Source organism: Diorhabda carinulata, chromosome 3 (genome assembly GCF_026250575.1).
Source record: "Diorhabda carinulata isolate Delta chromosome 3, icDioCari1.1, whole genome shotgun sequence".
Lineage (NCBI taxonomy): Eukaryota > Metazoa > Arthropoda > Insecta > Coleoptera > Chrysomelidae > Diorhabda > Diorhabda carinulata.
In genome coordinates, this window is record NC_079462.1 from 30,725,358 (window position 1) to 31,878,790 (window position 1,153,433).

General features: G+C 31.9%; 24 protein-coding genes, 2 long non-coding RNA genes and 1 other non-coding gene across 58 annotated transcripts; 14 read left to right on the plus strand and 13 right to left on the minus strand.

Annotated features, from left to right (window-relative positions):
- Positions 1–33,187: 33,187 nt before the first annotated feature.
- Positions 33,188–49,104, minus strand: LOC130891022 (telomere-associated protein RIF1-like). The gene is made up of 16 exons (XM_057795493.1): positions 48,986–49,104; positions 48,803–48,936; positions 48,355–48,575; positions 47,959–48,154; positions 46,570–46,799; positions 46,172–46,403; positions 45,871–45,978; positions 45,132–45,274; positions 44,367–44,652; positions 43,204–43,384; positions 38,779–41,793; positions 37,448–37,792; positions 36,855–37,324; positions 36,450–36,799; positions 35,677–35,938; positions 33,188–35,620 (listed from the first exon to the last, which is right to left on the minus strand). Exons 1-16 carry the CDS (start codon positions 48,999–49,001, stop codon positions 34,877–34,879), a joined length of 6,933 nt encoding a protein of 2,310 aa, XP_057651476.1. The 5' UTR covers positions 49,002–49,104; the 3' UTR covers positions 33,188–34,876.
- Positions 49,105–50,375: 1,271 nt separating this feature from the next.
- LOC130891023 (tenascin-like) lies at positions 50,376–63,791 on the minus strand. Its single transcript, XM_057795494.1, has 11 exons — positions 63,677–63,791; positions 61,780–61,902; positions 59,379–59,663; positions 57,661–57,819; positions 56,141–56,263; positions 55,820–56,068; positions 55,561–55,719; positions 55,333–55,437; positions 52,825–52,941; positions 51,230–51,370; positions 50,376–50,662 (listed from the first exon to the last, which is right to left on the minus strand). The coding sequence occupies exons 1-11, from the start codon at positions 63,720–63,722 to the stop codon at positions 50,466–50,468; spliced, it is 1,704 nt and encodes a 567-aa protein (XP_057651477.1). The 5' UTR covers positions 63,723–63,791; the 3' UTR covers positions 50,376–50,465.
- A 3,853-nt stretch (positions 63,792–67,644) lies between these two features.
- Positions 67,645–95,479, plus strand: LOC130891783 (carboxypeptidase D-like). Its single transcript, XM_057796746.1, has 14 exons — positions 67,645–67,886; positions 74,424–74,563; positions 75,775–76,105; positions 78,569–78,736; positions 79,824–79,942; positions 81,125–81,304; positions 81,418–81,707; positions 85,278–85,492; positions 90,013–90,149; positions 91,573–91,894; positions 92,591–92,761; positions 93,217–93,335; positions 93,837–94,049; positions 95,151–95,479. The coding sequence occupies exons 1-14, from the start codon at positions 67,700–67,702 to the stop codon at positions 95,454–95,456; spliced, it is 2,898 nt and encodes a 965-aa protein (XP_057652729.1). The 5' UTR covers positions 67,645–67,699; the 3' UTR covers positions 95,457–95,479.
- Positions 95,480–151,017: 55,538 nt separating this feature from the next.
- On the plus strand, positions 151,018–268,770 carry LOC130891507 (BMP-binding endothelial regulator protein-like). Of its 2 annotated transcripts, XM_057796305.1 has the most exons (9): positions 151,018–151,355; positions 181,842–181,929; positions 227,853–227,941; positions 248,643–248,730; positions 251,336–251,512; positions 259,567–259,804; positions 260,184–260,391; positions 262,166–262,325; positions 263,369–268,770. In XM_057796305.1, the coding sequence occupies exons 2-9, from the start codon at positions 181,851–181,853 to the stop codon at positions 264,295–264,297; spliced, it is 1,968 nt and encodes a 655-aa protein (XP_057652288.1). In that variant the 5' UTR covers positions 151,018–151,355; positions 181,842–181,850; the 3' UTR covers positions 264,298–268,770. The 2 variants fall into 2 exon arrangements, with proteins under 2 accessions (XP_057652288.1, XP_057652289.1); XM_057796306.1 differs by lacking the exons at positions 151,018–151,355; positions 181,842–181,929 and adding an exon at positions 227,617–227,733.
- A 3,438-nt stretch (positions 268,771–272,208) lies between these two features.
- Positions 272,209–384,022, minus strand: LOC130891808 (heparan sulfate glucosamine 3-O-sulfotransferase 1). The gene is made up of 6 exons (XM_057796787.1): positions 383,807–384,022; positions 296,653–296,762; positions 292,928–293,180; positions 292,294–292,509; positions 289,474–289,898; positions 272,209–287,568 (listed from the first exon to the last, which is right to left on the minus strand). The coding sequence occupies exons 2-6, from the start codon at positions 296,721–296,723 to the stop codon at positions 287,430–287,432; spliced, it is 1,104 nt and encodes a 367-aa protein (XP_057652770.1). The 5' UTR covers positions 296,724–296,762; positions 383,807–384,022; the 3' UTR covers positions 272,209–287,429.
- Positions 384,023–397,907: 13,885 nt separating this feature from the next.
- Positions 397,908–517,320, plus strand: LOC130891810 (inositol-trisphosphate 3-kinase homolog). Of its 5 annotated transcripts, XM_057796803.1 has the most exons (7): positions 397,908–398,374; positions 399,249–399,350; positions 411,989–412,054; positions 508,401–508,613; positions 515,722–516,000; positions 516,128–516,703; positions 516,793–517,320. In XM_057796803.1, exons 1-7 carry the CDS (start codon positions 398,303–398,305, stop codon positions 516,877–516,879), a joined length of 1,395 nt encoding a protein of 464 aa, XP_057652786.1. In that variant the 5' UTR covers positions 397,908–398,302; the 3' UTR covers positions 516,880–517,320. The 5 variants fall into 5 exon arrangements, with proteins under 5 accessions (XP_057652786.1, XP_057652785.1, XP_057652787.1 ...); XM_057796804.1 differs by lacking the exon at positions 411,989–412,054 and having other exon boundaries at positions 398,195–398,374; XM_057796806.1 differs by lacking the exons at positions 397,908–398,374; positions 399,249–399,350; positions 411,989–412,054 and adding an exon at positions 497,981–498,323.
- Positions 505,948–506,982, minus strand: LOC130891812 (uncharacterized). Its single transcript, XR_009058953.1, has 3 exons — positions 506,682–506,982; positions 506,474–506,616; positions 505,948–506,240 (listed from the first exon to the last, which is right to left on the minus strand). It is a non-coding gene; the product is annotated as an uncharacterized LOC130891812 (long non-coding RNA).
- A 1,703-nt stretch (positions 517,321–519,023) lies between the features above and the next one.
- Positions 519,024–519,922, minus strand: LOC130891811 (iron-sulfur cluster assembly 2 homolog, mitochondrial). The gene has a single exon (XM_057796808.1). It carries the CDS (start codon positions 519,599–519,601, stop codon positions 519,149–519,151), a length of 453 nt encoding a protein of 150 aa, XP_057652791.1. The 5' UTR covers positions 519,602–519,922; the 3' UTR covers positions 519,024–519,148.
- A 673-nt stretch (positions 519,923–520,595) lies between these two features.
- On the plus strand, positions 520,596–520,668 carry Trnav-uac (transfer RNA valine (anticodon UAC)). Its single transcript has one exon. It is a non-coding gene; the product is annotated as a tRNA-Val (tRNA).
- Positions 520,669–521,363: 695 nt separating this feature from the next.
- LOC130891809 (micronuclear linker histone polyprotein) lies at positions 521,364–547,497 on the minus strand. 13 transcript variants are annotated; one of them, XM_057796791.1, is made up of 13 exons: positions 547,341–547,497; positions 546,736–546,977; positions 546,449–546,553; positions 536,621–536,950; positions 534,356–534,412; positions 532,796–532,937; positions 530,681–530,736; positions 529,651–530,597; positions 528,680–528,893; positions 528,067–528,490; positions 527,247–527,698; positions 526,979–527,176; positions 521,364–524,983 (listed from the first exon to the last, which is right to left on the minus strand). In XM_057796791.1, the coding sequence occupies exons 2-13, from the start codon at positions 546,972–546,974 to the stop codon at positions 524,803–524,805; spliced, it is 3,345 nt and encodes a 1,114-aa protein (XP_057652774.1). In that variant the 5' UTR covers positions 546,975–546,977; positions 547,341–547,497; the 3' UTR covers positions 521,364–524,802. The 13 variants fall into 13 exon arrangements, with proteins under 13 accessions (XP_057652774.1, XP_057652773.1, XP_057652776.1 ...); XM_057796790.1 differs by having other exon boundaries at positions 528,680–528,896; XM_057796798.1 differs by lacking the exon at positions 521,364–524,983 and adding an exon at positions 525,732–525,861.
- A 612-nt stretch (positions 547,498–548,109) lies between these two features.
- LOC130891254 (HIG1 domain family member 2A) lies at positions 548,110–548,688 on the plus strand. Its single transcript, XM_057795887.1, has 2 exons — positions 548,110–548,327; positions 548,391–548,688. Exons 1-2 carry the CDS (start codon positions 548,183–548,185, stop codon positions 548,564–548,566), a joined length of 321 nt encoding a protein of 106 aa, XP_057651870.1. The 5' UTR covers positions 548,110–548,182; the 3' UTR covers positions 548,567–548,688.
- Positions 548,689–550,050: 1,362 nt separating this feature from the next.
- On the plus strand, positions 550,051–764,391 carry LOC130892060 (death-associated protein kinase related-like). Of its 3 annotated transcripts, XM_057797277.1 has the most exons (6): positions 550,133–550,613; positions 758,614–758,881; positions 759,765–759,957; positions 760,189–760,435; positions 760,687–760,940; positions 764,233–764,391. In XM_057797277.1, exons 1-6 carry the CDS (start codon positions 550,492–550,494, stop codon positions 764,268–764,270), a joined length of 1,122 nt encoding a protein of 373 aa, XP_057653260.1. In that variant the 5' UTR covers positions 550,133–550,491; the 3' UTR covers positions 764,271–764,391. The 3 variants fall into 3 exon arrangements, with proteins under 3 accessions (XP_057653259.1, XP_057653260.1, XP_057653261.1); XM_057797276.1 differs by lacking the exon at positions 764,233–764,391 and having other exon boundaries at positions 550,051–550,613; positions 760,687–761,992; XM_057797278.1 differs by lacking the exons at positions 550,133–550,613; positions 764,233–764,391 and adding an exon at positions 758,070–758,193 and having other exon boundaries at positions 760,687–761,992.
- Positions 764,392–765,630: 1,239 nt separating this feature from the next.
- Positions 765,631–918,615, minus strand: LOC130892053 (E3 ubiquitin-protein ligase HECW2-like). 4 transcript variants are annotated; one of them, XM_057797264.1, is made up of 16 exons: positions 917,929–918,615; positions 836,221–836,316; positions 834,645–835,049; positions 832,733–832,945; positions 831,286–831,719; positions 829,973–830,211; positions 829,772–829,914; positions 828,311–828,582; positions 827,796–827,981; positions 827,586–827,681; positions 827,000–827,250; positions 775,130–775,360; positions 773,101–773,367; positions 772,743–773,040; positions 768,355–768,605; positions 765,631–768,297 (listed from the first exon to the last, which is right to left on the minus strand). In XM_057797264.1, exons 1-16 carry the CDS (start codon positions 918,266–918,268, stop codon positions 768,039–768,041), a joined length of 3,981 nt encoding a protein of 1,326 aa, XP_057653247.1. In that variant the 5' UTR covers positions 918,269–918,615; the 3' UTR covers positions 765,631–768,038. The 4 variants fall into 4 exon arrangements, with proteins under 4 accessions (XP_057653247.1, XP_057653249.1, XP_057653248.1 ...); XM_057797266.1 differs by lacking the exon at positions 917,929–918,615 and adding an exon at positions 841,449–841,773; XM_057797265.1 differs by lacking the exon at positions 827,586–827,681.
- On the plus strand, positions 769,370–772,725 carry LOC130892061 (dynein axonemal assembly factor 11-like). The gene is made up of 3 exons (XM_057797279.1): positions 769,370–769,605; positions 769,684–770,492; positions 772,057–772,725. The coding sequence occupies exons 2-3, from the start codon at positions 769,913–769,915 to the stop codon at positions 772,644–772,646; spliced, it is 1,170 nt and encodes a 389-aa protein (XP_057653262.1). The 5' UTR covers positions 769,370–769,605; positions 769,684–769,912; the 3' UTR covers positions 772,647–772,725.
- A 1,479-nt stretch (positions 918,616–920,094) lies between the features above and the next one.
- On the plus strand, positions 920,095–923,503 carry LOC130892065 (uncharacterized). Its single transcript, XM_057797282.1, has 5 exons — positions 920,095–920,964; positions 921,249–921,419; positions 921,550–921,726; positions 923,047–923,189; positions 923,289–923,503. Exons 1-5 carry the CDS (start codon positions 920,872–920,874, stop codon positions 923,416–923,418), a joined length of 714 nt encoding a protein of 237 aa, XP_057653265.1. The 5' UTR covers positions 920,095–920,871; the 3' UTR covers positions 923,419–923,503.
- Positions 923,504–926,989: 3,486 nt separating this feature from the next.
- Positions 926,990–931,402, minus strand: LOC130892058 (KIF-binding protein-like). The gene is made up of 2 exons (XM_057797273.1): positions 930,303–931,402; positions 926,990–927,834 (listed from the first exon to the last, which is right to left on the minus strand). Exons 1-2 carry the CDS (start codon positions 931,140–931,142, stop codon positions 927,058–927,060), a joined length of 1,617 nt encoding a protein of 538 aa, XP_057653256.1. The 5' UTR covers positions 931,143–931,402; the 3' UTR covers positions 926,990–927,057.
- An 8,218-nt stretch (positions 931,403–939,620) lies between these two features.
- On the minus strand, positions 939,621–982,901 carry LOC130892050 (titin-like). 2 transcript variants are annotated; one of them, XM_057797257.1, is made up of 6 exons: positions 982,756–982,901; positions 976,594–982,692; positions 973,134–973,279; positions 947,074–947,783; positions 946,407–947,000; positions 939,621–946,313 (listed from the first exon to the last, which is right to left on the minus strand). In XM_057797257.1, the coding sequence occupies exons 2-6, from the start codon at positions 982,417–982,419 to the stop codon at positions 939,820–939,822; spliced, it is 13,770 nt and encodes a 4,589-aa protein (XP_057653240.1). In that variant the 5' UTR covers positions 982,420–982,692; positions 982,756–982,901; the 3' UTR covers positions 939,621–939,819. The 2 variants fall into 2 exon arrangements, with proteins under 2 accessions (XP_057653240.1, XP_057653239.1); XM_057797256.1 differs by lacking the exon at positions 982,756–982,901 and having other exon boundaries at positions 976,594–982,744.
- Positions 982,902–991,312: 8,411 nt separating this feature from the next.
- LOC130892067 (uncharacterized) lies at positions 991,313–993,396 on the plus strand. Its single transcript, XR_009058983.1, has 3 exons — positions 991,313–991,615; positions 991,973–992,090; positions 992,249–993,396. It is a non-coding gene; the product is annotated as an uncharacterized LOC130892067 (long non-coding RNA).
- A 2,993-nt stretch (positions 993,397–996,389) lies between these two features.
- On the minus strand, positions 996,390–1,020,866 carry LOC130892052 (ATP-binding cassette sub-family A member 2-like). 5 transcript variants are annotated; one of them, XM_057797258.1, is made up of 24 exons: positions 1,020,519–1,020,866; positions 1,019,637–1,019,946; positions 1,016,434–1,016,640; positions 1,013,804–1,014,066; positions 1,013,503–1,013,743; positions 1,013,067–1,013,246; positions 1,012,788–1,012,984; positions 1,012,313–1,012,544; positions 1,011,404–1,011,558; positions 1,011,187–1,011,342; positions 1,010,918–1,011,128; positions 1,010,610–1,010,859; positions 1,009,930–1,009,997; positions 1,009,853–1,009,867; positions 1,007,551–1,007,574; positions 1,003,692–1,003,786; positions 1,003,184–1,003,415; positions 1,002,581–1,003,081; positions 1,001,971–1,002,321; positions 1,001,440–1,001,906; positions 1,000,705–1,000,843; positions 999,775–1,000,012; positions 999,239–999,494; positions 996,390–998,664 (listed from the first exon to the last, which is right to left on the minus strand). In XM_057797258.1, exons 2-24 carry the CDS (start codon positions 1,019,929–1,019,931, stop codon positions 998,422–998,424), a joined length of 5,016 nt encoding a protein of 1,671 aa, XP_057653241.1. In that variant the 5' UTR covers positions 1,019,932–1,019,946; positions 1,020,519–1,020,866; the 3' UTR covers positions 996,390–998,421. The 5 variants fall into 5 exon arrangements, with proteins under 5 accessions (XP_057653241.1, XP_057653242.1, XP_057653243.1 ...); XM_057797259.1 differs by lacking the exon at positions 1,020,519–1,020,866 and adding an exon at positions 1,020,318–1,020,404; XM_057797260.1 differs by lacking the exon at positions 1,007,551–1,007,574 and having other exon boundaries at positions 1,020,519–1,020,796.
- Positions 1,020,867–1,021,268: 402 nt separating this feature from the next.
- Positions 1,021,269–1,022,504, plus strand: LOC130892062 (m-AAA protease-interacting protein 1, mitochondrial). Its single transcript, XM_057797280.1, has 3 exons — positions 1,021,269–1,021,736; positions 1,021,831–1,021,995; positions 1,022,193–1,022,504. Exons 1-3 carry the CDS (start codon positions 1,021,374–1,021,376, stop codon positions 1,022,451–1,022,453), a joined length of 789 nt encoding a protein of 262 aa, XP_057653263.1. The 5' UTR covers positions 1,021,269–1,021,373; the 3' UTR covers positions 1,022,454–1,022,504.
- Positions 1,022,505–1,023,103: 599 nt separating this feature from the next.
- LOC130892063 (ubiquitin-conjugating enzyme E2 R2) lies at positions 1,023,104–1,031,140 on the minus strand. Of its 2 annotated transcripts, XR_009058982.1 has the most exons (5): positions 1,030,640–1,031,024; positions 1,030,057–1,030,143; positions 1,029,649–1,029,881; positions 1,027,843–1,028,683; positions 1,023,104–1,027,780 (listed from the first exon to the last, which is right to left on the minus strand). XR_009058982.1 is itself a non-coding variant. In XM_057797281.1 (4 exons), exons 1-4 carry the CDS (start codon positions 1,030,814–1,030,816, stop codon positions 1,028,455–1,028,457), a joined length of 726 nt encoding a protein of 241 aa, XP_057653264.1. In that variant the 5' UTR covers positions 1,030,817–1,031,140; the 3' UTR covers positions 1,023,104–1,028,454. The 2 variants fall into 2 exon arrangements, 1 of the variants encoding a protein (XP_057653264.1); XM_057797281.1 differs by having other exon boundaries at positions 1,023,104–1,028,683; positions 1,030,640–1,031,140.
- A 16-nt stretch (positions 1,031,141–1,031,156) lies between these two features.
- Positions 1,031,157–1,041,526, plus strand: LOC130892057 (transmembrane protein 214). The gene is made up of 10 exons (XM_057797272.1): positions 1,031,157–1,031,618; positions 1,031,683–1,031,852; positions 1,032,704–1,032,871; positions 1,034,123–1,034,426; positions 1,034,521–1,034,925; positions 1,035,087–1,035,229; positions 1,038,271–1,038,394; positions 1,039,174–1,039,427; positions 1,039,867–1,039,985; positions 1,040,516–1,041,526. Exons 1-10 carry the CDS (start codon positions 1,031,486–1,031,488, stop codon positions 1,040,634–1,040,636), a joined length of 1,941 nt encoding a protein of 646 aa, XP_057653255.1. The 5' UTR covers positions 1,031,157–1,031,485; the 3' UTR covers positions 1,040,637–1,041,526.
- An 805-nt stretch (positions 1,041,527–1,042,331) lies between these two features.
- Positions 1,042,332–1,044,032, minus strand: LOC130892059 (glycosaminoglycan xylosylkinase homolog). The gene is made up of 4 exons (XM_057797275.1): positions 1,043,492–1,044,032; positions 1,043,004–1,043,431; positions 1,042,712–1,042,912; positions 1,042,332–1,042,656 (listed from the first exon to the last, which is right to left on the minus strand). The coding sequence occupies exons 1-4, from the start codon at positions 1,043,903–1,043,905 to the stop codon at positions 1,042,476–1,042,478; spliced, it is 1,224 nt and encodes a 407-aa protein (XP_057653258.1). The 5' UTR covers positions 1,043,906–1,044,032; the 3' UTR covers positions 1,042,332–1,042,475.
- Positions 1,044,033–1,044,046: 14 nt separating this feature from the next.
- LOC130892054 (ATP-dependent RNA helicase DHX30-like) lies at positions 1,044,047–1,051,447 on the plus strand. Its single transcript, XM_057797268.1, has 13 exons — positions 1,044,047–1,044,256; positions 1,044,310–1,044,570; positions 1,044,624–1,044,849; positions 1,045,857–1,046,241; positions 1,046,330–1,046,546; positions 1,046,602–1,046,931; positions 1,046,990–1,047,219; positions 1,047,719–1,047,882; positions 1,048,377–1,049,021; positions 1,049,319–1,049,511; positions 1,049,593–1,049,782; positions 1,051,115–1,051,206; positions 1,051,284–1,051,447. Exons 1-13 carry the CDS (start codon positions 1,044,197–1,044,199, stop codon positions 1,051,444–1,051,446), a joined length of 3,156 nt encoding a protein of 1,051 aa, XP_057653251.1. The 5' UTR covers positions 1,044,047–1,044,196; the 3' UTR covers position 1,051,447.
- An 8-nt stretch (positions 1,051,448–1,051,455) lies between these two features.
- LOC130892055 (kinesin-like protein KIF9) lies at positions 1,051,456–1,061,884 on the minus strand. Of its 3 annotated transcripts, none has more exons than XM_057797270.1 (11): positions 1,061,690–1,061,884; positions 1,060,736–1,060,832; positions 1,060,400–1,060,628; positions 1,060,120–1,060,241; positions 1,059,141–1,059,361; positions 1,057,806–1,057,959; positions 1,056,497–1,056,835; positions 1,055,649–1,055,796; positions 1,055,131–1,055,468; positions 1,052,532–1,052,810; positions 1,051,456–1,051,706 (listed from the first exon to the last, which is right to left on the minus strand). In XM_057797270.1, exons 1-11 carry the CDS (start codon positions 1,061,770–1,061,772, stop codon positions 1,051,503–1,051,505), a joined length of 2,214 nt encoding a protein of 737 aa, XP_057653253.1. In that variant the 5' UTR covers positions 1,061,773–1,061,884; the 3' UTR covers positions 1,051,456–1,051,502. The 3 variants fall into 3 exon arrangements, with proteins under 3 accessions (XP_057653253.1, XP_057653252.1, XP_057653254.1); XM_057797269.1 differs by lacking the exon at positions 1,061,690–1,061,884 and adding an exon at positions 1,061,276–1,061,606; XM_057797271.1 differs by lacking the exons at positions 1,056,497–1,056,835; positions 1,061,690–1,061,884 and adding an exon at positions 1,061,276–1,061,606.
- A 778-nt stretch (positions 1,061,885–1,062,662) lies between these two features.
- Positions 1,062,663–1,066,869, plus strand: LOC130892066 (40S ribosomal protein S11). Of its 2 annotated transcripts, XM_057797284.1 has the most exons (5): positions 1,062,702–1,062,747; positions 1,062,980–1,063,105; positions 1,063,150–1,063,266; positions 1,065,519–1,065,724; positions 1,066,705–1,066,869. In XM_057797284.1, exons 1-5 carry the CDS (start codon positions 1,062,736–1,062,738, stop codon positions 1,066,826–1,066,828), a joined length of 585 nt encoding a protein of 194 aa, XP_057653267.1. In that variant the 5' UTR covers positions 1,062,702–1,062,735; the 3' UTR covers positions 1,066,829–1,066,869. The 2 variants fall into 2 exon arrangements, with proteins under 2 accessions (XP_057653266.1, XP_057653267.1); XM_057797283.1 differs by lacking the exon at positions 1,062,980–1,063,105 and having other exon boundaries at positions 1,062,663–1,062,747.
- Positions 1,066,870–1,074,491: 7,622 nt separating this feature from the next.
- LOC130891784 (uncharacterized) lies at positions 1,074,492–1,088,571 on the plus strand. The gene is made up of 3 exons (XM_057796747.1): positions 1,074,492–1,074,578; positions 1,081,483–1,081,675; positions 1,084,971–1,088,571. The coding sequence occupies exons 1-3, from the start codon at positions 1,074,492–1,074,494 to the stop codon at positions 1,085,729–1,085,731; spliced, it is 1,041 nt and encodes a 346-aa protein (XP_057652730.1). The 3' UTR covers positions 1,085,732–1,088,571.
- Positions 1,088,572–1,153,433: the final 64,862 nt, after the last annotated feature.

A 1,153,433-nucleotide genomic window follows, 5' to 3' on the forward strand; every position in this document is an offset into this window, starting at 1 on the left:
ATCCAGTTTCCACGTGTAGTTTTCTTATTTTTAAACGTACTCTGTGTCTTTCCTCCATGTAAATAGGGTAATTTCATATAATGTAGTACATAACACATAATTGTGAATTCCTCAATGTTATTTCTCCAGATTTACCAGGTTTAAATATATCCTATTCACAGAGTAATTGTTGCAAATCAGCTTTTCAAATGTAGTAAAATTACTTTTCTTTAGGCAACTACAGAAGACTACATGTCGAACTCAAACAAAAGTTCAAAAAGTCTTTCGGAAAATTAGCAGTTTATTTAGGTAAAAATATAACGAAAGTTTTTTCCAGAAATTTTCGATCGTTGTCCTTTGCTTGTTGGTGCTCCAGATGAATCATCTAGAGAAGCTCTCGATGGTTATGTTAATCCATACTTTTTCAACCGTCCAGAATTCTCCCACACATCGTCTAACTAATGAAATTTCCGATTTTGTTTGTGAAAATTTATTTTTTTATGAAAAAAGTTGTTGTGGTTGAGTTTCAACGAATCATGTCCAACTTTTTTCTTGCAGCAGACCCTGTATCTATTCATGGTTTTCGTTGTTTCATTGCTTTCCTCAATTTTTGAATATAGTCACAAATATAAGGTGATATATTTCCAATTATTCTTTCGAATTATATCTCCAAAGAACCACAAAGTCAGATCGTAAAAGAGTATTTACTGCGTTCGCATCATTTTGATTTGTTCATGAAATTTTAAGTATGCTATAAACTGATTCATTCCTCACGTTAACACTCAAAATTATTTCCAGATTTGTCTTCTGCTGTTTTCATAGGTTCGTCAATACGTTTTGTTGCAAATAAGTGGAGTGTATAACATTTTAAAACATTTAACTACCTTGTTGTGCAGACAAATAGGAATTTCTAGAGAATATCACAAAAATTATGAATGTATAAATTTACTCCTCTCAAATATCCCGCATCCGTACAAATTCCCTGTTTTTTGCTATGATTCTAGTTCATATATAGCGGAAAGTTGAAAAAGACAAGCAATTGTTGTAATCTATTGCTTTATCTGCAAAACAGGACTAAAGTTATAGTTTGAAATAATATCTAAAGCTTTTTGCCATCGAAGTACCTGAACCAACTTTTGATATCAGTTACAGAGCAACTGGAAAATAAGGTGAATAGAGGTGAAACTAATCGCTAGGGCATGCTACAGGACTTGAGAAAAGCAAAGATTTTCCTGGGAAACCATAACCAGAAAAGATCTACTGAATGTATCATCTCAAATAAGAGCAGCCTACGAGTTCCCTCGGGAAACTGTAGCCTCAATGGACTTGAAAACGTGCTGAGACTTGCCAGAGAATACAGCGTGCAGATTGTGGTATGCGAGACACTACTGAACTCCAAAGCACCACTCCTGGAAGCGTAACTAGACCCATTCCTCATTCTGAACTTACTAAGAAGAGTGGGATTAATCAGCTGTAATCCATGGATTCTCCAGTACCGCAGCAAGAAAAAGGGCGGTGTAGATGGTACCTTAATATACACATAAATGCATACAAGAGTTGCTTCTTTCGGCAAAATTCAGTGGAAACACATACAGATGATGTTTCAATATATATTACAGCTGATAATGAAACGATATCAAGAGACGCTGAAGAAAACTGAACCTAAGATGTCACATCGCTTGACGATCCAATCCAATAGAAAATCGCTATTATCATATTTTCATGGAAGGAAGTAGCTACATCAATATCTATATAAGTATATGGAGAAAGATAAGATGTCGGAAGAATGAGAAATAAGACAAATCGACACAAAAATGAGGAAATCAACAATAGCTCTAAATCTAATTTATAATATTGTCGACTATAATCCAGAGAAAGTAAAAAATATTAAAGAAAAATACCAAGGAGGATACACGCAAAGCATTAACAATTATTTTGATACCAGATTGATAAAAAGATGTGCTTATATTTCGAGCAAGTGTTTAATTTAATTAATGCGAGAAACGAATAATAAAGATTATGGAAACCAGAGGATTAGATTCAAACAGAAGAAGACTACTGGCAATGACGATGAATAAAACAAAATCATGTCTACCATGCAACAAAGGGTAAACTGCAGGAAAGTGAAAAAATTTAAGAAACAGTGGAGAGCAAATAATAGCAAATGCAAATGGCATCGACAATGAGACGACTGATGAAAAAGACAGCGTAGGAATTATTGATTAAAAGCGTAAAAACTTAAAGGGTAACATATAATTAAAGGAATGAAAATACTAAATATAAAATGGAAAAGGTATTTGAGGAGAGCAGGTGAAGAAATAGTAGCCTTGTCAATGCTACATAGGGATACAGACAATAGAAGAGAAAGGCTCATACCAAAGTCGTTAGAATAAATAGAAGACATGAGAAGAAAGAAAATGAAAGATCAAGGATAAAATCTCATGGAGAATAATTAGCAATAAAGTAGATTAAAAAGAATAAAGATTGATCAAAGCTGTAAAGAAGAGCCAGAAAGCATTAGGAGGCTCAATTCCACAAGGCCTTTACAATCATAGATATATTGATGTTCCTTATTCATTTTTGAGATCTCATGATCTGTTAGTTTTGCAGGTTCCTCCGTATCAGTTCCTGGGAGGTGGACTGCCAGCTGTCCATCCATCTCTTATCTTTTTTCTTGTCTTTTTATTATAAGTTCAAATTTAAATATCCTATGAGTTGATAAATTATTCTAGTTATTTCATAGAGTGGAGTCAACCGAACACTTTATAAATATTACTAGGATGGTATCCATAAGTTTCTCTGTGATTTTGTTGTTGCTAGAGGATTGTACCATGAAACGAAACGCAATAAAACTCGACAATTCCGTATGTTTTTTTCAGAAGTTTTTCCGAACAATTTATACACTCTAATCTAAGAGCGAAAAATCACTGATTCACATAAAAATAAAGCAATAACGTTTATTGTTATCGGACATCCTTAAAGATAACGCTTTCATAAGATTTTCGTTTGATCGGTCATACGACATAACGTGAACAGATCGAGACTCTTTTGTAGCCTGAAAAAACCATTCATGTCAATTCTGATATATTGATTTGAAATTCAAAAGTCTAGTCTTCAGGCAAGGATTATTGAGGAATAATTAGATTACGTTAATTCCTTCTTTCCTTTATTCTTATTAGTTCGGGATATACAGGATTATAAAAAAGTACAAAATATTTTGTTTATGTAGTTAACTACGAAAATGGATGTTACTACTTCTTTAAAGATTTCCATTTAGCTGATAATCTTTCTAAACAAGATGAAGAGTCTTTTTGCAAGGATATTTCAATTAAATTTTAACTAACCCTGTGTTAATTTATATTTAATACGGTGTAGTACATAACACGTTAATAGAGGTCAATTTGGTGATATGGTGGGGACAAAAAATTCAAAAATTCATACACGACTCAGCAAATAAAGTAGGCGTTGACTCAGTATTTAATAAATTGTTGCTCGTCAATTTGGCAAATGTCAAATGTTCCAAGTAAACATTACTCAATAAGTCGTGTGAGTGACACACAGATGGCGCTGCCATTATCAAATCTATATGACGTTTATGAACTTTCAAAAGACTATTTGATGAGTCAGAAAAAAGTGACAGCCATTCAAGTGAAGCTACTTTTGTTCTTTTCAAAACAATGGATTCAAAACAATTTGTTGTGTTACTTTATCATTGCTTTTTGATGAAAAAAAAAATACTGTACAAGTCCAACAATGGCTTCAAAAGTGTTATCAGGACTCTGCTCCATCGAAAAGAACCATTTGTTATTGGTGTGCTGAATTTAAAAGCTTTTTTGAAAGTGGATACTCCGTTTACTCATAGTCGATCATAAACAGCAACGTGTTGATATTTGATGATGATTCAAAGCTGTCTTTGGTCATGTTTACACGTAATTAATCAGAATTTTTGGCGTCGATATGTGACAATGGATCCATCACTTTACTCCGGAACCTAAACGATCATCATCTGAGTGGACTGCAGTCGGTGAACCACGACTGAAGTGTCCGAAGGCACAACAGTTAGCTGGGAAGGTTATGTCTTCATTATTTTGAGTTGCGCATGGAATGTTGTTCATCGACTATCAAAAGCGAATACTACATAGAGTTATTGGATCGTTTGAATACAAAAATGAAGGAAAATGCACCAATTCACAAGTAAATGGCAACGATGTTTAAACTGAACGAACTGCACTCCGAATTTCTTCCTCATCCACCGTACAGTTCAGATCTGCCTTCCAGTGACTACTGGCTATTCGATGATCTCGAAAAGTTCGAGAAGTTAGAGGAGCGTTAGCAACGAAAATGTGTTTTTCTTAGTGAGTCACACGACTTATACAGTGATATTCAAATATTACGTCTGTATTTGAAGTTTAGTTTCAAGTATGGAAGATCTTAAACAAAACATACGTCGTAAAATAATTCCCATCGAGATCTTAAAAAATCGTTCAAGAATGGGAATAGCTAGACAAACAATTCACAATATCGGTTGACGTATTGAGAGAGGTATTTCTATTGGAAGAAAATCAGGTTCAAGCCGAAAAGCGAAAAAAATGCCAATAAAAATTGGGTAGAAAATTCAAAATTTGATAAGAAATATGTAATGTATAAGTAACATTCTAAAGGAACATTAGTAATTCAGAAATCAAGAAAATCGTCATCCAAAAATTCTAAACAGCAACAAATGGAACAAAAATCGAAATCGAAAAGATTTGGAAATCCTAATCGACGACTCATATCAATCGTCATATTTCAAGCGGCCTTTATGAACCCGCCTAAACATTTGCTAGCAACCAAAATCCATTGGATTTTTTTATTTCAAGCTTTATTATAAAAATTAATTTAATCTCCTCTATTCACGATATTACTTGTTTTATGCTCTTATGTTGAAACAGTCCAATTTATTTTACGACCGCACTAAAAATAAAAATCTTTGTTTCCAAATTATCAAGCATGACAAGTATATAAATTTATAATAGAGTTGTCGAAACAAAAAAAATACGAATAAAAGACTTTTTAAACACGCACATAGACCCCCACTGCCTCAACAAATCTTTGAACTTACACTGTAAAAACGTAGCCAAATCCAATATGTTATTAATTGTGAATTAATAAAAAAGAACAGGAATATATAATTACGGATGACAAGAAGATAAAAAGAAACGTGGACAGTGAATTAATATTGATTATTAGGCTTTTTTACACACAATATAAAATATATTTGTATCAATATAATGGATAAGAAAAAAGATTTTAACCTGTTATCTTCTTCAGATTAGAATGGCCAATTTTCCATTGGAATTTTTTTTATTGTATGTAATTCTATTTATGCAACAAAAATAGATTAAGTGTTATAAGGACACGGGCGTGAGTAAAGTTTTCTTTATTGTTTTCGATTTAATCAAGTTAGCGATGTTTTTCTTTTTCATCGTTTAATTTCATTGCTTGAGAATAAGAAAATGTACAAAGCCGTCTTCGATCCTTCTGTCAATGCGGGATTCGAAGGAATTTAATTTGTTTCTCCATTTCCAAACGATTCCAGGATTCTGGAAAGTAGTTTACCATAAATTGGATTTTTTTTCTTTACTTTTAAGGGGGATTCAGAATAGGCAAGTAATTAAATACATTCCTAATTGCAGTTTGTAGTTTGAAGATACTGAATGTTTGAAGTTGTTTTTGACATAAATACGAGGCTTGTTCATAAAGTGAGGTTCTCAAAGAACTTCCACAATGAAAAACATTTGTTCCATTCCATCTACAATATCACTTTTTCTATTAAAATAGACTTTCTGAAATACTTTTTCCGGCGAAAATCTATTTCTTTTAAATGTTTCCGTAGTTTGCTTAGACTCATTTGAGGGTATTCATCATCTCAAACCGTAGCAAGAACTTTCTCTTCTGTCGGAAATTCTCTTCTTCAAATTTACGAAATAGTCCATCAAATAAAACTTAAACCTTTTGTAGCTTTTTGTAGCATTTTTAATTTTTTGAAAATATAAAATAATAAAGAAGTTATTTTGTGACATTCCTTTGAAGAATGTACATGGTTATATAAAAAATACCCACCCGGGTTTGATATCAGTTGCTATGACAACCCAGGCGTGTAATTGTTACTAAAACGTCAAAGTTGTTCAAAACGTCTTGGAAGTGACCGAATAAGTACAATTTTCTTCTAAATTAAACCACATTAAACCGAATCCGATACAATAATATTAATGGATTCATCCAACGAAATTCCCGAAGCCATTTTGAAGGCTGCAAATGAAGCTAATTCCGAGCTGTTACCTTCCAAATCCAGACTAAGGTATGAGAAGCAATAAGACCATTTTGTTACATGGTGTAAGGAGAAAGGGGCCAAAACTTATAAGGAAGAGGTATTTCTGGCGTATTTTTCAGACCTAAGTGTGGTTTTCAAATCTAATACATTATGGTCCCGCTATTCGATGGTAAAAAGTTTAGTAAAAATAAAACAAAATTTGGATATAGGAAACTTCCATAAGCTAACGTCGTTTCTTAAACAAAAAAATATTGGTTTTCGAGCACAGAAAGCGCAAGTTTTCACAAAAGAAGATATATCCAGGGTTATGCTAGCTCCCGATGACCTGATGATTAAAGTGAGTATCATTTTTGCACTGGCTGGCGCTCTCCGCAGATCCGAGTTCGTAAATATCACTGTCGACGACATTCATGATAAAAGCAATCTAATTGTTGTGAAAATTTCTGATTCCAAAAATCAATCGTCATGATCATTTGTTTTATCTGAAGAAATGAATGATGGAACCTATTTGACGATATACAGAAAGTACGCAGATTTACGACCACCCACCACTCCAAACCACCGATTTTTTATTCATTATAAGAATGTAAAATGCTCGGTTCAATGCGTTGGCGTAAACACTTTTGGTAAGATGTCAGCAGAGATTGCTGCAAATTTACACCTACCTAATCCGGAACGTTATACAGGACACAGTTTCAGACGTTCTTCGGCAACGTTCCTAGCTGGCGAAGAAATAACCAACCTAAAGCGCCTCGGTGGCTGGAAGTCTAATACTGTCGCTAAGGACTATTTGTAGGACTTCGAGAATCAGAAGAAAAAAATATCAAATAAAACAAATGACTTAAAACCGTTGCTGTCATCGTCATCTTTATGCGACCTGCAACCGATGCCATCCTCATCGACGTCATCTACTTTCCAGTGGAAACCAAATAACTCCACTGGACCGGCAATTCTTACTAGTCTACAGAATGCAGCAAATTGTGTTTTCAATATTAATATTTATAATAATTAGTAGTTTTTTGTTAAAGTTTTGTATATTATTATGTTTCTTGGAATAAAATAATTTTTGAAAAATGGTTAGGAAAATAACTACTTCGTATTTGAACAGAAAATTTCCCAACCAGAATGGTGTTGAAGTTGAAGTTCATATTTCAAATAAATTTCTTCGATTACATTTTTTCTTAGATCTTATAGAACAAATCATAGAATAACGCTGAATTTCATTAAATAGAATTTCGATGATGCGATTGAGATAAATTGAATAAATGAATTGTTTTAAAGTTTGTAATCAGTTCGGCGTTTACTTGATTAAATAACATTAAAGGTGTGCGTTTATAAGGAAAGTTTGTTACATCGTGATTCGATGGCATCAAGATAAGTAAATTTTGTACCATTTTCGTGTTTAGCTATTCACGGTCTCTTATATTTTTTGTCAAAATTAGATATTTTATTGCTGCAATTCACGACGATGATGGTAATTATTAAACAGATTAACTTATCGATTTCTAACATATTTTATAAATGAAACACAGGCCATTGTAACTAAATTACAAGGTTAGTATATTGAGTTTAATTTAATATATTTTTCTATCAATATAGACATCTTTCAAATCAATTTTGCGGGCGTAGAAAAAATTTCTTGTGCGACATAAATGGACAATCCCGGCTGATATGGATGATATTGCTCTTGTATTCTTATAAATATTTTTTTATTTGACTGATTAAATTAACAAACACCCAAAGATCGGGAATAGAATTATTTTTGAGAGCAACACTGTCCAAAAAAAAAAAATGAAGAGCGGACTGAAGTCAATAAAAGAATAACCAAAGGAAGTGAAGTCGTGGTATGATTAAGTTAATAAGATCGCAGAAGTTATCCAGAGCAATAAAATGAATTTTAACAAAGGCAAAAGTGACAAAACTAGATATATGGGAAAGAAAGTTGTTGAGGAAAATTGGAAACAAATGAAGGACTTTTGAGAAGACAAACTAACCAAAAACATGAGGATTTGTATGAATACATATTAATAACAAGATACGTAAGAGTATTGACAATACCGGAAAATAGATTTTCAAAAGGAAAATGAGGAAAATTTTTGAGGAAATAAAAACAAATGGAGGACATTGGAGAAGACAAACTAACCAAGAACTTGAGGATTTGTATGAATACATATTAATAACAATAAACGTAAGAGTATTGACAATACCGGAAAATAGATTTTCAAAAGGAAAATGAGGAAAATTTTTGAGGGAATAAAAACAAATGGAGGACTTTGGAGAAGACAAACTAACCAAGAACTTGAGGATTTGTATGAATACATATTAATATCAAGATACGTAAGAGTATTGACAATACCGGAAAATAGATTTTCAAAAGGAAAATGAGGAAAATTTTTGAGGGAATAAAAACAAATGGAGGACATTGGAGAAGACAAACTAACCAAAAACATGAGGATTTGTATGAATACATATTAATAATAAGATACGTAAAAGTATTGAAAATACCGGGAAATAGATTTGCAAAAGGAAAAGGAGGAACAAGAAAAAGAGACCAAAAAAGTAAGGAATTGTCACCTGTGTGAAATCTGTTGAAAACCTATGTCATGAGTCTTTAAGATCTGAAGTACTTTTTTTCCAAAATATACCACCAAAATAACAACATACTTTAACAAAGCATGAGGGATATACAAAGAAAATCTGAGAATAATAATTACATTATTGAAACCCATGTTGATTACTCAATAATTTATTTATAAACTGAGTAGAATAATTTTTTGTTTAGTGTGACAAAAATACAATTAATTGTAATATTGGTAAATAATAGTTAGGTATTTCTATGATGTTACATGATGATGGTACTTGGTTTTTACATAAAAAAAGAAAAATGTTTTTATAAGAATGTGATAATATAGAAAATAGAAATACATCAATTCGTGTGAATTGTATCATTTATTTAAACAGAAGATAAAAAATTAAAATAGAATAAATATAAATTGACAATGCTATGCTCAGTTAATTAACCATCTATTTAATAAAGAATTCATTTGGTAAAATCGTTACCTTTTAATCCCTCTCATAAAACATTAAATTGGAATAATCTGCAATTCAATATTCCTAACGTGTATATGTTGAATTGTATATTATTACCATGTCAAGATGGTCATTACCACATCAAGAGAAGGTATTTATTGGATTACAAATTATACCTCATTACTCAGAAATTGAAGGAAATGCTTGTCCATTCTTACATCATTTAAATAAAACATCAACTCCTTTGAATGCGTATTCAGAAAAAGCATTCAAAGACAGTGCTTCAAATTGACAACGGATATAATATTTTAAAAGTTTTTTTCTCTATTCAATTGTATTTTTAATTTTTTCGTAGTTATTTCACATTAGAAAACCAAAAAAATTGAAAATTTAAAAACTCTAATATTCCAAAACATACTGCTTGTAGTTCGATAATATGTGGATTCAAATAATCATACGATCTTGTATTTTTCTATTTTCAAGTTAATATACTGCATAGTATACATTAGAAAGTATTTTAATTTTATTTGGAGTTCATCACATCAAATGTAACAAAAAAAGTAGTGACTTTTGGAGACGCGGTAAGGACAAATACAATTTTTTTCCAGTTAAATGACTTATAAATAGGAGAATATTCCAGTAACGAAGAAGATTGAGGATTTAGGGTAGAAACACATCTCCTTAGACCTTCAATTACGAGCTATTAGAATACATTAAAAAATGCAGCTACCCCTTTTAAGGGTTAAGAAAATTGCTTGCGTAATTGAACCGGAATTAGCATAAAAATTACATTTTAAAATTAGATTAACTCAAATTTCTTCGCTCTACTTTAAAAAAAATTATTCAATACTGAAAACTGATTATATATCCTATTAAAATTTAAATATTATTTACTCTTAGTAAAAAAAAGCGTAATCGTAAAATCAAATCAAAATTTGATACTAGTTTGTTGTAATCGGAATACTCTGTATAACCAAACATCACATAACCTCCTCGTTAATGATTCAAAGAAACTTGATGAATAAACAAAAGGTCCAGAAGGAGCAAAGCCTCTGGGCTCTTTCTTGCGGCGACCAACCCCCTCCGATCTCCCTTAAAACCGATATGGGCCAACTCACGAGAACTTTCAAACTTCCAAGTCGTCTTTGGTCTTGTTTGAATTTTCGGCTCGATACACATGGCCCGATATGCGGGTTTTCTTGAAACGTCAGCCTATTGCATTTTGCTTACCGTTACTTTATTTGTTTACAAACTTGTCTAAATCAAAAAATCTCAGTTGTTTCTCATATTTCCAATTTCCAAATATATTTGGAGAATTTGATTGCAGGTGTGTCAGCAATGCGCTGGATAAATTCACAATACGAAAAGAAAATATTCCAATTGTATCATTATGATTCTAAAAATGTCTGAGCAAGTACAATGCGGCAGAATTGATGTTTCAAAATTAAAGCATAACGACTTGACATATCGTCTTAATGAAGATATAAAGTTACTTTTTTAAACATTGTGTCATCCACATGTCTTTAATAGAGTTGCACGCACTATTCGTAAACTGTTCCTTAAAAAATATTTGGGAATCAAGTAAGGTACGGTACCGTTTTTTAAGAAGATAGATTCCACCAGGAGAGCTGATGGAAATGTGGGACTCCTCTAGCGTACCAACTAAACCGCCATATTCTGTCATCTCTGTCCAACCAGGGACTATGTCATATTATTTCTGCTTGATGGGTCTGGACGTGTATGATGTTCCATTACTTACGTTTTTATTATGATATCGTCATACCTAGCAACCATCAACATTCTCTTACCTAAGAATTCTTTCTGTATAGGTAGCAGTTGCCAACATTGTGCAGCATCACCTAGATGATATTATCAGGATTGGGCGAGTTCTAAATAAAGAACCAACTATCACAATCGTGCTAAATACAGAAGAGCGAAACTACCCATGACCCACATTTGCTCAGCTTTCCAAAACAATTATCTATGGTTCAAATGTATTCTACGTGATACTCTTCCTACAACTACCTCAGAAGATTACACTGATAGTGTTGAACCTGTTGAGTATCATGCGTGCGAGCAAAGAAACAAGAAAAATGAATCCAAATCTTTTCGTTTTCATTTTTTAAATAAATACCGATGAAAGTATCGATATTCACATTCTATTGATCAGTACGCCCATGGCAAAACTTAATAGTATCCCTTGTAACATTCAAATATTATTGCTGTACAACATACTGTTTGATTATTAAATATAAATTAGAAATTGCAACACTGCTTCGGTTTCTCGAAACGTACGTCAAGTTTTCAAATTGTCAGCTGTTTTCAACGGCTTCTCCATGGCTAACTAATTAAACCAACTGACCCTCAGTTGAAGCCAAAGTTAAAATCAAACATCAATAAGCACATACACTATTAGAACAGGTTGTTATACATCAAATTTGATTTATTTTTAATTAGGCACGTCCAAAACATAAATGGCAACTATTGGAAAACTGTTATATAACTTTCTAGTAACTTTTCAATGTTTGCTCGTAGCTGATGTTGTTTGTTTTGCTTCGTCATCATAATTGAAAAGTTGTAATAGTGTTTAAACGGTAACTTGGCAAACGATACCACATAAACATAAAATGAGTCATTTTTCACTTATAGTTTTACGACATATTATACAAACATTTCACTATCTAATCTATCCAGAAACTTTCATCTTAGCATCTATATTTTTGCAAATTCAAACTACTAGTATTAATTCCTGAAAAAAAGTAAACGGATCCACAACCATTGTCAAGTGATCACTCTTTTTTTTTGCCACTCAGTTTTTAAATTATTTATCAGAAATAGTCAAAACTAAACATGTTTAAAACGCCTAAGCACAATTTGGTTTTTTTTTCTTTTTCATATGTTGGGTCTAGATCTAATATTTTCTTTAAGCTTTACCTAGGATGATGAAGACATGCCTTCATACCATCTTACAAGTTCATGCAGCTGAGGTGTGTTTGGTTGTTTGTTTTTATCGTAACCATTCCTTTGGTATATGATCTTTCATCTTTTTCTGGTTTTCTTAGTCAGTGTTTCCATTTAAAATTTTGTGATAAGTGAAATTTCTAAAGAAATATGTCAAGTGATGCTTTTTTACTACAGTAAAGGTTATAAAGTATCATAAACATGCAGTAAATGGTTTGAATCTTTCTGTGGTTGGAACCTTTTGATTAAAGATTTGACCCGCTGCCGCCTTCCGATGAAATTAAACTTATCCAGATAGATCGGCATGTAAACCTTCATTGATGCACTGATCACAGATCATCATCAACAAATCAGATAATGTTGAGCTAGTTAATTATACATTATGAAATTTTATAACCTGGTAAAACTGTCGATTTAATACTATACTGTCAAGAAGGAAATTCAAAAGAAGCGCCCGAAGTCTGTCAATGGGTTGTTGTGTTCTTCCACAACACAATAGAACTCACATGTCTTTGATGACGCATCAAAATGTCTTAAATTGGTTGGTAAGTTCCAATGCACCCACCCAATAACTTGGATATTGAACTGTTTGATTATAATTTGTTTTAATTTCCAAAAAAATGTCTTTGTGGCAACAAAATATACTAGCTACAAAGGTGCTTGTGTTTAATCATTAGAAACATCTTCTTATGTTTTCAACTTCTATAAATAGTTTATTGACTCGATTTTTTTCACACCTGTCTCAATTTCCGTATAAATTATTAGTTAATTGACTATATTTTGTAGATTTGCCTATCAATGACTTTTTCCTATTACATTATATCAAAATTTAACTTGAACAACAAAAATTTTCATCGTTGACATACACTTCACTTCACATCATTATATGGAAGGGTTGGGAATGAGCATCGTTGGAAAAATTGTTTTGACTCAAAAGGACAAGCAGTTTATTCAATCAACAAATGCTTTGGCTATATCTAATCTATCTTTTCTCATACTATATCTTACTAATTTCCAAATGCAGCTTACAACAATGTCAATTTGAAATAGCGTCTATTTCAAGTTGAAAATTTTTGAGAGTGTTGGGGTCCTATAAGGGCCATTCATTAATTATAAGAAAAGGGTTAGCAACGTAGCCCTTACGACCCGAGAGCGACAGGGAATTGTAAATTATATCTTGACGTTTATTATTTAAGTTAATTTGAATACGGATTTCTTTTAAAATTCATTCATTTCTGTTTTCTTCGTTACTCCCGAGACCCGTTGGCGTTTTCCGTGGGGAAACCCTTGTTACTGTTGCGTTAATTTTATTAATTCTACAAATGGAGTATGCCCACCTCTGTTTGAGAAAGGATTTTTTCATTTGGGTTAAAAGCGGAATACACGATTTCGAGTTAATTGTATATCGAGGACTTTGAACATGCCAATCGGCCTGTCACGTTTTTGTCAAATATTTTTTCTATTTCGTTGATTAGATATAAGATATCGGCTTCGATTTCAAAACGTTGTTTTCACCTATAACGCTTAACAAAGACAACAACAAAAGTAAATTTATGATGATATTATTCTCTATACTCGCTGGTGATTTTTTCAATATTTTTTTACTTTGCTTTCATATTTAGTGCTCAGAAAATTACTTTTACATATTTATAATCTTCCGTATTATTATTTCGTTTACACATTAACAGAACTAATATATTTAAAAAATATAAATTTAGTTTTGTAAAGCACAAAACTAAGGCAACAACAGCTATACAGTTGATGACTGTAATGATCCCAGCTTCCCTCACATAAGATCCAATTATTATATACAGGATGTCCCGCAAAAGAAGTGACACAGAACATATGGGAATATGGGAGCCCAAAATAACACAATTGGGGTAAATTTATCTTTATACCAAGTTGCTTGCCTGTGGAATTATAAGGCCTCAAAGTAGGGGACAAAATTTAGAAAAGATTCGATTCATTTACAGCCTTTTAACTTAAAAAGCGTTGAATTAAGGTTGATCGAACCATTCTGAGGGGTTAATTAGGTGTAAAGGGTTTTCATCTCATAGATAATTTTATTCTAAAAGTTTCTTAATCTTGCAATTTTAGTTATAATAAGATTAATATTCATAACATGGTGCTACATTCTAATTTGGAACCATACTATACATAGTGGATTACAGAAAAAAGGGGTTGCGAAAATGACTATTTGTATCATAAAAATTTGTCCCTTTTACATGTGAAAATAACAAATATTTTTTCATATCCGAAAGCTTAAAAAACGACGTTGAAATTAAGTCAATACATTTTCTATTTTCTAATTTTCATCTTTGACATCGCGAAGAGTAGGAGTGGTGGACTTTTTTTATTATTTATTATACTCCAGGAATAGATTTAATTAGAGTTCAAATCCAGGAGCCATAGAAATCGTAATCGTGCTGATTTTTTATTTAAATTATCCGTTTCTGAATCACCTTTCCAAAAAAAAAATACGAACAAAAATCGGCATCTTCACCATTCCTCAAAATCTAATAAATATGCCAAATAGGCTGTGACCCATTTTGCATTTTTTTATCAAATAAAATATATTCTTAGGATTTCTCAAATATAAAAATTATCGGATCTATTTAAAATAATATTTTCTGACATGAATTCTAGGGTGCAATCCCTTTTTATTCCTATCTGTGATTAGGTATCAAAATCTCAAAGTCTTCCCCTCTTGTTTATTTTTCTGTTCATACCACTTACAGTCGCTTGATGTCAGTTATTTTTTAATTCCTCGGCGGTCCTTTTTGATTTTTCTTCAGTTAAATTGTTTGACTTCAACCGTTTTCATTAGTAGTTAACCAAACGGAATAATTTCTCTATGATTCATATGTTGCTCATTTTAGAAATTGAATCAAAAGACAGATTGTTCATCCTAATGTATTAGATTCATAAGAAACATCAGTTTAACTAATTTATCTAGAATTTTCACGTAGTTCTAACATTACATTAATCGGTTTCTCAATAAAATTTAACGAACCAACTGACCATAAATTGATACAAAGCAAAATAGAAATTTGATCATGCTATTACTTCTTAATCCCAGCTTTCCTTATCAAAGTAATAGAAAAAATTAATTGAGAGCTGAATCTAGAAAATGCAGTCACCCAACAGCACCATAAAAAGAGCCATGGACAAATTTGGGAAAAAATAAAAGACAACAGTGAAGAGAACCAAAATTTTTTTCAACGTATTGAAATAACTAAAACGAAGAAAAAGGAATCACACTAAAATTATAGAGGTGATATGAAAACCTGCGAGAATTAACAAAATAAAAATAAGTAACACGGTGGGTAAAAGCAAAAAAGCACATGACGAAACTAAAAGAAATAATACAAGAATTGAAAAACACTATATCAATATTTTCTCATAATTATAGACAAAAGATCAAATTCAAAAATCACATATTTTCCATGAAAGACACATCAACTAATAAAAAATTAAAGAATGCCTTTGAACCGACGAAAAATTATCCACAAACTAATAATTCGGCTCACTTTTAGACTTTTTTATATATTTTTGTCAATAAAGCGTTTTGATATTAGGTATCTTTTGATTGAAAAAAGGTGCATCGTTTTTTATCACCGATAATAACGCCTGTTCCTCTTAAGGGTCTACATATATCTGTCAGTTATTTAAGTATTGTTGATAATTAGTTTCGACTCAACAAATAACTAAAAATATAGAAAAGGCAACCCCGCAATCCACAAAAAATACTAAAGCGTCAATATGGAGACAATTTATGGAGTTTTGTCAAGTACGAAATTACGTACTGTCGAAAATAATTTTGTTACAATAAGTAGCAGATATATTAAAGGATTAGGCCTATAATACGAAAAAGAGGAATAGAGAAAATTATAAAGAATATGCAGTTAAATCAACTGCAAAGATAATTCAATATTTCAATGAATACAATATTAAATTTGATCCTTTTTGCGACATAAATTTTAAAGAAGCTCGAGAAATAGTAAACGGAAAGTTATTCCAGAGAGAAGAAAAGTAAGTTCTGTAGCATTGAACGAGAAAGATGTAGTAAAAATGGCAAAATTGTGGAATATAGACAACCCAGAGGGATTATATAAAAAATTCTTTCATATAGCTTCTTATGAATAAGCTTGGAGGGGACGGAGAAGTTGCAAACTTTAAAATTTTAATGAAGAAAAAAATCAAGATGGAGCTCCAACAAGAAAATTATAATAAAATACAATATTTTCAAAGACGACACAAGCTGTGTCGAAAAAATTGGCATACAGCAAATGAACAACAAAAAATGAAAATGAGTTGTTAAAATTACTGTTACAAAAAAGAAATGAAAACATAACAACAGAACGACTTTTTTTAACTCCAAATCCCTTTTGGAAAAACAAATACTTTAAAGGTTTTCTACTTGGACCAAATATTCTGCAACTAAAATTGGACTAGACATTACAAATAATAAAATTACGAATCATTGGAACCGAGCTAGTACAGTTTCCCAGTTAGCCAAAGCAGGAGTAAGTGACCAATAACTTATAAAGATAACGATTATCTTCTATTAAACCCTACCTCCAAATTGATCCTGATCCGGAATATCACGAAAATCTCATTGGAACCTCGAGTGAGGAAAATCAAAATGAATATTGTACCTGTGTGAATACCAGAGAAGAAAATTTTGAAATCAGTACACCAAACCAAACAACTTATAACAATTGTGTATTCGGTCGTTAATTTGTCTTGCCAAAAAACACTCGAGCTTCTCTTCAAACTTTAAACTCAAAATTTGACTATCAATAATTTTGCTCGAAAAACTGACCTTTGGTCTCGCGATTTTGTCATGCCAGTTTTTCTTGTAAACAAACTATTTCATTACAAAAAGTTTTTAGGTTAGGTTAGGTTGTGATAAAACAGGAACAAACCATAACTCAGCCTCATCGACAGGTTATTTTTTTCAGCATTTACATTGCATCGGGAAAATCGTTTTCTTTGTCATCTCCTCATTCTTTCTTGACCTTTTGGTGGGCTCCAGTTAACGTGAATTATATGGAGAGGGTTACATATATATGAAATAATATTAATGTAATTGCTGACAGGACAATTCCCACATAAATCACCTTCAAATAATTGACCAAATTATTCAACATATTTATTTCTTTCTTATTTAATTCGCAATTCAAGAAAAACTAGTCTCTGTTCAATCTCCAACTATTATAGTCATCAAGTTTAGAATAAAATCTTTTTAAAAAATGTTTATTTTCACTATTGAAATTTAACTCGTGTTCCATTACAAAAGCAAATCGATGTCTTTGCATAAGTTCATTTTTTGTCGATAAACCTATCTAAATTCACGTTTTTCATCCTGTTCCGTAGATTCCAAGTTGATTTCTTAGCTCAAAACATTGCTATAAGTTCGCACAATACTTGCCAAGATAGTCAATGAAAATTATCCCATACACATCGCAAAAAAAACCAACGCCATGACCCTTGGAGCTGCCTCTCCCTTTTCATTTTTTGATTGTTTTTTGTTTCAGGTAAGAAATGATGAACCCACGTTTCATCCATGGTTATGAAACGGCGCAAACATTCTGCTTTATTACTGTGAAACATTGTCAAACACTCGATGGAGCACACACAACGCTGTTTTTCTTAGCAAACGCGCACTTCCAGTCGACGATCAGTACCGCTTTGTGGATTTTCTTCAACATTTCCATATCACTTCTCTTCGCAGGTCGTGCGGCCTCGTTTAAACTCTGCTACGCAATATTTTACTGTTGATATCGAAGGAGCAGTCTCACCCAGAGAAGAACCTGGTTCAGCGTGGCGAAACATATGCTAAATATGTGTGTAGCAATTATCACCATCTCTAGGTTAGGCCAGGTACTTCTGGAACCATCCTCATATTTAATTCCTGCCAAGATATTAGTGCAAGGGACGGCCCTCACGCTGATATATTACCACCTCAAATCGTCCGAAAGGTGAATTGCAACAATTGCTACGTGAAAAGGGAATTGGGTAGACTTATTTTCCAAATTAATGAATAACTTAAGTCAATTACGTTAGTTAATTTGTTGTTGTTTCAAGAAAGCCACGTTATCATTGACATCTTCACCTTAAACTTCGACAAAAATGTGGTGCATTATATTCCATTAGAAATTGAAACGTTTGCTATGTACTGCAGTAGATGAATTAACCCTATTAACATGGAAGAGTACGATAAATCACGTTCTAAGATAAAAAAACCGCAAGTATTATGAAAAATTCAAGCATTTGGTTTCAAATCTTTCTATGTAACGATGATGTAACTGACTAATTTTATTCACAGTCTGTTTATACTATAGTACACATATTTAACCACATACTACATATTTTTCATCTAACAACTAAATGAGAGTCGCATTGAAAAAAAAAAGATGAAGTATTATTGTCCCTATTATTCACGGCAATTTTCTGTTTTTGAAACGGACCACCAACTCCGAGGTGAGAACGTTATTAATGAACAGTCGGCAAACTTTCAGAGAACTCCCATCAAGTAGAAATTAATAAACGACTCCTATATTAGCTGTTATAAGCAAGAGACAGGGTCGATTCGTCATTATTTTCCGCTACATTACACGCATACTTCATGCCGCTTCATTTTCTGTTCAATCGAAACTTTTCTTACTACATTTCGCTCGACTGGCATCGAATCCCGCTTTCCTCTATCCTTCGAGTGTGTATTTGATATACCATAACCGAAGTTAAATTTGGATGATATCATAGTTTTATTCAGTTTAAAGCAGGAAAAAAGTTACTCCACATTCTAATAGTCAAGATAGTTTTTGACTTTCAAAGTATTTAACACGTTGACTGCCAACTAAGAGATACCTCGTCCGGTGTTTACCTGCCATTCTTGTGCAGCATTAAACTCGGAATATATAAGTGCTAATATCGATAGATGGCTTCTCGGAAAAGAACAAAAAATCAATGCTGGCTTACATTAACAGAAAATTTATTAAAAAACGAACAAAAAGTATAATTATAAAAATTAGTTCAAATTCACGAAATAAAATAATATTTTATTTTTTTCGAATCTGGTTGAATCTCTTCTCCAATCAACGCGACGACGAATTCTTCTCTGAACTTGATCAGTTTTATTTTAGAAGAAGTTACTTTTTGAGAAATTTTGACGTCTTGCCACTTTGATAACCTATTAGATTTTTTTAATTCATTGCGTTTTTCAATTCCTTGCATATAAATTACTTTGTTCCACAAGTAATGCAGGAAATTCATCCGAAAAAAATAAGTCCACCAGCGTTTGTACTGTAAAATTTGTCGTATCCAATTTCTGTCCACAAATTATGATTCGCATTTGATGTTGTTGCTTGGGAATCATCGACATTATCTTCAGATTCGGGATCAACTTCAGGTTTCATCTTGACTATCCCTTGAATTCTCAGAAGGTTCATAATCGCTACTGTCTTTACCATCCCCGCCAAAAATCCCGTCTAATTCGGAATCACTCAGATTTGCGTAGTACTCAATTTCATTTTGAGTCAGTGGTCTCGACAATATCTGAGATACTACTGACGATTATGGACTCGTATTATGATTTAGCTTTAGAAAATTAGAGCGTCACTTTTTTCTGGTTTCTCTTTTCCTTGAAACCGAAATTAATCAAGCTTTATTTTTGTTGTTCTATTGTAAAATTGTGTCACTATATTATTTTTCTGGAATCATTTAAGGCAGCTTAACATGACGCACGACAACGTGCAATGCAATATTTCTTGATCAAAAACATATGCAGAGGAATATCAGCTGAGTGGTTAATGTAAGGCTCGCACTTGCAACATTATCGGATTGGCGCCATTTTTATTGCATGCAAGTTGTAGTTCTAGGGAGAAATGAGTTTCTGATCTGCTGATATTACATCTCTCGTTAACCAGTTCTAGGTTATCTTCTGTTTTATTTTCCTTAGCAATTTTTCAAATGTTTCTTCATCGATTTTCAAATATAATTCTAGCTAAACTCATGTATCTAGCCGTAGCTTGGCCCGCCATCGCTTGGGTGCTCTTTTCTTACCAAAAGACTCCAAAAGCGAGGCAGCACCAGATATAATTATTGCCAGTGATCTACTGTTCACTTCTTTCCTGTTCACTTTAGCTAGCTTTGTTATTTTCATTTTTGAATATGCCCACAAAATATTAAACGAAATCTGAGGTTAGGGAATGTTTGCAGCCTTTAGAAATTATACATTAAATGACGTAATATAGGTTGATATACAAAAATATCCTGTACAACGGTCAATTTCCAGTGACTTTATTTTGAATTTTCCTAAATAGTTGCAAATACAACTGAAATATACATGAAAATATTGAATTATATCGACAAAAACAGGGAATGTGAAAAACCTTCCACAATTTGGTTCCCACGGGAAACGGCCTATTAGCCATCAACCGTTCGGATATAAGACACGTTTTCGATGTTTCCACGGTGTCGTTGGAAACATGGAAAACACGTAAGTGGACAAGGGACCGATATTTCATTTGCTCGAGGGCTACTACGAAACATCTATCGAATCAAGAGTGCCATGCGATGTCTTCCAAGAGACCGGCCACTATCCTCGAAGGACTTGAACGAACTGAAAGACATACAGAACCGGATCTTATAGAAAAGTATTTCAATAATAAGATTAATTGCATAATAATTGAAATTATATGATCAGAACTGTTTTTTTTTATCATAATTAGTATATTTATTCTATTAATTGATTAATAAGGCAGATAATTATTGTAGGAAAGATCTAAGATTTTTGTAACATTTACTTAAATTAGGAAGAAACGCAAATTTATTTCTGACCATCATCACATTCTTCTTCATTTGTGCTTCCATTTGATGTGTTTCTACGTAATGCTTTGTTAATCAGGAGAGCTACCAGGAGAGCTCTTCACAATTATTCATAAAAACCAGACACTATGGAGAAAGCAGCTGTTATTTCAAACTCATATATAACGAAATAGCCGTTTGAGGAGTACACATTTCACCTTTACAAATGCTGTATCCAAGACAACCATCAATCTGGCCATACTACCACCAAGTGTAGAAGCGGCTTGGTATGGATATCTGAGAGAATATGGATCTAAAGATACACCTTAACACATAATGGAAATGATCTTCTGTAACTCTCAAAGTTGAGAATCGAACAAATGTTGATAGGTCTCCAGATAACAAATTGTTCTGGTAAGGATACAACACAAAATGCACTCGGAAATTGAAGAGTTTCTTGAACATAGACCTTCCAATAGTTTGAGGAAAACATATTTCACTTATATACTTTCTATTTTGTAATTATTTCTTTTTCACTATGAATAATATAAATGAAGCTATGACTATATCAGTGAAATATTGAAATCAAGGTTGGATAGATCTGCACTCCTGAAGGTCAATAGGCAAAAAGCAGCCAAGATAAATCCAATGTGTTTACAAAACACTTAGAATGAGTTTTCAAACCCAACCCCATAGAGACCAACTTCAGCATTGAGGCCGAAGTCGAAGATTGAATCCCAAAAAATCTCCCGATTATGACCAAATTAGTGCCGGAAATCCTGAAAGAACTATCAATAAGGAGTTAAAGTTTCTAAAACAATTGTACAATGCAGTATTAGGAACGAGTTATTTTCAAATTTTGTGGAAGGTAGCCCCAATCATATTATTTTTTTTTGAGTGGAAATAAATTGCCATTGGGTAATTTTTCTATAGAATAACTTATATATTGCTTTGAACCATTCGCTCATTATAAATTTTACATTGCAAATAAAAAAGAGGTTGGTAAAAAAAAGGTTGTATATAGGATTTGATAAACTTTGAAACTATATAACGAAAACAAAGAAGTTTAGAATTTACTACCTCATTTTATGCAAGGTAAACTGTAAACTGTTTCAAATTATCTGTAAATTATTTTTATGAAGACGTATCTCCAATTTTTATCATCAAATAATTGAGTTTACCAAATCTATTCGCCATTTCCCTTGAATTCTGGACATTTGTACGTTCCGAATCTTTCAGAATCTCTATTCTACAATTTCAAAGCATTCCTCTATCCTTTACTACAAACGTAATTAATTCAATTTGAGAAATTTATTTTAGTTACATCTCCGTTTACCCTACAAACCACCTCTAAAAAGGAATCGGTCAGAAATTTTCTACGTTTTTAATGCTTTGTGATACTGTTGAAGCAGGACCCAATTTACCTCATTTCGTGGGGCCAAAAGGCTTTTAGCATTTTTAGAATCCCAAAACAAAGAAGATGAAATCAACATCAACAATTTAGTTTTCCCATTCGAAAACAATTCAATGACGTTCACGTAACCAGAATCTCAGGAGCTGGGATACAACGCCTGATGAATCAACTAAGCTTCAAGTCGTAGCATCCCAGATTATTCCAAGGTCTTCTTAAGGATCTAATAGACATAACAAGGTACTTTAGGAAATCGTTTAGACAGATTATTGAATTGTACATCTCAACATACGTTACTCTGGGTAGTAGACCAAAAAAACCCTCATGTCATTAAACCTACATAGAATTAATAGACAATGTGTTTTGTTATAGCTCCAGGTTTATCGAAATCGCCCGACCCTACTTATTTTGACTATTCTTTCAATAATAAGGGACCTGAATATTTAAATGTGGTAACAAGGTAGTACCGAGTGTCCACCACGTTTCTTGGAATTAAGTCCAATGGATTTCTTGTTTGAGGCTGGAGTTTAGCAGTGAAGGAGTAAATTTACACCTGATAACAAGTAAATTTACGAATTATAGAGAGCTAAATATCCCCCAACTAGTTCGGGTTAATAAATGCTGTTGGTACGAGGGAAGAATTTTTCTCAGGACAGGTCTTGGTACGAAGATGCAGAGACATAAATTGCGATGTTTGTGCATGTTTAATAAGGTATAGAAAGGTGTTTAATCGAGTGAAGCATAGAAAAATAATAAATATACTTAAAGAAGCAGGAATTAACTAATGACCTGAGGAAGTATACGATATGAGCAAAAAATTAGAGGCATTCGAAATGTGGCTTTTCAAACTACTGCTCAAGAATGAAAAAAGAAAGAGAAGTAATGATAACCATAAAAACTACAGTACTTCAGCCACATAACGTGAGACGAATCCAGATATGCATTGCTCCAAACCATCCTACAAAGCGAAATATCTATAAAAAAGATCCAGCAAGAAGTCGATCATCCTGGCATTAGAACCTGGTCCTATGAAGCCTTTCCTCAACTCTTTCGCATTGATGCTGATAGAATAAAGATGTCCACAATAATCACCAACATTCGTCACGATAAGCAAGAAGAAGAAAATAACATGTCTCGGTATAACAATGGAAGATTTTAATGGAGAAGTGCGTTTAAGAACATAACATCACTTTTTTATTAAAAATGTAATTGTATGAACAAGTAATGGAAGCTCAGTTCTTTATGTTATCCCTTATATAAAATTCCAAAAATTAAAAACAATTTCGACTTTTCTTCGTGTTTAAAATTATTGCGCCAATTACATTAGGAACATCCAACCCTTACAGAAACATTTGCATGCATTAATGTTCTTGATTAAGACACCTTAGAGATTGTCGTTAGCTCTCTACAAGGGATCGAGGATTTGGAGAAGGGCCATTTGGACTTTTAAAAACAGGGTCTCCATGCTTTTTCTTCTCATTAAAAATACTCTTTAACAATGAAAAAGAGCAGTTCTTTGTTTTTTTATATGTTGATAATACAGATAACTTTTTATTCGTTGTTTTAGTAGTTTACCATGTTGATGTATTTATTTCTGAAAGGGTTGAAAATGAAGATTTCACTCCAAGTAACTGTACGAGGTTTAGGCCGGGCGCAAGTTGAGACGCAATCACACAGAAACTGCGTCACACTCGCACAGTTGCCTACAGGTATTTAGGGAAAATGGAATCTCGTGAAGAAAAATTGATTCAACTTCATCGAACTCAGCTCGGCTAAGACGAAAATAATTAGTAAAATGTTCATTCGAGAATTCCCTCGTCAGCACAAATTCCATGTGAGTTTGTCTTTTTTTCATAAATTCACTTCTGGACCGTTTCGATCTTGACTTCTGGTACAGTAGAACTATTGTTAAGAACTCGTCATCAGAATTCGACTCAGAGCTCAAATTTAAGTGATCCATGTCAGGAAAATTTCTCAATGTGTCTCAATATATGGAGGCAACTGCGCCACACAGTGTTCTCGAGATACCTTCCCTTGCGCTGTGCTGCCCTGCACGTATTCACTGCGTCTCAACTTGCGCCCGGCCTTATACCAATCATTTGAATATATCTAAAATCCTAGCAAAAACATTTTGTGTTTGCTTTAAAAAGGAAAATAAATCGATTCTAAGAGAGTTGAAAAAATCAGAACTAAAATTTTCCTGACTGCGTCTCCTAGCCCTTTTCCACCTAAGAAGTCGCCCAAAATACTTTGAACTAGCTTGAAATGATCCAACTAGAGACAGCGAGTAATGAAGTTCTTTTTTGACCTCCTTAAAAATATATCTGATGTTAATTTGATATTAGATCTGAGTTTAATGGCTTACGTTTTTAAGAGCTTTCATACCTAAAAGAAAATATGTAACATCGCAATGCAGATTTGAGCTATTCAATCAGAAACTTACAACTTTGAGGAGTTCTCCACACAAAAATGGTTGAAATAAACAAATAAATATTTATTGAAATAGAACTGCTAGTTGAAAGTTTTAGAGCTATGATCACCAAAAACTGCCCACAATAATTTCAGGTTCAAGCTCAACGAAAGACAATTAGGGCTGTCGAGAATTTCTATACTTTCCTTTCAAAGCAATCACTCAACTAGGTTGCTATTTCATCGAGTGAATGAAAGAATTCTTTGATTTGAAGATGAGATCATCACTCAACATTACAGACGTCTCGGCTGTTTGGATCAAAAAATTATGCTTGCTTAGCTTGTTTCTGGGTACAATTCAAGATTAGCTATCGAGAAGATATCAAGAGGGAAGAAATATGAGGAAAATAAGTTGAAGTTTTGAACTATATTTTAGGAAAAATATTTTAAGCAATGCGTAATTCTTTATTATTCTATTGCTTTTTACATTGAGTAAAAAGTTTGAAATCAACATATTCGTAATAATTTATACAAGCAAATATTTTTGGTGGCCTTGGAATAATGCGAGATGGAGGGTAGTTGGTTACAGTTTCGGTACTTGATGAACATCTAGAAATCTATTTTCTACTTTTATTGCACTTGAGTACAGGAAAATATGTCTATGCTTATCAGTTTTGCTTCAAACACAGAAAAACATCAAAGTATATTTTGTATGCTAAAATTTATCATCCTGTATGTAATGGGAGCTAATTGCAATTCGTTGTAAACCATAAACTAAGTGTCTAAAATTTATTTCTGTCTGTACCATCATCAAGATTCGAAGCTCATATCGCCTGAGGCAGTGCTCAAGTGAAAATTTAAGTGAAAAGTTGGATAAGTCCAAAAAAGCTCAACTAAAAGGGTTCAGTTTGATTGGATTTTTTATATATACAAAACAGAAAGTAAACAGATAATTCAAAAGTTTCTTAAATATAGTATTGGAGAATTTCAAAAATTGTAGTCTAAATAAACTTGCAAGCGATGGTTCTCCGGCCTATATAATCCGATGATATAATTCAAAATGATTATTTAATAAACAATTTGAATTTGAGTAAACTTGTGAGTCAGAGATGGCGTACAAAAAATAATTACGCACAAATATCCAGAAACTATCTTTCTCCACCATGCTTGCTATACGTTGAATTCGATACCTATAGATTTTGAATAAGATAAACAACTGCGATAATTGAGATAATTATAATTTTTTTCTATTTCCTAATTTACTAGAGCACATTGATCAGCTGAATATAAATCTATAATCATATAAATTATGAACACCCTTGAGATATTGGTTTATCTCAACCAGATGTTAATGTCCAAATAAGATCGAAATCCAATCAAATTTTACGTGCTTATACGAGGATTGCTACCTAAGATTTGAGCGATTGGTTTCCTTGATTATTGTAACAATTCTAGGAAATTAATGCTGGTATACCATTCAGAATTGACAGTTCTACGTTGCTTTAATGGAACGTCGTCGACATTTCCGGTTATTCCGAAAAAACAAACGATCATTTGCCTCGAAGTGCTTGGTGCCTTTATTTGGTTCGTCTTGAAAAAACCATATAGTCGATTGTAGTTCAGTTTCGGGTTCATGTATATTGATCCTTGATTCATCGCCTATCACGATCTTACTGACGTCTTTGAAGTACCACTATTGAGTTTTTTCAGCATTTCTTTGAGGTAATCGACACGAGACTTTTTGAGTGATTGTCAAATTATGCGATATCCAACAGCTAAATGTTCATGCAACGAGTGGAACTGATGCCTCAATCTCACGGTATGTCGTTTGCCACATGAGAATTTGGAACGACCATCACGGAATTCATCCTGTATCAAAGTGCGACCACGATTGAATTCGAATAAGTAGCGAAACTCGTTGGCCCCAGATGATGCTTCAGCACCAAAAATCGAAGCTAGTTGATCGGCACATTTCAACCAAGTTATAGATAATCATCGTACGAAATTTTTTTTTTGATCAAGATAATTGTTTATCTGTAAACAACTCAAATAACACTCGTATGACAACACGTTCTAAGTATGTTCACCAAATTTTATGATGGCAATGACATACTCGTATCAGTGTTGCCGTATCTCAAAACTTAGCAACCCTCGTATAAGTTCCAAACTTTACTTTTATTATAGCAAAATATTTGATCGATATATAATTTATAACAATCTAAATATTTCGAATAGGTTACTAAAATAACCAAACACAGACTTGGATACCAGTTGCACAAGATGGATGGAACATTATTTAATAATTGAAAAATACTTTTTTTTTTTTTAAAATCCAAACCCTGCCACACCATAAGCCATAGCTTATGATTATTAAGTATACACAATAGACTCAAAATCCAAGCAAAAATACATTTTTTACTGAGAAAATGAGGAAACATTATTTTTCTGGAGACGGCCCTGCCCACGCTATATCCAAATTATACAACTGGCAAATAAGGTTCAAATATTTTGACCTTTAGTGAAATACCTTCATACTTTGCAGTATTACTGAAGCAATTCGGTTCAGGTGTTGAATTAATACGTTTCGACCATCAGTAATACAATTTTCCCAAATGGGTCATAAATAGTTTTTTCCGCGACTGCAATTTTTTGACATGTCTCAGGGGAACTATCATATCATAAGAAAAAATTTTATACGTTCTTTTTGTTAACAACAGAATCAAAAGCATTTTTTTTAAAACGCATACATTTTTTTTAAATTCTAAATTTCAATTTTCCATTTGAACCTATATCAAAATACATTGCTCAATCTTTTTGGGATTAAAAATAGATAACGGAGCAAATTTTTTCGAAGCAGCCTAAATATTTTAGCATGAATGTATAAACACCCTGTATTTACTATTTGTAGTTGGTATATTGAAATGTGTATATCTGGAACTAATATTCACATTATATATATTGGTATTAATAATACTACTAGTGACATCTATGAATCAAGGGAAAAACTCCTTTCCCAAAGGATAGGGAACAAAAAGAAACTAGCTTCCGAGGAGTTACGATCGACTTTTTTTCAAACAATATCAAAGTTTATTTTGTTGTATAAAGTTTCTGTAAACATTTAATTTTATAAAAAAAAATTTAATATTAATAGAAATGGCATCATACTAAACAACGGTTAATGGAATTTGAAAAACAAATACAAATTTTCAATTTCGTAATTTTTTTTTTGTTCCGGTAGTTTAAAAATTTTTTAGTTTTTGTTATTTTAACACTATTACCTATTTGATAATTATTTAAAATTTCCAGTAAAAGACACTAGTTACTCCAAGTAAGTCTAATAAATAGAATATTTTTTTTAATCTCTCGACGTAATTAATTTTTCATACTCAAATTAAAGTATCAATTAATAACATGAAATTGACGTTACAAACAAAATCACTTACCTTTGATATGTAGACTCTCCTAACTGCATTTTGATCCCGAGAACATCCTGGAGTGATTTCTAAAAGGTGCTCGATAGAGTGAGTTCTTTTATTTTTTTGTTTATTAGCCATCACTACCACTATGAAAAACAGCCGATTGCTCTCCAATTTGTTATTTCTGTATTTTTATTTATATTATATTGCAGTGAACTGACAAATAATAATTATTTTTTTTAATAAGTGAAATTATAGTCTTTAGTTGAAGACAGAGATATTTATAATATATTTCTCATTGACCCTTCCAATGCAACAAGAAAAAAATCTATAAACCTATAAGAAAGTTATTTTGAACAACTAATTAAATGATAATAAGATCCAGATAGAAGTAAACACAGTTTTTCCCACGGCTGTTCCTCATTTTGCTAACCTTACGTCAACAACAAGCAAAACATAACCTATAACTTATGATAACAATCCCTCAAAGTTTTCACCAAGTGTATTATACGCGTACAAAACGATAAAAGTTACTTGATCCATATCACCTTTACCACTTGTAACTTTACAAAGCACTACAACACTTGAAATTAAAGAAAAAGTAACACAACACGAGTTTTTAATAGTTTAGTAAGTTATGGAAAGTTCATTGAAAGGAACCGTATTTTCGCGTGACAAAAACTTTGGGATTGTAGCTATCAGAAACATTGTTGCCAAGTAAATATAGAGCGATTCCGATTTAGTCTGAAAATTTTATCAAAACCAACAGGTTATACAGGTTTTTTTATGTATTATTGCTTAACATCGACGTAAAATAAGATCATTGTTAGAAATACTAGTTTTTAATAGAAAAAAGATATACCTATTTAGTTACGCTCTAATATCAATAAGAAGTTTTAGACATCGACATACTAACTTTCAGAAATTCAATTATATTTAAATAATTGATTCCACTCCTGCTTCAGAGACAAGTTTTTATTTAATTAGATATTTATCTTTAGTTGTTACTTTTCCTATTCTATAATAAAATTTGCTTGTCTCAGTAGTTACTTGTACATTTATTCGTCTAGTTTATCTCGTATACTAATTTCAAAAGTACCTTTCACATGTACTCATTTTTAGTTCTTAGTCTTGTCACAAATAATAGGATTTTAATATTTCCTCATCCATATAAATTTTGAAACATAACAAAGAACAGCTTAGAATCGAGTTTTTTACATTACTTTACATTAGCCTTAAAAGAATAGTAAACTAATTTTTGATTCAGATTTGATATATTAATAATAAGAACTGATCGAAAAGTGAAGTAAAAAATAATATAGTACAATGAGCCACACATAGCTAGTAATTCAAATTAAACATATATGAACGGTAATTTATAGGAATTTATAGGAATAATCAAATATCTGACAACGCCGCATCGCAACAAGAAACTTGAAATGTGAATGAAAGCTCAACGCGCAGCTACTTTTGGAAATCAATAAAGAATATGTACTTACTTAAACACTAGTTATAACTCTTAATAGGAATTTTAATAACTTTTATACATTTTATTTCAACTAGTATAGCCTAATTTCTTCAATAAATTAACTTCTCAAAGATTAGAAAGTAATTAAATCATGAGAAAAGGTCACGTGGTGTATTTCACGCAAAGGAAAATAAATTATTTAATAAAAAAGACGAAATTTAGGTTTTTTTCGTAGCCCATTTGCATAGTTTATGGAATATCCATCAATGTTCACTGGGTATGGTCAAATCTAAGTTTCAGTTGTTTAATAAACCTGTAAAAGTTTTGAGACTGCGTATTAGATTAGAAAGAGATAGGAATATTTCATGTTTATTAAATTTTCATAGACACGTGATTATTCGTTTCGAATAAATGAGAAGTGACTAAATTTCGAACAAACATAAACATTTTGATAAATTTGGAAGTGATAAAAATATTATTTTGGATGCAATAAATGATTCAACTAATCATTACAGGGAAAACTGAAATTCCTAAAACAAATTCAAAGTTTCCAATTATTCTAATTACTGACAATTATAAAAATTTCAGATAAAGTTATTATCTTAGCTAATATGTAGTCTGAAGTTTTAAACCCGTCGTAATACAACCTATAAGTTTTTGTTGTGTACCATGGGTGTAGAAAGTTAAATCCATAGTTGTATACAATTATTCATAACCCTAGTTAATATACATTCCGGCAAAAAAGTATCGCAGCTTTAAAAAAAATGCCAACATGTCTTACAGAAACAACGTTAGTGGAATTTTATTATTGTTATGCTACTGTACAATCCGGTGTTATGGGTATGTAATCAAAATAGCTTTTAATAGGAGGGCCAAACTTTAGAACTGTACAATTTACCCAAAATGTGGTTTAAATCGGGTTTTAATTTTAACTTTGCTCTCAACTGACTAGGGAACTTGCAATTAGATTAAAGTCTATGGTAACGTACTTCTCAAGCAGATTTTTTTATATACTTTAACTCGAAGAGATGGTGAGAGGTATTTTCCTTGTAACATAAGACCTCCAACAAATATTAAAGAAATTTCTATCAAGTGAAATATATATACAATGGCTTACACAGAATTGGCACTGTCAGATAGAGGATCATAAGTACATTACAGAGATTTTAGAGCCACATATTTTTCATTAGGTTCCTTTTATAGACAATGACTTTGTGTTAATGCATGATAACGCATGTGTGTCGCTAGTATAGTACACCAGTACCATCAAGAGGTAAATATAGTTTTAAACTGGTCTGCACACAGCCCGGACTTAAATCATATTAAGCCTGTGTAGAATAATATTTACAGAAGGGTGAGCTACAGAGATTTGATACCAGCTAACATTCAAAAACTGCAAGAGGTGCTAAAAACTGAAAATTTAGACCAAAATTAATGGAAGACTTGATCAGGAGTATAACACGGTGATGTCGAATTATTTTGTACGGTATTTTTCGATGTCTGAGCTCTTTTAATTAACATGTATACATACAATACATATTACTTTCTGTCTGTTATTAATTTATATACAAAAAAAGACTGAAAACATTCATATAAATAATAATAGTTATTCTCATTGCCATGATTATACTTTTTAACCATTTCACACTATACAGGGTGGTTAAAAAAAGTATACACATTTCTTACGATTTTGCCGCAACTATTGGCAACGTTGTATTGAAATTTTATACGAATATGTTTTGGAAACTGATACATCCAATTACATAATTAGTTTTTATGTCTGACTTTCGTAGACAGCGCTAGTTACACGGTTGGTATCAAATAGTAATTGAACATAACTTTTTTAATTTTAAATTTATTAAGCAACATTTCAAGTGAACTTAAACATAATTTAATTTTACACCAAAATGATACTCTTGATAAAACTCAATAGTATGTACCATTTTTGGAATATTTTGATATGAAAATAATGAAGTAATAACCGATGCTGGTATGAAGTAATGATAAATATATTAATTAAACAAAAAATTACAATGAATACTGAGCAAACCCCAAATATTTTTCAATTTTCTATCTATCTTAGGGATGGTATCACCTTTTATTGAAACACCCTGTATATAGCAAAAACAAATTCTTCTTAGACTATTGAAAGGCGTTAGTGTATTTCTGATTATAGTTGAAGGTTCGGAATGCTGTTAAAGGTAGTGCTGATGTGGAATTCGAGGCAATTATCCCTTTCATGGCATCAGCCGTATTAGCATTGAGGAATGCAATTACTAAGTGTCTATTCTACTTTTTAAACTTCAACCCTTGCTTCTTGTTCTCCCTTACATCTGTGAAGATGGTGGGAACTATATATTTCCCGCTCCCTAGCTTCTTACGGAAACGTGTCAACAAAATGATTTATGAGGCATATTAAGCCCTATTTTAAATATTTTGGAGTAAAAAAATCATATAGAGATATTTTTCAGTTGTGGCACAGTAAACATCACTTGATGTGTCGTTAGGAATAAATGGAATACGAGAAAGAAAAATAAAAGAAAAGGTAGAAAATCACATTTCTTTCAGTTTTCCAATTTTCAATTCACACATTCCCAACTCCAATGAAAAACTTATATACCAGAGTTGATTTGGGATTCGAGTTGACGTTTATGTTTGACCTCGTAGATATTTCGTTAAAGATGTAAACATAATTTACTAGATAATTAACATTCGACAAAAAATTTTTTGAGTAATTCCATTAGCATTGTTTTGTATTCATTAGACTTTCCATTAAGTTTTATTTTCTAGAGTATTTATTTCAGAAAATTGTGAATTTTGATTAAATAAACATTTTACTCATTCTGCAGGGCAGCTAGTGCCTTTAATATCCTAATAACACAAAACTGCAAGTGAAATGGCTGCTAACGGTGTTCAATAAAGTCGACCAATTGAATAATATATTTCCTTCTTACGAACGTGCTCTGTGTGCTCTTTTTATGACTCATGTTTAACACAGTGACTTGATTCAAATGGAGACATCTGCTGAATTTACTCCAGTGCAACGCGTAATTCGGTGGTTAGGTGCCGAGTGTATATACGATTTTATGTAACATGGAAGTGGTTTTCAATTTAATAAGTACCAATATATTTTTTAAATATTCATACGAAGTAAAGTAGGTTATAATCAGGTAATAGCGCAAAATCGTCGGAGCTGTCACTCGCTACCGATCAATAGGGACCAATAATAACTTTATCTGTAGTATATCCTCTGAATTTTAGGTTAAGTTATCTTCTATGTTGGTTGCCCGGTATTTGTAGAACGCTATTCAACAAAATTATTCTAGGATTGTAGAACTGCCCCTTTGATTGTGGTAATAGGAATAAGGAAAATTTTTAATTAAAAATAATAAAATTTAATCGTTTATTGACACTTCTTATACGTCAATAAAAAATACATCTATTTACAAAAGCAGTCTTTCAAATTATATCATACATTCTACTTTATGTATACAAGGTATTTCAAAATTTCACATCCATGAATCATGTCGAGTTTGGTATGTACAAAATATTGAATGGTACACTGTTTTAAATAAAAAGATGAATAATGAATTATTGTGTATAACTAATTCATGAATATATGTAATGGTGATAAAGATAGGGGGTTCAGTTCTGCCCTTAAGAAGCGAGTGGTGTTCTTATTTTGGAAATCTTTAATAAAATTATCGAAAAGTATAACCATGTTACTTAAATAATTCCCATACTGTTTGAAATGTTCAAATTTAACACACACACACCAACACTCACAATTATACTGTAGTACGGGAATTTTTCATGTTAACTCTCAACGCTTGACATGATGCAAGACAACGTGCAATGCAATGCCAGACGCCATATTTCTTGATCAAAAGCGGGGCATAAATTCAGTTAAGCTAATATTTCATGCAAGATATGCAACATTATGGACGAGTTTCTAATCTGCTGATATTAAGTCTCTCATCAAGAATTTCTTAGTTTTATTTTCATTAGTAGTTTTTCAAATGTTTCTTCATACATTCTCTAATAATTTTTGTATGTTTTCTCATCTAATTCCAAGCCATGGCTTGGGTACTCTTTTCTGTCCATTACACTCCAAAAACAAGGCAGCAGCAGACACAATTATTGTTCCAGAAATTCCAACTTTACAAAGAAAATACATAATCATGACAAATACATAAAGATCATTTCAGAATGTTACAACTAATCACCGTATTGGTACAAGCATTGTCGTTTTTCACATAAACAAACAACTTCAATTAAAAACAAACTTCATATTCGGATTCAGCGATCTCGAAAACATGTGGATCAACCATTATTAACCATTAGTACAAATCTGGTCACTACTATGCATTTTTGGGGGTGGTTACTCGCCTACTATAGAATAAAAATATAGTTGTATGGAAAATATAGTGAAATATAATCGAAATTTGTGCAAAAGTTTCAAACATTTCTGATAGATTAATAGATTTCATTAGGATTTATATCAAATTGCAGCTTTAAGGTTTATTGTTCTGTGTTTGATATCTACATCTTGCCCCCTAGTTTCATAATTCTAAAAAATTCCATTATCTTTGCTGGTTTTAATTGATTGTTCTCTGACAAATCGCAAAAAATGATGACTCAATTTTTGATTCCCCCACCAAATTTAATTGAAAACAAATTTCATATTTGGATTCAGCGATTTCGAAAACATATAGATCAGACATTAGTATGAATCTGATCACTTTTTCAAGTTTCTAAGCGACTTTTTGAGGGGTTTACCCTCGTCTATAGGATGATAGTTCGTTAAAGTGAAACCTGTTTTACTCACTGTATTTTGAAAATCATAAATCATCGACGGATAATTATTTTTTTTTCATTTGAAAACAAATTACATATTTAGAAAATTGGTATCATCTTTTGATCTAGTTTAGTTTCTATTAATATTTTGTCTTTTGAATCTACCTTATATACACATATACATCATAAAGTTTATATCTAGAATTAATCTTAAGAAAATTCAATATATCCACATTGATAAAAATTGCAAACGCAAAAAATATTCTGTTTTCATTACCACTTTAAGACTCCCTGTTAGTTTTAGGTAATGCACTAGATATACGTCTAAGGAATCCAACATGGAGTTCCAATAATGTACTGGAGTCCAAATTGTCACTACAAAATTCAAACATCTGTACTAATACATCTCTACTTGATTCCTTAGACTGTGATTGTATTTTTTTCTGAAACAAATTTATAATTTCGTTTGTGCTGAAGCATTGTTTTAACCAGAGATTCTCATGTAACTTTTTAATGTCTTCTAAAGGTTTCTCTTTAATAATTCTTTCGAAAAATTCTTGAACATTTTGTCCTTTTAACCGATTGATAATGATTTCATCAAATTGTACAATGGATAGAGTATCTAAGTAAGGTAGTATGTCTTTGGGGCCCGTTAAAAGAGGAAAGAAACATCGAATAACGTCACACTTTTGGAACACCTTATTTTCAATATTTTCCTCAATTCCTACTACTAAATCTGATATATTTCGTCCTTTAATGAGTTTACCGAATCGAATATAATTTCTAACATATTCCACTACACCATCTTGAAATACGTCCCTATTGTCACAGAAATTTGCTTCTGCCATTTTCAATGTTTCTGAAATACCTTTAGATTGGACAATAATGTTCAATACTTTCTTGTAATCTTTTTCTTCCAACGTATCTATTGCTATATTAGGATAATTAGTCCTCACTATCTGTACAAGATTCTTGGAGTCTATATGTGGACAAATAGTTTTAGCGAAAACTTCCAAAGGGATTTTCTGTAATAACAAAAATATTATTATGGTATAAATGTATCTTTTAATGTATCAATTACCTCTTGTATTGCTCTCTGCATTACCATTTTTAATTCCAACTGGATATCCAACTTAGGTACTACCACACCTCCAAATTCTTTATTTTGTTCTTTAGAGCAACTTGCTGATGCATCATGAACATTTTCGCCATATCCTTTTTTCTTGTAATAATTTTCTAACGCTTTAATAACGTTTGCAACTACAGGTACTTTAAATGGAAATCTATTAACTTCAGACTCGCTCAATTTTGCTAGATCACCAATAGTTTTCACATTTTTTCCACTTAAAAAGTAATAAAAATACATAGCAACAAAATACACGGTTCTAAATGTTTACAAAATTATTTAAATTTATAAAAGCTGCTGCTGATTTATGTAATAATATAATATATATGTAAAAGATATAAATAAAAAACCAAGAAACTTAGTTATTTTAATTTTCCACATAAATTTTGAGGTTATGTAAAAAAAGTGTCGATACAAAAGTTGTCTTTTTATTACCTACAACTTTGCTATTCAACTGATTTCTATAAGATTTGTAGTTTTGTCGGAAATCGAGACAAACCATTTTTTACTCTTAAAAACTCACCCTTTTCCCCTTCTTGAACTTAGATCGCTCGTAAATTATTTTTCCTTTCATTTTTATTATATTTTTCTCCTTTCCCGAAAGATTTCATCCCACTATTATTTTTTATCTAATAATGATTATATTTTAGAAACATCCCACACGTTAGTATAAAAATTTTAATTAGAATTGAGAAAACATTCAACTATTGTTATATTTATTTACTTACTCCAATTTTTTCATCAGAGTGGCAACAAACATTGGACTCGTTATCCTCTTAACAATAACCAGAACATCATCCTTGCAATCAACCAATTTTGGAAAAATAGGTTTATGTTTTTGTAATATCATTGGATTAACCGTGGTTAGACTCGGTTCTGTTTCGGGCATATCTGAATCAGTTTCTGTACTGGCTGAATGATCCGAAAAATCAAAAATATCTTTAAGATAATCGTCCGACAATTTTTTCTCAGGTGTAATATCGAAAAGACGTTTCGCTTCTATACTGGGATGGTATTCATCTTTGATAAAGAGTTTTTTCGAAGTTAAACATGGATCACAGAAGTTGACACGTTTTCTCTGTAACAAATAGTTATTTAAGACACGACGAATTAAAATATTCATTTTCTCACACCTTTGGACAAGGTGAAACTCCTTCACCGTCACTAGTATCGGAAAATTTTCTTTTTAGAATACTACTTCTGGGTACTGCAAATGGACTTGGTATCTCCCTCGAAAATGTTAATAAATCATTCTCATTTAAATTTTCTACAGCTTCTTCTTGAAAGCGTTGTTGTTGTCCTATATTATTCATCAATTTCTTTATCCTTAATGCTGATGGTGACGACATATGACCACCTTTTCTTTTAATAAACACCTTGTGAGGTATGCCCTGTACTAAACTTTGAATTTTATTTTTGTCCTGCAAAGCATTTTCTTTTTTTCCATTTGATATATTTATTGTAGTCGATACTTGACCGTTCTGAATGGGCGGTTCTTCTTGGTCCAATTCCATATGATACTGTTGTTCATTCAATTCTGTTGAAGTCATTTCGGCTTCACTAGAAGCATCTACATTTTCGAAATCATCTAAAGAGTTTTCTTCTAAAAACAAATTTCAAATATTGAATTAGTAGATTTTAAATAAGGTATAGTAAACAGAAAAAGCCACGCAATATTAACTAACCAGTTTTAACTTTTAAAAATAAATTTAAATTTGTATGTTACCATCAAATGTATCATCCACATCATTGGCAATATCATTTTCTTCAATCCCTTCTTCTATTTGTTCTGTGTCGATCTTTTCACAATGATCAATGGCTTTGAATTCATTTGAATTTTCACAGATACTTGGCAATTGTTCTTCAGGTAAAAAATTAAGAATTTTTACAGCTGAAACATCTCCTGAAACCTCTTCTTGTGAATTTCTTCTAGAAGTTATAGGTGATATATCCATAGTGTTATCTAATAATTCATTAGTTCTACTTGGAGTCTCCGCTGTTACGGGAGATGAAAGAATATTTTGAGATTTTACTGGTGTACCCGGAGATGTTTCTAAATTTTGAGACGTTGCTAAAAATATTTAAATTACACAATTAACTAAATAATACATGGGAATACAATAGAGAACTACACATAATCTTTATAGATTTTAGAAGCACGTTTGACTCAATAAATAGACAAAAAATGAAAACACTAAAGGTACAATGAAAATATTAATAGAAGTTATATTACAAAAGATGTCTGGAAACCTTAACAGAAGAAATAAAAATAAATAAGGGAGTCAAACATATAATAAAAATATTATTACAAACCAAATACAAGCAGTAGCATACGCAGACGATGTAACAATATTGGCTAATACATGAAAAGAAATAATGAAGGTAATCAAAAAACTGGAAACAGAAGCAGGAAAAGTCGGTCTCGAAATAAAACAAGAAAAAACCAAATACATGAAGATGGCAAAACAAGTAGAAAGAGGAATGGACCATCTAAGAAAAAAGAAATACGTATTTGAAACTGTATCCTCGTTCAATTATCTAGGAATCACAATAGAAGACACGTCTAAAGAAGAAATAAGAGAGAATGCAAAAAGGATATCGAGCATTTGGGAAAAATTAAAAGTTACTCAAAAGCAAGAATATTATTAAGAAGAACAAAATCAAATACTAAATTGGGTAGTACACATCATGAGAAGGAAACCTACAGAAAAGGTTAGGAGGATAATACAATGGTTACCTCTATAGCTAAGAGGTAGATGCAGACCAAGAAATACCTGAAAAAACCAAATTGAAGAAGAAACGTGAAATAATTGATATTTCAAGATACGAATTTACACTAGTTCTGTTACTGTTCTCTACAATGGCTTCAATTAGTGAACAGGATTTAATTTTGCACTAGTATAGTGCATAACTTTCAGCGCCAGTCCATATGGTGAAATATTAATTATTTCATGTGAGTCTTCCGAAAAATGTAGTGTACAACTGTACTAGTTTCATTTAAACTTAAAATTAAAATATTCTAAGAAAAATTAAGTAACAAATTAATAATACACTTACCTAGAATATCTTCGACTGAATTAAAGGACATAGTTGTTTCTAATTTTTCTTCTGGATGTTTAGTGTCACATATAGAAGTTACATTATCTTTTGATCCACAAACAGACATTGTATCCATATGGCAAATTATTAAGTCTGTTTCGGTAAGTTTTGGTTTCTTGGGTGGTTCAGGAGACTTCATTGGTGATTCTGTTAAGCACACTTTCGGAGACTCCGTAAGGATATCATTATTTTTAATATTTGTATCTTCATCTTGAATGGAGTTTTGAGAGTTCTCTTGAGTTAGGGTCGTGTCTTGTGTTGTATTAACATCTTTTCTGTATTCTTCATTTGTGATTTCATCTTTTTCTGACAAATATGTAGCAAAATGTTGAATCGATGCCAATTCATCTACAATGTTGTCATCAAAATTCAGTTTTTGAGGAGATTTCATTAATTCCAAATCTTCAACTTTTTCTTCTGCTTTGTCTTTGAGGGTAATACAAGCTTTATCAATGCTCACTCTCATTAATTTTTTCTTCGATGAGTTCAATAGAGGAATAACCTCACGAAAAGATTCTTGTGAACTTTCAATAATGTCTTCATTTTCATCATCAGTTAATTTCCGTTTTTCTCCTTTAGTTTTTTTTCCATTCCCCTCCATTATGTCTAGAGCAATACTTGTGTCAGCTTGATATTCATTAGCTTCAATTTCTAGACTATCAACTTCTTTTGAAACTGTTTTGTTTGAAGAATTGGGAAAATCTTCTGAAACCTTAGCATCTTTTCCAAATTCTGGAATAATTTTCTGCCTTTTCGCATTGTTATCTTTGTGTTCATCCAAATTAGTTTGTACCTTCACATTTTTTTCATGTAGTTTTCTATGTCTTTCTTTCTTTGGCGTTTCTTTATTATTTGAGACGTTCCCATCTTTCAATTTAGAACGAGAATCTACATTTTGTAAAATTTTTGCTGTTCTAGATTTTTGTGATAAAGTTGAATCTTTTTTAGGTCTACCTCTCTTCCTGCGACTACTACCAACTGAATTCTCAGTACCACTACTATTACTACCACTACTATTTGGAGTGTGCACTTCGACGTCGATTTTTTTGTTAATTTTATCACAACTGTCCACTTTTTCTTTATCAACTCCATGAACATGTACACATGAAGTAACAAAATTATTTTCGGATTTGTTTATTTTATCCTTCTCTTTTATTGTTGTTATATTTTTTTCCTTTGATAAGTTTTCATGTTCACTTGAAGAATCTTCATTATTTTTCTCTGCTTTAGATCTTTTTCTTCGCCTATTCTTAATTGCTGATGGAATTTCAGTGTCTGCCTCTTTTGTTCCCTTTGCAATTTGAACTGGAGTTTTAGCTTTTGCCAGTTTATTAGAATCTTCTTTGTATTCAGAAGCAGTAGGAGTTTGCTTAACAATTACTTCAGGAGTCTCAACTTCTTTTACTTTTGTTGATTTCTGATTTGTATTTTTTTTATTTGCTTTCTCTGAAATCAGTTTAATCTTCTTTTCTCTGGTTCTACGAGGTGTATCTAAAAATTTTTCGACCCCAACTATATCCATTTTCAATCGTTTCAATTCGGATCTTCTCTTTTTCTCTATTGGATCTTGTTCCTCTAAATGAGATGTCAAAGATTTACTTGCTTCTGATTGCGTTTCATTGAATAAATTGTCACAAAAGATTTCATTATTATCAATTCCTGGTGGATTATCTAATGATTTTATTTCTTTGAATCCGAGAAATTGTAGGGTTTCCTCTACAGATTTGGGAGCATCATTACTAACAATAGATTCATTAGAGACAGTTTCATTTGTCTTGAATATATCACCTTTTGAATTACTATTTGTACTGAAGACCTTGCAGGAATCAATTATTTCAGTTTTCTCCCCTTCAACCTGAATCTTATCACCTTTAGAAACACTATCATCACTAAAGAGCTCTTTTGAAGCAATTGCTTCATCTTTATTTCCATTCATTTGAATAATATCACCTTTAGGGCCATCGTCATTACTAAAAAGATCACAGGAAATTGCTGCTTCAGGTTTTTTATCAAGGAGGTCATTAGAATTTAAACCTTTTGGATCATTGATGATATAGGTGGTTTTAATAACTTCTTTATGTGTTTCCGAAAATATGTTAGAATCTAAATTTGACCATGCTGGGATTTCTTTTGAAAGACTAACTATGTTTGAGTCTTTTGTACTAACTATAGGTTCTCTGGAATTAGATTTGGAACTAAACATGTCCTGGCTACAGCTTTGAGATAAATCTTGATATAGAGCCGGAATGTCCTCCCTCCTCTTTTTTAAAACTTCTTTTTGATGTTCATTCAATTTATTCATCTCAAGTTTCACTTCGGAATTCACAGGAACAAAATCTTGTGAGTTTTCTTCTAAAACAGATCGCATCTTCTTACTTTGAACTTCCACAACATTTGCAACTTTTTTTTTGGAAATGGGAGTTTTATTCAATTGACTTCCTTTTACTTTAAGTGGAGACATGGTGTCTGGATCTTTTCCAAAAAGTTGCAGAGTCTTTGATGGTTTATTTGGACTAGTAGGGGAATTCTTGCCCATACATGCAATTCTCGCAGATCTTCCAGTTGGTAAAATAAATGATTGTTTTTCTTCTTCTTTTTCGCGAGTACTTTCGGTGAATAAAGAAATGCATTTTGTAAGTTCTTTAGCATTATAACTATTAGCATCACTTTCTTCACTGTACAATCGTGACATAGTATCTTTAAGGATTGATGAAAACTTTTCTTGATTGGAAATTGAAGAGATTTTGAAAAATGTCACGAAATGATCTAGAAATTTGAACCCCGAATGTATGCAAAGGATATGTTCTATACAAGTACATATCAATTTAATTATATGAGCACTTTTTTCTGCATTATAACATTCTAATGTTGGTTCGAAATATTGTATGATTATGGATGATAGTTTCTGTTCGTCTTCTGAAGATAAATTTGGCAATTGGAGAATCACAGATACCACTTCCAATATCTTGGTAACTAAAAAATTAGAAAATAGACATTAAAGGTCGCTTCAGTAAACAACGACATGTTAGATGTTGGAATAACATATTATTGTAGCTAGAGACCTTTCCAACAGATGAGTATAATAGTGATGTAGACCGGGCAAATGTGAAATGAGCTGGACATTTATAAAATGGGCAAATACCCAGAAAAAAAAATTATTTTTAATGTTAACTCTCTTAACAGTAAATATACCTTCATTGATCACCCTTTGTTGGGAATAAATGTTAATTATCTTGTCATTTGTGCAACAGAATCTGGAAATTTTCAAGACTTTTCTTTCCATAATTCTATCACCCCCATTTCCTTTTTGTATACTAAGAAGTCGCAACCTTCCCAATTTCCCAAACAATTTTTAAGTGGTATTTTCCACATTCAAACATCTTGAAACAAATTCAGAAACTATTTACTAAATCAAAGTTGTTTAAACATAAAGGCAGTAATTGGACTTTCAATTAACTAACAGTTGCGATACACAGTTTAGTTCTTTCATTGAAGCAATTTAGTATCAAATAAGTATAGAAGGATACTTGCTCAATAACATCTGAGTAACTATAGGTAAATAAATGAAAAAAATATTTGGAGTTTTATTATAGAACCATTTGAGTGCTCCAGATTTAGATTGACAGATCTAGTGATAATTTATACATCAATTACATGTATCAAACAACTAATAATACAACAATGTGATTATGTATTTCTTACAAAATTTAAAACACAGGAAGATTAAATTTAATATATACATTATCAGCATTTATTTTATTATAAATAGAAATTGTTGTAAAAACCTTTCAATAAATTTAGTTCATTCAATGAATTTAGTTCATTCAATATTTTGTAAAATTGTAACTTATGTTTTTATTGTGAATAAAATTTTCAAAAATTAATTTTTGAAAGTTAAATATATAATTCCGGATAGTATTATCACACTAATATTCTAGAAGTTTCTAATTATCAGTCAAAGTAACTTGAAGATAAAATGTTATTATGTTTAAATGTGTCAATTATAAATCAAGTGGTTGAATATAATGAAAGTCCATCCAAAAAATTAGTGTTTTTTTCCTTTTTTTCTGTCACAAATTGTTTCTATTTTTTTTTAGTGAATGAGCTTTTTCAGCACATGATCTACTGATAGACTTCACTCCAAAGTAGGAGGCGAAGGCATACAAATTTCATGAAAAAAAAATATGTCCATGCAAATTAACAATGGAAAAATAAGTTTTTTATCCAATTCCATATGCATGTGACAGCTATAGTGAGTAGCACCAGTTACAATACAGTTGTGAATAAGTTCTTCATCCAGGAACTAAAATTACCTGCGGAATTACCTGATATGCGGAATTTTACATATCTTGACCTGACAAAAAGTGATAATACATTACTTACCAAATTCTGTAGAATTTTTAGTTTCAAATTGAGACATCACTGTGAGAAGTGAAATTATATTGGAAGTTATTAAAGGATTGTTTTTAAATTTTCTCTCTAATTCTTTCAATATATCAACTTTTTTTGTTTCTGAGTCTACAGAAAATGTTCTATACAACTTTAGCCAGTGGAGTACTGTTTGCTAAAAAAAAAAACAACTAAATATATAACATATGTAATAAAACAAATGAATTTGTAAAAAAAACTTTCTATCTATCTCGGTGCTCTAAAAAGCCTCAAATAAAATAATTACATTAAGTATTAAATAAATATAAAGAAGACAATGCAGATATCTAAAAAGACCAGGCAAATATTGTTATATTTATGTAAACATTTGTTAAGGGGGTATTCTGGTCTATAAATTTGACAAAATCAATTTTTTTGCATATTTTCAAAGCTTTAAACCCTTAAGAATATGAACTTTAAACGGATTTTTAAAATTTTACATTATTTCAAGAGATACAGTAGATTTTGTCACGTAGCGTCTAAGTCGAGTTATTCTAGTGGAATTGTTACTTGAACTTTAAACGCGTTTTTTTTTTCTAAACTACTTTTTTTGAAGTGATTGACATGATATCTCAAGTTCTATCGACTGATTCCTTTGAAATTTGGTGGAAATTTTTTTTATATTTATCTCTGTCGCGTCTTCTATGGATTTTGAAAAATTTAAATTTGGAGAATTTTTAAATAATTTGAAAAGGTCAAAAAATGGGTAAAAAGAATTTATATTTCACTCGAGACCATTTTCTGATTTTTTTTGGCCAACGTCAATGCGATAGCGACATCTTAACAGATTGAGAATTTTTTTTGTAGCCCTCACTTCACCTGTAATTTATTGAAATTCTGATTTGTTTACAGTTCTTTTTGTATTCTTAAAAGGTCAATGAATATCTTATAAAAAAATAACTTCTAACGACGTCTGTGAACTTTTTTATCATATAATGTGTAGCCCAAATCACCAGTTTGTATCTAGGGAGTCTTTAATTTCTGTTATCAGTAAGAGAAGGTAAGGAAGAATGAGATAGTTGAATCATATGAAAGTAGATAAGAGGTGAATGAATAATGCAGATTAGATAGAAATGTAAGCAAGTGAAAATTTATTTTTCTTAATTTATTTGACTTACTTTTTTATTCCCACTTTCCATATGATGCAAATTCTCTGATGGCCACATAAAAAATTCGTCACATTTTGAAAATTGTAGCAATTTTTCTCCTGGGAAATATGTAGCCAACTCGTTAGCAAGTAATAACCAAATTTTGGTGAAATCGTCTAACTTTGCATCCTCTATTTCAACTGTAGCAAAGCAATCCAATGCAATGTTTATCATTTTAACCTTGTTTTCTTCTAAGACAATTTTCGAAAAAGCGTGTGATATTACTTGTTTGATATAATCGTTGATATTTTCAAATCTACAATCAATATCATTTTAATATAGATCAGTGTATCACAGTCGATAAACAAATAAAATACAAGCTATATAAGAAGTTAGTACAAATATAATGTAAATGTAAGTCTAACATATACAAACAAATCAGTTTTCAATGTTATAATTCGTAAATGCATATTTTGCTAGCATAGATTGATATAAACATGTAAATCTGAATCAATAAAAACGATTCATATAAATACTTTAATCATTAGTAATACAAATGAAGTAATGATGAAAAATTAAACATGTGCAATTGAATTTAAAATTGTAATAAAGCAAAAATAGAAGATTTTTGATGCTTTCTTTTCATCGGCTTAGAGCACTACATTAAGAACTATCAAAATATATGAAAACGAATTAATGTAGCAAAATTTTATTCAATTTTTTATAACACCAAAATATCAATACCTAGTATCTATCAATTGCAAAATTAGAATTATCAATTATAAAATATCTCACCCATTATCCATTGTCAGGAAAATTGTAAGTAGTTGTTTCAAAATTAATGGTACACAATCGTGAATTAAATCTTGCTCAAATTCCATTAATGTCGTGAATATTAACATCAACAAGTTTTTATAATACAAAATTTCTTTACTTTCCTAAAAAATATTGGTAATAGATAATACACAGATAGATGACATATAATTAGGGATCACAATGTAAGTTTATTGTGCTCCCTTATTAGAGCTATTTCTGACATCTACAGCTTCCCTCTAGTTTCAGAGTTCTTATGCATTATACAACCAAGCTATCGTTTTCAGACAATGAGGGTAAACAGTTTACCTTCAGTCTCTTAAGACAATAACTTGTTTTTTGAAACGCGCGCTAGATAGTGTACTTGTGAGTGTTGGTGTAGTGGTAGTGTAAACAGTGTGTTCAGTATGAATATCACCAATGGTTCCAAAAATTCCAACTTAATCTTCAGGTTATCTAAATCTAAACAGGTTAGAAAGATGTTGACAAAAATAACACATAAAACAAATTTATGTCGAAAGATCCTCGTTCGTAAACAGTTTAAAAGAATAATGTTAATATGTGAAAAGCATATGTTTCAAAAGAAAAAATAATAACTAGATTTTGAATTCCACTCAAGTATTATTTTACTTTTGTTAGAGTGTTGAATGAATGTACAACAAATAAACCTCTTGAAAGTTTATTAGGTCTCTTTTAAATCGCTCGAAGTGAATCAACATACCTGTATATAATTTTCCCAAATTTTTCCAATTAAAACAAAGTAAGTAGACGTCTCTTCAGAAATTGGAAATATTAGTTTAAACAGTGATTTCCACATGCACTTAATAACCTAAAAAGAAAAAAAACTCACAGGCGATTTTTACAAAACAGTATAAAAAATTCATTACTGTTACCATAATATTAGCATTAACTACTAAGAAATATATTAATAAAATAAAAATGCTAATAAAATGTACTACACAAAGTCAACAACTGAACAATTTCATCTTTCACTCCATTAAAATAGGGCAAAGAATACAAACCTTTTCTCTTTTAGAACCAAGAGTGTCTCCCTTAAGAAGCCCGCAACATTCCCCAATAGAATATATAACAATTTTATAATAATTTCCAAAATTATCTTTATTCAAAAGAGGTTCAATAAAGTGATTATTTTTGGGAATGCAATCTGTGTGGTCATGTGAGTGTCCTAAAATTGAAAGCAAGATATTGGTACTTTTTGACCATATTTGTGGAACACTTTTTGCTTGACCAGACCTGAAAGAGAAATTATTTAAAAAATGGTGATATGACATTGTAAATGATATAAAATTATTAAATATACAGATTTAGAAGCCTCATTTGAATCATAATTTGAACACCACGGAAACATATTGTACTGAAGAAGTCAAAATTATTATGGATTAAATAAAAATAGTTTTACCTGGGTGCATCCCCAATATTAATTGGTCCAAAGCAGAACTCCAAAAAATCCGAAAGACATAATAAAGCATTTCGTTCCAATTTTTCAAGCAAATATACAAAAATATCAAATCTTTTACATATTACCATTTCTTGTTTGGAAAATTTTGCTTTTAGCGGGGTCACAAGAAGCTTTATTTGTTTTTTAGTACACATATGAGAAGGGTTCAAACTAGCATTATCAATTAATTCCTGAAAAATACAAAAACATAAATTTTATTCACTTGTCCAAGGACCTATATGAAATACTCAACATATTGTCCTTTGAAGTAGCACAGAATGTTGTGCTCTAGTGCAAAGGTAGTATTGATCATAGATGGGAAAGTGGTATGCGGTACTTGAGGGTTTAAAGACTGGCATATGTTCAACTAGGTTCATATGATCAGGCCCAATTGCTGCACTAGAGGTGACCCTAAATCTCCCACCTTTCCACATAGTATTGGAAAGCATTGTGGAAAAAATGTCACTCAGAATGTTAAGATAAGAAATTGACAAACAAAAACCATCTTTAAAAAATCATCAAATCTAGAATATATCGCAAAAGTTTACCTTTGGGTAAAAGTACTAAGCTGTAGAAGCAATTGGGATCAAAACATCATAATAGGAATGAAAAAAGCTATTAAATGGTATATAGCTGGCTCTAAAACAGCAAACAAATCTGGAATAGGAGAGTACAGGTATATAACCAAACACTTTGAAAGCCTGGGCCTCCCAAAAATGTGTCCAGTTCAACTTATAAAAGAATTGTCACAAATAGGAGATAATCAAGCAGCCATTAGAGCTCTAAGCTCCAATATCATAAAATCCAAACTGGTTTGGGAATGTCAAATAGACTCTCTAACATAGGGGTAGACAAACCCTTCATAGGACCTGAACACTTTTGTGATATTAGCTATAATAGAACAATAGAGAAAGCATTGGAAAAAATATAGATAGCAGTAGAACCAGTTATTGGGACAATCTAAAGGGATTGAGATAGGCAAAGACACTCATGGGAAGCTATAGCCACACAAGATCTGCTGAATGTATCAACCTAGGCCAGAGCAACCTAAAAGTAATAACAGGAAGCCTTTTGGGACACTTTAGCCTTAATAGACACTTGAAAAAGCTAGAGTTAGCAGAGAATGAAGCGAGCAGATTCTCTCAAAATGTGAGACACTATAAAACTCCAGAGTGTTTGAAATAGAAGACAGAGATCTCTAGCAGCTAGAGCCATTCTGAACTTTCTAAGGATTAATGGGATTGATACATCAGCTGTAAACACTGGGTTCTCCAATATCAAAGCAAAAAAGGGAGACACAGTAGATCTTTTGGGTCATGGTGTATATGGTACCCTATTATACATACATACCTTCCAACAATCATATCCTTTCAATCTCTGAGCTTGAGACGAGTTTCTGAAAGCATACTCTACAATCCTCAGAAGTCTATTAGTGAGATCCATGGATTCATGTATTTTTACAGCACAAAATCTTACTAAAAACATCCATAATTTGTGCCAGTTTTCATAATCAGCATCACGTAATTGACTTATGGCAGGAATATATCTAGAAAGAAGTAATTAGTGATTGTATTTGTTCAAATTCAAAAATTACTAAAATTATTTGAATAATTGAATAATAAATAATAATGTTAAAAATGTGGTTTTTACAGAATAAATATATTATTATAAAAGACATGATAGCTATTAAAAGTTGATGATAGCACCATTGTCAAATGAAGCCAAGTAGTTAAATTGAATACTTACTTTGAGTAAATGTTTTCTAGTAATTGTTCATATTCACAAGAAGCAAATTCTGAAACTGTTACTATTTTACATATCATGAAAGCGATGTCTATTAATATATCTCTTATTGGAGCCTCTGTCTCATAAACCATCATATTATGTACAATTTCTGACAAAAAAAAATTCTTCTTCACATCATCTGGTAAATCCTTTAGACATACGTCTTCCAAAATTTTTATAAACTAAAATATTGCAAAATTTAGAAAATATAATATAATCAAAATAGAAAAACTTTAATATAACTGGATGAATTTGTGAAGACTATTTAAATTTTTCTGAAATACATTCATGTAAATCAACAAAAGTGTTTACTTCAGAGGAATTGGTTATAAACCAAATACTACATAACTTAGCATTTTTCAAAAAAAGTATGAAATCATGAATAATTGTTATTATAAATTAATGTTACCTTTTCTGATTTCGGGTTTTTCCATTTTCTGAGAAGTTCAAGAAAGCTTTCATTGTTCAAAATATTGTTTTTTAAACATAGGGCAACTTCACTTGAATGATTGAAAAGTCTTTTAATTTCTTGTTCATCCATATCTGAAATAATATGCTTAAGGATGGTTCTAACATTAAATAATCACTTTACCAATAAACGTGCACATTTTAAATATATAAAAAACAAAATTATTTAATATATTTCTCAACCATTTCTCTCTTTGGTAATTATACGCGCCAAACTAAAAACGTATGACATATGACAATGACATTACAACAATATTGTTATGAAATTAGAAGCGTTTTTATTTTCTACAAATTGGAAATTCCAAAATGCAAGATTTTCTTTCTATCCCCTTGCAATTGGAGATTTCGTCCTAAGGTCAATATAAAAGAATTGAAGATATTGTAACACATCATTCCAGATCTGAAATTTGCTGGGTTGCCACATTAACCGTTTTTACCAAGTTTTCGAGTATTTTAAAACACGAATACAACTTTTTATGTTAATTAAACTACTATAATGGAAAATAGTTTTATAACAGACTCATACTTCTAGTAATCTATTTTAACTATGTTGACAAATATATTTCTTTTCTATCTTTCTGAAAATATATGTCACTATATTTTTTTCTTCGAGGTATCGCTGGTGGTTCCAAGTTGATCCCAGATTTTTCAAGTTCTCCCATGCATTTAAAAAATTCATAAAATTAATTATAAATTTAATTTGTGGATGCGAATTTTACTACTTTTTAATATATTTGTTATTTGCTGAATCCTTTTTTATTGTTTTCAGCGATAAATATTAATTTGCATAATCGTGTCCAGGGATAGTTTATTTAGCTTTATTGATTCATTTTATAAGCTGTTTACAGTTTTTATACCTTGACTTGATATTACTTCTGCAATCCTTTTTTCCTTAGGAAATATTACATCTAAGAGATAATAGCTCCGTTTTGCTTACTTTAACTTTGAATGAAAATTATATTAACAGATAAATAAATATAGAGTGTAATAGAACAATTTTATTCACGCCGCCACTGTTAAATAGTATTATCATAACGTGAATTGATGGTTGCATAGAAGTAGTTCTCTCAGATAGTCTAAATACCGATGTTTTATTGGTAACTAAGTTTTGAATGTTCGATCAATCGTTGTCAAGTGTCAGAAAAAACTAATAAAAACTTTTGTACGTTCTCTTTGGATAACATTGATTATTAAAAGCCCTTTCACGTATTAACTAACCTCACTAAATTAAATAGCAGAAATTCACTTGCTACAAGAGTGATTTAATTACAAAACCAAAGTGACAATATCATAATAAAAACGGTGGATCTGGCAATGTTGTAACTTACTTATCGGAAACTACCTCAAACTAAACTTATTTGTTATCGTTTCCTTGATAGATTTGGGTACATAAAAAATTTCTTGTGTATTGATTAACGCAGTTTGGACAATAATTTTTTTTGTCTACACTAATTTTTTGTTGATTTAATCTTATTTTCGCAAGTTTCTTCATGGTGATTGATTAAAACTAAAAAAACGAGTATCAAAAATTATATTTGGATTACAATAAAGATAAAATATACACTATAATCTATATATAATTATCCTAAATTCCATCAATTTTATTAGAAAAAGAAGGCGATCAGAAGTAGAACCATTAATAAATATGGATAAGTTACTAATGTAATAGACATGCTATTAAAACAAAATCCTTCATCCCAAACTTGTCCAATTGGACAAACGCATTTGTTATTTATGCATTCAAACTCTTCATCAAGAACTTCAGTACAGTCCAATCTTGTCATACAGGGAGATCCATAATCTGAAAATGAAAGAAAATATATAAAAACAACGATGTTTAAATTATCACGAATACTGAAAGAAATGTAATAATAAGTTAAAACTAATATACGTTTAACAAAAACCACTCTATCAAGACTTATTTCCTGTTATTCTAATCGGTGCATTATCTATCCAAACAATATGATAACGAGCATTGTAAATTACTAGCACGGACTTTGTAGGCGAGATATGAAGTCATTTCTCTAGTCACCATTGCAGGAATAACTACAACTAATCATTTAGAATTTTAAATTGTTCTTATATTTTTTCTTTTCCAAATTTATTCCTTCACAAGTTTGTAGGGTTGAAATATTTTTACTTAACAATTAGCTTAATACGACTTTGAGCTACTATATTTATTACATGAACAGAAGTTAAACATTGCGTCTCATACTGAAAGAATTTGACCTGCCATGCTTGGTTTTAGTTTTACTGTAAATTTGCTACGTTCTTATTTGTGTCATTAATTGTGATGTAGTGGTCGAGGACTTATTTCGCTCAAGCCTTGCTACGCCACTGGTTTTTAAGATTAAAAAATATATATTACCTTTGGATTCCCAACATTTTCCATCTACAAATTCGAAGCCTTTGATACATTCACATTTTTTTGTATTACTGGAACATTCAGTGAATTTTAATTTTTGACACTGTTCCGTAACTTCACAAGCATCATCAAAACTTTCAGCACCTAAAAATATAAGCAAGCTTTTCACTAAAATTAACATTTTTTATTTTAATGATGAGAGGTTAATGAATAACGGATTTGAAGTTGAATGAATGTTGATGATGATAATAGTGACGTTCCCTAGTTGAGTATTTAATTATAATTATTTGTAAAATGACGATAATACCTGAGATTTTTTTATTGAACTTAAGTGGTAACTGTGTGTACCAAAAAATACGTTAACATTCGATTTACGATAAGTACAAAATTGACACAAGATCTGGAAATAACAAAATCAAAACCACTGGGAAAGTTCAAAAATTACAACTTTAACACAAAACAATATTCATCAACTTCATTTTGTGTTGTATTATGTCCCTTTCTTATACGATATGTCTGAATAATTGTAGCAGTGCAGCTTCTTTAATTATATCTTCTTTAAGAAAATAAGAATGTAGGTTTGATCTATGAAATGAATAAATCTCTTTTTTTTCATTAAAGTAAAGGAAAAAAAACAGCAATACAACGCAGCAATCTCTTATCTAGTCTTCGTAACGTAAAAAAGGTTTATTGCAGTTTCTACATTTCTTAAGGCCGCTTGACATGATGCAATACAAAGTGCAATGCAATGCAAGACGCAATATTTCTTCATCAAAAGCATGCGCAGATGAAGCTCTGCTGATTGTTTCATGCAAGATCTTGACATTATCAGTTTTGTGCCATTTTTATTTCATGCAAGTTCAAATCTAGTTACTTTGGCTTAACATAGGCTAACTGTTCTGTTTTCCCACAACAGTACGCAGAACTACAGAAAGTGGTTGAATATGTATTTAGTATATCAGGTCATAACTCTAATATCGAGAGAGTTTTTTCCCTCATAAATTCGCAGTGGTAAATCGATTTTTTATAACACAATAATAAAGACATGAAGTGTGACTAATTTCATAATTATTTGCTTACTGAACCACAGATACTGAGAGAAATTAATGGGGTTGAAAAGTATAGTAAAAATTAATAAGTTCATAATATTAGAATGTATTAGATACTATAAGTTATAGTAACTAATATTTAATAGTTATAGTCTATAACTAACCAAAGTTTCAAAACTTTGTAACAAAACGAAGTGTTTGTTTTCTATTTTAACAACTAGTTTTCAACTCGTATGATTTTTATTAAAAAATTTGAATATTTTAATTACTTGAATTTTATTTCATCTGTTTTCACTTGATATTTATTTAACTACTGCAACTCTATTAATACGTCCTGTTTAAAACTGAAGTGTCCTGGTAATTCTAACTTCAAAACCTGCTGACTTAATTTAGTTAACTTAGTTAATTTAATTGTTAAACTAGGTACAAAATATTAGATAAAATTTGAGGTTAGGAATTTTTTTACTTTTACTGTTTACAGAGACTTGCATGTAATTTCTTGAATGTTGTATTACATTATGTCAAGCGGCTTTTAATATAGGTACTTACTTGAAAGACACTTGTTATTATAGTTTGTATAATTCAAATTACACGAACATATGCTATCAAAGCATGATGCGTTTTCTATATGAGAGCAATCATTAACATCACAAGGACCTCCCAAATCTATAAAGTAGATAATATATTCGTATATTAATTACTGAACTCATGTATAGCGTCCACTACACTACTCGCGTTAATTTAATCGAAAAAGATAGTGTAGAAAAACTTCGTTTCGTTTGGATCAACTTTCGATCATTATTGATTTTTATTCACGAGTCAAAGGACTCGAATGAGTCGAAGTTCGAATACAATGAGTTCCTCGCGAGATGTCACTAGTGTGAGGACATACGCTTCGAACTTTAGTTAACGTCGAAGCATTGGAGCGAGTAGTGTAGTGAACCTCGAAAATTTGAAATATGTCAGTTAAAGTATGATAAAGATAAAATAATTCACATGACTCTATTATGGTAAGATAGATACACTTCCCAGCAAAATTAGCGGTCCATTCTTGAACTTGACATTCTGGTGGTCGTCAATAGTCTGATATGTCGATCCAACAATTTCAGATCATATTATTTGTTTTCCTCTGAATATTTTATTGACAAAGATGAAAAACCATATGGGATGAAAACAAATTTGATATATCCCCCCATTTACTACGGGTGGTCTGGGGAAAAATATATAATCGGTTGAAGTAAAACGCAAACCTTAACAAAGAATTTTGTGGCAACTATATTTCTAAAAGTTATTGGAATTTGAAGGTTTTTAATAAAAAGCAAAACTATGAAGGCCGTCGACAACAGTAAAGTCGAGCGGAACGTCAAATTTTTGAATCAGTGTAAAGCTTTTAATGAAACAACTTCCTAAACTAATCATTTTGCCCAGGTATGCGAGTAAAGCTTTAAAACTTATACTAACGTCTACCCTAATTTCACTCTCGAAGAGTGTGCTGCAGCTATTAAGTTGATTGAGAAGGCTTCTTACGAGCATAAATTGGCATAAAGATTCCATGTGGCACACTAGTTGACTTCTAGAGCATTAAAAATGTTGTCGCGGGTGTGTATTTGATACAAACCAATCAATTTTTGCGGTAAGCAAAGATATTGTAGGAAGCTATCAAAAAGAAGCATTTATACGGAGAGTAGATGACTGGACCTCTCTTATCCAGTGAATATCGATCAGCACACCACATATGATCGAGTGTAATGTTCTCAAACGTCTACAGATTTCACTTATTTGGCGAACTCTTTCGCTGATTTGGGAATACAATCATCATCCTATAGTTCTAATGATAACTGTTATGCTGCCAAAAATTATTCGTTGATAATTCTGACATTCATACACACATTCCTTAAGAAACATTTTGCATGCATAAAACATACGAGATACATCCAGAAAGTAAATTTCCCGATGTTTTCCCTTTAAAGTAAATCATCGCATCTATTGCGCGTGCGAAAAAGATCTATGAGGTATCACATCTCAGCCACACAGTTTCCTGCCAGTAGCATGGCCGCAGTAGTTCCAAACATATGCACTCATTCCTTTTCTCGCCGGCTGCTACAAAACATTGCATGAAGTACTGCGGAAATAGCGATGTACCATTCAAAACAAGAGGCGTGGAATGCTTACTACAGGTGTTGTGTTTCTTCATGATATTGCTCGTTCACATACGTCTCGACGCTAAGCATTTGTTTTGTCGGAATTTGGCTGGGAGTTGTTAGATCTGCAGCACTGATCTTTCGTCTAGCGATTTTTACATTTTCTTGTTTTTCAAGAAATTCCAACTCAATTTATTCTATATAAGATTGAATAATCAATTGATACAAATGGGTCAGTGATTAAAATACACTATATGAAATTTCACCAAAGAAAAATAACACATAAATGACCAGTGAGATGGCCGGAATACCGCAATGCTCTGAAGTATGGCTTTAAATATATGTTTCTTGGTTAAAGAAGCCAGAAAGACGCCACATAAACACATGGTAACTGAAATTAAGAAACTGGAATTAACCACTTGCTACATTCTCTCAACTGTATATAAATATATTTCCGCCATTAAATGGATCTAAGTTTTGAAGTTTTGATTATGGTGAACAGTTTGGTGGTCGTAATTTCTGTTCTGAGATTCGATAAGAGTACCAGGAGCAATGTTGTTTCTTATAATCGTCATTAGTAAAGCAGCCAGTCTGTCCTCAACAGCACAAGAAAGATTTCTTTGTTTTTCTGTAAATGCAAACAACTTTTGTTGTTTTAGTAACAAAATTGTATCTATACTTGGTGAATACTTAAGACCAGAGCCACCTATTACAAAGGATTGGTTAATAACTTTGCTACATATGCTGATTTGTTAGGAACAAATTTAAAATTTGTGGGCACATCATTTGGGATTTTGACCTTACCTCATACAATCATCATAAACGTTCAATTGATGGCGCTATGAATTCAAAAGTTCAGTTATTTTTAGATGTAGCTTTCACTTAACTAGTTCAAAAAACGTATTTCTTCACTCACCTGGTAAACAATGACCTTTAACCTCCGAAAACTTCTCTTTACATACACACTGTTCATTCTGGCATCTTCTGTTGTAACCGCATGATGTATCTCTTACACATGTGTCTGAAAGTATTTTCAAATAACAATTGTTTCATTTGACGTTTTTAGAAGATTTTTTTGATGATACATATGTCAAATCAGTATCATTCGATTTCAATAATTAGTTTTATAAAGTGTTTAATTTACCATTGGGAATATTTCCTACTTTCTCACAATAGAATGTTTCTTCGTCTAATTGAGCAAAACTGCTGCATTGACATAAACCACTTGAATTGCAAAACGAATAGGGACCCATGGCATTGCACCAATAATCATTCACACACCTTTGGTTATCCTGCACGGTAGCTGAAGTAAACGTGTGTAATGAAACCATATATTATAGACTAATTTTGATATATTGAACGTATGAGTAGAAAAAATATTTTTTCAGCAACGTTTTACTCACATTTTATACATTTTCTGTTATATTCATCTGCAAACCAAAATTTTATGCAATAACAAGCTCCATCTTGCAAAGTGGAAGCTTTGATTTTACAATCTTCATCATTTGTTGTATTTATCGGTATTCCAATTTCTGGAATACACATATTTTCTGAGTAGAAATAGCCTTGAAGGCAAACGCATATTCCATGGAAACAATAACTATTTGGTAAAGCCGAGGAACAAGTGTCATTTGCCTTACATACGGCAAAACCTGCAAAGGAAAACGTATTAAGCTTAAGTATAATGAGGAGTAGATGTTATCACTCAGCATTCAGAATTTTACCTGGCAAACAGTTTCCTTCCTCTACAAAATAACTATTTTTACATCGGCAAGTATTGGTATTTGCATCACATACTGAGTTGGCCATATTTCTACAGTCGATATCACTGGTACAATTGATGTCACCTAAAAATTGGTCGTTTAAAAGATTAACCAAAGACATCCACTAATGGAGCTTTGAAGCTCAAAAAAAGCTGTGTCTGAAATCACTATCGACAACTAGCAATACATTTTAATAAGAATTAGAGTTTGAATCTATTCAAAAAGTCGATTAATAAATAAGAAGTTAATTAGAAAGTGTAATTGTAAATCGTAGAAGAAACGTCCGCTAGCTTCATTAAGTAGACGAGAATTATGGATTGCGATGGCAATTGATTAATTGAAATGAAAGAAAAGACATCAAACCAAGGTCAAAGTGAGACATTGTTGTCAATTTAAAACATCATGAGTTCCATAACAGATCGCTCGTTTTTGAATTTATGAATAAATCGATATGTCTATTTTAGTTGGATTACTTTGGGATCAACTAACTAGAGATGCGAAAAACCATCAAAAAGTCGCCAAGAAAATGAAAAACCGATCAACCTCATCCAAGTACCAGTTACTATTATGCTTTTGAACGTGTTGAATACGAATATATAAGTTATTTTTTCCTAAAATAGACAAATTCACTTTTAATGCGAAAACATGAAAAAATATTTCGTATTTTTCGGTGTCTGTACTTTTGATTTATTACTGAAGGAAACAAAAGTTGTCCAGAATACCCAAGAGACTTTTCACTTATGTATAAAATCTTTAACTATTGTTTCGACTGATAAATAAGGTTCTTTTGTAATAATTTTAAAGTCGATTACATGGGATAAACATCTCAACCTCTGGATAATAGATTACGAAGTCATCAACAAGAAAAAAAAAAATAAAACCGCATTAATAAATCATAAAATATAAAAAGTTTTGTAACCATGTTACTGTACTGTCAAGGAAGATGGGATACTCACATGATGGCAGATTACTGCTGGTCTTTAAAACGGGATTGTTCTAAAGTACATTCAAGAATGTCACGCAAAAGAAGTTTCCGAAATGTTTAGAGGGTAATTCGTTTAAATGATGAATTTTTCTGTTTTCTATTGTATACAAAAAATAATATCTGTAATATCTGAGTAATATAATAAAAATTCCTTGTTTAATTTGTTTCTTTAAACCATAGTGTAATGTATAATTCACAAAAATGTTGATATCTTAAAAATTCGAGCTGATAGGCAAAAACTAATGGCATATTTGAATTCAGGGCATCAAAATAATAAGAAATCACCTCCAAAATCTTCGGCACCAAAACCACTGTTGACCGAATCACAAAACGGCACAAGCCACATTTTATTATTTCACATGTTTCAACTATTTCTATGTGAATATAATTGTAGTTTATAGATAATAAATATGTTTCGGTACTATTTTAAGTTTTTTGAAAAAAGTCAAGCTCAATGTTATAAAACTAACTACGAGAAGAAAAAGAAAAAACCAACCTGAGGAGCCAGTTACATATTTTTTCTCATGTTGTGTGTTTACTAGTTCCTTTGGACTATGCAAACTTTTTTGAGGATCAGTTTTTTCAACGCATTTACTAAGAGCACAGATTTGTGATGAGTATGGTGATTGGTTACAATCATAATTTATAGCACAACCTGAAAAATGATAAGCAAAACGAGTAAGCAACTATTTAAATATAAAACAGTATATTATTATCAAGCAAAAGGTGTTTTTGAATATGAGTTCATTTTAGCATACATATATAAGTATAATTGAGAATCTAATTTTTTCGAAATATCTCATCAAGAAAGATGTAGAGAAAAAATGAAGGGGATTTAAATTTTTTATGTAGTTACTATTTTTTAATAATAGAAAGATTTACAGTCTAGGTCAGGAGTTCCTAAACTTTTAAAAAGACCAAATACCTTTTATTTCATGGAACTTGATATTTCACAATAAATAAATTTTATACTCATTTAAAATCAATGTAATTTTCAGTAATGTACTCTGACAATGATTTAGAGAGATTCACCAAATATTCAGTTATAATAGTTTCAATTTCATTTGGTAATTCCAACACCTCTATTTGTAGAAAGTGGAGAATATTCAGCGATGTAGTTTTCCATAAAGGTAATCCAGAAATTTAATTTTCTAATAGTTACGCAGTTAATTTATTTGTTAATATAAATATAGTCGATGATTTTCCCTGTAGAAATTTCGAAAAGATAATCTTATTTTGTGTTTAACACTAAATATAATCAGACTTCATTTGCCTTTTTTGCGAAGATCTTTAGCTCTTCACAAAGTTCATATAACCTGGCTAGAACTTCACCTGTTAAAAGCCATCGGATATATTTCTAAATTAATCTGTTTTAAATTTTTTCAACTAAAGTTTCAAATAAAAAATGTTGTTTCTTACTATTTATTCACAAGGCATCACCATTGGAGTACATATTTACCAGAGATTCTATTTTATATACAATTACATGAACTGCTATTTCTTCAATTCTCTACACAAAAAGTATGGTTGTAAAACATCTATTAGAACTAACATCAAACAGTTTTCGATTCTTTTTTTTTGGAAATGGGAATTTTATTATTCATAAATTTAATACTAGTTGATTTATTCCTATTTTTTCTGATTATTTTTCCTAGGTATCAACAATAACATGCTGTTAGATTTTTCTGGAGTTATCAAAAGCAGCCAAGGGAATAGTGTATAGTCGTGCAAGATTGTTTTGATGTTAGTCCTTTCAGATATTTGCCGGCCAAAGTAGCAGTCTTTGTAACTATATGACATGAAGAAGACACACAAAACTTTATTTACGTCGAAATAATCGTTTTTGATTGAAAAAAGTTTCAGGTGCTGTAATTCAAAACATTAAACTAGTATTACAGAAAAAATATCCCAGAAATCTAATAATATTTATACATTCCAGAGAGAATAGTGAATGATTTCTTAAAAGACACTGAAATTTATGATTTATAGCTCACTAGTGACTCATATGTTACTTTATATTCCTGTAATCAATATTGTTATGAGGTAAATGATTCACGGTACTAGAAAAAAATGATATATCTTCGAGATTACTTGTTAGGACTTGGTTATAGAAAGTGATGATGAATAACACCTATTTTCAATTGATTTTATTGATTAAATAACAATATATTGGTTCTAGTTAAATTGTTTCAATATGCCATACTGTTTACTCACTTCCATCGTCCACTTTTTTTCTGCAATCACTCCCTCTGTTGTAATACCCATCGCTGCATGTACAGGTGTTCTTATCATCACAGTGCATAACGCGATGATTTATTTGGTCATAACACATTATCGATTCGTCACAATAATCACCAATATTAGCATATTTTTTGCATTTTCCTTCAAACCACGTGAAATTTTCTTTGCAATCGCAAATATTTTTGCTGCATTCTGCATTATCACCTAACCATTCGCATTGATCATTTTCTACACAGTAGCCTTTATATTCAATAACATCTGAAATCATTAACGTTTATGGAAAAGTCAGTTTACTATGAAAAAATTCATTTGCAACATAATTCCCTTTTAACAACACTACAGACGGTGAGAATAAAATGTCTTCAAACTATTGAAAAAATAAGTTCTGCAAATACGAATTTGCCTCTGTCATTACCTCTTCATTCCGTTAACACATCCAGCGCATAGAAAAAGGGTATCAAAATCTTCCTAAACCGTTTGTAACCATATACATTTCAAGATAAACCTCAGGGTTTTACTTGCCACTCGTTTACAAAGTTATTGCTTTCAGTTACTCATGCTACTGATTTTCGTCATAAGAACTTGTAATATTTGAAAGCATCGAATCACTTAGCGACAGCAGTAATGTTAATTCATTGTCAGCGAAGACAATTCAGAAGAGTTTTCTTGTTGATGCATGAATCTTAAGTTTGAAGGGTGTACTACTACATATTTTTTTATATAATTCCATTGCACATGCAGTATACATGTCTCATAAAAGCATGAGTTCCTTTTGAAAAATTTGCGGAAATTTTGGAGCTATTTGCTTATGATTGGGTTATACCAAGTATCCATGATTTCTGTGTGAAAACTAAGATTTTACATAAGAAAACATTCCATCAATGGTCAAACAAATGCAAATTGTTATCTGACTCTAAGGATATACTTCATGCATCTTGGATGAAGAATTCTACTAAAACTATGTTTAGAAGAGACAAAAGATTCAAATACATTGTGGTGAAATAGCCCTGGATAAGTGATTCTAAAGTTAAAGAACGTTTATTGCTATTCCTCTAGTTCGAAATCTCTTGAAAGATAGAAATTTGTCTCAATATTTGTTGCATTGCGTTATCTGTACCCGAAGAAAAATTTTCATAGGTCGCTTGGAAGCTCTTATGGTTGATACATTACGGTCAGTGTACAAAGGTCGAAACTGTAAAATTTCCTAAAGATGCAGTTATTGGACTTTCGCTTCGATTTCTTAAGAATTGTTGAGGACCTCATTGATGAAAAGTGAAGGCAAGAAAATTTGATCTGGATGTAGTGGGCGACTACTTTTAACTTAAATCAAAAGCTGTTGCATTTTCAGGAACATCGTTCATGAGTTAAATGTGTTTATGCTACAGGTTAAGCTCGATATTCTAACAAAGTTAAAAAACGAATAGTTTCGGGCTTAGGTGGCTAATACGTAGTACGATAAATCGTTAGCATTCATATACAAGGTGTAAGATATGTTACTGCAAACAAGGTTGCATCACGAAGAGATGCAGAAAAATCGACAGGCTTTCTTTGTAATTCCAAATATTGCTCGGTTTATTTCTAAATCAACAAATGAAAAAATTGGTCTTGTGTCAACAAATAAAAGTATCCAATTTTATATTTTCTAAATTTACTATTTTTGACTAAAATATATAATTTGCAATAAACCAAATTTTATTCTTATGAAAACTGCAATTCTATTTAGGGAGATTTGTAGGAATGCTTTAATAGGTAAAGTCCAAAGTTTCATCATGTTTCAAATCAATTCGACTCAGAAACGTTTCGTAAATAAATAATTACATCAATAAACAGCAAACAACAAGAACATCATGAATTCAATAGAAGAACTATAATTATAATCATAATCTAAAAATATATACAAGAAGTTAAACTTTGCGTGAATATATATGTTTAACTGTCCCCAAAGAAGGACAGGAATTGCTCTAGTGACTTTTATATCGCTAATCTTAGACCAATTCATATACCTAAAATTCAATTATTTAATTACTGGGTAACTGGAATGAATAAATTTGCAGTAGCGTCATCTTACTGGAAATAAATAAGATCTTCTCTTAGAATCAGCAGTATCAATTTAATTTTACAAATTAGTCTTATAATATCTATAAATAAAGCAAATTTATTTACAAATGCACCAGCACAAACGTTTAGTTTCTTCTCAAAAAATAGTGATAATTTCGCAGAGTTTTAAAAGGAACTGATGGAATGTCCGTTGTTTGTCAGTATTCACTTAAATTATAGTTCATCAATTGCTACAGTATTTTTTTAAAACACTGCAATGATGTCCAAAGTAATAATATTCCCATAACTTGAATGAATCAATTAAGAAAAAACTTACACGGCATACATTTTTCTCTCTCCATACTCCAATATGATATTGTATCGCAATTACATTCCCCATTTTTGCAAATAGCATTTCCGCTACAATTCCAATTACTTTCGCAACTTTCACAAAGAATTCCTAAAATAAAAATGTCAAATTTCTCTATTATATGAAAGATATTATATATCAATAGGTCCAGAATACATAAATCAGAGAAATAAGGAGATAAATATATAAAAAAATCAGAATAAATTGATACCCTTGACTGAAAGAATCACCAACGACGAAGTACTCATTGGTCGCAAAAGAAAGCTGTTGACAATATAACTATAGAAAACTGCTTACTAAACAAATGATAAAAATTGGAGAGAACTATAAAATATCCAAAGAAAGGAGGAAACGTGTTGAAATGGTGATTGATACAACAAAAAACACTCTCTGGAAAGAGTTTGGGAGAAAAATTAGAAATAATAATCTATTTTGAAAGAGTAATGGAATCAAGAAATGGAAAGAAGGGATAGAAATGGAAAAGAGAAGATCTTAATCCATACTAGAAGATAAAATAATAGTAGAAAACTGAAAAACAGTACAGCACCCAGACATACAAGTTTTTTGCCACTCAAATTATGGGTTAAGCATTGGAAATTGAATCAATAACGATGAAAAGATCCATGAACAGTCGTAAAAATAAAATCCGGATGAAAAAATTTTTCGAAAAGGATAGAAAACGTGGAAAGCGTAAAGAACAAAGAACAAATAAAGAATTCTATCAATTGAAAAGTGAAAAGACGGTATTTTCGGATCATTCCGAAACGTTTTACGGAAACAAAGTAAAAATAGTAATGAAATTTTTATTATAATACAAAATAATTCTTAACAAAAACGGAAAAAATCATAGAAGATGAAAAGAAATACGTTAAAGTTTTAGTTTGTCCAGCAAAAAATTCGAATGGAAAGCTTTTGGGGGGGAAATGGGAGCTAAGGGTGAATATTTATTTTAACATATTACAGAAGAGTAACAAAATTTGAGAAATCAGAGGAAATCATGAAATAAGGAATAGAAGACGAAAAAAAATAAGTGGAGGAAGCTATATGGAAACTGAAAAACAGGAGATCCCCTAGACGTGCAAAGTTTTTTTTTAATTAAATGAGGCGCTAAGCATTGGAAATTGAATTAAAAAAATTGAGAGATACGGATAGAAATATTACTCACAAATGGTAGAAAATGTGGAAAGCGTAAATAAAAATTATGAAAAGTTGTACGAAGTATCGACTTTATTATCCAATGAATCATTCAATTTTTAGGATATCAGAATCCCTAATATGAAAATCGAAGAAATGGTATTTTCAGATAATTCTTAGACGTTTTACGAAAATGAAAAATGAAAATAGTAACAAAATTAATGTTACAATAAGGAAGGGCATGATAAGCTGTATTTCCTATACAAATAGTCTTTGTTCTTGCTCCTGCTATGATAATTGTCATGCTTAGGAGTCCCAGAAACACGGATGTCACTTGTTTCAATTATTAAGAAAAAAATTTTGGTATATTGTTTTCTTATGCTTTTATCCTATCTTCCCCGTCTCGTCATGATATTCAATTATTATTTCGATCTAATTGTTGTTGAAATTTGAAAAACAAAAGTCTAGAGTGAGGTACCAAGTATTTTATTATTTCAATCAATGTCAAGTAACAAGTACATTTATTTGTAAAATAGAAAGACATTCTTCCATCTCGATATAGTTAAAAGATTATTACAAGAATAAATTATTCTGTAAAAAATGTAATAATAAAATCAGTTTTTCGAATAGATTGAGACTTTTAAATAATAAAATATCATACATTCCTCGATTTCGAGTTATGAAATTCGTTATTTCTACATCGCTATTTTCAAAACTAGAAAATTTTTACCTGTGAAATATGTGGTTAAACTCAACACAAAACAAATAAGCAGCATCCTGCTACAACAATCTCTGAGCTTACTTATAAACTGAGGACACAAATCGAGACAGGTGTTTCATTATCAAACAAGATAATACCTCGTGTAGAAGTGATTCTGATAATCAAATTAGATATTTCACCTCATTCTAAAAAGATTTTAATTCAAGAGTATCTTATAATTAAATAAGAGAAGACTATTATTTGAAATTTATATTCAAATTTTTGTGCTAGTAAAACTAAATATCTCACCAATAACAATGAGTAGAGAAGACATTTTTAAAAATGAACATACATTTATTATTTTTCCTGTAGTGATATAGAAAGGATTTGCAATGAAAATAAAGGAAATGAACGGCCTAACAACTATTGAATCTAAGCTGAAATTCATACTGAACTGCCACTACAGCAACACTCACAATTTCACTGACTGCCGCGCGTTTACATTCAGTCTCTGAAGACGATAACTTGATTATCGAAACGCGCGCCAGGCAGTGTAATTGTGAGCGCTAGTGTAGTGGTAGTGTAAACAATGTTTTCAACTATTGAATCTGTATAATATGAAATACAAAGTATTGTATCTAAATGCTTTCACTTAAGAAACTATTTCATTCTAAGGTTTGCAAACTATAAAGTCAAGACTGTAACACAAGATTAGAATAAGGCTACTAAACATTATATTGGAATGGATGTATAAACTGAAGCTGCACATATAGGAAGATAGAAACAAGAACTAGATAATTACTAGCCCAAAAGGACGATATAATATAACTGCGAATATCGGAAAATGAACTAAAAAGAATTTATTCAGTCTTATAGAAACAGCAGAGAGAGAAAATCTTCTATCACAAGAAAATAAGAAGATAACACCAGAAAGAAAAGGAATTAATAGATTCGAGCTTAAAGGATAAAAAGTATAAAATTTTCGTAGCATGTGTATTTTGGTGTAGTTAGCAAGGACAACGGCTATCAGACAAAAAAAAATAGTAAAAACTATGAATAATAAAAAAATTACAGCAAACCAAAATCTCCAGAAATATGGTATGTACAGAACAATAATTAGTATGGAATCAGAGAAAGGAAATTGAATGATAATGGCGAAGTAAAGTATTCAGAGGAAATAAAAATTGAGGAGACGGAGAATGAATCATGAAGTAAGGAATTAATAAGAAAAAGCGAAGCATTACTATCCAAAGAGTAGTTGAGGATACAAGGAATAGAATAGAACAAGCTAGAACGAAAATAAAGGACAGATCAAATGAAACATGGATATACAGAACTATTAGAAGCCTTTAGAGTTAAAGAAATAGAGAGATTGGAAAATGAATGCAGAAAACAGGAATAAAAGGAAGGAAATCACCTCAACGATTAGAGCTCAAAAGGCTTACGTATAACATTCATATACTGTGTATCTGTGATAAAAAAACATCTGGATGATCACTGTTTGCTAGAATTCACATTTGTACACATACACACTATTTTGAAAATAGTGGGATTTACGAAATTAGCCGTTATAATTGTCATAATAATGCAATGAATATAAACACGTTTAATTTGATTTTGATTATAAGGACAATTCAAGTAGAGTGAAGGATCTATTCCTGAAAGTCCACTTCTTTAATTTCTCAATTCATGGACCTATTTTATGGGCCTTTGCTTATACGTGAACTTGATTCTAGATCTTGTAATTATTTATGGTTTGTTTAGATATTTTTTTCATTTTATTGTCTTTCAAATAATACCATAAAATAATGAATTTTTGAATACTATTTCTTTTCAATACGTCAGTTAAATAAATTAAACGAGGCGTCAAATTGTAAGAATATTTATTGATGATTTTCTATTATACAAAATTATTATACATAATTATAAAAGGTAATTTCTAGATTAGATTATATTAGATCAAGTACAGCGTGAATGCAATGAATTTACCTCGCTAACAATTTGACCTATTGAATTATTGTGTACCTGTCTTTAAAAAACTTGAATGTAAATATCGTAGCCTCTGTTTATGGACAACCTTGGACTCAAAGATGAGATGTTCGATTGGTTCTTTTTGTTCCTTGCAGAAACGACAAGGACTTGAGAAGCTTCTTCGATGTTCTTAATATTGTAGTTCTCGAAAAATGTCCAAAATGAGCGTACCAGTTGGAAGAATAAGGAAGATATGGTATCCGCGATCACATCTATGGTTACCTTACATTTCTTTAGAATGTTTAGAATGCTTAGATGTCCAGTAAGGTCGCCGAGCTCTGTTCCTTCTATGCTTTTTTTGTCCCCTTTATTGCTCCACTTTCCATAAATCTCGTAGATTATTAGATAAGAATTGAATGTGAAAATTTCTTGCTGAAGTAGGTTTCCTCGGTGAGGTTCTTTTTCGAGGAACAACATTCATTGGAGACAAAATTTATACTGTGTACTTAATAACATATAAAAATTTTGTTTTGAATGAATAGTATTGAATCAAAATAAAGATTTTCAGTCAGCTAATTATTAGCATGCTTTCTAGATACTTTCAAACAATGACCTGGTGTAACCCAGTAATCGAAAATATGTTTTTTATTTGTTTTTAAAGATAAATATCATTATTTGTTGTTTCTTATCAATTTAAAGTCTACATGGAACTATATATTTTCAATTTTATTAATATCATATGCAAATATCAAAGATTATGTGAGTAATACTTCATTGGTGCTTCACATAAGTAGTTAATTTGTTACAAAATTGTATTTTATGAATAATAAAATGTTTAACGCAGGTCCGGCTTTTATTGATTCAAATTATTTTCTATGTATTTTTTTCAAGACATAGAAAATACTCTGAATTTCTTTATTCGCACTTTGAATTTTTTATACCGATTTTAAGTACCGCCAGAGACAAAAATATATAATGGAATAGGGCGATCTTGTAGATCAATTAATTAGCTCTCTAGTCCAATTCATAGATTTCCATACCTAATGTTGAACTAAAACGAGAATCATCGTGTATAGAACAGAAATTTTACCGTGTAATCACGTAAACTTTTTTGGAAAATTTGAGGTAAACTGATCCTAACAGTGCACATTTATATAATGTGCCAGATTTTAAAAAATATTTGAACAAGTGACCTAGCAGAGTCGCAGCTTTTGAAAAGATGTATATTAGATTACATCTAGTATTTTAATAGTAGGTATTCTTGAATCTTGGAGAACAAGAAGGTTGGTTGCATTTAGAACAAGATAATGAGCTCGAAAGACCAAATCAAATATGTCTTCAAAGAGTACAAATTGGCTTTACGAAAACAAAATAAATGAGAATAAGGAAAATCTGGAAAGGCAGAAATACTAATCATAGAAGGTTTGACAATGGAGATAGAAATGGAAATAGGGGAGAAAAAGGGAGACGCTATTTAATATAGTTCTTGAATAACAATAAAATAAACTGCAATCAAAAGGAGCCTTGCATATACATCTGTACAGATATTAGCATATGCAGATGATTCTGACACTAACAATCACAATTACACTGTCTGAAGCTCGTTTCGATAATCAAGTTATCGTCTTCAGAGACTGGAAGTGAACTGTTTACTGTTTATTGATAACGAATATCAAGGTGAGCAGATGAAAGAAAAAATACAAATAAAAGATCTTGAACATGGAAAGATGAAAATTGTCATATCCGAGTAAAGACGTGAGAGGAATCAAGTTCATCAAATGCAAAGGAGAATAGAAACTGAGAAGCTGAGAAACACATTCAGACATAACCACAATCGTGGGTGGAATTTTTTATTTGGATATATGATCCATGATTAAAATAATTCTCATTTTCTCGTTATTATTCTCGTTTCAAACGGAATAAACGCTGTATCAAACACGCAGGTACGTATTGGGAGAGGGAGGACTTAATCTTTCAGGAACTTTTCTACATAACTACACTTATCAGCATTTAGTATAATTTTCGAACTCTAATTATTAGCGGAGTTTAATAATTATCAGAATTACTGCTATATCTTATAATATGAATTTGTGGTTAATATTTTTTATATTTATTTCATTTATACATATTTATGTGCAAACCTTGGATTTTGTGTATCACCAGAATGAAGAAATGGAGGGCATTTTGAAAAATTTCACACTTAGTGGAAGTTATAGATTAAGAAAACATTTATACAGTATTGGGAATTCATCGGGAAGGCCTAATAGTGGTGAGATTTTATTTTTATGCCAACAACTGATTACAGAATTTTTGAATTACTCAAAAAATGTATATAAGCTTTAATAACTAGATTAGTTTCATACAGTGTGAACAAACGAAATACTTTATTTTTATTACTGTACATAATTATAAGAGAGCCCTCAGCATCTGAAATTTAAATTATAAATTAAGCTTCAATGTGAACATGTTATATAACGTTTGCAAGGTTCTCTCAAAATAAACAACGTTTTCAATATTATTATGTAAAAAAAATCTTATTACCAACATAATTTTCAGCAGATTCGATAAAATGAGCAGTGCGACCACCTGATCTTAGTTTATAAGATTTATTTTTACGAGGGTTGCTGATTTTGAGATATGGCATCACTGATGCCAGTATGTTAAATCTGATATAAAGTTTGACATTTTTAATTGTAAACGTACTAAGAACCTGTTGTCATACGAGTGTTATTTGAGTTATTTAAAGATACTTGAAACATTCATCTTGGTGAAAAAATGAAATTAAATCGCGAACATATTCGAGCTGTCATTTTTTATGACATTCGTCGTGGATTAAACCAACAGCAGTGTGCTTCGAATTTTAGTGATGAAGCACCACCTGGAGCCAGTCAATCGTGGTCGCACTTCTCGCTACAGGATGAATTACCTGAAGGTCGTCCAAAATCGGTTGCCAGAAAACATCGATGCTGTCCGTAAACTGATATTGAAAGATCACCATGGGACATATCGCGAGATTGGAGCATACTTGGGCATTAGTTCCAATTGAATACATTCAATATTGCATGAACATTTGGCTTTCAAAAAGATTTGTTCGCGTAGAGTACCGGATAATTTGACAATCGCCCAAAAAGCTGTGCTTCAAAACATGTGTCAGGCATATGTGTACTATTTTATATGTAATTATACCTAAAAATGTTTTTGGGGTCTCAACAGAAACCCAAAAATCTTTTTTCCTCAAAAAACAGTTGAGTTGCTAGATAGATTTTTTTACCAAAAAATAATACATAACATTTAAAACAAGAGGTATAACTACAAATATATTTGATTCAAAAGTTACTTGGAATGAATTCTAATATGACATGTTAGGTTAAGTTTTAACTCTTCACACTTTTTTTGCCTCTTCTTCAAAGTGGCATAGCATTTTGTGTCTCTTATTTTCGGAATTACTGGACATATTGCCACCGTTCATTTTGAATGGTACACCAGCATTTGTTTGCCAGAAATTAGGGAAACCAATCGCAGAATACGAATCATTCTCCACCACAACAATGCGAGCTCTCAAAATCCGATTAAAAAAATAAAATCGTTTTTGAACAGTCCTTGTTTAGCATGCCATAATTTTTCCTTAGTTCCGCAGATCAAAAATAATTTACGAGGTCTTCAATCGGAAAAAATACTGCGCAAATTGTTTGAAACACATACAAAAGTGTATTGATCTTAACGAAGAATATTTTCAAAAACAAATTTTTTTTTTTAATTGTCTATATCAAAACTTGAGTAGCAACCCTCGTACAGAATATCTGAGGAGTATTGACTATAAAGCTAATTTTCTTGATTTAGTTGACTGACTTTAGATGATTAACTATAGATAGAAGTATATTGACTCTATGTTGATATTATTCAAAATAGTTAAGCGTTCATAGTTATTTTTGCTTATCTTCAAACCAATTAAACGAGAAAATGAAACTAGCCTGTGATTGTTGCTATACCTACTTTTTAGCTTTTCAGTTTCAACATTGATAATGTATCGGCATTTTAAATTGGACTGATTAGATCTCGTGTTCGAAAATGGCACCAACATTTGTTTGTCACATTTTGATAAAGTCTATGGAAATTTGTGTACCCTGTAATAGGTATGGTCTTAGAAAGGCTGTTGCGCTCAAATTTTTTCAAACTACACGATTTGAAGTCAATAACTTCCGCCATTCCCTTCAATTTTAAGCACAGATTTTATCATCAAATATTTGGAGTGCAAAGTTGAAGCCTTATTACTTTGAGCTAGTTCTTGGAAATAAACCAGCAATACATTTTCAGACGTCTTGAATATATTTTTATTATTGTATTTTTTATAAGCAATGCGGGTGTGATAAATCTGATTTTTTCGGAAAAACTTCCACTTCTTCGACCTGTGCTCTAATATCAGACCGAGTACAACCACTTAAATCGCTCATTTTCAACAATCTCGGCCGTCAGCAAAAGATTATATAGCGATTTTTGTGTTTTACATTTGATAGCAGTAGATGATTTGATTTTCAGAACATATCAAAATCCGTATTGTATTTTATGCCTATTAGTTTGAAAACTAATATTTGATACAATAAAATGTAAATCATGTGAGAAAATGCTGTGAAAGTTACAGTAGTAATGCTGAATCTATGGATACTAATAGGAGTCTCACTGGACCAATATCGCCTTGACAAACACGTAAAGATGCTAGACTTAGCAGTTAATGAGGCGTGCAAAGCTTCTAGACCTCTATCCACATTCTCTGAAGAGTGAAACACTATAGAACTCCAGAGCACTACACCTGGGAGGCTACCTAAAATAGAAAAAGAAGATCTCCGGCAATTATACCCATCCCACATTCTAGACTTTTTAAAAAGAAGTGGGATTGTTTGACATTATGCAAGGCTCTTGCTATTGCAAAATGGCTACCGCTAACCAAAACTTCTGTTTCCTTTCCACTTGTTTGTATTCAGTAAAAAATAAAATAGAAAACCTTAATAAATTTCAGTTACAGAAATTACGATTAGATTAACCAAAGAAGATTAGAATGTTAGTTTAACAATCAGTTAATATAATACGATTGGTCCATTGTTACAGCAGTTAGAATTGTACTTTGCAGGAAATAAAAATTTCAGTCATATGTAAATTACTTCAATAGAAGTCTTCCACTAAGTGATCCTGAATCACTTTCTGTATACAGAGAATACAGCTGAAATAAATTGGCACTTTGAATAGACTAAGTCGCCCCAAAACTTGCAGATAGTTGGCGATCATCATTTCAAACGAATTCTTAGTACCAATTATCAAGCTGTGTTTAATTACATATCCACAAAATACGAGGTCAGGCTATTAAATAACGAGACTGGTTATACAAAAGGGTTTTATTATAAAAATTATTCTATATTCGAATGTTCTCCCTTAATATGCTCCCCTCCCCTCGCCACACACCTCTCCATACGTTTTTTCCATTGATCGAAGCAGTGCTGGAAGTCTTCTTTGATGAGGGCCTTTAGGAGCTCTGCCGTTTTTTTGCTTTACAGCTTCCATCGACTCGAATCGGGTCTCTTTCAAATCAGATATTTTTCTTACCTTTCAAGGAAATCTGAGCAGACCCGTTGACGCAAGATCTTTTGGTCAGGAGTCAAATTTTTTGGCACTAACTCCGTACAGACTTTTGTCATGTGTAATTTCTTGTGTAAAATTTTTCTAACCGTTTTTTTATCTGCGTTTACAACCTCGGCAATCATCTGGATGTTCATTCAACGGTCTACACGCGAAAGTTGGATGATTTTAGTTACTGTTTCCGGAGTTGAAACAGTCACAACGTGACCTGGGCACTGGTCATCTTAAATGTTCTCTGGGCCCTCACTAAAGTGCTTACACCACTCAAAAACAAGCGTACGAAATAGAGAATTGTCCCCATAAGCCTTTTGCAATAATTTATGGCAGTTAACGAGAAATTTGAGATTTATATGTTGCTCCTGTTTTTGGTTACACAAGGTTTTCACCACGAGAAAAAAAACACGTTTGTTTCAAACCGCATAATACTATAATAGTGACGGAAACGTGTTTTGGGATGTACATAAAGATATCTAGATACCCAACGCACTACTCATTTTTCACTCCATCCGTCTAGGGCGACCTCCAGGCGCGCAGTCTCGTTATTTAATAGCCAGACCTCGTACAACGCGTAATCGACACTTGAATATAAAAAATTTTTGAGGGAAAAATGTTTCTGTATGTTCTTATAAATATTTATATGCAATACAGCAACACCAAAGATTTTGATAAATTTTCTCAGAGTTCATTTGAAATATTATTTTAGAAGTGGTAGACCTAGTTTTCTTTAAATTATCGTACGAAACGTTACGTAGGCTTCGGAAATTAACGTAAAGTTGATAAGACGACATTGAATCGAATTTTGGACCATTGTAAAATAAATAAACGAATCTAATAATATTATTTATATATTGGTTCACTATTTGTTTGAATGGAATGAAGTTGACCATTCCAATTTGTTTATTGTAAACAAGAATCGAAAAAAAAGTTTTTAATCCAATAATCAGTTTGTGAATCCTTATTTATTAGTCGCTATAGTTTTATCAAGGGATAATTGAATATTTACCTACAAGAATTTTCTGTTTAAGCAAATTACTATACGAGGGCTCTTTAACGGAAAAGTAACTTTTCAGAAATTTACTCTTTCGCTACGGTGATTAAATTTTCATTTTCTGCTGTCAAACTTTGTCTACAACTGATATATTAACCGTGATTTGATAATTATGGGAAAAAGAGACTTTCAAAGTGATATTTGAACGTTATTTCTTACGTAAAGAACAATCGAAGGAAACTTTACGTAAATATTAATAAAATCCGTGCTTATGTAGTGAGCATGATTGAGTATATAACACGTGGATGCACCATTAGATCCAAAAAATTAAAAAACATTAGAATCTTGGGAATTTATCTGAGGTACTTGATGCTTTTATAGCTTAAGTTCGTTTTTCCTCAATCAAATCCCTCTCAAATAAAATTGCTACCTCAAGGCAATGAAATTGCATCGTTTGTTGAATTGTATTGTTGCCTACTGTTAGTTTACAACTAATAGGATCTTTAGCTGTGACTGTTAACCGTTATTTTCATCCTATAATCATCTTCATACACTGTCAATTTTATTTATTTCCATCACGTTAAACTTTTAATGACCGATTTCCCATTCTGAATCCGTTAACCTTGTTGTCTGTCTGTTTCTGTCATTCTGTCCACGATAATATTGAAAGAAGAGAATGATTAAAATCAACACAAACTATCCGATATTAGGTTTATTCCAACCTGCTAATCGGGACCGTTCTTGGAACGGTTATTGGAAGCGTTTATAGATATTTTTTGCGCAATCTCCGGCTATGCACGGTTCTTGTAACAGTATTTGCTAATATCGAAGTATCGAAAAGACCGTCCTGGAAACGGTTCACAAACGATACCTAAATCGGTTGGAACGCAAAACAGAATTGTTCCTATAACGATAACCGCCCGGTTGGAAAACGTAATCTCTATTACGCAGAATCCTCACCGTACCAAGGATGGGTTGGAACGAGCCTTTTATGTTGATTTACTGACAAGCTGTGATGCCAAATTTAAGAAAAAACTATAACATCGTTTCATTACGACAATACGTCTGCCCCATTCTTCCGGAATAGCCTTATCCACGTTATTGTCCTGATCTGGGCCCTTCCCATTATTTCCTGCTTTATGTTTTTGGTGGTTTGAAAAAATGTGTAGAAACGAAAAGAGTCTAACAAACATAGAATTTACAATAATGCAAAAGTAAAATTTTCCTCGGTGAAGTTCATAATCATTATTTATAATACGCATAATCCACAAAATGAGATGAAATTTTGAGATGTTTTCTTTTTAGACAAACATTATTTATTTTGAAAATCGAATGTTATCAATTTTGTACAAATGTCAAGGTTTTTTCTTATTTAAAAAATTTCGAATTTCAGTTTGTTTTCCAATCTTAGGGCGCTGCCACAATAAGGTGGCCTGCCATGACGCCAACGACGTGGTTGGCTATTACTGCAAGTCTTTACTCTGAATCAAATAAAATATTGTTACACTACGGTAGTAGAAAATGAGCAACTTGGGTGAAAAAAGCAGCCACGGACACGGAGGCTTTTCTCAACTAGGTTCCTGTTAAACTATGGTGTACTGCGACGTGGGTAGTCACGCAACTCAGTGAACCTTGGAAGTATCTGCTTAATCAAAAACATCCATACGATTAATCAGAGTGCTATTTATCAATGAAAGTGGTTTGCTTCAACCTCTATAATGACTAGTGTAAAGTTGATTCACCTCTAAAACGGGCGACGTCAGTGGTAGTGGAAAGGATAAGGATGCATCTAAAGATAATGTTAAGATAGTGAATAAGGTCATCTAAGAAGGAAGGTCTTTCACTATTGTGTATGATGCAACCGTCTTCTTAGATAAATATTAAGAGATGTTGTTACAAATATTGTGTAAATATCTTCCATGCTTCCATTTATAAATTTAAAACGATTATCTTGATGTTGAAAATTTAGGATCACGATATGTTTTAGGGACATGAATATTTCATAAAAAATCAAAAATCTGATTTAGAGCTTTATCGAGATTTTGGTTATGTATGAAAATATTTCATGCAATATATTTAATCGTACCATCCGTAAAAACAACCACCGGTTGAATTCATCTTCTAACCTAACCTAACCTAACCTAATCCTTTGATATATAATTTTAGTTGAATTGATCTTTTATTTGACAGGTGTAAAGCCATCACCTATATGGGTACTATCGCTAACAGCTACTAAGGAAAATGAAATAGGAATACCAAATGTTAAATTGATTGGAACTGTACATGGAACTGAGCCTGTAGGACAAGAAGTGCTTCTACATTTTATAGAGGTATATGATTATATGTCTGAATAAAGCGTTTATTCCATAGAAAAGAAAATATTGTTATTATATCATGTCATATTTCAAACATTAAATTCTTATCGAAGCTTGTGAGTGGCACTTGATCACATGAGTAGAACGACGTTGCCAACTTGTGAATATTATCACTATTCTTCCTTTTTTTTATCTAACTTTAATCGATAATAAGGTACATAATTTTCAATATTTGAAAAAAAAACTATTATATTTGGTGTTCAAGTTTTCGAATTTTTTCATTAATGTCAGCTAGGGACCAATAATTTTATAACGGTAGCTGGATCAACGCTACCGAAACGTTGACATAAAAAAGATTGTGTGTTGATTTACCAAAAAAAAAAACAGAAAGAATGTACCATAATATACTATAAGAAACATACAAAATATATTGGTTGTTCAGTTATGCTGAATTATTAATTATTTATAATTTTTTTTAGTTTGTCTAGTTTTTAATGAACTTGAAAAAGTTTTACAATATTTGAAAATCTGAGTTCGCAATAATAAATTGAAAATGTATTGCCTATGACTACAACCACAGATTGCATTTGTTGCATACCACTCGGGAAGAATTTTTTCTATTTTTCCAGCAATTTTCTTCTTCAAATTTAATATTATTTTATTATCTGAAATTTTTGTCGAAGCTACTGAATACTATCATGGCGAAATTTTTCAATAATGTTGTTGGAGTTTTCAATGCACACTTATTATTTAAATAATAATTCTTATAGGATATAAGAAGCTCTTGTCCACTGTTTATGTCATCAGAAACTTCTAAACTGACTTTACAGTCTTTGCAATTGGAGTGATATAAACATTTTTTAATTAAATAACCCCCAAAATATACTACAGAACAATTTTCTAACGTCGTAATATCATTTGAATGTACCTCGGAAGAAATTGAATTGGTGGATGAATCCGTTTGTTCGGATGATGATTCTTCTTCAACATTTAAAGTATAACCAGAAGCGTTTACTTTTTCTTACCTGGCCTTGCACAAAGCAGGCAAATTTTGATGTTTATAGAACCAGCAATGTTTCCTTACAATTATTAAATGATCATTTAAATAAATCTTTAAACTTTTAAGTAATAGATTGATTTTATATTTATTGAAAGTTGACCCGTTATAACATTGGATGCATCTACAGCATATGCTTGTCTACTTTATCAATTTTTCCTATTTCCAGTACCTTATTGAGGAATATGAAAAAGATGGTCTTGTAACATGGCTCCTCAACAATACCAAAATTCACATTCTGCCTAATTTGAACCCCGATGGATACAAGGTAGCCAAAAAGTTTTTTTGTTATGGTTGTGCTGATTGTCCTGGTCTCGGTGTTACCGATGAAGATATTGTTATATCAAGTGATTTTCCAGATTATTTTCATAGGAATGAGGTTGTAAACCACACTGCAGAAACTCTGGCTGTGATGAAGTGGATGGATAATATTCCATTCACTTTATCTGGAAGTTTCTTCGGAACATTTTTGGTTGCTATTTATCCCTACTGTAATAGAAGTGAGTAAAATGATACGTTTTATCAAAGATTATCATGATTATTAACATCAACAACAATGTTATTAAAGTTTATTTGATCTATTACAAATATAAAAAATCGGGAAACAGTTTCATGTCACATTGGAACTGAAAACAAGTTGATAGTTGACTTTAAAAATAAAATCCATACATATTAGACTTTAAGTGAAATTCAGAGATGAAATGAAACGAAGGCCTTTTAATGATACATAAATTATCAAATTCACAAATGACAATTTACAAAAAATAAGCTGGACGTTAGTAATTCGTATCAAAAATAAAATAATAACCTTATTCAGTCTTGGTAAAAGCAACTTTTCATTTAAAACTGTACAAAGTTTAGTATACGCGTTATGATTAATAATAATATGATTAATGATAATGATATAATGGCTTAACAACAACCACCCGAAATCATCCACTATTAGAACAACATTACCCTGAAATTGCGTGGGAGAAGCTTGATCGACCTTCTCAATTTGCACTCTCTACATGTAATGAAACTACGTGAATTCTTTCATAGGAAATCAGAAACATCAACTCTACACCGGATTATATCCAAGGCGGATAAAGATGACTCACTTCTTAACCCCGCATCACCAGAATCTGACTTGAATATTGGAATATTGGACCTCGAAAAGCTGAAACATCATCCGACCTCAACCAGCCGAATGTTGACAAGGAAGATTCAAACAGATGGCTTACTAGCGGCAATCTCTTTCCAGAGACCGTAGGCTATCCAGGATCAAGTTATTAATACGAATAGCTACAAGAAAAATGTTATTAAGGATCCGAATACTAAATCTGGCGAATGCAAAAAGTGCCAACAAACATCAGAGACCGTTCAACACGAAACATCTGCATACTTGTAGTGTATTAACTGATATAACCAAGTGCGCAACATCATCCACCAGAAATTGGCCAAAGGTCTCCTCAATACGTATACACCGTATTACAAGTACCAACCGCAGAAAGTGCTCGAAAATTAAAATTTTAGACTCTACTACGATAGACAGATGACGAATAACAGACCTGACATCGCGGTGGTAGATAGAAGAGTCAATTCAGTCCTTCTTGTCGATGTAATTATATATAACGTTCTCAACAAACACCAGGAGAAACTGGCCAAATATACGAATCTCGCAATTGACATTAAATAGAAAGCGAGACGATCCCAATCATCGACATTTTTGTGTCTTTCAACATGTCCCATAGATGAGTATCTGGGGTTATAAGATTTAGAGAATGAGATATATAGTGAAATTAGAGTCGCTTAAAAAATTATCGATCAATGCTATTGATTATCAAGCAGTGTCGCCCCGTCCTCTTGACATAATTGGGTCTTTTCTGAGTAACAGTTATAGTTTTTCCATCATTATCTTCAATAAAATATGAAGCAATCGGGTGGTGGTACTGCACACCATATTATCACACGGTCATTTTGCAGCGGTTCATCAGAACCAAGGAAGCGAGTTGTCTGCTTATTAATGTAGCCCTCTAAGATAAAATCAAAGAAATCTGAATTCTTGTACAGCATATTTTCCACAATAAACAATTCTGGCATTTATATCTCGGTTGGTCAATCGGTGTTCAGATTGAATTCGGTACGGAAATCAATTTGTCTTTGAACCAATATCGAATCTACGTATTTCGGATAATTAAATGATATCTGATTTGATGAATCCAAAATCTGATTGACTAAATGTTCATGGTTTTCATTTTATCCTCGCAGTTTATCTTTCACTCCCGTATTTGAGATTTGTTTTCGTATTATATATATTTTCTTTTCTTTTAATTGATGAACAGTCCAGCCTATTGATTAGTGTATTGTATGTAGAAGAATTTTTCATTTTCTAGAAGAATGGCTGGTATGTATAATGAAATTCCTAATCGATTTTTGCAGCTAGATTTTGCCGATCTATGTAGTCTTTACCAACCAGCATTTTGTTTGTTAAACATATTCTCTTTAATGTTGAAATTTCTCTAATTTTTTAAAATTTAGTCTCGATTTCATGAGTCCTGCAGTTTCTGGAGATAGTGTTCCAGTGTCTAGCCATTTATATTGTTCATCTTGTTGTTGGTTGGGTGTTGTATGCAGTTATGCGTTTTTCATGAATTGCTTTCTGTTCCCATGTCTTCATTCTTCTGTAATGAGATCAAGTGAAATGTTGTTTTGTTGAAGAAGTACTCTTCCAGATTTTCTATTGAATTATTATTATTACTGTTGTTTTAATAAAATAACCTCACTCAATTTCTCATCACATCTCTTAGTTATTTGATTCTTTTTCCATACAATCAAACAAAAACTCTTCTTAAAAATTTCAGCTCCATAGACGGATAACTGTTTTTATGGATTAGATACTTCAACTTATAATCTATATGCTTGCTTAACAACATTTTGTAAGGTGGTTGTCTATTAAATCTTACAATCTTTTGTTGCTTCAGATGAAACGATGATACGCAATCCAACTCCAGATGACGATGTGTTTCAGTTTTTAGCCAAAACGTATTCTTTCAATCATGCAACAATGCATACTGGTCAAAACTGCCCCGCTTATAAAAAGCGGTTTGATGGTGGAATTATAAATGGAGCATCATGGCATAATCATGATGGTGAGTAATTGTTTTCGAATTATTGTATGTTTTTCTAAGTGTCAATTATAATACAATGTGTTAATGAAGGAAGGTAGCTTGCTCATATTTCAATTATAAAAACATGGGTTTTCTCTCTTTAAGTTATTCTTCATTATGACTTATGAAGGGTTGTTATTGCAATGGTGTTTTAATTATCGAACAGAGAAGAATAACGCGTCTCATGATGAAACGTCATAGATGATTAAACATCACCTTAAATCTGGCAAAGACCGTAAATAAAACTCATTTTTGACGCAAATCACTAACCATTTAATGAGTAAAAACCTTTGTATGGACAACTACAGACGGGGCAGCTGGTTACCAACCAGTCGACAATCGGTTTAAAGGATCTCGACCTATTGATTCGCTGGTAATTTGAATTACCCGCCTCTCAAAAGTTTCAATGAACAAAGGTTATTTTGTTCTCAATCGGAGATTATAAACAGACAAAAAAAGAACAGAGATATACTATGCATTCAATAAAACAATGTTGAAGATGAAGGAGATACCAAAGAAAGTAAAACTGAGCGTAGAAAATGGATAGTAAAGTCAACCCTATCGAGATGAAGAAGAAAATGAAAGATAAAATTAGATACATTTTCGATGCCCTAGAGAGGGGTCGAAAATAAAAATGAGTAGAGGAAGAAATCCCCTGATGGATATTATTTCCTGAAAAGGTGAATGTTTCTGTCAATAATATACATCATATCATATATCAATGTTTGTCTGTACTTTGACAGAATATCTCCATATCTTCAGATAGGATGACGAAAAGTGATAAAATGATTAATACAATCTTCTACCGTTTCTAAACTTTTCCCCACAGAAATATTGTTTGTAAATAAAATCATTCATTTTAACCGAAGTAATAAGAGCTAATATTATCTATCAAATTTTATAAAAAGACATTCTATGAAGCACTTGGATGTTTCCAAGAAGCGATTTTTCTTCAAAATATACTACTGGTTATTGTCACAAACTTTTCGAGAGGTATTTTTTCAATTAATAACGTTTTAGGTTTCGAAATAAAAATACTTTTTAAATTTAGCCGGTTTCTTCATTACAGCTGATATGACGGACTATAATTATATTTTCCATGGTTGTATGGAAGTCAGATTCGAGATTTCCTGTTGCAAATATCCTCCTATAAAGGATCTTGAATATATTTGGGCTGATAACAAAAATGTAAGTAAACAATAAGAAAATTGATAATTCAAGTAAAATGAAATTCAAAAATTTGTTTTCTTAGAGAGAAAGAGAGGGAGATTCGTTGGTTTGGGAGGAAGGTTTGTTGGAGTTGGCCCTGATACAGGATATGCTCCTCTGCAGAGCTGTTGTATTTCTCAAGAAAAACGCAATTATATCAATAAAATGACCTTTCCATTTTGAAAATCGATTATTTTTCTGCGTTGTGTGTCGGTTTCAAAAAATTTAATGAGACTTCAATTGTTTTAATCAATCCATTTTATATTGTGCATTGTCTTGGTGTAACAATAGTTTTTTCTTCGACATATGAGGCCGTTTTTCCTTGATTTTTACATTCAAACGATCCAACAACTCTATGTTAGTATTCGATATTGATAGTCGATGAACAATATTCCATGCTCTTCCCAAAATACTGAAGCCATAACCTTCCCAGCTTACTGTTGCTGCCTTTGGACGCCTCGGACGTAGTTTACCGGCTACAGTCCACTCAGATGATGATCGTTTTGATTCCGGAGTGAAGTGAGGGATCCATGTTTCATTGTCACATATTGATGCAAAAAATCTGATTTATTATGAGTAAACATGGACAAACACTGTTCTGAACCATCAACACGGTGTTGTTTTTGATCGACTGTGAGTAAACCCGCCTTCCGATATTTTTATGGCCGCAGCTATCTCATGCAATTTCAATATACGATTAGATATAACCAATTTGTGGACATTTATCATATTTTCTGATGTAACCACCTCAATTAGACTACCAGAACGTTCACCTCCATCGGTGTCTGTACGTCCACGTTTAAATTCAGCAAATCAATTACAAATGGTTCTTTTTGATGAAACAGAGCCATTGCCGAGCTTTTATAATATTTTTTTCATCAAAAGCAATGGTAAATTAACTCACCAAGTTGTTTTGAATCCATGGTTTTGAAAATAACAAAAGTAGCTCCATTTAAATGGCTGTCACTTTTTTGTAACTAATCGAAATGTCATGAAATTTCTCACATAGTATTTTGAAAGTTGGTATTTCATAAATGTCATATGTATTTGACAATGAGAGCGCAATCTGTGTATCAGTCACAAGACTTTTTGAGTGATGATACATGCTGCTCTCTATCTTTAATATCAACCTCATGTTTGGGATACTGTAATATTTTTTAGGCAATCCTCAATTATATCATGCAAGCAAATAGAGGAGTTACAGGGCAAGTTCTTGACGAGATTTCAGGCCGACCTATAGAAGCAACAATGAAAATAATTGGTAGAAACATTCAGTTTAAGAATTTCGGTCCAACGGGAGAATTTTGGAGAATATTACTGCCTGGTGAATATATCGTTGAGGTTAGTATAATTTCTATGAAAAAAATTACTTTTTACTGTGGTAAAGAATATTTTCTCATAAAACGAGGTAGTTATGATGAAATCAAATATTTAGTGGATACGATTTGTTTCAGGTCGAGGCTAAAGGTTACTATAAAAAAATTCAAAATTTCACTGTTAAGGAGTATGGAAAGAGCTATCCTCAGTTAACCAAACTAAATATATTTCTTCTAAATTCATCGATTCCAACTACAACTGAGACAACGGTAACATCATCAACAACATCGACCACTCAAAAAACTACGACTACAAGCAGTATTGGAGAACAACTTACAACTCACATGATAACCACTATAAGTTTAGCAAATCCAATAAGTCGATCACAATTATTAGATTTTGTGGTGTTTGTTATCATTACAAAGTTAATTTTATTCTGAAAATTTTGACTACTATTTAACACGGTATGAGAATGAAGTTCCTATTTCATACTTTCTGTTACTTCTACATTGAATAGCGATTTAGATAGTTTATACATGTAACGTAGAAAATTTCTATACCGAAAATATTTTCATAAGGACAGATTTCATCTTGGCTTACTTCTATGCAGGATGTTGTATTTAGGATGAAGACACACAAATTTGAACTTTATACCTACTACGAGTTGAAATTTTGCTTTTCGTTACAGATATTAGAGATATTTATTAGAAAAAAAATATGTTTGACTAATATTATTTTACTCCCAAGTAGCGATTTTCATGACGAAAAATCCATATTTGTAATATTTTTATACTTTCAATTATTTCAAGTTTTCCTTTTCAATTTGATATCTAATGTGTCTTGAATATTTTGAGAGAAGTATTGAATTAGAGTATTTTTTCAATATGATTTACTTATTCCCAGAATTAACATGCCGAAGACTTTGACATGACAATGTTAGCTTTGTTCGTTGGTCTGATTCCGAATCAATTTAGGGTCCGATCGCATGCGCTCTTGCGGATCTATGACTTCTTTCCACTCGCCGCGATCGGACCCTGAATTGTTTTGGAATCAGACCAACGAACAAAGCTAATATTTAGCGTTTGGAGTTTGGAGTATTGAGTTTGGATTTCTTGTAATCTTTTTAAAGAAATTGGTACTCGTAAGCATTTCAATGATGATGACACCACAAGCATTAGTAGTTTATTATAAGTATTATCATAATATTAGCAAAGTTCATCAAAAGATTGAATCTTGTAAATCAAAGTTCTAACAAATACATGCCAATTCTATTTGCAGTGAAAGATAATTCAAGAAGGTACATAATTAGTAAATAACCAGTAGAATACTTTGCTTATTACTATCTTATGTAAGTGTTTATTTCTTTTTTATGGATATACCATGTATATCATCAAAAGTAAGCTTTTATGAAAAGTGATTGTTACTTTATAAGACTTTTCGGAAACTATGGCCGGGTCAACCCAATCATGATCTCAATGTTCGGAAACTAATCCGGATCACGTTCATTGTTGTTCGAACTGATCGAATAATTCGGATCGTGGTCATTTGTTATGATTCTTTCTACTTTAGTAGACCCGTGGGTAAGTGCGATCCTCTAATGGGTTGTTACATTTGTCTATGGGTTCTTGAAATCTAAAAATTATTTATTCAACTTAAATGGCTGTCTACTATTAATTCTTTTGAGCACTTCAACATAAAAATAGCTTATTAGTATCAAACTTTAGTGTTAAATCCGTACGAAGGGGTAGAAGAAGAAGAATGGAAGAATTAACGCACAAAAAGTGATAAAAATAAAAAGTAGACCATGTGTGAAATTTGAAATCTCCACCGAAAATTAAGCGCTACGTTCAAAAAATGTCTCGTTCTGGGTTAGAATCCGCAATAAGCTCACATGTGATCTACCTTAACCTAGATTATAGTTTCTGAAAAATCCTTATATTTGTGATTTCGATTAAAAAATAATTATTATATTATTATAATATTGTATTATTTAAAAATAGGCAGCGAAATTAGCTTAGAATCAGAACTTATAGGTATAGATTACTTTTTAAATAATTATATTAACAAATGTAAATATTGTATGAATTACAATAAAGTATATTGGTGTTTAATGTTTATCTGTTTTGTTATTATTGCCCAATTTTTTAACCTTCATTCACATAAACATATAGCGAATAATTTGGTGGCCCAGAGCTGTTCTATCGACTAGATATAATCATTTAAAAACATAATTAAACAAATAGAAAACCTCAGATGAGCAATCCAATTAGAGTCTACGTTTTGTCTAGGTATTCGAAACTGTTCCTTCGACTCTTGAACTTCTGTAGATTGTAGTGTATGTTGCAGCTTTGATAAATTGATATTGTGGTCGTTTAGAGACGATCTCTGGCTTCATGAACTAGGTTCGTGACCTTTCTTCTATGCTCAAAGCTGTCCAAGGTTTCCGGTCAACTCGATATCACCTGTAAGTCGTATTGCTTGTTTATTTATCGTGTCCAGAATCCTTAGAGTATGCTTACGAGTCGAACTTCATATGTGCGAGCAATACTCCAAGAATACACAAATATGGGCCTTGTACAACATCATTTTTTTGCATTTTGGCCATATTACTATGCCAGGATATATTGTTCTCCATTTCAATCTCTATTTAATTCATGTATCTTTAGGTCTGAAAATTTATTACATTATAATCGATTGGCTATTATATTTTGAAACATAAGCATTTTTTTACTTCATGAAGTGAATCAATCGCCTCAATAAACTCAATACCGATCTTGAAAATATTCTGGAATGGATTGGAAGTAATCTGATTGAGTTTAATGCAGCGAAGACCCAGGCTGTTATTTTTACACAGAAGGCTGGCACTGCAAGTCTAGATTTGGTCCTATCTAGACTTGAAGCATCATAAAAGTTGAGGTTCGGAGTTCACGTGGTCGACGTAGCTAAGGCAGCTTCACAAAAACTTTTAGAATCAAAAAGCTATGTGTTCTGCAACAGCTTCAAATCCTCTACAAGGCGCAGGTTCGTCCAGCTTTAGAATTTTGCTCGCATATGAAGCTCAGCTCCCAAACATATCCTGGAGATGCTTGACTCAACACAGAAGAGAGCAGTTGCACTCATAGGCGATGCAGGTTTTATCAGAAATTTGGACACAGCTTAAAGCATGGATGAAGGATCGCCGAACTGACTGTTTTTTACCGTTACTATCACGAACAATGATCTTCCGAGCTGTCTAACATAATCCCTAGAGCAGTTTTCTACTCGATATGGCTTATGAATACCGATTTCGTTCGCATACGCCCATAAATTCAATTTATCAGGACTGATTCCTTTGGAGAAGTGCTAGCCTGTAGAATCAGCTAGCAAGGCACGCCTTTTCTGAGCAGACCACGTTATACCTTACATTGTTCTTTGTACTTTTGTAATGAATAGTATTTCTTGATAGAACTTTACTCCTTCACTGGAACTTGACAAACATCAGTATATTGGTACAAAAGATGGAAAGTAATGGTAGATTCAATTTGAACCTTTTCACAACGTTCCATATCGTTTTGGTTATAAACTTATAAACTATAAACTTCCTAGCTAATCTGAATGTTAAACGTTGTCTCAGGCTTCTCAACCAGAATGTTTCTCTTTTCTTTAAATATGTTAAATAAAATTAACTCGTAATAGAGAACCTTGAAACATAACAATTTGATTATTTGTTCACTTTGTGATCTTTCTATGATGGTAATTTGAGAAGAAAAACATTATTATTGGAGTTATTTTTGCTTTCTACCAGCTCAGAATATATTCGACACGTGGTTTGCTTATTAGTACGGCTCTGAATTTTCCCCGGAAACCTATAGATAACTTTTATTTTTAAAACACTATAATGTACGATCCACAAATTACAAAATGCTTGGTAACTTTATAAACAAGAAAATAATCTGATATCAGGTTAGTTTTCAAACCACAAGCGTTGATATAAGTTTACGTTGAATCTAATTTGAAGTTTCAGACATTCTATAAATATGGCCTGTAGCGGCTTGAGACGAGCAATGATATTTAGTGTTTTTATAATTGGTGTTTTCGGTGGTGTTTATGGCCTGTTGGAATTCAAATATCACACAAACGATGAATTGCAAGATGTTTTGAAAGAACTTGAAAATATCGGAAAGAAAAAATTGTCAGCGAAGATTTACAGCATTGGAAATTCCTCTAATCCCGGTAAAATATTAAACATAAGTATATTCTATTTTTTTCGAGTATGACTTTTTTCGTCTTCTATCTAGAACAGACTTTATTTCAAATTACTGATGTGGGTTTTGAACTCTCTCTCCCTCATTTTTATTTAGAAAAATGATAATAGACTGCGATGATTTCACTGTTTTGATATTTTATTATTTCATATTTTTTTTAATGATTCAATTATACAATGCGGTCTATATGTATGGGATAAATTCAATATTAGCGTTATCATGTACTTTATGAAAAAACCTGAAACTGATCGATTTTATTCTTAAATTGACAATTTACAAAATGAAAATATTATCCCCTCTGAATTATAAGCACTCCCTTGAAAAGAAAAGGGGTTTTGTAGGAAAGGGATTTTAGTCCTCTGTTCAGCAATACAAAGTTTTTTTTTCAACACGTTTCGCAGTCTACAGTAAGCAAAATTGAAAAAAAGTTTCGTGAAACTGGACACGTGAAAAATATTGAAAAACCAAACCAAAAAAAGTTAAATATACTTCTAGAGATTGAGGAAAATCCGCATAAAACAACTCGAGAAGTAAATCATCTATTTTGAGAGTTTTGCATAATGAAAAATACCACCATTACAAAGTTCAGTTGGTTCAAATCAAGATGATCCTGATAGACGGCAAGAATTCTGTGGATTGGTGATGGATAGAATGAAAGCAGATCTGCTCTTAAACAAAATAGTTTTATCTGATGAGGCGACGTTTCATTTAAACGAAACGGTTAACAGTAGAAAAAATTCTCAAGGGATTTGTGATATTCACACGCAATATCCTACAAAAAAGTGAAGGTTTGGGTTGGTATCAATTAATATAAAATTATCGGCACTTATTTTTTTGAGGGTGAGGTTTATCTAGATTTTTTTATTAACTTTTTAGTGCCTACATTACAAAGTCTTTTTCCTGATGCTAATCATACAAATGATGATTCTTGTGACAAGAAATTTATTTATTTTCAACCAAATTACTAAAACTGCACTGCGTAGGATTGTGAAATCATTGGATGTTTCCTGTATGTACATTTGGAAAACCATAAAGTAACGTATCTGAATATCTGAAGTTTTCCCGCTGATGAAAGTGTCTTTGCCTTTTTCCGAGCATATGTACCTGAAACAGGTCGACTTTTATCCCTAAATTGACAATTCATAGTGTAAAAATATTACCCCTTTGCAGCACCCCCTCTAAATTATAATATCCCCTTTTATTTATTTTAAATAAGCAAGGGGGTTCGTGTGAAACGTTGTTGAGAAGGGATTTCAGACCTTTGTTTTCTTAAATATGGTGCAATCATAACTGAGAAAATTAATTTTTAAGATGCAAAATTTTGATAATGTCTCTATCACAAATTACTAAAACTACACTGCGTAGAATTGTGATATCTTCGGATGTTTCCTGTATATACATTTGGAAAACCATAAAGTAACGTATCTGAATATAATTTTTCCAGCTGATAAAACTGTCTTCGCCTTTTTCCGAGCATATTTATCCTTTTCAATCCACTGTCTTCTTTTTTATTTTCAGAAGTGCAGTGATGTGTTTAGATTTTATCTACAGTTATGAATCGTCGCAAAAAATTCGAATCAGTCTACTTAAACCGCGTCCGCATGCATATTTTTTCAGTTAATATATGACATATGGATTATGTTGATAATCTTGTAGCTTCTATCTATCTAAACTCAATACGAAAGTCGTTCAGTACCATTCAGTGTTTTCCGATGATATTGCTGGTTGACGCAGGCGAAAGAAATATTCAATGACTGCTTCATACTCAATTTTTTCCATTTTCGGAAAAATCTTTATAACGACTAACCCATACAATTGTCAAACAGGAACTAATCTTCCAAAATTATTTATATTTTTGTGAGACTATTTCAAACTATATTGATAAATAGGTACTTATGTCGGAAACTTTTCAGACATCCCTTTTTCAATGGAAAGGAATTAGGTGTAATTGTTCTTCTTAATTGAAATTTCTGTTATTTATTTAATGACGATAAGTTATTATTGTGTGAGTTTGTGGTGAGAAAGTCTCACTAAAACCACATATTATCGCATTTATCAATTTGATTATGCGTTCTACTAAATTTAAATTTGACTCACGAGTTTACTAGAATTCTACAACCAGATAAGCTGCAAGTTTTGCTTTTAAATTGAATTCACTGGTGATAATAATTTGACCTATTTCGTTAGCATTATTTAAAATAGAGATGGCTATTTAATTTAATTAGTTTACCTGATCTCTCTTGATTTCATTTTAATAGTTATACAATATTACGATTTAAAACTGATAATAACTTTTTTTAATACTTAGAAAATCACAAATATTATTCTAAAGAAGATTCAGAAACGTATCTATGCTGATATTTCTTTAAAAAAAGAGTAACAAGGAACAGAAATACAGCAGTTTTGTATAAAAATATATGCGAAATAACCCAATCGTTAGGGAAGAGAACAAATGATCATAGATCATCAAAAATATCTCGAATTATAAATGAAATATGTAATCAGATATAAAAATAAATAATGAATCGAAAAAATATCCATACCCCTTGTCAGAAAATGGATTACAAAATGAAAATTAGCGGTAATTTATAAAATTCAATTTTTGTTTGTTGCCCCGAATTTTGTGGTCGATAATGTTCACTTATGACTTTTTTTTATCAAGTCTACCCCAAAATTGTTTGAAGAGCTCGAATTAATTTGTTTATTATCATTTAACCGTAGAGGCTTATCTAATTGTGTTAAGATAAGTATCTAAAGTTTTGGCGTCATAAGTGAGTTCAAAGAGACGTTTTTTGTAACAATCAAGATTTTTGTTATATACGTGAATAATTTGTGCTTAAAGCTTGTAGAAAAGTTGTACCAGAATTGGAGAAAAATACTTATTAAGATTATGGATAAGTGGCAAAAGGAGTACGTTTGAATTTTGAACAACGACTATTTGACGAGAATCACGAAATCATCAAGACTGTTTTTTTGTAGCGTAAGCAGTTTAAACACCAAAAATTATGCTAAATGGCAGTAACCAAGTACCTGACTTTTCACTACCTGACTTTTCACTATCTGATAATATATTTAACGCCTTGAAACAAGACATTGAAGAACCAACTTCTTCACAAAATGATGTTGATTTTAAAGTTATGCCAAATGAGAAAAAATGCTTTTCCAAAAATGATTTAGATGATCTTGTAAGGGATTCAAATTTTTCTAAGCAAGCCTCAAAACTCGAAAAAATTGTTGTCTTCAGATACTAAGATAAGTTTTTATTGTGAAAGACTGGCTTTTATTCATTGACAGCTCAAAATGTACCCTAAAATGTGTTACAAATAGAAATGAATACGATGAAGTTAAAAAAAGAGTTTCATAGTCTTGAACAAAATATGTTTGTGTTGATTTAGCATTGAACATTCTTCTTGGCAACGAAGTAGCACTAAATTTCCCGATTTTATATATCTTTGGGATAGTAGAGTTAAACATTGAACGTAAAATATTGAAGCAGGTATATTTGATGACCTCAATTAGACAACTTACGAAAGATTTAGAATTGAAAGACATCGGTATGAAACTCCACTTTCTCTTCGGACACTTGCATAGGTTTCCGAAAAATTTTAGAGGAGATATGAGCGAAGAGCAGGGGAAGCATATGCATCAAATCTCACGCATCATAGAAGAGGGCTACCAGGGTTTCTGAGATATAAATAACATTTTTTTGAAAGGTCTAGAGACGTTGCATAAATGTATCCAATTAAGAGGAAAATATGCTTAGTGATAAAATCTTTTGACTTTGAAATTTTGTTTGGTTCTATAGTAGGCTAAGAATTTTTCAATATATCCTCGTATAATGATAACTAACGCCCTGTTTCAATATAAGAAATTTGGCAATCCTTCTACATTATCATCGTCCTTTCACAAGTATACAATGCGATGTTTATAAATGGGTATAAAGAGTGTAGAAAGAGCAAGACCTATGTTTTGCTATGATTTAGTACAGTTAAAAGTATTTGTTGTTGACTTTTTTCCTTCTGGTATTGGATACAGAGAGTGGTATAAGTCAGGCAAGTATCTTTACGGGTCCGGAATTTTTGAAACTTCCCTCATTTCATGCAGGATGGAGCTTCGCCGCACTACGCGTTATGTGTGCGGGAATACCTCAATGTTTATTTTTGAGAATGGATAGACAAACGAAGATTTGTTGAGTGGCCCGCACCGCACACTACACCCTGTAATTTCTTCCTATTGGGCTTTCTCAAGGACTGCGTTTTTGCAAATGAACGATGCATCCAACCCGACGTCCGAGCTGCAATTGAAGAAGAATTTGAAATTCTTCTCGGACCACTTGACTTGCCCTTGATAGTAATTTCTTTCGAATCTTTTGTGTAATTTATTTTGATAAATTTATTTATTTTGACGCTGCGTTTGTTGCCTGACTTGTGCCGATCTCTGTATAAATGGAGATTAAGGTTTGAATTTGAATGAAATATTATTTTTCAGACAGACCGTTTCCTCTTTGGGTTTTTAGTTTAACTGCAGCAGATCCTTCTCAATATGGAATCCCGAATGTTAAGTTATTGGGAAATTTGCATGGTAATGAAGCGGGTGGTCGAGAAATTTTGTTACAATTCATTGAGGTAAATCTATGTTATTAATACCGAATGATCAGAGAATCAATCAAATTTTATACGATGCATATATTCTAACTATAAAATCTCGTACATTTATTTGTTGAGGAAAGCCCATTCCAGCTTTTCATTCTGCTAATGCGGCATTAAAAACATATCAGTTAATGAAGAGGCACGAACAAAAGAAAATGTAGATAATTAATTTGATTAATTGATCAAATCATAAAAACACAGAATGTCGTATACTTTAGTGAGAAGGTATTTCAACAGATTGATGAATAACAAGGAAATCGGACCCCATTGCCAAAGTTCATAAAAATTAGGCATATGGCTGTGAGATTCAAAAGGTACTCAACAATAGTTCACCTCGTTTCAAAAAGTTGAATCAAAACTATTGAGGTCTTGAGAAATCATACTGCGACCTCACAAAATTAGGACCTGTTTTGAGAGGATTCCGTTTTTTGATACCAATCTTGGCGAAAAACGACGTAAACTTTTCAACCATAGATTCGACGTTGGAATAAGATGGAAAAAATACGGTCATGGGGAAAAACAGTAGCATCCTATTGTTGAAATAATTAAAATATATTATGATGGATTAAATGGTTCTAATTGAACTTCCATGCAGATTAATAATAATAGAGTCTGTCTTTACACTATGAACTGCCACTGTCTACATTCGATACCCTACGAAATAATTTATCTAAGGCAAATAATGGGACACCTTTTTTGAATTAATTGATCTGAACGCATCAACACGTTAATTTCTCACCGGGCTTAGTAGGGATTCAAGAATTATTAAAATTAAATATTTTTGTGTGAGAATGTGTATTATAAACGGCTTTTTAAAAACATGTCCTGTATATCAATTTTGTGGTCAGAAGTCTTTGAAACTTTTTATAGTCCTTCAAGTAAGGAGATAAAATATACCTATTTACTTTCTTTATCGTATTTTTTAATCACACCTCGTAAAATATGTACTGACAGACTCATAAGTTTAATAAAAGACTATATTGGATATTGGTATACAACTTATAATGTTGTAAGAAATGGAAGACTGAGAAAATAATATGGAACCGTCAAGTTTACGATTAAAATACAGATGTAAACAAAATTTGATAGATGTTATAAAGATCCAGGAAAAATATATTCAATAAGATTGGAAAATACCTATTTTCACATCAATCGTCTATATTAAAAATATTTATACGAAAGCTTGAAAATTTTTAACGGAGCGTTTTATGGAGAAAATATTTTCTTTACTGAAATCTCCAATATGGGATTCTCCCTCTGTTTGTCTCCAAGTTTCTCCAAAATATTTACAATACCATTGACAATAATAAGATTATATGATCTTAATTTCATTGAAAAAATTCAACAAATTGAGTTCATGCCTAGTGCACATTTAATATTCCAAATTTTTTCTTTCTAGTACTTGATTGACCAATTTGACAAAGATAAAAATGTCACTTGGCTACTTAAGAATACTAAGATCCATATCGTTCCTACAATTAATCCAGATGGATTCGAAGTAGCTGGAGTAGCTTGTAAAGGAATTACTGGAAGAAATGTTCCTTTTAAGGATATAGATTTAAATCGTAATTTTCCGGATTTTTTTTGTCCAGATCCAGATTTAATTTTATCCAAAGAGTCGGAAGCCCTTATCAATTGGATGAAAAATACCAAATTTATTCTGTCCGCTGCCTTACACGAAGGAGCTCTTGTTGCAAATTATCCGTATGATTTAAATCCAAGTAAGTGAAATATAAAAAAAAATTTCATAGTCAAAATATTATTATTGTATATGGGTAAATTTGTCAGATTGATCTTAAATATTTCAAGCTACCACTACTTCCGTTTATTCCAATAAGCAGACCAATTTTTTACAGAAAGTGTCCTATCTTTCTGGAAGAAATCAATTGTAATGTCCGTTCTATAGGGTCTTTTAAAACGTTCGCATGCGAGTTATATCACTGCATTAAGCGAAACAAATCGACATTAAAAATCACCAAACAATCACATGTCTATAACGCATAGATTAATCGTAAATTAACAAGTTCCTCCCTATCGAGCGGTCGAGAGAGCCATAAAAGTATTTAGCTGTTGCCGCATATTTCAACTTACCTTTGTTTCTAAACCGTACTCGAAAGTTTTTGGGCGCATATTATTATCAGCAGCAGCTAAATACTTTTATGGCTCTCTCGACCGCTCGATAGGGAGGAACTTAAACGTTCCACAACCTTTGATTGTCTAAACCTTATTGTTAACTTGCGATTAATCTATGCGTTATAGACATGTGATTGTTTGGTGATTTTCAATAGATTTTTTTCGCTTAATGCAGTGATATAGCTCGCATGCGAACGTTTTGAAAAACCCTGTATATAAATTTACAATATGGTCCTCTTATAATACTAGGCTGCAGGACTAATGTATTTTGTTTTATTTTACAGATAATGCTGATGGTGAAGCTTTTGAAACTCCTGATAAGGACGTTTTTAAGTACTTGGCCAGAACGTATTCAAATAATCATCCACAAATGCATAAGGGTGAAAAATGTCCGGATAATAACGAAAAATTTGTAGGTGGAATTACTAATGGTGCAGCATGGTACGGCTTTAGAGGTATTTTCAGTTGTTTCCACTATAAATATTATGAATGATTACATCCCAATGATTTGATCGTTTAGTTTTTCTCCCTTGATAAGATGAACGAATGTAATTTTTCGTGATTTTTAAAAGTTAATAAGATATCGAAAAAGGGAAAACTATTTCTGTTCACATTCACATACATTTTGTGAATGAAAAGTTTTTTCATCACGACAATACACCTGCAGAACAATAAAAGTCCATTACGTTATGATTAATTGTCTCAATCTGTATATTATCGTCGTCATAGCTTGGTGGAAAGCCATTTTTGAGAAATGTAGAGGTGATCGTATTATGTCGAGCTTTCAAAAGATTATTTTTGATGTTTTGGAAAAACTGGAAACGTTGTATAAAGTTTAAAAATATATAGCTGTCAACTTTTCCAATATACTGCGAGAGATTCTCCAATTTTCAGTGCTTTTTTTTTTCAGGTGGAATGGGTGATTATAATTACAATTTTCATGGTTGCATGGAACTGACATTAGAATTATCATGCTGTAAACGTCCTTATGCCGAGTTATTATCAACATTATGGAATGAAAATAAATTGGTAATTTCTTTTTACTACTGATACTTTTCACTTTTACTTTGTTTATAATAATCAAAGCATATAACTCAGCTTTTGACAATATCCCTTTACCAACTCGGAAAGTTTAATCGTCTTAAGTCGTGTCGCTATTTCTGTCCTGTCATTGAGCTGGATAGTTATCTTAACATTGGTATGATGATGATGTAGTAGCTCATTACCCGTGGCAAATTTGGCTAAAGTTAGGTTATTATTATCTATATCCAGATTGTTCCATGTCCACCATTTTTTTTGTTGCTATAAAATATCGTATGGAAGTTTATAACAGATAAATAAGTTCCATATTCATATTATATTTTAAAAATTTTCTTCCTATATAATTTCTTACACATTTCTTCGAATTTGACCGAGAACCAAAACTGTTAAGATACTATATGAATTCAAGGGTGTACTTATATGTCAACGTAGACCAGAAACTATAGATAACCTAATTTTTTCCATTAAAATTATTCATAAATGTTTCAGTCATTATTATTGTATTGTATGCAAGCCAATAGAGGGGTAACTGGAAGAGTTTTGGATTCTGAAACAAGACAACCGATTGAAGCTAAGTTGAAAATAATTGGTAGAGAGAAAATAGTATTATGGAATCGTAGTGAATATGAAATATTTTTCCGAAGTTATAAAAAAACTGGAGAATTTTGGAGATTGTTGCTACCAGGAACTTATACTCTCAAAGTAAGTTGAAACATCTATTTTATGAGAGTTTTATCTCGACTAGCTCGTCTAGTTCTGGTAGAAATGAGTCAGATTAGTACCAGTAATAAATATGAACCATAATAACTACGTTAACAAGATCTCATGTACTCCATGTATATATAAATAAAATTGCATTTCTTCTAAAAAGAATTCGCCACGTTTTGGTAATTTTCTAATCAAAACTTTCTGCGATATTTAGGTATTTTTATTTCAACAACTGATATGCTAATTTTGATAATTGCTATCCGATTTTGGCGTCTCTATCAACCAAATGCCGTCCATACTCTCCTACTACTTATTATTTTGAAGCATCTTATGATTTATCTCCTAAAGACATTCAGGGACTACCGAAGGATGAGGGTCTACCGATTCATTGAATTGAGGAGACACTAGGGACTCCCAAAATCTAGCATCGTTGAATGGAGACGTGGTAAGAGAAAATCCGTACCACAATACGGCAAAGACCTGGAACCAATTTAATATATAGTGGAACGGCTTATTTGTATTCTATTTTTATTCTATCCGTAATGAAATTGGAGACAAATTTATATTGTTAGGTCCCATCGTGGGAGAAAAGTAAAGAATATACTGGAGATTCGTAATAATCAAAGATTACCGTGGTCAGCAAGCATTCCATTGAGCACATGAGAGTAGTACTTGGAAATGGAGAAACATCTCAAGACTTTTGGCGAAGTGTTTATTATGAGTCTAACTATACTCCGCTTGTTTCAATAATGCTGCCACTATTATTTGAATTTAGCTAATCTGGTATTTGAGTAAACTGTATGACTAATGATTTCTGTGTCGACTAGAGTTGCATTGCTTTGTATTTATATTGGCAATGATATAATTATCATCTTGTTGAAGTAGTGTTATTTCATAATTTATATAACCAAGTCTAAATAAAAAATACATTTCTTTATATTCTTATTTCTTGAACATGTATGTTTGTCTTGATTTTAGGTCTCCTTTAATTGAAACTTCGTTTTAAAACAGATAAGAATCTTGAATTTTCGACCTATTTCGATTTTTATTAAGACAATTTAGCAACACAAAAATACATTTCTACTTCTATTTCAGGTTGAAGCGAATGGTTACAAAACCGAATACAAAAAATTCACGGTGAAAGAACATAATCCGTTTCCTAAATTAACAAACTTAACATTATTTCTTACCAATTCATCTCTAGCTACGACTACTTCTAGTACTGAAAAAAATACAATTGTTTCAAATTTTTCATCAAGATTAAGCGAAGAAAGATGTGATTCAGTTGAAGAAATTACTGAATCTCCCAAAGTGGGAGAGCTAAAAGGATTCGCAACGTGTATTAATAATAATGTCAGTTTCTCTATTTTTACAATACATATATTATTTTTATTGAGATAAAATATATGTCATAGATATAAGAACTATTTTTGTACAAAAATGTCTGATTTTTCTGATGAATTTCATATCTGGTTTCAAACAATATCACTTATGACCAAGATGATATTGGGAAATAGATTATTTTTCATGTACACAAACTATACGTATCGTGATAAAACAAATTTGGGATACGTAGTTGGAAAATGACTAAGGAAGGAGTTCATGACTGCATTTTTTTCAAATTATCATCAATTTTTGGGTCTTCATTCCCTTCGTTTTTTATGAAACTTTTACTTCTATCGCTTCTCTTGTTTTTCCATATCAACTTGAACATTTTTTAATATTTTGTAATTGATTCTTGTTTGAGCTTCTCTATAATTACCTCATTTCTTATCCTATCCCTATTTTTTCTCTTTAGTTTTTTCATTTCTGATGTTACTCTGTAGTGTCTTTTTCTTTATTACCCAGGAATGTTCACCTATTTCTTTCTTTCCGAAAATTATCTTAACTAAATATTGACACACCCTGTATGATTTAAAATAGTGAATTCTCAGCGTGGTAATTATACACTTTCGCGGTCACCTGGTTTTTTGGCTCTTGAAAATCGAAAAATGGATGGATTTTAATGATCTTGGTCTCAAAATGTTCCATTTTACGGCGGATTTAAAAAAAAAATTATTGAAATAGCTGGAATGAAAATTTCTCATAGTTTTACTGTTTTAAATCGTAAAAAAACGGTTTTGCAAAATAATCCTTTACAAAAAATTATCTCATTATCAGATAAAGTTCTTATATATTTTTTTGTATTCTACATAAATTAATAAACAATTAAAAAAAAAATCCAAAAAGAATGATTTTTTCAGTTTTTATGGCTTAAAATGAAAAACAATCAATTTTCGTGAATAGTTTCGTACTATATTCTATATTCTATATAATCCGCCGTAAAATGGAACATTTTGAGACCAAGATCATTAAAATCCATCCATTTTTCGATTTTCTACAGCCAAAAAACCAGGTGACCGTGAAAGTGTATAATTACCCTCAGCGTTTTTATCCAATTGACCAATTTTCCTATAAAATATAACGAAATAAATTGAAACAATTCACGTAATAGCAGTTTTAAAAATAGAAAGTAATATACATACGAGGTCTGGCTATTAACTAATGATACTGCGCGCCTAGATGGCGCCCTAGACGGGTGGGGTAAAAAATTATTAGTGCTTTGGGTATCTAGATATCTTGTCTCAAAACACGTTTCCGTCATTATTATAGTATTTGTGCATTAGCGTTTTGAAATGAACGTGTTTTTTTCTCCTACCGAAAAACATATCAATATCAAATTTCACGTTAAATTGAAAAAAAAATCCGACTGAGTGCTTGTTACAAGATGCCTATGGGAACAATTCTGTACCTCGTACGTGTTTCTAAGTGGTGTAAGCGCTTAAGTGAAGGCCAAATGAGCACTGAAGATGACCAGCGCCCAGGTTGCTCTCTGAATATTTCAGCTCCGGAAACAGTAACCAAAATCAACCAAATTGTGCGTGCAGATCGTCGAATGAACATCTAGATGATTGCCTACGCTGTAAACGCCAATACAGAAATGTTTATAAAAATTTTACACGAGGAACTACACATGGCAAAAGTCTGTGCGAAGTTGGTGCCAAACAATCTGACTTCTGACCAAAAGCTCTTGCGTCAACGGGTCTGCTCAGATTTCCTTAAAAGGTTAGAAAAATATCTACTTTCAAAGAAACTCGATTTGAGTCGATAGAAGCGGTAAAGCAAAAACCGGCAGAGCTCCTAAAGGCACTCACCAAAGAAGACTTCCAGCACTGCTTTGATCAATGGAAAAAACGTATGGAAAGGAGTGTGGCGAGTGGAGGGGAGTATATTGAAGGGGAGAATTCGAATGTAACCAGTCTCGTTATTTAATAGCCTGACCTCGTATAAAGTCATAATGGATTAATTTGGAAAACACTTATGCAAAATTAAACGTGCGTTTAAGTTACAACTAAAAGCAATGCATGTAAATCAATAACCAGAAGTGTTGGTAACAAATGACATCTGGACAACCGTGTAATTTATTTATTTGCAACAACAATTAGACATTCATTTAAACAAATTAATTTATATGCATACTTATTGTAATCACAATCAGTCGCATGTAATTTAAAAAAGTTTTTACGATTAATGGTAGCAATTATTGTTTTGTCTCTTATTCCTTTTTATGAAACCACCTGCTATTTTTATTGCTTACAACGGTTGTGTAACAAAATATATGTTTTATCTTCAATCCATGTTGACGGATACAATGTTTAAATCTTTTCTAGAAGGTTTTTCATATAGTAGTGAATACAATAATTATTTCTTATTAAAATTTAATCCACATCGTTATTAAAATTAAAGAAAAACTAATATTTACTATACATCCATTAATTCTGGAGATAATTTCGATATAAGTGGAGGATTTTCTAGAGAAATCCAAATTATTTAACACGTTAACTGCCATGTGCAAAGCCGAATTAATAAAAGCGCCGTCATGTGGACAGAAAATTCCTTAGTCTTGTGTTTACAAAATCCGGAAATAATTTTATAATTATGGTACGAGAATATTCACTTTTTTGATGACACAAAATATTATTTATCGTTTCATGATATCTATTTGTATTAACAATAAATTAAAGTAATAATTTAACTAATGACAAATAGACATGGATAATACTTCCCCCTCTTTTACTTTTTTGTGAACATTCTATACAAATAAAAATATTTTCGTACCAAACTTGACACACAAAATATGGGGTAGTATGCGTCAAATCGGGCAGTTCTAATTTTTTGCAGACTTGTTTGTGATCTCTAGCACCGAACGCAACTTTATCAAAAATAGAAAAAAACACAAAAAAATCTAGCTTCAATCTAGCCAAGTTACCTCCTACGCTCTGCTCGTTTTTACTCCTGGTATATTTCCATTTCAAGATTGGAAATATCAATTATGGGATCATGAAAATCAATTCACAATGTTTAAGACGCTTATAAATTTTTTCGCATTTTAATAAAATTAATATCGTTAATTCAGACCCATAAAGAACATTCAAAATGATTTATTGGTGATCCATTTTTTAGGGTGTCATTGTCGGCTTGATGTTGGAAAGCTTCCAATAAATGTTCTCAAACAATGGCTGTATATTCGTCGTTTTTTATTTTTGATGTCTTATAGTCAGAGGCGACTCTGAAATATTTTATTACTAAGAGGGCTGTGTTTTTTTGCAACCTCTAATAGGCTATAAATAAAAGACCAGTTCATATAAAGTGTTGACAAACTATCCAATATCCAATACCAAGAAAGTTGCCGCCAATGAATTCAAGTAGACAAACCAATAATGGCGAATCTGCAGTTTTCTTTAACAATTCTGTCAACTCGTTGACCAGGTCATCGGAAACGACAGATTTGCGTCCTTGGCCTCTCTTATCATGCACATCATTACGGCCATCTTTAAACTTTCGTCACTATCACTCATGAAGTTTCGCCCATACACACGACTCATTCTCCGCTGGATTTCTGCAGCACTATTGCTTTCAGCCTGTAGAAAACGAATCACTCTTCGCAATTCACATTTGGCAGGAGCATCAATAAATGCGGACATGTTAAAGTAGCTATAGCACAACGCCGACTGACGCCTGAATGTCAGCAATGGCGGAGTGTGTTCTTCTGTCCGCGTAGTATCTGCATGGGGCGATCGGAGGTTGAAAAAAACGACCTCGTAAATAAAAAATAGCGCAATAAAGAGACACACAAAAGACAATATACATTATACACAGAATATAACCTTTATATATTTTGGAAGAATGAATACGATATCTGAAAATGAGTATGATTAATTTTGATCAACCAAAAGCAAGAAACGAACTCATTCTATGCTACGTCAAACGACAATGAGTCATTCGGCGCGGAGATTAGCATGTCTAAGACGGTTCAAAACTTTGAGAACACATCGAAATCAAGGAAATATATATGTACAGGCTCTTTAGTTAGTACTCGAAGTAGATCTTCATAGTCTGTACTCCAAATTTAGTTATTTTAACTCAATCCTAATACAACGGTGAATGAAATTTGAGTGACTTGGAATTGATATAACCAGTTATGGAGACGTTGAAGTTGAGGTAAGAGAACAAGTAGCTAGAACAAATACGACCACGTGATGTGTTCAAAACGTAAAAAGGCGATAAAACATATAAGACAAGGAACAAATACACGAATTTGAAAAACAACAATCAAACCTATAAAGACTTATACATCTGAAACAAGGCTAGAAACTCTGGAAGTACAGAAATAGAAATTCTCAGGAGGATCTCTGGAAAAACACTACTAGACCGAGGAAAAAGCGAAAAGATCAGACGTAATTAACATTAATGAATGTATCACAGCGTGAAAAACAATGGGAATGTGAAATGACAGCCTAGAGCCAGGATACGGAAAGACAACAAACAGGCGATAGACCTATTGTGGAAGAAAGAAGAATAAAAAGGAAAATTAAATGCAATATACAGATTTGTTAACTGTATGCTGTTATTTTCTTGTCTATCGAAGAAAAGAGAGATCAGAGTTTGATTTTATGTTTCTTTGATCAACATATCAAGGGCAGAGAAAGTATTTTAAACAATATGAGAAGCTATCGATTGACTCTATAAAACTTCTTTGGCATTCTTCTATTAACTGAAGATTTTACTCTTTTTCCATCTCGAAGCTAATAGACGGTGAGTACTTGATGGTCTGACAATTTAGTAGTATTTGAAGACAACTTTCTTGGATCAATCAGTCGTGATACAAAGTTAACAGCTAAATGAGTTTAGTTAAAAGCTGAGGTAATTTCCAAATATAATGAGAAGTAATCATTATGATTACTCCAAAGTCACTTAGAAAGAAGACTGACCTACGAGTACATGAAATCTATTTTGTTGTAATGCGATGGAAAGAACGTATTATGATAGTAACTGATAGATACAAGAAATCCTTGATAGAGATGGAAGTGAACTCATTGAAGAGGAACTTATTGGAAACACCCCAGATTTTCAATATTTCATCCGTTTGAAATGGGATACAGGATAAAAAAGATTATTCGGCTTCTTGTATTCTATCTAGACTTTGCTATTGTTAATCTAACGCAATGTTGATTTTTTTCCAGTTACTTCTCACCAGATTCCAGTGGAATCAAACCAAGATTCTCAGGAAAGGTTTAATATTACCTAATTTTCACAAGTTCGCTATTGCAAAAATAAATTGATGAGTTAATAATAATCGGAAATACAAATTAGTGTGTTCATCTTGAGCAGAAGCTTCCTTAACTTCCTTAACAACTTAGGGAGTATTGCTGCGAACCAGCAAATATTTACTGGTCTCTAATCTTTCGTATGGTTTAGAAAGGAAAATAAGATCTACGAGTATAGCATCTCATTCGAACCTTGCATACTATCCACGATTCGACTAATGTCAAGGTCGAAGCTAGTGCAGATAACGGAAACACTGCTAGGCAAACTGCAAGAAATCATGAGTAGGAGACTATTCAATTGGCATTAATAACAAAATATAACAGAATTCACGATAATGTTTATTTGGAATTTAGTGGGACAAGCAAATATCCTTCATCTATTTTGTATTTAGGATTGCATTTTAATGAAACTTCTTGAATATTTAATCATTTCACTTTTTTATAGAGCTTCATATTACTGGAAACATCGAATATTTTTAACATTAAGGATAAATGTTATAAAAGAAAGAAGTAAAAGATTTAGGAATCAAATATAAAATCTACTGTATAAAACTATCTACTGCGATTCATAAAACCAAAAAAAAATCCGTTTCAAAATGATCTTATATAAAGAGCAGCTGAAGAATAAGAGGAAAAATAAATTTCTCTCCTACTGATGTTAGTAGTATTTTTTTAAAACCGTCGGGATTGCGTTCAAGCAATTACCGAGACATTTTAAAACCAATTCTTAAGCAGAGACCTTTATAACGTATTAGTAATTACAGTCTTAGCTGAATCGTTATGTAGAAAAATGCCGTCAGCTTCCGATTCTAAAAAAGTCAAACGTTGAATGCCAGGCGTATACAATAAGATTTATCTTATTGGAATTGTTGTAGATGCGAATAAAATATTATCGGTACCATATCACACTCTGGATGCGAACCACTGAAGAATGTACAAAGAACCGGATTTCACAGGAAAGTATTGAGCGAAAATAGTTCCATATAGAGACAATCATGTTGAGTCTAACAAACGGAAATTTCACCCTTATATTGTTGATCTAATGAATATAAAAATAAAGAATTCATGTTAACTACAGAACGCAATTATTTCAACAAACATAAAAATTTCACTCATAGATTGTTGATATAGGCTTAAAATAACAGTGCCACGGTAGTGCCCATCTAGTAACCCACCATGCTTGAACGACAGAGCTTAGCTTGGGCCAACGCTGGGAAACCCGGCCTTGGCACATCAATAATGGCCCAAGCCTTGTTGAAGTCTGGGTAACTTATTCCCGGCCTTTAGATAGTCAGCCAAGCCTGGCTGAACTCTATGTAACCTTACCTGTACATACTTGGCCCGGACTAAGAATAAGAATAAATAATTAGGTGCCAAACAAGGACTGTACGGCGGCGGGTGGCCCATCAATTCGATGTTTTGACTGTTCAAAAGCGTTTTTGTTTGAGCTGATGTGTGAGAGCTCGGAATGTCGTGGTAGAAAAGGATTTTTGAACACTTTTGGCAAAAAATGCTTTTGTACCATTTAGAATTGACGTTACTCTAATGGAACGGTGACAACATGTCCATTTATTCCGAAAAAATAATTAATTACAAGTTCTTATTAAAAGCATGGTGAATAGTTGCAATAGAGGTAATCCGTTTCAAACTCAAATAGTATCACAATAACTTTTAGACGTGACTATTGAAATGGGAATTTTGACTAAAGAATGTAAATCTTCAAGAGAGCTGATATATGTAGGATAGAAAAGCAGTTTCTTTATCTGCCCATGTGGTCACTTTTTTGCAATTTCTCCCTCAAACCAATCCAGGAATGAAACGTAATAGCTTCTGTTATTGTTCTACCTTTTTGAAGATAGTCGATGAAGACAATCCCGAAAGAACATTTCCGACCACTGAAATTATATATACCTTTTTCGGAGAAGGTTCACCCTTTGCAATCCACTGTCTTGACTGTTTTTGTAGGGATCTAAGCTTCGTGAACAGTTATGAATCAACTAAAATTTATTTTGTTCAAGCCGCATAAATAAGGAAATGACCCTTCAAATGCGCTTTTGATTCAAAGTGAGCGAATATGGCACCCAACGTGCCCATAGGCTAACGCATGCATAATTCTTAAGTCACTGCATGGCAAATGGTTCATTTGATATGTCGATAGCCTCTTATATCTCTTTAACCTTAATCTAATAGTCGTCCAATATCATTTGGTGAACTTTTTCGATGATATCGCTGATTGTTTTTACCGGCTCTGAACGCTCGTCGTTAGGTGCAGAGTCTCCGTGCACAATGTCTAATTCCTCTTTCATTTGCAAAATTGTAAATAGATTTAATTAAAGCATAAAACTGCCAGTAATTGAAATATAAAAAGCTGTTTGTTATAAATTATAGTCCATGTTGTTAAAAAAAACTTCAGTTAGTTTAAAATACGATCGTCTCTGAAGGATACTTCTCCATTGCCGTCTTCAGCACTCATTACTCGCGTCCTCTGAATTACGCCTGGTATTTAGGAGATTCAGAGTGATTTATACACTATTAAAAAATCTATTTTGATATTTTTTGATATAAAATGTGTAAACAGCTGAAATGAACAATTTTGTGTAATGATTATAGTAGAAAACTATTCGAAAGAGTTCATACAACTTTTGAAAATTAATTCTCTTCATAACTATGTATGTTAACACTATTTATTAAGAACAAATTTAGTACGAAACATATTCTTTAGAATGAGAGTAACCTATTTATTCTCAATTGAAAATTTTTGTCTAAAATTGTATTCAAATTAGGAAGGATACACTAAAGATTAAGAGAATTGAATTCGATTGGTGGAACTTGACAAAAAATTGAATACGTACGATTAACATAAAGTAAAACTGAAGGTGTGAAACTATATTATTTGAACAATAAACACCTCACGTTGGTTTTCTTCATATTCATCACCATTATCATTGATGCTACTACCATATGAAAAAAAAAACAAGTGAACAATATTGTGGACAAATATTTTGACCTCATCTTTAGCTTGTATATTTGATAAGCCAATTTCATTTCCTCCCAATAAGCCCGACAACGCTTTTCTGTTGCGGTAAACGCTGAGTTGATTCTAGGAGTCATGTTGAGTGCTCTACTGACTAAGGGACTAAGCTGAAGAAATAGGAGAGGTCGGGATTAAGTGCTCGTTAGCGTCCCTATCCTGTCTTGTCTCAGCTTATATATCTGTCATTACGAGGCGTATATTGAAGTGTTAATTAATATGCCAAATACTTATTATATTATTGAGATACATTATATGTAACATGGTCTTGAAAAAAAAATTCTTAGGAGTCAAGCAGAAACTTAACGTCCAAAATGTATGAAATTTTATGGAGATTCTGTATGTAAATATATTTCTTTAATTTATTACTCGTATTTCTGAGACCTTTTGATACTGTTTATGTATCTAGATGTTCTTGATTTTAGGTTAATTCTGTTTCAAAATTAGTTTTTTTTTAGGAAGCTCATCAGACAATATGTAAATGTAATAATGTAATAAAAACTATTGTTGAAGAAGTGAAATCAACTAAAATACTTTTAATTAATGTTTCTATTGAGTAAAATTATTTGTAGAACACTAAAAATAAGTGGTAAAAAAAACTGTAATCATTATAATAAACTAGTGTGAAATCCAAAGATATTTATAAAAAAGATAGCTCGTAAAAACAAATATTTGATTAGAGAAAAAAAGGAATATTTGTAAACAATCCGTTCCTGTCCTCATTAAAGCTACTATCTAATTAACAATGAATTGAGATCAAATTACAAAGCTTGCGATACGCATACACAAGCGCAACTACGAGCATCAGAAGACAACAACTACTCAACGAAGAACGGTGGATCGAAATGCCGTACTTGGAAGCAACAAAACGAGCATTTAGATTTTTTTCTCTTTGTTATTACATAAATCTCAGCGAGTTTTTACACAAGTCTTGATCACCGTTTGTGTTTCATTAAAACTTCAAATTCCAGAAGAAGCAGTTTCACTAGAACGCCTTGTGTAAAATAGTACTTCATTTAAAATGTAAATAGTTAGTTTAAAATAACAATTTTTTTTTTCAAAACTGCCTACATCCTTTTCTTCACTTTCCTTTTTTATTAGTTTGCTGGTGAATGAATCGACAATATCGCACAATTTCGATATGAAATCTTTTCAAAGTTAAGGCACTCAGTTAAATTGGATAAATTTTTTATTCCTAATATTTTATTTTGCTCCAAATAAATTAAATTAACCACAAAGATTAATTGATATATGGATAACTAATCAATCAATATTCAACATCATTCACAACAATCTAGCTTTATTTAACCTGAACAAGAATTGAGCAATCGCGGAAAACTCTGAACAACATGAGGACATTTCTGGCAAACCGCAACCTCAGCCTGAAACTCCGGACCAGAATGCTTCGCTGTTACATCTTTCCGGTTCTTCTGTACGGATGCAAAAGTTGGATCATGGATGCGGCCACAGAGAAGAAAATTGATGCGTTCAAAATGTACGACTACAGACGAATGCTGCGGATATCTTGGACGGAATATAAAACAAACATAGAGGTCCTACAGCATAAAGAACATCTCACGACAACCAAGGAGAGAAAGTTGCAGTACCTAGGACGTATAATGAGATGCGAGCGATATGAGATTCTCCACCACATAAAAGAAAAGGTCGAAGGAAAACGGTCGGTCGGTCGTAGACAAAATTTATGGCTGAAGAGCTTACGCAGATGGCTCAAACAAAAATCTACAGAAATTTTCAGAGCTGCGGTTTCTCGTGCGACAATAACCAATTGGATCGCCAGCCTCCATAGAAAGATGGCGTCGTAAGAAGAAGAATCTAACCTACAAAAAGTCATTCATAATTTAACCGATGAAAGTTAACAACGATTCCTATACTGAATACACTGTTTACACCAACACTCACGATTACACTGTCTGACGTGCGTTTCGATAACCAAGTTATCGTCTTCAGATACTGAAGGTAAAATAGTTTTACCTGAAGTCTCTGAAGACGATAACTTGGTTCAGTATGAACATCGCCAACGTTTCCAGAAATTCCAACGATTTGTACAACAACCATAATCAGTAAGCTTAATATTTCCATTAAGCATCAATTTGAATATTGATTTTTGAAATCGATGAATTTGCTCGTCTTGATTTTAGGTCCTTTCTATTTTAAAATTATTTTTTTATAATTTTTCAAACACAGATAAAAATTTGACGTGTCGACTTCTTATATATTTATAAATATGTCAAAAATGCTGTCAGATTTTTTTGCTATTTCATATATTCTCGTGTAGGTATTATCTAATATGAATTTAGTTTCTAGTTAGTCGATTTTTGAAATTATTCATGATATTAATTATTTCCATTTATTTAACTGTCCTTATATTACAACTGGCCCTTCCAAAGCTTCAGTTAGCTTTTTTATTGTTCATTGCAAAGATATTTCATCTTCAAATGATTTTTTATCAAAGATTTCATCATCTGACGTTATTTTTACATAAGAATCAATTTTGTATATGCACTACTTATAATAAAAGCTTTTAGATAAGGCATTTTGTAACAACTTGGCTCTAATTTGAATACTACACTCGTATTTTGAATTGTACAATATAAGAACTTATCGATTTCGAGTTTATATATAAGTAAGATTGTGAGACAGCAAAAAATCTCCATAGAAGAAGTTAAGACATGAGTATAAAAGCCCGTAACAAATTAAGATGTATGCGTTATGTGACAGTTTAATGCGGTATTGTTGGAGTGTTATTACTTTGTGGAAGAATGTTCAGATGAAGGTACTAACTGGCGTTTGTTCTTCGACCTCTTTTATCGATTTATTATCTTTTTATTGCCTTGTGCCAAGAGATATTCTGGGAAATCGCTAAGATGTATCTACAATTATGTGTTCAGAACATACAATACGAAAACATAATTCCCAATTGAAGTTTGCTTTATCCATACTGATCCAATTTTGTTATGTTTATGTTATAGTTATGTTTATCCATACACTCATATAGAATCTTTTTTCTTTTTTACTTTCAACAAAGGTTTGTTGAGGCATTTTATGAGATATTTAAGTAAAAATAAAGGCAAGAGTAATACAATAATTCCAACGCTTCTCTAACTTCTCGATACCGATTGTAGAAGGATTTGAGTAAAAATAGGCTCCAGTTTCAGCAATTGCATCCTCATTTGAGCTACATTTCTTAACAGCGAGCATTTTTTTGAGATCAGTGAATAGCTAGTAGTCACTGTAGATCTGGACTCTACGGTGGATGAGGAAGCAATTCGAAATGTTATTTATTTAATTTAACCATTGTTGCGATCGACTTGTGAATCTGCGCATTGTCTTGGTGGAACAGTTGTTTTTCCTGCATTCAAACTATCTATTAACTCTATGTTAGTATTCGCTATTGATAGTCGATGAACAATATCCATGCTCTTCCCAAAATACTGAAGCCATAACCTTCCCAGCTGACTGTTGTGCCTTTGGAAGCTTTGGACGTGGTTCACCAGCTGCCGTCCACTCAGATGATGATCGGTTTGATTCCGGAGTGAAGTGATCGATTCATGTTCCATCCATTGTCACATATCGACGTAAAAAATCTGATTTATTACGTGTAAACATTGCCAATCACTGTTATGATTCATCAACGTTGTTGTTTTTGATCGACTGTGAGTAAACCCGGCACCTACTTTGAAAAAAGCTTTCATGCGTAATTGTCTTGGCTTCCGATATTTTTTTGGCCACAGCTATCTCAGGCAATTTCAATTTTCTTATATTTTATGGAGTAACCACCTCAATCAGACGACGACGTTCACCTTCATCGGTGTCTGTACGACCACGTCTAAATTCAGCAAACCAATCTGATTTATTACATATAATTAGAACTTCTTCAGTTCCAAAAAATGTATAAATATATAGAAAACTACCAATTCTACTAATTAAATTTATTTAAAACACAGTATTATGAATAATCGAATAAAGCTTTTGAAACTTTTAAAAGTAGTTTGATTTCATATTCCAAGGTATCTACTTCTGAATCATTAAAAAGTTGATATCAAGTTTTTAGGCTTCTCATGCTGCCATGGAAATTAACAAACGTAGTGGTGTACTTTAAATAAAGAAAATATGTTATAAGTTAGAAAAAAAAATTAATTTACATTTAAAAATTGATTTAAATGATGCTTATATTAATCTATTAACACCTACAATTATAATTAGTCGTTGCAAGACTTTTCGTATTATATGAATCAAAATAAGGAACTAACATCATGTTAGTTTAACTGATTTAATAGCGTTGAAATGCAATTCATCATAATGTATTAAATTAATGATATATAAAATTGCTGACAAACATTCACTTTTACCTTTAATGATATACACCTACAAATAATATCAATTGAACAGTATTACATGTTTCTGGTGCAATGTAAAATTATCTTTGTTGATTATTTCAAACTATAAAATGTCGATGATATGTCACAATTTATTATTTTCCTATGAATATACTGCATCTCATTGTATCTATACAGAAGATAGATTAGCTTCAATACTCACTAAAGAAAATTATTGTGTTCGTTCTGGTCAAATATGAGAAAAAAATAATTAATGAAACCAAGGAAAAGTTATGTGAATTTTGTTTGTTCGTTAACAATGAAATTTCATTACTGGCTTAAGACTATATGGATGTCGTGATAACTTAATACTAATAAAAAGCTCGCTCGCATTGAAAACTCAAACTATTGTTATATCTTCAATCTAAATTTTCCTCAATTTCTACGTTGAAATATCATACTTGATAAAACTTTTATAGACTTTTATAACCTATAAAAACAGTATAGACGAAACCATAACTTTACTCGAGATATGCTGGTGAGAACCGTTTTTTTGACCACAGTATTTCAGAAAGTCAAAGCTGTAATTTTTATTGATTATATACAAAGGGAAAAGGGAGAACCAGTACTATGCTGACCTTTCGATGCCGGCGTCTTCTACTTACCTTTCAAAAGGGTGTGTAAAGTTGAGAGAAGATAAATTTGAAAAATAAAAATTTCTATGCTACAACTTTAATTGGAGCTTTAAGGAACTGGAGGAAAAATAGCAGGTTATTGTAATGAGGTTGAGAATCATACATCGTTGGTTGAGGAGGTAAAAAATCTTTTTACAACAAGATAATACTACAGATGAAACAATATTTTGAAATTGTGCACGATTGATAGGAGAACATTCCTGATTTTAATTATAAAAAATCTCATCAATTTAAAGCAAATTTGATACGAAGTTTTGTGAAATATCAACTATATTTCTATAATTTATATCAGCTTTGAATGTATGAACAATCATTCCTCGAATGATTCTAGAAACATGCAAGGCTCTGATTAACATTCTATACAACTTTTTTTATATTGCGAAACGCAACTTTACTATTTTTTTACTTCATGCCTGTGCATTTGTTTTTAATTACCTTTAACTTATTTATCAGCATTATTGTCAACACTGTTGTCCTTATGAGCTTGCAAACAACAATTAACCTCATAATTGCTAGGGATAATAGTAATTCTAAACTAATGAATTGTCAAAATTACTCCGAATTTTATTGCGAAACGGCTTCTTAGTCAGTACTCAAGTGCGAAATTTCCTCTCGGAAACGTGACTGTCGTTTTTTTATTCGGACCATGCAGTGTTGTACTTAGTGTAGGTAAAGGTGATATCAGACGGTTCACTTTTTATTCATTTCTGTCTTTCATTCAGCATCTTTCATTAAGATTGAAACGTCTATGCTTTAAATAAATCAAAAGTGATAAATTAATTTATTAGTTAACAAATCCAGCGATGTTGGATTTCGGCATTCGGCATCAATCACTAGTATCCGAATGAACGAAAAATGAAACGTATGAACTCGAAGAGAACGTTCACTCGAGTCCGTTTGACGACATATTCGAGGAATTGAGCGAATAAAGTTCATTATTTTGTCATTTTGTATGTGTCTGGTGAGCGTGGAATGAAAAAAAAGAGAATATTCACTTGAGTGATCATTCATCCGAATGAACCGAAAAGTGAACCGTCCGATATCACCTTAAGCGGTAATTATAAAAGCTAATACATTGAAAACCCATGAAAATTAACAAGATTCTTACTAAAACTTAGGAAATACTCAGTTTTAGCTAAGTTTAACTGGAACATATCTACTTAGATTGCCTAGTTTTTAATGAAATGCTGACTTTATGTGACACGTTAAACTTTTCAAAAATAGTCGTATGCATTATTATCATGTTATATTTACGCGTTATATTTATTATTGTTTGTAATATAATCATTCATGACATCACAAGAACTTCGAAAATAATCGATAATTTCACGTGTAACGAGACGTGGCTCGAGTTATTTTTAACACGCTTGTATTAGTTTCACCTGTATGTTTGTAAATGAATTTTTGGCCTCAATTTCGTTTTACTTTGATCGATCAGATTTCAAATTGTGCACATTTATCGAATAGTGACGACAATGCAATCATTCAATCACAATATTTTTATTAGATTCGCCACAATTATATAAGATTATAGATATAACCATCAACATATCTATATATATTTAAGATGGGTTTGGAGATAGCAAATTGAAAGGGAAAGCAAAAAATCAAAACACGCTCTTAGCAATTAATTCTTGAAAATGATAAAATCAAATTGCGTATTACAAAATTAACATTTTTAAACTAATTTTGTGTTTCAGAATGAGACAAGTAAAACTTATAATGAGAGATCTGGATATCACCATTTTGAGTTAACTAAATGGGCTAATTGATAGATAGAAGGAAAGATCTACTGTAGAGAGTAATTTTCGGCAACGAAAAAATAATTAGGACGAGCCAAAATAGGAATCGAGCTCAAATCTATTGGTTAATCGCTAGAAGATTTCCCAGTTATGTTATTCTAGAGACACGTTCCGCATTTATATTTTCGTCACCTACATCAGAGACCCACCGAGAAAAACTACCGCCATCTTACCGTAACCAGACATTTCAAGCTTGAGGAAATTGAGGAAAGATATGATGGAAAGAGAAGTCCTACAATAATCGAAAGAATCATTCGGACAAACTCCTGGGAATCATATTTACTGGTTACAAAAATCGTTAAATTTTCTTCATCAATGATTTTTTCTGATATATTTTACTTTTTATTACGATTATCGATAAAAGTGTTTGTGAAGAATAATAATCGATTATTTGCGATAGCTCGAATGGTATCTCTTACGATCGTATAATAAAATTTCTCTCTTTACAGAATGCCGGAAAACGCATTTCTGCAGGGTAGGATCTTATTGAGAGGAAAGAACTTGTATTTATTAGAATAATTTGAATGTTATTCTATTGTATTCAAAATAATTCGATTGAGTATGAAAACAAGGAGGAACGGTATCTTCTTTTCAAGCGAAGCAAGCACTCCTAGATATTGGAAAGCATTCAATTCAATTTTCAAACTTCGATTTGATTCATTACAATTTCTAGACGTTTTCTCACTTTCACTTATAGAAAAAATTTGAATTTGGCTACTATCACAATATGTATTGTTGAACCAAGAAGAAATCGGCGTGATTAAAACACATCGCCAAGCGTAAATTTCCTCATTTATATGCCGTAAATATGATCGATTCGTCCCTAATTTTATCATGAATTATATTATGCAAATGGATTAATGAAAATTTATGAAGTAATACCTTTCAAGAAATTAACAATTTTTTGTTATATGTCAAATACTACAACAAAAAACTGACATTGACCTATAATTTAATGCACGAAATCAAAACAGTAGGTATTGCATACATCAATAACTGACATAATAACAAATGATCCTTCGTTCTAGATAATATAACAACATTTTTTCTCAATTTGTCATAGGCGATAAACAATGTCAAATATTATGTTAATGTCTTCATTGTCCAAATGTTATGATTTATGTTTGTTTTAATGCCACGATACAATATGTAGGTACTTAGTTTTATCAGTGAGCAAATGTGGATTCATAGTAGATAATCAACAAGTTAGAATTAGAGTTATTCGATTTCAATTGTTAAATATGTCTCTAAAAGAAACGTGGATGTAACAAAATTACGATTCTTGTAGCGAACAAACAGTTTCACAAAGACATTCTCATCAATGTCTGTTAAATTGAGAATGATAGGTTTTCTTAAACAATTCTTATAACAGGATCTCGTTTTTTGTTTCACAATAGTGTTGTTTGGGTCAATATTTATTATCGGACGTTCTGACAATAGAGAAAACAGCAGTTTTTCATTGAGATCGATGGTTTGTTTTATTTTCCATCGCATCTACTATCAATTCCATTCTCCAAATAAATAGAGAATTCGAATTTCCACAAAAAAGGATTAACATACACTTACAGTTAGAACCTATTGGAAACAATTACCAAATATATTTAAAATTACTTTTTAATGTCGCTTCTACTGAGAGGGGTTGAAGAATGATATTTTCAGTGCTTGGCTGTTTCCTTTGCAAAAAAGACAAGAGTTGTCGGGCGTTTCTTTGGCGATAGTTAACCTGGTAGTGTCAAGTAAGTATACCAGCTACTCCATACCCAATGAAAGACATTTTGGGTTAAGTTAGTAGAAAAACAAAGAAATGTCTTCTGATCTTAGAGTCCTACGATCTTAATCCATCTTTCCGATATCTTCATGTGCTTCACAATTTTTTGTAACTGAATAACTTTCCAGAAAAGCTACAAAAAGCTGTGGTCCTATGAAAGGAAACTTTCTAAAAAGCTAATATGTACTACAACGTTATTATGGTGAGTAATGTTTAATGAGATTCCAAAGACCTTAGAAGAAAGAAGATTCAAAACAATAGTGGATGCTAACGATGTAAGATGGAAAATAATCTGCTGAGTGTCATTTCTAATAAGAACAATCTAATTCTTTTCACAAACAAACACAAGTCTGCATCCTATAGAAATGTCAATGAAAGTTATAACATCAAAAAATAAAAGTATAAAGGATCTAGAAGTCTAGAAATTAAACTGATGAATAAAGCAACAACACCTCAAGATAGTCAAGCCCTTAAAATCAAAAGCGTAAGTGCTAATGAGCTGTCGCTAGGCACTCTCTTGGTTTCGTGATACTAAAGTGAACCTGCTGGATATCTGAACACTATAAAATGGCAGTAAGAAGCAAAAAGGCTTGCAAAAAGTTAAAAGATGGTATTAATATGAGACTCAGAGCAAAACATTGGGATATATGATCAACAGAAGTGATTTCAAGTTATCAAGAGTGATTTGGCAAAAGAAAACAAGAATTTTCAAGTGAAATTCAATCTAAAACACCACTAGACATTATATTGTCGGCACAAAACTCCAGAAATAGGATAACTATAGCAAAGAGTGTATCAGACAAAACTGGATCGAACATCTGCTCTGCCGGTGCACTGCCTTGACAAAAAACGAAGTCAAATGCTAATTGACGACACAGTAGATTGTAGAATTAGAAATAGTTGGAAGTACTTAAAAATTAGCTGTGAAATATAAAAAAGATTGGAGATTGGTTAGAGAGTTTCCAGTTTATGGAAAATGAAAGGGGTCCGAGCTCCATACGAACCTAACCTAGAATGGAAATAGAAATTGTTAAAATGTTAGTAAAAGAAAATGCTCAATAATTCACAGGCAAAATTTTTGGAGTAGAGGAAAATGAAAGTATGCCTCAACCAACTCGCAAAAAGCAAAAATTTTCAAGTGAAATTCAGTATCAGACAAAACTGGATCGCACATCTGCTCTGCCGGTGCACTGCCTTGACAAAAAACGAAGTCAAATGCTAATTGACGACACAGTAGATTGTAGAATTAGAAATAGTTGGAAGTACTTAAAAATTAGCTGTGAGATATAAAAAAGATAGGAGATTGGTTAGGTAGTTTCCAGTTTATGGAAAATGAAAGGGTTCCGAGTCCCATACGAACCTAGAATGGAAATGGAAATTGTTAAAATGTTAGTAAAAGAAAATGCTCAATAATTCACAGGCAAAATTTTTGGAGTAGAGGAAAATGAAAGTATGCCTCAACCAACCCGTCGACATAGGTAAAGAGACTTTATAATTGGAGGAAAAAGTAAAAGAGGTAGAATCTAAAGTGGATGGGTAGTGCAGGTGATAATAACAAAAATTGTAAAACTGAAATTGAAAAGAATCATGTAATTAATATCATTATGTAAATATAAATAAGTTATAACTCCACTCTAGATGTACTGTACCAAATGTGCTTCAAGAAGAAACTATTCCCCGTATATTTATGGTGGTATGGGTAGTTATGAATTGCATACGGCACATCTAGATGGCTCCTATGCAGGTGCGCACCTCAACTGTCATATAACTCAAGGTGTGGTACAGGTACGCTAACACTCACGCTGGATGGAGTATCGAAAGTAAGTCTATGCGTGGATGTCATTGTCCTAACTACATATTTATTACTTATACCATATTTGAAATATATACAACCGGATACGGTTCGTCTAGTTCGGATAAAATCATAAGTGCCGAGAATTTTTGATCGACAGAGAAAATAAAAGTATGTCTTATGTTGTTTTATCCTATTAATAAAATTAATGAAAACAAAACCATTTTTAAAAGCAAGCTTTTATTATTTGTTATTAAAATTAACTAAAAAGTTAAAAATAAATTAGTTTACGTTCATAAGTGTTATATTTCTTATTAGAGTTAGTTTATTGTTAACATTTTAGTTCATTTTATTAACAAATAATAAAAGCTTGCTTTTAAATAAGGCTTTTTTCCTTCAATTTTATTCTTGATTCTTTTTTTTTTTCTAATAATTGCCGCTTATGGACATCGCTTTCATTAGCAATATTCTCCTGTCGTTTCAATTTCGCCTCCTCGAAACGTCGTTTCCTCCGTGTAGTATTTTCTTTTGTGTTGTTGTTTCCACGGTCCATTCCCCTAGAGATCCATTGTAGACGGATAAGGGCTTCAGTACAACAGTTTTAGCCCTGGGTTAACCATGTATTTGATCAGACATAATCCACATTCATAGCAAACGGAACAAATTTTTTTTCTAAATTTGTTGGAGTTGCATATTCACGCCAACTAAGATACTCGTCAAGACGAATCAAACGAGCCCAAACTCGATGGGGTTGCGTCGTTTCTTTAAGTATGTAGTTCCTATGGTGATCTTTCCCATAATTAGACTCTGGTTACCATCTACTAACAAAGTACTCGTCAATACGAATCAAAAGAGCCCAAACGCTTCATAGATTTCTTCAGCAATTTCAATGAAACATTTCCGAAGATTGATCTTTTTCCGAAACTGAAGTAGTTGCTTGAAGTGCGGCGCTTCTAAACTGACGGAAAGTTCAAAGAAATGCCTTAAAGGTCGAGGTGATTATATAGACGAATAAGCTGTATTGTACCTTACTTTTGGTGATAAACTCCTGTATATTCACCCATCATTTCTTTAAGTCTTGGAGGCTGGAAAAAAAAAACAATCCATGTAGTATTACAACCTTACTTTGGAATATACTATTTCTACAATGTTCCTGTTGCGAAAATTTATAGCCAACTGCTAGAAGATAATTTTTCTGCGTTATTAAATGGAACAAGAAATATTCTTAGATCCCTATTGAGTCGGTTGAATATGGAAGCATTAGAAACCCTTCGAGCTTGATCTGCAAAGCTCTTATAATTTTCACTTCAATCTCAAGAAATTAGGTTATGTTTAGTCTATAATTAAGTACAATTCTCCACATGTGAATGTAAAATGTGGGAGTGAATTCAATGTTACATATAAAAACGAAATAATGATGTAGAGAAAAACTCTACGATTTTTTTTTATATAAAATTCAGAATAGACTAAAACATTAAACAGGCTTTTTTTATTGTACGAAACATTGATTAAAATTTATTTGAACTAATCTACAATACTATTAATAAGAAATGGAAAGTAAGTGATTTTTGGTTTATATAAAATGTTTTCGCTCATGCACAAACAGATATACATTTACCGGGCATTTATTTATTAACAAAGAATCCGGTTTGACGTTTATACGGCAATTAGCAATTAGACAAATCCAAATATACAGAGCGTTATTGCGTCCATTAAAGTTTAATCGTCTGTATTACTCATTAACCAATTAAAAAATGCAGATAATTAGCCCTGTCAAGTTATCCCGAATATTGCATAATTATAATTATTGTAAATTGTGTACGCAAAAATGTTGTGTAAGGTCACAGTTCGCTATAATTTTTGGAAGAATTTTGAAGTTCAATGATGAAATAACAAAATTTGAAGATCACAATATAAGTTACTGCGTGATTGAACTGAAAAGAAGCCAATGCAATAAGCTTATGAGTAGGGCTGGGCAATTATCAAAAAATATAATCGATTATATAAAATAAACGATTCTTATATATAGGAAATAAAATTTCAAAAGAACGATTGTGGTTTGATTCCTACATAAAACAAGATAAAGAGCAAGTATACCACTAGGAACATAGAGAAGATATTATGGTTTGATTCCCAATAAAAACGAACCAAATAATGAACCTACAGAAGATATTTGGAAGTAAGATTCTGATATTGAATTATGTTGAAATAATTATTCAGAAAATAAATTTTTTAATCGTTAAATTGATTATTATATTATTTGATTATTTTAACGATTGTACGAAAAATAGTGTGTACACCATAGCCGCGAAACTTTTTAACGACCTCAAGATTATCTTGCCTCGGCCGCAAGCGGTCTCGGCGATAACTGTTCTTTCGGTACGTTAAAAAAGTATTTCGCGGCCTTAGCATACAAATAACTATTTCAGTCTTTTACTTTATAATAAAGCCACTTGAAAACTCTCTTTTAAATTCAATTAAACTGTACCAAAACCATTATGCATTTTTGAGAATGAAAATAGGCAAGAAACATTGTATTTTATAAAACCAAATTCTCACAGGATGTTGTCCACAAGCTCCACCTTACACAACAAGTGATAATTTGTCACTAGCTCTTAATGGCCTTGTTTCAAAATAAACTCTTTAGCCTTAGATTTAGGCTTGCAACTAAAAGCAAAACAAAAAATTATTATCTTGAAAGATGTTTATTATAAATTTTTAGGAATGTTAACAAACGTCTTATTCATAATTAAAAAAACAAGCTGGTCAATATGATCTCCAGTTAGTGACGCTCTTAGGTCAGTTACTATTTGGCCTCCTTTGCTAAATACTCGCTCAGATGGAACACTGGAAGCTTGAATACAGAGAAACTTTTTTGCACATTGGGAAAGAAAAGGAAATACATGTGCATTATATTTCCACCATATCAGTGGATCTTCTTCAACATCAATGACTGGTATATTCATATATTGTTCGTTTTCATTTTTAATTTTTACATTCAAACTCAGAACTACCTAAAACAGTTTTCATAGATTTAAAAATTGATGAAACTGGAATTCTTTCTAATTTGCTACTATATTATCTGTTTTTCTGCAGAACTGAAAAAGGATCCTTTAAAACGTGGGTCCATGAAGGTGGCAGTCTGCAATAGTTTATGAGTTTTCTCGTTGCTTTCATATCTGTTTTTAAGTGTGTTTAAAATTAATGAAGCTATTTCCCTTTTTAATTCTACAATGTCTTCATCAATTTCAGTTTCATCGCATTCATCTACCAATGTTTTACCTAATTTCAAAGAAATAGGTAGAATGGTAGATCCAGTTACATCATTTTCTCCGGACAGAGTTTCTGAAATGTTTTGAATTGTAGTTAGTAATTCCAGGATTGCATTCAGGAGTTTCAAATCGTCAGCGTTTAGTATCAGCTTTTTGTAATGTCCATTATTATAGGTTTGTAAAAAAATTAAGAGATTTACTTGTTGAACAATTGATAATCAAATCTTGATTAAATTTAAAAGAGACCACCATCGTGTTTTAGAAAAGGAAGGAATTTTTGTTTCCTTAGTGTTGTATTTTTTTTGAATTATTTTTAAATCTCTAACAGCTTTCCAACTATGTGCAAAAATCGGTCACCCGATTAATCAATTATTTTGCCCACCCCTACTTATGAGTTCAAATGTAGCTTGGTTCTGCACCCAGCAGTATTGGATGGGAAATTAAATAATAATGGATCGGAATCAATCCACTTACAATAGAAATACGATTTTTTGCAACCGCAAACAAGAAAATTGAAGAAATGGACTATGAAATTGAAAGTTCAATGAATAAGACTACAATCTATTACAATTGAGAAGATTAGAAGTAGATTTTTATGAATGTTTATATTACCATCACTGATTTATACTACTTTCTCCTCAATAATGAGGTAATTTGTTATCTTATAGTGACTACAAAGTGAAGTAACAACAACAAATGCTTTGAGAACTACCACTTATGTTAATTATTACGGATTCCTACTATTAACATCTCCGAATAAATCATGTTAATATTAATGATCAATGCGACAGAAACAATAACGATTAATTGTGACATGTTTACTTTGGAAAATTATAAACCGCCACGTTATGTTCTATAAATTATCGTTATTTACAAATAAATTCAAGTTGGTTATTACTTTGTTTTGTATGATTGTTCCGAGTAAACTGTACATCAGTCAAATCGATAGGACTTGCGAGGAAACAATACATTGTTATACTATGAAAGCCATTTGTTTTTCTTTTATTTTTCGACTCGGATATTCCATTATAAATTGCGGTAGGTCGGGAATTTGTATCCATTCTCGTTAATATTTTTTGATGACAGCGGAAACTGTGTCAACAACAGTATAGAAATACAAAAGGGGTTAATACTCACGTAAAATCAATATAGAGTTTTCGGGTTAACGTCCAAATGGTTAAATCGAGATTTTAGCTTATATTTTTACTGTTTTTCAAATACTATTGATATACATACAATGTCTCATAGTTAAAATTTTATGGATCTTAAAATAATATAGAACTTGAATATGATAAATCTCTAAATTTAGAATATCCAGCGAAATCGAACGAAAATCAATTTCGAAAATAAAAAAATCCGCTCCAACTTAAGAAGATTGCAGAAAACAAATATGTTCAAATCTCTTATCCTCAACAGAATCGCTGTTACCAAAAACTCAAAAGCCATTTAGGCGAATTGATTGGATAAACACAAATGGAAACAACTGAAGTAGTAGAAGAAAAAAAAGAATACAGACTGACAAATAGGACTGTTTTTTGATGAAGATGAAGATTCAGAACATCAATAAGTTGTGTGACTGACACAGAGATGGCGCTGCCATCATCAAATATACGTTTTTGAAGTACCAACTTTCAAAAGAATATGTGTGAAATTTTTTGACATTTCGATTAGTCAGAAAAAAGTGACAGACATTTAAGTGGAGCTACTTTTGTTATTTTCAAAACAATGGATGCGAAACAATTTCGTGTGTGTGAACGTTCTGGTCGTCCAATTGAGGTGGTTACTGCAAAAAATATAAAAAAAGTCCACAAATTGGTTGTAACTACTCGTGAATTGGAATTGCGTGAGATAGCTGAAATCGTAAAGAAATCAGAAGGCGCTTTCCTCACAGCCGATTAAAAACAACAACGTGTTGATGATTCAGAGCCATTTTTTCACTTAATAAATCAAATTTTTTGCGTCGATAAGAGATAATGTATGGAACATGAATCCATCACTTCACTCCGAAATTAAAACGATTATCATCTAAGTGAACCGCAGATGGTGAACCACGTCGGAAGCGTCCAAAGTTAGCTGGGAAGGATATGGCTTCAGTATTTTGCCATACGCATGGAATATTGTTCATCGACTATCTCTAAAAAGAGAGAGACAATAAATAGCAAATATTACATAGAGTTGTTGTCGTTTGAATGCAGAAATCAAGGAAAAACGGCTTCATATGTCGAAGAAAAAACAACTGTTTCACCAAGACAATGCACCGATTCACAAGTCGATGGCAACGATGGTTAAATTGAACGAATTAAACTTCGAATTGCTTCCTAATCCACAGTATTGTCCAGATCTGGCCTCCAGTGACTACTAGCTATCTGCTGATCTCAAAAAAATTCTCGCCGGTAAGAAATTCAGCTCAAATGAAGAAACAATTGCTGAAATCAAATTGTATTTTTAAGCAAAAGACATATTTTTCTAGAAGTATGGCATCGAGAAGTTAGAGAAATGTTGGAATGATTGTATTGCTCTTGAGGGAAATTACATTGAAGAATAAAATCAATTTTTGGAAAAAAAAATGTTTTCTCAGTTAGCTACACGACTTATTGAGCGATTAAGCCAAGTTTCCGTAGAAAGGATCTGTAGTTATGGAAAAAATTATTACAAATCATTATTCTCATTTTTTCAAATTTTCCATTTAGCCCCAAACCAGATTACCCTGTGGTTTGAGTGGGGGTCATGTCATATGCTTTTGTAGCTTTCGTTTGCTTTTTATTACGTTTATCCCAGCAACTTCTTCCACCTTCTCAATCCATGTTTCTCTTAGTCTTCCCTTATAATTTTCACCTCCTATTTTGGATTCTAACGTTTTTTTTGTATTCTGTTTTCGGGCATCCAGCATTTGTGTCCAAACCATGTTTTTGATTATTTCCATTTATTTATTTATACGGTGTACTTGATTTTGATTCAATGTCCCCTTCACACAGCTGTAACATCTGTTTTCATCTTATTTGGTATTTCTCTTTTTCCAAAGGATGATGCTCCAATTGCATTGAACAATGTACCCAATTTTCCCATTTTTCATGTTACATGAAGAAGAAAATGTGCCATTTTTCCTCATTAAAAAGACAGACATGGTACGTATTACACTTAAAATGATTCTACCCGAGCATAGTCTAATATCAGTTTGTTCAGAAATTTTCGAAACTTTTTCAATTCTCCAGTCCAGTTGTTCAATATTAATGTGCACTAAATATTGAAAATAGGACTGTTTTCTTCGTTATATTTTCAATAAAACTTATATTCTTCATATTTCCATTTAAGTTTGTTGTATTTTTCTATTATTGAAATGAAACTACACAGCCACCATGACAGTATATCTGTTGACCTATTTATAATGGACATTTGTGAAAAAAAAGGATTGAATACTACTAATATAGTTTTTGAATTGAATTGAAATGAACTGGCACAGTTAGAATGAATATTATCTGGACCATGTTCAAAAATTGTTCCATCATATCTGTCTAGGCGTGATACAATCCAAATGAAAAAAGAATAAAGAAAAATAAAGATGTCAAATTTTACATTGTATACAACCAACGTACTACAAAATCATAGATATGTCCAGATATTTTGGTGAAAGGGATTTAAAAACGTAACAACATCAATAGATTTCTAAATAATTCTGGAAATATTCTGAAAATGAGTCAGATAAAGTTGTAGCTTTTTGTTGTTAAATTCATATTAATAATGCGTACTTAGAATTCATAAAAAGCCGGGTGATTCAATCAAGGACATAGTGAGATGCTATTGGTATTTTGTTAAAAGATTACGGCTCCTTAAGGTTGTGTTGGATCATGATTAAGCCCTAACTTTTCTGTTGTTTTCTGATTGGGGCGAGGGTAAACTAATATTTACTCATTTGCGTTGTCGCAAAACTTCAAGAGTAATAGATCAATTTAATAAGATATCATGTAAACTATTTCAAGGTTGAATTGAGGTTAACAAAGTGTAAGTACGTATGCGCGTTTGAGGAGAAAATGTACGAGCGAAAAATATATAAAAATTGATAGTTTTCAGGAAGTATAATTTACATCCAATATCAGATGCTATTTTCAATCATTTCATCAATGTCTTCTGTAATAGTCAACAGTAATTTTCCGAGTTTAATTGCTTCTTCCTAGGTATTTGGTTCGAAGATACTTTCTATGTAGTCAACGAAAGCATGTTGGGAGTTTCGTGCCATCTGACTTTTCCTGCCTAAAAAGAATATTAAGAATTGACTTGGGTACTGTTTTGATCAATAACTTCCGTTCGTTTATTCAAATATTTGTTATCAGAATCATGTCTGATCTCCTTTAAATTGCTATTTAATCCCAAATAATTGTTAATGAGCTGTTATTCAATTGATTATAGGTGTGGATTGAACTTTAATACTTGTTCACTTACGGATACAAAAAAGGACGGAGGTCGGCTGGTAATTTATCGACATCTATTTTCATTTGAGTTTACCTTTAGGTGGAGTGAGTATGGATCCCTAACAGATACCTGTGCATGAGAATCTGCACTCTATTCGTAAATCCCACTTCATTGGACTCAAAGTATCATATCTTCTTCAGTGGTTACAATAGGAAAGAAATATTTTGGTCATAAAACAGAGGAATGATTTTTTAGATCCTCCAGATATAGTACGTCTTTTCAGCTCTAACTTTTTACTCGAAATAGAATTTCTGATGAAGTAATTCATCCGGAGATATATGAACATCAGTTTACCATGTAATATTTTTTGCTGTTATTGAAATGTCAAAATATAAAATAATATTGTGCATTAACAGACCGAAGAAAAACTAGCAGACAATGAAATTATAGTTTCCAGTGTACCTCATATATTCTTAATAATGAAGAATTGAATTACATGACTCTTGAATGTGTCACCAATATTACAATAATCAAATAAATTACATAGAGTTATACATCTACGATAAAATCCATCCTACTTCTTCACCTTGTGTGACAACTCTTCATGGCAAAAGAACACAATCACATTCCGCCATTAAGTAAAGATTAGACAAATAATTTAGTATGTATGACTCATATCGAACCATGGGTGTAACCGTGAATATTTTTGAGAAAGGTTACATAATTCAATACAAAGACAAATCACGTGATGTGTAAATTTACTAGTATGGATTGAAAGCTGTATCGATCGGAATAATCAGATAAATTATCAAATACAGTAAGTAAACTATTTTCTCAAGCAATCAGATGAGCCGACGCCCAAAGCACTCAGAAGAATTGGGAATGCTATGTAATATCTAACAAGCATTTAGATAAGAGTACAAAATTCTTTCAATCTCACTTTTTATTCTTCATCCACTCAATTTTTCATATTTGTCCCTATTGGCATCAATAAATTTGTAAATTTGAGCTAATGGAAATATATTTAAAAAGCACTAGAATTTTTTGATTATGAAGAATATAATTGAATTAAAACAAAATAGTTTGTTTTCCATATTACACTAGGCATAAAATTAGAAGCTAGAATACATACTTGGTTATTAAAATCTCGTTATCTTGTACATCTAAATGTCATAAGCTTTCATAGGAAATTGATAGATGTGGAATTAACATGGTAAATTTTGAGTTAGGAGTTTCAGACTTCCCAATTCAACGTTCAATCTATAGCTTCAGGTCTGTTTTTATTTATTTTCATAAAGGAGAATACCTCTTAGTACAAATAGATACTACAAAACATACAGAAGCTATTGGGTATACTATCAAATCGTATATCCAGCAAAATGAATTGATACTTATGTAGTTTTACAAGTAAATGAATTGCTAAAAAATGGGAATTCCATCTTATTAATATTTCGAAAAAACTACTATGGAAATCTGTGAATTATTAGCTAGGTTCATATGAGGCAATTGATCGAGTGTCTTCATTTTGTTTTGAATACAGTTGAATGACAATCATCGTGTATTAATGTGATTAGTGTATTTGGTAGGCATTTTTAAGTCATCAATAATTGTCATAATCAATCGTCATTAAATGAAAACTTCATTAGGGCCAAGGAAAGGAACGTAGATATTTTTTCTTAAACTATCAACTCAACCGCACGATATGCGATGTACGATTTTCAACTATTTCAATACCATTGACTCAAAGTGACCTTCCACAATACTAGAATGTTAGCTTTCTATACAAATAGTATTTTCCACAGTTATTGTAAAACATAAATTCTAGTCGAGTTCTTATTATGTAATAGTGCCTGTCAATGGAAGGCAATTTAATGAATCGTTACATGTTTCAAAACTACATTGAATTTGGTACTATTTTTAAGAAATGAAGAGGTATTTAGTGCCTAAAATTAGTACTGGAAGAGCGTGGTTTTACCTTGCATAAATTATTTCCACTAGATAGACTAGATGGATGCATGCGGGTCATCCTTTTGACATGACTGCTGTAGTTAAGTAAAAGCCGAGCTCGGTGCTATTTTTTCGATATAATTTCTCGAAATAAATATTCATTTTCAGCTCTCTTACGTCCGTTTCTGGGCTATCTAGACATTTTCCTTATTTTGGAACATAACTTTGCAACTTTTTTTTATATAACCTTATCATCCTGAGAGACCGAATAAAAATACTTGTGTAACAATAGTAGTACATAGTGTGTTCACTAATATTAAAATGTATCCAACTAAATGCTAATAGAAAATTTATTTGATTGTGAAATTACTTTTTATATATATTTTCACAATAAATTGACGAATTACTTATCAATTTTACCAAGTAGAATATACGAGAGTTGCTATTTAAGTTTTGAAATCTGACATTGCCATCATAAAGTTTGACATTTTTAATGGTGAACGTACTTAGAACGTGTTTCCGTACGAGTGCTATTTGAATGTTTACAGATACTTGAAATATTAATCTTGGTTAAAAAATGGAATTAAATCGAGAACATTTTCGTGCGTTGATGTGGATTAAACCAACTCGCTTCAACTTTTAGTGATGAAGCTGGTTTCCCGAATTAAATCGTGGTCGTACTTCGCTACGGAATAAATTTCGTCCAAAATCGTTGGGTTCTTAAAAAATATCGATGCTATGCTTAAAATGATAATGCAAGATCGTAATATACATAGCGTGAGATTGATGCATATTTGGGCATTAGTTCCTCTGGTATACATTCGAAATTTCATGAACAATTAGCTGTCAAGAAGATTTATTCGCGTTGGGTTCGTGTCGATTGGTGCAAAGAAATGCAATACCTCAAAAGACGTCTATAAGATCCTGACGATTCATGGATCTATGCATATGAACGCGTAATTAAATAACAATCGACTGTTTGGTTCTATTAGAACGTATAACGGTCAATTCTGATTGGTACTCCACGAAAACGTTTTTGAACAGTCAAAACATCGAATTGATGGGTCATCCGCTGTACAGTCCTTCTTTGGAACCCAATGATTTCTTTTTATTTCCGCAAAATAAATTGCGACGTCAACGTTTCTGAACACCTGAAGAAGTGGTTGATACGTTCAAATTACTTGTTTTGCAGGTACCTGAATCGGAATGGAAAAAATGAATGTAAAATTGGTTCAAACTCTTGCAAAAGTGAGTATTGATCTTGATGGAGAATATTTTGGAAAACAAAAAAGTCATATTCAATTATAACTATTTGTTTTTATCGGTCTTTTTCAAAATTTAAGCAGCAGCTCGCGTATTCTATTCACATTGTTATGGTTTACATTGTGTTTTATGGAATATTTGTTAAATTTGACCTACCAACGCCCAGATAACGATCATTATATATTATAAATTTCATTTCTTTGCATCATCGTTGATACGTCCTCTTCCCCTATACCCGCCATTGTATAATTGATTATTCATGTGTTTTCTTTGAAATAGACCACAATCGTAGTTAATACTACACTGTTGGAAATAATCATAAATTGTCACATGAACTATTATTTATGGTTTTTTGCTTTTTTTTTCTCCTATACATTCGGATTACGAGCATTAGTCATTGATTGTGCATTGAATTGGTCGTAAAATGTACAAAGCAGGAAGTTAAAGCACAAATAATATGCTATACAAATTCATACGTATTCATGTAATAGTTAACATGACTATGCATGGTTTTTGCAATAAATTATTTGTTTTCCGACTGAATAATCCAATTTCTTCACCAACAAACTTAGAAACTGTCTATAATATAATTATAAACATTTCACAAGTATCGTATCTTCTTATAACCTTTAACAAAGAGGAATCTAGAAAGTTAAGTTTGAATGATTTGGATTCTAACACTAAGAATATGGAAGCCTTGTAGCCGACGGAGCCCTAGTTAACCGCAAAATTTCCGCCACTCAATTTGAACGAATTAAATCATTTGGAAAGGAGTTCTTGTTGATGATACCACTCTTTTCCAAAATTAACTCGAATAATAGCAGAAATTTGTTCTGACACTTTCTAATCTTGTTCATACAAAAAGATTGGAAATAATTTCTAATAGAATGGGTCTATAAATCTAGCAATACATTAAAACAATGGTTGGATAAATATAAACTAGCAAATTTTGAAAAGAGAGGTAGCTATGAGACTAGCTGTAAAGATTGTGACAAAAAGTATGTCGGGCAGACTAAGAGATCTGTTAATGTTTGGTTTAAAGAGCACTAACTTTAGAATATGGACGACCATATTCTAAGTCATAATCATGAAATAAATATAAGTTGCGAAGAATTGTATCTAATAATAAATTGTTGTATGCGTTTGGAAGCATTGAGTTTTTAAAAAATTTTAATACTGATAAAAATCCATTCCTTACAGTTTATTATAAATTTTCGCGGAAGAAAGTTCATTGGTGAGGAAATTGAGATTACGGGATAGGGAGTAAAGTTATTCAGTTTACTTTCAGCTCTTGTAGGACGACTTTTCTGGCACTTCAGTACTTCAAATTCAAAATTATATTTTTTCATGAATAAAATTGTTTCGATTGTAACTCTAACCTTTATTACTATATAGGATATGTTCCACACGTTTTCCAATCAAATCTTTTTGTGTCATATCGTATAATTAGAAATGATATAAAAAAAACGCCTCTTTAGTTGATCTGCATGCTAATTGTACATGTGCTTGTCGCGTGCCGTCATTATGTTACTTAATTGTTGTTCACTCGGTGTCTGTGTCATTTGTTTATAGTCCTATATATATATATATATATATTTTTTTTTTTTTTCAAGCCCAGATGTACAGCAGATTATTGAGAATCAGGAAGCGCCTGAACCGAGATTATTCCGTTATTCATTGATTCGATGAATCAGAAGTTTATCCCAGGAAAATAAAATGAAACAACTGATTAGTAACAAGCTGCACTTGCAGACATAATATATAAATAGCACAAGACGACTCATTTTGACGCTTATATTTGTCAGCAATATTGAAAATAATATAAAGACGTTAGAAAATGTCGTCAGTGTCGTATTAAATAAAATTTTAGTTGAAAATCTCAACGTGATTATGAATTAATGTTACTTGATAAAATTTTCATTTGAACAGTTTGCTTTAAATTCTTTGATTCCAAGAAGAATTCATATTCTTTAATCGATCAATTCCTTGCATTCTTTGTGATTCTGGTCTAACACTATTACGACTATTGCTATTTTTACTATTCATCTTGACGAGATTGATTATTTCTTCATTGTACAGACATTTTTGATGTATACATCAAATATCATAGTTAATAATCGTTGCACACAATAGGCATCTTGATAGACCCGTCGGTGTCACTTGAAAACCTAACCAAAGACTTATCCCTCTAGAAATTGAAATCAGATACTTTTGTTTGAACATTTTAACATCACTGGGCAAAGTATGAGACTTGTCTATGTGTTTGAACCTCACACGTACAAGTTCTAGGCCAGTTGTGTCAAAAATACTGCCCGTGGGCCGCTTCCGGCCGTATTAATAAGGCCCGCGATCGCAATGTGTCACAGAAAGTAGATTCATGTTTTTTAGAGCTTTTAGACTTCATTCGATGTTTTAAATACTCGTACGCTCAAGTCAATGAGTTTAACGCTATTACAATTTATACACAATATTTCAAGAGTTTGTATAATTACCCGGAATTAAAAAAGCATGCAGCACGCATTCTCTGCATATTTGGCAGCACCTATTTATGTGAGCAGATGTTTTTCGTCATGAAAATAAAAAAGAACAAGAATATGATACCTGACATCCATGAGCTTGTCAAAAACAAAAGAAGTCAGGTATCTGGATCCTCGAGCTCAACATAATTATCTACCATCTTTTATAACTTTGATATGATTTTTAACTGTTATAAGAATTTAGTTTATTTTTTTTATTTTCAATCTGGTCCACCACGAATTCAAAATTTAATATATGGCCCTCTGTAAAATTGAGTTTGACACCTCTGTTCTAGGCACTCATCGATGACGTAGTTTGAAGTTTCTTACTTCTTCATCCACTAGCGGTACTCCAGATCTTCCGTGATGAATATAATATAATTGTGAAGGGTAGGATGCATTTTACTACCACACTTTTAGTTGCATCAAGAAAGTGTTCAGAGTTCAATTGTAGTTTTTCTGATACCAATTTGGCAAGCAAATCAGCCTTGCTGTTGCCCGACTGATAGGGTATCCAAACAAGCTGGACCTTATAACTCTTGCTCATCAATTTCAATTTATGCACTCCAACACAAACCTGTTGTTTCTATGACAACATTCTTTCGGCTTGGAGAATGGTAGTCGGGGTCCTCCACAGACGCCTATTCTGGCTATCCATATGTGTACCAGATGGCACCATCATTTAGTATTGCGAACTTGAAGTCTACTATTCTCTGTCAGTAATTTGTAATACCTTCTTATCAGTTCTTATCTCTAACGATCACGGGTGGTTATTAAACACTATTCATCGAATTGTATTGCAGTTTCCGAAGATCGAAGGACCACGATAGAACCTGATATAAAGAGCAATTAACATGAATATTTCCAGGGAATTTCTGCTTGTCATAAATTTTCGTTGTGTGCAGGTACTTAATATATAGAAAACAGAATTATAAATAAAATTGAATAAAGTTACTAACCCCTTGTAGTAAAAACAATGGAAAAAGTAAGAAAAACTGATAGAATGAATATAAAGAAATTTCTTTTCGAGTGGTCTGTGTAGCATTAATACACCAGACAACTGATTCCCACAATGGGGTAACATTTTTAGTTACCTCCATTAGAAGTAAATATATGCTTGAAGTAGTTCCATGGGATGGGAACGACTCGGACAAGTATATTCAAACGAAACTGGCGTTGATATCAGAATAAAACTTTTTCTCAAAGTAGGTAGGTACCTTTCTAGTACTTATACGTCTAGTATACAGGGCCGTATTTAATGAAACATTGACGGTAGTTGGTAGCGGGGAAAATTATCCTGAGAAAATTTTCAGGTTATCAATTTACTTTGGTCAAAAAATACATTAAGCATAAGATAATTATAATAAAGAATCTAAGTAGAAATATCCTTATCTAGGACGTGAATTATCTCGAACAAAATCAAAAAATCTCAATTTTTCGTCATTTATAATGAACTCACATGACTATTGAGAATAAAATACTCTATAATATTTTTGATGTATTCAGAAACGTTTCGAAATCGACAAGTATCGAGTCATTTAACGTTTACTGTCTTTCAAATATCAGTCGCTGCAACAGGTCATTATGAAAAGCAGCTTATCCTAAGAGTTTTTGATTTTCTAGAAGAAATTTCAGAAAGTCTTGAAAAACATTCAGTAATAAGTTAGAGAAAAATAGATAAAGAACTAGGATTATATAAAGAGATCGTTCAGTCAGTACTTAGAAAACTATATCCATAAAATAGTTACAATCTCTTAAAATATGATCTTGAAAAGTTAAGAGAAGTAGAACTAAACAATTTCAAAAGGATTTTTGATTTATAATGTTGAAAGTGTAACTAATTTCCAAATATGCATTTCAAAACTCTCATGTCTTGTTGAAGTTGGATTATTTTGAATAATAATTTAACCTTAACGTGTTGATTGGAATAATTGTTAATACCATTGTTAGTCCCTTCAATTTTCTCACAATAACGGAAAAAATCTACTAGTAATTTCTACGAAATACATTTTTATATCTCCAATACCTTTAAACTTTCGGAGAGATGTGGTACTACAAATTTTAACTAGACTTTTAAATCTACCTAAATACGGTATATCAAAATTAATGACTAGGTAGAAGTATTAAGGCTACTGTAAATTGACCATCATCTTTTCCAGACTTGAGTTCAATTAATTTTTCGTGTGTGTCTCTAGTTTACTTGTGGTTAATGAAGCACAAGTATGGTAGGATATTCAGGGTGCAAAAAAATAAAATTCTATAAATAGTTTATTTCAAATTGATTAGTTGTATAGATTTTACGAATAATTAAAATAGAAATTAAGCCAAACTAATATTATAATTAATTATAACATCTCTCATGTTTCTAATAAAGAAATCGAAAGAACTATTTTTATGTTTATAATTATTTATACCTGTACCGATTATTCGTAATTTTCTCAAAATTTTCTGACAACATTTTTCGAATAATACTAATCAACTATACCAAATGTTACTAAAATCATGAACTCCTGGAATTTTCTACAGAAGTAGAGGGAGAGGTGGGTGAATACATTGAGGGATGGACCTGTAGGAATGTCAGGGAATGGTAGGATGTCCTGTTTCGCATTCCTTCAGTAACGGATACCTAACGGGACGGGCTGTTTGATGTTAACTTCCTTGTATTATTTTCCTTTTTGCAATATTCTTCTACTTATTAGAATGGTTATTGTCATACGAGGGCTGCTACATAAGATTGACAAATTGACAAAAAAACGCAATTTATTTTTGAGAAGATATCGTGACCCAATTCGATGTTTCGAATGTTCAAAAACTTTTTTTTGAACTGATGTGTGAGAGCTTGCGTTGTCGTGGTGGCAAACAAATGCTTGTGTACCAATCAGAATTAACTATTCTACGTTGCTCTAATGGACATGTCTAGTTATTCTGAAAAAATAGGGGTTCATTTGCTTCGAAGTTCTTCGTGCGCGAGCAACTTTTGTTGGATGTGGCTCGTCTTGAAAGACCCATACATTCGATTGTTGTTTAGCTCCGGCTTTGTAAGCATAGATCCATGATACGTCGCCTATCACGATCTTATAGACATTTGAAGCACAGCGATTGAATTTTCTCAGCATTAATCGACACGAGATGCACCGCGAATAAATATTTTTGACAGACAAATGTTTATGCAATATTGAATGTATGCGAGTGGAACTAATGCCCAAATATGCATCAATCTCACGGTATGTTACATGATAATTTTGCAATATTAGTTTACGTATTTGGAGGACCTTCACGAAATTATAAGATTTGACATAGTGTTGCATAGCACTCGAACGAAACTTATTTCAACTGAAGTAAATTTACTAAAATAGGATAACATTTTGGTCTATGGAAGCTTTAGGCGTATATATGTGACAAATCCTGGCATATCTTTTATAAATCAATGTCTAAGTAATTGATAGACATATACAACTGGAATAATTAATTGCTAAGATTAATTAAGATACATACGTCCCTCGGGTATTACATTATTACCTAGCGCATGCACCATAATCTAGCAGTTTCAAGAATTTTGGTGTCTTGTTGTTTATATTTGTAGTTAAGAACTATTTTATTGATATTCCATCAACATTGACATTAAAATGTTATGTTGTTTTAATCTTATACGATATTTATCACTAGCACATCCAAGGAAATAATCCAATTCACGTCCGTTGAATGAAATCTAATGCTTACTAAGAAAAATATAGCTAATTATATTAACTTATATTTTTTGAATCATTCTTTCCATCAGTGCTTCACCGATAACATATTTTTGATGATCTAATACAAGTGAATCCTAACTGAAGATAATTATCAATAATTCACGTTCGGAAAATATAACATCCAAGCTCGTTATACTAATATATTTATACTAATGAAACAAGAAGAGTTTTCTGAAAATATTAAATGAGACTTGGTTCTACTATTTGAGCTCTTGACTTAAAAATAATTTGATTTGAATCTCATACTAACAGAGGTTTTGTAAAAACGACATCAAACGCTGGCTATTCACTCAATTTCCCTCAATACTCCATCATGCAAGTTGAATGGCATTTTATCAAGGGAAACTAACAATAGGAAGAGGTTTATTCACGATATAGAAATGGCTTTTATAGAAGATCAAGCCACAGGTTGCAGCCTTTTTTAGTAAAACATTTGTGAAACCATTCATAAAGATGTCAAGATATATAAAAAGATGTTGGAAATAATGCAGGAGAAATCATTTAGAGATTAACTAAGATTGCAGAAGATGTCAATTAGCAATATGTTGAGAAAATTCTTTGATTTGATTGATTTGAACCAACTAGGATTTCAAGTAAATTAATTATGCTCCGTCATTTCCATTTTATTATTGTTTTTTGTCTCATTACTCCTTGGAATGCAATAAAAAATAAGTATTCAATTTTTTTTATTTTAGGATTAGTCTCTCTCATTTTAGCTCAAAAATATCGAAAATCCATCTTATTTTGGTTCTCTAATAGTCCAAAAATACATAAATAGGTACATAAATAATAGAAAAACTATACTATCCATAAAGAAATAAAATGAGTTCAGGAAATCCCACATAATGCAGGAGAAAACTTCAATTCACTTATTTCTCAAATTTCTTCCAATACATATATATATATATATATATATATATATATATATATATATATATATATATATATATATAAATATTTGTTACAGTTGTATTGTACCATTTGAAAATATTTTTTTTTTGGTATGAATTGTTATAGCTTAGAATTTTTAAGTAACACAAAACTCCAAGTCCTGCTCTTTCTCTTTCAATACCCACTTGATACGTTCTCAAATGAATTTATTCGTATAATTAATTGACAATTTTGCATCGGCTGCCAATAAAATTAACCTTGTCGGTGACTGCAAATCGAGCCGATTTATTTTTTTAAAATAGTTTGATCACGCATCTTGAATGATGGATGTTTTTCGCGGTACTAATAGCTTCCACACAATTATTTATTCCGTTTCCATGAGATCTATTGCTTTCTGTCCGATTCTATTTGTTTTTATATTGTGCACGGCCAATAAAATCTAAAATTACTGACCTAAGTAGATAGAATCGTATTATAAATAATTCATTCGGCTTGTTACGTTTTTCTTCAAATATTTTGAAAATTTATGTGGCTATTGGGCCACAATACGTGAACAAAGCAATATTCAAAAGGAGCAAAAACTATTATCTACTATATTATTAAGTTGATGAGCGGAATTGTTACAATAAATACAGGTGTGCATTGAATGTTTTCATATTTGTAACCAGTTTAGCGTAAAAATAACGTGGGGGAATGGTTTGGAGCAGCCCTAGCGCTTTTTCACATTTTTTGAGGATGGTGAATCCTCGCGAATCCACAAATGGTTTTATTAGCAGGTAAAATTATCATAAATCACATCGTATATTCCATCACTTGTAACTATTTTAGAAAGTATACGAAGTTCATCATTATTTTAACATTTCCAAAGTTTCCTAAGGGATTCTTTCTGTACTTGAAATCATTATTCGAAAGTGGAACCTCACGAATATTTTCACGTTAAGATGATCATGTAGAATTGAATTTACTGTTGTGGATCCAACACCAAGAGTAGTATTACGTTATACAATGGAGAGTTTCCCTAATTAATGAGTCGGTTCGTCAAATACTACCTGCAATAACTTAAATTCATTTAATATATCAGACCGTTCCATTATTTTCTTTGAAAAGTTTATGTGTAAAGGTGAAATATTTTTAAGTGCTGTTAAATGGTAAATAGAACAATAAAAATTTCGAAAATATGCCCTCTAATTACTTTATGAATAAATAATCGATATCCGATATTACTAAATGAAATGAGACAATACTGAGTCGATCCCAAAAGAAACAAACTTCAGAACAACTTCCGGAATGGCACTGCAGGTAATGACAGACATGTTACCCATTATCTAAAGAAGCCACATTTATGAAAACACCGAGGGTGGCCGAAACTCTAAGAAGGTGGTAAAAAGATGGAAAAACGAGACAACAAAAGGACAGTGGACAAAATATCCGCACAACTGATTACTTCCTAAGCTAATTTTGGTGAAGACATGGGGTGTTCCGTGTATATGCAAAAAGATTTGGAAAGAGCGACACAGAAAATTGCAACGTAACACTTGCAATGGGTTTTAAGCCCTCAATAATTATTGAAAGAAGGGGGAAGTAGGAAAACCATCGAGCTACTAAACAAGACAGCCTGATGCCAATGACGATATGCCAAGACGGCTTCACCAAAGCATTTAAATGAAAAGTTAGCAACCCTTCTTAAAAAAAATATTCGCATGATATAATTTCAGAATAAATTATTTATTTGTAGTATTATTAATAATCTAGTTGGTTCAAAATAGTAGAATTATATACCCAAGCTTCCTGAGTTGTATACTGTACTATTCAATCGTTATTTATGACATCTGTAATGACAGAGATATTGTCACCTATTATCATATATAGAGTACCATACAAGAATTAAGTTGTCGGAGGATGTGATTATTAGGACGTGGCGCCAACGACAGGTAGTTACTCAGCGGGACAAAATATTTTAAGTAATACCTCTCAGCACATTCTGTTAATAGTGAACGACCACCTACAACATAATAAACTATTGAATAGTTAAAAGTCATCAGAGATTTTTTCATTTAAAGAGGATACATTTTTCATTCACGGTAATGATAACATTTTATTTCTCTTACAGATTTGCGAAAGTGTATGGATTTTGATGGGGAGAGAATATACAGAACAAAATATTTCTTGCCTTGCAATTTCCGTTTTTATTCAAACAATATTCAATTCTGAATAACTGATAAATTGTAGTGGATCAATCAAGTTTTGACTGAAGTAGTTGAATTGATCAATTGCTTCAAGCTTTTGAGCTTCATAATCGGATTTTTGTGGTTTCTATGTACGTTTTTTGATTTCTAACAATTAGTGGCTTGAAGTGTATTATGAAATATATGTTGTGTATTATTTAGCTAGTTAAATAACTTAATTCACAATTTTGTAAAACTAATTATTAACATAAAATATGAATAAATAAAGTTGTCGATGGATGTTCAGATTATTAAGAACACTCTATGCGTGTTTATGATCTCTGAAATACTAATCTTAATGTATACGAAAGCTATAATTGATTATATTTATGGACGCTAGAGTCACATCAATACAAAAATAAGTAATTTGATAAGATAATGGAACTATAAGTGTCTAAGGGACATATGGAACCTCTTAAGTAAGACGTTGAGGATGGACAGTTTACAATAATGAGTAGAGGTTGAATAGGTAGATTTATGATAAGACATGGAGCATTAAAAAGGGACACATTGTATAATTTATATAATAATGCATTTAAATGTTCCTGATTTTAGGTCTCTTTTGTTCCAAAATTAGTTTTTTTAATAATTTTTGAAAGTTATCTAAACTTCTATTCGTGTTATATAATATTTTGATATAGACTTAAAGAAAAGTCGAAACGTCAAGTTTTATCTTCCAAAAATTATTAAAAAAACTAATTTTGAAACAAAAGAGACCTAAAATCAGGAACATTTAGATGTATTAATATATCAGAAGGTCTAAAAAATAAGAAATTAAAGAAATTTATGTAATATATGGTCAACAGATCTTAAATGTTCCCATCAGGAGTCGCGAGATAATTAGCTTATATGAAACATATCAGAAATACAACATAAAATTGGTGTATTTAGTAATATAGAATTGTGAACATAGTTTCGCTGCTGGTGACTGAGTTTACTTCACAAAAGAACAAAATTGAATCCTCAATTTTTGAAAAATTGTGAAACGAGTTAAGAAGAGTGTAATGAAAATAACATTTTCCGTGTATCGTGTATATCTCTCCACTTCTCAACTTAAACAAGGAAGAGTTGAAATTTTTCTCTCTCAAAAGATCTATTAAAGTATATTTTGCACGTTAAATTATATCGCTTAGTTCCGAAGTTAGGAGCAAAAACTATTATCTACTATATTAAGTTGATGAGCGAACGGCACAGCTTTGGTTTAATAATGGAGATGTGACACTTGAGATCGTTACAAGGTTACAAAAGAAGCATTAGAAAACTATTCTAGTACCAGCTCTCTGTGAATATCGGACTCCCTAGGTTCTCAAATATACCATAGATCGCTATTTGAAATTATCGAGTGAGATTTATAAAAATTGTCGAATAGTTCCACACGAATTAACCGAGAATCAAGCAAAAAGCCGAGTAAAGATGTGTCAACGACTCCTAGCCCTGCCAAAGCTGACGCATTGATGGAAAATAAATTTATTTAAACAACTTGTTGCAAAGGGAGGGCGATTCGAGGGGAAAGTTTTGTTGTTTGGTAGAATTATGAACATAAAGTGTTCTTAGAAATCATTCCAGATTATCTAGCTATCAACAACGAGGTATATAGTGGAGATCTGAAGCGAATTTATGAGCTTTTATCTGACACGTCCAACATTTATTCCGGACCTTGCACTGTCAAATTATAATTCATTCAAAGGCGAAATTGTCGCGTAAGTACAATTTGATTCCAAAGAAGATGTTGAGAATGCAATGCGAAATTTTTTTGCATCTGAGCCCATAGAATGTTTTTGTCAAGGTTTCAAAGAACTTCGATGCTCTCTTTTTGTATGAATATTATATAAACATACTGAAAATTGAAAACCGATATTATTTATTACACCCATATTACACCCAATTATTTCCTCAAATTGACAATAAATAACTAACTTCATTGTTTATTTTGTTAGTAGATTTTACTATGATAAATCATGTGTTGTTATTATTTTTCAGAAATATACAATTCTCCAACAGATTTTTTGAGAACAACGGTCATTTTCAAGTCATATTTCGTGATGGAATTCTCGTTTTCTAAATAAATAATAAAGATTCCGAATAAAAAAATACTTTTGCCATTACTTTATGCACAAAACAACAGTTTTTGCTTTCTTATGAGTACATTTCTCAAATGAAGTTCATTGTTTCGTCTGTATTTTGATTTCTGTGGTATAATCATGTACTATTGATATATCGAGAGAAAAAAATCACATGGATTACGTCTGAAGATATTCAAACATTGATTTGAAGTTTTAATTCAAGAGAACCATTGATCCGAAATAAAGCAATCGCTGAACCGACTTTGCAGATAGTTTTGCATTGCATACCTGTTGAAATCACCTAAATGCCGGTATTGAACGTTCAATATCATTCGTATTCAGATAGCCATTATTAAAATCAGATAATCCATTACTAATCATTCCAAAAACCGATGTATAATATTTACCTAATTTATCCTGGGCTTCTAAAATTTTCTCACAAGTTTACAATTTTTTTTAAACTGTCTATGATGATAATAAAGAAACTTCGCAGACAATTGGAGCAATTTAAAGTGGGAGTGATTCAGTTTTTGACAACAAACGGACGAGAAAACAAATGGAAATGCAAAAAACATGTTCGCTTGAACAAACGATTGTGGTACTATAGCATTATAGTCACCGTCAATGGAAAAATAGATTTTGTAACAGCTTTCCTTTCCATTATTTTCACACTTAGTTGTTTGAATTTTGTGTAACTACATATCCTCGAAACCCATTCAACATAAATCACTCATTTAGAATATTTTTTTTTTGTTCTAATATTTTATTTTGATTAAACGAGTTTACTCAAGCTACGATAATCAATTTAGCACAATAATTTTCACGAGAAAATGAACGTTTTTTCGCAAAACAAAACGAATTATGCTGATAAAATGCGCAACCAAGTTGTGAATACTTATTTCTCGATATTATAGTTTAGCCAGACCAATTCCTTGAACAGTACTAACTCAGAGTTATTCTATTCCACAATACAGAATAAAAAATAAATTTTTTTAACATGTAAAAAGTGAATTCTATTAATTTAACTAACGACTGATTTGGATTTGTATCCGGACATCGCTCTGTACAATAAATCGTTTCTGATTCACAAGTTTTTGGCCGCTAAGAGTTATTGTGTCTCTGCATCACCAGATTTAACATCATGAGACTCCTGAAAATAAAATACGCCCTAAAAAAGAACCTTGTAAATTGATATGAAAATATGACGAGGCTCTTTTTTTGGACATAAAATGTAATTGAAATTTTTCACAGATGAACTTCCGTGGCTTTCTTTACAATGTTATTAATTACTTACCAGACGTTTCAATTCAGTGTGTCACGAAGGTTGTTTAGTAAATCGAGTAGAGTTTTAATTACCTTGCCAGATTTTATAACCAGCATAATAAATTCTACAGGTGTACCATCTATTATGAAGCTACGTGTATGGATACTTGATGAAGTGAACACAAACGTATTTTGCTTAATTAAATACATTATTTCATGTGATGTTTTATTCATGTATCAATCAGTGCTATTCCATATTTCATAGTTTAATAACTTTTTTATGAGCGAATAGCCAAGGTGGGTACTAGATTCGTTGCCCATAGGCTTGAAGTTATGACTAATTGATGTGAAACTATGGAGAATTTTAATATTGTTCTTTCTTAACACACAGCATTTTCTCAGTTTATTATTTATTTTCTATTCCGTTCCGATTTAATAGATATCATTTTGTTTGAAAAATATTTAACATCTTTCTCTCGTATTTTATTCTAGATTTTTAACTAATTATGTGAATATTTAGATTGTTTCGGGAATTGCTACAAAAAATTGGGGAGAGACTAAATAACCTGAAAATAATGCTGTGACAAAAAATCAGAACTTATATTTAACTATAATAAATTATAAATAATTGTAAACTACTATCTGGAGGCCAGGGGAGGCTCATGCCCAATGGTTAACAATACGTAATTTTTACATGGACAACCTGTACAATCTAATCAGCAAAAATGAATTATTCAATCGATTTTCAAAACAAAACTGGACTCTTTGTTCTGATACCTCCTGTGAGTATTTCATACGTAATTATAACTTATGAACGAGGGGTCGTATGAGAAAATTTTATTTATGCTACACTCCCGGAACATCCTGTATATGATTCCCAACAGTATTCAAATAGGTGCTATATCTTAATCAGAAATAAATTCCAAAGAATTATTATTTAAAGAAAAACGCAATTTATCGTGAATCAAATTCGAAAGTGTTTGTTTACTATATAATTTAATACTGTGAAAGATCTGTAATTATTCATATTTCATTACCGGTTTTAAAAATAAGCGTTAATGAGTACTTGTTCAACTCATTTGGAAACATACCAGTGGTTAATGACTTGCTGAATATCATCGTTGAAGAATGTATTAGAAATTTGTTGCATGTATCACAGGACAAATCAATGTGTTTGGTTTCAATTCTTTCAAAGTATCTTCTACGTAATTATATTATCAGATTGATTTTTATTAATAAATATTGATAAATATCTGTTTTTGAATCAAAGCAGTTCATTTTTTGCTTAATTGGTACGATGTTTAAAGAAAATTTGTAATTGGAAATATTAAAACATTTTTAAAAGACATTTAAACTTCAATTTGTGTCATCCTATGTCAGAAAAAGGATCAGTGATAGTAAGTTTGGTTGATAGATCTATCCAATTCTCAGATCCTGAATTTAGATGCTTGGCTATTCAAAAAGCAAAAGCTGCATAATTATCCTGAAAAAATGATAAATAACATATTCACGAGAAGGATTAGAAGATACTACATCAATTGAAAGACAAAACAGAAACGAAGCATCAAAACATAAAACATTTTTCCTCACCTTTTATACAAGAACTTTCCCAACAATTATCGAATTATTTCAATAAATATGATATTAGTATAAGTCATGAAGAATATAATACATTATCCAAATATTTCACTTAATTAAAATCTAAAACTCCAAAAAACTTGTACTAATTGTGATGCTGTCTACATAGAACAGACATCTCAGTATTTAGAAAGTAGAATAAGAAGTCATCAATACGATAAAAAAATAGAACTGCAATAACGAACTATGAAATATCAAAGAAACATAAATTCTTGAAACGGAATTTAATACACGAAAAAGAGAATTTTTAGAAATGGTTCACATCCATAAGAACGAAAAACCTGTAAATTATAAAAAGGACCTAAATAATTTAAATAAAATCTATAGCTCGATTTTGTAAATTCTGATAAAACTACAAAAATTTAATATTTGATATGTAAAGACTAAGGAGAAAATAATTTTTCTTATTAGAACAAAGTTCTAGTTTGATTTTATTCTTATTTTGATATTCATGTGAAGGTGATTTATTGATTAATATAAATATGCAAATTGTCAGTGTCAATATTATATTTTGATGAAGACTAAAGAAAAGTCGAAACGTCAAATTTTATCTACATTATGATTTCACCTAAAAATTACGAAAAATAACTTCGATTATGTCTTCTGATAGGTTTTGAAAAGCATTGACTGGATGCCAAAAAAAACATCGGACTCATGATGAAATGCCACAATGCGGTTGGTAGCACAAGCGCCTTTAGAAACGTGGAAAGCCACAAACTAAACATGTTCTCATCCATGTTTATTGTTTTATCTTACATCTGACGTAAATAACTGGGTGGAATGCTCACAGAATTGAAGGTAGAAATCAAAATGACATTTCAACACATCTAAAAAACAATTACCAGAAAGATCAATGATTGTCATTCATAAAAACACGAACGTCATGCTAGGAAATTACTCTTGAGGGATTGAGAACCCACAACAACATCCGCTTGAGGGAGCTCAGGTAGGTACTACACCAGATCAGCTGGAACACAACAAACAGTGGAGAAATAGAACAATAAGCTAGAGTGAAGATTACTTTTTAAAGGGCCTCCTAGTATATGGAGATTGAAGCAGTTGTAGCAAGCGGATTTACTCTGTGAAGTCGATTATAGTCATAAATCAGCGAAGAAAGTGTTCCTTTTGGAAACTTCGAAAACACACACTCTCAACGTCGAAACAAAAAAAAGAAGTAACATAAAAAAAGAAGACTATTCCCATCAAATGAGATAAGTCAGGGTTGGTTGGTAGATGTTAAAAGAATCCATTATTATTTGAGGGATGCATACTGGAAGGTTCGTTTTTGCTGAATTTTATAAAATTGGTTATCAATTGTAATATGTGGATATAAAATCAACTGTTCCTATACTTTTCAGCACATATCAGCGTCGTCAGCACGAAAATGGAGTACTAGATGTTGTCTGCCTCTAATCATTCCTTCCAGTAGTTCCCCTTACTGGCACTACCCATGATTGATCTGAGAATCCTAGCATTTCCTTCATCGTAGTTAAACTTGACGTCGGCCTTTCTCTCTCCAGCTGGTTTGGCACAAAAAATCTTGTTCGAATTGTCTCTTCATCCATCCGCATGACTTGTAGTCATCAAAATTATAAAAGTCGATGTTGTAATATGTCACTCATTTGAAGTCCAACTTTCTTTAGTTTATTGTCTACTCATTAGTATATTTATAGATATAAGCTACGGTTATTATTTTCTAAGTTATATACGTAATTTTTAGATTATTGGGTTAAATGTATGTCAAAACATATTGACTCATTGATGAATGAATAGATTCCAAATGAATGATATGATTAATCAAGCAATGATCAACAACAATAATTAATAATCAACTACTTCATGAGCCATACGTATACAGTGCAAAATACGAGGGCAATCCGATAGAAACCTATCTCAATAGTGATTTACTATTAAGTAATAAGTTCTTGTTAATGCTGGTCAGACTTATTTGACCTCATGTAGAGACAAAAGATGAAAATAAAGTAATAGGTATCCATTGATGATTCCATACTCAATTTTTGTAAGTAAATCGAGCAGCCCAATCAAAGAACAATCAGATGATACGTTTAACGACGCTTCTCCTTCGTTGGCAACCGTCAAAGATTGGCTTAAGGATTTTGAACCTAGTCGCACGTCGGTTTTTGATGAGTCACGCCCATGTGCGCCGAAAACGTCATCTACGGTACTGGCAGACCACCTGAAATAGCTGAGACAGTATACATTGAGAACGATTACGTGGGTCATATCCTGAATAAAATATAGGAAATGAGAAAGCTGTCAGCGCCATAGGTGGTTACTCCGAACAATAAGTGCAAACATGAGACAACTTCAGAGCATTGTTTGTCGGTATGGATAGCTGAGACAGTAGACATTACAAAAAATCGCGTCCATCATATACTAAATGGAATGAGAAAGCTGTCGGCGCGATGAATACTTTAGAAATTTACGTTTTTTAAGCACAATCCGAATGAGTTTCTTTGTACTTCTGTCACATTCGACGAAACATGGATCCACTGCTATACACCAGGGACCAAAGAACAATCGAAATAGTGAACTTTACACAGCGAACGTGCTCCATAGAAGGTGAATAGTGTCCTAAAAGATGAAATGGTAACCGTTTTCTAGGACTTATATCGAATGACTGCAGAATGACCACAATGCTGTACTATGCCGATTCGACAGCAAATAGAAGATGAGTCCTAATGGGTGAAGGAAAAAAAATGATAACATACTAGCTCACAGCTGTGCCATCATCACCACGGCCAAGCTAGGCTACAAACTACTGCCTCATTCACCGTATTCTAAAAATTTGGCCCCATTCGATTTCTTGTTGTTTCCAAACTTGAACAAGCTACTCGCCGATATAAAATTTGAATAGAATATGGAAAAGTCTTAATCGCCACGAAGATCTATGTTTATGGAGGGCAAAGGAACGTAAAAGAGTTTATCGAAATATATTAAATAAAGGAGGCGCTACATTACATACATTAGTGTTAGGTTATTATCTTTACTTTATTATTTTGTACATCACAAGTAATTGGAATTTTCAATAATAAACTGATTGAGTCATAAATGCTATCAATCAATCTTCATACCTCAATTGATCTACACTTGCTACATCCATATCATACTCTTTGTCTATACTAGCGCCATTCTGGAAAGTTTTTGAACTGTAATTTATCATATACAGATGGACACTTTTCTTCCTCCGTCCATGTTCAAATTGCTTACATCAAGAAAAGGTATTTTTCAGGTTGTAAAAAAAGCTGGAGCTTCACTGATAAGGTGTGATGAAATAGAAGGAGACTACATTAAAAAATAATTCGTCACTTTTCTATGTTCGTTTTTTTTGCATAAGTTAAGTACTTGTTGGACCACCCTCTTATTCTTGTATCTGAATACCATCCTCCGACAGTTTCTAACGATTATTATCGTTAAATAATATCAGAAATAATTAAATTTATTTATTGATAATGCTTTTTAATTAACAGTAATAACATAAATGTCACGTAATTAATCTTCACCCCAAAGCTTTATTGCGTGGAGGTTGATGAGTGACCCCTCTAAACTTTTTAAATGATATCAATTATATATTGTTTATTAGTTTTCCACATATATTTTTTATCTATATAAAGAGGAAGTCGTACTTTACCAATTAATGTATTCTTATCAATATGTTAATTGAAAAATTCATTTACTATGAACTAAACAAAAGAAATATTATTAATGTGTTAAATATCTTATTTAGATGTACATTAAACTTTTTGATTAATTGACTGAAATCTGTGGAGGGTTGCGCAAATCGGGCATTACATTTTGGTGACCGGAATGGGCAAGGTAAAAAGATATGGTGAACATTATAGACGTGTCTTGCTAGTTAAGGAATTGTGGATAGGAACTTGCAGTTGTTTATATTATTTTTAAAGCTTGCTCTGTGTATAGTCATATTACTGACACATTCTGTGAAATACCGCTAATTTAACAATACGCTGATCAATTAGAATATGCTCTAAAGCTTAAATAGTTTTTCATTTTTTGTACAAATTTCATTATAACTATCTGTATCCTTTTATACCCAGAAGGTTAAAGTTCAGACTTATTGATATTGGTATACTTTTGGAACTTTGATTTACTCGTTTTCCATTAAGTTGGAATTTCTGAAAACGTTATTCATATTGAATACACTGTGTACACCATCACTACACTAACACTCACATTTCGATAGCCAAGTTATCGTCTTCAGAGACTGAAGGTAAACTGTTCCAGAAATTGGTAAGTGCTGAAATTGGTTTCTTGAATCATCCCGTAGGTTAAATGTTTTTCGAGGTTTTATTAAAGTTGACATGAGAAGAGTTCGTGAATTTGCAAGAAGAAATGACAGAATCTAGAAATCGAATATCTCTACAGTAAACGAAGATTTGGAATTTGAAAACTGGTGTGAGTTTCAAACAAATATGTTTAGGGTCATGGAGTTATTGAATAAGAGTTTGGGTTTTACTCTTCCTGGTGATGACGATAACGGCGAATTGATTAAATATATTGAAAATTCCATTTAGTATTTTCCTCAAGACATTAGAAACTTCGTCCAGAAGGCGTGCAGAAGTCAAATCTTGAAAATATATCTACTAAGAATAAAGAACCATTAGTCAGTTTATCTTCAGTATCTGATGACGATAACTTGGTTATCGAAACGCGCGTCAGACAGAGTAATTGTGAGTGTTGTTGTATTCAGAACTCGTTTTGCATTTTTTTCCACATAATTTCATACTAAAATAACGAAATATTACTGAATAGACGACTATTCTTGATAATATTTGTCCTCATGTTTTTCGTTCTATAGAATTTTATGTGATTTAATTATTAGTATACACGGAAAACTACAGCTTGATTATAGGGATATAAGAAACTTCTCATAAATTTCCTGAGCACCTATCTCAAGGAGAGGAAGTTTCAGGTGATGGTGGCAACCGATATTATATAATATACAAGAAGCTAACGATAGAGCGAGGTGCCTAAAAGTGGAAAAAAATTACGAAAACGGTGCAACAACATGAGGAATAGAAGTAAACAACGAGAAAATCCAATCCGTCCTCTAGAAAAACAAAACGAGTCATCGACACGAACAGAAGATAAAAGTCGACGATGAAGAAATCCAGTGAACAAGCAAGGTCAAATACCTTGGTCGACAAAGTGAGTCAAGTGAAAATTATTGAAGATGGAAACAAAACTCAGGTTTATTAGGAGCATAATAACACCGATTATAACGTAAGCATCGGTAACAAGAGGACACCCATACAAAACGAGCAGAAGGACGCTACACGTCCAACAAAACAGCGTTGTAAAAAACGTTGTCCACTGGACAACAATAAACGAGGAATGGGAACGCAAAAAGTATTGGACATTATAGACCACAGGGCAGAACAACTTCAAAGATAGGAAAAAAAAACAAAACAAAACCACACACCAAAAAAAAGAAAAACATCAAATAAAAAAAATTATACATCGTGGAAAGCTGTAAAGAAGGTGAAGGACCACTCTGATTGGATCTTTTCTTTCCGAAGACGGTTGGAAAGGGTTTACCCGAGACTTTGAAAACACACACATTAAGACGATTAAACAACCGTGATAACAAAGATGTATACCAACCGGGTTAACCCTTCAAAAGAAGTGTAGATCTTCCATAGAACTTAAAGAAGAGGAAGGTGTCTATGCACGAAACTGCTGGAAAGTTCTGCTTCGCATCCATCCGTGGATTGTTGTCTGTTTATTACATAAACAAAGTATTCTGATATACGTCTTTTTATACTGTTGACTATTTCTAAAGTTTTGTTATTACCAGAACACACTTTGTCATTTCAAACCATAATCACTTATTTGTTGTCACGAAAATGTCTGTCTAAGATTATATTGGAATGAAGTTTACTTCACAATCATATCATTTTCCATCTCTAGCATTCTCCTAGCACTATCATCAAAATTTGATCACAAAAATAAATCTAATTTCATACAATTAAATATATATTTAAAAATTGCTGTTTGAGCACCCAGAAATTTATTATTTATTTGAAATTTGTGTCAAATTGGATAGGTTACCGAGATATTTAATTGAACGACCTTTTCCTCAATCTAAAATGAAGCAATATAATATTTTCTGTTTGATTACATTCGATAAATCGGAATATATCCCCATAAAATCATAAATGTAGAAGCTAAGCTAAATCAACTACAATAAAAATTCCGTAGGCGTGCAATTAATTCATTCTCCTATGATTCTTATTAATGCGTTGGTCGTATTTTCCAAACGTAGGAGTAATAGAGGAATCTTTCCATAATTCCATAATACGTATTGGATAAAATCAGTGTTTATATTAACTATACAATAGTCGAACAAGTGTTTAGATACTATATTAGTAAAGCATATGAATACTTTATATTTTCAAGGATTATGTTATATTGTATTCGTTGTTTGTTAGCTTTTGATATTATTTGGTTCCATTCAACATAGATATAGCTTTTCTGTCCTGTCAAGTAGCGAGTAGATACTCAATTATAATCCCGAGAATCTAATTCAGAGACGCGCTCCTGGACTAGAGAGTTTTGGTTTATCTACCACGACCATACTTAATCTCTTGAACATACCTATCAAATTCCCTTCAGTGTTAGAAGACCACAAACCTGAATAGAGGCGAAGAGGAAGCTGGCGGATGTTTCAACGTAAGCCTTTAGAATCTATATAGGAGAAAGCAAAATCCCAAATAATACAACAATAATATAGCCAGTGGATTTCTCACTACCATATAAATATAATATTATATCTCCCGATGGGAAAAATAATGGATCAATTTTATTGATTTCCACTTGATGCTGCAGACTATCAATACATTTTTTGTTACTTACGATGAAAAATGGATTTAGCTAAATTATCCGTACATGGAAAATCATATGTACAATTACCAGACCCGTCGCAGAGAGAGATCGATTCCAGCGGAAAGTCTTGTTGAGTGTACTTCGAAATAATTCCAGATAGTCGAACTATCAATGCCGAGGAATATATTAGACACCTAATGCTAATGTATTAGGTTTTATTGAAGAAATATCCATCACATGTAGCATGTGGTCCAGACCTTATACCGTCAGATTACTATTTATTCAGACCGATTGCGAATTTCATGCGTGGGAAAAATTTTATCCCAAAAGAGACGCTGAAAATTTTTTACATTTAAACCCAAAGAGTGGTTTTGCCTAGGTCTCAGAGAACTTGATGAATCTGGGCCATAGTTCGGATACTGAGGCTTTCTAATAGTGAAAAAACATTGGAAGTCTAGATTATTTATGAGAGACCCTCTATATATTCTCCGAAAGAAGCGAGCAGCGTTTCCACTGCCGAAATACGGATTCTTTTACAAGGATTGAAACTAATTCCACTTATTTTATAAGCATCAAAAATCCCTTAAAAACAGAAAGTGATGTTTCCATTCCATTTTGCTGAAAATAAAGAGTAGGTAGTAGCAGTTCTTTAAATTAAGTGAAAACCTCATTTATTGTTTCTAAAAAATGTTTTTATTTGTCACACTAATAGATACGGTAAGTCCATTCTCTCTTTTCTTAACTCCCAAAGATCCATAAGAGTCCGTCTAATTCTTTGGTTTGTTCACAGTAAAGCCCAATTGACTAAGTTCTATAAAAGTCATATTAGGAGCCACTTATCTGTAGTTAAATTTGAAACCAATCGTTGAAATATTGTATCAAGTAGTTACATCAATCAGTTCTCTCCAATAAATAAGTTTTCGTGTTCATCAAATGAACTAATAAGGTTTACATATATTTTATTTTATTGGGATAATAGAAGATAACGCGTTAACGTATTATATGGGATTGAGCTTTAGTAAAATGATTCAGATGTTCTATTAAACATTCAAAATTGCATGACGTAAATGTTTTAATCTCTAATAAGGTTGTCAACGACCTACGCTATACACCTGAGTAATGTTATAAATTTATATATGACGTGATATGTGTAAACAGAATCGATGCGATGGGTGGAATGAACATGCAGAAAGGCATATTGATCAATTTTCGTCGTCCCTTTTATGATATCGATAAATTTATTATGAATTGTGGTCTTTGTATGAACTTTTCCTTTATTCGGAAGTAGTGAATCATGTTCAAATAAGTAAATATTTGATTATCATTTCCCAGTTTTAGGTGAGCGTCAAATTTATTTTCATCTCTAAAAATATTAGTATTACGTCATTGAATTTTGGTGATTTATAAACTGAAAAAAGACCATTTTGTTCAGACGAAAATAGACAGCGCCACTAAATACATAAACTGGAAATTCTTCTTAATCATTTAGTCTGTAGTATTAACAATCTTAAAGATCCGACCATTATTTTTAAAACATTTTTGCATCTTACTTCTCATACTATTTCCAATTATTCTCGTATTAGATATAGAATTTAGATTAAGTGATAATCTTCACACGCACATGTTCGATGAAAAAGAAATTTGGAACATTGTATCAGTGTGAATGAATATTACAAAATAGTGCGTACGCGTAAATGCTCTTTGCCCAAGATAATAATCACATAACCATATTTAACGTACTCTATCAATAGACAAATGATAATATAAATCTTATAACCAATGCTTCACTAGAAAAATCACTTCTTTTTTGTTTGGATTGCTTGAATCGTTTACCGCGAATTCAACAAACTCTAAAGTAATAAACAATTTCTGCCTAGATACTTATATCCAGTAACAGATAACTTCTTCCAGAAATATCTAGAACACAGTTCATGGATAACCAAAAGTCAGATGGCGTGCGGCTGTATACCCGTCAAATAATACAGTTTCATTCTGTTGAATTGTTGGTATTGCTTAGTATATATTTAGAAAATATGGAAGAAAAGGACGTTGGAATTCATTGTTCTAATTTCAAAATGTACGAAGTTGTAGCATCATTGAATTTATGATGTCTATGACTAGAAGCATTTATGGAAGGATTCGTTAGAAATGGCTTTCATCTACCTTATGATAGCTATACGTCTCTTATGTGAGTCGGATGTGAACAGAGAGACTTTTAGATTTTTTCTTGCCCCTTCAAACGAACAACATCGTCCAGTGTTTTCATTTCATTTCATAATACTTGTAGAATTTGAGAATATGACTCGAAGTATTTGTGGAAGGTTTCATTAAGAATGGCTTTCTTCTTTTCTGTCTTTTCAATCTCAGGAGCGACTTCAAAATGTTTATCTATTAGCACATTTAGGTACTGAAGGAGACAGAAATCGCCTGATTCTGATTATGGATAATGAGATGGACGTGAATAAATAGGGATAATATTTGTGTTCGAAAACTAGCGAATTAGAAGCGATTTGTAACATCTCGCGTTGTCATAACCAAGAACAAATCCATTGGCCCATTTTCAGGCTTCTTTTTCGTACATTATTTCGCAAATGATTTCTCATATTTTGATTTGTAGTCAAGAGAAATCTTAACTACTGCTCATCCTACTAAATTTTAACATTTCTCAAGTAGAAATAAAAATGTTAATACGTTATTCAGTATCCATGTAGCACGATAAATACTACAAACATCTCACTTAGGAGACTGTGGTAGACCGAAAGGGGCCGATGCTCAACAATGGTATAAGACATTGTTGAAATAGCATGAGTGATAATAATTTCACTATATTTTTTACTAACACTATGTATAAATATAAATCTAGAAGGATTAACCTTATACAGTAAACCCCCAATCTCAAATAACATTGATACTCAAAATTACTAACTCATAATTAATGACGCTAGTATTGTGTGAAATATATTAATCATTCAGTGGAAATTAGAGTATATAGTTGATAATTATTTATCGAGTGGTCGTTCCGTTACTAATTCGCACTTATCCCTTCTGGTTAATATTATAAATATTCTCTTGCCACCTTGTGGTTGACGCAAAACCTTATCAACTGGGGTCATATACCTAAGTTCCAGTTTCATAAAAAAACAAGGTTAATGTCAACAACAATCGCATATTGTGTGAGTCCTTGGTGGTATTCACGATAATTTTTAGCCTTTATCAGAGTGAAGTTAGATGTTAAAAATCGTACAGGAGCTGTACATTTTAATTGCTTAACGATTACTACTCCATTTTGACATATTTGTTTCATGTTGTGTATGTATTCTCCAAATTTTATTACTTTACGACAATAACACATTGGTTAGCAACAACAAACAATAGAGACAATCAAAATAACTTTTTCATTTGTTAAAATCTACTTTAAAGCATATCATCACTCGGTTTTGCGGAGGTTTTAAAATACAAAAAAGTTTGGTTTTTCCTCCCTCAACTATTTGCGACTATGTCTAAACCGAAATTAGTTGAGTTAGTTTAGGTTAGGTTAGATATTCTTGGTATTAAATCCGTTATGATGAACCAATCTACAGACAAGGTAGAAAATAGAGTCATGTACTTTAACTAGGGTCGTGAGTTATTTGATTCACGTTACATGAAAGAAATTGTCTCTGCAATAAGATAATTTGGATTTGTATTACGTTTGTTGGTAGGTTAGATTAAGTAATATTAGGTAAATTATCTCAATAATCTGCACGTATTCATGAGATTGCTCCCCCAGGGCAGAAACAGAAAACAGATTCGTGCTGCATGGATAATCGGTTTGGAGAATGCAGGTGGAAATCAAAAAATACAAGCTAATAACTGAAGGACTCCAGAGAAAAGCTTTGCTCCACTTTGCAAGCGATTACCAAACAACATCATCATGTCCCAATAGAGATCCTCCTTAATGACTTAATTATTGAAAAAATCACTCAAATCGAAAGTTCGACAACTGAACACAGTTTTTATCTTTTGTAAGACAGAAAAGACTAAAAACATTAGAAGCAAGATAGAATAGTAATGTATCTAAGGATCTTTGAACTGAAGATCTGATACCTAATATTGAATTATGAATAGAATGTTCGCACTTTGGACTTGACTACTTTCTCACTCAAATATAGACGGGACACGGATATTTCCTCATTTGTACCATAATACGTAAGAAGACCAATGACCTCTGCATATATTGTAGATACGCCGGACCATGATTAGAACAAATAGAGTTGGCATGATTTTATTAGAACGTCAAGCAGTTTGAAGTTACGCTCGATTTGATTATAATTTTAGATAAGCTAGCTCTTAGATGGTCCATTTGAAATTTACCTAACGAAAATATAATCATATCGCTCATCTCGTTAATGGAAAAATCGATTTCTGAATATTGATAATAAATGAAACCACTAAATTAAAGTATGTCTCTATTCATAGATATATTGAAACCGTTAAAACCAAATAACAAAAAGGCGAATTAAGAACTAGAAACTATTTTTGTATTATTTTAATCTCAGTTTAAAGTAGAAGAAATTGTGCTAAAATGATAATTCAAAAAAATTTAATTTCCAAGTAAAGACGTGTAATTCAGAAAATAAACGATTGAGTTGAATGGTCATATTTCGAGTCCAAAATTTACAATTCCGAAATTGTGTGAGATAACAATCATAATTGATAAGATGAACTTCGTGGCTTTAGGTGATTCCTCAAGAATAAATGTCCTGATTTTTTTCAATTTCGAGGGATGATTTAGCGTCATCAGTATGGAAGCAAGGATAACAGTGAAAACTGAATCCTTGACAGTCGTGGAAGGGGGTCCACTCCACGCAACTGGAGAGTGTGTAACAGAAACTCTGCGTTCGAATATCCAACACAGGACCACTATTGCAGTGCCGTCTAAACTATCGCTGAGCGCGGAGTTCGACTGGTGATTGCTAAGTTTATTACGTCGCATGTCGATGGTTTATATGGCGATCGCGATTATTGCGGGAAAACAAGAACGCGTGTGAATTCTACGATATCATTGTATAGTTTTATTTTTCGAAGTCAACTTTTTTTTAAAGCCGACACTGGTACCAATTACCGACTGGACTCGAAAATTATTTGGTGAGTGAAAACCAGTATTTATCAAAAAGTAATTTAGGTATATACGATTAGTAAAAAAATTATTTTATTAACTACTTCATAGTTTATGTCTATGTTCACACTAGCTAACAAAATTTTAATCAATTCCGGAGCATCTTGCCCATTTTATGTTAAAAGAACACTACGTTTTTTGCACTATTTTTTTAAATTATCGTATGGAAAATAAACGATTTTTATAGAAGAGGAAGCTTGAGATGATAACGTAGATGTGACGCATTCTGGTTATTATTTATTATCTACGAGGAAATTGATTGTGAAATACGTATTTTATTAATGGAAACAACAAAAAATATTATAGGTATTCACAGTTCACTAATATTGAAAGCAGTTTAAATGAAATGATTGGTTGTTATTTCTTCTCAATTTAATACCATCAATTATTATATAGTGGAATACTAAATATAATTCATTTGAATGAGAAAGAGGGAATATTAGAATAGAAACACGAGATTATTGTATATACGAAGTGGAATGTGAAAAAAAAAACGACGGATAAATATATTTAGCTATAATTATTAAAACAAGCAGTGACTAGTTTCAATTCACGATTGTAGTCTTCTTAGTACGAAAATTGCCAAAGAAGCTCACGTGACATCATAATATGTCTAGTGATATGAGCGATTTAAAAACAATGAATGTTCGCGACGTCCTTCTACCTCCAAAAACAGATAAAAATGTGACAAATTTGTTCAAACAAGCAATTGCAGTATAGGAACGTGTGCGTGAATAAAGACATGCTACTAGTGGAGTTTTTTGCGTCTTTCTGTCTGTCTACATCTGTTTTGCACACCATTCAACTTTTCACGATTTTCAGAATTAAAAAGTGTGCCAATAATCATCATTCTTGATGTTATGCTGATTCTAGTGGCAAAGAATGACATGAGGATTGGAAATATGAATAGCTCATAAAAAATTATTTGACAATGCACTCAATTGAAGAATAAATTCAATATTTACAAAACCGAATTCCATATTTTTTTTGAAAACATTTATTCATACTTCAAAATCAGAAACCTTTTGGAATTTGAACGATATGGTTGAAACCATATTTATGACGTTAACGTCGATAGAGAAATCGTTGTGTATTACATTCATTGGAATGAAAAAAAATGCATAATTTTTATACATGGTCTGATCCAATTTGACCCGCAACCGGTAGAGTTTTCATCTTTTAAATTCACACAATCTTTTTTTATGTTAAGTTTGAGTCCCATATATTTCGAAAGTTGCCTCATGCGAATAGCTCATCCTTTTCAGTTAACGACGATAACATCGAAAATGATCGTGTAGATATTCTAGATCAGAAATCTTAAATCTTTTGCGAAAACAACTTCTAGTAAAGTTCGCAGAAGAGATATTTGAACAACATAGTTGAGAACGCTAATCCATCATACGCATCTTTACTGGTAACGGGACTTGTTTCAATAAATATGAAGTCAAAACTGTCCAAAAATCTAGTGAATGACGTTCCAAAAATGAGCCGTTAAAGTCGCGCATCCAGGTTATTCGCCAGAATTGGCTCACTGTGACTTTTTCCTCTTTTAGAAACTTAAAAATCCACTTTAAAGAACGCGCTGAGTATTTGGAAACCATACATTTCGATTAAAGTAGTCAAGGTTTACAATAAGTATATAAAAAGTTGGAAAGAGCGTTTGTGTATTTGCATTGACATGTTATAAACAATCAAATGATTCTTAAGGAACAATGAGATAAAGTGACAAAAAGGAATTTCTTGATTTTGAAAAATTAATTGTGATAAAAGCTAGTTTAATTTTGGTCCTATCCACGCAACCATCGTCATCTCTTGTATCAATTGTGTCAACATTGTTACCAGACTACCTGGTCCAATCCGTGGTATCCAAGGTATCTAATTATAGAAATAGCTCGTATGACATACTGCATGCATATATAACCAATTATTCAAAACGTCCTCGATATGTTTAGTTTTTCAACAATTATGAAGGCTGACAACAAAGGAAAACTATCAAACTTTCATAGAATATTTTATTAAAGCATATATTATTGGTCAGGAGATAACTGAATGGCTAAGAGATTAGTTAATCATGTAGAATAGAAGCTTCTATGTTTACGTCTCGACACAGGTAACAACTTAAAAGTTTCAATCAATTTCGACCTACAGGAAATTGATGAGGAAACAAAAACAAACCAAAAAACTTCAGCTGATGTCATTAGACATACCAGTACCACAACTCTGCAGAAGGCGACCTAGTTCTTCGGAAGCATCGAAAAAAGAAAAGACTAACACCATATCCCGACATAACCTTTATAAGACAATTCAAATTTCTGTGTCAACACCAGGTGATTCAAGAAAATCTTCCAACGAAACGATTTTAAAGAGATAAGTAATAAATAACGATTTGCTACCAGAAACAAGTACAAAAGTTATGAGATAATACAGAAAGAGGAAATAATAATCAAAATTTGTTTGGAGACACAATAATTTCTGGTTTACCAAGAACTTCAGAAAACGGCTCCGATCGTTAGGAGGCTTTTTAGATTAGATGAATATAATTTTATAAGTTTATATGGAGATTCTATTAAGGCAAACGATATCAGTATACAGAATGAATTAAATTATCATTCCCCGTATCAAAGCTTTCACAAGTTTCAAAGTCAAGACCTCAGAGAGAAAACCAAACGTATATCTATGGTGCGTATAACTCTTCAACATAAAAGCATTAGCCTATTCAATATCAAGAATTAAATCCATGTGATTCATGACTCTTTAATAATAGTTTACAACACACTGATATCACTGGTTTGAAAAATCGCATTCAAAATGAGTGTAATACTATGAAAATAGGTTTCAAATATTTGAACATTATCGAAAATTCTATACTAGATTATAGAAATGGGAAGTAAAAAAAATATGTGACTAAACTTCTTTCTATTTTGATTTGATAAATAGATTTCATCCTCACTCCAAAAGGCTTTTAAATTTATTGAGGCCAAATACGTATTTAAAATATTCAAATCAAAGTCGATTGTTCACAGTTTTGATGACTATCGTTATCCCTTATTTATATTTCTTTAATTACTTTCTGGCGCTTGGAGGTAGCTACCTCCAAAAAACGATGGTAATTCAAAAAACCGCTACATGTTTATGCTGTTCTTCCTGTTCCCGTGTTGAGAGATAAAATTGAAATAGACAATGGAAGACATTTTTTGTTGTAGGAAAAATTTTTAAATATTGTGAGCAATCTTTTATCAACCGAAAGTGAGCTTTTTGACGATTAATGTTTACTTGAAGGAACAATTTGTTTATCGAAACGCTCTTTGTTGATCGGGTCATATCAGGGGAGTAATTTTCGATTGGATTGGAACAGAAACTCGTTTACTATAAAAACTTTGTGGTACAGTACGTTAGATTTGTTTTAAACTTTGTTTTTGGTGGCAGTCCCAATGTTTGCACAAATAAAATTCTATTTGCAATGCAAAATTTCAAACGAATTCTATATACGACATTGTCGATTGTGAAAATCGCGGTATAGATATAGGAAAAATTCATAATTCTAGATCTGCTATATTAAAGATTTTTAAATTTTAGCGAGTAGTAGGAAGCAAAATAAATATCGATAAAATAATAAACCATAGAATTTTTTATTTACTGAACAAACCACACGTAAAACACATTTGAAATGCACTAAAAATAAAATGAAAATTCAATACAATTTGTCTGAGAATGATTCAAATAATACATGCTGATGATGACAAAGTTCAAAATGTATACTGTGCTCGTGTGGATATTGATTACCCCGTACTTTATAGAAAACAGTCGCTGTGTGTCAGATTTGGAGAATACGGTGGGTGGTAGACCAATTCGATGATTTTAGACGTGGTAATCAATGTTAGTTGCGTTTTCCTTTCTCTACAAATGCGGTCACTTCTCTGCCAATTTTTCCTGTTGTTCATTTTGCAATGATGCGTGATATTCTTCTATTATTGTTCTGAAGTTTTGAATAAACCATCTTTGCCTTTTAGAAACAAGTTAGCGTTTTATAATCAATCCATTTTCTTGACTGTTTTTTCGTTTCAAAAGTGTATTGGTGAATCTACAATTATGAATCGACAATTAGTTATACTTAAGCCGTGTCTAAAAGTCCTAGAAAATATTGTTTCGAATGCGCTTTTGGTCCGAATTGAGCAAACGTGGCACCCAAAGCACACATAGCTCAGTCAATATATGACAAATGCTCTCTTTTAATAAACCGAGAGCTTCTTCTGTCTCCCTAACCTTAATACGAGAACCATCCTAAAAGCAAGCTTGTGATACAGCTTCGTTTAAATTCAGCTGCTCAACATTTTACGCAGGCGTAATGCTTCTAAAAAACAAATATTTAATGACAGCTCAATACTTAATGTTTTACATTTTTAGAGAAAAGTTTTCATATATATATATTCTAACTTATACTGATAAGTTCAGGCTAAGGTCGAAACTTTTCAGTTAACCCTTGTAAGAAGAAATATAAAGTTAAGCTCAAATTTGTGGAATAACACTCGTAAACTTGTAAACATACTTGTGTGTTGAATGGTATTTTATTTATATCAACTTATTGATCTATTTCACTACTAAATCTGCATATTAAACGTAATAGAAACGTCACTATGGAAATATTCACATTTAGATGAGATGCAAAACGTTTATAGAATGTCATAACTGAAAACTTATTGACGCGCCATTGAAGGATTTTATTGGATTGTTCGAACTTATGAACAACTTATAGCATAATTATAAAAAGTGGCAGTTTGACCTCGAATCTAGAGGATTTATCTGTCAAATTGACACAATTTGTAATTATGCAGAAAAATTGAGATTCATAACCGTAAAAATATATTAAGAATCATCATAATATTGCATGTCTTTCGCTTCACTGCCATTCCCTGCGTGATTCATGTGGGATGGAACTCCTAATAATAATTTCTATAAACGGTAAAGTATCTTGTTTTGACGGGAAATTTTTATTTCGCACGACATTTAGAAGTATGATTCATTCTACATGCAAATTCACGATAATACATATTTTACACGAATGTCAAGAATTTTTAGTATCATTAAATTACTACGAAAAGAATAATTCTGCTGGAGCACCACCTTTAAAACGGGAAAAAATCGTCATTTTTGGTATTACATGAAATTATAACAGCTTTACTAAAGTCAAGTTGTATTGATTCTTGAATAAAACATTTTTTCTAATAACTACATACAACTCGTAACTAAAAATAAAAGTTTTTTTTATTGCCTAAACTTCATATTAATATTGCTCTTGTAAGGGGTTTCCTCAGTGATTATATTGTTTTTTAATCTCTGAGGTTAACTTTAACTAAAACAAGAAAATTTTCCTATTATCGTTCCATACACTATGAGAATAGACAACGGATTAGCAATTTTAATCTAAATTGAGCAATCTATTGAATTGTATAAATCAGCTGATGCCCATGACCGCTGTGGAGTAAGCAAATGCATTTGTCGTAAGTTTTTGTGTGGTTTGTGAACTTGTCGGATTCAAAACCTTATTATTTCTTTCCGAAATGGGTGCGCAAGGAGCTGCTACTTAAAAAAGTGCGTAATTTCCTCACGGAAACGTGGTTTTGTTATCAAGTATATTGAGAACTTTTGACTAAAGCTCTTTTTATCTGAAGAAATGGGGTCAACTAAGTTTGTCCTTGTACCTTTCAGATGCTACTAGATTATTACTTCGCAACCCTAAAAAGTACTCACTCAAGTTTTGTAAACTTGAACAACCAATCGAAATTACTATCTAAGAGTTCTAAGTTTTGTGAATCGATTGAATTTTTGGATCCAAAAAGTATCAATGAAGTCTTCTTAATATAAAACGAAATATATAACACAAAACAACTACCAGAAATAATCAAACCGATTGTTTACCCCACGGCCGACATTTTGCCGTAGATCAGCTGTTTTCTCAAATTACCTTTATCATTGTATTGCTGAATTCTTTCTTGTATGTAATTTTTATTTACAGGTCTTGGTCTTTCCTCAAATTATTCTAGTAACATCTTAAAAATATTTTATAGCCTGATAAATTAGGATACACGATGTGATAAGATGCGTGGATCCGAACGTCCAAAAATTTATTCAGAACATTTTTGCTCGTCTCGAACTAGTATTGAATATGTTCAATTTGTTGCTGGAGCGTAAAAATTTTTGTTCTCCACTTGATCTTAATACTGTTGAAACGCAGTTTCATATCACGCATGATCAAGTTGTTACAGACACTATTCTAGAACAAACCTATTATACGAAGGATATTGATTCAAAAAAGATCTATCCAGGGAAAATGCAAAAATACAAGCAACAGGAGAGGAACATTTCTATGATTATGCTATTCGTGATTCTCATATGAGTAGATCAGAAAAGCGCACACAGTTGCTACATCATTAACTCATGTATGAGGTGTGTACTTATTAGCAATTTGTTTCTAATACAATAATTTTCTCCTACTAAAGAAATAATAGTAATAAAAAATAACAAATTACAAATGTAACATTCATCTATGTCCATAAAAGTGTCGCCACATTACCGCAATTGTTAGATATTTTCAAGGTAAACTAGGGCATCTACTCAGTAATTAATCATAACCGCTATTTGATTGGCTATATTTATGTCTATTCATCTACATAATCTATTTACGCGGTCTTTTTGTTTCCATCTCTATTAACTGATGGAAAATTATTAAAGCTAGTAATTAAATGAAGAGGACATAATTTCGAACTAATGATGTCGGTCAAAATAAATCGAACTTCTCACGTATCTTACTACTGAAATATTTGACTTAATTATAACTTAAAGATTTATTTGAATTATCTGACGCGACTCAAGAAACAAATTTTAATATTAAAAAGGTCAGTCGATATCGGAATTTTGGAATACGATACGTTTTGGAAACCATTTTATGAGCGTTCTTGTAAATGATTCCATCCTACTGAAACTCATGTTAACTTTGCGAGGAATGTCATTCACAGAAGCTGCATTTGACACCTTTTATTCTAAAAATTGCTTTTCATTATCGCTTACATGAAGAATGTTTTCAAGAAGCAGACTCTGGATAACCATGCCAATTGGATCACATTAAAAATCACGGCCAATTAGAGATTTAAAAAACATTCTCAATTGGTTCAATCACAAACGCCTAAGAGTGGACTATGAAAGAATAAAATCTATGTCATTCACATCATACAAAAATAGCTATTCTAAACAGAAGAAGATGGTGAAATGATCAACTGCTTATTTAGGGTTAAAACTTGATAGACACTTGATATGGGATTTAAATATTTGCTACTTACCCATAAACCTATGAAGAATGATATAGAAATTAAAATCCCAAGCATAAGCACCATAAAATCCAAAGCTCTTTGAATCAGGATTTAGATATTGAATACTTGGAATGAGAGATGTGTTCAAAAGTCAACTGAAAGAACTTTTCTGAAGAATTTATCATTAAAGATCATATATATTGGGGTGACTTGATCTGAGAAAACTGTTTATTTATAATATCCTTATCATGGTATGCCAAAACAGACGAATTAATTTTTCTTAAACAAAAATATTCAACTAGAAATAGAAATCTACCTGCAAAAACTTCTCGTTAAAATAAGGAAATATTACTTGAGAAGAGCGACTAAATTTATGTACCTCGACTTATGAGTTGGTATGAGAGCTGGTCTTCATTATACTTCGTGTCAAATCTCTAAATCTCTAAATATGTATCTCGCCACACACAAGCTATCTAGGGCAATAGCTTGGTAATAATTTCCTCCCGTTTTTTTCTATTTCTTGTCTTCGCCTTCTAGTCCCGTTTCTCTCTCCATTATATCTACTTGTACCTCCACATACCGTATCTTTTTGGGTCTTATTTTTTTTTCGTACTCCTGCCAAAGCTATTTAATATTTTTTGTTTAAAATTTTTAAATGATGTTTTTCGACTTTTATTTTCGTGAGCTTTATTTGTTTTATTGTTACTTTCATTTCTTTTAGTACTCATTTCACATTATCTATAAATAATAAAACAAAAAATATACACAACAAAAAAACATATTAGGACTCTAGACAACACAAAAAAAGAGGGATCCCGACACGGTAACTCATAAACAACTGCTGAGTTATAGATGGGAGACAGCTTAAGAGAAGCCTTTCTCACCGAATAAGATTGAAAATAGTCAAGTCGAGGCAGCAAAAACACTCACTACGACGACCAAAAAATCGCGACCACAAGGGTGTATAGCCACCTTATCTAATCCTTTAGAAGAAGACAAGACCTCCTGATATCTTCTACGTAGAGGGAGAAGCGAATACATCGAGGAAGGGCTTTCTGATGTGCACGTTAACTTCGTTGAATTTTTTTTGCTTTTTGCCATATTTTCCTAATTATAAGAATAGTTTTTGTCATACGAAGGCTGCTACTTAAGTTCTGAGACAAATATAAACAAATATTCATAATTGGATATGACTTTATTGTTTTTCAAAATATTCTCCATTAAGATCAATACCGCAATTGAATTGTTTCACCACATCTTTGCACCACCAATTGACTCGAGCTTTTTTGTGCAATTGTCAAATGTATGCAACTGGAACTAATGCCCAAGTATATTCAAATTTCATGGTATGCCACATGACAATCTTTCAATATTAGTTTACGCACAGCATCGATGTTTTCTGGCAGCTGACTTTAGACTACCTTCGCGGAATTAATCCTGTAGTGAATCGCCATCACCATTGAAATTAGGACAACCATGGTGGCTCGAGATGGTGTTTAATCAACGACGAAAGTCATAGAAAATCAACACACGAAATGTTCGCGATTCAATTTCATTTTTGGACCCAGTTGAATGTTTCAAGTATTTGTAAACAACTCAAATAAAGTACGTTCACCATTAAAAATGTCAAACTCTATGATGGCAATGTCAGATTTGACATATTGACATCAGTGTTGCCATATCATAAAATTTAAATAACAGCCCTCGTATTATAACCAGATCAATTGAATTAGTAACCCCGTGTACAAAATTTGTTTTATGATATTGTCCGAAAAAGATGCAAATGTAAAATAATGTATATCTTTCAAGTGTTCAATTAGACTTATAAATAAGTCGAAGAATGTACGTAATCAATGTTTGTGTTGGTTATCATGTTTATGAGCATATTAATTAATAATTTCTTGTTTTTATATCTTGCCATTAACAATTTAACAACACTTAATTTTTCAAAATCAATGTTTTATTATCACCAACATATTACACCTTGTGATGACTCAATTGTTCACTAGTTTATACAAATAGAGAAACAATTGAACAGTAATTACTTCAATTTAAAATTCGTGATTGAATTTATATCGCAGTTTATCAAAATGATTATGAGAAATTTGATGAGGCGATTACCAATTTGCGTATTTTTATGACTTTGCCGAATACAAAGTTGAAGTAAGCAGTTCCATGCAACAGTATTATCTAAATACTAGCAATTCTATTATGTAAGATGTGCAAATAAGTACGCAAATCAAGCGTTCGAATTTCAATTTTCTCGTGAATCTGTCAGTGGTAAACACCTTGTATCATTAGAATAACAGATGGAACTTGGTGTTTTCGATGTTTACCGAATGATAGTGACGCAACCAATCAACATTTCATCGAATGTTACTACAAAGAACATCAAAAAGCGAAGCAATAAATTAATAAGTGAGATTTTAGGAACCCAAACACCGAAATTCACACCTTTCAGCAAATCTCGTCGGCTGAAAGCTGTGTTATAGTGTTATGGCTACAGATTGCGCCACGTTTTCAAATTGTATGTAATATACACTCGGAATAGTGTATAATTTAGTCTAGTGGTTTTAATTATTATGTAAACATTGTTGCCGCACTCGAATTAATATCATTTGATTTCATATCGATGGATACTACTGAATATTTAGTGGAAATTTATGTTTCTGATAATTGAATTTTGAAACTTTTTTCGTAATTTGGAAATTTACGAGAATGTGTATTTATAGACATAAAATATCCATTAACCACTTTAACTTTTTTACCGAAAGAAAAATGAAGAACTGATAGAAATATCTAGAATATAAGATGTGGTAAGATGGGTGAGAAATAGGAGACGATAAGGGAGAGACCAATATACCAACAATTAGGAAAATACTGAATATACCTGGACCTATGATATGGCATGGAAGCTGATCTTCATCATACCATCTGTTCCTAAGTAACAATTTCCTAAGAATATGAAAGGTGTTTGCTTCCTTTTGCATCAATTTTATTAACTTTTGTTCATTGTTTTAATGTATGTACCGAATTTCTTGTCTTGTAATATTTTATTAATGTATATTCAGAAGTTTGGTGATGAGATACGCTGATCTTATTATTGCAGTCTTGGTCTAGCAGAAAAAACAAGACCAAGAGCAGCTGTAGGTCTGCTAGACCAAGACGAAAACTGTGGTGCACGGCCGGAGCAAGTCTCTTGCTTTTAATTTTCGAGAGAAAATGTTTGAATCGAAATATAAAGAAAAAATTCTTTCAAAAGTTTGTAACATTTAAAAAATAATTTAGGATTATTAAACTTGATATAAAGTTGTGTAATTTTGAATATATTGATTCAAAATTGTCTCTGTTAGTGTAATTATGACCTACCTTTTTCTATAAATGTAAATCAAAGAATGAAATACATACTTATATTTCGAATGTCAATAAAATGTGTTTCTGAGAATAGGAGTTTTCTATATCCAATAAATAAACCAAATACCCATCTTCCATTTATTTTCTTGGTTTTATGTATATCCCTCTGTATTTTCTGTACTTTTCATTTACTGAAAAATCAAATGACCAATATGCAGTTCTTTATAACGAAATAATAATTTTGGTTTCGTTCAAATCTCAGATGAAAGACCCCCTAAGAAATTTTATAGAACATACAATCTTTGATATTTGTTTTCGCTCATGATATTAGAAAAATATTTAAAAAAAATGACACAATGGAAAGATATAACTCATATCAAAATAATAGATAAATATCTAGATGTACTTATTTATAAAAACTGTATAAGAAAAGAAATACACCTTTATATTTAATGATAAATAAAAATAGTTCTGGAGATAAGGACACATTTAATACGGACCAACTTTAACAAGTGATTCCTTAATGTTTTTCCAGAATTTTTACTCGAAAAAATTACTTGTTTCACATTCTACAATCTGTCGATGGAGTACTTAATTTTCATGAACTTTTTTATATTGATAATGATTAATTTCAAAACAACTGTTTATTTCCTAATCTACCAAATATTTGCAAGAGTCTTGGTGCAACACCAAGACCAATTCTGGACTCTGTAAAATCAAAATCGTGTATGCAATACCAATATTCATTAATGTGTTTATTTTGAACGGTAATTTTGTTCATATTAAATCTATCAGTTCGCATTTTGAATAATTCTACGAAAAAGTTCAACTATTTATTTGATACATTGGAAATTTACTCAATACCTCAACAATCATCATAGTTCAGACTCATGATAAAAATATTGAGGCTTGCGAGATAATATTTGAATGAGGAATATCATGGTAAATGAATTAGATGATGAGGTCCAACTAAATGGCCTCAACTCATCACCCAAGTATCTTGAATCGAAGTTTTACACCGCTAAATAAGACAATATTGATGTTTCAAAGCAACTTATCGTTGAAGAGAGGTTGGATAAACACAAATATAATGCTGATAATACTGGTACTATTAAATCGGTTATTTAAATAGTTTATTAAAAATCATCATCATCATAATGATCTTACGACATCATCTGCAACGATTACGTCACCTATCGACACTACCAGGGTTGTTAAAAACTGCTTAAATTCAATTTCCAAACTTCCAAAATTTTTGAAAGAATGATTCGAATCTATCTATGTATCATAAATAACACTAGGAATTCTCTTACACAGTATATGCAGTAGTCTTCATTTGGAAATAATCCAAAACTAAGTGGATAACATAACGATGCTATTAATTTTTTCCTAACCAAATGCATATCGATTCAAGCTTCGGTTCTATATAGATATGGAAGTAGTTGAATGGAAAAAAATATTGGCGGGTTCATTCGAGTTCATCCTTAATATTGGAAACAATTCCAAAGTCTAGACGATTTCATTATAATCCATCTACTTTACACATCAAACCGAATAAATACAATACAAAGATATTAAAAATAATATTTCCTGTTTTTAAGTTGGAATTACAGGGATCGTTGATAATATTCAGACCGAATACATTATTTACTACTACCATTATACCAACACTTACAATTATACTGTAAACGTTACTGAAGATGATAATTTCGATATCGAAACGCGCATTGGATATTGTAATTGTGACTATTGGTGTACTGGTAGCAATAAACAGTTTGTTCAGTTTTTCCTGTATATTTGAATCAGTCAATCGATACATATGAAATACAAAATTAATGAAAACACTCTTCTTAGTGTATTTGATTTTTTTTCAAACACTTTAAAGGTTTTCTGAACATTATAATCTGTAATTTTATTCCATCGTAAATTACAATACCTATCTTAAGACCAACGGTTTTATTTATTAGAAGCTGCGTCAATTGAATTACAATTGAAACTAATATGTAAGATTTCGCGCTTTGCTCTACTTTTACCTTAAGCACTCAGAAGGCTTCGTCGTCTTCAGTCTTCTCCTTTAGATTGATGTTGTCGATGAGCAGGATTGCCTCGATGTTGACGTATTTTGACAGCTGTTGCTGTAAACGATATTTCGTAGCATTTTATTTTGAAATCTCTGGATTATTTGAATTTTTTTTTCACTGGCACATCCCCATAGTTGAATCCCGTATATCGTTATACATGCCAAGGAAACCGTTCGCCATAAAGAAACATTCCGAAGAAAATTATCATGAATTGTAATTATTTATTGAAAATACTTACAGGAGGTACTACAGCACAATCAAACAAACATTTATAATTAAACTGCATACTGTCGAACATCGTTTTACTCGCGTAAGGAAAAAATTGATATGTGAAAAAGTTCAGTTGTTCAAATATCAAATAAAAACAAAAAAAAACTATAATAAATGTTTGAAGTGGGCATGTTCCCTTCTACACACTTCCAGAGTCTACGGAGGATATTTCTTTGAACTTGAAATCTATTTCATCGATTATTTCGTTCCTTGTTTCCAGTGTTTATGGTTTCTAGATAAACAACGAATTGATAATACATTTCTTGAAAAGGTTTTGTTTACGAATAAAGCTGGTTTGGCACGAGACGGTCTTATTCCCATAATTGACATTTATGTGCAGATGAAAATCCTCTCGGTACCAAAAGAAAATCAACATCGACTTTGTATTAATGTGTGAGCGGTAATGTGCGTAATAATTTAGTAGGTCCATATTTGAATGCTCAGGTTTCTCCGTTATATTTTTTTTTATTTGATAAGTTGTAGGATAACCAATTTTTCTACATTTCAATTTAACACAATGTTCGACAGTATGCAGGACAATTAGAAACGTTTGATTGTGTTTTAAAATCGCTTGTAAATATTTTCAATAAATTTTTACAATTTATGATAATTTTCTTCAGAATGTCTCTTCATGGCGAACGGTTCCCTTGGTATACACATCGATCTGGTGCAGCATTATTTTCACGTCATCTACTCACTCCCAAATTTTTTTATTCGAGTCCCAGAACTTCCTATATACAAGTAATAAGTATAATTATTAATAAATATTGAGGACGATGTAGTATATGCTTATCATGATTATTATTCACTATTAAATAACCGGATTTTCGTGAAAATTAGTCTTTATTATAAGTTGTTCGGATAATATCATATTAAATTCATAACCTCTTTTCGCTCTTTTCACGAAAATGTGATAATATTTCTCAAGGTCATATTCATTTCTAAAAAAAAAAATAGTGAAGGGAATACCTAGTAACTGTACAATGAAAATATTTATCTTCTACAGCAGTTTCCTGCGAAATGATTACAACTTTTTTTTCAACGATATTATTATACTCTTTATAATTGTGTTCCGTTGAAATAATTTGCAAATATTTTGTTTGCATATAAAATTGACACCATCGACAATAGTACCTATTGTCAAAAAAATTATTAGGAATATTAAAATTAGCCTTCACTGAAGTGTCATGTTAATATTAAATCGTTAAGTTTTGTAAAAAGTAAATAAATATTATAGGGTAAATATCGAAATTAAACCATACAGTTTTTCACAAATATTCGTATAATGAAGATAAATATTAAAGAGGAAAACATAGTTGAAATCAGATTTATAAAATTTCACAAACATTGATACACTGGATGTTCCAGTAAATCCTGCAGATAATTATTAAAATTATATGACCACCGCTAGAGGTATGATTGAGTAAAAAGAAATAATAAATCACAAAGCGAGATTTTCCAAAACTAACTCAACTAAGAGGAAATGAGAAACTGTGTATATAATAAGTAATTTAGGTTTTGTAGTATAAAATAAAATATAGAATCGTTTTTAATCAATTATATTTTTTCCATTTTGCTCAATGACCTTTTGCCATCTTTCTTTCAGCTTCATGATACCGAGCTCACAAAATATCTGGTTCTTATCACCAAAAAACTGAACTAGGTGCGATTGAAGGTCGTCATTTGTGAAAGTTTGACCATTCAAAGAATTCTGCACACTTTGAAATAAATGGTAATCAGATGTTACCAAATCAACGCTGTATGGAGGAAGTGATATTACTTCCCAGCCAAGCTCCAATAGTTTCCCACGAGTTGCCAAAGATGTGTAAGGCTTTGTATTATCATGGTGGAACACTAAACCTTTCCGATTTGACAATTTTGGCCGTTTTTCTTTGATTGCCTCATCAAGTTTCATTAATTGTTGATAGTAAACATCAGAATTGTTTTTCAGCTTGCGAGGTGGTTTGTGGTGGTTTTTGGGGTTTGCTCCATGATAGTTTTCGAACTATGTTACTGTACATATCGCAAATGTTGATTCTTTGTTTTAAAGGAATTTCTCTCAATTCGTGAGGTACACAAATATCAAGCTTGTTAACTAGCCCAAGTCCAAGTGTTGTGCGCAATACATGTAGCCTCTTCGCAACCTCTCGAATAGTTATATGATGATCCTCTTCGATTATGACTTTGATTTGGTCATCATCAACCTCAGTAGGTCGACCAGAACGTTGCTCAAAGTTTGACTTACTAGCCGCAATCACTACGCTCGATTTGCATGTCCAATATGTTTGCTATAATTCGGCTTGTTGAAAACAATTTAAAACAAATCTACTGATATAACAAATAAGTTCCTGTCAATTAAACTAAAATGCTTATGCTATGCCTTATTGTGTCAATCGTTTGCAGGTTTTCTCCAAACATCTGTTAATATTGTAACATTTAACATATTCTTCATTTCTTAGTAATCCAGATGTATGTCATGATATTTTTGCAAACGGCAGAAAACCGTGGGACGATGGTACTTAGATCTCCACCATATTATTGCGAACTAAACACAATTAAAATGGTATAAGCCAGATAAAGAGAGAAGTTTCAACAAAATATGACTGATGTTAAACAGTTGTTGTAAATAATATGGTGGTTGGTTATCATGGTTTACTTCCTAAATCCTTCAATGTAATGTAGTTAACATCCGTCAACTCCTCCAATACCATATTGATATAATGACGATGGATTTGATGTTCAAAAAATCTGTACACAATAATAAAAGATGATAAAGATAATATTTCTGAGGATGTTTCCAAATATTTACTACGTAATTTTAAGCGAACAGAAATAATATAATCAATTTGATTATCATATTATTTTAGACATTTGAATTCTTTATCTGTCTTGAGTCGCATTCTTCCTCATTATTCACAAGTAACCGTTTGTCCGTTTTTTTTACGTTGCAATTTCAAATTTCATACATTTAAATTCTTCGCTTAATATTTTTCACTGGTATTATGTTCGATAATAAATCAAATATTTTTAATTGGCTGTTTAACATTCAGAATGGTCCCTGAAGACTTGTAGATCGCCTTTTTTAGATTGCGATTCAAGAATGTATTAATAAAATATTCATAATGCTAAGCTAAATTTGAAACAATAGCTAGAGTATTCAATCGCAGAATTCTCTCTCGTTCAAAGTGATCTGCAATGTAAAAAATATATAGTGTGTTCATAAAGCTTCTTATTGTATGATTTCAGTTGAATATTTTCAAAGATGGAATGAAAAAATGTATTTTAATATTTTTTGGATGGGTCTACTTTTAATTTTATTCATTTAATATGATATATATGTATCAAATTGGTGATAATATTCACTAATAAGCCTCTAAATGTATAAAATGTCTTAATACCTATAGGAAATATGTAGTAATCTTGATAAACAAGAAAATACAAATAGAGTTGCATGTAGTAACATAGACAATCTGGGAGTATGCATGCGAACTATCTCGGTGTTTAAGGCTGTGTCTGTCTATCGAGTAAACCCTGAAAATATTGCTCTAGGAGGGATTATCAGATCAGCGACCTCTTTTGTAAGCTTTAAACTGTGCCAACTTTGGATGAGTCGAGTTGCTTCAATCTGTATTGAGTCGAGCATCTTCAGAGTATGCTTCGAAGTCAGATGAACGATCCATACTCCAAGGACATTGAAGATAAATAGAAGCTGTTGCTGATACCTCCAAGTTGTACTGGAGCTATAAATTGGCAGTTTTGTAGAGTAGATGACAACTGCAGTAAAAAAATCGTCATCACGTGTTGTTTTCTACTAGGTGGCCAAAACTTTGTACTTAAGTAATGAAGAGTCATTGTATGCATCCATGGATAACCAAACTTATTCACTTAATTGGACAATGTAATGTTATTAGAACTGTTTGATGGGAGACTGTGTTTGCTCAGGCAATTTTTGATGAGTATTTTTGGTCAATTGTGTTTTTTCGTTTCTAAGTTTGAGCTTCTGGAACAGTCCATAATATTCATCCTAAACTCATTATTCAGTACTACTCAAAACACTAACACTAATAATTACTCTGTAAACGTCACTGAACTTTGCTATAGAAACACGCTTCGAACATTGCTATTCAAGTTTTGGCATTCAGATACCGAGCTTAACGTTGTTCTAGTACCTTCTAATCTCATTTCCATTTATTTTGAAAAGAGTGGTATAAACAAAAAGAGTTCTAAAGACTATATGTTGGGCAAACTAGGAGATTTCTTAATGTGCAGTTCAAGGAACATCTAGTTAATTTGAATATGGATGGGTAGAAAAGTTGGATAGATATTGCTGAGCGTCCTGTCAATATACAACAATGGATTTTTGATGGGATTTCGAAGTAATGAGATTGTTAAATTTAAAAATAGTTCAAACAGAGACTTGAAATATTTCTCACTGAATAAGGTTCATTGGAGAAAATTCAGTATATATATAGATTAATTTAGTTATAATAACTATATTCTTTGATAACCGATATTTCTTAAATCATGTGAGATAATAATACGAATTCATTTTTCTTTGTATACCGTAACAATTGAAATTTACTGATAAAGTTACTTAATATACGGCTCCGCAAACCGTATGTTTATGAAGAGGCCCTTGGGGCACTTGAAGTTGAACAGTCCTGTTTTCAATCAACCATTTCCAGTGTTTTTCACATCGTTTATCTAAATTCATAAATTAGGTCATCTCACGTTACCTGCATGTTCCATTAAGATTATTAGAAACATTGAACGTCTGTCATTAAATAGCGGATCGATAATCTCTCATTAAAATTGAAAACGTCTCAGAAAATGCAACATGCACCAGCTGTTCAAAGTGATTAATTACACTAGTAGAAAGTATTATTATATCAGTTCCCTTTTTGTATAATATAATCATGTTTATCCAACATTCCTCGACCTTAAATAATTAAAACTAAGTTGATAGATTAGATCGAAGACAAGTCACGACCTTATAACTATTTTATTGTCAACTTATCATTGATGTTTTGAAATATCACCTCATCGAAAGAGGTCGTCGGATATTTTATGAATTAATGGAAATTATTTGTTTTAAGGTTTTGTTGAACAGGAAGTTTTTCATTGTGAAATTATGATTCCAATTCTATTCAGTGGCGTTACTTGTTTTGTTCACAATCACTTATGTAATAAACAAATTAAATAAGTCTTAACCTTCAACTACTGACCCTTATTTTAGACCATATAACTGTCCCTCATCTAATTCACAATCATATATCATGTGTTGTTGTAGTTGATAATTGAATGAACGTATTTATTTATATTTATTTTAATATAACTGGGTAATATTCATTGCTGGCAAATATTTTACCACCGAGTTATTTTTTCAACAAAAAATAATCCAAGGGAACTAAATCTAACGAATAGAGTGCATGAGGTAGCAATTGAAACTTTAATTCATTAATTTTGGTCATTGCAGTAACAGATATGTGAGCTGGTGCATTGTCTTGATGAAACAACTCTTTCTCTTAGACAAATGCGACCGTTTTTGCTTTCTACAAGACTATTTTGAAAAATATCATATAAATATTTCTAAAACATCCACAAATTCATTAATGTCTCGAACCCAATGAATATAAATATAATTTGATAAAATATGATACAATTTCAACAAGTAGATATTAAAATTTAATTGCCTGATAAATACTTTCTGATCTTGGTCGGTTAAAATAAACAAAATCGATACTAGTTCTTCGTGCTTGCTAAAACTTCCACTCTTATCGACTTTTTTCCTTCTAACCTTGTTACAGAATATATTATTCCTATATTACCCACTCAGATGAAGTGATTATAGCCTTCAATTCTATAATATATTACCTTTAAAAGAAAAAAAAATGTATCGTTTTATATTAACGCCTCTGAGAAGCATCGTGGAATTTATCATTTTGATGTGGACATGGTGATAAAACACAAATTATAATTACACATAATTGAAACATTTATAAAGTACATTATAATTAATCTTCATAGAACTAGATATTGTGATATGTGCTTTAATTGCCACTTTTCAGTTTTCTGTCATATTAAATATGCATTAAGATTTATTATATACGTATATATACGTTTTTTAAAAAAAAATGAAACTTGGTATCCAACTTTATCGTCGCCAGTCTAAGTAATACACTGAACAATAAAAAAATTAATACTGTATAAAAGCTGGGAAATTCTGTATGGGGTATAAAATGAAAAAGGTAAAAGTGCAGTGATCTAATCATACATAATCGAGTTGAATGTGATGATAAAATTGAACTGACGATCTTTTATTTAAATATGTTAACTAATTATTTTGTAATCAATTTCATATCATCGTTTCGTAATGTTAGCAAACTCAATACATGCATCTAAAAATACGACTACATTTTCCTTACAATACTAAGAGTAGACATAGTTCACATGTTTTGGTATCTGCTAAATGTAATTCTTCTTATTATTCTTAATGTCTTCATTTCTGGTCATAGTCCAGCTGTTTTCATGACCATGTTTCTTTCCTGTTGTAATTCGTTTGGTCTCTGATCTCGATATTGACATAATTCATCAGCTTTTCGAAACTTTTTCTGAAGCTGCCGACCTTGATCTCTTTAATCACACTCCTGGTACCATAGGACATGTACTGCTTGCTCTCAAGCTGATGTTTGCTGGACTTGAGGCTTATTTCGCTCATTTTTGTGTATCTCCATTTTGTAGTTGCGTATAGCATGATGTGAATGAGTACAACTTTGATAAGGTGGAGCTTCGTCTTCAGTTATCGTCCATTGTTTAGCCTTCCCAATCATTATTTTGCCTTCAACGAGGTAGTCAACGTAGACTATATGTCCAATTTGTCTTTTCGTATTTTCCTTTTATTTTGAAGAACACTTCTTGGGTATTTTCTGCGATGAGCTGACTTTCCACTTGTACATCAGTCATTCATTAGGACATAGGGTTAATGCTACTAGGTGCTCTTGGTGACTATAGCAGCTCCATCTACATAGTAAGCTATCATGGTATCTTAATAGATGCTATAAGAGAGAACTGCTTCTTTGGGTTTATTTGGGTGGCGTACTCCACAAATTCAATCCTAGAAGTTTTATTTTTGGATAACACGCCCAACGATTTTACTGCTTGTATGCTAGAGTTGAAGAAGCTCATAACTTTGCTGATCCATTTGGCTGCTCTTTATCATTATAGTCTTAGCTTCTTTCCATCGGTCTGTTAGGAGTTTGCTGGTCTGTATACCATCGATGATGGTCGTCATGAATACTACACATCTTTTTGGAAAGAGTTTGAGGGCATTGATGGTCATAACATATTTACTTGGTGCCTTTTTTCATTGTTTGATCCGGATTGTGTAAGGTAATTCTTTGGGGCGTTGTAGCTTAGGATTTTAACATTTGCTCCTGTAATATTAGTTATATGTGATTATTCAAATTTGCTGTGAGCATAATTCACAATATACAGTATTTTTTTTCATATCAATTATTTGATAAAGACATTTTCCAGAGTATGTTGAATTTCTGTATATTTACACCGAATTTAAGAAAAAAAGAAAAATGGATAACAGCTGTAATATAGAAATTAGAGTTATGATGTGTTAGAAATATAATAATGAGAGTTATTAGTAATAAAATAATTAGTAATAAAGATTGGTGACTGAATACGAGCTGTCCTTAGATTTCTGAGAGTACCCGTATATAGGTAATTCATTATTTCCACATTTTATCTTAGCTTTGGACATTTTGGTATTGAGTTCGATCAAAACTTCATGGAAGCAATGAAGTCAAGACAGTTATCAACTTTTAAATAACCATGAATTAAATAGCTCAAAGTTTTTGTCGTCAATGAAATAGTTTAAAAACTTTTCACATCTATGTTATACTTGTTTCAACGATTCATTATTCGAAAAAGGAGTGATCCATTTTTTAGGATTCACACGTTTCACATTTTTAATAGAAACTCGACCTTCCACGAGATAACGCAATGACAAATTCCGAAAATACACAACAATGTAATGAAGCAAAAAATTCTTCGAAAGATTGAATGATATACTGATTTTGTATACGTTAACTAAAAATTTCTCTTTACTTGCTTTTCTCATGTAAAATCTTAATTCAGAGAGGAATCAGTAAAATCTCACGACTTGATTTATACTAAAAGCTTCTATCAGGGACGGAATCGCTATAGTTGAAATTTGACAATTATTTTCATCTGTTCAGGAGTTTCTGAAAACATTTTTTACAACTACAATTTGAATGAATCATCAGTATAAATACATTATTCTCAATAGAAAATTCCCTATGACTTTTATGATTACACACAGACTCTCACAATTACTTCTATACAACCAAAATATCCAACATTTTATTTCTTAAGTCTGATACACTTATTTCAATATAACAATTTTTCTCTTCCTCAAATTTACCATTTCCTCCCAAATTTTCGATTTGCCCCAATTGGAGTATATTGTATTATCTTTATTGGGGGCGAGTGTAGAGCATGGGCGGTAGGAGCTCACCACCCTTGGGCTGGCACACCCATGGAATTTTAGTCCCTTTGACATAAAGCGATATGCACCTAAGGTCGTCCTAGAATATGTAGGACTGAAGACAATATCGAAACTGTTATGATAAGATTTTTTTGGAACGAATTTTAAATTTTGATGTTAAACTGCGTTCAAGAAATACCAAAATTGAAAGAATATAACTCCAGAGAAGATCTCGCATTTGCTAATGAAATGCTTAATCGCTTATCCAATTTTGACAATATCATTTTCTCTGATGAGACCAATTTTCAATGTGTTCTGAAACCGTGAAAATTGTCGTTACTGGAACACTTGAAATCTCAAACACAAACACCAGAAATCACTGCATAGCCATAAAGTGATAGTATGGGTAGCAATCTCGGGTAGAGGAATAAGCTGTCCTTTTTTCTTTTATAATTCGAAGGAGCGAAACGTCGCTGTCCAATCCTAAACACTATATAACACAATATAGGAGAGTTTTTCGACTCTAGAACTTAAAATTTGAAGAAAAGCGAATTTGGTTTCGAAACGACAAATAACTCAATGGTGGTTGTGAAACATACGTTCCTAGGCAGACTTATTTCGACAAAAGGTGATATTCCCTGGCCCCCTCGTTGTCCAGATTTGATGTTTCTTGACTTTTTTGTTTGGATACCTCCTGGATACCTGGATAATACAAGGAACATCATTATTTAGATAGTGTCATTTCTAAAATATAAACAATGTTTTAGTTTCATTTTAATTATACTCAGCATGAGCGAATAAATTTAATGTAATGGTGACATTATTTTCACGTAAATTGATGTTTTTATTGTAGAAATCAATTTTTTACAACTTTGTGCGAATGAATCGAAGACGTCCCTGTAAACAATTTTATGTTCCGGGTGTGGCATCGCTCTCTGTATACCTATCAGGCGAAAATAATAAAATTCGACATAAACATTAATGTTTCGGCAATTTTTTATAGGGAATCCCGTATTGAAAAATTCAAACTATTCGATTAGTGACCTTGCTTTACCGACAAGGTAAAACTTCGGTTATGTTTACACAGTAACGTAATATGTGAAATAAGATTTTAGAATACAAACAAAAAAAAATAATAAATTCTTAGCTCATGCACGTGGACAAAACAGCTTACTGTAGCATACGTACATGGTGGTTTGATACTAGGTATATTTAGAGTATCAAAATGATTGCTAAATGCGAATTGTTATGGTATTATGATATATAATGATTGCAACAATTGTTGCAAAAGAAAAGAATATCATAAAAGTTCACAATCGTACTGAAACATTGACAAAACAGCGCGTTTGTTAATGTATACAAAGCGATTCATAAAGTATCAATATCATTTATTGAAATCACTAATTATAATGATATTTGGTCAAGTTCTATCCATTTTTATAACTTTTTCCATCGATGGTTCTTTTTTTTTATTTTCCATCGTTCACGCATGTCTTATATTTCCTAGATTCAGATTATTGTCTTATAAGCCTTTGCCGTATTTTTTATACCATTCTGCAAAAGTAGTCTCTATTATACATATTAATAAAAATTAGTTTTTCGCTAGTTGTAAGAAGTTGAGACTGATGATAGCGGCAGTTCGTGACTAGAAAAAACATGCAACAATCACTGCATATACGCAGTGATTTTCGCAGATTAATTCTCACTGGGTAGAACATATATGAAGAGCTGAATAGCTGGAATAATAATTGATAGTGGAGCGAATTCAGAATAAAAGAGAAAGAGGAAGACAGAGGTTGGATTAGGTGAAAATTTATTTGGAAAGAATGAGGTTCAAAAGCTGGAAAAACTGGCTATGAACAGGTAGAAATGGAAAAGGCTGGTAAACAATCTGAAGATAGTAAACAATCTGAAGATGTAGAAGATGGAGATTGAATCTCCCAGGAAAAGAAGTCCGCAATGCTCAAATAAACGGCAATGTTCCACATAGGAATGCAGTATATGTACACGTCTTGTTTACTGTGAACTTCTTTTGATATTAGAACTGATAATGGTTTCATTTTCAAGTTGCGATATGAAGCACAGCAGATCAATTGAAGATTTTCCTGTTGCTATTCCGTTTCTACATCTACGTAGCTCATTTCTGTTCTCTTTAATGTGTTTCTATGAAATGAGTTATTGTCATTATTCAAACATTAGTTATTTCTTTCAAATTTTTGAGAATAGAGGACATATTCCTACGAATAAATTCAATGAAAATTGCATGAAACATTTGCTCTACTCTGTCTCTCACAAGATATTTTATGTCTCACTTTCTTAATTATAATTCCATCGGATAACGCTTGAGCTAGACTTAAATAGAATTCTTGAACAATAAATTATAGTGGTCTCCGGTTTTCAGTAATAGTTGGATTAAATTTGGTTCGGACATTGTTATCTGAACTGAGACAAACTAAATCTCTTACCCAGCAGATTAATCTAATTATACATTAATCCAATACGTGACATCATGAGAATATACTTAATTTGGGGAGAGTATGATTTCCGTGGTGCCGCGATTTAACAGCGGATTTGCCAAAATAAATCGAAAATGATTTTTTGATATCTCGCTTCGTTTTCGAGATATCGATACTTGAAGTTATAATCAAACGTTATTTCAAAATTCGCTATTGAACAGATGGCGTTCAATACTTCATTTCAAATGAATATTTTATCACTTCAAATTCAATATAAATATTGTAACTCAATAAACAATCAAACAACAAATTTTTTTTCTTTAATTTTTATATTATTTACCCTTATACTACAAAATTATATTGAAAAAAACAGATTTTTATAGCATGAGCCATTTTTGATAACTTTCATCACTCTGTCATGAATATAACTCAACATATGATAAATACATGAATAATATGTTGTTTTTCATAAAGAATTGTTTGTTGTTTTTCATTATTTATAAAAGATAAAAAAATATTTAATGATAGTTTGATGATTTAATTAGTAATTTAATGTAAAAATATCCTCTTTCGAGCTCAAAGTACGTTCTGAATGCTTTCAAAAGTTATTTATTTTCATTTGTTTTATAATTAAAAAGCCAGACCACTGTAGTATTTCACAATTATCCTGAAAAAGTTCTCTAGCAATTATTTTTGCATCATTTATCCTATTTTTAACGACAAAATCAACCGAATAAGGAAATTTATCTGCCCCCAATATCCCCTCTCCAAACTCATCCATTACTCGCGGCCTGTGGCTTTTGGGAAGACCAGGGTTCGGGGTCCAGGGGTCGAGGGAGCGAAGCCCCCCATAAGAAAAAAATAATAAAAGTAAAATAATCCTCAAGCGAAGAAAAGTTTTTATTAGACAATTTTGACTCTAAAAAATTCACGATTTTTGAACTTTTTGCTCTCAAAGTGCACCACGAGAAGGTTAGGTTAGGTTATGTTAGGTTGATATAAACAAATATTAAATAAAAATAAGTTTTTCCAACTTCAAGTATCGATATCTCGAAAACGAAGCGAGATATCGAAAAATTTTATTCTTTATTTTCGACTTATTTTGGGTCGTGCCCTCAATTTCTTTCCGATACTTCTTGATATTCTGTTCACTCATGTTCTTATCTTTGATGAACTACATTTTTCCGATATAATATCAAAGAAAATAAACAATGTCCTGGTCAAATATCTCAAATATCGCTGTTATTTTGTAACATCTTTTTTATGTAACCTATTAAAATTTTCAAATAATTTCTGATAAAGTATAATGTTTTTATATCTAATCAATCATTAGTTGTCAATATTATTGAGACACTGAAAGAGAAATGTTCACAAGTATTACAAAATCAATTAACAGATCCAATCTTTCATTTAATATAAATCAATACAAATCTCGCAAATCTTAATGTTGTTAACAGTTTTACTTGTTTAATTCAATAGTGAATTTTTTGCAGCAAAAATTACGTAATTTTACTTTGCTGTTCGATTTAACATAAGATAATATCAAAAAAAACCGAAAACAAGTATGTCATATACGTTTGATGATGCCAGTGGCGGACGCATTCATATCATGGGAATTCAAATATCACACTAACCGTTCAATTGCTTTTTCTTGTGCCTGATTTTAAATTACCTAAATAGAATCGCTTCTTTCCTAAATTAAGCAGAAATGTGAGTTTCTTCTTAATTGCCTCTTTCCATTTTCGATTCTTCACTCCTTCTCGTTTTGAGGATCTAATATAAGAAAAAATGTCAATACCACATTTATATTTTGTATAATAAATTTTGCAAAACGAAAAATATGACTTTGTTGTATAAAAATAATTGGACAATAAGATACCAGTCTTTTCTCGATATATATATTTTGAGATCAAAAATATTCATGTACTCACTTACTCCTTGGTTATACAGTCCATGGAGAACTTGTCCTCTTTTATCACACAACTTCACTTCATCCAATCCCTGACATTTTTTTCCCAAATTTTAAGCTTTTTCTTTGTTCTACCTCATCTACCCACCGGTTATTCAATTCCTCTTTTCCATCTTTTTTCATTAATTTGCTCCAGATGTTGGAGCCACTATATTTATCAAGTTTTTATAACGTTCATCATTTATTTTTGACCTATATATGATTCGGCTACAAAAGTGACAATAGGTCTAATTATTGTCTTACATAATTTTAGTTAAACTTTCTTGATAGTAGAGAGGATTTAAGTAATCTCATCACAATATTTCTTCCAGTAATGATTGAGTCAAAAAATTTCCCATTTCAAAACAAAGTATCTATTGCATCTGTGGCCATATTGTTTCCTCTCAATCTGTTCTAAACAAAAAGTAAAAATAGTAGCATACATTTTATCACCTTGTCTTGATCCAATGATGATTCTTGAGTTGCTTGAGAGTTTTCTCTGTATTCGAGCCTCAGTTTTGTACGATGGTTAGCTTGGATCGTTGTCATGCTAGAAGATAAATTTTCAACCGACCAGACGCTGGCCATAAGGTATTACATATTTTTTAAAGCCTCCTTTCATCAAAATCGCTTCAATTTTTATTTTTATTTTTCCAAAACATTCCCAAACCATCACCGAGCCTCCTCTGTGTCTTACAATCAGAATATCATGGATATAACATCCCTTCTTCATCCGACCTGCGCACAAACACTCTTCTCTTAAACCCAAAAACCTCAAACATTGACTCATAACTTTATAAAACTCTCTTTCCCATACTTCATTCTCCAAATTCCCATCCAGATATTATCTGGAGAAGACGTTCAAAAAAAGAACTAATGATGTTATACGAGAAGCCTAAAATAACAAAATTAGTTCAACTTTAAAGACCAAGATGTTTAGTATACATTTTCAAATTGAATCGGCAGATAATTGTGAGATTAGTATTGGAGGTAAGAGAATAAGAGAAAAGAAAAAGACGCCCAAAGGAAAAATGTCTACAAGAAGTCAAGCGGTATATAGGTGAGGAAGGATTGAATTGATAGAAGTAGTAAACGACTGAAGGAAGAAGAGAAGAATAGTCAAGAAGTTTAGAGCCAAAACCTGTTGAGCTGAACTACGATTGACCAACCCTAGTAAAGATAAATCGATGGTGAAAAATCGAACTAAGGAAAGTGAAAAACGGTAGCCCAAAACAAAAGATATTTGATTGGTACTCTTGAATAGGCCAAAGCCCACAAGTGACTGCAGCACTGACGAAAAAGATTAAGAGAAACTGCGCTACACTCTACTTATACTGACAGGGTGTATTGTCTTGATGCAGCGCTGAAATGTTCGCGATGTTTAGCGTCTTGTCGGTGTATGTTAGTGCGCAACTCAACGGATCTCTTTTCTCACTCTCCGTCTTCCACGCTTTAATAGCCCTTCTTGGAATATTCTTGAATGAATGAATCAAACATGCACAGGTCATTGAATCATCAGCACATACTTTTAATACTCTATCATTGCAGTCACAGAGCTGCTTGATTTTTTTTCGCCACTGATTGTTTGAGATCAGTAGACTACTGTCTACTCGGTATCCAATCCAATACAAAATATTACATATAATCACAAAAGTATAAAACACTACATTTGAATGGAATACCATGTCAATATCACCTCTTAGAACTCCAAAACACAAGAAGACTGCAGAGGCCATCTGTCCTAAGAAATGGTCGAAAAGATTTTCCGCGCTAGATAGGAGGATAAAATTTATTTTGATGCGAAAAAATACACTTGAATATAAAAAATAAATAATATTTGCTGAAAAATATTCATCAAAGAATTATATTCGTTCCCCCATTCATCTAGCTTTAGTACCACTTCCAATGTACACAATTGTTGTCATTAACTTAACATTGCAACATAAATTTGACTTTATGACTATTTTAATTGTAAAAGGGGGGTTGACATTCACCTTTTCCATTATCTCATGAAATACCCTTCTATCTTTACTTTCTAAAGATGAGTCTAATTCTTCTAATAATGTTAACGTATTCTGTATAGATGTAAAGATTTTTAATAATACATTGCATAGCGTCCAAAGATAATTCATAATTAATTCCAATCATTTTTCGGCCAGTTTTAATATGATTTTCTTTTGAAGTTTCAATTTAGATAAGGTAATTAATAACAATAAGACTTATTTCATGATGTTCAAAAAGAGTTATCAACAAAAAACCAACTACCCTTTTGCCATAAACTGTTTTTTAAAAATTTTTAAGCACTGTAAATTTAGAATATTGCGATATTGAACGTTGTATTTCATGTGTATTTCGTTGTATTTTGAGACACATACTCGATGAATGGAAGTTTTCTACTGCTATCATAAAAATAATATAAATTAACTATAGTAAAAAATTGCTTACAAGTAATATCTACGAGGTCTGGCTATTAAATAACGAGACTGGTTACGAAAACGGGTTTTATTATAACAATTATTCTAAATTCGAAAACTCGCCTTCAATATACTTCGTTCCTTTCGCCACACTCCTTTCCATACGTTTTTTTCCATTGATCGAAGCAGTACTGGAAGTCTTCTTTAGTGAGGGCCTTTAGGAGCTCTGCCGTTTTTTGCTTTACCGCTTCTATCGACTCAGCAAAAAGCAGAATCTTTCAAGGAAATCTGAGCAGACCCGTTGACGTAAGAGCTTTTTGTCAGGAGTCAGATTTTTTTGCATCAACTTCCCACAGACTTTTGACATGTGTAATTTCTCGTGTAAAATATTTCTTTCGTCACTGTTTCCGGAGTTGAAAGAGTCCCAGGTCGACCTGGGCGCTGGTTATCTTCAGTGCTCTTTTTAGCCTCACTAAAGCGCTTACACCGCTCAAAAACACGCGCACGTGATAGAGAATTGTCCCCATAGGCCTCTTGCAACAATTTATAGCACTCAGTCGGATTTTTTTTCAATTTAACGAGAAATTTGAGATTTATACGCGCGTAGTCTCGTTATTTAATAGCCAGACCTCGTATGTTACTAACATTCTGAGAGGTTTATTAAAAAAACATAATAAATAAAAGGTAGCAAACGGAATTTGGAATAATTAAAACAAAAGAGCTGGAATCTGTAATAGAAAAAAACTATATCTCCGTAACCACGAAGTGGTACACAGAAAATACTTGGTTTTAGAAAGCAAGATGTTTTTTGGTTTTTTCAAATCGAGTATAATCCATATTCAGCTTATTTTTTATGTGACTCTAAAAAGAGAGAAACGAGTCTAAAATAAGTTTTTTGCCTCGTTTACTATTGTTATATTTATGCCGAAATTAGTAGTTACAAAAGGTAGTTGTTGTCTGCTATAACCAAGAAACAGTGCAAAGACATTGACTTATTTAGTTTTAAATGTTTAATTTAATTTTTATTATTTAATTGTTTCGAAAAGAATTTTATGTTATTCGGGTCGTCTGGAATGTTATAATAGAATTGATTGAGAAGATGATTTGCATTTTACTTTCATAGTAGCAAAATCACAATCATTGATCTTCCTACTTCACTGTAGTTATACATTTAACTATCAATTTTCTTCGTTTATTCATGATTGGTTATGTAATGAAAGTGAGAAAACTCTTCTAATACTGCTCACAAAACGGATACAATTTATTTCATTATCACACCACTTTATATAGAAAGTAATATAAAACATGACAGCTTTACTCTAACATATCACGTCGTAAGAATAGAAAGAGATGTAATCATTGCTGTATATATTGTAAATATCTGTGAATAAAAACTCATAAAGGTATGTTTTTATTGCCTTGTTACCCACTATCTATGTGAATAAATAATACCAAATACATTCTCATTAAATTTAATTATAGTTACCATCCGCAAAAAGTTCTTAAAATATAATTTATTAGCAAATAGACTGTAATTTATCGTGCAATACTTATACGGATAAATATCTTTCTAAACAATTGATGACGTAGTAAAGTAGATTTGTCTAAAGTAACAAAAATTAATTAGCAAAGCATAGCCTAGACCGGGTTCAACGTAATCTCGCTCTCGAAATATTGTGAAACTTATTTTCCCTGTTATTCATATTTTACTACATTTTCCAACACTACAAACATTTTATTCATATCTCTAGAAGTAGAATGACAAACTTTGACTTAATGGGAAAACTTCGCTACTTCCTTGTATGTTTATAGTAATATTTTGAGCTGTATTTGATATTAGGTTGTAGGGTGTTTATAATTTTGATAAGTTTCTATTAAATAACGAAACAGTACTAAGGACTGTATTTATTTTATCTTCCATTTATTGATACTACAATACCTTCGATTTTAGATCTACCCTGTCTAAGAGAGATCGCCTCGTAAATCTGAGGGTAGGAGATGCAACCCCCACTTTTTCTATATTGAAAGAATTTGGTACACATACTATAACTTGAATAACTATTGTATTATTATTGAGAAGAAATTGTAATCATTATATCTTTTATTACAGATTCCTATCATGGTTCTTCAAAGATTGTATGGATTCTTGTTCTTCACACTCTTGTTCTTGATGGCATCATCAACGAAATCACAATTAGGTAATTAACAATTAACTTATTTAATGTGAAAGATATTATCCTACCTCCTTTGACTAATTCATCTTCATAATTCGAATTTAGTGACACCAATATGAGATATAAGTTTTAAAGTAGCTCTAGAACAATTTTGACATAATATTTCAAGAGAGCATTGAAGAACGGCAATCTAATAACGTAGTACCTTGTAGTAACTAACCCATGTTTGGCAGACCACCGATTGAAAAGTTGTTAGATCGATAAAAGTTGCATTTTCTCACTCTGGACAAGCGCTACCATGAGACCACTATTCCAAAGGGCAGTACTTCGAAGGAGGCTCAAAGTTTCATTCAATTTTTGTTTTGTTTTTGATAAAATTATTCAACTCTTATTTCATGACATCACTTTGGTTATATGTTTCACAATATTGAAACTCAAGAGCGCATTTTCGAAAAACTACTTTCTTGTTTATATACACTACCAAATGCAAATTATCAATGACATTAAAATAAAACGCAAAGTAAAATTAAGTACATTAAAGCGCGTTCTAATGACATACCTCTTATAACAATGGAACAGAGAAGAGATCGAACGTATAATAAAACTGACAACGTCCAAATAAAAAGTTTTCTGGTATGCCCATTAGCTCGAATTTTCGAATGGCCCACCCAGGAGCGTTTGTACTTAAGATATGATTTTCAATATAACTTGCTGAATTTTAAGCTTAATGTTATAATTAGCTAACCAAATTAGTTTGAAATTATGCACTTCGTGATGGAAGTTTTGTTCGAAATTCATTATAGAAACATTGCATAAATATATGGAAATATACAATGAAGTTCATCGGTCGTAGCACTTTAATTATACCCCAGTATACTAAATAACTTTTCACATAATCGACCTTCAGTTACCCTCAAGATGGAATTTGTTGAAAAGCATTTGTTTCGTTACTATATTTACACACATTGCCAAAATCATTTGTCAAGAAGTATATTCGGCTAATCGACTTAAAATTTAACTAAAAGAGAAAAAAATAGAAACAAAAAAATACTGCTCCATAGAATAGAATTTGAAATGTGGAGGAAACAATTTATTTTTGATCTGCAGGAATGAGAAGAAATCATTTGGTGCCGAATAAGGACTATACGGCGGATCACCCATCCTTTCGATGTTATGACTGTTCAAAAACGTTTTTGTGGAATACCATTCAGAATTGACCGTTTCAAGCCACCATTTGCTTCAAAGTGATTAGTTCACGAATAGCTTTTGTTGGATTTGAATATGATATGAATAGATACGCCTGTCATGATCATATTGACTTCTTTTGAAGTACCGCCATTGAATTTTTTTAGCATTCCTTTGCAGCCATCGACACGAACCTTTTTGAGTGATTGTCAAATTGTACGATATCCAACGCGAACAAATCATGCAATATTGAACGTATGCAAGTGGAAATAACTATTTAAATGTTGTAGATGGAATGAGACATGGTTCCAAATAATCCCAATGTTTGTTCATTTCAAATGCAGACACGAAATTATTCTGAATTATTCATTCTTCATTTCATTGTCTTTGAGATAAATCAAAGAATTAATTCATAATGTCATCTTGATGTTGTTTATAAATGCAATGATAATAATGTTTGGGAATGTATGACATATAACTTGGTACCGTTGAGAAACAAAGAATATAACATAAATAAAACAAAACTCAAGTGGCTTTGGAATATAGAGATTATGAACCTTTGTTTGATGTAACTTTAGTCCACCCACGATGACCACCTGTGAGTCGATAATAATCGTTGACTGGTAAAAAAAAACAATCGTAGTTTGCCAATTAACATAAACCTAAGCAAGTTGTTTAGTCTCGTTCAAAAATGATATTAGTTCATTCTCTTTTATCTATTAACATACAAATATATTTTTTTATTAAATCAATTTTCAAAACCATTGTCCTATTATTTGTAGTAGTAGCATTGATACTACAGCGGTATTCAAAATTTTCAAATATTAACTTGAAATATGAAGAGAATAAGAATTTTCCCAAACTGCATTTGTTCAGTTAAAACAAAAATTATGACAAATATAGTTAAAGGTAATTGCTGTGTGGATAATTTTTAATTTATTTATTATCTATTTACATTTCCTCAATTACCACGATGGTCAAACACTGTATCTATATGATTTTCGTGATAATTTGTCTGTATTGTTGGTCTTTTTTCCATAAACATCAGTTTTTAGATAACACTATCTGAAGGTTGTTCGTTCTGTATTTATTCGCACACCGAAAGTTTCGTTTTGAATGTTCCATGTAGTGAAAGTGACAGATCCGTACTGGAAAATACTTTCTGGACGCTCTGTAGTGGACAACTTTAACTTCCATAAATGTAACTCTAGCCACTTCAATGTTGACAGTTGACAGTTTCACTTCGATGATTTTGCATGGTGGTTGGGCTTCTTCCACCGTAGCGGAAGCTTATATAGATGACTCAGTAACAAACAAGATTGAAATTGCTAACAGAATACTTTTTTCCCCCACAAATACGAATTAATCAACAAATTCTATAGAGATCACCAACACATCTACAGAGATTCCATCAACATCTAGTAGAGATATACATATTCCATCTGCATCCAATCCATCCAATAATTGTCCTGTAGGTACAATCAACATTACTTTTTGCAAATAATTAATAAATTAATATTGACATGGCAAATATCATTAAGTACCTTATATTGTTCAATAAATAAAATGATTATAATTCTCTATTATTTATTTTCTTTCTTTAGTGTAATTGACAAAGTTTTGGATCTCTTCGTCGTCTAAAAAATGTTGTGTGCGCCGCGGTTGAAATACTACTTTGTTGGACTCGTCTGTTGCTCGTCTCGCAATTTTCGGACTCGTCCAACAAAGTAGCACTTTCAGTCCTTTTCATACAAATAACTATTAAAGTAATGTAGAAATTGACGTTTCGAGCAACTTATACACTCACAGAGACACACTCGTCAAAACGTCAAATTTTTACATGTTATTTTAGAATGATTTTCATAGGAAAGAGATCTAAAATCAAAAAAAAATGATCACGAAAAACATTTAAAAAGGTCCAAGAAAGAAACACTACCTTTGAAGTTCCTCGTTAAGTCAGAAGATGTCTTAAAATTGCTTGGGGATAGCTTCAATTTTAGAAATAAGCGATTTGATCCTTAACGCTTTTGAATATGCAAAAATACGTTTGGAAGCATTAATTGAATATAATCAATTATAATTTTTCACCTGTAACTAGATGTAATTATCGATAGCTCTTATGATATTATGAAAGATACTTTTCTCACTTCAACGTATTGTAATAAAATTGTCTTATCAATATTGAATTTTTTCGGATTACAGAAAAAATCGTTTATTACTATTTTCGACGTATCATTGTTAAGAGAAATTTCGTTTTCAATTGTCCAGTCTTTTTTCCACCGTTTTTCGTAGTTATCGGTACATATCAGTTCTTTCAACCTTGAATGATTTCATAGAAATACTCTCGATAAACATCGTTATTCATTTCTGGTAATCGTGGTAATGTTTGGTAAACTTTGACAAATTGTAGCAAACTATCTGTATAAATGAGGTCCTTTAAACTCGTTATAAATCTTATGATGACGCTTACCTAGGATTATAAGGGGAATTTGTGTACTTTCCTCAAAATGCTACAAATTTTCTCCTCATTTTCCACCAGTGCTGAATCACCACACTGCTTTTCCCAGAGAAAATTGAATATATGAATGTTATTTAGCTTCATATCGCTGAAAAATTTACCTCAGCATTAAGTCCTTCAATTACAATATTTTTAACTACCTTTGGTTGCACTTTTTGATATTACTGGATTAAAGCTTATAGTTAATGTTATTTTCCTCACAAATTAAGAAATTGGGTTCACTATCTTTGCTGCTCTAGTTCTAGAAGTTTAGAGAACAATAGTTTACTAATAAATTGAATTATGCACCTTGCTGTTCATCCAAATATTCAACATACTACAACAAAATATAATATTAAAAAATAGATTTTCCAAACATCACCGGCTGTGCCAAATATATTGACTTTTATGACCAACACAGATCATGTAAAAACTGTTATGTTAAATTTAGTTTTATTGTGTTAAACAAACGCTTTCACTGAGTGTGGCCTGAGTGTGCATCTTAAAGGAATTCAAAACACAGGTGTTATTCGAGGTGTAAAAACAATTCAAAATAATCAATTCACACAAAGACACACAAATTTAGTTCTCGCTTGTAGAAGAATATATTCCATTTACTTGTTATAATTACTTGCAATTGTTCAATTTTTCTACCAAATATTTGACAATCGATGTTCTTGTGGAAAGATTAACACTAAATATAACAAAAATAACTATCAGGAGGAATATGCAAAAAGTTTGCTAATTTACTTACATGATAGAGAAAGTGGTAAATCAAACACAACAGTCTTCATAGACAGCCTTAAAAAGGCAAGGCACCACATTACGTGGAAGGAAATTTCAAGGCAGCTAGGCTTTAAAAAAGTGGGACGAGGGGAAACAATGCAAAGCGACAGTATGATGGGATTGTTAAAAGTTGCTATTGACACAGGAATCAAAGTCAAACATCAAGATATATGATTAAACAGAAATAAATTGGCCAAGGATCAATGGAGGAGAAAAATAAGATGCACACTCAATCCAGAAGACCTTTGGTTAGGTTTTCCTTATAAGGTTAATTTAGTATAGCGAACAACGGATTAAAATTAACTTGTTTTAAATCATTCTTTCTAAAGCACACTGATTCAAACAAAATACGGATCAAGTGACCCAGCTCTGCCCAGTATCTAAATCGGTTTTGCAATTTTCTATGTATTCCGATGCCTGACCTGATGTTTTTATCTATTCTGCTTAACCAGCTTCTCATTAAGTCTTCTTCATCCGTCTTCTTTTTCCTTCTGGTTTTCCCTCGATGTCTTCCTTCAGTTATGTCATATCCGCCGCTTGAGGCACATATTCAAACTACACCAGTTCCACTAAACTTCTAAAGTTCTAAAATTCTAAGATCTCTCGGATTCTCTCTTTTGGATCATTTCCGACGCAACCTCCAATAACTTTTTCTTTGTTCTTACTCTCACATCTACACTTGTGGATCATTATACCGATTCATATAGATTTTTCTTGATTATTGTTCCTACTAATGTCATTATCGAATATACTGTGAAGTAACGATATTGACTTTATTCCATGAGCAGTTAGGTCTTCCATTACTACATCCAACGATCCATTGTTCAATAATTACATTCCCGGATATTTGTAACTAAAAAATAAACTGTGTGCAGGCCCAACTTTAAGATGTCCTACTATTCCAAACTGCTTTTTAATTTTGGTAGAAAAAAAATATCAAAAATAACTAAATTAGTTGCTCAGAGTTAATTTTGAATTTCTTTCACTTAATGAGGTAATGTTTAAATACCTGAAACAGATCAAAGTTGAGGCACTTTGGTTAAATATAGTCAAAAATATTGTACCTTGAACGATCCTACTTTTAGTTTGGTTGGAATGCTACATTTGAATGGGGTTTTAAAACAAATTTCTAGCATTCCATTTCATGGCATCATTTTTTACCAATATTCTTTATTATAAAATTTATTACTGAACAAAGTTGGAAAAAAAAACGAAAAGCAGCCGAGGAATTCAAAGAGACCTGCAATTCGTTTTCTTCTTTTAATTATTTTAATGAGACTTATTTATATTCCTGTGAAACCTGATTTGTAGGTATCGAATTATACAAAATTTATTGAATAAATTTCTCAAAACTGGCTACCGAATTTAGCAAGACATCAAAATATAGTGACCACTTGCTAGATAATAAAATATACAAAGCTACTTAGAAAGGTGGTTCATTTCAAGAATATTTTTTGTGGTTGGTGATAGATTTTATTTATCTCATTTTCTGTTTCCCAAATTTGGAATGACTTTATTGTTAGCGGTATATTTTTCACTAAGATTATAATACGCAATGAATCAATGAACATATTCCAAATATTTCGGAAAACTTTCTTTATATCAAGATTTGCCTACCTGGAATCCTTCATATTGTAAATTGAAAAAGAAACTAATTTAAGAATTGAAGAGTACATAGAAAAATCAATAGTCTACCAACTTCTTGTAAATTAATTATACTTAGAATATGGATGTTAACATTATTTATTAGGAACTCAGCTTGAGAATTTTCAAAATCAAATATTGTGAAATAAAATTGAAACTTAGTAGGTCCAGTAACACATGATACCAAATTAGTTTTTGTGTAAAGTCACTTAGTTAACAATTTAAACTTATACTAGTAGAATTAGATAATTTTCAAGAAAGATAAATAAAAATCAAATTTGTACAATCAATTTAAAGTGAAATTCAAATACAGAAACATATTTGGCCGCATATATTGGCCGCATTCTTTGTAAGTATATCTGGTGAACCTTATCGTTTCCTCTCAACATTACCGTGAAGGTTTTTTTGCTGTGGTTTTTGCTGAGTTGTTGCTAGGAGCCACTTCCAATGCTCTACTGACGATAGAATGAGCTGGCTTGAAGGAATAGGAGATGTGGTCTATCAGATAAGAGGCGCATTTTGTGGTCTTAAACTTGTCAGTTAAAACCCTATCTCACTTTTGTTGTTAATTGCATATGTATGTCGTGTGTAAGGTCATTCGTATTTCGCCCTTATTTATTTGGTCTTAGGTTTCAGGTACTATCGACCAGAGAGTTAACATAGCAGATGTTTAAAATGTTCCACCCCTACTTGGTACGATGCTTAAACCTAATATCCTCAATTCCGTATGAGTTATTAACAAAAATAGGCAAGAAAAGGCAGTCAGGACATCAAATTTCAAAGATGTAGCATGCTTCGTACTGATAACGTAACACAGCATCAACATTTGTTGGAATTCATGTTTTTAAAAAAAACTGAAACATAGAATTTAGAATTTTTGGCTAGATAAATGTTTTAGTTCAATTTTTAATATTTCTGTACATTGGAAAATTTTAATTTCTTTATAGAAATTGCTTGTAAAACAGCGTATCTCGATATTCTTGAATTCCGAAGTCAAAATTCTCAAAATTCTCATGGTATTTGCAGTATGATCTTCCACTAATTTGAAGAACAGAGTAAATAAAATACAAACATCACTTTATCTTTGCCATTTGTCACTGGTTGCTGAAAACAAAAAAAGTCAAACCATATAAATATCTCTACAAGACTATTACAGAAGCATGGAATTTGATGTCAGAGAAACATGGTTTTCCATTGAATATTAAATAAATGGAATAGTTCAAATACATAATTCAGTTGAATCTTTTTGTTTAGTTCATAGTTCATATTAATTGGAATATATTCTAGTAGAACTTCAACAGGACATTAATGTCACATCTATTCCAAAAACTATTTCATATATTTCACGTTACGTTGATTTTGATGTGAAAATTTGCTACACCACTGTACAAATTATCTATATTTTTGAAAAAGTGGGGAGCTGTCGGCACTGTCTTTAAGTACCGGGTGGTCCCTCAGGTGGCTCCCCCTCAATCTGACATGTTAAAATTCTCCTTCCCGCCCATTTACCTCTATGATTTACTGACCACTTTGGGAGGTTACAATTTAATTTTCAGTTAATATACCTGACCCGGGCACACCTTGTGTTTGTTTTAGTGAGTTCCCATGGTTCGAACATCGAAGCCGTTTGGTTCAATACATAAAGAATTATAATTCATAATAATATCATTATTATTTATGAATTTGTATAGTATGTAGTATGTATAGTAATTTTCAATAAAGTAAATAGCCATAGCAAGGCTAAATAAAGCAGCAAAAAGTTACTAGTTCACAATGAGAATCCGAATTTGATAATAAATATCTGAGCGAGTTGACAGCTACATACATCTTTTCAAGGAGAGCTACGAAAAAATATCAATATGCCTCAACTGCATATTCTACCAAACAAAATCCTCTCCGTGGATGGGCAGAAAAATCCACGCTGTTTGCAAACCATCTTATGAATGTTTTCAAACCACATGAGATGAATCATCTAGATGCACATCTCAAATAATTAACGACGCTATTCAAGCTGCTTACCGAATAGATTCTCCACTCGAGATTGTTGAATTCTCTATATAATTGAAAACGTATAGAAGACATAATTTTTTCATGGTGCATAGAACAACTTATAAGAACTATTTGATTTAATAAAAATAATAAAACACGATATAAGGAGCATGTTTCGGCTGCGGCTGTTGGCCGTATAAAAGCGAGTGGACAGCCGAAGATGATTTTTGATGACTGTAATCAAGTTTTTAAACTACAAGGGGTAATACATATGTATAAGATATCTGGCTTCCTTATAAATGTAATAGATGTAATAAATACATTTTTACAACTAATGTAGCTTATTTTGATTAATGTTTTCTCATTTAATCGTTTTTCTGTTATTATATAGTTTTTACTCATACTCATAAATCAGATTCTTAATGATCCAACCTCGGCATTGAATTCTATAAAACAACTTGATCTCGTTTTAATCGTTCTCAAGGCAATAATTCAAGTAACAAAATATTCTAATTATAGGAAGTAGTGGAGTTTGTTCATATTTCTTCTCAGCTTCTTTCATACACTTATTTATAAAAATTTCACAAGTATTTAAATTGTCGACAGTGTTTATTTCTCTAATATGTTCATAGATACGAATTTGCTCTTGTCTCTCAAGAATTTCGGTTTCATCCAATGATTCGTCGTGTAATAGTTCTATACCTAGGTATTTGTAGATAGCAAATAGAAATGAGTGAACGTATGATCGAATTAACCACATTTATTGCTTGACGATAAAAAATTTAGGACTTTGAGAACCATTGCTAATCTAAGAAGCACCAATTTCTCAATCAGCCTTTTAGTTTTTGTAGCAAAAAGATCAGCATCAACGATATTAGATGTTTTTATTTCCTCAAAATTGATTTTTAATTTTGCTGACTTATTGAGGGAATGTTCAAACACTAAGTATACTTTGAAAAGATAACGAACCGTTTGCTATGCTCAAAGTATTGGACCTTGTAGTGATTTAAATCCTTCAACTAAATGAAGTTTTAAAACATTCCTTTTCTTAGAACTACTCTAATATCATAAGAAATTCTATATTGAAGCATCTTCTTCATATTTTCTGATTACCTTCAAGAACTGATTCACAAAAGTATTGATTCTTTGGTACTTTGAGATAGAGGATGAATTCATCTCGTGTAAATTCGATGTAACATTTGTTTATTCAAAGAATATCTATTATCATTGAAAATAAAATATTTCTCAATACATTTCAATAACTCATTTATTTTACTCTGGTCACCAAATCTTGGTGCCGGTTCTCCCTTTTCAGTCCATTGTTTTGATTTTTCTTTTGTTTCAAGTGTGAAGTTTCATCCATGGTTATGAAACGGCGCAAAAATTAGGCTTCATTGTTGTGAAACACTCAATGGAATCTTTTTCCCGATACTGATTTTGTTCCATTATGAGCAAACACGGCACCTATCTTGCGCATAGCTTTCTCATTTCCAAATTTTCAGTTAATATGCGATGCACTGCACTTTTTGAGATGCCTACTATGTCTTCTAGCTCGCGCACTGCTTTGTGGATTTTCTTCAACATTTCTGGAGTCATCACCTCATTTGGTCGACCACTGTGATGCTGGTCATCGCAGTTCGTACTGCCTCGTGTAAACTCTGCTACTCAATTTTGCTACGCCTAGCAAAACGATGACCACTCACCACACCATTCATTATTGATGGCTGCCAAACAAATATTAAACAACGTGGAGTATTCAAACTTATTTTTTAAGCAACTACCGCCATCTCTAGGTCAGTGCAGGTACTTCTGATACCATCTTCGTATGAGAAGCCAAAATGAATAAAATTTATAAGGGAACAAAGCAGGTGTGCAAAAGAAAAATAATTCAAACAATCTTAAAGGCCTTTAACAAAAATAGTTGAATAATACTTGAACAACTTACGATTTGTGAATGACATTGCTTTAAGAACCGATAAAATAAAAGAACTGCAATAAATGATGGTAGAATGGGATACTATAGCTGATATTATAGGTCTCAATATGAACTTTGCGAAAACTGAGATTATAACAAACACAGAAGAACACATTATTATAAGTATAAGTCAGCAACAAATAGAGTTGAATAAATATCTAGGACAAATTAGATAGATAGAATTATCTCACAGTCAGTTATGATGATCTTAACAAGTTTCATATTTTGGATATAACGTATAAAATTCCAAGGAAATCACTAAAAACTAATATAATGTATTATCAAAAAATATGGTTGACTTGTTATTGTTTAACCCTCGTAAATATATTCCAGCATACCTATGCGGATATATACATGTTTCTTAGGGTTTTTAGAGGAGATAATTAGTCTTGAAATAGTTTCAAATTAATGTCAAAGCAAATAAAATTATACTTAAGATAAGAGTCGATAAAAAATTTGATGGGAAATTATGTTTAAATCGTTGGTTTTCTGAGATATTTCTAAGGCGGACAAGAAAAATTCTTCATGGTCAATATTTTATGAAATATAATGTGTTATCATCAGAAAATGAAAAATAATGATAAACAATGTGGCCACTAAGTTGACAGCAAATATGTAAAACTTCTTCGAATTACGACCAAAGTTTCTCTACAAATTTATTCGACATGGTGTAAAAAGTACTTCACAATACTCATATATCAAAATTTTCCTGTTATATACAAGTTATGTTAAAATTCATGAAATATGCTCTGAAGTACCTTTTAATAGATAATCACTTCCAGAGGTCTCAATAGAAAAATTTATGTATTGAACATTATCATTTTCTGTTGGGCATCGATCGTTTACAAACATTGATTGATATTGCTGTCGTTTATCCGAGTTCTCTACTGTTTATTATTGGACAAGCTTATGTACTAGCACCGCAAGCTTTTAAAACAGTAAAATGAATTTCTCTTCAGTAATTTTATTCTTATATTGAGAATTATTTATCACTTTCTATCGGTTAACTATACACATGTGCTTTTTATATTGTAACGTGCAAGAGTATTTGGATAACTTCCATAGTATTTTGCATTTGGGACTACCTCCTGTATTTTGAAACCACAATATCATCGCTTATGCTATGGATAAGCTACAAGCCTTAATCATCTACCTCTGTAGATAATAGAAGAACTTTACAAGATTTTATTCAGACTTTAAAGGCAAATTAATCAAGGCTAATACAATAATCTTTTTTAAAGTATATAAATACTTTGATTGTAACTTATCTCGCAGGAGATCTTTATTGAACTATGAACTGCATATATGTACCTACATGATATAATTATATGGTACACAACTGCAAATCGTTGTTTTTCTTGTTTTAAACTACAAAAATATTGAGAAGTTTGATAATTTATTAACTTTCTCTGATTTTATAAACCAGCTCCGTTCAGAGTACAATAGATATTAGTTGTAAAATTGATTAATATACTTATTTTCTTGGTAACTCATTTCTTCAATGAAACTATAGCAATAGAAAAGTTTTGCACTCAGGAAATCCCGGAGAACTATCTTAAAAACTTGTTATCTACCCACTGTACATGCAGGTACAGTTATTATAACATTAGTCTTTGATTTATTCAAATATACTTGAGAAAAGATATAATTAAACTAAATGAGGAACTCGAAGTTATTTATCGAAAGAACTAGATCGATAACATCACTACCTGTACTAATAGATGCTATTAAATTATACTCTAATGATATTTCTGCTGAAAGGTTTTTCATTTTACATATAAAAAATAGTATAACCTCAAATTAAACATTTTTTATTGCCAAACAGTTTGTTCTTACTGATCATTAATATAATATTAAACAGAACTTTGCATTCAAAGCAAATTTCACATAAAATTAAATCCTACCTGAGAATTTTTTCTGAACATGGTGTTTGAAGTATTGCTGCCGGTTAATCGCAATGACGTTGAACTCCATGTCATCAATTTTTCAGCATAATCCACAGGCTTCAAGTGATTTCGCATCTAATAATTGAGAGGTGTCAATCATGACCATTTTCAAACCAAAATCTACATAAATCATTGTATTTTTTATCAGTCCTCGTAGCTTCCTATGATTCAATGACTAGTGAATGAAATAGTTTCTAGTTATATTTTTAGTCGACAGCTGTGCAAACCGCATTAATGACAATTTTTTTTTATTCTCAGACACTTATGTTTCGGATATATATCAAAAAGTCATTGGGGATTTTATACCTGTCATCGTGTATCAACTGCCAAGTGAAGACATCATCTAACAACGGGATTAATTTTAAAAATAAAACCAGACAGTTCCGATGTTTTATAATCACCATTGACTATTTTTGTTGTGTGTGAATTTTTAGAATTACCATGTCATATATTTGTAACAAATAGATTTTCTACAAAAGGCGAAACTAACAAAAATCGTAATTGTTTGTTTATAACAGTGGAAAATTTATTTTAATCAATAATATTTACATCTAGAACAAATCAATGCAATAACTTGGAGAATCTAAAGAACTTCAATAATTTTGGTATTAAAGTAAAGCTTTTTGAAGTGATGTTAACTGTTTATTTCAACCCAACCAAACGTGCCTAATTAAATGTCATACTGTGCAAGTTTTTTAACACTATACTCTATCAACAACACCTCAACTTTTAAAAAACGCCACCAAGTTATCAAAATTTGCTTGGAAAATCAGTCGTCAATTTGTACAACTTGATGAAGATTATTATAAAAATGTCGATAGGAGCAAGCTCTCTATCAATTTGGGTATAAAGTTTCAAGCAAATTTAACGATTCTCTATCCTATACAGGAATTGGAGCGGGAAAATTCAGTTTTGGCTCGAAGGGTTTGTCACATATGGATGTGAACCAATCCACGACAAACCAGAAAAATCGACCATTTGAAATAGTTCATACATTGGTAGCATCATAGAAGAAAATTTCTTAAAGAACGGTGAAACGATATCATTATTGCACCATCATCAATGATTTTAATTTGAAAATATAGATGAAATTTTAATGAGCGAGACGTTGTTTAAAAATTCTAAAAATAAACATGTCGGTTAATCTCCAAGACCGTGCAATTCGACATCTGTCAATTATTAGATTCGAAATTACGTGAACTAAGCCCTAAACCTGAAATCTTTGGATTTTTTTGGTCGATGGCCTATGTACGTACTAGTATTTTAGGAACGCATGCAACTTCATAGAAATTTCAGTGAGATCTGTTATGATTTTTTCATTAATCCAGAAATTTTGTGATAGTTGTAGATAAAAAAATTCACTCCAAAGAAAGTAACTTTTATAAAAATAACAACAAGGGGATACCGAAAAAAGCGCAATTCTAGTGGAAAAAATACTTTGAAGAATGACCTGAGCATAAAACAAAAATTAAAACCGACCCCTCAACAACCTTATGAGATGAAGACTCTGCCTAGTGTCTTCTTCGTTTACAGTGAACTGTTAGTTTCCGCCAGATGGTATTGATATATGATTGATAATTATAATTATAATTATAATCATACTATGAGCTTTTTAGGATCATATTTATAAACATGTTATGAACAGCGTTCAATTAACGGCATTTTTTGGAAATATTATAGAATAAAACCTAAAGCATGGAATTGAAAGCACCACAACTAAACAAAGCCTTTGTAGTTTTAGAAACATAATTGAGTGCTGTGTTGCCATTTTCCCGGAGTAAAGTACGGAATAGGATAAGTTCTAAATATGTAGAACATTTCATACAAAAACCATATTAATTGGGGTTTAAAAGATAACTAAAAATAAATTTGTTATTTAGATTAAATTAAGGAAGATCTCATTTTGGATGGATGTGAATACATGCTTGCACCAGTGCTTTTTCCTTGAGGAAAATCGTTCACTGTTTTAATGGTTATAATTTAGCATTAGAATCTGTCTCAAGAATAGAATAATTCTAAAGATATTGAAACTAAAGATGTTTCAGCTGGTTGTCATAACGTTTGTTTAACTTTTTCCAAAATAGATTGAGGTATTACGCGCCCTCATATTTTTAATCTAATAGTCAACAACAATTTTTTATGCTTCAAGACGTAATTTTATTACCGAACCGAATCGGTCCTGTTTCACTACAATGTTAATGACTTTATTGTTTGGGTTAATGATAGACTTTCGGATCGTCAGTGGGATTTCTTTTAGAATTAGATCATCGTAAAATAATAGTAATTTTTTATGTTGTTTGTTTTCAAAGAAACCCGAAACCTTTTTGGTAGGTCCATTAACAAGACACAGGTAAAGCTAACTCATTGATAGCGTAGCTAAATAAATTTTAAGGATGTTTAAATGGTTACTACATTGAAATCGTAAATTCAGACTCGAGATAAATCTTGTAAATGATTTTTATTTTCAGGTAAACCGAAAAAGCAGGTATCTTTGTATCGGATGAAATAATTTAGGATCAAGCTACAATGACATAGTAGTTGTTCAAATAAAAACAAAATTTCCATATAACCACCGACTTTTTTCACATTTTCCTATGAAATATTCGATCAGAACGAATATCAACAACGCGGTACATTGTTTTCATAAACATCAGTAATGTTTCATGAAGTCAGTTGTATACATTTGATGCTTCACAATATTTCTATACAATGGAGAAATAGTAATTATTTGTTTTGAAAAATGTTGTGCCAAAACAAATATACAAACGATTATTAAAAGCATATAAGGATTCTTCACCCTCAAATTCGATCAATAGAAAGATGAGCTACTGTATTTAAAATTAGTCGTACAATACGATCAACGTACAGGACATCCAAAAAGTGCATCATTTCTTGAAAACATAGCAAAAATATAGGATATACAAATTGTCCATCAACCGAGATACATTTAATAGAAGCAATGTGAGTAAGATTTTGTTCTTAATTTACAGAAAGATCTGTGCAAAATTGAGTAATTGGAAATTAAGTACTTCGACCACATTATCAACTACACCGTTATGGCTCGATACAAGTTTCGACGAGATGTAGTAATATAAGCAGCTAAGCCATCATACTAGGGTGTTTAGTTTGATGTGCTTTAAAAGCGCGTTTTTTTTTCCATGTTTTCACCCAAAATCTTCGCCAGATTCACTGAAATATCGTGAGAAATTCTTTCTTTTCGCTTCATATTGCTCAAACTCACTCAGTAAATGGAATTAACGATCTACATCACAGGCTTCGCATCTTGGTAACTCAGTTCGTGTGATAAGATTTTGACCTAGTAGTTAGCACGATATTATCACTTGGTATGGTCTGCTTTATCTTCCACGCACTGAACACTTCAAATTTAATTTCACATTTCATGGCAGAAATAGAAACTGTTTGGATGGAGTTTGGTTGTTTGTTGCTCATCGGTCTAACTCTTCATTTCCTTTTATACCAGAATGTGATACTACAAATATTAATTCGGCGGAGGCATCTTCTATTATAAAGTACACTATTTCCGTTTTGATTAGTAAGTCGATTGGATTTTTGGTATATACGAGCTGGATAGCTTAAAGTGAGCTAAGTGAATCTGTTAATATTAGAGATAGGGACTATTTTGATTATTCAATTTCTTTTTCTGTACCATTTTATAACTGTGAATGAAACCTCGTTCTACCAATATGAATCTGGATCACATTAGGCTAAGGTGAATCAGGTAATTAGAGAAAAACGTATTGTCCTATCAATTTTTGATATCTGAAACCAACAGACTGAAACCAACAGAGGGAATTTTTGCTATAAATATCTCTTACTTGAAATTTCCTAAGTTTCCTTCATACATTATAACGAACTATATATTTTTATCTAGATACCATGAAGAGTTGGCAGTTTTTTGATTTATAGTATTATTGAATTTTTTAATTTAGTTCTTGTGGTTACACAAGCTTCAAAATATGTTTCGATATTTGTATGATATAAGATACAAGGTGATCGCATGATTATCTCGGATACAATATGGACTTTTATTTTTTAGAAAATCTCCTTCAACTTCATTCTTTCAATTCATAATTCACTCGTTTAAAGTAAGTTTATCCACGAAATTATTACCCAAATTATTTACAATCTTTCGCAAATTCGCAGAAAATTCGACAAGGAGAGAGAGAAATGCTTTAGTGTCAAAAAATGGTTACAATTTGTAGACAAAAGTTTGTAAAAACTAACAAACAAACATAAAAAAAAAACCACAATGAGTAACAAAATTATAGTTTATAGGCACTTTCCAGTAAATATGCCCTCAAATTATTGCGGAATGCGGGAAAAGATGATCTCGATTTAATTTCAATAGGCAAGTGATTGTGTATTTTTTGCGTTGTAAAATATTGAGCCCTCAACTAATTCTGAACGTGGAGTAGATAGGTAAAGAAAGTGCGACGATCTTTCTGAAATTGGAGAATCGTGTTTACGAATTAGGCAAACGGATTCAAAGATGAACAAGGAAGAAAACGTCAGAATTTTTAATCTTTTAAACTTCCTGCAGTGAGTCTTACTGTTTAGTCCGAGTAAATATCTAACAATTAACATTTGTATTTCTATTTTTTCCCAATTCGAGAAAATAATCAAATTAAATCATAATGTTGCAGTTTGAAGAAAATTATCGATCGGTTGCTATATATATCACTAAAATCAAGCTACATTCGTATCACTCACTAAAATGAATATGAAATTTGTATTTGAGCACGCCAATAGTCATGACTGATGCCTAATGATCTTAATATCATAATCATCTCTCACATTTTGATTGTGTATCCTCCAAATTTACAATAACAATCCAGGAAATCGTAATGCTTAAATATTTTCCAACTTTCCTCGAGGATTTTACCATAGTTGAAACACAGACAGGCCCTTTGGTATGTAAAAAAACTAATTTCATTAACAAATTGTAGGTTCAATTTTTTACTAACGGGTGCCATTGCCATTTATTCACAAGTTTCCATGAGATATGTTGCCCTCGAGGGACAAGTCATTCCGTAAAGTACTTATCCACTCATCAGTAGTGAGCTTTTGAAGTTGGAATGAACTAGATATTAAAAGGTGGATAATATCTCCAACTTTTTCTGCAAAAAGTTCTTTTTTAACTGTTATTGAGTTCATTAAGACATTATTCCTTACGCGTACTTGTGACAATTCCATTTTTGGTTCGGTTTTATGTTCGCAGAATGCGTTTTTATTTATTAGTACAAGTTTTATACAGTGAATTGTTAAGTTCTTCGAATTTTTATGCGGCCGATAGTATATGTTTCCGTTTTCTTTAAAGAACAATAAACATTTACAGAGTGTACGCAAGTAAGACCGATAATTTGTTGAATTGGTAACACCTGCTGTTTCAACTAAGTTGTTAAGATAGTGTATTGTGATTGAATTTATTGGTTTTGATACTCATATCGAAATAACAAACACAACAAGGTGAATTGTGACATTATGGAGAGCCAAACAAAAACTAAAACCACATCTATTCATCTCTTTAAAGTCTCCATATTCTTAAGGCTAAATATTTTGAGGAACAAGGACGCTGTTTACGAAAATGAGTCCTTCCATTTTCAAAGTAATTACCATCTACATAAAATACAATTTTGTAACTAAAGCTTACACCACTTTTAGTTTGAATCCAGTCATTTTCTCATATGCTCTTAAAAAAATCTAAATTGCCTCATCTACGAGGGTTGCTACTTAAGTTTTGAGATAGACACATAAAAACAAATATTCAGATCAATACATTTTTGCATGCGTTTGAACCAATTGTCGAAGCATTTTTTCTATTCCGTTTGAGGTATCTCCAAAAATGTGATTTGAACGCAGCAACCGCTTCTTCAGGTGTAGAAAAACGTTAACCTCGCAATTCATTTTTGACCTACGGGAATAAGAAGAAATCATTGGGTGCCAAACAAACACTGGGTGGGGAATGATTCGTCCTCTTCGATTGATTTTCCTGATTTTTGTGAGAACTTTTGGCAAATAAATGTTGATGTACCATTCAGAATTTACTGTTCTAAGTTATTCCTAAGACCAAGAAACTATTTAATGCATAGCTTACCCGCTATTTAGATCTACAAGTATGATTCTTACAGCAATAAAGCTGAAAAAGGAAAACCTTGGGAAAAGATATATGAAATATTTATTTTTCCATGCACGAAAAACAAACAAGAGAAACGTATTTCCGTCTTAAAATAATTATATTTTGTTGTCGAGATAATTACAAAATGTCGGTGACAGCGATAATCATTTAGAAACGTTAGGTTAGAACTTTTGCTACCAATTTCGTCTGCAAAAGTCAACTTTCCTGAATGTGGTTATAGAATAAGAAACATAATAATTACTATAGTTCGACTTAACTTTGTTTACATATTGATTCATTAAAAATTTCCTTGACTATTTGTTCAATTTTTAACCATTGTTTCAGAGATCTCAAAACCAGTTTTTAATGAAAATAATATGTTGTTAATTGTTGTCTATTTGAATTTAAACAAGTCTGTTTTATTATTGTCTTGGAAAATATAGCGTAGGAGGAAATTTCGTATTCGGCGCCCAACTTCTGCACTTCAGAATTGGCGGAAAGATAACATTTTATGTTAAGGACTTTGAGGGAGATTTGTAACTGTACTTTCAATATAATAATAGTATTTCATAAAAACAAGGGCATTGAAAAATTATTTATGTTATGTTTTTAAATCAAATCCAAAGAATTCCACCAAAAGTGAAATATATGTGAACGGATATTAATTATATGTTCTTAATTTTGGGCTTTTGATCTATTGCTTTCAAAAGAGGCTATTCCAATACGAATTATGCTAAACTTCCATTTACTTACCTCTCCAGAAATCCTTGATAAAATTCCTTTAGTGATGGTCGAATACAAGTGCATTTATAATTCAAATTAAAAAACCATCGAGTGTTTGGTTATCCTTAATCGTAATCTAAGTGAATTTTTTCCTTCATATGCTAAAATAGATGATACTTAGGTACACCATGATATCCCAGAAGCAAAAATATAGTCAACAAAATGGAATTCATCCGAAGAACGTGCAAAACTATTTTGTGGGTTGATGAGGCATGGCTACTCCTTCATATCACTAGAATCTGGCGATTTAGTCTCATATAAAAACCGGTAAATAACTAATTTATTTTATCAATTTGTATCCGATCGATCCATCTCCATTACCCTGTTGTAAGTTTTATTTGGTGAGTGATTTTAAGAAAATTTATTGTATCATTGGTGGAACAGATTTGGATTTTATAATAGCAAAACATAGAACAAATAATGACTGAAAGCTTTTGAAACCGGAACAAAGTACTAAACGTTGAATAAATATAATTTAGGAAGGTTTTACTTTGTAAACTTGCTTCCATTTTTAGGTGATAAATAGATAAGTGCTTTCCCCATATTTCCTATTTTCTTTTTATGGTTCATTAAATATTTCACATAGTCATAATATGTATACATTCAGCAAGGATATTTTATACCATGTTTATAAAATTTTAGTTCTATTCGGAATCAATCCATTTAATTAATATTTTTAATTCCATAGTTTTAGGACAAAACAGTATAACCTTCTTTATTTTGAGGTTAGTATGCACCTAGTTGTGTTTTCCAAAATATACACAAACATACAAACATGTATTATTTATTTGGATTGACTACAAAATAGATTTTTTGGTGATTTTAACCTTTCCTTAATAAATCATATAAGACTGTTATATCAGGTCATTTTATGAAATATTTTGCAATCTATTTCTTCAGTCTAATGCTTCATCGTTAATTTGGTCAATTTGTATTTCATATAATGCCTTTATGTTTGTAATTTTTCCTAAATAAGCATAAACAGCTGCAAACAGACAAGAACTAGTTCAACATAATCCACCATATACGTTCCAATTCCATCCCCATAATCAAAATTGACATTTATTTCCATTAATTCAATGTCACCTTCCATTTTTATCTTGTTTAGGCTGTTGGTGTAGTAGGTTCTGTTTCTCAGACAGTGTCTTCGAAAGGAAATTGTCAACTCTGATTATATTAAGAGTTGGTAAAGTCATCGTTCCTCAACAAGACTGCAAAATTGTTCATTTGATCGTAAAAAAGGTCAAAGATTCAGTAACATGATATTTTGTTTAATTACAAATACAAAATTATTTTTTATTTTCTACGATTCTATTGATACCATTAGGTAAATATTAAGCACCAGCTCTACAATCGACGGTGTTACAGGTCTTTTGAAGTAACCTTGGTACCTGGTGATTGATAGCCACAACTGTTTTCACCTTATCCTTGTACCTGCTTTGTACCACCGAACAGTACTTTGGTTCTACAAGCCATTATTTTGTCAATTTGTACGTTTAAATCTCATAAATAACTAATGCCCGCCTAAAACAACTGTCCTGGTTCCAAAATATTATCTCGATATGTATCTTCTGCAGAAGAAAATTTGTCATATCTCAAAAAAATGATAGAAAAGCCGATGGCACTACGCATAATCTCTTCTTGATGTCGGATCATAGTACAAGACTATAGTTTCATTCGTTAGAATTGATCAGATTACAATTTTTTGATACACGCTAAAAATCGCTGATGACATTCTACATGACGCTGCTTTTGCGCTGCTTTTGCATTTATTTTTGTCATAATTGAATGCTCATGCAGGATCCTTAGAACACTTGTTTCGAAATGCCGGTCTGTGCTACAAGTTCTTTTGTTTCTGTCATTTAGAACAATTTCTTCCGTTAATTTAATGTTTTCTGAAGTAGTCACCATCACACAGGACCTCCGGCACGTAGGTTGCATGATTCTCATCCCCAGCGAAACCACTTGGAGCAATTTTTAATTGTTGAAAATGATGGAACAAGATACAGCCTTCATTCTGTTTTTGATTTTCGTCGATGTAAACCTTTCTTTAGCCAAACAGCGCGAAACTCAATTTGAGACATTTTTCCAAACAATTTTACTCAGATGTTTTTCGAACTTCACAGTAATAAAATGGATCAAAGAAACAAAATGAAACTTTGTGTGAAGCTAATTGAGAATATTGATTGTTGCAAACATACTCTATTTATTATATTTCGGTAAGAACTGTAAATGTAAATTGAGAAAAGAGAAATTTTTAAATAAGAACAATTCCAACTCATCCCCAATTGTTGATTATTAATCTCTGTAGTATAACTTTAGTTCTTCGTTGAAGATAAAAATGATATCATATGATCAACCATTAAAACGAGCAAACATTTCCGTATATTATATTTATTTTTATACAAACCATAGTTTTTTCCATAAACACACATCACACGTTTTCTGTTTTGTATCTCAGCATGTACAAGTTAATTAGAATGTTTAAAAGCCATGCATTTTGTATATAAACACAGTTTATAAGCGTTTAAAATTTCATACATAGTATTTCTTATTTTGAATATAGTAATCAATTTATTAACATAAACAATTGATGAAACGTGGTAGCTGATTATAATCGTAGCACTGCGATGTTATTCATTTATTAATTAATGTATGAAATTCCGCTTAGTTCATCAAGATTCTACCTTAAATGGTATAAAAATTATTACTTGTAATTATGAACATTTGTTATGATGATGTTTTGTATCTAAAAATTTTTCTGATTTAGTTCTAGCAGAACTACATTTTTCGTTCGGTCTCTGAAGAAGATAACTTGGTTATAGAAACACGAGACACCATGTAATTATGTTAGTGTAGTGATAATAAGCAGTATAAAACGTGAACTTTTTCTATTGTCTCTATGATTTTTGTTCACAATTAATAACACATACAGAGTGTTTCTTAATTCATGCGACAAAATTGAGGAGGTCAAAATACCCTTTACTCACCACTTTCTGAGATATCACTGTGACATGCTATTCGGCTTGTCACGTTTTTCTTCAAATATTTTGAATATTTCTTTCTTCACGTATTGGGGCGTAGTAGTCACATATTTATTCCAATATTCGAGTTTGTAGAAATTAATTTGTTTTCAATCTCCCACTCCATTCGAGAAATTCAATAAAACCTCGGAATGTAGTCAAAATCGTCCTCTACCTATCTACACTCAAGCGTTCCAATCAAAGTAAATTTGTGATGATATTATTCTTTATATTAAGTTTTTCAATTATCTGTTTAACTTTGTTTTATTATAGTGTTCACAAAAACTCCAGTTATCTTCATTAATTTCATTTTTTTTTAAGAAAATTCCTGTTTGGTTAAATCTTAAAAATATATATACTCAGTTTTTTCACATGTTAAAGCATAAGCTCCTTTTTATTCAAATCTGTTATACCTACTCGTTTTTTCTTCAGTAATTTCCATCTGTGCTCCCGTTTCCTTCCTCATTTTATTTTTTTCCGCAGTTGCCAGGTTGACAGTTCAACAAAGGATTCAACCAGTGCATCACAATCAAACCAAAAATACAACTTTAGTTTGTTTAATTCTTATTATTTATTTAACTTTTAGGTCTTTCACTCTTCCAACTTTTTTATTCACTTTAAACATCGTTTGTTCAAAAGCCGGTGACGTCCAATTTAATATTAATTGTTCACCCTATCTAAGTACCAGGTATTTATAAACTTGAACTGAGGTCGAATACCACTTTCTGAAGAAGAATCCTCATCCGGCGAAGAAAGGTTACATCGCCCTTAAAAGGTAGTGACTAAAATTGAGTTTTTATTTTTTTTCTAAGATTTCAGTAAAGGTAGAAACTTCAATTTTCGTGTACTTGCCAAGGACTGACTAATCACTGGTATGTTTTCTATATTCCTGTTTTCACAGGGGTGAAATTATCAACCCTCACTTTATTTCATATCAATACTTTTTTTCAAGAAGTTGCATTAAATGGAAATTGAAACTTAAAATCTTTGTTTTATTTAAAAATACTTTTTATTCTTAAATTTTCTTAAAACCAAGCTGCAGAGAAAAAATAACACCATAATTTATAATTTTTTTGATAAATTGAATCAAAAACAGTAAAAATGTAAAATTTAATACGATTCATAATAAATGCTGGAAATAACCACCTTTGGCTAAAACGTAGCCAAAGCGTCATGGATTGCCGTACACGTTTAGAAAAAATAAATAAAACCTCAATTCAATTCACCATCTTTTAAGGATATCTTAATTTTTGTCGCATGAATTTATATTCGGAAGGTTACATTGACACCAGAACGTTGTTAAAATTTCTTTCTTTTTTTCATGCTTTTCTAGCACGGAAAAGTACTTTCAAATTGTCCCGAGTTTCGCCTTGATTAATTCAGTGTAATCTTTATTTTTCTTGGTTTACTCAATTCCTTTATTTCCCTTGTAATTTTTTGTTACTCTCATTGTGTGTCCATAGAAATTCAACTGTTTCATTTTATTTATTATTATTTTTATCTAGTTAAATGATAAAAGTACTAATGGGAACCAACGTCGTAACTAAGTGATTCCAAGTGTCCCTTAGACACTTGAAGTTCCATTGTACCTTAACTAAATGTCATCTTATTTTGTTTGTTTGCCATTATATTGTCTCCAGACATAAATGCAATTATTTCTTCTAAAGTGTAAAATTATTGCTACGGATTCATTAGAAGATTTTTTTTAAAAAATGATTGTCATTTTTTCTAAAAGTATTCTTGTTTACTTTAAGGAAAACTGATACAATTGAAGTAATGAACAATATAGTAACAGAAATAAATAGGTTATCTTTGTTTCTTCTGTAATTTCGTTTTAATCCATGTGATTACAAATATAGTAATACAAAAGTTTCCGAAGAATATGGCTGAAAGAGATACGCCTATAAACAAACGATGCATTCGCGAAAAAACTTCCAAAAACCTCCTATATTTTCATTTATACATAATGTACTACATAATGAAATTCGCCGGTTATCATCTCCTTTTCTTTATCTCTTCATTCCTTTTTCTTACGTTCTGTCGTTCTATTGATTATGTTTTTAGCGGCTTCTAGAAGTGATGACTGATTGAGACTAAAAATGAACTTGAAGGGTTGATCTACTTGCTAAAACTGCTCCTAATAGCTAATTATACCCTTTAATGCCATGATTTTTGTTATACTTATAGTTTTATCGACCTCTGGTGCCTAATGTAATCCCTTGTTTTGATTTTTAGATGTGTCCTTTTCTCGATAGAATCATATTACTACTTAATACATTTTATATAATTTTATACAACATACCAATTGGGATAATGGAAGAATACTTAGGCAACATACTTCTTGATAATTATAATTAATATATTTATTATATAATTCCAATTTCTTTAATTTTAAAATCGCAGGTGTGAACTTACTTGATTTTCATTAAATTCCATTGGAGAAAAGAAACTGATTAGAATTCGTATATCATATGTAAATTTTTGTTCATTACTTTATGGCCTACAGATATATTTTAAAATTAAAATCACTGACTTCATTCGTGCGACTTTATTTTTCATTTAGGTAGGGCATTAACGATTTTAATCTCAACCAGCGGCGTAGTGGAAGTAAAGAGTCAGCTCTCTTTCTTTTTTTTCTTTTGCCTTTATTATCCCCGTAACGATTTCAATAACCTGGTCGTGGACTTTTTTACTGTTGATGGCAGCGATCATCAAGGTCTTGCAGTCGAGGGTGCCAACTTAACCTAACCTAACCTAAGCTAACCAAATTTACCCCAAGTTGACCTAATCTAACCTAACCGTTGGTGATATTCATACTGAATACACTGCTTACAACAACACTGTTTTACGCGCATTTTGATAATCAAGTTATCGTCTTCAAAGACTGAAGGTAAACTTGGTTATCGAAAATCGGGTCAGAAAAATGATCTCATCCGCACTATCAGGATGCCTACGAGATATAGTCTGGTCCAACCCGTACATGCGTAAAGATAGCAAAATTAGAATCTACAAGACTTGTATCAGACCCATCATGACGTACGGCACGGAAGTCCGCGAGGACACCAACAAGACGAAACAAATGATGAGGGTGGCCGAGATGAAAACACTGAGAACAATAGTGGGGAAAATAAGAAGAGACACAGTAAGAAATACAGATGTCAAAGAGCAATGCGGGATACAAGACATTGTGAGATGGGGAACGTAAGAGGCGGTGGTACAACAATGTAAGACGGATGGACGAGAACAGACTTCCGAGAATAGTCCTAGAAAACAACCCGCCCGGCTCAAGGCCTCCCCTAAAAGGTGGAAAGATAGTTGGCAATCCACCTCTCAGGAAAAGATGCAGAGGCAGCTTCAGAATTAACAGGTCGACAGATCTCCAAGAAGTAGAAGAAGAAGAAGAAAAATCATCTCGAGTTCTAGGGCATCCCATATTTTATAGTGGTTATTTATTGCTACACGTGATCACGTGCATTAAGCTTCCATCGTAGTTAGACATAGGTTTTTTTAATACTTGTCTTGAGGCTGCCGATCCAATTCATGTAGTTGTTTATGGGTGGTAAGTCAGAACGCGGTTCGTCTTTCTATTCTCGTCTTCGGTATAATAGTTAAATACGAAGTTAAAAAGAAACCGAAGATTCCAACAAATGTCAATCATTATGTTTTAGGTCTTTTTAAGAATCGTGATAAATAATAGCGCAAATTTCACGTGGATCGAGCTCTGAATTGATCGAAGCCTTATCTGGGAAATAAACAAATACCAAATAATCCACTGAGTTCTAAAAAGCGCTGTTGCCGCTTATCTAAAAACTTGTAATAAATTTGTATCTATACTAGATGGCTACAAAACGAAACACAATTTTCAGTAAATTAATGAAACGCTACTGATTTATTTACATTGGAATTTGATACATTATATGACGATTCGGTTAATAAATAATATGTACAATAAAATACCTGAATATTTAAAGATACAATGACATATTTAAATGTGGTACTAATAAATGGTTTATTTCAAGTTTGTTACAAATCTTTACATGTACGGAATCTTTTAACATAATATGTAATTTATTATGGTAATGGCATGTTTTAAAAATATATTGTATGTCATAAAAAACAATAGAATATCAATAGTGGACGTAATTGTTACGTAACGAATGATAAATAACCAAAAAATTTAGGGAAAACCTGATTTCTTCATATATTTTTTTCTAAGCAATGTTAGATGAAATAGTAGTAGGCGAATTAACTTTAGACATAGTCAATTGAATGAGCGTTTCAGTTGTCTCGAAAACAATTTAGTACGGAAACTAATATTTGTTGCAAGAATGAAAAATTTTAGAAAAGCGCTCTGACTATTGAGCAAAAAACCGCAATTCAAATTTGAAGTTATTTATTTCTATATTGTAACCTAAAAGGTGACATTTTGGGCTCCGACTAAGCTCATCATGTTAATGGGTGTTGTCAGGGTTCGTCGCAAGATTTTATTGTGTTTAAGATGTACAAAAGTTTTGTATGCTTTCAAATTCCCAAATGGGGCGCCACTCAAGTTTTTAACCTAAACTGAGAAAGGTATGGAAATAGGTTGAGGTATATTTAGGAATAAAGCTACTCGTTGAAAACAAAATACAATGATCTATATTTGAAATTTGAAATTAAATAAAAAAAACCCAGGTTAAAATATTTACCCGCAAAACTTATGAGTTTTATTATCTCTCCAATTGTCAAATTCTCAGTAGGAAATATCACGACTTCCGCAAATATAAAATTGGAGCCAAATTTAAAAATTTCTAATCAAATCCATAATGAAAAATTCCACATCAGTTGACAGTCAAAACGAAAATATGAATGAAGTTAGCAGCAGACTTCTTGAGCAAAGTCGGGTCACACGTCATGACGACAATCTAGCCAGGTGCAACAATAGCTCAATTTCAAAAACACTAGCTAACAAATCACTCATCAAAACGACCTTTCAACGGACTGAACAACCAAAAATCAATATCCGCAAAATTTACAAAAATACTGCACGAATAACTTAATTCGTAAACAGTTAACTAGATGTTGCTCGAACCTTCTAAGGGGAAGCAACTTTGGTCTTACAAGCAACATAATTCTGCAACCAGTTATACCACGTCTGGCAAAGTTCGAATAATGCTTGCGTCCTGTAGACCAAGACTTAAACTCAAAAGAAAATAAACCAAACATTCAATTTGTTTATATAAAAATACTATAACAAAATGACAAATTAAACTGTACTAAGTAACTTAAATTCCAGGAATCCAGTATGTCACAAACAAGTACATACAAAACTACAAAAGTGGTATGAAATATAACATGTAAATATTTCTACTCAAAGATAATATGACAAAATATCTTATAAAGAAAATTTTTATATAGAAGAAAGAAGATCTTATAAAAAAATATAAAGAAAATTACAAAAGTAACGCAAGCTGCGAGCGGTGAAAACGTTACAATATAAAAAATTTATAAAATTACTGCAATCCTAAAACAGTTGGAAATCAAATATTTTGATTTATAAATGTGTGACAATAATAAATTTTTGTTTTTTTCTCTAAAATTATCTGAAAATGATCATTTTCACCTTCACGTTTACTTGCAGACATATATTATTCGGAACAGCGTTGATAAATTTTATTCAAGAAGTAGTTTTTCAAGTTACTGCTATACATTTTTTGCTGTATTACCAATCCGGCGAAAAAAAATATCATTTGAAAGATAATATGGATAGTAATTGCAAACGTGGTTGCTACAATTTCCTATAATGATATATGTGAAGAAATAAGTGAATATTTTTCGCTTAGTTTGTTCGAAGAATTATGTTTGCTCTTCACATTATTATAATAATTCAAATAATTAACATACTTTATAATTAGTAGATTGTTTAGAAGTATTTTTAGCATATCTATACCTAGACCAAATTTTGTACAAGACTCCGCATCTATTTATTCTGTTTCCAAAATGGGTAAACTCTCCCCAACGGAAGCTCTTTTTCTTGTTCTTTTTTTTATGTTCCACTTCTCAGCATTACTCTTTTGAGATACATTAGCCTCTAATGTGATATGGACGAGGTATTCGCAAAGTAGATGCTTTGCTGTGTCTATGGCTTGCTCGCAGAATCTGCAGTTGTCGTCCTCTGTTACGCTTATCGTTTTAAGGTTATATTTGACGATGTAATGATCTATCAGAAGACCGATCGCTAGTTTAATGTTGTTACTCAACATCACCAGGAACTCTTCAACTTCAACTCTTCCAAAAACATTCTATCTAGTTCTTTAACCATCCGTTCAGTTTGTGATGGATGTGACATCTCATAAGATCAAATCAGGATTCTAGTCCAAAATATGGAGTCGTTGTTGATTTTTGGCTAGGTTTCTCCATCGCCTGTCATATCTTCGTGTCTTGGTAGCCATATTAGGGGTTATACTGTTAATTGCTACTTTTAGAGTTTGTTTTTGTTGCTACTCCAGCTTGGACGTGCATTCTCTAGCCTTCAAACTTCTCATAGTGACGGTAGCAGAATAGAATCAAATTTTCGATAATTTTGAAGGGTTTCTAGGACCAAAGTCTAGGATATAGGTTTGTAGCAATGTGCTGTACGAAGGTGATTAAGGTCAAACTATAAAATTTTATAATTATATGGAAATGAAATGCAGGAGGCACCACAAAAATTATTATTTTGAACTGAGCATCAAGTACTGAGGTTTCCCCCGTAATTATGACAAATAAGGGTGAAATTTGTATTATATCAAATACTGATATGATGATGATAAAATACACATTTATCAATATGGATTTCTTTTTCCATGGATAAAAAATAAAAATCAATAGATTCAATAGAAAATAAAGTAGATACAATATAGTATATCCAAATGACATATTTAAGATAACTAAATATTATCAATAACTTAAAGGAACACGAATATGGTTTTGATACTGTTCAATTCAAATTGTTTAATCCCAAAACGTGAAATTTCTCTTAATAGCTTTAAAATTGATTATATTCTCCGTTTTCATGAGTAATATTTATGTAGATCAGTTTTTGAAAAAGTATTTTCCTTATCCACTTTCGATTTCTAATTATAAACAAATTCCGTGCCTGTAACATATATCTTGATCTATCGAACATTTAATTTGATTCTTGTTAAAACATAAAAAATAACCAATTATCTTACACTGTTTATTTTGATATCTAGTTTTCGATGTGGAATAATAGTAGGTGTGTTTATTTTTCTTATACTTAACTGTTAATTTTAGATACACACTGAACTTGTTTCACACAATACTTTGGAATTATGCGTCGCCTTTTTAGATTACGTTTAAAAAAATGATCAGGCAAATCAAGCATTCCGAGGAAGTAAGCATATTCTTATATAAGTTTGTCATAAGTCGAGTCATAAAAACATAATTAAGAAATATTTATCAACAATAGATAAAAACTATACTTAAGCCGCCGTCACACTTCCATATGACAGACGACGGTCGACAGTTGACAGGCGATATCATCTGAATCTCTTCTAAATTGTTTTTAGCTGTAGTTGTTATAATTGACAGGTGACAACGCGGTCATCCGTAGTTGTGAAATGGAGCAGATTCGTATATTTTCATGGCTTGGTGTAACCGCGTTTCCTTCCCACAATGTCGAAACACGTGATTTCAAAAGATAAGACTGTTAATGAACAATTTATGCAAAAAGCTAAGACTCAAGAGAGGTACTGCGGAAAAAATATGAATTGCAATATGTTTTAGGGCACAACAATCAAAGGCATATTTCTGGTTTACTTAATAGGAATACATCAAACATGTACCGGTGTAATTAAACTTCTGAAAGAACCCACCAAGCGCCAACGGGTACATATCCAATGGTCGTATATTGCCATACTCTTTTCGTAATACTAAGTTGAAAATATAAAAACAGATTAAGACATTAAAATAATTATTATATTCATCAAATATAATAATGCGAACCGACATTTTTAACATGAACTACTAAAATTCTCTACTTTTGTCGTAGATACGGGTACTATAAGCGCTTTTGTGAAACTCGTCTCGATATATTAGAATTCTTCGGAAGTATCCCAACTGTAAATGATGGTGAATATCATTGGTGATGGTTCTAAAGCAAGTTCATTCTCACTATGAAATTGTATTTCTACTATAGTCAAATATATTCTATGTTCCACAATATCTGTTTTGAAATAACCTCTCCCTCTTAAGAAATTATACAGAACGGTACAGATCGGACAACAGCCATATTTTATACAATGGAAATTAGCTTACAATACCTATGAATTTGATCTTAATGTAGCAGGTGTGCAACTGCGTGTAAGGCGTTAAGAAAATATATAGGCCAGGATTTTATTGCTACTTTGCATATGCATTGATTCCTTTAATGAGTAATAAAAAATGGTTTTTATTGGCCACATGCCAAGTTGTATGCAATCGATGTGGTTTTTAAATCGAGCAGGTAGGTCGAAATTATGAAAAAAAAAATAGATTCTATGTGAATTATATTCTTACATAGGTTAGTTACTGATATTGTTGAGGTATTCAAATGGTATCTGAAAACAATTCTAGAAAAAAGTATTAAAAATTCAAAAATAGAAATTGGTTTTGATAATATTGAATAAATTCATATTCTGATGTTTTGAATCATATTATCTGAATAAGTCTATTCCATAGCTCATGATATGATTAATTTTTTCTTTGCTTTTCAAGATTTTTCATTTTTATGATAAAATATGAGATTTCTTTATATTTCAATATTTAGATTTAGATTAGGCGACATAGAGAACATTTCAATTGAAATTTTAAGAAAACGTACGTATTTTTATTCTAATAAAAACATATTACCAAAGTCTAATAACCTTTTTCAAAACATTAAAATCATAGAAGTGTTGCATGGAATACTATGAAAATAACGCGTGTTATTTTCATAGCACATAACACTCACGGATACCATACGGAATCACTGATCTTTGACCCGAGTGCGTTGCATTTTTTCATTGGCCGAAATATTAAGATATCAATAGTCATTTCAGAACTAAGTAAAAAAGTCCGTCCTCACACAAACACACAAAATGCCCTAACTCTCTGTCAAATAGAACGAAGAGAGTTTTTGTGATACCATTCAGTATCTTTAGGTTTTGATGGGTTACATCGCGTTATCTCTTACATCACAAGAATGGTCCCAGAAATATCTGGCTAGATCTAAGAGATGGCGGTAGTTGCTTGAAAAAACCACTGTATTAGAAAGTATGGAATCTATCCAATATATGTTTCAAATTTAAAGACGCCACGTTGTTTAGTAATTGTTTGGAAGCCATCAATAGTGAACGTTTTCAGTGAATTTGTAAACATGGAATAAATTGGTTATTATTATGTGATACACTACTTTTGGCATCAACCCAACCAATATACAAGCTGAACTAGATTCTACTCTGGGTGAAACTGATCCTGTTATCAACAGTAAAATATTGGGTAACATAGTTTAAACGAGGCCGTACGACCTGCGAAGACCAGCATCTCAGTGGTAGACCGAATGAGGTGGCGACTCCAGAAATGCTGAAGAAATTCCACAAAGCGGTACTGGATGATTGTCAACTGAAAATGCTCGAGGTAGCAGACATAGTAGACATTCCAAAAAGTGCGGTACATCGCAGATTAACTAAAAATTTGGACATGAGAAAGCTGTGCGCAAGATGGATGCCGCGTTTGCTCACAATGGAACAAACACCAGCATCGTGATGATGTTGCCATCAAGGGTTTAGCCATGTTTCGCAGAAATAAAGCCGATTTTTCGCACCATTTCATAACCATGGATGAAACGTGGGTCCATCACTTCAGACCTGAAATAAAGGAACAATCAAAGGCAAGGAAAAAGGCAAAGACCGCTCCATCTGCAGGTAAGGTCATAGTGTTGACTTTTTGGGATGCGCGTGAGATAATTTTCATTGACTATCTTGAAAAAATAAAAACTATCAACGGCAATCAACAATCAACAAAAAACGACCGCATTTGGCTAAGAAGAAAGTGTTATGAATGAATTAAAGTTTGAATTGCTGCCTTATCCACACTATTCGCCAAATTTAACCCCCTTGGATTATTTTCTGTTCCCAGTAATGGCTAGTTTGAGAAACTTGACGTCTATTATCATAAAACAACGGGTATTAAACATCGCTGCTAAAAGTGTATGGAGCTAAAAGGAGATTACGTTGAAAAATAAATATATTTTTCCCCAAATTCTGTTTTCTTTGTTGGTCCAAGTACTTCTGGAACCATCCTCGTATTAGCTGGTTTGTGTAGTTTCACTTTAGTCACTGGTCTAAATGCTTAAGATGCACATCTGGGAGTGTTTCGATGAGATGCCAGAATAACAACAACTGACAACTACATAGATAGGAAATACATGTGTACTGAGAATCAATCCTAATTAATAATGTTTGAAATATACTCCATCTTCGAATTATAATTTTACTCTATGTATGTTGTTTGATGTTTCACACTGATAACATGCTAATACTTCTTGAAGCTAGATTTCAAAGGTACATTTCTTTAGTTCAAACATTCGGTATTATAAATAACTACAAGTATGATGAGATGGAACTCATTCTTAAATGTCAACTTAATTGATCAATGTTGAAACAATGAATATGAAATGCAACGTGAGGTATATTCCTAACCCTACGATTCCTAATATACAGGGCCCAAAATGTAATATAGCTTTGAGGTTCGAAAGAATAAAATCTTTATTATTAATCAATAGTGTAATTACTCTCGTTATAAACAACATTTTATCATCTTATGTGCAACTTTTTCAATATGTTCTCCATCCAGCCATCGAAATAAATGGAATTCCGAAGATGCGATGAATATTTCTACTCATCAATTTTTTCCAAGATTCGTCTTGCGCAGAGTAAACTTGCATTGAATATCGCCGAATACTTTTCGACTAAAGAATAGTTCACTCGATTCAGTTGGTCAGAATAAACATCTGTATTAACATTTTGTCCAAGTTTCAGTACTCCGAAATGAACGATTTCGTGTATACTTCTATAAACACACCTTTTTGGGATGCTCACGCGGCTTCACAGTACTTCCTGGTGAATCATTTGAATAATGCGACCACCTAATCTCGTTGTCGTATATAATGCCGTTGAAGCAATAAGTTGCATATGAGATGGATCAACTAACTTGTTTAAATCTATTTGAAATCTTCTTGATTGTTTGACATAAATTTGCTTCAACTTCCGTCATTAGTTTATCGTTATTTATTGTTGTTAGTTCTGGTCTTCATGAACTATCGGAATCATAGAGATCAAACTACCGGATCTGAATTTAAATTTACGAACGTCTAATGTACTTAACATCTCAAATATTTTTAGCTGCAACGGCTGCGTTACTACCCTTAAAAAGTATAGGTACAATGTCGGATATGCTCTTTCAGTACTTTACTGACCATTTCACCACAAATCTAATATTTAGTTATCCACAAGAAGAAGAATCTTCTTCTTTTCTTATTTATTTTAGGGCTTGCCATGTATTCCCCAATTTCTTCAGTCTCGATCTTGGAATGTCGATGTTCATGATTCGACCCATCTCTTTAGACGTCTGGCTGTCGATCTTCTAATCGTTGGTTTCTCCTTGAATGCTTTTTTCGTCAGACGATCCTTCCCCATTCTCTCAGCGTGTGCCTTCCACTCTCGTTTCCTCTCCGTACTACATCTTTTATCTGGTCGCAGGCCTGTATAATTTCGGAACTGCGTTCTACGTCCTAGAGGGTTACTCCAGCTATTAATCTTAGGGTTGTTTGGAGAAGTTCTACCAGATGAATATGAATTATTGGCGCAAACTACAAGTGCCTTGTAGGCATGTATGCGTGGTTCCTATGTTTCCATTGCTTTTTAAAAGTATCAATCTAAAATTAAAAATCTTTGTAGCCATGAAAGGAGGGAGATTTTTTTTGAACATCATAAAATTTACCGTGTCCAACGTTTCACGTATAATCTACAAATTTCCATTGCAGAACAAAGCATATCTACTGTTACTGAATACGTGGTTGCAGTAATACATGTTCACAGTGAGTTATAAGCTGTTGGTAGAGACGTAATGAGCTTCATTACCAAATTACAATCAGGAGGTATCGAAATCCAGAAGTGTAATGTCAAGTATCAAATCATTCATAATTGGTAACCCATTTTATAAGAATTTCTGCGTAGTAAACACTTCTAAAGATGATGTAAATGAAAGTGGTTTGTAATAACCATTGTCCTGGGTATCAATTTATAATTGTTACGTATACTATAATCAATATATAGTTAAAATAGTGAGCGGGGCAGTTAATATTAAGAGAGTTTTTTCTGTCATTGTTTTGACCTAGAAATTTTAATAAATTCGTTGTGCAAATTTCACTTTACAGATGTATGTATGAGATACATATCTCATGACCTAGTCAACGAGAAGTGTATTAATAGCTCTGCGTACGAGGGATGCTCGATCAGTAAAACGACAAAAATATTTGTATCTCCTTCGTCCAAAGTTATACTAATTAACACATGAGAAAAATGGATTAAGTAAGAATCAAAAGTAGACTCTTTTGAACTGTATACGTTTAATTCTACATCTCTTCAAAAAGTACAGGAGAGAAATATTTTTTCCATTTCTTTCAGATTTAAAAACCAAGAATAGCCACTTGAGGGTAAATAGGAGAAGTAGGGCAAATGAAGGAACAAAGCGTAACTCAATTAATGTATCATTGTTATGGAATGTACATGAATTGTCCTGAAGTGAAATAACCCATTCCAATGTCAAATTCCATCTCAAATTATTACGTAGTTCACCTGATAAGTTGACATTATTATTATTATAATTAATGTATTGACTAATGAATCTACTAGGTTTTTTGTGGCGCCGACTAATCCCAAAAACCCTATTTTTTACATTAATGTTCAGTTTATGGTTTGTTGTAATCGATTTACGTTACAATTCATGTTGCTAAACAGTCAAATTGTGGTTGAAAAGCCGCAAAAACTCATGCGAAGTTGTTACTTCATTGTGTATGTAGTGAATTGTCAAAACACGCGACCTCTATTGTGAAGATTACTTTTTAATACTCAAGTGGTACAAAAATGAAGACATAAATGTTTATGGCGTCAACAATCTCTCATACTAAATAACTCAGCTTGTGCAAATGCTGCCAAATTAAACAGTAACCAAACTTGTAATTTTTTATTCGAAGTAGAAACTAAATATGCAAGCCGTTTAAAAATTTTTTTCTGTCCAATATGTTAACGGCAGAATATACAGCTTGTACAAGAAGATTAAAACTGTTTTTTGATTGCTATACAAAACAGATAAAAATCTTATTTCGTTTTCCATTGGATGAAAGTATCTAACTAACGTGACTAGAGTATTGGTTCACGTTTTACTTTTAAAATTGAGTCTCACATTAAAAATTTGTGATATTTGGTGTTTGCGGACGAATTTGTGTGTTGAAGTGTTATAAATTAAGTTTTGAGAATGAAGCAATAAAATTTTTTAGTAATGTGATGGAACAACGTAAATATTGGGTTTCAATCGCGTAAAAACATTCCAAAAATCGCGTTGTGCGATCCCATAAAGTCAACTCCAACACCATGAGAAGGTTGAGTCTGCTTTATATTATCTGCTTGACGAAGTAGTCACAAGATTTGTTTCACTTGGTCAAATCAAATTCAATTTATACATATTGATACAGGTATTTGAAAATGTATTATTTAAAGTCATATTCCAAGCTGTTATCACTGCTAGAAGAGTGGCTGAACCTACTGAAACACTTATTTTTTTGTTTTTCACTTGGACTAAAGTAACAAGAACAGCGGGTGTAATTTGGGCGCTAACCATCCTTCTTTACCTGTCTGACCAAGAAGGGTAGATAATCCGACATGTATTTTCGGCGCTAAGAAGTGCAGGTAGGTCGAGTCATAAAATAACCCAATAGAGGGAAAGTTGATAGATTTTTAAGTAGGTTAGGTTAGGTTAGGTTATGTAAATCTCTTATTTTATATGTAATATGTACTTGAGTACTAAATAAAAATATAAAGAAATATAAAATTTACTTTATTCTGTAGAGTGTTACAAAAATGTTGTGAGGAAACTTTAGTAAGGGCAGATTTTTCATTTAAAAAAAGTCCAAAGTAACCCCCTCTAAATTTTTTCAGACCTTAAGAGATAATAGGTCATTTCTCTTATAGGAAAATCTAAAAATACAAAAATATAACTTATTATAAATGTCGGTGATTTAATAAATAACTGTATTTCATAAATCATGTACTTCAGTCGGTTAGCGCCCAAAATACACATAGGATTAAAATGACCCTTCGGTCTTGGCGTCTAGTTTACATGTTGTAAAAAGTACATTAATCCTTTAGCGCCCAAATTACATCCGAATTATTATTTTCAAGAAAAACGACAATACTACAACCGCGTGCAACTAAAAACAACCGCATAACCTCCAATTGTGATATCAAACGAAGTTCAATTTATTAGAAAAAATTCAAAGAATTTAGTAACCGAAATTGTTATGAAAAGCTATACCCACTTCGTGGAGAATCGAATATCGTCGGAATACATAACAACGTAATAATAATAATTAGTTGTGATGCAGAGAATTTTGTGAAAAATTCTGTTTATTCATAGCTGTTTATTCATAAGTCATGTAAAATTTCAGCCAACAAACGCGTATCTACCTTTTCGGTTCCATTATTTGCTCAATTGCGAAAACAAATGGATAAATGAAATAAAAAATTCTATTAGAAAAAAGTAGGAGTACGTCCCTGTTTTTTCTCTTTAAAAAATTACCGATGATTAAGTATGATGTATTTGTACTTAGCCAGCAACCAGTTTTCTTTGATACATCTGTTGAAGTTTTAACCACTTACAAACGACTTATTATGTGTAATTTTTTTCCTATGGAAATTCCAACTGTCAATCTTGATAAAAGAGAATGCATCAATTTTAATTAATTTCCACTTTCTACACGTTTCGACCCGTGTTTTGCTTTACATCAACTGAAAAATAATTGATGATTTATTCGAAATCGAACATTTAGACACAACTGATTCATTTTCATACATTAGTATTAGAAAAAATGGGTTGCAATTCATTAAACAGGACCAACTGGTTCAGTATTCTTTCAACAGCCCAATAGACATTCTATACGCTATAGAAAGTTATATAAGATGAAATGGCATACAGTTATATTTTGCCTTCGTAAATTAAACTTAACGTCACTATCATTGTCACTGACAAATAATTTGTTAATTAATTTGAGTTTAGTGTACTTAATACCTCCTCAGTTAACTGAAATTCAGAAAGCTGTCAATATTGCCAAATTGGAAGGTCTTGATGCAAGTACCATAGCCAGAGTAAGTGAAGAAGCTAGGGTAACAAATATTGGTAAATATGGCAACAAATGTCAACTAAATTGACACAACTAACAAATTGAAAAAAGGTGTCGATAATTTTATTATTTCATCTTCAACAGTTTCCGATTTTTATCTGGAAAATATATTTGCACATGCGTTGAGAGATTTTCACTAAAATTTCATCCATTTAGAACGCTTAGTTCCTATTTGTTAATAGTATAAGTGAATTATTATAAATATTTTTTTAAAAAGGAAAAAAATGAATATCCAGCAGTTATTCAATAGACAAAAAACTTACCCAAATGGAAGGAGCTGGACACTCTGCCTATTTTTTTCGTTGATTCATTACTGTAGTTAAAACCAGAATCGACCACTGCATCACTGACACAAAAAAAAACAGTGGATGCAGGGAACGAACCGGCACCGACAAATGCGAAGACGGTTTTATGGGTTGGAATACTGATGTGACCGTTTTTGGATTATGTTAATTGACTAGCTACGAAAGATCAAATAATATCAGGTTATTACTTGATAAGGTAGAGGAAGGAATTGTATAAAAGTAGTTAATAACCCATAGTATTCGCTAGATCTGGCCTCTGTTTCCTAACTTTAAAGTTTAAGAGAATCGCAATACAAAAAATATTTTTGTTTGTTAGGTAGGGGGACTCACATAACCAACGTTAACAGTATGTGAAAAAACTTTATTAGTTCCCTTCAATAAAAAAGTAACCTCCTGACCATTAATTCTTGAAATGTTAACCTAAAAAATCGATAATTATTTTTGAAACGCCTTGAAGCATAGTAGGACAGTACCTACAGAAATGCTCTACTGAATAGTACGGTCTCTCCAATAAAAACAACTAAGTAAATTTTAGTGATTCTCATTACGAGCTCACTACTTTTATGCTTATAAACATATATGAGGTTTGCTACTTAATTTTTTAGATAGACAAACAAAAACAAAAATTATAATTGGATGTGGCTTCAAAATATTCTCCAAGATCAATTCACTTTTCATTCCGATTGAGCTACCTCCAAAACATGTGATTTGAATGCATCAATCGCTTCTTCAGGTTGAGAAAAACGTTGAACTCGAAATTTAGTTTTGATCTGCGGGAATAAGAAGAAATCATTGGATGCCAAACAAGGACTGTACGGCGGATCACCCATCAATTCGAGGTTTTTACTGTTTGAAAACGTTTTTATTTGAATGTGTGAGAGATCGCATACTCGTGGTGGAGAATGATTCGTATACTGCGAATGGTTTTCCTGATTTTTTTGATAGCCAAATGTTCATACAATATTGAATGTATGCGATTGGAACTAATGCCTAAGCATGCTTCAATCTCACGGTATATAACATGACTATGAGTTTACGCATTCAAATCAAATAGCGCTCAACACGTTCTGAGCACGTTCAATATTATAAACGTCAAACTTTATGATGACAATGTTAAATTCGACATATTCACTTCAGTGTTGCCATATCTTAAAATCGTCGTATTACATTCGGTTTTTTCGATTGCCACCCAAATATAAATTTCAAATTGCAATAAAAATTCCATCCTCCTTATAAATTATATCTGTCAAAAAAAAACAGCAGCAAAACAGTTTTACGTAATGTAACGTAAGCTTAAAGTTTTTGCTATTATAGAGATCACTATCTATAAAAATGAAAAATGTACACATTTATTACTCATTCGTGGAGAACGTATATTTTCTAGGAAAATATTATAACTTGAGTTAATTTGTCTGTGTAATATCTGGTATTTTACCTACAACAATTTTTCATTCTTACGCCGTTGGAATATTAATGAACACGATAACCATCTACGTTCATGGTGAACAGATTGATTGATTTGATCTGCTGTTATTACTGGCCATCCAAATCAAAATATTATGAAACTAGTAGTGGACAGATGAAATTATTGAGAGTATCTTATTATTAGGAAATTCATTTCGGGGTTTACATTTGTCTTTGACAAAAATAATGATGTAAATTTAATCTTGAATCTATTACTCTATTAGATATATTTGATAGATCATAACTAATAGCAAAACTACTTATTTTCGTCTAATAATTTTGTATATAGTCCAAAGACATAACTTGACCTCTTTTCACACGTTTATTATCAGAACTACCCCATTAGAGACGTTACTGTAGTTGGAGTTGTTCGAAATGTGTGGGATCATTGCTAAATAGATTACTGTGAGTTATTGTGAGGTTAAGGCAATTTTAGCTTAGTATTACATAACGTAATTTGGGAGGAGAGGGTCTAGTGAAATGTTACTTAAAAACAAGTAAAGTAAAATCTTCCAAGTTAGCAACCATTTTCGTTAAAATTTTACGCGGAATGCTTCGATTTTACTATCCATAACTTTTTTTTGTTCTTCCAAGTTGGCAACCCTTTTATTTTATGTTTTAAGTCAAATCCCTCGACTGTAGTGTACGTCATTTTTATTTTGTTTTCGTTGTCAGTATTCATAAGCGTTTTAATATAAGAGATTAACAATTCCGGCATCCTCTTCGTCTGCTCTTCGAATGCTAGTGATGATGGAAACCCTTGGACAAGGGAGCAGTAACATTAATTAAATCGTTTTTTCAAACTATTCTAACCAAATAAAAGCAATTATTTAAATAGAATAATTATAATAAAGACGTTTCATATTTGACTTAAGTTTAGGTTTCCAATTGCATTGCCAAAGTTTAATATTAATATGCTATTTTATTTCAAGATTTTATTACTGAAAAATAAGCTGAAATGGAGAATGCTTGAGAAGAATAATGGTGAATAAAGCCCAAAATGTTTGTAAGCAAATGTCCATTACATCATGGGTGATTGTTTATTATTAAATAACAATATGAATGACCCATTATGGAAATTTCTCTATTTATTAACCATAGTAGATTATGCTTAGTTTTCAAGGTCTCAGTATCAGTCAGGAACCGTCCTCGTGGCATTAAGCGACGTGCATATTTTACGAGGTCTGATTAAAAAATAATATTCTATTGAAAACAAAATAAAAAGAGAACTTGATTTTATCTTCTCAAAACTACTGCTCGTGACTAGTAATGACCTTAAATCAACTTTCATCTGTACTGCCGTGGTCTTATCAGTATCACGAATGGTGTCGAAACGTTTTCTTCTCACTACATTTTTATTCTCGGGAAAAGTCAATAGGCGAATAATGATAAATATGGATGGATGTGGATATACATAAATATTATTGAGTAAAAACTCTCGAATCAAAAACTATTTAAGGCAGTATGTGTTGTCATGATGATAATATTCATTTTTCGAGTCCCTTTTTACACAAATAGTTTCACAAACCTCCCATACATCCTTATAATTGTGATTAATCAAAATATGGAAGGTTTGCTGTTCTAGCAGAGGTCATACGCTTCCTCGACAAATTTGTTGGAGATTTCTTCCACTTAGGAGAGCTGGAGTACCGTCTTTGAAAATGTCTCGAAAGAAATGGAGACTATGCTGAAAAGTAGGTGTAGTGTAATTGAATTAATAACAATATATCTATTTGTAAAAACTAGGAGAACCTAACTTTTGGTGGTACCGTCATAGTCATCATTAACGAACTAGATACAGAGAAATTTTCAATTATTAATCGTGCGTTACCCTGTATCATACAAACAATAACGAACCTGTAGGTGTATTTGAAATAGAATATTCAAATTGATCAAAGTCCCGATCTTTCATTCCAATTTGAAATCAGTAACATTATACTCTACCGAAGGATCAGATTTCAATATAGATATTCAATGTATGATGCAATCTAAGAAATTAATGATAAATTATGTCAGAAACTTCAGTTGTGAATAAATGTCATTGATTTTGAAATATTCCAATATATTACAACTACCTTGAATGTAACTAAAATAATAGTGTCATGTGTTCAAATAAAGTTTCATTTAAATATTTTTTATTACGAGAAACATATTGTTAATATTCTATTAATAAGGATGATGAATATGTAAGTAGCAGCGAATACTTGCATTTGAATCAAAATATGCATCCAATGATAATGAATTGACGGCGGAAAAAAATTTGGTATTCATATTTCCTACTCACCACGAATTATCTAGATCTACATGATACAACAAAGAAAATGCTTCAATATGGAAAGACGATTTCGAAATAGTTCCAAAAGTCGATCTAAATTTATTACGGTCTATATAACTAAAACATATAATTTACAGTAAGAATTATTTCCTTCACAATAACTAGAACGCTGTAGTTCCATAGACAATATGATCTGAAAGATTCGGAGTGGTGCGTGCCGAAACTCCAGGAGCAGAGAAGCTCCGCAGCGATCTACGCGCTCGCGAACTGCTCGCTTCTCCTTGATTTAAATAACAGCGTCTAACAATGGGTTTGTGTGTTATCGCCCAGCATTATGACAATGTTCCTAATCACACTGCTGCAAGACCTATCGATAGTTTCGGGGGGAGTTTAAATAAACTTTTTTGTATTTTCGACTGTAAAGAACAAATTTCGTGACTGTCCATTAAGAGCAAATGTAACCAAATTTCAAAAGATTACTGAACAAAAGTTTTTTATACCTGTTTTGATCGAATGAGCCAGTGCACATAGGAAAATATGTTAATTAAATTATTTGAAATAATTTTGAATCAATTTTGTAACTAACCTTTCCTCATAATAATAATAATCATTTAATCCTTTTAAAGCAATAAATCGATCGTTATTAATGTGTTACTAAATTTATTTTTGGAATAAACTAGTTTAGCGAAATAATTCAATTTGTAAGAAAATAGTAATCTTAAGGTAAAAACTTGTTGATAGATCAGGACCGTATTAGGCGAAAGTTCTGTTAACAATTCTTCTTGACATTCCACAATAAAAGCTAAAAAATACGCTTTTAGCAATAATCAAATTTTGCGTTTTGTAACCAATAGATCTTAGTCTGATTTCCAGTCCGATGTCAACTTATTTTTTCGATTAATCGCTGAGTGAATATTTCTATCCATTATTTCTATCCTTTCCCGTTTCCTTAATAAGCTGGAAATAGCTGTCTACAATGAGATGAAAGGTAGTATGTAGGTCTCTTATGTTGGTTACCGAAAATTACTCGATATCATATCGATATCAATTTTTTCATAGTTCCTTTCAGAAAACACAATTAGTTCAAATCTCTTTAAAAAGGTTTCTATATGTATATTAAACTATATTTTATTTTATTTTTTTGTGGTCCAATTTCCTATTTTAAACCTGCTTTAAATAAGTACAGATTTGTTGATGGTTGCCTCTCGATTTTGTAATTTTGGGCTTGCACGCTTACGTAGTTCATCCACTAGCTCTATATTTCGTACTCTCATGTACAGGATACAAGAAAAGATTGATTAATCCTAACTAATCTAGTCAGGATAATCAGATATTTTAATCGATTATTGAATTGTCGTCGGGATTTGACAAGTTTTAAATCTTATCGCTAGTACAGCAAATCGAATCAGTTACAAACACACAAACATAAATCGTATTAATATGAAGAACTGAAGTATAACAAACTAAAAATGAAATTAATCACCTACATTAGTGGGACATAAAATATTCACTTTTAGCTGCAGTATCTCTTAGTGTGTGTCTTATAAGCTAAGATAAAAAATATCTAGCTTTCTATAAGTGTTTGGGGGTGTTTGACGGTCTATAAAATCTATATATTTAACAAAAATAGTTATCAATAGTTCTATTACTACTTATGACAATCAAAAAATAATTCATCATCAATCTGTAAATGGAATGGAGCGCAACATATTTTTGATCAGTCTGTTTGTATCTAATACAAACAAACTGGGTAGTTTACCTACATAAGAACACGCCATGTATAGTAGTAGTAGACGGTGGATCCTAAATTAAGCCACAAATAGACATCGTTGATAATTTATCGCACCTACACCAATTGATCAATAAAGTAGGAGAAATAAGTGAAACAATGGATTTGGGTGATTCCATTATAACTGTGATATTCAATGTCCTGTATTGTTTTTTTGTACTAGTCATTAATTAATAATCAATTAATAAAAATTTTGTGTTAATTGAATAATTCTTAAGATATTTAAACATTATTTTTATACAATATAACTTGCCACTTAAAGAAAACTTATACTACATCACTTGAATGTCAGTACCGTGTCATGTCCATTCCTAGAATTTACCGATAAATTATTAATTTTTTTTGTCGTAACAAATGATTTAAACTAATTACCTTATAAATTCTAATGTTTATGATCAAACTGAGGAAAATTGATGCACTTGTTGTTTAATATCTTAAGTTACCATGTCAGTACCGTGGATAAATGAGTCAGTACCGTGGAACTCAAAATCCGACATTTGTGTCTTGCTCGTGATACTTTGAAGTTGTAGTAAATTCCTCTTAGAGTTTTATTTTTACAGTAAAATAGATGAATAATATGCATAAAAAAGTTAGAAAAGTTAAATTTTAAAATCTTGAAATTTTGAATACAAAAAATCACAGTTAGAACGGAATCACCCATTTAAGTAAAAACCCAAGGAACTATGATCATATCTAGAAACTGCTATATATACAGCATAATATTTAACGCGAGGCCCATAGAAAGAGTAAGTATTTGCGCATATGGTGCGACAGGCATTTTTGAAACTTTGAAAAGTGTTTACCTGTTCCAACGTTGATTTTAATGTACGATAAAGATTAATCAAATGTTACGTGTTGTCGGTGCTTCACTACGGTATGGAAGGTTGGACATCGAAAAAGGATGTAATTAATAAGTTAGAAGATTTTAAAATATTGTATGTCGCAAAAACCTTAGAGTACCCTGGAGAGCTAGACAATTCAGACAATGGACTGGTCTACATATTATACAGTCGTTAATTATAGAAAATACTATAAACATGGAAAGCGTTTGAATTAAATTGGTACATATGTGGGAATCATAGAGATTATTGGAAACTTGTCATTCAAAATGCTGATTTCGATAATGTTTTGTATTAATTTTTTAATAACCAACAATGTGGTATTATATAGCTGTTGTGGTTTCGAAGCAAGATCCAATCTTCAATTGTAAATAGTGCGATGGCATGCCTGGCAAATCCAATGAATTAATAATCACAATTGGATAATTTACAACTTCGTTGGCATCGCAAAATGTACGAATATAAATATTTCTCAGAACGCAATAAAGATGGAACATCAAACCAGTACAATCAGAGACATTCAAATTATATGGAAAACTGTTATTTAATACAATTGAGAAACAACGACATGATTCACGTCGTGAAACCTTACAAAATAGTTGCACAAACCTTATCTTTCTTTCGAAAATCGGCATTGACAAAATGGCAGTAGATATAGTTGATAAACTGAAGGTTAATAGAACTACCACAATTAGATGTTGAACTTAAATTGGATTTTTGACGGAAAGTAACAAAATATTTGTATTTATTGAAACTGTCGACTTTTCTTAGGACCTGAACGCAGATCTAAATTCAAATTATTATTGTTTTGGCTATTGCTTCCTATCGTAGTCAGTCGTAAAACTTAAAATCAGTAATAACTACGTAAAAAAGGGACTGCGTACAATGATACTGCAATTGAAGCAGAATTAATGGTATGAAACTACATCCATCGATACATTCAATTCGTTATAGCATAGTGACAGTTCCGGATAACCAGAACCAGAATCATTTCAATAAAGTATTTTGAATTATTACATCACCTTAAAAATTTGGTGTTCGTCAAATATCAATATTCCAAATTAAATTAAAATAATATAAATAATTCACAAAATATCATAAATTATTCATATATATCCACGTGTGTAATATTGTTTTAATTCCTGTCCTAAATTAAAAAAATAAGCATTCTAATAATTATGTTCAGTTTCATTATAACGCTTATTCAAATAATTTTCATATAGTAATTATTGAAAATTACTTGTATATTTCGAATTTCTACGTAGAAGATTATAAGAAACTCTTATATCTTCTCAAACAACTGCTTTTTCTTTGCAGACATGATAATAAAGAAAATGTTGAGGCAATTAATATTGCGACACGGTCCTGAACAACAAAGAGATTTATTGTAAGAAATAAATAATTCAAGGATAGCTGGAAATTATCTTGAGTTATAATTTACAATTTTAAAAGCTTCCATCCATTTACCAGACCGTTTTAATGTTATAGTTGATGTTAACTTAGGTGAACTTAGTTATCAAATCTTGAAGAACATCTTTTTCCAAATTTATTACGAGTAAATGTCCACTGAATGATAAGGTTCTTGTATTTTATTTCAGTACTAGTATGAACGAGAATTTTTGAAAAACTTGTATGAATTTGACCCTTTCAAACTTAATTTGTTAGCATGCTATTGGAAATGGAATTCAATGTGATTTATGGATTTATTTTGCAACATGTGGCATCTATCAATGGGGTAATTAGCAAAAGGAATAATAATTGAGATATATTCTTGTCAAGTTGGTGACACTTTACGTTTACGTTTTCTTCAGTAAAACAATTGGTTTCTAGCTCTCATCTCATATTTTGTTTCAGTGGGTTCCCGTAAAACTTGTTCCAAAGAAGGAGCTAAAGTATCTGTAGACACAATCGAAAAAGGAGCGTGTTTTTCATGTGTTTGTAAGGTACGTATTTTATATTTCTATTTCTCATGTTGTAACTACAGAAATATGTATTTTATTTTTTGGAGATAAATAGAATAATTCAAAGAAAATTTTTTCGAAATCGGACAATTAGTTAATATTTGAATTGCGCGCCATGTTTGACATTCATAATGTCACATGATTGTGACGTGACAGATCGAAATTTGACAGTTGGGGACTAGTTAACATGGAGCACTGTAGAACAACGCGTCCTGATTGCCAAAAATTATTATCAAAATGGTAAAAGTTTAATTGCCACTTGAAATGTTCGGTCGAAAAGACTAGTGTTGACAATTTGATTTCTAGTACCTCAAATCCTCACAAAACCTGTTCCCTCAGAATAATATAAAATAATTTAAAATTTAGCATACTTTTTAAGGGTAACACTACAATAATTTTATTAAGTCGTACTATTACACTGGCTTACAAAGTTCTTATACCCAGTTAGAACCTATTATCGTTTATTTAGGTTATAGTTATTGAGAAAGTCTTTAAAAATACTTAGTTAGTTAGTTAGGGTTAGTTTCCCTTATAATAGACCCACAGTAAACCCCTAATATACTTTCATACTAAAATCCCTGATAACGTCTTGAAAAAATCTTAAATCCTTGAAATAAAAACGTTCGTAGTCATAATTTTCTTTTTTACTATTCCCAAAAACGTCTTGACAATCTTTTTGAATGACTTTTAAGCAGTTTCATCATTGACAATGATGAGATTGACATAACTTCACGCAACGTGAGCTAATGATTATTTCATCTTTTATTTTCCCATCTGTAAAATTTGGAAATATTTTAATGTGTAAAATAGAATTCTGTTCTTTAAATCCATCTACGACTTGTATTTCCTGGATTATAATCTGTTCAAATAGGTCATGTTTTAGATGCTCTTTAGTCCTACTGCCCCACAGAGGAAAGAAACAAGATCCACGTGGTCAATTCAATAACTAATCGATGACTTTGAGGTCCATGCATATTTTCTATTTCTATATAGCAACTTCATCATCATAAGCATTTATTTTCTACTCAAATTACATGGACATATTAAGTTGAAAATCACATGGATACTAAGAACTTTTGTGGTTGCAACTACAAAACCATTGAGAACCACTGATCTGAAACTTTTAATCGACTAATTTGTAACGAGAAGATATAACCTCGAAAACGAAATAAGTACAAACGGGTCGTAAAACCAGTTGCAGATTTCGTACACACATTCGCGTACAAAATTAATAAGTCTTGTAAAAGCGAACGGTGTAGAATTATATTGATGATATGTGAAGAATGTCAAGAATCCGAAGAAGAATTATGTCCTACATCTGGAAGATTATCCATATTGAAATATCAGATAGGCCGTGGCGGAGAGGACGCGAACAATTGAAAGTCAAATTAACCGTTAATGGCTGGAAGGCCAAGCGAAGTAGTTTATAAACAAATAATAAAAAAAAGTACGTCATTAATAAATTATAAAAATTTTTAATTTTAAAATATATTTAATTTTAATTTAATTTTATTGTAGGTAGGTGAATATTTATGAATATTTATTAATATTCATATTAATTCATAAAATTCTATGTTAATTCTAGAAAATAATGTAAAAACACATCTAATAGTTTATTTTTTTCGCATTTATTGACATAAGTCAATAGAATAAAACGTCAAATTTGTCGATATTATAACGTCATTTAAATTGTGTCCCCTTCTCTGCTCAAGAAGATTATAGATCTGATTCAGAGACTTTTCCACCATCTACGATATATACGACTCATTACATGTCTTAGTATTTCCATTAAGTCTTCCTGATTGGCTCGACTTTTTAGATGTGCCCACAGATAAAAATCAAGGTGGTAAGATCAGGTGACCTAATTGGCCACTACAATGATTACAATCCCTATTTCTTCAAACTGATTACCTAGAAACCTTTCAACATTAATACCTTGATGTCGATTATTTATTTCCGGAAGCACTGTCAAACAAAGTTCTTCAAGATGTTACTCAGTTGTTGCTGAATCGCGAAAGAAATGAGGACCAAAAAATTCTTACTTATTTAACCACAAATTCTTTTACCATTTGGTTCTATCATTTGCCTCCTGTTTAGCACGTCCTCTCTTGTCCAGATTGTTTGCTATTTCTATATTCCGTTTCTTTCCGGATCTGCCGTCTCTCTCGTTTGTTCCAGTTCCCCATATTACCCTAACTATTCCTTCCTCCATCATTCTCACTATATATCCAAACCATCTACTGTTGTTGTTCGATATCTTGCACTGCACTTACTACGTTTAGTTAGCGTCAAATTATGTCGTTCCTTATTTTATCTCATCTTTCCAACCCTGCTGTTTTTCTCTAAATTATCATTTGACACGCTGTTTGAATTTGTTGTTAAGCATCCAGGATTCGCAACCTTAGATCAGCATTTACTGTATTGACTACTTCTTCGTCAATTCTTCCATTTGGTTCTACTATTGTCCCAAGATACTAGCTTGTTAATGATCTGTTATCCAATTATTTTATTTGCACAGCTATTTGTTCTGGTTTTTATTTGTTATTTTCTTTAAATCTGTTTTGTATTTTTTCAATCCATTACTCCAATTATGCATTCTTTTTTGTTGCTCTTCTTTTGTGTAACGTCCGTATATATTAGTTCATTTATATAGATTTTTTTCCATCTATAGTATTCCATACGTGTCTTCTATCCTCCTTTGTTCACTTCCTTAGCTATTTTCCATGATGAGAAGGAACCTTAACAAGCTCAGAACGCCTCCTTGTTTCATTCCCCTGTCAATCAGAGAACTACTTGTCATCTTCCCGCTAACTCATACTACCCAAGTTCGGAGACGACTAAAACATCATCCCTTCAAAAGTTTTTGAAACTATTTGTATAATTAACAAAAAGCTGATCCATTATTGACATGTTATTATTCCAAACTCTAATATCAGAAGAATTAGATGTTGCTGATAACAAAACTCCAATAATGAATATCTGTTCTAATTTCCAGATTGCTTGTATTATAAAAAATTGTTGGCGCAGTTTTTACCAAAATGAATAAATCAAAGTGAGTTGTATAAAAATTTCCGTAGTAGAGGAAATGATAAATTTCAAGTGAAGAAAATTTATGAGAAAATAAGAACAAAAAGTTTTTGTTAGACTAACGTTTCAACAGGAACTACTGACCTCTGAACAAATACATAAAATTTAGATACAAATATTTTTATTTATGTTTGGCTTGAAAGAATTAACTGACAATCAACAGCTTTTTTTTAACTGACTCTTTTTGGATTTTGGATCTTTGATTTTATTTAAAATAATAATTAATTTTCAAAGGATAATCAAATGACTTTAATTTCGAAATAAATTTGTTCTCAAAATCTTCTCTCCTCCACTATTTCTATTACATTATTCTCAGGTTTATTGTGTTTCTTCATAGATCTTCTCTCAGATGTCCCGAACTAGTACTATCACACAGAAAAATATGGAAATTACTGAAATTTAACTTTCCATATTTTTTCTAGAACATAACGAAGAGAGACTTGGTTTTCTTAACTAACTTTGATTGAATCCTGAACCATTCTTGTCTTCAACTCATACATAGAGAAGATACAACATTACACTCATCAGTTCTTAGATGTATTGTCACAATGGTTTCTTCCAAAGCTGAAATATTGTAGAGAATTATGATCCACTGGGAAATTTGTGAGCTTCAAAGATCTCCGAACTTCTTATTAAAATACTCATATGATGCGTCCAATTGATCCAGGGGATTCAGGACTTCCGCTACGGCTGGTAAAATTACTTGTTCTAGCAAAGATATATTATCAACTTCTTGCATATATGTAACCACAAACATCGATCCCATCAGGTCCCTTAGTGGAATGTTGGGTTTTGTCCTCAGCTCTTTAAATCTGTTTCAAGCGGTTTTAACTATGATATCCACTATCTTCCTTTAGTGCAATTCTAATGGATCTACCAGGTTATAATGTATCAAGGGGCGATCCTGCTTGGCTGCTGATATTTTGCTTGGCTGAGAGTTTCTCCAGGTTACTTATGGCACTATATCCTCATGCAGTATGATTGAAATAACGATGGCCCTAATAAGATGGAGCTTTGTCAACAGTTCTATTTTGAATCGTCTTCCGAATAGTCCTTCTAGCTATCATCTTGCTTTCCTCAATTTTATTACTAGGTGGTAACCTTAGTTTAAAATGATTTGCCCTTGATGGTTCGGAAGATTAGTTTGAGGATTCTGTTTATCAGTCAAGCAGAGTTTCCAAACGCAAACCAAGTACAAGCTGTACAAATTCTATAGTAGAATATCAGGTCATGTTTGAACTTGATCACTCCTTTCGTATTAAATTACATCAAATACAGAACAAGTAGAAACGTGTCCTCAATAAGAACAGGTTTTCTTTAGTATGAATTGATTATTTTCCTAAAGTCACTTTTAGTTCATGTCGACGTCCTGGGAAACCAATTGCGATCTTAATGAGTTGATATCAACATACACATCAAATCGAAATATTAATTCAACCCTCGCAATCTTGCAGCTTATTTTTTCTCTATAATTTAGTCTGTTAAGACTAAATCGGATGGAATTGCTTATAATGTTTGGTAAGTTTACTGCTAAAAACAAACATAAGGTCTAAAGTACATTAAATTTGTCGCGATTGAACCCATTTCTTCGTTTTGATAAACTGTCTGGTTTATACATATTTTGTTTAGATCATAAATTAAATATTGACTCGAGAAAACAATAAACAGCCTCTAAAATGGCTAAAGCTAATTAAGCATGGCTTTGCACTCATAAAACTTTCATTCATTTCAATGACGCATAGGAATATTTAGAAGATCATTATTTCGTATAATAAAGAAATATTTAGCTGGAAAACGCAATAATATATTTATTTTAAGTGTTGATACTAAAAATATATGAGTGCACCAATTGTGTAACTTCAAAGAGAGGACCAGGGCGTAAACTACATTCCTGGCTACGGACTGTTGTCTCATTCAGGGTGTGGCAACGATTATTCGTCGTGCAGAAAAGAGGTGTCATCAGTAATAGATTAGAAGTTTTGGACAAGAGAACATCTACACGCCTCAATGTGTACGGCACTTGAAGAAGTAGCTTCAAGATTCGGCACTACTTACATACAATCTTCAATTTTGTTTCTACCAGTTTTTCATTCCATTCCGTAATACAGTGCCATTACCATTTTTAACCCCACTTCACTAACTCATTTTATTTTTGTTTTAGACTTTTTTTCCTAGTATTCTTTTCGTGTAATTGAACTTTACCTGTAGTCAAACTGTTAATTGGTATAACTTATTTTAAACAGTCAGAGGCCGAGAAACGAAATAGAGGAGGGCATAACAGCACTCAAAATAGAAGACTGGAGAGCAAAATGTCGGAACCGAAAAGAATGGAAAATAATAACAAAAGCAGCCAAAACAAACGACAAACTATGAAGAAAATAAAAATTAGAAAACTGGGAATAATCTACTTCAAAAAAAGGATTTAAAGCGCAAAAAGGGATAGCCATAATACACATGGAATTGAAAGGCTTGATGATGATGATGAAGTACATTCTACTTAGAATTTTGACATCTTTTTAAATTTATATGTCAACTTCTCTTGCCTCTATTCTTTTCTTAGGGTGCGCTGTTTTATAGCCTTTCTAAGGACCTAGAATATTCTTTTAAGTTTATATTTCAACCATATTTTCAATTAAAAAAAAATGTTCTATCAATGTTTCGATTTTTCCTCACTGTTCACATCCAAAACCTCATCTTACCAGAAACCGATTGAAGAATATTCAGTTTACAAGGATATTAAGCACAAGATAGTTCCTATGAGATCATTATATTAATCATTATCTATATATGTTTCGTATTTATCCACTCTTTCATAAATCTATAAATACTTTTCCACTTTCTTTCTTTTTTATTACCCTTCCAATTTCTTCTGCTGTTATTTCTCTTTCATTGCCTTTACAGCAAATTTGTAATTTCAATTTTTATTTGAAAATTTGTCAGTTTTTCTTCCTAATCAGAGTATCTAATCTAGAAGCTACTTGAATTTCCTCTTCTCTCTCGCTCAGATTCTTGAAAAAATTTCCAAGGCTCTCTAATTTTGTTTACATTTACCAAAATATTTTTCGTTTCTTATATATATTGACAAAATAATTGTTTTTTTTTATATAGTTTTTCCCTCTTATTTTGTTTTGTATATTTTTTGTTGCCCTCCAACATATTCTATGATCACTGTTAATATTATTTTAATGTACCTATCATCCTATCCAACTTTTATTCCTCAATTCACTTTCTTTAATTAGGTTTTTGTGATTTCGGATTTATTTGATAAATAATCATTCTTTCTTCTTCCTCTCACATCTCTTATCTTCCATATTTTTCCGTCATGTTATCATTTCTTTTGCTTAGCCATTTTCGAGCTTTATACTTTATACTACAATATTCATTCAGTTTCACATTTGCCAACGTGAACTGCTGTTTTTCGAATGAGAAACAACTAATACCGCGAGGAATATGGAATTACATATACTCAGTGTACCAACAGAAGTTCTATCACATATTATCAACGACATGACTCTAAATTATTAACTGCTAGGCAATGTTCAACTACATGAAACAAATAGGAGTTGGAATTGTTTTCAATTAGAATTGGAGCTTCCAAATGATTGTGTTTTAGATCGAAACATCTTTTCTTGCGAACTATTGGCGTCACGGATGAAATGTAATTCAAATCACCAGACCACGTTCTCAAATTATCAAATTTCAAAACAATAGAGATGAGAGTGATAATCTCTTCATATATTAGAGGTTGACCAATAATTACCAAAACAAATAAACTTTCTAATATTTATTTGTAAATAATGACATTAAAAAATACAAACAACTCATCGAGGCTCGTTCTTTTAACACGTGGATTTTATTTTTATTACAAATTAAGTTTTTTAATAAACGTAATTAAATTTAATTGTTAATTGGATCTCTATACTCGGCGTCTGATAATCATTTCTTCGAAGCAGCATTTTCCGTAAATGGGTTTGATAATTGCTATGAAATACCAATTGTGTTACATAACATCTTACAAAGGGATCTTTACGAATAATGTTTTTGGCGTGTCGTATTCTACCATAAAAATGTTTGGTTAGGAAGTAACAATAAATAAAAATACCATCTTATTCAATTATCACATTCTACTGATGTTTCATGTAAATTTCAATCAAACGGTAAAGTCAAATTAGTTACCACGTATAATTTTGATAAGACATAAATATATATATATATATATATATATATATATATATATATATATATATATATATATATATATGATTTCCAGCCAAAGAAAACTTTTCAAAAATTTTCACATGATTTGGAAATTCATTAAATGCAAAATATTGAGTTTCATAAAACATTGAAAACAATAAAATTAGACTTGAAATAGTGTAGTTATCAGTTAAAAAGTTATAAGGAAAATGTGACTAAAAATGGTCAAAAAACGTTCAATGGAATAATTTTATTTAGAAAAATGGAACAAACAAAAAGAGAGGAATGCTAAATGTTAGTATGTAGCAATGATAGAAGCATTAAAATGAGACTCTGTTTATATTAGCTTTTGTAAAACTGGACACTTGATTAACCATTTTCAAAATTATACTGGAAATTATGGTACTCCAATTGTGGTACAAGACAATCCTAAGTTAACCTTATAAGCAACTACAATGAGATGAGTCATTGTACAGGGAAACTTCTAGATAAACTATCGATCAACTTTTTCACTGTGGTGCCCCTCTATAGTCGGGACAGTGAAGTAAAATTTTTGTGACAAAATGTTTTATTGGCAACACTGCATATTATAAACAAGATAAAAAATTTATTTATAATCTGCCAGTTATTATTACTTTGAAAATTAAATTCAAATCGGTAGTTATATAAACATAAAAATGTATTACAATGTACAGGATCTCCAGGATTTAGAAACTCAAGATCGAGTACTTGCAATCAAAATAATGTAAGAAGTGTCATCTGCCAATGAATTTTGCTTGAGATATAGATTTCCAATGATTAAGAATAAAATAATTTATATACAAGTAAAATGAACTAAAATGTTCGTTATAAAATTATAAAACTAGGATGACTTTGAACAGCTACTTCTTATTCATTTCTCGTAAAAAACTATCTGTATCTTTGACAATGAATAAGATTTTGTGAAACTTTTATTGATATTAATCAACTTTCTGGACACCCTGTATGTACTTTCATGTATTGTGTATGAGAAGTGAAAATTCAATACTTATTTGTTATATTTGTTTGTTATATTTATTAATTAACAATTAATAATATATATATATACATATATATGGGAACTAAGGGAAATACATCTAACCACATGATCTATCGATTTTATCAATTTTAGTAAGTGGAACATTTGTCAAAATATGATCGGCTTCCTTTCTCATGATTCAGCAAATGTTTCATATTATTTGATTGAAAGAATTCACATGTTATGGTAGATTCACACGAAACGTAAGCCATGGTCTTGTTCTTAGAAACCTGAGATACGGTTTCTGTATATTTCGTATTTCATATTGTGGTACCAATACCAAACACGTGGGATGCTCCAGCTGTGAAAGAATTGTTATGTACACTAGATATTTATTTTAAAAAAGTCATTTTAAAAATGTTTCTGAAATCTTTCAGATTTTCATTTCACAGCTCGCACTGAATACTTGAATCTACCATTATTTTTACGTTGTTAAATTTCTTGCTTTGTACAATATCTCCGTTATTTTGATTGATTAGTGAGCCAGCACATGCCTCCACAACTAACCTCTCCAATTGTACTAAAATACATGATTCGCGGCTTGTTCATGGCTTCTGTGTTGTCCTTGGTTTTCGTGATTTGAGAATGTTTACAAATAAAAATTTGAATTAGATAATTCTTCGATTGCTTTTTAGATGTTATTCGTTTTGTTTTTTTATTTTCATTTCATTCACAGGAATAGTTTCATCGCTAAATTTTTCGCACATTTTTCATTATTTGTATTTTCGTTCCTATATCACTCATGTTTTTTGTGTATTGTTTAAATTAATTATATACACAATGTGATACAACTAATCTTCATATATAAATATAATTTTATGACGTCGGGCCTAATTTACTACGAGGATATGAATTACCATAAAACTTGATGTTATTTAGATTTTATCTTTATAATAAGGACATACTTTCTTATAATTGAATTTGAAAAAAAAAAAAATACCAAACCACCTTGTACAATACTTATTTTCCTATTCAAGGAAATGCTTGAATTATTAATAAATACAAAATTGCTCTATTGAATGCTCGCACCCAGTGATTAGAATCGTAATTAAAGTGTGGTGAAAAAGTGGTAGGTGTTAAAGTAATTATTGTAATCAATACATAATTTTTAATTCTAAAGTATTATTTATTATTCATTTTCACCCAATTAACCCAATGAATTTAATTATAATGCACTTATTATACTCTCCATATCTCTCCATGAGTCGATAATACTTATATTCCCTCAATATAAGTATTTCCTTGAATCTTATGTATGACTGATTGTCCTTGAATCCATATGACAATTTGCTACATTATATAAATTTAGATACTTAGATCTTATTTCGTAATTCGTGAGTACGCTTCTCCAAAAGAAAGATCTTTGAACAAGGAGGACCTACCTACTCCACGTTCAAAATTAGTTATGTGCTCAATACTTTACGATGCAAAAAAATGCGCAATCATTGCCAATAGTAATCTGTAACATCATTTCCACATTTCGCAATAATTTGAAAGCATATTTACTGGAATGTGTCTTCTATTCTCTAAACTACTTTCATTCTAATAATAATATTTAATTCGGTGCATGCTGCATACTGGGGTGATGTTGTTATTGATTTTCAAAATACAAATTATCACCATTAATTTTCATATGTACATTTTCAAAGGTAATTTTCATTTTCATTATAGTCTTTTTATTTTAGTCTTTATTTAATTATTTGTATGTTTGTTTCTTAGTTTTTTACAAGCTGTTATCTACAAATTGTGAGCAATTTTTTGACAAAAAAGCATTTCTCTTTGTCGATGAGCAGATGGGTTCTCTTTCGGAAATAACAAGACTGTCAAAAGTTTCTACGATGTTTGTCTGGTGGTAATTCATAAGTGAGAAAACTCTTTTTTCCAATTTTCATAAATATTAATTGATGACTTGTTGGGAAAGTTGTGGTGCTATAAAAGTAGTTTTTTCACCAGGTATAAAATACTTATTGAAACTTATTTAAAATATTTGGCTTTCATATTATTTTCACCAGTGGTCTGATTATTATTATTTTAAATAGTAATAATCTTTTTTATCTTCTATTTGTCACACCACAATACATAAACCATCAAGAAGATAAACATTTTATTCAATTTCTTCTCTACTCTGCAGTTATTATTATAATATATTTTATGTATTTATCTTCGCGTTGAAAATGTATTTTTGAAGGATACGTCAGAGTAGTTCAAATCAATTTAATTAGTATTTTTATTAAATGTTTCCTGTGGGAATCTTATTTCCATATAAATTTGTGCGATGATTATATTATAATAGAAATATTCTATACACCCTCCTTGTTGACCTAGTAGAATGATTAAATAACATAAAACAGCCCCTTTCAAGCACGACCGGATGAGTTTATTCATTTATTTACTCTCTTTTTCATTAAAGTTTTATGTTTGGCCCTAATCTCATATATCTATTAGTAACTTGCATTGCACAGTACTGTATATCATGAAATTATCGTATAATTATCCCAATCATAGAATTTGTTTTTTTTTAAATCAAAATCCAATTTTCTTGATTTATCTGATGATTAAGGCAGCTCCAGTTTCTCCAGGGGCTCTTGTTCAGCAATTCATAAAGTTCCTTCCGCCTCAAAATCGAACGAGGTGTCTGCTCTCTGTAGTCAAATATGTGTAGAGATAATTTATGACTTTTCTTTCAGTGTTAGACGGCACTACGTATATATTTTTTATAAATAGAATTATACTTCTTATTTTATGTTTAAACGTTTTTGAATGTGTAGAGCTATAATAATGAACTTTCAATGTTTCTCTAAAATAAATTGAAACTATGTAAATATTCTCCAAGCTTTTTGATATCGCTGTATTTCTCTATTTCAAATTAAAATTAAATATTCCGAAGCTCTCTTTATAAATAGTCATGGTGGGAGAACGCGTATGCTTAAAGTTCTATTACAAAATCACATTGTATATTCCAATTCGTGTAAATAATGTCAAATGAAACAGTTACAAATAAATTAAATATTTCAGTCCGATTTGATAAATATTGTTTCCCATTGACTTGCGTAAATTGCGTACCTGCCTCCATAATCGTCAATTTTTTGATACTTTTCAATCCATAAATATGTCAACGGGTCTATAATTGAACAACAATTTAATCTCTAGAATATTTATTTTCTTACTGCCAATTCAATATTAACAGTCACTTCTAGGTCATATACAATAGAAAGAAAGTTTTTGTGCCAAAATAAATTAAAACCAAATAAACAATAAGCCACCTGATCTTTCTAAGAAAATAAACAACCTTCCACATTTGTTTGACGTCTGATTTTCGATTCTAACACAAACTCTAATAGTGTAGAGTAAACTCTTTTATTTATAGCCCAGGACATTTACTACGAGTGAAAAAACGTAAATTTTTTCAAGTTTCTATATCCACATTATAACGAGTGTTGATTTCAATACGTACAATATTATATAAAAATATACAGTATGGTGCAAATGAAAGGAATAATGAATTCTTTATTTCGTAAACCGACGTGAAGTGTGTCGTAATACATAATTTGGAAGTTGTTTCTTATAACTATTCAGCCATATCAATATATCTAAGTAATTGATGTATGTATTTGTCTAAATAATTAATGAACATTTATCATTAGAATAAATTGTATTATCCATTAAATAAACCGAGACCTGAACTAAGTGCTCCAATTGTTCACCTTCAGCTACTAACTCTATAACTAACTTCAGCCATAAATCATTTCTGTTTGGAAACAAGAAGTTTTGAAGAAATTAGATATCGAGGACATGTTAAGGTTTCTTCGAAAAAGTATGGTCATATTTTCCATAGCCCAATACCAATAAGTTTGACCAAAATATCATTAAATTCAAAGAAAGGATACGTATTGCATGAATTCTTGCGGAATTTATAGAGACGTTCGAGAAAAGCTTGCAACACGTCCTTAACTCCTTTCATTTGCCCCTATATTGTATATTTTGAATAGAGGTGGGATCTTAGACCAACTCTTTTCAAAATAACTTTTCTTTAAAGATTTTTTCAAAAGTTGGAATGTTATAAGTATTGCTTTTATATAATCTTATCCGACGAAAACAATCCAATTTAGATTATCTGGTTGGTTAAATTACTATGGGCGCGATTTAAAGAAAAATTCAAAGTATTTTCCAAAAGAACACTTTGGAGTTTGCACTTTAATTGTTTGGGCTGTCTTTATAAAGACAAGGGTTATGTCGTCAACGCGATTGTATGATAATTAATAATAAAGAATAATTCCACATCATTGCAGAACATTTGTTTTCATTTCTGAGTAAAAATGATGATCGACAAGGTATTCCAACAGGTTAAAATACGGATTTTTATCTCAGTAGAGAATTATTACCTTGATTTGCAGCATGAATTATTCATCTATCAGCGATGAGTGAGATTGGTCTTGGTCTTGAGATCTTGGTGTTTGGGAAAACTTTTTCGTAAAAATCTCTTTACTTGTCACCATTAGCGCACTAATGACTCTACATCCGCATTGCGTGAGATTCGCAATCCGTCTCTTCCATGGACCAAATGAATAATAGTCGCATAGATACAAATCGAGACTATAAGTAGATTGTTCCATTGTTTCTAAACCAATTCTATCATCTATCTAGAGTATTCTTGTAACAGTATCGCCCTACGAATTGGAATATCGAGATGTTTTATTCTGTAGACAGGTTCTAGCGTGTTTTTAAGAGGATACTATAATACTGCACGTTCATAATTCGTTGTTATATGAGAAAATTACAAAACATGGTGTAAAATACCTTCCCCGCTGAAAGTATAACTTTCGCTTTAATTGACGCGCCTTCGTCTGCCTTCCTCCACTCCATAGACGTGCGCCTAGTCTCCGGAGTATAATGGTATACCCAAGTCTCGTCTGGTTAATATTAATTTTCTCTTCTCCACGCCGCTGCAGGAGACGCATGTTTACCACTACTTCTCAACCTTTCTAGAAAGCGGAACACCATTCGTTTACTTGAGTCTTGAAGAAGCACTCATCCTCAAATTTCTCGAGTAATTTTTGATGAATTTTACATTATTTTTGACCAGAAAAAGAAATAATGATGCGATGCGTTGCGTCTCGCTGCTGAGTTGTCCGGGCTGTTCTCTACGCTTCGTAGATGACCAGTCTAATATCTAGTGCATCCACTTTTACGACACTAATCCACTTATGCAAAGTAGGATTTTATAAATACAGGTTATCTAACCTTCTTAAAGGGTACCTATGAATTGGGAGTATAAACAGATTTCTTTTGATTTATTTATATTTAGAACAAAGACCGGAACAAATCTGATTCCAGCTTAATACACCGATCCACAATTTATCAGTCGTATCGTTCGAAGAGTAATTGTTTGAAATGCTCGCGAAAAATAGTTGAAACTTTACATTGTAATGTCATGGTACAAGTGTCATAAATTACGTATTTTTGCATGGCAAAGTCTTTAAGTTTTCTGAATCGATAAATCTAAGATACACTAGTTGTTTATTATTGGATAATTGCACGTTACTCTTACAAGATAAATATCTGAATTACCGAGGACAAGTAGTTATAAACCGAGGAACAATAAGGTGTATGTAGGTTGATAATATTAGGTGTTAAGTCTATCCAACTAACTTTGTATGGAATTCGCATTAATTTCAACTGACATGTATAAAATGAACGAATAATTTCAGGTATCGATTTAGAATTTTTACCTTTTCTTCATTTGAATTTTTTAGTCGCACTATTCTAAACTTGACGATTGATAAAAATTATAATAAAAAAATTCACTTTAGTATAACAATGCTAGGAGATGTGATTTTTTCACTTGCCCGTGCCTGATTTTTCTAAAATTATTAATTAGTTTCCTTTAGAACGTAACAATGAACAATAATTTGATTGCTGCTTCAACGTTAACAAAAAAACTTATTAAAAGTCCTCTGTCTTATAAATACAAATTACATTCTGTTATTTCAACTGAAGTTCATTCTTCCAATAGTTTGTTTTTGAACCCAAATGATTAGCTTCGAGCAAAATAATGGTTTGGAAAGTATTATGACAACTCGTAGAAATCAATCATCATAGGCACTAACTACACTCTTCACAATGGAGCAAAAAAACTAATTGATAGCTCATTTGGAGTTTGGAGTCATGCTTTCGAATTCCTCTCTCTCTCTCAGGTTTTCCAACACCTCTGCGTACCAAATTTTCCCTTTTTTCTTGCTCCCTCTTCATCTATGTCCATCATTTTTTTGTTACTCTAAATTCAGCCACTCTATTTTTTGGATCTATTTTTGTTGCCTAGTACTGTTTCTCGAACTAAATTCACATCCATAACTCTCCATCCTTCTACCTCCTAGTATCCTCCTCAGTATTTTCCTTTCTTATACATCTAACTCCTCTTCCTTTGCTTTCTTAAGAATCCACGTTTCGCCCCTGTAACTTCATGGTTCACTACTATTGGTCTTATTATTATTTTGCGCAAATGAAGCTTAGCCTTTCTGGAGATTTTTTTTCGAACTTATTAATACGAAACACTCACTCCTTCATCCCTTTGTGATGTTGTCATTATCATAAACTTCGCTCTACCTTCGTTGACTGTCCCTGCCGTTTTCATGAAGGCTCTGCAAGTTTCCTTAACCTCCTTTACCCATGCTGAAAGGATTGCTACATCTGCGTATACTAGTAGTTGTTTGTCCTTGTTTTTAGTGTCTCTGTTCTATTCAAACCAATTTCACGTACTATCCATTCTAAAACTATATTGTAGTAGATAAAGGATCCTCTTTTGGTCATTATATTTGGAGTTAACTAGGCAGAATATGGTTTAGAACATCAGTTAATTTAGTGGATAGATACAACCCAAAGTTAGCAATCACCAACCAATCCTTTGGCAAATTTATAACTTCTGTATTTTTTGACCAATTAAATAAGGAAATCTGGAGATGCATCTTGAGAGAAGTCGACAATCAAATTCAAAGAATAGAACTTTTAATTGATTCTTCAGCTTCTTAATTCTAGCGACTACTGTTTCAAGACCTAAAGGAGAAAATATCAATCAAGTCACCTTTGAAACAAAAGGAGTTTTTGAGATCAAAGAAAAAATTAGGTTTGAGTCCACTAGACTAGGGTCTTATCGATCAACTTCTTCATATCTGTCTCAGCAAAGAGGAGTACTTCAACTCATTCAAATCAATGGAATACTACTGACTCAACAATGGTTTTATCTGATCCAATAGATAAGCTCATAAAGTGAGATACAAATTGAAAAAGATTTTAGTCAATAATCTTATTGAGTACTACATTAAGGGCATTAAAATCGAAATTTCGAACAATAAGTACATTTAGAACTTCTGTCGCCAAAAATCTTAGGAAAAATTCAAATTTTGTGTATTAATCAGTACTATTATCACTTTGGGCACTGAACTTTCAAAGGAAAATTAAAATGTGCAAATATATTTGGACACGGCGCGTTATCATCACAAATAAGAAAGGCGGGCTATTTTTCTGGTCTCTTTCATCCTTCGCAAACGTTTCAGTGCCACTGGTAAATTTTTAGAACCCATAGTAAATCCTCTTGGAAAAAAATTATATCGCATTATGCCTTTACAATGTTCGATTCGGATTTACAAGCGTTTTTTGGGACGAGGTGGTCACTGATTTTCCATTGAGAACTTCGAATGCATGTCAGGGGATGATAAACATCCCAATTTTCATTTTCACCAATAAATTTGTCCACTTTTTGAACCATTTCAAATGTCTTTGACTTCGAAAAACGTCCTCTTATTGACTTATTCGGACTTTCGAATCGCGCATATCATTTGTAAAAAACAGTAAAAGCTACTAAATTGTAATTATGAACAGATTTTTGAGCCTTTTTAGCACTTTTTTCATCTTGATACCTTATTTCGTTTCCGAGTTTCACAAGAGAATAAGCAAATATCGAAGCAAACAGACTGACAATTTAAGCCGGGTTCAAACTGGTAATTGTTATTTTCAACACGTAAGAGTATGAGACTAGTGTAGATTTGTAAGTTCAGTCATTTTTAGACATTTAGTAGACATTGTTGACATAAAAAGTTTTTCGAGCTTATTTTATATTATATCTCGTATATTAAAACGAATTTAATAATAAAAATTCAATAAAATGATACTAAAACAGCTTGTGAAATTTTGATTTTTATGTATCGACTTTTCCAAATACGATAGGTACCATTTTAAAAAAGAATTTCATTATTTTCACATTAAATAAGTCTTGCATTATTGTGTCCCACTTAGAAAAACAATTGACAGTTAAGCATTCTCTAGAATCTAAAAAATATTACCAAATATCAGCATGAACTCTTTTCTGTGGCCCACTCCGTAATTTATGTTATATAGTTGTTTCCTCTACGTCTGCAAGAAAACGGATAATTTCTACCGAACGGTATACTAGGACACACACTTGTAATCCGAGATGCCTTTGGCAAGGACTCGCCATCGTCATCATCAACTCGAGTCTTGCCCCGGGTAAAATATTTGACCGTGTTGCGTCATAGTTTCTGGCTACTAGTAAATTCCGCTAATAATATTCATATAAATCCAATTAATAGAATTTAATGTTTAAATAAGTTATTGGTAAAGTGTGTTGTTTAATCAAATTTTATTATATTCCCGTGCATATTGTTGAAGTTTCAAAATTAAAAACAGAGGATTTGTATGCTTCATTATATTTATTACATTAAATTCACAATTATAAATGATACAAACAATGAAAGAGTAACTCAAACTATTTTATTTGTTGGCACTAGTAAGCATATACAGGTAATGTTTCCGCCGATATCCACTAGAATGCGCTAGTAGCAAAAATGACGACTGGAGACCACAGTTTCTAGAGACAAAACTTTCAGGTGATCATAAAATACAATGTTAGTATCATCAGTTTGACGATAGTCTCCACGAAAAAGTTACAACTATGTCTTCATACTATGTAATTAGTACAAACTCTAAAATTTATATACCATGATTTACGTGCCAACTTAGTGTACATGTAAGTATTCGTAATGTGCCGATTTTGGGCTCAGAAAATCCATTCGCAATGTTATAAGCACAACAATACTTCAATTGAATATTTTATTGTGCCATATCCCCAAGGAATATTTGTGAGCTTTCTTTGGTATTCTTCACCTTGATAGTCTACAGAATTGCGTTTTCTTCAGATGGCAGAAGATGAACCAGAGCTTCATTTTTCACCAAGTCGATGCCTATTTCACTTGATTGATAAAGTATACCATAGGGCTTGGTTTCTATAGTCACCGTGGTAACTAAATCTGACGATGTTTGGTGGTTCTTCAGAGATGTTTATGCCGACTAACTCGTAACAAGAAACAGTTGTTGCAACTCTCATGTCATATTGACGTGTGCTTTTATCTTAAACTGTTTCGACTACACTTTCGTTTGATGTATCATATATAATTTTAATACTAGACATTTAAAAAAAAACAAATAATACTGTATTGGAAAGAAAATAATTGTATTTTATATATATATATAAAATCATAAAACTCTAATAGTCGAGGAATGTTCAGAAAATACAAATTTTGTACATATTAGTATAACTTGTACGTTCAAATTCTTCCTACTTGACTAAGTCCAACTGATGATGTTCTCTCATAAATCTCAAAACGAGGTTATTTTTTAATTTAAAAGAGGCACACAATTTCACTAGTCCAAGAATCTTATAGTATGGAGTCAAGAATTTAATATCACAATATAAATTTGCTATGTTAGAGGAAACTTTAATCGAGCTGCCGGAAACGAAGTTTTTTTCAGGAAAAGACATACTTGAAAGAGTGGGTAGTTAAATGTCATGCCGTGACGTTTGTTTTCGTTAGAATCAACCATCTGCTCACTATATCGTCATATTGATAGGAAGGTGACAACAGAATCGATCACAGCGCTCGTTGTGGTCAAATTATCGTCAAATCATGCTCTTAATATCAATAATTACATGAAAATAGGATGTAAAGTAGTTCATAATAATTAATGTGTTTAATTTATTTATTAAAATATGTTTCACTTACTGTACTGTAGACTGAATGTGGAATCGAAATATTAAAAAATCTCCCATTTCTGTAAAAATTGACTCTTTTGAATAACTACATCCGTAGTAAAATAAAAATTATAAAAAAATAAAAATTGGGATTTGTACCGATTTCACCTACGATTGGTAATCCAATTATAACCAATTTTATTTCAGGTAATCATGTTAATAATCAGTCACCTCAAAAATTTTCATTACTGTAGTTGTCATGTATCAGATACCTCACAGTATTTTTAAAAAATTCTTTTGGATATTTAAACACATCGAATACAGTTGATCCATATGTAATTCCCAACATTTTCACAGATTTTTCTCTGGTACTCTGTTTTGCAGAGCTGAATGAATTTTATTTAGTTTTTGCATCTTTCAATTTTAAGTTGTTTGATTCTGATACCTTTTGATTCTCGGTAGCTTCGTCGGCAAATAAAACTGATCGACATTTGAAAGATGCCGGTAAATCGTTTATAAGAATTGTATAAAACAATAGTGGTCCCAACACTAAACCCTAAGGAACTTCATCGCTGCTCATTTTCCAAAAAACATTCAAACAGCTCCAACTCTCTACCTCGGAATCCATACTGTTCCATCTTAAGCAACAAAATGTCTTAACTCACACAGTCAATAGCATATCAAATGAAAAAATATTTTTTTATGGACATTAACAGGTTGTTTTGGACGTCACTCATGTTTTATTTGTATTGATAATACATAGCTTCAGATCATTATTTTTCTATTTTGCAGGGTTTTCTTGTACTTCTGGTTTTTTGTATTCATAGAGGCTTTCAAGCCTGTGTCGTGACTTGGTGATTATTTGGATATTAAATCTAAATTTGAGTTTTCAATATATCCAAGAGAAATTGGAAACCATGCATTAATATCTATAAAGGAGTCAATCCGATTGAAAGGGAAGTTATCGATAGCTACATCAAAAAAAAGCAGAATTGCGAAAAATAAAGGATTTAGAAAAACCTTTTTTCTATTTTTTATATGAAAAACTATATAATAACAGTATGTAAAGAATGCTATAAGAATATGCAATGTTATAACGTATATAAATTGGAACTACCTAATTCTCTCTTCTAAAAACGGGATTACAAATAGTTTCAAATTAATGCATTGACAACCGAACCGTTCATTTCTGAGTTTTTTAGGAATTAATAATCCATATATATATTACTCGAAAAGAAAAGAAATTATTTCTGATTCTTCTAAAATACACTAAACCAGAAAACCGAACCATTTTTAAGTTGAAAACTGAACGTTAACTATCTATGTACAAGATGTAATCTCTACGAACACTTTAAAATGTATATATTTTCAAATTTGATTCCATATTGAAGAAATACGTCGAATAATTTTTATAACTTTTCAACGGGCGTGCGCCAACTCGTGATCGTGGTTGTCATGAAGATTAGACAACTTGTGACGAAAATTATGCATTTTCAACTTTTCACAAATACCCAGATCTTTCCAAAGAATGAAGAACGGAGCAACGAATTTATTATTTTTATTTGACAAAGGATGGGAATAGAAGTTTAACCAATTTGAAGGATTTAGAAGTTACAAGTAATTCTCTTAATTAATCCGTCACGAGTTGTTTTATGTACTTGGACTACCTTTTCGTTTACCTGAAATATCCCGAGCTGTCGCATCCTTATCTTAACTGATTAAAAATCGTCACGAGTTGTAGCGCACTTCTTTTCAACTATTCTTAGAAACAATTACACCCGATTGAAATGAAATAAATAAAACAAAGTAATTATACTAAACTCTAAAGAACATCTACAAAGTTCCTTGAACTCATCAATAATAATTAAATAATTTTTCATCGTTGAACGGATCATGATTCACGAAAAGGTTTGCCAATATCTGTTATAACCAACATATACAAATGTTTACACAAGTTGCATTTAGTCCAGGTGTGTTTGCCATTAGAATGCTAATTTTATAAGCTTTTAAACACCTTAATTGAACCTCGAAGGCAGCAACGAGTTAATTTCAATTTGTAACTGTAAAATTTTATGATTAATAACGATTTTTATTGTTCGTAAAGTTATGAGCTAAATATTTCCATGACTGATATAAATATTTTAAAATGATATTTAAAAACATATTAGTACATACTCCTTTGCGAATATAGGGGCATATTATTTTTGCTTCTTGTATTTGTAAATTTCATTTTTATTAAAGCAATGAACATTGATCACAAGCACTGAAGATATATTTTTATCTAATTTTTTTTGTTGCAGAATGGTTATGTGACGTGTACAGATGGTTGTCCAAAAATTGATGGTTGTCATATGCTGGTGGAAGATCGATGTTGTAAACGATGTAAAGGTAATAGAAATATTTTAATATATATGTTACTGTGAATGTCCAAAATGAAGTATATGTTAAGATACTCTGGTAAAATCATAAATAGATGAAAATTTTTATTGTTGTTAGGTTAGGTTAGTTTAGGATTAGGTAATGTTAGGTTAGGTTAGGTTAAACAAACATAACCTCTTCGTTACATGTGTTAAAACAAGTGAAGCAGAGTATAGAGAGAACAGTATATATGATTTTCTCGCTTTTCGAACAAACACTGGCGTTTGTAACATTCACACAAATTGTAAATCGCCGAATCTAAGGTAAACACTATCTCCTCCGTGTATGTTAACATTCACCGGTGTAGGTACGATTTAAGTATAAATTAAGAACAGTTTTCGAGTTACACCATCGAAATTGGTGATTGTCGACATACACTGGTGCATCTTAACATTCACTAATATTGGACATTCACAATAACATATACACTCTAAACTCGTTAATACTTTGCTGATGACCTAATAGATAAATTCCAGATATTGAATAAAGAAAGAAACAATCATAAATTGAGGCGATGCCTTACGAGCTAAATTACAGATTCTGTTTAACATATAAACAAAAATTCTATTCTAATTGAAAACATCTTTATACCAAGCATAAAAGGAAGATTCACGAAATCATTGAATTATTAGCTGTATGAAAAAAAATTAAAGCAAAAGAATTAGAATTTCTAAATGATAATTCAGAACATTAATTGAGACAGATTTCATCTTCTTTCTTGATCCTAAACTACAGAAATGTATTACAGACTTAAATATTGAGAAGTATACGTATGTTGAATAGGACAATAAATTGAGGGAAAAATGACCTGCGACAATCGCAATCGGTTCAAAACATGGACGGAAATATCTGTTGAGTAACTAAGAAGTAAAAATAATATGTTAGAAGAACAAGGAACTTACAAAAGATTCTCTATCAGTTCTAACAAATGGTTTTAGATATACGGAGGGTGTAATGTCGATTTCCATATGTGAAAATTTCTACGCCTCACTTTCATCTCTACTTGTAAAGACTAGTTTCTAATTCTATCTTCTTTTTCCTTTACTTCCTTTTATAATAGGTCTAACGCCTATTCCTTCTTCGATATCTTTTCTCATCCTGGCTCTAGATTTTCATTTCACCTCTACTCCGTGTTCCTTACTATTTTTACCAGTCATTCATTTGTTGGTTCCATTCTTTTTTACGTTCCATTCGTTAAAGTTATCTACGTCACATAATCTATTTTCACTTCTTTCTCGATCTAATAGTGTCTTCCCCGAGATTCGCCTTAAAAATTTTAATTTCTGTGATCTCCTAAAGTTGTTTCTTTTTTTATGGAAATCTCCAATTCTATAAAGAGTACAAGTGCTTCAATTTCTCTTTTTGTTTACTTTTTTATTGACGAGGAAGTATGGAGTGCGATGATTTTGAAATTCGTCAATTGTCAAGACATTATCGGAAAAAAAAGCTTAAAGTAGCCGTGGCAGCAAGGAAAATATGTAAAATTGAAGGGGAAGCTACAGTCGATGAGCAAAAGGAACAGTGTTGGTTAAATCTTACTAATAATGGAAATTTTACGATGAATATAGTTTACGAGACTCCCTTGGATACGATACCGTACATTGCCATTTGAAATCATTAGACAAGATCTTTAAAATTTGTGGAATAGCTCCACACGAATAAACCAAGGCAAATATTATAATATTCAAAATACCAGAACCTGTTCAAAAAGGGAAAGTCTTGCTGCAAGTCTGGTGGAAAATGTGGAAAATTAGCGAAACATGATGTATCGAGATGATGCTTCATCACCAAAACTCGAAGAGACTTGGTCCGTACAATGCTATTTATTTAATGGAAATCGAAAGCACCAAAATTTTCTGGATTCAATCCCATTTTTTTACTATGTATCTGTAAACAACTCAAATAATACTTGTATGACAACACGTTGTAAGTTTTTTATTTTATATTATATATTTTTATGCATTGAGGCAAATTCATGTATACTTTCCAATACCTAAACCTTACCGTTATCCAAATATTAATTGTTTTCTGTAAATTTTTAGAGATGCAAGTATGGTCTGTTCTTAGCATATCATTCGTTATAACGTAACAAAGGTTTTCGGAAAAAATTTGTAGTGACAAACTCTCTGAATTCTCTTACTGTGGAATCAGCTACCAAGGCACGTCTTTATCGAACACTATAACCTACAGAAGTTCAAAATAATAATCCTCAAGCATCTCTCCACGTAAGGCACCATAAGTGCAATTTTGGAACAACGATATAATTCCTTTATTCAGCACTTTTTTCTTAACATATAGTTGACAAATGTCAAACTTTATGTTACTCCATCTCAAAACTTGAGACCTTGTAGTGTGTCACACAAATGCGATCTCTTAGATCTTATTTTTACATATTCAACTTTTCTGTGCTTTTCATCTAAACTGATATTCCACAATCCATCAATTTCCATATGTTTTGTTCTAGTAATGTATCTTTACTGGAAACGATCTGAAATAACTTGAACTGTACTCTGTTTGTACCTCTGAATACACGAAATAATTTCCATGTAATACGATAAGAATATATTTTTTTCAGGTTGTATGTACAACGGATTCCATCATCCAAGTGAAACAGAATGGAGAAGTCCCACCGAACCGTGTACTATATTTCGATGCGAAGCCGGTGTCATAACTATGTCACAACTCCGATGTCATACTCCGTGTTCTAATCCATTACCACCTCAACCTGGGGAATGTTGTCCGACGTGTCCTGGTAACGTATTTCTTAATCAATAACTATAAATAGATAATATTCATATCAAAACTGAATTCTTCTTCGATGGTTGAATCATTTATTAACATCAGTGGAACAATTAAATATATGTCCTGAAATTTCATTGATCTGTTATGAATTTAATCAGAATCAAAAATTTCTTCTAATTCTTTTTAGGTTATAAACTTTCAATTTTCGTGAAAAGTAACGTATTCCGTTCTTTAATGACACTATTTTTCAAATAAAACAAATTATTTCAATGTATTTCTACCAATTACATAATTTTTATATCCACAAGTGGTCCATTGCTTGTATGAGATAATTGAATTTTGTGACTTTGATAATAAACTTCATTAAATTTAATATATACCAAAGATTATAAGAGAAATGCTAATGAATGGTTTGTTGGAGAGATTGAGACGATTGCTTAGCTTTAGCTTTAAGCTGTGTTACTTCAGTGTCGGAGTAAGGACTATACTTTTCAAGTTTCAAATCAGCTGTTTCTCTAGTTTCAACAGAAATTTCACTGGGAGATCGTAACTTAAACAATTCACAAATGCAGAAGTATCACTATTCATAAAAGGCGTAACACTATTAGTGAGGAATGATAGATGGCTTTACTTTTTTATGAAAGAAGTATCACTATTTATAAAAAAAGTGTCTAGAATGAGTTCACAAAGTGCCTCAACTACTTTTATAAAAGAAGTAACACTATTTATAAACCACGTCCCTGAAATTCATTTATAAAATTTATTGTGGGCTCCATTTATGGAAAAATTGGCATTCACTAAAAAAAGTGTCCGAAATGAATTTATAAAGTGCCTCAACTTATTTTATATGAAAAGTATCACTATTCATAAAAGGCGTTACACTATTAGTGAGAATTGATAGATGGCTTTACTTTTTCATGAAAGAAGTATCACTATTTATAAAAAAAGTGTCTAGAATGTGTTCACAAAGTGCCTCAACTACTTTTAATAAAATAAGTAACACTATTTATAAACCACGTCCCTGAAATTCATTTATAAAATTTATTGTGGGCTCCATTTATGGAAAAATAGGCATTCATTAAAAAAAGTGTCCGAAATGAATTTATAAAGTGCCTCAACTTATTTTATATGAAAAGTATCACTATTCATAAAAGGCGTTACACTATTAGTGAGAATTGATAGATGGCTTTACTTTTTTATGAAAGAAGTATCACTATTTATAAAAAAAGTGTCTAGAATGTGTTCACAAAGTGCCTCAACTACTTTTAATAAGATAAGTAACACTATTTATAAACCACGTCCCTGAAATTCATTTATAAAATTTATTGTGGGCTCCATTTATGGAAAAATAGGCATTCATTAAAAAAAGTGTCCGAAATGAATTTATAAAGTGCCTCAACTTATTTTATATGAAAAGTATCACTATTCATAAAAGGCGTTACACTATTAGTGAGAATTGATAGATGGCTTTACTTTTTTATGAAAGAAGTATCACTATTTATAAAAAAAGTGTCTAGAATGAGTTCACAAAGTGCCTCAACTACTTTTATAAAAGAAGTAACACTATTTATAAACCACGTCCCTGAAATTCATTTATAAAATTTATTGTGGGCTCCATTTATGGAAAAATTGGCATTCATTAAAAAAAAGTGTCCGAAATGAATTTATAAAGTGCCTCAACTTATTTTATATGAAAAGTATCACTATTCATAAAAGGCGTTACACTATTAGTGAGAATTGATAGATGGCTTTACTTTTTCATGAAAGAAGTATCACTATTTATAAAAAAAGTGTCTAGAATGTGTTCACAAAGTGCCTCAACTACTTTTAATAAAATAAGTAACACTATTTATAAACCACGTCCCTGAAATTCATTTATAAAATTTATTGTGGGCTCCATTTATGGAAAAATAGGCATTCATTAAAAAAAGTGTCCGAAATGAATTTATAAAGTGGCTCAACTTATTTTATATGAGAAGTATGACTATTCATAAAAGAAGTATCACTATTCGGGGGGAAAGTGCCTTAAATTAATTTATAAAATTTATTGTGGCCTCTATTTATAAAAATAGGCAATAAAAATTTGAAAAAAAGTGTTTCAAATGGATTTATACTCTACACGAAACTACTAATTTAGAAAGTTCTGCAAGCATGTATAAAAGACTGACAAGCGTATATTATGGAGAATTTTGAGAACAATCAATAACAAAACTTCATGGAATAACTAGTTCCCAGTCCTTTAACTAATGATTGAAAACGTTACTTGGTATTTTCAATTCATTAAAAATGAAGAAAGAAATTTTAATGCGTCCAAAATTGATGACCACTTCTTTTTCTTTCATTCGAAAGGAAACATCTTTATTATTTTCGTAGCAGGTTTGCTCTTTATATAAAACGCATCAATACCATATTCTTTCCATCTGTCAATAGCTTGTTGTCAACACACAGTACGGCCAAAACTCACAGCTAACCAAAACTAAAAAAATCAAATTATCGGTCTCTCATTCAGGGAATTTTGGGGTCTCTGATTACTAGTTTGATGTCAAATTAACGAAAAATTAACCCCTTCATCCCCTAATAATCTTCATTTTGCATTTCAGCGCACACTTTATAAAGCACAGAAGTTAGATATCACTTCTAAGGTTTTCCAGGTTGCTGATTATGTATTTGAAGTCAAACTTGAACAAACTTATCGCTTCATCGTCTAATAAAATTACAGCGGCTCATGTTTTATTTTAGGTTGCCCCCAATATAACTTTTTATGGTGAGAGGAGCAATTTCGACAAATTTTGGGAACAAACTTTATTACATTAATATGAAACAATGAACACAATAACTCTAGAATTTTTTCTGGTAGTACAGATAAGTTACATACTCAACGGAGTAGTCTCCTTACTTTTAGTAAAGCCCTAACCACTTTTACTTGCAATACAAAAGTTTTAAAAACACAAGAAATGGTTAATTTTATTCACCAGTACAAACTCTATTGAAGAAGGTCGACTTCAAACTGGCTTAGACAAGGTTTTGTGGATAAATTGGCTATTTGGTAAATTCAATCAAATCAAAATTTTCCAAAAAAGTACACATTATTATTGACCAATCTTTGGTCGAAAATTGAATGATGTCTGAGTTCACTTAAAATTGTTATCGATAAATCTATCTCAAACTAATGCTCAGTACTACTTAATACGAACCGTCTCTATATGAGTCTGATATAAAAACAAATTCAGAAGATGTATCAGCATCCAAAACTTATTCGTATCAAATTACAAATGTTGCCAATAGTGTCGGCAATACCTTAAAAAATGTGTATAATTTTTTGCTTCAATTTTCTTTATCTTGAATACTTAGCGCGTTACGGATTTTTTTACTACACAAACCACAAACCTCAATTTTCTTCAGTTTTCCACCTATTCTAGAGATGTATTGAATGAAACATTTTTTTTTACTACCATGCGTACTTTAGAAACACCTTCTGTTGCGTAAAACTTTACGCACTAGTGCGTGCAGAAACATACTTTATGCAGTAGTGCGTGGAAAAACGTATTATTAAGGTCTCCGTAGTGTATTGGCTAGAGTACGAGGTTCACATGCAGGAGGTCCAAGGTTCAAATCATGCGATTTTTTATTTTTCTATTTATGTCGTAATAATTATTTTATATGGAATTAAAACATGACAAAGAGAAGAGTTGGCAAATTTCGTAACACAAATTCGTTTGTTGTTTTTTTAATTTTAGAAACGTCTTATTAAGGGCGTTGTAACAAAGTAGGCGTTTAATTTTTATTTAATTTGATGTTTGTCAGTTTGAAAACTGTGTTGTAAAAATGTGTCAAGAACAATAATTTCAATATATTATCTTTACACTTGAAGAAAAATTAGTTAATGTCACTCGGAGCAGAAGATCCATTATATGTTTCGCCCGGAATCTGGGTTTTCTACTCCTAGTAACATAATGTACTGGTTTGTAATCAAGTCATTTTCAATTGAATATCTTTCAAACTGATTTTATCAATTCTATCCTTTTATAATATATTACTATTAAGTTGATATTTATCTAGTATTATTTTACTATGTTATACAAAATCAACAAAATTGACGGCGTTTTATCTCAATGTTCATCTTCAAAATGATATTCCGATCGTCTTTCTTGTGGCTGCTGCTTTTATCACAGGAAATATCGTCGATCTCGGAAAGTACAGTAGCCGTTCAGACAACGGTATACAAGTAATAGATAGCTATCAAACCTGATACACTAGTCCAGTTACAGTAGTTTAAAACGTTGCTGATATTAAATTAAATACAACAGCCAGATATTCTTTGTAAACGGATTATTGTTGTTATCATGTAATGAAATATTAAACAATCGCGAACAACAAAATTTCGTGAGTTATACTAATTGAATACCCTCCCAGCTAGGTAAAAAAGAGTGCATATATGTATAAAGTATCTACTCAGAACTATAGGGAATAATTTGAATGATGAAGGTAAATATCATGAAAAAACAGGAAAACTTCCAATCATTACAAATTTGACGATAGCTACGATCCTAAAAATCATTGTGATACTTGGAAAGAATTTTTACAACTTTTCAGTTTTCATATCAAGAGTCAAACGTGAAATAAATTTTAATAAGTAAAATGAATTCATATGAGAATAATTTAATATACAGGGGAATGAAGGGGCAATACCTCAACATATAATTATATGACTTTAGCAGAAATAAAAACAAAGTTAATGGCTAAGATTACTCTTTATTGAAGGTTCTAAAAAAACTTAAACCCTGCTTCCTCATTAAAAAATAATTAATAATGACTAAATTAAAACAAACCTACCTTTAAATTTTTGAAAATAATCATAATTGAAAAAACATAACATAATATTTCAACCTCATTTTTTTTCTCAATCTTGGTAATATTTACAGTCTTTTGTGTTTTCATCCAGTCTTTTATTAACAGTCTTAACTCTATTTTTCCAAATTTTCACTGTTGGTCTTCTTCTATTAGTGTACAATAAAATATTTTTTTATTTACGTTGAAGAGTGGTTATTGGTTTAGTTGGCTGTGGTATAGATCTCAACATCAAAGGTCTGCAGTGAGAAGTTGAAGGTCAGAAGAACTTTGATAACTTGATTTAGATGTATTAACTACTTGAGTGGTCTTTGGTGTCACTATATCGCTTTTTTGAGGATTTGTAAGTTCATTTTGCACGAAAGTTGAGTATTTCAATTTATTTTTCTTTGTGTAAGTAAAAGTTCGCATCAGTCCAAAGAAAACACTATTCTTGTCCTTGAGATATGTTGTTAATTCTACCTCTTGGTCTTCAAAACTTGAAAACCATATTTAGTTATCAACTAATTTTTAAATGCTTCTATACATTGTTGACTTGTACAACATAACGTAAAAAAATAAATAAAAACCTGATCTTTCTAGTTTCGAAAGTGCAAGTTCTCATATGAACAGAATCATCATTTTTCGTCTTAAGTAAACTTGCAAATACGGTTCTTAAAAAACAAACTTATCTCTAACTGTGATTTACTAAACTTAGAATTTAATCTACTAGGTATTTAATCTGTTTTTATTTTTTATTTGATCGTTGCTTGGACCGTTTTCAAAACAGCTCATTTTTTCTGATAAACAGTAGGTATTGAGATCGTGAATTTTCACTCGTAACATTGTGCAGGTGTCCAACAAAACGGAGAGAATTTAAATGACCTTCAGGTTATAAAATGCGAAATTATATACCATAAATTAATTGGGTTAAACAACCTCATTAGCTTATAAAAACTTGGAACAATTCAGAACAGGACTTGCATGAAAAAGTATCATTAATATAAAAGCAATAACTGTAAAATTGAAAACATATGGACATTGAAATAGTTATTTAAAAAAGAGAAAAGATTATAGAATAAAAATTTAGACAAAAAGAAGGAATGTATTCGAATCTAATAAGACTTACAAGAACTTGGAATACGAGATTGGCAGAAGAAGTAGACGGAAAAACTTTATTGATCAATGTACTGTTTAGAGGCGATAACCTTGAATAATAAAAGTAATTAATTATTTCTGACGTTCTATCGTATAGCTAATACGTGGACAAGTTTCTACACTTAAACAACTTTTTTATATCGTAATTCGACACATTGCTTCTTTAAATTAACGTAAAATACTAATTATTCGTTTGAAAGAAGGTCCGTCATAGGAGCATTTCAAATTACAAACAGATTTTTCTTCACGTTTCATAGATCGGTACTTCACGGTAAAATTGTTTTTGTAAAATGTGAAGACTTGATTTGTGTATCAAACAATTTACTTTTCATTCCCACATCCTTAGAACGATTATATAACTTTGGTAAATTTGTAATTGTAAATTTTTCGTTTTCTTTTTCACTTTATATTGAATAATATACTAAAATAATTTCTCCAAGCGAGCTCTTAATTGGATACATTTCTTACAGCGAACCTGCAACGTCTCTAGACCTTTAAAAAAATTATTCAAACCCTAAATCACGAATTTTTTGTATGGCAACTTGAGATGTGTGTGCAGGGGCGTTGTCCTGCAAAAACAAAACACCTTTGGATAGCTTTCCGCGTCTGTTCTCTTTAACTTTTTCCCGTAGAGTGGTCAGTAATGTCGAATAGTAATCTCCAGTTAGAGTTCTACCTTCATCCAAAAAATCAATCATGATCACTCCATGGCAATCCCAATCCATAGTAACAATTCGGTTTAAGAAGTCTACATCGTTTTCAAATCGAGCACAGATCGAAAGCGAGGCTTCTACCTTTGTACGCTTTTGGTCAACATTCAAACATTTGGGGATCCATTTTGCAGCAATTTTTCTCATGTCCAAATTAACGTGAACTATATGATGAACGCGTTCGTATGAAATATTCAGTGCTTCAGATATCCGTTTTAGCCCAATTCGACGATCTGATAAAATCATGTCATGAACTGTATCGATATTTTCGGGAACTGACGCAGAAACCTGCCTTTCCGATCAGTCATCATCTTCAATGGTCACCTCCATTGAAGCTTGGAGTGCAATTTTTCACGGTCGCTTACGACTGATATTGATCACCAAGGGTATTAAGCATATCTTCTTAAATCTGCTTACCTCTGAACCCTTTTAAATACAGGTACCTACTTGATGATGGCTCGATACTCCAATTTTTCGATTTTCACAATTTTGGTGGACATCTTTTCTCTTTTAATTTATTGCGTAACCCTGGTTTACTTTTTTGACGTCAAACTTTACACTTACACTTCTAATAAGTTATTGTTCGTTGTTATGGTAACGCAATATTTTGTTTATGAATGGAACTGGTCTAGGCTAACTAGATATCAATACATTCTCGTATTTCGTATCCCTTCTCGTACTTTTTCAAATGTTATGCAGAAAAGCCGGACCATCTTCACTAATACTTTGTTCTTAAAACTCAATATCGATCAGTGAAGTAAATCTTCAAAATACCTCTACAGAGAAAAACCTTGTGTGAGCTCTAGTGATCGAAATGACCATTTTATTCAACCACCATTATCCATAATATTCCTCATCAAAATACAGCTTCTTAATTGTATGGAGAAACACCATCTTTTGGGAATGCTATTTCGACATTACTTAATTCGTCTAGATTATCTTCCAATAAATAAATAATATTCACCAGTTGAATTAGTATTCAAAAAAAAAACATATCTATCTACGCGGTTGGTTCTCCATAATACCTGCTCAAATATTCTCTTCTCGGAAAACTATGTTGCAGTATTTGATTATCAACATCACTCCATTCAGTGTGTTAACATTTCTATTTAGATAGAAAGTACTTTCGTTACTGAAATGAATCGTTTTGACATAGTTTAGCTGTTGATTGTTTTTTGTGTCTTATAGTCGTCCATAAGTTGATGAATCATTTTTAACTTGTATGAGTGAAATTTTTCCCCAGTTGCAAGATGATGAACTATCAATATAAAATTCTATGGTGCCGAATTCTTCGGCCACCTGTCCATACCAGAGCAGTTGCTGAATATCTCTGAAGTCGTGTATACTCATTTCGTATATTTGTTTTCAGAATGTAGGATGAATGATCAAATAGTAACTGACGACAGGGATGTTACCTCAGACGATCCTTGTTTACAATGCCGTTGCACCGGGAGGAGAATGGTTTGTTCAAAGAAAGCTTGTCCTGTTTTACAATGCTCGCCACACCGACAAGTTCATCCAGCAGGAGAGTGTTGTCCAAGATGCGTCGGTACAAGAGCTTTAGTTAGTCTTAAGGATACTTGCTTTATCAAGACTTCTTTGTTCAGGTAGGTATCAATATAATATGACGAAACATAATCAGTTGTTACATTTTTTAATTTGATTTTGTTCTAAAATGGGTTTTCCGTAATTAGTTTAGTCAAAATTTGGTCAATAGTTTTAAGGTTTAAGTTTATAAAATAAATCTGTTTTTTTGGAGTTGATTTTGATATATTTAATCACTCTCAAGCAACGATGTTTAAAAAATCAAGCAAAACGTACTATTATTGTATCCAAAGAAAAATCGTGGTTTAACCTTAGATTTCATAATATGAATGAAAGACTATAAGGGAGCAAATAAATTAAGATGTTATATCAATATTTTCATATTCTTCTTATATTCAATTTGATCACTATCAACTTTGATTTTTTGACTTTGGGTTTCAGACATGGTCATAACTTCAGCGTAGATAAATGTACCAATTGCACCTGTGAAAACGAAACGTCAATTTGTAAAAGATATACTTGTCCAATATTAGATTGCGCACCCGATTTGCAGAAATCTGTTCCTGGAAGCTGCTGTAAGAAATGCGAAATTCCACAACTGTCAGGCGAATTCAATTCTGTTTGTTTCTACAACAACAATCTCTATCAGGCAAGTCAGTTAGCTATATTATATCTTCATAAAGTAATAGATCTCAATATTCCAGTGTAATTTTTACTGTCAACCAAATAATTTTTATGGTTAGGTTAGGTCACGAATTTTCTGGCTGCAGGCACATAATCTATTCATAGAAACCTCCCTTATTAACCCAGCTTACATTACAGGTGATTGTATGATTTGAAATCATTATAAAGCCCCCGAGTACTTCTCTACGTTATCTTCTGATAAAACAATTCGGTATGAATAGTTATTTATGCAACAAGTGAGCAAAGTAATACTTTTGTTCTCGAGTAGGACGGTTTGGCGTCAATTCCTGCGAGTGAAAAAAGTCACTTTACTCACGAGTTTCATACAAAAAATTTTCTACGTATTATTATTTTGTAATAGTAACATTAAAAACACAAATGTGAACATCATTAATTTGAAATGAAGAAGAAGTTACATTACTGTTGGTACTTGATTTGGAAACATTTAACGAGTTCAAAGAAATAACATCGTCTTTAGTTGTATTTGTACTTATAGGATTGTTGGTCGAACTAGTTGTTCCCGTTAAAATTTTGTTTTTTATTGAGTCGTCTACGTAATCCTCGGCAACTATGCTTTTTCAGTTGAATTATATCACCACCGGAATCCACTCATAGAGGCGCCGAAGAGCGTCGAAATGTATGCCCAGTACACAACACAACTTGAGTTTTGAATTTTCCATTTCTATACTGCACAAAGAAATGATCGGTTTTGACGTTTGTGGGTCGTTGGTTTTAATATTTTTTATAAATGTTCACAAAATTTAATCAAGTCAGACATTTCATCAATAGCAGTAAATCGACGTTGAACATGAGTTTTTGTATCAGATACTGTGATAATTAAAACATTTCCGGTATTATTAATATCGTTACACTTCATTTTATATAATTCCTCCCTCCGCAGACCTCTTGCCATTCCAAATATTAAAGCAACCTGAAAGATGTAACAAATAATATCTAAGCTTACATCAAAATTGTTTGCTGTCATACCTTATGCATGAGATAATGATCGTCTGGAGGTTGCAACAGAAACTTATTAATTTCTTCACGGGCAAATGTTATTTTTGAGTCTATAGCCAAATGATTTATTTTTCAAATAAGCAGATATCGAGAATATACTGATGTCTACGTTGTTATTCACCATTAGGGTGCCGTTTTGTTTTGAATAAGTCGACCAAAGTGTTGAAGACTTCCACATTTTAGATTTAGTTTCAAAGTAAGCTACTAACACTATTTCTGTGAAACTATTTTTGCCTTTTTTGGTACGCCACTTCATAAAAGAATTAATATTTCTTTAAATACTGTTCCCTGGATTTCCCAGGGAGAAGATTCATAGTCGCTACGGACGTAGAAAAAATATTTTCCCCAATTTGAAATATTCGTTTTTCCTTACCGCTACCAGTAGTCTTCATAGATTTCAATTTTAATTTGAATTGTACAGGTGATAACTTGTTCATTGAGTACGGTTTTTAAGGTTATATATTTACACTTGTGATTTACTCGATATTGTAGAGTAGTAAGATATGTAGAACATTGAGACCCTACTGGTATTATTTATGTAGCACACGTTAGTAGTATTCAATTTATTAAAAAAATGTAATTGGCAATTTTTGCAGCAGGTCTAATTTTTTTCTCATTCTTCATTTTAAAGTTTTGTATAAATCTTTCTCAGTCTATAGATTTCACTTCTTCCTGTTTATTTAATAAACATATTGTATATAATTCTCTTTTTTGCTAGGCAGGATGGTGAACAATGGAAATTAGACGCTTGTAAATCTTGCATATGTACGAGAGGAATGCCCAGTTGCGCTATTACTCGTTGCAACACTACATCAACGGCTTGCACTTACGGTACTAAATTTCAAAAAGTACCAGGAGAATGTTGTCCGCGATGTGTTGAAGGTGAGAAAATATTATAAAAATTGAATTAGTTTATAGTACTGTTAAAGAGAAAAACTTACAACAAAGTTGCCCTCGATGACAATCAGGAAATTGTTTATATGTCTACATTTGGACGACGGTATTTTTCTTATAATTTTTCCTGTACGATGCATAATGGTAATACCATGCGATCAAAATTGATCCATACAAACAAATTTATCACGTATTAATACAAATTTGTATAATTGCATTCAAAATAGGTTCCTTCAAAGCATGCTAGGCCTCAATTCAATTTTCCATACACTTTTTGTAAGCCTCAATTGAGATGGCCTTCAGTACGGTAAGCGAATTACTTCTTTTGACTTCAAAGGACTCATGGCGCACTCGCCAAAGTTGATTTTTGAGTTTGAAAAGAGAGAAAAAAGTAAAAGGAAGCTAAATCCTGCGAAAACGGTGGCTGAGCTAAGACTCTTGGTTCGTGTGTCACCAAAAAAAAATCAATAAGAATATGATAGCGCATTTATGTTAAAAATCCATTAATTGTTTTGTCCAGAAGGAATTGAGTATTGAGTTGATTACCGACGCCCTTAACGGTTTTTTCGATTTCGGCACATTTTTCAAGCGACATTCGCTAGATTGTTGGCTAGACTGTGATCATGAACTCAGTCGAGCTGAAGCAGAAGATATGTCCTCTGCTATCCCTCCGATGTCGATACAATGATTTTCGAACACCATTTTATCAACTGTTTTGATGTTATCGTCGTTAACACTGACGGATGGACGACTCGAATGAGGCCAGTTTTCGATAATTTCAAGCCCTCACTGAATGCTTTGTGTCGCTTAAATACTATGGCGATAAAGTACATTTACCGCAAAATTTTTGCATCCTAAACAAATAGCTCAAAAACTCAAAATAATTGAGATTTGCATACAAAAACAATTGTACCAAGTCTAGGACAAATTTAATCTCACTATGTATAACGAATATTCTTTTAATAGTTAATGCGAATACTTTTTTTAATTCCTAATCATGTTTTTATTCAAATTATTTTTCTCATTTTCAGTGGAAGGTGCCTGTATGGTATTCGGAGATCCCCATTACAAGACATTCGACGGAAAAATATATACCTTCAAAGGAATCGGGAAATATCAGCTAACGGCTGATTGCACTAACAACACGTTTTCGATAGGAGTAGCGAACGTCCTTGTAGATGGTAATTCATCATCCACAAAGAGGGTATCTGTGAAATATTTGAATACGAGACTGAATCTTCAGCAAAAAGGTAGAATCAAATTCAATGGAACAATCATATCTGCTCCGTTCAAAGTAGATGGTAAATTCAGACTCGAAACCAAAGAAGAGAATTCCGTTGATATTATACTGAGCAACGGCGTGAGGGTATTTTGGAATTTCAAAAGTTTTGTAGAAGTTATTGTTCCTGCTAATATGAAAAATAACGTCTGCGGTCTTTGCGGTAATTTTAACTATGATATACAAGATGATCTAACTTCTAAACCCGGTAAAGTACTATCTAATGGAGAAATTTCGACATTTGGTGCTTCCTGGTGTTTAAGCAGGAAAACAGAATGCGCTAAAAAATTGAAAAACCAAAAAAATAAGTCGACAAAGCTATTGAAGAAAAAGTCGTGCAAGTTCTTTAACAGCGATATCTTCTCAACTTGCAGATCTAAACTAAGTGTTCAACAATACTCCAGAGCTTGTAAAATGGATATGGATCACTGTAAAGGGCATAAATGTTATTGCGACAGTTTAATGGCTTATGCCAGAGAATGTGAAAGGCTCGGGGTGGATCTAATTTCTTGGCAAAAACATACACTGTGCGATTCAAGTAACCTTAAAAGTCGAAGAAGGAGACCGAAAAAGCTACACGGACATAATAGACACATACAAAACCAAGAAGCTTTATTGCTAAAACAGATGCCAAAATTTTTCAATAAAACGCGTAGCTCCAAAGGCGTACCTTTAACTTAACTTTTGTCTTTATACTACCTAGTCATTTTCAGTATTCTAGACTAGACCATTGTTTCCGAAATAATATGATCCCAAGGCAGAAGTATTAGAAGAATGATCAATGCTATCAAAATACCTATTAGACATTATTTACCAAGGAATATCAGCTTTCTCGAATAAGGGTTTTCTTAATGACTATAGATTCCCATGGTATTTGTAATTAAACCCAAGGAATATCTTGTTGATCTATTTATAATATGAAATTAGTTCGTTGTAGCCTTTTCCTAAATCTAAATACTATTCTATGATCCACTTATTTCTTTTTTTCTTCTCAAGTTTCTCCTACTTCTATTTTCGTTCCATAGACATTCTTAATCTTTAAATCTGCCGTTACCTTCTTTTCTTAGTTTGATCTGTCCACAATTGTAATTTTTCCAGTGTTTTTTCACTTCCCTTTTTCTGTAATTCTGCCTATATAATATTTTTATGAGTTTTACTCTGTCTTTACGATGATTTTTTTCACAGTTTTTTTCTGTTTCAACTAGTCCTCATAACTTTTCTCTTCGACAAAATTTTTTCTCATTTTTTTTATTCCAGCTTCATGGTTCTCCAATAGTTGTATCGCTGCCTCATATATTATAATCTTAATAATTTTTTTCAGGTATGATTCATATCTGAAGAAAGTTCCATATTCTTGTAGTATCATCTGATCAATCCTTCGTTATTACTGTCAATAAGAATCCTGAATACTTGTTAGTACTTTGAATTCGTTCCCTCTGATTGTACTTTATATTTGGATACAAACATAACTTTTGTTTTTACTTTATTTACTTTCACCTTCTTATGTTCAGCGTTATCCATCAATATCATGATATTTTTGAGCTCCTGATGTTCTCTGCGTAAGTTAGAATTTGTATTTGTTCTGTTGTCATCAGTTTTCTAAATAACTTTATCTAATAAAATATTAGAAAGTGTTGAAGACATCTAATTTAGCTGTTAGAATCAAACTTCTTTGTTTATCTTTCTTTTGTCATTAGTGTCGATTCTTCCATTGTTATGTCTGGTCTCCTTATATTACTCAGTGGTTCAATATTTTTTAAATGTTTCTATGTTTTTCCAAAAAGTGAAAAGGACACATAACTCGATGTTGTGGATAATGAGACGTTCGGCAATCATTTTGAAAATCAAGTAAAACTTATGACCCTCTTATTGAAATTGTTTCTCCATAGCCAATATCTAAAAAAGTCTTATAAAATTGATCTGGATAGCCTAGTGCTCTTCAGATCCAGATTATCATTAAAGATAAATACCTAACTAACTAACTTCGTAAAATTTTATTTACTTTAAAAACTTGACTAGTAACAGTCAATTGACTATGAGCCTTACCTAGTTCTTTTACCAAATATAAAAAATGTTTTGATGGTATTCTTACTTCTTTCATGGTATATGTGTTGAATTTTCGCAACAAATTATGAATATATTAATAAATGGATAACAAAAACTGGAAATAGAATATTTTATTAGATTCTTTTGTGGTATCTACCGAATGTTAAACTTTTTCATCATAAGAATGTTCGTTATTACATAATTCTCATTTGTGTTATTTCTACGTTTGCTAAATATGGAAGGAAACAGTGGGTGAAATTATGGATGAGAAGGATGATTAATAAAGGTACGATATCAATTTAAAATGAGTTTTTAATTATTGCAAAAGGCTACAATATAAAACTTCTCCTTATGTGAGCATGGTATCAAAATAAAATACTATGAAATTCTTCAATTACTTCTCGTATGAATCAAATATTGTGTACTAGTGGTGTAAACTACTCATTAATGATTAAATAAATAAAATATGTGTATTCATTGAAATTAATCTAAGAGGTACGCTGATTCCGGACTTGCCCAATATTATATTGAAAGATTTTGGTTACTTGAATGCGCGCTTCGTGTTTTCGCAAGAATATGTGACTCTACAGTTACCAGTGTTCAGCGTTTGAAATAAAAGACATTGTTAGCGTAATGTAGCTGGGGTTTTAGTTGAAATTTGAGATTTATGAACGTTGCTAAAGTCGTCTTCCAAGCTTCCAGTAATTAAATTAACGCTACTCGTACTATTTCACTTATTTATTAACATCTCAAATGTATTTATTGATCTTTTTTGACTTATTGATGTTCGCCCTGCTACAAGGTTCATCAAATATGATTTGAAGTATTATAAAATATAATTGTATATTTTTATGGTAGATATGGTACGTGTCACTCGACAAAAGTTTTGTATAGAATAATATTTTTAAATTGATGGATATTTTAATATTCATCTTTAGTTGCGCTTATCAATCAATTTGATGATAATCAAATCCATTTGGTACTTATTTTTTTGCATAGGTATGATTTATTCTGATAAATACCACGTTTTTTATTAAAAAATTATGTACTTTTTGATTATCATTTAATATTTTTATACTTTTCACATTTTCTTTTATATTTTGATCTCAGATTTTATTGAGAAATTATCTGACAATTTGTTATTGTCACAAAATAGTGCTTAGTTTATGCTTATTCTCAATTTGGTTTATGTTATTCTTATTTCTTATTCTGTATTTGATAATTGTGAGTTCGTTAATGTGAAGTACGTAAAGAAAAGAAATGTGATAAATTCATCTTTGTAATTCGACAAAAAGTGATAACTAGAAAAATTACTTTTATTTTCAATTATATTATAATAATTTGTAAATATTATTTGTTCTATTTTTCTATATAGTTTAGCAAATAAATTTGTAAATATGCAAATAGGTTGTGTAAGTGAGAATAGTGGATATAACTGTGACACGTGCCACAGTTTTATGTAATTAATCACAGTTAAATACATTCTTGGTAGTTATTTTTACATTTTGTGAAATATTTATTTATTGTTTTTGATAACTCAATTTTCAGGTAGAGTGAACTATCCTACAGTGAACAACTAATCTTTCGTATTGACATATCTGCCACATTTTCGAAATAAAAAGTTCTAAAAACAGTTTGATGAAGTGTTCGCTTCATTGGAATCAACTCAACACCCAATTCACTTCCAAAAACTTGAAACATAGTCATGTGGTCACACTGAACTAGTTAGTATGTACACGACCTTCAAACAGTATAACTAATAAAAGAACGTAACCAAAAAGATACAAGACGTGGCAGCGTTGTCGAGGAATTCTCGTCGAGATTGAATATGCGAGTCCCGTAACTACAAGATGGATGCCGTTGCAAGACGTTATATGTATAAATTGTTAGAAATTGTCCTTGCCAAAATCTGGAATAGATATCCTAATATTAGTATTCCTGGCAATTTCGTAGGCTATCTTTCTGCAATCTATGCTTGTTACTTGTTAATCAATTAAGGAAGATGTAAAAATTTTATTTAATGCTTAATTGTTCATCTGACTGCATCACCTAGTTTTTGTTGAATGAGCAAGACTAGTTCTTTTTTCTTAAATCATGATGTGTTAGATAAAGCATCTCTATAATTTGTTCTTCGAAATTTTTTCGAGCCATGCTAAAACAATTGAAAAAATATGGTAATACAAAGTGGTATGGGGCTGACTGTTAAATTTCCACCACATCAAATATAAATACAAAAAAAAATTCAGACGTTTTTTGTTGCTTTGCCGTTTCCTTCGACTAAAGTAATCTGCCACAAAGAAACTCAGAAAACGAACGACGTGGTAGTAAAATTCCTGTCAAATGCGCTGAATAATTTACTTGGAATGCGCTCCCCACAACATCTTAGAACAAACTGAAAGGTAATAATCGAAATGATGTTAATCGAAACAGAACGAAGAAATTGAAAATGATGTACTGTGTATCTTGGTTCACTGTGGGTCAGTTTAACTTATATATTTGTAATTATATGCTTACTAAATAGGTTATTTTTCCTATAAATTTTTAGTTTCATTCGTCTTTTCAAAAAATACCTGTCTATAACTTTATTTTTAACATTTAACTCGTTCGTTTCCATGTAATTTTGGAATTTATGATTTTAATTTACTTGATATTTGAGCAATGATGAACTTCAAACATTCCCCTAATTACCTTTCGTAAGGTATCATTAACAAATTGGTTATTTCATCATAATAATTGTTGATATAGACTTCTCGCCATATCTTACTGACCAGTACTTCAAGATATTCCCTATTGTCAATTTATGTTACATCTCTTATTTTTACTTGCGACAATTTTCTTTTAATAATCCAATCAATGTCAGAAATAATACGAATCATCTAAAAATTTATCAGAATAATTAATTTTCCAACAACAACTAAACCTAGAGTATATCTATGTGTTTTATTGTATTATACCAAAGACATTTATATTTTCAATTTCAAATTATTTTTTTATTGAATTGTTTCTTATTAAAAACAATTTATTTGTATATACGTTTTAGTATTTCATTGTTTTGTGCATGAAGATCTCTGTGTATTGGTAAGAAAAATAAAGTTAGTCATATGTTCACTTTTTATTTATCGTTTATCCAAAGACACTAAAATTTCCTAGTGAGTGTTGGCAAAAGAAAATGATTTGGAATCAAGTCCATCAGCCACAGAACGTTTTAATGTAATAATAGATCTAAAGTATGACGATTACCTATATTTAAAAGGAGGATGAGGTTTAAAGGTAGGGAATATTGCTGCATCAAAAGAAAATGTGATTGAGATCAGTATTAGAATTATCATTACAGATAAAGATTGATGTTTGTATGATATGCAGCTTGGCAAGATGGGCAAGATATATCCCATGGCTAGTTTTCCTTCTAAATATACTTGTTGCCTAAAATTTCGGAGTTTAGAGGTAAAGATACATTTGAAAATAGGTGTTATTTGAAAATCGTGAAGCCTTATTCCAGTGCTTCCACAAGGATATGTACATTTCATCATTTTTTGAATTATTTGCATCCTGTATATATGTTACAAAAAAATCCATTCAGTCCCTCAACCTAAATAAATGTCATACTCAAATTAATAATATGGTTTTAATGTCACATAAAATAAGACATTCGAATGTTTCGAGTCTCGTTTAAAGTGCTGATATGAGTCAGATATAATCTAAACTCCCAACTTTTTTTTATTTGAGTTCAAGCAGGAATGACTCTGTAAAATAGCAACATTGAATATTGTGACCAATATGTAAATACCTTTAAAGTTTTCGACAACTCTTGTATTTCTTCATTCATAATTTTTTTGAAATTTCTAAAGTTACTTTTGCTGCTGTTTTCGATATCTCTGGCGGAGTATTATCAAAATCGTCACTACTGTCATATTATCTATTATAAATTGGTATAGTTATGTCCTACTAAAGTAATATTTCATGGGAATTGCGATTTTTATCAAACCTCGAATGAAAACTACCATTAGTTTTCGTCGATTTTTATTGATTCTCCATATAAATGTATGTAGTGTGGACAAAGTACCGTGAGTAATAATATTTCTCACAGTATGAGTTATATGTGGTTTTCAAATTAAGTTAGCTATGAGAAAAACGTCACTTTTCATAGCATTTGTAGAAAAATAAATAGATTGAATAGATATTTGTTTAGATATGAAGAAAGAATTATAATAAATAGAAAAAATTGAAATTTTGAAGTTTCTCTTACTTTTTCTTTCCTTTCTGGACGTAGTTAGGACTGAATGTCTGACTTATAGCTCCAGGATTTTTTTCAGAAATTCAATCTATGAAAAAACGATTTTATATACATTTTTCCCATCTCCTTTTTCAATCTTTTTTACAAGTGGTTTTTAAGAGGAAATATTTGATATTTGTGAAATAAATCAAATGCATTCGTCACATTTATTACCCACAAATACATGGATTTTAGGTATAGAAATAATTTTAGAAAATTTCTCCACGCACACATTCCATTGAAAAATATTTATTGCATATATTTGATCCTTAATTAAAATGTTAAAATTCCCAGAATGTGTACGTAGGTTTAATGGCATATAAAACTTTATTCATCGACTAAAATTGTATAAAAAAACATAATTTTAAATATACCCATTTCTTAGTGCTTTTATTTAACAGTGTTTATACTAAGACATTCAAAATTCTTTCCAAGAAACAGTAACTGTATCCAAATGCAATTTTATTCGAATAGAAAAATATATATTGAAGCGCAGTCTTTCCTCTAAAACTTTTAAAATCCTACCAAAGGCAAAACTATAAAAAAAAATTGATAATAATTACAAAACTACAGTGCCTCAAATTGACATTCATCCATACTCAAGAAAACAACGAAACAAATCAAAAAATGGTATGTGAGTATAAAATTAAACTGCTTCCATTGTTGGATATACGCTGTATAAAAGCCCAAAAGGATTTGAAAAAGGATGTATAAAGAAATAGAGGCTCTATATAAACCTTGTTTATTGAAAGGCGGAGAATTAGAAAGATCGGTTTCCAACTATTGTGCTACAAAGAGAACCAATGGGCAAAGATAGAAGAAATTATCATGATTGTAATTATTTTAATAAAAATCGATAATCAGACTCACCACTACATGTAGATATAAAACGTAGATATTAACGAAAGTAGATAAAGATGTAGGAAAAGAACTGATGAATAATTGGAAGGAACTTCATAAAGAATGTTTATTTAGAGGTAGAGAGTTGAATGATTCAGATGTATTGAGAGCCTTAGAGAATTTCAGATGACAAACATTATATTACAGAGTAAATAAAAAATACTTTGGAAGAAGGTGTAAATAAAAAACGAAAATCAAATATGCAAAAAATTAGAAAAAAAGACTTTTTTGTATCATCATTGCGAATCGTATGGTAGATAAGGTTAGAAGATATTTGTAAACAAACGCAGCTCAACAAATTATAACAAAATGTTTTTAATAAAAATAAAGGAATTGAAAGCAATGAAAACATGCAATGCAAAGAAAAATGGAACTTGTTTTAGACAAAAAAAAATATTAATACGCAGTTAAGTATGATGATACTATACCAAAAAATATAACCAGGAAGGAGAGGTAGTAAAGACGATGTAAGGAATTAGAAGACATGTATATAAGATCGAATAATATAGGAAATATTGAAACAAAGAAAGAAAACAATGTGGTAAATATGTGAAAGACATGGAAAACACAGAATTTTCGAAACAGTGAGGAAACAATCTAAAAGTATTCTTACACCAAAAAACGATTAGTACAGGATCATACTCCGAACATAGACAACATAGAAGGGCGAGAAAACACGAAACTAAAGTTAAAATAACATGACAACAATAATAAATAAAAGAATACAAAAATAGTTGAATGCATATAGGTATAAAATGAGATTGAAAAAAAAAGTATGCCTATATAAACGAAGGAAAAGGAGAAGAAGATCATGAAGGGATCAAATAAAGTTTAACCGTATCAATAGATCCAAATGTTACCTAACAAAACGTCCATCATTATCTGAAAGAGAAATATGACTACAGTAAGAATATATTTTTGATATAGTTCGTGATATCAAGGTAAATATCAATTTGATCGATTTTAATACTAAGTCAGCTTCTATCAGAATTCTTGCCTATTCACTATTTGTTTGAAATTTATGATCTTCATGTTTTAATTCTAAATTGGTCAGATTAAAGAGTTATTTTAAATTCATAAATTGCGTAAATAAAAATATTAGAGTTTCATACGTTTAACAAGTAGTTGGAAAAGAAAGAATCGTTGAACCTGAGGTTATTAAAGTTATTACTTAGAATGCTTTATGAAATATGATTATAAATATAAATCTGTAACGAAGTAGAATGTAATATTTTTCTTTTGTAATAAATTGCATTGGTTAATTGCGGATTAGGTACATATATTCCGTTGAGAGTTTTATTCAAAATGAATAAATATTCTATAGAAATAAATACACAATTTAAAAAATTGTTCATTAAATAATAAAATTATGATTTTCACACTATATTTTCAAATAAAACTCTCAATAACAATAAACTTTCAAACTTATACGAACATTATTAAAATAATTAATTACGGCAATAACTCAACTAGTTCAAAAAACATTTCGAAATCAACAATTCATACACTACACACCCTACAACATTTAAAACTTGATAGACTAGAATTAGTTATAGAATTAGATATAGCAGATTTGACAGACAATGATACCGTTAAGTACGAAAGATTAATTTATTCATTGTATATTTAACGAAGATATATGAAATTAATTGATAATTTGTGAGACATTAATGATAGATGCATGTTGATTTATTTAAGGCGCATTCTCACGGATCGTTCTATTTTCAAAGATTTGAGTCGATTCTTAAATCGAGAGCAAATTGAATACGAAACGTTCGGATTGAGTCGATTTCTCACAAATATTAAATTCGATACGAAATATCGTCACAAGCGGAATCCAGAAACCGAGTATTATATATATAAAATGTTAGCGCAAAAGTTATGAATCGCTTCTAAACATACACAAGTCCAGAATGGCGATCCCTTACATACTCAAATCTGGGCGAAGGCCATCAGTCATGACAAAAGATACAAACTAACATTTTGGGCAGCAGCAGAAGAAGCAGTTGGCAAAAGAAAAGTCAGTACGTCGTCTACAAAAAAACCAAAAGTCCCTCAGGTTTACCAATCTAAAACTGCTTGTACAGAATAAAAGGAATATTGAAACCTGAAAACAGAAGTAAACGTGAGAGCATTGAAAGAAATTCTCAATCGAAATGCAGCATATTCTTGATGGAGCTCAAAGAAGAATATGGAATCGGATAAGTTCAAGGAAGAGACCAACTACAGAATATATTGCGGGTCAAATGTCTCCGAGTCAGTGGACAAAATACTTTAAGAACTTAGATGAACAAGATTATAGCAGCACACTAGAAAAGGAGACTGATACTTTCAAAATCAGCGAGGAAGAAGTTGAAACGGCGATCCCAAGGTTGAGAAGTCTTAAGGACCGGACAATATCAGCAACGAAATTATTTAGTATGTTGGTAACTCACTAATAAAGGATCTGACAGCATTATTTAACTTAACGATGTCTTCGGAGACAGTACTTAATGTATTAAGCCAGCATTAACATCTCTATTCATAAGAAAAGAAAAAATAAAGTTCCATAATGAAACTTCTAACAAGAATATTAACACAGTACTTCTCGCAAAATATAGAAATAAATGAAGATCCACAATAGACGAAATATTTATAATGGGACAAATTTTAGAAACAACTAGAGAGTATAATAAGTCGGCATTCGTATATTTTGCAGGTGACCTAATCCAGGGTACTCAAAGACGTTATTAGTATTTTACAGAAAAACTATTTTTATAGTTTTATAGTCTAATTTTATGCTACGCATTTAGCAGAAGACGAAAACAATCGACGAATGCTTTTCCAACTCAACTAAATGGCAGAACGGTTCAATATGAAGATATCTATCCCCAAGACGGAGTCTATGACAATAAGTAAAGACCCAGTACACTGAAAATTAGCGATAGACGATGAAATAATAGAACAAGTTATGAACTTGAACTATCTAGGAACTATAACATCAGCCACGAGGCTGCTAAAATATCCGGAAATTTTCGCGACGTTATATGGCGCAACAAATTCTTGTCCACCTGAAGCAAGCAAGACATAATAACTTGTTCGAATAACAGAGATGAAAATCCTTAGATCAATAGCCGGAGCAATCCTCTGGGACAAAAAACGCAGATCCAACATTAGACACTAGATAATAGTAAACAGATGAGTACGAAGAAGTACACGCTGAAAGAATGGGGGAACATCGGCTGGCGAAAAAAGCGTTGAAGGAAACGCCAACCACCAGAAGATCAGCAGGCAAACCTCCAAAGAGACGGGCCGAATCATGGATATCGACATCTCAAGATCAAGACTGAAGAAATTGGAGAATACAGTGCAAGCCTTAAAAAATTCAAGGAAGAAGTGTTTAATTTGGTTGGAACAAATGAAGTAGACAAACTACATATATTTTAAGCTATGATCTAACGGCTCAAATCATTCAATTCTGATAGATCTGTGATAATGCAACTTCATATAGAAAATCTATCGAAATATTTGAATATACAGAGATTCCAAAAAACTTATTTTAATAAAAAAAGACTTTTTATATATATAAGAAATTGCCATATCATATTTGATTAGTAAATGTTCTTATTCTTTGGGGATATTACCTTTAGAAGATGGTAAGTGAATTTTTTTAATCAAATGAATATATTATAAAAATATATTAAATCTCTATATGCATTTTCTTGGCCCCTTTGTATAACAAATATATTTTTAAAATTCCTTTTCAATTTTTCACAATTCTTTTTATATTAAAATTATCAAAAGGAAATTCATATCAACTCCGATTTCAACTTTAATTATTTCAAAGTGTTATTGTTGACCCATTTCTATTCATGAAGTAGTCTCCTTGACTGGATTTGAAATATTTATTGAAATTCCTTTCAGTCGCCTTATTTAACTGCTTTTTTAATAGAGAGCTACGTAGTGTTTAATATCTGTTTATTATATTTGTTCATTATTCACTGCTAGACATAAGCTTCTCATAAATCTTCCAGTTTTTTTTTGATTCCGTGCTAATTTTATCCATTTTTCATGGAATCGTTTCATATTATACTATCTGACAATCGAGTGTTTCTACTTCTTACCTCTACATTTGAAATTCTATTTCTAGGTAACAAGCACTTATATTGTTCATTGTGTTCTTTTTAAAGCATTCCTTATTCATTTCAAACAGTAAAACAAAATGGAGACTTTTCTCTTATGAGGATTTCAAATTCTAAGATATAGTGCAATTTTCCGAAGACTGCTTAATTCTTTTGCAAATTTCAGGTTCCATTGTCCATTCTCGAACGAATCTCGTAAGTATTTGTAGGGGTAGGCAGTTTTGTCAAGTACTATCAGATTCAGCTCGTTTCGTATCTTTTTTATTTTCTTTGAACTCATTCATGATTAGTATCAGATCCTTGGCGAAGCGCAGATTTAACGAACGGTTTATAGAATCTACTTTTATTGTCTTCTGAACTATTAGATCTAAATTTTTTGTTCTTCACTAGTGTAAATATTGAATAAGTCGACGATGCCTGTACCCTGATTATAACATCTGTAGAATAGTCGTTGGCTCGTATTTTCCATCAGCCAATCTTCTTTGTAGGATAACATGAATAGAAATTAAAATATCTTGAGGGACAAGTTGATTTTGTATTCCATTTTATTTTATGTTATTGTTAATTTCATATAATTTGCCAACAAGAAACTTAATTTTATTATTTTGTCCGATATCGAAATTTTTGATTTCTGTTTTAGATTTCATTTTTTGATACAGCAGTAATGCAATCATTTATTTATCGGAAAAAATGGAATATTTATATCAAATTTGCTCAAGACGATCCCCTCAAGAGCCTCCATTACTAATTATGCTATAAAACTTGATATGGATGCTCCCATAGTACAACCATCAATTTGTTTAGTTTCCAAATATGTTTTAGTTCTATAGTTTTGATAAATTTGTTTTGAAGTATGTTTGAATTTTCTCTATTTTTGTCCAATTTCGTTATTAATTTATGTTCCACGACATCTAACGATATAAATATATATTCGTCGGGAATGTTCATTTTTTTGAAAACCCACGTATTTTTGATGTAATTTTTATTTTGTGAAAAAAATTTTTCTAAATATTTCTCAAATAATTCGATAATGGGGTGAAACTAGTTTGAATACTTGAAACAATTGGTCGAAGAGATATGTCAGGTTTTTTGAATGGAATTGGTGTTGCTTTAATAGCTTCAATTGAAAAAAAAAATGGAAAAGAAAGATGTACTTGAATGAAATTGATTTTTTCGAATAACAAAAAATAACCAAGTGCACATAAATTTGTTGAATGTATTTGTATATTAAAATTCGTTGTCAATATTGTCTTAATACCTAATCTAATTTTTTATCGAAAACTCTATCATTAATTATGTCTCACAAATCTTGATATGTGTTTTTTTTTTAATTTTCTAAGGTATATTGTTCAAAGCAAAAAATTATTCTACTCAATTAGATTAGTTTTTGTTCATCCTAAATATAATATTTACAAAAAATATATATATTCATCACATTTTGATATGTGTCGAAATCATTTGATATGTACTTTTTTGTCAAGCAAATTATATTGCATGACTTACGAATAAAATGAATATAATTCACATTTCCTGTAGCTGATATTTGATATTCTAAATTGGAAGAACAAAAAAATTCATCTACAGTTTGGTGAACAACGTGAAGAGTCCAACGAACTAAAAATACATTTTTCAGTTACATTTTAGGTACATGGAATTATTGGAAATTAAGCAGAGGAAAATACGTACGCATATCAAACTTTCTGGATCTGTGCTTTTAACTGGATGACACTCCAATGAACTATGGGCAATTATGGAACTGTCATACCGTGTCCATAAATCATTCCATCAACATCATGTTCAACATAATTGGTTCAATGTAATTTGATAGCTGCTTTAATTGCAGTATCATCGTATCCGTTGTTGTACTTCAGCTTTTCGACTATTTGGGAATACGTTCACTTCAGTAACTATGAAAGAACTCGAAACGGACCTAAACGACAGTTAAAGTGATCATAAAGCGGTGCAAAGAATGAGCGCAAATATGACGTACTCTTGACCTTCGTATATCAGATGATTGAGCGCTTTCCATCTTTGACCAACATCTTGTTTTCGAATCAAGCTAATTTTGACTTTATCGACACGTCAACAAGCAAATTTGACTCTATTGGAGAGCAACAAATCCATAATTCAAACATAAGGAATACATACATTCCCCTAAAGTTACCGTATCGACTGCGATGTCACCACTAAGAATAGGCATTTACTTTTTTTAAGATGAAATGAGACGAACGGTTCTTCTTCTTAGTCCTGTAGTTCCCAACTTTTCATCCTTGAGATGTTGATGTCCATGAATCCATACAACTTTTTGGAGGTCTTCCTAAAGGTCGTCGTGTCTCTGGTTTACCGCCTGTGGTTGGTTGCTGGATGGTTAGAGTAGCCTGCTGACTGCCACTGCCGCTCCCAAGCCCGGGTAAAGGAGGAGGGTTGTCAGGTGAAGCCAGCAACCTGCCGGAAGTGAAAAGAATTTATCTGCTCACAGATCCAACGATCAGCCTCGGAATAGACGCACAGTTACAGTAAATTAATTTTGTGCAGGTGTTAGATGACTCCTGAACTGTAAAACTTTAATGGTTATAACCAAAAACCATGGTTCCAGCAAGACGGAGCAGCTTCACACAAACCCAATAGATCTTTGCTACGAGTTCGTGAAATTCCTGGCAAATTGATTTGGTCTCCGCGTGGTCCCGACTTAACACCTATGGTCTTTCCCAGTTGGGGTTTGTCAAATCTTAGTTTACACTAACAAACCGATAATGTTATTCCCTAAAAATAAATTCCCAAGCAATGTATTTTAGTATGTAACGTTTTTTCAATAAAATCCCTACCGTTTTTTGATACATGATGTAATGGAGCTAGGGCTCAGCGGTTTGAGAAGCTAAATATTCAGAACGAAACAGGAGAATAAACAAATATTTCCGTAATTCACTTTCAATCTCTGGAGAGTATAACTTATCGAAAAACGTGACAATAAATAATAAATGTATGCTATGAAAACGATTATTTGAATTTGTACAGTAGATGAGGTATATTCATTTTCATTCGAAATCTATGTCATTTCTTCTTATATTAACCTAAATTATCCTAAATTTACTCTGAAATAACAACATTATGGCATCTGTTGATATGCATTGTTCCTTCACTCTACTAAAAAAGTGTGAATTCAATAAACTAATCGAAAGTGTTGCCTAAATCACTTAGGTACCTACTATTGCTCATTTTTCATAGGTAACTATCAATTATTTCAACTACAAACAATAATTATTCGAGTTAGTGTACTTAAAAAAACAATTCAACACAACAAAATATTCAGTTTTGATATTTTTTCATTCATTTAGTGTATTAAAATATGATATGATGAAATATCTATATTGGAAATCATCATGAAACATTCCAAAGCACTGTTATGTAATTTTAAACTTGTTCTTGTTGCTACACCTTCATCAAAGGCCCATAATTAATTTTTTACGCATAGAAAATCTAGAAAATTTGATTATTACAAATCTAGAAAACCCATATTCTAATTTACGTAATGTTTCATTTTCCAAATAGAATTAAAAGGGACAATTCTATATCTGCGGGTATTAACTTATTAGAATTATTACTCTGAAAAAAAATTCAATTGCTTAAAATCCTCAAAATTAAAAATTAAAATCTTGTAATAATTGAAAAAACATAAGCAAAAAGCAATTAGCTCACATTGTGCTACCCAAAATGTTAAATAATTTTTTGTCACATGTTAGTTATTTGAAAAAAGGATTAGGAAATGATATTCGTGAATTTCATAATGAGAATTCTCACTTTTTAAAGCAAGATTTCTTTTATCATTGTGCGAAATAATTCCATCAAAAAATAAACCAACTTCTCACAAGTCATCTATATAAAACACAACGTGTAGAGATTTTGGTGAATGCGAACTAAAATAGTCGTTAACCAATCGAATATTTGATTCGTCCCAGCATATTTTAAACGCGTTGAATCATAAAGTTCACAAATTAGTTCAAAACGCAATGGTATAGTCAAAGATCAGTATCACATGTAACAAAAACAGAAAAATTATAATAATTCCGATCATCTAATTTTTATTTTCATGTCAAAAGCAAGCACAACCCTATTGCACTCGAGTGTTGCTTGCCATGTGGAGGTGCCTATGGATATTGATCTTACTTCTGTAGGCTGTAGAAATCGAGATAGAGGTGCTTTGTTCCATGATTCCACAGGCCTGTACATCTCCAAAGAAAGAAGTTCCAATAAATTGACGTTCTGGTCATCTACAGGCGAACTCGGTGTCCATGAGCCACGTCTGCCTGTCAAGTAGATCTTGCAAATACTGCTCTAAGAGGGATCATATTGATTGAAGAGCATCTGCCGTAGTAATATCAGTAAAACAGAGTTAGATCAGTGAAAGAATATAAAATTAATAAGAACACGATCCACAATGAATTCTCTTTTCTGATAGAACTTTATTCTACATAAATGGTCCAGTGAAACATCAAAATTACAAGTATGGGAATCATAAGGATCATCTCTGAATAATTGAGGGACAAAGGAGAAACAAGTATCTTAAATCATCAGCCTTAAACCATCAGCACAAAGGCCTACTGACAGCTCTATCCTACTCAACTTGAAATTACCAGACGTGGGAAAAACCGATCAGGAACTTTGTCTTGAAAATAATCAGGCAAACCCTGAGGCTTGCTCAAGTATTAGAACCGTACCCTTTTGAATGCTGGGTAACTCCAGCTCATCCGTGTTACCTATAGAATAGATATGGCGTCTAAATTACTGTGCCTATTCAAAGGTCCTGTCACCAATCAAACTTCGCACCTATTGAAGTTTAAATTGGTTTGCAATAGACCTATCTAAGAGTCTGTTCCTTAGTTTGCCTCATGCTAGATATTTCTATACATTTCCGTAGAATTTGCTTCGCAATCAGACCGTTTAGAGCAGCAATTTTGACTACACCAAGAATTGGTTTTGGTTCATTTGCCAATCCCAAACTGGATGAAATCCCAAATGAACTGTATCTTGAACCAGTTTTTGTAAAAATTTGTTACACATTGAGATTACTGCGTTTCCATGGCGTCGATTGAGTATCGCGCGTCCACATTTCAATACAGCGGATACCTCGACTTGAAAGACGGTAGCATGTTCCCCTAACGATAGAAATTCGCTTATTTTGGGGTGTTCTCCATATGTGTTTGCTCCGGTCTAACCACTCATTATAGTGAAGCCATCTATGTACCAGGTGACTTCCTTATTGGTTCTTTGTTACCAAGGAAATTGAATAGAAGATGGCGTTATTTATCTTTTTTGGAATATAAACCAACACCTGTTTTCCAAATCTAGTTTCAATAACATTAGAGCTGTTCGCCAACCTTGAAATTACCACTTCTCTTCTATATTGATAACATTACTGGACTTTAGGAATTTAATCTGACAAGAAGTGAGTTTATTTTTGTTTACTTCCAAATGCACGTGGTTTTGTCAAAATTTAATAAAACTAAGCTTGTACAAAAAAAGTTTGATATTGGTGAAAAAGGTACTAAAATGGCAATCAATTACATTGAAAATTAAAATTATATTAGTGAATAATGTTGTGTATCTGCCTAATGTCTTTTAATAGTTATAGACCAAACAATAATTCTGTTGTTTAAATTAACACATCACAGTTTCATTAAAATGACTGAATTTAAGCTGTTCAAATGGAATTGGTTTGAAATTGTTTTGTTAATACTAGATGAATATGTCTAGAGTTTTTATCTATATTGTTTGACATTTGAGGTAAGTTAAATCTTCTAGAATAGTGATTCCCAATGTAGTCTGAGTGAACCGCCGGAAGTCAAAGAAAGATTCGTTATGGGTCTACCTAAATTTCCATCGTCAGCTCCGAAATTTCACATTTCAGTAGAAATGTAAAAGAGGTCCACCGATATCAATGAACTTTTGATAAAGGTCTACGAGGATAAAGTGTCAAATTCAACTACAGTTTAACAGTAAATAGAATGAAAAAATATCTTCTTATTCAGTTCCAATGTGGATTACAAACTTAAAAAACCAAATAAGGCACTGATCAATATGATCCAACTCAAAAACCCAAGTACACGTTTATTATCTGTTATCTTATACATATAATAGAATTAATCTAAATATAATTCGTAGGTTTCTTTTGTTTTTGCGTGTTTCATGATATGTATAAGTTGGAATTTCCTTTGAAAAATTTGATATGTATAGAAGTTTGTGTGAGAAAAAAATCATGTGCTTCAAAACTTATCGTTTTTTTATTACTTAGCGTTATAAGATACGTGGATGTTATCACAGTGTATTTTCATTTCTACTTTGTGCCGTTCCCTTACTACAATAATAGTGATACCAGTTCTGAAGCAAATGATAAACTGCAACGTGAAAAAAAATGGCAACGTTGGCGTTATCATCAAAATATTTGACAATAATGGATTTATCATATATTTTTGTAATGTTTAATTAATTTAAACTCATTTAAAATGTTTATAGTCACTCTGAATTCCCATAATAATTTATTTTCGCACGATTTCGACTGTTGTTTGAACAAAAAGTACTGCTTCCTCAATTTGAACTCAATTTAAAAAGTTTATACTTATTATTCATCTCCTTATTAATTTATTTAATCTATATAATTACCTAGTTAATTACTAATATATTCTATAGTGGCAACACTACTTCTAGTTCTTTGTGATTATATTAATTCCAAATTTCTTCACCCGCCGAGTAATTATATGAAGGAGTATTACTGGTATCTTTCACATTAGGGTGGCTTCAAGGATTACCTGAGTTCGTGATTTCTATTTTAGTAATTTTTGTTCAATCGCCATGTACTAAAATGTACAATGGAATTAAAAGTGATACAGTTAAATATTGTTAAGAAATCCCATACTTTAATAGGCTTTGATGCTGCTTGATGGAATATTTCGAATGTGAGCATTTTGGCTAATGTATCAGGTTTCTTCAGAAAAGAACCTTCGAAATGGGTTGTCTCCACATACACGACAGGTGGAGAATCGGAACAGTGGAAATATAGAATTTAAAACGGTGTAAAAAATGCTTAAGGCTATACCTACTTCGGAATTGTGTTTATTTTGCGATTTTAAGATCGTATAGTCCATATAACGAGGTCTAAGATGTCTAAAATTCAGGTTTTTCTCATGATATACACCATAAAATGAAGAAAATATCTTATATTTAGGTTAGGTTGGGTGGAATTCACTTTAGCTTGGATAAGATTAGGTTTACTCAAGCTTATGTTGAATTATCTTCATTGGCCAATAACTCAGAAAAAAGTTTTTTTTTACATCGAATTTCATGATATAATTAGCGGAACTGAAGTTGAAAAATCCGCTTCCGGCTTCTGGGACCTCTATATTTTGAACATAAATGGAAATGGAAAATATACCATTCACGCTCGTTTCAGGATAAATTTTGAGTATAAATTTCATTATGATGAGTGAATTCAAAATAATCTTAACATCAGAACACTTCTAATGACTCACAAACTGATGGAAAACTCCGAAATTAGCCTTCATGATTTAAGCCTCCCCAATATTCTTGAGTACATAGTACCAGAACACTTAGAAATACCTATTTGATAACAATAATTCGATATATATTCTGAAATTTGAAGAAGCTAGCAAAACAATTAGTAAGATTGACGAGAAATAATAAGAAGTTGGAAAACCCTGTGGAGAAAATGCCCATAGTCAATAATATGGTAGGGAAGCCAGTGTTCATCATGAACTCATTCAATTATGATATAGGATTAAGTCCATTATCTTATCGTTTTTTATGTTAAGGTGTCCAAAAACAGAAATCAATTATTCTATATTCGTTTCTATCTAATTGTTCATTTGAAATCATCATCTAGATTTTTATATTCAAGACCTTTTAAACAGCAAAAAATTTGAGTTAATGGATGTTATTTACTGAAAATATTGTTCTTAAATGTTACCTTTGCAAATGAAATATTTCATGTTGATTGATTGATTATAATAAATTTGTTATTGTCAAATATTTTGGAAAAGAATCATGACAACTGTATCTGAAGCTTGTTATCTAAATAATATTTCAAGAATAGTGATATTTTATGGCTCAATAGATTTATATAGCAGCTTCAAATATTTTCGTCAAATGGTGGTAAAAATAATGAATATCATCAATCACTGGTACTCCATAATTAGTTCTACTACCGTAATTGAGCAAATTAATTAAACAATTGATATAATGCTGGTCTTGGTACAAGGAATTATCACGATCTTAGGTCCGTATCATGACATAAGATTTTTATTTTCCTCAAATATATATATCAAACAAATTCAAGACGTCGTTCACATCGCGGATTTGACAATTTTTTATGAAAATGAAAAGTTTACAATATATGTTTAAATGAGTTTTATATTATTGAATGACTGTAATGTTTTACCGTCATCGCAAATTTTGATCAATCCTGAGTTAATTTGTACGCCTACCTTTATTTTGATGCCAAATTAAAAAATAACTTGTCACGCGGGCTTAGAAACTGATGGAAGTATTATGTAATTAAGACTTATACTATCACACATTGTACTTTGAAATATTTTGTCTGAAGTAAATGTATTTTTTTCATATTCTGCTTTTTTTCGTAGATTTTAAATTACATCTAAATTAGTATGGAAGAAGGGATTTTTATAAGGAAATTCTAATTAAAGTTGAGCATACAATAAATAAAGGTACATTCGGATTCTATATATAATTTATCAATAATCATCTAAATCATCATCAAAGCTATAATGTTTTCTGCTCCTGATTTTTCGCTGGCTTCGTTATTTTTTTTATTACTAAGAATTTAAACAGTGCAGATTGAGGCATTGGAATCAACCAATAAAAGGGGTGATTATTTGCGTGCAGTAGGCAGATTGATACTACGGAATCAGATCAATTCTTACCAATGAACGAAATACCACTTTATCCTCACCCCTATCTTGATAATGACTTCAAAGTGGGAGCCGAAACATCAAGAATTTTCAAAATTCCAACGCGGTTTATCCCATGAACCTAGTTCTTTTGTTCCTAACCCTGATTGTCGAAACCTTTCCTAACATTCGAATTTTTTATATACCCTAATACTCGTCAATTCTCACTCAAAGTTCAATATATCTTTATAAAATTCAATCAAAACGACAAGTAGGAAGTGATAATAAAGTTCTAATCGTTGAAGTTTAAAAAAAATTGTCTTTTCATTATATTGAAAGAATATTTCACTGAAATTGATTCCGAAGATATATCTCTTCACGAAAATATTCCACATTCAATTAATTAAGCTTAATAGAATAATCTTATCACAGATTTACGATTATCAAGATCTGAAGCTTAACTTTTTGGATGTCGATTCTAATAATGCAATTTGTTAACAGTACAGAAGTAAATTTAACTCAGAATTTTTCAAAATGCAACGGAATACTGTTATTTTACTTTATATCGGGACTTGCAATGAATTAAAACTATGATGGCGTTAATTCGTTGATTCTATGAAAAATAGGTAAAACAGTTTTATTGCATAATTTTCCAATAAGAGATGTTAGTTTGAACAGACCGCTATTTCGGTAAATGTCAATTTTGAAGCTGTCATTTTTTGACATTTGACAAGTAGAAACTACGCCATTAATGAAAATGGAACGATACACGCTTCAATAACGCGTTGTAATTATTAAAATTCACTATAAAAATGGCGAAAGTTTGGCAGAGACGGTTCGTAAAACTAAAACATTTTTGGGTCGACGTGAAGCACCTTCTCGGACCGCAATACAGAAATTGGTGGAAAAATTTGAGCTGTTGGGACAAGTTAGTGATGTGAAGAATAAAACCCGTACACATCGCTCAAGAACAACTGAGAATATTGCTGCTGTAGCCCAAAGTGTTGAAGAAATCCCAGGTTTGTCCATTCCTCGTCGTTCTTTGGAATTAGCCATTCCACAAACGTCATTACACCGTATTTTGCATAAAGACTAGGGTCTTAATGCCTATAAAGTTCAGTTAACACAAGAACTCAAGCCGGCCGATCATCAACAACGTCGTGTCTTTGCTGATTGGGTCCTTGAAATGCATGAAAATAATCCGGAATTACTCCAAGAGTTATTGTTGAAAATCCTCTCCATTCTCAACGCGTGACTGTTTGGTGCGGTTTATGGTCTGGCGGTGTCATTGGACCTTACTTTTTCGAAAATGAGGCTCGAGCAACAGTTACGGTGAATGAATTGCGCTATCGAGAGATGATTAATGATTTTTTATGGCCGGAATTGGATGGTATTGATTTGGACAACGTTTACTTTCAACCACACAAGCAACGAAACCATCGATCTTTTACGGGAAAATTTCCGGACCGTGTTATCACAATTGGCCACCGAGATCTTGTGATTTAACACCTTGCGACTTTTTCCTTTGGGGCCACGTGAGAGATAAGGTCTACGCCAACAGTCCAGCATCGATTCAAGACCTCAAAGATGGAATTCGTGAGGCTATCGAGGACATAGGGCAGCCGCTTAACAATTTGGTTACGGAAAATTTCATGAAAAGGATATGGTCCTGTAAGCGCAGTCGTGGCGGCCATTTGGCTGATGTTGTGTTCCATTATTAACGGCATACCTTCCTCTTTATAATGAAATAAACATCCGATCATTTATCTCAAAAAATGGCGTTTTTCTTTGAATATCAAAATAACACCTCTTATTGGAGAACCCCTTATAACATATGCCAAAAAGACGAGTAGTAAATTGTAGATAGCTAAGAATCAATGTGAACGTTAATAGAATTAATAAAGTACGAAAAACATCAATGGAAAGTGAACAAAGACCTCAAAGTTAACGGGGTGTAATTAGTTCACATGGTTGATTTACTGAATACTTTTGTATTTTTTGCTCTTCCACCAGGGCCAAAAAATGTCATTGTGTAAGTAAATAATGACTTTTACCAATATACTTCAGGCAAATGTAACTACAAATATAAATTTTTGGTAGATTCAAAAAGCATTATTCTAATTCTTTCATACATTAAATTGGGATTTCGATAATATTTGTCAAAGGGATAAACACGAATAGTGATGTATTTAGGTATTTGCAAACAATCTTTCCAAATATTACAGAAAGGAAAAGTAAAAGAATATTTATTCGTCCACAGATCCTCAATATTAGTTTTGAAAGTTCCTTATCTGTCAAAGAAAAAATGCTTGAAAGTCATTCAAGAAGACACAGATTTTAACAAATAAAAAGATTATGATACTATGAAGATGTGGTTTGACCTATAGAAAAACTTCCAATTTTCAACAGAAAATTCAAAATTCATTTTCTGCACTCACATGTGAATTTTTCCCCTCATAATTTAGTATAATTGATTAAGAGGAGGTATTTGAAGATTCTTGAACGTCATAAGTCATTTTGAAAACTATGAAAAGGGAGCCAAAATGTGTCATAATCAATTATTTTATTATTGTTTACACTATAATTACCAAGTTTTATAAATAATGAAGAATTTCTAGAAACGGACGTGACAGAATTTTTTTATTATGATGTCTGACTAACTATAACCTAAAAAACAATAATTGATAACTTTCGATTCGTTTCTATAGCATAAAAACCACAGAAACTAGTGTAATATAAATTTTAGTAGTTCATTAATTTGATACTTTATCAAAATAGTTGATATTTCTCGACTCCGCATCTATAAAAGTTTATAATCGATTTAACCTCTTGGTTAACTGTAATCTCTTAAACTTCAGTAACAAACTTCTTTATGCATGTTTAAGTGGGGATTATGTTCCTTTGGGAAATATGGAAATATGATCTGTTAAGTTATTCAAAAAGCGAGCATGAAATAGTTTATTATCATCGAGAGAGCTTTTAAAAATATGGAGCGAATAAACAACATTGCAAAAAAAATAAAAAGTTTTTGATAGAATTAGCTTCATCTTAGACGGAACAACATATTGATGTTATTTTTCTATACATTATTCATATTTTCACTTATTCCTTTTTTGTTTTTACACGATAAAAATAATTTCGATAGATTGACGTCCGTTATAATCCTTTGGATGATGTATATAGTCATAAATATTGAACCAAGACCAGGTTTTAAATGTTTTGGTTTCAATTTGTTTGTTAATCAAGGCAAAATTTAACAAACTGAAATAGTGATATAAAAATACTCTTATGTCTCAGATAGTACTCATTATTTGTTGATAGGCCACATTTTAGAAGGGAATTTATTGATAAATTACTCAAAATACTATTCCTAGTACTAAATTTTTTAGTAATAAAACATATATTAGATTTTAACTAATACCATTAATTTTCGTAATCTTGTGGAAACCAATATAAAAATGCAAATTTTAAATAAAAACACTGTGAAATTTCACCTTGATTAGTCTCAATATTTGATGGATCACAATTTTAATTAACCTAAAAACTAAATCAACATTATTCCTCTGGCCATCCGAGGTCTTCTCCGACAAGCTCATAAAATTTTTGGTTATGTTCCCCAAAATATTTTCTAAGTTTCGATATAACTTCAGGATCTACTCTTGGGTGTTTCCTTCCTTTTGTTTCTCGCAGGCATCTATAAAACATACGAAGTTTTATATTCGGAGTATTTTCAAAGTAATCTGAAAGATTGTTGCGGATGATTCGCTATTTAATGTCGAAAAGAAAACTTCTTAGGAATGTGTGATAAATATTTATGTTAATCAGTTGGAGTCGTGGAATTTTCTTGAGTAAACGAAGTAAGTCATATTTATTCCAATAAAAACAATAAAATTCTGATAAATATAGAAAAACAAATTGAAAGTATTTGTCAGATCAGCTATTCACAATATGCACCTCCGGTCGACCTCTACTAAATTGGGAAAGTCTGGATTTCTGCAAATTACTGTATAATGTAACCTGTGTTTGAGTTTGATCCAAAAAAATCCAGAACTTTGTGAATATGAGACTTCAGAGGATACGGTATGGAGATCATCGTCCAATTTAATAGCGTTACAAAATTTATTAAAAACTCCCGTACCATCACTACAAAATGGGGAGGAATGCCACCTTATATTGACCCTATGTGTCTTTTTATTACGTATGTTCACATGCCCCACCATGAACTGATAGGAACTGTCTCCCCTTATCTTATAGTAAAACACAGAAGCATTCATTACCGCTTCTTTCAGTCGTAGTTATCTTTCGGTTAACAGTATTTTCCAGATAACAGATAACGAAAACCATTCGATTTTATACCTAGAGTATATTTATCTGCCGAGATAGGTAAGTTAGGTCTAACTATTTCTTGAAGAATACGGCCATTAGAGACGATAAAGTTCAGGAATCTGAGCCCATTAGAATTGGTAATTCATAACCTCCAATAATGGTTCGATAAAGATATTCCGTAAGCTCGAAATGAATTTCTTTGGTATAGTTTAAGGTTAGGCTAGACTGGGCATTATTGTACCAAAATGGAACTTTTCTCAGAACTTCCACAATTGAAGGGAATAAATAAATGTAGTTAGGAGTGTTAAAATAGAAAACACCTTCTCTGCGATAGCCAAGTGGCCTTGAAAGCGCTGAGTGTAAGTCCAAGTTAGCATGGGAGTGTAAATTCTAAAGTACTATGAACAAACTAACCTTAACATGGCTACCAAACTTCTAGGATACACTAGGCAATAATGAAACAGACATCAATACGAAAAAATGCTAATTTTGGTCCCAGTATGGTCTCAAGAGATGTCACATTAATAACGAACTAGCTGAAGGATGAGATGAAGTCTTAATGAAGAAACGCTCCAGATCTTAAATAATACAAAAGATTCATTACCATAGTCTGAGGAACTTAAAAAGGTTCATAAATTTCGAAGGGATAGTGCTAGTAGTTGATCTTGGAAAATTGGATAAAAACCTCCAGAGCAATAGCCTCCTTTGAGAGGAGTTCACGTATTTTGGAGATTTATAGATGCAGATCAGATTAGGAACCAAAACCACTCCCAAACTACCTGATGTAGTCTAATAGTAAGAAACGATAAATTTCTATAAAATTAAAATATCTCTCACCGGTCAAATGTGCAGAAAGTAATATTGATTCTGAATAATGCTTTGAAATTCAATGAACGAAAAGATTTTTTTGAAATATTACACAGATTTCCTTCAGCCCATTTGCGATTATTATGAAAATTTACAGTGCACTGTTTTGAGAAGTTCCTAGCATTTACTAGTTAAGGAAGTCCTGTGGTACTAGTTCCTAGATATTCGCCAATTTTTTAAGCAAACTGACTCTGTAGTTATGAGTTGTCAGAATTCTGAATCGGTAAATATTATTAGTTGAATTCCCCAGAAGTTTCTGCTTCTTGTAAACGAAGGTGTAGCTTAGGGGATCATTAAAATAACCTTAAAAATACACGTCTTACTATACTTATTATTAAATTAAAAAAAATCGCGAATAAGAGTTTAATTTTTATATAAATGAATTACTATAGATTTTATTCCTCACCTATCAGAAGTTTCATTCCTGAGACAGAAGAACCCTTTGGTTTCATTAAAATAAAAATTATGGGTCCCTATTCTGGCTTCTATACCAAGGAACCGTTCAATCTTCTGAATTTGACTAACAGGATCCTCTATAAGTAGATCTCCATTGACAATGAGCAACTGATCCCTAGAAAAAGCTTCCAGCCATCTGTGCATGTAGTTATGGTATATAGATATAGCAAGAGGTCTGTATGATTCATTTATAGATCCGTTGGGAAAGAGCGCCAATTGCTCAAACGTTTTTGGATTCGGTGTAGGTAGAGCGGGCGAAGCTGTAGCTGCGTTAGCACGTAACTGAGTATAATCCGATATGGCACGAGTAACTGGTTCGCGGACAATAAGAAGTAGTTTGATGCTGGAGTTCATGGCTCGGATACGTTCAGGGACCTAAAATTGAATATATAATTCATATATATTGCATTTTTGTAGAAAATTATTATTCGCCCAGAGGGAGATCAGTCGAGCTCTTAACAAATATTCAACAAAAAAACTCAGTCATCCATTAGTTATTTAAACAAATTAACAGTTGATGGGTTGCTGCAGGGTGTCGGTTTTTGGCAAGAAGTTGTCGTCTCGTGTACAAAAATAGACGTATTTAACTTTGTCAAAATTTTTATATATAATACTTGATATGCCGTCTTTTATAACGTAATACTTTAAAAATGTTTGATAAATCAATCGTAGTGTAAATGGTAACATTTTTCTTTGTCGTCAGTATTTTTTGAAGCACTTGCTTGCTGTAAATGGTGCTCATGTTCATCTCCTTGGTCTTTTGCATTGTCATGGTTATTATGAGCGATCTTATAATGGGAGAAATACAAGACTTAATCAATTTTTGGTACTCCCCACACTCTTTTTAGAGACGCATAATAATTTCAAATATCTTATTTTCTACTTGATCAAAACTCACGATATAAAAGTATGATTTTTATGTCAAACTATTCTCACTAGCAGCTTAAAACTAACCTAGGGGACTGGTACACAGGGTGTTTTCAAAAAAAGATGATCCCGTTTTTAGGATAGATAGAAAACTACAAAATATTTGGGGTTTGCTCAGGTGAAAATTTTCGTAACACCATCTGTATTCAAAATAAAGGGCGAAATTTTATACTAGTATATTTTGGAAGCTGATACATCCAATGAATTTGTTTTTATGTCTGTCTCTCATAGAGGTCGCTAGTTACACTGTTCGTACCATATAGTATTGAATATAACTTTTTCAATATTAGATTTATTCAGCAAAATTTCAAATAAACTCAAACATCATTAAATTTTACACCAAAAAGGTTCTCTTGATAAAACTCGATATTGTGTACCGTTTTCGGAATATTTTGATTGGAAAATCAAGAAGTAATAGCCGATGCTAGAATAAAGTATTGATAAAGTTATTGATTATTATTATTATTAATTGGTAAGCGTAAACAAGACCCTATTGATAAAACGGATTGTTTTAAAAAAATTTGGACTGATGGCTTTAGTTTCTTGTAAGGACAAGTCCAAGAGCTTTTGCCCATTTTTTCTCTCCAACGTCCTTTATTTTGAGTTACGAAAATTTTTACTTGAGCAAACCCCAAATACTTTTCAGTTTTCTCTCTATCCTAGAGACGGGATCGCCTTTTTTGAACAATCTGTATATTTCGGACTACGAGCTATATATAATATCAGGATTCTACAATCTTTTAAGTTGAAATATAGCCATTGAACCAAAAATTGTAGGATTGCCGATTCTATTTGCTCTAACTATAGTTAAATTTTGTATTACCAATTTTTTTAACAATGTCATTGAGAAATGTACTGATTCATTACATTGTATATGACAGGTGCCTCTTTATTGACGTAGTGGACGTTGATCACCACAAATGTTTAATTGTAATTCTTTTTCGTTCCAATTGTTGTATTAATTTAAATAAATTAGAAAAAAACAGATGGGAAGGTTTTTATTGTTAAATTTCTATTGAAATTATTTTATGACGTTATTCATCGGCCCTTTTTTAGCTTGATCTATTGATTTTCGGTAGACATTTTATAAAATATTTTTTAATCGTCTTGATTTTAAGTATCTTCAGTAATAAAATTAGTTTTTCTTTTTAATAACTTTTGAAAGATAAAAATTTTGATGTTTCGACTACTTTTAGTTTTTTTCAAAATATGATATTGATATTGACATTTACTTTTTATATTAATAATAAATAACCTAAATGAATATGAAATACGAAAACCTAAGGAAAAATATATTTCTATTTTGATTTTATTTTCATTTTGATAATCATGATTAGGAACCAAAATCAAAATGATTTAAAAACATAAACATAATGCTAATATAGCTATCTATATTCCATCTTCTTATACAGCGAGCAAAAAACCAAGTTTTATTAAGTTGTTTATAACATGAAACTGGAATTGCAAACTACAATGTTGTGCAGTTTGGTTTTGATTGGATGAAAGTCAAAAGTTTCTGAAAAACAACCACCTCAAAGCAATTGTAGCTAGTGAATCTTAGGGACAACTATACGATTTCAAAATATTCGAGAATTTGTAAAAACATATCAAATTGGACGATTATCAATTAAACCCCAAAAAATGGCGACATTTAGTATAATATCACGGAGACTACACTCTACACTACCGCTCATGTTTCAAAAAATCCAGCATTCAATGAATTCTCTGGAATATTATTATCACAGACTCAAATTTTGTATATTTCTTCATTAATTGACAAAAATTTCAGGATTTTATCGCTTTACTTCCCAATAATTTTTTTTATATTAGTAAAAATACTTACTTCTGGCGTAACGAAATAGCTAGGACTTTTTTCGATCGTTATCTGTCCCGCGTAAGAATGTGGCATTTGCATCCTGTACCATTCTAAACCTTTGAAGTAGTTTTCGTCCCTATCGAAGAAATGTATTTCTCCAGCTGCTTTCTGAATCATTGGATGTAGATAGAGCATTTCAAGTAATGCCCTTGTACCACATTTTCTTACTCCCATGATTATAGCCTTTAAAAGAAAATTGAGAATCGCATTTCATAGTCTAATAATAAACGTATGCTAACTACGGTTCCGAATTCATATGTATGGATATTCACCGCTAAAGAAATATTTTACAAATATACGGAACAAGTAAAAAGAGATTGTAAACACGATCTAACTAAAGCTACCTTTACAGTTTACCATGAATTAGGTGTGAATTTACATGAAAGCAGCTTAGAAATGGGTCAATTCAGAGGTCTGGTCTGGTCTGGTCTTTCTAATTCTTAGACCCTTTTATATGTTTTTGTTGCTAAATTGTCTCAACAGATTTTTAAACAAGGAAAAAATTAACCTATTCCAGTCTTTATCAAAATATACTTTGACATTGAATGATATTATAGAAGAGACCCAATATTTTAAATTATATCTTGTTATCTATTTCTACCTGTGGTAGTCTTCTGGCAGCAGCAGGGTACAGTCTTTTGGAAAGAAGAAGAACTGGAGGCCTTGAATGTTCCACGTTTCTTGTTTGTAGACTGTTAAGGGCACTGTCGTAGATCAAATGAAATGTAAAGAAGAGCGAGATCAGCATAATTGTTAGTATTGCTAGGGCCATTTTTGGTCGGGAAACACCGACTACTAAGACACAATCTGAAGAATCGCCTTCCATCGATTTCATAGCTGCTTTTGGAAGCCATCTATAAATGAAAAGCAAAAGTTGTTATTTATTTTCATTAAAATCGAAGGATACATAATTAAGTTTAAGTTTTACAATAAAAATAGTTATCACAGGAGTCAACCTAACGTGAGCAGGTACTATATGGAATGTAGCCTCACATTTCTTCAATGTTTCCATTCTGACGATTTGCCCGATCATCGATCACATCATTTCATTTAGTACCTTCGAGCAAACAAGCAAGTATGGAGAGGAAATAATTTTCTTCACCAACGATAAAGATTTCATGCCCTACCAGTACATTACGACAACTATCTTCTGAATTTCTTTTGATTAATAGATTACATAGATTATGGATGGAACTTTTACGGAGATCGTTATCAGGCTAACTTGACAATTAACTGGTCTCATACAGCTAAAGCAACGCAGAAATTCTATCACCAATTCAGGTGGAGATTCTCCAGCACATATTATTTTTCAGACAGTGATTTGGAAACATCCACCAATATCTCTATTAAGACAGGTTTATTAAGTATTGTGATATCGTGATAAATGCGTAAATAAGCATGGTAATTATGTCCAGAAGTGTTAGACTAAACTTGTTTTGGATTTTCTGTCCATTGGTAATAAATGTAAATTCTAAAATAAATAAATATAAATGTAATGTAATTCATGCCAAAAATATTAGCAATTGGACATAAATTCGAAGCAGTAATGAAAGAATTGGCATTAAGCTTTGCTTTTATTTATTTATATTGTTTCATTTTCTCAGTTGCTTGAAATGTTTGTGAACAAATTACTACCTCATGTTTGCGGTCTTCAAAGTAGTTCTAAGGAAGCCTGTATGATATTAAAAATCAAAAAGTAAATTAGATAAACGAAACGACATTGCTATCTCCTCCATTTTAGAAAACCCTAAAAAATTGGTAATATCAAAACCTTATGTTTTGGGACTACAATTTGGAACAAATTTCTGGATTTTTTCTGTATCGTCCCCCTCAGGTATAACTAAGATTATAAAATAATGATTTTCAACTAGATTTTATTAAATAGTTCTAACAATCCTCTTGAATAGTCTCTAGATTGATCTATCTGTATCAAAATATCGACTAATCTATAACAAACAATCATGAATAGAATAGAATAAATAATTCATTGATTTTTCCATATATCACATTAGCTTATTGCGTTGATTTCGAAAGTGAATAACGCAAATTACCATTTCAAATTTCATGCTGTATACTCATCAGCTCATTCATCATTCATGTTTCAATATTAGTTTTTTTTGCAGTTTGTTATTTTCTATGAAGCTATCTGCACGTTACAAAAATGAAAGTTTTATGAAATATCATGTAAAATGTATTTTCCAGACATGTCACGACACGAGAGTAGAGTTCAACAAACCGTAATTTCACTCTCAATTAATTCTGTCGCTTTTTAAGATGATCCTCGTCAATTTTCATGTAAACTGTATGATAAAGTGGAAATGCGTGGCAAAAACAAGTGTTTTTGCAATAGAAAACTACTTATTATTATTAATTTTAATAAATAATTTATGCTTGAATATAATATTGTACATACACAGGTATGTATATACTTATTAGGTCAGACATAGCAGAAAACTGGATGTTGAAAGCTTGGTTAAGAGAATTCAGTAAATATTTTCAACTTTCACTTGTTCATTCAGCTTATGGGGTTTTCGTCAAATATAATTCCAATTTTATTAACTAATTATTGTAGCGCACTAATCACTCCCAATATTCAGAAGAAATCGATTTGTCGACATCTTCCTCAGTTCTAATAGTTTATGATACTAGTATCTCATTCTACAACTTTCCATCATCTAGCAGTGGCAGAAATAATTGTAATTTTTGGTGATGTTCATCTTTTTATTCATTGCAAGTTTTTCTGATACGTATTTATCTTCACTTTTTATATGTGTCGTCCTCAAAATATTATTTATATTTATTCTAACATTCCTAAATTATCTAAAGTAAACTTCGCAATTATTCTTATTTTTCGAATATTTGTTTATTTTGGAAATGAGATGTATAGAATCCATTTAGGTCTGATTATATTGTAAAAATATAAATTCAGTTTCTGTATTTGTTTTACCACAAGCTTCTTCATGCGCAGATCGATTCTCCCAAAGACAGAAAAAAAACATTTTCTCCTTCTTATTTTGCCTTATCAGGTCCTGACCCTGTAAACAATTTTGCTCAACCGGGAGATTTGTTTTCTTTCTACATCCCTCACATCCCTCAATTTTGCTTTTCATTATAAATTGTAGAATTTGGTAACTATTTGAATACTTGACGAGGTATAACAGTTTTCGACATTTAATTGTTGTCAAAAGTACAAAAACCATACATTGCCACCCGTAGTTTTCTTGATACTTTAATATTCGTGTATTATAGCGGCCTCAATGTCCAAACTTCATCATTCTTTGTCACATTTTTAAGTTTCGACAATCGTTGCAAAGAAATGATTTCTTCTTCTCAATGATTGATGTTTGAGATTGGAGACCCTCCCAACGTTTTGTCCATTTATCTGTACTGACTCGTTGAAGTACAGCTGATAGCTGAAACCATAAACTTCGTCTTGGCAACATTTATATTCAGTCCTATTCCTTGTCACACTTCATAGTGGTATCTTCCCCATAGTGAATGGTGTTAATTAGTTCTTCAAAAACTTTGTAGGAATGTGGGCTAAACAACAAGAGAGAACGCATCAATGTCGAACGTCTTGTTAGATTTTATGATAATCTGTACGTCTTCCAATGACTCAAACGACCGGTTCCTATCGCCACTACAGGTTTATAAGATTACATTCTAGTCATTAAATAGAAAAATCGACACTACTACCATCGGCTATATCACCACAGTTGAGAGTTGTAACCAGTCTGGCTTTCGCCGGATCAGATTTAATATAATTGGTTCTCATTCAACGAAACTCTAATACAACTCGCAGCTTGTCTTAATACTTGAAAGTTTAATTATCACCATTTTAAATATAAACTGCCATAAAAATCTATCTTCTTATTTTTTAATCTCTAAATTCCAATATTTAGATTCAAAACAACGCTCTTTTTGATCAAATGTTATTGGAACCAAATTAAATATGAGAAATTTCATTTTCACTTTCACGGACATCGATTTCCAAAATAAATTTCACCTATTGTTAGATAGAATCACATTGTCTGAAATCCTTTGAAATTGTGGCAACTACTTAAGAAAAAGTATTCTAAGTTTGATCTGCTTCTCTTAGGATTCATTCAAAATAAGTTTAGATTCAATATTTTTTTTATAAATGGAATAAATTAAATCAAACTGACCCTAATACCATTTATATACATACTTGACTGACAAAAATCCCAGATGCTGAATGTCCAATGAACCTTGAAACATAAAAATAAAACCAACGAGATGGCAGAAACTCTTCTCGTTAAATGGGATTTTTTCTTGAAAATGAAAAAATATGAAATAGATACTTACAGTATATCGAAATGTGGCGGTCGGACGCATCCTCTTCTTGTCTCTATTTTCGTAGGGCTCATTCTAGGCATCAAGATTCGTCTACCTCCATATCCATTATAGGTGTGTTTCTGTAATAGAGTGAAGAAGTTGAGAAAAAATACTCATGTACTACTGAAATCAATAAACATGTTTGTTTTTGCCCAAAAAAATGTCATGAAGTAAACTATATAAGTTTTAAAAGCTACATTATTAATTCATATTAGTCCAGTAATTTGCTTTACCAGAAACAAAAATATAATGATTTATATTGAACAGGTAAAAACGAAAACTTGTTGGTATGGTTTTGGACTGTTAAAACATATCAAAATAATAGTAATTCACACAGAAACCACGATTATGAATGAATTATTTGTATGGACATTTCAATACTGATATCTTTAAGAAGCTGAAATATCGCAAAATATATTTTATTAACATATATATTGTTGATAATCAATATCCGAATCAGAAATATATAGAGAGCATATGAAAAAAACGAATAATATTTCATAAGTAGCAATTTCCATTTAGTACAATTAGTGATTTGCAGCAGCCCTAAGTTACCTCTAAATTAACTCTAGACTTTAAAGGAAAGGGTAATGGTATGATCTGAGAAGATTCCTCAATTTAGTAGCAGTACTCTGAGAACAAGTCAAAAACTATTGTAGGAAAATACAATTTGTACAATGAGATTTGGTATACGACAGTTAAATAGTGGCAGTAGTAGGAGACGGTCCTGTGTGTTTACGTTTCGTGGATTGTCTCTGCCTGTATTGAATGTTTGTTTTGTTTTGATTTGACTTGATTGAGTCGCACCCCCTTCTGGTGTACGTGTGGTGCGACTCAATTAGAGCGAATCTTCAAACTACAACAGAGAGCTATAAGAAATTTACTCGGATTAAGCAACAGGGCTCACTGCAGGGACTTCTTTAAAATATTTAAAATTCTGACTCTTCCTTCCTTATTCATTATTGAATCCGTTTGCCTAATTCGTAAGCACGCTTCTCCAATTTCATAAAATACGTTGCTCGGCTATCCGTTTAGAAACGCGGGGCACGACCTCTACCTACTTACTCCACGTTCAGAATTAGTTACGGCTCAATCATTTACAATGCAAAAAATGCACAATCACTTGCCAATTGAAATCAAATCATCTTTTCCCGCATTCCGCAACAAATTGAGGAAATATGTACTGGAAAGTACCTTCTACTCTGTAAACTCTGGTTGACTTTTTGCTATGGACATTATCTATTACTATTACCTATAATTTCGTTATTCATTGTGGTTTTCGTCTTTATATTGAAATTTTATTCTATTTGTATCTTTATTTCGTTATTGTTCTATTTGTTTGTTAGTTTTTACAAGCTTTTGTCTACAAATTGTAACAATTTTTTACAATAAAGCATTTCTCTCTTTCAAATGAAGGACACTGTAGTGATGATTCGTTGAACGATTCACCGTCAATGTCCAAAGAAACTATCCATCACCTTTTGTCGTATCAAAAAGCCGAAGAAGGTCTCTGCTACTAAGCCAAAGTAGTTCAGATTTGTTCAGAATGTTTAGGTGAAGATTATCACAGAATTATGGAGGTTCATCTTCAGAAAATATTAATGGAATATTATATCTTACTGGCCATAACTTCTCGGCTAAAGTCGTTAATTTACTTTTTATTTGCCCAAAATCATATTTAAGGCAATAAAATTGGTTCTTGATATGAATTGAATGTTTCTGGCTCTTTCAAAATAATGTGCTCATTCTATTGCTTCTATTTAGTTCTTTCACTCTTTTTGTATTTCCGATTAAAGATCGCTAAAAGGAATATTGGTATTGAAAACTGGAGCGTATAAGAGAAAGTGATGATATAAGGAGAACTTCATGCATCTGGATAAACATCCTCAAAAATATTAGCCAATAGATTCCACCATATTAAACAGTTGATGCAAAAGGCTTATGACGGATATTACTGGATTCTGATTGACTCACTCATAAGTATGAATTTCATCAATATTTTAATGATCATCAGATAAGAATGGATATTTGATCTTGAATACTTTTGATAATCTAAAATATGTGACTAGGATTGAGTGTAATTTGTATGTTTGCAGGAATTTAATCGATTTATGAAAATTCATCAATAGTTGACCTTTATTAGATCTTGTCCTCTGTATAGTGATTGTTAATAGTTCATGGTTTAATGTGAAGTATGAAAGAATGGAATGCAATCATTATTGATACTGATACGAAATCGTATCCGTCCTGGAGCTGGTCCTGCCTGGAGTTAGTTGAGTTATAAAACTCGTTTTTATTATAGCAGACGGTTTATTTACAACGTTTCTTTTAAACTAATTTATAAGTCTGAATATTTATTTATTTGTTTTGTTTCTTCATTTTATAGAACTTTTGAGAATTTGTTTTGGAGTATACAAGGAGTTTGTGTAGCGCAGTTTAGTTTAGTTTACAATAAATATCAATAGTGAACTGACCGAAATAGAAAGTAATCGAAGAATTTAAATAAATTATTTAACTTAGTTAAGTCATAGCGATAATTGAATTATGTATATAAATTAGTTAAGTGTAGTGTAAGTTATTTAAATAAATTAAGAACGCAAGAGACAGTGTTTATTAATTCACCCCACGAATAGAAAGAGTGTAAATAAAGTAGAAAAGCATCACAATACTGTGTCTTTCGGGATAACAATCTTTTTTTATCACAGGTATTCATTATTATTTACAGACATATTCAACCATCAACTCGTTTATAGAGTCACAATACTTTTTATTGTCTCGGGACGAAATTTCGGAGTCGAATCGAGTTAATTCGTAACAACAGACTGAATATGATTGAAATTGGAATGAAATGATTTAATCAAGGTGAGAAATGTCGTCTAGACACATGATAAAAGCAGAAAATTCAAATTCATAGTATAAGAAAGAAATTAGGAGAATGGAAAATATTCAGAAATTGATAAATTACAATGGAAAGCTTTTTGAAAGTTTTTTTAGAAATAAATCAAAGTATTTGCTTTAAACCATAATAAACCTCCGAATAACCACTGGAATGGGAAATCAAATTGTTGATGATAACATGATTTGTGAAGAACATACTTTCTTCCAGTTCGACAGTGGCTATATCATGGATTTTCTACCAGATGAATTGAGTAGGAATAGAAGATAACAGCTATGTAAATAGAGCTTTAGGATGAAGATTTTGAAATGTTTGAAAGCACGCATAATCACTATTGAGTCTTGACTTTCTATGATTAATTGCAAAACATACACACATCTTCACAGTTTTAATAGGTTCCTCCAAAATTACTGATAAGACAGATCCAAAGCCTGCTATTCTAAAAAAAATATTGAAGTACATTTGACAGAAAGTATCGCTTATGTGAGAATTTTACAAAATGTTTTTTAATAACAAATAGGGACAGAAATATGGGAAGTGGTAATTCGTCGAATTGACAATACATATAATAAGGTTACTTCCGTAATATGAGCTGAATTGAAATATAATATGCTTTTATAGACCTATTCCTTGCTAGAGCAAATATAATAAAATATTTTCAACGAAAATCTAAACATCTAAAAATTGAAACTGGTAGGCATTGTACATTCTTGTTTGTATTGTTCATCAATTAAAAATGAGAATATCCATCCATAACCTTGCAGAATTTTTGGTACCAGAGATATCCAGGACTCGACATCTGGAAGCATATTGGAACTAACAGGAAAAATAACCTAAATGGAAACCGTGGTGTGTTCTGAAAGATTAGTACTACTAAAATTTCTTTGATAACTGATCGAAAGAGGTAACGCAGTAAATCTTTAGTTAACTCTACGTTTTTGTATCTGTTATCAGGCAAAAAAACTTTAGGTGGTAAAAATAATAATAATAAGCAATTGGATAATACCTGGATTTCTTAGTAAAATGAAATTTTCATAGGATATATAATTATATACATGCCAGCTGACTTTCTTCCAGATTTGCTTTTTCAAATTGGATTTCTTTCCCGTGTTAATGAAAATTGTGTATTTTTGATCTGACTTTGCCTCTCTTTTAGTTAGCTGCAGTATTTCGATCTCTCAACCTAAGTAGTTTATCTAGACTATGGAAAGTTTTTGCTAGTCTTCAGCCGTGCTTCATTGTTTTTTCCTTTTCTCTTGACTTTTTCTTGAGACTCAGCAAAAATAGTCCCTCTCATTTCATTATGAGTCCCCTATGCTAAAGGATAAATCGAATTTCATTTTTTTTTTATTTTTCTCAAACAACTCAAATTGGCAAAAACATAATAATCAGAACTAAAAGAGAATCTTCGGAGTAGTAATGATTTACCATATAAAAATATAAAACAATTTGTTGTCTGAATGATGGAACCTTTTTTATATTGACAATGAGTATAATTTGATTTCTAGATATAGTCTCCCTTTTTTACAATTCTATTCATTTGTCTCTTTTCCATTCTATATATGTTTTTATTGAAATAAATCCCTTTGATGCCATGAAACAATTTGAGATAATTCGAATAAGATATTGAAAAAGAGAAACGCATTTACATTCATTTCATTTTCTCGCAGACGAGTTTTTGTGGAAAAAACTTACCTGCTTCCACTGACCAAAGAAATTCCATCAAGGTGAAAAAACGTCTATAGATATGAATTGAAAGCATAATTCTAATTTTTTTGTTATAAACGCAAATGTGAATTTATAGAATTCACTCAAAAATTAACAACCGAACGTCTGAGGCTTATCTCCTAATTATTTTCACAGTTCACAGACGAAAGTGGTAATGTACGAAAGGAATAACCAACTAAAATACTTGTGAAGTAAGTACACACTTAGAGTGCGTAAAATTTTACTTGACGCAATAGTACGTAAAGAAACATACTGTAAGCAGTAGTACGTATAGAAAAATATTATTAAGATCCCCATAGTGTACTGGTTAGAGTTCGAGTATCAGATGCGGGAGTTTCCAGGTTCAAGTCGGGCTTATTACATTTTTTATTTTTCTACTTATTTAGAAATAATTATTTTCAAGTTGGATTGATGCATGCCGATGAGAAGAGTTGACAAAGGGCACCTTTCAAATAAGTTTTCTTTGTTGTTATGTTAATTTATTCCAATCTTGATTGAAATATTAATAAATATGCATATTTTATAACAAATCAATAAAAGCGTTAAATTTTCTATTAAATGGAATATTGAATCTTCTTTATGTACTAGTACGTAATAAAATTACCATGAAACTTCTGTATTTTGATAAAATTTTCACTGGTAGAAAAAATATTCCAGCGAAAAGTAAGTTTCAATCCGTCCTTTTCGGAAAACTGAATACGACCCTTGAGAAGGCACGATTAAAAACGAAGCAACGAGTTTTCGAATTTCAAAATCATTATTCACTGAGCAAACTTTATGAATAATTTGACATTTTTACAAAAGCCCAAATATGTTATGGAAAATAAAATCTGAATTATTACAACTTGTTCATTAGGAATCAAGTAAATGTATTCTAGCTTGAATTATGTTGATTTATGTGTGGAGATATTGCTTCAACTGTTGTAAAAAATTATCAGAGGCGTACAGATTATAAATTCTTCGTTTATCATAAAAATAAATTCAACCAATTATTCCAAACATAATTAAACAGGACTGAGTAACAAATAGTGAAATCTAATCAGTCAAAAATTTCTGGTATTTACTAAAAAGTGAACAAGGTGCTCAATTGGATATAGCATCGTTTCTCCATATTTTCACGCAAAAAAAATTTGTTCATTTTCGCTCTTTGAATAAATAAGAACCTCATCGACAAAGCATTTACACACAACACTGTAATAATTCAACTTTCGTGTCAATCACTGAGAAGTGAACAAGACTTTGTATACTTTGAGGTGGACATATCATAATTCTAGTCAATTCAATAAAATTCCAATTTTCCATGCGAAATTACTTATTCTCTATGAAGCTCTCTGGGTTATTTCAAACCTCATTGACAATGCATTCATCCATGTGCTCTATCAATGTATTCAAAAACCGCTACAATTCGCCTATATCCACTGTATCACAATTTGGAATCACCGCAATTTGAAATTAGATTACTCCCTTCCATCGTCTCAAATATCCAGGCAAATTCGTGCTGGCGCGCCGATTGTAGACGACTGTGCCAACATAGCAACGCTCTAATAATACCACGCTATAGAACGAAATCTTGCGTACAATTGTGTATGTAAGAGAAAATATTTCATTTAAATAGATAAAGAAAATGAGAAATATAAGAAAATTTCTAAAATAACTATTTGATCTTTACTGTTTACACTGTAATACTGTATTTCTTTGTTCACGTTTTGTGGCAGTCTCTTCCGATTTATTTATTCAAAAGTTCGAGTCTTTGAAGAAATCATATTATTATAAACCTCCCACTCTATTAAAAGAATTCAATAAAGCCCCTGTTTCGTTGCTAAAACGTCCTCTATGTACATTCTACACTCTACAAGTGTAAGATCAAAGTGAATTTAGTGAAATTTTTGGTGATTAATTTTATATTCGCTGGTAAGTTCTTCTAATATCTCTTTGATTTTGATGTATAGAGCTCACAAAACTCCAGTTATCTTTAATAATTTCCATTTCTATTGAGAAAATTTTGTAAACTTATTTCGGCGTTAACCCATATTTGAAAAAATATTAATATATTTTTTATTCAAATTTGTTCTACCTACTCGTTCCTTCTTCATTTATTTCACCTCAAATTTCACTGAATTTACTTTGTCGTGTGTAGAATATAGACAGAGGACGTTTTACAAATTAATTTCTTTCGAAAGTTAAAATGAATGAATCAAAACTCATGGTACTTGTATAAAGGAATATCCAAAATATTTGAGAAGAAAAAAGTAACAAGCCGAATGGTATGTTACAAAATCCATCAAAATAGTCAACCATCTTGATAATGGTAAATATTTTCGTCTTGATTCGACATTGAATTTTTTTATATCAAATTAGAGAAGACTAAGCAAATATTGGAAGTACCTTCAGTATCACAAAGCCAAAGTCCAGCTATCTCGGTAGTTTATTATTTATTATAGAGAACATTTTGCAGATGGATTCTACCCCGTGATTTTGCTTGTCATTTTTTTCAGATCTAGTTTGTTGGGTGATAGATTTTTTGGTCCAATTCATCTATTAAAAAAAAACGAAAGATTAAGCTCATATTTGTATGATTATTGGCAAGAATATGAGCTCCCTTTTTCGTTTTAAGTCCAGTACTATCATCACTTGGTAAATATTAGTGGGACTGTTGTTGTGGTGATGAAGTTCAAAACTTACTACAGTTTGGTTAACAGTATCTATATCCAAATCCTTGTGGAGACTATTTCGAATGTACCAAGCTACAGCCAAGATTTTATTAGTTCCTTGTTCAGAAATATTTGAATAATTTGTATTTCGACTAGCATAGACCGATAGCTGGATACCATACGACCAAATGGGCTTGTGGGTAGGTTTATAGACCATAACCTTGTTGTGTACAGACAGAAGGGAATTTCGTCCAATAAACCAATACATTTTCTTAAATTCAATACGAAGTTGTTCCCTTTTTTTTAATATGAGCTTTCCAGCGATGCTTAGCATCGAGAGTATGGTCTGCAAAGGTAACTAGAGTGTCATTTTCCAATACAGACATGTAATTTGTGTACAAGAGATTGAGGACGATAAGACAAGTATCTAAAAAGAATAAAGAATTGGAATAATAGTTGATGGTCTAATAGCTGGTCGCCACTTCGACTAAGGTACTTTCACAAAGCTGAAACCTTTTCTATTTGTTATTTAATATATTTTAAGTAGAAAAATCATCTTTTGGCTATTTTTTTATTAGAGAATTTTGATATAAAAAAAATTGCCAGATGATTTGCTCGATTGCAAGTGTCTGTAAAATGGATTGGCTGGTACGATCTTCCAAATCTAATTCCTAAAGAAAATATTTTGTAAACTAAAATACTGGTACTATCCGTCTTAGCAACTTTCGATCCATTTCACAGATACTTGCAACCAAGCAAATCATCTGGCAATTTTTTATACTCAAAATTGTCTATTTAAGAATATACTCGAAAGCCTGATTTTTTTTAACTAAAAAATTTGCAATATGCAACAGTGGATATTGTTACAACCGCGCTAACCCTGCAAGAAGTTGATTTTTTTTTCAGCCTTGTGAAAGTACCTTAGTCGAAGTGTCGACCAGCTCTCCAACCTATGAGAGATATTACATAAAATGGCAGTTGATTAAATACATTTTTTCGTTCGTTTTCTGTTAAATCGATGTGTCTCATTGAAATGAAATAATAAATTCTTTGTTGCCAAATAGAAATATCAAGAACTAGCCTTTTAGAACGCCTGTTATAAATTCGAGATTTTATCTGTTCATTCTATAAGGGTGTAAAATTTTTAATATGATTTCTTTAAAATAACGAAAATATAGAGATGTCTTCATATTAAATGCTGTAGATTGATAATGTGAAAGGTTTGGATGTGTGTGTGTGTGTAAAAGTCCCACAACCATCGTTAGCTCTCATATATTTCCATTATTTTATTCCTTTAGGTATAAACAGAGATCAATATTTCCATTCATCCATATTTTGTTAAGTCTAATTCATAACTTTGGAATAGATCATTTTTTTCTTTAGAAAATTAACCTCGTTGTTGCATGATTCACTCACTGTTGTTTAATATGAAGAATTAAGGGAATTCGATTTCGAAAATAATGAATTATGTAACAAATTTGGTTCCATTTCGCAATTCAAATGCGGTTTCCTCTAATTCGTATACTATAAATAGATAATGCTTCCATGACTGTGAAGGATTTATGCCCTAGACCGTAAACTTACGACTATATCTACTGAATCCGTTTATAAAACCCTTCGTTTTGTTAGTAACGTTCACAACAATAAAATGCGTGATTCTACAGTGACTGTACGAGCTATTTCACTCTAATCCCTTTTCTTTGACCCAAAACCTTGACACAGTACATTTTATTGAAGGAAAACCACCATCAAAGGGGCTGCAACATCCTGATATCTATCAGGACATGCTATCAAACGAAATGGAAATTGTAGAGTAAGCAAAAAATATATATTTTACCTTTAAATGTTAATAAACATAATAAAAATGATTTCAAAATTTATAAATATTATACGAAAATGATATTGTTAATTATATAAGACTATATAAAACTATAAAAAAGTGCAGATACATATTCAAAAATATATTCCATCAATGATAAAATTAAGTAGAATTTTTTTTAAACTTTATAATGTCATCAAATTTGACTGGAACTCATCCATTTTAATATAAATTTCTATAACCGCCTCCAAAATAGGCTTCTTTCGATCCAATACAAGCATACCAAAGCTTAACCCATACACTTGTTCAAGCTTCGGATGGGATAATCTTCAATATCTTGAGCGAATTACTTTTTATGGATTCAATGGACTCATGGCGCGTTCCTCGAGGCGGAATTTTGAGTTAAAACCAGCTCACTCTTGTTTCGTGTTTGGCCAAAAAATCAGTTACAATGCATACATGCTCGCTGACGACAGATTATTCAACGTAGACGGCCAGGTAGTACTCCTTATGTAGCGTTTGACCATCTGGAACGAAATCATGGTAAACCGCACCGAGATAATCGAAAGAAAAACTCAAATCGCTTTGATTTTCGATCGACATCGACGGTTTTTTTGTTTCAACTCATTTTGCCATGGGGGAGTTTCGATGTCATATTCATAAGCCCACGGTTTGTCACCAGTAATGATGTATTTGATGGATGTAGAGTTCTCAACTATTTTTGCAAAAGATTCGGATCTTTTGGTACAGTTCTAACATTGGCACGCTTCATACCCGAAACATATAGATCCATACTAGATGGATAGATACGATTTTCGAACTTCAATGCCTCAATTTCGTATCCTTTATTTCATTGGAGACACAAAGCTCAAACTTTACACGAAAATTAAAAAACGTTGTACCAATTTAGGGTAAAAATATAGTCACGAATTCGTCCTTTGACATAGCCCGTGAGGGTAATCCAGTTAGATTATGTTGATAGAACTTAGAATTTGGTGAACGCGCCAGGTACAGATTCCCAGAAAATCTTCATGAAGTGGTAAGTCTCTGTATCGTTTTCATGACCTGTTTACATCTATTGTCAGCTCTTTTTAGAGAAACAGTACTAAGAATCTGTTTTTTTACGGCAAATTTGTCATATGCATTTGACAATGGTAGCGCAACATAGATATACATAAAATTTCTTGCAGATGTAATCATTTAATTCTTGATGTAAAGTATTATCAAAACAATAAGGTACGTTAATTTAACCCTTGTCCAGGTAACACTGAGAATTTAATTCTTTTATCATTTCTATTTCTAACAATGGCGAAGTATGAATTATTTAATCCTAGCACGTTAAATAAATATTATTTCAAAACAAATAGATATGAAGTAAAGAAGCTTTTCCGTTTCGAATAATACACTAAATTTTGCTCTGGCCTAAAGAATTCCTAAGTAAGTAAATAAATTATTTCGAAACAGTGAAAAGTAACGTACGGATGCTTCCGCGTTTTCCGAGATTAAATTACTGACAACATTAGCTTCGACAAGACACAAATTATTTCCGCTTGCTTTATTTTAGAGAATAGCAGAATTAGATTGGTGAAAGATCTGTGCATCATTCAAAATGTACTGAAGTTGGGTCAGAGTTACACAAAACAAAACAAAAAATAAAGAAGAAAAGAGATGATACGGAATTTGGAATGAATAATTTTTTACACTGGGCTCAAATTTATTTCTTTATCATAAACTATATGAATAAATTGAGAACTTTAAGAATTATCAAAAAATAAAGCCGCAAGAACTGTTATTGTTGTACAAACTGTATTAGCACTTTGTTCTATGACCAAAGGGGAACCAGAAGAAGATAAATAAAGTTATGAGTATGAGAAAGACCTCCAGAGTCATCATAACATATGTCGTCGATTATATTAAGCCTGATGTATACTCTAGGGAACATTCAGATGTACATCAGAGACATATAAACGATGTTTATATAATATCGAAACAAAATTAAAATATAAAAATATTATTCTACCGCATAAAATACATGATAAATTCATTTCAACTATGTTTAATCAAATTATACGGTTTATCTGTTGTTTCACGGTATAAAAGTGTAAAGAGCTTTTGAAACTTGTGAGGTTAGTTTACTTAAGGAAGTTAACTATTTTACGTGGATGTTAAATCTATTAAAATTGCAAATGCAAGCATTGCAGTTCTTCTATTCCGTACAACGGTTTGAAAAAATATTGCTCGTGAAAATATTTGCCAGAACGTGTTTTAAATATTTAATTACTCCACGCGGAAAAATGTTTCATTAATGTCATAACAATATTTTTCAGAAAAATGGAAACATATAAGGACCAACACAGAGCACAGGCGTAGTAGTACAGGGTGGGACAGAAAGTTTTGCGAAAAAAATAATAATAAAAAAACTAAATATAATCCACATAAAACTTTTTGCGCGGGGAATAGCGGCTATTTCTTCTCGAATGATTAAGCGCGGCTGGGTTATTGGAGTAGACTCTACTTTTCAGGTATCCCCACATAAAAAAAACCGGTGGTGCTAGGTCCGGACTTCTAGGCGGCCATACAATGTCACCTCGACGAGATATCAGTTTCCCAGCAACATCTGGTTGACGACCGCCAAAGAGGCATTAAAGGTATGACATGTCGCGCCATCTTGTTGAAACCATGTCGTACGATTATAGGCTTCAAATTGTTGCAGTTGCGGAAAGAAAAAATCCCTTAACATGGCTATGTATCGTTCAGAATTTACAGTGACAGATTGCACCTGTTGATTTTAAAAGAAATAGGGTCCGATAATTCCGTGCGCTGATATTGCCGCCCAAACAGTTACTTTCAGCGAATGTAGAGGCTTTTGATGTTTTGGGCTTCGTCGGAGATCAGAATATTAGTGACTCTGAAAGCATTCCACCATTATTCCAACAAAAGCTTGTCTTAAAATTAATCATTTGGCTGTAATTTCTGCACAAGTATAATTTTATACGAGTGTAATTTCAGATCTTCCGACAAAATGCGACGCAAATATGTTATGGATACAAGTTCTACCGATCTCTTGCGAGTCGATAGACCAAGATTACGTTGAACTAAAGCTCTAACTTCTTTGATTATGTCTTCTGTTCTTGTTGATCTTGGGCGTCCCGTAGGCTTCTGATTGAGAGTCGAACCAGTAGCTTCGAACTTTCTGATCCACACTTTGCCTCGGACACTGATTTATGTCTGATGTCGAAACAAACGCCGAACAATAGCGCACGAATCGCCATTTTTGTAATAATGTTTTATGCAGAATGCACGTTGCGCTCCGGTGAGTTTGTAAAATCGTGCGCCTTTCTGACCCACCCTGTATAATTGCAAGCAATTCAACTCGATACCAAGTTGCATTTCTTCAAAATTTCGAAAAAATTGTTCTTGTTGAAATGTATTTATCAATTTCTTGAATCGTAAACTGAATTTATACTCAACCCTATGTGCAAATATTTTGCACTTTTTGGGTTTGATATTAGGGAGTAAATTACGTCTAATAATGCGGTGTAAAAAACGCAAACAAGTAACAAAAGGATGAATTTTTATACAAACTGATGGATTTAGTGGGAAAATCTTTAAAATGAAATGATTTTGCTCTTAAACTTGTTCCTGTGAACAGTGAAAAAGTGGAAAAAAACAAACAAACAAACTAGAAAACTCAAATTATCTGATTAGTAACCATCCATACGCCTTGAGACTATAACTACTCATCATTTTGTGCGTTTTCAGAAACAAATAGTTCGTCTTTCAAAAGTCATCTTCTTAAACTCTGTGATAACTTCCTGGCTTGCTTGAAATCATTCTTTTCAAGTATTCAATTAGAGTGTGATTTAATAATTTAGACAGTTTGTTAAGGAATAAAAGTGAGTTCTAATTAACTCCATCCCATCCAAAATATACGTTTAAAAACCTCAAAATTAGAGCGTCTTCAAGAACCAGCACAATACTTCAAGATTACATAGATGATAAAGGAAACCTCAGATCTATTAGATCGATCTACCATTTTTCAAAATGGTACATTAAGAAGCAATCAATACACAAATTCTGTGAAATGATACGGGATACTGATAAAAGCTTCATTATATTCATCAACAAATTATTAAGCTTGGAAAAATTAAAGTGTATTTCCAAAAACATACTTTTTCTATCAGGAAATAAAGTGAGGAACAAGAACCATTGAAATTATCATAATGTTTTCACCCGCAGTTTTAAATTCGATCTAAGTAAAATTATTCGGAAAGGCGTACTGATAATACGGTCGAGAGCTACAGCTCAGCTTGATGAAGATGGATTGACAACACATTTACCTGTTCATCTCTTATAAAGGTTTCTCTAGAAAAAAGAAATTTTTGTTTCGAACGTTTCAGTAAACGAGTGAAACATTCAAATAATCGATTACAAATTTAAACTCAAAATATATTAGTTGTTGTGTAATAAAACATTACTATGGTCAATCCATTACATTCCTTAATAAATATTGTTTATTCCTCCAGCTGCAATTTAAGTATCCTGACTCAATTTTGATTCAATAAATTGGTAATTTACTTAACCGAATCGGTATAATTTTTTCACTTTAATGTAACAACATTTAAAACGTACCACTATATGTGAATTGAAGTTTTTGTCACCTATTTGTTCAGGATGCGAGAAGTTTATATGGCGGTGGAAATTTAATGTTTCCATTGAGAATTGAACCATTGAAAGTATTGCAGTTTCAGGGAATCTATTTTTTGCAAACGAAAATATTTGAATAGCACAAAGTAATCAGTGGAGGTCATAAAGTTGGCTTATGCGAGTCGCCCATCTACCACGACGATAACAGCGAAAAAGTTGAAAAAAACGCTCTAAAATCTTTGGGATGGCATCTCCGAGAGATACCAGAGACACTTAATAACTCCTATGAATGAATTCAACATATTTTGATCAATGTTTTGGGTATAAAGCGTTTCAATTCTAGATCTAAGAAGCATTGTCGAGTTAAGTTCGCAAAAGAGAAGCTTAATAAATGTAGGTGAGGACCCTACATTCATCAAGCGCATTATTCCTATTACATAATGTGTATGAAAAATTTGATTGATCGTTGGCATACTTGTATTAGCTCAAAAGAAGCCTATTTTGACGCATTTTTGTCAATCCGGGTTTAATTTGATCACTCTAGATGTTAGTTGTTAATAGATTATAATCGCTGACATCTAATTCAGTAAAAAGAATTTTTTAGAGACAAATGTAATTTACATATTTCACATATGTGCAGAGATAGTAGTAGAAAGTCGTAAACTATAATAAATAAGAAATTACTTCCTGAATTTACAAAAATATTGTGTGGAATTTCGTTTTATTTCAAATAACAGAAAAACTTGGTAATATAAATAGTTGGGTGCTTTTTTCTTCAACTATTTTTTTTTCTGTTCCATCGTGAAGTTATATTGCAAGTACTTAAAGAAAATTCCCTGTAAATTTGGGCCCTTAATATAAATATTAAGTCATCGGCCGAGGGGTGTACAAATTTCCTCTTGAAAAACACAAAAACTCTGATTTTTTATTCTGAAATTTCAGAATTTAACCGGCGAGTTAGAACAAGCCTCTAAGCTTGATTTTACCATGAAATTTACGTTATTTAGCATTAATCTCGTGAATGACAACAGCTACAAACTTGTAGAAAATTGTATTTTCTACATAAAGGTCTTAAGTACAAAGTCGCTGCAATCAATATTTCCGGAGATATTTAATGATAAAGTTTTTGTTATTTCAAGTTTTCAGAAAATCACGTCAAATTATAAAAAATATCGCATATTCCTTATCCAATACTACTTTCTCTTTTAATTATATTTTTTTCTAATTGGAACGGTAAAAAATTTTATAATTAATTAATTAATAATATTAAGAGACCAAAATTTCAAGGAATTTGTTTTTGGGGTACTTACAACAAATTTTCACGAAGGGACAGAAAAAAAGGTTGAAAAAAAGCATCCTATTAAATAGTTATTTTGTTGTCTTGAACTATATGTTTGATGAAACAATAGACACTTTTTCAAAATAATTCAAAGTCAAAGAAAAGTAGTAAGTGCCTGCAAGGGCTAAAAGTTGAATTTTCGACCATTGTCTCGTGTAGTATTTACGATTTTCCTCCATACTTTGGTAGAAAGCGTAATTTTTGGTGAAGCCCCGAGGAGTAAACTTTCATCCCAGCTAATAAGGACGAAAAAAAAGACTGATCGAGATGTGAAGAAAAAATATCACATATCACTAAAGGTATTGGACTAAGTTGTTATAAAAACGATCGTTATCAGTAGAAGTACGACTACGAAAACATGTCTGGTTAAAATGAGAAAGCATCTTCAAAAAATAAACTGAGTGAATATGTTTTTATAGACTTATTTGATTGTTAATAATGTTAAATTTGAGACTTTGATTTTCGTAACAACAGATTGTTGATTTTAATAAACATACCACCATTAGCAGCAGTTTATAGGAACGAAGGAAAATAAGGAAACGAATTATGAAACTATAATGATAAACGAAAAAAGGAAACTTGTCTATATCACTACAATACTTTTTCTTATTAGTAGTATGGAGTTTCAAATAATGAATATCATATTTACATTCTCGAATTGTATGATGTACAGATGTAATTTTCGTTTGTAATTGATCTACACGCAAATTAATTTTGGATTGTAAAATCTTTATTGAAGCTGTGATAAAACGATAGCGAACCGAGCAGTTTAAATTTATGGGTTTTGAGACTGACAAAAAACGACATAAAAAAAGACTGTGATGTCCAGACAGTCATTTTTTGTTAGTCTGCACAGATATATTTCAAAATTGAATCCTTTGTTTTTTTGGTTGTTGATACTTTCGTGAACCAGCTTCTTATTATTCCCACATTTTATTAAACTTTCTATCTTCTTTTAGAAAAATTTCAAATTCAAATGAGTTCTCCTATAAAATGTTTTTGCTGGAATACTAAAAATTTTAACGAATTCGTGCAAGATATATATATATATTTTTTGTAACCCAGGGAAATAGAATCAAAACATCAAATTTAGAAAGAATCTATTCGACATCATAAAAACCACTAAAAACAATAGTACAGTGGAAACAGTTCACGCAGATTAATCAATATATTCATTATAATAATTTTATCTTCAATTTCTTCTTCTACTGTATTTCTATGAGACAGCGTTTCACCAGAGACGTCTACCCAAGTGAATACCAGCTCATATATAAACATATTTTGATTACTTTAACCTGTTTGTTCAAAATTACCTTCTCTATAGGAAATATCCGCGTAGAATGATACACCCACAACTCGAATTTGTCCAAGACATATCCTCTAAATCAGATCTAGTACTACACATTTCTTGAATTCTATATCGTAGATTGAAGGTTACAGATGGTTAGGAAAGTCGTTTTGGCTTTTCAGCCTCTCTGCATCGTTTTGAACAAGGCTCTGAATCTCATTCTTCTGCTTCCAAAATACATAAACTTCTTCCAAATGAAACTATTTTTCGAAAGTTTTTATGTCCCACTTCCCAATGTGTTAGTACTACTCCTTCAAGGTGCTTAAGTCATTTATTGAAATAAGCCAGACATTCGCAGAGTAGATGCTCTGCTGTTTCCATAGCTTGGTCTCAATCTCAATCTTATTAGATGATATAGTTAACAATCTTCTGGAATGTCTTAGGCCTGGAATGTTTCTCCAATAATACTACATTTCATTTTTCAGGCTGTCCGATGAGCTCGTAATAAAGAATAATTCATTAATAAAACTGGCATATTCATCAGATATAATAATCAATTTTTATGGGTAGAATAATTAATTATTTTTTTAGTGAAATCCTATATAATGTTAGAAAAATATGATATCTGATTATACTGTTTCGGGCCTCAGGCTGTACGAACAATTTCCAATATCAATAATTCTTTGCATATTGCTGAATTTCCAAGTATAATTATACGCCCAAACATAAGCATTTCTACCAATATTTTATCAAGGAAGATTACATAATGAAAATTTTTTAACCCCAAATTTTCAACAAGCACTTCTTAGCCTAGAGACATCGCGCATTTTAATTATATTCTAATTAGGTTTATACATATAAAATTAAAATCAAATTTTCTTTTTTCTATTTTATTTTAAAACTCTGTGAATGGAGAGGGGTTTTCATTGTTAATTTCCTCGACTTGAACAAACTTTCTGGTTGACAATCAAATATGCTGTGATTAAAATCAAACTCTACTTGTGTTTATATCAAATCGTTGAAATTTTCTTGTAGGGATTATCACGATAATATCAAAAAAATAAGAGAAAAATTGTAGTAATTGAAATAATGCAGAGAAGTAACAGTTGTAACTCTAAAAAGGCAAAATTGGTGCAAAGATATGTAAAAAAAATTCAATCGCAGTGCTTCAAAAAATCAGGGAAACGAGACGCAGAAGGCAAATCATTATCCACCACAACAATGCGAGCTCTCACACATCAGTTCAAAGATAAACCTTTTATAAACAATCAAAACATCGAATTGAAGTGTCATCCGCCGTACACTCCTTATTTGGCACCCAATGATTTCGTCTCATACCCGAAGATCAAAAATAAATTGCAAGGTTTCTGAGGAAAGCGGTTGATGCGTTCTAATCACATGTTTTGGAGCTATCTCCATCAATCAATCTCAAAAATGCTCCGACAATTGGTTCAAACGCATGCAAAAGTATTTTGATGTCAATTAAGAATAATTTGAAAAACAATAAAGTCATATCCAATTATAAATATTTGTTTTTATTAGTCTATCTCAAAACTTAAGTAGCAACCCTCGTATACTGAAACTTGTATTTTCCTCCATCTTGTATTTCTTATTGAATTCTTCTACTTGTAGTTGATATCTTGTTTTTCTTTAATTTTAACAAAAACCAGATTCTTGATAGTTGTAATACAAATACAGTTATAAAAAAATTAGGGACTTACAAACCTATCCAAGATTAGGCGATTCATAATTTGAAAAAAATGTATTTCTAATCGTACAACTAAAGAAAAGATATATATGAAGATTCTATAGGATTTTTCCAACTTATAGTACAGAAAATAAACAAATCTGAAGTGAATATCACCAGCGAAACGACGTTGCCAGGAACGATCAGTATCAAACCCTCGCATCCCAAAGGAGCTTTCTCTCTTTATTTAGGCTTGTTGTATGTTTTCTGAAGTTAACTTCAACTTTGTTTTAAAACAAACGGGAATGATTCCAAGTAAATTATATTTTAAAAGAACTTTATACATTTATAGAAAAGTTATACGACTTTAGTTTAAACTAGTTCCTTAATACCCTTTTCTTTCTCTTGTGTCTTAAAATATGACTGTGAAGTTCAGAACTCCGAAGTCCAAGTAAGTTAATTATATTATTCCTATTCCATCATAATTGATTTTTTTTATATTCAAAATAAAACAAAACTATATTCATGTATAACTACGTCTATCTAATTTGCTCTTCACCATAACCATCCATCCTTGTTTCGTCTCGTCCCTGTATGACCTTGGCACCTCATACCGGAATTCAACGGTAAAGCGTCCAAGAATGCCACAAGCGCCGGAAGTGACGTCACTATTATACCAACGTCGTAGTCGAACCATGTAGTCGACGGACGTCGCTTCTTCTAAACAGCGCAGGGCGTCACTGAAAATGCCCTGAAGCATGGAATTGGCAGAACGATTTCGAAAGGTTACTCTAAACAGAGGATATTAGTAGGATAACAGAATTTGAAGGATGTATTTGATATATAATCAAACAGATTTTTTTAAGACACTTAACGATTTACAACCTACTCAAAAAAATACTTATAATACTTAGAATCTGCCAACCAACTATCACCTCCCCTAAGAGCAATCACCCCACCAGAAGTGTACAAAGAAATTCAGTTGTTAAGCCCGCATAAAGCTCCAGGATATGATCTCATCACCAAGAAAGTATTGAAACATCTTCCAAGGAAAGCAATTTTACTAACCACCACAATATTCAATAGATAACCACACCACCACAACTATCTAAACTCTTCGAAAAAATCCTTCTACATAGACTTAGCGAAATTATACCTAAAGAAGAACTGTTTCCAGCACATCAATTTGGATTCGACAATTCAACAGGGTCGTAGATTAGTGAACAATATCAAGCAAGCATTAGAACAAAAGGAATCATGTGTTTCAGCATTTTTAGACATTCAACAGGCTTTCGACAAAGTAAGGCACCACGGACTAGTGTACAAAATATATCAAAACTTACCCCAGCATATCTTCCTTTTACTTAAATCGTACCCAAGTACCCAGTCAGAGTCCAAACCTTGTTGCAGTAAACCATCGACACCAATATACTGTAAACTTTTCAATCTAAAATACTTTGCATAATAGCTAATGCTACGTGGTTTATAAACAACCAAACATTATACACAGACCTTGGTATTCCAACTATCAATGAAGTTATTGAGACATCAGCCATATTAACAAAAACTGCAACGAAAACTACCAAAATATCAAAACTTTACACTGATCCAATGGAACAGAGAAGATTGAAACGACTCTGGCCAGAATACCTTATCGAGTGATCTACTCATCAGTGGATGGTGCCGCCTCAATTCATTTAGCAAGAAACCATATCATTTACTTATTACTTAACGAATAATAAAAAAATGTGGGCTTGTGACAACATTGAAAACTGCTCATTTGGTATCCCTAATTACGTATGTGCTTGTTTGTCCTCTACATAAATCGCAGGCGGTGGGTAATGGTCCTCCTTCAAACATTTCTATTTCTATCTTTGAACAACCAGCTTTTATATATTATAAGGGAGATATCTTCGTCCGTCTGTCTGTAGTAGCGACATCTCCTCAAACTAAGCATGTAGCCAGCTCAAATTTATTGTATTTAACTACTGTACATCTGTATATGTACCAAAATGAAAGAAATTTAGGCATTATAAGGAAAAAATTGATTAGAGTAACCAGAGTGTAATTTTAAAGATAGTTAAAAATTTTACGTTTCGGCCTGTTGTAGTCTTTATCAAATATTACTTGACATTGACAACTTGCAAAATTACCAATGTCAAGTAATCTTCGTTAACACCGCAACAGATCGCAATTTGAGAATTCTCTAATCCCATATTAGCTCATTTCTCAGTTTTATACAATAGATTAGTGGTTAAATTGCACTACAGCCTTCGGGTTCATTATTTTTCACAACATCACACAGCTTGCCTCACAGTTAACTCCATTATATAGGAGGGCTTCAAAGAGATTATGTCTTCGCTTCTACTGATTTCTTGTCCAAATCATCCCTTGGTTACAATTGTGAGGCATTTTAAATTTTCCTTTCTCTCACAGAATCTACACTCGTCAGTGAAAGCTCCAGTACAGTGTAAGGAAAGGTGAAGCTTGATTTTATTGAAATTTGAATACGTTTCTGGATCTAGTAACTCTGGAGTAAATGTTTGGAATGATCCAGCTAAGAAGGCAACTTCTCTTTTGGATTTACCATTCTTCCGAATTTCTACGTATTTTTTTATGCTATAGAAAGAGTTTGGTTCTAGTGTATTGGCAAGTTCAATTATATCTTCTTCTGATTCTTATATAATCAGCAATCCAAACCAAGTTGATGTGTTTGGTACCATTCCCAAACCCTCAAGCGACAGTTCTTGTGGTAGATTTTCTTCAGATTTACTTCTTAGTTATAAAAAATCCTTTTTGGTGCTTATTTTCGTCGTCATTTCGTCAATATTGTATATCCTCTTACCCTGATTTTGTTCATACTAATCCTCTTAATTAAACGGAGAATTAAGGGTTAACATACATAAAATCTCTCATATCGCTTGATTCGTCTCCTTTGTGTTTATTTTGAACCTTTTCAAAATTACTTCTAAATAGAAGTATGTAATATTTGAATGTTGAAAACAACACATAGATCGGATAATGGCGCTACCTTTCGTGATATAAACATGGGTTAATTTAGTAAACCTGAAACGTTGATGTTAGAGAATGTCGGTACGCTATCAGTGAGTCAAGGTCGGCTCGGCTATGACGACCTGACCTCGGCCCTATGAACATCCTACGCCTCACCACCGCTTTTATAATACCGGTTTGTGAAGTTGGTCATTCGGGATAAAAAAAATATATTTTTAGGACTATGATACCGTTGGCAGAAACCGTTGGGATTTTTTTCTAAAAGCCTCGTCAGGATTCCATTTTGAAAAGAATCTTTGTTTTCGATTGAATTGACTGAGAACTCAGCCAACAAGTTTTGTGTATTGAAGCTAATGAAAATTCCATTTATAAATAGCGACCGAGTTTGTGAAGTATAAATATTTCATAGTTAATAATGAATATAGAGACAAAATTTTCAGATCGACTGGTTTTTATAAGAGTAGATGGAGTTAGTGAACCTCTTTTTTAACGAAAATCCTATTGTGGATAGATGAAAATTTAATCTACTCATCATTCTGCATGAATACACTAGCCGGAAAAGTAGAGTCGTTCATTAGGTAGTTCTACCTGGAAAGTTTTCCGGAAGTTTTAAAAATTAGCGGTCTAATAAATTTCGATGTACTCTTTTCGAATTGTCAAAACCAATTTTTTCACAATAACAACGTCGAAATTTATTAATTTTCAAAACTCTCGGAAAACTTTTCGGGTAACCTTTTCTTGAGCAAATCAGATTACCGATTTTTTCGATCCTCTTCGGTTTTTCACGTGAAAAGGCGACTAGAAGGAAAAATAATCTGGAATCTTAACTAAACGATCTTTAAATCGGTTAAACGAATCAAAAACACCACAGTTTCAGTTGTGAAATGTTTCCACAATTGATTACGTTACTGTTTACTTAACAAGAAAACTCGGATTTGGATTTAGGGTACAGCTATACTGATTTGTTCATAGTAACTAACGGAACTGCATTTGTACTAACAAGTAACAGTTATCGATTACTGGCTAGCTCGTGCGCACTTGATCTATGCCATTATCAGTCTAGTTATTCAATAGACATAACGTTAACAAAGTGAAAGTACGCCAAAAAGATTTTGAAAAGTTCGATACCTGTTTACTAAACACACTGTTTACACTACCACTACACTAACACTAAACATTACACTATCTGGTGCGTTTCTATAACCAAATTAGCATCTTCAGACACTTAATTAGGCCTATTTGCAATATAGGTGCTGTTTTTTACTTACTCTAAAGCAAAACAGAGTCGTAAATTGTTCCTATTGATTGTTGAAAGAAAAATCAAGAATATAAACTCGACAAGAGAAAACGACTTCAAGGCGGGTGAAAACCGCTTCATCTACATGGAATATCAGAGCGTCGATTAGTTTGGGGTACGATTGGGAAAAGATTCATTCACTATCATGCTAAAAGTAGGCAAACTTGTTTGAGCGTTTGTGTGGCAAAAATTATCGTTGAAAAAACGTAGGAGAGCTAGAAGATTGTCATAATTATCACACAAATCGAGTATACAAATAATTTCAAATCACACATTTTATAATAGTCTGGGAGGTAGCGTTGCAATTTTTATTGTGTTTTTACTTCGATTGATTTTAAGTAAAATTGATTGTTTAGATACATCCAAAAAATAAATAGCGATTCAGCAAGTGCACCCAACGGGGATAGAGTTGTGAAAAATTTTTTATTGTGTTAAAAAAAAATTTCCAAAAATGTTTTTACGCCAATTAAAAATTTATCCAACGATAATTTACGTAATGATAAATTACGTTAAAAAAATAAGGAAAAAAAAATCAGCAGATAGTCAGCCGGTGGAAAAATCGTCAGCAGGGCAATTGAAAGCGCAAAATAGGTATTTAATCTATCGAAATTATCGTATGCTAAACCCGTACATAAGCCTTGCGAGCGGACGATACCTTCTGGGCAAACATAATTTTGTTGAGTGGACGCAAATGTTGCTTCAGTTTCCAATTCTTCGAGAAATGTATAACTAAAGCAATGTCCATACTTATTAATGATGTTGATTATTTTCTTGCTGTTAGTTAAGCCCTTCAGGGCCATTCCTAAAGAAATGTGTTTTGAAGGCTTTATTTTAGCGGTTGTTACTGCATAAATGACATCGGCAGAAAAAGATCGGGCAACTCTTTGGACATTTGCATTGTTTTTACGACGAAAACTAGAGCATATTAATTTTGAATAAAAATCCTCGACTATTGGTGGAATCTCACATTCTCCTCTAATCAAATCATTAGCGATCGGTTCGTTTGGCAAGGGATATCGCTGAATTTTTTTAATTTCTGACCTTAAAATTAATGCAGCTCGATCTAAAATATCTTGTTTTTCTAATACATCTAAGTCACTATGTATTAAATGACCATGATAAGGTTTCACGATTTTTTTATTATTATTTTATTGCCACATACTAAATGGTATGTGGGGCATAAAGCATATACGCTCAAATAGAGTCAACTCAAAAAATTATAAAATCTCATTCATCTTATTATTGGTGCTAGAAAATATAAAAATCTCCTCTCAAATATCGTCATGTCAATAGTTGCTACTGCGTCAACTTTTTGAGTCATTATCCGAAAAGTGAAAAATAAAGTTTGAATTAATATAAAACTTTTTGGATATATCAATAACGATTTCTTATGATAAACGCGAGGTAATGTTACTGATTTTGGGGTATAGTATATTTTAAGAACTAGGATAGGATATTAAGAGACTGACTGGTTCCGTTTCAATCTTCCTATTCCAAAACCTATTATACACTTCGTATTACACGATAATATGCAATATAATTTAAATAATTTGAGGATTTAAAAGCAAAAACAACGACGTTTTATTGAAGTCGTCAATGTTTAGTACTGTAATCGAGTGGATAAGGATAAGAGTTTGATTAAAAGTAAATCTGTGACATTAGAATAAGTTAACGCTACAAAATTTATCTTTAAAATTGTTTTATCGAAAGTATTAAAGTGACATGCGATTTCCAATTTTCCATTTGCGAGTTGAATATTAGATTATTAGTATTATTAAGAATTAAAAACTGATGGTTATTAATCGAAAAAGATATTTTAATTCTAAAGAAACGATTAACATTAGACTAATAAGATGAGTTTTAAATTGAAAAATAATTTCTGATATAACGTGCCAAATCTTAGGTTATATTTGAAATACACATTCACCTCTGCAGTCTAAATGTGTAGTTCATGATTATTTACTAATTTATCAAATATAAAAATCAAAACTATTTTGCTGGATGAAGTGAAATGTTAGAATTTGTATTGCTTCATAGATGGAAAGGTCGGCTTTTCCCTTTTCCAATTTAGTGAAATGGAAGCTTCCAGAGAAATATTATCTAAATTTTACGAGACACCGCGAAGCATATTTATGCCATCATAAATTGGTGAATGTGTTTTTACCAAAATATTTCGTTCTTATAAACAAAATTTTATATTGGACTCAACGGAAAGTTTATTTAATGGTATACTTATACTATATCAGAATTTCAACACATTTTTACACCATAAAAAACTAATTAGGTATATAAAAAGTTGACATACAGTGTGAGTTTTTTGGATGACAATTTTCATAATTCAATTATGGAACTTATCAAACTGTTAATAATGACATACGGGTGATTCCGTTCTAACTGTAATTTTTTGTATTCAAAATTTCAAGATTTTAAAATTTAACTTTTCTAACTTTTTTATGCATATTATTCATCTATTTTACTGTAAAAATAAAACTCTAAGAGGAATTTACTACAACTTCAAAGTATCACGAGCAAGACACAAATGTCGGATTTTGAGTTCCACGGTACTGACTCATTTATCCACGGTACTGACATGGTAACTTAAGATATTAAACAACAAGTGCATCAATTTTCCTCAGTTTGATCATAAACATTAGAATTTATAAGGTAATTAGTTTAAATCATTTGTTACGACAAAAAAAATTAATAATTTATCGGTAAATTCTAGGAATGGACATGACACGGTACTGACATTCAAGTGATGTAGTATAAGTTTTCTTTAAGTGGCAAGTTATATTGTATAAAAATAATGTTTAAATATCTTAAGAATTATTCAATTAACACAAAATTTTTATTAATTGATTATTAATTAATGACTAGTACAAAAAAACAATACAGGACATTGAATATCACAGTTATAATGGAATCACCCATACCTCTCCAGCTATATATTTACATTTCTTCTATAATTTCCGGTGTTTTTATATGCGTTATTACTAAATTATATATGATATTTTGAAAATATATGATCATTATTATATTTATGTTGTTAAACCTAACCTCCCACAAATTAGAAGCTTGAAATCAATTGTTTTTCGGAATGCTCTCAAACAATTGATTGCTTCATCTATCTGATCCTCCGTCTTGAAACATCGACTACGTAAATGTCTCTTTGAGTTAAAGAATGACCAGAAATCATACATGGCTAAATCAGGTGAATGAGGTGGATGTTTAGTGACTGACTAGAGTATTTTACAGCATTAATTCGTAAATATTTCCTGGTATACCAGTGATGATTATTCGAAATTGAATTAACTACTACAGCAAGAGTTGCATTAATCATTTGACAAGGATATCTTTATATATGCTTTATCGATCGTACCTCTCAATGTTTCGAACAGTAACTGGGCTTACCAGCAGGTGTTTCGTAAACAAACGGTACCCATTCTCTATAAAATCATCAAATGCACGTTACAACGTATGTATCACTATTTACTTGCTTAACAACTTGGAATTTTGGTATTTCAAAAAGTAGCGTTATCAATTCTAATTCCGTGTCATATCAATATATACAGAGTGGTGCTCGTTATTTATTTGGGGCATTTGATGAATATTGTCTAGTTTCTGAACAACTGTGACAAAAATCAGCGACGAATATCTATTTACAAGGTGAACTGCCAATTAGATTTATGACTTTCTAATTTCTTCAATTTTCAAAATGTTAGCAGGGCACGCACTAAATTCTGAACGTCTATATTATTCGTTCTGCCTGTAGCTGTAATCCATAATGAGCAGATTTTCTTTTTATCGTTATGTTTCTGTTTTTAGTGCAAAAACTTCAAATATTTTCCGAACATGGGTTTCCAACATCGAAACCTTCTTCATTCACTGGATTGAAACAAGTATTGCATATCGGACACGAAATTTCTTGACCATTATCATGATTTTCCGCTAATACTCCTTCAAGCTGCTCTTCTATGACCTCTTCTGTTTCTGTAACAATTTCTACCTCCGATTGATGCGATTGCTCGATTTCTGCATTGCCAGCAATGTTAGCATGAATGGAAGACATACGGTCTGAATCACAATAGTCCGTATATAAACGGTCTATGAAATACCATATTTTTTACGTACAATACGCCCAATTTAGACCGTATGTATACGACCTAGGCCATATACATACGGTCTGATTTTATATTTTGTCTGTAACATATATATAATTCTCATTTCCTCATTTTTCTCTTCGTACCAGCATCATATTTGACATTGATCAAAATTCCTTTCTTATGATGTGTATTAGTATGTATGTAGTAATCTCTTCCATTATCATAATTTCCATCCCACTAATCTTTTTGTCTTATTCGCTTTATTCATTTCTTGGTGTATTCCGCTCTTGGCAAGACGAATCTAATCACTAGAGAAGAAAACTAGCGACTAGAATAATGTATTATTCGAAGACGATATGAAAAACTGACACAAATTCCCACGTCGTCAAAACAAATGTGTGTGAATGAATGAAAAACGAGTGGCGTAATTATGAAAAGATTTTCATAATAACGGATTTCATGACTTCACTTTAGTTAATGGAACGACTAATCAAAATTTTATTATATCGCCTACCCTTGTTCATTAAGTTTTATTTATATCTTTCATTACCGCAAAAGTGACACTTGATATAATCTACTTTATCCGTAATGTATTTGAGGATCTTGTGCACGAAATTCTTTGGTAATTTTTCGCTTCGTTACTCTGTTATTACCATTATCACCCGGTTGGCGGTTTTCTTTGCTGAAAAATTGCAGAGAGCTAACGAAGTTAAAATATAGGAGAATATTCATGGGAAAGCTACACTTCTTACAACTTTTTTAAAACCTTAAAAGCCTCTTCAGCCCTTTGCCTTATATTTAAATCATAGTGCGAGATATTTAAAGATCTACTTCAATCTATCGTAAAAAACTTGTTTTAAGATGAAGACAATTTGTGAGAGTATATAACAGAGGCTGACTTGTTTCTATGGAATTTCTCATTTTTAGTTTCACTAATTTGATATTCTGATTTTGGCAGAGTTATAGACAGAGGTAGCTCATTTTTTTTAGTTCTTATTTTTTATATGAGCTCTGCTGCACTTACGCACTAACCGCCTCTAGATATAGACAAATCATTTTCGAAGTATATCCACAATATAAGTTCCGTTTCTATTTCTATCATTGGCAGAGCTGCGATCACAGTTCCAAACATGTACGGAAATTACTCTGACTCAAGTAGCTGCTGCTACTGTCAGCCTCAATTAAAAATACCGCCGCTTGTAAAATTAGAACTTTGATTCGTTTCCTAAATGCAAAGAAAGTAAACGTAAGTGAAATTTATTCAATAATTCGAAGATAGTTGAGATAGTTCAATGAAATTCGTGATCAAGCAAGTGATGAAGAACGATGTGGATGCTCGTTTCTGATGGACTGGTTTACGCAATTGATGAGAAGCCTAATCAAAATCGTAATTTTACAATTAGGGTTCTTGCTATGGAATTTCCGTAAATTCATGAAATTGTTAGTGGAAAACTGAATTTTGAAAACTTTGCTTATTTTGGATACGCAAAATTTTTCCTAAATAACACAAAAAACAATGGATAGACAGTGCATTCCAGTTTTTTACAAGTTTTGGAAAGAAAATTTCTGATTTCTTACCAAGAGACCAAACAATCTATACACCTATTGGTGTCGTTTTTTTCCATGATTATGCCCCACCTCACACTGCGAACTAGACAGAAAAATTCTTAAAATAATTTGACCATGTATTATCAAAATCTATCGTTGGTGGTAAATATTTCAACGATGATGACGAGCTGAAAGAACATTCTACTATATGGTTGAAAACACAGGCGGCAACCTTTTATGAAGAATGAAGAATACAAAAATTTGTACCAAGTTATGATAAGTGACTAACAGTTATTGGGTTTTTGTACAATGAATATTTTTCCTGTATCTTCACGCATTTTTTATATATGTAATAAAACTGAATTTACTTTGTGGACATACTTCGTTATATGTATTATAAATTGCTTCTTCTCTCCTGGTAGAAAATTACTTATTCATGATCTTCAATCCAATTTTAGTTAACTCTTTTTAATAACACTTTTTGGCGCAATTTCTTCAAAGAAAAGTTAAGTTAAGTTAAATCAGGTTAATGTTTTTCTTTTTCTAATAACTCTTTTTAGTGCATTTTCTACAAGCGTTTTGTCCGTCCGTCCTTCTGACATTCGTCTGTAGTAGCAAGAAATACAGGGCGTTATTAATAAAAAATTTATTAAATTAACCAAAGTGTGATTTTTCACATACAAAATTTCATTTGAACTTGCTATAGATCAACACAAAAATTTGTTTTATCGCGATAAAGTCATACTTTCTGGAATTTTCATCAAGATTTCTAAAAAACCAACGAATTTAAAAATTTTTTGTAAGCAACATATAACATCGATTCAGTATCTTCAAGAGAAGTTTCTACAAACGCGAACACAAAAATCGATGAAGTCTTTGCAAAATTAGTTTCAAGTTAACGTTCTTCTTCTTTTTAGTGCATTTTCTACAAGCGTTTTTTCCGTTTTTCTGTCGTCCGTCTGTAGCAGTAAAAAATTTTGGGCATTATAAAGAAAAATTTTATAAAATTAACCGAAATGTGATTTTTCTTTCTCATTTTCTCAAGATCTCTCAAAAACCAACGAAATTAAAAATTTTTTGTAAGCAACGTATAAAACAACAATCGATGAAGTTTTTACAAAACGGAAACATTTTATTTATGAATCATATTTGCTCATAATTCATAATTATTATGAGAATTGTCAAGAAATAATGAAGAAAAAATTATGAAGTAAATGATATTATTAATATTTTTTTTTGTTTTATATTTCATCAAAACTTCCTCTTAAAAATTCCGATTTTTGTTAATAATTACTGATTTCTAATGGTAAAAAATGAGCTATAACTTCTCGCGCTGAGAGTGCAACAACTTTTTTGCTTGTTTGCCTTCTAATGAATTTTTTTCATTTCATACTTAGTCTTCCTAATTTTTTCATCCCCGAGAATCTAATTGAGAAATCCCTTCAATAATTTCGTCTTGCTAATATAACCCCCAAACTATTCAACTCAATAAATGGAGTGTGTAAATTTGATTGATTCCAATTAAACTTAGTTCGGCACAAATCTATTAAATTTGAATCAAAATTTAATATAACGATGTGAACGCGAATAAACATTCCAACTAATAATTGTATTTTATTTTTTCTCATTAGACTTTTGACATAAATAGTCAGAATATAATTTTTGGGAATATTTTATTATTCATTCATTCACACTTAAAAGTAAAGAAATAATTTCTTGACTTCGATTTTTCAGCAATAATAACCATTTAAAATGAAGACATAATACAATACATGTCCGTATTGTTACGAACTCGTCCACGACACGGGCCATGAAGACGGTCCTAGCCTGTTATAATGGAATTCTAAAACTCACTTTTGATATTGCTTCTGATGTATGGTTATCGTCATTTTTGCCTCATCACGATCAAATATCCTTCAAAACTCCAGAGGCAACATTGGTTCCAAGGGCAAAACATGAAGCTGGACGTTTTTATGAAAACCTTGAAGCTTAAGAGTAAAATATGATATTTATGTATCTAGATTATATAATCATATATGGATCAACCTGCTATATCTCTAACTACAAATCATACGCCTTCTGGCACTCAAGGAACGTGTACTCCAAGTGGTTGGACTTTAGGTGAGGTGTTATTTGATTTTGTGGAATATGACCTAACCCTAAACAAAAAATACTTCTATTATTGGATAAACACGAATCACAAGTATTATCCAGCTTTAGATTACACCAGCAACATCCAGACCAATATGGAGAAAATTATTTCATATAATTCTAAATTCAGCAATATCCAAGCATTTTATGAATTAATACTACTTAAAACTAAGATACAATACAATACATGACCGTATTGTAACGAACTCGTCCACGACTTGGGCCGTTAAGTCGGTCCTTGTCTGTTATAAAGGAAATCTAAAATTTAGGATATATTCCGAATCGTTTGATGTTTGCCCTCATTTTTGATACTGATATTGTCCATTCTGATAGATATTCGACGTTGTTTAACAACGAAACAGTTTATATAAATCATTCCACCGATAGAAATAGTATAAATAATTAAGAATAGGATTACATTGTGGAATAAACTTTCAAATGAAAATCGATTGCACTGAAATAAAGAAAATGTTGTTAGAATGTTCGAATTAGAGTAAAAACTTCCTTGTAGGCTTAACTATTTGAATTTTCTCCAACATAAATCCCAATTATGTTAATAAAAGGTATCAACAAGTTCAAGAAAGTTGGTGAGGATAACAGCTTGCATTATGCCAAGTGGAATATAATATGCTAAATCTGAGTAATGGTCGTCTGATGTTTTGGAGGAGATTATTTTCTTAATTTTCCATTTTCCACATTGTCATGTATTTCCATACAGAAATCAGTCAACTAATATAATCAGATTGTTGACAAAAATAAAGTTGATTACTTGAAATTATGAGAATTTTTTAAAATATAAGGAAATAATAGGAAATTATTGGACAGGAAAATATGAAACGCGATTTATGGATCGATCTTTGTTGTGACGTCTGAAGGTTGTTATTGATTATTTCTGGGAAACAAATATATAATAGGGTTATTCAATAATTATTACAAATGTTACGGATCTGTTATTTTTAAAACACTTTGATAAATTATTTAAGGAATATTGTATTTTTTAACTAAATAATGTTCCAAAAATGATTTGCTTCCGCCATAACCTCTTCATAAACTCTTCATCATGTGAATATATTAAAAGGGGCATTAAATCGGGAAGATGTTGAGCTACAAAACCGGATGAATGGTCAGATATATCGTGATAAAACAAACTTGATCATATTTTTTTAGGTTTAGCATCAAGGCACTTATGCAAAATAGAGATTTTTTAAAAGATTTCCAAATACTCAACTTTTTAAAAACTAAAATTATGTTAAAACTAATGGATTTGCATTAGAGACATTTGAATATAATTATTGAATTACTTTTATATGAGTGTTTCCAAGCACTGAATTATTTAGAAACTTTTGAATAATGTAAAAAACTATCACTCTTGTGTTTAATTCGAAATAAAAATCAAAATTGGCAGATATTTTTGGGTCCTATTTATAGGCAACCAAAAAATACAATAAGTAATATATATTTCATTTCTATATTGTCATAACAATACAAAATCAAGGATGTGGATAAACCAGTTAATAAAATTAGATATACAGCAATCCTAAAATATGTATCAAGAATGAAAATTAATTTAATTTAAAATATCCTGTAAAATGTTCAGAATTGAATATTAGTATTAGAATACATTACAAGTCGTTTACAGAGTAGAAGACACTTTCAAGTAAATATGCCTTCAAAGGCGGGATAAAATGTAATAGACTTAATTTCAATTGGCAAAATTCTCATAATATATTAAGGATAACACATTGGAATAAAAATTACATATTAATGTCAAATAACAATAAACTATATACCATGAATGAAAGTTGATAGCAGCAATAGTAGGCTCCGCTGGCGGATCGCCAGTTGAAAATCCTTGTTATATACATTCTTAACAGAAATGAGTGAACATACTAACAGCTCCATTAATGGAGCTAAAAATATGAATGCTATGATCCCCATTCTGCGTTTTTCAAAGGTTAAAGTTCATGTATAACTGTCAAAGTAAATTTTAAAACCACAAACCACAGAGGAATTATTTCATACTAATTTTCCAAACCGATAACCTACGAAGATGGTTCCAGAAGTACCTGATCTGATCTAGAGATGGCGGTAGCTGCTTGAAAAATACCACTGTACTAGAAAGTACATAATTCGAACAGCTATGTTTCAAATTGTTTGGTATTTGTTTGGCAACCATCAATAGTGAACGTTTTGAGTGAATTTGTAAACATTGTTTTGTGATACAATACTTTTATTTGAAAGGCATTAGCCTAACAATATAAAAGCTGAACTAAATTCTACTCTGGATGAGACTGCTCTTCCATTATTAACAGTAAAATATTGGGTTTAAACGAGGCTGTACGACCTACTTCGCAATGATCTACTAAATAGATGACGACTAAATGAATGTTGAAGATAATCCACAAAGCGGTACTGGATGATCGTCGACTAAAAGTGCGCGAGCTAGCAGACATAATAGGCATTTCAAAAAGTGCGGCAAATCGCATATTAATTAAAAATTGGGACATGAGAAAGCTGTGCGCAAGATGGAAGAAACAAAAACAGCGTCTTGAAGAAGTTTCCATCGAATCTTTGACAAAAATTAAGCCGTTTTATAGCCATGGATAAAACGTGGGTCCATCACTTCACACCCGAAATAAAAGAACAATCAAAATAATGAACTGAAAAGGGAGAACCGGCTCCGACAAAAGCAGAGAGTGTTGCATCTGCAGGCAAAGTCATGGCGTCGGTTTTTCAAGCCATATCGGCCGCACTTGGCTAAGAAGAAAGAGTTATTTCATCAAGACAATGCACCATCTTACATATCCGTTATTACAAAGCCCAAAATTAAGGAATCTAAGTTTGTATTACTACTTCATGCACCCCATTAGCCAGATTTAGCCTTCTCGGATTATTTTCTGTTCCCAGACTTGAAAAAATGGCTCGGTGGTCAAAGATTTTTTAGCAATCAAGAAGTGATGTCGATTATATTGGGTATTGAACTTATTGAACATCGCGGGATGCTGGAGCAGTAAAATTTGTTTTGGAATACCAATTTCTTTCACTAGTGAAGATACTACGACTCTGAGTACGATTATGTCCATCATAAATTTGACGATCAGAGCCATTACTTCAATAAAAAATTTCAACAATTTACAACTTTATCAATAATGAAATATTAAACCAAACTAAACAAAACTCTATTATCAGCTTTTAAATGGGTTATCAGTGTTGGCACCTAAAGCTAGTGAATCTCTAAATATACACCTTGTATATTTTAATAAGACCTAGAGTTTAAGAGAATATTTTTTATATTGTATTCTGAAATCCATAATTCATGACCTTGTACCATATCAAGGAGAAGTTCAGCTGTCGAGTTAACTACACAAAATGAACGGCATTGAATTAATTAAGCTCTGTATGTCATTTACTGATTTTATCTATTCGTAGTGCATGTTTAAGATAAGCTCGGACTGGAAATGTTAGCTACTTCTCAGTAAAAGTGACTGCATCGTTTAGAGCTTTGCGTTAACAACGTTTTGTTTTGTTAATTTGTACTTGATTAACTTAATTACTTCTTTGGCACACAACGTCGACAATAATTAGAATGTCGTTCACTATTAGGGGTGAGTAAGTTAAAAATGGAACGTTTGTACGTATAATTGATTTTCTTTCGGAATCCTTTGACTCATAAATATGTTATGCTTTTATTTCTATTTCGAAACAATTCCAATTATATTTCTGACGTCTTTGATTAAAAATTGAAGATAGGAGTTTGAAAAATCAAAAAAGAACACGTCAAAGTACGTAACTAGGTCATAATATCTACTATGGAATTTCATAAACTGGATATTTTACAGATAATACCTCAAAATATTTGCTAATTTTATGTCTATGTGCTATTTTGGTCAATTAATACTATTCCCATTCGGTAGAAAATCTACGGAGCAATCTTTGCTCGTAATGTAGAATTATCTGTTATCTGGCTTTGATCTCACACTTGCAACGGATTTACAGATCAACATAATCCATCTGGCAAATGATCATGGAGCAACAATATGTCAGGTTTCCACGACATCCATTCATTTATTTCTCTTTTCAACTAGGAGAGAAGTTGCTATAATAAGAAGAATTCAAATTGATCACAGCAAATACTATAAAACATTTCAACAACTTCAACTGTAGTTTAATCTTAGAGAAACCACCACACGTCTTCAAACCTTTACCACAAATACAGAGCTCCACGAATAATGTCTAGTCGATGAAGGAGTAGATTTAGCTTAGTTTACCTAAAGAATAAAACAGCTCGGCTATGTATGGAGAAGAGTCTTCCTAGTTCATTCATTCTGTAGTGTTAGTTAGGGAGTAGGAGATGAAAAGAAAAGTCGATATCTAGGTAAATGAAGGAATTGGAGAAGGATAAGAATCGTTAAATGAGATGAAAAACTAACTACAGGATTATATGGAGAAAATTATTGAAATTATGGGAATCGATTCACTAAAAAAGAAGAATTTGGAGAACATTTATGAATCGTAACTCAACAAGGAGTGTGGAGAGTAATTGATTGAATTTGACGGATGCCTTTTGATATTTCTTTTTTCTCATGAAAAATGACAAAAACAAATTCTTAATTGATATAGAAACGTTTCATACAAAAGATTTCTTCCATTAGGAATTTGAGCCCTTATGAAAAATCAACATTTATCGTATTTATCGAAGTAAATTTTGATCTAGATCGCACTAGCTAGAATTGAGTTGTTTTTATGTCTGATATTTATTTTAGTAACTTGCATCTCGTGATTTCAATCTTGTGCACAAAATCCCTGATGCCAGAATCGGATTTAATAAAATACTAACTGTTGCTTGCTACATCTTAATTCGTTCGTCCTTAGTAGCGTTGTAGGAGGAGAAAGAAGTGGAACGCTAAATGAAAATATATCCGCGCCTGAGAATCGATGGAAGTTTCGATTAAATGGATAAATAATAGAAATGTCAAGGAGAGACAGACCCTCAGGTCTCCGGTTCTCAACCGTAACTTTATCTATCGGAATATCCTGAACTTTGGAAAAGTCCAATAAATAAGGCCTTTTAACCTATTGAACTTTTTTAGCTGGAATCAGAAAACGATATTTTGATTTAATGGGTGTACAGTTATCTGAATTTTATGAACCGAACAGTAATTTTATCCAGCTGAAAAACGATTTATTTTATTAACTCCCATTATCTTAATTAACAAAATAAGATAAGAAGATTAAGAAGACGGGTTTTGTTAATGATAGAAGAGTTAGAGATTACAGTAAATTTTGTCGCGAAGGAGAAGCATTTTTAGTGAATTCAGAAATATAATAATACATTAAATGATAGCAATTATCCGTATATAGAACCTACAAGTTACTACTTTTTTAACTTGTACGCAATCACAATCCAGATTATCGAAAATATTTACTCAGACAATTAAGTTGAGGCTCGCACTAATGGTGAACAAACAAAACCCATACCAGTCAACAACGGTATTAGATAAGAAGTCTTGCTTAGTTTCATGTTATTCAACATAATAATGGATGAGTTCATGAAGAAATCAAAGATCGGTACTTTGCCGAGAATCTATTAGATGCAAATTAAAACTAGAAGGTAAAATAAATACCAAACATAAGTGCGAACGAGTCATCAAAAATGAGAATTATCTCAATTAAAGATTACTGCTAATATTGGACAAGCAGAAATTTTAAATATCAACGTAATTTGAATCCTATAAAGGAATATAAGTGTGGTAAACCATTTTTTAACAACATTGTATTTGAATATCAGCCTTCGATATCAATAGAATCTATATTCCTTGACTCGCGAATTTCATGGCTATTACCGAAAAATAATTGATCCGAAATGCGAAGTAGCGAAATGAAAATCTAATATTCATAATAGTTTGATCGCGTGTACTGACAAGGCCACTTTTCTTTTATTTCATCCATACTTCTTTGTCTTCATTAACGATCAAATAGGATATCGAACAAAGGTATTTCAGTATTACATAATTCTTAGCTATACATTTCAACTTTGCATTTAGAGAATCAAAAACTATTCCTTAATGCGTTCCCGCTATTAGTTATGCGGGGTGGGAGTTTTTAATTTAGTTACTAACTCTACATCTTCATAGGAGTAGGTTATTTAGAGGAGATGAAATTGACATCTTCTGCGTTGTACTTTTCAAATCTCTTAATTTCCAGATCCATTAGCTTGCTGTCATTTTTATATCCTCTAGCCATCCTGTTATTCATCTTCCTTTGATCTTCTTTTATTTATGTTTAACTGCCCTTTCTTGTTGTTGTGGTTTAATTTTTTCCTGTATAGGTATTAACTTAAAATTTGATCAATGTATTGTATTTTCAATTCTTTCTCTACTGGTGTTATTATCCATGCGAATATCATCTTCGTCGTATTCAGTTTAGTTATTTCTACGTTTTTAGAAACTTGTGTTTCAATTTTTTCACCTACATCGTTCTAATTATAATTCTCAAGCTAATTATTCTATCTATTGATTACAGATAAAAAAGTAAGTAACCGAAAAAAAAAGAATTATAGTTAATTAGAAACATTATCCTGAAAAATTGATGAGTGACATAATTAAAATAATGATATATATTAACTTTGCCGCTTACAAATTGGAAACTTAGTTAACTACCTAACTTTTTTCTATTTTCTCCTTTTATAGCGATTTTTCAAGCATTTCCAACCCAAAATGAAGTTTTTTAATGTTTCTACTTCTAATTTTGCGAGACAATTCACTGTGTCTTACCCGTCACAGTCTTTGCAATAGTTGTCACTTTACATGTTTGAAATCTTGTGTTAACAGTAGACTATTCATTGATCACTTTACTGGATTGAGTGTTTCTTGAATCTTATGATCTTCGTCGATCTCCCAAATCGCTATGGAAATCGTGTAATCACGAAAAAACTTCTTCTTCATCTTATTATAAATATATTGTATACTATAGTATTCCACAGATAGATTCTTAAATGTTCCTCTCAAGTAATAGATAAGCGTAGAGGTAAAAAAGCAAAGGTCTTCATACTAATACTCAGTACAACAATTTCCAGCAGCGAATATAACATCCTTTAATTCCATTAAGGAATGAACTATTGAATATGGGAGATTTTCATGAGTGAAAGCTTTTTGATTGGTCTATAACCAGTATCTAATTAGCCCTATAGAAACATAGATCCGCTTCAGCACTGAATTTCTCTTAGATCTGTCCACTACACTTTTATCTAGATTCAAATCTAAGTTCCTCGATTGCTATTAAAAAATTTATGATATTAATATCGATGGCATTCGGACAACTTTTGGAACCAATACCCTGATGACATTTGTCTTTGATTCTTGTATCAATGGCATTTTTTTACAATTCTACAGCAAGCAGCAAAATTTCTTTGGCATAATCTCTCCTTGTTCCAATTTTTGTAAGACTATCTTCCCCTTTATAATGTCCAGGTGAGCAGAGACTTACTTTAGTGGTACGAATCGAATAGAGTACCTCTCGACAGCTCATTACCATATTTTATTTTGAATTTGTTGTTGTTTAAGCTGTTGTTTTGAAGGCTGTGAGATATAATATGTTTCCTCTTGAATCACTACTCTTCCTCAATAATCTGGATGCTTCTCTTTGGCGTAAATTTCTGCTTGAAAGATATTACATCTAGTTGGTGTGACTTTCTCTGAATATAGGTGAGATTGAACTTTCTCTTATTCCAAATATTCCAAATATTATCGAAAGTAATGTCAAAAATTATAACAGAACCTTTACTTGTCAATCAAACTGATTCGATTTGATCATGATTAAATAAACGAACATCAGTAATATATTACTATCAAGTTTGAATACTTGAGTATGTGCAAACGACATGAATAACTTAGAATAAATGGTACGCAACTTGAAGGAAAAATACGTAAAATGGAGACTGCAGATGAACGTACAAAAGACACAGTATTATTTATAGAAGACGATACCACCGACATAATACTAGAAAACAACGAAATTATAACTGAGAATTATGAATATCTAGGAGTTATTTTTGATAAATATGGGAGAGATGATACAGATAAAGAATGTAGAATAAACAGCAATAACGACGAAAACAACGAAAACTAAGGATCTCCAATGTAATAATTAGGAGTTGATACTTGGATCGAAAACGTGGAGAACAGCAAAAGAAAAAAATAGAGTCACGGAAATGGACGCCTCAAGAAGAGAATATACAAAGTCAAGTCTAGATCAATTCAGAAATGACACAATATAAGATCAAATGTACCTGTAAGAAACAATCATATTGAAGAAGAAGCAGTTGATTTGGTACAAGCACTAGCAGAGGATGGAGGAGGAGAGAATACCGAAAAAAATAATGAGGAAAACAGAAAGAGAGGGAGGCCAAGATTATCATGGATGCATGGAATAAGAAAATCTATGAATGTACGAAATCTGAACGATAAGAGTTGCAGCGACAGGAAAAAGTTATAATTAGTCATCGGATAACGGAGTACGTCCGTCATTGAAGACTTGTGTTGATTTTTTTCTTTTTTCTTTCATAGTGTTAACTTTCTAGTTTGAAACCATTTAGTCAAATTACCTATTAGTGTAAACGTTCAAAAGATATTAACTAGTACTATGTAAGGATTTACTGATTAAATAAATCTTTCTTTACTTATTATGACATTTTATTACCAAAGAGACCAAAGAAATCGTATTTGCGTTAAATTTAAACAAGCCTTTTATCGACGGAAATTCCCATTGCTGTAATAAATAATGAGTGGAAAATCTTATTAATGGAGAAATAAACCTTTCTCAAGTATTTCAATCCGATTTTCTCGTTCATTTCTCGGATAAACTCTTCGAAAAATAAGTTCATTAATAAATTATTATTATATTTTTTTTTTCATTTTCTCCTATTCATTATGCATAACGGGAAATTGGTTGTAGACAGGATATGAATTCTGAAGCTTAATATTTTACTTTCTAACAAAATATTAGTAATATAATCAAATCACTGAAGTAGAATTTATTTTACATATTGCCAAATAAAGAAGTCGATTCACGATAGATACAAAGACTGTTTTTCTTTCTCAAATCAAATTGTGACAGGAAGCAGGTTGTACTATTGCACCATTCTCTCACAACAACTTCCGTCGGTACAGGCTCCAATCTCCCAAATCAATCCTCTAGTTTTTTGTTGGTTCTGGCTTAGCTTTCTCCATTTTTTTCTGTTTCTACAGTTTGATTTTCAGTCTACTATTTCTAGTATTTTCTTCAATTTTGTTTCTGCAGGTATTTCTTGATCTGCCTCTGCCTTTTGGCCATAGAGGTGTCCATTATATTATTCTCATCACCATTTCTGTAGGTTTTCGTCTCATGTGTCCGCCAAATGTGATTTTTGTGCTTTTTTATACCTCATTACATCTTCTCACCCGTTCACGTCCATTCTTACTTGTATGGATGTATAGCCACCTAGTTGGGATACGACACATTGGGTCCCAAATATACTGAGCCTCATTATCTGAGCCCCGAGATAAGATCAATACGATTGGTACAACTATTTAACTAAAAAACTAAATAATTCGAATACAGTGTGAGCGGAAGAAAAACAATGTTGGTGTACGCTGTTATGGGACAACAAAGGCGTGCTCCTCTTGCATCCTTTGGAGCAAAGAATTATAATAACAGGAAGAAGTTGATGTGAGACGCTACATCTAGAGTGCTTCTAATCCAAGACGATGTACAACTGTCTTCTTATTCTTCTTCTTTCTTCTATAATAGGTCTAACGCCTGTTCCTTCTTCGATATCTTTCCTCATCCTGCCTCTAGATTTTATCATTCCATTCATTTCGTGATCGACCTCTACTCCTTGTTCCAATTGGGCATGTATCCCTTGCTATTTTCACCAGTTTATCGTCTGTCATTCAATTTATATGTTGGTTCCATATTTTTTACGCTGTGATACCCATTCGTTAATGTTATCTACATCACATAATCTTTTTTCTCGATTGAATAGAATTTTTCCCCGAGATCCCCCTGAGAATTTTAATTTCTGAAATCCGAAATCCCCCTGAAATATTTCGTTTTTGATATTTTTGGTCTTATTTCTGATGTATAGGTGATTATAGGTCTAATTGTCGCTTTGTAAATTAGAGCTCTGTTTCTTGTCTTAGGTGTTGTTGCCGTAAAATCAGCTCATTACTTTGTTATTCACATGTTATTTCTATAACCAGAAAACTCATATGAACCAAAAAGAAAATTGTATATAGTTTCCAAATTGTAGTGTAATTTCGTTGCTGTGGCAGACTCCCGCTACTTTTCTATCTACTCTATCTGGAAGCGCTTACAACTATAACTTTTTTAGAGTTTAAGCAATTCATCGAAATATGTTAATTTACAAGTATGTTCACGTAAAATAAATTTTTGTTACTACTTGGTTGATAGTAATGGTGTATTTCCGCTACGGTTATCAAATATATAATGAAGCAGTATTATGTAAATTCCGAGGTTGAAAATAATCCCCTTAACCCTTTATACATCAATAAAGAGACCACGCTACTTACAGCCTAGGGCGAAGCAAACTAAAATGGAACCGCAGTTTTCGTCTCAAAGTTTTCCAGAATAATTTGGTCATATTTTCTACTTTAATGATAGAAAATTACCAGTTGGGAAATAGTATGATGGCGTTTATTACTCTTAAATTATTAATAATACCTTTAATTATTCAAGAAATCAATTTTTCCAAAATAACCATATTGGAAGTGGTTGCGAGAAATATTTTCATAATTTAAGCTTTCGGTTTTTTGTGAAATCAATTTTCCTGTATAAAATAAAACAAGGCTATTCAAAAATTAAAATCCTATAGTAAAATGGTCTTTCTGATCCATCTCTTTATTCAGAGCACCTAATAACTCTTATCCAACCAACGTTCTAAATCCCACAAATTTCATATAATCCACATACAATGTAGTTGATTAGTGTGATAAAGTTCAGTGCTTCTTTTGTCCTTTGAGATAACAATTTGAAAATTTGAGGGATTATAGCCATCATAGGTATTCACAATTTCGAATCATTAACATTCGTACAGGCTGTTCCAGAATGATGTGCTATATCAAATAAATTAAAACACCATATATTATTGCATATTTAGGATGAGCTTTACTTCCTCATAACAATAATATATGGTTGTGATGTGTTCTGCAGGATATCGGAATAACCAATAACCAAAAAACGTAACAAGTCCCATACCCTGTACAATGTAAGCGGAATTCGAAATTTGAAGAACTGTTGCGGCTAAAGTATTCGATTAGTAAGAGAATTTTCTAGAAAATTATTTTTTTCGTTAATATTCATTAAATATAAATCTGATATAGAGTGAATCGAATTAATATAACATTATTTTATCGGGTTTTGTCAAGTAAAGTAAAGTTTCACATCAAAAAAGTAAACCAGAGTTACGCAATAAATTAAAAGAAAAAAGATGTCCACCGAAATTGTGAAAATCGAAAAATTGGAGACATCAACAAGTACCTGTATTTAAAAGGGTTAAGAGGTAAGCAGATTTACGAAGATATGCTTAATACCCTTGGTGATCAATGACCTTTGTATGCGACCGTGAAAAATTGGACTGCAAGCTTCAAAAAAGGTCAAATTGTCCATAGAAGTTGATGACCGATCGGGAAGGCCAGTTTCTGTGTCAGTCCCGAAGCATTGAATATTTCATACGAACGCGTTCATCATATAGTTCACGTCAATTTGGACATGCGAAAAATTGCTGCAAAATGGATCCCTAAATGTTTCAATGTTGACCAAAAGCGTGCAAGGGTAGAAGCATCGCGTTCGATTTGTGCTCGATTTGAAAACGATGTAGACTTCTTAATCCAAATTGTTACTATGGATGAGACTCGGGTACAATTCTACGATCCAGAAACAAAGCAACAATCGATGGAATGGTGACACTCTGGTTCTCCAAGACCTCGTGTCCAAAAATCTCCTGTAAAAGTTCTTGCTTCAGTTTTTTGGGATTGCCATGGAGTAATCATGATTGATTTTTTAAATAAGAGTTGAACAATAACAGGATATTACTATTCGACATTACTGACCAATCTACGGGAAAAAATTGAAGAGAAAAGGCGCGAAAAGCTATCCAAAGGTGTTTTGTTCTTGCATAACAACGTCGCTGCACACACAACTCATATTTGTCATGCAAAAAATTCGTGATTTAGGGTTTGAATTAGTAGAACACCCCCCTTATTCACCAGATTTGGCTCCGTCAGACTATCATCTCTTTCCTCAACTGAAAAAAAGTTTAAAAGGTCGTAAATTTTCTTTCAATGAAGAGGTAATAAAAGCTGTGGAAGTCTGATTTGCAGAGCAAGAAGAAACATTTCTATTGAAAGGTGTAGAGACGTTACAGGTTCGCTGTAATAAATGTATCCAATTAAGAGGAGAATATGTTGAGTAATAAAATATTTTGACATTGAAATTTTGTTTGGTTCTATAGTAGGCTAAGAATTTTTCACGTTAGGGTCTGTTGACCAATAACTTATCTTTTAATTGTACACTAAATATTGGTTTCTGCTAGAAATATACATTTCATACAATTCATTTCGTTCTTTGGTATCTTTCTCCGTATCTACAGACATTCCTACTTCTCTTTTAATTCATCTACATCATTCTGTGATTGTATGTCCTCTTGATCAAGTTTTTCCTCATCGATTCGATCCCTTGCCTAATTTCTTCTATTCTATCAACGTTATCTTCTGATTCGATTACCCATTTCTATTAACCGAATATTTGTTGCTCTTCTTTTTCGACACTTTCGTTGTCACTCTCGAATTCTTCCTTATAACATTTGTGACATAGAAGGGAATCGTTCTCATCAGAATCTGGAATATGTTGTCTACGAATTGGTGAGATGCACGATTGTTGAATTACTCCTTACGAGAATCGCGAGTGACCTAATTTTTTTTAGAATTTTAACAAAAATCAACTATCCTAAATGCAAGTTTCAAATAACCAACACATGTCCAATAACTGTATGATTGCCTAGTATTAGAATAAAATCTAAGAAAAAATAATTCAAATTGAAGAAATTGGAATATTTAATTTTAATTTGATTTTATAGGTATCTCATGCAGTGAAAAAGATACAGTGAATTTAAGAATTAATTTTTAGAATAGAATATTTTTGGTTAAATGAATACTTTGCATCTGTTTCCATAGAATATTTTGTTTGTTAGTTTTTAAGGTTTCTGTGACAATAAAATGTAGTTTCAATTAAGCCTAGTGGAAATATTATAGTATTCATCTGTACATTGAAACTTTTAAAAGAATATTTTGAATTAATGGTATACAACAAATTTATCTGTACGGAAAAGTAAGCACTAAAATACTAAAACTCATTATATCAGAACAATTTTGATTTTGGACAAAATTTATTGATGTCAATAGAGAGAAATCTCAAAAAAGTTTTATCAAATATTGAATATCCTCTCTCAATTTATACACTACGATATTATTAATTTTGTTAGTTTTTACTTCACATTAAAAAAAAGCGATTTACTGATTATTTAACCCCAGAAGATAACGGGATAATCCCTGTGCAAGATATCACTTCGTAAACGACTCCAACTTCTAAGAACAAAACTTTGTAAATTTATATAATTAATGTTGAACTTTCTTCAACTATCTAGTTGCTTGTTCAATTAAACTATCAATGTATTAGGCGCATCGTAAATTGAAGTCTATTTTGTAATAAATAATCAATACACAACTTTCATAATCAACCAGCTTAAAATATAACTTTAGATGAATGTAGATAAAGAGTGTTTTTGAACAGACAGTTTCTTCTAATGAAACTCAGTCGAAAATACAAAAAAATAAAGTGCTGGCATAAATCATCCGTATATACTAAACCAATAAGAAATTTTTCCTATTCTGTTTCGAACCGTTCGTATATATGCCGAAAAGTTTGACATTTACTACAATATTATTATAAGATATTGTCCTGAAGGGTAGCGTGTATCATGAGAAAATTCGATTTGAATGTATCGGGCGCGGGTTTGCAAGAAATAACAGATATTTTACATTCCTGATTTTAAAAGGTCAGAAATTTTATCGTCCCTCGAAAAAAATAGCCATGACATCGGAATAGATTTGAATAAAGTTTACATAAAAATGTTTAGGACCGTCTTTATATCGAATAATAAAAAGTATGTGCTCTGACAACACTAAAACCAAGATGCTATATTCAAATTTTTTTATTCTCTATTTTCTTAAAATGTTATATGTCTTCTCCATTTTCAATTGATATTCCCAAATAATTAATATTTTCTCATCGTTCAATGCAGAGCTATTAATTAGTTCCAATATCATAAAATCCAAACTCGTTTAGGATTACCAAGATAAATTAAATTAGTCAATAAGAATGAAATTACCCTACTATAGATTCCGGGACACACCGTAGCTAAGGGATATGAAGCGGGGGCAGACAAGCCTTTCATGGGACCCGAACCCTTCTGTGGTATCTACAGAATAATGGGAAAAGCACTGGAAAAGATGGTGGTAGATAGGAGCAAAACCAATTACTGGGACACGCTACAAGGTCTGAGACAGGCAAAGACTCTTCTGGGAAAATATAACCAGAGAAGATCCGCTGAATGTATTTACCTAAGTAAGAACAAGAGTCCTATCGGGCCACTGTCGTCACAACAAACACCTGAAGATGTTAGACTTAACATGTATTGCGGCGTGGAGATTTTGTTGCACAGAGTGTGAAATACTAAGGAGCTCCAAGGCTCAACAAACGCTAGACTTCAGACCAGATAATGCGTCGTGCAGATTTTGTTGCATAGAGGACGAAACCTCTATCCACATTCTCTCGAAGTGTGAAATTCCAGAGCACTGCACCTGGGTGCCTATGAAATAGAAGACGAAGATCTTTGGCAATTAAAGCCATCCCACATTTTAGTCATTTTAAGAGGAGTGGGATTGATGGATCAGCTGTAAACACTGGGTTCTCCAAGAAAGGGGACAAAATATATCCTCTAAGTGGCAATTTATACGAAACCCAAAATCCATACATCGTTCAATGCAATTATATATACTATAAGCAACCTTTTCTGCCACATCCTGTACATCAGTTATCAACCTTTACATAATGTATAATGTCTGCCTTTTCGTTACGTTTCCGTTACCTGCTTTAAAGCTCAAATTTCTATTTTGTTTGGATAACCTATATCATGCACCTTTTAAACCTCATCAATTTACAGTAATTGATAGGATACTATGTAGATTATAGTTGATTATGTTTTGCTTTAAAATGAGATTGAATAAATTGTAATGAAATGTTTCCCATGTAAACGTGCTAAACAATCAGTTGATGTCTTTGGTACTCATTGATGGAATATTTTGTTTAAACATGAAAAAATAAGTGTTTTAAGAATGTGATACATCAGATTCTATAGTTACAATTTCAGTAGCAAGTAATTATAATTTTTTCCACTACCGTGCGAAAAGTACGTACTATTGACATACCTTCGAGTGCGAAACATACATACAAAAACTTATTATTGTATTATTAAGGTCTCCGTAGTGTAGTGGCTAGAGTACGAGGCTCATATGCGGGAAGTGCCAGGTTCAAATCACGCACATTCCATTTTTCATTTTTCCACTTATGTAGTAATAATCATTTCCGGAGGGGTGTAACCTAATCTAGATAATTACCATATATTTTATATATTACCATTCAACATCTGTATTTTGTAGCAATTGTATAAAATTCGTGTGTAAAGGCCTTTTTTAGACTTATACCATATTCACATTCGTCGAGAAAAGGTCACTTTACACACTTGTTACATAAAAAATTTTTGTCATATCAGTAGATTTTTGTATTTTTATAGATAGGGCATTCAAACACAAAAAGCAAGACTTATTCTTTATATTTATTCGTATTAAGATACATAAAACAACTACCAATAGAGTTATTCTTCATATTTATATATTATTTGATTGTTTTTTCATGAAATGCTGGAAAATTCCGCTGGTAGCTAAATTTCTGTAGTAAACGTTGTCTCATACTTCATTGCCAGCAGATGAAACGTCTGCCAACATCTTTGGAACCCCATTTTTAAGGATTAACTATCCTCTAAATATTCTTCAGTATCTGTGGTACTCTTCCATCCACTACGGCGCTTCTGCTAAAGGGGTTGCTGATGATAGACAAAAAAACGTGTACTCTTCGGTATTGTTCAAATCGTAATATTTTGTAACAAGTTGTACACTACGGCAGTAGATCAAATATTGATTATTAATCTTGATTGTACATTATATTGTACTTAATATTATTTTTGCTTGGTGCATTATTATCGCTACTCTTATTGTTTTGTAAATAATAATTCTGATCTTATTCAGTATTATGATTTTAAACATCTTATTTACATTATATGCTCAATTAATTGCGAATATTTTTTCTTTTATTTCTCATATTCTTTCCCATTTACTGTTTACTATTTGAAGCTTTGTTTATCTTCAAATTCATAATAATTTCAATGTTCGCTTTTTGATTTAGAATTACTTGCCGTACCTCAAAATTTTTGATTTATTTACATTCAGTTTCAATTTCATTTATCTTCATCTTAGTAGTTTTCTCAAGATACTTTCCATCACATTCTTCCTTCAGTTAATTGAGATTACAACATTTGTGTATCTTGTTATTTATATTTCTCTTGCTTTATCTTACTTCTTTATTAATTGAGAATTCTTCAGTACCTTCTTTACTGATCAGTACACAAAGTTTTTATTCCTCCATAGTCTTCCTCATTCTATTCATATTTGTGGATATTTCAGAGCATTAATTATCGTTTTCTTATTCATCGAGCATTTCTATATCAATCTGGTATTTGAGATATATTCTAACTGTGCCCTTTTGCAAATTCAATTCCCTATAATATGACCACAAGTTGTGTGTTTCTACTTTCCAAGTAAATTGACACGAAGGTGGGTTTTTTTTCTCATTTTCCACATACTGTCACGTCAACGTTCATTTCATTTACCAAGTCAAGGATATTTTCCGGCTGGGAAACAACTGATTCAATTCTGACGCTCCTGAAAAATTCAATGGGATTGGTGGGAATAATTTATGAAGGATATATGGGTTATTAGGACGTAGCTGTAAATCTGGGTCATTATTATGAACAAAAGTGCACGTTTGTAGTTATTTATGGATGTTTCAATCTTTTTGTAATGAAATTGATAACTGAATGTGATAAAAATAGTACTGTTCTAATCTGGAAACACATTTAAACATTATCTCATAATTATATGTAAATATACAAACATCTCGTTCAAATTCATGTTCATGAATAAAATATGAATCAATTGTATATATTTAATTTATTGTAACTATTAGTTCGTTACCGGTAGCTTGAAATGTCAACATTACGACCTCTATTAGATAATTGAAGTGGTTTACTTCAAATTTATTTATTTACGTGAAAAGGTCAATAATTGCGTGAAGATATTTCTAGTTTAGCTTTGAACATTCAGTCAAATTATATAAATGGAATTGTTAACCTCATTTCGAAGCCGTAATTGTGGGCTGTTGTTTAAATATTTGTGCTCAAACTCAACGAATAATTATTTAACACGATCAACTATTAAATATATCCAATTTGTCGTAAATCTTCATATTCTTACCGGCTGCGGATCAAAATTTTCAAGTGATCTCAATATGGCCGGTGTTTCGTGTTTCGTTGGTGATTAAATTGTTGACACAGCTTTCGATTTTCTTATAATTTATTTGTGTTCCCTATACCTGGGTTCCATAATTTCCCGTCAGGTTTGGTAATATACAAGATAATCATTGAATTATTCAATAAACTAGTTTTATTCAATATTCCATATCCACAGGAAAATCCAATAACAACTATCAGTGAACTGATAGAAAAGCCTGATGAAATTACTGTTATTTAAGTTTTTTTCAAATCATGCGGCTGAATACCTGCATCAACCGAAGACTCATATTTAGATTTTCACGATATGTTGTATTTGAGTAGTAAAACTTGAAATAAAATTAGATTTTTCAATAATATAAATACTAGGAATGAGCGGCTCCATCGGTCGTAATTGCTTAGGTATCCACTAGTTAACATACTACAATTTTCTTTCTTGGGTTAAAACTGTATTGTAGAAAAGGTATACCGTTGTTTTCTCCTATATTCCACAGAATCAGCAGTTCTATAATAGCCGGATTCCTCGTGATTAGGCCCAGAGACCTTGCCTCCTCTCTGCTTGGTTGCAGTATATCAGGCTGCACAGTCTGTGTGTGAGTGACTTTTCAAACTTTGCAAAAAATTTTGGATGCTTAATTCCTCTTCATACTTAAAACTCGCTAGATAACAAAAATTTAATTTCATTACTTTCATTATTTTCATCATTTTGCAATAGATATGGCGATAAAAAGATTAATCAAAAGATATTTTTTATCTAATTGACAGAATTCATACAATAACACGTAAACAATTTTTCAAATTATTTCAAATTTTCTGCACGCTCGTTCTTTTGATAAGTTGGAAACAGTTTATTTAGATTGTACTATATTGATAATTTAAACACTTATAAATAAAAAATTTGCAGATTTGAGCATACAAAGTGTTTAGAAAAAAAGTTTACCTTTGTTTTGCTTTTTGCGTCAACGCAGCTGTTCCAAAGGGGTGTAGGGGGTATGTCAATCAGTATCCCGGCTCTTAAGAATTAATCGCCATGGAGCTTTATTCGGAAGTGGACTGTGTGTTGTGCTAGAGTCGTTTATGGAAAATTAATCCAGACGATAGCGTGTAGAAAATCTGTAATATTCGTTACTTAAGCAATCTTCCTAGCACTCAACAGATTGGAAATGTGTTTGAAGTTCAAAGAAACCGGGTCAACACTAGATAAACCAAAATCCGGATGTACAAGATCAGCAATGTGGAAATTTACTCGATCTGTTCGTGACTTGTCTACTCGACAGCATGCTGTTGTTTAAAACGTCCATATATCATCTTTATGTTGCATTTTACATATAGATTTAGAGCTATTTTTACAAAATTCAATTGGTGCAAGAATTGCTGCCCTAGGATGCTTGTCAGAGACTTGACTTCGTAGACAAGATGATTGAGTGCTTTCCAGCTTTGACTAACATATTGTTTCCTGATTAAGCTCATTTTCATCTTAATTGATAAGTCAACGAGCAAAATTTCCGCTACTTGAGGGCAACCAATCCAAAATACAAACATCAGAAATCGCTATATTCGCTTAAAGTAACTGTATGGGCTGCGATGTTCGTACGAGGAATTATAAGCTCTTACTTTTTTGAATATGATAGGGGCGCATAATTACAGTAAATTTAGAGCGTCATGTGCAGATTTTAGACGACTGAAATGCAAAACTTTAGTGGTTATAATTAAAAAACATGGTTCCAACAAGATAAAGCAACTTCACACACGTAAAATAGATCTCTGTCAAGAATTTGTGAAATGTTTTATTGGAAAATTCATCTCTAGGAAAGGTAACATGAATTGGTTTACGCGCAGTCCTGATTTAACGCCTATGGACTTTTTCCTGTGAGGTAATACCACCCTGGCACAATTGAACGAAAATCTTCTCTAAATTGTTCTTTTAAACGTGTTTTTCGAGATATTAGTTTTAAATAAGTTATGATGTTGCTTTGAAAGAGTTTGTTACATAGTTCAAAGAGGTCCATATCTCATCAAAGACCTAAGTTTAAAGAAAAAATAGACTTTTGTAATGTGCAGTAGTGAGTATTTTTTACTGTGGTCTATAACTTAATTCGTCCGGTTTTTATTCAAAATTTGAACGTTTTTTTATATCTTGCTCTGATGTGAACCGTATTCCAATGAGGGCGTTCTGCATCGACCAGAACAAATGGTAGTCAGAAAGGGAAAGGTCCGGGCTATAAGGCGGGTGAGGTCAAACTTCCCATCCACTGTTTTCCAAATAGTTCTTAACCGGAATAGCAACGTGGGGCCGAGCGTTGTCATGATGGAAAATTATTGCCTTGTGTCTGGTTGCATATTCTGGGCGTTTTTCGGCTACTGCTCTCTTCAAACGGATTAATTGTGTTCGGTAGCATTCTCCATTGATTGTTTCACCTGGATTTAACAGCTCATAATACAGCACATCCTTCTGATCTCTCCAATTAGAGAGCAATACCGTCGCGCCATGGATATTCGGCTATGCCGTTGAATTGGCTGGATGACCGGATTTCACATATGATTTTTTGCGTTTGGGGTTGTCATAATGGATCCATTTTTCATCACCAGTAACAATCCGATGCAAAAATAACTTTCTTCTGTGGCGTTCCAGAAGCATTTCGGGCATGCAAAGCCGCCTTTCGACGTCTCTCGACTTGAGTTCATGTGGAACCAAATTTCCTTACTTTTGAATATATCCAGCTGGTTTTAAACGTTTTGAAATGGCTGCTTAAGTGACGCCCAAAAGATCATGCGAGCTCTTCCTGTGTTTGGCAACAATCTTCATCGTGTAATGCTTCGAGTTCTTCATCTTCAATCTTTTTTGGCTGCCCAGGACATTCATCGTCTTCCAAGCCAAAGTCACCACTTTCGAATCGTGTAAACCACTTTTGGTACATTCGCTCAGCTAGAGCATGTTCAGCATGAAATTTCACCAAAATGATGACTTTCGGCAGCATTTTGTTTCATATTAAAATAATGAAGAAGAACTCCTCGCAAAAAATATTTTTCAGGAACAAAGTTTGACATATTTGAGTGAAAAAAAATTATTGTTGTTAATGCTTCAAATGAATGACATATACTGAAAAGACTCACAATAACAGTAGCTTTCCAACGTAGGTTCGAAATATTGGAACGATGTATTATACAAGCTACGCCATCTCTTATCAAACCGCACGAATTAAGTTATAGACCAAAACATTGGCTTCAAATTCTAAAACTCGTAGTTATAAATTTTTGGTTATTAGAACCTTCTTGAGAGTGATGTTTTATTTGCTTTTCTTGAGTCAAGAAATTAGCAGTTATTTTCATCTCTACTTTCCATTCACCGAAATATTATAAAGACTGTGTATAAGAAATATCACAAACAACATCGCTACCAAAGTGGCTCTTCATCCTTTCACTGTGTTGCCTAAGTGTTGTTGAACCTTCTTACTGCGAACGTTTCCGTTATTTCTAGTGGTTATTGATTGACGGGTTAAAAATATGCTGTTAAAACACAATGAGAACATAGCATGAATAATAGCTAACCGAATAAAACTTGCTACCTGCTTTACAAACTTCATTGTGAGGACCTCGATCTCATGTTTGTTGGATAAAAATACTTTTGTGTCTGATGTTATTCTCCTGCTCACTAAGCTTCTCATTTTTTTAAGATGCAAATAAAACTCGAAGTATTATTTATAATTTGCCGCGCAGTTATCTGGCTTAAGTATTGTATTATAAATAGTCTAATGAAATTCAAGATCTATAACTGACGAACCTGCTTATAAAAAAGATAGTCATGTTCTAGCTTAAATACGTTAATTTCTAATGGAACGTTTATATTCCAGGAATCCAAAGTATTAAACTTCTATTTTTATGTGTATAATCGACTGAGGATCAAATAAAACAACTTCTTATGAACATTCGAATATTCAAAATAGCAGCTATGTTTTATTGTGAAATATAATTGTAATATTCTTATTTATTTATACGATTTCCATTTGTGGGGTAAATTAATAAACACTTTGTTATGATCTTAACACCATACACTACACTAACTCATAAGAATTAACTTATCACTTACAACCAACTAGCTCAAATAATGTATTAAAATTCTTCGATTGCTTCTATTTCTGTTCACTACGACTATTTGTTATGAACTAAACTAACTGCGCCACACAAACTTATATATCCCAAAACAATTCTAAAGTTTTTAGAAAATACAGAAATAAAACACATAAATAAATAAACCTTTCTAGAAATTATTCGAAAGAAACAATGTAAAAAAACCGCTTGCTATAATAAAAAGTTATATAAAAAGCAAGATGGCGCCGAATTTTATAATTCCTAGTAAATCTATGAATAAAATCTATTTTTTGAAAGACTTCTTTCGGCATTTCTCTCCGTTGTAGTAGTCTGAATGTGAGGCTTGTTGTCCTTTCAACGCATTTTGAGAAAAAGTACTAAATCCTATGAGTAATTTGGAATGGTCAAAACCTTGGAATGAAAAGCGTTGTTATGATGAAAAAGAAAATTATTAGATCACATTTTTATGGCCCTTGCTAAACCTTCAAGTTTATTCTTGTAGATTCCTTAGTTTACATTTACTTCTCTTGGAAGATAAAAAAAATTGTGTCTTGGGATCAAAGTTTTAGTCTACGGCCATACTGGCAGCCTGGTCGCTGCGGCCGTGCTGCATTGATTGTTATACAAGTAGCTATGTATGACTGATTTTGAAAAACTTTTTTGGAAGGCTGCGACAAAAACGCTCTCAACAGCTTCTTATGTCGATGGACCAAACGCGGCTTCCGACATTTCAACTGCAACGTATTGACCACGTTTTGTTTGGTCTGGTGATAGGCTAAGAGAGATGATGAGTCAAACACGACTGCAACTTTGGAGTTAAAGTTAAAGAGGTAGTCTAATAGATATATCAAGAGAAAACTATAGATCGCAGTAAGCAGTTTTTAAATATTGTTGTTTCTCTCTGTAATATGAAAAAAAAGTTTGTCAAATGGAGACAAATGTAATTTTAAAGTATGACATAAACCTCTCGTCGGAGTTTCTATGATTACCGAATTATGTATAAAAGTATTTGCAAAACTTTATGCGTTAACTGGATGAATTTAATATTTTTCAATAGCCTCAGACAGATTTAATATTTTCGTCGCATTCCTTAATACTTTTCATCTTAACAAGTGAGATTATGAGACATTTAATTCAAAGAAATGTTTTATATTTTTTATTTCTTCTCGTACGGTGCATTCACCAAATTTTCAAATAGTCTAATTTATGGTACATATAGTGACAACGGTGAAGGTCTTCCATCACGTAACTAATACGTATATGAACCAGTGTTGCCACAATTTAAAAGCTAGATGTAAAAATTGAACTAGAAAATGTACTAGATTGTACCAACTTCAAACAAATTTAATAAAATTATAGAAAGATGTATAAACATAAGTTTAAAATTATTTTAAGGATGAAAAATTAATATAAAGTTTACCGATAAAATTAGCAATGCAGTACAAAAATCTCACGATCTAAATATAAATCAACTTGGCTCTGTTTTCTAATTATTGTTACAATCTAGTACAATTTCTAGTTTATTTTATTAAACGAAAATATAAAATAACTTTATATTTGCGAACGCAGGGAAAATGTATTAGAAAAAAGAAAAAATGTACTAGCGTATAAAGTACACTAAAATGTACTAAAATTGTACAATTGTACTAGCTCTGGCAACACTGATGTGAACTCAGTAGAAATAATCGTTATGTCTAATATTTCAAAGGTCGGTCTTTTACAAATTTGTAATTAAAAAAAATTCTTACTATTTTATTTATATAGTTAACATAAACATATTTAGCAAAACTCTTCTGATAAAAAAATATCGATATACTGGGTGAATAAGTTACAAAATCCAAAATTAGTATTAGCTGATCTTTTGAAGGATGCCTGGGAATTTATATAAATAGGTACATATTTGTACCATTCACAAAACAAAAGTAACATAATTTTTAGTCTATCAACTAGGTGTCCTCTTAACTAAATCAAGATTAGACTTCATAAACTGATTTATATTACGAGCGTTATGAGATTCACATTCTTTCTAATTGCAGTAAAAAATCTTGCTTTAGGTTTTATCATATTCGGAAACTTCAATGATTTTTTTGCTATACCTAACCCAATTATGTCAAACATTTGCACTACAACATTCAAAAGCCTCCCTCCACTTACCCAAGACCCAATATACTTATTATAATATGTATAAAATAAATGTTTTTTAGATATTGCATGGAATATTACTGCAGTTTTATTTTTTTTATTGTACTAATGACGTTTTAATCTAGAATCGTAATACTGAGATGTCTGTCTTATGTAAACAGCAACAGAATCTTCACAAAGTACTCGATATATATATTTTTGGGTTTATGTAATATATTCATACAAACAGAAGAAAATACTATATTGTGTATTAGTTTTCTAATTTCCAAATAAATTTTCAAAATAAATAAAAAATTGAGAGAAGAATAAATGAATTAAAAATACTGGTTATCAAACTGTGTCTCTCCACTAATTTAGTTTTAAAATGATCGTTTAAACAAGATCTGGTGTACTGAAATCTTTCGAGAACATTAATCACGATTAACTTCTATGAAAGGAACAATCGTGAAGTGAAAAAGGAGCTGTGAATTAATCCCGACCGACTAAAGGACTTGGATTATAAATAAACTTCTTCGATTTATAACTAAGTTCATATAACGTGACTTTTAAGTTTATTCGCTTATTAGTTAGGTCAAGTTCAGTTGAATCATTCGAAAGAATCATTTTATAATTTTTATTGCAATAATAGGAAAGTTAATGGTTAATTCCTAAAAAATACTGTTGCTTTGGACTACAATAATACTTTGAGAGAGAAATAATCTAACTGGATATTATATTATTTGTTTTGTGAGTGTCATAAAATCATAAAATCGACCCGGCGCTTAAGAAAATCAAAAATTATTATATATAGTGAAAAATTTGAGTGTGGATTAAATTATACTAATTCATTCATTTTATTTGAATTTCCAAACAATTTTGCTGTAGATTCAATATTGTTTCTCAAATAAATGATCAAATTTTGCGGAGCCCCTACGTGCACGTGGCCTGCGGCTTCAGCCCCCGCAAGAATCTCCCTAAATCCGAAACTGCATTTAGTTGAGATTATTTCAAAAAGACGACTAATTTAAAGTGATCGAAACGTAAAACATGATCGAATATGCTAGAAATTTAAACCGCCAATATAATTCCTTCAAATTTCTCAAAATTTGGATGAAAATCTTCATTTAGCTTAAGTTTTACTCATTTTTGACACATAAACATCTAGTTTTATTTTAATTTTTAGAAATTTGTTCAAAAAATTCAAAAAAATTTCTCTGATTCTACTGAAAAAACTGTCAATTCAAACACATATCACCCTTATTCAATCACTTTTTTCGGAATGCCACATTATTATCCTTGTTATCGAAATTTGGATAAAAATTTCCATTTCACTCATTTTTGACACATAAACATCTAGTTTTATTTTAATTTTTAGAAATTTGTTCAAACAATTCAACAAAATTTCTCTGATTCTACTGAAAAAACTGTCAATTCAAACACATATCACCCTTATTCAATCACTTTCTTCGGAATGCCACATTATTATCCTTGTTATCGAAATTTGGATAAAAATTTCCATTTCACTCATTTTTGACACATAAACATCTAGTTTTATTTTAATTTTTAGAAATTTGTTCAAACAATTCAACAAAATTTCTCTGATTCTACTAAAAAAACTGTCAATTCAAATAAGTGTCAAATCACTTTCTTCAGAATACTACATACTTATCCTTTTTATAGCTCTTCATGAAACTAAAACATTAACAAATTTTGTTAAAAAGTTAGATCTATTTTTATTTCAATTTTAGGATGAGAAAATCAACCAAATTTAACTGATTCTACGTACAAAGTGTCAATTCCAACACGTATTATTCTTGTTCAATCACATTCTTGAGATTACCACATATATATCCTTTTTTTAGAGATTCTTGAACTTCAAAAATCCAATAAGTTTTTTATTAATTTATGACGCCACCATCAATTGCTTCTAACTTCTCAAAAATTAAATGAAAATCTTAATTTGGCTTACTGGTTACTGATTGCTGTCCTGATTTAGTTCACACAGATTTCAAAAATAGTCTTGTGATCTCGGAAGGGCCATATTGTGTACGATAACTTTCAAACTTTATGCTTTTAATCTGTGCCAGTAAACACGATGATAATTTCCTTTCCAAGATCTTCCACTTAGATGAAATGAGACCGCTGCGGCGGAAATTTAGAGAAGAGGTTTATTAGTTCGGATTTCATCCATATTATTATCGTCACTGCTTACACGTAAAAACAAAAACCAACATATCAACAACCACAATCTCAATTAATTGAATATTAAATTGAGGTGATTACCCTGAAATATTCATTCTTTGCATGTCGAAATCTAAAATTTTTCGAATCCACTCCACTATGAGCTATAACAGAAATGAGCAGATTAGTATGATATTGATGTTATGTGGCATAAATTACATGCACGATAGGGTAGAAAATAAAAGTTCAAGGTTATATTCAACTAATAAACTATTAACTAAAACTGGTAGCTTTGTATCACATTACGTTTGAGTTAAGGAATTTTTTTTCAAAAAAAGGAGTGGTGATGTATTTAATTGAATACCCAATTTTCCAAATACGACTTTATGAAACATTTTATTATTAAGTTACAGAACTGAAATTTTTTATAGTTTCTCGGGATAGTCTTCTTCATACTTACAATAGTTGCATAGCAACAATTCAGGACTATGAAGAGGGTGTTCCAGTGTTTCCCAACCCAATTCGCTCAGCGTTTCCATCGTGTGCCAAGCTCTATGTGGTCTGGCTTTCAATATCGCACTACAGATACGAATGTTGCGTCGTTTCAATCTGTAGACAGATTTCATCTTGTTTTTACATAATAATGCGAGTTAACAGTTCTTTGATTAGGAAGTAAATAAACGCAGGCACTTTTCTCATGTTCCAAAATACAGTATACCTTCCCCACTGACATTTTAACCTTCGCTTTAACGGGCGCACGCTTAGTCTTTCTTCCTTCACTACACTAGACGCACCTTGACTCTCAGACATATAGTGGTCTTACCAAGTCTTGTCTGTGGTGAATATTCTGTGGAATAAATTTTTCCTTCCTCTTCCTAACGCTACAGGAGACGCGTGCAAACTTCCAAGTGAGTATCTGCTCACAATTCAGAAGTTTTGGCACCCATCGGACTGAAATGTTACAGTTACTGAGTCGTCTATGAATTATTTGCTCAATACTATCTAGGATCTGCTAAAAATTCAGAAGTTTTGGCACTCATCGGACTGAAATGTTACAGTTACTGAGTCTTCCATGAATTATTTGCTCAATACTATCTATGATCTGCTAAAAATTCAGAAGTTTTGGCACCCATCGGACTGAAATGTTACAGTTACTGAGTCGTTCATGAATTATTTGCTCAATACTATCTATGATCTGCTAAAAATTCAGAAGTTTTGGCACCCATCGGACTGAAATGTTACAGTTACTGAGTCGTTCATGAATTATTTGCTCAATACTTTCTAGGATCTGCTAAAAATTCAGAAGTTTTGGCACCCATCGGACTGAAATGTTACAGTTACTGAGCCGTTCATGAATTATTTGCTCAATACTATCTAGGCTGATGTCCGATTCTTCAGCCATATCGCATACGGTACTGCGTTTGTCTCCAAAAATGAGTTTTTCTACAGCACTGACGCTCTAATTGGTAGTACTTGTTCTGTGGCGCCGCGCATGTGGTAAATTCGCCACAACTTCTCGGTATTTTTGCAAAAGATACACTATACATAAATTTGAGTCTTGAAGAGGCACTTATCTCCCAATTTATCCAGAAGTTTTCGAGGATTTTACATTATATTTAACCACAAAACGTTGCGTTGTGCAACAGACACTGATCATACTTCCCGTTCATAACTAAAGGTACACTAAAAAGCGAGGTTACGCGATCCCGGCTGCTCTATATGTTTCGTAACATACCAGTCTAACATCAAGTGCGTTTATTCAAAAATTCCAGTTTATATTTGAACTACCCTCGTACCATCATGAATTAACATCCTAGAATAAATAACCGGTAGTTGAACCACCCTCGTATATATAAATTTTTTTATGAATTTTTAATTTTCAAAAATTTTCAGTGTGCTCTAACTTCTTTTATCTCAGTCCACAGGGATAGTTAAAGCTAGAGCTAAATTTTAAAGACAATTGATGCATTAGTGACTATGATATCCAATATTTCAGCTTTTCACAAGAAAAAAATCTTCGAGTCGTATACTGTCTATATCTTTTCAGATACTTTCTTTTTTTTGTACCTGTAACCAAACTTGAATCATAAAGTGTAAACTACATTCTTGGATGGCCAGAATAGATTCAAAAAAACTTTTTCAAAAATGATCTTCATTTTTATTGTGTTTACATCTATCTGACGCAAGTCTCGATCGTTATTACCAACCTAACATCTCAAAATTCCCTTTCTAGAGCGCGAAACTCGAATTAAAATATAAAAATGTTTACAAAATTAAATTTAACCAAGTCATTTACTGAGGAATTTGTGTAGTCAAGAATTGCGAAATAGAAAGTAGTCTTGAATTACTGGAAGGAATTTTATTAAAGAGTTTTATACCGTCTATATCCTTCACGGTACTTTTTTCCTTCTGTACCTTATCTTCAGTACATGCAGGCGTTCAAAATATTATCAAGAAACTTATACAGAAAGATAATATTGAATAGCCCTTAAATAATAAGATAAATTTCATTTGACCAAGGAAACTGAGTATAAAACAAATTATTGTTAAGGTAATAAACTGCTGGTTCGATAAGAATCCAAAGTTGAATGTCCCCATATCAATTTCAGTGGTTCATTCAATTCCCGAAGAACCATTCAAGTTAAACAGCTGTAGACTGTGTTAGTCTAAATATCAAAGATTTGGCAAAAAACATCTGATTACGAATGAGCTTCAGGCAAGCAGAAGTAAATGTAAAGAAGGTGTCTAGAAGGATACATGAATATAATTTCTTAATCTAGTGTCTGTTGGATCTAAGCACTTATAAAATAATTAGACTACAAATTTGAAGTTTTTGAAGAATCACTACTAACTACACTGGCATCGACACTAAAGAGTGATAATTATCTGAAATAACTGCTGAAGAGAATTTGGAACTAGTTCTTCACAGAACTCTAGCCAGAATTTTGAAGCTTTTTACTCAAGAGTTTGGGTACCAAAAATTCGTACACTTTTAGGCAGCTTAGCAAGTAAAGTAGGCGTTAACTAATAATGTTATCAGTTAACTCATAATTTAACAGTTGTCAAATGTCCTCAGTTTAAACCATACGTCTCTTTTAGAAGTTTAGTTTCAAGTATGGAAAATTTAAAAGAAAACGAACGAAGTTAAATACATGCCAAGTTTCATGATCAAAATCAAGATTTAAAGAAATCGTTTACGGTTAATCACTTTGTAAAAATGTTATTAGTCAGACAGACGATATCTATCGGCGTGTTGAAAGAAAGTCATAATCAAGCATAAAAGCAAAAAATGGCAAAAAAAAAGATGGTTTGCTTGAAGCTGGGAGTCAGTTTGCGAAATTTGGGCAGAAAATTCAAACTCGATAAGATGTAGATGAAATTGGCAACCAAATATTCTGAGAAGCAACAAAATCAAAACTCATTGAAAACGTGTTTTTGTCCACTGAAGGTTTGGGAAACATTATCGACGACAAGTCATATTTTACTTTTGACGGGCGGAGAAGTAAATTCAAAAGCTTATTTGAAAAGACAGAAAAAATTCAATTCGAAAGTGTTAGTATTGCTGGCAATATCGTGGTCGTTCTCCACCATACATTTGTCTTTCTGGAAATTCTGTGTGAGCCAAAATATCTAGTTAATAAACAAAAAGTATCCCGAAGGAAACTCTTTGTTTTGCAACATAAGGCAACTGCTCATTATGCAGAGTTAAATGTTTCTTATTGAGAAATGTAGAAATATTGCTAAATTGCCTCAACTGATGCTAATTGAACGCGAAATTTGAAACTCAACGTATATTCTGAAGATTGAAAAGCAGCTATTAATGAAAAATTGAAAAATTTGATGCAACATTTAAGAACAAAAATTAAGAAAGCGAGCCGACTGGGTGCTTATTCAGTAATATAAAATATGTGTGATTATAATGTAGTAACCATTGTTCAATTAAGTGCAAATAATTAAATTTAAAAAAAACATTTTGTATGGATTATCCCCAAACCCATCATCTTGATAATCACTTTGCACTACACAATATATTTGAGCTATGGGACTTGATATTTTGATTTTTCGATAATGTAGGTAAAACTAAAATGATCGTATTTAGAATTTTGGTATAAAAAATGTTTTGTTTGCGTTGCACACACCTGCTAGGATCGGCCCAGTTGGTTTTCCTCATTCTATACCTAAAATTAAGTTATAAAATTAAAATATTGTCAGTGCTCGCTTCACCTCAAATTCTAAAATGATATAAAAACGGCTTTCATGAATAAATAATTAAGAATGTCGTAGAATTATTTAGATCACTGTGCTGATAATTTTTAGAACGCTTTCAATCCAATTCGCTGGTTTCCAAATTACTCTAATTCCAGTTACTCATTTTATCGCACCTTTTTACTAGAGCTTAGCGCTTCTAATCCACCTGAAACAATTATGAAAATCTAGGTAAAGCCACAATGATCGTATTCAGAACCGCAGAACGGGGCTTACAAATGGAATTGTAATGTGGAAAATTGTGATAATGACACATATTAAAATTCAAATACTAGAACAAAGGTCTTTTATTTACCTTTGTCTATGAACGTGTCCTTGTTATATCAGAACTATATGATGAGGGACTGAGCAAATTTATACATTTCTATAACTAACCATACCAATGGAAGTCGAAATATTGGAATAATTATTTAATAGTATATGATGGAAATTATGCCATGTTTACAATTATTACAATTTCACACAGAAACGCAGAAATGCAACTAGAACAATATCAGTGCATTTCATGAAATAAAGTTTCAACGAACGTTCTCTCGGGCAGCTATTAAGGTCGATTTTGCCGGTTGATATGAATTATTTACTAGAAATTGCACTCTAATAAGTCACAGAATGCTAGACGACGGCGCCTGGAAGTTGTTAAAAAACTCATAAAATGAGTATTCGTAATAAATAACCTGATTGCAGGAATGAACAATTTCATTTAACTGCACTGAACACTTTTTTATATCAAGAAAAAAACTTAAAGTTAAATTTTTTTAATAGGTAGTAAATGTTTGTTTAATGAAGATTAGAAAAGCATGGTAATTCAAAGTGATTCAAAGTACCCAGGTTTGAATAAACACGGTGTTTGGTGGGTCGATACAAACATTTCAGAACCTGATAAGAGACCTAAAGTCAATTGACAATAAATGATATTTCTAATTGATCCAGATAGGGCCAATATCTCAGAAACATGGGATTCGAACGCTTCAACCGCTTCTCCAATTCATTTTCTATCTACGGGAATGAGGAGAAATTATTGGGTGTCCCTTCAATTAAAAATTTTTACAGTTAAAAAACATTTTTGTTTGAACTGATGTGTGGGAGTTCGCATTGTCGTGATGGAAAATGATTCGTCTTCTGTAATTGGTTTCTCCGATTTTTTCGAGTACATCTGGCAAATAAATGTTGGTGTACCATTCAGAATTGAGTATTATACGTTGTTGAATTATAACGGTGACGACATATCCAGTTATTCCGAAAAAACAGGCGACCATTTGCTTCATGCGCGAAGAACTTCGCGCGGATTTGTAAGTTAGAGATATATTTAGATATATCGCTGGTGCTATAGATATTGTTCACAAAAACAACTTCAAAAAAGGATATCTTTAAGCATTTAGTGATGCTTATAGTACCAGTCTTTCGACAACTGGAATCCTTTGTATGTGTAGATATATAATAGGTTATTACTTCGTATAGGATGTCGAGGTCGACCATGCTATGCATTTGATCCATTGATTTGTCACCGCTTTTAAATCCTAAGATAAACTCTTGGATTCCCTGACTTAAATTGTTTTGTCTCACATTTGCCTGTGGGTGCCAATAAATCTTTTTTCAATATAATGGGATTAGCAACGCCTCTAAAGCTGTAGTGGGACATTTTGACATGACCGCTGTGATATCCACAATGATCAATATTTTTGAATTGTTGTTTGTTCAATTTTTGGCTACCAAATAATCGATATGTAAGTATACACAGTATACCATCTTAGGCTATCTTACTTACGAACTTGCAAGCCCTTATAACCGTAGTGGATTTTGGAATAACTTTATCTATATGATTGTTCCAGCTAAGTGTTAAGTTCTATCAGACCTTCAATGTAGTAATGGTGGATGTGCTTCCGTTTAATTCTACCGTCACTATCTGCTGTTGTAACATCGCCACGGTCCATTTAAAAATCAAGATTTACACTTTCCATTCGTCTAATGTCATTTTAAGGATGGATTGTTGTGAAATATTATCAAAAGCAATCTCTATGTTAATGAAAGCTACTAAAGAAATATCTTCGCTGTCAAAAGCATTTTATTGTTTGACGAACTAAGCAATGTAGTGAACTTGTTTATTAATTCAAATAATCCAAAAGTTTCTGATTCAATTAGAAACTGAACAAATCCTTTTAATCATTTGCAGTTAACTACAAGACAATGACTTCAGCTCGATAAATTAGCGAGAATGAATTCATAGAGATGCTAGGACATTCACCGGTTTATGAAAAACGATAAATTATTCAGAATACCACATGAATGTGCAACGCAAAGCTTTGTTCACTTCGTTGCATGCGAACTTTGGAAAATCGAGCTGTAAATAAAGATAAAGACAAGCGAAATTCATTGTTACAAATCCAATTTGTGTTTGTTTGCAACGAAAAGGAAATTTTAGTATTTAATATTAACATGGATAACTAAGATTGTTTTATGTTTATTGAGTTGAAATTGTAGCTACAACAATTGCAATTAAGCAGTTAGTTCACTGCAAAAAAGAAAAAGCTTGACTCTACACACTTATTCCATTATCTTTTTACAAAATACGTATTTTTCTATTTCATTTGTATAAAATCACTTTCCAAAAAGGCATTTCTCAAGTTCGGGAATAGAAACTAATTGGAGGAAACTAAATCAGATTATGGTGAATGAGGTAATAAATTTTGACGGAGTTCGGTTAATGGACAGACGTATAGAATAAAACTCAATTCGTCAATAAATGCGATTGCTTTTTCTCAAGTTCGACATCAAAAGGTGTCATCAGATTGGCACGATATTGGTCATTTGTCGTTTTCTCTAACTCCAATGAAGATTACATCAATTAATTCACGAAAAAGTGTACCCATGATCTAATAGGCCGAAAAATTTACTTCTCCTTTCTTGGAATTACGTTCCTCGGTTGAAGTCCATTGTTTAGACTATATAATGGTACTCCCAAGTTTTATGTACTGCAACATACCCACCAAAAATTCCGTTCGATTATGTTTGAAGATATTCACAAATTTGATTATTGATACAAGCTGGCTTTCAGATAGCTTTTTCATATTTAACCTTTCATTTCAACCTTCATTCATATTTATATGTCCACTTTTTACTCACAGGATAATATTTACGTAACTTTTTCTTAGTTTCTTCAATTGTTTATCCTCTTGAAATACTTTTTTTAGACGACTCCATTTGAAAGTTGTTCGTTCTGTATTCATTTACATACCGAAAGTTGCGTTTTGAGTGTTCCATGTAGTGAAAGTGACAGATCCGTACTGCAAAACACTTTCGGGACGCTCTGGAGTAGACAACTTTAACTCAAATGTCACTTCAATTTTGACAGTTGACAGTTTCACTTCGATGATTTTGCATAACCTTAAATTTTTAAATTCCTGAAATTATTTGTTTTATCCGAATTAATGAATAACAATGAATGATGATGAAAAAAAAACATCAGCGATGAAGAGTTACCAGAAAAAGGCGAAAAACCCAACGGAAAACGTAGTGCTCGCTTATTTTTCAGAAAAATCTAAAATCTGGAAAAATTTTACTTCATAGTCTACATTCTCGATGATTAAAAGTACTCTCGCAATAAAACAAGGTGTTCAAATCAACAAATATCCAAAACTCACCAATTTCCTGAAGAAACAAAACAAAGGGTATACTGCAAAAAAAATCAAAAACTTTAACCAGAGAAAATGTAATAGAAATCTTGTTACATTCTTATGCGTCGTCTAAAAAATGTTGTGTACGTCGCGGCTGAAATACTACTTTGTTGGACTCGTCTGTTACTCTTCATACTTACACAACAACGAAATCAGTTTTGTATATATGAGAATTAAAACTAATCTGTCAGATTTATGTGGAATTTTGACAGATTCATGTGAAATTTTAAACAAACAACAACATAGAAATATAGCAGGAACTATAATATACGCATGGAGAATGGGATATTCCTTGTTAAGTTCTCTTTCGTCTCTAATATCTTCATTAAAGCAGAAAGGACTAATTTTAAATAGCTTCTTTACTTTTGCTTTTGTGGAACAATTATGAGGCACTCACTTCTCTTTGCTTCCGATGCCCTTTTTACTACTCATCCTGTATTGCATAATGGCTTATATGTGTCTTCTCTTGAGAAAAAAAAGGGAAGTACGTCGTTTTATGTGTCGAGACAAAATAAATCATAATGACAAAGAGATGATTCAGAGCTATTCTTGAAGAAAATCAATAGTAACTTGGGTATGGTAAAACCAGAAAAATTGAATACACTGGAAATAAAATGTTAAGGAAAATGTCATAGACAAGGAAAATTCCAGTCAAGAAAAATTATAGAAAATGTACCGTTAGTGATTTATTGAATGAATATTCTACAGTATGATTTGTCTAGTTTGCCAATATGAACATGTTCGATTGTTACATTCATAGTTCTTCGGTAAAATAAAACATAATAATAGTGCTCTAATAACAAAAATTTCTAAAGCATTGAATTTTTGTCGAAGCCTTGGATACACTAATAGAACTAAAGTCCCACAACATGTATACTAAAAAAATGTGGATCAAAGTAAAAATTTTCGAATTTTTTCTAATTTCTCTCGAAAATGGTGAGTTTTATAGACCAAAATTGTTGATTATAGAAATACCTGTATCTATATTTTCTCAATAAAACCTACAGTCTTAAGAAATCGCTATTCTAGAAGTTGAACAAGTTGCATTCAACATAGAAATTTCCACACCATCCTTGAGGTCATGGATTTTTTTTGGCCAATTTTTAACAATTTTTACAGATAAAGATTCGAGTAATATCAATGAAAATATAGTAGAACTATTTTCAGCTCGACAATTTATCGACTTCCGAAAGAAGAAGTAACAAAAAAGAGCACATAATTGTTGAATTTGAAGAAAATATGAATGAAATATTAAAATAAACTAGAAATACAATGTAATATTGTTACGAACGCGTCTCCCCACTGGAGCCGACCCTGCCTGGATTTTGTGGAATTCTAAAATTCGGCCTTTGATGTTTATTTTTTATATATATATATTTTTATAATTGCAGGTGGTTTTTTACATTGTTTCTATTGAATAATTTCTAGCTAGGTCGATCTATTTGTTCTGTTTCTTTATTTTCTAGAACTTTTAGAATTCTATTGGGGTATATATAAGAAGTTTCTGTAGCGCAATTTAGTTCAGTTCACGATAAATAGTCGTAGCAGAAAAAACCGAAATAGAAAGTAATCGAATAATTTAAATAAATTAGTTAAGTGATAGTGATAAGTGTATTATAAGTTAGTGTGGTATAAAGTATTTATATAAATAAAGAACGTAAGAGACAGTGTCTATCAATCAATAAAATATTTTCCCATGGAACTCTATCAATTCAAAAGAGGGTTAGGTCTGCCGAGGAGTCGCTATTGACGTGTCTCAAAACCAAGAACCTGCAGCTCCAAGTTTTGCTATTTACCAGTGTGGAGGCGCCATCTATGCTCAATTAAAATCAGTTTTTGATTTAAAGGGTGGACAAGAAGGATGTGAGGATATGAATCAGAATACAAATCATCATCATTGTCGAAGAGGAGACTTAATTAGTCTACATATACTTAAAAAAGATGGTAGTTTACCAATTCCATTATTTTAGTTGTTTGCTTTATGTTTAAGGTTAGATTAGGTCAGGTTAAATTTCATTGGGTTAGTTAGTTAATTTAAGAATTATGAACATTATAATTGTTTAAACTCCTTTATTATTAATCGTAAATACAGGGTGTTTCTAAATTTATGCATTTCAGGAGGTGTCTGCTGGTATGAAATTGAGATGAGTCCTTCCTATAACAAAATTTCCTCAGTCCTTCCCTTTAAAAGGTGGTGACTAAAATTGAGTTTTAACTTTTTTCCTAAAACTTCAGTAGTGATTTAAACTTAAAATTCTGTGTACTCACAAACGACTAACTTCGGGTGTTTTTCCAAAATTCCTGTTACATTATACGGGGGTGAAATTAGTAACCCTCACTCCTAAACTTTTATTATAGATCGTATTACTTGTTTCAAATTGTAAAACGAAGAAAATATATATGAAATCAACTCAGGGAGAACTATTGTCTTCTTCTCACATACACAGACAAAGAAAATAGTGAAAACCATATAAACGACATTTACCCGCAAACTATAAATCATCTGGTATTCGCTTTCGAACAAATTCTCGACTCGGAAGTCTCGTGTCAAAAGTCACTAGTCTGTATGCTATATAAAAGGCGAGGTTAGAAGTTATCCGAATTCGGAGGACATGCATTTTTAACGAAACGCTGAGCTCTCGCCTTTCTTGTCTTAGTAAAGTAAAGTTTCCTTTGAAAAATACACGTTTTGATATCTAACTAAAGGATCTTTTTTTTTATCTCTACTGATTTTTGAAGAAATCATCTGCATGTACAGAACTTGATTCTTGTTGACGTTATAAAACATCAATAAACAGTGTAAATAATCTTTTTCCACTTAGTATACTCAAAACGGGAACTTTCTTAGTAAAAATCCAATAAAAACGACATCCGTAATTTGATCTTTGATTCATAAGACATCATCTGGATGTTTTATAGATATTGCGATCACAACTGAGGTGACTGTCATCTGGTAAAAGTGAGGTGTGATTCTGATTGATTCATCAGAATTGATCCAAATATGTATAGATACAGTTTTCATGCTTTAAGATGGTTGAATAATTCTAATCAGAACATTTTTCAATGTTATTTATTATTGTTAATAGTAAGTAATGATAATTTGTATTCAGAACTTGAAACAGCTTATAACAATAACAAAGAAGAAGTATTAGAAACAAATAAAACAAAAACTCTTTAAAAGCACCAGGAGGCTGCTGAAACGATGGAATATATAGATGAAAAAGGAATAAATAAACTAACAGAAATACTAGATAATGTATCAGGTAATAATACCAGATTTGAACCTAGGAATAATACTGCCTAAATAGGAAAGTGGAAACAAGAGAAATTCCAAAAAGTACCAAGCATACCTGCTGAAATAACGGAGAAAAGAATAAGAAATGAGGTCAAAAGCACTCAAGAGGCTATAGATGGAGTGAAATACAGACTTGCTATTCACAATTAGACCATTTAGTGAGAAATTATGGTTTATGGTTTTGATGGAAGCTTGTGATCAAATGAGGAAGGAAGATATATTTGGAGTACTAAAAATCGTGATATGGATCCAAAGGCAATAGCAATTTGATAAGAGCAAACAACGAGGTTTACCACAAAAATAACTGTTAAATAAGAAAATCAACTACCACTCTCAATAATGATAGATGGGTCATAAAAAAGAGCAAATAATTGGATGAAAAATCAATATAGGGATTTTGGGGAATGAATCAGATATAACTGAATTGATTTTCGCAGATGATTTGGTTTGATTAGCGAAATCGGGAGAAGATCTGCAACATGAAAATATTAAATACGGAAATTATTATTCCTATAATTAAATATATCAATAGCTATGAATATCTATATGTAGAGGATAGTGTCGAAAACCGCACCCCTGTTTTATTTTTGAATTAAAAAAAGTAGAAAATAGTAACAAATTATATTTTATAAAATGATCTAATATTTACATCGTAATGTCAAGCATCATTTAACTTTGACTTAAAAAAAAAATCTAAACCTAACCTCAGAATTTTTTAATTTATGATATAGTTGCAGAAACTGGACCCCTTGTCAAAATAACAATAAAAAAATTTTAAAATGGTATTAAATCAAAGAATACTCATTCTAGTTTCGAATATAATAATTTAATTTAACAATTACAATACAATATTATACAATAAGATGAAGATTTCAATCTCATAAAATGATACAGAATGTATATTAAACAAAAACATAATTTAATTCCTTAGCCACAATAATCGCAGATGTACACCAGCAACAAGAGGGGGTTCGGTTTAAGCGACTAAATCCATCAGTTTGTTAACCCGATTAATTTTGAACCAAATATCTAAATGATATGATAAACAATAAACTTAAAACTTGCCATTTAAGAATATATATAGATATAAAGGCTTACCTGAAAATATCTGGGAGAAATAATGAAAACTGTAGCACTGCTCAAAAACTTTTTTCACTATCAAAACTACTGTTTACAGTTGAATAGGACAATGTTCAGGAAAAGTATCAAAAGATCAGGGGTCCACTTTAGGGGAAGGGTACTTTCCTCTAATAATAAAAAGTAAATGCAGCAGGAAATAAAAATAATACCAAAATACACAAAAAATAGAAATTGTGGAAAAAGCAGTGAAACTATATAATTAGCTCGAATTGAAAATTAGAAATGGAGTATAATGAGAAAGCCAATGAGAGACAAGATATATGAAGTAAAATTGATATGGTTTACATATACAAGAGGTAAAAATTACAGAAGAAGACTAAGAAAAGCATGGAGTGAAAATGTGATAGAAGCGGGATATAAAATGAGATGAAATACGAGAACAAACAAAAGATAGAAAAAAAATTCAAACAGCCATATACATCATGGTAATCTAGCTTAGAGTTGATGAAAATAAATATAATAATAAAAGCAATAAACATGTGATATTATATAGCTTTACTATAGAATGTTGTATTATTATTACAAATAATAAATTATGAAATATATAATTGAAACTGATCTTTCAATAGATTTGTCTTTGTATAAACAGTAAATAAGAGATGATACTTCAGCTTCATAGTTGGTTTTATAAAAATTTCTCGAGAAATGACATTTCCTTTTTTAAATACGAAAAAATGAAAGATAAAGTAAAAAATGACAATAATTATCTTTTCCACTGGATGGCGCAGTGCCGTGCCCATTAAATACGATGCGGAATTTTATTTATTTAAAGCAATAATTCAGAAGTTCTGTAAAAAAGATGATTTGTTTAGTCTTGCAATGAAGCTGCGTCTGGAAATGCAAAAACTATGACATCACTTTAATTTGTATCTCTTGATGAATATGAGAAACATGTTAATATTTCAATAGCACTTTCGCCTAATGGGATTGCAAAAATTTTTACGTTTTTAGTTGTTTCCTTTCTTCATTCACAATAAGACGTTACTCTATTTCCTATTATTGAATTGTCACAGCGTGGTAGTTATTGTTTTATAGCCACTTTCGAGTTATTAAAGAAATTACTTCGATCTCCAACTCTATTTGAAACAGATCGAAGCTCAATCTCTATATCAAAACGTTTTCTATATCTGCAATAACTACCAGAAACTAGACTGAAGCACTTAAGCAACAACTAAGCTACCAACAGCTACATCACTGTATCATCAATGGCGTCATCTCCAGTATTTAGACCACAGATGAGGACCTCAACAATTTCGAAACTCTCAATACAAAATTGAAAATAAATTATATGAAATTAGTTCTCTTTATGTCTAGTTATCGTTTCGCGTATTCACAGTAGTATATGCAAAACTTGAAATAAGTTTTAAAGCGACAAAAAAATTTTATTAACCTGTGTAATGAGCCTAATAAGACATCGGAAACCTTAAGGAATACCTATTCTGCGACTATAGTGTAAATAATTCAGAGAAAGCGTTAAAAATTGAATGAATACATTCGGGAAGTCCGAGGTAGTCCTTTCTATTACACCTGTATTAGTTTTCAAGGGTTTTCTACGATTTCAAGTTGTATATTAGTCCGGTCAAATTAGACCAAAAAATAAGAGTGAAGCTACACAAATTCTCATCAAGCTGAAAATCATTTCCGTGTATTGAAAAAATTTTATTCAAGGTCAAAGGTTAAAAAAATGAGTTTTTCGCGATTATTAGCAAAACCTTAAATTTTATTATAAAAATACCTTAGATAAAAATTGTAGATCATAAACTTATTGACAAGAAACGTATCGATATTTTTTTTTCTACGATCTACCGTTTCTGAGATATAACGATTCAAAAAGTTGTAAAAGTTTTAATGTTTCAGATTTACTGTCGTATTTAATAGCTATAATGATTGCACGAGAAATACCAAAGCTACAGAACAACATCGTCGAACGTTAGCAACATCTTCGTCAATTGATAATTTATTTGATGAACTTATGATAGTTCCCACCAGTCAACAGAAATTTCTTATAAATACAATAAGTCTCAAAATTTTTACAACTTTTTGAATCATTATATCTCAGAAACGGTGACTTGCGGGAAAAAAGTATCGATTCGTTTTTTGTAGATAATTTTATGGTCTACAATTTTTGTCAAAGGTATTTTTATGCTAAAACTCACCGTTTCGTTGAAAATTGCGAAAACTCATTTTTGATTTGAATAATAATAAACATTCAAATTCTATGATCAATTGTATTTTAAACAATTTTACTGATTTTTAGCTTTATGGGAAATTATGTTACTTCGAATGTCTAAATTGGATTGCCGGATTATATAACAAGGCGGTGTCAAAAATTCTGTTCGCTTCTGTCTCTCTTAGAATATTCGATTGTAATTATAGAGGCAAATTAGAGGAGAAATAAATAACTTTTCTTCATGATAACAACAACTTTGATTGATAAATGAAACTTATTTGTTAAGCAATTTAATTAAATAACATGATGTTTAGTATAGCTCTTAATTAGATGTAACTTTAACATAAAATAATTGAAGCCCGCTCTCGTATGAACTTATTTGAAACCTTTCGCAGCATAAACGAACTTGTTTCTGTTATTCTGTATCTAGATACGAGAAGCAATTTGTGTTCGGATAACAAACACAGGATGTAATCAATATCCTATACATACACCAACCACGTATCTTTAAAAGTTTTAATGAATAGATTTCGACAGAACTGAACATGAAGGTCCGGAACGCCTCCGATGAAATATTGATAAACATGGTTTAATTAACCCTAAGATCTAGGACGCGTCGGCGGCGGCTTCCACAGATGCACCCACCCGGACGCCGGTAGTGAATTATGAGATCTATGAATATCCATTTAACATGATAAGCTAATTTGAATCTTAACATCGCAGACGATACGTTGAAATTACTTTGACGATATGTTATCGTGATTGACCAACGTAGTTTATGAATTAACTTGATATTGTAACTTAAATAATAGACTGGTATCTACAAAATACAAAAATTAAGAAGAAGAAGTCAATAAAATTATCAAAACAAAAATTATAGAGTTAGGGGAAAAAATGAAGACTGTCTATAAGAAGTTAAGTCAACACTCACAATTACACTGTCCGACGCCAGTTAACAATGAAGTTTGAAAATTACTTATCAAACCTGAGAGTTATTCAGTGAAGAATTTATCAACAACGTGGAAAGTACACAAATTTAAGATGGGAAAATTTTAATCTCCATTGATGTAACTTCATTATTTCCCAACATGCCGACCGCCTATGACTCCTGACCGCCCAATAGCCTAACTATTGGGCGGTCATATGTACTAAGACAGAGAGGATGTCAAATAAGTAATGTCGGTTGTTTATTCGAGAAGAAGTACGTTTTTATAATAGTATGCAGTTCGATAAATATGAAATGTGTGTATTGCATTAGAAGCAAAATTTTAAAGCACCCGTGTCAACAAGAAAATATATGAAATCGAAGGAGAAGAAACAGAACTTGGACCTTCTAGCCCTACCATACATCGCCATTTAGAATGTAGGATCTATAAAAATTGTCGAATTAATCGAAATTCAAGAATGATCGCCCAATTAGAAGCATTGTTACTTAAAACATGAATTTATCCAAGCAATCCGAACACTGAAAATCAGTGATTAGAAAAAGGACAATTACCGGAGCTCGTCGTATTAAAATCCGAAAATCTTGTATCTGGTGGAATTATAAAAGTTTAGTGAAGTTTGAAATTATGAGGCTTTCTCAGAGAAATATACATACGCGGAATAAGTTTCAAAAACTAGTACCATATCTAGCATTTAAACCGAACCTTGCACCGTCAGATTACTATTTATTCAGATTCATGGCAAAATTCTTGCGTGGAAAGAAATTTGAATATAAAGCTTCCCTTTTGTACAATTATTTAATAAACAAAGCGAGCATTGTAAATCGATATTATTTATGAGACACTCTCTATATTATCTTTGTAAATGACAGTGGATTTATTTATCAGAAACAATTAAGCTCGAGATCTACATTTGAAATAACAAATTTAATATGATTTCCAGCATAACATGGTTAGAAATTGTAAAAAACTCACAATACATAAATCTTACATCACATTTTGTATTTCAAGCGCCGTAAATCACCTCATATATAATATTTGCAAACAATTTCATCTCTAAAACGATTATTTTATGTGAAATGATTCAATCTCAGTTTTACCGGCACATAAAACCTCTCAAATGCAAGAATCCATCCAATTTTTTGACTTTCCGATAAGAAAAGAGGTTGATGGCATGCTATTCGAAGAGCCATTTCATTAACCCCGGTTTGGATCATTCCGGAAAGTAGAACACTTTTAGAAAATGTTTTTAGGTAAAGGACATTATACGTTACATTTATCACTTTTCAATGTGCCCTATATATCCAAATAGTTTTACCCGTTCTGTTTTGTATTCAAGAGAATGATGGTTATTAATTTTATATGCTTTCCAGGTAGAATTCGATTTAAATTTTAGAAATTGTAATATACTAAATCTACGTTAATCTACAACAAGTGAATTTCTAGTGAAACTATTGGCCCAAATTAAAGAGAACAGATTCCTGTATAGTTGTATTTTGGAAATAAAAGTTTAGTTTTTTTATATATGTGTATAGCATAAGCTACTTCTTATTCAGCTCTGTTCTACCTACTCAGTCCCTCTTTAGTAGTTTCCGATTGTATTCCCAATTCTTTCCTGCTTATTTTTTTGGAGCTCTACAGCTACCAGTTTGGTACAACTCTTTGGTTAGGGGATAATTCTATTTACTTAATTATTTATAAATTGTCTTCTCCTTTTGACCTTTTCTTTACTTTCAATTGAATTAAATAGAAAAAAATAGTGTCGGAAAGTACTTTTCCTACGAGTGTGAAAATTTCCGATACAACTTTTCCTTCTTGTTGTACAACTACACCAGATACATTTTGGTTTGGTTGCCAAATTTCCTTGTACATGAATTAAAGTTTATTATTATGGGAGGAGCATGCCCTACATAGAACTTCATCGAGTCACAAAAAAAGTATAATAAAAAATCTTTTGAAGATAAAGAATATTATTCGGCTGCCTTTTTAGATATCGCCCAGACATTCGACAAGGTCTGGCATGATGGATTACCATACAAAATCAAGAAAAACCTCCCGCACAACCTTTTCCAAATCCTAAAATCCTACCTGCAGAACAGACACTTTCAAGTCAAAATCCAAGATCATATTATCACTCTTCATCCAATTATTTCAGGAGTTCCACAGGGAAGTGCACTTGGTCCGATCTTATGTACAGAACTAATATTCCCACACACATGATTCAATCTCAGTTTTACCGGTACATAAAGTCTCCCAAATGCAAGAATCCATCCACTTTTTTGACTTTCCTATAAGAAAAGAGGTTGATGGTATGCTATTCGAAGAGCCATTTCATTAACACCGGTTTGGATCATTCCGGAAAGTAGAACACTTTTAGAAAAGGTAGAGAACATTAATTTTTTTTGCTTTCCAGATAGAATTCGATTTAGATTTTAGAAATTTGTAATATAAGCCTCAATTTAGTCATCTTTTGATGCGCAAAATTTGAAAAGTATAGTTGATTAAGTAGAAAGAGTTTTTAAAAATAAGTATAACGCTGGTTAGTAAACTTCTATGGAAAAGGAGAAAACACAAAACAAAAATACTGTGCAGATAACTCGCCAGAGCTAATTTATATGGCAACTGAAGATCTCTAAGGTGAATATCCACCGCCATTTTTAACCTAGCATCACTTACAGAGCTATTGATTGGATGAATAGAGTTCATACAAGTTTATGAGTCAATTTAAGCATGCTCTTCAGAAACTATAGGAATAAATTTGAACTTCACATAGAGTGGTGGATTGCAGAAGTTTATAGAAAAGTATAAGCATACGTTAAGTAGAGAAGAGAAAAAAAACTCTAAACACTAGTCAGAAAATTGGAATTCTGCAACATGCCAAAAAGATAGAACTCGAAACATTCTGGTTTCTTGAGGAAATTCAATAAACAATATAGTAACAAGAAGAAATGAGATTAAAACACGATTATATAGAAAAAGATTACCATTGAATGTTAGAAATTGTGACCAGTAGTCTAACTAGCCAATATACTACTGGGAAAGTAAACCTGCAGTGACCGGTAGACTTAATGGATATCCAAGAAATTCAAACGTATCGAAAGAGACAACTGCATACTATGGGGGTTAAAAGACAAGAAATACTTTTATATAATCCTCCTCATACTCAGAATCTTCATTGTATAGAACAGGAAGATTGTCAGAGGTTTTTTTAAAATTTATTAAAGAATCGGTGGTAAAAAAATAAGACTTTTAAACAGTTCTCGGAAACTGAGTGGAGAAGGGGGCACAATAAATCCTTCGAGCATCAGTTAATAATAATTTAGTTGAATATTTATCTCTGTTATTGATCAATATTCACTGTTGTATCCCAATTTTTCTTCAAATTATTTGCTACCTCCATAAAATGGAATATCGTAGAATGAAATTCCTTGAATTTCAACAAATAAAAGACAGAGTATATCTTATGTTTCTGTTAAAATTCCTCTCATCGTTTTTAAAATCAAAAGGGTTTCAGAAGTATCAACGTGAGGAGCTTGTTTTATATCCCCTCTTCGGAAAGTCACTTTGCCGAGAAAAGCTGTCGAAAGCTTTCTCTAACCACTTCAAAATCTCCAACTTCATTTTGTGAATAAAGTTTTTTGTGGGGCTATAAAGTGAGTAATATAGCATCGATCTGAGAGTGTATCTAAGTAATAACATCATTGTTTTTAACATAAAATGAAACAAGTATCAATCGAAAGTTCCTATTTTAATTATATTGTTTCCAACAGTGCAAGTTGTTATCTAATTTTACTCTATTGTTAATTTTCCAAGTAACAGTCAAGCTTAGAATTCAAATTTTTTGAAACTAGACATTCAACGAAAAACAAAGAAGTTTGTCAATTTAAACCTACTTTGATGCGGATTGAATCATGTAGAAATTGTCCCAGGATGTTCATTTCGAATAATATTTCATTAAAGTCAAATATTAAGACGAAATATTGAAGAAGATTTCTTTAAAAAAACTGATTCCAGTTTAAATTTTCTCGCTGCTGATTCCTCGTTATTATAAACAGACTCTAAAATATTTATACTTCTACTTCTTTATATGTACCTGTTATTTTTTATTTTTTATATTGCTTTACATCTGTTTGTTATCCTATTCATGATGTTTCAATCTATTTTTCACAGATTACGACGTTTGTCCTTTGTCATAAAATATTGTAATAATTCGAATGACAATGGTATTGTTAATAGAAATGAGAGTAGAACTTTTTTTCGTAACTAAATGAAATTAATAATAAGATTTATCAGAAACATTCATTAAATCTTCCAGTTCAGTAAGCAGAAACTATTTATTAAAAACTTCATTCGTACTAAACGTAGAAGCTCCTGGAGAGAAATGTGAATCGCTTCAATTATTTTGTGATGTTTCCAATATGACTTTAGCTCTCGGCGTTCTTTCCTTAATTACTTTCTATTTATCTGACAGATGTGTAATATTAGTGTTAGCTGGAATGCACGACATTATATCAAGGAAATGAAGGAGAGATGAAAACGAACAAATATGAAATGGAATTCATGACGTTTTTTTATATTATCAACAAATTCTGTGAAAACTTCGTTGCTACAAAATAAATTGCAATTAAATCTGTTTTTATACTAACCACCATAGTAAATTTAATGATATGTTTTTTAATGAAGCCATTTTATGATATCTAAAAACGTTGAATAAGTATTTATAAACGAGAAATGTGTAGAAAAGACGAAACAATTAAAGACATCACGATATAGTGTTTTCCAATTGGAAATTTGAAGTACAAAGTATTATGAAACCATCTTAAATGAGTCACTGATTTCAATTTTGGACGAACACTGGGTACGAGAAAGCTTTTGACAAAATTCGTACCTTATTTGCTAGCAATCGACCTTAATCGGTATTGTATATCATTTTCTAAGGAGTTGTTCGGTTTTGTTGCGGTAGGCGAAATGTAGATCCACTTAAACATACAACAGATCTACAAAATAGTGAATTATCAATGATAGCAAACATTTTTTCCTATGCACGTGGTATAATCTATATCGACTAATATTTTTTTATATTATTCGATTGATCTAATGAGGATGAGATTAAAAAAATCATCATATTCTTCTAATTCAGTACATAGTGACTATATTATGTTTCTTAACCTGAAGAAATGGCTCAACCGTAAAAGATTTGACTCTGGAGATGGATTCAACGACTTGTCTCCAGTTCCTCACTGCAATATTCTGAATTACTTGTTGTTTTTATCGTACTTTTGGTCGACCTCTTGGCCGTTCTATGGCTGACTTTCACTCTATTACTTTCCGTATTAGGGCTTTGGGATCTATTCTTCGTATATATTCAAACCATGTCCAAACCTTTGGATCTTTACCACTATCCCTATATTACCATTGTTCACCTTGTTCTTGATTTCACGGTTCATTATGCTTCATTGGTCTTGGCAGGTCCCAATATCTTCCTTAGGATCTTCTGCATTAATCGAAGATCCTCTTCATCCATCCTTGAGAGAATTTAATCACTTAAAATATATATTTTTGTGATCCTTTTGAAACAAATTGTAAAAACTATAAACAAAATATAAAAAAACTTGGTCCTTCACGACGAGCTGAATCGATATGTATATGGGAAAGTACTAAGATTAGTGTTGAAAATTTGCTTGCTTGGGTTTTCCGAAATGATCATTTTAATTTAAAAAATTTCAGTTTTCTGAAACTTCCAGTTATACCGGAAGTGGACCCAAACTTCGTTATTTTGAACGGAATGATATGGTTTTTATTAAATTTTTGGAATCTACGCAAAATTTCACTATAACTTTATATGGGCCATAGTATGCATAAAGTCCACCATTTTTTAATTATTTCACATTTTCGAAATTTTTGGATACTAAAACTAAAAAACTAAAAAATTATATTTCTAAGTTTAAGTGGCTCAGGTCTAATATTTTTGGGATTTGGACAAATAACACTTACAGCTTTGAAAACCTTGACCAAAATCTATAATCGCTATCTAAAAACTTCGAAAACTTAATTTTTTCAACGGTAACCCCCATTTTTCTCTTCGCCAATGGATTCTACGCTTTAAATTGAGGGAAATTCGTTAGTAAATTCATATATCTCAAATTAATGGTTTTCGTAGAAACTTGAAAAAACTGAAATCTTCATGGGCCCTGTACATAGTTCTAAGGATACTAGATTGAGGAATAAAATAATGTTTTATCGAACATTTTATTGACCCGTCCCTGTATTAACTACAACTTTCTATCAGAATTTCGATCATTTTGAACTCGATTTGTAATTCGCGTCACCTTTTGTACATTTTTATTTGATGATGATCACAACTATTTATAAACGAAATGGGCGTAAGCGAATTAAGTTGATTAAAGATTTAATATTTGAATGACACAATAGTAACCAATATTTGGCCTTTACCGAATCACAGGCAAACGGATATGAAATATGCCACGCATTCTGAACAACACAAAGGCACGAAATATATTGATTGTTAGCTGTTTGTACGAATTTTTTCTACAGGAAAACAATTTTATATACTAGGTGCCAAATTAACGATTTTAAGGGCTTGTTTAGTGTGCCATAGAAGATGGTAATTTATATATTTGAAATAAGGAGACATCGTGTAGTCTATCAAAAATAAAACTATTCAAATTCTTATTTATTAGACCCTTTCATATGTGTTTGTTTCGAAATTGTCGTGATTTTAGGTCCATTCTGAATGAAAATTTGGTATGTATATATTTTGATAAATACCAGAATAGATCGGAACGTCACATGTTGAAAAATTTTGATTCAAAAGACAACTAACATCTAGGTAGCTTTACGTTACCAATAAAATCGTCAACTCTATTGAAAAATTTACCTCAATACTGGTATGAGTGAACTCTCAACTTCTACAATTAACATAACGGATTATTTACAGAAGAGACGTTCAGGTCTTGTCCATACAAAAATGTACAAATTCCACCATCAATTATAATTTGAAATGAAAAATTTGTCAGTTCAGAGATTGAATACTCGATTGGTATTTCAGTTTTACTAAACCCTTTTTTTTATAATATTATCCTCAAATATTTTTAATATTCGGTTATTACGGTTCAGTAGACACTTTTGTTCAATAATGACGTATTTGAAGAAATTAATTTTCTGTCGATCTTTCACTTCTCTCAAAAAGTTCAAATCAAATCTCACTGTTGATACTAAAATTACGTTAATCTTCAACGCCCATCAAAGGTAAAACATAAAGTGAATTTTAGTGAATTTCTAGTGAAACTATTGCCCCCAAATTAAATAGAACAGATACCTGTATAGTTGAATTTTGGAAATAAAAGTTTAGTTTTTTTATATATGTATATAGCATACGCTTCTTCTTATTCAGCTCTGTTCTACCTACTCAATCCCTCTCTAGTAGTTGCCGATTGTATTTCCGATTGTCTGCTACTCATTTTTTTTGAAAAATTTGGTAAAATTCCTTTTATTGTTCACAGCAATTAATATTGATTTAGAGAATTGTGGTAGGGGATAGTTCCATTTTAATTCTATTTACTTAATTATTTTTAAAGTGTCTTCAGCTTTCTGACCTTTTCTTTACATTCAATTGAATTAAATAGAAAAAATAGTGTCGTGAAAATTTCCGATACAACTTTTCCTACTTGTTGTACAACTAAACCGGGTACATTTTGATTTGGTTGCCAAATTTCCTTGTACATGAATTAAAATTTATTATTATGGGAGGAGCATGCCCCACATAGAACTTCATCGAGTCACAAAAAAAGTATAATAAATCTTTTGAAGATAAAGAAAACTATTGGACTGCCTTTTTAGATATCGCCTAGGCGTTCGACAAGGTCTGGCACGATGGATTACCATACAAAATCAGGAAAAACCTCCCGCACCACCTTTTCCAAATCCTAAAATCCTACCTGCACAACAGACACTTTCAAGTCAAAATCCAAGATCATATTATCACTCTACATCCAATTATGTCAGGAATTCCACAGGGAAGTGCACTTGGCCCGTACATAGCTGATATTTCCACATACAACAACGTAACTTCCGCAACATATGCAGATGGTAGATGACACTGTCACGCTAGCATCTCACCAGGACCCAGCTATGGCCTTTCATATATTGTAGACAAGTTGGACGCTATTTCCTTGTGGCTAAGAACTTGGAGAATAAATCTGTGCATATTACCTACAACCAACAGAGAGAACCTGTCCAACTGTAATCTTATGCAACAAAAAGAGACTGCAAATTACCTTGGAAATCATCTGGACCGCCGACTAACCTGGAGCATACACATACTAACTAAGAGAAAGCAATTGGGTCTAAAACTCAGTAAACTCTATTGGTTAATGGTTCGAAAATCTCAACTAACAATCGACAAAAAGCTGGTTATATACAAACTCACACTAAAACTCAACTATGGAACACTGCATCTAACTTAAGTATAGCAATTCTAAAACGATTTCATCCGAAAGTACTCAGAATTATTAGAAATGCTCCTTGGTACGTACCCAATAGAGTTATCGCTTGTGACCACAAAATTAAGTCAGTTTAACACATGGAAACCCATCTCATCACATTGGCTCAGCTTTAATGAGACCTCCCACCCAGCGAAGGCTTAGAAGGCGTCTTCCGCGTGATCTCTCTGCCAGATTTTAGTGTCATAGTGATGTGTTGTGTTGTTATCCCTCAATCTAACGATTTTTTATAAGTGAAGAGAAATTGCCATTGGGTAATTGGTTACCAAAATTATCTGTTAAATGATATACTCGATTGGAGCATATTTGAATAATTTTTTCTTCGGCTTCTATAGTAGAATACGGTCATGACAGTTGTATACGTGAACGTCAAAGGATCAAATCCTGTGTCCACCACTTACCTGTGTTAATTACAGAACGTTCTTTGTTTTTCCGTATAATTGTACTGCTTTACCTACTAATAACAAACGGATCGATAGTGTCATTTCGTTGTATAAATTATTGTCCGGGAAATGAATATCTAAATGCACACCATTATTCCTATCAGTCGATTTGTTAACTTCATATCAAAACTCTACATTTTGTGCAATGGAAGGAATAAAGGATCATCATAATACATCGAGTTCTTTAATGGAGATGAATAATTATATTATCAATTTGGATCAATGTAGATTTGGATAATACCAAAACAAAAAGTTGAGATCGGTCAGATGGTTGATATAGATGTAACTGTTTCGAAATTAAAAAAGAAACTTTTCAATTTCCCTTCATATTGTTTCCATCTGTACTAGATAAATATATAAAAATAATTTTGCATTATTATTATCATTTATACGAGGTTTGCCATTTTTGTTTTCAGATAAACAAATATTTATAATTGGATATGAATTTATTGTTTTTCAAAATATTCACCATCGAGCATGCTTTTCATTTGAAACCTCCGATACATGTGATTTGAACTTATTAACCGCTTCTTCAGGTATAGAAAAACGTTGACCTTGCAATTTATTTTTGAACTTTGAACCAAACAAGAACTGTAGGCCGATAACCCATCAATTCGATGTTTTGATTGTTCAAAAAACGTTTTTGTTTGAGGTGACGTGTGACAAATCGCATTGGTGGAGAATGATTCGACTTCCGGGATTGGTTTTCCTGATTTTCTCGAAAACTTCTGTTAAAAAAATGATGGTGTGCTAGTATATACAATCGAATGTTGTTTAGTTCCCATTTTTTATACATAGATCCATGATTCGCCGATCTTATTGTTGTTTCCATCATTTCTTTACATCAATCGACACGTGCTTTTTTTGAGCGATTGTCAAATTATACGATATTCACCGCGAAAAAATATTTTTGACAGCAATAAAAAATGTATGAGAGTGGAGCTAATGCCCAAATATGTCTCAATCTAATGGTATGTCACATGATGATCTTGCAATATCAGTTTACTCACAGCATCGATGTTTTCTGGCACAACTGTCGATTTTTGAAACCAGCTAAGCGAGTTTAAATGTTTCAATTGACAACACGTTCTGAGTACGTTCTCTATTAAAAATGTCAAACTTCAAGATTTGGCACGTCGGTTTTGACATATTCCCATCAGTGTTGCCATATCTCAAAGCTTAAGTAGCAACCTACAAACAATAAGTAACTATGTAGATGTCCATCAGGTATTGAGTTGAGTGTAGCCCGCATGTGTTAACTCACCACAAACAATCATAATTAAAGAGAAGACTCTCTACGTATTGAACAATTTTAGTTATTATTTTATAACTTTGGGTCTAATCTCTAGTAGGAAAGCGAATATGAATCTCAATCACCTCAATTTTCTCCGTAGAGAAAAATTGCACATTACATGAAAACTCATATTTTAAAAACTGTCTCAGTTGACTTGTTCCCAAGACACGTTTCACTTCAGCTATTAAATGGTGTTTGTGGATGAATTTTCTTCTATGTCTAGTCAAACACGTTGAAAGCTTCCTAGTTCACTCTAGGGAATTCTCACAGAAATAACGTCTCTTTGAAGAGGACACATCAAAATGTGAGTACAGCTTGTTTAGTATATCGATTAATTCAGAGGTGGAGATCTCTTCTACATTTGTTTTCTGAGAAAAAAAGTAACAATTGTTGAAATAACAGAAAATGAATATTCAAAAAAGTTATAATAATTTGAGAATAGTAAAATAGTGGTAAGCACACAGAGATTTGAATAACGCTTGATGACATCGAGTGCGTTCATGCCATCACAAATTTGTTAAATCGGCTTTTATCGATTTTTAAAGATCTACCCACACCTGTGATAACAGAAGATTTTTAGAACTAACAACTAGAGAGCCTATTATACACCTATATAAACAATGTCATCAACTTTTCAATTTTGAAAACCGAAATTTTTGGATAAACGCGCAAAAAATTTAGTGTCAAAAAAGTGAATGTTAGACAGCTCTGTTACAAAACGTAAAGAACAGCCAGGACCCCGAAATCTCACTTTTTAGTGTACTTATAAAAAATGAGCGAAAAGGCCACATGCGCAGCGCTCCAGAACATGTAATACCAATGAAAACATCAGTGCTGTAGAAACTAATGCAGTACTGTACGCGATATGGCTGGAGTATTTTGCAGCAGCGTAGATATTATTGATAATTTCAGCCAGATGGATGCGAATACTTCTGAATTTTGAGTATAAACTCACACGCTGGGAAGTTCACACGCATCTCCTGCAGCTGTATGAAATGGAAGGAGAAAACTGATTGCATCGAATAGTCACAACATAAATGATTTGAGTACATCACTAAAACTCCAGAAAACTCGATGAAATCTCTCACCAGAGCCCAAAAAGGCTCGGCACACAATAAAAACGTTGAAAAAATTGGGTTAGGAAGCACGAAAACACCCTCATTACAGTCCCGATTTTCCGCCATGTGACATTTGGCGAACTGCGATTCGAAAGCAATTCGAAGGTAGAATGGTTCGTGCGTAGATGGTTACGTGACAAGTCGAGAGTTTTTACGAAAAATGCATCGGAAAGCTTCCGGGAGGTTTCAAAAATGTGTTGAATGGCACGTAGACTATATAGAGAAACTGTAAAAAATTTCAGCTCTGTAACTTGATTTGAAACATTTTTATAGCATAATTCCTGTTTATATTTAAACCACTATAGCACATCTATACCATTCTTTACGTATAATTTCATTATACGTAAATATAACGGCCAGCCCGGTTCTGTTCCCTTGAAATAGTTAAAATGCAATGGTTTGACTAGTGAGTTGGATACCTGAACTTCGAATCTTTGATGTATCTGATACCCACGTAAGTATACATAAGTATACACTTCATACTCTATGTAGCGAATTTAACAATTTTCTTGATTAAGGTAATTGCGTTCACTTCCTGGACTACATTACCGCGTACAATTTTGTTAATTCGTGCGTAATTTCATTTTAGCTCATTTTCCTTTTTAGATGTTATTTTGATTAATGTAATTATACTGTCAGCAGTGACAAAAGAACGTGTGAAAACTGAGAGTTTTTTCATTAAACGAAATACAGAAGTTGAGTGCAAAATGCTCTGACACGTAATAATGAATTAATTGGAAAACCTCACACAGATTGATCTATGTATTAAGCTGCTCCTCCAAGCTATCCTCTTCAAATTATAAAGACCAATCGCTATTTATACAGGCGCGTCAACTTGAAGGTTAGGAAGACCAAAAGCATATATCGGACACCAGTGCCATTTGATAAGATAAAATAAGTGTGAATTAGTATATTAAAAAAAAGTGACAGAAGTCTTTTTATTCCAGCAAGAGTCCAATTCGAACACGAGCGCGTAGGAAAATTACACCGTAACGTAGGTGGTCAGTTGGTAGTACCTATATGTTTGACAGTTGACTTTAGAAATATTATTTAAATTTAAAAGTTTGATTTAATTTTTAAATTTACACCACCAGAGTTGCGAGGTCTCTACCACCATAAATAATTTAGAGAATGACACATAATAATTTCAATATATTAAACCATCTATTTATTTTTTATTTTAGGTTAGAAATACCTCACACCACACTCACACATCACCTAATAATGACATCGTTCAATCAGCTGTCAAAATGAAACTGTTATTCAGGGGTACCTACCCAATAAAGAAAATTACCAAAAATCGTTCAAGAAACACCGGAATAGAGAAAAATATTTATATAATCTTATGTTGTTATTTTCAGTGGATTTGGGTTCTTTGTTAAGAAATGATGAAATCCAAAGCTGACAAAATGTTCAGTTTATTGAACATAGTTTGAAAATGTACCTGTCAATGTACACAAAAATCAGTATCTCACTTTTACAATTTCAATAAAAACAATATTCAGTACTTTATATAAAAGCAACTTATTAGTTTGTTCACAATTCTGTGAAAGAAAATTAATGAACAAAGTTTTGGCATGTGGTGACAAGATTTGAATAACAAAAAATAAAGCGATACGAAATGAACATACCTTTTGAATCGTTTGACAATACTTGTTTTGATTAACAAAGCTCTTGCTGAACAATCGTCGGATTTTTGCTCGATACTTACATACTTACGCATAACCTCAAAATTAATGCGATCAAAACAACTTGGCAGAAACACCACCTGTTATTTTTAAGAGAAAGACGCCACGGAAACGTTTACAAGCTTGGCACCCCTTATCGAGGAAATTATTCAAGTGAAAACACGGAAAGAGCCTTTAAAGGTGTTATAGAAGGTCAACTATCATTCCACCAATCTGCAAACAAACTCACTAACATCTCACAAATGTAAAATTCCAACAAATATTTTGTGATAAAATTTCAAAAATATTCAAATAAAATGATTGAATTGTTAGCAAAAAGTATTATTTGGAACATACCTTGATGTAAATTTATCACTGTTAGATATCGTAGTGCTGGCCACAGTTGGATTTTATTCCAAACATTTCCAACAACAAACAAAGTACTACAACATACCTGTCCATTGAGCAATAAAATAAATCGAGCCTCTGGCACAAATAGGATGTTTTCGAAAGTGTTAATATGATTTAGATGTCTCTGGATATAAAACTGTCGGACATTATTCTTTCACGAGTAAACAGAAACAGCTTTTTGGTTATTAACAAAAAGAAACCAAAACACTCGGTTTTCAGTGTAACAAATACAGATTCTTTCAAAATTTTGTTCCAATAAATGAAATTTTAATAAATTTTGATAAAAATGAAATAATTCTAAGAATGGAATTTGAAGAATTCGCACCGAGTCGCGAGAAAAAATTCGAGTTACAGAAAAATTGTTTCCCGAATGTGTTTCACACAATACTTATTATAATTTAAATATGGAATCAAAATCTATATGAATCAAATCCTCATGAAAGGAAAAAAGGCAAACAAATCCCATGGTGGCACCTTAGAGACCAAAGTATTGCGGATTTAAAATAGCCTCTCGTTAGAAACTCCGAATGAAGGCTGATCTGGAGAGTATCTGTACACCAATATGTACAGTCGAAAAAACCTCGTAATTTGGCTCTAGCAGAAACAAAGATGATCTCATCCAAAATGTCCACCTTGAATATCCTGGATACAACTTACATATCCGATTCAGATATATCTTGTCAGCGGGAAGAGAATCTTGAGCCTTCAGAATTTGATGTTATGTGGCTTTAAGCAACAACTCCAACCATCCAAACGCGGATATTTTAATCGCTGGTGACTTTAATGTTCATTAAGTCAGCTGGTGGAATTTTTCCAACAGAATTGACGGAGAGGAACAAGAAGCTGAAGATTTTGCCAACAGATACAGACTGATCCAACTTATGAATGAGCCAACCAGAATTCCCGATCGAGATGGAAGCTTTGCTAGCTTTCTACAACAGACCCTGATCTATACAATGCGACTATTCATGCCACACTAGGAGTATCAGATCACAAACTTATTACAGCATCAGAAATCCAAACTCAGGATCCACCTAGACGACGTAAAGTTTGGCATTAGATCCGCCAACCTATATGAATCGAATCTATACAAATATATGAAACGAATTTATTTAAATCAATTATTATATATCAGTGTTATTATATTATTAAGTAACGACAGATTTTCTATAATTTGGTATCGCTGCTCAAGTTTCAATCTATTCACCAGATCTAAATATATACTAAATAAACTAAATCTTGACAAATATCGATATTTCATTAACATAAACAATGTAATGTTAATAACAACCTTATAGAGTTTAGTAGTAAAGTACATTAATTACAAGCATGTATCGCGTACTAGTTCTAAAACATGTAACCAAAATTTCCAATCGTTTTTGAGCTCAAAATGTGTCAAAATAGTATGGGACCTAACTTATTAGTTATTCAACAGGATTCACGATATATTACAGAATTAATAAAAATATCGTTTCAATATAAATCTGTCTTATAATTAGTAAAATTAGTTCTTGAACCTATTTTTTGAGCTATTTTTAGCAATAAACGGTGGGTAATTTCCTGAAAAATATGAAATCTTATGCAGGTTTCTGTGAGAAATCTCAAAAAATATCATCTCTGTTAACTGCCATTCTCATGTTTTTAAAATTACCAATCAATAAGTATATGAAATCCTTTTTTTTTGACAATTATTATGAATCAAATTTAGTCCGGCTTACAAATATTTTTGGAGCAGTCTAGTTTTGATACATCTATCATCTTTCCAAATATGAAAAATTCAAAAAACCAGTTCTTGAAATCTAAAAATTAACCACAGACAAAGCTATCGATAGTAAATTCAAATCTTCGCGTAAGTTTCCTGGAAAATTTTTATGCAAAACACATCTTACCTTTTTGACAGTCAGCTAAAAATATAAACGGTAATTTGCAATTCAAACGACAACCAGTGAAAAACGTTTTTTTTTTATTTGATGTAACACCGTGAATAAAATAATCGAAAAGTCAACAATTGCACTTTACTACCGGATCATCGTATGTATCTGCATTACCACGACTAACGACTGTCAAACTCAAATACACCTCAACTAGTTACTGAAGACTACTGCGTCCTTTCCACTAGGCTGTGAACCTATCGCAGCGCATGCTTCCAGTTAGATCGATAATGGACCACGCAACTTGCAATCGAGCTGACGTTGTCGAATTTCGAATAAAGTAAAGTTTTTCGCGAAATAAATTATCTACAATGACAGTTAATCAAATTTAAACAAAATCAATTTATAATAAATACACTGTATGTATGTACAAAAAGCCTAAAGTTCGAGAAGAACGATTAGTTAAAACGGAAAGTTACGTCGTCAAAAGTTGTAGATGATCTACTATTAGAGGTTAGTCTTAAGAAAACTGAACCCAATAGGGAAAACACAAACATTTTAACCACATTTTTCAATAATTTGTGAAGTACTACACTTTTCAAAGTGCTCACTATATTAATTGCTAGCTCGAGAACAATCGATAACCGCTTCATTTATTTTCTATAGCAATTATACTCAACACCGCGTTATTATTGCTGTCATTCCAAATATTTCCATGGGGTTTTTAAACGTAAGCAGTTATAAAAAGTGATTTACAATTAGTTCAAGTGGAATGAACCATTATTTCAGCGAAAGCAATTACGATAGCTTTATTCGCGGTAAATAATTTAAACACATTTCTAATCTATTCTGAATATTTTATGAACGTATTAAAAACGTATGCTTTGTTCAGAATATGTTCTGAACATACATTCCTCCACGAACATTTAAAATTATGAATTGAATCCACTTTATTAAATAATTAACTGGCCGAATACTTATTCTTGATATTTGAAGCATGGACTCAACTACCACGTTTTTTTTTTTTAATTAAAAGTATGTAGAAAAACACATAGGTTTGAGGTTAGTTCGTGGTAAATGTCACAAAAATACCAAACAGGATGCTCCGGCTCGAAAATCCTCACCCAGGTCCGAGGATACGAGGATTCAGAACAAATTTGGAATTAGAAATCTATGCTGCGCATGAATCTGATGGCAGGACAGGTTCAAACTAATGTCAAAAGTTTCTAAATTGTAATATATGAGTTTAGAATTAAACGAGCTTTTAGCATGGCGATCCTGCCAGTACTTTAGTAATTAATAATATAGTTATTTAATTCAGTCTCATTCCGAAAACAAAATTTACTTCCAAGAAAATTTCATCGAAGGGCAGTAGGCTATACTGTGTTAATCGTCGTTATATGAAATTATTGTATCGGTCGAAAAAGTGCGTAAATTTTAAAATAATACAAGAAGCTTCCCGAAATCAAGAGCTCGTCTAGTGTATTGTAAACTCGAGTGAATGGGCAATTGTGTATGGCAGGGGTGTCAATTTCTCGATCGATAATGTCGAATAAGTGTCGTCCAACTTTGTCACATCATGTCGTGTCGAGTCGAACCGAAACCGAATCATGTCGGTCCGGTTCAAAGGCAGTCAGATCGAAAGCAGCTGTGAGGACGTGTGGTTTCAACGTCAGTTCGACTTTTGCTAGTGAGGAAGAAATTATTACATTTATTAATAATGATAATAAAAGTCATGACGAACTTATCATTCGGTATTGGAAAAGAAGTACTGGTTAATATAGACAGGCCGAAAGTCGAACGTAAAGTGTGAACACAGCTTAACATTTCATTTATTTAATTACATTGATATATATTAAAAATTATATCCAAGTAATAAAAGTGGATAATTATTTTGAGCTTGAGGATCCAGATATCCGACTTGTTTTTTTGTTCATTGGTGTCAGGTATCATATCTGATATGAGAAAACATCTGCTCAAATAAATAAATGCTCCCAAACATGCACATGCTTTGTTTAATTCCTACCAAAAGATATTATTTCCTAATAAAAGAAATAAGCATATTGTTGGCGGAAAATTCAACTTTCTTGATGTCATTTCGAGGTAGGCAACACTGTAAAGAAATCTGAATTAGAGCCTTCCATCTATATAGTACATGGACACTCGTACACGTCGTATCGTAAAACAACATTGTGAATTGGGTGATGAAGTTGTACTTTTATTGGCTATTCCTCGACGGGGTATGTTTGTGCCTTCTCAATATTATCCAAACAAATGAGCCGTTTTCGGCACGAATCGAAAGGTCTCTTAATTCAGTATCTGTCTTATATAATGAGATATTTACATATTTGAAAGCACTAATTGTTTTGGATCGCGGAATTTGTATGGACTCGTGTATGTGTATGTGTATATAAAAAAAATTGCACCCTCAAATTCTCCAAGTGTTGGATTTCAGGTTTAAATGGCAAGGGGTGTCAGATAAAATATTCATTGAAAATTTATGAAAAACGATTAGTGTTATAAAAATGAAACTTTATGGAAACAAACCCCAAATTTGTTGGCTTTTTGTGACATGACAAAGTCTTTTCCTTCGTGGTTTACAAATATTTCTTGAGGTTAAATATTTCTGGGTATTGACAATACCTTGTATAAAGTATAATCTCTCGACACCTATGGAAGCTCACGTCTCAACAGATGCCAGCAAGTTAACATTTCGGTCTAGACAATCTGGATGAAGTGTCTCAATTATTTTACGTATTTTACTCCACTTTCACTTTACTCCAATGTATGTTATATTACTGTTCCAAAACCGGTTTTTTATCAATACCATTGAAAAAAATTGAGAAATAAGCACCTTTCCCGTATTTTAGAAATAAGTTGAATGTTTAACAAACACCGAGGTTCTTGAATGCATGAACAAAACTTTAGAAACATTCAATACTATAAATCACGTAAATTATAATACTTTGATCAGGTGATACAACATCGTGGTTAAAAAGTCTTCGTCAAGGTTTTACGCGCTGCAGTAAATGAGCTCGCGAAGAAGAAGCGCTTTTCAAACAAGTTTTACGTAAAGAGATTGGACACGTACTCGTATATGTGCAGTTCATATCCAGCCAACCTCCTTGGCGGAAATCTTCATATTCAATCCTTGACCACTAAACTATAGAGTGGTCAAACTATCCAACAATTTATTATTGCATACATTTTTTAACAATTTTGCATTATTAATATTTATGTCATGATTGTTTCTGGCAGCGTGATCGGCAATACCTGATTTTCCATATTTTAAATTACCTTTATGCTCTTTAAACCGGACAATAGAAGATCTGTTAGTCTGCCCAATATACTTTTCGTTATATTCACCACAGCCAATTTAATACATACCACTCTTTTCCAAATTTGGTATTTTATCCCTTAGGATGGCCCGACAATTGTTTTAAAGTATTGTTGGATTTATAAACCAATTCAAAATACACTCTACTAAATATTGCTTCCTATGCTTTTGTATTGAAAGGTATCAGGGCAAATTCCTTGCCCAGCTACATCCTCAATGAAGGTCTTTTCCTTATTGTATCTCTCGATGGCAAGTGAAAAGTGAATTAACCAATGTACCAAGAAATGGAGACTGGCCATTTTATGTTTTATATAATGAAAAGAATCAGATGGAATGTACCTGCTCGTAGCGGTGTTTTTCCTAAGTACAGCCTATTACTATTCCTAATTACTGAAGTACCTATCTGAAAATGGTAACTGTCCATTATTTTCCATTTCATAGGTGAACTTTATAAATGGATATTTGGAGTTAGCGTGAAATTGTGTCCAAGAAAAACTGAATCAGTATATAGCACACGATTGAAATATGGCGGAGGTGGTAGCATATCCACCATAATTTTAAAAATTATTTCCAGGCTTCTCTTTGAGTACTTTTAAACCAAGGCTACTCAACCTCTCAGGACAAGCGCATTGAAAACTTAATTATTAAGAAAATAAAATTAAATTATTGTTTATTAGGATCAAATTGTATCTTATTCTAAAATCTAAGTAAAGAAACAAAATTGAGCTTAAATTGTTTATACAATCAATGTGATTTGTGCCATTATTTACGTCACAAATATGTTGCTCAGTCAAGGATGTACGGTATTTATTTATTAAGATCTGACAAAACCTTTTTCCATACATATGTTGATCCAAAACTACTTAAAAACTGTGCTTTTGTGCTTTCGGAGACAATTTGTTAGCAAAAAGGTTTTTCAACGTATCATGATTTTGCAATTCAACAAGTTCTAATTGAATATTGGCAGAAGAAGTAACTATTTCAGCCAAACTTATCACGAAAGGATTTATAAAACCTTGAAATCTCCTCTCAAATGACTATGATAAGCATTTAATTTTAGATTGGTATTTAGAGTAATTAACAGAAACAATATTGAGTTCCTCTTTCAAATGTTTGGGGAAGAGAGCTAATTGAAAAGAGATCCAATTTTGCTTTGAATCCGCTTATCAAATTAAATATAGTCGGATTACCCTGTAATTTAAGATTCAAAATATTGAGGTGATTCGTAAGGTTAACAAAAAATGCAAGATCACTCAACCAGGATGTATTTTTCAGTAAATCAACTTCGAATGGTAAAACCGCTTTCTGCTCTAAAAATTGCGACACCTGTTCCCGCAATTTGAAGAAATGTTTCAACATGCTGCCACTTGAAAGCCATCGCACAGCACAATACAGTTGTAACTCTCCATATTCTCTGATTTCTTCTTCAGATAATAGCCCGAATTGACGTCTGTTAAGAGCTTTTGCATGTATGTAATTTATGCAGCGTACTACTAGATCCATAATGTGCGCCGCGGGATTTTTGTATTTGGTGCGTATTTTTAAACCACACGTGCTCGGGCCACTTAAAATTCCTTGGTCTGGGGTTGAGCAGCCTGGGTCTAAACAAATATACTGCGCTTGCAGACTATTCCTTAAGTCGGGTGCAAAATTTTCAACATTTGACTGTTACAACTAAAATAGTCCCATAAACGCATTCTAATGGATTTCAGAATTTATTGATTAAGTAATACTAACATTGAAAATTGATTAAATCTCTGACTTGAATATTATACAATTGGAGAAACTAACACTTTATTTATTTGTATAATACTTACTTTTTCTCAACATTAGACTTTGTCAAAATGCACCAATTACACCTATTGTTGTTTTCCGAACAAATATTCCAACAATCTTTACCGTTTCATTATAATAATTTATTCAGCTGAATAATTGATGAACAATTCAATTTAGTTTAGTATAGCTCAATAAAATATGTTGTATCTTGTATTTTTGGAAAACCGTAGAAATTTGTGATGTTGATTTGAATCCGGGATAGTAAATTTGAACATAATACATCTGTCAAAGCATAACGATTCAAGTATTTCGTGTTTGAGCGGATTGTGTAGGTAGAAATTTCCAATACTATACACTCTGTATACTATAAATAGTATTCTCAATCACAGTCGCATATCTATAATCACCTACTGCCATCTTACACCGTTTAATATTCAGTGTGAGTCTCGCTCAAGAGTAGTATCATAATATCAGTTTATTGGCCCATCGTGTATGAACCCACATTTTGTCTACCCTGACAATAGTGGAATGCAAACGGAATAGCAATTAACAAAACGACTATCAGAAATTTGTATAAATTGTTCAGATTATTTTCGTAATACGAGGAATGTACCAACAGTAAGATTTCCCAATGAATTACGGCCTCGAAAAAAGATACTGTCGAGCCAGACCGTCCGTCAGTGTTCCCAGCTCTCAATAATTCTCCCTAAAGCCCCATTCAAAAACCCCTAAAATCCCCACAATTACCAGGGATTTCCCATAAAAAATTTATTATTTTTAAAATAACTAATTAAATATTTTCAAGTAAATAACATTAAAAATCATAAAATGTCATTAAATAAATGAAAAATTTCGAAAAATCAATTAATAATTTCAGTCCGCAACATCTTTTTTTTTAAATTCTTTATTCATAAATTATCGAAAACTTCAAGTAACAAATCGTTTTCTTTAGATTCTGATTTTTTAAAATATTTATTTATACAATTTCTATTCGTGTAGTGAATTAATAAACACTGTCTCTTACGTTCTTAATTTATTCGAATACTATACACTACACTTAACTAATAATATACTATCTACTCAACTACTTAATTAATTTATTTGAATTCTTCGATTACTTTCGACTTACGACAATTTATCATAAACTAAACTAAACAGCGCTAAAGAAACTCCTTATATATCTCTCAAAATACTTCTAGATAATAAAGAAACAAAAAAACAAATCATTAGACCTTTCTAGAAATTATTAAAAAGGAAGAATGTAAATAAACAGCCTGCTATAAGGAAAACTTATATAGAATAAACATCAAATGGATTGCGCGGTTTATGAAAAGTATCCGCCGAATTTTAGAATACCACTGCAGCTAGGCAGGATCGGCTTCAGAACGGAGACGCGTTTGTAACAATATTGAAATTGGATAATTTCAACATTTTTGCGGATGGTTTAAATGTTACACATCCCATCCCAAATTATTCCTCCTAAATTTGGGGGAAACCCCTAAACTAGTAACCCTGCGGTTCACGATGCACTACGTTGCTTAGTGTTAGAGATGGAAGTGCTGATCGCCGCTCCCATAAAATGTGAAGTTTAGATTGCGATTGTCCAGAATATCAACAGCAAGCAGCTCAAAGTTCGGAGGGTCACTGTTCGTGAGCTTGTTGAACGCATTCTTGAAGCTTCTCCTGCCAGAATTGGATGAGGAACGTTGAGTTATCGCAAGATGGGTGCTTGTTGGGTCCCCCGAATGCTGACTGACGGACACAAGGAGCAACGACTCGACTGTTCTCGCAAGTTTCTTCAACAATGTTTATTAGTGTACTGAAATAAGGTTGAATTTGTTGATGCAAGACCACCAAGATATCCACTAAAAGCTTTCGGAAAACCTATTTCATTTACACGCATTCTATTCGCCTGATTTAGTCGTGGCGACAAACTTTTGAGGTTTGTGTTGTTGGTGTATTGATGTAGGTGATGATAAACAAATTTCGTTCAAAATCCAGAATTTATTGCAGAAAGCAAAACTGCTTAAATTAAGGCTAAAAGGTAATGTATTATTGAAGATTGATTGGATAATTACTAATGGATCATTAAAAAAGTTATTGAGGTATACGCTGATGTAAAATATAGAAAAAGTTCCGTAGGAAACGCATAAAAAACTGAGCAATAACTAATTTTGTCAAATTAAGAAACTATTCCATGCGGCGCGTTAAAAACGCCATAAAAGAGTAATTACCTCCTCTAGGTAGAACGAACCGAATTCCGAACAAAGGACGAAAACACATTTTCCCGTTCCCCATTTCATGTATACACAGACTCAATTTAATGGGACGGAAAAACGTGGAATCGGAGTAAAAGAAACAAGAGTAAAATGAACATGAGGCCATATTGATCCAATGGCGTACAATTTGGTGCGTGGGAAGCTGCAAATAATGACGTCACGGATATTCCGGAGGCGTGCAAGATGTCGTCACGTGTTATTGGGTGTTAAATTTATTTGTGAACTGCAGGAGACGAATGATGATGCTATTTCTAGCTTTCGTTTGGAAGAAGCATAGTCAAAATTGAGGATTTAAATCATAACTCTCGAAATTTTCTATACTTCATATAGATTAAGACATATATAGAATACTGTTTTATATATTTTTAAATTGATATTTCCATAGTTCTGAAAGAAACAGTATATTTTCACTAAAAGAAAGGCCGTTAAATTCACTCTTTTTGGGACGAAAAACTTTTTTAATACGATTATTAGAAATCCAAATAAGAAAAGTCCATCAGGCACTAATAGAATAATACAAAGAATTTCAAATTCACGAATGATTCGTTGGGTTGTTGAATCCAATCTAGCTCCATCCAATGTTGCTTTGCCCCGCCATTACGTTAGATTCTGTTGCGTTAAAGGCCGCTTGACAAGATGCAAGACAACGTGCAATGCAACGCAATACACAATATTTCTTGATCAAAAACATCTTCTTCTTCTTCTTCAACTTATTGTAGGCATAAGGCCTGTAGTTTCCAATTTGTCATCCTTGAGATGTTGATGTCCATGAATCCATCCATATTTTTGGAGCTCTTCCTAAAAGTCGTCTTCCTCTGGTCATCCTGTCCACGTGTTCGTTCCAAGCTCTTCTACGTTAACGTCCCCATCTGACTATGTCTTCCACCTCACATTCGTGTCTTATGTCTTTGTTTCTCTTTCTATCTCTTAGTGTGTACCCGCATATGTTTCTGTGTATTTTCATTTCTGTTGTTCGAATGATGTTTCACGTCTTCCGCCAATGATTTCTCAGTTATTTTTTTCATTTTCATTATGAGTTTCTAAAATGTTTCTCCATCCATTCTCGAATAATTTTTGTATGTCTTCTCATCTGATTCCAAGGCTTGTCCTACCATCGCCCAGGTGCTATTTCTGTCCATCAGACTCCAAGAACAACACAGCAGCAGATATAATTATTGCGAATGATGCACTTTCTCTTATTCACTTTACTTTGTTATTTTCATTTTTAAACCGATCCCAAAATATTGAATAACATTTGAGGTTAGGAAATTGTTAACTTTAAACGTGCAATATTCGTCCATTGAATTGATTTCTTGCAAGAAATTGCATGAGATTGTCTAGTAAACTACAACTCTACCAATGTCGCTCACAACAAACCGCATCCCGAGGCTATTAATATCATGAACGAAAAGTGATTGGAAAAAATTCATTTTACGCGGCTGTCAGTTTGAATTTTTAGAATTGGAAAGCGTCAGCTTTTTAGAAAAATTTCCTCCGTTTTTTCATATAATATCAATTTGATTTTATCTTTCCATATACGAGGTATATTCCATGTTATTATTTTAAAAAAACGTGTACAGATAAAAAGAAAAATTCCACAAAAAATCCACAATTTTTTTACATAGTTTCCGAAATTTTGTGGGCACTTGTAATAGCGTGGCACTAAGGGAAGATTCTAAGTTTAAAAAAAAATGAAGCTAATTATAATTATTTTTTTTCTGCGTGAACGAGATTTGATCCCACGACTGGCGAATCTGGAGGTTGACACTTTAGTCCGCTGAGCTAACGAACGCAATTAAAGTAGTGGGATATACTAACAATAATGAGCCACAAAGGAGAGCTACAAACAAACACACAAGATCTAAAACCCACATACAAGTGGAGCTAATATGAGCGTGTTAAAAACAACACTTTTGTCAGGAATCCTTGGCGCTTGTTCTGAATTGCGCTGCGCAATTTCTTGATGATCTCGCAGTTAACATGTGTATTAATTGTTTGGCCTCGTGGTAAAAATCAATGAGCAAAACGCCTTTCCTACTTCATAAACGGTGTAAAATGTAACTCCATTCCATTGATTGCCGTTATGCTTCATCTGAGAAAGAGAATCATCAGCTTCTCGAAAACTGAATTACATTGCCCTGCACTGCAATGCAAGCAAAGTATTCGCAATGTTTTTTTAAGAAATTCTTTCTTAAGCTTCTATAATTGCGTGAACCAATCATCAGTAATTCATCGTGCACTTGATCACGTCTTTCGTTGACCTATCTGACCCATCTTCTTACAGTAAATCACTCATAGCAAGTTACTTCGTTAAACTTTTTTTGTATTTAAAAAACGAAAGAGTGATCTGATTTCACAAGCAGTGGCATTTTCAAATAAGGCTGACAGAACGCTGAAAGAAGCACTACAAAAAACACATCGACATCAGCGATCTGAAAATGGCGTACGTTTTTTCTTCTTAACTCAAAGTAACTGCCGCTCATGCTCGGAACTGCGATCGCAGCGCAACGACTGATAAAAATAGAAACTTACCTTGTGCATATACCTCGTAATATTATTTTTATTTTGTTATTTTCACTATACATGTCTTATAAATTGTGGGTTGAAAAATATGTTTTGGAAATCTATTTTTATCATGTTATTATTTCCGAAAATTTTAGTGACTGAAAAAGATGCGTTATCAGATCAAAAGTTTCAAGCAGTACGTTCCATCAACATCGCAAACTTCAACGCAAATTATTAGAAAAATTATTGTGGGTTGATTTTTCCGTTAGCCAAATGTTTCGTGGTTCAATTATTCACCACATCAGTTTAACGAGATTTAGATCTAGATATAGACATTTCTTTTTGTGTACTTACCACCATTGTAAACCAATGATTATGAAATTTCGCGAATATGTTTCGAATATTTGACACAAATTCTCATCTTCTTTGGGATAATTTTAGTCGATTCTATAGAACATCATTATGGTCGCAACTTTTCCTTTTCATCTTCCCTTCCAACTTTTTCTTTAGAAAGAACGAAAGCCATTGTTATATTGTAACTTTCAATTCAACAGCCATAAATTGCTTTACGTGATATGACATTATATACTTACTTCGATGTTTTTTCAAATACGAGGGTTGATCTAAAATTTACAAAACATGAAATAGTTCTTCGGAAGTATAAGTGAGACTTTTGTGATACATCTATAGGTTTACAAATGTAGATAAGTTACTAAATTCACTATTTTTCATTCACATGCCTATAAATACTTCATATAACATTTTAATAATCCGGGAAACGACTCTCACACATGTTCAAAAATTGTCGAATTAAATTTTCATTTTCTAGATTCTGATTAGATACTGATACTGATTAAATACTAGTTAAATACTAGTTAAATACTAGTTTATGATATTATTTTAGTTACAAGATGAAAAAACAGTTGGAAGTGAAGAGTTTTCAATATTTAGGCGCGGATATACAGGGGGATTGAAATCAAGAAGCATATTATGTGAACGAAAGAATCAGGGCGGTATTTAAACACCATGCAAGGAACTGAAATTTTCTGGGAAGGAAAAAATAACGAAAAACATAGAAATGGACGTATATAAATCAATATTTCGACCTAACCTTATACATACTAGTGAAAGCTAAGTATTCACAAGTTCAAAAACAAAATTCAAGCAGCAGAGTCCAACATCGATTGAAAAACGAAATAATAGGAGAAAAATAAAGAATTTAGTAAGCTAGAGAAATGGAAAAGTGGAAACTGCTGAAAAAGAATAACATGGACATAGGCTATGAAAAAACTACAAGAAATTAAAACAGATATATTTCATTATAATAAGAAAATTTCAAATGTCATTTAGAATTTCAAATTTCAAACTGAAATATCAGATGCTGAGTTAGATGTTATGAGGTAATGGAGCTAGCACAAAGTGTAGAAATATAATTTGTTACCGACTAAATCCGCAAGTATACATGAAATTGTGAATACCAATAGGGTGGACCGACGAACCTTAATACTTTATAAATCCAATTATATGTCAACTTTATTGTCTCATAACTAGGAGATGTGAGAAAAAGTACGGTGAATTATCAGTTACTTCCACTGTTTCTATTCTAACTACTATGCCTTTTTTCCCAGTTTCAAATTTCAACCAGTTCCGACTAGGCAGTATGCTGCTATATCCGTTTTACTACGATCGTGAACAATGAATCTTGAACAAAGTTTGTTTCCATAGTAAAAAAAGTGCCAAATGTCTATCATATTTGTAGACAAATCAGTGTAGCCGTACCTTCTTTTGTATAGGTGCCGTTTTTTTTTTGGTTCACTGTATAAACGAGCGACGTTGAAATAGAGCAACAGATTGTGAAATTTCAAATGAAACTGCAATATATATTGCAATAAATGTATGTCGCGTCTACGTGTTTTTGAGTGTTCTAAGTAAGATGATCGAGAAGATGTTGAAAATGATTCTAAAATGTCGGCGTGTGTGCAAAACTAGTGCCTAAAATCCTCATATTTGAATAACAAGAAGCTCGTAAAAATATTTTTATTTTTAGACCACCCACCTTTTTCACCTCTTTCCTAAATCGGCATTAAAAGGAACAAGATTTGAGTCTATAGAAGCTGTGAAAGAAAAATCGTAGCGCGTTCTGAAAGAACTGGCAGAAAAACTTCCTGCACATTTTATTACAGTTTATCACATGTTTTCGAAGCATCGACTATTGTTCTCCAATTCTTTCTGTCCACCATATGTTTGTTCCAATCATGTACTCCTAGATTTTGTTTATGTTGTAGAATCTGATCTTCCCATTTTTTTTTTTTTTTTTGGTCTATCTGGTGATCTTTTCTCGTTCGGTCTCCATTTTATAATTTTTCTCGTGACATGACATGAAATACAAGTTCATTAGTGATAAAAATGATTTAAAAAAATCTAAACCTGTTAATTGAATGCGAAAATGAGCAAAATGTGGAAAGACACGTTTGTTAAAAGAACATACTGCTCTGTAAACAAGCTCGTACAGGTATGAAAGAGGTCTGAAAATGGGTCCATCATCTTCATCATAACAAGCTTTAAGTATCAAAAATCGGTTTTGATTCGCTTATTTTTGTCCACTGACATTTCTCCTGCCTGTCCACATTCACTCAACAGATTTAGCACTATGTGATTTGAAAATAAGAAAAGTGCTGAAAAAGAAAAGTTGTGACGACAAAAGCGCGATTCTAACCCATGGTAGTTACTTTTTCTATGCACTGCATTTTTAGTCATACCTCGTATTATATTGATTGTAAACGAGGTGTGTGTGTAAGGAAGTGAAAGGTTTGAAAATAAATTTGATATTAAGAAATTCATTTTCTCGTTATCATTTTCCAATTTTTTTAATTTGTTTTAGCCTTAATAGCAAAACATGTTCGTAATCTGGAATAAAGTTCACGTGCCATAATTTTTGAAAAAGATTTAATTCATAAGATATGTACTGCCTTGAGATAATAAGAAGTTGCGTGCAATTGGTAAATCTGAAGGATGGAACGAGAGAACGGTCTCATGAGGGTTAGAAGAGAAAGAGGCTTAGGTTGAAAATGATACAATGCGAAAAAAGCTAAAAATAAAGGAGATATACCAGAATCTCTAGATATGCGACCCAGATAATTGAAGAATGAATCGCTTTTATTTCCTTATCTCCAAATTTTACATAAGAGGATACGGTTTTATAACAATATAAGAGGACGTCCCTACTTTACATTCGGGAAAGATTGAATTTATACTCGAATGTCAAGGGTAGTAAAAAGTATCATATATACTTCTTGAACCTTCTTTCAATTTATTTTCATGAATAAATATTCTAAATTTTCGGTCTATTCTATTAAATAACATGTATTCTATAAAAATAATCTTGATATTTCAACTTATCTTTCGGTTTTATCAAAATATTACAAGGTATTGACTGAAATATGAATTAATAGATCACAACCAATATAGAATAAAATTAGTTTCATAAAAATTACTCTTGTCAGTTAGGCAACTCACATAGCAGCTACTAGTATAATAAATTGCCTATTTCGTAGAACCTCTACTTTCAATTTTCATTTTATGTAATGTAAATGTATTATGAAACTTTAAATTAAATTTTTATTACAATATTTTCATAAAAAGGCTCTATGGATACAGTTTATAAATAAATTTTCGTTCATTCTAGAAACTACTGTAATTCTCTTGTAAGCAATATCTTTTCAATTAAATTTAATTGTATTTAACAGTTTTCCTATTGTTATTTCCATCTAATATTTATTAATTTAAGGCATTTCAAGGTTGTTATATTAATTATTACGCAAAAAGTTATGAGTCAGATTAGTATTCAACAGACAAAACTTGAATAAATAGTTTAGGTATAAATGATAATAATATCTAAATATATTTAAAATAATCAATACCAGATTACTCAACTCATCTAATACGTATTTCATGCAATACATTGATTTTAACACGATTCATATCAGATACATCAAAATCTGGTTAATTAGTCAATCATTCAATGTAATATTTTTTTATAAAAATTTAACACTTCACAAAAAGTATTTATTTAAACGTAAAGTTTTGCCTTACACTTTCGTGCTATATGCTGTAGTGTTGCCAGCTTCACTATTTTAACAAGAAATCTACTCCAAACTTTTAAATAACACGAGTGTTTTTTATAGCCACGCATCAAATCAGGATTTTCTTGTAATGGAATTTCATTTTTATTAATCATGTCATTAATATCGGTAGTATCAATTCGACTTTGTAAAAGTATGGAAATTCAAATGAAATTAAGAATAATAAATAATTGGATATAGAGAATTAGATTTATGTGAAAGTATAAAGCTTCTCAACTATTTACAACACTACAAAAATTTAATATAACTCATTTCGTTAGGTCTCAATTATTGAAATTCTATTAATAAATAGAACAGACATGTAGTTGGATACTTATATTATCTGTCATTTTGTTTCTTGGTAAGAGAATTATGTGCTTGGCAACATTGGGTTGTTCACAGATTTTTCATTCGTGTTCAAGTAATTGATAAGTTTGTAGTGATTTCAAGTGAAATATCGTGTTAATTTATGAACAACTGGTGGTTTAAGTGAAAAATGTCGGACTATCCAACCAATTTTCCTCCTCAAACTTATTCTTCATCTTTTTATATCAACGCGTTAACAGAAGTAAGCTTTATTTTTATAGGTTAGGTTAGACTAAAAATATAAACATTGCATCTTATTTTTAATCTAGGTTATATAGAGTGAGTGCATTGCACCTACGTCCCATAGTTTAAAGGCGTTTTCAATATTTGTTTACATAAAATATAGAAAAAATTAAATCAAACGATCTTAAAATAAATTGCTTTAATATAAAAAATTTCTTATAAATGGGTTAATCATAAATAAACGAGTGGTTATTGGTGAATGACGTCAATTTAGACAAAAAATAGATGCATATTTGTATTTATGTCCTTCGCGTCAATTATACTGCAAATGAAATTATAAATTAGGTAGTAAAAAATTCTTCAAGAACAATTAGAAACGACAATAGGAAACAAATGTTTATTTACTTTAATTCGTTTACAGAAATCTCGATAGTTTTACAATGTATTATAATGAGTTCCTAGTTTATTTTAAATTGAAGCTAATTATAAACAGTGTTCATTTCAAGTATAATTCATATGAAGTGAAGTATAATTATTATCTACATTTCTATTTAATGATACCCACTATTATGATAACAGGCAATTTATATAATACTCTGGTAATAGTTATACCATGTAAAATGGTATGCTTTTTTTTCTAGACCAGATTAGCAAGTATCACAATCAAAATATTATTTTTCCCCTTGGTTCTAGTTTTAAATGTACCTATTTTGCATTGATATGTGCATTAATTATCCAATTAATTGATAAGATGCAACATGTCCAGTTAAAGTAGCAAGAATATCTAAACTCAATGTGGTGCTAATGACATTCTTTAGTTTAATCCCATAGTTTGTTTGTTTTTGTTTTATTAATTTGTTATATATGCTGCTATTTCGTTTTTTCTTTGATAGGGGGACAAAAGAGTTCTTGTATCTGAGAGTGATGAAGAAGATGACTCTAAAAGTGAGATTAAAGTTAAAAATTCACCAATATTAGATTGCTTCATATCCACGGTAAGTGTTTATTGAACATATTAAATCATACATTTATTTTTTATACATGAATTACAAAAATGTGTTTAATAAACTGCCACTTCCAGAGTTGCCAGTCATATTTGTTAAGTATCTGAAGAATTATTATATTAATATATTAATTATTATATAAGTATGTATCCGATTGTGTATGTGTGAATAAGGTTACTCCATTCATGGATTCTTTTAAATTTGTTTCTTAGCTAGGCAATATCTGAATTTACTATCACGTGTCTAGTTCTAAAAAACAGTTACAATTTCACAAGAAAATAATCTGAGGGGGCTAAATCTGGCGAATGGAGTGCATGAGGTAACAATTCAAACTTAATTTATTCTTTTCGCCATTGCAATAACGGATCTGTGAGCTAGTGTATTGTCTTATTAAAACAACACTTTCAAAATAGTCAATGAAATTTATCCCACGCTCATCCTAAAGAAATCATGATCTTGCCTGCAATGGTACGGTCTTTGCCTTCTTTAGAGCCGGTTCTTCCTTTCCAATCAATCGCTTTGATTGTTTTTTGTTTAGGATGTGAAGTTATGGGTCCATGTTTCAATCATAGTTATAAAACAGCTTAATTTCTGTGAAACATTGCTAAACACTTGAGGGAAACATTCTCACAAACTCACTCAGAGTGAAATCTAATTCAGGTTTTATATTGGTGGGGGAATTGCCTTTCAAATAAAAGTATTGTATCACCTCGTATTTAAAACTGATACAAATAATTTTTGTTTGAAACCTGTTAACTCAAAAGTTGTCGGTGAAATACATTGACCTCGTTGTATATATGATTTCACTCCATTTTGTGTATCTACTGTCAACGTTCAACAACAGTAATTGTATTTTCATCTAAAATAAAAAATTGACGTCTGGTATTTATTTAAAAATACTTTCATACCATTTATTTATAATTTGACCATCTTCTGATACAATCCAATCAAATCCGGTCTAAAAATAACTTTTAGTAGGAGAATATGAGTTGTCTAAAAAAAAGTCGATAGCAGCCGATTGATTTAATTCGATTTGTAGTCCGTAAAGGAATTTATTTGCCGATGAGTGAATTTGCGTCACGAAATTGTTCTCTTGACCTTTTTTTTTGTCGACGACCGTTTGTGAAACTGGGGACAAGGAAAAATAACGCTCGCTGCATTTCAATTGATGGATTAGCAAATAAATGCAATTACATTTAATATCGTCATTATTCAATGCGGGATCCATGGTGTTAAAGCCGGTTTCTGTATAATTAATTTTCATTGCTTCGTATAAAAACTGTCTATCTTTTCGAAAATATTGAATGAATTGTCTAAATAACACTTTTATACCTTTATACGGGGTGTACAGATTATTTGTTGTGAGCAATCCTCTATTTAATGTTTCGTTTTTAACTCGCTACGGGTTTTCAAGTGGCAGCATATCAGATTACTTTGGAAACATCCATTATGAACTGGAATGGCGAAAGAAAAAAGAAAATTATAAGTACATTTGGCCAATCCATTTGGCTCTACACCATCCGGTTAAAAGAATGGAGAATGGAGAAAAAGTCAATTTTGGCGGCATTCTTTTGATTTTAAAGGCATTCAACAATCCTCTCGACATCGCACCCAACTAAATCTAATAAGATGGATAGGAGAAATGATCTCTCAGTTTCGGGTATCCACTGCAATCAAGTTATTGGGACGATGGCGACCAGGAGCTACTCACAGAGCAGTATGTAGTGTCTAGTCGTTGACGACTCAATCGTAGAATTGATCAAGGTAGACTTGTATATACAGGCCTTTGGTGACTTGGTTATTTTTTGTCCGGTAAAAGTTATGCCCGTCTATGGGGATAAAAAAGAACCAAAAATAACCGAGCACGTTCTTTTTACCAGAAGACACCGCATTGGCATGTCCCTCTATCAATTATTATATTGGGAGACGTACTCTAGAGCCGTAATATAACTAGGGGTCACTCTGGAGGCATAAACACCAAAATAAAGTAGGCTACTGGTGTGCTTTGGGCATAAAGGCGTTTGGTTGTACTAGCGGTTTCTCACCGATGAATAAACTGACTAACATAGTTCATGAAATTCCTTGTTTAAATTGTGACAAAGAATACATTGGACATTCTAAGAAGTCACTTAATAATCGGTTTACCTTTCACAAAACTGACAGCAAATTATATCCCGATAGATGTTCGTTACCGAACACGTTTTTTTTTAAGTCGATTCAATGCCAAAGTATTAACAACAGGAAATAACTACTAAAATGCCTGTTAACGGAAATAAAATATATTAGGCAAGATGGTCCAAGTATTAAGAAAAAAAACTGATTTAAGAAAACTGGGTTGAACTACATTCGTAACGACCTAAACTAACATAACATTTAATTTTAAAAAAAGAATATCAATAGAAAAACAAAACCTCATTATTTATGGCGATTGCTATTTTTGGCGGCTGTTTTTTTGACTGCTATAAATATTTTGATAAAGTAGGTTGAAACGTCAAATTTTTAACTGTTATTTCAAACTGATTTGCTATGGAAAGAGTCCTAAAATCAAGATAATTCATTAGGAAAAACATAAAAAGGTCTAAGAAGTCTAAAAAAAATTATATATGTCGCCGTAAAATTCTAGTCGCGAGATTATAAGTGAAAATCTTAAATGTCAACTGTCCGAAGTCTGTCCCTGATTGGTCGACCTTACATTAGACCGTTCTGTGTCCACAGAGTTAGTATCAGTCAAATAAAATAAATGTACTTCAATAATTCTGACATCCCATGGTATGAAAATAGAAAAAAAAACAGAAACGTAACAATATTTTCTCCTCAAACATAAATTAAAATTGAAAAATAATGGAATTTTACAAAGCTTTACTTTGATAGACATGTTTTATTCACATTCAGGAACATTGGAACCGCACATATTGGCACCATTTATATATTTTTCAACCCAACCTAAATTGAACTAACCTAACCTAACAACAAACGAATGGACAAACAAATATGGCGTCGCGGGGTATATGCCGTTCAACCAATCAACGCGCGAAGTGCGTTCCGTTTCATAATTTGACGGTTTCACTTCGATAGATTAATATTTACCGAAAAATAATGCGTAAAATTGTAAGCAATATGCTAACCTAACGTTATTTACAATTTGATGGTGACATATATAAGCAAAGTCTATATTTTAAACTTTTATTCCACTATATTACCAGTCCTGATGATGAATACCAATTTATTCGAAATCTTGGAATATTTATTAGAAAAAAAGAAAACAATTTTGTGTTTCATTACCACAATGTACAAAAATATTAATTCCTTTGATTCAAATTTATGTTATTGTAAAAAAACTAAGAGTTCATACGAAAATAATAATATTTCTATAGTCATCTATTGATACAGGATGTTGTTTTATACGTGACCATTAAAAAAATGTTGAAATTGAGGAATAACCTCCAATTTCAAAAGTTTGTTTCCAAGTGAGTCGCAAATTATTAAGGTTCTCAAAATTGATTAAATTTAATCACTACCGAACATTCTCTAACTACCTTGTATATACATCTGGTGATAAGAGAATTCCTATCGACGTTCAGTGTAACAATCATCAGCCATTTTATTATTATTTCAATTAGTCACAGTTTTGAGTTCAACGATTGTGAGGCGAATGGCAAAGGTAAGTGCCGTTTTTGTTATTTTTTTTTCACATAATTGAACATAATTAGCATTATCGTTAGAATTCAATTAGTCTTGCATTAATTTAAGTTCGAACTCGTTGCCTTCACACGGATTCGTAAACAGTAGAAGAGAAAGAAGAATTACAATTTGACATGTGAATAGACTTAGTTACTTTATTGAATTTTATCCAGCTTATTTTTTGTGTACGAGGGGGATGCTATATATTTTCAGATACTAAAAGTCTTTTTAGGAAAATTTGTATTCGAAGCAGGGACGTAGCTTAGATGGACCCTGTATCAAAATTTATTGGGGGGGGACTTCAACTAAACTCTTTAATTGACAGTTGTTACTGCCTAATAACTTATTTGGCAAATAACCCGATTTATTTGGAGGTTTGATTTATTAGGGACTCTATTAGGAAGTGAAGAAATCTTCTCTGATTGAATAGACTATAGACACTTTTTTATAAGGTCGTGAAAAAAAGTGTTTGTTTGTAATAAACATTTTTTAATCGCAGAATTTCTTTTTTCGATCTGGCATGTACTCCTAATGCATTAAAATCTTATATTTATATGTATTGCATGTCCATTGAATAGGTATTGCATTCTTCTTCATATCTAAAATCCAAGGTGGACTAACTTTTTCTTACACTTACGCTTGACTTGATTAATAATTCATTTTTAGATGTGGTCAAGGCTTAAGAGCGCAATCCCATAATTATGAAGTGTCAACAGACGAAACTCTAGTAGACATTGAAAAAAATAATTTACATGAAAAAGCGACCGATTTTTTAGAATATTTAAATAATTTCCATGGTTATTCATATAATTGTGAAGTATGGAAATCACACACTAAAATTAATTGAGTTTAAATATCACAAATATGTTAATTATAGTCCAGTCATATAAACCGAAAAAGAGGGACTAGATGAGAATCAAAAATATGCTAAAAACTTATGTGCTTGTTTTGAGATATTCAAGATCAAGGGTCGCATCAACGGTTTTTTGTAAAAAAACATTTTAATAACATTTATTTTTATTATAGTTTCGTTTCAACAATAAATTCTACACTAATCGGGGACTATGTAAGAATTTTGAACTGATAATGTTTTTGGCTAGACCGGATTCCTTAATTTATTATTTATTATCATAATATAATAATAATAAAAGGTTGAAACACCAAACATAAACAATCTAGTTTTTTGAACTTTAAAGTAGTTCTATTCATAAAAAAAAACAAAAAATAGGTGAAAGTGAAAATTACAAACGATTCTGTCCCCTTCCTGGTAGATTATACTAGTTTAAATTTAACTTTTTGTAGAAGAGTTAATGAAAATACCTATTTTGAGTATTTTGGGATGTACTTGGATAAAAATGAGAAGTTTGTGCTGCCAATTATGTTTGTAAACCGCGTGCGGAATATTTGAGATTATGGAAAAGTGGCAAATGCAGTGCCTCCAAATTTGGAACACGTTTGTCAACAACCAACACGAAATCATCTCGAAGACTGTTATTTTCGTAGAGTGAACATAAACGGTTCAATCAATAGAAATCATCTGTAAATGTGAGGTCTGGATAATATGAAGGATAAGGGAACTAAGTAAATCGTGGAATGGATCCGCTTGGAAAAAGTTCCTGAAGAAATTGACGAACTGCGGAAGCTCCGTCTTGCTCGAAAAATTGATTTTCAAAAAGGCCAAATTACGTCCACGATAGAATTGACGTAGATAAAGCATGATGAAGTTTATATGTTAATTAAGTGTGACCGAACTTAACCATTCTTTTCGATAAAGTACGGACGGAAATCGATTTGTGCGACGATTTACTTGGCCCCACAAATGAAAACCATACATTTTTCAAAAATCAGGATTTTCATATTGTAACGCAAAAATTCAGGAGCAATATTTCACTCTACTGCGATAATTCCGAAGATGTAATTGTCGATGTACCTGAATCACATACGAAAACTCACTCTTGAAGTATTTTTAAGTCAAGATGCAGCGCTGTTCGCTCAAAAACACGTTCATGGTTATTTTTGTTGTTAACAGCTCTGAGGCGAGCTTCCTTTTCGTTGGCACAATATATTTACTCGTATTTCTGAACTTCCAAATTACAGCAGTACTTCAGAAAGTTTATTAAACCGTTGATCACACAAGTATCGCAGATGTGCACCATCACGTCGACCGATTCTATACTAGTCTATACTAGTTAATTTGGGTATGACAGCGCGCATATAGAGACACCTATGTTTCAGTTTCAGTACTATTTATTTCAGGCTATACTGTATATAGTAACCTTTGAGCGAAAACATTGAAGGACTCAACTCATCACAAAGTTTATGCTGGTTTTTAAGATATGTCAAATGGGCCAAAGTACTTTTTCCAAAATGATTCAGATGATCTTCTGAGAGGCCCCCAAATTAGACAAATTACGAATTACACTCAATTTAGAAATTCTATGACTGAGTTAGAAACAAAAAATTTGATATCTTTCGTCTCTAAGATGCAGAGCATAAAATTTCGCTTCTTCCATAGGCATCCAAACAGGTTTTCGTAAAATTTAGTACATATGAGTAAAAAAGCAAGGAGATCGTATGCATCAGGACGTGATAGAAAAATTTTTAAAAATGCCGACACGTTTTCTTCGCCATTAACCTTTACAGAAGGCATAATTATATTGTCTATAGAAAAAACCGGGTCTGCTTGAAGTTTTGTGTTTCCAATGAAATTCCGTAGCCGTAATTTAGGCTACGGAATTGTTTAAAATTTTGTGAGGAGTCTACTTGGTGTGTTTTTGTTCCTGAAAATCAAACGGTCAATAAATAATACTACTTGCCTTCTTAGAGGCGTCTAGGTGAAGCAATTCGTGGTGAATAACCACCACCATATAGTTGTATTTACAAACCCTTACTTTAGCGCCCGCACTGAAGCTTTCGTTCGCGTTGAAAACTGTTAATAAAGTTTCTTACTTTCTTTTGTCGCTGAAGATTTAGTTGGCTGGCCCTATTTGGAGCAATCAGAAATGTCAGTTCACATAACCACATAGTATTTTCAAAATTTAGACATATTAGTTGTATGGTAAAAAGTTTCAGGATTTTTTAGATTTGTTAATGTTGTTTCTAGCCTAGTTATATTTATACCTAGTATTAGCACAGGGAGTAAAGTTTACTGAAATTTTATGCCTCTATAGTTTGGTAAAACTGAAAAAGAAACGACATTGACACTTCAAACACAAATAACACCATATGTGGTCATATGACCTTGATTCCTGTTTTCATTGGCTAGGCGCTGGAATGCGAGAGTCGAACATAAAATTTTGCCATCCCCAGCGCGAACTTCAACGCGAGCGCATTTATGTTTATAAATCACACTTCGTAATCGTTTATAACTTGACTTTGATGCGATGTGATATTTCTGAAATTTTTTTAGGATAAACTCGAAACGAGAGTCATCGCTCAACAATCGTATTCTCCAGATTTGACTCTCTGTGAATTTTTTCTATTCTAAACTTTCGAAACTAAAAAATATGATATACAGACATTGATATAGATGGGGCTAAATCATAGATATTGTATATCGCTAGTTCCATATCTGATATTATGTAAATAAAAGTAACAAAATGATAAATAGCAATAAATAAGAAATAAAAACAAAGAATACAATCCGTTATACTAAAATATCTATTTAAAACTATAGAATGTTGTTGGAATGTTATTTACGTTATTCGTCGATCAGCCAAATCGCATTTTTTTGATAGTAACAAATTAATTAAAGGAACTAAAGTTAGATATTTATTCATGATAAATTCTTATCTGTCGTTAAAATATTTTTCTCACGTATTCAACAATGATAAAATATATAATTTGGAGCTGTGTTGAGTGGCGTGAATTTCTCATGATTACACGAGAATACCTGAAATGTTAAGGTTATTCCAATCTGCTAGTCTGAACCCCTCGTACTTTGAACGGTTATTGGAAGCGTTTAAATATTTTCTGCGCAATCTTCGGCTATGCACGGTTCTGGTTACAGTACTTGCTATCAACCAAGCATCGAATGACCATCTCGGAAACGGTTCACAAACGATCCTTAAGTTGGTTGGAACTGAGGACGGTTTTTTGATGGGTTGGAACGAACCTAATGTAGAAAATACTCCCTCCATCTTTATTCTCCAATTTTTGTTATTAGAGTGTGTGTGTCTTTATTTTTTTTTTTTTCATGACCCTACAAGTTTCGATCTAGTAGCTACGATTTCGAATGTACAGTGTTGAGTTTCCCTTTTCTGATTCCTCACGTGTAATTGTTTCCCAAACGTTTCAGAATTCGCCAAAAACGTTCATTTGGCCTCAGAATATTCAATTCTGCAAAAGTTTCCGCCTTTGCATAATGAGTATTAGTTACCATATCTGGCCAAAGCACAAAAGATGCTTTTTCTTCATGAACTGCTTCAAATTAGATCTAAATCAATCTTTTTGGGTGTATGGGGACAAATGTATGTTGAAGAATGCCAACGATACTTTCGAGTTGAACTTTTTATGTCTTTCGACATACGCTTCTGAATTTAGTTCCTCGCCTTTCTAAAAACAATACGTCAATAGTAAAATATGACTCGATAATGATTTCCAAACCTTTAGCGGGCGAAAAAGTTGTGATATTCTCAATTTTTGAACTATATTGTGTTCCTTACATATTTTTTGCCAAATTTTCGGCACCTGGTTCCTAGTTTCCCGTGAGCTCCTTTAACCAAAGCTTATCACTTTTTTAGCATTTTTTTTGCTTTTCTGCATGATCCTGACTCTCTTTCAATCGAAATACCTGTTTTAATAAACCAACAGATTTCGTAAATTATTCTTACAAATTGATTAAACGTGAACGAATCCTTCAGATCCTGATTTTGTTTATAAAATGAAATTATTAGGTAGCAGAAAACATTTCCAACTAGTGCTTCAAATTATAATGTTCTGTAACAAACGAAAGTGAGGTAATAATAATATTTTATGTTTCAGATGAAAAACTGCGCATTTCTTTTACTCGTGGCCTTTCTAAGTTCCAATGAAGCTTCAACAACAAAACCGCCATCTTATTCAACTACGGAAGATGATTTGTTTACAGAAACGCTTGAATGTGTCGAAGACAAATCCGCTAAAATCAGAACCTTTGCTAATTTAACGGAATACCAAGGAAACAAAAACAGTTTCGATCCCAGACATAAAAATTATCAAGGAAATATTGTTCAGTTTAGTACAAAAATTATTCCCAAGATTGTTAAAAACAGTTTTATTAGTTTAGGATCGGATAACATCATGAAACTTGATTTACACGGAAAAAGTATTGAAGACATAGAGGACGAGAGCTTCAAAGGATTATTTTGTTTACAAAAGCTCGATTTGAACCACAACAACTTGAGTAAATTATCCGAAAATAGCTTCGCTGGTCTAGAGAATCTCGAAGAATTAGATCTTAGTTTTAATTTATTAAAAGATGTCACCGACAGTAGCTTGGCATTTATAAAATTGAAATCATTAAAAGTACTGGATTTGTCTCATAATAAAATCACCGTTTTAGACAGGCGGTCTTTCATGATTTTATATGATTTAAAAGTTCTAAACATTGGTTACAACGATATCAAAAACATTGATCCAAAAGTTTTCAACTATCTGGAATCTTTGGAAAAACTATTTTTGAACGATAACGATTTAATTGAAATATCAGCCGGACAATGGAAAGGTTTAACAAATCTAACAGATCTAGATTTATCCAACAATTATCTATCGTCCTTTGACATGAATGATAAATACAGTTTCATCAACTTGAAAAACTTAAATTTAAGCGGTAACGAACTCAAAGATATAGACATCTACAGCATCAGAACAACGTTTCCGAATCTAACGAATCTCGATCTCAGTCAAAACAGTTGGTACTGCGGTGATTTGACAATTATAAAACGCGTCTTGAAAGATTCCAAGATAACGTTACCGAGAAGCATAGACTGTAACGATGACGAAACAGGTGAAGTTACCACTTCGAAGCAAATTACCACTTCTTCGGTTTCTAAATTTCAACGAGGAATAGAAGTTGAACTTTTGAGGCAGAATAATCAAATTTTGGAAACGAACGAACACATAGTTGATGATATTGAGAGTTTGAGGAACGTTGTAATGTGCCTGCTGGTAGCTTTAATTATATTTTCTATTATTGTCTTCACTGTTAAGATGGGAATTTGTAGGAGTTGGTATTCTAGCGTTTCGGGACGAAATAATAGGGGATATATACAAACAAGCGATGTTGAGAGTGTTGGGTTGATTACCCGTTGAAATTATTGTAAACAATTCAGAAAAATGTGATTTATAATTGTGAAAAACTTTTTATTTCCAACTGAATGAATAATGATATAAATTTACTGGAAATGTTACATTGTTAATGTAAGTTTTGTAATATAAATGTTTTCTATAGTCTATTTTTTATTAATGAGTGAGTATTTAAATAATAAAGCACTCGTATTCCATAGACGCATCACTCCTTTTAGTAAACAATTCAAAATTTTTTTGAAGTTATAGAGTATTATCGTATGAAATAAAATTTGATTAAATCTGCTGATTTTGTTACAGCCAAAGTAATAAATCCGGATATTACAGATTGTCCACGTAAATTAGCGGCATATGGGAAACTTTTTTATTATTAATTTTACGAAAAAAAGTTATTCTTTATAAGGGGAGGTACCCGGCAACTTGGAATTAGGGCGGTATTCATTTATTTTTTTAAATCTAGCTAACTTTGGAAAATGTTAAATGGAAACGTGCAGTTTTAATTAAGGAATATAAAAGTAGACCAAATTAGCAACAGAATAGCGAAAACCGCATGTATTATTATTATTATTATTATTATTATTATTATTATTATTATTATTATTATTATTAACCCTTTGACTTTTATGCATATGGAACGGATTTAATTTTTTGCTATATGGATTAATATGTAATGTATAGTGTGTATCCTTTTTTCAAAATTGTTTGTGCTACTTCTAGGACAACACTTTCAGACGCTGGTATATCAGTTCCCGGTATTTTATCTGTGCCAACAGAGATTTTAAAACGAATACAATAACATGATGAAGACTCGCAAAGTTTATAGATTTTTATTCCAAATCGCGCTCGTTTCGATGGATGGATTTGAATATAACTCAAACGTCCCTTGAACTTCATAAGAGATTCATCTAGTGATACTGCGCTCTCTGGAGTATAAAGATGATCGAATGTATTATTTAGATAATCAACTAAATTTCTGATTTTCCTAATTCTATTATTTTTATCCAACTTTTCGTTGTCTGTAAAATGAAGGAATTTTGAGATATCAAAAAATCTATCCCGTGGCATAGTGGCTGCAAAAATTGGAGTATTTATAATAGTTCTTTTTGACCAATGTGAACCCAAATTAGATTTTTTTACTTGAGACATATTAATACAGAATGCAATATCACTTCATTTCATCCAAAGTTACTGGAAACCACTTTAGGTTTCGTTTATTTGCACCTTCTTTCGCAATTATTTGACTGGCATATCTATTCGTTTCTTCTACTATCATTTTCCAAAAAATTTCAGTAAGAACTTGGTATAGCACTTCCAAAGGTGTACGATTATCACCCAATTTGCGATCAACGCCAACTAGCGGGGGTGTCGCAAAAATCAACGCCTACTTATCAAACTCAGATGACGAGTCTCACTCGTCAAATGTACTCAAAGGGTATAGAAGAAGGAAAGACAATTTTGAGGAGTCAAAAAATGTTAAAATCCGCTCAGTCGACCCGGAGTAACATATGTTTAAAGGAAAATGCTTAAAATTTACACATTTCTTAAGATATCTCAACATTTTTCAAGGATAGCTAGATTTAAAAGAATAAATAAATAGCGCCCTATAGCGTATATGAAGAAACGATAATCATAGTTTAAATGCATGTTAATTAGGCAAAATTTATAAGTTATTCATTTTATAATTTTTGGTATTTAATTACGCCCTGTGGCGGTGGACCTACAACTCTGTAAATAATTTCCAGGTTTTCCTCGAGGTCACTTTTGTTATAAATTTTTTTCCCGAAGCTGTACTATAAACGGTTCCCGAGCTATGGCCGAGAGCCATTCTTATTGGGACACCCGGTACATTTTATTTAACGTTATTTTATTATTTTCAATTTTTAAACTGCCAACAAAATGTTAAATAAAGCTTGAGGTTAGGAATTTGCTTAAATTGGAATTTTTGTTAGGGGCAGCTATAATTTCAAATGACGTGAAATATTAATCTATGCAATATTTTGACTTTTGAAAAAATCGCATGCAATATATTGCGTGTTGTCTTGCACTATGTCAAGCGGTCTTTAGGGAACACGAAGAATACAGTCTTTTCTCACAGATTCTGTAAATATTTTCCACTTGGTTGTGGAAAATTGTTCAATATGAGTTTAATAGCGTATGTGAAACATATAAAACATCAAAAGTTATAAATACTGACGCATTAAAGAATGAAGATAATCATTCCGTTGGCTCCGTTTCCTGAAATAATTCCTAGAAACACCCATAATTTTTCTCCCTGGATTCCCTCACCTACCTTCATATATACTGTGCTTTCCAAATATAAAAAGGAAACGCTTCACCGAAAAATGAGTTTAATAGGGTATGGGAACATATAAAACATCAGAAGCTGTGAATACTGACGCATTAAAGAATGAAGATTATTCAGTTGGCTCATCATTGGTTGGGGCAACTGTCACACAAAAATTTCGGGTACCAGAACAGTGTAGTGTATACACAGGCGAAATAAATATTGAACATCGGGCTTCAGTCTATATAATGATCTGCTCTGATTCAATCAGCACCATAAAAATAGGACACAAGCTTTCCTATAGCAAAACAAATCAACAATTTTTGTATCCAATGGTTTTTTTAATTTTTTTTTATATATTTTTCTTCTCATGTTACAGTTTCTATCTGGTGATAAAAAGACTCAGAAAAAGCAAGAAAATAACCAAACTGTCGATATTAATAAGGTAAAATTTAGATTATTTAAAAAGCATGCATCACTTTGTCATTTTAACTGATCTCGGGGAACTGAAACTACATTATGAATAATACAAGCATGATATAAACAAAGTGTAGTTTATGAGTAAGTACCCTGAATGTTTTCTAAAGCTTTCACCACGATGTTACGTAGGAAGAAACGCCCAAACTGGAGCAAAATAACATCAAATTTAACAAAACCATTCAAAAATCACCTATAACTACCACTACGATCGGTGCGGGTCCCTCTCAGGTAAAATACTTACCACTGAAAAATGTGTGGAAATTATTCTTGACAAAACAACGTGACACACTCCCCATTTTGACCATCAGGCTGCTACCAAAGCATTGAGCTCTCAGGTCATCGAGTCGAAACTGATCTGAAATAACCACTGAAAACTCGATGACCTTGGCAAAAACAATAATATATTTGTGATTTGGGTTTAAACAGATTCAACAAAGAAGCAAATATATACTTGCCAGAAGGCAGCTGTCGCAGATCCTTTAGAATAATGCACCTTATTTTTATTTGTTCGCGGGTCTGATTCCGAGGCAGCTCAGGACCGATCGCATGCGCACTTTCAAAATTGTCGTTCGCGTCTATGACTTCCCACCCACCGCGTTTGCGTCTATGACTTTTTCCCCGCCCAAGAATAACAATTTTGAAAAGACGCATGCGATCGGTTCTAAACTGATTCGGAATCAAGCCCGCGAACAAAGCTATTATCCAGCTAAGATCGGAATGGTTTCTCAGAAACTCAAAATATTGGTGTTATCATTTGTTTACTTATACGAGCGCATATTTTGTCGATAAGTGCGACAAGTTAAAACTTGATATATTGTGAAAAAAATTCGAGTTTCTATTATGCACCATCTCCCGAGTAGATATACAAAAATATGTACATAAATTTCTTTTATAAGCTTGTATCTCACGAACTAACAAAATTAGAATAAAATTTGGATAAATTTCCGAAATACGCCAACAGGAATTGGAAGGTAAAAATGATAGGGAATGGTTACAATCGAATTAGGACTAAGAAAATATACCTGGGATCGTGCGCATCCGCGGAAAAGTGAATGCGGTCAAAAAATGCCAATTCGTGCCACGAAAAAGGAAAAAAAAAATAGAAATATGATAGTAAACGCACCGAACCTAACCTAACCTAAGCTGACCGAATCGATAGCATCGACGTATTTCCCGATCCCGAAAAAGCAATCAAAACAATAGAAATAAATGAAAACCAATTTTATCCTTATACTCTTCCATTGGAGGTCGATCATTCTTTCTAGGATACAAAAATTTCGACGTCACCTGTGAAATTTCATTGGAGTTTTTCGGAAGTTCATCCTAAAATTTTAGCATGTTGCATCCTCTACTTTATTATACTTATTTTCGAGACATACTGTATAATCTGTGTACATACAAATATCACTTAATATAAGCATCAATTTGTATCTGTCCCTTGAAATATCACACAAATGTTTATTACCCAGAGTTGTCAAAAAAAAAATAATTTCACTGAGATTGATAATGTAGATAACAATTATTTCCTGCGTTACCATTAATAAGTTTTGTCCATCGTCTCCTAGATGGCGATACTAATATTAACATTGTTAATTAATTCAAATCTGTGAAAGTTGGATGTTTATATTTATTCGCTATTCTACATATTAATTAGAATAATAATTATTATTACTACAATCAATCATAGAATTTAAAATAGTGTTGTTGACCTATATTTTGACATTAATGATGATGCAATAAAATTTACACACCAACCAAGTTTTTTGTCGTAATTTTTTATTAAAACTAAATCGTCGTATCTGATGATCTTCTTTTTCTCTAGCCCCTTCACGCCCATCAGAGAATTGAGATTTTAGTTTTAATTCTCTGCTTTATTGTTTTACCTTGTCCTTCTCCTTCCTGTTCTACTTATTGTGGTCAAGTTTTCTTGAATCTTCCTTACCTTCTTTTTCACATCTTTTTGCTCCTGTCACTTTTCTTATGAGGCCTTGTATTGTTCTTCTCTTTATGTATCCGTACCAGTTTGAACGTTATTCAACTATTTTGTTTCTAAAATTACCTCATTTCCTATCCTATCCATCCTCGTTTTCCTTGCCATTTCGCTTAGTTGTTTCATCTCGGCTGCTACGAGGATGGTCCCAGAGTTACCTGGTCCATCAAAGAAAACACAAAACTATATTTATTTTTCAGCGTAATATCCTTTTAGTTCCATACACTTTGTTCAATAAGTTCGATAACATGTTTATAATAAGAATCGTCAAGCTCCTCAAAATAGCCAATAACTGCCAATATCACCTCTTCATTGTTGGAAAATCTTTGACCACCGAGCCTGCGAACAGAAAATAATCCGAGGGGGCTAAATCTGACGAAGATAGTGCATGAGGTAGCAATTCCAATTTTAGTTCATTAATTTTGGCCATTGCAATAAGCTGATGAAACTTTCTTATTAGCCAAATGCGGCCGTTTTTGCTTAATTTCTACATCCAAACGTTGCAATAAGTTCGCATAATACTCGCCGTTGATAGTTTTTTCTTTTTCAATATAGTCAATGAAAATTATACCACGCGCATCCCAAAAAACCGACGTCATGATCTTGCCTGCAGATGGAACGGTCTTTACCTTCTTTAGAGCCGGTTCTCCCTTTTCAGCCCATTGTTTTAATTGTTCTTTTGTTTCGTGTTTGAAGTGATGGACCCACGATTGATCCATGCTTATGAAACGGCGCAAAAATTCAGTGAAACATAACCAAACACTCGATGGAAACATCTTCACGACGCAGTTTTGTCTCATTGTGAGCAAACGCGGCACCGATCTTGCACACAGCTTTCTCATGTCCAAATGTCAGTTAATATGCGACGTAACACACTCTAGCCCTCGCATTAGCAGTCGACGATCATCCAATACCGCTTTGAGGATTTTCTTTAACATTTTTGGAGTCGTCACCTCATTTGATCGACCACTGCGATGCTGGTCTTCGCAGGTCGTACAGCTTCGTTTAAATTCTGCTACCCAATATTTCACTGTTGGTATAATTCAAGCAACTACCGCCATATCTAGGTCAGGCCAGGTACTCCTGCTTCAAGGTTGTCGCTCCACCTTTTTCTGGGTCGGCCAGTACTCCTTCGGCCCAATGAGGATTTATCGCGCGCTATCGCCTGCATGTCCTATCGGTGGATTGAGTGGCTTAGAAGGGTATGTTGCTGGTCCCAAGTCCGGATAAAGAAGGAGGGTTCTTGGGTTAGGTTAACTCCCTGCGTAAGGTAAAAATAGACATTGCTCAAACCGATACTTTGGCTCGGAAAGGGACGGATTTGAAGACGACGACCCAAGTTAGTGTTTTTTGTTAATTACCCATGTTTCACTTTTATATTTTTATATTTTTGTCTATTTACAAATCATCGTAAGATGGGGGAGACAAAGAAAAAGATACTGCTACGTCCACGTGAGAAGAATGGAAGAGAGTAGACTGCCACGCATCCAACTTGAAGGAAAACCAATAGGGAAAAGAGAACCCGGAGAACCACATAAGAAATGGATGGACAGCTGGCAGTTCACCTCCCAGGAACTGATACAGAGGAACCTGCAAAACGAACAGATCATGAGATCTTGAATATGAATAAGAAGAAGAAGCCTATTCCTTTTTTTTTCGAAAATTGTCTTATTTAGATCATAGTATATTTGTTTGGATTTTCTTACTCCGTTGCATATCTCTATATATATTTTTCCGTCTTCTGTGAAATACCAGTTATTCAAAAGTATCTATTCTTTCCCTACTCATCATTAAATCTTTTCCATATTCCCTATTTTATCCTGAGGTCTTCTTTTGTCTGTAGCCAGTTTTTTTTTACAGTTAATAGTTCTTCTCTTTTATTATTTTTAATTTAATCCTATCCACAACAAGTATAATTAGAAGAGGACTAAGACTATCATTTTGTTTTGCCCTCATTTTTGGAACTTTTTCTCTTACGTTGTCGTATATTATTATCTCTGTTAGTTTTCTCGGAATTCTTTTATACCTTACACCATCCTATAATTCTTCTCCTTCTTCGTCCATTTCCTTATCTTTTTCTAGAAGCTTCTCGTAAATATTTTAAGCCAACTGACGATCTTATCAACCAAAATACCATGAATTACTAAGATGTCCCAATAGATTTTCTTAATTTTGGCACGTTTTACAAACGCATTATGCTGCACTTTATTTAGATATGGTTATACCAGGTCAAATGGTTTTGTTCTCTTCAGTCATATGTGTTGATTCGCTGCATTGGCCAAGAGATGAATTACCTCGGAGCTACGTTACGTGTTTTTATTGAATAATAAATGTTGTCAAAGACTTTTGATATCTAAGAAAACACATCTGGTTATCACGATCACTGTTTCAATATTTCATTACAAAAAATAAAATGTACTTACTTTCTAGAGATTTCTTTTCGTTTTCTTCTGACCGATGGTCGTTCGCTTTTCCTCCTTCCCAGCCAGGACAACAAACACAACCCCAGCCCTGCAGAGGAACAACTCCTGTATCAGGGCCAATTCCAACAAACCTTCCTCCTATAATAAATTTCCTTCATACTACCTAAAAATTTGCCAACGAATCTCTCTCTCTTTCTCTCAATATATTTTAGCTTAGTCTTTTAGAAGACGATAAATTCGTTATCAAAACGCGAGTCAGACAATGTAATTGTGTTTGTTGGAGTAGTGGTAGTATGAATTTCACCAACGGTTTCAGAAATTCCAACTTAACCAATCCAATTACTGGAAGTACTAATTTCCGACATCTGGAACTTGAATAAAAACTCGAAAAACTAACATGTTTGTGTTCGAAATCCCATAAATGAGGCAAATTTGCGTGAGGTTATACCTATTTCTGGTTTACTTATATAATATCGAGTAGCTTCTATGGAAAATTTGTTTTTAATTTTCTCTTCATAGAGTACGCCATCAAAAACTATTCATAATGACTTCTTTAGTCCGTTTTAACAGTTATTAAATGAATAGTTTCTGATGAACTGCTGATTTATGACTTTCGTTTCAAAATAATGTGGAGCTCGAAAAAAAAAAAGATGAGAAATTAATAATAGTTTTTATTGTTTGTAAATCTTTTACGATTTAATTTCTTTGAAGACGTTATTATTATACATTTTTGAGGTGTATCCATCTCTGTGTATCGTCTCACATGGATTCGTAAATTATTTTTAGTTTCAGATAAAAACATTTTGCTTGTCCTCGTTCTACTTATTCTTCTGAAATACATTGATCTTCGTGACTTCCTGTAAATTTTCGTTAATTACACAACCATCTCCGTCATAATGTTTATTGAGCGATATTTAATTTTATATTTTTAATGGCCGGTTTCTAAAATTTATTGGTCATCGTTAATAGGTTAAATAAACAGAAAATGTTGTATTACAAGGTAAATTCAATAAATAATTGGTTTTTTTGGTACGAACTATTTTCATGCTACGACCTAATTTCGGTTTTTATCAAAATCTAACGTTGGTAATGTAAAAATATCAAATAATTCAACCATACAATTTCTATGTATGGAAAAGAAACAATTATCAATGTTAATTACCATTGATATTGATAACTAAAGATAAATAATATGTAATACGCCTTTTCGAAAACGGGTTAACCTGATATTAATATTCGGAAAGGAAACAAAGATCACGTTCATTATTGTTCAGAAACTGATCGAGTTTATTGGGTCGTAATCATATGAAATGCTAAGTTATTTCCATAAAATTAATAATATAGAAGTTAACATTAGTGATGAAAAGCTAGAGTACAATCAGCACTTTCAGTTCCGAAAAACCTGGCGTTGAAATGCGCGCAAAGGTGTAATTCTATTTAGCATTCTTAAACTGTTTCCCCAAAGTTCAAAATTAGTTGAGAACGAGAAAATATAATGTAAAACAGAAATCTAGTAGTCAGACAGCCTAATATATAATAGCTTCGGAGCTACTCCGAAAAAATTCTGATCACAAAGTGATTTCTGAAGACGATTAAAAACTTGTTTGGATTGTACATGGATCATATATATGGCACCAACAAAATCAAAATAACTATTATCAAAGAAGAGACAAAAAAACACATATGTGCAAGCTCTTTCCATTATGTGGACAGTTTTGTTGCATACACATTTGACCATCCACGGATGTCTTTCCAACAGGTCTTCATCGTGTTTTGAGCGTAAACTCCTTCGTCTCCCCTAAGTTCTATGGGGGGTTTTTTTCTTATTAAGGTTTTTTTACACCCTGGTCATTGCGGTTGTTTAGTCGTCGTAAAATGAATGTGTTTTCGATATTTCGGGTAAACCTTCTTCATAGTCGTCCCCGATGTATAACTCGGCACTTTCTTATGAAGTACGGAGTTACCCTCTTGTGAGTTGAATCGCAAACCTAGGAGCTTTTTAGGGATTTGGGATGTGGTTTGGTGCAATTTGTATTTTCAAAAAAATTTTTATAAATCTAGTAATCCAATTTTCTTCTCGACCTCCCGTATTTCCCCACTTCTATACTTGATGAGTTTCCTTAATTCCTCATTCGTGTGTGTTTCCAGCTTCTCAAACAGCTTTGCGTCCATAACGTCCAATACTTATTGCAGCCCCGTTTCTTGGTGTCCAGTGGACACTCAATGCTTTTATCAGCGTTATGTTCTGTTGGACCTGGAGTTTCTTTCTGTTCATTTTACAGGTGTGTCCTTATACTACTGAGACATACGTAATAATCGGTACCATTATGCTCCTAATCATCCTGAGCTTTATTTCGGAAACAACGTTTTCATCTTCAGTTTATTTTTTTCTATCGATTAATCCGCTCAATTTTGCTATGGCTTATCTCAATATGTCGACCCTGTTTTTAACATGTTTGCTCGCCCAAATAATGAATTAAGCGGCATCATAGTACAATATATAGAAAGTAAAATGGGCGTAAAAAGGGAACAAGTCATTGTAATTTAAATAAGAAACTTTTAAATCTTTGACGACACATGAGTTGCTGGATTTTCGATGTTTCAATGAAGGTAAACTCAAGATTTTCTTTTGGGTTTATGTTTTTAGCTAGCTCTAGCTTTTGCGATATGGGTGTTTAAAGGATAATGGTATATACACCCTTATATCCAGATTAAAGCGGAATACGACAAAAAAATCATATAAATATAAATAAGTACAGAGTCCTTCGAGAATCGATATGTATATGGGAAAGTATTGCGACTAGTGTTCTGAAAATTTGCTTGCATGGGTTTTCCGAAATGTTCGTTTCAGCTAAAATAATTTCAGTCTTCTGAAATTCCCGGTTATACCGGAAGTGGACACAAACTTCGTTATTTTAAACGGAATACCATGGTTTTTATTAATTTTTTGGAATCTACGTGAAATTTCAATATAACTTTATATAAGTCATAGTATGTCGAAAATCCACCATTTTTTAATTATTTCACATTTTCGAAATTTTTGCACACATGCAACCCTCCACTAAAAAAATTATATTTCTAAGTTTAAGTGAGTAAGGACTGATATGTTTGAGATTTGGACAAATAACACTTACAGCTTTCAAAATCTGTGAAAACCTTGAAAAAAATTTATATAGGGTGATCAGAAAATGGTGCCGAAATTCGCTATCTAAAAACTTTGGAAGTTTCAGAAAACTGAAATTATTTTAGCTGAAACAAGCATTTCGGAAATCGCAGTAATTTCCCATATAAATATCGATTCAGCACTTCGTGAAGGACCCTGTATATCCAGTCGATACCATAACATGAATTTGGAGAGAAGTTGTCATTGGTTCTATATAATTCAATAGCATTATCTTTTAATAAAAATATTTACCTCTATGACATTCCGTATATTATTAAATAATTCTAAATCCTGTACTGTTTCAAAAGTTTCGAAGAGTCATGGATGCGGCGTAGTGAAAAATCAATTGCGAATGCATATACCTACGCATAATTATAATGAGTGAAAAGAGAACATGTCTTGAGTTGTAGTCAGCAATCTCTTACCTACCGCACACACCGCACCAATTGACGTCAATGGTGACCTTTGCTTTCCTAACCGTGGCTTCGCTTCAGCGACTATTGCCGCTTTGGTTAACAAAACAGGACCGGAATCGAATTTTAAAACATTCAAGCGATTAGAATACGTCTAGAACGATGATAATATATTTATAAATTTGAAAAAGCATAAAATGTTGTGTAATTATAATTCCATATTATTTAAAAAATATATTAAATCTATAAAATTGGCGATAAATACTAAAAACAATTAGGAGTATCGAAAATTCGCACGTCACAAGTTTGGGAATAAAAATATTATTATATTATGATGAAATTAATAATTTACTTCAAATCTCATAAAGACTCAATTACTTTAGTTGGAAAAAAATACATTATACTTATTTTTATATGTACTTATTGGTATGAATTAAAAGATAAGAAACAAAATTTTACTTATTAGACACGACTTTGTTTAAATGACGGCCATCACGTGGACGGTACTTCTCAAACAGTTTATGTACATTTTCAAAAAATTTTTTGAGAAAGTGGTCGAGGAATACTCCCGATATTTTCTTCAATATTCTTTCTTAAATCTGTCAAATTTTGTGGATTTTTCTCGTAGACCACTCTCCTAAGATAATCCCACAAGAAAAAATTAAGTGGGGTCACGTCAGGTCTCCCAGGTGGCCATTCAATATCACCTCTTCGTGAAATTACCTTTTCTGGGAACAACTCCTGCAATGCAGCTAAAGAGTCGTTAATGGTGTACGATGTTGTCATATCCCATTGGAACCATGTCAGCCGGTTACAATGCTCACATCGTTGCAGTTGATGCCCGAAAAAACATAGCGTGCAGAAGTTACAGTCACTGCATGTCCCCTGTTATCTTCAGTAGGGCCCAATAACGCAGTTCTCCGACCCACGCGGTGAGTTTTGGGCTATGCAACGGGCGATTATGTAAGGTCTGTGGATTCTTTTCTCCCCAAAAACGACAATTTTGGCGATTTACGTATCCATCCGAATGAAAATGTGCCTCATAGCTGAAGAACATGTTGTTGAAATAGTTGAATCTTGCACAATCTGAATTTTATAGACGTCCACAATTTGCTAATTGCTATACTATCATATGCTTTCTGCGGATCCACATATAATAGATGGATTTCTTGTTATATTGTATTTTTTCTCTTCGACCACTTGTGTCTAACACAATGTAGATGGTCTATTGTGGATCTACCGGCTCTGAAACCAGCCTGATCTTCCGCCTCAAGTTCAGAGTTCTTTTTATGAAGTCGAAGACAAGAATAGAGATAGCCAGGAGCACGTTTTTTAAATTAAAGTCGTTTCTCACAAGTAATGACTTTAACCTGAGAATACGCTGGAGAATAACACAATGCTTTGTTTTGACTACCCTACTTTATGGTGTTGAGAGCTGGACTTTGAAAGTCTTAAGCATGCGTAAGGTGGAAGCTTTTGAGGTGTGGCTCTTTAGACGGATCCTTAAAATACCATGGACGGATCGGGTGACTAACGAGGAGGTGCTAAGACGAATGAACAGAAAACGAGAACTATTAACCATTGTAAAGAGAAGGAAAGCTAAATAGGCCTTGTTACAGCTGATCATGGAAGGGAAGATAGAAGGTAGACACGGCCTGGGTAGAAAACAATTTTCATGGTTGAAAAACCTTCGAGATTGATTCCAAGTTCGTGATACCGTAAATCTAATACGCATGACTGAAGATCGTGAGGAATTCCAAAAAATGATTGCCAACCTTCATTAGATTGAAGCAGGCACTGGAAAAAGAAAAAGATATGGGAAGAGGTTTTATGCTTAACATATTGGAGGTAGCGCAACATAAAATCAAGTACCATGTAAAGCTGCAGGGGATTCTAAAACGTCAGTCTGAAAGCCATCGACCAGAAACAGTTAAGACTTCTACTTCTACAACTGAGGGACTCAAATTTCTTACAAAAGCAGCAAGATGATCCATTTGTTCTTATCAAAATAAGTCATCACAAACATAATTTTAAAATTATTAATTGTTAATATTTACTCATCGACATATTTCTTAGGGTGAATATTACGTGCATTGAATCTATTTTCGTTTATTGGCTTTGAGACGCCATATTTTCAGCCAGCACTCTAGCTTTTAGGATATTGGTAGCTATTGTTGGGTCAATTTGAGATGATAGCACATCAGTGTCAACAGCATATGTTGATTAGTCGAAGTAGATTAATCTGCTGAGTAAATCAGGTCCTAAGACACTGCCTTGTGGACGCCAGAGTGTAAGGGTTGAATATCGATATGTTCATTGCCTTGTATCACAGTAAAGGGTCTGTTAGTTATGTTATATAATTTGAGGGGTTGATATTGGAGATGGGGAAGTATTTTTTCAAGCTTCATTCACAGTCCGCTTTACCTCACTTTATCAAAATGTTAAGGAAGGCTGCAGAACAGTATTATTTGTCAATCATTTCCTTTTAATTTGATTAACTATCCTATGGACTTCCTCTACCGTCCCTAACTGATGGTCTGGTATTATTTTTCTTTCAATTCATTGTCTTATTGAATCTTTCAACATATAGCTTCTCGAATATTTTTGAGATTTATCGGTCTGCCTAGCTTTTCCACACAAATTGGTATAGTTCTAAAATTGATGGATCCTGTACGTTTTCGGCGATCATCGGGACCAATTTGTGCGAGAAAAAGTGGAAATCAACCGCGGATGCCCAAGGTTACATCGACGACAACATAAATAATAATTCAAGACAAGCAAGAAAAACTGTTAAGGTATATAAAAAGAATAACTGTACCATAAAAAGTGTTAACAACTTATGATTTGACGGGTAAATAAAATCCACCTGTAACTGAATTATTATCATAATTTTGAAACCGTTCGAGATATTTATTCGTACTCTTACATTCAATAATCACAATGTCTGGCACGTATTTCGATTACCAAGTTATCGTCTTCAGCGACCTATGGTAAACCAATGAAGACAGACAGTGTAATTATTGAGTGTTGGTGTTCTATCAATAATCAGTCAACAACTAAGTACGCCTGCAATAGATGGAATTGTTTTTTTTTTTTTTCGAAATATAAGTTGCTCTAGTCACTTTATAAATACACTGTATATTTATATCGAACTGTCGAATTGATTGGAATAGTACAAACTAATAATCGAATTATTAACCCCAATTATTATTGAATTAATGATTGACGTCAATAGGATACGGTTACAAGTGCACGTCTCTAAGTAATGTCATATAATTCTCAAAATCTGTCAAATTACCTTATTTTCAAATCATCCCGTGATCACACAAATTACTTTCGTTCGTAATCACAAAATAATTACATTTTAACGATATATTTGTGCCAGATTTGTAGGAATTATACCATAGCTAATTTTGAAATCGTCAACCCCATTATTATTAAATGATTTATACTTTTGACGTCAATAGAATAATTTCAGTGGTAGAATTTTTACGTGTCATAACCGCATGTCCAATTACAAACATCTATTTTGGAAGCAAAAATTAGGTTCTATGAAATTTCCCGCTAAATAAATCCTGTTTATCGTAAGTAGGTTTTTGTTGAAATAAGAAAATCTATTTTTAAATTACGTTGTTTTTCTCGTTATGAATATTTGCATTCCAGTGATATGTATTCTGAAAAAATTATTTCTCCAATTTTATTTTTTGGTATTGCCATAGCCCTTACGACAAAAATTAATAATAAATTAAAAAACTGAATAAGAAATCTTTTATAGTAAATCAAACTAAAAATAATTCCTCTTATCACTTCAAATAAAGGTAGTAGTTAATATGACAAACTAATGAAAATAAAATGATAATACAAAGGGTTCATATGAATTGTTTGAGCTGCCTGAGAGCCAGAAAGATTGCTCACCTCTCAGGTCATCCATCTGCGTAGAATATTGGGGCCGATTATCAGACTTCCCTGGACCTCCTAAAAATACCATACAACGCTATTTAAAACCATTAGTTAAGATCTTGGAGGTTGTTGACTAGACTTACCGAGATTCAAACGAAACGTCGAGTAGAAGTGTGTAGATAACCGTTTCATTAGACGCATTGTTACTTGTAATAAACAATGGATTTATCTAAACAATCCTCAACAGAGAAAATGTAATAATTACCAGGACCTATCGCAAAGATAGGCCGATTCAATCGGAAGGTCTAATTGTGAGTCTGTTGGAATTATGAAGGTTTAGTGTAGTTCCAAATCATTTCAAATGGTCAAGCTATAGTTCTATTTGCAATAAGTTTTTCTAATATGTCTCCATGAAAATTTAAGTAGATGATAAGTCAAATCGGGGTCATAATTACATGTGATTATTATGCCAAATCGATTCCGAAATAGAAGCTGTGAAAGAGAAACGTCGGAGGAAGTTACGCCACTGCAGCATCCGAAATAGTTTAGGCAGGTTTCGAATTAGTTTAGTATCCTCCGTATTCTTCAGGTTTGATCCCCAGAGATAAGCATCTTCTATTAAATCAGTGATTTACTTTCTTTCAAGACGCCTACTAAAAGATTGACTTATCTTCTAACGTATTTTACTCAACGTGTCTCTTGTTTAGTCTTTGAGCAAATAAGGGTGAGAAATTGCTGAAAAATTTTCATCGAAAGGTGGTCAGTAAGGTTAAGCATGGTGATATAGAAAAATCGTTCTATAATCAGATTTCTTGAGCTCTAATATCACAGATTTTTTTCTAACTCAGTCGATTTATTCACTGGTTAAGTATTTAATGGGTATCTAGACTTAACTTAGTTAGTTAGTGACCAAATTAAAATAAGATTTCTTTACTTATACCACCAAGATTATTTACTTATTCTAATTGATGAGAAAAGGACTATTTTGACTTTTGTTGCGACATTAAATCGATTTAACCAAAAACAAATGGGTTAAATGTGGAAATACATCCTCCTATTTTCGATAGCCTACACCAAACCTCAATCTAGACTCTACACGAAGGAACGGGTGTGTGGAAATATTGACAGTACTCGGTAGACGAATTTCTTTTTGAGTACAGTAAATAATTTTTGTGTTTTATATTAGGTATACAGAAATTCAATTGCAAAAAAATCATCAATAGCAATTTTTACAAGGCATCTGAAAAAGATAAAAAATGAAAACGTCATTTGATTCACTTTCATTTCGTAGTAGATATAGCGAGCAATTGAATAAATCGAGAGTGTGAATGGTTAAAATTCCTCCCGTCTCCTCTTGCCAAGGTTGTATCGAGAGCCTCTAGAAGGTGCACCGCGAGAATCTGGATAGGACATAATTGTGAGTCTTATAATCAGGGATTTTTTAAGAGGTATAGGATGCCTGAACATGGCCCCACAAGGAATAGTCCAAAGGAGTTAAATTACACGATCTAGGCGCTCAACTGAGATGAACTGTTCACCGAAGGCGATTCTCAATTTGGCGATTGTTTCGCGTGCCGCCTGGCATGTGGCACCGTCTTGTTGAAACCACATGTCAGTCATATCCAATTCTTCCATTTTGGGCAAAAAAATCCTTAATCATCACACGGTAGCGCTCGCCATTCACAGTAACTTTCCGGCCATCGTAGCTTTTGAAGAAGTACGACCCGATTATGCCACCGGCCCATAATCCACACCACACAGTGACTTTTTTGGGATGCATTGGTAGCTCTTGCAATGCTTCTGGCTGGTCTTCATTCCAGATGCGGCAATTTTGCTTGTTGACGTATCCATTCAACCAGAAATGAGGTTCGTCGCTAAACACATTTTTTCGATTAAAAAAGTGAATCTCCTTTCGCAAAAGTTTCCACGTAATGGAGTAATAGAGACCCAAACTGGGTTCGAAAGCTAGTCACAAGCTTTCGAATAGTTCCCTCAGTAGGCCGACCAACCTGCCCATAAATTGGAAGAAGTGCGCGATCCACATAGCATGGATTTTGATAGTATAATTAAATAATTTGCAAGCGTTGTTCGTTCGTAAATCGATTCATGATTAAATTATAGACTAAACTGAACAAGTTTGACAATGACACAAAAAACGATTCACTCATGATCTGTCAAAAACAGTATTGAATCTATAATCATCTCCGTTATATAAAAATGTGGGATGAATCATTTCAGATGTATCTTCTTTAACAAAAACGTTGTTAATTGCATTTCTAACATCGATAGTAAAAATCTGTTTAACTCAATGGAGTTATGTACACCTATTTCAGAGCGTTGGCCTCAAAATAATTCGTTTTCTGAAATAGATATTGTTCATTGTATGCACATGAATATCAACAACTTATTCAACGTGAATCATTCATGTCAAAGTTCAGTTGTGCATTCACCCTATTGCGTAAGAGTTGTTTCTAGTGTGTTCTATTGTTTTGCTTCAACTGTATATTTGAATACCAAGCACTTGATGGAGGCTTTCAATATACTGTTGTTTTTACTAAAAAAATCACATTATCATGTCATTCATTCTAATTTTGTTGTGATTCTTTTGTCATAATGAACAAACAATGAACTTATACAAACAAATGTATGTATCATTTTATAATTTTAGGACAATTTGTAGATACATAGTACAATGAATTATGAATAGTTAATAATAACTGTAAGAGAAGAGATTGTTCATAAGGTGGATTAATTTTAGAGTATCAGCAAGCCGCTTGCAAAATCCTAATGTGTCGCTCTTTTGAGAGTGTTACATAGTTTTACTACTACGACGGATTTTTGTTTCAACTTCTGGCGGGTGAATATACATTGCAGAGAACAAATTTCAAGTAAATATGAGAAAGAATCACTTGGTGTTGTCTGTTATTGGAAAAAAGGACCCACTTTTCATATAAATATTCAATTTCGAGTAGCTTTGATTCACTTTCCGTCCACTGATACTGCCCTAGTAGAATTGCTTCTTTATTCAAAACGCACTTGAGATGAAAACTAATCTAAGAAATCGAATCGGCATTTTCAACAGTAGTGGCATTACGTGCAAATACGTCCGCCTTTTAATTCCCACTAATACCAATAAGGAACAGGATCCATAGAAAGATAATATCATTGTCTCGTTTTTTGGCAATCTAGAGTTCTGAACCAGAGGATGCTTTGAATAAATTTTTTGTATGGAGTAAAGGGAACTGTGATGATGAGAAAATTGTTCGGGAGGCTACTTTAGTTCATGTATGTGTTATAGCTTGATATATGACGAATAGCTCTGCTGAGAGAATGCTCGTATTTGATGGGAGTTGCTGCTCCCAAGCCTACGATCGATTAGATGCATCTGTATATATTTCTTGGTAGTTTTGGTTAGTTTCCAGAATCTCTATGCACTTGAATCTTATTTTGTTTATTGAACCTTGTAAGGCTTTTATCGCAATTTGGAATCTTTACCAACCAGGGCTCTATATTATGAATTGTCTCGAGTAGATGGATGATGATAATATGCTATAGAACCATAGTCTAATATTGATCCGATAAGAGATCTCTATAACAACATTAAAGTTGATCCGTCAGCTCACTATTTCTGGTGAGCTACCACAGTACAATTTATTCTCTACATAATCACCTTGACGTTTAAGGCATTTGTCGTATCTGTGAACAAGCTTTGGAATACTCTTATAAAATGTAGTTGCCAATGATTGGAAATGAGTTGTGAAGGTTACTTAGAGCTCTACGTCAGTTTGGAAGCGCCGCCCTCCAAGCCCTTGCTCGATTTCAGGGAAAAGATGAAAATCACTCAGTGCAAAGTCGGGACTATATAGTAGGTGTTCGAAAATATCCCTTTAAAATTACTGAAGGAGTAATTGGGTTAATTGAGAAATAGAAAATGGTCTTGAACTGCTTGGAAAGAATTTGAAACTGGCTCATTACTGTTTACGTAAGCAAATGAACGGGTCCAAAAAGCCTTCAACTATTACCGCTTCTGCTACGAATTTTGTTCCCCTAGTTATTAGCAACTCGTCAAAATCAGATCTCATTATGGAAACTCAAGTACACTCTTGTTGTCTTATCGTGGACGCCATGTACTTGGACTACTTTAGGCATCACTGGTAACAGTAGATAATAATGAATCAACAGATTTTGCACTACTCTCTATATTTCCTAAACTCTGCTATTAGAAAACTGAAGCATGGGTATTTCAATTCATTAATAACGCGATATACACCTGCTAAGACCGGCCCTGTTTATAATCAATCATCACGAAAGTCAGACTCGTATAAAATAGAATTAGTACATACAGATACTTTTTATTCGACTCAAATAATCTCGTCGCCATTATACTACTCATCATGATTGAGTAATTCCCATACGCTGGTAGTAAGTTTTTTGTTTATAAAACTTTTTAAAACTCGGCTCAAAGTCTACACGCTTGTAGGACTGCCACTATGTATATTTTGAGATATAGTTAGAAGAGTTGAAGCTGGCAACGCTGCCTGCATTTCTACTTTCACAGAGTGAATTTGTACAACATCAAATTTGCCATAGAAATAAGTAACTTAGAATCTAATTGCCATAAAAAACAGACTGCTTCAATTTTCATATGTCATTTCAATCAGTTCTGAGTATATGTGAATGTGGACAAGTACTACCATGTTTAAACCTTTCAAAAAGTGGGTGGCATAAAGCTTTGACTAATGCCCAGTCGAATAGATAGGTGGCAAAAGATAAATTGTAACATCAACTCAAAGGTTGGTTCGCAGATTTCGGGTTTTCTACGTGGCCATCAGATGAGAGGTAAAGAGAAAGGGCGTTAAGGAAAAAATGTCCAAAATTTACTGAAGATCAGTTACGCAGAATTCCAGTAAGCATCCGTGCATTAAGAAAAAGAACAGAGTTGTGATTTTGGATGACGGCGAATATTTCACATTGAGAAATTAAAGGTAATGAAGGATTTCACACAGAAGACATAGAAAATTGCCCCAATGATGACGTGAAATACAAATCCAAAAAGAAATTTGAAGATAAAGTTTTGGTCTGGTACGCCATATCTAAGACAGGCATTTCACGTCCTTATGTCGGGCATGTGAGGGCTGAGGCGTTGGGTGTAGATACATATTTAAACAAGGAGATGTCTTCCAAAATATTTTGACCATATCTAGCCTCTTATCACTACGCCAGTATAACCAGAAATTGGTAAAGGCACACGATGTTTCATTTCTACCGAAAGAAGTGTCCACGGGTTCGCCCTATTGAAGAGTTTGGGTGAAATTGAGTAGAAAAGTGTATGATAATGATTAGGAAGCCGAAAATGAGCAACAGCTTCGACCTTCCAGCTTATGATGCAATGCGTGCAATTGAAGAAAATGGCCCTTCAAGTATAATTTTGTTTAGAAAAAAATGCTGAATGAATAAATTCTTAACATTATTTCGTTGTTTACAAATTGTACTACAATTTTTTGTAAAAAATTCTTACTAAAAGTTTAATGAAAAACATCTTAATATCGAATTTCTTCATTCGAATTAAGAAAGTAATTTTAGTGACAAACATCTTATAAATATACACAATGTCCAATTTTAGTTCACATCAACATTTTTTTCAAATTGCTCATTAAATCCTGTCATTATAAATCGTATTTATCACATTTGCATTGACGTCAATAAACGCGGTGGAAGGGGGAGAATCTAGTTTCCCTATCAGAATTAATTCTTTTTATGAACGATTATATTGTGGGAAAAAATTGTCTAATGAAGTTCTAGACATATGCAAAAATCTGTTTTTCAAATTCTAATTTATTGTTAATTTTGGTAATAGATACAGTATTGATGTTAATTTTAAATTAATCATGACAAAAACATGATTTGCATCGCTTTTTATAAGCATTTCAATTGCTATCAGATGAATTTTGTAGGTAAATTATAACAACAAAAAATTAATGGGTAATTATTTAGAATTGGGGCTCCGGGTAAAAATCGTTCCAAAAAATTTTTCACGCATTTCGGGTTGTTTCTGAGGGTACGAATAGTAAATTTAAGGCGGGGGAGTCATATTATTTCCCTTATTTTAGACATTACATGGTACAACAATGAAACCTAACCTAACCATTTCTAAATAATTAACATCTTGGTTGGGTTGGGTTAGGTTAGGTTTCATTGATTTATTATATATAAGTTGTACCATGTAATGTCTTAAATAATAGAAATAATATGTCTCCCCCGCCTTAAATTTACTATTTGTACCCTCAGAAACAACCCCAAATACGTGAAAAATATTTTGGAACGATTTTTACCTGGAGCTCCAATTCTAAATAATTACCAATTAATGTTGGAGTAGGAATCGATCGATATTTGCAACATCTTCGTATGGTAGTGCTTCAGAATCTAATTGAAGTATTCTCGGATCAAATAATAGGGAAAAGTGAATTACGGTATTTGCTTGCATCACCACATTATGGTCTTCATGTTCGAAGGTTTCTGGTTCTAATCCTCGCTCTTATCTCTTCGTCGCACGTTATGTCATTGTTTAGCAAGTTATCCAAATATTTGAATAGTAATATCAGCTCAATTTTGTGCCTTTTGATTGTAATCGGAATTGGTTTTATGTTCATTCTACCTACAGCTGTTCATTTTGTTCTATTGATGTTTATATTAACACTCCATCTTCGACCAGCTTCATATTATCTGTCCAGCAACATTTGGAAGTCTTCCATGTTTTCTGTTATGATGGCAGTATTATTTACGTTGTTTATAATTTTATTATATAACCTGTACATCGGATGAAATAATAGGAAAAACTGAATTACATTATATGCTTCCAACAAGATAGTGCATCACCACATTACGGTCTTCATGTTCGAAGGTTTCTGGTTCCAATCTTCTCTCTTATCTCTTCGTCGCACGTTATGTCATTGTTTAGCAAGTTATCCAAATATTTGAAATGTGATATCAGTTCAATGTTGTGCCTTTTGATTGTAATCGGAATTGCAACATTTGGAAGTCTTCCATGTTTTCTACTTAAATAAAAAGACCAACGAAATAAATTTTTGAAATCGCCCAAATTCAAATATACTGGTAAATTGAGGCGAGCAGAATAGGTTATGAGTGTCGCGTTTACTTGAACAGCAGAAAAATATGATTATTTTTTTAAAGATTGTCAGCTGGTTAACGCAATTTCACTACAGATTTCTATCGACCAATCGGCATTAATGTTTGCCTAGTTCGAAAAAAATAAACTGCCTTGATTTTACATTTTTTTCACACACATTTGTGTCAGTTCATTATTTTATCATAACCAGATATTGTATACATTATTAGTATGTTCGATATGAGTTTCATATCCTAAAATATATGAGGAAACAGTGAATGAACTCACGGCATCTGTTGACAGGATAGTCAATAAAAAGTTAACGTCTTCCCTAGAATGCTCAAGTTCCGGGATCCACAAATATCAATTTCTAAATGGCACGTAAACAAATGTTACACTTCTCACGATTTGACGTAAAATAAATATTTTCAAGTTATTTCAGGAAATGTTTCTGTACAGGATTATTGAATCATGACATATTGTTGTTTATGATATTATTATTTGAAGAAACCGTATTCACTATAATTATTAAATATAGTTATTATTATTACCAACCGCAATACCGGATTCATTAATAGTAATAACAATAATGAACGTAGTACTGATAGAATCATCATTGTAGAAAATTATTCGGAAATGATACAATCATGGTAAAGATGACGAATTTTCTAGGCAAAGTGTAGATAACTTTTTTAATTTATCTATTTTTCACAGTCATATGACATGAAAATAGTGCTGTGGCTTGAAAACAGTTTTAAAGTAGGGAAATCAGATCTTATATTTAAGTATATTTTCTGAATGGTACATTATGGATTCTTAATAGATGATTATGTTTGTCCATGAAGTGTCTTCGACGGAATAAATAACACTGGCCGATAAGATTTTCGTTAACACAGGCGAGACCTTTATATTTAAAATACTCGTCCGATAATAGAAAAAAAATTATTAAACCCTTACACGTACCACTTTTCAATAGCTTAATTATTCCTGTTTATATTAGCAGGTAGGTAATTTTATGAAAGGGCGGTTAATATCGGTGAATTTTATGGCCGAAAAAATACCTGAACTGTATTATTCAGAATAATAAACATTAAAAATTAGTATTCTGTTGAGTTTCATAGTAAGTGGTTCTCTGTTCATAGTGCAAAAAGTGATTATAAAGACGAAAATGTCAAGTCAAACGCGCCGCAGTTGCAAAACTTCTCCTGACAAATTTTGCAAATAAATAATTCTACACTACTATCTGAAGGCCCGTAACTTTCACAGAGACAACCTGTACAATCTAAATGGGCATAGGCTTTCGGTAGATGAAAAGGTATTTGCCATATACTCACTGGAGAACTATTCAAGCTTAAGCTATTCGTTATTTTAAAGTGATCATATCAGAAAACTCGACTATGAATGTTTAATATAAGAGGTTTTTTTTTCAACCTCCGTGCGCACAGTATGATGACCAGGAATGCAGCAGATGCCGAAGAGAGAAGTCTGAAGTGTGGTTAACTTATGGTGAGATACAATAAATCGTTTTAATCGTACAAATCACATCTTGTAGAAAGTTATTTAACTTCAATTTTTCATTTCCAACTATTAGTAATAGTGCAATAATAAATAGAGCTTCTTCTCATGTAATATTCCGTAAGTACGTTACTGAAGAAATTGCTCAATTATTCGTAATTCAAATTAGTTAGAAGGATAATTAAAAAGGTTTTATTATGTAAGTAAAATTCTCATACCACATCCTTAATTGTAAATTCTGTGCATTCAAATGCGTCTTGATACATTAATGCGATTTAATATCAAAACAAAAGTTGACTCATTCCATTGCGTCGATTCAAAATACAGTTTTAAACTAAAAAAATTCAACAGGACTGAATTTTAGTGTAGATATTGACTCCATCATTATTTCTTGAATACTTTTTGATATAATTGGACCGGACTAATATAATTGCACTGTATTCTCAGGATATCTCTCGATCAATAGATACGACAGTTGAGTAGGAACCACCTACCCGAAACTATTGTTTTTATGATAAATAGAACGCCTTATCGCAATCTATGACGTCAATATAGTCCAAACAATATGTTTCTGGTGTGACTATGCCTTCCTTTCATTTGAGATTAACGAACTTAAGTAACAAAGCAACGTAAGGCGGGTCGTATTTTTTTTCATATTTTCGAACGACATCAATAAGATTACTCATAAATAGTTAAAATCACCCATTGTTTGAATTGTATATAGATTTGTATCGTTGAATGTCAATTATAGTGCCCGTAAATTGATGAAATTTTATTTCTATCGCTCAACCCTCGCATTTTCGTGCTCTGATCTGTCAAATCAGATTTATAGAAGAAAAATAGTAAACCAAAACATATTCACGCATAGTGCACGTTATCAGGCTTTATCCACTGTAGGTAACTCATTTCAAAGAAAAAATTGTGCATAATTCTTATGATGGCGCTCCTGTCGAAATCATCAATTACACCGTTAGTTTTTTTCTTGATGGATCGGCCACTTATCATTTAGGCGGAGTATAGCTAAGATCTGTCGATGTGGCAAATAAAAATAAACTCACTGCAGTGCGATGAAGCGATGCCGTCCCCGTACTACACCTGAACTAACTCGGTTTTTTATTTGTAGTAAATTATGGTGTCACTAATTTGGGCTAGTGACGATACCGTGACGCGTTCACGTGCTAATCACGCACTAATCACTGTTTTGGTTTACTATTTTTCTTAGATAAATAGACTACCTCACCTTGCGAAGTGGGGTCTGGGGTGCCTTTCCTGGAAACTTTTGAATATTTTACGTTTTCACGTACAATACTTCAATGTTTTTATTTTGCAAATACTTAGAAACAGAAGAAGTGTAGGAAAACAAAAAACAAAAAAAAAATTTAATCCATTGACTTGTTCTAGATGTGAATCTGGATTCATTGTCAAAACTGACAATAGAGATTGGTTTAAAAACAGAAATAAAACTGAAGAATTGATCTGAATTTACACTGTCTTCACTGGTCATGAGATTTTCATCAACAATTGATGAAAGAACCTTATTGGGTCACTCGGGTTGGAGTCACTCCGCTTTCGCAGGCGTTCGCTCCAAATATTGGTGCACCAAATGTTTGAAAGCACAAACTAATAGGAAGGAACCTGAGCAGGTGGATTGAAGAAGACTGTATTGTTGTTTCTGAAGTACAATATGTTTCCAAGTTTCTTGTACTGTGACATATAGACGGAAAAGTCTATCCAAACAATCGATTGAATGTTCATTGCGAGCGAGCTTTTTATCAGAATTAAGCAGATATCGACTTCATAGATTACCTTCAATGTAAAATGTTCAATACCCGTTTCGAAGAATTATTTACTTATTTCTTAGACCTTTTGATATGTTTATGTTCCTAAAAGTTCTTGATTTTACGTCTCTTCTGTTTTAAAATTATTTACTTTATATAGCTGTTTGACGGCACGGTAGAATTGTTTTTTTTTTCAAATTTACGTAACAATATAAACATTTTTCTTAATTTTGTGAGTTTTAGATGTAATCTATTGGTCATTTCGACAGAGATAATTGAAACTAACAAAAAAATACAAGTAATGAAAACTTAGTCAATATCGGAAAAATCTCTTTTTTCGTCAAACCGACCTCGTACATCTCAGTTTTGTGCTTTTGTCGGTGAGTTAAATACGTTTCATGAAGCAAACCGATTTATCACACATTCGATTGCATAAATTTTTATATCAGAGCAATACAATACCGATTGTTTATAAATGGTAGTCACAAATACGTCAGCGTGGGCTATTTTTATACATTATTTGTACATTAAAGAACCCAATTCTAGAAACTGATTTCTTACAGATAAACAATATACATGGTTACCAATAAAAAATCATTCATTTTCAAAACTCGAAAGGCCTGTACGAAATTTATGATAAAATGATTTTAGATGGTTCATTTCAGTGTTTATATAGAAATAACTTATAAAAACACCATTTGACTCTATGTATTTTAAAATGAATGTACACCTTGACCACATTCGAGCGATTAAATTAGCTCTCCTCAGTAGCCGGGAGAAGTAATCACGGTGTAGTACTTTAAATTCTAGGAACTAACTCAAAAATAATTTCGAAATTCTGATATGAATAGTCTCATTTCAGCTTAGGTAAATTTTTTATTATACAGGATATGCCGGGACTTGATGCAAAAATTCGCGAGTGAGTAGATGACGTGAAAATAATACTTGCTTACGTTTCTGAATTATAGGACTTTAAAGTTTCGAAATTATATCTTATATTTGAGCTTATTTTCTAAATTCTACATTTGGAAATTATGAATTTATAATGGATGATTACGTATGTCCATTTAGTGACCGGAATATGTAATTCTACACTACAATCAGAAAGCCCGGGGCGGCTCAAGCCCAATGGTTAACAATCCGTAACTTTTATAGGGACAACATGTACAATCTAAATATAGCAAGAGTTAATTATTCAATCGTTTTCTTAACAAAAAGGTAGTCTTTGTTTTACTCGATAAAACTTATGGTTTAGGAGATTTGTAGATCGTTCGCCATAAAAAGACATTCTTAAGAAAATTATCGTAAATTGTAATTATTTATTGAAAATACTTAAAGGGGGTGTTAAAACATAACTAAACATTTCTAATTGAGCTGCATACTGTCGAACATCGTATTATTTACATAAGGAGAAAATTGAAATATAGGAAAATTTAGTTGGTTAGTCTACAACTTATCAAATTGAACAAAGAGTACCTTTTCCGTTAAAAATTCAAATACATAATTTAGAAAATATAAGTTTTGATTTCGCATTTTTAAGGGCCTTATCCTATTTAAGTAGTTTGGATACAATTATTGGGATTTTTATCTGTTTATTATGTCTACACTTTATTATTTTTTTATTTATTAATTTGTCTTGTGGTACAGTCTAGTTCTGAGTTTCAATCAGGAAACAAGTAAAATTCATTTTCACTTTAGTTTGTAAACATAAGAGGAGTGGAATTTCAAAATTTTTTTCCTTTTTTGGAAAGTTCGCTTACAAAACGTCCAAATTTCTATAACTCTGACTCAATAATTACGTTGAATCACCTGTCTAATGGTATCTAAATGGCCAGTTCACATCATTTAAATGTAACTAATTTGAGTGTCTTTATAAAATTTTTAAGCAATGTAGCATCGTTCTATCAAAACCATATATTACTTCTGTTCATTTCATCCAATTCAAGCTAGAAGAAGTTGACAATCATCGTCTCAAAACGCTCGCCATTAACTTTTTCTTCTCAAAGAAATAAGTATCGTTACATCGCCACATCCACATCAAACAGTGACTTTTTCGAATGAACTAGACGCTCTAGTAAAAAATTTAGTTTGTTGAGATCCTATTTGGTTATAAATAGACCGCTAAAAATGATTTGAGGATCAGTTTCCCATTGCGTGATTGAACGAATACATGCCGTTGTTTATGATTTCTTACCTTCAACTCCTGGGTTAGTTGAGTTTGCTATGTTGGGGTCTGCGAAATGCCAAGTTTTTATAAGCAATTCAAAACGACTATCCCTGCAATATAATCGGCAGATTTAGCCTTTTGTAGATGTACCGTCCTTTCGACAAAACCGTAAAACGGATAAGGTATTTTCATAAAACAATTTTGTCATTTCCATGTATTACTGAACGCTATATACGAAAAGGATTATTTGCTAAAACAAATTGCTTAAATGACAGATGCATCTTCAATAACATGGCCGCTATCAACTGTCGAAGTCTCCATTACAAGAAATATAAAATAAAGTCAGAAAATTTAACGTGGCCGTCAGAGATCATTAATAATCCATTTCTTTAGCTCCTGCATCTTTTTAGAAGTGGAGGTGTTAAATCTGGTAACATGAGGTACCTGAGAAATAAATAAGTTTATCATCACCTACAGGTTAAGGTAAATATTCTCCTTACAGGCGGAATTTGTTCGAACTGCGTTCTGGCAGGATAAATGCTTATATTTTTTTAAGAATATTTTTTTATTTGCCTTGTACAAAAAAATCCTTGTGGTTAATAATAAATGATTGATTATTCATTCATTTCAGAGCTGCCGCGTATCGTTCGTTTTGAAATTAAAGCTCCAGTTTTTTTCAAATTCTCTTTAACTATTGCGAAAGATATATTCAATAACGAGCCTATTAACAAAAAATTGTGATTTTACTATTTTTTTAACGCCAAAAAAATCCATAATGCTTAGGTTTGAGCGCTGACGTGCATCGTTCGATGCTTTGAAATCGAACCCCAAAATTTTGTAAAATTTTCTTCAATAGTGTATCCAATGGTACAGGTTATCTGCTACAAAAATTCTTAGATATCTACGGAAATTCCTCACAGGATAGTGCGAACGGCCAGAACGCAAGAAATAATACATTTTAAAAGATATGCCATGAACGAATCAGGACGTCTGGAGGTGATATCGGTTCAATGTTAAAGTCAGTGTCAGATGTGTTATAGAAAATTCGTTTCAAAATATATGAAGGATATGAGTTTTCATAAAAAAGTTTGTAAAGTATTTTAAGGCTCTTTAAAGTTATGCAAATCTGGTAACATGAGGTACCTGAGAAATAAATAAGTTTATCATCACCTACAGGTTTAGGTAAATATTCTGCTACAGGCGGAATTTGTTTTTTTTTTATTTGCCTACAAAGACATACGCCCTGTACAAAAAAATCCTTATGGTTATTAATAAATGATTGATGATTCATTACACTTTAAGGAATCTGTTTCAGACGTCCTCAATACTCATACGAAAATATTTGGATAAATTATTTGTTTATCTTCTCTCTAAATATTTAATTCTACGATTTTCTTTGTTGCAGGTAAGCAGATGTATTAAAAATAGACGGTTGAAGGTGTTTCTTTTTGTTGAGCTTATGTTTATTAAAAATTATGGCATTATAATTTATTACTAAATATCAGGTTTAAGAAATCCGTAATTATTTTAAAAAATTTTGTTATCAAATTTTTCTGTTTAAAAACAAAGTAATTATTGATAAAAAATTCAAGATGGGGGAAAATGCTATACTGTATGAGATATATAGGGTGTCAAAGTAATCTGAAAAATTTGATTTTTAGAACTTTATCGCAAAGATCAAGAAAGTGAAATCCGATCAGTAATAGCAGGTATTGAAATTATAGTCTTTTACAATGATCTGACATCCAAAAGAGATTCGATGCAGTGATATCGGAAAACCCGTACCAAAACAAAGGCCAAGAAAACCACCAAAAAAGTAGTTTCCTATCGAATTACCTTGAGGAATCACATACATTCCTTTGATTTCTGGGCGCCCATTAATATGGGAGCTCCCGCACGTGGATCATCTTTAACTGATTCTCATCCCTAAAGAAAAAACTGTAACCAAGTCACCGTAAACAGCCTTGGTGTTAATCCTTCTTTAGTGAAACATTTAATAACAGCGCGAAACTCAATTTCACACATTTTCCAAAACATCTTGACTGAGTAGTCGAGCTCTACTATAATGTAGCGAAGCAGCTAGCGGAAACTTATTGGGACTAAAGATTTTTGCGTATGCATTCTACTCACTATATGTGTCTAAGAATACATGAACTGTACCACATATACAATCATGGCATTTCCTGTTCTTCTTGGACGGGCACAGTCCTACATTTATTGGCCGTTCAACCGCTCGTCGCACCAAAGCACAATTGAAGACAAAAAAGTTTGTACGAGAGTTGGCGTTGCCAAATTTCCAATATTTTAGGTTGGCTTAGTTTAACTGAGATCCAAATTAAATCCACCAATATTTAAGTTCCAAAAAACGTTTTGAGGTGATCTATCAGGGAAGACACCAGCAGAGCGTTCCTCTTTCTTATAGATTCATATGCAATAGAAGTTGTTAATAGTTTGCTAGTGACTGTATTAGCATCTTCATTTCTTGTAGTAGTTAATAGTCATTTTGATGACATGATTGTTGTTTCGATAGTTAAATATGTAAATAAAAATAAAACACTCTTCATTAGCTCATCAGTATACCATAAAAATTAGTATTACAAATAATGTCCGCCCGCCAACAGCTTCTCACTCGCTCAATTCTGATGGTATACACAACTAATCGTAATATTTCATCAGTTCAAATAGACGCCATTGAATAACTGAATGTTAAGCAGTACCTCGGTGCTTTTTTGATTTCCAATCATCAAATCGTTGGATAATAATCGTAGAATGAATGAGGCAATTTGAATGCGCATTGTGTAGGTACTTGCCTCGGGTGGTCTGGTATATTTCTAATTTACATTTTTATAGAGTCGAGAAAAGTTATATGAATGTTTACAAGATTTAATAAATGGTTGAACTATATATTCTTGATTGATCATTACCATTACCATTCCTCTTTTACATATTTCATAATTCCTTATCGTATTTACTGCAGGTTTTTTTCCCAAATTTAGAACATACTCTGTTTAGTCTGCCTCATTTGTTGCTTTAGTATCGACTCCTTTAACCGCAAAATAATGAATCATGTTAAAAAAATTGATGAATTTAATTAATGAATTATGAATCTCAATGTGCAATTTCGGCCTGCCAAACTGCCTCAATTGTTTGATAACATTTTGGATATTTTTGAGAAATTTGAACAATCTATCGAAAATGAGAATAGTTTATCAAAAATGTCTGAATATTTCTGGAAAATATCATTAATTTATCGAAATATCGATGTTGTGTCCGATTTTTACGAGAAACTTCTTGTAAATTTTGTGATATACTGGATATTTCTAGAATATTCATCTGGAAACTTCTTGCACAATCCAGCAATTTCTCGAAAATTTGGTGACGTTCTGGATATAGTATTGAAAAATTTAAGACTGCCTCAAATATATGGTTATATTCTAGTTAAATTCGAAAATTCAATCATTATATCCATAAAAAGGACAGTTTCTCGGAAATATTCTGAAAATTTCTAAAAAATTCCAAAAATCTGAAAATATGTTTATTCTCCCGATCTTTATGAAAAGTTTAAGCAATCTTTTGAAAGTTTTGGGACGCTCTGGATATTTTTCTGCGAAAGTTGAGTAATATCTAAAATTCGGTTATTTTGTGAAATTTCAGCATTTCTGGAACATTTTATGCCGCAATTAATATTTCTAGTTAATTTGAGCTATATAAAGAACAATTTTCCGGAAAATTCCGGAATAATCTAGATAATTTTCATAAATTTGATATCTAGATGTATCTTTGGAAGAATTTGGCAATGCCTCAAATATTTCGTACCATTCTGAAACATTGTATCGAAAATAATAATAATTTCTCGAAAATATGTCGAAAATTTGCAGACTTCCAGAGTATTCTAAAAATTTTCCTTATGTTCTGCAATTGTGGGAAAATAGAGCAATCTATCGAACAATTGTGAAAAGTTCTAGTAATTTTTTGAATATTTTGGATATTAGGGTGAAATTACATCAATATCTCGAAGTTTTGTCTAAAATTGTTTGAAAATTTGGTGACGTTTTGGATATTTCTGTGAAATTAATCTTTTTAGGCAATATTTTCCACAAATTTCAAAAACTTCCCAGGATTAGGACAGTTAGTTACGATTATTATTCCTTTTTGTGTAAGTTTTGTAACTCAATAAAATTGTTTTCAAAAAATCAAAAGTGAATTCCTGAATAAATGGCGCAGTCAGTAGGATTCCAAGAGGTACAGAATCGAATTATAAATTTGCTTGAATTTACAATTAACCAAAATTTGGCTATACAGTGTATATAATAGTAAGTTTTCCCATTGATATTGAATGAGTATATAGGAAAATATTTACAACGCATTTTTTTATTAATAGGTTCCTTATTAAGTATCCTTCACAATAGTAAACGAAAATCTGGAAGAATTTTGGAGCTTCGATTTCAAAATGAACGTGAACTTTATTAACTTTTATAATGAAGTTATAATTAGATAAAAGTTTTATAATTTCTTTCTATTGTTTGGATTTTCGGTTTAGAATCATAAAATATGTACGAATACGCGTGTTTAAAAATTTTTTATCCCCTTAATCTTCAATTTTTTGTAGCAAAACGTGAATATAAATCTCCTCTATTGACTTTTTCTCGCCAAAGTTCAGTTTATGTAAATAAATTTCTATTAAATAATCTGTTAATCATCGATTTAATCCGGTAAAGTGAGTCATAGTGGATCTAGAAACAAACAATTTACTATTTTAAGAACTCTCTATGTTCCCTATACAAAATAGTAACCGAAGATGACATTTACCCCAAATACCCTACCGCCTACAAGCAATTAAAATATAATTTTTGATAGTTTTCTAAAGCTAGACAATTTTTGCGGCAATAGTTCCCACAGTACGCACCAAAGTATTATTTATAAGAAAGAATTTTAATTCAAGGTCAATATTTTATTCCGGATTGATGTAAACGTTTTCTCTAGATTATTTCAATAAATAATTGATTGAACTTTTCAAAAATTATGTTAAATACAGTTGCAAAAAAAATTATAATGAATGAGTATCAACTTTGTTACGAGTATCTGCTGCTGAAAACATTTTAAAATTCAAATCTGTACACAACTTTAATTTCTGTAATTTAATTTAAAAAATCGAACAAAGAGGAATGATTACATGTGTGTGGTCTAAGTACAATACTTCTCATAGTATTTAATCTCGGTATATTATACAGATAACGTCATTAACATAATGTTAATTTATAAATCAACCACATACTCGTGTTTGATTATTATTCATTTAAACACCTAATTTTAAACTGATTTATCGGTTTTAAATGATAATTGTTTTCTTGTTCAATATTTATAAAATTATTTGGCATTTCAAGACAATTTGAAAAATTCATATTGGAAGATGTTATGTTATTTATAGTTGAATGAATTATTCCCAAATCAACAATTATAATTTTTACGTGAATACTTTTAATTCAATAAATTTATTGGCGATACGACCACCGATCCGGATATTGTACACTGTCAAACTCTTATTAACCTTATGTGTACCACGTGAGGATATATGTTCGTATGAAAGGGTCGAATATAGTTACACTTGGTAAAATGGGAATATTCATGCTCTAAAAGAAGATTTTCGCTTTTAACAGTGGCCATACTGCTTTCAGCAGGCATTGCTATGTCTAACTATATGACAATTCTAGTTGTTTGTTGTAAATCTGTTTTATTATCGTTCAATAACAGCCAAATCTTTTTCTGCTTTAATGTGTTTTAACAACTGGAACAAAGAAGTCACGAAACCAATCTTGGAGACCTTGGTACTATTGGAAGCTATCCAATAAACATGCATTCAATACTTTTGATGTTTATTCCCTCAAATAGATGGTTAAATTGTTGAAGCAAGAAAGAACTATCAGATTTTTGTCTGCTTCATGTTTACTAGCTGATTTTGGAGCTTAAACTAAACATGTTCTTTCCTAGACTTGTCAACATTAAAGACTTAATCAGTATTTTTATAGTTTCTGACAGTTATGTCATCTTCAGATTATGTAAAGAATGTCTTTGTTTGAATCTTCATTACATATCTAATTTATGAACCATGCAAAAGAGAAATAATGTAAAATATGTACCGTGCAAATCAGAGCATGAGTGCATTCAAAAATTTTACAAAATTTAAATAATAAAAGTCGGCAACATATCCAAGAACTGGATTATTTCGTGATTGCCATAATCCTATGTTAAGATAAGCGTTTTTCTTCGATTATGAAATGACTGTAGTGATCAGGAGCATAGCATGAAATCAAATTAAAAACAACCCTTTGTGTGCTGAGTAAGTTTCATCAAACATGCTATTTGCAGATTATTTTTTATAAATAATGCAGTTGGTAATACCGTTTAGTAATTTCTACTTCTTGTGCAATGACTGTATAACCGACATTGAAAAGTAGGAGAAATGAAATTATTTAAAAAAATATATATTACACGAAACGCACACCTGTACGTTTTTAATTGATTAAATAAAGTGCCAATGACAAATAAATGATTTGTTTTTCAAACTTGACAGCTTACAATAAATGCAGGTATGTTCACTTATTACGAAACTAGGAACTGTGTGCTATGAACAAAGGTTAATTTTTAACTGTTAATATGTTTCTACGACAAGAACCTCACCTGCAGATTGGTATTTATCATACGATAAGGAGAATAGATCTGGTTTATCGCGAGGATTATCACGAACTCCGCATTGGTTTTAATTCCGCGAGATTCTTAAGAATTCAAAAAATAGGCACAATTTCGAATAGAGAAACTGATCCACAATCATTATTTAAAGTCGTAGAATCAATATTTAATATAGAGGAAAAGAGGTATTAGACCTTGTTCAGTGATAAGGAAAATTTTCATAGGAGGGTTGTTGTAGAGAGCCCTGATATAGGAATAGCTCCTCTGCAGGGCTGGAGTTGTGGAGGTCGCGTGTTTGCTAATTTTTTTGGAGGAGGAGAAGCGAATATTTAGATAGATAATAGAAGAAAACGAAAAGAGGTTGCAAGCTTTGGGTTTTTTTTTTATTTTTTGAAAAAATTGTTGTTTAAATTTAAAAGGGGGCGGCGGGTACAGCTGCGGCTACGTAAACCTCAAACTACACTAAGAGAGAGAATACCACTTTTCTGATTAGATCTCCATGACGTCTAGATGTGGAGTAATGGAAACTGAGAAGGAGAAAAAAAAACAATTTTAATAGTGAATAGACACATATAGAGAGTGGTAAAGCGATGCTCCTTCTCTCTTTTCTAATAATACATTTCCGTTTACATGCTCTATCTTTGATATTGACTCTATGATTTAAATTCATCTATTAAATCTTTCGGCAGGAATTCTAGGATACCATATCATCCTTTTTACTAAATTAGGGACAGTTATTGAGCGTGAACATGAACTACATTATGATTTAGAACGACCGATCTTTTGATCAGTATTAAGTAACTGTGCCACTCACTTCAAAGCGAGGTTTTTCATTTGATATGATATCAGTCAGTTAACATTAAAGTAAAATTCATTGTAGAACGTTTTCAATATAATAAACAGCAATATTTTTTCTAAACACGTAAAATATCTCGGAATATATAATAACATTTAGGATCTGAGTAAACTTATTTTAACCCTCAAGGTATTGGGTTATATGGTATGTTGTTTGGGAAACGAACAATACCTACGGATGTACCAACAAACCGCAGCTGTTATCATCTAATAACAGCGCCCAGAATGTAACAAAATATTGTACAGCTTTTGCTATGGTGATACACAACGTTAGAGAGACCGGATAAGGCACCAAGGTACAGAAGAAGTGATTTTAATAGATGACAAATAAAAATTGTCCACAGTTCAAAACTCTTATCGCGGTATTTGAGTGTTTCAAACCAATTTAAACGACATTAATCATCACTTAAACTATCAATTCTTCCGAATATAGAATATATATATTAAAAAAGATAAGTTGAAACAATTACTCGGTATAATTATGTACGATGATGGTTAAAATAATTAGTTTATTTATCAATGGTTAATTTGTTTAAATAGCTAAATATAATTATACACTAATGAAGGTAGAATAAATTTGCGGTCAGTATTTCATCGCTAGCGCAAAAAACCAAATTATGTTTAATTTCTTGACCATCGATATCGTGTGTTTGTGGTTGACTCCCGACACAATTATAAATTTTAATATTGAGGTAATTAATAACCTTATATTCCTCTCAAACTCGAGACATAAAATTATAAATATATATTTTGTAACTTTGATCAAAAAAGCTCACAGATTTAGAGCAGAGGAACAGCAGACACAAACTCCAAAATCAGACGAAAAGCTGAAACAACAATAAGAAACAATGATAAGATAGAATCAATAGAAACGACATACGTAAAAATCTAAAGTAGATAAAGATGAATAGAAATAGAGTTAGGACTTTATACAGTGTGCGACAGTCAATCCTATATTTTTTAAAAGGCGGTGAATAATAAACAGATGTATTTTTCAAAATTTTATAGTTATAATCTACTTGTATATTAAAAAGCATAGACGAAACGTAATTTCAATTAATAAACGTTTAAAAATAACACCTGTTTAATACATTCTTGCAAGCGATTTCTGAAATTATCCATCACGTCATGAAGCATGCGCTGAGGAATTCTCAGGCTTTCCAATCGGATTCTTTCCTCAAGTTCGATACGAAGTTGTTCTTCGTACACTTTAATTTTCAGGAATCCCAATAAAATGGTGTGAGGTAAGGTGAAGGAATCGCTACGTTTCGGAATATACTTCTTCTTCTTCCTTCTTGTATGGTAGGTTTAATACCTGTTTCTTCTTCAGTTTCAGCCTCCTGGATCCAGATTGTCACATCATCTCTTTCTCGGTCAACCAATGCTTCTTCTGCCTTGCGATACGCACTAGTCTTTCGCTATCCCATTATTGTTTTCGTTTTAATACCCATTCAATTATATTTTCTATCTTGCCCGTATTACTTATATTTTCACTTCTTTCTATAACTGTTCTAAAAGTGTTTTTCCTGCTATTTTTCTGAGTACTTTCATTTCCGTTGTCTCTAATAGTCTTTTTGTCTTAGTTGTATCGGGTCTGCTGTGTATGCCATTATAGCTCTAATTGTTGTTTTATATATTCTGCTTTCTGCTTCTTTTGTAGGATGTTTATTTTTCCAAATAGTGCTATTGACGCATCCCGCTACTTTTTTTTCTGACGACCTGCTGTCGCACCTCATTCTCGACATCTCTATAGCTCGTTATGTCTATTTCTAAATATCTAAATTTTAATACCTGTTCCTCAGACGTTGTCATGCTTTTTGCTTTCTCAGTTGAAATTATCATATTGTACTGTCTCCGCCAGCATAACCTCTGGGTGGATTGAGTAGCCCAGTGGTAGTGTTGTCGGTCCCAAGCCCGGATAAAGGAGGAGGGTTGATGAGTCAGGTTAGCACCCTACCCATCGTAAAACAGCAACATGCTCAAAGCCCCAGCAGTAAGCCTCGAAGTTGGACTGATCACAAGTTAATGACCCATGCGGGATATACGATTCCCGAAAATCTCATTAACAATATCCACGCCCATACGGTCTGTGTGGTTTGTGGCTCTATCTTGTTGGAATAAGATATTGGAGAACTTGGATAGTGAAGAATGACCTTAACATTTCCGAATACATTTCTGCGTTCACGGTAACGTTCTGCTCTCTTCCATTTTCAGCAAAAAATGGGACTATGATTTACTTCAACCCTGCTCATAAACGTTTCGTTCAATGTCTGAACCACTTGAATTTTCTAAAGGTGATGGTAGAAATCTGACCTCAAGATCCTGTCGGAAATTTTAAGATCGGCACACTGTCGATGCGCTGACCTTCACGGGCTTCTTCCTACAACAATTTTTTGCTATTTGTTTCACCTATATTTTTAAAATTTGTCATTCACAACTTTATTCAATTTACACTAGACATTGGCTGATTGCGATTAACTTTAAAATGAGTACGAAACCGACGATGTGCTGCTACAAGTAGAGCAAGTATGTATAATAAGTATATTATTATTTACTATATGAATAAAACTATATGCAGATGACATAGTAATAATAGTAGAAGATGAAAAAACTTTGGGCTCAAACTTAAAAATATGTACGGGTATTGAATAGAAAAATAAACACAAGACTAATACAATAATAATAAGCTGGATGGATAAGATAAAACTAGAAGAAGGTCACAAGTTTTAAATAGTGATACATGAAATTACATTAACACAAAATGGAAGAGTGGAACAAGAGTTAAACGAGAGAACTGGAGCAAAACAAATGAAAACAAAAATATGTGGAAAAGTATTGACGTTTGATTCAGAAACATAGACACTTACACAGAAAGAAAAAAGAACAATTTTAGTCACTTTTGAGCTTTTTTATATGGAAAAAATTGGATATCATCATTAAATATTTGTATTTTTCTGCTATATGAAAAGAATGAAGTTCAGTATGGACTATTCAAATCATAAGATTGATGGAGACTTTAATGTAGCAGATTTTTACGCCAAAAGCACGTTTCCCGAAACTTCAGTAACAATCTTTGTTTGGCACCATTTCTCGAAGTAGGGGGGGTTTTAACAACTATCACTATCACAAGTTTTTTTCAATAGAAAACCATGTAAAATTGTGTGAAAGTAAAGTTAAATTAAATTAAGAAATTTTTATAGAATAAAGATATAGCGATGGTGTTTGTCGTTTGGAGTGGTGACAACGGTTTGGAATGTCTCAATCAGAGCGATGTTGAAGGAGCAGATGATTTCATTGAAAATTATTTGGATGTTGGTTCCAGTAGTCACTCTTGAGACTGTGCACGAGTCTCCATGGACTGAATTAGAATAATCTACGTTGAAGTATCTTGTATCTTTTTTAAATCCAATAAATTTTACAGCAAAAAACACATTATAAAAAATCTCACGTGAGATTGGGGAAGAGGGGAGGTAGTAAAGGAAAATCTTACGAAATCTCATCAGGGGGGTGGGGGAGTCGAAAAAACCTAAAAAATGTCTCGCGCCCCCCAAGCTATATTTGTCTATTCTTTTATATCCAATTGACAATCAATTTAAAATGTGAAAAAATAGTTTTTCTAATGGTGAGTTTAATTTAAGTGATATTTAATAAGGTATATTAAAATAATTAGCTGTTCATTAATCACTGTTAATAACGTAGTAATTATTACATATTTGAGGCGGTGCCTGAACAAAACCATTTATCTTAAAAGACAAGTATTTTTAATTACACTAGTTTACAAAATTGAACTTTCGTCTATTGCTGCGAATTTTGTGGCTAATATGTTGACTTAGGATGTCTCGTGTGTGTCAAATTAACCCATAACATTTTTTAAACAACTCATTATTTAGGGCCAATTTTACAATCTGGAGATTAAATAAAGTTTAAACTATGATTTGAACTCTAACTTCAAGCAAGAATAAACAATATTGATCTATTTTACAGCTCATAGTTAAACAAATATTTTTCTGCCTAATGACACAAATATAACCAAAGATGTATGAACAAAAATCGTGCTATTTCTATGGAGTGGTACTTTTGGTTCGCCTAATGAGTACAAAGAAATAGTCGAATCCATAAAAAAAGTAATACGGTAACTTGGAAGGAAAAGGAAACAAATTGGGAGGAGTTGGTAGGTAGAGGAATGTAATGGAAATAACAAAACTGCTCCTGCTTCCGATAGAATAACAAAAATTTTTAAAAACATGGAACAATTTAAGGATTCGTTTTAGAACGAATAAATTTTTGTTTTCTCGGCACGTCTACAGTGTTGATATCTTCATCATCGTTCAGTTTATCAAATATAGTGCGAATCTTTAATCATTGTACCAAAACCTTTTATAATATTGTGAAAATATAAACAATTTGACAAAGTTAGGTTCGAATCCTCCGTTTTATATTAAACTGAAGTTTAAATTAGTGAATGCCATCTATAAAACGTGAAAAAAACGGTATCTGTAGTTTTAACCGACTTCACTTCCTAGATTGAGTCTTAATGGTATATATTAATCGATATCAGGCGTATTTTAATATGTTAAACTAACCTAACTTTAATTTTATTTTTATTTTTATTTAATTCGAATGTATTTAACTTATTATTGTTTTTGTGTGCCAATGACCAGCGCTGTCGAGGCACGTTAAACTGAAATAAAAAAAAAAAAAAAATATGTTAAAATTAGTATCTGAAGTTTTGCGTCATGAGTAGTTCAAAGAGACGTTTTTTAAAGAATGCAGATCATTTTTACTATATTTGCGGAGGATATGCGTTAAAAGAAAGTTATTATGAGTAGTATATTGGATAAAAAAAGTCTTGTGCTTCCAATTAAGTTTGTGAATCATCCGTGGAATGTTTAAGAACCCTTAGAACAAGGTATTGAAAGACCAAGCTCATTAAAAATAGTACTGATTTTATATCAGGTATATCAAATATGCCAAAATGCTTTTCCCAAAATAAATGATGATCTTATAAAAGATTTAGTGTCAAAATTGTAATCATCAACACTGAAAGAAAAAAAATTGCTTTCTCAGACACCAAAATGAGTCTTTAACGCGAAGAGTTATTTTCACGAAGAAAACGGTGTCAGCTTTTGTGCAGATATCAAATAAATATGAAACAAACCAAACCAAACGACTGGTATTTGTTCATTGTTAGCTCAAAAAGAAGCAAAAAATGAATTCTATCACATAATGGGATACCCATTACCCACAGTAGGCAATGGAAAGAAAAATATTATGTTTTGCTTCTCTTGGACAAAATAAAACGACTATAAGTGACAAATTTGTGTCGATTTAAAAATGGTGAACGTTCTTATTGGCTCTGAATACACTTTCTACATCAACACTCACAATTTCACTGTCTGACTCGTTTCGATAACCAAGCAATCGTCTTCAGAAACTGAAAGTAAACAGTATGAACATCAACAACGGTTCCAAAAATTCCAACTTAGTTCTTCCTCGTTAACAAAATAGTAACAATAAGTTTTCTTATTTTATATGTCTTTGAGACAGTAGTTTGGTCTTTGGAGGAGAATATGGAGCCTAGAAAAAAAAATATGTGCTAGCTCGTGACAAAATTTACCTTCCGCCTAGGTACGTATAAAACTGTTCTTTGTGCGTATGCTCCAGGAATCGAACCAAACGAGGTGATGAAAGAAAATTTCTTGCTAGATTAGGAAGAATGGATGTACATTGACCTTTGTTGGTGCGATTCCAGTGACATTTAAGAAATCTACTAAGTAAAGGACTTTCGAAAACTATCATCGGGTTAACTCAATTATGTCCGGAAACTAACCCGGATCACGTTCATTATTGATCTGATCGAGTTAATCAGGTCGTTGTCATATCTTATGATTATGATGTCTACCCTGGTAGACCGGTGGGTAAATACGATCAGTTGACGGGTTATTTCATTTGTCTATGGTTTTTCGAACTTTGAACGTTATTTATTCCCCTTGAATGGCTGTCTACTAATAATTATCATGAGCAGCTTCATTGATAAGTTACTGAGATTTGCGGTTCTCATATTTATCGATGTTTCGTTATTAATATTGAACTTTAGTGCCAAATCCGTGTAAAAGGGTAAATATTTGACAACTGCTCAATAATAAAAAAAAATCTTGTAGATCATGTTTTAAATTTGAAATATCCACCGAAAATTAAAAACGACGTTCTGATACTTTGATCTAAATCAGTTGATCTATCTACCTGAACGCGGGTTATAGTTTATAGTCATTAAATTGTTGATAGTGAACGTTCAAAAGATGCAACATTATTCCAAAATGGAAATCACTTTCGAAGGCTTACGTTGGATTATTTTCTTAGATTTTATAAAAAACCTGCCACTTTTGGTAATGAAACAACATCAGTCGTTTACGATTGGTTTGCAGAATTTTATCATGATCTTTCGTACGTCACTGATGAAGGTCTACCAAAATCGATTGTCATTCCGAGAAACATCGATGCTCTGCGCAACATAATTAAACAAGATCAGCATGTGACTTACAAACAGATAGAAGCGTCTCTTAGAATATCTGATTTATCGTCTAAAGACTTATTCTTGTTCCCCACTATCAAACATAAGTGCGCGGACAGCAATTTTCATCGCCCCTAGAAAGCTGTTGAACTTTCAAAACTATTTTTTCAGATTTGGTTTGATCATATGGAAAAATACGTATATAGACCTTAAGGGTGACTATTTCGAAAAGAACCAAATCACTTTCTTTCGAGTTTCTTTCGCTTCTATTCCACTTTTTTTGAATTAAAAGTATGCAACTATTTGTTTGATAGTCACACGTTGATCTTCCAACAAGAGATCATCGACTTTTTCAACATTTTCGTGTGTTGAAACTCTCTCCATATATACAACTGTCCACCTTATTTAAACTCACGAAACTAGATCAGTATGTCAAATAATACTGCAATTCTTTGTTGATTTGCGTTGAGGTTAATTCTTATAAAAGCAACTATTTAATCATCGGGTGCTACTCAACACAATTCATTTTGATACTAAGATGTGATTCGTGCTTTATAGCCACGCATTAACAATTTTTATAGTGATTGTTACTATGAGAATAATTTTGGGTTAGATTAGCAGAAAGAACGACTAAAGGGAGACTCATGAAAAACTAAAGATTCATTCGTGCATCCCAATAGAATAATTCGCAGAATTAGATTATAAAATATTGACACTGTATTATCCAATGGTTTTTCTATATAAATAACATCTGTGTTGAAAGTCACGTATTTCACTCCATTCTAATTAGTTAGAACGTCAATCCCGAAACTAGATTAATAGTTAATGAATTTTTTAGAAAAAATTAACTATCCATTAATACTTAGCGGAAAATTACAAACTCTGTAATAAATAAACAATATCAAATTTGTAAAATACAGATATTTTCAAGTATCTATATTGTCTACATTTTATTTTGGGTATTTTTATTTTTTCAAAAACAGGACCGCTGCTAGCAGTTCGAGTTTTCGTGGGGAGAAGCGAAACTGTGTGTCTGCGAATTGTTTCCGTTTTCAGAGCTTTCAAAATTCTTATTTATTGTCAGATAAGCTTTATCGCGGGTCAAATTCCGAATCAGTTTACGGACCGCTTTTCAATTTAAGCCGCGATCAAAGCTATGGACAAATCAAACATTCTTCGGGTTTGTGAGCAGATAGTAAAACTAACGATCCCAATCAAAATGGTTTTAGAATCAATATTTTGATGAAGAACTTTTTAAAATTCGTACATGTTGCAAAACATAGCTGAGTGGTACTGAAAGTTCACGAGAGTATCTTAGAAAACAGACTGAAGAAAATAATAGACAACTAATTAGAGGAATCGCGAAGTAGTTTGAGAATGAGAAGAAATACACATAATTATTTCAATAGTGGTTTTCTAGACATTCAAAAAGCATTTGACAGCGTCCGAAATCAAATATGAAAAAGCTTATAAGAGGAGTTGGAATCAAACTGATGAGCAATATCAAAAGTATATGTGAAACAACGAAGAATCAGGTGAAAAAAATATAATGTACAATCCGAAGATTTCTGTATAAAAGATATATAGGAATACATAGTTGGTATCTCTGAATCTACTTTATACGTATAATTTATTAACATGGAAGCAGGCATTGGGATTAAGAAGCATGATTATCAATATGGAATAGACAAAAACAGAATTTTTTGGAAAGAAATCACACAAAATACCAAAACGAACTTGTCTAAATCAATATCTCGACCAGTCTTAATAAGTCGTTGTAAAACATGAGGCAACATTTCAGTGTTTGTAAACAATCTCATTTCTGAACTATTTACCTCAATAGAGTTTACAAAAACTAATTTTTCATCCTTTGTTTCTGAGAAATCAAGCCACAATTTGAAAAACAAAATTGTCTGAAATCAGGTAAAGCCTTCACAAGAAAATCAACTACGATTTTTTTGTCCATTCCTTACTATCCTCGCAATGCTTCCCAGTAAATGTTCTGTGCATTCGGATAGAAATTAGAATTTTGTGATGTTGATTCCATGCTTTAAATCTTGATGACGTTTTGAAATACATTCACCAGAATAATCAAGTTCTAATCCACACTTACAGCGCAATTGGTACCTATGCATCATTCTCATTAAAATGACACATTTTTCGCAAAACTCATCAAAACAATGTTTTAATTGACATCCTTATTTCTAACTCATTATTTTTAAAAACTTATCTCCTATAGCTTCATTATTTAAATATCTAGCAGTAAGCTATCACAGTTTTAAAAAATATGTTGAAGTACACTCGGTGTTGGGTAAGTTTATAAAATTTTTCTAAAATATTATATGTTTAATAATAGCGTAGATCATTGTTATATTTATAAAAATGAGAGATCTTCGCTAAAATTACAATATTGTCACCCAAGGTAACAAGAAGCGGCTAATTGAAAACATCATCATACCCACAATTTCTTTATTCGTTACCTGTAAGATCTGAAAGTTTTGCCTCTTGTCTTTCAACCAGACCTATGGAGATACTTGTAGTTATTGGTTTTGAACTTCTAGTTCCAGAAAGATGATTCCTCAGGCTTGCACTTCTCCAAAAGGAGTCTGCAGACGAACTCGGCTCTCGGCTTGAGTTGTTCGAGGCTGCATAATTTGTCACAAGGGTGAAACGTGCGAATTATTGATTTTTTGTGAAAATCAAGCTTTGAACAACTTTACGTTGCGGTAAAACTTCGATTACCCACTTTGTTTTGGATGTGGGCAAGTTCTAAACTTCTTCAAGACTTATTTTATAATGAGAACTAATACATCAACTAAATATCAAAATAACTGAATCAAAATTAATGTAATATTAGAGTTAGCTTATCAATGTTTTGCTAGAGGTGATTAAAACAAAAAAAAACATGCACTAAAATAAATTTTATTAATCATCGTAGTCTTATGATCCATTTGACTGGTTTTAAGTCTATTTGAAAGACATACGAGGTCTGGCTATTAAATAACGAGATTGGTTACGAAAAAGGGTGTTCCCCTTCGATATATTCCCTTCCCCATACGTTTTTTCCATTGTTCGAAGCAGTGCTGGAAGTCTTCTTTGGTGAGAGCCTTTAGGAGCTCCGCCATTTTTTGCTTTACCGCTTCCATCGACTCAAATCGGTTCCCTTTCAAATCAGATTTTATCTTCAGAAATCAAAAAAATTCGCACGGTGCCAAATCTGGTGATTACAGCGGGTGTTCGAGCACAGATAGCACGTTATGGGCAGCTGCGTTGTCCTGGTGCAAAATCCACGAGTTGTTCTTCCACAAACCGGGCCGTTTTTTAAGAATTCGCTCTCTCAGTGCTGCCAAAACTGACAAATAGTAAGTCTGGTTGACAGTCTGACCCTCTGGAACCCATTCAGTCATCGCGATACCGTTAAGCAATTTTAAATATAGCAAGTCCTGTGTACCAACTCAGAAAATAGTGTGAGAGAGAGGAAAATGCTTCGAAAAATATTAGGGAATATGAAAATAATTATTCTTGAAAAGGAAGAACGAATGGCACAATAAGTCACAACCTACAAAGTCGGGTGAATAAAATAAATGCTAACAAAATTTCCGAGAGAGCACAAATGTATGGAGATGGAATCAGAAGAAGAAGAGGTAGATCGCAAAATTAATGGATTTGAGAAGACACATCGGACATGAAAAGAATGGGGATAACTGAGTGAAGAAAATGAGCAGAAGATAGAAACGGATGGAGGAGTAAAGAGAATAAAGGAAGAAGAATAAAACTTGAATAGTTTGAATATACTTAAGATTACAACATACTTTGGACCTTCAACATACATACTCTACTGTAGAAGATATTCAATACATTTGAATGAATGATTTTTTGTATCTCAATTATTGGTTTTCGAAATATGAAAATCTTTTAAATTCGATTATGTCTACATAGTTCAATTGTCAATTTTACCAACAAAAATATAAACAAATCATTACAAATTACGTCTATTGATAAATGAGTAGTGGTGTTTTACACGAATTAAAAAAAATTTAACCTTAGGATTGACGTCAATCAATAAAATATAAAATTCTGTCTCTATTTAAATTATACATTTCATTACATTTGTTATTCAAATTTCGAATCAACAACCAGTCGATAGTAGGATTGATTTAAAATAGATACAATGAAATAGTTAGACAATGTTAATTTGCAATATCAAACTTTCCATAATCAAATCATTCTCTCCATATATCTATCTACCCTATCCAGTATTCAAAATGTTTAATTAAAAATTAAAAAACTGTGCATGATTCTTTTTCCAAACTATTTTTCTTCTACTTTCTTCCATGATAGATTTAACGCCTGTTCTTTCTTCGATATCTTTCCTCATCCTGTCTCTAGAGTGCCACTTCACCTCTTTCGTGGTCGACCTCTACTCCGTGTTCCAATTGGAGATTTATTCCTTACTTACGTCACATAATTGTCTATCTGTCTCTAGGTGGACTGAGTAGCTTAGTGGCACTGTTGCCGGTCCGAAGGCGGGAACAAAGAGGAGGGTTGAGGGGCCCAAAGGTGCCCCCAGAAAATAGATAACTAGCTCAAAGTATCGATAGAAGGCCTTGGAATTAGAATGATTCAACGATTACGACTCACTCGAGGGAAAGGGATGAACAAACTATATTTCTTGACAAATCTAATTTATTTGAAGTTTGGTTATGTACAAAATGTGTTCAAGTTTTTGTTATGGTGTACCACAAAATCCATCAATCTAGAAATATGTTTATTACCCATTAACGCTAATTACATGCTAGTTACAGTACCGTGTCTTCCTTTTTTTACGTTTACGGATGTTAGTATACTTGCTGATGATAATCGAAGATCCGAGGAGTTGATGCCTCTTTCATGAAGAGATTTCATATTTTTACTACTACTTAACGATGATATAAACTCATCTACCCATCTACAAACAAAAGTAAAACATTAATAAAAACAAAATTTGAGAAGCAAAAGTTCATTTTTTGGCAGCAGGTTAAAATTTTATAAAAAAAATATCAATTTGAGTTGAAAATACCCTACGACGTTGTCCTAGGTCATCGTTCAGACATCGTACACATTGAATTTTTTATTCCAAGCATCCATTACAATCTTGAATCTCCTATTTTTGTGTTCTTAATTTTTTTGGCAATCTTTCGTCCCCCATCCTCTTCACGAGCCCTTTTCCTGAATATGTTCCAAAACTTTTTGTTGTTTGAGTTTCAGTTTCTTTTATTGTATCGTTTTTGACCCGATCTTCTTAAGGTGTCCATTTCCATGGTTTTTATTTTTTCTTTAGATGCTCTTTTACCCACCATGTATCCGATTCATATAACATTTTATTCCTAATGTTTTCATTATAGATTCTAAGCTTTCGTTGTTTTACCATTTCAGGATTCCTTTCCATTTTATAGTTAATGTTCTTGCTCTGTTTATTTATGTATCATCTGTCCTTTCGAAAATAACTTCTGTGCCATTTCTACGTTTTGCGTTCAGTCCCCATTTTCCGTATTTTTTCTTTGGTTGGCATACCATGAATTTTGTCATTTAATCATCTACAATCTACATCTACAAATTATAGGTTTCATTGTTAGTTTGGATGGCCATTCCTTTGTATTTGCAAAAAAATATAATCTTTCAAATAGAAAATAGATATTCTTTAATTAAAAATACAAAACAACAGTATTTACTTAGAAAATATAAATATTGCGTGACGTCATAGGTATAAAATAAACTGAACATATGATACAAAGTAAAATAAATAAATTAAATTAAATAAATAAATAAAATAAATTAAAATAAACGTTATTATTAAAGTTTGACTAATCTGAAAAATAGTATATAAGTCGTGTTTTGTGACAGGTTGTAAAAATACCACGACTAAAACACCTAATAAAGTCTTTTTATGATGACAATAAAGTCGAATATACAACAAAAGTGGTTTAAAAGTGTTGGTCGCTTTGACGATCCTACGAGATGTAATTATTTTTTGTTGTCAGGATCATTTTGATGTAAGTAGGAGTCAAATTTAACTTATTTTAATATTTTATAGTAATTCATTATTCTTTCACTTTATTCTTATATATATAAAAATGTTTTATTTATACGTAACTAATAAATAAAAACTGTATTATATTAGCACACGCTAAGTTGCCGGCAACGATAACCTCGTGATCATCAAGCAGAATGAAATCATTTTCTTATGTAGTTAAAAATTTGAAATTTTCGCGGTTTTCAATTGAATATTTAGATATTATTTTTTCACTTTTAATTAAATATTTCACTTTCTGACATTATTTCATATGAAAAACTTGATACTTTTTAAAGAATATATTGAATCAACAATAATTTATAAGGATTAGAATTTTTGTACAATTTTTATCCAATTATCATAATAGCCGATCAAAAAAAGTTCATTACCGATCAGGATATAAAAAGAATTATCAATTAGCAGCATTAATATCATTATCTAATTCGTAATTTTCCACTAAATAATTGTTTATAAAAATGTCTGTATTAAATCGTTCGTATGTATCTAGGTACTAGACTTAATCTGCGACTATCAGGAAAAAAAATCCATTTTGGTCAACAAGATGATTATAATTAATAATGAGTGTCCCAAAATTAAAGCAAGATTTGATTTTAATAGATAACACGGTTTCTAGTCATTTGATTTTAATTATTTTATTCAATCATAAGTACATAGGATATAGGATTCATTGATGCAAAGCTGAATCTCCTCTTTCAATTCACTCATGTTTGTGGGCTTATTGACGTGGACCTGTGAGTTTAAATAACCCCATAAGAAGAAATCTAATAGAGTTAAATCACACTATCTAAGGAGCCAATTGTGGTCTCCGAAACAAGAGAATACACGACCTGGGAATGTCTCATGCAGCAAATGCAGTGTATCATGGACTGTATGACATGTGTTATATAAATAAATAGATAAATAATCTGCGAATAGTCTGCATTTTACTGGTAATTTGCAGTTTCCAATCGCTATGAGATAGCCCAGTATAGATCCAGACTTGGGCTAAGTACAACTCTGGCGTTAGCTTAAAAGCCATTATTGGCTCAGACTTCAACCAGGCTTGGGTCATTATTGGTTTGTCAAGGCCGGTTTAGCACTAGCTAAGCCCCGTCGCTTAAGTCTGGTGGCTACTTCATGGGTCGAGCCTTGTGGTATACCATTTTCTTGTGTTTTCTTCTGGAAGTATACTCCATCTATTCGCACTAGTAAGTTGAGATACATAATTATATTTCACTCTATATCCAATAAAATGCTGTTAAATTTTCTACTGAATTAAGTTCCAGTATCTTGTATTCAATATTTTCAAAATAAGTATACCTCAATTCTCATTTTGACCAACACAATTCAAATTCTAGAATTCACAAAATTTCCATTGGATTATCTGTAAACACGTCGTATAAATTTTGAATATACTCGATGGTGATTAACATTTTTTAGAAGTAATGCTACGCATAACTATCTTTTGTTTAAAAAATTATTAGGCATAGCGATAGTTTATACAAGGGTATCGGTATTTGATTACTGATAAGTTTGCGACTTCCTTCCGATTTGACCCAGACTTTCAATGCGAAACATGTATGAAATGTCAATGTGAAAATTTGCATGCAGCAATTTAATTTCGCCAACTGTTTTTTTATAGTTTCTTGATAGCATTATATCAAAAATAGAGATAAATTAAATGCTAATTTTATTTGTAAATTGCATATTTTTGTTTATTCACTTGCTTTGATACTGGAAATTTTAAATCCTAATAGAGTACTGCAAGAATAGAATGGAAATCTGGTCGAACGGTGATTATTCAATTCTCTCAAACTTTTTTCACTTTTCAAACCTTTCTATATTTGTTAATTGAGCAAAAAACAGAAAATGACAACTACAGTGTTCACTAATTGACACTTATAAACTTAAAGTGCGTAATCTATGAAGAAAACAATCAGAAAACAATCGCGAATGTACCGAATCACATATAACAACATAAACAACAGCGTTGCCAGTTGACGCATAATCACTATTTCAAACGAAAATTATAATCAATAAATATTGATATTATTCATTTTACCACAACAAAATACCTATTATAAAATAATTTTTGTGCAAGTCTGTTCAATTTAACACATCTACGCCATAATTTCATAACAGACACTTGACAACGCTGATGCAAAGATCAAAATGGAGGCTCATCGAGTCCCTATTAAATTTGGATGCGCACTCGTCTAAACTCTCATCCATATATTTGATTTATAGGGATGAGCCAGCTAAAAATCTATGAATCTTCTTATTAGTGGAAATATTTATTTAGAAACATATTACCTAATCATAATAGTCCAAGAGCTAGCTACAAAAAACAGCATCGATTTGGTACACGGCGTTTGAGTTCGTGAACTGTAAGAAAATACTTAGTACATCCCCGAATGGCATTTCTGGCTGTTCGTTCAGGCCGCAAAAGATAATTACAGCCAGTTTTCCACGACGAAAAATGTGCCGGAAAAACTGATGAGGTACACGCGTGAAAATCGATGCATGCTAATGTGATAACCTCAACTAAGAGCGGTAGACTAATGCCAGAAATGAAAAAGGTTAGGAAACCCTCGCAAGACGCGACTCGAAAGATTCGGAAAATCCCTACGAAAAAACTGACAAGGTACACGCGTAAAATTTTTTTCACATGAATTTGGGGACCTTAACTAAGAGCGATGCATTAATGCCAGAAACGGGATCGGTCGGAAAACCCTCGCCAGAAGCGAAACAAAGTTCAGGAAAATCAGTCAAAAAAAACGACATGGTACACGCGTGAAAATTGTTTTTGCGCTTCTAGGGACCCCAACTAAGAACGGCAAAACAGTGCCAGAAATGTATCTGGTCGGAAAACCTTTTAAAAAAATTAAATAAGGTCGACGTAAATTTAAAATCGATAGCATTCAAAGTCGTTATAGTCCAGAGCTTTTTCATTGACACCACTAGATATATCGTTTTTTTTTTCTACCCCAAATAAAAAAAAATCATCGCGGTACGCTGCAAATTCGCCGTGTACCAAATCGATGCTGTTTTTTGTAGCTAGCTCCCCGTCTGTAAAAATAAGAGGTGTGTAATGTAATGTCCATTGAAAACTTTTTTGAATTTGATTGAATCGTTTTAATTTTAGGTCTCTTCTGACAAAAATATGAACTTTACAATAATTAAAAAAAACGGAGCCAAATCTGTTTGTTTAGTTAACTTTATTACAATAAATAAAACTAAATTTCATACTTAAGAAATATATATTAATGAGAAAAATGTGCTATTATCTCCTTGAAAAGTTTGAGTTAATCATGTTTGAATGTAGTTGTTTTCAATGGCATGGTTCTCATCAATAAGACGACTTTTCAGTTTCGACAATTTTCATGCAAAGATTGTTCGCATATATATGTAGAACCATGAAGGGAAAGAACGGCAAACGCGAGCTTTTTCAGATGATTTTTAGAGTCAGGAATACTATTCCAAGCATTGAAATGCATGTCTTCCTCCTCCAGATCATTCAAAGCAAACCACTTGTGTTGTGAACTACGATCATAGTTTTTCTCCTCCAATATTTCCAATCCAACACAAAGACATTCATATCCCCTTGATTTAAAATCCACCAATTGTATTTCAAAGCTACCGATGTCAATTTCAAAAGAAGAAATTTTCTAATTGGTTATTGTAGCATTTAGAATAATTTTGACAAATACCGAAGTCGCTGTACTGTTTTCAAATTCCTGAGAAATGTTTCCTCCATATTCAAAATTATTGTTTTAAAATGGTGTTTATTTATTAGGGGTATTAGTTTTTTGAGGATGCTTCAGCAGAAAAAATTACATATTTGTTTGATTTAGCAAATTTTAATTTATTATAATGAGATGTTATTTAGTTCTCACCAAGTTTTTTTGGATATAAATTTTATTGCATCTTTATGCCAGAGCTGCACTTAAGTAGCCAAAAAGCCTCATGCAGTTCTGGAGCCGTACTTCATCATCACGACGTTCTATTGAAATTTATACTGGTAGATTGAAAAATATATTGAAATACCTAGTGTAAGTAAAACTTCCATTATTATTTCAAAATTAGCGACAACACTGTACATAGTATTCAAGATGTGCTATTTCAGAACATATAATTATTTTAAATTACAAACTTTCTTTAATTATCAACTAGATCCCTTACACTTTCGTCTGATTGAAATATCTATAACGTGAATAATCACACGTGGAAAGTAAGATGTGCAGCGCTTATAAAAGTGGGTACCATACATTTGAGTTAGTTGGTTCCGCGTCCGGTTCCACTTTATAATAAATAACAGAGGTCACCGAATCTGGTACATCTTTACGACATCAATACACAGTTTTTAAAAGTTACATTCCTATGGTTGTCGTAGGTTATTATACAGATGGAATTGGAATTTAAGCATGTAACATTCCCAATTAGAGTCCTCAATGCTTCTTCGTATGAAATTTAATCTCTTTGTTAGTAATTTTTCTATGAAAACGTTAAAAAAATTGGGAAAAATTGTTTTCAATCTTGCTTATAAAAAAACTGTTTTCGATCGAGAAGATCTTTAGTTAGTCTGAAGTTATATCAATAAATAAATTGAAATCCTATTTAATTGTGTTTGATCTAGATGTAGCCTCACATCAACTGAATTTTCTCAAAATGATTTCACCAAATTAAATATTGAACCTTGTAAATTATTCCACGCAACCGAATCACCTTCCGGTTGATTCTAATGTGAATAGAGAAGCTGCAACAATAAAAGTATTAATTGAAATAAATATATAAAAAATTATTATCATGGAGAACACAACTGTGAACTGTTTGAAGTTCATTGATTGATTAATAAGCTGATAAAGTTGGAATATTTTCGGCTTATGTAAAGAACAATGAAAATAAGGAAGCAAAAAGAAAATATATGACGTTGAATACAAACATCTATCTTCAAGAAACAATAAGTTTTACGTATTTACAACCCCTTCTCAAAGTTTTAAAAGAATGGGCACTAGCGTCTTTGAGAATAAACGACATAAATTTTATTTTATTTGTATTAAAGAAAATATTAAATATACGAGGGTGGTTCCAATATGATCATAACAAACGCAGTAGATGGCGCGCCTGTATGTTTTGAAGGTCGCGGCTCAACGTTTTGTCATTTGTTTGGGAAATTTTTTGACGTTTACGAAATCGATTCGGCAGTAAATGACTGAGTAGGTTTGCTGTATTTAAATGGTCCAAAGCATTAGAAGATGGTCTTTGACCCGTCAGGAAATAGCCGCATGTTCGTGACCGCGAACCAACATTATACCAGACACATTCGCCGCGTACAACAACTCATTTTGGAAGACCCTAGGATTAATTTCAGCTGATTCAAGCATTAGTATTGTTAGTGTAGTTGAACTGAAATTTGTCTCCGCTTATCGACGTAATACGGGGCGGAGGGGAACGGTTTTTTAACGCAAATCTTTACTATATGTGTAACATAGATACACTATAACACGGTATCGTTTAAAGAGTGGAGGGAGAGGGAGGAAGTGGCGCCAGTCAAAACAAAGTCCGCGGGTAAGTTTATAATGTGTACAGCATTCTGGGACTAACAAGGAGCGTTGCGAACAAACCAGGATAACGCGTGCCTTCATACAACATCAAAACTTGGGTGAAAGATATTAGAACATCCTCCTAAAATCAACCTGATACTACCATATGTTTGGATAACTAAAAGAAGCCCTCGGAGGTCAAAAATTCAACACCGACGACAGTCCACATGGCTGTCCGAGTTTCCCAAGGAATTCCTCGATTACCGCATTAAAAAAGTTCATAGAAAAACTATAAATTTTTGTAAATATTCTCGATGATAAATGAATACGTCAGAACGTTTGTCTAGATCCTATTTGAACCGCCCTCGTATGAAAATTGCGTTTTATATTTCGAGTATTTCCAATAACACAATATGTAGTATTAAAAATTATAATTTGCCGTGCGTTTTTATTATCGTTACGCCTCTTGAACGAGTATCCTCGTTACGACCCTGAGTTTATGATACCTGAAACGTGAGTATTTAATTTGACTTGCATCAAAATGAATTCAAACGCAGTGTTGAAAATTTATTGATATTTATGTAGTTGTTTTGAATGAAAAAGTAGTCTTTTTATCGTGCAATGAATTTTTACTACTACTTGGGGACCGTTTCTTCCGCAACTTATTGTTTTTGCGACTGCTCGCTCATTTATTTTTACGATCTGTATCATCGAATGGACATTATACGCACAATATATTTCTCATCTTCACGACGTATGTTAAGCTACAGTAAGAAATTGATAATGGGTACATTTAATACTTTTAGAGCAAATAGACTAAATATTTAACGTGACAAAAACGCTTAACATCCTTTCTTTAGAGTCTAATTTACGTGCCATCAGAACTTATACAAACGAAAAAAGACCCTTTGTTCAAAGCTTGTCTGAACAAGTCTTTACAATTGGCCTAGCGATACTCTAACCCAGAGATGTCAAACTCAATTTTGCCATGTATTAAATTTTAAATTCGTAAGTGGGCCAGATTGAAAATAACATTTAAAAATCATATGAAAGTTATAAAAGATAGTAGGTAATTATGTTGAGCTCGAGGATCCAGATACCTGAATTCTCTTGATTTTGACCAACTCATCGATGTCAGGTATCATATTCGTTGTAGTTATTTAAGAATTGATTGGAGATGTTCATTCGTAAGTCTTGTGCGATGTTTGTTCTTTTTTATTTTCATGACGGGAAACATCTACTCACAGAAATGATGCTACCATACATGTAGAGAATATCTGCTGTATGCTTTTTTAATTCCCTGTCAAAACTCTTAAAATATTGTCTATATAATGTAATAGCGTTAAACTCATTAAATTTTTCAAAATACTGTCCGATTGGGGATCTATCAACTCCATTTGCAAATGAACTAGTGCCTGTGAAGCTTCAAAATTGAATAGATTCTTGAAAATTCCATTTCATTCAGTTTGTGAACGTCTTCAAAACGATTGTTGAATTCCGTAATAAAATTTTGCAGAAGTTGAGAATATTCATCCAATTTTTTTAACCACTGTGCCAAATGATTTTAAATGAGAGTTTGATTTTTTACCTCAACTTTGTTTCAAAGGCTTGAACATATGAATACATTTGAGTGATAATCATATTTTTACACTGTAACTTCATATCTTTCTAATCTTGTAAAAATTGCCTGAACTGTCGATGATTCCTGATGAATTATACACTAAAATCCCACAAAATTCTCTGATGTTTTCTGTTTTAATTTAGTTACAACGCTCGAATGTTTGCCAGCCATGGCAGGAGTGCCATCCGTAGTTGTAGAATCTGTCAATGGAACACTAATAGTTCTTCAGTTATTTCAAAGCTACTGTTAATGCCTTGCATAAAAACAACAAATTGAGCTGTATCAACAGTACCAGTGCTCTCGTCAACGGCCAGTGAAAAGTTTGTAAATTCCTCAATTTTCTCCTTTAGTTGAAGAACCAAATTTTGAGATAAATCATTTAGTCTTGAAGCAACAGTGTTTCTTGAGAACGAAATATTTTGAATCATTGACTTTCAACATACAGTCTTCAATAAAATCACTGATGGTGATTTTATTGAAGGTTTTGATCTTTTCGCGATTTCTAATACAATAATAAAACTTTTTTTCAGGACATCTTCGCTCTCTGTATTAGCTTTAGTAAACATCGAGTGTTGACCTTGAAGTTTAGATTTTCAAGATGTCAATGTGTCAATTCTCCTTTTTTCAATGTAACAATCGAATTTTGACTTATGATTCGTATCATAGTATCTCTTCAAATTAAACTCCTTACAAATAGCAACTGTTCGATTACAAATCAAACACAGTGGATTACTTTTCGTAGAGGAATGGAATGAAGTCTAAAAGCTCTAAAAAACACGATTCTACTTTCTGTAACACATTGCGATCGCGGGCTTTATTGATACGGCCCATAGGCAGGAAGCGGCCCGCGGGCCGTATCTTGGACATGACTGTTCTAACCTTCTTAACTCTTTCAAATAATGGTATCTGTCTTTCTTCTTCACGTATGCAATAACGTGATGTTTAATGATAATCTCTGTCCTGTAAGTAACAGTTTGAGGCTAGAAAACAGGAAAAAGTCGCTGGGGGCCAGATCTAGTGAAATAGGTTAGTGATCAAACAATTTAGAGTGCAATTCCTAAATTTCCTGATGGGAAACCACTTTCTCTGCCTTAAAATGCAATTTCTTCCTGCACCTTATCAAGCCATAAATTTTCCTATCGTTATAATCGTCTTTGTCTTTTTCACCCTTCCCCCACTATCTTGACGGTTAGTTTCTTTCGGAAGTGTAGTGGTGGATCCAGATTTCATTTAAGCGACACTCAACCCGCAAACAGGTACGTACATAACTCTTCAGTCAGTATATGGTAGATTCCTTTTTTTAATATGCCTGCAGCCTCTTTTATCTCTCTAACCTTAACCCAACAAACGTCCAGTACCATTTGGGAAACATTTTCTGCTCGACAGTCAATTTTTTCCATTTTGCTTAAGGTGAAATTTTCGAAAATTGAAATATTCCGACATTGAAAGTAAAGTAGTAAAATATAGTTAAGACCTTGGCAGAGACGTAAAGTGGTGTTTGGCTATTTATATTTTCCTTGTGTTGTGACAATCTGTCATTCCATTACGAAAACCGATAAAATCAAATGAAATTTGAGAAAGACGAAAAACGACAAACTATAAATAATGTACACAACACCTAAAACTTTTTACCATTAGCTATTAGTGGTGAAGTCGAGGTGTAGGATAGGTTGATTTCTCAAAATCTTTTATTACTGCTTCTATATATAACATAGAAAGGAATGTCATCAATAAAAGAGAACTAAAATATCTGACTCAAGCTCCTATGTCATTATAAAAACATGAGTCAGAATCAAAATTTTCGTACACTCCCTGCTTAATTTTATTGTCGCTGTTAAATATTTTACCCATTAACTCAGCTTTGCGAAGAAAAATAGTCGAACGGAGCCAGATCATGGCGATATGGTGAGTGTTCAATCACACACCACATTCGTGTACAGTAGCTTTGGAAAGCGAAACAGTGTGGACTGGAGAATTGTCTTGAAGCAAACGCACACCTCGGCTGACTTTACCACACATTTTTTCGAATAATTTTTGAGCAAACTGCCTTGATAAGTAAGAGTAGTATGCCGTTATCACGGTTGTATTTGATTCCTTAAAGTCGATCAAAAAGATATAGTCGCAGTCCCAAAATATTGTAGCCATCACTATTTTGGTGCTTTCCATGACTTTTGACTTTATTCTCTTATCCGATGTTAGTCCATGGAATCACTTTCGGGTGTTGGATGATTGTAAAAGATCTCAGTTTCATCACCCGTTACAATTGATCAGATTACACTTTCTTGGTCCTCACGCGGCTAAGCTCCAAAAATCGCTCACAATATTCCATTTTACGCTGCTTTAGCACCCACCTTGCTCTCATTTTTACCATATTTATGGTATGTGGTATGGTATGGTATGTGCTGATCTTATGATTCTCGCCCCCAGTGGAACAACTTAGACAATTGTTTAATTGTAGAGAATGATATACACAAATCACTATAAACAGCCTTCGATCTGTTTTTTTTTAATTTTCGTTGGTGTTAATGCTTTTTTAGTCACACAACTCAATTTGAGACATATTTCAAAACAACTTGACTGTGTAGTCGTTCGAACTATACTATAATAAAATGGATAGAAGCAGCAAGATGAAACTTTCTGTTGTGCTTTCTGAGACTTGTCACTAACGCATGCATAGATTTGTGCGAATGCACTCTATTTACTATATGATGTCAAGAACATATTATATTCAGTTGTTTATGATAAAATAGCTGCATATTCAAATATTCAAATAAGTAATATACCATTAATTATTGTTGTGTATCCCAAATTGTTCACTTAATTCCTTCCTTAGTCATTATCACCGCACGACACTGGCTAAGTACTTTTTGATATTAGAGGAACCCCTTCATACCCCATAGTTTGTGAACATTCTAGAGAAAATCATTATAAATACTTTGCATTACATCAAAAAATATTTAATTAACCGTATACCTGAGAAAAAATGTTGCTTGTTTATTTTTTATGATACTTTTCGAAATGGAATTTAATACGTATTACTATATAATAATTATTCGATGAATAAATCATGTATATTATATGCAAACTTATATAATATTGTTAATCTTTATCTACAGTGACTTTTCTCAGAAATGTGTAAATTATTCACACGTTTCGTTTGATAATTATTATATTTTAGTTTATTATTGTCAACAAGTTCATTTGCTATTCTAAGGTAAGTCAAGGTAGAGGTCATACGTTCAATTGAAATTGAAAACATATTTTTCCGAATTGTCCAAATAAACATTTGAACAACTTTCATTTGGTCGGTTTTTTTTGTTATATTTCTATTAAGTATATATGTGATTTATGGAAGACACTCTATTTACCTGTGTGATATTATTCACGGATTTTTACAACGAATTTCTTTGTAAAAAATAAACTGATTTTTTGCTATTTCAAAACGAATGATGTACGTCAGCATTCAAACATAATCTTCACGAATTTTTTTGGTGTTATAATACTTACATCACAATTTTTGGTCAATTGTCTTTAATTAGGGAACTTTGTAATAATTGAATAATATATTTTTGCTTATAACTCTCCTTTGGACTAAGAGCAAGTGGCTCATTACTGTTAGTATATCCCACCACTTGAATTTCATTCGTTAGCCGAGCGAACTAAGGCGGCAACCTCCGGATTCGCCGATCGTGGGTTCAAATCCCGTTCATGTTGTTTTTTCGGCAAATTTTCTCTTTGCAACTGCCTACGCTCTGTTGGAGATTTACAATACTGAAGACTAGAATTTGAAAACAAATATTTTTGACATAAATATAGTTTGAAAAAATTAAGAAACTCGTTTTCAAAGCACATCAAACTAAAAGTTGAAAATAATTGAAAAAAAAAAGCTTAGAACAAAAATGAATGTTTTATTGTGAAAAATGCGTGGGGCTCTCGATATACGAAAAATATAAAACAAAGCGCCCCACGCGTTTTTCACAATAAAACATTCATTATTGGTTTAAGCTTATTTTAAAATTAATTTACAACTTTTTAATTTGGTGTGGTTTAAAAGCGTTTTTCTAATTTTTTGGGGGTCTTAAGTCATGAACTACGTGCTTAAAAATTTTTTAAATGATGTAGCCTATTATCATGTCATTTTATGTCTCCTCTATCAACATTTTTCTCACATAAGTTCAGTATAGTTTTCAAAAAAAATTTTGTAGTAGAAATCTATATTTCCACTGATCATTTGATAAGCCTCCTTAAAAAGATTTGTTTCATTGAGTTGGCGCAACTCAACTCGCACGGAGTTTGAAGGTCGTTTATTAGTTTTTTTCATATCGTAGTCCATTTTCTCAAATCAGAACAGCCAATGAGCCAACTGAATTCTGTACGTTCTCAAGTGTAATGTCACTGGATATTTTTTTGTATTGGATCCTCAATCAATAATTATTGTTTGAATTTTCTTCTATGCTTCCTTTATCTCCAACATATCTTGAGTAAACTACTTTTTGTTATCTATATGAATTAAAGGAACCTATTTCGTCTACCGCTCACTTTGAAAATATGAAATACTCGGTCCACGTCTTGAATTCGTAGCCAGAACTCTCATGATCTCGTTTAAAAGAATGAAATTTGCTGAAATAAGCCATGAAGAACTCTTCAGGTCACACCTTTCACAAGATGGTGACTTTCTATTATTGGCATTTATTAATGCTTCTACAACCAGCTGAAAGGCAGTTAAGAAAATTAATGTCATTAATTAATTAATCAAATAAATCATTGTTTGATAGTTTCTATCCCAAACAGTTGTAGCTAACACACCGATAAATCCTTCTTCCAAGAAAAGTTCCTTTCCAAATCACTTGTATATCATCTAAACTAGATTCTTGGCCCCATTTTTCGAATTTTACTATTTCATTTCATTCATAGTTCTACATTTACCCTTCCAATTGTTCGAGGAATATTTTTGACGATAACGATGATAATTTCAAAAACTAATTAGATCTACTGCAGGATTCAATAACTTGAGGTGAAACTTCTCATGTTGTTTTAACGGAAAAATATATCAACGACTATCTAATACGAATTTGTGCATCGAGCGCACATTTGCAGGTATAAAGATGGTATCTTCAATCCCTGAATTTAGCTTGAAAGAAGAAGCAAGTGTAAAGGTTCACTAAAAACAAGTGCAGTCAAATACGCCTCATCAGTGTATTCCAGATGTATCTAACCTGACCTAACCTTCACCACACCATCTAATATAAATATGAATAAATCAGTGAATCATCATTAAACTGATTTTACAGAATTGCGGTTACTTTAGATTCTTAAACTTCCTGTTGGAGTAATATTTTACTATTGTGATTCACATTTCCATTAAATCAATTTTTATTGGAAGTATTACTTATAGGATTTTCTCACTTTGGATGGCATTTTCTATCGTTAATATCATCTTCCTTTGAAATTAATGAGATAATGAATTTATTATCTTACATCTTCGATGTTTCTTCTAAAAATATTTCTGTTGAAAGATAAGTTGATTGTAGCATTATTAAGAAACCGAAGAGTTTCATAATTTTGTAAAATTTTATTAAAATAGAACTAGACAGTACATTTGTTAACAGATTATACAATTTGTTAATTTTTTAGATATTCCAAAATGTTGTAACCAATCTTACCCGAATAACAGTGGTAAAAATAAAAAAATTTTAATAATGGGGGTAATAATATACCAAATATACAGGGTGTTCCACGACGAGTTAAAATACTTATAGTAAAATCATGAAAATTTCTACGTTTGGGTTTTCGGATACGATCTTTGTTATTTTAAATGGAACACCCTCTATATTAATACATTTTTGAAATTTCCATAAAATTTTAGTATACTTTTGTCTAAAAACTTTTTTCGGATAATGCATACTTTTTGAGTTATTAATTTTTTTGTTAAAAATTTGACCATTGCAGACCGTTATAAATTATTTTTTTACGAAGATACCTTTGAAGATATGAAAATGGTTTCTTTTCGGTTATTTTTACCAAGGTCAGATGTATTTGAATCTATGTTGAAAACTTTTTCATTTTACACAGGGTGTGTATAAAAAATGTTCAAATCTTAACTTCATAAATATGAAATTTTTCTCTATTTTTTTAAATAGAACCGCCCGGTTTTTTCTATTTTAATGCATTCAGGCGAATTTATAGATACTTTCATATACCTAAACCTACCGTTATCCAGATATTAAATGTTTTCTGTAAAAAAATGATTTATAAGGGTCTGCAACGGTCAAATTTTTTACAAAAAAATTAATACCTCAAAAAGTATCCATTTCAAAATTCCTTTGAAAATTTTAGTGGACAAGATCGTATCCGAAAACCCAAACGTAGAAATTTTCATGATTTTGATAAGTATATACAGATAGTTTTAACTCATCGTGGGACACCCTGTATAAGATATCATAAGAAGACAATATGGTTAACAGCTTATTTACCCTTGTTTTCCTTCTAATCAACTCCCTTCTTCTCTAACTCATCATTGGTATAATTGGCAGTTTTCCTCGTAATGCTACACAGATTTTCCCTGTAGTTTTTCTGTAACATGGGGAACTCGTTCATCAGCCAAATTTCCAACGACAAAGAATAATACAGGCGCACACTACTTACCTAATCTTTCCTGAAGCCGTTTAACTACTCGAGCCATTTTTATTTGTCTTGATTTTTTCAAAATCAATCCATCGCGCGTTGATGCCACACGGAGATTATACTTCTAAAAAATACCACAATCCCAGTCTTGTGGAAGAAAAGTTTTTCTATCAGGGCAATTTCAGGAATACTGAATACACTGTCTACACCAACACTCACAATTACACTGTTTGACGACCGCTTCGATAACCAAGTTATCGTCTTCAGAGACTGAAGGGAAACTAAAATCTAATAACTTGACTTACCTGTTTTATACTAAATTTTCACATCAATAAACCTTCTCCCGCAAAAATTAATTCCAGCGGGAAAAATCTCCTTGGCGGGAATATTCTTATTAAGTAGAGTAGCTTAAATAGGGACAAAGGGCTTCATTACCGTCGGGTAGTAGACGATGGTTTTCATATTAAACTGCTGATATGCGGTGTTATCTGCAGCCGGTGAGGATGTGCTTAACAGACACAAGAACTTGAAAACTTCTTCTTCTTCTTATTGTCACAGCTTCTCTCCTATTCAAAAAGTTTAGTGAAAAGTAGATGGGTGGATGTTATGTGATGCTGTACTACTCTTGCTCCACATATCTCGCCAAGATTTTTGAATGAGGTTTTTGAAGTTAGTCTTCAAATTATTGGCAAGCTGAACTGGGATTTCAGTATGATTCTTTGTGTCCTGTCCATTCGCTACATATCACCACGTCTTTATCTACTAACTCACGAATAATTCTAAATTGCTCGAACCTTTACTCCAAAATACCAACCTCTCTCTGACCTTTTCACTTTCTTTGCCTTCTTCTCCCCCTTGGACCAAAAATATTCCCATAGTAGATATCTCACTTACCATTTACAATAAACATGAATCCAATAGCGTTCTTGTAAAGAAGCAAGCTTAGAAATTCTGCATAAAAAATCCTTCGACCTAATTCTCTATACGGATGCCCTCAAAGTTGAATCCGTGTCGGTTGCGCAGTTACTACAAACCACGAACTCATAAGTTCTTTCCGGTTACCTTCGACGTGTAGTGCTTACACTGGTTAATTATATAGTACCCGTCAAGCTTTCATATTTATCTCTCCTCCCCAAATTGCCGGAAACGAATCTGCAAATATCCATGCCAAAAAAGCCATGAAATGCATAAAATTAAAACTAATTAAAGTTTAAATCTTCATATATACAAAAAAATAATCCTGCTTCGTTCATACTTGTTTGTAAGTGTTTGGAAGTATGACCGTTAGGATCATCATAGGGTCGTCCGGATTTTTCTACGCTTGATCCATGCTACTGAATGCGATCTCCCATTAAAAAAAAAGTGCTGCTTTCCATGCTTGACACAAGAATTAAGCGTCTCAGTTATGCAACCGTCTTGGTACCGAATTCACGTGTTTGTCTAAGTATCAAATAATTTTTGGACTATTCTTCTCCACTTTTTACTCATCAGAATGTGTTACTAAACAATAATGTGTGGTCGTGGAATGAAATTTGATTAGGCTAGAAGCTAGAATAACATCACGATCTTGATTTTCCATACAACAATTATTGATGCTGGATATCATCTGACTGTTATGGAAAATTCATTATACCAAACAATTAAATAATGCACCATAAAAAATGGAATTAAAGGGTTGTGCGAAGATATGCGGACAGGATTCAATTAAGCACTTATTTATATTTTTTTCTATCATTAAAACTAAATTTTAATAGTAGTTTTAAGGTGTTACTCTAACGGAGAAGTTATGGTTCAGAAAATCTATCATAGAGGGAATATAGTCTTAAATGAAACAAAGCGAGACCATTTTCTTATTGACAAAGAGAATAAAAACATTTTATTCTGTTGACTAATGGGCAGGAAATTTTTCTGCGGGCTCTTGGCCTACTACTTTTCCACATTATTAATAAAAAATAATATAGCAATTGATGTGTAGAAATCCCGACTATATTAGGAACCAATTTAACGCAAATGGGAAAAAGTGTTAAAGGCATGATGACTAATATAAAAATTGAATTTCACTTACGTCTTTAGTTCAAAGAGTATGTTGTTTACCTAGTTATACCCATACTAGTTTAAGAAAAATCGGTAACACTGTGATCGTGTAAAAATTAATCTATATTTAGTTCTATTGACGCTAAATGTCTATACGTTGTTTATTAATTTTCCAATTATCTCAATTGACGTTCCGTCTCATGAATGAATTTGTTACCGTTACATACTTTAAATACTTTTTACTGAAACAATATCCCGCAAAACCATTTTGTTTGTTTATAAATCAACAAAATTTTACGTTACATTCAATACAATTAAATTCGGTTTTGATTAATTTACTACAGAATTTTTTTCTACGATTTATGAAGCACCTCGTATAATAAATCGAAACAAATTAGGGGTCTTCTTCGTTATACCACCATCACCACCAAAATAATAATAATAATAACGACGAAATACAGTGTTTTAGAAGAAAATCAATTGAAATTGAGGCGGAAAACGCAAAAAAAAAAATTTATATTTTCAAAAAATTCTACATACATAATCCCAAAAAAGATCACGTGAAAATCATAAAAAAGAGTCGACATTTTTATATCTGGAAAAAAGCAATGCTCTTTAATGATAGTCTGGTACCCTCTTTAATCCCTTCTCCTCCCTACGCGAGCGTTTACTGCATATCCACCGATCGTAGTTACTGCTGAAACTAACCTAAACTAACTGAACCTAACCTAACATAACGTAACGAAATAAACACAATACAGCCCCACGCGAAAATTTCGAACTAATGCTGCCTAGTACAATACCTTTCAAAATTTTGAAAAAAACATTTTTTGGAGTTTACTCCTTAAAAATCGATTTGCATATATAAGGGGCCCGGTTTGAGAAAAATGTGAGGAGTAAAATCTATCGATGAATGACCTCGTTACGTTTTTGGTGCGCACCCTATGATGCGCAACTTTCTAATTTGTCAGTGTCAACATACTTATATTGCTGTTATTGTGAAGTTTTAATTTTTATCATTGTGTTCCGCTAAAGTGAACTGAAAGTATTTTCAAATAACTATGGCAGAAAGAGGTGTAGATGATATTGCCGGAACATCTAACAAACACGTGGTTGCAAGGTACGTTATAATTCATGTATTATATGTATGAGCATGTGCAATTTGTATTTATTAAATATTTTAATAATTATCGATGTAGTTCATATAAATATATATTTGAAAACAACACATAAAATTAGATAATCAACCCAATATGAATTATCGAGCGCATCCACATAAAATAGAAAATTTCTAACCTAACCAAAAATTAATTTTTTTGTCGATGTCTATAAATTCTTCCACGTTATTATGATTTATTTTATAAATAATTTTTAAATATTAACAACTCTAGTCAATAATTCGATAATATTATCAGAAAAATCGACAATATTTTTTCATTATAATAATGTTTTTATATAATTTTCTTTCGAAAAGTTATTTTTTAGTTTATTTAAATAATTTTCATGAACTATTTGCCATTTTTTTATGTAAAATAGTCTTCCACCCCATCTGGATACTTTTATTATTCATACTTCGCTGTTTCCGTGGTATAACGAATAAGTACCCAAATTAGTACACTTGAAAGAAATCTACCGATTACTTCCTCTTAGAGACATTTTTTTCCATAACCATTTATCATCAGTTAATAAATTTTGATCGCTCCTGGTAAAAAACTATATAATGTATTTTCAAATTATGAATAGAAATGAAATTTACGTAATGAATGTTTATTTTGCTAATAAAATTATTTTGATTTTTCAAATAAGCAAACATCTAAAATTAAATATGAATCTCTTCAGTGCCATTAGACGCTACTCCAAACATTTATATATAATTTATTTTTGGTAACTATAAAAAGTCAAACAAAGTTAAGTGTATAATTCATTATTTGAATAGTTTTTCCAACTGTTTTAATATACACACGGATCTAAAATCGTTACGATAAAAATTCCTGTGTTGAAATTTTATGATCTACACGTTGTGTTGAAATAACATATATAGATGATTCATCCCTGATAATCGTTCTCCTAGAAATTTGCACAAAATTCTTGTAACGAAATTGGTTACAAACAAGCAGTAACAACAACTATCACGTACGCAGCAGAAAAAGCACCGAAATAAACGCAATAAAAATTGAATACTCTGAGAAGAATTTCGGAAGAAACTAAATTACACAGAATAGAGAATTTATATACAAGGATATACATTCTAATCAGAATTATACTAGTTCAAATTGAGCTCTTTAAATTTAATACATGGTTTGGAAACGTTGACTATGCTCCAGCTCCAGTAACCTAAAAAGAAAAGCTACTTTCCGTATCGACGGGAAGACTGAAAACAACTCAGAAAGCAATGGAGAAATCTCGCTCATATTAGAAAATTAGACACACTCAAGTCGATTACAACATAATACAGATAGATAAGTTGAAATGGCATTGGGTAGGTCTTGGTGAAAGGCAAGACAAAACAAGATGTACTGCAAAGATCACAATTAAGAGAGACCAGAAGAAATGTAGTAGGAAGACCCCAGCAACGCTGGCTTGATGATATTTATAGATTATAAAGTCGTCATTGGATGCAAACGACAGAAGACAGAATAATGTGGAAAAAATTAGGAGACGCCTATATCCTGGAGTGGATGCATAATGGATGACAAAGAAGATATTTCTCATATTGCATTGTTTGTTTTTGTATCCTATAGACGTATCTGTGTTCTGTATCAGGAATTTATTTAATCATCCACTTTTTTGCTTATGGTTTCAATCGAATCTATAACAATTAGCACTATATCAACTTTGAAAGTATCCTGCTGATTAATATATTGATTTCTCTGTATTATATGATTTTTCATCTTCTTTAAGGTCGACGTGGTCATCCATTGGTAAAAAATTTATCAGAGTACATTGTCGATTGATTCTCTACTTAATATCATTATTGTTTTTAGTATCATTATCATTATCTTATGCACGTCTCAGCTTAGATATAGAATATGTTTTATATTAGGTTAAGGTCACACAATAAATTATGTGTGCAAGTATTCAGTTTCACAGTTTTCTAGATGTCAGTGAAAGTGTCTTATGGTGGTCTCAGTGTCTTAGTGCACAGTCTTAAACACGACACCGATTGGAACTAAATGTACATTTCGTTTTGCCACTTCTTTGATCCCAATTGACCAGTTTCCACTGGAATTTGTTGAGAACGTTGTGGGTGTTCGATATGGCTACATCAACAAAAAAGACTGAATTGATTCTTGTATCAATCACCACGATTTCCGGTACGTCATATTCCTTTTGGTGGTAATGGACCTATCGTAGTAGAGTTGAAAATTGTCATTTTCGTGGCTGGTACTTGTAGTCAGTGGTACATCTGTTGAAAATTTCAAACTCTTCTCTAATGAATAATGTTGCACACTTGATTATGCCGGTGCAGATAATCATTATTAGCTAATATACTACAAGCAGATATTTGCTGACGTTTATCTGATTGGATATTGGGTTCCTCAAGCATATCATTCTTGTGGTGGTTTGAATTAATTACTTGGTCTTGGATAGCAATCATTTTTACTAACTAATTATTGGTTCTTTAGCTCTGTGATCACAAATGACTATCATTTTTTTCTCCTTATATAGATTTTATTACTAAAGTTACGTTTTTATGTTGTATTTCAGCTAAAATATATAATAAATAATTATTGAAATAACTGTATGAAAGACATATTAGTAAATGTAGTTTCAGTCTTTTGCCTGAATAAATCTTGATAATTTTTACATCGCAATAATTATTTGTGGATGTGGAAAAACTAATCGAAATGCGTCTAACTTTGATTTGATCAAAATAAGTTACCTGTTAACCTAGGGGTTATTACGTATTTAATACTATAAGTGTGATTAAAACAACGATTTGTTCTTGAAAGGTGCCAGAAGTAATAATACTGTTTATTCGATCCATATAATTACATAAATCATTAATGAATGAAATCAGGATCCAAAAAATATCCCTCAACCCAACTTAACGTAACCAAAATATGTCCCTCAGTTTTAAGTAACCAATCCAAAATTAATAATTCCGTTTTTGATTAAGGAAATGCTTTTTTGACGGATAAAGAATCATGAATATATTTGGAGCCGTGGTGACGTTATGACTCCTATACAGAAATAGATCGAAGCTCTAAACTCTTCGGTATCTAATCAGGATAATGAGATATTTTGATCTAATTATGGGAGTCCTCTGATTTCTCGCGTCAAAAAATCGTTTTTTTTTTTTATAAATCACATTAACAACATGTGTAAAAAACGTTGGATTTTTCGATATTCAAAGTGGTTCACACAGGGCCGGATTAAGATTTATAAGGCCCGGGGCTAAAATAATGACGGGGCCCCCTTAAGGTATTCGAAAACCCGGAAAAATTCACAAAATAATATCAATTCGTTAGATTTGTGGTATCAACACATCAAAAAATACAGAATGATTTCCAAATGACGGGGCCCTCCTGGACCTGGGGCCCGGGGCTATAGCCCCCCCAAGCCCCTAGCTTAATCCGGCCCTGGGTTCACAAAATATGGCCCACCGGCGCCGACTATTGTATTGATATCCCTAAATCTAACTGCTACCCAAATATTTTGTGAATTAGGCCCAAGTGAAAGAGAGTCAACACCATTGACAGACGCTTTCGAATATGGACTATGGACTAAGACGCCGTGAAGCATCGGTTAGTTCAGTTTTGCTGTGGCAGTTGCCAAGCGTATTATATGCTATTCGCAAGTGGCTGATTTTTAGAAAATCATTTTGAAACTGATAAAGAAAGAAAGTAAAAATCCCTCGGCTCGTTACGATCGACCTAAAAAGCTAAAATTCGTAGGCAACCGGCACACTTTTGAACAAGACGAGTCGTTTGTAACGGCGTCAGCGAAAAAACTTGGTCAAAATAAAAATTTAGAAGTGAAAGTTGAACATTTTCAATCATCCTTTCAGCTGCTATTTATAAAGAGCAAATTGACGCTGAGATGAAATTTTTAGTATAAATCGCATACGCGAATACCATTTTTTGAAACGGTGACTACGATAATTGAGAAACTACAGGACCGATCTCAATCAAATTCATACAACATCTTTAATATGTTATAAACCAGCGATCAAATTAGTATTATCGTGATTGCTTCGATAGTTTTGTTCTACGAGCGAAAAACTTTTTGAAAACATAGAATGTATATGAATAGAATGTGTATAAAAAGTCAATTTTTGTAACTTGCATTTATTCACTCTAGTTCAATGGCTACTCTTAAATATAAAGATTAAAGTGTTGTTTGGTTTTTTGATTTCGTTTAACGGAACAGCCGCAATCTTGTCTACCTCTCACTATAACTTTTTTTGACTCTTAGAAATTTGTAGAGCTTTTTCAAATGTTAATAAGGATTAATGAGATTGATTATTTCAATGGTTTGCTCGTAAAAAATTATTGAAAAAGCAATAAAAAATAGCGAGGAACTACCCCTTATTGCATTGTCGTCAGTCTTTGACAAACGTACAAAGTTTAAATTGAATCTATAGTCCAGTCATTATAGTAAGTTCACCTCGGAATTCGAGATACCCAGCTGTAAATACTTGTATATTGACACCCTAAAAGTTGTCTCAAAACTTCATATGGTAGGGTGTACGCCACTATTAAATTTCAAGGTCAAATTGCACAAAAATAGGATTTTGTGCTTTTTTTTGTAAATATCTCATTTTCTATGCGTTTTTGGTATTTGTATTTATTATCAATATTGTAGAATGCAAAATTCTCTACAAATTTTGTTTAAAAAAATTTTCATACGGTGAATCGTTTTCGAGATAGAGGGCGGAGAGCGCAGGATCACTTCAGGTCAACCGGTGCCTCCGGTCGATAACGCGCCATATATAGTTGATGAACTATCGATAAATCAATGATTATAAATATTTGTCAATTTTTATTAACTATTATATTATATTTTATCATTTTTTTCCTAACCTATCCACTTTTTATTCAGTATTAATTTATTTAACAACACTTAACAGCCTTGTAATTGCAGAATTATTAATGAAAATATAGGAATTATATTTGAAGCTTGACCTAATTAATATTAATAACTTCTTACATGATGAAAAAAAAACATATAAATTATTAAAAAATATCATTCAATACCTTTATTTTTATTAAAAGTAAAAAATAGAATAAAGGGTACAAAAACTACAATTTATAATTTTAATCATCTTCTTCCTCTTCATTATTTTTCAAACTGGTCTTCATTATCGTCTTCAACGATATTTGTCTCAAGTTCTTCCATGATTTCGGGGTCAAAGGTTCCATCTTCGTTAATGTCGCTCTGATACGGTAGATCATTGAGACAAGCTTGCCCATTACATTGGCCACCGGCTAAAGAGCATTGCAAGCCCGCTTTCCTGCATCCGTATCGCGAACCACAACCACTCATGCAGTTGCAGAAAATTGTATTTAGCGAATCTTCTGGAGCAGGTGGTAAAATGGTCATGACAGGCTCCAGATAATCGTTTCGCATTGCTCAACCCAATACCTGAGGTTCCAAATCATGCCCCAACCAAGTTTGAACTTGATAATATAGACGTTTGAAATGTTGATGAGCACCTGCACTTGTTGGTGGAATATTTGAATGCTGCACAGGTTTATTAAGTTTTGTAGACTTGACGTAATGATGATCAAAGATGATCGAGACTTTTCACAGATTTCGGAGCATTATAGACTGTCAATAAGGTTTGAATTCCACTCTCTAATAATCTCTGGGCCGAACAATTGATAAAATATAACATAATAGTTAATAAAAATTGAGGCACCGGTTAACCTGAAGTGATGCTGTGACCGCGCCCTCTCCGTCCTCTATCTCGAAATCGGTTTACCGTATGAAAAATTTATTTAAACAAAATTTGTGGAGAATTTTGTATTCTACAATATTGATAATAAATACAAATAGCAAAAAACTCATAGAAAATGAGATATTTACAAAAAAAAAGCACAAAATCCGATTTTTGTGAACTTTGACCTTGAAATTTAATAGTGGCGTACACCCTACAATATGAAGTTTTGAGACAACTTTTAGGGTGTCAATATACAAGTATTTACAAACTTTCAGCTGGGTATCTCGAATTCCGAAATTCTTACCTAAATTAAGCTTAAATGACTGAACTACTAATCTTTCAAAGTAGGTCAAAATTGAGGCAAAAAGTTAGTTACAAACATACCGCTGAAACTGTTAAAATCGTGTTAAAAAAATTCGATTTTCTGGAAACAGTCTTAATATAAATTCAAACTATTTATTTCAAAATTACAAACTTAAATCATAAAATATTCGCCGTCAATCCAATTGGGCGAGGTAGTTATGCTTACATCATTATGATTTTAATTATTATACAGTTATCTATGTAGATTGGCAACATCACATAATATATTATCGTCATTCGAAAGAATAGAAGTAACCTCGATAAAAACGTGATTTTAAACAACATACGTCTTTTGTTTTAAAACTTCCAAACGTGTTAAATAAATGTTGTATTCATAAAAAAATATGCAATGGACGATTGTAATTTCCGAAGACTTAACATTAAATTTAATAACGTCAGAAAGTCTTATTGCATGGAAGGATGCAATACCGGTATTTCACGTAAAAATTTTGGCAATATTTCTATTGTATGGTCTTAATATTAGAAATTATTGGTACAATAAAATAAAATTTCAGGGTGAAAAAGCGTTTTAATTAGTTTATATGATAAATATTTGAAGAAAAGATATATTCACCAGAAAATAGTTTACAAAAGGCATAAACATTAGTTAAAAATAAGAAAAAGCAATTGTTTATTATACTGTGGCATCTCCAGATGCTGCAACGGGTCCAGTAGTTCGTTAACAGTCACACCGGTCGCAGCTTCTGAAGATGACATCGTTTAATATGGCGAAACGTCATGAGCAAGACACATTTGATGATGGTAGCCAGAAATCCGTACATTTCATCTTATTTTGCAGATATTCAGGTTTTAGTGGATATCCATATATATGTGATAATGCTCATAACTTTAATTAGAAAAATGAATGAAAATAGAAAAACAAATAATAGTTATTAGACTCACGGCGAGTGCACGTTGTAGGCTTGCTGGAAAAGTATCGATATAAAATCGAAAAGTATCTTTAATTTCTAATTTCTAAAACCTTTTGATATGTTTATGCTTCTAAATGTTCTTGATTTTTGGTCTTTTCTGATATGAAATTAGTTTTTTTGAAAATTTTCATTTTTCATCTGTCTTTAAAAAATTTAAAAAACCAGATCAGAAGAGACCTAAAATCAAGAACATTTAGATCGATATATGGATATTTTCAATTCAATATATTGATATTTTTAACCGATATATATTTATCCGATTTATGAAATATCGATACAAAATTTCCAGTATCGAAAACGATATATTTTTTTTAATTATGGAGTCGCTGGAGTCCAAAACCGACAAAGATAGGAACGAACATAAAAAAATAACCATTTTATCTACTACTTTTTGTTTTTTGTTTATGTTGCATATATGTGTATATAGCAATCGTTCGTCATTTTTCAGGTGATCTCGGTACTTTAATAACCTCAATTTCATGAATTGTTTACTTTTTTCTAATTCAGAATTTGTGTTTCACGACGTGAATCATGTCGTCGTCCAGCAGTAGTGCTGTGTGGAATTTTTGTTTAAAAGACCAATAAAGATAATTTTACTTGCAATTATAAAACTAGAGGCAATACAACTAATTTAGTCGCACATTTACGAAACAAGCAGTACCATGCATTGTCGGAGTTTTAATTTAATCGCTTTATGGATATTTTTCCCTCGAGATGTCGATATTGATATCTTAAAAAATATCGATACATTCCTGACATTTCTAGCACGTTGTCAGTATATATCACCTGTCATCGGATCGACTCTACTGCGTTCCATGTGTAGACAACAAACAATACTGCCACGCATTTCATTAAAATATACTTCAACAGTGAGTGCAAATGGTTTCTAATTCTGTTAACTGTTCGACACTTCTGTATGGATTCCCTAAACGCCTTATAGCTTTTTGTACAAAATCTGACGTTGCAGCTTGTAAATCATTTTTTGGAACCCAATCTCGAATCGCAACCGCAATCGATTGAATCACATCCTGAATAGTATTTCTTTGATAGAATACGACAAATGTTTTCACCAAGGGATTCAGCAGCCAAATAGTTCAAATAACACTATTAGACCAATTAATTACTATTAAGAAAACATTTAAAATTTTTCTTCAATCAAAAATTAACCGCTACGTACTAAAAATTTTCTAATACTGACTATTCCGAGCCCTATGAATCATCGACGCGCAGTCCGTTGGAATGGAGGCATGCCAAACAAAATGGGACGAGTACAACTGCCGACAAAATGTTTTTTATGTTGTTTGGAATTTCAAGCAAAAGAATTTGCACACTCAACTTCATTTGGCGCCTGTACTATATATCTCAGACTTCGATATAGTGGATTGTTACAAGTACTAAATAAACAGTCAGTGATGAAATTTCAAGTTTAAGTGTATATAAACTATTTTCAATTAAATAAATTTATTGAGTTGATTCTAAATACTCTTTCATCTTTAAAATGATAGATATGTTTTTAAAAGTAAAAGCACATTAATCTGAATCGAATTAAAAGTAAACAAATCATATTCTAAACAGTTAAGCTTTGATACTATGAAAATTGTTGATGTAAACGAAAATATTGATCGGTATAAAATGCTAAATGGATATTTTTCGACACCGGTATATTTTTGAAAAAAAGCTTTTATCTGTGTGTATTTATTTTAGGAATTGTAATAAAGATAAATGTTTACGAGCAATACGAAGTAAGATAAAAACTCTCAATGAAAAAACTGATCAAAAAAATTAAACAATGTTACATTATACAAGTCCTTTGATTTTTTATTTGGCCCACCTATTGATATTTCAATTCTAGAAGCAGTTATAAGGAAATATTTATGATACAAGTGATACTTTTGCGTACGAGTATTATACAATATTTTATCTACGACCACATTAAAAAATACTTTTGTTGAAAACAGAAGTATAAACATATTTATGGTAGTTTCCAACATTGAATAATGGGACTATAACGTTGTTATAGTCTGATTTTTTTAGTGTTACACTAATCCAAAAAATCGTCATATGACTTCATGTATATTTTTCTTGATTTGTTCGGAAGCAGGTTTCAAGTTACATTGCAAGCAGTGTTAAAAGGAGTACAATCAGATTCTTCATCCAATCAGTGTTTTATCTTTCAAAATTTGAAATATTTTACACATTTTTCAGTTGCATATATTTCTGCTTTAAAAATGCTTGATGTGCTACCCAGTCCTTCAGATTGTTTGGTTCTAGACGCTTACACTCCTATTCCAGTTCTTTATGCTATTCTAGAACTCTCTTTGTGCCCTGAATTCGAAAGATACATACAAGTATGATCAGAATCAGAATCGTCATACATTTTGAAAAACTCAGTTATCGACCTCAAAGATTTCGTTTTATACATGCGTACAAGCTAATATCATCATCATCATCAATCCCTTCAATCTTTTGGATTATGGCAGTCGCTTATAGCGCCTTAAAATCCTTTTTTTAAGGTGGATTACTCGTTACTTGTTTTCTATTTTTGATTTCTTTATAGTTTATCGTTTGTCTTGGCTGCTTTTGTTATTATTTTCCATACCTTTTGGTTTCGACATTTCGCTCTCCACATCTCTATATTAGCTGTTCTTATGTCCTCCTCCTATTTCGTTTCTCCAAGTCTTTCTCGGCCTGCCTCTTCTCCTTGGCCACTATGGTCCATTGCGTTATTCTTTTGATCATTTTAGTTGGTTTAATTCTCATTATGTGCCCATCCAAGTTGAGTCTTTGGGCTTTTAGGTATCTCACTATATTTTCCTTCTCCAGTTCTATCTCTCGGTTTTTTTAAGTTCTTTTTCCCTTTTGTTGATTACAGTTGTGTTTCCATTGCATACGTGATTACTGGTCTTATTAGGGTTTTGTACATTTTTATTCTGTTTTGTTTATGTTTTTATTTTTTACATTTTATATCCTTTCCTTTATCCCTTCTCTGGTTGTTTGCCTCAATGTTATTTCTAGATAGTTTCATAATTTTGTTTGTTAGTTTTCAGTTTTTCTCTTCTGGTTTTCCTCCTATTTTCATATATTTTGTTTTTTCTGCATTCATTTCCAGTTCGTAATTGCTTGCTTCGTCTTCTAATTTGTTGATGGCCTTTATTAGTTCCCTCTTTCCATCCTCTGTTATAATGTTCAAGTCAATATAAATGTGTTAAAAAGTATTTATTATTAAGAGTACCATTACTTATTAAAGAGTTCGAAACATAAGCAATTTATTTTGATATTATACAATGTTTGTGAAATATGTAGTAGCAAGTTTGTCAGAAAATGCATTCGTTAAATATTGAAATCAGCCATCTGCTATTTAAATATAGATGTTACACTGAACTGGTCAGTAAAAAAGCAATTAAATTCAAAGTACTTTGCGTTCCATTACGTCTGTGTATTTTGTTAATTTTATATACATATTAACTATATAATCGGTTCAAACCAGATATTTCAATGAAAACATTTCGAGTTTTTATTTAAGGCAATATATATATTTTTACATCTACAGGTTAATGCTATCATTAATTTACATTACGAAAACTGGAGATAATGATTCTGATACATAACTAATAATTAAAAAAATAATAATCATTTAAAACTGCATCAGCTAATAAAGTTAACAACAATAAACTTACAATTAAATGCAAATTTTTCAAAATTTTATTGTTAGGTTGTATTTACTGTTTTCGACGTATTGATGCTGTTTTTCAAATATTCTGATGTTTGTCCTATGTAAATAAAATCACAATTATTACAAAGACCTTCCTGAAGAATATTTTTATGACGTTTTTCATTTTAGACTAAAAAACAACTATAAAAATATTTTTTAGTCGTTAAAAACTACAAACGCTTAAAAACAAAAAATGAGACGTTATAATAAAGTTATAATTAACATAAGACAAACATCACAAAACAACATGAAGAATATTTCGAAAAATCTATTAAAATTTATACAGATAGTGTCTATAATTAGAAACAAATTTAAAAATACTATGATCCGTTGAATAATATTTCTAATCGCCATTGAAATGTTTCTCCAGCACTCCCATAAAAATATTGAGTTTTGGGGATCTAAAAAGCGATTCAATAAGTCTGTCCACTGCCATTGTCTGGAAACACGGCATCGAAATACTCACCAATAAAGCTTAACATACGATCTTGGTGAAATCAGATGTCTCATTAGAGACATTAGCATGTACTGTGTGAGGAATGTATTCAGGAGTGTTGTCATACGAGTGTTATTTGAGTTGTTTGCCAGATACACTATTTATTAACTTGAAATATAAATAAATGAAGTGGTTTCAATAATCTGACTACTGTTATCAAGTACTATCAAGACTATTTAGAACATATTATGCATGTTTATGCTCTCTTAAATACTAATTCTATTGTATACAAAAGCTATAATTAATTATATTTATGGTCGTTACGTCGATACAAAAATAAGTAATTTGATAAGTTAATGGAACTTCAAAGTGTCTAAGGCACATATGGAACCGCTTATGAAGACATTGAGGACGGTCAATCTACAATACAAAATGAATTCAATAGTAGGTAAGTAGATTTATAACTCAATGTATGGTCAACAGATCTTAAATGGTTCCCATCAGGAGTGGCGAGATAATACGTGCGATCATTTTCTTTGACTTTCGATGTGGATTAAACCAACACCATCTCGAACCACCGGGTTTCGCTGGTTTTCAGAATTTAATTTAATTTAAACTTTGCTACAGGATGAATCTCGCGAAGATCGTCCAAAATCGGCTGTTGTGCCAGAAAACCGTTCGGAAACTAATATTATAAGATCATCATGTTACATTCTGTAAGATTGAGGCATACTTGCGCATTAGTTCCACTCGCATTGTTGCATAAACATTTTCATAATTACCACCCATAATTACAATCGCTCAAAAAAAGCTCGTATCGATTGGAGCAAAGAAATGCTGAAAAAAATTAATCGTGATGGTTCAAATGGTTCAAAAGTGTATTGATCTCAATGGAGAATATCCAATTATAAATATTTGTTTTTATGTATCTCAAAACTTAATTAGCAACCCTCGAATTGATCTTTCTTTTGGTTATTTGTTACTATTCCTGTTAAGTATGGGTGTCCCTCATCTAACAGGATTTGTATGGTGTATATCCTTCATTGATCTATGTTTTATCTAAATTTTTTCGTAGCACCAATGGTTCTATATAAGAGATTTTCAAATTTTTTCTTCTTTTCTTTCTTCCTTCTTCTTTTCTTCTTTGGCTTCTCCTTTTATAGTCCTTGGGTAATTACATCTCCACTGTATTTCATTTCTTTTTAGTAAAATAGACTTTCTGGAATACATACTCATTTCAGGGTAATCCTGATACTCTGCAATCCTGATAAGAACTAATTATTTTCTGAAGAAGAACATATACTTTCCTCCAAGTTTTTCTTTCAAATCATTTAGTATTTTAGTTTTTTTGAAGCTTTATTTGCTGGTTAATTCCTCTGTGTCTTCAATATTTTTACATAAATGTTTGTCTGTCTGACCGCACTAAGTTTGGGATTAGTAATTAGGTTATATCACTCTCTAGTAAATAAAAATAGACTCTAAATTTGATAAACATTTAAAAGAACTATTTCCCCAAGTAAAAAGAGCAGGTTTCTTTCATTGCAAATAGTGTTTTATCAGATAGATTGCCCAAAAAACCATACAAGAAATTTTTTTCCATAATAGTCTACTAACAAAATGATGGTTCACGGAAAAATTCGTACAGGGCCGTGGTCAATAAAGTTATACACCACTAAATTTGGCTGTTTGTGACGTTACAATAAATTGAGCTTATATACAATCTAATTCTTTATCATCTTATCCTTATTTGGCCGGATATCCCTTCCACCTACACGAAAATATATGCGATGTAAGTAACTATTAGATAAGAAAAATATTTTCACTACTGAGTATCATACGTCATAAATAGATAAAAAATGAACGGCGTATGACGTCTCAAAAATTTGTCATTACTCAACGTACACATTTTTAACTAAAACAAACAATAACAGATTTCCGGAATTAGATGATTGGTTATTAATGAAAGAAATATTTTATTATTATTAGGATTATACGAGAGATCTACTATCTTACCACACTTTCCGGAATAGCAGGATGATTTATCAGTAATAATGTATCAAGGATAACTACTAACCGAACAAATATTTTGGTTTTAATATTTGTATTTTTTATTTTACCATAACCACGGTGTATTATCAATAAGTAAAACATATTTTTCATCTTCTTAGAATTTAGAATTACCAGCATTTCATCCTATTATTACGAACAATTTAGTGAAATTGGTTCTTAAGCTTGGAATTTTAAATTTCGGCGAAGGCGCGTATTTTCTATACATTACGGAATTCGTTTGATCTCAAGTTCTTTTTATAGCAAGCGGTTTCTTTTAAATAATTTCTTGAAAGGTCCACTTATTTATTTGTTTTGTTTCTTTATACTCTATAAGTTTAGAGAATTATTTTTTTGGTATATAAATAAGTTTATAATAAACAGTCGTAGTGAACAGAACGAATTATAAATTATTTATATTAGTTATAAGTGATAGTGATAAGTGAGTTATTATAAATTAGTTAAGTGTAGTGTAATTTAAGTGAATTAAGAACGTAAGAGACAGTGTTTATTAATTAACCCCACGAATAGAAATCATATAAATAGTTAAGAAAAACAACGCACTATACATATGAATGTTCTTCAGTCGATGTACAAGCACAACTTAGCAGAACGTATAGGGGATTTCAATATAAGACGATTAGGTACAATTAACCTTTATACCAAGTTGTATTGAATTCTAATTCTAATTCAATACTAACTGCAAAAAGCGGCAAAATAGTTGTATTAAGTGCGTAAAATGGATATTTTTTTAATGCACTTGAAAGGATTAATTATTCGCCGCGACCGCTAACAACAACAACAAATTTTATATACGAAATACAAACAACATTTTTTGTACAATTCTGAATGTTTACTGTTTCAAATTCTGATTATATTGAGACATACCGCAAGTACGGCTGCCTCATACAAAAAATAACTGATTATTTTGTAAATATTCGAGAGGAAAATTTATTTATAAGTGGGGATAAAAAAAATACCAGGTTGATTGGAAAATAGCTTGGAAAAGATTTATATAAGTATTACACAGGTCATTGTTTCAGGAAGAGCTTTGTAACTCACCTGGCCAATGCAGGGGGTAACAGTACAGCAATAAAACGTCACGTTAATAAGAAAATTAAGATTTCTAACAAAACATTGAATTGTCCATCTTCTTTCAAAGAAATTAAATCATGTGATAATATAACTTATCCTGATCTACCATCCACATCTGCGCCAATATCACATACAGAAGAAAATCCTGTACCTGCTCCGCCATTGTTGGAAAAGCAACTACTCTCCCAGGGCATCACGCAGTTTATCTGTATCCGTATATTCCGAATTCGTTTTTGAATCTGAAAATCCAAAAATACCACACCTCATCAACTCTCAAGATTTGAGTGACTTAATAAGAGACTTGAATCTTCCAAAAAGTAAAGCCGAGCTACAAGTACTAGCGTCGCGGCTAGAACAATGGAATCTAATTAAATCTGATGTTCGAAAATCACCTCAAAGAAAACGTCATGAAGGATTTTCTTGTTTCTTCAGTAAGGAAGATGGCTTCTGTTTTTACCATGACGTGAATTTGAAGAAATCGGTATTCCATGTCATACATCTGAATGGCGTCTTTTTTTGTCAGTTCAACTAAAAGTCTGAAGGCTGGGAACAATGCGAACAAATTTCCATCGATTCTATTAGCACATTTCGTACATCTCAAAGAAAATTACGATAATGCAAGGTGGCTATACTAAACAATGCGACAAAAACATTGGCCAGCACGTACTGAGCACGAAGTAGGAAAATACAATGTTAAACTATATCAATGCCACCATTGGGTCTTACCAAACAATTTGTAAAGGCTCTTAATCATGTCTCTAAAGCTTTCAAATATTTGAAAAGTTTTTTCTAAAGCTATCAGAGAAAAAAGCCGCGATCAGTCTTAAGGCAATAATTCATGGTTTTCTTGGAAACCATAAAGCTGAAAAGTACAAAGAGCTGATCAATGACATAATCATGAATTTTTCTACCATGGGATGTAGAATGTCTCTAAAAATCCATATGTTACATCCTCATCTAGATAAATTTAAAGATTATACGCTAGCTTATTCGGAAGAACAAGGTGAACGCTTTCATCAAGACATGGTGGAATTTGAGAGACGTCACCAAGGCCAGTATACTGAAAGCATGATGGAAGACTAAATATGGGGGTTAATAACAGAAACTTCTACCGAACATGACAAAAAAAACATTTTAAAACTGTTGATTTTTGATACGCTTCAATAAATTATCTCTTTCCGAATTTTCCATGCACTTTCATTTATTTTATACTCATAAAAACAAATGTAGAAAAAATTTATAGGAAGTAATTGTTCAAACTGTACTATCAATACTAAATCCTTCATGTTTATTTTGTTAATTATTTTGGCAGTGAAAAAATTCAACAATCACGCGTCAATAGAGATGCAGAAAAGTTGTTTTAATAGTTGTACAAAAAATATGTTTTTAAACATAATAACAATACTTTAATACTATGTTCTAGCAAGGTGACAACCCTAGTAGTCCACGGAAAATTTAAATATATCACGATACTACGCGAGATTTGACACGAGACTTTTTAAAAGCCTCGCGAAGAAAATTTGAAGCATCGTATCGAGACCCGTCTCAAATCACTATTGTTAAGTCAGCTTAAGCAATATGATCCGTATTTTTTGCGTCAACTAATAACTATAAATGAAACCTGGATCCATCTCTATACTCCTGAATAAAAAAAAAAACAGTGGATTACAAAGGACGATCGTTTTTTGGGATTGTGTGCATCAACTATCTTCGAGAAGTTAAAATAATGGCAGGGAAATATTAAGCATTATTGCTTCAAGAAGTAAAGAAATAAGTTACAACGCACCTTCTCACACTTTGGTGATCGCCATGGCTAATATTCACCAATTGCACCACCTGCATCTCAAGTTTCAATAACAATCGATTAAATTTCGACTCTTGCATCTCGACAGCAGAATTTAACGCCAATAAATTGCTTACATAACCTAACCTAACCAAGTTGGTTTTGTATATATGTTAAAGGAAATGTATGTAATCCGTCATTGTATACAATTCCTAGGAAATGTAGACATTGTCTAAATAGCCATCGGACATGTAAATAGGGATTTAAAAAGTGACTTTGCAAGAAAAGCTGTACTACACCAAGATGTCTGTGCTATAAAAATAAATTATTCCAAGTGCCATTCCGGCTTACCCTGCAAAAATAAATAGCCATATGAACATTTAACCTAATATAATAATATAAAGACTTACTTTAATATTGTGACAATTATAATTACTTAATTAACAGACTGATCACTTACCAAACGAAAGTTTGACTTTATAAGAATAATACAAGTCGATTTAGTGATATATACATTTTAAAAGTTCTTAGATAGTAGATTTTCGAAGCTTTAATTAGTAAGATACTATGAAGATTATTACATTTTATAATCTGACTGTTACCTGAACGTTGTTGTCTCAACGAGTGCCTTAAATAATTTATTATTCTCATTTTATTCCTAGGACATTTATGTATTCAATAGTTTTTGAAACAATATTTTATACATTTCCTAAATAGCTTTGGAATTATATATCCTTTGTATACAATTCCTAGATTTCATACATTTCCGGTAACATAAATATAAAACTATTTGAATCTCAAAGTTCATCGAGAAATAGCATCGCTTCAGTTGTGCCTTCCCGCAACAGACAAATTTTTAAGTTTTTAATAATTGCCTCTAAATTCATGTTCTACGTAATAAAATATGCAACAATATGATGAAGGAATGGTTGTTGGGAGAAACTTATTTCTATTTATTACAATATTACAATAATAATTGTGAAATAAAAACGTATTTTTTTGAGTATCCTCGAATTACCGCCCACGTTCCTACCACAATTGACTGTTTGCTTCCTCTTCCTATAAACGATAATCACTAATCATATTTTGATATTATCAGTTCACTTATTGCTGTGTTGCCATATTAAGGAAATCTTGGAATTAATTTCCATTTAAAAGAATGAGCATTCTCGAAAATATATTTTTGTGTTCTTGCTAGCCACAAAATTGTTTTTCTTTATTATTACCTTTTAATCAATATGAATCATTTGTTATTCCCGAAGAAACCACTTTGGTTTTCTTGCAGTCAGTAGTCGAATGGAAGTTTTCAAACTCTCCATGACTTTAATTTGTGCCGAAATCACTTGCTAAACTACTAAAAGATTTATTACTATCAAAGCGATACAAAATATTATAATTGACTTTGTCATAGTTTTGTGCTTTTGCTTCTGGGGTTGTGACGTCTTTCATAGGTATGTATAAACGGTTTCCGATTTCTAACCACCGTCTATCTGTATCCTGCCATAATTCTCATTTCTGCATTTCATTATGTATGCCCTCTCTCTAGATGTAGATGGCGTCTTTTAAATTCAATTTCTTGTAACTACTTAGCAGCAGAGATTCCTCATCATTCTCCATATCTAGAAGCAGCGTTTGAAGCAATTGCTTTCTATAGATACGTTTAAATGTTTCTATCACGCTTTGGTCTATTGGTTGTAGGACTGACATCACATTTGGTGACATTGAACTTGCCATCATGTGAGCTAAAAACGTCTTTTGGGTGAATTGGTGCATTTAAGACATTTTATATTATTAATAATTTAATTTATACCAGACAATGGTGAAAAGCTTAAGGCTGTTTCAACTTTTAGCCGTTATTCGAACGAACAACCCCACGCTCGTCACGTCTTTACTGTAAAACATTTTGGACACGCTGTATAGTAAATTTCATCACTACCTAAAAAAAAAACGTAATATAAAATTTTATTGCTTCAACTTGCTGATTGAAAATTATAAAATCGGTTATGAAATGTGATATTTTTATTTTGTTGACTTGAAACCAGATGAAATTTGATAGGTTCGTATTAGGCAAACGTTTCATTATTCGTTATTAATAGGATTGATTATTCGTTCGTTCTGGAAATATGGATTCACACAGTCTAAAAATTACAGTTATTCAATTGAAACTTGCCAAAATAGCCTCTATATATGCATGTGGATTTACAATAAAAAAATTGTTTATTAGTTTTAACTGCTTTTGAAATAACTCTATATGATATTATTTACTACAAACACGAATCAAAACTTTCTCTGTTAGCTCATAATCATGAGTTCTGACCCATTTTTTCAAAAAGTAATTTATTCATTAAAAAAATCGTTTCTAATGAAAGTTAAACCCCGAAACTCATAGACCATTCCAATATTGTCAAGTTAATGTCAAAATCGTTTGATTTTTATGCTTGCACCGTTAATCAAGAACTTTTTATTAAACTGCCTTATGGTTTATAATCCATTTTATGGAATTATTTCAATATTGGAGTTAATTTGTGAAAATGGTGTGTTGTAAAATGTAGTAGCAATTCAACAGGGCTAACTAAAAAAATGGAATTTACTTCGATCCTGTTGATGATGTTTCGTCTCTTTTAGACTTATAAATGTTTTTAGTTGTTGACATGTATAATAACTTTTGGTTACCAATATACATCTGATAATTCTCATATCTGTAATTTGTGGAAAGTCCACTGGATTGATACATAAGTCTAAAGGACTGAAACTAATCGGGTCTATATTTTTTTGATACTTCCAGGTTCTCTGTCTTTAAATTCACAAGCTAACTAATTATAGTGGAATCTTGAAACTTTGCTGTGCTCACAGAAACAACTCTACACATTTAAAACTCAAATCTGTCTGCCTCAGAATCTGTCTAGAAAATAAGCAAAGTTATGAATAGACGTTGCCAATTATTTATCTTACAACGATTTTTTGAAAGTTATGTTTTGAGAATCATAACCTTTTTCAATTTTTTTAAACATTCGAAACACTATCCCTATCACTATTCTTCCTCGTAGATATGAGATTTACGAGTAAGTTATTAAAATCTACAAACATTTAGCAGTTGATGTTATAAAAAAAATTATTAAATTACATTTTTTTGTAAAACAAAGGTTTTACTACTATTTTTTGAGCCGTAATAAAACCCAGCATGAGCTTCCAGAAAAATGCCCATACGAAGGTTGCTACTTAAACTACAAATATAAACAAATATTTATAATTGAGTATGGCTTGTTTTACTAAATATTCTCTACTAAGATCAATACACTTTTTCAAGCGTTTGAACCAATTGTCGAAGCATTTTTTCCATTCCAATTAAGGTACATCCAAAACAAGTGATTTGAGCACATCAGCCGCTTCTTAAGGTGTAGAAAAACGTTGACCTCGCGTTATATATTTTTAATCTGCGGTAATAAGAAGAAACCATTGAGTGGCAAACAAGAACTGTGCAGCAGATGATCCAATAATTCGATGTTTCTACTGTCCAAAACCGTTTTTGTTCGAACTAATGTATGAGAATCCGTATTGTCGTGGTGAAGAATGATTCTCGCTTTCTGCGATTGGTTTCCCTGATTTTTTTCAACCGTTCAAGCAAACAAATACTGGTGTACAATGCAGAATTTATCGTTCTAATGGAACGGTGGCGATTTATCCAGTTATTCCAAAAAAAAACAGGCGACCATTTGTTTCGAAATGCGCGAACAACTTTTATTGGATTTGGCTCGTCTTGAAAAACTCATACAGCCATCAACCACAATTGGGGAAAGGAGAAAGAAAATTACGAAGATAGTTTTTATGTATGTCTATTATAAATCAACTATTGTTAAGCTTAACATTCATTGTTTGTGCCTGTTTCGTCTTAATTTTGGTGAGTTTGTCCTATCATTTCATTTTCGTCGTCTAATATCATGTTTTCTCCCCATTCGCTCACCCATTATATTAATTTTTCGTCCTGTGCGTCTATATCTGTTAATGTGTATGTCCTTTCTATGGATTTCAGCATATCTGTAAATTTTTTGCGAGCCTACTGTCTTTGTTCTAAGATGCATTAGTATATGGTGTAATATAGGGTGTGTTGTCTATCTCGCATTTACCTGTGGTCTGTCTGAGATTGAAACGTTTGTAGTCTTGCAGCAGATGTCCGTGTCTCGTTAGTAATTGTGTTGATTTCCAACTTACGTCAAGTCGCATCTCGTTCACGCTCTTTATCAATTTGTAAATCTCTGCCTATACTGTCGTCCCATTTCCTCTGCCAACTCTCAATTTTGTTGTTTTCTTCAGTTGTCTTTTGCTAATATGTTTGTATGTCTTGGCCGTTTCTTGCTAGTTGATTTGGAACCTTCATTTGTACGTCTTCTTCGTTTTTGTCTTACCACGTGTGACTCTCTAATGTATCTCTAGTGCAATGTTCTCGTGGTCACAGTAGTAAACATTGTGTTCAATATATCCTTTGAGTAGAACAATTATTCTCTACAAGAACTGTAATTGTTGGACAAAAATTACTATTTGTTTGTCAGATTCAAGCGAAGTGAGATGGATCAATACGATACAAAACCAATGAGTATTTGGACAAACTAATATCCAATTGATGGTTAATCTGCTTTATAGTCTTGATTTGCATTATATACGTTGTCACATTCTTCCGAATCTGATTCATCAAATTCAATATCTTCCTCGTCACTTGTTTCATTTAATTCTTCCGATCTGGTTCTATACTTTTATTCTTGATATTTAGAGTTCTTCAAATATAGTTGAAAACAGACGGCAACCGTATAATAATTCAGATATAGCCAAACGAAACCTACTTTGTAGATATACCCCGAATATCATTGGTACTTTACTGCGACAGTATTGAAAATTTAAATAATGATTTAAAATAAGGTACAAGTAGCTTGAAAACACATTGAAATCTATTTTATTATCGAGAATCGATGTTCAATAATAAACATAACAGTATAAGAAATATAAGGCATCAATTTTTATAACTGTCTTGCTATTTTTTATTACCCTATAATTATTTAGTGCCTCAGAAAATGGAATATAATAAATCACAGCGTAAATTCCAATACTCTTAAATGTGACAACGCTGTAAATTCCAATATTGTTTTAAAGTGGACCTTAGGCTTGGTATTTCCTTTTCCTTAGAGGCATCACCCTTGAAGCTAGAAAAAAAGCCACACAGTTGATTGAAGTTTTTGATTGGTTAGGTGTATACAAAGTTCCGAAATTTTATCGTTCTTTATTAGTGATTAGTTTCCCTATCATTTTTAAATTAGAAAAATTCCTATTAACTTATATATATTTACAATTAAAAATATAGGGTAACGGGTAAAAAATAACTACAAAATTATAAAGTAGAATCTCCATTTTTGTGTAAATAATAAAGTGCCGAGTCAAACTAATGGAAAAATCAACAAAAATTAGTTTCAGTGGTTTATTTTCGAAAATAAGACGTAGAAGAAAATTTGGAAAACAAACTGTAAGTTCTTTTTTATTTTCATTTAGTTATACAGAGTTTTGAAAAGAAATTATGGTTTATTATGGCCGTTGGATTATATGAAACAGAATTTTTAGTACGAAATTCAATAGTATTAAATAGTAATAATCTCAAATTGTGAGTAGTGAAGTGGTGGATGAAAAGTGTGATAATAAAATCTATAGAGTGACTCATAATTTCAACGTAGACCTTTGCAGGTTCAAGGGGAAAGTCATAGTCATGCGGCAATAATTATCAAATAGGTTTAATACAAAAAAATGTTACATAATATATAACATATTCTTAGGAGGGATATGTTACCATTACTGAAAAATCAAATATATCTACCCTAATAAGGCGTGTGGTTTATTTCTTTTTTTATGGAGACTTTCTTCCACAATTCTTCCTTCTATTCTCAATCGCTTTGTTGATTTCGTCCATCCAGATATTCCTTGGCCTTCCTCTGTTTCTCGGTCTTACTGTTTTGGCTTCCAGTATTCTTCTTGTAATCCTTTCCTCACTCATCACATGTCCTAACTAAATGCACTGAATCCATCACGAAATTATCCAATAACACTTAACTATTCACTAAACTCTGCACTTATTACTACACACTTATATAACTCATTTAAATACACCTTTTTATATTTATATTTATATTTATATACAACGGATTTTTAAATGATTCGGGTCTAAAATGTACAGAAACAAAAAGGTCTACTCAGAAAGTGTCTTTATAAAAATAGCCACAACACGATATAAATATCCGGTATTTCCACAAAACTTTGTATTCTACCAACATAATCTAACAGGACCGGTTTCACGAACTATGTCAGTTGACGAGTTCATGAAATTATTTTGTGTTTCCTCAAATTTCCTCTTTCGGCTCTCAATTTGATGATACACTAATATTTATATATTAATTCACAAACACTTATATAACTTATTTAAATACACCGTTTGGTTTAATTTTCACTATTAAATATATAAATAAATTAGTTAACTATTTATTGGCTGGCTACCAACTTAGCGTCTATTTAAATATAACGGATTTCTAAATGATTCGGGTCTTAAATGTACAGAAACGAAAACACGATATGAGTATCCTATAAAAACTATTCAAAGTATGCCGCTTCATAAGGGCGTATTCTAGGAATTCCACCCAGCACGTCCACAAAACTTTGGATTCTATCAACATAGCCGAACAGGACCGGTTTCACGGACTATGTCAGTAGACGAGTTCATGAAATTACCTTGTATTTTCTCAAATTTTCTCTTTCGACATTCAATTTGATAATACACTAATATTTACATATTAATTGTTCGATTCCTCGGAAAAATCGTAAAAGCCTTTAGGCAAGCTTAGCAAATGGAGCACTGTGAACAAACTAAATGACAAATGATTTATCTCATAGAATATAGATTAAATAAGATTATCGAACCGACTCAAACTTATCAAAAAATTAACAAAAATATAAATTTGGCATAATATTCAATTTAACAAATTGCTAAAATTTAATATAAATTCTTATTTTTTTGTTTCATAACTCTTAACCTTGAAATAAGTTTTTCCTTTGTAAAGTTCATATTAGGATGAGATTATATCTTTGACACGTTAGGTCACTATTCCATAGTTATGAATAAAAGGATGTCATTGTACCCAAACAATAACAGATGTTGTCCAGAGGAGAACCAATAGTCAAAGTAGTTTGAATATTTTAAGTTGATATGCGGATATATACAGATAGTGTCAGAACTATTGACTGATTTAATTAGCCCTTCTTAAAATATTTATATAAATTGTTATCTGAAATTATTGGTGTTATAAAAAGGTGAATTGAACTTTCATCTACAAAATCCATGAAAATGATAAGTCTACCTCAAACATGTATATCTTAAAGTGGTTATTAAGCACGACGGTGACTAGGAAGAAAACCTAGAAGCAAGGCATGACGAAGGGAAATAAACAATTGGGAGCACTGAAAGCGATGATAAGTTCCATAAAAATATCCACAAAGGCGAAGATACATCTATGAAAAACAATAATAAAGCCAATAATGAGCTACGGAGGCCAAACATGGATTCTTAACAAAACAGAGGAAGAGAAGCTAGATGAATGGGAAAGAAAAATACGTAGAAGGATACTAGCGGTGAAAGAGAAGGATAACTGTAACGGAGAAGAACGAATAACGAAATATGGAATTTATTTGGAAAAGCAGAATTAAGGAAATAATAAAATCCAAAAGAATATAATGCCTGGGACACGTACAGAGAGCGCTAGATTTTAGAGCAACAAAATAATGATGGTTATAGGACAAAGAGTAACAAAAAGAAAAGGAAGAGAATCACTTCCATGCTATAAGCCTGAAAGGCCTAGTTGTAGCATATAGATAACTAAGTGTATTCCGTTTTTACCTGCCAATCTTATCTTGTGGCTAATTCAATTTTTGTATGTTTTTTACATTACTACGACTAACCTAAATAAAAATAAATATATTCTAAATCTAGCAATAATTCGAAGAATTTTTCTTTTTTCTTTGGTAATGTAGACAGTTTTTCCCATGTTCTTTTTCTACATTATAATGTATTAATCTTTTTTCAAAAATCGGCATAGAAGTCAAATATCATCGAACTTCACTGAACCTACAGAACGTTGATTTCCATCAATATACATGCAGAGAACCGATACTATCAGTATAACAACCATGGAAGTGGTATTCGTGACGCAAACGGGACGTTTATCTATGCCAGCTTGCAGCAAGTGAAAACAGTCGAACGCTAACACTCAATTCAACCAAGTTTCCAAACACGTTGAATTCGATATACTAAGCACCGCATCGATCATTTTGTTTCAATTAAAGTGACTTTCTACACCTTTCTAGTGATTAACTATTATTTACTTAAATCAATTAGAGCATAGTGACTATTATTACTTTTTCGTGACTATACAATGTGTGTTAACCAACAATACACCATGGTTCCCGCTGTTGTTAATTTAGTAGCCACAAAGGGACGTGATACTTACGCTGGATTTATTAACGAATTTGCATGCTTTAAATGCAGAAACTTTTCGGTGAGTTACCTCAAATCTTCAGGAAACTATTATTTCCTTACATAAATTTTTCATTAGTTATGAATATAGGGAAGAAGAATGAGCTGACCTATATTTTCATAAAGAAAAACTGAGGTTTTTTTATTATTTATACATTATTTTCATCAACTTTTCACTTCTTAGAACTTTTAATATGTTTTACGTGATAATTTGTTTGATTTTTTTATTTAAAAATTGACTTTTCGACCTAGTTTATAACGTCAATTGTCACATTTATTTTAAACTGATATACATAGAAAAGAGCCCTAAAATCAAAATTAATTAGTATTTATATATTAAAATTATAATATAATAAATTGATAAATTTTGAAATGTCATTTTTTCTTTGCAAAATGTCTTCTTGAATTGATTAAATTTTTGATATCACTAATCTGTGTGACGTCAAAGTAGATGACCTCTATCTATGTCTTCTAAAATATTATCTAAGTGGTATATTATATAGAAACAACTTACAGCTTAATGTGCACCTTGTTGTTTTCGACTGTATACTCCTCAAGCTTTAATAATTTCGCTAAAATAAATTGTTAGAGAGGGACAAACACAAGAAATTTTCAATATTTTCAGTTTAGAATTCATTCACCAGATAAAATAATTTTTTTGTAAAACAAACCGTAATCTAGTAGTCCAAACATTTAGTTAAAAAATGGGCAGTTGTGTTTCGTGTAGAAAATAACTAGAAATGCTTCTTAGATTATCGAATTCTTTTGATTGATAATTATTTTAAGCTTTCATGAAAATATATTTCCATATTATACACTTATAAAGCCCAATATTAATTTCCAATAAAAACTAAGTTTCTTATTGGTTTATTGTCTTTTAATTGTTATTATATCCTTAAATACAAGTGTGAGATTTATTACAAAACGCGTCATTGCAAAAATTTTTCATAGAAATAAAAAAAAAATTAGAAAATGACAAACATTAAAACGGGCACATTGCAAATCTTGGTTTACTCTCTTTATCGCACACTTACGATCAGGGCCGGATTTAGAGTTCAATAAGCAACAAAGGAGTGGAACTGTCTCCGCCATAATCATTTCCCAACGCAATACAATAATTGAAAACGAAAACTATCTCAAATAGAATTTTAGTATTAAAGAGCTTTATCGCCGAAAAATTTTTAATTTGAAAAACCCGGGGGAAGTAGCTTCTAAATCTATTTTTCAAATCCGGCCCTGCGTAATCGCTCATGTTGAAAGTCATTTTGTAACAGTACCTTTGAATGGTTTTGAGTTTTATAAAGTAGATAAAACGGAGTCGATAATTTCGTGACTTTTTGACAGAAACACAGTTTTTGTTTATATAATCTTTTTATTTTATTTTTTATTATTGAACATGTAATTTTTTTGAAGAAATTAATGAGGATTAAACCGCAAGAAACTCACTGTTTTGACCTCTTTTTATAGAATGTTATAGTAGAACCACGTTAAGTCCAAGTGGTGCATTTTGCGTTGGTGGTGGTCAAGAGATCATTCAAAATTGAAACCACCAATCCAAGTGTGATACCTAGGGCTCTCTTACTTTCAATTTCCGTTACAAGAGTTCTCAACCGCGCGTCTAGAACGTTTGGCATCTCGAGCTAGTACAGCTAATCAACCATTTTTTATCATTGTTGTTATTTAGTTGGTTCAAAAGCACAAAAACTAAATGAAGCAACATAGGATTGGAATCACATGTTCGATGACAGAATATTTTTTTATTTTAGTGTTTGTTAAATAACAATTACGTAACAATTAATTAAATTACTTATATATATGTACTTGCTTAGGATACCGGAAATGTTACATCCACAATTATTCATGCATCTACTGATCCATCCGATTCTAATATTATACGTAAATACAGTATTAATTTACAAAAATATCTGTACTTGATATAAAATAAAACCATATATTTGATTGCACACGATAATAAACTATATCTTTTTTCTTGATAAAATTAAAATGTCATCACTACTCAATAATTATTTGTCTTTTTTTTGGTTTATAATTTCGATCAATAAATTTTTTATATCTTTATCGGCGCCTACTTCTCCACGAATCTTCGTTAACGCTCCTTTAGTCGAGCAATCGCAATTAGAACTCCAATCCAAAGGGAAGGAAATACTAATTTATTATTACAGATCAATTATAAACATTTCGGCTCGCGCTGATTCCTTCGTTCATGTGGTGTGTGATTTATGAACAAAAACACCCGCGCTCGCGTTCAAGTTCGCGCTGGAAGATGGCCAATTTTTTTGTTCGACGCTCGTATTCCACCGCTAAGCAAAACCAACATACCTACGTCTCTCTACTCTCAACACTGTTTCATGATACCTCTACCTCTATTTCTTATTTGCACGATCCCTTCACTCTAGCGGAGCTTTTCTGCTACTAGAGACTAGGCACCCGTTTTGTACATATATTTTGTTTTTACATGTATATATGTGTAAGTGTATATCATCGAACTTGATTATTGTGTTATGTCTTCGTTATCCTTGACCCTAAGCCTCGTACTCAGTTCGCCTCAATCGATATTTGAATTTCGAATGGATGAGAAGCTGAAATGCAACAATATCTACGTGAAAGAGGAATTATAATCGATGACATTGCAATTATAGTGAAGTAAATAGCAATTAACAAAGTATATGTTGTCGATAAAATGATTCATAGGCCCACTTTTATAGTTATACGACTGCCATCGTATTTTTGAGGCCTCAACCGTATAGAATTTGAGTACAGTTGCTAAAGAGCTCAAATTGGAAAGAAATAATCATTATTTTGCTCTAATAATTGATGTAATTGTTTATTTCCTATATTAAAAAACGTAAACTGATTTTACGGCTTGAAATCAATCATCTAGATAAATTATTCGAATAAAATTAAACCAATGACGGTAATATTAATAAATATTTAAACTGTGATTATCACGCGTAGTCAAAAACTTCCAGCGTTAACAAAATCAAAAACAATGTTCTTCAACCTTTATTTTAAAATTAGCACGAAGCTTCAGAATAATTTTATATTATTACCGCCCTCATTACCGCGAGTTTGAAAATAGTGAAATTTTTCTATGATAAATAATTGATGAAAGTTGGTGATGATTAATATGTTAATGAGCATTACGCAGATACCTTTAGCATGATTATGAAAACGATTTGAATTTTTTTCTATCATTCAGTACGTCAAACAGATTTTTACATATATTTTTTGTTTACAGAATAGTTACGTGAAATGATTAATGATTTTAAATTCTAAACTCATTGATACAATCAGAATCACTTCGATACAACATTATTATGTAGATTAATTTAGTTACACTGAATTTATACTACAAACGGTACACAAAATGATACCATTTTTGATAAAATACCAACTTTTTATTCGATATAAATCATATTTTTAGACGACGCCATCTGAAAGTTGTTCGTTCTGTATGCATTTACATACCGAAAGTGCGTTTTGAGTGTTCCATGTAGTGAAAATGACAGTTCCGTACTGCAAAACACTTTCGGTACGCTCTGGAGTAGACAACTCTTAACTTTTGTTGACAGTTGACAGTTGACAGTTTCAATACGATGATTTTGCATAATCTTAAATTTTTAATTTTCTGAAATTATTTGTTTTATGCGAAGTTTTGTCTAAATTAACGAATAACAATCAATGATGACGAAAAAGAAAACATCAGTGATGCGGCCGTTCTTAATTCGTTGCCGGATAAATCTCGTGCAAGGTACGAAAAACAGCTCTTTATGAAGTGGTGTCACCAGAAAAGGTGGAAAAACCCAACGGAAAACGTAGTGCTCGCTTATTTTTCAGAAAAATCTAATCTAAAATCTGGAAAAGTTCTACTTTATTGTCGATGATTAAATTTAGTTATTATTTTATAAATTAAATTGGATATACTCTCGCAATAAAACAAGATGTTGACATCAACAAATATCCAGAGAAAATATAATAGAATTCTTATGCGTCGTCTAAAAAATGTTGTGTACGCCGTGGCTTCGCTCGTCTCGCATTTTTCAGACTCGTCCAACAAAGTAGCACTTTCAGTCCTTGGCATACAAATAACTATTTCATTGGGTTACTTGTATAAAAAGCAGGGTATCAAGTGAAAACATCCGTACAGAAACAAAAACGTTTCTGGAGGTTGAAAAAAGATTTTACAGAAGAAGAAGTTAATGCAGCTATGGCTAACGTTAACCGTTCCTCAGATTACAAGAAAATCGAAGTAACCTAATCCAGACCCACGTGATGCACCTCCTAGAGGCTCTCAACACGAGTCTTGAGACTTTATTCTACATTCACGCTGTCACGACTCGCGCTCGAAAATTCGAAACAGAGCGGAGCGACAAGGATGCGAGACGAGAAGGCGAGCGCATAGTCCACACTCTCGCACTCGTATTTCCTCTTGTAGCCTCGTAGAGGATATGAATCAGGCATAAAAGGCCAAAACTAAGACTCAAAATTACTTTATATACTAACTGTCGAACCGATAACAACACATGGCACACAAATATGGATTTTTACAAAAAAAAAATATCGAGTCCTGAATCTGTGGAAATTGGTGTTTTTAGGAGATCGTATTGAAAGTGAAGAATGGAATGGAAGAATTATTATATGCGCACAATTAATAGACAAAAAAATCAGCTTAAAACTTAAATAAATAATTTCGATTTCTACGAATTGGACAGTTTTTTAGTGTTGAAATAGCACAATAAAAGAAAAATTTTATGAAACGAAAATTGCGTAACTGAAAACCTTCAACGAGGATATCTCAATTATGTGGGTTTTGCTGGTTTGTTTTCATTTTGTAAGGTCGTATTTTATTATTTTTCAATGGTTTATTACCTGTATTTCATGTCCAAAGAGAAATGTTAACGTTAAGGTTAAATTTACTCTATAACCTCGGATATTTAACTGACCTAGAATGAAATTTGTAAAAAATCCCTTAAATATTTTATCGCGTCTCAATATCGGCCAAACAAAATGAATTAATAACGTTCGATGTAACGAACATGAATGGAAGTATAATAATGTATCATAAATGAATAGTAAAGAAAGAAATTTATCTTTTAAATGCGTAAAGGAATCGAGAAAGTCAAACGCAATTGATATGTGTTTATCTAAAATTAAACGGATCATGGCAAATCGAATTTAATACTAGATTGTGTATAGAAACTAAAAATTTTCCGTTATTTTGACTAGCATATTAGATCATTTATTTCTTGATCATTCACATATTAATTTGATATATAAATATTTAAACTACCAATCATTAGGATTGATTTATTGAATAATGACGTCTTCTATTTTTTTTTTGTTATTATTAGCACTAAACTCGTTTTTGTGAATATAATTATAATTATAATTTTTCTTATTCAACCCCACAAACTTTTGCAACTAAATAAATTCCCAATATTCAAACATATTTCGTCTTACTTGATTTATTTAGTCTAATTCAACCGAAATTGAAGATATAGTGGTACATACAATTTTAAATAGGTTGCAAAAAAGAAAACACATTATATTCAAACGATTGTTTATTATAAACAACATGGAAAAGTATTTCTTAAAAATAATATCGTCCAAGGGGCCATCATCTTTCCGCTAGTATTCCTCGAATCTGATCGCTAAATTTACGAAAACTATTGTTGTGTTTTCTATTTTTTGAAATTTTTTTTCAAATTGTAGTAGTATACTTGTTTATCAGCTCAACTCAAACTCCATAAAACGAAATTAGCTGAAGATTGGTCTGGGCTGCACTGATGCCAAAGAAAATCAATCAAGAAGATCAATTTAACCAAGAATAAACTTTCATTGGATATATAGTAGATTGATGCATTTGTGTTCTATTTTTGTAACCATCGAATTAAAAACAATCGAGTGTAATTTTTACATATTCACATTTAACATTTACTGAATCTCACGTGTATTTTTAATACGGGTCATTTGAAGAGATTACCACCCAATGCGCTACTTTTAGATAACGTGAAGGTCTTTGGTGTTTAATTTTATGGTTTTTTCAGTTCAGCTTCAATATTCGATGCAAAGTTGTTCGGGGCTTAGCCGAAGCATTTGAAATAACCTTAGTTCGTATCCAATGGGCGGTGTCTTCCTTTCCATTTTTAAGGAACAACTTGAGCCGATGGAAAATATATGTGGCGTTATTACCTCAAAATCGAGTACATATAATACAAGAAACAAAGATAGAGAGGGCTTATGTCATTTATTTAGTGCAACCAATGTCTAAGTACGAGCGACAGTGATAATTTTATTTCTAAGCTTAAAATTTTTCACAAACTTGTAAGTTTTTTTACCTGTAGTGATGTTTATTCAAAGTTGTATCGATTTCTTCGAAGTTTTTAACCAGTTTTTGTCAATTGAACGCCCTTTTTCTCCCAGTACCGTACTGTAACATGCCCGACAGTATTATTTATTTGGTGGTCTTAAACGCTCTTGATTTAGGCTTTGAATTATTTTTTGAATATCTTCTACAGAAGATGTACGACATAGACAAAAGCTCTACCCCATTCTTTTATATTATGTATGAAATAATAGGGTAGACGAAGTTTGTACTCTTTCTGAGCAGTATCTGTTGTAGAACAAATGTAGAACAATCTGGAACGACCTTAAAAAATTATATATCTCCAAAGTGCGGTGCTAATTTCTTCTGGGAGTATTGGGGATATAATCTTAAAATCGGACTAAGACATAGATACTGTTTATAATTATATTGAAATTAACTGTACGGTATCTTTTTGTGGAATGCAAAAAATCAGTTTTAATTGAATTACTTTAATTGCGGATTTATTTAAATAGCAACAATTAAACATCTTTAATTAATATATTAAGCTCGTATGGAATGTCAGATGGTGTTTACTTTTATCATCTCCTAGTGAGATACCGACCTCGCGTATTTTTCTCGGTCTAGATAGTTTCTCCAAATACGTGTCTCACTTAGAACGTCAATCGTTTATATATGTGTGTTAGTTTGATTATAAGATGACAGGTGACACAACTTTTACGTAAATATCGACCATGTAAGATTTGATGGAATTGTTTGAACATTTGTTCGGTTTTTTTCCTATGAATACATAGACAATAATAAGGAAAAGTATACAAAAAACTCAAGAGTAGTTTGCATTCAACTGATAGTCTATAAAGTTTTTGCTTTCTATTGATTTAAAAATATTTTTTTCGATAAACAAATTCAGGAACGTAATTCGTTTACGTAAATCATGGCCATGAAAATTAAATACTGTTTGTATTAATTAAAATGATAATCTTTATATTCCATTGTCATATGTTACAATCTAAATGAGACGTATCAGAATAAGGCAACACAAAGGAATTGAAGTAGTGATGTAATAATGAAATTCTTCAGTTTTTTATACTCTTATATGTTTTTGTTGCTAAATTGTGTTCATTTCAGGTTTCTTCAGATTAATAATTGGGTAAAAAATTTCGAACTATTTTCATCTTATTGAATCAAAAACACATCAGAGAAAAAATTTAGATGTATTTTCCTCGTATAAAAATGTTTCTTTCACAATTATTAAAGACATATTTAGAAAAAATTAAAGAATATAAATAAATACCTCAAAACGAATTTATCAAAGCTATAGAACTAACATTTATAAAAAAGATATTTCAAATTTGAGACATATAAACAAATTTATGGTTGTGCTAGAGCTTCCATATCAAGTATTATAGCAAAATTGGTGATGGAAACTGTCTTAAACAAATTTGTTTTATTGCAGTACTAAAAAACACAAATCAAAAATTAAATTCTCGTCATAAAAAACTTCGGAAATCACAAAAAAATAAATTTAATTTTCTTGATTATAAGTTTGGGTGATGGAGCTATCAGATCCTGAATTTAGATGCTTCTTAGATCCTAAAAAAATGATAAATAACATTCTAGAAAAGGATAAACAGGCACTATAATCAATTAAGTAACAAAACAGAAAATAAGCATCAAAATGTGAAACATTTTCTCTTGCCATAGGACTTTTCTAACAACTATCAAATTATTTCAATAAATATGATAAATTATAAAGGACATTTCATTAAACTAAAACCTAAAACACCAAAAAACAAAAGAAGAAATAAATATTATATATCAAGTACCTTGTAATGATCGAGACGCTGTTTACATAGGACAGACTTCTCAGTATTTATGAAATAGATTAAAAGATCATCAAGACGATAGACAAAAAGAAAACCGCATTCATAGTTTATTTTTTATTGTATTGGTGATCATGAAATAATAGCTAAAACTAATTTTTATTTTCATATTCATATTCTAGGTGATATATTGATTTGCAATAAATATTACCTTAGCGAACTCTTTCAAGAAACTGCCAAAATTTCCTAGAAACTCTTCAAAAATTTCTTTAATTTTTCAATTATATTACGACAATATCTTTCATGAAGTTTTTGAAAAAATAATCCACTTGAATCTAATTATACACAAAAACGAAAAATACTTATCAACAAAATTTACTATTTTAGTTATAGTAAAGTTAACAGGAGAAAGCGGATGAAACACTAACTATTATATTGATCTGTTTTAATACGAAGCCGGGTAACGAGGAATAAGAAAATCTTTTACTACACCCAGAAAAAGTGTTCATCGATCTTCACTGTGTCAAATATGACTGTGCAACAATAGCTTTATTAGTCTTTCTTTTACGTAAAATTTTTGAGAAAAATATTAATTCATAACTTGAAGCAAATGAAGTAGCATGACAATATGAACATCCTGTTTTTATTTATCATATTTTTGAACAGAAATAAGTAGACCATGGGAGATTTCTAAGCTCAAGTCAATGAACCACTACCAAACGCGGAGTCTTAAGAGATTAGGGACTCATGAAAAAGAAGGCAGTAATTATGGTGGAATTGAATGGTTACTTATGTACTTTGATGTAGTGACGCAAATATTTTTATTTGTATCTGCAAACTCATGAAATATATTTATAACCTTCAAATTTTATATTACATAATAATTAATTATTTATTTGTGAGCTATAAATAGAATTAATCAAAGTAACACGTCTAATTATACTTTACAGACGATTTCAATAAATTATTCTAATTGTTTCTGGAATTAAAGTTTTTGTTAAACACATGTAAATAGTGGAAGACAAATTTATAATTCGATATCTCAGAATTGATCATTGGAAGACCAAACAATAAAAATAAATATTCAGTTAACCGAGAAACAAATTAACCTTAAACACAGTATACAAAGGTCTTTTTTAATTAAGAACCGTTTAGTTATGAATGTAAATTTTATTACAAACTGGAATATGAACTTTTTTCACTTTTCTACTCAATCACCATTAATATTCAAACATTAGTTAGTCAAGTGTTTGGATCTCATTATCAATGAACTCTCCATTTAGGATTGTATGCGAATTTTATCGTCAACTTTTTGTATTGAGTCACTAGGTCGTCCAGATCGTTCTTCATCATGAACAAGGTACCGTTTATTTTGAACAATACGAATTTTTTTACACACACCGCCAATATCAAAGTTGATGACCTATTAACAAGGTGACAAACGAAGCAGTTCAATTAAAAAACAACTCCGGTAGATATGAAACTTAATGGCGGTCTAGTGAAAGATCAATCGACCTTCAATTTGTTTTTACCTTGAAAATAACCCTCAAAATACATCGTAATCTTACTACAAAATATCTAATGATGTCTCAAAATATATCCTCATCCATACATCTGTCCTATTCTCCATTACATATACAATCTTTCGTATATATGTCCTGGAAGACACTCAATATCTTCTGTTAACTTGGATGGAATCATTGCGAACTAGTTTATGAACGTTTTCTTTGTGAGAGTGTGGCAAATAAAACACCAGAATGTAATATATGTTCCGAGCTTTCGAATACCTTTGTATTCATCATTGGAGACCGAAATTATGGTTAAAGTACAATTTAAAAAATATTAAAAATTTCTTACATTCATTAGTTGAGGATTGTGGCTATAAGAATATTTTCGTTGTGTTATTATAATTGTATTTTTTTTGTTACAGTCCAGCGACAAAGACATAGAAGTAGCAGATGTATGGAAAACACGCGGTAAACCAGTAAGGTCTCCATCCCCACACAACGCTTTCAAAAGATGGCGCATCAAGGCTAATCTTAAAGCAGCTGAATCCAAAAATGGAATTGAAGGATCTAAATTGGCCGTTAATTCGAAAGATAAAAATGAAGAGGACATGTCATTGCTTAAATTCTTAGCAATTGTAAGTATCTCAACTTTATCACATTTTATTTTGCTTATATTCTTTAATTTTCTTATTTCTTTAACGATTGTTACATTAAGTGATTTGGACACTATTAGTTACTGAAAAAATTACATTCAACGATGTCGATTGCAGTACACAAATTACTGATGTGCTTTTTGAAATTTCCTGTCGCCTTTTTACTTTATTTTTAATAAAATAATATACAGTATTTCATCATCTAGAAATTTATGATCCCGAACCTCTGAATCTAGAAAATGTGAAATTATAACTTTAATTCGACATATAGGAATTTTTAGAAAATAATTTTCACCAAATTAGTGCTCAATACAACTTTTAATCAAACTGCGTCTATCTTTTGGACTTTAAAACTTCAAAACTTTGACTTATTTGTATTTTTATCATTGTGAATGTACCGCCGTAATTACATGTAACGCTTATAAACTATGATCTATCGATAATTTCTATTTTAGTGACAAATCAGTTGAAGACATGATAAAAACACGTTTTTACTGTTATTAACGTCAACATTATAATTTTTCTATGTAGGCAAATTTGTACTTCGACGACAATTTCTATAAGTTTAACACTTTCTCACGGTAATAGTTGTCAATAAACATACAACCTTGATTATTTTTATAACAATTAATTTCACACCTACACCAGTCTTCTATTTCTTAATGCTAATATGCTTCCAGTTAAATATCAGATGTTTAACTAGAAAAGTAAATATAATACAGGAAATACATTTGTTTTGCAAATGATTTTTGCAACATCCGTTGGTATCATGGATTTAATCTCACGTTATGAATAAATACCATTAATATCAATTCAAGGATCGCGATAGATTCTACAATGTAGCCTAACCATCGCAATGGATAGCATATGAACGTTTGAGTATTAGGAAGCAAAAACACCAACGAATATAGAGCACTGTTTGAAGTTCTCTAGGTATTATAAGAAGGATTTTTGTGTCCATAGATGAAACCTACAATAAAATTTACACATCTCAATCAAACAGTTATCTGTGTGGACTAGAATCGCCGAAAGCTGACCAACAATCGTCTACAAAACTTATGATCTTTGTATTTTGGACATATTCCCAGTACTGCAGTACTTTAAGGCCCTTTTTTCATCGGCTTTCAACTGTTTTTACAATTCTTTTCCACAGATTGCGATTCTCGACTTTTGCGCTCAGATCTAATATCTTCCAACACTGCATCAAACCATTTTTTTTGGTTCTTCATTTAACTTCTTTTTCAATGAGCTATTTTGTATTTTGGCATGCACTCGATAAACTAATGGAACAATGGAAGAAGAAAGTTGGGTAAAAAATTACAAAAAGAGAAATTTTGAAGCTTGAAATATGCGTTTTTGTTCACTAAAATATTGAAATCATTATATGATCTTATTAAGTATAATTTTATTGAAAGTATATTTTTTGGAAAATATTGATTATTTTGAAACTTATTTAAAATAAATAATACACAGTTTATGTGGCAACAAGTGACTGTGAATTGTCTTTTATAAATCCGTTTAAAACAAAAATGATTTTGGACTGGATACCAAGAAGACTCTTCAAGATCTCAATTTCATTTCCATTCTTAGTTTTTCTATTTCTTCTTCTCCAGTTCTTCAGTAATTTTTCTATTTTTTTCATGTTCTGCTACTAGCAAGACATCGCTATCAGCATACAGTATATTGTCATTACGATACCTACAGTATAGGTTTTGTAATTATTCAAAATTTTACACAATACTAGGTTTTATGAAAAGGGATGGGCTTAGATCTATATAAATTAATACTTTTCCTTTCATTCTGTTGTATACACTCAGCCAAAAGATGTACTCCAATCTATAAATAAAGTTCATATCTTTATTCTATTATAAAAAGTTATAAATTTAACTATTTAACTGGTTTATACTAGTTTTTATTACTATTCAATGTTCCTTACACTAAATCTATGATTCACACTTTTGCCTATTCAGATTTTCCTTACATGGAAGTTGACAGTTTTCCAGCTTTTCGGTTCCCTTTTCAGTGGAGGCTCAGTCTTCGTCATCTTACACCTTCAGCTTGTTTACTAGCCCTTTTCATTCCTACCTATTCATTTGTTTTCAAATTATCATCCCCATTCATACCAAATCCATCTTCACCTCATCATACCAAAACAAAAGCTTTCTTCTTCCTTTCCCACCTTGTGTACACTTTAGGAAACTATAATCTTAACCTAAAGCCCCCAGGAGTCTGGAGGTGGGCACGGTCCGATAAAGGTGACCGTGGGACAGTCTTCGGATGATCCCAATCTCTTAGAATAGACAGAGATTGCCGTGTTGGATCAAGACTAAGAATCCGCTCTGTACGTTAGCCACGCCAAAATGAATTCTAGCGTGTTACCGACTCTACCACGGGGAGGTGTGCAGAACTTGATTAAGAGGGACTACAAACTTTAGAAGCTCACAACCGAGGTTTCAAAGGCTTTGATTTGAACAGAAATGGTCGCCCTGTCGCTTTCTAAACGCCTTCAAAAGTTCCGGGCGCAATACTCTCTCCGCTACAGTTCCTAACCCAAAACGAGTCTTAAATCACCGTTGTGTTTTATTTAAAACATGATCTAGAAAAACTTTTGATTTTTATAACTTTTTTATGCATTAATTCTTCTCGATTAGATTCCGAAAAATAACGTGATTAGAGTTAGTCTTTCAATTTTGGAAATACTTCAATTCTAGAAACATTTAAAACACTGAAAGATATATCCATTACATGTCCAAGATCTGACACAAAGTGACTATTAAATAAGGTGTCTAAACTATTATAAATTATAAATAAATAAATATAAAAGTCGTTGAAGATTTTGTTGACTGAGCACACAATGCATTGACGTCAAATAAAGAAGAAAGTTTACTGAAATATTGAGAATTCCCGTTGCAATAATTTATTTCTAGAAACAGATAAAGATTCAATGGGGAAATTTGAAAATCATGCTTACAAATAATTATAGGAACTGCGTCAGGAAATGGGTCATTGTTCTGTATGTTTCTATAAATAATAGAAATGTGTATGTTCCAACTAAAATGAAAACATCGAAACTTTTTGAAAAAATACGTTTTTATAATGTAAGTAGTGCAAATATTTTATAATACCATTAAAAATACTGTTTGTTTATAACAACATTTCTATTGAATTTAGATGCGATTATTCACTCACTCCAATAGTAGATTTTTTATTTGAACAGTAGTTTTTAAACAAAGAAATTAAATAATTAAATAAATAACAATACTTTCTCAATTACTCTTTAAATTCGTAGAATCTGTTGCCGTCATATCGGTATTAAGGATATACCCAGTGTATAAAAGAATTTTCTAAAGGACAACCGCATATGGATAAAAACTATCACATTCTCAATTTGATCAAGTTTCAATATATACATAAATAAAATTTTTTATCCGATTTTTTATTTTATGTCTACTTATTCTTAACATAAAATTATTGCTCGTCCTAAAACTTGTTTTAAAATAATTTTATTATTTACTAATAGTTTATCTTGTCGGGTGTCACAATTTATTTTTTCACTACACTATACTAATGTACGTTTAAAATACACTATTCACTAATTTATATTCACTGCTCGCGATTCGAGATCTCGTTTCTATTACAAGTTAAAATACTAGTACTCAACTGACTTTTCAGTCTCCTCGTATTTATTAACACGTATTTATTAGTTTCACATGTATGTGGGTGTGTGACCTTTAGAGTTTGCTTGTAATTCTCCTTTGGACTAAGAGCAAAAGTGGATTATTTAATAAAAACTTCGTTCGACAGAGGATTCGAACCTCCAATCTCCGTGTTGGAAACTAAGCACTTCGACAACCTTAAACTACACCGTTCGGCTCTATACAAGTTTCGACGAGATGTAGGTATATAAGCAGCGAAGCTGGTATCAATTAAAAAAATATAAATACGGCAATTTTTTTTAGAAATTATCATTGCAAATTTTATCCTTACATCGAAACAAATTTTTCAAATGGCTGCCCTCTGTTGCATCAGTATTGCTTTAGAATTTAACACCTTAAATTTCATTACGTTGTTCGTGAAGACTTTTACATTCGTGTACCCTCGTTGGAGATTTACAATTAATGACTAAACTAAAAAAACTTTTAAATCACATCAAAGTAAAAGTTAAAAATAATTTTTTACATAACCTTAAAACAATATTCAATGTATTATTGTGAAAAGGTGTCGGCGCTCGATCTAAAATATGAAACAAAGCGCCCCACGTTTTTTTGGAAATAATACATTCATTATTATTTTGAGGTTATTTCAAAAATTATTTTTATTTGAGATGCTTTAAAAGCGCGTTTTTTACTTTTCTAGTAAACTATATTTATATGATAAAACTTGAAACAAACTTTCCATCGTATATATTTTTGAGGTTAGATTATATCATATTTTTTGTTTTGTCGAACTCCCTGTTTCTTTTTCTTTAATGTTTGATATTATTCATATTTCTTTGAATATTAATGTTTTTATTTACACGTGGTTTATATAGGTTTAGCATTTTTTAAGAAAAACAAAAATTAAGCAAACAAAGAGACGATTAAAACAACAATTAACTGTGTCATTAATATTTGTCCAAGCTTAAATATTAACGAAACCAAAATAGCAATAAACATTACAAACAAACCATAAATTATTTTTATAAAAACTAATATATTGTGTAACTGTTTCTATTCAAATATTAGAGATAAAAAGGAAATAAGATGAAAATATTTACAGACTATTTTATACAAATAAATATGTATAAATCAATACTATATTAAAAGTACAAGAAAAATGAACATTTTACCTTGGCTGGAGGTTACTATAGAAATAAATTCAGTAGTCGTACGTCATACGAATATTTTAAAAAATATATTAGTAAGACAGTACGGAAAAAATCATTAAATTAAAATTATCTGTTGATACTTATTAAAACGGAAGAAATAATATTTTCAGGTATACCATATTTGTATATATCTTAACGACATTAAATTATTTGTGTTATCTAATAGTATAATTATTTCATTTATGCGAGAAGAAACATATTAAATGCATACTATCCCTTGTTACTTATGATCGACCCATCAGCATCTGTTGTCAATGTGCACAGTCGATGATTCAAGCTATTGTATTAAAAACAAGTCTGTAGACATTCACCAATTTCATTGTTCACACTTTTTAATGAAGCTTCTAATAATATTTTATATATTTTCGCTACCTTGGTTTGACAAGGTACATTTTTGTTTATAGATTATATTTTCCTATATGTTTCACCGACTTTTTTTCCTCAATGTCAAATAATAACAATTTATAACAATGACAAAATTCTAAATGCAGGAAAAAAAAGAGTATTTTAGTGTGACAGATGACAGAGTACCAACTGATTAATTATATCATTTCACTTGTCAGCTGTTCATATTAAAAAAGAAGAATTCTGAATGTCCAACGAAATATTTATTACGAAGCATAACTTAGGTTTTTATCAGCCTAAATGTGATTTTTGTTATCTATGCTAGAGTTCCAAAATGGCCGAAAAAACTTAGACATAGGATAAGGAGCTTCAATAAGCTCTTTTTTATGTTAGAAAATTAAATGTTCAGAATATGACAGCTGTGTACAGTGTTACAAACCAGGTGTATTAAGCTCTGTGGAGAGAAAATCATGGCTGGAAAGGAGGCAAGTACCACAAAGAACGATTTTGGTAGCTGAAGAGAATAGGAATATCAAACTTGACTACATGGTCAGATTCGCATGTGCTCCAAAGCAGAAACTCGATGGCAATGTAAAATCCAGAATATTTAATAAGATTATTAAACCAAGCTCACATCAAAAACTGTTCCGAATAATTCAGATGAAATAATCAGATTTTAAAGTATTTTCATGAATTTTAAAGTTGATGAACTACAAAAGTAATAGATATAAAAATCATGAGATTGAGTTCAAGACTCCCCGCATGGCTTTTGAGTTCATGGACCTTGGGAATCTCAAAAGCAAAGAATTTTCCGCCAAAGGAAACTGGAGTGAAAAGAGAAACTGTACACAACTGTATTCAACCTAAAGGTGATAAAAACTGTGCTGTGTCACTGTAGGATAAGGGTTGTCACAGTAATTTACAAATGCGTTTTTTGCGCATTTCTATTAATTATTTTAATGAGTCTATTAATGTTAATTATTGCAGATGGCACTTATAATATTGTAGCAAAAAAATAATTGCTAACAATTAATGAAAGGCGTTTACAGAAAAAAAATCATTAGGAATTAGACTTTGAAAACCCAAAAAAAATTGAATAGCACTTATTTTACATAGAAATGGATTTCTCAACAGTTTTTCATTTTATTAAGTTATTATCGTTTGTAATACAAAAAATCTATAAATAATTTTACGTCATAAAATTCCCTAATCAAAATTCTAATACAATATAAAATGTAAATTAGTTCATTGCATTTTGTATCTTAAGTACATGCAAACATTTGCTAGATGCACGTGACATATACAATAATTAAATCGATAAAAAGCTAATTAAATGGACTATTTACCTCGGTATAGTTGAAGTAGAGAATTTTTCGTTTTATTTATTTCGTGTGAAAAGCACTTGGTAAAGTTACCTGACCTCAAATCAGTTTTTCATTCTCAATCACATGCTCTAACCTCAAAATTAATTCCTAATTTTACGTTTGCCCTCAATTGTATCAGATAAAAGTTTTGATAAAAATAAATAATTAGTTTTCTAGTTATATAAACTGTGAAAATTAATAAAAATTATAAACGAATGAAGTACTATATTGATAAGATGTCTAGACTATTTTTAAGTCTTTTGACCTCTTTCATGAAACAAGATAGTGATAGAAAGTTTCTAATTATCAAGAAAGTTACAAAAGTGAGTATTTCTAAGTGGAAGTCAATGTTCGAGTTTAGTAACCTATCAATATAATCAAAATGTTCACAATTATAATTTAACATAAAATGCAAGTCTACAAACACAAATATACTATTAAATAATAATGTATCGATACTGCAAGAACTATACTATCAATTACGTCTTAATCCATTGATCTCTTATTGTTACAGAACGCTTTGGATCTCAGTGCACCAGCTAGCGATGTCCTTTTAAAAAGTCGTAGTACGAATTGGTTCCAGCTTAGCGGCCATCCAGATAGTTTAGCACCAGCAGGACCAGGCACCGTCTGGAAAAAACGATCCTCCAATTCAGACGACACCGAACGTATTGTGTACGAAGAATTATCACAAGATCCCAATCTCTGCGATATCATACCGAGATATTACAGAGAAGTTGAGTACCAAGGAGAGACATTCATTGAATTGCAAGATTTGTTACATGGATTTCAGGTAAACATTACAAAAAAAAAATACTAATTTCAATTCTCTGCTTCGTCACAAACAAAACATACTATATTATCTATAACGTATCACTTTTTCTACTTGTCGATACTTACCAAACAATATTTTGTTTCAGGATCCTTATGTAGTAGATATAAAAATGGGTACTCGCACTTTTTTGGAATCTGAAGTTAAAAAAGTGGCTGCTCGACACGACCTCTACCAAAAAATGATTGTAATAGACCCTCAAGTACCCACTCCGGAAGAACACAAAGCTAAAGCAGTAACTAAACTACGTTATATGCAATTTAGAGAACATCAATCTTCGACTTGCAGTCAAGGTTTTCGTATTGAGGCTATGAAGTGCAGGGGATCACCTCCAGTAACTGATTTAAAGAAAGTCAAATCAAGAGAAGAAGTTCTGAATACTTTAGATATGTTCTTAGGAGGTAAAGAAGATGTAAGACAAAGATTATTAGCGAGACTGTGTGAGATTCGCTCTAAAATTGAAAATTCCGAGTATTTTAAGACGAGAGAAGTAGTAGGAAGCAGTCTTTTTATTATATATGATGACACAAAGGTTGGAGCTTGGCTTATAGATTTTGCAAAAACTAGTAAACTACCAGAAGGCAAAACAGTGAACCATAGAACTCCTTGGGTGCAAGGAAATCATGAGGAAGGGCTGCTGTTTGGCTTTGACAAACTCATTTCGGTAAATATCAGATCAAAGCTTTCCTCAATTCTATAATCTGAATTTTTGTAACGTTTTGTCATGGAATTAAATATATTTTTTTGTTGCAGATAATAGAATCTATCCAGAATGCTCCTTCTGATAACCAAAAGGATCGTTTTACCAAACCTGTAGCAGCTGTCAGTGTAAAATCTTGAATATTGATTTTACAAAGGACCCTACCTCACGTTTGCGCTCTCTAGATCCTTGACTGGATCTCTTGGAGGATTGTTTTCAGTGTTCTGATTCTAGGACACGGTGTTGAAGGGTGAAACCCTGACCAGCAAGTCAACTTTTGAGTGTCGATGTATCCAGCCTGAGTGGCAAATTGTATTTTTTGTTTGCATTGATAAAGTATTAAAAATGTAAGCGAATGTTTTCCTTTCTTTTTTTGATATTGTTTGTCAATTCTTAATGTTTTCTAGTCAATGCCCCGTTTTTTTTATTGTATAGGTATTTATGATGTAGGATTAAAATTTTATATATTCAAGATTTTTACTTGAAACATTTGTGTAAATAATTGTAAAAAATGGATTTTGTATGATTAAATTAATTTTTTTAATGTCTATGTACTTATGTAATAAAAATTTGAATAGAAATTTTTGGATTTTTTTAAATCAAAAATATTAGGACCAATTTGGCCCATCTGTATTTACTATCGATCAGAGCCCAATATATATTGTAACAATCTGGGTTGAAATATTTATAACAGAAATAAAAGAATCAACAGTCACTTCCCTTTTACAGTGCACTGCTTATATAGCCAATCCCAGGCTATAGAACAATCAGTAGTGTGGAGATGGCAGTGTCCAGTTAGAATTCCGGTCACTAGTCGGATTTCACGGCCTGTTTAGTTGAAGCAGTTGTTTGGTGTGAGACGCATGAGGTCCATCTATATGTGCTTTCTCTTGTTTCTGACGAGGCCACCTTGGGAGTAGACCATTGAGAAACGCGATAGCAACGCTTTTAGCCACATTAGAAATTGGGTAATCATATCAAAGACTAAATTACAGGGGAGTAAAGAATAATCTATCTAGCTAGTGACCCTTTCTTGAATTAATTCCCCCTGAAATGATCAGGATTCTTATCACTTGTTGAATTTTTCCATTTCCGCTTTGTACCTGTTGCACTCTCTCACCTCCAGCACTGCTCCTGGCTTAATCAATCTTTTTTTCAACCACTAATAGAAGCCAGTAAGTTCATGGTAACCTCATCTCACTACCAAACAGGAACCTCATAGATATCTGGCCTGAAGACCTCTCCAGTTATCACACTGTTATTATAGCAAGTCTTCTTGAAATTGCAAATGGTTTTTTTGGAGCCACTACCACTTTCCATTATCCTTCCCATACATCCTTTCTGGATACATCATACTTGTTTGTCTATTCTATCCTCTATCTTTCTGTGTGCAACCCAAAAACAATTACCTTTAAATCAATCTAAGGTAGTAACATCATCTAAGATTATCATTAATAGATACTTTGAATCCATTTATTATCAATGCAGCCGCTATTTCCTGTCTCTAAATTTCTCTTATAACATCCTTTATTAACATTTGATTTCTTACTGGGAATCTTTGCATATGTTCTCGCATTTTGTTTGGCCTTATGCAAAAGTCTTGCCAATGTATCATTACTGCTTCCACTGAGCAAAACCACCCTTTTCTCTTTTGTGTGGCAGCCAACTCTACAACATTAATCATAGAGTAAATAAATGTGGTAATATTTACCACAATTGTCAAACTCCTACTTCAATCCAAAATTCACTAGATTTTCAATAGAATGGTAACTTGCGGCAATAAAAATGGCAAAGATGCAAATAAGATATCTTGTATGAATTGCATGCTTTTAGTTAACATATATTGTGTCTTGCATTGCAACGACTTTAGACTGGAGTAACTTGCTATTATTTTAGGCACTAGGTAATCAATCAAGTTTAGTCCAAGTGGGTTACCAGTATTAATAATTTCAGGTAGTTAGAAATGGTGATGTATACTTACACATGCTTATTAAGCATGCAAATATATTCGAATCAGACATCAGTAATGATTGCAACTTTGCAGATATGGTATAATAACAAACTTTAAAATAACAGATTTGACTTATAAATGTGGAATTTAAAGAATCTACAGTACTAAGTAAATATTTATTAGCTACTATTAAAAAAACATCAAATGTGGTAACTTGTGGTGGATACACAACTGAAAAATAGATAAATATTTAAAAATCTACTTACATTTCTTTGGAACTTCGTCTAAATAAAAATATATGCATAACAGATCTACAATTAATCATTGGGATACCCAATAATATTTTTTTAATAAGTTTAGTCAGTTCATAAAAATTTCATGTAAATTAAAAGTTAATAAACATTACTTTGATTTTTATCACGACATATATCACAAATCATTTCCAATAAATTCAAAAATTAGTCCAATCTAACAGCGAAAGAAGCTCCACATGAACAACCCTGTTCTGCCAAAGGATTTTTAACTATTTTAAATGAAGATCTTATTAATTCTTCCTCATAATCTACAGTAGATCCTTTAATATAATCTAGAGAAATAGTATCCACAACTATCTTTACACCATCTTTATGAAATATTTTATCTTCTTCAGTAATTTTAGTATCCAGGTCAAATTTGTATTGGAATCCAGAACAACCTCCTCCTTCAACTGATATTCTTAATACTTCATCGTTAGTAGTCGTTATTTTTTTCAGACGTTTAACACAACGGTCTGTAATATTTAAGTCCAGTTTTATATTATCTAATGGCTTTATATTTGGATTTGATTTTATATTGGTTTTAGTTTGGTCACTAAAATGAAGTTTTTGTACCAATAGTTTTCTAATTAACTTGCTAGTACTTCTTGGAAACATACTAATAATTTCTTTTAATAACAAAAATATCACTTTTAATTTACTTCAACTTTGTAATAAATAGACGAATGGAAAATCATATTATTTTAAATATAACCTCAACAAAAACTAGTTCAATCAACACTTGACAGTTTTCTTCTTCTATTGAGTTTGAAGTACTTTCAATCAAAATATAATTTCAGACGAAATGATTTCTTTTGATTTCAACATTTTTTTCAGTTTTTTTATGCATAAATATTTTCAATTATTTGCCAAATCCATAGCAGAGGTGCAGCACTATTTAATATATGAAGGGGTAACCAAAGATTATATACTGGATAGATCTGCCACTCTGTATAAAAATTTTACGACAAAGTTCGATTCTAACGACATCTCTCGGACTGGCTCCATACCTAGAAAAAAGATTTCTATAATCAAAGATTTGATCTTAGGTTCATATCCATGCTAATTTCGCAGGAAATTTGAAAATAGCTCGAGTAATTTTAAATGCTCGAAGCTAGTTGTCGCATCAAATTGTGAATGAAACAAAAGTATTATGCAAAATACTTTCATTTTGCTAAAATTTTAAATTCAAATATTGTTGTTTACAAGAAAATATTAATACCTGAAATTAAAATGCTGTTTAAATAAAGTATTTTGTAATATTTTTTGGTTTCATTTACATTTTATATGACAACCAGGTCCGACCATCTAAATTTCACAATTAAATGGTTTATATAAGATATAGGTAGATGGATCTAAGGAAATTTACCAGGTAAATGTAGAGTTGGCAGTGAAAGTTTTATTGGGGTTTCTACAAATTGGTTCAAAATGAATATCACATATTCTATGTGATGATATACTGTATCTGCAAGCATTAAATTGGGGTTATTTATTTTTTGCAACCAAATTCTGCAAACGTCTTTATTCATAGAAAAAAAAGTAAAATAATGATAAAATATCATTCAACATATTTAACCATTAAATAAAATGATTTCCTATACATAATTTAGACGGTTCCGTAGTGTAGCGGTTATCACGTCTGCTTTACACGCAGAAGGTCCCCGGTTCGATCCCGGGCGGAACCACTTTTTTCGTTTTTGAGTAAAGAACAAATAAATTCTGTATTTTCCTCAATACTAAGTTAATATGTGGGCACTATAAGTTACTTACATCGCAAATTGAAAAAAAAGCTGAATTTAATTTTTACAATAAAATTTTATTTATCACAGTTATTAATAAAAATGTAGCGGATTCCGATAGGACTTTTCAAGATGAATAATGTGATTTATTCGACAATTAACTTAATTATTTTTTGCGAAAATCCATTTTACAATTAAAAACACTTTTTTTAAAAATTAATTATAGCTGGAATGAGAAGTTATGTCGACGCGGCGCGGCGGCGTACGGCTTATTCTCCTCTTGAAAAATTGTACTTCAATCGATTCTTAAGAAGTATCTGTATCTAGCATTTATTAGTTTAAAACTATGAAAAATGGCTTTAAAAAATGAATAGTCAATTTAGGCAAAAAATACAGAATGATTTCCAAATGATGGGGCCCTCTTGGACCTGGGGCCCGGGGCTATAGCCCCTCCAAGCCCCTAGCTTAATCCGGCCCTGGCAATGAACAAGAAAAAACATTTGGCATCCACATCTTCGAAAATCATCTTTTTTTAAACAATGACTGGATTATTAACGAACAGTTTGCAGCTTCCGTTTACTCATCTATTCTGGTTGCTTAATAATGGAATAAAAAAACTTCTTATAACATAATTTCTTTTATTAGTAGTATCTACATGATTATTTTTAAATAAATAAATATAACGAAAAAGAAATATCACACAAATGTAAATAAAAATATGACTAGAGTATTGTAAACATTAAATATATAGTGCAGATAAAAACAGGAGACTGGAACATTTTGTTGAAAAAATCAATTGCAAAATTAACTTCGAGTTTGAATAAATGGATCTATGGATATGTGTTCAAATAATATTTTTAATTATAAATAGGATTTGCACTATATAGTTTCTGAACCCATTGAGTGATTATAGATAGTTGTGGTATAAATATAATAAATAATATGATGTAAAAAAAACTGTGTAAAAATATAATAAATAAATATATGTAAATAAAAATTTCAGTATATACGTTTTAGGTTCAAATTACAACAAAATAAATATAAATAATAGGTATATATAAATTTAATATCTTAAATTACATTATGTCAAATATTTATAGTATACAAGTATGTAAGTACTTATTTTATATAGGCAACCAACTTTCTCCACTTTGTTGGACAACCAGGTATTATACCCACCTCGGGTTTTTTATCTCTTGACTACTCATATGATTGATATCAATTTAAACTAATTACATTTGATAAATAAACATAAATAGGAAATATTTAGGAGAAAACTACATAGCAACTCAGTGTACTTATTTTATTCAGTATTGTTGCCTACGCATGATTTTTTGGTTGCTTGAACGTTTTCTAATTTCGTTGTAATTAGAGAATTGTGTATATCCAACAAATATTTTCAAAGCAAAATTACTTGATGTTTCCAGGATTATTTTTCCTTGTACTATCCAACTTTCATTTTAACTTTTTATTTGGTTCAATAGCAAATTTTTTTTGGGAGTTCGATATCAGTTTATTCATTGAGGTGATAAAATATTCGGTGAATAAATTTTGAAAACAAAAATTATTGCTCGATCTATTTCAATTGAGTCTCTCATATCTTCAAGTGTTGGAACAAGCAGTTACAAGTTTAAATTAATTTTTGCAGTGTCTATCGGAAAACATGAATTTTGAACAGTTATTACCAAATTGACTAAATATGTACATCTTGGAGGAAATTCTTTATGTGTGTTTTATTTTAAGAATAAGTGTGCCGAAATGATATGATATTATAAAGACGCCTATATCCATAAATGGGCACAAGATAGCCATCAGCAGCTGTAACGTAGTTGGATTACCATCAGGGACCAAATTTCTTGATTCAATAGACGCTTTTGTTATTTTAACTTATTCTTTTTATAGAGTTCTAAAAATATGTAAAATAAGTACTGACACATTCGCATATATCAAATATTAACAATTTGGAATGTTTATAAGCCAAGTACACCAAATTGTTAATCTTGACTACGGTATTAGAAAATAGTTGGCCAACATAAGAACTTTGATGTAAAATTTCTAACCAATTTGCCACTGTGAAAGGGAGTGCATGTATTTTTTTAAATATTTTCGATTCACTCTTCAGATAGCTATAACTCAATAAAAATATATATTCTGTCTAAAAGTCAAAATAATTTTTAAAATAATAGTATCAGTTAAATTTGAGTTCATTTGAACGCTGCTATTTTTCGTGGGCTTTGGATCACGTACAGAATTTGTTTTCTTCATATAAATGTAATACTCCTATATGAACAGTTTCTATGGAAGTGGGAGGTGTTCCAACTAAGTGAAACAAAAGTGTCTCAAACAAGATAGAAAATGAATATTGTCGGCACCGTAACATAGAGACGTTTTTCAAGTGTGAAAGTTACTTTATAGGTTAGAATATCGATGAGTCATTGGAAAAGTTAAAAAATCGTTCTATAGGTATTGTATTGTACCTGAGTGAGAAAACTCTATTAGAAGGAAACCCGAGAGAGGTCAGACACATGAGGAAACAAGAATTAAATGTTTGTATTATTGCACAGATCATTTTAATGCTTTCATTCCTTTCAACCATTAATTTTTAAGTAATCATTTAATCAAATTCAACGATTTTTGTCTACGGTTTCATAAAAATCGATAATTAAGATGGGTAAACCAGTCGGGATTGCTGTAGGGGAGGATTTGTTTAAACTTTAGACCAATTTTTTACACTGTCCTATTCTGTTCCTCTTTTATTTCTTTGAACGATTAATTTAAATACCAAGACAGATGTAGTTAGAACAAATAATATATTGAAGTTTGCAGCAAATTTTGGAAAGTGAGAACTCTTTATTAAACTATAAACCCAAGCTTTCGGGAAAAGTTCTTTCTATCATCAGGGAAACTACAATATAAGTGTTAAATATATATTTTGAAGTTGACTTACGTTCAATTTAACGATGAATTCCTAAGTATTACCTTAACGAAGTAAACCATAAGATTATGGAGTTAAGGTTCACATTGAATATGTGAATGCACAAATTAATTTTAATTACAATATACATATTCAAGGTGAACCTTAACTTCTTAATCTTCTACTATAGTTTACTTCGTTAAGATAAAACCTAGGAATTCATCGTCAAACTGAACGTAAGTCAACTTCAGAATATATATTTAACCGGGGCCGGACTAAGCTAGGGGCTTGGGGGCTATAGCACCGGGCCCCATCATTTGAAAATCATTCTGTATTTTTTGATGTGTTGAGACCACAAATCTAACGTATTGATGTTATTTTGTGAATTTTTCCGGGTTTCCGAATTCCTTAAGGGGTTCCCGTCATTATTTTAGCCCTTAGGCATTATAAATCTTAATCCGGCCCTGTATTTAACACTTATATTGTAGTTTCCCTGATGATGGAAAGAACTTTTCCCGAAAGCTTGGTTTTATAGTTTAATAAAAAGTTTTCACTTTCCAAAATTTGCTGCAAGCTCCAATATATTGGTTTTAACGATATCGGAGGGGTGTAATTTAATCTAGATAATTACTAAGATTTTTTCTAATATTATTTCCAGCTTTATGGTCATTTCTTAAAACTTTTTTTCAAATTTTCGATTTATTTCTAAGCCATTATGAAAAAAATCCCTAATTTTTTTAAATTAAATTAAGTTTTGTTACTAATAATTTTTTTAATTCAATGAATTATTTAAAAAATTCCATTTTTGGGGTCTCATATCCTTCCCCACTTTCATTTTGACACCCGTGATACAGTCGAGTTGATTAGCATTTATCAAAACTTTCTATTACATTTGTAGATTAGAAATAAATTCTCTTGTTCAGAAAATATTTCCAAATAGAACAAAAATAGGCAATCGATATGTCTGATTTGACAATTTCTTCTAGTTTCATCTTTTGTATAGGTAATGCCTAATTTTATATAACAGTCTGGCGACTTGGCAGTAAATCAAAAGTTTAATGTCATACACCCTTTTGTTAAAAATCACACTAATAATATCATACCAAATATAAAAAAAAAAATTATTGCACTTTCTTTATAACCTCCTCCAAACAATCAATTAAACGCTAGGGTGACTTTGACGACCTTACAGGAGAGCTATTTCTCGATTTTGAATGAGAAGATCTTCTGCTGAGTGATCTGCTAGTAGATCGGTGTCTGTAATAAAGACTTTTGCTGCTACAGCTGCTCGCAGAAGAAGGAGAAGAAGGTGAAGCTCTTGTGTAAGGGATTGGTCTCTTTCTTGCACTGTTAGAAATTGTTAGTATACTGTTAGTAACATATTATTAGGCACCACATGCCTTTAGGTTATGTTTTGTTCAAGAAACTAAGTATTCGGTTAGTAAGTGTAATTAGTTTTATCCAAAATAAAAATACATATATGTAAAGTTGGATTAACCTACTAGTCATTTGAATTTGAGAAGCAGGCATTGTAAATATGATTAATTCCACTTATAATTATTTTATCCGTTTCTTTTTTGATACGCTTTTAAGATGTATGAAGTAAAAAATTCATTTTATGACAACGAAAATGATAGTTCCAATGAAATAGAATTAAAGCTACATGATAACAACGATACGGGGAACTTGCTTTCTTTGTGTGTGAACACTATCGGAGGTATTAATATACAAAATTGTATATTTGAATTTTTTGTGGCGTAGAAACTAGAGGTCATTCTTTTAAAATAATTTTTATTATTTGAGAATATAGACCAGCACTTTTAATAAGTAATTTAGTCTCTGAAAGGACATAATAAACTGAGACTAAAGTCAGTCGATCTGTATACAAAGTTAATGAGTGGTAGTTTATTAACAAATGACATTTTCACTAAATCTGTCACTCTAAGTGTTAGTTAAATGATTTCTTGAAAAAAACAACCTGTGAGTTTAAGCTGTACAACATTAAAAGCACTAAATTCATGCAACTTACCTTGTTCGTTCTACTAGCACTAATACAAATTAAGAAAATAAAACAAGAGAAATTAAAACAAAATAATAAAATTAACAGAATTTATTTTACACAATATTATCTACTATGTATTAAAAAACATTTTAAACTTGAATCTTAATACACCAATAAATACAATCTAACACAAAATTGCCTCAAAACTCCAAACTACCTGTGTCTGAAATAAAAAAAGAAACAGAAAATATAAAAAAAAAGCAAAGTAAATAAATTACTAGTAAACATTTAGGAATTCTTTAAGGATTGTTAATATTATTTGTAAAACTTCTCTCACATAATAATTTCCTGTTTAAAATTAGGCAACATTGTACGAATGTAACCCATACAACCTCTTGTGTGTAAACTATCTCACCATTTCTGACGGGAACTATTAGAAGCTGTTAATCATATAGTCCCAAATAAGTGATCCCCGTATTTGGGACTAGACATTGGAAGTTTCATTAATGTATTAAATTATTTACTTTTATTTTGTATTGATGTGACGGTAGTCGGATTATGGGAACAAAATTTAATTATATCATTACCTTAATTATCAAATAGTTTCTTCCAAAATAGTGAGTTTTTCACTTGTGTATGTTAGCCCAGAGATGCATTACAATCAAAACAAAAACTTTTCTTCTTCTTTTATTATAATATTTATAATTATAGTACAACAGGTAACCTATGAGAATTAAAGCAGATAGTTATGGCACAAATTTAAGGCACAAAATAGAAACATAATAAAAAAAGGTATTAATTAAATGCAGAAAAAGTTTTGCTACATTGCAGTACTGGTAGCTTGTAACCAAGTGACTTCATTCGCAAAAATCGATTTTGATTTTTTATTGTCATCCTTTGGTAGGCTTCTAAACCTGGGAATGCTTGAAACAGAAGACGAAGATCTCTGGAATTAATGAATCAGCTGTAAACACTGGGGTCTCCAGTATCGCAGCAAGAAAAGAGGACACAATAGATCCTTTGGAATTCCAAAATCCATATATACATACATGGTAGGCTTGTTTTCTTTGCCTATTACCAGTTTCCCAAAATCGTGCTAATTAATTTCTTTTCAATCTCTTTAAAAATGTACTTCACGAAAAACTACGCATCAACAAAATGTTTTCACTAGTAACATTTTTATGGTTCAAATGAAATACTTATCATTAAAACGGAGCAATTAATAATATTAACAAATAAACTTATGAATCAAACTTTTTATGGCTTCAGAGATTCAGACAATTTAAAGAATTCCATGTTTTGTTAATGAAACATTGGTGATTGTAATACTATAAAGCTACCTGGTTATCCGTCTTCTGTCTAAAAAGCTGGGAGACCCATGCCTCCTGGGTATAGAAGGTGATCTAGATCTTGTAGTACTACTTGATGTTGAACTAGAAGAACTATATCCACTTCTTGATCGAGAATACGATCTTGATCTAGACCTCGACTGCGATTTACTTGAATCCGACGACGATCTACTAAGTCTATCTTTTGAACTGTAAATAAAAGATGTTATTGTTGTTTGATAATTAAGGATCAGAGAAAAAGTGGATTTCAAATACTAACCTCGAGGAAGATTCGGAAGAACTTCTGGATCTCGATTTAGATTTACTCTTACTATTTTTTTCTCTAGAAAACGAGCTCTTCGATCTCGATCTGGTCTTGCTCCTTGGCCTATGTTTTTTTATATTAAAATCGTCCTTATCTATTGATGTAGGACTAATTTCTTTTCCGTTTCTTAGAGGTAAAACTTTGATATCAAAAAAGTCAGCTTCTATGTGTCGTTTAACAATTGGTCTTGGACTTGGGGGTTTTTCTTTTTTCCTTTCTAGACTTTCTTTTGCTTTAGCTGCCAGATCGGATTTTAAAAGTCTCAAGTATCTGAATTCTTTATCGTCTACTTCTTCTTCTTTTTCAAGTTCATTATCTGATGGATCGGCTTCGCTTGAAGATGCTCTTAACCTCACAACTGGCAGAGGTTTTTTCGGCTTTGACTTCTCGGAAGATTTTTTTTTATTCTAAAAATTTAATATACAAAAACATAGAAAAATACACTGATAAGAAAAATGGAATCTTTTACTTGAATTTGTAGTAAAAAGTTAAAAAATAAAGCCAAAATATGATGGGTATTAATCAAAATATGATGAAAAGAGAGTTTAGAAAAAATTTGAAAATATAACATTTTGAAATGTGACGAAACGTTCAAGCTGTCCTTGAAATGTAGATACTTTTTTAATAAAGTAATTTAATTATAGAGAAAAGAATAAAATAATCTTCAGTTATGGTTATCAAAACGTGCGTCAGAGAGTGTAATTGTGAGTGTAGTGATAGAGTAAGTAAACACTGTTTCAGTAAGTAACAGTTCAAGAAATTTCGGTATACTCACCTGTTCACGAACCTTTTCCTTGGTCACCTCAGGTGTCACAGACTTCTTAGGGAGATTTTTAGGAGAAGCAGATGTCAGTTTAGTAACATTTACATCTACATTTCGTTCGTGACTCTTACTTCTAGATCTGGTTCTACCAATTTTAGGTGAATATGTGTTATTTTTTGAGTATTTGTTAGAACGTTTTGAGTCTTCTTTGATTAAATCCACACTTTTATGAGACGATGATGGGATGTCAGTACTTTTTTGATTACTTACTAAAGTTGACAGTCTTTCTTTTGATACTACTTCTCTGGTTTGTCTTTTTGGGGAAAGCTTGGATTCTGGTGAATCACTATGTCGTTTCAAACTTGGACTAAGTTTAGATCGAGTTTGACTATGTTTTGGTGACCTGCTTCGTGAAGGAGACGGGTTCCTATCATATCTGTAAATAAAACAGAAAATTTAACTGAAATACCAAACGAAGGGAATGAAAATATTTTGAGAAATACCTGATATTTTAAACTGATTTATGAAGAAAAATATATAAAAAGATCTAAGAAGAGAAAAATTAAAGAAGTATATAGATTTAACGTGAATATACATTTCCCACAAAATGAAATTTTCTAATTACCTTTCACTCCTTTTCAATTTCTTTTCCATTGATTTCGATTTACTTTTATCCCGTGACTGATGTTTTGTTGATTTCTTCATGGAACTATCTACTTTATCTTTAGATACAGATCTAGAATTTCTTCCATAAGTTTTTTCCATTGAATGCGATTTATCTGCCTTCTTCGATCGTTCCTTAGATAAAGATTTACTTCTTCCTCGTTTTTTTGTAGAATCTGCTAGTAAATGTATTACTTTTAATAGATCAATTAAGTAAGACTACGAAATACAATAGACCAGGGTCGATAATTTTTGAAACCAAAAAAAATTATAGTAGGATGAGACGTATTAGAATAGTCAGAGAATATAAAAAGAATGAAGGGAAAAATAAATGAAAAAAAGAAACCTTTTTTACCTTCAAAACCTTACCCCCACCGACTTTCCGAACTTGTAATTCATTTTATTATTTTCGATGGCTTCTGCCTTAGTTTACAAGTCAAGGAATGAAAAATGAAGATAGTATTCAATATTATGTGTATGTTAGCGACTGGAAGAGATTAAAGTTTACCTTTGACTTTTGAACGAGTTCTAAAAACTGTACTTAAGTTAGTAGGTTTCTTAACTCTAGTCAGAAGTGCAAATACTAATTTACCCCAACTTTGGACGGTTTTGTGCTATATAAAAGAAAAAGACTGCTGACGGTTAACAAAGCTGTGTTGAAAGGAGCTTTCTGATGTCTTGGTTAACTGGATAAGAACTGAGGTGAGTAAATCTCTATTCTCTATTGTTCTTTTTTAGATTTCAAGATATTTTGGGGTAAATTGTTCAATCGTAAAGCTTAACTCTTCTCATAGGAGCTATCTTACTTAGAGATCCATAATACCGGATTGTACAGTATGTTTTTTAAAGTGAATAATGAGAAAATAATCAAATTCATAAGTAGATAATTATAGTTGTTGATTTTTCAAAAAATATTTCAAAATTCAAGTTTACCTAATTTCAGCTTTCTAGCCATTTCCACATACTCCTCTTCGTATTTTTGCTTTTTTCTTGCAATGTCATCCAAACCATCTTCATCTTCAGAAACAATTTTTTTACTATGCTGGTCTGTCGAATCGTGCTTTGATTTTTTTCGGTGTGTTTCTGGAGATTTTGATTTCTTTTTTTTAGATTCTTCAATAGAACGATCTTTCCTCTTCCTATTATCTACCGACTCATCGCCAGCTTTACGTTTGTGATATTTTTCTGATGAGCTGGATCGTGACTTTCTTGATTTATATTTAGAACTAGATTTACTAGCTTTTGAGGTCGATTGACTTCTAGATCTTTCAACGTGATTTGAATTAGATTTTCTCGATCTTCGAGATTCGGATTGTTTTAGCCTAGATAAAGATCTATCGTCTTCTGACGGGGATCGTCGAGACCGTGATGACGATTTCTTCGATTTGTATCTAAATTCTTGCGACCTGGATTCCTTTCTTTTTCTCTCTCTTTCAGGTATTTTCATTGTTCTTGATCCAGATCGTCTTTTTCGATCTGCAGATTTGGATCTAGATCTCTTTTTTCGCTGAGATCTAGATCTAGACCTTTTCTTTTCCGTTGATTTAGGTTTTTCTTTTTGTAGTGGAGATCGAGATCGCTTTCTTCTTTCTATAGAACTTCTCCGTTTTTCTTTGGACTTTGATCTTTTTTTTTCAATAGATCTTGAATGTCTTCTTTTTTCTTCGTACTTAGTAGATTTTTCATATTTTTCGTCCCTAGTGTTCTTTCCACCGTGCGATTTTGAAGATTTTTTCAGTGATCCATGAGAATGGGATCTTTCTTTTTTTGAATTGAGTGATCTAATTGGCGACGAACCTCTCTTATCTTTGCTACGTGATCGATGTTTCGAATCATTTTTAGGTTTGTCAAGTTTTGCTATCTTTGTATTGTTCAGTGAGCTACAACATAAAAAATGGGCATTATATAGACATCATCTTAAATTTAATTGTATATAAAAATGTTAGACAAACAAAAAACTTGCCTATCTCGAGAACTATCTTCAGATGAGTGTCTTCTCTTTTTTGAAGATTTCTTCTTCTGCGAATATAATAAAAAAATTTACATTAAAAATACAATTAATGAAAAAAAACATAAAAAAACTACAAATAACACAAAATATTTCTATTCATGTATACTAGGAGAAAAAGTTAATAAAAAAAATAGCATGTTTTATACAAATAGTTTTTGCCGATGGAAACAATGATTTTTTTTTAATTACTGATATTAAAAGTTGTAGAAATTTTTTTGAAAAAAAAAACAAATTTAACTTAAGTTCTACTATGTACATAAGAAGTGGTTAATACCAATAAATTTTAATATTTCAAGTGCTTATATAATGAGACGCCATGCAGAATATATAACATTACAAAAATTTCAATTCAACAAACTCAATTCTTAATAATATATAGAAAGTATCAACAAATAAAACAATTTTAGCATTTTGAAAACCTAAAAAATGAAGTAATCAATTTTTTTTCAAATATAATTTCTTATAACTCATTGATGATGAAAAAATATTTGGATAAAAAATTTTATTATTTAATTCACTGTTTAAATTGATTGTTTATCTTCCTTAAGATTTGAGTTATTTTGTAATGAAATGATCAAATAAAGGAATCGAAACGTTGGAATTTTAAAAAACACTTGGACAGTTTTATTTCAAGTCCTCAACCCACAACACGATTAGTAATTTCGTACTAAGAAGGAAAATAATATAAAAAATGATTAAAAAAAAACTATTCCCTCAAAAGATGTTTGAGCGAATCCAAGAGTATGAGTTCTAATATGAATTTTTAAATTAAAATAATTTGGAAACTGTCCTCCACTTAGCTTTACCCTAAAACCAGATAGAAATACATATGATTTACATACTGAACACACTATTTACATTATCACTACATTCACAATTGATTGAATGTGAGGGGGTTACTACATTGGATATATGACATATTGCGCCTTGTTGGGTGTATGACACGTTGCGCCTTTTTCCAGTATCTATGTTCTATTATAGTAATCCTCCAATTGATGTAACCGTCGATAAAAAATATTGTAGTATGTAAGGTGCTTGAAATTTGGAACTTTCGTTGAAAAGAAGTTAGTTTAATTAAAAAGTACAAAAATGTGACTTTATGATGGCAACGTCAGATCTGACATATTCACATGTTGCCATATGTCAAAACTTAAATAGCAACCTTCATAGACTGTTTGTCTTCAGTCTCTGAAGAGGATAACTTGGTTATAGAAACGCGCGTCATTCGGGGTACTTGTGGGTAATGGTGTAGTGGTAGTGTAAATAGTGTGTTCAGTATGAATGTCACAGAAGATTCAAGAAATTTCAAATTATAGTTTAAATGATCAACCCTTTGATTATTTATAACAGTAGAGAAAGTACAACAATTATTATTATTATTTCAATGTTTTTATAATTCTGCATTTGGTTTCTCACTATAGGACAATTATTATTCACAGGGTATATCAAAAATACTTTCAGTTCAGTCAGTCAGTTCATATCACAGCTATCAAATCCTTATAAATACTTGGAAAACCTATTCAGCATGCAGTCCATTGCCTATTTTAGTCCCCCAAAGAGGAGTACTTGTTGGTACTTACTAAAAGATGAAAATTAGCCCCTTCGGGCTACGTCCTAGTTATGATGCGTAGGTTCAAAAAGAACAATTTTTACTTTGGTAACAAAAAAATTGCATACATGCAAAAATATATGAACAAAATCGATAAATATGATAAATAATACTGATTTTTTTAATGAGTATCTAAGAAATACAGGGTGTTTAATCATTGATATTTATTGTTAAAAAATATTTATGTATCATGTACAAGATGTTGATTGATCAAATATTTTGTAGTGAAGGTTTCTTGTACAAATATTCACTTACCTTTTAACTGAAAACACCTCGTATTTTATTAGCAATCTATATAATTTATTCAACAATGAATAAGGATGAAGATGAATCAAAACAATGCGATAAAATTTGAAACGAAAAATAATAAGCAATCTAAAATTTTACAAATAAAATTTTAGCAAATATGATCAACAGACATATTATTTTACTCACAGATGTTACTCATACCAACTAACCTCCTTTTTCCTGATCTTCTTTCGTTTTCTATCATCATCAGTACTCGATTCATCATCGGAATCATCTTCTGAATTAGTTTCTTCTGACGAATCGCCTTTCTTCGATTTTTTCTTTTTCTTTTTGTCTTTCGACTTCACGGATCTAACAAAAAATAAAATTCAATTTGTTGTTTAGCAGATAAATCCTATTTCAACAGATATATATTTTTTTCAAATATAGGAACATACATTTCTGACATACCTTTATACATATTTTTGATAATTAGTATCGCGGTTTCCCTGATTTTTTGGCTCTAAAAATCGAGAATTAATCAGATTTTTATTGAAAAATCTTTGTTTTTAGGGTGGATTTATGAAAAAAATAAAAATATGAGAAATATCTCACTTGAAAATTTTCTTATGGTTTCATCATTTTAAACGTTGGAATACACTCACTTTTTTGCAAAGCATCAAAGTTCATACATTTTTTTGTTAATGTATAAAAAAGATAAAACATTTAAAAAAAGTATTTATTAATTTTTTAACAATGAAATTTCATCAATGCCAACAAGTTTTTTCTATAATAATTTTTTTAAATCTAATCGAATCCCCCTTCCTCCAGCCCACCCTTAATTCTCTCTAATATTAAACGTTCTGTTGATTGAGAGTCCTCCAAACATTGGGAACTTAATAAAATTATATCTTCAAAATCACTAGTATATTTTAAACACATATACTAACAATTAACAGTTTAGCATATCGATACTGATATTCGACAACCTGGTCGCTTGACTATGATGAATGAGGTATTTATACAAAATATTAATGTTATGAGATCTACAAAAACCGAGTTCTAGAGTGATGTTACCCCTTAATTTACACCATACTGTACAGGTTAGACGGCGCGGGTAAAAAGACCATCAACAGAGGTCTATTCCCAATGACCAGACGTTCTAATCTACTTGTACATACGCAGTTAAACCGTAACGTGTATGACAACCTTGAGTTACTTATTGTTCAATTAATATTGTAATTGGATGCAACAATTTGAATATGAGAAATATTGAAAAATGACATCTACAAGTAAATGTATGTTCCTGATTTAAAACTATTCCAAATAATAAAAAAAAATTAATGAAAAAAACCACAGTGTTCATTAAAAAATACTATGAAATACAATTTATTTTTAGTGAGATTCTAATGCTTGAACGCACCTTCCAAATTTCCAAATTTCGTGTAGGAGGATCTGCTAAACATATGCAAGTAGAAACAAGTAAAAAAAGGTTTTTCGTGAGAGAAATGGAAAATTATTATTGGAAAACCATACCATTACCTGATCATATTTACAGCCATCTTTTTAACGTACGGCAAAAAAATATATTACCAATATATTAGTATTAGAATCAGAAGTTTCTATTTATTATAAACAAAAGAAAGTTGATGCAAAAAATCATCATTCATTTTTTTACACCACAAAAAATTTGTATCCTTCCACTTTTACATTTCTTGAAATAATTTGAATCAGTGTTTAATTTTGTGTGGTGTATTTATTCAAAAATGTCTCCCACTAATTTCATTTACCTTTCTTTCTTTTTGCTTTTTCTCTTCTTTTTCTTTTTACCATCTTCCACAGTTGGACTAGAACAATTTATATTTAAGTAGATTTCATTAAAGTTGGAACAAATTGCACACATAATAAATGTAAACAATCTTTTTTGCTAATTTTTATCATTATATTAAAGAGAACGCAAATAAAATAATTAAACTATTAAATCATATGTTACTTTTTACACAAATCTAAACAAAAATTAGAACTTTTTAAAAATGTGTCAAAGTTTGTCTTTTTACATTTACAAACTTCAAAATACTTTCTATAACCCTTGATACAATAACATCAAAACACAAACAAGTATTAAACTTTAATCCAATTAAACTGAGACCTTTACACACAGATAGACGAACCGGAGAGGACGAAACCTCTATCCACATTTTTTTGATGTATAGAGAATACAGAACATCAAAGCATTACACCTGGGAATGTATGAAGTAGAAGACAAAGATCTCTGGAACCTAGAGCCATCTCACATTCTGAACTTTCTAAGAGGAGTGGGAATGGATCAATTGTAAACATTGAGGATCAGCAGTACCAAAGCAAGAAAAGGGAACACAATAGAACCTTTGGGTCACTATGAATTTGCAACCTGAACTATATACATACATGCAAGGAGTTCGAATAGTCCCAAAGCACTGATGAATGAGTCGATTATCTATGTACATATATAAAATATGTTTTCCAGTGTTTCATCTACCTCTCCAGAAAAGTTGAGGTCGCAGTTTTTCATGCTCAAGAGGTGTTTGTTCGAGTGGCGGTGACCCATAGGGAACCTTTTTATAGTTTATACAGCCTAACCTAACCATATAAATATTATTTGACTGAGGTTGGTTGAGTTAATTTGATTAGTGGACTGTAAAGGTTTCTTGCTTTGATTGATATGATTGATTGATTTAGTTATGAGTAAAATTGAACGAATGAGTTAACTTAACCTTTTATTTTATTTCTGTACATTTCTAGACTCCCCTTTCGCAACTACTCCTTTTTTAAATCGGAAATATTATCAAAAAATACAAAAAGATTCCATAGAGGGGTACACAGTGGGTGGCTTGAAATTATATATCATAGATGATCAAATAAAAATTATATAAAATAAACTTAATAGGGGTTTTCTGTTTTCAACTGTTGGGAAACACCACGGTGGTCTTGTGAAAGTGTCGAAGCCCCCTTGTTGCCAACTGTTGACGTGGGTTTACAAACTATGTTTTGACCAATGTATCAAAATTGCCCATAATTTACAAATAAATTTCATCGAAATTCAATTATAAATGTTCGTTAAAATTTTGTTGTATAATGATAAAATAGAACGATAAGTAAATATCTTAGAAGTACCTAAAGAAGACGGGAAAATAAATGTAGAAATAGCCAAAAGGGCGAAATTATGGATCAAAATAATATTGGAACGCAAGGGCATGGAAATATCAATTAGAAAATTGAACCATAAAGAGGAGAAATGACACTAGAAGAAGGCAATAAAGAAAATAAAATAAGAGACCTGAGAAGAACAGCGAAAAAATGAGGACACTATAAAAACAAGAATCAATAATAGAAAACATAACAAAAATATCTGAATTGGTATAAAAACGTCGTACTGAGAAAAATAATAACCACTGAAAACACAATTAAAACCGAAGGAAATTGATACACTAAATAAAGTTCTGTAGACAAAAATAAAAGACACCTAGGCCTGAAATAATAAAAAGTACAAAATTATAACTTTCTTGAGTTATTTTGTTGTTTAATAAGTTGAAAATTAAATGTTCGTCTATCACTTTGTCGAAAGTAATTTGAGTGTTTAGATTGTGAAGTTTGTTCCAATTATTTTAAACAACGGAAAATCAAGGTGATCTAAACGGAAATAAAAAAAAAAACAAAAAGAAAAATACAGCTTACATCAAATAAATAAGAATATTTAAATAAAAAAGGTAAACTTTTGATACAATCAAATAGGTAACTTGAAATGAAACAAGTCACATGTTTATATAAATAAATCCGAAGCACGTTTCGATATATGAATTTATCATCTTCAGAGACTTAATTTAACTTCGGGCTCTGAGGATGGTAACTTGGTTATAAAAATGCACCTCAGTGAGACAGAGTAATTTTGAGCATTAGAGTAATGGCGTTAATTGACATATTATGTGTATAATAGGAGAATTTATCATAAAATAATACGAACATATATATATCGTTTACCTTTTCTATTAAAATGGATAATTCTTAGTTGTACCAACCTATCTCTCGTTTTCTTCTTCTTTTTCTTTACACTTTTGTCTTTATCCTCGTTCTCGTCCATTTCCTCTTCATCTGGTTCTGGACTAGGCGTATGGACCAATTCATATCTTTGAGCTTGAGATTTTTCCAGTTCTCTTTGTTTTTCTCTATCAAGTGCTTTCTGCCTCTCCTTTTCTTGCAAGGCGACGCTTTTCGCGAGTTTTTCTTTAGCTTGTCTATCGGGATCGAAGCTGCTACCGTCTACGAAGTACTCTGAAATACCGAACGCTTCACGTAAACGAGCATTTTTTTCCTGTTGTGCCTCGGCAACTTGGTGGGTCTCAGTCACGCTAAAACAATCAAAATATTTTTAAAAAATCACTCGAACTCTAAATCTCTTAGAAAGAGACGACAAATTATTTTCACTCGCTCTTTGTACGTTTGCAGCGTGGTAGTCAATGAGCGACCTTCACAAATCGTCCAAATATATACGAAATAATGAAAAAATAATTTTCAACGAAAACTATCGTTGATCGTAATAACAATGATATGAAAATAATCTTATTTTAAAGAAGACTGTGGTGAATAGTATTAACAGAAAATTAACCTATTACTCACTCATTCGTGCCATTAACGCAAACCATTTTTGATATAAACAAACAGTGTTGTTCTCAAAATTTATGATTTAAAAAAAATCTCGTCGTATATTTTTTTCATCAAACAATTCACCACCTCTTTTTATACTGAAATGCATTCCCCTTGGTGAAAAACAAGGGACACGTGACAAATCGATATCAGGCAATGTAACCCCTGTTTAAAACGATGACTCAGTTCATTTGTACACTGAGAAAACAACAAAATTCGTGTTGGGTTTGAATTTTTGGAAATTCTATCTTTTAAGGTATGACCTTGACCTTGGGATATGCGGTAGGGCGTAAAATGTCAAATATACGAAAATGGAGGCGGAAAAGATAAATGAAAAACAAAGAGCACATATTATTGTATATTTATCATGTGTTTAATTACGTATGTACAATAGAATTCATTTAGGTGTAATATGCCGTCGATGGCTAATTGATACTCGGTAAATATGGCAGTAAATAGAATGAAATACGTGTATTTCAAGGTAAAGAAGAGTTGTACTTCAAAAGATGGAATTCTACCTTAGGTTAGGTTAGTTTTGTACTCACTAGACCGATGGGAGCAGCTTACTGAGCTTATACCGAACTACACACCGATGCAAGTATACATGGTTATGGAGCATGCCTTTTGCAGCGATCTGGTGACTATTCGAAGCTGCACCCGATATACTACATGAGTAGAAAGACGATCCCTGCAGAGATGAAGTACTCGGAGCTCGAAGTACTTACCATTATTAAAAGTGTGAAGAAATTCAGAATCTACTTATTGGGAACGAAATTTAAAATAGTTACAGACTGTAATGCATTCACAAAAACCATGGAGAAAAGGGACTTTACAACACGAGTTGCACGATGGGCCCTGATGCAAGAAGAATTCCAGTATGAAATTGAGCATAGACGAGGTACATAGATGGCTCACGTCGATGCTCTTAGCAGGAATCCATTAGTACTGACAATTGCTACAGAATGCGGAATCATTCGAAGAATTAGACAAGTACAAGAGAAAGACGAACACGTTAAGGCGATAAAAAGGATTTTGACTACAGAAGAATATGAAGATTTTTATTTAGAGCATGATATATTGTATAAATACGAGAATGGATTAAAATTACTTGTAGTTCCAAAGAACATGCACAATGAAGTAATAACAAAAGCCAACGAGCTAGGACATTTTTCAAAAGACAGAAGAAGTAGAGTAAACAAGGAATTTTACATACCAAGACTAAAGAATAGAAGCGATTAAAAATGACTGTATACCTTGTAAATTAGGGAATGAAAATAAGAAAGGATACAATTTAAGGAGAAAGAATGCGAATGTATATAGGAAGAATGATTTGGTTGCCATAAAAAGAACCCAGTTTATATCTGATCCAAAATTAAAGGGAAAATTTTTAGGTCCGTACGAAATTGTTAAGGTTAAAGAAAATGATAGATATGACGTTGTTAAAATCGGAAATCACGAGGGACCCAACCGAATGACAACATGCGCTGGCCGCTGAATATATAAAACCGTCGGTCAGCTATGAAAGCGACGAATCCGAGGCGGATTCTGAACAGGATGGCCGAATGTACAATAGAGATTATTGCTGCTCGACTCCATCCTACAGCCACGTACGAAACACGAGTTCAGCAGCCTAAAGCCGCTGAAGATCACGCAACTAAGACGGCTTCCCGCGTGGTCTCCCGCTCATTTAGCGTATAAGCCACATACACGAATACTTTTATTATCAACCTTAGTTCTCTTATTTACATTGTACATAAGTAAAGTGTTTTCATTGTTTAAATTCTGTAATAAAAGTGTTTTCTTTCTAACAGGCGTTTTAAGAAGAAAAGAACCCTAGATTTCCTACAAGTTCCTAGAACAATTTCCTACATCACACTAGTGTCGCGTTTTATTGAGAAATCGGGTTGAGGCAGGTTGTGAAAGCGGGCGGCATTAAAATGAAAACTGACTGTAATGAAAAAATATATAAAAGGCAAGTGACCGGCGAAGAAAATGAATAATTTGGTGATTTTGTAAAAAAAAATGTAATGATAAACATAGTATAAAAGCAAAACGTAAAGAGAATTGAGTTGGTGAACTAAAAAGAAAAAAATGGAAGCGGAGACCTGGAAGGGAAGTCGATAGGACAAAATACTATTAATTAAAAAGAGAATTAAGTTTAGCATATTTATATAAAACAAATTTTCAATGAGCAGTCCTTCTGAACCACCTACATTGACTATTAATTAGAATGTGAATTGAAACATAGCGATAACAGAAATTCTGATGTGTTCAAATGTCACCTACCTAACAACGGAGCGCATGGTTTTTCCACTACCCCCTATACGTAACTGAGGACCATTATTAGCGTGCCTCGCGCCACCGGCAACATCGCACTTGCAATGACAGCAACATCCCTCCTTTTGGAGGTTACCGTTGAAAGGTGCTCGCTCTTGAAATGACTGAAGAATCGCTCCCTTCCACAACCTCTCAAATATTGTCTTTTCATCCAATGAGAAATGATTTCGATTTGCATTTTGTTTTTTACGCGCGTATAAATCGTAATAAAAGAACTTGTTGGTACCAAAACGGTTTTTTTTCCATTTTTTCTTAGCCTGTCGTTTATTATTAGGATTGTGAGGATTTTTAGAACTTTGTCCAACTATGCTACCATAATAAGTCATTTCTTGTTGAGACATCTCGGTTGTAGATAAGTATTTTTATAACATTCTATTTGTTACATAAATATTTGGAAGACGATTTTTATATCACTAAAGAATATCAATTCACTATCACAATATAAATTATTTTGTAAAATTCAAAATAAATAAAATAATTTCAATTTAAATAACTATTTTTATGGAAGACTTCGTTTCGAATTTGGTTTATATACACTTTAATTTAACGTGGAAGACATTTCAGATTTTGAATATTTGCGCGACGGATTATCTCTCACATATCGATGAGAGATTTTCTGGATTTTCCGATTTTCCAGATAATCTCGACGCCTGGATAGATCCTTTGAGGACCCATTGCTGTGTGGAACTGAGGGGTATGATGAAGTAAAGAGAGATGAGACGAAAAATGATTATAGCGAGACTGAAGACAGAGACGGAGTTTACAAATTTCTATAACATTAAAAAAATAAATCAAGACTTCGATCACATGATATTATACATGATATAAAGTTTCAAATAGATTGATTTGGGAAAATGTTGTGATGTAAATTACTTTCTTCGGTAATGTATATGAAATATCAACTATTTTTTTCAGAACAGAGCAAAGAGGAAATCCAAGATAAGCTAACCAGAGCCATGCGGATTTTAAGAAAACAACTCGATGACCATGGACTATTACTAGCGGTGGATGAAATCGATTTGATGCAAATTTTAATAATACTGAAATGTCGAAAATCGAAGAGCTCTTCGTCGAGTCGAAACAATCAATAAAAACTTTAGGATTTACATTACACTCGAAAATGCGTTGTAGAAAATACAAGATCAAGAGTACAACTGCCACTTTTGTACGGTGCAGAAATATGCAGATACAAATCCACCGCGAAAGATAACCAGGGTGCAAAGCAGAGCAGCTCTTAGAGTATACCGCTCGATATCAGAACCAGCAGAATTAGCCATTGTGGGAACCATTCCAGTAGATCTGCTAGCAATCGAAAGCAGGAGAATACCTAACGAGGGAAAGGCACGAATCGCGCAGGAATAAAGAATCGTGACCATGGACCAGTGACAGAATATGTTTGGTACGGATCAACGAGGTAGGTGAAGTGCGCGCCTCTTAGCATACTACATACTTATACTGGATGAAGAGAAGTCAAGGGTAGGTGAACTACTGTTTGGACACGGATATTCTCTACCCTACCTGTTTAAACGCTCGTTTGAGGATTCGCGGACAAGCCACGGACAATGCAGAACGCACATTCTGGAAGTTGCAGCTCAAGATAGTGCAAAAAACGAAAATATCGTAGATGAATAATCACGAAAGAAACAACTGGTACGCCGTCTCTGAGTAGGTAGAAACAAGTTTATGCATGAATAAACGGGACAGTTTGGTCGGGTTTAGGATGTGAACCTAAAGAGGTTTAGCTTAAAGAGGAAGGGTTCTAGTGGGTCGTACAAGTGTAGTACAACCCCACACTGCGGTCAGTCTCGTATGATCAATGATTTCCCTCCTCTTCAGATAAAAAAATGTTTTTAATGAAAATATATTTGAACACACATCTTGTGAGTAATTGTTTTTATTACGATTCAAACTGTTGGTAGAAAATTAAATATTATATCGTATTCAGTATAGAATTTGAACTAAAATTATACTGAATTTCCAGCTTTGAATATCAATTTCAATTCGAGAAGTCCAGTTGGCTAATTTACTAAAAAAGGTAAATCTGAAATGATTGTTTAAATCGCAAGATTTCAAGTTTGATATTTTTTTTTAGGTTATGATTAATTTACATATTGGGAATTTTCGGGACTACTCTCGTGAAAATGTATGGGACAGTGAGAAGAACCAAAGACAACGAAAGAAAAGCAGCGAAAAAAGTCTGTTGAAAAGATAAAGAAAGTTTAACACTAACACAAAAAGAAAGAAAACTCATTAGATAGTAATATAAATAATAACAATATGAAAATAAAAGCTTATCAGTGATTTTCGTTGGTTTATGTGTTCCAAACCTTCCCTAAAACTAATCCAAACCAAACCACATCACAGTAGGGATGATTGGGATAGCCCCACCCTTATTTTTATATGTGTTTTAAAAATAAATAAGAAAAACTAAATTTCTCATTATGCTTCGAATAGTATAAATAAAAAATTAATTTATTTGGACCGCTAGCTCTGATGGAGAGCGTTGTGGAAATGGAATTTTAAGGTGGTTAAGTTTATGCATCGAAAAGTTACGTTTACAATTGAAAAATCTAAAAATAGTATTCAAACTATTAGGTTTCCTTGGAAAAAGGTAGTCAACTACCCCATGTTGATTCAGTTTTTTACTTTGATCAACTTTTTTTTTTGAAAAAAAAAAACGGTAAATCTTTTTCTATAATACCATAAAGAGTATATTTCTAAAACTAGTATTTCGTAGCTTATTCCGTTCCTGAATTGAATCGGAATGGGGGAAGAGGACGGGAGAAATAGAGGGGGGAAGCAGGCGCAGCTTCCGGAATTTCAGCGGACGTGAGGAAATCGATATTATTAAAAGCAATAACTTGTTGTCGTTTCAACTTGATGATAATTAAAAGCTTTTTTTAGAGAAATAACGTGAGATTTTTTAAACAGAAAACGTTAATTTTCTTGTGTTTTAAAACGGGAGAAAAAATAAAACTACTTTTTAAACACAACATCAACAGAAATTTCACACTGTAAATACGGAATCACGACAAATATTTCAACCAACAATGTATCATGTTATTGAATTTTTGAGAACTTTTGACCATTGAAAATAGAAATTAAACTATAGAATTTTTAACCCTTGAAATTGAAAAGCAAGAGCTACCACTTTCTTACCAAAGACAATATCCGTTATCTGTTTTACAAAGAAACTTTTAACCAACTCAACTACTACTTCTTTCTATAACAGAGTCAATACATATCTATCCAGTATGAATATACAATTTCCAAATATCTATGATATATCATCAATAGATGCTATCCCCCTATGGACAATAGCCCTCCGTACTACAGACTTAGAACTTGCCCACCTCAATAAATCAGAAACACTAACAAAAATATACTAAGATAACTTTAGGTGTATACACAGATGTTTGAAAGAACCAAGATGAAACTCGAGCCGCCTTCTACCCAGAAAACCAGTCGAAATCCTTTGTACTCCCTCCTATAACATCTATCCACTCTGCTGGATTGTTTGACATTCTAGAAGCACTTAACGAATTTTAGAAAATTGGATCCAAGAGTATCCTTAAAATAACAAATTTCCCAACCATCATATTTCAACCATTTCTAACCATCATATTGTCATTCATATTAAGAAGAAGTTATGAACTTGAAGATGAATGTTAATTTCATGTGGGCTCCATCCCACACCAGAATAGAGGAAAATGAAAGAGTAGATAGATTAGCAAAAAATGCATACAACAATAAGCAATCAGTAAAGAGTAACTATATAGTACATACCGATTTCAAAGCATGGTAAGAAACAGCAAATCAAAACCAACACGAACTTTCCGAAACTTAAAAATTCCAACAATATGAGTAGAAATAAACAAATGATCTCCTCCCGTCTAAGAATCGAACATACTTGTATCACACATGACTACCTATTAGTAAGGAATCACAAACCAATGTGGGGGATGTGCAATAGTGAGTTAACTTTGAAACGCCTCTTAACTGACTGTTTGAAATATGACAAGGAACGAAAAATGAATCAATTACCACAATCACTGGAAAAGATCCTTCAAGAAGACCCAAAGAAACTTATGAACTACCTGAAAGACTACAAACTTAGTAAAAAGTGTACCAATCCACAATTATTCCCTAATAACCCCGGGTAAAAAAAACTTTTCCTACTGACGTCATTACTCTGTATCATAGATTATTCTGTAACAATTGTTTGAAAAAAGATCGACATATTTTCATTCTTTTCATTTTACTGTTTATTTTGTTATGTTACTTTATGATAATACTGTATAATGTTTTTCTGATTTGAACCATTTTATTCTAAAAGAACTTAACTGTAGCCTTATCAATTATTTTGTCTACAAAGGATACAGAATTATACAATCTATAACTGATAATAAACATTTTATTTTGTTTATAATATCATGAAAATATTTTAAAATCCTAAAAAGATTTCTTTCCTTTGACTTTGAAATATTGAAATAGTCAGGAGTGTTGAAATTTTATTCAAATACAGTTTAGATAGTTTTTTCTTATTCTTTCACCTATAGAATTTTTTTTGATTACTGAAAAGAAAAATTGATTATAGGTCGTTTGTACCTTTCACAATTACCTTCATTAATTTGGAAATTGAGCTTTTCTAATGCCAGAAGTCATAGTTATTTATGATTTCAATTATTAAATCACACTGTATGATTTAATAAGGAAATAATACAGTAGATTAGGAAAAAGTGAAAAATTATGCTCATAAGTTTAATTACTAGAAAATGAATCAAGGGAAAAATATAAAATAAAATTACTTTTAAATTTAAAGATCTGATAGATACTTGATATTTGAAAAAATAGAAATTTGAAAATGAGATAGCAGAAAAATAAAGCAAACAAGAAGTAAGAAAATAAACTAAAATAAAAAAATAATTAAAAGAAACAATATTGAAACATAAATTTGCAGCTCCTACAAAAAATAGAGGAAAAGTGTACTAAAATAATGAAATATACAATAAAGGCTAATTATCTAAATATTAAACCTGGTGAACCGGTTCACCAGTCAAATAATAATGCTGCTGCTAATATACCTACCCGCTTTATGAAAAACAAACAAAAACAACAAAATCACAAAATATATCCTCAAACTGAAAGGAACAGTTTTTATTTAGATTGGAGCTCTCTTTTTGTTTTCTTTGGGTCACTTGGTCGTCTAGACTACACAAAACAATTCACCACTACCTAGCTCTGTAAAGGAGCAAATCCAATATCGGGCCGCGATGAAGTGATGAATATTGTGTTTTAAAATTCCTTATAATATAAATTCATATATATAATGTAGATTGCATAAACCCAGATATAGATTTCATCTAAAGGTGTATAAGATTAATAAGAAAGAATAGCCAACAAATAATCGTCAGTAATGTTACAGTTTTTATTGGACTGGTAGGGTTAATGGATTTGGCAGCTTGAAAAAGTAATAGAGTTAAATTTAGTCTTTACATTTTTGAGTTTTTTATTACATAAAAAGTTAATTATGTATTTTTATTACAGCTTTTCCATAAAAATGAATGTTGACTGTTCTGTTACAATATATTTTTTTGAGATTAATTCATAACAGCTTTATGTTAGCAGTATTATTCTTTAAGATAATTCAGCAATATTATTAATAATGTCTTCTTCATCACCTGTATGAGAGGATTCATCATTTCAATTTGTTTTCAAGTTTTTATAGTAATCTTATTTAACAGGAGAAATTAATTTTAGCAGGTCCAATCATGTCTCTCCATTTTTCCCTTGTCACAGTTCGACCTTTAGGATATAATACAAGGCCGATCTACATTAAAACTTTGCTGTCTAATCACTACAGATTTTCTCATATTAATGGCTTTAAATTCTGTATCATCATTATAGTCAAATTTGACTTGTATGAGATGGGGTTCGGATCTTTCTAATTTTGTCCAGCGCATTTTAAGCCAATTCACTGGAAGCCCTGTGACAGTTACTTTTCTGTTAATGATTGATTGTAATAAAGGTTTTGTTGCTTTTGTAAATTTTGTATTCATTTATCAGGATAACGACTACTTTTCCTCCCAATCAATGTGTTTGTTGGGTTTGTACTATTGCAATCACATGAATCCAAGGAAAACAATAAACGTCTTCTTGGACCAGACTTTCTATTGAAAAATCGTATTGAAGGCTCATCATAACAGTATAATATTTATTTTTTTTTTTTCAAACAATCTGGGAGTAATATTGAAAAGACCAAGAAAATACGTAGTCTGTGTAATAATGGTAAAGTATATAGTAACATTCAGCTTGCATGATTACTGCTTTACTAACTATAATTTGCATTCCTCTTCATTTTATCTGTTCACAAATGCGATTTTATTACAAATATTATTGAGAGGAAGAAAGCAAGAGAGAAAAAAGTTATTATAAATATAAAAAGTTATGACTAAACCAAGTGCTTTGACACTTAAATTTTAGATTTATCACAAAATTCATCGGTGTGGGCACAAAGCGGCAAATATACACATAAACCACCTCTTAAGATAGTTAGCTTACTCTTGATGTTTACACCATTACACCAGCACAACCTCAACACTCACAATTATAACCTTCAATCCCTGAAGATGATAACTTGGTTATTGAAACATGGGCCGGGCAGTGTAATTGTGAGTGTTGGTGTAGTATAAACAGTATAAATATCAACATTAGTTCCAGATATTCCAATTTAGTCATCATCATTGAAATAAAATAATAGACTAACACAGTTAAGACAAAAAGCTCATAGAAGTTACAAATCCATTTTCATTATTTGTGATTAAGCTTATGCTTGAAAAAATTATTTAATTGAACTAATAATTTACCTTGGTCTCCCCCATTCATCAAGAGGTGTTTGTAACTTGGCCCCTTGTCCCATTAACATATTTCTGTAGTTGTTCACTTTGTTGGTAATTGCTTCTTCAGTAAATCTAAAATCAAGTAAGTCATTAAAAATCTGATAAACTTATTTTTCAATTTCTGAAAACTGGTCTTTAAAAGTTTTAAAACTACTAAAATACAACAACTGAACTTTTTTGATAATAATTGCTGTTGAATGTTAAATGAATACAATAGCATCTATATTATCAACCATCAAATAAAAATAACTAACCCTTGTTCTTCTAGAATATCTGCAAACTCAGCACATTTCAATTCAATATTTCTTTTTCTTTCATGATCCAAAATTTCCTTATTTGGTTGTTTATTTGAAGCTGCATCTAGAGTGGCCAGTTCTTGTTCTGTTTTATACATTTTGTCTTTTTCCTTAGTTCTAACCAAAGCCCAGTTGCGTTGAACATGGCCATTTGTTCCAGAACCTCTAGGTGTTGGTAAGCCGATTCCATTATACATATTCTGAAAATTAAATTAATATAACAAAACAATAATGAATTTTGTTCCTAGTCAGGAATCATATAAATCCAAAACCATGCTTGTGAATGGTTCCTTTCGAATTATTTAATTAGATTTAATTTCAAACAATTGAAATACTACAAAACATTGAACAAATTAGCAGAATAACTAGAAAATATGATAAAGTCAAAAAACTGATGTAATAGTCATACAAAAGAAGTGAATAATATTACAATTCCCTATCTTCTATATAATAGAAATTATAAAAATATTTATTTTAATACTTATCTGTGGGCAAAAAATGTCTAATTACTTTATTGATTTTACAGATTAGTTATAGGGAAATAGATTGAATGAAATACTTACGTAATGTTATTTTTTTACCAATTGAACATTAGAAATTATTCATTTATCAATGTAAAGTTTTGTTGAAATAGAATATTCTTTACCCTTAAAAAAATGTTACTATTAACAATTTTTAGACGTATTTATAACACAGAACTAAAAATATATTTATGACAATCGACAACTATACAGAAAAAAGCCTGTTACATTTGACAGATACTTATGGTTATAGTTCGAATTCCTCGAACTAGCTCTGTACCACAGAAGTGTGCAATAGATTTTCATAATTTTCATAAATTGTACCATGAAAGATTAAATAGTTATTTAGTTCAATAAAATCTGAACCATGATCCATGAAGCCATGAAGGAAGACAATCTTGATAAAATATTTAGACAATTCGATGGTTTGAGTATAATAAAAAAGTGTAAAAAGTACAACCTTACACAAAATTAATATTTTTATAAGTTCAATGTTTCAATTTATAACGTAATTAATTGTTGAATATAAAATGCAGCTTTTATAAAAGTGTTGATAATGAAACAAATTTGATATATGTAAGATATGTTGCCTATGCATCTTCCATCATAATCATATGTATATCTATTGCTGGGAAAATACATAATATAGAAACTCAATTTTTCACAATTTTTATTATATAGAAAGTAAATTATAGAAATGAAAACAAACGATCAAAAAAAAATTAAAACCTGATTCCATAAATTATAACAGATGATTTAATTTCTCAAGGGGTTAAAGTTCTCGTGCACGAAGAAGAAAATATTAATTGTCAGTGTCAATTCATTTGATGTTTAAAAGACGTAAAAAATTGTTAATGTAATAAAAAGTAAAAATATATATCAAAATGTCCTCTAAAGATAATTCTAATGAAGAAATGGAAAATTTTGATTGGATTACATTAAAAAATGATATGGATGCAATTGCCCCAGTTGAGACTCAACGGGAAAAATTTATAAGAAAATTCAAATCAAATCCTTTCGTACCTATCGGTAAAGGAAATATTAATTATTTCACCTTTGTGCTCAAGAATAAGAAGCTAATTTATTTTTTAGGTTGTCTAGCAACAACCTTAGCACTCACTTATGGTTTGTGGTGTTTTAGGACTGGCCAAAAAAAGATGTCACAGTATATGATGAGAACAAGAATAGCAGCACAAGGGCTTACAGTATTAGCACTAGTAACAGGTATTGGATTGAGCGCTCAAAAAGCTAATAAAAAGGACCAATAATAATGGTCATCAATCCTATTGTTGATAGTTATTTAAATATGTACATGAGGTTTTAATAGAATAGATTGTAAACACTTTATCTGTCTGTTAGAAATATTGTAAGATATATGAAAATTTACTGATATTAAGTTTCATTTTCCCAAACCTTATTGGTGGAATTTATAGTTTTTATTATTATGAAAAAATATTCTGAAAATTTTTTATTTTCATAATTTTACTTTGAAATAAAAACACTAGCTGATTATTATATAAGTTAATAAAAGGAATTTTTAGCTTCCAACTCCTTTTATTTATTAAAAAATTTGATAGGAAAACCTGATTCAGAATTGGGTGTGTGGAACAGAATTGTTTAAAACTCTCCATATTTATTTACATTATTATCTCAACACTAGACAACTGAGTACAATTTGGTTAAATTTAACTATACAGTAATCGCCCTCATAACACATTTATAATGATTTTCCATAATTAGGGTTGTTTTTTTCTTATTCTTTCACAGAGTTCAGTGAGATCGCGAAGATAATAATGTTAGTCAACATTTTTACCTTCAGCAACACGACTTATTCGATATTTTCATCAGTTTTTAACGTGAAAGAGCGACCCGAACGTGAATCATCTTCAAAACGCTTAAACCACTTGAAAACACGTGGACGCGACACTCATTGCCTTATACTTATCTGAATTTTTATAACTTTCCGTTGCAAAACATAAAACAACCCCTATGCAAACAAAGACTCCTACTAAACTGGTTTGTACACAGCCACGTAGACATAACATTCGAAAGAGTAAGCTTCAGGGTAAATCATATTTATGTAAACTCCTATATGGGCAGTTCATATGGGAAAAAAACTCTATATTATGGTGGCGACAGTATTAATTTTCTCTCCTTCGAAACACTTCATCTATACTACGCATGCGCGCAAAAGCGCAGAACTAACTGAAGCGCTCGGAGAAGAGAGGTAACGATACACTATTTGTTTCATTTAGTCAGAACTGTCAATATAGAAGTATTACATATATGGGATAAAAAGCTAACTTTTCGGCGCATGCGTACTTTATCTGTAGCAGCACTAGTCTTGTTACTTAATAGTCACACCTCGTATACCTATCAAAACTGTTATGTAATATTCTTACCCTTGATTTTATGTTATAGATACAAACCATTTATTTTACATAGAATTGCCATGAATGTATTTCATTTTACATAATGTCAATCGAAAATAGCTGAAAAAATCGAATTTGATAACAAATAAAAAAGTTCGCCCATAGAAATGCCATAAAAGTCAAATTTTATTATTATTTTTAAATAAATGGTTATTTCTTTATATTCTTTTCCTCTTTTCGTATAGATTTGACTTTAAATTTTCTTTGAATAAAGATATCTTTGGATACACGTGAAAAGTGTTGCATACTACCTAGATACAAAATTAGTGTGTTCAAAGCTGGTACGCGCAGTATAGATGGCTCTTGGAGTAGCAGTTGGCATTTTCAAATGAGCCATTCTCTATCCTCGAACCTCGAGTGGAAATCGTTAAGCTTCGTATTTGTTAGTTGTGGCAAATCTGAATTTAGTCAGTTTGTTGTTAGAGAGTGTGTAGTGCTGGAGGGGCATAGCAAGCTGTGTTCGATATATTTATCGGCTTGATTGTGTTCTCTGTTTTTCATGTTTTCTTTCGTGCTTTCCTGTCCCGTACATTATTAAAGAAAAGTATAATTTTGAATCGATAAATATGTAAAACTGTGTACCGTGTTTAGTTGGATATTTGTTAAACCATTCAAAATTTGAAAATACCCTACCAAACATAATATTTGACAGCTGTTGAAATTATAGTTGATCAGATAGAAAGTTCGTTAACGTTTGTTCGAAACTGTCGAAGTTGACGTTTTTAGTTTGTTTATAAGTGATTAATTTTTTTATAACAAATATGTTGGGATTTACTCCTTCTAAAGATGGACTATTACAAATCAAAGATGATCTACTCTCTTCTTTGGTCCAGAAGGAACCTATTACAGGAGTATACGATTTGGATAAAACACCACTTGGCAGGTAAAAAATATATTTTAGTAGTTCTAATAAATTTGGTAATCGTGTTATCGTTATCAGATTAAATATTTCGGAAAATTAATGGTTGATAAGATAATCGACACTACGTATTTATTAGGTTTTCTTACAGAGGTGACAATTATACCTCTATGAATGAAAAATTAATTATGTTATACGTTTCGATCTACTTTTTGATTCCACAAATTTGTTATAATCCTAAATTTTATAAAAAGCCTTAATTTCAACTGTCAAATACAATACCATGTGACAGAAATTCAACTGATAAATCAAATTTATCTATTCATTATTTTACTATCGGATTCGATAAGGAGTTTCTTGATTAATAAAAGTTTTGTGACATATTTTTTTAATCTAAATTCTTTTAAGTTTGTTTTGTACTTAACCTCAAAAACACTTATAATCTTACTACCTGTTGTGCATCCTGTACATTTTATACAAGTTGATATTATGATTTAGTATTTCGTAGAAGTGTACATAATTTTTTGTTTAAGTATGGGAAATGAATTGAACTAATGGTTATTCAGTTTCATTTTACTAAGTTTATAATGATATATGACACATTTTGTATATATATAATTTTGTAATTTGTTGAAATATAACTGGTAGAAATGAAAGTTATCGTTAAAAACACTTGAAAAAATACGATAAATTTAAAACTGTATCACCGATAATGAAAACGTGTATCACATTTAAAATTCGCATCCATATAGGGGGATAAGGACAATAAAGAAAAAATATATACATTTTCGTTAAGTACGTTCAAAATATGTAAAAATATTTCTTTATTCTTCTTGTAGTTTACTTAATATTTGTTGTTAAAAAAATGGGAACTTAAAACTTTGAAATCCTTCAGAAACAAAATTCTAGATGATGTAAAAAATAACAAGGAGCAACAGTTAGTTTAAATTTGTCAAAATTAATAACGAAGTACGATTAAATTCATTTGTATGAGTGAGGATAGTTCAGTAATTCAGTGATTAGTTATTAAAATAGAATGAAATAGTTTGTTTAAATAAATGTGTATATAGATAGACTTCAGATTATTTTTGCAATAAATTCATTTCAACGGTAAATTAATAAAAATAATTACCATTCCTCAACTTCAAAACATGTCTTACTTACTTCTTTAACGTCTACATTTAGAACTCACATTATACAAAACGTAATAAGTTGGCATCATTAAGACTTTTGTTCTACAAAAACTAGTTTCATTGATAATGTCTTTTTCCAATGTTCACTTTGTTTATTAAATAATCATACAAAAAAGCCTTTATATTCGATTTTATGGTTTTAATCCAACGTTCAGCAAGCTCTTTCAGATTCTTGTAAAACCATTTATTGGGATTAGATAAAAAAATTGTCGCACTACATTTTCAACATCTCTTTTGAATTCAAAGTTTTCCCAACGCATTAATTTCTCCGTGGTGCAAGATCCGGACTAAATGGTGGTGGTTTAGCGTCGTCCTGTTGTAAGATAACCTAAATCTGGATATTTTTCTCATAAAACCTCATACATTCTCATGAACTGTCAACTATATACCTCAATATTGACACCTTTGCTACGGGCTCTGTCTTTTGTCTAACCATTGATTTTCAATGTTCGGGTTGTTTAGATAAATCTATTTTTCATCACAGGTAACAATACGTCTAATGAACTGATCATTTGTCGGTAGAGCAAGTTTACACACCTCTACTTGACGTTTCGCGTGAATCTTGGTTAATTCAACAACTTTTATAGATCTTAACTAATGATTCTAAAGGCGATGTTTGGTATTTTGAGGGTATGTTAGTGTTAGTGTATGTTAGTAATAGGTTGGTTTTCTGCCGTTTTCCTTGTAACCTCAATATCCCACGAACTGATTTGGGTACGGACGATCTTCAAGAGTCAAATTTCCACTATTAAAACGATGAAACCAACGATTTGCCGTTGGCTTATTAACTGTATCGTCCCCTTCAATTTAACATTTTTTCCGTGCTGCCACGGCTACTTTAAACTTTTTTTTTTCTTCAATGTTTGAATACTCATAGAAATAAAGACGAGACAAATTACGATATCTTTAAATTGATGCTTAGGAATTTTCATAGATAAAAACTGACATCACGTATAAAACACCCTCTGTATATTGTCTAAATGTGTTGGTTCTTGTTCATTTATAGTAAACAGTACATTTTGCAAGTATTCTGACTAAATTTTTAACTACAATATCTAAGAACTTTGTAAATGATGTAAATTGTGGTAAAGGTTTTCGGACTGGGCAACCAAGGCAAAATAGGGGTTGTAAAACTTGTGAGACCATTGACGAATTAGTTAAAAGGAACCAGTTGTAAAATGCCTTTTGTAATCTCAATGATTTCTGAGAATTCTTTGTGAATGGAACAGCCGTGCGCAAGATCTTTGTAAAAAGCTATGGCCTCGAGCAGTATCTGTGCGAGAAAAAAACTTTACCAATAAACTTAGGGATGCTACAAAATATATTATTTCCTCCTTTACATAATCAATTAGAATTATGAAGAAATTCATTCAGGTATTAAATAAAAATTTCCAAGACTCAGTGAATCCAAAAAAGGCACATATACGAGAACTAATGAAGTTTGGGATGTTTGATTATAAATGTTTACAAAATCGCTTTCGAAAGTTAAAGGTCTCTTAAATTGCCCTGTTTGGATTCGTTTCTTTCCGAAAATTTAGAAGAAGTTGATGATAAACGTGAAAAATATTTCTGATATGGAAAAAATATCAGTTTGACTACTACTGGATCTGGATATAGGGTTACTGCAAAAGAAAAATATAGTCGGAAGACATCGACAGTAATATTTTAATGTACTATCCAAACAGAAACACTACTACACTCGCCAAGTTGACCGACGTTAACCGGATAAAATAGTGTGAAGATAAACTCTGCTTCGTGCAACCGAACCTAACCTAACCTCTACTCGCTTAACTTCAGATCGGTCTTGGTTATTCAGCCAAAGTCAAAGAAATCGAAGTGAGAAGAAGTCAGCACCTTTCAATTTGCCTAATTCTGTTTCTGTGCGGTGTAATCATTCACCAACTTATTTTTTTCACTACCTTTGTGTGACGAAAATGCAGGTAGTTAAAACAAGCGATGTTGCCAAGTGTGCGAACTCCTAACCTAACCTAACTTAGCTGAATCGTCTGCACGAGTAGTGTAGTGCACATTTTGAAGTACAAGAAAATAAAGAATTTTTGTACACCATAGTAATTATTGATACGTATAAATAAAATACAAATTCAAATTTTGTGGTTAGGTATTTTGGAATACATGACAATTTTCGGATCATTATTACGTTATAATGTAAATTCCAATTGAATATTTGAAAATATCCTCGCCGCAATTCCGCATTCTAAGTCAAGATATTCTTTATAATAACCACAAAGAAAATACGAATAGATTAAATTCATGGATATTCTAAATATTCATAACTGAATCTCTGCGAGACTTTATTTCACACGTTGAGAAGGTCTCGACACTCTTTATAATGTTCTACCTGGTCAAGCGAGAGAAAGTAGGCTACGCGCATTCGTTTCTTAGGTTATACAGCCACAATAATAACAAATAAAATTGGTTTTTCTGCTTGATTATGAGAGGAAAGATCCCATGAAAGTGGGCGTGAAATATTTATACAGCGTGCGACGAATGTGTGAAATGATCTAATTATCTCTTAAATCGATAGTTCAATTATTATATAGTTTAACGATAATAATTTTTTTCTAAAAATTTATCTATGTATTTATATATTACCAAACGATATTTCAATATGTGCAGTATTTTGTTTGTAGAGGGTGTCGCAAAATTAACGCAAGATTTGAATTAATTAGTAAACACAGTTTTTAGTATTTTTATTGTATTAGTTTTCATTGAATAATAAAGTACATACTAGTCCGGACCCGGACTTAGACAATCAATACTTATGTTGTCAAAGGTATACAAAAAGTATCGGGGCACGGTCAAAAAATCAGCCATCATTTCTACATTGTTCATAATACAATAGACTATGTAATTTCACAATACTTCCTTCCAAACAACATTGGCTGTGCGTCGACCCTTTGGTTTAATCTCTTCCTTGACATTTTTGAACGATTTCTCACGTGATAGCGCTACATACAACTCTGTAGCTATATTAGAACCTGAGATATAGATCTTTCCATGTAGAAAAATTGCCAAAAACCTACAAAAATCCATAACTCCACATTGAATGTCCGCGCCTAGCTCCTCTCCAACTCAACCGATTTAAGTGTTCAAAAACTCAAAAGAAAGAAGGTGTTTCAACGAGTGTTCTTAAACCAAAATGAACTCTGTACCTATATTAGAACCTGATATATAGATCTTTGAATGTAGAAAAATTGCCAAAAACCTACAAAAATCTATAACTCCACATTGAATGTCCGCGCCTAGTTCCTCTCCAACTCAACCGATTTAAGTGTTCGAAAACTCAAAAGAAAGAAAGTGTTTCAACGAGTGTTTTTAAACCAAAACGAAGTCTCTATCTTGAATAGAACCTGAGATATTGAGGATAGAACGTGTGTATGTGAAAAACTCCCATAAGTAATGTACAGGGGGAAATCGCATTTGAGTATAACTTGAGAATGGTGAAAATTAGATGAAATCCGATGGTTGATGGCTGATCTGTGCGTCAATACCTTTCATTGAAAAAAAAAATTAAGCAAATCGGTTGGGTAGAACGCCTGAACGGACTCTGAATGGAAATCATCAATTTTTTTAATAGACAAGATATGATAATATCAACACCAAATTTAACAAGACAAAACTTTTACAAGATAAAATTGATTGGAAACATTGCGAACACGTAAAATTTTATATCTCGAGCCGCCTCTGCACCTTTTGTTTATTTCCTGTTGGGTCACATGAAGTTCACACTGATAAACTAACAAAATTTGACACCTTAGAAGCCAATATTGATCGCGATGTAAGACCAGCAAAGCTTATAATAGTGATCAAAATTTTCGCGTCATAATTCCGCGTTGGCCTTTTTTTTCAAAATTTGAAGCTCTGTAAACTTTAACATAAATATATTATAAATAATCATAGAAAATTAGTAACGATTTCAACTTTAAACATTTCGCTATGTCTTCTAAAGTTGTTCGACCTTCACAGTAGAATTCAATTAGAATCGATTCAGAAACAGGTAAAAAGTTTCGACTATTTCACACTTGATTTAGTTATTCGGTGCGCTGTTTCTGGTGTCGTTTTGTTTACTTTTAATACTATACCAATATGTATATCAAAAAGAAAAAAAACTGGTTTCGTTCTTTAGTAATCGTTAATTCTACCCATGTGTTAATGTGATTTATTTTTAAAACAAGGGTTAAAAATATTTCGGTTAATTTCAGCTTTACTATCAGGGGAAAGGTTTATCCAAATTCCATGTTGAAAACAACAACGGTATTTTTAAAATGTGAAATACAAAGGATGTAAGGCTTCGGTAAAAAACTATGTGTAAAATTTCATGACATTTCGATTAGTCAGAAAAAATTGACAGCCATTTAAGTGAAGCCACTTTCATTATTTTCTAAACAATTTCGTGTGTTTACTTATCACTGCTTCTTGATGAAAAAAAACCATTTGTTATTGGTTTGCTGAATTTAAACGTGTTCGTCGTGAATGTCCTGGTCGTCCAATTGAGGTGGTTAGTCCAAAAAAATATCAAAAAAGTCCACAAATAGGTTATGGTTGATGAATTGAAATTGCGAAATAACTAAGACCGTAAAGATATCAGAAGGCAGTCTGTTCAGAATTATGCATGAACGTTTGACCATGAGAAAGCTTTTTTCAAAATGGATGCCAAGTTTACTCACAATCAATCAAAAGCACCAACGTTGATGATTCAAAGCAGTGTTTGGCCATGTTCACACGTAATAAATCAGATTTTTTAGGTCAATGGATGAAACATGGATCCATCACTTCACTCCGAAGTGAAAACGTTCATCTGAGTGGACTGCAGCTGGTGAACCACGTCCGAAACTTCCAAAGGCACAACAGTGTGCTGGGAAGGTTATTGCTTCAGTATTTTGGGTTACGCATGGAATATTGTTCATTGACTACCTCCAAAAGTGGGAAACAATCAATAGCGAATACTACATAGAGTTGTTAGATCGTTTGGGTGCAAAAATCGAGAAAAACGGCCTCATATATCACCACGACCATGCACCGATCACATATCGATGGCAACGATGGATAAATTGAACGAATTACACTTCGAATTGCTTCCTCATCCACCGTATAGTCCAGATTTGGCCCTCAATGATTACTGGCTCGCTTATCTTAAAAAAAATGCTCTCCGGTAAGAAATTCAGCTTAAATGAAGAAGAGATTGCTGAAATTGAAGCCTATTTTCAGGAAAAAGACAAATCCTTCTACAAGCACGGCATAGAAAAGTTACAGAAGCGTTGGACTGATTGTTTTGCTCTTGAAGGAGAGTACATTGATGAATAAAATGGATTTGCGGCTAAAAATTTCTTAGATAGTCACGTGATTTATTGAGTGATGATATTTCATTCGTAGATGATGCAAACTTTTGAAAGATGATATATTCGGTGCGATGATCACTTTTTCTAATCGGATATTACCTTTAAAGGGTACAGACAGTTGCGTATCACATTAGTTGTGTAGAAAAAAGAGGTACATCTACTTTTCTTATCACTTACAGATGCAAAAACAATTCGTCAATTTATGTGAACAAATCAGTTGCTATTATGAGGTTTCATAGTACTTCTCGTTCCTGAAAATGTTGAAGTTTCATATTCTGTCCATATCGTCATTTCTTTCATTATAGAAATTTCAATATTGATCAAAAAAGGAAGGAACAGACGACATTGCAGAACGACCTATGAAAATTATTAATCGTACATGTACCTGAAATTGTTAGGTACCTGTCGTCTGATCCATTCGTACATTTTTTTCAAATCTCTGACTCGGCGCCGAACTGGTCCAAGTCACTTGTACCCAAGTGTCCTATGGAATTAATACAACTTAAAGTTAAAAGTGACCGTCGCGCCGAAATGATCCATGCCCATCGAACTCGAATAAAAACGTCTAAACATATCAACGAGCTGCTTCTTTAGATCAGATTTAAAGATGTAATGGAATAAAAAGACAATCGAAACCTAGTGTTTACTCTGTCTCATACTGGCTAAATATACGAGGTTGGCAAAGCAGAGGAAATGTATGAATGTCATGGCAAAAGTTGAGTTATCAGTTCGAGAATCTACATGTATATAACTTTTGGCAACAAAACATAATCCATGCCGCGTTTATTGTGATTCATGAGTGGATTTTCATGAATGCATGCATCGAGCTCACGTGAGTCCGAGCGCTCGAAACCTAATACCAAAAATGCACTCATTCTTAGAAAAAATAATTTCTCCATCAATTATTATTCAATATTTTATACAATATTGAGCATTTACTCATTTTGGAAAATTTTATATGTTGCTGATGGTTTTTCGTTTTGTCTTAATGATAATAATTATTCAAAAGTTCGTATGTTTGCCCATTTCTAGGACTCACTTCGGTAAATTTTCTTGTGCCTTCGTTGAACGATCTTTGGGTTTCGACACATGTAGTGTTTTTAATAATAATAATAATAATTTTCGATATAAATGTCCGAAATACATCTGTCAAGAATTTTTTGGAATAATCAACCAGTTTTGAATTTTGGAAAACAGGTAAAAGTTAGAAGAAAAACAAATTGGTATATCTTTTAAATTTACAAAATAAAGGATGTCTGAGGTTTTCATAATGTGGCTATAGCTCAAGGGATGATCATTAGAACTTTAAAAAATCGTAGCTCGCTGGATAGCTGAGATTTTTCCAAAAAATTCCTTCGAAAAATTATAAATTTTTATTTCAGAATTTTTTTATTACATTGTTTATAAGAAGATTATAAAAAACTAATATTTTGTTTTCAATCACTTTATTTAATAGAATTTTTAATGCTCCTAAACATTTTATTGCATAATTCAGAAAATAGTAAGAATTTACCCATTGAGCAAAGCTGTTAAAAATGAAATTTTAATTCGTTATAATTTTTATATAAACAATTAAAAAAATTAAAATTCATAATTTCTTAAACATTTTTTGACATTTCTTCAACGAGTTGACATTTATATTGTCTGGGCCCACTTGATTTTCTATTAGGATTTATAAGTGACATATGTTAGACAGATTTTTAGGCACATCTCTTTTTATAGCGTGAAAAGTGACAAATATGTCATTCATGTATGGCTTATTTTATTAAAGAATTCATTTATGGTCAATAAAACACGATGATAGACAAGAGTCATCGTTTTTATAAACATATACGAGGGTTAGGTTGAAAATGTTTGATTACGTGGCAACATGAAACAATCTCGTAGTTTTCTGCGGTTTCTATGCAACCAGATCCCCAGCCGACGATAGGGAATAACGCAGCCACAGCTGTACCCGTACGCCCTCTTTTAAATTTAAAATAAACAAATTTTTTTCGAAAAATCAATAAAAACTCCCCGAACGGAGAAGAACCGTTTTTACTTTTCGTTTTTTTCTAGCCAAAAATCCTAAATCTTCGCTTTTTCTCCTCCAGAAAAGTTAGCAAACACAACACCGTGCAACCACCACAACTCCAGCCTTGCAGAGGAGCAATTCCTATATCAGGCCTCAACTCCAAAAACCCTCCTCCTATAAAAATTTTCCTTATCCAACCAAATTCTATACAACGAATCTCTCTGCCTCTCTGAAATAACTTTTTGATACTTTCAGTACCAGCTTAGTTAAGGCGGTGAAAATTAACCAAATTTGGAAAACTTTGTGCTTAAATGGAACTCGATCTATGAGATTTATAATGTTTTCAAAAAAGGCTAGTCAATATTTGGTAATATATTTTGACCAGTTCTCTTTTTTGCAAAAAATAGAAATGAGAGGAGAATGACATAACAATCCTTGGTGCAATGTTTTGGCCAGATCTCCTCTTTGCAAAAAAGTGTTCAAAGGACAATTCTAGAAATAGAACAATCATTGGTGAAATAGGGTGGAGAGTTTTTCCTTTTCCACAAAACAGTGTTCAAGCAGAGTTTGAGAACATGAGGACATTAGAGAAAGAACAAATTAGAAAAAATATCTAATTGAAATTATTCGAAATTTGTTCATTAGTTGTTAATAAAGTTAGGCACCTATCCTAAACATCGATTGGTTAAAAATAGGTAACCTTCAATAATCTTTATGTGACTGACGATGTTATCCCATCTTCGACCGCAGTGGTCGGTCGGACAGGTCGAGGTTCTTTTTTTAATGTTTTCTTTCTTCTTCTAAAATCTGCTTGAATGACGTTTCTCGCAAACTAGCCACAACATTTCACCGAAGATTGTTCTTTCTCAAACTCTGCTTAAACACTTTTTTTTGCAAAAAATATCTAGTTGAAAAAGCACATTATTCGAAATCAGTTGCTGGATTTCCTTTTTCATTTTTATGGACAAAAAATAAAATTTCTTAGCATCTTGTTCAATTTATCTTTTTATTCAGTGTTCACAAAAACAAAAAAATCAAGTCGAATTAACTGTCTTTAGACGCTCTTATACTCGTAAATTTAAGCAATTTGCTAAAGTCGTAAAACACCTTTTGTCTACTCAGAAGAGACAAGATTTTTAGTGGATTTTCTTGTAACGTGTCGTATCAGCTAGTTGTCCATTTAAGGCGGAACAAAAGAGATGCAGGTACTCTACCCGGCTTGGGGTATCGAAAAAAAAAAATCTTTATATCTCACAAACCAGCCGATGGTAAAGAAAACAAAGAATGAGTGTCAATTTTATCTTTATAGAGGCCGAGCCCAGATTTACTATGTTCCCTTATAAAATAAATTTGCCAGTAGTTATCAATTTTGAATGATACAGAATTTGATTGGAACAGGTAAATCTAGTCATTCAACTATAAGTTTTCAACAAATCTTTTTAGTTTTGAAATGAAGGAAGCGTTTTAGGGGCTTATAAACTTTTAATGTCATATATTCCTGTATTACGGATAATAGTTTAGTTTTCAGTAGATTTGAATCACTATGTCGTTTTGAAAATGATTATATTAGAATATTGATAATGATGAACATCAGATAGGTTTGTAGATGACATGATGACGGCAATAAAGAAGTGTCATCCTATTTGGATATTCTCATAAACGATTCGTCATTCGGTCAGTCCTTTCCAAATTTGATCTTATGTCATTGAAACATGCTTTGCTATAATTCATGGTGAAGGAAGACAGGCTCATCTACTACTCTGAGTCATATTTTTCCAAGGAATCATTCGGTAATTGAATCTTTCATAAAAAAGTCATAGATTTTAAAAATCGGGATGAACTTAAACGCTTAAATAGAAAAAACATGAGGAAATATGAGTTTTTATGAGGATTAGACCTCTTTTATATGGTTTTGTTGATAAATTATCTTGATTTTAGACTCCCTCAATAAAATTTTCGTTTAAAATCATGACTACTTGCAGACTTTTTATCACATATATATGAACAAAAGAACTAGGTTCACGGGTTGGAATTTTGAAAATTCTCGACGTTTCGGCTCCCATTTTGAAGCCATTATCTAGAGAGGAGTGGGCATAGGGTGGTTATTCTTTCATTGGTAAAAAGTGATCCGTGTGAAAAGTGGTAACAATCTTCCTACTACACGCAACGAATCACCCCTTTTTCTTGGTTGATTCCTAGAAAATCTGCCTACTCCTTGGAATTTCACCGAGTAAATGAAAAGCTAAAACAAAAAAATATAAAGTAATTAAAACAAAATTATATACCAAACAAAAGTAATAACGTGAACACCGTGGACAATATGCAAATTGTCAGTGTCAAATCATATTTTGAAAAGTCGAAACGTCAAATTTTAAATATCTTTTAAAAATTATTAAAAAAACTAATTTTGGAACAGAAGAAACCTAAAATAAAGACGATTTATAAACAGCGGAATTTATATTTTCGGCGACTACGCTAGATTTCTACCTGTTCAGTGGTTCGCAGCTGGAAATGAGAACGGTGCCAGTTAGCGTTCGCTGGGGAATAATTAACTATATGAACCAAATAGCGAAACACTTTGATGTTGACTTCAGTTCGGGTCTTAAGCTCGAACGTGAGTTGTTATACCACTCTGATGAGATGTAATAACGTCGAAACTAGTCAGTGGTTACAAACCTCTCCTTGCAATTGCGAGCCATTGGAGATGTTAATATCTAATAAAAAGTCGATTGACATTACGCTTGTTTATGCTGCTAAATGTTCTTGATTTTAGGTCTCTTTTGATTTAAAATTAGTTCCTTTTATTATTTGTTTAAAGAGAGATGAACATTTGAAATTTTCATTTCTTTTAGTCTCTATCCAGACCTTTTAATTTAGAAGCATAAACATATCAAGAAATTTATATATATTTATATGACTATGTAATATAGCCTCGACATATTTGATACCTTATCGTTCAAGAATGTGCCAACGATTGTTGAATTTTTCTGTTTATTTTTTCACCGTTACCCAAACAAGTTGAATGTTTTTTTTTTATATTCGAACATGAACGCCGATTGTGAGAAACGACAACAACATCTTTTGTATTTGTACATTTCTAAACACCGTTAGTTGTTTTCTTTTTGGTCTTTGTATGGACAGCAGCTAATTAGATAACAATTGGTGTTAATAACAAGTGAATATGGCGCTCTGACACGTCTTACTAGTTTCCATTTAAATAATACAGGGTGTATTGCTCAATTTTCACATAATTATGTATCCTAGAAGTGGATTAATCGTAATGAAGTTGAAATTAGTTAATAATATTATATCACGATTAAAATATTTGGGTTTTCTAAAATTTACGTAATATATACAAATCAATACTTCACCTTTTGATCTTTGTTTGCTTAAAAAATAAGTTTCTTCGAGTTGTTTAGTAGGAAGAATATTCAATTACGAAATTTAACATATTTGAAAGTCAATTTTTTTTATAAAACTGGTTTAATTACAATTTTTATAGATATATTTTACGGAAGTGTCTTGTGACCTATTCTACTTCGATGTTTTCAGATCTAACGTGGTTTTCTAAATCAAGATTACCTTACAACTCTTAAGATCAGATGACTAGAGTTTATTGCAAGTTTATTGGCCAAATTATATACTTTCCTCGACTTTTCCGGCAATAAATTTAATAAGGCAATTTCAGCAGCATATCTAATTTTTGGTGCTGTTAAAGAATAGTCATTTTCATTTTCTTTATCCCTTTTTAGTTGGTTTTTTAACACATAACCTCAAAATACTGAGAAATCTACGCACCAAAACAAGTCCAATTTAATTTATATATATTTATTTATTTATATATTTATAAAAATACAGATACACGACATGTACTATCTAAGTCGCTGATGGGTCAATGTACATGTATTATGCCTTTCTACTGCGGGTCCCGGGTTCGAATCTGGTGTAGGAAAATTCACTTTTTATGTGTACAGAATTGAATTGGAAATATTCAAAGTTTACTTGATGAAATTAACCAAAAAAAAATAGGTATTTTCTTAATTCTTCATCTGTACTTTGGCTGTGTACATCATTTATCAAGCCTTTACCTTGTTTAGAATTAGAAGTTGTGAGAAGTTCGGCTCTTATCAAATCCACGTTTCACTGGTTACTGGACTTTGAACTTTGACCATTTGAAGTGCATGCACTCTATCGACATAGGCTTTAGAAGAAGGGATACTCAGGATACAAATGTTTTTAGGGAGCCCAAATTCGTTTCTTTGGCAATAGCGAACTCCTGAACTGTAAAATTTTGCTAACTTCAGAAAAAACTAGTTTTACAGTGAGTGATTATCGAATAGATGATTTACAGAGATTTTTTTCTCAATCCCCAGTGCAGTGGTAGCTTCTAAAAGGCTTTCAAAAGAAGCATCCTCTGTCTTGAATTATATTTTTTTCATAGGGTTATCGTCGCTTAAGTCAATATTCTTATCTAAATAGTGGCAAATGTAGTCTTAAAAAATTTGGAAATAGAAAACTGCACTATAAAAAATATCTATTCTTAGGATGGGAATCATCTCCTAGCAATAATTTCTTCTTTTCAACGTTTAATAGTTGAAAAGAGTGCTGTAGCTCTGGTTTCAGCTTTCTGAAGAAGACTATTTGGTTTTTTTATGGTGGCGCATATATTAGCAAGAAAATAAAGTAATACAGTGGTTTCGAGTGATCAAATGTTTCTGGTTAATCTTGGTCCAAATCTAAGCACAGCATTTGTTTCAACGCATTTGAGCAAACTTCTCAAAAGCTGGGCCTAGTTGGTACATGTTTGACAACCATTTGCCATTGTATATGCTTCATCCTTGAACTCTTTCAAACTTGCCCTCCAAAGGTAGAATTGTTGAAAGTGATTTCGATTTAGTAGCAAAGCATCAATTCTCTTGTTACATTTTTAGTGCCCAAACCCGGGACAATCTGTGTCTCGAGAGCAGATAAGACGGGACACGGATAAGCGAATGGTAATCGGGATTGTCCCGGAAAATCCTGGCAACCGTGTATGTCACAGTAGATGAATCTTTACAATCACCACCAACAGCTTAATAACATAAAAAAACAATTCTCTAGTTGTTTCTATATTTGTCGTCTTTATTTCTGAGGGACAATTTGTGAAATGGAATAGCACTTTCTCGATATTTGTCATTTAATGGCAAATAAAAAGACTTTCAAATTTACTATTCCAAATTGGAACTTACGCTTGAAGTAAACAGTAATTTCTATTGATTGTGATTTTATAGTTGACAGTAAAAGCGCATTCTTACATACTAAATTTCGTTGATCGATTTAATTTCAACCACAAACAAAATTAAGTGGAAAGTTTCAGTTGGTGAATGAGACACTATATTTTAATTATTGGAAACATTTTTGTTATAATATTGTATCACTAGTGCTGCACACCTGGTACCACGACTGATATCGTGAGTCGAAGAACAAAGATGCCGACGCCTTGTTTTAGATCGTATATACTCGATAATTATAATCGAAGAGCAAAATCCTCCGTACCAGAAGTGATGCGATGCTGTTATGTGGATGTAGAATAGCATATTAATTATTATCCGCGCGCAACACGTTTTATTTAAAGTCGGTTACTGAAAATAAAAATGAGAAAAGATAACATTAAACATTCCCATTCGTTATTTTCGAGATGTTGTTGTTATAGTCTAGTTTTATGTATGAGAGGGTATTAAAATAATAAAGCATTCGTAAACCATAGACGTTATACTTCGATTATTTTCGTATGGAATAGCATTTGCGTGAATATAATGAATAATCGGGTGTATTTCTAAAGGTAAAAAATGCAATTTTTTCTAAAATGTTCAATTTTGTCACAACGTATGTTGAAACATTGTATCATACTGGTTGTATAGGTGTAAGGGTTTGAACTTTGACTTTATAACAACGGTATGTTCGTAAATATTTTGATATCAAAACTAATAGTCTATTATGATGATTCTTATTTTGAAAATATTTCAAAATAATAGATATTAGCAAGGATTGAGAAGTAAAAAGCGATTTCAATTAAAAAAAGTTGTGAAATTCAATCGTTTTTATCCTTGTTGTTGTTGTTCTTCATCTCCATCTTTAAATTGAGTGCATGTAAATTGCGTCAATAGCGATGTATCGCATGTCGCCTCGTTGGAATCGAACAGATTCTCCACTATTGGTGATTAAATAATAGAGCTTTGACAAGGTATAAATGCCAGAGAACAAAACAGTACGACTTTTTTGCAACCACATTTAACACCACATCCCTTTGTGCAGTTGCAAAAAATTGTGTTCAGCAGTTTTTCCGGCTCAGGTGGTAGTAAAGTTTGAACGGGTTCTAATGTAGTGTTGACCAAATTCCAACCCCAGTCTGTAGGGTCTAGCTGATAACCAAGCCACACTTGAACTTGGTAATATACCCAAAAAAAAATGTTTAGCTTGGAGAAAGACTAGCCAGTTGAACTTGTTTTTTACTTTTGTGTTTTTAACGAAACATACATATCGTTACTTCTCTAAGCAGTTTGTTTTTTAGGTGCTCCATATATAGAAAGAAAAAAGCGTTGGTAATAACTACTTGTCAAGTTGTATTATTCTTTTTAAAAACTTCAGCATATTGAACCAAATCTTGTTGCTTCTGCAAAATGCAGATGTTGTGTCACAGCCAGTTATTGCGTGTAAAAATGTACATGATTTTGACATTTTGCAAAAGTAGATGAACTTTTTGATGAATAGATTTCTGATTGATGTTGAGTTTTCCGTTGTTTTAAAAAGAAAATAGTTTTTTCAGTTGGAGTTCGAGAAATGAGTAGTCTACATCTTGACTAATAGTTGTTTTTGTAAGATTGAATTGGTATATTGCTGTTTCAAAAATGAATACATCGGCATCATTATTAGCTTGTTTTACCTTTAAACTTTTCTTTCAACATTGAAATGAACCGAGACTTGTTGTGAGTATTTGTAGGAAATTTCTGTTAACTGGTTGGATCTGTCATAAGTTCATCAACTAAAATATCAATTGACGAAGTTGTTGCTAAAGATTGACGACGTTGTTCTGCATCTTCGGTATTTCTCGTGCAATCATTATGGCCATCAAATACGACAATAACTCTTGAACCAAAATGTCGACGTACATACACAATTTAACAGGAGACAGATGCTGTCTCAAGGTTACAATGGCGTATAAATTAAGGAACTGTTTTTCATTTTACCTGATATTCTCATAGCTATAACTTATTTATATTTTATAGCTTATTTTTTATAGTTTAAGTTACAATGACCAATAGAAAAATATTTTAAAATTTATATATACGAGATTGGTTACGAAAAAGGGTTTTATTATAAAAATTATTTTACATTCGAATGCTTCCCATCAATATACTCGCCACACACCTTTCCATATGTTTTTTCCGTTGATCGAAGCAATGCTGGAAGTCTTCTTTGATGCCTTTAATAGTTCTGCCGTTTTTTGCTTAACCGCTTCCATCGACTCAAATCGGGTCAAAGCAGATCTTTTTCTAACCTATCAAGAAAATCTGAGCATACCCGTTGACGCAAGAGCTTTTGGTCAGGAGTCAGATTTTTTAGCACCAGCTTCGCACAGACTTTTGTCATGTGTAATTCCTCGTGTAAAATTTTTCTAATCGCTTTATCGGCGTTTACTGCCTCGGCAATCATCCGGATGCTCATTCGACGTTCTGCACGCACAATTTGGTTGATTTTGGTCACTGTTTTTGGAGTTGAAAGAGTCACAGGGCGACCTGGGCGATGGTCATCTTCAGTGTTTTCTCGGCCCTCACTAAAGCGCTTACATCATTCAAAAACACGCGCACGAGATAGAGAATTGTCCCCATAGGCCTCTTTATAGCACTCAGCCGAAGTTTTTTTTTTCAATTTAAATTTGAGATTGATACATTGCTTCTGTTTTTCGTCACACATGGTTTTCGCCACGAGAAAAAAACACGTTCGTTTCAAATCGCTACTGCACAAATACTATAATAGTGACGGAAAAGTGTTTAGGAACGTGCATAGACAAAATGTCTAGATACCTAATGCACTACTCGTCTTTTACCCCACCCGTCTAGGGCGCCCTCTAGGCGGGCAGTCTCGTTATTTAATAGCCAGACCTCGTATACGTGGTCGTGCATATTATGAAGATTACAACTTTTTGTATCGTTATATCTCAGAAACGGTGGCTCGTAGGAAAAATAGTATTCATACGTTTTTTGTAGATAATTTTATGATCTATAATTTTTGTCTAAGGTACTTTTATGATAAAACTTACCGTTTTGCTGAAAATAGCGAAAAACCAATTTTTTGACCTTTAACCTTAAATAATAAATTTTTTGCGTACACTCTTTGATCTAATTTGTCCGGACTATTCTGTTGAGGTATTGAGCAATTCTGAATTAGTCAACACATTCCTAGTCTCGATTTCGATTTTATCCCAAACCTACAGGTATATCATTTAAATTCAATTGAACTTTTCGCACAATACCCAGCAAGTGTTTTTATTTTGACCTTCGAATTGAACATACAAAACTCTAGGTCGTACGCGTGTAAGTACTACCTACGGAAAGTTTTTAATTAAATTTAGCTTATCGCTATAATTATTCATTTATTTTACTCCTGGGCGATATTGGTTTTAAAAGAAAACAAATGAGCCAGCATAACCCTTATAATACTAAATAAAAACAGAAATATTGGGTCGACAGAAAAGCGAATCTTTTGTTTTTTTTTTTAAATATTTTCAAAAGTAAATTTATCAAAATCACCTTTTATCAATGACATATGTTCGGTTCTGATTGATAATCTCTTCCTTTTTTCTGTTTTTGTTACTGCAGAATTTCTGAAGGCGAAAATAAAATTTTTTTCAAATGGTCACGTCGCGTCGTTGAGAAAATATGGATACTAGAAGGTGACTAAAATATTGGCGAGAAATGCAAGTAACGTTTACAATACACGTGTTTTCACTGACCAATCAAATTCCACTTGCAGAATGTTGTAGCACGGGATCGAGACGTTTCTGAAATTTGTTGGTAAACGCTATTCATAAAACTCTTGACTGACTGACTTCACTTGACTAAAATTGGCCCTTTGTAGCCTCCCATTGGGAAGGAATTGAAAAATGTTTGGTTTTCATTATCATTATTTAACAGTGATAAACTTTCTCAAATTCAGTCTTCTAGGATTTTCGTGAATCAATGTCACAATTATCACTTTTTTCTCTTTGTTTGAATGAAGAATATGGAATGCATGATAAACAAATAAACCTTTTATGAAGAAACTTTAAACAACAGTTTAATGAAAACAGGAGGCCCTTTTAAAGTACATTGCACCCCATTTTTTTTGTACTTAACTATTGTGTTTTATAATGACCGAATCTCTTCGGTGTCTACTTGTTAGTGGTAATAAATTTTTAAGGGCGTTGTTAATGATGCGTATAGAACTACCCACATTAACCAAATTGGAGCTTATAGAAAACATACTGTACACCCGAAGTCGTCACACGTATCCGATTAGACTACAGCTCGGCAATTGCGCCAAAACCATAAAGTTAAAATTAGGAAACAGGGAGACTACCATGGAAGTGAAATTGTTCTATTGAAAGATTGAGAAAGAGCATTTCTCTTTATTCGCTGTTAACATCCTGCCGTTCTCGCCACTCGAAAAACTTCGACATCATGACAATTTAATCAGAATAGAGTAGAGAGATATATAGAGTGCTATACTGAAGTTATACGAAGATGGCACCAAGTACCTGGCCTGACCTTAAAATGGCGGTAGTTGTTTGAAAAATACCACTGTATTAGAAAGTACACAATCTTTATTGCATAAGTTTCAAGTTTGAAGATGCCACGTTGTTCTTGTCTTTATGTGATACCATACTTTTATTTGAAAGGCCTCTTAACACAACCAATATACAAGCTGAACTAGATTCTACTATGGGTGGGACTGCTCCTTCGTTATTAACAGTAAAATATTGGGTAGCAGAGTTTACACGAGGCAGTACGAACTGCGATGACCAGCATCGCAGTGGTCGACCAAATGAGGTGACGACTCCAGAAATGTTAAAGAAAATCCATAAAGCAGTGCGCGAGCTAGAAGACATAGTAGGCATCTCAAAAGGTGCGATACATCGCATATTAACTGAAAGTTTGAACATGAGAAAGCTGAGCGCAAGATGGGTGCCGCGCTTGCTTACAATGGAACAAAAACAGTGTCGCGTAAATGCTTCCATCTAGTGTTTGGCAATATTTCAGAGACATAAAGCGGAAAGGTGAGTCCGTCAATTCACAGCTGAAACAAAAGAACAATTGAAACAACGGACTGAAAAGGGCGAACCGGCTCTAAAGAAAGCAAAGACCCTTCCAACTGCAGGCAAGATCATTCATCATCAATCATTTGGATGTAGAAATTAAGCATTTGGCTAATAAGAAAGTGTAGTTTCATCAAGACAATCAATCAGATCATTGCTATGGCCAAAATTATTGAACTAAAGTTTAGGATTAATTTATGTTACCAGGTTTGATAAAACGGCTCGGTGGTCACAGATTTTCCAACAGTGAAAAGTGTATATATCTAAAAGAAGATTACGTTGAAAAATAAATATATTTTTACCAAAATTTTCTTTTTTGGGCCAAGTACTTTTGCTTCTTCTCTTGGGCTAGCTAATTGTCGCTTCTCTTTGTTCGGTGGTTCTCCGTTTGTACCTACCAAATACTAGGAAATTGTAATAAATTGTAATATACTGATATGTTTCAAGAAACTTTCACAATTCAAATACGATTATTATAATGATTCGGTCGCCTAAATAAACAAGGTCATGTATTCATCAAGTATATTGATATCAAAACGCGTAATGTCATACACCTCTCAAATTAACTCAATTTATCAATCAAATATTCTTTTGTTCAGATTTATGTATGATAAACTAGAGCCACTTTATGTAGAATTTCTGATTGTTTCGATTTGTCGAGTCACCGTTGCGAAATGACGAGAAGGTGCTGGAAGACATGAAAATATTCGTATATCATTAACACTTGAGGAAATATATATATTGTCATCATTATAAAAATAAATATTACCGCATTGAATTTATCAAACGATAACTGTTGATAGATGGGTTTATATTTTGAATCGTTTATTTCATTACACAAATACTTGTATGAAAGAAGTAATTTATATTTGGCGGTATTTGTATTTGTTGAAGTTATCAATAATTATGTAAACTTATCAGCTACATTAATGATTAAAGTCTTTAAATTATCCTTGTAATAAATATCTTCAAACCAGTCTGTGATAAACTAGAATATTTTCCATTTTTATAACGGAAGTTGCAAATAAAAGTTTACTGGTTATAAGTTATAAAAATGAAGCAAATTTTCAGAGGTTTGAGTGTTTTATTAATAGAATACGAATTTAAAAATATAGAATATCAGCAAAAGGTTCGGACATGTTTTAACTGTATTGGAAAACGTGAAAGCAAAAACTTCACCAAGTATATTTAGAAAAAGAGTCATCAGGAATAAGCAGATATTCCCCCCGAAAGTGATGGCTATATTAGAAAGAAATAACGAAAAAATTATCATTCATTCATTTTTTCTAATTTTTTTGTATTTCCGTTGATGGACCAGGTACTTCTGGGATCATCATCGTATTTTGGAAATGCTTATTTACAATGAACGTAACTTATAACATTGAAACGCCATTTTTTAATAATTTTTCTTTCAAAATGTTACCGTTTAATGTAGAATAGTTCGGTCTCGATAGTTGCTTTTGAATTTAATACAAAGTTTTTGAAAAAAAAATACTCTAATAAGTTATTTTGTATTGACCTTGCTACCAGTATACTTTTCGAGATTTCAGATGGCCTGATTGATTTGAAAAAAAAATCATTTAACCTTTTCCATAAATCCAACATAAATCGAAATATTATGAAATGTTTCATAGTAGTTCAAATTTTATGCGATTAAATAAATTGGTACATTTGTTTAAGCGAATAGGTCAAAAGTTAATCAAAGTATCGGCATACTACAAAATGATGTTATTCTTTATTTTTTTCTTATCTTAAAAATATTTACTTCATTTAAAGCCCAGCTGTCTGACTTATGCAATTTGAATATCCAAATTTTGTTTGTTGTTAAAAATTCTTACATAACTGAATTTTATTTTTACTAATAGGTACTCTCCAAAGTAGACTGAATTAGTTTATAATCTTTTTGTAGATCTTTGCGTATTAAGTAAAATCGAAACTATCATATTTTGCAATTTTAAGCATCATACAATATGCGATGCAGATCCCTCCTTCATATCTGTCAAGTAAACAATAGGCTGTAATTCTTTCAACTGAGGAAGAGCAGAGTTTTGAAACATATCTAGGTACACGCAGCCAGTAACTTTGGTTTCTATGAAGAAGAAAGGACCAACGATTTTGTTGTGCATAAGCCCTCATCACACATTAACCTTTGGGCAGTCTCGTTGAAGCTCGACTACTGCATGGGGGGTTTCAGAACCCCAAATTCGTACGTTGTTGCAGTTTATTGTACCAGACACATGGAACGTGGCCTCATCACTGAAACACACCTTTTTCAAATCTTCATCATGCTCAATACATTGTAACATATCAACGGCAAATTCCGCACGTTTTGGTCGATCTGTTGGTAACAGTGCCCGCAGCAATTGTACCTTACAGGCATACAGACGCAACTGTTTATGAAGAATCCTGTGGATTGTGGTTGTAGGCATTTGGAGTTGCCATGAAGCCTGACGAATTGAAGTTTTCGGATTGTGCTGGGTCGCCCGGCTCCACTTTCATGCAATACTGATCCGGTGCTCATGAAGCTTGTGTGCCATGCACGGATGGAGGGTCCGGATGGTGGGTCTCTTTGGAATTTTGTCCTGAAGTTCCGTTGAAAAAAACTTTATTAGTTGCAGTAATACATGCAAAAGACAGAATATAAATATCTTGTTTATGTTCGAAGTTGTAAAGATAATTTTGGAACACTCTGTATTTTACTTTTGACGGGAGAGAAACGGCGAATAATATGAGATATTGTCAGAAAGGCGGGGAAATCAATTCAGAAGTGTTGGTACGATTAGCGATAACTTCTCGTGGTTGTTCTTCAGCATACATTTATCTTCTGGAAATACTGTAACCGTCAAAATATATGAAAAAGAGTGTGTGAGATCTAGATTAAAGCAGTTCATGAAGAAAAAGCATCCCGAAGGAAATTTTGGTGCGATATGGTGAGATCTTTCGTAGAGTTGACTATTAGGAAAGTCCCTAATGTACCAACCGAGAGCAATTGGACGTTTTTTGCAAAAGTTTTATAAAAAGTGTGTAATTATAATGTATTAACCCAGTGCAGATAATTAAATTAAAACAGTTTGTACAGATTTTTTGTCGCCATACCCTTACAACGTTTTGAAAAGTTCCATATAAACGCATGTTAATCGTGACTGATCCATCATTATAAGATCCTATTTTGGTATAAATAACATCGAGGCTCTCATATATTCATTAATCTTCTCTTCACATTGGTCCTCAATTACAACCAAACTCATTACGTACCCGCTTACTTCCGGTAGGTATACTTGTAATAAATTCTCATTAAAATTATTAGGCATTTTTATATTTGTTCTATAATAAACAAAGATCTTTATGTATCCATTCATACGAATTGCCTAGAACGCGATTTTTAATTAAAAGAACAACCTTGACTACCGCTTTTGCGACCAATTATAAAACGATAAAAATTGCACAGGGCAACATGTTACACATGAAGAAACAGATAATGATGATAAATAATTTGTTTTAATTGACCGAGCTTAGGAACGTGATCGTTCATTTTTTTAAGATATCGCACCACATGGGTGCAGTCAAAGAATAGTTATTTGTATAACAAATAATACCGGGTTAGTTCAGACAACTTCTATTAAGCTTGTACTACATTGTGGGTAACCGATTATGGGCCGTGGTTCATTCAGGTTCATAATTTTGGACGTTCTTCTTGGAAAAATAATTCAAAGAGACAAATGTATATAGTCTTTCATTCATGAAATGATGAAACACGTAAAGCAGTCTTTGAGTTCGCAGCTTCTTAAAGTCTTAACAAGCTTTACAAACAGTTTCAACTTCGATCCATTTTATTACAGTAGAGCTCGAACGACCACTCAGTCAAGTTGTTTTGAATATTCCTTTATTCAAATCTTGGGGAATAGTAGTCACTTTTGATTTATTTATTCTAACATTCAAGTTTTGAAGAAATTCATTTGTAATCGACCTCTCACTTCATTCGAGAAATTCAATAAAACCTCGGAATGTATTCTAAATCGTCCTCTATCTATCTACACTCAGGTATTCAAATCAAAGTAATTTTGAGTAAAGTTGTTTGTGGTTCTTTGTATTCGCTGGCAAGTTTTTGTAATTTCCTTTTGTTTTAAATAAATTTTGTATAATAGTTTCCGTGTAAATTCGTATTCTTGTTTGGTAATATTAAAAAAATATAAATTCACTTTTCTTATATGCTAAAGCATAAGCTCCTTTTTATTTAAATCTGTTCTACTTACTCGTTCCTTCTTAAGTGCTCCCTTTTCCTTTTTTAATTTAATTTCTTTCCGCAACTCTACAGCTGTCAGTTTAGGAGATCAACACAAAGGATTCAACCGGTGAAAATAAAAGTTGAAGAAGATGATGGAAGACATAGGTTGGATTAATTAGACCGTTAACTCTATTAGAAGAGCCTCGCGAGTGGTCTCAACTTTCACATCAATTTGTAATATCCAAAGTGCAGGCATGGGCCATAAAGCAACCAAGACCTTGCTAAGGAAAACGAAAGTATTTATGCAACGGAATTGAATCCCATCTAATGAATTTTTCGAGCAAGCTCAGGCAATTAATAATCCAGGATAATGTAAAAACGCCATAACTAAAATGGGAAACTCCAAAAGATAAAAATGAGTGGATCCCCAGATCCACAACACCGCGGCACAAGAACAGAATGGAGGTTCTAGTGTGCAGCACAGACCAATAAATAAGTGCTCTAAGGATCTCAAATATCACCAACAAAGTACGTGACGTGTAGGTTAGCCGCAGAAATAATAAACGATATTAAATGCGTCTATATGAAATTGCGATAACAATTTTTTTATCAAACGTCTCAATAAATGATTGATTTATTCTAAAAAAATTTTGTACGTCACTGATTATGTCGTATGATAAAATGGCAATCTAAAGATTATTTCAATAAAAATAAAACACACTTAGGGAGCATGAACTTTGGTAGTTCACAATATACAATGTAAATATCTGTGAGAGATAAGCCGAGAGACATTTACCTAGAAACTTTTCAGATCAAGTTTATGTTGTTTTAGAAAGATAGGAATTTGATAAAACGTCACGATTTTGTTGAATTTTTTCCATTAAATTCATCGGTTGAATTTTGTTAAATATATTAATCGTTTCAATTTAAAGTAAGAATTGGTTAATTTATTTAAGTTATTTACATAAAATCAACCACACGTGCAGGCCAGTCCAGAACTGTGATTCCCACTTGCTCCCAGTATTTGGTAACAAATCTAGCCCTTACGCGGACAAGCATTATCTTGCATTGGTCACCAATAAATAGAGCAAACGGTAACATAAGCTCTAGAAGCACATCCTCGATGTACATCCGAACAGTCACGGCCCCATTATTAATGCAACTTAGTTCAGCCCAGACTTAAGAATTCATTCTACCCCAAACTATAACTGACCTCGTTTCGAAAGGTTGCGATTCGCGAAGAGTACATTAAGCAAATTGCTCCTCCCGAATCGTCCCCACACTTTGTGTCGATCGTCTGATTGGTATAGACCAAATTGAGGCTCGTCCGTGAGGGCTCAACGGTGCATTGAGAAAGCTGCTCTGCAAATAATCGTCCTTCACCACGATGCCTTCCCAGGAGTTTGAGCTCTTGATACAATTCCATCCTCCCTCAGTTTGTGCCGCACTGTATCTGAACTCATACGTGTGTTTCGATCCAAGGCTGCCCCGAACATCAGGAGCTGTTAAATATACCGGTAAATATACCGAGATCGTGATAAATCTATCGTCTACTGCCGCTGTTACCTTTGGTCGTCCACTGACATCCCTCCGATCGTAGTTAACCGGAAACGATGGATTGCATCGTGAATGGTAGACTTCGCTACCCCAAGCGTTTCTGCAATGTACCTTTCAGTTTTTTTAGGTTTAAGAAGGTATAAAGTATTGCGTGAAACACTACGAAGTAATTTTAAGTAAAGAGGCGTGGAATGTTTACTGCAGTTGTTGCGCTTCTCTAAGACAATTCTAGTTTCTAGATTCTAGCTAGTCGCACTGTAGATGTTTTGACGGAATTCCTCTGGGAAATGTTGGATCATCCACCTTAAAATACTGATTTTGCTCCCACGTTCGATTGCACTTTAAGAAATTCCTATCCTCCAGTGAGCGTTTTAGCAACGACCAAGAGCTAAAGACGTCTGTTACCCACTGGTTCCATTCGCAGGCCGCGGAGGGATACAAAAGTCAATACCTCGATACGTGTTTTAATATTGGTAGTGTCTGCGCTGGAAACATTTCTTTATTTGTTGTCAATAGATATGTTGAGAAACGTTGCTACTTTTAGTGCTTGCCAAAATTATTACTGAAACTCTATCTGATATACTTTGATTGGAGTGATTTCCTTGTGGATAAACCTGTAGTGTTATGAAATACTAAAGTTTCGTGCCACAAGAATTTATTCCTTTAGACTTTATGCGAGGCTGCCTGGTTACGGAAAAGGGTTTTATTATAAAAATTTTTCTACATTCAAATGCTTCCCTTCAATATACTCCCCTCCCCTCGTCACACAAGTTTCCATACGTTTTTTCCATTGATTGAAGCAGTGCTGGAAGTCTTCTTTGTTGAGGGTCTTTAGAAGCTTTGCCGTTTTTTGCTTTACCGCCTCCATCGACTCAAATAGGGTCCCTTTCAAAGCAGATTTTATCTCCGGGAATAAAAAAAAGTCGCACGGTGCCAGATCTGGTGAGTACAGAGGGTGTTCGAGCACTGGAGTACTGGCCAAATACAACTCGGGGCGTTTTTTACGACTCGTACTCGCAGTGTTGCCAAAACTGACAAATAGTAAGTCAGACAGTCTGGTCCTCTGGAACCCATTCAGTCATCACGATACCGTTAATGTCGAAAAAAACGATTAATATGGCCTTGAATTTTGATATGCTCTCTCGGCCATCACTAAAGCGCTTACACCACTCAAAAAAACGCGCACGAGATAGAAAATTGTCCCCATAGGCCTCTTGCAACAATTTATAGCACTCAGTAGGAGTTTTTTTCAATTTAATGAGAAATTTGAGATTGATACGTTGCTAGTTGATTACTTATTTATATTAATCAAATCTTGTTCTTTTCAGGTAAGTTCCTGTTTTTAATGCCCATCAAATTAGTGAGTATAAATTTCATTATAAATGTTGTTAGTTCCTACAAAAAAATGACCTTTGCCATTTCGGGAAAGTTATTGGAATATAAAAAGATACAGTAATTTCGTTGAAATTAATAGAAAATAACAGCTCTGTTTACAACCGTTATAATTTTTCGTTAATGATTTTGGTAAATACGCCCACAGTTGAAGAAAAGTCGTTTATTAGTAAATTTTATTTATGATTAATATTAACGCGCTAGAGAGAAAAAATAAGAAATGTAGGTGTACGAAATAAAAAAACCGTTTTTTATCTAATTTGATTAACAGTTTTTTAAATAATTTGAAGTAATACACTTCCCACGAAAAAATATTACCATTAGACGAATGGAGAAATATACAAATTACAAAAAGAATGTCTTTTATTCACGTACCACCTTTCAATTCTAAATAGCTTAATATCCTCGCACCAATAAGGCTTTCACCATGATGTAAAATAACATTTTAAAAATCAGATCTATTACCTAAAATATTAAGATAGGTACCATCGAATCGTACACATACGCAGCTGGAGCTAAACTATATAATTGGAACTACATGGAAATGATAAAGTATCAGAAATGGGTCATCGATTCAAAATTATTCTGGGAATGCAAATACGATAAAATCTCTTTGGTTTCGGTTTATCGTTATTTGGGAATCAAAGGAAACGAATTGGCCGATGCGATGTACTTGAAAGTAAAGGAGCGCAGGGGACTTGGAATATTTCTGTCATGCGCTTACAAGCTGGAGTTTTCAGAGAAGGAAGAATTTATTATTATATTCTTTCAGAAGTTTATCGATCTAAGTGCCAATATCTAGTAAAAATATGTTACATATCATCATATAAGCTAGTAATGTGACTAGATCTTGAGATCTATAGGGAAGGAGAAGAAAGTGACCAATTGAACTCATTGAAGCCATACCAAGGACTGGAGTTGATTAGAACTCTGGAAATAGAAGCGATCTAACGACGAGAGTAGTTGTCAGGGGGTATAGGAAACACAATAAACCTATAGGACGTTACCCTCGATTTACAATCCAAACCTAAACATATTTCGTGTTTCTTAAACCAATTTGCTAGTCAAGTGGATGTAATAAGTGGAAGTGGAGTGTAATAGATAATAAAAATAATTACCATGTGGGTAAATTTGATCCGAACTGACCAAAAAACCAAAATTTTTACGTATTTTGTTACAAATATTTACCATTGCCTCATTTCTAGTGAATTCAAGCCTACCAATTCTCAATTCAATTCTTCATACACTTGTTGAAATTCTCGACGGGGTTTGCACTCAGTACCTTATGGAAATTACTATGGCGTCAATGGACTCATGGCCCGTTGCCCGAAGCGGATTTTAGAACGAATTTATGGTGAATTATACCACAGCAATCAGAAAAAGCTATAAGCTTCTTGATATGAATTGTGGGCCTTTGCTATCTCTCCAATGCCGACACGATGATTTAGTAAAACAATTTGGTTGTCTTTGATGCTACCGTCGTTTACAGAGGTGGAGTTTCCGACGCCTTCACCATCTCCTCTGATAGTCCAGTCGTTAGAGACCAAAAATCTCTCTGAGTGGTAATCGCGAGAAAAAAAAATCTGTATTGAGTTGTAGTACTTGGATGTTGATATCGCGGGGATGGAAACTAAGAAACTACTCCTAAGTGGTATAAATTTTTTTTCTACCTGCGGTAAAATGAAGATTCTGAGCTGTACCTTAAAATTTCTTATGTCAAATTCTCCGCTTTTTCATTTGGCATTATTATTTTTTCGTATCAAAACTACGTGTATGTGAAATTTCAATTTTCTTACTCGCAGTTTTAGAGAAAAATCTCTGCCGACCGGATTATTAACGCTTTGTGACACTTAAATACTTTTTTTTTGGCGATAACATTTCTGCTACTATTTGAACAATTCCGTAGACGTAAGTTCATTGGATTCATAAAATCGTTGCCCAACTTTTAGGAATTTAATCAAACCATGTATTTGAACATTAACATTGAATAGAAAATTATTATTAAGAAGAAATTGGACATTACTATTGTGAATTCAACGTATACTGTCAAGTTATTTATGAAAGTTCATTGATGTTCAACCAATTCAAATAATTGCTTATACAATTTCTTTTATTATCTCCTTTCTGGTGTTTTTATGACTGTTAATTGTTGTAGAGATGTTATTGAATATGAGAAACAAATTTATTGAGACAGCAAACGGTGACTGGAACAATGTTATAATAAGACGTAAAATTAAGTTCCATTGTAGTTAACTTCGTGACAGGTCAACAAATTATATGCAAAATACCCCCTGTATATTTTACGCGTCTATAACGAGGAACAATGCCTCGCCAGATTACAGCATTTGTTCGAACTCGGAACGGCTTTATGCTTCGAAGATTCGTAACAGTGTCGTACAGGGTCAATACAACTGGTTTCTTTCCTTGAATTTCTGCAACTGGAAATTGATCAATGCATGTATGGATTTTGGGTATCGTATAAATTGTGACTCAAAGGATCTGTTGTGTCCCCTTTCTTGGAGAATCCAGTGTTTACAGCTGATCCATCAATCCCATTCCTCTTAAAAAGTCTATAATGTGGGATGGCTGTAATTCATGCGCTCCCAGGTGCAGTGCTCTGGAGTTTCACACTTCGAGAGAATGTGGATAGAGGTTTCGTCCTCTATGCAACAAAATCTGCACGACGCATTATCTGGTCTGAAGTCTACCGTCTTAAGATGTTTGTTGAGGTGACAGTGCCCCCATACTACTCGTAGATTGTTCTTACTTAGGTTAATACATTTAGTAGGTTTTCTCTGGTTATAGTTTCCCAGAAGAGTCTTTGTCTGTCTCAGCTCTTGTCCCAATAATTGGTTTTGCTCCCATCTACCTTCTTTTCCAGTATTTTTTCCCCTGTTCTGTAGCTGATACGACAGAAGGGTTCGGGTCCCATGAAGGGCTTGTCTGCCTCTGCTTCCCTTCGCTCTGGTGTGTCCCGGAATCCATTTCAGGTTAACTGTATTTTTCTTGCCTAGCTCGTTTAATTTTTCTATGCAATCCCAAACAAGTTTAACTGTAAATTGATACTAGTAATTGTGTTTAAATTTGATATAAATTGAGATGTTGCATTTTTCAGACATATTTGATGGTACCTTTCAATTGCAAATAAACTCTTGAGACTAGTCTCAAGCTAATTTATATTTTTCAACATAACTCGTACACTATTGAAACAAATGTTACTACACGCGACTTCACTCCACTCTGTTCTCAATAACTTTTCTCTATCATCTTATTTCCTTTATCATCCGCCACCACATCATCCATTTTCCTCAACCTTGATCTTCCTCTTTTCCTAGTTGCGTAAACTTTCTCATTTAATATTTTTTAGGGACCATGTATTCTTTCAACTTCTGCACATGCCCAAACCATCTTAACCCTGAGGAATTTCACTATGTCTTCTTCATTGTTCTTTTTTTTTCAATACGTAAAAATAAAGTAGATTCGCTTCTTACATGTTAGAACATTTACTGATGATTCTGTATTAGAAAACGAAGGATAATTCCAGTCACAGTACACACAGAATTATTGTTCAAGGAATTAATCCCATGTCCAAGCTAAAATATCGAGTAATAAGTATGCACCTTTACGGAAAACTTCGGCATATTATGTATTGTTGTCTACTACAAACTTAATATCGACCCGAGAATTGTTCATTATGAAAAATTTTTTCTGAAATCCACATAAAATTGATAAAATAGAAAGTAAAACTGATAATAGGAATATGATATATATTAAGTGTCAAGTGTAGAAGGCATAATATCAAATGGGGTAAAACAATGAGGTCATTCGTCCAATTTTGTTTACCGGAGTTCTCCAATTTCTTCTGTTTCTGTAGCCTCTTACCATGTTAAGTTGCTCTTCATATTCGTACTCTCTGTCTTTTGCTTGTTGTATTGTATTTTAATGCTTGTTTGGTGACGCTATTTGTTTCCGATTTGATGACTTATCCATCTCCATCTTAGCTCCGTAATTATTACGTCTGTTATCTTCTTCAGTTTTGTTCCGAAGGTGTTCATTATATATTTGGGCAAACAAAACTTGTAGATATCTGTTGATGATCGTTTGGATTTTTTGGGTCTCATAGAACAGAACAGATTTCACGTTGATCTGAGATACTTGTCGAAGACCACATTCACAAACAGTGACTCAAAAGCGACAGATCTATTTTTCTGTCGATGTTATTTTCAACTTATGCTGCCTAATAGCTAAATTGCTCGACTTGCTCTATTTTTTGTTGTTAATGTTGAGGAAGTCCTATATGTTAGTTTTCTCTTTTATTGGATTTCTATTTGTTGTTAATACAAGGTCCTCCAAGTCCATTATTCATTCTAATACATTGTTAAATATGATTGGAGACTGAACATATCCCTGTGTCTTTCCCATTTCGATTTTGATTTACTGGAATAATTGTTCTTCGTTGCTGTACAATTGTCATTTTTATGGTGCAAAAAATATTCATTCAACACAATTTGTTAATACGACTTTAGTTTATTTGTTAATATAGAACCCACGTAATAATTTTTGCATTCTAATTTTATTTTAGAATTGTTGTTAGGGGTCATCCATAAATTACGTCACGCGAATTTCATGATTTTTTGCCCCTCTTTCCGTTCTTGTCACAGCTGGTAACATTTGCGACAATAATAGTTTAAAGTTGTTATTTTAACATTTATATTATAATAGATTTTGAAATTTTGGTTGGCGCCACGAAATTTAGGCCCACTCTCATCCCCTTGTCACACTTCGTCGACCCCCTTCCACCCTCTTAAAGTGTGATGTAATTTACGGATGGCATGGCCCCTTATTATTATTAATTGATCTCATAATTTTTCCAAGTAATACATTTCAAAAGCTTTGAATAATAAACAATAACAATTGAATAATTAACCTAATTTTTTCGAAGCAATAATGGTGGTGTTACGCCAATGCCTAGTTCTCAGATTATTTTCGCACGATGCCGTATATTCTCAAGAAATTATGCAGCAAAGTCATAACTTTTACTCTTGTGTGAACTTACAACTCCCATAGCTATGTCAACTACTTGGAGAAGAATGCGTCTAAAGATTTTTATGTCTGCCTACTTATTATTTAGTTGACCTACTATCTTATTTTGAAATTTATTTGCTTACACGTTATCTGTTGTGCTCCATTGTGTAATTCTATACTAATTGTACACCTTATGTTGTCGACCATTTTCACGATTGGTTTTCTTTCTTTTTTAATTTTATTGTGACTAATTTATATTGTCAGACGAGGTACAAAGTATTATCATCAATTAGCTATGCCACACAGAATAATGACACCGAGTCGAGTCTGAGAATATTTTAAACTCCGTTTTCCTTTATCTGTATGATTTATTATTTTTTGGTAAATATTTATAATCGTATAACCTTGGAAAATAATTTACAATATTTGTCATTTAAAACCGCATGAACTGAAAGAAAATTCGTCTCATCGTCGTATAAGCAACAAGCCACAGACACGCGCGACTTTTTTTAGTCATATATATTTATTCAGTCATTATATCACAATAATCGATTATTTTATGAGTAACGTTATAATAATAATCGATTATTCTTCATTGCTTCTTTTTCTTTCTTCAATAATAGATCTATCACCTGCTCTTTCTTCGATATCTTTTCTCATCCAGGTTCTAAATTGTCACTACACCCTTTTCGTCTTTATTATATGGATATGGACGGATTGAACGATTTTCGTTTACCACCGTAAAAATATTTGAGCCAGCTTCTCCTCATGATATAGTCCTTATTGTAGTAAACATCCAAGATCTAAAGAAAATTTTTGACATCTGGAACAATACATTAAAGCAGTTTGGTATGAGAGTGAATGTAGAAAAGACTACAGTTGTGGTAGCCAAACAAACAAACAATAAATATAGAAATTGGAAGACTTACTACATAAACAACTATCTAAGTGATAAAAAAGTCTAAAGAAATAGAAAACTAAATGTTTCTAAAGCAATTTATAAACCGATATTAACGTATATTAAGCTATTTTGGAGAGCGCTGTTACTTGATATTTATTAATGTTATCATTCCATCATAGAACGACGTAAATTTCGTTTATTACAACATCATCTGTACACAAACGTTCATCAGATTTTTTTCGTGAAAAAAATCGATTACCTGACACCAATTTTGACCCTATATACTATACAGGGTGTCCCATGAAAATTTCAACGTTTGGGCTTTCGCATACGATCTTTTTAACTGAAATATTTTCAAAAATGGCCGACCTCCGGTAGAATAATAGAATACTCTGTATATTAATACATTTTTGATATCTACGTAAAATTTTAGTATATTTTTGTTTGAAAACTTTTTTCGAAAAATGCATACTTTTTGAGTTATTAATTTTTTTATAAAAAATTTCACCATTGCAGACCTTTATAAATTATTTTTTTACGAGGATACCCTTAAAGATATGAAAATGGTTTCAATTCGGTTGCTTTTAGCAAGGTCAGACGTATTTGAATCTATGTAGAAAAATTTCTCGTTTCATACAGGGTGTGTATAAAAAGTGTTCAAAGTTTAACTTCATAAAAATCAAATTTCTTTATTTTTTTAAATAGAACCACCCGGTTTTCTCTATTTTAATGCATTCAGGGGTAAAAAATAAGGCATATTCATGTATACTTTCCTATACCTAAACTTATTAAATGTTTTCTGGAAATTTTTAGAGATGCAAATGCAGGTCAATAACCAGTTTAATTCAATTAACTTTTGCTTCAAATGAACCGTATAGCTTCAGATTCTATTAACATTATGCGAGTTTGGTCGTGGTCTATCTGGATATCTTTCAGCAAATAAACTACATGTTCTTGTAACAACTTTGTCACATTCACCATGTATTGAAAGCGAATTTGCATAATCTTCGTTATTAAATTGAGAACGAGTCATTTTAACGATCAAAATAAAATTTAGACCACACCTGCATCTCTAAAAATTTACAGAAAACATTTCATACCTGTATAACGGTAAGGTTTAGGTATATGAAAGTATCCATGAATTTGCCTTATTTTTTATCCCTGAATGCATTAAAATAGAAAAAACCGGGTGGTTCTATTTAAAAAAAAAGAAATTTGATATTTATGATGTTAAACTTTGACCACTTTTTATACACACTCTGTATAAAATGAGAAATTTTCCCACACAGATTCAAATACGTTTAACCTTGCTAAAATCAACCGAACAAAAACTATTTTCATATCTTTGAAATAAATAATAATAAAAATAAAAATAAAAAAATAATTTATAAGGGTTTGCAACGGTCAAATTTTTTACAAAAAAATTTATATATGGCATTTTTCGAAAAAAGTTTTTAGACAAAAGTATACTAAAATTTTACGGAGGTTTCAAAAATATAGTAATATACAGGGTGTTCTATTTAAAATAACAAAAATACAGTCAACTTCCGGTAGAACCGGAAGTCGGTAATCTTCAAAAATATTTTCGTTTTAAAACATTTTCAAGATTTTACTATAAGTATTTTGCTATATACAGATAATTTTAAATTGTCGTGGGATCCCCTGTATAGTTTTTGTGTAAATACTTTCAACATTTTAATCGTTTTGTTCATAAAAAATCTACTTAAGTAGCAATCATATTTTCCCAAAGTTAATAAAAATTACCGTTACTCTGTAATAATCGGCAGTAAACGATCGTGTTGGTCCGTAAATTTGTCGTTATGGTGGATGTTGTAAGAAAAAAAATATATATACATTCTCCATTAAAGCAAGGTCGAATTTTACATTTACGCGTACCATCGACTAATAATTGTCCCAACTTCGGTCTCATTTTGTTATGACATGAAACAAAAAGTTAATTTGATGTTTTTAATGGGTTTTCTACCTAACCTATAGCTCGAGGACGTTAAAAATTTACCATTTCTTACAACATCGCCAACTGTATCATCGTGGCAAGATGGCTTGGTGTCAAATCAGGATTATTAGCAGGATTGATTACCTCCAAAATAATTTGCATAACTTAAATTTATTTTCTACGTAATTCACATACTAATTAAATTGAATCGGTGAGTGGAAAAATATATAACTCCAAAAACCGTGATTTTGAGATAATAACAAAAAAATGTTTTATGCAAAAACCTTTCAAGCTACAAGAATTATGTACAGTAGAAGTTTTGTTCGTGAATAGTTTTTATAAACAAATGTAAAGTGAAATTTGATTTATTTTGTTTCAGTACCTGTCAAAATTACAAAAAAATATATTAAATGATTGATGTTAATTAATTAAAAAAAGTAATTAATTGAAAATAACAAAGAGTAAAGTTAAAATATAAAAACGCATGGTTTTTCCAAATTATTTAATCATCAGCTTCCTCATTAATGGTCCCCAATGATATTATAATAAAATCCATATTTCTACTGTCAGATACTGCCTTACTTTTTTGAGGATACCTTAGAGTAGACAGATGTAGTTGGTAAAGTAGGAGCTACTTTGGGTTTGAGTAACTTGAAAGTTCTGGAGATTATTCCACCAATATACACGCTAGTTGTGACATACCCCGATGTAGAAGCGTCGTATGTAAACTTTCCGTAATGTACTACACTTGAAGAAGCGGTTGATTCGTTCAAATCAGATGTACCTCAATCGAAATTGGAAAAAAAACCTTCGACAATTAGTTCAAATGCTTGCAAAAGTTTATTAATCTTATTGGGGAAAATTTTCAAAAACAATAAATCCATATCCAATTATATATATATAAATATTTGTTTTTATTTGTCTGTCTAAAAACTTAAATAGCCACTCTCGTAATGAAACTTTGAGTTTGACTGGTAGAATAGGTAGAACAGAGAGAGTTCAAAATATGTTTCGAAGTGTCTGTAATGCCATGTAAAATCAATGTTAGAATCATGCACATAGACAATCAATGTTCAATTTCTTTTTGATATAATTTAAAAAAATTCTACCCTTGTACTTTAACCCTCCTTTTTCAACATTCCCGTCCACTCTAACACATACAACTTACAATATCATTATTATTTCTCAAATTGTTTGATTTGGTCTTTTATTATTAAATTTTATCTGCAGTTTAGAGATCGGCACGTTTTTCAATCTTTTTAAGCAATAATTTTACTTTCGTGTGCTACTTTTTGTTAGCAAAAGGCGGAACAATTGTAATAAATAACCAGAAATTACTACAAGGACGAACCTATGCCCCATAGAACACTCGAATACATTTATTACAGTTACTCTATGACGAAATGAAAGGGAAAACTATTCAACATACTATTAAATCGTGCCTATAACTGCTTTAATAAATGCCGTGCTAACTATCGCAATCGGTCTGTTGCAAGTTCATTTAGTATAGGTGCAGTGCGGATCAAACTGATTAAAGACCAGAGAAAAAATAATTAATAACATAAATAGATCTATTTATCGAAGGAAAACCTTTGTGTTTAAGTAAAAATAGGTCGTAATAATATACAAACACGAAATTGACTTTTATATAATTCAAAAGGATCAATTGGGTTCGTAAAATATTGGTATCAAAATCAATGTGTAAAAAGTGTTGTCATATGAGTGCTATTTGCTATTTGGGTTATTTACAAATATTTTCGACGTGGATTAATCCAAAAGCAGTGTGCCGATCAACTCTCTTACACTTTGGATGATGAGGCACCATCTCGAGCTGGTTTTTCGAATTCAATCGTTGTGTGCACTTCGCTACCGGATTAATTTCGAAAAGGTCGTCCAAAATCGGTTCTTATACCGGAAAACGAGATATTGCAAGATCGTTATGTGACATACCGTGAGATTCAGGCATTAGTTCCACTCAAATACATTCAACATGGTTGTCAAAAAGATTTGTCGCTGAAAAAATTCAATCGCGGTGCTTCAAAGACGTCTAGAAGATCGTGACAGGCGACGAATCAAGGATCTATGCATATGAACCCGAAACTAAATAACAATCGACTGGTTCTTTCAAGATCGGCCAAATCCAACAGGAGTTATTAGCGCACGAAGCAATTCGAAGCCTGTTTTTTCGAAATAACTAGACATGTCGCCATTGTTCCATCAGAGAAAAGTAGGACGGTCAATTCTGAATGGTACACCACCATTTGTTTCCCAGAAGTGTTCGAAACCAATCGCAGAAGACGAAACATTCTCCACCACGAAAATGCGAGTTCTCACACATCAGTTCAAACAAAAACGTTTTTGAACAAGCAAAACATCAAATTGATGGATCATCCGCCGAACAGTCTTCGATGGGCACACAATTATTTCTTCTTACTCCCACAGATCAAAAATAAATTGCGAGGTCAACATTTTTCTACACTTAAAAAAGCGGTTGATGTGTACGTAATCGGAATGGAAGAAATGCTTCGACAATTGGTTCAAAAAAGTATAAAAAATAAAAACAGGAAGCCATATCCAATTATATATATATATATATATATATATATATATATATATATATATATATATATATTTGTCTCTCTCAAAACTGTCGTACAAAAATTAAAATTTCCAATTTTTGTTTGTATTAAAAAAAAATTCGTTCCGTATTTATCGAAATTGTTATACTAAATAGATCTTTTCCAAGATTTACTTTTAAACGGTTGACTAAGTTGCTATTTTTAATAAATTACACTGGAACTATTACTAATACTGTTGGTCACCTATGATTTCGAATAAAAACCATACGTGAGTTTCCGTACATGAAATCACAAGATATCGATTATAAATTTTGGTAAGAATACGACGTCTGGCTATTAAATAACGAGACTGGTTGATAAAAAGGGTTTTATTAGTGCCTTTAGGAGCTCTGCCGTTTTTTGCTTTACCGCCTCCATCGACTCAAATCAAGTAAATGTGAGCAGACCCGTTGACGCAAGAGCTTTTGGTCAGGAGTCAGATTTTTTTGTACCAACTTCGCACAGATTTTTGTCACGTAATTCCTCGTGTAAAATTTTTCTAAGCGTTTCTTTACCGGCACGGTCCGATCTGAGTACGGATCGGACTGTGGACAAACGCCTTTAATGCGCAATTACTATTAATTTGCAATGTGGATATGGTCACGCTTTGTGATTTCTCACTATAACTTTGTTTGTTCAGTATTTATGCCTTAGGTTTATTAAGCAGCGATTGTTTTTTTTTTAGATCGAACATATTAATCTCGTTCTTACTTTCGATTATTATTTAATCTCTTATAAAAATATTTTGCAACGCTCTATTTTGTTTATTACGTTTGACGACTTTATTAGATCAAATCATTATGTAACTTTATCCTCCGATATTTTTAAATCTGATATTTCAAACTGTTTCTTTGCTGAATGTGCAATATCTCGATCTAGATTAGAAAACGCATTAAAATGTTACCCAACAATATGTAGTAACTAATTACCTCTTCTGTAAGACAATCGGAAACGGTAAAATGTTATCTTAATTTTATTCAAATCCATGTAACTGTGAATTTTCCTGCGGCCTACACCGAGTCTCAATTTTTCATGTTATTTTATCGACTCCATTACGGTTTGATTTCTTAGTTGCCTGGCTTTTATGTGTAACACAATCCATTTCATATTATCAGTTATTATCGAACTTCAATTTATTAATAGTAAACATTAAATATTTCTAAGCTCTCTTCATTGTTTTTTCAATCTATGAGTATTGAAAAAAACTTTCGTTTAAGTCCAGTTATTTTTAGTTCTATAGGGGTTTCAAGATGGTTGGTTTTCTATTCGAAATGCCAGGTTCACTTCACTATCAGCAACACTCGTTGCCTAAAGATATGGCAAATATAATGTATAGAATATAAATGTATATCCACTAGAGATTTGTGGGAAAAAAGACCGATCTCTCCACAGCTCCAAAATGACCTATAAAGACAATTGACAAGTACCAACTCAGAATTCTTGTGTTTCGTTCCAGTTGTGAGGTTTTCGGTATTATTTAGACACAAATTGTCCACATGTCCCAATCTTCTGTTAAAATTTGATGTGTACAGTAAACCCCGATAATCCGGTTCGGCATTTTCAATAGTCCGGCATCCATTTTAACTCTCGTCAAGTGTCTGCCATTTCGTATTAGTTTAGCCTCAATCACTGTTAGTTAAGAAATTTAAAATAATAGATTCAATTTAAAAAATCACTTTGGCTTGGAAAATATCGAACCTATCACTCCTCAGAGCAAGACCAGAATGTAAAAAACGTGTGTGAGACCTATTCTCACATATGCCTCAGAAACCAGAGCCGGGACATCAACAACAAAAAGAATAATGAGAACCACAGAGATGAAAATACTGCGAAACCATCAAGGGAGTCATCATCAGGGAACTAATAAGGAATGATGACATAAGAAAAGAATTGGGCGTACAGGATGTGGTGGGATGGGTCAGGGCACAAAAAAGATTCTGGAAGAATCACGTAGAAAGAATGCTAGAAGACATATGGGCAAAGTGGGCTAAAACTCAGAGACCGAACACACGCAGACCACCAAAGAGATGGTGGAGTTCAGCTTCTCTGGAAGATCCAGGAAGAGGCCCAAACGTAAAGGATTGAACAAGTCCTATTGAAAGAGGAAGAAGAAGACGAAGATGCAATTTAAAAAATCACTTTGGCTTGGAAAATATCAAACCTGTTGACACTTGACGCAATCTATGGCCATTTGCCTACCAAAAAAAGCAGTAATTAACTTGGTGACTCTCAGTTTTCAAGAAGGAAGAGTCTATATTACAGTAGTGCATTTAAGTTAACTTAGGTTTTCTTGGCAATACATTTTCATTCCGTGTTCAAACTCAATGTTTTTTTGATGTTATTTATCTCTCGAATAATTTACACATAGATTTTTGCTACACACCAAAACGTTTAAGTCACTTATTAGACGAGCAGAGATGTTTTTTAGCGACTGAAACGGTTTTTTGCGTATGACACTTGGTAAACCAGATTTTTCATTATTCTAGCACACTTCAATTTCCGAATGTGCCGGATTAGCGGGGGTTTACTGTATTTGAATGGAACTATTCAGTCATCACTCTCATACAATCCACGTTTTCTTCAGTTTTTGATGTTGAAAGGGTGGTTAATCCACAACAAACTGATATTGATAGATCTATCATGTATAACGTTTAAGTTGTTTGCAGTTGAAAATGGGGAGGTCTAGAAAAGACTAATAGTTGTTATAATACTTTTCTCAAAACCTCGTATACTACCTCCGTTGTAGGGTCTTTGAACCAATATGGTCTACGACACAAATTTAAGACAATTTTACGTTTTCCTTTCATTGTGGTGGCATTTTTTACTTCTTCGTCATTTTCGCTAATGCCTTTCTTAACAACAATTCTTTTCACTCCCGTTCCTCGCACGATGCTAGAGATTTTACAACATTAGTGGCTAGGATTAGATATAAAAATGTCTTCTTATTCTCCAGCATTTACCATTACAACCTAATCTTACCCATCTTAACGTTGGTCATCCTCTACATCCACTCCATTATGCGTTTTGTCCATCTTTGTTTTGGTATTATTCGGATGTGATCATACCATTGCAGTGCTCTGTTTTCTAATTTTCTTTTTTATTGAGCAATCCACTTAAATTCGTTGTCCATAGTTCTTATTTTGTCGATTTTTGTAACCTTCTCATAAAATCCAACGTTGCCGTTCTTATTTTGCTTCTTTTTGTTTCACTCCTGCCCCATATAAAACGATATTTTTCATGTTCTTTTGAAGGAGTCTTTCTTTGTTTTCTTTAGAAGAGTGTTGTTACATAACTTGGCTTTGAAGTCGATCCGAAATACTTGAAAGTTAGTCTGTAAGTGCTGTTGTCCAATATATAGATATTAAGTTTAATTCATATTAATTTAAGCCCTCATATTTCGTATGTCTTTATTTTTCACTGTAAAAATAACTGTAAATAGTAGTACATACCTTTGTATCATTTTTTGTACCATCTCAGTAGATCCATATAAATTGAATCTCCTTTTTCTTATAGTCTTTTTGTTATAACTATTTTTGCTATTGTATCTTTATTTTTTAATCTTTTAGTTATATCAATACAACGTTCATTGTTTCCTTAGCTTTCCATAGCTGGCACAAGAAATTTTCTACGCCTCTGTATTAATTAATATCTTTTTTTTTATTGGTCATAGGAACCTTCTGGTATTCTCTGAATTTATATGTTTCCTTTTAGTAGTTGCAGGCGGCCGACCAGACATCCGGTTTTGAAGTGCCGGTCCGGTGCTTCCCTTAAACTTCATTTCGATCTTCGTTTATCTTTCTCCCTTCGCGTGTATTTAGTAACCACACAAGTAAACAATTACATTCTAATACGGGGTACGTTCGCAAGTATGGAAAATATGGTTTTAAGTGAATTTTGGTTATCGCGTACAGGTGGTAGGGTTTAAGCTCGACTTGTGCAGAGGCAATTGCAAATTGTTCGCTCTGGAAACTGTTTTAGCTTTTGTTAGTTCCAACAACGTCATTCAAACATTTTCAATTCGAATAGAAGAGTTTCCACTTGATCTTTAGTAATTTTTCAATTAAATAACGTGGGTCCTTCGAGCCTAATCAGTTCTTCTTACGTTAGTAGGGTAATTACTCGAATTCTTTTGTGAGATAATTCTCGTGTATATAAATAAGTTCGCATAGATTCTTTCAGGAATTTTGTTATTATCATTGATTATTTCGCCAATGCAATTGTTTGTTGTTTTGTGGACACAAAATGTAATGTTATGCTATAGGTTGTTATTTAAGAATAGTTAGTGTATAGTATATCTCTTGGGAATTTCTCAAAAGAAAGTTTGATGATTGTGGATTCTCACGAACTTGTAGCAAATAGTATTTGATACACACGCGATATATCCGTTTGGTTTTTTTCCAGAGCGACATCAATTACAAAATAAACGTTTTCCTACATGTTATTATTATTATTATTTTTGTAAAATTATAAAGAAAATATACTCCACAATGGTTTTTTTTTCAATATTTATATGCTAGTAATGTTGCAAATTATTCTTCATCAACTAATCGTAACGCACGCTCAGTCATTTATGTAGGTATAAGTTTTGAAGAATTTGAAGTTAAGAAGAGGAGAAAGTATCTAATAATTGAGAGGAATGGAGAAAATCTTATAAAAATGGATTAAAAATCCATGAAATGTGAAAGGAAAACCAAATTGGTCTTTAAGACTGTTGAACTAAGTTCCTTCCTCTGAAAAAATATTATTAGTTAAGTTAGATCGAGTTGAAATAGAATTAAGTGCCTTAAGGCATTTGGAAAATCGATTTTCGATACATCGCTTTATCATTGTAAACTCTTTTTCATATAAACCGACGAAATCTGTTCAGATCATAAAAATTTCCGGTGGGCTTGTAATCTTTTGTTTGCGTTTTCCAGTACGTGGTACCATTGGTTTAATATGAAATTTTTTACCTCTTATCACTTTTATTAATCCAATTTTTATAAATTATTAGTAATATCCTTCAAACAATGTTTTTATAATGGATAGTTCAGTATTTTATTTAGGATTAGTAATAATTTGAAGTATTTTAAATCATCTTTTTATATCCGGATCACTCTTATTTTTTATTATCTTATTTTAACTTATTTTCGAATATTTCCGTTTGTTATATAAAAATTTATATTCTCCATTAATTTATAATTTCTCCCTTATACTTTTAAAACCCTTCCCTTGGTGATTTCCCTATCTTCACTCCTCTGAACATCAAATGATGATAATAGTTGAAAAAAATGAAATTTATTCACTTCTCCACCTATAAACCTTCACGTAGAATTTCGTATGACCCCCGTGTTTGTTTTAATACCGGATATTCAACTTATGTATTTATTTATTCTATTAACGACCTTCTCAGCACGTCGATACATGTCAAAACAGTAATTCCAACAATTCAGTTTATCGCGCCGCCTTTCGTTATCCAACTTAACGCCGATACACCAACAACAATAAAAATAATTACGGTACATATTATATAGAAATATGACAATTGCCACACCTCGCTTGTATAATATTGTTCCTGTTCGATTAATAGATATCACAAACATTTTTCTAAGACACAGATAAGCAGAATGTTCGATGACATGAGTAGTCTATAAATTTTATTGTTTTATCTCTATGAATACCATATAATGTGATACTGGGCAGTTTCTATAAGTGGAAGGTGTTCCAACTAAGTGAAACAAATAGTGTATCGTTCTCTCTCTCCTCCGAGCGCTTCAGTTAGTTCCGCGCATCTTTAGAGCGCATGAAGCATGCGCATTAAAGATAAAGTGTTTCGAACGAGAGAGAAAATGAATATTGTCGGCATCGTAACGTTTTTTCTGTCCATCGTAACCATCCTTATAGGTGTATTATATTATATATGAATAATTCACGATGTTACAACATACAACATCAAATTAATTAATCCAAGTAATTCAGAGAGCAACCTCAAAATGGGAAAAAACATGTCAAATTTCATTATAAAGGAGAATAATTTCTATTAAAAAAATTCACACAGTCACCAACGATACAAATCAAGGCATTACATTGCATTTTATTCGACAACATCGATTTTTATTAAAATTTGGAAATAACCATAATTTTGGCTCGCCTTTTCTCGATGATTTTTTTCCGCAATTACCTTAGTAAGTTAGAGCATACTCTAACACTCCCAAAATATTGTAGCCATCACGTTTTTGGTTTTCTTCGTGACTTTTTTCGATGCAATAATTTCTTGTACTAATTTAATGATTCCTAGATTAGTCACGTAACAGGACCTTCCGTACGTGGGTCATCCCCTAATGTCTCTCGACGTCAGCGAAACAACTTGGTCCAAATTTCTATTCTTATCCGTGGGTGACTGGACTATAAGAATTTTCGAAAAAATTAATAGCGAAGTAATGCATGAATTCATGTTTCATAATCCACCAAATTATTGACGTTTGAAGTACCTTCTTCTATCTTCTTCATACTAATGTAAACCTTGAAACCAGATTTTTTTGTTAAGTATTAGCGTTGACGCGGAAGTATATCTGATGATAAATTCATGATGTACTTATAAAAATTAGAACTACTCTAACGGCAGTGTAACTTCCTTAATTTAATTTTTCGGTTGTTACAGCCGGATATTATGTATATAACGTACCGTAAATCACAGTCATTGTACCTAGTGACCAGAAGGATCGTTATTTACAATTTTGTGCGGTACTGTTTCATTTCGAGAGCGTTACAAGACGCATAACTGACTATGTTAATGGACGTTATTGTATTATTTATGAAGAGACCTCTTCGCACTGAACTTCGACGATTCTCACGACGCCCAGAACATTTTCAATAATGCGAGTAGCAACAGCGGCGTACTTAATCTTTAAATCGAAAATTCAGACCTCCAGACCTCTGGGCCTGGTCAATACAATACCTTCATTTTCAACGGTTTTTATTTTTCGAAGCCACCCTGAACGTTTTCAAAGCTCCTGGTGGATGCAACAACACTTACCAGCACGTTCTTGCATCTCAAAGGGTTAACTGGGACTAAACTATTGTTTTAAGTGAAATTTATTGGATGTAATGCTCTACCATAATGTTTTCGAAGGTAAAGCATTTCAGAATTATTATAAATTTTTAGACACTCCTGCTACCTGTAAATAAATGGAAGTTACACATCTATATGTATAGAAATATAAGATTCTTATTTCTCGCGGCTTGTGGTGACAAGCGACCGGTTTAAATAGTTAGGTCTCCTCAGTACAGTCTCACTTATTATTCTTAGAACTAGCTGTCTGCGTGAAAAATGGCTAAATTGAGGTGCTGTCCTCTAACCTACACTAATTGACACCAAATTGTTTGTAATTAACGACGTTTAGTTTGTAGTTATATACCACACCCTCAAATATTAAGAGTGGGACCATTTCCATCCCCGTAGGAGGACTGATTTTATATTACATTATTAAATAACGGGACTACGCGCCCTAGGCAGGTGGGTTTAAAACGAACGTGTTTTTTTCTCATGCCGAAAACCATGTGTGACGAAAAATAGGAGCAACGTATCAATCTCAAATTTAAATTGAAAAAAACCCCGACTGAGTGCTATAAATTGTTGCAAGAGGTCTATGGGGAAAATTCTCTATCTCGTGCGCGTGTTTTTGAGTGGTTAAGTGCTTTATTGAGTGCCGAGAGAACACTGAAGATGACCAGCGCCCAGGTCGTCCTGTGACAGTAACCAAAATTAACCAAATTGTGCGTGCAGATCGTCGAATGAGCATCCGGATGATTGCCGAGGCTGTAAACGCCGATATATAGCAAGTTTTCATCGCCTCTGAAATCTTTGGTAAAGAAATTTTTCTATCTGTACGTAATTTTTTATGAATAATCTGATAACATTTAAATACAATAAATAATACAAAAAAAAAATAACAATATATGTACAGAGGAAATGAGTATTTCAAAAACGGACGTCACTGAATATTGAGTAGTACCAGCTCCGGTACTAAATGATGGACGGTTGGAATCTCTAGTCCAACGACCGCGGCCTTCGGGCCTTTTATTTATTCGGTGGGATTTGTGCGTTTAACGGTCGCGGATGCCCGTAGCGTTAGTCAGTCGTCTTTTTATTTCGCATTCGCTTTTTGGGGCCTTCTATATTTTTCAGGGTTAGGCATATTTTTCCTATCTTACATTTCGTATTATGGAAATGAGTATTGCATACAAATATGCAAAAAAAAAGAGGATGAGTTCATCGATGGACTAGCGTGACTCACGCTAATATGCATGTTGAAGTGTGACACGTGATGATCCACCAAGTGAATGCGAACAGGTTATTAAAGATATTTTTTTAAGGAATAGTAAATTCTGTAATGTTGCAATAAGTTTTCCAACAATCAAAAAGTGTATAGACGATTATAACCTATAATAACAATAATTACATCAATCTAATTGATTTTCCGTACAGAGTTGATGCTGGTATATACGAGGCATGACCAATTTGAAAATAAAAGAAAAAAGTATCATTAAATTTCAAAGTACTGCCTTTGGCTGGCGATGCAGTTAGCGATGAATCCAGGGAACATATATCTGCAAGACTTCTTTCAATTCTGGTGGATATAGATAATGTAGATATGCATTTAGCCACTAAAATTATGTCAATCAATAGCGGCACCGATTCGGCGCATTATCAGATGAAGGAGAAAGTCGTTCCAGATCTTATTTTTATTGAGCTTATCATTAAGTTTTCTAATAGTCAATAGTATGGTTGAACGAACCGTTTTGTTTACTTTATTCGCAATCCTATCTATTTTTCAAGTCAAAGAACCATACTTCTTCATTTACTAACTCATTTTCAAGTTTAAATCGCTCATCCCACTTGTAAAGGAGGTACCACACGATGCGTCCAACGTTTGCCTCAACATTCGCGCTGCACGGCTGAACATTGGACGAAGGAACCTTACCAGAACTCACTTAAAGAAAAGAAAACGTGGTAAAAAGTGATGAATAGCATGCAACAGATTTAAATTCTTTTGAAATAAACTGGATGATGCTAGCAACTTTGAGTTTTCATACAAAACGAGTGACATGCTAACTACGACCACACGATGTGCCCAATTGACTCTGGTATGACTGGACGCATCGTGTGGTACCGGCTTAAAGATGTTGTTAACAAAAAATCTTGGGACTGCGTTATTAAAGATTAAATTTTTTCGGAACAACTTGCAAACACAATAGAAACTGATGTTGTTAACACCTACCACTTCATATCAAACTAGCTTTTACCCGCGGCTTCGCTCGCATCGAATCCATTAAATAAGTAATGTTCAGGGGGAAATCGCATTTGAGTATGGTGAAAATTAGATGAAATCCGATGGTTGATGGCTGATCTGTGCATCAATACCTTTCATTGAAAAAAAAAAAAATTAAGCAAATCGGTTGGGTAGAACGCCTGAACGGACTCGGAATGGAAATCATCAATTTTTTTTAATATATAAGATCGCTGCTGTATTCTTTCTAGTGCTTCTCAATTGAAAATGTTACAGCTTGTTAAATCAGATCTGTGATTATTTTGCTAACTGAAAAAAAAGTTTATCGAAGGGACATTAATCGGAAAATCTGCTACGGACAAAATACTAATGGTTCAATGATTATGAGATGGTTTAGACATTTCAATGGACTGATTTGATCAATTTTGCCATGAAGAACGATGTGGACGAACTTCTTTGATTACTTGGTTCACGCAATTTAAAGAGATGCTTAAGCAAAACCGTAAATGTACACTTGTGATATTGCTATATAATTTTCGCAACTCACGATCACTAATTCATGAATAAGTTACTGAAAAACTCATTTTTCGAAATCTTTGCGTTGGGTATCCAAAATTCTTACTGAACAACACAAAAAATAAGATATGAGCAGTGTACTCCAGTTTTCGACACGCTGAATAGAAGATGGTAGAGATCTTCAACAAAACTGAAGCCTTTACTCATGTGCACTGTTTGTTGGGACAGAACAAACAATTTTTTAGTTCATTACTTACCAAGAGTCCAAACCATTAAGAAATTGCGCTCATTACTTACCAAGAGCCCGAACTGCGACGACCATGACAAAAACTACAGTAATTTGGCTGGCACGTGTTTGATCATTTTCACACCTAAAATTTTTCCTTGGTGGTTGAAACTTTAACGATAATGACGAACTGAAATAACATGTTACCGTATGGGTATACCTCGTAAATAAACTAACTAAACTAGCTAAAGGCAAAAGTTATCCGTAGCGTTTTTTTGGTAAAGACGTACGTATTTTTAAAAAGAGGGATGATAGAAGAATATCTGATTGTTGTTTTACGATAATGCGGCTTATAATAAAGCACTCTTAAAACAAAAAAAAAACTTTATTTGTTTCTTTCTAACATTTCCCTAAAATATAAAATATATCTACAAAATCTTTGATACGAAGTATACGAGTTGAATTATAATTAAGAAAATGATGAAGTAACTGGCGGTGTACTTTCTTGAAAACAAAAGAAAAAATGGTGTGTGCTGTTGACGCATACTACATACATGTTTCGCAATCAGTCGAATGTTCTAGACTCGATTGAGTCATGAAGTCGGTTTAGTATTCTTCGCAGACGATATCCTCACCACTATGGTATCGAAATATTAAATACAAAGTGGACACAGATGTTTTAAAGTATATTGTTAATGCCTGTTATAGAATAGGTATTAGATGAACGGTCGATGAACCTTAAATAATTTTTTATTTATTATTTGTGGAGCAACGTACTTCGAAGGCATATCTGTCCATCAAATGAATATTTGATAAACACACTCGAAAAAACTGGGTAGCATCAATCATTTTTTTTTAAATGTTATCAATTGTTGTGAATGATTGAATGAACACTATTTGTTATGGTGAAATTTTAGTTTCGTGGAAGAATAAAATATTTGAATAAATAATAATTATACGAGAGCGATTTGACGGAATTGTGAATTTTCAGAGGTTGACATTTTCACCATGTGATTATATCAAGGCGGATCTAAGATCTTGACAAAAGGGGGGTCATTAGTATTAGGACGAGTCATCTCCCAAAGACATAGCATTTTAAACCTTTTACTCACAAAATAAAAGTTAATTACGTTGTTTTTGACAGCATAATGACGAATTTTACGCAATTTTTACTTTAAACCTCAATTCCTCATCGACTTTGAAACAAAAAACCAAGTTAATTAATCAGGGTTTTTGGACCCAACCTAACCATGACCCTTCCCCTGGATCCACGCTTGGATTATATTGCTAGTTTTCGCAAAATTTCACAAAAATCTGACGGATGGAATAGTTTTAATACTTAAAAAAAAACGAATTTCGAGTAATTACTACTTCGAAAAGCAAAAAAACTGGAGAAATGTTACGTGATTGTTGCCCTGGAAATGCTCTGTTCCATGAAATTTGTTTAAAATGGTTCTCTGCTTTTAAAACACAGATGATGCTCAAAGAATCAAACACTAAAGCTTATCCATTAGTTGATCTTCTAGCACAGAAATTCTAGTTGGAAGGAAAACATCCTATATTTGATTTGCCATCATCCATCTATACTTTTATTTTTATGTAAGAAATTAATGTAAGTACATTAATTCTGATGTGACTTCTTGATTTAGCAATTTCCTCGCTGTATATAATTTCATTGCCGATAATGGGATATTTGTAGTTCAATTCCCTGGAAGAAGAGGATGGCCTCAAAGAAATTCTTAGTTCAATTGTTTTGGATTTATACGATACAATACGAAATAATAATCCCTTCATATGGAGTATAAGATAATTTAGTTATGAACGTAATCAGTTTAATTACATTTAAACGTTTGTCTTGTCGTTGCACAAGATTTTGATTCAAATTATTATAGAACTCAACCTCCATGCCGTTGAAAGAGTTAGGGTCATTCTACACGAGCGATACTTGTTTCTACACGGGTTGGTAGGCATGCTTTGGAAGCGTCTGGCCGCAGTGCCTACTCGTTATGTATAGTCCACTACTTCAGTTCGTATCATAGTTGTGCCTTGTATGTTGAATGTAATGTTTGATATAGAAAATGTCATAATTGAAGTGATCTGCTCTTTATTGGATTGCCGAAGCTATATATGAGATGAAAAATCCCTAAGCACCAACTATGTGTACCCGCCAACACATAGTATTTTCTCGATAGTTTATAATAATAAGTATTAATTTGCCGTAAAAAAACGCTCGTGTAGGATGTTTGGGCGATCAAATAGTAGAATGGCCCTTAGTAAAATATAGTTTATTTCAACTTGTTTTCGAAACATAAAATCTAATGGTGCTAAGTCAAATCAATAAGCAAATTATGTGGAAAGAAATTAAGCAGTATTAAAAGGTTCATAACTATAAAACTCTCACTATTATAAAACAAGACGAACTTCCTCCAATAAATAACTGAACAAACTTGAATTGAACTGAAACTCTGCCTATCGCATACGTGAACATCTATTGGAAGGAGAAATGGATTAAAATATTGTAGCATCGTTGTGCTGAGCATATAGACTTAGCTTAGACTCATATTGAGCTGTGTAGCACGATCCGGGCAGCATTGGCAGAATTTCTGCATCGCACAGTTTACCTCGCATATTGGAAAGCTGTGTAGGTATGTGATGAACATGCAAAATATTTGGATTTGTATTACTCCACAGAACATTTAATAATGTATATTAGTCGACATAGTTTCACAAACATTCATCAACAATACGCGCAAATCAACAAGTCCCTTGACTATAATACGTAAATATCGAACTTTCATTGGCGTTTATTTAATTTCACATACGATTGACCAACTTCGAGTTTGTAAAATCTTTTTCATTCTTGAAAGACCGTGTGGGCTGAGACCCAAATTTTTAATTTATATTCAATCTTTCATTCAATGGTGGATTGACTTCGGGTATTTAGTGTAACGTAGGAAGTTGCGGTTTACTTGTAATATAGAGAAATTCTTAAGCGTTAAATTAATTTTTGATTTGTGCAATTTATGATGTATTTTCTTAGACTTTTCCAATTATATTGAAAAAAATTAATGGTCGGTTAGTTGTGGTATTATCTGCAAGTCTCACTTCTTCTATTTGTTCATCCAGATAAATAATGGGTGCTATACATCTGCTGTGTCACCTGCCATACAAACGTCACTTGTTGATTTTGAGGAATGTCTTTTGGTCAAACAAACTGTAATTTTATTCGCGGTCCCCTCGTTTTCTGGCTAGAAAATCGAAAAATCATCCGATTTTGATGAATGTTTTTCGTTTTTGTGGCAGATTTTCGAAAAAAATTGAAAATTTTATTGGTTTCAGGGCTTCAAAAGTTCATAAAAATGCACTCATTCACGTATAACTGTTGATAACTTTTTACCAAATAATCAAATGAGGTTTTTATATATTTTTTTTCATAATCTACACAAAAAAACGAATAAATTAAAAAAAATTATACAAAAATGTTGATTTATCACACTAAAATCACTTATTGCAATCAAGTGTACAATATTAAGAGTTAACTATAAAAAATTGGAAATTTTCACCAATAAAAAAATGGTATCTCACTAAGATTGACTGTTAAAGACAATTGGGAGTGGGATGAGGGACGGGGGGTGGTAGGGGCGTTTGAAAAGCAGACCAAATGTGAACATTTGTTCTGAATTTTTAGCACACAACTCCTCTCTTAACCTAACCAATTTAAATCCCATATATTTTTTCAAGAATCCGTCGTAAAAACGAAGATTTAAAAAAAATTAACACTGCGATCAACCCCAACAAAAGTTCTATAGTCGGTATAATTCTGTCCGGAAAGCGTTTATTAAACAACCTTCTGGCTTCTGACGAGTTACCAGAAGCCAAACCACACATCAAATGCATGTCGGCATATTTACTAAAGGTAAATTCGACCATATTGAAACTTTAAATACGATGTGATTATTATTGATTACAGGTTTTTAAAATATTGACAGAAATTATTGCAATTTTTAATTGAATATCATGTAGTAGCCAGCGTACTAAATGAACTAAATGAAAAATAGTTATTATTCTCTTTCAAGTTTTTCCTAACATGATATTCGATAGTATGTAGAATAAATGTCTATTTATTTATTTATTTATTTATTAGCTCTCCATAAAATGTTTTGTTGTGTTTTAATAGCTCTTGTAAGTATTTCCAATAAATAATAACCAACTAAGATAATTTTTTTCAGAATGTTTCTTTATTGCGAACGGTTTTCTTGGCATTTACAACGATCAAAAAATCTACATATATTCTAAACCATAAATTTTATCGAGTTAAACAGAGAGTACCTTTTTGTTAAAAATCGATTGAAAAATACATTTTTGTGTCTTTAGATTGTACAGGCTTTCTGAATTCAAACCTAACATTTTTAAAACTTTGTTAAACATAGAAAAATAGAAAAACTCTTTGTCTTAATAACTATCTTCTTCTTGTAGTAGGACAAGGTCCTGTCAGGTCTGTCATCTGCCCTCTTGTGACGCCGATGTCCAGCTATCGTACCAACGTTTTGGGGGCCTACCGATTGGGCGTCTTGTGTCTGGTTTCTGTGTTTTGGTCCATTTGGCAATCCGTTCTGGAGCCATTCGTTCTACATGGTCTCTCCATAATAACTATCTATGACTTAAAAACTAACCTTTATGTCTTTAGAAGCGAAAATAAATTAGAATTTGTCGTTGATAGAAAAAGGATTTGAAGAAAAGCCCGACCACATCATAGTAAATAGTAAAAAGTAAATCATAGTAAAAAATTGTGACGGGAATGAAAAGTTATGATTGCTATATTGATTTTATCGACTATTTTTCTGTTTATAAAAATAGAATCATCAATTAGTATTGGTCACACCTCAATAGGAAAATAAATTTGCAACGTTTTCATTTTTGTTATAGATTCGAGGATATTCTCCTTTTATTTGTATTTCTCGGTCAATGGGAACTCACGGCTGGCTAGATTCGCAGAAACTGCTATAGATAATTGCTAAAAAAGCGAATAATCAACATTCCTTATCTCGGTAACCACAAATACGAAGTGACAGAAGAAAATCGCCGTGACGATTTTGGATTGCGAGTTATGTGAATCGGACTTGTTTTGACGAGGTCGAGGAATTATTTAATAATACTCAAACTCGGTATATGTTTGTATAAAAGTACAGATATACTAAAATTAGAGTAACCACGTAAAAAAAACATTTACGAGATTCTTTCTCATATTCTCACTGTTAGATTATGAAACTATGAAACTTTCTTATTTCCTCATTTATTATTTTTACTTGATATTTTTATTGTTCTGAAAATATTTTGTTTTCGATAAATTGTATTGGGTTTAAAGTTTTTTCGATAGAAAAATAGGTATAAATTGAAATTGAATATTTCATAAATCAGCCCCCCTCTAATGAATTTTGTGCATAATTCAACTAGGAATTAAAATTTTTTCAATAATTCTTTATTTTTTATGACTTTCAGTGTTAACTTTGTCTTCAAATTAGTATTTTTAATGATTTAATGCGATTAAATAAAATTGTGAAAATTGCCTTGGCAGTCGACGTGTTAAATAATCATATAAAAAGATTCATGTACATCCCAACCTATGTTATAGTTTCAAACTCAGCAAGCTCTTTGAAACCTTGGTAAAACCATCCTCTGAAATGTGAATTTTTCCCTTGCAAAAATTTCGCCGTGGATCTAAATAAGTAGTAATCTGACGGTGCAATATCCGGACTAAATGCTGAATGTGGTCCGAGATCAAAACCAAGAAGTTCATCGATCTTATTCCACGTAAATTTCTTAGTATGTGGTTTAGCATTGTCTTGTTGTTCCGATAAAACTTATACAGTCCCATAAGCTGTCCACTATTTACACCGACATTGATAGATCGACCATCTGGAATGGTTTCAAAGTACAATAAACCTTCGTAATCCCACCAGACACACAACAAGACATTTCGACTCTACTCTAATATTCTTGTAGCATATATACATTTCACTCATACTCCAACAATTTAATCTTTGTTTTCTAACATTTATGTAACCAGGATAAAATTTTGTAATTTTTGAGAAACATGAATTGCCGGTGTAAACGCAGGGTTCGTGTTTCTCCATAGTTCATTTCTTATTGAAAGCGTGTGAACTGACCTTCATTTTTTATATTTAAAATCAGAAAACGGCATTGGTTACTAGAAACATGATAGATAATTACGATTTTCTTTATAAAGTTCGATCTTCAAGGTTCTATATTCAGGAAGTATGATTTCTCCTATTTGGAATTGTATAGGTGAAAAAATTCAAATTATAATCGATTATTTAGTTGAATTATTTGATTGCTTCCATTATAAAATTGAACATTTTTATTTAATGTCGAATAATAATGTATACTTTATGTTTTGCAGACGACCTGAATTTGTGACTGTATCTTCTTTCCTTTTATTAGACAATACTAGAGCAATAAATAGCCCGATACATAAGAAAACTTTTGGGCCAGATCTAGTTTAAGCTGTCAAATTATTAGACAAAGAAGGTATCAAGAGGATTAAAAAATTTACAACACTTAAATCTTCCCAACCAAATGGCTTACATCTCTTTTCATCCCCCTGTCAAAAAAGAACAGATTAATTAGCTTGATAAGTCTTCTTCTTCAACGTATACTAGGCTCAGGCCTGTAGTTTCCAACTTATCATCCTTGAGATGTTGTGTCCATGAATCCATCCATCTTTTTGGAGGTCATCGTGTCTCTGGTTTACCGTCTCGTGCGATCTTTGCTAATCTTTCTCTGGTCATCCTGTCGACGTGTCCGTTCCAAGCTCTTCTACGTTTACGTTCCCATCTGACTATGTCTTCCATCTCACATTCGTGTCTCAATGCTGAGGCTCATCGTTGGATCTGTGAGCAGATAAATTCTTTTTTACGTCCGGCAGGTTGCTGGCCGCACCCTCCTTTACCCGGCATTGTGACCGACAGTGGCAATCACCAGGCTACTCTATCCACCCAGCAACCAACCATAGGCGAAGTTGCTTGATAAGTCATATTCTAAAAATTATTCATACAGGTGCGAAGGTGCTTATTGGTTCGTCTCAATTCGGTTTTAGAAGAGGTGTAGGTACCAGAGAGGCATTAGTTGCAAGTACTGATTCAGAACTGCTACGTCTAGAGGAAAGATGTATTTATGTGTTTTATAGATTAAGAAGAAGCTTTTGAAAGAGTGCAACCCTAGGATCCGGAACCGTTAAAACCTGAGCCTTGATCTTCCGTCTCCTTTTCTTTCTCCGCACCATTGATGTTGCGGCGTTTGAGCAACCAACATTGATAAGAGTTTCGACATCGGTAGGAACCGATGCTGCATTATTTTGTATCCCAAATTTGTTCCTAGAGTTCCGAATTTTGCACACCAATTTCGAGCTCGGCTACAAAAAGTGGAAATACCGCTGGATATGTATTTTTCAATAAAATGAACGATGGTGCTTTCCGGATATATCTCGTATTCTTTATTTGCTTTCAACTTTTCTAATTTCAATATATTATATCTTGGAATTCCAATGTTCAAGCCATGTTTTACTTTTTGTTTTAGTTTGTTGCTTCTGTATTCTTTTCTTGAAATTTTTATTTGTTGTACGACTCGGTACTTGGTCTGAGCATTTGTATCATCCCTATCGAAGTACCTAAGAATGTGTATTACGAATAATGGTGCATTGGATAAGGCAATTATTCAAAGAAATAACAAAGGACGATTAAACACCCGACAAAGGCATATTATAGGACAAAAACATCTCGTAGAATATATAACAGCATAGTTATATATTGTGAAGTCTGGCCTTTCAAAGAAGAAATAATCAAATGCTCGATGCCATAAAAATGAACTATTAGAGACGTGCCGCAAAAAGATATGACAGAGTAAAAAATAAAAGAAATAATGGAGAATTTATGGAAAGACGATATGCGATTACCGATTAATTAGTTAATTTGAATGAAAGATAGAAGATAACCTTAACAAATTTTACATTGGAATCACAAATATACGAGATTGGGTTAGGAAGAAGATTTCGAATTAAAAAGAAGAAAGATATATGGGAAAACCGGGACAAATATAAATTAGAAATTGGAAGATACTTATTTTTGAATGTATTACATTTTTCACAGATCTATTTATTTAATGTACGACATATTTGTAATAATACTATAATACTAATCACAATTATTGCAAAGCTTACGATTAATATAACCGGAAAGATCGTTATAAACTTCATTGGATATTCGAATTATATGCTATTAGACACCGTTAACTTTCACTGATGATAATAAGAAAAAAATTATCGGTTATATCGTTATTAGAAAAGATTTACTTTGAAAACGCGAACGATATAATTTTCGAGTTGTTTAAAATGTAAATACATGAGAAATAACGTTTTTAAAACAAATCTTATGAATAAAACAATGCGTTTATCTAAATACTTAATACCAATAACACGGAAAATGTAAGACAAGGTGTCTATTCCTTTTCATTATATTTATAAATAATATGATAAATATCTTCTTAACCATCTCAAAGAAAATGTGAAAACATCAAAGACCTACAGAAAAACTTGGAAATCTGGAGCAATAGACTGAAAAATGGTTCAGTATGCGAATATATGTAGAAAATACCGCAGCCACGACAATCAAACCACAAACAATAAACATAGAAATAGAAGGACAGAGGATTAAATCGGTGAAATACTTTGGAATAGAAATAGAAAATATAGGCAGGATCATTTACGAAGTTTCAAGACCAATGAAGGGAGTATGGAGAGCAAAATTAGACAAACCAAAAAACAGAAATGTCTAAAGCGTCATGGCACAAAGTAATTGATACTATTCTTGAGAAAAAAATGAAGCATTTGATAAAAAGAATGCACAAAATTTGTATACAGTACCTAAATGAAAACCACACTCTACTATGTAGTTTATGCGGATCCGATTATATATAAAATTCAACGATATTGGTAAGAACATAACCTATTATAATTAATAAATAAATTGTAATAACCTAAACTAACATAACTTTCAATTGGACGGAATTCAGTTTGAAAAAACAATTGAGTAGCAACCAAAATCAAGTGGTTAAGTTGATGTTCAATTCTAGAGTTTTATGGACCCCTGAATGTATGTTTCCCAAAACGTGTGTGAGGATATAGGTCACTTTAGAACTGAGCTCATGGTAGGCCACTGTGTGTGTGTGTGTGTGTTGCACAAAATTTACTTTAAAATTGTATCTTTTGGGTATTTATTGTTACTTGACAGTTTGGTTGTTGGTCAATATCCATATCTATATTATCATAAAATTTCAGTTATGATTGTTTTTCATGAGTTTTTCAATTAATTGATGCAACGTGTTTTGTAGAAAAAGTATGATTTACTTCCATTTTGCATCAATGTTGTTTTGAGCTTGAGAATCAGCATTCTTGAATGAGTTATAGAAGTTTGGTAATCGGGGGCCAGAATCGTTTAAAGTGTTTCGTAATGTCACTAAACTTCACAAAATAAAAATTACCATAAAATTGATAAAATATTTTTCAAATAATTTTTAAAAAATTACATCACCGATGAGACTTTTGAATGGCATACGAGGATGGCTACTCGAGTTTTGAAATATGGTAACACTGATGTGAAAATGTCAAAACTGACATTGAATTAGAAAGTTTGTTATTTTAAATGGTGAACGTTCTAAGTTTTGCCGTACGAGTGCTGTTTGAGTTTTTAACAGATACCTGAAACATTTACGAGTATCTTGGTAAAAAAATGGAATGGAATCGCGTAAATTTTCGTGCGATCTTTTTCTTTGACTTTCGATGCAAATCGCTTCGACTTTTGGTGATGGTTTTTCCGAATTCAATCGTGGTCATAATTCGTAAAGGTCATCCAAAATCAGTCGTTGTGCCAGAAAAAATCGATGCTGTCCGTAAACTAATATTGCAAAATCGTCATGTAACATACCGTGGATAGGTGCATTAGTTCTATTCGCATACATTCAATATTGCTCGCGTTGGATACCGCATAATTTGGCAATTGTTCACAAAAAAAATCTTGTGTCTATAGGTACAAAGAAATCCTGAAAAAATCAATTGCGATGCTTTCTAAGAAAGTCTATGAGATCGTGATAGGCGACGAATTATGGATCGATACATATGAAATAAACAAAAATCGACTGTATGGGTCTTTTAAGACGAGCCAAACCCAACAAAAGTTGTTTGCGCACGAAGCACTTCAAACTCCAGAATAACTGGATATGTCGCCACTGTTTCATTAGAGCAACGTAGAATGGTCAATTCTGAATGGTACACCAGCATTTGTTGGCAAGAAGTTTCAAGGAAACGATCTCAGAAGACGAATCATTATCCACCACGACAATGCGAGTTCTCACACATAAGTTCAAACAAAAACGTTTTTGAACAGTCAAAACATCGAATTGATGGTCATCCGACGTACAGTTTGGTACCCAATGAATTCCTATTCCCGCAGATCAAAAATAAATTGCTAGGTCAAAATTTTTTGGCCCTGTGAGTATTTCAACTCCAGAAACAGTGACCAAAATCAACCCAATTGTGCGTGTAGATCGTCGAATGAGTATCCGAATGATTGCCGAGGCTGTAAACGACAATAAAGAAACGGTTAGAAAAATTTTACACGAGGAATTACACAAAATCTGTGCGAAGTTGGTACAAAAAAATCTGACTCCTGACCAAAAGCTCTAGCATCAACGGGTCTGCTCAGATTTACTTGATTTGAGTCGATGGAAGCGGAAAAAACGTATGGAAACCCTTTTTCCTTATTTAATAGCCAGACCTCGTAATCCCAATGTATGGAACGACATGAACGATGATCTAAAAGCAGTAGTTTGAAATCACACGCAGTATTAAACCAAATTTAGAATAGTGATTCCAAATTAGATTTTCGTTATTGCTTGATTATCTTTATTCCGTTTTCAGTATTAAGCTTATTATCAAACGTTTAAGAATCACTAAAATTAACCAATTACAATTATTTAATAGCATTTCCTTGTCCGCGTGTGTGAACATCTTTTGCGGTTCATTCAGAACGAGTGACGACTAGGATCTGTCGTCTCTTCGTACCTAACGGTAGTCCAGATATGAGATATACAGTGTCACGATCGTATCCTCGGGCAATCGTTTGTGCTCATTTCGATGTTTTTTGTTCCGACGAGATACAAATTTAATTATCCGTTTAGTTCTCAACATATAAGTAGTCATACATTGTTAGGTCATACGATACTTTGAAAGTACTGAGGTATTTGTTGATATTCTAACAATAGTATATTTTCCATTTACCCACCCAGTCATGAAGTTAAGGACACTTGAACTTTTACCACGTATATTAAAACTACTTTCTTTTTTTGAAACATAAATAGTTTGAATATCAATTTATCACTGAGTTATAGGGCATCAAAGTAGGGTCCAAAATTTCTTTGAAACTTTTTAAGTTGCAAATATCAAATTTTGTACACTTTATGAGACTGTTAAGGGCATTAAGTAATGGTAAGTAGAAAGAAATCGAACCGCTCTGGCGGTTAATTAGGGGTGACACCGTTTCGACTTGACAATATGAAAGTGAAATTTTTTTTGTATTATTTTGAAATTGAATGAATGGATTACCATTGGGTAAGATAAAACTGTTGATCGGTACTGTACATTTCAATAAGATCAATTTAATGGAAAAACAAACAAATATTATTGTAGAAAGAAAATGATTCAACTAAAGGAGAACTCCTTCAACGCCCTCCACAGAGGGGGTGAAAATGGTGAATGGAGATGCCAATCTTGAAAATAATTAATCAGTAAAAACAATTTTCTTTTTATGGTGAATATCCTGACGTAAAAGTAAACTACAGAAATTCACTCGCTGAGATAACTCTTGCATTTTTGGGTATTATATGCATTAGGGCGAGCCAAAAAAAAGAAAGCATTGAAAACTGATTTCAATGTAGCCGGAAGTACTGTAAATATTTTTTATTGCGATTATGTCTATTATTTAATTATTTGTTATTTGTTTTTCTCAATAAATTTGGGATGTAAAAATAAGAAAAATTATGAAAAATATGTTGTTATACAGGTTTTGTCCGGAAAGTAATAGGACTGAGTCGATTTAAAAAAATGTATTGAGCCAATCGTTACAATTCTTTAAAAACTTTCAAAATAGGCTCCTTCTGCGTCGATACAGCGCTGCCAGCGCGATTTCCAAGCATTGAAGACATCACGGAAGGCATTCTCCCGAATAGCCTTGAGAGCCGCGGTGCATGCTGCTTGGATCCCCTCTGTCGTCTCGAAATGCTTGCCTTTCATCGGCCTTTTCAGGCGAGGAAACAAAAAAAAAGTCCGGGGGGGCCACATCTGGGCTGTAGGGCGGCTGCGGAAGCGTTGGAATGCCGGCCTTAGTCAGGTAGCTGTTCACAAGAAAGGCGGTGTGAGCCGGGGCGTTGTCGTGGTGCAACTTCCAGTCTGCTGCTATGTCTTGTCGGACCCGATTGACATCTGGGCAATCAAACGAATACTTAGTCGACGGTCTGTGTTCAAAACTTTGCGCACACGAGTCACATTGTCGGTGTTTGTCGAAGTCGAAGGTCTTCCAGTACGGTCTTCATCGGCGACCTCTTCCCGGCCCTCCAAAAAGGCCTGGTGCCACCGAAACACACCACTTCTTGCTAAAGCAACATCTGGGTAAGTCTGCTTGATCATATCAAACGTCTCTGTCGCAGATTTACCGAGTTTCACACAGAATTTAATCGCGTACATCTGCTCTAACGAACGCTGCATTTTCGGCTTGCACAACTCACAGAAACACGTCGCGCGAAAATGCCTGTCCTGACTCTCCAGGTGCTCGGAGACAACAGACCAGCCGCTCGTTTGTTAGCTAGGAACGCCCTCTACCGAATCCAGTCGGTGCGCGCACGCTCTGAAGTACAATCGGGGCGGGAGAAAATCAGTCCTATTACTTTTCGGACAAACCCTGTATATTTTTTTGTAGAAAAGAAAAAAAAATTGTGAAAGTCATCAGACTTCCGAGGCCACCGCTGTTTGTTTATTGGCTTCGATGTGTGCTTTTTCCAGATATATAATAACACGATTATCTGAAGGTATTTCTTTATGCTGAAATATTTTGGAATGGTAATTATCACTGCTATGAACCACAATTGCTTTGTGAGAGTTTTGTCTTCTTTCTGTCGAAAACATCATTAAAGTTAGTCATAAACTAGTATACTAAAATCTTGAAACACCAAAAAATAAATTAATATTATGTAGGAAGATCCTCGTAATAATTGTTTACATAGGACAGACATCTCAATATTTGCAATATGGATTAAAAAGCCATCAATAAGATAAAACCGGATTAACAAATATTAATATAAAAAAAGCACGAAATATAAAAGTACAAAAAATTCTTGAAATGGAATAGAATACAAAGAAAAGATACGTATACGTAAAAATAAAAAGCCTTAAGCTATTTAAGAAAAAATTATGATTCTACTCTAGAAATTCCATGATTGTATTAAGAATAATTCTTAATCGCTCCGTGTATACAAGATATGATTTTTCGATTTATATTTATAACATTGCATTCACAAAGTAGTAAATAGTTTTTTCATAGAAATACCTTTTGATGTAATTTTGGCCAATTTCCAGAGGAATACAACTGTCTACTTATTAAATAGGTATTTAACTGCAATTTTCGAAAATAGGTTTTTCTTGTATAATAAACGATGTATGATAGGTGCTTCTACTAACAACATCCTTATAATTCAGTGGACGTAGATTGCATATCTTAATATCTTTATCCTCGTTATCATCTTCAGAATTAATAGCATGAGTAAACTGTCACCATTTACAAGTGTTTTATATCCAACACTAAAAATATTTCGTGTAGCTACGAGTATTCTAAATTGAAACTTAATGTTTATATCTACATTATATTTACGGTAGGATCAATGAAATTTTAACAGCTGACAAGTATATTATCTTCATCACCGAATCCGTCATTAAAATGTTTGCTTCGTCCGTTGTCCTAAACTTTTTCCTGATTACGACTATTATATTTTTTTCCGACATGACTATACTAGTTTTAATTGGTTCTGTTCTATCCATTTTTTCTAGTAAACACATTACTTGTACTCAGAGTTGAGTAGGACTCGAGTAAATTGTGCTCAAAATAGAACTCGATTATTGATACTCATGAGCAGTGGCGGCACAAGACCTAAACTTAATGTCTTATCCAGAACAAGGGGTAGATAGTGAAGCCATCTCAAAGGTTAAAACGGTTAAAATAACTTTCATATTTTAATATTGAAAGTTTGAGTCCACATCTAAGATTCACAGTCAAATCGCGCAAGTTTATGGTGAGGAAGCATACAAATTGTAAAGATATGATGTCACTCTTGCCAACAGAAATTGCAACATGGCCGAGAGCCGTCGACCAAGTTCTTCGACAACAGAAATCAATATTCTACTTGAAGAAGAAATGCTTCAAGGCGCTAGTTAATAATTTGTAGCTGACCATATAGGTTCCACGTCATATTAACAATGTGTAATATCAAATTTCTTCAGTGTTAGCATTTTGATAGCTTTCAATTCATTATATGGTGTCACTTTGACAAAGTTACACCAAGCATTGAGTATTTCTTCAAATGTGCAAGTCTCTGGTATTTTCTGACATTTGCAAATAAATTATTTTGTATTCGGCTTTAAAATATCTAGAATACATTGACCTTACGGTTACGACGGATCATTTTTCATCTTTTGTTTGCTAGGAAATCCTGTTGCATTAAAAAATAACAAACTTTGAAAATTCACCTTTCGTTACAGATTATTGTTTTCATAAAAATGACCATTGTATAATTATCTTGTGAAAAACGATTGCAAATTCAAATGTTACACAGGAAGATTAACAAATAGAGCTCATTCATTTTTTTTTCTATTTATTCTATGTAGGTTGAGACATCCTTCCCCAGGACGTGATAATCGAATTAATTCAAGTAAATAGCTGTTCAAATCGAAAATACGATATTAAAAGTTTGACCAAGAAATTTATAGATTTTTCTTTAAAGATTTTATATTTGTACACTGTTTTTAAAGGAATCATTGGTTAAAGCGGGTGTTATTAGGTATGTTCCAGCAGTATGCTCTGATTTTATGGTGTACTACGTTAGACTAGACTATAATCTATTAAGAACACGTACCAAACAATCGCTGCTGGAACACCATCTTTCACACAGATGGGGAAAAGAAGAAAATCATCATCATTTATTTTATATAGTTTCACTGGACCATTCCCTTTAATCTCCATCACCGACTAAATACTCTGTATGTTTTTTCGACTAATTCTATAGCTAAATTTACGTTTTCCCTTATTCTATCTGGCCAGGGCTTGGCCTACCATCCCCTAGTGCTCTTTTCTGCCCACCAGACTCCCAAAGCAAGGCGGCAGTCTATAAACTGACTACAAAATATAAAATAATATTTGAGGTTAGGAAATTGTTTACTTTTTCTTATGGAATTTTGATTTTGAGAGACTTGCGTAATGTTAAGCAGTGTGCAATATTTTGACATTTCAAGAAATTGCATGCAATTTGTCTTGCACGTTGTCTTTCTTCATGCCAAGCGGCCTTTATGAATCGTATTGTTATGTCTGACTGTGTTTTTAAATTTCAATAAAAACGAGAACTATGTATAAAAAATCTAAATTTCTTATTTTTTGGACCTTTTGATATATTAATGCATCTAAATGTTCTTGATTTGAGGTCTCTTCTGTTTTAAAATTAGTTTTTTTTTCTAATAATTTTTGTCAGAAGGATAAATAAATTTTTCTCTCTTTCAAAAATTATAAAAAAAAATTTAGTTTTGAAACAGAGGAGACCCAAAATCAAAAACATTTAGAAGCATGAATAATTTAAATATATAACCGAGTGTCTTTTACTTGATTTTTCTAATGTTTTGCCAATAATAAAAATTTTCTGTGCAACTAATCTCATGTGTGCAATGTTGATTTCATTTATTAAGAATTTCGCATTTATTTCAACCACTTTTGTATGTCAGTAGGCGCCAGTTAAGCACATTGGCACTATATTGCACTTAAAATGGCGCCCCGGAGAGATCTACGATTAAGAAAGAAAAAACTATAAGAATGAGGTATACGCATTTCTCACGTGTGACGTCAACATTATGCGAACACAACAAAGTATACTAAAATATATTGTGATCCAGATGGTTCTGTGAACAAATGAATCGTTCGAGCATGTGTGTTTTGTAAATTACGGCAAAATTGTCTCATTATAGCTTGATGACATTTTGAATTAAGATTTTATTTTATCTGGCCGGCTAATTGGTAACATTATCTGAACAAGAAGAAAATAATCAGAGAAACACAAAAATTTTTTCACAAAACATCAACTTTCGCTTAGTCAAAAAGGTTATTGTAGATTTGTTTGACTTTATAGGTAGGAATGTCTAAAAACAGATTATAACCGAAGGATGTGTATGAATTTTTCATGTAGGGTGAGGGATATTTTAGGTTTGGCCCTGTTATAGGAAAAGTTTTCCTCTACATAGCTGCTGAAGAAAACACACTAATTCAAAAGTTGACATTGTTCTTCTCCTTCAACCAAATGTATAAGGATTGCCTTTTGTTATAATTCATAAATTTATCATAGTCTATTCACTTCTATGCCTCAAGTATTTTCATTTGGAATAACATTTGTATAAATATAAAGAATATATCGAGTGTGCACTTATATTTTTAACTACAGTACAGTCTCTATAATCCGGCCGCTCAATACTGCGACACGTCCAGTTATCCTGCGCCGAATTCCTAGCAATGAGTAAATTTTCATGTCTGAACTTGTTGAAACATTAAAATCATATTAATCACAACCAAAAATGTTTATTCATCTATTCATTAGTTCTCCAAGAAATGATTGATTGTGTTTTAGTACGTCCTGTTAGTATTTTCCAAAAATTACAATTTATGGTAATTTTTTTCAGAATGTCTGTTTATGGCGACGGTTTCCTTAGCATCTACAACGATCTTAAAAATCTATATACCACCCTTTTGCTGAAAAATCGGTTGACAAATTCATTTTTGGTATCTTTAGATTGTACAAGTTGTCCCTTTAAAAGTTACGGATTGTTAACCATTGGGTATGAGCCGCTCCTAGTGGAATTGTTTATACCGATAAATACATGACACGGACTTATGAAATTATCCATTAAAAATTCATTTAATTTAGAAAATATACAAATTTTCAGAAACGTTGGTCGTACGAGATATTTTTTTATGTCCCAGCATTATTTTCACGTCATTTCTCGCATCAAGTCCCGGCACAACCTGTATTTGAATTTGGTACAGTTTTAAAATTTTTTATATATATATTTTTTCTTTATTTTCACTTCTTAATCTTATACTACGTGTCTATCCTTATAAAAACCACAAGCAACAACTATAATCTCCCATTATTATAAGGTGACCAAAAGTAACCTGAAATATCGACCAACGGCTTTCTTCTTTATCAGTCTCGAGTATTTGGCCGCTAAAATTTTTCCTTTCTAACTATACCTTCGCTACAAGGAAAAAGTTTTGACACAAATAAATTGAATCGCTGTATTTTCTGTCTCAAAAATAAACAATACAGAAAATTGACACCAATTTTTCAAGTCATCTCTTGATGCCTTGTCATGGTCTCTCATTACTTTACGTTTAAAATTTCTTTGCTTACTTATTACCGACCACAAAACAAACTACGGCGACTATTAAAATAAAAAAAAATCCAATTAAAAAACAATTAATCAGTGAAAGCAAACTTTTTATTACAAATTTGACCTACACTTCTACATACATAGTCGTGTCCAAAGGTATGAGGAAACCATCGATGTTTACGTGAAAAATGAACGGAATATCTTTTGGTTCCGATCAATATAATTGCAAACATGTAATAATTATTTAAATTTAATTGCCAATAACATGCACTCGTATATAACAGCAATAAATTAATTCGATTCGAAATTTGTAGTATATCCGGTTGAGGAAACAACAAAAAATTTTTCACTGGTACTGTTTCATACTTTAACATAAAAATTCCGTAGAGACATTCGGAAAAATGGTACAAAAGCAACCGGTTGAACAAAATTCTATGAGTTAATGGACCTCTATACAAGAAGAAAAGTCAAACGTGACCAATAATTAAATCAATTTGACCAATCACAGCTTACGAGCAACCGCCGTATCAAAACTAACCAAATACCAAGGTACTGATCCTTTCAATTCAGATGAATTAGATACACCATACGTGTTTGATTGGAAAAATTCCTAACCAACCGTTAAGTTCAAGAGAGTCCTCAACTTAACTTGTTTGAAGCTCCATTTGGCAATTCGCACTAACGCTACTGTTATGACTTAAATGACATGCGTAGATATAGTACCAGTACATAAGTCTACTTGTTGAATCAAGGTTTTATTATTTTACGACCTAGTTCTTCACTGCTCTCTTCAGATAACCAGACAATTTTTTCATGCAATTTTTGCGATTTTTTTTCTTAGGTGGTTTGGTGATTTTGATGCACCGAATACCTTCAACTTTCTTGATCCTCATTGACATTAGATAGAGGTACTATAACCATTAGATTACTAACGTGCAAAGGCCGTAAGTCTACCTTGCTGGACTGATCAGCAATGACTTTGCAAAGTGAGCAACCTATCTGGGGGATATGCGGCCTACTTTTTTTGGTTTTGTCTAAGAATATCGTCGCAATGTCATGGGAGGTGTTCGCTGTTTCCTTTGGTTCCTTGTATAAACGACAGTAGCTATCGGGAGTTTCTCCGATGGTAATTCACCGGACAGAGTCCAGCGAGCGTACCAATAACTCTTTTTGGGATCAGTTGGTGGTATAAAAAAATTTTTCGATTGCTCCAGACCAGGATTGTACTCCATGTTTCTAATTTCTTCTTGCTTTTCCACTTTTTTATAATCATGACTCGTTGACTTTCTAAGAAATATTGTCGTCCTATAAAAAGAGTTCTGTCGTTTTTCGCCAGGTCATCAGTTTGTTCATTGCCGTGCACTCCGGTATGGCCGGATAACCACCTTTTTGTTGATTGTTACCAGTAAATTCGAAGACTGTGTGCATTTCCATACTAACTTTGACTCAATTTTATAAGAGTCAAGGGCCTTGAGGAAAGTTCTGCTATCTGGCAATTGAGTTGTGTACAACGAGCTACGCGTTGACGAATGGCGTTTGCCGTAGAAGGTTTTGACCCTATTGGAATGTGGCTCTCGGACCAACTATAATTCTAATTATCACTTTTATTTTATTGGTATAAGTATCTTCGTTTTGTTGTTGGTATTGAGGATAATCTGGTTTGTTTAGGTGGTGTTCCAGTTAGGTGAATATGATGATACAAATGTTTTAATACAATGCCTTGTGGTATCTAGACTTCACTTCAATTAACTTAAACTGAAATAGGCTCACCAAGCAATGATAGGTGATATATTAAGGGTGTTAATGTACGGATTTTATTCATCTATTCGAACCCCTTTTTTGTCTGCCAATCTCTAGTCTTATTGAACAGTTAATCTGGGATACACAGTTTAAAATTATGTGGCATTACTGCAGTGTTATTTGAATCGTGACATTGAATGTACCGTATTTCTACTTAGTTCAAAGTATGCGTTATGAGAAACGTGTTCGATTGAATGTCGTAGAAAATTATCGTAATCGTTTTTTTAATTGTTTCATCTGGTATAAACATTTTTAAATAAAGAATATTAGTACATTATGTAGTTTATTACGCCATTAGATTGGAAACTTAGAGTATTCCAAAATCTAGGTGGATCCACTGTTTTCCAAATAGTTCTTAATTGGAATAGCAACGTCGGGCCGAGCGTTATCATGATGGAAAATTTGGGGTTTGTCGTAATGGATTTTTCATCAATTTTTCTTCACCAGTAACAATCCGATACAAAAATGACTTCCTTCTGTGGCGTTCCAGCAGCATTTCGGACATGCTAAACCGACGTCTCTCGGAGTTCATGTGGAACCCAATTTCCTTGCTTTAGAATATATCCAGCTGCTTTTAAACGTTTTGAAATGGCTGCTTGAGTGACACCCAAAGATTCTGCGAGCTCTTCTTGTGTTTGGCAACAATCTTCATTGGTAATGCTACCAGTTCTTCATCTTTTTTAGCTGCCCAGGACGTTCATCGTCTTCCAAGCCAAAATCAGCACTTTTAAATCGTGCAAACCACTTTTGGCACGTTCACTCACCTAGAGCTTGTTCAGTATAAACTTCCACCAAAATACGATGACTTTCGGCAGCATTTTTCTTCATATTAAAGTAATGTGGAAGATCTCTCCGCAAAAACACTTTTTCAGTAACAAAAACCTATTGCTGTGATATAAAAAAATATTTAGCAAAGTACTTTAAATCAGTTTTGAATGTACGAGTATCTTCACATTCTTCGGTTCTTTCAAAATCAATTGCAGACAGATTTAAATACTGTTATAACCTCATATTGGTGAGAGAAAATTTGATCCACTCCGCTTCTGTACCCATAATTTAAAATACCATCATTTACTCGCATTATTTGGTACATTTACGTTATTGTACTACTTTAAATTATCTAATAGTGTGTTTGGTTTACATAATTGGTTATTTAACAAAATAATTATATATAAAAGTATGTATTTGGATACAACCAGATAAGACATGTCTTGAACTAATCAAATCGAAGTAAACGTGCCCATTCTCCATTAGCTCTGCTGTTAATCGGCTTTAAAGAAAATATAATTTATTTCCACATCCTATGAACTTATAATTATTCTCTCCAATATACGAGGTGTGCAAAATGCAAAATCAAATTTAAATAATTAAAATTAATAAAAAAAAGTAATTCCCAACGTTGAAGCATTTCTGCAAGGCTTATTTTGGAATGGCTTTTGTTTATTCTATCATATCTCTAACGTTAGTAATGGTACAAGGGTTGTTTCTTACGTTTTAAGATATGGCAACACTGATGTCATTATCATGTTGTTATACGTGTGCTACTTGAATTGTTTATAGATACACAGATGGAATTCAATCACGAACATTTTCGTCCGATGATTTTCCATGACTTTTGACCTATATTAAATCAACAGCAGTGTGCCGATCAACCCGCTTCAACTTTTGGTGATGAAACACATCTCGAGTCACCGGGTTTCGCTGGTTCGTGAAGATCGTACAGAATCGGCTGTTGGGCCAGAAAATAAAGTTGCTGTGAGTAAATTCATATTGCCATATTGTCATGTGACATACCGTGAGATTAAGGAATACTTAAGCAGAAGTTCCACTCGTATACATTCAATAAAGCCAGAAGATTTTGATGTAAAAAAGATTTGGTCGCGTTGGATACCGCATAATTCAATCGGAGTGCTTCGAAAGACCTTTATAATATCGTGTCAAGCGACGAATCAAGGATCTATGCATATTAACCCGAAACCAAACAACAATCGACTGGATGGGGCTTTCAAGACGAACTATGACCAACAAAAGTTGTTCGCACACGAAACACTTTGAAGAAAATGTCGCCGCAATTCTGAATGTTACATCAAAATTTGTTTGCCAGAAATCAGGGAAACTAGTTTCAGACGACGAATCATTCTCCACCTCTCTCACACATCAATTAAAAAAAAAAATAACAAAATGGGAGCCGTTAGGGAACCGAACCAGAGGAAGACAAACAAGCTAATGGGAAAGTCAAAAAACAATGATCTGAACAAAATGAGAACTCGTAAGATGGTGGAGTAATACGCAGGACAGGAAAAATGAAGAAAATAGAGGAAAAACCAAAACGTGCCAGGAACTTTTAAGTTTAAAAAAACTATTATAACGTGGATTGACTCACTACAAGAAATAAGTCAAAGTGCTCATGATTGAGCGGTGCTTACTAGTCCTATTGGAATGTATACACCTTCCATAACTGATTGTTCTCTTGATATTGATGACTGTATTGGAATTTATGCATTTCTGATATAATATTTCTTGAACAAAAGTGTACGTAGATAAAGTTCAACAGTCTAGTTACTTCTTTCTTGTTTATTTCACTTAGCTTTGTTATTTTTGAATTGGTGTAAACCGGTCACAGAATATTTAATAGAATTTGACGTTAGGAATTTGTTTAATTTACGTCCAATATTAATCTATTAAATATTTTGTCTTCGGGAAAAACTGCATGCAATTTTTTGCACGTTGTCTTGCACCATGTCAAGTTGCCTTTAGAGAAAAATGAGTTTCTAAACTGCTGATATTACATTTTATTTTCCTGAGGAGTATTCAAATGTTTCTTCATCAATTCTGAACTAATTTTTCTATGTTTTCTCGTCCAATTCTCTAGCTAATCTGTCCTTCAGACTCCAGAAGCAACGCAGCAGCTGATATAATCATTGCCATTAATGCACCGACCATTTTTTTCTTGTTTACTTAACTTAGCTTTGCGATTTTCATTTTTGAAATGTCCACAAATTATTAAATAAAGATTGAGGTAAGTAAATTGTTCACTTTTACCTTTGCAATTGTTGTCTTGCATCATGTCAAGTGGCCTTTAAAGAGGTGTCATGTTTATGTAAAAAGTAGCACTTACTAATTGCATTTGTTGGTTAAATGAAAAGTTATTTTCTCAATATCGACTATTATTGTACCAAATACATTCATTATTTTTATATAATTTTCAAGTTGATATGGTAAAACCGATATTTTAAAGCTCATCTTCCCACAATATTATTTGTTTACTCTCAGCATATATTCAATGGAGCTGACTCATTTCTGACATAAAATGTAAACTATTCCCACTTATCGTTTCGAACTTAGGTGTATCAACTTGTTTTATATCATTCAGACCACTAAATTATGGTTTATATTCATTCATACCGGAAATCCATGCCTTATTTTGAGCATTAATAAAAATACACCTGTCTGATTTCTATCGTGAATACACAACTTTGGAACATTTGCATACCTACTGAATTGTTCAATTTTCTTACTTGCCATATTTTTAAAATAAATTAAAGCAAATGTCGATATATTGAATTCGAAATGTTCAAGTTTTCATTAAATTTATATCTTAATCTTAAAAGTCCGCAAAATCATCCTCCCAATCATATTCAACGATATCAAGTATTTTGAGTAGTTGTCGCACATTTGACAAACTCCACTAATAAAACTAGTGATGTGGTTACTCCCGCAACGTCTTACATTTGGTAAATGGGCGCTGGCAAAGTTGGAGTTTTTATCGAAAAATTGTGTTCAGCGACGAAGCTCATTTCTGGTTGAATGGAATAAAATTGCCGCCTCTAGATCTAGATCGTGTGATTTAACGCCTTTGGACTATTTCTTGTGGGGCCATGCTAAGGCTAATGTCCACAGGGATAAACCAGCAACGATTGACTCACTGGAAGCCAATATTGAAGCATTTATTCGTGAAATACCGGCCAATATGTGTGCCAAAATTGGAACTTGCGCATGGGCTATCTAAAGCGGAACCGCGGCCATCGTTTCCATGAAATTTCCATGAAATCATCCTCAAACATTAAATTATACAGTTTTTTTTTTAATCAAAGCCTATAACTCGTTAACAAATCACTGATTATAATGACGTAACATTCTACGCTGCCAGAGGGCGTTTAAAGTCTGTAGTGAAAAGTATAACGGCATATATGGAAAATATTATAATTATTTATTTATTGGTATTATTTGTAACAGCGTGACCATATTTATGATATACTATGATCAAATTAGGACCATTTCGGTAACCAAATTTAAATCCTATCGAACAGGAATGTGATTGAAGACAAGCAAAGTGTAATTCACGGAATTAAATGTGTTCAGAACGAAATTCCATCACCACTAATCCGCCACCTTCTTTCGTCGATTACTTGTAAAGGAGTTTATTGAGTTATTATGTCATGTTGTCATTTTCTCCAAGTATAAATCAAAATTCAAAATTATTCCTTCTGGGTGTAAAATATCTAAAAATATTATGCATTAATCTGGATGTGAAATTTGGATCTTAACAACAAGATGAAATAAGTTTAACATAAATAAAAAACCATAAGTTGGAGAAACTCTTAATGTAAAAATCAACTATAAAAGACAAAGTCTGACCCGTGAAAGGCGAAGAAAGAACTGCTTATTAGACACATTTGACTTAAACAACAAAACAATTCTTACTAATTACATAAAACTTACCAACTTTATGAAATATTGTAACCCACCAACAATTAATACTTAAGGCAGTTATAATAATTGAATATGATGTGGAATGAAAAGGGATTAGGTTATATTCAGATCTTCAAACGTCAATCTCCGCTGAATTCGCTATTTTCGCAATTTTTTCTGGGCTGAAAACAGTTTTGTATATACTGACAGCTTCGTTATTTCGCAGTCAAACAAAGATTATTGATACTATGTGACTTTCGTGAATCCAGAAAGTGTAGTCAAAGGTCGTGGATTATCAAAATCTAAAAGCTACCGAAGCAAATTTCGAATCTCGAAATCTCTTGTAATGATCGTTGCTTAGGCAAACAGTACCAAAGAAGACTTACCGTTTTCGGACTTTAATACGCAAGTACGAAAACGCGTCACATCTTGGAAAACTGCAATAAAAGCCAATAGCAGCAGATAAGTTTAAAATAATTGAAACTATTAAAGGATTAATTACACAAACCTTTATAACAAAGATTCATCTAATATTTCTTCATTGCGTGCAAAGAATTAATTGTAATAATAGTTGTTTCATCTATTCATATTTTAATAAAATGTATTCTCTGGTCAAATACTTTCAAAACAAAGTGTATATAATAAATAATTTAAAGACATTATATGTATATCTTGATTGCTTACGCGCCACTGTTGCAATGACAGTCGCCGTTAGTTCCTACATTTTTATTCGTTTTAAAAAACCCGTTGATGCGTGAGATGGATTTTATTAAACAATTTACTTTCACGGAATATAAAACAGTACTTTTTGTTTTTTTTTTTTCTTTATTTTCATGTTTTTGAACGCGTCCAAGCTATACTAATTGACTTAATCGTCGTCTTTGTTTTCTTGTGGACGATTTATGTAAAATTATATTTATACGAACGATGTTTTGTGATGTACCGAAAGACGAGGTTGACTTCAATATTTATGTGGCTTCGTGGTTAGAATTTCTTTGTTTTTGGAAAGGTGGGCAAACTCCAGACCAGTGGTGGCCACTAACCTTATCTTTGAGAACTGCAAGCCTAATAGGACACATAAAATACAAGGAAAACGTATTTTTCAACTCATATCGCTGAGTGTATCGTTAATTTCCTTAGAAATATTAGATATTTTACATAAGCTTTTTTTCTTTTCACTTAAACATCAGGAAGGCTATCAGAGATCTGTCTCAAGTTTTTTATGAAATGCTGAACACTGTTATAATAATAAAATTATATAGAATTTTCAATTTACACGTTTGCTGTAAAAGATTTAAAACAATTAAATATTAATACTCTTTCATTAATTACTCATCAACTTTGGCGTTTACTCGGTCCGATTATTATTCATAAAGAATATAATCTAATAATCAGTGTGGGTCATCAAGTTGAGGGTGGGATATTCCTTTTTAATTGGGTCTAGCAGTTGGAGAAACTCTACAACTTGGTCTATCGATAAAAATACCAAGATACATAATCAAGACGGTCCTTATTTTCCAGAATCGTAAGAGGGTGGGCGAATTGAACAATCTCCACTCATATCCCACACTGGTTCGATGATATTTAAATCTATTTACAGGTGTAATGACGACAAAACACTAGCTTTACAAGTGCCGTTTTTGTTAACCTTCGATAGGCTATAAATAAAAGACAAGTTCATATAAATCGATAATTTTATTACCAAAAGATTGGTACACCTACTGGTTACTTTTCGACATAAGAGATTGAGACAAGTTTTTCAATAACCTCTTCAAAGAAAGTCGGTAACAATAAAGCTTGAATATTCTGGAAATTCCATGGACAAAGCAGTAATAGTAAATCTGCGGTCTTTTCTAACCATTCTGTCAACTCGTTGAACCAGGTCATCTGAAACGATAGATTTTCGTCCTTTGTCCCCTTCATCATGCACAACATCGTCACTCGACTCATTCTTATGGGGTTTCTGCAGCATTATTGCTTTCAATCTGTAGAAAACGGATCACACTTTGCAATTCACGCAATTTATCATAAGAAATATCCCTCCATTATTACAACTGTCCTGTGCATATGTCTCTCAACCGCAAAGCCAAAATCACGTCGCTATTCATGGAGTTCTATGGTCGTCATGTACATTTGAACAAAGTAAGATACTATGACATTCTGCCTCCCAGTTTGCTACAACTCTGACTGAGGGAAGTACCTACGAAAAAACATATTTTTTAAGTAAATTTTCAAATATCGAAAATTCGTTTGTTGATTGTAAGTTTATCTAATAATTTAATAAATAAAAAATAGTCTGAGACTGAAGAATGTCATTCACGAACATCAATTCTTAGAAAAGACAAATATTTTCGACACGTTTTAGTTTAAAGTACATTCACACGAAACCAGTATTATTGCTAGATATTACGTTGGTTTATTCTTATACAAATATATCATAAAATAATAAATAAAAAATTAAATGTTTTCAAACCAATTATTTTCGATCAACTTTTCTCTAAATTTCCGTAAATTTACAAAAAACAACAGATTATTTATACCACTAAACTTCGAAATAAACGTATATAAACTCGAAAAAATTGCAAAGATTAAAGTTGAAGAAGAAGAAGCTCTCCCTAATGCCTGTTTTATAAAAGTTTCATAATCAATGCTGATGATCAGTCGGGCCTAGGAATGGGCAAATGAAAAGATTATATATCGATAAATATCGTATCGATATATTCAACGAATATCGGTGTATGCAGCGTAAAAAATATCGATATGTCGATATATCGATATTTTTATTTCAGAGCGTTGAGTATTCAAAAATAAAAGAATTATTCGAACGTTGATGATTGCATTTTTGATTTTCGTCAGTTCTATTTATTATTTAAGTAAAGTATTATAAATTATATGTATAAAAGCATTGTAATGTTTTGTTTTCAAATGCGTCGCTAAATTTGTCGTATTTCCACATGTTTTGTATGTGTTACCACATAAATTACATGAAACAGGTTGATTGTTCCCATTTTTAGTAAAAAAATTCCACACTGCAGACATTATAAATAAATAAAACCGTGAGCAGCAGAGCTCCATCACGAAAGTCGAATTTTTCGTCGAATGAAGAATTTAACTAATACACAAACAAATCTTTCCATAAAATGAATTTCTTGGAAATGATATCAATTCTCAATCTTATTTCTTTATATGGAAAATTTGCTATTCTTCAATAACTTTTCATTTCACAAGTTAACTCTCTCTCTCGAATGAAAATTCATAATTTCAATAGACCCGGTGGTCTCGAACCCTCTTGTTCAATTCCAATTGACAACAAAGAAAAAATTGTCATAATGACAAGAAATTTCGAAAATGGGAAGTAAAAAAAATCACCCTAGCAACGATCATACTCGTATTATTTATTAAATAGGAGGCGGTCCAGTTCAACAATTAAAACGATCAAAATGATTTCGGGCGTTTTGTGCTAGAAGAACTGAAGAAGAAAACTTTTAACTTGAGAAAGACAATTCCTCAACATCACCCCTACTTGCATGCGAAGTTCGAACCCTCCAGTTAAACTTTTTCTGGCCAAAACATAAGAAAATATAACAAAAATGACCATAAAATGGAGAGGGGTGGAGATGGAAAGTTTCGACCTTAGACAGGAAATCATCTCGCATCTAATTGAACCTACATGTGAAATTTCATTTTTCAGTCGCTTTTCGTTTGATCTGCAGAGGTGAGCAAAGGTCAAAAACCACTTTTTTGCACTGCGACCCCTCGAAATATTCATTTGTTTTCAATCAAACTCTAATAACATCAATCCGACGCCAAAAAAGCCATGTATGCTAATTTTGAACCAAATCGGACCCATAGCATATATATATAAACTACAGACATTCGAAAAACCATCATAATCGTGTTCAGGAGGTCTCAAAACATGGGAAAAATGATGTGCCCCCCATTTTTCTTCTAGTCATGCCTACCGTAATAGTCTAATTTTTCGAAGAATGAAAATAACAATTACACATCGAAAAGACACAACAAATCACACCACGTAATGTCGCTTGCCCCTATTTTACATCAAAGCTTGCGCGTTGATGTAAATAATCAATTAATTAAATTTGAGGACAGGTAAAATATTACAACAGTAAGTGAAATATGAAGTTAGTATATAGTAAAATGGAATAAAGTTTTCTTAAAAAAATATCGAATTAGATACTCCAAAATTAATATCGAAAATCGATATTTCAAGATAAAAAACATCGACGATATTTATCGATTAATTTTTGAAAAAATATCGATAGTTTGATATATCGATATTTTATGCCCTTCCCTAGTCGTTGCCATTGTTTCGAGGCGTGTTCACACATGAGCTTATCATAAATCGACGAGAGCTGTCACATCATCAACTTCTATATTGTGATGGTTGTTGTATATTTTCAAAAATTACAAATCGTCGCTTAAGTTCTAAACCTGCGTAAGTCACTGTTTGTATATCGCAAACATAGATCGATTTCTGTATCAGTTGCATAGTGGTGCATCTTTCGATTTTCTAACGAATAACATGCAAAAATCAAAAAGGCATTTTCTGAACTTGATGTTAGAACTTGAGGATTGAAATGCATCTCTCATTGAAGCCACAGTTGTCCTAAACATCTAAAAAATGTGCGTACATGTTTTTTTTGAATCTGAAACGCTGAAAGAATCACCTTTCATCGGTTTTATAAACATAAGGTATCCAGCTAAATATTTTTTTTTTGAATTTGGTTTCTTATTTTGTCTCTCCATTACTAACTGCACCATTATTAACACAGCGTACTCAGAGAGAGAAACAAGAATTGCTGCCGAAGATTAGTTGCAACTGATCATCAGCACTGATAATTGAAATAGGCATAACTTTGGAGGTGTGAAGAAAACTTAGTTTCCAATGTAACATGTTTTTTCTACTAGCAGTTTAGAGCTTCTTTTAGTTGCGAATGGGTCTTAAGTGAATCTGGGCTCATGTAAACAATACATTCCAAATATGCTATTCCAAGGACATGATATTCAAATATACAACATACAATTGATCGTTCAATCTTCCTGTAATTACTACAAAATCTATTTTTTAAGAAGCCTAATTCCAGCCCAAACGATCACAGATCCTTTTTTCAATGATTTATGTCTGATAGTATTTGTATTGAAAAATGACATTATACCGAGCGGATTTGATGTCGTGAAACGGATTTCCGCTTCTTAGTCTCAAGCTGGTTTCTTTTAGTCGTTGGATCTAAGATTTGAAGCTCTTCGGCTATCGATATGTGATACAGAACTAAGAACCTGTTCCAGATTCGGTTTATTTTCCTTTTTATGTCGTTTGGTTTCTACATAACGATTTCAAACACAATGATTGAAAGATGTGAACAATTGTCAAACTTAACAATCCATATTTGATAGTCAAAATTGTTTTTATATTACACAAAACAACATGTTCTGAAACAACTATGATTATATTTTTATATTGTTGAAATTTATTGAATGGAGCAGTGTATGTTGAAGGATAGAGTTGCTTTCGTGAATTATAAATTATGCCAATAAGTCATTTTAGAACGACTGATGCGAAATGGAGAAAACGAAACGTAGTATCAATTTACAATATTTGTGTTGAAACTGGAATTTAACTATCACTTCAACTCTCGTAAGATAAAGGAAAGTTACATTTCCTGCAAAAAGTGACTGGACGTTTAACATTTAAGAAAAGTTAACTAGTTGAAGGACAAGTTCGGATTCGGTCACTTCCGATTATAAAAATTTCAAAGTTGGTTCCCATCATATCACTACTTGTTTTTAAGATTAATTTGATGATTATTTGTGTTAATTGTTCCAACCGGAGATCGAAGTTTCACCTACAATTATTTTAAATTAAGAAAAAATGCAGGAAAAAATAATTTTTGTGATGTAAATCTTTGTACAATTGGTCTTTAAGAATGATCCAAATAATTGATGCTGATGATTACAAATTTAAAAAAGTCGTAAGAACAATTTACTATTAAGTACCTACTTACTTATCCAAAACTAAAATGAATATACCTGAATTAATAAAAGTTTTCGGGCCTTTATTGGTCTTTTATAGCCATAAGCGAACAGAACAATAGAAAAAGGTTTTGACCTGTCAAAATTAGAGATGTTTCATCATTTTATTATTCTCTTATTCAAAAAAATAGACTGTAGACGGCCAATCACAAAATTTCCGCCGGAATGGAGTCGTAGCGGAAGCTAATTTCAAAAAAATGGAAAAAGAACATTATCGGTTGGTCATTCGATTCTTGTTTTTGAAAGAGAAATCGCTCACCGAAATCAAAGAGCGTTTGGAGAACGTTTTAATGAGAAAACAAATTAATAATATTGTAGAAAGAACATGAATATTGCTGAAAATAATCACCATTTTCGACACAAATTATGCTTCTGGTCAGTGGCTGAAGATAATTTTTTATTACATTGCACTCGTCTGTAAAGCTATCCACAATTCTTCGAGAATCAATTCTAGAAGACTGAAGAGATTCCTTAAGACCTCCAGACCCCCAAAGAAATTAATCACATATATTTAGATCCCATCCACTTATTTAGATATTGGCTGTTTACAAAGTCCCTGACGTTGAAGCTGGTACCACACGACGCCGGTGGATTGATGCATCGTGTGTTCTTAGTGCACATGTCATTGTCATTCGACGAATGTTCCGCTTCCAATGTTGGCATTTGAAAGTTGGTTTTTGTGACTCGCGTCAACCCAACAATGGAACTAAACCAACACTTGTGCTTTATATGAAAAACCAAAGTTGCCAGTCACATCCAGTTTATTTTACTAGAATTTATATCTGTTGTTGTTTGGCACGTTTTCATCAGTTTTCAGTTTAGGTAAGGTTACAAAATTTTTCCATTGTTCAGGCAACGTTGGAAGGTGGTGCTCCATCATGCAAATACTAATCTGATTGGTAAAATAACTGGTCCAATTGATTAATTATCGATAAGACCGACCCAAACATAATCTTAAACTCACGTTAGAAACGTCTAAAATTTTTCATTTTAATACTCATGATAGTTACGCATATATTTTGTACGAGTATAACAAGAATCATAAGAAAAAAGAATTTTCTTTGGAAAATGGATATCCTGACGGAAAATTAATTGACAGAAATTCACTCGCTGAATCAAGTAAGGTAAGGTGACAACTCTTACACTTTTTGGGCATCTTAGGATCGAGTAAATTACTTTTAATACTTCGGTGTACAGATATATGATATGTCACTTTGTCTACATAAAATTCTAGTGATAATATGCCGTCGATCGTCAAGGACATCTGAAATAAGTTATTCATCTCGCACACTGATTTGAGCAATTATAGAAACGTACTTTACGCACTAGTGCGTGAAGAAAGTTCTGTATTTTGATAAAATTTTCATTAGTAGAAAAAATATTGTATACAATTCGTGTGTAAAGGCATTTTTTCGACCCATGTGATTTTCGCTTTCGTCGAAAAAAGGCTACTTTAAACACTTGTTACATAAATAACTATTATAAAATGAAAATGAGCTGAAATGACATAACACATAAGGGATGTAAGTATTTTTACAAGTTTTGCACTCGCTATCGCTCGACCTAAAAATTATTTTCGACTAGTAAATGTTACTCACTTGCCTTGTAGTAAAAAATAACAATTTTTGTTGGATTAGAGTTATTGTTAAATAAATTATACCATCCCATAAGTTAAACGTTAATTGAATAATCTTGAGATTTATCATCAACTCGATATAAATATCTTAAAATCTTTACTTTTAAACATATTTTAAATATTAGAGTGCAACGTTTTCCCATGACTCGATATCAAGTGCATTTATTTGAATATTAAAAAATATTTTCCATTCTTCCTGGTCGACGATCTTGAACTTTTTATTAAAATTATCCTTTTAAGGAAATAGTTGTAAATGCGATCAGCCACAAACAGAAAGTTTATAACTAAAAGAATCAGTTGAAAAATTGTCTCGAGGACAAACTGAATATGAAAAAATTTTTATATAGACCAGTGCATATATAAACATTTGACAACTAAGTAATAAAATTATTGTAAATATACTTATAAGGATATTTCAAAACTAAATACTCATTTTAGTGTTGTAGTGGCTGTAAAAACTAACGGACTGCTAATGTATAAAAAAATCTGTGGGTTTTTATACATTTTTATGGTGATAATTAAAATAATCACGATTTTTTTGTCTAGATTAGGTGTGGTACTGAATGACGAAAAACTAGTAAAGTGTAAATAGATAGAGAGAAAGAAGAATGCTTGTTTACAATTTGTACACATAAACAATACAATAAATAACGATATTATCTTTTAAAATATACGATGTCAAATTTTTTATATGTAATATATACATTACATGTATACATTGTCAAAACAAAACAAATTCAATGATGTCAATAGATCAGATAATAAAGTTAAATATACGAACGAACCTGAAATATGTGAAAATTTCTTTTAGAAATCAAAATTAATTTTAAACCAGAATGTTCGAAATTAAATATTCGGTCACAGAGTAGAAGGAACTTTCCAATAAATATACCCTCTAATTCTTAATTTCAATCAGCAAATGATTGTGCATTTTTTTCGCAGTTTACAGTGTTGAGCTTTAACTAGTGGATTGGGTAGATGTGGGAGGATGTGCAAGGGCGGCAAACGGATTCAAAAATATATATTTTTCATTAAATTAGTAACGGTACATTAAATATTTCATAGAATTTTTCGCAATTACGTTCATATTTTTTTGTGATCGGTATAATGTAATAATCAGTTATCTTCTATTAATTGTTTTTTTTTTCTTAATAAAAGTTGAATAATATTTCTCAGGGCCAAAATCAGCAATGCGTATCGACGTAACGTTTCCGTGTAACTGAACTGCAATTCATAAAGTTTATCACCTCCAACCGGACATTTTGATATCGACTCGTTCTTCACTTTTATTGTTCAAACAATCGATCGAGATAATCGTGTTACTAACTGACTTACAAACCGTAAAATATGCAACGAAATTTTATGTTATATCGTTATCGGAAACAGAGTCGGAACAATATAGAAATTATTTCTAAAAGTATAATGATTAATCAATTACGGATTATTCCTAGATACGGCAAATTGATAAGCTTATTCTTATTACTCACTTCGGTTTGTGGTTGGAATCAACAATATGTGATGCGATAGTATAGTCCATGGCATTTTTAAATCAACATCGACAGGACTAGAGAGAAACTGGTGATTGCGATAAAAAAAATAAAACTGTATTATCAAACCATGTAATATCAAAAAAAGCATTCAATTATGAAAATTATTGAAACGGAATCAAATTTTTAGAAATGGTTCACATAGGAACGAGAAATGAAAAACGATTTGATCGAAATTAATAGTTAGCAACAAAAACATATAAAAACGTCTTCGAAAGAAAAGAAAGTTATATAAATTAATAGTAGTAGAAAAATAACAACATTGGTAGCAAAGACTAATTATCAAAGAAAAATAGTAAACCAGAACAATGATCAGTGCGCGATCAGCACGTGAATCAGTGGTACCATAATATACCACAAATAAATAACAGTGTGGGAGGGGTGAGCACCGCATCGCTGAAGAAGACGTTAGATCAGAGACGGCATAATTACCTTATTGCATTGAAATTGTTTATATTTGTCTATTGCGTAATTTTCTTAAATATGTCTGACACGGAGACAGAAGTTGTTGACATTAGCTATACTCCGCTTAGCTAAAAACAAATATGTATAAAAATGATATACAAGAAAATGGTGATAAGACTGTAGAGGACGTTATTTCCAAAATGGTAAATATTTTGGGGAGTATCTTCTTCAAATGTGGCATATAGATATTCTCATGGAGCCTTTTAATATAAATGTTTAAGACAGTGAAAGTTCAATGTCATCTGATGAGGAAGAAGAAAATGTGTTTATTGAGTTATTAAATGAAGATTTCTGTATTCGATTTTACCAATAAAAGGCTGTATAATATAATATACTTGATTTTTAAATGGATGTGTTACATATTTTTGCCGTTCACTTTATATCTATTCCAAATTCCACGTTTACATTGTATATTTGGTAATTTTATATTTTCGCGGTTCTCTCGTTTTTTTGGAAAATCATCCGATGGATTTTTTCTAAAATCCTCATATTTACGACGGATATATTGGTTTCGGGGCTTTAAATGTTCGTGAAAATGCACTCATTCACGTATAATTGAAGATAACTTTTTTCCAAATGATCAAATGAAGTTGTTATATTTTTTTTCATAATCTACACAAAAAAATGAACAAATTGAAAGAAAAATTTATACAAAAATGTTGGTTTATCATGTTTTTATCATTAAAAATAATAACAATTTCTCTTGTAATCACCATTTTTCACATATAATTGTACTTTTTTATTAATCATTAAAGTTATATGAACAAAAACATTCTTAAAATCACTTATTGCAATCAAGTGTACAATATTAAGAGTTAAATTTGAAAAATTGGAAATTTTCACCATTAAAAAATGGTATCTTACTAAGGTGTAAAAATTACTAAAAATTCATTGAAATCGGATGATTTTTCGATTTTCTAGAGCCAAAAAACTAGGGGACCGCGAAAGTATAAAATTACCCTCAAGTGCGGAGTACGGTCCTGTTACATGATCGGCTTTAGCGTTTTCAATGTTGATCACGTGCACCATGCGTGAATATGTTTTGGTTTACTATTTTTTTCGATAATGAGACTCTAGAAATCAAATGCACTTTTTTGTCTTGGAAAAAACCAAATTTTCGCTTCATATAAGCTACAACTCAAACATTTTTTTGTATTAAAAAAATTTGCAGTAACAGTATCGGATTAACAACTTTCACGGAAGGTTTTTTTAAAAAAAAGCATGATGACCTGATTAGATACTGGTATTGTTATTTTGAATTAGTAATTTCTAAGTAGATGTTATTTATATTTTAATCTTTTTCGTTATGTAAAAAATATTTATCGTTTTGTCCCACAAAAAGTACGACTATGCGAAGAAAAATGTTGTAATATTGTACAAATTCGGGTCGATTATATGCCAGATTGCGTCTTTATGTATCAATACCACCCAATCACACTTTCAACAAACACTTGGCAGATCTTTTGAAATTTTTGTTTATTGTTGTGATATTTCTCATAAACTATTCTTATAGAATATACAATGTAATAACAATTACTAGAAAATAACGGTATTATTTTTTTTAACTATATTACGTAATTGCAAATATGTTGAATAATTAAAAAAACAGGTAACGCTGTTTGCAAGGGTAATTAAACAACGTAGTTAGCAATTTATACGTTTTCAGGTTATGCAAACACTATGGTAATTTCAAAATTACTAATTTCCAACATCGATTTTATTTACTTGTATTATTAGATATAATTTCCAACACAAATATATATACAAACCTACGCAGAAATTTCTATATTCTTTCGTATTTTTAAATTCAGTCCACCGCTTTTCCAATCTAAAACTATTATTATAGAACGATTTGATTTTGACTATTTTTTTACTGTTCTGTCGTATCGCTACTTATTTGAATAATATTTCTTATCCAGGAATAAACACTAAGAGCCTGAGAATATTTGGATACCTCTACTGGAACCAACCAGCAAACGCCAGAACCGAATCTTCAACTTGGATATAGATTAAACAACACCCATTACAGTCAGAAATACGGCCTGAATATCAATGTCAAAAAGACAAAACTTATGATTATAAGTAAAAATAAGATCTGTATCATTCAAGTTCCGTTGAAAGGAGTAAAATTATATTGGAGGATTGGATCGACAACCAGGAAATAAGAGCAAGCATCGGATGACTGCCTTAATCAAAGTCACTCTCTTGAAATAAATATGGAGTTGAGTCGTGAATCTTGAACCAAGATATGAGCATAGTATTTTTCAAGTTATGCGTTTCCTTCAGCTTTATTTTTCACGGTTAAAAAACATTAATCAATCAACGAATATCATATGTATCGGGTCGTTATTACATTTGAACAATCGAAACATGCCGAACTGTATATTTATTACATGATACTTAAGTTTGGTTGGGAGATTAATTTCTCCTCGAACAGGAATTCTTCTTGTACCATGACCAGAATTATTCTGTTCAATAATATAGAATAATCAATAAATTTGCTGATAACGTACAATTTTTATTAGATATTATTGTTCAACGAAACTTGAGGATGTTAAAAATTATCAAAAACAAACTATCCGAATTTTTTAAAATTCATTTAACTTATTTGATGCTACGAACTAGCAAGTCTCTCTCTATTATTTTCTTGGGTACGTAACATGGAGCGGTTAAAATGGTCATTAACATTTTGTTTTGAAAGCGCTGTTGAATCAACTTCGAGTTACTAGCTGAGCTAAATATCTGGATGTCATAGATTCCTATAGGTTCTAAAATGGTTTTGTATATAAGAAGCTTGTTCTCGAGTGATAATTTTGATTATCTGCCAATTATCCAGTACATTTGTTGCAATTTGAGCTCAAGCTCTTTCCTCTGGATGAATATATGTTTCTTCTAAGTTAACTTGTGGTATTTGGTAGAGTCTGTGTCTGCTAGTTGTAGTGACCTAATGTAAACATCATATGGATGAATTTCGTCTCGTTTGCTTGTATTTTCCATGTTCGTAACCACATTTTTAATTTGTTGAGATTATCTTGTAAATGATACTCCTTGAAGATTAGTATGAGAGGCAATAATGACTGTGTCATCTGCGGAAGCTACAACTCTGATTAGTCGGGTTGTTGATAGGTCAGCAGTGAACATCAGGTTTAGTATTGGTCCAATTATGCAACCTTGTGGAATACCAGTGAATATTTACGAGCGGGTTTCTTGTTGCCTCACCAATGAATGATAAGATTTGATTATTAGATAATAGGAAGTATATGAAATCTGCGCTGCAATATTTTTTATTGTTTATTAGTTCGACCGAGGTACTTCATAGAGAAAAAATTCATATTATGATTTGAAGTAACCTCTATACGTCAGAACGAGGATTCATTATCTTAACATGAATGCAAGGAAATGGGAACGCTAATTAAATCTAAAAGGATTAATAGACATAATCAAAAAAATCTGAAAAACAATTCTTTTAAAATGTGGGTCATCGCCTATCTGAATCAGTTCTATATTGTTCTTTGTTTTCACATTCCTTAATGATTCAGACATGTAAATACCGTTGTTGTTACGAGAAACGGGCATAATATTATTTTAAACAAAAAGACTCGTGAACGCTTTTAAGAATGTCCATGTCAGTTAGTCGATTTATCACTTAAATGTTATTATGATAACTGTTAACGACTTCTACATATCGTAGGAAAATTGAACACATTCAGAATTAATTAAACCAATATTTAACCTTAGTCTTCGTAGCGTGGTCCATTGAAATGAATCTGAAGAGTTACATCGGGATTCGTAAAATGCAAGAGCCAATTATTGATTGATTGATTTGAATATATACCTACAAAATTTCTTCAACTTGTTCAACAAATCTTAAGATTTTAAGCTTAAATTCGTTGTGATGAAAAAAAAACGTATTAGTACGAACTAATTTTCCCTCTAAGATTAAGTTGAAGAGCTTAGATTTCTTGCTTTGAGCTTTGAGTATCTGATAATCGCTGCATGAGAATAAACACGGGAGAACATCAGCACCTCTGTAATATAACACATCATAAAGAATGAATAATCATTAATGCTAGTGGGAAACACATGTTGGAACCATTTTTTTTTCCTTTTTCTCCTTTGATTCTCAATGATAGATTCCCTGGTAATCTGGCGCTTATGGTGGCTGCAGTACAGTATATATGAGAAGAGCATCAGTACCTGTACTATCCACCGCTGCGCCCCCAATATTGGTACGTTAAAACACACTAAGGCTGCAGAGATTTCAAGCACTACTTCGTGGTATTGGGAACCAGGCTCTTTGTATAACTTCACGTTAGAAAAGTTTGGTTTTATTGTTTTTCCACTTTGATTTTTGGTGATTGAATGCCTAGTACTCTGGCATTCATGGTCGTTGGAGTACAGTATACATAGGAAAAGCCCCAGTACTTTGCTACGCCTTCGAGATTGGTTTGAATTATTAGACTACTCTGGAAGCATAAAGAATAGAGAGACTAATTCGTGCTTATGGAAAATAGACGTAGACTTTATAAATTTACATTAGAAAATTCAGATTCTTTGCTTTTTCCTCTTTGATTCGTGATGATGGACTGCCTGGTAATCTGGCGTTCATGGTCGTTGCAGTATAGCATAAATTGGAGAGCTCCAGATGTGCTTCCAGGATTTGTCTGATTTTAGACCACATATCATAGTCGCAATTACTTGTTTAAGAGTCAATGGATGCCTAAACAAACATTAATATTACCATTTATAATTTTTTATGTTTCTAAATCTTCTTGATTGACTTATTGACTTATTCTGAAACAGAAGAGGCATGTAATCAAGAAGATTTAGAAACATAAACATATGAAAAGGTCTAAGAAATAAGAAATTAAAGAAATTTATAATTTTTTATATTGTTTTTTCTTATTCATTTGAATAAAATGTACATGCCTAAATGAATGTAGAAGTGATAATAATATTCAACATTTAGACGTGGTGTTAATTTGTTGGTATGGCGTGATGTCAATATGCGTGGCTACAAACGATTGGAACAAAACAGAAAAAGGATAAAACTAAAATAATATCAGAAAAGACAAAGATTATTATTCAATATATTTTATGAAAAATAAATAAAATAGTTTGTTACGTAATGGTTTGTGTAAAATATTTATTTATTACCGCATATAATTAAGTTACAAATCGATTCTGTAACTTTGATTGTCTTCAGTGCATAAAAAAGCTGATCTGATTTGAATATAATACTAGTATCTGCTAAAAACACAAAGCATTCTCTCAAGGTCATCAACAAGTTCGCGTTTATATTGAATTCTTATACGCTGACTTATGTTTTGTATTTTGTTTGCTACTTTTAGCAACTAATTTTATCATAATTGCTTCATATCAAAGACCAAACTCAAATTAGGCTATTTTTGAGTCGTTCAATTGGTAAATTCGCGACGATATTACCATTACTCAGTATACTGATACATATTTCGGAATACCGTACTAGAATATGTTACAATCGATAGTCGGGAATGGATTTTAGTCATCGTAGCAGAGCAGAAAATTCCTGAATGATGACCAATACCGAAATGCCCATGGCTAACAATTCTGCTACGAACTAGTCAGCAAACAGCTGATGACGAATGGAGTGAATAAAGACATTGGATATTGAAATAAATATTACGAGGAATGTTAACAAGAATGACCACTATCGTTCGTTGCGTCCAGTGCAATATTGGAAAATAAAACAAAATAATAGATTTCAGTGATACAAATAAGGATACTGAAATGATTAGAGCACATTTGGGAATTGGAAGAAAGGTTGTAATATTGTGAAGGGCTGGGAAATAGGTGGAAACACAAGTAAATGGATGACGTAGTATGTTTGAAAACTTTTTGAAACTGTATTTATAATCACAAGTCAAAAAATTGTACCTCATAAATCAATAGATACAATCACAAAGAAAGACGATGCGGAATATAAAATTGACAGATAAAAAAGAACCATAAAAAGGATAGCGAAGTGAATATAGGAGTGAAAAAGTAATTGATAAAACTACCTATAAGAGAAACAGATTTTGAAAATCAGTAATAATCTAGTAGATGTGAATACAGAGAACATAGAAAAGTCCCATGTTCAAATATAGACATCGATCTAAAAATTTTATTCAATATCTTCCTTATTTTCACTATGAGTTTTTGGTATTTTCATTTTGTATTTCACATACTAATTCTGTATTGTAAAAAAAATTGATTTGTTTTGTTACTAGTTCTATTCTTTTTTTTAATTATATAAAATCACGGATCCAGGTTGATAACGTTCACTTTCTCATAATTTTTCCAGATATTATCTGCTCGTATTTAGATTCCTTCATATCTGTTAGACATGTTAGTCCTGTTCCTATATATCTACGGTATTTTTGCCACATACAAAGCACATGCAAGTTTACTCTTCCTTTTACGGAAGTTTTAATATGCTGAATCATTTGGTCAAGGCAAATATCGACGGACAGGAAGAATAAAAAAATAAAGAATCAAAATCATAATGATGCAGAAGAAAGACGGATTAAACTGAATTGTTAGACCACACTTGGGCCATAAAGAATAAAAGATTCATTAGTGCTGGTGGATAACACATGCAGGAATAAAATTTATCCTCTAACTTTACGCTAAAAAGATTGGTTATTTGCTTTTTCCCCTCTGGTGTTTGATGATGGACTACCTGGTGATTCATTATCGTCTGGAATATAGAATACATTGTAAAGCATCGGTATATGTACCAACCATCGTTGCGTCTCCTATATTGGTCTAAACAGTTAAAACGCACTGAGGCTACGGATAATTCAAGCACTAAAGTAACGTGACAAAAGTTTTTAGAAAAAATTCGTTACCTTGACATTGTGAATATATTTAAAGATCAAAATATCGAAGTAAATGTTAATAGGGAATACCATGTTTAAATCTTCCATAAAGTTGGCGGTTTAAAGCTTTCAATAATGCTCAGTCAAATAGATTGGTGGAATGTGCAAAAGACAAATTAGGAACATCAACTCCAAGGTTGGCCGAACCACATGACCATCAGTCGAGGGCTAAAGAGAAAGGGAGTTAAACATCGAAAAATGAAGAAATGTCCAAAATATACTGAACAACAGTTGCGCAGAATTCCGATATGCTGCCGTGTATTAAGAAGTCATTTCACAGAGAACAGAGTTAGGATCTTGGAGGTCGAAAAATATTTCACCTTATCACATTCAGAAATCAAAGGCTATGATGGAATTTATAAGCATGACGTAGAAAATTGTCCAAATGACGTGAAATATAAATCAAAAAAGAAACTTGACATTTCATTTCCTTGTATCGGTCATATGAAGGAGCAAGGCGTTGGATGCACATATTTATACGAGGAGATGTCTTCCACAACTGGGTGATACATTATTCCAATGAGAAAATAATATCTTGGCTGACAGCGCGCCACTGGTTAGATTTTTCCAAAGTTTTTTTATTCAAAATATTACTTTATTGAGGAGCTATTTGTCACCAAATTTGAAAAAAAAATTTGAAGGCGTTCTTGATTTTTTATTTTGTTTTTAAATTTTGAACACTATATCTCAGTAACAAGGACCTGTAAGGGTTCGTATTCCTATATCAAATTGAATCATTTATTGAGATCTCTCTGTGGTAGAGCGTTGCCGGTCGATTATATATATTTTTCAAAGCATATTGTCTTTTTCATATTCAAATTAAGTTAATAAAAGATATTGATAACGCGTTTAACTATGTTATGGAAATTGATCTTTATTTTTCACTTACTGAATGGCTTTTTTTATTTTTTTTGCCAGCTTTTGATTATCCCACTTTCAAGTGAGTTGTAAACTTGGTAACTTGACATTTGCTTAGCTAATGTACACTATTTTTTCTCGTTTAACATTGTTACTGCATTATTCACTTTTGGAAATACCAAAAAACATATTTTCAGTGCTTTTTTGTCAACATAAAACCTAAATCTAGCCTCTTGTCCCTATGCCGGAATAACCAGAGACTGGTTAGAAGCACAAGACACACCATTTATATCGAAAGAAGTTAATCCCACCAAGCTTGGCTCTATTGAAAAGTTTTACGCGATATTGAGTATATGATATTGGTTGGGAAGACCAAAACGAGCAACAGTTTTGATGTAGAATGTCAAAAAATTCTCGAAATTGCAAAAATTACACGCAATTTTATGTATAATTTAAATTGTATTTCATGTTAACTATATGCTAAGAAAAAATGCTAAATAAATGAATTGTTGACATTATTTGGTTATTTGAAAATTGCGCTACAAATTTTTTACGCAAATTTATATTATATAGGTTAATACTTAATACTTGATGCTGAGATATTTTGTATACATTACGTTAGAAAACTTGGTTTTATTGCCCTTTCAAATTCATAAATGATTTTTTCAAACCCTCCTCCGCTTACTCGATTTCATAAAACTTGGGTTGGGTGCTTGGTTAGAGAGTTAGTAACACTGCGAGTAAAGTTCAGTTGCATGGACAAAAATAATCGAGATGTTTTTGTGAAACATTTTTCAATTTTCCAATTCTATACCCGCATTACGAAATTAATGTTATAACAATTATATATTGAATTTTTTTTAACGAGGTTAACTTAGCGTGTCGCTTATCATCTGCGATGATAATTGTTATTCGAGCTGATTATAAAATTGAATTTCAACAAAGAGTCTCTTTATTATTTAAGCAATGTGGGTGTCGTTATTGGCATTTGTATCTATTAAGTCGCTGTACGTTAGTAGCCTTGAAAATGACGAATGTTACCATTCAAGATATCGTTTTTTTTTCTTTTACTTGTCTAGATGTGAAATGTATTAATTATGGATTAAACAATTCAAGGACATGTATTAATTGGAAGCAATAATAGATATACAGATTAAATATTACTTAGATTAACTTACAGAAGATGATTATAAATAGTTGATGCTAGGATTAGACGGAAATCTTGTGAGCTTTGTGGAGACTTGGGTCTTAAGAGACAAATATATCATGAGGTGTCCAACAACAGATTAAACTATCTCATCATTCTTTCAAAATAAATTAAATCGTATATCTCCTCCATTTAAAATTGCAGAAGCCGTTTTTATAAGGAGCAATCAAAAACCTATTGCCCTTATTTAAACGTACGAAGGCACTGGGACGAAAGAGCGACTTTCGGATGTCATTATTTTTCGCCATGTTCCTCTAAAAATCTAAAAACACAACTAAATATGGAAAAAACGGTATTTCCTAAGAAAAATTCATTCAATAACCAATCGAAAATTCATCTGAATATTATTCCACAATTGTTTCGTACCGTGGAATGATTAATAAGTAGTTATCTGTCGTGATTATTTAATGCTGATCAAAAGTTCTTTTCCATGCAAAATTCTACGAATGTTTGGATATCTTTAAACGTGATCCGAATGAATTTTTTTCGTCGATATATCACAGTTAGTGGGTACACTATTATATCTGTGAGGATCTTGGAATCGTGCTTCTAAGAAAGCAAAACGCCGTTTTCGGGCTTCCTACATGATCATCAATCGAGAATTGAAGATAAAGGAATTTAAACATCTGAAAAGGAAGAACTGTCCAAAATAAGAAGACATCATTTCATAGAGGACAGAGTGAGGAACATAGAAAATTGTCCCAATGACGTGAAATATGAATTCAAAAAGAAATTTGAGGTTAAAGTTTTGGTCTGGTCGGGTTGCGGCGCTGGAAGCACATATTTATACTGAAAGATGTCTTCTAAAATTGGTTGATTTTATCAATACACATCATCCCAATGACTAAATGATATATTTTGGCCTAGGATCTAGTCTCTTGTGACTACGCCAGAATAACCATAGATTGGATAGAGGCTCACGACATGCCATTTGTACCGAAAGAAGATAATTCCCCAAATGTTCTCCATTATCGTCCTAATGAAGACTTTGGAGGGGTATTGAGTAGAAAAGTGTATGATAAAGCAACAGCTTCGAAGTAGAAAATTCGCAAAATTGACAATCACACGTCCAACATATGACGCAACGCGTTAAGCAGAAATTACGTGCAATTTCTTTTTTTTTTATTATAAAAATTTGCATCCAACGTATACTGGTTATTGGCGATTCATTAAAAATTAAGTAATTTATCTATAAATATTTCTAAATTAAGTTAATAATCGAGATCTGTTTGGTAGTTTTTAAGGTAAGTAATATTCTATTCAGATCCTAAAATTTCACGTATTGCTCCGAGTGGTAGATTTGATGATGATCTTTCTGAGTTAACAGAGGACATTCCGCGATTATGTGTTTTATATTCAGGTTCAGGTTTCGCTTCAAATAAGCAGCTATGGGTCAGTCGCGTATAGCCTAGACGGAGACTTGTTATTAAGAATCATCTCTGCGATTGTTCGGTAGTATTGACCAAGATTTTTCTGAGTGTTGTTCTCCCATTCATTGAGCACTTTATGCTTTAGGATTGATTTAATAAATTGTGTTTCTTGTTAACTATGAATTGTTAACATTATTTCGAAATTGCGCTCCAAAATTTTTTCAAAAACTTTCATTACATATGTCATGTTTTGTTACATCACATTGTAGCTAAAAAATTTACCCAACTACGTTAAGATTTATCACCCCATCACTTTCACCTGACTTGACCTCTTCTGATTTCTCTCTGTTCCCAAAACATTTTTTTTGGTTTGGAAAAATTGTAGATTTCCTGGACTGAGTATGTAGATTATTAGAAGTTTATTTTGGAAAACAGGAAGCGATAATCCATGTGGACTTAATTGACGTGCATTAAATTGCAAAATAATTCATATTCAACCAATAAAATCGACAAAATTTCAAGTTAAACTTAGTGGATTAGTCTACATGCTACAGTCTGTATGTTTCGTAGCGTCTATGGGCCGAATCAAATATTAAAAATATGAAGAAATAATCATTCATTCTAAATTTTTATTTTGCAAAATTAATTTTGTACAAACTATTATATATTTTGTTTTTAACTGCCCATTTAAAACGTTTATGACGTTTTTTACTTACATAACAGTTGTCTATTCCACTAATAGTGAATTGTTTATAATTTTAATTTTTTGTTTCAGGTAAGATGCGTATAAAAACTAACAGTATATTTCGTAAGTATCTGTTCACTAATCATCATTGAATTTTACTATTCTATACGTTTAATTTTATTGTAGAAACTATTTATTTTATGATAATATTTATTATCCGTTGGAGATAGAAGGATTATTTGTATATTGCAGTTTTACAAAGGACTTGTTTCTTCTACGACGATTTTTCTTTGCATTTAGTGAAACATATTAGATTAGGTATAGTTAAAGTCATGGTTAAAATATTATTTTAACTGAAATTAAATTTTCGAAAAATACTCGTATATTGGCAAATTTTATTTTGTCTCTTTAATCATACGATGAGTGGTTTTAATGACTGACTTTAGGGAGTATTCCTGTGAAACATCTCCCCCATCAGGACTTTTTCATTCCAAAAACTTTTAGTTTAGCAGAGAATACCAGAAACTTGATAAAGAAATATGAAATTTGCATAAATATTCCTCTAATGACGTGGCTGCGCCATAAGGAAGGATTTTTCAAAATTCGATCCCTAAATTTGCGAAATGGGAATTAAAAGTTCGTTATATTTACTAATTTTTATAAAAGATTCTATAGAAGGGGTGCAATGGTGAACTAGACGTCTTAATTAACCACCTATTTCTTTAACACTAAACTAGTCACTTATTCTCTAATTTATTTGAATTCATCCTTCAGTTTATTCTTTACTTTCTCAATGTGTTCATTATGACATCGTCTGGCCGAGGGAGAGAGAGAGAAAAATGCCTTATTGTCAAAAAATTGTTACAATTTGTTGACTAAAGCTTGTAAAAACTATACAAACAAATACAGAGTAGAAGACACTTTCCAGTAAATATGCCCTCAAATTATTGTGGAATTCGGGAAAAGATGATATCGATTTGATTTCAATTGGCAAATGATTGTGCATTTTTTTGCATTGTAAAATATTGATTCTTCAACTAATTCTGAACGTGGAGTAGGTAGGTATAAGTCGTGCTCAACGTTCCTAAGTGCTTACAAATTAGGCAAACAGATTCAAAGATGAATAAGGAAGGAAGAGTCAGAATTTTTAATCTTAAGTCCCTGCAGTGGCTGTTAGAGACATTATCTCACTTTCCAGAATCTTCGAATTCCTGGAACAAATAAAAATGCCTTCTAAGACAATTTTTTACGTAGATTAATTCAAACTCATAGGAGAATCGTTGCGAAAATTTTATATTAAAATCAATGAATAAAAACTAGAATCTCTGAAATATGAAGTCTATTATGGTTTGATGTTTGGTGACATACTAAATTGAGGTGGATTATAGCTTTCTTCTAAGTGTTAAAAATGTTTTAAGGCTTTATTTGTGAGAAGAAAAAGAAGAAATAGAAATTAAGGTAGATATTACCGTCCAATTTGAAGAAATCAATATCAACAATATAAAAACAATTTTGGGCATAATAAATAATTCATACTTTGCACGTGACAGCTTTCAAGCCAGGGAAATGATCAAGTCACGCTACCGAAAAAATTTTCGACAAATTCAGGCTCTTGTTATAGCCACTTGTCAAAGTTGGGGTATCTGATTGGATTAAAATGCCAGGTATAAACTTTTCTCTATAAAAACAATCACAAAAATACAAAGAAATTCCTGCACATAAAAAAAACATAATGTAAATAGGAAATACAAAAAAGTACTCCGCGCATCCGCCAAACTTTAGAACAGGAACGGCTTCGCGTCTTCGGAAAGTGAATATCTTTCAAGGTATAATTTGCGATCACTTATGTGAGATGTAAAATTAGTCAGGGACCTTTTAAATTGGTCGGTGTATTTTTTGTTGCAATTTTAACAAGAAATTTGATAAAATATGTGAGGCAATTTATTCATTATTTTATTACCAAGCTGGTAGACTTACTTTCAATTTTTTTTACTCCAATCCAAGAGTTATCGAGTTTTTGCAAATTATATGATGCTACCTCTTCTTTTTCATACTGGAAAGTTTGTAAATTCAATTTAAAAAAATTATTTATAAATTTTTGGGTATAAATTCTTGTTGCCTTGGGCGATAAAAATATTTTTCAACAAGTGATTTTTTTTGTCCATCCGAATTGCGCACTTGAAATTAATCAAAGCATTAATCTATTCATTTAGAAGGTTTAAACAAACAAAATCCGCCAACATATAAACTCAAACAAATCGTTTTTTATTACATTCTCGACGGCACACAAGATCGCTGTTTTTCAACAATTTAATTTACTCAATCAATTTGATGATAAAAAAATTATTATAATAAACAGAGATAGATAAGTGGGAACATTATTTATTCAAAAATGAGCACCATCTGTACCCCACGTTTTAAAACACACGCTGAATCAATATTATATGATTTTGATGCTTTATTTTATTCAAAATATAAACTGCCTACATAAAACTTGTAGACTACCACCAACATTGGAATGCAAGTGCATAATGTCTATCTGGCGCCACACATTCACAGAGTGTTACCCAATAAAAGCGACACATTATGAATGATACTTTCAATTGAATAAACATAAGGTCGCGAATGAACATCCCAAGACTCAGATACCTTATCTAATAATTAAATTGTGAGCATTAAAAGATACTGTGTCATAAGAGAATCTTGTTTATTGCCTTTAAATACCAATACGGGAAGTATAAGATAACTCTGTTGTCTCTTTTATAAAGTTGTGTATTGAGTATACAACTTGAAAGTACGAGGTGTTGTCAGAAAATATGGCGACTAAGTAGAACCACATTAAACCTGCAGACACATATTTAACACATAATGCGGCACATGTTAAATGCCGGACACATATGTATGTGAAACGTGTGTTGAACGCTGGATTTGTTTTTTCGATGTAGAAACAGAAGCTGTTTAGCATCAGTTTCAGCTACGGATGTACGTAGTGCCCCAACCATGAGTTTTTGGCCTCAATTGAGTTTCGCGCTGGCATTTCCAAAATAAATACTCTGAGGATCCTATATGAGCATTTAAATATAACAAAATTAATGCCTCAAATTCTCAGCGCTTTTTAGAAAGTGATGAAACTATTTTCTTTTACTAATATCCGACTTCCAAAAGAGATTCCATCGGAAAAGAGACCCCATTGCCAAAGAAAGCAAAGGTCACGAAAAGCACCGAAAAAATGATGTCTACAATATTTTGCGACTATGACAGTATTCTTTTAATGAACTTTAAGGAATCAAATACAATTATCGAAATCAAGCGACGCGATATCAGCGGTATGCGTTTTCTTCATCATAATCCACACTTATTTATCGAACTAACATATTTTGGTTAATGTTTTGGCTCATATCAAAAGATCTAAATCTTTTGCAAAACCAATGACGAGTAGAAATTACATAAGAGACGCTTAACAACGTAACTGAGGCTCCTAAGTTTATCGAACGTATAATTAAAGGTGACTAGACGTGAGTTTATAAATAATATGATGACAAAATTGCTTAACAAACGCTCGATAAGGAGTAAATAAAACTAGAACTACTATATTTGTTAGATGTAGTGTACGGAAAGCTGGACTACACTTTAGTATGCTTGTCTAACCTCGAAAAGAGTTTATTTTGAACCTGAATGTGTCCGGATCGAATTTAATCACATGGTATAATTTTGTAGTTCCTTAGGTTTAGTAGCAGAAAACTTGGAGATGTCAGATCTATTGTCCGAATTTTTTTTTTCATCAAAAAAATTTTTCCAAGACTACAACAAATGATTGTCAGACGATGCGGATTTTCTAAGTGGAGTACATTTTTGACAAGTCATCAACAATATGCTACAACATATTGATACCAGTCTTAACAATCAAAGAGCTACGATGAATGTCATTTCAGAAGAAGCTTTCCAAAAAGTCCGGAACTTGACGTTAAAATAATTGCATTAAAAATTTGCCTAAATATCTTGTCTCGATGTAGGGAAAATTCAGCTCCCGAATATCGTGATTGACGAACCGATTTCTTGATAACAAGATTCGCGACCAAAAACTTTTTATGTTTGATATCTTCCAAAAGTTTTGTGCAAAATAGATTTGCTTATTATGAAAATAAGCGAATGAATGTCGCCTACAACAGACATCGTGATTCATTATTAGATCTATTCTCATTATTTGGTGAGAGACAATTAGAGTCCATTGAGAAGGGGCATTTAAAAAAAATAAGAAAATGCTTGTTTGCCAGCAAGCAACAGTATGGTGACTATCTTTTGAAATGGAAAATGTATGTTTTTAGCTGTTGAACAAGGTGCCACAATAAATTTTAAACTGTATTGTCAAACTTTTCGAAGGAAAGTTGACGTTGTTTTGACACTAAAACCTTATTCAAGAAATATCGAATTTCTTGAAGAAAATACACACAAGCAACAACAAGTAAATCGTCATAAATGGTTCTATTATACGTAAAATAACCAGAACCAGCTTCGTAACTTTCGCGCTCAACACTTAGCTTTCAGAATTATCAGTATTACTTAACAATCGACTTTTGCTACAATTAGCCTTCAAAGAACGAAACAGTCCGGAGGGACCGCAAGACTCATGAAAAATCAAAATAATTAAACATGTACTCAAAAATAATTTTTTCCATTTTAAGAGTCCTGAGGTTAACTCACTCACTTTAGCTAACCAGAAATACTACAAAAAGCTAATATTGAAACATTTGGGGGTTTTATTAATTTAGTTTTAAATTTATTCATTTCTGTCCGATGCTTGCTTGCGGAATTTTTTTTACCTGCAGTAACAATGGGCGAGGGAATAAAGGGTTGGCATTATTGCCATCTCTCTCACTCTCGTGAGTCTTGCGGTCCCTCTGAACTGTTTCGCTGTCTTTGAAAGCTAATTCTAGTGAAAGTCGACGGTTAAGTAATATTTTTTATTGATGATTCTGAAAGCTGAGTGTTGAACGCACTTTTTAAGCCTACTAAGAAACCATGAAGTAGCTTGTTTAGATAGATTAGATCATAATTCAAAATTCAAAAACTTTTTCTCTTGAGACCAACATTTCCATAATTTTTATCAAAGTTACGAAGCTGGTTATTTCACGTATAATAGTACCATTCATGACGATTTAGTTACTAAAAAAATATCAAAAAAGTGTAATAGTTTTTTTGTAAATTATTTTTAAGATGGTCAAGTCGAAAATTCTCAAAACAATAAAAAATTCATAACTTGAAAACCGTGAAAAATCGCTGATCATACATGGGGGTGATTCGAATACCCCATGACACGTGGGAACGACAATTTTCCGGCCACCCTGTATATTCAGAGAAAATGCAATCACCTGTGTATTGCTCTCGTTGATATCAGCGTCTCTTTCTCTAAATCTTTCTCTAAAGTAGTTGATTATAAAGTAATTCATAAATTTCGAAGTGTACCTATAAATTTTTGTTGGCAGAGGTTTATATCTCCGTAGGAAATGGATAATATATCATTTAAACAAAATATAATGTGGAGTGTAAATATTTTAATCAGTTTTATACTCTTTGTCTACATGTTTACGACTTCTTTCGTAGATCAAATGCGAGATAATGATGCAGCGTCATGTCGCATTTCTTTAATAAATGCGTATTTCCATTTAGAATTAATTATTAGCGGAAAATAACGTCGGATGTTGTGCATAGAAGCGACCTTCAGTAAAGCCGACGCGGCGATCTACGCCTGACTAATATTAACATTCTGGTCAATGTAATTTATGTTCTTAAGAATTTTAAAATCATTTTTTGTTATTGAAAATTTATTTTTATGAAATGGGAAAGTACAAGGGCGATTCAAATATAAACCGGAATTTTTGGATAGACGAAACATTTACTTGATTTTTAGTGTATTTATAATCATGAGCGAGAAGGATGAACCAGTATCTGTTGAGCAACCTATCACTATTCGTTTTCTGATCAAAGAGAAAGTAAATTCCGAGGAATTTTACCGAAAAATTTTCCAGCAGTTGGGAGATGAGTGCCTCAATAGGTTAGCAAACACTAAAACACCCTCCTTATAAACCCGATTTATCACCTTGCGACTATTATTTATTTGGTCCATTGAAAGAGGCAGAAGCTTCCAGAGAGATGAAAAAAGTGGGTATAGTGTGACGGAGATTATCTAGAAAAACTGTAAAAAAATCGGCCTTGTAACTTTTATACCAAAAATATTCCATTCCTCTAACTTTGAGAGCAAATACTTGATAAAAGCAACCACAAATATTTTTTTCGTGCATATTCGTTTAAAAAAACGAAATAAAACGGAATTTTGGTAACTAAATAAATTTGAAAATCATTTGATTATTTTACATGCATCAAAAAATCAAGCAGCAACTCTAATTCCGCAAATAATAGTCAATAATTGTAATTATATAATACATAGTCAGTCGGCAAAATGATTACTTGAGCAGCATGATTTTATGATTGTTCAACAGAGAAAATATGTATTGGGTGGTCAAAAAAACGAGGTTAGCGTATCCATTTCGAGAGTATCTATTAATTATGTAAGGAAATCGGGGAGATCAAACCTAATGTCGTTAAATATCACGTGGGTGAAAAATGATGCTTCGGTAAAAATTAAAAAAGTTGTTTTAGGGCAAAAAATAGCGTGAAAATCTGAAAAAAAATATGAGTTATCTTGATAAAAATAATAATGCGAATTGTGTTATATTACATCAAACCAAAGCAATAAGAATATTAACACGTTGGCTGCCAAAGTTGCCATTGAGAGGTATACAAAATGTAGCATTTAAAATTAATTTTGAGAGATTTCACGTGGGATTAGGAGAGGGGTTAAGTCATGAAAAATGTCTGTATAATAAAAAAAAATTGTTTATATAAATAAAATATTTTATCCAATATGGTAATTTTTAATAGTACTGAGACATTGTAAATGGATAATAGTTATTAAACAATTTATTTTAACTTTTCAGATTTGTACGTCAGTAAAAAAGTATAAATTACGTTGTTTTCCTTTGTTATTTATTTAATTTTGCTTTTTTTATGAAAGTGGAAAACTCAAAATGGCCTCACATCCAGATTTAATGAAAATACTCCAGTTTTGTTTACTTGTAGCCTCTAGAGAGTTTAATTTTACAATATCTTATCAATTTAGTAGCTTATAAACCTTTCTGGAATATTTTCAGCTTGGAAAATTTTCCGGAAAACCCACAACTTTACATCTCATTGGGGATAGGGGGAAAATATCTTCAATAAAACATAATTAATGGGTAAAAATATTTTTATAAAAAAACAAATGCTGAAAGTTGAAATTTTCTTAAAACCAGAAATGGCGGAAAAATGAATTTCGCTTTTTATATTGTCAGTAAATTTCTTGATTTTATATTATTAAACAGAATAATTCTGCTCGTAGTTCAAACAGAATTAATGGGAGTGAAGCGAGTGAAGAAAACAATATCTCGGGAATTGCAGCAAAAAAATTTCTTCTATCCTACTTTTATTACGGCGTTTTTCAATCACATTCCATTCACGAGACCGTATTTTTTAGATGGTGCAATTGTTGCATCCTATGGGGGTGCAAAAAGATAAACCTGAGTCCATTGTATTACAGTGGAATTCGTAAATAACGATGATGAAAGAACCACTGAAATTTAGTCATTACATTCAGAAATCTTCACAGAAAAAGGTCAAGACATACAGATATCTACATGATTTATTATCAAAAATACGTAATTGTCCACAATAGATGATAATTGGAATATCAATTTGCAAAAGAATCATTTCAACTCAACTACTTATGGTATTTTCCATCACTGTTACCGGAACTTCGGGCGATAGGCTCTCGCATTCTTGGCGAATATTCCCCTTCATAGATTTAAGAGTCTAATGACTTGTTGAAGTAGACCTCAAACAAACCCCATAAAAATATGTGATGGTTAAATCGGGCAATCTGGGCGACCAGTAAAAATCACCACAACAAGATATTAAGCAACCCGGAAATGCTTCCTTCATGTTGTTTCTCAAGCAGTTTGCGTCATTTGCACCGTCCTGTTGGAACCACATATTCTTTATCCAATTAAGGTATAAAGTTTTCATTAATTATGGCTCTGTATGGTGCACCATCCAAAAGTTATCATTTTGGCATATGTTCTCAATAAAAATGACCCGATGACTCCTCCAGCACCCCTCACAGTAACTTTGAGTAGGTGTAATGGTTTTTAGTGGGCGATAAATGGATTTTCAGGGCTTTATTTAGATTATTTTGTTTAATTACGTTTAATCAGCAAAAAATTTTTCCTTCTTTGGAATTTTTCAGTATGACATCAATAACTGATTGATTTTGAAATGATAACTAGCCATGAGTTGTTGGTCAATTAACATTTCACTTCACAACTCTAAATAACCACCCTTCAAAAACTAAATAGTTAGTGTCAATAATATTAGAAGCAAATGCGGAACTAAAAAGGAAATTTATGTCGTATTTCGCGTTTATTAATGAAAATTGCGGACCATTATGAAATTTATATGTTTTCCCATTTACAAGGAGAAAGGAGTGGCTATGGGAACGGCCAGACGGATACTAATATAAATACAAATTGTGCAACTTCGCGTGTACCTTATAAGGGCTATCAGTGACGAAGAAAAATAATGAGGTTAAGTTATATTATCTGCTAAAAATTTAAAGTGAAATAGATATAAACAAATTACCACCTTATCGTAAGAATACTAAAAAAAATTGAGGCCGACTCATTTATTTATTGCTAGAAACTGCTAAATAAGGAGACAATCACATGTGTTTAATGACAAAATAGACAAGGAAATATTATACCAGTTGTTATAAAATGAATTTTTATATCAACAATGACTAATTAATCTGTTTCGGAAATCGAAAAATCCTCGATTAATAACAATTGGCTCCAAAATCTCAAATTTTTCTTGAAAAATTGTGAAAAGCGCTTCATGTTTTTCATTTAATATGGTTTTAGACAAGTTGCCACTGCTTGTTAGTCTGCTACTATAACTAAATTCTTAAACAAGGAATTAGCATTGCGTTTTAAGTTGAAAATACTGCCAAAGAAAGCAAAGTAATTTTGAAGAAAAATTCAAAATAGTGATATTCGTTTTCCACAACTGTCTTCAAGTCAATTCAAGAAGTCCTACTAAAGAAAGAAAGTGGCATAAAAACCTAAGGTTTAATTTATAGAATTAAATGTCAATATCTAGCATATGCGGACGACATAGCCTACTCATGGCAAGATCCAAGAAAGAACTTGAAAATGTCTTTAAACTACTGGAAGCGAAGGCAAGAAAATACGGCCCAGTGATCATGGGAAATGTTAACGTAGATATCGACGATGGAAATAAAGAAAACGGACCAGATAACTGTCAGAATTGCAGAAGCACCCATATAATAAAAGCCCAGATTGTGAGATCGTTGGGACATGTGAATAGAAAGATAAAATATAGATAAGCAAAAAGAGTAATAAATGGTGGAGAAAGTCGGAAAACAAGAATAGGAACACTGAGAAAAAATAGTTGAAATGAGTTAGAAGTGATTTAAGAACAGTAGGATTTGGAAAATGAGGCAAAAAATAGGAGAGAAACGGAAAGAAAAAGTGAAAGATCCCAAATCCGAGGGCTAGATATTCATGTAGGGCTGATATATATACTAGTGATATAGAAAATGAAAATGAGACAGTTAAGAACGAGTAACGGTCGAAAAGACAAAAATTATCAAATGGTTTCGATCAAACAAATCGTTTACAGACCGATTTGCAAAAAAACTCCTTGTATATTGCTTTCAGTCAGATATTTTTGTTCGCCCATTAAACGAATGGACAATAAAGGGAAAAAGGTTTCGCGACAGAGCAGAAATACATCCAACTTTGAGTGCGTTGTTATCCGGGGGCAGTACTTTCAACGAGATTAAATAGAAATATTAGATCAAGCTTTCCTCTCCCGAATGATTCTCTCATTTTCACATTTCGATGACATTTCGGTGTAAATGAGAACAACATGTAATTATAGTGTGAATAATTAAAAAAAAAGATGATAAAATTTAGAAGAGACGCACCCAATACGTTAATATTAATTACAAATTAGGTTAGTTGATTATTCGTTACAGATTATTATCGGTAAATTCAAAAAAAAGTTGTCTTTATCCGGAATAGGTCATTGAAATACAAACGAACAACTGGTTGTTGATTGATAGACAATTATCTGTAATTTTATATTTTTAATCCAGTTTTTCAACACACGAAATGTAACAGCACTACGGAAGTGTAACTGTTTATTTGTTATTGCTGCGAAACTTAGTCATATCCTGCGATGGTTATCTTATAGATATATAAATTGAAGGTTAGATCTTAGTTTGAACCATCCTGTTATTTTATTTTATGATTAATTCAATATACAACACACGATCACGATAAAATTATAACTTTTATAGGAAATGATATTGACATAAAAATCAGCTCAAGGACGTTTTGAAAAATTACCAAAGTTATCTCGCGGATAATAATTTCATTCAATGTGATGTAATTGAACAATCCATGGTCAAAGAAGTCGATGAGCTTTTATTTTATTCTGGATTTCCTTTTATCTTCTCTCTACTATTGAAATTGGCAAATGTTGGAGAAAACATAATAAAAAGTCAGTTTGCAACAGGATTAGAAAATTATAAGTCCCAATATTATGATGGTGTATACTCAAATGAAGTGCGCAAAAATATTTCTCAATTATATTCATTTTTCAGATATACAGGGTGTTTTATAAAAGGTGAATCCGTCTCTACGATCGAGAAATATTTGGGGTTTGCTCAGATAAAAAAAATAACGCCATCCGTATGCAAGAATCCAATGAATTTGTTTTTATGTCTGAATTTAATTGATGTATACCGTTTCTTATCACAAGACTGTACAAAAACCAATTCACAATCACAATCAAACAAAGAAAGTTGATGGCACCTGGAATTAATTTAGGATTATAAAGATTTTGTATTTTCAAAGATTGCATGGGTATTTATTAAAATTAAAAGATTTGATACAAGAATTGAAATCAATTCTACTAGCATTCATTTTCAAATGAACTATGATCGATTTTAGATCCGAATATACTAATAAAATGTTTGAAAATTCGATAAGGTTAATATATGGAACTTGGGGTGACAAAGCAGTAGGATTATCAGGATCCGTTTCACATATCGCTTGTCCAGTTCAAGACTGGTCTAACTCAAAATAAAGCGATTTTCAAATTATCTCTACTAACTCTGTGCAAGACCATTTCTTAAAAAACTTAGTGGATCACCCCTAGATGGAGTGCATGTAAGTGGGTCATCTTTGATTTGTGGAGGGGGGGCTGTGCAAGAGTGAATCATTTCAGTTTTGATCCTTGCCACACATAGAGAGAGTGGAGTTCTATTGTGCAATAGTGGGTTATTGTGTGATAAACCGACAGTAAGTAACTTTTTCATATCAATCTTTAGTACAAAACTGAACTATTATGATAATGGCTCAATTTTGAATGGTAAATTAACTTTTTCCCTCTAGATTATTCTCTTCAAGAAAGAGCCAACTTGAGATAGCCCTCTTTAGCTCTTAAATTTCCAGTAATTATTGGAGACAATCTATCTACGCCCCAGAAAATTATATTTCCATCATCTCACAAGCAAAGAAGACACCTCCAGCATACGCTGTCAAGCAAATTTCTCCGAAATCATCGATTTGAAAAAGCTGACAGCTGACTTGACAATAAAGGACGCTTTGTTCAATGAAGACAGTGTTAAGGTATCAATCGCTGATATCTGTGTGATTGAGACCCACAAAGATGAACCTGGATTTTTTCGATATAAAACATCATTCTCTCAGCAAGATTTCAAATCTATCAACATAGCAAACCAGAACAAGAAACGTCGAAGCAGTTCATCTGCTTCTTGCAATTTCAGTTTCACTCCAACTGTAACACTCTCCAAGGCCTATACAAGAAAGTCGAGCATCACTAATAAAAAAAAAAGAAGCATTACTTTCTCTTTTCCAGAAAAAAACCAATGGTGTAGCTGTCATGCCTCTGTGTTACAAATAGTTTTACAAAAATTCATAAAAGGTGCAAACTAATCGCTTCCTTGGTTTTCCTACAATTTTTGTTATTTTATACTGTTATTATTATTTTCATTTTTTTCCAAAGCAATTGTATTGTTGATTTCCTACAATAGGAAACGAATTGGCACAGTATTTTTTTTCTCTTTTTGTAGTATCTAGATATAAAGTTTTTCATGCATTTATTGTACAAAGTCATATTTTGTAATAAGCTGTGATTATCTTAAAATAATGAAAATGTTTTTTTTTGTCTACAATTTGTGATAAGAGTGCCTACCTAGTCTGAAGAAAGACGTAGTCACCACTGAGAATAAAGACTCATGACTTTTTTTCACTAAAAATGTCTCACTAGTCTCAAGGATTTTTGAATTCATGAAGATATTTATTATGTTTTACACTTTTGTTCTTATTTTTGTACTTGTTTCATAAAAAATAAACAGCTTTTGAATGATTAATAACTGGAGTTATCTATAAAAACCTGAAATATTGCGGTGCAAGATCATCTTGGATCATCTTGGAGTTTTGCTCATAATTACTCATAAAAAAATAGTATAGAGAAAGGGAAAAACCTCTGTAAATCTATAGAGGAGTACTTTTATTGTGATGATTCGTGCAAAATTTAAAAAATTCGGATAATGCAATCATCGGATATCAATTGATGAGAAAAGCATAAACTTTAATCAGCTCTCCTGAGAAATCGCTTTTTTTGAAATAAACCAGTCTTGAACTGGACAAGCGATATTTAGTCTGATTCTGATTAGAAAAGACTGTATTCCATTTATTAAATATTAACTGTACTATATCAAGTTATATAGATCAAATAGTTTAATAAATTTATGTTAATTGAATAGCGGTGGAATAACTTTTATCATGTAGCTTAAGGGTTGAATCTCGTCTAACGGTTTATACTATTTTTTCATCTGTAACATTCATTATCATTGTTATACCTGTTTTTACAGGGTTCGCGCAATAAACAATTCCATAGATAATTATTTTGTTGAGGACACCGCACACCTGGTCATTACTTGATGAAATAAATAATTAATAACGGCCCATTTAATAGACATGTAATTACGTACCTATAAAGAAAATTATATAATAAATTCGTGGCGATCGATAATTTTTAATTTCGAAAAAAAAAATGGGACAGTCTCTCATCACTGTCGATCAATGTTTTTATCATTAATTTTTTAGTACCGTAAACGATAATAATAATTTGCATTTTTTAAGATGAGAAACTCGTTTAGCGAACCAGTCGGCAAATACACGGTCGGGTCAAATTTGACCCGGGCTGGTAAATTTAAACTACGCGCGTAGTTTTTCTTTAACTAAATTGGTATAACCTTTTATGTTGTTCGTGTGAAGTTTGGGCGCCATCTATTCTATAGAAATTTTGTGGTTCCAATGGAATTAAGGTGAAAGAATCATAGGAAACGTTATAGAAATATTCTGAGGAATTTACTATATCACAAACGCTAGTATTTGATTGGTACCAAGCATCCAATGAAAGTCATGAAGTCATCGAAAGCTTTCCTCAAGCGGGTCGCATATTCACCTCTTTTAACGATGATAACATTAAAAAAAAATGAGAAGATGGAGCTTCCAACATCTATTTTTGATCTACATGTTTTGGTTCAAACCTATACTCGTACCAAAACGGTACCCATAGTGTGGGTTAACATGAATTCGTTTCAGAGAGTCCAACGTTCAATAAGGAGTACTTCTTGGCTGTTTGGAAATCTCTACGAGAAGTAATTTGTCGTAAAATAATTGGAGTTTAATAACTTCTTCAACAAAAATCAAAAGCATTTGTTAAGAACATCATTTTGCGCAGGATTTCTGTTCGGAATAGTCTCTTCGTAAACCTTAGCAATACTCTGGCACCAGTAGGTTTTCACATCTTTCCTCCATGGAATTCCTCATATCTTAGAGGAATCGTTCTTTTCCATATAAACAGTAATACGTCTTTGGAAACTACTCCTCAGTATTTTTATCTCCTAGTAAGTTGTCGTTTTGTCCTAATAATTCTTTAACTAATTTATTTCTGCTGCTATTAATTTCTAAATTATATACGTGGTTTTGAATTATTCTATCTATACATTTTTCAAATGTAGAATCCATTCTCTAATTGACGATCATACCATTTCAAATCGTGACAAATGGGATAATAGAAGTTATTATAATGAATGGGCCAGGTTATGAAGGAAAAAATAAAATATCCGACCTTTAGGAACAACAATATTATTTGTAGGTGTGAACGCGTGCAAAATTCGTAACAAAAGGTAATAAACGAACGATTAATAATTTTAAATGTCATCATGGAAATCGATATTTTTATAGAAACCTTTATGTCGGTTAACTTTCATAACCTAACCTAAATTTTTTGTAACAAATTAATAGCACAGCGGGTGATCGATATATTATAGACTTTTAATTAAGGGGGCTTTTTCGTAGTGACGACCGTTTCAAAATGTAGTAAAAGAAAATTTATTTTAACGTTAAATTAGAACATGAACATTGTTTCACTTTTTTACGTACTCACCAAAGTCACCAGTGTGGTACATCGCATATTAACTGAAAATTTGGACATGAAAAAGCTGTGCGCAAGATGGGTTTGCTCAGAATGAAACAAAAACAGCGTCGAGTAGATATTTACATCGAGTGTTTGGCAATATTTCACATAAATAATGCCGTTTTATAACCATGGATGATACGTGGGTCCATCACTTCACACCAAAAACAAAATAACAATCAAAACAATGGACTGAAAAGGGAGAACCGGCTCCAAAGAAGACAAAGATCGTTCCATCTGCAAGCAAGGTCGGTTTTTTGGATGGACGTGGGATAATTTTCAGTGACTATGTTGATTAAGGAAAAACTATCAACGACGAGTATTGCGTTGAGTAGCGAACTTATTGCAACATGTGAGCGATGAAATCAAGCAAAAACGGCGCATATGGCTAGTAAGAAACTGTTGTTTCATCAAGACAATGCATAGGCTCACACATCCGTTATTGCAACTTTGAATTGATACCTCATGCATCCTATTCGACAGATTTAGCACCCTCGGATTATTTTCTGTTTCCAGACAAAGATTTTTTAACTGTGAAGAGGGGATATCGGCAGTTAATGGCTGTTGAGGAGCTTGACGAGTCCCACTCTGTACAGGTGGTCGAATATGAAAGTGCCAGCCGGTTTTTCCGGGCGAAAAAATGGGCTGGAAAACCTTATATGGTACACGAGTGAAACCTTATGGAACGTGGGATCCGAACCTCAAATAAGGACGCTGTAATAACGACGAAGCAGCTTTGGATATCGGAAAAGCCTCGCCAGAAGCGACCGAAAGTGTCGGAAAATTCGTCCGATATGGTACACGTATGAAACCTTGTGGAACGTGAGGCCGGACTCTCAACTAGTAGCGGTGTAATAGAGCCAGAAGGTCGGGAAATCCTCGCCAGAAGCGACCGAAATGAAAATTATTTTTATTGGCTTCATTGAAACTATCTGTTTGCACTACCGAAGATTTTTTTTCGCGCGTGTGATTTCATATTCGGCCGTTTCGTGCCGCCACGAAAATGGGCTTCTAACTTTTTATTTGGAAATTCATTTACAGCGCTAATTATTAACCGATTTCCATGAGCTGTTTTTTAAAATGTCTGGGAACAGTTGTACCTTTGCGAAAAGTCCTTCAGTAATGTTTATCGGCTCATGGTGCCCCAAAAAACTTTGAATAACGTTGGGGTAAGATGATGCTCGTTTCTCAGAAATGCGTTGAAGTGTTCGCTCATTTAACGCGACCATTTTTTGCACGCAATATAATAATGAAAGGATTCGATTTGAGCTGTACAAACCATTATATAATTTGTGTGTAAGTAATTGTGTTGATACTTCTGGGACGATCCTCGTAAATGAATCGTTTTAAATTTCTTTGTAAATTTATAAAAATTCTTATATAACGTAATAACCCAGCGATGCATTTTGCGATCTTGGGAATATAAAATAGCTGTGTTCTAATAAAGCAAATATTAAACTTTCTTTGCCTTAGGTTTTTGTAATTTTATGAAAATTTCAATCTCGAAGACAGATTCAGATTGAATTTTAACCGTTATTTCACCTTCTGGGCAAGAAAGTAACAAAAATAAAAAGAATACGTCCATCTATTGTAGGACTAACCACAAAGAAGTTTTATGATAATCCGATTAACATCGCACGGTAAAATATCATAAAGATGTGATGTGTATTCGTGATTCTGTCCAATTGAACGCAATCATACCGATTTATAGTTTGTGGCAATCTTATTAGGATTTCACACGAACCATCATCATACTTATTATTCTTATTAATGATTCGATGCGTTTGTTTCATTTTATATCCCTTAATATGTTCCTCTTTTTAACTTATAATAGAATTTAATGCATTAATTTTACGTAGGGCACTATAAAAAAACTATCCTTTAAACACAAATATCTTAAATCCAGACATTTTGCGAAAAATCTGGACATCTCATCTTTTTCTAAAGTCAGAGATTTTTTTGGTGAATGTTCACTGGATTCGCGTTTCAGAAGGGTTATTAATTTTGAAATTGCTTCATTCAATACATACTGTCAAAGATTTTAAGGATCGCATCTTTGGAAATTGTGAGCGAGGAAGCAACTCGTAGCCTAATTAATAGATTTTTGCTAAAGAAACAGCACCCTTTCATTGTCCTAATATAAATGATCTTTTTTGTTGACTAAATGCGGTCGTTGTTTTTTGTTGAACTCATATTAAACCGACTTAATCAATTGAGAGAATATTCCATCCAGCTTGGTCTTCTTTTGCATTGAATCACTCCAAGAAACTCGTTGTTAAGTCTTCGTTGTTTTACCCATAGTGTAAAAACTCTTCCATGTCGCAGTTACCAGTATCAAACTTTTCACACACGATTGCGTTTGTGGTCAATGATGACTAAATCCAGCAGCCATCTTGCTGAAACCTTTCTCGTAACCATACAATCATTCAATTTGAAATCACTGCACCATATAAAATGTATTTGGTTTTCACCAATTCTAGCATTTTCAATCTCCGTAGTAGACATCAACTTATTCTTGGAATGGGTTTTTTCTCAAAAATTGCTAAATGAAGACAAGAAATTCATTTTTCATATTTTTTCGTAAATTTACAATGTAGCCCACTACATACGATGGCTAATAACATAAATTAATTTTCGAAATCAACAGATATATGTTGAAAGAAACAGTGTCGCCATTTTTCTTAAGAAGCACAAAATTTATAAAGATACGAGCTTATTGACTTTGATATGTATGTTATTGTTTCAATTATTGTGGCTAGTCTTTGGGCATTATGTTTTCTGATCCTTGTTATTCTATTCCTTTGCTCTCCTTTTCTTTATAAAGTTATCCTTAGTCCTCATTACCAAATATTTGGTTTACGTTGCATATCTGATCTCCAGGCTCATCCATATAAATTTTATTCTTGTCTCCCAAAAGCTTGTAATTCTTTAAGAATCCTGTCATTCTTTCTCTGTTTATTTTGGTTCAATTTCCTCATTATTATTAATATATTCCTTATAGAGTTACTCAAGAAGGATCAATTCTTCCTCCTGTTTTCCTTAAACAGTCAACATGCTTTCAACATCCTGTATATGTAGTACATCTAAATAATTAACGTTTATGTCAATTTTTCTTCTAAATTAATTATTTAATTTAATTCATTGATTCTTTTGTCATATTCTCGAGTCCTTTTAAAACGCTTTTTATATTAACAATTACGTTAGCTAGCTTATGTTGTGCGGAGTCATCATTTTTAATTTATTTCTAATTTATTATTAGATCGAAATTGTTGATATAGTCTAAATAACTTTTGGGTTATCTTATCTCATTTAAGCTTCCGCAAAGTAAACAAAACTAAATTCCTTCACTCATTAGAAACAAAATCAAACATAATCAACGTTAACTTAAACAAATAACATTGACCCTCAGACAGATTAGGACATAGAAAACTTTCTCTTGACCATGAACGCTCATCATATTTCTTCTAGTCAGGGTCGATGAAGACTAATGAGAATACATCAATAGTTACCTGCAAGACGTGGTTAAGCCCATAGTTCTAATGGTGCAATGACAAGATCTTCATTTGATGAATCGTAATTACACATAAAAAAGTCCTCATTAGCCGAAATTTACGTGAAAAGTACCAATATAATAATTCATTTTCCAAATTGGACATATACAATACCGGACAAAAGTTTTTGCTTTGCTCGATACACATTGAATAAAAACATACATAGTTAAATTTTTGATTCGTCGATTGGGTGCACAACTTTGGCACTTTCGACAAATAATCGGCACTGCTTCCAGAAATGCTTAAGATCGTTGTCTTGATAGAAGACAAATTTTCTTCCGATCAGGCGCTGGCCAGAAGGTACTACATTGTTCCGTCAAAATCCCTAGATTTATTGATCTGAGCTTTTATCCTTGGGTCCGCAAGTCGTCGATCACGTTTACTTATCAATAAATACGTTTATCTTCTGCTGTTGTGAATTTTCGTGGCCAAATCTTTCATGTCTGCATTTACGAGAACGAAAACACTATTTTTAAATAAAACCAATTCTTTGTTACAAATATTTTCGATGTTATACAAAACACCAATATACGATGTGTGATCAACAAATATTTAATTAAAAAAAATTGAAAAGTAGCGTAGAATTTGCATTAAGTACGTCAAAGTTTACCATTGACTAGCAATGCTTTTATCCCAAAGTTGAATCCATGATTGGAGGTATTTCAGAAAGTGGTGGCTTTCCTACGACTATTTGAGAAAGACGAAACCAATTAGTATCAAAGTCAATCTAAAGTTTTGAAATAAAGATTCACATATCAAATATTTTTTTAGTGTCTAAGACTATTGGAGATCAATCAATGGGGGATCTTATGGATAAACTTGAGAAAGCTGACCATGCAATCATAAATGTTATTCGATAAATAATATTGTGAATTGTAAATGTTTAAACACCCATATGGTTTTGACAGAAAAAACTCGACAACTGAATGGTTATTATGGAATCACGTTGTATCATCTTTACAAAGTATAAAGACGCCAAATGAAAATTTATGTATTTGGTCAAAACCTTGTATAATATACACGACGTAGTTAAATATGGTTGGGTTGATGATTCTAAAATGTATGTCTGTGTTCCTTCCTAAAGTTGAAAACGACTAATTTTTTTTTATGCTGGAATGTTTTTGTACAAATTCGCTAAAACATTTCTCAATCCTATAATGATTACCACGAAGACATGACCGCGGCATCATTTGGAATCAACACCTGCCAAAGATTTCGTCAAATTCAATCATTGTTATGGAACTTATCTTATCATTCCCGATTATTAATCAAAATTACTAATATCAGTTTTTCCTCTATGCTAAATTCATCGCATTTCGGTTAAGAATTTGTTTTCTTCTCTTATTGAACTAAGCAACATCGAAGGAATCAAGCGTAGAGAAGGAATTCAAAGATGAAGCAACATTGATCTGTCAGAACCCCCCTTGAAATCGTCCCCCGTTAAAAAAATATATAAATATATATATAAACTACGTACACTTCGTTGGAGAATGAATTATTGATTTAAATATCAACATTCATAAGTTTTATATACAAAGGTAGCATTTTTCGTGTGCCAGTTTGATTCATTTGCAAGGTCATATACGTCGAGCTTATGGGTAAACCTATATGCACAATCCAAACACAAATATGTTTCGAAATCATCACTTGACCCAATAAAACTGAAAAGTTGAAGTACTTTACCACCATCCAAGAGACCTAGACCCAAATATGTTGGGAAATATTTACTAAAGCACAAAAATAAGGCCACATCTGATGTACCACTAATAAATGTAATTCTATACTAATTGTTGATGATCGCGAATCAAGGTCTTTACTAATAGAACATCCAAATAATAATCTCTATAAATTTTGGTGGAAAATTTGTTTTTTCCGTCATTTTAGGAATATAATGAGTTGTTCAGTAAATTCGATTTTATCGTTTAATATGCATCCCTAAACTTCGCTACACTTATGACTCAAATAACGATATCATCATCTTCATCCTCACAGACCGGTGCACCTAAATGGTAGTGGTGTAAACAGTGTCTTCAACATGATTATCACCAATAGTTCTAGATACACCAACTCAATTTTCCGTGGAAATAGTTTTCCACGAACTCCGCGGATTTTTTTGAGATATGAAAACAGTCAGGAGATGGAACCAAGGCCGGGCAAATGTTGCAACAGGCTCTACCCTAATCCTCAGAGTTTTTCGATAGATGTGTGAGAAGGTTCATTTTATCCTTATTAAAATGCTCCGACCTTCTGTCACCCAAGACATTCTTCATTTGTGCACCGCTCAATTATATTGAAGAGCGGCAGAGCTCAAAAATGATACACTTCATTGCTAAACTATTGGTCCGAATAATTTTCTTCAATGACAATGTTTTGTAGAAATTTGTGTACAATGAGCGCCACTGTAGTCGATACTTGATTCGAATCAAAAGAAAAAATTACATTTTACTTTCTTCCTATAAAGAAGAGCAACACCTCATTTATTTATAACTCGCCAGACATTCCGGTAAAGTTAATTCGTGACCGGTTCGTCCTCCGGTATTTGAATTTATTGTTTTTCACTTTTTATTTACCACTTTTATAGTAACGTCAAATTACGATATATTTGTTTAATGCCTTTCGAAATGTGTTCAAATATTCTTAGATCTGCAGATATAATCTATGAGAACATTAGAAAATGTCTTTGTTTATAATTAAATATAATAGAGAATGTTAGAGCCTTAAAAAATGCGATAGATTGGTCGTGGTTCACTCGGTGGCCTGAGGCCCATAGTGTTATCGTTTATTTCCATATTTTGGAAATTTCATAAACTATCTACTACGTTCCCATAAAATCTGTGAAGATTAAGATTTCGTTATCCTTTATAATGCAGGAATGTTGATTTTTATCCTTTTATAAAGTCCGTATTCCGAGCTAATAGATCCTTCATTATCTTCTATTTTACTTATTTCCTGCAGCATTTTGTCTCCATAAGTTGTTTTCTTTGGAATGAAGAACTCCTTTTGAGACAACAACTTTTATTAATAATTATATAGACTGTAAACTCAGGATTACTTTTAGTGCTGATTGTGAAGTACTTCTCACGACTCCCAGTGCTGCCATCCTCTAGACATATGTGAATTTTTTTTATTCTTCTTTTTTCACCATATTACTGAGTAGATTATGATAAGCCTCATTATTATTGATTCTTTCTTTCTCCTTCCTTCTTGATAGGTAAAGTTCTTGTCCCTTCAATTTCGGTACTGAGGACTTCTTCGTCTTATATTTTCTTGTGATTGAATTAGTTCAGTCTTCTTAGGATTGATTTCTTCTAACGCCTTTTTCATGATGTTGCTGATTGTTTGTCGATATCTACCCGAAATCAATAGATTTACCCCGTAAACATATGGTATTGTTTTGAATTTTCTTTCTTCTAAGGTTTTTAATCACTACTGATGTTTTCTTAAAAATCTAAAATCGAATATCTATAATAAAATAAAATTTTATAACAGGATCCAACAAAAGCAAGGTAAACAGGTATAAGGTGGAAGAATGTGTTGTCTACTCTACCTGTAATGTATCTAGGGAGATGTTTTACATTCCAATTAGCCTGAATGTTGACTTATTTGAATATTCTATAATTATTTTTAAGTAATATGATACAAATGTATAGATGGAATTATTTCGAAATTTTTCTAATCAATCTAAACGCACTAAAACTCTGTTATGTGCATGTTCTTTCTTATAATGTATCTTCAGATTGATCTACAAGGATATATTGAAAAATTCTTAGCCTACTATAGAACCGAACAAAATTTCAATGTCAAAATATTTTATTACTCAACATATTCTCCTCTTTATTGGATACATTTATTACAGCGAACCTGTAACGTCTCTACACCTTTCAATAGAAATATTTCTTCTTGTTCTGCAAACCAGACTTCCACAGCTTCCACCTCCTCGTTGGAAGAAAATTTGCGACCTTTTAAACTTTTTTTCAGTTGAGGAAAGAGATGATAGTTGGACGGAGCCAAATCTGATAAATAAGGGGGGTTTTCTGGTAATTCAAACCCTAAATCACAAATTTTTTGCATGACAACATGAGCTTTCCGCGTCTTTTCTCGTTGAGTGGTCAGTAATAGTAATCTCCAGTTGTTGTTCAATCCTTATCCATAAAATCAATCATGATTACTCCATGGCTATCCCAAAAAACTGAAACAAGTACTTTTCCAGCATATTTTTGGACACGAAACTTCTTAGGTTTTGGACAACCAGAGTGTAGCCATTCCATAGATTGTTGCTTTGTTTCTGGATCGTAGAAATGTACCCAATTCTCACCCATAGTAAAAATTCGATTTAAGAAGTCTACATCGTTTTCAAATCGAGCACAGATCGAACGCGATGCTTCCACCCTTGCACGCTTTTGGTCAACATGCAAACATTTGGGGATCCATTTTGCAGCAATTTTTTTCATGTCCAAATTGACGTGAACAATATGATGAACGGGTTTCTTGTGTTCTTCAGTGCTTCAGATATCCGTTTTAGCCCAATTCGACGGTCTGATAAAATCATTTCATGAACTGCATCGATATTTTCAGAGACTTCAACAGAAACTGGCCTTTCCGATCGGTCATCATCTTCAATGGAAAATTGACCTGTTTTGAAGCTTGCAGTCCAATTTTTTACGGTCACATACGAAGGACATACGAAGGACCAAGGGTATTAAGCATATCAGTTTACCTCTGAACCCTTTTAAATACAGGTACCTACTTGATGATGGCTCGATACTCCAATTTTTCGATTTTCACAATTTCGGTGAACATCTTTTTTCTTTTAATTTATTGCTTAACTCTGGTTTACTTTTTTGACATCAAACTTTACACTACACTTCTAATAAGTTATTGTTCGTTACTATGGTAACTATGTTTATGCATGGAACTGGTCTAGGCTAACTAGATATCAATACATCCTCGTCAGTGATATCCAAAGTGATCCCGATGAATCTTCAGAGGTCTATGTAAGATTGGACGGGGATCTAGACAATTTTTCATCGTTAGATCATGAATTCCTAAAGTGAACTGGTTCAAGACATCCAGGAGAAACACTCAAAAGCAAATTTCCATTGTTTGTCTACTAGTTTTGGGAATATGGTTGGAACGTAGTAATAGTCCATTGAATAAGTTGGAATTACACTGTCTGACAGTATGTGTTTAATAGTCCATCGAAGCCAATAATACTCGTATCTTGAAATCCACGAGGAAAAAAGCCTGATGTAGGTTAGAACAACATTGATGATACATGCCTTCATATTTTAATGCAAATAATGTCATCAATTTCAATCAATGAAAACTTGTTGGTACTGTCCTTATTTTTAGCACAACTAGGATTTTTTTATATTTTTCCTAAGACATTAATTTCATTTGCCACCACCATCGGCCATTCTATATATATTTTTTTCATGTGGAATAAGATACCCGTGTCCATCGAAGAGATGCCCTCCAGCTGCGGGTTCGTAGACCAGCCATTGTTCGCAACAAATCGGCGCCAACTAAGATACTATCGTGTCGTTTCCCTGTTTTGAAAAAATCGTGCTAGACGGCAAGCAAACGATTAGTTATTTATAGATAGGTTGTAGAGGGTATTGTAGCCATATCTATATATAATTTTAGAATTTTGTTTCATATGAAAAATGTAGACATTGTAATTAATTTCTTTTTACTTCATTTGATAGTCATTTATCGTATGATGTTCTCTTTCATTTTATATTAACATATTTCTTAGCTTCTGGTATTATTATATGTCCTTTTCCCTTATCAAAAATGAAGTTTCAGCTTGTTCAAATCTTTTCTTACCAATTTTTGGTTTGGTTTAGGTAAACGACATTCTTTTATTAACAAAATTCTTCTTATTATTTGCTGCTTAGTAACATTGAAATGACCATGAGATTACCATTCTTTCACGTTAATTTAACTGCGAAATCATTTAATATGTAGATATCACAACTTGAAACAAAATGTCTAAGATCAAAAACAACACTAAGGTGTTAGATGTAGGTTGAAAGAAAAGTTATTCAATAGAAGATGAAGTTTCAGTATTTAGAAGTAGAAATATGTTGACGTTGAAGAAGTTAGAAAAAAAGAATAATAGGAGAAATGGAAATATTAAAGTAGAATCCAAGTCAAGAATACGGAAGGCAGTTGTAAGACAGTCACACAAACTAGACCTGATCTAGTTTAAACGAAGCAGTTACTAAAGACAACCGAAGAATAGAGGAAAAAAGGAATAGAAAGGAATAGAAATATTTGAAATTGCACCAAATCACAGACGATGTGACGACGGAAAAGAAACGAGCGAATCTAGTTGATCGAAGGAGAAAAAAGAAAAAACTTTCAGTAATAATCAAGGTACTCTTTTCCATTTGTAATTCCGTACAATTTCATTCAGTTTCTCGCTTCTTAGACCTTTTTATATGTTTTTTTCTTAATTTTAAGTCTCTTTTGATTTCAAAAGAGGTAAAAATATTGACGTTTGGACCTATTTCGATCTTTATCAAAATTTAATTTGACATTGACAATTTGCATAATTATATTAATCGATAGATTACCTACAACATGAATATTAAAATAAAAATCGTATTATGAGACCACCCAAAATTTTACATCCTAATATTATCAGGTAGATATACCTTAACTGTCAGCTTTCCTATTTCGAGTATTTTGTTTTGTTCTTTGGGATTTTTTCTTATCCATACGCAGGACGTACTATAGAGAAAATAGAATATTCAAGAAGCAAAAATAATCCAAAAGATTGTTGTTAAAAGATAGGTCACAATTTCAATAATAGAGCTTTTGATCAATATATCCAACATTACACAGTTTTACTAAGTTTTAATAAATCTAAATTATTTTTCCATTTCTGGAAAAGAAATTATCCCTCTATATTTCGAGTCAGAAATTTCGACCCTAGAATTAGGAGAAATGAAAATTGAATTCTTGGTCTTGGTCTCGTTTAAGTCTTGCACTGTTTGGCCTTGGTCTTGCGAACTTAAAGCTGACCTTGGCTTTTCTGCAACACCAAGACCACTTCAAATCTGCTTTTTTCATAGTCCAATATCCAAAATTTACTTAAAAGAATATACGATTTTGGGTAATTATACACTTTCACGGTCACCTGGTTTTTTAGCTCTAGAAAATCGAAATCGATTTTAATGATCTTGGTCTCAAAATGTTCCATTTTACGGCGGATTTATAAAAAAAAATAGTAGAAATAGCTGGAATGAACATTTCTCATAGTTTTACTGTTTTAAATCGTAAAAAAAAACGGTTTTGCAAAATAATCCTTTATAAAAAATTATCTCATTATCAGATAAAGTTCTTATATTTTTTTTGTATTCTACATAAATTAATAAACAATTTAAAAAAAAATCCAAAAAGAATAATTTTTTCAGTTTTTATAGCTTAAAATGAAATCGATGAAAAACAATCAATTTTCGTGAATATTTTCGTACTATATTCTTCAATGTTAATAGTTTTTGGACCATTAAAAATCGAAAAATAGATAAATTTTATAATTTTGGTCTCAACATGTTCCATTTTACGACGAATTTATGAAAAACACGGGGGTAGTGGCTGAATTTGCGGTTTTTAATAGTTTTAAACCTTAAATAGTAGAAAAACTTTTTTTTATTCAAAATATTGTAAAATACTGTAAAAAATATTTATTTTTTTTAATTTTCGTATTTTTTTTTATGAATCCGCCGTAAAATGGAACATTTTGAGACCAAGATCATTAAAATCCATCTATTTTTCGATTTTCTAGAGCCAAAAAACCAGGTGACCGCGAAAGTGTATAATTACCCGATTTTGCATCTCCATCTTTTTTCAAAAATATCTATATTTTTTATCAAAATGATACCTTAGGTGTTTGAAATATTTTACTTTGAGCTTTTGAGGGTTGAATTAGCACGTCTATGAGTGTTGTGGCACGTTGAATTAATTCTTCTGTAAACAAGGAGTGGTGAAATAATTGGTTCGCCTTGCTAGTTATATAATAGAAGATCTAAGAGGTGGTCTTTCGTTTTATTATCATAATTTTTTTTCAAGAAACGGGAAGGTTTATATTGAAGTGTAAACTTGCGAACGCCACAATGCCGACGTGATTGATGATATTGCGAAATGTAGGGAATGTGTGAATAGAATAATCTCAATTCATTAATTATTTATCTAAAGTTATTATCAGTTTATTCAACAAAAGTAGTAGGTTATTATGTTTGCAATGTTGTTGGTTTATATTAGAGAATGAATTAAAATTTGATGTAAACGTAACAGGTACCCAAGGCTTTATTAACAATATAAATACAATGAAAGGTAGGGCTTGTTCAATCAACTATTTGATGTTGGAATTTGAAATTAGTGATCATTATTTTTCTTACAACTTTCAAGGTTAATATATATTTTTTATACACCGTTTTGGGAATTTATTAAAAATACTCATTTTCCTTATATTTTCTTTATACAAGGAAAAAATCATGTAAAATAATGATCACAAATGAACCCGATAATAAAGAAAACATTGTGAGCTTCAAGCCACAAGATTATACAAGCAGACATTTAGAAAGAACAATAATGCTGTAACAAGAAAGAGAGCAGATTTGAAACCACTAAAAGAAAGGTTAAAAGTTTAAACATAAGAAACAAGAAACCGAAATCCTTATGAACTCAGTTAACTATCTTTTACGAAGGTCTGATACACATGAATAAACATCGCAAATCTTTTGATCGCATCTATTACGGGTAAACCAAAAATCATACAATGTACTCTTCTGGTACCTATTTCATCTCAAATTACAGGAAAAGTCTAATGAGAAGTATACAAGTCACAAAACCCTAAAAATATCTTTGAAGTACACAGTGAGTTGACAAATGACAATTAAATATGCGTAGAAATGGTCATTCTAATATTATTTTGGTTAGTTTATGAAATATTGGCTGATAAAGAAGACAAGTGGGATAAGAAATACATCGTTCATTGCTGTATTTATTTTCAGATTTCATAAGATTTATAATCTTCAGAGCACTGTATCAATTTAATACCTGGTGGAACCCTACCACTGGGTCGTACTGCTTTGGCTATAAGTATAACTACAAGAAGTAAAACACTTTTTGAAAGAGAAGAGAACGTGCTTATTGGGAACGTGTAAGAATTCGACATCAGACGGTTTGGAAAACGTTGGAAAATATAAAAATCTTAAATCAATAAAATTTTTATGTATTGTGATTTATTCGGTTAGAAATTGTTCAATTTATGAAGTTCAAATCCTCATAAATATGATCCGTCGACAAATCTATACTTATTAACTTTTATAAGCAGGTAGCAACTGGATATTGTTTAATTTTCTTTCTAATACTTCAATCCTAGACGTCTTAGATATGTTTTCCGACGAAATTATTGAACAATAAATATCCCAACATGTAAATTTCTTTATTCGGTGATCCCTTTTTTTGTACGATTATGGTAAATCTTCAACGATGAAAATTTATTCTCCATAGCATGAATGACGTAAAATTTCGTCTAATTCTATTAGAAAAGTTTTTTAATTTCTTTTTTAAGATGGTGTGAACTCAGGCTCGATAAATTGTCCGTCTCAGACTATTTAAAAATACTTGAAAAGCAGACAAAATGTATTCTAAATTTTATTTAAAAACAAAGTGCTTACAGCACATGGCTTAACAAGAAATTGATTGAAATGCACTATTTCCTTATCGGTTTCTTTCTTCACGGACGATTTCATTTTACACTTACACTACACTACTTACAATTTTTTATCCTCAACATTTACTAAGGAGAGTAGAGATAAGGAAAACTCTCTTTATGTGTAAAAAGTATTGGAATTTTGAGATAGTGTTACTGTTTAAAAATTCGGGAATATAAACGCCTTTTTCAAAAGCCACGTTATTGGATCCTCCGGAAATTACTTGCAAACGGATATTGTGGAAAGTTATTGAACTACTATTTTACGCTTTCATACGGGCACTTTGAGATTTGAACACAATAAGAAAAATTCCTCCTACATTACCGTTTTAATAAGATGAAATTATTTTTCCCTGATATTTCGATAAAAGAATGTGCCATCAGACGATAATCCAAAAATTAACAATTACAAAACCATTTACAATGAGACGACTCTCCTAACCTTTATCTGAAATTGGTCAATTTATTAATGACTATAACAATCGAAATAAATGGATGTGACACAGTAAATAAAATATAACAATTATATTCTATTTTTTTATATATACGTTCCGCCTTGAACTGTTTAAACGGCGCCTAAATAACTGAAACCGATATATTTTCATGGTAAACGCCTTTGGTAGCTCACCCCGTACCGCCTGCCGACTAAGTGAGACAACAAGAAAAAAGTTGGTTGGGATAATTGATTAATTCGTAAACATTACTTTTATAAATGAGACTCATTAATCTCTTCAATGTTCAATTTAACTTTTTTTTTGAAGTTCCGTATATAACTCACTCACATCTAAAAATTATGTGATGATGGACACTGTTACAGAACATTTATATAGGTAACGCTTAATATTTTCACTATTTCACTATTTACATTATTTTCACTATTTAAAAGATTGAGGCCAGTCATCTTTTGAAAAAAAAAATATTTATTGTACAAAAATCTACAACTGTTAAAGTTACCGCCAGTATTTTCGACCATGTAGTAGCATGTTCTTTCAGCTCGACATCATCCTCGAAATATTTTAAGTGACAAAAGAGCTGGAAGTCACCAGGAGCGAGGTCCTGGATGTACGGAGGATGATCAAACACGTTCAAGTGGAATTCCTGTAAGAGTTTTCGAAATTTGCAACCAAAGAATGATTTTACAAAATTCTAAAAGAGCTTGCTGAATATTGGGTTAAGACAATGGGTTATATTTCGAATATTAAGGTTTATTTGTTGTATTATTATTTAATAAACAAAGTGAACATTGAAAACCGATATTATTTATAAGACATCCACTATTTCTACTACTACTAGTCTCGAACTTCATTGTCCTCTCAAGCGGAAAATAATAGGAGTACAATCCTTTTGATATAATTACAATTCGTCGTTTTCCCTACTGCGGTTTTCCATTTCACTTGCAGCACTTCGATACAATTAGGTCGAAATAGGTTCGTATGAATAGATGCGTTTTCATTCTTGCTCTAATTCCATCCATATCTTGATAAAGTGATGTGTTTATCCTTTGATATGTCAACATATATATTCCAATTTTTTTTTACATGATACATTATTACATTATTTTCATGATACACAAACTTGTGTGCGCTTTAGATTTTTTTACTTGTTTTGTGTTTATATACTACGAAAATATGGACTTAAAAACTAGATTGAATAAAACAAAAACATCAGTTTCCTTAACATAGAGCATTGAAATCAGTTTTCAGCAACAGATCAACATCATCATCATGAAAACATTCTGGAGTTGAAATAAATTCATTAACTTTAATGCGGCTTCTACAAAGAAGGCACTGCGGCTCATTATTTGGTCCTGTCTGAGCATAAGATGTCATCGTCACCGCAAATTCTTTTGTTGGATGTTGAGGTTGGGAGAAATTAGCAGGTAGTTTTACAAAAACTTGGAGCCCCCTTATAAATCAAAAAGCTGTACACTCTGCTACAGCTTCTAATACTCTACAATCTTTGGAGTATTGTTCGTGCATTTGGATCTCGGCTCCCAAGCATACTCTTAGGATGCTTGACTCAATACAGAAGAGAACAGTTCGACTTATAGGCGATTCTGAGTTGACTAAAAACTTGTACAGCCTAGAGCAAAGAAGAAAGCTCTCTGACCTGAATCTGTTTTACCGATTTTACTTCGGCAGATGCCCAACATAATCCCATCTAGAGTAGTATCTGCAAGACTTACTCGACAGGCTCATGAACACCGAGTTCGCCTACAGATGCCCAGAACGTCAATTTATCAGGATTCCTTTCTTTGGAGAAGTGCAATCATGTGGATTCAGCTACCAAGACACGTCTCTTCCGAATACTACATGCAGAAGTTCAAGATCAGTATCCATGGGCTTCGCAGTCTCCACACGGCAGTTACTACTCTAACCACTCGAACGTAATAAGGTTTACCATCTTGTGCGTGCTCTCTTACCATTAAATCTGAACTTTGACGCTTAGATATTGAACAAGTATTAAGTTAACATATTCAACATTTACCAAACAAAGCAGATCTCCAACTTTAAAATGTTTTACAATTAACCGTAGCATTTGTACAAGAAAATCTTTGAAATAAGACAAATAAAAAAAATTTAATTAATGAAAATAATTCATTTTTTTCTGGTCTATTAATTTATTGTGTAATGCTATCATCATATGTCAACGATATTTTACTATCCTCCTAGTTTTCCCCGAAAATGAATATGTAGACAAAATTTCCATCACTGAACATTAAATAATTCTAGTACTAATGAGCACAGTGAATAAAACAATGTATATTCCGAAAAGAAATACAAAAACTAGTACACAACAACAACAACAACAACAAAAACTACTATGATCATCATCATCATCAACCATTGCGTTGCATTTGATAGAGTAAATTGTGAGTGCGTAATCGTATCGAACCGGAACAAGAGAGCAACGAGCGTCCTTGCGTGTGAATCAGAGAAGGCCTTGCCGTGAACCCGATTCGGTCGCCATTACGGTGTGTGTCAAATACCTGATGCGGCGTTGCCGGAATGTACGGCGGAACTCGTCATGCATAATGATTGTGATTGGTGATTAATATTTCAATAAAATTATATACAATACGTGATAAATAAAATAAATAACAGAAATACCAGTTTTATTGAAAAATGTCTAATGATCTACTTGTGGTGGAAAAAAACCTGTTGTGAAGTAATTTAAATAGGTCATTTCTTGGACAGTATGTTAACCCCGTTCAACATTTACTACAAAATAAAAATTGTATCTTTGGAAATCTTCATTAATTAATCATTCAAATGAGACCCATAATGGTTATGGGGCATTATCAAAGCATCAAATCAGCCAGTCCATGATTAAGAGGAACCATTTTGCCCACTTCTATGTTATACGCATTTATAACATGTCGCTTAAAGTATTGAACAAAACCTATAACTTTTCCTCTTCATCAACCTATTACCATTGGTTTAACCAATCTATGGTCAGTTTTAGCTTATACTTGAAACGATTTAAGATGAGCATCACAAAATTCTAGACATGAGTATTAGGAGTAGATGAACTTTGCTCGAACTGCTGACATAATCACCATCTAGATCCTCCACCCCCTATATCAACAAAAATAAGCAAACCACACCTATAGTGCTCACATAATAATTGAACAACTCTTAATCAAAACGAATCCTTTTCCCTGCTCCTACTTACTGTCCGGATGGTACATCCTTCTCCTTCTACTAATGCAATCCATTAATGGATGTTTGCGATAACATTTTCCATTAGTTCTCTATTCCTTGCGGCGTGTATTAATGGCTAAATATCTATCCATTGTCTAATATTTGGCAACCAATATATTTTTCGATCTCTCTCCGGCCTTCGTTCTTAACCTCAATTAACAGTCGCAGAAATTTATATTTCGTATTTCAAATATATATCGTAACTATGCCGGTTTCCTCTTTTAAATAATTTCAAAGAGTTCTGGTTCTCTTTAACACGTCTTGGTATTTGTTCATTTGTTAATCTAGCTATCTAAAGTATCTGCAATATATCCATAAAGTTTCTAATTGGTAAATTCCATCCTTCGTCAATTTCCAATCTTCCATACCGTAGAGAAGCATCGACCACACCTAGAACTTGATGAATCTTAATCGAAAAAAAGGTCGAAGTTGGAAGAGGTAAACACTTTTCGAAGTCTTGGGCCTGTTTGACGCGGCATTTCATTTCTTAGTCTGATGTCCAGTCTTTAGAAAGCCATATGCCCAAATACTTTTTCTATGTTACGCAGAAATTGCAGTTTCTAGATATAATCATGTTTTATGTTGTTTTTTATTTACATTATACATTCTTCGTTGTAATAAAAAGAAACAAATGGAAAACTGATAGATAAATGACGAATCAAATAGAAAGTTAGATTTGCCCCAAAAGATGATATTAGTTTTTCACAAATATTTGGTCGGTTATCAAACCAAAATTGAGTAGATTTTCTTCTTCACATGTTGAGCAATCCACCTCTCAGGAAAAGATGCAGAAGCAACTTCAGAATTAACAGATCGACAGATCTCCAAGAAGTAGAAGAAGAAGAAGAAGACATGCTGAGCTTCATCTGTACATATTGCATTGAGCAATACATCTATAAACAATTGACTTGAGCAAACATCTATCTTGCCCTCTTGAATTTCTAAATGTCCTTGCAATTTTGTTTACTAATAGTTATCAGGGATGTCCGTTTTGAAGTTCGTTATGAATACCGATAAAAACTAGAAGATAAGCATAAAAATAAATGGTAATAATTTGGAGAAGTAAATACTTCAAGGACGAATATGATATCATACAATTGTGGAAATATTTAAATTTGAAGTTATATGAAATTACAAATTATGAAAACACTCAAGTTATTACAATTTGATCATAAGCAATTTTTTTCTAATCTAACTTAACTAACGTGGAAATCCTTAAATACTAAAGTTCTACTCATTAGTATACCTTAGTGTCTAGTCTGCTTTTAATTAACACCGACATTTGAACTAACTCAAATGGCTTGATCTTATTTAGCTTTAAATTGGCACGCTCGAGGAGTTTGATAACCTCAGCGTTCCCATGTTGTAGTATCCGTTGTTCATGGCTACTATCGCGAATTTGTTTCTTCATTGAGGTCCCTATGGAGATCACTGGGCTTTCAATATCTGGTTGTACAGAAGCAGTTTGTTGTGTGTGGACAATTTGAAGTTCCTTCCTAGAAGCCAATACATCTTTTTATATTTTATACCTAGTTCTTCGCGTTCCTTTTAAACATGGACTCTCCAGCGAAGTTTCATTCCCAAATACTTTACAGTGTTAGTATAATCGATTTGACAATTGCTTCATTTTTACTAGGATATTTGGTTTCGTTTTGTTCGTAAATTTAACACGTGAAATAGTAATGAAAAATTTGTAAAAATAAAATGCAATATCCTTTTAATTGAATCTAATGTCAATTACAAATACTTTGTAATGGTTTCGTACGTAATACTCTCTCTTACAATTATTCAAATGATTATTGTTTCCCATGGCATTACTGTTAGCGTTAAACCTTGGCTTTCCATGCATTCTTATAAACCTCTACAATTAACTTGTATTACTAAGGTAAATGATTTGCCGTTTAAAAATGTCGTAACGCGTTACTATTAATCATGTTTTTTCTTTTCCACGTAAGAGAATAAAACCCAGAGCAATATAACATTTAGTAAGTAAAATACTTTTAATAAGAAACGGTTCATGGAAATGTTTAGTCAGTGTATCTGATGTTTCACCATAAATTGGTATCTTTTTTACTATAGATAAAAATAAAATACGTCATATAGAAATTGCTTGCAATTTTGTAATTTTCCTAATTTTTGATATCTTTTTACTACCCACTTCGTATATATATATATATATATATATATATATATATATATATATATATATGCATACGAAGCATTAAATAACGAGACTTCGTGCATCTTGCTATTGTTAACAAATCAGCATAGCCGTTGTTTAATTCGTATAAAAATTCATTTTTGTTTCACCGGAAAAATGCTAACTGTGACAATAGTGCAACGAATTGTTGAAAAATTTCATATAAAACTCATAAGTGAAACTAATAATTTAGTGTAAAGTTGTAAATGTTTATTACCAGGGTAGTTACATAAGTTTTTAGATAGACAAATGGAAACAAATACTAATAATTCGATATTTTCTATTAAGATCAATACTCCTTGGAACTAATTGTCCTTCAAAACATTTGACCGCTTCTTCAGTGTAGAAAAACGTTGACGTCGCATTTCATTTTTGTTATGCGAGAATAAAAAGAAATCATTGGATGCTAAATAAAGACTGTACGGCGGATAACTGTTCAAAAACGTTTTTATTTGAACTGATGTGCGAGAGCTCGCATTGTCATTGTGGAGAATGATTCGTCTTCTGTGATGTTCTTATCAAATGCTGGTGTACCTTTTAGAATTGACAATTGCACTAATAGAACGGTGGCGACAGGTCCAGTTATTCCGAAAACTTTTGTTTTATTTGGTTCTTCTTGAAAGATTGTTGTTTAGTTTCGGATTTATATGCATAGATCCATGATTCGTCGCCTGTCACGATCTTAAGGACGTCTTTTGGAGCGCCATGATTGAATTTTTCAGCATATCTTTGCACCAATTGCGACGAGCTTTTTTTGATCTAAATTATGCGGTATCCAACGCGAACAAATCTTTTTGACAGCCAAATGGTCGTGCAATATTGAATGTATACCAGTATAACTAATCCCAAGTATGCTTAAATCTCACGGTATGTCACATGACGATCTTGCAATATCAGTTTACACACAGGATCGATGTTTTCTGGCACAACAGCCAATTTTGGACGAAATTCATCTTGTAGCGAAGTGCGATCACGGTTGAATTCGGAAAACCGGCCAAATATGAAGGCTCGAGATTACGCTTCATCACCAAAAATCAAAACGAGTTAATCGGATCACGGATGTTGGTTTAATCCACGTCTAAAGTTATAGAAAATCATCGCTCGAAAACGTTTCCAGTATCTGTGAATAATTCAAATATTATTCGCCCTTATACATACAGATATTTTTAAATGAATTAAGTATATGAAAGAGAAGACATTACAAGTCTTTCCCAAGTAAAATATTGATGCTATATGCTATCGAAAATGGCTACCGTCATCTTATAGAAAGTTCGTTAATGGCATTAACAGATGAATGTATTAATTCAATTAATAACCATTGTGTTATAAGTTTAAAATCCCGTAATTTGCTTTTTTATCGTTATTTGTCTAATACCAACCCTACCAGACATTGGATTTATAATAATTATCGGCTCAAAATGCGGCTTCACTTCATAACTACATCCACATCCACGCTACGTGGATTTAAGAGGATTAAGCATCAATTTAAAAAAGTTAATCTATTACCCCTTCGGGGTTTACTCCCTATGACATTTATTTGATAAATATTTTAAGAGATTGTCACCAGTCCCCATTGTGATATTATCGCTTATAACGGTCTATTGTCGGATGTGATAAGTATAAAACTCTAAGATAATTGATTTATACAGGGCGGTTCTTTGGAAGTTTCTATTAGATATTTTAGAGATATTCAATACCTTTAAAATTTGAGGTCTAATTTTTTTTATTAATAATAGGAATGTGAATATTTTTCTCTTGGTTCGGTCTTTTTTTATAAAATTTTGTGTTTCAATTGATTTTTAATAAACAATTCTTCCTTAAATGGACCGCATCTTTCATTTTTGTTTTTATTCACATTTACTGTCACTTTTAGTTGTGTTTTTTTACCGGTCCAGATCTCAGCAATGATCTCAAGTATCTACTTACAACGTCTTGAAACTCTTCGGAAATTACACCTAACCACGATTCCATTTCTCGAAATAGATGACATCAAGTGTGTGAATGAGGTGGTCCAAGAATTCCGATTGGAACTTTCGGAAACGTCTTATATAAAATTAAAATAAAACATCTTTTTACCCTTTTATTTATCGTATAAGACCCAAGAAACTATGTCTCTCAGTGTCGTGTGAAAAACATTAAAAATGACGTTACATTTCGTTGCTATTTCACTTCTTCATGTACCATCTTCATTTCGGAGGTTGGTTGTCATCATAGCTATTTTGACTTTGGAAACTACGTCCTCAAATAGGTCAGACATTAAGCTATTTTCGCAGGGTCCTAAACCAAATTATTCTACTCCTTCCAATTGATTTTTTCCTACAATGTTGAACTGTAGGATCTCATATTTCAGACCTCTCATAATATTGAATTTTTCTTCTTTTCTTCTACGTCTTTCTGACCTCCATTTTTATCACAACATCTACATTGGTCAAATGATCTGTCTTTGAAATTCTCAGCATCCATCTAAAAGGCTTTTAATCTTGTTTCTACACCATACATGAGTATTAGGAATACGCAGCACGTGTTCTCAGCTCTAAGCTCAGGTCACGGCTACAGAGAAGCTTCTTTATTTGGGATGTACAGGCTTTCTTCATTCGAATCCACGTAATAGTCACACTTGTACCCAGGTAGTCATACCTCTCGACTTATTCCAAACTTTCTCTTTCCATGCTGTTGTTCATTCGACTCTTCATATATTTTGTCATATGTTGCCGGCATAATTTTCGAAGGCTTTGGTGAAGATTTCTTCTAAGTAGATGTTAAAACCAGTTGGTAAAGAACACACCCCTGTCTAACGCATCGCTTGATTTCCATAGCATTTCTCAGTTTGGACTGAATTGTGAACAAACGCAGTTTGATTCAGGTACAGTTTGGTGATTATTTGTATATACCTTGTGGGGTTTTTCGTTCTAGGGATTCTATTCACTTTCTCAAATGCCTTACTATAAATGAAGCAGACATATACATTTTGGTTAACATCTAAACATCGCTGCATCAAGACATGGTATATCTTCTTCCTAATCCTACGGTGGATAACTTTGAAAAAGATCTTTAGCGTGTGGCTCATCAGGCTAGTACTACGGTGTTCTTAGCTCGGTAGGCACGAATTGTACAGGGAAAACGAGAAATTTTGTAGGAAACTCATTAATTGTAAATCTCCGTGTCTCGAGGATCACTTGGTTATCTCGGAATCGTGCAGAAGCGACAGATTTGCGTCCAAGTAGTGTTCAAGACTGTTTGTAAAAAAGAACTTTCGTGCCACTGTATAAAAAGCAGACGGGTTTAAATATTTTTTTTTATAAGAGAAGAGTAAGGTTATAAGAAATAACTCACAGCAAAAGGCTGTACACAAGTTGATCGGAAACCGAATTTTTCAGCTTAATTTATTAATATTGTTTATTTAAACAACGACACAAATAATGGAGTCTAGTTTTGTATTTATTCCAGTAGCATATATATATATATATATATATATATATATATATATATATATATATATATATATATATATATACATCTAAAGGGGGTCCTTTAGATAGGCAATCTCTTTGAAAGTAATGTGCACATATGGCTTAGGCCTTTCAAAATAAATATAAATCACTTACCACTCTCTTTATATACGTTATATAAATAATCGAATGAAAAAGCATCAGAGGGTAAACCGACACTTGACAAACGTTTGGGGTTTACAATTTGTACCCTTCATGTAGGGTAAAATTAACTGAATAGAAGTAATTTAGGAGTAGAAGCAAAACAGGATGCGGTTCTATAATTTTACGAGAGTTTTGTTATTTGGCAGAATTTACCGATAACTGATATATTTTTTTTTTCAAACTAATATAGAAATTTATAATGACCGTGTGAGAAAACCTTTTAATATTCATAAACTTTATGAATATTAAGCCAATCAATAAAACCCATGGGGTGGTTTTCGTTTTCATCAAACCATAGAGAAGTGGTTTGCCAAGTTTGAACATAATGGACGCCCCAAAAAGGCATAAAATAATTATGGATAACTGTAAAGTGAAGTTGATTGAGATAGCTATGCGTGATATGTGACAATGGATGAAACATGTCTCTATCATTTCACAACGGAGACCAATCGATACTCAATAGAGTGTATTGTATGTGATGAAGCGTGGAAAGATGCAAAAGTCGGCTGGCAAAACGCATTAGGAGGATAAGAAAGTGTTATTTAATCAAGATAATGCATTGTGTCCCCTATCAATGAAAACGGTGCCATCTTGAATGAATTGGTCTTCGAATTGTTTCTGCTTCTTCCATATTCTCCAAATCTAGCCTTCAGGGACTCTTTTCTGTTCGTAGGCCTCAAAAGATACTCGCTGGATAGGAGTTTTAGACCGACGAAGAGATTGTCGCCAAAAATGAAGCCTTCTTTGAGACTAAAGACAAATCGTGCTATAAAAATGGCATAAAAATTTAATCAATAAAAGATTTGTACCATGAACTTTGAACCCATTAGTTTAGTTCACGGTACCCGGGCGGCGTATAGTTGTACCAAACAACCTGGAGGCTAAAGGGGTAATGAAGTCTATTAGATACGTAAACCTCAATGGTATGTAATGGCTAGTTTTTTATCGCGAATTGTGGAAAAATATTTTTAAAAAATTCGAATAAAGTTAAACGTTCCATCCATATAAACTATTTCCAACAAAGACAGAAAATAAACCTCTAGCCTAACCTAATCTATCCTTTTTACTTAATATTTTCGTCACTTTTCAAGGTAAGAAGAAACTGTAGTAATGGTTCGTCTTTAACTAAATATTGTTGTACTGAACTTTCACAGATAATCGTTAAAGCTGAAGTCTCTTCCAATGAAAAGTAATTTTCGTTGACTCGTTAGACTAACTTCAAGTAAACATTTTTGCCTCCACAGGCAAACATTTGCTTTGTTATGTAGACATTTTAAAAGACACTATCGAACTGCTCGAAATGAACTAACACAGACAATTGCCTTGGGACCCTACATAAACCGACTCTATTCTATTACATCTTATATTATTAACTGGGGGCTAGTCACTTTCTTAGGTCGTGAAAATTTACGAAAGAGAATTAAACATTCAAATTGAAATTAATAAAATAGAATCATAAATTTTGAGGAATTCATTATTTTTAGGTATGTGAACCACTTTTGTAAATATTCTTTTTTCTTGCATTTGTCGTTGTTTCAAGGATCTTTGTTTCTATAAATAATAATAAGTAGTTTGAAAAACTAGAGTTACGTAATTGAATTGTAATAGTTTCTTCTTATCTTATCCCGTTAAATGTTTATAGATTCCGCCTTGGGGTATCGGTTAGTAGAAGCAATGTTCACTGTAGTAATAGTTGTCATAAATAAATAATGAAAAGTTCTTTATTATTCCCATAAATTAGAAATTCACAATAGATTTATGTCGTCGTAGGTATATTTTATAGACAGTAGATGGCTTAGGTGTGTAAAAATCTATACAAGGACAATTTTAATGTGATCTATAAAAATAACGTATCAGAACTTTGGAATTTTTCAAATTATAAAACTACCTCACTAATTAATTTGCTCTAAAAAACTTTTAGTTAGCCCATTGATACCTAGAACTATGATATGTTTTGAAAAATGTTGAAATATGACCTAAAAAATGTTTAGAAAAATGCTGTTGAGGATTAGCGTGAGTCGCTACGACTTATGAGGAAAAAGAAAACATACTATTATTTTTATTTATTCAAAGAAATTTGAAGCAATTCAAATGTGATTACAATTCATTGAATTCGTCAAATAATTTATCGTGTAGAGGAACTGAATAACTCTCATACGCTTTAGTGTTTTTATTCTTATACAGAAAGGATCTTCTTCTTGTCTGCTGGAAGATTATCAAAAGAGATCCTTTTAAAGTCATAAATACCCAGAAGTCTTTGTAGGTCAGGTAATTGTGGTTGATTTCCATATTCCAGAGATACTGTCTCGTTTAAAATGGCAATTTTGTACACTGATCCACACCTCCCATATATGCGTTAGAAATTTTTATTGCGTGTAGTTGGGCCACATCTACTTTAATTTTGTCTTTCACGTCGAAATTCTTTTACAAGGAACGAATTCAGGAACTATCATTTCACTCGAACCCTTCGCGTTATTCTCGCGTTATGTTGTGCTTTTGAATATAAACGTCAAAGACTTCTTCAGCATTCATTATGCTGGGAATATCCTGGTGGACGTGAAGGTTGCCAACTCAAATTTGTGAACCTTGTATTTAGATGTATATGTATCCATATACAAGGTACCCGCATTAGAACCGATAGAGTAGCAAAAGAAGACGATTGGGGCAATAATCTACCTTTATACCAAGTTGCATCCCTCAAGAGTTCTAAGCCCTCAAAGTATAAGCTTATAGCCAGAAGATTAGTAGTTCTTCCTTTCGAAAACCGGTTAAACTTAGTAAGAATTAATTTTCAAAACATGAACGGTAGAAATCACCCATCTACAATAATTATTCATATTTGTAAAATTTTGATATTCCAAAACATTATTTTAATCTAAATTCGTAATATTGTATATTTTTTTTTGTTTAGATATCGTGTTTTACTTCTTCGCCTCCCGAACGAACTGAATGGTGTCAACTGATAAAGTCGTAGCTTGAGAAAAGAACAGATAAAACGTTAAAAAGCCCTCGCTGGGTGGTCTTCAACGCAGTAGTATTGTATACACTGTCAACGATGTTGTATCTATTACATTGATAAAATTATTTATTAGTTTCTTACTATTTCAGTAATTCTGTAATGCCCGCATTAATTTACGACTAAATTCACATCGAAATGGCTGTACTCGGTTCGTTTCTCAAAAATAATGATATAAATGTCATAGTTTGGGTCTGATTTCGGATGTCAGAGTAAATAACGGTTCATTATAATGAATAGGCTAAATTATAGAGCTGTTGGACTTAATTGGTGATATTTTAAAGACACAATGGGATATTTATGAAATAACAAAAATAAACGCCCGTTTTTCATATATATGGTATTTTGAAAATAAATTCTTGTCATGCTTATACGTTTTCGTACGTAAGTTCTTTTAATTAAATTTTTTCTTAAACTATCAGTCTAGAAATAACATATATATACACATAGATACTTCGTGGAAATAAATTGGAATGAAATAAATGGAATTGGCACGAATTAGAGCGAGTTTATGGGCCTCTATGGAGAAAGAAGGGGTTTATTAAGGGATGAGCTACAACTCGTGACGATTTTTAATTTGTTGAGATGAGGATGTACCAACTCGAAACAGGGATATTTCAGGTAAACGAAAAGGTAATCCGAGTACATAAAACAACTCGTGCCGGATTCATCAAGAGTATCACCTGGATAAAAACCTAGAATTTCTAAATTCTTTAAGTTAAAAAAAATGAGTAAATATCATAATTGATTGTATTCGTCTTTGAGAAACATTTGAATCAGCTGTTAGACGTCATGACGGAACAAGGAGTCGATAAACAAAGCGATTTTTTGAAGACTATTGGTTTTAGCTGAGAACTAGTTAGGAAACTGTAGGAATTTTTAAATAGTGCAACACATCCAAAATGATCTTCTCGAATGTCTACCAATACGAAGAAGTCGCGAATGAAATCAAAATAATTTGAGTCGCAAGTTTCACATGAGATATCGCCATCAAAAAACTCCTCAAAAAATGAAGAGAAGCATTGGAAGTCTGCGATATTATTATTCAACAAATACGAAGAAGATTTTCTTTCATTGGACACCTGGTGGTTACTGACTTATTTAGCATTGAGAAATTTGCAGATTATGAAAAAAGTTTCCAGATGACTTGCTATTTTTAATAGTTATCTGTCTCTTGACAAAAATACGCTAAAAACATAACTTACATTAATTTATGAAAGAATACATGACTCCGATGCCATTTTGTGTTTATTCTCGCTTTTTTTAACGAAATTTGTTTATTATTCAACTGATACAAATTTCAATCACGATCCCAATGTTGTTTCTCAACTTTTGAAAGAATTCTCAAGGAAAAAGCAAGATTACCTACTTTGGAAATTCTGTTTGTCGAAGAATAATTTCTCAACAATATTGACACACTTTATCAAAGCTTAAAAGTGCACAAAAAAATTTGTGACAGAGTTAGAAAAAATACCAAAAATGTGGGCGTGTATGAGTTGAATAAAGTGTAGTAAAAAACCGACGAATGAAGCTCAAATAGCTTCTATTAAAATGTTCCTCAAGCTACTTTCGATTCCAATTGTATAGTTCTTCCAATATCAATTGCAGATTATAAAAACCTCATTTTATAAATTTATTATTTTTAAAAAATCATTATTATACCTCGCTAACTTTCTACAACTGAATATTAAATTATAAAACGTAAATAGACGAGTAAAATGTACGTGCATGTAAGGGCGTTTGGTTTAAACAGGGTACAAGACGTGAATTGAGCTTTTTCTTTCTGGAAAACGAAATTCAAAGAAAAAAAAACAATTTCAATTCCAAAGTATCTTTATAAATAATAATGGTATTCAAAATCGTCTGAAATAAAAGAAAAAAAAAAAGTTTCAAATTTTTTTCTATTTATTAAATAGATGTGTGAGAGAAAATAGTTATGGGTCTTTTCATTGACTCCAACGAAAGATTGAATTAATGGTCATTAAAGTCTGCCATAAACTACTGTTTTGTCATGCATTTTGAACAGTTTTCTTCAACAGCTACGGTACGCAAACGATTTTGTTAGAAACTTATTAATTAAACATTGTCCATAACAACTCGTTTCCCACCTCCGTAAATAATACTCCACAAATTTTTGTTTTAAATCTTCGGTACAGTTATAATCCTCAAACAATTTTCCTTTATTTCAATTTATTATTATACTTACCGAGGACAACGTATCTAAAAAGTGAGCTGTCGTATTTTTTCCTTCAACATTATTTTTTATAGTCATTTGTTAGTAACATCGTTGTTAAAACGGCGTATAACGCCCACTAGTCAGGTAAACACTGATTGTAAATCTCATCATGAAGAAATAAACACGTCTAATATATCACCTATTTTATTTTATAAAATATGTTATATAATGTAAACAAAGCAGTAGCGGCTAAACAAGAAATACCGCAGGGTAAGCCACAGAAAACAATCAATCCCGATGTTTGGCATTAATTTATATCCTATAACAGTATTTTCCAAAAATCGATTTACTACTGTGAATTAATTAGTTGTAAGTTTAATTATGACATAAATACATTATAAATTGTAACTTATACGCGTAGTTTTGAGTATTTCGAGTTTTCACCATTAAATATTTTCAATTACTTTATTTGTGTTGAGGGATTATAAAAAACATTATTTCGGTTAGCAAATTGGGGATCCAAATTTATATCCTGTCGATAAATTCTCTCAATCCTAGATTTTTCGAATCATTGCGTTTCATCAATTTTCCTTACAATTAAATAGTTTTACCCAAAAATTTTATTTCGAAGCTCAACAATGTCTATTTTCAGCACCAAAGGGAGTACAATTTACGTTAAATTCCCAATTTAAATAGAATGACACTTAAAATTCAAGAAATTGTTTTTTCCTTCAATACAGGGTTATTCTAAATGATGGACCCATTATTAAACATTCGTATTCATTAAAGTACAAATGCCACATGAATAATTCTTATACCAATGAAAAGGGCAAGTTTAAAAATTTTTTTAATGTATTACAACCGAGGCAGGTGGTGATGGTTCCAGAAGCGGCTTCTAGATTTCTCGTGGCAATAGGCCGCCATTCTGTCACTGCCAGTTAGTTGTGAGATGGCGACTGTGAGTGAGTCGTAAATTATAGTGCAGCGGGCATTTCGTGCTGAATTTGGTATTAAACCACCGACTAGAAAAAGCTTTACTCGTTGGTTTAATTAATTTAAATGGATTGGAAGTGTGCGTAAAGGCAAAAGCACATGCCGACCGCGTGTGTCAGAAGATGACGTCGGACAGATAGAAGACAGGTTTGTTCGCAGCCCAAGTAAGTCAACCAATCGAGTTAGTAGAGAACTTGAAATACCCCAACCAACTGTATGGAAAGTTCTGGACGGCGTTTGCTGTACAAGCCCTACCGTTTAGAATTCGAGCAGGCTCTCAACCCTAATGACAAAGAGAACAACAAATGTGCTAGAAATGATGGAGGATGACAGACACATAGATAATACGAAGATGTTTGCCGTGCAGCAGCTGGAGGCCACATAGAACACTTGTAATACATTAAAAAACTTTTAAACTTTCTCTTCATTTAGAATAACCCTGTATAATACGATCACGAAGTTATCCAACAGTTACAAATGTTGTAATTTAATAAAATCAGGACTGATAAACAGAAATGTTTCTTAGCCGGATTTCGTTTTGTTTGTCGAAACAAATTCATTTAGTCCAACGCTATTTCAACCTCTTCATGCCTTTGTCATCGATTCTCTCCTCTCTCAATATAAGCTTCTATTTAATCGATTTCTTTTTACCGATGTGATGATGATTTTTCTAGCTTGTTAATTTTAGTTTCAACGTCTTCCAAGCCGATTTATACGTTGGCTTCAAATGTGATTTCAATTTGCTCACACAGTAGAGTTGCCCTACAGGCGATAACGACCGAAAAGGTGTGCTCAACGTTTGTGCTGGAGTGAAAAAAAGATCTAGTGGGTGTTTGATTTGTGGTCTAGCTCGTTTGGGGGCCTGATCACTAGGACAACATGGCCTATTCTCTCACCAGATTGAGAGGTGCAAAATACGACTAGTGTTCGATCGTTTAACCGGACAAGGTTAACGTTTAACCGCTGTTGCATGAAGGGAGAAGAAACTGCAGTCCACGTCATCGGTGAATACCCAACAGTCAAACGTGCGAGGTGCTTAATGACGTTCAAAGGTTCAAGTCAAAGTGCTTCATAAGCTTTCCAACATAGGCTTGAGATGAGGCACGTCAGATCTATCAGAAGGCTTACGTGCGCAACGGTCTCTAACCACAATCCGTCTAAGAATTATATCCGATGTGACAGCTAGTCATCATTGAAACTAGATATGAGAATATAGCGTGACGTCCGGTGGGTTCATTGTCGATATGATTCAGGTGTATAGTGGCGAATACCTTCTAGAGAGAGAGTATTCCAAAATCTCTCTGTCTCTGGCTGAAGATCTCATCTAGATTCTAAACTATTTAAGAGGTTTTGTCAAAAATAAACAAATCTTGATTCCCCCTTATTATATAAGAAGTATCACATTACAATTTCTGTATAAAGAAAATAATTAATCAAGCGTAGCTTTTATCATCTCGGATATGTCTGTCCGCCTATGGACAATACATAAATTTTCAATTTGACACGTTCAACGACAAGATTGGAATGTTTGCGAAAAATATTGAGGTCGGAATTTAAAAAAAAATGTAGCATTCCCTCTATCAAATTCAGCTGTTGTTTATCAAACAAGTTTAACTTGTTTGTTACATGCAATTAGGCCAACTTAAAGTAGGATGTTTAATTGGGATGTTTTGAATCCTATATAATTTATGAGACGTAAACTGAAAACCCGGTATGTAAATTAATTTGATATATAGTAAATAGTACAGTTACGTATCTATGATTATTTCGTATTTAAATAAATTTTTATTCTGAGTTGCTTACCATAAGGGTGAACAGTATACTTATTGGTCCTTTCTACCCTAATATTTAAAACAATAGTGACGGGTGATTTTGGATGGTGTGAGTAGTAGGCGACTGCGAATTTCCACCTTCACCTCCACCTGTTAACTGATACAGCTTCCCAAAAAGTAGGCTTAAATATAAATATTGCCAAGACTCAATTTATGACAAATTCAGTCGCCAGTCGTAACCTAATGTTTGAAGGAAAAGAATGTTTAACGTATTTCTACAAACAACCAAAAATTGTATAAATGAGGTGACTTTACAAAAAATTGGATCGACGAAACGCTAAGCTAGTTTCTCTCGCACTAATCGTCACTTGAATGAGGCCTCCTATTGACTATGTTTTATATTCACAAACGTTTAGTTTCTTCTTCTACTCCGTCATACCCCCCTTTCCCTAATTAAAAAATATTTCTTAAATTGAATTTTAAAAATTAGAAATGTTAATTTTTGATGTTCCCCCGTACCATCAATATGTCAAATAACTCGTAACTCTTGCATTTTATTTCATGGCAGGTCGTAATATAGTAGCGATTTTATGAGTAAATTTTCTGCTTGTCAGACCGAGAAGGCAAATTATTACACAGAAATGGTTGTTAATAATGCACTAGGTAACTAAAAAAGATCAAAAGGTGCAGATGAACTTTCAGTTAAAAGATGGTATACAGCGGAAAAATCATTCGATATAATTAAATCGGCGGAATTAGATTTTTCTTGAAAATAAATTTAGATTTCAGTTTCAGTTTACTTACGAAGCTGTAGTTTGTAAATTCATTCAAATATGTTTCTCAATTTTTAAGTCTCTTCTGTTTCAAAATTAGTTTTTTAATAATTTTTGAAAAATAGATAAAAATTGACGTTTCGACTAATTTAAAAATTATTTTGAAACAGAAGAGACCTAAAATCAACACAAAACATTTAGAAACATAAACATATTAAAAGGTATAAGAAATAAGAAATTTATTTAAATATTTATGATATCATCTGTGAAGGAAATTAAAGTGCAGGAGCACAAGAAGTCTCTTTCTTTTTTGATTGTCTTCCTCCCATTTCTCTTGAAATATCTTACTAGTGTTGCCTTTTATGAGTCTTCTACATTCACCAACTGAATTGTACTATCGTACGACGAAAGATTTTCACCCATAATTCTGCTTTTACTTGGTCTTCTTGGACGATTCGCTTCAAGGTCCTGTTCAGTCGATTTTTCTCTCATCGTTGTCAATAAATTACTACCAATATTCACTTGTAATATGTCGAAATTTATTTTAATAAACTTGTTTGAGTTTTTTGTTCATTTTCGTCATAAGCTTAGTTCAGTTTATAGAACTCGTGACACGCGACGGAAAAAATTATTCAAACGCTTAATTAAAAGACTATAATAAATTTATGACTCATTGAAAATTCAAATGAGACAAAGACAAGTAGATTGATGTAATTGCCGTAATTGCTTGCTAGATATTTTCTTCCTAATCCTCGAATAGAATTGATTATGTATTACAACATTTTTTTTCTGTAATTATTACTTTACATATTGACATTGGTAATGCCCACGTTACATCATTATAATATAGTAATATATAAACAAAGAAAAATTTATTATACGTTTTTTTTTTTCGACCGGTAGCGAACTTATACTTACATGTATTAATATGGCCATTCAGAATTGTAATAGAAACCTACGAAAGACTCTTTATGAAATGATCATAATGTAATTGCCAATTTGTTTAATGACGAATTTATTTACCGCAATCGTTATTCTTTGTTGCTATGTGCTGCGAGGGAAAACAAATCGCCTCTTTCTGATTTTCCGTTAACTCGCAACATACCAATCCAACTGGTCAATTTTTCGACAAATATTTTTCTAATTAATTACTAAAGTGCAGGTTTTTTTATCCGAAGAAGGGGTAAATGCGCACTCGAACTATCAGTGAGCATACGAGTGTGTGGGGCCGTACTATTGACCAAACTATCCCGTTTCTTCGTCCGTAAAATTGTTTCTGCTTAACCATAACAGCGTCCCAGATCTTTTTTTCATGATCCCTACGATATTCTCGAGGGTAAACTTCTTTTTTTGAAGTATTTCGAGTTGTAAGCTCCAATTTTTTGGTTTGAACAGGTAGAATGGAAAATATCCGTGTCCTTTCCGCGATTTCTGTCTATCTAGCCTTTGACATATGATAAGAGGCGCGTAGTCCATATACTTCGTGTCATACCTCTGCAGCTATTGGTCCATGGGCACGACTCTTCTGTACTTGTGTTTTATTTTAGTGGTATGGATTTTTAATTTTTGAATTCTCTTTTCTTCACTACCTTCTAAAAATATTGAAAAGAAACCCGACAATAATGATGGGTGAGACTTGGGTCTTTATCTTTGTATTGTATAAAAAGCAAGTCAAAGATAAACTTTAGTTCCCAAGTCCGAGACTGAACAGTGCAAGATCTAGTATGCATGTATGCCAAGACAGAGCATGTAAGATTTTTACCGTGTTGTTTGCAATTTTTAATTACTAGCTATGAACTTTATTTTAAACGTTTACCAAAAATTGATATATGAGAGCATAATCTTGGATTCTGCACATAGAAGATGTTCGAAACATTGCAGGAAGTATTTTTTTGTCACTTTCTTCAGGACGCGCGCCGCTTTTTCTTTCAAGGCTTTAACAGACTCAAAGCTTGTTCATTTCAATGCAGATTTGACCTTACAAACGAAGGCCACGACATAGTAGGCTTCATACCAAACAGCTGACTGTCGCTAACCTTTGGAGCATGCGTACTTTTTCTGTAGCAGCGTTAGTCTCGTTACTTATTAGCCATACCTCGTATTTGCATCTGCTCATAATATGTAGACCAACAACTGAATTCCTTACTTTATAATTATTTTTTTGCTTTGTATTATCTGAAAACCTATTTATTATTAAATTTTCTTCAAAGAATTGTCTTCTAAAAGAAAGACTTGCTGAGAATTTTGATGTAAGACCAAAACTGGATCCTGCAAGACCAAGATCACCCATTACACTACAAAACCAGGACCGCATAAGCAAAATTAAGTTTAACCTAGTCTTCGTATTGCATTTAGTCATCACTGTTTATGGTAATATTTTTCTATACTCGCTAGTTTGCAGTTGCTAGCCACAAAAAGCTAAGAAATCTAATTCAAAACTGTTCTTTGAGAATGTCAACGTAGATTCGTTTTTGTTTTCATCTTACATCAGATCTCCACAAAATTCCATCCAAACGATATTGGATTGGGAATAGTTCCCGAGCAAAAATAATTATTTCATTTCAAACCATTCCGAACAATTTTTGACGTACGTGAATGTGTTTCTATTTTTTTATCAGCAAGTACAACACCGATTCTTCACAAAACATTTTGACTATCATATGTATCATCATCATTTTATTGTTAAATTAAGTCTTATTAAACGAGTGCTAGTTCAATTGTTGTGGATATTTATACTGCCGTTTTGAAAACGCATCGTTCACACTTTAGAGGGGAACTCAAACCACCCGTTGTCATGTTTGTAAGAAAATACACATAGGAACTTTGTCACACCCAGTTAATTAAAATTGACGTAAATAAAAAATTTAATGGCGGTAATTAAGAAAAACACCCTGTGACGCGCTCGTAGCAAAACGCCATAACAAGTGCATCCGGTTGCTGTTTATGTTCGCTTTAAAAATACAGACATAAAACGTTCGACATAACTGCAGCTACGATAGCTGTGTAACTATGTTCATTGTATTTGTAGCAAGAATTTTAGTTCGAGGGATAATTTTTCCTGAGGTTTGCATCAATTTACCTATTAAGAACCCAAAAAAAACACTAGGTGGAATCTTAATCAATAATTACAGGGTGTAAACCTAGTTTAACCTAAGGATTATCTTTCCAATGAAATGTGTTGGTTGAATAAGCTGTTAAACAATGGATTGTATGTATGCACCGGAATCTATGAACTCGATTTTCGATTATTTATTAAGAACCGACGATAGTATAGTAGAACAAGTATCTCACGTCAAAAAAATATTTTTATTATGATATTTCGAGAAATGTAATAATCAAGCTCTACAGACCATGTAGGCCTAGGGCAAGAATGGCAATATTACAAATTTTCATATATTATATATCAAAGTTCTCTACTTTGCATTTTCCACACAATATTTCTCCATTCCTTCCTGTTCACAGATTTTTCTCTCCAATTCTGAACATTATTATTTTTTAGGTCTTCCATTACACAGTCATACCATCGCTTCCTTGGTCGCCCCTTTCTCTTTTTCCGTAGATTTCTCTTAGTATCTTCCTCTCCCATCTTTCCAACATGGCCTTTTTTAATGTTGCGGTTGGTCTTACTACCGTTGTATACAGGGTCTTCCAAAACGTTCGCATGCGAGTTATATCACTGCATTAAGCGAATCCGAAACAATCACATGTCTATAACGAATAGATTAATCGCAAATTAACAATAAGGTTTAGCCAATCAAAGCGTGTGGAACGTTTAAGTTCCTCCCTATCGAGCGGTCGAGCCATAAAAGTATTTAGCTGCTGCCGCATTTTGTGTTATAGACATGTAATTGTTTGGTGAGTTTTAATCGATTTTTTTCGCTTAATGCAGTGATATAACTCGCATGGGTTCGTTTTAAACACCCGCTATACTCTTTTTTTTTTTCTTGACACGTATTTTGACTTTATCAGTGACGAATTTTTGTGTTCCTTTAGTTATTCTGGGTTTCAGTTCTAATTCTCCTACTCCCCTGTCTTCTATTACTACTCCTAGATACACAAAGTTTGAAACTCTTTCGAAATTGTACTCTTTGTGCCTGGTTGTCCTAAAGGACAAGTAATATTCTGTTTCTCTCTGTGTATCTCCCATGATCATGTATTTTGTCTTCTCTTGATTTATTTCTAGTCAAAAATTTTTGGCTTCCTCTTCCAATTTTATTACTGCTTTCTTTAAGTGTTTCTTGGATTTTGCTATCAACGCTACGCCATCTGCGAAAGCTAGACATTGGCATCCGTTATTGAAGATTGACCCATCGCTTTTTAATTTAGAATTTTAGATAATTACTTCTAAAACCATATTAAATAATATAGTGGAGATCGGGTCACCTTCGGAGTCCTCTATCGACATGAAATTGTTCAGACTTATATCACTTCATTTTTTGTTTTATCTAAGGTTATTCCAACTAATCTGATTATTTTTGCCGGTACGACTAATTTGCTTAGTGCTGCGTACATGTTGTTCCTATTTATTTTGTCATATGCCTACTTAAAATCTATAAACAAGGAATAAAGTGGTATCTTGTATTCATAGCAGGTAGTTTGTTATTCTTTTAGGGAGAAAATCTGGTTTTGTTGTTGACCTATTAGCTCTAAAGCCTGTTTGATATTCCCCTAGTATTTTCTCGGCATATTCTTCTAGTCTGTTCTTTATTATTTTCGTTAGCACTTTATATATATATTACTTAAACAAATTACCCACTTTGAATTTTAAAAAAAATCAAGAATAACAATATAGGAATATCAGAAACGTTCGAGCCAACGATTTACTTTTTAGAGGCTTAGATTCCCAGGTCCCCTCGATACTTATTATACATTTGTTAACATGGTTTTTGTGAAAAATGATATTTAAAAAGTACTAAGAAATTATTTACTTCCAATAAACTGAAGGATGAATATATTTGATATACATAATAATAAATTATCTCTACAAAATATTCATATTTGCTTGCTGTGAATCCGATTGCAAACAGTCATAATTCACATTTTATAGCACAATTTATCTTAAAAATCAACAAAATGGCGTTAGCACATTTTACCTACTCTATGCGATACCACATTTCATCGGTTAATGTTCGAGAGTATTTTTATTTTTGGTGAGAAGGCTGCATTCCTTCGGGAGAGACAGCTGGTTCTTTGATTATTCGAACCGATATAGAAATTTGGATTGAAAAACGAACAAAAGTAACTTGTAAAGAATGTAAATGAAAATTATTACACTCAACGAATATTTAAAAGTAAATACTTTTAAATAGTGATTGTTAAAAACGAAGAAATTTAAAAAAAAACAAAAAACAACTGTTATCCAAAATGCATAACGAGAACGGACAAAGTCAATCAAAATATAACACTCGGAAACGTAGAAACCTGAACACCCAGTAAAAATTATTTCATCTCATTCCAATCTAAGTTTCTAATGACAAATTTTAATAATGATTCACCACTCTTTTTACTCTATTTAATGTCAAACACCTATCAGAGTTTGAGATTAAGTTCGCAACTTTTACCGACTATATTCCACATATTTTGTATTGAGGATAAAATCTGCCATTTTGTTTTTATTTTTCTTTATAAGTGGCCGAACGTTATCTTACTAGAAGTTAGATTTTTTGCATGTCCTGAGAGAAGGAAAGGCCTCATCTCATACATATTATTTAGTTCATCATGCAAGCCTAGACAAAATAGAGATTCATCACTTATAACAATAGTGTTCCAATTTTTTGCACCACTAAAGGTAACACCTACTGAGTTGTGTACCAAAAAATCCATAACTTCTTATCTGTCTACTAACACTACGTATTCCAAGGATCCTCCCATGTTCCGCAAAGCACTGAGTTGCTTTTGCCCTTGTCGATGGAGAACGAGAGCTTGAGGCACAACATCGTCCCTCTGTTGTCCTGCTTACTCACCTTCTTACTTTAGAGGAAAGAAATAACAGATCCAGGAGGAAAAAGAATATGGGAACCTAGGAAAAAGAGTATTGAACTGAAGACGTCCTCAACAGGAAGCAAATATGGTTAGTTTAGGTTGAAAATATGGAACGAAATGCAGAGGAAATATTATTTATGATAGAAAAGGCCAGGAGAAGTGGAATTATTGAAGTATATTCTTTCAAAAATACCATTTTTGATCGAAAATAAAACATATACAAAATTGGATGATTTTCTAAATTTTTCCACAAAAAATTCATTAAAATAGTAATACAATGGTTGTTTGTATTTAGGGCCAGATAATGATGATACCTACGTAAATAAATATAAAATATTTCATTTTTTTGCATATTATATTTAATTAGATGAAATACCAGCAGGTGTTTTATTGAAAAAACTTTATTTTTAATCCGCTTGAAGATATGTTTTAATTGGAATCAGGAAATACCATTAGTGAATGTAGAAAAAAAAAACGGTTGTTTTAATCTATTTTCTAGGAAGATTTCAAATTCAGTCTATTACTGTCTCTTGACATTATCCACATCTTGACTTTGAACCTTCTTTTTTCTTAACCATTGACATTCCTCGTTTTCTAATTATACCCCTGCGCTCTGGCATCAGTTCGTCATTCTTCCCGTTCGGATCTAAGTTTAGAACACAACGGATATGAGATTGCGTAATAGTATATGTGAAAATCGCATTTCGGAGGCAAAAAAAAAATATTTTTTAACATTAGGTCTATAATCATTGTTCCTATTTAAGTTTTACTTTTGGAATATAAAATTATTATGCGATCAATTAATCCGATAACTCACCAATAAAATAAAATTTAATCTACATCATTCGAAGCACCCATTTTCATTCGATAGAAGATGGTAACTACTGAAATCGATTTTTGTTTTAATTATTTTTTTCCTTTTGAATAAAAATAGAAAAAAAATCGACTATACTTCAAAACACTCGCTATATTTTCACTTTTAATTGTTTTTTTGTGGAAATATTTTACCATTCAATAAAGCGACTAATAAAATTGAAGGTCGTAGTATCAGAAATGTAAGCAGAAAACGATCACCTCATGAGCTCTAGTAACTGATCTATAACACGATAGCACGTAAGTAGAAAACTACTACAGGGAGAGTGACAGCTTGCGGCTGAAAATAGCGATTTCGATTAGGTAGACCATTCATCGTATTCACCAGATCTTGCCCCAAGCGATTTTTTCCTATTTCTTAACCTTGAAATTCCAGTGACGTTAATATTAATCAAGATATTATCGCAAATGGCTAGAACAAATTAAAATACTCAAACTCGAATTACCTTTAATTACTCGAAAGCAGAGTGTGTCTATGTGGTTGTGATAGAAGAGGATGACTCTACAGATGATCTGGAGAAAGATTCGCGCAATGTAGCATAAAAGAAAACGTGCTTTTGGAACACGTTCCTAGATGGTTTTGAACGATCATTCCAGTGGAAACAAAAATCAAGTTGGTTTTTAATGAAACTGGTAGTGAGGCAGGGGAATTAACGGCGAACATACTGTAGGTTCCGTACGGCAGTATTTGCCGCTATGGATTGACCAGCACGAAGCCCGGACTCAAATCCTATTGAGCATTTACGGGTTGAACTTAAGAGAAAAGCTCAAGCTAGAAATCAATCACTAAATGGGGCCCCTAATTTCAAATAAATTATTATTCTGACAAACTTCTTTTACTATTAATTATAATCCTTTTTTATTGTTTGAAATTCCATTTCTTTGGATATTTTTTCCAATAAAACAACTGAATAACAACATAGACATGAAGCTACAGATTTTTTGTACGCTGACATGCGACTTAAGGAGAATTTCCTGCTCATGAGTATTTAAAAACAAATAACCAAATTTATTATACAGATATATTTTTTTATTGTGATTCTATCAAAAACTTGGATTATTTTATCACTTAATATTGATTTGTAGTTCTGTCAAAACCAAAAAAAGGTTTCTTTGGAGGTTAATCTGGTGATATGAGATGCCACTTGATCTCACCACTCTAAGCCTTGCTGGAACCAAATTTTCTTCAAATGAAGAGGAAGTGATAAATATGTAGAAATTATTTAAATTTGAAGAAGTTCCGAATATTTATATCTGGTCAATTCGAAAGTACATATAATGTAGTTCCCTAAAATTAATGGTGAAAGCCTAGGCGATTATATTTCCCAAATGACTTATAGTATTTACGATGCCTAGGAAATCATGTTTTATTTCGAATGCATTCTCGTTTGAATTTCATCTCACAAATTTCCATTTCATATTCTTTAAAAGATATATAGAGTATTCAAATATTGGAACAGTTAAGTTTATTAGAAATTATCGCGGTGTTTCATTTCAAATTATTACATTGAAAGTTGATTAAAATGTTCCCATGTAAATTTTTTTCCAATACGGTACTAATTGTGATATTGTTTACTGAACATTTTACGTCTAATCTTTTAATCTCAATTTCCATTATTATTCTAATCTAGCGAGTTTCCATCAAAACAATTGCGGCTTCCTTTACAAACCTAAAATAGAATAGCATCGTCATATAATATAGTATATTATGTTAATAAGTTTATTTATAATGGTAATTGTTTATTAAGATTCATTACAAATTATTCGTTGTTTGAAGAAATCACCATTATTATTTGGTTTTTGTTTCAGGTAAGACTACCTACACAGACAGTTCACGATTCTCTATATGTAAGTTCTGAATAAGTTTGCATAATTAGCTATTTGCATAAACGACTCAAACGTAGTATCAGGTTTCTAACATTTTTTTCAAACGCGATAGAATACAAAAAAAAATAATTAATTAAATGTACAGAACCCAACTGATGATGATGATGATTACCGACAGAGAATAGTAAACGGGGTACTCTAAGCTCGCTATCCAATGTAGGATCCTCCAGACTTGAACGACGGGGCTTAACTTGGGCCAAAACTATTGGCAAACCAATAATGGCCAAGCCTGGTTGAAGTCTGGGTAACCTGACCTCGGCCATCCTATAGTCAGCCAGGCTTGGCAGAACTCTGAATTACGAGTTTGGTCTAATATCTTATTCATAATAGATATCTTAATATTAAAAGTAACAATTTTCTATGCATAAAAGACAGTAAAAAATAGTATCACTTCTTTATTTCTTTAATTATTTAACTAATATTTTTATGTACCTTTATTAGTAGAGCGCATTAATAGAAATTTGTCTTAAAACTATAATTTTATCAACAATAAATTAAAAATCTATTTTTACAAGCAACCAGCCTGAGCCAGGAATGCAGACAAGTCTTGGGTTTATCTAGGCAACCAGGCCTGGTCCAGGCCTACAAACTAAGCGATGGACATTGTTATCATCGCAAAGTCCCAGCAAGTCTGGGCGAATAACGGCTTCCATACTGGGCCCATCTTAAATCCTATATGGGATACTAAATAATGAAGCCACCTGGTACACGGATGGCTCTAAGATTAATCGCTTGGCAGGAGCAGACTTCTGCAGAGAATACCCTAAATTAAGCGAATGTTTTTCGCTTGAGGAAAATCCTACTGTCTTCCAAGCTGAAGTAGGAAGGTAGACGAGCGGTACTTAATCGCCATAAAAACGGAGTAATCTCAATCTGTTCATATTTTCATAACGGCTGATTATTTGGATTGTTTTGAAATACAAAAAATAACTGGTGAGCGATGGCTGCAAAGCCCAGCTCGTTTGAGGGACCACTAAGTCTACATGAGCAATTCGAGGTGGATTTCCTCAGCAAAACTACCAATGAGTCCAGAAACCATTTCATGGAGCAGCTAAAAGTGAAACTATTACATCTCTGGGAAGTCGGCTCGCAAGACAAGCTCGGTAGTGATAGATAGATTTACCTGACATGAAACAAGCAAAAATCGTTTATCTATCTATTACCAACTAACTTCTCTTAAATAAGCACCACTGGCGCCTGGAGACGTTGAAAGGTTAAAGCCCACGTTCCTCATTAGCTTTTCAAAGGTCATCGGCCTTTTTGGTAGTTTTAAATTAGGCATACAGGCCTATCAGAAAGCCTATGTGCGCAACAATCCCTGCCCGCCCTTTTACGTAACTCTGAAATATTATTTTTTGCTTAATTAAATTTTTCTCATTTTTGCTAAATCTGTAATTTAAAAAAATCGCGTCATTGTAAATATATAATTCAATTTAACATATTTAACGTGCTTCAATTGTCTATGTCACACTCGATTCTTTTTTTATGTTGAAAGAGCTTTTGACATTGTCAATCCTAATCCATCTCGCCAATAAATGTAGTAAAATATTATCTTATTCACCCTAATTGTTTTTAGTGTTTCATAAAACAAAAAATTGGTTGATTTCTTGTTCAAAATTTACGTTAAACCAATTGAATTTCTTAAAAAAACGTTATATCGTACCAATAACAGACTTCGATTCCAAGAAGACATTTTTCTCGATTATTGTGGGAAATGATTTATTAATTATACCAATTACTTGGAGGGTTGCTACTTAAGTTTTGAAATAGACAAATGGAAACAAATATTTACAATTCGCTTTATTGTTTCTCAAAAAATTCACTTCACGATTTATTTTTGTGCTGCGAGAATAAGAAAAAATGACCACGATTGAATTCGGAAAACCAGCGAAACACGTTGGGTCGAGATGATGCTTCATCACCAAAAATCAAAACGAGTTAATCGACTCACGGATGTTTATTCAATCCACGTCGAAAGCCATAGAAAAAAACGCTGGAAAATGTTTGTCCGCGATTCATTTCCATTTTTTGACCAAAATGAATGATTCAAGTATCTGTAAACAACTATAACAACACGTTCTGAGTACTTCCCTACCTTTAAACTTCAAACACCTTTGAAGCATAGATAACCGACAAACTTTAGATCTATTAGTAAATTTTTTCGAGGATATTAAAATTAATATCTATAGTAGTATGAAAAATTCTGTGGCTGATGGCCATTTTCTTTCACATACACACACACGTTCTGAGTACAATCACTATTAAAAATACCAAACTTTATGAGGGTAATGCTAGATTTGACATAATCACATCAATGTTGCCAATCTCTAAAGTTAAGTAGCAAGTCTGGCGTAATATTGATGTTGACTTGCGTTAATTTCTTAATTTTACATCTATTTAATGTAGATTTTCCAAATTGCGAATGTACATATTATTATTAATGGATACTTTTAAGGTTTATCTTGTTTGTAAACCATATAAATAAATAAATTATACTAACGAACTATCTAAAATTTCAAAACTAACGTACAAATTATCGCCTGAAATAAGATTTATATTGACAACATAATTTATAATGTTCCAATCTGACTTAATGTTCTTTCTAGATCACATTAATTTTTTGCTATGCAAATGTATTTTTTTTTTGGCATTTCGTATTAATCACATTTCAGTGCCTACGCATTTGAGTTCTTTGTTGGGAAAATAATTCTTTTAAATTCTTTGATAAGGATGTTTAATCGTAAAGAATGAAGTTTTTTGGAGCAACGTTCCTTATTTAGACGGCCAGGTATAACTGATGTTTAATAATAATTATTTCGGATAGTTGAAAAAAATGCAGCTCAAACAAAATCGTCATTTTGTATGAACAGGTTTTTTTTCATTTCGTCTCCTACGTTTCGTTTCGATTACATTAATTTTTTGCTGATTTCCCCACGGGTTACTGTCGGTTCGAAGTGCTAATCACAAATAAGAGTGTTCAGAAATATTGGAATTTTGATACGAACGGCAACTTGGTAACCGACAAATTATGAAGTACTTGAAAACCTAAAATACTTTTCAAATTTCCACGTGAAACAAAAATAGCGTATAATTAAGCTTTTTATGTATGTCAAAAATGCTGTCATTATTGGAAAGTAGGTTCACTTTGTTTTTAACCATAAACAATTGAAAAATTGCTATTTACAATATTTTTCTTCATTTAATTCATTTTTATAAACCAAAAAGCATAAATTTCCCGATTTGTCTACAAGAACTACATTTGAAATTTTTCTGTGTCATAGTCATAAATTTTTTAATTTTTTAAAATGTCATACAATCTGAAAAAAATTGTGATTATTTTTATAAACTATTCAAAATTTAAAATGAGTTGGAAGTTAGTCATTTTCTCTAAACTTATACAAAACATTTTCAACTATTTTTTTCCATTTTAACATTTTTTTGCTTATTGAAAAAACATGAAAATCATATTATTAATCGTATTATCACTTTTATTGACCACAAACAAATTTCTGAGACCAACTGACGCGCGTTTCGATAACCAAGCTATCGTCTTCAGTGACCGAAGGTAAACTAAAAAGGCTTGAATATCTGAAGACCACAACTTGGTTATAGAAACGCCTTGTGGTAGTGTAAACAGTGTGTTCAGTACTAATTAAATCATTCTAAAATTCACACAACGTTACAAAGAAAGCATGAAGCATAAGGGTTCCTAACCCAACCTAATTTTTTTGTCCTATGAGGTGGGGTGAACGCTTATGTCAAAATGCCCGACCGGTTGTTTAAAGCCGTCAATTCATGTGGGACTTTCATTTAACTAAACCACCTTCCTCGGTTCATAGGAGCAAGATTGTCTCCGATCGTAACCTAACCTAACCTAACTTAACCTCCCTAATCTAATCTAATTCAACCTAACCTAGTCTAAAGAAATTTTAAGTACAGTTTACGGAGATTTGTGGTTTTATGATTATTTATTGGCCAACACCGTGTTGAGATTTTGGTTTTGAAACTATGGCCTCATTTTTATTTTGAATGCGCCAAGAAAATATACAAAATGAAATAGAAAATATTGAAAGTATTAATTATTTAGTTTTCAATGATCATAATTAGGGTGGACATTCCTTTCCAAACATTAACCTAAATTTAGTTTCTAGTACACAATAATTAAAACATTTTGGTTAAGTTAGGTTTTCCTTTGTTGATTATAGCGTGTATAAACATTCAATTTACAGTTTCATCAACGAATAGAGGTAGATTTCAGTGTAGATTAATAAAAATAAAATATTTTAACATTTTATGCTGTCGCATTGAAAGAAAGAGATGTTTGAGAATTCAAATGATCCGAGTTTTCAGTAGGAATAGATCTACGACTATATACGTAATTCGAATCTGGAAGAAATTATAAATTTAGAACCATCACTGATACATGTTTATTGCCTGTAAGTGATAACTAAAGTTACCACGTATATTATAACAGGTATACAAATTACATTTCAGGCATTTCAGGTCGTAGATAAAATACAAAATGATTTATCTCTTTATTGTCGGTTGGTACATAAAGCGAGAAAATAACGACAGTAAATGATAATTACAGGGTACTGGCGGCGTTTCTATAAAAAGAACAATTAACATAAATAAAGATGCATGTATGTGTTTCACTTGTTATCTAAATTAAGGTGAGATAAGGTTAACAGACAAATGGGTGGATGGTAAATGAAACGTTATAAATATATTTTTCTACTTCATTAATACGACGTACGGTTTGTTTAAAGGCGTCAAAACAAACTTATTCGATTAATAAATGAAGAAACATGAATATAAACAAAAGAAATGATTAAAAAGTAGGCAGGATTAGACGGATAGGATATACATGTAGATTACTTGCACTGTGGTTAATTTTTTTTTAAATTACCGCATGCTTTTCGGTTCAAAAGCTTACAACGCATTACAAAAATTAACGGTTTTGGATTTGAGGTTATAAAGTTACTTATAAATACAATAAAAAGGCATTTTGTAATTATATATCCCGTTACTACCATAGAATCTATACTCATTCAAGTATTTAGCGAGGAGATTGTTCCAATGAGATCTAAATCTATTGAAATAATCAAACAGAACCGTCTTCACGATTGATGTTGTGGACGAGTTCCTAACAATATTAATAAATACTGTTGTATATAATTGTTCACAGTGAAAATATTATAAAATGTATTCAGTACATCAAAATGAATGATATTAAAAGATAGTTTAAGTAATTCAGTCTTACAATTTCTATATCTTTCGCAATTAATGGTGAAGTTTACTTTTGCGGATTATTTTACTAACTGGTTACGAAAAAGTTTCACAACGGCAATGAGGTTTCACTTTATGTGACAAAATTAGAAAAACAGTTGAGTTAAATCCTTTATTTTCTCTGTCTATAATTGTTACGAATAAAGATTAATTGTCACCGAACATGGATCGTAATTTCGATATCAAAAACGTAATAATTTTAACCTTGGCTACGTCGTCTTGCTAAAAGTAAACATATCTATATCAAATTCACCATGTTCTACTGGGTGGTTCATTTTATATTCAGTAAGGTTCACAGGATATTCCATTATTTGTAAATATCTTGACTTGCTACAGATCTTGGAATACTGATTTTGTACAAAATATTAAATAGAATATAATGTCACTCGATGTTGGGAAGAACACAAACAATTTTGTATTTCGCCATCAGATGCAAAAAATTGAGAATGCCATGTCCCCTAAAATATATTATGTGCCAAAACTGCACAAACCTTCGGGGACTCAAGTTATTCAGTACCTACATTGTGAAAACTTTCTAATTCCAACAAAACGTTTTAATAAGTTTCGAAAAAAGAAAGTGGTAGCAGCGACTTGTATATAACGTATGTAACCAAATTTTTCGAAAAAAAGTTTATAGTACAATTTTGAAACAACGTAATAATGTTAACAAATTCATTTATTCGCCCCTTTTTTTCTTAACAATAAACCCAATTTAAATTATACTTGAAGGGTAATTTTTTTCAGTTGTGCGTAATTTTTGGTTAACGTGTTGTATCATATACTGGAGAAATCAATTCTGTTGATTGCCAATTTCGTGAGTTTTTTTTAAACATTTTTACGTCGAAGCTGTTGTTTATTTTCGGCTTCCGAACCCTTATCATAAACAATTTTCTATGTCATCTGTGTGAAATCCTTCATTGTCTTCATTGCCTTTAATTTCTGAACTGTTGTTCAGTATATTTTGGACATTTCTTCATTTTCCGATGTTTGACTCCCTTTCTCTTTAGTTCTCAATTGATAGTCATGTGGGCCGGCCAACCTTGGAGTTGATGTTACTAATTTGTCTTTTGTGCACATTCTACCAATCTATTTGACTGAGCATTATTCAAAGCTTTAGGCAACCAACTTTTTGAAAAGTTTAAACATGGTATTCCTTGTTAACATTTACAAGTTAAAATTTGATACTAAAATCAATTAAACAACAAAATAGAAACGAAACATAAAAACGTAAAACATTTTTCCTTGCCATATGTACAAGAACTTTCCCAACAATTATGAAATTATTGCAATAATTATGATATTAGTATAAGACATAAAGGACATAATACATTATCCAAATATTTCACTCAATTAAAATCTAAAACATCAAAAACAAAAGAAGTAATATTATAAATCAAGTACCTTGTACTAATTTTGACGCTGTTTACATAGGGCAGACATCTCAGTATTTAAAAAATAGACTAAAAGGTCATCAATACAAAAAATAAAACAACGTTAACTAACCATGAAATATCAAAAAAAAAATTCTATTATAAAGATTCAAAAATTTTAGGAACGGAATCTAATAGATGAAAAAGAGAATTTTTAGAAATGGTTCACATTCATAAGAACGATGAAGGTGATCTATTGATCAATATGAATACGCAATTGTCAGTGTCAATATCATATTTTGAGGAAGATGACATATGAAAGTTATTCAGAATAAAATTGAGGCAACGAATTTTTTCCGAAAACTTTTGTTACATTCGTCAGGAAAACGAAGAGTAAGCGAAGATTAACTGTGGAAAGTTGGTAGAAAATAGAAGAAAAGTGTAATGGAAGAAACATAACAGAAAACCAAAAATAGATTTAACGACTCTGTGATGATAATTTGATTAAAGTAAAATCAATATACGGAAAATGATATCGTCAGATAACTTTAGGCATATATACAACATGCATAATACATTTAAATTTTATATATAATGTACACTTAGTATATTTCACGTCAATAAATCACCAGGTAAATTTACTACCGTGCTTTTAAAAAAAACTAAAACTTGATAGTGAATAAAACCTTGATGAATGGTACGGTTGAGCCAGCGTCTATCGATAATTAGAACCTGTTAAGGACTTTTATCCAATTGAATATTTTCTCCATACGAAAACGTTGAAAATATGGAGGTTAAGGTGCTTTTTTGATTTATTTATTGCGCGTATGTTAACAAAGAAGATTTATTACATGTTAAATTTAATTAGACTTTATTAATGATTAATGTGACATTCAAAAGAACTGCACGAGGTAATATGAAAGAAATAGAGATCATCCAGAAGTTAACGTCATCTTTTACGAAGAAGTATATGGAATTGTAAAAGTTTTCTAACTAGTCATGAGTTACCATTCTGTTAAAGGAACGGGGAAACAGATTTAACGATTGTGAATCAAAAATATTTCAATGAATAAATTTTTATTGAAAATACTTTTTATAAGATACTGTACGGATATGAACAAATGTATTTACCGTAAAATTGTATTACGTACTCGCTAATTTTAGATTCTAATTATTTTTTATCCAACAAAACAAACAAAAAACAATAATTATTAGTATTAATTACAATTTTTGACGTCGTCAACAAGTAATGCATGCATTTTTTTACATTATAGGTATTATTTCACTTCTGTATGTTTTATCGATTGAAGTGTAACAAAAATAGAAGGCATTGTTTATATCTTATATATTTAAAAAAAATATGTGCGATTTCATTGTAATAATTATTGTTTCATTACTAGAATTAGCTAATTCGACTGATTCCTGAGACTGTTCTCAATAAAATATCAATACTAACAAAATTCAAATGAAATAAGTATTAAAATGATAGTTCCTACTACGTCTAGCAATAATGTGAACCTGCACTGGACTATCCCATTCCAGTTCTGCTGATTGGAATGACGGTCTATTTTGTGTGCCACTGAAATGATGTGAACAATGAATCCAGAGCTTCAGTATTCGTTGAATAGTAAACACGCATTTTGTTTTTTTGTGGAACTCTATATGTAATCACTAGCAATAAAGTTAACTGAAGACCAAACTCCTGTACCAAAAAATCTGTTACAGATTATGGTTGATTGGTACAATGTGGACGATATGATCGATCTACTCTAGCACTAGACTGGATTAACTCGCTGGAATCCTAGACTGGAATTATGTAAATCGGGCTTCAGCTGTTAGTATGTTACAAGGGAAAAAGTTTATGCAGCTCCTACAAAGATCCGTTGGACCTTGACATTGGTGAGGCGGTCACTCTCCTCGACCGGGAGTCAGTGCAAGGGCGGCTCATTTATAATCTTAATCCAAGGCGGAAGCAATCGTACATAGGGATGAAAAGTACCTGAGCCCTAATCAGGTGTCGCAAACAAGGCCTGCGGGAAATCTGGCGAAATTCTAAGGGCCCTGTAAGTGTAAGTGTAACGGCCTCGGATCCCAAAGTTACCTCGACATTTAACCCTCCTCCACCTAGGGCTTTCAAACCGGAGGTCCGGAAAAGTCTGTTAAGAGGCCAAGAACCACTGGTTCTACGCACAAGAAACAAAGTTTGCTACAAAAGCCGTGAAACTGCACATGCAGTAAGGCCCGGTGCTAGCTACATCAAATCTAGAGCTGTCCGTGAATCGAGCGGGACAACTGCTGGATTTCATTGGCGCGGTGAATGGAGGCATCATGCGGTCTCCATCCTACAGCACAACCAAGCCACTGCAGTTTCTCTCCCTCTCTCTCTCTCTTTGGCTGGTTAGGAATACTATTCTATTTCGCCAAAAGGTTCAAGCCAACGCCCCTGATTCGGTTATTGAAAGATATAAGCGTTTGGTAATTCATGTGGCGCCCGACAGGCTTATCAGATGGCCTATGTGCTTAACTATCTCTCTCACTAAAAATATTATAGTTAATGCTCCTGAATTTATTGATTTTAGAAGCATTAATATATGAAAAAGTTTAATAAATAAGAAATTAAAGAGTTAATCTGGTTATTATACACATAATATAAAAAAGAAGTTATCGCTAATAAAGTTTGCTTAGAAAAAAAATTGGAGTTAAAAGTATCCTCTCTATCCGGATTATTTGTTTTAAATCAACTTTTAATATTAAATCAATTACGTAATAATTCTAATTTATATATATTATAAAACGAAGGTTATGGAATAAAAAGTGGATATTCTTTTATTCGCAATGTTTGCAAAAGATTGCACGTCCTTTAAAAAACGTAGGTGTGTTTGTTTTTATAAAATAGTGAGGCAACTCGGCCTCTAAAAAAGGTTATTTTAGTTTTTTTTTTATATCTTTCATCCGTTAGCGATACAGAATCAAGAGTATAAGACATTAAACTACCATATAGGAAATTTTTTATTGTCGACAAAATACATTGACATCTTTTAGTAAGAAAAAACGGGTATTCACAAAACGCCTACAACCACTTATTTTCACTAATTGAAGCAAGAGAATCATTTTTTGTAAACTATTTAATTCAAAAAAACAAAAAAATGCGTAGTACTGACCACATCATTGGAAAGTACAAACCAGAAGAAACAGTTTATCATTCAAAATGATTATAAAAAGGTTTTATTTCAGGTTAAATATTTTTTTCGATATTGAACCCGGCTTATATCTCTAAGAGCCAGTTCACGGGCTACGCTTCCTCATACTAGACACAGAAGTCACTAAAGTATCAATTTTGATATTTTAATGGTTTTTAGGAATCTAAAATCGGATATTTTATCTGAGCATGAGTCTACACGTTTGTCCTACGAGTTTTCGCAGAACTACGATTCTCTAATTTGAATTTCGATTCCAAATAATTAAAATTTTGCTGTTTAGACGCCACGATTAAGGATTCGTCTCACAAAATATACACCATAAAGTAGTTAAGTGTAAACCGACCTTAAAAGATCAGCTTAACCGTAGTTTCTGTCAAAAGTATGTCACAATTCAACAAATATCATTGAATTTTTTTTTTATTTATTTACTCTATTTATTGCTTTATTCACCAGTTTTTTGTTGAAATTTGGTGACTAATGTCAGGGTTATATGAAAACAGTTGAAAAAAAAATTCAAGTGTAGAATCTTAATTTTTTCAATCTCTACTCTACTCGCGTAGAGACAAACTTCATTTTCTTTGCGATACCTCGGCTCGCCTCGCCTTGCTTAACTTCCTCCCGCTCCACACTCTCGCAAGTTGCCTCCTAGAGGCTCTCGACAATATTCTTATCCACACTCTCGATACGCCATTCGATCAATGTCGGTTTTTTCACGCAAATATTCGAGGTGAGACGAAATTCGCATACAATAAATTCCTCGCGATGTTCTACGAGTATCTGGACACGAGCTTCTATTATCTTCATCGAGGACTTCGTCGAAGTGTCGGAACGAGTAGTCTAGTGGACCTAATAACAACGCATTCTAAATATTGATTGAAGTCAGTAGTGAAAGTGATGCTGGAACAATTCCATTCCTTTGGGAATTTTATAAAGTGGATATTGTGGAATTATAAGTCTATAATTTATTTAAGAAACGAATAAATAATGAAAATGTGCAGCGACCGATTGAATATCGTACGTAACACGATCCAAAAGTGCTTTTATTATTTAGGATTCTAACACTATCACTACCTACCTTACTGGTCCTTGTTACATATTGCATAACAAACTTTATCTACATCCCTATAATGCCAATAAATAGTTACTATTAACCAGGTGGGATGACACATAGTTAAAAAATATGATTGAATTAGTTTTATAAATTAGTATAGATGAACAAGCAACCAAAATAGAATTCAGGGAATCACTCTTATCGTAAATTCTAATATCCGGTCGTTGTGGAAGAACTGCGTTTTCAAAATTTATTTATATCTTGAGGATGTTTTCTTATTAGAGAAATCATAAAACAATAAAAAGGAACGTTTGTGTTTACATCAAGTTCAATGACTAGGAAGCATTAAACACGCACGGGCGATAGTTTTCAAAAGCTATTATATTTGGCGTTAGTACTTTGTTATGGCATTGAATAAAAAACTTTTCAATATAATAACTATATATATTTTAATAAATTTCTTTAATTTTTTATTTTTTAGACCTTTTGATATGTTTATGCTTCTAAATCTTCTTGATTTTATGTCTCTTCTGATTTAAAATTAGTTTCTTTTATAATTTTTCAAAGCCAGATGAAAATTTGACGTTTCGACTTGTTTTACTCGAATGGTGATAATGTAGTTAGTTAAAAAAGAGGAACGGTCAGTTCGATATAGACAGACTTGTGGTCAAACAGTGGAGAAATTTGTACGAAGACCTGAAAAATGGACCAACGACTTTCTTCTTCATTTTTGGCCATTGAAAATCTTCCTGTCCGTTCGCATCCACCTTACTCACCTGATTAAGCACCGTGCCACTGTTGGCCTTACAAAATCACAATACATCAACTAAACGCGATGTATTTCAGATTCAGCTATGGCAAGATTTGACGCAGTTAGTAGTCGATCGCTTTGAATAATTTCTTCCGTCTTCTGTCGTTGAAGGCTGCTTCTTATATATTCCTTCCATTGCTGTTTCACTAGAATTATCCACGATTTGATTACGTTTTACTGACCATAAAGAAAGAATCAACATTTTCTAAAAGTAGTGCTATTCAAATCGTCCTGGAACTGCAGGAAAACAAAATTTTAATCACGAATGTTATAACCTTTTTTCTGATGAACCCTATAAAGTGCTTGTAATGAGCTTCCATATTGCAAGGAGAGAGACTAATTTTTTCAGAGTAATCAATTGGGAAAGAGTTAACTTTAATAAGTTCATGAAGTAATTGAATGTCGTTTGACTTTTCTATAGATATTATTGATAATTAAATTTCATAATTAAGACCTTCAAAAACGTTTTTAATGATTTTTTATTTGGTTCATTGATAGTTTACTATCTCAGATTAAAGAACAACTAAACAAATAATGTTCAAATACGCTCTAATAACCATAAAATTCGTTGTGCTGAAATTGGTTATCACATAACGCTTGAATAAATATTTTTATTTTAGTACTGACTACTTTAAAATAACATCTTATTTTTTTTCTAAGAAAAAAACGCAAAATCTTGCGTAATCAGTTGATTTAGTATTTACCAATAATTACTTTTGTGTGATATTAATTCGCCCACAAATAAAAATTGATGTTGAAAAAAAGAAGTCTAGTAAAATCTACGTGGGCTATTTAATTTGCCTCGTGTATAAAATTAATTAAAGATAATTTATTGATTTCCTAATGAGTCGAGTAAAGAGTTATAAAAATATTTTCTATTTGTACAAGTTTTACCCATAGAATAATTTACAAAAATGTAGGGTTATCAAAAATATTATGAATCAATCGATATTAATAAATATCTCGTTTTTTATTGTATCATATTTCACTTATTATTAATTTATATTATCGCATGTCATCGTTTCCAGAATAATTGTATAAAGGGAGAATTCTCTTTAAAAAATTTTTCAATACGACTTATTAGGTATTCTAGGACCTCACTGTATATCCCAAAGTTTTTATATACTTAAGACTTTTACAATATGGACGAAATCGCAAGCTTCTCTTTAAATTTGAAAAAACGATTCTCTTCATTCATTGTTTTCGCAAAAGTGAAGGGGGTCTTTTTTGAGATAGCCATGTCCTCATCGAATATCTTCAAAAAAGCAAAACAATAACAGGAGATTATTACGCATAATTATTTGATAAAGTAAAGGAAAAGATTGCAAAAATACTACCACATTTGAAGAAAAATAAAATGCTTTTCCATCTGAAAAACGCACTTTTCCTCACTTGGTTGACCACCCACCAGATCTAAACCCAAGCTTTTCTAATATTCAAAGACCCCTCTCAAACTTTATGGAAAATGCGTTTCGGCCTATTTTAGCACAATGATAGTTTGAAACAAGCTGATTTGAAGTCTCAACGGGAACTAAGCCCCAAAACCCCTCCAACCCTGTCAAAAATACCCCTGAAGTGTCCGAAGGTACTCTGCGAGGATGTAACGTCATAAATATTCATCAGTCAAGGTGAGGTTGAACATTCCCGGGCACTTGAGGCAATGTGTTGAAGTCAATTCAGTGTTCACAACAAAGAGGATCTTTATTATCAGTGTTTCTTCTAGATAGGGCATTTGCCCAATATTGCCATCGCCATCGATACCAGCAATTGGTTGTCGTTGCAATTTATTTATCAAAAATGTCAAATTAGCAAATGAGTTTACTTGCTTGCCTTCTTCTTAGCGTGCCGTATGAAGTCCCCTTGTCGTTGGCGATCTCTCTATCTTGAGCTAGTCTAAATAACTGTCCTGCTTCCCTTATCCCAGTCCATTCTCTAATATTCTTCAACTAAGAGGCTTGTATTTGTCCCAAATAAGCATTTAATGTTATCCAACAACTCACGAACCGCATTTGCTCTGTTAAGGACTGCATCGTTTATTTGTATAGTTGTCCACGGTATCTTGAGCAAAAGCCTTTAAGTGATTAATGGTGGATATTTTTGAAATCCATGCTTCGACACTTTATAAGAGAACTGACTAACATTTGATCATCCGTTGTACGAGCTACATCAATTCTACATTTTATTTCCTTATCGGGATCCAGTTGTTCGGTAATGTAGCAACCAAGATATTTGAAACTGGACACTCTGTGAATCGGTTGTCCGTTTACCTGTAGCTGTGTGTCATGGTACGCCAATCAACTAAATACCATGTATTCTGTTATAGAACAGTTAATGTTTAGACCCATCTCTTTTTCCAAGCTGTCAATGGCGTTTAAAAGGCATTGCAGTTCATTCAAGTACAACTGTATCGTCTGGTATCTGATTGTATTGAGAAGTTTACCGTTAATTTTGGTGGTAAGAGTATGCAACCTTGTCTGACTCCTCTTAAGATTTCCACTCTTCCTGAAAAGGATCGTTTGATCACGTTCTTTTTCTGCCCTGAAAAGGACCGTAGAAAAGATACTGTCACTAATGAGGTACAATTTGAAATTTGCGAAATAACTTTTGATTGCAACTCGTACTCTAGGCGTTACCTAGTTAAATAAAGTCGATATCGATCACTAAAATAAACGCTTACACTATCACTTTTCATTTTTGTACATTTTTTTTTAATTTCAAATAACAATCAACTACACACTATATAATAACAATAACGATATTTTCATTTAATTTCTCTCATAAAGATTCTTTGATTGAACAAATATCAGTTTTAATATCTGAGACCTATTAATCTTGATGAATTCAATGAAGATGTACGTCAGTAAACCATTAAATTCATAATCCATACATTCATCGACCGATCGTCGCGTCGTTATAAAATACGCCTCTGTAATGTAAATATTATGTTTTGGAAATGCTAATATGACACCATAACATTTTTCATAATAAAGTTAACAACCAAGAGCTGAGATGAAATCGGAGACCTCCGATGAACGTGAGTGTGTTTCAAGTTTACAACGTTCATTGAATGTCATTGCCAAGTCGGAAGAGAAGTAGAATTATAGAGAAAGGTAGCAACTAGTTGAATAAAATCTATGGAAAACCACCCACGGTGCTCTACCATATATCCATATCCATAAATATCGAACGTGTGGTGACAGTTACGCGTATACGGTCGATAGTATGTTTGTTAATAGAAAAAAAAAAAAAAATGTTGAATATACGAGGGAGTTATAGAAATTACCATAAATAGTATCAATAGTGCTAATCATAAGAGATCTTTCGGGGAAAGACAACTTCCAGCAAGTGATAATGGTGTAATTAGTATTTTATTGCAGATGAAGTTTCAAAATTATCAGAGATATGGCAAGATATCCACAGGATGTATTCCGAAATGGAAACATCCTGTGTAAATTTCTATAAAAACGGAATAAAAAATATATTACAAGAAAACAAAAAGTGGACTGAGTATTTTGAAGCGCTAAACAAGAAACATGCAATTAATTTGGAAATAGATAATCACCAAGAGAGGATATAGTTACTGCAGAGACACTGAAGGATACTTAACAATATTTTTAACGCCAAATGGCAGTATACCATAGATTTTGAGCACCCCTTTCAAAGTACTCGTAAGAATTGTAGTGACTAGATTTTCAAAATACGCTGAAAAAATAATAAGCGATTATCAATGTAGCTTTAGAATAGGAACGTCTACAACTGATTAGATATTTAATATGTTGTACTAATTTGAAATAATTTTAGAGTATCTGGAAAAATCAATAAAAGTTTGATAGAAGAAACCCGAACCCTGCAATAAAAACATCAAGGGTTAGTCCACATTTGGGAGAAAGAATATGATAATACACAAAACAATATGAAAATCTCCAAAACTTGCGTAATCTCACGTATGCAACGGTAACAAGAACATGAAGGCTGGTTGGAGATTATGTCGAAAGAATATCAGACAAGAGATGGGAAAGTGACAAAAATTCAAAAACGAAGCACACGGAGACCACTAGGCAGACCACCAAACATTTGGTATAAAATTTGAGGCTTGGCGTTTCAAAGTAAGCTCAGAATTAAACAGGACAGGGCCCTATTGAAAGAAAAAGAAGATCGACGATTTAATAGATCAAAAAGAATATTTTTGGGCGCGGTCGTGTAGCACCCAATTTTTTAACCTTACCTTGTACAACCACGAAGTTTCTATTAGATACTTTGTATCATGTAAAGGACTATTTTATGAGAATACAAATAAAGAGTCTTTCAAAAATTACAGTACCCATATTTTTGATTGAATTTTTTCCCATCTTTCCAAAAATTGAGTAATTTTTAATTATTTTGAACCCCCAAATTATTTGCCAAACTGTCCGAATGAATATACAGTTAATTAATTAAAAACACCTAATCATAATTTATATACAACTGTTGTTTGCTATAATTCCAGCTGTGTAATTGGACAAATGTGACGAAATATTTTGAAAAATGTGTTATCTAACTGGATATAAAATAACCGAACGCGTAATAAAAGAAACTATTCCTAGATCGGTACATTTACATTCGAATGAGATGGCATGGTACATTATTCGTCCTTCATTACGTTTGTAGGCATACTTTACCGGGAGATTTATACGAGGAAGAAATTCAACAAAGCTATAAATACCAAAAACGGATACCATGTTCTGTTCGGACATTCATATATATTATTCCATTTATGTTGTTATGTAAATCTACGATAACAACAACTGAACGATATATTGTAATCCAATACATATATGAATATTTGAAGTCATTCGATATGTAAATCATTTTCACACACTTGATGGGATGCTGAAACCATTGATGTAAATCGACCATCATTTAAAAAGTTTTCGCTTTGTGCTAACAGAGTTTCTTTACGAAATTAAGGGCAACATAGTATAAACTTTTGCGGAAACTTGGGTCTAATTTTTACAACCAACTTCTAGATGAAAATTTGTTAGCTGATTGTTAATATGCTGCTATGATAAAAAGAAAAAATCAGGCTAGCAGTAAGTCGAAGGAAACCTTGTTACCAATCAGTCGATTGGTACTTCCGCCTAACTTCTATGTATCAGTTTTCCCACCAGGATATAGCCAGCTGACCTTTATCCACAGTTACAAATAAGCTATCGTTAGGTAAATTTTCATTTAAGAGACATTTTTTTTCATGTTCGAGGCCCTATGTAATTGTCAACTGATTGTTTTCGAGATATTGGATTAACTAGAGCTTCCTCCACCAAACCGCAGCTGACTTTCATGATAAAACTCTCTTAAGCATTTTACTAATTACTGAATTTGGTCATGTAAATCTGTTACTGGCTCCCGGACTATTGTGTAGGCCCTTAATGATAAACTAACGAACGTAACCGATGTTGAAGATGAATCGTTCTTCTAGCAAAGTTATTAATAGACGGAGACGCGAGTAAACTTGCTATCAGGGATATTTTTTTCTTGCGCCTCGGTTGTTAAATATACTTCCTTATCCATCTCAACTGTCAAGCCAGAAATTTTTCTGCCACTATAGTTAAAATTGTTACTAGTTGTAAACTACTCGTTTCACTGAATCTTGAAACGATTCATATGGACGTCAGTATTAATTAACGTGTTAGTAAAGTGTGACTTGTTAGGTTAGATCATAAAATAAAAATGAACCCAAAATGTCTGTAGTACTATTGTAAAAAAACGCTTTATGCCATATTATCACTATCATTACAATATTTTCTTTGTTTTCTTCAACATTTGTTGGTGAGTGAATCCGCAATATTGCGACACATTGTTTCGTTTTTTATTATTTAATAAAATAAAATCAAACTCACTTACTCACTTTTTTGTTCCTAATCTTCTGTTTTGTTAAAAAGCCCACTTTAGCCACAATATTCAATCGAAATATATTTCCCAAATGAAAATGGATATTTTTTGCACAAATCCATAGGAGTTAGATGTAAATTTCTGCGACATTATACAAAGTATTTTACGTACAAAAATTTGGAGAATTATATTTTTTATAACAATACAGACGTGGACCTTGAATAGTGAATTTGTTAAACGACTATTTGAATTTAACACTTGTCTAATTTCATCCATTAAAACTATGTATGTATGTATGTAGTAATCCCTCTTCACTTAGACAATTCAAAACGTGGGATGACTGTAGATGCCGGTAATCGTCCTCTATTTCTTACGTTCCTATGTGTAGTGCTCTGAAGGTCCTCAGTTTTTCTTAAAAAGAATGTTTATAGGGGTTTCATCCTCTACGTTGCATCTTCTACAAAAAATAACAATCTTCAGAAGTCCACAGAAGACTCACGTAGTTTCCCAGAGGTATCTTTGCCTTTCTCAATCCCTGTAGATTCTTCCAGTAACTGGTTTCTCCTTATTTCCCATTGGTTTCTATATTAATCTGTAGCTAGTGCTAAACTAAATGATTCAAGTCCTATGAATCCACCCCTACTGCAGGCAAGTTTCTAATCTATTTAATTTCCTTCAACTTCAGTGTGATACGGAATCCCTTGGAGAGTAACATCATTCCTCTTACCTAGCTCATCCAGATGTCAAGGTATTCCCAAACCATATGAAATTGGAGCTTAGAGCTGTAACAGCTGCTTGGTCATCGGAAAAAATGATAATTTCCTGTTTGCGATAATTTACTGGATTACATTTTTCAATTGCTTATATTTTTGCTTGAAAATACTAGATGTATTGCTCAAGCTTTCAGAGTGTTTGGTTCTGGTTCTATTTCAGTCCTGTTTGCCGTTTTGGGGACATCCTTATACAATTTGATGACATTTCTGTTCAATTCTAGTATGATGTTTTGATACAGTTTGCTTCTGCAGCTTAGTTTTGAGGCAAAATTTTTGCGGCATTTCTTAAAACCAAAATATTTGTTTTGTTAAATAGTGATTTTCAGTACCCTTAGAAGAGGTGTTGTCTGCCATAGGGTTCCATTAAGAATCTTTGGTCACGATGACTCCAAGGCTATTACATCACCTATGACTCATGATTTTATTTATTTTATTTTATATATATATATATATATATATATATATATATATATATATATATATATATATATATATATATATATATATATATATATATATATATATATATATATATATATATATTAATATTCGTTGCAAGTAGCGTCAGCTTCACATAATATATCTCTTCAGTTCAAGGTAACATCACCGCAAATGTAAACAAATTAGTAAACGTTTAGTACTTTGGTCTTCTTTTATGAATATAAGAAATTTTAAAGGTGAGCAACGAGAGAATCCTGAAAAAACATGGTGTTATCAAGGACAAAATCCATATTTGACTTTGCAGTTTGTATTCAATTTATAAAATAAATATTAATGATAGTATGTTAATTCGAATGGCTCTTAACTACGCCATAAACAAACGGAACTAGTAAAGAATTTTTTCATACAAAATACACATTCCCAGACAATAGAATTCAATAATGATATATTCGGCATTCATTTATTTTGAAGCCAATCTTCGAGAACTACCGCGGTTGTATCGCAATAATAATCCAAGCTGGAATGCAAAATATTCTTGACTGCTAAAAACAGTCTATTATCCATCCTTCTTCTGACCCTGCGTGTAGAATAGCTGTTTTTTTACCTTTATTAGAAGGAGCTTCCGTATGACATTTTTTTTAGCCATCCTTTACTGGTTATATCATGTCGAACCAAGTCTCATCTAGATTATCGGTGTTCCGATCTAGCTGTATTTATTTTTCCGAAATATTCTAGTTTTTGCAAGCGCTCTGACTCTGACAAGTCTTTTTGAAAGAAATCAAAAGTATGTTTCGTGACTTCAGTCTACTAACTTTAAGTAAACATTTATAATTATCATTTTTGCTTCAAAATTTTAAAGGGGATTTTCGAACTTTATAATACACACTCGAAATGAACTGACAGACATAATCCTGTTAGAGTTAGGTGTAAATATAAGGATAGGGTCTATTCTATTGCATCTCATACATTAACTAGGGGTTAGTCACTTCCAGAGATCGTGAAAACTTTTTATATATCCGCATTTAAAAACCAGTCGGTCGTCCTTCGTAAGGTAAATTTTTTAATCGTGTATTATAACCTTTTTTAGTCGACATATTTTTGAAAATCGAGAAATACCTTAAAAATAATCGATGACATTCCTGCTTTGAACAAAGACTAATTAAGTGTTATTAGACTGAGTTTGCTGATGATTGAAATTGACTTCGAATTCTTACGTACTTGTTTAATTGTCAATCATTAAAGTAATTTATGATTCTGTTTTAATTGTAGCTATTTTTCACAATTAATCGCTGAGAAATCGTTGCACCTACCACCGGTTACTGATCAAAACGAGCTTGATAAATAAACAAATACTATACAACTGCTAAACGGGAAGTATGTGGTTTTATGTCGTCGTATTCAATGATTAAATCACAATTCTAATATTATATACCATTGAATCTAATAAAATTCGATACAAAGTACTTCAAACATTCCTAAATATTCTTGGAAACATAATAATGATAATACAGTAAATTCTCTTTGGGTTAAGTCGGTACTTCAAAACATTTAAATCGATTGCACTTGTCATAAAAGTACTATAAACGAATTCCCTGAAGTTCTATAACGAACAACAATTGAAGAAGATGCGTCGGCTGACTTAAATATCGGGGGTATTCTTCGAAATATACGGTTGATAAATTAGACAATAAACTTGAAGGTACACTACTTAATGTAAGTAAGCTGTTTCACTTGATAAGCGTTTCAATTGTTTGTCGTAGTAAAGATTAGATTATGAAGGGTTTTCGAAACTACCGTCATCTATCTACTGTATAATTCTTTGAATTTTTTTATTCTATTGACTAATATTCACGAACTTGATAAATTTATAACTACATTTAACTATAGTCCAATCACAATATTCGCCGATATTATTATAATTTGCATTCTGTCCTTCATTTTTCTTGCCATATTTTTCTTATCATTATTTTCTTTTCTTCACTCTGCTTCATTGTTTGTTTGTTTGCTAGTGAATCTGTAATCTCGCGATATAATTTTAAGGTACTTGAACAACTCAAATTCTTTTCAAATTTGTTAAAATTGAATGTATAGCACAAGTATGATGAGCCACCCCACAACGATCATCATGAAACTCTATTGATAATACGAGAAATCGATTCATTATATCTATTTTAGACCGAAAAATTTACTTCCGGAGATACTGGAAGTGGCCATTATCTCAGGAAGGCTAACAGATATTGAACCATGGATCACTTTGTTCGATAAATCTCATCAAGATCTATGTGTGTGTGTAAAAAGTCATGACGAGAGTCATGAAGAGATATCATAAATCGATTTCTCGTATCATCAATAGTCAGTAATTTGATGATGATCGTCGTGGGGTGCCTTATTGTGGTGGCTCTTCCCGATTGTATTTTTTGTTTTTAATATTCGATTAAAAAATTTAACATTGGCCACAATCATTAATTGAGGTAATCACTATAGAATATTTTTCGTGTTGAAAATATTTTTGATGTTAATATTCTCGGATTGTTGTTTCTAGTAGCAACGTCAATTTTGAAAGTGCGCATGCAATCGGTCTCTAAACTGATTCGGAATCCGACCCGCCAACAAAGCTATTGCTTCAAATAATATTAGAGCGCACTAAAGCTTGTTACAGAATCAGGTTATACAAAAATTATTTTGATGGTTTCAAGTAATAAAATTGATCTAGAACTTTATTAAACGAAGGTACAATTAACCAAGAAATTCCACGAATATGAAAGACAAAATCTATGTGATGACATCATTGACCAAGTTCCCAAGATATACTTTGTAAATCTAATTTGTTATAGTTGTAGATAACCTAGCTTCAAAGTAGGTTACTCACCTCTGCTCTAGTTTAAGTTTCACCAACAAAATTTTCTATATTTGTAGTTTTTAAAACAATTTTTCCGTTGCATTATAACGCGATGTTTATTAAACATGACAGTTTAAAATATTTCTGAGTTACTTTGTAACATCCACAATATCGCTCTGTAATCATAACAACTACGTCCTCAAACGACCTAGGCTCGGCGACAAATTTGCAACAAATTGTAAAATAAAACTTCAATTTAGTTGGAAGCAAACTCGATAAATATTTCCGTGAAAAAATCGCGCACGTACTCTCTTATCTTGAAGAATTAGATACTGCTTACTAAGACTTCCTATTACTATAAAAAAGATACAGAACGTGAATGACGCGAGATATTTATTTATTCCTTACAGAAGAATGTGGAATAATATTTTTATTACTACACCGACGAATCTTCCTTAACATCGTCAACGATTTTTTTATATTTATATTTAAAAAGAAAATGAAACGCAACGCCTTTGGTTCACATCAAAATTGAAGTAAAAGCAGATTATTAACACGATAAAGTATTTTGAAGACTTTCAAAATAGTATATTCTATTTCAGAATGAACTGAGATTAGTACTTCATCATTCATACTTGGTGGGTCTAGTCTATATCTCCCCAGAACAAAAATCTACGTATTTCAGCATATGAATACTGTTAAATAAACGAATGGAGTGTTTGCAGAGGTATAATCGGTTGTACATTTCCATTAGAATAGAATCCTCTCAATCCTGAGCTCTACATGTGATGAATAAATCCATACTATAATAATATATTTTTTGTAGCTAAAACTCATTAAATATTATGGTCGTAATTTTTCATGTATTTTTCCACCATTCAACTATTTCCATTTTCCTGTCAGTTACCTAAGAGCTTTCTTCTATTCTATTATTATTTTTTTTATCTACAAGTATCACATAATCTATGGATTACTAAGATAATATTGACAGTTCCTGCTTATTGAATAAATGAATAGAATTCAATCTTCATGTCTAAAGTCAGGTCAATTCACATCATAATGAATTATTTTGACGCATACCTGGGAAAAACTAGGTGGGAATCAACCTTGCTGAAGGTTACTTCGACGATAACATAAGTAACAAGTTAAAACGAGGGAGAAAATTGTGGATGAAGAATAAATATACCATACAAAGTGTTAAAATTATTGCAGCTACCTTGAGAAGTACTGCTTATGACGTTTAAAGAAAATTTACCTGTAACTTGTAACTGTAACTGTAACTAGTTGTAGTTAAAATATAGTATTCCATTCGCGACTATTGGCCATCACTAATAATATTAAATAATATCTTTATCTAATTTCTTACTTCTTTTATATATTTTTTTGTTGCTGAATCGTCTTTATTCAAGGTATCTCTTTATAGAAAATTGGTTTTTAAAAAATTAGTTTGTAAAAATAGGTAAAAAATTTGGTTCGTTTCTACCTATTTATCAAAATGTCATTCGACATTGTCAACTTGTATAATTTAAAAAAAAATCCTATAAAAAGAGATCTAAAATCAAAACTCTACTTCTACTTCTTAATTATTTTTGATTCGTATTTCAGATTTCATTATGATTTTATATCGTCACGTAGCTTTGTTTACCTCTATATTCATATTTCAAGATATCAAGTTTTTCTCTATTAGTTTCCAATAAATTAATCGATTTTCTTCCATTGGAATTCTATAATTTAGTATCTATTTAAAAGGTTTATTCCATTATAGAGAAATTTTTAGTTAGCGTCCTTCTATTTTCTTTTCAATTTCATATGCATTCACCTAATCTAGTCCTAGTTCCTTAAAGCTTCCTGTTTGATTCTTAGACTGTTTCCTTTAAGCTTTTAATTATTACTAAATCATCTGTATGTCCAAATATTTGGACTTATCACTGTTATATTTTGAAATTTTCACATTTTGTTTGATGTTGTGATTCCCCTTTCTGTATTTTTCGTAGCATTCCAATTTTGCATGTTTCTAGTATCTTATAGTATGATTCAAGGAAATATTTTTCTAATATTATGTATTTATTCAATAGTATACACGCATTCTTAGTTTCCAGATGATTTATTTTCACATCATTATGCAAAGACGTCTTATGGAGAAAACGAATAAATTACAATAAAAAGTACATCGAGTCGAATGAGGCAAATGAATGAGGAAGTGAATCCCATTCTTGAAATTATAAATCGACGAAAAAAAAAATGGAAGTATTTGATGTGATGTAACGCGTCATTTGGCGCCGTATATTTAAAAACATTTCTCGTTGTTATTCTTGGAAACATATTAATAACAAAAATATTCTTAGGAATTTTTGTTGACACATTAAACATAACTGGTATGCATGTAGTGTATCATCACTCATCTATTAGCTCAATCATGATATAACAGGATGGCGTTGACATCCAATTCGATTTTGTCAATTCTTCAAGCTTCCGTTATTTCATATCGTCGTTCAAATTTTGCTCATAATCGGTTGAAATCGTCAATTTCTGGTTATTATGCGAGGAAGAAAAAAAATTATCTTCTTATCACTTTATAGACTTTTTAGCCTCGTTTTTCCCTTTTTCCAGTAATCAAACTTTGCACACTTGTCAAAGACTGACGACAATACTATAATTCGATAAAAATATCGGATTATCCTGATTAGATCCGCCAGGATTCATAAATATCTTTTTGTATCCCTTGCATCAGAGTAAGAGAGGTGGAATTAGTAGGCGAATTACGTAAGCGCGCAGTCCCAGAATTACAAAATCAAAATGCAACCATCAACACATCTGTAAATATTAAAGACACCAAGGTATACAGTTTTGGACTTAGTTATACTGAAAAGTAGAAAATAAATGATAGTTCAAATAAAAATCAAAAAACACGCTTCTAGCAATAGCCAAACTAAGAAGTAATTGTTACAAGTTCCTATGCAGGGAGGAGAAAAACTTATTTACAAGATCGTGCTGCCGACAATCTTTGATTTAGTACTCATGAATCAATTTGGTCTATATAACAACTTCAATCTCTGAAGATGATAACTTATTTACTTAAACACGCGTCTAACAGTAGTAGTAGCGTCTACAGTATGAATATCACCAAACGGTTCCATAGATTCCAACTAAGTGTTGTTGAGGCTAAATATATAAATGACATATCACTTGCTCCAATGTATAATGCGAGCAGGCCACGGAAACAACAAAGCATCTACTCTGCGAATGAGAACCCCCCAAAAAAGCTTCCTTTGGAAGGAGTCTATGTATTTTGGAAGCAGAAGGATAGAATATAGATTATTTTATAAAATATTTTCTATGTAAAGCCAAAACAACTCCCCAAAACAATCTACAATCTGCTCCAATGTACTACCAGGATTTGTCCTAAGCAGAGATTTTAGATCTTAATCTATAGCGAAGAGATTTTTGGCATAATGGTAAACAGTGATGTAAACCAAGTAACCTTTTTTTTTTTAACTTCTATTTAAACTTGAAAAAGTTCGTTTAATTTCTTTTGTTATTTATAGTAATTGTGACTGACAACCGTAAGTTCATGTTCAAGATCTTTTGAAAACCATCTGTTAGGAAATACGTTTATAATTAAAAGAAACAACAGACTCTCGAAAACTAATAAGGCCTGCATGTGCATAAGATTGTCCTAATTTATTTAATAAAATGCCCGCATCTAAATTGGTATAGTCGGCCATATTAGGCCACGGGGAAAAGTGCACTAATTGGTAGAAGTTTTTAAAGTTGCGATAGTTCTATACTTGGTCGGCTTGATAAGTACAATACGCAATCATTCTTTATGTGTATTGTTTCTAATAAATACAAGCTGGAATAGAATGACTTCAGTAAAGAGAACAATATTCGATTTGACGGTAATAAAATTTGTTACAATAGAAGTCACGTAATTTATATTGAACACGACGTGAAACCAGAATTAGGAAAAGAATTTTTTTTCTATTGAAAATTTTTTTATTTGGAAATGAGAGAATGTTGAAAACTCAAACGCAAAATCAGCACAAATTTTAATATATAAACTTATCCATAGATTGAGTTTTGTTAATTCAATCATTGAAATAATTTTCTAAATTTAGTAAGTATGGAAAGAGAGGAAGGTTCGTTGATTGTTTGTGATTGGGATTATTCATGTGGATGAGGAATATTTAAAGCTTGGCTTTGAAGAAATGTATTTCAAGGATTCAACGACTCTGTATTGAATCAGCGTCAATGGGCTCTTTCTGGAAATCCATTTCCAGCGTTGTTTATGCCGTTTTTCAACCCATTATATTTGAAAAGAAAACGATGCTGTTTTTCCTCGGAAAATCAACACAATATAGCATCAAAAACATATAAAAGGATCTAAGAAATAAAAAACTGACAAATTTTCGGTCGTGACATCAACATTAAAAAGAAATATTCCTCCAGTTTTAGACGTATATCACCTCGTTCGCGTTTTGATGCTGATCGTTTTTGATTCTAATAAGTAGGGTACTCAAAGATTGGAATGGAAATCCAGTGGAACAGTTAAGTTTATAATAATTAATCGCAACGTTCTATTGACATTTACACTTATTGCTCGGTTGAAAAATGTCAAGATTAAAATCTTCAATATTATAATAACTGTAGAAACAGTATCATACCCGCTCTAATCAAAAAGGAATTAATTAATGTATCTAAACATTCATTTACTGTCGTGACTGATTTATCCAATGACGGTTAGAATTAGTTATAACATGAATAATTGAAAGGATAATATTATCCAACCGATGGAAATTACCAATATCGCATCTACCTACTGCTACTGTGCTGACATAATTTTTTTTGACTAATGCGTAGTGTACTATATACGTACAGTTTTGAAATTAATGTCGCGTCTGCTCCATACATGTCAATGATATTCATGAGATGTAATATGAGAAGATTGTGCAACTTTATTGCCATTTTACATATAAAGTTTTTGCATAAATTGATGTGTTTGTTATTTGTATTCATTTTGATATTTTTCATATTCACAACATTCCCGTATCGAACACACTATGTAACGCGCGTTTCAATAACTAAGCTATCGTCTTCAGAGACTTTATTTAGAGTTGTATGGTCAAACAATATCTTCATTACAAAATATGTGCTAGGTTCTAGGTTCTCTGCGAACATAATGATGGAAATTTCGAAAATACTGAAACTGTTTCAAAAAGTTGTCTAAGTTGGCCACTCACAAGATTTTGTTGCATCCAACCGGATCGTAATTTTTTACTGTGTGTGTGTCTTACATGACGCTTCCTCTATGAAAGAAATTTCTAAGTTCAACATTCCATTCGTGTTATCCCTCGAATTTTGCACAGTTTCGTTAGCTGCAATCTACATTGAAGGTGAACAAAATTTGAGTCCGTTGGAGTAAAATCAAAAACACCATAACAATGATTAGTGCGTGATCAGTACGTGAACATCCCGGTTGAAACGCGACATCATGTTTGACACACAGACAGATGATGAAGTTGTTGACATTAGCTATACTCCGTCTAAGAAGAGAGCTAAAAAGCTTCATTTTAATGATAGCGAAAAACAAATGATTGTGAATATTTATGAAAATAGAATGCAAGAAAATGATAACAAGACTGGCGATAACGTTATTTCCAAGGGTCTACCGTGAGTACAGAACTAATTATTACATGGCCGACCCAAAAAAGTATCCACCAAGAAAAACAATTAACAATTCAATTGATAATTTTGACAGGAGCGCCATCAGAAGAATTGTAGTGTAGTTAACGAAGGTAATGACTTTGAAGGATGAACATTTTATAATTTATCAAAAGAAATGGAATTTCAATACAAAAACGAGGAAGGAACACTTTCTTATTAGAAAATGCGGAAATAATTGTACGAAGCCAGAATACCTTAAAAAAATGAGATTTTTTGTAAAGAAGCGCCGAATGCGGTCCTGTTACATCCTCGACTTTGGCGTTTTCAACCCTGATCACGTGCACTATGCGTGAATATGTTTTGGTTTACTATTTTTCTTCGACAAAAAGACTTCAAGAAGGCTAACAGCGTTTTGGACACAAAGTTGTTATCAAAGATAGAGACAACGACATGTAAGTGGAATTGTACTGTCGATAGAGAGAGAAAGAGCATCGGTTTACAACTCTGTATCTCTCTCTACTTACCATTACAATCAGAACGTCAACATGATCCAATCAGATTAGAGTAGAGATAGATGAAGAATGGTATACCGATTTTCTTTCTCTCTCTACGAGCAGATCGGGCCTACTTTAACAACAAAACATTTTACAGGGTGAATATTTTCATTTATTAGACACTCCTCGTAGTGTTTCAATCAAATCGTACGATCTTTTCGTAAGGATGTGCGGTATCATGAGTGGGGAGCTTGACACGCTCTTATGCTAATTAATGTATACGATTTTTTAATTGAGGTATTTACGCGTGACATTCATAATATTACTTTTCGTTCTGTAGTTATCGAACAGTATAAAACTTTCATATGTAAATTGAAAACTACACCAGTGATATTAGGAAAAAAGTTCATAGGTCAAAATCGGTATTAGATACCTATGGTCGTAATGAGCTTTCACTTTACGCAAATATCTGGACGTGTCTTAAATACGTGAAACTTTCGCTGTTCGTATTGTTTATGTCGATGATTGAGCAATATTTGTGTTCGTGATGGCTGATTTTATCTCCAATGAAAAGGAAGGGTTTGGAATTTTTAAACATGATATTTAATATTAATAAAAAATAATCGCGTGAGTTTCTTTTTAGAATTATTAAGATTTCGATTTATTTTATTTATGATGTTAAATTTCTGAAACTAACATGTATATTTTTTCGTATATAATTATAAGTGTCAATACTAAAAAACTCTATTTAGAGACGACATACTAATTAATTCTATGTTGAAAACAAACACGAACAATCTTACAACTACGAGGTATATCCACAAAGAAAGTTCAGTTTGGAAAACATAATAGATTCATGTTTGTCTTCTTCATTGAATTTTTTCGCCTGTGTTTTTCAACTATGCGGTATTATGTTCTTCTAGATCGCCATTACCGTTAAAATATTGACCACCAAGGAAAGATTTCAGGTGTAAGAAGACTTGTAAGTCTCTAGGAACGAGGTCCGAGATGTAAAGAGCAAATACGTCCCAGCCAAATTCCTGTAGGAGTCACGTACGCAGGTCGAGCATTATTCTGTAAAAAAACAACACCTTGTGACAGTAATCCGATGCTTGTCCTATATTGCGCAGCGTATTTTCTTTATGGTTTCGCAGCTAATAATCTCGCAGCATATGAGTTTTCGAGGTGTCCAGATTTATTTAGGTTTAACTCTCGTTGGGTCGAAGTGTGCCACCATTCCATTGATTGCTGTATGTTTACTGGCATATCGTAAGATATTAAAGTCTCATCCCCCAATACAAAAAATCATTTTAGCTTGTCAAAAACTGAAGTTCATTGCTTATATATTATTTTTTTTGTCGTTCAGTAAGAATTTTGGGTATCTAACATGTTAGAAGTTTTCGGAATTTCATATTTTCTCTAACAATTAGTAATTGTAAAAAATGGGGAATTTTAATAGCAGGAGCACTATTTGTAAACTCACGGTTTTGCTCAATAAATTTTATTTGTATGAAATTTCCAATTAAGGCAGTCTTCATAAAGACAAAGAACAAATTGGTAACAGCGATCTGGAAATGGCGTACATTTCTTCCGATTGTGTCTGATCATGCTAGGAACTGCGATCGCAACGCTGCTACTGACAGAAATAGAAACGGAACTTACATTGTAGATATACTTCGTAAAAAGAATTCGTTTTCAGCGAATTGAAAGTATTATGAGAAGTTAAAAAGCGGATAAATGCTAATATTATAATTGGTTCATATGTAAAATTCTAATTGAAATACAAAAAATATTTTCCGTGCGTTTGGCTTGGAAAATCGCCCAAGAGATCTGACTCTACACTGTATACCAAGTAATCCCAAAAGAATTTCGAATTAAACGAACTTTTTAAATGATAAAATTCAATAATAGAAGAAAACAATTTTTGATTTAATCAATAAATTTTCATTTTATGCTAGTATCTGACCGAATTCATTGTGTTTGATCTTTCGATTTGTATAATATATTTTCCAAATATTTTGCCAATTTTCATTAGCTAAAGAATTTCTTTGCGTCTCGTTGATACATATCCCTCATTTCGAATCGACAACATTCTTTGAAGAGTGTTTGCTTATATCTACTAATATTAACTCTTCAAGAAGTGGCTGTTTGTTGTGGCAGACTTGAAGCACGTTGACGGTTTTATTGGAATCACTGGTGAATAATGAAGAATGTAAATATTTTCAGGATAAATGACCTAATCGGTATTTCGCGATGTCTCTAATAATTTTCTTGATGAGTTCCAGACTAAATAGTCGCGAATTCCTTCGTTATTTCTATGCAGCATGTCCAATTAGATCATGTCATGATGAATTATTGGTAATGGTGCCCCTTAGTTTATCATTTATTCTATATTCATTCAATTATTTTAAATATTTTGATATTTAAAAGATAACAAAAAACTCGTTAATTATTTTAATGGTCAACAAATTCCTAAAAATCTGATATTAATTAACTCCTATAGATGGAATTATTGGTCCTGATGAAATATTTTAAAGAAGACTTGTCGATTGTGTTAAATTTTTTTTTTTGATTTTTTAAAACAAAATATTTCATATGTACAAAGATTGAGTCATCTCCATTTTTTGGTAACGTCATGGCCTAAAAACGATACAAGAAATTGTATGAGATTTCATTAAGATGTGCTCAGGAAATATTTTTTTAGTATGGATAAAAGAAGGTCGTCGATATCTGCTTCTAGCACTTTTACTTTGTGAATCGACTGTCAGAATTTGGACAATGTCCGCCCAATCATATTACAAACACGTCGATGCGATTTAAAGGGAAAACAACAACAAAACATTCATGCCAGCCTGTTGGGAAAATTCCATATCAATATATGGATGGAAAATAACTTTTCGACGTCTATTTATATAACGCAGTGAATTGGTTTGTCATCAGTAATTACGCCCAGCTGTTATACTTTGTGATTAATATAAGCAATAGCCTCTCAAAGAATTACTCAAACTATGTATATGTCTTCAATAAAAAACCTAAAACAGTGGCGTCTTTCCCTGCTCCGGCCAACATGAGAGTCTAGTAGAAACACTATTCGTGGACTGTATAAGAGGTCAAAGGCTCGAATGTGGCCATATAGTTTACATGTAGTAATAGATTTAGCTTCTTCTCCAAACCATGGATTAGCAATTTGACGTTTAGTAGGAAAATTGTCTCGCTGAAGCGGTTACGGTTGACCAGTTGATCTTTTTCGTGTTCTTCTACCTTCTACGAGAATTTTCGTTATAGGCCACAATTCTATTGTGGCAAAATAGGTATCATTATAATGATTTTTGTTACTAAATTGTCTCGATCTTAGATGTTTTCATTGGAAATTAGTTTTAAATAGGCCGAAACATCAATTTTTTACCTGTTTAAGAACTAACTTTAAATCAAAAGAGACCTAAAATCTATACATTTAGAACCAAAAACATATAAAAGATTCTAAGAAATGAGAAATTAAAAAATTGTAATAATTTTGATAGTTTTGAACACAGGTAGACGAACTCGCAATATCTTTACTATTTATAAACAAGTTTCTTTAGAAACAAATTTCAAGAATAAATTTGTTTTTGTTAACGTTTTCAATGATGTTGCCTGCTCTAAATATGGTCATGATGTTATCAAAAAATCAAGTACAGAAATTCTTCTGGGTGTAACACTTTTAATTTCATAGCAGATGTAATGGATAGTTGAGGTACTTTTTCTTCTTTCTCTTTATTCACATTTCAACATCCATTCTTTCCATTCCTCTATATATCTAGGTATTTTGTTGCTGTACTCTGAAGTCGTCCATCTTTTAGGTGAAAGCCGGACAGTTTTCTAACCCTTTAATTTGTATTTGATGAATTATTGGATCATTTGTAGCACTAGTGTGTGTATATATAAGGATTGGTCCAACTCATCGTAAAACCGTCCTTGGTACGGAGACGATGCTGCGGAATAGACCCACCTGGTCAATTACCTTTACAAGAACGATTCTGTTTTGTGTTCTTAACCGTTTTCACCCAACAACTTGGTTGTTAGCAAGTACTGTTACAATAACCGTGCACAGACAGAGATTGCGCAGAAAATATAATTTGAACGCTTTCAATAACCCTTTGATCCAATGGATTGGAACAAACCTATGAAGTACCGAGTTCAAAATCAAATTTTCAATCTAGACTACTGATAATGATTCCTCTAGACAATAAGGGACATTCGTTATAGTATGAAAGAGAAAGTATTTTCGAGATAAATGACCTATTCGGTATTTGGCGATCTTTTTGGATTAAGTGTGATGATACACAGACAAAATAATAATCTGAAATCACTCGAAGTATGTGCGTGTAATCTGTAAGAATGTTTATATTTAATGACGTTAAGAATGTAAATGTTTACACCTGCAATTACATACTATTAGAATTCCTGAAAGTTCTCGATATAATTGTCTATAATTATAATCGTTTGTATGTATTTAATTATAAAATGTTGTTATGAATTTCCAAATAAGGAGAAAGGTTTCCCATTAAATAATTTCAAGTTTCCTAAGACCGTTTTTATTAACAATACTTTTTATAATGTTTGACATCATTTAGGATATCTATGATTTTGTTTGTAGTACAGAATTTTTATTTGGATCTTAAAATATTTCGTATCAAGGGTAAACTAAACAGGACATAGTTTTTGAACAAATATTTTTTAAAAATCGATTTTTCCGGTTCTTGTTACTAGAAGTTATTACTGTGGTTTTTTCTGTCAACTGTTTTCGCGTCAGAAGTCAAATGCTAAAAAAAAAGTGCCGCTGCAGTTTTGATTTCGTTTCTTAGATAAGATTTTGTGATAATAAATAGAAACTAAAGTTTGGTGGACGCGCCGGGTACAATTCCTAATATATGCCGTTTGTATAGTTTTTAGATGTTTACATCGTACGGTGACTTTTTTTATAAATATAAAGACATTCTCTTAGAAAGACTTTTTATTTGTATACGACAAATTAAAAATGTCGAACATTCTGGGTATGATTATAATGTAAATAATCTTATGTCATAGTGAACCTTATGAGCCCAAGAATTAGAATAGCAAGGATCTTCTCACCCAACTGTTTTCATCCATTCTATATGCCCCATCCAACAGAGTCTTTTTGCTCTGACAACATATCCTATCTCAGCTTGAACATACAGTGCTTTCGTTCCTCTCCTCCATTCATTTTGCTCCCTCACTCCTCCGAAAATCATCCTTAGAACCTTAGAACACTCACTGCCATAAAGCACCGTCGGTTGTATAACTGTCTTGTAAATGCGTAACTTGGCAGCTCTTGAAATATCTTTTGATCTTAATAGTCTTCCTAGGGCTCCAAACATTTTGTTTCCTCTCGCAAATCTTTTGTCGATTTCCCTGGTTTCACCTCCTTCGTTTGTCACGACACCACCAGGTACTTGAGCTCATGGAATTTATCAACTCTATATTTCCCGTGTTGCTCTGTCGTCACTTTCAATTGGTTGCAGCTATTCAGATCCCTTTCCATCTCCATATATTTGGTCTTTTGTTCATTTATGAGTACTCAATATTCTTTTGCGTTCTTTTTAAAAAGTAGCAACATTTTTTCTTTCTACTTATATGTACCATATCATCTGCGTAGGCAAGGATTTGTGTTTTGTTATTGTAATCATCTCCTGGATTCGGATGCCACTACTTCTCGGGAGGATCATTTCTAATACAAGGCTAAACAGCACTGATAGTGGATCTCCTTGCTTCAAACCTCTTTTTGTTTCAAAGTTTTCCGATAGGCTTTCCTCGACAGCTACTTCATTCTGTGTTATTCAGTGACAATCTTACCAAATGTAATATTTTCTTAGGTAATCCGAGTGTTGCCAGCGCCTGGAACAAGTGTTTTGTACTTATTGACTCATACGCCACGGTGTATTTAAATATATAAGCTTAGTAATAAGTTAGTGCATAGTTTAGTGAATAGTTAAGTCGTAGTGGATAATTTAGTAAATAGTTTGAGGTATTTAGTATATGAATAAATTAATTAATTAAGATACATCGTGTGTATAAATCCAACGCATCCTTTAAAAACTGTTTAAATAAATAAGAAAAACATTAAAATATTATTTGTGACATTTTCTAACTCTATATGTAGATCTTTTTACTATAATGACGTAGATTCAAAAAAATAAATTTAAAAAATGAAAATAAAAGTTGAAAGATGATACAGAAAACTTACATGGGTAATCTCATTTAGTCTTAATTAAACCAGAAAAAGTAATTGGGAGAATCTGATCATATACGACAACAGTGTACCGCTAAACTAGCAAATGATTCAATTTTTTTTTATCAATCTTTCTGCGCAACAGCATCCAATGAGGAAACAAATTGATATTGTATTAAATGATAAATTGATCTTATTTTGCGTCCAATTTAATAGCCCAGCTGGTGGTTGATAACTTTTATTAATTTGTTATTGAATTACTGCTTCATATTCTATTTTGTTTTTCATTGTTTATCAGCGGTACCAGATAATATCAGTTATAATCGTCGTGTAAACAGTGATAACGATGGTTTTATAGAGAAAAGTAACAATTTCTACTAGCTTAAAATAATTTAGATAATATCGGTCTAAAATATTATACTATATGCTAAAATAAATAATTCGAATTTGATTCGTAGTCAGTTGTTTAAATATCAGTTCAACGATTTGGCCGCCCAAATCATATTGTTCCACTCTTAGTCCCATATTGAGTATACTATATACAACTGGACTCCAAAAATATCTTGAACGATTGATTTTGACATTAAAACGCTTATATTAGCTTCACCTGTATGTGGGATGGTTTGTTTGTTTGTAACTCTCCTTTGGACCAAAAGCAACACCGTTAAGGTTTGATACAAGTTTCGACGAGATGTAGGTATATAAGCAGCGAAGCCTTTATACGCGGATAGTATCAATTAAATAAATATAGTTTAAAAAAACCAAAACACTTTGCACAGAACGCGCTCCATTTTCTATAAAAATTTTTTATAGTCTTCCAATTTTTAGCAGGCCTTTTTTTCAAAACAACTCCAAATCATCACCGAGCCTCCGTCGAGTCGGGATTACACATGCCTCTAACATCCTGCGCACAAACACTCTTCTTTTATACCCAAAAAACCTCAAACTTTGACTCATCACTCCATAAAACCCTCTCCTATTCTTCATGCGTCCAATTTTCATGTTCTTTAACCCACTGCAACCTCTTAATTTTATTTTTACGTTTTAAAAATGGTTTATCATTGCCACCCTTCCAAAAAGGACAATTTACTAAGCAATACAATACGTGTATCTTCAGCGATTGTGGTTTTTCGAAGCCGCTCTAAACGTTTTATGTCGCCAAAGCTCCTGGTGGATGCATATTTTTTCAAGTTGTAGTCCACGGTAGTCGAGGTATTTTTAAATAGATTGCAAGTTTTAACTTGTCGGATTCACTAATATTTTGGGTTTGTGAGACACCGTTTCGACCTTCGCTTGACAATATTAAAGAGAAATTTGTTAAAGTGTATTATTTGGAAACTTAATGAATGGATTATTGGATGGACAGAAACTTTTGACCGGTATGTAGTGTATTTTAGCGGAACAAAGTGAGTGAAGCCTCCATATGAATGAAGATTTTGGTTATATTTATATAATACATTTTATCTTAGAATTCTATTCATTCATTCATTATCCGATTCATATTTTATTTGGACACAGGCCTCATTAATATCTAAAGTTGAGCAAATTACAAGCTCCAACGTATACAAAATGTTGCGTGCGTTTCATATGCGGCATAATGCGAAAACAGCTCACAACTGTATTCATAAAATATTAGTGTAATAAATCATAGTTTTCCTTGACTCTTGTCAAGTAATATTGAAATATATTCCTGAACATTTTTGTTTCTATTTCGGTGTCGATCTGGTACCTTCACTTCGCCGCTCATTAGGAAGAATTTTGGGTATTCTCTATTGTCAAGTAAATAAAACTTAAGTTAGTGTCATTTTTACAACTGAAAAGAACAGTATATTTTTATCTGTATCTGTATAAATTACCAATAGAAACATTTATTATGATTATTAAGTAATTATATCCTAAGCAAGCTACGTCATAATGAATCATATAATGCAATTCTTTTATAAATACGAAAAATTAACTAAATATTTTTGTTATAGGTAAGACTCTCGCAATTCCCCAAGAACCATAAGTTATATTAACATAAATATATTATAAACAATATTCCAAAAGTCGCACAAATAACATTTTATCAAATTTAGATGAAAGTTAGATGCATTAATATATTTTTAACGATGTAATTGACCCTCCATCACTATTAGAGCAGCTTAGGTCCCTAGTGTCAATATTCTCACTTCATTAAAGAGCACAAGAAACTAAAAGAAGTTAATTAGAAGCGTTATTCTCACTTACTAAGACATAACATTTTCATTATTCAAAGCTCACGACGTTCTTAAAAGTCTATAACCAAAGAAAATCTCTTCAATATCAACAGGAGGCCATTTCGGTGAATTCCTGAAGGTTTAGTAATGGATGCAACATAGAGGAAAAAACCTCTATCTACATTCACTTGAAATGAAAGAGACTACACCTGCATCATGAATTTTCTTTAATTAATGGTATTGATAAATTAAATGATAACAGAATCCCCAAAGACAAAGTACCAACTACGCAAAAAAATCTTTTGAGTAGATGACACCCTGAACTATATATTTATACAAAGCTCTATTTAGAAGCTTGATAACTTCTATGAACATATCCATCTAGAGTAGGACAATCCTTTTCAATGCTGACACGGAAATCTCTATTTGTACCTACAACTTTTTACTGTCAAACAATGTTAAGCACAGATGATAGACTTGTTTCCATTAAGGATAAATCGGATGGGTTTTTTTTAATGATTAACCATGATAATTGGTAAATAAAAAAACAACCTTTCTACAAAAATAATATCTTGATATATAAAAATCATATTAATATTAACGAAATGTGGCGTTTAATCATGTGACATTAAACACCAATCAGAAAAGCGTGGCGTTACACCTCGCGAAACGCTATGTTGTAGCTGTAATTTTCGTATAAAGTGACCAGAGTTTTCAAAAATTATTGTTAAATTAATAAAGTTCGTTTTTAGATTAACCTTGAAAGACAGGTATAATTTGCCATGGAATCAGGATTTAACAAAGCAAACTGTAGTAATTCCCAAAACACGTTTCGGTCACTATTATATTATTTGTGCAGTAGCAGTTTGAAATGAACGTGTTTTTTTCTCGTGCCGAAAAACGTATTAATCTCAAATTTCTCGTATTATTCATAAAATCTCCGACTGAGTGTTATAAATTGTTGCAAGAGGCATTTGGGGACAATTCTCTATCTCGTGTGCGTGTTTTTGAGTGATGTAAGCACTTAAGTGAGAGCCGAGAGAGCACTGAATATGACTAGCGCCCAGGTCGCCCTGTGACTGTTTCAACTCCGGAAACAGTGACCAAAATCAGATCAGTGCGGGCAGATCGTCGAATGAGCATCCGGATGATTGCCGATAAAGAAACGGTTAGAAAAATTTTACACATGACAAAAGTCTGTGCGTAGTTGGTGCCAAAAAATCTGATTCCTGACCAAAAGCTCTCGCGTCAACGGGTCTGCTCAGATTTCTTTGAAAGGTTAGAAAAAATAAAAAAAATCTTCTCTAATTGGGACCCAATTTGAATTGATGTATGCGGTAAAGCAAAAAACGGCAGAGCTTCTAAAGGCGCTCACCGAAGAAGACTTCCAGCACTGCTTCGATTAATGGGAAAAACGTACGGAATGGTGTGTGGCGAGCGAAGGGGAGTATTCGATTGTAGAATAATTTTTATAATAAAGCCCTTTTTCGTAACCAGGTTCGTTATATAACAGCCTCTCTCAGCCTCGTATTGAGTCTTTAATCTTAATTTATTCTCGTAACGATTTCCAGTAAATCATACTTTCAATATGTCTGCAAGATCTACATGTTTGTTTTTGCCAGTATAATATCAGTTTGTTCGACCATAGAAACGTTCTGGATCAATCTTATTGGTTATCGTATTTCTATTTCAAAATGATAAATAACAATATTTCAAATAATTTTCTAAACATCCCGTACATATGAAACGTGTGATTACGCCGATGTCGTTTAACGTCATTCCAACTGATTTCTATTGAACATTACAAATTTTTACGCCCGAGGTGATCATATCAATCATAAAAAGTAGGCAACAAAAAAAGTTGTAATTCATTTAAGTGATTCAAATAATAGCTTTCTTCATCATAACACTCTCATTTCAATGTCAATGACGTGGATAAACAAATTCATGTAATAATCAAAGCTCGAAGTCTATTTCCAACCGATAATTTCGAAAATAAAAAAGCCAATTTCAATGTTATTAATAATAGTAATAATAACAAACACTGTAACACAATTAGTTTTGATAAAAGGATATGATCTGATTCTGTAGTATGGGTGTTTAACAACAAAATCATAAGTTTCTTTTTATGACAGTATTTCTCTCTACCACAGTGAAATTGAAGGAGAATTTCCAATATCAAATTTTAAGACGACACAAGTGACCAGAATTCTTTTATAAAATCAGCACAAACATATTTGGACGAAATTTATAAGAAAAGAAACGAGGAAAATAATTACAGTATAGGAAAAACAAAATAGTACCAAGACAAACGAAGATACATGGAAACTACGACCAAAAGAGATGGTAAAAAAGATTCAGGGACGGAAAGGAAGAGGAAACATCAGTCCGTATACTTACTAAATGTAAAGTATTACACATGAATAGACACTTTTCAGTATACTAGATAAAACAGGATGATTTCACTGAACCAAACTGAAGTCAACGGATGTCATGACATTTATTGAAGGATATGAAATGTGATATATACTAGTTTCAGTGTCAGTCCTCTGGAAAGAGTGCACACTGGGTCTTTCACGTCTCAGAGAGTTGTCATCCCATCAAACATACAAATCAATATAAAAACGAAGTTAGAGCAGACTTTCGAAGAGTTTTAACAGAGGTATAGATTAAGAAATAGAGTAATTTTTTCTTTTGGCGATCTCGTCTTCTTGTCTTATTTGAGTCATAATCTGTTCTTCTTTTATTAGTAAACTCTTTTTTCCCTTTTTAAGCTAACGTCCAGTTTTCCATCTCTTTACTGGTTTCTCGGAAGCTCTTGCTTTGATTGGTAAACATTTTTTGATAATTTGGATTATCCAAGCACGTGCCATTATGTCCAAATTATCTCTCCAATTTCTTTTTTCGTCTCCAGACCCATCTGATAACCTCCTCGTTCGATAAATGTAGTGATGAGCAAATCAAAACCAAGACTTGGTATCATAGTTTATATATTTGTGGTCTTTGTTTGTTTATTATTATTTGTTATTGAAATATTAATCGTATAAAACAAAAAGGAAGGAATCTAAGGTAATAATGATATTCAATAATAATAAATAATAAACTAATAATATAACAATCAAATTGTTAACACCCGTGCTATCGAAATTTTCGTAGTATTAGGGGAGAGTCTATATCCGACTATTCATCGGATGACCGCTGGTAATATCGACTGTGGTGATGCCCCGGGAGTCTCTAATGACGGTAAATCGCGTTGAAGATGTGACCTTAGACTTGACCTAGCCGCAGGCTACTACAGCGCCAATAACCTCGTGTGAGAAAATCACATCCTCTTTGTGGATACGAAGTGTGCGGTTTCTAAAGGATTTATCTTCGTCGATAACGCTACGAAGCTGCGATGATGGTTTCCACATCCTTTACGGAAATAACACTCGCTGTAATTTTAAGGGCAGGTATTTTCATTCGTTACTCGTTTATAGAGAATTTTTATTGACGATTTGTTTATAATAAACATTATTTGCATTACAACAAAGGGCCTTATTATTTACTCAAATTTGTTAGGTCTTTTATTTTGAAAAATCCACAATATAAAATTGAATATAATGATCTAGATATATTTTGAACTGCAATGAAAATGAAAAACAAAGTTTAATCCTTAGATAAAATCAACAAAATTTAATTGAGTTTTTAGAATATACGAGGGCGTGTCCTTTTTTTTAATAGAAAAAATCTGTTAATTATTTCTAGCCTCCCTTGAGTTCTATACATTTTGACTTCAACTCTTATATCACAAAAATTTTTTACTGAGCAAACTCCAAATATTTTTCAGTTTTCTATCTATCACCTTTTTTGGAACACACTATTAGTAAAATTTTGGTGATAGCTATTTAGTCCAGTTCCCAGGGACCAAAAAGGGGGTTCATCTTACAAAAGGTGGGGTAGAAGATTTTTTATTTCGTTTTAATGGGTTTAAAAAGTAAAATTTCACTAAATCTGGGCTAGGCTCAACTTTTGGTAGCTGAAAAACCTCGAAATTTTCGGACATTTTTCGGTTCCTTCGCAATATTTCGAAAAGGAGTGGTTCTAGCAAAAAACAGTCCCTATACAAAGTTGTAAAGCATTAAATTCCCTATAAATTTCACTCTCTTGTTTCCTTTATTCTTTTAGTTGGTGATTAATTTTGTGATGGGAGGGTTCACAGAAAATTTAGAGATTATTCTACTTCATTTTCATAACAATAACGCATATTTCGAATTTTCTGCTAAGCACCATAATTTTGTTTCACTGTATTGACTTTAGACCCTGATGAAGCTTTAAAACAATGCGAAAACTCGGCGAATAGGTTGAAGTGCTTTTTCTCACATTGCATTGGACTGTGAGGGTTTCGATATGCCTACTCATTCCTCGTCAGTTATCAATTTGGAGAGTTTGGAGAAGGGGGTCTGGAGAACCTTATTGGACAAAAATAAAATCAAAAAAGTCGCAATAACACACACAAAAGAAGGCGTATAGGTACTGTATTTTGCTAGAACCACTCCTTTTCGAGATATTGCGAAAAAAACTGAAAAATGTCCGAAAATTCGAGGTTTTTCGGCTACCAATCGAGCCCAGATTTAGTCACATTTTTGAAATTTTACTTTTTAAACCCATTAAAAGGAAAAAAAAAATTAAATCTTCTACCCCACCTTTTGTAAAGTGGAATCCTCTGTTAACTGGACTAATTTGAATGCATTCTAACAGTGGCGTAGACATATTTTTATGCACAATTTTCGACTATGAGAAAACATCATAGTAAGTTTTAAAAATCGTAATAAATATTTGAAATATTCTCTCGAAGTAGAATGTTTTATGATTTGACAATAACAAACATGGTTAAAATCGCTAAATAACTTCTGAATTTTATATTTTTATTTCCAATATATATGAATCAAACTGAGTTAATGTGAAACTTTCATAAATTTCGACGCTAGTCGTTCATTTTCTGGAAAATATGATTATTACACTGTACAACAAATTTTGAATAATTTTGTGTGAATGTTATGATCCGTTCTGCTCTCAAGATAGTCTTTTGATCGTGTGCCAGTACGGACGTCGAACATCGCTTCAATGAACTCATCGATGCATCGCGTCTAGACGACACTTCTTCCCGACGACGACGTCTGATGTATGCTTGAAACGTCGCGTCATTATTAGCTCATCCACTTCACGAGACCGCAACACGTTTTTTTATAGAAATTAACAGATTATTTTTACAATCTAACTTTTTATGAAAAGTTTTTGAATCATGGCACGTTTTTAACGCAAGAAAATAATTGTCAGTTGACTCATGGGGTTTTTAATGACTACCGTTAAATTTTGTTTCTTGATGGAAAGGATTTGGTTACTTTGATTTTAAAAATCGCCGCATATATTTTTTCGATTTGTAAATATGAGGCCATTGTCAAGATTCATCTAAGAAGTGATCTGATTCCGTAGTCTCGATCTCATACTCCACGAAATGAACTACGACTTTTGGTTGATTCCATCTTTCTACTTCTTGGAAGTCCACCGAGAAGATGTAACAATTAAAGATGATAATTGGATTAAAAATTAAAGAAAAATTTGCTTGCTACGAAAACACTGCAGACACTGACGATATCAGTGCTGGTTAGCCCAAAGCAGCAATTATTTCTGCAGGCCTCTCATATTTGTGATGAATATTTTGTATGTGGTGTTTAAAAAACATAACTCGTCTGTATTGGTTACATTACAAGTTGCTTTTTTGCGTTACCTCAGCACGTTACTAAATTCGAGATAATTCACGTTATGTAATAATTAATTCTCAAGAGACGTGTGTCTAACTGATTTGGATTAGTTTTTTATTTATTGTGGCAGCTTCTTAACCAATATAACTAGTTATTTCTAATATAAGATAAAATAATTTTGATAAAGATGTTTGAAAAAAAAAAAGAAAATATGTCGTGGAATGTCGTTGCTAGAATTTCCAGTTGCGTTATTCGTAATCATGATAACGTTGATATTAATTGGACTCAATTTATATGGAAAAATTAGAAAAAGGGGTTGAAATATGATGAAGATTGATGAGACATTTTCTTGTAGTATGTTTTAATGAGTTATTCAATCAAAACTAATTAAATACGTACAGTTATAATAAACTAATTATTAAATGATTTTTCATATACAATTTTTTTCGAAATATATACTCGAGACTAAAAATATCGACTTGGTGATAGTCGCTTACAAAAAAACCTAACACTAAATCGTATTTTTCTCAGAAAAATCTTAAAGCTAATAGTGTTAGCTTGAAAATTTGAATGAAAGCAAAAATTGATGAACATAGACACCAGTTACATCAGTGATAATTTCATCTTAATGCAGGACAATGCCCGTCCACATACTGCAGGTTCCGTATATTAGAAATTACAGGATTTCGAAATTGCCCCTCTAGATTGGCCAGCGCGTAGTCCGGATTTGAATCCTATCGAGCATTTATGAGAAGTTCGAGCTGGAAATCCTGTACCAGCTAAGAAATCGAACTTCAAAACGACAAAGAATGAGATAGCTTCGAGTAAAGGAATTTATTCGATCCATGATAAAGCGATTGGAAGCTGTTATTAGGGCCTGGGAGGGAACGATAAATATTGATAGGTTAAAGCTGAGACTAATGTCTTTGAATTGCTAAAATCAGAGAAAACAATAGAAGCTTCAGATTTTTTGCTTGAGCGTGCGACTTGAGTCGATTTTTTTGCTCACGAATGTATATCCCCTAGATTCAAATATAATGGGTCTTTGAGTCATGCATTTGTTGACAAACATTATGAGTTTGAAGTATAGAACTCCTAAATTAAATCTAAAACGGCTTGTAACATTCTAGTATGACAGTTATGCAATATGGAGTATTTTTACGATTGTGGAATTCGGAGTGGACCACAAAGATTTTTATTTTAATATTATATTTTTATAAGTAATCCTAGCTACTGATTAAACAGAAAAAATTTAAAGTAATGATGATTAGCGTTGAGTAATTATATCGCAAGTAAGCGACTTCTGTGTTGCGGCGGCAGTTTAATTACTACGTTAATAACTGTGCAACAGACACGTACAAATCACATTAAAAAAATCATCCGTAACCCGGCGTTAAATAACAGTACTTCTTATGAAAAGCATACTTTAGCTGCTACGTCTTCCTGATGTCGTTTACAAAAAAAGAAGAACTGATATATTATTTTATTATCGCAGGAATTGTTATGATTATCTTCATATGAAATATTGATATTCCATTTCTTTTTATAACAACCCCATACAGTATAACGGAATTCTCATTCGTAAGCGTTCATAATCACCCTTTCCCTATATTCTTGAGACCATTGCTCTTAACAATCAGTTTAATATGCAGTTATTCAACTTCTTTCTGATAGCAATATATTTAATATTTCATTATGTTTCTATTTAAGAGAATTAGCAGTCTCTCACAGCACCGATTCTTGAATTTAGTCAGGAGCGGTAGAAACACCCCCATCGCTTTTCATCATCACTTCAAGAAATAAATGCCAACTGATGGATATAGATACATCACAATAATCGCTGCTAAGTATACCCTTTTTATGTTTACCCCACATTTTTCATACTTTACATCTTTATGTAAGCGTCTGTAAGTCTCAACAAGCTTTACACAAAGATTCAACTTGCTGTCTCCATCGATTTTATTATGGTGGAGCTGGAACCACCACTCGGTCAAGTTATTTTGAAAAAATTAGAATGTCTACGATGACTTTGTACATTATTTTCGATAATAAAAAAATGTCGCTTCGCAGAGGACGAGAATCATTAGAAGATGACTCACGTGCGGAAGGTCATGTGACGGTTACTACTCCAGAAAACATAAAATTAGTTGAAGAAAGTAATTGACGCCTGAAAACAAATAAAAAGTTGCAGTAGGTATAGACCGGAATTTTCAGAACAAATGTTCTAATGACCTTATATGACAAAAATTATTGTAAGGAATGTGCCCAGCGTCGAGAAGAATTTTGTAAGCGATTTTTAGAGCTTTGCAGCAAGGGCAAAAAAGTGTAATTGTAACAAGTGATGAAACTAAGGACTTTTACTTTGATGCGACATCCAAAAGAGAATCCATAGAGTGGCATCACATAGGAGAGCTCGAGCCAAAAGGTCACGAAGAGCATCACAAAAGTTATGGCTACCATATTTTGCGACTACGAAGGTATCATTTTGACTAACTTTAAGGAATCAAATACAACAACAATGAAAGCAACATATTACTTTGATTTACTAAGGCAGTCGCGTCATAAAATTATCAATAAAGAGACGAGGTGAAATCAACCGTGGTGTGCGCTTCCTTTATGACAATACTCCAGTTCACGTATCGTTTGATGTCAAAAATATCGTCAAATCTATTTTCTTTCAAAGGCACTTTCACTCGTGGAAAGAGGAGGATCCAACTGGAAGCATGAAACAAGTCATAATTGTACATCGTTGTTCCCTCAGGTAGAAATTCCTTGTGAATAATGAGTTCGTTTTCCAAAAAGTGGAGGTTATGCATTAGATCGACACCATGCTTTACATCTAGTCTCAGGGAGACTAGGTTTAAAGCATAGTTTCACCATTTCGTACAATATCCTTACGATGAGGTACAAGACGATAACACGTTTTTCACATCCATGTAGTTCGTCAGGTATCATGTTAATCGACGATTACTCGTGAGTTTTCGGTACTCTACAAATGACTACTACCTAACTGGCAACTTTATGAAGAAAATCTCATACCCTAAATAAGAGTTTTCCTTAACATCCGTCTGTAATTGAAATAATCGAATTAACAAGGCGAAATCTTCTCAAACAAATGACTTTATTCTACTTTCATATTGCATTGTGGTGCATTTAATCATTCAAAAATGGTTTACCTCAAGTTTTCCCCTCTTCCTTAATGATTCCGGTGATGAAACTGTTCGTTCTAGAGAGGTCAGTAATAGGTCAGAGACGTGACACGAAACATTGACTATCTTAACGGATTTTATGTCGAAGGTTACGATTCGCTACGTACTAACATAAAGACAACACCGCTCTTAGTTTGAGTAGACACACCCATAATCAAATCCACGAACAAACGGCATAAGTAATCGGAGTGTGCCGTTTGAAATCGTGAACTATGTGTTTCCTTGTATGTACTTTGTCTAGTTTATTTTTTCGATCGGTACTAAAAACAATTGACGTGCCAAACACGATAAATATTGCTAAAGGTCGTTTTAAATGAATTACGGATAATAAGATGCATAAATCGTCGTACGTAAATGTCTTATATTCTGCTTAATATTTTAATGGAATACTGTGTAGTATTTACTAGTGTATGCTACCGTTGACATATAAAAAACAGAAATCAATCTATCAGTGTTATAGGTTATAGATGGAATACGAGTAAGCGATGTAGGTTCAATATTTAGCATTAACTGGGATCAATTTAATTCCTCAAGAATCCCAGTCAATTAATAATTACGTTTTTGACATAACTGAACATTATAAATTGTGAAAAGTTTATTTCGTTCCATTGTTTCCATTCCTGTCCCATATGACGTCGAACAATCTTTTGCGTGAGACAATTAGACCTTAACTAGAATGTAATTATGGTGTCTCTAGTTGAATTATTTTCCCATTCTCAAATCCTACCTTAAAGATCGATATACCATAGTAACTACTAAGAGAAATACTCAACAATACATCTAATCGACGCAGGTGTTTTCCAAAGTAATGTTTTGAACGCGCTTCTGTATCTTATATACTTATTAAATTCACCTTCAAACAAATAGATTAATAAAAATGGGTCTAAATCGATCCACGTGATATTCACAAACAAATAAGGAAACTGTCTTCCATGAAATGCCACAAAGAGAAAGTCAAATTTCTGGAAACCATTTTGATAGGAGACTTACTTGGAGAAAACACGTGTTCACTAAAAGAAAACAGCTTGGAATTGAACTTAGACAACTATGTTCCAACTATCCATCGAGAATTAGCTAATGGTATACAAGACAATACTTAAACCTATTTGGACATGGACTAAGCCCTCAAAATCGAAAACGATAAACATAACCTTAAGAATGAGTTTGATTTTAATGTCAATAGTTCGTGCCACAAGCAGTTTTCATAATATATAGATGTTTCTTCTGTGGATACAGCAGACTGACAAGACGAAACGGGTCCAGACTTGTCATTGCTGTTTCTAACAGTAGATAGTTTTTTGAACACTAGATTTTACATGTCGTAAATGAGAATTTAGTGGTAAATATCCAATTATATAGCGCAGATTTGTGCTTAATATTAATCATAAGAATTATTGGTTGTATGAACCACTTATTACTGAAGAAGGATCCATTATCTAATAGAGAAATTTAAACGATTACAAGCAAATAATATAATAGGCGAGAAAAACAATAACTTACGAATTATTTTCCTTCCTTAATAAGTAGAAATCAGTTAAGAAGTCATAACTAGACACTTTGGCCCCAATTGACCCTTGACCCTTACATAAGAACGTATCGTATGCAGTTATTGCAGCTAAAGTGTGTTGGCAAAACGGTTATGAATGTTAAATGGGTAATCCGAAGAAGAAATTTTCAAGCGTCCTTTCAATTTAATAGGAAATAATTTAGAATTTCATACGCCTACGAATTGAATTATTATTTTTAGCCGCAGTCGACAAGATATATAATTATATAATTAAAAGTGCGATGACAAATGCCATTGGCACCTAATTATAAAGGCGTCAATTATTATTTCTAGAAATCTAAAAATTTGTTGCACTACACTTTTTTCATATTATAGAGATTAATTTTAGACTGGCGCCTCAATGAGTTTTTTCCATAATTCTAATTTTATAACCCGTCTACCACACACCGAACTTATCACGTTGTTTTTCTTAAACATATGCCATGAGAGGTTTTGAATGGTAGTATACATAGAAACCAGTATCAACAGTAATAAGAAAGTACAAGATATTGGATTTCAAAGTTTATATGATAGGAAAAAAGAAAGGTTTCCACATTCAATAGTTCAGTTTCTTCAACGTTTTTCTGAAAATGATGCCAGACGATGTACCTAACCTATAGCCAACACTTTCTAGTTTGATCCTCAACAATAAGAAAACTATCATTTTCCGCGTTAAACAACTGACTTTCCGCGATTTAATGGAGAAAATCAGAGATGTTTGGGTTTGATGTCAGGTAAATCGTGACTTCACTACGGTACTGTTAAATACAGATTCTTAAATTTCAAATACTCAATATATTTAGTTTTCTGTGACTTAGGGTAGAAACCATTAAACTGCGGGACTTGAAATCAAAGTTACTTTTTTTTTTTGAAAATGAGCGGTACGCCAACTTTAGGTACACATATTTTGATTCGTATCAGTTATATCGACTTTTTAAGTTTGGCATGGAGCAAAGAGCAAATTTATTCATCTCTCTATCTGCCTGCGAAAATGATATACCTACGTAAACAGTTTAATATACCAAGAATCACCCTTTGAGGAAAATTTCATGGAAAATATCCCGAGTAGAAAAAAATTAGCCCTTCCCCAAAGTTGCAATATTAACAGACTGTCTGCCACTGGTACTCGGTGATGTGTTTGGTCATACCATGTCTAGTATAGGACCATTTGCACTTTTAATTAGAAAACTGCATATCCAAAGAAATAAAAATCTTCAGAATTCTAATTAATTTTAAGAAATATCCTCACTGAAGTGTTTGCCATTGGTGCCCTTAAAAGGATTTATTCGAACGCGTCAGGTATTCAAAGAGTATGTTCCAAACATGATCCTAATCAAAAGACTGAAGATTTTGGAAGATGAGGATAATTCATCAATTATAAATACTAGAGCTGCGCAAATAATTATATCTACGTTTCAAATAGAGGTCTTGATTAATCCGTTCCAAAATCTGATAAGGGTTCACTGAAACAGTTTTTTCTCCATCCATTTGATTACGTCTTTCCATTCAAATTGAAAAACTCAATGGGAGATATAAAAGTATAAAACAATGTATAGATATTGTTTGAAATCACAATTGTAATGCTATTTTTTTGATCAAATCGGGATGGAAAATTCAAATAAACCAAGTTTAATGATTTATATTTTGATATTTGGAAGTAATTTGAGTTTAGAAAGAAAAGTATAGGCAAAAGTACTCATTTAATGAGAGCCCTAACTTGGCCCCTTGTTTTCTGAGAATAGAACCGACTCTAAACGAATCGATCATTACTTTCACATGAAGTTGAGATTGGGAAATAGTGGAAGAGAAAAAGGCTCGGAAAGAGAATTTACTTCTCTCCATTATTGTAACTAGGATCATTTGTACATTGAGGAAGTGCTCAAAAGTATGAAAAATATCTTCACTATTATTAGAAGAAACATTATACCTGAAACATCAAGATTTTGAAAAAAAATTCATTGTTCGATGAGTTTGATGACCCTTTTATGATAAAAGAACTATATTATTCCTCAAAATAGCCGACACAACTTCTTCATTGTTGAAAAACTTTGACCACTGAGCCTTTTTACAAGTTTGAAAATAACCCAAGTGGGCTAAATCTGGCGAATGAACGGCATGATGTGGCGATTCAAACTGTATCTAATTTTAGCGATTTCAACTTGGTGCATTATCTTGTTCAGACAACACTAATTTCTCAACCCAATGTAACCGTTTTTACTTGGTTTCTTCACTCTAACTTTGCTGTAAGTTAGTATAATACTTGCTGATAGTACAACGCATTTGTATTATGCAGTTTATTTGTTCAGACAAAACATTAGACAGTAAATCAATTTTAAGTAAAAGAAATAGAATCTCGACAAAATTTTTGAAACTGTGTCTAATTATAATTTTTACCATCGTTAGTAATTGAGTCTTTCGCCTTCTAGTTTCATTATTTTTTTTTTCTCTTGAAAACAAGATGCATTGGTCGATACAAACGTTTAAGCTCAATTCAATTTCATTAATATTGAAATTGTAGAGGAAGTAACTCATTGAGAACATTAGTACCTGCAATAATTTAACTCTTATCGACCGATCGGATAATTCTTCAATTACACCAATACATAAACCTGAAGCAAACGAATATGAATTACACCAATTTCGACGATTTGCGTAGCCTCAAGGGAATTTCGAGGAAATTACGGCTAAATTGTTATCTGATCTTAATATCTTCCTTAAATACATTTCTCGCCTCCTTTTTAATATTGAAAATTACAGCGAAGGCGTTTGTTATAGCAATCACTATCGATCAAAGTTTATAAAAAGTGACGAAAGTATCAAGCATGCACGTAGGAAGTGAAGAAACATTTAACTCTATTCTCTAACAAAATAGATGTTAATATTTCAAATCCGTTATTATTTTTTGCTGTAGATTAATTTTCCTTGACAACTTTTATTTTACTTATTCATACTTCATCAAATCTACCAACCTGAGAACTTTTGACTGGCTAGATGCAGTCTTGAAACATCAGAATTTGGTCGAAATATTAATCGTTTTCTAAGTTAGATACGTTATCTTTGGCTTCAAAATAAGTTTCAGTTTCGGTCAAAACCTCCTCGTCCAACGAGCATCCTATTGAGGTGGTATGAAAACAGTAAAAATTAATTGGAGGCCAGATCTTGAGACTACAGTGAATGTGGAAGCAATTTTTGACAAGGTGCATTGTCTTGAAGAAACAGTATTTTCTTCTTCTCCAATTTCTGCGATGAATACAATACGATGCGCTGATTTACAACTGACTTTTTATCGCTTATTAGTCGATTCATCATGTGCAATCCATTCGGTTTACTCTCCATTGAACTCCAGTGTGAAATGACAAAGTCGTGTTTTATTCATTATGATATATCGACGTAAAAATTTGGGGTTTACATATATTGAATAGTTCCAAATAGTGCTCAGAATCATCATTTTCTTGTTGTTTTTGGTCGATTGTGACCTTGCGCGCACCCACTTTGAATAGAGCTTCCGCATACCCAAATATTCATTCTCGATTGCTTGATATCTTTAGGATCTCAATTTTTTCAATCAGCTTCACATATTTATATATTCTGTGAATATATAAGTCTCTTTTGTGCATAGTCCTCGGTGCTCATTTTCCCTCCCAACCACTTCTTAATGGTTGACTTTCCTGGGGCAGAGTACGAATAATGTTTATAAAGCCAAGCCTTGGATTTAATGGTATTAATACGCGAACTGTCTTTTTATCCATTTTTTCAAACATAACAAAAGTCGCTTCGTTCAAAATGAAGAATAGTACGACTGTTTTCAAAATTATTTACGTGTCTTTTGAAGTTTGTTACATAATAATGGACAATAGTCCAACAGACTAGTAGTTAAATTATCCAACCACATTATTGGCATAAAAAACATCGAATCCCAAAACCATTGGCAAAGGGAACCAAATAATTTTATACTATTCTAAAATATATAATCTGCCCCTTTTTATTTATAGCTAGTATTATAAGTTCCCACAAAAATCTAATTCCTATGTAAGATTTTTCGAACGCAATTAGATTAGAAAACGCTCCATGTTTGTAGTTTTGAATATAACATTATGGCTTGTAACTTGTCTGTTCCCAAATAAGTTTTATTTGGGATTGTTTTGAATGTAATTCGCTCAAAGTAGTTTATTAATCGCCATTAAATTGCAGTATTATAGTATCCACACCCGTAGCTATTGTTGCATTTCAGATTTTTGATTGGTTGAAGTGGGAATACGTCTTCTTCAACGACTATTATGCTAAGTGTTATTTATTACAATAATAAACAATTTTTGATATATTTTAGAACAGAAACAAACACATTTCGACGCGATTTGCGTTCATAACGTCCTGATAATCTTCACTTTTTCTAGGTACAAAGATCGTGCTACTTTTTTTGCCTTTTAGTGCATGCTACAGTCTGATAGACATTAAAAACACCTTTCTGACTGTTCATGCTGTTTGTGTCAACTCCTTTTTCAATTTTGTTTGTTTCAAGTTTGTAGATTTATTTGTACTCTGTTTCACTCATCATATTTAAGATTAAATCGTTGTTTTTGATTGTAGCATATATATTGTTGAATAAACTATAAATTATATATTATTATTGATCTGATTCGATATAATAGATTTAGACTCATTGCTGTCCGCTCATCCGCCTGCGAAAACGCCTTTCTCAAATATTCATTAATCTCACACAATTTTCAATAAAAAACACGAACAAATTTAAAAGTAGCAATAAATCATAAACAAAGCAATCGATGGTTTCATTGTTAGTTTCAGAAAAAAATTGATTATAATATTAATTAAAATGTTTGTCTATACTATACTGCAAATTTTAACTGCTTATAATAAATAACATTAATAGTATTAGTGGTGCAGACTATATTTTACTTTATGCTGTAAAATGTCAAATAATTCTAGAAAACGATATTAAATACCGCGCCGAGAGGATTAAGTGTAGAAACTCACGAAGCAATAACATTCAAGCGCTTAGAATAAAGACTAGCCGATTCGTATTTAACGGGGGGTTGACTCCAACTGAGTAATTCATACGATTATTCTGCGATGGAATGCTGATTGGTGGTGCTACTTCGATACAAAATCCAGAACCGTAATGTACGAACTACTATTAAAAATTTTCAATAACCTCCCTTAGTCTAACAAAACCATCTGCTACACAACGTCTTCTCATCAGAAATTGAAAGTCTTTACACCCAACTTATTTTCTACAAATAAATAAACATTGTGAAGTAGATATAGATATAAGAATAACTTTTTTATAATTCAAATTTACTATATAATAAAGTTTATAGGTGCTGCTCAATTCGGATCCCTGTAGGTACACTGAAATATCCACATCTTACCTAACATGTCTTGACTGATTGATCAGTAGCTTCTTTAATACGGTTCTCCAGTTGTTGGTATGGAAGGAATAGTAACACTAAACAAACCTCCCAATAAAATCACAAACAGTAAGGTCGGAGGACCTTGTAGACAGTGATATAACACGGATTCATGTTATATCACTATCCACATCTAAGGATGTTTACCATTTAAAAACTCATTCACATTCTCAGATCCCAATGTAGTTATTTGAATCTGTTTCCGATAGAAGAAGAAGAAATAGAAATTTCCTTAATCATTTCCCACACTGGCTTAAGATAAACTCACAAACCTCAACAAGTTTTTTGTCACCTTCATGTAAAGCTTGTAGTTATTGAAATCTCCATGATTTCATACGCTAAACACGCCTGACAGATTTCGAAGAAATATTAAATTTGGCGAATGTCCTTTATGTCTTTATTGGACACCCACAGATAACCTGATGATCTGCCTTTACAAAGACAGTCTCTATCAATAAACTGCTTATACTCTACCACGAGAGAAATGAGGAAATAAGGGAGAATGTGATGTCCAGGATGTAGTGAGATGGCCGAGGAATCGGCGAAGGGAATGGAGAGACCACGTGGACAGAATGTCAGTTAACAAGTTGGCAATGATTGCTAAGGAAGTAAAATCGAATACATCCCGACCACCTACAAGATGGTATGAAAGCTGGTCTTCATTATCCCAGCTGCAACTAGCCAACCATTGATGCAAACACGTGACTAAGTCCTAACGTACGATGAAGAAAGTGAAAAAGTGATATAAAATTCACTACAATATATTTTTGGTCATATCGGATTCATGAATAACTGAGAACATGATTTTTCTAAATCGGATGATTTATTTTCAACCGACATTAAGTCTACAGCCTTTCAATTATTATTTTAAGAGATTCAGATTAGAATGCGGCAAAGAATTTTGACATAGACTAAATGTTGGCGCTCACATTTATATTACGGAAATTAAACAAGAACTATCGTTGATTTGTGATGACCTTATTGAACAATTTCTGGTTGGGTTGAGTTTATTCATCTTTGCTTAGCTAACTTTTTATCTCTCGCATTTATTTTAGAATTTATTAGGGACGTAATTAATATGTATATATGAAGTTCAACAAAGTATGCCTTCGAGACTGACGCATCAAAAATGCTCTTTTATTATTTCATTACCATTAAATATAAAATATACCCAACATTCCAATACCGATAGATAATATATAACACATAGTATAAGACAACCGGTCTTACGAGGAGTGGTACAAAAATACAATGAATAATGTTTTAAAAAAATAAAGTGGAAAGTACATAAAATTTACCAAATATCGATCTGATGTATCTAATTGTTGCAGTTAATTGTCATTTTATGCCCTAGGGTATTAGGTTTGCTTTTAAAGTTGCTCAAAGTCTTATTATAAGGTTTTAAGCAGTTTTCAGGGTGTTTTTTTATATATATTCTATATTACATCCATTAATTCATTTTGTAATGAATTATTCTGTATGAAACAAAGTAAATACATAAAATCTATATTAATTTACTTTAAAGTACCACCCTTGGCTAATGCACTTATCACAACTATGAATCCATTAATGGAAGACTTTCAGAATTAGCAATGTCAATGTCAAAAATGGAATAAAGACGTTTTGGCAGAAAACGTGTAGTGTGAAATCTCGTAATAAGGGAGACGTGGTCGCACGGGCCAAATAACTCACAAATCAAAAACGATCTGTTTTCAAAATTACTACATCTCCACCATAGTATGGTATTGGAATTTTTTATTATTTAATATTTAATTGTTGATTTAAAGATTCATTCGCCTGATTAAGCGATCAAATTTTCCAAGCTTTCCATTTGTTGTTTGTTTTAATTTTTCAAAAATGTTTCAGTGAATCGCCATTCCGGCTCTGTGTACATATTAACGTTCGAACAATTTATTTATAGATAATTTTTTCATTTGTAATAGACAAGAAATTATGTACATAAACGTTGAAGATTTGTAAAGAAATTGAAGAAAAAAGGAATCATTATTTTACGTTATGTTTTGTATTTGCAGCGTATATAGTAATTGTAGTAAATTACATCAATACACTAAGCATCACCGTAGTGTTATAGAGTTATAGTTATAGAGAAAGATCAACACTTATTCATTTTGAAAGCTTGAAGGTACGCACGAAAAAAAAATACTTAATAACATAAAGAATATAAAATCTTTATTGGATGAGTTTTTGTATTTATTTTTTACTTTCTGCAACTAAATTATGACGAAGCGTTTCCCCAAGTTAGTAAAACATCAAGTAATAAAAATTACGATTTCAACAACATACGCTTACTACATTCCACTATTTAATACAAATTAAAAAGGGAAAAGTCTCCGTAGAAAATTAGATACAACTGTAAGAAGTCCAATGATCTTTTTGGTTTTATGAATGTTTAGATAAATCACATATTTTGTATATTACTTCCTACCTAAGAAGGAACAATCGATTTTTTACTAAAAGTAACCGAAAAGAAACAGACCCGATGTTTATGGAGGTTAAGGCAATAAATCGTAATTTGAGGGTAGTCAAAAAATCCGGACATATTGTTTCAATTTAATTATTTGCATTTTATTCTAGAAAACAATAGTTACTACACTGTAATTACACACATTTTATTATAACCGAATCAGCATCTAGTCGCCTCGCTTTCCTAATTTTTGTCTTTTTAATAAAACGAAATACTGAATCTGGCGTTTGCGGGACTTTGTTTAAAATTCTCTTTTTTAATTCTTCATGTGTAGCTGCTTCCCAACCTTCAGAATATACGTTTCGTTGCAAATTTGGTCAAAAACGTTCAATTGGCATTAGTTGAAGTACAGTAGGAACAATGTTCTTTGCTTAATGAGCAGTTGCCATATCTAGCCATAATTTTCTGCATCTAGATCTAACACAATCTTTTTCATACATTTTGGCGGTTACAGAATTTCCAGAAGCACAAATGTATGCTGAAGAACGACCACGAAAAGATATCGTCAACCATAATAACAACTTCGAGTTGGAGTTTTTGTCTTTTGAATTGTCGCCTGAATTTATTTCCTCGCCTTTCTGAGAATAATAACTCGTTGTCTCTTTTTTTCCATATGTTGCTTCTCAGAATATTTGAGCGCCTATTTTCTTGATTTTTTTAACAAAATTCTATTCTTTTAGAATTTTCTGTCCAATTTTCTTAAACTGACAGTTTTCCGTGAGTCGCTTTAACTAAAGCTTCTCTCTTCTTTATAGATATATAAGATGATTTTCAAATTAATTGAATTAAACACTTGTGTTTCTCTAAAAAACAAAGAAACGACATTTAATGTTTATTTCTTCAAATCATTCTTAAATAATCAATATTTCTTAACCTACATTAATTAAACTCTATTATCTTATTCTAATCAATCAAAATTGACACTTGTGACAGTGACATTTGTCACATCCATGACAGATCTATCATAGACATCATTGACACTTGTGACAGTGACATTTGTGACATCCATGACAGATCTATCATAGACATCATAATCCACAGATAAATAAAATAAAACCATATCAAAACTAAAGAAATACTATTTTTTTACAGATATGTATCGTAAATTGTTTGTCTGGCTATTTCCAACGATTTATTCTGATTTTGATTTTGTTCATAAAACTTGGCAATTATTTAATTTCGTTTTCTTTTAGATACTTGAAACTAAACTTTTAACAAAGACGTAATGTTTATAATTGGAATATTTGATAATTGCAAAATTACGAGAAACAATTTATAACATTTTCAGTTAACGCCTATTTTACTGCTAAGCTGTCAAAAATGTAGGGATTTTTTGTCCCCACACCCTTAGCTCGACTATTTTTTTTGCAACACTAGTGGATAAATAAGCAGGTGCTTTGTCGTGATGGAACAAAGCTTATTTCTTCAACAAATGCGGTCGTTCTTCTTAATTTAGAAAGTCAAATGGCATAATATTGGCCAGTTACCTTTTTTTTTTAAATAATAAATAGAGATTTAATCTTTGGAATCCTGAACACTGTGGTCATAAAGTTATTAGAATCAAGCAATGGTGGCACCTTATTTATGCAGAGTATTGCATATCTATGTACATTAGCTTATTTAATGTACTTTCATTCGACGATTGCTAAGAAGAAAGGCGTGAATTGTATTAATCATTTCTGGAGTAAAAAAACGATAAAGTTCTGACAAATGATTATTAAAGAAGAAAGTCCTCAACCTTATTCATGTTATTTTTTCTTCTCTCTAACAATCTTCATTTTAGATCTAGTTGTAGCTCTAATTTTCTTGCAAACATTTCATTTATATATTTAAATTTGCATTGTTTTGCCTATATATCTCATATGCTAGTATTAGTAACATTAAACATTCCATCTATCAAATCCACCTACCCGCAACAATCATCCAATGGAACTGCTTCTCCAGTTGTCACTTGAAACTAGTTTAGAGATGAAGGTATAAATATAATATTGGGGTCAGGACAAGTGACGATATTTCTGATAAATATATGCACCTATACTTATTTATAACGTTTATTGACGTACGTTTTCATCTCGCCAGGTTGGACCGAAGACAAACATTCAAATTGATTAGGTAAATAGGTGAAATGTCTTGCCCAGAATCTGTCGACGATTTCGTAATAAATGAATAAATGGTTATTGAGTGCCGTTAAAACTGCATCTGTTTCAAATGGGGAGTTATGCATATACGTAATCGTAAGCCATAATTCTTATTGTACATATACAGGGTGTACAACGAAAACTTCACCCTTAGAGATATAATTAGTTACACGTTTCATCTAGATACTAGTTACAAACGATTTGAGCGAGTTAAACGTGAAACGTGAACGCTTGGGTCGTCTTTCGTACTAAAAAATATTTCAAAATGTTTACAAAACTGTAGTAAGTGTATGTCACATCCCGAAATGCCACCTCAACTAAATAGCCAAAGGTAGAGAATATCACAGCTAAACCCATTACCCATTTAATAGTTTTTAACGAGACATTTTTCATACACCTAGGAATACCTCACATAATGGAACCTAACTCGCATACATACGCGAAATTAAAGATATTTTAACCCCATCCCTGTTGAGGAAATGAATGTTATGTCATGGCCATCCAAAATCAACCTTATCAAAATTTTGTAACTTAAATCCAATGAGAATCTCTCAGACACACCTCATATCAATTACTTTTGCGTATAATTTATTTTTTTTATTTTATTCTTTCCCATTATTATTCAATTTTCATATTATTAGAGTTTTTCCTTATAAGATGTTAATTTTTCTCTACAAAATATACCCAATTTTATATCGCGCGTTTTATTGTATTCTAATCTATTAAAAAAAATATTTCCATATTGTGCTTTTAATGTGCCCCGTTTCGTTTCACTTTTTTCTATGTAACGAATTCTAGTGTGTTTTAAAGTGTCCACCATGTACTTCTTTTTATTAAATTAGTGTTTCATACGATCCTGCCTGTAATGATTTTTCTGTGCCACTGAATCACATGATTTTTTTATTATGAAATTGAAAACAGGGAACGAAAATCATTGCTACCGACAGCATGCAACTAAATAACAAAAATGCCGAGAAGTGTTGTCAGCAGGTATTTTGGCGCTTGTTCAGGTATTCGCGCTTGCGGTATTTGGCAATCGGAGGAGGCCACGGCCTGACACATTCCAAAACATGCACGTCTAATTGGGAGAGGTAATGGTTCGGAGATTTCGCTTGGGATACGAGCCAATTTCGAAATGATTCTCAATGTGGGTTTTATTGTATATTTTATTTTACCATCAATCGATTAAATGGGCAGTTAACCTGATATAAGTTTTGGTTCATTGTTTTTATTATATAGCGCTTATTTCAAACTGAGAACCATTTAAATAGTAATGTATAAAATGCTCTCGAAAATTAACTATAATGTTTATAATCAGACAGAACGATTTTTATGAGATTTGGCGAATTGAACAAAATATATATTATTTTAATTGTATCAAATATCTTTTCGTCAAATCTTTTGTTTACGTTCAGCAAGATGGAATAGTCACTCGAGACTAAATCTGGAGAATAGGGCGGATGGGTGAGCATTCCGTAGGGCCAATTTCATGAATTTTTTCCATGGAAATACATACATTTAGACATACTTGCATTTTTAGATGTAAAAGAACTTTTTCTTCATCTCATCTTATTTAAATTCCTCACTTATAAGTGATCGCTCAAAATCGACTGAATATTTGAGATACCTAGTGTGTGTTATCACAAACTTATTTTGATATTTTTTTGTTTACACAATTTCTAAGCTTTAAAAAAATTTGATTCAATAATTAACAGATGTTTAATAATTTCATTCGTATAGTGTTTTGATAATATTTAAAATATTATTTATCAGTTTCGTAAAGTTTTTCATATTATTGAAAAATTGTACAACAGTATTCTATATTCCGTTCGCATCCTACAGCTTCTTCACTTCGGTATCTCTCAATATATTACGACAATTCCCAAGGGCTTCAACCCCATCGTATTACGTTAAGTAAAAATCCCGTTTCGTTCGGTTTAGAACTTCCTCATTTTACCGATATAGTGTTCAAAGACCCCCAACTACCTCGCTTAATACTCATTTACACTAATTTGTATGCCTATCGAGTAATCGAAGAATGCATCCTGTTATATTCGTATAATGACAGCAAATCGGCCGACCACAAACAAGAAAATTAAGTACAGGGCGATGCATTACTGTTTATCCATTTATTTCTCATAATATTCGGCATCCAGAAAATTATGATTCATAACGCTCATTACTTGAAATTCCTCAGTTACCAATAATAATGGTTATTGAGTTGAATTATGGATCTGAACGAAGATTTGAGCAAAAAATTATTCGAGGCATTCGAAATGTGTTTGAGTAACAAATGAAGAATAAGTCCTCAAAAGAATGGAAAAGAACGAGAAGTAATGATAACCATAAAAACTGGCAAAGTACAGTATTTCGGCCACACAATGCGAAACGAATTCAGATATACATTGCTCCAAGCCATTCTGCAAGCTGAATATATTGAAAAAGACAAACATTCTGGCTTAAGATCTTCATAATCTGGTTCATTGAAACCTCTCCTCAAATCTTTTATATTGCTGACAGAATAAATATTCCAATGATGATCTTGTCATGGATAAGAACCAACATATCGGAAAATTGCGGTACTTCCGGAAGGCTACACAAAGAAAATTGGAAGTGGTGTCTAAAGTATGAGAATTTTCGATCGCGTTCCGAAAACTAATACCTTACATAAAGACATTTTAGTGTCAATTGATTACTCTATTTATATTATAATCAGAAACACCTAATCCTAAACTAGGAAGTTGATACAACTGCAAAGGTGCTAGCTGAAAAGTTCTACAGCCGGTTTAGTGTGCTATTGAAGCATATCTTTCAAAAAATAGTCTCTGTTGCGCAGAGCCAATTTATGAATTTTTGCCATGGAAATGATACATTTAGGCATCTTTGCATTTTTCAGGTGTAGTACAATGTTTTTCTTTATCAACATTGGTAAATAAACAAATTGTATGTCCCATTTTTTAAAAGCTAAATATTCTAGATTGTCATAATTGTTGAAGACGTTAGTTTGTAAAAGCAAAATTTTTGTAAATTCATTAAAAAATTATAAACGGTACACCCTGTAAAAAATACGAAAAACATGGTGAAAAACGGGGTAAGAAAAAATGGTCACGATGATCGTGTGTGTCGTGAATACCTTCCTAATGGTATTTTTGCGATGAAACTCGAAAAAGTTCATCATTTATGCGAACGCAACCGGTCTCTAGTCATTTCATCGACGGTTGGCACGCGGACGGTTCTCTTCGGTCAGTGTTGCCAACGCCTAATTTTTATTGTTGGTATTTAAAAAAAAGTGGATATAACAAAAATTTATCTCATAATATCTAAAATAATTAAACATTACTAGATATTATTATGGCGTATATTACTTGAAACTTTGTTTATAATTGGATTTACTAAATAAATAAAAATATACATTACGCTGCTAATTTTAATTATTAGGTTTGAGAATATATGTTCTGTGGAAGTTCTAAATGCATAGTGTGAATAACAGAAGGCTACGTGATAGCTGGTAATAGCGCAGCGACGACTGTGAAATCAGTCAACTGGTGATAACCATCGTGCGAGATGGAATTAACCTGTGTGAAGCTGTGTGCTTCATGAAATTGCCATTCTCCGATTAAAATATATGATGGGATATAACAGAAAAGTAGTTATAACTCTTCAAATACTATCCTACCACAACGTAGCTCATTACGCAATATCCCGTGAACGGTGCGATGATTCCAGTAGCGTCCATCGGCTTTCTTGACAGTACCTACCATATACGGTATGGTAGGGCTATCCAAGGGCTTTCACTAATTCTCTGTAACATTCCATAATATTTTTTCATCAGAGAATGGTTATATTTATGCAAGCGCGCTCTTCCAACTTGAACGACGGTCAACAACTGACTGCGTTATCACTTATCATTCTACATGCAAAAAAATAGTTGTTGGGATTTATGCTCCAATATTTTGTACTGGAAAATTTGAATTAAATGCATTATTAGTATCTATACTTTTCATGTTGGACTTGACGCATCAACAGACAGGTGAATTTTTAAAACTTACGACAGATGTATATACGGCAACAATGCTTCGATTTCTTCGGCCTCGAATGACCTTGACAACTGTTCTTGGTTACAAAGGAGAACAACCACCTAGTACATTATGTGTGTGTTTGTGTATGATAGTGTGTGTGAGTCTGTATGTGTAATTGGTAACGTTAGTCTCTGCAACCGTCTTTAGTCTCTTAATCCCGGAATTGACTGTCCTACATAAGGAATCTAATTTTCTATGGTATAATTTACCATAAATTATGATAATAGTAGTAATTCTTTCTTCATTATATGTAACAACAATAAAAGAATTTTGTTATAAAACATAGACAATTATTTCAATTAAAATAATTTTATTTCTTCAACTTACAAATTTATTTTAATCACACATAGTATTTATGGATACGTTAGTAAAAATGGTCATACTATTTTATTAAAATAAAGTCATTTTCGATAAAAATCTCGAAAGTGATACGAACTATTAACAAAAATTATTAAATTGATTGATAAGGAAAATGACAAAAACTATCAAGTTACAATTATTAAAAAGATCAACTAAAGTATTAATTCATATGTATATTTCATTTGTAGGTCGTTAAATATAATTTCACTTTTATATACGTAAAAGTAACCAAAATTAATTGTAAAATGTTTATTTCAGGGGAAAATATGCAACTGTTTGGCGTGCGGTACACAAAAAAACGGGAACGGCTTACGCGGCGAAATTTGTGAAAAAACGACGAAGAAATCAGGACCAAATGAAGGAAATCGTTCACGAAATAGCCGTTTTAATGCAATGCAAATCAACCAATAGAGTGATAAGGCTACACGAAGTATATGAATCCGTCACCGAAATGGTTTTGGTATTAGAATTAGCCGCAGGCGGCGAACTCCAGCACATACTCGACGTTGGACAGTGTTTAGGAGAGGTAAGAATCGAATTGAACTCAAAATTAAAATCACTCTATAACATAGGTAATAAATGATAGTAACTTTTTGACCAGGTTATTTCTATACAGTTTTATAAATAAAGGTAAATCTTCATTGATCAATTTCCCTTTTTGAGTAGTTTTATAATATACATGGTGTTTCGGAATAGCACTCTAATCTCTCGGGAAATGATTCTATAGGTAAATGTAAAGAAAAAAAGAGAAATAATAGGAAGTCATATTGAATGACTCAGATCTGTACACTTTTTTACGTTTGGAGTAAAAGAACTTCGTTAAATGCCCCATAAATGCATTAAGAGTTCAAATAAAACTTAAAAAAAATTTAATTCTGAAGATAATGATGTGTGAAAATTATTGAATTGTAATAATATTTTAACTTTAAGCTATATTTTTAATTATTGACAATTTCAGACCCGAGACATTCAATATGGCTTCCTATTATTTCCCTTTTTCCCTTAAATTTATATATAGAATCATTTCCCGAGAGATTGGAGTGATATTCCGAAATACCCTATATAAATATCATCTTGTCACAATATTCTGATCTATTTTCTCCTTTACGGAGATAGCAAGTACTAAAATGATTCGTATAATATGAATATTTAGAACTTTTTTCTATTTTCCCTGTAGTAAAAACGTTGGTTTTTTAAAAAACTTCATACCACTAACATCTATTTGAGTATTAACCATTTGTGCATCTTTTTTAAACAGAATATCGAAGTATCAAATTACCATAACTAGAATTTTCCAAATTATTTGCTAGCTCACTTTCCAATTCTTTGAATTATAATAATTGCAACGTATTATAAAATAGTGAAAATAATTCAAAAGATTAAATCGATATTTGTTTGTTTTTTTAAAGGTAGAGGCTCGTAAAGCTATGAAGCAAATTCTAGAAGGTGTAGCCTACTTACACGATAAAAATATTGCTCATTTGGACCTCAAACCACAAAACCTACTGCTATCGGTACAAGACTGCTGTGATGACATCAAACTCTGTGATTTTGGTATATCAAAGGTACTTATGCCTGGAGTAGCAGTACGAGAAATATTGGGTAAGGAACTCTACCAATAAAAAATATTTAAACCCAAATCACATCAGTACATAATTCAAGGCTATTGAATACTTCTCAATACATTATTTCAAGATGGTGGCAAATTATGAAATTGTCAACAAATTATTCAAAACATTGAGTATAATGGCATTAAATGTCGAGCATGTCAATTGATAATAAATATCCAGAGATTTTCCACAACATAGATCAAATTATAATTTAAATTTTCAGGTACTGTTGACTATGTGGCGCCAGAAGTACTCAGCTACGAACCTATAGGCCTCAGCACCGATATATGGTCAATAGGAGTACTAGCTTACGTTCTCTTATCAGGCTACAGCCCCTTTGGAGCCGATGACAAACAACAAACTTTCCTGAACATTTCCAAATGTTCACTATCATTCGAACCCGAACATTTTGAAGACGTTTCCAGTGCTGCGATAGATTTCATCAAAAGTGCCCTTATTGTTGATCCAAGGTAAATAAGAATATATATATTTTCATTAACTTCTTCAATTTCCTATACCTTTTTATATATTAATGCTTCTAAATGTTTTTATGTACACAGACACATCAATAAAAAACTAATTTTAAAACAGAAGGGATCTAAAATAAAGAACATTTAGAAGCATATATATTTTTATTTATATTTATATAATGTGTTTTCAAACCTAGTGTTTAAAAATGCAATTAATTTGTAACAAATTCTTAACATTATCTTTTTTCCAGGACTAGACCATCTATCCACGAAATGCTAGACCATCCTTGGATATCTTTGAAAAGCAATATTCCTCATACCATAACCTTGAATGCATGTGAACACCAAAATAAACAAACAAACAACCTTACCCCCAAATCGACGCCAATAACTCAGCGCAAGAGTTTTTCCTGTATTAGCGACACAACGAAACAGTCAGGACAACGCAAAACCACTTTCTGCACAGACACATTGAACGGCAGTTTCACAGACTCCTCGTCAGTTCGTACGTACACAGTTTCAACCAATTGTTTGTGTCCTCAATGTGGTACGACATGTCGTCACATCACGCATACGCCAGTGACTAAAACTACCATCACTTTAGATCGAGGCATTCTGTGCTAGCTGTCGGTTTTGTCACAATCACAAAGTAACCGGAATTGGCACATTTAGATTTTTGTATGGAAGCCATGTCAAAATCGACATTTATGTCATTGTTACTTTAATATAAGGTTTATGTAATATCATGGTATCTAATTAGATAGATTCCAGTTACAATCTAAATTGGGAAAGGTACACATTTTATCATAACTATTAAATAAAAATTGTATAAGGGTTAAAAAGCAGAGTACTATTTACGCATCATTTGGATTAATATAAAAACTTTAATTTCTATCAGTTTTTTCAAACAACCTTCAATTCATATTATATACATCCACAGTAATGAAATAAGCAGGACTCCAAGCTGTAAAATGTCAATTTTAATAAGGCTTTTTATTTCAAATCACATCCTCGGTATATTTTAATAGAAAACTGATGATTTAATAAGAATTATTGATGTAGCTCAAACCAATTTAATAAGGGATGAATACTCGTTGTTAAAGAAAACTTATTCCACTGTTTCTTGCCACTACACCAACACTTATAATTACATTTTCTGTAACACCACATTTTGTCTTTGAAGTTCAGAGTCTGTAATTATAAGTGTTATTGTAATGGTAATAAACAGTGAGTTCACTATAGATATCGCCAACAGTTCCAGAAACGTTTTTCAAAGTATATTTCCAATAAAAATAATATACAATCATTTCTCTTTCTAGCTTAAACTTTGAAAATATTATTAGAAAAGTTGTAATAATGCATAGAATATTTGATAAATACGATTTTTGACATCGGCGTATTCCATCATTTCTTTTAAGCCAAACAGATGTTTATTTGTGCTATTGTTGGGATGTACAGTGCTATTTGTATTTAAGTATGAGTAATTTATATTATTTTGTTGCTTTAATTTACTTTAATTTGGTGTGTACCTAAATAAAGTTATTTGTTAATTTCAAATTTCATTGTTTTATTTCATGCCTTCAGTGTTTGCTTAAAGTTTTGTTTCGAGCTTTTACATTAGATATGAGTGTAACAAATTAATATACATGTTGTACAAAAATTCTCATACAACTACTGATACTAGATGGGATCTAACCTAATTTATCTCTAAACAAAAGTTCTGTTTCTCGCTCTCACTGTTCCGGCTTCTAGTATTCTTCTTTTATCCTTTCCTCACTCATCCTTTAATCAACAGATAGTCAAACTAGAAGATACTAAATGAAATATAATCTAATTTACATCTAACCAAAAGTTTCTCTTAAAGAGAAACTATTAAACTATTTACATTGTATAAGTCTTTGTTTTACCCCATCTAATATACAATGTGTCATTGTGAACGACAGTAAATATTTGGTATGACTGTTACAAGAAACATGAAAGGGATTGTTCCAATAAAAAAGCCCTTGTATAATCTAAAATTTTTGATCAATTATTACAGTTAATCCATTTAAACCCGTCTCGCAAGTCTGTCGGCATATACCGCTTGAATCTCTCATCTTAGAATTAGTTGGTTGGCAAACACTTTGACATGTTCACTATATTTTTCTCACTATGCTTTTGAATATCCTTGTATAAGTCTGTAGTGTTAAATTATTCACTATAAACCCTCAACAAGTGAATTTATAGAATTTTTGAAAAATTCTACCGTAAATTTGAAAACCTATCTAGTTTCCAGTAAATAATTCATACAAATCAAAAATAAATTGATAAAAGAGAACAAACTCAAATCTGAAATGAAAAGTACATAGCAGTACGGTATTACCTAAAAACAAGCTAGAGTGTGAAACAAAGAGTTTGACTAAACAAGAAGTAATAATAATGGAATTTCTGACAGTCAAATAACTGGCAAGTAAAAGGATATTATTTCTGAATAAAAAAGTCTACGTCACTGAGTAAAACATAAACAATTAAACTCAAATAAATTAAATATAATTGCCGAGGCCTATAGAGATAATTAGCTAGTAATGTTTGTGAAAATGCATAAGAACTGCAGGGAAACCGATATATATGTTATCAATTAATCCTTAAGAAAACCATATTTTCAACTATATGCAAGCCATTCTAGATGAAATACTTTACAAAAGAAATATTTCAATTAAGAAACGTATATAATAGAGAACCAAAAGTAAATGTAATCAATTCTTCTAAAAGGTTGTTGTATTTTATACAATAGGCAGGAAAGTAAATATTGTTTATTGGATAAACTAATTGTTTTTTAGATCAATTGGGTGGCATCCAACATCAGATTTGAAAGTTTGACCAACTGTATATTCATTATTAATAATGATTATAATAAAAACAAATAAATATGTCCTACATATTTAATAATTTATGGCTCAAGTACACTGCTAGGAATAATAAAATTCTTATATTTAGGTCATTGAAAAAATCTTGTGTGAAGTTTTGCACGCACACAACTTATACGAAATTTATTTTATATAAACTTTCAATTTGATAAGTCTATTGCAAATAGTTTAGAATATATGAAATATATTATATAAAACATTTATACTTTTAATCTTACTTAGACATGGGGCTGAGTTTCTTTTTTCATGGAGTCTTTTCCAAAATTTGTTCTGTTTCTTTTGATATTTTGTTTATTGTAGTACCTCGTGTAGTATCTTCCCTCTGTTCTTAGTTGATTTCATCTATCCAGTCTTCCTTGGTCTTTCCCTGTTTGTCGCTCTTACTTCTTACTCTGGCTTCTTGTATTCTTCATGTAATCCTTTTATCACTCATCCTTCTGACATCCTTTAATCTACAGAGACTCGAACGGTTTGGTTCTTCTATTTAAATATTTCGGTAAAAGGTAGAAGGATAAAAATCACTTAATACCTTTCAAAAAATTAGAAAAATGGATAATATCACATATCTTGGAATAAAATCAGCAGATTTAGCATTATCAGTTGGAATCGATGCAAATACTTAGTAATTAGTCATATTTTACAGTAGGTATAATGTCTGTCATCAAATAGCGAGCATCTTATCTTTACGAAAAGAGATTAGAGACGCCCCACTGCGAACTGAATAGTACACACCTTGTCTAAGTCCGTATTACAATATTGAATTTTCAGAATCAGTGAATCATTTAAAAGTATAGATAAACATTACAAAAAAATTAATCCCGTCAAATTATTCTAAATAAACTGATAATGGAATAATGTACTTGAATAGTAATAATAACTTTCATTTTACAGAATCAGATGAAGATGAAGCCTCGATATTAGAAGACTGAAAACAATTCAATGTGACCCACAGAGGACTTATTGAATATACTGTATATATTTTATTTATTAAATTGTTTTATTAAAAAATTGTTTTATTACAAACAAATAATAAACGAACCTTTCACAACATATTATTTTAAATTATTTATATTGAGATTTTTATTCTCTTAGACAATAAAAACATAAAATTGTACAATTTCTATTACAATTGTTACTGTGAAATTCTGGAGAAAGCCGTATAAGTAAATTTATTTATTGTTGAAAGGTAGGATAACTTTAGGATCATTTTAAATACAACACAGATGTGGTATTATAGTTTATAATGTAAAGGTAAAATAAATGATTCTATAATAGTAAATAACTTATATAATCTTTAAGAAGAATTTATACGAAGCTTGTAATGCTAGCGCTAGTCCTGCAGAGAAGCCATCGTTGGCCTAGCCCTTATTGTTAAGACGAGGCCATTCTTCACGGATTTGTCTTCAAATGAGCACACGTTTGAAGTTAAAAAATAAGGAACGGAAGAAACATTGTTCAATTGAATATTTTTTCATCGAATGGAAAGATATTGGGATACACATAACATGATTTGGAGGAAATGATAGCAATGAAAGCGAGAAGAAAAGTTATTCGGATATCAAGACCAAATTTGATAAGAGTTTAATATTGATTCCAGACAAATAAGAAGAAATAATATCACCCTAGTGCCGTATGCAAAACAAGTGGAATAAAAACCTTGCCAAACACTATCACACCTTCCCCTGGCAGCACTTTTACACACGGAGGAAATACAAGGTTAGAGGTGAGAAAATTGTGAGCTTCTAGCTTCTTCAGTAATAAAGTTTGTGCGAAAAACTAGATACTCCAATCTGTTTAATTCGGTCACGCGTAGCCACTGGTTCTTATCTTCCTCCATATCTTCGTACCGCAGATCAAACGGGTCACAACCACACTCCTGAAGTTTCTTCTGAAAGCGCTCACGGTTATAATGAGTGATCATTGATGTTTCATGAGCAATAGCCGTTTTATTCATTTAGTGAAATTTGTCTAGTAAATATCGTATTTGATGATGCTTACCTGGTCTGGCTGTTGGTTAGAATGAATCACATATAATTTTGGTAAGTTATAAAGATTTTGGGATGGATGTCACAGGAAAATAAGTAAAACAAGTCGTAACAAATATTTTTTTTTAATTTCTGGAATGTTACAAACCATATTAGCAAAACATGACTAACTCGGGAGGTTAACTTCCGATAATAAGAAAACGGCTTGTAATATACAGGTATGTGTGCATTACAAATGAATATATATATATATATATATATATATATATATATATATATATATATATATATATATATACATATATATATATATATATATGTGTATATATATATTTACTGACTAGAATTTAACAAATCACAACATTATTAGAAATGAACAATCTAAAATTTCACCTAAGAAATAATCATTGGTAACTGAATAAAAACTATAAAATAATAAATAATTATAACAAATATCAAAATCTCAAAATATAAAAAATATTACTTTCTTTTCGGACGATTTGACATAGACCCAAAAACACACATCAATTAAATGCTGATAAATTTTTTCATGGAAATATTATATTATATAATAGCAATACTACTTCCGTTAATTCTTAATATTAATATATAGTTAACGCAACATATTTAAATAGTATCTGTTCAATTTCAAATCATATTTCCACAAAAAAAAACATTAAAGCGAATACCTTATTGTTCAGTATACCTTACTATGAACAAATTCGAATTATGTTAAAATTTTAACATAATTCCAACCAAAACTGAGAATGTGAATTCACAAAATTTCAATTCCTTGCTTCTACATCACAACGGGTTAGTAGGTAAAATAGAAAGCTGATATTATCATGGTAACATATAAGAAATTAGCACGGATATCCGCAAGACATTAGCAAGAAGAGTATGTGAGAAAACGCAAGTAGTTGTTAGCTAATTTTTACCACATTTATCATTGAACACAACTAGAATAATCTGAGTCAAAAAATCAATCAAAATAGTTAAATAATTTAAAATGAAAACATGAAACAAGTTCTTATGTGAAGTGTTAAGGAAAAGAGTTGGGATCCCATAATATTCCAATATTTTTCCTTAGACTACTGTTTATTGAAATTAAAATTATGCCAACAAATTTTTGAATTGATTGTATCCTAAATCATTTAACATTTCTTTATTCCTTAGCTTGGTAACAAAAATGGATGAGACGTAACTATCAACCTTCGAGGGAAAGATACCGAGAAAAATTTACGGGGTTGTCCAAGAAAATATCGTAGATATAACTTTGACATCTACAACTTATACAGAGGATCAGGAAGCAGAGACATAATAATAATAAGATTGGTAGGCTTAGATGGGCAGTACATGTAGCACGCATCGACAACAACATGCCCACAAAAAAGCCGTACTAATAGGCAATAGAGACAGACGGAGTCTATGAAGATGTTACAAAAATTCGTGCAACAAACTTAATGGTCCTTGCAAGAGACCGGAAAGGATGGTGTTCGAGGCTAGAAAAAGCAGAGGCCCCCTTGTAAGGTTTTAGCGTTAGTGATGTTGATGAATATATTGTATAAGCAGCTGAACAAATTGATTTAAAAAAACTTTCGATATACTATATCAACATAATTTATCAGAATTTATATGAAAAAGACTAAATGAATTCGATTTACCATCGCGTCAAAACAAGTTAGTAGCAATTCGCAGAGACAACTATAACATTTTAAAAATTTACGTGTTCGTAAGCGCCTCTAATTGAAAATTCAAAAGTGGTTAAAAAGGACTGGACCTCCTCTTTTTCTATCTATGCTTATTAATCTCTAATTGGAGCACAAAGTAGAGGTAGGTAGACCACGAAAGACAATCTAGAGCCAGGATGAGTAAAGATATCGAAGAAGGAACAGGCGTTTGACATATTATGGAAGACAGAAGAAGAAATGTATCAATCCATTGTGAGGTAGACTGTTACAATAATTTCACTTTCCAAAGATCTGACATTTGTTAATAAATTATGACTGAATATCTAACATTAAAAAAATTGTAGAAACGAAATAAATTATAGCTATACACAATAATTAGCTATGTACAAAACATATTTAAAATTATTATTTGGTAAGTAATTCTTCCTTTAAATAAATTTGAATCAAACAACGTTACGTCTTTTGATAATTTTAAATTGACAAATCGGTATCAATGATTTGAGGTTTTATTTATATCAATTTTTACTAGACGTAACTATGTTGATAACTTATTACTGGCTCTAAAAGCGCAGGAACCAAAATTTTCCAAATAACTTAAATATTAACTCATTCGGAAATATTTATTATATCCCAAAGCATATTTCCAATGAAATAAAAAAATCGCACTTAAGGTACTAACCGACTGTTACACTTACAACACTTTATCAATGAAATAAAATACTTTTTACAATTTTGAAAATACAAGGTAATCATTTTTAGAGGAAAACAAATTAGAATCCTTCAGATTACTGACTCATAATTACATTGTCTGATTTACGTTTCGATAACTAGCTCATTGTCTTCAGATGAACATCAGAGAGTGTAATTGTGAATATTAGTGTTGCGATAGTGAATAAATCAAATTTCATATAATCACTATGTATTTGTAGATGAAGAAGTATTTTAAACATGTTCTAAAAGTAATGCAAGTAACATTTCGACCAATAATTACTCTAGTACTGCTTAAACACACAATGCCTCTTCATTCTATTCCAAAAGTATTAGTCTCTTCTACAGCTAGCAACAATTTTTCATATAGCACTTCAGAAGTTGGATACGGAGGTAAATCTAATCTATTAAAGCATGTATGTGCTCTTGGAAGACTGTTTGGTTTACCCCATTTTTCTATACAGAATTTTCGAGGACCTATTGATCCTCTTAGCGCTGAGAAACCTTCAAAGGGGATGCTCGACGTACCCGTTACAAACTGAAGAAGCCGAAGTCTTTGTTCATTAGTGAACCTAAAAAAAAAATATTACTTAATTTTATATATATGATGTATATTATTAGATCAATACCTTTCTATGGCTTGCCAAAACCATATAACAACAGGATGTTGATCGTGATATCCGCCACGATACTCCGTGTTGTGCCTCCAATCCATTAAATCGATTTCAGCTGTTCCAGCAATCACTAATTCTAGTTCCCTAGCATCGAATACACTGACTAATCTAGGATCTACAACTTCATAAAAGCCTCGCACTAGAGACTCGGTTTGTTCAGAAACACCACGTTCTAATCGCCATCGAACTATTCTTTCTAAGTATTCCTTTAAAAAAAGTTTCATTCAATAAGGATAAATAAAAAATCAACAATAAAGTAAAGAATTATTAAATTTATATACAACGTTAAATAAACTCTTCCAATCGAAACTTATTAATCAAGAACCATAATCAGTATCAAAGAATATTCAGGCCCATCTAAACGTGCCTCTTCGCACTTTGCTGGCAAATTGCATTAGAAATGTACCTCAACACGTGCGAACTCAAAGAATGTGAATTGATATTATAATTATTAATGAAAGTTGTTTGTAAAAAAATATTGACAGAAAAAATGATATGAATAGAAAGCGGTTAAAATTTAAGGTTTTGCAATAATGAGATAAGAAATAATTAGAAACAATACATCATGTAGAAAAATAAAAAGGAAATAAATACACAAAAAGGGCACAGAAAGAAGTAATGAAGTTGAAACTTGTGCTAAACTTACAAATAGTGTGAATACTACCACCACCTCTAAATATTAAAGATTATCAATAAGTAAAAGTTTCTATTTATTAAACGATAAACAGCAAAGACTATTATTACCTATTCATATAAATAAATTTAAAGTCAAATTAATTATTCTAATTTGTCTTTTTTTATTGTGCACATTAATATTCGAAGTTGTACAATCACTGAAATTGAAAGGGAAATTATTAAATAATTATTTACTCTATAGAGTTTTGAACTATTTATAATCACATTTTCTGGGATTTTTCTGATAAAAGAAGAAGTTTTATTATGTAAGTATATGTATCAAAATTTACTTACATCACGATAACTGCCGATATAAATTTTTTCAAACAAAAACACACTTTGTCATATGCAGCATCGAATAGTGATTGATTCTGGTTTTACTTGAAAATAATGGAGAAATTATTGGAGAATTTTAGTGTCGATTAAAACTATAGACTTAATTATAACATCACGCTACGAATAATGGGAGCAGAGCATGAGAAATATTGCACAAATGTTGAAAATGTATTCTTATAATCACGCACAAAACATGTAATGACAGAATTCTTCTTTTTAAAAAGTCCTGGTAAGTACGAGTTTCAAGGTTAATACAAATAATCTTTTTTATAGTGAAATCTACACAATGTTTCTCCTGGTTTAATGCAGTTCTGTTCAATCGTGCTCAGTTGGTTCGCAAAGAAAACAACGCAGAGATAAAATTATGTAAATGTTTGTGACAATCAACTTGATGAGGTAAACTCCCCTTTAGACTTTATGAGAAATTAGAACGCGTTACATGGAGACAAATATATCGACATAACAACGTCAATTCAAGTGAATTTTGATTTGAGAATAAACTATGGTTAGAATAACTGAAGATTTGGTAAGAAAAAAAGCGGAACATAACGAATGTATAATTGGAACTTTAGAAGAATTGTCTTTGCATCAAGAAGATGTGGAAAAAATAGAGCACCTTAACAACTGGTGTAAAGATTTACAAATTTTATATCTGCAAGCTAATCTAATACCTAAAATAGAAAATTTGAACAAGTTGAAAAAGTTGCAGTATTTGAATTTAGCTATTAATAACATCGAAAAAATCGAGAATTTGGAAAGATGCGAGTCTTTAGAAAAATTGGATTTAACATTAAATTTCATAGGAGATCTAGAAAGTGTATGTACTTTGAAACCCAATTTACATTTAAAAGAATTATATCTAACGGGAAATCCGTGTTGTGATTATGATGGTTACAGAAATTACGTAGTGGCAAAGTTGCCGCAGTTACAAAAACTTGATTCGACAGAAATTACTACAAGTGAAAGAATTAAAGCTCAACAAATTATCGACAAAACTGAAAAACGCATAAAGGAAGCCCAAAACAAGTATTTTAAATGGAGACAAGAGCAGAAAGAAAGAATGTCCAAAATAGATTATTCAGGTACTACTTTTACAGTTACAATCTAATTTTTCAAAAAATTGAGGTCGAATTAAACTTCTCATTAAAAAAATGATAATATATTTCATATAGGAATATAAGAATTATATTAATGTGTCAAGCAAGTACAAAAAGAAATATTGATCAGTAGGTTACTCGTTCAAGAAATAGTATTCCTTAAAATATAATTATTAAACTAGTTTCCTAAATCTGTAACTTCATATAGATACAGAATTATTTTTGAAAATATTGAGCGTAATTTTCAAAAACATTAACGTAAACTGTTTTTTTTTTCAACTCTTCTACAAACATTGCGCTGTCCATTCAATTTCCATAAATTAGTAGAAAACAATTTTACAATGTGAGTCCATTGACGTAATGCATTTATCCCCATAAAGATTTGAAACGAATTACAAGGTGTCTGTCTGTTGAATATCAACAATATTGAATTAAAATAAACATTTTGTAAGTAATATTTTTAATGAATCATGTTTGTATACCATCTTTTATTTGGAAATATATATTTTTCACTTTCTTATGTTCAATTTTATCAATAAATAGCAACATCTTTCGTTTATTATTATAAATTAAGGAATTATATCACTGTTATATAAGTTTTAATTCACAATATATTGAAATTTCAACATTACAATTTAGATTTTCTGCATTTGCTTCTTAAAGTTCCATTATTTTTAAATAATTTACCTTGAAAATATACAATTAGAGCCCTATTTCAAGCAAATAGGTACCATAGAACTATATATATACTGTTTATATACATATATATATCGAGTTAGGTAACAAAAATTTGTCTAAAACAAGCATAACAGTCATTTTAATGAACTACAACAATCATAATCAATCCTCTACAGATTCTTTGTCAATATTTTTATATTTTATAGAATTTTTCACAATCTGAAAACACAATCTAACCTCCAGTTAATATATGAGATACAATAGAATAGACTTTACTCTTATATTTATACCGGATCTTAACGGGGTCGGATTAAGTATGGTCCCGACGCCTTTGTCTGTGTCAGTTCATTTCGAGCCATGAAAAAGTGTATATTATGAAGTTTGATAGTGTATTTTAAACTGTATACCAAACAGCGCATATGTTTGCCCATTGAGGCCAAAATGCGAATGGAATGTATGCAGACCAAAAAGTGCCAACGTTATTGACACTTTCATGGAGACTGTTCCAGTAAACTGATGGTGAGATTAATTGTTTCCCTACAACTTTGTGACGTACTCTACGTCTATTAGGGGTTTTTATTCATGAGACAAATTATAATGGAGTCTCAGAGCTTGCAAAAACTCGGGGTCAGAAGAAGGATGGATACCAGAATGTCTGATGCTTTTAGCAGCCAAGAATCTTTCGAATTCCGGCTTAGAATATACCACCGAATAGCTGTATCGTGAAGGATAATGCATCCAACCATATTCGCCAAAAGATATTTGGGTCTTACCGAATTTTATATAGATTCTGATAGTAGAGGTACTTTCTTAGATTGTGAAAAATGCTACACAAATTCAATGTTTTTATTAAAAAATTATTTGTTTGTAGGTATTTCTAATGACGATTTTTGGAAGATGTCTAGTGAGAACTGTCCCGAAACAAGAGTAGAAATATCACAAAGGCAACGTAATAAAGACAGACCTCCAACAGATATCAGTGAAAATATTCCAAAATCATCTGTGAGACTTTTTACAAAAGATGGAAGACCTTTGAATGTAAACCAAGCCAAACTGGATTTCACTTTTAAAGATGATAACCCCAAACAATTCGTTTTAGATATTGCGGTTTATAAATTTTTAGATAGCAATTTGATAGATGTAGATCTACAACCAATTTACGTTAAAATTACGATCAAAGATAAAGTGTTTCAAATTGTTTTCCCTGAAGAAGTACTGGTTGAGAGGAGCGTAGCTCAGAGATCTCAAACTACCGGACATTTGGTTTTAAATTTATTAAAAGCAAACTATAAGGAACCCGAATGTGCGAATAAGGAAGAAACAATTGAAAAAACTAGCACCAAGTATCTGGAAGTTGAAGGGATCAAAGATGACATGGATTTTAGTAAAATCGTTGAAAGAAGTAATCGAGTTAAAGATTTGTATAGCAACCCTGAAATTCCACCTTTGGAGTATGCGTAATTTTTCTGTTATCAATATAAAAATGAAACAGTAAGTCGTTAAGAAATATTCGAAATATCTAAATAAAATTTGTGGAAAATACGGTTGTGGACTTACTTTTTTGTTTTTCTCAGTAACAGGTACATTTCTTCCACCAGGTTTCAATTCCCTTTCCAGAACTTGCCCGAATACTTCTTCAGTTACGGCAAAAGTAAGTTCCAGTTCTCCTTGCATCGATACGTCGTGTTCTTTTATCCATTGAAGACTTTGGTGAAACTCAAAATCGAGACTCTCTAAATCAGATAAAGCTACGGGTAATCGCAATAAAGCTTTATAAAACGGGCGAGTGAAAAAAGCGTCTAAGAGATATTGATGAACCAGAGCTAGACCCAAAACACGACCACTAAATCTAAACCTGTAATAAAAACGAAATCTTTAGTTATAAGTAAATCATCCAATCTATTAACCTACTCACCAATCGTGGTAATTATCAACAAACGCAGACATTGGTGATATTTGAACAGTATAAGTGTCGTTGGCGGAATATTCAAAAAGACCATAGTAGGGATTGAAGAGTTCCCTAGAAAGTAGAAAGAAGAATTCTCGAGAAGGTCCTCCATAGTCGAGTCCTTCTTCGTTGTCCCATACTACGCAAAGTTTTCCTTTTTGCAGTTCTTTTTTATTGGCAGACATTATTCTCCTGAAGGCGTCTTCAAGAAGATGATCCCTTCTAATGTGTAGCCTGTGAAAATAAAAAAAAAAAAAAATGGTAACTGCAAAATAGTTGAAATAGATTTTTATATTGGTTCAGTAAATTTACATAGCTGAAGAAATTAATGTAATAATCTCCTGGTGCTCTCCATTTTTGTTGATATTTTTCATTCATTTTTCTGTCTGCCTAATGTACGATGTTTGGCTATTAAGTGACAAGACTAGTGCTGCTACAGAAAAAGTACGATTGCGCCAAATATTAACGACTGTCAGTTGTTTAGCCTGAAGCCTACTTTTTCGAATGCGATGTCTACCGTGTCTGTAAACAAATCAGTGTAGCCATGGCCGTCGTTTGTGTAGGCGCTATTTTTATGTTGAATAATCGACGTAAAAATAGATCAACGGATTGTTTTGAAATTTCACATGAATCTTGGAAAAAATGCAACTCAAACTTATAATTTATTGAAGAAGTGACTGTTTTTGAGAGTTTTAAGCGTTTTCTGGATGACTGAGAAGATGAATCACGTTCGGACCACGCTTTCACGTCAGAAACATTTGAAAGTATCGAACAAGGTCAATAATCTTGGTCGATCTGACCATCGGCTAAGTTTTCGTGCGATTGCTGAATCTATAACTTGACAAAGAATGTGTGCAGCAAAATTTACATGCGAAAAGTGTGTTTAGTTTCGTTTGTGGTAGATAATTTAACTAGCCGAAGGTTTACTCTTGATATTTGTGAGTATAAAGTCAACTACTACGTTTTTTAAATACAATTACTTAGAAAACCACATAGATTAGAGGTTATTTCGTGGTAAATATCACAAAAATGACAAATTCATATGCGCCAGATTGAAAATCTTTACCCATGTTAGAGAATACATTGGACGTATTCAGAACACGTTCGGAATTAGAAATCTGTGCTCCACGAACACAGGATTTTAAATCTTGAACATGCTTTAAAGCACCGCGAACGCACAATTTCAAACTGCGCATGAATCTGGTGACATAACATGTTCAGGATATCTACCGCGAACAAAGTTATTATTACTTTGAATGCGATTGAAAATTAAGAAAAAGCGCGTGTCATGAAGGACCTGACAGAAAAATACTGTTTCGCACAATGTAAGATTCGCATGGAGCGATGTAGAGATAAAGGAAGGGTATATATTGGAAGTGATAAAAAATAAATAAGATGTTTTACATCACCAGTCTTGTTATTTAATAACCACTCCTCGTATATAAAAATTAATGAAACTATATGTTTTTACGCGAACAGTATCATGATTCATAATTGTCTCCATAAAACCGATTTCGTTGTGAAAGCTCTGGCTGAAAATTGTTCATCATCTCCTTGAGTACTTCTGAAGTTTCGATACTAGAATAGCCACCAGCTGATCCGTTATCTGTTATATTTAAATATCACCAAATGTATCAAAACTATCTTGTGAATAGGATTAAGGAACAAGGACTTTAATCAGGTGATTAAGAATGCCAAGGAGGCCCAGAAATGTGCAACATTCATTTGTTTTTAATCCATGGTCTCAAATGAATGAAATTATGCGTTTATGTTTATGCGTTTTATATTTATTAGACCAACCTTAATGTGGATTTTCGATATGTAATGCTATTTAAATGAATATAAAATCTCAAAGATTTTTTTAAGTACGTAGAAAAGTATATATTGATAATAAAATATTCAAAATATTTCAATTTTTCTCCAAAACGTACATGTAATAAAATCAAAAGTGAATTGACGGACAAATCGGTAACTTTTTTGTTAAAAAAAGACTTACTTAAATTTTCCAGGACCTTGCCCATATCCTTTGCTTTCCAATTTTCTATAAAAATTCCGAAGTTTAGCTTCGAAGTCTCTCTTATGAGGAGCTGTAACCCTGTGTCTACTAAGTCCCGGAGACGCTATAGGAGACGGTTGCGGTGATCCCCTGGGACTTCTAGTAGACGAACTGGTGCGATTTTCTACAGTCATCGCCGGGACATACGACATTATCTCCTGTTCAAAGAGGCTGGAACAAAACAAAATAATAATATATTACAGAATAATACGTTGCAAAAAAGAATATTACCGATAATAACTACGTATAACATATAACATTGTTGAAATGTTGATACAACTGAAAATACACTACGTTTAAGTATATATATATAGCAACAGTGATGATTTTAAATAAATTTTCAAGGTACTGTTACAAATATTTATGATAATATCAACTGTTTACCAAACGGCGTGTTATATATTCGAATAACTCTTTTTATCGATGTAATATCTTTCAAAGTTCAAAAAGGGGAACGAAAAGTTTTATTTTTCTTCTACAGTATAAATTTAAATACAAATAACAGGATTTTTTCATTAACAAGCTAAACTCAAGCATGACGAAATCTCGCAACCAATACCCTAGATACCGAAATTCTAACAAACTAAAACTGAAATTAATGAGCTAAATTATCGATGCTTAAAAACCTCGAATTCAAATGATGTGAGTAAAACAAAATCGAAACGTTGAATATGTAGTTGACATATTACTACGGCAGCTAGGGGGGAAGTGTAGAATCGATTTTTCGGGGGTGCCGAGCCCAAATCTGGTCTAGTAATTTGGTATAAACAATTTAATTGTTTATAAAGCTATAACTCTTAAACAAGGAGAGATACGAAAAAAAGGTTCAAATAAAAAAATATTTGTTTTGAAAAGATCTACAAAAAAGGTCTCTGTAGTTTTTTGCAAAATATTAATATTTAAAAAAAGTCGGTGAGATTTTTTTTCGTTGAAATCTCTACTTTACGAAGTTATTTATTAAAATTTTACCCTTTTATTACACGCAAAACGTGAGATTCTATATCACTTTGATAAACCTAAGTAATTAGAGAGTAAAACTTTTAAAAATATCAAAAAATTGTACATAATGATTAAAAGATTACAGATGCGAGTTTTTTTTACTTTTTTTGAGAAAATTTACCATAGTGATGGTAATATTTTTACACCACCAAAAACTAGAGATTTCAAAGCACAAAAAACTCACTATCTTTTTAAAAAAGCTGATATTAAATCTTGATATTAAATGAAAATAAGGTTAAAAAATAAATAATACAAATCAAATTAATTACAGTGTATTTGGAACATAAAAAGGTAAGTTGCAACAAAATTCTTGAAAAAAAATTCTTTTTTTCTAAGACATAAAAAGCCTTAGTTTTGGAATTTTTCACATAAATTTTGAGGTTATGTGAAAAAAGTGTTGATACCAAAGTTCATTACCTACAATTTAGCTATTTGAGTTTTTTCCATAGGTATTGTAGTTTTGCCGGAAATTGAGATAAACCGTTTTTTACCCAGAAAAACTCTTCCTCAACTCAGATTGCTCGTAAATTATTTTTCCTCTCATTTTTATATTTATATTCTCCTCCCTTTACGAGTGTTTTCATTCTACTATTATTGTTTTTTCACTTTTTATCATTTTTAAAAGCTTCTACCCTAGTCTATTAATCTAATTACCTACAATGTATCCCACTAAGTTCATTTTTATTTTTTTAGATTATTGGTCTCATAAAACTTGATTTTTATTACTAAAATTCTTTATATATTTATGGCCATTATGTTATGAAAATATTGCTTTACATTAAATCATACTATTGCGCAACTTTACACAAGTAATTAGTCCCGCGGAAAGTTCGACGGTATAAAAAATATCGTAATTTACACCTTTTATAGATATGCATATGAGTTATTTAAAAAAAAATTCACAAATATAAATATGATTCATTTTTTATCTCTATCTAGGCAACTCGTTAAGCAACGTGATTCATATATTATCTGAATCATTATTTCACTTCAACAAAGGAAAATTAATTCATTTAAGACCAAGCAAATTAGAATCTGGATAGACAAATATGCTTCATTAACCGTGGTTCCACTCAATCGAAGACTCAAACCAATTTGCAGCGTTTAGATAAAGAAAACCAACATAATTACCTTATAAGAGTACTGAAACTCTTACACTGAGGAATGTCTTCAAGGAATTCAATCTAATAACCGCAGCGAATTTCAAGCAAATTTGATAACAAAAAGTGATCAGATCAAAAAAAAAAAACAATATCTCATAAGACATCCAGATTATTTTGTGAAACTAGAAACGGATTTATAACAATAACGAGTTTGGTAGAATAGTTTTTGCTTTTTCAAGATTGTCAATGAAAATTATCTCACGCGCATCCCAAAAAACCGATGCCATGATCTTGCCTACAGATGGAACGGCCTTTGCTGCCTTCTTTGAAGCCGGTTTCTCCTTTTTTAGTCGATTGATTTGATTGTTCTTTTATTCCCGGAGTGAAATGATGAACACATGTTACATCCATGGATATGAAACTTCGTAAAAATTCGGCTTCTGTGCTACAGAAAGTGTCCATCAAATCTTTTACGTTAGGGAGGCGCTACAATCGCATGAGTGTAAATTTTGAATAAAGCGCTTTATACCAATTTTAAATGTATGAATTTGTAAATGTTTAATAAAAAATATATTTAAAAATAAATGTTTTGCATACTGTAGGTTTAAAGAAAGATAATGACTTCGGCGTACTTACTGCTTGAGTTACTTTTCATTTTACGTCCACTCGGACAACGTTTCCCATTATGATTCTATTGTCTATTAAAATTTTGTGACAATTGACACTTTATAATTACTCGCAAAAATTGTTACAAATTCATAATAAGTAACACTCAGCGTTATCTCAAAGTAGATTTTGAGGTTATATTTTCAAAATTATTTTGTACTACGTGAATAGTTTAGATTTTGTATACCAATATTAATTATATTAATATTAATTAGGTCAGGCCAGGTACTTCTGGGACCATCCTCGTATATCAACTTTTTGAAAACATAATTTAGTTATGGTTGATAGTTAGCAACTTTCGGCACCTGCTCAAGTCTATTAGTAGTCAAATATGAATATAATTACGTTAATAAAAATAGATATAATCTAAATTAAAGTGATATTGTAATAATTACGAATATATCTTAATTATATTCAAACCCTTGAATCAATCAACAATTAAAATTAGTTTGAGAATTCTTATCTCCATTCATTTCAAATGTTTTATTAATTATTGTAACTTCCGTTTAAAGAAACACCATTCTTTTATTACATCAACCTTCGAACACCGGTCAACCCTTATGTTGCAATAATTCGAAACACTGAGAACCGGATATACATTGAGGGGCACTTCAATTGTGAAAAAATTATCGATCGTAACCACAAGACTTTATTCGCATGTATAAAAGCAGATTTTCATACGATGCGATCAATTTATACGAGGTGTATATTAATTAAAATAATCACGCAGTTGTGAATTTCTATTTGTTCTGTATATTAAGTCTCTAATTTGATAATAACTTTTCTCATAAATTTAGAGCAATAACTCATTTCCAAAAAGGTCGGATAAACTTGTCGCTGTTCAACGATTATCCAAAAAAAATGTTTTGGATTATTTTGAAAAGTTTTAGATTATCCTGACATTCACTTTGGACTTTTAAACATCGCTGGATTTGAATGCAATTTTTTTTTTGAAAAACCAGTTCAAGTTTATCTCATATAAATCGTTCAATTTCTAAATTTACAGGTATACAAATTGTGAGATCCAACTTATAAACAAATAGTCGCATTATTCAACTAATGTTTAATTTCTTATGTACAATTTACAGAATCATTAATCTAAATTTAGCTTAATATAAATATTTAAAATAAAGATTTAAAACAAATTCTTGCGAAAAAAATATTTAGGTCAACGTTTTTGTTTAAGCGTGTTCCCTCTTGAATACACCTAGGTAATATTTTAATCTACAGAGGAAATTTTTTATAATGAACTTGAACGTGATTTAAAAATACGTAGACCAATTTCAAATTGGGTGAAGCAATTATTAGATATTATTTTCTTAAATTCACTCATTATTGTAGATCAACGGGATTGTTTGTGTTTTTCTATCATAGGGAGCGTCAACTATCGCTCTGAACATAGAATCGAACAACAGCTCCGCTCAAAGAAAAAAAATTAACACTTGGTAACATCAAAGCGCCGACCATTGCTGTGCGCATTTATGTTATACCGAGCTTAGTAGTTTTGGTATAATCTACCCTTGTTCTCACTTAATAGTTCGAGCCTTAAGATGACCATTATTGAGCGTAGGGTAAAGCGAGAGTTTGAGCGAGGGTACAATGCCATGGTGGAAGATCGCAGCTACCAAAGAGCGAAGCCACCACTTTATCAATTCGAAGCTGTGTTGGAAAATAGACAAGAAGCCGGTTTTCTGGTCGAACAAAAATGAAAGTCCAAGAAGTCAATACACTACACACGAAAATCTGGCCTCTTCAGCTTTTTTAAAGAATATTGCCATTTTAAAAAGCCCCTAATGAAATTAGGTGTAGCAGAAACTGAAGAGTGTTGAATATGTGAGAAAAAAGAAGCTACAGTACACCTACACTACCGGTCAAAAGTTTTTGCCCACCCTATAGTTTGCAACAACAAAGAAAACAATTTTGTCAAATAAGCGTCGTCTATTTCATTCCATTCATTTTTCAGGATATTCTAAAGATATGAAGAGTCCATTTGTCTCATAACAACTCAATCGGGTTGAGATCGGGCGACTGCGATGGTTAAATCATTACAATTATAATTTCCAATTCTTTAAAATACTATTTGCACAGCTTTGAGGATTGCTTGGGAAATAATTGAATGCGGGCTTTAGCGTAGAATTTAAATAATTTCTTATCAAAGTACGTCTTGAAAATGAGAACATATAATAATGATTCATTTAATGGCATATTTATTTAAAATTATGGAATCAGTCTATACAAATAAACATGTTTATTTCGTTAATTTTGTATATTTAAAATTGAAAATAAAAATAATTAGCCTATTATATTATTCTGTATTGTCTACTTAAAAGTGTTAAACTTGTTATCATGATTGATATTATCGCGTTGTCATTAAAGTTGAATGATTGATAATACTATTACAAAACAAACATATTTGAAGAATACTAAAAATATTGACTTATATTTCAATTCAAATAGTCTTAATAGATTATATCTGTTTATGAACATATAAATCTGATCCCTGGTATTAAAAATATGTGTAGCTTCTTAGAAGAACATCTAAAATGCCATCACGGTTACAGTTTTCGGAGAAACTTTTTGAAACATTGTAGAAATTGTTTTTATTTTTATATACTATCAATCAAAGTTAAGGTACATCACATGTTTTGGGTCAAGTACGTTTTCACATTTTTTTTTTGCTAAAAAAAACTACAAATTAGTTATTTCAAAGACGCATGCATTCAAGATTCTACTATAAAACACAATAAAGCTAATTCTCATGATTAAATTAAAAATTACATAAAAATCTATAAATTGTGATAATTATGGGAAATTTATTTAATAATGAATGTAGTCAAGGCGTTATCCGGGAAAATTCGACTGGGGATAAAAAATTTCTTATACGTCTTTCCAGTAAAACAGCGAAAAATGATACTTGCATCAACAAACACACACTTTCAAAAGTCTTGCACCCGCTTTGGTATTTTTAGCTTCATTAGTAAAAATCTACTTGTATCGATACATCACATTCTCACTAAAATAAACAATTTTCATGGCCATTATTTAAAAAAATAAACCGTTAAACCTCTCAATCTAATGTCAAAAGATTGCTATTCGTCGAATATCATTCGAAAGTGTTTGAAGAAAAAGAAGCCGTAGCAAGATGTTATCTCAAAAAGGGCAGATAGATACATTGCTCAACCAGTTCGTAGAAATCGATTAACGTAAAATGTCAGTATTGGAGAATTATTGCCAATGCTACAGTTCGAAGAAGGATAATTTTACTACATCTTTGCATACTTAACTACTCGGCTACACTAGCCTAGATTTGCGCTTTCCACGTATCAGATAAGAAATGGTTTAGTAAACTATAACTACCGAAAACTAATAAATAGAAAATAGAAAACCGAATACCGAAATACCGAATAAATAATTATACAACATCTCCCGTGGATTGAAAAGAATCTGACGAGGCAATATCAGGACTAAATGCTGTATATGGTAGAATTCAATACCACCAAGTTCTCCGATCTTATTGAACCTGAATATTTCCCCGACAAAATCTCGTACATTCGCATAAGCTATCTAGTATATACCTCAGCATTAAGAGCTCGAGTATTTGAAATGATTTCGAACTACACAAAACTTTATAATTCCACCAGACACACAAACAGATTTTCCGCTCGAATCGACCTCTCTTCGCGACGGGTTTAGATAGTTATCTGTTGTCTAACCACTGATTTTCCATGTTCAGGTTGTTTAGATAAAGCCATCTTTCATCGCAAGTAACAATGCATCTAATAAAACGGCAGGACAAGAAGCTGTTTATACATCTTTACACGAAGTTTCGCTTGAGTCTCGGTTAATTCGTGTGGCACTGGTCCACAACTTTTATAGATCTTACCACGACTTTGAATGGTATCTTTAGTTGGTCTAATGGAGTCAGATAATCAACGAGAGCTGGTACTGGTACTGCTTACTTTTCTAACGATCGTCAAATCTGCACTATTAAAACGATTAAACCAACCGTTCGCTCAATAACTATTATGTGTTTTCTCCGACGTCGACTTATATCGCAAATTATGTAACTCTGTTTTTTTCATACCATTTTTTGAGACCATTAGATAGATAATTACTGAGCACATTTAATAGAAAAGACTCAAAAACATTCGTTATAATTTGAAAGTCTAAATAGAAAAACTGGCTACACCACTAGTTGGATATTTTATTGAAAAAGCAAGTCTAGTCATCATTCAATTTTTTTATAGAATGACCTTTGAAATATATATTTTCTTTTGTGAATTGGAAGAATATTTTGACGACAGAATTATAAATTACCAAAACTTAACTGTTATTACGGTCTATGGGGTAAACTGACAATATGCAATTTCTAAGAAGGGTTGAAAGTAAAAGTCGGTAACTATTTATTACCTTATACTTTTACAGTTTGTTTGCACCAATTTTTGAAAAGATTTTTATAGGTTCAGATATTTTATGATACTTTCATTAGAGGTAAGTTAAACTATAAATAGAGGTATCCGGAGAAACCGTACCGGATGCGAAACATTTGGTAAACGACCCACCAATTTGCTACCGCGTCACAAGTGACCCAAGGACAGATTTTTCAGTGAAATACTTTCTGCGTACATCGCTAATATATAAAAATTTAATAAATTTTTGTATATGTTTTTGTGATCATCGTTTTAGTTTACTTGGTCGTATTTTTTCTAGACCTAATTTCGATTATTATCAAGATATAATTTGACATTGACAACAGTTATATTGAAATTTGTAAAATTTGAATTTTGATCAAATTGCTGTGTGATTTTTATGTATAACATTTTTTTAGAATTATCATTGGCATGTATTGGATTGTATTCTTTTTACTACTTACTCAATCCTCGTGCCTTTCTACCTTTTCAAGTATAAGACTTGTTGGAGTAAGTAACCACGGGCTTCTTTTCACCTCTATCCTTTTCTGTTACTTTTGTTCTATATCCTTCTTCTTATTCCTCTGTTTCTTCTGCCCAGCTCCTCCTCGGTTTCCCTTTCTTTTTTGTGTAAGTTTGTGCTTCATATAACTGCCGAATTAATCGTTCTTCCATTCTCATGATATGGTCAAATAAAATCATCTTAACTGTCCTTCTTTGATTTTGTTTCGAATTGATTTTAAGTTGAAATATTTTCTTTTAATGTCAATTTTTATTTTGTCATATCTTGATTTATTCTTTACTTTTCTTAGACATCTCCTTCTGTACTTTCTATTTTGGTGTTTTGTTTCTATGTGAGTGTTTTTGTTGTTTTATTTCATAAAAATTGAAATAACTATCCTTATATTAATTTCATATTCGTTAAAATTATTTGATAATTTACCATAAGAAATTTCTAAAAAGTCGATAGCTATTTATGTAGTTATTAAATTAGATCGAAACGTTCTAATTAAAACATTTATGATATCGAAGTCTTTAATGGCTCGCAATTGCTTTGAATTTCTTATTGTCTCATTCTAAAGCTTCAATGATTGAAATTTTATTTCATACTATCAGCTTTTGAATACTAATGGCGCTAGAAACCGTCTACTCGTTTAAATACACTAAATAACAGCACTGATTGGTGTTATCATCAATTCAGATTAGAATTTTAAACGTTAGGATATTACACCGTTCTGAAGAGATCCAATGAGATTGAAACAGGTCAGCGGATCTTACTTTTTTGGAATTTTTCGAAATAATGATAATTTGGATCAAATTTCATTATATTAAACATACTATTTACTACTATTACTGCATCAACATTAACAATTTCATCACGAATTCATCCGAAAATATTCATTGTGTTTCATTCATGACCTGGAGATTACATTTATTATTGTGGTAGGTGAAAGATTAATTTAATTAATTTCAGTAGGTAGTTTATCGTTTGTCCCTTAGTAAATTACTAATTAGTATGTCTGAAAGCATGTTTATTCGGACGTTGCCTCAAAAGATTAAATCAAAACAATGACAAAAATCGTTTAATACGTTTTATTTATTTACTTGTAATAATCATTAAGTGGTTGACATATTTTTATCTAATCTCTCTTCCTATTCCAATAATGTTATCTCAAATTGTATAAATATTCATAAAAGCAAATTGAAGTGCCACAAAACAAAGCAATTAAAAATATTTAGAGAACTGGAAGTGGAAAATACGAAATGGAGAAGCTGTCGATAAACAGAAAATTGAGTGACACTGAAGAGGATGAATCCAAGTCAAATTCACTACGTTTGGGTCATTAAACAATTTATAAGATAAAATTCTAATAGAATTAGATATTTTCTTCTAAGCCGTTTCAGATAAAATTAGGATGAAAACAAAACATTTAAATACACTGAATATTTTCTTTAAGTGCTAATTCATTTACATACTTCACTATTATAAGACTAATTTGTAATTCAAATGTACTATTCATTAATCACAGTTCACGATTCAAATTTTCGTTTGTGGCTCTAAATAAACTATTCAACTCCGTAGACCTTCCAATAATCTTGTTTTATATATTTATATGGTAGGTATTTTCTCGAAAATTCGATTTCTCGAAATTCCCTAAAAGTTCATTCCGCAATCTTCTGTTAAGCATCTCCAAGTAATACACGTGTCCATGATTTCGTAACAGTGTGAATAAAAACGGTAAAAAATATTCAGTAAGGAGGTCGTTGTGGAAAAATTGAGCATTCAAAAAATATATAATAAAAGTGCTTAGTAGAAGCTAGGGAGGTACATATAGATTAATGTGAGAATATAAAAAATTAGTTTGGGAAATGGAAAAGCTCAAAATAAGACAATAAGACAATGGAGATAGGAAAGAACGAAAAGCTTCCACTGTAATAAAATTATTATTACATTACCACGCATGCAGTTTTAGCTAGTTTAAATTGATCTTACTCAAAGTTTTGCCCTTAATAAGCGATTCATTTAAATCTAGGATTGGAAGCATTTCTGGAAATATTTTACCGGAATAACTCGATTCAAAATATCTACTTATTGCACACTACGTACATAGATGTAGCACAATTTTTCGATATTTCTGACAAAAATAGTATTTGATTCGAACTAACTCGTACTCAAAATGGCCGTTTAATCTTTTTTTTGACACATAATTGCGTTCAATTGTCTATGGTTGCACATTACCGTATTTATAAAGATTTTTTGTTCAAATTGATATTGATGAAATTGATGTCTTTATAGGATATATCGAATCGCATTTTTTGTGAGGAAATTTCACAAATAATTTCTACAAATAGATAAAACCGGAAACAGAGTAATAATTCGAAGTAAGCAAGAATATGTGGTGCTCTCTTGGATTTGAAGTCTGATTGCGTTAGCTTTCCTTGTAGTGCATTATACCAAAAATAATAATTTTTTCAACAATAATAGAGAAACGGTTATTTAACCCAAATACTAACCTTCTAGTTGCAACATAAATGAAATAAAAGAATTTTGAGGAAAACTCGTTGCGGACGTCGACCCGAGAATGATAAGGAAACGAGTCAAACGATTATTTTATATATGAATAATACTGAATAATAAATTTGCTTTGTTATTACTAAATTATATTGTGATGCATCTATAATAAAAAAAACTCTATTGGATATCTCTGATGCTTAGAGAAAACAATTTCTTACCTGAAATTAGCAGTTGGAAATGAGAGGCTATTAGAAAACGGCGATCACAAAATTATTTTAATTAAATCGTTTGCAATTTCACAAATACTATGTCTTTAAAACCAATCTATCTTTATAACGCTATTAATATCAAAGATAATTTTCTATTTTATTTAGAAATATTTCGTGAGTAATGTGTTATATCTAACAATCTACCAGCAATTTATAGTTAAGTAGTTTATATTGAAAACAAATTACATTATGATATAGAAAGATTAAGAATAATTCTTAAATTTAACAAACTATCAGTACGAATCTTTAATTTCAAATTTTTAAAGGAGGATATCGAATTTTGAAAGTAATTATGAGTACATCTGTTGAAATTTTCTTTTCCTACGACCACTTATGAAAATAATAGATTGTACACTCATTTTTACCTAAGAATGTAGCTTATTTTACACAGGAACTAAAAAATAACAAAACAAATGTATTGAAATGCTTCTTTTTTTAATATATGGTCTCGAACGATAGAGGGAATACGCGAATACAATATGAATTTGGCTGGGTGCCGAAAAGCAAAAGATCAAAATTAAGAAGACTGAAGAAGTAGACAATATGATTTTTTGAGGTTATATTAGTGTTTACAATGAAAATTTTTTGTTGTGTTCAAATACATACTAGTGTCTGCAAGATAATTTAAATGCAAAAAAAAATTAAATGTTATTACTATTACTGGGTAATGTATAAAGTAGTTGAATGCAAAATACTATTACAAAATAAAAAATATTTTGTAGGGTTTTTTAACTTTTCCGCACACGTGTTTGAATACTTTTCAACACATGTGTTGAAATACTTTTCAGCACATGTGTGATATTGACTTCCTTATTTAAAAAATACGTTTTTATGAAGAATTTTTTACGTGGTCGTAGGAAAAATAGTGTACACAACTCGTTGGAAAGTGTATTTCTTACTCGTTAAATAGTAACTAGTGCGAAATGTATCACTTTCCAAACTCGTTACGTAATATATTATTACGTATTTCCTTTGTTAGATAAAAATCGTTGACGAAATGATTGAGACGCAGGAGTTGAGAAAATAGATGCCAACGTTGGACGGCTCCAAAAAATAAACAAAGAGTATTCAGGGAGTAAACAAAAATACCGAAAAATCTAATATAATACATATAAATAGTAAAAATAAATGCCTGATTTAATGATAGAGTGAGAAAAATTGACGAGGAAAACAAATTTATAAAGAAATTGATCGAGTTTCAAACCGAATTCCACATTTGGGAAATTTGAGAAAAGATGAAGAAGAAGGAGAAACGAAGAGATCCGCAGTTGTGGAGAGATAAGAACAAAGTTCAAATTAGTATAGATTATATTTAGACAAATTCATGTCTTTAAAGTTTCCAGGATGAATACTACATTTGCTGACAATCGACCATAAACGAAATCATGTGACAATTTAGTGTTTGGTGTTATTCAACTGCAATATGGACCAATTTTTCGCAATTTTATAATGGTGGAACAGCTACAACACACTAGAGATCAAAGAACAGTCAAAACAGCGGGTTCCTCGAGATGAATCAACACCAAAAAGGCCAAAGTAAGTTTAATAAAATCATTACAAGCAGTATCATGATGAAGTTCATCAGGAAAAAAGTTCTTTGGCACCAAGGTTTACCACATGAGCAGTTTTTATGATAAAAATCTCATCTTACTTCATCTTCCTCATTGAGTCCTGAGTGACTAGTTTTTATTTATAAAGTTAATGTGGAAAGAGACTACAGAACTACCCAAAAACACTTTTACGACAGCTGCAGTCAGGTGCCTTTTGTTCCACTGGGAGCTATTTAATGATGATGACGATTATTCTATAATAATCTTTCTCACGAATACCTCAAGATCCTGCATTAAACCGAGTGAAAGTCATACAGTAGGTTCTACAAGTGTTCCCAAATGTCCAGCTTGGGATTATTAGTTTTTTGCAAATACTCACGTTAGGTTTCGTTTTTCATTTAATATAATTGTCCCCCTTGGTGCCTACTTATCAACTTCCTTTTATTCTTTTATGAATAATGTAAACCATTAAACAATATCATAGTCTATTCGTTCAACAAACAAGCCTGACTGAAAGCAATAACAATAAGATGCCACTGGATAGTGTATAAATGATGCTTAAAGTTTGAAAATCTATGGCTAGGATCGAAATTGAAAACGGATTATGTGTATACTATCGAATCATTAAGATTTGCAGAATGTTTTGTCGATTTCTCGTCTATATTTTATAGGTAGTTTGTGTTTGAATTGATTGAAACCCCGTATAGTTCCTTATACATCATATTGGAATTAGAAACATTTATAGATAAATTTTTTGACCCGTGGCGTCGCAAATCTGTAATCCGAACCCATTCGTTGCTTAAGGCTTAATGTAGGTAGATTAATTTCGAAAAAAAAAGTAAGTTGAGTGTATTATTAACTAGAACGAGCTATGGGCGTTCCTTGGCAAGCAAAACGAGGATTTAATGAGAACATATAGTAAAGAAATATTAGTAATTTCAATGGAGCATCTTGCGAGGAATTTAAAAATAAACAACAAATTAAACTGTTCAAAACGAAGATGAGTAATATAATTGTGATTAATTAATAATTGTTTATACGGGATTGATTCTAAATATATAGGAAAGTCGGTAATTTTAGATAATTTCATCGTGATTTGCTAATAATGATGAGAGCTAAACTAAATATGTGAATAATTGTATTAATTATTATAAAATTAACGTTATTATATTCAGTAGAACATGAAAAAATTATTACATTGAAGACAAAGATAGTAAAGTGTACAATGAAAAAATTTCATGATCTATGAGAAATGGTTATCAAAAAATCCAATAGGTAGAGGATGGACCATCCAAATATTATTCTCAATATCAAATATATGTTTTAAAACGTTTTATATAAATATGAAATGTGTTATTGGCAAGTAAATGTCTTTTCTGCAAATAACGGCTGGTTAAGTAGACGCATTTGCCAGAATGAATAATTGATACAAGGTTCACGCTTCAAAAAAAGAGTTTACGTACGAACGCCGATTACCAAACTATGTTTACCGAATTTCAACGACATTTCCGAACTCGCCGCTACTAAATTGTTCAACAGTATGGAATAAGTAGCAGAAATTCTGAAATAAGGGCTCTGTTGCCGACGCGCCGTGTTCTGGAAGACCCGTATAACGAAAATATGGAAATAATGGCGTTAGTTGAGCAGCCGGGACAATCTGAAGTGCGACCCTCGGGAGAACTTCAAATATTCTATCGTTCTTTACAACGAATGCATTTTCGAGGATGGTTTTGATCGTAGATTGGAATTTTCCGAGTGGTACCTCGAATTCAGTCATGATCCGCATTTCTAGTATGTCTATTTTGTGGTCGGATGAAGCAACCTTCATACTGAACCGGTCAATCGGCATAACTGCGTGTACTGCAACCACCAGAATCCTCCCGTGTTCATTGAGGAAGAATTAAACCTGTCTGGATTGTGTGCGAGCAGGTATTCACGCAGAAAGTCTCGTAGGTCCGTACATTTTTAAGAGTTACGTGACGGGCCAAAGTTACCTAGAAATGCTCGTAGATATACGTGGGCAAATGGACAACGATCGAACACTCGCGAAAATCCGTAATTTCATGCAGGATGGAGTTTCGCCGCACTACGCGTTTTAGTGCGGGAGTACCTTAATGTTAATGGCGAGTGGCCTACACGGTTATGTGACCTGACAACTGATTCTTCCTGTGGGGCCTTCTCAAGGAATATTTTTTTGCAAAATGACCACGCACCTTTCCCGACCTCCGAACTGCAATTATCCAAGAAACTGACACGGAAACCTGAATTATTATAAAAGTGCTAATACAATTGGAAATTTCTCTTTCAATTCAATAATAATTTTTGTTATAAATATAGCACAAACAGGCACATTTCAGTACAGAATTATTTAAATATAGTTATTACCACATGGTAAGTGAGCTACATATACTTTAAACGACAACTGTTGGGGTATTTTCTTTATTTTTAATTCAGTTGCATATTTGATCGTTTGCTAAAAGCAGAATCGTTTCTAATAAAAATAAACACATACAGGGTGATTTATATTCATTGAGCTGACATGCTAAACCTAAACTTATTTGAGATTCTTTGTGAGTTTATAAAGTATTGAATTATGAGAAGAAATAAAAAAAAAACACTTTACTTGAACCATTGAATAATAGATTAAAATATTATGTCAAAGATGCCCTTGCAATTACTGGTGAAACATTATTAAAACCAATTAAAAAAAGATAAAAGGACGCTCTATGTAAATTTTATGAAAATATAGTTAATTGTAATTAAACAAACGAGTACAAGAGTTCAATTTCCCCTGATTAAAATAAAAGATAGTCGTTAATTAAAATAAAAGGTAGTGACTAATACACCAATGTAAATGGTTAAAAAGAGTATATATCAACAGATTCTAATAATAATTCAATTCATAATTTATACAAAAATGAAAATGTACTAAAAAAATTTTGTGGCATAAATCTTGGTTCAATTTCAAACCAAATTGTGAATATATAGATCACAGATATAGTGAAGGGAATCAGCGTCAGCATGCGAGAACGTAATAAGGCTGCCATTTTGATCTTAGCTTCGGCGGCAAATTTGAAAATACGTTAACTTATAGGCTTTAGACTTTAGACTTCTGAACTTGCATAAAAATTGTAGATTTTGGAAAACGTAATAACAATATTCAAATAAGCGGCACTTTAAAATGCGTAATCAGTGACTGAATCTCCGAAAACACGATCAGGTTGCCTCAAACAATCTTCAATACCGAAATCACCGAATCAGCTATAACAACAAAGACAGCAGCGTTGCCAGTTGATGCACAATCAATATTTCAATGTAAAATTATAAACACTAACGATAACGTGAGGTAATTGAACAGAAGAAACCGATATTTATTTTTATTTATGGATCATGACCATCCCAATGGAAGATTATGAGTAATTGTAGAATTGGTGATTCTTCATGTCGTAATCAATTACAAATCTTGTTTTATAATGATATTTGCATTGTGGTTTCCTCTTATTTCTATTTATTGTTTTGTTGAAAAACAAACTTGTCGGAAGTCGATTAAATGTTTTAAAATGTGGATTAGTAACCAGAACATGTTGATGCTCAATTGGAAAATAACTTGTGGAAATTATTCTAATCAAAATGGAAATCGAAAAAATAGGATAATTATATTAATATTCAATATAAAGTTTATCATTGAATTGTTAATTAGGTGATGGAAAATGGAGACGAAACTGCTCCACTGGATATTCACCACCCTTTAGTAGTGTGTAATTGGTGGTTTATTTGCATATTCCCTTGCGGCCATATGAGATATTAAAATTAAAAAAAAATCCTTCTGGATTCATTAAAGTTTAATAGAAATTCAATATTTAGTACTTCTATGGAATCAAATTATTTCTACAACTTCATCACTTTCCCTATAAACGTGAGGACGAAATTATTCGAAAAATACTTACAAAAATAACTTTATTTTATCACGGGTTGCGATCCAGTAGCCTTCCTGATTTATCTCCGACTGCTTTTTTTCTTTGTGGTAAATCAAAACAAAATTTTGTTTAATACGGTTTTCATGTTCATCAAATTGTTTTAATTCAGTTTTTCTCTGATAGATTTCGATTCTACTGAATAGAGTACCTAGAAAGTACATTCGTAGATTGAAACTTGAAGTGTTTACATTGAAGTTCCTATGTTCCGGCGAATTTATGCAAATTGACAATAATTGAAAATATTGTCGAAATGACAAATAATAAATCCTGTATATATTATCATTTATATTTATCTTTACTTATTTGTGAATATTTCAATTCTTTGTAGGAAAATCTAAGTTTATAGTTCCAAACTGTGAGTTCGCGCGATCAACCATGCGTCAAATTAAAATGCTAAGAAAACATTTTATTATAAACTCTTAGAACGATTTATCAGGTATGGCTTTTATCTAGATATTTCCCACATCTCTAATAATTCCAGCTTTCCTATGTTATTATTTGAAAGCTCAAGATACAACAATGTAATATCGACAATCAATTCTTGGAAATGGAAAATTTTTGGTGTAGTACCCAAATAAATTGAAAAAATTGTGTTATTACTATAGAATTTTGTTAAAATGCGCGAGCTACCTTAAAGGAATGAAAAAAAATTCGGGTGACCAAAATAAAATCTAGGCCTGGGTATCATGGCATAATAAGAGCAACGAAAAGGCAGACAAAAGTATCAAATAAACTGCGTCAAAGCCATTCTTTGAATCAGAGTCATTGCAAAATAAATAACTTAAGCTGGTGAAGATTAACTGTAGGTTATGGTAGAGGAATTAAATGAGTTAAAGATAAATGAAACAGTCAACAAAATTTACGTCAGATTAAAAAGAGACAATAAAAAAGTTAAAACCGTTGTGTGGTAGAAGTTTTAAAATGCTGTAGAATAGGGACCTCCCTAAAATAAATCGTATCATAAAGACATGAACGCAAATTATTTCAAACTGTGCTTTAGTTCATATTGCAAGGTATCAATGATAAATTTATCCTTGTAATGGATAAGGCTTCCTATCATAGCGAACTTTTCCCATTTTAAAAAAAGCGAAATGTGACAATCTCCACGTGAAAAGCGGATCATAAGATTAATTATTATTATTGTGTTATAAACAGTTTTTTGTTGTTTTGCTGTTTTGTTTAGTAGGTACTTCACATGTACATTGTACGTATAGAGATATACATTTTGTAGGATATGTTTATTCGAAGTACAAGGCCGTGAACGATATGACATAAATACTATCAGTTATTGTTTTGTTTATATTACATTTATCAATAATAAACGCTCAACAAAATGCTCTTAGTATTTAAACAAGATAAGTCATTAGATACGCTGTATCAACTACTCTAAAAACGGAAATATATTTTATCTAAATTACCAATTGGGGGGTTTTGCAGATAAGCCCATTAATTGAGTTATAGGATTTTATAAAAATTATATAAAATTGTCAGGATCCTAAGTAATATAATATAATATAAGCTCAAGAATGAAAATAGAAAATTATGGAGACGAAAAAAATTCTTTTTACCAACCAAGCCCAAGCGTTTATGTCTTTTTATAACTGACAGTTTTATTGTTTCTATATATGTGAAACATACATTTCTTGTGTTTGTCTGTATTTTATGTGAATGTATTTTTGGAGTTTACTCCTTAAGAATCGATTTGCATATATAAGGGGCCTGGTATGAGAAAAATGTGAGGAGTAAAATCTATGGATGAATGACCTCGTTACGTTTTTGGTGCGCACCCTATGATGCGCAACTTTCTAATTTGTCAATGTATTTTCAAATAACTATGGCAGAAAGAGGTGTAGATGATATTGCCGGAACATCTAACAAACACGTGGTTGCAAGGTACGTTATAATTCATGTATTATATGTATGAGCATGTGCAATTTGTATTTATTAATTATTTTAATAATCATCGATGTAGTTCATATAAATATATATTTGAAAACAACACATAAAATTAGATAATCAACCCAATATGAATTATCGAGATTATTGACTATTGTGAAAAGTTTAATGTAAAATATTTCGTCGATTAGTTATAATAAATGTATATGAAATGAATAAATATATATTTATATATGTATATTATTTTCATCAATTAACAAATTTAGCCTTTTATACAGTATCAATCTTTTTTAAGTTAAATAAATTCTTTTTGCGTCTGGTTAGACTATTGAACTTAAGGAATAAACTCCAGTCGTGCGTCGGAGCTGACACACACAATTTTTTTTCAATACTTTATAATCTTCTAGATATCGAGATGTCGTAAATCGTGTTCTTCAGTTTTTGAGTGTTTTAGATAAATTTTCATTAAAAAAGAGCTAAATTTGAAGAGATTCATCATCCAAAAACATACTTTTTGTATTGAGTTGTAAATTTTTACAAATATAATATGCAATTTTGAAACAATTAAATGCACAAAAATTCTGATGCAATCAAAGATTTCGTATATATCGTTTTGTTTACAGAAGTGAGAAGTACTGCATTCGAAAAAAAAAAGACATTATAGAGCAACGCCAGTATCATTATTTCATAGCTACACCTCGTATTTCCAAAATGATATTAAGCTTTGACAATGGCATTTCAAATTAGGTCAAATCTGTGACACATATTTTGATATTACGCCACGTGGACTTTTGTTCGTTTTTTTTCTAATCCCCACGACAGATGTGTACGTGTATAAATGAGTAAAATCATATGGGCCACCGGTATAAACGTGTTGAATTCAATTAACACACATTTCAAATAATTTAAATATTTACTTTTAATTGTTAGCTGACAATAGATGTGTAACTTTTTGTTTTCGGATTAGAATTAGATATTTTTACTACGCCAAGTTCGTAGTGTCAAATGGAATTGTTACTTTAACAATACGTCTAGAGGTTAACAGACATTATTTTCCATTTTTGTTATTCAAACGAGATAAATTTTGAAACACAAATTGACGGCAAATGCAAGGTAGTTGAATAAATTACATTTCATAAAATATACCATGACGTGGTATACCCATGCTTCCAAAATTGAGCCAAATACCAAATGTTCTGAAACAACACAAAATCAACTTTCTAGTGGAAGTTCTAACCCTTTGAAAGTGTGCACAAATCTGTTTCCAAGGATCACTTAAAAGTAGATATTCGAAAAACAGAAAAACAAAAAACTTGAAAATTAAACTAAACGAAAACTCAAATAAATGACCTAAGTAGAAGTAAACCTACTTGACACTGCATAACATATCGTGGGAATCAAAATGAAAATACTGTTGATTGCTGATTTAATGAAGAAGAAGGTGAAACATCAGAGCAAAAACACTCTGCGAGTCATATTTTGGTGCTACCAGAGAAACAACAATATAAAACAAAATCGCCAAAATGGAAGATGTTGTAAAATGGACCATAGGTTGAGAAAGAGAAAAGAGACTGAATAGGTCATGTGACTAGAAGAAAGCTAAACTCCCTGAAATGAGACAAAGTTATTCTTTGACGAGAGTCATTATGTTATATTTCAAATCAAGCTTTTTCCTTAAAGGTATTTTTTTTTAGTTGAAACGTAATGCTCATTTGACACTTAAACTCTAGCAAGCAAATTATAGTAGATAATGAGCTCAAAAATTGTCAGTTATCTTTGGAAAGATGGACTTTAAGGCAAAAAACATATAAATTTTATATGTGGTGACCTCTATCAGTCAGATTGGGGACAAATATACACAATAAACATAAAATTTATGAATAGATGGTCCAAACATATGTATACCGAATATGTTGGCCAATAAAATATTAATTGAATTGTGGGTGCAGGCCCCGAATGTATTCAAATTCAACATCCGATTTTTTAAACCCATTAAGATACCCTAGAAAATTTTTGATTTTCATTTTATAAAAAAATAAAGCCGTTCTCGAAAATATTCATCTAACTGTTTTATTTCTGATCTACAGCTGTTTCTATTTTTTTAGAATTTGAGTCATCATTGATGTCATTTGGCATCCTGAGTTTCATTTGTCTCAAAGTAATGCTGATTCATTAATTTTGCTACTCTATTTCCTAAATAGTGCTTAAGCTGTACCTCTTCATATCTATGTTTGTTTATATGGTATTGCAAACTGAAGAATTTAAATACAATCTAATTCTCAGAACAATTCATTGATATTGAATTTAAACAATCATCATTTCCGTTCGTGATAATAGTAATTAAAATTAATGCGTATAGCACAAAATTAGATAACAATAATAGCAGTAAAATCTAATACCTTGCTCCAGTTCTGCCAATCGAAAGATAAACATCCTGCGATTTCTAATACTATTAATAAATTTAATTGGTGTAAACTGTTGTATTAATTTACAATTTCCAATTGCAGCAAGTGCAATCAAATGAAGCAGAGGCGTGGAAAATAACGCTACAAATTGGTGGATAAACTTTTTAATATATACGCGAATTAAACTTTTGGCGACTGTTATTTTCCAATAATAAATCCACCATTTTTATTTATCAAATGTTTTATTGAGAAGCACATTAGATACAAAAAGTTTCATCCTGATTCAGGTTGATTTTATTTTTTTCTAAAGACAACATTAACATTTTTAAGACTTTTTCTATTATTTCAAATTTGTATGAACATTCATAACTTCATGTTTTTAGTTTTCCTGTGAGGAAATGATGAGAAACACCATGAACCATATTCAAGCTATCTCCAACGTCTATCTTTGTCTATCTAATTAAAAGCGTACAGGTTATCTCCAGACAAGGCACGGATTCAAAAATTTATTGAATGGTACGATTTGTCAATATTCTTCTTGCACTCAAGAGTTCCAGGCTGTATGAACTTCCTGGAAGGCTTCAACGATGATGTTCTTCAGACTCTTTTGTTGTCCAGGGCCTCCAAATGTGGAGAAGGTGCATTTTCATAGTGAGGCATCCAAGAATCCTCGATCACCGGCAGACATTCGGCGTGACGTTTTCCCGGCCATCCCTAAACATCTTGTAACACTTTTGCCACTTGGATTTCGAGAGATAATCATTTCCAAACGCCTCCTGAAGCATTGAGAAAGTCTCTGTTAAGTTAAGTCGATTGTTTTTTCCATCTGGATTTGAACCGCGCTCCTAGAGAGTGTGTACTGTCACTCCAGGAGCTCGGAGCTCGCTGAAGCTCGGTCCGTTCTGTTGCCAGTCTCTACCTCTACGCACAGTCGATTCGGAAAAAAAAGTGATATTTTTTTGGAAAATGTTGAAATGTACTGAGTTAACAAAGAATAAAAAGAAAATAATCGTTTATAAATAACAATCTAGCCAAAGATGAATAATTTAAACAGTATAAAAAATCAATGGAAAAATTAGGCACCTACGTGCAATATAAAATCATCAAATATTTTTCTAAATTTAATGCTGCAAGGAATAAGAAAATTTTAAAAATATTCCACGAAAAATTATTTTTTAATACAATAAAATGGATTTCTGGAGGGCACCCGTGTATAATTAGTGGAAATTAACCGAAGGGGAATCCCTGCGGCTTGCCACGTTCTAAATTTGATAAAATTGTTATTTACTAAATGATTAGCGTGTTTACTGTATACCTATTTGGAGATAATTACAATGACTGATTCATATTTGCCAAAATAACATCAAATTTCCGTTACAGAAATCAATATATGATAAAAAAACGAGACTAGAGTCGAAAAGCAAATTATATAAAATATATGATGTGATTCTATGTTAATAAATGTATAATGATCGCGTGAAACGCTATATTTTACATGTGATTCGAAGAAATTAATGAGAAATATTCAGGGCCGGATTCAGCTAGGGGCTTGGGGGGGCTATAGCCCCGGGCCCCAGGTCCAAGAGGGCCCCATCATTTGTAAATCATTATGTATTTTTTGATGTGTTGATACCACAAATCTAACGTATTGATATTATTTTGTGAATTTTTCCTTGTTTTCGAATTCCTTAAGGGGGCCCCGTCATTATTCTAGCCCCGGGCCTTATAAATCTTAATCCGGCCCTGGAAATATTATGAAACAAGTTGTATCATATCAAAACTACGAAAAATTGACCACAAAACTAACAAAAAAATATAAATTCCACCCTTTGCAGATTCTTATAATGAATTTTGGAAAATATTTTTGTTCTCACACAATTCGGGTCACCGAAACTCTTTTGTGAAATCAGCACCGATAAATAATATTGGAAGATCTTAAAGAAAAAAAGAATGAAGAAAATATTCAATAACTGGGGTAAGCGATATTACAATTAGGCCATGGGAAATCTGTAGTTCGAATTTCAACAGATGTCCCAACAAACCATAGTCACTTGAAGAAATACTCCAAAATAATTTAGCGACATTTTCGTCTGAGTAAACATTCCTAAGAAAATTAAACTGGTGTAAAAAGACGATGGCAGATTCTGTTGGTTTGGCCAGGATTAGGGACATATTTATGCGGAACATGGAGGTTTCACGACTTGGCCCTGATATAGGAAAACTTTCCTCTACAGAACATGGATTATAAAGGAAATATCTATTTATATACTTGCTAAATGCAAGACACAACTGATTTTTGCCATATATGAGAGCACGAAAGCGAATCCAGTGAATGTCTTCAAATATATCAATTGTTATTCGTTAAAAAAAGTTTTCAGTCGTTTCCCTCTTGTACTCAAAATTTTCCTTCTCTTCTTTTTTAAGGTCTTCCTTTTTTTCTTTTCCCTGGCATTTCACTTTCCCAAATGTTCTTCACGTGGTACTGTGTTATCCTTTGTAGGTGTTCCCAGCATCCTAATCGTTACCTTTATATGGATTCTTGTATGGGTTCAACTTAAATCTTCTCTCATATGTAAGTTTTTAAGTATCATGTTTAGTTATTCCGTTCTAGGTATTTCATTTCTGATGATCTAATTTTGCTTGTTTCTTCGGAGATTTCTTCTTTGGTTATCAGCCTCTTGGTATAGATGCCTTTAAATCCATTGAAGGATTTTTTTTTTTCTATAATAGTTACCTGCTATTTTGTATTCTAACGTATTATTTTTGGTCTTCGGTTTTCGACTATGTCCAAATAATTTGAAGACCTAATAGTTTTAGAGACAATTCTCTACACAACATACACTGTAACAACAATCAAAATTCGTTGTTAATAAACTATTAATCGTGTCAAGAAACTTGATTTAAATCACAATTTTCTTATTTGACTAATAAGTACATTACAATTTATATCCAATCATCAAAATATTTACGAAATAAAATTCCTAGTTTAATGGCCAATATATATTTCAAAACGGGTAATAAAAAAGTTCATTTTATAAGCGATAAATATGTTAGAAATAGTGAAAATAAAACCAAAACTTACAGACTGAATATGACTCCGATTGTCTTAGTAACAATCCCCATATCAAAAAAACTGCTAACAGCAAATAAATACAAAACTATTCATCGTTATTTCACGAATATCGTTTCTTATAATCACTTAAGAACACAAATAAACCGATTATTATTTTTTGATTTGTTAAACATCAAAAATCATAACGCACTGTTTTGTTTATATCCGATATGTTTGTATCTGCTATCGGAACGTTTACTAAACGGAGGCTTACGCTTAGTCAACCCATGCTCGTGGTTACACGGCACGTTCTGATCCTAGTCGATTTCAGTTCGACAAGTTGAACTTCAAGCGTGAGGAATCGTGAAGGTGGACGACGGAAACAAATGAACCAACTACCCGCCGGGTTGGGTGGGGAACATTTGAACTATCATTATCTCGAAACGATAAACGCGATTTTTGGTCTAATTTCCTTCAGTTTATTTTGTAATTATTAATGTATTTAGAATATACAAGATGATTTATAAATTGAATTGTAATAATTACACAAAATTTTCAATAACTACAATGGGTTTAAGCGAATACAAGATAATGACTTGAAAATTGGGAAGGACAGATGATAAATTTATCGTCAAAAATCTACTAAGGCCAGTTTTCAAGACACATACTCTTAACTAAGTTGGAATTTCTGGAACCGTTGGCGATATTTATAATAAATACAATGTTTACACCAACACTCACGATTACACTGTCTGACGAGCGTTTCGATAACCAAGTTATCGTCTTCAGAGACTGAAGGTAAACTTTTATTCAGAATTTGGCATGAAATCAAGAAAATTGAATAATTGTTTGTTATTTATGATTTGAAAAGATCATCAGCCTTTCCCAATAGTCGAAAATGAAGGTTTCAAAAATCTTATGAAGGCAGTTGCTGCTGAATGGACAATAAATCTAAGGTTTTTTCGGAAACTGTGTACGATAGAAGACATAACCTTGATAACAGATACCTGATTCGTTAAATATGAAAACTTTTATATGTGTAACTTCATTTTGGCGTAAAATTTGATACCTTGATATCATTTCAGTATAGGAACGAAAGACATGCGTCACATTAAATTTTTGTTCTTAAGAACTCGCACTTTTTTTAATAGATGCGTGTTTTTTAATATCTAAAACACTTACAAATCTAACATATATTAAAAAAATAGATGAATGAAAAACATATAGGTATTTATATATATTTATATATTTTTGTTCAATTTTTTTTGTATCGATGACTTTATAATCTGTTTTCTATATATCGAGATGTCTGTCCTACGTAAACAGCGTCATAAGGTACTTGATATATAATATGACTTCTTTTGTTTTTAGGTGTTTTAGATGAATCAATAGATATATTAAATCGAAAAAAAATCGATGTTTTTAGTGTTAATCACTGAAAGCATGGGATAAATCTCCCAATGAAATACGGAGTAGAGATCGACCACGAAAGAGTCACAATCTAGAGCCAGGATGAGGAAAGATATCGAAGAAGGAAAGGGAGTTACATCTATTATGGAAAAAAGAAGAAAATTTTTACCTTTTATCGGAAAAAAAAATGTTACAAAAGACCAATAAAAGCCCAATACTTTACCTCAATATAAATAATCAGAATAAAGATATTAATTATTGGTAAGACAATTATTTTCGTTTCTCCCAACGTACTTTTAAAGAGGAATCTCAAAAAAGGAGCAAAAAATTTTGTTTTTTCATAGTGATCAGATTTAGTCTCTGATATGAAATATGATATTTTAGGTAAAATTTTGTCGTAACAAAGAAAACTGTACAATCGTTTGAAAGGACAGTTTTATTAGGGTATAACAAACATAAAAGTCTTGAGTATTGTAGTTTATTTTATTGCAGTAATTCAATACTCACTACAATGCAAATACATCACTCTAACATCCCGACAAGGGTTCAAGTAGCACTTTTCTTCATATATTTGGTTTGTTCCAACTTCATCGAAAACCGTTCAAAAACGGTAATCTTTATGTGCAGTTTTGAAAATGTTTCATATGTCTTTATAACCAGTAGTTCTTGGCTATCAAATTTCAAAAAGGTACCTCACGTTCCAATAAATAATATCGTCATTGTTTATACAATTTAATCGAGGAGTTTCTAAAATTAAAAACAATTTCTATGGTATCTCTTCGAGGAGATAAAGTCCATTAGTTCGAATGCTTGAAAAATTACTTCTTCGTGTTCGAATTAATTTTTTTTCGTTTCTTGTATTAAGTATGATGCGTTCAGATTTTGAAAAATATCGAACTAGTTTCTTTACCAATGTGTTACCAGCACGGGTCTATAATTTAGGTAACTTCAACATCTAAATGTATAGCTGAAAATTACTACATCTGCGCCGCGGGCTATTAGTTTCATTTCACTTTTATAATCACAGGCTAAACTACCACTCGGTTATTATTCTAATTTGGGTATATATTACTCAGAATTATTTTCAAATAATAATTAATTCAATGGCAGTCCGATATTTTTCGACCACAATTCCGAGATATAAAATACTTTCCATCAATTATCGTGTAAGTATCAAAAGTCTTTGAGAATATAAAATCTTAGATTAAAAATTAGTTATAATACTTCCCGGTGACGTAGAGCTTATTCCCCATTCTGAAAAACAAAAAAAGAAAGAAACCGCGTGTACAGTTATGATTTGAAAGTAAATACGATCTAAACTTCGCTTCTATTTAAAATAATTCTCTGTTCGAAGTTACATTATAATTTTAAAGTTTGAATATTTAATAGGCGCAGTCCGTAGGATACACGTTAAAATCGATAACAACAATTTTAACAAAAGTAAACAAGTTTTTATATATTATGTGCGTGTAAACCAACTCATAAGCTTTTGAATCCAGTAAAAACGAAAGCAGGGAATCACGAAAATGAACCGAGAGAGTAGAATCATAGAGTTGACGTCTCTAAATAAATAAATTATCGGTTAGTTACAAGTCAAATTTCGAATCGTTTCCATGGAGAATTCGTGTCCATAACAAATGTTGCGAAGCCAGTGGCAATTTAGAAATTGACTGCAGCTTTTGGTAACCACGCACCATAGAAAAGACTCTTTACAGTTGGTTTGCAGAATTTCGTCATGGTTGTGCGTCTCACAGAGATGAATGTCGAGAAGTTCGGTTTAAATAGGTTGTCATTCATTGATATTGTGCCCAACACTATTGAAGAGGCGTCTCTTAGGATATCGATACAATCGATTTCGCAGGAACATTTAGGTGTGAGAAAGATATGTTCCACATAGATTCCGCATGCCAGGTCCCATAATCAACTGGATATTTGAAGGAGAACATCAAATTAATGTTTTATTGTCCATATTTGATCTTTCTGTGCGCGGACAGCGATTTTCATCGCTTCAAGAAACTGTTGAGCTTATGCAACAATGTATAGACCTTAAGGTCGAATAATTTGTTCGTTTCTGTTTCAGTTAGCCTTTAAAATAACAAGCAATTTGTGATATTATAATTTTTAAAATGAATTTATCATTCTACGAGTTAATTCCACTGAAATGGTTAGTATACAGAATACTCAATAAAATGTTTCCAGTCGCTTTATAATCGCCACACGTTTCAAACATACCCTACTTGTTTTCTTTTAATCTTCTAATATATTCTTTTCTGTACACACATAGAACGCTGCTAAATTCCTGGAAAAACCCAAATCACCCTTATTCGACCTATTTTAGAAAAATATCAAATATAAAATTTCAAACTTGGAATTCTCCGAATAATAAGGACACCCATTCATCCTTCGAGACACGTGTAACGCCCTCGAAATCCTTTAACAACGAAAAAATACTTATGACTTGTTAAAGGTACAAAATACCCATACACCCTTCCCATATATTCCCATGCATCGGCATTCTTATGCCCTGCGGCATCAAATGATGTATGTATCACATATTCCACCAAAAGTATGAAACTATAAAAATCATTAAATTTATTTTTTCTGCGTATAACTACAGTTATTGATTTGATATTGATCGATTTAAATTTTTATAAGTAGGATATCCATAAAGTGGACTGAAAAACCAGTTAAGTTTGTTACAATTTATTGCCAAGTTCTATTTATAGTGTGCGAAATGCTAATTGATTGTAACGTTTTTTTTTTCAAATTTTTTTCTTATTTTCTTAATTATTTTGGTGCAGTAGTTACTTTTGTTGTATATTCACTTTCAATATCAAACGGAATTTCGAAATTCCCCACTTTTGTCAAACGTTCTTATAGTAATGACAGTTGCTACACTAGGAGTTCTACCAAGCTACAGGATGCATCATCTCCACAACCATATACAATAATTGAACACTGGAAATAGATTTGCCTAGATAAGTAAGCTTATGTTATCTGTAACATATACAGTTTATCTACTTCTGCATAGTCCAAAAGTTAAAATGCAACCATGAGATATCAATTTTTTGAAGTAGTATACGAGGTTTGCCAAAAAATTTGAATTTTGTGCAAGAATATAGTATCTTTATTTTTTATAATTCAGAAAAATGTTATAAAGTTGTTTTCAATTAAAAGTTATATTCAAATAAGCAATTAAAGCCATTTATTATGAAAATTCAGGTTTTATGATTATTTACTAATCATTCCGTTTTAATTATACTGGCGGGATAAAATTTAACGCAGTCTAGGATGTCCTGACATGAAGTATGTAACAGTGAATGTCAGAATGAGTTGTTTACAAAATTACAATAAAATGGCAAATTTTCTAAATCGTGAAGAAAAAATAGAACTTGTGTTAATTGTTGGAGACAATTACAAAGCACATAGAGAGACCGCAAATATTTTTAATAAGAGACATCCGCATAGAAATATTAGGCATTCAATTTGTACACACGTTACTACCAAGGGATTATGATATTCGTTTTGAATTCTGCGCTCTGATCCAAGGAAAGTTGGGTGAAGACCCGTTTTTTACAAGAACTATAATATTTTCCTATGAGGCAATATTTTCTTCAAACGGATCTTCCTCATCACAAAATTGTCGCTAGTGGTCTAACAGTAATCCAAACTTTGTAATAAAAACTCGGACCCAATATTCTTTTAAAATAAACGTATGGTATGGTGTGTACAAAAAAATTAGTTGGACCTTTTAGTTACAATAACGTATGATAATTTGGTTGTGCTTCCATCCATAGTACATTGAAAATATGTTTAATGGGAAGGTGATTCACAGGTATTCAGATATATTTTGCCTCCTAGGTCTGCTGATTTGACTCCCCTTGATTTTTTATGGGGTTACTTAAAACAGCCGGTTTATAAGCGAGGACCATTTGATGACGTAGACCAAAATGATTCCAAATATGATACAAAAATTAATACAAGAGTGTGACAAAAGAATCATTAAATGTTTATGTGAAGGTGGATATGTCGAAGCTTTGGGACATTGAATTAAAATTTAATTATATTTGCTTCTGTTTAATAAATATTCTTTGTATGGATTTTTAAATTTCTACAATAAATAATTATTATGCATTCATCACGTATGTAAATTGCAAGGTTGTTCAAAAACAGTAATAAATAGAAAGTTTATCATATTTTTAACAGGTAAGAGAGATAAATTGTATCCAGCCAGAATGATAAATACGGAATGATTGGTAAATAATCACAAAACCTGAATTTTCACAATAAATGACTGTAATGGCATATTTGAATATAACTTTTAATTCAAAACAATTTTACTTCATAACATTCTCTGTATTGTGAAAAATAAAGATAAATTTTTTGACAAAACTCGTATACTGCTTCAAAAAATTGATATCTGATGGTTGCATTTTAACTTTTGGACCATGCAGAACTTTTTATCAGGAAGAACTTCAAAAAACCACTAATAAAAAAGTTTTCCACATGTTTCCAACTTAACTAGACCCACTCCACTGTATAAGTATAGAATTTTTTGTATTCATTGTTTTTAGATACGCAGTTAGTGTGAATTTAGTTCCTTTTTGTTTTTCTAAATAAATATACCATTGTTGAAACCCTTTATATTGTTATCTGCAATTAATGAATGTTCTTTTGCTCAAGATAAATCAGTGTTAATTGTTTGAATGGTATAACTTCCACCTTTTTCTTTATGTGTAATATGACTTATAATCGCATTCATGGATTTCAAGAAATTAAAGATAAGAAAACAGTGAAAAAGTTAATATTGATTGTTTACCCCATCTTAGAACCAGTTATACCTATATTTATACAATGCCCTCTATTGGAGAAACAGTAACATTTTTAAAAATTTTGTCCCAATAGTTTTGGCACGAAATATTTAACCTTAACCTATAATAAGTATCTTAAATAAACTTTTCTTATTTACCATAATTAAAGGCTTAGTAATCTAAACTAAATGGGGGGGCCCATGTTTCTCAACTAGGAGTAATTTTCTAGAAACATATCTCATTAGCTGTTGGACTACTTGAACATGTTTTTCACGTATTCTTCTAAAAATTATATGCCGTAAAAGTGCCCAAAAATGTTCAATTAGATGGGCCTGAGGTGAATTAGGGGAAATATCTGGTTTTGGTACAAAATGTATGTTATTTTGAAATAGCCAATAGTCCTAGCAAAATGGCAAAACGCTAAATCCAGCCAAAACCTTATATCGTCTCAAGCGTGATTTCCATGTACAAAATCAACAAACTCGATTCACATAAGGTCTGGATATTCCTATTGTCGAAATCGCAATCCAGAACTTTATTGACGAATTTTGCTTTATCTTTATTAGCAAAATGTATGTTCCTTTGTTGAAAACAGCTTCTTAGTATTCATGCTAATTGGTTTGGGATATATTTAGGTCACGTCCGGTATCTTTGACCTCTTGGAAGTATGGAATTCATCCGCCAAGTTTCTTGCGGAAACCACGACTCTGTTTTTTGCTCCTCTTAACAGTATTTCTGATCTTCCTCGGGTAAAAATTCATGGTTTTTAATTTTTTGGGAGATTCAGATATGGTATTACTTCTTTTCATTTATGGAACGGTAAATGCTTAAGCGTGAAATATTTTGGTTTTTAAAAATCCGTACTGCCAGTTTTAGAGATCTGTCTAACCAAATGATAAATGCTTCTTCTTACATCCAATGTAGAAGACATTTTAATGCATAAACAGAGCTTCAAGACGGGGACTATATGGAGGTAAAAGTAGTCAAAGTGTTTACTTTTAAACATTATGAAACATTTACAATTCTACAAATGCCACACGAAGCCGTAAGCATTAACTGTTGGTGGAATTTTGTGGGGATATCATATTAAATGCGAAATCGATCATCGATACGACCTTAAGGGTTTAGTTTATTCAGGTAGATAATTCACCTATTCGCCTTTACCGTTAGGTTCTATTTATCTGTAAACGTTAGAAAACTTGAAAATTAGAAAAAATCCTCAGGAACCACCTGTCGATTCTGTTAACGTTTTTATCGATTAAAACAGAAAAAAATTAATTGCATGGAACATGAAAAAATATAAGCTATCAAAAATTGGTTTCAATAATTTGAAACTTCTATACAACGTCTGCCACATGAATTCTCGAAATTTTCACTTTTTCTTTTTACATGAAATAATCACTAGGATTAATATGAGAACTTTTATACGAGAGCTGCTACTTAAGTTTTGAGACAAATAACAACAAATATTTATAATTGGAAATGATTTTAGTTTAGTTTAGTTTTTCAAAATATTCTCCATTTAGATCAACACACATGTGTATGAATCAATTTTTTCCATTCCTATTGATGTACTTCCAAAACATTTGAAAGCTTCAACCACTTCCTCAGGTGTAGAAAAACGTTGATTTCGTTATTTATTTTTGAAAATTGTGTTCAGCGACTAAGCTCATTTCTGATGGAATGTATATGTCAACAAGCAAAATTGCCGCATCTGGAGTGAAGACTAATCGGAAGCATTGCAAGAACTACCAATGCATCCTGAAAAAGTCACTGTTTGGTGTGGATTATGGACCGTTGGTATTATCGGGCCGTATTTCTTCAAAAGCGACGACAGCTAGAACGTTACTGTGAATGGCGAGCGCTGCCGTGTGATGATTGACGATTTTTTTCGTTCAAAATGGAAGAATTCAAGAAGACAGTGCCACCTGCCAAACAATGGCCAAATGAAGCGCCGCCTTCGATTAATAGTTCACCTTACGTTTGGGGCCCGTCAATTAGCCGCCTAGATCGTGTCATTTAACGCATTTGGAATATTTCTTGTGGGGCCATGTTAAGGCTAATGTCCACTGGGATAAACCAGCAACCATTGACGTACTGGAATCAAATATTGAAGCATTTATTAATGAAATACCGGCTGATTTGTTGGAGAAAGTATACCAAAATTGAACCTTGCGCATGGGCTATCTAAAGCGGAGCCGCGGTCAACATTTCCATAAAATCATCTTCAAACATTAAACATACTGATCGTTCTATCGAAGATTTCATCTATTTTTTCAAATTTACCTTTTATAAAAACACTGATTACAATGTCAATATCAACAAGAATAGAAAGATTAGAAACGTGAGGCTCTTAGAGTACGAAAATTTATTATTTCAAAAGAGCGCGTTCATAAGATAATGAAGAATTACGCGGATGCCATTGCGGCAACAAGTCATTGATGAATTTCAAATTTCAACCAGGTATTTTATGTGTGTTTGTTACTTCGTAACGTGTATATAAAAAATATTATAACTTAACCTGCTCGAAAATCACCTATGACGAGTTTAATGTTCAAACAATTTAACATCCCTGTCATTACACGAGCCAGAGAGCTCGATATTATTCACTGTTGAATGAAATTTAACAGTAGAGTTGTTCTGAATACAGGTGACAAAGGGCAATCACAAAAGGGAGTGCGACTTCGCTTATACGAGTACATATAAATGAATCTCTCCAGTTAGGTCAACGACCTTAATCGCCAACACTATTATATAGTAAATTAAGAATCTAATAAATAGTGCTACCACGTGGAGTAATTGATGATGATACTCTCATTTTAACTAGCTCGGATTATCAGTTCATAGTTTCAGTCTTTATTGGATTTTTTTCTCTCTATTTGTTGCTTCAAAAAAAAATATCGATACAGATGGTTGAATTTATGATGCGGCCCTAATAAATCAAATTTAATTGTAAAGCTAGTTAAAGTGGATTGTAGATGTTAGGACTATTTCAGGTGAAACGCTTAATGTATAGTTAGTATGGATGCTATTGATTCACCTATTGCATCTGAAGGAAGGATTACCGAGTAAAATGAGTCATCTAGAGTAACAAAATGATTAATGGCTGTTTTCTTCATAAAATTTAAACATTTTCCGGCAGATAAATATGCGATATTTGTTATATGTTATCGGATCGTCAGCGTTGCAGGTTTTCTGCGGTTTTCCTGTAATTTGGTGAACCGGTTCACCAGCAAAATGGCCGACGATAGGGATAATGCAACAACAGCTGTACACACCCGCCCGCCCTCTATTTAAATTTTTCAAAAAAAAAAACAAAAACACTCACTCACTGCTTACTAGAGCTCTCTTTTCATTCTGTTCCGGCCAATGTTCGATCGCTTTTCCTCTTATCAGCTAGAACAGCAGAACCCCGCGCAACCACAGCCCTGCAGAGGAGCAACTCCTATATCATGGCAACTCCAACAACCCTTCCTCCTATAAAAAATTCTCCTTATCCTTGATTTCATGATTTGATTTCAAGTTTTTAAGTGGAATTTTCTAGATGCCAAAAGACAACGTTAACAAAGAGGACTGCACTATCAAAGCCAAATACCTGGAAGTAATCTTAGATCCTAAGACGCTACATCACATTGTCGACTAACTGGTAAATGAGGAGGACAAGTTGGAGGATTAATCGGAAGATCCAAAATGGAATTATAGGCCTTTATTTATTAAATTGTACAAACCTACAGCGTGAAGATATATTGTCCAAAACCAGTGTTAGACTCTCCAAACCCACCAAAACATTAATTTGAGTCAAGTAGAGAAAGCACTTTGGTACATCAGCACCCAAAGTAGGAAATTCCAAGAGCCGAGATCTTTTGCGAGCGTCTGATCGCAGAGTTCACATGTTGTTTTTAAGTACAGTCCACTACTTTAGTTCGTATCGTAGTTGTTGGTTCATAATTGAAGTGAAGGTTACTACAAGCCTTTCTGGTTCTACACTTCTTCTTTATATCTGTGTCCGCTTTTGCTATATGTGCAGAGACTAACCTCAAAAGTTCGCTAAAGACATCCAGTACTACTTGTAAAAACTTGTCAGGATGCCTCCGATGTTTTACGAAGGTTATATACAAAATTCCTAAGCTCAACCGATTCGTATAATTTATGTGTACCCACTAATGCCTTCTTTTATGTTTTTTTTTTCAGCATGCCCAATAATGTGGACAACAACACACCCAACTTGGACCGAATCCATAGCAAATCTGAGGCATTTTGTCGATAGTGACCATTCACTTGCGCGTGTAGAATAAGCAAAATTTTCACCATATAGAAGAAACCAACTCAACCACGGACAGATGTAAAGACCCCAAAAAGAATACAAGGAAAGTAGGAAAAGCATCTTCTGATCCATAGACGATTAGCAGAATCTCAAGTATTTAATAAGTATATCCACTATTTAAGATCGTTTTTAGTCGTAATAAGTAAAACAATTTGTTGCTTCTATGGAGTTAGGATGTTAACACAGAAGAATAAAATAGTAACAAGCATGATGACAATATCGAATGAGGAATGGATATACATCTTTGCATCTTCGAGGCACCAAAGGGAAGAAATTTGATAAAACAATAGACATCAAAATGCATAAGGTGGAGTACGACAAATTCTTTAAGAAAATTTTTGAATTATGAGTTCACGGTACTTTTTTACATATTTATATTATATCAAAATTAGAAATCAACTGACTGAGATTGGTAAAAAGTATAAACGATAAAAAAATTCAATCATTGCTTTTTATAATTCAACGATTTAAATTTTTTTCATGTATTACAATAATTTAAAGATGTATCCGTAAGTATCAGAAATTTATCCATCCTTTGGCAACCCCACATAACATTAAAAAAAAGTGTTTTCTTGATTAATTTTACCAATGCAAAGTAAATATCAGTTTTAAATCTGAAATATTTGTGAGACACTAAATGTGATCCCAAAATAGTACCACTACATTTATAGAAATATATTTGGTCCGCGTGTATCTTCAACTATACAGATAGAAGTCTGCATATACGACGAGTTATCAAAAATAGAACTCGTTTCATAAAAAGTATGTCATGACGTGCTATATATGATTCTAGAAGTCATAAGAGATTCTTATGATTCCAAAATAACTGCGTTCGTTTTGTTTTTTAGTCTACGTTAGTGTTAAATACAATATATTGGATGGTTTATTTGAACGAATAACAATATAAGAAAAAACGAATATTCATTAGAAGATGATAGTAAAATATTTTATTACGAAATTCCTGATAACTGAATCAAGAAATCCTTCGAAATGGGGCATTCTTATCTGCATAGTCAATAAGATGATAAGTAACTAACCGTTTTGTTGGTAGGAACGAAATTATAAATATGGCGAACACAATATTTTAACTAAAATAAATAAAATTATTCTTAAAAGAATTTGAAATTACCTACACCTGTAAGAAATTACCAAATTTCTTTGTTATAACTGTAAAATTCCTAACATTAGGAAGTTACTTTAGAAGGTATGATATAACCTCAATTAGGGTATTATGGGCGAGGTTTGCGAAGAGGTTGCACAATAATCAAAGTTATATAACTAATATACAAAACGAGAAAGTCGCGCGTGCCGATTCTCTAGGAGCAGCGTAGCTCCGCCGAGATCTAGGCGTTCGAGATCTGCTACTTCGCTGTCTCTATAAAGAATGAACTTCTATTCGATTCAAAATATCACGACTGGGTCCTTGTAAGTACGTTGGTTTTTTCTAAAACGTGTACCAAGTATATCGGATAAGATTAAATTAATTGCATGTTATTAAGACATTAAGGAGGTTATAAAAGAAAGGTGCCTTGGGCTTCCCGAAAGAAGGTGACTTGGAATTCCCGGGATCGAAGGATTATTCTTTTATTGAGGAAGTTATCCTGGGAAATTTGTACTTGAATTACGAAGCTTATTCATATCTATTTAATTACTAAGAGTGAATCCAAAAAATGTGAATTATGCAAGAGAGAATTGACTGTTAAATAGTTAATAACCTACTGCTGTAAATTTCAAAAATCAAACCAAAACAATCTTAATAAGAATCTAAAAGAAGTAGTTGGCAAAAATTAATATCCAGATTATTTTTAAACGACATACCAACAAAACTATGAATCATTTATAATGTCGCTGATTTTCCCAGAGGTAGGGGGCCTTGAAACTCTCATAACAATTATTTTCATTATAGTCAGTCATACATATACATATCGACAAATATATACTACAACAAACGGCCTATTTTAAAATTATTTTGAGACTAGTACCGGTTAGAATTTTCCAAAAATCCATTTTTTACATTTTTCGTATTTTCTTACTTTCAAAAATATCTCATTTTCAATTTCATAGCGAAATTCGAAATAATAAGAAACTTATAATAGTTCGAGCGCGCATGCGTTTTTAGTGCTCCACAAGCAGTTTGGAGCGATCGACAGCTACTCCTTAAACTTGTTCGAAATCGCATTTTTCAATCTTTGCAACCAATCGACAGGAAAAAAAGTGAAAAAAAACTTTATTCCACATTTTTTTCAACAGCCGCCATTTTGTTTGTTTTTAAATTTTTGTTTCAATGATGATAAATTACGTTATAAGCTACCTTCCTCTTTGAAAAGCTTTTTGAATTTTTTTTTTTTCATATCTACCAAATTCGAGATTATCCCAGCACAGTGAAAGGCAGTCTCAACTTTAGCGCCCTCTATAATATGATGTTGAAGATGTTTTATAAACCATCATAATAGATAAAACAAGAAAAAAATATGAATGTTTCTGATTTTAGGACTGATAAAGACTGAAAATTAGTCGAAACGTCAAATTTTTATCAATCTTTCAAATATTATTAAAAAAAAAAAACTAATTTTAAAACAGACCTCAAATCAAAAACATTTAGATGCATTAATATATCAAAAGGTCTAGTAATAGGAAATTGAAAAAATATTATTTATGCGTCATTTTTTACCCTTATAACCGGTACTATTCAAACAAGCGAATCAAGAGCTAAAATATCTAAAACTTTGCATTAAAAAAAGAGTTAGTAGCGATAGGATGAATTATAACAAAAACTCTAATTCTACGATAAAGTAATAAATTTATTTTAAATTAAAATATTTTCCGTGATGAAGTTGCACATTTGATCTGTCACTGACCGTTATCTAATATAGTGCACGTCTTTTGAAACGAAAATAACCGTCTCTTGATACAAAAAGTCGAGACTCCGGATACTAAGTTCACTAACAGCTGATATCATTGAATTTAATCGTTAAACGACATAGAAAAAACGTTGCTATAATTCAGTGACCTGATTATGTTAGTCAAAAGATTATGTGCATTTACAGTGCTGGAGATATGACGAGGGCCCGAAGGATAAATTTGTATTGGAAAAAATTTATCGAACATTGCAATTGCAATATTAACTAAATTACATCACATCTACCGGTATAAATTCAATATAACAACGCCATAAATTATAAAAAACTGCTACACTGAGTTTCTACTACAATTTTTGAGTATTCTACTCATTGGATTCGAAATTAAGCGGCGAATTTATTAGGTTATGATGAGAATAATTTTTTTTTGTTAAAGTCATAAATTTTCATTAGATTTATCACAAGATATATATTAATCTTTTAAGCTAATTCAATCGACATCAATGGCTTTGTTTGATACAAAAAATTTCTTTCAACCTGAGCTATTGTTACTAATAATATTAATGGCAACGATCTGAAATTTTTACAACTTATGTGATGAAGCAAGTACTGCTTTTTTAGTACCAAGTAACAGTTACCAAGTCAATTTTTAAAATTTTTTACTCAATCGTAACTATATAAACAGAGTAATTGCAATATGCTCAGACAGCAGAGCTACCATACAAGCCATAATGGCCGAAATGGCTTGTGCTGAAATATAAGAAAGTCCTACAAGGATTCCACTAATGGACCTAGAAACAATTCTTAATGTAGTCAAAAGTACTAATATTAAACCTCTCAATGGTTTGTTTGCAAGACATGTTCCGCGGAAATGGATAGAGACACGTGGCATGAGAAAAGCTAATGCCGTTGGAAATATTTTAGGTAGGATAAGGAAAATTTTTTATAGGAGGAAGGTTTGTTGATGTTGGCCCTGATATAAGATTTGCTCCTCTTCAGGGCTGGGGCTGTAAAGGATTTCTCTTATCAAACAACTACTTCACCCAATAGATGCGAAATACGATTGGCGACTGGACTTTTAAACAGACACGGTCATCTAAGACGCCATCTCCACACTATTGGTATCACGGATGACTATGAGTACCGTTGGTCTATGGATGAAAAATAAGCTGCAGGCCACGTCATCTATGAGTGCCTAATACTTACACGGATGCGGTTCAAATACAAGGACAAGACTTATAGATTGCTTTTATACGTCATAAAGGTTCAAGACAAAGCGCCTGATCGACTTTCAAAGGACATCGCCTTTAGTAATTGATACGATAGTCCTATCGGACGGCTAGAAGTCTTAATTTATGCTATCGTGAAATTTATTTTGAAACATTTTTAAGTTTAACACATTTATTTCAATTATACGATGATTTGTTGATTAAATGAGGTTAAAAAGGCTTAAAGCTAGCATTTCACGTTTGCAGATTTCATGTTTATTATTATATTATTATTTCATTATAGTCACCTAATGAGTTTGATTATTCCATTCGCTTAGTGAAGTAAAGACAGAAAATGTTTGTATTTTCATGTTTTTATTCTCAATTTTCAGGTTCACAAACGATAATTAGTCCAACTAAAGACATATGGGTGATTCCGTTCTAACTGTGATATTCAATGTCCTGTATTGTTTTTTTGTACTAGTCATTAATTAATAATCAATTAATAAAAATTTTGTGTTAATTGAATAATTCTTAAGATATTTAAACATTATTTTTATACAATATAACTTGCCACTTAAAGAAAACTTATACTACATCACTTGAATGTCAGTACCGTGTCATGTCCATTCCTAGAATTTACCGATAAATTATTAATTTTTTTTGTCGTAACAAATGATTTAAACTAATTACCTTATAAATTCTAATGTTTATGATCAAACTGAGGAAAATTGATGCACTTGTTGTTTAATATCTTAAGTTACCATGTCAGTACCGTGTCATGTCCATTCCTAGAATTTACCGATAAATTATTAATTTTTTTTGTCGTAACAAATGATTTAAACTAATTACCTTATAAATTCTAATGTTTATGATCAAACTGAGGAAAATTGATGCACTTGTTGTTTAATATCTTAAGTTACCATGTCAGTACCGTGGATAAATGAGTCAGTACCGTGGAACTCAAAATCCGACATTTGTGTCTTGCTCGTGATACTTTGAAGTTGTAGTAAATTCCTCTTAGAGTTTTATTTTTACAGTAAAATAGATGAATAATATGCATAAAAAAGTTAGAAAAGTTAAATTTTAAAATCTTGAAATTTTGAATACAAAAAATCACAGTTAGAACGGAATCACCCATATATGTAATATAAGTTACGACCTTACAATGTATCAACACGTTAATTATTTTTACTTCAAAGTTATTAGTTTTTTATTAAAAAAAGAAGGTAAAATTTTGTGCTAACCTTGAGATCTGAATGCATCGATTGTTTCCATATGTAGATTATTTAAAAGGCGTAAATTGGTTCATTCGGAACGTATAATTTCCATTGAAACACATTAAAAAGATCCAGGTGAGAAAATTGAGTTTAAAAAACTAATCGTGTGTGTTCTATACAGATTATTTCAAGTTTGCATATTTGGAAAATTGTTATTAAAAGGAGTCTTTATATGATATCAAGCAATAATAAGAAAAAAAATCATTAGGATTTTTTTATAAAATAAATAGAATAGAAAAAATAGGAACGAAACGAAACCAGAACTAGGAAAAGTGACAATAGTAACAAAAAAAAGGCAGATGACAAACCACGTTACTGCTTTATTGCATATCGAATTACGAATTTCTTCAATAAGCTGACGTTTTAACGTGGACATACCGGACACCAGATTTAAACCCATTGAACATTTGTGGGTATTATACTGTACAGTTTGGCAAATACAAGAGTGAATGTCGAGAAATGTACGAGTGGCACGAAGTTAAAATGAAAAAGTATACGGATGACAAAAAGGATAATATGCGCTTGGTGATTTAGTACGGTAAATAATCAAAGTACTGAATTGTGTACCCTTATCTCGGTATCCAGTAAAATCAATGAAAATAGGTCAGTATCTAACAGGCACAATAGAACTGACAATAGTAGTCAAGTATACCTGCTTGAGAGACCGTACTAATCCCTACTACCGTCATCTAGTAACGCGCATTGACGAGTGTTTCTATTTCACATTCCTGTATTTGACAAAGAGAACAATTTGCACCATCCTATACAGACTGTGCTAATTAATTAATAAAGTAACGTTGTAACAAATGTTGTAATTAAATGTAGACCCATCATATTATCTTCCAGGTGTAATATTCCTAATATTCACTGAGTATATTCAAAATCGGCACAAGAGAGAATTATTAGAGTTTGTTCTCAAAAAAGTAATAATGGGATGTTAACCTATGTAGCTCAGTAAACAACATGATACATTGTACGTGTACAAGTTCTCAAAACTGAAGACAATTTCGACAATCCTTTTGAACGAGCTAATTAAACAACGATTCTTAGGAATTTTCTCGACACCACTTTATATAAATAATCTTAAGTTAAGTAAATTTTGTTTTAGAAAATCTCCAACCAACTGAAATGATTAATAAAATTATTATTTTTCATTTTAAAAAAACGCTGTAACTGTTCATTAACACCATGTCAGGTATTTTTATTTGCGAGGACATCGATAGAATCTGCCGACTCATAAACCATTTTTTTCAAGCCCCATTTTGTTTTATTATAATTTTAATACGAACAATAAGAACGGTAGTTTACTCACAAAAACATCATAACAGAAATTATGAAACGATCTAACAATTAAAATTATTAAATACAGGGTGGTGATAGAAACTTTTACAGTTAGATTAAAGCCACTACCGAAAGTGTTAGTGGCCACAGAGAAGCATATTTTCTTTTGTTTTTATGGTGTTTTATGGAGTAAGCAGACGCCTTGGAATCGGACAAAAGGGATGATTTGTTGCGTTAAGAGGGCAGGCGGAATTTTTTTTTCAAATTGTTACATTTAGCGGTAGTAGTATTTGATTTCTTAATCTCAAGCAAACAGATACCGTCATAGTCCCAAAATATTGTAGCTTTTCGTGACCTTTGCTTTTCTGACACGGGCTTTCCTTTCCAATACCACTCCATGGAATCTCTTTTGGATGTGTCAAGTTTTTTGAGACTTGTCACTGACGCGTGTTAAATATTTTTGCGAACGCACCCGATTTACTACATGAACCGCTTCAAATAACCAAAGTGTCGGAAATCTTATATACTTTTTGCAGGAACAAATGATAGAGATAACACCTATTATGAATTTTTCGAATGTAAGTTTATGCTAAAATCATTGTTAATACTAAGTGATGATACATTTGTTGTGGAAACATCCAAACTCGTTTTGTGTTCGGGTTGGTAGCCCTTGAAAAGTTAGTGACAAATATAGAGATGAAACTAATAAAAAAGTGTTAATGACTGTGTGAAAGTCACTTTATATAGATCAGTAGGTACAAAGTTATTGAGCCGTTCTCAAGTTTGTCAAATTCATCAATTATCTCGCACACCTCGTAATCACATGTAATTCTAAAGAAAATATTGACAGTAACGCTTTGATAACTCATCAGGTTTTAACAAAAAAATAACGGTATATAGAAAAAAATCGTTCATCTAACTATATCAATACTAACTGGAAAAATAAACATATAAATCGAAAAGAATATGTGAAAAAATTGATAAACTATTTACAAAATAACAAAAATTGCAAATCACGTTCCAATTATTTGAGATTGAGTGAGACGCTCAAACTCAGTACATATTTCGTACTTGAATAATAGACAAAACACCTACTGCATACCAACGAGTACCCAAGTGTAAAATATTCCGTGATATCTTGTAACGTTTGATACATAATTCGTTTCTACCAAGACGGAATTCTGGAATTCTTTATTTACTTGAGTGGGTTTTCGTTATAGGTCGAGAAAATGAAAGCGGAAATTGTCTCGGAAACAAATGTATAACGATATACATTTTCTAATAACTATTACTTAAAAAAAAACGCTTAATATAATACTTTTAATATTCATCGAAACAGTAGAATGTACAGGGTATTAACTTTTATGCGATAAACGATATAGGACTTCTCGAACACAATACTGGAACCTCAAATCGACATCGTACATAAAAAATTTCACATTCTACAAAACGTATTTTGACAAACAAAACCTCGCCCATTTTAGCTAGAACTAAACGGTGATTCGTTCAGTGAATAATGGAGCGAAATGATTTGATCTTCATTGATAGGACTCGTATTTTCTTCTGACTGGATACACCCACAACCAGCAACTGCCTGACTTCGATAAGGCGGAAAGTTTAAGATATTACCAGAATTGTTAATTTCTACTCCATAATTTGCTTGTGATGAATACCAAAAATAAGATGCAAAATCTATGAAATAATGAAATAGAAAACATGAAAATCGAAGGGAATTCCAATGAAACTAAATTTGTAAACAACAGGATAAACATATTCGTCCACTGATATAGATAGTGAAACCTGCCCTGTTTCATTATTTTAATGGAAGCTAAAGTTTGGCGGATTCGCTGAATAATTTTTGTATACATTTACTTTTATTTGTAATGTGTTTACATTACGTTGTCGCCGTTTCAATAGGTAAAATTTCTACGAAGGACTTTTTGTTTCTTCACGGCAAATTAGAGATTTCCAGGAAAGAGATGATTGTATATAAATAATAGATGAATAGTTTAGTGATGGTTTACACCATCGTTTAAAAACTGTTTCAATAAGTAGGAAGAACATTTTAATAGAAACGAAATAAAAAGGAAACGAGAGGAAAAAGCGATATAAGAAAGAATGAATCAACTAGTTTAAACTACAGACTATACTAAGACATACATATATAAGTATGGAAGTGAAAATAATAACAGGCAAGTGAGAATAAGTGGGAACTGGACATTCGGGGATTCAGAAACAAAAATGAAGCCAAGATAAACACGGAGGAGATGGCACACCTAAGAAGAATAGTAGAAAAACCAATCGAAATAAATATGGAAATGGACAAATGAGAACACAAAGAAAACTAGAACTAATAATAAGAAAAAAAAAAGAGACCAGTTGAAATGGTATGGACGCTTTTACAAAATGGAAGCATAAAGAAAAGTAATGATAGCAGGTGTTAGTATCGACAGGTAAACCGAGAAGAAAGTGGACAGACCAAATAAGGGAGATAGAAGATTAGTGAGGTGAAATTTCAGATTAAATAAAAAGATCGTTAAAAGAGGAGGAATGGAAACATTGGATATAGAAGGAAACAAATTCCTGATCCGGCAAATGAAAAGGTAGACGGAGAATAAAAGAAAAAGATTAATTGATTGTAAAGAGCTATTCGCTACACTTGTCAGCTTATCCAACAAAAATCTATCAACTTCGACAAAAGACCGTCTAATAACTTTTATTGCCCAAAATGTATACCAATACAACTGTATGCTAAGTAGAGTCTCCACTAAAAAGAAGCTTGTATCATAATGTGTATTTTTTTATCATCCCTTGTATATCCGAACCACTGTTACTACATTATGATATTCATTACGTAGTTTCCCTCGTTTCCTTATAATGGAAGTACTACTACATAAAAAAAATTATTTAGTAGACCTCCCAATCGATTGAAAAGTCCTTTGTTACATTAGGGTTATCGGATTGAAAATGCCGCGTTTATCAATCAAACGCATAAGGTCATTCAACTACACAATTAAATTAAAACAAGTAATTTCCTCAATAAAAAATTGTTATTTATTATAATGCACATATTCACTGATTAATTTCAAACTATATAAAGTTTTTTCTTTGCGGTTGTTTTTCCGTATAATACTTTCGTTCTCTTTTAAATTGGTTTAATTTATACTTCAAGTTTATTACACGCCCTTTTTATTTAAGTACGAATCATTTGAATGTTTCATTTTTCAATTAACCGGGATATGTGTGAATCAGCGCGTAAACATAGGATTTTATTCATTCAGGGACTTCCTGGACATTGATTAGGAGAGTTAATTAATTACCGTATTGTCGATGAAAATCGAGTTTATTTATTATAATAAAGCAAATACGTACTAATAAAAGTTATTGAACAGGATACAGGGTGTTTTTATGGGTCAATACAAACTTTCCAGATATTTAAATATACTTAACTTAGTACTTAGTAGTGTTGCAGGTTTTCTGAGATTTTCCTGTAACTCGTTCACGGAAATCGGAAATAAAATAGCCGCAACTGTACCCGCCCAAACTTACAATGAAAACTGAGTCTAATATAACCCCAAAATTAGTTTAGTAGGTCGAGTTATTTGCTTGGTCGGACATACCCCAAAATCACTAGAATATCAGCCCTACAGAGGAAATTTTTCTCTTATCAGGTCTAAACTTGAAATATCCCTCACCTTACCTACCCCATTCATAAACAACCCAACCAAACCCAACAAACTTCACTACGAAGTTTTATGGGTTTTGTTATTTTTGCATATCTTAAGAAAGGAATATGACGAATTAAATGGAAATGGAAATGCCTAAATCGATGTTCCTGAAAGATTTGCATCGATCGAACAAATACATTGTTTCCATTCTAAAAATATATTTCGAACAAACCGTTTATTCCTGTCGTAGATTTCATATTTCATTATCCGTACATCCCCACGTGAAAAACCAATTATTAACTCCACCTCGTTCATATATTTCATGCAATTTTTCAGTTCATGCAAATATATTGCATTTAATTTAGCTCGTCAACTGTCATATGCTCCCCATGGGAACGGTTTCCGCGTAAAATACTAAACGCACATGTCGTTATTAAACCGTAAAAGGATCTACGTATCCGGATATTATTTCCTGTTTAGCCTAAACAAGTACACGCCAACGTATAAACTACAAATTTTTGTCTCTATTATACTTTTTAAAAAAGACAAAAACCTTATGAAAAGTTATTTGAATATTTTTACATGTTTATGATGTTTGATTCCGGGAAAAACGGGGATGAACAGGATAACAAATGACGCCATTATAAGAAAGTTCAAGTAAAAATGTTTAAACTGGTACGGACACAATGGAAAGCCTAAAATGTGACATAGGAAAATAAGGTAAGGAAGACCCAAGATAACTTGGTCAAAACAATTAGCGCAGGAAAGAGAAAGAAAGGAAAAACACATATTAAATTCCAAATGAATGAAGTAGCAAAAGAGTGGACAAATGGATCAAAAAACTCTAAGAACATTGTAAAAATATAGGCATTTGTAAATACGAAACGTTGGTTTGGAAATGTCCCCATCAAACATGTATCAATATTTTCGGTTTTTCATTCGTAAAGTGATCAAAAATTAATTCGAAAAATAGGTACAAGTGTAAAGGAAATACCATAGTTTTATATTGTTGAAAGTATTTATAATTGTACGTGTTTGTATCGTAGTTCGGAGAGCGCATGATTTCTTAATGTGTGGAAGAGCTCAAGCGCGCGAATCTTACCACAAAGAATCAGTTCTATTCAAGATATTCTGTTCAACAGACGTAATTTACGTAATTTTTGTTATTTTTTGTTATATTTCATACAATAATTAAGTCTGTAATTAGGCAGAATTCTATTCAATATTATTTTTTATGAAAAATGTCTAAGGTTTTACTGGAAGATCTAAAATTCCAAGTGATAGTACAAAAAATGTTCCAGAATAATTTATATGTGGATAAGTGCAGAGAGATACATCATCAGAAGATATATCTGATGCTTTTACTAAGTTAGCTCGTATCAGCACATTGTTAGCACTCACTATAGCAAAGCTTCAAGTTTTTGAAATTATTGTAGGTCTACTTGAGACATACATACTAATTCATTCTCACACTGTTCTCACAGACAAATACGTATTTTGCTAACATTTAAATCTAGATTACCGGGATTTGGGATATAGATTTGGACATTGGGCAATTCAAGGCAAAAGAACGCACGATTACACCATAAAAGTAGCAAAACTTCATGGTGACTATAGTGTTGAACATGTTTGTCGTCCAGAGGGTATATTAGTGATGCGCAGGACATGGTTCCGGATTGCCCTATAGAAATATATCCACAATAAAAATTGATTTTCGTTATCAATGATGTAAGGTACTCGTTGTCAAATTTTTTCAAACAATAAACAGGTATACCAAAAGGTAATGATCTGAATCCACTGCTTTATCTTCTAGGTACTTTTGATAAGTGTACAAAATACAATAGCCACATTTGAAGAGGCACAATTCTGAACAATAAACTAGTGTACCACAAGACAGCCAAATGTGTACTGAGAAATCGAAAAAAGGACCGAAATGAAATAATCCAGGAAGAATTAAATATATTGGACTAACCACACTAGTGAAATGCTGATAACAGGAACGTTGTCAAATTGATGTTGAAAAATATGTAAAAATGCGAAAACAACTAAACCTTCAAGCTATATATAATTATCCATTTCAAAATTATTTATAGATGCCGAATAAAATTTGTAAATTACCATTGCAAAAAAACAAATTCTGAATTTGAATTACATTAAAACGTAAACCGTGTTATCTTCTTCGATGTACCGGTATTCATTATGTAACATTAACAAAAATGCATAAGAAAATAAAACCGTTAATACTGAGTCCAACGGCTTGAATCATATCTATTTAATTACTCACTAATTACCTATATACAAGGACGTACTGACATGCAAATTCATACACCCATATAGTTATATAAATATATGAAAAACTAGGCGACTAATTTTAACTTTTGGCTCAAGCACATCAATTTTGAAAATCTCTAGGGTGAAAAGGAAAAAAAAACTGTAACACACCCAAGCAGAATAATTTTAAAAAATATATGGCAACCAGAAAATTTTTGTTAGAAAAGAGAATAACTAAAAAAGACACGAAACAGCGCCAACATTTCACAGTGGAGGTTTGTCGAATAATTTTTTCCATTCCATCTGGTTTGAGCGCATCATCCGCTTCTTCAGGCGTTGAAAAACGTTGATCCTCCAATTTATTTTTGATCTTAGCGAATAACAAAAAATCATTGGGTGCCAAACAAGAACGATATGACGGATGACCCATCAATTCGATGTTTTGACTGTTCGAAAACGTTTTTGTTGGAACTGATGTGTGAGATTTGGCATTGTCGTGGTGGAGAATAATTCAACAGCCAAATGTTCATGCAATATTGACTTATGCTCCATTTTGCCTCAATCTCACGATATGCCACATGAGGATCTTGCGATATTTTGGGCGACCTTTACGAAATATTACACCGAAGTGCGACCACGATTGAATTCATAAAATTCAAATAGCACTCGTATGACAACACGTTCTGAGTATGACCACCATTTAAAATGCCGAACTTTATGACTGCAATGTCAGATTTGACATATTCACATCAGTATTGCCAAACATTATATTTAGGATTAAATGCAAAAGTGTACTAAATGTTAAAATTTATAAATATGGTTCTAATACGGTAAGTGGCCGGTCAAAAATGCTAATATCAAGATCATGGACTATGGCAAAGTAACTTGCTACACGGCGCTTTTGATTTGGGAATTTTTGGCTGCTCAAAGTTTTCTTCTCTACATCTACATCCACTTCATCAGATTAAACACCACGCACTAAAATGAAAATGATTTGACACCATTCCTGCTACTGAAAAGGTAACAATAAGCATATAAAAAGATCTTCAGGAAGTAGCTTTCAAGAAATTCTTCCAGTTATGGATTCAATGTTGAAATAAACATATTGCTAGACAATGGCAGTACTTTGAAGGAGATTGAATCAAATTTTATGAAACATTTTTACGAAGTTAAGACTGTTTATATTACTATTTATATAAGGAAAAAAATTATTTGGGAGCTAAAAGCATTTTTTTCCAAACATTTGTCTTCATAGTTTCTTGTTTTAATTATGTAGAATCAAAGAAAAACAGATGAGGTATAGAATTTCATTTTATTGCAAATATGTTCAAGGTATTCAAAAGATTTTTAATATCCACATTTTTTACGCCAGAGGTCATGTCAGAATTGTTAAAATACAGAATTGGTGGGCATGCAATAACCTTTTTTATTCTAGATTTACATTTAAAAATGCAAGTTTATATTTTGCATGATGACTTTTTGCATGTTTTGCTTGTCATTCTGGCATTTAATAAATTGTTTTGTCGGGCAATATTACACCTTTTTACATAATGTTATTTATTATAAATAAATAGCTTAGATAATAACAATGGATAGTGTAGAAAAAAGACCAAAAAAACTAGTTTAACTTTATGTTGCAATCTTATAATCGTGTACGTGATTCAATTAAACTGAAACACGGGATTGTCTGTTTATTATTTCATACTCTTCGTATTCCGTAAATATATTTTAATATAGAATATTATTGACTGAGTATTTATAACAAAATGACCAGTAGCCGAAGGTCAAAGTTGACATTGAAAAGTTGTAATTTTAGGTTATAATTGAAGTTGTGGATAATGTGAGTTTTTATCATTAAATATTGTTTGTGTGGTGTACAGAAATTGTCAAAAATGTCGTTTTTCAATGCATTTTGAACTAATTTTTCATGTAAGACAGAAAAAAACAATGTAATCAACAATGTAGTCACGTTGTTTTCAACTACTTGTGTCTAACGCTCAAGTAGATATTTATTTTTCTATTGTAAAATTTTTTATGCAATCGAATTCAGTCAAGTCGTAATTCTTTATTACTGAAATATTTTTCAAGAAGGAAATTTTGTGAGGGATGAAGCAAATGATTATGGAGTAGTATCTGGAAAATACGCAGGTTGTGGGACAACTCTCGTAAAGAGTTACTTTTAAGCTCGGTCTAATCTGTTCAATTGTGTATTATTCATATCAACTTGTGATGGTTTGGTGAGTTGGTAAGAGTTTATAATGGAGAGTTGCTCTAAAATTCCACCAAACACACAACATCACCTTTTTCAGTTAAAAGGCAGGCTTTGGAGCAGGATGGGACGTTTTGGTTTTGTATAACCACTGCGACTTCCCTTCAAATCTTTCATTTTTGGTATAAAATGAGATAATAGCGAACTGCAGATTCTGACTCTAGTTGGTGAGACTCACTTTCCAAAGTTTTTTAATTTACAAAGTAAGCCCATATTTCAAATAATTTTCTTCTAATTTAAACTAATCTAATCCAATTTAAATAAATATTAACAAACGCAAACAAATATTAATAAATTAGGGGATGAAGGGAATGAAAATTCAGAATAATAATTATGTTTTATTTACTTGAAAGGTTAAACTTTGATGACGCGGAAAACTTAATTTAAAAATCTAAGCTTAAGCATATTTATAACTAAGAAATAACAAACTAATATTAACTTGATCCCAATTAAAAAAAAAAACGACTCAAAAATTAAAACTGTTTTGACCCTTGGAATATATCGAAACAATTATTTTGGCCCGAAGTCTGGAGATCCTTGAATTAGAGGAATAAATAAATATTTTCAGGAAGTTTTCAGTTAGTAAGTTATTTTCGAAATATTTGTTACGAAAATCTCTAAAAACTCTAGTAGAATCAATAGTGAACAAGAAAAATTTAATTTTTAATTAAATTTAAAAGAATGAAAATAGTCTTTCATGTATTTAGACACAGGTATTCCAATTTTAACAGCATATATTCATAACCATCGACATCAAACCAGATTATTATGAACTGTACTTAATGAAGGTTTGATGAGTTTCACACGGAGTTAGTTTTCCACATAATAGTAATGTTTTAGGTTACTAGAACCAGACATTTTTAACTATACGTATGGGTCGAAATAATCTTAAACTATAACTTTCAATGTTTTCCAAAATCTATAACGTACATATCTCTAGTTTCAAAGAACAACATTACAGATAGAACCAGCTATTTTGGATCCCTAATAAAGATGAACTTAGCCATAGTAGAAGATAATCGCTCCCATATAGATTGATGTTTTTTTACTTCATTTGAATCTTTTTCATATTTCGTACTCATCGGTTTAACAAGACTGTTACATCATAAAAATAACAAATTACACACTTGAATTGGTTATAGATACAAGTAAAATCCTAAAATGTAAATTCATGCTGCCATACCTCTTCTAAAACAAAACTTTATATGGAAGCGGTTGTTCTGATTATTATTCATAAAAACGATTGCGAAAATAAGAACAAATTTATTATGGTGTACGTCACTTTTTAACGGTTTACTCTCTATAACAAATAAATTATATTTATTCGAGTGCATTGAAATGAAAAATATTCAAACATGATGCGAGAAGTCGATTATATAATTCAAAGATTTTCATAATTTACCAGGGGATACAATTAAAATTGAAAAAAAAAATGTATAACTACAATAATTTGAAAAAATATACAGGATTGATGAACTAGCATAAATGTATGATCAAAAAATCAGATTTTAACAGCAACACGAAATAAATCAAACAAAAGTAATAGATCATATCTTTGAAAGTTATTTATTTAAATGTATTACCATTTCTGAGATATCGTACTCCAAATCATACACTTTTTCAAGGTTAGGTTTTTAGCAGAAATACTTGACAATCTTTTATTAATAAGAACAAGAAGTAAATATTTTGAGCTTTGAAAACCGAAATTTTTACCATTTCCATCCCTACTCCACTTTTTCCATTTTGTATAAGGTACATTTTTATTTTATTGAGTACTACTGGTAAAATCATGAACCATAGTTAGAAATCTATTTTTTCCAATCTACAATCGTTAAGCTTCTTTATCTCTAGAACTCCTTATGCTCATTCGAGTGTCATAATATTGGGATTTCAATTTTATTCTCCTTTTATCCATTTTTTCCACTTTTTTGATCATTTGCTACTTCATTCATCTGCTGTATTGTTTTCTTTTGTCTTCCTATTTGTTGTAGCCAAGTTTACCTGGGTGTTCTTCTCCTTCTTTTCTTATATATTTTTGCTTCAGTCACTTTTCTTATTAGGCTTTATGGTGGTTCATTGAACTAGTCTAGAATCACCTAATTTCTTATCCTATCCATTCTCGTTTTTCCTATGTCTTTTGGTTCATTATCCAACTTGTGGCTCCATATATTAATGTGGATACTGTTATCGAGATTTTTATGTTTTCGCCTATTTCTTTTTATTCCAAAATTGTCTTATTTAGAGCCTAGTAAATTTAATCAGATATACTTAGTCTGTTCATTATCATATATATTTTTCTGTCTTCCGTGAAAATGAGTCCCGGGTATTAAAAAGTGGTAATTCTATCCAACATTTGTCCTCTTTTTATTAAATCTTCCCTATGTCCTTTTGCATTTCTTGATATTTACTTCCGTTCCGTCTTCATCCATATGTCTACTTGTTCTTCCATTTCATTAAATCTATCTGCTACTGTTACTATATCATCTGCATATACTAATCCATCTGATTTTACCTGTTCTAGGTTTCTGTGACGAATTATTGTCTCTAGTTTATAGTTCTTCATTTTCATTGTTTTTATTATCCTATCCATGACAAGTATAAATAGAAGAGCTGAAGGACTATATCCTTCTTTTACTCCCATCTTAATTCTAAACTCGTCGTTCATCTTCCGTCTGTTCCAACTTTCCTTCTATCTCTAATCTCTGTTTTTTTCAAGCGATTCCTATTTTTCTCAGACTTTTTAAACTAATAATAAAAAAGTGAGGTTTTAAATAAGAATTTCATTAAATTTTTTTTTGTTTCTTAATTCTTAAACCTTAAACCACCATAAAAAATATTATTCAAGATTTTTTTTTTCATAACTTGACAGAAAAACTTTGAAATATGTCATATTTATTAATCTATTTTAAAGTTAAATATTTCACAAACTATTCACTACAGTATAAATAGTATTAAAAATAACGAAGTAGTAAAAATTTAGAATGCTAAAAATGCCGTCGTTTGCGAACATTCCAACATTAACTTATTATAAAATTGTAAATAGAATATTGTCTATGCTATTTCAATAATTTTCATGAAAATTACTCACCTCAGCAATATCGTCAGGTGAATATCATGACTGAATCTGTCCAAAGCACTGGTACCATCCACTCTAACTGCATTAACCTTGTCTCTAAGAGAAGAAGAATTTCCAACGGGTGGATGTCGTTCTCTAAGGATATCAAAGATGTTTGGTTGTCTGAGAAAGGCAACTACCTTATCGTTGTATGCCACTGGAACTTCTGGAATATTATTAGTAACAGTTGTTGATGCTGTCGGACGAGGAGGAGGAGCAGGAGCCTGAAATAAGATTACATGAAAAATAAAAGTTGAATTAGATACATATGTATACAGGGCATATATGCAGAATGAATGCAAACAGAATTACCAAGAGAGCACAAATGGACGGAGAAGAAATTACAATTGCTTGGTTTGTTGCCCAGACTTATTCAAATTAAAAAACACGATTCAGTGGAAGAAGTGGGAAGATTTATAATAAAAAAAATGCATCTTCAAGAGGAAGTAATCGACTGTTAGGATTATTTAGAATGTATCCACCTTTAGTTCAGAATATTTATTGGTAGCGTTTCCATCCTTAGTTCTATATCATACAAAGGTACATTGACAATACTTACATGATCATCGACCATTCTTCTGGGCGCCAACAAGTCAAAAGGTAATCTAGGATCGATGTAAGTAGTTTTCTTGTTAGTATGATCAATAAAAAATTGCTATTAATCCAATGCGATTGTGAGCGGTAAGGAAAAAACAATTATAGTTAGAACAATAGTTTGAATATTGGGGAAGGAATTATTCATATTAAATCATTTAAACAAATTTTGTACCTTGGCGTTCCTATCCTTCCTTGTATCCCAACCGTTCGGAAGATCCTGATTGGAATCAGCAAATAAATTGACTAGACTGACCAATTCTTTATTGTGCTGATATTTTTCAAAAACATTGGGATCTCTTCTTATTTTCACTATCATATGTCTCAATGTTGGGTTCCTGTTATAGAGAGCCAGCGCCTCCTACAAAAAAAACAAGAACTAGAAGTTTCTAAAATAGTTTAAAAAATCCATTAGTTGAATAGATATAGACTAGTTATTATTTCGATTAACCTTCTTACAGGATGTTATAAATGATCATTTTGTTACCAAAATATCGTGAATTGAATATGTAGTTTTACAATCATTTAAAAATTTTTGAAAGCGATGGTTGAAGAAGAAGTAAATTGTTAGGTTATCGTGTCAAGATTATATTCTCCAAATACTAAAAAGATCAAAATAAAAAATTATGATTTACTTTGAACTGACAGATTAACCCGGAAAAATAAATTCGTATGTACGAAAAAACTAACCTGATTCATGTGTAAAACAGTAAAAAAATCCGGTCTTGTTAACAAGCGACAACCAGGAGGAGCTGTAGTTAAAATATCTCCGGTATCTAATCTATTAGAGCTTATTGTTCTTCTTATACTTTGATATCTCCTATCTAGTTGTCTTCGATGTTGTTCTGCGGCTGCTGGTGGAATTGAACTAGTACTCCCTCCAGGACGGGTCCAAGAAGTTGTACGGGTAGCATGATCGATGTAAAATACTCGACCGTGACTGTCCATTCGTGCTTCCCATGCTGTAACAAAAATTTAGGCATATTTGAACTCAAGTAACCTTCGAAAAAACTTATTTTGAACTATTGATCAAATTAAAACACTGATGAGCTTTTTTTAACAAATTTATATAAAAAAGATCTTTTATGCCCTTCATACCGCACCTTATCAACGTTTGATAAAATATATCTAATGAACCATTTTTGATTGTTAAAACAACAAGAAGACTAGTCACAGTTGCAACTTCCGCAGATGACACAGTCAGTGTTGCCTTTCACACTAATCCACTAGGAGCATCCTCAAATATGCTAGATAATCTCAAGAAAGTAGAAACATGGAAAATAAAACCAAATGAGACAAAATCCACCCATATGACATTTATATTACGCCGAGAGACATGTCCATCCGTCTTCCTAAATAACTAGCAGAGACAGATTACTAAATACCTAGGCATACATCTGATCAGAATATTGACTTGGAAAAAGTATACACCAAGAGAAAAAAACAAAACCGTATTAAAGTCTATATGGCATTCAGCTATGTGGTTCAACTAGTAACTCCATAGTAGCCGCTCCATTGTACGTTCCTAACAGAATGATAGAGAGGGACTTGAAAGTTTCCTGCATCAAAGAAAAATCAGTAAATAAAGCTATAAATATGAAGAAAGAATAAATGTGCCTCCAAACCTTTTTGTTAGTGAACTAGTGTTTCAAACCAACCGACGTACCTGAAATAGTAAGGTAACTAACGTGCATGTGACGAAGGAATATTCCATCATTAATTATTTTGTTATATCTGAAAGGTACTGAACACACTGTTAACACTACCACCACACCAACACTCACACACTCACACTCATATTTCAACAAATTTACATAAAATGTTGACAAATTATGAACCTAAACCTCCTCATGAATCATTCTATTATTGAAAGCCGCATGAAAATCCAGTAGTTTTTGAATTTATCTCAAATACACTAACAGAGACAATAAAGAATTTTGTTTTATAGTAGATATTGGTTGAATTAAAATGTAATTACAATTCTAAGCAATAAATTTTAAGCGGTATGTAGAAAAGAGCTTGTTTTTCCTAAGTATCCATTAAAATAGAATTTAAAAAAAAACAGAAGAAACAGCGAAGAATGAAAAACATTTTCCCAAATACAGTTTTATTAAGGACGAAAAAATTTTGTTGCATGAGTAAAATACTTACAGGGTGGTAAAGGTTCTTCATCCCCTTCCATTTTTGTTAAAATGAGAGCTCTGTGAGTTCTTTCTGGAATTGAAGGTAGCCTTGTGGTATTTATTCTCTGCAAAGGTAAAGGCATTCCACCACTAGCTTCACCATTGGCTTCCCTATATTGAATATTGAAATTTTATTAAAAATATTAATGAATTAACAACAAATCATTACCTAGTTTCTTCTCTGTCTAAACCCATAATAGGTTTCAATCTTATCATTAAAGTTTCCATATCAGGATCATCACCTGCTGTATTATCTCTACAATCTGTATCGCCATTTACATCATCAGGTGAATCGGTAGATTTGAGATTAGGAGGTCGGAGTTCTGGAGCTCTTAATTTTTTTGCATGATGCGTAGGCGTTGGTGGGCAGACTAATGGATCTGTACTGCAGGGAACTGTATGGGCCACCTAAACATTATAAAAATTCCCATCAATAACTATATTGCAAAAACAGGGGCAACCAAAATAGCTAGAAGATAGAAAGAAGAAAGAATTGATAGTTAGGACACTAAATGATAAAACTCACTAGAACTAGTATATTGAGAAATAGATAGATTTTTCAGAAAATCAGTAATATATAGTATGTACTGAGTAGTTGATCCAAAAAAAAAGATAATTTGGTGGCAAATCAATAGAGAAAAGATATACACATCACACAATTTGGTACGCCATAGTAGGTCAGAGTAGCATGAAGGAAATCCAAAGTTGAAAGGCTTGTCTGGCGTCACTGGGACTATGGAAACGTGTCTAACCTCGAATTATCACATGTCTTCTACGGTGATAAACAGATCAGCCCATAAGCCCATTCTCACTCTCAGAATATCTGGGAAAGGTGCAGGCAATGATAGAGTACGATATGTGAAAAGGAAAAGAAATTCACAATTCAAACTATCACAAAAAATACCACTCAAGTCTTTATAGGAGCTGGCGCTGGGGTATTTGAAATGGTATAATATTCATTTTCACTAAGCGTCTACCTGAGCGTCTCCCGAAAAGAAATATTCAGTATTGAAAGATGGGTGGAAGCTGATCTGGAAAGAAAATCTTAGAAACATGACAAAGGAATTTATTCTGATATTCATCAATTATCAGAATGCTGATTTTTCAAAAATGGACAAGAATAATAAAGTAGTCTTTAATCTGGGTTCCTAGCATGAAAGGAAGAAATAAGAAACCGCTTTTCTTCAGAATTTCTATACCTCTAAATCCAAAAGGCATTCGGAAATCAGAAAAACCAACATACATCTCCTAACTAATTTCATTACAGAGCACTGCCTCCTCAGAAAGTATCTAAAGAAATTATAGCAGAAATTAACGAATGTAAATTCCATGGAAAAGAGAAAGAAACTTGAAATCAACTAGTTTTAGAATGCTTCGCCATTGCAAGCATATGAAAAAAAATGCTTCAAAGAAAAAGCCAATAAGAGAGAAAATTTGTTCTTTTTGTTAAATTAAATTCTCAAAAATCTACTTTAAACTAACCCTTTGGAACGCTTTTAGTTGAGGTCTTATTAATTCTTTACATTCAGTTCTTGGTCTATGTAATGGTGTATGGAACACTTCATCATGTCCTGCTTCAACTTCCTGCAATAATCTAGATAATGGTTTGTGAGGTTTATTAACCAATTCAGTATTAGCATTTCCTTCTACAGCCTCTATTGATCCATTTAAGCATGTAGATCCGTTAGATCCAGATGTAGATCCGCTACTTTGAGTTGAAACTGAACTTTGACTATCTTTCTTTTCTATAGGTAAATGAGTATTGGGTGGACTAGATTCAATATCTCGGTTTTTGCTTAACACTGTACTAATGTAATTATCACAGCCGATAAGTTTTGTGCCGTTTTCTATTAAGCCTGCTTTTACTTTGAGGTTGGCATTGGATACTATATCTACTTCGAAGGTGGAAGTCGTACCTGGAAAAAAATATCAAAAATTTATAAATCTGAATTGCACGTAACTTGACTTTTGTCTATATCTGAATACAGTTCTGAATATTCTGAAATGTTGTGTTAATGTCTGAAAGGAAAAAAGTTATCAGATGAATTTGAAAAAAATGTCAAAAATTTATAAATCTGAATTTCATGTGATTCGACTTTTGCCTAAATCTGAATTCAATTCCAAATATTCTGAAATGTTCGGTTGATATCTGAAAGGAAAAAAGTTGTCAGATGAATTGGGAAAAAATATAAAAAATTTATAAATCTGAATTTTATGTAACTTGACTTTTGTCTATATCTGAATACAGTTCCGAATAAACTGAAATATTGGGTTAGTGTCTGAAAGGTCAGATGAATTTGGAAAAAATGTCAAAAATTTAAAAATCTTATTACTTTTGAATTGTATACTGTTAATATTGTGTTATACCACAATATTAACCGGTTAGTTATTTAGAAAATCACATATAAATAAAAAATTGAGGTATTTGGAAACTAAACTCAAATTTTCTTAAAGAAATATTCATTTGATTAATTTTCAAGTGAAATGCATAAACAATGATGAATTATTTTGTACAACGTAACATGCAAAATATGTGGTTTTTGAATTCTCCATAATCAACTTCAACAATAGTTTACGAAACATAAAAATTAGTTGTCAAGATGATTTATTTTCTTTATCATTATTTATATCCGTTCGGCAAATCCCAACAACATTTTATATAATATGAATTTTGTTATAAGATAATAATAAACATTACCAAGAATTTGAGAAAAAAATTTCAGTTGACATAAAACTTGTTTAGAAAATAAATGGAAGTACATTAATTAATTTCACATGATTTTGCAAAAAGTTATTAATTATGGGCTATAACATAAGGACAAAAACCGATTTAATTCTCACATTTTTCGTTTATATTGAAGTTTTTTATTAAAATAATTTAAACTTGTGGTATCACAAACCCCTTGGCTCACTAAATATTTATACCTACCAACTGATTTATGTTCCTCATCGGTATCGATCAATTCAAATCCGAAAGTATCTTCTAACATCTGAATTTTCTTAGGTTTATGTTGCCTTAAAACAACAGGAGGTGTAAACGGGGTACCCAAAGCGTGACACCTTTCTAGACGCTTGTGGAGAGTTCTTGGAGGCAATGGAGGAGCTATAGGTTCAGTTGGAAAGTCCAAACCACAAGCGTTATCTGAAACATTAATATGAATAAGAATACAATAATAGATGCATCGTCTACCATTTTTTATACACAGGGTATCAATTTATAAAGAATATTTGGATTCCTATAAAAAATTCTAAAATATACAATGTTTATAAACGTTTATTTTTAAGGACCAAAAACTGCGAAAAATGTCGATTCCGATTTGGCATTTGCGAAATAATCTGATACAAAATACACGTCAATTATGCTATCTAAGAAAACATCTACATATACATTAAAATAACGGCCGTGGGGTATACTACTTTCTCGTATGTACGCGTGTTAATTTTTATTGATTTTTTTTCTGGTATTTCGGTTGTTTTGTATTGTTTTTTTTGTTTTATAGTCTTAAGAGAACGTCATAGATACTTGTAGTATGCAAATAAGCTTTAAAGCAATTCACAAAATTTAGAAAACTTTTTTTTTTGGAATTTAATTTCCACCATTACCTTCAAGTTTGGCAAATATAAATGGGAAGTTTTTTAGTGATAACCCGGTGGCAGCTAAAAGGTACAAGGACAAACTTGAAGCTTTAGGTGGAGTTAATCTCTTTTCTTTTAGTCAGAATCCTGCTCATTTTCCACCAGTTCCAATATACTTGCTCTTCATCCTATGTTTACCACTAAGTACAGCACTGCATAGTCGAAAAAGAGAAGCAACAAAGTTATGTTTCCAGGACGAAAATTTCACGTAGCAACTCTTTAAGAAGCCATTTCGCAATAAAACTGGGAATAATAAGATCTAAAACCTAACAAATAACTCCAAAAACCAAACAGAAACTTACGCCTGAAGCATTTGTTTACTCCACGGCGCCCATTTTTAAAAGGCGATTTTGACAATTTGTTAGATCTCTCAATGAGACATGTGTTGCTATTCTTCTCTATTTTTTGCGTAATAAATCGCCGGTGGTGATGGTATAGTGTGAATTCAGACCTGAACGACAGACACCAACTGGGTAGACACTTCAGCTGGTCTCATAGAAGGGTACATGAGATGCGTTGCTAAAGAGGCTCCTAACCAGACAACGTGTCATGCAATCGAGCATCGATTGACAATTATTATAGAGAATTTGATTGAACACTTATTCTTACATTGCACAGAAAGAGCATCAGTTACTGGGTGTTGTGAAACAAGAGCGTGAATCTATGGTCAAGACATCACGAATCTCGACTCTTAGGAAGACAACTTTTCATCATGAGTGATGAGGCCAAATTACATTTCTGTGGATATGAACAGAATTATCGCTTCTAGGGACAAAAAATATGCCTATGACGAAGGGCAATTACCTCGATCGAAGTGACTTGATGTGATTTTTACAATGGAGGAGTCATAGAGACTTATTATTTCGGTAATGTCGCGGGTCACGCTTTTCCGGATCGCCAAAATCTTTTTCAAAAAGCCTCAAACAAGTTGACAAAAAAGTTTATCCGTTAAAAATGGAGTAACTTATTACCGAAAGTTCTAAGAAGAATGATGGAGAATGGCATAAATGAGGCTCATCTTGTCATACATTTTGGCCGCGGTTACTCAGCCGACATAAACACAATACAAAAGCAAAATTAAATTTTCGATACTATTCTTGGAGAAATGAAACTACGCGGAAAATGACTTCTAATATGGTTGTGAAGATGATCGAAATATAAAATCGTTTGGAACATTGAAATATTCTTTGGTCTACTTTACTCACCTTCCGATTCGGGTGACGGTGAAGACGAAGCGTCCCAAATCTGATAATAATCCTTACTAGGAGATTTCGGCGATTTTGGACTATTTTTCGATCGAATTTTTTTCTTGGTTCCTCCCAACGTATTCATGTGCAAGCCGTTTGGTGATTTTTTCTTTGCTCCTGATATTATTTGTTCCGAACTATCCAAATTTTCCAACGAATTTGAAGGTTTCAACTGAGGGGATTGAATAATATCGTTTTCATCTTGAAACGCATCGTTTTCTATACCATTACACTTCTGTTTTTTGATTTTGATGAATTTTTTAATTTTATTTACGGGATGTTTGATTATTAAAGGATCCGATTGAGCTATATAATCCAAAGACGTTCCGTCGTAGTAACGAAAACATAATAATTTTTCGCAGTCTGTAACAAATTCATATATTATTTACGTGAGATATTTATATGAAAGAAAGTTGTGTTAGTTACACGATTTATAACTCAAGAACGGCTGAATCGATTTGGATAAAAATTAGTGAGGAGGTACCTTAGAACCAAGAGAAGGGTATAAGATACTTGGTGGGGAGGTGGCCCAGAAACATGAGAAGGAGATAGATACTTTTTATCCTATTTACGTTAGACATTTCTATAAAAGGAAGTTGTGTTAGTTACACAATTTATAACTCAAGAACGACCGAACCGATTTGGATGAAAATTGGTGGGGTGGTGGCTTAGAACCATGAGAAGGACATAGATACTTTTTATCTTATTTACGTGAGACATTTATATAAAAGAAAGTTGTGTTAGTTACACTATTTATAACTCAAGAACGGCTGAATCGATTTGGATAAAAATTAGTGAGGAGGTACCTTAGAACCAAGAGAAGGGTATAAGATACTTGGTGGGGAGGTTGCTTAGAACCATGAGAAGGACATAGATATTTTTATGTGGAAGAAAGTCGTGTTAATTACACGACTACAGTTAGAGAAGGACAGAATACTTTTTTTTCCGTTTCCGTGGGTCATATATAATCCCGTGGGACGTGACATAAAACGTGGTATAATAAAACGCAACAAACAGAAAAACGAAAAATTTATCAATACTCCAATCCACACTGCTTCGATTTGCAAGGTTACAGTACATAGTTAAGGGATAAAATATTTAAAAACGACGAAATAATTAAACAGGACATGTACGAACAGTTTGACTCTAAAGATGCATCATATTTCTAAAGTTTAGCATAAAAGCTTTAGTCGGACTTCCTGAAAAGTGTGTTGAAATAAAGGGTCTTTCTATGTTAGGCTATGAACTCATAGATCGCGGATATACATTTTGATTTACTTTATGATTTTGATCTTATACATGACTGGATTATAATTTTGCAACAAATAAACTGAACATTCAAGTTTTCGTCTTGTTCTCTTTATTATTATAATATAAATATATCTTTTGATTGTTAACAAAGCATTACACAATAAAGAAAATACCTTCATTACGAATTGCTTGAAATTAATAATATTCATTTAATATTTAACGATTTGACAAATACTTTTTGATTAATTGTATAAAAATATAAACAAACATGTTTTATAATTACCATTATGTGTTTGAGGTATATCCAAAAGCCACATCGTACTTTGTTCTTGACCCCTAATTTCTTGCCTAACGAGACACTCCTCGACACTATTAGAATCTGGAAGAAAATTAAATATTTTCAATTATACCGTCTCCTCGGATAGGCTAAAAGATTAAAGTTTAGCTCTACTTGGTTAAATACTAATTTGTAACAAAATTTTAGTTTTACAAAATTAGGGATTCAAGTTTTTTCGAAAAATCTACTTTTCTTTACAAGAAAGTTCCATTTATTGGGTTAATACGACAAAAAATTATTGAAATAAGTTTAGAATCAACATTTAGAACCCTACACCAAACTTCTATGTTCATTTTACAACCCAAAAAGTAATATTTGTAACAAAAACTGCCATGAGAGAACAAAGTTGTATCCATGACAAAATTAATCTGTTTAAATAACTTCCTATTTGAACTTTAGCTGTTTTTAAATACAATTTCAACGAAAAAGTTCATGAGATTCAGTGTGACTGAACTGACGAAATATATAAAAATGTTTACTGCTTTGTTCAGTTTAATGTAACCAAATACGGCAATGAACACAAGTATTCCTTGGAGTATGATCGAGAGATTTTTTACAACAAAAAAGCATTCATTAAAGAAGAATGTAATTGTAGGAATTCAATCCCAAATTGTCACTCAGATATCGCAGCATACTTACCAAGTCAGAATTTGTCACACTAGAATAAGGTATGAGTCCGAGTCTTAGGATCAAAGATAGCGAATATGTAATACAATAATAAAAACTGGATTAACTATTTGAATATATTGAAGAAATTCGGACGAAGTTTGCCGTAGAATACAAAATGTGAAATTAAATCTACTTTATATCCCCCTCGAAAGTGTACCTGTATTATGTATTTTTAAATGTACTAAATCTCTACTGTTTTTTGTCTCTAAATTTCTGGCATTTCAAACATTTTGCTGTACTAGGCCAAGGCTTCACGAGAATGAGTGTGTTGGCCTGCTAGATCTCCAGACTTTACAATACTGGATTATTTTATATGGGGAAAAATAGAACAAATAGTTTATCAAGGACACATTCCAAATGATAGTGATATATTAAAAAGCAGAATAACTCGCGCAGTTCGATCAATTACTAGAAATCAAGTAAAGGCAGCTTTTGGACAATTCCGAAAATCCCTATAAATAGGAGGGGGATTGGAAATTATCCGAGAGACATCCTTTTTTGTTATTTGATCTGCAAATATATAATGTTTGAGGATAAGATCTCAATTAGTGCTAAGTTATAACATCATTTAATAAGTCGTGTGACCGACACACAGATGGCGCTGCCATTGTCAAATCCATATGACATACCAACTTTCAAAAGACTATGTGTAAAACTTGATTAGTCAGAAAAAGGTGAGGCTACTTTTGTTATTTTTTCTTGGTTCTTGGAAACTGTACAAGCTCAGTAATGGCTTCAAATGTGTTATCCGGACTCTGTTCTATCGAATAGAATCAATTGTTATTGGTTTGCAGAATTGAAACGTGGTTGTACAAACACCGATGATGTTGAACTTTCTTGTCGTTCAATTTAGGTGGTTACTTCAGAAAACGTCAAAAAAATCCACAAATTGGTTATATCTAATCATAAAAGAAAATTGCGTGATATAGCTGAGGCCAAAACATATTAGAAAGCAGTATGTTTACCAAACAACGCCGCGTTAATGATTCAGAACAGTGTTTGGCAATGTTTACACGTAATAAATTAGATTTTTGACGTCGATATGTCAGAATAAATGGAACATGGATCCATCACTTCACTCCGAAATGGAAAAGGTCATCATCTGAGTGGACTACAGCCAGTGAACCACGTCCGAAGCGTTAAAAGGCTCTGGTAAGGTTATGGCTAAAGTATTTTGCCATACGCATGGAATATTGTTCATCGAATATCTTCAAAAAGGAGAGACAATCAACAGCGAATACTTCATAGTGTTGTTGGATCGTTTGAATGCAACAATCAAGAAAAAACGGCCTCATATGTCAAAGAAAAAACCACTGTTTCCGCAAGACAATGCACCAATTCACGTCACCAAGTCGATGGCAACGATTGTTGGAATTACACTTCGAAAAGCTTCCTCGTTCACTGTATAGTCCAGTTCTGACCCCCAGTGATTACTGATCTTTAAAAAAATGCTCACGGGTAAGTAATTCAGTTCAAATGGAAAAGCACTTACTGAAACTGAAGCCTATTTTGAGGTAAAAAACTAATCCTTCTACGGCATGGAGAAGATAGAGAAGCGTTGGAATGATTGTAATGCTCTCGAACGATTTTTGGCGAAAAATGTGTTTTTCTTACTTAGTGATGTGTTTAAATTGATTTTTCATAGAACTTACGTAACTGGAATATAATTTGAAAATTCTAGTAATGCTTTATTTTTGGGAAACTATTTATTGGCAATTGCAGATTTATTGCAAGATATATTTGTTAAAACGTTACGATAGTCGGTCTCATCAATTAAAACTCGTGTTATAATATTATCTTGTCAGTTCTGAAAATGTTGCTGATAAATATATTTTCTTTTGTTTTTATAAATAATTAAGCAACTGGTTTTAAAATATACGGCTTCTGTTTATAAAAATTTTTGCGCAGTTGTTAAGTTACACAAACAACAAACGGTTCTAAAAAACAGACGTAACTTCCGAAAGCAAATATTTTCGTGAAATCTATTAACATTAACATTACATTTTTTCCGTGAAATATAATACCTTTTATAAACAAATGAAAAAATTGATTATTCATTCAATGATAATCTTGGTGCACGATGCAATACAATTTTCATATAATTTCACTGGACTATTCACAAAATCGTCGCCAATACCGACTAAATATCCTATCACCATTTTAATAATATTTTACAGCCCCATACACGATCTAAAATTACATACCCGGATTCAAAATTCATGTTCTAAAATTTTTGCTTGTCTCAAACTAGTTCTAAACAACTTCAATTTGTACTGGAACGTTGTTACAGTCTGATGGAGCAAATCTAATAGATATCTGTTGGTTAGCGCGTGACCAAAGAGGCAGTTTTCACTCTCGTCACTTGTCATTTCTGATTTAAAAGTTCCGTGAAGTTAAAGAAAAGAGGAAAAGAAGTTTTGATTCTTACTGAAAGTAAAAATATATTAAAACGGAAACGTTTTGACACCATTAATGACATAGAGAAGCTACAACAGAAGCCTTCCAGAAATACTTCCAGGTCTGGATTCAACATTGATATGAAAGCGTGGCTAGCAAAGGAAAGTACTTTGAAGAAGATTAACTCAATTTTTATGTAAGATTTGTTTTTTTTTTGTAAAATAATCCATTGTATTTGTGATGTTCAGATGGTTCCAGAAGTACCTGGTCTGACCTAGAGATGGCGGAAAAATACCACTGTATTAGAAAGTATACATTATATAGAGCATATGTTTCAAGTTTGAAGACGCCTCGTTGTTTTGTATTTGTTTGGCAGCTATCAGTAAATGTTTTCAATGAATTTGAATATAGAAAAAACTGGTCATCGTTATGTGATACAATACTTTTATTTGAAAGGCTTCAGCCCAACCGATATAAAAGCTGGACTAGATTCTAGTCTGAGTGAGACTGATCCTTCATTATCAACAGTGAAATATTCAGCTGCAGAGTTTGAACGAGGCTGTACGACAGCGAAAACCAGCATCGCAGTGGTAGATCAATTGAGGTGACGACTCCATAAATATTGAAGAAAATTTAAACACTGGTGCTGGATAATCGTCGACTTGAAGTGCGTAAACTGGCGTAAACTCGCGTGTGTTCACAACGGAACAAAAACAGCGTCATGAAGATGTTTCCATCGAGTGTTTGGTAATGTTTCACAGAAGTAAAGCCGAAGTTTGGCGCCGTTTCATTACCACGACAAGACCAAACAAAAGGGAGAAGCGGCTCCAAAGAAGGCAAAGACCGTTCCATCTGAAGGCAAGGACGTAGCGTCGATTTCTTTAGGATTCGCGTGGAATAATTTTCTTGAGTATCTTGAAAAATGAAAAAGTATCAACGGCAAATATTATGCGAAATTATTGCAACATATGAGCGAAGAAATAAAGCAAAAACCGCCGCATTTGGCTAAGAAAAAAGTATTGTTTCATCAAAACAATGCATCAGCGCACAAAACTTTAGAGCCCCGAATTATTTTCTGTTTCCAGACTTGGTGATCAAAGATTTTCAAACAATGAAGAGGTGATGCCGGCAGTTAATGGCTATTTTGCGGAGCTTACGCGATTCTTATTATAAAAAGGGCATCGAACTTTGATTGAACATCGCTGGGAAAAGTCTATGGAGCTGAAAGGAGATTACGTTGAGAAATATATTTTTTTCCAAAATTTTTGTGTTTTCTTCGTTGCGCCAGGTACTTCTGGAAACATTCTCGTACTACAATTTCGTTACACAACAAAACATTGTTATTAAATATATATTTTCTGTTTTTTAACTTTTGTACTTGTGTACCGAATTCATATTTCCTTTGCAGGATTACGACGCTACAGTGAATTATATTAAAAGACTACTACTAATTTGGATATAATCAATCGAAATGGATTTGATGCAACATTCATCTTCTTTTATCTCACAGTTCCGAAATTTGATTAATAGATCCTTAAAAATAGCCAAAGTTTTGAAAATTCATGAGCATTATATTAATTTAGAATTTGAAATAATATAGAATAAATCATTTTAATTTGAAGAAATACTATTTGACGAACTTTCTGCAATGTACATAAAATAACGAATCAAGTCAAAAATATTCATTTTCACGTGGAAATCCTAGTGCTTATTTTAATTCAATATTGTGGCACAAGTAATTTTTTTAATCAAAATTCAAAAAGTTTTGAGGTACCTTCAAATTCAAATCAAAATTGTGGTGATATTGCAGATTCACCCACAAACAAACAATCAAAAATGGAGAAAAAATTTCATAATAATAATAAAGATTCGAATTTACTTACTTCAATTACCAATAAAAATAGAACAAACGTTGTGAAAAGAATATTTCACAAAGAAAATTGCGTTATTGCGACATTTGAACTTACACGTAATAATTTTTTTATAATAACAGTCAAGACCAACGACCTTTGACAGTTTCCTTGAATAAATAAATAATAGTACATACTCATTATAACTTTCCGTGAATTTTAGATTAATAATAAACACAATTACGCGATATTACTTACTTTTCAATTCCAAATCACAATTATCGTTCATCAAATTTAAATAATCCAATTTGAAATTCCATCACAACTTTCACTAATCCCGATTTGACACCATACCTATTTTATCGCCACAACACGTCACGGATTATCAAAGATCCTGGTGTGAAAAAAAATCTTGTACACTAGGCACACCTGATGTTTAAAAAAATATCGTTTGAATAAACGCCACGGTGTCAACAGAACCTTATAAAAACGAAACTGGTAAAGTGGAATCTACAGTCGACTGGTTTTCTCTAACCGGACGTCCGATCGAGTCTACTGACTGAAACACTGTGAACGTTTATGAATGAATATATTCTGAATGAATGAATCACCTTGAACAGTTGAACGTAGTATTTTACAAACGGAGAGGGGGTTTCGTTCATAGGACAGCGGGAAAGGAGGGAGCGAGGTACTGAATTGTAAATTCTAAGAAGAAATAATTAGGGGCGTATTTTGGTAGTAAAATAGTTTCCGAATGGAATTTCGATGCGTTATTGACAATACAGGTTAGGCGGGAAAATAGATCAAAACTTGTCTACATCAATTTATTTGATATAATCTTCGTTGTTACTTGATTTCGCTAAATATTTAATCCAGTACATCAAGAGACATAGCTAAAAATTTATTTATTCTAAACAACTTTCGGTAGTGCATAAAAGTTTTTTAGAATTTCTAGTTTTTTTTCAAAAAACATTTTGTGTTACGCTCATAATTAAATTTTATCTATTTTTAGAACTAACGCGAGGAAAAACTGCTATTCCACATATTTAATTGAAATTTGATATAATTATTATTCTTTTGATTTTATACATAGCAAACTCTCAAAAAAGTCATATAATATGAAGATGGTCTCAGAAGTAATTGGCTTGACCTAGAGATGACGGTCGTTGCTTAAAAAAACAAACGAATAAGAAATCTTATGTTTCAAGTTTGAAAACGCCACGTTGTTTGGCATTTGTTTGGTATACATGAATAGTAGTCATTATGTAATACAACCAATATAAAAGCTGGACTAGATCTACTCTGGATCAGACTACTCCTTCGTTATCATCAGTGCAATATTGAGTAGCAGAGTTTAAACGAAGCCGTGCGAAGACCAGGATCGCAGTGGTCGACCAATTAAGGTGACGATTCCAGAAATGTTGAAAAAAATCCAAACAGCGGTGCTGGATAATCGTCGACTGGAGGTGCGTAAGTTAGCAGACATAGTAGGCATTTCAAAAAGTGCGATACAAAATGAAAATTTAGACATGAGAAAGCTGTACGCAAGATGGGTGTCGCGTTTGCTCACAATGAAAAAAACATTCAATCAAAAAAATGGACCGAAAAGGGAGAACCGGCTACAAAGACGGCGATGACTGTTCGATCTGCAAGTTCTTGGCGTCCATTTTTTGGCATACGCGTGGTATAATTTTCATTTACTACCTTGAAAAAGAAAAAACTATCAACGTTGACTATTATTGCAAAAAAGGCCGCATTTGGCTATGAAGGAAGTCTTGTTTCATCAAGACAGCGCACGAGCTCACACACCCGTTATTACAGTGACCAAAATTGATTAATTAAAGTTTCAATCGCTACCTCATGCATCATATTTGCCTCATTTAGCTCCCTCGGATTATTTTCTGTTTCTAGACTTGAAAAAATGGCTCGGTGGCCATTATAAAAGGGTATCGAAATTATTGAACACCGCTGGGAAAAGTGTATGTAGCTAAAAAGAGATTACGGATGGATTCAGAAATATTGCACAAGTAAACTGTAGCTTTCTAAACGGAAAATTTGCTACATCAAACAGTTCTGCATATGACAGTGATATAAAAGTGAGAAAATAGTTCTAGCAATTAAAAGAGGGACCGACTGGCAACCTGATGAGTTATATGACTTACAGTCATATAACTCTGGACAGTCAATTTTATTCGTCACAATTTTGTTGAGGAATATAAATAAGATCATATACTTCTAGTCGCTAGATTTATAGTTCAAAGAGTTAGAGATACGGTTTTAAATTCGGTAAATTGCCATAAGTTTCCCAATACGAAACTAGGGTTCCTAAATGCTCCACTGAGGACAAACCCTTTAAGCACATTATTAAAAATGCGATAAATGAAATGAATGGGGTTCAGATTTATTCAATGTATTTTGAATTGAAAAGGAGCCCTCATATGCGTCAGCTCAATATTTTTGATTTCATACTCAAATTTTCGGAGAAATGTTATTATTAATATTAACAAAACTTGACATTCAATAGATTATTGACAATTTCTGAGAATTTTCTAAAAATTATCGTTCTATAACAACAACTAACTGAGCATGTTAGATCATATTAAAACGATGTAAACCGTTTTCAAGTTGAATTAAAAAACGATTAAAACTTTTTAAAGATGTAGACATGTGTCGATACCAAAATTTTTCGATTTTCGATACCATATATATATTAATCGGGTTAAAACGTTCTTCGCCGTCTTCCGATTCCCAGTTTCCATTTTTCTCGATCTTCCCAAAGATCTTCTTCCAATCCTCTCTCTCGAATATCCTTCTCGATACCTTCTCTCCAGTTTAATCTTGGTCTTCCTCTCTTTTTTCTTCCTTGTGGTGCCCAATTTAAAATTTGTTTGGGTATGCGGTCTTCAGGCATTCTTTGGACATGTCCGTACCATCTTAACTGATTCACTCTAATGTCTTCCGTAATCGTATGTTGCACGTTCATGATCTCCCTGATTCTGTCGTTTCTTATTTTTTCCAGTCTTGATATTCCTGCCGCGCGTCTCCAATAATCCATTTCTGTGGCTTCAAGCATTTTGACTGTTTTTTCTTTTAGAGGCCAGATTTCGCTACTATATGTTGTTATACTTTTTATTATGCTATTGTATATTCGATGTTTGTTTTCCTTGGATATTTGTTTGTCCCACAATACACTATTTAGTTGTCTTATTGCTTGTCTTCCTTGGTTATTTCTTTGTGTTATTGCTTCATCTAATCTTCCATCATTAGTGATTATCATGCCTAGGTATTTGTATTTTGTACAATGACTTATTTTTTGTTGTGTTTCTTCAAGTATTAAATTTTGTTGCTCTCCTCCAATACACATATATTCCGTTTTACTAAAATTTACTTCTAGACCCCATTTCCTGTATTCCTCTACTAGCTTTCTTGTCATATATTCTAAGTCTAGATTCTCGATACCGATACCATCGATGTATAATAGCCCCTTGTAAAAAAATTCTCTTACTAGAAACATATTCATAGTTTGTTTGTAGAACCTATAAACCAATTTTGAAAATATCTGTGCCTATACAGGGATAAATGAGGCAATTTCGCAAATAAAAAGCAAACAATGTTTTAATAAACATTTATTCTAAAATTAAATTGGACCAATACTTAACAGAGGGAAAAATATGGTCTACGTTAAGCTCTTATTTTTTTGGTTATTGTATCAAAAATTAAAATCATTATCCAAGTTACTTTAAAAGCATGATTTTTCTCTATACCTAATGACGATATATAAACAAAGACAAATATTTTTCAAAATATAATAATTTCATTTTGATAGCAATATAAACTGGATTAAAAAATAATTTTCCGTCTATTTACTGGTATCGGTATCGACTTTTTGCGATCAATTCTCGATACCGATACCACCAAGAATCGGTGATATCGCTCATCGGTATCGAGACTAAAATTTTTCCCAAATTATATGCTATATAGAAAGGATCCTACGTTTGGAATCCAACGTAGATGCATAACTAAAATGAAAGTTTTCGGATAACGGTTACTTAAAAACTCTAAAAATAAATTTCCATCCCTCGTAACCAAAAATAACGAACCCCAAATACTTCCTTGAGCGATACCAACCGGAAATAGGACATCCGATTTGGCTAATACAATTTTACAATGCTAGTTCCGTTTCCTTGTCCATATTATTTGAAAGTAAAGGAAAGGTAGCCATCTGGCTTTCGTCGAAAAAGGGTCTCAATAATGCAAGGTAACTACCCTAATTGACGGGGATGAAACTACTACTATAGTAGTAGTTGTATAAATTCACATTCTAAATATATCTACGACAGTGTTAGATTGCTGAAAAATATTAAGTCGTAAAATTGTCGGCATATTTGTTTGAATAAATGTATTTATTGCTTTATTGTGCACATATACGGAATGCATTGATTGAAAAAGGATGATATATGATTTATGTGGCATCTGACGACGTATTGTAGATAAATAATTTGTTAGGTTGGCTTTTAATTATTCTCAATACATTCTATTGTCATTAGCTCAGCATATTATATAAGTATAGACAGAAAATATCACCTCTATGGTTTATTGCATATCACAGCTTTATTAAGTAGTTTTTTTTTATTACGCAGACGTCTCTTTTAAAAAAATCAAACCGTATACAATTTCCTCCGGGACTTGATGCAAAATATTCGGGAGTGAGTAGATGACGTGAAAATAATTTTTATATCACAGTTATAGGTCTTCAAAGTTACGAAATAAATAATTCTACACTACTATATGAATGCCAGTAGCGGCTCGTGTCCAATGGTTAACAATTCGTATTAAAGCACAATTAAACATGTTTGATCAAACATGATTATTTTCTTCAGATTGTTTCTTTATGGCAAAATGTTTCTCTGGCATGTACAACGATGTAAAATTTTATCGAGTTGAGCAAAAAGTTCATTTTTATTGAAAAATCGATTAAAAAATTCATTTTTGTTATCTTTAGTTCGTCCTTGTGAAAGTTGCGGATTGTTAAACATTGGAAACGGCCGCCCCTGGCCTTCAGATAGTAGTATAGAATTATTTATTCCATCAAACACACTATACGGACATACGTAATCGTCCATCAAAAATTCATAATGTTTGAATGCATAATTTAGAAAATATACTTAAATATAAGTTCTGATTTCGCAATTTTATAAAACTATAACTCAGAAACGAAGGGTAGTACGTAAAAAAATAATTTTGAAAAAATAAATCCAATAAACTCTTGTTTAAATCGAAGTCATACTCATTGCTCAATCATAATGAGTTTCAAAAAATTTAACAAAGTATTCTAACTAGTCAATAGAAACTATTTAATAGTATATGAAAATTAACCTCATTTTTATTCCTTTCACTCAAATAAAAGTGTTCCACGCACTAAACGAAAGGATCATAACTATCCGTATCTATCAGTAAAGTTAATCAAACTACAGTTGATTGAATTCCTCCAAATATAAAACAGGGTTCCCAGCAAAATTTGCCTGATAAATTCCCTGACTTTCCCTGACCAAATTCAAAAAATTCCCTGACCAAAAGGTACGCGCGAAATCAGCTTGGATTACTTAATGTTAATAGTAGTATTAATCATTATTATTAGGATTAATTAAATTAATTTAAAAGCATCTAGTGAGAAACACAGCAAAATATTTCAGAAGCGCCATCTGGTGAGACGTAGCGCAAGGGTTTTCTAAAATCTGGAGTTACTCCAGATTTTACTTTATTTTAGGATTTTCCCTGACTTTTTGAAATTTTTTGTAAATTTCCCTGACTTTTTGAGAATATTTCCAAATTTCCCTGACTTTCCCTGATCATTTTGCAATTCCCTGACTTTCCCTGACTTTCCAGGTGGCTGGGATCCCTGTAAAAGCAATACAAATTGAAAAAATAGAAAATAGACGAAGAAAATATAAAAATTGAAATTTTTATTATCACAATTTTTATTACTGAATAACAATTGCAAAAGACAGTTATGCGAAAACAATCAAAATTTCATAAATACGCACGGCCCTCATACCAAATTAAGAAATGGGAAATAATATTTACTCCCCGTATAAAATTCAGTAAACATATATAACAAACCGTCAGTCCACGTGGACTTGATGAATGTGTGTCAAAATTCATCATCTCCACTGTTTACCAATGAAAATATCGAATTGGAAACATAAATGCATGTCTATTAGCCAAATACTCGTGCCAGACAGTCTGCGATAATCAGTGGCGTCGTTCAGTGAGATTAATTCAATTAATAAATTTCTTTAAATAAATAGAAATATGGCGTTGTTTAGACCATGTGCGAATGAAGACAATGGAATTACAAAGTGTAGTGATAATAAAGACAAGTACGAATTTAATAATAAAGATTTAGATGTATAAACACAGCAAGTTATTTTAAACATCTTGAAATGTTTATACCGGCCTATTTGTTTTTTTATCATTTTACTTTAGATTTGCATATTCCAAAGGCAGCTCCTGATGTCACGACTCACCATATTCAACAGGTAGGTACCTTATATGGAACGACTAGAGAGCAATTTATTTGTATTGGGTACATTGAAACTTGAGCATTCATTAGGTAACAGGTTATATACGAGTCCAACTGTAGAAATTTCACAATTCAACATATTAAAAGATTTGAATTTGTTATTTTATGTTTTCAATTTGATTTTTTGGTACGGCAGTTATGCAATCATCTAGATAACGGAAAAAATGGAATATTTTTATCAAGTTTGCTCAGAACAGTTTCCTCAAGATCTTCCATTACTAATTGTGCTATAATACTTGTAATTGAAGCTCCCAAATATTTCATTTTCATATTTGAAGTGTGTTGTTGTAAGTGTAAGTTCTATAGCTTTTATAAATTCGTTTTGAGGTATTTTGTCCCATTTTTTTTATTAATATATTTTCCACAATGATAATAGGAATATTTCTATATAAAGAAATAAAATAAGTAATATCATATCATATCAAGTGCCTTGTATCTACTATTTAACGCTGTTTATATAGGGTAGACATCTCAGTATTTATAAAATAGTCTAAAAGGTCATCAATACAATTCATTTTAAAAAAAATGAATTAAAAAGATTTCAAAACTAATAAAAGAAAAAGAGAATTTTTAGAAATTGTTCACATTCATAAAAACGAAAAAGCTATAATTGATATAGATCTAAATAATTCAAGTAAAATTTGAGGCTCTATTTTTTAAATTCTAATACTACTACAAATAATTTGATTGGTGGATGCTACGAATTTTTGAGATTTAAAAACTTAGGAAAAATTATTTTTTTTTGTGATTTTGATTTTATTCTTATATTGATGTTCATGATGTAGGTGATCTATTGATTAATATAAATACGCAAATTGTTAGTGTCAATTATATATTTTGATAAGACTGAAAGTAGTCGAAACGTCAATTTTTTATCTGTGTTACAAAAATTAAAAAAAAATAAACTAATTTGGAAAAAAAATGATTTCTTCTTCTTTGGATGCCCTCTTCTAACGAGGGTTGGCGCTAACCCCAGCAAAGTAATTTCTGACTTCTTACCAGAGTCTAAACCGGTCCACTCGCGAATATTCTCCAGACATGAAGTATAGCGTCTGCCAGGACTACGTTTTCCCTCGATTTTCCCTTCGATCAGCAATTGTAAAAGTCTGTATTTGTCATTTCTATATATGTGTCCCAGATACGAGGTTTTTCGAGTTTTTATTAATTCGAAACTCTCTAAGCGCCTTAGTGAGCCCAAGCCTCCGTTCCGTATGATAAGGTGCTGTATACATAGCATTTCATCATCCGGTACCGGATTTTAAGGTCGAGTGCTCGGGATGTAAACAATTGTCTCATTTTTAGACATTTCTATATCTGGGTCTTTATCTTTTGTTATCCAACACCCCAGATATTTAAATTTCTCGACATTTTCGATGATGCCACCATTTACGTTGATTGATATGGGAGGAAAGTTGGATGTTTTGGAGACAATCATGGTTTTGGTCTTTTTGATGTTGATGATTTAGAAACATAAATATACATATAAGTGTATATAGTAGGGAGGCGGCTTAGAACCAGGAGAAGCATATAGGGTACTTTCTATCCCGTTTCCGTGGGACGTTACATAAAACGTAGTGTAAAAAAACGCAACAAACAGAAAAATTCATCAGTCAAAACATCAACAAAACGCAACTAACTGCTAAAAGTAGTGTTATCCACGTTTCAGCGAAATTGAAATGTTTACAATTAGAAGTTTTGTAGTGGTCCAGTTGACGTGTTTGTTTCTATCAGCTTATCATTTGGATATCATCACTAACAATGCCGGATCGAATCTTTTTCGATAAAGCCGTAATACAACTAGTATTCGAAACATTCCGAATGAAAGGTTGAGGAAGAACAAGAATTTGCACGTGAAGAATGCCGCTTTAGTATGGCCCGTGCTTCCCATTGGAGATCAACAAAAGATAATTTTTTACGCATTAGAAGAAATTTTTGGATTGCTGATTTGAATCGAGAGACTGCAGCACTGGTTACTGCGTTCGCATTGGGCTAATGGACGTTGTTTGCGAATATTAAGGCGCATCTTCAAATATTTCAGTATGTTTCATAATATATTTAACAAATACATAAGTTTCGTCAACAACAATATCAAGCATTAGAGTTGAATCACTCTGAAGCAATTTTTTATTTTGGTAAAATTTCATAAAAAACGCCTTTGGAAATCAACAAAACTATTAGCACAGGAATATGATAGCGGCTCTCTGACTAATAGATCAGTTGGATGCTTTGCGGAGGAAATAATAAATAAGTGAAGTGCGATTTATTTGAGTCTGAGTTACTTCCATTTTTTTTTTGGTATTCCGTTTAGATCAAGAGATTTATAGGAGAACGTGTAATGAAATATCGATCATTCCGAGCTGTTGGATGCATAATAAATGTATGTGATAGAAACGGATATAAATTACGAGTGATTGAGCAATTATTATAGCTGAAAGTAAAAAAACGTAATGATACTTGCACCCAATTAATAATAAATAAACGCGCTCGTTATTATTATGTTGACTAGCTAAGAAGCGGAATTTTAGTAATCGCGAGTAAAATTGGAATCTTGTCAATTCGCTGGCGTATGAAATTTCTGTCATAGTTATGAGAAAGGATTTGAAAAGATAAATAGAGATAACGTTGCATGAATTATCGACGTAGGTCTTTCAGAAAGAATGTTCAGCTCTCAAAGTCTTCTAGACCCTATTCATCAATATTATTCACCACTCTCTTTTGTCGTTTCTTCTTCTCTCCCATCTTTTTCACCTTCTCCTACCTCCCAGCACCATTTCCACAATTCTCTGCTTTTGAATTATGGCAATGTGTCCTTAACCGTCTTGCTCTTTTTGCTGGAACTTTTTGTGTTCTTTTTGACTTTTTGTATATCGTTGTATGTGCAAGGGCGTCGCCATGGGGGGGAGACAGGGGGAGCAGTTGCCCCCCCTAGAGATCCCAGGTAGCTAGCCGCAAAGCGACAAAATTCCTAAGGCCATGCCAGCAATTGACCTATTAATAAATTCCGCATCGCATGACAAATTAAGGTTTAAATTATATTGTAGAAAGAATTTAAATATTCAGAATAACATTAAGAATTTGACATTCGTTTTTAAAATCGTTTGTGAAGTTTTATATGCTCTCGACTGTACCAGGCGTTCATATTTTTTATCCTCCATAATATTGCCCCATTGCCCTCCCACCCGTAGTCAAAAGGTGGCGACGACTTTGTGTACGTGTATATCATAATTTCAAATGGAAATAAGTTCATAGACAATATAAGAAATACATCCCATACACATGGAAACATGGACGTAAATAATATCTGTTTTCACCTTCATTCAAGGAAACATTATCACATATCTTAGTAGCGCTCAAAATCGACTGTGAAAATCGATTTTCACTGCCCTTAAAATATTTTTTGCTCTCAGTATTTTTTGATAGTTATAGAATTCTCCTATCTATCTCATTTTATTTGATTACTCCTAAATAACCAAACTGATATACGAATAACTTTTTCGGATATGTGAAAATTTGATTTTGCGCCAGCCCTGCCAGCCACATGATCGAAATCATATTGAAAAATTAATGTCATAATATTTGAGGTTAAGTGATATTGAAAAAATATTTCTCTGTTTTAGTAAGATTAAGACTTATGTAACTATGAAAAACACCACCAGATAGCGCGCTCAACTTCACTAATTTAAAGTCTCTGTATAGGAAAGTTTTGACACGAGCTATAACGCCCTTGTGTAAGAGTGAGAGCTTTGTGTTCTTTTCTATTCTCCCTTTTCAAGAAGGTGATCTTGCGAATGTAAACAAAACAGATCAGTTTTGCATTTGATTCGTCTCTTTTTGTAATTTTATTATTTACGTCTATAAATGTTATTTCTTTCAAAAAACTTGATAATTTGAATAAATTTGCCAACATATATTCAAATAGTCAATAACATTTTTCGTTCATTTAAACAGACCACTTCTCTTATTGGTGCCGCCATTAATTTTTTAGCTCGAGACCATCCAATCGCGTGAACAATCCCTCTTGACCTATACAGGAATTTTACATTAATTGTGTCCCTGCAGAGGAGCTATTCCTATATCAGGACCTACTCCAACAAATTCCCCTTCTTATAAAAATCCTCCTTATTCTACCAAACTGTAACCAATGAATCTTCTCTCTTATCAATTGTGTGGCATCCATGATTTTTTCCCGAGAGTATAAAATTATCCTTAAATGAAAAGTGAAACAGTCGTTTGTATATTTATAAATAAAATTTTCTTTTAAAAAGTATGACAGGTCATGATAAAAAGAATCTGTAAAAGTAATCTGATTATATTAAAGCATTCCTTGTTTGGAATCGGGGGCACCGCTTTTATTACCAAAACCAGTAAATACCGACTTTCGTTTAACGTCGTCGTCGGCCACGATTGAAAAACCGCGCTCAACTGGGGACCGATTCATGAATGAATTGTAATAAAAGAAACCATGAATGAATTTATATATGAATGGATCGAATTGACTCGAACAAACAAGAAACAGTTCGAGGCCACACGCACTTATTCGCATAATAATGATATGATGTATAACAGAGACGTACGCTACCAAATTTAAAAGGGATAATTTATTACACATTTAGATTGGAAACAGGTAAAATTTTTCATTTCAATAACTTTTATTTAATGTCAAATAATGAAACTTATACTTGGAGACAAAGATATTTGGAATCATCTGCAGCAGCTACGTGTTTCGACACCAGCTTTAACATTCGGGAGCTACAAGTGCACTGAATTCATGCGCACACGAATCAGTATAAAGATATCTAACTATTTATTCGTAAACTAATAAAATGTTGTTAGGGTAAAAGAAGATGAAACATTTCAAATTTGTTTGAAATGTTTCAACCGACCTGAGTCTATAAATTAATTCGTGCGGTTTGATAAGAGATGGAGTAACTTGTATAATATTACATCGTTCCAATATTTCGAACCTGCGTTGGAAAACTACTGTTATTGTACGTCTTTTCAGTATATGTCATTCATTTGAAACGTTAACAACAATAATTTTTGTTTCACTCAAAAAAGTGTTTTTGCGGGGAGTTCTTGGTCATTACTTTAATATGAAGAAAAATGCTGCCGATCGTATTTTGGTGGAAGTTTATAATAAACATGCTCTAGCTGTGCAAACGTGCCAAAAGTGGTTTGCACGATTTAAAAATGGTGATTGTGGCTTGGAAACGAAGAACGTCCTGGGCAGCCAAAAAAGATTAAAGATGAAGAATTCTAAGCATTACTCGATGAAGATTGTTGCCAAACACAAAAAGAGCTCGCAGAATCTTTGGGTATCACTCAAGCAGCCATTTCAAAACGTTTAAAACCAGCTGGATATATTCAAAAGCAAGGAAATTGGGTTCCACATGAACTCCGAGAGACGTCGGTTTAGCATGTCCGAAATGCTGGAACGCCACAGAAGGAAGTCATTCTTGCAGGGGATTGTTACTGGTGATGAAAATTGGATCCATTACGACAACCCCAAAAGCAAAAAATCATATGTCAAATCCGACCAACCAGCTAATTCAACGGCAAAGCCGAATATCCGTGGCGCGAAGATATTGCTCTCTATTATTGGGATCAGAAGGGTGTGCTGTATTATGAGCTGCTAAATCCGGGTGAAATATCAATGGAGAACGTTACCGAACACAATTAATTCGTTTGCAGAGAGCAGTAGTCGAAAAACGCCCGAAATATGGGACCAAACACGAGGCAATAATTTTCCATCATGATAACGCTCGGCCCCACGTTGCTATTCCGGTTAAGAACTATTTGGAAAACAGTGGATGGGAAGTTTTACCTTACCCGCCTTATAGCCTAGACCTTGCCCCTTCTGACTACCATTTGTACCGGTCGATGCAGAACGCCCTCACTGGAATATGGTTCACATCAGAGCAAGATATCAAAAATTGCCATTAAGTTGGAAAAGGTCATAGCTTCAGATGGACAATACTTTGAATAAAACTATTGTACATGTTTTTCTTAAATAAACGTTCAAATTTTGAAAAAAAAACGAACGAATTAAGGTATAGACCACAATACTAAAAGTCATGTAAATAGGTTTTTTCTGATTTCAATAAAATGAACATTGACAGAGACTTGACTCAACGCAATTGCTCTTTTTGAAATATTGAAGGGTTCGTCCCTTCTCTCTCCTCATCCATAATAAAAATAATAGAAGACAATGAGCAAAAAAGATTAAAATAAAGTAAAAAATTGGGAAAGTAAAATGCTTAAAACGATTTACGATGAAATTCAAGAAGATAGTTATAGCATATAGAATGATAAAAAATTGATGAATTGAATAGTAAAATGGAAAGATGGGGAAAAGAAGAGGATCTACCCTACAGACCTAAATTAACGAAAGGGCAGAATTTAAGTAGTTTTTATTTTCAAAAAAAGGCTTTAAATTTGGTTAGGTGCACATGTGTACTTAATGAGGAAAATTATGATTGAAACGTATTTGTTTATCTATCAGTCGGTTAGCTAACATTTTTAAGAAGTGTCATAATGTTTGTTCAATTTACAACTTATTTAAGTTTCATGTAATAAATCACGTATATCTTTAATGACTTGAGAACTGTTATCATAATTTACTATGTTTCCCAATAACAAATAATTCCTTAGGGGTCAAAGATGGTCCGATATTAGGCTAATTATATTAAGTGGGATATTTTACTATGTTCTACTTTTGATTTAAGTTCGTTCCAAGATTTTTTGTTTGACTGTAGTAATGGTAAACTACAGTAATCTAATGAAACTGAAAATGATATATTTCGTATTATCGTAAAAAAATTTAACAAAAAGATGTATACGACGGTGATCCCTTTCTTTCCATCATGGCCTGCTTTCCATAAACAATTGGCATGGATGTAGTATCATATTTCGAAAATTAGTTAAAAACAATACTAGTTTAAATTATTCATAAAAATTTTTATTTGACAATTATTCTAGAAAAGTCCTCATTTAGCTCAATTATCCAGAAATTAAAAGAAATATTCACTTTTAGGTGAAAATTTCGCAGTACATACGAGAGCTGCTACTTAAGTTTTGAGTTAGACAAATAAAAACAAATAGTAATAATTGGATATAGTTTTTCAAAATATTTAGATCAATACACTTTGTTATGCGTTGGAACCAATTGTCGGATCATTTTTTCCATTTACATTGAAGTACTTCCAAAACATGCGATTTGAACACATCAACCGTTTCTTCAGGCCTACAAAAACGTTGACCTTGCAATTATTAGGTGCCAAACAAAGACTGTACGGCAGATCACCCATGAATTCAATGTTTTGATTGTTCAAAAAAGTTCTGGTTTGAACTGTTGTACTGTGCCCTGGTAAACAAATGCTGGTGTACCATTCAGGAATGACCGTTATACGTTGTACTAACGGAACGGTGGCGAAATGTCCAGTTATTCCCAAAAAACAGACGACCATTTGCATGACAACACGTTCTGAGCATGTTCACCATTAAGAATGTCACACTTTATGATGGCAATGTAAGATTTGACATATTCACATCATTTAAAAAGTTTCTAGCCATGTACAACATCCCAATGTTAGACCACCCATCTTATTCGCCGGATCTTGCACCGTGCCTTTACTAACTCTTTCCTAAGGTCAAATCTGCATTAAAAGGTTCGAATCTGTTCTGAAGGAGCTGACTGAAAAGGCGATGTAGTGATAGAAAAGGGGTATATATTGAAAATGATTATTTATAAATGTACATAATATCGAGATAAAATATCCTTACCCTCCTTGGTAAATATTCAGTAGAGTTGTTTTATAAAATATTTATGGCTAAAAGAACATCAAATAGTTTCGTTTTTGAAATTTTACTTTCTTTTCTTTCGACTAGCAAACGGTAAGTAAATTATATTTATTATTATAAAAATATGTCTCATTTTAAAATAATAAGAAATAACATTGTGGCGAATCATCAAATCGTGCCATAATAGCTTGCATATGCGTTTCCGGTTCGTGTAATCCGAGAAAGGAAGCAATATAGAATGGATTCTACACATAAAAGGTTGCTTCCTTGACTTATTGACATATATAGAGTAATAAATTATAATACTAAACATTAATGATTTGTTGAAATTGTCGTATCTTAATACTAGGTCTTTTTACTACTATACTATATCTTTTAATTTATTTTAAAGCTTCTAAATGTTCTTGATTTTGGGTCTCTTTTGGTTTAAAAATAATTTTCAAAAGATTGATAAAAAAATTTCAAGTCTTTATCAAAATATGATATTGACAATTTGCGTATTTATATTAATCAATTAGAAAACAAAACAGAAACATTTTTCCTTACCATATTTACAAGTACTTTCCCAACAATTATCAAATTATTTTAATAAATATGATATTAGTATAAGTCATAAAGAACATAATAAGCTATCCAAATATTTCACTAAATTAAAATCTAAAACATCAAAATTGTGTACTAATTGTGATGGTGTCTACATAGGACAGACCTCTCAATATTTAGAAAATAGACTAAAAGGTCATCAATACGATAATAAAAATACATTAAAAAATCATGAAATATAAAAAAAACATAAATTAAATTATAAAGATTCAAAAATTCTTGGAACGGAATATAATACACGAAAAAGAGAATTTTGAGAAATGGTTCACATTCATAAGATCGAAAAAGCTATAAATTTTATAGCTAAATTTTGTAAATTCTAATAAAACTACAAATAATTTGATTGATTACTGCTACATACTTAAGATGTAAGGCCTGAGGAAAAAAATTAATTTTTCTTATTAGAACCAAATTTTAGTTTGATTTTATTCTTATTTTGATAGATTGATAGACTTAAAATTAGTCGAAACGTCAATTTTTTTATTAATCTTTTAAAAATTATTTTAAAACAGAAGAAACCTAAAATCAAGAACATTTAGAAGCATTGATATATAAAAAGCTCTAGAAATAAGAGATTGAAGAAATTTAATTTATTTTTTAATTGGTTCAAATGTAGAAAACAATTTCTTCTTTTTTGTACCTATAACATCGTCAGTGCGATCCGCAAACTGGTGTGCAATAGGACACTCTATAAAGTGGTGATGAATACAGAAAAAACGATTACAGTTGAAAATTATGATCTAAGAAGATTTAAAAAATCATGAAGGAAGCCGCTGGGAATCGATTTGAAAACCTAACAACGAAGGTGACGGAATAAACAAGGAATTATTGTTATCGAATAACCCAATCAGATGACTAGCAGTGAAGAGAAGAAGAAACACAAAGAGAAGATCCATAAGCGGAATTTTGATTTATTTAAGATCATTTTAAATGATAAAAACAAACTAATGAGATTAACGAAGCAGAAAGGAAGTGAAGGATATGATTCTAAAGAAAATAGCTTATATAAAAATATATAATCAAGAAAGAAGAGAAAGTTATTCTGGGAATAAAATATGTTGTCTGGAGGTAACAGGGAATTTATGGGAAATTAAAATCCTATAAATAGAACACTCTATACAAGTGATAATGGATCTTAGTATTTACAGAAAAAACGATTCCGTGGAATAATTGAAAAATATAGATGTATCATACGACCTAATTGTTTTTTCCAGGAAAAAACAAATTAAAGTCAAATTTCCTTTTACAATAAAGATAAACCGTTGTCTTGTGTGGATAAAATGATTGCATATCTAAACTAATTTCCGTTAAATAATCCTCACCTCCGGCTATTTATTTTTACTATTTATTTGTTATATTTGCTGAATGTGTGTGAATAAATTTTGATGATGTCGAGTGCATGAAAATGCAGTTTTAGAACGGAAATATACTGTATATCCCTCAATTTTGAAAACGGAAATACTTTGCAATGAATTATATAAATAAACACAGGAAATATTGAACCGGGAGCTGAAATTAACAATTTACAATTTTTTTTTCATTTTAAACAAAAGCCGTTTTCAGTAAAAGGTGACTAATTACATTACCGCGTGAATCATCATTTTATTTTATACAGTTGGTTCTTATATTTATGGTAGTACTCTACACTTGACGATAGACAGACTCGTAAATTTTATATACATCAAATTCAGCAGCACAAAATCATCTTTTTTTAAAAAGTTGGCACCAATATATTTTTTAAACGACGTCATCTGAAAGTTGTTCGTTCTGTATTCATTTACATAACGAAAGTTGCGTTTTGAGTGTTCCATGTAGTGACAGTTGACAGTTCGTTACTGCAAAACACTTTCGGGACGATCTGGAGTAGATAACTTTAACTTCCTTAAATGTAACTCTACCCACTTCAATGTTGACAATTGACAGTTTCATTTCGATGATTTTGTATAACCTTAAATATTTAATTTTCTGAAATTATTTGTTTTATCCGAAGTTTTGTCTAAATTAATGAATAACAATGAATGATGATGAAAAAGAAGAAAGCAATGCGGTCGTTCTTAATTCGTTGCCGGATAAATCTCGTGCAAGGTACGAAAAACAGTACGAGCTTTATGAAGTGGTGTCACCAGAAAAAATTATAAATAAAATGTTTATAACTTTCTATTATTTATTTTCTTTCCTCAGTGTAATTGAAAAAGTTTTGGATCTTATGCGTCGTCTAAAAAATGTTGTGTACGCCACGGCTGAAATACTACTTTGTTGGACTCGTCTTTTCAAACTCGTACAAGTCCTTGGCATACAAATAACTATTTATCTATCTAAAAAATTGACAACAACGCTGATAGATAGAATGTTTAATTATTATACAATGTATCAAATTTAAAACGTATCACCCTCTAAATTTTAGCCCGTATAGAACAAACGATTATGTGCAAAATTATATTTCACTTTTTTATAAGATTTGTGAGCTTGTGTTTAACCAAATTAGATCAACCCTTTAGAAGGGAGTCACTCTAAAATCTCAAAGGGAAATGGTGGTTAAGTGGTGGTGGTTGTGTAACTTCCTATTCAAACCAACAACGTACTTGACATTTTTTTAACGGTTCGAGAGAAATCTGGTGAAAACCTTAAATAAGTTTGTCGTGGCTTTGTATATTTTATATAGGGGTCGTAATATAGAGGTGGTACATTTTAAAATTGACAATTTAGACGAGGGATATCCAACATATAAGATCCATTTTTATTTTGGCAGCGCTGCAGAAAAAATGTATGCAACTGCAGATGTGTTTTTCATAAAGTCAGCCTTACTGCAAAAGTTACACCAAGTGAAATTTATAGGCAAATCTGCCAAGTTTACGGACAAAATTCTGTGAGTGATTTAATGAGTAGAAGATGGGTCAAAGAACGTGATCAAGTGCACAATGAATAATGATGTTGACTACATTTGGTTAATAATACACTTGTCAACTTGAAGTACTTCTAGAAGGGTTGTTTCATTAACTATATATTAGCTATATCACTGTTATGATAGGTTTCATTTTCAGGTAGAATCAAGAGTCGTATAATGCTATATCGGGTGATTAAGCAGACATACGTAAACAGGAAGCTTTGTAGTAGTCAAAATCGTCGGCGTTGCAGGTTTTCTGCAGTTTCCCTGCAATCTGATGAATCGGTTTTTCAGCCAAATATCCAACGATAGGGAATAATGCAGCCGCAGCTGCATTATTCCTTATAATATATATAAATATAATAAATAAATAAATATAATAAATTAAAAAAAAAACTCTAAATTTCAAAATACCAAAATAAAACAAATTAAGCCCATCAAAAATAAAAAAAACAAACTGAGAATGGCCGTTTTTGCTTAAAAGCTACACTTCCGTTTTCTTTTGGCCAAAATATCCCCTAAGAAATAGTTAGGCAAACACAAGCCCAACGAAACCACCACAACCCCAGCCCTGCAGAGGAGCTAATCCTATATCAAGGCCTACTCAAACAAACCACCTTCCTTACAAAAATCCTCTTTACCTTACCAAACTTTAATCAACGAATCTTTCTCTCTTAGTAGTCAAAAATTTTGGGAATCAGAAGCGATTTGCGACAGGGAGAGAAAGTTCTTGTTCCATTTTCTGATCTTTTTTACTTCGCAGTTTCAGTACTCCCTAAACTCTTGTAAATTTTGTTTCCCTTGTACTATGCCCTTACAATCAAAGAAAATAATGTCCTTAGGTTTTTATTAACAGGACTTTTTAGGGCGAGATAAGTCAATGGTTTCACAACATCTCAACTTTTGTCTTAGGTTCATAACTTCAGAACTAACGTTCTCCTCCAGTTTTCCACGGATCACATACAAGTTCTTCACAACACCTGTTGAAAAAAACAAGTTTGTTAAATGTGTTGTACCAAAAACGAAAATGTAGCAGCGTACCTAGCTGTATCAGAATTATTTGATTATACCTCGTACGTCATCTCTGTATTTGTTATCTATATTTTTGTTTCGCCCTAATAGCTGTTTACTACAATCAACTTCCTTTAATCTAACAAATATAAACGATGTTCCTTCAAGTGAAATAGTTAGAATCAATTTCTGGGTAATACATTTATAATTTCGGCACGTACCCTCGTCTGTATTTGGAAACATTTAATGGGTATTTAGTTATTTACTGGTTGCCCAATTTCCGCTGTTTAACTTCAATAAATTAGTTGCGTAAGTAGAGTTTCGCTTTACAGTCGCACAAATGATTTTTTTTGGAATTTATTTGAATATTTTTTATTGCAGTACGTAATTCTTTGAAAAAATCCATCTGTTTTATCAAGGAATCCCTCATTTGATTGATAAATCTTTTTAAGAGGTTTGTAAACAACCAGTAGTCGCTTAGGACCAGATGTGGAGAATGCGTGGAATTTTTGTAGCAGAAATTCACTCGCTGGAAAATTTGCACGGGTCTGCTGCAGCGGTATGAAGAGGAAGGAGAGAATTTAATATACTGAATATTCAGCACGGATTGTATGTAAACCACTATAATCTAGAGAGAAAACGCAAGTCTGTGGAGTGGATGCAAAAAGATAAAACAAGAAGGCGCGCCGGTTAAGTAGCGGGGAAAGTGTTGTGTACCGTGTACCGAAAATTTTCTTATTACCCTTGAAATAAGATGTTATTATTCATATAAAGTACGCCCGACTGTATGATAATTAAAAACCATCTGAAAATGTAATTTACTTCACTCCGTCCCGAGACTTTTGATTTACCTCATATTTGACACTTCCCCATAAACAACAGCAAATAAAATAGAATATCCGTGAAGGTAATGTGACACCTCTACAGATTACAAATCGTTTGTTAAAAAATTATTTTGGGCATGTAACATGTTTATTGAAATTTTCAAGTATGTATCGCTGCTTATAAAATATTATACAATAATAAATGTCATCTCTACTATTTTAAAACATCAAATAAAATTTTTCCCAATGTAATAAATAACACCTAAGTTATTATAATTTTATTGTTTCCGCCCACTTTCTGTTTGTCTTTTGTTTATTTAAGAAAAGATAAAATTATGTAAAAAACATATATATTAGTCGTAATCCTGAAATTATTAAGTAATGGTGCATAATTTTAACCGTTGATCGAATTTAACAAGCACCACAAGCCTTGAAGGCCCATGCCTGCATAGAATCCACAATTAAAAGGAATAGAGATTAAGGTTTATAAGGTTTGGCCCTGATATAGCTCCTCTGCAGGGCTGGGGGCTCGTGGTTATAAGTTTGTGATTCCGCTGCTACAGGCTAAAAAAGAGAAAAAGAAAAACGGACGACCAGCGAAGAAAGAAAAGAAAGCTCCAGACTAAAAAACAAACGATTCCTTCCAAGTTTAGGGATATATGTCTGGAAAGGTTAGAAAGAGGTTTACTCGAGGCAACGAAAACACACATACACATTAAGACGAAGAGGAAGGAGTCTACGCGCGAAACTGCGACGCGAACGAGAATGAAAAACTGTCAAAACGACAGGGGGAAGTGGAATGGAATTCTTTGCACCTATCCGCGGATTTGTTTGGAGGTGCTTAGAGGAACGGGCTTTCTCACGCGCGCGTTTGTGCGTGTATGACATGATAAAATTTATTTTTCGTTGTTGGTGAAAGAACCTGAAATATTTAACAATATTTAAAATAGTTGTTAAAAAAAACTTTAAATATGGAGTAACGTCCATTTAAATTGAAATCTATTTTTATCTTGAAGCATGTGATTACTGAGAAATCCACGTGTGAGATATCTCACAAAAAAGCTGTGAATATAGTCGACTCTAAGTTTAGTTTACTAAATATTTTCCTAAAATATATTAACAACCAATTCCATTTATATATATCGAGTATCATCATATTCTTGTTTATCTTAACGTTTACAACTTTGAATAACAGTCACCCGTGTCTAATGGTTTCAAAAATATCATGTAAACACGACGAAGCGGTGAATTCATCAATTTTTCATCATCAAAACTAGAAAAAACGGAACGAAGAGTGTTTGTGGATTCTCGATGTCAACTTTTCAACGTGTCTAAATGAGTTGTCGGCATGCATTTTTAACTAAATTATAGGGTGAATGTGAATGAATATAAAATGTAGTAAAAAGTAAAACAAACATAACTCTTCTGATAAACTAATTTAATATTGAATTTGTTTTCTAATATCACATTCATTCTATTGATGTTAATGTGAAAAAGTCTATAATGTGGGATGGCTTCAATTGCCAGAGATTTTCGTCTTCTATTTCATGCGCTCCCAGGTGCAGCGCTATGGATTTTCACACTTCGAAAGAATATGGATAGAGGTTTCGTCCTGTGTGAAACAAAACCTGTTAGGCCTAGCGTCTTCAGGTGTTTGTTGAGGCGACACTGCTCCGATAGTACTTCTGTTGGTATTCGTAGATTGTTCTTACTTAGGTTGATACATTCTGCAAATCTATTCTGGTTATAGTTTCCCAGAAGAGTGTTTGCCTGTCTCAGCCCTTGGAGGTTGTCCCAATAATTGGTTTTTCTCCTATTTACCTTCTTTTTCAGTGCTTTTTCCATTGCTCTGTAGCTGATACCACAGAAAGGTTCAGGTCCCATGAAGGGCTTCCCTTCACTCCAGTATGTCCCGGAATCCATTGTAGGATAACTTTATTTTCCTTGCCTAGCTCGTTTAATTTTTCTAGGCAATCCCAAATTATCGGACAGATAGTTCCTCTCTAGATTGAATAAATTTCAGCTTAAAAAATGCTTAGTGCGCTGCCCAGACTTTCAGAATATTTGGTTCTGGGCCCGTACACTCCTATTCCAGTCCCATTTACTGTTATGTTCATTTCTTGTATGGTATTTTGGTCCCATTTGCTTTTACAGTTTATTATTAAGGTGAAGTCTTTCTCAAAGCTAAACTTTTTCGATGTGACGTCCTGGGGCATGTCCCAGAGTTGGTCATTATCTAGGTACGGTTTTTCTTTGATGATTCCGTACTCTTATCATGCACATTGATTCTTTTTCAAAAATATATTTTCATTTGTCCAATATATAAGAGCATTTTTAAATTCATGCTAAAACATCGGGTAATTGTTGTTATGAAATTTTGATTGATCTTTTTCCTTTTCGACATAACATCCCTAGAAACTGGTAAATAAAATTGAAACTCGACAATTCATTCATGAATATGGAAACTTGTTATTGTTTTTACCTAAGTTACGGTGTGTAGTACTTCTCTATGGTCTAGAGACATTTTTAATATGCTGATGGTAAACTCTACCCATTGGCATTCAAATTACCATAGGAAATTTAAATTAATAAGATCCACGGAAACGTATGACCGTTCTTGACAGGAAAAAGGCATAAGTTGAGCACATTAGTACTAATATATAGATAGTCTTTTGGTCTTTCAATTCATTTTTTTATTTTGCTTTTCTAATTACTGCTTTTTTAGATAAAGGAGATTGGAATTTAACTGAAATCGAAATCCTTTGAAGTAGAATTTTTGTAGTGCGAAAATTTTTTACATCTAATCTTACAGAATGGTCTTATTAAGATATCAAAAAGCTGAATGTTGGGTTAAAATTATAGAATACGATGGGCTTTATTTCAAATATAAAGGCTTTCTTTTTGTATGATTATTTATTAAATAAAATAGCATTGGAAACCGACATTACATGTGGAGACACCGTCTACATATCATTAAATACACTAAATAAAAATGTTGAATAAATTAAACTGGCTTCAAAGTAGAATTAATTCTAAACATACAGCCCCTGTCGAAACGTCACGCCCCGGAGAATCATGGAGTGTACACTAGAGCAGGGATAAGCCATTAAATTTTGTGTAAAGTATTTTTGAGTGGCACACGCTGTTACTAGAAGGTAGGGAAAGAGTGGAAGACAACGACCTTCGACCAGCAAGACCAATGAAAATATGTGATGAGAAAGAAATTTATTGAACAGTGATCGTAGGATGAGTCAGATCAGAATAATTACTGATTGAGCATTCCTCAGACCCAAGTTTTTGAGATCGTGACAGAAAACTTAGCCATGAGGAAGGTATGCGCGGAGTTGGTACCACGAGTGTTGTCAGAAGAGCAAAAGTACAACCGGAAAGCGATTTGCTAAGATCTTCTTGGTGCCATCAGACTTTTTTCTATTCCCAAAATCACGGCTCAGTAAAGGCTATTCCACAGGCCGTGACTGTTTGAACTCATATTATGATAATATTTTGTTTAATATTTTCATTTTATTTCTTTTTAAATAACAGAAAGATCTTTGTAACTAAAAATTAGCGTTTATTATTTTATTGTTGTAGAACTGATGTATACTTCCACGGTTCTCGTTTTGATATTGATCGCTTTCCATTCTAATAGATACTACTGAAAGAGTGTAGTGGATATCCATCAGGAAGTTCTATTGAAATTAATATGATTAAACGGAATTTGCTTGGTTAAAGTGTTCATTAGAATTTTTTTCCAATACCTTAAATGGAATACGCTTTTAGAAATATTCCAAGACACCACCCTGTAGACTTTGCTTTAGCAGGATGTGTGAGTGATGTTCGAGGAAATAGGAAGCATGCTCCTTAATATTTTTGCGGTAGCGCATCATATACCAACGAGAAAAGATAAAATTAAACCACGATTACCACAACCGATAACGTCGGCGGTTGTCGGTAACGGGAAATTCTAAGAAAAATATCGACTTGGGAAAGGTTATATTTATACTATTTCACAATAATATTTTTTTTAAAAATAAAATACGGACACAATTAAAACGTTTACCAGAAATTGAATTGAAAATTATATGTTTTACAGTTTGTATTCAACGCAGATTCTTAAATTTTATGGAAAACTCAAGCAAATTAGACACATGTATTGAAATTGGTTTCCCAGAGATAGACATAAACGAAAACCGAGAATTTTGGGGTTGACCAGGTCTAATAATCGTGTTAATCCGTTATATTTCATAATGGGTAACCAAATCCCTTGAATGCGTGCATCGAGCGCACGTGAGTCGAGCACACGGTGGTTCGAGCGCACATTTGCAGGTATAAAGACTGTATCTTCAATCCCCGTATTTAGCTTGAAATTTTCATAACCGTAAATAAAAGAAGAAAAATCAAAAAAGAGCTAAAAGAGTCAATGCGATTAAAGTCATAGTCTTCCAACCTAATTTCACCTAATCATTCTTAAATTAAAAGGTATTTTGGGGAAAATTCAAAATATGCAATATTTGAATTATTTTGGATCTAATTTTTGTTCAATATTTTATATAATATTGAACATTAGCTCATTTTGGATAGATGCTGTTGATGGTTTTTAGTTTTGTCTTAATGATAATAATTATTCCAAAGTTCGTATGTTTACCCATCTAGGAGCAAATTTTCGTCGAACGATTTTTGGATTCGACAGTGTGCGCTAGATGCACGAAATATTTTCTAAATGTGCTCGATGCACGTGCACTTCTTGCACACCACCAAATCCCCTTTAACGTGTTCGATGTTCAATTAAGTCGAAATTTTATAAGTGAAGTTTATACCACAGATATTGACTTCTTCACGTTTTACAGATGGCGTTTACCTACAAATTTCGGTTTAATCTTTAGCGACGATCTAGGGGTAAATTAAACTGAGTTCTAATATGGAACTGAGGATTCCTAGCTTTCTCAAAAAGTTTCAACTTGCTGCTTCGATCCATTCAATATCATAGTATCGCTCTAACGACCACTCGGTCAAGTTGATTTGAAAAATGTCTCAAATTGAGTTTTGCGCTGTTACAAAATTTTTGAATAAAGAAGGATAAACACCAACGCAAATCAAAAACAAAATGGACGTTGTTGTGTCTCTGTTATTTCGCAGGGGTGGAGATCCTTTCTGTTTTTTGTTCATTTATGTTTAACATTTCTTAAACAATTAAAATTAAAAACCAAGCGGATTTTTTTCCCTCGGAAAAGTCGGGCGAACTGTGACCTACAAAATAAAGCGACATTGTTTATTATTGGTTTAAAATAGTTTATAGTTTAATCCTTAGTTCAATTTCCAGTTTAATCCTAAGTTCTTGAATTGCGCTTAAGAAATGAAATGAATACTTAAATTTATAACGAACTCTACGAAGATTATGGGGAAACTATCCATGACGGTGTAATGCAACATAAAAGAAAGATGTCGGGCATACCGATCATGGAAACATAAAATAACTAAAACTATATAACATTTCCCGGAGTTAAAACCAATTTCTAGTAGACGGTACCCAAGTTTTTAGCCAATGTTTTTGCAATCATTTTTATTGAACGATTTTTTTTTGGTTCCTTGGAAGTCTATAAACTAGCCGGTAATCATCAGAGACCAGATCTGGAGAATATGTTGGATTCATTGGATTTCATCATCGTTTCCACCTACTTATAATACTTTGAGTAATGGTCACTGATGATTGTTTTTTCCTTTTCAAAATAATCTAGGACCAATATATTATATGTGCATTAACAGACATTAACCTTACTACCTGTTTGTTGCGTTTTTTCCTCGTTTCTAACGAATCCAGCCTAAATGTTTTGATTCATGAATTTTTTATTAATTTGTGTGATATTGATTAAACTCGACACAACTTTTATCACAGTCAAACAATCTTCCTCAATTTCCTTTAACATTTTTTAGAATATTTTCATTTTTCCTGGTGTTACTACATATTTTGCACGTATAGTACTCAAAAGAAGCCTTTGCCTCAACGGTATTATCATCGGTTAAAAAAGCCGTTTAATCACTCGATCGATTATATAATGAAAACTTCTGTATCGAAAGCAGAATCATGAAGATTCTCAATACATTGTGGACACCGTTTTGTTTCATCAAGTTCATATCATATTTTTAATCTTGTCTTTTACTCATTTGCTTGCTTTTCTTTGATTTTTCCTTGGTGCACTTATCTTTTGTCATTTGTTGTCCCATTCTCAGTATACACTGCTCTTCAGTAGAATCAACTTCTTTATAGACAAATAAATTTTTTTGGAAAACAATATAATATAGGAGATTTGATCAAATTTGGCGACTATTGAAAGAAAAGTTCAACAACAAATGTAGTGTTTTGGGTAGTTCATTTTATCGCGATCGAAAGTACTTGATTGGCACAAACCATTCAATGAGAGCAGTGAAGTTGTCCAAAACGTGCTTCATGCGAGTTGCCCATCCACATCTATTACCAATGATACAAATCTATAGGCAACATATTTTGGTTAGTTTTGAGTATTAAACGTATTAATGCTAGACTTGTACCAAAAGAAAAAACTACGTTGATTAGGTGAAGACCCTACATCTATAAAACATATTATTAGCGGCAAGGTAATGTGGGTTTATTAATATGACGATGGAACTGTTAAACAAAGTAGCGAATGGCGCTCCAAATATGACCAAAACCGAAAAAACCGAAAGTTGATCAAGAATAAAGTTGGTTTGGTACTAACGTTTTTTTTATTGCAGTGGTGTGGTTCGTCATGAATTAGTTCTAGGTCAAACCGTCAATAAGGAATACTACTTTACAATTTTGAAGTATCTACTTATAAGTAATTCATCGTAAGCGATCGGATTTGTAAGCATTGAATTCATGTATTGATGAATGAGAATTTTAGCTGATTCCCAGTATTCGTTAGATTTGGCTCCGCGTGACTTTTTCCCCGTTTCGAAATTTAAATATCCGTTACGGAGAACGCGTCATGAGTCTATTGAACTGTAAAAGTATCTCCTGTTTTCTCCGAATGAATCACCCAATTCTCTGTTGCATATGTAATTGTAGGGATAGTTGTTACATTGTGTATCATGTTTCAAATATAATTAAAACTGACAAGTTTATTTTTTCAACCGTTCCTAAATTATTCAAATAACAAGATATCATGTACCAAACCATACATATCATATTAAAAAAAATGTGTAACTAAAGACGATAACCTATCAATAACATAAGATAAAAACTAATTTCATTGAAAAAATTTTCACATTCATATTCTAATGTGAACTATTATTATTTAATAATTACTTAGACTAGTTATATAAAAACGCATCCTTGAAAAACACGTGAATCTACGACATACTAAATTTCTTAAATTAAATAGGATTCCAAGGACGACAAGAGCAGAAAGAAATGAATGAACTTGTGTGGGTGGAGATGTTATTTATTTTAATTTACGTATGATAGTGGTATACCTCCTTATAATATATAAAATGAATTTAAATGACCCGAAACTATTGAAGAACAGAACGTTTCTATGAAGGTAAATATTCACGTTCCAATACCGCAGTTCGATTTGTTTGAATTTATATTAAAAGACTCACAGTCCGAGACTTTTCTTTTAAATCCTTTCAGCTTTCAATTAGGCACTTTTCTGTTCCTTCCACAACATCAGTGAATGTAAAAATTTATAGAAATCGGTTTAGAATTGTCATAATCACGCGTTGATTCTTATATTTTAACTTTAGCTTCTGTGGCTGTCAAAGACAAAGGGCAGACAAGTCTCATTATTTTTTCCCCAATCACTTTAATTAAAATACAGTTGTACTCTTTGGTAACTTTGAGCTGATGAATTTGGGTCCGGAAATACGATTTTTATAATGACATTGTACATGAAGACCAAAGTATTTCGAAAAAACATTTAATAATAGAATGAATTCTTCACTTGGCAAGAGCAAGTGGCTTACCACGTCACCGTATTAATCTCCAAATGATTATCGATATTTTCAATTCAATAAGTTATCATTTTTCGATGCGCACCTTCCCTTGTTTTGATTCTGACTAATTTCGTTTGTAACTCAGATCAAAGAGTGGAGTTCAACTTAAGTTTGAGTGATTACTTGAAAATGCTACGATCTCTAAAAATTATATTAATCCCGTACATCACATACTTAAAACATCGTACATATCAACGTTTACTTCAAATACTTGTATGAATGTGAATAAATAATTTCTCATGAGAATCTCCGGTTCTCAGGAATCACAAAGGAAGAAGGGTGTGAAGACGTGTTAACAGAAGTTACGCATTTCTTTGTGAATGAAATGAATGAACCGAATGAAGTATGTACATACACCACGTTAATTACTCAGGAAGTCGATGTTTAATAAAAAAATTCACACGTTTAGTTATTTACGAAAATCTAATATTTTCAATTATTTCAATCAGCGGGTAGTTGACTTTTTATTACAAAAAAAAACACAGGGTTGATAAAAGAGTATTTCGTGGGCTTACTGCAAAAAGCCCTCAAGTCCAATTTTGTTAAATTTTCAACTAAAAATACAGCGACGAGTCCAACAAAGTTGTAGTATTTCAACCGCGGCGTACACAACATTTTTTAGACGACGCATAAGATCCACAACTTTTTCAATTATACTGAGGAGAATTATAAACATTTTAATTATTGAACAATATAATGTACTTAATGATATTTGCGCAATGTCAATATTAATTTATTAATTATTTGCAAAAAGTAATGTTAATTGTTATTCGTTAATTTAGACGAAACTTCGGATAAAACAAATAATTTCAGAAAATTGAAAATTTAAGGTTATGCAAAATCATCGTAGTGAAACTGTCAACTGTCAACAAAAGTTAAGAGTTATCTACTCCAGAGCGTCCTGAAAGTGTTTTACAGTACGGAACTGTCACTTTCACTACATGGAACACTCAAAACGCAACTTTTGGTATGTAAATGAATACAGAACGAACAACTTTGCAGATTGGGTCGTCTGAAAAATTGTTTATTGCTATTTTCATAGAAAAGCAAATCCTTAAGTCCAATATTTTTAAACACCCAAAATATAAAGGCTTTTTACCGGTTCTTGCATATCCAATAATACCAATCGATTACATTGTTTACTGTAAATACCTTTTTTTTTGCTTGTATATATCAAACTGGAAAAATTGCGGTCAAACGATGAACAGACAAAACACTGTAACGGTTTTGGCTGTATAAAATGTCGCCAGTAGCCACCTCAAATTTAACAGCAAAAATCGTTTTAAATCACTAAAGCGATTCTTCCAGAATGATTTTCTCAATAATTAACCCAAATTCGTTACAATAAGTGTGCAGTTGTGTTTACATAGATTTTCTTCACAAAATGGACACAAAAGATTATTCCGAACATAAAAAGTGTATTTTTAGAATTGCTAAGTGTGTTAGGATGGTTTTAGAAAAGAAAAATGTTATTGATGGTGAGTACTTTTAACAAAAATATTGTTTTATACCGGCTTATAGAAAGTTAGGTTGAGTTAATAGAATTCTGAACTAATCTATTTGCATGTTACGACGTATCTGATATAAACGAGTGTTTTGCAATGATTGCAATCTCTCATTTTTCAAGCCTAAAAAAGATCTTTGTCAGCTATGCACTAAATACGATTCTCTGTAGAGAAGCAAACCTTGGAAGACCAGTACAGACAGCATCTAGCAAGAAAAGAAGACTGCAATAATGCCAATGCCAAAGATAACAAAGAGATCAGATCAGATATTACAGTCTTAAGCTTTGTATGTATAATTTTACAATTTATGAGTTACGTGATGCCAGCGACGCTTTTTGTTATGGATGGACAAAGTAACAAGGAAAACGAGGAAGCTCTGAGATAGGAAGTTGTCTTCTAAAATATATCATGCAATTAGATCCTGAAATCAATTTTTATTCTGATACTTGTGGTGGCCAAAATCGTAACCAGAATATAGCCGGACATTTTTTATATTTGATTCAGGTTACAAATTTGGACACTATTGAACACAAGTTTCTAGAGAGTGTTCATACATTCATGGAAAACAATATTCAAGATTGGTTGAATATTTTCGAGCTAGCAAGAACCAATCAGCCTAAGAAACAAGAAGAGTTCTGCTTATAAAGTTTTCCAATTTTCAGATTTTAGAGATTTGACAGAAGACAAAATACAATCAAGACTAGAAACAAGATTACTGGAGGGTGTCCAAAGAATTTTCAAGACATAAATCTCAAGATTTTATATTCACCTATAACACAGAAAAAGAAAAAAATTTATTGTAGTTGTGCAAAAAAGGAGACATTGTTTTTTTCAATTTTACTGACATTTTATTGTGCTAAAAACCCGTAAGTCCATTTTTTGCTTTGTTTTTGTTATTTTTTTATTTATATTATAATGTTTTTCTATTCATATTGATATGAATAATAGTAAAAATATAACCATATTTTTCAAATTCCAAACAGTAAGTTTTTCGGAGTAAATAGAAACTTTAAACTCAATTATCTAGAAACTATAGATTTTTTAAATAAAGGGTTTTTGCAGTAAGTTCACGATTTGCTCTATTTCATTTATCGCTTAATGTAAATGTGAAAAAACGTTGATGTCCACAATGATTTCGCACAGTCGCAATTTAAACAAAAAAAAAAAAAAAAGGTGAAAGTGTGGGATTATTAGCCTGATAATAAGAACTATGCATAATGAATAACGTTGGTTGCAGATTTGAGTAATATTTTTCAACAGTAGGGTAAATTTATACACACTTTTTTTATTTACTTAATTTATTTAAACACTTACACTGGACTAATTTATTCAAATTCATTGGTTATTATTCTATTTCCTTCCGTTCATCATGGACCTTCCTAGATATTAGTTCTAAAAAATAATATAAACAACTCCTGTTTTTACAAAAATGCAGATTCGCCAAATTTCTTCTTCCATTAAAACCAAACAAGGACCGGCTTCACGGTGATGCGTAAAATTGCCATTAGAGTAAACCATGTTTTGCTTGAGTTGTTAATTACATACGTCTTATTACTAGTGATGTGAGATCACCAACTTTAAATTTTTGTGTTTCCAAGACGAATTAGACAGATTAGTAATACATATAATTTTGTTCACATAAATGATTTAATTAATGATCAAATATTTTATAGCGCTTTCTAAAAACGACGTCACAACCAAGATCATATGATTTTTCACACCTCAAAACCTTACGATTGAATATTTTTTTTACATTTCAACTTTGCATTCTGTATCTGGTTTATTATCAACATTCTATGTAGCAAGTTTCGTCTTAACATTCTATTCTAGTTTGTATCATTAGTTAGAAAAAAGCCCGCTCGGCTCAATACGAAAAGGCCGTCACTGAAGTATAGAAAGAAGAAGAATATAACCCCAAAGCTCCCTCGCATAATAGGCAATTCGCAAATCAAGAATAATTTTTATTTAAAAATATTTAGATTCCTCGTGCATATGAGAATGAGACGAGTTGTTAGTTTAGAATAAATACATCACAATAAACATGTCTCGTTCGTTTTCAGGTAGGAAAAAACCTTCGTTTTAGTCCTCTATTCATGTCCGTCCCTTTGAAGGTTGTATTCCAATTACTTACATAATGCGCACACGAATGTTCGATTTCTCCTTGACATTATAATTTAATCTTTTGTTACATTACGTGAATAATTAATTCATATTCTACGGTCGTGTTTAATGCATCCGGAGATCGGATGCTGATGCACATGTTTGCCGCGTTTCCGTCCTTCACTATCGTTTTTTTTTTCATTACGTTGCAACAACATTTAACGACCCAGTAAATTGACGAACTTACGCAGATATTGTCAATAATAAATTGTTCCTGTTTCAGAAGAAACTATTTGAAACATTCTCAAAAACAAATGCCAAATTTGACGTACAAGGTCTGGATATTAAATAACGAGACTGGTTACAAAACAGGGTTTTTTTTCCATTGATAGAAACAGTACTGGAAGTATTCTTTGGTGAGGACCATTAGGAGCTATGGCGTAAGAGCTTTTGGTCAGGAGTCAGATTTTTTGGCATCAACTTCGCACAGACTTTTGTCATGTGTAATTCCTCGTGTAAAATTTTTCTAATCGTTGCTTTATCGGCGTTTACTGCCTCGGCAATCATCCGGATGCTCATTCGACGATCTGCACGCAAAATTTGTTTGATTTTCCGTTTTTTTTTTCAATTTAACTTGAAATTTGAGATTGATACGTTGCTCTTGTTTTTCGACATGTGAAAAAAACCACTTTGTTTCAAACCGCTACTGCACAAATACTATAATAGCGACGGAAACGTATTTTGGGGACGTGCATAGACAAGATATTTCGATACCCATGGCACTACTCGTTTTTTACCCCAACCATATAGGGCGCCCTCTAGGCGCGAGGTCTCGTTATTTAATAGCCAGACCTCGTATACAAAATGTAGTTTATAAATGTAAGAAAAGCGAACTGGAAGTTATTAGGAAAAAGAAGTGTTTTGTTTCTTCGGAAAAATATATTTCTTCTTGGTTTCAAATTAAATACCCAATAGTGTGATAACAACGTTCAATATTGTAAACAGTTTTAGATATACGAGTTATTTCATAATGTAAATTCAGTTTCCATTTCTATCAGCGAGATTGCAGCGATCGCACTTCCGAGAATGCGCGGCAGTTACTCTGCCTCAATGAATAAATTGTCGTCGTGCTCTTTGTAGTGCTTATTATGATCTGACTCTCCCACTTATTTTGATGCTTGTCCTGTATTCTTCAGTTTCGATCTTGAGTTATCGATATCCATGATTCGGTACATTTCTTCGTAGCTTTGCCTGCTGATCATCTGGTGGTCGGCTTCTCCTTGAACGCTTTTTTCGCCAGCAGATCCTGCCATGTTCTGTCAACGTGTGCCTTCCACTCTTTTTGCATCTGGTCGCAGGTCTGTTTAATGTCGGAGCTGCGTTTTCTGTCCCAGAAGGTTATTCCCGCTATTCATCTAAGTGTTTTCATCTCTGTTGTTCCAAGTTGTTTTTTCTAGCTTGTATCCGCTCCTGGTTCGGCTGCCTAAGCTAATATGTTCAGGTTCAGGTGAACAAGAATTTGTTGCCCCATGGAGATAAAATATTCTTTTAAGATCTAGAAGACCTGCGAATAAAATTCTAGAGTAAAATTACCTTGGTCACTCATAACTAGAGCTCTAGTTAATTATATCAAAAAGTTCGAATCTTTCTTTTCGATATACATCAGTAACTTCCGAAGTGAAAAATTTCACAGTTTATACAGGGTTTATTAGTCAAAAAACTCTATTTAATTGGAGCTTCCTTCAGTTTTTGTTGGTTATTTTGCTACCGCTATTGTTATATATATAATAATTTGAATATTTGTGGGTAGAAATTGAACTAAGATTCCCGAATCTTTTCTTTAGAAATACATTTATGCAAATGGATTGCGATAATTTGTCAACCGAAGCGACCGATGGGAAAATAGAGACGAGTTTCTATAAATTTCGATCGTCGGTAGTAAATTAAACTTACGTAAACATATCCTGTCACATTTCGCATTTATTTGTCTGTAAATAATTTGATAGAGTAGGTGTACAATGGGGATATAAATATGGTTTAAAATGATCTAGACATATGTGCGTGCCGAAACTAATCAGCGAGCGTAGGTAACTTAATGCCATATTGAAATACGAAAACGAACTTTCATGGGTACCAAAAAGTTTTTACAGGTTGTCCTCGATTGAAATGGAGTTGTTAAGTAGTTAAGTTGAGACAAATTTCATCCTCAAATATCGAAAGTAATTACACCTTTATCGTTACGGCATTCAAGATTCCATTAGAGAAACAAACCAAATGTAATGGAGACAATGACATCAAAATACATAAACAACGGTACAAAAGACGATAAGAATATAAAAAAATTGTATCTAACATTATTAAATACATTTTGATAATTGATAGCGAAGAAAATACACTTGAAGTTAGAAGGTAAAACCGCAAGATATCAAGATGATGTGTTTTATATCATATAAATGTCAAATTTCTCATTATATTGAAAAAAATTACAATTAGCAACATCACAAGTTTCATATGTTTATATACAGGGTCCTTCACGACGAGCTGAATCGATATGCATATGGGAAAGTATTGCGACTAGTGTTCTGAAAATTTGCTTGCAAGAGTTTTCCAAAATGCTCGTTTCAGCTAAAATAAAATAAAAAAACTTCCGGTTATACCGGAAGGAGATCCAAACTTCGTCATTTTAAACGGAATGTTAAATTATATTTCTAAGTTTAAGTGAGTCAGGTCTAATATTTTTGGGATTTGGACAAATAACACTTACATCTTTCAAAATCTGTGAAAACATTGATAAAAATTTATATAGGGTATTCAGAAAATCGGTGTTCATAAAATTGTGCCGAATTTCGCTATCTAAAAACTTCGAAAACTTAATTTTTTCAAATGGCAACCCCCATTTTTCCCTTTTTTGTAGAAATTTAAAAAAAACTGAATTCATCATGGTTTTTAATTGTTTGCAACGCTTAAACGTGAAGATGTTTTCATTGTTTATTTGTTTGTTGAAATATTAGCTTTTTTTGGTCGCTCCAGAAAACCGACAATTAAATACCATGAAAATTTCAGTTTTTTCAAGTTTCTACAAAAACCTTTAATATATATTAATATGAATTTACTAACGAAGCCCCCTTAATTTAAAGCGTAGAATCCAATGATAAAGAGAAAAATTGGAGTTGCCATTTGAAAAAATTAAGTTTTCGAAGTTTTTAGACAGCGAAATTCGGCACAATTTTATGAACACCGTATATAAATTTTGGTCTAGGTTTTCACAGATTTTGAAAGCTGTAAGTGTTATTTGTCCAAATCCCAAAAATATTAGACCTGACTCACTTAAACTTGGAAATATAATTTTTTTAGTGTCCAAAAATTTCGAAAATGTGAAAACTGTGAAACTTTATTAATAACTAAGAAAAAACACTTATTTATTCATTCTCAAATTCTCTTCATGAAATTCCCTCCAATAAATATCCAACATAAAAGTGTAAGGCTTGCAGGAGCCTTGATACACTACCAAGACTACTTATTACCCGCAAGAGCAAGACTACTTATGCAAGACGAAGATAATTCTGGGCTTCGTTTTGCATATACTGATCACTACCTATCCCTAACTTAGTTATCCAATTTTTAACCTTCATTCTCTTCAGATCTTGTTATACCTCATCTAACCACCTTTGAGACGTTCAAACTCACTTTTTCCTTATTTCCTTTATTTCGTCTATATCAACTTCATTGATCAGAATCAGTACAATGCAACTTCTAGCTTCTCTCTTATTTCAAAATAATAAATGTTCTAAAATGACAATACTATTTCTGAAATCAAGAAAATCACGAAACAGCTGTTAAAAGACATAAATTCAATGTGATAAGTGCATTGGAGTTAACAAACAACGACGAACCTACCCATTATCCCGATTGGGCTCCATTCAACTCTTCCCAGTCATCACTTTTTTTCTTGGTGTCATCTATTTTTACTTTATACGAGACACAAATAATAATCCTTCGAAACTATTAAATTTTTTTTAACGAAAATTCCAATTATCACCGTATATTATGTACGTTCAAAAGAAATTATAACACAACCAGTTGTCAAACTACTTCCCATCAGGCGAATTAAAATGAATATACCATATGGGTGGTAGCTAGAAGGTACTTCGTTAAGACTATTAAGAATAGAGTGGGCAGGTGTAGTGGGCAGTTTTGGGTCTTTCACCGGTACGTAGAAGCGAGTCAAATAACGAACAGGTTGATTGTCTCTTCAAATACTCAGTTTACTCCTCTGCACAACTTCACATTCTTGTTACCATTTGTAAAGGAATCGTGAATGTGGTTCTTATTTTTTTTTTATTTTGGTCGATTGAAAATTGTAACTACATACCAAATAACGATGGAGAAATGTACGAGGTAAGTAATAATAATATGTTTATTTCTCAAAATAAGATTAATTAAATTACAAATGGCAACATAGCCTGAATGTTGAATGTATTTTTGCATGACCATACAGATGGAAAGAGAGACAATGATTCCTTGGGTTCTATGTTGTTTGGATGAAGACATTATTCATGTGATAGATATTAGGTTTGGCCCTGATATAGGAAATATTCACATATAGTGATGTGTACTGCAATAGACTGAAAGACCAGAGAAAAAGAGTGAAGTAAAAAGAAAGAACCGCCCGAGAAAAAAACAAATGGTTCTTCGCAGATAATATTCCCTACCGGCAACCATTTGGTCAGTGAACCAGTTCACCAGGTTACAAAAAAACCGCAGAAAACTTTCAACGCCAACTACCCAGATACAACAACTAGAATCATCTAATATACGGCGAGATTTGATAATCACTTTTTTCTGTTTCCGTGGTAAAATGAACATATAGCCATCACTTGGTTCTCTTGAGATTATGATGACAAATATCCTCAGATATCTGATTTAATTTTACGTTCCTTTAAATATTTAAAAGACTATAACTGGCAAATATTATTGGGTTGGCGTCAAAGTAATTTCGGTTTGGTAGTAAAAATTGAAACACTTTTTTTAAAAAAGAATAGTTTTTAATCAATTATATATTTTTCATTTTGCTCAATGATCTTTCTTTTACCTTCATGATTTCACGCTCTGGTCCGTATCAGCAAAAAAATGAACCAGGTGCGATTGAAGGTAATCGTCATTTTTGACGATTTTTGACCATTCAAAAAATTCTGCACACTTCGACATAAATGGTGATCTGATGTGTGCCAGATCAGGGCTGTAATGGGGATGTGGCATCACTTCCCGCTCAAGCTCCAATAGATTCCCACGAGTTACCAAAAATATCTGAGGCCTTTCATTAACATGGTGGAACACTAAGCTTGATAATTCTGACGAAACGATGTAGACTTCTCAAACCGAATTGTTACTATGGATGAGAGTTGGGTACATTTATACGACCCAGAAACAAAGCAACAATCCAAGGAATGGCGACACTCTGGTTCTCCAAGACCTAAGAAGTTTCGTGTACAAAAATCTGCTGGAAGAGTTCTTGCTTCAGTTTTTTGGGATTGCCATGGAGTAATCATGATTGATTTTTTGGACTATTCGACATTACTGACCACTCTACGGGAAAAAATTAAAGAGAAAAGATGCGGAAAGCTATCCAAAGGTGTTTTTTTTGCAGGACAACGCCCCTGCACACAATTCTCATGTTGCCATACAAAAAATTCGTGATTTAGGGTTTATATTACTAGAACACCCCCCTTATTCACCAGATTTGGCTCCGTCCGACTATCATCTCATTCCTCAACTGAAAAAAGTTTAAAGGATCGTGACTTTTCTTCCAACGAGGAGGTAATAAAAGTTGAATATGTTGAATAATAAAATATTTTGTCATTGAAATTTTGTTTGGGTCTATAGTACGTTTAGACCTATTTCGATGTTTATCAAAATATAGGCTATTGCAACTTTTTTTAGCATATCTTGTATATTAAATTAACGTAGATGATCATTTTGATGAATAGTTATAAACCAAGAAATTGGTAGTAGTCTACAATTCTGATTCTTGCTCTTTGTATCTTAACAATAAGATTTGGATAATCTTATTATTACTTTTTTACTAATTATTAGCTTCCTCCTAGTAGTCTACTAATGCCCAATAACTGCTTATCCGGGTGCCCGGACGTCTAGACAAAGCCATAAAATCTGAAATACTACAATTATGCCATTTACTTTGAAGTGAAGTTTTAAAATAAAATGTTTTTTTTTTCTAATTTCAGGTAAGTTTCCTTCCACTTTACGAATGATTTTTTATTTCAAAAATAGAAATGTATATTCTATTCTATCTAAAAGGGGGACCACAAAGTGATATTTTGAATGCAACACCCTGTATATTATTTATTGTTTCGATCAAGGGTTGCTTGATACATAATTATCTAACAATTATTTGAAATTACACAATTGTCTAACATATCTATAAACTTGATTCATTCAATGTTAAAATTCAAAAATTAATTCTGAATAAGTGAACATAATAATTCAGGTGCAAACAGGATCACTTCTTAAGGAATTCATCTATATCAAATCTTAAATATCAGGTAATAAGTATGCAATTACGTACAACTTAATCACGCATTCTATATAAAAATTATCAGTCTGCTTCGTTGTTGATGCCTGCCGAAAGATCTAACCAAAGAATCTCGAAGGGTTATACGAGGTTTGATGCGTAAGTTTATTGTTTCTCAACATATTCTCCATTAAGATCAATAAACTTTTAACCAATTGTCGAAGCATTTTTTCCTTTCCATGTGATTTGAAAACATCAACCTAGTCTTCAGGTGTAGAAAAACTTTGAATTTGCAATTTATTTCCGATCTGCAGGAATAAAGATTCATTGGGTACCAAAAAAGGACTGTCCGGCGGATCAGCCATCAATTTGATCTTTTGATTGTTCAAAAACGTTATTGTTGGTGGAAACGGTGGAAAAATGTCCAATTATTCCGACAAAACTGGCGATCATTTGATCTGAACTACTTCGTGTGCCAACAACTTTTGTTGGATTTGGCTCGTCTTAAAAGATCCATACAGTCAATCCAACGTGAACAAATCTTTCTTATGGTCAAATGTTCATGCAATATCCGAGTGGAACTGATACCTCAAAGTATGCCTCAATCTCACGATATTTCATTATAACGATCTTGCAATATCAGTTTACACACAGCATCGATATTTTCTGGCACAACAACGATTATGGCCAAAATTCATTGCGTAGCGAAGTGCGACCAAGATTGAATTCGGAAAACCAGCGAAACACGGTGGCTCCAGATGGTGCTTCATTACCAAAATCGAAGCGAGTTTAACGACAAACTGTTGTTGGTTTAATCCACGTCGAAAGTCATAGAAAATCATCGCACGAGATTGTTCGGGATTTAATACCATTTTATGACCAACTAGCTGTAAACAACTCAAATAGCACTCGTGTGACATGCAACAGAAAAAGTTGATGCAACTTTTCAATTTCAATCAATAAAAAACTTGAAATAGGTTATAAAAATAATTAGAAATACACAGAGTATGTGTGAAAATGGGGAAAAATTAAATTTTAACAAACAATAATAGAAGAAAATCGTCGGAAATTGCATGAAAACTATTCACGAGTGAATTTCATTTTGTGGTATGATTTGCACTTGTCAACACTAATCGCAATCAATATTGAAGTTCTGTTCAGCAAGTCGAGAACTTGTTTCCTGTAACTATTTAATATGTCTCATTGGTATTTTCTTTGTTTTATTTGTTCGTGCTTTAAAAAACAATTAAAAGATTTTGGTTCTGTCGATGGTAAAATAGCGGATCCGTGTAATGATTTTAAAGCGATCAACCATAAAAAAATAGACACATCATTCGACTAACGTCTTTTTTATTCTTTTTGGCTTTGGGCTTTAGATTCGAAATGGCCGGATGTAATCCTCATTAAAAAAATAATTGGCCCATCCTCCCGTAAAAATCACTATTCTCGAGGGTTGAATGAAATTACAACTACTGGTTTTTATAATTTAGACGTATAAGACCATCAACTTTTTTTATTCATTTACTTTTTGGAAGGTACAGGATTGAAATTCTAATTTTAAAAACGAAATTGGTGGCATGGTAAAATGATTGTTTTTAATATATGGTAGGATTAAATTAATTTTTCGGCATTAAAACCTGATTTCGTAGATACATAATGACGGTTATCGGCTACCATTTTATGTAGGCAAATTTGAAGTAATAGCAGGCTTGCCACTGGTTTTTGTATTTCATTAGTTACATTTTTAAACATCTCATTATTTTAAACAACCTCAATTATAGTTGTTGAAGAAATGAATAACGATGAAAAGACCTATGAATACTTAGGAAAACAGAATTTTAAAATCACAGTTAGCAGATGAACGGAATAAATTTGTAAATTGGTTCTATTCTAACTTTAAGAAGCCAAAAATACAGTGAAAGAAAAAGATAACAGAGGATTCTGCAGTTTTCATTGTTGGAATATAGAGAAAATATGAAATTTATAATCAAATTCGTGAAAAAATCAGACAATCATTTGACATAGTTAACATTAACGAATGGGTACCACAGCTTAAGGGTCAATGAAATGAATGTTGAAACACTTGAAACAAACAGAGAATAGAACTTCCTATTCCATCAAACGCGAACAGCAGCCTAACTCATTAAAAGCGAAGTCGGTCTATGTAATAGGTGCTATTTTATAATAAAGCAGGACCTAGAGCACCTCTTAAGAATAAAGGTTCAAAACCCCAAAGGATGGCATCATGATAACCCTATTTGAAATGAACTAATTTTGCATTGGGTTTTCCTAATCATGTCCATACCATTAACTTCTTAGGATCACCTTACTGAGGAGGAAAATATCCTGACGAGGTATATTCTAGAGTTACATCATTAATTTTTTCTTTAGATTTTCCTAATCTTGGAAATACTACGATACCACTAGAATATTGAAACCAAATTAATTTTTCTTCGGGCTTTTATGATCATATCTATGCCAAAAATTTCTCAGTATCACCTGATGAGTTTGATAATCTGATCAGTACCACTGAACAGAAAGTATTTGCGGCAATACTGACGAAAACTATACATAGATAGAATGAAAATTTAATCAGCAATATGTTAGGTAATCATGATTAGATCCGTAAAGGCAATCCTTATCAGAACCATATGTGGTAATACTAATCTTATAATCCTGTTCAGGACCATATAAGATCTCATTATTGATTTGCATTACATTCTTACCAGGTCCTTGTCAGGTTATCCTGATATAAACCTTACCAGGTTGCGAAGGTCGTTATCGAGTCCTCACAAAAAAATTCTAGTCGGGAATATTAAACGACGATTCCCTTAACATTAGTGGCAAAGATTTATTTTTCTTTTGTAAATGTAAGATTGCGTATTATTCGTGGGGCTTTGTTCTCATAGTATAAGGCATGAAGAATTCGTGAGGCACATTCCTTGGAATATCGAAAGCGATATGTTACACTGTACCATCGCTCAGTCCCAGGTCCTACAGAACTTGTTCTTATCTTATCTTATCTTATTGAAAAGAGCGACAAACATTTTACTACTTGTTGTCTACTCTCGATTTGATTTTGGACGTTAGATACGGAAACATTTATTCACAACTAGCACTAAACGACGTCCTAATAGCCGTATTTAAGTAGTAGATGACCGCAAAAGCCTTACACAACAATTAATTTGTTATAAACCTTCTGGACACTCATCAGCTATCCAAATGACAAGTCCATCGGTCTCTACTCTAGGAAAACAAATTGTTTTCACGATATGTAATTTTTGAATGATGCAGCTTGTAATTTTTTTCCAGACAGCTCTTTCTAATAGTTTAAGATCCCACCGCTTGATCTTGCAGGTATCTTGAGGATGTATGGAATGGATTAAGGATAGGTTATCTTGTAAAAATTAGCCTGTTAACAATAGTATAAAGTTGTGAAAATTAAGTTTTATTATATTTTCACTTATTATTTATTAAAAATAAATTTTTGGGCATAATGAAATGAAACTACGAAATGACTAAACTGCACATTAACTGTATAAATGTAGCAGCAACCTCTGTTTGCGGCCATTGTGCAACTGGTAACCATTTTCATGTTCAATGTATAATGTATATAAAACTTAAATTTTGCATTAAAATGCAGTTAATTAACAATTATATACCTGTTTACACCTGGCGACCCTAATGCTGCGGCCGACTAAGAGCTGGCAACCATTTTTACTTTGATTTGTGACATAATTTTCTTTCAAATGCTGTAAGATTGACTGAGAAAACATATAGCTGTAAGTCACATTAGTATATTAATGACATTAAAATTAATTACAGGTAATTGCGGCTAATTTTTACGAAGCAACATATCCTTAATCCATTCCATACATCCTCAAGATTCCTTTAAAATTAATTTCATTTCAAAACAGATACCTGCAAGATCAAGCAGTGGGATCTTAGACTATAATAGAAAACAATAAACCCTTGCTTAGCCATTAGCGTCGCCTAATTTTTACATGGGAGTATGATTAATTATACTGGATAGCTTAACTGGAAGCTATTCCATTATTAGTAACTCGTTAAAAACGCATTTTTATCATTATTTCTTTATGGTTATTCCGTTGCCAACTTATATGTATTGTTGCTGACAAATAGTTTTATGCATCCTGTAGTAAATTTTTTTAAAAGCGTGCTTCAAAAAAATACTTTTTATTAGTCTACAACGCCTATAAAATGAAAAACCACGATATACAAAGTGTTATATTTATAATTTATTACTTTTTAATGACATATGTTGGTTTTAAAATTAATTAATAATGATCAATAGCGTTATAGTAGTTCTATTATTCCTTGAAGGAGCAAATAATACGGTCAAAATAAAATATTATAAAGAATTATGCCGAAGTTATAAATGTTATAATGAAATTGATTTAAACATTTAACTAATTTATTATAAAAAGTTTCCAATCCTCTCAAACTTGCACCAGATTTTCCCTTCTTTTAAGATTTCTCCTGGTGTGTTGTTTCATGTTGCTCCTGGTCTTTTTTTCTCCTTTTTCCTGGTACTTTACTTTTCCAATTTTAGGTGATCCCACCAAACCAAGTCTTTTCTTTCTTTTAATTCTTGTATGGGTTAAATATTCAATCTTCTCTTATATCCTAAGTCTATCATTTCTAGGTACTCCTTTCAATCTTCAAAGGTATTTCAACCCTGCTGCCTCAATTTTGGTCTGTCACTATCCAAGATTCACAGTCATATGTGAGTATTGTACACTTTCGTTTTTGATTCTTTGCATATATTTTTTTTTATCATAAGCTCAATGCTTATTATATAATCTTCGCCCTTCTCTATCCTATTGTTTGACTCTAAATCCTGTATTCATGCTCCTTCCAACATGATTCCCAGGTATTGAAATCTACTCACTTGTTCCTTAACCCTAATTACAATTTTTTCTTTTACATTTGCCAATACCATAATTTTGGTTCTCTTTTTGTTTATTTTCGTCAATATTTGGCTCCAGGTTTTCAAATTTTCTTGTAGATCCTTCGGGTTGTCTGCTATGATCATCATATCATCTGCAAAGGTGCATTCCGATATATTGATGGGTTCTTAGTGTCGATTTACAATATGGAGAGAGTTTTTCAATATTTTCGTTCGGAGACTTCATCGAAAGCTTCTTCCATGTCGAGGAATGCAAAGAGGTATAAATTAATAAAAACCAAATCAATTGTTCCATCAGCTTATTAATAGCATTTTCTGACTGATCTCCATGTTGTAATCTTGGTATATTTGAAATAACCTTCTACATTGGGTATATAAAATTTTTTTCTCACTACTCGACACCGTATCGTCCACATCAAATTGTCGCCATTAATTCTGATTTGAATGCATGTGTGCATGACACGATTTTGATCGGTTCAATGCGGGATCTAAAGGGGTGAGCACACATGTCCCACACGCTTTCGAGTTCGTTCCGATTCGCAATTCCGGCTCGATACATTCGCCACTCTCGATTCAATTAAAATCGCGGAAGATTTAGCCATGATGGTATGCATCTTGCACAATTTCATTCGAAATAATGGAGGCTACAATGTACGTGAATTAGAGATCTGATCTACAGAGCTTTTCTCGCCAATGCCAAGGGGAAAATAGCGAAGTATTTAATTTAAGAGTGCAGTTTAATAACGTCAACTCCTCATGATCTAATTTTGTTTAATTTTTGTTTGTTTATTATGTGTTTGTAGTCGGCGTTTTGGTACTGCTCGTTTATCTGGTCATACAGTACTGGATACTTTTTCAATAAGCTTTTCTGGTTCTATACTCGAAATTATTGCCATTTTATCGAAAAAAACACTGGAAAAACGCAAAAATATTACAAATTCCAACAAACACGCGTCCTGCAGCCTTTAAACGAATATTCTGCACGATCGGAGTCGTGTAGGAGTTGGATCCGACACGAACTACACTGTTCAAACTCTAGTGTCATTTTTCTCTCTGACACTCGTCCTTGTGTATGATCGTAGTTGGATCGGAAGGATTCTCATGCGAATCGCTATTCTAAGCGCATATTTTAAACTCGCTCTGGTATATTAGTTTTACGCCCGGAATTCTTTGGATAGTTTTAACACTTCTTCAAGTATAAGCTGTTAAATTAGACAAAGTAGTTCAATTACTAAAATATCAACTATACACACATACATTTTATTGCGCGAAATATCTCTATTCCTTTCCTTTCAAATCTAAAATAAAAATATTTAAAATCGGTTGTAAAACAACCTAAAAATAGTCAAGTGGTCGTTGTAGTAGTGTGTGGGATACATATTTATATTGAAATAATACCTGAAAACGTGGGTCGAAATAACAGAAATTAAATTTTAAAGATTTCTCTATCTCCTTTTTGCCTCGACAGAAAAGTAACAAGATATTAAACGACACAAGAAATTTATAACCAATTGTTTTCCATTTTACGTTTTGGAAACGAATTTATGTTTTTTTTTCTATCTATTTTCTCTACCTCAGGTAACAACGACTGAAATGGGCGTCTACATGTGTCTAAGAAATGCTCCAAGGAGAACCATAAATCTTTCTAATTCCACAAAATGTTATAATTCCTAATTAAAATACAAAATAATAACACTGGTCAACACTAGTCATTCCACACGAACATAGCTGTCTATTCGTTTGTGTCACCTATACTCGTTATAGTCTATTTTTATCTAAGTAGTAAGAGTATTAAAGTAATAAAACATTCAAAATGTTTCACGTTCATATTCGCTATATAGAAATAAGGGTGTGAACTTTAACTTTTAAACAATGTTTCATATAAAAACTTGTATAAGAGCTACTTCTTACAAATCCAAATTAGATTTGTAATCAGAGGATGAATTTTCGCAACCAATATTTGCAAATTATTTGAATTTCTTCTCTATGAAGAGGAATACAAAGAATATACTTCTTTTCTCGCGGAACTGGGATGGGATTTAACATTCTTTGAATTCAGGCAATTCTGTAAATCTTTTTTTAACCACTTGGTGGTGTGCAATTTTTCTAAAAGTCTCGGGTGGTAAATTGAATTATACAGTCGAGAGGAAGATCTATAATTTGTTCGAACCATTTTTTAAAGACATCAGCATCGGCTCGGGTAGATTCAAAAGTTAATAAATCAACCACCCTCAACAATATCGTTCAAAGTACTTATGTGTACTATTATTGGTTCCTTATTGATAGTGGATTTAAATCAGTAGATAAATTGTTCAAAAACGCCTGCATTCGACTTAATAGTTTCATCTTGACAAAATTTATTTGGTGTGTATCCCTGGTTTGTCCATGTTTCATCTAAATAAAATATATTTCTACTTCGGTTTCTTATATCTTTTTTAGTCTTTAGGTAATTTCTTCTCTATACTACAAAATCCATAGCCTTTATCATCTCGATCAAGAACAAGAGCTTTGTCTTCCTTCGAAGACCTTCTTTCCAATTATTTTCTTTTTGAAATTTTGGTTATCCTGGAAATTTACGTATTATTTGAAACTCGCGATATTTTCCTTTATGTATGAATCGTTTTTCCCAAAACTAACCGTACTAGTAATTAATTTTACTGTGTCATCAACACTTTTACGTAATCACATTAGAATTCACAATTTACTGCACTTTACAAGTTACAACTGAACTGTTAAGGATACACAAGTTACTAAATGGAAAAAACTAAAATCGTATTTTTGGTGAAATTTGTTGGGAAGAGAATCTTGGAATTAAAATAAAACAAAATATCTAACCTTTATTAGCAAATATGTACTTATTTCAAAAAATTTTATGATACGGCTATGAAATGTTTAATACACGGGGCTTTTGGTCTATCCAAACATTTCACTATTATTTCTGAGAATTCGTGAGCTGTAAACGATGAGAAGTTTCATCGAGGCCAATTCTTGACAAACTTTTTTACAAGTTACTTATTTTTACTAACAATAATCGATCAAAGTGAAACAATGTGAATGAGATCGAATAGTACGACAAAGTTCAATTGAAATTTGTAAATTTTGCGGACTGATTCCAGCGTGTACACTCTATTTCCAAGATGATAATGTACCGAATGGACTGCGACAAAATAACTATATATAAACAGAAACAGGTGTGTTTATTTGATTGAAAATCGTTTACAATATTAGGAACAGTACCACACAATTTACTTTCTACAACAAATAAGGCAAGTACCGATTTCAGTGCCTACTACTTATAAAGAACGGAAGAAAATCTTTGACACACTTTTCTTTATCAAACCAACCTCAAGATAATTTGACATAGTTTCCTGCTACTTTCAAACAATCGTATATAAGTTTATTTACTCATTAATTAATCATTATTAAGAAATAATTCAGACAAAACGATTTGGACTACCTTGACGTAAAAAGAATTTTTTACGAGGCAAAACCATTGTCGAGGAAAATTTGACCATTGAAAGCCGAAATCGGATTGTATCAATTCCTACCACGCGCCATAAGTTTTATATACTTAGTATTGATAGCAAAAATTTTATTTCTTCGTAAAAACTTCGATATATCAGATAGGTTTTGACCAATCGACAACATTTAAAAAACGATTGGACTTTAGAGAATAAAAGGATAAATTTCATCCACGTCTTTAGCGAATATTATGGATCTGTCATTTCATAGGTATTGAGTTTTTAATTTATTTCACTAGAAATTAAATGTTAGTAGTGAATATGAGTTCTTAGCGTATTTTTCAGAATGTCGTACTAAAGCTCCTTTGCCACTATAAAAATTCGATGCACCTTTAGAATCAAAATGTTCGTATACCACTTGTTTAATGTTAAATCCTTCACCTCTTAACTTGGCCTTCAGTTTTGTGAATAAAAAATAATCAGAAGGGACCATATCAGATCTATACAATAAGTGTTCAATTTATGTGAAGCCACATTCGTGTACAGTAGCCTTGGAAAGCGAAGCAGTATGGACTGGAGCACTGCCATGAACCATACGCACGCCTCGGCTTCTTTTAACGTGCCGCATCTTTTTTCTTCAAGTTTTTGACGCAATTACCTTAGTAAGTCAGAGTAATATACTACTATTTTATTTCTTAAAGACAATCAAAAACATATCCTCACAGTCCCCAATATTGTAGCCATTACTTTTGTGGTGCTTTGCTTTTTTGACTCGGGTTCTCCTTTCCGATGCCACTCCATGGAAAATCTTATATGGATGTCGGATTATAGTTTTATCATGCATAGAATTCGAGCCTTTTGTCACATTTAAATGCTCCTTAGAAATTGTTTTGGAAATGCTATACTGCAATTTCTTCCACTAACTCAATGTTTTCTGTTGTAATCACCATCACAGTACCTTCCGCATTTGGGTCATCTTCTAATGATTCTCGTCGACAGTGAAGCAATTTTCAATTGTTGGAAACAGTCTCCATTCTGTTTTTGATTTATGTTGATGCTAATCCTTCTTAAGTCAAAAATTTTATAACAGTACGAAAAACAATTTGAGACATGTTTCAAAACCACTTGACTGAGTGGTTTTTCGAGCTCTACTATTATAAAGTAGCAGCAAATTGAATTTCAATAAAGCTTCTGGAGATTTGTCACTGACGACTACATGAAGATTTTTGCGAAGGATCTCTACTTACTACACGAGGCCAAGAACTCATGGGCAGCAATATGTTGAGGATGTATATAGAAACAAATTTATTGTAGAACCTAATCTTCGGCTATATCTAAGTATCTAATTTAATAGAAATGTTTTTACCATATTTGATTTTATTCTATTACTACGTTATAATTTTAGCTGGTCAATTACAATTAACTAAATTACCTAACCACAAGGGTACTTTCGTTACCTGGTACATAAAAATATTTAAAACCATTTTAGGTACTCACTAAAATAGGTTGTGAGCCACTGATTTAAATCATTCTTAGACCAATTGTACCAACATGTACGCCAAAATTTCTATTTTTTAGTGCATTTTAAATGAAATCAATTTTTGAAATGCTTTGTTCACCCACATTCTGTTACAGCCTGCATAACGATTAAGAAAACGATTATTTGAAAAGATAAGTCCGCGTTCCTTTTGATTTCATCTTCATTTTAAGATGCATCGATTCTTGTTGAACAAGTCATTTATTATTCTAAACGTAACAGAATCGACGAACCCCTGTATGCAATTCCTTGTTGATTAAATCTAAACTTATTCGAATGTTGTTAAAGTTTTTATCAAAATTACGAATCGACAACAATGTAATACCACATCGGTTGTACGTACACAATGTTTTTAATTTCATCGACTGCCTGATACACACACACGCTCTGTACATAATTATTGCACAGGATGTGAGTGGGTGTACTCATAAAAATTTGGCCTAAACGAAGTTTGTTGTTTATTAGTCTTTCATTTATAGTCTAGGACTTGCATATGCGTAACTTATACGAATGTTTATATTCAATGCAATTTTGAAATTTGTTATTCCACGACAGAAACTAACCTATAAGAGCAATAAACAGTTCAACAGTGGTTTTGTTGGGGTTGATATAAGATTCTGGATATATTAGATTGAGATTTTAAGATCCGTTCATCACGACACTTGCCAAGGCTCGTGTAGGAACTTTCATATATCGTTACCAAGCTGGAATTTCTGGAACCGTTGGCGATATTTATTCTGTATACACTGTTTACACCAACAGTCACAAGTACACTGTTCGATAACCAAGTTATCGTCTTCAGAGACTGAAGATAAACTAAAACCTAATGACTTGACTTACCTGTTTTATACTAACCAATAAACCTTCTCCCGCAAAAATTAAATCCAGCGGGTAAAACATCTTGGCGGGAATCTTAGTAGTGAAGGAATTAATATATTTTTAAGGACCAGCAATAATCTATCCTGATACCTTCCCTTCATCACTTTTAAATTTTGGTGACAGCACTTGCCTTGTTCCCAAGTATAATTAATACTCATATTTGTTCTTAGATTCTGAAAGTTTGTCAGCATATTCTGCACAATTTCTTCATAATTTGTTGCTTTACAATTAACAAGGAAAGTTTCGACTACCAACGGAAATCTTTTGCCAAACTTTACTTTCATAAAATATGTATCATAAATCAATTACTGCATTCGACCTTTCAACTTTTTCAATATTGAGTTTTTCTTATTTTATATAGAGCAGTATATTCGTAAAACCGTTCGAATCTGTTCAAAATAATTTTTAAAATTCGGTGCAATTTTATATAAAAACACCTGGACTACGGTTTTCCGTTTCAATCTCATTTTCTGTTTTGTATTTTTTGAACATTCAGCCGCACGCCAGATAAACGAACCGTTTTTCGATGTCGATGGCTGCAAACATAACCAGCAGGTAAAAGAATAATCTAAATTGCGAATATTGAAATGGCAGGTGGTCTGAAAAAACAATTGGGTATCTCAAGTTTATCGTTTTTTTGTGGTATTTACAGGTACAATTGAAAGTTCGATGTTTCAAACGCTAGGAAATTGTCAATAAACTTAAAAAATCATAATCAAATTATTTCAGTAATCTAAAATAAGTTTGTTGTTCTTTAGTCGGGGTTTTTCATTCCATTCATTAAACGAATCTACATCTACAAGCGTTCTTATAGTTGCATTATTTATAATGATCAGATTCAAACAAATTCGCGGCTAGGGAATATGGGGAGAGACTACGCAGAAAAAGAATATCCAGGGTGCAAGGTGGAGTTGCTCTTAAGAGTATGAGGTGAACACCGCTCTGGGTCCATATCAGTAGATCTGCTAGCAATCGATCGCAGAAGAATAGGAGACAAAACATAGGGTGAAATCATTGACAAAATCAGAATTGCAGACAAAGAGTCGTGGCCATGGACCAGTGGCAGCAGAGGTATGATACGGATCAACGAGGTAGGTGGACTTCGCGGGGAGTCACGGGGAGGTGAACTACTTGACCCAACGACCCTGGACACGTATATTTTCCTTCAAACCTGTTTAAACGAGGAAAAGTGGAGAGCCGCCTTTTTCTCGCTCGCGGACAACATTAAAAGTTACAACGCGAAGTACTGCAATACTGCACTCCCGAGAATATTATAGAGATTATGATAACTAACAAAGAGAACTGGGACGCCGTATCTCAGAACATAGAAACACCTTACGGAGGAAAAAACAGGGCAATTTGATCGATGACCACACTGCATGAAGCAACAGCTGAAGAGATTACAGAACGTAGAATAAATAGAGCAAACGCAAATGGAGTGAAGATGGATGGAAATCTCAATGAGGTTCAGCTTGAAATTGTAGAAAGAGAAGTAGAAATGGAGTGGACGTTTGCATATATTCTAAACACTGTGAGAATTAATTTGTTACAGATTTACGGTTGAAAAGAAAAATAATTATCAGATGTTTTACTTGAAGATTTAGATATTGACCAAAATGCTTGAGATTGTAAAGATGAAAAGCTACAGAAATCAGAAGTCTCGGAACCGGATGTTTTGGTACAGTAGTTGAGCAATCATCAACATAAAGGGAATTTTAAGTTGTTTTTCACGACAGTTTCGTCAAAATTTTCCTTTACTTACTGATATGGATGTTCCACAGCACAACTTTCAATTTAATTCCCAAATTTGGAATATATGCTTATTAGTTGTATAGTTTCAACAAATTTGTCCATTATGTTGTTCAATTTTCTCTGTAATTAATCTTTCACAATTGTAATAAGAATATTGGTACATAAAGAACGTTTATTCATAAATAAAAATTACTCAATTCACAGACCTTTCAACCTTAATAAATTTATTTATTTGAATAAATCATCTTGATTTATTTACAATTATTATAATTTATAGAAAATATTATTGATGTTTCGACCTAATTTCGGTCTATATCAAAATATATTTTCATTTCTATACTTTACGTAATCAATCTCACGACGTATCTTCATAAACTTTATAATTATCTCGTTTATAACCCTGCCACTTCCCGAAATTATTTCTTCTCCAAGCTATGCGACATTATTTGAAAATTATACGAGTGTTGGAGCATAAGATATCGTTCCTATTTTTACTATTTTGTAAATATGTGAACGGACAACAGACATTTATGTTACGTGTGTATGTTTTGCATACAGAACAACAGATGGCTCTGTAACAATTAGTAGTAGTGCAACGAGGAATGTTAGACGGAAGTTAGGTTAGGTTTCAGCAAGGACGTGTATCAACCAGTTCAAGACAACCGGTTAATATGAGGATAGATGTGGCACGTGTCACGCGTGGATGAAGAGAAACGATGGACGCTATTGTGACTATGATCTCGTTGTGTAACTTCTACGTAGGAAGGAATTTGTACACGAGAAGAGATTATTAGTGCAAATTCTGAGGCTGATTGGTACTTAGTGTTTTTAATGGTGACTACTTTGAGGGTCTTTAGGCAACTTATGTATACTATTTGGTAGCAGTCAATTCTGCATTTTAAAATGGATACATTTGTTTCAAATTTAATTTTTATAATCTTATTGTATATAAAAAAACATACACGAAACGTGAGTGTAATTAATCAATGTTTTGAAATGCAGGCGATTTCTAAAATTGTCCACCACATCATGAATCATGCGCTGAGGAATTCTCGGGATTTTTAATCGGATATTTACCTTGAGTTCTTCAATTGTAAGAGCTCCTTCTTTGTAACCTTTACTTTTAAAAAATCACCACAATCTGACCTCTAGATCATTCGAATAAACCTGTTGGAATTTCCAAGAGCGGCAATCTGCCGACGCGCTGACCTTCGCGGGCTTCTTCCTACAGCGTTCAACATTCTCAAGAGCCAATTTCTTTGCCTCGTGTTTCACCGATAGTTTCAAATTTTGTCATTCACAACGGTGATTGGGTCTAACTTCAAAATGAGGAAAAAACGCTACATAGCTACCGGCTTGGTAAAACACTATCACAGCAAACGCTCGGCGTTATTTTAACCATTGTTCCATGGACTGAAATGCTTTGAGTTGGGAGACATTTCAAAAATGCAAGATTGACTATTACCGGTTGTACTACCGTAGTAAATTAGTGTATCACGATATTTCAGTGCTATTCATTGTCCATACATAACTTACAGTCCTTTCATCTGTATATGTCCAATTGGACTGGTTGCTATGACTTCTGCTTTTTGCCTGTTTACGATAAAGATAAACGATATTCCTAGTATATTGTACTTCTGTTATTGATTAGCTGTAGTATTTGAGTCGCCTAGATTTCATACAGATGAAATATAGTATTTTGTAAGGATGCAAATATTGTCAAACCCATGTGACCATAGGAAATGGATAATTCATATGACCAAACCAAAATAACTCTTGTCATATCTGCGAAGAAATAAAGGAAACAACCAAACACCCCCCATATGAATGGTACAAATTGATAAAGGGTGAAAAGTTTCCGAGATCAACCTGAAGATGTCAGCACTTACCAATTTAAGGAATGTATTTCAGCCATTTTGGATGCTTACTTTCTGTTTGGCAATCGTATAAATGAGACGTTGTGAAGATTTTTCTAAAATTGAGTATTGAGCTGTCATTGAATATTTGTTTTTGAAATATAATACTCATACGCAAATGAAAGCGTAGTTAGATCATGTGTAAATAGACTCTGAACCCAGAGTAGAATTTTGGGCAGTTGAATTCAATATCAGATTGATTGACGACGAGCATTCAGGATGACGAAGATAGTGAGATTAACGTTAGAGATATAGAAGAAGCCATTTACAAATCAAAACAACGCATTTGACGTAGTATTCTAAAACAAGAAGAGATAAACCGCGTAGCTCCAAGACAAGCATCTTTGCAAAGTCCCGATTGGTAAACACTCCCGGATACACAATACATAATAAGTTAAAGTCGATTCACGGTCTTTACGAAATAGTTCATCAGAGTCAAGGCTTATTGTACGACGACGAATACAGTTTAGACATGTCATCCCCAAGAGACAACAATTTTCCCATATTTAGTGTTGTACCAAAGATGTTAGAATCTGAAATAGAAAAAATGCTACGTAGACGAGAAAAACAAAAAGCAAAAGATGATTCGAAACTGGAAAAACGTAGATTAAAGAAAGCAAAATCAAGTAAAGTGGAGGAAGAGAAAGATAAAAATAAACAAAAACCCAAACAGAAAATTTTATCTATCAGTGGAGCTCCAAGTAAATTATCAAACTTTATACAATCTGATAAAAACTTTGATGCAGTTTTTATGGAAAAATGTGTTAAATTTATATAATACAAGGTTTGGACGCTGAAGGAATTTATCGAATTCCTGGTAACAGAGCCCACGTCGATCTGTTATTTACTAAATTTGAAGAGGTTGCAAATATTCATATAAGAGATCTTGACACTGTCGCTACAGCGCTAAAAGACTTTGTTTCCAAAAGACTACTACCCTTATTTGAACTAGAGGTAATGACCGAAATGGAGGAGATAGCTGGTACCAAACTGGAACCCATGGTTTCCTCAAGTGGCAATCTAGAAGTTAAGAACGATCGCAGTAGATTCCTAGCTTTAAGAAGAATGCTAAACAAATTACCCCTGAGCAATTTCTAGATTATATCACGCCTACTTTCATAAACAGAAAAAAACATATTGACTCATATTCAGCGGGGTTAATTTCTTATTTTTTTACGATTGACGGTTGAACAAATCCTCGAGCTGGATCGAAATTTTATTTGCATTTTACTCGTCTGTCACGTTTCGATTTGACATAATGTAATCCACAACCTTTATGTAATTACTGAAAGTTTTTAAATACTGTCTGGCTCTATACAAATAATTACAATTGAAATATGTAAATGCGGACTATTGTCTTAAGACTGAAATAATTCATTGTTGATGTTTAACGGCTTATTGTATGAAAACATAGCAATAAAAGTTGGGGCATTAAACTTAAACTCATGTACATCGTCGTTGGTTAAGTCCATAATAAAATGATAATTGAATGGCAGTTAATAAAAATGAAATGTTAGAAGTAAATGGAAATTTATATTAATATCTCTAAAGTGATGCAACAAAAGGAGAAAAAAATAGAAATTATTTTTCGTTAATTTCTCTACTAAGGATTCGAATAAATTAATTTTGAAGTATCCAAGGGAAAACTGCATCAATCAAGATTTATTGCAATATGGATGAGCTCAATTCAATTCAATTCAAAATAGATATACCAGGGCAAGTTGAAAAGAAATGCTTATAATACCTGTTTGCAGTGGCGGAATTACCGTTTTGCCGCCTGTAGACTATTCATATTTTACGGCCTCTATTCACCTCTAAAATTGAATACTTTATTTCTTAATTATTCAAATTACATTTTCTATCAATGGAATTTCAACTTCATAATTGGAGAACTAACATTTCGTGTAAGATCCTTGTTTTTTACGTGGTATACGGTTGTTTAAAAACACAATTTTTAGCATATTTTACAAATCGTCCAACAAATTACTTTCAAAACTCATATTTTCCTTGTGAACAATATATTTTTTTAAATTTTGTAAATAAATTGAACAAAATTTGCCGTCCCTTTTTGTGATTTCGCTAAGGCCTTCGGTTGTGTTGTGAAATTCTGTTCTGGTGTTCCCTGCTTTGTATTTTACCTTGAATGTCGAAAACAATTGGTAAGAGTTAATGTCAGCCAGCAGTGGTTTACTTCAGGGTTCAGTTTTGGGCCCAGAACTTTTTTTTTTCTAATTATTAATGATGTCACAGACTTACGAATGAAAATTTATTCGCAGATGACACCAGTGTAACCTGTAGTGGTCCAGCTTTACATTCTACCATAGGCAAAGATCTCATTACTATTAAGTCCTGGTCTGACGCGAACGGTCTCTGTTTAAACATTGAGAAAACTTCATTTTTATCTTATTAAGGATCTTTACCAGCTCTTAAACTCAACAGTGACTTAACACGATTCTCAAATTCGTTTCTTGGTCTACGTATTGACGGTGCACTTCAATGGTCTGGGCATGTAGAAAACTTGGCAAAAAAATTATCCTCTGGTTGTTTTGTGCTTAAATCTGTGTCTAAATAGTTCGATTCTTGTACTGTTCTCTACAACCACTCACTATTCGTTGTTCGAATCGCATATTCGGTTATGGTTTGCTTTTCTTTGTTTGTACCTCTTCGAATCCATTTTCAAATTACAGAAAAGAGCTATTAGTTATATTTCTGGTCCCTGCACTTTTCATTTTTCTGTTTGGTTTGCAAACACTTTCACAACTCAACTGAGAGTCGCAAAAAATTTGGACATTTACTTAACTATACCCACTTCTTATCTTGTAGAAAATTCGGAATTAAAAATGGCAAATAAATTTAAGTTCGGAAGATTGATAAAGACATTTTTGCTTGAAAGACCTTATTATTCTATGGTGAAATTCTACAATTTACTATAGACTCAAAAGACGGACATTATTCTACAATTTCCCTCAATAGAATGGTTCAATTCAATTTAGTGTGTATTGAGATATTGTATATATTATAATCACTATATTAATTCAAATTGTGATTTTATATTTTTCTAATTCTAATATAAAATTCCGTTGCTTTATCGACAAAATTGTAAAATTATCTCTCTCTTGAAATCCGCCGCCCTTGGCTACAGCCTGCTGGTGAATCCACCACTGCCTGTTTGCACCACAAAAGTATGAATTTTACTAATTTACGTATTCTTAACAACTTCGGTAATGAATAACAGTGTAGTCAAAAAACATGTACAGTTCTGTTAATTGAAATTGCGTAGTCTTGGGACAGATTTTTTAAATTTTTTAGCTGTGTGAATTTACTTGATATTTGTTGTCATGTTTACCAATATTATATATAATTGTTTCAAATGAAAAATAGAATTCAACACACCACAATCCTCAGCATTAATGAATTCCCCATTGATGAATACATAAGTAATTATTTTCGACTTATTCATTTTTTTAGTCTATGGAAAACTTAAATGTTTCGTTCATTTCATTCGTCGTAGCAATTAATTTCTGTTTGCCAATAGTGTGGCATTTAGATCACCTAATCACTTTTCGTTGTGTATTTTTTCGCAAAACAGGATTTTATGATCAGAAGTTTTTATTGAAAATCGAATTGGAATGATCTTGACATTTCTTGAAATACCGTTGCACGTTGCAATAATAACAATAATTATTATTGTAAAACATGTTTTTATGATTTCTGCAAAAAACAATTTCTCAAATGCGTTGTTTATAAAATAATATCTCATCCGGATATTATACAGGATGCTTCAACATTCATAGGACAAAATTCGGGAGGTATGAAATTATGAAGGGTCTTTCAAATATTCATATGTCTCATGCCGATACACATAAAAAGGGATTTTTAGTTCTATTGCAGCTTTTTTCTATCACTTTTGTAACACAATATAGATTGTATGTTGTTCATCCGCTTCAAGTTCATCTTTCGATTTTGGTTTTCAGTATTTGGTTGTACATTATGGTAATTGTACTAGTCATTGCACTGACATTGATCTTTACTGCCTTTCTTGTGGGTTGTCGACATTATGGAGATTTTCCATCTCCTTGGTACGTTCGCTCAGTTCATACATTTTTGGAACAATTTTCGTAAATGTTCGTATAATGTCTCTATTCCTGATTTAATTAACTCTGCCGAGATTTCCAGGAGATTTTCCGTTTTTCAGAGATCAAGAAACTTCCTCGAATTCGTTTTGACTGACTCTTAGTCTTAGTTAGTAAAATTATGGTATATTTTTAGGTAATAGGTCCTTGAAGTACTGTTCCCACTTCTGTAGGTCTATTGCGAATATTTTTTCCTCAATTACATCATGTTCAAAACTTATGAGTTTTCTGCAGTAAGTATTCAGTTTTTTAAAAGTTTTTCTCTAATACCTCATTTTTTTGGCCATTTTTTTTTATTACTATCACTTGGACTTCTTTGTACTTTTTTCTACGGGTATTTGGGCGGAGAGATAGAGATCAGTTTGAACGTCATCAAACAGTGGTAAAATCCAAAGGTTTGAGGGGTTGCTAATAGCCCTGTGCTTATAGGGGATAGGGGGTTGGAAATGAAGCCGAGCACGTAACATGACAGCTGTCAGCAACTCATACATTAGACACATGGTAGTTTAAGATGACTAAATCCAAAGTTGCTGACAGATTGGTCATTGCAGAGAGCTGTAGGCCGAAATCGGTTATCTGGTATATGGTCAAGGGACCATCGAAAGATACCTTTTTTTTTGCACCCAGCCTATGAATATACCAGGTAAACGACCTCAGTCGACCCCTTTCCGAGATATCACTCTTAAAATGTCTTCTTCTTCTTCCTCCTGTTGTGTATAGGCATCATTGCCTGTTTTCCTTCACATCATTGCCTCTGCTCAGTCACCTGGGAGGTTGTCACTCCATCTTTTCCTAGGTCTTCCAAGGCTTCTTTGTCCTGCTGGTGATTTGTCCCTTGATATTTTCACAATTCGTTCTTCCGTCATGCGGTCAATGTGCTCATTCCATTTTATCTTTCTATCCAGTACCCAGTCATTGATGTTATCTATTGTGGTGACTAAAATTGAGTTTTTATTTTTTTCTTCTAAAATTTCAATAATGCTAGAAACTTGAAATTCTGTAATTTGTGTGCACTGACAAAGGACTAACCACGGGTACTTTTTCAATATTTCTGCTACATTTTCAGCATTTATTGTGAATCGTATTACATTTTACATCTTTACTATTTTCCAAACATTTTTTTGAAAAAATTATTTTGTTTATTTACAATTTGATAATACAAAATACTTTTTAAATAAAACAAGGATTTTAAGTTATAATTTTATTTCATAGAACTTCAAATTAGAAAGTTTTTACACCCTCGGAATATTGAAAAAATACTCGTAGATAGTCATTTGCGAGTACGAAAATTACAAAATTTCAATTTTAGAAAAAAAAAATTAAATTTTAGTCACCTTTCAAGGGATGGGCTAAGAAAATTTTGTTATAGGAAATAACCATCTCAATTTCATACGAGTAATCACCTCCTGAATTTCGTCGCATCAATTTAGAAACACCCTGTATAATATTATGTACAAAGTACTGTACTGTACTGTACGACGTTTCGGCAGTCATCAATAATTTCGTCTAGTACTTTTTTTTAATTATATTATTAATCGCATTAGATTTTTTAAATGCTATACTGAAATTATCCATCACAGGCATATGTTTTCCGTTATTGTCATTAATTCGTCATTTATAATTATTGGTCATATCGAGCATTCAGTAAACACTTAAGATCATCATTTAATATGCCTCAAAACTCATATATCGCCTATCAGATTAGAAAGAAAAAGTCTCCGAAAACAAAAGGCATCAAAATTTTGTACTTTTCGGCGTTTTGCTATGGAATAAGGCATTTTTTCAATACAATTTGAGGTTTCTATAAAAATGTTGTTGTGCGCAACTATTCATCATAAGTTATCGATCACCGAAATGGCATTTTCTACTCAAAATAATAATTATCGATATTATGTGAACGTGTATAATTTTGTATAATAAAAATCGATGTTATGTTAATAAAAAATAAAAACGCTTTCGTTGGAAGCGTTAATTTAATTTAATCTTATTTCCGGAATTACTAGAAGTTATGACGTCGTGTGTTATTAACCATTCAGATATGTTTTACGATTTCCTGTTTAATCTTAAACAGAAGTTCACGGTTTGTACAATTATATCATCAAAAATGTATTGTCAAATCGAATAGCACCGCATAAAAATTAAATTTCTCGTTTTTAAAAACGTCAATTAAATAAATTCGCTAAAGTAAATTTAATCCTAAACATATTATATATAGGGTGTTCCACATAAGAAGCGACAAAGAGCAGAGGCGCATCGAGGAGCCCAAAATATAACGATTCGAGGTATCCCTGAGTAGCCTCAAAGTAGACCCTAAAATTTGTCGTGATTATCCAATTAGAAAGTTGATAAGCCATGTGCCGTCGCATTTAAAAATACATAATATAGGTATACAAAAAATTTCCCTAATAAAACAATAATCCTTCGAACCCTGACCGACCGACGCCATGGATTAAGTCACCCTTTATAACCTTCTTTATGTACTATCAGCATGTAAATAACTCAACCTTTGTCGGTAGCACGTTTCAGGAAAAGACAACCCATCTACTTCCCTCTACCTTAAACATTGTTTCATCATACATCTTCCTATTTCTTATTCACACGAAACCAAGCGAGACGTTTTGAATCGAAGTATAAAGGACGAACTCTTCCTCGAGCGGAGCGAGCATATCTCGAACGTCTAATCGCCTTTACGCTGCTCCTAGAGATTTGACACGCGCAGCTAAGTTTAATTTTACGATTTACAAATATGTTTCAAGTTGGTAGTTAACGAACTTTGATTATTGTGTTACCTCTTCGCCATTCTCGAACCTAAGACACATCAAGCAACAGGTCATAGACTCGATTTTGTCCGGTTAAAGTTAAAGTTAATAGCATCCAAGAAGCTTCTATCGAAACAACATTATAATCATCACTGTTAAGTGTGCTTTTGGTATGGGTATCGTATCTATATTAGCTGTAATAATCTCTGGCATGTGGTTCCATCAGAACGAAGCCACTTGTCATACAGTGCGAGCTACAATTGATTTACCAACAAGATCGTGTGATTCAACCCCATTTGATCGAAATTTTGGCGTTAGATAAAGTCACTTATCAGCATTTATATGCCATCGATAATTGAACACCTAAAAAGTTTGTGAAATTTGGTATTCCAGACATTAATGTAATAAAATTTTTTGTCCAATTGGAAAGATCTTTCTTTGTTTAAACTCTAGTAACTGCGAATAAAACACTTATTTGCAATAGTGGATAAAGACGTAAAAAAAATCTGATTTCTAATATTCTGGTAACAGCGGCAACAGCGCACATCACCTCTATCAACTAGAACAGTCAAGTTGTTCGCTGTAATGAACCTAATCAAATGGTATTTTATTCGTTGTCACGTATTCGATTTGAGGAACGTCCTTTCCACAAAAATTCTCTGCCGATGTGGAATTATGGGTAATAAATTATGTTAAATCGAAATTGTAAAGAAATTAATGATGAACTTATTGCGATTAGCCGGATATTGCAACGAAACTAAAAAAAAATCCACGGCAGTAAATTAAATTTGAATAATGTCTAAATATTATACGGGGTATCATAAAATTTGAATGTATTTCTCGATATAGCAGGGCGATGAGAAAAGACATCCCATGTTATATGCCCATGTGGAAAAGTTTTTCATTATCAATTTCAGGTGAAAGTTCCGCATTTTCTATAAAACACGATCATCAATCAACAAGTTGTTTCAATGGTATACGAGGTTCGTTGAAAAGAGCTCAATAAAGTACCTTTATATTTAATAATATCGTGAATTGTTAATTATCAAAAGTTAAAGTTATAAATATACAAGTGCGTTTATTGTTTACAATGACATAATTCATCTTCTTAATACTAAAAATGATACAAATATGATTTTCAATATTATCGAATTTAATGAACGTTACTAGTTATAAAAGACTCCTAGTTTCCTAGTATTTCAAAATATATAGCGTCACCCTCGTGTAAGTCTCAATTTACATAAAAACAAATTTTTCTGTTATTTTATTGATATATACAATACCGGTCAAAAGTATCTCATTTTTTGACCTTTGAACTTGAATACAGTTTTTTCTATATATTCCGTACATTCAAATTTTATTTTCAATTGTTTATTAAACAATTTTACTGATTTTCAGCTTGATGGGAATTTATGTAGCTTCACTCTTATTTTTTGGTCTAATTTGACCGGACTAAGAGTGAACCAATCTAAATATCAATTCTACACAAATATCATTGATATAATGACATCGTGTCCTTATTTTATGTAAACGACATCCATAAATAAGCATATAATGTTGCAAAAAATTTACAAAATGATGTACTAATAAATTGAGGCGAAAAAGAGGTACATGTTGATACCTCATTATTCACGTTTCGGATATGGTGATCGACCTGATTTTCTTTTTCCATATTTGCCATATGTCGTAAGCTTAAATTGATATTTCAATGATTGTTTACTAGATACATTGTTTATTGATGGAAATACAATAAATTATTCGGTTTCCGCTTTAGCGATTATTTCTTTCTCTATTCAATTAAGTACGACGAATATTGAATTGTTTCCCTATGCTATTTTTATACACCGTTGCTTGATATTCGAAATGAATATTAAATCAATAGAACGAGAGGTGTATTATTTTGCTAAAATTTGATTATTTTGTATACATACAACTATTATAAATTCTAACTATCTCCTACATGTAAATTTATACACACTTAAATTGTTAATTCAATATCACTTTTTTTACTTAAATACCACGTATATCAATCATTTTATTTGACTAATTCTAGACAGTGTTAAGTTACAAATAAGTAGTTGAAATCGATTGTAATTATGGCCCACATCCGCCCTTGAATAGATCGTGTCACTCGAAATTACCCGTAAATGCAGGCAGGGCAGGGGTCAAATGGGCTGACTACAGACATTCACATTAATTGTACATCACAATTTTCATTCATAAAATGTTCATCCTACACTGCTCTATCGTACTAAAGTCTTCTTATACCTACGAGGTGTCAGCGAAAGATACAGTGAAACATTTCTGGAAGACTTCTTTCGAAACGGCTTTTAACTGGCTTGGAAAGCTGCTAAAATATTTCCTTTTTTAGTACATTTTCTATTTTCAGGGCTAAATGTGGACATAAAGACTTGTGAGAAAGATGAACTAGTTTTCTATTGAGAAATTTGAATTTTTGTCTCAGGTTTGTAGCCACAAAATTCTCAATTTTGACAATGAAACTCGAGTATACATAAACTCCATAAAAAATGAAACCAGTCCGATATTTGCAATTTAATTCACTTTATTTTAAAGGCAGTGAACCAGGAATTTTATTTTCTAGTAGTTTAGGGCCATTTTACGGATTTACACCTGAATCAAGATTTGTTTTGGCATATTTTCTTTATCAAATAATAGTAGTTTACGTAACAAGTCCCGAAAGTGGTATTTTACTGGACGAATGGGCAAATTGCAAACCTGCAAGTCCAGTAAAAGACCACTTTCGGGACGAATTACGTACAATATCTTTTTTAAAACGGGCTTTGATGTACGATAAACACAATCAAATGCATCATTTTGAATATCCATTTCATAATAAATGTCACGTTTGCAACTAAACGTTGTTGGCTTCTACATATGTCAAGTTTTAAATAATACAAAACTCGGTTACTACATTTTATATTATTTTTTTTTATTAAAGATAGGCCGGAAAGTAAATAAAAATGAGTCCGGTAAAAGCTTTTACCGAACTATCACAATAATTTTCTGGCTCGGCCCAAAAAGTACTAATTTCTAGCCCGTTTTAAAAAAAAACATTAACTCTAGAAAGCGAATACATAATTCAAACTATGGTAGATGCAACTATGGTGGCAGGTTTCCTTGCAGCCGATGATTCCTGTGCTGCTGAATTTAGAAAGAACTTGTTCTATTATTTATTTACATTGAAGTTATATTTGGGTCACTTAGGTTAAGTTTTTATTTCATTATTTTAATAATTTCGAATATTCCGAAAGGCAATGAAACACTTTATTTTGAACTGTTTCGTTTGTGTTTCACTTTTTGTAAAAACTTGAAAGACAACCCTCGTAGACATGAATTAGATGTATATTTCTTTAATTTTTTATTTCTTAAACCTTTTGATATATTAATACTTCAAAATGCTCTTGATTTTAGGTCTCTTCTGTTTTAAAACTGGTCTTTTTAATAATTTTTGGAAGAAATGTAAAAATTTCGACTTTTCTTTAAGCGTTTATCAAAATATTATTTTAAGACAGAAGAGACCTAAAATCAAGAACATTTAGATGAATTAGGTTTAGGTATGTCAACTTGTATTAATGTACGCTTGTAATATTTACCGCAACAAACATGTTTGTAATCGATACCCTAATATTTTTTCCGATTAACGCGTATTTTTGACCTTTGAATAAGAAATTTTCCATTAAAATTAACCGCTGTTAAAAAACTGACGAATCAAGTAAACTGTTTGCAGTTGTAAAAACAAACACAAACCCACATTTAGAACGTTCTATCTATAAAGATCGACCTCCATATTCGTTGCGTAAACAGGGACTTTTTTTAACGGCGGGACGTTGAAAATTATTTGGTATATATCCGACGAGGAATGTCATAATTAATCAAAAGGATTTAAAATTGATTTTCATCGGTTTTCTTTAGAACTTTTGCAATTTCTCCACTCCTAATTTACAGATTTTCTTTCTAATATTTAACCATCTCTCCAACTACTCATCCCGATCATCCCCTTTTTCTTTATTATTTCGTTGGTATTCTTTATAGTCTGTCTTCAAAATTCGTTAGTCTCTACTTAATAATTTTTTTCTTGTATCAGCACACTTGCATTATATGAATACCTAGGCGACAAAACTATATTACATCGTCGATTACTAGATATTACGGTCCTGTCTTATAACGTAGAACGGGATGTTCTTTAATATTTTATGCCTTCTGAATTCCGCAAACTCAAGGTCAAATGCTTTTTTGTCACTACATGTTGTTACACACGTTTTAGTTATTCGATTCATTTAAAGACACTTAATTTTTTTGTATAATATTTTTTGTTAAAGGCCGCTTGACATGATACAATACAACGTGCAAGAAATTTAATGCAAATATTGCACGTCCCTTGGCATTATGGAAGTCTCTTGCCATTGCATCATAGTTGCCACTAATCACAATTTCTCAACCTCAAATTTCATTTAATAGTTTGTTGGCGGTTTAAAAATTAGAATCAAAAAAAGTAAAAGTGTTCAGTGCATCACTGGCAATAATAATATCTGCTGTTTCTTGCTTTTGCAGTTTAGCTATAGAATTAAACGAGAAAACTAGTTAAGAATGGATGAAGAAACATGTGAAAAGCTCTCAAGGAAAATAAAGAAGAGAAATAAAAGCTTAAAATATCGATTTCACGCATTAGAACGTCGAACTATATCAGATTGTAACTTATTCCAATAATGGGTCTCATACTAGGCAATAGTTCTAGAAAATGGTCCTTGATTGTGAATTCAGTGTTCCTGGGTCCGACATACGTTACTTTGAAGTGAACCCCGCGATCCTAGCACTTCATGTGTGGAATTTCGAATGATTATAGCATCTGAACGGTCTAATATTAGCCATAAAAAATCAGTTGTTTTTATGAATTGGTCACCATTAGAAAATTTTCTGTTGAGGGTTCTAGTTTTTCAAGGTCATTGGCGACTTCACTCGCGAAAAAAATTGCACCATTCACTGATGATTAGTCAGCTTAATTCAACATTAAAAAACATGTCGTAACGCGCATAGTTTGGGGAGGTTAAAGATTACAAAAAGCTAGAAATTATGAAATACCCACACCCTGTAAGTTTTTACTTTCAAGATCCATCTGGTATTTTGTTTATAATGATAATTACAGGCTTAAAAAATCACAACTCTCTGAAAAATCGATCCTAAAATAATTTTGAAGTTGTTTATAACAAATTTCATTCATTTCAACCACTTTTATAGATGGAAATTCTTTTTTAGATAGTTGTATAATAAATATATCCTGGAAAACCCGTGGAAAATTAGCTAAATATTGGTAAAAACCGTCGCGGGGTTAAATGAATTATACAGCGTAATTCATATTTTCTTTAAAATATGTGCAGACACGGTCCTGTTAAATTTCGCACTAAAATCGTGATCTAAAGATAAAACAGTTGCTTTTCATTCGTGATTTGCGTTTCTAATGACAGATGTGTCCGTATTCGACCCTCGAATTTCGCATTGCATTTTTTTTGTCGCCGTCTTCGTCTTATGTCGACTTTTCTAGCGATTAATCTCCAAAGGAAGGCTTAATTAGGCAACGTGCCTCGCTTTGACGAAGAAACGAGCGGATATCCGATGACACATCAATGAATTTGGGCTATGCAGACAAATACACCTATCGGAAGTAACAAATATTTCAATGGAATAGTGTCAAATTAGACGAATGACGATAATTATAGCGATATGAACACTATACTATTGGCGATATTAAATAGTTTGAAGCGTGTGAAAAGTTTAAAATCGAACGTTGAACTCATTAATCAATAAATCCATTTGAAAATATTTCAAAAATTTCTTCTTTTTTGAAATTTGCGCGAGTTCAAAAAGGGTCTATTGACATCATGCTCTTCAGAACAGTTGTAATTTAATATTTGTCGAGGCATTAGCCAGGAAAGGAGTTGTTTTCCCCTTTGAAGAACGGTAGAATTCATTTTCGAAATGATTTCACAGGGAAATAGTAGAAATCCTGTATTTTGATACATTTTACACACCTCATTCACCATCGGAATATATACGACTACGCTAAATTTCTACCTGACCAGTGGTTCGCAGTTGGAAGTAAGGATAACGCCACTTAGTGTTCGCTGAGAAATGTTTAACTACATTTACCAAATAGCGACACTCTTTGACGTTCTCTTCAGTTCGGGTCTGAAGCATGAACGAGGGTTGTTAAACTGCTCTGATGAGACGTAGTGACGTCGAAACTAGTTAGTTGTTACAAACCCTCTTTGCAATTGCGAGCCATTGAGGATGTTAATATTGATAAAATGGTCGCTTGTCATCACGTTCTTAGAGCAGTTGTAATTCAATATTCGTCAAGGTATTAGCCAGGAAAGTAGTTGTTTTCTCCTTTAAAGAACGGTAGGATTCATTTTCGAAATGATTTCAGAGTAGAATGGTAGAAATCCTGTATTGTTGAATCCCATATTACCAAAATTTGTAAAACTTGGATGATAAAAAAGTGTGAAAAAATTTTTTCGTACGTTTATGAATACGGTATAGAATTTGCTACGGATGGCAAACGATACCCGCGAATTGCAACGGCAAACGGAAAGTCAAGTTTATGAATCGGCATGAAAAGAACGTAGAAACGCAAATTGTGTCTGGTCGAGTTAAAAAATTTTTCAAGACAAATCAAGGTTCCTATGGGTGAGTTGGGTGCAGTAGAAGCAAAAATTGTCGAAATTGGAAGAAATAGAGCTTAAGGCATTAATCGGAGTTTGATAAAAGACTATCTATGGTAAATATAGAAGTAACGAACTTAAAATCACAAAACAAAGCGATTCGTTAGAATTAATTTACCGCGTTATGTGAACAGGCTTTAGAATATTATTGTTTCAAACTACATTTTTAGCATGCTTTCAGTTTTCCTTGTATGTACTGGTCGATATGCAGTGCTTCTAAATAATGTAGGTGTAGTGATTGGTAGATACCGATCGAACCGGCCGATATTACAACTACATTTATCCCACATGGAATGTAAAAACAGAGAAAGCTGAATTACTTCCTGACTGATTTATTCGAATGAATTAATGAGGAAAACGTAAATGCGGGGGTTAGATATCGGTATCTACATACCACGTTGAATAAACTCAATTATATAATATTAAAAGGTAGATAAACGAAATTTTGTTGAGATAGGTTACTTCGTAGGCGTAGTGAAAGACAGAAATAAGCTTTTTTATCGTCTTCAGCGGTGTGCCATTGCTAAATTATTGGTATTATTACAAAGTGCTTCTGAAGACGAGAATCTATTATTCGCTACAAAACAATGGCTAAAACCAAAGAAAGATAGTTGAAATAATACAGAGAAAGCTTGTTCAGAGACTACCAATGCGATTTCAGGTATGGAAGATCAGTCATAGACCAATCTGAGGCAAACGCAAAGAATGGAATATGAATATGAACTACCTATTTACTCAGTTTTCATAGATTTCCAAAAAGTTTACGGCGAAAATAAATTAGTTATACAGCATTATGACGACCTTATCATTCTAAAAAAGTTGGAAGTCGCATCCAAAAACCAAAGCATATCAAAATGCTTTCTAGTCAAAAGAGCATTAAACCAGAGTGATCCATTATCCACTACGCTGTTCAACAAAGAATTTAAATGGATATATACTAAGCAAAATCAGTTTGAATAGAGCAAGAACACTATGTAGAGTTATTTTTATGTTTGTTTTTTAGTTTTTACAAGCTTTTGTCTACTAATTGTAACAATTTTTTGACAATAAAACATTTCTCCCTCTCTCTAAAATCGTAGACAACACATACGCAGACGATGGAAACATTGGACAACGAGCATAAGGAAATTTTCAAAGCCTTCATAAGAACAGCAGAGACAGTGAATCTACGAGTCAACCAAATTTATGTTAATGGCAACAGCACAAAGAAAAAGTGCAATGAGTTAAGTCACTCCTAATTAATCCCCCCGAATGGTTCGATCGCCTTCTTTACCATTCCTTAATGAGAGAGAGAGAGAAATGCTTTATTGTCAAAAAATTGTTACAATTTGTAGACAAAAGCTTATAAAAACTAAAAAACAAATATAAAAATAACTAACTAATAAAATTTTAATATACAGAATAAAACCATAATCTCCTTTAATGTGGTTAAGGATATTCGCCATCACAGTGTCACATCAGCAGACCATCTACGAACCACAACCTTGCTGTTGGGGGCCAAAGGTCGATTGCATTTCAAGGACTAAGGTACTACAATCAACTGCCAAAAGAGACTAGAACTCTTAGTGTGAACAGGTTTAAAGTGGACCTTCGGAAGCTGATTCAGCAAAAATTTTCTAAAAGAGAACACTGTACACTATTGTTTAAAAATGCTGTAACGAACTTCTTATTCAATTTCGCTTTTAAGTCCAATATGGCACTACCTGTGCCCCGGGTACTATATGCTAACAAATTATGGATATTTTCGTTTTTGTAAATTTTTGTATTAATAATAAAGGATTATTATTATTATTATAATGAGTCACTAAATTATAGATAATAGTAATAGATAATAATTAATAAATAAATCCATAGCAAAAATTAAACCTGTATGCAGCATGTCCGGAATTGAATATTAGATTAGAAGTCGTTTACAGAGTAGAAGGAAGGAAAATATGATTTGATTTCAATTGGCAAGTGATTATGCATTTTATTTGCATTGTAAAATATTGAGCCATAAATAAATCTGAACGTGGAGTTGGTAGGTAAAGGTCGTGCTCCGCGATCCTAAGTGAGTAGCTGTGAGCAACGATCTTTCTGAAATTGGAGAAGCATGCTTACGAAGTAAGCAAACGAATTCAAAGATAAATAAGGAACGAAGAGTCAGAATTATTAATATTTCAAAGAAGTCCCTGTATTAAGCCCTGCAGTTAAGTCCGAGTAAGTATTTAACAACTCTCTTTTGTAGTTTGAAGATTCGCTCGATGCATTCAACAGTCTCATACAGTGTACCAAATTGGGTATTTTCCAGCTAGATAAGGTTTGATATAACACTTAAAGCTTACAAAATCTGTGAAAACCTTGATAAAAATCTTTATAGCGTGTTCAGAAAATTGTGCCGAATTTCGCTATCTAAAAACTTCGAAAACTCAATTTTTTCAAATGGCAACCCCCATTTTTCTCTTTTTTGTAGAAATTTAAAAAAAACTGAATTCTTCATGGTTTTTAATTGTTTGCAACGCTTAAAACGTCAAGCTGTTTTCATTGTTTATTTGTTGATATTTTAGCTTTTTTTGGTCGCTCTAGACAACCGTTAGTTTGAGATATATGAATATACTAACAAAGTCTCTTTAATTTAAAGCGTAGAATCCAATGATAAAGAGAAAAATTGGGGTTGCCATGTGAAAAAATTAAGTTTTCGAAGTTTTTAGATAGCGAAATTCGGCACAATTTTATGAACACCGATTTTCTGAATACCCTATATAAATTTTTATCAATGTTTTCACAGATTTTGAAAGATGTGTTATTTGTCCAAATCCCAAAAATATTAGATTCCATATATTTAATAAAAACCTTAGCATTCCGTTTAAAATAACGAAATTTGGGTCCACTTCTGGTATATAACTGGAAGTTTCAGAAAACTGAAACTGTTTTAGCCGGAAAACCCATGCAAGCAAATTTTCAGAACACTAATCTTAGTACTTTCCCATATAGATATCGATTCAGCTCGTCGTGAAGGACCCTGTACGTGTACGTGTTTCTAATACGGAACACCTTGTATAATATCTTTCAAATTATTTCGTATTGTGATACGAAAAGTCAGCTACAAGTACTGTTTAAATAAAAATATATATAATCAAAGATAATTATTTTACATTTTCACCTCATTTTTTTTTATAAATTACACCCATTCGAAGCCAGGGCGAGTCGTTAGTATATTATAACCCCGCCATACGTACGTGCTTATTGTTCAATTACACTAATTTCACGATCACGTCCCACGTTTCAGCTGCAGGTGCTCTTTATCTTCTTCTTTTTTTCCTTTACTTTTGTCGTCCTTTCGATGACCTGACACGTTACGGTTGTAACGACAACGGCCTTATAAGAACGTAAAAAGGAAGAAATCTAAAAATCGGATTACTAGATTGCAGGTACGCAGAGGCGTAATACAGACATTTCATTGAAGAAAACATGTTTCATTACTAACAAACCGATACGAGGTACGTTGAGAAAAAGAAAAACAAAGTCTATCCTTACGAATATTGAACACACTGTTTACACTACCACTACAGCAACAATTTCAATTACACTATTCGACGCGCGATGACCAAATGATGGGAATATCTCACAATCGAAACTATCCAATATTTCAATTAAGGTTATATTTGCTACTTATGTCTTAGTGACAGCTTAAATCGACTGAACTGTCACGGAATCATCTTTATATGGAAAATAAGAGACAATACAATTGGACCATTTTCGTTAACGGAAACTTAATTGAATCTGGTTGCAAGTAAATGGATCGGAAGGCCTTGTTTTATCGAATGCCTTCCGCGAGCACTCAACATGAATCCTTTAGAATGTTTCCTGAGCGGTCAGTCAAAAAATATGTATATAAAAAATGAGATTACCACAGAAATTTACTTCATATTTTATAAAGTATCTAAATGGTTGCATGTTTTCTACGGTATGATTTGAAGGTAAGGTCAGGATAAGGAATAGAAGAAAGATGGGACATTGACGAAGCTTATGTTAGAGACTAGCCAAAAGCTGTTAGGAAAAAGGAAACAAAGCAAAAACTAGACTGAAGTAATCAGAAATGACAAAAAATGTCTGCGGAAAGGAACAAAACCACAATAAAAATGTTGAAATTGAGAACAGTGTGGACATGGGAAAAAAGAACACGAAACAAATATTAGTAGAGCTGCAAAATAAAGAAACTTTTACTTAGAAATTAAAAGAAGTAAGAAAAAACCGGAATGAGATTGTAAAAACTGCTGAATACAAGTACAGATGTTTGAAGAAGAGAAAGAATAAGGAGAAACGATAAATCAAGAAAATGTATCAGAATGTACTGAGCAACAAGTCCAGGTAAAAACTTAGAAACACAATAAACCCCAAAAGAATGGAATAGAGGCAGATTTCCTAAAATCGGGTGGCCAATACCTATCAAAAAATATCATGCATTTAATAAAAGAAATATGGACAAAAGAAAGACTACCAAGTAAATGAAACAGTGCATTTATCTGCCCGATACATAGAAAAGATGACAAAACTATTTGTGGAAATTGCGGAGACTTATCACTGTTGGATATCAAGAATAGTTAGAAAATGATTAAAAAATTGAAATTTGGATATCCTTGAAGAATACCAAGCAAGGCAGGGTCATTACGGACCAAGTGCTTAGTCTAAAACAGCTACAAGTTACGAGCAGAATCTACAGCTGCATATACTCTCCATTGACTTTAAGCAAGAGTACGATACAGTAGATCAAAGTTGTATGAAATACCTTCGGAATACCAATTAATATCATCAAATTAGTAAGCATGTCTTTGGAGAGAGCTACAGGTTAGGTAACGGTAGACTGTTTGATATCAGAAGCTTTCAATATAAATAGAGGTAGTCTTTATTTCTAAAAAAATAAATCGTGTTCTATTTGAAATAACAAAGTTCATTATAATGCTAGAAAAACCGAAGACTTGACAACTATGCGACAACTATGCGAATATAATATCGGTCACATTAAGAATATATCCAAGAAATTGTTCTTAAACATTTTTTCGGTATCTATTACTCTATTACCCTCTCCAAAGATAAGAATAATAAGTATTTATATATGACTTTAAGCTATTTTATTAAAGTATTTGTTATAATTATTTAATTTAGAAAAATATTTCTGGCTACGGTTCTGTCGAGAATTAAAGCGAAAAAAATGGGAAAACCTCTAAAAATCGGATTACCGAGTTTGCTGGTCTGTGATAGACCGGACGTTGGTATTAAGTAGTAGTAACCACAAGAAGATATCCGGCCTCGACCGGAAGGGACCTGCAAAATAAGCTTTTGGGTTTAATTGACAAAGGACCAAATAATGGGTAGTGGAGTAGAACGTGACTGGACGAAAAATTGGGATTTGTTGATATTTGTTTTGTGAGATTTGTGTCAATCAAAAAAACAGTGCTAGGTGTGAAAATTCCAAGTTGAATCATTGAATCATTATATAGGAACTTATTCTGAATAGTCTGAATAAACATCCGTTGAAATTGCTATTTCTTTTGATGTCAGACTGGAGTACAAATTGCATGGAATCAAACGTTTATCTCTTAGCCTAACATAAATTTTAAAAAATATGATTATTTTTCAATATATTCTCCCTTTATTTCCTCAAACTTTCCATAACGTATGACTAAGCTTCTATGGTAAAATACAAAAATATTATGCATCTTTAGATTCAAAATATTGGTACACTGCTTGTTTAACTTCATCGTCGCTGTCAAATATTTCACTCCTTTGTCTTTGCGAACAAAAAATAGTCCAGATCAGGGCCATTTGATGGGTGTTCAATCTCTGTGACGCCACATTCGTGTACAGCAGCCTTGGAAAGCGAACCAGTGCAAACTGAAACATTGTCGTGAACCAAGCACACCCTAGACTGATTTTGCGACAATTCTAAAGAATACCTTCGCAATCCCAAAATAATGCATCCAACCAATTTTTAATTATTAAAAATTATGGATAAAAGTCATCGTTAACAGCATCCATTCTGTTTTTGATTTGTGTTAGTGTTAATCCTTCTTTAGTCAAAAATTTTACAGCATAAACTCGAGAAATTTTTCAAATCAACGCGACTGAATGGTCGTTCGAGTTCTACTATAACAAAACGAAACACCAAGCTGAAACTTTGTGTAAAGCTTGTTGAGACTTGAAACTAACGCGTGCATAAAGATTTCTACGAACGCAGTCTAAATACTATATGAGGCTACGTACATATTTATGTACGCAGAGATCAAACTATAAGCAAACGACAGAGCACTAATAACAAAATAAATAAAATACTGCTACAAAATCTCATCAAAACTACGTCTAAATGATTCAGCAAAAGGATGCTAAAATTTAATCCTGCTGATTAATTATAATATCAAATAATCGCCCTTTACAAACATCCCTTGCAGTAAACAAATTACAATTACAGTATTTACACCAAAAGATAAAAAAAATGTTATCAAGATCAACACATCCATTTCCCTTGGTACTGATATGATTATCCTAAGTTTTTAAACTTGAAACAGAGTTTTATTTAATGGAATTCTGAATATGAGACACCCCAATAATCCATTTTACAACCCTCCTAATACTCCACTATATTAAATTATATAACCAGAACCTATTGACGCTCTATGAAAATATTACTGAATCTGATAGTAATTAGAATAAGTACAAGTCAAAAGTATTCGATAATGAAATATCCCAAAAAAATGTCACCGGCCACAATAAACATTTTACAAAAATTAATTACATAAGTTTATATTGATTTTAAAATATTCATTTAAGTACCAAAAAACATAAAGTTCAGGAGGCAGAAGGACCTCACAAGATAGCCTATTAGGCTGAATTGTCATTGCCATAAAAACTTTGATAATAATAATAACAAAGTATTAATGGTTGAAAAAATAATATGAGTGTCCTTGTTTATTTAAAAAAAAAACTTCAGGATGATATTAAGACAGTGACTTTGATTTAGGAGGATGGTCCCAGAAGTACCTGGATGAATAGTGAACGTTTTCAGTGAATTTGTAAACATGGAAAAAATTGGTCATCGTTATAGGATACAATACTTTTATTTGAAAGGCTTTAGCACAATCAATATAAAAGCTAAGCTAGATTCTACTTTGGGCGAGAGTGTTCCTTCGTTATTAACAGTAAAATATTGGGTAGCAGAGTTTAAACGAGGCCGTACGACCTGCGAGGACCAGCATCGCAGTGATCGACCAATGAGGTCACGACTGGAATTGCGCGTGCTAGCAGACATAGTAGAAAAACACCAATGTCGAGTGTATTGTAATGTTACACAGAAATGGATGAAACATGGGTCCATCACTTCACATCCAAAACAAAACAACAATCAAAACGATCGGCTGAACAGGGAGAACCAGCTCCAAAGATGGCAAAGACCGTTCCATCTGCAGACAAGTTCATGACGTTGGTTTTTCGGGATGCGCGGGGGATAATATTCATTGACTACCTTGAAAAAGAAGAAACTATCATCAGCGAGTATTATGCGAACTTTTTGTAACGTTTGAGCGTAGAAATCAAGCAAAATCGGCCCAATACACCATCTCACACATTCGTTATTGCAATGGTCAACATTTAAGTTTGAATTGCTACCTCACACACCCTATTCGTTAGATTTAGCCCCCTCGGATTATTTTCTATTCCCAGACTTGAAAAAATTGCTGGGCGTTCAAAGATTTTCCAACAATGAAGAGGTGATGTCGGCTATTTTGAGAAGCTTGAAGATTCTTATTATAGAAAGGATATCGAACTTATTTAACATCGCTGGGAAAAGTGTGTAAAGCTAAAAGCATATTACCTTGGAAAATATTTTTTTCCAAAATTTTTGTGTTTCCTTTGATAAGACAGGTACTTCTGGGACCATCCTAGTGTATCGTTTTTTAGAGCTGCCGCTACTTCTCCAACTCCAACAATTTTTCTATCAAATCTCTACGGCCACTTCCTTTTTCATTATTCTGACGGTATCGTTTATAGTATTTTCTGGATTTTTATTTCATTTTTTACAAGTTCAAACCAAATCAATTGCTTCCTTTCAATTTTCTTAATGATTTATTACTACAAATCAAATTTTCTTTCTCAAAAATCAGAATCTGCACTATATTTTTTTAGTTTTCTCAAATTTCTGTGTTCAATAGAAATGAATCTTATAATTATATTTGTACATCTTTATTCCTTTATTTGTATTATCATCCGAGTTTAAATTTTTATAATTTAAACCATATATGCCTAGAGTGTCTAAAATCATATTTAATACAAACATGGACTCATAAAAAGTTTGTGGGATTAAAGTAACACCCGGTATATTGTTTAGTTAATATAATATTCGAAGTTAGTAACCGATACATCCTGTTTGAAATTAATTGGTTTCATTGAAAAAAAAAACAATTCCTTAAAAACTGTTTGGATACAAGTAAACAACTTTAAATGCATTAATTTATCACAAATACATTTATATTCACGAACATGAGTGATTATAATATATAGAATTATTAATATTGAATCAATATAAAAAATTATTGTCTGTTTCGACCTTCTAGGTATCAACTTAAAAACAAATTAATACTGAGGATTAGAACATCAAAGCATTCTTCAGCACACCTTAATCAGTAATCTTCAAGTTACCTGGTATTTTGTAGTATTTTGAATTCATTGGTTGATTAATTATTATTATTTTGGAGTTGATCTATGTAAAACAAATAGTTTTATTAGTAAAAATTTATGTTGATTGATTCAGTTGCTGTAATTTTAATTCTAATATCTCAAAAATCTTTAAATTGAGTCTTGCATTTAATTAATTTTAAATTTGAAAAATAATCAAGATTTCAATGAATATATATTTGAAATTTCAAATAACGAGACTGGTTACGAAAAAGGGTTTTATTATAAAAATTATTCTACATTCGAATGCTCCTCAATATATTATAAATCTTCTTTAATGAGAGCTCTTCCGTTTTTTTGCTTCACCGCTTCCATCGACTCAAATCGAATACTTTCCAGAGTAAATCTTTTTCTAACCTTTCAAGGAAATCTAAGCAGACCTTTTGACCAAGAGCTTTTAGTCAGCAGTCAGATTTTTTGGCACCAATTATCCACAGACGTTTGTTATGTATAATTCCTCTTGTAAAATGTTTTTATCCGTTTCTTTATCGGCGTTTACAACTTCGGCAAACATCCAGTACTCATTCGACGATCTGCACGCACAATTTGGTTGATTTTGGTCACTGTTTCCGGAGTTGAGACAGTCACTGAGCGATCTGGGCGCTGGTCATCTTCAGTGCTCTCTCGGCCATCACTAAAGCGCTTACACCACTCAAAAAAACGCGCTCGAGGTAGAAAATTGTCCCCATAGACGTCTTGTAACAATTTATAGCACTCAATCGGAGTTTTTTTCAATTTAAAGAGAAATTTGAGACTGATACGTTCCTTTCAAACCGCTACTGCCTAGATACCCAACGCACTAATCGTTTTTTACTCCACCCGTCTAGGATCATTCTAAATTTCAGTCTTACAACTCAATAATAATTATCATTTTTATATTTTTATTACCAGCAATTTGACAAAATTCTGTAAGAACTTCGATTTGTACTGTGTAAGTGGTAAAAAATTATAATCTTTTCAAGATAATGCATTCCAGGACTTCTGGCAGTAAATCACATTTGTGGTGCAGTGCACTTTATTGTTAATAACATGTGCAGAGCATCCCACACCAACCATGATTGAGTTTAGATCTTCTTTCCAAATTGTGAAAGACATTGTTGATTCCACATTTTCCAAATTTTTGAACAACTACAAATAAAGCCCCATCCAGGAGCTTACAGAATGCCCTCTAAACTACGAAAAATCTGATGAAACCAGGATGGATGACCAACTTAATTATAAGTATTGTCAATGTTTTCATAATACAATATTCTAGTTAAAATTATAGAATACATAGTTGTGCACAAAGTACATTATTTAATAAAAAAATAAATGTAACTGATATGCACTTAGATGATTTACAACACTTCAGATAATTAAATTGAGTAGTATTAAATTTTAAAGCTAGATTTTGTTTCTATAATATTATATCAAATGTCAGAAAATATCAGAAAATGTATCTCATACTTTTTTATTTGCATTATTAACAATAATAACAATATTTTTCTTAATTATTTAGTTAGAATTCATCGACAGATTTGAATAGTTTCAATGCTTTAATCATTTAAGTCTTTTGTTTGTTAGGTGGGTTGCAATTTACTCAGTTGAAAATTGTTCAAGACAGAAAATCTCAATTAGTTGAGTTGTTGAGCATAACATTGGACCAGCATTTTACTCGGAATGCTCAGTACATGCTCTTTGCTGAACGGTTGAACCAATATTTACACTGAAACAGCTAAGCAACCAATGTTATAAGAATACTCGTATTGTGGGTATTCAAGACAGTGTTTACTGTCTTTTACTATTGGGTTTCAAAATTTCAAAACTTATCACAATGTGTTAAATATTTGGAATAAAATATTTGATAGTTAATGTTCACACTATATAAGTGTTTTAAAAATATATCTTTCATTGGTTGAGGTTATGGTGTATAAAAGTAGGTAATTGTAGGTAATTTTAGATTTCGGTCTATTGTAATCTAAACTTGTAATATAAAAGAGAAGTATGATATTATAGAATATTATTACTTCTGGAAGACTATATTAGAAGATATAAACTGGTGCTATAGTGAAAAATTTTACAAATCTACACAGTTCAATGAAAAAATATACTCACCTTCATAACAAAGCGCTATAAAATCTTTTTCACTTCTTCTTTGAATGTCCCATCTTAAAAGCCAATTACCTTCTTCATTTTGCTTAGCAAAAATATTATTTGCCAGTTGTATTTCCTGTATGTTTTCATCAACACAGTCTGAAACTTTAGACTGAGCATATTCATTATCACAATAGGAAACATCCTTAATAACTTGAGTTTCATTCGATTCCGCACTTTCGGCACTAGAAGTCCCGTTTTCTTTGAGATTACATTTTAAAAATTGACATTTTATTTCGGATTCATTTTCTATTGACTCGAATACTAAATCGCTATCACTTGTTTGAATTTCTTCGCCCATTTCGCAAATATCAATACTTACTATAATTTATATTATTTGTAGAAAAATATAAGCCATCGACTTCTGCCTCGAGATGTGGTTGTCATGACGACAGACATTTAGGCGACTCTGTCCACTGCAGATTTAGGTTTAAGTGGATTCACATTCATCACAAAATATTAACACAGAAATTTTAATGTTTGTACATAATTTAATAGTATCCCAATGGATTTCGAAATTATTATGTTATTAAAAACATTAAATTCAATTCAAATTCATTCTATTAACCCATAACAATCAATAATAATTTTACTTAACAGGAAAAAAAGAAAGTTCTGATTTTTGTTGAGAAATATATACAAACAGCTGATTTGACATTTGAAAGTAGCTTGTTTGTTTCAAACAGTTATGCAACTAATTTTACAGCTGGCAGCATTAGTAGATAACTATCGAATTATTTCGTTTTAAGATACATAACGCTTAAATTGTAATATATAATCAAATTTTATAGTCTAAATTGATCTGAACTTAAATTGAGTAAATTAGTAAACTCAATATGTACTGCTTACATAGTAAAGTGGCTGTTGACTTACATTACAATGGTCACTAAAAACAACAAAAAAATATGAATATTTGAATTTGAAAATATAACCTAACACCGTGCTTGATAAATATATCTAACTTGGGATTGTTCAGTACATATGGAAAACCAAATAGAATGAACTAATTAGAGTTTTTCACACTTTGTCTTTATTTTTTTATAACCTTTAAAGATTCGTTTTCTCTTTTTAATTTTGCTGGGTTTTCCCGTGTTTCTTGCTGTATTTATTTTTGTATTTATAGACCGGTTTCACGGTATTAAATATCGGTGTACATACGACCGTGATCTGTATTGTAAATTAGTGTCTAAACTGTTTTATTTATTGATGAATATTTGTTGGGGTTGTTGTTATTCTGATATTATACATAATAAGTATATTATTCATCTTGATATATTTGTTTAGTAAAATTATAAAATTTTTCTTTCGACTTGAATAAATAATGTTTTACTGGATGTTTTGACTCGAAATCGAGAAAAAAATCGTTCCAAATCCTGTAGAAGAATAATAATTATTCGTGAAATATTCTATTTAACTTATTTTATATTTGTGTGAATGAAGAAACTTGCTTGTTTATAATATATAGAACATATACATTTGTGTTTCAAGCTGGAGTGAATTGTTTTAGTGAATAATAATGACCTAAACGGATTTTGGATTGTCAGAATAAATTTACAAAACAATGTTGAAAAATTATTATAACACATTTATTTGATAAGAATCTAGATGAACAATTCCTTTAAAAAAATAAATAGGCAACTTTCTAAAGTATAATTGATTTGGAAACTAAAACAATAAATACACAAAAAACTGGTTTGAAAATATTTGTATCTCATTACTAGATATTATATAATGTGTGGACAAAATCCCTATTAACAGTGTATAGAATATCTAATTTATGTTTATACACATTATGTTTTATTCATTTTTGTTGTAGTTAAATAGAAAAATCATGCACTTTGACTGAAGCAAGAAAAATCCGAAAAAAGGTCCAATCTTTCTATTAATAATTCTATCTCTAATCATATTCTATGAAATATATATAAATGTCTAATGAATACCATACAGTTGAAATGTGTGAGATGAGCTGTATTGACATATCTCCACAGTCTGTTTACAAACTGTGGATCAGTTATAAATTTAACTAGGCAATTTAAGAAAACAGCTGATCTACATCAAAATCATGGTCGTGGGATAAACAATCTGCTTTCTCGTATGTTAACTTGATTTTTACCGGTATTTTGGTTGTTTTGTATTGTTTTTTTTTTGTTTTATGATGTTGAGATTACTTCATAGATTGTTTTTAGATCAGTTTCAGTGAAATTAATACATAGGAAACTGAGTATTTTTGCATTTTTTAAAATCTGTCTGCAAGTAAGCTTTGAATCAATTTTGAATACTCAGCTTGTTTTTCGGAAATTAGTTTCCACTGTTGCGTGTAAGTTTATAAAACAAGAGTGAGTGCTATTCAAGTTTGTAAAGTGATAAACCAGTGGCATCTGAAAGGTACAAGGACAAACTTATAGTTCTAGGTGGAATTGACCACTTTTCATTAGATAAAAAGAGATTTAGTCAGAATCTTGCTCATTTTTTACCAGTTTTAACTTTTCAGACTATATTACTGCTCAGCTACACTATATAATATAACATTGCATAATAGAAAAAAAACCATCACGCAATAAACTATAAGCTCCTTTTTTGTCATATTATGTCAATATTTTCTGTAAAACCAGCTGCGATTTGACCAATCAGGAATCTACATAATTGTCAATTTAAATTCAAATCAGTAGTCCTAGTTTGAAAATAGGGTATAGAAATAATAAGGTCTAAAATTCAATAACTAACTTCACAAACCACATAAAAATCACGGCAAAAGCATTTGCTTACCCCACGGCAGTAATTTTTAAACGAGCATCAGCTGTTTTTAACAATTCGTTCGATTGCTCGATTGTAAAATGTGATGTCATAATTGACTGAATATGACAATTGCTTCGTTTCAATACATCGAAATTATCAATTATAATCATGGTTAAAGAATGTAGCCAGGATGCCGCCCACCTGAAAGAGTGTTTGTGTACAAAAACTCAGTCAAAAATTCAATGGAGTCCTCTCATCGCTGTAAGTTCTGGTTGTTATACAATAATAAGTAATCCAATTTATTTCAAAAAACACACGATCAATATCTAATTTAAATTAAGTAGCTTCATGAAAAAATGTGTTTTCTTGTAATATTTGTTTTAATACGGTCTCTGCATTGCAAACTGATAAGTCCTTATTGGGCCATGCAATGATCATGGCAAAACTGACTGACAAAAATGCCCACTTTCAATGCCATAAGCCTAGAAAAACAATGAATTTATTTAATAATTGGGCTGCCTTCTCAATCAATTTTTATATTCCAGAAAAGAACAGATTATTCTAGAAAAGTACTACTTGGTAATTGGTTTGAGGAAACTTGCCAGTACCAAAAAAATAAGCATGTCCACACTACTGAATATCTAAGTAATTATGGAATAAAACCAAAAACAACCCTTCCGCGGTCTGTTATATGGGATGCCACTATAAAGAATCAGGTAATGATTAATAATATTGGAAGGATATATACATCTGGTCCTTTTTTTTAATAATATTACCCGTAACAATATATATCAAAGTTCAACAGATACATAAGGTGATTTTATCTCAACTCTGTCAGTTTTTCAGGGTAACGATGTACTATTTGGAAACTATATTGATAAATCTCAAGAATCTTATATGACATCGTACTACTTGTCATATCAATTATTGCCTGAAATAGCTAAACGGAATCCAGGTAAACCTCCAGTGAAGAGTCAGCACATAGACGAGTTGCCGAAAAGAAATGAACAATTTCTAGATTATGTAAGTAAATACTAGATATGTGGATCTTTTAAAGATGGTTCTTTCCGCTTACCTTCGACGTGTAGAGTTTACACTGGTGAACTATACAGTATCCTTCAATCTTTCAAATATATTTATCCTCCCCATAAACATATCGCCATATGTAATGACTCTACTACCAAACTATAGTAAAATATAATCAATCCTGCCCTGGGTAGTGTTCCACCATCCACGAACTCTCACTTTGATCAGATCATTTCTTACTTGACTTCCCCTTGGTATTTTAGTCTTTCTCTGGAGCAGTTTCCTAAAAGATTCCATTCTGTTATTTTTTCAACTTCGCTATTATTTTTAAATGGTTTTATGTATTTGGTTATGGTTTTCTTCATCAGTTTTAGTTACATTCATTCAGATTTTCTCTCCTCATTCATTATGATTTATTTTCTACTTCGTATACTTATTTTTCTCTCCATTTTATTCCATTCCTTTTTACTAGCTTTCTGTTCAATCTTCAAGGACGTTTCTTTTTCTTTTCGCAATTATCACCAGATCTTCTGCTTAAGCCAATATTTGGACGTCTTTAGTAATAATTATATCTGTTAGGAGATGCCTGTGGTCCTGTGGATATTGATCTTGAACTTTTGTAAGTTGTGTGTTTGGAAAAGACGTGCCTCGGTAGGTCATTTCACAGGCTTGCGCTTCTCCAAAGAAAGGAGTTCCATAACCGCCAACGTTACGTGCGTCGGCAGGCGAACTCGGTGTTCATGATCCACGTATGCTTCGAGTAAGTCTTGCAAATACTGCTCTAAATGGAATTATGTTGGATAGCTTACGAGAGCATCTGCCGTGGTTGTGTTGGTAAAACAAAGTTAGATCAGCGACATTTCTTCTATGCTCTTTACTGTCCAAGTTTCTGGTCAACTCTGGATCGCCTATAAGTCGAATTTCTCACTTCTACATTGAGTCGAGCATCCTACGGGTATGGTTGGGAGCTCCAAATGTGCGACCAATACTCCAAAGATAGATAAATCTGGGCCTTGTAGAGAATTACAAACTATTGCGGGGTAAATAGTTTTTGGTCTTAAAGCGGGTTCCAGGCTTTCGTGAAGCTGAGTTAACTAAAACGGCCAGGTGACTATGCTAGGACTTATTGCTCCCAGCCTTAACACCGAACAAGTGGCAGCCTTCTTTGTATTAACATCAGTCTAGGTTTTTTCCAACATTAAACTCAAACAAATTGCTTCTAACACACTTATAGAGGTTCGTATTTTACGTAAAAGAGCTTTTTGGCTCCTATCTATAGTTAAAATAATTCATTGGATCTCGATATTCTAATTTCAGGGAAACCAAGAGAATTATGGTTTAGGGGATTACAAAAAATCAACTTGGAAGCTAGAAAAAAATGACCCTCGATTTACGGTTGGAAGTGTGAACAAAGAAACTTACATCGAACCAGAAAAACAATTATATAAATTCCGAAGATGGTAAAATTTCTATATTTCATTTCAGTCAGTTAAAAGAGTGAATCATAATAAATTGTTATCCGGTTTTATATACGAATTTTCCATTTTTCATATTTTTAGGTTACCAATTCGAGCCGTAAAAGGAAAATATGGCGATGAGTACAAGTCTCTTCCTTCTGATCATCCTCGAATAGCTCGATGCAATCCTCTAACATGGGAATGCAAACCAGTGTTTACTCAATCTGTATGAAACTTATATTTGTACTTATATTTTTTATATTATCATAACAAATTGATATTTTTTTCTATTAAATAATCCCCAATATACCAGAAAATACCCTAGCTTCAAACATCTCAATACCCGCAGCGTACGATTTCTATCACAAAATTTTGGTACTGTTAGGCTTTGAGAGAAGGGTCTGTCTAGTAGATATCAGGGGTATTTTTGGCCACCAAATTGTTTGCTTCGATGGTACGAATCACATAAAGGGCTTGGATGTTATTTAGATGAATCGGAATAGGTTTTATGTCAATATCGACATAAATGTTACAAGGATTGCTACTTAGATTTTGAGATATGGCAACATTTGTAATGGTGAACATACTCAGAAAACTTGTTGTCATAAGAGTGCTATTTGACGTGTTTACAGATACTTGAAACATTCATTTTGGTCAAAAAACGAATTAGATTGTGAATAATTTCATACGATGATTTTCTATGACTTTTGAAGTAGATTAAACCAACAGCAGTTCCACTCGCTTCGACTTTTGGTGATCAAGCAGCATCTCGAGCCACCGTGTTCTGCTGGATTTGTTCCAAATTCAATCGTGGTCGCCTTTAGCTACAGAATTAATTTCGTGAAAGTTACGTGACATACCGTGAGATTGAGGTGTTGGATACCGCATAATTTGACGTTCGCTCAAAAGAAAAAAACTCGTGTCGATTGGTGCAAAGAAATGCTTGTATATAGAATATCTTTGCTTCAAAAGGCGTCTATGGATCTATCCATATGAACCCGAAACTTTACAGCAATCGAAAAAATCAGGAAAACCAATCGCAGAAGACAATGCGATCTCTGACACAACAGTTCAAACAAAAATACCGAATTGATGGGTCATCCGCCGTACATTTCTTCTTATTCTTCTTATTCCCGCAGATTGAAAATAAATTACGAGATCAACGTTTTTCTCCATCTTAAGAAGTGGTTGATGAGTTTGAATCATATGTTTTGAAGGTACCTCAAACAAAATAAAAAAAAAGCTTCGACAATTGGTTCAAAGACATGTAAAAGTGTAGAAGAATCTTTTGAAAAACAATAAAACCATATTAAATTATAAATATTTGTTTTTATTTGTCTATCTTATAAGTTAAGTATCAACTTTCGTAATTAAATTTTCTCTTCGCATTCCAAATTAGTTGTTACTAAAAAATGACCATTTCATTATCAAGTTTTTCTTAAATCGATATTTAGTGAGTCTTGAAAAGAAATATCTCTTCCTATCAAGCGTGTAATTCAACCAAATCTTTTCAAGAATGATTTATTTGTTTATTTTTGAAACCTCTGTCTCATCAATACGTCAGGTAAATAAATTAAATTCGATTCAAAGTAAACTGTATGTATTTGTGCAGAAGTTATTTAATTTCACGTGAGAATTACAGTGCTTATTTTAATTAATTATTGTGGCCAAAGTGAGTTTTTTAAATCAAAATAGAATATTAGGAACAAACAATATATAATATACCTATTTCAAGTAAACGTTTTAAATTTGAAAACGATCTTTCAATTAAAGTGAAGAAAATAATGGTATTAACGTAATCCAAATAAAACTTGTAATTAATATCACGTGACCTCTTCTCACGTATGTCCAACGTCTTGCATCACAGGGGGCTCTTGAGGTCTTACTAGACCTTTCACCCCTGTATCTTGCTATATAATTCGAAGCCATGAGAACAGCCTACAGGCTGAACATCCACAAAGAACTTCAGGCTGGACCAATTGGTCACGCAAAAATTTGGGCGCAGGCCAAAGGTGGATGTCCAATCATTTCGATGGGCAGCGACCAAATGACGCCTTCGACCGTTAATAATAAGGGCTTGGAGGCACACATCACTGAACAACGAAGCCACATGGTACACAGACGGTTCTAGGAGGAATGACTTGGCCGGTGCAGGTTTCTGCGGGGAACACCCCAAAATAAGCGAATCTTTTTCGCTTGGGAAGTCGAGGTATTCGCTGTGATGGAATGTGCACGCGCAATACACAATCGACGCCACAGGATCACGGTAATCTCGATCTGCTCAGGCAGCAGAGCTTCTATACCAGCTATAGCGACTGAAAAGGTATGCTCTAGGCTAATGCTTGAGTGTAAGAGAGTTCTTTGAAATCTGGTGATTGATGGCCTCGTTTGGGTGCCCGACCACTCGCTAGACTGTGATCGGCGAACCCACCAATGGGCCCAAAACTCATTCTTGGTGTGGCTGAAAGCGCTGTCATCACGTCTCTCAACAGCCTTCTCGCAAGAGATGGATGAAGACGCCTGGCATGAGACAAGCAAAGGCCCATATAGACGGACCCCACTCGTCTTTCGAGTGGGCTCCAGCTAAATAGGCGCGAAATCAGACTAGTGACCGGAATTCTAACCGCTGGTGCATGGAGGAGGACGAAACTGCAGACCACGTTATCTGTGAGTGCCCTGCACTCACACGGGCGCGATTTAAACACTTGGGCAAACCCCACAACCTGCCTAACGATAACAAACGGCTCAAACCAAAGCACCTGATCGGCTTCTCAAAGAACATCGGACTTTGGTAAAGTCAAATGGAGCACGACGGGCCTATCTGAAAACCTATATGTTCAACGGCTTCACGGCCGCCCACACCTACGAACTATGAAATAAGAATATCACGTGACCATTGACAACTTCATTGATTCTTATCTGCTACGAAGTCGTTACGAGTAGCCAACGACAAAAGATAATATTTATTTAAGGAGTATGCAAGTCCGTATTATGTATGATTACACATAAACCGTCGTACTCCGAGTCTTTTTTAACCTTTTGGTGACAGCGTCTAAGAGTAGTCTTGCATACAGTGATTTTGAATAATTCTTCGTAAAACACCAATATTCCCTCATTTTGACGTTTATTGCGTTCGGTATAGAATGATGCAACTTTATCGTTACTATTATTTTGGCTTGCGCTTCGGCTAATATTCCTGCAATTTGTCAAAGGAATTAATGACTCACCATATTGTGTATCCATCGTCAAAACTAACGTTCTTTATACACTATACCATTATACAATTCCGTTTTTCAAATCTTCAGTTTTAGCAGATCTACTTTGGTAAACATTCCCTTTCAGTTTTCCTGAAAGGAAGTGAACGAATGACGTTAAGTCTGGAGATCTTGCTAGTCATTCAATAGTACCAAGTCACACTGTTCAGTATCCCGAATATAATTTATCTAAATATTCTCTGATAATAATACTAAAATTTGGAAAAGCGTTGATCTAATAATTTAATTCTGTTTTTCACGTAACTCATTGAACGAATGAAAGTTTCTTTCCAAGAATTTACAAATAATGATCCTGCACAAGTTTATCAATTAATATGTAGTTTGATTATAAAAAAAAGTTTCCACAAAAATGTGTAATAATAAATACTATACTATCGGTAAATCTAGGTCTCTCAAGACGATAACTTGGTTTTCGAAACGCACTTTAGACAGTTTTAAGTGTTGATGTAGTGCTAGTAGTAATGTTGAGCATGAATATTACCAAGGCTCCAGTATTTTCACCTTAATTGTGTAAATAATAACATTAAATAATTGTAGGAAAATATATTTAAACAACCAATTTTTATACATGACAATTATTTAAAAAATGTGACGAATTATTCACGCTTTTTTCGTTTTTCTTCACCTTTTCCGACAGCTTTCGTTGAATTTACTTGTTTTTCGTCAGTCCTTCTTTCTGGTTCCTTACTTCTACTTACTCCAATTTCTATATCAGATAAAGACGATTCTTCCTGTACTTCGTTAATTTCTCTTATTAAAAACGCCTCCCTAACATTTTCAATATCACATAATTTCTCAATTCTTTCAGTGAAAGCATGTATCGTATCCATTCTTTTCCTTAATTGATGATCAGTTAATTGCGCATCTTCAGTCGGATTATATATTCTTTTAAGATTTAAATGCATCATTTCTATTTGCACATCCATGATTTCTCTAATAATTTCCATGCACACGGTGGCGTAACAACCAGGTCGTACGTCTCTCACTACCGAACTCAACATTTCCAAAGTTTCAAATCTTTTTTTGTGTACGTCATACTGAGCGTCGATATTCTTTTCGTACGACGCGAGGTATTTGTACAATTCGCTCAATTCCAGGATAATATTGACGTACTGCAAAGGATATTCTCGTAAAGTGTAAAATAAACGAGCTCGCTTCAACCATTTGTGTGTATGGGTAAATAAGTCGCGAGCCTCTCGAATGTTACGGATTTCTTTAATGGGAATATCCGGAACGGTTATGTCCATACCTTCAAATGTAAAATTGTGAGTGTCTATTAATTTATCTTGACGATTAATTTCGCTATTTTCGTCCCATACTTTTTCTAGCACTGAACGTTTGCTTAGTCCGAATAATTGAATGCCGTAACTAACCTACAGTAAAATGAGAAAATGTGTTTATAAATGTGAATAATATTCACTTACGAATCAATGATAAATTCCCTTTATTCGCGGATGACTTCAGTGTAACCTAGAGTGATCCAGATATACAAGCTCCACATTCTACCATGGACAAAAATCTCTGTTTAAACACTGAGAAAACTTGAGTTTTATCCTATAAAGGAGCTTTCTTGGTCTACATATTAACGGTGCCCTTCAATAGTCTATACATGTACTTGGCAAAAAAATTATCCTCTGCTAGTTTTGCCATTAAATCTGTATCTTAACAGCTCATTTCTTGTACTGGTTTAAATTAGAATTTCCCTTTTACTGAGGGTCACTGAGGCACCTATTCATACTTACCCTACTAAAAGAAATAATTTGGACATTTACTTAACTATACCCACTTCTAATCTCGTAAAAAATTTCATCATCTTTAGTGTCAAAAAATTATTCAATCAACTACCTTCAGAATTAAGAATGATTGAACAAGTTCCGAAGATTGACAAAGGCATTTCTGCTTGAAAGACCTGTAGCAGAATTCTACAATTTACCATAGACTCAAAAGATGGAAACTATAATAGATTATAGAAGCCTAATAATTGATTTCTCAAATTCAATACTAATAAGTTATTTTTATGCTGAAATTTCGAAAAGTATAAAAACCGCAAACCCCAGTAAACTGTCAACGATACTGCTCATGAGAATTAATAGTACACAGCCATTTAAATAATTTTAAAAATGAAAAAAAAACCATAGATAAATGGAACAACCCTTCAACTGATCGCATTTACCCTCCGGTCTATCAGGATAGAAAGGATCATGTCATATGATTACAACCCGCGTAACTTGATCAGTTTCCGAACATTCAGATCATGAACCCAATCATAGTTGCGGAAACGTCCTAATGAGGATATTTTCGTTTTATTCCAAGGTCTAATTTATAATGAATCGTTATAATCGTCTTGATCCTAGATCTCTTTTGATAGAAAATTAGTTCTAAAAAATAGCCGAAATAGATCAAAACGTCAATTGTTTAATCAAATTTTCTATAAAAAAAGACTTAAAATTAGGACGATTTATCAAGAAAAACATATAAAAAGGTCTAAGGTGTAAAGAGTTGAATTCGTAGTTTATAGTTATGATATTGGGCAGCCCAATATTAAACGAGCTGGATTCTACAATTATAATTTTTTTGTGCACAGCGTTTCAGCCATTATGGCTTTTATGGCAGCTTTATATTACTGCGTTTTATGATGTTGATTATGAATAGTCCGCCAACATTTCACCACAACAAAAATTACGACTTGAAACATGTTCCACAAGCTTATTTTGGATCCTCCAGAGAAATCTACTCTGACAAAGCCAACAGTTGAATTTGTTTTAAATGAGATTAGAATACAAAGAGGAAAATATAGAATAAAGTATTTAGAAATGTATTGACAGCAGAAACAACAGTGGATCAAAAAGAAAATACAAGAAGTGACTAGATTGGCAACAAATATGAAAACACAAATAAACGTAAAACACAAGACAGGCAGCGGTGGATGATAAAGACTATGAAACATACGATGAATTAAAAAAGAGGAAGTAAAGATAATGAAACGTAAGAAATTTAGGTAACAAAAGAAATTGATGAAATTGAATAGAATAACAGAAACAAAACCAAAATATATAAAGTATAAAAATCAACTGACTGATGAAGCAGAAATAGAAATGGATTATGGGGAAGTTATTTCAAAAACCTGTTTAAAAAGAGATCATTTACATAAAGGTTGAAGAAGAAATAAAGTACGAGAAGGAAGACGCTAACAAAGAGTCACATAGATAATTAAACACAGTCATGGAAAAGATGTTAAAAGAACAGATGATATCGAATAAAACTAATAAAAAAGGAGGAACCAAACATGTTTAGACAAAGGAATATGGAAAAATAGATATCTTATCGAGAACTATAAGTAATATTTGTATCCAGAAACAATAGAAATAATTGAGATTACAGAAAACAAATACGAAGAAGTTGCAAATTTTAAGTTTGTGACGCGCTGGCTATTGAAACCTCCTGCATCAGACAGTGTAATTGTGTGTGTTGTGTAGTGTAAACAGTGGGTTGCAGTATGAATGTTCCAGAAAATCTAACTTATTCGTAAAAAGAGATATGGACAAACCAGTAGAAATTGATTAAATGCTATAATACATACAATAACAGAAACAGTACGAACATTATGGGGAAATTATGGGGTAAATTCATGATCCATTTACACAACAGAAGAAATGGAATTGGAAAGGAAACAATGGAGAAGACATGGTGGAATTGATAAAAGTGGACAGGTTATTATAGAGAAAATAACAGAATTGAGATTTAGAGTTGGGGGGTATCGAAAACAAGATGAGAAGACAAAGTTAAAAGGGATTAAAAAGAGAGGAAGAATTTAATAATTTTTATATGAAATATTACTTACCCAGACTCTTGCTAAATCCGCTTGTGCTTTAAATAAAGTCTCATTTGGAATTAAATTAACCTCCAGAGGATCTAATATAGTTTGCGCGGCAGTTAGATGATATCTCGCGTTCTCCCATTTACCTTTCACAATAAACAATGAGGCTAATCTATAACATCTGATTGACCAATTAATAGGGTCACTATCATTAATGTTGAGTTCTTTCTGTAGACTATTATGTATGGTTTCGGCGTAAAGATGCGTCAAACCCAATTTACCGTAAACCCAGCCTAACATCTGCATATTATTTGTTTTCAGTTTCTCTAATTTCATTTTAGCCAGTTGTTCGTCTGATTTATAATACACGAATAAATCTTCTGTACTGTATACTATTGGGACACATTTAATTTCTTCGTTAACAACCCTTTCTAATAAATTTTTTGCCGTTTCGAAATCTCCCATTCTTGATAAAACATAAGAAAGATAGTTCACCACTCTCAAGTAAATGAAAGTTATTTGCGGATTGTTAGTATAACCTTGCATGATATCCAAAGCTCTTTCTAAATAATTTCTCGATGCTGGAAGTAGATTCATGGTCAGGCATACTTTTGCCTTTTCGTAAAGGATTGAAGTGATCATCGACAATTTTTTGGCATAATCAGGAGAGTCTTCTGTAATCCTCGATAATATATCTTCTAATTTGGTTTCTATCAATGAAAAATCGGTCTCTAAAAGTCTCTCATTTGAATTATCATCACCCGAATCTTTTATTTGGATTTCAGCTCTCGCTTTACATGCTGAAAATAATCTTATAGTGTCATACTCCCCTTTCAACTGGATTACTATCTCGTCGAATTCCATAATTAGATAAAAAGACAGAAATATGACACTGATCTTTGAAAATACATCGAGTTCAACAAAATTGACATCATTTATTGTTTTAGCCAACGAGATTAATGCGTCACGTTATTTATACTAAAATGTGAAGTACATGGTGTTAGTAAAATTTAACTTATTTTTTTTCAGTCAGGTTATTCACACGAAAAAAGAAATTGCTGTCCTCCGATGAATAACATATTAATACCACCGGAGCAAATACCTCGAGGATTGTGATTGTGAAAGTGGATTTTAACCTTTATATTAGGCGTCAAATGTCAACATGAGGTATTCCAACGACTTGTCAAAAATTTCCCAACATGGTATCTGTGGGCAAGCAAGTTTAGTTCCCACTTATAAGAGGGTGGCATTTCAAATGCATTGTATGGTTGTTTTATACCCAAATTCCAAACGTTTCTGGTAGTTTATTGTGAAATTCGGAATTTTTTAAATCGATTTTCGGTAATTATCTAAAAATCATCCCCCACCCCTTATCGACGTGGGGTTGTGGGGACTAAAAAAATGAAGTGTACTGAGCACAAAAAAATTATTCCAGCCGTCGATCATCCCTTGTTAAAGAAATAGAAAGTGTTGAAAAATAAAAAATTTAAATTTTCAGAATTACGTGTGTTAACAAATTATAAAATTTTATTTGGAAATATACAGCTAAAGAGTGAAAATGATATGTGAAAAATATATGAAATTAATTCAGTGGAATTATGAACAATTATAATTGTTAATTGACGTAACCATAAGTACTTAATTCAATAACTATTTTTTATGTTGAAATAGGTTATAAAAAAGATCAAGGGTAGTGTCGGGGAGGTGGGCGGTGTTAAAAGAGTACGGAAAAATGTCGTATAAATAGTGTTCTTGAGTAGAACCTAACATAACCTAACCTAACCCAACAAAACAATGACCGACGGTTGATTCCACCTTCCATATATTGTAATTACCTCCCTTTAGTACCCCCACAACCCTTAGTTGATAGGGGGTGGGCGATGATTTTTAGACAATTACCCGATTTTCTCCCATTAGGGTCTCTAAATATCCACTTCGTATATCGTACAGTATTATATAAAAAACAAACATATCCAACTTAAAACTGCCCTCTCGTGCCTTATTGATTATTAAGAGGTTAGATTCACTCGAGTGCAAAGCAAACACAATAAAAAGAGATAGAAGGAAGAATATGCTTTGACCTTTTCATGTCCTAGAGGTTTTTTTTTCTATTACATTGAGAACAAAGTATAACCCTATTTATATACATATTTTTACAATGAAATGAATTGCAAATATTTTGAATTATGCTTCTGCCAAAACCTGTACGTCCACAATCGAACATTTTGACTTTCCGGTCGTTCCGATTAAAAATAAAGCAAGCTATAAATGAAAACAAATATTTAAATAAAATAAAATAAATAATTGTGAGGTACATAGCGCTTTCTCTGTGCTCTTTGACTGATATAATAGAGTGCGTTAGCAAAAATCTTTGTGCATGCTTTAGTGACAAGTCTTAATTAACTTTACACAAAGTTTCAACTTGCTGCTTCGATCCATTTTATAATAGTAGAGCTCGAAATTGTTTTGAAAAATGTCTCAAATTGGATTTCACGCTTTTCTTCCCAATAGTATACTAATGTAATAATGATAAAGTTTTAAAAACAAAACGTTTTGAGAACTATCCAGACATTATTAATTAATATTAATATATTTTGATATAGTTCTAGTATTGCTTTGAAAGTTTCACAAGTTTCAATAGGTTCCAATTATTCAGAAAAATGTTGTAATCTACTAACATTAGATAAATATTCAAATTTTTATTGTATTCCGTATTGTTGTTACTGAAGTACTTACCTGGATAATATATAGAGGATCATTACATGAATCGGTTCAATATTCGATAATGAAGTTTCTAATATTGTTGAGTTGCTTTTGTCTATTGAAAAGTGAAGAAATTAATACTTCACACAATTTATTTACAAAAGAAAATGTACAAGATGTAGAATCAGATCTATTCTTGAAACTATTGAACACTACCATAAGTTCAGTCCACAAAAAAAGGTAAATTATGTGTTACTGTTCGGTATTTTTTTGTCATAAAGAAAAATATATTTATCATTTTAGTTCTAATTGCTAATTGCTAATTACTAATTACTTTCTTTTCACGAGGGTTTAATTATTGGTGTCTTTAATTCCAGATTTCATGTTTTTTATATTACTCAAATAGTTGCCTTTGTTTCTATTGCCCAATGTCCGTAGTCAATGTTTTTCGTAGTATTCCTCTTTAATAATATTTTATTTGGCCATCTGTTTCTATCCGTTCTCATAAAGTGTTGAAACCATTTATGCGATTTCTACTACGTTGTCATTTGCTCCATTCAGGCTCTAATCTCTTCATTTCCTTTCGTTTTCTTTTTGCATTTCACTTTAGATAGTCTGTTTCTTTAGTCAATAACCTCATTTATAATCCAGACTGATCAATAATATGGAATTGAAACAACCAACCAATCATTCAGATTAAAACTATTTATGTATTTAAATTTTGTTGTCTGTCACTAATTTGCATCTTATAAGGTCATTGAAAATCGTTTCATTTTGAACAATCTACTGATATGTCAAAATCAGCTAAAGTCTGTTTTAAAATGGCTGCCGTAGGATAAACAAATGCTTTTGCCGTAAGTTTTTGTGTGATTTTGAAGTTATTTATTGGATTTTAGATATTATTATCAGTTTTATTGCTTCTTATATAGTTGCTACTTAAAAAAGTGAAAAATTTCCCACCGGAAACGTGGTTTTGTTTTTTTTTCAACTAAGCAGTGTCTAAAAAAGTCTAAAAAATGGTCAATTCCACTTAAAGCTATGAATTTGTCCTTGTACCTTTAAGATGCCATAGTATAAACTTATTTCCAAAAAAACTAAGTTTCCTAAATTTTGTGAAATGCTTAAAAGCTTACTGGCTAAAAAAACAAAAAATATTCAGTTTTCGCTGCATTAATTTCACTGAAACGTGTTTAAAAAGTTCTCTTATGACCATAAAACAAAAGAAAAACAATGCAAAACAACAGAACTCACGGAAAAAGTCCAAAATAGCTAACACGAGTACATACGAGAGAGTCGATTGTTTACCCCACGGCCGTCATTTTGACATAGATAAGCTGTTTTCTCAGATTTCCCAATCAAGGCTCTTCTGTGTAGATTTTTCTCAGTGTACTTCATATGACTCAAAAAGCTGTGTCTGTAATTTGATTTATAAGTGAATTGGATAATAAATTTGTGTGATCGCCTTTTTAGAAGTAAGGCAGGTATCGTGGCTAATTTAAACGACTATTTTGATGAAATTCTAGAAAATCTTGCTCAAGATATAATATTCGATGGCTACGATCCAGCAGAACTACCAGACGAAACCTTAAGCGTGAGTATTTGCATTATGAACATGTACAGAAATTGAAATTATTGTCATGAAATTGAGTCCTGTCTAATAGAACATTGTAAATATTACAAATTATACCTAACGTTCGGGGTAAAGTAAATAAATTTCATTACAATTACGTGAAAGTATACCTAAATGATGAAGAGCTTATATTCTATAAAATGGTTTGTTACATAGTCAAAATCAAATAAATACTATTAACCTTAATTCTTTTTCTTCTTATGCAATTAATTAATGGATGTTTGCGATAATATTTTCCATTATTTCTCCATTTTTTTTCCCGTCTATTGTCTGATATTTCGCTACCAAGACTTTTTTCTTCTTCCAAACCCTCCTCGGCTTTTGATCTTTCCCTCAATAGGTAAAGGAATTGATAATACGTATTTTGAATTATATGCTCTAAGTGTGTCGTTTTCTTTTTTTTTAAATAATTTCAAAGATTTCTCGTTATTTATTAACACGCCTTAGTATCTCTTCATTTGTTAGTCTAGCTGACACCTTCCATACTAAACTTGACCAGAAGACTCCAGGGGATCAAATCTTTCAAGCAGTAATCAGCTGGTGAATATATGATGGTGAACTATATGATAAGAGGCGGGAATTTCTCAAAAGAGTACCGAATACAGATTAATAAAAGAGCGTAATATACCCTGTTGAATATAAAGAAGGTGAAATTCTTATTTAAACAGCTGTGTGAGTTGATAAGCGTCCTATATTTTCTTTCAATGAACTCTTTTTGTGTTTTAATGATTTATTGATTTTGTTTACATATCTCTCAAAATATAATCAATGTACCAAAATACTTTTTAATCTCACATGTTTTCATATGTTGTAATTTTTAGCTTCTTATATTAGGAAAAATCACGATTGATAAAGGATGGTTGCGTGATTTGTCTACGATATCGAGATATAGAGATATTGAATTATCATACAGTTCAGCTGAAAAAAAATTGGTGCTGAATTTCGCCATTCAATTTGAATTTTTACAGGTAACGAAATATATTTTTTAACCACGTAGAGTTTATTGTCTAAATGAAATGTTGGACATATCATTTTTCAATTAATTCGCACTTACTAGCAATCCAATTATCCTAACCTTGCAACCACAACTTCTAGTTGTCTCCTTTCTTTTTGAGAGAAATCATATGGTGTTAAATCTGCTGAATAGATAGGCATATAAAAAAACAAAAGTTTATGAATCTTCTGTACAGTTCATTATCATGATGAAGACGAAAACTTCATTTTCAGATCTTTTTTTGCACATTCTTTTACAAATATTCTGGTACTCCCTAGTTGTTGTCCTTCTTGAGCAAACTCTGAAGGCATTATGTTCTCACAATAATAAAAACAATAACTATGATCTTGATGTTTTTCATTAAAAACTGTATTTTTATTTTACCATAGATCACTATTATCAATTGGGCAATGGAATTCAGATTTGCATGAAGACGATCTTCATCGGTCAAAAGTATGGCACACTCCTATCCAAATCATCAAATGAAGTCTGGTTAAATGAACAAATTTGTCCACTTTTTGCACACTTGTGAATAATCTTCATAATCAGGGCCGGATTAAGCTAGGGGCTTGGAGGGGCTATAGCCCCGGGCCCCAGGTCCAAGAGGGCCCCATCATTTGGAAATCATTCTGTATTTTTTGATGTGTTGAAACTACAAATCTAACGTATTGATATTATTTTGTGAATTTTTCCGGGTTTTCGAATTCCTTAAGGGGGCCCCGTCATTATTTTAGCCCCGGGCCTTATAAATCTTAATCCGGCCCTGTTCATAATAACTTTATTATATCCATAAATATATTTTAACACTTCGTAAGATTCTTTGGCAGTGTTTCTCGATTTAAAACAAAACTAAAATTAAATGTATTATTCGAGATCCATGTTCCACTATAAATGCTATGAAAATAGCAGCAAAATAACTAGTCGAAACGGACTCAAAAATATTAATTGAAGAAATAATATACGAGGTTTGTCTATAAAATAAAATTCCAACGAATTTTCACAATGAAAAAAATGTTTATTGACATTGTATAATATATATTTGGAAAGCTTGAACTTCTCTCTATTTTTCGACATAATCGTTTAATCGTTGTTTAGATCAATACATTTTTGCATACTGTGTAGCATCTTCTTCATACATAAGTTGTAGAAGTCTGCCGTCGCGATGCGAAGACATCTTAAACCTGTTCTTTCAGCGTAATTCGCACCTGACTTGGGAAGCTCCATCTTTCACAGGGATCAAGATGAAAATGAACATTGTAGACATCTCCCCGGGGCAGGAAGTGAGAAAAAGGAAGCCAAGCTCGCCAAATTCCGCCTAAAAGCGTTCCTAGCGTCTGCAGCTCCTCCCTCCAACAAAGAATACAAGAAGTTATTAGACACCTCAGTATGGTGGCTGGAATGAGTGGAAAATTCCAAAGAACCAACTAGAAACACCGATAATTTGTTACGTTGTTAGTTTTTAGACTTTTTAATAATATTTTTGATGTTTTTTTTCGTTTACAGTGGACGATATTCTTGATAGTAAATAAAGTGGTTGAAGTCTTTCGCGAAAATTTACGATTAGGAGGTTATGCAAAAAACTGAAAAGGCTTTTGTAGCTCTCTGAAAAATAAATACTAATACTTATTCATTAATTATTATATTCAATAAAATTCTTCTGTTTTAGTTCACTTACGACTATGTTACTGAATTACCTTTAATGACGATACGAGGAGAAGTAGAGGGAAAAGTGGAACATGTAAAAATAGAATCGGCGCTTAGTTTTGATTTCCACACGTATCATGTGGCACTTGATTATTTTAATATCATGGACACAGGGTGAGATTTTTCAGCTTAAGGTGTATTTTGCTTACGTTTTCAATAGGAATTAGACTCAGATACTGTTTAATTGTTTCAGAAAAATATCCATCAAATTTTCGGGAGAAGGTTTGGTTGACTGGGTAACTAATGCTATGACCTCGGTTATCACAACATTTTTACACCCACTTATACTTGGAATAGTTCAAAACGTCACCAAAGGACCTTTACAAAATTCAATTGACGCAATAAACGAAGCAATAAGTAAATTGATAAACCAATAAGATGTAATTAAAACTGAGAAAAACTTTGCCTATGTTTAATTTAATCACTTTAACACTATATTTGACGAATGATATTATACAGATCCAACCAATTCGAAAACCTCATATTTATTACTTTTAATTTCTCGATAAAAAGTTCTGCAAAGTCCAAAACTTGGAATGCAGCCATCAGATATAAATTTTTCAAAGCATTATAGGAGGTTTAAAAAAATATGTCCAGCCAACATGGGAAATCGAATGTTGCCGCAAAAGTTGGACGCATCGTATAATATCAATTTTAGTTTTTCGATTAATGCAATTCCTATCTTAAGCGGAGTATATATGGACACCTGACCTAACGGCTTCTTCAGTGATGCGGCGCTCGCCCCTCCCACGCGGCTTTTTATTTGTGGTATATTATGGTGTCACTGATTTGGACCAGTAACGATGCCACGCCGCGTTTTTCCCGGGATGTTCACGTGCTGATTACGCACTGATCATTGTTTTGGTTCACCTTTTTTCTTTGATAAATAAACTTTAACTGAGTATATACAATATGAAGACACAAGAAAGAAGATATTTCAGTGAATGTAACAGAGATTATAGGTGAAAACATAAATGTAGAAAATATAATTGGTTATTTAAAGGACTCTGGCTTATGTATGTTATTTTTTATTTGTAAAATGTACAGTAATGTGAGTGAGTCTTTTTCGCTAATAACTGTAGTAGTTGAAGCGATTAGGAAAAACAAAGTTTTAGAGCGACTGTTTTAGAACAAGGCATCTAAGTGTGCGTTCACATTGGCAACGCGGTGAGCGTCGAGCGATGCCGCTCCAGCGGTGCTAAAAAATCTTTCTGGCTGTAGACTTTAAACGAATGTGTTCATACTGCAAAAGACCACCGCTCGAGCTTCGATCTTGTTCGTTTTTTTGAGCAGCATCGCCTTTGTGGTGCGCTCAATGTTTATATTTTTATTCAGTATGGAGTGCGACCAATCTATTCAAACCAAGGCGGCCTTTTGGAATGATAGTTGTTTTCTTTTGAAGTCGATGATTGATTTTTCTCAGAATGTAATCAAACGTTTCCACTGCTCTTAAAAACTGGAAAAATCTCATTGAATCACTGCGAAGGTCATGATAAAGGTGATGGAATTCACCATAAGCAAGTCTATTTCTATCAAGTTCATTAACGCCTTGTATTTTTTTGCTTTTCTTCAAAATTAGCCTTCGCAGTTATGTACTTTCTATAAGTAATAATCGTTTGGATAACAAATTCATTACGTCCTTTTGGTTCGAAAGCTAGGAAATAAATAAAACGACGCTTAACCAATTTGAACAGGACAACAGGCGCGATGACATCTCAAAAGCGGCATCGCTCGACGTTCACCGCTTGAGCGTCCCCAATGTGAACGCACACTAAGTTTAATTCACAAAATTTCGTACATTCAAGTGTAAAAGCGATTGTTTATTTATATATATATATAATTTTTTATCATATTCACTTTAATTTCGGTTTTTTTTACATCGTTTCTTATTATTCTGTTTTAGTACAATACTTGCGTTAAAAAATTTGGTTCACTTTCATGAAAATGACATTATTTAAGGCGAGAGAAATTTCAATATCCTTGTACTTGAATATCTAGTTTGAATGTGTTAAGTAATTTAATTATTAATAAACTAATCTGATAAATTTATGAACACATGAGGATCTACAAGTCTACATAATAAAGAAATGTTACTAAATTGTGGATATAATTTTATTGCATATTCGGTTTTACAGTTATTGATAATTGATGTTACACACCTCACACATCATATAAGTTCCCCTATTTGATGGTGTTTCTAATAAATGAATAATTAACTCCAAGGCTACAACTTTACATTAGTAAAGAAGTACTGGAGTCTGAGAAGTAAGGTATGAAACTAAAAAATACATTAGATCAAAACAAAAAAAAATTTATTACACAAAATATTGTAAGTTGTTTATTGTAAAGCTGAAAAAGTTAATCATATAAAAATATTAATTACAATTTTTTCCGAAGCGATGAATATAATATGTGTATAGTTCCTATACCATAAGCTACAAAAAAGTTTATGAATACAAAAAAAAAATGTATATAATCACATTCAAACTTGGGAATGTAGTCATGGAATCTTATTTCGTTACCACGGGCAAATAGAATTTGTGGGATTTTGTATCCCTGGTATGTTTAAAAGGCCCTTTAGGTGCATCTACCAATACAGCAGGACAAGGTCCAATGTTTCTAGGAGAATATTCTTTTTTGTAAGAAGTAACTATCTGGGTATTTGTATCGCCCAAAGTGATATTAGAAACGTTCGATCGTCTTGTTACTCGTTCTATTTTATGAATATTCTGTTGTTTTGTAAAGTCGCCATAAGATCTCGCTTCAGATTGTCCATAGAAATGGCCTCCAACAGATAAATTATCTTTTCTAACAATTTTCTCTGGTCGTTCGACCATTTGATAAACATGTTGGTGTTGTAAACTGCGTCTGTTCGATACGTTTGATTCTTGATTCGAACGGTGCATTGAGCTTAAACTGTGCCTTTCCGTGTTCACTACTGTTCTACCTTGATCATGAAGGTTACAAACCGATTTGCGCATGTCCAAGGCAGATGAACTGGTAGCGTGTAGAGCTTCTGTCGATGTATGTATACCTTTACGATGTAATATTTGATTATTTATTTCCTCTGACGTAAGAGTGTTCTTTTTATGATGTGAAGTTCTACTTGAAACGTCATTATTTGAAAATTCTATGTGGCCGGTCTGATTAACTATAACCTGCGAGGAAGATTTTTGAATGTTTGATTGTCTTACGTGGGTTTGAGATGAAGATTTTTTGATTTCATTTACTGCTGTTTGTTTCAAATGACGTTCCGAATGATCGTTAGCCTGTTGTACACCGTTGGTAGTTACTGTAGTAGTTTTTATAGTTCTGGTAACGTTACCGTCGGTAAGAGTCTTTGTATCAGTAGATACATCAGTATTAGATTTTTGAAGAGTTTTAACATCTTTCTTAGTAACGGAGTCATCGTTTACAACTTTCTTGACTTGTGTAGTGTGTCTTTCAACTACATCATTAATAATATTATTATTAACAGTCTTTCGATCTACTTTTCTCGTGTAAGTTTTATAATTGCTTTGATTGGTTGTTTGCATATTCGTAACATCGTTACCAAGCGTAATGTGAGATTCCATATATTTATTTTTATTTATTATTTGACGACTAGGGGAAACTTTTACAGTCTTATCAAAACTGTCGTGTGTTGTGGTGTTTGTTTCCATTTTGCCACTTCCAACTCTAAGATGATCCTCGTGTTTCTTTATTTCTGCCCTCTCTCCTCTTACTACTGTATATTGTGATTTGGCGACAGTGGTATCTTGGAATTCGCCAGTAATCTTCAAATTATCTTGAGGTTTCCTAACAGGAGCTCTATCTCCTCTCGTAGGTTTGAATTCTTCTTTATTTTTGGGGGATCCAAAGAACTCACCTTCTGGCTTAAGATTATCAGGATGTTTTACAATATCTGCTCGATCACCCGGGCCATATTTTGGTGTAACTGGTTTTTCAAAGTCTCCTTCTGGGCGTAAGTTATCTTGAGGTTTCTTAGGTGTGGGTCTTTCGGCGGGTTGATATTTAACCGAATCTGGTCTGTCGAAATCTCCTTCAGGTTTTAAATTATCTGGATGTTTAATAGGAGTTCTTCGTTCTGCAGGTCCTACTTTTGATACAGTTCTCCTATCAAAATCACCTTCTGGTCGGAGATTGTCTTGAGGCTTTTTAGGAGTGGGTCTTTCTGCAGGACTCCAATCTGGCTTATGTGGTCTTTCAAAATCTCCTTCGGGATGCAAGTTATCATGGTGTCTAATTGGAGTTCTTCTTTCTCCCGGTCCAACCTTAGACGGTGTAGGCCGCTCAAACTCACCTTCTGGTTTTAAATTATCTTGAGGCTTTTTAGGAGTAGGTCTTTCTGCAGGACTCCAACCTGGCTTGTGCGGTCTTTCAAAATCGCCTTCGGGATGCAAGTTATCATGGTGTCTAATTGGAGTTCTTCTTTCTCCTGGCCCAACCTTAGTTGGCGTAGGACGCTCAAACTCACCTTCTGGTTTTAAATTATCTTGAGGCTTTTTAGGAGTAGGTCTTTCCGCCGGTTGATATTTGGGTTTATCAGGACGCTCAAAATCGCCTTCTGGGTGCAAATTATCTTCATGACGTATAATTTCGGTTTTTTGGAAGCCAGTTGAGTATTCATCGCGTTTTCTATATTCATTGAACTCTCCAACCATTTTTAGGTTATCTTCGTGTCTTACAATTTCACATTTATCTCCTCTAACTACTTTATAGTCATCTCTGGAACGTAAATCTGTGAATTCGCCTTCAACTCTTAAATTATCTTCACGTCTAATAACTTGCGTACGGTCAGTAATAGTCGTTTTGCTATAATCATCCCTTCTGCGTATATCCCATTCACCTTCCATTCTGAGATTATCCTCGTGTTTTATTATCTCGTTTCTTTTATTCACTTCTAATTTGGAATAATCGTCTCTTCGTCTGATATCCCATTCGCCTTCCATTTTCAGATTATCTTCGTGCTTAACAATCTCAACTCTTTCTCCTTTTACAATTTTGTAATCGTCTCTTCTGCTAATTGTCATGTCACCTTCAGGTTTTAAGTTGTCATGATGCTTTATCGGCTTTCTTAATTCAGCAGGACCCACTTCTATTATATCTGGACGTTCAAATTCTCCCTCGGGTTTCAAATTATCCTCAGGCTTTTTAGCAATTGGTCTTTCTGCTGGTTTATATTTTGGTTTTTCCGGACGGTCAAAATCTCCTTCTGGGCGCAAGTTATCATCGTGTTTAATAGGAGTTCTACGCTCAGCAGATCCAACTTTTGTTGGTGATGGTCTTTCGAAATCTCCTTCTGGACGAAGATTATCTTCTGGTCGTTTTTGTTTAGGCCTTTCAGTAGGTATATAACCTGGTTTGGAAGGACGTTCAAAGTCACCTTCTGGATGCAAGTTATCTTCTGGACGTTTAGCAGTAGGTCTTTCTGTGGGCCTGTATTTTGGTTTTTCGGGTCGTTCGAAATCTCCTTCTGGTCTTAAATTGTCGTCGTGTTTTATGGGTGTCCTACGTTCAGCTGGACCCACCTTGTGAGGCGTAGGTCTTTCAAAATCGCCTTCAGGACGGAGATTATCCTCTGGTCGTTTTTGTTTGGGTCTTTCTGCCGGAACATAACCAGGTTTCTCCGGGCGTTCAAAGTCACCTTCTGGATGCAAGTTATCTTCTGGACGTTTGGCAGTAGGTCTTTCTGTGGGCCTGTATTTTGGTTTTTCGGGTCGTTCGAAATCTCCTTCTGGTCTTAAGTTATCGTCATGTTTTATGGGACTCCTACGTTCAGCTGGACCCACTTTGGTTGGAGAAGGTCTCTCAAAATCACCTTCAGGACGGAGATTATCCTCTGGTCGTTTTTGTTTGGGTCTTTCTGCTGGAACATAACCAGGTTTCTCCGGGCGTTCAAAGTCACCTTCTGGATGCAAGTTATCTTCTGGACGTTTAGCAGTAGGTCTTTCTGTGGGCCTGTATTTTGGTTTTTCGGGTCGTTCGAAATCTCCTTCTGGTCTTAAATTGTCGTCGTGTTTTATGGGTGTCCTACGTTCAGCTGGACCCACCTTGTGAGGCGTAGGTCTTTCAAAATCGCCTTCAGGACGGAGATTATCCTCTGGTCGTTTTTGTTTGGGTCTTTCTGCCGGAACATAACCAGGTTTCTCCGGGCGTTCAAAGTCACCTTCTGGATGCAAGTTATCTTCTGGACGCTTGGCAGTAGGTCTTTCTGTGGGCCTGTATTTTGGTTTTTCGGGTCGTTCGAAATCTCCTTCTGGTCTTAAGTTATCGTCATGTTTTATGGGAGTTCTACGTTCAGCTGGACCCACTTTGTGAGGCGTAGGTCTTTCAAAATCGCCTTCAGGACGGAGATTATCCTCTGGTCGTTTTTGTTTGGGTCTTTCTGCTGGAACATAACCAGGTTTCTCCGGGCGTTCAAAGTCACCTTCTGGATGCAAGTTATCTTCTGGACGTTTAGCAGTAGGTCTTTCTGTGGGCCTGTATTTTGGTTTTTCGGGTCGTTCGAAATCTCCTTCTGGTCTTAAGTTATCGTCATGTTTTATGGGAGTTCTTCTTTCAGCTGGGCCAACTTTGGTTGGAGAAGGTCTCTCAAAATCACCTTCAGGACGGAGATTATCCTCTGGTCGTTTTTGTTTGGGTCTTTCTGCTGGAACATAACCCGGTTTCTCCGGGCGTTCAAAGTCACCTTCTGGATGCAAGTTATCTTCTGGACGTTTAGCAATAGGTCGTTCCGTGGGCCTGTATTTTGGTTTTTCAGGTCGTTCAAAATCTCCTTCTGGTCTTAAGTTATCGTCATGTTTTATGGGAGTTCTACGTTCAGCTGGACCCACTTTGTGAGGCGTAGGTCTTTCAAAATCGCCTTCAGGACGGAGATTATCCTCTGGTCGTTTTTGTTTGGGTCTTTCTGCCGGAACATAACCAGGTTTCTCCGGGCGTTCAAAGTCACCTTCTGGATGCAAGTTATCTTCTGGACGTTTAGCAGTAGGTCTTTCTGTGGGCCTGTATTTTGGTTTTTCGGGTCGTTCGAAATCTCCTTCTGGTCTTAAGTTATCGTCATGTTTTATGGGAGTTCTACGTTCAGCTGGACCCACTTTGTGAGGCGTAGGTCTTTCAAAATCGCCTTCAGGACGGAGATTATCCTCTGGTCGTTTTTGTTTGGGTCTTTCTGCTGGAACATAACCAGGTTTCTCCGGGCGTTCAAAGTCACCTTCTGGATGCAAGTTATCTTCTGGACGTTTGGCAGTAGGTCTTTCTGTGGGCCTGTATTTTGGTTTTTCGGGTCGTTCGAAATCTCCTTCTGGTCTTAAGTTATCGTCATGTTTTATGGGAGTTCTTCTTTCAGCTGGGCCAACTTTGGTTGGAGAAGGTCTTTCAAAGTCACCTTCTGGTCGGAGATTATCTTGTGGTCGTTTTTGTTTGGGTCTTTCAACTGATTTATATTCTGGTTTTTCTGGTCGTTCGAAATCTCCCTCTGGTCTTAAGTTATCCTCAGGCTTTTTGGGTGTTGGACGTTCAGAAGGTCTATATTTTGGTTTCTCGGGCCTCTCGAAATCACCTTCTGGTCTAAGGTTATCTTCAGGTCTTTTTTGTTTCGGTCTTTCAACGGGAGACCATTCTGGTTTTTCTGGGCGTTCGAAATCTCCCTCTGGTCTTAAGTTATCCTCAGGTTTTTTGGGTGTTGGACGTTCAGAAGGTCTATATTTTGGTTTTTCAGGTCTCTCGAAATCGCCTTCTGGTCTAAGGTTATCTTCAGGTCTTTTCTGTTTCGGTCTTTCAACGGGAGACCATTCTGGTTTTTCTGGGCGTTCGAAATCTCCTTCTGGTCTTAAGTTATCCTCAGGTTTTTTAGGTGTTGGACGTTCAGAAGGTCTATATTTTGGTTTATCAGGTCTCTCGAAATCGCCTTCTGGTCTAAGGTTATCTTCAGGTCTTTTCTGTTTCGGTCTTTCAACGGGAGACCATTCTGGTTTTTCTGGGCGTTCGAAATCTCCTTCTGGTCTTAAGTTATCCTCAGGTTTTTTAGGTGTTGGACGTTCAGAAGGTCTATATTTTGGTTTTTCAGGTCTCTCGAAATCGCCTTCTGGTCTAAGGTTATCTTCAGGTCTTTTCTGTTTCGGTCTTTCAACGGGAGACCATTCTGGTTTTTCTGGGCGTTCGAAATCTCCTTCTGGTCTTAAGTTATCCTCAGGTTTTTTAGGTGTTGGACGTTCAGAAGGTCTATATTTTGGTTTTTCAGGTCTCTCGAAATCGCCTTCTGGTCTAAGGTTATCTTCAGGTCTTTTCTGTTTCGGTCTTTCAACGGGAGACCATTCTGGTTTTTCTGGGCGTTCGAAATCTCCTTCTGGTCTTAAGTTATCCTCAGGTTTTTTGGGTGTTGGACGTTCAGAAGGTCTATATTTTGGTTTCTCAGGTCTCTCGAAATCACCTTCTGGTCTAAGGTTATCTTCAGGTCTTTTTTGTTTCGGTCTTTCAACGGGAGACCATTCTGGTTTTTCTGGTCGTTCGAAATCTCCCTCTGGTCTAAGGTTATCTTCAGGCCTTTTCTGTTTCGGTCTTTCTGCAGGAGACCATTCTGTTTTCTCTGGTCGCTCAAAATCACCTTCAGGTCTTAAATTATCATCAGGTTTCCTTTGTTTAGGTCTTTCAGCAGGAATAAATTTCTCGGGTGTTCTCTTCTCAAACTCTCCCTCTGGTTTAAGATTATCTTTTGGTTTAGTTGGTTTAGGGCGTTCAACATTTTTGGGAAGGTAATCTTCTTTAGATTTTGGAGTTCCATAGAAAGGACCTTCTGGTTTTAAATTGTCATGATGAATTACAACTGTTTGACTAAAATCAGTAACATCATAATTTTTGTAAACATTTTGACTGGTAGTAGTAGTTTCAAAGGTTTCAGTCGAATAAAATTTATCTACGTCGTCTTTTGTCCATGTTCTTCTTCTTACCGGGCGTTCTACAACAACAAGTTCACCAGTGAAGTCAGTCTTGTTTGTAGTAATATCTAGAAAATAAAAACAAATTATCGTTACTAGTGAAAAAGTACATTGAAATCAGCAATAATATCATAGAAGAAGCATATTCAAAAATAACTTACCAGTGAACTTTCCTTCAATTATGAGATTATCTTCACGGCGAACAATATCGGCTCTGTCCGCAGTAAATACCTTATAATCTTCAGTGATAGTTGTGGTACTAGTAAAGTCTCCCTCTGGTCTCAAATTATCTTGCGGTTTCTTCACAACGGGCTTTTCTGCAGGCTTCCAATCTTCTGGTTTGCGTTTTTCGAACTCTCCTTCAGGTTTAAGATTATCTTCTGGACGTTTTGGTTTAGGTCTTTCAGTGGGCGACCAAGTAGGTTTTTCTGGACGTTCAAAATCGCCTTCTGGTCTCAAATTATCTTCAGGTCTCTTTTGTTGTGGTCTTTCTGCTGGGCTCCAGCTTGGTTTGTCAGGCCTTTCAAAGTCTCCTTCAGGTTTCAAGTTATCTTGAGGTTTTCTAGCTTCAGGTCTGTCACCAGGACGCCATTTTTCTGGCGTTCGTTTTTCAAAGTCTCCTTCCGGTTTCAAATTATCTTCAGGTCTTCTTTGCTTCGGTCGTTCGGCTGGACTCCATTCAGGTTTTTCTGGTCTCTCGAAGTCTCCTTCTGGCCGCAGGTTATCATGTGGTTTTCTAATTTCAGGTCTCTCACCTATAAAGACATACAATGTGTGATAAAATAATAAGTTCATTTATCATCTCTACCATTATAATCGTCTATTTACCTGGACGCCATTTTTCCGGTGTACGTTTTTCAAAATCTCCTTCGGGTTTCAAGTTATCCTCTGGTTTTTTTTGTTGTGGACGCTCTGCAGGTTTCCATTCTGGTCGTTCAGGTCTTTCAAAGTCTCCTTCGGGTTTTAAATTATCATCGGGTTTTCGAATTTCTGGTCTATCTCCTGGTCTCCATTTTTCTGGTGTTCGTTTTTCGAAATCTCCTTCAGGACGTAAATTATCTTCGGGCCTTTTTTGCTGTGGTCGTTCAGCAGGTTGCCATCCAGGTTTATCGGGCCTCTCAAATTCTCCTTCTGGTCTCAAATTATCTTCTGGTTTTTTAGGTGCTGGTCTATCTCCGGGCTGCCATTTTTCAGGTTTACGTTTCTCGAAATCGCCTTCTGGTTTCAAATTATCCTCTGGTTTTCTCACAGGAGCTCGATCTCCCGGTTTCCACTCTTCAGGCTTGTATCTTTCAAATTCACCTTCCGGTTTTAAATTGTCTTCTGGTTTTTTCTGTTTGGGCCTTTCAGCTGGCTTCCATTCTTCTGGCTGACGCTTAACAAAATCGCCTTCGGGTTTCAAATGATCTTGAGGCTTAACAGTGGGGTAACGTTCTCCTTTTACAGCGTTGTAATCATCTTTAGGTTGGCCGAGGAAAGGTCCTTCAGGATGAAGGTGATCATTATAATTGTCCGGGTTGTGAGGGCATGTATGTCGTCTGAAATAATAAAATAAAATTATATTAAATTCATAATCTCGATTGAAACAATGAAAATAAAACTTGAAAAAGCCGATTCAAAACAGATATAAGAAGGGCATTGAGTTGCTTAACATACTATTTTGTCGGGAAGTTTTTTAGTCGGGGATTTAATATTGGGATAAGTGCAGTACTGCCAAGGACAGTACCTTGAAAGAGATGTATTCATCTCATATGTTTTCATTTAAAAAATTCATTAATGATAAAAAATATCTAAATTTTTAATGAGTTTTGATGTAACTGTAATTTTTATTAATATATTGGAATTTGTATGTTGAATATCAAGAACAGAAAATCTCCTTATAAGCTAAAAAAGTTGGATAACGGATAATATAAAATCCTGAACTGAACTGAAGTGAACGCTGAAATTAGAGAAGTGTTAAATGAAGAGACTATTACCAGATTTATAGAATCTAATATGATGAGAAAAATAGTGACGAAGTAACAGAATGGAAGCCTTCAGAAAACCAGCCCAGAGGAAGACCGAAAAGCTAATGGGAGTCAAATAACAAAACTAAACAAAATGGAAGTCCGCGGATGTTGGAGTAATACCCAGGTCAGGAAAATATGGATCAAAATATCGGAAAAACCCAACCGTCGTTGTTAATTTCGACGAACTGGCTCAAGTTTTTCTACAAGAAAACTGCCCTGTACAGCAATTATACGAAAATTGAGTACGCAACTTACTAGCATTATAGAATGCTCCAAAATCTGAGAATAATATTGGTCATCACAAATACATTCAATTCATTAAATTTACTAAATTTCATAAACCTAACCTAACCTAAATCTCCCACCAACAAGTGCAGCAGCTCATCAACACATGAATCGTGTTTATTACCAAATTCAAAAATGGTTAGGACATGATTTAGAACCTCAAGAATGGGGCTGGGTACTCCAAAATGAGTTTCTGCAGCCAATAACTACACTATTACCACCAGCTCCAGATGAATTACTCAGTAGAATATTTTGTAATTGTACAAATGGTTGTGGTTTACGCTGCGGATGCAGCAAATCGGGCTTGCAATGCACTTTAGCTTGTGGACAATGCAATGGGCAAGCTTGTCTCAATGCTGTTGTATTGCAAGACGATACCGAGGAAGAAACTGCATTTGATCCAGAAATTTTAGAAGGTTTGGAGACAATCATGCAGGTAAACGAAGATGGTGAAGATGAAATTGAAATTTTCAATTTCCTAGGAGATTCGCGGTTGACCTTGTATTACAGTATATATGCCTGAGCGCTGGGTGCTCTCTATCTCGATGTGGCTTGAGCGTACAGAAAAAAAGTTGAGACAAAAGTTGTGGCAAATTTTTTTATCTTTAATTTTCATAATAGTTGTTGAAGTGATTGGTACCATAGAAACGGAGATAATTGCAAAAAACCGATTTTCATGACCTTTGACCTTGAATAACTTCCGACGCAGACACGAGATAATATCAGACTTTTGAGAAATGAAGCTGTATACTAGTTTCCAGCTTATTATCTCAAATTCCTAGGTGAAACCCTAAAGTGACTGGATTAAGAAGCATTGAATGCGTTTTACCACTAAATTCAACGTGATTTAACAATTTTATTTCAATATTTCAAATAGTTGACTGTTTTGAGAAAAAAATTAATGTTTGTCTGTATGAGATTCTAAATAATCATTTTACGCCTACTCTTTTCAAATTATTTCAATCCAACAACTATCACTTGTTTTCGACCAAAATTTAAAACCACCCTACCTCTTAAATTTCCCAATATTCCTTGTAGTAAACCTTCCCAATAATTTATTCATACGTTTATGTCTTATTCCAACATACACATACTATATATCGTTCCATCTTTCCTATTGTATTCATATATTTCCACTTTCAATTTTCAGTCGAGTTCAAGAAACCTCGTTTTAAATCACAATCGGGTGTTCAAAATATCAATTTCCGTACACAAAAAATGTAGTAGATAATCGATACCGAAGTCATTCTTACATTCAATCAATACAAGAAGTATAGATAACAATAATGTAGCTACAATACTAGCTCGTTCTATTATCAAAGTAGCACTAAAGCGTCAACCTGTGCTTGATATGGTGGCCTACTTTAATCCCATTAGACCTAGAGAAGTTAGAAGTCAGATCGATCAACACAATATTTGTTTTCAGTCCTGGAGTTTGGTTAATTGCTTATTTTTATGTAATTGTGGGGTAACTACATCGGTAAAAATAAAATTCGGTATCATTAGTACATAAAATATTAATTATTCTATTGCTCAGGGCTACAAAAAAATTTACAGGGTACGTTCAATAATTTTTTATAAAACGAAACGAAAAAAAAAACGTTCAATTAACAGTTTTCATTTCTTGTGCACATCATTCAGAAATTCATAATAGCGGTCGCTTCGTGCTTTAACTATTTCCACAGTTATGATAATGTATCGTTTTTCGTATTTATTCACACTCTTTCTTCTCGTGGCGTGCACTAATAAACACTGTCTCTACGTTCTTAATTTATTTACACACTATACTATACACTTAACTAATAATAATTTACTTATAATTATAATTTAAATAATTTCTGCGATTACTTTCACTAATTCGTTCTTTTAACTACGACTATTTATTATAAACTAACTAACTGCGTTTACACGAATCATTTATATTCCTTAATGAAATTTTACAAGTTCTAGAACAAAAAGAATGACAAGAAATGAATGAATAGATTTTCTTAGAAATAATTTAGAAGAAATACTGTAAATAAACCGGCTTCTATAATGAAAAGTTCATCAAAGTCGCGCGCGCCATTTATAAAAAACAGATGCCTCGCGAATTTGCCGAATTTTAAAATTCCGTTATAGCTGGACAGGGCAGGCCTAAGGACCCATTTGGCGTAATTATTCGTAACAGTAATCAGGTTACTTTTTTGTTCCATTATAAGCTCATGGGAAGTCAATCGAGCTACAGCTCTCAAGGTGAATGGAAATCGTAGACGAGATCGGGAAAAACAATTCGTTTGGTCCAAGTCCACAAAGTAAATACATACATAATACAGAAATTATTTAGTCAAACACTTCCTAGAGATACAGTTATATGTTACTTTCAATAATGATTCTTTTTTCTTTCACAAAACCAAACTGAAACCAACTCGAGAGCTGATTTTATCGTTTAATATTCGCTGCTATAAAACCAAATAGAAATGAATTTTCATTATTTGGTTTCAATCAGTTAAATTAATTGAATTAGCCTAAATGTTTGATATATATTAAGTACCAAATGCCAAATATAAAGCCTCAGATTTATTTGGGCAAAAATATATCCATTTTCTTCTGAAAATTATATACTTTTTTTTAAATTAATTATTGTAGCTAAAGAGATTTTTTAATAAGAGAATTTTTAGATCAAGAAATATATTAAATTTGGAAAAGATTTGAGGTGTTTAAATACCACAAAAATTCAAATCAGAACTCAAAGAAAAACAGCAAGCAAAGTGAAGAAAATAAATAGTTTTTATAAGAATCTCTTCTTAACCACAAACAATATTTATACTTTTAATCTACATCTACTAGTGACGTTCATTCAAACTGCAAAAATTAATAGGAATAATCATGCGAGAAATTCTGTGGTTGGTAGACTTGCTTCAAACCATTTTCTATCACATCCACACATATAACATCGATAACCTATAAATTCGTATGCCCTACTCGATAGACAGACAGATAAAATTAGTTATTTATGCAACAAGTGAGTAAAGTAATAATAAACCTTACGCATGAGATAATGATCGTCTGGAGCTTGGAACAGAAACTTATTAATTTCTTCACTGGCAAATGTCTTAGATTTTCTAGGTCTATAGCCAATTGATTTATTTTTCAAATATGCAGAGTTTCGAGTATTTACTGATGTCTTATTAGGGTGCCTTTCAGTTTTGATTAAGTCGACTACAGTATTGAGGACTTCCACATTTTGGATTTCGTTTAAAATGAAATACAGTTGAATTATTTCAACCTCTATTAGGTACATCTAGTTTTAATTTCTAATCTATTATCACAATTTTCTTGTTTGGGTCACAATTCCAATATTTTTTTCATCTGTCATTATCAGATTTCGTTAAGGAAGTCGTACCACAACGTGCAATACCTCATCTGATTCTTGACTTTAACATTAAGAGTTTTTTTTATACAGTTCCATTACTCACAACCCTTCCAGAATGATTGCTGAAAGGGAAAACCCAATTGGGTAAAGAGAGCGAAGAATCTGACCACAGTAAACATATGAAGAATAAAATAAATAAAAATTTTTAACAAGAATTAGTATAGTGATCACATGATCTACACGAAGATACAAAAAATTGTGGTTTTGGCACTAGGGGATCATCACATTATTCTCTAAATAGTCATAAATACCTAAACAGTGTATCTATCTGTAAATTGGTCGTAAAAGTATAGAATTTTTCATAATATGAAACAAATATCGAAAATCTATCATATTTTAATTAGAATTTAATATGTTTATATATGAGTTGCTACCATCAAAATCCACGTTTAAATAGTTTAGAGATTTGACAGTCTTAATGTGGTTACCAACTACAAAACTGTTTTTCGAAGTGAACTCAATTTTTCTCTCTAAGTTACAAAATTTTTTTGCATTGACATAAGTTTATTTCAGGAGTGGTTACTTAAGTTTGCTATTCAGAATATTTGTTAAATCAATATACCTTGTATGCAGTAAATTTTTGAAATATTGACAAAGTTACTGATAAAAAATGTTTACCAATATCTCCAATAAATATATTATTAAACTATTTTAAAGTATATAAAATAAAACAACAGTCTAGATAAACCTTCACTTATATCGAATCAGATATTGAGTGATCAAATATTTATCCTTTATGCTCTCGTTTTAGAAAAAAATAATTTTATCAAAAATAAATAAAAAATATTCTAATCAAAGTAATTTGTGAGACAAGTTGTGTAATTTTTATCACTAACTTCACACATCAACGGCTAAGTAAAATCAAAAATTTTGTGCTAGCATAACCCACGACGGGTTAAAACTATCTGTATATGGCGAAATACTTATAGTAAAATCATGAAAATTTCTACGTTTGGGTTTTCGGATACGATCTTTTTAACTAACTGTAACTTTGTTATTTTGAATGGAACAGTTTGTATATTAATACATTTTTGAAATCGACGTAAAATTTCAGTATACTTTTGTCAAAAAACTTTTTTCAAAAAATTTTACTGTTGCAGACCCTTATAAATTATTTTTTAAAGATATGAAAATGGATTCTGTTCGGTTGCTTTTAGCAAGGTCAGACGTATTTGAATCAATATTGAAAAATTTTTTATTTTACACAGGGTGTGTATAAAAAGTGTTCAAAGTTTAACTTCGTAAATATCAAATTTCTTTATTTTTTTAAATAGAACTACCCGGTATTTTCTATTTTAATGCGTTCAGGGGTAAAAATAAGGCATATTTATGCAGACTTTCCTACACTTAAGCCTTACAGTTATCCAGATATTAAATGTTTTCTGTAAATTTTTAGATATGGAGGTGTGGTGTAAATTTTATTTTGACCCATTGATACAAGTACTAAGAAATAAAAAAGTAAAGGGAGAAATTTATTTAAACTATGTAAGCCTATACACATGACGTACACAACAGAGTTTAGATTGATATGCCACTTTTATCTTATAATCACACGGTCCTAATTAAAAAAAACAATCAAGTAACTGAGACTAATATAGGAGGTCATACTAGCATATATATACAGTAATTGTAAACAAAAAACAAAAGTTTTGACTCTGACGGTCGAATTCGAGATACAGTCAAAGTGTTAAACTAAAAATTCTTCATATAAATGATGTTATAATTTTGATTAGATTGACCACATTATAAATTAGAATAATTAACATCTTCCGTTCCTATTCTCAGTCTCGACCTTCAACGATAACCAAACGATATTTTAATATCCTTGTTTTTTTCTATACTGATGGTTGTTAATAACATATCATTTAGCTGTTAAAATGTAGAAATAAACGTATACGAAAAATATAGGTATTTCAATGATTATTTTAGATATTTTTTTATGATTAATATGTCTATTTAAGGGTGACGAGGTGGACGTAAATCCTCTTCATTGGAACGACCTTGTGACTATTACAGCTCTATGTATGCTTTTTATTACTTATAGGATCTTCAGGTTCATTTTTCTATAGAAAAGTTGCTATGCTTCGGATTATTTTGCACTGTAACCATGTAGAATTCACTATCGAATTCTAAATGTCCTTTCACAAGGTCATATCAGTTCGCAGTTCAGTTTCAGTCTCAGTCGAACTGTCAATTCTTCCTAGGTGTAAAAGGATAAAAATTGAAAGCAAAGCTAAACTTAGACGGAGAGTTGACGGAATGGACAGACAGCTCATGCCTCGGTTTGGATCTGTCTGTTCTCGGTGTCATTTTAGTCATAGAAACGATCAGATCTAAAGTGCAACTACAGTAATTAGAGATAAAGGAAAATAACCTTGATAGGATCTCCACTATAGGGGCATCCCTTAATACTAAATTAAGATAAACCCTTTATTAGATAAGCCGCTACCACACGATGCGTCCAATGCTTCCAACGTTGGATGATTGGACGCCTCGTGTGATCGTAGTGAGTATGTTATTCGAGGAATGTTTTGCTTCAACATTGGCCATGGAAAATCGGTTTTTTTACCCTTAATTGGAACTAAATTGAAACTAACACTTGTGATATAACTATACACACTTCTTGACCTTTTTGGAATGAATGCGTGTTTTGTATGAAAAACCGAAGTTACCATTTATATCTGTTGTATGCCAGTAATCACTGTTTGGCGACGTTTTCATTTCTTTAGGTAAATTTAGATAAGGTTTCAGCTTTTGTTCACTGTTCCGCCAACGCTGGAAGGAGAATGTTGGGGCAAACGTTGGAAGCATCGTGTAGTACCTACTTTAGACTGTACTTCCAATGTACACGTCAAAATAAAGTTTGTTCATTATTAGTATAACAGCACTTATTGTTGGAGATGGTAAATATCATCGTCATTACTTTATTCTGAGGCTGGACTCACTTTTTCATCGAGTTATAGCAATAACTAGCTGATGGAAGGCTCAATATCACTTAAGTAACAAGGGATATTATCGTGATGGACAAACTAACATGCACCATATGACAAATAACATCAAACTAGTCATTCAACCAATAATAAAAGGGAAATCATTAATAACTATACGATAATTTGTTATCGAGATACATACAAGTGTTAATATATTTCACCTTTGAAAGGAGACATTCGGCTCAAAATGAATAAACGTATTCATTATAAGCAATTATTCATGTATGTTTTTTTATAGCATTTTGTCATGTCTATAAATAGACATAGAAACGTTAGTGTTATTGTATTCACGGCCAAACTTGAATAGAAAAATGGCAAGTTTTAAAATTTGTTAGCCTCCAAGCGATCGTTTAGTTTATTCCTACGATCTGCGCCCAAGAATACAAGCAACCGGTTATTTCTTGCATAACACACACTTATTTACACATTTAGACATCAGTAGCGTGACGGTTTGTTTTATACATTTGAAAAAATTTATTGGAAATTGAATAATTGCAGTGATGATTCATTATATTTTTGAAAGAGGAATATTTGATAAAAATGACATTGATTATCTATTTTCGGTAACTAAATTTAGCCATAGACATCGTTAAACATTAACTTGACTTAATTGGGCCTGGTGAAACGTATGGCTGCTGTTACAGCCATTCGATTCTCCTGCCGCTGCTTTCCACATCTTCCAAGCGGTCCGCAGGTCTTTGCTAATTTGATACGCCCATCTTCTCCTAGGCCTTCCTGGCGAGGGTCTTAAATAATGTTTGCTTATAAACATTCTCTCTCTCTCTCTCTATGAGAAATAATCTAACAGGGTTAAATCATTGAGTATTTTACATATTGACGTACTTTTAGTTCAATGTACCTATTATGTTGCATTCCAGTTGCAGTTATGTTGAATCATCTAAATCATCGATAAATTCTCACAACTAAGTTTGCAAACAAATCACATATCTTTCTAAAGTCAAGCTAGATGGGCAAGCTATTGAATATAGAACAGAAGATATCTGAGACAGACTCTAGATGGTAAACTCTAACCATTAAAGCTACGGAAGGTGTGCCTTCATAGGACCTGAACCCTTTTGTGGAATCAAGTAGAGAACAATAGAGAAAAAACTGGTAAAGAAGGTAGATAGGAAAAAACCTGGAACAATCTACAAGGATTGAGATAGGCAAAGATAATCCTGGGAAACTATAACCAAGGAAGATCGATCTGTTGAATGCACAAACCTAGGCAAATATACGAAAACTGACTGGAATTTTGTCGAAGCATTGCCGCCTCGATGGACACCTAAAGACGCTAGGTTTAGCAGAGAGTGCAACTTCCAAACTCTGTCCATTCATAGAGGACAAACCTCTATCCACATTTTCTCGAAATAAGGGAGGTTACGGTACTCCAGAGTATTACAATGGAGGGTATGATATAAAAGAGCCATCCTACATCCTGAACACTGATCAGCTGTGAATACTGAGTATCCCCAGTGTCACAGCTAGAAAAGGCGGCTCAATAGGTTCTTTGGATAGTCGTGTACATTACATCCTACTCAGAACATACTTACAAGGTCATGGATTTTCTAAAAAACAGGCTGATTATTCCATCCTTGTAAATACCCAAGTAAAAACAACAAAATTCTTTGTGGTCTACGAGAGAAAAAGTTTGATAACCTCTAATTTAAACAAATATTTATCAACAAACTTAATTGTGTAGTTGAGATTTTGTACTCCACTTTTCCTAACAATAAAAGGATCTTTTTTGAAATTATCGTATGCTCTAGGTTTTAATAGATGACTAAATTCAGGTGTTTTTGAGTAGATTCAGAATCTTTAATTTTACTTTTATTTCAATTTTGCTTTTCCGTCACTAAACATCTTCATATATTCCATAATCATCATTATTGTTGTGCATGTTTTTTCCTTGTTTTCTATCGTTCAACGATACGATTTATAATTTTCATTAACAATTAGCACAATTTCTTTTTTTTCCTCTACATTTAATACCCTGGCATATTTATTGGAATTTATTGTATTTCTAAATATGTATTTGAAGTTTATTGTTGTGTAAGTGAAATGACATCTTAATTAAAAATGTACTTACGGATACTATTATAGAGTACAGAAAGAAAAATGTACTAAATCAACGTTTCAAACATTTTAGAAATATAACTATATATTTTACAAAATTAAATAAAGTTTATCGATAAAGGCCGCTTGACATGATGCAATACAACGTGCAATGCAATGAAAGACGCAATTTTTCTTGATCAAAAGCATGCGCAAATGAAGTTCATTCGATTGTTTCATGCAAGATGTTGACATCATCGATTTTGTGGCATTTTTATTGTATACAACTTGCAAAATACTAGATAAAAATTGAGGTTAGGTATTTGTTTACTTTTACTGTTTACAGAGACTTACACTTTGTATTGCATTAACGGCCTTAACAACTTTACTGTTAAGCATAATTTATAGTTTCCAAAATACTTCGTATGTAACTGAAAACTTTTAATTACTGATAGTTAAATTTAGCCAAACAAAACTTTTTATGAATTATTCTTGATATTAATAAAAAAAAGTTTCCAATACATCGCGAACTTAAGTTGACACATTGTATATCAACTTCTCAACCAAGTATTTATTATTGTACTACTAACCTTGATCGCTTTATCTAAAAACTGACACAAATTAAATTCTGAAGAGGGTTACCAAATTAATTGAGATGTACATCAAAAAAAATAAATATATTATATTTTATTCGTGATGTAGGTACAATATTTGTGAATTATACATATTGAAAAAGACTCTGAATTTTAAATGAAGGAAAATTATTAAACAATTTTAAGAAAATCGGGCAACTAAGGAAAATAAAGAATTATCAATGAACTACCCTTAGTAAGGATGTAAAAATAAATGTATGATATATTTGTTCAAGAAGTATATCCGCCAAATGGGCTGATAGAAATTTATTGCTAGATGCTTCGGAGGATATTGTAGGAATCAAAGTTGTAGAGCTCAATCTTTGACGAAGCTCTGAGTGGAGTCCAATATTTGGAATTCTAGCAATATCACGAATAGAGAAATCTAGTTTCATTCCCGTTTCGCAGGATCTGCTGTTATTTTCGAGCAGAGTTTCTATTTGGATAGGTTTTTATGGGGCTACAATTTTTAATACTAGACCAACAAATGGTGAGGAACTAAAGCACGAGAGCATTAGAGTAAAATCAGTCAAAAATGATCAAATTGAATTATTTGCTTACTTCTTTTCCGTAACTTTTTATTATCATAGAATTGGTAAGAAAAATTTGATATTTGTACAACTTTCCAAACTTTACGAAAAAGGTTATTTAACAAAGAAAAAATGAAATATATAGGTACCAATAGGCATAGATAAATACTCGTAAAACATGTAACTTTAAGCTATAAACTCTCGTTTAAAATATTTTTGATTACATTGAAAATACTAATGGAAACATCTTAAATGTCTAATAGTAATGTAACCAAATTGGAAGAATGTATCATTGTTTCTTTCCCGTTTTTCGAGGTAAACAAAAAAATGTCTTTGGATGATACGCTAATGTACCGTGATATAAGAAACTCCGTGGTATTCTCGGAACATAACAAAGAATTGCCTAGTCTCTCGTCATTGATTACTCAATAGCAAATAAAAAATTAGGTTCGAGGAGCACGTAATAAACTTTTTCTTTTTTAAAAAACAAGAATGTTGGGTGGAAACCGATTACTTAAACCGTATATTACAACATATTCTAAACACCGCCGATGGAATACATCTATACATAACTTACATTAGAAGGGTTTTTATGGAAAATAATCGAAGCTTACCTAGTAAGAGCTTGTCTGTTTAAACAATATCGCGTTATAACCGTTCATGCTTGTAACTGATGTAATCAGAAATGTTTTTAAGGATTATATTTGTTATTCAACATTGTAATTTGTTTGTTAACCACAGGGGTGAATTCTTTGTCTTCACATATTTCTGAAAAATGATAATATAAAAACCAATAAAATAGTTTTTTAATTCTTTAAGTCTTTAAAAGAATTAGTACTCAACTTGTATTATTGAAAAAAGATTTTTGACGATTTTCCATTCGAGAATATCATTCGTAAAATATTAATCAAAATAACTGGGGAAATAAGATAGAAGAATGGCATTTGTAAAGTTGCAATGAAACCATAGATTTCAGATAAATACGTTGGTTGCGATTTATATTCCTATCCTAACAATTAAACAAATATTTATGATTGACACGAATATGAGTTTGAGCCGATTTTCATGTACTTCTATCACCTCGACTGAGGTATTTCCAAAATTACCACAGAAAAGGCAGCTTCATATGTTGAATATCATATCGGGTGAATAGTCCAACAACTCTACTTTCTAACTTAAAATTTTTGAGCAAAGTTAAAAGACCCTGTATTGTCATGATGTAAAATGATCGACTCCGAACGTCTCCAGTAAGTTCCTGCAAACAATTTTTTACATAATCTCAAAGAAACAGGTAACAATTTGATTCTTCCACCGTCTTGAAATATCCACATAGTAATTATTTGTTTTATTTCGGAGTCATGCTAAGTAGATTCGTCGTATACACAGTCTGTAATTCATTATCAGTTTTATTAACATAGCAATGTTCCAGTCGACGCGTTACAACTTGAACGGTTCTTTAACGACCAAATAATCATAATCTATGCACAATTAAATTCAAATAGTGAATATCTGTCACGTCTAAATTCATTATACCAGCATCCTACAATATTATAGGATAAGACTTCTTCGCTAATAATGTAGAGATAATGTACGTCGACAGTAAGGAAAACGGAGTTTTCATTTTATGCAAACAATACTAATCGCATTCAAATTAAAAAATGTTGTGAACGAGATTAGGTACACCAATGAAGTTCTTACCGGAAACATCAGTGACAGTCAGTACTGCCAATTCCTGTTCACCAAAGAAGTTCTTACCGGAAACATCAGTGACAGTCAGTACTGCCAATTCCTGTTCACCAAAGAAGTTTTACCGGAAACATCAGTGACAGTCAGTACTGCCAATTCCAAAAATATAACTAGCAATCCTGTCAGTATTACTGATTTGATAGGTATCCTTTAAAATTCAGTTGAAACTTATTTATTGAAATTATATACTATCAGAAATGTGTTCCCCAAGCGCTGCACTTCAAAATTAACAGTGGGGGTCAGATAATAAAATGTAGACAAAGATATCACAGTTCGTTTAAAGTAACATTAAATATTGGACGTTTGTTGCTTCATTTGAAGGTTTTAAATGAAAACAATTCCAAGTTCAAACATCCGAAATAAAAGAATGAAAACCGACGCAGCCAGTATTACTAACTCCTAATATCAAAAATCCCATTTTCGAGCGGATTACCTTCCACCTCTACTTTTTCTTTTCCATCAGTTGATCATATTTGTTGAGCTGCTTAATCTTATCTATGCTACGTTCACACGTTTGCTGAGGCTTGGCAAATGTCAACAACCCTCAAGTCTTCGCAAACGTTTGGAATCCAGTTACACTCTTGCGAGACAACACATTAAATGACTCATTTAGAACCAATAGATCAACACAATATTTGAAATTTACTTTGAGGCAGAAGAGTGCGTCTAAGAGGTGTTTCAAGCTCGTTATTGTCTCTAATCTTGGACGAAATAGCTAAAGAAGTGAAGAAACAAAAAAAAACACACATAGGATACAACAGATTGAGACCAATCTACATGAACAAACTAATTTATGTAGACGACCTACTAATATACCATAAAACAAAAGTGGAGCTACAAAATAGAATACATAATTGGAGTTATGGAATGGAGTAATACAGGGCTGCAGATAAACATACAAAAGACAGAAATAATGAAAATATCAAACAAACCACAAGAAATAACAGTGCAATTTCAAGAACCGGCCCCGTTACTCCAAATCCAAATAACGAAGTAACGCCAATAAACACGTTGCTTCCACGTCTACAGCTCTTGCCACTTCTGATGTATTTTCGCCACGCTTCAAATAATTAACCTTAAAATCTGATATCAGACTGACATTATTTTCTGTTTTTTCATTAATTTTGTGATTTATTCCAAAGAAAATAAAGGAAACTTCATTATTCCCATAGCATTTGTTTGCATTTGTACAAGATATCAGCAAAACCAACTACTCACGCGACAACATGTACACACGTTGCAAGGGCTCACCACAAATTCTCCCTGATCTGTGTTTAAAAACCAACACTAACCAGGATCGGCAACAAGCTGACGCAACCCATGCCAAAAACTCCATTTTCACGCTTGTGATTGTAGGCACTTGTCAAAGCTTACCAAGATCGTAAACGTAGCATTACGAGTTGCTTAATGTGCGTTTGCATCTCTAATTTCGTATATATACGTATAGATAGAAATTTTAGGTTTTATTACGAACTGATACATATTTACATAGTTAATCACACAAACCCACCCATTAAAGTGCTAACATATAATTCAAATATTTACAATAAATACATGTGATTTTCATAAAACATTGAAACACTGAGTTATTATGGTGGGTCCACACGATACAGACTTTTGTTCGTATAAAAAATACCCAAAAATTTGGATGTCTGTACAGACTTTTCATTACTTGTATCGAAAACTTCAATAGAAACAGTTTAGAATTTTTCGATCTGGATATAGTAGACTAATACAGCTAAAATGACGATGATAATTATTCAGAATTATTTCCAATAAAATTGGCATCATTTATATATTAGTTCTAGTTTATTATCATGAAAAAAGTTGATAAATTTTCGTCAACATTTATATAAAATCACGCAACAAATCGAGAAATTTATTAAAATAGAACGTGTTGATCAATAGTGAAATAAGTATTTCGCCTGTATTAATAAATTCAGCTATTACATAATTATTCTTCGTAAATACGTCAACTCCAAGAAATCTCTGATTAGATGTACATTAAATTAAATCAGAGAGTTGTTTGATTTTTATTTAATAATAAAATTTCAAACAATAGTCAAATCAAATATTTTCCAAATACTACAATTCCAATAGAGCTTTGTGGATATGTATATTTAATTAAATCATAGAGCTAGGCATCTTTATTTGATGATAAAATCTTGGACAATGGTAAAATAAAATATTTTTATTCAATTAATCTATTGATTTATCAAATAGTTATCTGGGTCTATATTGCAGTCGCAAAAATCGAATCAAAGAGTTGCGGATTTTCATTCGAAAATACAATTTAAATTTCTTAGCTACGATAAATACGCAGACTTACATGCATACTCCGACTTTTGGATCGCACCGACATTTGTCTGTACTGTGTAGTTAGCACAGACAAAATTCTATAGAATTTTATGGAAGTCTGTATCGTGTGGACCCACCATTACTATCGATCGATGCTGAATATAGTTTCTTGAGATCCCAAATAAAGATATATCAAAATAAACAAACTAATTATAACTGATGAAATTATGTATATCACTGTATAATGTAACAAAAATCTACTTAAATGGCAACAGTTCAATAAAATTAGAACATATATATATATATATATATATATATATATATATATATATGAGGTTAGTTTGGATAGTTTATGTTATTCAATATTATTATGCAAACAAACACGCAAATAAAACATGAAAATAACATTAATTTAAATCATGATTTAAAAAAATTAATATAATATTTTTTACAGATTCTAGTTATGATTTTTAATCAACTTCTAGCTCTTTTATTTTAATGTAAATAGCTATAATAAATTTTTTACTATAATTAAATCTCCTTGTTGATTGTTTGGAATTTTAATAATTCAATAACATGGACTGTTGTTTTTCGAAGAAGAAAACAACTACTCTCCTGATTAATACCGCAATTGATATTGAATTACATCTTCTCGTGATGTCTATTGATCATTTTTGTCGACAGCGACCTTCCTATTGGCTCGCAATAGCTATAAGAGTGGAATTATCCGCTAAGTGGTTTCGATGTTTTTGCATCTCATCAGAACGGTGTAATACCCTCTCGTTCGGAGTCTCTAATTCAAACCGAAGACAATACCAGTGAACTCCACTATCTGTGTAATGAAACACTTTCCAGTAGATGCCATCCTCAATTCTAATTGCAAAATATCTGACTGATTCATTGTAAAAAGAGTTAGAAATAATAAAAACTGGACAAAAATAAAATAAATAATGGAAAGAAGATGTATTGAGGAAATACGTAGATTAAAACTTGACGAGTTGAAGCTTGAGGATTAAAAGGGGAAGCAAAAACCGAGGATGGAAATTTTGAAGATGATCATTATGTCGTTTTCAGATTTCTCTGATTCCTAAACGACATGCCAAGAGTAAAAGTGGAAGGGAACAGACAATTAGGAACTCTCAACCTCTTAACCAATCTTGATCGAACAAACAAGAGCATTTGGAACGGATTTAAAAATAAACAAAGCATGTATTTGGATCCACCATAAACTGTTCGGAGATCCAACTGATCCATCACATGTAAAGTGTTGCTTCAACAACACTATAACCGTTTTTTGATCCTGTGGTTCCTAAAGACGAAAAAGGCTATGACTCTGTCTAAATGGCACGAAGTACTGCCAATCCAGGTTTGCATCCCAAAAAGGCGCTTCGTGTTTGGTGAAGATGTTAATTTTTGAGTGGTGAAACCTAGAGAAACTATTTATGAAGATCTTTAGTGAGAACTGGAGGGAATTAACCAATCTTCAATCGAAATGTTTGTTAACAGAAAATAGGTACTTCGACAATCATTTTTGTATAGATAATGAAAATTTGTGGTCAAAATTTGTACGACAATATCGTTATCAAACTTATTTGGGAGTCTAGAAGTAACAAACAAAACATAAAAGAAGTACCTTGGAATTTGTGTCTTCCTCTTCCAAAAAAACTACTAAAATAGCATCTAATTTCTTTTTTGGTACTTTCGATGACATCGTGAACATAACAAAATAAAAAATACTGCAAAACGACTCGTAGGTATAAAACAAAAACCAAAATGTAGTTGGACAAAAACGAATGCGATCCGATCGGTAGTACCAAGTTGTGTGTGCACCGTTTTACACCGATTATGATTATATAGTTTAACATGTTACATAACTTGATATTTCTTTAGGGAATAGTTGTGTTAACTCAACGAATACTCGTTTTAAAACCGGAGTTGATACAAATTCCTTTTTTAACGATCTAGAAGTAGGCCAATGAAATTAAGAGCTTGTGTAAGTTATGATAAATAACCAATACCAAATAGTCGCGTATTCACTCTTTAAACATGTGCAATATTTCTTTGGAACAAAAAAATGTTGTGCCATTCCCGTTTTATCACAAGGTTTTCAAGTATTTTCTATTTATAAATAATTATTCCATCAGAGATAATAAAAACACTTAAATTTAATTGATGATAAAAAAAGTTCATTTCAATCTCCTTAGATTTGCACAAGTTCAACCAATTTGTTCAAGGATTTCCAAATAGATTTAACTGGAAATTATCTTTGTCATATTTCTGGACATAGAAGTAGAAAATGATAATGTTAATCTGCATACTTTAACCACATAAATGACTGCAGTTAGTTTCCTAATGACAATTATAATGAATATTACCTCGAAAAAGTTTGTTTCATATAATTTACACGTAGATTTGATAAATTTACTAAAAATAACCCTATATATGGATTTTTTAAACATTCTTTTCTATCAGCAAGTCAGTTAATTGAATTCAATAACATTGTCAGAAAGTTTATTGATGATTGTGTATTAATAAACGAAATAATTCTGGTCAAAGTACGAACAGAATTACTGTTCAAGGAATTCTGTTTCAATTAATTTATTATTGTGACTAAAGTGAGCTTCTCTAATCAAGGCAGAATATTAGGAACTAAAAATAGATCCATTTTAACAAAATAGTTCAAGTTTTAAAAGGATTTGGGGTGTTTAGAAACCTCAAAATGAAGCAAAATGAAGAAAAGAAGGTAATATAGACCAAAATCTTCACTTACGATATATTTATATGGGTAAAATCAAAACAGCTATTTATATAGTGGTATGATAAAGTAATGCACAGTATTCATAAAACTTACCGTGTCCATTTTTGAAAAAAATGTTAAAACAAATCAAACAGTTTATTTTATTCAGCGTCAAACTGATTAAAGTCGTGTGACTAACTAAAAAAATACATTTTTTTGCCAAAAATCGATTTTATTTATCAATGTAATCTCTTTCAAGAGCAATACAATCATTCCAACACTTCTCTAACTTCTCGATGCCGTGCTTGTAGAAGGATTTGTCTTTCGCCTCAAAATAGGCTTCAGTTTCAGCAATTTTTCATTTGAGCAGAATTTCTTACCGGCGAGCTATTTTTTGAGATCAGCGAATAGTCAGTAGTCACTGGGGTCCAGATCTGGACTATACGGTAGATGAGGAAGCTATTTAAAATGTAACTCGTTCAATTTAACCATCGTTGCCATCGTCTTGTGAATTGGTGCAATGTCTTGGTGGTTTTTTCTTCGACGTATGCGACCGTTTTTCCTTGATTTTTGCTTTCAAACGATCCAACAACATTATGTAGTAGTTGTTATTGATTAATACTCTGTTTTGGAAATAGTCGATGAACAATATTCCATGCGCATCCCAAAATACTGAAGCCATAACCTTCCCAGCTCACTGTTGTGCCTTTGTATGCTTCGGACGTAGTTCATCATCTGGGGTCCACTCAGATTCCGGAGTGATTTGATGGATTCATGTTTCATCCATTGTCACACATCGACGCAACAAATCTGATCTGCTCTGCTCTGAAACAACAGGTTGTTGTTTTTGATTGACTGTGAATAAACGCGGTAGCCACTTTTCTCATGGTCAAAAGTTCATGCATAATTGTGGACACACACTGCCTTCTGATATCTTTACGGCCTCAGCTATCTCACGCAATTTCAAATAAATATTTTGTGGACTTTTTTAATGTTTTCTGGAGTAACCACCTGAATTGGACGACCAGATCGTTCACCATCATTGGTGTCTGTACGACCACGGTTACATTCAGCAAACCAATAAGAAATGGTTCTTTTCGATGGAGCAGAGTCCGGATAACACTTTTGAAGCCATTGGTGAAATAATGTAGTATATTTTTTTTCATCAAGAAGAATGAAATTGTTTTGAATCCATTGTTTTGAAAATAACAAATGTAGCTTTACTTAAATGGCTGCCACTTTTTTCTGACTAATCGAAATGTCATAAAATTTTACACATAGTCTTTTGTAAGCTGGTACTTCATATGGATAATAGCAGCGCCATCTGTGTGTCAGTCACACGACTTATTGAAGCTAACCAACAGGGAAATTTTAAGAAGAAATCCATAAAAATTCAAAGTCTTTTTGTGTAGAATATTATATGTTATACTTTGGACAGTAAGAGGTATTTCAATAGTTTTTAGATTTAATTTTAAGTTAATAAAATAATTCTTTCCAATCTAGTTAATCGGTGCTTTGTTAGTAGTAGTTCAAATGATAAATAAATAGTGTGGAAATTCTATTTTTAATTAAACCTAATGCAAACATTTACATTTTCTTGTTTTATTTAACATTGTAATAGTTTTCCTCGTAAATTGGTAATAAAAGATTTTTTTGATAAGCGAGGAATTTGTTTCTATTACCAAGTTTCTTAAAGTATAATAGTTTAAAAAAATAGGTAATTGTGGTTTAACGATAAAACGATTTGATTCCGATCGTAAGAAATCTCTAACCCAGCCCCGTTGTAGGTCCTTAATTATAGACTAAAATAAATAAAATATTTTTAAAAATATCATAAGCTGGGTTTAACAAAAACACTGAGTTTTTAACACTTCTAGTTGATGAACTAAGATTGTCGAAAGCAGTTAATAAGTGTACAAAATGTTTTAGAAATCTATAAATTCGTGTTGGAAAGGACCCCAGTTAATTATAGGTTAGTAATTTAACTCAGATTTAATTGATTTATATTAAGATCAGATTGAAATGTTAATACAATGCCGCGCAAAGGTAATTATATTTAAAACAAATTAATAGAAAATTCAAAAGCCTCAAAGTTCAATTTTTCCAAATAAATTTGAATGTATCATAAAAATTACATCATGAAATAAACCAATTATAGAAAATATCATTTTTTAAGCGACACGAGAAAGTGGTTCCAAGAAAAATATGTATGTTGCTGCATAATCGAGGTCTCTGAGATATTTAGTAATGAGTCTCGCTACAACAAAAGGTCGTGTTCTTGAAAATGCATATGAGGTCATCGCTTACCATATAACGACTTGTAACCACCTTCAAATGTACATATAAAGAGAGAAAAAAAACAAACAAGATTGTATTATTTTTTATCGTCTTTCAAGGAATTTGTTTTTACAGATTTCAATTAATCATCTTTACTTATAGCTGTATTATCGATCACAAAAAGTAGGACAAGATGTTTGACGCTATTTGAACTTTGTCTATTTTTTATTTACTTTTTAAATCGGTTCGTTTACAAAAAAAATATCAGCTGCCACAAAGAATATTCAATGGTTTAAAAAAATGCTTTAACTGTGAATTTAAAAAAAAAATCTTATAAAGATAAGATAAATATCAGTAATTTCAAATATGAATCATTAATCTACCCACAATAATCTCCCTCATTGTTTTTACATCTAGAACTTTCAAGAAGCAGAGGAAGAAGTAGGATGTTAACGTGAATATGAGAAGTCCAATTACGTATTGAATGTGGGAGAACGTATCATTAAGACATTTATTTGTTTCGCATGTTATGAAAAAATAATTGAAACTGTTTTTATACACGGTGTCAAATTGAAAACGCTTTAACGATATACAAAATCACGTCAGATTTATTTTCGAAAAGTACAGTTTTTAGATTAGCTTTCAATTAGATTACTTCCACCTTTTAAAAAAGACAGACGCTATTACATATGGGGGTTGAATAATACTTCAAATTAAAGATGATTGAAACCTTTTGGAAAATTCAAATCAAATGATTTATAAAATTTATAAGAAATAACTAAGTTAGTAGAAAATTTTTCACTTTATTTTCTATACCATGATTAAATCTCTCAAGCTCTATTCAAAAACTTCGGTAATTATTTAGAATTGGGGCTCCATCCCAAACACACTCCAAAAGTTTTGTCGGGTATATAGGTTTGTTTTTTAGCGCTCCGAAAGTACTTTAATGGTGGGGGAGACACATATTTTCCGTCATTGTAACTTCTAATAATTACTCACAGAATATGAAAGATCTTTTGTTAAAATGAGTTTCTCAATTCATCTCTAAAAAAAAGTTGTGTTTACAAATACTTTTGATAAAACAGAAATTGAAATTGTTTCGATGTTGTTGGATGATAACACAAATTGATGGAGTCATGAAATCTCTATAGGACATGGATAATTAGTAGGAAATTTTAAAAGCTTTGCTTTGGTTCAAATCCCCAAGGTTTTTACTATGAACGGTTTGCTTAAATTATACGGAGCTAAATTGAAAGTTTTTTGCTTAATTCTTTATTTTACACACAAAAATTATTTTCAAAAAAATTGGATCTATGGTTAATACTCTATGAAAATATTCACGATCTTTTTGTTTATAAGGTAAATATTGGTCTTCGTATTAATTTATTTTTTCTACATTCGGTTTCATATTTTCATTTAGTTGGCCAAATGGAGAAAATAAAATATCATAGAAAATGATGATAAACATATATTGAAATATTGTCGGAAACATTTTAATTAAGAAATTCGGACCATAGTATTTTTATATCTAGAAGAACTGGTGACTGCAATGAGGAACTGTGGTCAGAGTCTTTCATCATGGTTAAAAAATGTTCGTCAATAATTCGGGAAATCAACAACAAAAAGATCAGTTTGAGGATTAGTCTGTTATTGTAATGAATTAGCGGCCTATTCGAACAGTCGAAAAGCTGAGATGCTAAAATGACTACTCAAAAATGGGAGTGGATCCGATTATATTGCAAATAGAGCTAATTACGTTATTACGTTATGAATAAAACAGTCCCTGGTAGTGGTATGCAATACAACTGCTACCCTATTATGACCAACTCAATCCTATAGAACGTATTAAAGCTCAGACACTGGGCGCCATCATATGACGCTTAAAATGACAGAATTGAAGCAGTACTGCAATAGATGAAGTTAACCCATTAACATGGAAGAACTAAAACACGTAGAAATTCAATTCTCTACTGGATACAGTTACTGATCCAATCTTTTTTCATATTTAGATTTAACAACTATAATGACATTCCCAAATAATCAGAAGCTGACTTAATAATTGTAATGAGATACTACGAATCAATTTGAATTAGAAATGATAATTCAAATGACAGAATTGAAGCAGTACTGCAATAGATGAAGTTACTCCATTAACATGGAAGAACTAAAACACGTAGAAATTCGATTTTCTACTGGATACAGTTACTGATCCAGTCTTTTTTCAAATTTGGATTTAACAACCATAGTGACATACTTAATAATTGTAATGAGATACTCTGAATCAATTTGAATTAGAAATGTTGTATTCGTCTAAAATCAGTGTACTACAACAAAATACAACCAACATTTGAAATGATGATTATATTGAAATATTTTAAATAATTAGTATAACAGTCACGGGTATTAGAAGTTTCCATTTTTAAATGATATTAAACAATATAAAATATCGATTCTTGCAATTTCTTATTTTGAAAAATTACGTGACAAGAAAGTAATTTTTAAAAATAATGGTTGCTCATTTTATTTTGGTGCATTACATCAGACGGATTATTATTTTTTCAACTAATAAACATCTATCAATCTCAATTGATAATTTTATCAGAAAATAAAAATTAAAGTATTTAAGATAATTTATGAGTAAATAAATGAGAAACTAATCTTGTTATAATATTTAATTGTAGAATATCGATATCAGAAACAATAAAATTAAGTTAATATCTTCAGTTTTGACATTCGACGAAGAAGTGATAGGTTAATATTTAATTTAGATAACTGTATAACGTCTGATTAACTATTTGGGAACAACTATTAATGAAAAATGTATGTCAACATAAATAAAATGTCGCTTTGAGAAAGCTAGAGCAGCATCCATTAGACTAAAAAACATCTTGTGTAGTCACGATCTAAGTTTACAACTTCGTGTCAGGGTATTAAGATGTTACGTGTTTTCTATACTTTTGTATGGTGGGAAAATTATCTAGAGCAATAATACAATCAACAGTTACATATGGAAGTGGGTTTAACAAAAGCTGACGAAACAAAACTGGTTATATGGGAAAAGAAGGTGTTGAGAAAAAGGAAAACTAGCGAAGAACTTAAGGATTTGTATAAATACCCATCACTAGCAAGATGTATAGACGCCCAAAGAGTAAGATGATTGGGGCTTTTTGAAAGAGGAGGGAAACCAAAAAAAATGGTTGGATGCAATTTGAAAGATAGAGAGATAGAACCAATCTGTTGAATCAGAATCAATTGAAGACCTTCTAATATAATAATATTTGTGAGGTTGGTTAATACTCGTAGATTTTACTATATTGTAGTCACACCGACTCGAATTTAAACTGGAGCAAAATAGAATATGGTACACGTACATAGCTTAACCTCGTCAGTTCAAGTAGAAATTAATTATTATTCACCATTATGTTTGTTATAAACTGTAAATTCGTATACACACTGCCCAATAATTATATTATCAAACCTAGCGAAAAGATCCTTGAGCTTGGTAATGCACCAATGATATCGAAATTCAAAAAATCGTTCCTATATACCATGGTTATTATTGTAGACAATATAATGTTTGATATACGGGGGTCAAATTGGTTTAATTAAGATTATCAAAGGTCGTTAATATAAATATGAAATTATTTATTGCGTCATAGTAATAATCATTTTCAGAATTCGGAATATTTAGATACAATTAATGTATGTTTATAATAAATGCATAGTTGGAAACATAAATATTTCAATATATTGTAAAAATTTACATTCGAAATGTGACTAAACACCAAACATTAAATTACCTATAAATTTTGATGACGTTATGATGGATTTTGAGGATTCCAATAAACTATAGTTAACATGAGATAACGGTTAAGAAAATTGGAAACATTTTCGTGATAATTTTTAAATAACATTGGCAAAGCAAAGAATTTGCTGTATGTTATAATATTAAATAAATAAAAAAAATTAATACAAAATGATTATTGAGGTTATTCTAGGAAACTCGATTAAAAACTCATAATATAATAATTTTTCCACATTATCTTCTTATTTATGGTTATGTTTGGATACGTATCTCTACTAAATGTATGAAGAAAATGAAACGAATGTATATTGGAATTATTATAATTCTCCGTTCGATCATAATAAGATTAAACCATCAAATCAAAAGAAACATGCTGCCGATTATTAAAATTTAATGGAAAATATATACACCATTCTCATTACAGCAGGGCCGGATTAAGATTTATAAGGCCCGGGGCTAAAATAATGACGGGGCCCCCTTAAGGAATTCGGAAACCCGGAAAAATTCACAAAATAATATCAATACGTTAGATTTGTGGTATGAACATATCAAAAAATACACAATGATTTCCAAATGATGGGGTCCTCTTGGACCTGGGGCCCGGGGCTATAGCCCCCGCAAGCCACTAGCTTAATCCGGCCCTGCATTACAGAAAATAGTGAAATTCGGTTCATTATATCCATAAACGATATTAACAAGAGAATTCAACGACCTGTTCAATTGCTCTAATGGAAGAAATATCATTGCAGCAGCCAATATAATCAAAAAACAGACTTTCCCTACAAATAGACTATCAGAATGGGTAGCTTCTTCTCATTTCTAAACATGAGATGCCCAACTATCTAAGATAAAACTGTAACTTCATTTTGAACCCTCTCACATATTGGTATTACTGGTGGAGAGTTTGCAGATTTAGAAGCATTCTGAGAACTCCAACAAGTTATCGTCTTTAGGGACTGAAGGTAAACTAAGCAAAAAATCGAGTTAGGCAAAGATCTGCAGAAAAACTTTTGCAAACAAAGTTATATTAGATTGGGAAACCAATCTACCTTTCATCTTCAATGCAACAGCCCCTAATCTATCAAACACCTGCTAATTGAATGCCACGTTTAGAAGATTGTTTGGACTTTTGTCAGACATCTACTCCTTCAAATAGATAGTTTTAAAAGACTATCAAAGATAGTATAAACATTTTCCTTTGGGTATGTGGCGTTACTTACACCTGATGAAGACACGAATTTAACATACAAATAATTAATGATAAAAAAATTAAATCTTCTCTAGATAATGGTTTTTATCACTCTAATTCCGTTAATCGATCCTGAATTTTAAAAAATAATGATAGTTTTCTACTTATCACATATTTTGTAAACCTGTGACTATTTCGAGTTTATTTACCGGCTTTTTTTTTGCGTTCTTGTTAAAAGCATCAAGCGAAACCATAAATATGTTTTGAGCGACACGAGGTAATGTTTATATAACGGAAATCCGTTCATATCTTAATTCATAAGCAAACAATTTTAGTAAACATTAAAATTTGATTGTTACCTCAAAAGATCAAACTTTACGTAATGTATAAAGGCTTAGAAATTCTACACGCAAAACATATTTATTAAAAATTAATTAGAGTTTATTTAAAGATGACAACAGTCAGTAGCACCGTTTCACATTTAAATCTAGATATAGATCGCTCAAGAAAAATCTCTGTGGGTATTTTAGAAATAACTTCATAATATAAATAGAATTTTTCTTTTCTGTTTCACATTAATTAATAAAGAAAAATGTTAAGCAGCTGTGGTAATCCTCAAAATTTAAAAAATTGGAATGTAAAAAAATTATCATAAACCATGTAGATTCCGCCTACAAAAACAGAGTTGTAAATGATTTAATTATATATATAATTATATTGTAAACCCAGAACAAATTAAGATTCAAATAAATACAAGCAAGCCTAGAATGACCAAAGTTTATAATCAAATAATATATCAAACTCAAACGTTTTATTATATTATTGAAATTGGCACAATGAATCATAAACGATTATTCCTATAAAAAAATTCATAAATAAAAAGATATACGCATAAATTTTGAATGAAATATGATCGGACTTACCCACATGTGCAGAGTTCACAGATACATTGCTCCTTCAACGGTACTTTAAGTACCACAGGTTTAGAAGGTTCTTTAATAACTTTTTCGATTAAGACAACTTTGTTATCAGATACTCGTTTGATATTAGTTATATTTTCGACTTCATCCTGCAAAAAGAAATATCCATATATAATTAATAACACAAAGTGCTGAAATGATACAAGGTGTGATAGAAAAAAATACGATGATTGATTTTTTTACAATTATTGATGCAGGGCTGTATACTGAGACTCTCTAAAAGAGTGACAAACTAACATTTCATAAGACAAGAACCCTTTTATGGTATCAGTTACAGAAAAATAGAAAGGAAGATAGGGGTAGAACTAGTTACTGGAATAATCTACAGGGAATGAGATAAGCAAAAACTCTCATTGGAAACTATAACCAGAGAAGATATGCCGAATGTATCAGCCCGAGTAAGAACAACCTACCAATACGAACAGGAGTCCTGTCAGGGCGCAGTGCACACCTGAAGAAGCATATAATGCAGCGTGCGGATTCTCTTACGCAGAGAGGGAGCGTATGAAAGAGAAGACGAAGTTCTCTGGAGCTACAGCCATCCTACATTCTTTCTAATGGAGTGGAATCAATAGATCAGCTATAAAAACTGGGATCCCCAGTACGGCAGCAAGGAAAGGGGGCTCGGTGTACATGGTACTCTAGTTGATTTTGTTTTGAGAGAATATATTGAGAAACGAGAAGAGGTATCGTCCAATACTAAGTCAAATATAGTAATATACAGATTTTTCCGGAAGTACTTCTCTGGGGTATCACATGAGACGTTGGACCTATACCTTGGCTTACCAATTAAACCTTTTCTGCAATATTAATGATCTTCTCATATATATCAGAGAAATATCTAGAAACTTTAGAACCTCCTTCAACATTTTCCTTTTAGACCTGTTGTTCTTGATAAATCGTCTTGATTTTAGGATTCTCTTGATAAAAAAATTAGTTAAAAATTTATGTTTTCACCTATTTCCAAAATATGTTGATGTTTTTTAATCTTATTGGCTATCAAAAAAGACCAGAAATTAATAATAATTTGTGAAGAGAAATTTGAAAAATCGACTAACTAGAGATGTTAAGGTATGAACTCTATAGACATAAAGTTATGAAACACGATGCTGAGTAATAAACTAGATGATTAGGTGTTAACCATTATCCTAGAAAACAGCATCGTGATCATCATCCTTCGTGTATGACACAGTTTTTTTGAGCTGGCTGAGGGTTTTCCAGTAGCTGGTAAATCTTCGGGGTGCTTTTGTTCTGGTAACTTTTCTTTAAATGAATGGAGACGAGTCTCCTTATATATGGTTCAAAGACAGTAGACGAGAACGTATATGGATTGATAACTATGCATTAAAGAAATTTTAATGGCCGGGTGGTGAAAATATAATAGGGCATGTAGATAGAGATCAAGTGGTAACCAAAATACTGCCATATTTTCATGCCTCTATAAACCCCTAGTTCATTTTTACTGATGAATTGATGATGGCATGCCTAACAAGATAAGCTTCTGTGATACATGCAAATAGAGACCAAACAGAATATACGAGGGTGAATCAAATATAAACAAGACTTATTTTTTAAAATATTTATTTTGATTTTAAACGCACAAACAATCATAGTTTATTTTTCTACGTGATCTCCTGATTTAGAAACACATTTTCCCAGCGTATAGGTAATTTTTTAATTCCTTCCAGGTAAAAAGAGTCAGGTCGTGTTTGTAGCCAATTGCGCACATATGCTTCAACCTCATTATCGCTGTGGAATTTTTGCCCTCCCAAAGCTTCCTTGAGAGGACCAAAGACATGGAAGTCGCAGGGAGACAGGTCTGGACTGTATGGAGGGTGTTCCAGTGTCTCCCAACCCAGTTGCTCCAATTTTTGTACTGTCAGGGCTGCCGTATGGGGGCGAACATTGTCATGGAGGAGAATCACTTTTTTCATTGGAAGGTGTCGTCTTTTGCGGCGATATGCAAGTCTTGCATATCGCAATTGCAATATCCGAAGTTGTTAGACGCCTATCACCTTCAACAAGTTGACGAACACTGTCGATGTTGCCCGCTGTAATGCTGGTGCGGGGTCTGCGGTCATGGCTCTCATTTTCAACACGTTCACGGCCCTCCACGAACTGTTTATGCCAAGCAAACACTCTAGCTCGCGACAGCGTCTTTTCCCCGAACTGTGCAGTCAATCTTCTCAAGATTTCGGCCGGTTTTACACCTTCTGCAGCTAAAAACTTTATAACAATACGTTGCGCAATAGAAGGAGGTACCTCCTGTTCGGACATCGTAACGATGGGCACTGAGCGAGTCTATGATGATGAGTCACGTGCTTCCCCCACTCCTGGCAAACCAACCTAACAGCCAATAACAGCGGAACGTTCTTCCATCACTATTGCGCGCGCAGGTTCAAAAGTCTCGTTTATATTTGATTAACCCTCGTATTAAATGTTGTTCAAACAATCTCTTTCATTAAATACCTTGATAGTTTTTTTGTTTTTATAATTCTGTTGTAGTTTATTCTAAAATAAGAAAAATAAGAAGAAAAATTTGATTCGTTTTTTGGCATTCAACATTTAACAAATATTTACCCTTTTAAGAAATACTATCAAAGATGTTTGTTCTATCCTTAAAAATAGACTTTAATCAATATCCTCAACTTATAAACCATGTACTGATAAAGTCAAAATCATTCTTAAAGACGCCTTCCAGTTATTTGGACAATAAGTGAAAATTGTTACTTCTCAAGATCACAGTATTTTTTGATCACACCTGGTATTATTCAGATTGATACTAATAACAATAATGAAATATTGCGCAAACATAAATAAAATAGTCAGATAATTTTTTGTTTACTAGACAAAACTGTGTTTTTTTCGTATGGTTAAAAAAGTATTCATAGAAAGCAAACAATATTTTTGAATATAATAAATAAAATTATTATAATGAATAGTGTACTATTTTGATCTGAAATATAGAATTATTTAACCATTTTGCATTCTGTGATTAAACTTTGGTAAAAAACTAATATTTGGAAATATTAAAGGAGCAAAAAATTTCAAAACATAATTTAACTGGTTTTTTTGGTACATTTTACATGGTTGATACATTCACACACCATATAAAATGTGTTAAGATGTAATTAAAAATGAAATTTTGAACAAACAATATGTATCAATTTTTTTCTGTAGGTTTTATTGTTTTGGATGACAATATATTCGTAATTGTGAATTAATAATCAAAACCGCTGATGATGACATTCCAACCACTTTCATTGTTGTTATTTCTAAAAATCACATGAATAACAAATCACTATGAATTCTGCTTAAAATGATTATGGTACGATTGATATTTATAATATTCTCTGGATAAAAAGTTAAAGTATAAAAATAATAATAATAAATATTTACTTACAATTGTTTTTATATCGACTATATCCTCCTTGATGAACGTTTTGTTAACATCTGTTTTACTTTCATCGATCACCACTTTATCAATGATATCTACGTTTTCAGTAAAATTTTTAACGTTCACTATGTTCGATTTTTCATCAACAATATCGACATTTTCGATAAATTTCGTATCGTTTTCGACTGTAGTATAGTATTCCTTAAGAATTTTATTATCAACGAAAGTACGAGATTCGTTTACAGTAAAAGTTTCGTCTTGCACATTTCGTATTACTTCTACGTTTTCACTAAAATCTTTTGAAATTGTTGTTGGGTATTCCGAGGTTACGATTTCCGTCAATGTAGTACTTATTATTTTATCAGGAGAATCTTCTTCGGGGTATTTGGGTGTTTTTCCTTTTGGACCTCTATCTCCTGGTTTTTCTGGTAATGTATCACTTCTGGACGGTTTACCTGCCGCTGGTAATTTTTCAGGGCGTTTTTCTACTGGCATTTTTTCTTTTGGACTTTTTTCTTTCACTGATTTATCTGGTGATACATCTTTTTTTGGTGAAACTGAGGGTTTTCCAGCAGCTGGTAAATCCTCGGGGTGCTTTTGTTCTGGTAACTTTTCTTTTGAACTCTTTTCTTTTATTGGTTTTTCAGGCACTTTTTCTCTTTTAGGTGAGACTGAAGGTTTGCCGGCAGCTGGCAAGTCTTCAGGGTGTTTGTCCATCGGTTCTCTGTCTTTTGGAGATTTTTCTTGCACTATTTTCTCTGGTGACGTATCTTTTCTTGGAGATACTGAAGGTTTTCCTGCAACTGGTAGATCTTCGGGATGCTTACGATCAGGTTTCTTATCCTTAGGACTTTTTTCTTTCGTAATTTTTTCTGGTGAAGTATCACGTCGTGGAGATACTGAAGGTTTTCCTGCAACTGGTAGATCTTCGGGATGCTTACGATCAGGTTTCTTGTCTTTAGGACTTTTTTCTTTTGTAATCTTTTCAGGTGAAGTATCCCGTCTTGGAACTACTGAAGGTTTTCCAGCAGCCGGTAGCTCTTTGGGATATTTTTCTTCTGGTGCCCTATCTCTTAAAGTCCTATCGTTGGATTCGATTATATATGTTCTATCCATAGATGTTGGAATATCAGAAATAATTTTTCCATCAACAACGACATAATGTTCAACCAAAGTTGATTGGTTTACTGCGGTCTCAGAAGTTTTTGAATCTTTCACACTAGTTGAGAGCTCTGTAAATTCGTCTCTATGAGTATTTCTCATTTTAGTTGGTGAATCACTTCTTCTAGATGGTTTACCAGCAGCTGGTAACTCTTCTGGATGTATTTTCAATTGTTTTGGCTGTTCCCCGTCTGGTATTTTAGGACCAACTGGTATTCTTCTACCATCTACAATCGTGTAATGTTCTGTAGAGCTGACTTGACTAACTATTGTTTCAGATTCAGTATTTTTGGAAAAGCTATTAGTTGTTTTGTCACTGATATCAGTTGTTTCATATTTTTCTGTGGTTCGTTGAATATCTGTCGTAGGATATCCCTTCGGATAAACTACTGATAAATCTTTTTTAGTAACATGGGAATCTATAGTGTCATATTCAGTTGTGGAGATATCTATCATTTGTTTTAAATTTTCTTGTGTTTCCATATTTAAAAATGTATCCGTTTGAACTATAGTCTTTTTATCTCCTAGTTCTTTGGGATGGATTCTTTTCGAAGGAGCACCAGCTGGAGGTAAGTCTTCTGGATGAAGACGAGTAGGTGAATGCGATTTTGGATGCTTGTCTTCTGGTTTAGTTCGATGATCTTCTGGACGCCTTTTTGTTGAAGGAGCACCTGCTGGAGGTAAATCTTCTGGATGAAGACGAGTAGGTGAATGCGATTTTGGATGCTTGTCTTCTGGTTTAGTTCGATGATCTTCTGGACGCCTTTTAGTTGAAGGGGCACCAGCTGGAGGTAAGTCTTCTGGATGAAGACGAGTAGGTGAATGCGATTTTGGATGTTTGTCTTCTGGTTTAGGTCGATGATCTTCAGGACGACTTTTTGTTGAAGGCGCGCCAGCTGGAGGTAAATCTTCTGGATGAAGACGAGTAGAAGAGTGCGGTACTTTTTCACCTTTTGGTTTTCTTTCAGGTGATGAAGTTTTTCTTGTAGATTTTTGCGTTTCATAAGTGAATTGACCATTCCATCCAGTTTTTCCATAATTTCTATCATTTGAATAAACAAGATCAGTAGTGTCAATATTTTCATCCATTATAATATGACCTCTAGTACCAATAGTGTTTTGAATAGCTGTTGAATCATACACATTAGTTACCATAGTGTTTTTTGAATCTACTCTGTGACCATAGAAATCTTTAGAATCGGTTTCTAGATTCGAATTTTTAATTTGGTGCAAGTCTACATAATTCTCATCCACGTATCTGACAGTAGTATCGTCAGTATTCCCACGATGATCATCCGGACGGCTTTTTTTTGACGAAGCACCTGCTGCAGGAAAATCTTCTGGATGAAGACGAGTAGGTGAATGCGATCTTGGATGCTTGTCTTCTGGTTTAGGTCGATGATCATCTGGTCGAGTTCTTGTTGAGGGAGCACCAGCTGGAGGTAAATCTTCTGGATGAAGACGAGTAGGCGAGTGAGATTTTGGATGTTTGTCCTCTGGTTTAGATCTTTTATCATCTGGACGACTTTTTCTTGAAGGAGCACCAGCGGGAGGTAAATCTTCTGGATGGAGACGAGTAGGAGAATGTGATACTTTTTCTCCTTTCGACCTTCTTTCAGGTGAAGCAGTTTTTCTCGAAGATTTTTGCGTTTCATAAGTAAATTGACCATTCCATCCAGTTTTTCCATAATTTCTATCATTTGAATAAACCATATCAGTGGTATCAATATTTCCATCCATTATAATGTGACCTCTAGTACCAATAGTGTTTTGGATAGCTGTTGTATCATACACATTAGTTACCATAGTATTTTTCGAATCTACTCTGTGACCATAGAAATCTTTAGAATCGGTTTCTAGATTCGAATTTTTAATTTGGTGCAAGTCTACATAATTCTCATCCACGTATCTGACAGTAGTATCGTCAGTATTCCCACGATGATCATCCGGACGGCTTTTTTTTGACGAAGCACCTGCTGCAGGAAAATCTTCTGGATGAAGACGAGTAGGTGAATGCGATCTTGGATGCTTGTCTTCTGGTTTAGGTCGATGATCATCTGGTTGAGTTCTTGTTGAGGGAGCACCAGCTGGAGGTAAATCTTCTGGATGAAGACGAGTAGGCGAGTGAGATTTTGGATGTTTGTCCTCTGGTTTAGATCTTTTATCATCTGGACGACTTTTTCTTGAAGGAGCACCAGCGGGAGGTAAATCTTCTGGATGTAAACGAGTTGGGGAGCGAGATTTTAGGTGCTTATCTTCTGGTTTGGATCGTTGTTCTTCTGGATGCCTTTTTGTTGAAGGAACACCTGCCGCAGGAAAATCTTCTGGATGGAGACGAGTAGGAGAATGTGATACTTTTTCTCCTTTCGACCTTCTTTCAGGTGAAGCAGTTTTTCTCGAAGATTTTTGCGTTTCATAAGTAAATTGACCATTCCATCCAGTTTTTCCATAATTTCTATCATTTGAATAAACCATATCAGTGGTATCAATATTTCCATCCATTATAATGTGACCTCTAGTACCAATAGTGTTTTGGATAGCTGTTGTATCATACACATTAGTTACCATAGTATTTTTCGAATCTACTCGGTGACCATAAAAATCTTTAGAATCAGTTTCTAGATTCGTATTTATAACTTTGTGCAAGTCAATATAATTTTCATCTACATATTTTACGGTGGTATCATTGGCATTATCCTTACTCGTTATTGTTGTACTAGAATAACTATCAGTTGGTGCTAATTTTCTGGAAGTAGAAGAAGTTAATCCATGATCAGTTTTCACGTAAGTTTCGTTGAGGTTCAATGTATTTGATTTATCTCTTCCAGTCAAAGTAGAGCCTGGAATAACTTCATCATCAACATTAGTTACAGTTTTAATGATATTTCCTTTCGAGTCGTAATATGTGGTTGTAGTTGTCGTAGTTGCATTCTTGCCCGTATCTTTAGCAGTTATGTTTTGGATTGTTTCAGTAACGCTAGTTTTTTGATATTGACTAGAATCCGTTTGTTTATTCATTGTATCTGTTTTTTCCATTTCGATGAAATTTTTTGAAGAAGATTTCAAAGAATGCTTATCCGTTGTAGATTTATTTTGTGTAGCGCTTATGTTTGAAGAAGTTTGATTACCTACTTGATGAAAATCTTTAGTAATTTCGGATGATTTTGTTTTCGGCTGTTGCAAATCTGGAATATTACTATCGTATTTGATTGAGGTTTTTGATGATTTTTCTTGATAATGAGTTTCAGGAATAATGTTTGTACCTGATTTTGTTGAAAAATTTTCATCTTTATTCAAACGAGAAGTATTTTCAGCTTCATGATGTTTTCTATCAATAATTCTTTCCTTACCGTCAACAATTTCTATGATGTAACTACTGGACGAACTTTTTTCCGTAGCCGAACTTTCTTGATGAGATGTTGAAGATGAAGTTTGTTCTATCACAGTATTTTTATTTTTAGTCACAGCATTTTTCTTGTCTTCAATTTTGGTATCTTCATAGATAAATTTTCCATTCCAACCAGAGTCATTTTTATTATAAGTTAGTCTCAATTCTTCACTCGGTACGTTCACAGTATATGTTGATCCTGAATTCTGAGAAATCGTATCAGTTTGATCAATTGTAGTATCTCGCAAAATATTTTTATCTGTTATCGTATACGTCGTATTATGTGACAATAAATCGGTTTGATTATTCTGATCTTTTAAAATATTTTTGTTTGTAATATTTTCATGGATAATATTTGAAGACGATGATGTTTGATCTCCTATTTGATGTATTTCTTTCACAGCCTTACTAGATTTTGTTCGGGGTTGTTTTAATTCTGGAATATCTGAATCATATTTTGTAGAACTTTCGGAAGTTTCTTGTTTGTAATGGACTTCTGGAGTAATATTAGTTCCAGATTTCATGTCAAAATGTTCATCATTACTAGAGTGAGCAGCTTGAGCTGATTCGTGGTGTTTCTGATCTATAATTCTCTCCTTTCCGTTAACAATTTCAACTACATAGCTACTGGAAGAACTTTTTGCAATGGAAGAACTTTCTTGGTGAGAAGTTGAAGACGAAGTTTGTTCTACTATAGTTTTTCCAGTACCTTTTGTTACTTGATTTCTAGTTTTTTTATCTTTGTGTAAAGGTTGTTCAACAATGAACTTACCATTCCAACCGGAATCGTTTTTGTTGTATGTTAATTTTAATTCTTCCATAGGTTCAGTTACGGTATATGTAGAATTGGAAATTTGAGATAAATTTGACATTGATTCGTTTAGATTTACTGTAGATTGATTTAAGGTAGAACTAATTTGTTCTATTTGTGCAGAATGTGCTGTATGAGAAGAATCTTCTGAAATAAAATGTCGGTATTCAGTAGAAATAGCACCTGAGTCTTCGTAAGTTGTAATTTTTTCTCCGCTACCTGTTGGTAACTGTTCTGTTACTTTATAAGTAACTACTTTGGCATTTACCGGTAAATGAGACACATCGGAAATTTGTAAACTGGAAGACGAAGATGATTTTGATACATTACCAGATTGAGCAGTCTCGCTTTTCTTAGATACTATTTTTGATGATTTTGTGGCACTTGTACTTGATGAACTTGCGGCAGTAGTTGTAAAAGTTTTCTTTTTCGATTTATTTGTAGAAGTCGCACCACTTTTATTCACTGTCATCTTGGAACACTATTCGTTAAACACTAAATCTAAATAAAAAGCTAACGTAGTTAACGTAATGTGAAGCAAAAACAAAAATACCGCGATTATTTAAAAAATAAATTCGAATAATACGTGTTAGCGCGCTCACGATATTTTTGAAAGTGAAGAGGTAAGGCAGCAAATAACAGCAAGTTACACTGGTGACCGCTACGTCATTGTTGCTCCCACGTTTGTTGTAAATATCTTACTTATATGGCTAGTCTGCGAGGTTCGTATAAGATTCGTCACTTTCTAAAAGATTATTAAATACTTCAAACACCGTATGGCTAATAAAAATCGCTATAAATCAATTACCTTTCATAAAATTGCGATAAGGAACTCATTTTGAGATAACGTTTTCCCAAATACATACTGTCTTACATGAAAAACTTGTTAAAACGTTAAATTTAAACAATTTACACACATTTACACCATAGGCGTAAAGTATTAAATTCATTATTAACCTTACTCAAGGATTCTTTTCGAGGCAACACAAACTTTTATTTAGATTATAACCAAACGAATCTATTCTATATTTTCTCAAATAAGATAATATTATATTAACTACAGGTGCGTAATAATTAACATTTTTCGTTTCAGTTGATGAACAAAATCGTTTTATTATAGTGACTTTATTAATGGTAGTAACGTTGCGGTCATTGATCTAATTCAGAATTTCAAACGAATAAAATCTTTTATTCTCATTCTATATTAGCAAATCATGCAATACAGTGTGAATAACAATTACAAATTGTAAACCTAAAACAGACAATATCTCCGAAGAACGTTGCACATAAAAGGTCGAAGTAATATGTATATAAACTATACGAGGTGTGAAAAATCAATCGATTATACCAAATTATGTGATAGATACTTTTTTAATATATTTTAATAGAAATTTATCGGTCATGTAATCTTTTTATTTTCACGTGTCTACGAGTCATTCATTTATATTGAGTGAAGGCAGTGGCGGCGCAGGATCTAAACTTATTATGACCCTCTGATAGTGCAAGAAAGAGAGAGTATAAAATAAAAAAACACTTGAAATGAATTTTTACTTATTCTTCTTGAGAACATTAAACAAAAATGTAAAAAAAGAAATAATTAGAGAAACAGAAATCTTCTACTTTTGATTTTACTAAACTCCTTAATGATTGGTTCGTAATTTATCTTAGATGCTACATTTACTTCAATAGATAAAACTGCCAAAGCTGATAGTATTTCTTAAATAATTTTCAATTTGTAACGCTCCTTACAGGTATTGTTAACAAAATTCTAATGACAATGTTAATATTTGGGTAAATTTCTTTCAAATCTTTCTCTATGATATATTGGAGCAGATGTTCCAAGTCTTTAATGGAGTTGGGTAAATTTGGGATCATATTTTGTAACTCTTAAGGCTGGAAGTCACTGCTCTCACCTACTTGCAGGACTGTGTGTAAATCCTGACAGTTTTTCAGTATTTCCTCTTTTGAATTAGAAGACATAAATCTCGATTCCATGTTACTTAACACAGAATCAATCATGGTGTAAAAAACATTGCTTCATACCGGCTTTCAACAGTCTCTATAGATTAATCGCTGCCTTCATAATCAAATATCCTTTTCTTCTTGACTACTCTTTTATTTTTAAAATCTTTTGACAAATCATAACTGCTTTTCTTAACGAACTGACGAGCGTCAGACAAGCATTTTTTGAATCCAGTTTGTCGATATTCTTTGATCCAATCACAAAATGTAATGCTTAAATGGACTTGTACAGATTACCATAATTTGCTTATGGTATTGACACGCTTAATAACGCATATGATAAATTCCAAACTAAACATTTCGTTTAAAACGGAATCGCAATCACTGAGTGTGTTCGATTGTTCCGTTTGGCGTTTTAAGTTTTCTGTGTATTCAACAACATCATCAAATTGCAATAATGCAGCCTTCACTGCCTGGATTCTGCTTTTCCACCTTGTGTCTGATAAAAGCTTCACAGTAAGCTTTAATTTATTTTTGTTTTGTTATTAGTTTCCAGCGTTTGCTGGAATGTTTTTTAAGATCAATCGAAAGGTTATTTTTGATATTGATTACCTGTAAAATATGAACGCATAATATACAGTAATTAGGGAGATATTGAGATCCAAATATTTTCTAATGATGTCACAAAAGATTATTCGCCTTTGTAATGTGTGCTTGGCACCGAGTATCTACCAGATAGTCTAGAATAAGAAAAACCTTGTGGATTTTCCAGACTTCTTCAAATTTATTTTCGTCTGTGAGGCCCTTAGCCCCGCAAGGCGCCGCCTCTGACTGAAGGTATACCAGCAACATCAACAAAGTTAAAATTAAGTGTCTCAGTCATTCGAATTTACTGACAAAACATAATATTGTTATGTGTAACTGAAGTGTATTTATTTTGATGATTTCATGATTGCGGTACAAATTCTGAGATTCAAATGTGTATAATTAAAACACGTGGTCTGTTGTATTTCTCTGTTCATTGATTTGCAATCATTTTCATTTTTGATGCATCATGTTCGCTCGCATTCTTAAAATTCAAAAATTTTATGGATTTTATTGTTTTTGTCTTATTTGTTTGTATCAGAAGAACAAATGGCATTTGATGAAGGCGAAGGACCAGAAATACTAAAAGTCAGAATTGATACATGCTATAAAGTTGACAAAACTCTTCAATCATGTTTATTCAACCACTGAAATTCCAAAAGACTGGTTAAAATCCGAATTCATAACTTTGCCAAAAAAAAACAACGTCCAAAGCACTGTAGTGTCTATAGACTGATAAGTCTTATGAGTCACACTACGAAAATATTCTTAAGAATTAGAAATAAGTGCAAAGAAAATCAAGACGTAACTCAATTCGGCTTCAGAAAAGGGCTGGGAACACGAGAAGCACTTTTTCACTGAATATATTACTACAAAAATGCCGGGATCAACGGACAGATGTATTTGCAGTCTTTATCGATTACTAAAAGGCATTCAATCTAGTAGAACACGGCAAGTTAATAAATATATTAAGGGAAAAAGGAGTTGATAGTTCCGACGTAAGAATCATCGAAAAATTATATTGGAATCAACGGAAAATCGATAGAAGAATGTAAAATCTTAAGAGGAATCAGACAAGGTTGCATACTCTCACCAATATCATTCTCAAGATACCGTGGACAGCTATGCAAACTAACGATGCAGTCCTTAACACTAAATGCAGGAAATTAGCTTATTTAGGGCACATTGAAGGTGGTAGAGGAATGGGATAAGAGAAGTAGGACAGTTATTTAGACTAGCTCAAGATAGAGAGTTTTGCCATGCTGATCGTCAGCTTCAAGGGGACGCACGCTAAGAAGAATGTTTGTATTTGCTTTTATTTGCTCTCGGTTGTTTCCGCGATCCATATTTTTTTCTCAACATTTTTCTCTTTTATATTTTTGTCCAATTCCGTACGATTGCTTATCGTTTATTTTGTATATTTCAGTTAATTTATGAAGTATATACGTTTTTATGTTTAGTTCTCTATATGCTATTTTATTTTAGTCTGTTTCACGTGATAATTCTACTTTGCAATTAAAATAAATCATTAATTAAGAAACTTTGATTATCACTTCGTTTTCAAATAAAATTTTTCTTCAATAAAAAATGATATTATTCAAATACTTATGTGCCATTATCAGGCTTGATTTTTTCCTTGTTGGGCTGTTTTATAATTCCTTAAGAGTCGAACTTCTGTATTTTAGTGACAAAATGTTTTTGACGTTAACATTATTGTCCAATTTTTATTCAATCAAGAAATTATTGTAAAGAGAGAAACAAAGGATATTCAGACAGTGCAATATCTGAGCTATACGATGAGTTCATTCAAACTTCCCAGTCAAATTTTGTCAAGTCACTCATATAATATATGTAATATTTCTATATGAACAGTTCTTATTGGAAAAAAACGTCTCTAAGTTACAGTCTTCATTTTCTCTCTCGTTGGAGACACTTTATCTATACTGCACATGCTTAATGCGCGCAAAAGATGCGCAAAACTAACTGAAGCGTCCTGAGGAGAGACATATGAAGTCACTAGATACTGAGATTGTCGTGGTGGAACACAACTCCATCCTTGAATCAGAATTTTATAGTATATAATTCCTTCCCAGTGCAATTATGCACACAGCATCACCTTACCGATCGTCACTCTGGGCTTTGCTTTCCTTTTTGATACTTCATCATTCTTCTACCACGATCATTTACGTTTAAAGTTATCATATGCTATCCATTTTTCATTCTCTGGTATTAATCTCTTCAGAAATTGCCTAATTTTATTATTTATGTACATATCGAGTACAATTCTACTTCGGAACCGCACCTTTTGGATAGGCAATCATCCATTCGTTGACGGGTTATTATCTAGCATGATTTTTTTCTTACTCGGTATACAGTAAACGCTTCCTTTTCAACCTTTACCATCAGCACATATATTTTGGAAAACTGATAATTATGTATACTCATGTCATGAGGATAAATAGGTTTTGGAGTCTACTGCATAAGTAAAGACACAATTACATTCAGCCTCTTCAAAATAAATCCATCTTTTTGATGAGCAGTAATGCAGTACATAACCTTTCTTAGCGACTTGCATGCCCATCTATCTCGATTGTAGCAAAATTGTAACAAAAGTTTTTAGAAAACTATTTTCCTCAATGTTATACTGTTTGAGTGAATATTTTATGTTTTGAGGGATTCAAAATATGGCCTTCTGCATCCTCGATAAAAGAAAATAGATTTTATTTCTCTAGTATCTAAAAATTCGATAACTAATGCTTGCTATTCGTGGAATTACTTATTTAAAGATGTAAATAGTTTTTGTAATTTTTTTATCATTATACATAAGCTAAATTTAGCTGGAATGTCATCGGTGACTGTTTATTTTCGAATAATATTATTTCAATTGGTATTTGCCATATTATCAAAATTATATATCAGCTTATTTCTTATTATAAATAGAATTATATCAATATACGTATTCTAAAATTTCTATTTATCACTAATAAATACATTCAACTGACTTGTAGACATTCATGTTATAAGGTTATTGAGTTTATACAGATTCTCAATTTATAGAAAATAAACCTTGTAGCAACAATTTAAAAGGAATTTGAACCATTTTTTTTATAATGAAGAAAAGATCCTTGAAATGAAATATTGTTTAAACGACTTTAGTTCTATAATTACTAAAAACATTAACCTATTATGATTAGGGATAATTGTTTTTAGAATGTTAAGTAGTTGGAGCTCCACACATAGTTGATAATCGTTAGTATTTAAAATGTGTGGGCAACACATTATATTCTGATCTAAAAGCAATGAACACAAATGGAAATAAATTTCCAAAAAATGTTAATATTTACAAAGAACTGATATTTTTTTTCTAATTATTATACGATATCATCTAGCTCCTCGTTTGTTTGAATGCATATTCTATTAATTTGTTTTATTTTTAGCTACTAATACATGTTCAGAAACGTGGATTCTTTGAAATATTTGTCTTGTTCTGGCTATTCCTAGGTCTTGTTCTATATATCGATGTAGGTAGGGTTGGGGGATCTTTGAAACCACAACTTAAAAGTTTTGTTTATTCCTATCAATCAACGATGATCATTTCTGAATTACGGGGGGATGTAGCTGAAAATTCTAAAAGAAATTAAGAGACCATACAACCGCTAATGAAAAGGGAAACAATCGATTTCCTAAGATTCCACAAAATACATTTATTTGCTGAGAGTATCCTGATGGTGCATCCACAAAGATAGCAAAATTAGAATCTACAAGACTTGTATCAGACCCATCTTGACGTTCGGCACGGAAGTACGAGAGGACACCAACAAGACGAAACAAATGCTGGGGGGGCCGAGATGAAAACACTGAGAACAATTGTGGGGAAAACAAGAAAGACACAGTAAGAAATACAGATGTCAAAGAACAGTGCGGGATACAAGAAATTGTAAGATGGGGAAGACAACGTAAGAGGCAATGGTACAACCATGTAAGACGGATGGACGAGAACAGACTTCCGAGGATAGTTCTAGAAAACAACCTCCCGGGAGACCACCTAAAAGGTGGAAAGATAGTTGGCAATCCACCTCTCAGGAAAAGATGCAGAGGCAGCTTCAGAATTAACAGATTAACAGATCTCCAAGAAGTAGAAGAAGAAGAAGAAGAGTATCAGTCTTCACAATTTATATAATACAAAAAGGTTGTGGCCTAGTTTTAATTCTACCCTCAGAGTCGTAAATGTAGCTTGACGTTGTGTCCAATGAAGCATTTGCCAATATTGTTGAGATACTAAATTGGATTGACATTGGATATTAATTCTGAGATAGCCTCTCCCACTTACTGAAACGTGAATAACTCTAGAAGACTAACTTTTAGCACTTCTGTCTAAATTTTAATTCTCAAGACTCACTAAATTTCGATAAAGCAAATACACTTTTGGAGCAGTTGTCGCATCATTGATTCCATTCCGATTGAGATAACTTCAAAAAATATGATTTCAATGCATCAACCGCTCCTTCAGGTGTAGAAAAACGTTGACCTCGCACCTTATTTTTGATCTAAGGTAATAAGGACAAATCATTGTTTGCCAAACAAGGAGTGTACAGCGTGTTTGTTTGAGCTGATGTGTGAGAGCTCGAATTTTGGTGGTGGAAAATGTTCAATCTTTTTCGAAATTCATCCTGCAGCAAAGTGCGACTACGATTGAATTCGGAAAACCAGCGAAACACGGTAGCTAGAGAGTCGAAGGGAGTTGATCGGCTAACTGCTGTTGGTTTAATCCAAATCCATCGAAATTCATATAAAATCCCCGGACGAAAATGTTCGCAATTTAATTCAATTTAATTTTTGCACCCAGATGAATATTTTAAGTTTCTGTAAACAACTCAAATATTACTCGTAGGTATGACAATACGTTCTGAGTATGTTCATCATTAAAAATATCAAACTTTATGATATATTCACACCAGTGTGAAATATCTCAAAATATCCCAAAACCTTCGTTTACAGTATAGTACTATTAACATTTAAGCATATGTAAAATCATAGCATCAACTTTCGGATCCCATCATCAAATAAACTGTTAAATCAGTTAGTAAAAGCTTTCCTGGGCGAATCATCATATTCCAAGCGTAAAAATGTGATAAACCACTGATCGTGAAACTGGTCGCAATTTCTGATAAAGCTCGTCATTAGCGGAGCAGTTGCTTAGACGGATTACCTCATCGACTTTTTATGTCTTCATTCATGAGATATTTGCTCTTATTCGTAAAAAATACTACATAATTCACGTATCATCCATCATTCATTACACTTTCACCATAACAAGTTGTCAATAAATTTCAGAAGGACAACTGATTAGGTACTGTTTGATACTACAGCAAACGATATAGCTTAACCACATGATTAACACCGACAGAGACGTGAATAGTAATAGCGGTTTTTAAGGGAAATGCGGGATGTCACTTTTAAAATGACCCTCGTAATAAATAAAAATCGATATATGAGGTAGAAATAGTTTGAGTATTAATTGTGAGAAAATATTTCTAATACATGTTTTTGATACCTTTAAAGCAATATATCGAGAATTTGCACTTTTATTCGGAGTAGGCTGATTATAAATTCCTTTCGTCAATCGATTATGTTCACAAATAAGGCCTATCACCCTGTAAGATTGTATTAACATTCAAGTTTCGTCAAATAACGAAATTATGAAGGCGTCTTTATATAAAATGCGACACACACTGTATATTACCACTAAATTTTTATGCCACAATAAAGTTGGTGTTACAGAAGTATATTTTTATAAAAAGTAGTACTGATCTACTTCATTCCTATTTTGGAATAAGAACAAGTAGGCGGTTATGAATCACACTTTATAAATAAGTTTATGCAGAATTTATTAAAAATACACATCGAATTTATTCATATATGAAAATTGACAAGTGAAAATATTTTCTACATTTTGTAAATCAGATTTTAATTGTGAGAAATAAAGGTGGTCTGTCCAGAAGGTTGGAAATAAGGTTTATATAATTAAATACTGCCCAATCAACGTCCACAACATAAGAGGGCTGTCTGAAAAGTAAACTACCTGACAAATCATTTCTTTCTTCTCGTAATAGGTGTTTACGAATGAGATAACGTCCTAGTTTGGTGAAAATCTTTCACTTGCATATAAAACTTAAAGGTTAGGTAACAATAAGAGTAACTAGGGGTTTCAAATCAGATGATCAAACAATTATAAATACAATTTGTGAATTTTATCTATGGAAATCAATGTGATCAATACATCAATACAATACATTTTACTTTGTTGAAGATAGTCGCATTCACATATCCGATCAATGAAATAGTCTTGGCATTTTTCGGGAGAGCCCTTTGCAATACACTGTTTCACCTGGCATTTTAGTTTCAGGAGTGTAGTGTTGTATTAAGGTGATGAGTCTACGCGAAAAATCCCACTCATTTTGCTTGAGCTGCGTCATAAATGATCCGAAAATCTTCACAACTTTTCACTTATGCGATTGTCGAACAAAAATCGCTCAACGCATGCATAAATATATTTCTTAACTTATATTGATAAGTGTTCACATCTTCCGGTTGAGGTCGGAAAGTTTTCAGGCAACCTTCTTAAGTGTGTAAGCTTCATAAAAATAATCTGAATATAAATAAATTAGATTTAATTCTCTACTAGTTTTTGCCCTGTAGTTGGTTCTTGATTCTAAAGCGTTCTTTGTAGCAGAACCAGCGCTAGTGTCGCTGTTCTCAGTAGCAGTGCAAGAGAACTAATTCATCCAGTTCACTGTACTGCTTGCACTGGATCTAGAGACAGTTCTAAATCGATTTTCATTATTGTTGATACTACAGGACTTGAATCACATAAAATAACCTCAAATACAACAATAAACAAATGCTCCATTGTTTTCCGCACTACTGTGTACTATATTGTTTTTTGTATATTTTGTAACGAGAGAGAATATAGTATAATGTCGGCAACTTAATAGTGGGACATTCCTTTCCGTTTAAACTGTATAACATATAAGTTTAATGTATATAATATATAGACAAGGGATAGTTTAGGAACCACACTCGCCGCTACTCGCTAGATCTGTCTCTGTTCAAAGTAGCAGGTACTCAGAAAGTAATACTTCTCAACAGCTCAAGTATTTCATTTCATATTTTTAATTATAATTCATCATCTAATTTTCTGTTTAGTAGTACTTTTCTTAATGTTACTGTACCTATTTACGTTTTAACGTACGTTCAGGTTTATATTGGTACGTAGGTATAATTTGGTTATTGTATCTGAAGTATTTCTATTTTGGTTACCATCTTGTAATACAAAATAACAGATACACGTTTTTGGCATGTTAATTGTTCTACTGGAGTATATTTAGTATACTCGTCACTACAGACTTTCATACTACGAGGAGCAATTATATAACAATGTATAGAAAATTTTTCTTGATAAATCGTATTAATTTTAGGTTCCTTTTGATAGAAAACTAGTTCCAAAAAACTGTCCAAAATGATCACGTTCAACATGAAAATAAAAATCTCTTTTAACCACAAAAAAATACTTCTACCTAACAAACTAGTTTCCAGGTGAGGAAAAATTTTGGGGAGTGCTTTTTGCCTAGAACCCTTATTTCATTTTTTTTCTTGTATTTGACTTTTTATAATTGAAGGTTTAGTTTCTGTTTTTATCCTTATTTGATTATAGTATCCGTTTTATTGAATATGTTTTTGTATCATTTTTTTAGGATAATTATTTTCTGGGAAGAAGTATGAAACTTGTATACTCTGAAACATGGAAAAAGTTTTAATATTTCCAACATGATGAAATGCTTGTTAGAATCAGTGGAGTCCTTGAAGTATACTTAAGAAGAGATAAAGGTTATAATAGAGACTAAAGGGAAAGAGTAGAAACTAGACCATAACAACGCCCTTGTAAACAAGCCCAATGGAGGATTAATTGGTACGAGTCCGACACTACCCTATAATGAACAGATGTCGATGAGGATTTTCCCTCCTACAAAAATAAGGGTACAATTTTATGTATATATTTTTCTAAAATTGAAAACTAAGGAAAGTATAACGCAAAGGTTACATTGAATTGATAGTTATTTGGTATTAGGATAATTTTATGTTCCCATTTACCCGATCTATTATAAATATATAGTTATCTATATTTTAAAGGGTAAATAAGGGTTATTTAATCACATTAAGGTATGAAAATTTGTCCTTTTCAAATAATTCTTTTTGTATAGACTCAAAGGTATACGGATTAGAACCAATTAAGACAAAAAAGTAATAACCTTTGGAGAAGAATAGTGAAAGCAGTAGAGGAACAATGAAAGAAAAATAAGTTATTAGCTTTTAAAGCCAGCTTGATATCCTGTGTATTTTTCATATTAAGATGTTGTGTTTAATGTTTCCAGATTTCTGGCTGACATATTTCCGTTGCATTTCATTTTATCAACATATAAAGAAAACACTTTATTTTTTATTAAAATATTTATTATAATTATTACAAACATAAAAATACATATCACCAGTGCAGTATATTTATTAAATATGCAGTTAATTATTAAACAAGCAATAAATATAATCAAATTATTTTTCATCATTATCATTATACACTGGGAAAATATTCATTTGAAAAATTCATAAAATAAGTTGCCATATATTCAAGACAATATGAATCAAAAATAGAGATAACTTATTATTTTTACATGTTTTTAAATAGCAATATTCATTAGTATAAATATCAAAGCTGACAACGAGATTATAAGAGAAATTATTGTGTTCCAATAATAATGTTTCTCTGATTAAACTTTATCTATCTGTCTATCCATTCATAAACTTTTACAATAAAAAAGCTTCTGAAATATAAGATACAGTTAGCAGTTATTGTATTTTCATATTATATTACCTATAAGAACAATGTATTAAAACCATGAAAACGGTCGCTAATTAAGATCAAATCAGTTTTAACCGCCTCGTTTGATTAGATAATTAAACAGAAACCTGATCTTCAACTAGTGCTTGATCTTGGGAAAAATTACATGACCCACGATACTTTGTAAAAATCCGATCACATTGTTTACTACTACTACACTAACATTCATATTCAATGTCTGATACAAATTTTAATGACAAACTAAAGATATTTAGAGGTCAAAGAAACACTGAAGCACTAAACTTGGTTATCGAAACACATCCATCAATATAAAAGTGTTTATAATAGTAAACAGTATAAATATTACAAACTATCCAAAAATTCCAACAAGTTTGAATTTTCTTACTTGGAAGAATGATTTTACACGATTTCACCTGTAGTGAATTATTATTATTCCCGTATCATCCAAATACAAAGTATATTACTGGGAAACTATTACCAGAAGAGATCAGAATACATGAGCCAGAGTGGGATTATTACCAAGATTACTTCGTCGGAATGGATACCTCAAGAAACTCGAATTGGTGGAAAGAGATAACTGGAGATTCTGTGAGTTAGAAAAGTAAAATTCAATTCACATACTTACTGAATGCAAGACACTACAGAAACTCGAGGCTCTATATTTATAATGTACTATATAAAGCAGGAAAAATCACCAAATGAAGCGGGCAAATGTACTAAAATTTATTGAAGGAAAATAAATACTAGTTTCAAAGATACTTCTCAGAAATGTGATATAATAGATATTTGATATTTCAACGATTTCCCCTTCAAGCTTAAATGTAAAAAATGGAAACAAAAAAATCTAAGCGATATCACAATTTTTAATACTCCTTATAAATAAAACAGATTAACTCGTTGTACAAGAACAAACGTTATCTACTCCAGAAACTTAGGACGGAATTGTTTAGGTGAATTTAAGGCTTGGGATTTCAATGAAAAAATGATTTGAATATACTAAAAATTACATAACTACGATAATATATACCTTTAACCATTATTAAAACCTATAATTGCAATAGATATTTATAACCCGCTATGTTTCATTTTATTACAAAAAGCGCTTTTTAAGTAGCCAAAATGCAAAAAATGTGAACCTAACTTAACAAAATGAAAACTACAAACTATTCATTTTTCCCTATTAATACAAATTGTAATGATAATAATATATAAAATAATCACAGTAACTATCATGTAGATCAATATAAACCTCAGTTTAACTGCAAAAACTTCTGGTCATGTGAAAAATACGATTTCCTCTTATAATTCATAAATTATAAGAGGAAATTAAGTATTTTAGTCCAGGAGAGATCGGCGCATGAGTACGGAAAATTATTCAACCTTAATTTTTTTATGCGATCTTCTTCAAATTGCCCTTCCGATTACACAAATGGCAACATGGGTTCGATACTCATGCACCGATTCCTCCTGGACTATTTCAAAGGAAAGTGTGTATTTAATTCGTATATGAAAAAAGTATAAAAATACTGATTTCAATACTTTACTAAAATTAATGTTCAGCTTCACTGTCCTAAATCAATAGCCAGAACGACGAAAATTATTCCAGCTGAATACACCCACAATTATATCGTATAACTATAATTATGATAACCAGCTTATCGTCTTTAGAGACTAAAAGTAAAGTCCCTCAAGGGGATAAGTCGATTATAAAAACTCATGACAATGTAAGTGTGAGTGCTGGTAAAAAGGCAATAAACCAACGATCTCAATAATTCCAGCTTAACCCTTCAATCAGAACGGATATAGTTTTCAAATTTGGTACTAGTATTGGGTAGAGTTTCATACATGTCTCAATCTAACCCTAATCTTCACCAATACTGGTTGCTCTCTGCTTTTCACCGGAACCTAAACAGATAATAATTCCCTTTTCTCTAACTTACCTCGTGTTACATCTTCGTTTCAATTACTTCTTTGTGATATTTGGCTTTATTTTATAATAATTGTAATATTCGAGTGATCATAATAACATTACATATTTGTTTTAACATGTCATTTTATTTGTTACTTCTTTGTGATATTTGGCGTTTTTTCATTGTGGTATATTACAACACTTGTGTTTGACTAATAGTCAGAAATTATGTTCCACACATTCTATTTGAAAAATAAATAATTTTATGATTAAAAAGTTTCTATTATCGATTTGTGATATTCCTCATAACAAAAAAAAATCCGTCTAAAGGGTTAATTGTTCCAGCTGCGTCTGAGTAGTTTGTTCAATATCTAAAATAATTAGCACGGTTTTGACCAAACTAGGGGATGATTTGTGATGACATCAGTACTATGTCAATAGAACACTTCTATATCAGAACACTTTGTTTAGTTTGTTTGCATATCACGTACAAAATTATTTTTAGAGAAATAAAAAGTTACATCCATAAACAGATCAATTTTTGTTTACAGATTTGTCTTAGTTTTTAGTTTTGTAAACATATTATTATATAATTGATCTGATGCTCGAGATTTTATTCAGTAATAAGCGAGCTATTTAGTGCCTTTTTACAAAATAAGATATCGGTAAAAAAATCTCTACTAACAATAATCATTGCAGTTCCCAATATTTATACTAGATGTGCAGAAATCCTCTTTTCAAATGCAAACGACAGATAATAGAATGTTATTTTATGCCAATCTGACCTAATTAATCCTAATGGAGCTTTGAAAATAACAAAAAATGTTTAAAAAATAAACATATCAGCGTTAGTTCTCTTAGAAAAAGTTTTGGATAATGAATTAGACAACACAGATAAAAAATCACAACTAGTATTTGTAGTTTGCGTTTGGCAGGAGAGCTTTTGGACATTCTGTATAGTAAAAATAACATTTATCAAAAAAGATCAATAGAATGGATTCTTATATAATCCATGTAATGATAGTCTCATAATTAGATGATTTTAGTTGATTTCTCAATAAATAAGTCTATGTCCGTTAGGTTTTATTCTATTTTCAAAAAACAAAGACAACTAGAACAATCACAGCCAACAATTTTCAAAAATTAGTTGCAAAAATTTTGACGCCTTATTAAACATATACAAGCGGTCCAGAATTATGTAAAGCAATTTTTATAGCTGATGGTATGTGCAAAAATAAGGATGCTTCTTCATGTACAGTTTCTTCAGAAAATGAAAAATAAAGAAGATAAAAACCTTTAAAAAGACTAATTGTTCTTGAAATATCTGCCAATAGGTTGTGTAATTGTCCAAAGCCACCCTTTATTGGCAAGGGATAGATGGGAACATGAAATCAGTTATCCTAATATCTAATATTCACTTTCAAAATATGAACTCCGTAATGAGAAAAAATAATATAATCAATCAACCCATTCAAAGGGTTAAATTTTTGTTATTTTTCAGTTATAAAAAAACTATCCCTATATTTTAATGGAGGCTGTAAAGATAAATGTTATTAATTCTGGACAATCTTGTATATGAGGACATTTTATTTTAATAATATTTTTGATATCAACAACATACAACGTTGTGGTGAACTCTAAGAAGAGAAAAAAATTTTTACACAGATTAAAAATTCACTTTTTGGCACCTTATTGGCAACACTTTTCAAAAAATAATTCAAGCTTTAAGCAATTATGTATTATCACTTCAAAAGTGCAAATAGTTTTAGTTATACTTCACTTATTATTTGAATATATAGAAAAGTAAACAATTTTTGTAGTATGTGACACCAAAAATAAAATAGATATCAGCTGTAGAATGTGAAAAATGAATTTATTATTATTTGACATAAACATGTCAAATTCAAATTCTAAATTGGTATTATTGATGACGAGAGATACAAACCCCAATTTAGTTTATTTTGTGATATACCCTATTCCCCATTCAAATACCTCAAGTTTATACCAAAAATTAACATAGCCATAAATTCACGGGATTACTGAAAATTATAACTCACTCAAATACAATTAACACGTTGCTAGAAAATTCTGTGTACCACTTTATTATCAATTGCATCAACATTCATAGTTTCTTTTTTGAATTTAATTATGAACTTTGAAACGAATAAACAAATGGGACAAGATGGAGGATAAAGAAATGTCAAAACAAGAATTAATAATTGGAAAAATAAATAAATAATAGATGTTGGTAAGAAAGAATGTAGATAAATGATGAATGAATAATGAAAGTTGGAAACAAAAAAATAAAGAGAGACAGCAAATATAAGATCTAGAGACAAAACACCTTTTGAGACAAAAGACTGTGGAAGGAGAACAAGAGGAAATTGAACTCTCCTCCAACATCTGAAAAAGTAGTAGAAGAAGCACATTTCAGGTTTTGAAAGTTGTTAGGATATATTTGATAAATTTTTGTAATTTCTTATAAACTACAATCAACAAAATTTTGTAATAGAGAATGGGATAGCTCATACTTCACATATTGAACAATTGGGAGTTGTACTTGTCATTCAAAAGTTTTATCAATTTATTATTCAATTTGACAAGTTCTAGATGTTTTATAATAATGCACAGTAGCGAAAATTATAAATTTATTCCAACCAGCTTCTCCTCACTTTATAACAAATCTAGTAATGTTGATTAGTTAGAAATTTCTTCATTTATATATAGTGAATTAGTAAAGTAAAAATATGGGAGTAAGTCGTCATTCTAATTACATAAACCGCCACAAATAGTTTGTAATCGATTCCATGTGACACTTAACAATTATTCTGATCACTTACTTCTAGGTCTTAGATGTTTCAATTTAATTTATCTTACACTAATCAACATACTAAATTTTTATTGGTGAATCTTACTAAAATTATTAAAAGTAATAGATGAACTTCAAAAAGTCGTAGAAAAACATGACAAATATATAAAAGTCACCTAATGCAAATATTTTGTTGTATGTTTTTGATACATTTTAGTATTTAGTGTACATTTAGTCTTTGTTTATAACGGGACATACAAAAGACTGAATTGTGACCCTTTTTGCTCGCCTAGTTTTATTTCCGCTTCACATCTTCATTTCTTGGTCGCATTAATTTTTTTTTATTTTCGTGTACTCGTTTAATCGTACCCTCTTCCGTTCCGCTTCTTGCCACTTTCAAAAATACATCTTCTAAAGAAGCTTCGCTTATAGCATAATCTTCAATTAGGTGAGAATTAATCGATTTGATATTTTCCACTTCTTTGAATATATCACTCCACCTTTTATTTTTATCTTTAATGTGAAAATGTAGTAAACCCTAAAACAAAACAATTAGATTTTTAATCAATGGAACATACAGATTTTTAACAAATAAATTCTTCTCAAGAAAGAATTTGATGTCAATATACTCCTTTTTTTTCATACAAGAAAAAAAAAGAATAATAAAGACACAGTAAACCTAGAGCAAACTTCATATCCAGATTTATGTTCAAAAAGATGGGATATGGGGCTCTTTCATTTTCTTAATCCACCTTTGCTTATGAATCATAGGTTTGGTGTTATTGAAAACAAAATTTTTCTTGGCATGGTTTTGAAAGAACTACAAATCTCAACGAATTAGAAACAAAATGGCGCAACTTAGTGGTAAAATTTCAGCTGTACAGTTGAGATTTATGAGAACTTTTTTTTCAATTTAATAAACTTACGTTAAACATTTTTATTTTTCTGGACTCTACGTATACTTGATACTGATCGATTTCAATGCTAATAAAATTACATGGAAGTAAGTACTTAGGACAGAGTGGGATGGTTAAGTTTCCACAATGTTTTTGTTCCTAGTGATTTTTCAAATTATAAAGTGGATGAAGAAAAAACAGATCTAATATACTTACAGAGTGTTCATCTTTCAATTCGGCTCTATCATTTTTAGTGAAGTATTTTTTAATATCTTCGACAGTAGAAAATTTCGGTACTTCATTTCTATCATCAACTACGTCTACCCCATCGACTTCATCAACATCATCCGAAATTTCCGAAGGCGTTTTTTTATTTGATATCTTCAGTTTTAAAGTAAATCCCCCAAATTTATTTTTAAGATCAGCTAAAGATCCTTGCTCGACAAACTTACCGTCTTTCATTATTTTCAATCTAAAAGTATACAAAATATATCAATTTTCAATTGTCGAAGGATTATAAAATATATTATTTTCATTCATTATTCTAAATAACCACAGGAATGAGATAGAATTATCTAATTTGATATATAAAATTATTTGACGTTATAGTTACGAACTCGTCCATGACATGGACCGCGAAGCCGATTCGCTGAGTTTTCTACAGCCAAGAAGGACCGGCACCAGGGCGGTAATATTCAACATATATGTGTATAAAACAAAACGCAGCAAAATTAAAAATTTATTGTACTTACTCATTACATAACGCCTCACATTCGTTCATACTATGAGATGTTAATATGAAACCTTTTTCTTTTTGCAGAGTCTTTATAAGACTCCAACATTTTCTTCGGCTAGAGGGATCAATTCCATTAGTAGGTTCGTCGAGTAGGACAAATTCGCGAAAGCCTATCAATGAAATTGCCAAACTTAGCTTCCTTTTGTTGCCACCGCTGTAGTATCCACAAGGCACATCCGCATATTCTAACAAATCTAAGACGACATTCAAATAAATTGGGATTTTATATTTTGATTTTTATCAAGAAATTTATCAGTAAGAATCAACTGATCCAGGAATAACCAATTAATGTTGAAAAATTTGGGATTTGTAGGTTATGTTTTTGTTGTCATTGCTTGTTTCAGTTTAATGACTTTTAACAACCGCAATAAACAGGGGTAACTAAAAATATGGAGTTTCCTTTGGAATTGATAATAATGTGCTCCAGAATATTTGGACTTCCACAGTTTTTGCCTAAAAGTATTTGAACATATCAAGATATGTCTTGAGTTGCTGGTATGTATAATAGCTTTTGGTAAATGTCGAAATTGGTAGTTTTTTGAAAGTCCACTAGATTGATATTTTAGTATAAATTACTAAAACTAAACTGGTCTATATTCTTCACAACTTCCGGTCTCTTTTCCTCTAAATTCACAATTTTAATTCTCATATTAAAGCCATGAAAACAGAAACATTTTGCAAATTTAAAACAGATAGAAATGTCTCAAAACATTTTGAGGTTATATCCTGAAAGTCCCTATGTATTGGGCACTTCTAGATTAGTTGATTCTCATTTATTTTACCAGCATTTTATGATATTAGTAGCCCTAGAAGGAACTAATTACAAATTACAGTATTGAACCTATTTGCGCGAAAAATTTGTGAATTTATTATTTACAATACCTACCAAATAGTTCCAAATATTTTGTTATTTCATTTTTGTCGCTAATGCCTCTTAATGCTCCTATCGTAGTCAAGATTTGTCTACCAGTTAAGACATAATTTAGAGAATCTGACTGCGGACAGTAACCCAAAGTTTGCATGTACTGAAAAATAAAAAGATAATGTATTGGGAAACATTTTTTAAAACAGAAATATCATTGCAAAATCTTTAACCAATTCAATTACAATCTACCAGTTTCAAAATAACGTCGTGATAAATTATATACAATCTATTATATGTCTTAGGAAATTGTCTTTTAGAAAACCAAAGATTAAAATTTTCCTATTTCCATAAAAGATAAAAAATGTTCAATATATGTCACTAGCTATGCCATTTGCATTAATGGATAAGGACAAAGCCATGTATGAAGTTTTTGGAGGATGGCGACATAGAGGAAGACCGGGCCTTCCCTGGTTAGAGGAAGTTGAGGCGAATCTGACCCAGCTAATGGTTCGACGTTGGAGACACCATGCTGAGGACAGAAAGTATTGGCAGTCAATTGTTGAGAAGGCCCTGGTTCTCAAAGTATGCATTTATCTATAAAATAAATAATTTCCAGCCCATAAGAGTGTTAAATATTTTTGAAAAACTGAAAAGGAAACCGATTGGGAGTCCACTTGCTGAAGAAGTAATAATAATAAAATGAAAAGTATTTTTGCTTCTATATCAAATTATTATTATATAGATATATTAATTTACCTCGTCCATATCGATAGTTATTTTTTTATTTTCTAATTCCATAAGTACTGATCCTCCATCAACCATTTCGTCTCTGGTAAGCATACGGAATGTTGTAGTTTTCCCCGCACCATTTACACCTAATATACCCAAACATTCACCACGTTTCAAAGTTAGATTGAGATTTTTGACAATCTGTTTGCCTTCGTAGAGTTTTGATAATTTTTCCGCCTTCAGAGTGTTCAAACCGTCATCAATATTTTTATTTGTCATTTCAGTTTTGTCATATTGGAGATTCTCATAGTCAAATTTTCTAAATGATCTGAATCGATGATAATGTTTGATTATTACGGATTTCACTTTCATAAACCAATAAGCATCCAAAACGATGTTGATTGTAAGGTATATAAAGCAACATGCGATCATAATGAAATAATCATCGAATAGGTTGGAGTAATTTCTGAAACCAATACATTCTTTGGAATTTTCTGTAAAAATAAAAATGATAGTAAGTTATTTGTATATCAATATTGAATAAAAATATTAACTTACCATTACAGCACACATGAGATTGTCCGATGCAAACCATATTCATTTTGGCAGGTGACATATTAATATTGTGTATCATTACAGCTCTCTTCGCCAAATTTAAAAGTGCATCGCACAAACCGACTTGTGGTATCAACAGTAAACTGACATATTTAATGTGATTTCCAATATTCATATAGTACTCATCTTGAGAATGTAACAAAATTTCTATTGTGATGGTAAAAATGATTCCCAAGAACATTCCCATAATTATGAGTAAAGCGAAAGCGCCAGAAGCTGAAGTTTTTCTGCTGAATAGATACGTGAAAGGTATACCAGCTAAACCATATAATAGGAAAATCAATGTTAGATAACCTAAAACATATTAGTTACATGAAAGTCAAAATATTATCACTAGATTCATGGAATAAATAATAAAAACATGGATCAAATGTTTATTTTTAACGGTAGGAACATGATAAACAGGGTGTGTTTTTAAATTTCTTACAAAATTTAGGAGGTCAATTTCCAGTGACAGTAATCCTCTTTATGTGGATTTTATGGATTGGACCAAACTTATATATAAAGACACTTTTGTTAAATTTTTTTCAAATTCAAATATTAAATTACTTACCAAAATGTACCCGGACGGGTGAAATGATCCACAATATAAAACCGAGCGTTAGCATCAATCCCATATACAATACCATATCAGCCAAGAAGTTAACGAGCCAATAACAAATCGGTTTTACACCACACATATATTGTATTTTGACAAATTTGGTTGAGATTTCAGTATGTGGGAAAATAATAAAACTGCCGTGAATAAAAAGACATCCAATTGGAATTAAAATTAACCATAAAATACCAATTTTGGTATGTGAGAGTTCTTGCGAAGATTTAATTTGATTTACGTGCGGTAACGGCCAGTTACTAAGAGAAATTGAATAATCAGGGCCTAGTAAAAATTGAGCCAAGGTGTTGGTTAATAAATTTAGCGATATTGGCATGCTGTGTATAGGTATAGCATTGTATAAGGCAACTAATTCGAATGTCTTATCAGCATTGAAAGTAGCACCTGCTATCATGTGTTCTCTATAGTAAGCTATATTCTCAATGCTCTTCTTTAGTATCGCTAAAAAATAATTTATATATTAAAAAAGTTACCAACAACTAATCTTAATTAAATCATTTATAAAGGGTATCTTTTATTTTATGAATGAGATACTAAACTTACAATGTTCTGTATCTATAACATTGAACGGTAAACTTTTCTGATCCTCCACTATGTTTCTGTAAATTCTCATCATTTTAGTCACATCATTATTGTTGGTTGTACCATTGTAAAATACAGATGTCTGTTTGTAACTACCCAGTTTAAGATTCAATTCTGGTCCAGTTTTATTGCAGTAATCGTTACCTCCACTTAAAACTCCGGTTAAAATGAAAAATACCAATGTTATTAACGCCTAAAACAAAACAAAAATGTTTTTGTGATATTCAGGAAACGGGTAAAACTATTTTTTTTTCGGTTCTGGCAGTTACAGACATCCTGAAATTTCTTAGAAAAGTGGGATTAATAGATTAGCTGTAAATACAAAGTTCCCCAGTATCGCAGCAAAAAAGGGGGGGTACAATAGATCCTTTGGGTCCCGTGTACATGGTACCTTAACATATATACATACAAAGTAGAAAATAATTTAAATGTATTGAATAAAATTGAAAGGATAGGATAGTGTACTTACAGGAACAGCATAAGTGAATTTTTTACTGCAAAAGAATTGCCATCTCTTATGTAAAAGGGTTGCCAATTTCAAATTAAGTTGCGGTTCTCTCTTCCCTGAAAATATATAAAAAAAAAATAAATATTGTTCGAAATTTTATAATCCATTTCCAAATTAGCTTCAGCAGTAAAATTATTATTGCGCAGATGTAGAAGCTGGAAAGTATATCTAGTATTGTTGCTGGTAGAAAATTATTCGTAATATAAAATATTGCAATATGAAGCATTAACGTTAATATCGTAATTTGAAGTTATTTCAACGACTGTTTCTACACAGAAATAACCAGACGTTTCAAAACAATTACTGTGGTTTTACATCATTGTTTCTTCTATTATATTTAAAAAAAATTACAATTTGGACATTTATAGTTAAATATATACTAAGTACTTCATCAATGTATTTCGTTCAAAAGCTCTTATGAAAAAAACATGTACACACAAATGTAAATCGAACGAGAGATAGTTTTTTTTAGATATAACCTCAAATTAAGACCTTAAACTAGTACTGGGAACTTTTGTGTAAACGCTCCAACGGTTAAATTTGAGCCAAGCTAGTACGAAATAAGAGCTACCAGAAGCTTTGTAGAATACGATTAAAGAACAGAGGTGTGTTAACTAGAAATTACTACATTAAGTTGAATTAAATTTACTTTTTGGGTATATAGGCGCATCAAAAATAAATTAAAAGATTATGGATGAAAATGTAAAAGAATACATTCTTTTTGTATACTAATGTTCTCATTATTGAACCCTACTAAATACCTGGATCCTTTGATATGGAAGAAAAATCCAAAATAATGATTTATATTTGTAAAGCAGAAGTAGGGAGGAAGTGTAACCTTATTATGATTTAAGGGGGTATTCTGATCTAGAAATTTGAAAACATTAATTTATTTTTGTTTATTGTCAAAGCATAGACTCTTAAAAATATGTCCTTAAACGGATTTTTAAAACTTTTCTTTATTTCCGGAGACACAGTAGATTTTGTCACGTAACGCCTAAGCCGAGTTATTCTACTGGAATTATTTCTCAAACTTTAAACGTTATTTTCTCGAAATTACTTTTTTTGAAGTGTTTGACATGTTCTACCCGACCGATTCCTTTGAAATTTGGTGGAAATCTTTTTTATATATCTCTCTATCGCATCTGTCTTAGATTTTAGAAAAATTCATTTTGCAGTATATTTAAAAAATTCGAAAAGGTTAAAAAAAAGTTATGTTTCATGTCGACGCAATTTTATGAATTTTTTTTGGCTAGGATCAATGCAATAGTGACATCTTGATAATGAATATGATAAAAAAATGGATAGTAAAAATATTCTTCATTTTTTTAAGTTAGTTTCTGAACCAGATTACTCCCTTAGTTCTCTCTCTGAATCCTCAACAAAGCTCACAGCTCCTTTCATTTTTCTTCTCATTAAAATTATTATTCTCAAATGACTAATCCATTATTATAATTTATTTTCATGGAAATAATGAGAAATACAGCGAATAAACTTCCATGTATTTCTTAACTTGTTTTACAATCTTAATTTTTTAAATCAAAACGTTTGTTATATCAACTAAATCCCAATCAAAATTTGTTTTTAAATGAATTTTGCTTTTTGGGAAAAGAGTAAACGAAAGTAGATGAAACATTATTCCTTGGAATGAATTACATGGCATGGGGGCATGATTTTGAATCAATAAAATAGTTTTAATCCCTAAACCATTACCAAATTTATTTTAATTTAATTTAAATAAGTACAAGTTAAAAGCAAAGATTAAGGAATCGAATAATAAATATTTTTTCAATTTTAAAAAATGTACACATGCTCATAAATGAACAGAATTTGAGCATATTTTACTTGCAATTATTGTACATAAGTTGTGATTTGATTTATTCTTATCCTTTTACACGACCGTGGAGAAATTTAGACACTGTGATATAAACATTTTTTGCAATTTCCAAACGTACATTGTACATATATGTGTATAATAAATTATCTCTCAATAGAAGAAGTATGATAACGTGAGGTGATTCAATCTTTAAAATTTTTTGCAAACAATTAGTAAGTGCAGTAAGTGTAGGAAAGATACTAATTACTTCATTTATTTATTTGGTCTGGAACATGCATCAATTTAAAATTACAATATGAAAAATTTTCCGAACAGATATCAAATAAAATAACTTTATTATTAAATATATTATGTGACCAAGAAGAATGAAACGCAGATAATCCCCCCTCCCCCCCATAGAAGTAATATAAACTGAATGAGATAAACCTGTGAAAAATGACATATTTTTTCAATATCTATTTTTATTTATAATCAATTCGATTCGACTTAACCTGGCCATCTCATTTGAGTAGGAAAAAGGTCGCTTGGAACTTCGCCTTCCACTCCATCTGAAGACCACGCGCGGAGAAAAAATGGCGGCGTGGAGAAAGAGCCCAAAAGCTGGATAAGCTGCTCACGCTTTTTTTTTGGCTCGTCTGACTACACCCCGTATAAAGCTATTTGGCTTTTCTCCACCCTGCGTCATTGTTCCAGGACGCCATTTTTTTCTTCACGCCGTTATTTTTACTCCGCGCATGGTGGAGTGGAAGGGGAAGTTTCAAGCGACCTTTTACCTACTCATTTGAATCAAAATTTTTTTTTTTCGATGGTTACATTTTGCGCGGTGACAAAGTGTGGAAGTAGATCTGAAAGGGATGCTGGACTATTACTTAGTTCAAACATAAACATCATCTTAACCAACTATCCAAGGAACGTAGAAAACGATGGCTAGATGCTACAAAAAGAGTAGATTTAACAGAATCAAAAGCGAAATAGGAGGAAATATTTGCAATAGGCTCAGACAGCACCTCGCCTATGCGGATGATGTTGACATCACGACATCACTTCGGCTCTTCCAATAACGGTTGAGGAGTTCGAGCGAGCAGCTAAAGCAACTCGAAATCAATAAGCATAAAACCATGTACATAAGAACCTCAAGGAGAATCCTGACCTCCCAGACCACGTTCCAAGTCAGAGAACATTGTTTCCCTGTGTGGCCTTGATAAATTAAGATAATGACGTGACAACGGACATTAAGGCAAGAGATTCTGCTTCTGAGGAGTCCAGAGTGCAGTCTTATTGATAAAATATTCTTTGTTTGTTAGTTGGTAATTTATTGCCACTGATTGTTCGGTTGGTTGTCCCACAAAAAAAAATTTCATTTCTCAAGCCCACAGTTACTGAAAGAGTTAACAATAATAAAGTTTATTAATTAAACACTTAACCGAGATAGGTTATTGACTCAAATGACAGGAAGTTCTTTCAGGTTGTTAGATAGGGTTAGATTACAAAATTCTCAAGTTACTCCATATTTTTGCTAAAAACAAAAAGCGATAGTAAATAGAAAGTAGGAAAATGATGAATTTAACTAAGAATACAACTTTATCGTTGATTAACTTTTAAATGGTAGATTTTATCGATAAAAGCATTTAGATCTTTTTTGTAGAACGTTAAATTGCTGTTTAAATATTTTAAAATACACTTGTTTCGGTGAAAAAAAATTAACTGCACAAGTACAAAAACTTCATGTTATTTAAATGGGAAATGTATTATGATTTAGGCATGGGTGAATGTGAATATTAAGGGCTAGTTTGGGTCTGATATTTTTTTAGATTCTAACCTAAAAATTTAAGGAGCGTTTGTGTGCCAAAACCCAATTTGGGAAATAACGGACACCCTTATAACCATGATATCTTTCGGTATCGAAAATTTTTCATATTATATAAAAAGAGTGTCATTAATTGCTTATGCTACAAACAAAAAATAATTATCAAAATAATATACCTATAGAATCATACGATAGAAGTCCTGCAATTAAAAATAATAAGTCTTATAGCGGTTTTATATATTTATGTATAAAATATTTATTTATCTTGCGGAAGCAGTTACAGTAGCAATTTGAAATTTTTAGAATTGCATTTTCTTCTAAAATATAGTTTTGAGATCAAAACAACTACTTGAAATTGTACCATTTAAGATAATTCCAAATATTTTTAGTCAATATATATCATATTTTGATAAAATTAACAGAAATTATTTTTTCTTTTTAACTGACTGGTAATTGGTAACATGAATTTATTTTTTAAACTCTAGTAGTTATAATCATTTTATAAACACTGATACTACAATAAAAAAATAGTACTACAATTACACCAAAGGTTTTTACAATACTCAAAAATAATGATTAGTAAGAGTTGAGAATATAAAATAGAGCCTAGTAACATCATAATGTCTTTCAAAAGAGTTGTTTGAATTTTGAATGTTTTGAGTTGATAAAATGTGTTTATCAACTGCCTGCAGATACCAAGCTTGTAAGCTTGGGAAATGTCTTTGACTTGTTTATAGTACAACTTCTTGAATCCATAAAATTCGAAACTCTAAAATTGATATTAGTCCAATAAAATAAATTCAAATTACTATCCAAGACTTCCTTTCTGAATTTTTCACCATACCTCTAAATATTTATATAAAAAAATGTTGGATGTCATTTGAGGTCAGAAAATAATTGCAAACCATCCCAAAATGAATTATGTATGCTAAAGTGAACTTTTGAATATTCAACAAGTAGCGAGTTCTCAGTTCCAGAGTTCTAATGAAGTATAGTATTTTTCATAGCTTTAACGAAGTTACATCTTTCCTCCTATAGGGTTCTTGTGAGAACTATAACTTATTCATGTTTGCAATGAAGAGAACCATTCTAGAACCAGATCAACTGTAATTGTTTCCTCTTCCCCACTGAATCTACCCTCGCCAGTTTCTGTTAGACCTAATCTCATCAAGTGCTTCAGGAGATGACTAGTAAGATGTATCTTGTTTATTCTAAGATCCGTATACCTTTTAAATCTAATGGTATCAAAGTACTGGATGAACTTTCTGGAGACATCTCCTTCTAAAACTCTCCTATACCGTAGAGAGGTTCCAGGTCAATAAAAGGCGTTAATGCTCCTGTCTTGACAAGGTTCATTTCTTTTGATTCCTCTATGATCAAGTACCCAGATTAAAGACACTCTTATTCTTTCCTGTTTTGTCAAGTTTCCTGAAATACTCAATGCCTCGATAGCTGCTTGGGCATCAAAATTATTTGATACTTCACAGAGTTTCTCCTGATATGATGGTTTACCATATAAGCAAAAACAGTGGATTGTATATTGTGCTTGAGAAACAAATGTACAGCATAGAAAAGGCTAGCTAGAGCCAAATAACCAAGTTATTCAACTAAAAGGTTCATAGTTACAAGACAATTTCAATATACATTTCCACTTGTTACTGACACTTTTCCTCTGGCATAACCTGTCATTAATAGTTATATATGACACATTACAATTACACTAAAACCTCCGTTGATCCGATATACAAGAAAAGGCATTAGTGTTCAATACAGAAATAGGGGATGACCAGCCCATCACTTATAATTATTATTGAATGGTTAATGAGATGGAAAGAAAATCGTGGCTCACTGTAATAAGTGGAATATTATCAAAGGATGCTGAAGGTAATGAAGGTTTTGAAAAACTTTGTTAAGTGAACTCACAAAAGAGCAGCAAGTAACTAAAAAACCATCATAGTTATTTTAAAGTAAGAAGACATTAAAACATAATTTTATGGTCTGATATTCCAATAGAAGAAATCTTAGTGGCAAAATTTCAAAGATACTAGTACTAAAAACTGATGTCAAAGATACCAGTACTAAAAATTGATTGGCTCAATGTACGTAAATCAGAATCAGAAGACGATGGAAGAGAACTTTAGCTGAGGTGAAGTAGAGTATCCAGCATCTCAAACAACTATTAATATCCCCTAAGCGGATTGGATGTTGGCCAGCTATTGACTCATTTGAAATATCAAGATACATAGCCTCAAGATCGGTTAGCTAAAAAGAAAACATGCATGTAAATTTTTCGAAAAAAACATTTGGTTTATCCCAAATTTATACAGAACGTCTCTGGTCCCATCAAAATAGGATGAAACGAGGTTCTAGTGTATTGTGATGCTCATGTTATGACTGTAGCATAAAACTTTGGTATTCAGCTCTAGTATTAAAAGAAAAATTATATACAGAAAGTGCTCTAAATAAAATTCAAATTACCTTGTATATCCAAAACTAAATTTAAAGAAAAAAACAAATATTAGTAAAACGTTACGTGTAAAAATGCAATAAGTTACCTTTAGGATCCACTGACAAACTATTATTGCAGTTATCGTTATGATGTCCGTTACTTTCGAGGTGAGTTCTAAAAAAAATTAATTATTATTCACACATTATGAAATACTCAATTTTCCTTATACTGAAGAAACTAACTGCCTACTTGCAATTATAAAGTTATTGCTAATATGTGAAAGAAGATAATATTTCACAGGACTAAAAATTCCACTTGATAAGTTGTATGGGGAAATTATAATGTGATTTTATCAAGTTTTATTGTTTTTAATCATATCTGCAAAATATAAATTTTGGATAAAATATCCACAACGACTAAAAAGAGAAGAGTTAGACTAGTAGTAGTCATAAGAGCAACATGAATTAGAGAAATATAGTTCAACATTGTAATAAACAAGCACAAGATAGAATTGAATTAAAAATACAAACTACAAAGCAATTTCATTTTCCCGCCTTATATCTCATACAGATAAATAGGTTTATGCTATAAATAAGATTTAGTCCTTAGTAATAATTGATAATTGAAAAATAAAACGAGCATTCTTACCAAAGTCCTATCAACTATACTATCTAAATGGGATAAAATTGGGAAAAAGGAATCTGGAACGTAAAACAACAAGACCGATACACCTTTGTATGTTTGAAAGTCATGTAATATTATATAGATTAAAGATCAAAAACTCACTTAAGGAAAACATCTTCTAATGAAGTTACTGTTACAGAAATATTTGTTAGCTTTAATTCGGATTTTTTCGTTTCCAAATTCGTCAGTACATCTTTCATTTTTGGATTACTTTCAGATGGTAAAACAAATGTGAGATTATTTCCATCAACAAATTTCAATTGTGCATCATGGATATATTTGGTAACTTCAGATTTAATATCCGAAATGTTAGCTGTCGATTCAACCATTAGAGATAAATGATATCCGATATCTAGAAAAGAAATTACCAACACGTGGAAAATTATTTAAAAGGGACTAATATAACTTACCATATTTCTTTTTAAGGTACATGGGTGTTCCGTAACAATTTAGGGTCCCATTAGACATAATGGCTATCCAATCTGCTAAAGCATCGGCTTCTTCCATAAAATGAGTAGTAATTAAAATCGTCCTGTCGCCTCTCCACTCCAACAACAAATCCCACAGATGTCTTCTTGATTCAGGATCCATTCCAGACGATGGTTCATCCAATATTAAAACCTGAAACAAAGCAACATAGAATTATTTTATATAATGGACATTAATAATTGTACATTACCTTAGAACCTCCTATCACTGCCATTCCCAAACCCAATTTTCTTTGCATTCCTCCTGAAAGAGAATGTGCCATAGAGTTCGTTTTCTTAGTCATGTTTAAAATTTTTAACAGATTGTCTGCTTCAACAGATGCGTCGTCCGACGACATTCCTTTTAACTAAATGAAAGAAAGTAATTGTTAAAAAAGATCAAACAAAGCATTCTGATTAAGGTTTTACCTTGGCGAAAAATAAAAGATGTTCTTTGACTGTTAAGTCAGTGAAAAATAGATTATGCTGAGGGCAAAGACCAAGACTTTTACGAATTTCATCCATATCCCTTTTGGTATCCAAACCATTTATTTTAACAGAACCGGATGTGGCTTGTAGCATACCTAAAATAAATAAAAGTAAATTTTTATGTTCAATAATAATCAATATTCAAAAGCCAGTCCCGCCTTGGTTGGAAAATAAAAAAAAAATATGAGACAAAAATTAACATAAATAAAATAAAATGAAAACAACCGAATGGAACAAAAACATTGGAAATTTATTAAAATAGAAAAAAAATTAAAGACAAATTAACTTGGAAAATAATAGGGGTTAGTAATATCGTTAAAAACGCAGGGGGGAATCATAAAGACATTTAAAATCCAAATAATGGAACAAAAAGGAACAGAAGGGACCAGTAACTCATCTGGCACCAGAAAAAGTAACAGATTTCTAAGTAAACGAGTTGTTGATTTTTTTTATTTTAAATTTATAATTCAGTTTTTCAAAATGGTGAAACAATATGAAAGAAAAAGACATTTGAAAAGTATGGAAACAAGAATAAGTAATTAAAGAAATTAAAGACAAATTAATTAAAAACTCAGTGTATGATCATAGACATAGAAAATCTAAATAATGAAAAAAAGAGGATAAGATTTGGAGACGAATTGGAGAAAATGACAAAAGACAGAAGACAATGAAAGAAGTGGGTACAGAAGGGACTAGTAACTCAACTGGCATCAGAAAAGATAAAATATAGGTAGATATATTTATCAGATTTTGTTGATTTGTTTTTAATTTAAAATTTATAATTCAGTTTTTCAAAATGGTTGCCTCAAAATATTATTCAAGGATGTTGGTGTTTTATATATAACTCACCAGTTATAACTGACATTGTAGTAGATTTTCCTGCTCCATTATGTCCAAGCAATACAGTAATTTGTCCTGCATATATATCCAAATTTAAATTATTGACAGCTACTTTATGACCAAATCTTTTATGTAGATTACTAATCTCAATTCCTTTGCGCAATCCGATTCCATCTTCTATTTTTTCTAATCTCTGCGTCTCGGTGTCGACTTTAACTGTATCAGTTGGTTTTCTACACATCTGTGAATATGTTACTCGGATAAAAGTTTTATATTTAGAACAACAAAGACCGTTGGACAGTTGAAATATTCGGAGATACCGAAAAGCTCTAAAGCATGTTGATTTATGTTGATCAAATTATTCTGACCTGACTTTGTTCAAAAATGGTTGGACAAATCATGTCCCAAGTGGGAATAATTTTTGTTAATTACACTTAACCAATCCAACTGAGTCTAAGGATTCAAAGAATATTAAGTTAATTACCTTAAATAATTCGATTATAGGGAAAAATATCTTTTTTTTCACTCCGTACTTTCCTGGATTGACACCGTCCATGTAGAAAGTGAAGATTGTGTAAATCAATGTATCAAATATTAGCATCAGATATATATTCAACAAAGTAATATCTTCCGCTGAACCACTAGTCGAATCACTGAAGTTTGACCATTGTACACCAATTTCTACAAAAGTTATTGAAATATCACGTTGAAAATTATTTTGAAATTCAAACAGAAGAAAAAACTGTTAAACTAATACATGTACCTCTCTCTTCAAATACAGATATTACTGCGTATCCATAATGTAAAGCCATATTAGGTAATAAATTCAGGATTATATTTGTCGACCATGATAACTGATTGGACTCATCTAATCCTAATGCATATTTTGGGACGAAAAATGATAAAATCCACACCAGAATACCTGTCACCAGTGCTATGGTCGCTGCAAAATATAAATTGCTAATTTTATACTATCCTTCCCCTAGTTTTTTTGCTCTAGAAATAATTTTTTGTCTAAATTAACAAAAAAAATATATGAATTGTTGTAAAAACAAAGATGTAAAAAAAATTTTGATGATTTTTCGATTTTCTAGAACCAAAAAACGAATTAAACTGTGATACTATAAAATTACTTAGAAATGTTTCAATATATTTCATATATTTCGAAAATATTTGTTTACTATCATAAATATACTTACGACGACTAAAAAAGGAACTTATAGCGAAACAGAAAGCTATAGCGGCCATGCAGTATAAAATTAAAAAGCAAAATAGTATTCCACCACTTGAGTATTCAATCAATGGATAAGTACTTCCAAACATCGGAACTTTCATTAAGATAATTATAATAGATATGGAGAAAAATATTGGGATCATTCCATATATAAACCAACCCAACCAAAGCATCCATGATTTCATTCCCACCATTTTCATCAATTCCTAAAAATAATGTAAAAATATGTTCAATTAAAAGGAATAGAAACATCATTGTGTATATACCTTTATTCCGGAATGTTTTTCTTCTACAACTCTCTTAAGGACTGCCGGACATAAAAATATGAAACTGAATAAAGTTATTAATGGTAGGAATTCTAAGAACAATTTTGTTATAGCAGAATCTAATTTGTAAGGCGGATATGGAAATTCTTCAACGACTATAGAATATTTTTCCTCTAAATCTGTTTGTTTTGAATTATATTCAAGAAATGCCATATCCAAGGCCATCTGAACTGCAAGAAAGTCGCTACTTTTGTAAGCTCCACCTAAAATCGAAATATGGTTAATCAGTATATAACCAGTTAATAGCTAAAAAATACTAAGGAATAATATAGAAAAAAATTACATTAGTCAAAAAGTGGTTTATATTCTACCATGTATAATATAGGTGAAAAAAAGAAGCGAAAGGTCACATATAGGTTATTTAGATCTGATAGGTACATGAAAAGATGATAAAAAATACGACATAAGAACTGGGAGATGAACGATATACAAATAGCAAAGCATTAAAAATTGGAGAAACTAATAGGAGATAGGAAGAAATCGGGAGAGGAATTGCATCAAACTGTAGGCCTTCTATGCCAGTAGTGCTTAATATACATAGATGTATTGAAAATATACTGAATCACTGATAACAGAAGTTTGTATATAGAATAATTTATAGTTTATAGAAAAGACGTTGATTTAAGTAGCTAGTTGATCCTTTAGTTTCATAAAAATTTTAAGTATTTTACATTTGGAAATAATTATGGATTATGGTATCTGATATCTGTTGACTTGAGAAAAGCATATTTTAGTACCTAAAGCTTATATTTACACAGTAAAAGATTTTTACAGAAGAAAAACGAGGAATGTATCCATGTAAAGTTTTATTTGACTCAACAACAGTGTCGTTTATGGTGGATCCAAATTTAACAACTTTTTCTATATGAATATATCAATTAGAGTTTCAAATAATATTGTTAAAATTTTACATAACTTCACGTTGAGTCAAAGTTTTGATAAGTTTAAATATGAATGGTTTGGTTTTCCTGAAATGATATCAAACTTCCTTTATTTTATAAACGATAAAAGAAAAAATATGATAGTTAAAAAAATGTAATCGTGCATTGAAAAATGTAGTCGTTAAAAATTTCAACAATTAATCATGTACTAATAAAATTATTTGCTTTCAGGCTATATCAAGGGAAATTGAATAAATATATTGCTAAATCTGAAAGCACATGGAGAAAATTTGACAGACCCTGTAGTTTTAATCAATTACCAAATGCTATTAAATCAATTACATCTTCATATAAATAAATAATAAATTTTAATTAAGAATTAGTATTTTTTTTTAATTTATTTTTCGATCAATTTTAAATTGACTTTTCTGTGTACCATAAAATTCCAATAAGTTATATTTATTCAAGATTAATCGATATTTCAAGTAATAATAATAAAAGCTTGGATTTAAACAAATACAACTTTATGTTGGAGTATAAATTTAACAGTAACAGCGACGATAAACCTCTGGTATCAGCCAGTGAATACAAACAACCATTTAGAACGCAATTCATGGAGTGATAAAAATAATATAGTATTTCAGTAAAATGATCTTAGGAGACATATTAGTCCTGCAATTTGAATATGAAAATTTTCAATAATAGAATTATGTATATATTGCACAAATATTATATTAATACAACCAAAATAAAATAAATAAGATAATTGAAATTATTTCTGTTCCAGTTAACTGCTATCAGGAGCTGAATTTTTAATTTAAGCTGCTTATATGATCATATGTTTTTAATTTGTTTAAATTCTACATTTATTAGGATTATAAATACCATATATCGTTTATTTTTCTTTAAAGCACATTTGGTATTCATTCCAATTTCTGTTTCCTCCAAAGTTAGATATTATAATTTATTACAAAATGGGTAGACCATCAATGGTCAGCAATTTACAAACAACATATAGTAATGGAGAAGAACAATTGACTTAAGTGGAGAGTGGTGATTTTAATGATAGTAGCAACGAAAATGAAGATAATATAATTGTAGGCAGTTTTACTTGACGGAATGTATTAATACAAGATGACAAATGATCAACAAATAATAATAATTAACAGTAAATCTTCACCAAATTCGGTGAATTAATCTGAAACTAACACAACATATATTTGTTGAAACTATAGATTTATAATTCAATAACATTATTGTGAAAAAATATGTACATAAAATGGGTACAATTTTTATAGACGTCAACTTTAGTTCAAATCTCACTAAGCAATAGATTGATTAACCAGAATGGGTTCAATCTTGTCCCTGATTGACGTACATCTAGTTCACTTTTTCCTAAGAATTAATCTATTTAAGAAAAATTTGCACTAAATAATTTCAAACCTACAAAGAAAATCTCAAACTCCAGTTTATCAAAGACTAATTACTTATTTCAAGAACATTTTACAATAAAATCAAATATCTTGATTTTAGGTTTCTTTGGATAGAAATCCATTTAAATTAAGTTTTTTCCTAAATCTATCAAAAGATACCTAAAATCAAGATAAATCATCACAAAAAGCAAAAAAGTCTAAGAAGTAAAAAGTTATTCTAAAACAATCATTTTTTGAATTCCCATATTTTACTTACCGATACCAGGTTGGAAAGAATAAGCATTCTGATATTTGTCTCCTGTGGACAAAAATTTTTTGTTAAACGACCCAGATTCGTGATATCTTAATTTATACTTCAGTTTCTTCTTATCTTTGTCATCAAATATAATTGCTATAATTGTGTAATTCGAATTTTTGTAATAATATTCCAGTAATTCTTTTTCAGTACCAAACCTTTGTACTTCTGTAAAGAAAAAAAATTATTCAGTTTATTAAACCATCTTTTTCAAATGATCAATGAAAGAATTGAAAATTTTACTGATTCAACAGTAAAGGCATTATATAATATACATAAATATTTTATTAATAGTAAAAATGTATTGATATTTCTTTTTTGTGAATGCTAAAACTTTATAGGTAAGGCCAGGCCAGATATCATATAACCAACACTGACAAAGACTAAATTATCATATATTGTGATAGATAATATTTTGTAATATTCACAATTTACAAATTAATAAAAAACTGATTATATTGTAAGTTTTTTTATGAAATTGCTTTTTTATCTATTGAATTTATAGCAGAAAATTGAATATCATAATTGACAAAGAAAATAGACAGTTTTCATTAAAAAAATCTTTTCTATGTACTACAAGGGAAACCTAAATATCAACTCATTTTAAATAATATTTTAATGTTAAGTAAAGTAAGTTTTCATTATTTTCATTTTTCCACTAGAATATACTGTTGAATACAAACAAGTTGAAAAGGTGTATAAGTTACAAACTAAAACCTGGTACAGGTGTTTATCTTTATTGTAATTAGATAGTTCAAAATGAAAAAGATTGTAAGTCAGTTATCGAATCAATATTTTGAAATTATTTGAATACTTCAATACTAGTTGTGTCTGCACTGTTATCAAGAGACACCTGCAAATCTTCAATATAATCAAAATGTCTTTATGCTCTTTGTCTTATAAAATTGTAATATATTCATTTATTTATTCTTTTGATTGACTTTGATCATTGTAGTTGTACTTAACAGATCGAATTAAGTAGTTTGAGAAAATGTTTTTTCTAATTAGAAGTATAGAAGTTTAATAATACTTTTTAATAATACTAATACTTTTCTTCTCGGACTTTTCAATCGTGGTTTTTTACATAGATATTGTATACAGGATGTGGCGTCATTATTAATTTTACTAAATGAACCCGAGAGTATTTGGTGTATAAATTCTCATTAGGATTTCTTTTTTAGATGATGTAAAGGTTAAAAATTTATTTTCATTTTGTTGGCAACAAACTTTTCCTTAGTCCTTAACTTACAAATCCAAAAAATGTAAATCTTTGAAATTTTCAAGATTTTGCCAGTTTTGATACAGCACTTGATTTTGATAACCTGATTCAGGTAGATTTGTTCATTATGCATTACACTCAACAAAAATTAAGTTGAACTAGTTCATCTAACTTGTATCAGATTAATGTAAATACATATCTGAAAGGTATAATATTATATAGTGAAAGAAAATAGCTATAAATTGTAAATAATCATTTTTATCACATTCATAACCTTTATAGATTGGAACATATCAAGGTCTAACCACAACTACGACAAACTCATTTTAATAAATAAAAACACTGCTTAGGGTTTTTCAAATGACGAAAAAATAGGTGGGTTGGAGAAAAATATGGTATGGAATTGTTCCCCAATTATCTCAACTTTTTGTACTATTTTCTCAACAAAATTTAAAACATTAATATCACTTTTCTTAGGTAATAAAAAATTCTATTTGTGTAGTAACAGCAATAAAAACCTCAATTTTTTGAACTACAAACATTCACAACAATTATGTTGATTACTGAAACAATTAATTAGCACGTACAATGTAAATAATTACTTATTTTTTACTAATATTAATTTTGTTCACTTAATCCTTATACCCAGTACCCCATCTATTATGAGTGAGCAATTATTTTTTACACATAAAAAAATACATGCCCAAACATTTTTTTATTTTTTCAAACTTCTACTAATGCTTTATAATTTCAGATCCCATCTTTATTGTTGTACATTAAGTTTATAGTTTTCTGTAATTTGTAATATAATCTTTTTGTAGAGTTTTAGGATTTCAAAGAAATAATTTATTTTTCATACAAATTCAAATTTTAATCAAAATCTCCTGAATCTCAGTAATTTTAAAGAACTTTTAGTAATTCTGTAGGATTTTATCTTGGACTTTCTAATATTTGGAAATCTTCCAGGAATTTTTCAAAATTTCTATGGATTATTACAATTTGTCACATTTCCAGAAACTTTTCTCTATTTTCTGGGGTTTTCTTTTCTAATTCTGTAGTGTAACTTCTCAAATTGACAATCTTTCAAGGATTTTTAGGATTTTATAAAAATATTCCCTTTTATCGCAAATATTCCATTTTGTTTTCTGACTTTCTTACAATCTCTTTCCCATTTTCAGAAATTTCGAGTAATTTTTAGTAATCCTGTAGAATTTTTTCTTAATCTTTTCAATATTTGAAAATATAAAAAATTGTCAAAATTCCAAAGAATTTTTCACAATTTCATAAGATAATCACATTTTTTTTTTAAATTTTTCAGAATCTTTTTTCAATTTTCAAGGATTTCAAGGAATTTGTTTTAAGGAATTTTAAAGAGTTATTTTTTGCAAATATTCCTTTTTTTTCAATTTCCAAAAATTTTAAAGAACATTTAAAAACTTAACAATCCTCTCAAGAATTTTCAAAAATTCTGTCACGTAACTTCATTTGTTACAAATAAATAATTTGTCAACATAAACTAAGATAGAATGAAATCGACGAATATTTAATAAGAAATTGGTAGATCAGATCAAACAAAATAATAAGATAATGAAGAAGTTGGTTATTTTTTCTTTGATTTTTCCATTTTAGAGAGCCAATAATATGTTTTATATTAAGGCATGCAAAACATATAACAAGGGGGGAATTTTTTGCAATGTGCAATTATCAAGAAACAATGTGCTTGATAAGAATCTTTATTCATAAATTTGTTATCAATTAAAGTGAATTGAATTTGAACAAAAACCTGTATGAAATCTAATACCACTTAAATAATTATTTCGAGGCACTTTTAGGTATTAATGATGATAATAATATCTACTATGACTATTTTCTAGATTCCTAATTTTAATAACAATTCAACATAAAAAAATTAAATAGAAATTTATATATATGAAAAAGTACTTACGGTCACTAGGTAGGGACAACTTAGCATGCATTTTACTTATTAAATCTGTGTAGTAGTCACCACCAGGTGTATACAGGATGTAGGTATTTCCAACATTAATACCATAATTTATTCCTTCTTTGTAATTAAATGTTGGATCAGTGAATTCAACTTTATTTAATCCTGAAATTTGACTTCTGCCATATGCTATGAGCAAAAACAAACATACTGGTAGCAATGCTTCTATTATTGTTAAAAACCAGTGTCTCTTCCTAATTATAAGATTTTTCCACACAACAACCTTTATTTGACTCATTTTTATGCAGGTATGCTTAAAAAATTAGAATGAATTAAAACAATTAGTATTCTCACTTCAAATCAATACCTCTTAAAATAACTATTAGTTTTATTTAATTGATAATACTGTTAGAAATTGTTTTATAAGAACATCTTGGAATAGAACAAAATACAAATAAGAAACAAAAATTTCTACATTTTTTCTGCAAATAAGAAATATCTTTTTAGCATGTTCAATATTTAACCTTCTAAATACAAATAGTCAATGGAGTACATTTAAATAATTTTATTTGGTAAAAAAGTAAATGTGTTCACTAAAATAAAAGTTTTTATCAACGTTAAAAAAGAAATATTATTGAAATCTGCTTTGCATAACAAACATCAACTGACTCATACGTAACTTACTGTTAAAATAATGTATAACAGGATGTAAAGTAATATTCAACAGAATCTATAATAATTTATGAATTTTCATATTGTCAAGTTGACATAAGATGAATTAAATCTTATTTGGAAATTAGGTCCTAGCAAACAATGTTCATTATAAAGTTGATATCTAATGCGTACAATATGTTTTTATCTACTTTTAAAAATGTTATTAATTACCTTATATATAATTCCATAAATTGTACCCCATTTTAATATGTCTATCAATATAGCAATGTTTTTAGAATGTCAATGTAAACATAATATACGTGTTTTTAAATGTTCAGTTCTCTGCCCATACAAACTATCCCATTAAACATAACAACTAAGACTGAAACAACTGCAGATTACTCGTATCCGTTGAAAGTTGTCATCGATGTGACATACTAATGACGTATAAAAAACGATACTAACTTTTCACAAACACAAACAATTTGGCGTGATGTTTTTGAAAAATTTTTGCCATTTTGGATTCTATTTGTAAAAAATCTGAATATGTACTTATAATTTTTGGAAATTTATTAGAACAGTGTTGTATAATAACTTCCACCTTCTACATTTGACATAATCTTTAATTAGTAATCAAGAATCATTTACTAATTTTGAGATTTATTAGGAATGATAATAGAGTAATTTCAATAATTAATGACTTTTTTCCTATATTAAAATTACGGTTTTATGGAGTCATCATTTATAATTATATAAACAATGGAATATGAGTTATAAAGATTGGAACGATGACATATTTATGTAAAAACTAATTGTAACTAATGACAATATAGTTACTGAATACACTTTTTACATATCTTGATAGTATAATTCTGTTTTCAATCCCAAAAATCATTTTTCTATTCGATAATTCAAAAAGATACTAAAAAAAACTTTAAATCAATGTGGCTGAGTAAACGATAGTAATAAGGCATGCATAATAAAAGAGAAGAAATTGGTTTCGAATATTTGCTCAAGATAGCGTATTGGTTCTGCTTAAATATAAATTTGTTTTTTAATTAAATATTTGTAGATAAAAATGATAAAATGAGTGCCAATGTGATTTATAGAAATCTTCGAAATTATAGTAATTTAAATTTGATATTGAAGCGCGCAGTAAAAAATCAACAGTTTTTCTTTAAAAAAAATGGTTATACTACCTTAAGCTCACCAACTTTAAAAAATAATGTTGAACAAAATTTCATTAACAATAGATATTTTTCAAATGAAAATTCAAATCCCCCTTCAAATAAATTTCCTCCCTTATTACCAGATCAACCCATAGTTATTTGGCCGTCATTGATAAAATCTATTAGAAATTTTATTTTAGCAAATTTTATTATTAAACCTTATTTAGATCGAGAATTTAGTCTTGCAGATTTTGTAAATGCTTCGAAAAAGGCAGTTGAGGTATGTTGAAGTACTTAATGTTTATTCAGTTGTTATAAAGTCAGTAATATATGTAATTGAATTCAATAAAGACTGTCTACAAATTGAATTTTAGGTAATTTCACGTAAATTGGCGGAAGGCGACATTAAATCATTGGAGAATCTGGTTACGAATGATATTATATCTAGTTTGCAAAAAGCAATGTCCCTAATGTCAATGAGCCAACGTGAACAAATATCAATAGACACTGATGATATATATTTTTCGTTTCCTTATCAGGTACATTCATAGTTTTATTTATTATATTTGATATTGTTTGAGATGTCGAGAAAGTTGAATCCTAGTTAATATTTTTTTGTAAACATATGATTGCTTTTCCTTATTTGAAAATAACAGAACTTTAAGTTGCTTGCCACTTTTCTTCTTGATGTATACAATTCACATTATATGTATCCAATAAATGATTTATTTTACAGATTGGTATTATATTCAATGAAGAGGGGGCAGAACAGAAAAGATTTGTTGAAATAACTATGGTTTATCATTCACTGAAAGGTTTAGCCAATATGAGATCTAGAGGTGAAGAACCACCTTTAAATATGGGTATGCTTCCTGAATATCAACAACGAATTTCAATATGCAACTACAGATTTATTAGAGAATTCACTAAGGGTGTTGAAGGAGATTGGACTGTGAATTTATTAAACCATTTTAAACCTGCTGATGAAAATAAATAGGAATTAATATTTGGAAAATTGTAACTGTTTCTAGTAAAATATGTTTTTAAATTGTTTTTATTTCTTTAATCCATGTAGGTATTTTCAAATTAATTTAAAAGATGTAATTTTAAACTTCAATTAGAACAATTTCTTTTTAAAAGTTTTCCAACATTTTTTTTTTGGACGAACCACTGAGGTGTAATCTCAAGAATTAATTTGTTGGTTTGTACATAGTTTGCACCAGAATGTAATTGATTTGGTTGGTTCCTTATTTGTTTTAAATAATCTAGAGGCACTCACTGTTGTAACTGTCTTTTTTCAATTCGGAAAATAAACCCATTAAACCAACCTACGAGGTGGTCTCGAATTATATACATGAATTTCTGAATTTCTAGGGATAAAATAGGGATATTCTTTCATATACTTTTTTCTAAAACTGAAAAATAAGGAAGATTTAGATGAAAAAAAAGTACATGAAGTAGTACTCTTTGTTTTGAACAAAATATCAGCTCTAGAAATTATTATACATGATTGTGGATTACTTTGTAGATATAAAGTTTCAACTTATTTTCAATGAACTTTTTTTTTAGTGACTTGGGAGTTTTTCAGAGTTGTTTAAACTAAGTGTAATTTTTTATTATTAATAGATGACAATATAAACAAACAGAAAATCTTGACCATTTATTCGTTCAAAAGATAGAACAGTTTAAAACAAATTTCACACATGAGGTAATTAATGACATAAATATTTCAATGCGAGAAAATCACTATCGATGAACATTACAATATGCAATATGAACAGTCAAATAGTTCGATTTTTCACGGCTTGGCCAGTGATTATGTATAAAAAAATACTAGTGTCAGTGTAGCTTTAAGATGTACCTCCAAATATATGTCATATATAATATATACCATGTGGCGTTGAAAGTTTGCAAGATAATTTCAGATAGATAAATGAAATTGACAAATTACTGTTTTCATTGAAAAGTTTGGACATTTTTAGATGGATTTCTTCTGAGAAGTATTCCTAAAGTTGAAAAATACTCTGCCATGTTATCATTTTTGGAACCGTTTGTAATATTCATATCAAACACCACTAATACATCAACACTCAAAATTACACTGTCTGGCCGTTTGAGCCAGATATGGATGTATTTGTTAATACAACTTAAAGACATTTGGATGTATTTTCCAATATTCTGTTCACATTACCAATATATTTGCCGTATATAAAAATATTGAACACTGCCTCTAACGGCAACTCCAAGGGAGTTTTTAAAATGGTGGTCAAATTACTAAATGTTTCTATATACATTGATATATCAACTACTTCAAATATACAGAGTGTATCAATATGATTTATTATAAATATTTTCTCAAATCAAAGTGTACGATCCAGGGTTTGGAAGAACGAGCACTAAATAATGATTTAAACTGATTTTCAGATATATGAGGTGTAAAAAGTTGAAGAAAATAATTATTATATATAAGTTATGACCTAAAAACAATTGATTATAAAGAAAATGCTTCTCAGTGGATTTTTATTTGTTAATTTAATTAGATATTTTTTTAAAGAACCAAAAAATTGTTATAAATATCAGTTAGTTGCTATGTTCCTAATCTCTTCCCTTGATGAAATTTTACCGAAATCAATATTCACATGCTGTAGAGTTTTATCTATCAAATCATATTGATGTATCCTGTGAGAAATTTTACACATTCATAATGATCAAAAATTCTAAATCTAAATAAATATTAATACTCTATTAAATATTTACAAAAAAATATATTTAACCTAGTTATCAAAATCACCTGAACCATTTGTGAATATGTGGACCTTTTTGAAAATTAACTGACGTTGAAACTGAATTTATTTTGAGTGAATTCTACAAGATTTAATATTAGATCTAATAGGAAAAACATCTTAAATCATTTGGGGAACATTTTATTATCAATTTTAAAGGAAATTTTCCAGACTAGACTAAAATACTATCAGTTATTAAGTACTAGTAAATATAGAGTTTTTGTTGGGTTTCTAATCTCTTTAAATTGTCAATTTTTTGCTCACTAAATGGCTAATGAGATTTTGAATAATTAGGAATAAACGATTTTTTTATGGGGTAAGTAAGTGATTCAGATGGACTACCAAGAATTAATTGACCACTACAGAGGTCTAGATAAACTACCGTTGTTACATCTTCATATTTTTGACAAGGTTTAAGGAATATGGTTGAAATTCAGCAGTAAAATTTTGAAAATACTGTAAGATGAAAAAATTTAGGGACCTCTGATGAAAAATCCACGAATTATTTTCTCGCTTCTATACATAATGACTTTTATTGTATATTTAGCAACCTATTAGATCCAAATCGTGCAGTAATACTCAATTTACAGTTTTCAAAATACTGATTGTTATTTTTACAGAAATTTCTTCTCCTTTCACTTTATAACACATTTTCAAAAAAAGGTTTTTCATATATTCACTAAATACATACAATATATACAATGTGTTGTATTTCGTACTGAACTAACCACTGATAAATTATTTATTCAGATTTCACTTTTGAACTTCTAGTTTCGAATCCACTTTTTTGATTATACAGGATATATTACTGATTGCTGTACATATCGAATAACAAAATTAATATATTTGCTAACAATTATAATATTTAGTTGGAATTTCTGAAATGGTTGCTGGTATTCGTAACACAAAATTTACTACCATCACTACACCAACACACTGATGTGCGTTTCGATAACCAATTTATCGTCTTCAGAGATCAATAGTTTACTGCCCTGTTTGTCTTAGGCTTGGAGAAACACTCCAGGCGTAAGACAATCCAAAAAATCCGTACCCATATAAGCTTAAAAGTATGAAGAATTGCTAGTTATAATCAGAAACGACATAAAACTGGTGGTCGGTCTTGGCAAGCCATGGAAATAGCAGAGCAACTACCCCCATTTGACTAAAAGTACTTTGAAGGAGTAGTACTAACACCTTGGGAAGTAGGAAAATCCAGAAAAATAGTCTTCTTTGGGTCTGCGTATGTTGGAAGCAGAACAATGAGATGTAGAGTCTCGTAGAAAATATATTCCAGGTATAGGTGCAGAGTGGCTGTAAAGCCAAAACGATTCCCGAATAATATACAATATTCAGTATAATTAATCTAAGTTAATAACTAATGTTGCTAAATAGCCACCAGACTATTAGAAGATTAGAACTATAATAGCGCAATGTTTGTTTGAACTTTATTCTAGTCTCAAACATTTGAATTAATTCCGATTTTCAATAATATGTTGTATATCCTCAAATTTAGAATGAGGTTTGATGATTTTATAAAAAGTATATTACGACAAACAATACTTTTATTAAACAAAAATCATTTGAAAAATTTGCATATATTGAATTTTATATTTATGTAAATCTGAACACCTTTGAATAGGTCAGTACAAAAGACTCCACGTTAGGGCTGTCTAAAAATGATAATTCATAATTTTCAAAAACATTTTCTCATATCGATTAATGTGATTACCTAGTAGAAGGCCAATATTAACCTATGATGAATTTTTTCTTATTTAATCTACTCTCGTGTAGTTGTTTCCAAAAGAGAAATATTTTCCTATACTACATCTCGGAGGCAACAATTCAATAAATTTATTCAGATCCTACTTTGGTGCTATTAATTGCTGCTGCAACTGCTAGATCACCATATTATACCATCGCTATCCAGATCTCTGCTAAATCTTGGCAACAATTCAGCCTTATCTAGATAAGTTCATTAATACTATTTGCAACGTAGTTTGAAAATGTTTTGAAAATTTAAAAAACGACCCTAACATATGAAGGTATGTAAGAATAAAAGGGGAAAATTTGTGTCATACATCATAAGGACTATTTGTTTTATATGAGTATTTATACCATACCAACTTATTTTTCTCTCGTTAGATGTCTTTATATTAAAAATTTTCATTTGTTTTTCCAGTTGAGGTTAATTTAACTTTTAATTTCCTTTCACAAATTTTCTTATTATTTTTTCCTTTCAATAAGATATAGCCCATTTTTACCATATTTTGTCATTGAAAATACTGGTATCAGATACTGAAACTAAGAAAATTCTTAATTATTTATTAGTTAATTTGTCATTAAGTGGATTTAATCCCTTTATTCTTTAACTCCTTCATAATAAGATTTGTTAATCAATCCCTAGAGTTAGAATGAATCCATGCGATTAACACAAGTTATATACACAGAACACCAAGAAAATTAATTTCAATAGACGAGTTTAATTTAATATAACCAACCTAACACAATTAATGAAAATCTCAAAATACAGTTGAAAGACTTAAAACACTTGTGGGATCTGATGCAATTGTGGAATTAGTTTGTTGAATCTTCTAATTAACTGTGAAAATATTTACAAATTTGTTTACAAGTATTAATTAATTACATATTTCGAATACATCACTGTTTAAAAGAACAGCAACATTATTTCAAAAAGGATTAAGGAATCGTTTTGCCGACTACTTCATAAGATAGAATCTGAAAATTGTGTTTTTAGGTCTTCTGAATGTTATTTTACTCCCACTTAAAATTTGGCTCTAGAAGATTGTGATATTAAATTAAATAAATAATAACATAATATGAATAAAACTGTGTGGAAGAAAATGTGCTACTGCAAAAAAAATTTACAACATATTGGAAATGAAAATCTACAATTTTTTTTATCTTTTGAATCTTCCGATTTCTACCTCTTTCAATAAAAATAGGGTAACTTGAAGCTGAAAAGTGAGTAATGGGAATGTATCCTTTGGAATAATAAATTCAGTTACTCAGAAACAGAAACGAAATTAGGACTTCAGAAGCTTATACTATGACATGAAAAATGTTTCATGATTGTGCCATTACCAGATTTACCTAAGAAAAATATCTTAAGCTTTCTATTAAAATATATCATAATATGTGGTGAAGCCACAAAAATGTTACAGTTTCATTGGGGGCTTTAATGCATAATCATCTGGATTGCTATGTTTTTGTAAACACTGAAATTTTTGTTATTTCTTCATCCAACTACTTTAAGAGAGTTTTGTCAATTGTCCCACGCTCGATATTTTCTTTAGTCCACGTTTAGGTTATTAAGAAATTATTTATACTTAAATTTTCTTTCCATGGGCATAATAACAAATTTAAGCAGTAGTACTGTAATCCTGTGGCGCCAACATGAAAACAGTAACTCTTGTTTTGTGGTCATCTAGTATTGTCGTTTACTCCTATAGAAATTGTTTGAGATAGACCAGAAAAGGTGATAAATTAATCTTCAATGTGCTCGGAAATAAAATTGACGAATCTAAAACATTCATATAGTAAATCAAATTTTCAATGTGTGTTTTTTGTTTAATTTGATTTTACCTCACTGCTTCCAACCTCTTCTAGATATTTAATAAGTAATAAACTGTTTAATTATTCCACTGAAAATTTATTAAATAAAAATTCTATAAATAAACAAAAATGTTATGTTACAATCAATTTAATTTGCTGATATTTTCTAGGTCTAATTTACAATCCAATGCAAATTCAGAAATATTGTTTCTCTACCATAACTTACGAAATTTTATGAAATACTTCCATCAATTTCTTCAATAGATTGTGATCTTATTATCCAGATAATTTTTTTAGTTTTTGAATTTAATTATATCTATAATTTGGTAGGTGTGATGATATATAAAACTCGTATATTGAAGGAGATCATAGAGAGACAGGTATAATCCTATCTGAATAAGGCTCTTGATATTAAAAAAAATGTTGAGAGCTCAAATAAATAATGCAGTGAGTTTCACTATGTTTCGATGTAAAAGAGAAATTATTGATTTAGGAACATTCCTCTATAAGAAGATAGAAAATAATAGTTAGGATTAACCATGTCTGTCGAAATAAACACTAAAATTTGAAGCAGCAATTATAAACAGAGTAGGAAAAAACCTAAAACAAACATATCTCATGAAATAAATTTTCTTAGCGACATCACAATTCTCCGTTTCCACTGTCATTATCATCTTCCTCGGGATATTCAGATCCATCAGATGGGTCATCGTACTCTTCATCATAATCATCATCATAAAAATCAGTCATTTCAACTTGAGGCTCAGAATTATTCGGTTTCACTTGTGTTTTAATACAATAATCTTCCAAGGTTAATGGTACTTTTAAACCATCTCGTTCTGCTTCAGCTCTAGCAGCCATTGCTTGTTTCCTACAAAAAAATAAATTTTTCAAATAGTCTGAATTTAAAAATACGAAATAATGCTACCAGGTTATATATTAATTAAATGATTATTAATATAAATTGGATAAATACTATGATTGACCATATGAATATGAAAATCTTTAAACAACATAATAAACTCAACTGTTGCACTGGATTCCCATTTCACTATTCAAGTTTCTACTCTACTGTAATTGTATCAGTTTATTGGAATTAAAATGAATCAATATCAAAACAAGGTGTACATAGAGGCAACAAGAATTGGGATCTTTATATGGTAATTTAATGAATTAAAAAGATTTTTTGCAAAAAACATTACACAAATTTAAAAAGAAAAAATGACCTGAAAACGAAGTATATTATTTGAAAGAAATTCCAAAAATTTTAAGATAATTTTAAAATTAATGCTTATAAATACTTATAAAAGTACTCCCTGGATTCTCTTAGTGAACTTATGAAATATAATAAAAAGGAAAAACACCATTCTCCGTAGAAAAATAAGTTCAATAGAATTTATGGATTATACAAATCATCAAAATCGTCATTTTATTCAAATATAAAGACTCAGAGGCTTAAGCAAAAGATATACTAGAGTGTAGTGCTAAAATTGTAGTGTAGTGCCTTTGCTAAAATTGTGGATTCATTTGGAAATATTTTTGATTTTGAATAATACTTTCACAAAATTATGTCTGTTTGATATTGTACTCTGGAAATAGTTCATGAATTGTTTGTTCTAAAATCAACAGTGACTATTTTTCATCTTTTGCATCCATGTTTAAGAATCTAAAGAAACAATTAAGTTTATAATAATTTATCTTCAAGTTATTAAAACTTACACAAGTAGATTGGAAAATGGTATAAAAATTACTTTCCTGCTATTTGATTCAAATGAATTATTTACAAATCCTAAAATTTTTTAATACAACTTAAAATCTAATTCTAATGTGGATCACCTTATGATATTTTCATATTCTTTATCTTTTCCTTTTGAATCCCTCCAGCGGCGGTACATTACTGAGGCATCAACATTGGCAGGACTAAATGTGTTTGGTTCATTTAGAAGTGATATTACAGACAATAAAATAGTTCGAACATTTTGTGTTGGATTCCAACGTTCACATGGTAGTTCACCAGATTGTGGATCATCTACAGGAGGGTGAAGAATACTAATACACAAATCTCCATTCTGAAATTAAAGTTTATAGTGATTTATCATATGATACAGGAATTAATGAACATAATAATATCTTTAAAACAAAACAAAAAGAAAAATAAACATAGTGAAAATGTAAAAATAATTTTTCTAGCAGTAAATAGGTTTTTATCCATATAATAATGTTTTTAATTAAATGTTCACTCACCTCATATACATTAGGATGCCAGACTTTTGTTAAAAATCTTATTGATGGTGGTGAATATGGATAATCTGTGGGAAATTTCATTCTTGCCTAAAAATATACATTTTAATGGAATTCAGTACAAAATATTTCTTCTAAGAACTTGAAATATTTTATAATTTCATTATTTTATAACATTAAAACTCAATTACTAATTTTTTTTTGCTTATATTATTGAGTCATCAATATTGTTGATAGGGGGTATGACCCACAGGTTGATTTCTCTGTAAGATTTTATAAATAATAAGCAAGAAATATGTGTATACTTTGCAGGGGGTAATGTCATAACTATTGAATAGTGAAAATATTTAACATTCTTATAAAATTAATGAAAAAAAAATGTTTATGCATCTAATTTTCAGACAGAATGTTATAATACACAATAACTAATAAAAGTAAAACTGAATGATGGGCATTTTTATCATTAGCTAAATTTAAACTTCATTTCAGTAATTTGACTGTATTTATAAACACATTTCTTTGTTTACTTATTTGTACTTGGAATAAATAACAAATACATATGAATAATTATAGGACAATGATTTACCTTGAAGCAACCTCCCATATAGAGGGTATCAGGTGGACCGAAAATAGCTACTTCCCATTCGAAAAGATTATCTTCATTAACAAGTTTTACACAAAAACCTTCAACTGGTTCTTCCTGTAAACTTTTATACTCCACTGCTAACGCCCTAAGAGCACTACTCGTTGCTTTGTTTGCCATGTCTTTTCACTAACTACTAATGTCTATTTTAACAAAAAAATATCGAGGTTTTGCACTTCAAAGCGTTTTTCTTTTTTCAACTTCACTTATGAGACGCCATTCCTACAAAACTCCTTGGAAAGATAAGCTGTCAATTTTAAAAAGTGAAACTTAAAAAAACCCGAAAGGATATAAAACGTACGTATCTGTTTGATGGTGATAGATAAAAGGAACTTTATTGTTAAACAAAATGAGTAATTTAACTCTATTTCTAAATTAAAGAACTTAGTAATGTTTTTAAAATTATGACAGACAAGAACAAAACTATAAAACAGCTGGTCGATTAAAGCCTGCGCAAAAAGTCCGTTGCACCACACAAGTCACAAAAAACTTTCATGTGCAATTTAATCACGGAACAATCTGCAAATGAAAATTGACAAATAGACACTGTCATAGAACGTGATAAAAAACTGACAAAAAACAAGATACTCCCGTCAGTGACCGTGTTCAAATTAGAACACAAATCCGCTTCCACCAACATATACAACACGACACACGTCATCAGCAGCGTGTCTATAAGCTGTCATTTTTTGAGTTGAGGTTTTGATTAAGCGGTGGTCCAGTTGTATAAAAATAATTATTTTCTTATTGTAAGAAGTGTATATTCGTAAAAGTAAAACAAATTCAAATATGTCTGGGCAATGGGAAGTTGTTACCAAAAAAAGAGATAAAGGAAGTAAATTACCAATACCTAAAGTCAACAACTCTAAAGACTTTAAAAATAATAAAAACGTCCTCAATGGAGTGAAAATTGAAGAAGTTCGTAAGTGCTTCATTCAAGTGTAAACATATGCAGCTTTTAATAATCTTTTTTTTTTCAATTTCAGTACCTAAATCGCAAGTGCAGAGTTTATATAGTAGTAAACTTAAAGAAAATAAGTTGTTAGATAAAAATAAACCTAAAGAGAATGTTAAAAAGACAGTGGTTAAAAAAGAGAAACAAGTGGAATATACGAAACCTAAACCTCCCAAGTCCATTGAAAGTGCTCTTAATGCTGTAAGTAATTTAACTTAATATAATTTGTAATATGTAGTATAAATAGCAATTTTAATTTCACATATCTTTTTGTACAAGTATGAATTAAAGGTATATGTAAAAAAGGGTAAAACTTTAGATTATGAACCATAGATTTATAGTGATTTGCATGGGAAGGAGTAGGGAGGAACGGGGAAGGCTCTCCTTTAAAGGGGATTGAGAAGCCCTAACCTAACCTACTTTACTGACAATCTAACTTAATAAAGGTATTAACACCTATGCTCACTTGCTTTGATTGGTCAGTTGCGACATGGTCAACATTTCTAACCTAACCCAACATACTGAATTAAAAACTCCTGGGCCTTGCATAACAAAGTATTAGCAGCCATGCTTACTTGCTTCCTGCATGGTCAATGTTCCCAATCTAACTTACATTGTCAACAAAGTTGGGGTGCACTTATGAGGATAAACAAAACACAGGTACTTTGCCAGTGTTTAATAAAAAAAGACCAGTTAGTCAAATATGTAAAATAACAATTAAAATATGAAACTCAATTGAAGTATGGTATTGTAACCATAATGATATTGTTGAGAACATTTTATTGATTAAGACAATAAAAAAATAACATAATCCGACCTCTAAATGATTAATGGCAACATTGGATATGCCATTTGATATATGTTCCATTTCACATGGGAACACATATTTTCAAAAATTGATTTCTCAAAAGCTATTTATCTCTGCAACTTAATTTTTTTTATATAAACTCCTTACCTCATGGACTATTTTCCATAAAAATATTCAATTTGGTGGTCCATAATCTAAAGTTAAGCCTAAAATAGCCTATTTTCAAAATTTATTTTTGTTCCAGATTGATGTTAATGAATTTAAAGATGTTTATGAAAAAAATAAAAATCATTTTCCTGAAGCACCAATAGTATGGCTAAAGGAATTATTGCAGTATTTAAATCAGAAAGTTCCAATTGAGAGCCATGATCCTGTTTTTTCAACAAAACCTATCAACTATCCTCTCAGTGTGGTAAGTAGCTTATTGAATGTCACAGTGATTAAAAAAGTTACATTCTTGAAGTATTCAATAGGTCCAAATCACTATTATCAATCAAAGCAAATAAGTGATAATTTCTTAACTGCTAAAGTCTACAGATTAAATTTAAGAGTATGTTATTGTGAAATCATGGCCACCTATAAAATTATAGTAGTATTAATATAAAAAAAAATACCAAAACTTTAAACTGAATTAATTATTATAACAAAATAAATGTTTGTGCATTCATAATTTCACTAGTTAATCATTTAGTAACATATTTGTTTCTCAACTTGCTCTCAACAAGCTTTTGAAAATCAACAGTTCTATTTGTAAGAGAAATTGTCATTATCCTTGGCTTGAACAAAAGAAATTATTCTTTTACGGTATTGATTGTGGTACTGGGTTAAAGTATCCATAATTCGGTAAACCCCTCTTCTATAATAATGTTCTAAAAGGGATTTTTTTTTATTGGAAAACACCAATTTATAATCTAACAAATCTACTTCCCTTATCTTTATTAGTTTTAAAGGTAAGATATTTTGAATAAAGATGACTTACTTATTCAATATGAAATTTTACAGTTTTCTATAATATTTTTTTGTAAATTGGAAAACTGTATTAATTCAAAATAATACAATGTCAAGTAATTTATTGTTGATAAATTCCATAATAATTTAAATACTATATTTTTCTTCACAATTTTTCATGTAAAAAAAATAATTCATAAAAAATTGATACAATTTAATTATGAATTTTTTGGTTTGATTTATTTTTATTTATCAAAACTCGGGAATGGGTCATTTCACTAACTGCCATCTATTGAAAAAAAATTAACTGACTATGACATCAACTATTAGACCTTTTTTATGTAAAAATACCATTCTTATTGTTTGATATAGTTTTCTAAAGGGATGTGCGATATGTAGTTATAAAGTCTGCTTATTATATATTTACACCGCTTTTGTAATTCCATAAATACTAAAATAAATGTTTCTAATTTATCAGCAATTTTAAGATAATGAATATATGAAAGGTTCAGTACATAATCAACTCATAGTCTCAAGTTTTTTGCCTATAATTTTTTTTATTCCCAAGGGATACTCACATGTTTCTATTTCAATATAAATGATTACTTTTATAACAAAGTTAACTGTTGAGAATCTACTAGTAATAACCATTAGTGATATAACATACACCTAAAAGAAAATGGGAAAAGTATTATAGTAGATCAAACTCTTGTAGGTTCCTTCTGGTTTAAATGCTATTATTGAGAAAGTACTGAAAGAAGCAGGCAAAAGTAATGTCCAATTATTTTTCGACATTTGTTTGACTTCATTGGCTACTGAAATGAGCAAAGGGCTTCCAGCTACAGGATATAAGATATTTTTACAGTATATTTCTTTACAAGAACCTACATTAGTGACGACCAGTATTCAGAAACATGTTAATTTAAGAAATTCTTATCAAAATAGACCCAACATAGGACTATCGATACTTTGGGGTATAAGTCATGTAGGGTATAAGAATTTCAGCAGCGGATTGTTAGGTGAGTTATTATATAAAAACATATAAAATCATACTCTATACTTGATTTTGTTCAATAAGACATTAACTTATTTATTTATAATTTTTATTATCAGTTTTTCAGGATTTATTTCTACCATTACTAGAAATGAAACATTATTCTCGTTACGTGCTAACTTATTTGATAAACTTGCTGAAAATTAACAAAGAAAAACCTTTATCGTTGGATGAACTGTTGTTAATATTGAATGTTGTATATAATAACAAAAAGAACATGCCAAATGATTTGATACAAGAATTGACTGCAATTGTTTCTGACATCAAACCTTCATCTATTAAACAGTCAGGCAACATAGAAATATTGCTCAAGAATATTAATTTAAATAGTAATGCCTTATATCAGACTTACCTGTGTGATATTTTAGTGGAGACTTTTTATAATGACCAATCCACTTTGTCTACTTGGGGTAAAATTTATTCTAAAAACATACAATCCAGTGCCATACTTCTGGAATTCATGAGTAAGTATTGATTTTCATAGCAAAATGGACATTTGTTCAATTGTGAATATTTCAAATTAATATATTTCCCGAATCTCAAATTTATATATATTTCGAAAATTTTATGTTTGTCGTAATTTGAATTCAGGGCAATTTTCCAATTTTAATTATTTATCTTTAAGGTAATAATTGGTCTAAAATTTATAAAAAGATTAACAGAAATGCATTCAATAGTTTAATAACTAATATAAAATCAATAAACGAGGAGTTATCTTTGAAGAAACGTAAAGAAGAAGGAGTTAAATCAAGTATTGCAGCTATCCAGGTAAGATAAATTCTTTTTAATATCCTTTTTATCTCAAGACGTTTATTTCGTTTATTTATATTTTTTCATAAACCATTAGTACAAATTTTCTCTTGATGTTCATTTCTGAAATAAAACACTTTCCAATGGAAAACTATAATAATTTTTCTTCTATTTTTATATTTATAGTTACATTTTTTGTGGTTCTTATACATTTGAATTTTTATTTTCTGAAAAATATAATCTACTATTCTGCAGATCTCATATTCTGTCAATTGTTTTATTATACATTGATTATTATTTATAATTAGTGTAAAGGACTATAACTGCAGTCTATATTTTATCTTTTATAGATATGAACCATAAGTCCATACCGATTTTAGTAATTGTTTATATACTAGCAGCATATTTTTAATAATAAGTTCTTAGCATAATAGTGAAAATATTATCTCAGATTTACTCACTGTGTAAAACCATAATTGGCTAACAATTGTGTAGAGTTGTACTTAATATAACGAGCGAAAATAATTTCAGTAAAATTAAATACAAAGATGAATTTGTTGTTTAGGTTAGGTTAGTTTACATAGCACTTTTTCTTGAAAGTTACTCATTGAGCTACAAAATCTGGCAGAAAATGTTGAGACCATTTTTTTGTTTTTTCTAATATAGATACAAAATAGTGAATACTTATAATAGTAAATAATCCTGATAATTTACTTTTTACCTTCATACCTATGACAATTTCCTGGAAAATTCTAAAATTGCGACTTACCAAGTTTTTCCCCTGTGTTCTTCATATGCAATGCATATACTATATTATAATACATATACTACAATACATTTATCCTCATCAGATTTACTGTCCAGGCTTTACGAACAGTATCATGCTTCATCCAAGTAATACATTTGTCTTCTTTTATTAAAATACTCCTGAATTTTTGTTATATACTCGTTTATCCACTTTATCAAACAACTACTTTCTATTACTGTTTGCCTTTTACTTACTGTTTTATATCTAAAGCCGTGTTTTTTTAAACCTCCCTAGAGTTTGCGCACAGCTCACAACTAACTACTGACACTAAACCGGAAACCCTTATTCGATTTAGTGACCGGTTTTATTTTGGTATTCCAAAGGGTTAAGTTTTCGTCTAATGTTGTTTATCTATACTTTCAAATGGTTCACTGATTCTGAAAATTAAATATTGTAATGCAGACCTGGATAAGTTTTTTACTATTCAGGTCGCAGTGTTCATGTTAAATATTTATTTCAAAGAGCACGTGTTCACTAAGCCACCTTATTATAAGACTACAACGTTGATTTTCATTGATAATTTTAGCCTATTACATTTTACGTTAGTTGAACATCAATTCAACTCTCGGGATCATATATATTGAACTTGTTCTTCTCATTGTTTAAATAATTTTATTCCCTTTTTTATAATACACGGTATAAACAACCTTTTTGAATCTTCCTTATCCTTGTTATACTTGTTATTCTAATATTATCACTGAAGATTATTGCCGAAATAAATTTATTCTCATAACATCACAATTGATTATTCAATTGCCCAAGTTGGATGAACAGACTATAACAAACCCAACATAATAATTATCATTAATTGTTTTAAGGTTATGTTTGTTCTGTATTTAGCCAATAACTAAATTTCAAGATTTGGTTTACAATAAAATAATTAGAAAAGCTTGTCAGTCATGATTTTATTGTAGAGTAAAATCAGTTACTCACAAGTGTTCTGCACTGTAGAACGCCTCTGAATGGGAAATTATATAGTTTCGTGAATATTCTATTTATCTATGGTTAGGTTGCATTATGTGTGTTAAATCAATAGTTACACAAGAACTGAGTGTTTACGCTTATTCTGTGTTTATCATTTATTCTTCAACACTAACAGCAATCGATCCAAAAGTCTTATTATATTTAGTAAAGAATATTTATTTGTCTTTTATTCGTTTAATTTAAAATATGGCTAATAAAAAAGTAAGTTAATATGTTCTTTTACCTAAATGAATATTATGTTTTTTTTATTATAACTATACTTACACAAAAAAGGAAGCTGTGTTTAAAATTATTACTTGAAGTGTACTTTTACAATATTTTCTCACTACATCTCATTACAGAAATAAAAAAAAATTGTGTTGTTGAATTCGAAATGTGTTTCTCAATTTAAAATATTTCCTGTTTAATACAATGAACTTGCTTAAAATAGCCGTTAAGAAAAATAACAAGTACAACTACTTCCTGTGTAAAGATTAAAGGTTAATTTGGAAATTTATGTTGAATTTTCTCTAGTATACTTCAATATTCATTTTTTATTATATATTTTATATACTATTTAAGAATTTAATTTATGGCTGCATTCCTACTTACCATTTGAAAGTAATTATAATTGAAATTTTATACATTTTAATTTTTCAAATTCTAACTTAGAATTAATGTAATAAATTATTCACAATTGGACCAACAAATATAGTTATTATTATAATAATCACAAACTTTTCATGCGATTTAATTAACCAATGCTTTATTATCAAAGTTGATTAACAAGGAATTGTGTCAAAATTTCAGTTCATTTATCAATTTTTCATTTGATTTTATCACACTTAATAACCTTATCCAATGGTGAATTTAATTTTAGAAATCAGTGTTCATGTGTAAGTTCTGCCAATTATATGGCATCATATTAATAATTAATATTTGTAATTTGTTCCATTTCAAGATATAAATGTTGATAAAAAAAATAAAAAATTTGAGATATTTGTGTAATAAAAGATTTTCAAAAATGTTTTATATAAAACACAAAGCGTGTTACCCTCGAAATTCTCGTTATCATTATCAAACGTATTCACAGGATGTAAGTTTTATTTTTGTTTACATAGAAATATATACCATATTTACAATATTCAGTTACAAATCATAGCTCAAACCTCATCCATTTTTTGTTGTATTTTATGTGCAAAGTGATACATATAATATGTTGAATGGTACATTTGAACTACTATTATGATACTATTAAAATGTTTACTTAGGTACATGTTTGTTTTAGAAAATTGAGAAAAAAATGGTTGTCGAGGAGAAGAAAGGTTCTTCTTCCAAGTTGTTAATAATATTATTATTAACAATTGGTGGTTTATTATACTACGATATTAAACAACATGGAAGTTGGAATGGTAAGTAGACATTTTTCTTTTGAATTGGATGTGAATTATTAAACGGAGATGTTTGTAGTTATACCATTAAGTAATTTGATTATGAAATTTCTAAATCTAATGAATTAGATAAACCAGCTCTTGAAAATTGCATTTTGCAATACTCTTCACCTAATTAAAATAATAAAGTGATAAATATTGTTTAAACATTGTATATAAAGTTAATAGATGAAAAGTTTTATTTATATTTATCAAATTTCTGACTTGAACAAATGATGAAAAGTGTTTTTGAAATCATTCACTATACTTTATATTATAGATTCACTATATACAATTAATTTACTATTTGATGATTGTTTAAGGTAAATTATTGAAAATTTCCAAGATAATCAAACTGTTACTATGTACTGTGTGAACTTACATATTACTAAATAATTTAGAATAAACTTCAAATTTAACACAGGCTATATTATGGGCCACATACAAATTTTTAAAACAATTGATGACATTGTTTCTGATAATTATTTTAATGGGGAATCTCATTATGATCTTGTGGTACACATCACTGTTTCATCGCTAATTACCAGTATAAGGTTGATTCGAATTTTGTAATAAAAAAAATTGAAATAAAAAATAATTTCTAAAAAAAGGTACATATAAGAAGTTTGTTTATCCATATTTTGTTTCAAAACACAATAGACATTTCTCCGTTACATAAATAACATTCAATCACCCATCTTCATTTTTTAGTATCAAGAGTTTTTGTAAATGTATACTTCAAAAATCACTTGTCATTTCAGAAAGCCTAACAAATAAGACATTAAAAGAATATAAAGTTTGTGAGTATAGCCATTTGGTAATTGATAAACTAAAAGAAGGATTGCATTGGACTAGTGAAAAGATTGAAGAGCAATTTCCGAATTTGCAACAAACCATCATCACATATTCTGAACCATACGTAGAATTGGCCATCAATTTGGGAAAACTTTGTCGTAATGCTTATTATGATATAAAAGAGAGAGTTTTAGAGAAGTATCCTGTAGTAGTTGAATCGGTGAGTGGAGTTTTTAATACAATTGTTTACATTGCAACATTATTTACTTACACAACTATCTTATCAATTTGGTATTTTCCAAGTATTTATAGTTTTCAGAATGTGAGTTGAAATTTTTGAATGTATTCCATTTGCCTGTTGATATAATCTACAAATAAATTTCCATTTACTCATCAGTAACAATTTTTAGCTATAGGATCTGACTTACAAAAAATTAAGGATAATTTAATATTTATAATCCTATAGAAGTAATTATTTTAGAGAAATTTTTAAATACCACATTTATTGGCCCATATTATCAAATTTATATCCTTAATCAATAACAGGAAATGTTTTTTATTGATAAGTTTGTTCCTTTAACAAAATATATTTCATTGGCAGAATTTATGTATAAAAAAATTTATAAATTATGACAAACTTCAACATTCATTTATTTTAGGTAGAAGTATATTTACCTGGGATTATAGAAAACTCTCAAAAAATGCTAAGCAATGCTTATGTAACATCTATTTTGTATTATAATAGAGGAATGGACTATCTTAAAAATGAAGTATTTGTGTAAGTATTATGTATTCTCCAAGAAATGTCTGAAAACTTTCCTATACTACTTTTTAAACTTTGTAGCTGAAGTACATTACAATAAAAGCATGATTACTCAGATTTATTACATATTATTACTAAAAAAAATCATGAATGATAAAATATCTTTTAATTTATTAGTGGAATCTCCTAATTTCTTTTCTATTTCTGATTATTTTTATTGGGTGTTTTGTTAAAGTCTTTACTAAACAGAGTTTCTAGTTTGACTTCCTGTTCACTTAGGAATCAAATACCAATACACTTGAAAAGGAGCACAAAGATTTAATGGAAGATGATCCTATATAAAATAGTTCCAGAAAAAACCTCGTTCAAGCCAGTTTAGTTCATTAGATATGTGGAATTAATTTGAGAGGCTTAATAAACTAGTTTTACACTTTTTGTTGTACCATTTTTATAAATTGATTTGTGAAGGAACTTGTTATTTTTTAGCTAACAATTATTAAAGAGAAATTTATTGTTTGCAAGTTAATTAAATTTGTATGTTCCAGAGGTCAACTGTCGCCGGAAAACATGCAGAGAGTTGTTATAGAAGCCTTCAATTCGACACAACAAAAGGCAACAGAATACTACCATTGGATTTACGAAAAAGTTCAGACAAGCATCAAATGAAATTAAATTGTTGAATAATTAGGTTTTCGAATTAATTTCAATCAAAAAACATCTGTACTACCACATTAATTCATCATTCATCTTAATATGACAAATAATTGTGTATGTTTACTGTATACCTGTATACAAGATTTATTTTGAAAGTTGACAATATAATTCAATAAATAAAAATTAAATTGGTTGATAGGTGTGTGTAGTGGGTGAAACTGAAAGCGTTCAATCATTTTTTGTGTTTAATTAGACTGATAAATGGTTAAAATAGTACATTTAATTTCGAACTAATTTTTTCAAGCTACATGCTTCCATATCATTTTTTAAATCATATTTTTCCTTCCATTTTAAATTAAAAGATGCATGAATTCCTTATCTGCTATAATTGACTTTTATGCTTCTCTTATTGTTGATGATATTAGAAACATTCAAAATCAATTAAAGACTAAAAAACTATCTCTAAAAGGGTATATCAACAATTTCCATTCGTGAAAATGTTTAATTGAGTAATACTACATATCTCTTCATGGTTCTTAATAAGTCCTTTTTGTTGATTTTAACAAGTCACATCAATTTACAGTAAGTTTTCAAGAATTACAAAGTCCTGTGGATACGTAACATGATAGAGCTACTAAAAGGTGCTACTTAGTTCAGTCAAGTCATAAACCATAATTATTTTTGTTAGTATACCAACCAATTTCATTTTTTAATAAACTTAGTATACTTTCCATTGTTTCCACATTTTATATATGGATAAAGCTATCTGGTGGTAGTATTATTGTATTAGGAAACGAATGTAATTGTTAGCACTGATTAATTTAATGGTTTGTAATTTTTACCAATCTTTTTTATATATTGTCATAAATTACTTTTTGTTAATATATAATTTATTACCAAAATATTGCGAATTCCTTTAATCCAATAATCCCATTTTGGTCTCTATTTAGATTTGAAATATGAAACTCTTATTATTTCTAGTACTGAAGGTCTGGCTAATTTTGAAGATTCTCATTGTAAATATCCCATACACTTTTATTTTTTAGAGAACTTCTGAAAAAGGAGATGATAGTGTCTCATTAGCAGCACATAATCGAGGGATAGAGTAAAAAATAATGATAAACCATAAGCGTTACATTTTTTACCCAAGTGTACCATGATTTTGAACGTTTATAATGTAAACAAAATAAAGTTTTTTAGAATGCAGATTTATTTCTCAGGGAAGATCAATTCGAAATGATGATATACGCAAAGGAATTTTGGGGTTGGTTAATTAGACTTTAGTAACTGTCCAGTAGTTTCCCTATGAATTGCCAAAGATCTGTGAAGTTTTCATATATAGTAAAAATGGTACCTTGAAACTAAGATTTAAAAGTGATCGAGATTAAAACATCACACAAGAAATGAACAAAAATACCATCAAATGGTACATAGATGACTATAAAATAGTAAAAGAGAGATTGGAAGTACACCATATATGCAATTAGAATATGTGTCCAGTCCAAATTAGGAAGGAATTATTGGAAATAGGAAATTATCTTCTTGTCAGAAAGCCAAGCAACAATTAGAGCTTTGAGTATTGTTGTGTTGTATGATCCAAGCTGGTTTGGGAATGCCTGAAAAAGTTGCATGAACTACTCAAAAAGAGTAAACTTACTCTCCAATGGGTTCTGGATAAACTGGAGCAAAGGGAAATCAAACAGCAAACAGATTTGCCAAAGGTAAGAAAATATATATATTTACAATTTTACAGAATAAAACTGAACTTTTATCCACTGAGTTAAGTCTCTTAATATAACATATTTACAGCTTATATTTTATCTTTCTCAAATTATCACACTATTTCAAAAATTAAAGCAAGTTTTTATCTTTGCAGTATTCAATTGTAGCAAAAATAAGTAACAATCTATCTTCCATTGCTTTGAGGTGTTCAGATGTAATTAAATTATTAATTCCAGGCATTTCTTTCAACTTTTTTGTAAGTCTTCCTCCAGTTAGACTTAAAAGAGTTTTCAAAGTTGATTTTCTTAATCTAAAAAGTCTTTTTTTTAAACCTAGACATATAAAAAATACTGTTAGCACCTTACATGCAACACTGGTAAAGAGGAGCTAAAATGTCTATATGGTGTTTATAGGGATTTCCTAATCCTTTACCATTATCTAACCATAGTACAGTATCATCTAATGTTTCATAATGATGCCTATCTCCATTTTGAATGATAAAATCAAACAGTGATATATCTATCAAATCATAAAGACGTTTTCTTGATATTTTTTGACCAACAATGCTGTAAAATAGTTCCATTTATATGCTGAATAATGCAACAAACTATGTGTTAATAAAAAGATAATTGATATGAGTGGTTTAAAAACACTTACTTGCAATAATTATCAGGAAATTCCTGCCACAGTGCATTTTTTCCTTTTTTATATGTACGTTGCCATGGTGATCTATGATTAACTAAATTTGCCTTAAAATTAATTATCACAGCCCCCAATAATGACGAGTTATCATCATCACATATTGGATCATTGATGTTACAATAAAAACATTTGCCATATAAACAGCTCCTATTATTTTCAATCAGCGCAGTATTAAGTAATCTTTTTGTTGCAACAGGTAAAATTTCATTTCTTAGTGATAATTTTCTTTCGATGCTTATTGGACATAAGGGTTTATTTAAAATAACTGATAAATAAAATGCAACTATTTCAGAATTGTAGCGATCTTTTCCGGCATATATTGGTCCATCAATTATTTTATTTCTGTCATACCATTTTGGTTTGAATATAACCTCTTGATTACCCTGAAATTAAATAAAAAACATGATTTGCATGTACTCAAAAATTTGTATATTTCATTTTACCTGCAATGTTAATAGTAATTTGAGCTGAGTTCCTCGTGAATCTATGTCAGCTTTAATTATTTTACCCCTTTGAAGCATTAAAAGAATGTCTCCAACATATTTGCTTTTTATATCTATTAGTTTGGTATTATTGGTCCAAGAATTGGCTATTTTCCAAATTACGTCAATTTTATTGGTTATATTTGATGAAATTTTAAAACTTTCGAACGATTCTGGAATTTCGTTATTGTACTGTGACGGTAGTAATTTATAATGATCTGGTAATTCTTCAAGTTTTTGATAAATAAATTCTTCCACAGATTTGCTACCTATTTCATTTTCGATTGATAATGTAATAAGTAGGTAATTTGTTGTTATAAAAAAGAGTATCAATAAAACCAGAGTTAACAAGAGTATCGTTCGTCGTCGGAACATTAAAAATTATTTTTCTAAACCCTACATGTTATATACTCACTAATACGAAATGACATTACTCGTGAATGTGGATCATTTGTATAAACATTATTTTAAGATTTACAGGTTATGGACTACTTCTTAAATTGTTGTAAGCCTAACGTTTGTTGGACCACGTGTCTCTTATTGTTAATACTACGGTCTAAAAGTAAGAGGCCATGGAAATGAAGAAGACTACAACCTTGTTCATATCATTAATTTCAAACACATTTGTAACCTTTAAATTTTAAATAGATTTTGAAGAATTTTAAAATGTTATCTAAATATTGTTTTAATGTTTTAAATAAAGGAACTATAAGTCACAGGTTCAATGTAAGTTATGGTTATTTTTGTATGATTAAATCCATTTTCGTTTCAAATTTTAGTGTTACAGAAAAATAAATTCTATAAAAGACGTATTTTTCAATAATGGACCAAGAAATATTTACAGTTGGACAAATTTCGTGAAACCAGAATTGTCTGGTGTACTTAAAGTTGGTGTTCGAAGTTATGCTACCAAAACTGAAGATGAAGAGAACAGGCGATCTATTAGACACAGAAATAAATTGAATATATCTAACTTAAGCAGTGATAGTAACGAAAATGTAACCCAACAAAGTTTTTTAACAAATCTTGAATTAAATAAGGTATACCTTAATATCATCATATTATTTAGTTGCTAAATTTATTATTGTTACAGATTCAACAAATATATTATGCAGATACTGAGGAAACCAAACAAACATTAAAAATGTTCCCATCGCCTAAAAATGTTTTGCACAATATATTTACATTATTAGTACAAGAAACTAAAAATAATTCATTGCATTTAGCCCCTTCATTTAAATCACTTTCGAACCAAAGAGGTGGTGCTTCTTGGATATGTACTTACAATATAGGATGGCCAACTCAGATAAAATTTTTAGGTGAGTTTATAAAGAGATTGAAATAAATTAGAAATTGTAAACTATCTAAATTTATTTATTTACAAGTATAATTTTATGGATATACTTCACAATAATTTGTTCTGATACATTTTATCATATAATATGTATATATATGTACTAACTGTTCTTACAAGTTTAATAAATATTGGGGAGCAAAGTCTCCTGTAACTGTGATGGATTTACTGTAGCTACTTGTGTTTAAATGATTCAGGGAGAGGTGATCAAACATGTCTTGCCATTGTGCCATACAGGCATGAATATCTTAGTATTTCATTGTGTCGTTGTCCCAGTCATTAATTGGTAATGACAACAAATTTTGTTATCAAAATAAAATAAAGCTGACATGATATTATTGCATAAAGAAAATAAATTGTATCTAATGATTACTAGATACATTCTACAAAATAATGGCTAATACCATAGAAAGGAGGTTGAATGAGTATAGAGAAACCTTGTTTTGAGACTACCAATGCGGGTTCAGATATGGAAGATCAGTCATAGACCAAATTCTCTAGAAAGGCGAAGCTATATCTCTATAAAACAATAATAAAACAAAGTGAGCTACAAAGGCAAAATGTGGATTCTTAACAAAGCAGAGGAAGTGGGAAGATACAAAAGAAAAGAGTGGCTGAGTCACATAGAGAGAATGCCAGATTTTAGAGCAACCAAAAAGATGATGGACATAAAACAATGAACAAGAAAAAAGGAAGACCAAGGAAAAGATGGTACGCAGAAGTGATTGAAGACGTAAGAGACAGAGGAATTCAGGACTGGAATAGAAGGCAAAACAAAGAAAAGCGTTGGAGGGAATCGCTCACAAGCTATAGGCCTAAAATGCCTGTGTGTAGCATCTATATAAAATATAAAGGTCCATTGCACTGTGCTTTACCAATTATCTCGACTTCCATAAAAACTTGATGTTGGTAAATAATTACAAAAGGTATTTATTTTTTCAATATGTCTATTTTAAAATAAATTAATTTCAGCTAAAGATAATAGGAAGAAAGTTGCTTCAGATAAGGCAGCTTTAGCTGCACTTACTTGGTTAAGACTTAATAACAAAATAACAACAAATGGTGCACCAATTATCTATGATAAAGAAGAAGTAAAACAATTAACCAAAGGAAGTATACCACTTCTGAACCTTCGACAAAAGACGTTAGAAAATATTGATAAGATTATAAATGTTTATGAAGAAAAAATGAATTCTCACATTTTGAAATGCCAAGATTCCTCAGTAATACAATCAAAAGATGTCTTGACTGTTGCACAAGAACATGAACTACACATGAAATCTATTACAAAGAAATTTTTGGGTTTTCAAAAGTATATTGCTAAAGAAAAACATCCTTTGCCAATTACAGCTTACAAGTAAGACATTTATCTATTTATATCTTTCAATATAATTGAGGCCTGTAATACATATTGATGAAATTACATTTTATATGAATATTTTTAGGGAACAATTCATTGAAATGTTAAATACAAACCAAGTAATAATAGTTAAAGGGGAACCGGGTTGTGGGAAAAGTACACGAATACCACAATATGTACTAGAGGCATGGGTTAGAGAACATGAACTTAGTGAAAAAACAGGAATGATAGCAGTTACTCAACCAAGAAGAATAGCTGCGATTTCTTTGGCAGAACGAGTTTGCAGTGAAAGAAATGAATCGGTAATCTAGCATAAACTAATTGTTTAATTGCTTTTTTTAACATTGTGATTTTTAGGTTGGGCACATTGTAGGCTACCAAGTAAGATTAAATTCAGTGTTTCGTCCATTAACTGGGAGAATTTTATACTGCACAACAGGAATTTTACTACGACATGTCCAATCGGATAGCAGTTTATCAGAATTCAGTCACATTATTTTAGATGAAGCACACGAAAGAGATGTTAATACAGACTTATTAATGAACATCCTAAAACTTTCTTTGAAAAAGAACCCTAATTTAAAATTAATAGTAATGAGTGCTACTATTGATACAGATATGTTCAAAAATTATTACAATGGTGCTCCAGTGATAGAAATTCCCGGATTTACCTATCCTGTTGAAAGAGTAAGCATCTATTTGTTAAATAATTTCATTTAGCAAAAAAAAATAAATTTGATTTTAGTTTTTCATTGACAATTTGAATGACCTGGATTTAACAAAGACTAAAACTATGTGTGAAAGTTATGCACCTTCAGTAGTACACGAAGATGTTGTTAAAGTCATAGATTACATAAATTGTACAAAACCTGAAGGAGCCATTCTTTGTTTCCTTCCAGGTTGGGATGATATTGCTAAAGTACAAAGAATGATACCACAGAGAGGTAGCACAGTAGTGTATTGTTTACATTCTAGGTAACTTTTTTTAAACAAATTATTAAACTTGTCTGACTATTTCCTTATAAAATTATCATACTGTTAGAAAAAAAACCTATACTAATATTAACAAATAATTTATACATCTGTCCATCGACCTCATTGTATGTGTTTGTAGGAACGAATATAAGATTATTATATATATATATATATATATATATATATATATATATATATATATATATATAATAATTATATTTAAAAAGGCAAGTCCAATGGTTTAGATTTTATTACTTTTTGTGTTTTCAAGTAGATTTACTGCCTGCTCATTTAGGTGGTTGTTAAGTCGTAGTAGTCTTCACTGAACACACTTATTGCTTATTTGACAGAATTTACTTGATCCATAATACTTTAGACTGAAACCTCTCTAGGGGAGATTTGGCTGCTTTCTAATAAAAAAACATACTTCTTCGCCGGCTTCACGGTCTATGTCAGTAGACCAGTTTGTAACAGTATAATTTATTTCTTATTGTTTTAGGTTGAACGACAAGGAGCAGTTCAAAATTTTTAGTAAACCTCCTCCTGGTGTACGAAAAATTATATTAGCGACGAATATTGCAGAAACATCCGTAACTATTGATGATGTTGTTTATGTTGTTGATACCGGAATACACAAGGAGCAAAGATTTGATACAAGCAAAGGTGAATTTGTTTATCTTTGAATCTCAAAGTACAAGGACAAAAAATTACTTTTTTCAAACCATTAGATATTTTTTCCTATACGTTTTTTATATGACTAGAGTTTCTATGGAAATTCTGCATTGTTAGTGGTTTAATGGTAATAATAACTCCAGACCTGTGTTAGGTTATATGGGTGGAACGACCTACGTGAAATTGAAATGTTCCAACAGCCTACCAAACCGTTTAAGTACTGCGGTACTTGAAGCTAAAATGTAAACTGGGCAGTATTTTACGTTTGATTATAATAACCTTTATTGCGGTCATTCTTAAGAGTAATAAAAATCCTCAACAGCAAAAAACCGGACATTTTTTTTGTACAACTGCATAAATACCATTCAGAACAACCTTGTGATTCTTTGAATATTAAAATGCATTTGGAAGTTTTATGCCATTCCAAATTCCAAAAGACACTTAGTTTTAGTCATTGTGAATTATAATATTTGTTATTTTGTTAGGTATTAAATGTATTGACAATAATTGGATATCAAAAGCAAGTGCAATCCAAAGGTGTGGCCGAGCAGGGAGAGTTCAACCCGGTCAAAGTTTCCATCTCTATACACAGTCCAAACATGATTGTTTCGAAGAATATACTTTACCTGAAATACTACGCACATCTTTAACAAAAATAGTTTTAGATTCAAAAGCTTTCAGTAATAATATGGATACACTTACATTCATGAAATCTTTACCAACTCCTCCTGAGGAAGTTGCTGTTTCTAAGGCGGTAGAAGAATTAAAAGAAATAGAATTACTTGACGAAAACGAAAATTTGACAACGTTGGGAAGAACTTTAGCAGAATTTCAGCTCGAACCTAAATTGGCTAAAACATTAGTAAATTCTTATATATACAAATGCCTATCTCCGATAATTGACATCATAACTTTGTTTTCCACTGACACAGAAATATTTTCTTCGGGTTTAATAGATAAAGAAACAATTAAGGAAATTAAAAGCGAATTTTCAGAAAACAGTGATCATCTAGCGATGATGAGAATTTTTGAAAAATTTTTAGAATTTGATGAGATAGTTGATGCCGATAAACTAAGAAGATTCTGTAGAGATCTGAATTTAATTCCACATAAAATGGAAATGTTCCGAAGTAAGTGATTGTTTTCATTTATTCAGATTTATTAATAACATTTTAGGAAGTAATAATCGATTATTTCGTAAGTAGATGCTCTAGGCGGGTCTGGGTGACGTTTACGGGCTGCATCGTAGTATCTTTATCATCACGTCGGCCATTATCGCCTTACAAAACACATTTTTTTACATACCCTATACTTCAATTTTACCGTTATTGCAATCTGCGGTTCGACGTGACGATTAAGATACTATAACGTCTCTTTCGCTCCTAGACCCGCCTAGGGCAACTACTTTCATAATAATTTTATTTCAGAGTTACGTAAAATTCATTCCGATTACTTAGTAGATGGTTTACATGATGTACTTCCATTTTCTGATGACTATTCTGATAAAGATGAATTTGTCAAAGCAGTATTGTATTCTGGAGTTGGAAATATATTACAACATCGAACCTGGGATATAGTGAAGAACAGATTAAAGAACAATACCAATGTTTTGCTTACTAGGTATATTATTGTTGTGCAAGTTTTAGTTATAATGTAGACACACATTTGAAATTTATGTGCCTTAAATTTGATTGGTTTTAGGAATAATCACAAAGCTACAATAACCCCAGAAAGTGTTAATTATAGAAGATACAAGTTTCCTACAAATTACTTACTATATATTAATGAAACTAGGTCCAACATACGTAGAACGACGTTAGTACGAGAATGTAGTTTTCTAACTAATTTATCAGTATTATTATTCTCCAATAAAAAATTAAAAATAGATAAGGTAAATTTTTACAAACCGTTTCAACTAAGTATAACATCTATTTATTTTGTATTTGATGGTGCAGCTTCATTAAATCGAAATTTTGATTGCTTGACCACATTATTCAATGAATTATCATAATAAGAGTTTCACAAAGAAAAGGAAAAACAAATTTAAATATGTTTCTTATCCTTGTTTTTCATTACAAGTGGAAAAAGAAAAAGTAAGGAGCTTTGAATAAGTTCAAAGCTATGTATATCTTGGAGTGGTTATAAATGACGACAATGTCGAGGAAGGAAATTTAGAAGCAAGAATGACAAAGGAAAGTAAACGATTGGGAGCACTTATTGCGGTAATAAGTTCCAAAAAAATCTCCAGAAAGGCGAAGCTACATCTGTACAAAACAATAATAAAACCTAACAGTGAGCTACAGAGGCGAAACGTAGATTCTTAACAAAGAGGAAGAAGAGAAGTTAAATATATGGGAGAGGATACTTGGGGGGAGAATTGGATGTAAAGAACAAATAACGAATTTATTTGCAGAAGCAGAGCTAAGATTCAAAAGAATAGAGTGGTTAGGTTACATACAGATAATAGAAGAGTTTAGAGCAACAAAACGAAATGATGGACATTCAGGACTGGAAAACGAGAAGGAAGGAGAAAAAATAGGAAAGAATGGAATCACTTCCAAGCTATGGGCCTAAAAGCCCGACGAAAACAATAAAATCTGTCAGGCTGATTACATATAAGATACCTTCTAATTCTATGATGCTACTTCTGAAATTGCCATTTGAAACTGAACCATCTTTCCAAGGAGGGGCTACTGCGTTTGGAAATACCACCAGAGACGATGGTGTAGAGTAATGTCGTCTCATATGTTACTGGTTGTACGCTATAAACCCCTGACTTAAGAAATTTTCATTCTATAATTTCGAATGGTATTGAGGACTTAAAATAAAACTGTCTATGTTTTTTAAAATGCCAACGTTTCGATCTTTTATTTGATCTTTATCATTGCTTCAACATTCGAATTACCTCTGTGCCATATGTGTTGTAGATAGATTTGGAAAACCCAGGTAAAGATGCCTTTCTTGATATTGTCCTTCCTCAACCCTGAAAACCATTCGAAATTACATACTATGAAGGACAATAATATCAATAATAACATTGTTAATTTATATTAATGTGTTATAAATAAACTCTGTTTTCAAGCGTTTGTTATTCAAATTTTATATTTCAATACTTCACTCACCGGTGGCGCCAACTGGTGTAAAACACGGTACCCGAATATTTTAAATTTTATTATCCTATAACCAGGAACGATCCTTGTCTTTTATATTTAATCTGTTTTAGGTCTGTGATAAAGATGCCCAAGAAGGTGTTGAAAACGAACATATAGAATTAGTTTTAGAGAATACAAATATAAAGTTCGTATGCAAAAAAAAGTTAGTGTTTGTTTTAGTTTTCAAATTTCATGAAGTTGTTTAGTTTGCAGTAAACTAATATTTTGTATTTCTTCTAGGGAAGCTGAAAAAATTATTAGATGTAAAGAAGTTATTCATTTATGTTACGGATATTTCATTGCTCAACTGACTCGTATCGGAGAGCGTAATGAGGATGTTAATGCTATTTGGAGTGATATATTGGAATTAATTAATGAAGTAATAAACGATAATACAAAATAAATATCCATAAAGTATTGTTATTGTGTCTATAAACAAATTTTAGATAGTATCATATTTTAATTTTGAGTATAACAAGGTTTATCATATACATTTTTTCTCGCAATCGTTCTCAATTTAACTACTTTAGTTCTTTCTTTATCCATCAGTTTCTTGAATTCTTTTATCTGCATATCAACTGGTTCCATATCTTCCACAAATACCGTGGATTCAATTGCGAATGGAAATTCTTCTATCTCTGTAGACTGTATTGAATCTCTCATCTAGAAATAATTAATTTATTAATAGATAATGGTTTTTATGTGGCTTTACAGATTCTATTGCTATTAAAAAAAATCTATCAAACAAGCATAGGGAAAGGGATCATTGATAATGAAGTCCAATAAAGGTTCTAAACCTATTTACTGGCTCTTACAATGTAGAATCTCCTAATACTATGTAATTTATTAATAGAAAATGATTTTTGGGAAATTCTACAGAATCTGTTACTACTTTTGAAAAAAATTTAATGAAATAGGCCAAAAAAATTTAATGAAATAGGCCTAGAAAGAACCCCAAATGAAAAGGGATTTTGGAGTATAAAGTCCTATAAAGGTTCTAAACCTACTTACTGGTTCTGAGAATGTAGGATCCCCTAAAGTAATGTAATTTATTAACAGATAATGATTTTTGAGGGGCTCTATAGAATCTATTGATATTTTTGAAAAAAAAAATGAATTAAACAGGTCTAGAAACAACCCACATAAAAATGGATTTTGAAGTGTAAAGTCCAATAAAGGTTCTAAACCTATTTATTGATATGATATTGAAATTTCTTTCACAGTTGTTGTCGAGATTACTGCATTTGTTGATGTGTTTTTGAGAAACTACAGAATCTATTACCAAATTTTAAAAATTTCTGTTTAACAGGCCAAAATAATGCAAAAGAGGGTTTTGGAGGATAAAGTCCCATAAAAGTTTTAAGTCTATTTAAAAGAAACTGTTGGGTTTTACAATGTAGGATTTTATAAAATAATATACAGGGTTCTAATTTAGAATTTACAGTGTACTTTATACTATAAATACCTGTGTAACAAAAATATACCAACCATTTCCACAAAACTCAAACTTTTGGCTGCTGGAAAAGTGATATTGAAATTTTCTTTACAGTAATTGTCGAAATTAATGCTTAACTGTTTACGTAATTCTTTTCGATTGTTCAAGTAAAGTTTCAGTTCAGCCAAACATCTCAGAACAATTTCTTGTTTATCTAAAATAACAAGTTTTGCTCTTTCTATGTTTTCACCACATTTATTTGCCGCTTCATTTAGAATCGATTCAGTGAATTTGTCGCAGTCAATAGTTTTGTATTTGATCATCAGCTTCGCCTGAAATTATTAGTTATACACAATATTATCATTGTTAACTTATTATGTTGTTACACAAAGGCTATTCATAAAGTGAGAAACTTTTCTATATAAACAAAATAAGGTATTTTTAGCGAATTATACTTCCTATAATCTACCCACTCTATGACAGGCACCCGCACTCCTAATTATCATCAAAACTCTTGCACGCCTATTTAATTTGGCATCTACTCTTCTTTTGTTCCTGAATTTTAGATCTAAAGGAGATGCACAATTTCTGAAGAGAAATTTGGATTATTTACATCAAGCAGTGACAAACCAATCCATCAAATACGTAATATGATTGAGACGGACATCCCTTTCAAGGTGGTAATCAATCATGGGTTCTAAAGATCTATTGGAACCTTGAAATGCATTTCTCTGGTACACAGATAGTTCGAGGCTAATACATGAAGCTTAAGAATGTTTAGATAAAATATAGAAATCTCTTTAGAAAGCACATTTACGTTCTCTCCGTTAACCAAGCTATGGGAAGGAACCAGACAGTCGTATCACAAAAAGGGAACAACTCACAAATAATGAACTGAATGGCCGAAGAATCAGATGAAGTCTTAGTGGAGCAACACTCCAGGCCTAAGACAATTCAAAAGATTCATAATTTTATCAGCTAAGAAGTCTGAATAACTTCAAGAAATGTCCAGAAACGACTTTAAATCGCTCTTCTGACGGTCACTACCTGGTCAAATACCACCTTAAGACGATTGGCATGAGAGAAGGAGACAACTCCAGATTCTTCGAGCAAGTTATATAGCATCTACTCTGGGAATGTCCTGAAGTAGTGTAAATATCACAAGTGGGAAAAAAACTATGGTAGGAGTCTACGAAGTAGAAGAATGAGCTGCGGAGTCATGCATAAAATATCTTTTTATGTATAGGTACAGAGCAACTGGAAAATCAAACAGTATAATTTATTTATTTATTTACAAAAAAAATTATCAAATTTTTCCCTTTTTGGAATTAAAGTTGAACTATATGAGATTATTGCTTATTTCGGTTATACTTCTGTGTCTACACGTTAATTTGAAGTATTCGAAGTAGTATAATCCATTTATCTAGTTTCCAGGTGTCGAAAATTAGTACCAATAATTGAATTGGTTGATTTCTAGTTAACATTATTGTATTAGATTTATGGATTAATCCAAAGGTGTAATTTTGAATGGCCTATTTTAAGGAAATATTTTGGTTGAAGAGAGGAAAGACGTGCAATAACACAAAAGTCAAATGGATCCAAAATATTCATCTACCAACCTCTCGCTCTTGCTAACAGTCTTTCTCATCTGGTTTCCATAGCACAGTGGAATCGAATCTGCAGATCGCCGTACCAAAGAAGTCTTCAATCATATTTCTGAACTCCTAATTCATCTTGACAATAATTTCAAGACTTATAAAAAATAACACCAACCCACTACAACCCGCAACAACCACACAAAACTTACTACGTCCTCCTACCAAAGTTATCACATTTCTGTTGTGTCACGCATATCCTTACCGACTGCAAACAATACTTTACTACATACTATCAGTTTAATCTGAAACTTAAACTCAAGGAGACTCTCAACTGCCCGACAGAAATCAAAAAAGTCCTGGAGTTCCTTAAAGTTACCAAGCTAAGTTAATTTATGTTATATTTATACTATATTTTTATTATATATAATTTATAATGTAATAGATATCGTAACAGTCCTTCGTTTAACTTTATTTTTGTGTAACAATGACCAGCGTTACCGAGGCACGTTAAACTGAAATAAAAAACTCTTCTCCTTTTTCTTCATTCAACTTTTATTTGAATTGACTGAATAACTGATTCTTGATGTCGTTGAGCAGACCATTTTCTGATTAGGTTTGCATTGGCCTTAGTGAGTTTAGGTTTATTTTAGCTTCAATAAGGTTGGGTTCACTTTAGCTTCAATTAGGTTATGTTTACTTTAGCTTCAATTAGATTACGTTCACTGTAGCTTCAATTAGATTAGATTCACTATAGCTTCAATTAGGTTAGGTTTATTTTAGCTTCAATAAGGTTGGGTTCACTTTAGCTTAAGTTAGGTTATATTAATTGGCCGATAGCTCGGAAAACGATATTTTTCTATGATATGCGATACGGTTTTGTAATCAAGAGTAAAAGTCATAAAAACAGTTCGAAAACCGACCAATCCATACTTGAGTGCTAATCCCGACATCTGGGATCTTTATAAAACTATTAGAATTTAATAAACAATGGGTTAAGATGGTATAATATAATGACATTATGGAATAAGAATTTTTGGAACAAAATTAAATATACCTCCAATATTTCTTGTTCCATGGCATAAATTTTATCTTTTTCTTCTTTCAATGCTTTCATTTCTTCTACATACTGCGCGTATGTATCTGAGATATTTTTTTCATTTGCTCTGTACTCCACCATAAAGTTACTGTAATCAGATTCTTTCGTATACGAGTTCCAGGCTTCTGTGTTTTCCGGAATATTTTCGGGTATTTGTGATATATCAGGAATATTACCGAAGATAAAACTACCAACAGATTTTTTTTTAATAACCGAAGATCTTTTGTTCAACATAACGCCGAATTTCGATCGCTTCCTCTTTGGTATTTGCGATATTGACCCAGAGGTTACAGAAACTATAGATAAAACGAAAAAAATGAGTATATTCAAATAAGAATAAATACAAAATCATTGATATTGTATTTCTAATTAATTATTAAAAGTATAAATTAAAACATGTATAGATAAAAATATAACCATTTCCCAGGATCTTATTTTTCAGTTCCTTTGTATTTTATTATTTCAACGGCACTTACATCGTTCTTGGTTGCTTCTCAAAGTCTGCGACGTGATTTTTATACTTGACATATCCAAAAAGGATTGAACGGAAACTTGTTTATCCACTTTATCCGCATCCACAATTCCATCTTTTGATCTCCTTGAACGACGTTTTTCTTTTGACACCTAAAATTAGTATTACATCAATAGCGTCCTCTAAGTCCATGAAAAAGAAGAAACAATCGATTCACTGGAAAAGTTCTTTGAATACTATGCAGAGTAGAGGGAACGGCGAGTGTATCGGTTCTAAAAACCTTCCATAATGGCGCTGAACATATGAATTGAATTATGTGAAAATGCAAAGTATAGCTCTCCCCCGAAACTATTATTCCCCCTGCGCTTCGAATCTCAAGGACCCGTAGCCAAGACGACTCTATCCGCTAGAGAAAGGGGAACGCTTAAAGCAATAAAAGGAATGGTGCCGAGTCGAGAAAGGATCGACGATGTTGCAGATTATCTGCGATTTTCCTGTAACCTCGTGAACTGATTAACTAGTCAAACGGTTGACGATAGGAAATAATGCAGTCGCAGCTGTATCCACCTACCCAACGATTACCTAAATAAACATATCCACAATATCTAAGAAGAACCATTTTTCTCTTTGCTCTGGCAATTCTCCTCGTTTCAATTGTTCGCTTTATTTAACGCATTTCGACATATATTTTTTCATATTGACATAATGATCTTTCTACCTGCTACACTCAATGCTGTATAGTCCTAAATACTTAAAAAAGAAGACGAAGAAAGTACTCTGAAAATATTTAAAGTAGAAGTTACTCCAACAGTTTCTAGTGTTACAAAAAAAATAAATTTATAATATATTTACTCTGGTATTTAGCGTACTGCTCGACCGTATCGACCCTCGTTTCTTTGATAAAGATACATCAGATTCTGTGTTTTTCCTGTTTACTGTTGCCACACTTCCTTCTCTAACGAATTTTTGTTTTTCCGTTTCCCAATTATTATACATCTCCCTAAATATATTGAAAACCATAGCTACATCGGAAACTCTTATAACGTCTATTTCCGATATCTCATTTAATAAATAAGCTTTAACCGTTCTTTGCAGATGCGCTATACGTTCTGAAGTCATATTAGAGGTGAGATCTCGATTTAATAAAATGGAATTTTGAATCTGCTCTTCTTTCAATTCTTTTATTTGACGCTAAAACAACCGCCAATTACATATCCATTTGTATTTGTAATATTTTTAGTAATTATAAATAATTTAATAAATTCTTAACGCATAATATGTTATACCATTGGGGAAGGACAATTCAGTAAATGCTTTCAGTTTATCTTCTTTAATAAGTAGATATCGAGAAGAAACGAATTTTAAAAGGAAAAAATTTCTTAACTTCAGGTTTCCCTACTTCCCCCTTCTATCAATGATGATTAGGGTGTTCGGGGTTTTGTAGTAGTTATAAACGCCGAAGGTCGTAAAAAGCCAAAACTTACACAAAGGACAAGGTTAATAGAAATTAAAATTACGTTCATAATATTGTTAAACATCTAAAAGGTAGTTATTGTACACTTAGGAATTTATGTAAACATAAATATAAAACACAGTTTGTATAATTAAACATTCAGCTCCCACTTGTTGCAATTGAAAACAGTCTACCCATTCACGGATATTACTTATTAGACGTTTTGTCCATTGTGCTGTCTTTGTCTCGTTTTGATTTTGACATCTTCTCCTCTTCTATGTCTGCTATGTACTCAATATATTTTCGGAAGCTAAGTCGATAGTCCACTAGGACTCATAGGTATTTAATAATATCAGTAATAGTAACTTCTTGAATCTTTTTTTCTTTCATAGGCTTCAAGTTCTCGTTGACGTTCATTACAAGCTCTTGTCGCTTTTTAGTGTTAAATGTGTTGAATGCAATGGATGTAGAATTTCTTGTCACACACCAGGCTAAGAGAATTGTCACAAAGTTGGGTCTAGTACCGAATCCTAAAGAATTCCCGAGGCCACTTTGTTCTCAAGGACTACCTTTGTTAACTCAAAGTAAATACATATCATGACCAGGTATTTAGAAGGTTTCTTTGTCGAACTTGGTTATGATCAATTTATGACAAGTAGTAAAATGTTTTGGTATTTTTATCTGATTATTTTTGCAAATAATTTTTACCTGTAAATACTTGACTCTACCTTCTAGGCTCATTTTTGTTGGTTGCTCTATTTTTTTAATTGTAGGTGTGTATCCTCGCAGTATTTGTCCAAATCTCATCATTGATAACGTTGTTTGTAAATCATCGATTGTTGTTTTTATATGTCCTATAAAACTAATACATATGTTTGTTAATTAAACGACTTGAGGTTTCACAATATAAATTCAAATACTCTATAAACATTTCTTATTCTAATTAATGAATCGAAAAATGAAAACCGAATTCTTATACAATACTGATTGTTTAAAACTTAAATTTGGTACCCTGGAACTACTATTGTTGGAAAAAGGATTTAATTGACAATAAAGCTTCTATTTTTATATGCAGCTTCAAATGCCTCCAAACATGTTCACTCGCCTTTTTACCACAGTAAATAAACTTCCTACTAATTCACAAATAACTATAAATTCAATTCCTTAATTGGTTGTAACTTTATTCAAAACTACTACTAATTCTGAACTCATTAACTAATTTATTCTCCTCCTTTTACAAAAAATATTCCTATAATCAATGCCTCACTAACTAAACATAAATAATACACAAGAATATTCTAGAATAGTTATAAGGGAAGTTATTCTAGGAAATTCTAGGAAATTCACAAACAAAATTTCTTTTACCTTCGACCTGTAGTGTTTGCTCTGGAAAACTTTCCAGTATCCTTCAGGGTTTCAGCTGTATCTCCCACCTTTACAAACAATTCACTATTTGTATTTTTTTGCTTCGATTTGGTCAATTAAATGACAACAATCCTTTATACTTATGCCTCTAACGCTGACTCTAATGTCGATGTGCAGTTACTTCCAATCATGAGCTCCTAGGTTCTTTTCTCATACCTTCAATTTTAGTGTTTTCTTTGTTGAACTTTCCACTATCCAAAGAATTCACAATTTGTCTTTTTTTATCCATTTATCAATTAAAACCATTTTCACTGACCACCCAATAGTCCAAAACATAAACAACACCCATCAAACTTATGCCATAGCGGCATAAGAAGACTTCCTATAGTGCAATAGTATAAAAATACTGAACTTCTGAAGTATGGGAGAAGCTGCAATAATTGGAAACTTTGAATCAGTCCTACCAAATTCAAAGTCGAACAACTCATGTATTCAGGAAGTCTTCATATTCACTACATATCAACAGTTCAACCTAAAGCCTCACCTTAAGGAAATAGTACTAACTAAAATCAAAAAAGTTCCCCAAAGCTGCAACTTCCACCACGAATAATAATTTAATAAAAGTGATAGCAGATTTCATGTAAAAATAAAGTAAGATAAAAAAAATAAATAACTTACCGTAATGAATTATTATTATTTAAATCGTCTTTTAGAAAATATATCAAAGGATTTGTTCTTTGTCTTGCTCGTATCATTTCTGGAGACCTTTCCATTAATGATAAAAAAAATTGTTCTAAGCTAGTTTTTGTCAAATTCGCTGCCCCAACTTCTGTTTTATTTTTAAAAAGGCATGTTAGATTACCTACAGTATCTGAACCGGCAAGATCAATAAAGTGCAACTGCAAGTAAAATATTTTTCCAATTTGATAATAATTTTTTTGATTAGTACAAAGAAAAAGCATGATATGTAATACTCTAAAAAGAAATTGGATTAATAAAATAATTTTTATATATAAATGCATCTAAATGTTCTTGATTTAAGAACATTTAGATGCATTAATATATCAAAAGGTCTAAGAAATAAGATATTGAAGAAATTTTTACAACTGTTTTTCCATGGTTGGACGGATGGTTTTATATATTTTAATATCGACTGCGATCTATTAAGTGCAACCTCGAATCAAACCTGATTGAACCAGATTCGTCCGGTCTGAAGGCGGGAAAAGAATCCCTTCACATTTAAACGGAGCGCTCGAAGCCGAATCTTGGTCAATCAGATTCAACTTGATTCGGAGTGATTCTGATTGATTCGGATTCGTTTTCTATTATGAATTATGGCTGTTCTATTGTATTGATTTCTTCTGGCGATGATTAGTGCCTGTAATATGGCATAGAGCTCTCCAGTGTGGACGTGTTCTCTGCTACTACTGCAGCTCCTAGGCCATTAGGTGTTTTGAATGAGTCGGTGTACAGAAAATGGTATTCTTTGAAGCTTACTTCCGTAAGAGTACGGAATAAAATAATAAATGGGAGGAATAGATTCTTTTAAATCTAACTTTGAAGAAAATGTTGAAAATATACTTCAATTTCTTCGCTGTTGTGACACATTTTAATAAAAAAAATTGAGTTTCTTATTAATAGGAATGATAATACTCACTCTGGCTTCAATTTTATGACCGTCACTATAGTTTAAATCTTCAATGGTTACGTAAAATGAAAGTACACTAGTATTGACATGTGAATAATAGTTATGCTTTTTAGTTTCTTTTCTTCCTTCGCCTAAAAAGCCACTAAAATAGTTTAAATTTTTGTGCTTCATTGTATTTCTTCTTTATATAATTCCACACTAATTAAGGTTTGTCCTATTTAGTCTAGTAGTCATAAGGGAGATGTTAGGTCGAAGTATAATATAATGAAATGTGTGATAAATAATTTACTTAAGTATAACGCCTTTAGTGCTTGATTCTCAGAAATTATTGCAATTTTTTTTGCATCTTGACAAGCATGCCATGTATTCAAGTTGTTGGGATATTCTCTAAATAAATCGTACACCGCTGTTTTAGAAAATTCAAGATAAGTCATTTCCAAAGTTATTGTATTTTTCGTTTGCATCGATTTCTTGAACATCATTAACTCACGTAGCATTCTTGGTATCACACCAAAATTCTAAATAAAGATAAACAAAAATACTCAAGAAAATAAGAAGTCGTAAGTTTTAAGAAATAGTTACAAAAACGGTAAGTTGAAAATGTATGTAATTTAAACAGTCTCACCTCATCTGACACAAGCTCTATTCCAGACAAAGTTACTGATTTTCCTGTACCTGTCTGTCCAAATGCAACGATCACAGCATTGTTACCATCTTTTAATCTAATACAAAACATAATTCAATCAATTTTATGGATTTTGGAAAGAAAAATGTTAGCTTAGTAAATGGACAACTGTAGGAGCTTCAAAATGAGATAACAGAACCTATACATCATTGATTTGTTAAAAAATATCGTCAGTGATCTATATACTATATGAGAGGAACTATTTTACAACCAGAGTACAATAACGTAAGAAGAATGATCAACACCAGTTATGAGAGGAATTATTTTACATCCAGGGTGCAAAAATGTAGAAAGAATGCCTTCCATGATCCCCTCCATGTATGAGAGGAATCATTTTATATCCAGGATGTAAAAATTTAGAAAGAATACCTTCCATTTTGATTAATTTTATGGATTCAAGTATAAAAAAAGTAGTTCTGCATCAAAAACTAATTAAAATATCCTTTACTAAATGCCATGACAAAATAGAACATTTCTTACTTCTCAATTAATCCTTCGACAACAGCACTGTGAATATTGTTCTGGGTACAATTATGAAACACACCATCTGTATTAAATTCCCAATAACTTGGAGGTTGGTGAGACTTGGAAGGGTCTTTTATCTGCTGCAATTTCCTAACAAAAACTGTTGAATCCTTTATTTTGACATGCTCCCAAGTCGGTTTTTCTACAGAACAGATCCGGTAAAATACTCTAACATGATTGTTTCCCAACTGATAACTAACAGTGGGATTCACAACAGAACTAATAGTAGGACAACTCATTTTTTAGAGTAAATAAATGTGAGAAATATATGTCAATAAATATTGAATTAGAAGATATGTCACATTAATTGAAGTCAATATACCAGTGATTCAAATGTATATCAAGAATATTATCAAATATATTACCCACATTTTGCAGATACAGGATCTATTGGAACCATTTTTTAAACCCATGGTGTTATAGGAAAAAAAATTTTGAATACTTTGTTGCATATATGTCTAAATGTACATTAACATAATTTCTTCTATATAATTAGATATATTATTTAATAGAGAACAACAAAAATTTACGTTTCGGTCTATTTCGGTCTTTATCAACATATATAAAGAGACCTACAATCAAGATGATTTATCAAGAAAAGGTCTTGGAAGTAAAAAATTTAAGAAATTTATTTCAAATATTGGAATTAATTTTTGAAACAAATAAATATCAGATTTTCTAATCATTATTTACACTACAAATAGTTTTTTTGATTATGAATAAACATTTATCTTGTTTCAAGTGCATATTTTAAAATTCCCACCATCACCATTACTGTGTCCTGTGTCAACGAACACTTTTTCTCACAGCTGTTACCAAAGTAGCGTACCCCGATGAACACACCTACCCTGGTGTGTTCTTTGGTGCAAAGTATCTTGATTCGAAACTATAACTATATTTACAGAGTAACTAACAGATCCATCAATGATGTGTTTAGTGTAAAGGTGGATTTATAAACTCTACGTTCTCGCCCATACTGACGCTCTTGCTGGCGTTACGTTCGACTTCACGATGACTAGGTGTTGGAACGTGGGCGTTTTTGTTTAATTTAGGTTGAGCGCGAAAGTTTATAAATTGACCTTAAAATTCATTCGTATGAACTTAAATTCACCCTTGTTGTATGTATATAACGCTTAGCTATGTAAAGCGTTATATATAAAAAGGGATCTACATACTACAATGTTTCATCATCGCCTCTCACGATCTAGTTATTATCATAAAAGCAGTACAATGAACTTATAACTAAAGTCTTTCAGCCACAGAAAATTTTATAAAATTGTGTTACATAGAATGTGTTTAACTTCAGAGCAAATTTAGTAGAAAACCTCAAACTTCAAAATATTATACATGTCATCAATCAAATTTGTCATTGTGAATCTTCTGTCACGCGTCAGAACTTTCTTTTACTTGTGAAAATGGCGGATCAGGTACGTTATTTGTTGTAGAAAATTGAATTTACTGTTTTTTCAGGTATTCGTCAATATATTTGTTATAAATTTTTTGTACGGAATTCAAATATCTATAGATATTCAAGATTTTGTATAAAAAAGTTCCCAATTTTCTCTACTTTTAACATCGGAAATATCTTCATCCTAACACGTGGTGCTGTTTTATGTTATACCTTTATGGTGATATTTAAACATGTTTTGACTTTTTTAGAACGAAAGAGCGTTTCAACGTCAGCCCACTATTTTTTTGAATCGTAAGAAAGGTGTAGGTCCAAAAAGGCGCAAGCCTATGCGCTATCATCGTGAAGTTGGACTAGGATTTAAAACACCTCGTGAGGTACTTTCTTTATTATTATACTAATAAATTTCATTTTTGTTTAGACCGAAAAAGCGTTTCAAAAACAACCAACCGTTTTCCTCAACCGCAAAACAGGAGGCAAGAAAAAAGTCTTGAGGCATTCACGTAATGTAGGGCTCGGTTTTAAAACTCCCAGAGAGGTTTGTGACTGTTTTTTTTTAACTATCGGGAGACTGGTGGAATCTTAGGTATTGGATGGGGCTTTCTTGATTTTTCCAGCTTTATTTAATTGAGGTCTTGGTTGGTTATAGTTACATAAATAATTGGTGTAACTAGAAGAATATTAGCATTTAGTTACAAATTATATTGATGTTCTATACTGAAATACTTTAAACTTTGTATGCCTGCTTTATGATTATCTAGTTTTAAGAAATTGCTTATACTGACATTTTATTTTATTAGTAGTTTTATCTGGTGATCTAATCTAGGGCGAATTTCTATTCTTTTAACTAATCCTTTACTTATTATTTGAAACAGTTCCAATTTATTTCATATTTCGTCATTAAATAGACTCACAGTGTTGATCTACAATATGTTCATAAGTTTTTTTTGTTATTTTATGTCAAACTCTATGAAACATCAAATTAGTTCTTTGTGTAAAATTTGCATTATCATACTTTTCAATGTCTCTTTAATGATTAGTGAAAGTGAGTTTGAACTAATATATTGCCAATCTAAAAACCATTTATTTAAATATTTATGGTGATATGATGGCAAATTTTTGTCACTTTTTATTTAACTGATTTGAAAATTATCATAACTCGTCACTGTATTGAACAATAAAATTATTTGGTGATTGTCAAGAAATATTTGTTGGATATTTCTAAGTTTATAATTGTAGAATATTTATTATGGTAATGGTACAATTACTAACTCTAATAGCATGAACAACTGGCTTCAGGTGATGTCATTTAAAATATTTATTCAGGTTTCAGCCAGTAGTAACTAACCTTTGGGCTCAATTTATTGGTGAATTTATTTCTTTACTACAAATACATCAACACTTATACTTTTTGCATTTTTGTACCAGAAACTGTTGCTCCGTTGATGTTACAAATGTTTTTGTTGGAAGTTGACACCAATTCAAGCCAGTTTCATCGACATTGTAAACTTGTTCAGGTGTAAAGCCCAGTTTGGTGATTTTTGCATTTAGAGTTGCAATAAAACTAGAAACTTCTAACTCATCAGCATATAATTTCTCACCGCTCATCTGTATGAAAGGAATACCATGGCGCTTCTTAAAATTTGTTTATAAAAAAGCCATGCATATAGAGTTCCTTCACTTGTGATTTTTTCTTCTCTTTCAACAGATTTTACAAAAATTTTCAATGTTTTATCTATTTTTCATAATGTCTTAAACCTTAGCTCTTCCAATGCAATAAATTTCAGATATGGCTGTAAGAGTTTCACCTCCATCATACCTCCAATTATTTTCCATTTTTCAGGAAGAGATGAGGTTTATGTTCGCGTTTTATGACAGAACTTTTGCTCGACATTACAAATACATAATAATGAAAGTGATATCAAAATCAGCTAAGATTGAAAAACATTTTTTTGAAAAATTTTATAAATGCTCAAACTTTAGTTGCTTAAAAAGGTTTTGGGCAAATTTCCAGCATAAATAAATGTCAAGCCCATAGGGCATTTGCCCACATCAGTGATCTGTGATGTTATTTAAAGAGTGCCAGTGTAACTGTGACTGTGTGCTGGTGGTACACAGTGTTTTACAAAAAATTCCAATTTAGTTCTTATAATGGCTTTTGGGTTTCTAAAATGTTTTGTTGCTACATGTTTCACACGACATAATTGAGAATTTCTATATCACTTATCATATTTTTCATTCATTGCTTTGCAAATAGAAAGCTTTTACATTCAGTTCGCAATTTTGAAATTTATAGTGACAATTGCGGTCACTGAATAAAATCTAAATATCCAATGTGTGAATTAAATCATAGTTAATGTATAAGGGGATATTACATTCCAAATGTTAACAGCAGTGCTGCAATTGTGTCAGAATTTTTTGTTTTTTCTACAATTCAGGAGTAGTTAGTGTTGAAGATAATATTGATATTTCCCTAAAAAAAGATATCAAAAACTCCATTAGAAGTTGAAATTGAAACTTTTGCACACTAAAAAACATGTTCCCATGAAATTTTCACAATTTCAACTTATTTTCTTATTGTTTGAATAAAATTGAACTCCAATAAACATGGCGACAATTTAAAACATTGATCAACTTACATATTCGCAAACTTACTGTAAAAGCTGTTTATTTGGTTCTGAAATAACAAATTGATGTTTTATACAGATTTTTTCCTATACTGATTTATCTAATGGGGCATTTTGCATAAGTAAAATTGATAAGTAACATAACTTTGAAAAATCTTTTTAGGCTATTGAAGGATCTTACATAGACAAAAAATGTCCATTTACTGGAAACGTTTCTATCCGTGGTCGCATACTCACCGGAGTAGTTCAAAAAATGAAGATGCAAAGAACCATTGTAATCCGTAGAGATTATTTGCATTATATCAGAAAATACAATCGTTTCGAAAAGAGACATAGGAATATGTCTGTACATTTGTCACCTTGCTTCAGGTAAATAGATCATTCTGAAGAAATTGATATTTTCATATATTTCTATTATAAACTTTTGATTCTCGTGGGATTATAAATCTTCAATTGGAATGAAACTGGGGAAATTTGTCTGATTTTGAGACTGCTAGGAAATTTTTTATCAAGAATTTAAGTTCTGAGTTGGTTTCTAAAATAACCGTGAAGGAAATGTATCTACCTTTAACTGTAGTTTATCAGTCAGTCTCGGAGTCAGCCCAGCCCTAATGGTGATAGCAATTGTTCTAGTGACAATAGCACAAGAAGAGAGGACTTGTGCCATGGAAAAATTCTTGGGAGCAAAATCAAATAGGAAGGGGGAAGAAGTTATTGATACCACACATGCAACATTATATAGTTAGGTATCATCTTACACAATTTCTGTTTGGCCTGCGATAGAGTTCCAGATCTTTTCTGAGCACCAAAAAGACCTATATTGGTTAGCTATTCAAGCTAGAAAAAGAAAGGAGTGATCTCGAAGAGCAAAGAGGGAACCCAACCCGAAGTAAAGTGTTAAACAGTTCCAGAATCCAACACTCTGTGTTTAAATGCATTTCCTCCATGAAAATAAAAACTTTAAACAGTAGGAAGTTGAAAATTCGGAATTATAGAGACGATGACGTGGGTTTTCTGGATATAAACTTTTTTGGTGATCATTAGAGACGTTAAATTTCCCATTTATTCAGATGATATTACTTACACTGGTACAAACTGGAGAATTGAGAATGCTGGTCCTATGAGGCTCTCTCTATTTGCTGAGACTTGCCCTTAATATTTTTAGGGCCCAAAATGCTTAATATGCTTGTTTTAAAGGTACTGAGTTTCTAAAATTCAAAGATGGTTATTCGTTTTTGCAATAGCGTGTTTATAATTTCTGTTTGAAAGCTGGCCATTTCAAGTTTTTTAACATAATAAAAATATTGTCTTACGACTTACGGATTTTAATATCGATTCAACTTTTTTAGGGATGTAGAAATTGGTGACGTAGTTACAATTGGTGAATGCAGACCTCTCTCAAAGACAGTAAGATTCAATGTATTGAAGGTGACAAAAGGAAGTAGTTCTAAGAAGAGTTTCAAAAAATACTGAGTTATGATTAATTCTTTTTAAAATAAAAAATATGATAAAAACTCTTGTAGTTTCTGTTACCTAACATAAAATTTTTTCTTGGAAGATAACTCACTTTCAACAGGATGTATCATGGAATGGCCCTGATATAGGAAAAATATCATCTGCACAACCATGATTGTGATGGATTATAGGAGTGGTTTGGTATTTATTGATATAACGGGATCAAAAAATACTCTGAACCAGTGTTTTGTAGAGTGTAATAGCCTTTACTTCATTTAAGTAAGTGTGGATTCAGGTAGCCATAGAAGAGGACGAGCTTACAAAAGTCCTTGAGAAAGATTTGCGGAGTATTGTATTAAAGAAAACGTGGCTTTTGGATAGTTTAGGAGGAGATTTCAATGAAAGCAAAAACCGAGTTGGTTATTTTTGAAACTAGACTTAAATCCTATCGACCAGTTATGGGATGAGTTTAAGGGAAAAGAAATTGTACCTCAAAACGACTAATATCGGAGAAGATCTAGTAAATAAACTTATTCGATCCATGAAAAAGCAATTGGTAGCTGGTATTAGGTCTAGGGCAGGTAACATTAAATGTTTATAGGTTAATTTGTAAATAAATTATTATTTTGACGAATTTAAGTTTATATTTTGTAAGGGACGTAGTATAAGATCGTTTTCACATTAGTACTAATAAGGTTTGTTTCAACATGCTAGTCTGGATCGTTCTTGGAACACTTATTGGAAGCGTTTAAATGATATTTTCTGCGCAATCTCCGGCTATGCACGGTTCTTGTAACAGTACTTGTTATCAACCAAGTATCGGAAAGGCAGTCCCCAGAAATGGTTCACAAATGGTACCTAAGTCGGTTGGAACACAAAACAGAAAAATTAGTTTAACGGTAACTGCTTGGTTGGAACACGTAATTTATTTGGCGCAGAATCGTTACCGTACCAAGTATGGTCTTTTGATGGGTTGGATCGAATCTAAACATTTTGCATCTTCTTGTTTAGGTTAGGTTAATAGATAAATATCAGAAAAACTTCACACTGCGAGTGTAATAAATTGGCACCACAAATTTATTCAAAAGATTCTATTTTTATTGCTTTTAGAAGGCGAATTGGAGTGGGAAATATACAAATAAATTTCTTTCCGTGGGTATACAACAAGTACTACTGCGTCACAAGAATTAATGATAACGACAAGAAAAAAATCATCTCTTCCTGTCCATATTTTTGTTATTATTTTTTTACTAGATTTCTTTCTACTAATTTTATATCGCCAACACTCAGTGTATGTAAGAGCAATAAAAAGAAAATATGGAGGCATGAAATATTCGGAAGAGCAGCTGTGTCCGCTGCCGGCGGTTGGATGAACTTCAAGTGTAATATAATAATCCATAACCACAGGCATGTGAAGCACGATATGGCGTACATGAAAACAATGCAGGACGTGCAGAAGTGCCCATGGAGGTATCCACTAATCCATATATTCTTTAATAGGGATATTCAGGATAAATGTTAAAACTAACTAATATTAAATAGTAAACCGTGTGTAATACAGTGTAAAACAATTCAAAGAAATAAAAAGATTAAGTTAAAGTGATTTAATGAGCAATAATATTATGCAACTTAATGACATCATTAAAAATGATTTTTTCAATCTATCTAAATCTACTCGATCTACTCGGTAAACTTGACTTCAAAATATACGAGTTGATAAATTACTTCTTGTTGTAATCAACTTATTTTTCAAGGAATATAATGTTTTTTGGATGGCGATTCAAAATTTTCTTCTGAAAATTATCTGTTTTTGTTAAAACATAATTTAACTAGTCTGATTATAGACGCGTTGGAATGTTTTTCTATGATGATGTGATAACATGTAACCTCAATTCTCCAGCTGGAGACTTTTCCTCGAGAAGTGGCATTCGGTCTCAGTTATACTATATAAATACGAAACTGATACTTAGATGAGGTAAATAATAAATATCATCAGCTTTTTAACGAACGAAGAAACATTTTTTGAAATGAATTGATAAAACTAAAGAAACTATCTCTGGACACAATTCTTCGACTTAATATTCAATACAAAACAATAAAAAAGTAATAAAATTTGTAACAATTGTATGCGAGAGAGCACAACAAATAAAAAATTATTAAATTAAAAACAACTCAGATTTCTATACACTAAAGATAAGAACTGGGACTTATTTATAGAAGGCCGGAATGATTGTAGCTTTTAACAAAGTTCCAAGTTGTTGGAGTTGAATTTGGTGTGTTAATGGTGGTGCAAAGGTTGGGTCCTTGGTGGTAGTCAAACTCCAATCTGGCAGTTGTAGAACTGTGAAAAAATAAGATAAGAAAGGGAACGGGAACACAGATGGAATTTACTAAAGAAGGAACGAGTAGATAGAACAGATTTGAATAAAAAAGAGCTTATGCCCTAACATAAAAAAATGGATTCATATTTTTAAAAAAATAAACCATATATGAATCTGGTCCATTCAATTCGTTCTGTTCTCCAAATAAATATTAATACGATTAAGAGGAAATTATGAAAGATTATATACAAAAAGTAAAGTTAAAAAGATATTAGAAAAACTTACCAGTGAATATGAATTTATTGTAAACCTCAGTAGATACCTGATTTTATTGGATTCTTCGAATAGAGTAGGAGGTCGATAACAAATTAATTTTTTCAAAAACTCGAACGTTAGAAGAAATGAATCAAAAGTGACTACAGTGCTACAAGAAGTGAACTAAGGAATATTAAAATATTTGAAGAAAAACGTAACAGGCCTAAGATAACCACAGTTGTTGATGCAGATATAAACAAGCCTCTGCACCTTGCTCGCTTCAACGATTGTTACTATACTTTTCACTACCAGAATTTTGTTGCTTGAGCTATTATTGATCTTACAATCATGGTGTATATTCCGCTAAGTATACAGGAGCTGGATCCACACTCTTTTACGCAAAATTATGAGATTTTTGGAAATATTCTTGATGTCCTACAGAAATCTACAAATAAAAAATTTAACTGTTGTATTTCTCATATCTTCTGCATAAAAAGGATCGATTTGTTGAGTTTTCATATTAATAAGGCATGCTTCATAGAACATTTTTATAATTTAGGAAGCGTTTGCACAATTGCAGGATGATTTGATTAAAGGTGTCTTTAACCTTTAGCAACATTTTTCAATTTATAAAATAAAAAGTGTCTTGAGCAACAAATTTAAATTGTTCGAGCTTATAGTTAACAATACGAGATATTGGTGTTGGGCGAACCAGGAAAAATAAATTGTTTTTATGAAGGCTGGCGTAGATTTTTTGTCGATCACTAGATTCAAACCTCATAGAACGTATGTGGGATATAACTGTAAACACTACTATCAACAAACTCTGCTGCAGACAATTCACGTAGTTGGATATTTTTAGAACGAAGTGTCACAAGCAGACATCGGCCCTGTTTTTTGCCGATTCCTAGGCGTGTACAGAAATGTACACGTTAATAAAATGTCTTCCAATTGCAATTGTTTTGTTCTTGCGTGTAACAATTCGAATGTCACTGATGTAAATATAACAAATAGATCTTTTTGGGAGGTTTTGGAGTTAGTTAGATTTGACGTTGAAATGATGGCATTTCAGTGTTCGAAATTTTTACTGAAGTTGTTTACTGTGAAGAAACATACTCCCATATATTAAGTAGCAGGCTTTTCTCCTTCAGACAATTTATCCCCATCTGACATAATCTAATTGAGGTTTACATTCAGATTGTTTTGTACAAGAATTAGGTTACGGAAGACAGCAATACCTAATTAATTCAAGTAGTTGATTCACTCATTATTTATTTTATAATATGTATTATTCAAGAGAATCTGCATCAAACGCTTTAGAATTAAAATGAGTATGATTTTTACGAGACACCAAAAACCTGGAATGTTTTTCAAACTCGACATTGTAGATATATCTAGTTTAAAAAATCTGCACGTCGTTGACTTCTTGATAGACCATAGGAGGAGCAAAGCATTACGTATAAATATCACGTTTAAGTTGATAATACAAAGCAACAAAATAAAGATATTTTAAATGAAGAAACTACTATTTTTTCTGTTGTCAAGTGATTTTCTGTATTTTCCTTATTCTTTCAGCATTCCAGTAATTTAGTCTCCTTCATTCCATAATTTTAATTCTATTATTTTATTTTTCGTATCCGAACGGTCATAAATTTTCAAGATATAATGACGGACATTTCCATTTCGTCTAATTTTTTCTATATCTATAGCAACACATAAATTAACCTCTTTTTTTTATCTTTTTATTTGTATAATCTAAAGAAAACAAGTAAATATAGGTATGTTGTAAATTTATTTTCATGATTTAAAGTGCCGCCCATGAATGGAGTTAAGTATTGCGTGAAGATGATATTTTCTCTTTGAAGTCATGCCATTCTCCAATTTAAGATCTTTTTTCTTTTGTCATGGAATGCTGTTGGCATCTGCTATATAAATTGAAGTTGCTTTGTGTCATTTATACTTATTATTTTATTCGCATAAATACCAAACAGCAGAACTGTATTTATTTGGGGAAAATAACGATCTAGACTGAGTAATATTCAACAGTTATGAAAGTAGTGATTTGTTAGTTGAACAAAGTGAAAAAAATACAAAAAAATCCTTTGTTGTAAGCTGCTAAGCCGACCAGTGACGTACGCAAAAGTGTGACTATAAATTAATTAAACCAAAAATATATTTTTTATCACAAATTTATCAAAGGCTCGTTTACAAAGCGAGAGTCGGCGAGAATACTTAAAAAGCCTTGACTTTCGTAACATGCCGGTGAAGGTTGGTGGTGGAGTTTGGTATATAAGATCAGGTGGGGTGGGGACTCGGAATATGTAAGATAAAATTGCGGAAACGGACGGAGGCGGAACTATGCCTATGCGATTTTTGACCATTATAATGTTCACTGAGCTTATCTTTATAAAAGTGTTCTGAGCACCAAGAAGCAGAAAAAACGTCTGAAAATTATAATGAACTTTCAATCAAGCAATTTAACCTAACAGATATATATGACGAAATTGATAAAGGTGCTTAACATTGTGGTTCTGGGTTCGAAACTAAAATTCGGCATTGATTTGTTATCAATTTGGGAAAAATATGGGTTGGAGTCGTTTCAAATTGATGGAAGAGGTCTTTTGTGACTAACAAAAAACCATAGACATAAATAGAGGATGGGAAAATTTAGATGTTAGATCCATCTTCAAGAAGAGTTGAGGAGTTTAGTGCAGCGTTAGATTCCTGGTTCGAGGGGCATATACTAACCCTAAGAAGTTTGATGTACAATAAACAAGCTCGTGCGACAGGATAGAAAAAGTCATAACATGAATTTGGCAGTCGCAAGTTCCATAGTCATTTAGGGCCACTGGTTGTTGAAGAAAATAGAAGGAGTTTTAGAAGATATGAGATTAGAAGTTTATCGCGAAAATCGCGAGTTAAAGAGACATTCTAAAGATCTTAAAATATGTGGAAGAAGATAAAAGATAAGCATAGATGGCGTGCTTACAACTGCTTGGCAGAATACGGCTATTACCATCTCCAAACAGTGTGTCTTGATCGAGATTTCGTGTCTCGGGCGTGAAGATTCATGGCAACCAATTCGTGCATACTTCCGTAGGTAATGTAAAAAGGAAAACATACCCCGACTATGTAGTTAATTACCAATGGTGACGTTGGTTCAAGAAAAATGATATAGATAAGTTTCAAGACTTCTAACACAGAATTATAGACTATATGGCTATGTAGTCTTTAATATTTAGGTTGTTCCGTAAAATTCTTGGTGTGCTCGGAAGTTCTGGTTGCATTTTGTTGAGATATAATGTTTTGTAGCTGAAATCCATTTACTTCTATTGTGTTTTTATATGATTTCACGGCTTGTGAGTCTTTCAGCAGATCCAAATTGATATCATCAATCAGAATGGTAGGATTCTTCTACTGCTCTAGCAGTTTATCTAGCTCTGTTGTAAAACCTCCTCCTCGAGTCTTTCTGCAATCGTGCACTGCATTGTATGATGGTATGTTGTAACTATCTTGCTCGTTGGTTACATCCATGTTTCTGTGAGCACTATTAAATGGATAGTTTTGTTACTTGCTAATAATATACCATGTAGATCACATAATTTATTCCTTAAACTTCTAATATTTATGTACAGATTTTCAAACACAGCCATTTCAGGAATTTGAGTTTTTGGTTTTATTTAATATCACAGTCAATAAGGTAAAGATGAATCATAGTACCATGTCTTCTCCACACCTGATCCTAGTTGGTCGATCGGTGCCTTTCTTCTTCAGATATATCTTGCCATTCATTACGTATGCTGCACACATTCGTTTGAATTTTCACCTGCTTCAATGTTGCTTGTTTTACAGCTTGATTTTTTAACTTAATAAGTATTGGTGAATCATCCTTTTTGCTTATTGGGTAGACTTCTCGTATATCAACATCCTGAACTTTCATTTTCATTACATCTAAGACTTTTCGACAATTTGTTTCGGTTCTTCTTGTTGTTTCGGGATTCCTACAACAATTAAATTATTTGCTTTTTCCAGTTGTTCTATTGTATCTAATCTTTCCTCAAGCATATTCACTCGATCCTTCAACTCTTTGTTTTCTTTTCTTAAACTCTTTACCTCATTTATAAGGTCACTTTTGACACCTTTATGCTCATCGAAGAGCTCTGACAAAAACTGGACTGCCTGTTTTAATTCACCGATCTCTGTGCGGAGATACTGCTGGAAAATCTTTTTCTCGTCCATTGTTTTGGTTTTTGAGTGTTTTTTCTCAGCTCTAACCCCACTTTGACGATATTTTCGCTAGTTACCACTCCTGCTTGCTTCCCACAACTTGGGTGAAAGCTTGATTTACAAGTTACACAGTCAAGGGAAAATGCTACTCTCAGGGCCGGATTAAGCTAGGGGCTTGGAAGGGCTATAGCCCCGGGCCCCAGGTCCAAGAGGGCCCCATCATTTGGAAATCATTCTGTATTTTTTGATGTGTTGATACCACAAATCTAACGTATTGATATTATTTTGTGAATTTTTCCGGGTTTTCGAATTCCTTAAGGGGTCCCCGTCATTATTTTAGCCCCGGGCCTTATAAATCTTAATCCGGCCCTGGCTACTCTCCTTTTGCAATATCTACACCTTTTTACGAAATTTTGAGAATCGACTTTGTTTACATGAGACATAACCTACAATACAAATATTTCGTGTAATTTAGTAAGAATATTAAATTTTGTACCAACCTACTACTTAACCGGAAAAATTCATTAAATCTTATCAAACATAATTTTGCGGAAAACTCCAATTTGGTCTTATTTAATCAATGTCTATTCACAGATTACAGTAAACGTCGAGATAATCCGTTTATAAAGGTATATAAATAAATGAATAATTAATGTGATTTGAAACAGAGTGGTGACCTTTCCGATAAGAGAGGGAAACGATGAGAGAAAAAGAGAACGATGCATTCACACACACACACACACACACACACACACATGACCGACGGCGCCTATGACGCAACAGTTAAACATCTCCGGGTAGTCGTAAAGTGCGCTTTGTAAATAATTGGAGCACGGTGATGATTGAGACTACGGTTGTCCTCCTCATATACGCATGAGATGGCCTGGCGACTCACAGACCAGCCAGTCAGTTGTTCTGGTGACGTAGAAGATCTTATGGTAGACGCTGCCACAGACAGAAAAGAGGTAGAGATGGTTTTGTAACTGTTATTTTTTAACGTCTGCGTACTACAGGGCATACGTATATTATAAGGGTCGAGGATTGAGAATATCTACGTGGGTTGTAAAACGGGGATATTTTTTTTGTTTTGCTTTCAAAATTAAAATCGCTTGGATTAAAATGAACGTCTGAGTGATTGATATAATGGAATCTTTTTTCGTATTATTTTTAATTTGCAAGATTAAATTGTAGCTAATCATTTAACGATTGTATTATTTAATTAACGCTTTTTAAAGGTAACATTGTTTAAATTATGTCATGTGGTAAGAAAATGAACATAACAGAATCTTGAATTAATGTAAATGTTAACACTAGTTTGAGAAAGTTGCTTTGAAGTTAACTGAACATTAATCTTATTTTGGAGATGTGCTAAATTTGCTAAAAAACCAAATCGTTCAATTTATTATTTGGTTGTTTGTATAACTGATTTTAGTCCAGTCATTATATATACCGAATAAGATACATTTTTAGAAAAGGTTTATTTCGAAATAACAACCTAAATTTCCTTGTGAATTTTCTGCCATCTTTTTTTATGATATATGTTGAATGTCCTTTACATTTTTTACCTATAGTTTATAGTTATTGCGTTATCGATCGAAAATCGTTTTTGTTTTTGTTTTTTTTGTCTTTTTTGTTTTTAAATTTTTGAGAAAAATTATAAAACGCACCGCAAAGTCCTGTGCTCGCTCTCTTGGTTGTATCTACACGTCGAAATGGATGAAGCGGTTGTTTGTGGAATTAGTTCAAGGAAATAAAGCACAAAAGGGAAAACCTAGAAATTTCTGGGCAGTAAAACGGATGCAACAAAGTGCATTCGATTCGGGAGAGCCTCGGTAAACTTTGTGATCAAAAATTAAGAATAAATAATGAAAATTGCTAGAAATGAGTTCAATTTAACTATTCAGGGGTTTTCGAGGTTGCTGAATACGAATATCATGATAGAAAAGGAGTACGAGCTACCTAGCGCCCTTGAATTTTACCAAATAAATATATCCTAAGGGTTTTCGATATCGCTTAACACGAATATCACAACGGCGATTACCTGCGAGCAACCTATATCGTTTTAATGAGCTCGAAAAGAGTGCAAATGTGACAAGATCAATGCAACATGAATCCCACTGATTGAGGATGACGACTAAAAGAACAGCATTCGATCCCCATGAAAATGATACAATTTCCTGGCTGGCCACGCATCATGAATATCATATTTTGCGGATGCAAAACCGATTGTGACAATACATGTGAATGCAGGAAGCATGGTTTACACTGCAGTGTGGCTTACAAAAATTGTGCAAACTAAGAAACAGAATTATAAAACAGGAAAAAAACAATCATTAACTCACTGTTTTTTGTGAAAAATGCGAACCTCGTACACTCTTTTTGTCGTGATATTCATGTCAAGCGACCTCGAAAATTCCCCATGTGTATATTTGGCCAATTTCATAACGAATTTCCACGGGGCTCCAGAAGAAGATGTATAAACCAACCACCTTAGGCACCGGGTACCTCGCAGGTCATCGCCGTCGTGATATTCGTGTTCAGTGACCTCGAAAACCCCTCGATTTATATCTATTGGACCAATTTCATAACGAATTTCCCCATGCACAAATGTAATTTTCATTTCATATCCAAAATGTTTGTTTGCTGAGGTTCTCCCAAATCGAATGCGGTTTTTTGCATCTAGATTAATCTTACTGCTACAAAAATTCCTAATTTTTGAGTAGGGAACAATATATTTGTTGTCGCTTTGGTGGTCCTGGCTTGAGAAGTTTTTCCACGGTAGACTATCCGAGTCGTAAAGACTCTTAACACACAAAGACATGATGCTGAAACCCAATCACATGATAACATTTAGATAAACAGAAAAAGGCTACAATAGACTGATCTTCCATGATAAATGGATCGATAGAACGTCCCCTTAGGATGTAACTACAGTTCATATGGAAGTAAACAATATCTTTCCAGCAATTGCACGAGGATATATTATTTCTTCAGCTACAGTTCAATTTGTATCTGGTGGAGTGGATTTAACTTAATATTGTACATTCAAGGAAAGTATATGCTGAACTTTGACTGGGCTATTGTACTAAACGTGCTGTGGAGTCAATGTTTTAACGTTGCATTTAAAGAATTTTCTTATGTTTGCCATTAAGTTCGGCGCAAACATATGTTCTTGTTAATTCAATGGAAAATATTGGTATTGCAAATTATAATTTGCAACCTTATTTTCATATAACGGGAAACAGCGAGATGCAGAGTCAACTAAAAATGTAATTTATAGGCTTTTCAGTTTAGTACCAATCTAACTAAGGACGCAAAATGGTTGCTGCGTATTGCATTTTTTATCCATGTAGTCTAAGATATCTTCTTCATCCCGCATTGTATTAAATATGTTTAATTCTATAGGACATTATCAATTTTTTCCCTTCATGTATTCGATTCAATAGGAGAAATATAATCGACACTAACTCAAACGGCAGAGATCAGCGTTCTGATTATGTACCAAGAAAAACGAGCTCACAATTATCCCAGCTGCTGATTCGGGTACTGTTACAAAAAAAAACCTTCATGGCATTAATACGTACATACATTCATGATGTGTAGAACCCATATAATAAAATGTGCTTTTGTAAGAAATAAATAAGGGCTTATCCTATCAAAAATGTATCTCAAAAGCCCTTGCTATTATGCTGTCGGACTTTCAATTTCATGTTTCTTTCATAGTTTGTTATTTATGTGTCGCCGCGTCCTGTAGAACGTAAAGGGAATTTTTTTACTTTTAACACAAATGAATATGTGATAGTTACGAGCAGTGGTGTCGCCAAAAGGGGCATTTCCCCCAATAAATGTAATTTTTTTCACTGTATTCCTACTTAATCAAATAATATTTACAAGGAGAGTTAGAAATGTTACAGTTCCTGGAAATTCGTCATAATTTAGGAACTAGTAGTACTTCGTTCTAATTTCTCTAGCAAAGAGTCAAGCCAACTGATCGTTATCAAATTTTTTTGATATCGTTAATCGTAAATATATTCCTGCCACTCAAACAGTGACTGAAAAGTTGTATTAGCATCCTGGAGCGGCTGAAGGCCGTGTTGCACACGACCTAGCCAATACAGGTTGCATTTTCCACCTGGAAAATCCCCCAGCTTATTCATCTTTGGTTGTTCGAGAGTTTTTGCCAAAAAATTCATGTCACGAAGGTCCAAATGATGATAACAGGGAATCTTGTAGGTGAACGGAGATTATTTTGTAGGTCGATATAAAAATATTGTGTAAAATTTTATTGTTTTTTGCTATCCCACTTATCGTATTCCATTTATCCAACAATTTGTTTAAAATATTCTGCGGGGGCATGAGTATCTCATGCATTCGAAAAAGTTGTACTTCGTTGGATCAAACCGTTTATCGTACTTAGATACATTCGTCTTGTATACTAATTTTGAAGTAGAGTACATATTTTTGATGATATCTGAGTTCAGTTAGTTGTTGTCTTCGATAATAATATTACCTGTCCATAGTTTAAGTTTTTTGCTTTAGCCATTTATCAAATTTCCTGTCATTTGTCCAAGGTTCCTCTGCAAACTTATCTTTTGGTTTCTCTTCGTCTTATAAATACTCTTTTCTATATATATAAAAAAAACAGAGGAAAATGGAGTAGAAGAATTAGAGCTTATGAGTTAAAATTCCCGATAAAAACAAAGTGGGTGTCAAGAAGCACTAAAATGAGATTATATACGAGGTGTATCCACAGTTATGACTTCCGACATAGCTTACGAAGTTTTGTAGACATTTATTATAGCGTGGCACGTTTTTTTTGAACTATTGACCACCAAGGAAAAATTTTAGGTGTAAGAAATGATGAAAGTCCGGGCTGTACGCATTACGATCAAACACAGTCAAATTCCCGAAGGGTCGGGCATTATAATTATATATAATTTTGACAGTAATCCTCGGCGCTTGTTCATTTCCTGTCTTAAAAATGGTGCAGATGAGTTTTCGAGGTGTCAAAATTTTCTTAGTCTTAGCTTTCTTTAGGGACGAAGTATGCCTCCATTCCATTGATTGCCATTTAGTTTCTGGAGACTCGTTTCATTCTCCGTGACTATCTGAGAAAGAAAATCGTCACCGTTTCCATTGGAGCGTCTCAAAAAAGCATTTTGGGTATCCAGGGGATTGCGAGATTTGCGGAAATTTCTCAGTAAGAACACTAATTGTACATTTATAGTTTTGTTCAAACAAAGTAACCAAAGACGGACTTCATTCCTCATCGTGCACTTAATCACATCCTTCTTAGCATTTTGTTAGTAAGACTCGCACATTTGCCGAAAAATTTCACTTAGTTTAACTTTCTTTGAGTTTAGAAAACGAATCATACATTTCTTCTCCTCGAATCAGGGTAATTACAGCAAATGTGGAATGAGGAAAAGACAGAAAGAGTAATGGAAGACAAAGAAGAAGTAGTTAATATTTGGAATTGAGAAGAAAACTGTAAACATGGAAGAACGGAAACACAATATGTTGATAATTGGAGACAAACGATTTTTAATATAAGAAAAATACCAATCTTGTTCTATATACATAAAACATGTGGTTTAATTTTATTATTTTCAGTCCGATATCTCCATCCTTTCATTAAATTTGTGTATGGTTACCAAGCCTAGTCTAACATGGATAACTATTAATTTCTTCGAAAAGCTTGAATTACAAAAGAAACTGTATCCTATTTTTTTTTCTCCCTCGTTTTTAGTGAAAGCAGCCATCGTGAATTTTCTATTGTTTTTAATCCCCTAAAACACGTTTGTCGGGTTTGAAGGGTCTAGCATGACCTTTTATACCAGATGCGGGGACATCGCCACCCTTCTCTTGATTTCAAAAGTCTAAGCCCGTGAAATTGTCAACAATAACAAGCCCATATTTTTTACTGTTCATTGATTCCTTTCATTTCCAAACGCGTTTTTTTACTTATTCTTGAAACTAACAAAAAGAACTCTAATAATTACGTCACATTTCAGTTTTCGCACTACTGACATTTTATAAAAGTAATGAATAAAAAAATTAGTGCTTCGAATATTCATTAGTATATGACGAATATATTGGTTCCGAAAGAAAAATCCCAGGCATAACTGGTAGAGGTAAAAAAATAGAATTTTAATGTGATATGTATATGTAAATGACTATTTATATGCTTTAAAAATATTATCTAAACTAACTTATGAAACATTTATTGAATTTAAAACTTTATGAAGTAAAAGAATAATGAAAAACTTTGAGATAGAGGTAAAAGCAATAAATTGAGAAGTTCAAATTTCTATATCGGTGTGGTTTCACACACAGAGAATTAAGAAGTAATTCCGATGAAAGGAAATAAACAGCGTCGGAAAAATGATGAAATTATGGGTTACTAGAATCCTATTAAATTGTTAAAAGAATTATAAAAATATCTATCAAGTGATTTTTGGAAAAAAATTTGTAGAAATTTCACGTAAAAAACTCAAATTAGAATTTCTAATGTTACGAATTCGAACAATCCAATCTAAAATCTATAAAAGGCACGGCTATATCAATTAAATACCCCTAAGCTATAATTAAGGATATTTCGTTTAGCAGAAATAAATGTTTTTGGAATTTGGAGGTTTTTAAAGGATACCCTACTTTGACATAATCAAATGAAAATTTTCTTTTCGAATATGGCTAATCATGCCCAGTTAGATTAGATTTAGATAACCTAACAAAACCTATTCCAAACCTTAAAAAGCAAATCTGAAATCAGATTTTTATTTTGCGTGGAAGATTAGTACAAAAATATTTTAAGAAGAATGACCTCTAACCTAAAAATTACTATAAAATCATGTACTCAACATTGTTATAGACCATAAAAATTTTGTTTATTCGTGGAAAATACTTTGTGAAAGGCCTGCTTTTTATTCTCCACGAACAAGTATTTTGTGAAGTTGGTTTACATATGGCTGTTTTACAGCCAAGTTTTGTGAAGAAGCTCAACAAATAAATAAGAGGTTGATACGACGGTGATTTTATTTTTAGTTTCCGCCATAGTATCTGTCAAAATTTCACATTTATCTGTCTGATAGATTAGTTTGAATACTCTTATGAAGAAAGCTGTTTTCTTTTCTTGATTAAACATACATAGGCGAGGAAAAGTCACGTGAATATTATTTTGAAAGTACTCAGTTCCATGGAATGAATTGTAACTTGTTCTGTTTTAAAAAATGAATGAATGAACAGGAATGATACGGTACTTCCGTCATTCACTTCTCTAGAAAAGGTTAAAAAAATCAGTACCCTAGAATAAAAGGACATGAGCTAGCTAATGAAGTAAATATTCCAACAGAACAATTATAAAATATTTTGTTATTGAAAAAATATCTACAAGGTGAGTATCGGGATTGCTGCTCATTAAAAGGACTCAAATTTAGCAACGCAAATTCTAGACCAAGAATCGTCGCCTATACATTGATGACCCTTAACCTATAAGGAGTCCATATATATGGAATTCGTCCACTTAGTTCCTTAAAATTTTTTGTATGAATAATTCTCTATTATGGTCATAATCTGGCTCTGTATTGTCTCTATCTCGGGTCTCTTGGACTCCAAGCATCACTCGAATACACTCCACATCTTATCGATCGCTGGAAAAATATTTGTTTTAACGAGTTAGCTCTCACGGGCTCAGTGGTGTAGTGCTTAGAGTGGTTGATTAGGTTAGGTATGAGGATGATGTCGTGGGGTACGAGAATGCAATTGGATCCTCGGTATTGTTGACACAGACGGTTGACTTGAAGTGTACCTAGATAATAAACATTATAGTGACACTCTATTCCATATGAACACTAAATTTATTGGCTCCAGGCACTGAAATACACACCGATGAGTACGCAGCATACTAGTCAAGATCCTGGGGATGGAATATGTGCAAAAGACTGTGAATTGCAACACCCGCGGATTGTAAACCCTCATACGGGTGCTATTGAAGGCAACTGGAAGCACTTGATACATGGAGTGATTTATAGGGGCCACAAAAAGGATGAATTTACATCGAGATGTGAAACGAAGAGGAGTCGACCCGTTAGGCCAGCTATACGAGGACATAAAGATAGTGTATCTCACCGTGGACTGTGGAAGGTCACGTGGTTGTAGCTGCAGTGGAAGTAACGAAATTCCGCTTTTTTAAAATTAAGGTTAGGTTAACATTTGGTTAGTTGGCCGAAGGTGATTCGCCGCGAAGTTAATCTACGTATCGAAAAGTCCGAAATATTGTATGAATTTCGTTATTTTATACACAAAAACTCAAGGAAAAACAATGAGATCGGAGACTTTGAGTGATATATATATGGATTCCTAAGAGGTCAAGGGTCATTACTGTATAGATGGGGCCGTCGGGTCCAGAAGTTACATTGCTAAACTTTATGCATCAAAAGATCCATCGCGTCAAAATTTACAACTCAATAGTCTTTTCTCTTCTCAGGTAAAAATATTTTACAGTTATGGAGGAGATGTTTACCAATCACTCGAGGGAGAGGTATAGCATTCTACGGCGGCGGGTGGTACCCACACCCATTTGGATTCGCCACACCTTCGTGTATAATTAGGTACTTTTTTGTTATGGTTCATGAAATTCAATTGAAATTATCAAAAAATGTTATTAGAAATTCCCCAGAAATATCCTGTAAAATATTATCAAATTCTTTTGAATTTCATTTTTCTTTATAACACTATCTTTCAGTCTATTTACTTATGGTTGTGTACGTTTCCTTTCTCATAATTGCATTATACGAGGGTTGTCTGAAAATATTAGAAAGAAATAAGATTTTTTTCATTTTTATTTTACAGCATAGTGCCCTTTTATATTCTTTAAAATATATCAGCTTTTGTGTAACGCCTTGCAACGTTTCCCTTTACCATATCGTGCAATGATACTTGAGGGTCTCCTGTTATTGTTTTGATTTTTTGTAAATGATCACAATTCTTCCACAATATCGTCTTTTGCCACATTTCCTACTGATGACATCGTCTTTGCCTTTTTTTGTCTTTGCAATTGGTTGCTTTTGCTTGTCAGGAATGTCGTGCTGTTTTTGGATATTTTGTGTTGCCACCATTTTCTTTTATATCTTAATAACTCTCTAGCATTTAGAATCGCCTCCCTAACGTGGAAGATTTCATAGTCATGACAAAATAAACAAGAAGAATGTCATCACTTACTGTTTTAAGTTTTTTGAGATTTTGCCATTGCATAAAAAGTTGATACTTGTGTTCATATCTCGACCTTGATTTGGCTGGTAACAAATCAGCACTGGATTGTACCGCTAGCTCTATTTTGGATTTCCTACCGAGTGTATTTTTGAAAACTAACATGAATTGAATTGACAGAAAATAAAACAATTTCGATACTGGTAGGATGTATTATAATTATCTATCCTTTTTTGCAGTTTTTACAGATAAGTATAATAAAATGTATCGTTCATTACACGTCCAGAAATGGATTTTTCCGTGTTAGGCGAAGAATTTGTCACGCACATACGGAAAAATCGTAAAAATTTCCAGACTCGTAATAATATAACACTATTTTGTGTCACCTCAAAATGTGTCATTTTTATCAGTGCGTAAAAATTTTCATCTATTGGTTCGGCTTTTTTCAGTAGATTTTTTTCTTCTTCAAGAATATTTTTCGACATTAATCCTAGCTACCATGAATTTCGAAATTTTAGGAAGGTGCTTCTCTGTTTTTTATTTATAAAAATTTTTGGCACAAAAAATACAGAAGTTTATATCCCACGACAAATAAATCGTCAACCATAATTTTTCACAGATAATTCACTTTTCAACTGGACTATTAATCTATCAAGAAAAATAAATTCTCATACAAATGTAAACAAATATTTATCATTTACATTCATTCTTAATATTTTCTTGTTTATAAACATTATTTTATCATTTCTTAATATAATTTAAATCTCATGTTGTATACCTGGTAAGTAAACATTTATTTGTTAAAAAGTCATTAAGGAAAATATGGTAACTCTTATTCCTAGGTTATTTTATATGTTTAGTTGACAAAATCTGAAATACACTTTCTTTTTTATCAATAGAATCGCCCATACGTACAGTGAACATTCAGAATTTTTCCTTTCCCTAAGCTTAATCAGTTTAAGGTTAGAAGAAAATCATTCATGTTTTATGTCACGGGCATTGTACTGATAATACCCAAAAATTCCAATTTTTGTTATTGAAAATGGCAAAATATCACCCACGCGAAATACGATATGCCGCTAATAATTATCTCAAAAATCACTTTCACATTCAATTTTGAACTGTACACGGGAAAAAATTTAAACATTTTATAGAAAAATCTACAAAACTGCTTATTCCAACAATAAAATATGTTAAGACTTTATTACCTACTTTCAAAAAAATTAACAAAAAATTGTTACATTTTGTAGTTTGTAAAAACTAAAAAACAAATAGAATAGAAGTCGTTTACAGAGTAGAAGGCACTTTCCAGTAAATATGCCATCAAATTATTGCCGAATGCAGGAAAAGATGATTTGTTTTCAATTGGCAAGTGATTGTGCATTTTTTTGCATTATAAAATATTGAGCACTCAACTAATTCTGAGCGTGGAGTAGGTAGGTAAAGGTCGTATAAATTAGGCAAACGAATTCAAAGATGAATAAGGAAGGAAAGGTCAAAATTTTTAATCTTAAGATTGTTAAGGAGGTGGATAAGTTTAGTTCTTTAGAAACTGATCTCAGCGCATTTCAAGGAATTGTCCACAACAACCGCTAAGAATTTTACAGATTCAACGACGTCAATGGTGATGTTGTTTAATAAAAAAGACTGCAATGTATTTTTATATCACAAAAATTTGATTTTAGAAACATTGCGACAGACGATTTCCACCATGATTTAAGAGTGATTAGTTCACTAGATATGGTCCTAAGAAGTGCCGAAGAATATTCTAAAAACTGATGTATTCGAACCACCGATTAATAAATTTTCCATTTCTATTGTTACGTGACAAACATAAGTGGATTTCACTGAAAATGTGTAAAAATTTAATACTTTCTACGAAATCATAAAACTAAGTATCGAAACTGTAAAAATTATTTTTTTTCTTTAATAAAAATTCAAATTCACTATTATAAAATAATTATTTTCATTTCGAATGTATAATTTGTCATTTTAAATAGATATATTTTACTGTATTTTAACGAAGACAAACGATGAACATAAATAAAATACTTCCGGACAGTTTGATCAATTAACTTCCATTTAACTTGGCATTCTCTCGATGGTAGAACTAGTGTTATAAAATAACGACCGCGCTCATCTCCGAGGAGTGTCGCGGACATCGATTTCCTACCCCCTCCACGATCCTGGGTGCTACGCTAAAGTATGGAGCAGGAGAATCAGTCAGTCGAGGACCGCAGTTCGGTCAGTAAGTGCGATGGCCACATGTTATCAATCGTATGAGTTATCCTCTCCTCAGAGGACAGTGCAAGTGCCTATACAGAAAGACTATATGAAACCTCTTCACGTGGATTGCAGTGTAGAATACGAATTACCGAATACGGCGAAACCGCCGCAAGGCGTTAGGAATGAGCCTCTTCTGATGATCCATCCCTGTTATTTCAGGAAGATCGAAAGCCAGAGGAGAAGTCCATTCATCAACAATCTTCCACCTTCTAGGCCTCCGACAACGACCACTACAACGTCTGTCAAAAGGAGAATGCCTAGAGGACAACAACTTCCTCAGCAAGTGCCACAACAAGCTGCTCAGTATCCTGTTCAGTATTCGACGACGTCAGACAGACAAATATGGGAGTTAATGCCACCTTTAGTGCCAATTACTTCGGCCGCTCAGCCTTATTGCAAACGAGAACGTCTAATGTCAGCCTGTGGACAAACCTATACATCGGGAAGTGATTCCGGTCATTGGCCAGATCCTGATCATTCTCCAGATCGCCCCGAAGAAAAACACATCCTTTCGGGAAAATATAGGCAGTATTTGAGGGCCCATAGACTTCATCCATACGTTAGTTCAGCAATTCCCTTAGGAACGACGTTTCCTCAAATCCAGCAAGTTTGTTATAATGTCTGATCACTGTGATATGTTAATTCCGATTCGGACTGGTCGAATGCGGAACCATTTGCCTCATCTGTGGTTTCCATAATCTTCTTGTGATAATAGTGTGTAATTATGTGACGACGACGAAGGGCACTAGAGGCGCGTGCGCTTTTGTCCGGGCGTGGTAGTGATCCTGATAAATCAGCTGTAGCTGTGCATTTTAGCCTCCGTCTCCTTCAGGATTTTTTTTTGTTTTCATTGGAATATCATCTATATTATGTGAATTGGAGTTGGTGGTATATGGGTGTTTCTGCCATATTTTTTTTGTGAACACTATCTACCAATCTAATTTGAAAAATTGAATAAAAAGGTACCTACAATGTAGTATATTGTTAACAACAAATTCAAGTTTTTTATTAATAATTATGACAATTGTTTTGCATTTTTCAAACAGTACATAGGTACATAAGATTCGCACTAGTTGGAAAAAATTAACTAAAAAAGGCTTAGTATCAATTAAAAGGTGAGTTTTACGTTTACATAGTTTATTTGATGAAGTTCTAGAAATTTGATATTTAGGAGATTAAATTTTGCGATTACTTAGTTTTCTTTCTTGTGGCCTAAATTTTACTTTGCAGAAGATTTAGAAAAAAAAAAGCGATTTCCAGAATGTAGAGCTGAAATAAATGTTAATATATACTTTTTAAATGTAAATATTAAACTTGTGATTTTGGGAAGCAGTGTAATTTTCAAATTTTACTTAAAACTGAATTTGATATTTTTCCCAACTAGTCAAAGTGATTTTAGTAATTTCATACCTGCTAAAAACGTAGATTAGAAATTATTATAATCAAACATTTCAATAGTGATTAAAAATTGTTTCATCTTCACTTTCAAGTTAATCGGGGGTTTAACATTTTTTGAAATCGTGGCGATTAAAGTGTTTACGTAAGTCGTTTGCTTTTGCTAATCAATTCGCGATATAATTGAGTAATATTTAAAAGGAAATATTAAATAGCTCAATTTGCTGACCTAGAAAATTATGCTGTTGATGTTGACGTCCGACGGAAACGATGTAGAAATTAGAAAATTATTCCAATGAAGTAAAAGATATAATTTACACGATAAAATGGTACCAGTATGTTGCCCTATTATACAGTTTCGCAAATATTAATAATTAAGGTACGCTCATTAAAATAAAAACAGTTATTAGTTTCTTTTCATTTTATGAGTAACGTTTCAGCTATTTTAATTTCATATTCAGTGATATGACTAATTATTAGTAAATGTTTATTATTATTATTAAGAGGGTTAGTAATCATAACAGCTGCTGAACGTGGGTTCATAATTATTAGTAAAATGGTTTTGGTTTTCAGACATAGACACGACAATGGAAAATCAACATTTTCATTAAAAACTTTAATATTTTGAATTTCAAACTAATTGTTCTCTCAAATTAGGTATGTGATAATCAGATTTAAAGTGAAAATAAATATGATGAATAAAATCATTAATAAACATACTTCTATAATTGTAGAGTGGTTATTCTTCAATTAGAGTCATTAATTATTAATGCATACTTACGTCAGTGGGTTTCTAGAAAACTTATTAGTCCGATATTTAACTTTTACTCAGAAATGATGTGTTTATATTAAATTTGCAATGTAAATAGTTTTCAGTATAGAAAATTATGCAATAAAAAGCTTTGTAAGCAGCTGGAAGATCTTTGTAGATAAAAAAAAATGTAAATCGGTTCATAATTGTAACTTTGGAAACTTATTACTTCCACTTAGTATATTACTTAATATCAAAATTTATTTAATAATTAAATTCTGAAGCGTAATACATCCATTATTTTGATTTTGTAATTACAATTCAATTTTTTTCATCCTTTGGTAAATGGTAGTTTGATGTAATACAATATTCTTGTGCAATGGATGTAATTAACTTATGAAAACTTTTAAGCAACGGGCCAAATGTTTTTGAAATAATACAAGAAATAAAAATCTACAAAATTGGATGAACAGAAATTTTTAAAAGAGAATAAAAATATTATTAAGTGAAGTATTGAAATAATTTTTTATATCACAGTATTAATGAAATCTAGTGATGCAAATTTGAATAATATTAATATTTTTATCATTTAAAATTTTAGAAAATTCGCCACGACTTTTCAGGAAATTATTTGGAATTAAAAAGACTGTCAAAAATCTAAATTATTTCTCTACTAGATATCTTACATTCTCTGAAATTTTATAATTGTATTTTATCCCGAAATAATCTACAGTTAGATCGGTATAATTACGAGCCTTAATAATATATTCTAATTTGGGATTGCATGTAATAATTAAATAAAAAAAATTAAAGTTCCACATTTTCGTTTCCAAAACCAAAGAAATGTTATAAATTACGTAAATAATATCTGTTGTTTTGTCTTTTCGTATTTTAAAGTTATAAAAATATTATGGAATGCTTTACCTTACTTTTCATTAAACATTTCTAATTATATAAGTCAAATTTCATTGAAATAATCCAATTTTCAGCTTTCAGCAAACTTTATGAGAACCAATTCAAATACAGATATTCTTTTTCAATTTATCATTATTAAAAAAGGAGATAACATTGTTTGAGGTATTGGAAATCATATTTTGAAAACGGGACTATCTCTCTAGAATCTGCAACGTTGATATAGTTTCTGATCCCACTCCCAAATACTGGATGTTCAAGAAACAGTAGATTTAAGTAATTTCCCTGTCCGTTATCAGTCAGCTGTTGTGTATTGAGAATTAGCAAAAAAAGCTTTCGAAGTATATCCTATGTCTTTCATCATAACTTAGGCTAGGTATAAATTAAAAATACACCAAAAAAAAAAACACCTATCGGCAGAATATTTACGGGTTTAATAAATATAGTTCATTAGACAATACATGTTTGCGTCGTATTTCTGTGCATTGAAAAAAATCTTAGAAAGCATAGTTTTTTAACTGACATTTTTCTTATTTAACTATGGCTTCGAAATCGTTCTGTAATCACGTATGCTTAGTTTTAAAAAAAAGTCGCACCCATCGGAATATTACGCCGAACTCTTCTTGTCTGTTTTTTCCGAAAATTCACGCAAATGCGATTGAAGTCGAATAGAGCTTTGCCCGTGCGCCTCATATCTGCGCTTTTTGAGGGTTTTGTTTATTCACACATAAAATGTCACATTAATTGATTATTTTAAAGAATATTACGTAAGTATTACAACATTAAACGGAAAGTCAAAAAACGATTTCAAGGTCCAAGTATTGGAACTGCTTTCGTACTTCTTTACGTGCCTCAGTTTGTTGGCGATCGGTTTCTCGATCATTGGCTATAAGTAAATGTCCTACGTTTCGTATTCCACTCTATTCTCCAAGTGTTTCAAAACCAGGAAGCTTTTCTTACTTCATTCTTTTATTTTCACATCGATAATAAGTTAAAAAAACTTCTTAACGTTGCTCAGAAAAAAACCATTTTTCTTCACCTTTTAAGTAATTCCCTTCTCTTATTGGCTATATTTAAGCATTCATCTATGTATCCATATTTCTAATGCCAATCATTGTTGACGCTCTAATTCAGTATCGTATTTTTCGATGTTAGGATCTATTTTGTTTGAACAAAAAGTGTCACCCTTGTTTGTACCATTAATCGATGTCCATGTAATACTACCAAGCAATTTCTTATAGTACATTTACGCTGATGGTGTTGGTAAAAGCGTTTGTAGTTTGGCATAAATTGTTCAGGTCTGTGCGAAGTATTCCATTTCAAATATGGTAACCAAGAATTATTTGTTACAAAGATATAATTAATTTTATTCTATGTTCAGTTACTTATATATTATATGAGTAGAGGATAATCATTTTACAAACTTAGATACAGGGAGGTGAATGAAAAACTTGTCACAAATCTAGAGCTGTAACATTTGAAATATATCTATGAACAAATATGTTTTTATATATAATAGGGAGGTAAAATCTTTTAAATCATTATCTTTTTCTATATACAAGTTTATACAGTTCTAGCGTCCCCATTTTCTGTTAATTTATATATATATTGGTAGATAAATTACTAGGAACTTAGATTTTTCAGATTAAAAGAAGTTGGTACTACTTTTATAAGTTTTCATAATCTTCTTTATAACTTTTAATCTTTTTGCCTTTATCTTTAGCTCACTCATAAATGTTAATCAAGTTCTTAAGAGCATAATTTAAATTAAAACTTTTTTATTACTTCCGGCTATCGATTTCCTGACATGTACCTAATTATTCGCTTTTAATTAACAAAGTAACTGTTATAAATATACACAGTTACCAATTTACTTATATCTATGCTCTCAGATTCCTTGAAACAGTAAATAATTAGTTTCTATTTAACTCAAATATTTATTGTAGTTATTTGTTTCAATTATTGTAAATTAACTTTTATATTATAAAGACGCTTAAACATATAAACAAACTTTTTGGAAAAATCTTGAAATTTAACAACCAAAATAATTATTTGCTGGGAACATTTACTCATTTTGACACATACTGTATTTAGGGAAAATAAGCAAATGTTTTTTATGGATTATGGGTACTGTAGATAAGGGTTTCCTGTCACATTTCGAATAATAAATTAAAATAGGGTTGATATTTTTTTGCTTTTGATTGTCGTATATTTCTTTTGTCAATGAGTATGAAGGAATGTATATTCTGAAGGGATTTAGGGAGGGTTCTGTTCGTGGCACAATATACCAACAAAAGGGAATAAAAGACATTTTTCCAATGATGTTCCACATGTTTTAAGCTGCCATATAATAATTGATTATGAACCATGAAGCAAGACAATTACATATACGAATATGTATTAAGTTATGTTATATCTTTTGCTACTTATTATGAAAATAATGAAAAATCAAAAATCGAATCAAAAAGAAGGTTAGTTTGTTTGACATTTTTTTGGTTTTTGAACTAAAAATGCATGCTATAAAAAGTAGAGATATCGCATAAATCAATCATGTTATATTTCGTATTGTATTGTATATGGTATTGCTTCATATCGAGCTGCCTTTAGATATAAAATTCTATAGGAAATTTCCAAGAAAGTATTTAATCTCTGTTTTAAACTCATACTTTTGACATTTCTTCTTTGTTCAGGACACTACCTTTTTATCAACTTTTCTATTATTAAGGATTCTATTGTTAATTCTTTTAGGATATTAAGACTCAAAAGGGGGTAGTAAAGAGCCCTTTCATACTTGTGATTTAAGAGTTTTTGTTAACAAATATTTTACGTATAAAACATATTTGTTCTTGGATAACTTATATTTGATTTCAATAATTTCTTTATATTCAAATTTGAAATGTTTCATTTCGAAATTTCTGTCGTTACGTAATTTATTGTTGGGACGCTATGTATAAATTAAAATAATTCCAAAATGATTCATTTAGGTCGCAAGTTATCTTAGCTGTTATCTACTACATATTAAATTTCAATTAAAACATGTAAGTTGAAACCATTAAAAAAAATTTTTTTTTCGAAATATGATTATTATTAATAATTGTTTTTCGTTAAATCGTTCACAACTTTAAAAATTCATTGTATTAGGGGCGTCGAGCTCGGATTACAGAACGAAAAGCAACAATTTTTGTATATTACATCGTAACTGTTTTTCCTTGGTAGGTGCAATTCGTTACCCACTTTTTTTTGTTTAAAACGCATTCCAAGAAAATTTTATTGGATATAACAATAAACAAATAGTGTTCACAGTAAATGTATTTTAGAAAAAAATTATTTCCATCACACAAAAAAGAATTATTTCAAAATTAACAATACATCAAAAGAATTGTCTTTTTGATGTCACTCGTATTCTCTGGCAGTTGCAATTTTTTTATAAATTATAAACATTGGAAACTCATTGTTTAACTACGTCGTCTAATTACATGAGCAATTTCTGCAAACATGGTCATGAAATCATAATTATATTATAATCTTTTTAAAAGCTCATCATAATTATTGTATATTTGTTTATCATCGTTGTTTGATAAATATTTATACAATAAAATTTCCTCAACATAAATAATTCTGGATTACGGACATTTTGCAATTTTTATTTTTAAGATATTTAAATTTTATTTTTGTTTTGACCGATAAAATCGATTCAGATTATTCTATTTTTGATACCGTGAGGAAATCCAGTGACCTATTTATATTTATTAGAACAACTTTTTGTTTCTAAATAATTATGAACATGACAAACGCATTTATATGAAAATATATTAGAAGTTTGAGATAAAAAAATACTCAACTTCCAGCAACATCCAGTTTTGTATGCCATCAGATTTCTGAAAAAAAGTTTTATTTGGCTGCAAAGTTTTCTCGTATATTTCAACTTTGGAAACCGATACTTCATGAATCATAAACTATGTATTCTTTTCTATTTCATTTACTCACTCCATATTAGAACATTTGTTATTTTACCTGCTTGTCTTGCTCGACCTTCTTATGTATGCACCTGGCGAGGGTGATCAAGCAAGATCGGTTCGATTTCTAGCAACATCTCTGAGATTCCATAAAACCACACGTTTATATTTTATCGTGAATATAATGCTACGTTTACTTATTTTGCAACCCTCGATATGTGTTCACACACAAACAGGGGGCTTACGTGAACTTGTCGTCCATTTTTAACATCCAAAATCCTCTTTTTGATTCCTTTGTTCATATTTTGTATAAAAATATAGTCAAGGCAAACGTTAGTTACTAAATCAACCGCGAGCTGGTGGACGACGTTTTTGAACGTTTGCCAAGCCTCGGCTAGCGTGTAAACGTAGCATAAGAAGTGTATGTTTTATATTTGGGGGTCATTTATACTTCGTAGAACTAATAATAATTCTTTTCTTTTACTGTTTCTTCCTTTAAAAGTGACCTACAACTTGCAATTGATTTTAATTATCGATAGAAATTTGATTTTTGTCACAGTATGGAAAGTTAATATGAGAATGAATTCTTTTTTGTGATGATGATACAGCATCTTATTTCAAATAAAAGTGTCAAAGTTAGGAATAGTCACAATAAAAAAGAAATAACCAATAACTGTATGAATTCGAAAAACTTAATGGTTCAGTGGAACGGAACTTCAGGATATTAAACTGTATCCAAAAGAACTGAGGGTCTATAATTTATTTTTATATAATCGGAATCGTATCTAAATGTTCCCGAACCGTTAAGTTTTAATATTAAAAGCACGTTAGTAGCAGCAAAATTTCGAATAATGTGTTCACTTTGTTACTATTTTGCAGACTTATTTTCTGTTGTTGAATGACATTTTTAAAATGTAATAAATAATGTAGCATTGTCGGGAAGATGAGTTAATTAATGTAAAGTGGAAGCTACACTTACATTTAATTTGTTCTAGAATCACAATTATTTCAAATAATTGTTCATGTTATGTACCATCTGGCACTTAATAACAATTATGAATGAAATAATGAAGCTTCCTGTTAATATAACTGAGTTAAATACTTCAAAATGGTGAAAATATTGCTTAATTAATTATTTAACAATTTATAAGCTTCAACACAATTTTCTGATAACTATGAAATAACAATTATTACGATTTTTTCATCCCAATATTCTCAAAATAACGAATTTGTTTGGAAAACATCAAAATAATAACATTTTTCATAATAATAATACATTTATGTTTATAAATATTCTTGATTTTAGGTCTCTTCTGTTTCAAAATTAGTTTTTTTTGATAATTTTGTAAAAGAAAAATAAAAATTTACGTTTCAACTTTTAAGTCATTATCAAAATATGATATTGGCATTAACAATTTGTTGTTTATATTGATCCCTAGATCACCTTCATCATTAATATCAAAATAAGGATAAAATCAAACTAGAACTTTGTTCTGATAAGAAAAATTAATTTTTCCTTAGTCCTTACATCTTATTAGAACAAAGTTCTAGTTTGATTTTATTCTTATTCATGATGAAGGTGATCTATAGATCAATATAAATTGATAAAAACTTAAAGAAAAGTCGAAACGTCAAATTTTATCTTTTTGAAACAGAAAAGACCTAAAATCAAGAACATTTAGAGACATAAACAAATCAAAAGGTCTAACAAATAAGAAATTAATAATAATATATTGATTTTGATATTTTTGTTGTTTTATAATGTATTATAATATCAGTGTGCAAAATGTAACAATTTTGGACGAATAGTACATTCTATGAGATACCTTTTCCTACACCAAAGAAAATATCTAATGTATATTAAATAAAAAAAAATTAAAAAAAATATTAGTTGGAGTATTATATCACTCCAATTGATGTGGATATGTAAAAAATATTGCTATATATATTGTACAGCTAGTCATAGTCAAAATACGCTTATAAAGTATAAATAAAATGTGTTACTGTTTTTATAGAACCAACATTTGTTTTCTTTTTCTTTCCTTACCATTATTGTTGATATAAATTAAACCATCGATAAATAAGTTTCTAGTTTAACAGATTGAGGTTACCAGATATCATATTGGAAGAAAACTAGCACCACTCGAAAAGTGAATAATGTGAGAAAAATCTCTTTAAAATTAAGATTTCAAATAACTCGCACACAAAAAGGTGATGCAAAAAACTGTTTCTCTTTAGATTAGGTGTTCTGATGGACTTTCATTTTTAACAGTGTGAGATATACGGGGAAAAGCGTATAAGTGTATAACATGTAAGCAAATGTTCTGGCCGGCAATCGTTTTCTGACGAACTGCTTGCAAAAGTGAAAGAAGGAATGTTGAAAGATCGAGGGATGATTGTTCGAGACCTCAGATGTCACAACAATTTGCTTTGAGCTATCGGCGCGGCGACAGATTTCTTCGGCTCAGGCATAAAAAATTTGGTACACCGCATGCACAAATGCATTGAATGCCAATAAACATGTGTTTCATTGTGAAACTTCGTTGGGAACCTTATTTTATGGACAAGCCTCGTATGTTCACGATATGGTATCAATATTGTATGAAAATAAACTTTGTCAAACCCTTTGGTCGCAAAGTGCGACTTCAGAGCCGCATGTGGCTCTTTGGCTCCCTAAATACGGTTTTAGCTCGAGTATCCACAGAATGGGCAATATCCTCATCGAAAAAACTTTGTAAATAAAAATCACATTTTCATAAATTAAAATTATTCTGTAAATCGAAAACATATATAATTTCCCTCGATAAAATTGTGTCGATTTCAACAGATGGAGCCAAAAGTAAGACCAGCGTAGGAAAACGGTTTGTTGCTATTTTAAAAGAAAAAATTAATCACCAAATACTTGTTAACCATTATATCATTCACAAAGAAGCGCTTTGCGCGCAAAAATTTTCGAAGGATATTTGAAAAGTTATGAAATTGATAATTACCATCGATCGAACCAACGATCTCTGTGCAGAATGCAGTGAAGAGAAAGAAACAATAGAACACCTAATGTGTCATTGCACAGCATTGGCGTCGAAACGACTACAATGCATGGGGAGTGAAACATTGGAATGTCTGGAAGAAGCAGCGGAGCTGGGTGTTAGGGACCGGATTCACTTCAGTCCAAACTGGAAAAGCTTAGCAAGGGGGTAGGGACCTGGCAACGGAAGAGATAGGGAAGGGGAGTGAAATAGTGCTGACTGAAAAGTCAGCAAGGGCATCACAATGGGCCTAAGGCCTCCGAGTGGACCTCGGCTGAAAAGTGGAGATCACCCTGTTAACCTAACCTAACCTAACCTAATGATTATCATTATCAACTTCATTTTAGCTAAAGTAGGAGATCTTTTGCTCCATAACAAGGTACGTTGCTTATCCAGAGGAAACCGTCCCTTGAGAGGGGCGAGAACCATCATCCTTCAATCTTTCAACATTTCTTCTTTTGCACTTTTGCAAGCAGTTCGTCCGAATATAATGACCGGCCAGAACATTGTTCGTAATGGACGTCTTTGAATTCTCTGCACCATTTGTTTACATGTTATACACTCATACAATTTTCTTCGTATAACTCACACACTCCATTAGAGCATCCAAAAACGATACCAAGACAATAATAAACGTAGTAGATTGCTCGCCGGAGCGGGAAATGAAACCAAACTACACGCCAGTATCGCCAAATCCAACCCAACAGCATTCCTAGCTCCCGCATCTCCATGGGAACTTTATTTTGTGTTCAGCGTTTTTTTTTTTTGATATTAAGTGATGAAAAATTATGTTATAGGATATGACGTGAGCTGAGATTTGAATAAATATGTTTGCATTTAGTTTTTTGGCATCTTCTTGCTACCCCGGGTGGGGTAAGGAATCAATGAACGGTCTCAATGACCTCGAAATGTGAATCCTGTAAGATTTAGAGTTAGAAGAGATCAGGATCTCCCGGAGAAAATAGGCATTGAAAATAAAGTAAAAATATGGTTGTCGATTAAAAAATTTCATATCATAAGATGATTATTTCAAAAGAAAAGAACGTTTGTGAAGTATTCTGGGTTACAAAGAAGCAATAAAATAAATATGGAGAAGTTGTTGTTACAGTGCTTGTCGTAATAGTGTGACCTTCATTTGAGCATGGTTTTAAATAAATAGTATAAAATAGACAGATCTTGATATACAATTATTAAGCAGTCGTCTGTGTTATGACTTAAAAGGAATCGATGTTGTGTTATTGGAATTGAGATTTGTAATATATTAATCATATATTAGTTGATAGTAACGTGAATTGATAAATTACTCTCAAGGTCTGTTGGATCAATCATTGCCAAAATGTATAGAAATTCAGTTTTTTTTTTCATTTGGCAAACATATTTATCTTCGAGCACTTTATCAAAATCGTGTTTATATTTTTAAACGTAATAAATTTAAGAAAAAGCTTGTAATTATTTATTGGCGTGTGGGGGATATAATTGATAGGATTATATTATATACGATATCTGACTTATAGATGATGTGACAGCTTATTAACAAGAATTTTATTATAAAATTTATTCTACAAGCGAATTCATTCGTTATTTTAATGTTCCTAGCAATTTGCACCTCATTTCTTCCAAATTCTTTTCAAGGTACGCACTTTTTCGGGAATTCACTGACATTGTTATCAATAATGATACTATCGTTCAAAAATATGTCAGAACGTCTCAAAAAAATTTTTTTTCTTTATAAAAAGGTATATATGGATTTTTAGAGGCCAAAAGATAGCGACTTGTGGCCGTTGGTCAGTTTTTCACGTCTTTTTTTTACGATTGTTTCTCTTGGAGCACATGAACATCTGTTCATCGTTCGTAAATGAGGCTAGATCCAGGTCACATTTGTGGTTTATTCGATAAAACCAAAATCAAAGACTTTATAACTTCGAATTTGTTGATTTTGTCATCATAGGTTGTCAATGCTTCATTGTCGCTCTTAAATCATCGAAATAAACAAAACCCTTATACGAGGGTGCTTCTCGGCTTTTCTTTTTTTGAGATACCAAAGTGGATGCAGGCCAGAATAAGGTTCTTACTTTAAAGTTATTTCTACCCTCTTAAATTCTTAAACAATTAAACAATGTTTCTCTTTAAGAAGAAATGTTCTAATTACATTTTTGAAATTCCAGTTATCGGGTATAAATATTTACTAAAACTCAAGGAAACAACATTCTAATCAAGTTACAAATTATAAATATTTCGAGTATTTGGAGGTTTAGCTGAAGAGAGCGGCATTTTTTTATACGTATATCAAAACGATTTACTACCCACATAAATATTTCAAAAAATTTTCATCTATCGTCATATTATCCCCATGATATCTACTGTAATCCGAAGCATTATTTATTCAAGGTTTCCTGCTCTAAAATTTATTATTTTTTTTTTGTTTCTGATTAATCCAATAAAAAGTTGGGTAGCTCATCAGCGTGAATGGCTAATAAATGTCGGAATTTTATAAGAAATTCATAGCAGATTAATTTATTTATTTTATATCACATAAACATGCTAGTAATCTAATGTTGTTTATAATTCTTCAAAGTAATAAAATTATATAAATAAATTCTAATTATTACCAAAATTAACACTATATAAACTACTTTTATGAGCACGTACATATCCGGTCTCTATAAGGATAAATGCATTAATGACTATACCAGGTATTGGAAAGATTTTGGTCACGTATCACTGACAAACATCTATTAAAAATTATATTCATTTCGATATTTGATCCCAGAAGTACATGGCTCATCAAAGAGAACACAAAATTTTGGGATAAGAATATGTTTATTTTTCAACGTAATCTTCTTTTTTTAATTCTAAATTGCCATTAACTGCCCATAGTGGGAAAATATTTGACCACCGAGTCCAAATCTGGGAACAGAAAATAATCCAAACGAGCTAAATATGTCGAACAGGGGGCATGAGGTAGCAGTTCAAACTTTAATTCATTAATTTTGGTCATTGCAATAACGGATGTGTGAGCTGGTGCATTGTCTTGATGAAACAATACTTTCTTAATAGCCAAATGTGGCCGTTTTTGCTTGCTGTTGATAGTTTTTTCTTTTCCAAGATAGACAATGATAATTATTCCAAGCACATCCCAGAAATATGAAGTTATGACCTTGCCTGCAGATGGAACGACCTTTGTCTTCTTTGGAGCCGGTTCTCCTTTTTCAGTCCATTGTTTTGATTGTTCTTTTGTTTTGGATATAAAGTGATGGACCCACGTGTCATCCATGGTTATAAAACGGCATTCATTCTGCAAAACATTGCCAAATACTTGATGAAAATATATTCATGACGCTGTTTTCGTTCCATTATAAGCAAACGCGGCACCAATCTTGCGCGCAGCTTTCTCATGTCCAAATTTTCAATTATTATGCGATGTACCGCACTTTTTGGAATGCCTACCATGTCTGCTAACATGCGCATTTTCAGTTGATGATAATCCAGTACTGCTTTGTGGATTTTCTTCAGCTATTCTGAAGTAGTTACCTCGTTTGATCGACTACAGCGACGCTGGTTTCCGCAGGGCGTACGGCCTCCTTTAAATCAATATTTTACTGTTAATAACGTAGGAGCAGTCTCATCCAGAGTAGAATCTAGTTCAGCTTTTGTATTGGTTGGGCTAAGACAGTTCGTGTTTCAGCAGCGTCTGTAAATAGTAAACAAAATTTTACAGTTGTACTTTGTTCACGTGAACTTGGCACCGTGAAAAACGAAAGTAGCTAGCAAAATAACCACTGCAGATACGTCGATATCATAGACAATACTGATTATTATTGGGTACTCTCTAGTGTATTTTCAGATATATATATTATTTTGTAATACCGAAGAACATAGTTTATGTGATGGAAGGAATTATTTTTGAAAAGTATACGATTATTACAGCTGTTTTTTCCCTGTAATTCTTTATGATGTCTTAATGAGAATTGATTTTAAACCCATATTATTTATTTCGTTCGTTCATCAACTCACTGCTATAGTTCAATAACATTTCTATAGGATATTAAGTTCGTATTTATAGATCCAATAATGTGGTACGTACGAACAAAGAAACAAAACATTACTTTTGCTGAAGATAATGAGACGATTTTTGAAAATGTATCTTTAACAATTCCGAAAGATAATCTTTTGTACAAAGAAATAAAGTACCACAAATCCCATTCGAAAAATGTGTGTATAGATAAAATCCCTGACAATAGTCATAAAAGTCCCCTCATCCGAAAATTCACCCTACGGCAATTAAGGTTAAGGGTGGAGTAAATTAACATAAATTTTATAGGAGTGCGGCCTGTCGAGACATTTTATTGTACATAAAATTGATAACTAGATTTTTGAACGACTTTTGCCTCGAATAAGTATCTTCTGGGACGTTTTCCGGCATAATCGAGCAACATTTTTTTTTATTCCTTTAACCGATATTAAAATTTATAATGCGTTATTTTACAGTTCTTATTGGAGCTCTAACGATATTCGAATTACAAATTTCGCTCATCTTCGAGCTGAAATTACGTAATCATTAATAATAAGCACCGTAAAATCCATATCTTGTTATTAATTATTATATTTTTCATGGTCTAGTTACAAAAGCGATCTAGAGATGGGCTTGTCGTCTTGTTGTATACAAGTGTTCATTCCATTTTTCGTGAATACGAGCAGAAATTGGAAGTGATCATTTTCTTCAAAGAAAAAAAAGAAAATAAATTCAGACAAACACTGAATCTACCTGCGAAATGACACCAACGCGTCTTCAGTACAATCTACAATCACCAAATTAGACCAATATATAAAACAAAAATTTCAGAAAAAAGAATCGATAACAGAAAATGATAGAATGCACATATGTGAGACTAATTTAAGGAATTCGTTCTGGATACAGCTTAGAAATTATACGGTACGTATTAAATTAAAAATAAAAGAGCTTGGTGGATAAAAGACATCAAATAACGAATATAAATTGAGGAAAGAATTATTTATTAACAAAAAAGTTTTTTTCCGGCGGAGGAAATACAGTCTGTGGAACTCTGATGTTCATTACTTCCCTTCCACTAGAACTAAATTCTGCGCCCTTTCTTCAAAACACCAACACAGTACTTCGGGTTGGGTTCCCTTTTTCGCTCTTCGGGCACTTTCCTTCCTTTCTCTCACTTAAATCGTTGTTAGGTCTAGGTCAGCCGTTTTGGTGCCCAGAACTCCTTGAACATATTGGGAAACAGGATTCCATTGGTTCTTCTCTATCAAAATCTTCACTACTATAGTGTCAACAGTTCACCGATGTGCGACTCCAATTCCAAAGTTCCTCTTTGATCTTGCTCCAAAAAATTTCGCCATTCTTTTATCATGGGAGTAACAATACAAGTTAATACAGCCAAAAATTTATGGAAGGGTTTTGAAAAAAATACACAGTTGAATAATAAATGATAATAAAGTCCCAAAAATATGAAAAATGAGATTGCAGGACAAGACAAGTCGAAGAATGGTGGATTTTTAATGGAGACAAAAGGATAACGAAATTATGGAAATACAGTACATAATGAGAACACTTAGGAATTGAAAATAGATATAGTTCCTACAGAATTTGATGAAAAAGCAATAGAAGAGTCATAGAAAGCTACACTGAGACGAAAAAACGTCTAAGCAAACAACAGAGATGTTCAAACATGTTGGAGAAAATGGAGAACTTTTATTATTGAATAAAAAGTTAGGGAAATACCTTACGTTTTGGAAAATCTTTGAAAGAAAGGACTTGCAATTATTATCGTTGATTTGTGCTAATGAGCATAGTGTTTAAGTATATGAAAACATATTTAAAAATAGCTTAAAAACGGTATTCAGTTACAGGGTCGCCTAGCACAGCGGTCGACAAGCGATTAAAACGACAGAGTTAAAAGATATTTACAAAATTGATTTCAATACGAAACGATATTTATTCATAATGAAAACACAAATATCAAAGCTTCGGCTTTTGATGTCTTGTAGTTTCAAGCATGATGATATTTTTGTTATTTAATTACTTGCTTTAATCTTATCGTCAGCACTGAATGTACCATTTCTTCACTTCACTGAGTTTACTCTGAGAACTTACCACTCCAATAAATAGCATTTGGTTTTCAAATTCAGTAATTAAATTTAGGGCTATCTAGAATCAATTCCTAATTGTTCAATATTGATCTCATTGAGAGTATTTTTGTTTGTGTTTCTCAAATCCCTTAGAGAAATGAGATGTTTATTGAAGATATTTCTTTAAGTGAGACCTAGGCTACATTGATGTTTCCTTGAGGTTTCTTATGTTGTATATTTGTATTATCTAGGTTCTAGAAGTGTTGTTGAGATTGTGAACGGTGGCTAATGAAGATAGTAGTTGTTGTGGAATTTGGTACTTAAAAATATCGATTTCAATAATGGTTTCTTAATTCTTTCGTATGGAACTGGGGGGCCGTAGCTTTACACCAAAAGCCACAGGTTGCCTTTACTTTTGCAATTTTCTTTCTGAGTACATGTTGAATGAACGTAATTCACAAATATCTTGTTCATCATTCTATTATCCAAAAATACAAGTCGTTAAATTACTTCTGGATTTGGGACTCCTAATGTCAAGATTTTCAACTATTGTATATCATATGGATTAAATTGAAATTCACATAGTAACACTAAATAATGATAACGTCATACTGTGTTAAAATAATTGTTTTACCTCTCATATTTTGGCACTTAGAGACAATTAAGATTAAGCAAATATTGTTTCAAGTATTATTTTTAAAAAGGTAAGTAACATTTTAGGTCAAATTCTATTTTGAATCCGTGAATAACAGGAAACTTTTTACCACAAAATGTTCCAAAAGACAGTTATAATGTATTTTTAAAACGTATATATCTAGTTGAAAAGTTAATGAGTTATTAAAAATTCATATGGTGTGTGACAGACATATCATCTAGTTTTCTAATTATTGAAAATATTTGTATTGCTTTTAATACTATTTGTTTCGTACTTGCTTCGAGTGTTTGTCACTCACATGTACATAAAATATTTATAGATAGTGAATGAAGATGCCATTTTTATTAATAAGTAGATAGGAAATCGTTAATGAGTTTACGAGAGATGTCACATGTTACTAAATCATGTTTTTCAAAGTATATATATATTCTCATAATTAATGATATTTGCTATTCATTAGCAAGCAGTAACAGAGAATTAAACTTCATCAATAATCTAAAACCGATATCAGCGTGATATGATTAGATTCGAAGTATTTTATAAAACATAAACTTTCGGTAGATTACAACGATTTACTTCAGACCGCACATTCCTTGAATGTGTTATTACATTTTTTAATTAGTAATATATAAGTTGATGACTGATTTTTGAAATAAATTTAGATGATTTACGAGGATGGTACCTGACCCAACAAAGAAAACACAAAAATTTTGAAAAAAAAAATTTATTTCTCAACGTAATCTCCTTTTAGCTCCATACACTTTACGCAGCGATGTTCAATAGATCTTTTTTATAATAAGAATCGTCAAGCTTCTCAAAATAGCTATTAACTGCCGACATCACCTATTCATTATTGGAAAATTTTTGATCACCGAGCCGTTTTTTCAAATCCGGGAACAGAAAATAGTCCGAGGGGGCTAAATCAGACGAATAGGGTGTACGAGGTAGCAGTTCAAACTTTAATTCATTAATTTTGGTAATTGCAATCGCGCATTCCAAAAAAGCCGACGCCGTGACTTTGCCTGCAGATGAAGCAATCTTTGCCTTCTTTGGAACCGGTTCTCCCTTTTCAGTCCATTGTTTTGAATGTTATTTTGTTTTTGGTGTGAAGTGATGGACCCACGTATCATCCATGGTTATAAAACGGCATTCATTCTGCAAAACATTGCCAAAACATCACATGACGCTGTTTTTGTTTCATTGTGAACCAACGTGGCACCCATCTTGTGTACAACTTTCTCATGTCCAAATTTTCAGTTAATATACAATGTACCGCACTTTTTGGAATGCTTACTATGTCTGCTATCTCATGCACTTTCAGTCGATGGTACTTTTTAATTCAGTGGTATTTTTCTAACTACCTCCATCTCTAGGTCAAGCTAGGTACCTCTAGGACCATCCTCGTAGCTCAAGCGTTTCCATGACGGTTTGTCAGAATATATGGACTATAAATGTTGAAAACTAAGCGTTAGATCAGTAATATAGTTAGCAATAGAGCATTTATATTAGATACAATGCTGAACGCTGCAATTCTTCAATTCTTGAAGTTTAGTACATTTTGTATACCTAAAGTTGTCCTTTGATGATATTGTGAAAGTAGCAATAAAATAGCAGGATTATCATTATATCAGTTTGAGCACAAGTGAAAAGTATGTAGTATCAATAATTGCTCCCGAGTATACACTTAGGATCAAAAGGAATGGAATTTTTGGTGATTTGAATTATTTGGATTCGAGGTTTTCCATTAGAATATCTTATTATGCAACTAAAAAAGTATTAGTTTTTAATAGACATTTAAAATAGTTATAACTATTTCCCAGAAAGATTTTATTATCGGAAAAACATCATATAAATTTTTCCACATGTTAAATCATTTCATTATTACATCATCTTTTTTTTTTCAATCACATATTCGAATCAAATTGATTTCCAAGTAACAAATACTCATTCATCAACATTATCGTGATCTTGAAAATTGTTTGTTTGCCTCAATTGTAATAATAAATTAAAAGTGTCTGCTCTTAGAATATAAATATATAATTTGTTTACTATCACTGAGAAATTTAATTATTTTTTTCTACTCAGATGATAAATATTCTCTTTAAGTGTTTCGAAAACAAGGAAAAACCTAAAGTAGAATCTAGTTCAGCTCAACGATGACCAATTTTTCCATGTTTACAAATTCACTGAAAACGTTCACTATTGATGGCTGCCAAACTAATACCAAACCACGTGGAGTCTTCAAACTTGTGCTGTATAGATTTTGTACTTTCTAATACAGCGGTACTTTTCAACCAGCTACCTCCAATCTCTAGGTTAGGTCAGGTACTTCTGGGACCATCCTCGCATGATAAATGTCAAGTCTCCCGTGGATCCCTGGACCATTTTGGGAATAACGGAATTATTATAATCAATATTTTGTTTTGAAGTCGTAGACATGGTGTAATGGAGTCAAGTCAGCTTATTTGAGCTGGGAGTTCTCTTGAGCTGGACGGTCGGTCATTATCCCTCAATTTTTTAATTGAAAGCATATGGTGATTCTAATCTATCTAAATGTTAAATGTATTGGTATTTAAGTGTCTACTTAGTTATTCTGTAAAAACTTTCTTTGTAAGTTTGGGGTTGTCGAGAATATAATCAAAAATTGCACTCCTCGTATGACAATTTTTGAATATAAGGGAATATTATATATAAATATATATAATATAATATATATAAATATAAATATTTCTGTAAAATTTCTATTATCTACAATGAGAAAGCTGGAGTGCTTTATAAACATATATTCAAATATTTATCGTTTTCATGTTTATATTATCACTATTTGACTTCTTTGTATAGCAACGACATTCCAGAATGATTTCGAAACAATGGCCCCTTTAACCATTTTGTTGATAGCATGAGGCATTAAATTGTTGAACAAAATAATGCGATCTTTATGGGTCATTATAAAATGATTATTCAGCATGGTACCAGGAATATTAAAAACGTTTTCTTCTCAATTATTGCGTTTTCATCCAGAAATATTTGGATTTTTATTATTTAGAAATGTCCTAATTATTGTTCAAGTTCGAAATGGATATTAATTTTCTATGGAATTTACTATGTGTGTATCAAAAATCTATACTGACAATTTTTGTAATAATATAATATTCAATTTGGGGACTAGATCGTACACAAGTGATGGTTAACGATATGGACAAATACGTAGATAAGGATCGAGTAAGCTAAGTCGTATTGATTCTTAAACAAACTGCAAATCAAGTTCTTTTATCGTGAATTTGAATTCGAGCCTAATCAATTCATTTAGTTTTAGATAAATAAAATCGAACACATCAAGACTTATGCTTAATATTGTTATGTTGTTGTGGTGTCAACCCAAACATACCCTCAATATCTTAACACTAGTGTTTATAACCATTATGATCTCCAAGTTTCCATATTTGTACATCAAACATGGACAAAGTTAAACAACAAAGGTACAGATATCAATATGTATATACATATCGGTTCACAACGTGCTCCCACGTCTCTCTCCTGCTATAGGTCTATTGTTAGTTCTCGATCCTGCATTTGCTTATCTATGCCCTCTCTCCAGCTTCCTTCTTCGTTGTCTTTCAAGTGGTGTCCACCTTAGGATCCGTTTAGGTATTATGTTGATTAGTTGTTTGGTTTTGATATCATCGATTAATGTATATCTGACTTCCATTATCTTTCCCCGTTGCTCTTCTCCAGAAGTCTATTTCGATCAATGTTAGGTATAAAATTCATGAATAATAGGAATGATTGGATGAGAAATAAAACAAAAGTAAGAAACGTTAAAGAAGAGGAAGCAAAAGTGAAATAGAAATTCGCCGGTAACAACATCAGATATGTAACAAAATACCCTAGAAATACAGAAGAAGCAGGAAAAGACAATAAATGAGATGGATAGACGACGACGAAAAAACGCAGGATCAATTAGGCGGAAAACAAAGATTGGAAAAGGCTGGAAGAGGGCAATGTCGAAAGATACAAAAAGATTAGTGAGATAAGCTACCGAAAGAACGATATATCGAATAGAAAACGATTTTCATAAATTGTAGAATAATTTTTTCATCATAATTGTCTAAATTACATTTAATAGCGGTGGATATATTCCACCAATTTTCTTTGTTAATGATATGCGATACGACCTTAAATTCGGACCTCGTGCTAAAACAATTTATTGTTGTTTGAATCAGTAAAGCATAATTTAAGAAACCGCTAAGTCACCAAACCTCGTTTTGTTCGTTTTACGTCTATTTTAAGCAGTGAATACAGCAATACCCCTTGAAAACATACTTATTTATTCAATAACAAAAATTAAATATCTGCCCACATTCATTGTTCATACGTCTTAGCTTTATTAAATTCGACGTTGTAAGTGGCACATTCTTAGAATGAATACCGATTGGATTTTCAAAGGTTTAAAATCTGATTATCCTGATATTCCTGATGGAACTTTTCATCGAATCAAAAAAAGAAGATTTAGTCCAATTGGTGTTGAGATATTATATAGCGTCTAGTTTTCTATTTCTAGTAAGTAAGTAAGCAAGTTAACCATTCGAATAAATGAATAGAATAGTCATGTTTGTTGCTTAAGACAGTTCCATAAAAATATTCCATCAGGTTTGACACGTATGTCTCCAGACAAACGGTTTTTTAGACGACGCAATCTGAAAGTTATTCGTTCAGTATTCATTTACATACCGAAAGCTGCGTTTTGAGTGTTCCATGTAGTGAAAGTGACAGTTCCGTACTGCAAAACACTTTCAGGACATTTCCTTAAATGTGACTCTAGCCACTTCAATTTTGACAGTTTCACTTCGATGATTTTGCATAACTTTCTTCCACCACCAGAGATTCCATCATCTAGTAGAGACATACATAATCCATCTGTATCCAATCAACATTACTTTTTGTAAATAATAAATAAATCAATATTGATATTGCAAATTACAATTGCAAAGTACATTATATTGTACACTCTCAGTCCTTGGAAAACCAATAACTATGTATGAACTATACAGAGTGGAAATTGGAAATTCTTTATAATAATGTTTAAGCAATTGAATGGTTTTTACATTAAAATTCCCTTCTCAAAATGAGCTGGTGACAATAACACAGCCACAGTTTCAAAAGTTGTCATTTTATTAAACCAAATTCATAAGAAATAACAAAATGAGACTGAAAAAACCGTTGTGCCATTCGGGATATTTATCTATTAAATTATTCTTTATGAAACTTAAACTTCCTCAGAACTTGTAAAATTTTCTTAAAAGGTCTGCAATAAATGCTCATATATTTTGGGAGGTCCCAAAATAAATACACAAAGCAATAAATGGATAAAATAAATAATGAACCAGCAAGAAAGACGAGAACCACCTACGTCGAGGGATAGTCAAACAACACTTATACTGAACATTAACAACTTAAAATTTCTATTTTTGCTGAAAGTTTTATATATTTACTTAAATGGAATATTGTACTTTATACCTGAAATATTTCATATTTATTGTGTTATTGAACGTTATTTATCTCATTGTTGATAAATTTTGATGTTTGGAATGATACATGAAATTAGGCAATGAAACTACTAATAGTCAATCGAAAATCACCCCTTAGACTGCTAATCGCACTTTCAAGTTTATTTTGCTTCTAATTTCGGGTAGAACAGACGAAAAGTCGTGGAAGCTGCAAAAAATATGAGATTTTTTATTTATTACATTCTTCTGTAAACGACACGAAATTTTTGAAAAAGTTTCAAAAAAACTTATAGATCGTCAATTTCTTTATAGAAATATGTTGACAGTTGCAATTCAATTATCTTTCTTTATATTTTGATCCCTCGCTATTACATTCAAATAACTTTTTAATATGTAATTTATAGTTATAAATATTCGATTATGAACACAAAATTGATAATTTTGATAAAATATTTTCCTTTAATTATATTTTGAGAAACATGTCTGAATAATGTATTCAATATACATTCAAACAATTAAACAAAACTTAAAACTTTCACTTCTGCCAGAAACGCAAAACAAATAAACCATGGGTATCATGCAGTGTATATCCATTTATTATTCCAAGCAATTTCTGTTTTTTTACCTGGAAACGAGAAACTTATTTAATACAGAGGAATTCATAAGAAAATTCTGAATTGTTTATACAAAGTATTCAAATACATTTCTCAGTACAACTCACAAATAGAAATCATTTCAAACTTTTATATCTGATCCAGACTTGTGGCTCCTTTAGGTTCTCGAATCGAGTCTTGGCGAGTGGGGGTGGCAGGAGTGCTAGCTATCCACTTTCTTTTTGTGTCTACCACTACTAATGCCATCGAAAGCACTCCACACTTTTATAATATTGCCATTAATTATTTCTCAGTCTTTACTATTTACATATATGTTGATGGTTGCATTTTGATTTTGTTAGTATGTAACTGCGCGCTCACCTAAATCACCGACTAGCTCGACCTCTCTTAGTCTTATTGGCGAAAGGATAATCAGATATTTTGATGGAATTATGGCATTTTCGTTAGTATTTTACAAGTGTGCAAAATTTAAATTAAATCTGATCGCTCAAATTAGGGCAAAATTGAGGCCAAAAAAGAATATTTAATATACCGACGAAACAAATAAAAGCGTCTTATAATTTGGTATAAAAAGATGGGAAAAAATGACACATGATAGGATCAAATGGATAAACAATATACTTTGGAGCCATGGGCGATGCGGTCATTTTGCGCTATCCCAATTGATGGTGATTCACAGATTGTGACTCAACTATGCACCAATAGAATGTCAAGGCCTCCCAGTACAACGTACTGTTTTGCGTCATTTATTGAAAATATCTCATTAACAATTCTGTAGCAAATACCAAAGTTGTTTTGATGGGTATTCCAGCGAAAGCATAAACATATTTGGCTTGTCGCAATTATTCAACAAAAGTTCCTTTCGAATGTTGCTCATAAATACAGAATTATTAACAAATCAACAAGGTATTAATATAATCATCGCCTCGAATCACGCCGATATTTGAAATTGTGGAATAATCTTTGCAAGACGATAAGACCTGTCGTTTCCTGCGTATATATTTTCTACTGTGAAAAATCAAATTGGATGGCTTTAGTCACAAGGAATGTCGTCCGAGACAAAGAACCGCATTTTGACTGCTGTTGTTTTATAAAGAGCTTCTATTTTCAAGCCTATGTGGCGACCACGCCTTGTATCCTGGCGTTTAAAAATACTGAACACGGGTAAATATTTCTTTGAACAAACTCAATAAAACAATAATGTGTTAACCCCTGACTAGCCGATAACTGACCCAGGAAATTCTTAATCCTAATAGCTCACAATTGAACTAATCCTTTCCGATACACCTGATATATTTTTTGGGAAAATGCAACAACTGCTACCTGTTCATTGTTCCATGGCGAGGCGTTTGGAATCGAAGAGAAATTCTCTAGCTTGGAACAGTGAAGCCATAAGATCTCGAACGCCGAGATCTCAGCAGCGAAGCTGAGCCGTTTTCAGAGACTTAGCTCGCGCGGCGTGGTTTCTACCCTTTCGTTGTATATAGCTTTGTTGATGTTTTATAGTAAGTTTGAGTATCGAAGTTTGTTTATTATGCTACCTCTCCACTATCCACGACACTAGCGCCCGTACGTACATGCGCATGTTTTTCAGGTTTGGAGACGATGTGCCCTAATGTTGATTTCCACCAAAGCGTCAATAATAAACAGCCAGAATGGGCTGAAACTTGTTACTGCTTATCCTAAAACATTAAACTTACTAGTTTGTAATAGCTGCAATGAAAATTAATTCACTGTATTTTTTATCACCTCGTATTTTATTTAAATACAAAAAAAAAAACAATTTGAGTTTGTATACAGTAAAGAGATTCTCATATTTTTATAAAATAAGAATATAAAAGATAAAATAAGAAGCAAATAGGGCATGAAGTGACGTCTCAAACATAACCTAGAAATGCGAAACATCAGGCAATTGAAATTAGCGAAGAGATATTCACCATAATTTTATCAGATTGAAATTGAGGGCCGTGTACGTTTAAAAAAATCAGGTAACTCTACATTTGAGATTTTATTCATGTTAAAACCATATAAAGAAAAAACTTCTCCGATTTCATCTCGTTTCATCATGCTCGCGAGGTATTTGAAAAGACATTTTTAAAGGAAAGCGTCATATAATATGCGGTAAAGTTTACATCGAGCTTCAAAAACGTACTTTAGCATAGTTTCCGGGAAATAGCGCCTAACTTAAAATTTATGTCGAGTATTTTTTATGGTTGCAAGCGGCTTGGTTGATATTACAAGACACGATGGGGTCTCCTAATGGGTTTAGCCTGTACTTCAAAAGGTTTCTGACGTGCATGTTTGTGAAGTGAGACGGCACAGACGGCAGAAGAAGATAGCTTGATCAACAGGCCTGGATTTAGATAGGATTATATGAATTTATGATGTGGTGAAGCTATTGCAGATGGATGTTGTTTAATTTGAAAATTAGTTATTAATGTCATCTACGAATTAAGCTAATTTATTATTAAACCAAATGGTAAATCATAAAATTAAAAATAAACAGTACATAAAGATATGTAAATCCGGGTTCAATGCATTATTTATTTCGTACTAGCGAATTATTTAGTGTAATATTGAATTTTTCTAATACGAGGGCTGCCACTTAACTCCCAAACATTTTTTCATCTGCCGGAACAAGAAGTAATCATTGGGTGCAAACTCTCATTGCTCTTGATATAACAGTCTCTCTCATCTGGCTTCCATCGCACACTGGAATTGCTGAAAACGAATGTGCAGATCACCATAACAAAGAAGCCACAAAGAATCATACTGAAATTCCAGTTCAGCTAGTCAATGATCTGAAGATTAACTTCAAACACCTCATTAAAAAATCTTGGTACGATACATGGAGCAAGAGTACTACAGCACTACACCAATCCACCAACTACTTCTCACATTTACCTAAACTTTTTGAATAGGAGAGAAGCTGTGACAATAAGAAGACTTCGCATCGACCACACGAAACTTACTCACAGTTATTTGATGTCGTCAGAAAGTCGTCCAGTCTGCCGAACTTGTCAAGTTCCTGTGACTGTTAAGCACATCCTCACCGACTGCAGAGAATATTCTACCGTATATCAACAGTTTAATATGAAAACCAACCTGAAGGAGATACTAAACTGCCCGACGGAAATAAGGAAAATCGAGCAGTTCCTTAAAGCCCCAAGCTGAATAAGAAAATATAATTTAATTTATGCATTGTAATAGATTTTGTAACAGTCCTGTATTTAATGATTGTTTTTGTGTGACAATGACCAGCGCTGTCGAGGCACGTTAAACTGAAATAAAAAAAAATCATTGGGTGCCAAACAAGGACTGTACGGAGGAAGAATTATTCGTTTTTTCGAACACTTCCGGAAAACAGGCAACCATTCGCTTCTGAATGCTTAGTGTGTGAATAACTTTTGCCGGATTCACGGTGGTTATGATTTCTAATGGACGTGTGTACATGCACCGGACATCGGACAAAATGCCCGGTGCATGCACACATCTCCATTATGAATCATACACCGCCGCGAATCCGGCAAAAAACACGGGCTGTTGTCCGGTGAAAAAAACGGACGTCTACAAGTGCTCTTTCAGTCGATTTTTCGTATGCAGAGAATTCAACGTATGTCATGATCTTATAAATGTCTTTTGGAGCGCATTAATTGAATTTTTTCAGCATTTCTTTGCACCAATCGACACGAGCCGAAGGGAGTTGATTTGCACACTGATTTTGGTTTAATCCACGTTGAAAGTAATAGAAAATCATGATCAATATGAATGTTTCAAGTCTTTGTGAACAACCCAAATAGCACTCGTCCGACAAAAAGATTTGAGGACGTTCCTTAATAGAAATATCAAACCAAATGATGGTAATGTCAGATTTGACATATTCATATCAGTGTTGTCACATCTCAAAATTTGCGTAGCATTCCTCGTAAATAAGGAATTGTAGAAAAAATTGAGAATATAACTATGAGTAGAGGATAAGAAATAGAGAACAACCACTTCTTATTACAAATGTTGTTGATGTTTGTTCTATTATTATGATGTCATCTTTTCAAGATATCAAAGTTTTTTTTTCTATTGTTAATAGTAATGTATTATATAATCTAAATCTTTGACTATCTCTAAAAAGAATAAGTAACTTTGTATTTATAGATTATGAAGCCATTACAGAATAATATATGTAGATATTCAGCTTAGAGATAAATATCTACTGATGACTTTTACATTAGTTGAGAGTTTTATTCAGCATCATCTTAAATCGTTTGTATAGATTGGAATGGACAAGCACTCTCTTCTAGATAAAGATTAATGGGGCTTGAATGCTTAAAGTTTCTATAGACAAATATTTTTAACAAACAAATTTGGTTGAAATATTCATGGTAATAATTAAAAACATTTCGAAATTTTCGAGAATGTTAAACAAATCATGAATATTTACAAAAATAGAAACGACATTGTATGAATCAATTTTTTTACACGTGGGTTCGTAAATATGACCGTTATAAGTGTTTTAATTGCCGAAACAAATTACAGGTTTTCATATTCGCAGACGACTATTTGGATTAAAATTTCTAATCAATAAAATTATAAATTGTATTGTAAGTTTCTGAGAAAACGTTACTTTTTTAAACTGACGTAGGTTAAACATATAAATACCGTAAAGAAATTTACTAAATGGGATTATTGGGCAATTAAGAACAGACAATGAAATCTAATTTGTGGTATGGTCTGTAGCTTTAAAGCAGGTAAATTATGATCCATACTTAATTGCATATTTTGTTAATTACAGATTTCTTTTTACCTGATTCAAAATAAAAGGCTGGGTCTTAATTTTTTGATTTTATGTTTGACATATGTACTTAGTAGTCTAAATAATGCAGCGCGGCGAGAGAATAAAGAAGAGGCAAAGTAAAAATTATGCATTATGCGTTTCAAGTTATGATAAACGTTGGAGATGAAACAAAAAAAGTGAGCGAGAAGATACAAGCGGCGAATAGAGTACTTGGTGCAAATGTTGAATAAATGAAAAAGTTAACAAATCTCAAAATACATAGAGCAATACTCGTATTTTTACCTGTGCCAAAAAACAAAAACATATATAAAGTCTAAGAAATAAGGAGACAAATAAATTTATAACAATAATATTAATACCAATAATGGAATGGAAAGAAAAATGATAGGTATTATCATCGGACCGTACACAGGGACGTATAAAAAAGAAGAACAAACAAAGAAGTTCTGGAGATAGAGAATGTGGTAAAGATAAATCAAAAAGCGAAAGGCTGGGAAATATCGGAAGCTAGAAAAAGAATGATGGTAGAGTGGATGCAAAGAGAAAGAGGTCGAGGTGTTAAGATAAGATGGAAATAGATTTCGGAAGATTACAGTAAACTGAAAGAAAATCGCTATGGATAGGCAGAAATAGAGAGGGCCAGTAAACGAGCTGAAGGTGTGAGAAGTAGGAGAGTGGACATGAAAGGGCTCCTCAAAGTTTCACATAAGTATTAGAGCAAAAATGAAATTAGAGAATTTGTAGTCGATGTTTTCTTGTGATATGTCTTTCCGAGTAAAATTTTAACTTCGTGGCTTCATTGCGCAATAATCTGAAGAAGGTACTATAAATTGGACAATTTTCTCTCCACTCCATCTTCAGTGGAAAAGTTTTATAGCCGTTGATCGCAAGCTAGGAATTACTATTAATATAAATTGTTATTTTATTAGTTGTAACAATATTGGATTACTGGAATTTTTCTTTTTAATCTGACTGTTATTTTCGTTATACTTAAGTGCCTTATTATGTTAATTTAACTTATAAATAAACATATTCCGACTGTAATTATATATTAATAATTTATTTGTATAGAATGCAATTTTACGTTTAAAATTATAATATTATTCTATTTGAAAGTATACTATGTTAATTTTAATGCAAAAAATGTTCATATACATTTTCTCGTAATTAGTACAGACAGAAGTCAAAATTAGTAATATGTTTAATAAGAAACTATTGAATTTTTTCATCATAACTAGTCTATTAAGTTAAAACTTAAGTCAAAGGATCTTCAATGTATATCGCGAGCCTTCAAAGAGATTTTTATTGGATCACATAATCCTGATACCAAGATACGCCAACAAGAGGTTTTCTTTGAAGCCCATTCAAAATCAAAAACCTATTGATGTTTCTCTAAAGTGGCCAATTTGGGAATCGGATTGTAAAACTCACTCCAAAATTACGCCCGTCTTTATCGCGTTAAATAAATAGGATTTTTTATTTAGTTTTGCATTATTATTATTAATAAAAACTTCTTTCTTAACAATATTTTGATAAAATATTCATCGATGTCCAAGCAAAGCTTCATCTTTTGTGTTGTCAAAATACTTTGCGTCTGGTATATAGTTGTGACTTCTTTCGAATGAGTTACTTTTGAAAACGGGGTTTCAAAAATCGAATGGTTAAATTAGTTTTCAAGAAGGCAATATATAGTTAAAATACCTTTTGGAGCATGGTGAATTTACCCCCGATTCAAAGTTTCCTGAATATTGGAATTTAGCACTCTTGTTATGTAATTAGAGTGGACGCAGACCCAGAAGGAAATGGTATACAGAAAAAGCGAACAGCTTGAAAAAAAGAGGACTGAATTGGAGACGAACTGAACAGGAAGCAAGTGGTCGAATTAAATGGAGAAGACACCTCGGTAGAAGAGGTTGCGGATGAGTAAGATATTTTATAATTTTGCACTCTCAAAACTAAACGCACTCCTATTTTAATGGTGCTATATCGCAAAAAAATTTAGTATTGATATTTTCCTGGCAATGTATACTTTAAGATGATGTTTAGAGTATTTAATGGTGCCATATTACCAGTACTAACAGATTCCTCGTGAGACACTATTCCAATAAATTACTGACATCTCATTTCGTCGAGAATTGTTACAAAAATCAAAGCTGTAGTGCCATAGCCTTCACTAATTTTTATAACATAAAGAATCTTCAGATGAAGTTCGAGAACAATTTGACAGAAACATAAATGGAATATCTTCATGTGATTCGTGAGATACGAGAAGGAAAAACCCTTTTTCTTTCAAGTGAAAATCTCCTATCAGAGTGAAGAGTTCGAAGAGGTGGTTATAAGAAAAAGAGGAAGATTATAATTAATTTGGTTCTGATCCTGGCATACACAACTAAGCCAAGTATTGACGCGAACAGAAAGAAAGACTTAGCGTGCGTTCACATTAGCAACGCTCAAGCGGTGAGTGTCGTGCGATTTTAATTCAATTCGAAATTTATCTTTTAAATTCTTCCACTTAGCTTTAGCCAGATTTAATGAAACAAAAAAAACTGACTTACTATTCAATCTTTTGTTTCAGATATCTGTCTACTGGACTGTCATCTAGAAATCTAGCCACTACAGCAAGAATGGGGGCACCTACTTTAAGAGTCATTCACGAAACGTGCAATGTACTGTGGGAGGAATTAGTAGAAGAATTTATACCAGCACCAAGTCAAGAAAAACTAGAACAAATTGCTGCAGGCTACGAAAAAAAATGGAAATTTCCGAATTGTTTTGGCGCTATTGATGGCAAACACTGCCAAATAAAATGCCCCGCTGGAAGTGTTGCTGATGCAAACAAAAAATTTATAACAATTGAGGTTGGGGCTAGAGGAAAACAATGTGATGGAGGAACATTTTCTTCCTCGACGTTGTTTAATTTAATTGAGGCTAAGGAATTTAATTTACCCTCAGCTAAAGAATTGCCCGGTACGGGTATTAAAGCACAGTTTGTCTCATTTAATTCCAAAAGGCTGGCCTGGTTTGAATTTCCGATATTAATAACTCACGATCAATAATCTCATTTTGCGACGTCATTTTATCAAAACTAGAAAGTATAGATTGGTCGCTCTTCGACTCCATACTGAATAGAAATATAAACATTGAGCGCACCACAAAGGCGACGACGCTCAAAAAAACAAACAAGAACGAAGGTCGCGCGTTGAGTGGTGGTCTTTTGCAATGTGGACACATTCATTTAAAGTCTATAGGGAGAAAGATTTTTTAACATCTCTGGAGCGGCATCGCTCGAAGCTCACTGCTTGAGCGTTGCCAATGTGAACGCACACTTATTATTTGAAGCTAGTGTAATTCTCAAGTCGTATCTATCTTATTTATCAGCTTATGCTAGATTTAAGAAATTAATTTTAATCTAAAATCCACGCTCAATATTATTTTGTTTTTTTGATTTTCACTAAAGTTTGAACACAACTTTTGTGGGCGAGTTTTAGTTTAAACCTTTTTTGGTTTGATATTTTCGCGTTAATTTCGTTTTATTCGCCCTAAGTCCTAACGCAATAAGTGTAAAAAAAGTTAACATACACAGTAATGCCGTATTATTAAAAAAAAATATTAATAAGCAGCCTGAAATTTATAAAGTAAATTTGTTAGTTGCTACAGTAATTTATTTTTAACGGTGCGGTATGTCGTTCTGTTTTTGATAGATCTATCAATATCAGAGAAAGTCCTATTTAAATCTAATATTATTTTCAGTGACTCAAGACAAAAACAGAAAAACAGAGCTTGACCTTTCGACAACCCGAAAAATGCCATGTTATGAACTCACCGAGCGGAAACCGGGAAAAACGCCGAAATATATTTTACTTAGTACGGTAACTATCGGTATAAAATACAGACTGTACTAAATAAAAAAATGCAGAATTTTAAATGAATATTTTAGAGAATACATCAACATTTTATAAAAAAATAGAAATCATAGTCCGTAATACCATAGACAGCCAATCAACTTAATGGCCTCGATAGTATGTATTAATTACATACTATAGAATAAGTTTTTGAAGCAAACTCGCAGTGGGAGATTACCTAAATTATCTCTACAAGGAACATGCCGCTCATAATCTTGATGGATCGATGTTGATAAACAGAACCGGTCCATGCAATAATGATTATATTCTACCCTACCTACTTTTATATAATAATTTAGTAACAATAAAAAAAATGTTGATGGTTGCCAGCATAAAAAATTGAATAGATCGGTTTTTATGCTCCATTTAAATTGAAAATTGATACAAAGTCGTATAATGTGTTCTTAATAAGAAAGTATTACACTTATAGTATATCTAATGTCAATGACAAGACGTAAAAAAGCAAAGCTTTATATATATTCACTAAAATTGCTAAGCCGACTACACACTATACTATATCTTCTTCAAGTATCATACACTTTGCAGCGTATAGGTGTTCACTTGTCCAAAACTTCTAATCTAATATCTGAAGGCACCCCTCTTCTGCGTGACCCTTAATTTCACACCAGTCTCTTATATTCCGTAGCCAGGAATGTAGTTTACGCCCTGGTCCTCTCCTTCCGTCGATCTTTCCCGTCAGTATGAGCTTCAGAGTTGCATATCTTGGTCCTCGCAGTTACTATATATATGATTGAAATTACTGCCTTGTACCCCACACTAATAAATCGCTACGAACATGAATCGACATGTTAGTTGGGAGGCTATATTCGACTCATGAGGACGTAGAATATTTAATTTGAAGTTAAAAGGACATAAAGAAAGGCTATTTCATCCAAAGGGGGCCCTAAATTTTACATTATTGCGGCACTTAACCTGTTAAAATGAAGAACTACTAACAACTCATAGCTTTTACGACAATGAAGAAGCTGCGTGGCTGATATACACACACGGACAAAGACCACGGATGGAAGCTAAACAGGACATTCCACCAATCTCTGCCATTCCGACAGTTGATAATCATATTTTGCATGGTGATTTCACCACCTTCTTTCGGAAGGTTTTCTATTTTTGTCTAGAGTTAATACCTTGTCGTCATTGAGTGATGATGATGATACAGGTGGTAGAATTTCATGAACAATGAATTTAAAAGTTTATCCACAACTAGTATTTTGGGTGTAAGTCACACTTTGGTTTCTAATAAACTCTAAAACTTTCCTTATTTCTAAATATTCATCGTATTATATGTTGTTTTATTCTAACAAAATCGAATTTCTATTATTGAAACAATGTTTTTCTGGTCTCCGTGACATGATAATAAAGAGAAGTTGAAAAAATATTGTCAATTACTTTTAGTCTTTTATTGTACAAATATTGAAGTTAATGACATTTTTAAATATTCTATTTAGGCTCAGTCACATCCATATTTTGTATAGATTGTAATTATGAGTAGATACTAAATTGTTTAATGGAAATGTAAAATTTATTATAGACATAAATAAACAGTCGTCATTTTACTCAGTTTGAACTATCACTGACGTAAATATTATATGCATAAATTAGTATATTATATTATTAACAATTATCATGTTGGTTTTTACTGAACAAATATTTGCACGATCGATTCATGTGGTTTGTTGAAAATATATTTTTTTTTGATTTTTAATGATATAATTTCTCCACACGTAATAGGGTAAAATAATGATAAAATTACTTTGTATATAATGAACGTTCACATACACGGCAATTAAATAAAAAATTGATAACTTAAAAGCCTTAAAATTCCACATTTGAACTTCAAGTGATGCAAACAACTTTTTAGTAATTAATTAGATTCCGCGCACAAAATATTGTGGCGACCCAGGGGAAATATTTCGAGATTATATCAACCAAAAAGCTACTGGAAAATCTTGAAACAGATTGTTGAGGCAACCTGACAAATGCTTGAGGGAATGAGCGAATTAGTGTTTTCAAGGAAGAAGCATTCTCGTTAAACAATTATTTAATTGATAAAAAACAAATTTTTTGTGGAACAAAATTAGAAATAATTTTTATATTCTAATATTACATAAAATTTGATGACTAGAGAATTATTAACCTCTTATTAAATTGCAAAATTTGCACAAAATTTGAGATCTGCATATTTATTATATCAGATACTATTCGTGTTTTATTATACGAAGTCTGGATATTAAATAACGAGGCTGCGCGCCTAGAGGGCGCCCTAGACGGGTGGGGTAAGAAACGATTAGTGCAAACGAGAGAGCAAATGAAAATTCGAGGCAATGTTGATAACTGGCTTTCTGTGAATTAGTATTTGGCCAGTAAGCGTACTCCAGTACTCGAGCACCCGCCGTACTCACCAGATTTGACACCGTGCGACTTTTTTTTGTTTCTTAAGATAAAATCTGCTTTGAAAGGAAACCGATTTGAGTCTATAGAAGCGGTAAAGCAAAAAATCGTAAAGCTCCTAAAGGCACTCACCAAAGAAGACTTCCAGCAGTGCTTGGATCAATGGGAAAAACGTATGGAAATGTGTGTGGCGAGGGGTGGGGAGTATATCGAAGGGGAGCATTCGAATGTAGAATAATTTTTATAATAAAACCCGTTTTCGTAATCCGTTATTTAATAGCCAGACCTCGTATTTATAAGGAATCCTAGACAAATTGTTGTTTTATTATTTCGAGAATAATCCAGAGAAAACATTAAGCAAAATATAACGTAATATCGTATTTCTTCTGTTGCTGTTTCCTATTCATCCTGAAACAAACCATTTTCAATATATATATTCAATATAATTTCAACATCAATTAATAACACCAAGAAAAAACACAATTAACTGCAAGATTAGTTTTATTGGTTCCGCCTCGCTCGTGCAACCACAGATTACTAATAATAGACTGCGTTCTGATTCACGTCAAAAACGCGAATTTTTTTCTCGATGGGCGCAAAATTTTGAAATGGTTCAACTTCATGTGAGCCAATTACATAGCTGGTCTAAGTGATCTGAGTAAAACTACCTGTTTCCGTTTGAGCAAAGTATTAATGCTCGACAATAATCCCAATTATTAAGTAACTTAAAATGTTGATTGGTACTAAAATATAATTGATGGCTTATGGTTGATTGTGATGAGAAGGCTGACGTCTATCGGATACATTTATAGAGTCGTAGAAGTACATCCGGAGCAGTTTCGTTTCATGGTTACTAAAAACAATTAAATCGGAACGGAGAATGCGTTTTTATAAAATGCTTCAAGGAAAGCATACTAAATAAACATACAACTTGAAGAAAAAACTGTCTGATTTGTTCGTGGAAGTTGATATATCGCTTCTACTCGCTGTATCAGATGGGCGTATTTAAATACTTATCTAAGCGAGACATTCTTTTACTCAAAAACCCACATTCTTTAACGGTAATAATATTGGCGGTATCTCTACTATCTTACTTGATTTAGAACCCGCTTGCTTTTTTTTTGTTTTTTCGTATCACTTTAAAATCATTTTATTGTTTTAACTATTTGGCAACCGGGTAGATATTTCTAAATTAATGTTATACAGTGTTAAAAATATCGTTGTTTTCGTCTTTTTCTCTTAAAACTTAAATTTTATCTTACTTAAATCTTTTAATTTTAATTTTAAACAAATAATAGATGAAAATAATAAGGATATAGAAATAGTTATAAGAATAAAGGACAATAAAGTGTAAATATTGAGTAAGTGAAACAAAGAAAAAGGAAATAACAATAAGCAAACATTCTTTTATCCAGAAAAAGAAAAAGCAAATTGAAAGAAAGCTGGAGAAACATAGTATAAAATGAACAAAAAACACTAATTTGATAAACTTTCGAGCAGTGATTTCATGAACTGTAATGATCAAAATAGAAAGTAAAATTATTCAAATTTATAGTCATTTAGAAGGAGCACCAAGGGAGGAAGTTATAGAATTTAATCAAATTTAATCAAATTTATGAAAAATACTCGATGAATGTATTAAGAAAATTAACTTTGAATCATAATGTAACACTAGAATGTCACTAGGACGAGAGGGAGATAGAGGAATGGATTGCACCAGAAGATATAATTAATAAAAATGGAGTTGAAATTATAGAATTTTTAAAAGAAATGATTTAATGATAGGCAATATAAAATGGGAGCAAAGTATAAACTGAAGTGAAGGTGAAGGAGAGGAATGCAAAAGAGCTTGACAGACCAACTAGTATATACATAAAACTTGAAGGAAATTATGTACAAAAGAATCTGATAGATTGGTAGCTGCAGTTTGTAGAAAATAAGAAAGAGAAAAGAAAACTAAGAATAAAACAAGAAAAGTAGATGAGGACAAAACCAATTTGGAATTAGAGCAAATAACGCAAATTAACATAAATAATAAGCATATCAGATATCATAGAACAGATTGTAGAATAATGAAAGACGACGATTAATTAAGGGAAAGAAAATTATTCATGAAAATACATACGAACTAAAGCAGAACAAAATATCGCAGAAAAAAGAAAAAATTGAAGTAGACAAAACCAGAAGTGAAAAAGTAGCAAAAAATAAGCAACAGAAATTTTTGGACTGGAAGAAAAGTATAAACAAACATTAAATACAACTAGAAAAATAGGGGATCTTCTAAAATACAAAAGAAATATGAAAATATTATTTTTACAGGTACTGCTTAAAATCATGAATAAGCTATGTATTGTCGAAATATTTGTATAGATTGAGCCAAACAGAAGAATCATATACAAGTGCTAGATCAAGTAGCATTTACGAGCATATTTTCAGGACAAGAAAAGAAAGTGTGGATACGATTAACGATTAAATCTAACTATATTCTACAAAACTAAAATACATTGGAAGTACTACATACCAAAATCTTCTTAATACACATGAAACAAATTTAAATGTTAAATTCGACATACTTATACATATTTGTGTGGGTTAGTGCGATAAAATGATATAAAAATAACGGTCGAGGTGAATCTGAAGACTATACAACATCGACATAGGTGACGAGTTGTGAATTTTTGTATATGAGCTAGAGGCGGTTTGGGTTTTTCTATATGAAGAAAAGTCAATAAAAGCTTCTCGTCGAAAATCAAGAGAAGCCCAATTCAGCTCGATAGAGAACTTTTTATTATCTCATGAAATAAGTGAGTATTTGAACATAGAAAAAACCCCCATACATCTCCGATGCTAATTGATAAACTGATTTGACAACGGTTGATGTCTTTAATAAGCATATCATCTTGTGACTAGAAAGAGTGCTTTTGAAAGTGGTTTAATCCCGTGCAAACTTGTATAGAGCTTTAATACATTTTTATAAATTATATTCCAACTAGCAATTTCTTCTAAATCTGAATCTAATATATAAAATTGTCGTGTCACGGTGTTTGTAATTGAACTCGGCTTCACCGATTCACATGAAATTTTGAGTGCATATCGGATAGGTCTGAGAATCAAACGATATCTCTTTTTCATCCCCCTAAATGCTAAAGGTAGTCCACCCTTTTTTTTATATTTTTTGTTTGTTTTTGTTTTTGTTTCCTTTTTGTATTGATCGCAGCAGTGACTAATATACGTATGATTTTGATTTTTCTGTGTAACTCTCATGATAATTCAACTCATCGTAAATTTATCAAGTTCAAGTGCAATAATTATTTATTAATAACTGAGAAGTCAGTTTTTACTCTCATGTAAATAAACACGTGTTGTGAGCTCCCGTTAACAACGGTCATTATCGTACTTGTACATATTGTACATTGTACATTTTTTGAAAATAGTTTTAAATCAAAACAAAAACTTGCGCGTGTTTAATAAATATACTTGTTTAATTATTGTGAAAGGTGAGTCAAATAAATACAATATTGAGTCATTGTTTTGCACAAATAAGTTTTTTAACTTGATTTATTTATACATGGACAGTCAGCAATGCCAGCAAGACCTAAAGGGACCAATTTGAATCGTCGAACAATCAAATCTCATGCATATAAGAGCACGAACATCAGGCAAATAAAACAAAGCAGGTGTGCTTGTGAGTACGGCGCAGTTATGTCAATCACAATCACAAAAGGCACGAAATGAACGAAATCAACAGAGACAATAATTAGAACGAAGAGAAACGCGCAGATTCATAGTAAACAGATGTGAAGGAATTGACCAACAACGCCAACAAGTTCCTCGAGCAATAACATCGGATTTATTCCTTCGACTAGCATTCCAGTATGAGCCTGATGTTGAATATTACGCTCATTTTAAAGTGGCCATTGAACAACTGTATGTGGCATATTCTCGCCCACTTAATAAAAAAATAATTATGTCTAAACAACTATCAAGAATTTTAATTTATAACTTTAATAAAGAATATACTTTATTAACCTAAATGAAGCTCACTTATCATTGGGCTCTAGTTTTATCACTTATTATTTACACCAGATCGAAAGGTTTCGTCCTCTTCAGTCTCCTCTTTAGTTCCTGTAAATCGAATAAATGAAGCATCTCGATGGTAATATCATTGTGTATCTTAAGATATCTTTTGATTTCTGCCTTAAATGTTGAGGTCCATATGAAGACTTGCGTTTCGAATATAGTATGAAGCCTTCACAATAGCAAAAATTATTTTGGATGGGTGGAGCATTGGTTGATCTGGTATGTCCTGGTGGGTTTTAAAATTAACTTGTACATAAATAATTTAGCTGTGTTTCCATATTGTACCTCCATTGTGTTTACTAATATTTTTGATTTTGTTTAACTTTCTACTTCTTATACGTTTTTATGTGTTTATCACGATTGATTTTAGATATATCTGTTTGTTGTGTGATTGGGAATTCTTCTAATTCCTCTCTTCTTTGTATTGTATTCCAGTATGTTTTTTCAATCAAATTCGTTAGCTTTTGAGTGACTGGGGACTGGCTACTTCTTGATGATATTTGTTCTTCTCCTTTTATAGCTTGACTAATTGTTTTTCTTTCTGTTTTTAAAGATTTGTTTATGATTTCTTGCTACTTCAAACGCTGTCTAACTTGCTGTGGCTGTATTAGCTGCGATTTTATGTTTTCTTCGTACTTAATACAGCAGTTTCTGATTTGAAATAAGTTTGATAGTTTGAATACTAAGTTAGTTAGTAGTTTCTGCAATTAAATGTCTAAAATTGTTACCTAACCCTTCCCTGAATGAAGACATCTGTTTTTAATAAGATGTAGTGGATTTTGCAAAACTTGTTTGGGATTTTTTAGATGCTGTATGTCTATGCAGATGAATAGGTGGTAGTAGATTGATCTTCCAAATCCAAATACTTTTTCCTCTATATATTCTTAAAGAAAAAAATTTAAGCCTTTGTAGAGAATAATATTTTTTTGCAATAATATTTCCCGACAATATATTTATTTCAAATAAATTTCGTTTGCTTTTAAGTATCACCTTATCTTTATCACAATTTTTATCTTCCACAAACATCCTTCCGGAGATGTAATATCATTTAGTCGGTCTATTAATTTCCGTTATTATCAAATTGAAAAATATTTCTGTAGAAATGAAGTTAATCTATCAAATCCTCGCTGTCCACAGTTCCTCGAATGATAACAGAAAAGCGGAAAAATATAACATTCGGTTATTGGTTATTGCGGTTTAAAATTTAGTTGAAATTGTCGACTGAAAAGTAAATATCAACCTACATCCTATCGTTCATTCATTATAAATAATGTTCCAATAAAAAAAGCGTTGAATAATATATCTTAGTAAATAATTATGTATGAGTATTTCATTTGTGTTTGTGTGGACAAAACGGAACAAATAACATCCCTATAATAATAATGACGGCGTGTATAAGGTTCAACAAGGCCTTTTTTCAAAATATCCACATGACTCGACATATAATGAATTCAACTTAAATCGAAAATACTTTTATTTATGAACATGAATGGCATCATATGCATCTTAACAAGGCTTACACCAACAAAGCCAAATGAATGATGCATATTTTGTAGACTTTGAATGAAAAAAGAATAATAGGCAATTATTTAAACTAGCAGTCGGTGCCCGCTGTTTCGTTTACATTTCAAATTTAGAAATGTATGAATTACGCAATTCGTTTGATTTCCAACGTTTCATTCGACCTAAATTTACGAGGGCACTTCAATAATTAATGGAATTTTGCATATGTGTCACTTTAAACACTTTAAACCATCTGATCAATAATTTATTTAAACGGTAAACCTTTGGACCTGGTTCCTTTTCTCAGGGCAAGGGAATGTGTTGGTCATACTGTTTTACGTCCAACGAAAGTTATAACAACATTTCTCAACGAAAACCTTCACTAGTTTACATCTTATCAGTGAAATGGCGTCTCATCCTAAAAAGGTAAATCGTTTTTTGTTTTTGTACAAACAATATAGTGTTTTTTGGAATTAAGTAAATTGTCTTAGCTTCATAATACTGTATTGAATGCAATTATGGAAATGAAAAATCGTGATAATTGATTTTTTGTTTTGGAAAATGCATTTTGTGAACGTATTATATTTGATACTTTGCCCGTTTACGGTAAAAGTTAAAATGACTTGTTTTAAACAAAATTAATACGCTTTTGATAACTAAATTGTTTATTGATATTTATTATATTATTTTGTGTATTATTATATACATAAATTATTATTATTAATAAAATTATTTTGAGCTAAGATGCGTTGTTGTCTTAATTTATTGCTATCATCTAACTGATATGAATTTAATGGCTTGGGCAAAAAATATTCATATTTATTTCGAGCCGACAAAGAGCAAATGTCATCTTTGTATGGTAATTTGAAGAAAAAAAAATTAAAAACACTATCTAAACGTAAAAAAGGAAACAAGATGTGATTTCAGCTAAATTCTAGAAATTTTTAGCTATATAACTACAAATCTCAGTGCCCCCTAAACCGGTAAGGTATCATATGATACTTTATAGGAACATATGGGTCAAAAATCGAAAAAAAAATTTTTCTCTGACATCTTACTTGAAGAAAAAAAAGTTTAAGGGTTAAATTTTCCTTTGAATGTTTCTATGACCCACTTCGATCTTCTTCTGCGACTATTCACCCCACTATTTAGACTACTATTTGGCTACCGATGTTTTGTGAGGGATCAAAGGTTTCAAAATTGCCCAAAAATTCATTCTAATCACAGTTGAACAATGTTAAACATTTCTTTGAATTTATCACGTAATTGGATTTGTGAAAATAACTATACAGAGTGTTTCAAAACTGTCGCACGCGAGTTATATCGCTGCGTTAAGCGAAAAAAATCGATTTAAAAATCACCAAACAATCACATGTCTATAACGCATTGTTTTTACAGTGTACTGTATTATAATCGATCGCAATTAAAATAAATAAGAAGCATTTTACCCTCTAAAAACGCCAAAAAATTCAACGATGGATAATAATATGCTTCGGAAAACCTTCGAGTACGTAGTAGAAACAAAAGTAAATTCAAAAATGCGGCAGCAGCTAAATACTTTTATGGCTCTCTCGATAGCTCGATAAGGAGGAACTTGTTAATTTGCGATTAATATATGTGTTATAGACATGTGATTGTTTGGTGATTTTTAATCCATTTCTTTCGCTTAATGCATTAATATAATTCGCATGCGAACGTTTTGAAACACCCTGTATATTATACTACCTGACCGTCAAGCGTTGTTTTGTCATATACATATTTCTACGAAATATTTTTTTATGTAATATTCAGGAAAAGTGAAAAAATAACTATCACTGTAAATGTGCGGGGATATAATCATAATTGAAAGAGGAATGAACCGATAGATAAGTCGAGAAATGCTTCGAGGGGTGATTCTGATGATTCTGAACGATTCATTCGTAAATTTCAAATTTCAGCTCACAACAATGCGGGCGTTTCTTGTCCAAAGTACGTATGACCACTTTGGAATGAGCATAATATTCAATATCAGACTCATACTGAAATTAATCTGTTGTAAATGCTCGTAATTGTGGGCGTTGTTGATCTTGCTCTACGTCTGTTGACTACGAATCTGTGTACTTCTCTACGTTCTAGACAAGACTAGAAGACTTCTAGAAGACTAGATAAGAACAATCGATACTTTTTGTGCTTGCACAACCAAAACGAAACATTTTTTATCATCGAAATTGATTTTGAAGAGTTTCTGCAGTATGTATTAAGAATAATCTTTTATTCCTCAAATAAAATGTTGGTTGAGTCACGAAATCAACTTCTTAAATTACAACGCTGCTATATAACCAAAAACTTGTTCAAATTTTGAAAGGTATTAAATGACAGACCTCTAGTATTATTATTGTTATATTGACTCGGCTCTCTCGTCGCCTCGTCCTTAAATATCTATCTCGTACCGTACTAAATCACTTCCCAGACATATAACATGAATAACTATTGCATATTGAGCTTTTGATCAGGGGTTCGGTTAACTTCACCAAAGTTATTGTTGTAATTTATTTGATTTACTTCTGTATGAAAGCGAAATATCGTGAAATGTGAATCAATTCGAACTAGATTTTCCTAATTCTTCTAGATCAAGAATTGACATCGAATCTTAGCTTGTGCATGTAAAATAGCAGCAAGACCAGACTGGACTGGACGTCATTAACATTTTGAGATGTTTTTCATTATATTCAGTTAACTAAATGATGAAGTTTCATTTTGAAGTTGATTTATTTCTTAGTAACAAATCATACGCATTTATAGACAAGCTAATCGAAATTTATCCACACCTTGGACTCTTTCAAATTAATTTAGAAACACCCTATGTATAAACAAAGCCTAGAGGAAAAATAACAAAATAAATTATAATTTTAGATTAGGTTTTTGTTAAACAACAATAAAACTAATAAATATTTAGATTGTATTGCTATGTATGATTTAATATAGAACCAATGAAAACAAAAGACTCAATAGAACGTGATTGAATCTCGTTTTCTAGTCGATTATTGATATATGTGATATGCTATTTTGTATGTTTAACAATTGTTTCTTAGTAATTCAATAGTATTCTGAACAACCTTTTAATCAAACTCCAAATATAAACAGTAGAGAAAAATAATATATACAATGAAAAAACAAAGCAATTGTTACATATTTGGAAGATTTTCAAACATAATCAAAGATGATGGAAAAATTATGAATACCACCATGATTTAGGCACAAAATAGTATATTATTCAATGAGCGAGTAATAGCCGTCACCCGCGAATATAACACTATATTTTATCTACAACTATCAGGGAAAATAACACAATATTATCAATTTTTGTCAACATGATTATTATAATTAATAGCATTATTAATAAAGGTAAAATAGGATTGCGAGCGTCTTCAAAACGCATTCGTGCCGACGCGCAACAAGATCGGTGCGAATAGCAGCGTGGATGTTTGTGATTATGCAACAGAGAAAAGAAAGAAAAAATGTTATGATGCTGAGGATAAAATGACTACAAAGTTAATGCAGAGAATGGACAAGAGGATGAATAAAGAAGAAGTGGTCATAGTGAATCCGAATACAACTTTGCGTTGTCTCTGGTTGAAGATTTAAAATCAATTCATTCAGACTATAAATGGATGCAAAAATGGAGATCATGGGAGATTTTAACAAATACAAGCTTATGCTCCAAACTATCTAGGATATTTTACTCTTGTCCAGAATACCTCGGAATAATTCATTGCAGCCAATTAATCCTTCACCAAATGATTATCGTCTCCGGCGTCTTCAAACTAACAAAGCCAACAGTAGTGTTTCCTCTGCGGAATCCATTTTGTTAATAAGTATATTGTGCGTTACAAAGACGCGACAAAAACGTGACATTTCTGCTACGCGTCCGCGACGCAGGCGCGGCGTGTTCGCGACGCATTCGTTGTGCGCTCGCAAACCGCTAGTATGATAAGACTGTAGGACATGGTTGCCGAGGAGTACAGTCTATTCAATACTACGGCACGGAGGTATGGATCGAAGCTTTGAGAATATAAAAGTATCAGAAAAGACTAGCACAGTCGCTTTACCTTATCATACACCGGTTATAATTATGGTTGCGGAAGTTATTTCGCTGAAACTTCTTGCTTTGGAACAAAGGTCAATATATCTGAGAAAAGCAAAGATATTTGACACAGGAGGTGAGGAATCGCACGATAGAAATATGGATAAAATATTTCAATAACTAACGTAACTCATTTTAGAGACAGATTGGGAGATTCATACCAGTCCTTAGCCATTTGATTTGACTCAGGATTATTGTAGTTTTATCCACAATTGTATATGCCCTTTTTTAATCTTTTTTTACATGTTCCTATTAGTCTTGAGAAAGCCGTATAGGTACGAATATTTGTGTTACTGCGACATTTATTTTGCATAGATCTTTCTGCAACCCAAGACATCATATCCTGTATAATTGCTTTGTTTTCTGGAGTTTTTGCTTCTTTTCGAAGCTCTTCAGGTGGTTTGTTTTTATTAAAAATAAAAATCCTCGCATCGAACTACAGAACTAATGAATATAAATCAATTTTCAAATATGTTTTAAGGTATCAAAAATCTATAATGTTTGTTATAATCAAATGTTTTGTGTTTGGAGAAATACGAAACATTTGGAAAAAAATTGAAAGAAAAATATTCGAATTCCACTCCAGCATTTTTATTTTCAAATTTATCGCGTTAGGGGTTGGCAAACTTTGAAGAATACTGAACTAAAGAAAGTTGAAAGCTTCTGAAATATATTTTCAGTTATACATTTAATACTAAAAGCATTCAGAATAACTTTAAGCGGATTTTCCGATACGATATTACTATTATGAAGGATTGTAAACTTTTACTAGTAAAACGACAAAAGTTTCAGCGCATAGTTTTATTATATAGATGATACAGGATTACATACAATATAATACAGTAAAACAGGATAATGAACTAAAGTTTTCTATCAAACGGTTATTATTATTGGTTATAATTCTGATAAGTTCTACTCGTCTGTCTCTACAGGGGCGTAGTTAACATATCTAAACACTTAATCAACTTATTTTCAATTCAAATTCAACAGGACCTCAGAATGAATTATGATTCATTTAAATGTTACACTAAACCCAAACTTCACTTTTAGAAAAATAATAAAACATTCTGAAAAATAACTGTTTCTCATATCAATTTAACGTGCTTCAAAAAACACAAGAATCGTTTTCAAAACCGCCACCATACATAGTTATATTTTTTATTTTGTGGTATAAGATGGTAGCTTGGAGGAGCTGTAAAACATTTTTGATGTAATTAGAGCATTTTAGTGTTTCCTCAAGATTAGTCTATGGATCGAATAGCTACTGTCTGAAAATTTACATAACTTCTAACTAATTTACTTCTTATTATCATAGCTTCTTGTCTATTCAAAAAATTTAGAGAGGTGAGCGGTATTTGGATGGATAATATGTAGTTTTTTCGTACTGTTTTTTTTTTTTGCTTGAGATCATTTGTAGGCTTCTTCGGCGTTGAGATTTACAGTCGCGTTCCCAGCCAGATGAGAAAGAATGTTCACGAGCAAAGAGAGTTTTGAACTATTGGTTGGTCAGTAGAAATTGTTTTGATTGACTGAATAGACGAAAAGGAATTAGTGATTATGGAGGATATTTGTGTCTAAAGATTGCTGTATTAAAATAATTCAGTTCATGATTTGAAGTAACTTCGCAATCGACACAAGTCAGCATAAAAGATAATTTGAAAAAATTTATATAAAGACAATATAATTTGCATTTTTCATTATTTCCAAATTATTCATTATAATTATTCAATAAATTATTTCTATTTGTCCCTTTTAGCTAGCGGAAATTTACTGTTACTAATAAATATGTTATAACTAAAAATAAAAATTTATATACGTAAGATTGTAGCTCGAACGATGCGTTGTATGAGAATTTTTATAGCTTTAATTTCTGTTATATGTCTGTATTTACATCGTCTTTTATTATATATAATTCTGAAGTTGTATCCATAAAAAGTATTTTTATGTGTCGTTTTATACAGAAGGGCGGTAAAAAAAAGTTTAATTCGCGATACATAGGCGCCCCTTGTATCTAAGACTATAAAAAATTTCCAAAAGATCTCTCCGATATGTTATTTTTTGTATTTCGTTAATTAGACGTACGCCTCACTTAAACATTTTTATACCCTTTTGGTCCCGTGCCTTTTAGATCCATTTTCCTCTAAATATCTTCAGATTATTTGGAGGTTTGCTTTTGTCTCTGAGAGCATCTTGTATTTGTCGCAATTCCAGTTATCATTCGTCTAGAAATATGTCGAGCTCAGAATCATTTAAGCTTTATATCAAATTTATTCTTGTCCACTATTTTATTATAGCATTGGGAATGGGATTTACCTACTATTGATTACGTGGATTTTGTTCTTAAAATTTAGTTTATTTTCAAATGTTCATTTTGATTTGTCGGTTCAACAGTTTTCAAAGTTTTGAAGATTTAAAAATATACATTAATCTTTTGATAACTATCATTTTGTTTTCTGTCTCTGTTTCTATCATAACTAATTACTTTAAAGTAGTAAATATAAAACTACTTGCTTCTATTTTTAGAATACTTTGCCCATCACTATCAATTAGCAATCAAATGTAAACCAGTACACATCTCCGTTAACAAAAAAAAATAACTCTACCTGAAAATGGATACTAGTGATAAAGTTTCTCAAGCGACAACCCCAGAGTCAGCCAGAACTAACCAATACGCTGAACATCAGTCAGTCTGTCGTTTCCAAAGTTTATCATCATTAACCAGAGACTGATAAGTCTGGTAAGTACAAGAGAGAAACACGTGGAATGGATTTGATCAACTGGAGCCAAAAAGACTGGATACTAGCACCAAATTAACTTAGCCCATCGAACTGTCCGACCACTATTTACCAGAGAACACGACTAACGAACAAGGGGTTACGTTTTCTTCTTAGACAAATGCAGAGTGTGCCTGCATGGTAGCGATAGAAGAGGACGAGTCCACAGAAGACCTGAAGGCAGATTCGCGCAGTGTTACATAAAAAAGGAGGCTTTTGGAGGAGGTTCCAGGATGGTTTAATCATTTCAATCGAAAAAAAAAGCCCAGAGAGATACACCACTCATTATAAGTCTAAAATTAATAGCTTTGTGATGCTAGAATCTGAAAAAGAATGGAAGCTACAGATTTTTTGCTACAGACTTTTAACCGTATTTCTGACTATTCGGTAGCCGTGTTGGGCTAAAAAGACCGTACGTAGCGACATGGGAAAATAAAATGAAGAAAATGCCTACGAAGATATTCAAACAGAGGATAATCCTTTCTATGGAAACTGACAATGGAACTTTGCAGCATGGAAAAGATTCGACCGAAATCACTCCAGACGATACGATGGTTGGAAGCCATCATCTTGTTGTATCTTGTATATTGAAGTCTTAAAGAGAGAAGCATCCTTAATCCGATCATTTCAAAATTGTTCTGAAGAGGTTATCCCAGTTGAAAACTAGAGTCACGCAAACTAAGCTTGACCATTATTATACCAATTGCTCTCCACTTTACATTTGTGGACTACCAGAAAGCATTCGAAATTGAAGATAAGACTTCAAAGAACTAGCCGACACGCTTGAAGGGCTAAGTTAATATTGCGTCAGAAATGAGACTAACCATAAAATGATGGTGTTTGTCGTAAACAAACTAATGATATCAGTGGATAGTGAACTAACCGAAAAGTCTGTAAGCACATTGGCTTTTGTATTCATTCTTAAGTACAAAAGGTATGTTTTCATCTAGTGGAGATATATGGCTTCTCCAATAAAAGTTCCAAGAAGATATGAACCACGCAAAAGATGAAGGAGAACATAATGTATGGAAAAAAATATTAAGAATAAAATAGTCGAGAAAGTAACTACAGTGAAATGCAGATGAGTCAGGAATATAACGAGTGGCCTTACTTTAGAGATGGGCGTCTTGCATTCAAGAAGTGAAGAAGCGACCATTCCAGAGGTAACAGAACGATTTTCTTTTGAATTCGGGCACTACTTTGTATATGTTATAGAAGTTAATGGAAAGCAGATGCGTGATTTGTAAATTTGGTTAAAAAAGCAGAAGATACTAATAATGTTATTGATAGTACAAATAATATGCTAAATAATTTTAATGTTAATGGTGCAAAGTTCTTATAAGTACTAATAGACCAGCATATATTTGTTTAATGATTAAATTGACTTAATATTTGAGGTTGTTACTCCGAGTTTTATAACCTCGACAAATAATACAACAATTATGTTAATTTGAAATTTATAGTTAGGCAAATAGCTCATACCTACTTTATTTGTATTCCTGACAATTAAGTTTTATACGCCTTCCGAGAATACAAGGACATAACGTAGTTTATGGAACCCATATAATGATGGTACCTGCAGAGTACTTATAGTTAATGAATGGATGTTTCTCGTTAAGAAGCTTTCGAATATTCTTTTGTGGGCATAATTAAACGTATTTTACCGTTAGATGAAAAATAGACCGTCGCCTGTGTGTGGTACTACTAATATTTACTGACCCACACCCATTGTTTTAAGTGGGCTGTTACATTTCATGAATTCTAATTGTTGCATATCTGGTTCATCTAAATTGTTGGCGGATAAGATACAATTTGGTACCAGCTGCATATAAGGGTAATAACATTAAACGCATTGTTTGCCGTTTTAAACACGCACCTTTATTGAATATTCATCAGCTTTACATAGTAGGTAGCTATTCGAGAAATGTTGCTGAAACCAAAAAAATATTCAAATTAAAATTATCTTATATGGTGATGTTACTTTGTTTTTGTTACTTTGTTTAATAATATACACGAAATTTTAGATAATTTATAGGGTGGAAGTTGGGAGAAAACTTTCTATATATACATAAGCGGTTTCTTATTGGGAACATGGTAATGAAAAACCAAAGTGGACTAACTTTAATATATTTTCCGAGCTTTCGATTACTTATATATTCATCGTCAGGGAAATAATTAATTAAGATTTCCGGTGATATTGATATTAATAGTGCTTGTAAAAATGTTCTAAACTCATAGAATTCAAAATTGAATATTCAAATTGACATTGATAGAAATAATAATTAATCAATATTTCTATTTCGAATTCTATGAGTTACAAGCATTATTAATATAAAAAATCACTGGAAATATCAATTAATTATTTTCTAGACGATGAATACATGAGTATTCATATAAAGTTAGTCCACTTTGGTGTTTCCTTCCTATATATTTCGTTACTTTATTTAGACCTTTTGATATATAATAATTCTTGAAAGATTGATAAAAAAGTGACGTTTCGACTCAATTCTTTCCTTCCAGGTCCTTCTATTCTGTGATTGATACATCAATGCTTTCTTCGGCCACTTGTTCTGCCCCATCCTCATCACATATCCGTACCAGAGCAGTTGCTTAGTTTGTATTCTCTCTGAAGGCGTGTATACTCGACCTGTTCTTCCTCGTATATCTTCATTCCGTAGATACTCTGTTCTGGATATCCCACACGACCTTCTCAAATAGTCTATTTCCACAGAGTCTATTATTTTTTCCTGTCTATCCGTCAGTTGTCAGCACTCGCATCCATACGTTAAAATGGGCTCCACTATGACTTATTTCTATTATTATTATTCTATTTATTATTTCTGTGTTTAGGTTGAGTTTTCCTTTTTTATATCATTAAGTTTTATTTCAAAAATGAATATTCAAATTGAAGCTTGTTAGAAATAATAATAATTAATTAACCTTAATATTTCTTTCAAGCGTCAATTTGAATATTTTTGAAGTTGATGAATTTAATGGTGTTGGTGTTTAATTTGGCCACAATCCTTCTAGGAAAAAGCTCATAATCTAGCTAGCAAAGATATCATTTCAATACATATCAAGTGCATCTAAATCTTTTGATTTTAGGTCTTTTCTATTTTAAAATTAGTTTTTTTTTAATAATTTTTGAAAGACAGATAAAAATTGACATATCGACTTATAAAAATATTTTTTTGATAAGTTTACCTGCTGCCATTGTCAGGGGTGTGTGCTTTTTGAGTCATGCACAAATTTCCGCCATTCTTTTCTATTTTTAGCTTTGTTCATAGCCAATGTTTATTTATTTTTCTTTTCCTGGAATTTCCACAATTGTGCTCTCCTAAGATTTCCTTCGACGTTCTCTTAATTTTCCTGGCTTACTATATTCTTTTTGAAGGTATTTTGTTCTCCATTCTGCAAAGGTGAACAAACCAACTATGTTGTTGTTTTTGAATTATTTTGGTCACAAATTCTACATTCAAGTCTTCGCTTATCATTCCGTACCCAGCTTTTACTACACAAACTGGCAAGAAAATTGATTTATATATGGTCATTTTGGTGTTTTTTAGTATTTCCTTTCTTCGGAGAAAATTTCTGTTTATCGCATAATGATTTTTTCCTTAATTTTAATGCCTGTTTCCATGTTAATAAATTGTGTTTCAATTTTCATTCATTTATAGTGAACAATACTAAATCGTCGTCTAAAACTCATTCAGTTATTCCAATTTATTCCATTTTTCTACCTTTTTGTATCTGCTTCACTTTTATTTTCTCTTCTTTCCATACATCATCCATTATCCTTATTAATATCGTCTGATTCAGTACTACTCCCATCTTAATCCTTTAGTCGAATATCTATAAAACCAAGGATAAATTAATTCTATTATTATTTTTTTTGATGATTCGTCCATATCCATATTATTAATTGTATTAATGTAACTAAATTTCGTTGATGTATCGTTGAATTTCTTCCTTCCTTCCAATTAAATAAATTGTTAGTTTTATATATTAGCATCAGTAGGTTGATTGGAAAATATGTGAATGATTTAAATGGACATCAATTTTTATAACCAATATATTTTTTTAGGATCACAAAATTCGAACAAGCTTTCAGATTGATTTTTTACGTTATACGTTATATGTTGTTAGCACAATAAAATTCTGTAATAAAAATGCGAACTTGTCTGTACGACTACAATTGGAGGAGGTGAAATGTTCGAAAAGATTCCGACTTTATTGCTTCCATATATATTTTTACAAAGAAAATGGTCATTTCACACTCAAACATCACAAAGCCGAATTCATTGTATAAGAGGAAGGTATTTCGTTTATAAACAATGGAGTCTGAGTTTATAATATTCACTAAAAATTATTTAGGTTTATTGGGTGTGTAGGAACTTTATGATTGTAGTCGGAACCTTTATAAACGATTTTAAAGTTTCCAAGAATAGACAGGGAGGTATATATGATATAATAAAAGAACGGGGCGATTCTAATTGTTTTTACAGTTCTCTGGGTCGCCTCCGTACTATACATATATGTATAAATGTATAACAATTATAAACTTTACTTACAATAATTAATTAAGATTTGCAGTGGCTTTGAATTGTATTAATTCTAGTAAAAACTTGATATTCAAATTGACGTATGATAGAAATTCTGGTTACTATAGGAATTTTTATAGGTTAGGTTAGGTTAGATGAATGATATGACGTTATGAAAATAGCTGAATAGTTATTGGTTCGATTATAAATGACAATAAATTTTATAGGTTAGGTTGTTATAAGTGAAGTTGAACTTTATAGGTTATGTGAGGTTAATAAGTTGTTAATGACTTTGTTTATAAAAATAGACGTTTTTTGTTAGTTTTTTCTTTATCTAACCTATAAAAATTCAATGTCATTCATAATATATCGTAATATATCGTAAAGAGAATCAATATTTCGATTAATCAATATTTCAATCAATATTAAATTTTGAATTCCATGAATATCAAGTTTTTACAAAACATTATTGCAATTCAAAGCCACCGCAAATCTTAATTTATTATTCTAAAGTTTATTATTATTATATATTCATATATATTGCTTATATTGTACCAAATTTCAGTTTTAGACGATGAATACGTCTTCGAAAGTTCGGAAAATATATTTTTTGGTGTTTCATTGCCACGTTCCAAACAAGAAAACACTTTTATCTATTCATGTTTCTAAATCGTCTTGATTTAAAGTCTCTTTTGTATTAAAATTAGTTTTATTATAATTTTTGAAAGACTGAAAGTAGTCGAAACGTCAAATTCTTATTTGTCTTCCTAAAATTATAAAAAACACGAGTTAGAAATATAAGTATATACTACACGGAGAAAAGTAATGCTACTATATCGACTCAATGATCATGGAGAGGTCAATATTACTTGTCGCAGATGATATCAGTGCATTGGTGCTTCTGGGAATATCTGTATCGTTTTGAGCACGAGTGTCCGTCTTGCGCCGATGTAAAAGAAGATGCTGAACATGTATTTATTGCGTGCCGTTGTTTAGAGTCATTCCGCAGTACTTGGGAAGCTGTGTTAAAGCAGAACCTTCCTCTAGAGATCTTGAAACTCTCATCGGAGACAGCCTGGCAAGGTCTTCAAGAACTTCGGTATTTAGAAAGTAATAGAGCCTCTAGTAAAGCAGGTAGTTGAAGAAGAAGAAGCTGTGGAGTTCAAGGACCTGAAGGAAAAAGAAATAGAAGAGAGAGCAGGTTTTTAGTCGGTAGGTGAAATAAGTTCGACATACCAGACATAATATCTTGTCCTGATGATACTTAAAAAATATTTTCTGCACCTCTATAAAAAACACAACTCACACTACCCTTTATACTAGAAGTTTAAATCGATAAGATAATATTATTTTTATTGGGACTTGATATGCCACTCGATTTCATAATTTTAATTGATTGGATACTAAATAATTTGAATTTTGGTACACATTAATTAAGTTTCCTTCTTTTGACGTTGTGAGGTTGGTAAATAATATTTTTCGTGCCTTAACTTGGCTGTGTAGGTGCTCCCTTTTGTTTTCTACTTACTTAGAAACAGTACTGAGAGAACTATAATTACACAAGATGATATGATTCTTAGAACGCATATAACATTATATGCATAAATAAATCAAAGTCCAAGCGAAATTGCACTCGGCCCAAATCTGTTGAATGTCAAAAGTATTTTGTGACAATAAGGGGAGGTAGAAATCTTTGTAAAGATACCGATTTAATATTTTTGAATTTATGTTCACATAAAGTAAATGGTAAATTCCACACTAACTATAACAAAGGAATCCAAAATAATAGGTAGAGATATTTCCTTAATAAAACTCAGTTTATAATTTGTATTAAAAGTCATGGTGTTGTAAAGTGAAAACCTCAGGGTTTTAGTCAGGTCTTTTATTAAAAAATGTCAGTTTTCCAGGACTATTTGCAAGGATTTCGATTTTATATTATCTTCAAATAGGATTCATACAGAAAAGAATAAGCTTAAGTGCTTATTGTAAATCATAGAATTTCATATTTTGTGAGTTTACAATAGTTAAATTTATATCTAAGCAAGTTTTATATATATACCTGAACAGTGACAACAAAATTGTATTGTATATGTTCGAAGAAGGTATAATATTTTTCAATGGAAAGCTTTACTACATCAATATATGAAATATTGTTTTTATTAGTATAATGTGAATTGAATAATACATATCAATAAAAAATCCGATTCCTCTCTTTGTCACATACATTTTTTGATGTCGGATGGACGCTTCCTTTTGTATCCATGAGCTGTTGTAATTTTATTTCTATTCTTGGTTCTTATTGTGTTGCGTATCTGGTTCCACTTAGTCTAAAAACTAGTAACTGTGCTAATACAAGTTTTCGTGTTCGTGAAAAAGATTTTGACTTATCAAAGTTACGAATGCTCTATAATTTTATTACTCTTTTATTAATAAAAATAGACTATAGTTTTTTCTGCTCCTCTTTTTAGATACCTATTTCTAATTTTGTCTTGTCAGATATACCTTCTAAAATTTCTGAGCTCATTATATAAAAGTTTTTCAGTACTGATACTGTTAGTTCTTAACGTAATAAGAAAATCTGTGAATATTGGTCTTGAACTTTTGGTGTTAGAGAAAGACCTAGCTTGTTAACCGATTCCACAGACTTTTTCAAAATAATAAGTTCCAGTAAATTGACGTTTTGGGCTTTTGCAGGCCACATCTGCCTGTTGAGTAAATCTTGTAAGTACTGTTTTAGGTGGGAGTAAGTTGGAAAGGTCAACTGAACAGCAGCCGTGGTAGTATCCGTTGAACAAAGTCAAATAAGAGACCATTCTTCTATGCTTCAAGCTCTCCAAGTTTTTGATTAACTCTGGATGTCCTATAAATCGAATTCTTCTAATCTGTATTGAGTCGAGTATCCTCACGGTATTTTTGGGAGCCGAGGCTCCAGATGTGTGAGCAATACTTCAAGGATAGACTAATCTAGGACTTGCAGAGGATTGCGGAATACACAGCGTTTTAGTCTTAAATATTATTTTGGCACAAATCGAGATCATTACCTTTGGATTTGGTTCCACAGTCGAATGAATTAACAATACTTGATACTAATGATTGGACAAAATTCAAATATAAACATTTACATTTAAATATCTATACGTGTCTGAAAAAAGATAATTCTGAGTTGTTGATTGAAATATAAGAAGTTACATAATCAACTTTAGGCAGAAATATTTGTATGAAATGCAATAGTGTCTTGATTTAAACAGAAGTAGGTCATCGAATGTTATCATTTCTTCTATTTCTTGTTCAATCTTAATAAGTTTCATTCATTAGTTGTTTGAAATGGAGTGCTGCGTCAAGAAGTTTCTCACAGCGTTTTTATTGCCTGCTAATTAGTTCTTTATGGTTTCAAAATGTGTGTAATCAGAATAACGTTGATGTTCAACACTTTTTATAATAATTCCAAACCATATACAGCAAATCACATGAAATCTTTTAAATAGAAGGTTTTAATGCCACAGTCCTTTGACCCCAACGAGGAGATGTTTGTTTGGTGACTGTCCTGAAAAGTAGAATTTTAGTCTCCTTTTCAGTTGTAGATAATTTTTATAAATATCATATTTGTTTGCATTCCAAAACGTTCATCACTTTCTGAATAGTTCTTCTAGTTAGTACCTCAATTTTTTATATGTTTTAATTGGTGTTCTTAAAAAGAGTTTTTTAGCAGAAAATCCTTCATTTTCTGAACATTTGTGGAAGATAATGGGCATATAATTGAGCATTATTTTAATCTTTTATTTTTCTAAGAAATGTAATAATGTAACTAGACCAACGTTTCCAAATTCATACAGCTTAGTTTCTAGAAAAGCAATTTACGAAATTATTTTTAATATTGTGTGATTTATATTTCGTTTTCCGTTTGGGTTGGCAGAGTTTTGAGAGATTTTACCGTCAGGGATTACTATTATAATAGTCCCATAATTTATCACCGTCCTACTAAACATATGCTTTCAAATTTTTTTCTTCGAAAGTTGTAATGAATTAGTCATTCTGGCACTTCGTTTACAATTTTCAAATAAGAACCTTAAGCCGTAAATAAAATAGACATTGTAATCTTCCTTAACAATAAACTTACATGCAGGTAGGTGTTCATAAATGCCTCTATTCAGAATATCAACCCAATTTTTTAAATCTTCTTTTGTGTGTGATTTAATGGCAATAGAGAACTTACAAACGGTGAAAAACCCGTAAACTTAGTTTATAAACATCAAATAGTAAGTCATAAAACCGTATTACTCTCATTTCTCTGAAATATATTTTGAAAATACACTAATAAACAGGTAAGAAAAATGTTATTGTGAAAGAGAACTGGGATGTTTTGAGATACATGAGGAGTAAGCTAGATATTTGGAAATCACGATTATGGAAGTCTAAAAAAGACAAAAAAATACGGCGGATAATAGGGAGTAAAATATTGATAAGAAACTAAATTGAACAAGTCGTGATTTCAGAAAGGTATAGAGTAATCAGATGAGGAATTCCATCCAGTTCAGCTCAATTTTGGTGTCGACTATAGGCGTAGATCGTGAAATAGTATTGTTTCTAATATTAAAAGTTTGTTTTCTGGCCTGAAGTGTCAATATCGAAATATTGTGTAAGAATTACTTATGTAGTAGATTATACAGTTACGTTTTGCGTTTTACAGGTACCTTCTATTAGTACCTCTGTCTAATTCCAACTCTATTTCAGATTCGGCTTTCCTTTTTACGAGTATCCTACCGGCACGCCTTTGGCACAGTATTTTCAGTGTTTGTGAATGGATTACAGTAGGTTAAGCCCGTAAATTGACCCCAATCCGGGTGGTACTACCTGCACTTAATAAAAAGAAAAAGAATTTTACAATGAAATCAATGTCAAACTATGAAAGTGGCTTAAATATTCCTTGGGTCACTCTGTGGTCCCATTGCATACCTATTGAGGTTTTATTACTCTATACCTTTCTGAAATAAGCTATAGGTTTATCGCTTTCATCATGTCCGTGAAGATCCGATGTTATATACACCTATTCTTCTGAATTTTCTCATTATGTCTATGTTAATTTAAATTATAAGTAGAGCTATTATATTGGTTGATCGTTATATCTTCAAACCTATCACCAACCCTTATATTCGTCTCAGCTCTATTGCCACCAAAAAGTAAGCAGAGAAAACAATATTATGCATTTTTTTTGTTACAAGCCCAAATCCAATCATTTTTTCCCTTATTTAGAATAGGTTTTTCTATAATATTTCTTAATAGTCTTTTTGCGCTTTTAATTTTTCAAGTTTTTTCTTCGTATGGATATTTACAAAATCTCTTGATACTAAATTAGTTAAAAACGACTTCTACAAATCACATACACTCTTTTGTAGTATATTTAGTTTAATTTATCCTAAAGGAGTAAACAGTTCAGAAAGTCGCAAAAAAATTGACTCGGCATCTAATCATTGCGCTGAATTGAACGCAGGAAGTTCGCAATACATTACGATCCATTCAGAAGTTTTTTGAGATCTTTACTATTTACTTTCATAAGAATATTAATTGCATATCAATTGAGCTGAATATTTATTAACAATAGATTGTTAATGCAGTTTCTATCAATGTAAATCTATATTTTCCTTCGTTTCTCAAGTAGCAACAACAATAATTTTCAATGACGTAAGTAGATTTTATCAAACAATATGATTAATTCGGTCGACAATGTATATGAATAGACTTAAATTTATATTTATTACATTTAAAATCGTAAAAATAATCTTGTTCTCATTCAAGGTGGAATAAACAAAGAAAAAACTGTATTCTTAGTTATTTCCGAGTATTTTATTGTACGCGAAAACTGTCCTAGAATTGAAATGAGATATTTTGATTGTTATGATTTGTTTTCATAATATACCTTCAAATAATTATTACACAGCTATTATCATTAAAAGAAAGTTGTAAGTCACTTAAATGAAATATAAACAAGTAGAACTATTTATATCATCATTATCATCTTTATCTCTCTTAGTCAGTTTTTATTTCACGTTTGCTAAATATGCATTTTCCACAACCAGACTTTTCTTTCTTGTACACTAATGATATTGTATTGATTCAAGTGACGTTTCACGCCAAAGTATGTTTTCTTGATAAATATTGGTCGTTTCTATGTACTTTTCAGTAAAGGACATTTATTATCAATAAGCTCTGCGATGTTGTGGCAGGAATTCTTCCTTTAACCTTATCTCATGAACAGTCGATAGAATTTAGATCGGGTCTATATACTAGCGACACAATAACCTAAAAACAGTAATCTTGCACGATTTCTAGGTATGCTTCCTAGCATTATCTTGTATAAAAGTGAATTCGTCACCAATAGGTACCACATAAACTGTCAATACCTCCTCGATGTACCTAGTACCTATTAAACCTCCTCTCCCAGATCCATGGATAGCAATTGTAAATTATTTCCTCTCGATTGACCCGTGGTGCCTCACTGAACACTACCAAAATGTTTGCCTAAGTTTGTTTGAATGTCGCACTTTCCAATTTTGGACACTCACCAATGACGTGGTTTGCAGTTCTTCTTCTTTAAACTATTAGCGGTATTCCGAATTATCCGATATAGCATTTGAGATGACCGATTAAGAGACCAGTCATCAGTCGTATTCCACGTTTAAATGGAGAAGTTGATTAGTAAGACAGGAAAAAAGCCCATGTGTGTATCTTTACACATGTTCCATGCGTTTCCGTTCATTTCCGTAGGGACACATCAAGGGATGTTATACATTTTTGATTACACGAAGCAATCTTCTTCAATGTAGCATTCAGCATATAGCTATGGATATGATTGATAATATTCAATCCACATCGAAAGCCAAAATAAATTGAATGCCGAAACTATCCAATTTTTAATCATTAATTGCTTATATGAAAGAAAAAACTTTATAATATAATTTTTGTAACCAAAAAACTGATTATAAATTTAAAAAAAAATACCTTCAATTATTCGGTTCGTTCTAGAGTTTGAATACTTTTACAGTTATTTATGTTGAGGACCATTAAAACGATCTTATTGACCCTTAGCTCACCATTTTTATTACTATGGGTGTCAGTTTCGCAAATATTGAAATGATTCTTGGAATTTTAATATAAATTAATAAAAATATAGAAAGTACCTAATTGTACCTACTATGTCAATAAAATACTAGAAATTTATACTATATATATGAGGAATAGAAGACGATAAAAAAGCTATTCTATATAATTTTAAAATATAATAAAAAGAATAGAAATCAAAGTATATTTACTAGAAGCAATCATCGATGCCAGGTGTCATATTTGATTGGAATTTAATGAAAAATGTGTCAGATTCGCATCATACCCTTTTTTGCAACACCCAATAATTTTTTGCAGAAACGTAAACGTTAACAAATTGTACAGTTGAGTGTTTGTTTTGTCCCTGGAAAAATTTTGATTTTAATAACCATAAACCACTCAAATTTCTATGAGAGATGACACATAATCAGTCATCATATTGTCAGAGTGTCACAAATCATGACCTAAATTGAATATGGTTGCCATAACTTTATGAACTGGAGATGTAAACTTAAATTTGCCGTCCCAGTTCCTTCCCAATATGTTATTTCCAAATTGAACGACATTTTTCTGATTATCGCTCGTAGATGCAGACTGCATCCCTAACATTTCGAGCAATTTCATATTTACAAATATATTGGGAAAATGTTGTTATGTATACTAATGTTAGTAATCGTTTCGTGATTATCATTTAGTTTGTTTGTAATAGTTTATTTTCTCATTTAACACAAATTTTATCTAAAATCAAACGAAGAAGAAGGTCTTGCTCTTATTTTCTTTGACTTCCAATAGAAGCTTGTCTTGTTCATTTCCGAATATTTAGCCTCCTCCTGAACTTTTCTTAAGACAGCGAGCTTCAACTCCCATACCCCCATTCTTTGGTGGTTTAATTAGTTGTCTTCGTGTGTTTGATTTTTTGTTTTTAACTAATCTGTTTTCTGGCTTTCATTCGATTTGATCACTTCAGCCTCGTTTATGTTCTCTAAGCCCTTTCCTCACGTTCTGAATGTCTAGTTCAATTCTAATATCATTTTATCTCTGAGGATAATTCCTTTGTTCTTAGCGTTTTCACTTCAATTCACATTATTTATTGTTTCTTCTTATTTTAGCTTTTGTTTACTTTGCATACGTGACTTTCTGTATTAACATACTGTTCTCCTTATTGTTTCTCCCAAATATTTGCTTATTCTTGATGCTTTTGTCGTTTGAGTTCGTCGCTATTTGAACTCTCTTGGTCATGATCTTTTTCTTTGGATATTCCCATTCAGGTTTTGATTATTGTTATATTTCTAGGGGTCAGATATTTATGTTCCTTTTTGTTCTTCCTTAGAATACTTAATACATTCCTCAATCGTGCTTTATCAAAGGCTTTTGTACGGTCAAAAAAAGATAAACATGTGCGAGTTGGATTTTTGTATCAATTTAAGTTTTATGAATATTACGTTCACCGTCAAGATCACTATTAATCCATGTCTACAAAAGACACAGGGATTAACCGATTGTTGTACGACTTGAACGTATGTATTTATTTGTACTTTGCATGACATCAATAATACAGAGATATGACGCATAAAAACAAAAGTTTCAACTATTTATTGTTGAGATAACACACACAGGGTAAACATATATAATTCATATTATGTACCTTCTACGTTTGACTTTAAATAATAGTGCAGATACTGCACGTTATTACTGTTAATTAAGAGTAGATGTACAGCTACTAAGTATCATATAATAAATAATGAGCAAGTTGAACTTGAACACATATGTTTTTGCAATGTTTTATATGATGAATTTTTTTATATAAGGAAAATAATAAAGGCACGAGTACGGTTTCCGTGGCGCCTGGATTAGACTAAGCCATTTTGTAAATCGACCCAAAATAAGTCGAAAATGAGAAATAAAATTTTTCGATATTTCGCTTCGTATTCGAGATATCGATACTTGAAGTTGGAGAAATTTTTTTTATTTAATATTTGTCTATATCAACCTAACCTAACCTAACCTTCTCGTGGTGCACTTAGAGTGTAAAAAGTTCAAAAATTGTGAATTTTCTACAGCCAAAATTGTCTAAAAAAATTTTCTTTGCGTGAGGATTATTTTAGTTTTATTTTATCATTATTTTTTTTCTTATGGAGGGCTTTATTGAACGCCATCTGTTCAATAAAGCGAATTTTGAACTAACGTTTGATTGTAACTTTAAGTATCGATATCTCGAAAATGAAGCGATTTATTTCGATTTATTTTGGCCTAATTAAGCCAAATCGCGGCGCCACGGATATCCCCATAATAAATATTTTATATATATTTTTTGCATCATCTTGGTGGTATAGTATTTTTTACATTCTAAGATATTCGATAAGATCCAAAAGTCCTCTGCTAGACTTATATTTGCGTTGGGAGCTTTACAGCGATTTTTTTATGTAACAAGCATGCATAAGAGGGTAAACCCTATTACACTCGAACAGTTCGAGTGGTGCCTGCCATGTGGATATTGACCTTGGACTTATGTAGATTGGGAAAGACGTGCTTTCGTAGATGATTCCACAGACTTGCACTACTACTTTAGGTGGGGTTATGCTGGACAGCTCGAAAGACCGTCTGCCGTGGTGGTATCGCTAAGATATAGTCAGCGACCTTCCTTCTGCACTCTAAGCTGTTTAAGTTTCTGGTCAACTTTGGGTCGCCTATAAGTCCAATTATATTGAGTCGAACATCCTCAGGGTATGCTTGGAAATCGAGCTACAAATGTGCCAGCAATACTTGGACACATCTGGGCTTTGTAGAGAATTAGTTGTTGCAGATTTTATTAGTCTTAAAAAAAGGTTTTGTGAAGCTGTCTAGCTAATTTAACCAAGTGACTATACCAGAGCATAATTGCTCCCAACCAAAACACCCAAAGCCAAAACAAAGTAACTGGAGTTACGGTTTTGAAGCTCTACACAATAAAAGGACTTATAATCATTGCTTTGTTGTAAAAGTTTTATTTTTCGTGATCTTATGTTTGTTATGGCTTGATAGAGTTTGAAAAAATAAACAGTATCTTTAAAAAACCTAATTTGACGAAAATTAAAATGGAAAGTTCGTCTTGCTCTCAGGTGCAGATGTGACAGATGTATTTTCGAGCCTATCTTATCTACTTACACATACCGAGCTAAAATATAAGCAGACTTTTATATATAAATCATATTTGTATCTCCTTTTTTCAATAATAGAATAATTGGCCGAGGATCCACCGCCTTACCCAAAAAAAAAATAGTGTGACATAGCTAGTTAATGTAATTAATTTGCATAACGAGTGAAAGCGTACAATTATTTTAATCACGTGAGCGTAGTCGTATCGTAAATCTTGACGTACTTACAGAAAATAATGAATTAATTAATACAGGTGGGAGTATACTGTCAATGTCGTTATGACCTAAATCAACTACATATTAAAAAAGAAGTTTGCGATAATTATTTATGGAATTTATTATAATAATCGAAAAATACATTTTTGTGTTAATCTTGATCGTAATCTCTTTGGCGTTGGATGATTATAAATCCATTCAAATAGAAGTCTGTTAAAAAATAATTATTATGATCCAAATTCAAACAACGTTATATAAATTGGTACATCAGATAATTTAAAACAACTATAATAAATCCTAGTTTAACTCTGTTCTGATAATAATCGCTTCTTCGTCAACTTCTCGGTAACATAATCCGAACAATGTGTGAGAAGATCAAGCAGACGATTAAACCGTGTTTGGTAGGAAAAGCTACTTTCATATATTTCTGTATAATAATGGAAGATATTTTTTCTAAACATTACAACGAGAAATAGTTTCACAGAAAAGGCGAAGGTATATACGTCAACATTTCTTTTAATATTTGGTACGTTCTTTTATGACTGGAATAGTGAATCATTTCTAAAAATTCTCTTTTTTTTAAATTTTATTTCACGTTTTTTGTTTCAATAATTATACTAATAGTATGTTTTTCGACATTTCTCATTGTTAATGCTGCCTTAAATTTGTAGAATTGATGAATCGTTAGCTACTTTCCAAACATTGTGATGTTTGTCTCATATATTTTTAATTGTATGATATGGCAAATTATGTATGGCAGTTAGAGAGAAAACCAAAATGCCAAATCTTCGTGAAATAATGAAATGTATTTTAAATGAGAAAAAAATTGGTGTTATTCATTCAATATTTGATAATGGACCCCACAGCTAAGAATCATCAATTCGTTGTTGATTTTTGTCTTTGAATATAACTTTCCGACATGTTCCTTTGATGTCTTTAGCATCTCAGTTATCTCAATTAGCTCCTCTTTACGGTTATTCAAAATTATTTTGACTATTTTTATGTCTTCGTCACTGTCAACCTTTTTAAATGTGGCAAACCACTTTTTAACGCTGCATTTTCTTGGAGCAGAGTCGAATAATGTTATGAAGTTAACTCTTGGCTTCAATAGTATTTATTAACAGAATAACAGTAGTATTTAATAACAGAAATAAGTTTTCTATCAAATGTTCTTTCAAAATGCTATAACTTACAAACCAATAATACGATAGCTGTCAAATTTATACATGTGTCTTTTGATATAATATAATAGAACTGAACAAAAAAAATAATACTACTAACGCTATCTATCTGTAATCCTTCCTAATACCACGTTTCCTTCATCATATAGTTATTCAAGAGGATATTCATGAAAACAACTGATCTACGTCAAAATGGCGGCCGTGGGATAAATAATTAATTTTTTCGTATGTACCACTGTTGGCTTTTCTTGATTTTTTCACTAGTGAGAGTTGTTGTTTTGTTTTTTTTTGGTACAATATGTTAAGAACTTTTAACAGATCTTAAAAGTCCTTTTTTAATGCTAAATATTGATAACCCAGTGGCAGTTGAAAGGTACATGGACAAATTTAGAGCTTTTGTGGAATTATGAAAAGAGCTTTAGCTGGAATCCTGCTCATTTTCACTGCATAGTGAATAAAAAACTGACAGAGCCACGTTTTGCAATAAAACTTGAAATAATAAGATCTTAAATCCAACAAATAAATTCACAAGCCTCATAAAAAGTATTTGTTTACCCCACGTCGGGCATTTTCATATGAGCATCAGCTGATTTTGACAATTCATTAGATTGCTCAATTTTTTAATACATATACTAAGTCCTTGAAAACGAAAAAATGATCAAATCTAACGATTACCAACCTCAACTTTCAATGTCTTCATAATAAATTTCATTTGTACAAGATGAATCAACTATCAGTATCAACATTATCATTATGGTGGCCTTCTAATTGCAAACTTGTAGAAATACTATTCGAAAAAATAATATTCAATTACCTATTCATTATACTTTCTAAGTAATTCATCTTAATCCACCTCTTCTATATTTTTAACATTAATAGTAGCTGCACGAATCGATCAATTTATAGATATCGATTAATTCAGCTTCTCTGATAAATTGCTTCGTAATCTACCAATTATTAAAATTCTACTCGAAGCAACTTATACCTGCATCTGAATGTTTTAAATTGTTCGCATTTCACGTGATGGAGATTTTTTTAGGTAGGAGAGTTTTAGATTGTGATCATTAGGTTTAAATTTTTTATACCTCATTCATCTGTGTTAATTATTAATCTCACGTCTTTTGCTGGAATGGATATCTTTCTATCAAACCTTGTGTGACTGATTTAATTTGAATTAAATATATTCATCAACCGGAAACATGATCTACAGGGGCAATCAAATTTATCACTTTTTATCAAATTATTCTTGTATCAACTATTAAGAAAAGTATTGAATAAAAAATCTCTTATTTGATTTTGTTTCAAGAGAAAATAAAGTGGTGATGGAATATTATGATTTACAATTATCAAAACTTCTCCAGAGTTACTGGAGTTGGTAAAAACATAATTGTTTTCCTAGTATATTGTTTGTGTAAAGCTGGCAATAATTTTGAATTGTTAATTTTATACTCTATGCTAAAATTCACATCAAGTAAAAGGTTAACGTCAGTGCCGGGCTTAGAACTATCACTAATAACCATTTTCTGGGAAATTAATCTTCTTCTTTTAAAGCTTATCCATTAATGGATGTTCGCGACCACATTTTTCATGGCTTCTCTATCTTTAGCGGTATGGATCAATGTCTGCATATCTTGTATACCCGTCCACTGCCTCACGTTCCGCAACCATGACATCCTCTTCCGTCCCATTCCTCTCTTACCATCAATCTTGCCCTCGACTATCAGTTGAAGGAATTGATATTTATGGCCTCGCATTATATGGCCAAGATGGGAAATTAATGATTTACTTAACTTAAAAAAAACCTTATGAAATTAGGTTTATATGTTTTCAGAAATTTCCTTTTTGATTGACAAGCTATTTCTAACTGCTATTAAAATCTATGAGAAAAAGAAAAAATATAATAAAATGACCATTTAAATAAGAAATAACCATTTACCTAAAAAAACTTATAAAATTTTCTTCCAATATCAATTTCAGAAGACAGTTATGCGGGGAACAATCAAATTTCATATGCACGGCACTCACACCAAATTTAGAAATGAAAAATAATGTTTACTCCCAGAAGAAAATTCGGTAAACATCTAAAAAACCGTTAGTCCACGCGGATTCAGTCTTTTCTACAGGTCCTAATCCTGATTCGCGTCGCAGTTTCGCGCGTAGACTCTTTCCTCTCCTCTGAGTTCTATGGGAGATTCTGGGAAGATTTGTTGGCTATATACTCTTGGCTTCTTCTTCTGGACGTTTTGATGTGTGTGTATGTGTTTCGCTGCCTCGGGTAAACCCATTCCAATCTTCTTTGGCAAGAAAAGATCTAATCCTGTACCAGATGAAAATTTCGGTGCTTGCTTATGAAAAGCGGAGTTACCGAGTCGGGGGGTGTCCTCTTGTGGGTTGTTTGCGCATAGATTTCTTAACTTTAAATTGTTTCTAGTCTAGTATTGTGGTCGTCAATCGATTTTTATAACTGATCCCGAGAAGTCTGATTGGAAGGAGTAGATAAAGTTATTTCTATTTCTTAGAACTATCACAGCTCGATGTGGTCTTGCATAATCACCAATAAAAATGAACTAAGTGTGTATAGCGGCATGAAATTGTGTTGGTATATTGGCCACTACTTGATCCATGTGTACTATATAATACAATCATTAAAACAAACTCCTGCCGACATTATGATCCTTCCTTCTAGAAAAAGATGAATTTCTTGGACTTAATGCCATACATTTTTCCATTTTTGTCTACTGTCTTAAAACAATCCATAATGGGACTCATTTGTGAAGATCGAGTTCGTCTATTCATTCACCAGTATTGGTGTTTCAGCGCCTTAGCTAATCTTTGTGGTCTATACGCAGATGTGAATGGTATTCTTCCGGTTCGATCCAATAAACTTAGTTTCCGAGCATTTTATGCCCATAAAATTCCAATTAAAGCAAAACATACATAAAAACTTAGTAATTAAATAACTTAACTTACTTGAATCATTAAAAAAAGTTCGTTGCACAACTATTATTATATATGTTTTCAAAATTTAATGAAGAGGATCCATTAAAAAAAATTCAATTACAGTTACTTATACTGAAATTGGCTTCTTCATTTTTTAATCAGCGATAGTAAGTATAATGAGACTGACAAGTGAATGAAACATAATTAATTTTCTCGAATACTTGACGGAACTTTATGTCCGATAACGACCTTATTATAAAAGGTGTTGAAAACGTGTTTTTTAAGGATTATTAGCAGTAAAACAAAAAAAAATAACTGAACGTAAGAGGCTTTGAAGCGAGAATTTAATTGTGATTATATACAATACGTCTTTGATAAAAGCGTCTTATACAAATTCATTATTTTAATTTGATATAGAAAATAGAAGTTAAAATAAGTCTTAAAAATTAAAACTTATTCAGAGTTAAACAAAAGGATGTCTTCACCAAAATATTTCCAAGTTTTGATATATAATTAATGTTTGCAGCTCAAAGTGTTTGTCTCTTTCTCATTTTTTCTTTTAATTATTTTTCATTTCTCTATCGTTCATATTTCTGCTTATTAAGAGTTTCATGTGATCCCACTTTGTTTCATCAAGAGTATTTGTTATAGAAAATTGGATCTTAAAAATTTCTACACATCTAATTCTAGAAGAATAAGAAATCAAAAAAAAGGGTGTCTAACAATTTATTATAATGAGGCAAGTGGAAAGTAAGAGAAAAAAGAAATATTGTCCTTTTGTTCTTGGAGTTGGAGCGCTGCGGTTCGAATCTTTAGATTTCTATTTTGCATTATATTATGTAATTATAGTAAAAGCAGCTTTATTATTTTTTTCATTTAATCCTAGTGATACTTTAGACCCTCCAGGTTATAACACCTATAACATAATATATTTTCTTTGTCTATTTTTCTCAACTTTTGCTTTTCTATCAATTTTTTCTATTAAACTCACTATCTAACTTTTGTTCTTTTTCTAATTCTACTTACTATCATTTTTCAAGTACATCTACCTATACATTTCCATCTGTATCCTTTTATATCGAGTTGGAATAATTTTGTTAGTTCATTTATAGCTTCGCTTAATTCATGATAACCAAGTTATTTTCAGAGAGAGACTTCAATCTCTGAAGACGATAACTTGGTTATCGAAACGCGCGTTAGACAGTGTAATCGCGAGTGTTGGTATATTTGTGGTGTAAACAGTGTATTCAGTACAAATTCGGCACTTCTTCTTCCCGACGTTTTTGACAATCGCATTGTCAATTGCAAAGATACCATTTGTAGAAATAGCTACAAAATCAGGTTTCAAAAGAGTTTTCAAAGAATTTACGAGTCTATAGTAATTGAATCCCTTTTTTGCTCTTAACAATAGTGTATTAAAATCCGTATATTTTGGTGCCTACAGTAAATGTGTAATAAAGAAATAAAAAATATAGAATTACAGTTATTCTATACATCTATGAACATAAAAATTAAATTTATTGAGAGAGAAAATTAAAAGCTGCAGCAGAATTCGAATAAAAATTATTTCCAAAGAATTCCTGTGACATAAGCTGTTATACATGACAATACAAGGTATTAAAATCACATTTTTTTCTCATCCATCATGGTTTAACTTAATCCCTTCTTTCACAAAGCTTTGGCATCGTTTTCGATGAATCGAAATTTATCATTAAATTCTTCATTGTAGACTCACATCAATTGAATAACTAAAAATGTACAGAATGACCTAAAATATATAAAAAGTTTTCTAATCTAAACGAGGCTTCTAAGGAATTATCCTAATTAAGTCTTGAAATTACTTCCTGGTAAAAATTTAAGCTACGTTGAATATATATTCAGATATTTTATAAATTTTATAAATTACTTTATGTTTCTTATGCATCCATAGAGGACATCTTTTCATTGTCTAATTTTTGTTCATAGCTCTCATGAAAGATGTACACATTTCTTGTTTGATGAGCGATATCCAGTTCAAAATTTTGTTTCCTTGATATTATGCGGCTTCCTCAAGCGCGGATCCAAGGGGTCATGGGGGTCATGATTCCCCTAAACCCTGATTAATTAACTTGGTTTTTCGTTTCTTATAAAAGGGCGTAAGTAGAAATATGTAAAAGTTTAAGAATTATTTTACACCGTGGATAAAGGGAGCCAATACCGCCAAATATTTCGAATACAAAACAAAAATAAAATGCTCGGGAAATTCAAGACTAAGAAGTAGAAGAATCTGACATAAACTTATAAATTAAATCAAACTAATCGAAAAAAGAACCGGGAGTCGGTCTAGGGCTCTATGGGTAAACGACTTAGGAGTTGGTCTAGTCGAAAGAATCAAATGTCTCTAAAAAAATTAGTAAACTTAAGAGTCGACTCACTCGAAGTCGGTTTTCGGGATAGACGAGAAAGTTAAACTAGTGAAGGAAGACAAGAAGAGTCGCAGTTGTTTTGGAATCGTTCGAAAGAACGCTATTTTAGATGAACGATTCAAAAGAATCGATTTTCGATTCACTTGCCTACTTCTGGCCTCTCTACTGGACTCAGTCGCACCTCGGCATTCAAGGTGATACTCTCGAGTAGTTATATTTTGTGGGTAAAAGGCTTAAAATGCCATGTCTTTGGGAGAGGACACGTCCTAATACTAATGACCCCCCCTTTGTCAAGACCCAGGATCCGCCCTGGAGCTTCC

Coding starts and splice junctions, on each gene's coding strand:
- LOC130891022 (XM_057795493.1), bottom strand. Junction 48,576..48,802: donor AAAACCCGAAATCAGAAAAG/GTAACATTAATT, acceptor GCAATATTTTAG/TTTATAAAAATTTTGGAAGA. Junction 37,793..38,778: donor TTCAGTCGAAGATATTCTAG/GTAAGTGTATTA, acceptor AAATATTTTTAG/CAACGTCTCAAAATTTAGAA.
- LOC130891023 (XM_057795494.1), bottom strand. CDS start 63,722: ATGCTGCTTATTTGTTTTGTGTTGAGTTTAACCACATATTTCACAG. Junction 61,903..63,676: donor TTTAACCACATATTTCACAG/GTAAAAATTTTC, acceptor TTTTTATTTTAG/GAATTCTTTGTGAAAGTTGC. Junction 59,664..61,779: donor GAGAGAAAAATGTATGCCGT/GTAAGTTTTTTC, acceptor TAATGATTTCAG/ATGTTATTGAATATAAAGGC.
- LOC130891783 (XM_057796746.1), top strand. CDS start 67,700: ATGAATTTGTGGTTAATATTTTTTATATTTATTTCATTTATACATATT. Junction 81,305..81,417: donor CTGGTGAATATATCGTTGAG/GTTAGTATAATT, acceptor GATTTGTTTCAG/GTCGAGGCTAAAGGTTACTA. Junction 90,150..91,572: donor TTTTGTTACAATTCATTGAG/GTAAATCTATGT, acceptor TTTTCTTTCTAG/TACTTGATTGACCAATTTGA.
- LOC130891507 (XM_057796305.1), top strand. CDS start 181,851: ATGGTTCTTCAAAGATTGTATGGATTCTTGTTCTTCACACTCTTGTTC. Junction 181,930..227,852: donor ATCAACGAAATCACAATTAG/GTAATTAACAAT, acceptor ATTTTGTTTCAG/TGGGTTCCCGTAAAACTTGT. Junction 260,392..262,165: donor ACAACAACAATCTCTATCAG/GCAAGTCAGTTA, acceptor TTTGCTAGGCAG/GATGGTGAACAATGGAAATT.
- LOC130891808 (XM_057796787.1), bottom strand. CDS start 296,723: ATGCCTAGAATGAGCCCTACGAAAATAGAGACAAGAAGAGGATGCGTC. Junction 293,181..296,652: donor CCGCCACATTTCGATATACT/GTAAGTATCTAT, acceptor TTTCATTTATAG/ATGGCTTCCAAAAGCAGCTA. Junction 292,510..292,927: donor CTGCCAGAAGACTACCACAG/GTAGAAATAGAT, acceptor TTTCTTTTAAAG/GCTATAATCATGGGAGTAAG.
- LOC130891810 (XM_057796802.1), top strand. CDS start 398,303: ATGTCGGACTATCCAACCAATTTTCCTCCTCAAACTTATTCTTCATCT. Junction 398,375..399,248: donor ATATCAACGCGTTAACAGAA/GTAAGCTTTATT, acceptor TTTCTTTGATAG/GGGGACAAAAGAGTTCTTGT. Junction 399,351..408,023: donor TAGATTGCTTCATATCCACG/GTAAGTGTTTAT, acceptor TTTATGTTTCAG/ATGAAAAACTGCGCATTTCT.
- LOC130891811 (XM_057796808.1), bottom strand. CDS start 519,601: ATGTTTCCAAGAAGTACTAGCAAGTTAATTAGAAAACTATTGGTACAA.
- LOC130891809 (XM_057796788.1), bottom strand. CDS start 539,923: ATGTCTCAACAAGAAATGACTTATTATGGTAGCATAGTTGGACAAAGT. Junction 534,413..536,620: donor AAGAAGAAAACGAGAGATAG/GTTGGTACAACT, acceptor AAATTGTTCTAG/TCCAACTGTGGAAGATGGTA. Junction 528,491..528,679: donor AAATTGAAAAGGAGTGAAAG/GTAATTAGAAAA, acceptor TTTTATTTACAG/ATATGATAGGAACCCGTCTC.
- LOC130891254 (XM_057795887.1), top strand. CDS start 548,183: ATGTCCTCTAAAGATAATTCTAATGAAGAAATGGAAAATTTTGATTGG. Junction 548,328..548,390: donor AAATCCTTTCGTACCTATCG/GTAAAGGAAATA, acceptor TTTATTTTTTAG/GTTGTCTAGCAACAACCTTA.
- LOC130892060 (XM_057797276.1), top strand. CDS start 550,492: ATGTTGGGATTTACTCCTTCTAAAGATGGACTATTACAAATCAAAGAT. Junction 550,614..758,613: donor GATAAAACACCACTTGGCAG/GTAAAAAATATA, acceptor TGTTTATTTCAG/GGGAAAATATGCAACTGTTT. Junction 759,958..760,188: donor AGCAGTACGAGAAATATTGG/GTAAGGAACTCT, acceptor TTAAATTTTCAG/GTACTGTTGACTATGTGGCG.
- LOC130892061 (XM_057797279.1), top strand. CDS start 769,913: ATGGTTAGAATAACTGAAGATTTGGTAAGAAAAAAAGCGGAACATAAC. Junction 770,493..772,056: donor GTCCAAAATAGATTATTCAG/GTACTACTTTTA, acceptor ATTTGTTTGTAG/GTATTTCTAATGACGATTTT.
- LOC130892053 (XM_057797264.1), bottom strand. CDS start 918,268: ATGGGCGAAGAAATTCAAACAAGTGATAGCGATTTAGTATTCGAGTCA. Junction 832,946..834,644: donor ACCGTCACCCGAATCGGAAG/GTGAGTAAAGTA, acceptor TTAATGTTTCAG/ATAACGCTTGTGGTTTGGAC. Junction 831,720..832,732: donor TGAGGAACATAAATCAGTTG/GTAGGTATAAAT, acceptor ATTTTTTTCCAG/GTACGACTTCCACCTTCGAA.
- LOC130892065 (XM_057797282.1), top strand. CDS start 920,872: ATGGTTAAAGAATGTAGCCAGGATGCCGCCCACCTGAAAGAGTGTTTG. Junction 920,965..921,248: donor AATGGAGTCCTCTCATCGCT/GTAAGTTCTGGT, acceptor TTTATATTCCAG/AAAAGAACAGATTATTCTAG. Junction 921,727..923,046: donor ATGAACAATTTCTAGATTAT/GTAAGTAAATAC, acceptor TTCTAATTTCAG/GGAAACCAAGAGAATTATGG.
- LOC130892058 (XM_057797273.1), bottom strand. CDS start 931,142: ATGGAATTCGACGAGATAGTAATCCAGTTGAAAGGGGAGTATGACACT. Junction 927,835..930,302: donor CGGATTTAGCAAGAGTCTGG/GTAAGTAATATT, acceptor ATTTTACTGTAG/GTTAGTTACGGCATTCAATT.
- LOC130892050 (XM_057797257.1), bottom strand. CDS start 982,419: ATGACAGTGAATAAAAGTGGTGCGACTTCTACAAATAAATCGAAAAAG. Junction 973,280..976,593: donor TAGTCGATATAAAAACAATT/GTAAGTAAATAT, acceptor TTCTTTTTGCAG/GATGAAGTCGAAAATATAAC. Junction 947,001..947,073: donor ACCGGAAAAATGGCGTCCAG/GTAAATAGACGA, acceptor ATGTCTTTATAG/GTGAGAGACCTGAAATTAGA.
- LOC130892052 (XM_057797258.1), bottom strand. CDS start 1,019,931: ATGAGTCAAATAAAGGTTGTTGTGTGGAAAAATCTTATAATTAGGAAG. Junction 1,010,860..1,010,917: donor GTACCTTAAAAAGAAATATG/GTAAGTTATATT, acceptor TTTCTTTTCTAG/ATATCGGATATCATTTATCT. Junction 1,003,082..1,003,183: donor TGTTATAGATACAGAACATT/GTAAGTTTAGTA, acceptor ATTATTTTTTAG/CGATACTAAAGAAGAGCATT.
- LOC130892062 (XM_057797280.1), top strand. CDS start 1,021,374: ATGAGTGCCAATGTGATTTATAGAAATCTTCGAAATTATAGTAATTTA. Junction 1,021,737..1,021,830: donor CTTCGAAAAAGGCAGTTGAG/GTATGTTGAAGT, acceptor ATTGAATTTTAG/GTAATTTCACGTAAATTGGC. Junction 1,021,996..1,022,192: donor ATTTTTCGTTTCCTTATCAG/GTACATTCATAG, acceptor TTTATTTTACAG/ATTGGTATTATATTCAATGA.
- LOC130892063 (XM_057797281.1), bottom strand. CDS start 1,030,816: ATGGCAAACAAAGCAACGAGTAGTGCTCTTAGGGCGTTAGCAGTGGAG. Junction 1,029,882..1,030,056: donor GGCATCCTAATGTATATGAG/GTGAGTGAACAT, acceptor CTTTAATTTCAG/AATGGAGATTTGTGTATTAG. Junction 1,028,684..1,029,648: donor GAATATGAAAATATCATAAG/GTGATCCACATT, acceptor ATTTTTTTGTAG/GAAACAAGCAATGGCTGCTA.
- LOC130892057 (XM_057797272.1), top strand. CDS start 1,031,486: ATGTCTGGGCAATGGGAAGTTGTTACCAAAAAAAGAGATAAAGGAAGT. Junction 1,038,395..1,039,173: donor ACAACATGGAAGTTGGAATG/GTAAGTAGACAT, acceptor TTGTCATTTCAG/AAAGCCTAACAAATAAGACA. Junction 1,039,986..1,040,515: donor CTTAAAAATGAAGTATTTGT/GTAAGTATTATG, acceptor TGTATGTTCCAG/AGGTCAACTGTCGCCGGAAA.
- LOC130892059 (XM_057797275.1), bottom strand. CDS start 1,043,905: ATGTTCCGACGACGAACGATACTCTTGTTAACTCTGGTTTTATTGATA. Junction 1,043,432..1,043,491: donor AATTACTATTAACATTGCAG/GTAAAATGAAAT, acceptor ATTTAATTTCAG/GGTAATCAAGAGGTTATATT. Junction 1,042,913..1,043,003: donor TTTCCTGATAATTATTGCAA/GTAAGTGTTTTT, acceptor ACTATTTTACAG/CATTGTTGGTCAAAAAATAT.
- LOC130892054 (XM_057797268.1), top strand. CDS start 1,044,197: ATGTTATCTAAATATTGTTTTAATGTTTTAAATAAAGGAACTATAAGT. Junction 1,044,571..1,044,623: donor CAAATCTTGAATTAAATAAG/GTATACCTTAAT, acceptor TTATTGTTACAG/ATTCAACAAATATATTATGC. Junction 1,049,512..1,049,592: donor ACCAATGTTTTGCTTACTAG/GTATATTATTGT, acceptor GATTGGTTTTAG/GAATAATCACAAAGCTACAA.
- LOC130892055 (XM_057797269.1), bottom strand. CDS start 1,061,559: ATGAGTTGTCCTACTATTAGTTCTGTTGTGAATCCCACTGTTAGTTAT. Junction 1,060,833..1,061,275: donor GTCGAAGGATTAATTGAGAA/GTAAGAAATGTT, acceptor GTTTTGTATTAG/ATTAAAAGATGGTAACAATG. Junction 1,060,242..1,060,399: donor ACTAAAGGCGTTATACTTAA/GTAAATTATTTA, acceptor GTGGCTTTTTAG/GCGAAGGAAGAAAAGAAACT.
- LOC130892066 (XM_057797284.1), top strand. Junction 1,063,106..1,063,149: donor GATTTAAAACACCTCGTGAG/GTACTTTCTTTA, acceptor ATTTTTGTTTAG/ACCGAAAAAGCGTTTCAAAA. Junction 1,063,267..1,065,518: donor GTTTTAAAACTCCCAGAGAG/GTTTGTGACTGT, acceptor AAATCTTTTTAG/GCTATTGAAGGATCTTACAT.
- LOC130891784 (XM_057796747.1), top strand. CDS start 1,074,492: ATGGCCTGGCGACTCACAGACCAGCCAGTCAGTTGTTCTGGTGACGTA. Junction 1,074,579..1,081,482: donor CTGCCACAGACAGAAAAGAG/GTAGAGATGGTT, acceptor TATTGGCTCCAG/GCACTGAAATACACACCGAT. Junction 1,081,676..1,084,970: donor GGATGAATTTACATCGAGAT/GTGAAACGAAGA, acceptor ATCTCCGAGGAG/TGTCGCGGACATCGATTTCC.